General features: G+C 48.6%; 29 protein-coding genes, 1 long non-coding RNA gene, 6 other non-coding genes and 6 pseudogenes across 177 annotated transcripts; 20 read left to right on the top strand and 22 right to left on the bottom strand.

Annotated features, from left to right (window-relative positions):
* Window positions 1-25,105: 25,105 nt before the first annotated feature.
* On the top strand, window positions 25,106-69,592 carry TKT (transketolase). Of its 3 annotated transcripts, XR_010111440.1 has the most exons (16): window positions 25,106-25,317; window positions 38,963-39,080; window positions 39,960-40,073; window positions 40,857-40,954; window positions 46,093-46,284; window positions 47,992-48,110; window positions 49,716-49,909; window positions 50,647-50,811; window positions 51,831-51,987; window positions 52,130-52,260; window positions 52,910-52,993; window positions 53,120-53,213; window positions 54,395-54,517; window positions 55,340-55,516; window positions 60,723-60,809; window positions 69,414-69,592. XR_010111440.1 is itself a non-coding variant. In XM_055110061.2 (15 exons), the coding sequence occupies exons 1-14, from the start codon at window positions 25,211-25,213 to the stop codon at window positions 55,513-55,515; spliced, it is 1,872 nt and encodes a 623-aa protein (XP_054966036.1). In that variant the 5' UTR covers window positions 25,106-25,210; the 3' UTR covers window position 55,516; window positions 69,414-69,592. The 3 variants fall into 3 exon arrangements, 2 of the variants coding, with proteins under 2 accessions (XP_054966036.1, XP_003818782.1); XM_055110061.2 differs by lacking the exon at window positions 60,723-60,809; XM_003818734.5 differs by lacking the exons at window positions 60,723-60,809; window positions 69,414-69,592 and adding an exon at window positions 55,662-59,494.
* An 18,863-nt stretch (window positions 69,593-88,455) lies between these two features.
* Window positions 88,456-119,942, bottom strand: PRKCD (protein kinase C delta). 3 transcript variants are annotated; one of them, XM_034956666.3, is made up of 19 exons: window positions 115,911-116,017; window positions 110,618-110,765; window positions 102,607-102,740; window positions 101,344-101,543; window positions 99,861-99,921; window positions 99,522-99,684; window positions 99,396-99,427; window positions 97,922-98,007; window positions 97,547-97,676; window positions 96,166-96,266; window positions 95,453-95,549; window positions 95,126-95,226; window positions 94,813-94,986; window positions 94,458-94,549; window positions 93,751-93,813; window positions 92,299-92,437; window positions 91,912-92,100; window positions 91,173-91,301; window positions 88,456-89,066 (listed from the first exon to the last, which is right to left on the bottom strand). In XM_034956666.3, the coding sequence occupies exons 3-19, from the start codon at window positions 102,719-102,721 to the stop codon at window positions 88,908-88,910; spliced, it is 2,031 nt and encodes a 676-aa protein (XP_034812557.1). In that variant the 5' UTR covers window positions 102,722-102,740; window positions 110,618-110,765; window positions 115,911-116,017; the 3' UTR covers window positions 88,456-88,907. The 3 variants fall into 3 exon arrangements, with proteins under 3 accessions (XP_034812557.1, XP_034812558.1, XP_063458850.1); XM_034956667.4 differs by lacking the exons at window positions 110,618-110,765; window positions 115,911-116,017 and adding an exon at window positions 119,691-119,942; XM_063602780.1 differs by lacking the exon at window positions 110,618-110,765 and having other exon boundaries at window positions 115,911-116,022.
* A 30,689-nt stretch (window positions 119,943-150,631) lies between these two features.
* RFT1 (RFT1 homolog) lies at window positions 150,632-214,282 on the top strand. 8 transcript variants are annotated; one of them, XM_003818742.5, is made up of 13 exons: window positions 150,632-150,785; window positions 155,123-155,208; window positions 157,274-157,390; window positions 158,536-158,725; window positions 159,299-159,400; window positions 161,078-161,215; window positions 169,199-169,277; window positions 174,257-174,307; window positions 175,323-175,453; window positions 177,022-177,166; window positions 181,634-181,739; window positions 188,500-188,749; window positions 189,048-189,470. In XM_003818742.5, the coding sequence occupies exons 1-13, from the start codon at window positions 150,723-150,725 to the stop codon at window positions 189,213-189,215; spliced, it is 1,626 nt and encodes a 541-aa protein (XP_003818790.2). In that variant the 5' UTR covers window positions 150,632-150,722; the 3' UTR covers window positions 189,216-189,470. The 8 variants fall into 8 exon arrangements, with proteins under 8 accessions (XP_003818790.2, XP_054966031.1, XP_063458520.1 ...); XM_055110056.2 differs by lacking the exon at window positions 155,123-155,208 and adding an exon at window positions 152,823-152,944 and having other exon boundaries at window positions 150,639-150,785; XM_063602450.1 differs by lacking the exons at window positions 188,500-188,749; window positions 189,048-189,470 and adding an exon at window positions 203,309-214,282 and having other exon boundaries at window positions 150,646-150,785.
* Window positions 214,283-214,419: 137 nt separating this feature from the next.
* LOC129397404 (SERPINE1 mRNA-binding protein 1-like) lies at window positions 214,420-217,731 on the top strand (annotated as a pseudogene).
* A 14,664-nt stretch (window positions 217,732-232,395) lies between these two features.
* Window positions 232,396-378,100, top strand: SFMBT1 (Scm like with four mbt domains 1). Of its 6 annotated transcripts, none has more exons than XM_055110052.2 (22): window positions 234,040-234,405; window positions 260,122-260,214; window positions 309,650-309,803; window positions 324,517-324,611; window positions 339,206-339,446; window positions 347,913-348,001; window positions 350,498-350,744; window positions 351,797-351,891; window positions 352,402-352,503; window positions 354,399-354,549; window positions 356,627-356,709; window positions 360,910-361,036; window positions 362,091-362,204; window positions 364,218-364,260; window positions 366,515-366,579; window positions 369,102-369,241; window positions 370,071-370,180; window positions 371,540-371,715; window positions 374,982-375,160; window positions 375,401-375,646; window positions 376,471-376,599; window positions 377,438-378,100. In XM_055110052.2, the coding sequence occupies exons 3-22, from the start codon at window positions 309,776-309,778 to the stop codon at window positions 377,576-377,578; spliced, it is 2,601 nt and encodes an 866-aa protein (XP_054966027.1). In that variant the 5' UTR covers window positions 234,040-234,405; window positions 260,122-260,214; window positions 309,650-309,775; the 3' UTR covers window positions 377,579-378,100. The 6 variants fall into 6 exon arrangements, with proteins under 6 accessions (XP_008970341.1, XP_063458519.1, XP_054966027.1 ...); XM_055110053.1 differs by lacking the exon at window positions 260,122-260,214 and adding an exon at window positions 236,124-236,242 and having other exon boundaries at window positions 234,053-234,405; XM_008972093.5 differs by lacking the exons at window positions 234,040-234,405; window positions 260,122-260,214 and adding an exon at window positions 232,396-232,875.
* Window positions 378,101-385,129: 7,029 nt separating this feature from the next.
* On the top strand, window positions 385,130-445,982 carry STIMATE (STIM activating enhancer). Of its 2 annotated transcripts, XM_024928450.4 has the most exons (9): window positions 385,293-385,424; window positions 386,759-386,836; window positions 427,234-427,282; window positions 429,979-430,074; window positions 432,783-432,904; window positions 437,760-437,872; window positions 438,905-438,982; window positions 439,744-439,893; window positions 442,105-445,982. In XM_024928450.4, the coding sequence occupies exons 2-9, from the start codon at window positions 386,806-386,808 to the stop codon at window positions 442,219-442,221; spliced, it is 756 nt and encodes a 251-aa protein (XP_024784218.1). In that variant the 5' UTR covers window positions 385,293-385,424; window positions 386,759-386,805; the 3' UTR covers window positions 442,222-445,982. The 2 variants fall into 2 exon arrangements, with proteins under 2 accessions (XP_024784217.2, XP_024784218.1); XM_024928449.4 differs by lacking the exon at window positions 386,759-386,836 and having other exon boundaries at window positions 385,130-385,424.
* Window positions 445,983-446,593: 611 nt separating this feature from the next.
* Window positions 446,594-449,605, top strand: MUSTN1 (musculoskeletal, embryonic nuclear protein 1). 2 transcript variants are annotated; one of them, XM_034956657.3, is made up of 4 exons: window positions 446,594-446,927; window positions 447,713-447,776; window positions 448,968-449,100; window positions 449,287-449,605. In XM_034956657.3, the coding sequence occupies exons 2-4, from the start codon at window positions 447,768-447,770 to the stop codon at window positions 449,391-449,393; spliced, it is 249 nt and encodes an 82-aa protein (XP_034812548.1). In that variant the 5' UTR covers window positions 446,594-446,927; window positions 447,713-447,767; the 3' UTR covers window positions 449,394-449,605. The 2 variants fall into 2 exon arrangements, with proteins under 2 accessions (XP_034812548.1, XP_063458518.1); XM_063602448.1 differs by having other exon boundaries at window positions 447,526-447,776.
* On the top strand, window positions 449,542-469,778 carry ITIH4 (inter-alpha-trypsin inhibitor heavy chain 4). 13 transcript variants are annotated; one of them, XM_063602435.1, is made up of 26 exons: window positions 449,542-449,606; window positions 451,378-451,448; window positions 452,101-452,302; window positions 453,776-453,936; window positions 455,858-455,962; window positions 456,102-456,264; window positions 456,404-456,514; window positions 457,041-457,169; window positions 458,099-458,215; window positions 458,490-458,658; window positions 458,740-458,865; window positions 459,051-459,232; window positions 459,314-459,499; window positions 461,927-462,066; window positions 462,272-462,426; window positions 462,740-462,766; window positions 463,067-463,117; window positions 463,265-463,303; window positions 463,539-463,664; window positions 464,521-464,595; window positions 464,774-464,800; window positions 464,889-465,005; window positions 465,999-466,173; window positions 468,697-468,851; window positions 468,989-469,085; window positions 469,570-469,778. In XM_063602435.1, the coding sequence occupies exons 3-26, from the start codon at window positions 452,213-452,215 to the stop codon at window positions 469,637-469,639; spliced, it is 2,793 nt and encodes a 930-aa protein (XP_063458505.1). In that variant the 5' UTR covers window positions 449,542-449,606; window positions 451,378-451,448; window positions 452,101-452,212; the 3' UTR covers window positions 469,640-469,778. The 13 variants fall into 13 exon arrangements, with proteins under 13 accessions (XP_063458505.1, XP_063458508.1, XP_063458507.1 ...); XM_014344242.5 differs by having other exon boundaries at window positions 449,543-449,606; window positions 452,185-452,302; XM_063602438.1 differs by lacking the exon at window positions 458,099-458,215.
* Window positions 469,779-474,242: 4,464 nt separating this feature from the next.
* ITIH3 (inter-alpha-trypsin inhibitor heavy chain 3) lies at window positions 474,243-490,753 on the bottom strand. 2 transcript variants are annotated; one of them, XM_008972098.6, is made up of 23 exons: window positions 488,111-490,753; window positions 487,384-487,404; window positions 486,360-486,526; window positions 486,164-486,268; window positions 485,740-485,902; window positions 485,078-485,191; window positions 483,917-484,042; window positions 483,514-483,630; window positions 483,077-483,245; window positions 482,337-482,462; window positions 481,854-482,035; window positions 480,485-480,670; window positions 480,198-480,337; window positions 479,035-479,189; window positions 478,311-478,319; window positions 477,673-477,783; window positions 477,206-477,238; window positions 476,913-476,948; window positions 476,643-476,756; window positions 475,937-476,141; window positions 475,126-475,295; window positions 474,821-474,932; window positions 474,243-474,490 (listed from the first exon to the last, which is right to left on the bottom strand). In XM_008972098.6, exons 1-23 carry the CDS (start codon window positions 488,201-488,203, stop codon window positions 474,361-474,363), a joined length of 2,784 nt encoding a protein of 927 aa, XP_008970346.2. In that variant the 5' UTR covers window positions 488,204-490,753; the 3' UTR covers window positions 474,243-474,360. The 2 variants fall into 2 exon arrangements, with proteins under 2 accessions (XP_008970346.2, XP_054966025.1); XM_055110050.2 differs by lacking the exon at window positions 477,673-477,783 and having other exon boundaries at window positions 475,126-475,319.
* Window positions 490,754-490,945: 192 nt separating this feature from the next.
* On the bottom strand, window positions 490,946-507,157 carry ITIH1 (inter-alpha-trypsin inhibitor heavy chain 1). The gene is made up of 22 exons (XM_003818744.6): window positions 505,222-507,157; window positions 504,937-504,957; window positions 504,448-504,614; window positions 503,908-504,012; window positions 503,360-503,522; window positions 502,574-502,687; window positions 500,954-501,079; window positions 500,752-500,868; window positions 499,881-500,049; window positions 499,667-499,792; window positions 498,529-498,710; window positions 497,776-497,961; window positions 496,571-496,710; window positions 495,918-496,072; window positions 495,815-495,829; window positions 495,405-495,425; window positions 494,951-495,031; window positions 494,672-494,785; window positions 493,163-493,364; window positions 492,088-492,260; window positions 491,380-491,491; window positions 490,946-491,226 (listed from the first exon to the last, which is right to left on the bottom strand). Exons 1-22 carry the CDS (start codon window positions 505,336-505,338, stop codon window positions 491,097-491,099), a joined length of 2,736 nt encoding a protein of 911 aa, XP_003818792.1. The 5' UTR covers window positions 505,339-507,157; the 3' UTR covers window positions 490,946-491,096.
* A 4,635-nt stretch (window positions 507,158-511,792) lies between these two features.
* Window positions 511,793-573,052, top strand: NEK4 (NIMA related kinase 4). Of its 18 annotated transcripts, none has more exons than XM_055110042.2 (17): window positions 511,795-512,300; window positions 514,329-514,595; window positions 516,247-516,444; window positions 516,628-516,735; window positions 518,987-519,141; window positions 521,686-521,827; window positions 530,325-530,729; window positions 532,840-532,977; window positions 535,763-535,933; window positions 536,457-536,606; window positions 538,362-538,428; window positions 539,206-539,342; window positions 541,157-541,245; window positions 544,306-544,511; window positions 546,233-546,366; window positions 564,395-564,512; window positions 571,968-573,052. In XM_055110042.2, the coding sequence occupies exons 1-17, from the start codon at window positions 511,926-511,928 to the stop codon at window positions 571,991-571,993; spliced, it is 2,886 nt and encodes a 961-aa protein (XP_054966017.1). In that variant the 5' UTR covers window positions 511,795-511,925; the 3' UTR covers window positions 571,994-573,052. The 18 variants fall into 18 exon arrangements, 16 of the variants coding, with proteins under 16 accessions (XP_014199715.2, XP_063458501.1, XP_054966017.1 ...); XM_055110044.2 differs by having other exon boundaries at window positions 511,798-512,300; window positions 539,206-539,315; XM_055110040.2 differs by lacking the exons at window positions 564,395-564,512; window positions 571,968-573,052 and adding an exon at window positions 551,108-551,428.
* Window positions 524,775-529,759, bottom strand: LOC134729896 (AKT-interacting protein-like; annotated as a pseudogene).
* A 2,600-nt stretch (window positions 573,053-575,652) lies between the features above and the next one.
* On the bottom strand, window positions 575,653-577,977 carry SPCS1 (signal peptidase complex subunit 1). The gene is made up of 4 exons (XM_003818757.6): window positions 577,534-577,977; window positions 577,113-577,172; window positions 576,937-577,023; window positions 575,653-576,134 (listed from the first exon to the last, which is right to left on the bottom strand). The coding sequence occupies exons 1-4, from the start codon at window positions 577,975-577,977 to the stop codon at window positions 576,009-576,011; spliced, it is 717 nt and encodes a 238-aa protein (XP_003818805.2). The 3' UTR covers window positions 575,653-576,008.
* On the top strand, window positions 577,759-589,431 carry GLT8D1 (glycosyltransferase 8 domain containing 1). Of its 5 annotated transcripts, none has more exons than XM_063602434.1 (11): window positions 577,759-578,369; window positions 579,904-580,033; window positions 583,341-583,392; window positions 583,477-583,575; window positions 585,914-586,127; window positions 587,273-587,390; window positions 587,613-587,697; window positions 587,891-588,003; window positions 588,346-588,512; window positions 588,627-588,739; window positions 588,890-589,431. In XM_063602434.1, the coding sequence occupies exons 3-11, from the start codon at window positions 583,377-583,379 to the stop codon at window positions 589,078-589,080; spliced, it is 1,116 nt and encodes a 371-aa protein (XP_063458504.1). In that variant the 5' UTR covers window positions 577,759-578,369; window positions 579,904-580,033; window positions 583,341-583,376; the 3' UTR covers window positions 589,081-589,431. The 5 variants fall into 5 exon arrangements, with proteins under 5 accessions (XP_063458504.1, XP_008970367.1, XP_003818803.1 ...); XM_008972116.5 differs by lacking the exon at window positions 579,904-580,033 and adding an exon at window positions 578,868-579,092 and having other exon boundaries at window positions 578,025-578,369; XM_008972115.5 differs by lacking the exon at window positions 579,904-580,033 and adding an exon at window positions 578,864-579,092 and having other exon boundaries at window positions 578,046-578,369.
* On the bottom strand, window positions 589,424-598,146 carry GNL3 (G protein nucleolar 3). Of its 2 annotated transcripts, none has more exons than XM_003818752.6 (15): window positions 597,816-598,146; window positions 597,092-597,150; window positions 596,557-596,694; window positions 596,325-596,438; window positions 595,749-595,832; window positions 594,735-594,867; window positions 593,239-593,351; window positions 592,872-592,998; window positions 592,314-592,401; window positions 590,884-591,058; window positions 590,596-590,738; window positions 590,381-590,517; window positions 590,118-590,293; window positions 589,822-589,888; window positions 589,424-589,727 (listed from the first exon to the last, which is right to left on the bottom strand). In XM_003818752.6, exons 1-15 carry the CDS (start codon window positions 597,826-597,828, stop codon window positions 589,645-589,647), a joined length of 1,650 nt encoding a protein of 549 aa, XP_003818800.1. In that variant the 5' UTR covers window positions 597,829-598,146; the 3' UTR covers window positions 589,424-589,644. The 2 variants fall into 2 exon arrangements, with proteins under 2 accessions (XP_003818800.1, XP_063458503.1); XM_063602433.1 differs by lacking the exon at window positions 597,816-598,146 and adding an exon at window positions 597,719-597,737.
* On the bottom strand, window positions 591,118-591,194 carry LOC112439469 (small nucleolar RNA SNORD69). The gene has a single exon (XR_003027746.1). It is a non-coding gene; the product is annotated as a small nucleolar RNA SNORD69 (small nucleolar RNA).
* LOC112439467 (small nucleolar RNA SNORD19) lies at window positions 592,490-592,565 on the bottom strand. The gene has a single exon (XR_003027744.1). It is a non-coding gene; the product is annotated as a small nucleolar RNA SNORD19 (small nucleolar RNA).
* LOC112439477 (small nucleolar RNA SNORD19B) lies at window positions 593,116-593,199 on the bottom strand. Its single transcript, XR_003027752.1, has one exon. It is a non-coding gene; the product is annotated as a small nucleolar RNA SNORD19B (small nucleolar RNA).
* On the bottom strand, window positions 594,626-594,693 carry LOC112439466 (small nucleolar RNA SNORD19). Its single transcript, XR_003027743.1, has one exon. It is a non-coding gene; the product is annotated as a small nucleolar RNA SNORD19 (small nucleolar RNA).
* On the top strand, window positions 597,961-737,312 carry PBRM1 (polybromo 1). 50 transcript variants are annotated; one of them, XM_034956616.2, is made up of 34 exons: window positions 598,053-598,172; window positions 601,687-601,828; window positions 602,100-602,216; window positions 604,230-604,379; window positions 605,357-605,454; window positions 614,340-614,487; window positions 620,715-620,858; window positions 624,657-624,773; window positions 631,150-631,218; window positions 634,504-634,602; window positions 638,114-638,199; window positions 639,563-639,658; window positions 640,850-640,941; window positions 648,065-648,278; window positions 653,839-653,980; window positions 655,504-655,601; window positions 657,937-657,981; window positions 665,338-665,614; window positions 667,421-667,526; window positions 672,908-673,550; window positions 679,136-679,347; window positions 693,433-693,618; window positions 695,177-695,334; window positions 695,995-696,258; window positions 703,463-703,608; window positions 705,958-706,115; window positions 718,432-718,615; window positions 719,168-719,378; window positions 720,707-720,908; window positions 724,263-724,427; window positions 727,798-727,953; window positions 731,857-731,927; window positions 732,036-732,252; window positions 734,444-737,312. In XM_034956616.2, exons 3-34 carry the CDS (start codon window positions 602,178-602,180, stop codon window positions 734,614-734,616), a joined length of 5,166 nt encoding a protein of 1,721 aa, XP_034812507.1. In that variant the 5' UTR covers window positions 598,053-598,172; window positions 601,687-601,828; window positions 602,100-602,177; the 3' UTR covers window positions 734,617-737,312. The 50 variants fall into 50 exon arrangements, with proteins under 50 accessions (XP_057157780.1, XP_057157775.1, XP_057157779.1 ...); XM_034956614.2 differs by having other exon boundaries at window positions 604,227-604,379; XM_063602412.1 differs by having other exon boundaries at window positions 602,100-602,225; window positions 604,227-604,379; window positions 693,436-693,618.
* LOC112439474 (U6atac minor spliceosomal RNA) lies at window positions 721,967-722,104 on the bottom strand (annotated as a pseudogene).
* LOC112439415 (U6 spliceosomal RNA) lies at window positions 730,731-730,828 on the top strand (annotated as a pseudogene).
* Window positions 737,313-742,194: 4,882 nt separating the features above from the next.
* LOC100991966 (uncharacterized) lies at window positions 742,195-746,468 on the bottom strand. The gene is made up of 3 exons (XM_063602694.1): window positions 746,464-746,468; window positions 745,823-746,412; window positions 742,195-742,297 (listed from the first exon to the last, which is right to left on the bottom strand). Exons 1-3 carry the CDS (start codon window positions 746,466-746,468, stop codon window positions 742,236-742,238), a joined length of 657 nt encoding a protein of 218 aa, XP_063458764.1. The 3' UTR covers window positions 742,195-742,235.
* Window positions 746,469-746,480: 12 nt separating this feature from the next.
* On the bottom strand, window positions 746,481-748,829 carry LOC134729897 (uncharacterized). Of its 2 annotated transcripts, XR_010111439.1 has the most exons (3): window positions 748,589-748,828; window positions 747,860-747,934; window positions 746,481-747,405 (listed from the first exon to the last, which is right to left on the bottom strand). It is a non-coding gene; the product is annotated as an uncharacterized LOC134729897 (long non-coding RNA). The 2 variants fall into 2 exon arrangements; XR_010111438.1 differs by having other exon boundaries at window positions 746,481-747,934; window positions 748,589-748,829.
* On the top strand, window positions 748,276-758,361 carry NT5DC2 (5'-nucleotidase domain containing 2). Of its 6 annotated transcripts, none has more exons than XM_057301787.2 (14): window positions 748,276-748,290; window positions 753,418-753,602; window positions 753,817-753,891; window positions 754,060-754,115; window positions 754,213-754,306; window positions 754,441-754,569; window positions 754,679-754,739; window positions 754,821-754,923; window positions 755,034-755,135; window positions 755,377-755,458; window positions 757,456-757,542; window positions 757,646-757,786; window positions 757,868-757,932; window positions 758,017-758,361. In XM_057301787.2, the coding sequence occupies exons 4-14, from the start codon at window positions 754,069-754,071 to the stop codon at window positions 758,276-758,278; spliced, it is 1,173 nt and encodes a 390-aa protein (XP_057157770.1). In that variant the 5' UTR covers window positions 748,276-748,290; window positions 753,418-753,602; window positions 753,817-753,891; window positions 754,060-754,068; the 3' UTR covers window positions 758,279-758,361. The 6 variants fall into 6 exon arrangements, with proteins under 6 accessions (XP_057157770.1, XP_057157769.1, XP_008970374.2 ...); XM_057301786.2 differs by lacking the exon at window positions 748,276-748,290 and adding an exon at window positions 748,513-748,527; XM_008972126.4 differs by lacking the exon at window positions 748,276-748,290 and adding an exon at window positions 748,982-749,252.
* Window positions 758,253-787,018, bottom strand: STAB1 (stabilin 1). 6 transcript variants are annotated; one of them, XM_057301782.2, is made up of 69 exons: window positions 786,840-787,008; window positions 781,343-781,479; window positions 780,892-781,007; window positions 780,554-780,639; window positions 780,417-780,486; window positions 779,918-780,013; window positions 779,536-779,646; window positions 779,105-779,301; window positions 778,743-778,873; window positions 778,492-778,619; window positions 778,097-778,185; window positions 777,770-777,907; window positions 777,503-777,643; window positions 777,265-777,327; window positions 776,865-776,978; window positions 776,712-776,765; window positions 776,398-776,478; window positions 775,798-775,956; window positions 774,972-775,034; window positions 774,621-774,716; window positions 774,288-774,374; window positions 773,323-773,434; window positions 772,669-772,855; window positions 772,490-772,583; window positions 772,218-772,376; window positions 770,980-771,075; window positions 770,297-770,392; window positions 770,090-770,137; window positions 769,775-769,905; window positions 769,491-769,602; window positions 768,938-769,015; window positions 768,751-768,849; window positions 768,519-768,617; window positions 768,236-768,367; window positions 767,903-768,031; window positions 767,688-767,744; window positions 767,227-767,310; window positions 766,495-766,690; window positions 766,282-766,377; window positions 766,146-766,191; window positions 765,965-766,041; window positions 765,624-765,749; window positions 765,340-765,413; window positions 765,109-765,183; window positions 764,730-764,852; window positions 764,386-764,433; window positions 764,132-764,209; window positions 763,876-764,022; window positions 763,341-763,481; window positions 763,181-763,240; window positions 762,625-762,801; window positions 762,455-762,541; window positions 762,196-762,345; window positions 762,047-762,103; window positions 761,740-761,941; window positions 761,235-761,384; window positions 761,045-761,149; window positions 760,794-760,901; window positions 760,515-760,708; window positions 760,271-760,415; window positions 760,057-760,190; window positions 759,805-759,970; window positions 759,611-759,720; window positions 759,404-759,523; window positions 759,169-759,318; window positions 758,989-759,093; window positions 758,728-758,871; window positions 758,532-758,645; window positions 758,253-758,448 (listed from the first exon to the last, which is right to left on the bottom strand). In XM_057301782.2, the coding sequence occupies exons 1-69, from the start codon at window positions 786,915-786,917 to the stop codon at window positions 758,392-758,394; spliced, it is 7,710 nt and encodes a 2,569-aa protein (XP_057157765.1). In that variant the 5' UTR covers window positions 786,918-787,008; the 3' UTR covers window positions 758,253-758,391. The 6 variants fall into 6 exon arrangements, 5 of the variants coding, with proteins under 5 accessions (XP_057157765.1, XP_003818794.1, XP_008970369.1 ...); XM_003818746.7 differs by having other exon boundaries at window positions 758,728-758,874; window positions 786,840-787,006; XM_008972121.6 differs by having other exon boundaries at window positions 758,728-758,874; window positions 758,989-759,318; window positions 786,840-787,009.
* A 2,248-nt stretch (window positions 787,019-789,266) lies between these two features.
* NISCH (nischarin) lies at window positions 789,267-826,923 on the bottom strand. 3 transcript variants are annotated; one of them, XM_034956608.2, is made up of 21 exons: window positions 826,690-826,923; window positions 824,437-824,520; window positions 823,513-823,695; window positions 811,464-811,512; window positions 810,392-810,555; window positions 809,971-810,066; window positions 808,542-808,637; window positions 805,759-805,911; window positions 804,717-804,785; window positions 804,077-804,262; window positions 803,782-803,910; window positions 802,422-802,535; window positions 801,989-802,100; window positions 797,652-797,776; window positions 796,482-796,531; window positions 793,704-795,113; window positions 792,632-792,983; window positions 792,079-792,235; window positions 791,477-791,605; window positions 790,797-790,958; window positions 789,267-790,438 (listed from the first exon to the last, which is right to left on the bottom strand). In XM_034956608.2, exons 1-21 carry the CDS (start codon window positions 826,780-826,782, stop codon window positions 789,828-789,830), a joined length of 4,524 nt encoding a protein of 1,507 aa, XP_034812499.2. In that variant the 5' UTR covers window positions 826,783-826,923; the 3' UTR covers window positions 789,267-789,827. The 3 variants fall into 3 exon arrangements, with proteins under 3 accessions (XP_034812499.2, XP_034812498.2, XP_034812500.1); XM_034956607.2 differs by having other exon boundaries at window positions 801,989-802,124; window positions 826,690-826,918; XM_034956609.2 differs by lacking the exons at window positions 789,267-790,438; window positions 790,797-790,958; window positions 791,477-791,605; ... (3 more) ...; window positions 796,482-796,531; window positions 797,652-797,776 and adding an exon at window positions 800,374-801,405.
* Window positions 826,924-828,381: 1,458 nt separating this feature from the next.
* Window positions 828,382-831,371, top strand: TNNC1 (troponin C1, slow skeletal and cardiac type). The gene is made up of 6 exons (XM_003818758.5): window positions 828,382-828,447; window positions 829,926-829,956; window positions 830,187-830,333; window positions 830,581-830,695; window positions 830,912-831,048; window positions 831,133-831,371. Exons 1-6 carry the CDS (start codon window positions 828,424-828,426, stop codon window positions 831,162-831,164), a joined length of 486 nt encoding a protein of 161 aa, XP_003818806.1. The 5' UTR covers window positions 828,382-828,423; the 3' UTR covers window positions 831,165-831,371.
* Window positions 831,372-837,330: 5,959 nt separating this feature from the next.
* SEMA3G (semaphorin 3G) lies at window positions 837,331-848,971 on the top strand. 2 transcript variants are annotated; one of them, XM_003818759.5, is made up of 16 exons: window positions 837,331-837,530; window positions 839,352-839,512; window positions 839,638-839,700; window positions 839,954-840,073; window positions 840,349-840,439; window positions 840,568-840,684; window positions 840,849-840,994; window positions 841,210-841,324; window positions 841,435-841,504; window positions 841,737-841,881; window positions 842,160-842,391; window positions 842,487-842,578; window positions 843,297-843,338; window positions 844,059-844,287; window positions 844,592-844,731; window positions 846,185-848,971. In XM_003818759.5, exons 1-16 carry the CDS (start codon window positions 837,416-837,418, stop codon window positions 846,653-846,655), a joined length of 2,349 nt encoding a protein of 782 aa, XP_003818807.2. In that variant the 5' UTR covers window positions 837,331-837,415; the 3' UTR covers window positions 846,656-848,971. The 2 variants fall into 2 exon arrangements, with proteins under 2 accessions (XP_003818807.2, XP_008970376.2); XM_008972128.3 differs by having other exon boundaries at window positions 837,351-837,530; window positions 839,396-839,512.
* A 9,636-nt stretch (window positions 848,972-858,607) lies between these two features.
* Window positions 858,608-871,803, bottom strand: PHF7 (PHD finger protein 7). 13 transcript variants are annotated; one of them, XM_055110014.2, is made up of 12 exons: window positions 871,486-871,765; window positions 871,034-871,252; window positions 869,359-869,468; window positions 868,231-868,283; window positions 867,692-867,783; window positions 862,344-862,445; window positions 861,843-861,967; window positions 861,214-861,373; window positions 860,522-860,628; window positions 859,938-860,054; window positions 859,393-859,514; window positions 858,613-859,181 (listed from the first exon to the last, which is right to left on the bottom strand). In XM_055110014.2, the coding sequence occupies exons 3-12, from the start codon at window positions 869,397-869,399 to the stop codon at window positions 858,955-858,957; spliced, it is 1,146 nt and encodes a 381-aa protein (XP_054965989.1). In that variant the 5' UTR covers window positions 869,400-869,468; window positions 871,034-871,252; window positions 871,486-871,765; the 3' UTR covers window positions 858,613-858,954. The 13 variants fall into 13 exon arrangements, with proteins under 13 accessions (XP_003818808.1, XP_054965989.1, XP_054965990.1 ...); XM_055110015.2 differs by having other exon boundaries at window positions 870,942-871,252; window positions 871,486-871,762; XM_003818760.5 differs by having other exon boundaries at window positions 858,608-859,181; window positions 871,034-871,800.
* Window positions 871,804-872,020: 217 nt separating this feature from the next.
* Window positions 872,021-881,240, top strand: BAP1 (BRCA1 associated protein 1). Of its 5 annotated transcripts, none has more exons than XM_003818761.6 (17): window positions 872,021-872,483; window positions 872,582-872,611; window positions 872,717-872,771; window positions 873,719-873,851; window positions 874,248-874,367; window positions 874,865-874,926; window positions 875,009-875,151; window positions 875,418-875,496; window positions 875,949-876,072; window positions 876,413-876,560; window positions 877,015-877,199; window positions 877,723-877,856; window positions 878,415-878,893; window positions 879,011-879,171; window positions 879,438-879,530; window positions 879,635-879,707; window positions 879,888-881,240. In XM_003818761.6, exons 1-17 carry the CDS (start codon window positions 872,447-872,449, stop codon window positions 880,019-880,021), a joined length of 2,190 nt encoding a protein of 729 aa, XP_003818809.1. In that variant the 5' UTR covers window positions 872,021-872,446; the 3' UTR covers window positions 880,022-881,240. The 5 variants fall into 5 exon arrangements, with proteins under 5 accessions (XP_003818809.1, XP_014199720.1, XP_063458474.1 ...); XM_014344234.4 differs by having other exon boundaries at window positions 879,369-879,530; XM_063602404.1 differs by having other exon boundaries at window positions 872,211-872,483; window positions 876,003-876,072; window positions 879,369-879,530.
* A 541-nt stretch (window positions 881,241-881,781) lies between these two features.
* On the bottom strand, window positions 881,782-991,095 carry DNAH1 (dynein axonemal heavy chain 1). The gene is made up of 81 exons (XM_055110010.1): window positions 990,976-991,095; window positions 972,121-972,246; window positions 965,570-965,660; window positions 960,342-960,439; window positions 959,314-959,680; window positions 958,210-958,282; window positions 955,781-955,955; window positions 955,204-955,360; window positions 954,081-954,213; window positions 950,783-950,944; window positions 949,700-949,952; window positions 937,699-937,856; window positions 936,640-936,851; window positions 935,578-935,876; window positions 934,374-934,524; window positions 933,266-933,459; window positions 932,927-933,152; window positions 932,239-932,358; window positions 931,755-931,837; window positions 930,210-930,351; window positions 929,606-929,761; window positions 929,015-929,213; window positions 928,683-928,936; window positions 927,256-927,468; window positions 925,531-925,695; window positions 924,573-924,694; window positions 924,305-924,410; window positions 923,571-923,750; window positions 922,919-923,059; window positions 922,226-922,389; window positions 921,881-921,994; window positions 920,953-921,141; window positions 920,539-920,644; window positions 919,804-919,917; window positions 919,161-919,310; window positions 917,581-917,667; window positions 917,286-917,472; window positions 915,757-915,848; window positions 915,418-915,572; window positions 913,353-913,530; window positions 912,250-912,444; window positions 912,040-912,159; window positions 911,634-911,792; window positions 911,444-911,551; window positions 910,183-910,323; window positions 909,883-910,043; window positions 909,217-909,374; window positions 906,874-907,047; window positions 906,294-906,332; window positions 903,502-903,680; window positions 902,147-902,377; window positions 900,447-900,643; window positions 899,827-899,962; window positions 898,688-898,896; window positions 898,251-898,422; window positions 897,305-897,496; window positions 896,835-896,945; window positions 895,937-896,122; window positions 895,429-895,620; window positions 893,952-894,119; window positions 893,677-893,868; window positions 893,349-893,480; window positions 892,700-892,825; window positions 891,227-891,346; window positions 890,953-891,102; window positions 890,678-890,838; window positions 889,592-889,817; window positions 889,256-889,451; window positions 888,796-888,947; window positions 887,618-887,814; window positions 887,219-887,363; window positions 886,810-886,968; window positions 886,598-886,729; window positions 885,736-885,906; window positions 885,477-885,656; window positions 885,230-885,406; window positions 884,397-884,567; window positions 884,112-884,242; window positions 883,073-883,424; window positions 882,495-882,729; window positions 881,782-881,949 (listed from the first exon to the last, which is right to left on the bottom strand). The coding sequence occupies exons 5-81, from the start codon at window positions 959,644-959,646 to the stop codon at window positions 881,828-881,830; spliced, it is 12,798 nt and encodes a 4,265-aa protein (XP_054965985.1). The 5' UTR covers window positions 959,647-959,680; window positions 960,342-960,439; window positions 965,570-965,660; window positions 972,121-972,246; window positions 990,976-991,095; the 3' UTR covers window positions 881,782-881,827.
* LOC103786139 (serine/threonine-protein phosphatase 2A 56 kDa regulatory subunit gamma isoform-like) lies at window positions 907,088-908,909 on the bottom strand (annotated as a pseudogene).
* On the top strand, window positions 979,274-1,001,657 carry LOC103786127 (proline-rich protein 36-like). 3 transcript variants are annotated; one of them, XM_063602410.1, is made up of 6 exons: window positions 979,274-983,229; window positions 988,926-989,060; window positions 990,952-991,141; window positions 993,342-994,235; window positions 994,626-997,539; window positions 999,137-1,001,657. In XM_063602410.1, the coding sequence occupies exons 1-2, from the start codon at window positions 982,229-982,231 to the stop codon at window positions 988,996-988,998; spliced, it is 1,074 nt and encodes a 357-aa protein (XP_063458480.1). In that variant the 5' UTR covers window positions 979,274-982,228; the 3' UTR covers window positions 988,999-989,060; window positions 990,952-991,141; window positions 993,342-994,235; window positions 994,626-997,539; window positions 999,137-1,001,657. The 3 variants fall into 3 exon arrangements, with proteins under 3 accessions (XP_063458480.1, XP_034812493.2, XP_063458478.1); XM_034956602.4 differs by having other exon boundaries at window positions 994,626-1,001,657; XM_063602408.1 differs by lacking the exon at window positions 990,952-991,141 and having other exon boundaries at window positions 994,626-1,001,657.
* Window positions 986,816-994,674, bottom strand: GLYCTK (glycerate kinase). 2 transcript variants are annotated; one of them, XM_057301781.2, is made up of 5 exons: window positions 994,192-994,674; window positions 991,368-991,783; window positions 990,976-991,127; window positions 990,165-990,340; window positions 986,816-989,827 (listed from the first exon to the last, which is right to left on the bottom strand). In XM_057301781.2, the coding sequence occupies exons 2-5, from the start codon at window positions 991,742-991,744 to the stop codon at window positions 988,961-988,963; spliced, it is 1,572 nt and encodes a 523-aa protein (XP_057157764.1). In that variant the 5' UTR covers window positions 991,745-991,783; window positions 994,192-994,674; the 3' UTR covers window positions 986,816-988,960. The 2 variants fall into 2 exon arrangements, with proteins under 2 accessions (XP_057157764.1, XP_008970383.1); XM_008972135.7 differs by lacking the exon at window positions 990,165-990,340.
* On the top strand, window positions 987,779-987,868 carry MIR135-1 (microRNA mir-135-1). The gene has a single exon (NR_106531.1). It is a non-coding gene; the product is annotated as a microRNA mir-135-1 (primary transcript).
* Window positions 1,001,658-1,003,362: 1,705 nt separating the features above from the next.
* WDR82 (WD repeat domain 82) lies at window positions 1,003,363-1,027,632 on the top strand. The gene is made up of 9 exons (XM_003818765.7): window positions 1,003,363-1,003,858; window positions 1,011,243-1,011,340; window positions 1,015,040-1,015,106; window positions 1,020,571-1,020,670; window positions 1,021,548-1,021,664; window positions 1,022,184-1,022,339; window positions 1,022,792-1,022,861; window positions 1,023,380-1,023,522; window positions 1,024,542-1,027,632. The coding sequence occupies exons 1-9, from the start codon at window positions 1,003,698-1,003,700 to the stop codon at window positions 1,024,569-1,024,571; spliced, it is 942 nt and encodes a 313-aa protein (XP_003818813.1). The 5' UTR covers window positions 1,003,363-1,003,697; the 3' UTR covers window positions 1,024,572-1,027,632.
* On the top strand, window positions 1,013,701-1,013,779 carry MIRLET7G (microRNA let-7g). The gene has a single exon (NR_163124.1). It is a non-coding gene; the product is annotated as a microRNA let-7g (primary transcript).
* A 3,821-nt stretch (window positions 1,027,633-1,031,453) lies between the features above and the next one.
* On the bottom strand, window positions 1,031,454-1,042,767 carry PPM1M (protein phosphatase, Mg2+/Mn2+ dependent 1M). Of its 4 annotated transcripts, XM_034956598.2 has the most exons (13): window positions 1,042,616-1,042,767; window positions 1,037,015-1,037,112; window positions 1,036,813-1,036,924; window positions 1,036,005-1,036,660; window positions 1,035,237-1,035,354; window positions 1,034,821-1,035,075; window positions 1,034,257-1,034,369; window positions 1,033,814-1,033,898; window positions 1,033,598-1,033,716; window positions 1,033,351-1,033,414; window positions 1,032,988-1,033,095; window positions 1,032,729-1,032,877; window positions 1,031,454-1,032,381 (listed from the first exon to the last, which is right to left on the bottom strand). In XM_034956598.2, the coding sequence occupies exons 4-13, from the start codon at window positions 1,036,226-1,036,228 to the stop codon at window positions 1,032,237-1,032,239; spliced, it is 1,380 nt and encodes a 459-aa protein (XP_034812489.1). In that variant the 5' UTR covers window positions 1,036,229-1,036,660; window positions 1,036,813-1,036,924; window positions 1,037,015-1,037,112; window positions 1,042,616-1,042,767; the 3' UTR covers window positions 1,031,454-1,032,236. The 4 variants fall into 4 exon arrangements, with proteins under 4 accessions (XP_034812489.1, XP_008970386.2, XP_063458477.1 ...); XM_008972138.4 differs by lacking the exons at window positions 1,034,821-1,035,075; window positions 1,037,015-1,037,112; window positions 1,042,616-1,042,767 and having other exon boundaries at window positions 1,036,813-1,036,936; XM_063602407.1 differs by lacking the exons at window positions 1,036,005-1,036,660; window positions 1,036,813-1,036,924; window positions 1,037,015-1,037,112; window positions 1,042,616-1,042,767 and adding an exon at window positions 1,035,735-1,035,995.
* A 19-nt stretch (window positions 1,042,768-1,042,786) lies between these two features.
* LOC100986336 (twinfilin-2) lies at window positions 1,042,787-1,067,277 on the top strand. Of its 3 annotated transcripts, none has more exons than XM_008972143.4 (9): window positions 1,042,787-1,043,060; window positions 1,046,951-1,047,028; window positions 1,049,935-1,050,113; window positions 1,050,518-1,050,613; window positions 1,050,826-1,050,930; window positions 1,051,062-1,051,187; window positions 1,052,060-1,052,210; window positions 1,052,348-1,052,469; window positions 1,052,929-1,053,518. In XM_008972143.4, the coding sequence occupies exons 1-9, from the start codon at window positions 1,043,036-1,043,038 to the stop codon at window positions 1,053,094-1,053,096; spliced, it is 1,050 nt and encodes a 349-aa protein (XP_008970391.1). In that variant the 5' UTR covers window positions 1,042,787-1,043,035; the 3' UTR covers window positions 1,053,097-1,053,518. The 3 variants fall into 3 exon arrangements, with proteins under 3 accessions (XP_008970391.1, XP_003818812.3, XP_008970390.3); XM_003818764.4 differs by lacking the exon at window positions 1,052,929-1,053,518 and adding an exon at window positions 1,057,812-1,061,044 and having other exon boundaries at window positions 1,042,873-1,043,060; XM_008972142.4 differs by lacking the exons at window positions 1,042,787-1,043,060; window positions 1,046,951-1,047,028; window positions 1,049,935-1,050,113; ... (3 more) ...; window positions 1,052,060-1,052,210; window positions 1,052,348-1,052,469 and adding an exon at window positions 1,057,812-1,067,277 and having other exon boundaries at window positions 1,053,375-1,056,592.
* Window positions 1,067,278-1,067,800: 523 nt separating this feature from the next.
* ALAS1 (5'-aminolevulinate synthase 1) lies at window positions 1,067,801-1,084,018 on the bottom strand. Of its 2 annotated transcripts, none has more exons than XM_003818767.6 (11): window positions 1,083,845-1,084,018; window positions 1,082,641-1,082,871; window positions 1,079,347-1,079,574; window positions 1,078,068-1,078,217; window positions 1,077,165-1,077,387; window positions 1,076,053-1,076,237; window positions 1,075,325-1,075,504; window positions 1,073,825-1,073,989; window positions 1,070,541-1,070,809; window positions 1,069,672-1,069,834; window positions 1,067,801-1,068,091 (listed from the first exon to the last, which is right to left on the bottom strand). In XM_003818767.6, the coding sequence occupies exons 2-11, from the start codon at window positions 1,082,837-1,082,839 to the stop codon at window positions 1,067,931-1,067,933; spliced, it is 1,923 nt and encodes a 640-aa protein (XP_003818815.1). In that variant the 5' UTR covers window positions 1,082,840-1,082,871; window positions 1,083,845-1,084,018; the 3' UTR covers window positions 1,067,801-1,067,930. The 2 variants fall into 2 exon arrangements, with proteins under 2 accessions (XP_003818815.1, XP_008970392.1); XM_008972144.6 differs by having other exon boundaries at window positions 1,082,641-1,082,860.
* A 2,433-nt stretch (window positions 1,084,019-1,086,451) lies between these two features.
* Window positions 1,086,452-1,090,236, bottom strand: LOC100993008 (fructose-bisphosphate aldolase A-like; annotated as a pseudogene).
* Window positions 1,090,237-1,111,026: the final 20,790 nt, after the last annotated feature.

The raw sequence follows: 1,111,026 nt of genomic DNA, 5'->3' as shown, positions 1-1,111,026 counted from the left end.
TAGCCAGGCATGGTGGCAGGCACCTGTAATCCCAGCTACTTGAGAGGCTGAGGCAGGAGAATCGCTTGAACCTGGGAGGTGGAGGTTGCAGTGAGCCGAGATCACACCGTTGCACTCTAGCCTGGGCAACAAAAGTGAAACTCCATCTCAAAAAAAAAAAAAAAAAAAAAAAGATATTGGCTCACATGGTTACACAGGCTGAGAATTCCCACTGTCTGCTGTCTGCAAGCTGGAGACCAGGAAATTCAGTGGTCTAGATTCCAGACCAGGTCTGAAGGCCTGAGAACCAGGAGCACTGAAGGCAAAAGATGGATGTCTAAGCTCAGGCGGTCAGGCAGAGTTAATTCATTCTTATTTATTTATTTATTTATTTATTTATTAGAGATGGGGTCTCACTACGTTGCCCAGGCTGGAGGAACTCAGGGGATCCTCCTGGGAACTGCTAAGGACAAACCTGCCTCCCATTCTATTCAAAGTCATCCCTCTGCTCACTAAGATAGAAGCATATTCTGATTGCCTCCTTTGGAAAGGCTTATCAGAAACTCAATGCAACCGTTTTTCTCTCACCTACCTATGACCTAGAAGCCCTCTCCTTGCTTCAAGTTGTCCCCTGCTTTCTGGACAGAACCAATGTACTTCTTTTTTTTTTTTTTTTTTTTTTTGAGATGGAGTCTTACTCTGTCGCCCAGGCAATCTCAGCTCACTGCAACCTCTGCCTCCCAGGTTCAAGCAATTCTTCTGCCTCAGCCTCCTAAGTAGCTGGGACTACAGGCATGCGCCACCATGCCAATTTTTGTACATTTAGTAGAGATGGGGTTTCACCATATTGGCCAGGCTGGTCTTGAACTCCTGACCTCGTGATCCGTCCACCTCGGCCTCCCAAAGTGCTGGGATTACAGTCGTGAGCCATCGTGCCCAGCCACACATACTGTACTTCTTACATACATTGATTGATGTCTCATGTCTCCCTAAAATGTATAAAACCAAGCTGTGCGCTGACCACCTTGGACACATGTCCAGGACTTCCTGAGGCTGTGTCACAGGCACGTGTTCCTCAACCTTGGCAAAATAAACTTTCTAAATTAACTGAGACCTGACTCAAATTTCCAGGGTTCACACTAACATTCAGGTCTTCAACAGATTGCAAGGTGCTCAACCGCACTGCTGAGGGCAGGTCTGCTTTGCTCAGTTCACCCATTCAAAGGCTAATGTCTCCCAGAAACACCCTTGAAGGCATGCATACCCAGAAATCATGTTGAACCACCTATGTAGGCATCCTGTGGCTCAGTCAGGTTGACACATACGATCAACCATCACAGCCCATTCCCAGGCAGCTGGATCACAGGCCATATGTATTATTAGAACTGAAGCTTCTGAGTCCTGGTACCTATTAAATACTTCCTTCCTACTAGCCACACATTGTAACTCATACGGGTAGACTTCTTTTTTTTTTTTTTTCAGACAGAGTCTCACTCTGTCACCCAGGCTGGAGTGCAGTGGCACGATCTTGGCTCACTGCAACCTCCACCTCCTGGGTTCAAGCAATTCTCATGCCTCAGCCTCTCAAGTAGCTGGGACTACAGGCATTCGCCACCACGCCCGGCTGATTTTTTTTGTACTTTTAGTAGCGACGGGGTTTCACCATGTTGGCCAGGCTGGTCTCAAACTCCTGACCTCAAGTGATCCACCCGCCTTGGCCTCCCAAAGTGCTGGAATTACAGGCGTGATCCACCGCCCGGCCTCATATGGGTAGACTGCTAAAGAACTCTCAGGTGGCAGGGTACAGTCGCTCATGCCTGTAATCCCAGCACTTTGGGAGGCCGAGGTGGGCAGATCACTTGAGGTCAGGAGTTCAAGACCAGCCTGGCCAAAATGGTGAAACCTCGTCTCTACTAAAAATACAAAAATTAGCCGGGTGTGCTGGCGCACTCCTATAATCCCAGCTACTCTACTCAGGAGGCTGAGGCAGGAGAATCACTTGAACCCGGGAGGCAGAGATTGCAGTGAGCCAAGATCGCACCACTGCACTCCAGCCTGGGCAACAGAGCAAGACTTTGTCTCAAAAAGAAAAAAGAAAAAAAAAAAAGAACTCTAAGTTTTCCCAGATACAGGGCGTAATTCTATTCATGGCCAAAAACACTTATTATAGGAGACTTTACAGCCTGAATCATTTCCCAGATTCAATCAATTCATGTGTCTTAAGCTCTTACGATGTGCTGGGCATCTAGGATGATAATGAAGAAAAGAAGAGGGGAGGGACGGAGGGAAGTAAAACATAATTATTACAGAAAATAGAGAAAAGTTTAAATGAAAAAAGGTGGGTTTTTTGTTTTTCTGGTTTGGTTTTTGTGTGTGTCTGTTTGTTGAGTGAGGGTCTCAGGGTCTCACTGTCTCACCCAGGCAGGAGTGGAAAGATGCAATCCTGGCTTATTGCAGCCTTATTTTTAGCAGAGACAAGGTCTGGTTCTGTTGCCCAGGCTGATCTTGAACTCCTGGGCTTAAGCAATCTGCCCACCTTGGCCTCCTAAAGTGCTGAGATTACAGGCGTGAGCCACCCTGCCCAGCAAAAAAAAAAAGGTTTAATCAGACATCTCTCTAATAATAGTTATCATATAATAGTGTAATCATTGGTGACAATTTAGTATAAATTCTCCCTAAAATGTTTGCTGTATTTGCCTGTCTTTGAGCTAACTCTTGCTGTATGACTGTTACACACACACCCCCCTCAGTCATCATTAATGCTGCATGCTCATTCATTCAACACTTTATAAGAATTGCTGTCCAGGTGGGTGCGGTGGCTCACACCTGTAATCCAAGCACTTTGGGAGGCTGAGGCGGATGGATCAGCTAAGGTCAGGAGTTCGAGACCAGCCTGGCCAACATGGTGAAACCCCGTCTCTACTAAAAATACAAAAAATTAGCCAGACGTGGTGGCACATGCCTGTAATCCCAGCTACTTGGGAGGCTGAGGCAGGAGAATCACTTGAACCTGGGAGGTGGAGGTTGTAGTGACCCGAGATTGTGCCATTCCACTCCACTGGCTCATGCCTGTAATCCCAGCACTTTGGGAGGTTGAGGCAGGTGGATTGCTCGGGCCCAGGAGTTCAAGACCAGCCTAGGCAACATAGCAAAACCCTGTCTCTACAAAAAAATACAAAAAATTAGCTGGGTGTGGTGATGGGCGCCTGTGGTCCCAGCTACTTGTGATGCTGAGGAGGGAGGACTGCTCGAACCTGAGAGGCAGAGGTTGCAGTAAGCGAGATCGTGCCACTGCACTCCAGCCTGGGTGACAGAGCCAGACCCTGCCTCATTTTTTTTTTAGCTGTGTCGCCCAGACTGGAGTGCAGTGGCGTGGTTTCTGATCACTGCAATCTTCACTTCTCGGGCTCAAGTGATTCTCGTGCCTCAGCCTCCCCAGTAGCTAGGGGGAAAAAAATTTTTTTTAGCATGGCCGAGCACAGTGGCTCATGCCTATAATCCCAGCACTTTGGGACGCCAAGGCAGGCGGATCACCTGAGGTTGGGAGTTCGCAACCAGCCTGACCAACATGGAGAAACTCCGTCTCTACTAAAAATACAAAATTAACCAGGTGTGGTGGCGCAAGCCTGTAATCCCAGTTACTTGGGAGGCTGAGGCAGAAGAATCACTTGAACCTGGGAGGTGGAGGTTGCGGTGAGCCAAGGTCACGCCATTGCACTCCAGCCTGGGCAACAAGAGTGAAACTCCGTCTCAAAAAAAAATATTAAAGAATTGCTGTTGATTATTTTCCTGATCTTCACAATAACCCATGTTAGGAGAAGAACATTGAAGCTGAGAGTGACTGAGTCTGAGTCTGTGCCAAAGGTTGCATATTAAGCAGAGGTGGTCAAGGACCTGAACTAAGCAGCCTGGAGAGGTACTCTAGAATTCTCTCTTTTTTTTGAGAGAGAGTCTCACTCTGTCACCCAGGCTGGAGTGCAGTGGTGCAATCTCGGCTCACTGCAACCTCTATCTCCCAGGTTCAAGCAATTCTGCCTCAGCCGCCCACGTAGCTGGGACTACAAGCACATGCCACCATGCCTGGCTTTTTTTTTTTTTTTTAATTTTTAGTAGAGACAGGGTTTCACCATGTTGGCCAGACTGGTCTCGAACTCCTGTCCTCAGGTAATCCACCCACCTTGGTCTCTGAAAGTGCTGGGATTACAGGCGTGAGCCACCGCGCCCAGCCGGAATTCCTTTCTTGACTCCGTTGCCTAAGTGATAAATTATCCTTGAGGCTTTTCATAGTGTCTGAGGTCATTCACGTTACTGCTGTTTATTAAAAGCTTCTCACCTGCTGCTTTTCACCTGTCAAGTTCTAGGAAGCCAGGTAACCAAGTTCATTGAAATTTTGTGAAAAGCTAAAGTCAATAGGTCCTGAATAAGAGCTGTAGAGTTTCCTCTTTAAATTGAACAGATGGGTTTGAGATTTCTTGGTTGTCTCTAAAGACACTTTCCCTCACTGTTTATGGGTCCTTGTTCATAGATTAGGTGTTGCTATAAAAAATCTGATCTTTCAATAAGAAGTGTATGAATAACAGCTCGTTGAGTCTTCTGAAAAGTAATGTTTGTCTCAGCTGTCAGGACCCAGACAGTCTCTCTCACCAGAGGAGAGGCGGGAAGTGGTGCAGCCAGGCTGTCGATGTGCAGGAAGCCCACCATCAGATGAAGACAGAAGGAAGCAACAGCAAGAAATACCCAGTCACAGAATCAAACCAAGCTTGAAGCTCACCCTCCACTTCCATGTTTGACGCAGTATGAACTGGCTACCTATTACATGTAATATGAAGAGTCCTAAGAGCTTTCTAAAGGGCTTAGATCAATTCAAGATTCTAAACCTCTTAGAGTTTGCTGAATGGAGTTTTAGGTAAGAAGACAGCTGCCACACTCACACAGAGGTATAAGGAACCCATGCTGAGCCTATGCCATGGGGCTCCCAGTCCATGAGAGCCTTATGCACCTTGCATGTCTCTTCAGGTTCACCAGGCTACATGAGCCAAAAGTAAAGACAGCTAGGCTGGACACAGGTGGCTCACACCTGTAATCCTAGCACTTTGGGAGGCCAAGGTGAGAGGATCATTTGACCCCAGGGGTTCAAGATTGACCTGGGCAATATTGCAACATCCCCACCCCTTATAAAAAATAAATTTAAAAATCAGCCAGGTGTGGGTGGTATGTGCCTGTGGTCTCACCTACTCTAGACACTGAGGTGGGAGGATCACTTGAGCCTAGGAGCTGCAGTGAGCTACGATTGTGCCACTGCACTCCAGCCTGGGCAACAGAGCAAGACTCTATCTCTAAAAAATAAACTAAGATAAAGTAAACGACTTTTAAAGTAAACGACTTTTAAAGTAAACAACAATTAAACGACTGCTAGTAAGAGATTTCTTATAACCAGCAGAGATGGAATGGCTGGGGGAGAGGTGATGCAAAGTCAATGTGACAGTCACATCATGTTCAACCAACATTTATTTCAGATGAGTTTGAATAAATTTGAAGTGCAATTCCACAAGAAATCATAAGCTGACATTTGTCATGTTTGTCCCCTCCAAATCTGATGTTGAAATGTGATCCTGATGTTGGAGGTGGGTCCTGGTGGGAGGTGTTTGGACCCCAGGAGTGGATCCCACATGAATGGCTTCCTGCCTTTCTCATGGCAGTGAGTGAGTCCTTACTGTTAGTTCTCAGGAGAATTGATAGGTTTTTTGGTTTGGTTTTTTTTGTTTTGTTTTTTGGGGTTTTTTGCTTTTTGTTTTTGTTTTTGTTTTTGTTTTGTTTTGTTTTGTTTAATTGAGACAGAGCCTCACTCTGTTGCCCAGGCTGGAGTACAGTGGCGCAATCTCGGCTCACTGCAACCATACCTCCCAGGTTCAAGCGATTCTCCTGCCTCAGCCTCTCAAGTAGCTGGAATTACAGGTGCACACCACCATGCCAGGCTGATTTTTGTATTTTTAGTAGAGACGGATTTACATCATGTTGGCCACACCGGTTTCAAACTTCTGACCTCAAGCAATCCACCTGCCTTGGCCTCCCAAAGTGCTGGGATTACAGGTGTGAGCCACTGTACCAGGCCGAGAATTGATTGTTAAAGGGAGCCTGGCACCTCCTCTCCTCTCTCTTGCCTCCTCCTTACCCTGCGATCTGCACGGGCCACCAGCTCCCCTTCCCCTTCTGCCATGAGTGGAAGCTTCCTGAGGTCCTCGCCAGAAGCAGATGCTGGCTCCATGCTTCTGGCACAGTCTGCAGAACTGTGAGTCCAACAAGCCTCTTTTGTTTATTAATTCCCCAGCCTCAGGTGTTCCTTTATAGCAACACAGACTAAGTCAGTACATTCTCATTGATGGCTCCCCACCCCGCTGAGAGGCAGAGCTTATTCCGAGCGTAGCCTCCGAGAAGGGCCACAGTGCACACCTGTGCACACGTGCACACACACACACAACACCAACTTCCTGTCACCCCAGGAAGGGACAGGAGCATTGGTTGTGGCAGGACGGATGTCAGTCCTTTAGTCTGAAGGGGCCCCAGATGGCCCCAGGCCCAGAATGTGGAGCCGGGAAGGTCGCCATGATCCACAGGGCAGCTGTTTTCCTACCAGGTCCCAGTCACCCCAGAACAGTGGCTCTGGCCCTGCCTGAGCCCCAGGGAAGCTAGGAGGCACCCTCTGCAGGCTGCTTCCCATCTTCTGTGGTGTCTCTGAGTCGGCAGTGGAGCTCTGGCTTCTGAAGCAGGTGCAAAGTCTGGGCCCCTACACAGTTTTGCTACACAAGCCCCATTTTGCTGTTTCTCTGATGTGTCCCTGCCCCTCAGAGTCTGCCCCTTCCAGGCCAGGTGTCCTTCCCTGAATAGAGCTTTCTAGCATGCTCTCCCCATCTCGCTGGCACTGAGAGGCTTCCCTAACTTCTGTCTGACGCCCTCCAGCCCGGCCCTCAGATGGGAAGGGGACCCTGGCCATGGTGTGCGGACCATCGCTCCCATTTAATGTGGGTCCTGCACAAGAGGCCTCAGCTCCACTGGACACCTCCACTCTTTTTAAAAAATATTTTATAAATCCTTCTTTGCTATCTTAACCTGGAATTCATAGATAATATAACTTATGGCTATACACACAATTTCTTCTTTTGTAAAAAAGATCTTTTGTAAGAAGGAGCTTCTATTTTTTTCCTTTCATTTTTTTTTCTTTACAAAAAACAAAACAGCCATGGTGGCTCATGCCTACAATCCCAGTACTTCAGGAGGCCAAGAGGGGAGGATCACTTGAGCCTACTGCACTCCAGCCTGGGCAACAGAGCAAAGTAAAAATAAAAAGGCTTGGCCAGGCGGGGTGGCTCACGCCTGTAATCCCAGCACTTTGGGAGGCCAAGGCCGGTGGATCACCTGAGGTCAGGAGTTTGAGACCAGCCTGGCCAACATGGTGAAACCCCATCTCTACTAAAAATACAAAAATTAGCTGGGCTTAGTGGTGGGCGCCTGTAATCCCAGCTACTAGGGAGGCTGAGGAACAAAAATCGCTTGAACCCAGGAGGCGGAGGTTGCAGTGAGCCAAGATCATACTACTGCATTCCAGCCTGGGTGACAGAACAAGACTCTGTCTTAAAAAAAAAAAAAAAAAAAAGAATTTTTGAAATGATTTTTTTGTACACACAATTTTAAAATAATATTCTCTAATTGTAATATAAAGGAGAAACGTTAATAATGAAATGTTTCGTATTAAATATGTATGGGGCACACCTGTAGTCCCAGCTACTCAGGAGGCTGAGGCAGGAGGATTGCTTGAGCCCAAAAGCTCAAGTCTAGCATGGGCAGCATAGAAAGACTCTGTTTTAATATGGAAATGCTTGGGCACAGGTACACAGGTACACAAATTCCCAAAATGCCCCATAGAGGACCTCCGGTCTTCCCTCTGAAACCTCTCCATACATCACTGAAAAGCATGCTACTCTCCCACATAACATCTGTGGAGGAGCCAGCCACGGTGGCTCACGCCTGTAATCCCAGCACTTTGGGAGGCAGAGGTGGGTGAATCACTTGAGCTCAGGAGTTTAAGACCAGCCTGGGCAACATGGCAAAACCCATCTCTACCAAACACACACACACACACACACACACACACACACACACAAAGCCAGATGTTGTGGCATGCACGTATAGTCCCAGCTACTCGGGAGGCTGAGGTGGGAGGATCACTTAAGCCCAGGAGGTCAAGGCTGCAGTGATCTGTGTTCACACCACTGCACTCCAGCTTGGGTCTCAAAAAAAAAAAGAGTCGGCCAGGCGCGGTGGCTCATGCCGGTAATCCCAGCACTTTGGGAGGCTGAGGCAGGCGGATCACTTGAGGTCAGGAGTTTGAGACCAGCCTGGCCCACATGGTGAAAGCTTGTCTCTACAAAAATAAAATTAAATTAACATAAAAAGAATACATATTGAAATGAATGTATTTCCTCAATCCCCTCTTCACCCATGCCAGCTAGGAACAGACACAGTTTTGATGCAGAAAATTCTGTTATTTCAAAACTGGCTGTCACGCCCTCCTTGGCGCCTTTCCAGATCAACAACCTCAGCAGGCAATTGTTTGTACAAATCACTGGACAGTCCGGCATAAACACGTGCTGCTGGGGCATCCAGCACCTGTGCCCAACGCATAGACCCTGGTAAATGAAGTGTTGAGTGAAATCAGAGGACCAGTGATGGCAAAACCACTTCCCCGCCCTGACCAGATAGCCAGCAGCAGCACTTTTCTGTTTTGCACAGTAGCATGGAACAAACGCTTTTTTTTTTTTTTTTGGAGATGGAGTCTTGCTCTGTTGCCCAGGCTGGAGTGCAGTGGCGCCATCTCGGCTCACTGCAACCTCCACCTCCCGGGTTCAAGCGATTCTCCTGTCTCAGCCTCCCAAGTAACTGGAACTACAGGCACCCACTACCACACCCAGCTAATTTTTGTATTTTTAGTAGAGACGGGGTTTTACCATATTGGCCAGACTGGTCTCGAACTCCTGACCTTGTGATCCGCACACCTCGGCCTCCCAAAGTGCTGGAATTACAGGCATGAGCCACCGCACCTGGCCTAACAAATGCTTTTCTGATGCCTTGTCCAAGTCACTAGAACAGGATGGCTGACTGGGTGCCCTTGCTAATTCTGGAGGCAGGGATGGGAAGAGAGAGAGTAAAAGTCATGTGTCTGGGGGCCAAAGAACCCTGGTTTGGGAAGTGAGATATCTCCTCACTCACTTTCTCAGGCGACCTTATGAGGGAAGTGCTCCTGATGGTTTCAGGTTTTCCAGGAGGAGCTGTGGCTCACAGTGGTTAAGCAACCCGTCTGTGAGCCACTCTCTGGAGCTTTTTAGTCCTACTCTAAGAAGCCAGTTTCACTCTCAGCTGTTCAACAACCAGCCCAGGAGAAAATCCACTTAACCTCCCCACGACACAAAACAAAAGCTTTAATATTTAATACCCACTGGAACAAAATAGCTCCTTCCACCACCCCAGCCTTGCTCAGGGAAACCCAAGAGGTACCAGAAAAGGGGACAAGGATGAAGATCTCTCCCTACTGCGTCCTGCAGACTGTGCAGGAGGAGCCCCTAAGAGTGTCCTGTCTGTCACCAGCACCACCCCTGCCCAGCCCAGCCTGTCCAGCGCTCCTGGGCAGGAGTTGACAGGGGCTGTAGGGCGTTGCTGGAAAGCAGCTCCTGCTCCTCACACTAGGAGGTACCCAGGCCTACGGCAGTGCCACACAGAGCCTGACCGCACTAGTCAAAAAGTGCAAGTTACAATGACTCGGCATGTTTTCTTTATGCACAAGGAAAGCAGGCCCGGCAGGCTTGGCTGGCCTCACACTGGCACTTACCTCCGAGGAGTTCCAGGCCTCTCCAGCCCCAGGCCTTCTAGGGTGAGTCAGAGGGCCAACAATCCAGTCTGGCCCTGGGATTGGCCAGGGACAAGCAGGGTCATGTCTGCAGGGGCGACCAGAAAAAAAACCCTCTCTCCTGGAGGCACAGTGCTAGATGGAGGGAAAGCACAAGTATTGTTTGTTGCAGTATAAAAGCAGAAGTAATGCAAACATCCAACCAAAGGGGGACAGTGGTTCACCTTCCTCTGTGCCAGTAGTAATCCTAGGGTAGAAAAGAATGTGGACTCACATGGGGAAAGACGCACAACCTGTGGAGCATTAACATCTTTATTTAAAATATTGATGCAGGCCGGGCGCGGTGGCTCACGCCTGTAATCCCAGCACTTTGGGAGGCCGAGGCGGGCGGATCACGAGGTCAGGAGATCGAGACCATCCTGGCTAACACGGTGAAACCCCGTCTCTACTAAAAATACAAAAAATTAGCCGGGCGTGGTAGCGGGCGCCTGTAGTCCCAGCTACTCGGGAGGCTGAGGCAGGAGAATGGCGTGAACCCGGGAGGCGGAGCTTGCAGTGAGCCGAGATCGCGCCACTGCAGTCCAGCCTGGGCGACAGAGCGAGACTCCGTCTCAAAAAAAAAAAAAAAAAAAAAAAATTGATGCAGACAGGCAGATCACCTGAGGTCAGGAGTTCAAGATCAGCCTGGCCAACATGACAAAAACCCGTCTATACTAAAAATACAAAAATTAGCCAGGTATGGTGGCACACGCCTGTGTACCAGCTACTTGAAAGGCTGAGACAGGAGAATCACTTGAACCTGGGATGCAGAGTTTGTGCAGTGAGCCGAGATTGCGCCCCTACACTCCAGCTTGGGTGACAGAGTGAGACTCCAACTCCAAAAAAAAAATGAGTAAAATAAAATATTGGGCCAGGCGCAATGGCTCACGCCTGTCATCCACGCACTTTGGGAGGCCAAGGTGGGTGGATCACGAGGTCAGGAGTTTGAGACCAGCCTGGCCAACATGGTGAAACTCTGTCTCTATTAAAAATTCAAAAAAATTAGCCAGGCGTGGTGGTGGGCACCCAGCTACTGGGAGGCTGAGGCAGGAGAATCACTTGAACACAGAAGGCGGAGGTTGCAATGAGCCGAGATTGCACCACTGCACTCTGGCCTTGGTGACTGAGCGAGACTCCGCCTCTAAATAAATAAATAAAAGAAACACCTAGGTTAGTGTGTGATTGAATAACTGGGTACTAGTCTAGCCAAATTGACACATAAAACTGACCATCACAGTATTTTTGTTAAATTTCCAAATTTTCTACATGGAATGTGTGTTACTTGTATAATATTTTTTAAAAAGCAATAAGTGACAAAACCACCGTGATGAGATAACACTTTGCACCCACTAGGATGCTTCAGGTAAAAAAGATACAACAACAGGCCGGATGTGGTGCTCACGCCTATAATTCCAGAACTTTGGAAGGCTGAGGCGGGCAGATCACAAGGTCAGGAGCTCGAGACCAGTCTGGCCAATATGGTGAAACCCTGTCTCCATTAAAAATACAAAAAAATTAGCTGGGCATGGTGGTGGGTGCCTATAGTCCCAGCTACCCTCAGGAGGCTGAGGCAGGAGAATTGCTTGAACCCAGGAGGCAGAGGTTGCAGTGAGCCAAGATTGCGCCACTGCACTCCAGCCTGGGTTACAGAGCAAGGCTCCATCTCAAAAAAAAAAAAAAAAAATACAACAACAACTTAGACAAAGTCATGGAGAAACTGGAACCCTCATTCATCACTGGTGAAACTGTAAAATGGTGGAGCCACTTTGGAAAATAGTTTGGCAGTTCCTCAAATGGTTAGATGACCATTTGTAGAATTGCCGTATGACCCAGCAATTCCATTCCTGTGCATATACCCAAGATAACTGAAAACACAGGTCCACAAAAAAAATTTATATCACCATTCAAAGCAGCATTATTCATAATAGCAAAGAAGTGGAAAAAAACCAAATGTCCATGAACTGATGAATGGGTAGGAATATTGTGGCATATCCACAGGATGGAAGATTATTTATCAACAAAAGGAATAAAGTACTAATACAAGCGACAAGGCGGATGAACCTTGAAAACATCACACTGAGTGAAAGAAGTCAGACACAAAGATCACAAACTGCAATGGTGCCATTTATATGAAATATCCAGAATAGGCAAATCCATAGAGACCACAAGTAGATTCCTGGTTGCCTGGAATGAGGAAGAGGGAAAAATAGGGAACTACCAATGAGTACAGGTCTCTTTTTCTGGGTGGTAAAAATGTTCTAAAACTAGGCCAGGTGTGGTGGCTTACATCTGTAATCCAAGCATTTTGAGAGGCTGAGGCCAAAGAATCACTTGAGTGCAGGAGTTCAAGTCAAGTCTGGGCAACATAGGGACACCCTGTCTCTACAAATAATAAAAAAAAACTGGCTGGGCATGGTAGCTCACACCTTTGCTGTCAGCAACTCTGGAGGCTGAGGTGGGAGGATGGTTTAAGCCTAGGAGGTCAAGGCTACGGTGAGTCACTGTACTCCAGCCTGGGCAACAGAGAGACCCTGTCTCAAAAAAAAAAAAAAAAGAATAAGTTCTAAAATTAGGTAGTGCTTAGAAGTGCACAAGCGGCACAATCTGTAAATATACCTATGGTATAATACAAAATATATTTGGTCTTTTTAGATTTAATTTTTAAAGATTTTTTATTTTTATTTTATATATATATATTTTTGGAGATGGAGTCTTGCTCTGTCGCCCAGGCTGGAGTGCAGTGGCGTGATCTCGGCTCACTGCAACCTCCACCCGGGTTCAAGTGATTCTCCTGCCTCAGCCTCCCAAGTAGCTGGGACTACAGGAGCATGCGCTGCCACACCCGGCTAATTTTTTTGTATTTTTAGTAGAGACAGGGTTTCACCATGTTGCCCAGGCTGGTCTTGAACTCCTCGGCTCAGGCAATCCGCCTGCCTCAGCCTCCCAAAGTGCTGGGATTAGAGGTGTGAGCCACCATGCCCGGCCTAATTATTATTTTTTAAGAGACAGAATCTTGATCTGTCACCCAAGCTAGAGTGCAGTGGCACAATCATAGCTCATTGCAGCCTCGAACTACTGGGCTCAAGCAATTCTCCCACCTCAGCCCCTGGAGTAGACACTTGGCTAATTTTTTTTTTAATTTTATAGCTGCATAATAGTTGTACATATTCTTTGGATACATGTGATATTTTGATACACATATACAATGTGCATACGATGATCAAATCAGGGTAATTGAGATATTCATCACCTTAAATATCTATCATTTCTTGGTGTTAGGAACATTCCAAATCCACTCTTCTAGCCAGGCGCTGTGGCTCACGCCTATAATCCCAGCACTTTGGGAGGCTAAAGCAGGCAGATCGCTTGAGCTCAGGAGTTTGAGACCAGCCTGGGCAACATGGCGAAACCCTGTCTCTACAAAAAATATTAAAATTAGCTGGATGTGGTGGTACACACCTGCGGTCCCAGCTACTCAGGAGGCTGAAGTGGGAGGATCGCTTGAGCCCTGGAGGTTGAGGCTACGGTGAGCTATGATTGTGCCACTGGGCTCCAGCGTAGGTGACAGAGTAAGACCCTGTCTCAAAAAAAAAAAAAAAAAAAAAAATTCCAGTCTTCTAATTATTTTGAAATATACAATAAATTATTGCTAACTGTATTTGCCCTATTGTGTTACTGAACACTAGGCCTTATTCTAGCTGTATTTTTGTACCCATTAACCAGTCCCTCTTTATCTCCCACATCCCCACTACCCTTCCCAGCTTCTGGTAATTACCATTCTACTCTCTATCTGCATGAGATCCACTTTTTAGCTCTCCCATATGAGTGAGAACATGCGGTATTTGTCTTTCTGTGCCTGGCTTATTTTACTTAACATAATGACTTCCAGTTCCATCCATGCTGCTGCAAATAACAGGCTCTCATTCTTTTTTATGGCTGAATAGTACTCCATTTGCATATATGTTTTTTTTTTTCTTTTTGAGATGGAGTCTCACTCTGTCACCCAGGCTGGAGTGCAATGGTATGGTCTCGGCTCACTGCAACCTCTGCCTCCCGGATTCAAGCAATTCTCCCACCTCAGCCTCCTGAGTAGCTGGGACTACAGGCGTGTGCCATCACGCCTGGCTACTTTTTGTGTTTTTAGTAGAGACAGGGTTTCACTATGTTGGCCAGGCTAGTCTCGAACTCCTGACCTCATGATCCGCCCGCCTCGGCCTCCAAAGTGCTGGGATTACAGGCATAAGCCACCATGCCCAGCCCAAATTTTCTTTATCCTTTCATCCTTTGGTGGATGCTTAGGTTACTTCCATATCTTTTTTTTTTTTTTCCTTTTTTTGAGAGAAAATCTTGCTCTGTCACCCAGGCTGGAATGCAGTGGCACGATCTCGGCTCACTGCAACCTCTGCCTCCCAGGCTTAAGCGATTCTCATGCCTCAGCCTCCCGAGTAGCTGGGATTACAGGCACGCGCCACCACACTCAACTAATTTTTATATTTTTAGTAGAGATGGGTTTTTGCCATGTTGGCCAAGCTGGTCTTGAACTCCTGGCCTCAAGTGATCTGCCTGCCTCTGCCTCCCAAAGTGCTGGGATTACAGGCATGAGCCACTACACCCAGCCTGCTTCCATATCTTGATGAAATATATTTAGTATTTGTCCCTAGTTCCTGTCACAGGGCTGAAAACCCTTGGAATTTCCTTAGCAGAAGGCATGTCTTTTGTTACTCATAAGCCACTCTTTGATCACACCTGCGTTTATGCTAACACAGTGACTTGGGGTGAGGCCTCTAGATAGGCTCGGGATGGGGCAGTCACCAGAAAGACCAAGTAATTAGAGGATTAGAGGTCTGGAACTTTCAGCTCCCTCTCCCCGCATACCTCACCCTATCTGTCTCTTCATCTGACTATTTCTCTGATTCCTTTGTAATATCCTTTATAATAAACGGGTCAATATAAGTAAAATGTTTCCCTGAGTTCTGTGAGCCACTCTAGCAAGTTAATTGAACCAGGGAAGGGATCTTGGGAACCTCAATTTATAGTAAGTTCCTCAGAAGTTGCGGAGGCCAAGACCTGTGATTGGCATCTGAAGTAGGGGACAGTCTTACAGACCTGAGCCCTCAGTCTGTGGGATCTGACACTATCTCCAGATAGTGTCAGAATTGAGTTGAATTAGAGGACACACAGCTGGTGTCCACTGCAGGATTGCTTGATGGGGAGAAATCCTCACATATTTTGGTGACCAGGGACCACAGAAGTGTTCTGTGTTGTAGTGACTATATGAGAATTAAAAAAAAAAAATTAATTTATTTTCTCTATCCCTCAACACCAAAAATCATTGAATTATACACTTTTAAGGGAGGGTAGATTTCATGGTGTGTTCATTTTATCTCAAAATGAGATTAAAAATGTGATTAAGAAAAAAAAAAGAGGCTAGGTACAGTGGTTCATACCTATAATCCCAGCACTTTGGGAGTCCGAGGTGGGTGGATTGCTTGAACCCAGGAGTTTGGGACGAGCCTGGGCAACACAGCAAAACCCCATCTCTACAGAATAATTAGTAGGGCATGATGGCACACACCTGTGGTCCCAGCTACTCGGGAGGCTGAGGTAGGAGGATCACTTGAACCCGGGAGGTGGAGGTTGCAATGAGCTGAGATGTGCCACTGCACTCCAGCTTAGACAACAGAGTGAGACCCTGTCTCAAAAAAAAAAAAAAAAAAAAAAAAGAGAGAGACAGAGAGAGGCAATAAATGTGAAAGGAAAAAGAGGGGAAAGTCATGTGTACTTGGGTGGGCTGGCTCCCAGCAAAGTCGAGGAGCTGGTGCGTTTTTCTCCTGTCTCCAGACTCCCTTTCCTCCCCTTTGTCTCCCTCTCATGGGGCTCTTGCCCAGTCCCAGGACCCTGGAGTTTGCAGACATTGTGGTGAAAGTGATTTGCAAAACTCATCTCAGAATTCTCTCCTCTCATTGCACTTCCCTTTGCTACTGGCCAAAGGGGTCCAATACACTCCCACCCCCTACAAGTAATTGCCCAGAAAAGTTTATGGGTCTATGACCTGAAAACTATCAGAAGTCTTCCAGCCCTACTAAACCTAGTTGGATCTGCTTTTCCCAGACAGAGAATGGCCCCAAGGGGCTCTGACTCGGCACACAGGGCCTGGCACAAGGGGAGAATTCAACCTCTGCATGTAGCAAGAATAAGCCTCTCTTACAGATGTGAGAAACAGGACTGGAGAAAGGGCTCCACTGAAGGCCATGCAGGTTTCGGGCTCCCTCTCTCCTCTCACTCTGTCAATCCCACAATGGGACCTTGCCAATTGGAAGCAAAGGTGATGAGTGGCAGAACCAGGCTTTCTGGCCAGCCCTCAGCCAAATATGTACCCAGATCTCTGGCAAAGCTGCCACCCTCCTCTCAACACCTGCTGAGGACTCTGGTTCAAGAAATAACTCACCAGGAGGACAAGATTTAGGCACGAAAATGTTAACTGCAGGGCAATACCCAATGATTAACAGCTGGAAGGGGTCTGAGCGCTCAGCCCTAAGGGATGGTTAATAGATGAGGACACGGCCCTATGATGGGACAATGCACAGCTAGTAAAAATGATTTCTTCGAAGCATTTTGAAATGCTAATGAGAAAATATAGGGGGAAAATGGTTTTACACGATCCTGACAATGGATTTTTTTTTTTTTTTTTTTTTTTTTTTTTTGTGACGGAGTTTCACTCTTTCGCCCAGGCTGGAGCGAAGTGGCACGATCTCGGCTCACTGCAACTTCCACCCCCCAGGTTCAAGCAATTCTCCTGCCTCAGCCTGCCGAGTAGCTGGGATTACAGGTACACGCACAGCTTCCTGAGTAGCTGGGATTACAGGCGCCCCCCACCACACCCAACTAATTTTTGTATTTTTTAGTAGAGGTGGGGTTTCGCCATGTTGGCCAGGCTGGTCTCAAACTCCTGACCTCAGATGATCTGTCCACCTCAGCCTCCCAAAGTGCTGGGATTATAGGCATGAGGCACTGCATCTAGCCGACAATGTATTTTTTAAAACGAGGAATTCACAATAGCAAACATACTGAGCAATGACTGTCTTCAGCCTTGTCTGACAACCTGAAGTGTATATCCACCCCCTACTTTGCAGCCCCTCTCCAGCCCCTGACCCCTGACCCTGACCCTATTGTATTTATTTATTTATTTTTGAGACAAGATCTGGCTCTGTCACCAAGGCTAGAATGCACTGGCTCAATCATGGCTCACTGCAGCCTCGAACTCCTGGGCTTAAGCAAGCCTCCCACCTCAGCTTCCTGAGTAGCTGGGACTACAGGTACAGGTCACCATGCCCGGCTAATTTTTAATTTTTTTTTTTTTAAATGGAGTCTCGCCCTGTTGCCCAGGCTGGAGTGCAGGGGCACGATCTAGGCTCACTGCAACCTCTGCCTCCTGGGTTCAAGCAATTCTCCTGCCTCAGCCTCCTGAGTAGCTGGTACTACAGGTGTGCACCACCACACCCAGCTAATTTTTGTATTTTTAGTAGAGATGGGGTTTCACCATGTTAGCCGGGCTGGTCTGGAACTCCTGACCTCAGGTGATCTGCCCGCCTCGGCCTCCCAAAGTGCTGGGATTACAGACGTGAGCCACTGTGCTCAGCCTAATTTTTAAATTTTTAATTTGTAGAGACAGGGTATCACCATGTTGTGCAGGCTGGTCTCATGCTCCTGGACTCAAGCAATCTTCCTGCCTTAGCCTCCCAAAGTGCTACAGGTGTGTGTGAGTCACTGTGCCCGGCCTATTTTCTTCATAACAATTATATATAATAAATCAATATTTGTCAAATGAGCAAGCAACTTTAACAGTAGTCCCCTTTGAGTGGAATAGTCCATGATTTTAGTTTACTTTGAAATTTTCTGGGCCAAGTATGGTGGCTCACGCCCGTAATCCCAGCACTTTGGGAAATTGACGTGGGTGGATCGCTTGAGCCCAGGAGTTCGAAACCAGCCTGGGCAACATGGCAAAACCCCATCTCTACCAAAAATACTAAAAATTAGTCAGGCATGATGGTGCATGCCTATAGTCTCAGCTACTCAGGAGGCTGAGGTGGGAGAATCCCTTTGAGCCCAGGAGACAGAGGTTGCAGTGAGCCAAGATTGTGCCACCGTACTCCAGCCTAGGCAAAAGCAAGACCCAGTCAGAAAAAAAAAAAAAAATTCTGTACTTTTAAGGTTTTTCCAATGACTATGTTTTACTTCGATAATCAGAAATTGAGTGTTTTTAGGCCAGGCACAGTGGCTCACACCTGTAATCCCAGCACTTTGGGAGGCCAAGGCTGGTGGATCACCTGAGGTCAGGAGTTCAGGATCAGCCTGGCCAACAGGGCAAAATCCCATCTTTACTAAAAATACAGAAATAGGCTGGCCACAGTGGTGTATGCCTATAATCTCAGTGCTTTGGGAGGCCCAGGCGGGCAGATCATGAGGTCAGGAGTTCCAGACCAGCCTGGCTAACATAGTGAAACCCTGTCTCTACTAAAAATACAAAAATTAGCTGGGCACGGTGGTGTGTGCCTGTAATCCCAGCTACTCGGGAGGCTGAGGCAGGAGAATTGCTTGAACCTGGGAGGCTGAGGTTGCAGTGAGCTGAAATTGTGCCACTGCACTCCAGCCTAGGTGACAGAGCGAGACTCTGTCTCAAAAAAAAAAAAAAAAAAAAAGCTGGGCCCAGTGGCACATGCCTGTAGGCCCAGCTACTCAGGAGACTGAAGCACAAAAATCGCTTGAACCCAGGAGGTGGAGGTTACAGTGAGCTGAGATTGCGCCACTACACTCTAGCCTGGAGGACGGAGCTAGACTCTGTCTCAAAAAAAGAAGGAGGAGGAGGAGGAGGAAGAGGGAAGAAGGAGAAGAAGGGGAAGAAGAAGAAGAAGAGGAAGAGGAAGAGGAAGAAGAAGAAGAAATTGAGTGTTTTTAAAAAACAAGAATAAATTGAGTACAAGAGAACTGAGACATTCTATGAATGAGTTGAAACATTTGTGTTCTCAAATGGGAGCTACATTATCGAAAGAGGCATTTCCCCAAAAATGCCTCCCAAAGGAAATTTCAGGCGTTGGGAGGAGAGATAAATGTATTAAAACTCAGTCAACCTACATGCCTCTTTTGGGTACTCAGGAGCAAGGCTGTCTACTCGGCACAGGAGGGCACGAGCTGGACACTCACTCCACGAGGACTCCTCCCAGGCCCCTGAAGGCGGCCAGCCTTGGATATGAGTCAAAAACAGTGTCCTGAGGACCCAGAGCTGGATGTTGGCTCCATTGCAAGCCCTGTGCTGACTTGGGGCTCCCAGAGGCTGGCCCAGGCATGCCCCAGGAGCACACATGTGGGCCCAGCCCTGCCAAAGCAATGTCCAGTGCTGTCACTCAGGAATGCAGCTGCCCAGGGCCCATTCATGCCTCATCAGTGCCTGCTCGGTGAACGTGCAGGAGCACATCAGGATGGCGTTGCCCTAAGTTTTATGTGGATAGCAAAGCAAGGACAGGAGAGGCACCATCAAGCTCCCACTGCCTGGGGGTTTGCTCCCAACCCAAAAACATCCAGGGCAGCAGCCTGGCTTATGAAACATGGGAGCAGCTTTACATAATCATAGGAAACCAAGAGAAAATGTGTGTTCACAAAAATGCAACCTGCCCATAACTTCACTAGCTAATTTTTGTATTATTAGTGGAGACAGGGTTTCACCATGTTGGTCAGGCTGGTCTGGAACTCCTGACCTCAAGTGATCCACCTGCCTTGGCCTCCCAAAGTGCTGAGATTACAGATATGAGCCACTGCGCCCGGCCTATTTTGCTTTTTTTCTGATCAGCCGGGTGTAGTGGCTCATGCCTGTAATCGCAGCACTTTGCGGGGCCAAGATGGGCAGATCACCTGCAGCCATGAGTTCGAGACCAGCCTGGCCAACATGGAGAAACCCTGTCTCTACTAAAAATACAAAACTTAGCTGGATGTGGTGGCAGGCACCTGTAATCCCAGCTACTCAGGAAGCTAAGACAGGAGAATTGCTTGAACCCAGGAAGCTGAGGTTGCAGTGAACCAAGATCGTGCCACTGCACTCCAGCCTGGATAACAGAGTAAGACTTTGTCTCAAAAAAAAAAAAAAGTCAACCATGTTCATTGCCAATAAATTCCAACAAAAGAGAAAAGGGTAGGTAAAAAACTGAAAGTCCCCAATTCCCACTCTCTAAGCCTCCCACGGTTTGAGAACCTGTCCCTGCAGACTCTGCATGCCCATGTAAACTTACACACACCTACAAGCATGCGCACAAGTGCACAAAGGCACATGTGTGCTTTTATTTATTTTTGACAGAAATAGGATCACCCTCTATCTGCAGTTCTCTACCTTGCTTTTACCCCATTAACAACGTATTATGGGCCGGGTGCAGTGGCTCATGCCTGTAATCCCAACACTTTGGGAGGCCGAGGCAAGAGGATCACTTGAGCCCAGGAGTTCAAAACTAGCCTGGGCAACATAGTATGAGACCTTATCTCTTAACAACAACAAACGTGAGAGGGTGTGTGAGCATTGTCTGTGAGTGTCAGTGTGTGTGTGCCAAACAGTTCCTGCAATCTGGGATTCGTCATGCCCGGCCCAAGTGCAGCCCCCTCTGGGTCCCCAAAGTACAGGGGACGTGAAGAGGTGGGACATGACTTCCTGACACTGCCAGTCTCTTATGCAAGGTGCCCCTGGCCAGTATGGCTAGACCGGTCCTGGCATTTCAGGCTGAAGGGCAATTCAGAACTCTCTGCTTCACATTCCACTCTAGGCAGCCAGTACAATCCATCAGCACTGCCTTGGTGATCAAAGCCATTGCCCAGGAACAATACTGGGTGGCATGGCACCCCTCAGGACCCCAACCCCCCTCAGGTCCCTTTTAGTGATCCTGGAGATCCCTGGTGAGTGGCTGTGGGGGACTCTTACGTGGGGACTCACACTGTTCTGGCTCCTCTAAGGGTGACCTTCTCCCTAGTGCTGCACGGGTCCTGGGGGACAGCTCAGATTCCAGCATGTGGCTCTGCTCTCAGGTCACTGTGGCCTCTGCTGGCACCTGATGCCGGCAGTAGGACATTTCTGCCACTTCCTACCCTCCAACAGAGCACCTTTGTGTCTCGGTTTCTGGAAAGGCCGGAATGAAGGACACCAATCTGAGTGGCCAGATTCCCTCCCCTGAGGCCTCCCTGATGCCCTCTTGGCTTGGGTGCAGCCCTGGCACTTGCTGACTCTGTGTCCTCAGGCACATCACTTGACATTCATGCTTTCATTCTGCAGGCATTCATTGAGCCCCTATTGTATATGAGACCCAGTTGTAGTCCCTGCGGATAGAGCCAGGGACAAGAGATTGTATTCTGGCTCTCCGGGAGCTGACAAAAGATCATGCAGATAGGCAGAGAGCCCTGCAGAGACCAAGACAGGCAGTGTGATGGGCAGCATGGCTCTAGATCCAGGCCATGTGAGGAGCCTCAGGAAGGGCTCTGCTGGCTCAGGGAGCAGCCTGTGCAAAACCTCTAGGAGGGAGTGGGCTTGGTATTTTTTAAGGAATGCGAGGTCAGTGTGGCTGAGATGGGTAGGGCTGGGGGACCTGAATTATATCCAAAGGGTGGAGGAAGAACAACATGGGAGTTAAGCTGGGGAGGAACACTTCTCTGGCAGCCATGGGGAGGGTGAACAGGAGGCTGAGAGAGGATGGGGTGTGAGGGCAGCAGGGAGCCAGATGTTAGCTGGAAGCCAGACAGGATCCCAGGGCTTTCTTCCAAGTGCCATGTGACTTCTGAGGCGTGAGGGTTCGAATAAAGACCCTGGGACCTGGGGACAAGGGAACCACCCTGGACAAACTGGGTGCTAGCAACACCTCCAGCTAGCCTAGGATTCTGGTTCTGAAGCTGACCTTCGGGAAGACCAAGAGCTCTTGAAATAAGGCTGAACCCTTGGGCCCTGTGAAAGGGAAAACACTCAAACTCTGTTTTTCCTCTGTTCTCACACCACAACAATTAACACAAAAGACTTCTGTGATCAAATGTGTGGGGGTTTCTCCCCATGCACCAAGCAAGCAACCAATTCTGCAGCGACACCAGCTGGGTGTCCTCCAACTCTATTCCATTCTGATGCTAATTACCTGGAGATAGCCTCAGAAACCACAGGTTAAGGATTCAGTCCCCCAAGAGCACCTCCTCCTTCCCATGAGTCGCAAGATTGGGACTGACCAGCTTCAAGTTGGGGTTCCCACCACTCCCTCTTTGGGTTCAATTAATTTGCTAGCACAGCTCTCAAAACTCAGGAAAGCACATTTATCGGTTAGTTACAAAGGATATTTTAAAGGAGACAAAGAAACAGTTAGGCAAAGAGATACACAGGCGGAGGCCTGGAAAGGTCCCTAGTGAAGGAGCCATTGTCTCCATGGAGCTGGAATGTTCCACCCTCCCAGCACGTGGATGAGTTCTTGTTCACCTTCCTGTGAGCCTCCATGTGTTCCGCTGTCCAGAAGCTCCTGAACCCTGTCCTCTTGAGCCTTTCATGGACATTTCATTGGATAGACATGATTGACAACCTTGTGGAAATGTGATTAGACCAAAAGTATATGATCTAATACTAACTGACTGAGTGGGGAAACCCCGCAAGACCTGTGTGTCCTGACTCTTCTTGACCTCTCTGTGAAGCTCACTGTCTGGTAAAAGGGCAGACTCTTGAAACCTTTTGAAAACTCTGTGCCTTCCAACTCTGTGGCCCTTAGGACAGTGGCTCCCTAAGGGAGTGGCCTCAATTTCCCCATCTGCCTAACGGGACTCATCCTTATCACTCTGCACCCACTCTGGTCTTCCCTCCTCATGGGTATGGGACAGAACCCCTTCTCATGGGGGTCTAATGACCTACAATTATACGAGGTAGGTGAGAGAACTTACTTATGGCCAGCTCCAAGACAGACCGGCAGGAGAAGATCCTGCCATGGGGAGAGAAAGGAGCAGGTGAAAGGAGGGTAGGAGAAGTCCTGAGAGACTCTGTTTCTGGGGTCTGCTCCTGAGGTCTAAAGCACCCCAATGGTATAACAAGGGTTGGGGGCAGTTCTAAGCCAGGGGCCTATATATGCATATCATAATATCACAGGCCCCATTCATGTGGAACCCCAGGAGGAGAGAAAGCCTCCCTGAGGTCCCTGGAGCTCCAGGTGGTGGGGAGGGGACAATTTTCTTTCCATTACTCCTAGGTCCCCAGAGCCATGGTGAGTTCTGTGCCATTGTCAGAGACCAGAGTGATAAGGATGAGTCCCATTAGGCAGATGGGGAAATGGAGTCCACTCCCTTAGGGAGCCACTGCTCTAAGGGCCACAGAGTTGGAAGGCACAGAGCTTTCAAAGGGTTTCAAGGGTTTGCCCTTTTTCCAGACAGTGAGCAGCCTGAGGGCAGAGGTGGCACCTGCCAGGCATCTGAGGGTGGCACACTGTGGGGCCCCCCTCCAATCCTAGCCCATAGCCCTCACCAGCCAGACACCATAGGGCCAGCCTCTGCGGGCTGGGCCAGCAGGAGCCAGGTGCTATGGGATGCCATACTTAGGGTCTGATTGGGCATCTGGGGGTCAGGCCAGCAGAGGAGCACCTGGAGGCGAGCTGGGGGACTCACTCAAATTCAGTCGATCGCCTCATGAGCCAGAGCTCTCTGAGTATGGGCAATGCAGGGAGGACACAGAGGACACAGGGCGGCCACTGGTGCCTCTTGGATCTCTCAGGGTTTTAGCTCCCTGCCCAGCCATCCATTTGAGGGTCTTGCCTTTATCTTTCCTCTGTCAGATGGAGCTTCTTCCTCTGTAAAATAGGCATTGTAGGCAGTATGTACCTCACTGGCCAAGTGTGGTGGGCAGATTGAATGAAACAGTGTCTGTGATGAAAGTCCCCTCCCTAATCCCACTCTGGGGAGCTTCATACCTCTGGGAACCATGGGGTCTGATAACAGTAGTGGTGGGTGCCCCTGTCCCTACAGACCTGGAAGCAAACCCAATAATCTCCCTAAAAGTCAGTAGTGTTTCTAGGCCCTAATAATTTGTAAAGGGTCTTCCCCTAGTAATTTCTCAGTTATCATCACCTGGCATTGTCATGGCTACCACTATCCTATTCTCATTTTCAATAATCCCCATCCCCTGTGCAGGGCTCTAAAGCCCTGAGTGGCTGGGCATGGTGGCTCATACCTATAATCCGGCACTTTGGGAGGCAGAGGAGGGCAGATGGCTTGAGCCTAGGAGTTCAAGACCTGCCTGGGTAAAGTGGCAAAACCCCATCTCTACAAAACATACAAAAATTAGCCCGGCGTGGTAGTGTGTACCTATGGTCCCAGCTACTTTTGAGGCTGAGGCAGAAGGATCACTTGAGCCCAGGAGGCTGAGGCTTCAGGCAGCTGTAATCACTCCACTGCATTCCAGCCTGGGTGACCCCGTCTCAAAGAAAAAACATTTTTTTTAATTATTAGAAAAAAGAAATAGGGCCTGGTGCGGTGGCTCACCCCTGTAACCCCAGCACTTTGGGAGGCCGAGGCGGGAGGATCACCTGAGGTCGGGAGTTCAAGACCAGCCTGACCAACATGCAGAAACCCCGTCTCTACTAAAAATACAAAATTAGCTAGGTGTGGTGGCGCATGCTTGTAATCCCAGCTACTAGGGAGGCTGAGGCAGGAGAATTGCTTGAACTCAGGAGGCAGAGGTTGTGGTGAGCCAAGATCATGCCATTGCACTCCAGCCTGGGCAACAAGAGCGAAACTCAGTCTCAAAATTAAGAAACTGCAGTCTCTTGGGCCTGGGGTTGGTCGGCTGGGGCCAAGCCTGGCACCCACCAGCCTTGTGACCTTGATTGCCCTTGCCAAGCCTCAGTTTGTCCATCTCTAAAATGGGATTCGCCGTGACAAGTCCACGGAGGACTGTGTGGAGGAGGGAGACTGAGAGGCTTTCGAGTCAGGAGCCCAGACTCGAATCCTGAGTTGTTCGTTGTGTTATTATTATTGGTGTGTGTGGTTAACTGCTAACCTCGCAGTCCGCAGCGGCCCAGCGCCTAGGGGAGGGGAGCGGGCAGGAGGCGGCCCCAGGCGGGGCGGGGCTGAAGGCCTGGGGTGATCCGAGCCCCGCCTCCTCCCCCTGCCCCGCCTCTCCCATCCCCGCCCCGCCCCGCCCGGCGACTTAACGCGCCCCCGCCCCGCGCCCGGCCTCGGCAGCCGCCTGTCGCCGCGGGAGCAGCCGCTATCTCTGTGTGTCCGCGTGTGCGCCCGGTCCCCGCCTGCCGCACCATGGAGAGCTACCACAAGCCTGACCAGCAGAAGCTGCAGGCCTTGAAGGACACGGCCAACCGCCTACGTATCAGCTCCATCCAGGCCACCACTGCGGCGGGCTCTGGGTGAGTGCGCGGCGCCGGCCGGGGACGCGGCTCGGGCGGGGCGGGGGGCGTCTGCGGCGGCCAGAGTCGCCGCAGGCTCTGGGTCGCGCTGCGAGATGCCTAGACGAGGAAGGTGGCCCGGGCGCTGTCGGAGGGCGGAGACGCGCGCCTCGCAGGGCCCCGGGCTGCAGGCGGCTTCCGCTGCGCCGCACACTCGCCCTACGCCCGGGCTCGGCCGCGTGGGCCTCTGGTCCTCCGTGCGCCTCAGGCCGGCTCTTCCCCACGCGGATCGCCGGCCGCGCAGCTGCATGGTGGCGCGGGGGATGGGCTCGCGACTCGCCAAGTCCCCTCTAGGGTGATGCCGGGAAGGCCACCATTATTGCTGTTCTACAGAACGCGGCCCTCTTAACCCTCTCCACCACCTGGCTGTGTGGGCGCCGCCGGGAGTGTTCCCCCTTCCAGATGGGGAAACGGAGGCTCCGAGTTAGTCAGCTACCCAAAGTTACACACAGGGAGATCTGATTTGAGCCCCAGCAGTCCGACTCTAGAGAGCCTGTTTTTAATTCCTCTTGCAGGAGACTCGGGGGCCTGGCCTTCTCCCCACCTCAGACTACGCTCCCCTACCCCTGTCTCCTGCCACCCCTGGGTTGGGTCCGAGTTTGGAGCAGGGGGCTGCTGAGACGCCAGGCAGCGGCGGGGCTGATTGGGGGAAGAGGAGAGGAGGGCGGTGGCACGTGGGTGCAGAACCCTGGGATCCATTGTGAAAAGGAGGTCTAAGATTTGACCTGGGGCGGGAGGAGGCGGAGGGCAAGGAGACTGAGAAGGCTGAGCGCCGGAAGGACGGAGTTCCAGGGCCCTAGCGCCGGGAGTGACGTCCTGGGGCAGGGCCAGCCACCAGGTGCTGTATCTCCCAGGCAGGAGCTGGCGTGCCTATGCCCCAAGATCCTTCCCTGGCCAGCCCTTTTGGCCCAGAAGGTGGACACCCAAGGAGCCTCCTCTGTAGCGGAGACAGGGATAATTAATGAGGGCCACCGTGCATGCAGCTGGAGGTGTCCAGTGGGGTGGGTGAGGGGGTCAGTCAGTGAATTACTTCAGAGCCTGCTTCCCGCTCTGTAAAGCGGGGACAGTAATGGCACTTAACCACGCTGGGTGGTTTCAAGGACTCCAGTGCTCTACTTGGAGGCTGCTTTGAGGCCACAGTGCCAGCAGTGCTCCGGGCTCATGACAGGGTTGTGAGGGCTGCGTGATGGATGATTTCTCGGGACCTTCCCAAACAAGCTCTGTTTCAGACAGACAAGATTCTGGCTTCTGGCCAATTTCATTCAGGATATATTATTAAGAAGTAAATCTGTTCACCTTTCTGGGTGGATACGCATTCACCCTTTGTGCCTTTAAGACACCCTGTTCTCAGAAGGGATTAGATGTCTTTCAAAGCCCTTCCCCCACCCACTGCCTTGCACACTTTGGACCTGTTAGCTCTCCTGGGTTTGTGTCAGTCTTACCACTTATGTGGGGTATCCCCTGCCTGGGCAGGGACCTGGCTTACTCTCAGCTCCCCTTTCACCAGCCTGGCACACGGTAGCTCTGCAGGCCTTGTGTTGCTTATTTGGTACTGTTGGACCTGCTACCTTTGGCCGTTTCAGGGGGTCTGAGGTCTAGCTGGAGAGAGGCAGCAATTACCCAACTAAGTAGTATTGCACATCTGAGCATCTTTCAGGGCTAGATAAAACATGCAGATGTTTACAGGGTTCCTGAGCTGCCAAGTAGGTATCTGGTATGACACAGCATCATCATTTGTTGCATCCTGAGAATAACCCTGTTAGATAGATTGTGTTGTATTCACATTTTATAGACGGGAACACTGAGGCTAGTGTGTTAAGTTACTTGCCCAGGCTGGGAATTGGTGGCCATTCCATACTGTCTGGTTGGGGCTCATGCTGTCAGGAATGCTTCTTGGCAGGGCATGGTGGTTCATGCCTGTAATCACAGCACTTTGGGAGGCCAAGGTGGGAGGATTGCTTGAGCCCAGGAGTTCCAGACCAACCTGGGCAACACAGTGAGACCCCATAGCTTAAAAAAAAAAAATTTTTTTTTTGAGATGGAGTCTTGCTCTATCTATCGCCCAGGCTAGAGTGCAGCAGCACAATCTTGGCTCACTGCAACCTCTGCCTCCCAGGTTCAACTGATTCTCCTGCCCTAGCCTCCTGAGTAGCTGGGACTACAGGCATCCGCCACCGCACCGGCTAATTTTTGTATTTTTAGTAGAGATGGGGTTTCACCATCTTGGCCAGGCTGGTCTCTTGACCTCAGGTGATCCACCCACCTTGGCCTCCCGAAGTGCTGGGATTACGAGTGTGAACCACTGCCCCCAGCCAAACATTTTTTTTAATTGGCTAGGTGTGGTGATGTGTACCTGTAGTCCCAGCTACATGGGAGGCTGAGGCAGAGGATCACTTGAGCCCAGGAAGTTGAGGCTGTAGTGAGCCTTGAACATGCCACACACTGCAGCATGGGTGACAGAGCGAGACTGTGTCTCAAAAGAAAGAAAGAGAGAGAGAGAGAGAAAGAAAGAAAGGCCAAGAAAAGAAAAATAGTTGGGCATGGTGTTACATGGCTGTAATGCCAGCACTTTGGGAGGCCAAGGCAGAAGGTTCGCTTGAGGCCAGGAGTTCAAGACCAGCCTGGGTAACATTAGCAAGACCCTGTCTCCAAAAATAAATAATGTTTCGGCCAGGCGCAGTGACTCATCCCTTTAATCCCAGCACTTTGGGAGGCGTAGGCGAGTGGATCACCTGAAGTTCAGGAGATCGAGACCAGCTTGGCCAACGTGGTGAAACCCTGTCCCTACTAAAAATACAAAAAATTAGCTGGACGTGGTGGCGGGCGCCTGTAATCCCAGCTACTCAGGAGGCTGAGGCAGGAGAATCACTTGAACCCGGGAGGCAGAAGTTGCGGTGAGCTGAGATTGCACCATTGCACTCTGGCCTGGGCAACAAAATTGAAACTTCTTCTCAAAAAAAAAAAAAGAATGCCTCTTGGGCAAGCGGTCTGTGCCAGGGTGGAGAATGGTGAAAAAGGTGAAAGGGAAGGCCAGGTACAGCCGTGGTGGATATTAGTCAGTCTGAAAGGCACTTGGAGAGAAATAAGATTTACAAATGTAGGGTGCTCCAAAAGAGTGGAATGTCAAGTGGGTCTCCTAGTTCTTTGTTAGGCAAAGTCTGATTTCCTCACCGCCTTTACCCCTCCGGAAACATACTGTGGTGACCGAGAGTTACACCATGTTTACATTGTAATGTCTTGGAGAGGGAAGCTCACTGAACTCAAAAAATATCCATTTGCAAAAGAAAAAAAGGATATGTAAAAGACAGTGACTGTGTGTGTGTATGTATATGTTTAAAATATGCAAAAAAGGAGGGAAAACTCATTTTTCAGAAGGAAATAACATTGCTATGCAACCCATATTTTGAAAGGTGTGTGCCAAGAGTATGTGTGTGTTTGCACCCAAAAGCTAATCAAGGAAGACTTGAGACACAGGTAGTCTTCTGTTTCTTGTCCCCAGATGTTTATCTTGAGGCCCACTGTTCCCTCTCTGCAATGAGGCATAGAGTGAAGGCTCAGTCCGGAAGCCCTGGCCCAATCTGGGCTGTAGTCACAGCTAAAGTGACAGTTTGTCAGAATGTCCCCTTTTCTGGGGGAGCTCACAGGACTTTGATCCAGTTCTTTTTCTTTTGAGATGGAGTTTCACTCTTGTTGCCCAGGCTGGAGTGCAATGGTGCGATCTTGGCTCACCACAAACTCCGCCTCCCAGGTTCAAGCAATTCTCCTGCCTCAGCCTCCCAAGTAGCTGGGATTACAGGCATGCACCACCACGCCCGGCTAATTTTGTGTTTTTACCCCGTAGAGACGGGGTTTCTCCATGTTGAGGCTGGTCTTGAACTCCTGACCTCAGGTGATCCGCCCGCCTCGGCCTCCCAAAGTGCTGGGATTATAGGCGTGAGCCACCGCTCCTGGCCCCTTTTCCTTTTTTCTTTTTTTCTTTTTTCTTTTTTTTTAAGACAGGGTCTTGCTGTGTCACCCACCAGGTCTGGAGTACAGAGGCACAGTCATGGCTCCCTGCAGTCTTGAACTCCTAGGCTATAGCAGTCCTGCCTCACCCTCCTGGGTAGCTGGGACCACAGACATGTGCTACCATGTCTAGCTTTGGTCCAATCTTTTGCTGGCCACTTACTGAGACAGGATTCGTACATTCTGTCAGTGAGGACCCAGGCTCGTTTCTCGATAGCTTTCCCATTCCTGTGCCATTGCTGACCCGTGTGCAGTGAACCTCACCAGGCCCAGGAAGCAGGGACACTGGCCTCTGTCAGGAGTTGGGCCTGGAGGTGAAGGGACAGACCTCACAGAAGGCTCTTTGTTGAGGCAGCGCCCACAGTGGCTAGAGCTTCTCTGGGGTCATCTCCTTCCATGGGCTGAAGGAATTACGGCAAGGGTCCAGCTCATCCTGGCTTTAAAAAAACAAAACCCCAATGGCCTTGTCAGAAGTGGCCTGGATGCTGAGGCTGGTGGCAAAGATTTCTCAGTTCTCACCAGGGCCAGACTGTGGTGTTATCCAAACAGTACAAGTGTCATCTGAGGACTCCATCACAGTCAGGCCTGATTCAAAAGGGAAGGTGGTCTGTGCTTTCAACAAGTCCCCCCAGGGTTTCTGACCCACAGCTTTGGGGAGGGTAATGCCTGGCCAGTCCTGGCTGGTGGACACAGGAGATGAGTCTAACCCTGGCTCTGTTGCTAGTGGCTGTGCCTTTGTCAGAAAGGCCCTTCCGGCCAGGTGCGGTGGCTCATGCCTGTATTCACAGCACTTTGGGAGGCCAGGGTGGGAGGATTGCTTGAGCCTGGGAGTTCAGGACCAAACTGGGCAACATAGTGAGACCTCATCTCTACAAAAAAAAGAAAGAGCTGTGCATGTGCCTGTAGTCCCAGCTACTTGGGAGGCTGAGGTGTGAGGATCACTTGAGCCCAGGAGTTCAAGGCTGCAGTGAGTTATGATCATGGCTCTGCACTCCAGCCTGGGCAACAGTGAAACCCTGGCTCTTAAAAAAACAAAACAAAACAAAAAAACCTTCCTGTCTCAGGTTCTCAGTTGCCCAGGCTAGAATGCTGTGGCGTGATCTCTGCTCACTGCAGCCTCCGCCTCCTGGGCTCAAATGATGCCCTCATCTCAGCCTCACAAGTAGCTGGGACCACAGGCATGAGCCACCATGCCTTGGCTAATTTTTGTATTTTTTGTAGAGTTGAGGTTTTGTCATTTTGCCCAGGCTGGTCTCAAACTCCTGGGCTTAAGCGATCCACCTGCCTCAGCTTCCCTAGAGTACTGGGATTACAGGCCATTTTCTCCATCTTGAAAGGAGAGGTTCATGGATAGGTGGTTTCAAACTGGGTGCCTCAGGAGTAGGGCTGGGGATGGAGTGAGTGGGCTCCGGGGTCCCACCGCCCGCTGTTGCTGATTTTACATCCTGGTGCTCTTTGTGCCCTTGAAGTGGCTGGGATTGTATCCCAGTTTACCCAGCTCTGACATCCAGGTGCTTTGGCTGAAGGCTTGAGGGCCTCCTGGGGTCTCTGGCCCCATGTGGCTCCGCCTCTCTGGGCCTGTTTCTGTTTTTGGGCTGCCTCAGGACCCATCCTGGCCCTGACTGAGGCAAGAGCATGACCGTTGAGATTGCCCCAGCAGCAGCATTTCCTCACTCAGTGTGAAGACACTGGCCGCCCTGGGGTGGATTGGTTCTCTGCCCGAGTGACCTCTCCTCTGCAGGGCTGGTGGTCGGTGTTTTAAGAAACTGGAAGTGAAGTACAGCACCTAGTTAGGATCTGGCTGAGACTTTGTCGTGGCTTCCTATGGACTCTAACTGATGTCCGGCCCCTGTTGTGGCTCTGACCCCTCAACATTCATTGTCTCTTGAGGCAGGCTTGTTGTCACTGTCGCCTAGTTCCACAAAATCAGGAACTCCCTTCTTGCCACAGACCAGTTTGCCCTGGGTGCTGGGGACACTTCTAGAGGTCAGGGACCTGCACAGAGCTGGGTCCTCAGGCAGGCTCTGCTCCTGCCCTGAATGGAGAGGCAAGGTAGGGGAGAGAGGATGTGCTGGGAGCTGGGGTGAGCCCACCTGCAGATGGGGGTTGCTCAGAAGTCAGTTGCATTTGTGCACTGGGTGGAATCTCCGAGGACTACACAGCTGGAAGGGAAGTGTGGACGCCCAAGAACTTCCTCTACTGAGCTCTCCTAGCACCTTTTTCTTCCATTTATTTGTTTGTTTGACAGAGTCTCGCTCTGTCACCCAGGCTGGAGTGCAGTGGGGCGGCGATCTTGGCTCACTGTAACCTCCACATCCTAGGTTCAAGCGATTTTCTGCCTCAGTCTCCCAAGTAGCTGGGATTACAGGTGCATGCCACCACCGCCCAGCTAATTTTTGCATTTTCAGTAGGGACGGGGTTTCACCATGTTGGCCAGGCTGGTCTTGAATTCCTGACCTCAGGTGATCCTCCCGCCAGCCTTGGCCTCCCAAAGTGTTGGGATTACAGGCGTGAGCCACTGCTCCAGGCCCTTTTTCTTTTAAAAACAAATTTTTAGGCCAGGTGTGTATGATAGCTCACACCTGTAATCCCAGCACTTTGGGAGGCCAAGGTGGGTGGATCATTTGAGGTCAGGAGTTCGAGACCTGCCCAGCCAACATGGTGAAACCCTGTCTCTACTAAAAAATACAAAAAAAATGAGTCGGGCATGGTAGCAGGCACCTGTAATCCCAGCTACTCGGGAGGCTGAGGCACAAGAATCGCTTGAACCCGGGAGGCGGAGGTTGCAGTGAGCCAAGATTGTACCACTGCACTCCAGCCTGGGTGACAGAGTGAGAACTTGTCTCAAATAAATAAATAAATAAATAAAAATAAAAACAAATTTCTAGCAGCTTGATTAAGGTATAATTGGCGTATCATAACATTGTAAGTGATTTTAATGAATTTGCAGAGATTTACTACAAAAATTTACCACATCTCCTAAAAGATCTCTTCTGGACATTTGCTGTCACTCCCCATTTCCACCCCCAGTCCTGGGCAACCACTAATCTAATTTTCTGTCTCTAAATTTAACTCTTCTAGACATTTCATATAAATGCAGTTATACAGAATGAGTTCTTTTGGGTCTGGCCTCTTAGCATAATTTTTAGAGGGTCATCCATGTTGTAACATGAATCAGTACTTTGTTCCTTTTCTTGGGGGGTGGGGGGCAGGGTCTCCACTGTGTCCCCAAGCTGGAGTGCAATGGCACAGTCATGGCACACTGCAGCCTCAACCTCCCGGGATCAAGCAGTCTTCCCACCTCAGCCTCCTAAGTAGCTGGGAGGCACTCACCACCATGCACAGCTAATTTTTAAAATTATTTGTAGAGACAGGGTATGTTGCTGAGCCTGGTCTCAAATTCTGGGCTCAAGTCCTCTTCCTGCCTTGGCCTCTCAAAGTGCTGGAATTAACAGGCATGAGCCACCACGCCCAGCCCATCATTTCTTTTTATGGCTGAATATTCCGTTGTGTGGACATAGTACATTTTGTTTATCCATTCATCAGTTTTTCTTCGCATTTTGCTCTTATCCTAGCTCTGCTGCTGGCAGGCTGTGTGACTTTAGGCAAGTCACTTACTTTCTGTGGACCTTAGTGGCCCCATCCTCCGAATGAAGCAAAGTCTAATATTTACTGAGCAATTGCTAATTTCTATGCACGGTGCCACGTTCTGTACATACACACTACATCATTTAGTCAGATTCTTCTTTTACCTCAGTTTTATAGTGAGGAAACTGAGGCTCAAAGAGGTTACAGCCCCAAGGTTACTAGGATACATCATATATTCATTTGTGCACTCAGTTTGTGCCTGGTACTATTCAAGCCTGCGGATACAACAGTGAAAGGCCCAAAGCTCTGTCCTCAAGGAGCTTGTATTGCAGTAGGGTAGACAGGCAATAACCACCTAATGTCAGGTGGCAAGCATGAGTGAGGGGAAGAAGAGCTATTTTAGACAGTGTGGTCAGGGAGGGCTTCTTGGAAGAGGTGACATGGGGCAGAGATCTGAAGAAACAACCTGAGGTCTGGAGCCAGAGGTTCTTTCCGGGCAGAAGCCAGCTCAGGTAGTTCAGGGCACAGGAAGAGCAAGAACTGCTTCTGATGTTCATTTCCACCCTGACATCCTGGGATTCTCTCCTGAGTTTTTTTTTTTTTTTTTTTGAGGTGGAGTCTGTTGCCTAGGCTGGAGTGCAGTGGTGCGATCTCGGCTCACTGTAGCCTCTGCCTCCCAGGTTCAAGCAATTCTCCTGCCTTAGCCTCCCATGTAAAGTAGCTGGGACTAGTGGCCCGCACCACCACGCCCAGCTAATTTTTGTGTTTTTAGTAGAGGCGGGGTTTTGCCATGTTGGCCAGGCCGGTCTTGAACTCCTGACCTCAGGTGCCTCAGGTGAGCCACCGCCCCTGGCCTCTTCTAAATTTTTTTTTTTTTTTTTTTTTTTTGAGGCTGAGTTTCACTCCTGTCTCCCAGGCTGGAGTGCAATGGTGAGATCTCAGCTCACTGCAACCTCTGCCTCCCAGGTTCAAGCGATTCTCCTGCCTCAGTCTCCCGAGTAGCTGGGATTACAGGCACCCACCACCATGCCCAACTAATTATTGTATTTTTAGTAGAGACAGGGTTTCACCTTGTTGGCCAAGCTGGTCTCAGACTCCTGACCTCAGGTGATCCACCTGTCTCTGTCTCCCAAAGTGCTGGGATTATAGGCGTGAGCCACCTGAATATTAAAAAAAAAAAAAGTATATGCATAAAGAAGAAGATAAATGATGTACTCTTGTCATAAATAATGAACCTGTGTGTAGCTGCTCCCAGGATTAAGAACTAGTACATTACAGTGATTTTTGGAACTACAGTGGGTCCCTCCATCCTCATCTTCCCTTCCCCTGAGAAAGAACTATACCCTGAATTTTTTGTTTGTTATCATTCTATTGTTTTCCTTTTTTTTTTTTTTGAGACGGAGTTTTGCTCTTGTTGTCCAGGCTGGAGTGCAATGGCGCCATCTCGGCTCACTTCAACCTCCGCCTCCCGGGTTCAAACGATTCTCCTGTCTCAGCCTCCCGAGTAGCTGGGATTACAGGCATGTGCCACATGCCTGGCTAATTTTGTATTTTTAGTAGAGATGGGGTTTCTCCGTGTTGGTCAAGCTGGTCTCAAACTCATGACCTCAGGTGATCTGCCCTCCTCGGCCTCCCAAAGTGCTGGGATTACAGGCTTGAGCCACCGCACCTGGCCTGTTTTCCTTGTAGTATATACAACAAGACTTGTACATAAATCAATATGGTCTTCTTTGTTAAACAGATCCTTCTGCACTGTGCTTTTTTCACACTATATTTGGGAGAGAATATTGATATCGGATTTGTGAAGTGTAGCTCACTCATTCTTACTGCTGTATAGTATCCCATTATATTAATATATTCCAGTTAACCTCGTCTATTGATAAACATATAAGTGAGTTCCAGGTCTTGCAATTGCAAACAATGCGGGGCAGCCCTGTTTGTGTTTCCTTTTTGTTGTTGTTGTTGTTGTTGTTGTTTTCCTGAGATGGAGTCTCACTCTGTCACCGAGTCTAGAGTACAATGGCACGATCTTGGTTCACTGCAACCTCAGCCTCCTGGGTTCAAGTGGTTCTCCTGCCTCAGCTTCCCAAGTAGCTGGGATTACGGGTGCCTGCCACCATGCCCAGCTAATTTTTGTATTTGTAGTAGATACAGGGTTTCACCATGTTGGCCAGGTTGGTCTCGAACTCCTGACCTCAGTTGATCCACCCACCTCAGCCTCCCAGAGTGCTGGGATTACAGGTGTGAGCCACTGTGCCCGGCCTGTTTGTGTTTCCTGTAGAATGTGTGGAACATGTGAGTACATTTCACTGTATGTTCCTACTGGTGAAGTTGCTGGGAGTTAAGGAATGTGCATCTTCGGCTACTGATCTGGTTTATTTTTAATGCTTGAAAGATTACTTAGGTTCTCTATTTCTTCTTGAGTCAGTTTTGGTAAATTATTTTCATTATTGTTATTATTTTTTAGACAGAGTCTCACTCTGTTGCCCAGGCTGGAGTACAGTAGCATGATCTCGGCTCATTGCAACCCACGCCTCCGGGGTTCAAGCTATTCTCCTGCCTCAGCCTCCCAAGTAGCTGGGATTATAGGCATGTGCCACCACGCCCGGCTAATTTTTGTATTTTTAGTAGAGACGGGGTTTCACCATGTTGGCCAGGCTGGTCTTTGAGCCGCTGGCCTCAGGTGATCTGCCTGCCTTGGCCTCCCAAAGTGCTGGAATTACGGGTGTGAGCCACCGCGCCCAACCTGACATCCATTATCTCTTGAAGGAGCCCACCTGGAGGGTGAGGGAGCCTCTCTGGCCTTTTCTTGCATAGAAACCTGTGAGCAGGTGGAGTGAGCACTAAAGCGATGACAGAGATTCTCCTGGCCAGGGGACATCTGGAAGAATATATATTGTCCTGGAGGGGAGTGGAGAGGGGGCTTTTTTTTTTTTTTTTTTTTTGAGATGGAGTGTTACTCTTGTTGCCAAGGCTGGAGTGCAATGGTGCAGTCTTGGCTCACTGCAACCTCTGGCTCCCAGGTTCAAGTGATTCTCCTGCCTCAGCTTCCCGAGTAGCTGGGATTACAGGCGTCCACCACCACACCTGGCTAATTTTTTGGTATTTTTAGTAGAGATGGGGTTTTACCATATTGGCCAGGCTGGTCTTAAACTCCTGACCTCAGGTGATCCGCCTGCCTTGACCTCCCAAAGTGCTGGGATTACAGGTGTGAGCCACCGCCCCCAGCCTGGAGGGGGCTTTAAGAGACTTTCTTTGGGCCTAGCTCTAAGCTTGCCACACCACCGTCACAGGTTGAACTAATTGGGGTTGTAAGTGGACTGTTTTGGTCAAGGCAGGGTGTGTTAGTTTTTTTTTTTTTTTTTTTTTGAACAGTCAAGCGTGCTTGTTAGCCCTGTTTATCACAGAGTCAGGGTATACAGTAAGTACCCTGTAGCCCCTCCACCGTGCTCCTCACCCCATCTCTCGCCAGTGTTCACCCAGAGTTGTCACACACAGCACCACGGGATGGGGCGTCCACCTGCAGTTGTGCAGGCAGTCTGGAATGGCAGGAAAAACTCTGGCCCTGAGGAGGCCACAGGCTTAAATGTATGCCTTTGGCCCCAAAGGCCCTCTAGTAAGTTGAGCTTGAAAGTAACTGTCTCCTGTGTGCTCAGTGCTTTACAGTGTGCAGAGCCCGGTCTCAATCCTTGGTGTATTTCTCCCCTCTTGCCTGCCTGTGGCCAGCAGGAGTGGGTGGTGTCACCATCCCTGCCTGTAGATAAGAGCTACAGGTGCTGAGAGGGTTGGCAGTGGTGGCGGCTGCTAGAAACCTGGGTACTGTGCATGCTGCGTTATCTCACTGTGTCTCCCAGACACTCTCCCAAGTGAAGAAGCTGAGCCCCGGGTTGACAAAGCACTTGTTGAAGTCACGAAGCCCAAGTGGCACAGCTCACCTCCCCAACCCAGGACGCTCTGCCGAGGGAGAGCCCCAGAAACTCTGGGGAAGAGTACGGGGACACCTGGCTCCTAAGCGTTCTTCTTTTGTGCGTGTTTACTTGGTAGAAGTGAAGAGAGTGGCCGCAGCAGGCTGGATGCAGCCTTTGGAAGGAATGAAAGGCTGCAGGCCTAGCAAGGAACGCTTAAAATCAGCTGCACGTTCTACTTCTCATCCTTGGTCACCTCGCAGCTGACCTTCCTCTCTCCACGTTTACTCTATCTGGGCCTGGGTGTGCTTCTGCCACATGCAGAAAGAGCCTGTGCCACACCATTTCTCCCTGGAACCCCTTCTGGTGGCCAATGGGACTGTCACCCCGGGGTGTCGAGGTGGATGGGGCAGGTGGAGCCCTGCACTTACCGTCCTTGTTCTTCCCCGGAACAGTTTGGCCCAGTGTCCACCCACATCCTTCTCCCACCAAGGATCCCTCCTAATGGGACCATGGCTTTAGAAACAGGACCCCTCAGGGCCGGGGCTGCCCTTGGAGGTGGGAAGGACGAGAGGTCAGCCTGAGGTGACCTCCAGTTGAAGCTGGCCCTGGGAGCGTGGGATTAGGGTGGCCTCCAGTTGAAGCTGGCACTGGGAGCGTGGGATTAGGGTCCCTGCCAGGCAGAAAAGGGTTTCTCGTTTACCATGTCCTCACCTCCCTCTTTCAGGTGTAGTGTCTTTTCCCATGACCGGGAGTTCATAGAAATAGTTAAGTATAAGATGATCGTGTGCGAGAATGTTGGTACTAAACCAGCATGGACAGTTTTCTGGATTTCTCTACTACTAACTTGTCTGCACTGAGCGTGACTCACCCCTAACCTGGTGGGAGCGCTGATCGGAGGGGGCGGGAGGCTGGCGGCGTGAGCTCCAGATGGTGCATGTGCCCTTGGGCTTGGCATGCGGCGTGTCTTCGTGTGAAGGACCTCTGGGAGCAGCGAGAGGGCTGAGCTGAGCTGAGCTGAGCTGCATGTGGAGGGGCCCTCCCGGGAGGCCTGTGCCCTGAGGCTGAACTTTTAACAAAACCCTGGGACCAGAGGGCTTCAGGGCTGATCAGGACCTGCAGCGCTTCCTGCTGGGAAGCAGGAAGCAATAGAAAGTTTACGCTTTCTATTGCTCAGGAGCCGCTCAGTGATTAAAACAAGTCTAAAAAGCCAAGGGGACTCCGCGGCCCCGCCACTCCCAGGCTGGAAGGCAGGTTCTTGCTTTGTCAGCCCTTCCTCAGCCCTTGTCCACAGGCAGAAGGGGTTTTTATTAATACATGATTGTAGCCTTGTAGGAGATGAGATTATGTGTCTTGCTTTGAAAATTCTACACAAAAGCCTGTTTCCTAGTTGCTACAGCAGCCCTCAAACTGCCCATTTCTAAAGCTTTCAAGTAGCCCAGTGATGCAATTGGAAAGCCCAAGGCCCAGTTTTTCAGGCTACCACACCCCATGCGTGGAGGCTGCTGGGAGGTCTGTGGTAACTCCATGAGCCTCAGTCCCTTCCTCCCTGCCCCATGGGCTCAGAGGCCCAGCACCCCTGGGTGCTGAGAGGGCAGGGTGCCCTTCACAAGTGGGCAGTGTCCGGGCAGCCCTGTCAGGATGTGGGGTCAGTCGTAGGAATGCCAGCGCCCCTCGGCTGCTGAGTCCTTAGACTCCTGGGGGCCACTAGGTGGGAACTGGGTTCTACCTGACAGCAGCTGCCCCCAGCCGCAGTGCTAGCCTTGGGCTGAGTCTTCTGTGCTAGATCTCTCCTGGGCCCCTCCTTCCTTCTTACTCAAGTCCAACCCCAGATATTTTCAGTTGCCGTGATTCTGAGGATCTGATGCCCCTGGAAAGGTACAACAGTCCCCAGCACCCACTAGCTGGCCCAGGCCCCAAACTGCCAGGAGTGGCCTTCTTGAGACCATGTGTCACCCTCCCAGGGAACAAGAGCTCGTGGCTGTCTGATAAGCCAGGACTGTGTGACTCCTCAGGACATGCACCCCCACGTCCCTGTACAGCTGAGCACAATAGCTCAGGAGTGCAGGGCCATGATGCCTGTGTCTGTCTTCTCTCCTGGGCCACAGCCACCCCACGTCATGCTGCAGCGCCGCAGAGATCATGGCTGTCCTCTTTTTCCATACCATGCGCTACAAGTCCCAGGACCCCCGGAATCCGCACAATGACCGCTTTGTGCTCTCCAAGGTAAGAGCCCAGCTGCCCACTGCCAGCCACACCTTGCCTGGGACTAGGGTCACATGGGCCCTGGAATGGTGAGTGGTCTTTGAGGAGACCTGGCTGGGCCCACCTCTCCCAGGTGCCTTCTCCCTGCTCGTCCTAGCCTCTCCCTCAGTGTCCTGCTCTGTGCTGACCCAGCTGGCTAAGGAATACAGGACTGAATTGATGGGTTGCTCTGCCATGGAGCCCAGGTACATAAACAACGCTTTAACCCAAAGAAATGGAGTAGGGGACTACGGAAACATCTGTTGTGTGTTCTGCCCAGTCTGGGTGTTGACAGGCAGGACTGGCATCTCGGTCTGGGTTGTGGCTCCCTACCTGCTCTATCTGTGTTGTGCCAGCGCTCCCGAGGCCACGGCTTGCCCCCTCGGGGTGGTGGTGTGCTGTAGCAGGGTTTTGGATGGGGACCCCCTGACCCCCCCCTTCTGGGTGGAATCACAGCCACAGATCCCTGAAATCCACCTGTGCTCAGGCCTGCCTCCGTGGCGTTTGGTCTCTCGGGCAGGCTTTAGAGCTTAGAAGTCTGTCCAAGTTGTTCCCATGCCACAAACCAGGGATTAGGGCAGCCAGCTGCCTGCTGGGGTTTTGGCTTTGTCCAGCCTCACAGCTGTGCCCCCTGCACCTGTCTTAGTGCCTGCCTGGCCTTGGCAGTGGGAACTTTGGGCTGAAAACCAAGAGGCTGAAGAGGGCTGAAAGGGGAGAAGTGGCCTTCACTTGCTTCCTCCCCTGAAATGGATGCTGCAGTTGGCCAGCTTGGCTGGGCCCCAGGGGTCAGTGTGAAGTAGGCACAGCCCGAAGTAGAACCGCTCCCCACCTGACCTCACCCCACCATCCATGTCCCGGCAGGGCCATGCAGCTCCCATCCTCTACGCGGTCTGGGCTGAAGCTGGTTTCCTGGCCGAGGCGGAGCTGCTGAACCTGAGGAAGATCAGCTCCGACTTGGACGGGCACCCGGTCCCGGTAAGTGCTCCTGCCAGAGCCTCCCGTGTCTCTGCCTCCACTTCCTATTTCCCAGACATGTGGGACGGGGGTAGGGGGTGCCCACTGAGAAGCCAAAGGTGTTGAAAGGCGGAGGAGGGCATTGAGATGAGGAAGGAAAGAAGCAGGTGTTTTGGGGACACGTATTCAACCCAAGCTGGTGCCAAAGGGGAAGGCCTTCTGAGGCCTCAGCCAGGGTGCTCTGGGATGACTTCACGGAGGGCCTCTCCCCAAGCTACCCTTCTGCACTGGGCCTCCTTGGCTAGGTAGCTACAGCTTGGGAAGAGAGGGGACTCGATAAGGGAGTGGCTGCAGGATGCTGGCGAAACCCTGGGGAAGGGACCCAGTTTGTTCCTTGGGGTGCCATCTGGCATCCCTGCAAACGTTAAGACTTCATGGATTACCACAAAAACTGTCACATGGTCTGGGTCCCCACGAGGGCCAAATGTTCTGTCAATTTTTTCATGATTCTCTCTCCCAGCACTTTGTGAAGTGGGTGATGTGGGAACTGAGGCTCACAGAGGTTCAGTCCCTTGCCTGAGGCCTGAGGCCACATAGCTGGCTAGTGGGCAGGGCTGGGATTTGAACCTATAATTATAATTAGTTCATTAGGAGAAGAAGTCACATGCTAGGTAGAGGCCATCCTGGGGCCTGACCTTCTGCAGAGGAGGGGCTCGCTGGGCTGGGTGGGAGTGTGGCTCCCTAGGCGGGTGAGACCAGGATCCCTTCTCCTCTCAGATTAACGGTGGCCTTCTGTTATGACAGAAACAAGCTTTCACCGACGTGGCCACTGGCTCCCTGGGCCAGGGCCTCGGGGCCGCTTGTGGGATGGCCTACACCGGCAAATACTTCGACAAGGCCAGGTAACACACCTACTCCCCACCCCCAACCTGGGTAGTTTTGGGGAGTGGTCCTTGGGTGACCCACCCTTCACCGTCGCCCCCAGACTCTTCCTCTTTCCTGGCTAGGGCAGAGTAATACATATGCGTGGCCTCTTTTGCTCTTTAAACATCCGCTATGGCTGGTGCCATGACCGGCCCCCTTTACAAATGAGGAAACACTCAGGAGTTAAGGGACCTGCCCTGGGTCCCTCAGCAGTGACTGGCAGGGCCAGGTTTGCACAGAGTGCGTGCTCCCAATCATGTGCTCTTCAGCCAGAGTGCTTAGGCTGAGGACTTCCTGTTTTGCCCCCAGCCCTGTGCCCAGACCCCAGAAGTCTCAGAAAGACCCACCCCCAGGCCCCTGTCTGACTAGGCACCAGGAGCCCAGGCCTGAGCCACTTGCCTTTATCTTGGTAAAGGGGAGGGTTGTATGTTCTAAGGGGTTCTGGGATACCTGTAAGCCACCTCCTATCAGCAGGGAAGAAACAAACATTTGAGAGATTGAGCCTTCAGAGGGTGGGTGATGAGCCTGACCAGAAAGGTGTGCTGCTCCAGCGCCCACCAGGTGATTTGTAGGAACGGCCCCCCAGGAAGGTTCTAGCCATAAGTTTGTCTGCGGTGGTCAGATATGGCCTGGGGGGATGAGGTTGTAAACTGTTAAGAATAATGGCTGGCTGAGGGAAGGATTGCTTGAGGCCAGGAGTTCCAGACCAGCCTAGGCAACAGAGCAAGACTCTCTCTACAAAAAACACAAAACTTAGCCAGGCATGGTGGTGCACACCTGTAGTCCCAGCTACATAGGAGGCTGAGGTGGGAGGATCACTTGAGCCTAGGGCTTCAAGATTATAGCTATACATGATTGAGCCACTGCACCCTAGCCTGGGCTACAGAGCGAGACTCTGCCTCTTTAAAAAAAAAAATTATTCTTTTTTTTTAAAGAATAATCACTGTATTAGTCTGTTTTCACACTGCTGATAAAGGCATACCCAAGTCTGGGGAAGAAAAAGAGGTCTAATGGACTTACAGTTCCACATGGCTAGGGAGGCCTCACAATCATGGTGGAAGGTAAGGAGGAACAAGTCACATCTTATGTGGAAGGCGCAGGCAAAGGAGAGTTTGTGCAGGGAAACTCCTGTTTTTAAAACCGTCAGATCTTGTGAGACTTATTCACCATCACGAGAACAGCATGGGGAAGACCTGTCCCCATGATTCAGTTATCTCCTGCTGGGCCCCTCCCACAACCAGTAGGAATTACGGGAGCTACAAGGTAAGATTTGAGTGGGGACCCAGAGCCTAACCATGTCAATCACTCATCAGAAGGGTTCCTTTGCCCTTTGGGGGCTAGGCCCTGTGCTCAGTGCTCATGTGCTGTATTGGGTTCCACCTTTCAAAGCCCCCTGTGAGTTGGGTAGTGGTGTGAGAACCGTGACCCGTCTTACAGGTGAGGAAGCTGAGGCAAGATGCTGGCCTAGGCCATCCAGTTGGTGGTGGAGGTACCCAGGCTGCTCTTGGAGAGGCTGAGGGCACCACAGGAGCTCGGGGAGTCCTGTGGGCGGGAAGCCTCCTAGAGGAGGAAGGCCAGTGGGGCCAGCCCGCAGGGTGGGAGAAGGGCCCAGTTCTGCAGCTGATGGCATCTCCACTGCCCTGTCCTCCACTCCTGCAGCAGAAGTGCCATAGTGGGGTTTGGGAAGACTGTGGGTCCTTGAAGGACAGGAGGCTGCAGGGAGCACCTTCTGTGTGCAGGCCCTTCCCCAGGACTGGCTCTCCAAGGAGGCCTCACAGTCCCTTCCAGACCCCTTCAGGCCAGTGTCACCTCACCACAGTTTGCTTTCATTCCTTGGTGAGCCTTGGGGCAGGCTTGGCTACACCCAGAAGTGATTCACCATGAAGTAAAGAGAGAGAGACACACAAAGAATGAGATGCATGTTTAAGAGCATTTTATTTGGCAGAGAACCAGAGATGTGAGTTAATTATTCCCTACAGTTGCTGGAAATAATTCCCTGTGAAGGGGCATTTCCTGACCCTAACATAATGGAACAAGTCAGTGTAGGGAGAAGGAGTTTAGCTGGGTTCCCAGAAGCCAGGGTGGCTTGGGGCCAGGGTTGCCTGGAGCCTAGGCCTCCGACTGTACCTGGGGGAAGGGGCCAGGGCTTCCAGGGATTATCATGTCAGGCCAGGCACCCAGAGGTAGCGTCTTGATAGAGCAAACTGGTCTCCACTCACTGTTTCTCCCTGCCCTCCTCTTTAAAAAGTACAGAATGATATTAAGAAATGAACGTTTTCCTTATTTTTTTGTTTTTATTTTTTCTGAGATGGAGTCTCGCTCTGTCACCCAGGCTGGAGTGCAGTGGTACGATCTCGGCCCACTGCAACCTCCGCCTCCCGGGTTCAAGTGATTCTCCTCCTGCCTCAGCCTCCCGAGTAGCTGGGACTACAGGTACGTGCCACCACGCCTGGCTAATTTTTTGTATTTTTAGTAGAGACGGGCTTTCACCATGTTAGCCAGGATGGTCTCAATCTCCTGACCTTGTGATCTGCCCACCTCGGCCTCCCAAACTGCTGGGATTACAGGCGTGAGCCACTGCACCCAACCAACATTTTCCTTATTCTTAGCACACTGCCTCCCACCCCCAATTTAAATCTAATGATGTATTTTGTCCATGTTATCATGAGAAAAGCTTACAAATCTGTAATCCCAGTGTGTGTGTGTGTGTGTGTGTGTGTAATATAAAATCTAGTATTACACTTTAAACCAAGCCTTCTATCATGAGCTTTTTCTCCTGATATTAACAGTGGAGAGCTGGGGTTTTTTTTGTTTTGTTTTTTTTTTTTTTTTGAGATGGAGTCTTGCTCTGTCACCCAGGCTGGAGTGCAGTGGTGCCATCTTAGCTCACTGCAACCTCCGTCTCCTGGGTTCAAGTAATTCTCCTGCCTCAGCTTCCCGAGTAGCTGGGATTACAGGCGCGCACCACCACACTCAGCTAATTTTTATATATTTAGTAGAGATGGGGTTTCGTGACGTTGGCCAGGATGGTCAGTCTCAAACTCCTGACCTCAGGTCATCTCCCCACTTCAGCCTCCCAGAGTGCTGGGATTACAGGCGTGAGCCACTGCACCCATCCTGAGAGCTGGTTTTAATGATCACATAATATTCTGTTTTATGGAGATGCTATAATCCATCTAGCCAGTCCTCTGTTGTTGGACACGTAAGGTAGTTTCCAAATCGTTCTACAACAAATGTCGACCTTCTGTTTAGGGTTCCCTCTCTTCAAATTAGTTCATGAATGGATGTTTGCAGCCCCCCACCCCTAACTCTAACAGCTCAGGCAATACCAAGCCTCAGGGTTAGCCCAGGCTCCTGTAGGCCCCTTCCCTGTTCACAACCCCTTCCTTGGCATCTCCTCGGGACCTCAGCACACCCTCTGACCTGAGCCTGATGGCCCTGTAGGGCTTAGCCTTGTCCCTAGTCTCGAAGCCAAAGCTGTGCTGGGCCTCCAGTGCTAGCCTCGGTTCGACTTCCCTGGAAGTGGGTGTGGGCTTGGGGTGGCAGCCAGTTGGCTTCCCTGGAATCCCTTTCTGGGAAGTCGAGTTGGCTTCTCTGGCTCAGCCCCATCATGTGGCCCCTTTCTGGAGCTGCTGTGCCAGACCAGAGTCCCTCCAGGGTCTCTGGGCCCCCTCAAAACCTACAGGGGAAAGAGGAGGCAAGGCTGGGACAGGATAGGGCCTCTGAAGTGTGGGCCTGAGGCTTTGTCCTTCTGGCCATGGTACCCCACAGGGGCACCACCTCCTGTGGTGGAGGCCGCAGAAGAGCAGCACGAGGCAGGAGAGGCTGCAGGGAGTGCTCCCGGCCTGCTGGCATGTGGAAGCGCTGAGTCATGCTGACAGCTCCGTGGCTGGCTGTCCCAGCCTCTTCCTGCTGCCCCTGCCTTGGCCCTGCGGCAGGGAGGCCTGGAGGCTTGGACTGCTGAGCATGCAGCTGGGTTGAGGGCCTTTTCCTGCAGGAGCAGGAGGGCAGCCGCGTCCCCTCTGAGCCCAACCAGGCACCAGTCTCATTTCCTGGGGCTACACAGCTAGACACTGGGCAGGGTAAGGGGAGGTCCCCAAGTCCTACCACTCCTCACCCTACATGCATGCCTGCACGGCAAGGAGCAGACAGTCTAGGCTACAGTCAGACCTGCGTTTGAATCCTGGCTCAGCAACTTCCTGACAGCGCGACCTTCAGACAAGTCCTGTCTGTTGCTGCCGTCCCTCTGCTACCCCCATCCCCTCACGTCTCCCAGGCTGGGCTCAGAGTCCCTGAACTGGTCTCCTTTCCTCTAGCCTCACCCCCTCGCCCACCCTCCCCAGGGGCCCGGGAACGTTCTGTTTGCTGGGTAATTTATCCCAAGTTCAGTGTTCTTTTTAACGTCTCACTGTCTTGAAAAGATCACAGTTGCCTGTGTTGAGGGGAGGAGAGGGCCCCTGTGGTAGAGAAAGAGCCAGGTGCAGCTTCAGTCTTGGGGTCAAGAGCTAGTCTTGGAAGCTTGGGGAGAGCCTGTCCCAGGAAGCGCCTGGTCCTCAAGGGCCCTCTGCTCTATCCTCCCCAGAGCCCTCTTGCTCCAGGGTGTTGCCTAGAGTGCCTCAGGCCTCCCTGGCCCACCTCCCTCCTCCGGGCAGAAGCAGAGCTTGGTTCCCAAGGTTCCCCTTTCCCACTGGCCCACCCAGCCAGTTCCAAGGCCTCCTCCAACCTCTGGTTCACAGCGGGGTCTGTCCCCTGCAGCAGGTGGCTCAAGCCTATTCACCCACCCTTCCTCACTTTCCTCTCGTTCCAACAACCCCCATTTTTCTAGATCTTATTAGCCAGATCCCTGTTGTCCTAGACCTCTGTTTCTTAACAACCAGTACTTCTTCCTGAGCTCCTGACGGCTTCCTTCATGCCATTTTCTCTTGGGGTGTGGCTTGTGGTAGGCTGCAGGAACCTGGTGACACTGTTGCCCCTCGAGTGTAAATGCCGTCTGTTCTGCATATCCATGCGTGGCTGCTCCTTTACCCAGAGTGCAGGCTCCTTGGATGGGTGGGGGGGGTGGGAGCCAGCTGGGTCCAGGTGAGAGGGACTGGCCTGATTCACTCTCTGTCCACAGCTACCGAGTCTATTGCTTGCTGGGAGACGGGGAGCTGTCAGAGGGCTCCGTATGGGAGGCCATGGCCTTCGCCAGCATCTATAAGCTGGACAACCTTGTGGCCATTCTAGACATCAATCGCCTGGGCCAGAGTGACCCGGCCCCGCTGCAGCACCAGATGGACATCTACCAGAAGCGGTGCGAGGCCTTCGGGTACGTACGAGGCTGTGGCCTGAGTGTGGTCACAGCACGGAGAGTGGTCTGTGATCACAGCTTTGCAGGTGCAGGTGCAGGAGCTGAAGCTGGGACCTTAAGCACCATCTAAAGGTCCCTTTCTTTAGCATTTGACTCACAATTTCAAACTCTAGGCATTTGGACTTAATGGCTTAGGATATGTGGGCCAGGCCCAGTTTTAAGTGAGTTTCCTTGTTTTCGTGGTTGTGGCATGGTGGCTCTCGGAGCTTCCACACACCATCTCACGTCAGCTCGCTTTGTTCTTGAGGAAGGAGGGTTCTTGAGGGATGGGGGCTTGCTCGGTAAAGCTAAAGGATGTATAGCTGTGGAGAGGTTTGAACCTCAGTTTGGTGGCCACGTCCTGTGCCCAGCCCCGCCCAGCCTGGGGAGGAGGAACAGGCTCCTGGTGAAATGGGAGATAGGGTTTCCAGATGCCCCCCTTCGGCCTTGATTGGTTACAAATTCAGGGTCAAAGGGCACAAAGCAGGGAGGTCAATCTGCATGGGTGTCAGCCAGAGGGGCTCCACCTCAAAGTCTCCACCGGTGTCGCCAAACACAAGCTGCTCTGCACAGGGGCCCAGCATTGGCTGAGGAGGCTGTGGAGGGGAGGGAGCAGGGCAGGTGCCGTGCAAGGCTTTGAGACTCAGGTCAGGCCTCCAGGACTGCGTTTTGCAGATGAACCCATGCCTGTGACTACACTAAGTAACAGGATGCTTGGGGTTACCTTGCAGTAGCACAGCAGACGCAGGCCTGTGTTCCCTGATGACTGACCTCAGAAAGGGAGAGGAGGAAGGGAGGAAATAATCTCTGTTGGACAGGCAAGGAACCTGAGCTACAGGGTCCTCACCCCACAGGCCTCCCCAAGGCCACATCTATCTGGGGACTCAGAGTACAACCCCCGCAGCACCCCCAGGACCTGTGTCCATAACCTCGTGACTCAAGCCAGATTCCTGAAGTCCTGGCTCCACCGCTAACTTGCTTTGTGGCGTGGGTCACGTTACTTACTCCACCTTCAGTGTCTCAGTTGATTTGTCTGTACAATGGGGCCAACTCAGCACCCAAGCATGGCGTGGTGAGGCTTCAGTGGGCTAATATGGGTAGTGGTTGGCATGGCACTGAGTTTGAGAAGTGCTATTTTTATTCTTATTATGTCAAAAAGAGTCCCCAAAAGGATAGCTTTTCAAGAGAAAGGGTGCTCTGCCCCAGCTCCTTCCTGTATATTTGACTCCATGGTTCATTTCAAAAACATTTCCAGCACCACATCCAGCATCTGTGGAGTGATCAAATGTGTTCCCCAAATAAGAATTGGGCCAAAAAATTCATCAAGAATCTAATAGCAGACAGATTCCAAACCCAGTGCACTGACCCCAGAACAGCTTTCAGTAGGAAATGAGCAGATCAGGAATGAAAGAGACAATAAAGGAAATGAGCTCTGGATTACTTAAGAGGAGGAAAACCTGTTCAGAGGCAAACAAAAGGAAGTAAAATAATGTGAAAAAGAAAAGGATTTAAAAAACCCAAACTGGAAACAGGAATGTTGCAAGCTTTCTACTACTCCAGCTGAGGCCGCAGTTGTGGGGTGGAGCCTGGGCAGACCCCAGCTGCCAAGGCAGACCTTTCCCTGGAAGGCTCCTCGGTGTTGTGGCCCCTGGGAATTGCCCCTTACTCTCTGCCCCCTGTCCCCAGTTGGCATGCCATCATCGTGGATGGACACAGCGTGGAGGAGCTGTGCAAGGCCTTTGGCCAGGCCAAGCACCAGCCAACAGCCATCATTGCCAAGACCTTCAAGGGCCGAGGGATCACGGGTCAGTATGCACAAGCCGCCCTCCCCACCTTCACCCCTGGCCCAGACACTGTGGCTACGTAGCTCTGACCCTCACATCCAGGGAAACAGCCCTTGCTGCTCACTGAGTGCACCAGGCTCCAGGGAAGGGGAGCAGGAGATGCTGTGACTCAGTGACCCCTGTGGCTGAGCCAGGATTTAAACTCAGATCCGTCTGGCCTCTGCCGGTGGGGGCATGTACAGGCAGGAGGAGAGGAGGGACTTGGAGGGTCTGTGGGTGAGAGGAAGGTCGTGGAGTGAGGCAGCCCCCGTGCCCCACCCTGGCTGGTGCCTTTCAGAGCTGCAGCTGTGTGTGCTCTGCCAGCTCCGGCCACCTGCTCCAGCTGAAGGGCCGACACAGAGCCAGGCAGGGCCCGGAGAGAACTGTTCCCTCCAGGAGGTGAGTGGGGTACTCCTCAAGCAATGGCAGATGCTGAGCAAGGCCTGTGTGGGCCGAGAGCCTTGGGGGGTTTGGAACCTGGGTTCTGCCCCAGGCCAGAGAATGAGGCAGGCGTAAGTCACTCCCTGGCACCCAGGTGTGGGCTCCAGATTCCTAGGCCTGGGATGGCCTCACCCATTTTAAAGATGGGAAAATGAGACCACAAGTGGTCAGGGACTTGCCCGGGGACAGAGGAAGTCTATGGCACGAGGGGGGCTGATCCCAGGGCCTGGGTCGGCTTCCCTGCCAAATGCCCCTGGCTGCCCACCTGCCTGCTCTCAGGGGTTGTGGCTTGTTCTGCCCATGTAGACTCAGGTATATGAGGACGTTCTGAGTGGGGGTTTGGCAGTGCTGGGAGGTGTCTGGGAGGGGGTGGATGTCGAGGAAAGGGCTCTGGGATATTGTCATGGCTTTGGTGCTGCTGCCTGGCACTGCCCTCTGGTGTTAAAAATGGGCAGGATCTGGACCACCTGCAGCTTCTTGGGGGTTCCTGCTAGTCTTTCGAGCTGCTGGGTGCTACCTGGGAGTTCAGTCTGTTCTTGGCTCTGGCCAGACTGTAGTGACTACTGAGGTGACCTCCAGGGAGAGGGATATTCAGCCTTCCTGGCCGCACACAACAAGGTGCCATGGGGTGGGCATGCCTAGGTGCTTATAGACTCCTCTGCTGCTCACAGATGCATCAGATGACCCTGGAAGCCCTGTTCTGGGCCTTGGGTTCCCCTTCTGATGGCCAGGGTCCCTTCCAACCCAGTCGACAAACTGAGTATTTCTGCAGCAGACACCTCTACCTGTGTGTGACCCTGCAGGCGGGGTTGTGGGGAAGAAGAGAATGGACACATTGGTGAAGGGATGGGGCAGTGGGCCCAGAAACACACACCTGCCCACGTCTGGCCCCTCCTTTCCCACTCAGCTGTGAGTTCCCGAAGGACCAGGCAGTAGACAGTGAGTGGTGGGCACGTAGGAGTCCATCCTATTCACTGCGACCCTCCTTTCCTGGCCCCCGTGCCTGGCTGGGCTCTGCCTGTCTGGGATGATGCCATTCCTCCCTTGCCCTCGGCAGGTGGAGGGCCAGTCTCCTGGAGCAGCCTCCTGGCCCTCTGGGAGCTTCTGTCTTACCCATTCCTCTGTCCTCCCGTGTTGGGTCTGTAGGGGTAGAAGATAAGGAGTCTTGGCATGGGAAGCCCCTCCCCAAAAACATGGCTGAGCAGATCATCCAGGAGATCTACAGCCAGATCCAGAGCAAAAAGAAGATCCTGGCAACCCCTCCACAGGAGGACGCACCCTCAGTGGACATTGCCAACATCCGCATGCCCAGCCTGCCCAGCTACAAAGTTGGGGACAAGGTACAAAGTGGGGCCTGTTTCTCTGAACCCGTAGTTCTCAGGTTTCCCAAGTCTGTGGCCCAGATACACCCTCTGGAGGGCTGGGAAAGGGAGGAGAGCGATTCATTTAGGGCGAGGAGTGGTCCCTGAGGTGTTGTTCCTGTCACTTCCCTCAGAAGGACAGACAGCTCTGGAGTTGACCTGCAGAGGCTCAGACCAGGCAAGGGAATTGCCCACTTAGCAAGCTTAGCAAGCTACTGACAGAACTGAGATCAAAGCCAAGGACTCACTCCCAAGTTCTTGCATCGCTGGTCCACGAGGGACCCTTGGCCTGAGCTCAGGACCCCCACCTGACCTGGGAAAGGCTAGGCAGAGCTGTCCCGCTCCAGGTTTTTGTCCCAAGGGAACCCATCCATGCAGCCTGTGCCTGGCCTTTACTCCCAAGCCTTCTGTGTTCCCATGCAAAGTGGAATAGGTTCATAGACCTGGTGCAGCAGGCGGGAAGTTGGGGCTGGTGGGTGTCTTCTGTAGCTTATACCTTTCACAGCCAGGCTAGGGGCCGGGGCTCCAGGGGCTCCCAAGACATTGACCGTAGTCGTTGGCAACCTTTCAGCAGTTAAAAGCCTCCGCAGGACCTTGTGCTCCAGGGCTTCCATTTTTGGCCCCGTTTTAATCCTTCTCTGAAAGCAGGGCTCCAGGCTGCAGGTGTGCACTCACCCTCAGAGGGGTCCAGAGCCTTCCCACTCTCTTCCTCACAGATAGCCACCCGCAAGGCCTACGGGCAGGCACTGGCCAAGCTGGGCCATGCCAGTGACCGCATCATCGCCCTGGATGGGGACACCAAAAATTCCACCTTCTCGGAGATCTTCAAAAAGGAGCACCCGGACCGCTTCATCGAGTGCTACATTGCCGAGCAGAACATGGTAGGTGTTGGGGCCGGCAGGGACAGGTCCACCCAAGGCTGAGGGCTGTGGTCTGAGGGGTGCGGGGCAGCCATGTTGGCAGAGCCAGGTGCCTGCTGTAGGCCAGCCCAGGGAGACTATAAGAAAAGCCAGGACCCAGCGTTAACCCCTGACCTTGAACAGCCACAGTTTGGGAGGTTCTGCCCAGGTGCAAATGTCCTGGACAGGTGTGCACATGGGGGAGCCGAATGGGACTGCAGGTGCTCTCAGGAGGAGCTGCGTGCAGGCCAGGCCTGGTGGTGAATGGGGTCTCTTCCAGGTGGAGGACAGGCCCGGCCAGTAGGTGGGGCCGTGATGGGTTTAGCAGCCAGAGTCTGTTGAGCACCTGTAATGCACACGGCTCTGGGCCCTGCCACCCTGAGGGATGCAGAGATGAGGAACTCTGGGCCCCTGACATGTACCCATTTGGGGAAGCAGACCCTTGTCGGGAACTGAGGTTGTGAAGTAAGGAACAATGTTTTGTCCATTTTTTCAAAATATCCCCTCCTGGTGGTCCAGGAGCCCAGCCTGGCTTGCAGGCCCCTAGGGACAGGGAGCTTCCTCTCTCTGGAGGGCACTCAGATCTCCAGAGTTCTTCCAACTGGACCTAGAATTCTCTCTGTGATTTCCAGAGACTGCTCTGCAGGGCGTGGGGCTGGGGAGGTCCCAGGTACTAGGGAAAGAGGCCTTGTGTTGGCTGGCATATTTTGGAGCCTTGAAGGGCAGCTGGTTTGGAACTGATGACTGTACTCAGTGCTGCTTCTGGATGAGTGATTTGGGGCCTGGAGCCTCAGCAGGCATGAGGCTGCTGCCCTCGGACCCCAGGGAGGGGTTGGGAGGACCAGTCTCTGCAGAAGAAGGTGGTGGGGGACATATTCAGAAGCCCAGAAAGGATGGACAATCTATATACAAATTGTGGCTTTCTCCACAAAAGGGGTCCTAGGCTCCCTGACCACCCTCTGCCTGCCCCTTTGGGCTGACCCTGTCCCACCTGCCCCCAGGTGAGCATTGCGGTGGGCTGTGCCACCCGCAACAGGACGGTGCCCTTCTGCAGCACTTTTGCAGCCTTCTTCACGCGGGCCTTTGACCAGATTCGCATGGCTGCCATCTCCGAGAGCAACATCAACCTCTGCGGCTCCCACTGCGGCGTTTCCATCGGTGAGTTTAGCCAGGGCATTTACACCTGGAGCTCCCTTGACTTTTGCACCAGGAGGTATGGGAGGGGGATGGGCCAGGATTCCAGCCCATGGATGGGGGGGTAGGGGTCTTATTTCTGCATATCCTTTCCCCCACACCCCAGGGGAAGACGGGCCCTCCCAGATGGCCCTGGAAGATCTGGCTATGTTTCGGTCAGTCCCCACATCAACTGTCTTTTACCCAAGTGATGGCGTTGCTACAGAGAAGGCAGTGGAACTAGCCGCCAATACGAAGGTAGGTTGCATGGCTGTTCTTTCTCCTGCTGGCAGCCATCACTTCCCAAGGGAAACAGAAGAGGAGGCCAGAGCTGGTCACTTGCTGCCCCAGGGGGTGTTTCCTGACCTTGCCCCTGGTGTTTGTGTAGCTTGTGGAAGTTAGACAAGAAAAAATGAAATACACGCCCCACTTACTGCCACATGGCAGACATTGTCAACTGATTGCCACAGTCTATCTCTGCTGAGAATCCTGGCAGCCCTGGCCAGTCTGGCGGTTTACACCTCTCCACCCTCCTGAGTTGGGTTCTCCAAGACAGGCAAGGATGAGCTGAGTCCTGTGGTCCAGGCCCGGAGCTGCATGCCACAGACCCAGTGCGTGTGGTTCCTGCCCCTCTGCCTGGTGCAGTCTGTGGGAGTAGCCCACCTGCAGCCAGTCTACCTGGTGGAAAGTTGCCTTCGGTCTGGGGCTGCAAGGTGGTGGGCAGTTCTCAGAGTGTTCAAGTGGGGTACGGGCAGCAGAGGGCAAGCAAGGCCCTTTTCCCTGCTGGAGTAGCCAGGATGCAGTAACTAACACTCCCATGGGAAGGGATGGCCTCTCTAGAAAGACCTCGTCTCTGAGGTTGGGTGTGCCACATCCTGTATCCTCAGTTTATCTGTTTCGGTCTCAGGGTATCTGCTTCATCCGGACCAGCCGCCCAGAAAATGCCATCATCTATAACAACAATGAGGACTTCCAGGTCGGACAAGCCAAGGTCAGTGCCTCGCATGCCCCAGGAGCCCACAGAGCTGCCTGGACCCTCCCTGCTGTGACTCCCAGCAGTCAGGGCACACCCTGCCCCAGGGCCCTGAGCCTCACTCACCCTCTGTGTCACCCCCAGGTGATCCTGAAGAGCAAGGATGACCAGGTGACCGTTATCGGGGCTGGGGTGACCCTGCACGAGGCCTTGGCCGCTGCCGAACTGCTGAAGAAAGGTGAGGAGAAGGGGCCTCCAAAGTCATCAACTGAGCGGCCACTGCATGCTAGGTCTTGGGGTTCTTTCTTTTGTTCTTTCTGTTCTTTCTTGAAGAGCTCACAGCTAAAGAGAAAGAATTTCATTTCATTAAATAATGATGGCAATTAAAGCCACCCTTTGAGCACTTGTTCTGTCTGGCATGTTGCTAGGTCCTGGGGCTGCAGTGCCCACAATCCCTACCCTATGACTCTAAAGTCGAGACCCCCTCAGCATGGTGGCCAGATCAGTGGCCTGGAGCCTGCCAGCTGGGCTGGAATCACTCAGCCAGGCACTAGTTAAGGAAGTAAGTTATTCACTTATCACCATGCCTGTTTTCCTGTCTGTAAAATGGAGATACTAGCCCCTTGCCCTCAGGGCTCTCCTGAGGGTTACATGCATGTGACTTGGTATTCTATTATTATTACTGCGAGCTCACAGGGTTGGCTAGTGGTTTGTAGGGGAGACAGGCATTGGCCTCTCCCGCAATAGAATCACACAGCAGATGTCATGTTTTAGCACAAAAGAGGGGGCAGGTGTGGCATCTTCCAGAAAGTGGCTTCAGAGTGGGTAGGAATTGATTAGCAGAGAGGAGAGTGAAGGGAGGCCGGAGCAGGGTCAGGCAGGAGCAAGATGGGGCTGGAGGAGCCAGAGGAGTCCATCCCCAGGCAGGGGGAGACCCAGGGGGGTGAGCTTTAAGCAGGGCCTGGCAAGCGTGGGTTTGTCCTTCTGAGAAGGTGCCTCTGCTGCTGGGGCCACACGTGGGCCTCTGATCACTCTGCGGGCTGCAGCTCCCCAACATCACCACATCAACCCTCACCTTCCATCAGGCCAGACACCTGGGGTGTTTTCTCTCACATTCCCTTTGTAAACTTCAAGGTTGTGGGAGGATGAGGGAAGGCGCTCAGGGCCTGCATGCTCCGCTCTGGGTTCTTGGATACTGCGGGCAACACAGCTGGACCAGATGCCCCAGTGCAAGGGGTTGGCAAGCATGAGCTCAGCCATGGGAACGAGGTGGCAAATGGTTCTCCCTGGGACAGGGACAGGCCCGCAGGCTGAGCTCTTAGCTACACGCAGCCCTCAGGATGTCCCACCAGGCCCCGACCAGGGCAGATAGTGGTGCCCAGCCCTCCCCTCAGCCACGCCGTGTGCTCTCCCTCACAGAAAAGATCAACATCCGCGTGCTGGACCCCTTCACCATCAAGCCCCTGGACAGAAAACTCATTCTCGACAGCGCTCGTGCCACCAAGGGCAGGATCCTCACCGTGGAGGACCATTATTACGAAGGTAAGGAGGCCTGGGGCAGGCAGGCTGGGCAAGGGACAGGGCCAGAGAGCCGAGCGTTGGACGTGCCTCTTCTATCTGAGCCCCAGGAGGGCAGCTGTGGCCCAGAACACCCAGAGCTGTCTCTTAGAGCAGCTGGGACGTGGTCTCTTAACAGGCCTCAGGCTTGGCCTGGGGACCCAGCTAACTCACAGCTGCTGATGAGCTCTGTGGAGCTCCTGCTGCCCAGGAAGCTGGTGAGGATTCCAGCCTCGCTGCTAAATGGTGGATGGTGGCATCCCTGAGGTAGTGTAGGGTGGAAGCTATGGTGCAGCTTGGGAAGCAATGCAGAATTTCTGGTATTTGTGAGTCCTTCACACAGCAGGCTCCTTAAGTACACACCAGCCTCTCTAAGTAGGAGGCCCCAGTGGGAGAGATGGGCTTTGACTCTGGGGTCAAATGTAGATAATCGGACTATGGACAGTGGCTGGCTGGTCACCAACAATGGTGTTTGAAACAAACATTTAGAGGCCATATTTGGGCTTATAAAAATAGTTCTGGGCCATGCATGGTGGCTCACGCCTGCAATCCCAGCACTTTGGGAGGCTGAGGACGGCGGATTTCTTGAGCTCAGGAGTTGGGAGACCAGCCTGGGCAACATGGCGATACCTGTCTCTTTAAAATAAAAAAAAAACCAATGCGTTATGTGATGGGCTCATGGCTACAGGTGGAGAAAGGCGGTGCATATGCAGCCTCCTCCATCCTTGACTAAGGCTGACAGAGGGCTGGGCCCACCACTGCTCACCCTGAGGCCTCGTCTTCTGACTCCCCTCCTTTCATTTCTAGGTGGCATTGGTGAGGCTGTGTCCAGTGCAGTAGTGGGCGAGCCTGGCATCACTGTCACCCACCTGGCAGTTAACCGGGTACCAAGAAGTGGGAAGCCGGCTGAGCTGCTGAAGATGTTCGGTATCGACAAGGATGCCATTGCACAAGCTGTGAGAGGCCTCATCACCAAGGCCTAGGGTGGGTATGAAGTGTGGGGCGGGGGTCTATACATTCCTGAGATTCTGGGAAAGGTGCTCAAAGATGTACTGAGAGGAGGGGTAAATATATGTTTTGAGAAAAATGAATTGGCCCTGAAATGTTTTCTTCTTTGATGTGTTTGCAGCCAGTGCAGGTTCTGGGGAAGAAGCGTGGAGGGTGCGCTAGGGAGGCTGGTGTCCTTGGCCCTGGGCCAGGACCTGGGTGTCCCAAGTCCCCTTGGAATCACCTGCAACTGCCCTCAACCTCCAGAACTATCGCTGCCTCCCATTCATCACCAGGTGACATTTGACTGCCACCTGCCTTCTAGCTGAGAGGCTGAGACCTACATCCCTCATTGTGACCTCAGTCCACCTGGCCCTGAGCGGGCTGGGGAACTGCCTCAGTCTGGAAGCTGACCAGGCACTCTCAGGGCCGCCCCACCTCCCCCAAGTCCCCACAGCCTTGCAGTCAGGTCTCCTGGGATAGGGAGGTTCACTTGCTTGTTGTCCCTCGTCCTTGTCACATCCTTTTAACTAGGCATCTCAGAGAAGCAGAGACAGGGCAGCCTTCGTCCTGGGGGAAAAGGGACCCTCAGGATGGCATGAGAGGTCCTCAATCCCAAGTGTGGAACTGTCCCCCTCAACTTGTTAAAACGCAGATTTCTGGGTCTTGCCAATGGGGCCTGGGACTCCATGTGACAACTGGCCCAGGAGCTTCTGATGTCACACAGAATTCTGCAGCCCCAAGCTCCAGCCCCGACCTGCTCTGCTGTTCCTAGGTGACTGCCCTCACACTGCTGACCACAGCGGATTTCTCCCCCTGCTGCTCGGGCTCAGCTGGGGTCAGCCCTGCTTATAAGGTCAACTGTGCAAAACCTTGTACTGGCCAAGAACAAACTAGTGCTGGGGGAGGAGGGCTGGGTGCCCCGGCCACTGGTGGAGTCCCCAGGAAATCCTCAGAGCTGTTGCGAGGATGAGACACATTTGTGGACATGTCCACCTGTCCTCCTGACCATCCGGAGAGAATAAACCTGTCAAAGCCAAGGTCAGGCAATTGCCCCCCACTTAGCTACCCAGCCAGGTCTAGCAGTGCCAGAGGCTGTACCTGTGTTTGCCTCAACACCAATTCCAGAGGGAGCAGGCATGGGGTGATGTGGTTTGGTCCCGGGGGGTGCCCTGGGCTGATGCCTGTTCACCAGTGTGTTGAGGGCAGGCCTGGGATTGGAACCTGGGTCTCTGTGAGTCTAGAGATCCCACCTTCTGTACCCTACTGCCCCTAGGGCCCTCAAAAGAGGAATCATGCAGTAGGCTCCCAGGAGGGCCCTGGTCCCATAGGATGATGGGAACAGCCTGGGGCTCAGGTCCTGTGCGTCTCCAGAGCCCACAGGCCCCTGCAGAGAATCTAGAGGCAAATACTGGGTCAAGGACACCTGAGCCATAGGCACAGGCCCAGCCAGCAGCCTGGTGAGCCCATCTACACTGGCTAGCCATGCCCCAAGGCCTGGGAGGCCTGGCTAACCCAAAGCAGAGGGACAGGAGGGGCAGCTGCCCTCACCTCCAGTCTGCCTGGCCTCTCCCAGGCCCACACAGCTTGTGAAGAAGACGACGAGAGCCTGGGCAGCAGGCGCCAGGGCCTGGGCAGGATGAGGGAGGAGAGTCAAGACCCCTGACCCAGTCACCCAGACCCAGTCCGGGGACATCAAGGCTACAGGAAGCTGGGACATTCAGGAATCCCAGGCCATAGTGAGCTGAAAAACTCTGCCTCCTTTTTGGCGAGAAGACTTAGAGTATAACATGCTTGGTGTAGGGCGTGCTTGGTGCGGAGTGTGCTGGAGGCCATCACTGGGTCCTCATGGGAGCCTGACGAACTTGTCATTTCTCCCTCAGCCCCTGCTCAGGAAATACGGGAAGCCAAGACAGTGCCTGAGGCCTGACTGGAGGCTGGTGTGGCCTGACCTGTCAGCTAGCAAGGCCTGGCGGGGCCTCATGGCATAGACAGCTGAGCAGGAGGGCAGCATGGCCCCACAGCAGCCTAGGACAAACTTTCCTGGCACCAGGGAAAGCCCCTCCCACCCCTGCTGGTAAAGGGGAGGCTGAGGCTACAATCCACACAGCCACGAGCCGGGATGCAGCTGCAAGGAGGGCGTGCTGGTGACCCCTCACGTCCCTACCCACTTGGGCAAAGGCTGTGGCAGCTGAGCCTGACAGGGGCGGGCAGGGCTGGGGGCAAACTCCCCAGACCAAAACCACCCCCACCACCCTCTGCTCAGTACATGGGGCAGTCCTCTCCCCAAGCCTCAGTTTCCTCATTTGTTCAGTGGGAATCATGACAGCCTCACAAGGCTGTTGTGAGAATGAAATAAGAGAAGTGTTAATGCCTTTAGAACACTGCTAGGCAGATATGGGCTCAGAAGAAGTTGGAATTCCTAACAGTTCACAGGCAGGGCCACCTGGCTGGGGGGCGCCTTTGTCACTGTGCGTTGTGTGACTACAGACATTTAGGAAGCACAGACTTCTGCCCGTAGCAGCCCATGCTGGGCAGTCGGGGCCTGGCTCTCAGGGGTGGTGGCCCAGCACACAGCTGTTCAACTTGATCATAACTGTCCTTGACACAGCCCTGACCTGTTGGTTATCAGCTTCACTGTGATATAATTCACATAGCACACAATTCACCTATTTGAAGTATATTATTCAGTGGGTTTTAATATATTCACCAAGTTGTGCAACAACGCCACAGTCAATTCCAAAATATTTCCATCATCCCCAAAAGGAACCCTCTATCAGTCCCCTGCTGAGGGCCACACAGATGCCTCTTGCTGCAGAGATGGGATCACAGCTGCCCCCTTGCTCCCACCAAAGGTCCCCTCCCAAGATGGGTGTGTGTAGGGCAGGATCTGGGTCCTGCCATGAAGGGAAAAAACCACTTCAAACAGCTTGTCCTGCTTTCCCACCTCAAGGGCGAGGCTCTGCCTGCAGGACCTGGGGCCCATGTGTCCTCTCTGGTCCTCTCTGGGAGGAGGAAGAGGGGAGAGGAGGGTGAAGGCTGTTGGCCACTGCGCTGGGTGGGATTCCAGAAATCGACGCTCAGGGATTGGGTTTTACGGACACACGGATCTGCAGTATGAATCATGAAAACACCAACACACAGAAAGTGGGGAAAGGAACAGCACAGCAGAACAGAACGTTGCTGACTACAGGCTCCTTCCCCTGCTCAGGGAGGACCCAAAGCTACGTCTCCTACCCCAGTCTTCACTCCAGAGAAGGGGGGTTGCCCAGACATGGCCCTAAGGGCAAGATGGGGAAAGTTACTGAGTTGGGCCCAGGGGGTGCTGGCAACCCAGGTTGGACACCCAGGGCCTGTATTCACGCTGGTTTTGGTGGTTTATTCTAGGTCAGGCACAACCTTGGGAAGAATGAGCCCTTTGTTCCTGGTTCAGCTGGCAAGACAGGAAAGGGCTGCCCTAGGGTCCGGGGTCCTGCCGCTGCCCCACAGCCTGGGCCTGAAAGCTGCCGAAGCCCCAGTCAGCTCAAGCTGCCATGAGACAGTACCATAGGCTGTGTTGCTCAAATAACAGAAGTGTGCTTCTCACTGTGCTAGAGGCTGGGAAGTCCAAAATCAAGATGTTGCCCCTTCAGTTTCCAGCAAGGCTCTCTTCTGGGCTTGCAGGTGGCCTTGCCTCTGTGTGTGCTGGGGGCAGGAAGAGCGAGCCCTCTCTGGTGCGTCTTATAGTATAAGGACACTAATCCCATCAGATCAGGGCTTCACCCTTAGGACCTCGTTTAACCTTAGTTAACTTTTTACAGAACCTCTCTCCAAATACAGTCACATTAGGGGTTAGAGCTTCAAATTATGAATTTGGGTTCGGTTGAGGGCCACAGCTCAGTCCATAGCAGCCCTCAAATCTGCCAAGTTCACAGTTCACTTCTCTCCCAGGGGCACACTATTCTGGATGTCGGAACTTGAAGTATAAGAGAAAAATGAAACTATCTTGAGATTTAAATGAGAAGAGGGGGCTGGGTGCAGTGGCTCATGTCTGTAATCCCAGCACTTTGGAGGCCAAGGCAGGAGGATCACTTTTGCCCAGGAGTTCAAGACCAGCCTGACATCATGGAGAAACCCCATCTCTACACAAAATACGAAAATTAGCTAGGCAGCAGCATGCACCTGTGGTCTCAGCTACTCAGGAGGCTGAGGTAGGAGGATCACTTGAGCCTGGGAAATGGAGGTTGCAGGGAGCTGTGAGCACACCTCTGCACTCCAGCCAGGGCAACAGAGCAAGATCCTGTCTCAAAAAATAAATAAAAGCTAGAAAGAAGGAGGGTTCTTTAAAAAGGGAGCAGAGGCCGGGTGTAGTAGCTCACACCCGTAATCCCAACACTTTAGGAGGCCGAGGCAGGTGGATCACCTGAGGTCAGGAGTTTGAGACCAGCCTGACCAACATGGTGAAACCACGTCTCTACTAAACATACAAAAATTAGCCAGGCATGGTGGCGTGCACCTGTAATCCCAGCTACTCAGGAGGCTGAGGCACAAGAATCACTTGAACCTGGGAGGTGGAGGTTGCAGTGAACCAACATGGCACCACTGCACTCCAGCCTGGGCGACAGAGTGAGACTCTGTCTCAAAAAAGAAAAAAAAGCAGAAACCCATCAGCAGGCCACTGAGCACCCCTCCACACACGTCCAGGTCCAGGGCAGGAGAAAACCCCAATCCCCCTCCTTGATCTGGGTCTCACCTCCCAACAACAACAAAGTTTCCAACACTGGCAAATGTGGGTTTCTGCCTCAAGTCTTCATCAAAGTACCTCAGGTAGTCTCAATTAGTACAGCAAGTTGTACATGGTATGTTTTTATGTTTTTAGTGATTTCAGATCTGAACATTCTATACGTATGTTTTTCACATGTTTTCACAGGAGGAAGGGACAACCAACCAGAGAGTTTTTGTTTTGTTTGTTTGTTTGAGACAGGGTCTCACTTTGTGGCTCAGGCTGGAGTGCTGTGGTGTGATCTTGGCTCACTGCAGCCTCGGCTCCAGGGCTCAAGTGAACCTCCCACCTCAGCCCTGAGTAAGCTGGGTCTACAGGTGTGCACCACCACACCCAGCTAATTTTTGTATTCTTTGTATACACAGGGTCACCCCGAGTAAGCTCGGTCTACAGGTGTGCACCACCACACCCAGCTAATTTTTGTATTCTTTGTATACACAGGGTCTCCCCATGTCGCTCAGGCTGGTCTCGAACTCGTGAGCTCAAGCAATCCACCAGTCTTGGCCTCCCAAAGTGCTGGGATTACAGGTGTGAGCTGCTGCGTCCGGCCTACTGACCAGAGTTTTAACAAAAAATTCCCATCCATACACCACACTTTAAATTCTGAAAGTTTCCATCTCCACTCCTGTATGTCTAAAAGACTGAGAAATCCCCGAACTGGATGAGGCGCTTTATCCCTTTAAGAGTTTAATTGCAGACAAGCAGAGACCTCTGCACATGCTTCAGCCCAGGTTCCCCAGGGGTGGGGGGTAAAGGGCTTTGACATTTCCACCCCACCAGGAATTTCATTTGAGCTGATCTCTGCAACATAGATCTCAGCAATTGCCTGTCCATTAATCCTCACAGGCCCACGTTGCATTGCTTTGCAGGCGGTAGTGGCCTGCATGGAAGAGGAGCCTGCAGCGCCACCTGTAGGGCTGGGGAGGGATGGACTCATGGACCAGAGATCCTGGCTGCAGCAGTGCCTCCTGGTCGTTGTCACACACAACTGAAACTGCAGGGTACATGCTGGGACAAAGATGTCAGGCTCACTCCCTGTGAGACTAGGCGGGGCTCTCTTCCAATGACACTGGAGTCCATTGATTTTACTTTTTCCTTATTTTATTTTTTCTAAATTTTATTTAATTTTATTTTTTGAGATAGTGTCTCACTCTGTTGCCTGGGCTGGAGTGCAGTGGCATGATCTCACCGCAGCCTCGACCTCCTGGGCTCAGGTGATTCTCCCACCTCAGCCTCCTGAGTAGCTGGAACTACAGGTACATGCCATCAAACCTAGCTAATTTTTGTATTTTTTGTACAGATGGAGTTTCACCATATTGCCCAGGCTAGTTAAATTTTACTTTTTAAAAGGCTAAACTCGAACTCCTGGGCTCAAGCAATCCTCCCACCTCAGCCTTTCCAGTAGCTGAGACTACAAACGTGCGCCACCGCACCCAGTTTGCTTTTATTTATTTATTTTTGAGACGGAGTCTCGTTCTGTCACCCAGGCTGGAGTGCAGTGGCGCGATCTCGGCTCACTGCAAGCTCCGCCTCCCGGGTTCACGCCATTCTCCTGCCTCAGCCTCTCCGAATAGCTGGGACTACAGGCGCCCACCACCACGCCTGGCTAATTTTTTTTTGAATTTTTAGTAGAGACGGGGTTTCACCGTGGTCTCGATCTCCTGACCTCGTGATCCGCCCGCCTCGGCCTCCCAAAGTGCAGGGATTACAAGCGTGAGCCACCGCGCCCCGCCTGCTTTTATTTTTTATTGACACATAATAACTGTATATATTTATGGGTTACAGTGTGATATTTTAATACATGTATACAATGTTTAGTGATCAAGGTAATTAACATATCCATCACTTCAAACACTTATCATTTCTTTGTGTCAGAAAGATTCAAAATCCACTCTTTGGCTGGGTACAATGGCTCACGCCTGTAATCCCAGCACTTTGGGAGGCCGAGGCGGGCGGATCATGAGGTCAGGAGTTCAAGACCAGCCTGACCAACATGGTGAAACCCTGTCTCTACTAAAAATATAAAAAAAATTAGCCAGGCATGGTGGCTCGCACCTGTAATCCCAGCTACTCAGGAGGCTGAGGCAGGAGAATCACTTGAACCAGGGAGGCGGAGATTGCAGTGAGCCAAGATCGTGCCACTGCACTCCAGCCTGGGCAACAGAGCGAGACTTCATCTCAAAAAAAAAAAAAATCCATTCTTCTCGCTATTTTAAAATATAATTCAATAACAATAAATTGTTAATTATGGTCAGCCTACGGTGCTATGTAACACTAGGACTTATTCCTCTGACCTAGCTGTACTTTCATATCTGTTAACCAGCCTTTGGTGGTTTTACTTCCTAAATGATCCCAAACGTGCCACCTTCTGCCCTCATCCTGGTCCAGACCTCCATCATCTCTCCTGAGAGGGAGCAGTCAATGGCCTCCCAGTTGCCTCTTGATCTCCCTGCTCTCCCCGCTCATTCTCTACACAGCAGCCCCACAGAAACTTCTAGAACCTGACACAATGGCTCTTCTGCTCACACATCCCCACTCACACATGGCTGCCAGTGGATGAAGCCTTTTCTGACCCTTTCCAGCCTCATCTCAAATCTTCTCCTCCTCACTTCCCAGACCCCAGCTCTGGCCCAGCTCCTCTTAGTTCCTCAATGGTCTCTCTCACTTCCTCTTCTGCCTACCCACCACCCCCCAGTCTAAGTTGGTGCCCGAATGCTTAGGACTGAGGAAAACAAAAGTTGGTTTGGCAATAGGAAGAATGGTGACCCAAGATGGGAAAGAGAGGGCTGGATGGTATGGTGGGAAGGGGGGTCAGGAAAGGCTCCTGGGAGGAGAGGGCATCCAAGCCAAGGCTTCAGGTGTGGACTGGGGGTCTGAGAGTGAGCTGTGGGGGGCTGGGGATGGAGTTGGGGTACCCATTCCAGGAGGAGTTCTATTTGGGTAACAGCAAACATCTAGTTTGACTAGAAGGCAGGTGTAGGGGACAATGAAATGAGTGTGGGAGACGGAGCCTTGAATGCCAGGGGACTAGAACCTGGTCAGTCACAGGGAATCAGATTCCAACCCCGGATGGCCTCAGGCAAATCTCCCACCCATCAGAAGGGCCTCTGCTTCCTCACTGATAAGACAAGATATTGTTGGCAGGGCACTGTGGCTCATGTCTGCAATACCAATACTTTGGGAGGCTAAGGTGGGAGGATTGCTTGAGCCTGGGAGTTCAAGATCAGCCTGGGTGACCTGTTTCTACAAAAAATACAAAAATTAGCTGGATGTGGTGACGCACACCTGTGGTCCCAGCTACTCAGGAGGAGAGCTTGAGGTTGGGAGGTCAAGGCTGCAATGAGCCATGATTGAGCCACTGCACTCCAGCCTGGGCAACAGAGTGAGATCCTGTCTCAAAAAAAAAGGCAGGATATTGTCACAGTCCCTACCTTACAGAAGATTGCACACTTTATAGCTCAAATAATACTCAAGCCAGATCTCAAGGTACTAAACACACATTTGGGATAGGGGTGATGGACAGGCAGAGACTTGAGCCAGGGCTGCCTGGTTAGCCACCCCGAGGGCCAGTCCCAGCTTCCTCACCAACCGCTGAGAGATCCCAAGTATGTCCTGCCCTCTTTTGTCCTGGTGTCCCCAAGAGAGAGAAGAAACAGAGTCCCCAGGCATCTGGTAAGAGCCCAAAGCTGCCTGTCCCAGGCTCAAGATATCTCCAAGGAATCCTCCGAGGATTTTAAGGGTAAACTTAAAATTCCTGCAGATTTTGCGCTCTGCTCTATAACATCCAGTTTTACTATAAAAATAATATTTTGCATCACTTATTCATAGATTTGGTATTATTCCTCCCTTAAATGTTCAATAGAATTCTCCAGTGAAGCCATCTAGGTCTGGAGTTTCCTTTGTGGGAAGGCTTTTAACTTCAAATCCAATTCCTTTCACAGACATGGGCTGATACGGTTTGGCTCTGTGTACCCAAATCTCATTTCAAGTTGTAATCCCCACGTATCAGAGGAAGCACCAGGTGGGAGGTAATTGGATCATAGGGGCAGTTTCCCCCATGCTGTTCTCATGATAGTGAGTGAGTTCTCAGAGAGCCGATGGTTTTAAAGTGTGGCACTTCCTTGTTCTCACACTCACTCTCTCCTGCTGCCTTGTGAAGAAGGTGCCTGCTTCCCCTTCCCCTTCTGCCATGATTGTAAGTTTCATGAGGCTCCCATAGCCATGCAGAACTGCAAGTTAATTGAACCTCTTTCCTTTATAAATTACCCAGTCTCAGGCTTTTTTTTTTTTTTTGAGACAGAGTCTTGCTCTGTTGCCCAGCTGGAGTGCGGTGGCACAATCTTGGCTCACTGCAGCCTCTGCCTCCCAGGTTCAATCAATTCTCCTCCCTCAGCCTCCTGAGTAGCTGGGACAATAGGTGCGTGCCACCATGCCCGGCTAATTTTTTTTATTTTTAGTAGAGACGGGGTTTCACTACGTTGGCCAGGCTGGTCTCGAACTCCTGACTTCAAGTAATCTGCCCTCCTTGGTCTTCCAAAGTGATGGGATTATAGGTGCGCACCACCATGCCTGGCTAATTTTTTTATTTTTAGTAGAGACAGGGTTTCCTCATGTTGGCCAGGCTGGTCTCAAACTTCTGACCTCAGGTGATCCACCTGACTCAGGCTCCCAAAGTGCTGGGATTACAGGCGTGAGCCACTGCACCCAGCCTAGGTTATGTTTCTTGAGTGAGTTTTTGAAGTTTGTATCTTTCAAGGAATTTGTTCATTTCATCTAATATGTACTGAGCATCCTACAAATTCTGAAATGTCGTATTTTCATTCTTTTCAAAATGCTTTCTAATCTCCTATTTGATTTCCTCTTTGATCCAAGGATTATTTAGAAGTATATTGTTTAGTTTTCAAATATTTGGGGACTTTCCAGAGATCTTTCTATACTGACTACTAATTCAATTCCATTGTGGTTAGAAAACATACTTTGTGTGTCTTGAATTCATTTAAATGTATTGAGAATTGTTTTGTGACCCAGAGTATGTGTACTTGAAAAGAATGTGGATTCTGCTGTTATTGAGTCAACTCAGTGATAGTGTTGTTCAAATCTTCTCTATCCTTATTGATTTCTGTCTACCTGTTTTATTAATTATTGAGAGAGGGGTGCTGAAATTTTCAAAGTTAATTGTGAATTTGTCTATTTCTTCTTGTAGTTCTATTCATTTTAGCTTCATGTATTTTGAAGCTGTTATTAGGTTTTAGGATTGCTAGATTTTTTTTTTTTAAGTGAAAGCAAGTTTATTAAGCAAGTAAAGGAGGCTGGGCACGGTGGCTCACGCCTGTAATGCCAGCACTTTGGCAGGCTGAGGCAGGCAGATCACGAGGTCAGGAGTTCAAGACCAGCCTGACCAACATGGTGAAACCTCATCTCTACTAAAAATACAAAAATTAGCCAGGCGTGGTGGCTTGCACTGATAATCCCAGCTACTCAGGAGGCTGAGGCAGGAAAATCGCTTGAACCCGGGAGACGGAGGTTGCAGTGAGCTGAGATCGTGCCATTGCACTCCAGCCTGGACAACAGAGCAAGACTCTGTCTCAAAAAAAAAAAAAAAAAAAGAAAGTAAAGGAATAAAGAATGGCTACTCCGTAGGCAGAGCAGCTGAATTGCTAGATTATTAGGATTATTGGGTTTTTAGAATTGTTATTTGTTATGTTCTCTTGATGAATTGACATATTATGTTGAAATGACCCTCTTTATCCCTGGTAACATTCTCTGTCCTGAAATCTACTTTATCTGATATTAGCATAGCCACTTCAGTTTTTTTAGATTAGTGTTAGCATGGTGCATAATTTTCTGCTCCTTTAGCTTTACACTACTTGTATGTATATTTTATTTCTTTAAAAAAGTGATGGGGTCTCACTCTTGCTCAGGCTGGAGTGCAGTGGCACAATCATGGCTCGTTGCAGCCTTGAACGCTGGGGATCAAGTGATCCCCCTGCCTCAGCCTCCTCGGTAGCTGGGACTACAGGCACATGCCACCATGCCTAGTATTTTTTATTTATTTCATTTATTTTTCATTTATTTTTATTTATTTATTTATTTTTGAGACAGGATCTGGCTCTGTCACTGGGCAGGAGTGCAGTGGTGTGATACTGGCTCACTGCAACCTCCGCCTTCTGGGTTCAAGCGATCCTCCCACCTCAGCCTCCTGAATAGCTGGGACTACAGCCTCATGCCACCATGCCTGGCTATTTTTTTTTTTTTTTTTTGAGATGGAATTTCGCTCTTGTTGCCCAGGCTGGAGTGCAATGGAGTGATCTCAGCTCACCGCAACCTCCGCCCTCCCAGGTTCAAGAGATTCCCCTGCCTCAGCCTCCCAAGTAGCTGGGATTACAGGCGTGCACCACCATGGCCAGCTAATTTTTGTATTTTTAGTAGAGATGGAATTTCTCCATGTTGCCCAGGCTGGTCTCGAACTCCCAACCTCAGGTGGTCTGCCCACCTCAGCCTCCCAAAGTGCTGGGATTATAGGCATGAGCCACCGCACCCAGCCCCTTTACTTTTTCTTTTTTTTTTTTTTTTTGAGACGGAGTCTCGCTCTGTTGCCCAGGCTGGAGTGCAGTGGCATGATCTCAGCTCACTGCAAGCTCTGCCTCCTGGGTTCACGCCATTCTCCTGCCTCAAACTCCTGAGTAGCTGGGACTACAGGCGCCCTCCACCACACCCGGCTAATTTTTTTGTATTTTTAGTAGAGATGGGGTTTCACCGTGTTAGCCAGGATGGTCTCGATCTCCTGACCTTGTGATCCGCCCGCCTCAGCCTCCCAAAGTGCTGGGATTACAGGCGTGAGCCACTGCGCCCGGCCTTTACTTTTTATTTTTAGAGACAAGATCTCACTGTGTTGCCCAGGCTGGTATCAAACTTCTGGTCTCAGCGGATCTTCCCCACTCAGTCTCCCAAAATGCTGAGATTATAGGCACAAGCCATTGTGCCCAGCTTTATATTTAATGCTGATTTCTTACAGTCAGCATAGAGTTGGGTCTTGCTTTTTAAATGCAGCCTAATGGTCTCTTCCTTTTAACTGGGTGTTTTGACCAATTACCTTTAATGTGATTATTGGTATTGTTGGGTTTAAATCTACCATCTTGCTATTTGGGTTCTATTTGTCCCATCTGATGTTTTGTTCCCCTTTCCTCTTTTTTTTTTTTTTTGCTTTCTTTTGAATTGAGTATTTTTGTGATTCTTTTTACTCCTTTGTTGGCTTATTAGTCACAACACTTTGCTGTGTTATTTTTGTGACTGCCTCAGAGTTTATAGCATACGTCTTTACTTTGTCAGTCTACCTTCAAGTGATGTTACTACCACATCATGCATAGTATAAGATCCTTACAATAGCACACTTCCATTTCCACCACACCAGGCGTGGTGGCTCGCACCCATAATCCCAGCTACTCAGGAGGCTAAGGCAGGAAAATCGCTTGAACCCGGGAGGCCATTGCTGAGGTGGGAGAACTACTTGAACCTGGGAGGCGGAGGTTGCAGTGAGCCGGGATCATGCCATTGCACTCTAGCCTGGGTGACAGAGCGAGACTTTGTCTCAAAACAAACAAAAAAACCCCACAAATTTCAAAGTTTTTTGAGTGCAGACATGATGCTCAAAGGAAAATGTCACTGGAACATTTAAGATTAGAGATTTTCAGATGAGGGCTGCTAAACCAGTAAATATAATGCAAATATTCCAAAGTCCAAAAAGATTCTAAATCCAAGACACTTCTGGTCCCAAGTGTTTTGGATAAGGGATACTCAATCTGTATTACATTTATCTCATTCATTCAGACTGTTTGACTTGCCAGTTTAAATCAACATAAACAGAGTCTTCCACTTAACAGTTCGTTTGAATTCACCTGATGACCAGTAAGCACATGAAGAGATGTTCAACATCACTAGTCATTAGGGAAATGCAAATCAAAACCATAAGATACTACTTCACACTCACTAGGATGGCTTTAATTTTATTTATTTATTTATTTTGCGACAGGGTTTCACTCCTGTCACCCAGGCTGGAGTGCAGTGGAGCGATCTCAGCTCACTGCAACCTGTGCCTCCAGGGTTCGAGTGATTCTCCTGCCTCAGCCTCCCCAGGTAGCTGAGACTACCAGCACAGGCCACTGTGCCCAGCTAATTTTTGTATTTTTTGTAGAGACAGGCTTTCGCCATGTTGCCCAGGCTGGTCTTGAACTCCTGAGCTCAAGCAATCCACCTGCCTCAGCCTCCCAAAGTTCTGAGATTATAGGAATGAGCCACCATGCCTGGCAGGATGACTCTAATTTTTTAAAAAAACAACGGAAAATAACAAGTGTTAGCGAGGATGTGGAGAAACTGGAACCTGTGTACATTGCACAAATGTAAAATATAAATGAAAAAGGCTGCACCCGCTGTGGAAAACTGTGTTGCAGTTCCTCAAAAAGTTAAATATAGAATTACCATATGACCTAGCAATTCCACTGCTAGGAATATACCCAAATGAACTGAAAGCAGGAACTTAAATAGGTCCTTGTACACCTATGTCCACAGCAGCATCATTCACAATAACCAAAAGGTGAAAGCAATCCAGGAGTCCATCAACGGGTAAACAAAACGTGGTACATACACACAATGGGATATTATTCAGCCTTAAAGAGGGAAGAAATTCTGGCACATATTACAAAGATAAGCCTCAAAGACATTGCGCTAAGTGAAATAAGCCAGCCACGAAAGGACATATACTGTGTGATTTCACTTATTTGAAGTACCTAGAATAGTCAAATCATAGAGACAGAAAGTAGAATGTTGGTTGCCAAGGTCATGGGGAGGGGAGAATAGAGAATTATTATCTAATACAGTTTCAGTTTGGGAATATGAAAAGTTCTGGAGGATGAATGGTAGTTGATAGAGTTTGGATATTTGCCCCCTCCAAATCTCATGTCAAATTGGAATCTCCAGTGTTAGAGGTGGGGCCTGGTGGGAGGTGTTCAGGTCATGGAGGCAGATCCTTCATGAATGGCCTGGGCCATCCCCTTGTTGATGAGTGAGCTCACACTCTGAGTTCACAGGAAATCTAGTCATTTAAAAGTGTGTGGCCCCTCTCCTCACCCCACACAGGCTCTCTTGGCTCCTGCTCTGGCCACGTGATGTGCCTGCTCCCACTTTGCCTTCCACCGTGATTGTAAGCTTCCTGAGGCCTCCCCAGAAGCAGATCCAGGTACTATGCCTCCTGTATAGCCTGCAGAACTGTAAGCCAATTAAACCTCTTTTTTAATAAATTACATTGCCCAGTCTCATTGCCATTTCTTTCTTTTTTTCTTTTTTCTTTTTGAGCCAAGGTCTTGTTCTGTCATCCAGGCTCGAGTGCAGTGGTGTGATCATGGCTCACTGCAGCTTTGACCTCCACAGCCCAAGTGATCCTCCCACCTCAGCCTCCCGAGTAGCTGGGACTATAGGTGTGTGTCACCATGCCCAACTAATTTCTGTATTTTTTGTAGAGATAAGCTTTTGCCACGTTGCCCAGACTGGTCTTGAACTCCTGGGCTCAAATGATCCTCCTGCCTCAGCCTCCCGAAGTGCTAGGATTGGTTGCACCATGAAATATACTTAATGCCACTGAATTGTACACTTACAAATGTTTAAAATGGTAAATTTTATATTTTGTACATTTTACCTCACAAAAAATTCATTTGAAATTATTTGGAATCAAAATTTTTTATTCTTTCATATATATATATATATATATAAAATCATACATGAACTTGCATAGAACAAGTGGTTGTTGAGTGAATGAACAAATATTTGTTAAATTTCAGCTAACCAAAGCTAACTTCATTAATTTAGTCCCTAACTATGTCTGAAAAGACTGAAGAGACTTTTAATTTCACCTTTGCAGAAGAGGAACTTTTTCTTTTCCAACTTTATATTGAATAATTTCCATTGCCAAAGTCCTGTGCTGAGGGGAATGCAAAAATGAACAAGCCCTAGTTCATGTCCTCTAGGCCAGCAATTCCCCAAGCCTGGCTCATGAACAGAATGGGGAATCTTTTTTTTTTTTTTTTTTTTTTGTAGATGGAGTCTCACTGTGTTGACCAGACTGGAATGCAGTGGTATGATCTTGGCTCACTGCAACCTCTGCCTCCTGGGTTCAAGTGATTCTCCTGCCTCAGCCTCCCGAGTAGCTGGAATTACAGGTGCCTGCCACCATGCCTGGCTAAATTTTGTATTTTTAGTAGAAGACAGGGTTTCACCATGTTGGCCAGGCTGGTCTCAAACTCCTGACCTCAAGTGATCCACCGCCTTGGCCTCCCAAAGTGCTGGGATTACAGGCATGAGCCACCATGCCCGGCCAGAATGGGGAATCTCCACATGTCGCAAGTCCTAGGTCCAAGACAAAACCTTTCTGTGGCTCTCTTTAGCATAGAAAAGACAGGCTGAAATTCCCAAAAAACGGTTTACTAAACCAAAAGAAAACAAACAAAGAAAATAAACTTACAGAGTACCCAAAGTACAACATTAATCAGACTTTCCACCAATTTCTAAACTTCCCAAACCAAAACAGTGTCTTTCTGTTCACATCTCACATAAACCTGAAAAATCTGCATGTAAGCCTAAAGTAGAGTCTCAATTTCCAAGGCTACATTGAAACTGCCTTTGCAGAAATTATATCAGCGAGAAAATCATGAAGGCAAAATTTGATCTAACCAACTCCATCTTGCTTTTAACCTCCAAACTGCCCTTGGTCATTCCTGGGCATGGGACTCGCTAACCTTGGGAGAAATTTGGTTTGTGGTTTAAATGATAATAGCTCTTCCCAAAACTAAACCACCTTTGTAAAACTAATGAAAGGCCACCAAGTTAGGAGGATGAAAGGGGCCTGGATTCTGCTAAGAATAGTATTACGTTGGTACAAAAATAATTGTGGTTTTTGCAGTTAAAATTAATGGCAAAAACCGCAATTACTTTTGCACCAACCTACTAATTAAATGATTACCAGCCATTATTCTAGAGGCCACAAGATTTAAAACTTCCCTCAGTTACTCCTGTACATAACATCACCATTGTAAAACCCCAAATTGGCCCTTTGAGATATCTTTTCAGGCTTTTTTTTTTTTCCAGACAGAGTCTTGTTCTGTCACCCAGGCTGGAGTGCAGTGGCATGATCTCTGCTCACAACCTCTGTTTCGCAGGTTCAAGCGATCCTCCCACCTCAGCTTGGAGGTGGAGTAGCCGAGTAGCTAGGATTACAGGTGCCCGCCACCACACCCAGCTAATTTTTTTTGTATTTTTAGTAGAGACAGGGTTTTACCATGTTGGCCAGGCTGGTCTTGAACTCCTGACCTCAAGTGATCCTCCTGCCTCAGCCTCCAAAAATGCTGGGATTACAGGTGTGAGCCACTGCACCTGGCCTGGTCTCAAACTCCCGACCTCAAGTGATCCACCAGCCTTTGCCTCCCAAAGTGCTGGGATTACAGGTGTGAGCCACTGTGCCTGGCCTGGTCTCGAACTCCTGACCTCAAGTGATCCTCCAGCCTTGGCCTCCCAAAGTGCTGGGATTGCAGTTGTGAGCCACCATGCCCTGCCTCTTTTCAGGCTTTTGCATTTCTGACAACCAGATGGCCCCTACCCAGACTAGCAACTCCTCTAGTGGTACCCACCTAGAAGTGGACTCAGTGCAGGAGGACTGCTTTTCCACACCCCTGTGATTACATCCCCAACCAGTCAGCAGCACACATTCCCTAGCCTCTTGCCCACCAAACTAGCTTAAAACACTGAATTTTGGGGGTGGCTGATTTGAGTAATAATAAAAAACTCTGTCTCCCATTTAGCTGTCTCTATTAAACTCTTTTTTTTTTTTGAGGTGGAGTCTCACTCTGATGCACAGGCTGGAGTGCAATGGTGTGATCTCAGCTGACTGCAACCTCTGCCTCCCAAGTTCCAGTGATTCTCCTGCCTCAGCCTCCTGAGTAGCTGGGACTACAGGTGCCTGCCACCACACCTGGCTAATTTTTGTATTTTTAGTAGAAGCAGGGTTAAACTCTTTCTCTATTGCAATTCCCCTGTCTCGATAAATTAGCTGTATCTGGGCAGTGGGCAAAATAAACCCACTGGGTGGTTACAACACATCTTATTACCAACCCTCTGGAAACAGTTAATCTAGATATTGGTGGTGAAAACTACCTTCCTCCACTCTGCTGTTCCTCTCTCTCTCTCTCTCTCCAGTTTCAAGGACAGTAGAGTGACAGAAGGCAGGGAGATGAAACAGAAGAGACATTTTAATATTTTAACCAGAAATTTACTATTTTAATCAGAAGTTGCCAAAAAACAAGGTGCAGCCTTTCTTAACTAAATATTTCTAAATTCTCATGCTTTAGGAGGTTACCTAGGTAATGGTCTTTTTCACATCTCTGGTTGGGAGAAATATCTCCATCCCTCCTCTGTATTTATTCCCTCCTATGATGGCAATTTGTTATAGATTGTGAAATTCTTAAAGCCTGGTTCATTTTCTGGTTATCGTTATTTTATTATTTATTTATTTATTTTTGAGATAGTCCTGCTCTGTCACCCAGGCTGGAGTGCAATGGCATGATCTTGGCTCACTGCAACTTCTGTCTCCTGGGTTCAAGCAATTCTTCTCAGCCTCCTGAGTAGCTGGGATTACAGACACATGCCATCACACCTGGCTTTTTTTTTTTTTTTTTTTCTAGTAGAGACAGGGCTTTGCCATATTGGCCAGACTGGTCTTGAACTCCTGACCTCAGGTGATCCACCTGCCTCAGCCTCCCAAAGTCCTGGGATTACAGGCTCATCTTAATTTTCTTCCCATAGCCAGGCACAGTGTTTTATATGGGGCAGGTGCCACAGGAATGGCTGTTCGATAAAGTGGGTAACTGGAAAAATGAGTTGCAAATGATAATACATTAACCCGAGACAACTTCATTATTGTGGTTGAGAAAGTTTCATGTACAGATGCACTGCTGAAGGTTTCCTGAATTTCATGATTTATACAGAATCAGTTTTATTGCCTTGCGTATACTCTTATAACAGTAATAACATTTACTTTTATAATGGAATGTTAAGTCTTGTGACCTCTGGAACAAATTTGCCTGCCTTTGCAATTTCAGATAAGACTTTGCTGAAGCTTCATTACTTCATTAATACACCAGTCATGCATGTAGTTACTGTTTGGGTCTCCTTTGTTCCTTTGTATAGATCTTTATTTCCATTGGGAATAACTTTTCCTCTGCCCAGGGACTTCGTTTAACATTTTTAACAGATGCTGGAGATGAATGATTTCAGCTTTGGGTGTCTGAAAAACCCTTTATGAGATCCTTGTTTCTGAAAGATATTTTTGTTAGCCATAGAATTCTGGGTTCTGTGCCTGGCCTCTGAAAGGTATTTTTGTTAGCTATAGAATTCTGTGTTGACAGGTGTTTTGGTTTTTGCGTTAGTACTTTAAAGATGTTACTCCGTTATCTTCAACTTGCATTGTTTCCAAAGACAAACCTATTGTAATGTTGTAATCTTTATTTTTGTTCTGTATGTAGCATGATTTTTTTTACTGGGTGCTGGCTGCTTTTAAGGTTTCCTTTGTGGTTTTTTTGTTGTTTTTTGAGACAGGGTCTTACTCTGTCACCCAGGCTGGAGTGCAGTGGCACAACCATAACTCACTGCAGCCTCAACTCCCTGGGCTCAACTAATCCTCCTGGCTCAGTTTCTTGAGTAGCTAGAACTACAGGCATATGCCACCGTGCTTGGCTAATTTTTTAATTTTTTGTAGAAATAGGGTTTTCCTATATTGTTCAGTCTGGTGTTGAATTCCTGGCCTCAAGTGATCCTCCTGCCTTAGCTTCCCACAGTGCTAGGATAACAGGGATGAGCCACTGCACCTGGCCTCAAGATTTTCTCTTTATCATGGCAGTTTAATTTGGATATACTCTGATATAGTTTCCCTTGTGTTTATTGTGCTTGGGACTAATTGAGCTTCTTGAATCTGTGGATTTACAGTTTTAATCAAATTAGGAAAATTGTCTGCCATTATTTCTTCAAGTTTTCTGTACCATCCCTTCCTCCTTCAGTGATTCCAATTACAAATATATTTGATTGCTCGAAATTGTATCACCACTCACTGGGGGCTCTGTTCAGTTTTAAAAATTCTTTTTTCCTGCCGGGCACGGTGGCTCACGCCTATAATCCCAGCACTTTGGGAGGCCCAGGCAGATAGATCACAAAGTCAAGAGTTTGAGACCAGCCTGGCCAATATAGTGAAACCCTGTCTCTACTAAAAAAAAAAAAAAAATACAAAAATTAGCCGGGCACACCCCTGTAATCCCAGCTACTCGGGAGGCTGAGGCAGGATAATCGCTTCAACCCAGGAGGTGGAGGTTGCAGTGAGCTGAGATTGCGCCACTGCACCCAAGCCTGGGTGACACAGCGAGACTCCACTCTGTCAAAAAAATATATATATTCTTTTTTCCTAGATTTCATTTTGGATAGTATTTATTACTATGTACTCAAGTTGACTCATCTTTTCATCTATAATGTCTAATCTGCTATAGATCCCATCCAGCATATTTTTTATCTCAGATATCACAGATTTTATCTCTACAAGTGTGATCTGGGTCTTTTTTATATCCTCCATGTCTCAACTTTTTGACATATGGAATATAGTTATAATTGTTTTAATGCCTTTGTCTGTTAATTCTATTATTGGTGTTGTTTCTAGGTCAGTTTTAATTGATTGCTATTTCTTTTTTTTTTTTTTTTTGAGACAGAGTCTTGCTCTGTCACCCGGGCTGGGGTGCACTGGTGCGATCTCAGCTCACTGCTAGCTCCACCTCCCGGGTTCACACCATTCTCCTGCCTCAGCCTCCTGAGTAGCTGGGACTACAAGCGCCCGCCACCACGCCCAGCTAATTTTTTATATTTTTAGTAGAGATGGGGTTTCACCGTGTTAGCCAGGATGGTCTCGATCTCCTGACCTTGTGATCTGCCTGCCTCCACCTTCCAAAGTGCTGGGATTACAGGTGTGAGCCACCGTGCCCAGCCTATTTCTCCTATTTCTTTTAATGCCTGGTTTTTTTTTTTTGTTTTTTTTTTTTTTTGAGATGGAGTCTCATTCTGTCACCCAGGCTGGAGTGCAGTGGTGTGATCTCAGCCTATTGCAACCTCCGCCTCCCTGGTTCAAGCAAATTCTCCTGCCTCAGCCTCCTGAGTAGCCAGGACTACAGGCATGTGTCACCAGGCCTGGCTAATTTTTGTATTTTTAATAGAGGTGGGGTTTCACCATGTTGGCCAGGTTGGTCTTGAATGCCTGACCCCAAGTGATCTGCCCGCCTTGTCCCTCCGAAGTGCTGGGATTATAGGCATGAGCCACTGTGCCTGGCCAATACCTGGCAATTTTTGATTGGGTGCCAGACATTGTGAATTTTGCCTTATTGGGTGCTGGATATTTTTTGTGTTCTCATAAATATTCTTAGGCTTAGTTCTACAATGATTTCTTGGAAATAGTTTAATACTTTTGGGTCTTGCTTCTAAGCTTTGTTAGGCAAGACCAGAACAATGTTTAGTCTAGGGTTAATTTTACATTTTTTTCATGTTTGAGATAGGGTCTTGCTCTGTTGCCCAGGCTAGAGTACAGTAGCAATCAGAGCTCACTGCAGCCTTGGACTCCTGGAATCAAGTGATCCTCCTGCCTCAGCCTCCTGAGTAGCTGGGACTACAGGTATGCACTACCACACCCAGCTAATTTTTGTATTTTGTGTAGAGACAGTGTCTTGCTATGTTGCCTAGGCTGCAGGTTAATTTTTATCTGGTACTGAGGCAAAACCTCTCTGGGTGCTCTGAACAGTGATATCTTAATTATGCAGTTTCCAGTCTGGCATTGTTCCTGACCCTGTGTGAGTTCTGAGGATTGTTCGCTTTAATTCATTTAGAGGGCTTTCTCCCCAGCCTTGGGTGGTTTCCTCAGATGCATGCAATAATCAGTACTCAGCGAAGACTTGAGGAGGCGTCTCTGCAGGTTCCAGGCTTCTTTCTCTCCTTCTTTGTCTCTCTCTCTCTCTCTCGCTCTCTTGTCCCCGGTAGGATGCACTGTGAATTCTAGCCACTTTGGCTTGCCTGGACTGCCAGCTTCATCTACTCAACTTGGGAGTCCACTGGCCTCCACCTGGATCCCCCCTCCCTGTCCCACAGCCTGGAGACCCTCTGCAGTCAGTAGAGCTGGGGCAGTCAGGGCTCAGCTCCCTCGTTTCCCATCTCTCAGATCACTGTCCTTTGTTCCTGATGTCCAGCATCTTCAGAACTGCTGTTTCATCCATTTTGTCTGGAGTTTTAGTTTTTCAGGCAGGAGGGAAAATACAGTCCCCTTTACTCCATCTTGACTGAAAGCAAAATTCCACATCATTTATTTGGATAAATAAATTGTGGTAAATTTATATGATGGAATGCCATTCAATCATTAAAAGAAATGCACTTGACCAGTCCACAAAAGACCACGTATTACATGATTCCATTTACTTGTTGTTTTGAGTGCAGTCTTGCTCTGTTGCACAGGCTGGAGTGCAGTGGTGCAATCTTGGCTCACTGCAACCTCTGCCTACCAGGCTCAAGCGATTCTCCTGCCTCAGCCTCCCAGGTAGCTGGGACTACAGGTGCCTGCCCACCACCGTGCCCAGCTATTTTTTCTTTTTCTTTTCTTTTTTATTTTTTTGAGATGGAGTGTTGCTCTGTGGCCCAGGCTGGAGTGCAGTGGTGCAATCTTGGCTCACTGCAACCTCCACCTCCTGGGTTCAAGCAATTCTCCTGCCTCAGCCTCCTGATTAGCTGGGACTACAGGTACATGCCACCACACCCAACTAATTTTTGTATTTTTAGTAGAGACAGAGTTTCACCACATTGACCAGCCTGGTCTTGAATTCCTGACCTCAGGTTATCCACCTGCCTTGGCCTCCCAAACTGCTGGGATTACAGGAGTGAGCCACCTCACCCAGCCTAGGGGCTGCAATTTTATCTCTACTTGTTTCTTCATCTGGAACAGAATCACTATACTTTTTTAAATGTCTGAATGTTTTCTGATATTTTTTTTTCTCTTCTGAGACAGATTCCAGGCTGGAGTGCAGTGGCACGAGCTCAGCTCACTGCAACCTCCGCCTCCCGGGTTCAAGCAATTCTCTTGCCTCAGCCTCCTGAGTAGCTAGGACTACAGGCGTGCGCCACCATGCCCGGCTAATTTTTGTATTTTTAGTAGAGATGAGGTTTCACCATGTTGGCCAAGCTGGTCTCAAACTCCTGACCTCGTGATCTGCCCGCCTCGGCCTCCCAAAGTGCTGGCATTACAGGCATGAGCCACCGCACCCAGCCTTTTTTTTTTTTTTTTTTTTTTTTTGACAGGGTCTCACTCTGTCACCCAGGCTAGAGTGCAGTGGCGCAATCACAGCTCATTACAACCTTGACCTCCCAGGCTCGAGCGATCCTCCCGCCTCAGCTTCCCAAGCAGCTGGGACCACAGGTGGACCACCATGCCTGGCTAATTTTTTAAGAGATAGAGTCTCACTATGTTGCCTAGGCTGATCTCGAACTCCTGGGCTCAAGTGATCCTCCCACCTGGAAATCATATCACAACTCACAAAGTGCTAGGATTAGAGGAGTGAGCCGCCACGTTTTCCTAATAAGACAACTTGTTAGATAAATCACTCATTTTCCCTCATGCCAGGTGCCCTTCCATACCCTGCAGGTGCAGCACCCCGCTGAGGCCAAAAGCCCAGTGCTTTGGTTTGACTTCCCATCGCCAATGCAGAAAACCACTAGAGAGTTTAACAAAAAACTTTTCCTCTTCTCTTGAAGTTTGTCTTTGGCTTCTACTGAAAAAACAACTTTCCTGCCACCCCTGCCTGTACTCCATCTCCTCCAACCTTCTAAAAGCCCCCGGAAAAGGCTGTGGAGCTGGTTGGGGAGCCATCAGTAGTACCCCTGTGGGCACAGCTGCCCCCGTGCCTCCACCGGTGGCCGCTGCTCCGCCCTCTCTCCCCAGACAGGTTGTCAAGCTGCCACTGCCTGCCGCCTCCAACAAGAAATGCCAGGCTCATTATAACCTCCACCTGCTGGCCACAGCAACCGCCTCTTAGCACACCAAGTGGCGGTGGTTAAACTACTTTATTAAACCCATCATCTCACCTCTACTGGTTCCCCCTCACTGAGAGCACACTTTTGATCCAGCCTCACACAGGCCGAAGTGGGACTAAGTTAGGCCTGGCCTCGGCAGTGCAGGTGCTGCACCGATGGCTAACCAGAGGTGGGAGCAGAGATGCTGTTCCTCAGGGGACCGCATGTCCTTGGGCCAGGGTGCCTGGTTGTTGGGCCAGGATTCCCAGGGTCATGCACACCCCTGCCTTTGCCCAGCTCCCGGGGCTTTGCTCAGGCTGCTTCCTCTGCCTGAGACTGCCTGACCCCAGCGTCTCGCCTACTCATTCTTTCTAATTTTTAAAAACTGTGAAATGTCATATCCATAAAGAAAAGCACATAGAACAAAAGAACAGTATAACAAATTATTATAAAAGGACGCCTGGGTAACCAGCCATCAGATCAAGAGTCAGAACACCTACATGTTCTTTAAAAGACACTTTAAAAAATTATGGATCATTTGGAACACAGACAAGCACAGAGACTAAAATAGACAACAAGCATCCTCATCTGTGTGACTCTTGAGGCCACCAAGGCTGTCCCCAGCAGAGACACTGCTGGTCTTCAGTGCTCACAGAGTGCCAAATGACTTTCCAGGAGAATGGGGCCAACTTACATTCCCACTGCTGTGAATAGCGCCTCCCCCCTAACCCCGCCCTGCCCAACACCTACACCTACCACCAGCACTGGGTATTATCAGACTTGAAAAGTTTTGCCAGACTGACTGTGAGAGCTACTCATTCTTTGGGTCTCAGGATTACATGTTCCTTCTGATACAGGGCAGATGAGCCTCAAAATTGGGGCTTAGCCTGGGAGGGTTCTTGGCTTTACCCAGGAAAGAATCCAAGGCCAAGCAGTGGTGTTAGGCAGCAATTTCTTTTTTTGAGACAGAGTCTCCCTTTGTTGCCCAGGCTGGAGTGTAGTGGCACAATCTTGGCTCACTGCAACCTCTGCCTCCTGGGTTCAAATGGTTCTCCTACCTCAGCCTCCCGAGTAGCTGGGATTACAGGTGCCCACCACCACGCCTGGTTAATTTTTGTATTTTTAATAGAGATGGGGTTTCACCATGTTGGCAGGCTGGTCTTGAACTCCTGAGCTCAGGTGATCCACCCACCTCAGCCTCCCAAAGTGCTGGGATTACAGGTGTGAGCCACCGCACCCGGCGGACAGCTATTTCTATGGAAGTGGCAGCGTGCAGCAGCATGCAGCAGCAGCAGAGGCACTGCTCCTTGCAGGGCAGGGCTATCCCACAGGCACTGTGCCATGAGTAGCCACGCAGAGGCAGTTCTGCAGTCAAATTTATACCCACTTTTAATTACATGCAAATTAAGGGGTGGATTATGCAGAAAACTTTAGGAAAATGAGTGGTAACTTCCAGGTCGTTGGGTCATTGCCATGGAAAAGGGTGGTAACATCTGGGTGTTGCCATGGCAACAGTAAACTGACATGGCACACCCGCGGTTGCATATTACAGAAAACTGCTTGCCCCGTCCCTGTTTTAGCTAGTCCTCAATTTGGTCCAGTGTCCGAGTCCCACCTCCTACTTCACCTGCTTCCAGGAGACCTTCCCTGGTTGCCACAGCCCACCCAGGAAGAGCCAGCACCTCTGTATGCCCACAGCCTGTGTGGGCACCCCTCATCCCCACACCACCATGTACTGTGATCGTCTTTATGCACCTGCCTCCCAACTGAGGGCATGAGTTCTGTTCCTTGATTGTGTCAGCTTCCCACCATCCTGCAGAGCCCCCAACATGCCATCACAGAGTGAATTAATGAGTCCAGCCTTCATTTCAAGGTCAAGACCACTAATGCACTAAAGCCTCCAGTACCAGATCTGCCCTTAGTAGATGCTCAAGAAACATCAGCTCAACCTGCACATTCATGCCCCAGACGCTACCAGTAGGGGGTACATTTGGGGGTCTCCAGGTGGCTCTGCAGCTGAGCCTCTGGAATAGCCTGGGGAGGATCATGAGGGTGGAGGCAGGGAGCTCAGCATGGGCTGTAAGACCAAATGGGGGGAGAGAAGGGGGCCATGTCGCAGGTGTCAGCTGCTCTTTCTACTGCTGCTGCAACTTTCCATGGAATTTTGTGACAGTGGTAATTACCGCCTTTCCTAGGGTTTGATTTTAATTTGTGCTAAGAACTGGGGTATTTGACATTCAAATTTTCTTTCTCGCAATTTAAACTCACATGAGGCTCACTTGCTATTCCTACCAATCTTAGACACATTTTCTGCTGTGGAGCTGGCTGCTGGCCCAAAGCCCACAGTGAGAGGAAGAGTGAAGGTCCCTGTTTCAGGGACTGGAGCCCACTGCTGACTCATGACTCAGGGCTCTGTAACCCACTCCCATGCTAGGAAAAGTGTGTCCCCTTCCCAAAGAATTCCTTACGCTTACAGCATTGTTATGAAGAGATCATGTATGATGACATGCAAAATGTTCATGGAGTTAAGAATCACATTCTTACATTTCTGGGTGCTTGGCTGCAGTATGAGTTTTCCATGCATTGACCTCTTAACAACCATATACTATTATGCACATGCTGCAGATGAGGAAACTGAGGCTAAGAGAGGCTGAACAGCCTGCTCAGGGCCACACAACTGGGATGGGGCAGGCAGGTGTAGACCCAGATCTGACTCTGAGCCCTCGTCCTATGGTTTGGCCATCAGCACTGCCACCTCCTGGCACATGCCAGGCAGAGTATGCATATGGGTCCATTATAAACAGGGGCATTTGATATCAAGCAATTGACAAACCTGAGCTAGGTTTAAAGACTTTTTTTTCAAAACATACCTTTTTTTCCGGACAGGGTATTCAAGAACAATTAAGCTAACAAAATTCATTTTTGATTCAATGCAAATATTTTGTGAAGCATATTATTTTTAACTTATTATTCATGCAAAGTGTGTCTAAATTGGCTTAACTGTTTCTCAACTCATGATTTACAACACAGAAAGTGGCTTGGAGAGGTCTTGCCAATGCTACTGATGGCAGTGGGCTGCCTAATGGGCTGGGTCCTCCTGCTGCTGCCTTTTTTGAGACAGAGTCTCACTCTGTTGCCCAGGCTGGAGTGCAGTGGCACGATCTCGGCTCACTGCAATCTCTGCCTCCTGGGTTCAAGGGATTCTCCTGCCTCAGCCTCCCAAGTAGCTGGGATTACAGGCGCCTGCCACCATGCCTGGATAATTTTTTTTTTTTTTTTGTATTTTTAGTACAGATGGGGTTTTGCCATATTGGCCAGGCTGGTCTAAAACTCCTGACCTCAAGTGATCTGCCTGCGTCGGCCTCCCAAAGTGCTGAGATTACAGGCATGAACCACCATGCCCAGCCACTGCCCTGCTCTTGAGCCAGGTCCCCACCCTCGGCTGGGGCAGCTGGCCTCCACCACCCACCTGCTGGAGGACATGAACCCTAAGGCCTTGGGCTTTGGTTATCTGCCACCGTTAGTGCCACAGGCAGCACTAGAGGCCACTCCTAACTTTACCTACTTCTTATCCTTGTCCCTCCTTATACCAGAGCAGGGGAGGGGAAAAGAGAATGAGAGGCAGGCTGTGCTGGGGTGAAGCGAGCGCTCAGTGGACACTCGGTATTCACTCACCTGTGCTCATTCCTCAACACTGACTGGCCACACACCACGTGCTGGGCTCACTGTGGGTTTGCAGTGGGTGGAAAGGACACTGAGTCAGGATTCTGCCCTCTAGGAGGTAGTATGTTGGGGACCAGCTGGCTGTTCTCTTTGAGGGTCTCCCTGCATCCCTGCCACTACCTTCCTGTGCAACCCTGGCCCAACCCCTTCTCCTCTCTGGCCTCAGCTTCCCCACTGTGAATCCATGGATATCCTCACTAGAGACCCATAATCTCCAAGGGTCCTTCCAGCTCCAAGTCAGCCTGCCTGTGCCCATCGTTGCTGCCCTCTGCTGTCCCTGCCTGCCACTGGCTCACTTCTCTCTTATTGGACCCTCTGAGGACAGGACCAGGGTAGGGAGCCCTCGTGTTCTCTGACAGTTCCTGAGCAAGCCCAGGAAAAGGAGGGAGAATGTCCTGTTGTCTCTACAGGAAACATGACAAGGGAACCAACTCGCAGATGGAAGGAGCCCCCATTCCAGAGCTGTAGGCCACATCACTCAACCTCTCAGAGCCTGGGTTTGCTCACCGGTAAAAGGAGAGTCCCAGCCGTTTCCTCACGGGGCTGTTGTGACGACGAACTGCAGGCAACCATGCAGGAAAAGCATCAAGCACAGTGCTTGTCCCAGGGTATTCTGACATGGGCTCTCAGGCCACACACCATGAGTGCCAGGCACAGTCATGCCTGCTGAGTGATGCTCGTCAAGGTCCTGGCACACAGCAGCCACCTGTTCCATGAAGGAATATACAAATTTGGGAACAGAGCGCAGCACTGCCCACCCTACTCACAGCTCCTGCATCTACCACCCCAGGTGAAACTGATAGAAAGCTAAACTCCCCTCTCCTAAGAAGAAAAAGGAAAAGTACCTTCCCCAAAGCTCTGAGCTTTATCCAGTACTTAATGTGGGCTGAGCAGCAAATGTCAGGGCTTTCAGAGTTATGTATTTCAGGACAGAGACAGAGAAGAAATTAGGAGTCTTTGTATTAGTCTGTTCTCACACTGCTAATAAAGACATATCGGCCGGGTTCAGTGGCTCATGCCTGTAATCCCAGCACTTTGGGAGGCCGAGGCAGGCAGATCACCTGAGGTCAGGAATTCGAGACCAGCCTGGCCAACACAGTGAAACCCCATCTCTACTAAAAATACAAAAATTAGCCAGACGTGCTGGCAGGTGCCTGTAATCTCAGCTACTTAGGAGGCTGAGGCAGGAGAATGGCTTGAACCTGGGAGGCGGAGGTTGCAGTGAGCCAAAATTGCACCACTGCACTCCAGCCTGGGAGACAGAGCAAGACTCTGTCTCTAAATAAATAAATAAGGCCAGGCGCGGTGGCTCACGCCTGTAATCCCAGCACTTTGGGAGGCCATGGCTGTAGGATCACCTGAGGTCAGGAGTTCAAGACCAGCCTGGCCAACATGGTGAAACCCCATCTCTACAAAAATACAAAAATTAGCCAGGCGTGGTGGCAGATGCCTGTAATCCCAGCTACTCAGGAGGCTGAGGCAGGAGAATCACTTGAACCTGGGAGGTGGAGGTTGCAGTGAGCCAAGATCGCGCCATCGCACTCTAGCCTTGGTGACAGAGTGAGACTCCGTCTCAAAAAAATAAATAAATAAAAAATAAAATAAAATAAAGACATACCTGAGACTGGATAATTTATAAAGGAGTTTTAATTGACTCACAGTTCTGCATGGCTGGGGAGGCCTCAGGAAACTTACAATCATGGCAGAAGGTGAAGCAAACACGTCCTCCACGTGGCGGCAGCAAGGAGAAGTGCAGAGTGAAGTTGGGGGAGGGGGGGGAATGTCCCTTATAAAACCATCCAATCTCGTGAGAACTCACTATCATGAGAACAGCATGGAGGTAACCGCCCCCATGATTCAATTACCTCCCACTGGGTCTCTCCCACGATACCAGGGGATTATGGGAACTACAGTTCAGGATGAGATTTAGGTAAGGACACAGCCAAACCATATCAATCTTCTAAGCCCCACTTAACAAGCCTGATTTAGGAACTGGCGTTCAAGTTCTGAAGACTTAAATCACTGAGGCTATGTGAAGGGCTGATTCAATATGACGACCAGACTCAAGGAGTGCCCCAAACCTCACACGTCTGGCCTGATCTGGGCTGTGCTGACTCAGGCCTGGCTCTCACCTTTGGGGGCCTTTGTCCCCATTCCTTTCCTTTGCTGTCAGGTCTTGTATTTTCAGCTGCATGTATCTCCCCCTGCCCCAGCCTAAGGAGATAAAGTGCCTGGGAGGATGGTCAGCACGCAGGAAACCACAACCAGCTCCCCAGCCTCTGACATCACAGTCGTCTGGGATCACGTGCTGGGCACAGTCAGGGTGCAGGAGGGAGCTGAAGATCCCATCCAGCTTTGAGGGAGGCCGAGGAAGGGGCAGGTGCATGGTGAGCTCATGGGCACGGTGGCTCACGCCCATAATCACAGCACTTTGGGAGGTCGAGGTGGGAGGATTGCTTGAGCTCAGGAATTTGAGACCAGTCTGGGTAACATGGTGAAACCCCAACTCTACCAAAAATACAAAATTAGCCAGGCAGGGTGGTACATGACTGTGGTCCTAGCTACTCGGGAGGCTGAGGGTGGGAGGATTGCTTGACAAGCCCAGGGGGTCGAGGCTGCAGTGAGCTGTGATGGCACCACTGCACCCCAGCCTGGGTGACAGGTCAAGACCCTGTCTCTAAATAAATTAATAATCAATGGGGGAATGTGGCTGTGACGTTGGAATGCTTGAATTTAGGGCCGTCCGGAGATCCTAAAAATACCAGGGAGCTGTCTAGCTGTAACCTCCACGTCTCTGAACCTCTCCAAAATGGTCACCCAGTACCTCTTTATTGAAATATTTCCCCAGGGAGTAGTGACACGAAGTGAGAAAGCCGGCGCTCCCTTCCACGGGGGTCCTCCCCTCCTGGGGTCTGTGGCCTCAGCGCCCGCGAGCCTTCTGGCCGCCAGAGGGCACTGTAGCCCAGCTGGGGCCGCGTGCTTTCCGCACCGTTCTTCCCTAGCCACCAATCCTCCGCCCGTGGTCCTTGCGCAGGCGGGGCGCAGGTTGTGGAGGGGATGTTCGGGCCTCTGCGGGCCAAGACTGGGCCATACAGGCAGGTGACTTCGCCTTCCAGGGTGTGGCCTGTTCAGAGTAGCATTTTCTGGCTTCACCAGGATGACTGGGCAAGATGCAGATTCCCCAACTGGCTCTGGATCTTGGCGCAGGTGGGACCGCAGGGGCAGCTTTCAAAGTACTGATGCCTGGCCCTCCACAGATCACCGAGTAAGTAGACCAGGGCAGCCTGGCATCGGCTTCCAGTGACAGCCAGGGCTGAGACCCGCTGGTTAGAACTTGACATGGGACCAACACACGCTGAATTTGGGAGCCACTGCCTTAAAGGGACTTGGGGTCTCGGCAGTCCATTCATTCATTCATTCATTCATCCATTCATTCATCCATCCATCCTTCCTTCCATCCATTCTTCATCTCTGCAGCCCTTTGCTGTGCCTGAGACCTTGGATGCCCTCACGAGCTGGCCCGTGGAACCACAGGGTAGAATCTGGCTGCATCTTTGATTCTCTCAATGTCTCTTTTTGCCGGTCACTTGGCCCTGCACCACTTTCCACGCCAGGAGAGTATTTAACCAGTTCCCCGGCTGCTGGGCCTTCTGCTTGCTTCCAGTTTTTCCATTAATCCATGCAGTGGTGGGCTTCCTGGCAAGCCTTCTGGGGCCCTTGGGTGAAGTTCCCAGGTAGCTCTGCCTGAAAGGCACCACTGGGTCATGAGGCGGGTGCATTTAACCGCCCACCTGCGGTCCAGTTAGAGGACTTGCACTCGAAGTGCAGTGTGCAGTGGACAGGCCTGCTCTCCTGAGCATGTTTCATCCCACCCGGGCACGGGGTCATAGTGGCTGCTGTTTCCTATGCACCTAGTGCACGCTGAGCTCATGCCCTGCACTTAGAGACATCATCACAGTCCACGGCAGCCATCATGGTAATCCCCATTTTACAGTAGAGGAATTTAGGGCACTGGGAGGTTAAGTCATTTACTGAGGTCACACAACCAGGGACATGCACAGTTCGAACCCAGGGCTGTCTAGTAGCCGAGCCCATGCTCCTGCTTCCAGGCCCTCCTGCATCCATGCTGCTTGGCCCAGCACTGATGGGGCACCCAGCTCTGTTTGGCCCTTGCAGGGTGGGGGGTAGGCTGGCTGCTGCTCGAATACCTACTTGGCAGGTGGGAGGCAGAGGGCAGTCTGCCTGCTTCAGGGTCCCCAGGTCCCAGTGAAAGTGTGGTTCAGGGCCCAGCCTCAAGAGGCATTTCCTGAGGCTGCTGGGTCAAGCCTGGCACCCACCCAATGGCTGGGAATGGGCCTGGAATGGTGTAGCCTCCCAGGCAGTTTGGCAGTGTCCCCAGCAGCTGCTTCCTGTCCTGGGCTGCTTGAGGTGGACCTCATGGGCCCAGCGCCTGTCCTTTCCTGGGCTCTGCCTGGCACCACTGAGTAGTGGACCAACAGTCCTACAAGGGCCTGCCAGAGTCAGTTCCATGAGGCAGCAGGATTAATGGTCTGGTTTTACAGATGAGGAAACTGAGGCCCATGAAGGAACTCATCGAGTGCCCGGTATGTAGGTAGCAGAGTGGAATTCAAACCCCAGGCTTCTGATTCCAGGCACCATGTTCTTCCCACCACCCTCCACTGCCTCTGGCTGATAAACAACCTATTCCCCAGTTCCACACGGGAGGAAACGGCTCGAGTTGCAAGGCTCCGCTTTGGTGCTTCAGGAGGACGCTGGGAGGCTCTGAGTTCAGACACCAACCACGTTTTTGTTCTAACCTCCCTCTGAATGGCTCCATGGGGGTTCTTGGGGAATGTGTGTGTTGTGGCAAAGGCAGGGAACAGGGGGTCTCCAGGCACCTCCTCTGGGCTCCTACAGCCCCAGTGTCCCAGAACAGAGCCTATGCCATGCTGCCAGTTCCTCCACGTGTGAGCCCACAGGACAAGCACTTTCTGAGGTTTTCCCTGCTGTCCTGGACACCCAGGCTGGCCCAAGGCAGAGCAGGAATTCAAGAGGAAGGTTCCTTGAGAAGATAGGAGGTGGGGAGGAGAAGGGGACATTTGGTCTCTTTGGGGAGAGTTTGGCCCCCATCCCTGCAGCCCCCTCCCTGGGCCAGCACCAGCCCCATACCATCCCACCCTGTCCGGTTGTGGAAACTTGTACCTCAGCCCAGAAAAATGAACTTGCTGGAAGTCAGTTGCTTGGCTGCCCAGGCCAGCCAATCCGGTGCTAGGAGTGCCTCACCCCCCTCTAGGGACAGAGGGCCAGGGCTGGACCAGAGGGGCTGAAGAGCAGGCTCTACCTGAGACCGGTGCCCCAGACAGCAGGGCGGGAACAGAAAGAGGGAGAGGTAGCGAAGGAGGCGGAAGCAATGAAAAGCCAGGAGAGGGGGAGACATGGAAACGGTGGGGAGGAGGGCAGAGCAGACACACTGTCTCCAGCTGTGCACTCTTGGGGGGATGCCGGCACCTCCTGGTCTCCTGGAGCCATTCCTCGCCTGCACGACAGGCACACTGGAGCATGTCTGTCAACCTTGGCCCAGTCACTCAGCATTTTTCCACCTTTCTCTCCCACCCTGCCTGTCTCTCCTTCCCCAGGTAGGCAAAAGCTGCTATGATATAGATTCTAGAATTTAGACACAGACTCCTCTGTGGCAAAGGCAGGGATAAATGGTAATGAGATGAGGAGTTACAGCTATGGTCTCCTTGCCTTGTCCCCATTTTAGAGGAAACTGAGCCTTTTCCTCCTTCTTTTTCTTCTTCTTTTTTTTTTTTTTAAAGAGACAGGGTCTCGCTATGTTGTCCAGGTTGGTCTCAAACTCCTGGGCTCACGCAGACCTCCCACCTCAGCCTCCCAAAAGGCTAGGATTATAGGTGTGAGCCACCACGCCCACCCAATACTGAGGCTTAAAATGATCAAGTGACGTGCCCACATCCTTTGGCTACTCTGTGATTTAAATCCAGATATGCTTGAAGCCTGAGCTGTATTTTCTTCCTCTCCCTTGTCCTCCTCCCTCATCTGGGGCCAGCCTCAAAGCCTCTGCTCATGCCTTCTACTTCTCTGCCCTTCCAGAGACAGCTACAGCTGGTCCCATCACCCCACAGAGACATCTGGGGCTCCCTGTCGCCACCCAGAAAAGCTGTCTGCCTTAGGCCCAGGGTCCTGGGGCCAGAGGAAACCCATAAATACAAACACATTTGCATGAAGGCCCAGCAGTTGGCTTCCGGGCCAGTGCTGCCAAAAGTGGGAGTGGCCACCACCAGCTTCCTGGGACAAACGTGTCCTGACAACCAGGTTGGTACCATTTGGTGTTTATTTAGACACACAAATAAACCTGGTGGTTCAAACAGCTTGTGCTCCTTTTTTTTTTTTTTTTTTGTCATATATATATATTTTTGAAAAAGATCAACATATCACCAGTCCCCCACGGTTTTTCTCTACTGAGCAATATATACAGCCTATCATATATATATATGTCTATGTATATAATATATATTTTCAATAGATAACTACATTCAAGTAATGAAACACAGGATTTACAATTTCCCTCCGAAGGCAGAGGAAAAGCAGATTCACACACAGTTCACAGAGGAAGTACCATGAGAGCCTGGCCAGACGGCAGCCAAGGACGCTCTGGGGGCAGGGGCGGGGCCAGCAGCAGAAGTCACCACAGTCCTACTGGTGCTTATCGTGGGGAGCGGGCAGGTGTGGGTGGAGGGCGGGGCTAGCCTGATCTGTCCAGGAACCTCAATCTTCCAGGAGGTGCTCGAATTTGGGGTTCACAAAGGAGAAGCCAGCGAATGCAGACTGGTCCATGGAGTCGATGAGGTTCTTGTCGCTGTAGGAGAGGCGCGCCTTCTCGTTCAGGAACTCCTGGTCAAAGTTACTGTAGTCTCTGGGTGACTTCTACAAGCAGAGGGCAGGGGTGAGCAAACAGGACCTAGGGAATGGCCCTCCAGACACCCCAGGCTGGAGTCCCTGCAGGGCTGGGCCAGGCCAGAGCTGTCCTCACCCAGAACAGAAGACAGAGCCTCCCCTAGCAGCCTGAAAGGAGCCCCATGGGAAGGAGGCTGCCATTTCCCCAAGAGGATGAGGAAAGTGACCAGGGAGCTCTGGGCCTGGGTTAGGAGAGGTGGTAGCCTCTTGCTCAGAGGCCACCGAATCACAGCCCAGGGAGGCTCACTTACCACCTGTTTTTGTGGGGACCACAAGCTAAGAATGGCTTTCACATTTTTAAATGGTTGGAAAAAAAATCAAAAGAAAAATATTTCATGACATGAAAATTAGGTGAAATTCAAATTTCACTTTCCAAAAATAAAGCTTTTGTAATACACAACCATGCCCATTTGTTGACATACTGTCTATGCCTGCTTTGAGACCATCAAGCCTGAAAAGCCTAAAATATATACTATCAGGCTGTTTACAGGAGAAATTTGCTGATTCTCTGCTCCTGAGGATATGATGGGATGGTAATACAGAAAGACCGCAAGCTGGTGGCCCTTCAGCCAAACTGAACTGGCAAGTACAATCATTTTGGCTTGTACTGGGTTTTAATGGAATTTGAACCTATATTTTATTTATTTATTTTTATTTATTTATTCATTTAGAGATGGAGTCTCACTCTCTTGCCCAGGCTGGAGTGCAGTGGTGCGATCTCGGCTCACTGCAACCTCCACCTCCTGGGTTCAAGCGATTCTCCTGCCTCAGCCTCCTGAGTAGCTGGGATTACAGGTGTGCACCACTGTACCCGGCTAATTTTTTTTGTATTTTTTGTAGTAGAGATGGGGTTTCACCATGTTGGCCAGGCTGGTCTCGAACTCCTGACCTCAGGTGATCTGCCTGCCTCAGCCTCCCAAAGTGCTGGTGTGGGCCACTGTGCCCGGCCTGAACTTATGTTTTAAAATTGAGCAATGCAACCTAAAAATCCAGATTTCCAGCTTCTTTTGAAAACTGGCAGATTAAAGCAGCCCTGGGCCCACTTCCTGCCCACTCTTGGTGCTAAGAGCCCCCTGGACAGCCCCTGCCCCACTGACAAGGGGTACATCACACCTGCTTTGTGTTTCTTAGTGCAGAGAAGGAAATCTATCAAAAGTGAGACTGAAAGCAGGCTGTGTGATTTTCTTGCAGCTGGCCTAGCCTGTCAGTTACATGCTCAGCCAGGACACGTCTGAGTTTGAGGTCCCTGGTGTAGGGGAAGTGCTCTGTAGCCTCAAAGCACAAATGTGAGGCGCATTACACAGGCTGCCCAGTGGGAACTGTGTGCCCTGGTGGAGGAGGGGAATCAAACGACAGAAGGGGAGTGGGAAGGAAGAACTGTGGTCACAGAGGGGCCACATAGCCCCAACTTTCTTAGTGGCCCCACCTGCCTCTGCTCTCAGGCTGGTTCCTTGGTAGCCCTGTAGATTCTGGGCCTGTGAGTGAACCATCCCCTCTTCCACCTGGAATGCCTCCCAGCTGTCCCTTGTCTCACTTCTTCCAACGGAGCCTCTCAGACCCACCCTCTTCTCTGCCACCTGGGTTCCTGCTGACAGACCCACTCAATAGCAACGGATCATGTGTCCTGGGGCATCTCTTATACTGTCATCTCGTATCACAAATTGTCATAGGTGTGCAAGTTTCTTATCTCTCCAACTAGCTGAGAGCTCCTCCGGTTCTGGGACTGCATCTCCCACTTTGCTGTGCAGCCCAGCACTGTGCTCTGCATTCAACAGGGACTCAGGATTCCCCATATGTATTGGAAAATGGATTGAATGAAGCGATAAAGTGAGGTCTTAACTCTATTTCCCAAAACAGGGTCCTCTGCATACAGTGGGATCCACAGTCCCCAGTGTGTGCTGAATGACTGAGTCAGGAGGGAGAGGATGAGAATACAAGGGCAGCGGCTGTGACTGAACATGCTGTGGAGATTGCTGGAAGAAGGGAGAGGTGGAAAGCGTGTGAATGATGCAGGAGAGAGGGAGGGCAGGGGAGGAGTAGCTCAGCCTGAAGGCAGCGCAGGGCAGGATCACATACCACTTTGGGCCTGAAGGGTGGCTCCAACCTCCGCTTTTCCAGCAGAGTCCAGTTTATGGTCTTGAAGAAGGGGTGGATTTTGATGTTTCCGGTCACTCCCAGCCTCTTGGTTGGTTCCCTTTCAAAGAGCTGCAACCCAGCAGGGACCCTGGTTAGCACCCAAGGGCCATGGGAAATTGGAGCTTCAGCAAATCCCCAGCAGGCCCAGGGATGCAAAGCCAGGCTTGCCCAGCCCCAGTCAGCCTGGGGAACGGTGGGGCTGAGGGAGGCCACTCTGGCCTGCAGTGCTCCCAGTTCCCCCGGAGATGACAGGCTCTGGGCTGGACATCTGCGACTCTGCTGGTGGAACTTTTTATTATTTACTATCTGCCTGGCCCACAGCTGAGCATCATATGTTTCTATTTTCTTCCCAACAACTCTGTGAGTCAAGTCTGCTCATAGCCCCATTTTACAGATAAGGAGACAAACTCTGAGAGGTTAAGTGACCAGCTAGTCCCAGGCAGAGCCAGCGTTTGGCCTCGGGTCTGTCTCCTGACCCTGGGCCCTTAGTCACCATGTCAGGCTGATTCTATGCACAGGACTCAGACAGGAGTTCCTGGGAACATGGTGAGAGAGCAATACCCCGTATGTTAGGACTGCAGCACCACTGAGGCTGCCATTCCAGAGACAGGAAGCTCCTCACCCAAAGCCCAGTGTCTGCCAGCCCCTGCCCCAGCCCAGCCCAGCCCAGGGCCTCCACCTTCTCCAGGATGTCCTTGGACTCCTTGGTGATCCAGCGGGGATAATGTGGCGTGTCCACACGGATGGACTCGAAGAGTTCATCCTCATCATCACCATGGAAGGGGGACTGGCCAATGAGCATCTCGTACAGAAGGACCCCGAAAGACCACCAGTCCACAGAGAATGTGTACTTCAGGCCCTGTAGGATCTGGTGGGGGGAGAGCAGCAGGTCAGCAGGAGCTGAGGTGCTGAGGCTGAGAGGGGCCCCTGGGCACGAAGCCTAGCCAGGCCGCCTCAGCCTATGGGCTTTGGCTTGGACATCACTGCCCTTGGGAAGCCTTCCCTGGCCCACCGTGGGGAGGCAAGGTGCCTGACTGAGTGGGGGGCTGGAAGGGTATCAGCTCACCTCAGGGGCGATATAGTCAGGGGTGCCGCAGAAGGTGCTGGCCCGGTTCTCCCCGAATATGTTCTCTTTGCACATCCCAAAGTCGGCAATCTTGATGTGGCCATCCCGGTCTAGCAGCACATTGTCCAGTTTGAGGTCCCTAAGGACAGGGGACAGGTAAGAGTCAGCAGGGGACATTTCTTCTCCTTCCAACCCTGCCCCCCATGTCCTAATTTTCAGCTGTATTAGTCCAGGACTGTCCCCAAGGGTACAAGGGAATGAGAAACAGAAAAGGAAGCAGAAGGAGAAAGAGATCCTAAAAACAGGTGCTTTTTGCAAGTCCCCCCTGTGTGCTAAACGCTGGGCATACACTGCCCTACTTCCTGAAGCCCAAATGGGGCTCAAACAGGTGATGTCACTCGCCCAGGGTCCCCTAGCAGTCAGCAGCAGAAGTGACCCCCAGGTTCAGGTTTGTCTACTTCCCACAGGCAGAGACCATGTCTATATTTAGTAATTAGTCATTTGAGTATATACTTAATGCATATGGGAACTAGAAATGGCAAACAGTACAAAGTCTGCCTTCCACTGAGCTCAATCATGAGGCTCTCCTTAGAGCAATTCTAGGCGTGGACAAGCATATGGCAGCATGCAGCTCGCTCCCACCTTTTTTTTTTTTTTTTTTTTTTTTGAGACACAGTCTCATTCTGTCACACAGGCTGGAGTGCGGTGGCATGATCTCAGCTCACTGCAACCTCCGCCTCCCGGGTTCAAGCAATTCTCCTGCCTCAGCCTCCTGAGCAGCTGAGATTACAGGCATCCACCACCATGCCCAGCTAACTTTTGTATTTTTTAGTAGAGACAGGGTTTCACCATGTTGGTCAGGCTGGTCTCGAACTCCTGACCTCGGGTGGTCTGCCCACCTTGGCCTCCCAAAGTGCTGGGATTACAGGCGTGAGCCATCGCGCTCAGTCTCCCTCCCACGTTTTAAAGCCTGAATGCTAATATTCGATATACACTTTCCCACAGGTGGTTTTTCCACTTAACAACATATCTTGGCATTATCCCACATCAGTACACAGAGCCTGACCTCAGCCTTTTTGGTGGGTGTACAGTTCCCACCATAGGATGGAATCATAACTTATTAGATGACACTTTATGGAAGGAGTCCCTTCTGGCAGAAGCTTAGATGACTCGATGGGGCTTCAGAGCGAGACTGACGGCTCCAAGGATGGGTGGGGCGATGGTGGCAAATATAAGCAGTGAGTTCCTAGTTCCTGAAGCTGAGCCAGCCTCAAATGGTGGCCACAGGAATGCTAACACCAGGGTGGGAGGCATAGGCAAATACCCAGCTAAAGATTGATTTCCAGCAGAGAAGGAACTGGAGTTGGGGGGATCCTGCTTGGAGCATTTCAGAAGATATGATGGGGCTGGAGCCTCCCCTCCCAAGAGCCCCCGCTGCCCTCACCCCCGCACCTGTAAATGATGCCCTTGCTGTGTAGAAACTGCAGTCCACACATTATCTCAGCGGCATAAAACCTGGGCAAGAGAGAGGGATAAAGTGTTCCGGGATCTCTGCCGAGCAGCCTCTGCTTCTCCTCGGGCCCTCAACCCCACTTCCAGGAGCAAGAAATGCTGCAAATAACTCCATGGACAACCTGAGCATGATCAAGTACATCTTGTATCAGGCAAGTGGGGGCTGGCAGCCCAGGCAGAAAGTTCTGAAGGGAAAGCTCTCAGTGAGCCAATTCTCTAAGAGTGTATGCATTTACATGCATGTACATATGTGTTTGCATGCATGCACACACACACACACACATACACGGTTAGTTTGGGGTAAGGGGCATGTGAATGGGGAAAAGCAGGTCTGGGGGCCACGCACCAGGGTCCTGTGTCCTGTGTCATGCAGGACCACCATTTGCAAGGCTGCCCTGGCTGTGGCCCACGGAGCGGCCAGGACCCAGAGTATTTGCGCTGCGCACCCAGCCGCAGCTCACTTGCCACCCATGGCTTCCTGTGTGGTGCGGACCCAGGCTGCCCCCACATCTCCCCAGTTGCTGCTCTAGCCCAGGCTGGCTTTTCTAGGGAGAGGGAAGAAGGCATGGAGGGCAGACTGGAAGTGGGCTCTGAGCCAGTAGCCCTTCCTCCACACTGGGCCCTTCCCCACCATGGCCCTTACGTACGTGGCACGGTAGAGTTCAAAGCGGCCTTTGTCCTGGATGTGGTACATCAGGTCCCCCCCATTGAGGAACTCCATCACAAAGAACAGGTGGTCCTGGGGTGGGAAGGGTGGTGAGCAGGGGTGAGGAATAGGCAGGAGGCTCCCTCACCGAGGGTCACTGGGGCCAAGCCCCAACAGGAAACAGCAGAGACAGGCCCTGGCTGAGGTGGACAACTCTGCCCTGGGAGGCATGAGTGGGGAAAGCATGGCCCTGCCTTAAGTGGCCTGAGCGGGAGACACAGCCCTGACTGAGGGGGGCTGAGGAGCTGTGGGACATGGCTGTGGCATGGGGCGGTGACGGCAGGAGGCCCAGGCACCTTGGTCTGGAAGGTGCAGATGAGGTGGGTGAGAAAGGGATTCTCTGCGGCAAGTGTCAGCACCCGCTTCTCAACCATGGTGCATTCCACGTCGTCGTCGATCAGAACCACATCCTTCTTGAGGGCCTTGATGGCAAAGTACTCTCCTCTGCCCTTCAGCTCTCCAAGCAGCACCTGATGGGGAGACACGGGTGCTGAGCAGGTGAGGACGGGGCAGGGGCCACAGCCCAATTCACAGACTCCCACCTCAGCCACCTAAGCGGGAAGAAGCCAGGGTGGGGTGGGAAGCAGGTGCCCGGCTCACAGCCCTCACCTTCCCGAAGCTGCCTTTGCCCAGGACCTTGTGGAAGATGAAGTTGTTGATGTTGCACTTGCTGCTGCCCTCCCAGATCTTGCCGTAGGTCCCACTGTTGTCTGCCCGAGAGATGGCACCTCCTCAGATCGGGGTCTCAGTCTACACAACTCCCCTCCCCCGGGGCCTGGGGTAGGCTGGGGGAAGGGGCCTCAGAGAGGAAGGGGCTCGCTCCCCAGGACCGGTGGTTCCTTCCATGTCTCACTTGACAATGGAAGGGAGGACAGTCCCCTTTCTTTGGCCTCAGGGGGAATAAAAACTGTAATGGGGCAATGGACCCAGCTTCACCTTGCATGTCCTCCCCAGCAACTCCGGTCTTCTTCTCGAAACCCTGATATATCCCAACAGGCTCTGTGGAGGCTGAGTCTGATCTCCGGGAGGCTCTCTGGGGAGGGAGCAGAGGTGGGGGGCCAGATGGTCAGACCATTATCAGAACTCCCAGCCCAGAAGGAAGACCCCCAAGTATAACTCCACCCTTAACACCAAGAGGAGACAACAGGCCCCCTACTTGGGCTGCGTGTACACACACGCACTCTTCCAGGAGCCCAGAGAAGCCTTGGTGGTCTGAAAGGCTCTGATTACAAACAGAAGTTTTGTAAACGGAACCCTATCTTCCCAACCACTCACTCGATAGATTTTATTTGACTATTTAGCTTCATTTCTGATTGATTCTAAAATTTTACCTTTAGGTTTTGTGGCATCCCTCAAGCCCCACCCACATACAAACGTCCACACCCAAAGTCTTAGTTCAAAGTGTTCCAACACCCACTCCTGTGGTCCCCAGGTTCACCCTCAAGTAAAGAACTGCCTGAATAATGAATTTCTTATGAAAAAAAGCCCCCCTCCCTCTGCTGCCTAAATTCTTGAGTTGCATCTTCCCGAAGTAGAGTCCTGGGTCTAAATATATCCTGGCTGTCTGTGGCTCCCCAGCAGTGGCTGTAAGCCTTGACTGTCCCTGACCCCACTGCCCTGTGTCCAGGGTCCACATGGCACCTGCCCACCTGGGTGACTTGGTTCAAGGCCTCAGCCAAAAGCTTCTGGTTGATGCCGCAGAGGTTGGCCACCTTCTCCCGGCATTTATGGTGCACATTCATGCCGCAGTCTGGGGTGAGGGAGAAGCGGTGCTGTCAGTCTCAGAGCTCAGCCAAGGGCAGGGGGCAGTGTATGAGAGGCGCAGGAGAGCAAGAGAAAAGAGGGCTTCAGTGGGGTCTGCTGGGTTCCAGTTTCTAGGAAAACATTGATCTGAAGCCATCATAAATACTTCGATCTCTCTCTCTCTTTTTTTTTTTTTTTGAGATGGAGTTTCCCTCTTATTGCCCAGGCTGGAGTGCAGTGGCGCAATCTCGGCTCACCGCAACCTCTGCCTCCTGGGTTCAAGTGATTCTCCTGCCTCAGCCTCCTGAGTAGCTGGGATTACAGGCATGCGCCACCATATCCGGCTAATTTTGTATTTTTAGTAGAGACGGGGTTTTTCCATGTTAGCCAGGCTGGTCTCGAACTCCCGACCTCAGGTGATCCACCCGCCTCGGCCTCCCAAAGTGCTGGGATTACAGGTGTGAGCCACCACGCCTGGACAAGCATTTCAATCTTTCATGATTTTTGTTGTTGTTGTTGTTGTTGTTGTTGTTGAGACAGAGTCTCACTCTGTCACCCAGGCTGGAGTACAGTGGCATGATTTCGGCTCACTGCAAGCTCTGCCTCCTGGGTTCATGCCATTCTCCTGCCTCAGCCTCCCGAGCAGCTGGGACTACAGGCGCCCGCCACCATGCCCGGCTAATTTTTTTGTATTTTTTTAGTAGAGACAGGGTTTCACCATGTTAGCCAGGATGGTCTCGATCTCCTAACCTCATGATCCGCCCGCCTCGGCCTCCCAAAGTGCTGGGATTACAGACGTGAGCCACCGCGCCCAGCCAATCTTTCATGATTTAAAGAAAAAGGAAAAACCAGAAGACAGGGACCTAATTCGAAACCCTTTAAAGAACATCTGGGTCAACTTAAGCCGCTTTCCCTCCAGGGTCTTCTGTCTCATCTCTAAGTGAAGCAGAGGGCAGGGGAGGCCTGTCTGGGCGCCTGTCGGTGTGCACCAGGCCTGGCTTCAGCACCCTCTGCCCACTGGCCCCTCACAGGGACTCTCTAGGTCCTGCTTTTCTCCTCTAAATGGCTCAGAGGGGTGGAGCCGCCCACCTGTGGTCACACAGCAGGTAAGTGGCAGAGCCAGTCAGGCCAGTGGGGAGGGTCCACCAAGGCCTCACCCTCATCAGGTCCCTGAATGAGGTGCCCGTCTCCAGGTGAGGAGGCGAGGGTGGCGTGAGGTGGCTGGAATTCACAGCAGCACCAGCTGGGAGTGCCCCTCCTGCAGCCCAGGGGTGGGGTGGCACGCACCTTCACACTTCAATCCCTGCTTCACCAGTCCCCAGAGCAGGCTGCCGCAGTGGTCACAGAAGGTGGGGCTCATGTAGTTGTGAACCTTGAAGCGGTGCGGCATGTCGATGTTGAAGCGTTCTTTCTGGAACTGGAGGTGGGGGTATCACAGGCTGAGGGTCACGTGCCAGCTCCAGCGCCTTCTTCAACCCCTAGCTCTCCCCCAACCCTGGGCACAACAACATCCCAAGAGAGCTCCACTGGGAGAGGCAAGGAAAGACTAAGAAAAATGGGGAGGGAGGGTAAGCTCCCCAGGGAGGGTGGGGAGAGGGCGCAAATCCCTCCCATCTGGCCAAGCCCCCCAGATCCCCAGCCCTGCCCCGGACCCAGGCTCACTATAGTGTCCCGGCTGTTGGCCGCGGTGCCAGTGCATCTGCCGATGATCTTGTCGATGCATTTCTTGTGGATGGCAGCGTTACATTCTTGAAGAGGCACAGGCCCAGGAGGGGGAAGGGAAAGCACCGGGAGGGGCAGAGTCTATGAGCTGGTGCCTGCCGACCAGTCCAGCCCTCTACACAAAGCCACCGTTCTCCTGACCGCCCACACCCTCACCCCGCAGAGGCCCAGTGCTTGAGTCTTCCTCCCGCCAGCCCTCAAAGGAGGAGCCTGGAGAGGACGGGGCGGAGAGGACAGGCCAATCTGCAGGGGCTTAGAAAGAAGGAGTCCTAGTGGGCAGGGAGGTGGGCAGAAGTTAGCGGGCACAGGGCATCGCAATACGAGAAGCGGGGGCAGTTCTTCCAAGCCCTGGGATAGCAAACGGCTCCTAAATGCCCTCTCTTACACATGCACATGGACATGCCTCAAAACAGACACCTGTACATACACACAAAGCATGTGTAATAATGATAACAGACTTCTTACACAGAATGGCTACCAGTGGAAGGCACTTAAAATACAGCTTTACATATCTTATTCCATTTGATCTTCACAATGACCCTATTATACATTATAGTTATATCTAATTTGTAGATGAGGGCCAGGCACGATGGCTCACGCCTATAATCCCAGCACTTTGGGAGGCTGAGGTGGGTGAGTCACTTGAGGTCAGGAGTTTGAGACCAGCCTGGCCAACATGACAAAGCCCCTATTCTACTAAAAATACAAAAATTAGCCAGGCATGGTGGTGCATGCCTGTAATCCCAGCTACTCAGGAGGCTAAGGCAAGAGAATCGCTTGAACCTTGGAGAGGGAGGTTACAGTGAGCTGAGATTGCACAACTGCACTCTAGCTTGAGCAACAGAATGAGACTCAGTCTCAAAAAAAAAAAAATTATAGATGAGGAAACTGAGGCACAGAGAGGTTAAGTAACTTTGCCTAAGGCCCTATAGCTAGGAAGTGGTAGAGCTGGGATTCAAACCCAGGCAGTCTGGCTCCAGCCTGCGGCACCTCGTGCATACACCCTCAGGGACAGAGTGTGCTCACACCTGTGTACTCAGAGACACTCACATCTACACAGAAGCACATGCAGCCACTATGTGCCAGTAAAGGACCTATCATTGCCTCTCCGGGGAAAAGAGGCCTGGTGCATGGCCTGGGCTGGTTTCTGCGTGAATACTCTACTGTGCCCAATTGCCATCCACCAACTCCCCGTCACTGAATGCGGAGCTGGGAAGAGATGCGCAGAACTGGTTTTCCAGAGCAGCAGCAAACCAGCCCCAGCACTCGCTGAACTCAGCTGCTGTATCTACACTGGGAAAACTCACGTGCATACACTCTCTGAGCGCACACAGGCACTGGCATACACACAGGCACTGGCACACGTGAGCACACATGGGTACATACGTACAAACTGGCCTGTGGAGACACTTACGCCTGCATTTGTAGCCTTGCTTGTTGAGGCCCCTGAAAGGCAAAACCCAGGCAAAGTGAGTGAGCGGGGACCGGGATAGGCCCCCACTACCCTGCACCACCACCAGTGGGCATGGCCAGTTCTCACCAGACAAAGTCTTTGCACACAGAACAGAAGGTGGGTTGCCCAAAGAAGGTGGCGATAAACTCATGGTTCTTGATGTAGTGGATTTTGGCCTGTTTGATGGCTCCGCGGCGGTTCATCGTTGGGAACTTGGCCTCGTCCTCACTGCGCATAGACTGTTTGCAATCTGGTGACCATGGAGTAGGGAAGTCAGCCCTGGTATCTGGAAGGGGTGGCACCCCTACAGTCCCTCCCAGGGTGGTCCTGGACAGCTCTGCCGAAGGGAGCAGCTTCCCTACACCTCAGTGCTGGCTCTGCCTCTGAACCCGGCAAGGGAGCCCTCCACCCCCAGGGAGTTCTTACCCACGTCCTCCAGGAAATACTGAACAGACATCAACACCTTGGCCTGAGGCTGCAGGTCCAGCTGTTGGGGGCCAGAGGCCAGGGGAGAACAAGGTCAGTGAGGGCAGCCTGGGCCAGGCCAAACTCAGAACCCACCCCCATGGCTGGTCCCCCAAGGCCAAGGCAGCCCCCCAAGGCCTAGCCAGACACTTGTCTGCCCAGTGTGGGCAGGGCCCCGCCTGAGCCCCACCCCCACCCTGTACCCAGGGGTATTATTACATTTAGGGAAGTGAAAGGGTCCAGCCCACACCCAGCCCAGACACATAGCTGGGGAACAGAGCAGGAAGGGAAATTCCCCACCCCTACCCGCTGCAGCCCCCTTAGCAAGGATCTTAGAATGGAGGCCCCTACCCGTGTGCACATGCGGAGAGAGACAGACACACTCATCCTCGTGCACACACGCTGCTCCTCCCTCTGTGCCGAGGGCTCCTCAAGCAGACTGGACAGTCTCGAGGGTGGGACCTGAGCCTCTATCCCCTCACCTCCCCCAAGACCTAGACCTGGTGACTGATATCCTCCCTTGGGGGAGTGGAGACAGCACAGCCAGAGGCCCCTCTGTGTCCCTGCCTGACTGGCCAAGGGTCAGTACAGCCCTGTGTTAACCTCTCTCCCATCCCAGCCCCCTCACCCCTCGCAGGAGGCTGATCAGAGCCTCCAATGGTCACAGGGCCTTTCCTGGTGGAGACATCTTGGTTACATCCCACATGTAACCCCAGGGGACTTCTGCCAGCACTGGCATCCTGTCGCCACCCAGAACACACAGCTGCACATGGCCAGGTGGCCACATGCTTGTGCAGAGTCTCCATTTCAGCAGGTAAGTCTCCATTTCAGGGGAGACCGTCAGCCTCCCCTTCTCCCACCTCCTTGCTGTTAAAGATCACTATGTTGCCCCCTCAATGGCCGCCAAGGCCTAGAATATACGCGAAGATTCCAAAAAGAACTGGAATAATGGGTGCCTCTGGGAAGGAGGCCTGGTGGCCTGGTGTTGGGGCAGGGGCACACCCTTTTATGCAGTTAAAAATGTTTTACTATGTGCATATCCTGCCTTTCCAAAATTAAAAAGGAAAAAGTAGTCACAATAAGGAAGTTGGCCGTCTTTAGCACCTGCTATGTGTCAGGTTCTGCAATAAGCCCTGTACATCCAGCTGCTCCTTTCATTTGAACAACTGACCCTGAGGTAGGCACATTTAGTAGTGCCTTCTCTTAACAGATGCGGAAGCAGAAGCTCAGAGAGGCTGGGAATCTGGTGAATTGCAGAGCCAGGATTCACACCCAGGACATGTTGGCCACAGGGCTGGACTGGTGGCCAGCACAGGGCCCGGTGCTCTTCAGCTGTGCTCACTGACCAAGCCCGCGTGCGTGCACGCACACACACACACGCGTGCACACACACACAGACACACACACACACACACACACACGGTGGGGCTCGTGCGCCCCTTACCCAGAACTCAGCCTTGCCATTGTTCTTCTTGCAGCGCTCGGCCAGCACCGACACACCCACGGTCACCTCAGACACTGGCTCCTCTGCTGCCCGCATTAGCACAATCTGGATGACGCGCCCCTCGTAGATGTGGGCATCGAACGTCGACTTCCACTCAGGATACATGGTCGGCTTCTTCTGCACCAGTGTTTTCCCACGCTCTGCAACAAGGCCAGGCAGGGAAGGTTGGGCCATGGCCCCTCTGTCCCTCCCTCCTAGACCTCCACGGCCTTCCCCTGGCAGAATCTGCCCGACTCTCCTGCCTTGAGGGCCTGCTGTGGTTCCCCAGTGTCCTCTAGAGCACAGAACTACCTTGGGCACCCTGCTAGGTCCTCCCTCCAGGCCTTTGTTCCTGCTGTTCCCTCTTCCTCTGATCCTCTTGCTCCAGCTCCATTTAAATGTCGCCTGCCCTTATGCATTCATGCAGGGAACATGGGCTGACAGCTCCTGCATGCCAGCCATAATATTCGAGGCGCGGAACACAGCTGCAAGAAAAGCTACAACCAGGGCCTGTCCTCCTGGATCCCCAGGCCCGGGTGGCGAATGCACCAACTCCTTCCTCAAGTAACTGTTAAGTCACAGTTGTGATGAGACTGAAGAGGGCAAGGCTGGTAGTGCTAGACTTGCCTATGGTCAAGTGGCCACAGGGTCAAGCCTAAGGGTCAGGGAAGATTTCCTAGAGGAAGGAACAGTTCAGCTGAGACCTGAGGGACAAATAGGGGTTCACCAGGCCAGGGCAAAAGCAAGAGGGAATGATGTGAGGTATGTGCTTCCTCCAGGAAGTCCTCCCTGACCTCAGGTTCAGAGGGTGCCTTCTCTGGGCTTCCCCATTGCAGGACTCACTGCTTTTTGACGTGCCTGGTTTCCCCACCTGACTATGAACCCCATGAGGGCAGGGCCAGGTTAGTCCTGGAGCATGACAGTATCCTCAGTGCCCAGCACAGGCCCTGGCACAAATGGACATGTAAAAATTGCTGGGTAAAACAACCAGGGAGGCGGAACCAGAAACTCCAAGCCTTCCAAGGAGGGCTCAATTTGGCCAGTGTTTGCAGCCCTATAGCGACTCAGTGGCCTGTGCCTTCATAGCTGAGTGGGGCAGGGAGTCAAGGATGAGGAAGAGCAGAATCCTTCAGAGGTTGCAGGGAACAAGGCCAGGCCCCCTCCAGTCCTTCCAGCTGGGCCCAGATTCCCAGCCCCTCTCCAGGGTCCAGCCTCCAGGCCTACCTGTGCTGAGCGCCTCCTTCATCTTCACGGCACAGAAGGGCTGGTTCGCCTCGTCCTCGGCCTGCAGGGAGCCCAGCTCATAGGAGTTGAAGGCGATGCGCAGGAACGGCGCCATGGTGGGGCCTGCAGTGGGGCTGTGCACACAGAGGGGTGAGGCCAGGCGGCCGGGCGGGACCAGCGGGAACAGTCATGGGCAGCACTCAGGGACCCGCTCCCCCAGGGCTCTCCTATGATTGGGTTTGGCCCACATGATGCACACACACACTAGTCTCAGTTGCCAGTGTTAAAAACTGAGAGGTTTGCCAGGCGCGGTGGCTGACGCCTGTAATCCCAGCACTTTGGGAGGCCAAGGTAGGCAGATGGCCTGAGGTCAGGAGTTTGAGACCAGCCTGACCAACATGGTGAAAAGCCATCTCTACTAAAAATTAGCTGGGTGTGGTGGTGCATGCCTGTAATTCCAGCCACTCGGGAGGCTGAGGCAGGAGAATCACTTGAACCCGGGAGGCGGAGGTTGCAGTGAGCCAAGATCACACCACTACACTGCAGCCTGGGTGACAAGAGCCAAACTCCGTCTCAAAAACAAAAACAAAAACAAAAACAAAAACAAAAATATTGAGAGGTTTATGTAAGTCTGTATTTGCGGTGTCTCTGGTAAAACTGGAAAATGTGATGTTGGGCCCACTGGGCAACAGCCAGCTAGCACTGGGATGGCTGGCTGCCCTCCATCAATCTACCCCAGGCCAGGGGCACTCTCTTCACTCCTCCTACCTGGGCCCTGGTGGCATTTGCATCTGTCATCCCTAGATATTCATTTGGGGAGTCACTCAGTGACTCCCTAAGTACCCTATTGCTGGGTACCTGCTCCATGCCAGGCACCTGGTATGTGCCATTGTCACCTGGTAAGGGGACAGGACAGTACTGCCTCTTTCTCCCATCCTGCCCCATGCAGCCCTTCATGATTTTCTAAGTTTGGGGTTTTTTCTTCATAACTACCCAGGCAGACAAGCAGTGCCAAGATAAACACCCCCCACTTTGCGGATGGGGAAACTGAAACCCTAAGGCAGAATCAGAACCAAAAGCTGACATTCCACTAACTTGGCACCCACTCTGTTCAGGGATCAGGGCAGTGAGAGGCTCTGCCTACATCAGTGTGCCTGACCCTTCTAACTTGACCCCTTGGGGTCAAGTGCCTCTCGCTTGCCTGGAAGGTTGCCTGCACCTTCAAACTAATTATTTCCCCAAATATAAAACAGGTGGGCATGGTGGCTCACTCCCATAATCTTGGTACTTCAGGAGGCCAAGGTAAGAGGATCGCTTGAGGCCAAGAGTTCAAGGCAGCAGAGTGCCACGCAGTGCACTCCAGCATGGGTGGCAGAGTGAGACCCTATCTCTTAAAAAAAAAAAAAAACCCAAACTTCCCAGGCGCGGTGGCTCATGCCTGTAATCTCAGCACTTTGGGAGGCCAAGGCGGGCGAGTCACCTGAGGTCAGGAGTTCGAGACCAGCCTGGCCAACATGGTGAAACCCCATCTCTACTAAAAATACAAAAACTAGCCAGGCGTGGTGGCGCATGCCTATAATCCCAGCTACTTGGGAGGCTGAGGGCAGAAGAATAGCTGGAACCTGGGAGGCAGAGGTTGTGGTGAGCTGAGACTGCGCCATTGAACTCCAGCCTGGGCAACAGAGCGAGACTCTGCCTCAGAAAAATAAAAATTAAAAAAAACCCAAACTGTATTTTAATGTTGAATGTAACGCTGAACGTGCCTTGCAGATTCATACACAGCAGCCTCCCACACTCCTGGCTTTCTCACCATTCTCTAAGTTAATGTTCACTACAGTAAGTGACTCCAAGGGGCTCCTCAGGTTGCCACTTGTGAAGGACACACATGTGTGCAAGCACCTATGTGCACACTGGCTCCTGCCCAGGCCCCACAAGGCTGCTCCATAGCCTTGGTTGAGGGAGCGCTCACTCGATTTTGTGCACATGCACATGTATTCACTCCATCCTGAACATAAGCCAGCACACAGGGGCACACTCAGACACACACGTGTGCATGCACACACAACAGCTGCCCAGCCCCAGATGACTTCCTCCAGCTCCTGCACAAGGTGGCCAGAGCAGCGGCCAGCTCTGCTGGGAGCTCCCAGCTCAGATGAGCTCACAGCAAATGCTGACCTCACCCTGCAGCCCAGCCCAGTGAGTCCAGGCAGCCCTCTGAGGCCAGCAGCTGCCAAAGCAGAGAGCAGGACCCAGGCAGGGCAGACCCCACCACATCCCTTGCCCGGCCTTGGCTCCTACTCAGTGGATGTGAGAGTGGGTGTGCAAGCTCACACCTGAGCCCAAGTCCCGAAGCCTTCAGCCTGACACCAGCAGGTGGCCTGTGTGCCAGGCCAGCTGCCCTTGACCTCTTGGTGGGCCAGGGAGAGAGGGCCAGTTGGGGGCTGCTGCTGGCTGCTCCCCAGGCTGCAGCATGCATGAATCGGTGTGTGTGAGGTTGCACGGGTCTACAGGAATGTGATTATATGCAGCCATGGGAGTGGGTGGCACATGGTGGGCACTCAGTTGATACTGGAGTGAAAAGCAAGCTGCGTGGGCCTGGCCTCGCATATGTGCAGGAATCTGGGTGAGCATCCCAAACCCGTAAGCAAGACGGACATCTTGCCCCTTTTGCTGCCTGGCTTGTCCCTGAGGGTCCAAGAGATCCAGCACCCAGGTGAGTGCTCCCTGGGTCTGGAATGATTGGCAGGTCTGTGTCCACACATCCAGGGCCTAATCCCAGCAGATGCAGCTCTGCTGTTAGGAAAACCTGGAGACCCAGATGGGGCAGTAGGCAACTTCTGAGTGCCTCGGAGGATGATGAGGGTTGAGGGGACAGGGGCACAGGGATAAAGGAGGAGCAAGTGTGTTGCAGGTGGCCTGGGCTCCTAGGGGAGAGAGGCTCAGGGCAGCACATATGGCAAAATGATGGCCAGGCCGCCTGGGTGCTGCATCCTGACACCAACGTTGCCTTGGCTGTGGACTCTGTGCAGGTCACTTGACCTTTCTGAGCCTCAGCCCCCCCATTTCCTGATGAGCAATAGTCTCTTGGCTCAGGGTTGTGGGGATAATGAGAACTCACGTAGGATAAGGGCTACAATCAACCCAACAGGCCATGGGGAGGGGGTTCCTCTTACCACTATCACCCCCTCTCACTGCAGCACCCATCCCTTACTGTGCACCTCCCTTCGCAGTTTACAAAGCGCACTCACATCCCCCACCGCATCCATTCCGCCTGCCCAGCAGCCTGGGAAGACAGTCCTGGTTACAGATCCCACTGCTCAGAAAGGGAAACCAGGTCTCCATGAACATACAACTCACTCAGGAGCACCAGATGCTCCAACACCGGCCAGCCAGGTCCTCCTCCCAGCCACCAACCCTTGGGGCCCAGCCCTGACAGCCCACAGGCTCCATGGCTTCCCCTACCCCCGGCCTGCCCAGCAGGAGGTATGCATGGGGACCACCCCAGGACTGCATGGAGGGTGGAGGAGAGAGTGGGTCAGAGAAGCCCCAGGAGGGTGAGGCAGAGCCCAGGACCTGCCCACCCAAGGGTGGCCCTCCAGCTCTCTCAGGCCACACTCAGAGCAGCTGCTGCTCACAGTTAGAAGCCACTGGAGGGAAAACCACAAACACAGCAGGCCCCAGCCCTAAACCTGCACTGCCAGGCTGCAGTGCCATGAGAACTGGGGAGCCATGGTCTTCGTGGGCTGCCCTGAGACTAACCAGCAGTAACCATAGCGTCAGACCCAACCTCCTAAGACTAAAACCAGGGCATGGGCTCTGGCCAGGTTCTGCCACCAACTCTGTCCCTGTTTGTACTACCCAGAGCCCCACATCTTCTTCCATCACTGTGTGACCCTCAGAGAGGTCCTGGGCCTCTCTGAGCCACAAGTCCCTGCTCTGCACAGCAGAGTCAGAGTCTGCCCCCTACCTCTCAGAGTGTATGGCAGGGAGATGGGGGTGAAGCAGCAGCACAAAAGCAAGGTGTGCTGACTATTTATAGCCCCCATGCAAATAGGACCTGGGCCACGGAGGCCCCAGAGGAAGGCCGCTGGCTCAGCCCCAGACTCATGGCCACTCTGCAGGGCCAGGGGGTGCTGGGGGCTCGACCCCACACAGCCTCCATGGGGACAAGCTCCTTGGAGCCAGCTGAGGCCAGCCAGGCCTTACCCAGCTGCCTAAGGGCTCCTAGTCTCTATTCTGCTTCTCCAGCCTACAGCAGAGGCAGCTTTATGAAGCACAAAGCACCAGACTAAGGGTCAGTGTCTAGGTATGAATCTTGGCTCCTCCACTTACAAGAAGGACAGTCCTTTTCTGAGGCCGACAATGTCGCAGATTACCTCTGTAATTACATTAGCTCACTTTATCCCTATGCGGATCCAGAAGGGATTTTACTGATGAAGAAACTAAAGCTCAGAGAAGCAAAGTGACTTTCCAAAAGGTCACACAGCCAGTAAGTGACGGAAGGATAAATCCAGGCCTGCCCGATGTTGCAGCCCAGGTCCTTTCCAGTATGCCATGTTGAGAAGAAGAGACAAAGAGAGAGAAAAGGGTAGAGATGGACGGAAGACGGTAGAGGTGGAGATCAGCACACACAAACACACATGAAGACAGAGAAAACAGGGAGGTAAGGGCTCCAAGAGACAGGTACCCCATGCTTGACCAGTGGTCTTCCCCCGTGACCTCGCCACTTGGACCAGCCTCCATTTCCAAAACCCAGGGAAGGGCCAGGCATGGTGGCTCACACCTGTAATCTCAACACTTTGGGAGGCTGAGGTGAGCAGATCACCTGAGGTCAGGAGTTCAAGACCAGCCTGGCCAACAAGTGAAACCCCTTCTCTACTAAAATACAAAATTTAGCCAGGTGTGGTGGCGGGCACCTGTAATCCCACCTACTTGGGAGGCTGAGGCAGAAGAATCACTTGAACCCGGGAGGTAGAGGTTGCAGTGAGCCGAGATCTTGCCACTGCACTCCAGCCTGGTCAATAAAGTGACACTCTGTCTCAAAAAAACTAAAAACAAATAAAACAAAAACAAAACCTAGGGAAGGCTTGGACACACTGGATCCCAGCCCCAGGGAATGTGAGCCCCAGATCAGCAGCCCAGAGGTAAGGAAAGGCAGTAGCTAGGTCAGGCCAGAGAAGGCAGGTCACCTCCTCTGGGACAAATGGAAACCTGTTCCCAGCCAGTACCCGGCAGTGGGCAAGGCTGGCCTCAAGGTGATCAGAGCGACCTTGGGTTTGGAGCTCCCGGGCACAGAAGTCCTGGTTGCCTCCAGCAGACAAGTATGTGTGCTGCACATCCACACGTGTGCTGATGTATACCAGCACAGGAGGCTGGGGTGAGGGACATGGCCTGAGGAGCGCCAGCAGGGACAGGAATGCATTTGCTAATTTTTCTGCATCACATGTAACTTGTTGGATAATGGTTTTGTCAAAGGTGAAAAACCCCAACAAGCCAATCTCTCCACAAGAGATAGGTCTTCAGAGACTGACATGCCCATCTCCTCATTGTACAGAGGAGGAAACTAAGGCCAAGGTCCTGCAGTGAGGTTCCCTGGCTCCCAGATCCGGCCTGGTCCCCTCCACCCCACCCCTTCCCTGGTGTTCGATTCTGCCTCACAGGCCACAGAATGATGCCTGTTGGCCAGAGGAGTAAGCTGGGCTGGAGGAAAGAGGCTTGATCAGGCTGCTGGCGGGGAGGTGTGTGAGAGCAGAGGGAGGCTGCCTCAGAAACGTCTATGGGAGAAATGAGGTGACAGGCTGAGGTCAGTCAAAGCAAGGGCAATGAAAGACCAGTTGCAGCCCCTGGTGGGTATAGGGCGGTCTGGTTCCCTTGAACAGACCCCCGGGGAGCAGGGGATGTCCCCCATGCCACCTACTCTCCCACACACACCTGACACCTGCCACGGAAGTCACAACTGCATGGCAGGTGGCACAAAGTGGGGGCCCTCCTAAGGATGCAGACTCTGCCTGGGGGAGTCCACAGTGTAGCCTGCCACAGCCTTGTGGATGAATAAAGGAGGGCGGAGGAGACCAAGGCCCAGGCAGGGGCAGAAAGGACAGTGAGAGGAAGTGTAATCAGCAGGAGGGTGCAGGGCTGGTACCGGCAGTCATGGCAGGGCAAGGGGGCCGGGCACGGTGGAGCTGCCAGGTTGGGTAGGCAGGTGGGTGGTAGCTGGGCTGGGAGGCTGGCTGCCTAGATGGCCTTCCCAGCGGAAACAAGGCAAGGAGGCCATGCAGGTTTCACAACCCAGGAAGTGGGCTCAGCAAGAGGAACAGGAGGTTGGAGGGGAAAGGCTAGCAAGACCCTTTAGGGTTCCTCCACCAGGGCCCATCCCCCAGCCTCCACATGCCCAGCCCTGTGCTGAGATAAGAACCAGATCTATGGACTCAGGTCACAGCCAAGTCCCAGAGCAGGGATGCTCCCCATACCTGCTCCTCCCAGGACAGGTACCTCATCCCCCAGCCAGGGCTCCTCCTGGGCCCCTCCCTCACCCCACACAGACCAACCAGTACCTGTGGCCTCTCCTCCCCTTACCCAGCTCCCTCCCGGTTGTCACCATCTCTGGTCCCTCCCCTACCCATTCTTCCCACAGCTGGGAACCTCCTAGGCTCTCACTGCCCCTGGAGAAAGCCCAGACCTCTCCAGGCCTTCCAGACTGCCCACTCCCTGGCCCTGTCCTGCTCTCTACCTCAATCCCTGTTCTGGCTACTCTGTGAACATATGTCTCATTTCCCAGCCCCCATATTCTTGCAGATGTTGTTCCCTCAGCTGGAACAGCCTTCTGAATTCCCACAGATCCTTCCAGGCAGCTCAGAAGGCTGGCCCTGGGGGACCCTTCCCACCTCTCAGGAAGCTAGCTGCTTTCCCACTGGTAACCTCTGCCACACCAGGCCCATGGAACTTACAGCCTGGTGGGAGCCAGTCACATAAATATGTGATTACAAAGGATGGTAAGACCTCTGTAGGATGCGCCACGCAGGCAGTGAGTAGCAGGGAGTGAGGGGGGCTGGAGGAGAATGGAGGCTGCAGGGACCTGTTGGCTGGGGGCCTTCGATCTGAGGGGTCAGCAGGAGCATAATGGCCTGCCCTGCCAGAGGGTCTGGAAGGTTCAGAGGGGCAGGACTTGGGAGCCTGGCTGTCATCGGCTGACATCCACCTCTGCCAGCTTGTGTGGGGTAGGGCCTCCTTGGAGGGAGGCCACCAGGCACAGGCCTCGAGTCACCAGCCAGCCCTAGGATATGAGGAGTCCTGGGCTCAGTCAGAGGGGGGTGCCCCAGGTACCCCTGAGAGAGGAACAAAGGCCCCTTCATGGCAGGAGCCAGAGAGCCAGATCCTGTGAGGACAAGGGGCCTCTGTGAGGAGCCAGGGTGGGGGATGCAGCTGGGCCTCTCCACGAATAACCACACGTGTGCACACAGGCACACTCGCCAACCCAAACAGCACACAGGGAGCCCCACTCGACATCAGACACACACGCACACAGTTGGAGCCACAGGTACGTACACACACTGCTGTGATGACACAGGGGCACACACACACACACAGAAACACACCCCCACTCACCGGCTCTCACATCTCAACAGACACCCAGGCCCACACAGACCACACCCGACCACATAGGCTCCACATGCACGTGGAGTGCCACAAGCTGTAATGTACACACTGGCACAGAGATGCTCCAGGCAGACACAGAAACAAACATACAGTCCTGGAAGGACCCCACATCCCTGACTAGAGTCTGGCACCATGAAGTCCAAATGCAGCTTTTTCCACCACAGCCCCCAGGCACAATGGCTGGGGAATGGAGGAGGGGCAGAAGGGCAGCTGGTGTCAGGCTAGGCTGGGCCTTTCCACCCAGGGAGGCGAAGAAAGTCCCTCTTGATCCAGAGCAAAGTCTAAAGTGTGTAAGGGAAGGAGTGGGCTGGTCAGGCACATCACTGGGCAGGCCTCCGCCTGCCCGCCCACCTACCTGCAGGGCCCTGAGGCTATGGTGGAGGTTGAAGGTCACAGGTGGCAGTCACAGGCCTGGCGCACAGGGGGAGGGGAGGGCTTGAACCTATGTTGGTAGGGCAGCAAGCCGGGCACCCCAGGCGCAAGTTCCTTGAGCTCCAGGCTCACTGTGCAGAAACCGAAAGAGAGGTTGAGCAATTCAACCAAAGCCACAAAGCCAATGGGGCAGACCCAGGGGGAAGTGGGGAGAGAACCTCCAGCTCTAGTCCTAGAACTGCCCATCTGGCCTCCAGTGGGGTGAGGGTATGTGTTTGGAGATGGGAACAGCTCCTCCATCAGCCCCCAGTACAAGAGCCCTACTCCTTAGCCCTTCTTTCTCCCACAGAGTTCCCACGATTTTCCAGATGGTTTACCATTGGAAACAATCGTTTTGTGTTTGGGAGAAGGCAAGATGGCCACCTAACCCTTTTGCCAGTCATCCCCAGGATCTGGGCAGGACCCACATGATGCTTCCCCACTTTGGGGATATTGAGAAAGCTGGGAGAGAGGCAGGACCATCCCGCATGGTGCGCCATCCCACAGCAGGCAGCGGACAGAGGAACCGGCGAGCTTGGACCTAGACAGGCCTAGCTCAGATCTGCTGCCTGGGTGCTCCGCGATCTTGGCCCAAGTGCTCTGGTGTCTTCCAGACTTCCTTGGAAAGTGGGAAAAGAGGCTCTGTTGAGCCCCCCAGCCGCAGGGTGCCCTGTTCTGGCCTGAGGCTCTGGGCAGAACTGGGCTGAAGCAGGCAGCATGAGTCCACTGGCAGAGGCTGGCCAGCTACTGCCCCTCCCGGGGCTCCAGCCTCCCTGTCTCAACAATGGAGACCTCTAAGCTTTCTCCAGCCCTGACACTGGAGGACCCTGGGATCCTCCTCCCACCCCAACAACCCCAGCCCACAACCTACACCACGCAGACATCTGATCCAGCCTCAGGCCTTGGCGACTGCCTGCTCTGCTCTGCCTGTTTACCCAACACGGCCATAGACATGATCCAAAGCTTCCGGAGCTGTTGTGAAAACAGTGGCTCAGCCACCACAAGCCTGCCTTCCTGGGTGCCTTGGCAAAGACCTTTGAGGGACAGCCATCCCGGTCCTGTTCGTGGGCCTCTCAAATGCTCCCCCACCCCTTAGAAGGCCTGTTGAGCCCTCTCCTCCCCAATCCTGGCTTTAGGCTCCCGTCTCTACTTTGGGCCCAGACCCTCCTGAACTTCAGGCTTGTGGCCCCACCTGCCTCCCTGGCTTCATCACATGAATGACTCCAGAAGAGCTCAAGCCTGCCCACACCAGTCCCCCGCCGTTCCCCTCCCAGCGCTCCTCATCCACTAGGAGTGCACGAGCTCAGGCAGTGGCTCAGGCCAGACAGCTCCCCCTGCTCCCCACACAATAAGGCCATCCCGTCTGCCGCTGCAGCCTGTCCTCAAGTCTCAAATCCTCTTCTCCCACCACCACCATCCCCAGGCTCTGCACCTGCCTTCTGACTGCTCTCCATCCTCTACCCCGGCCAGATAGTCCCCCTGTTCCAGCCACCAGACGGGGCTTTTCAGACAGATTTTGTCACCCCTGCCCAAGCCCCCAGTGCCTCCCATTGCCCCTCTGACAAGCCCAGACTCCTCCCTTCAGCCTGCTCCATGCAGCCTGCCCCCCGCCACCCCCCTCCCCATCGCCGTTACCTCCCTGACCTCTCGGGCTCTGCCTTTCCCTCACTCCTGTGCCCCAGCCACGCTGACCCCTTTCAGTTCCCGAAGCAGCCAGTTCCTTCCCGCTTAGGAGCCTCTGGGCTTGCTGTTCCGTCTTCCTGCTCCACCCCACCCCACACAGTGGCTCCTTCCCATCGTTCATGTCTCACAGGACACCACACCCCCTGATCTGCCCATTTCACAGATGAGGCAAGTGGGGAACGGTCCAGTCCCTGGCTCAAGTGTGCACAGCCACTAAATATTGAGCAAGGATTCAACCAGGGTCTGTCTGATGCCCGCAGAAGTCCTGCTCCTAAGCCTTCAGGATACCCTCAACCACACTTCCCGCCCAGGCCCATCCACCTTTCGCTCTCCAGCCCTCAGGCCCCTGCTGTTTGCATCACTGTCCTTACCACCCCTCAACACTCCTCATCCCCAGCCTCTGGGCCCCACACAGTGAAGGCCAATGCTTAGCCCAACCCTAACTGTGCTGACCTTCTTCGTGTCCCTGGGACAGGCTAGGCCCTGCCCCCAGCTGCCATGGGTGTAGGGGGTTTTCTAGCTCCCCCTACTCTTCTAGCTTCCATCAGTCCCAGATGCCCACTCCCTGCCCCAGCCCACAGGCTGACTCCAGGGGTCTGAAGGGTAAGCAGGCTGGCAGGAGGGCTTACGTCCACCCCCTCGTTCCCAGCCAATTCTCCCAGCCTAATGTCCTGCAGGAGGCCAGAGCTGGAGAGGGCCAAGGGGAGCCCTGAGGGGGCAGCGGGCAGCTGCAGACTGCCTTTCCCCTCCCTGCATCCATTTGTCATGAGATCTATTTTCTCCCTTTGAAAGGGAGTGAGGGGGAGAAGAGCAGGCAGGGGCTGGACTGCTGAGTGGGTGGAGCTGCTCCAACAGGAGCTCCTCTCCTCGGAGGCCATGGAACCTATTGAACAAGCAGGGCACTGCCACTGGAGGCAGAATTGAGGGGGATGAGGGTGTCAGACACCTGGCTCCTCAGCCAGGCTCCATAGCCACCTGGCCATGTAACACTGGGCCAGTGCCCAGCCCATCAGATAATAATACCCCCTCATCAGTCCCACTTGCTATTTTTTGAATAGTTCCCATGAACTGGGCTCTAGATGCTTTACATAACTACAGTTTCTACTCATTCAACTCTGACAATGCACTAAGCACGATGCCAGCTACTTTGCATATGTTATCTGTCATTTCCACACAACCTCATCAAGATGGATGCTATCATTATCTCATCTGTCAGGGGGAGACTGAGGCACTGAGCGGCAGAGCCACTTGCCCAGGTTCATTCATAGAGCTGCTGGGAGCTGCCTAGTCACTAAGATGCAGCCCAGCCATCACCTCTGTCAAGGGGGCCATGCCTACCAGAGTTGATGCTCTTGAGCCTCGGCTTACAGGCTCAGAGCAAGAAAGGAGCCACGGTTGTGGGGACTGCAGGGGACTTCGTGAGCTGCCCCCTGCCCTTCTCCTAGAGCCCCCCAAAAAGGCCTGGGCAGCCCTGGCAGTGAAAAGCCTGGTCAGTCAGCCTAACCCGGTGGCCAGACGCTGCTCCCCTGGGCAGGCAAGGCAGGGGCGGAGCAAGGCGTAGAGCCACTGACAGAGGGCTGGTCAGTCCCACTCCAAAACCACTTCCTGGGCAGCTCAGAGGAAGTAAGCCTCCGGAAACGCCTTGAACAGATGGGCCTCTCTCCTAGGCCCAGGCTTTGGGAAGTGAACAGACAGCCCCTGCCAACCTCTCAGTCCCTAGAGCCCAGCAACTCCACTCCCTCTAGGCATGGACACCGTGGGGGACACAGGAGTTGATAGGACCCCCACCCACTGTGAGCACCTTGGCCCCATGGCCAGACAGCCTACTTCCTCTGCTGTAGCAGCAGGCACGCAGTGCTGGCACAGCTGACACAGCCTCTCCCCCGCATTCACGCCTCCCATCTCCCATGCCAATCCCTGGTCGGCCTGGAGCCTGGGGCCAGGTGGGCAGGGTGGCTGCTGAATGCATGGGCAGAGCCCACCTACCAGGGTGGCCCAGCCCCCCTTACTGAGATCACAGCCACACCTGGAACTTGCCCCTCAGGTGCCAGATGCAGGCGAGCTGACTGGGCTGTAACTCTGACCAGGGCCCCCCTTCCTGACCCCAGAGTGGGCACAGTGTGGTATGTGTGGGCAGGCATTTGAGTGCATGGATGCCAACGGTAACTGGGAGAGCATCTGTGTGTGTGTGAGTGTGCCATGGGTGGCTGCATGTGAGCACCTGTGTACCTGCATGCCCACATGTGTGGTGCACGTACAGGAACTCATGAGTCTGTGGGTGTGCATGCCCACTGCAGCCTAGCTTGCCATATCCCTGTGTGAGCACGCATATGTCTGTGCAGCTGGAGGGTGATGTCTGAGGGTTTACAGTGGGCTGTCTCCAAGACTAATCAAACTCCTTAGAAAACAAGGCTGAGTGACGGAAAGGGCTGGCTCTTCAGAACTTAGGTGGCAGAGGCCCCTAGACAGCCAAAGGCGCTTTACTTCCTCCACACCAGGTTTAGGGATAGGTCCAATACACAGAAGGCCCAGTGAAGACTGCTCCTGTTCTGTCCCAACTCCTACCCCGGAGTGAAGGCCCTGACCTCCCTTCTGCCCCCAACCCAGAGTCAGGCCCAGGAAGCCCAGCCTTTATGGCTCTACTCACAGACCTATAGGTGCGTAACAGCCAGTAGGGTTGGCTGTGAGGGTCTGCTCAGGGAGCACTCCTGGAGGAAAGACAGTCTTTGCTATCCCCCCACTGTTACTCCGAGGCTCCAGCTTCATTAGCACCCATACCCACCACCAGAACCCTGCTCACTGGGGCCCGGTCACCCAGTCACCAGCCTGGAATGAGTATGGAGTCACCCACAGCAATGTTTTCATGGTAATAGGGCTGAAGGAGGCAAGGCTCGCCCCAAAACAAGGAATTTCTAGCTTTCTGAGGGGATTCAAAGAGACTGCAGCCTTCCCGGCATTGTTCCAGACTCTGCCTAGCTCCCCTTGAATCTGGAAGCTGAAGAGAGGGACTGAGCCCTGCTCGGGCTCCAGAGAAGCTGGGGAAAATGGAGGGGCCTGGGGTGTGGAAGACAGCTCAGCTGTACCTGGAGCTGGAGACCCCATTCCATCCCCCTGCAGTGTCCAACCCACTGTGGGGCCCACGGGGAATCGCAGTGTCCTTGTGTGATGATGAGGTGAGTTTGAGGCAGATACAGGGCCATGGAAAAGCTGACACACCCACCCTCAATCCTTGGCCCACGAGCCACCCTCTCTAACTGACCAAAAAAACGTTACTACTTTTTGCCCCAAATTAATGGTAGGCCCCAGGCCTCTGAGCTCCAAGGTGAGAGCATTCCGGGGCCACAGCCAGGTTAGGCAGGAAGTTCCTCATGAGCAGAGAGCCCCTCATAGACAGGGCAAACAGCTGCGGCCCCTGGGCACACAGGGCCCACAACCAGATCAAGGACTCTGCATGCATGCCCAACCCCATCCAGTCCCACAGCAAAGGACAAGGAGGCCAGAGAGGAAGGCTACACCGGCACACCATCCATCTGCCTAAGAGAACTCAGTCCTACCTGGGGCTCCCAGCTCCCGCTTGTCCTTAGTCCTGGCTCCCGCTGCTGCTGCAACGCACCAACCACCAGGAGAAACGGGCCTGCCCCCTTGCCTGGCCAGTTCCCTGCAGACCTGTAGGAACAGGAAGAAACAGCTGAGCCGAGAGGCACCGCCAAACAGGCTCTCCCCGTCTGCCAGTCCCAGCATGGCTGACGGGCCCAGTTCAGTCTCTCCTGGCCCTAAAACCTCGGGTCTCTCTGGATGTGGCTTTCCCTTCCTTGAAATGTGGTGTTGGGCCCAACTTTTCCTGGGCACCACTATTTGTCCACTCCACGGTAGGGGCTAGAACACTGTGTCCCTGCCCTCAGCACATTTCCAGCCTGGTGAGGAAGCCAATAACACAGCAAAAACCTGTTCCTGACCCTCCTGTCTGTGGGAGGTTGCCTTGCAGGTTTAGGAGTCCTAGGGTGCAACAAAGTACCACCACTTTATGTCCTGGTGCAATTTCCCTGAGCCTCAGTTTTTTTAATGGGGAAACTACTAGCCCCTTCTCCCCAGGTGGTTCTGAGGTTCCAATGATGTGGCGTGCCAGCTCCTGTGCTGGACTCATGTTGAGAATGCCAAATGAATAGTGACCTTTTTTTTTTTTTTTTAATGTGGCAGGGTCTCGCTCTATCGCCCAGGCTGGAGTGCAATGGCACGATCTTGGCTCACTGCAACCTCTGCCTCCTGGTCTCAAGTGATTCTCGTGCCTCAGCCTCCTGAGCAGCTGAGATTACAGGTGTGCACCACCACGCCCAGCTAATTTTTGTAGTTTTGGTACAGACAGGGTTTCACCATGTTGGCCAGGCTGGTCTCAAATTCCTGACCAAGTGATCCACCTGCCTCGGCTTCCCAAAATGCTGGGATTACAGGTGTGAGCCACCGTGCCCAGCCTGAAGAGTGACATTTTTTAATCTCTTGTGCCTTACAGTTCAGGTGATTCTCACATTACTATTGCGCCCATTACACAGCTGAAAAAACTGAGGCCTGGAGATATCCTGGGAGGAAGAAATGGCAAAGGTAGCAAGGTACTCTGTGTCTCCTGGCTGAAAGGTCTAAGCATTTTCTCTGAAGGCCAGCTCAAGCCTCTAAGAAAGATTCTGCTCCCCACATGTGAACCCCTCCCCCAGCTGGAGACCCCCATCACCATTCCCTGGGGGCAGAGGCATCCTTGGCTTTATCTTTTTGTCTGTATTTTAAATTATTTCTAATTTTAATCTAAACTGTGCCAGCTAAATGGTGTCAGCGCCCTGCAGTCACAGCTCTGAATCACCCCCCACCCCTGTCTCCCCCATCGCTACTACTGACACTAAGGTCTGGTGAGGGAGGGGCTGTCATGCAGGCTGAACAGGGCTGGGTACTGGGGGCTCTGTCTGGGCATCCCCCCTCCCTCAAGCTGCTTGGTCAAGGAGATGGGAAGGGGCAACAGACAGGCAGGAAATTGGGTTGGATACTGTCTGGGCTTTCTTTAGCCCCACCTCCCAGGAGAATGGGAACCGTATAGCTGGGGGTGGTGACAACAAAAGACTTCACATGTGCTGTGTTCTCACTATGGGCCAAGATTGTGTTAAAGGACCTTTAACACAGGAACTTTTGTCCTCACTCTCTCCATTCTGCAGATAAGGACACTCAGCCTTGAGAGACCTAGCTTGGGTCTCTTGCTCTTAACAGGCACAAGCAAGTATTGGAGCCCAAATAATTCTTGGGTACAGAGCCCGAGGTCTTGGTCACAACACTACAAACCCCAAGACTTGCCCTCTAGCCCTCTCCATGTGCACACCCACATCCTCATGGTCTCCCACACACTCACACACACACCCCCACACTGGGCTCTCACCTTCCCTCCCAGCACTGTCACCACACACCTTGTCACACCCCCTCCTGCCGCTAACACCCACGCCCAGGCACTCTCGGTTCCCCACAATCACAGTCACTCCCCAAGCATACACCGGCAGTTTCATAGACTGTGTCCCACCAGTCACACACTCCTACCGTGGCCACACACTCCCAGGCTTACCCCAGCACTGTCCCATCGCATAGCCCTCATACCACCCATCAGCCAGGTACAGCTGCCCAGACACCACCACACCTCTCTGTCACACACACACGCACACACACAACCACACACATCACACATGCACCATACAGCCTCCCTCTGCTGGCCTGCTCACCACGCCCCAGCTCACTCCACAGCAGGAACGAGGAAACCCCAGGGATCAGTCCCCTCCCTTAGTGACCAGGTGGGCCTGGTCACAGAAACTCAGTGGCAGAGGGAGAGCCACACGTGAGTACACACACATACACACACTTATACAGATACACTCACACATGAGACTGGTGGGTAGGCATCCAACACCAGGGGCTTCCACAATTAACAGATCTAATGTACTCATGGCCAGTTGGTCACCATGATATACCCAGTGTGCAACACCGAAACCTCCAGACACACAGGGACACACAAACTAACAGGCAAGGACACACACACACACACACACGAGTCTGGTGACAACAAACACACCAAGAATGGTACACACAGTTGCAAAAGACACACACAGAGCCTCAGGACACAAACAGACATACACACATACACAAGCAAGTCACACATGCGAAAAAGGACACACATGCACAGGCAAGTCCCACAGTGACAGACAGCACAGAAGCTGACACAGACACACAACATACCCACACACCCAGATACCAGTGACTTAGCACAAGGAGACAGCTTCCACGCATACAGGGTAGGCGTCAGAGAAGGGGACCCCCCGCCCACTCACAGCAGATCCTTCTGACCAGGTTTAAGGCGGGGCTCGGTGGGGCTCTCCCCTGCCCCAAGAGAGAGGGAATTGGGGAAGTGGGAGCAGTTCCGCTGGTGCTCTCCTTCTGCCGCTCCACCACCAGCCAGGAGGACCCCCCCCCCACCTCCTCCCCTCACCTGGTGGAGCCCCCACAACGGGAGTGGCAGCTGGGTTGGGGGCGAGTACAGACCGCATCGGGCAGGGGCCACCCTGGGAGGGGTCTCAGAGGGGCGGAGGGGTGGGGTGGGAAGGGGGATGGTGGAGACTGGAGCCACGCCCAGCCCAGAGACGGATGAAGGGACCGAGAAAGACTCTTGAGACCGAAAGAAGAGACAGCGAGGAGGAGGCGCCGCGCGGGTCGGGCCTCCAGGGACCCAGGGGCGGGAGGCGAGGCCCGGCGGGCGGCCTGGCCTGGGCCCCGCGGTAGAGCGGAGAGGCGGCTGGACTGGCAGGGGGCGGCGAGCGTGGGCCGGGGGCGCGGCTCCGGGAGGACGGGATCGAGGGGGCGGCGGGCGGGGGTAGGGGTGGGGGTGGGGGTGGGGCGATGGAGCACGCGGAGGGCAAGGGACGGACGGATCGGGTGGCGAGGGACAGAAGGATCGGGTCTCGGAGAGGCGCGCAGGGGGAGAACACAGAGTGGGTGGCGACAGACGGACGGACACAGGGCCCGGGAGAGAGTCGGGAGGGACGGACGGGCCCCTCGGAGGAGCGGGAGACACACGGGCGGGTGGAGGGGCCGAGAGCGGGCAGACAGAAGGACCTCAGCCCCCACTGTCTAGCGGAGGGACAGACAGACGGACAGGGGGACGGAGTCACCGGCAGGTCTCGGCGCGGCGGGACTTTCGCTGACCGCGGCTCAGTTTCTCAGTTTCGGAAACGGGAACTGGGGCGGGAAGGGGGAAGGAAGGGCGCCGCGCCCTCGGGGTAGCCCCGATCCCGCGCCCGGACCCGGCCCTCACTTACCTCCCGGCGCAGGGGAAGGCGCCAAGGGTCGCGGCGGCAGCGGCGGGGGCGCCGCTCCCCGGCGCGCGCGGACGGGGTTCGGCGCGGCGCTGACTGGGATGGGCCAAGCGGCCAGTGAGGTGTGGCCCGGGCCTCCGCGCGGCGGGCGGGCGCCGGGGGTCGTTCGGGAGATGTGGGCTACAGCCGCCTCGGGCTCCGGCGCCTCGGCACACGGAAGTGCGAGGGGGCGGGGCCGAGCGACCTCACCCAGGTGCCGCCGGCCCCGCCCCCGCCAGGCCCCGCCCCCGCCAGGCCCCGCCCCGCCAGCTGCAATCGGGGACAGCGTCCCTCCGCCTCTGCCTGCGCGGGACACCGAGTCTCCCGGTCCCTCTGCCCTGCCTGGCCCTCTTCGCATCCTCCCGCCATTAGCGCGCAGCCAGCCCTCAGAAGGGGCCCATTTTACAGAGGAGGACGCTGAGGCCCGGTGGGGAGGCTCCCCCCGCCCGCTGGGGCCTGGGAGGGGCCGGCGGGGGTTCCCCCGCTCCCCACACCCACGCCCAGGACTCCCCACTGGCCAGCTGGCCCGCCTCTCCTGGCCCCACTCCTGCTCTTCCTGTTGGCTGGAGCTCGGACGCGGCCGGGCTCGGTGCCCGCCGCCAAGCCCGCTGTCCCGGCTCTGCCCCAAAGACTGAGCTGGTTAGACTCCAGGGTCGGAGGTTCTCGCTGGTCGGGCGCTGCACTGCTCCTCAGGCGGTTCTGGGAACTGCCCCTACTCGGACTGGCAGTTGCCTCTACCCCGATTGGCAGTCTTCTGCTTTCCTGCCCCCACCTTTGAGACCTCTCTATTGCTCCTGGCAGGCGCCTGAGCCTCCTTTCCAGACGTGGAACTTGGTTGTCAGCCATAACTCATTCATTCATTCATTCACTCATTCATCTATTCACCGAGTGTCCCCTAGGCTCAAAGTCTAGGGACCAGTTGGGGTTCTAGGGAGTCCATTCCCCCGTCCCCAGAGCTCAGAAAGCCAAGACATTAGCCTTATACTCATCCAAAGAAATGTCACTTCCCAGGAGACAAAAAAGAGGGTTCCAGGTCCTGGGGAACCACCTAGAAGGGATAGAGAAAGTCTAGACAGCTCTTCCCAGCTGAGACATAAGGGATGGAAGTGGGGGACAATCCCTGAGGTGGCCTGAGCTGAGAAAGGGGCTTGTGACAGAGACAGGCCATTGGACTTTGGTCTTCTCACGGAGCAATGAGAAGGTGGTGAAAGCTATTACAACCAGGCAGGACGACAGGCTCAAGGGGGCTCCTGCGGGACAGATGGGGCAGAGGGACAGCAGGGCAGAGGAGAGGCTGGATGGGGGACAGAAGGGCTGCCACGTTGTTCAGGTGGGAGGACCCTGGGTTGAGATTGCGGAAGATGGATGGGGAGAAAAGGCCAGACCAGGTGGGTTCAAGGACTATCCTTTGGGAAAGACTTTCTCTTCACACCCAGGCCTTGAGCATGCTGTTCTCTGGGCCTGAATGCCATTTCTCACCCCACCCCCAAACCTCTACCTGCCCTGGTTGTGTCCATTCAAATGTCCCTCCTCCCTGATGCCCAGTTGTAATGCACGGCACTTCCCTGAGTGAAGGACCATATTCATTAGCATGTTCCGTGTCCTGATCCCATCCCACCCCACCCATCATGCCCCATGGCTTCCCTGGGGTTGGACTGGAGGAAAGGGTGCCTCAAGTGACCTTTGCCCACTTGGGATCGGGTTTCCTTCTGGCTCCTCCTTCAGGTCCACAGTAAGCCAACCCACCCTCTCCCTCAACATAAACAATAGGCCCACCCTGTGCCAGGGACTGCAGCCAGAGGGAGGACTGACCCTTGAGGAGCTCCAGGTCCAGCCACCAGACCTTTGTTCCCACTCCGTGTGGTTCACCATGGAAGAAGGAAATGAATAATCATGGCTATCGCTGATAGGGGCTACCCAGCACCAGGCTGTGTGCTGGGTGCTGGATGTGGGCAGTCTGAACAGTTCTCAAGAGGTGAGGGCTGCTGTTAGTGCCAGTTTTGGTGATGAGCAAACTGAGGCTCAGAGAAAGGAGAAGCGACTTGCCCCAGAGTACACAGCTAGTCAGTGGCAGAGGCAGATTCAGACCGAGGTCTGTCTGGCTCCAAAGCCCATAGTTTATATCGGGGATCTCAATTTCAGCACCACTAACCTTTGGGACAGATGATTCTTTGCTGTGGGGGCTGCCCTGTGCACTGTAAGGATGTTTAGCAGCATCCCTGGCCTCTGCCTACTGGATGCCAGTAGTACCTCCCTGCTTTAACTTGTGACAGACAAAAATGTCTCCAAACATTGCCAAATGTCTGCTGCAGGGCAAAATTACCCCTTGTTGAGAATCACTGCTTTGACATATACTGGTGTTACAGGAACAAGATTTACATTAGACAACAGGAAGCACTTTCCTGATCCTCAGGATATGCAGACTTGTGAGCTCAGGGGCTGCAAGCCTACACTGGCTTCAGCCAATCTTTCTCCTCTAGAGAAAGGGGAAGTGCGATGTACTCTGAGAGGGTCAGAGGGGCTAAGGCTGTGCTAGCTATGCTGTGGCGAGGGCAGAGAAGGGATGAAGGTGGGCTTCCCTCCAGGCCTTAGGTCCAAGGGTTCCAGGGAGAATAGGTTTGCATGAGGTCCAGAGAATCCAGGCCAAGCTTGACTAGAACCACCCTGCATCTTGGAGCTGCTTCTGGGTGCCACACTGGTGGGCCAGGGCAGGGTCCAGATGAGCTGGTATCTGTGTCCCCATAATCTGCCTTGCATCAACAAGAAGGGCCTGCTGAAGCCTGAGAGCAAACCTTGGCTGTGTCACATGCTAACTGTATGACCCTGAGTAGGTGACCATGCCTCTCCCAGCTTCAGAGTTCTCACCTATGAAAAGGGCTGATGACAGACTCATGTCAGGAGTTGAATGAGATGGTAAGAGTTAAATGAGATGATATATACAGAGCCTCGGCCAGGCTAGACACATTGCCCAGGGTTACAGCCTGGTCATGTGCCAAGTCACAGGCTGTCAGCCTTGAAAGAGGCTTCAATGGCCTCTCCTGACATGGGGTGTAAATCCCTGAGCAGGGCTAGACTCATAGCAGCTGCCTAGAGGTGATACTTTCCTCCTCCTCCAGGTTTGCAGCCAAGGAGATGGGCTAGGGTGGTGCCAGGCAGCTTCCAGACTCCCACCCACAGCATCCACCCAGGGCTGTTCCGTCTGTGGGCCTCCTGGAGGATTTATCCAGAGGAGAAGCAACTTGACCCCTGCCACCTCTGCCTCCTCCAAAGGCCATCAACACTGGGAGGCCTCCAGACTCCTCCACTCCTGAAGTCCAAGACTCGGCCAAGCAACCTGGAAAAGGCCTCCCTCTGTCCCTGAGGCCCACACAGCTGAAGGCAAATGGGGTCCCTCACTTGAGCCCTGCCAAGAGTTGGTCCTTGTCCTGGCGTTTCTGCTTTTTGCACCTTCTCTCTGTTTCTGTCTCTCTGTGTCACCATCCTTGTCCCTGAAGCTTTGGTTGCCACGGCAATCCCCATCACACCCAGAGCACTGGCCTGGCCAAGAGAGAGTGGGCTTGTGTTTCTGGAGCAGGAGACACAGCCAACAGCGACAGTGCACCTGGGCAATTGCTGGGGGCAGCAGAGCCTGGGAGGTTCCCACTGGGGACAGTGTAGTAGGAAGGACACTTGGGACATGCCCATGCCTCAGGCCACCAAGACTGTCATCCACAGGAGTGTCCGCCTCAGGTACTAGGTTAAGGACAAGCAAGGACAGGCTGAGGGGGACAGTGGCCTTGTGGGTAGTGCTGCACAGCAGGGCAGTGCCAGCCCAGGGGCTGGTTCGCATCCTGGCTCTGCCCTGCACTGCAACTTAAATGTGCCTCAGCTTCCTCATCTGTGGAGTGGTGTTTGGTTAAGATCGACCTCCTGAGGCTGAGAGGATGGAAGAGTTCAAGTTCATCCCATGTTGGTGTTACCTGCCAGGCAGAGAGTTGGTGAGGCTGGGCTAATTGCCTCCATATTCCTTCCTCAACACATTTGTGTTTGGGTGAAACCCGAGACATACTTGGGGGTAGACAAGGGGAAGGTGTGTCCTGGGAGTGCAGAACACAGGGCTTTCCTGTGGCTTTCCCAGGGGTGTGTACCCTGGACTGTCCCTTCTCTGCACTGACCATGGCACAGCCCCTGCCAGCCTGAGTCCCCTTCCCTGGCTCCTCTGCCCCTGCCCCCAAACATGTGTGTAGGTGGGGAGAAGGGGCACTGGTGTTGGGACAGTCATCAGCAAGAGCTATCCCCTCGCACGGAGTCCAGGGGACCTCCCAGCTCTCCTCCACCGCCCCCATCCCCGGCACCCATTTAGCTCTAATCTACGGGGTCCCTACTGGGAGGCTCATGGGGCTTAGCAGGGCAGGGAGGGCTATGAGCCTCACCTGCCTTTCCTTTCGCTCTCTGGCCTGAGGGTGCCTCAGCTCCCCGCTCCCACCTCTCACCCCCTCATCCCCCACATCCTCAGAGGACAGCTCACCAAACCCAGCTTGGCCCATGGGAAACAGTGTAGGGGGTGGCCCTGAGCTGAAAGGCGGCTGCTCGAGGTGGGCAGGCTGGGAAGGACTGACTGCAGGCACAGCAGGGTCCCCCGCGCCGTGCACACACCTCCATACCCACCGCACAACCACGTACACGCCGGTCGGCGCGACTCCCGTGCACCAGCACAAAGTCCCCCGGGCCCCACCCTCCCCGTCCCCGTCCCCGTCCCCGCCCCCGCCCCCGCCCCGCCCCGCCCCGCCTCAGGGAAGCCTTTCCGAGCCGGGGGCGGAGACGCCCGCCCAGCCGCGTGACGCAAACCCCGCTATAAAACACCCGGCTCTATTCCCGGGTCCGGCAGCCACCTGGCTCCAGGCGCCGGGAGGCCCCTTCGCCTCCTCACCCTCTTTGTTCTCCAGGAAAGTCAGGAAGACCTGAGCTCGCCCATTCCTTGGATGGAGCAACTGAGGTCCTGGGTGTGAGGGTCGTCCAGGGCACTGCAGCCGGCCTCCTAGTGGGAACCTCTGAGAAGACCTTGAGGACTGGGGGCTGGATATGGGATGAGAGGTGAAGAGGGAGAGTCACCGAAACCTGGAAAAGTAGCCACACACATTGGCTGTTCTGATTTAAAAAAAAAAAAAAAAGTAATACATTTTCTATTAAAGCAAGGAAGACAGAGACAAGTTTACCGAGGAAAGTAGGAATCTCCTGTAATCGCACAGGTCATTTCATCGCCCCAGACAGACCTGCCCTCCGCACTGTCATTGCATGCTACAAATTGTCTCTTGAGGGCACAATCGGGCAGGCTTTGTGAAGGGGGTTGCTGTGAGGCCTTCCGAGACTGAGCAGAGCAGCCTGGGGCTCAGGACTCCCTAATCCTTGCCCTGGGACAGGGATTGGAGGAATCCTAGGCCCCTGACCCAGACTTCACCCAGGGTTTGCCAACAACTCTTGGCAGAGCTGTGAGCAGGGACAGTGGGCAGTGCCAGAGAGAAGTGGTTGGGCCAGTTGGACCGGCAGAGCCTGAGCACCCAGCACCCTCCACCCCAAGTCCTCCAGTGACATGAGAGGCCCTGGGCACGAGGGCACTTCTGCCACCCACCTACACTCCCCCTGCCACTGCCCATCGAAGCCTCCCCACCAAGCCTCTGCTCAGGTTGTGCTTTGCCTTGGAATGCCTTTCCATGAAGCTCTAGCCATTTGATGAGGTCCCATGCAAATGGTCCTCCTGCAAATTGTCCTCCAGGGAGGCTCCCAGATCCCTGCCCCTAACCAGAGGCATGCTCTGCTTCCTGTAAGCCCCCCAACTCCACACTGTCTACTGCAGAGGCTTCAGAGTGGGAAGAACTAGCATGCAGCCCCCATGCTGACTGGCTGTGTGATCTGGAGCAAGTGCCAGCCCTCTCTCAGCCTCAGTTTCTTCATCTGTAAAATCTCCAGCCCTTGGGGCTGCTCTGAAGGTAAATTAAAATGTTGGAAGCAGAGTGCCCATTTCTGTGCCCAGTACTAGAAATAGGCAGCTGGGCTGTTCATGTCCATCTCCCCCAGACCATGAGCTCCCCTGGCAGAGACATGCCAGGGGAGCTCCTCCCCTGATGCCCAGCAGCCTGCAGTGGGCAGAGGCAGAAATTGGCAGGGGAGGAGCCTCCCCAGGGAGATGAGTCTCACCCTCAGTCTCTGCCCACCCCACCACCTTTACATGCCTGGGCCCTGCCTCTGCCTGCAGGCTTCTGTGGGCACAGGCTGTGGCCATCTTGGCCACAGTGGCTAGGCAGGTGGCCAGGCCACTGGGCAGGCCTGGGCAGCAGTAATGGTGAGGCCTTGGGGCCAGAAACACAGCCAGTTCCCAGGGCAGCCCCTCAGCGCCCATGGGTACTGGGCAGGCATCCCAGGGCAGTAGGGGGCAGGGAGAAGGCTGGGATTTCTGAGTAAGCGGTGGAATTTGGGTCAAGGGCTGGGGTACTGAATCTAAGCCCTCAGGTGGGCCCCATGCAGGGCCTCTTACACCTCCACTCTAGGCCAGTGGAGTGGGGATTCCTGCCAGCTTCTGACATTTATTAATAGTTGTGCTAGGGTGGGCACTGGAACTGAGTCCTCAGCTTCAGGTACCAGGCCCAGGATCACAGGGGTCTGCAGGTATGGAGAAGGTCTGGGACACAGCCGGGGGGCCTTGTGAAAATGATGAACTAGAATTTCAACTTGCCCTCGTGTTTTACAACCTGGATATCTGGGAAGTTCATGCTGATGTCTGCCCTAGCACCCTCATGTTGCTAGAGAAGACCTGCTGGTCTGTCTGCTGGAGGGGAAGGGTGGCTCCCTGGTGTGTGGGCTGCTCCAACCCTAGGGTACCTCTCTGGAGGGAGAGCTGGAGGGCTGCATGGGGAGACTTGGGGGAAGTGCCAGTGGGTTTGAGTGCTGGGCTGCAGGGGCTGTGGCGGGAGTGCTCTGTGGAATCTGACTTTGGGTTCAGGTGTGTGCTCCTAGGTGCCAGCTGATGTGTATGTGTGTCAGTGGTAGGGGATGCTTGGAGGCAAGGGGGGTAATGGAAATGCCAAGTCTTCCCTCCTGTTCCTCAAGCACCCTCCTCCCACCCCACCCACACCAAGCCACTGGAATCTGGAGGAGAAGGCCCCAAGGAAGCTTCCCCCACTCCCCAGACTCTGGAGAAGGCAGGCAGCAGCGGAACCACAGCCTCCGTGGGTGTGCTCTGTGGGTGTGCACAGCATAGCCATGGTGCAAAGAAAGAAAAAATGAACTTTCTTCCCTCGGGCCAAAGCCTTTCTCTGAGAGAGGGTGGGAGGGGAAAGGACTCCCAGCCCCTGGGCAGGATCCCAGTGGGCCTGCGCTGGGCAGCCTTCTGCCCTGGACCCACTATCAACCTTCTGCACACACGATGTTCTGCACCCCAGCCAGGCCCCAGCTCACCACAGAATCTTGCACAGATCTCTCTCCCCTTGGTGCCTCACACTCCCCATCCTGACTTCTGAATTCATTTGTTTGTCCCCATGCCATCACCTTGGCCTGGGCTACCAGTGTCCCTTGTCTGGCCATCTGTGATGGTCTCCTCTGTTCAGAATACCACCTCCCCACCTCCAGCAATTCTTTTCCTTCATAGCAGCCACATAATCCTCCTAAAGTGTCAAGGACTACTCACTCCCCAGCCCTGAGGCTGACCATGGATCTCTCAGAATAAAGGTCAAACTTCTACTGTGGTCACCTGGCCCAGTGTGACTTAGCCTCTGCCGCCTGTCCCCCTGCCAGCCCAGAACTCCAGGAATAGGAACGTCTTCCAGTTCCTACCAGACAACATCCTTCAACTTCTCACCCCTGGGCCTTTGCCCATGCCCTTCCCTCTGCTTAGCACACCATGCATAGCTAACTCCTCTCAGTCTTCTGGTAGATTCTAGCTTAGTTACCTCCTCCTCCAGGAAGCCTCCCTGGCTAACCTCTTAAGCCAGGTTAGGTAGTGCTCAGACATGAGGGCAATGTGTGTTTTTCATCCCACAACACAATCCAAGACCTCCTTCCTCCCTCTGCCTCCCCACCCATCTATGTGTGGCTGCCAAGCCACAGTCTGATGCTCCATTTCATCTCCCAGTTCACTGAGGAAGACAGAATAGGGTTACCAGGAGGAAGTGAGGGCAGGGGATGACCGGGGACATCAGGGTGCCTCCTACATCCCTGTCCTTCACGTGGGAGCTGGTATCACTGACTGTCCCCCAAATGTGCCTCCCCTGGATTGCCTCAACCCCACACCACCACTGATCCAGGTCCCCTGGCTATCCCCAGCTTTGAGGGAACCCTAGAAGCTGAGGGGCAGGCCAGCTTCCCAGGTCTTGTCTGCCGGGGGGCCCAGGTGAGTGTAGGGTGAAACTTCTGGAAGAAGGCTAAGCGCTGAAGTGCCTACCAGGCTAGGGTAGGCCTGGGCAAACATTAGTGAGCAAGTTTGTGTCCAGGTAGTGAGTTGGGCAACACTGAGGCTTCCACGGGCCCTCAGTGGACACACACAATGCCAGTGAGCCTGCGGAGACGCTGGACCCTCAGGTAGAGGCCTGCTCAGCCATGCCTCTGACTGGCTGCAGGATCCTGGCAGGGCCTTGCCCCTCTCGGTCTCTGTGGCTGCAGCTACCCAGAAAAGGTGATGGGACAGTAGATACTAATTTACCTCTGCTACCAGGGAGAGGCTGAGTGATTAAAAACCGCCTATCAGGACAACCTGCAGAGTAAGAGCAACCCCAGTTTACAGTTGAGGAAGTCAAGGCTCAGGGAGGCAAGCCCAAGGCCAGGTAGCAGGGCCAGGCCCCACGTCTGTGCGAGGCTGGACGAAGGTCAGGACGAAAACCTGGTGGCTTCAGAGGCAGGTGTGCCCAGGCTGCAGGCTTCTCCTCCTGGCTCAGCCTGCTCTAACTGTGTGACCTCAGGCAGGTGGCTCAGCTTCTCTGAAACACGATGGGAGGATGATGAAAGACCCAACGGTCAGTGGTCACATGGACTGACTGATGGAGCAAGGGAGAGGAGGAAGAAGATGCCTGGCTTCCTTGCCGGTTGAGCACAGGGTCTGATGGGAGGATGGACAGGAGTGGGCAGCCACCTCATTGCTGTCTAATTGCCTATACCTGGGGTAAAGCGGGGATTCCCGTCCATCCCAGAGACGAGGAAACTGAGGCTCAGGTGAAGCCCGGCCCAAAGCCATGCAGGTTGTTGCAGGGCGCTGAGGCAGGAGTCCAAGACCTGGTGTGTTCACATGTCCTGCGGAGGGTCTCAGCCCCTTCCCTAGCCGAAGATGGATGCTGCCCTGGGGCCAGCTCTGCTGCCTGGTAGTCAGTTCTGACAGGGACGTGGCCAGGACAACGTCTCAGGAAACTGGAGCAGGGGTGGACATTCTGCAAGATCTGCTTGCAGGGGACCAGATGGTGACCTGGACTTCGGCCCATGGCCCACCAGAGGAAGGGAGGGAGTCCCACAAGTACCTGTTTTCCTCTGCCACAGAGGTTCTGGGCTGGAGCCTCCGTGCTGTTGCATGCCTGTGTGACTGCCCTCCAGGGTCCCCTCTTCCTCTCCTCATGCCTGAGGGGCAGCCCAAGCCCCTGAGCCTGAGTCCGCTGAGGGAGTCAGAATGCATGAGTGAAAGGGCCTATTCTTAAGGAGGTGTTGAAAGTGGTGGCCAAGGTCAGGAGTGTCCTGGGGCTACTGGGGGCTGGTCTTCTGGCAGAGAGCTCAGCCACTCAGCTATGTGACCCTGGGCACATCACCTTCCCTCTCTGGCTTCCACTCGCTGCTAACAGAGGCTCGTAGAGAGTAGACAAGAGGAGGGCCTAGCACCGTGCCTGGATCAGAGCGAGTGCTCAGTGGATTATTGCCAGCTTTGTTATTATGATTTAATTTGTTAACCTCAGGGTGTATTTTAGGGTAGGACAGGAAAGCTTGCATGCCTCAAGCCCTCTGTATAAAATCTAAGGCATGGCTTCACACGGTGGCTCATGCCTGTATTCCCAGCACTTTGGGAGGCCGAGGAGGGCAGATCATTTGAGGTCAGGAGTCCGAGATCAGCCTGGCCAACATGGTGAAACCCCACCTCTACTAAATACAAAAACTTAGCCAGGCGTGGTGCCGCATGCCTGTAATCTCAGCTACTCAGGAGGCTGAGGCACGAGAATCACTAGAGCCCGGGAGGCAGAGGTTGCAGTGAGCCAATATCATGCCACTGCACTCCGGCCTGGGTGACAGAGCGAGACTCTGCCTCAAAAAAAAAAAAAAATTTCTGTGCGAGGGCCAACAAAGCAGGGAAGGCTTCACCAAAAAGGTACCCTTGGTGCTGGGCTGAGAAGAGCAAGAAGGAATTCCTTAGTGGGCAGTGGTGGGAAGGCAGAGAAGGCAGAGAAAGCACTCCAGGCAGAAGGAACAGCCTGAGCAAAGGCTTGAAGGTAATGAGCCCGCTGCATCCAAGGCTGACTCTAGGGAAGGCTGAGGGGCTGCAGGGTGGGATTCGCAGGGCACTGGTTACTGCTGGCAGGTGCCTCAGGGGCCAGTTGAAGATTCACACTCACAGCGGCCTTGGGTGCCATACAAAAGCCTGGGTTTGTGGTGAAGATTATGGGAAATGAAGCTTGGAAAGAGGGCTTTCCAGGCAGAAACTGGAGGGGAGAAGATCTGGAGGAAGGTCACTCAAGGCAGAGGAAACAGTAAGAGCAAAGGCTGGAGGCAGGTGTGAGTGCACCAGGCACCTTTAAACGAGTGGGAAAATGAAGCCATGACCTATATGATTCATATGAATGCTTCCTGGGTCTCTGGAGCCAATCGGGTAGGAACCAGAGTGCTGGCCATGCCCAAGCCCGATGCAGGGGTGGAAACTCAGAGCCCAAGACTTCCACCAGCCCACATGCCCAGCTTCCCTGTCCCAAGGAAGTACCCAAGACCAACTGCAGTCTGCTCCAGGAGCACAAAATGTCCCCACATGAAAGGGCACTCATGGGTATGAGTGCAAGGAGACTTTCCAATAAATCTTTGTCATTCTGACCTTTGCTCTGCAAACTTGGCTGGCTCAGCCCTTACATGATGAGCTGCTGGGACACTGGCCAGCCGACTCAGGGGTGAGTATAGGGTGCTCCTGGGCCACCTTGAACCCTTCCTTTCCTTCACTGTCAATTCTAAAACCTGAGTCTACAGGTCTCTGGGCTTCCAGGAGCTATCCTTTTTGGCAATTGAGCCTTAGATCCTGTATGTTTTTGTTCCTTCCCTAGCTGCAAGGTCACCCCTTGAGTGCCATGTCCTGTCCTCCTGATCACTCCCCACTGCCACCACACACATGACTCCCACCCTGTGAGGGCCGGGTACACAGCAGGTACTCAGTGAAGACCAGGTTTCCTGTGTTGACATCGCTGTGCCCAGAGACAGTACTCAGCAACCTTAGTGACTGCATGTTTCTTGGCTTCTTCAGCCCCCAGCCTCCATATAGCAAGGGCCTAAAGTTAAGCTGCATGGGGTTGGCCTGGACTTCTGGGGCTCCCTGCACCCAGGAGCACTGGCAGGCCCTGCCCTGGAAGTCTCTATGGGATCCAGAGAAATATGGGCTCTGCCATGGGGGTCAGACGCAGCAGGCAGGAATGTGTCCAAGAGAAGAGGGAGCAGCAGTGCATGATTAAGCACCATGGGGCAGGCCTGCCATGCTAATGGCCGTGGGGTCCATAGGTACTCAGGCACACATGGGGTTGTTTCTCCTACCTGGAGCCTGACTTCCTTCTCTCCCTGCTTCAAGATGAGGGAGTTTTGGGTGGGAAGCTACCATCACTTCCTTTATCATCACCCTGGTCGCTGTTGGGTGAGTGTGCAAGGACACATATGTGCATGCATTCTTATGCTTAAGAGGCACGGCGTGGGAGCAGCAGGGTAGGAGATGCCAGGTGCAAGCAGGCAAGAGTGTGTGGCCTCCAGAGATGGCTCAGGCTCAGGATCCGCCCCCGAGACACCCTCATTCCACACCACCCCAGCGGAAGTTTTGACAGCGTCTTTCCACAGAAGACCAAGGCTTTCCCTCCTGAGGGGAGGAGGGAAGGGGGACAGAGCAGAGGAGAACAAGGAAAAGAGTCCACTGTGCCTTCCCTGCCTGGATCCTCCTGTGTGCTCTACTCTGTGTCCCAGAGGGCCTGCACTGCTTCCCATTGACTCTCCCAGCTACCCAGGCTCCCCGGCGCAGCCCCTGCCCCCAGGGACTGGGCAAAAGGGAGTCTGTGGGCCGGGCACAGTGGCTCACGCCTGTAATCCCAACACTTAGGGAGGCTGAGGTGGATGGATCACTTAAGGCCAGGAGTTCGAGACCAGCCTGGAAACATGGTAAAACCCTGCATCCACTAAAAATACAAAAAAAATTAGTTGGGCATGGTGGCACATGCCTGTAATCCCAGCTACTCGGGAGGCTGAGGCATGAGAAATGCTTGAACCTGGGAGGCGGAGGTTGTAGTGAGCCCCAAGATCATGCCACTGCACTTCAGCCTGCCGAGAGTCCATCTCAAAAAAAAAAAAAAAAAAAAGTTGGGGGTGTCTGTGGAGACCATGGGCATGGGATCTTTTCGTTCTTTCTTTCTTTTTTTTTTTTTGAGACAGAGTCTCGCTCTGTCGCCTAGGCTGGAGTGCAGTGGTGTGATCTCAGCCGACTGCAACCTCTGCCTTCTGGGTTCAAGCAATTCTCCTGCCTCAGCCTCCTGAGTAGCTGGAACCACAGGCACGCGTCACCACACCTGGCTAATTTTTATATTTTTAAATGGAGATGGAGTTTCACCATGTTGGCCAGTCTGGTCACAAACTCCTGACCTCAGGTGATCCGCCCACCTTGGCCTCCCAAAGTGCTGGGATTACAGGCGTGATTACAGGATACAGGGATTATTACTGTGCCTGGTGGAGACCATGGGATCTTGAACCCTAGACCCTGCACTCAGAGGTCAGCCTCCTTGGAAGGGCCTCCTCCCTGAAGAACTCAATTTTTGATCCTGTCTGGCAGCAACTGGTGCTAAGCTGCCCAAAGGCACTGTCTGGGCATCAAAATAAAACCTGAAAATTGCTACCCCGCCCAGTACCGCAGAGCTCTGCCAAAAGGTAATTATAGGTGGCCTGGGGTGGCCAGCTCTGCATATAGCCCTAAGCTCAGCAGGCCCAGGGCCACAGGCTGCAGGGAGCCCTGCCCCTGCCCCTGCCCCTCTTGTTCTGCACCAGGCCTAGTGCAGAGTGTTCCAAGTCCCAGCTCCAGGGCCCTCCATCAGCCTACAGGCCTCCAGATCTTGGTTGTGGTCCCCTGGGTGTCTGGGTGGATTCCAGACTCTGCAGAGGGTGTGAAGAGAGCTTGGTCTCAGCTTCACATCATAACAAGAACAGTAATTCCAGCCCCCACATATCAAGCACTCACTACCTACCAGGCCCTGAACTAACACTTGATGTTCCTTAATTCACAAACTTCCCACAAAGCCCCTATGATATGGGTACCATCATTAGTCCTGTTTTGCAGGAGGGGATACTGAGGCCCAGGGAATCTAAGTGACATGCCTATGGTCACCCACAGTACCCTGGATTCTGGGCCAGACTTCACAACCACTAGGCCAGCTTGTCCCTAAAGCCACAGAGGTGAGAGTGAGACAGTGGGTAACTGGCCTGGGTGGAGTGAGACAAGTGACCTGCGTGGAGGCGTCAGCAGCTGGCAGGGGAAGGACAGTTTCCCTTCTGAAAGCTCATTTGCCAACTGTGAGGCCTGTGTGGCCTCACGGGTGGGTGTCTGGGAGGAAACAAGAGACTGGGGAAGGCAAGGGTAGGCACACAGTCTGGCTGCCTCACAGCCGGCACTCTTGGCCATGCCATCTCCCCTGCAGCCTGCCCAGATCTTCTCAGCCCAGAGGGAACCTGTGTGTCCCTGCCTGCTCTTCCCCACCTACAGCGTGGGCAGTGGTGTGAGGGCAGGGCTCCACCCAGGACCACTTTGTGCCCCTCGCACTGTCCTGGGCCCAGTGGGGGTGTGTGAGTCTACTGCACCCCATCTCCTGCCACACAAGACTCACTGCCTGGGCCTAGCCAAGTTTGCTGTCTGGAATTTGCCTTAAAAAACTCCCAGTCTCTGCTGACTCGTGAGGGCTGAGCTGCGACTTCCCTTGTCCCTGGGCTAAGGTCTTAGTCCATACTACTAGGAAGTTCTAACTGACGTCTCACTTGCATCTAACTGGCTTCTCACTTGCTGTCTGTCATTTTCTCTTCTCACTGGTTCCCTTTCTGGTTCTTGCAGAGACAATAGTAAATAGGCCATGTGTTCATGTTTCTCATCTACACAGAAAATGGCAACTCCAAATGACTTCTGCACTGACCTTGTTAGTCAACAGTGAATCTACAAACCTTTATTAAATCCCTACTCTGCTGAGAGCTGAGGAAAGGTAGAAGAAGGGGGTGGCAAATTCCTAGGTGAGCTACTGTGCCCACTTCTGTGCTTGAGGCAGATATTGCTAAGTGATCACGGAGCTTCTTGCCGAGCCTGGAGGGATATAGCTCAGAATCCTTGTCAACACAGCTCCAGGGAGCCATTGGCGACCAGCTGGAATTGATACATCAGTTGAAATCCATTGGCCCTCCCTTTGCAGCCCACCTCCTGCCAAGGATTGAGGCCAGGGTCAGGCCAGGGCTTCTTGTGGAAAGCTGTCCTTGCCCTGTCCCCCACTCGCACTGCCCATGCCCTGATTTCTTTGTCCTCGTTCTCAATGCCTGACACAGGATGGGGAGAAGGCAGACAGTATCATCTGTCTTCTGTCTCAGGTTCCTGCAAGGCTGCGATAGCCTAGTTAGGGATGTGGCCCCACAGTGGCACAGTGCCTTTGGATGGAAGGCATCTGGGCTGCTGCATCAGAGCACCTTCCACACCCGCCTCCATCCGAGACTTGAGACCCTCCCCAGAGCACATCTTCTCAGAACTGCTCTGGGGCCCAGGGATCACAGGTCCCCTTGCCCAGCCTTCTGCTCCCAAGGTGCTCACTGTGCATTCCTTCCCAGGTCAAGGACAAAAGTCTGACTTCTCCCTTGCCCTTTCCAGCCATTCAAACACATGGATTGGCACCCACTGGGTACCAGAGCCCTTGGGAGGGGACAGGAGCTTCCCTGAGCAGAAACGGAGGGTCCCTGACTCAAGGAACTTGGGGTCCTCAGGGGAAAGAGTCAAGTTCCCAGATGGGTTATTGAGGAAGCATTAGACTTAGGGCCAGACAGACAGGTCAATCCCAGTACTGCCACTTGGGCCTGTTTTCTTGTCTGTAAAATAAGGATAATAGAAATAATACACATAATAATGCCTATACCACAGACTTATTTAAGGATTAAGCAAGATAATTTATTCTGTCCTTCAACATTATTTGTTGAGCACCTGCTATACACCAACCTCTGCCCTCAGCTCTAGGGATATGATTGCTCTCTTGGAGCTGACAGTCAGAGGGAGGGCAGACTAGTCACCAGGAATCGTAATAGGAGCCAATAAATGATCACACAGAGTGAGCAGGGCCCAGATGGGGAAGCCTAGGGACTGAGAGCCAGAGGAACCCTTGACCCCACTCAGGAAATCAAAGAAAGCTTCCAGGAGGAGGTGACTCCTGAAGGAGGAGGGAGAAAGTTGTTCCACGCCTGAGCGAAGGCTAATCAGTGAAGATGTACATGTGAAAATGTCCAGCACTGGGCCACAGCATTTGTTTTAAAAACACAAGGTGTGAGAGAGGCCCAGACAGATTGTCTTGGGTGCTAGATGTGGGACAGACGAACTGGGCGGGGCGTGTCCAGGGAGCTGCATTATTTACTGTCCAGCTATAAAATATTTACACAGGCATCCTGATGATTTATGGTGTTTGCTTTCCTACCTCCTGGCTCCTGGCAGGTAAATTATGTGCCCTGCAGCTCACCCCAGGGAGGGGTCCTGGGGTGCGGGCACCATGCTCCTAACTGGGCCAGGAGGAGGGCTCTGGTCCAGCAGCAGGTCAGATTGTTCACTCTCCTAGAGAGACTTGAGCCCCACGGGCCTGAAGTACCTGGCCCAGTCGGCCCAAGGCAGAACCAGGAACTGGAGGGGTGGCAGGGAGGCACTGACAGACGTCAGGCTGAGGGAGAGGCCCACCAGGGCAAAGGAAGAGCAGCCAGTGCCCATGCCACCATGCCCCTAGCTGTGTGGCCTTCAACAAAGTGCTGGACCTCTTGCATCCTGTTTTCTCCCTGGTAAAATGGGGTTAATAATAATACAATTTTGAAGAATAGATTGAGATCACACAGAACAAGGCCTGAGCTGAGCTCAGTCACAGGAAGCTTGAGATTCCTGCATGTTTAATTAAGCATCTGCAAAATGTAATATTAGGACAGCCGGTAAACTGTAGCACGCCTTAACTCATACAAAGTAATTCAAAAGTGTTATAATGCGGGAAGTGGGTGCATTTTAACTTACTTGAGTTGAGAGCTGAGAGTCTGCAGAAGCTTTGGGAGGGTCTGACCTCTGCTTCTGTGGAGGGAGACCAGTCATCTCTTATGGTCTACACCCCTTTTGGAGTCTTTCTAGAAACTTTTCTAGAAACTGGTCCATTCTTCTTTTCTGGAGAAGAAGAAAGGAGGAGTCCTGGACAGATGGGGCAGGGCTCAAGGGGATTACTGCCCAAGGCCAGGAGGTGCCTCCTAGTCTTCTGAGGGGAAAGGGCTCCTTATCCCCAGGCAGAAGGTGGAGCCTGGACATCTGGTGTCACTCCTGGCCTCACAGGGTTGGCAGGTTTGGGCCCATGGCTGATGGGCTCACAGCTATGGAGAGAAGTAGGCACATGGCAGGGTGCGGTGGCTTACGCCTATAATCCCAGCACTTTGGGAGGCTGAGGTGGGCGGATCATTTCAGGTCAGGAGTTTGCGACCAGCCTGGCCAACACGGCAAAACCCCGTCTCTATTAAAAATACAAATATTAGCCGGCTGTGGTTGCACATACCTGTAATCCCAGCTACTAGGGAGGCTGAGGCAGGAGAATCGCTTGAACCCAGGAGGTGGAGGTTGCAGTGAGCTGAGATCGCACCACTGCACTCCAGCCTAAGTGACAGAGCAAGACTCCATAAAAAAAAAAAAAAGAGAGAGAGAGAGAGAGAAGCAGGCACAGGACTACAGTCTGGGACAGCAGAATGGAGAAGGCATCAGTGGTCAGGGATGGTGAGTGCAGCAGATTCCTTGGAGAAGCGTGGATAAGCAATCAGCTTACACACCTGGGTCTTTTTCCAGGGCCCTCTTGGACCAGGCTGGCCAACTCCTCCACGGAGCAAATAGGCACACTGAGGCCAGAGAGAAGAGGGATCAGAAGGCCACATGAGATCAGAGTTGAGACAGAATCCAGGGAAATTGTGTCCTTGCCCTAAGAGTCCTAGATCTGTAGACTTTCAGAGAACAAGGGTCCTCAAAGACCATCTGGTCCAATCCCCTGCCACAGTACACAGAAGGGGAATGTGTGGGGCTGTTTGCCTCAAATCCTTCTTCATCCTTCCCCTGCTCTGATCTTCGCCTATGGCAGAGAGGCCCAACCTCTTCAGGCTGTATTCCCATGCTGTGTGGCCTAGTTTGGCCTGTAGAGGAAAATGGAGGGAGGCAGGAAGAGAGACACCTTAGGCAGTTTTTCCCGTTGTGGCTGCATCTCCTCTGTGGCCTTAGACTCCCCTGGACAGGCCCCGTGATGTTCTAGCTTCTTCCACATGACCCAAGTATCAGTCAGTAATACTTTAGTGAAAATCAGTTGATGAGGTTCCTTAGGCTTACTGTATTCTCAGACAGAACTCCACAAAGGATATGGCAGCTGGCAAAAAGGTTAGCAGAGAGCCAGGGTGAGGGAGGCAGATCTCCAAAGGAACAGGGGGCTGACTTCACTTCTCTGAACTTCAAGGTCCAATAGCAAAAGAAGCCATTCTAGGTATTTCAAATAGAGGGAATTGAATGTAGGGAATCCATTATACAAGTGATGAAAAAGTGGAGAAGCTATCAAGGGAATGGAAAGGCAGTCCAGAGGGTAGCACCAGCAGGAAGCTACCACCACCCCCAGGCTAGAGGGACAAAGGGACGAGGCAGTCGTTTGCATGAGCCACTCGGAGATCAGCAGCCTGCTGGATTTTCCCCACCATGTTTCTCAACTGGGTGTTTGTGGCAGAAACTTCCCCACTGAGCACATACTTCCCTCCCTGACTGCAGGCCTGGGAGCACAGCTGGCTAGAAAACCTGCTGCTTCCCCTGCCCAGCTTGTCTGCAAGCTGGAGAGGTTGGGGCCTGTGCTGCTGCCCCTCCACCTCTACAGTGTCCAGAGGGAGAGCCCAGTGCCTGCTGAGCCCAATTACCAGGGGATTGGGAAGAGAGCTGAGGACAGAGGTCTTCCAAGCAATGCCCCAGAAACCCAGGAAATTGAAATCTCCATCCCATTGTCCAGACTCTAAATAGCACCAACCCCTCAGGGACTTGAGGCCAATTTTCAACAAACTGATGGACCCTTACTGAGCATCTGCTGTGTGCCAGACACCATTATGTTATGTTGGTTTTACCTGACTCCGAACCTATGAGGCGGGAATTGTTGTGTAACCCCATTTTATAGATGGGGAAACAGGCTCTGCAGGGTCAAGTCACTTGCCCAGGGTCCCTATTCTAAGATGAGGCTGTGCTCTTTTAGATGTATTCTCTCACTGCCCTGAAGTGCAGACATGGACAACCTTCGGCATTTACTGTCTCAATATTTGCGGTTACAAGTGTTCGAGAGTGACCTCAAAGATGGGGGATTTTCTGTCATTTGTAGCATTGCTGAGGCATGATTTTGAGCTCTGCGTAGGTCAAGGCTGGTGGCAGGAGGGAGTGACGGATGTGGGGGCTTAAGCAAGGTGAAGCAGGCTGAGCTCTTGGCCAGCACCCCCAGGGGAAGGCATGGGGCACTCTCAGGTTGTGGCGTCAGATTACCTGATCCCCTCCTATGGTTGCATGACCTTCAGCCAGTTCCTTTACCTTCTCACCTGTAAGATGAGACACATAAGCCTGACCTTGGAGGGTTCTCTTGAAGAATGAGATCGCGCATGTAAAGGTCCAGATGCTCCTGGGGCGCAGTGGGTGCTGTTAGGACACTGATGTTGATCACGGCCTTTGGAAAGGGAGGCATATTCAGGGTTTGTGGCAGGTCATGAGGCTGAGTCGGTAGGAGCTCCAAGGGCCGGCAGGGTGATCAGCGAGGGCCCGCGTAGCCAGGAGTGTCCATATCAGTGAGACATGAAGTCAGGTAGGCAGAAGGGGCTGGGTATGTGCTCAGAGGCTCTGGTCTTTGGGGTCACAAAAGCCCTGAGGCTCTGCTCCTTCCTGGTGGTATGACCTCGCGCAAGTTACTTCAGCAGGGCCTCACTTTCCTCATCTATATAATGGGGGTGATGTCTGCTCATTTCCTAAGGTATATTGAGGAGATTAAAAACAATAATGCTTCTGAAGCCCCTAGCTCATGTCTGAGACAAGCTACAGGCTTCACTAACATCAGCAGTTACAATTATTTAACATCAGTGGTGTCTATGATTTTCATGAGGGTTGGACCAGAGCTCCAGAGCATGAATTGAAGGTGACACTTTCCCCACATCCCCAGCAGCCTCAGGACCCACTTGCTTCCCAGCTTTGGCCTTCTTTGAAGGAGGATTCCTATAGCACCCACAAGGAAGAGGCTTTTCTCCATCACTTCCCGTCAGAATTGGGAAATGGCAGAGGCCTCCTGACCTGGGGCACTTCTGACTGCTCCATCAGCTCCTACAAGGCTGATTAGGAAATGGGTCTAGATACCTGGTTGTGAGGTGCTGGCTCCATCCACCTGGCTTCAGCCACAGTGTCACTCTGTAGAGGCCCTCCCTGACCCCCAGCTGAAGCAGGCCTTGACATCACATCACCCTGCCTTCCTGTCTTCAGGGTACTTATCGGGATCTAGAATTCTCGGCCCACCTCCCTGCACTGGGAGGAAAGCTCCTTGAGGCAGGATTTGTACCCTGGAACCCAGCACTTAATAGGGACTGGTAAACATTTGCTGAATCAATGAATGAATGAATGAATGAATGAATGAATGACGGCCAGGGAGGCAGAAGGTTTATGTTGGTGGGAGGCACAAGCACACTAGACAGAAGGCCTGAGTTCCAAGCCTAGCTCTGCCCTCAACAGCTATGTTACCCTGGGTCTCAGTCTCCCCACCTGTAACATGAGGTCTTTGGGGAGATGAGCTTCAAGACCCCTTTGAGTTCCAACAGTCTGTGCCTCTGAGAGGTCCCTGACAAGCAGCAACTCTAGGAAGCCTTCTGGCCACTGGGTAGCAGGAAGTTGCCATGACAAATGCAAGCAAGTCTATTTTGAAATATTTTCTGATTGGCTGTGCCTGAGCCATAGTGAGTAAGCCTAGAGAATTCTCCCTTCTCCCTTCCCTTGGGGCCACCTACCCTAGCACGTGACTCAGGGCACACATACACACAGTACCACAACCACTCACAGAAACACATGCACACGCATGCTCAGTTCATGCACACACACTCATACACTCTCTCTCTCACTCACACACAGAGAGAGTTATACCTGCATGCACACCCTCAGCACACAGTTGCCCATATATGGTCACACGAGCACACCACACAACACAGGTGAACACACACACATAGGTACTCCTATGCATCCTCACTCACACACATTCTCACACATGCACACACTCACACACTCATGAACACAGGCATATGATCACACACATTTGTACTCATACACACTCATTTGCACACTGCCATATATGCACTAACTTGCATCACTCACACCCACACAATGCTTACACAATCACTCACGCTGGCACATGCTTACACACTTTCACCTCACAAATGCACTAACACAGTCTCTCACACACATGCTCACATGCTCAACCAGCATACACACCCTCCTACAGGCACACACACCCTCACACCCATGCACACATACCCACTCACTCATATTCATCTACATACTTACATTTGCTGTCCCACCTGCACACTCATGTAGTCATGCAAACTCATCTGATCACACACACACACATGCACACGTGCACACTCACGTACCCCCTTCTGTTGCACAAGCTCAACCCCCACCCATGGGCAGATTGCCCTTCCAGGCTATCCAGGCCTGGCCTTCTCTGATGGCTGCTCCCTGCTTTCTTTTCCCTCTTGGTTCTATTTATTTTTCTTAGCCATGATGAGCATATTTGGAGAAGGATCTATTTTCATCTTATCTGGAAACATATTTCCTCTCAGTCATGAGCTCAACAGATCAGTGAGAAGACTCCTGGCTGCTGTGGTGTGGGCTGGGAGGGCTGAGGCCAAGCCAGGATGGAGGCCAGAAAGCCACAGAGGCGGCAGGGCTTCCCAAGATGGTCTGGTAGCCCGAGCCAGGGCCACTGCCTCTGAAGTCCTTTTTGGGTAACCCTGGAGTTCAGGGCAGCTGCTCCCCATAAACATGACTGTGTCTCAGGGAGTCTGACCTCCCTCTTTGCTTCTTCCATCTGACCTGGGGGTGCCCCTGGCTCCTTATTGCTGCTTTTTTCTATAAAAGAGTAGAGCCCTTATAGATCATCTTTTCCCTCTCAGTTTTTACGTGACAAGAAAAATAATGCGTTCTATTCAGTGAACATTTCCATTGCATGCAAGATGTCATTGCAGCCTCATAACTACCTTAAGAGGTTGTGCTATTCATTTCACAAATAAGAAAACCAAGGCTCAAAGAGGTCAAGGGACACGCATAAGGCACACAGCAGTGGGGACAGAACAGGGTCCTTCTGTCTTCCTGTTGCTCAGGCCACAGCAGCCTCACTGTCTCTAGCACTCACCCTGCAGAGTTGCCTGCAGGTGACCAGAGACTAAGAGGCTGGCCTTGGCTGGGTGGTGGGTTTAAACTGGGACTCCCAAGGGTTCATACTCAGGTGGGTGCCTGCTCTGTTGGTGGCCTGGGTGGCTGCTATGTGTGTTTAGCTTCTAGCTGCCAGGTATTGATCACACTGGTGTTGGGTATGGCAGGGCAGGCCTCTGGGAGGGTGGATTGCACAGATAGAGACTCTGAAACCTGAAGCCTTTGTCTCAGACCGTACCTCCTCCCCTTAAGGACCAGTGTCCCTTCCTTTACGCACATGCTTCCATGTGACAACCCTGGGAGGGAGAGCAGGGGAGGGTAGGCCTTCATGCCCCAGGCAGAGTCCCTGGCTTTGTGTGCCCCTTCCTGTCCCCCTGTGTGTTGGCACACAGGAGATGCTCAGTAAACGTTAGCTAAAATCAAAAGAATAAAAAAGTGGGCTAAGGATTTAAACAGGCATATCTCCAAAAAAGATATAGAAACATCCAATAAGCTCATGAAAAGATGTTCAATAACACTAGTCATTAGGAAAATGCAAATCAAAACCACAATGAGATACCACTCCATACCCAGTAAGATGGCTGTAACCAAAAAGATGGACAATAATAAGTACTGGTGAGGACGTGGAGAAATTGGAGCCCTTATACACTGCTAGTGGGAATGTAAAGTGGTACAGCCACTGTGGAAAACAGCCTGTTTAACATAGTTACCACAAGACCCAGCAATCCCACTTCTAGAGAATTAAAAACACATGTCCACACGAAACCCTGTATACAAATGTTCACAGCAGCATTATTCATAAAAGTCAACCCAAATGTCCATCAACTGATGAATGGAAAAACAAAATATAGTATATCCATACAGTGGAATATTATACAGCCTTAAGAAAGGAATGAAGTACTGATATATGCTTCTACATAGATAACCTTCAAAAGCATGCTAAGTGAAAGAATCCAGACGGAGACAACCCCATTCTGTGTGATGTCTTTTATATAAAATGTCCAGAATAGGCAAATCCAAATAGACACAAAGTAGATTAGTGGTTGCCAGAAGTTGGAAAGAAGAGAGTTTGGGGAGTGACTACTAATGAGTATGGGGTTTCTTTTGGGGATGATGAAAAATGTTCTGGAATTAGATAGTAGTAATAGTCGTACAACTCTGTAAATACACTAAAACTCACTAAATTGTCCATTTTTAAAAAGTGAACGAAAGAAAGAAGAAAGAAAAAGAGAAAGAAAGAAAGAAAAGAAAAAAAGAAAAGAAAAGGAAGGAAGGAAGGAGGAGGGAGGGAAGAAATAAGGGAGAAAGGAAGGATTGAAGGTCAAAAGAATCTCTGTGGGGATGGAGATGGAGGTCCAGAAATATTAACTGATTTCCCAAGGTCACGCGGAGAAATGATGTCAGCCCTGATGATGCAAATACTATAAAAATGACACTAACAGATCCTGTTTGTTAAGCACACTCATTCCATGTGCCCAATGGTGTGGATGCCTCCACATGCATTATCTCATTCATTTCTCACCACAACCCATGTGGTGAGTATTATTATTATCCTTATTTTTACAGATGAGGAAGTAGAAGCTCAGAGAGGTGAAGTGACTTGCCCAAGGGCATTTGAGCTTAGATTAGTCCATCTCTAAATGGTAGGGAAAATGGTTCTGAGTGACCCTGTGGTGGTGGTTGTTGTTTTGAGACAAGGTCTGGCTCTGTTGCCCAGGCTGGAATGCAGTGGCACCATCTCGGCTCACTGTAATCTCTGCTTCCCGGGCTCAAGCCATCCTCCCACCCCAGGCCCCTAAGTAGCTGGGACTACAGGTGCACACCACCACGCCCGGCTAATTTTTGTATTTTTTGTAGAGATGAGGTTTCCCCATGTTGCCCAGGCTGGTCTCAAACTCGTGAGCTCAAGCGATCTGCCCACCTTGGCCTCCCAGTGTTGGGATTACAGGCATGAGCCACTCAGCCAGCCGTTGTTTGTTTTGTTTTGTTTTGTTTTTTACATGGCAACCCACATCCTCAATACAAGAGGAAAGCTGGTGGTGCTGCTGCATCTGACAGGTGCTCAGGGCTCAGGGAGGGACAGCCTGGTTCCCAGCAATATGCAGGTCTCCAGGCTGGGACTCCAGCCCTCTTCAGGAGCAGGTGCTTGTGAGTAGCTTTTGAGAAACTGGCCCAGGAGAATCTGGGACAAATCTCCAAGCTGGGCTGTTGTTTTTAAGGGGCAAGAAACAAAACAGTTGCTCATGCTGGGGGCCTCAGCTGGCTCTGGCCCAAATTCTTTGGGTGTTTGGATAAATAAGGGCTACCTTGTTTCACCTCTGTGTGACCTTTCTATGTGTGTAGCTCTGGGTTCCAAGATCCAGGCCCCAGGGAATGTCCGTTCCCACCCAGTGCATGAAAACCCCTGATCCAGGCCAGCCCTGAGTATGCCAGGGGCACTTCCTCACCAGGAGTTTTTCAATTGCTGAGGAGCAGCTTGTAGAAAATGGTAAAGAGGGCCTCTGAGGGCCAACAGTATATTACTGTAATCCCACCTCATAAGATCAATGAGATTAATTGGAGTGATGCATGGAAGGTGGAGGCCTGACTCAGGGGAAAAGATTTTACGATATCAACCATGATTACCATTATGCGGCCCACAGACCCGGAATCAGAGAGCCTGAAGGCTGACCCTAAACCAGCACACATATTTGTGTACTTGCAGCCATGCACACCTTCATACCCACCCCCCACACTACATGTGCTGCACATGACCTTGCATTCCCGCTTTCACATCCACGCTTGCAGGTAAACTCACAAGCATGTCCATTCATATGCAGGTAGACATGCACCCACACATGGACGTTGTCTATCTGAAAGCAGACTGGCGAATGGGCCTGTACACACATGCAAATGCACACTCACTTTCCCCCGTGCGCATGAACATATGCACCTGAATTTGTATTCATTCACATATACACATCCACACCCATGAGCCTGCTCCTCTCAGGACCACCAGCTCCGCACTGGCCACTGACTGGTGAGTGGAAGAACCTCTGCACTCCGCAGCAGCCACAGCCAACTCCTGGGTCCTCCAACAGGCTCGGCAAGTTCCCACCTGTGAGCCTTCATCGTTACTGTCTTCTCAGCCTGGCATGTCCCTCTTTTTGACTAAGCCCTTTTGCCCTTCAAGATTCACTTCAAAAGCATCCCCTCCAGGAAAGCTTCCCTGATTCCCCAGCCAAAAAATCTGCCCCCTGACTCCTGAGTTCCCCTTGCCAGTTTTTACCACCCCAACATACCTGGTATCACTCTTATGTTCCCCTCAAAAGGAGAAAGCACTGCTGCCTGAGTGAGCAGTGACTGTGGCTTATTCGCCTGTGTGCCCCCTTCTGACGCCCAGCGCAGAGTGCTGAATGGAATGAAACATACTGATGTGTGAGCTTTGCAGGTTACTCTTTTCCCTGTGCCCAAATCAATGCCCATAGGAGAAGGCAAAGCCAAGGCCCCATGACTGCTCATTGCAACCCATGGGCAGACCCTGGGTCCCAGGGGCTGGCTGCCCTGTGTAGTCTTCCTGGCACCGAATTCTCCCAAGGCCCTCACGTAGGCACTGCCTCCAGCCCCTACTGCTCTGACCTCTGGCCCTGGGCCCAACGCTAAGGCTTGTCTAGCCTGGAGGCAGATCTCAGAACTTGCTTTGCTTTTTGAGGCAGAGAGACTTTTCTAGCTCACTGAAGGAGGCAGCTTTTCCAAGGTGCCTGAAGATCCCACCTCAGGCAGTGCTTCTGAGAGCCTAGGTCATCATATCAGAAGCCCCCAGAGGCTGGGCATGGTGGCTGGCCAGGCACAGTGGCTCATGCCTGTAATCCTGGCACTTTGGGAGGCCGAGGCAAGTGGGTCACTTGGGGTCAGAATTCAAGACCACCAGCCTGACCAACATGGTGAAAACCTGTCTCTACCAAAAATACAAAATTATCTGGGGGTGGTGGCGTGCACCTGTAATCCCAGCTACTTGGGAGGCTGAGGCAGGAGAATCACTTGAACCTGGGAGGCGGAGGTTGCAGTGAGCTGAGATCACACCATTGCACTCCAGCCTGGGCAACAAGAGCGAAACTCTGTCTCAAAAAAAAAAAAAAAAAAGGAAGAAGGAGAAGGAGAAAACAAAGAAAAAGAAGAAGCCCCCAGAGTGTTGGTAAATGCAGATTCCTGAGCCTACCCCAGAATTGCTGAGGTGGAGCCCAGGAATCAGCATTAACAATAAACCCTCTGGGTTAGGTCTGGTTAAGGGACTGAAAGCCACACTGCCCAGTTCAAATTTTGGCACTACCATTCACTAGTACTTAGGCAAGTCCCTTAACTTTGTCAAGCCTCAGTTTCTTGGCCTGTAAAATGGGGACAATAATGGTGCCTACATTGTAGGGCTGCTATGGGAATTAAATGAGATCATGAAAGTGAGGTGTCCAGCACAGTGCTTACTTAGACAGATGTGGACGACTAGTATCACAGCTGCATTATCATGCCCTGGGACTTTTGAGAGAGGCAGAGCCTTGAGAGAGGCAGAGCCTTGAGGTCCTGCTTCTGGAGGGGGCCCTGATGGAGGTGCTCTGGGACGCAGAAGCCTTGGCCAGGCAGCGCCCTCACCCAGGACGATCTGCCACCTAGTGGCTGCTGTGTGGGACCATGCCCAGTTCTCCTGCCTCCACCTAGCTGAGATCCATGGCCCAGCTGGCCAGAGGCTCCACCCTGTCTCCCGGCCCACTAGCAGCCTCCCTCCCTGCTCCTCTGCCCTGGGAGCCTAATTGGCTTGGCACCAGCTCTGGCACTTCCCTCCAGCTTTGTAATAAAATAGGTGGCTTGGGTCAGATTCCCCTGGCAGGGAGGCTACCTGGCACAGACGCAGGAGGCGGGGAGGAAGGCTGGGGAAAACGGCTCCTTCAATGACTAGCAGTTACAGCCTGGTATTCTCAAGGGGCCACTTCCTCTCCAAGAGGACGAAGAGTACAAGAGCCCTATGTACTTGTCTTTCTTCCTTTCCTAGTCCTTCATCATTCATTTATTCCAATGCACTTACACATGCATTCATTCATTCCATATTGAAATGTTTACTATATCCCAGGTGCTCAATGGTGATCACCAGGAATTGGCAAAGTTTTTCTGTAAAGGGCCATCTAGCAAATATTTTCAGCTTTGTGGACCAACCTATTCTGCTGTTGTAGCAAGAAAGTAGCTATTGATAATATGTAAACAAACGGGTATGTGTGCTATGTTCCAATGAAACGTTATTTGTGGACACTGAATTTTTTTTTTTTTTTGAGACAAGAGTCTCACCCTGTTGCCCAGGCTGGAGTGCAGTGGCATGATCATAGCTCACTGCAGCCTTGATCTCTCCAAACTCAAATGATCCTCCCACCTCAGGCTCCTCAGTAGCTGGGTCTACAGGCACGCACCACCATGCCTGGCTAATTTTTGTATTTTTTTGTAGAGATGGAGTTTCACCATGTTGCCCAAGCTGGTCTTGAGCTCCTGACCTCAAGCAATCCACTCACCTTGGCCTCCCAAAGTGCTGGGATAACAGCCGTGAGCCACTGTACCTGGTGGACACTGAAATTTGAATTTTATACCATTTTCATGTGTCATGAAATATTCTTTTGATTTTTTTCCAACCATTTACAAATGTAAAAACTATTCTTAGCTTGTAGGCCATACAAAATGCAACGTCCAGTGGGCCATTACTTGCCAGCCCTGAGCTGAGTCCTCCATGGGCAAGACCATGGAGTATGCAACTCCCAGTGGAGCGTGCAGGCCAGTATCTCCAACAGGGTCAAGACCTTCAGAGATCCTCACTGGGGAGAGGGAGTGCCTCCAAGCCTACCACAGCTCGACTGCTGCAGCCCTCCCAGACTCCACTCTCTCAATGCCACATATGTTCTCTGTGGCTTACATATAGGGACTCTTAGGTCTCCTTTACAATCAGAAGCTTTTTTTGAAGGGAGGAACATTACTGTTCACGCATTTGGAATCAGAAGGGACCCGAGTTCAAATACCTCCTTGACCATTCCTTTGCTGAATGACCTTGGATGAGTTACTTCACATCCCTGTGCTTCAGTGTCCTGATCTGCAGTCCCTCTCTCATAGGTTATTGACAGGATGGAGTACACGCATGTAGAGTGCTCAGACAGGTGCCTGACATGGAGTCAGTGGTCAATGTTTGTGGATTCTCCTCACAGTTCCTTTTTCCCTACCCACCCCAGAACCCAGCACGGCTCTGGGCTCTGCTCAGTCCCTCCTTGCCAAGTGTTAACTTCCAGAATAAGAGAAAAAGTCCCTGGATTCCTCACCCAGGAGCCCCACAGAGTCCATACCTTGGGGTCCTAGAATGCTTTGCCCTTTAGACTTAGCTTGGAGCATTTCCCCTTTGACTTCTTTGCTCCTAGCAAAATGATCACTTCTTCCCTCCCAAAGCAGCTTACATGGATGCCAGGTTTAGGAGTGTGTGCACATGATGAACTCTTGGCTGGTTCTTCTCTGGGGATGAGCTGTGGAGGAGGAGACTGCTTGGCTGGGAATAAAGGAAGTGGGAGGCTGTCTCACCTGCTGGCCCACAGTCCAGGGGGGTGGGAAGGCTGCCCAGGTCAAGGTCTTTAGCATCTCAGCCATTATGCCAAATACCTGGACCCTCCAGCACTTTCTCTATTCTCCAAGTACACTCCTCCCCAGGTGGGTGCCCAACTCACTCATCCTAAAACAGCACCCCTCTCTCTCTTCCAAAGCCTCTATGATCTTACCTGGTTTCATTCTTTCGTAGCACTTAGCCCTATGTGAAATTTTATTTGTTTGTTAGAGTTTTTTTCAGTTTCCCTTTCACTAGAATTTAAGCTCTCTGAGGGCCAGACTTGCCTGATACAATCCTTATGACTATTCTTACAGGACAGATAATATCCCTATTTAGTAGCTGAGCATACTGAGGTCACCCAGTCAGTGAGTGGCAGAATGAGGATTCAAGGTCAGTTCTCTCTGACAGACAAAAGCTCACATTCTTGGGCAGGGTGCGGTGCGGTGGCTCATGCCTGTAATCTCGGCACTTTGAGAAGCTGAGGTGGGCGGATCACTTGAGTCCAGGAGTTGGAGACCAGCCTGAGCAACGTGGGAAAAACCCATCTCTACAAAAATCACAGAAGCAATCAGCCAGGTCTGGTGCTGCACGCCTGTAGTCCCAGCTAATCGGAAGGCTGAGGTGGGAGGATTACCTGAGCCCAGGAGGTGGAAGCGGCAGTGTACCAAGACTGTACCACTGCACCCTAGCCTGGGAGAAGAGCGAGACCCTGTCTCAAAAAAAAAAAAAAAAAAAAAGAAAAGAAAAGAAAAATAAAAGCTCACATTCTGGGCCTCCACACTAAGACAGAGCTCATTTCACCTGGCAAGATGGGAGTGATAGGCTTTGAGTTCCACAGTCTGCTTCCAGCAGCAGTAGCAGCAGTCATGTGTCAGGAGACATTTATGGGAGCCCTAAGAATGTTCTGTACCGCTACTTCAGGAGGCAAAACCAGGCAGGCTGCACTTCTGCCCTCTTGGAGCTCATGGGCTGATTATATAGAGACACATATTCTAGTCTTTCTGCTATAATGCAGGTTGCATTAGGAACTATAAAGGGGTACAGAGTATTTTAGGGGTACTGTCTTGATTTGCTTGGGCTGCTGTAACAAAATACCATAGACTGGGTAAGTCAAAAACAGAAATTTCTCTCACAGCTCTGGAGGCTGGAAGCCCAAGATCAAGGTGCTAGCCAGTTTGGTTCCTGTTAAGTGTATGTTGGGCGCCTTACATTTTACAAAGCCTTCTTCGTGGTTGCAGACAGCTACATTCTTGCTGTATCCTCAAACAGTAAACACAGAGATCATTTTTCTGACATCTGTTTTTATAAGGACACGAATCCCATTATGACGGCTCCACTTTCAGGACCTAATTACTTCCCAAAGGCCTTACCTCCTAATACTATCACACTGGGGATTAGGCTTCAACATATGAATTTTGAGGGTACACAAACATTTAGTCCACAGCAGGTACCAGCTGTGGTTGGCCAGGAAAGTCAGGATAGTGCGGTCTAGGAGGGCAAGGGGTGCTGTCAGGGAAGACACTTTGGACAAAGAGGGTGGAGGAGCAAAGGCCAGTGAGTCACCGCCTGTCTGAGGACCAGTAAGGACTCGGAATGGCTATGGCCTAGATAGTGTTGGGAAGGGCAATGATCGTGTGAAAGGTAGTAGAAGATAGGTTGGGGCCAAATCATGTGAGGCCTAAAAGAGATTGGGGAAAGACTGGGCTTCCTACAGCCTGCTTGGTAGATAATAAGAACACTGACAGAGCAACAGCTGATTGTGTATGTTGGGCGCTTTACATTTTTTTACAAAGCACCTCCAGTCCTTCTTCCACTCTGCCCTCACAATTTCTAGCATACAGGCAAGAGTGATAAGTTTAGGATCAGGAGCCTGGTATCCACTTAGTCAGGAAACAAGTTGTGTAGTAGATTCGAACAAGTCACTTCCCATCGCCAAGGCTTTACTCATCTCTAACCACAGGGGCCAATTCTCAGAGCTTTCGGAAGGATTTCACAAAACCATACACATAACAGTGCTATATCTAACTTCTGGTCCTCAGTTCTTTCTCTGTTAAATGAGGACAATTCCTGTCCAGCCTAATTCAGAGGGTCTGTGGCTGTGATTCTGTAAGCAAAGGTCAATGGTAAGAATATTCTTAACAGGCCAGTGAGAAGTTTGTTCCCCTTTTGGCAGATGAGGCCAGGAAAGTTAGTGCTTCTTGGTTGGTGGCTGAAAGCCTCAGAGAAGGAACTTCGGATTCTTTAACGGTATCTCTTAGTACTCGCCACACTATTTCGTTTATACGGGGAAGAGAGGGACAGACAGCGCACAAGCGACAGACAGCGCAGGACCTACTGAAATAGAAAGAGCCAGGCGCCATAATAGACGGCCCGAGACAGGCCCACTTAAAGGGCCAGAACTTCTCGTGCCCCGCCCCCCTCTCTCAAGGCCATCAATCAGACAGCGAGGCGCTCCGTGACGCCATCTTATCGCGACTAAACGGAGTGGCGGCGGCATTTCCTGGTGTCTGAGCCTGGCGCGGAGGCTATGGGCAGCCAGGAGGTGCTGGGCCAGGCGGCCCGGCTGGCCTCCTCCGGTCTCTTCCTGCAGGTACTCTCTGCCCGTCAGGTTCCAGCTTGTACTGCAGCCGGGATTCGCGGGATGGCAGCCCTTGGGCCCTTGAGATCCTGCCCCAGGGCCGACCCAGTCCCGAGGTGGACCCCGCAATGGAGGGGGTGGGGGAGTCGACCGGAGACGGTGGCATTGATGAGGGGGGACCCTGGCCCGGAGATAGGAGCCTGCCTTTAGAGTCTAGGCCGGGTGACTGCAGACAAGCCGCTTTCCTTCTGAGCATTCTATTTCCCATATGGCAGTAGGAGTGAATTAGATCAGGTGGCAGGGGTGAGGGACTGGTATTTCGTGCTCGAGAATCTGATATTTTTCAGGCAAGGAGTTCATTTCCTTCATCAAACACCTTCCTCAAACTTTGAGTCCCACTGAGTTCCGAGAGACCATATGGCATAGCTAAGAACAGAAATCTGGAGTTAGGCTTGGATTGCTCCGTGACCCAGGACAAGTGACTTCACCTGCAGAGCCTGAGTTCCTCACTAGTAAAATGGGGGTAATAATATGTCGTACCTAGCTCATAAGCAGGGATTGAATGGGATCATTCAAATAAACGTACTTAACACAGTACCCGGCTCTTAGTATGCATTTAATACATGTTGGCTGCATCTTCTGTTTATGTGATCTTGGACAAGTCACTTCCCTTCTTGGCCCTAATTTTTGTCATCTGTCAGGTATGATACAGGCCAGTTAGTCCAAATGGTATCCGAAGATTCTTTCAACCCCAGGAGCTGAACCTCTTAAGTCAAGTGGCTCAGTATCTCTCTGTCTCACTCTTGAGCCAATCAACCCTACTTCACACAAGTCCCGAATCTACCCTACCCCTTAGAGAGGCACATGGAGGGCAGAAGAAAGAACCAAGCAGAATGGGGCTTGAGTTTGGGCCTTGTCACTTGCTAGATGCCTGCCTTCGGGATAAATCCCATGACTTCTGTATCAGTTTCTTCATCTTAAATGAGAATCATAGTGCAACCTCACAGGGTCATTAGGAAGATTAGATGAAATCATGCCTCTTAAGTGCCTGGCACACTACAAGTACTTAATAAATGTAGCTATTTTTATTAGGGTAAGAAGTATTTTTAAAATAGTCAATGTAGGAATGAAATGAGATAACCTATGGAAAGCATGTTGAAGAGTGCCTTGCACGTGATATGTGCTTAGTAAATGTTAGCCATTCTAAGTTTACCTAGGGATTTTTTTTTTCTGTTTCACTACATAAATAACTGAGTTTATTGTTTTATCCACAATGTTGGTTTTTTTCAGCCTTTGATAATATCTTACTACTCAGATAGGCTTCATAAAACGAAAACAAGTTATAACGGAAAACACACTGGACTACGAGTCAGGTGGCTTACCTGTAAGGTCAAGCTGGGTCATTTACTTGCCGTGTGACAGTGAGGAAATCACTTAACCCTCAGTCTTGCTTCCTGTGCATTTACCTCGTTGTTTTTAGTGTCAAATAATTTAACAGATGTGAGAGAGCCTTTTTGTTAAAACTGTAAAGTTGGCTGGACGTGGTGGCTCATGCCTGTCATCCCAGCACTTTGGGAGGCCAAGGCAGGAGGATTGCTTGAGCTCAGGAGTTAAAGACCAGCCTGGGCAACATGGTGAAACCTTGTCTTTACAAAAAATACAAAAATTAGACGGGCGTGGTGGCATGCACCTGTAGTCCCAGCTACTCAGGAGGCTGAGGTGGGATGATCTCGAGTCTGTGAGGTTGAGGCCTCAGTGAGCTGTGATTATGCCACTGCACTCCAGCCTGAGCAACAGAGTGAGACCCTGTCTTAAAACAAAAGCTGTAAAGTCCTTTGCAGAAGTAAATGAAGGCTGTGTTGCTAATAAGGACTGCAGTGTGTGGCAAATACTGGGTGGCGTAAGCAACCTCAGTTTCATTAGCTGCAACCTTTATTCAAACCAATTAGGAGATATGGATATGGCCTGGAACATTAAGTTTCTTAGACAGTGGTAACTTTGAGGTTAACGTAAGTATGTACACATGGTGTTTTGTTTTTTGTTTTCTAGATGGAGTCTCGCTCTGTTGCCCAGGCTGGAGTGCAGTGGCACTATCTCGGCTCACTGCAACATCCGCCTCCCGGGCCCAAGAGATTCTCAGGCCTCAGCCTCCCAAGTAGCTGGGATTACAGGTACCTGCCACCACACCTGGCTAATTTTTGTATTTTTAGTAGAGACAGGGTTTCACCATGTTGGACAGGCTGGTCTCGAACTTCTGACCTCAAGTGATCCACCTGCCTCAGCCTCCCGAAGTGCTGGCATTACAGGTGTGAGCTACCGCGCTCGGATTTTTTTTTTAATAACCATATTTTTATATGGTTTCTTGAGTGTTTTCATTCTTGTATGCTTTCTCAAATTACACTGTAGACACTTCAGGTAGCTTTGTGGTTACATTTTATTCTGCAAGAATTTGAGAGCTTGTTCTATCTTAATTCTAAGCCACCTATGCTGAAAGTATTAATGCCTTTCATTTGTATGCACTTAAAAAATGCTTTCACTTCTACAGTCTCATTTCTTTTAAAAATATTTCTTGTAGAGATGAGGTCTCACTGTGTTCCCCAGGCTGGTCTCAAATTCCTGGCTTCAAGTGATCCTCCTACCTTTCAGCCTCCCAAAGTGTTGGGATTTTCTTTTTTTTTTTTTTTTAAGATGGAGTCTAGCTCTGTCGCCCAGGCTTCACGCTATTCTCCTGTCTCAGCCTCCCGAGTAGCTGGGACTTACAGGCACCTGCCACCACACCCGGCTAATTTTTTGTATTTTTAGGAGAGGCGGGGTTTCACCGTGTGAGGCAGGATGGTCTCGATCTCCTGACCTCATGATCCGCCAGCCTCGGCCTTCCAAAGTGCTGGGATTACAGGCATGAGCCACTGCGCCCAGCTAAGTATTGGGATTACAGGCATGAGCCACTGTACCCAGCCCTACAATCTCTTTTGATCCTTTTAATCAACCCTATGTGATAGGTAAACTCATTTGACCGAGGAAATTGAGGCTTATAACAATTAGAAGATAACAGATAGAAGAGCTAAATGGTGAACTGTATTTTTAGTAGAGACGGCATTTCACCATGTTAGTCAGGCAGGTCTCGAACTCCTGACCTCAGTTGATCCACCCGCCTCGGCCTCCCAAAGTGCTGGGATTACAGGCATGAGCCACCATGCCCAGCCATATCTGCATGTTTCTAAGGAGCAGCTACAGAGCTGTCATCAGACTCAAAAGACCACCTTTGACTCCATAACGGTTAAGATGGTGATTTCTTGGCTTTGGAGACCTTGCTACTCTGTGACACTTTAGGTACAGTGTTACACAATGTCCCTTTTTGGTCATAGCTGTCCCCAGAGATTTTCAGACCACAGTAGTCCATTGATATGCTTAGATCAAATCTTCCAAATTGCAACTCTTCACAGATAACTCTAAGGGTGCTTGACACAGAAGTGATTTTCATTTGCTGCTGGGATGCAGAAGGGAGTCATTCAGTGAATGAGGTTTGCACTCTTCCCAGCATCCCCATTTAGCAACCCTGTTTAATTACAGTCTTCTTGTTCTCTGTGTCTCATGGGAGAAGTTCTTTGCTTAGATGGTTTTCTTGAATTGACAGATTGGAAAGTCTCAGGATATGTCCCTTTCAAGCGGCAATAATTGGACACTGTCTCCCTTCCCCCCATGTTACATTACGTTATCTTATTTTTGCAGCATCATTTAAAAGGTATTTCAACTTCTCCCTGGAAAGAGACAAGTATTCAATAAAGAAATACATTTTCTATGTTCTAATTGAGAAAACTGAAGTTCAGAACGATATAAATGTCATTATTGAAGTTCCTAGATATTATGAGGCAGAGAAGAAAAGAGAAATTAGTCCCCATGATTTCTGGTGAGTCTGCTATACCCTTAAGGCTCCCACTTGCTAAGCGTGTGCTATTTCTAAACAGGCTGGGGTGGGGGAGTGTGGCCAGGGCCCGGCAAGGTGAACCACTAACTAGAATTCTCTTTCTGCTTCCTCAAGGGCTTGACTTTGAGTCTGTAGAAACTCAGTGAGTCTATTGGGGCCTCTTTGTTGTTGTTAATAAATTAGGGAGCCTTCCAAGTGCCTTCCTGGGTTCTTTGACTACTGCACGGGAGTGCTGAGAGATCCCATGGAATGAAATTTCAGGAGAAATGCAGACAGGTTGGGCGTCTTAGAGGAGAGTCTCCGTGACAAAGCTGCTGTATGTCATTACACCACGTTAGGAAGAACAGCCACATTGTTCTCATTTCAGCTAAGTAAACACTTCTAACGTCATTTATTCTTACGTATTTTTCCTCTTTTTCTATAGGTGTTGTTTCGGTTGATCACCTTTGTCTTGAATGCATTTATTCTTCGCTTCCTGTCAAAGGAAATCGTTGGCGTAGTAAATGTAAGGTAGGAGGAGATGCACCCTGGCACTGTCAGAGTTCACCTTCCTAGCCAGGCTTTCTTCAAACTCTGTACCTGTTTGTCATCCTTGGATTCTAGAAGCATGGACCTTTATCAGAAGCAGAATGTCTTAGCAGTAGGCTGAGGAGAAGCGTGCAGGAGTGGAGGGACGCGCAGGCGATGTTGCTTTTAATGGACTCATGGAGTGTTTTCCATTAGCAGCCTCCAAATGCACATTTCTTTGCCAGCTGTTCTGGTTTTCCTGCTCTTGGAAGTCAGGAAGGAGAAGAGTGGGAGTAATTCATTAAAAACTCTCTCTCAGATATAATCCTATGTTCTTGTCCTGCTGACAGCAAAGGAAACAGAAATTCGGTAGTTTGTGAGGATGCGCTTCATAATGGCAGGGCTGGAGCAGCCACCTTCCTTCCCTCCTCAGTGATTTTATAATTGGGATATGGCAACTGGGATTCGAGCTTGAGTCTTTGTCATCAGTTTCTTGGAGGCTCTTGGAAAGATGACTTCTTTGTCTTTTAGACTCAGCTTGTTTCTTCTACTCGCCTCCTTTCTGTTCAAGGACACCCACGCATATTTTGTCTTCACAAATGACACAAAGTATATGAAATGATGTGAGTGCTCGGAATAGCTCAGCTTCTCAGGTGTGTCTTCATGTCCTGATAAATAAGACAATATGTTCCAGACAGCATTTCATGTCTAATACTTACCAAACATATACTCTTGGCTCTGGTCTCAGAGCTTAGTGGCAGGACTCAAGCTTTGAGCAAAGGAATCATCTGTGGAGTTTTGCACTACATAGTGCTGAACAGGGGCCCAGGAATCTGAATTTTTATAAGCTCCTTAGGTGATTTTGAAACAGGGACCATTCTTTGAGAAATATGTTTTCTTTTCCTCTTCTTCACCTTCTTCTTCTTTTTCTTTTTTTGAGACGACAGGCTTTTGCCCTATCACCCAGGCTGGTGTGCAGTGGCGCCATCATGGCTCACTGCAGCCTTGACCTCTTGGGCTCAAGCGATGCTCCCGTATGAGCCTCCTGAGCAGCTGGGACTACAGGTGTGCACCACCACACCTGAATAATTTTTTTATTTTTTGTAGAGATGAGGTCTTACTGTGTTGCCCAGGCTGGTCTCGAACTCCTGGGCTCAAGCGATCCTCCCATCTTAGTCTCCCAAAGTGCTGGGATTGTAGGCATGAGCCTGAGAAATATAGGCACTTGGCCCTAAGAAATACTGTTTTAAAAGCAGGAAGGAAGAGGGGCAAATCCTCCTAGGGGCTCAGATTTTTCTCCCCAGGCAGCCTTCCTGAGATTGGCAGGTCCTGCTTTGACAGCCCTTGTCTGGCCTGCCCTGCTCCCCTGCTTAAGGTTTGGTTCCATCTCCTTATTTGCAGTGTTCCACAGAGGCACTGGGTAGCAGGATAATCCTTGGACAACCCCAGAGACCTTAACCCTGGGCTGTCCCTACTCTGGCTTCACCCAGACAGCTGTCTATTGAGGAGGGGAGATCTCAGCTACTCCTCGCTAAGATGCAGGAAGGCTCACCCAGGTGCTGCCCACCTGGGAGGTACCCAGGCACGCCTTGCTGATCTGGGTTGCAGCAGCCTCTGTAACGGTTGCCAGCCTTGTTGCCTGTCTTGAGATTCTTTTGGCCAGAGCCTCCACTCGGTAGAGGCTCAGCTTTTCTCACAGGGGCCATCGGTCACTCGTGTCAGTGTGACCAAGAAGGGTGAGGTTATAATCTTATCTTCTCCTCCTTGTGGTCATGGCCACACCTCTGCCTGTAGCCATGAAGGCTGAAGCCTTTTGAGGCCACTGCAGCAGTTTCTATCCTTCACGTAACTGTAGGCACACACCCTCAGGTGTCTTTCATTTGGTTCCTAACTCATTAGTTCTCATGGATCAGACCGGTAGGGGGTCCTGTAAGAGCCCACTGCCTTCCACATCACCACCAGTGGTTTATGACCAAGACTTTATCTCCTCCCTGTTGCTGGAAAAATCCCAGAAGTTCTCTCTATGAAAAAACTTGAGACCTTATTGATTTCTCCCTTTCATTTACAGACTAACGCTGCTTTACTCAACCACCCTCTTCCTGGCCAGAGAGGCCTTCCGCAGAGCATGTCTCAGTGGGGGCACCCAGCGAGACTGGAGCCAGACCCTCAACCTGCTGTGGCTAACGTGAGTTGTGCTTTGGCAGGAGACACGTTTCAGGAAGGCAGGTGTAGTGAGCATTGGAAATGAAACAGTAACACGTGCCTAAAGCTGAATTGCCCCCAGATTCAGTTTCGCCATGGGTTTCTGGGAGCAGGCATACAACAAGAAGGGGAGAGTGTTTGTGTCAAAGGAACTTCTTGGCTCATTTTCTCTCTGGATATCCAGGAGCCAGGAAGAGGTTCTGGGTTGGGGTTTCTGGGCCAGGTTTCTAGCCCTGGTTTCATCCTCTTTGGAGGTGGTTTCTTGCTGTTTCTGACCACCACTGTGGGCTCCACTTGGCCTGTGCCATCTTTTTTATTCCTAATCTTTTTGCTCTATAATATCTTTTGAGCTTTTAACAGCCACTTAGATTTAGTATTTCTTGAAAGCCTTTTATGGGTTTCATTACATTTTTCTTCAGTTTTGTTATGTGACTTCAGTTCTGAGTCTTTTAGGATATTCTTGAAGATCAAATACATTAGCTTAAAATTGCAATGGCTTTTCTCCAGCTAGGTCCCTGCAGGGAGGGCTGGGGTTTGAGGTTATTTCCCAGTGCTGCCCTTGCATAACTCCTTATTGCCTCACAGAAATGACTGTCATGAGGGCTGGTAGGTGTTCATTTTATTAGAGGAACAACTGTTAACCACCCAGTCATATTTAAGTGCCCCATGGTACACATGTGAAACATGCGAAAGGATACTGAGCACTGCTCTGTTGGTTATTTGGGATGCAAGGAACAGCTGTATACAGTCTGTCAGTCATTCTAACAGGCCTTTTCTTTCTGGGAATTTTGCTTATGGGGTCAGTATGTGTAACCCAGTGGATAGAAGTTTAGGCTTTGGAGTTATTGCAGGATTGGGTCTTGCTTCTGCCCTTGATTAGCTGTTCATGACCTTGGCCAAATTGCCCAGTGCCTGTCAGCCTCAGTTTCATTTTTTTAATGGAGATAATGACAGAGGATCATTGTGAGGTGTCAGTGAGATAAGCGGCATGAATCATAGTGCCTGGCATGTAGTTAGTATCTTATAAATAAATGGTAGCTGTTTGTATTATAACTATTTTTTTCTGTTCAGTGTTACTATTTTTTTTATTTTAAAATTTAGTGAATTATTTTTTTTCTCCTCTTCCAGAGTCCCCCTGGGTGTGTTTTGGTCCTTATTCCTGGGCTGGATCTGGTTGCAGCTGCTTGAAGTGCCTGATCCTAATGTTGTCCCTCACTATGCAACTGGAGTGGTGCTGTTTGGTCTCTCGGCAGTGGTGGAGCTTCTAGGAGAGCCCTTTTGGGTCTTGGCACAAGCACATATGTTTGTGAAGCTCAAGGTCAGTGCACCTTCTGCTGTGAATGGGAAATGGGAAGAATAAGAAAAAGCGTTGTTTTTTAAAAATGCTTTTATAGGAGAGAATGAATGATTTTTCCAGACTTGCACCTAAAAATGTATTTAGAAAAAGATAACATGGTCAGTTAAGTTCTTACACTTGAAATTTGTCAGATGGGCTAGGCTAAAGTTCACCTCTATTTTACCATAAATAAAAAACAGATTTGCTAATAATTTATTAGTTCAAGTCAGAATTTAGAAGGACCGTAAAGGTTTTTCAGATTTTTCTAGTGGTTATATTTAGTTGTATACTAACATTAACTTTTCTCTCTTCATCTTTTATAATAGATTACAAAAGAATATATATTTAATGTAAATCTTAAAGCATAATATACTGAAAGATCCATGAACCCACCACCCTACCCAAGAAGTAAAACGTTACTGATACTTATGTCCAGCTGTGTGCCCTGCCCCCACAGCCAGGGTAACCACTGCCCTAGATTTTCTGTCTATCATTCCATTACATCTTGACTTTTTGATGATGTTTGTAAACTGCACCTTAACCACATGTTTGCAGGTGATTGCCGAGAGCCTGTCGGTAATTCTTAAGAGCGTTCTGACAGCTTTTCTCGTGCTGTGGTTGCCTCACTGGGGATTGTACATTTTCTCTTTGGCCCAGGTAAGAATCATGGCTTTTAACTTTTTATATGATCTTTGTTTCTCCAACTGGTTTTTCTTCTTGTTCCCACCGCCGTGTGGTCTGCATTCGCAGTACCCATGCCTGTGCAGGAGGTGGAAACACCAGAAGGGTGGCCTTGGCACTGCTTCTCTAGCTGCCAGGTCCATTGTGTTCCATACACTGAGACCGTAGGTGTTTCTAGGGACCTGGTGAGGGCCACACACTGGACTTCATTGTCGAACATCAAAAACCCCTTTTAGACATTCAGTGGGCAAGCCTGTTTCAAACTGATCTTTGGTCATCTGAAAGTCTTGTAAAGGAGAAAAAAATCAGTAGGGGATGGGGTGGGAATCAAATTGTATATGTATTATTTTCCCTGGATTTCCATCTTTTTTTTGCAGAATAGGTGGAAACTCTGCCAAGCCTGTTTTAAACTTAGATTGAAATCTCACATAATTCAGAGGGCATGAATCAAGTCAGAGTAGGTATGTGTTCAGTTTTAGCAATTTAGGCTTCATTTCCATCTCATTGTTTCCTAGTTCTAGTTCATATTTCTAGTTCTAATAAAAATACAACTAGAGTACAAGTGCTATTTTTAAAAATGAAATTTAAGATCAGATAGTTACCAGAACATTTTACAGTGCAAAGCAGTTGTAGTTTTCATTAATGTTTAGGAAGATAAATTAAGATTCTTAGTAATGATTTATGTAAAGGGTACTTCTCACAGAGGACACTGGCATCAGGTGGATGGCTCACAGCAGTGCCGCTGGAGCTTTAAGGGCTTGGAGCGTGAAGAAAGAAGGCTGGTGGATGATGGGCTCTGTCTCAGGCATGGTTGGGAGTGGAGAGCAGAGGGGCCCACACCTACTAAAGTGAGACTCTTCTTTTTCCTTGCCCTGTGCCTTTACTACAGGAGCAGCCTTGATATTGCCAGGTTGAAAGCAAGTCTAGAGGTGCCAGTCTTTCTTGAACCAGTGTGCACTGCTGTTTTCAGGAGGGAAAGAGGGTCGAAGGGAGCTTGTGAAAAGGGGCTTTTTTGGACTTTCCTCCTCAATCTGCAGACAAAACCCATCTGGCTGCTCCTGGCCAGAAGCCATTCTTTTGTCCTGGATGGGTGGAGGGAGGGGTGGGCCCTCTTATCACCCTACCCTTTCTTCCCCTATCTGTAGTAGCTCTTGCCCTGGCGAATAGGAGAGAGCCAGCAGCTCAACTGTGCTTTGTAATCATTAATGGCACAGGTTTCCGGGGTTTATAGAAAACCCACAGTCCTTGATGACGGCAAGTCCTTGGATATTAACACAGTTAGGATACATAGATCTTTGCAGTGTGCTGACTAGGTGGAAGAGCCGTTCCTTTGGCCAAATACACACCTTTTGAGAATGTATCAGACATGGCTGTGATAATTGAGTTAGTGTACATCTGTTATGGAAATTACATTCTGCCTGCCGAGAAGAATTATGTTCTTCCAGTTAAGTGAAGTGTTGGGAACACTTTGCAGGTAGATGCTGCAGTGGAGTTGGGTCTAAGTGACTAGTGCCATTTCCCAGAGGGTAAGGCATTGCTGAATAGAAAGTGCAGTTAATCAAGAGAGTTCTATTATTTGACTGGCCTTTGAGATCAAATTTATAGGCATATCTTAATTATGCCTTTATTAAAACAGTTTATTTTTTTTCTCAGCTTTTCTATACCACAGTTCTGGTGCTCTGCTATGTTATTTATTTCACAAAGTTACTGGGTTCCCCAGAATCAACCAAGCTTCAAACTCTTCCTGTCTCCAGAATAACAGATCTGTTACCCAATATTACAAGAAATGGAGTAAGTAATACATTTTTATCTCTTATCATTTTAATCATAGGTGCTGCTTATCCTTGAGAGAAAGAAACTGCAACTGGTTTATTGTTATAATCATAAATAGAATTTTATAGCTCATATTTATGGAGTGCTTGCTCTATGCCAGGCCAGGGTTTCTAAATCTTTGCACTGTGGACATTTTGGCCTGCTCAATTCTTTGTTGTAGGGGCTGTCCTGTGCATTGTAGGATGTTTAGCAGCATCTCTGACCTCAAACCACTAGATGCCAGTAGCAATCACCCCTCAGTGGAGCACCCCAAAATGTCTCCACACGTTGCCAAATGTCCCCTGGGGGACAAAATTGCCCCCAGTTGACAACCACTGTGCTAGACCCTATGCTGAATGCTTTACCTGCCTTATTTAATGCTTAACAACAACCCTGAAAGGCTGACACTGTCTGTTTCTATTTTAGGGTTGAGAAACTAAGGCTTAGTGAATAAATACCTGTCCTAGGTGAGGGTCAGAGTGAGGACAGCAGCCTGGAGGGGCTCACATGCCAGCAGAGCACAGGCTCCACCATTGTGCTCCACTCTCTCTATTCTGCTGTGGTTTTGGTTTTCTTCCTCAGTTGACTTCTAGCACACAGTTGAGAGTTCTGAGAAAGTAGGGATGAACCCAAAATGGTCTTTTTTTTTTTTCTCCTTGAGACAGTGTCTCATTCTCTTGCCCAGAGTGGCGTGATCATAGCTCACTATAGCCTTGACCTCCTGGGCTCAAGTGATCCTCCTGCCTCAGTCTCCCAAGTAGCTGGGACTACAGGTACATGCCACCATGCCCAGCTAATTAAAAAAATTTTTTTTGTAGAGACAGGGTCTCACTATGTTGTCCAGGCTAGTGTTGAACTCCTGAGTTTAAGCAGTCCTCCCACCTCAGCCTCCCAAAGTGCTGGGATTATGAGCCACCATGCCCGGCCTCACATGGTCTCCTTCTGAGTGTCAGGCTAGTCTTTCAGGTGATACACTTTCCCATCTAGAGAACTGTGGATTCTACAGCTGATGTGTGGAGTGGCGCATAATCTTTTCTACTCAATTCCTTCACACTCAGGCCATTGGACTTTCATTTTCTGGCTCTTCTGGGGTCAGTGCTGCTGCCCATGCCACCGGAGCTTTACATGTGATGATGTTGCCACGTTGTCTCTGCTAAGACACTTAATGAGCTCCTCCATTCTGGGCACTTTCCCCTCTCTCCATGCTTGTTTGCTTGCCGGATGTAATGCACTCAGTTGTGGTAAGGCACATGCTGGATTTCTCCTTATTCCTCTTGTGATACTTAAAAAGTAGTAAAATATGTGAGACTTAAGTCTCAGAATTCACAGAATCCTGTTATACAACTTTTCAAGAAAAACTAGATCCTATGTATCAAAGCCAGATATGTTCTCATTTGTGAGATCAGAGTTCTCCATTCTGCTCAGCTAGATTTTACCTATAACCTAAACCAACAGGACGTTTTGGATACCACTGTGCCTCATCTACAGGCTTAGATGGTTAGGACTCAGGATCGCTTCTCTTGCCTAGAGCTTCTGCCCCCTGCCCCCAGAGCAGGTCTGAGAGTGCAGAAGAGTTCTTCTTCCCCTTAGTGTCTCCTGGTGCCCACCTGTACCAAGCCTGGCAGATTTTCATACTGGGCCTGTCCCTGTGCCCCAGCAGTATTTTGGGAAGGAACATTTGAACCATTAGTATAAGCAAAGAGAGAAGGTAAAGAAAAGAGTCTGCCAAGTGTTTATTAAACTCTGTGGTGGCCAGCCTGAGCAACATGGCAAGACTGTCTCTACAAAAAAAAATTTTTTTTAATTAGCTGGGTGTAGTGGTGTGCACCTGTAGTCCCAGCTACTCAGGAGGCTGAGGTGGGAGGGTCGCTTGAGCACAGGTCAAGGCTGCAGTGAGCCATGATTGTGCCACTGCACTCCAGCCTGGGCAACAGAGTGAGACCCTGTCTCAAATAAATAACCAAATAAATAAAACCTGTGATGGGCTCAGAACTCTAAGCTTAGTTTCTTTATCTGTCAAATGGGGATAATAATAGTACCTCACTCCTAAGGCTGTTTTGAGGACCTGATGAGTTGGGGCATGTAAGGTCTTAACATTGTGGCCTGGCACAAGTGGGTATCCTTAAGTGACAACTGATATCACCACCGTCACACTGACGCCCTGAGAGCAGAGCTGGCTCTACAGGGGCACCCTAGCTAGGCAGCTCTGATGGTATTGGTGTGGGAGCTCAGTGGTTTAATCTGGCAATATGCTCTGAAAGTACCCATGCCCAGACTGCAAGGACCCAAGCCCTGATCATGAGAAGGCTGTGTGTACCGTCACACATAGTGATACTGTTCCTGCTGACATACAGTAAGAACATGGCGCCATGCTTGGTGCCATCAGGGATACAGACATGTAGGAGAGGTGATTCCTGGGCCTCAGGGAGGTTCCTGTGGGCTTGAGAGGCACCTGATATAGATCTGAAGCCTGTGGGACTCTCCCCAGACCTCAGGGTCTTCATTTTTAAAGTGAGATTGTTGGCCTACATGACCTGTGAGGCCCCTCTGAAGACTTCAGGAGTTCCATGAAAGTATTTGAACCTTGACAAAGAGCCATTTACAATAACTGCCATTGACTGCATGTTTTGTGCCATGCACTACACCAAGCACTTTACATGGATTTTGTGTTTAATTCTCTTAGTAATGTATGAGATAAATACTGTTAGCTCCATTTTACAGACAAGAAAACTGAGGTTCAGAGGAGTTAAGTGACTAATCCAAAATCACATAGCTGGTTTCGGACCCACTTCTCTCCACCTTTTGCTGGGGACTAGCTTTAGACTGTGGCTTACCCCTATGTTATGTAGCCTTCCAAAAGAAATTGGCTTATTGCCCGTAGTAGTTATTGTTTACATAAAGATTAGGAAGTTCCAGGTGGAACAATTCATAATTCAGGTTTATTATTTTAAAAAGAAGCCCGGGCATGGTGGCTCACACCTGTAATCCCAGCACTTTGGGAGGCTGAGCGGGCAGATCACTTGAGGTCAGGAGTTGGAAACCAGCCTGGCCCACATGGTGAAACCCCATCTCTACTAAAAATACAAAACAGTTAGCTGCGCATGGTGGCATGCGCCTGTAATCCCAGCTACTTGGGAGGCTGAGGCAGGAGAACTGCTTGAACCCAGGAGGTGGAGGTTGCAGTGAGCTGAGATCGCACCACTACACTCTAGCCTGGGCAACAGAGCAAGACTCTGTCTCAAAAAAAAAGAAAAAGAAAAAAAGAGGCTGGGTGTGGTGGCTCAAGCCTGTAATCCCAGCACTTTGGGAGACCGAAGTGGGAGGATTGCTTGAGCCCAGGAGTTTGAGACCAGCCTGGGAAACATGGTAAGAACCCGTCTTTACAAAACATGTAAAATTTAGCTGGGCATGGTGGCACATGCCTGTGATCCCAGCTGCTCTGGAGGCTGAGGCAGGAGGATCACTTGAGCCCTGGAGACTGAGGCTACAGTAAGCTGTGTTCATGCTACTGCACTTTAGCCTGGGTGACAGAGTGAAACCCTGTCTCAAAAAAAAAAAAAAGAAAAAAGAAAAGAAAAGAAATGAGATGATTCTGAATGCATGAACGCAGTGTATGACTTTACCATGAGCAGCATGCCTGACTTGACTCCCCAGAGCAGCTTTCTGCACTGGGGACTTCCTTAATGGAAGCTGGTCAAATAATTATATTTACTATCAATTTGACTTAATTGTGAGATTTCCCTTCCTGTTCTTGTAGAATTCTATCTTCTTTAAAGATGCTTATTTAACCTTATAATAAATTAATGATACTTCAAATAATGGCTTCCGTTTATATTCATTGACATTTCTGAGGGATTTAATATGAGAGATATGCTAATATTTAAGTAAAGCTGAGGAATTTGACTCAGCAAGCATGTATTAAACATTATTATATGTTAGGCACTGTACCAGGTGCCCCGAGTGAGGCCCCTACCCTCAGAACTTGCATGGTGATGGAGAGATAGGATCTGTACTCAACTATGCTATAGGACAGTGTGTGTCTAGCGTTATCAAAATAGAAGCACAGAGGAAGGACTGCTGAATTCCATCTAGGAACATCAAGGAAGGCTTCATGGAGGAAGCTTCTTTTGTGCTGGACTTTGACACATGGGTGGGCAAAGGTTAAATGTATATGTGTGGTAGAGATGGGCATTCGTGACCACAGAAGGAAAGAAAATTTGCTCAGTGCTTGTTACCTGCCCATCATTGTGTTGGAATTGGGAATGTAGAGATGACTGGGGTACTTAGGTTGGCTGGAAAATGGGGGAAGGGAGAGAAAGGAAAAGGTGGCGGGAAGTTATGAAGGGAAGTAAACCTGGCTGCCAGGCTAGGGTCAGGTGGCAGTGGCCTCAGTGCTATGGAGCTTGGGTTTAATTCAGGGGCAGTGGAGCCTAATGAAAGGTTTTTGAACAGCACCATGATCAAACTGTCTGTATTGAGGAGCTTGCCGTCTCTTACAGAGTTATAGTGTCTTATTTTTTTTCATTCAATCCTCATACTGGCTCCATGAGACAGGACTTCTTATCCCATTTTGCAGATGAGAAAGCCAAGGCTTAGCAAAATTAAGTATCTTGTTCACGGCGACATTTACACTAATAATTCAAGGAACTGCAGGTCGAGCCCCAATCTCCAAGCTTGACTCCAAAGCCTGAACCTGCAATGAGAAGGATAGGCTAGAGAAAGAGTAAGAAGCAAAAAAAGCTCATTGGGAGCCTGTGGCAATTGTCCAGGTGAGGAGTAAGGACAGGGGGAGGATGGATGAAAGTGGGAGGATGGATAAAGCTGGGGCAGCATCAGTAGCCCCAGAGTGACTGGGTTAGGTGGAGCAAGAGGGAGAGGAAGGAGTGCTCTGTAGGGTGGAGGAGGTGACGGAGGGCAGTGGACAGGATGGTAGCCCCACACTCACCAGTGACTCTTGTCATTGTGGTAAGGATGTGGCTGATCATATCATCCTGAGTCAGAAGAGTTTGGGAAGTGGACGAGTGACTCAGGTGAAAGCGTGATGAGCCTCTGAGTTCTGATTCCAGACCTTCCCTGGAGTTACCATCCATCACCTTTTACCACCTTAGCCGCCATTTCTCCGTTAGTACAGTGAGGCAGTGGAATGGCTTGTTGGTCAGGGTATTCCAGGGAAATTCCTGGCTATTTAGATCAGCTCATCAGTACCAACCCAGCTATTGCGAAATAGGCCTCTTTTGACCGCCCCAAGTGACACCTCCATTCTGAACCTCCATTCTGAATAGAATGGTAACAGTCCACCACATGCTTCCTCTCTCCCACCACTCAGCCCCTGCCTGCAGAAGCCGCATCTCAGATTGGATTTCCTGCCTCTGTGTCCTTAATGAGCACTTTTAGTAAGTGGTGTCACCATTCCTTCTGAACCACAGGCCCATTTAAACCAAAGGCATTAGGAAAATCAAGTATGAGCTCTCAGATTAGGTACACCATCATGATCTCATTCTCCCAAAGAACTTTGTCTTTAAAGAGCTCAATCATCTTCCCAAATCCATTCACAACCTGCAGGCAAGCAGGCATCACGAGAGCCTCATGACAAGCAGCAGCCTTCGTTTCCTTTTAAAAGGGGACAGGTCCTGCTTTGCTGACCCCTGGGAGGACCACCACAGCATGGCAAGGGGTGAGGAGCAGTGTGAGAGAGAGAAGGTGCTGAAGCCGGCTGTGGTCAGAATCCAAGTCTGAAGATGACGTGGTCCCCAGTGCCCCCTAGTGGTAGGAAGTTGTCTGGTGCTCTTTGTTCCGGGGAAAGGAGATGGCCTGTTTTAAACATCTTGTGGCCCAATTTCCTTCTCATCAGGGAAGATTTACTCCTGGGCTAAAGAGATAACCTGGCATCTGCTCTAGGTTCTCTGATTCCCTGAGGGCTGCACTGTTTGGGAGGATTCACACTTGCGCTCCCTGTGTCTGGAAAAAAGGCTCAGAAACCAAGGAGTAAAGAGAATGGGGGCTAGAAGTGATCCTTGCTTTCAGAGGTGCTCTAGGCTTGCCCTGTCCCAAATGTTAGCCACCAGCCACATGTGGCTATAGAGCATTCTGGAATATGGCTAGTCTGAATTCAGATGAGTCATAAATGCAAAATACATATTGGATTTCAAAGTCTTAATATGAAAAAAATATTTTTTACAGGGATTACTTGTTGAAATGATAATATTTTGGTTAAATAAAATATATTAAAATTAATTTCACTTGTTTCTTTTTCCTGTGCACTGTGGCTGCTAGAAAATTTAACATTACATTTCTACTGGATAGCATTGCTCTTCACGGATGGGCTTTCTGCCCAGAACAGGGGCCCACATGACTGAGACAGGTTCCAGGCCTGCCCTTGGGCCCACTTCCAGAGCTGTGGCTGACCTTTTGGAGAGGTAGAGTGGGCTTGGCCTTTGTAATTCAGCCCTCCCCTCCCAAAAAGCCCTCTGAAATCCTACCATTGAGAAGTAATCACTTTGGATAATCACTACTTTTCAAAATGCAAGTACCCTAGGATTAAGAACCTAACATCAACCAGGCATGGTGGCTCATGCCTGGAATCCCAGTACTTTGGGAGCCGAGGTGGGAGGATTGCTTGAGCCAGGAGTTTGAGACCAGCCTGGGCAATGCAGCAAGACCCTCATCTCTACAAAAATTTTAAAAATGAGCCAGGCATGGTGGCACACACCTGTAGTCCCAGCTATTCTGGAGGCTGAGGGGGGAAGATGGCTTGAGCCCAGGAGTTTGAGGTTATAGTGAGCTATGATCATGCCACTGCATTCCAACCTGGATGATAGAGTGAGACCCTGTTTCTAAAACAAAACAAACAAAACAAAAAACCAAACACCTAGTCTAAATATTCTGGGATCCCAGGGTGCCTACAAGATAGAGGAGGGGGCCCCAGAGAGAACTGTGGGAGGTAGAAAAACAGGAGTCAGAGGATACCGAGCTCCTGGCTGCCTTGCTCTTCCATTTTGTGCTCAGCTCCCTGGCTTTGAGGCCACCTGTCTCTTAATAGGTTGACCTCTACCCTACCTAAATGTTTCCTTGTCCTTAGGAAATGGGCCATTTGGTGCCGCTGGGAGTTTTATTTATTTATTTATTTTTGAGCCAGATTTTCGCTCTGTCATCCAGGCTGAAGTTCAGTGGTGCCATCTTGGCTCACTGCAACCTCTGCCTTCCAGGTTCAAGCGATTCTTGTGCCACAGCCTCCCAAGTAGTTGAGATTACAGACACGTACCACCACGCCCAGCTAATTTTTGTATTTTTAGTAGAGATGGGGTTTTTGCCATGTTGGCCAAGCTGGTCTCAAACTCCTGGCCTCAAGTGATCCACCCACCTCAGCTTCCCAAAGTGTTGTGATTATAGGCGTGAGCAACCTTGCCTGGCCTGGAGTTTTAGAAGAGTCATATCAGAAATTTTATTTTCTCCGTTCCTCTGTCATACCCATTCTGAGTGGTTTACCTGACCTGCGAAGGCTAAATTTCTTTTGTAATGCAGAAGGGCAGCTCCTATACTTTGTGTAAAAGGGCCCTGGATGGCTGAACATAGCATTACAATGTGCAGTATATGGAGCAGAATTTGTTCTGCAGCCTGGCATGCTTTAGACAGTTTTTAAGGAAAGAACAAACTGTGAGCTGTACGTGTTAGCTGTGGTCAGTGTACTGTGTGGGCCCCCAAGGGACAGCAGCAATTCTTTAGGGGTCTCAGTATATGAGTCTTGGGCAGGCCCTTACAGACTTTGGCTTTGTGTTTAGTAATGTAAATTCTTCTCCAGTGTTTGTGAGATGCCTTCTGTGTGCTTAGCATTGGATGAGGATTCAGTGGAGACTATCCAAGTTGGGATTTAGAGACCAGATTGCATTTGCCTCTCATGTAGCATCGCATTCTTAGACTTGCAATGCCTGTGATGTTTTTGTTTTGTTTTGTTTTCTCTTCTAGGCGTTTATAAACTGGAAAGAGGCTAAACTGACTTGGAGTTTTTTCAAACAGTCTTTCTTGAAACAGATTTTGACAGAAGGTAAGTAGACGGTCACTCTGAATCGTCGGGAGACCATAGTAGAAGGGGATTTCATAGGACTGCCAATTACCTGGGTCCAGACCACCTGTCCAGAGCCTCTGGGGCAGAAGAATTTCAGAAATGGGAGGAGGGGGCTTAATACGGAGAGAGAAACCAACGTCTGTTTAGTTTGATGCTTTACTTAGTGGTCTAATTTAAATCTCTCCACAGCCTTATAAGAAACATATTGTTCCCCTTCATCATGGATGAGGAAACTAAGGGTCAGTGAGGTTGCAGAACTTCTTTAGGGTTTTATAGTAACAAGGAACAGCTTAACTGGGATCCAGGTCTAACTCCAAAACCCCATGTTATATGATTTTTATGAATTTATTATGAAAGTATTATATCAGTTACATAAAAGTATTTTTATCTTTTTTTTTTTTTTTTTTTTTTGAGATGGAGTCTTGCTCCGTCGCCCAAGCTGGAGTACAGTGGTGCTATCTTGGCTCACTGCAAGCTCCACCTCCCAGATTCATGCAATTCTCCTGCCTCAGCCTCCCGAGTAGCTGGGACTATAGGTGCCCACCACCACACCCAGCTAATTTTTTTGTATTTTTAGTAGAGACGGAGTTTCACCGTGTTAGCCAGGATGGTCTCGAGCTCCTGACCTTGTGATCCGCCTGCCTCAGAGTGCTGGGATTACAGGCGCGAGCCACCACACCCAGCCTTTTTATCATTTTATATCATTTATTTATATCATTTTATTTTCTTCTTCTTCTTTTTAAAAATTATGTCAATTCCCTAATCCTGGATTTATTTTCTTAAACAACAAAATGCACTTGTATGAGAGTTTGGTCAGACTTTGGTCCTTTCAGTTTACCTATGACAGAGCTCTCAATGTGGAGGGCCAGCAAGGGGCTGGAAGCACATTTAGTTTTTGTATGTATACGTGTTGGTTTACTTATACCCAGCTTTAATTTAAAAAGTGAGATTTAAGACAGCTGTAAGTTGCTGAAGGTAGTAGTTTCTCTCTTCATATATATTTCATATCCATATACCTATTACTGAATGTATTTTTAATCTTTTCAAAAATGTTCTTTTAATTATAAAATATAGTCCCGTTAGAAAAAAATAAGAAAATAGAAAAAATAGTACTAGCATTCTAATACAACTGTTATTATCTTGTTATTTTATTTCCCCCCCATCTGTATTTTTTGTTCATTATGTCTCCAAAAGAAAGCAACTCCCCCTATGCCTCGCTTTCCCCATCTGTGAACAAGGCATAGGACCAGGCAGTGTCTGAGGGCTCTCTGATCTTTGAGAGTACACACGTTTCCAGCCTAACCTTATAACTTTGCTATTACAAAAATGAAACTGTTCCGAGGCCTTCTCAGGGAAGGGAGGGTCAGAAGCCTCAGAAGAGCTGAGTGAAGGGCCTGAGCACTTAGCTCCTGGGGAGCAGAGACTGTGCCGTTCACTACTGCCTCCCTGTGGCCTGGCACAGGAGGGCTATTCAGCATGTATTTGTGAATGGGGTAAGAAAAGCAACAACGTAACTATTGTGAAATGTGTATGATGATAGTTCACATTGTTGTAAGAACAGGAAAATCGGTGGAGGGAGTTTTGGAAAGGACGGTTGCTCATATGCATTTTTTTCCTTCCAAGGTTTTAAGAGGAGTTTTAATAAGTTTGAAGGAATGGATCCAGTCCAAGTGATGGCCCTAAATTGGTTTTCTGGATTACAGACAACACGTGTCTCTAGACATGTCTTTGCAGCAGCTGGTTTAAGTTTACTGCAAACTAAAGCCTCCAGAGCTCGACCTGAATGTGGTGCCAGGAGCCTGCTCCATGGTTGGATCCCCCTAGCCTGACTCCCTGACTGGCAGAGTGCCATTAGGAACTTCTCAGGGCCTCCATCTCCTTGGCTGTGAAATAAGGAAGTTGCCTGACTGAGATCCTCAGATTCGATATATTTTTAAAACTACAGCTCTAAAAAAGTTGAAATCCCTGGTGGGTTTTTTTGTTTTTTGTTTTTTGTTTTTTTTTTTGTAGATAGGGTCTCACTCTGTCACCCAGGCTGGAATGCAGTGGTGCAAACACAGCTCACTGCAGCCTTGACCTCTCGGGCTCAAGTGATCCTCCCACCTCAGCCTCCCAAGTAGCTGGGACTACAGGCAAGGCACCTACCATTACGCCTAGCCAATATTTTAATTTTTTTGTAGAGACAGGGTCTTGTGATGTTGCCCAGACTGGTCTTGAACTCCTGGACTCAAGCGATCCTCCTGCCTCGGCCTCCCAAAGTGCTGGAATTACAGGCATGAGCCACTGAGCTCAGCCTGAAATCACTTTTTGTAATAGCAAAAATGTATGTGCTGTTACTTCTGCCCCCACATTTCCTGAACACTATGCCAGGTGCTGAGAATACTGAGATGAATGAGTAACAGGCCATGGCCTCAGGCATTGCATTCTCTCACCAAAGACACAGACATTTATGTGGTTAACTGTTACTTGGCTGTGAGGTGTGTGGTACTTGGAAACTCATTTCCTAGAGCTTTGCTAGGAAACCAGGGTCATAGAGGTGACTGAGAGGGGCTCCTGCCCTCAGGGAGTCTACAGAATGTAGGAAGGAGAGGTCTATTTTGCCAAAAGACAGGGAGGGCCCTGCAGAAAAGACACACTAGGTGGTGAGAATGACAGGAGCCAAGGTGGGCCCAGCCTGACTCAAAGCAGCTGGAGGGCTAAAACCTGGGAGGTAGGGTGCAGCAGAAGATGACAGGGTGATGAGGGTGAGGTTGGCAAAGGGAATCCAAAATGATAGCTTGGGGTCAGTGTATAAAAGCCCACAAATAGAGAATTAAGGAGCCTGGACTTTTTGCAAACATTAAAGAGTCATTTTGGCCCGGCACGGTGGCTCACGCCTGTAATCCCAGCACTGTGGGAGGCCAAGGTGGGCGGATCATCTGAGGTAAGGAATTCGAGACCAGCCTGGCTAGCACAGTGAAACCCCATCTCTACTAAAAATACAAAAATTAGCTGGGCGTGGTGGCAGGCGCCTGTTATCCCAGCTACTCGGGAGGCAGAGGTTGCAGTGAGCCCAGATAGCACCATTGCACTCCAGCTTGGGCGACAAGAGCGAAACTCTGTCTCAAAAAAAAAAAAAAAACCGTTTAAAGATATGAAAGCAAGCTGGGTGTGTTGGCTTATGCCTGTAATCCCAGCACTTTAGGAGGCCGAGGCGGGAGGTCAGGAGTGCAAGACCAGTCTGGCCAACATGGGGAAACCCCGTCTCCACTAAAAAATAAAAAAAAAACATTAGCTGGGTATGGTGGCGGGTGCCTGTAATCCCAGCTACTCAGGAGGCTGAGGCAGAAGAATCGCTTGAACCCAGGAAGCAGAAGTTGCAGTGAACAAGATCGCGCCACTGTACTCCAGTCTGGGTGACAGATCAAGACTCTGTCTCAAAAAAAAAAAAAAAAAAAAAGATATGAAAGCAGAGACTGATTTAAGAGCTGTGTTTGAGGCCGGGCGCAGTGGCTCACACCTGCAATCCAAGCACTTTGGGAGGCCAAGGCAGGTGAATCACTTGAGGTCAGGAGTTCGAAACTGGCCTGGCCAACATGGTGAAACCCATCTACTAAAAATACAAAAAAAAAAAAAAGTGCTGGGCGTGGTGGTGGACACCTGTAATCCCAGCTACTCAGGAGGCTGAGGCAGGAGAATCTCTTATGTCTGGGAGGCAGAGGTTGCAGTGAGCTGAGATCGCGCCACTGCGCTCTAGCCTGGGCGACAGAATAAGACTCTGTCTCAAAACAACAACCACAACAAAACAAAACTGTATTTGCAGAAGCTGAAACTGTTAGCAGTGAGGGTGGATCCAAGCAGCACAGAGACACAGGCCTGTGAGGACCTGCAGTGGTCCCTACCACAAACACAGTGGCAGGGGCTTGGAGAGAGAGTCAGGGTGGGAGAAAGTCTTGAGAGAAGATCCTCACTGCTTCTAGCCTCTTGATGCTTTCCTTTTTGAGCAAGTTACTAGGAGGTGAGAATTTGCCCTTCAGGGCGTGGGCACTGTTTAGTGCTCCTTTTCCATAGTGGTCAACACTTTTTCTTCATAGATGAGAAACTTCATGAAAGCCAAGGGGATGGGGGCCCTGGCTGGTGTCTTCACCTTGAAGGCATTAGACTGTCTTAAATTTGAATCATGAACTCAGACGTGAGTTCATGATTCAAATTTAAGACAGTCTAATGCCTTGCCAGCCCCCAGGGAGCTGTCTCCACCCCTGAGGAACCTTTGGATAAGCTTGTGCATATAATCATGGACTCTTCACAGATAATTTACGCTCAGATTATCTGACCTCCCCTTAAGACTTGGGACCATCATTTTCATTATTAACATTTAATAATCTCCACATACTTTTTAAAAAACTTATTTTTAGGGCTGGGCGTGGTGGCTTACGCCTGTAATCCCAGCACTTTGGGAGGCTGAGGTGGGCAGATCACGAGGTCAGGAGATCGAGACCATCCTGGCTAACACAGTGAAACCCCATCTCTACTAAAAATACAAAAAAAATTAGCCGGGCGCGGTGGCGGGCACCTGTAGTCCCAGCTGCTCGGGAGACTGAGGCAGGAGAATGGCATGAACCCAGAAGGCAGAGCTTGCAGGGAGCCGAAATCGTGCCACTGTACTCCAGCCTGGGTGACAGAGCGAGACTCCGTCTCAAAAAAAAAAAAAAACCTTTTTAGATTTGTTTTATTTTTATTTTTTTTATTTGTAATTTAACTGGCTTGGAGATTTGCTGTCAATAAAGTCCTCAGCACTTTCCAAATTGTTACTCTGAGATTATTTGAAATCAACATTAGGACAAGGACATGTCTTTAACTGATTACCTAGTATTTCTCCTTTATTTGTCAGCTGGAAAAGTTGATAGCTGGTAAGAGAAAGGAAACAATAAAGTAATGTGCATTTGACGTTGCTAATTATTTTGCTTTTTTGTTTATAGGCGAGCGATATGTGATGACATTTTTGAATGTATTGAACTTTGGTGATCAGGGTAAGATGAAATTCTGTAGTGTTTTAATTAAAGGTGAACACTATTAATAGATACTTCCTAATACTTTTCTCTGATATATTTAATGAAAGATGAACCTGAAGATTAAAGAAAATCCTGAAGATTGTAAATTGTAGGTCTTTGTATGGACTATGCCCTCCAATGTGACTTTGGTGTCAGGTATTCTGGTGAGACCCCGGCCCTCTAGTTTGCCTCCTGAGAGCTCTGGTGTTCATTTTGGGAGGTGGGAGGTGCCAAGAGAGGAGAAAAGGGAGCTCACTGTCACAGCCACAAAAATCTGCCCCATGTTTGTGTGGCTAGACAGTCTTTCAGGATTTTCATTTTTATCTTTTAATGTAATCCCAAAGTAACTGAAATCAAATAGAAAAACATCAACTTTGCATTAATGACCTGTATAAGAAAGTACTGTTGATGGAAGCATTCTGTATCTTGACTGTATCAATGTTGGTATCCTGGTTGTGATATTGTACTATAGTTTTACAAAATGTTACCACTGGGTAAAGGGTATATATGGGATCCCTCTATTACTTCCTATTTTTTTGTCTTTTTTATTGTTTTTTTTTTTTTTGAGACAGGGTCTCATTCTATTGCCCAGGCTGGAGTGCAGTGGTACCATCACAGCTCACTGCAGCCTGAACCTCCTGGGCTTGGGTGATCCTCCCACCTCAGCCTCCCAAATAACTGGGACTACAAATGCACACCACCACGCCTGGCTAATTTTTTCCATTTTTGTAGAGACAGGGTTTTTCCGTGTTTCCCAGGCTCATCTCAAACTCCCTGGCTCAAGCAGTCCACCCACCCTGGCCTTCCAAAGTGCTGGGATTATAGGCATGAGCCACCGTGCCTGGCCACTATTACTTCTTATAACTCTGTGTGAATCTATAATTATCTCAAGATAAACAAACTTTAATGAAAATATTAAATAATTTTAATAGTGCTATAAAAATTAAAGTAGAAAAACCAACATGATTGTTGTTTCTTCTTTTTTGTTTTGTAGGTGTGTATGACATAGTGAATAATCTTGGCTCCCTTGTGGCCAGATTAATTTTCCAGCCAATAGAGGAAAGTTTTTATATATTTTTTGCTAAGGTGCTGGAGAGGGGAAAGGATGCCACACTTCAGAAGCAGGTAATGTTGGTTCTTATGTCATCTCTCAAGTGAATTCTCCCTTTAATTGCAAGACAGACAGGAGTGTGAAGCAGTCTGTTTCTCTTCTGTTTGATCGGGAATTTTCTTATAGATTTCATTCTTCTATTACATTCTTCATGATAGTGGGACCCAGGGCTCACCTCTTCTTTCGTGGCCTTGTCCCTTTGCTCTTGGCTGTCCCTTCCTTCTCACACCTTTGTTACTCATTGTGACCTTACTCTTTTTGGAGGGGGGATAGAGTCTTGCTCTGACGCCCAGCCTGGAGTGCAGTGGCATGACCTCGGCTCACTGCAACCTCCACCTCCCAAGTTCAAACGATTCTCCTGCCTCAGCGTCCTGAGTAGCTGGGACTACAGGCATGCGCCACCACACCCAGCTAATTTATGTATTTTTAGTAGAGATGGGGTTTTGCCATGTTGGCCAGGCTGGTCTTGAACTCCTGACCTCAGGCAATCTGCCCACCTCAGCCTCCCAAAGTGCTAGGGTTACAGGTGTGAGCCCCCATACCTGGCCATGTGACCTTACTCTTGATCCAGCCCTCTCAGGACTCTAAAGCTGTCCCCATTGCCCTGCAGATGCCCAGCCATGAGCTAGTCTTAGGCATAAGAATGCTTCCCTTATCCTCAGAGTCTCAAGAGCCAAAGGATGCAGAAGTTGGAGCCAGGCTAATCAAGGGCATAGGGAGGAGAGGAAGTGGTTGTTGGCTTTCACTCACCACACCAATTATTTAAGCTTCTTACAACTGGGACATGCCCAGAGCTACACTCTGACTGTAAGATTCTGTATACTCGGGTTGGTAAATACAGAAGAAGAGATTTTAATCTAGGAGTATTTTGTTGTAGGAGCTTCACTTTTTCCAAAACCACTGAAAATGTCTGACTTTTCTTAGAATAGCAAGCTAGTTCAGCCTCTTGCTTGTCTTAGAAGAAATTTAGTAAAATACAGTTTATGCACAATATCTCAAAATGAGCTAATCTGGTACTCAGTCTGATTTAGGAATATTTTCCTAAGAGTACCTTCACAGTATCATCATAATTTTGGAATGTTTAGCAGGAGAAGCACAGAGCTGGCTAGTGTATATGAAAACTTGCTGCACATTTAAGAATAAATATTAGTGGTCTGGTGCAGTGGCTCATGCCTGTAAGCCTCATGCTTTGGGAGGCCAAGGCAGGAGGATTGCTTGAGGCCAGGAGTTTGAGATTAGCCTGGTCAACATAGTGAGACTCCCTTCTCTATTTCTATTTAAAAAAAAAAAAAAGAACAAATATCAGAGGGGAAAGTGAGTGTTTCCTAAGCAATATTTGAAACAATTTATCCCAAGTGAATTGAAAACTAACCCTCCCCCTTACTACCTAAGGAGACACACACTTTTTCCTTCATTTGCTAACTGACTTGAAAACAAACACGCTACAAAAAAATAGTGATATCCATCACGCTGTTGGAAGAGTGAACTGTAAAACAGTGAAGGGAGAAGGCCAGACGTGAAGGATGAAGGTTTTCTTCAGCTCATGATTCATCCAACTTCCTTCCCTCTTCCCTGGCCCCAGGAGGACGTTGCTGTGGCTGCTGCAGTCTTGGAGTCCCTGCTCAAGCTGGCCCTGCTGGCCGGCCTGACCATCACTGTTTTTGGCTTTGCCTATTCTCAGCTGGCTCTGGATATCTACGGAGGGACCATGCTTAGCTCAGGATCCGGTACGCACAAGAGTTTTTCTGGATTTTTTCTGATTTCCCAACATAAATAGAAGAGTCACGAAATTCAAGAACTTGTGCACACACAGTTGTTATCTGTGTCAGTGTAGGGAAAACTGTCTGGTGGCGGGGGCTGTGGGACTGTTCCCCTCGTTCAACTCCAGACACACACTCAAGGTATAGGCAGGGGCGTTGGCACCAGGACAATCAGCTTCCCCAGCCTCACTTGGAGAAGTTATTAGGACTTCTCCTTGCTGTTGGCTTTCCTCTCGGGCCTAGAATGTGTTTTGCCAAGTGCTTCCCTGTGCTCCATCTGGGGTGAGGGAGGAAGGCAGAGGGCAGACGGTAATGAGTCTCCACTTGGTACTAAACACATCTGAAGATAGTAAATGCCACATAAATCTCCCAGCCTAGTGCATAAAAGCCTCTGAAGGATAACCCAAAGCCATTTGCAGAGAATAAAATTGATCTCTGCAAATAAAATGGTATATTTAATCCAGTGACTCTCAGTTTTTGAAGAAGAAAAGTATTGAGTGAGTCTAATTTTGAAACACCAGGCCGCTGAGGATCTCACAGCACTTGTTAGGTCTTGGGGACTTCACCAATTTCAAAATGTGCTGGGCTGTAAGCTGGCAGTCCATTTGCAGTGCTTCATCTTGGGTTTAGCAAAGATGTTTTTAATTTCTCAGGTCGCTGGACAAGAACGCTGAGGACTTCTTTCTGCTGCCCCATCTCAATATAAAGGGCTTTGTCAAATGCCATTTTACAAGTTCACTAGCATGTTTTAGTCTCCACTACAATGGGGCCCAAACTTTTGGTGTTAGGGGAGGAAGGGCCAGGTTTCTATACCAGAGCAAAGGTCATTAAGTTTGGAGAAACACCTGCTGTGAAACCAGTGAAGTGGTTTGCAGCTCCCTGGGGCTTGTGCTGTGAGAAGTGTATTTCCATCTGGCAGCTGCGGGGAGGCCTCATGAGGAAGGCATTAGTAAGTTTATGGGCAGAGATTGGGAACTCGACTATTCTGTAGCAGCTCTTCCCCTTTAGAAAGCAGTCACCAAGGAGCAGCCTCTAATGTCACACAGTCACAGGGCGTTGCCTCAAGGAGGGGGCTGTCCCATCATTATCATGACTCAGCCCATCATCTTAGTTTTGAAAGTGGAACTCGCAACACTGCTGTCCCCAGTTGTGTACTTGTCTTTGTCTTCACCCTGGAAGTGGACTACTTACCTGTGAGCTGTACTGGCCATCTCCAGATGTGGGACTCGGACACAGCACGGACAGGCTTTTGTGTAGGGGTGTGGCTTCTCTTCCGTTGTTTGGGATTAGCCCTGCATTTAATTAGGGTCTTTGTAAGTGTTCTAGAGGCTTTTCTTAGAAATCCTTCTCACACCTAGCTTTGCTTTGCTTTTTCTTTTCTTTTTTCTTGGTAACTCACAGAACAACACCTAGCTTTTCTATCCTTAAGCAAAACCCACACATTCACAGAATTTCCCCAAGATTTCTTACCTTTCTCTCTTAGGTGCTTCTCTCTTGCCCCTCTGCCTTTTACTTTTTTCCTTCTCTATCCCCTTGTCTTAATGAACTAGGGCTGCCATGACAAAGTACCACAGGCTGCGTGGCTTTAAACAACAGAACATATTGTCCGTCAGTTCTGGAGGCCAGAAGTGCACAATGAAGCTATGGCCAGGGCCGTGTTCTCTCTGAAGGCTCGAGGAGAGGCCCCTTCCTACCTCTTCTAGTTGCTAATGGTTGCTGGCATCCTGGCGTTCCTTGACTTGCAGCTGCAGTACTGCGGTCACATGGCTGTGTTCTCTCTGTCTTCACGTCATCATCCCCCTTGCGCTCTTCACGTCATCATCTCCCTGCGCGTGTCTGCCTCAGTGTGCAAGTTTCCCCCACTTTTTTTTTTTTTTTTAGTGAGATGAAGTCTCACTCTATCACCCAGGCTGGAGTACAGTGGTGCGATCTCGGCTCACTGCAGCCTCCACCTCCCGGGTTCAAGAGACTCCCGCCTCAGCCTCCCGAGTAGCTGGGATCACAGGCACACCCTACCACACCCGACTAAGTTTTTGTATATTTAGTAGAGACGGGGTTTCGCCATGTTGGCCAGGCTGGTCTCAAACTCCTGACCTCAGATGATCTGCCCCCCTTCAGCCTCCCAAAGTGCTGAGATTACAAGCATGAGCCACTGCACCCGACCAAGTTTCCCCTTTTTATAAGGACACCTGTCATATAGGATCAGGGCCTGCCCTAATGACCTCATTTTAACTCAGTTTTCTTCATGAACACCCTGTTTCCAAATAAGGACAGATTCTCAGGTACCACTGGTCAGGACATCAACATATCTATTTTGGGGGGACAGTTCAACCTAAAACACCCCTCAATTCAGTCTATAATCGAAGGTTGGTTCCATTCTTGAATTCCCCAAATGGACACAAAACCCTTTACGTGAGTCACTGCTTGGTGCCAGAGTTTGTGTTCTCCATGCCTCACGACAGCCCACTGTTCACCTACTGATGGGCCCTCCTGTGCCATTAGCGTTCAGTTACCACGTAAGGAGGCCCCCCACTCCTCTCTGCTTCTGCCAGGGAGAGGAGGATGGGGAGAAGCAGGAGGCACACTTGAGCATAGCCTTGAGCCTCCCAGGTGCAGAGCCTGGTCCCCGCCTCCCTTCCTGGAGTCACCGTCAGCTGGGGTGGGGGCCAGGCTACTTCCTGCAGCGGCTTGACAAGCAAAATGCAATGTGAGGTGATAAACATGGAATCTGAGACAGGGCCGTGGAAAACGGTTTTTTGTTGAGTGTCGGGGCTGCCCTGTTAGTATTCCTTTTATAATTTTGTGACTGCCATAAAACTGTTTAGGGGTCCCACAGCATGGAGATCTTTTGTATTAAACAGCTTTCATAAACCCTGAATGAGTTCCAGATTCTGAGACTCCGGAACTTCAGTCCCCCTCCTTTTCTTTCAGTGGTTATGTGTTTTTTTTGGGGGGTTTTTTTTTCCCCCTTTGTTGAGGTATAATTTACATAAAGTAAAATGCTGTTCTCTTAAGAGTACAGTTTGGTAAGTTTTGACAAATATGTACAAAAAATCCCATGTAACTACCAAACAGATTCAGACATAGAATATCTCCATTTCCCCAGAAAGTTCTTTTGGGACCCTTTCTAGTCAACTACCCCACTCCACCTCAGAAACAAAGAGAAATCAGAAGAAATCTGATTTCTATCACCATGGATCAGTATTTCTTTTAAAAGTAATTTCATATCAATGAAATGCAGCATGTGCGCTCTTGCATTTGGCATATTTCCTTCAATATAAAGTTTTTGAGATTCTTCCATGGTTTCGCATGGATCAGTGATTTTTATTATCTTTTCTTGCTAAGTATTCCTTTGTGTGGATGGCCCACGTTTTGTTTATTCTTTCTTCTGTTGATGGTCAGTTTTGGCTATTATGAATCAAACTGCTACACATGCTTTTGTGTAAGTGTTTTTGTGAACATGTGTGTTCATTTCTGTTGGATATATACCTAGGGGTGCAATTGCTGGGTCGTAGGTTAGGTGTATGTTTATTTTATTAGGTGCTTGATTATGGCCCTCTTAAAAGGGGGGAATCAATCCCATTTGTAAGCCTCCTGTTCTCTGCTTAGAAGATTTTTCCGAAGCTTGTTAGCTATAGAACTGCATTACTTTGTTATAGAAGAAAATACTATTATGGGCACTGGTTCTCACTTTGGATTTGTGTAATTTTCTGTTGGTCCTGGGCCCTGGGCTTTTGTTAAAGGTCTTTTCTTCAGGACCTGCTCAACTGAGATTCCCTTAACATGCAGGGTCACTACTGACTTTGAGTCCAAACCAGCAGGCCTATTCATGCTGATGAAAAAAGGGAACAGACTTGCTTGCTAGCCAGATAAGCTTTTAGTTGTCCAGCAAGAGATCTGTACATTTATTCATAATTGTTCTTTTTTGTGTGTGTGATAAGGTCTTGTTCTGTCACCCAGGCTGGAGTGCAGTGGCACTATCATGGCTCACTGCAGCTCTGACCTCCCCAGACTCAGGTGATCCTCCCACCTCAACCTCCCGAGTAGCTGGGCCTACAGGCGTGCCCACCACACACAGCTAACTTTTGTATTTTTGGTAGACACGGGGTTTCATCATGTTGCCCAGGCTGGTCTCTAACCTCTGGGCTCTAGCAGTCTGCCGGCCTTGGGCCTCCCAAAGTGCTAGGATTACAGGCATGAGCCACCGTGCCCAGCCTGTCATTTTGTTTTTTGCTGATTATTTAGTCAATGCCATAGAATGTTGGGAATCCTTCTAGATTATTAAGACCCTGGGCTCTAGCATGCAGTCTGCCCATTGCTGATACCAGCAGACCTCATAGTCTGGTTCTAGTTCTCTGGGTACTCAGCAGCACTGAGGGTACATGTGGGCCTTCTGATTGGGCTCTGGAGTCTCAGTGAGTTGTTTCCTTGTAGGTCCTGTTTTGCTGCGTTCCTACTGTCTCTATGTTCTCCTGCTTGCCATCAATGGAGTGACAGAGTGTTTCACATTTGCTGCCATGAGCAAAGAGGAGGTCGACAGGTGGGTAACCTAGCAGGTACACCTTTAATCATGGCCTTCAGCCAAAATGAAGTAACTTGTCAAGCTTTTTGCTTTTCATTCTGAACATGCATTTACAGATGGCTGTTTTAGAGGCAACACTTAGTCCACCAGTGTGGTGCTCCCCTGGGATCTCTGTGGCACCAGCATGGTTCAGCAAGTGCTCCCCACTGTAGGGCTGGGAGGCAGCAACTACTCTTTGCCTCCCCTTTGTGGAGGAAGAAACATCGGCTCTGAAAGGTTACATTAGTCCAGGTTTGCAGAGTCAGGCACCAGACAAGCTAGATTTCCATTCCTCCACCTCCTTGCTCACCCCAGAAGAGTGGTCCTCCAGTAAGTTACTGAGGAGCTTCTTCAAGATGCACATTCCTACCCCTGAGAACCTGATTGGTGGGTCTTTGAGAATCTCAGGGATTCTGTGACACTTCTCCTGAGAAAAGCCCAAGTGCACACATACATCTCATCTTGCCATAATTTTTTCTCAACTCTTGACTCCAGATCAGGATTCCTGTCCTGGAATCCCCTACCAGTGGTTCTTTTTTTTTTTTTTTTTTTTTTTTTTTTGAGATGGAGTCTCGCTCTGTCCCCCAGGCTTGAGTGCAGTGGCGCGGTCTCGGCTCACTGCAAGCTCTGCCTCCCAGGTTCACGCCATTCTCCTGCCTCAGCCTCCCAGGTAGCTGGGACTACAGGCGCCTGCCACCATGCCTGGCTAATTTTTTGTATTTTTAGTAGAGATGGGGTTTCACCGTGTCAGCCAGGTTGGTCTCGATCTCCTGACCTTGTGATTCTCCCGCCTTGGCCTCCCAAAGTGCTGGGATTACAGGCATGAGCCACCGTGCCCAGCCTCATGGGGGTTTTCATGCTGCCTCTGTAACCTTGATTGCTGGTGAGGGCCCTCAGAAGCCTGGCCATGGGGTGGGGTGGGGAGGGAGTATCTCAAATGGGGACCCTTCCCCCTCCTCTGTGTGTGTCCTTTCCTGCGCTGGCTCATGTAAAAGGTTGGGGACTTTGTTTGCTACACAGTGACTGAGAACTAGAGTCCAGACCAGCAGGTCTCAGTCCAGACTGATGAGATTCATCTAGGAATTTCTGGTCCACTCCTAGCCAAGCTGAATTAGAATCTTAGAAGGCTTGAGCCAGGGAATCTGTTTATTACACAGCTCTAGGCAATTCTGATTCTAGGGCTTTGGAAACTGCTGGCCCAGACCAGCTGTCACAGTAAAAACGACACGGAGCACTGTGACCTAGGACGCACTTAGGTGTGTGTGACTGAGACATGAGTTCACAAGGCAGGAAGTACCCCAGTTACGCGTAGGACACGCTGATGCTTTCTACTCTCTCTTCTATTTTGTTTTTCAAAAATGCCATGCCATTACCCTCTAAATTGATTCCCAGCCTAGTAGGTCACAACCCATAGTTTTAAAATAGTGGTCTAGATGTGGTTTTCACCTCAGATAGTTAAATTTATAGCTTTAAAGTAGAACTGCTTGGAGTCTATCCTCTTCTTTCCCCATGGATGAAAAAGTCTATTTCAATTTAGCTTTGAAAATACAATGTTTTTATTTGAAAGCTACTTCTAACATTGAATAACTTAAAAATATAATTGGAAACATGTGAAATGAGGCACTGTTAGAGTGGAAAGAGCAGGACTAGGAGTGTATCTCCTTGAAGGGAATTTTGTTACGGTAACTTCAGTGTTAGTGTTGAAGGGGTGAATGAAAACCAAACCCATTTAAGATGTTTTTATACATTGCAACCAAATTGTGAGGGAATATGGATAGTGGCTGGTTGCTTTCTTTTCTCTTATATTGTATTGAACCAAAGGAAACAACTTTTTAAGTTAGCTGTAATGGAATTTCGATAGTATATAAACATGTGGAAAATTATTTTCATAGTATTAGTCAACATAGAGAAAAAACAGAGCCCAGAGCACCTTCTAGTGCAGTTCCCATGTGGGGTAACTCACCTCCCCTAAGAGTAAAATGTGATATTAAGTGCAGTTTTCAGACATGTATAAAACACAATAGTTCCAGTTCTTTCTGGGCCCCTGGCCCCAGCGCCTGGCCCTGGTCTGAGCACGTGGAATACCTGGGCTCATCACAGACGTTGGCATTTTTTTTTTTTAATCTCTGTGAATTTTAACAGACATAAAACTCTAGCAAGGATTTTTATAGTAGAATTGGATAGCTTAGTTAACTGTTACAATCAATTATAATGACTTTGCATTGGACATTTCAGATTCTGAATAGAAAAAAAGCAGGCATTTTACTTAACCAACTTAAGGTTAACCAGTGTTTTTCTGAATAAAAATAGAGCATTTGGGCCGGGCACGGTGGCTCACACCTGTAATCCCAGCACTTTGGGATGCCAAAGCAGGTGGATCACCTGAGGTCAGGAGTTCGAGACCAGCCTGGCCAACATGGTGAAACCCTGTCTCTACTAAAAATACAAAAATTAGCTGGGCGTAGTGGCGCACGCCTGTAATCCCAGCTACCCGCGAGGCTGAAGCACAAGAATCACTTGAACCTGGGAAGCGGAGGTTGCAGTGAGCGGAGATCATGCCATTGCACTCCAGCCTAGGCAACAGAGAGATTCTGTCTCAAAAAATATATATAGAGAAGAGAGCATTTGGTTGTATATGAAATATTAAAACATCCTTTGAATTGCAGGTTGCTTTTTTTTGAGACAAGAGTCTCGCTCTGTGGCCCAGGCTGGAGTACAGTGGCGTGATCTCGGCTCACTGCAGCCTCCGCCTCCCAGGTTCAAGTGATTCTCCCGACTCAGCCTCCCGATTAGCTGGGATTACAGGTGTGCGACCATGCCCAGCTAATTTTATTTTTATTTTTAGTAGAGACAGGGTTTCACCATGTTGGCCAGGCTGGTCTCAAACTCCTGACCTCAGGTGATCTGCCCATCTCAGCCTCCCAAAGTGCTGGGATTATAGGAGTGAGCCAACGTGCCCGGCCTGGTTGCTTTTTTTTTAATAACCTCATAATATATATAGAATCTGAATGATGGATTTTTCATTATGCCTTATTGAAGAATTTTTGTTGTTTTGTTAAGGCTGTCTAATTTTCTTTCATTTCGCAAATACTTTTGAGCATCTACTCTCTAACAGGCATTGTTTTAAGCTCTAGGAATACAGCAATGAATAAGACAGATGGGATTTCTGCTCTCCTGGAGCTGACGGTGGGGAGGCAGATAGCAAACAAGTAAATTAATAAGAAAATGTGATGTGCTGAGAATGAAAACAGGTATATAGTGAGTGGTAGGGGCCCTTTAGATTGGGTTTGCTGGGCAGGCCCCTATAGCACAGCGCCATTTAGGATGACCAAGAAGGTGGCCTAAGATGGGGGCAGAGCCTTCTAGGAAGATCAGTTGTGTAAAGGCCCAAGATTGACAGCTCCTTTGTCTGATTTGTTGGCCTTTGAGTGCCAAAGTGGACTCCATAACTGTCAAATGAAGGCTGGGTATGATCTTCTCACTTTGGCACATAAGATAAAAGTGCCATCCTTTTCATGGCTGTGAAGGCTCGATTGTATGGCTGTGCCTTGATGTATTCAACTAGCACCTGCTGGGGGCTGCTTCAGGTGGTGCTACAGTTGATATCCTCGACCATCCATGCCTTTTTTTTTTTTTTTTAACTTTTTTTGAGACAGGGTCTCACTCTGTCGCCCAGGCTGAAGTGCAGTGGTACAATCATAGCTCACTACAGCCTGACTTCTTAGGCTCAATCGATCCTTCCACCTCAACCTCCTGAGTAGCTGAGACTATAGGTGTGTACTACCATGCCCAGCTAATTTTTGTATTTTTTGTAGAGACGGAGTCTCTGGGCACCATGTTTCCCAGGCTGGTCTCCAACTCCTGGGCTCAAGCGATCTGCCTGCCTTAGCCTCCCAAATGCTGGGATTACAGGCATGAGCCACTGTGCCCGGCCAGTCCATCTTTTAATAAGCCTGATTTTAAGTCCAGTATTTTCTTGGGACCGTGGAGAAATAAGTATTCATAAATAATTTACTGTTTATGTTAACCAAACCTTACAGGATAGTCATATTGTCACTGATTAATAATTTTGCTTTGATTTTAAAAAGTGATTTTTTTTTTTTTTTTTTTTTAAGACGGAGTCTTGCTCTGTCTCCAGGCTGGAGTACAGTGGCGTGATCTTGGCTCACTGCAACCCCCGCATCCCGGGTTCAAGCAATTCTGCCTCAGCCTCCTGAGTAGCTGGGACTACAGACGTGCACCACCAAGCTCAGCTAATTTTTGTATTTTTAGTAGAGACAGGGTTTCACCATGTTGGCCAGGACGGTCTCGATCTCTTGACCTCGCGATCTACCCGCCTCGGCCTCCCAAAGTGCTGGGATTACAGGCATGAGCCACCATGCCCGGCCAAAAAAGTGATATTTTAATTGCATTTTTAAAATTCTCATTTTTTCCTGAAGTGGATTATGCCTTTACGGTTGTAGATTTGTGAATTCTGGAAAGTTCAGCAGCTGCAGAGCCCTCTTCTAGTAGCAGACAATGGACCCCATCATCAGCTCCTCTCAGATGGCCATATCAAAGAGGCTGTGCTGTCGAATGCGTCTCTGCTTGAATTAGCATGAATTAACTATTGGCTTTATTCATTATTGTTATTTTACTCGGAGTTGGGGAATGATGGCTAAAAGTTTGTGAATCTATGACTTAAACTCCAAGGATTGGTATAGTAGACCTTTCTGAGATAGTTTCTGAAAAACAGGTTACATATCTCTGCTGCTTTGTGGAAAAGAGGTCAAAGTACTGGTCTATGATGGGTCCCATTTGAGTGGCTTGTTCTGAAGTTGACCTTTCTGATCACTGATTAGTAGTGAAAAAACTTCCCCTGTGAGGTACAGGCTCTCGTACTTCATTAAAAGAGACTCTCTCTGGACTGAAAAGCAAATAAACTCCCTCTCTGGAACTCCGGATGAAAGCACATCTCTCCTGTTGGAGTATAGTATTGTGTGTGAGAGTGTGTGTGTGTGTGTGTTTGCGTGTAGTATTTTTACCACCCACTTTGATAAAGCGTATCTCCACAGCACACAGCACCTTGGCCTGAATCAGCCAAGGACCTATACCTGGGCATTTGGGGGATGCAGTGGCTTGCCTTCTTTTTTCTTTTTGGTAGAGACATGGTCTCACTATGTTGTCCAGGCTGGTCTCAAACTCTTGGCCTCAAGCAATTCTCCTGCCTCAACCTCCCAATGTGCTGGGATTACAAGCATAGTTCTAGGGTACTGGCCAAGTTCTAGGACCTCCTCCCACACCTGCAGAATCAGGAACTCTGGTGGTGAGGGCCCCATATGCATTTTTAAGTCATCATTATATTTTGAGACAGGGTGTTGCTCGGTTGCCCAGGCTGGAGTGCAGTGGCATGATCATAGCTCACCATAGCCTTGAACTCCTGGTCTCCAGCCTTCCTCCTCTCTCAGCCTCCCAAGTAGCTGGGACAACAGGTGTATATCACGGCTAATTTTTTAATTTTTTGTAGAGACACGGTCTCATGATATTGCCCAGGCTGATCTGAAACTCTTAGGCTCAAGCGATCCTCCCACTTCAACCTCCCAAGTAGCTAGGACTGCAGGTGTGTGCCACCAACCCTGGGTAATTTTTACTGAGTTTTGTAGAGACGGGGGTCTACTAGCTCTGTTGTCCAGGCTGATCTCGAACTCCTGGCCTCAAGCAATCCTCCCACCACTTCAGCCTCTCAAAGCACTGGGATTCTGCTTTCTGACGACCCCTCATGTGCAGAATCTGGGTGGTGGCCTCTGAGGTTTTCTAACCCAGCAGACATGGCTTGAGGATGTCAAAAGTTTGGTTCCCTCAACAGCTATATACTTTGAGTGCCTGCTTGGTGCTAGGCGGAAACCAGAGGCTAGGGGATTTTGTTCTTGGCTGTACAAGCCTTTTGGAGGACTATGGCAGCTATTTCGTGTTTGCTGAGAATCTCTTTTCTTTTTGGAGGACTGAAGATAACTAAGTGATGTGCTGCTTTGAAATCAGAAAAGTGTAAGAAGCGCCAGGATCCAAAGAGTTCTAGAGATACAGAGAGTGGGAGTGAGGATATGTAAGAGTCTGGAAAATAGCAGAGGTGATCCAGGCTTTGGTTTCAGTTCCCATTTCATTTTGGAGGCCAGTCATTTGCTTTGAATGGGGTCTACCGCCCAAGGTTACTGGGTGCTGCATTTCCCAAGGGCAGTGGTGTGAGGTACTGAAGCTTAGGGGTCAGAAGTCCGGCTGAGTGTTACCTCACTCTTGAGACAAATTACTCAACTTCTCTGTGCTGCTTCCCTTGTCTGTGAAATAAATCCAAGCTCTGCAGGGCAAGGCCCATGTGTGTTCATTCTCCAGTGTGTCCCCAGCACTCCTCACAGGGCCTGTCACAGAGTTAGCATCCAATGTCTAATTACCCGGGTCATTCTTGTATCTCACATTGAGGACTTGGGTTGAACAGGGTTTTTATGTTTTGATCACAAAGTATTGCTTAACTAACTAATTATTGTATTCAAAAAACATACATCTCCTGAGTTGTTTCTTACCTTTCTGTTCAGGGTAAGGGGACAGGGACATTCCCATGGTCTCCAGGTAGCATTCGATGTTATGAAAACCTGGATTCCAGGAGCTCAGGTTCTTTCTGTGAGTTGATGTTCATGGCCGCTGTTTTGGGAGCAGCCTTGTCCAGGGCAAGGTCACCACTGCCCTCCTTTTCCTGTCTCCTCCCCAGGTACAATTTTGTGATGCTGGCCCTGTCCTCCTCATTCCTGGTGTTATCCTATCTCTTGACCCGTTGGTGTGGCAGCGTGGGCTTCATCTTGGCCAACTGCTTTAACATGGGCATTCGGATCACACAGAGCCTTTGCTTCATCCACTGCTACTACCGAAGGAGCCCCCACAGGCCCCTGGCTGGCCTGCACCTATCGCCAGTCCTGCTCGGGACATTTGCCCTCAGTGGTGGGGTTACTGCTGTTTCGGAGGTGAGACTCCCTGAGCCATCATGCCACATGCTTCTGCAGCTGCCCCGCTGTCTCTCCCGCTAGGCCTCCTCTTCCCGGGTTTTTGCCTCCTCCTGTCCCCACCCCAGGCCTCTAGGGCAGCATCTTCTGATAATGTGACAAGAGAATGTTGCCAATGGGGAAACAATGGACCTGCAGTATGGCTGTTATGCCTTTTATCTGACTTAGAAGCTGGAACCACAGCTGTCTTCCCTGGCTGGTCCCAGAGGAAGGAGGTATAGACTGAGGAACAGGCACTGACGATGGTTTCTTTCCCCAGGTATTCCTCTGCTGTGAGCAGGGCTGGCCAGCCAGACTGGCACACATTGCTGTGGGGGCCTTCTGTCTGGGAGCAACTCTCGGGACAGCATTCCTCACAGAGACCAAGCTGATCCATTTCCTCAGGACTCAGTTAGGTGTGCCCAGATGCACTGACAAAATGACGTGACTTCAGGGAAGCCTGGACACCCGAGGCACCTGGACCAGCTGTGGGTAGTTCTGTGGGTGGAACACATTCTGTGTAAGAGCCCCACTGAGGGCTCTGCAGCGGAGTGACAGCAACCCCAGAGATAAGGCACCAGAGACTGCCACTGCATGAGACACCTGTGACCATTCGAAGTCTGAAATGCGGGGGAGGAGTTTCATTTTTAAGTGAAGACCAAAAGCCCTTTAAAAATAATAGTTTTTTATCATTTTATAGTAATCAGCATTTTCTCTTTTACTAATGTACTCATTCCTTTTGCGTATGATTGGCCTTTGGAGCTACATGCTCCAACAAACTATATCTTAATTGTTAACTGTTAATAATTATCTGGCCCAGAAAAAGAGATGCAGCGATTTTACCCTTCACAGGAATATTGAAATTCTTCTGTAAAAGAGAGAGAGAAACCTCTCTCTTTCATGCACCACATGGAAACACAGTGTGGCCCTGAAGTTGTGGCTTTCTTTGTGTCAAAACTGTGGTCTGAGTTTTTAGAGAAGGAAAAATGCTACTCAGTGAGAAATCCAAGAAATGAAACCAGGAGGGTTTTCAGATCACATTTCCCAGAGTGAGTTCGGGAGAATCTTGCCTGTCGTGATCACACTGTTTCCCGCCGCCCCAGGTCAGCACATACTTGACCCAGAGTGGGCTCTCAGGATTTGTTGATTGAAGGGTGGGTGAAAGCTGGCTGGAGACTCCTGGCCTGGCCACCTGCAAGAGGCGGACTTTGAAGAAAACTGTGATCCAGTTGAGCCACTTTGTCCCTGAGGGGAATGCTGCTTTGCAGCTTTCTGTAACTTCTCACATGGGAATTGCACTGGTGACAGATAAGGTTTAACAGATGTACTTTTTTATCCTCAGAATAAGACAGGGCAAACTCTATATGGCTAGTATTACTGAGTCAGGTCCCTCCCGTTGACCCATTAATTCCAGCATTGATCAATACAACCAAATTCCAGCCCCAGGACAAGAGTGGCAGGCATGGGGTCCTGGTACTCCAGGCTACAGTGTGAGCCCAGGCGTTCTGCACCTTGCAGCCTGCACACTGCAGGTGAAATCATGAGCAGTGTTCTGGAGTGTGAAGTGTTTTTATTTTTTTGTTAATGTATTAATTCCTTTTAGATATTAACCCCCCTCAGAACTACATGCACAAACTATAACTTGGATGTTAATAATCCTGTCACTCAGTGCCCCAAACCTTCTGTGTCTACATCTAGAGAGAGGGCCAGTAAGGGCAACTCCTATCATGCATTAAAATGCATGTATTTAAATCTGCTTGCCCAGAGCCAGTACCCAGGGGCTAAGGATTAAGACCTGTCAGTACACCAAGACTGGGGCCCAGTCACCTGGCAGGTTTTTATCTACTCAGAGGGAGAATGCTTTGCACTAAGTGGGAGAAAAGCAGCTAAATGCAAGGTGTCCTGAGCAATTAGAGGACCTCCAAAGCATGGCCTCAGTCATGCCTTCATCGGGCAAGGTCAGGCCAGCTCAGAAAAATGGATGGTCCCATAGGGTCAAGTGGAGCACACACGGAAGGCAGTCCTCCTTCCCTCCCATGTCCTTTCTCTGTCCCTGGCATCCACAGAAAGGGACCTTCAGTCCTCATGAGCTGCTTCTCTGCAGCTGCTGATCACCCTCCCAGAACCCTGCACCTATCCCGTGCCCACCTGACCCCAGACTCAAGCATGATCCTCATTCTACCTGCCTCGGAATCACCTGGATTGCAAGTCAGAACATGGCTTCCCAGGACCCACTCCAGGCCTTCAGGGTCTGTGTCTCCCAGGAGGAGGGCTCTGAGATTGGCTTTTCTGGCAAGCCCACGTGGCTTTGATGCCACCGAGGTTGGCATGCCCCATTGTCTTCCTTCGTGACAGGCCCAGGACCATCATGCTCATGCTCACAGTGCCTGTTCTCTGCTCCAGGAACAGAGCTGCTGCTCTACAAGCGGCCTTGTGACTCCGGGGTCTCTGGGAGCAGGACTCCCCAGGCTTGTGCTCTCTCAGCTTGAGAGAGGCTCTATGTCTGAAGGCAGTGCTCACTCTCTCATCCCTCCCCTGCTGTTCGCCCAGTGCTGCTGTCAGGGCCAGCTCCTCTTGAAAGACAGCCAGCCGCAAAGGCAGCCCAGGGCTTCTTCCGGTGTCCTGCTTCCCTGTATCTAGGGAGAGTTGTACATGTGCCTGCGTGTTTTCCCAGGACTAGCCCTGCCACCTGGGCTGTCAGCACTTTGGCAGCAGGTCCTCTGTGGTTCTCTGCCTCTGGCGCCTCCCTAAAGCTCAGCTGGACCTGACCAGGCCTCTGGCATTTCCCCTGCTGGACCCCCTAGAGCCACAGCTGTGCCTCAGAGAGCTTGCATACATGTGGGCCAGCCTGCCTCACTTTACCCAAGCGGATTTGGGGAGCAGAAATCATACTTTTGGCTTTCAATACCACTTATAGTGAGGCTACTTCTCCATGGAAACAAGTCTCTGAGGCACAACCTTTATGAAAGGAAGGAGCGTTCGTTGGTGAGAAGAACAGTATCGCTGACTTCCTGTGCTCCTCTGGCCACAGGTAACTGTTGGTCACTTCAGATTTGGCTTGGGGTCTCTCAGTGAGGAGCTGCTGCTGTGCTGTTTAATGCTTACCTGATGGCAACTTCTGGCTCTGGAACTGCTACTCTGCCCTGTTCCCAGCCACTTCCCAACCTGATTCAAGCAGGGCCCCTCCTTCCTCCTGTCTTTCTTTCTTTCTTTCTTTCTCTATTTATTTATTTATTTATTTATTTATTGAGACAGAGTCTCACTCTGTCGCCCAGGCTGGAGTGCAGTAGCGCGATCTCGGCTCACTGCGAGCTCTGCTTCCTGGGTTCAAGCGATTCTCTTGCCTCAGCCTCCTGAGTAGCTGGGACTACAGGCGCCTGCCACCACACCCGGCTAATTTTTGTATTTTTAGTAGAGACAGGGTTTCACCATATTGGCCAGGCTGGTCTTGAACTCCTGACCTTGTGATCTGCCCACCTCAGCCTCCCAAAGTGCTGGGATTACAGGTGTGAGCCACCGCTCCTGGCCTATTCTTTTCTTTTCAGAGACAAGGTCTCACTCTCTCCTCTCACCCAGGCTGGAGTGCAGTGGTGTCATCATAGCTCATTGCAGCCTCAAACTCCTGGGCTCAAGCAATCCTCCCACCTCAGCCTCCTGAGTAGCTGGGATCACAGGTGTGTGCTACCTCACCCAGCTAATTTCTAATTTTTTTTGGTAGAGACTGGATCTCACTGTTGCCTTGAACTCCTGGGCTCAAGTGATCCTCCTGCCTCAGCCTCCCAAAGTGCTGGGATTCCAGACCAGCCATTTTTTTTCCTTAATCATGCATTCCTGTTGCTAGTTTCACATCAGTCCCCTGGTTTAATAAGAAATAAAATATTTTCTTCACACTTTTGAAAAGACCTTTCTTCTTTCATACCCCTTCTCCCTCCAAAAGGGACAAAAATTCTTTAATTTCATAAGGAGGGTAGGTAAGTAACTTGAGGATGTGAACCTTTGGTGTTCCTCAGCTGGAACGTTTCTCTCTCCGTTGATGTTGTAGCTGGGACTGGGCTTCTTGACTTTGGAAGAGGGTTGGTGTCCTGGCCTGTGCCACAGAACCTCCTGTGTCTGGGACTGAAAGGCCTGTGGTGTCTCCTTTGCTCCTCTCCCCGTCCCCCCTTAAGCTGTATTTCCCGTTGTTTGTGGGACTTCTCTCCTGTCTTCTCCATCTGGCCTGGTCCTTGTTTTGTTTGTTTATTAAACGGCCATTCCTTGAAAAGTCAGGACTAGTTTCAGCACAGAGCAGGGCAAGTGTGTGATTTCAGGGGGTCTAGGACAGCCCCTTCACTCTAATATCCTCCTCCATCAGGTGATAGAATTTCCTTTCACCTAGTTCAAAGACTGTTATTTCCAGAATTAGAGAGGATACTGGAAATTCAGATTCCGCAGAGAACTCGGTGACTCATTCACACTAAGATGTAAAATAACCCCATCAAGATTTATTTCCTTTTTGTTCTCTAGTGGGAGGAAAAAAGAAAAAAGAATTCTTTGCCGGGCCAGGCGTTGTGGCTTGCGCCTATAATCTCAACACTTTCGGAGACTGAAGCAAGAGGATTGCTTGAGCCCGGGATTTTGAGACCAACCTGGGCAACACAGGGAGACCCCATCTCTACAAAAAAATTTCAAAACTAGCTGGGCGTGGTGGCACGCACCTGTAGTTCCTACACGGGAGGCTGAGGTGCAAAGGATTGCTTGAGCCCAGGATTTCAAGGCTGCAATGAGCATGTTCGCGCTCCAACCTGGATGACAGAGCAAGACCCTGTCCCCCCCTTCCAAAAAAAAAAAAATTATTTCCTGAGCAGCTTTTGATGTTGAGGAAGAGACAGGCAGGAGCTGGGAGCATCCAGAACCTGGAGGAGGAGGGGCTCAGGTGAGAGGCTGGGCAGGCCCGGAAGGTGGGAGCTGTGAGTGTTGCTGTGTGGCCTCTGGGATGGATGGAGTTCAGTTCACAGTGGGAAATCAGGGGCAGCATGATCCCTGGCCTAGTCTTAGAAGAGCCGTGGCTGAAAACGGGGTGGGGACTAAAGAAGAGAGAGAATCCGAACAGGGGATACCCTTCACATATTTTATTTATTTTTTGAGAGAGTCTCGCTCTGTTGCCCGGGCTGGAGTGCAGTGGTGCGATCTTGGCTCACAGCAACTTCTGCCTCCCAGGTGCAAGCAATTCTCGTGCCTCAGCCTCCCAGTAGCTGGGACTGCAGGCATGCACCACCACACCTGGCTAATTTTTGTATTTTTAGTAGAGACGGGGTTTCACCATGTTGGCCAGGCTGGTCTGGAACTCCTGACCGCAAGTGATCTGCCTGCCTCCGCCTCCCAAAGTGCTGGGATTACAGGCGTGAGCCACCGCGCCTGGCCTCCTTCACATATTTACACACTCCTGCAGTTTATGGGGGCCAGGCACCGATGGCAAGTGAGACGGGTGTGCAGGGGGCTTGCTAGTGAGGAGAGCTTCCACCAGCAGCTCGATCCTGAGCACCTTTGGGAGCTGACCCACGGACTCATGAAGCTGCTTGCACAAGGTTCTCAGTGGCCCTAAGGAAGAGTTCTGGAAGGCACACTGGAAGCCGGGAGGCCTGTGGAGCCTGTCAGAAAGGACCAGATTTGGAAAGAAGATGAGCTAAGGCTCAAGTATCAGGGGTGCCCTAGAAATTTCTCAAAGACAATGAAACACAATGGACTAGAAAAAGCAACTGAAAGCTGGGCGCAGTGGCTCACGCCTATAATCCCAGCACTTTGGGAGGCCGAGGCAGGTGGATCACCTGAGGTCAGGAGTTTGAGACCAGTCTGGCCAACATGGTGAAACCCCGTCACTACTAAAAATGCAAAAATTAGCCGGGCATGGTGGCAGATGCCTGTAATTCCAGCTACTCAGGAGGCTGAGGCAGGAGAGTCACTTGAACCCGGGAGGCAGAGGTTGCAGTGAGCCAAGATCGCGCCACTGCGCTCCAGCCTGCGTGACAGAGCGAGACTCTGTTTCCAAAAAAATAAGTAAAAAAGAAAAAAAAAAAAGCAACTGAACAAGATCACTACTCTAAAATTTATTTACTGAATATTCCATGAGTGTCCAGGAAGTAACTGAGACTTGTGTATTTAATTTGGAAATGAGACTTCTGAGACAATCAGATGCAGACGAAAAATTATTTGCTTCACTATTATTTACTTACCTGAGTGAATTGGTCCTTAATGTTGTAAATATTTCATTTGCTAACTAGCTTTCAAGGTAGCAGAAAAGGTGTTTTACTTGAAGAATTTGAGGAGAGGGAAGACTTACTGATTTGCATTATCAGTCAGTCCCCAATTACCTTGGCATAATCAGTCCCATTATTTAGTGTTACTCATTTTTAACCAGAACTGTCTGGGTGTATCAGAGCACAATTGGGAAGATGGGCTCTTAATGTAGTTCAGCCTCCTTTAGGGGCCTAATGAAGGAAGACTTATAAATACTTCTTAATTATCCTTCAGATGAATTAGCAGCAGTTAGCCCTTGTTCCAGTGCAGTCGATTCTTCACCAGTTGACTTTTCCATTCTTCTTGGGAAGCGTAGCTTAAAAAGAAAGTGCTGGAGGTGAGATGTGCGAATTAGGTCTTTCCTTGCAAGTCATAGATGCTCGGCAAAGGAAGTGTGCCCGGAACTCTGTCCCTACCTCTGCAGGCTCCACACACATGTTTGGAGACCCCACCCCCAGCTTGTGGAACCTATTGCAGTATATCATGTCCCATGTTGAACACAATCATATATAAGGATAAGGACACAAGAGTGGTGGCTGCCTAACTGATATGGTGGTATGTTCTGTAGCAATTGAAAAAGCATTGAAAAAGCAATTTTGAAACGTTCTATTTCGGAGCCAGTAAATTTTGTCTTCATCTCATTTCTGAGGGGCCTGAAGAGTTAAAGGGCCCTGGGTGCTCCACCTGTGAGGCCGAATGAACACTGGGCCCTGGGCGCTTAGGAAGGAGGGAAGGGGATGCCAGGAGCAGGGAGGTGGTGCCTGGAGGCTGCCTCGCTGTGAGGCTGGCAGGGGCCAGGCTCTGGGGCAGCTCCCAGCCCTCTCTGCTTCTCCCGGCTTCACCGTGGGGTGATTCTCATTTTTCCTGGGGCCCAGACAGCAGGCCAGCCCTCAGGCTGGTGGGCAGTGAGAGAAGGAGGACCCAGACATGGCTACTGCTCTCAGGGTAGAGTCCTAGGCACTTCCACTGAGGGGGCAGTCTCTCACCTTTTACTTCCAGCCCCCAGCCCCCTCCCTCCTCCTTGCTTCTGAGTGCAAAGCTCCTGCAGGAGAAATGGAACTGGTACAGGTTATCTTTATAAGACAGCCACTGTAGATCACAGGTCATACATTAGCCAGTAGATGGGCCACCCTGGCCTGAGCAGCATTTGCTAGGTGTAGGCCAGTCAGAGTGGCACAGTTCATCCCTCATCGCCCCTTCCCCGGGGAGCTGCATGGGGACCCGTGACATAACAGCTGACTTGTGAAGGAATCTTCTAGACCACTTCCCTGTCACATTTCTTCTCTCCCTCCAATAAATGTGTCCCAATGTTATGACCCTATTGACTCTACTGTCACAATGTTGACAAAGGGGTTTGGCAGAGGCCACCTGGGTTCACAGTGCTCAGTGGGAAAGAGACCTGAAAAACTGGCAACTCCTGGTCCTTCCTTCCTAGCGGCCTCTCACCTTTAATCTGCTCTGCAGTGCCCCATCACAGGTTGGGGCCTTGGAACAGGCTCGGGAGCTGTCATCGCAGTCAGTGAGCAGTGACTAATTAAGACACGGCTGCATTAGTCACATTGGAGGTGACAACTGAGCAGCATGTTTCTGGTTAATGTCTGGGAGATCCTGACACACTTTCCAATTATGTGGAACTAATAGTGTGCGGCTTCCACGTGGCCATGTGGGGTGGGAGAGCAGGGGGAGCCTGAAATGAAAGCATGACTGTCGGCGGGCAGCGCCGGTTTTGTTCCCGGCTCATCTACTCCTCACTTCTTTGCCCTTTCATTTGAAAATCACAAAAGGTAACACCAGGGGAATGGCATAAGGGGTGCCAGAGGACCTCTTTCAGAAGGCTTTTGTTGTCCACCACTGTTCCCAGGAGAATTCTGAAAATATTCAGAGGGAAGCTGGTGATGTAGGAGCCGGTCCTTTCACCAGGTGCAGACGAAAAACCCAGCCTCGCCAGCCTTGGAGCACACTCTTATCTTCCCTCACCAGAGCCCGGCAGGGCCATGTAGGGAGAACCACAAAGACCCAGAGAATCAAGACATTGCAGCCAGAAGGAAAACAGAGCTCTTCTCCTCCACACAGAATCCCAACCAAACTAGAGAATGCTGCTAAAATAGCTATCCTTTTTGTTTCCCCTAGGACATTAACACAAGAATTTTATGAACAAACTGGGATAGCATGGTGTGTTTAATGTTCCTGAACTAGAGCTGAAGGTTTCTGTCTTCCCCACATGGCTTCTGAGATCCCCAAGTGGCATCTCTCTAATGACGAGAGAATGTTCTTGCAGATGTGCAGATGTCGGGCTGTGGGGGGCCACAGAAGGGACAGAGTGACTTGCATTTGTTTATTTTGTAACCATGATGGAAACCATGTGGAGCTCTGGCTGCCCGGTGGGGCTGGTGCACAGGATGCCCAAGCACAGTGGTGACTTGTCTTTGCCTGCTCTCAGCTCTGCCTGCCGCAGATCTGCAAGCACAGGGCCAAGCGCCAGGCTCTGGGTGGAAGGACCCCAGGGGTGCCCTGTCTTCAGCACTTCTTCCATCTGCACCATCATTGGAGAAATCCACCTGCGACCATGTCTTTTATTTTAGTTTTTTTTTTTTTTTAGATAGGGTCTTGCTCTGTTGCCCAGGCTGGAGTGCAGTGGCATGACCATAGCTCCCTGCAGCCTTAATCTACTGGGCTCAAGAGATCCTCCCACCTCAGCCTCCTGAGTACCTGCCTAATTTTTTTTTTTTTAATTTTTAGTAGAGACAGTCTCACTATGTTGCCCAGACTGGTCTTACACTCCTAAGCTCAAGTGATCCTCCCAGCTTGGCCTCCCAAAGTGCTGGGATTACAGGCGTGAGCCACTGCTCCCAGCCTGTGTCTTTTTTTTTTTTGAGATGGAATCTCACTCTGTCACCCAGGCTGGGGTGCAGTGGCGCAATCTCAGGTCACTGCAACCTCTGCCTCCCAGGCTCAAGTGACTCTCCTGCCTCAGCCTGCCGAATAGTTGGGATTACAGGTGCCCACCACCACACCCAGCTAATTTTTTTAAAGTATTTTTATTAGAGATGGGGTTTCACCATTTTGGCCAGGCTGGTCTTGAACTCCTGACTTCAAGTGACCCTCCCACCTTAGCCTCCCAAAGTGCTGGGATTACAGGCATGAGCCGCCATGCCCGGCCCTGTGTCTGTCTTTTGAAGTACACGAACAGGGTTTTGCTTCATGTGTATTTCATCTTCTAAATGGCACAACATGTTGCATCCATGCCTTCCATTATACTTCCCCACCCCCACCCAACTGCCCTTCTCAAATTCGTGGGTGGCCTTGAACAAGTCTCCCTCACTCCAGCAGTTACAGAGCCCTGAGCATGTGCCAGGTTTGTGGGGAGACACATTTTACAGGTGTTACCTGTGAGATCTTCACAACAGACTCCATCTATTATCTATGGGCTACAGGTGAGGAAACTGAGGCACAGAGAAGTGACTCGATTTTCCCTGAGCCACACAGCTGGGAAGAACACGGCACAGCTGGGGTCAACCCCTGGACTGTCTGATTACACAGCCCCCTTTAGCTCTGGGCTAATTTCCCCCTTCTATTATTATTATTATCATTATTGTTATTATTATTTCATTTTACTTTTTTTGTGACAGTCTTGCTCTATCACCCAGGCTGGAGTGCAGTGGCATGATCTCAGCTCACTGCAACCTCCACCTCCCAGGTTCAAGCAGTTCTCCTGCCTCAGCCTCCTGAGTAGCTGGGATTACAGGTGTGCACCACCACACCCAACTAATTTTTGTATGTTTAGTAGAGATGGGGTTTTGCATGTGGTCAGGCTGGTTTTGAACTCCTGGCCTCAAGCAACCCACCCACCTTGGCCTCCCAAAGTGCTAGAATTACAGGCGTGAGCCACCACGGCCGGCCAAGTTCCTCCCTCTATTAAAGCCCAGGAGTTTGAGACCAGCCTGGGCCACATAGGGAGATTCTGTTTCTATAAATAATAAAAAATTAGCTGGGCGTGGTGGCTCTCGCCTGTGGTCCCAGCTACTCAGGAGGCTGAGGTGGGAAGATCACTGGAGCCCGGGAAGTCGAGGCTGCAATAAGCCATGATCACACTGCTGCACTCCAGCCTGGGTGACAGAGTGAGACTCTGTTTCAAAAACAAAACAAAACTAAAAATCCAGCAAGTTTGGAACCCACAGGATTTGTTTTCAATCCATCCCTGACCTTCCATGGCTTATTTTTCTCTACAGTTCCTCCCCTGCCTCTGTCTTCATCCCATCTTAAGGAATTTAGGGTAATTGTTTTGCACAAACATTGGCATAATAAGAAATATTTGGGAGAAATAAATCTGGCCCAAAAAAATTATGGTACATTACAAAGAAAAGGTTTTGTATATCCCAGGGTCCCTGTCTGTTGGGGCTTTGACCCTGGGCAGCACCACCAAGGAGTGGGAAGGCACCTCACTTTTGGCCTCTCGGGTCTAATTCCTCACTTTGGAACCGTGGGCAGGAGATCTTGCCTCTCTGTGCCTCAGTTTCCTCATCTGTCACCCACCTTACGTGGTCCAGGAAAGATGAAAGGAGAACAGAAATGGGAGGCAAATTCAGCTCCAAAAGCCTTGGAAACCCCAAGCCACAGCAAGGCTTCCTGGGTGTCCACTTGACCCACATCCACCCTTCTTTCCTCTTCCAGTCCCCGTGCCGAGGTAGTTCTCTCCCTACACCCTGCACCTCACCTCTATGGCTGTGCCAGGCTCCACTCCTCTCCACCCTCACCCCTCATGATCCAGCTCAAAGGCCTGCTGTGGCTGAGCCAGCAAAGGAGGGAGGGCGAGGGCATTATAAATACTCATGATTTAATGGCTTTTCCTTTAGCCCCATTACCTGCAGAAGGCACCTGGCCTAGAATGCATGGCGTTGATGAACTCAGGTCACCGTTTCTTTCCCTTGGCTTCATTTGGGCTGGTTCTTATGATGTCCTCAGGAGCCCTGGAACCAGCACTGCCCAGCCTCATCCTCACACCTCTCCCCATGCCCCAGCCAGGGAGGCACTCGCCTGTGTCAGGCCTGGTGGCCCTGTTCTTATGACCTCCCCCGCCAGGCTGCTCTGTCCCCATCAGGCTCCTCGTCCTTTCTTGCAACAGCCCTATATTCTTTCTCCCTTGAGAATTAGAAAGGCAGGTGTGTGTGGTGGGGCCAGGAGTTTGGCGGGGAGGGAAACGTGTCCAGAGAGGGCTTTGAGGCAGCTGTGGCTTTGCTTCCCCAGGCCTAGTCACTGGACCCAGCCTAGCTACCCTGCTACCCTACCCCCTTCAAGCTGTGAATCTTTGAGCAAAGTGCTTGATCCCCCTGTGCCTCAGTTTACTCATCTAAAAATGGGCACAATAGCACTTGCCTCATAGGGTGTAGTAAGGAGTGAGAGGAGGTAGGTAAAGCACTAGACAGGGATGCCTAGCTCTAGCCTAGTGGACTTCAACGAGTGGAATTTTAAATCTGCCCAACACAAGGTTACAGAGGGACTGTGGTCCCTGGAATCGTTTGTTTCCCCACTACTGCTTCCTCCTCCCACCTAACCCCAGTCCACAGAAGTGCACGTGGTGGTGGAGCATCTTTTAAAATTCCAATGGAAACATTGCTTTACCCTCTCCTGAAAGACGAAGCTGCAGGTGAAGAAGAAACGAAAACTCCTTTTAGGCCCAGCTGGCCCTGCAGGAGCTTTGGAGGGTAAGGGTGTCAGGCAGGGAGACTGTGCAGAGCCAGGCATCTGGATGTGGATTTGAGGTGTCCTTAGCCTTGGAAACCCCAGTGACTAGGCCCGGGGAAGAAACGCCATGGCTGCCAGCAAATGCTCTTTCAGACGCACATTCCGCACACCTCCCCAGGACAAGAAGGGATGCTCCAGAAGCTTGTTAAATGATTTCCACCAATTTCAGAAATTGCCTCAGCTAGTTGTTTATATTTCCCATCAGCCTTAGATTAAGACAGAAAGAAAATGGGGCCCTGGCGTCAGGAGAGAAGGTGGCTTTGTCCAGGGAGGGACAGCTGCTGTGGCAGTTTCTGAAGAAAGTGGAAAGGCATGAATGGGCCCTGCCATGTGTTGGGTGGCCACAGGCATGAGCTCTCCTGGTCTCGGCTTTCTAAGGCCCGGGCCACGGTGGCCCACGAGGACACCCCTGCACCCCCACATGGCCTCACCCACCAATTGCCAATGTCCTCACCTTGAACCCACTCATCACAGGCTGATCCAGAAACTTGCCGAGTTTTGTTTTGTTGCAAACACTGATTTGCTTTGTTGTTTTTTTTACTTCACTGGGATGTAGGATGCCAGGTTAAGATGGACTGGTTTCTCCTGCCAGAAGCAGCTTTGAATTTAGGATGCCCAGAGGGTGCTGTCTTTTTCTTTTGACAGAGTCGTGGTCTGTTGCCCAGGCTGGTGTGCAGTAGTGCGATCTAGGCTCACTGCAACCTCTGCGATTCTCCTGCCTCAGCCTCTCAAGTAGCTGGGATTACAGGCGCCCACCACCATGCCCAGCTAATTTTTCTATTTTTACTAGAGACAGGGTTTTGCCCTGTTGGCCAGACTGGTCTCGAACTCCTGACCTCAGGTGATCCACTCGTCTCAGCCTCCCAAAGTGCTGGGATTACACGTGTGAGCCACTGTGCCCAGCCTAGGGTGCTGTCCTGAACACTGTTGATAAGGTGGAGTTTTCCTGGGAAGGGAAGAGTGTTCTGCCTACAGACTTGTGGACATCAGGGAGACACCAGATGTGTCTGGGCCCAGCGCTGATCCTTGGGGAAGGTGTGAGGCCATGGACATTTGGGGTGTGGGTCATATCTGAGTAGTGGGGATCCATCAGGCCTTCCTCTTCCTCCTTCTCATTGTCAAAGAGCCATGACCTGAGTGTACCTGGTTCTGATCCGACAGCCCACTGCTAAAGGCCTCCCTCATTTCTATCAGCGTCTGTGGGACATTCCCTTCAACTGTGCAGGAGTCCTGGTTGCCTTTGAAGCTTGGAAATGATGTTTTACCACATCCCCACTGCCCACTGGGCCAGAGGACCTGCTGTTGATCCAGACAATCAACAGAGCTGGAGAGCCCGGAACTGTATTCCGATCCCAGCCCTGCCTTTTACTCCTTGTGAGATCTAGCAGGTAGCTTTGCCTTTTCTCCATCTGCAGAAGGTTCTAATCCCTGCTCACTCTTGCTCCAGGGCCATTGTGGGGCCAAGGAAAAGTTGGGGTTCAGCAGTTCTTTGGGGTGGAATGGAGAGTTGGAGAGCCAGTGGGCCTGTGCATACCAAGGCTGGAGCCTGGGTCCTGCAGGGGAGCTAGTCCAGCACAGAGGTCACGGTGGAGATTAAAATATTCCTTTTTTTGAAACAGGATCTGGAGCTGCTGCCTGGGCTGGAGTGCAGTGATGCAATCATAGCTTACTGCAGCCTCAATCTCCAGGGCTCAAGTGATCCTCTAGCCTCAGCCTCTGGAGTAGCTGGGACCACAGGCATGAGCCACCATACCCGACTAATTTTTTTTTAAATTATTAGTAGAGATGGGGTCTCACTTTGTTGCCCAGGCTAGTCTCACACTCTTGATTCTCCCACCTCGACCTCCTAAAGTACTGGGATTACAGGCGTGAGCCACTGTGCCTGGCCAAGTTTAAAATATTCTATACCATGTGTTATTTTTCCTGATAAGTGATTTTATCTCCTGATATTATGTATTTTATGTATTTCTTGCTATTTAGTTACAAATTATCCTGAGGGCAACCAGTGCCTTGCAGATAGTCACAGAAACACTGGGTCCATGTCCTGCCCGAGGCCAGTCCTGACTTTGCCCGTGGTACGCACCTGTGCCGTGCTCACACTGTCCTGCACAGCATCCTTTTTTACTATAATATGCCATTGCAGGTTATTCCCAGCACTTTCTATGTTGTAAACTGTTAAGTGAATATCCTGACACAGAGTCCTCCAAGAGCCTGGTCTCCTTCTCCATTTTGCCTGCTGATGAACCCTGAGAGTGAACTTCACTGCCTCTTAGCCCCAGCCTCGCCCCTAAGAGAGCCTAGGATGGAAGGGAGCCTGCCCAGGTCATATTGAGTTGATGACCAGCCAGCCTGGAGCCTGAGACTCAGGACCTGTAGGTCAGTGGGCCAAACCGTTCAGATCGCCTGGGTTCCACATCTGAAAAGGGCTTTGCATGATGCCAGCCGCCCAGTCAATGGTCTGTATTAATTGTGACATCGTGGCAACCTGTCACTTGGTCATTCAGCTGACAGTCTTTCCTCCTGCAGAGGCCAAGAAAACCATGGAGGAGCAGTGGACCTTGGTGTCCCTGCTGAGCACAAGCCAGCAACAAGGACCTGTCCCCCCAGGCTCCACGGCATCCTCAGCCACAGACAAGCTCAGCCGCTGGGAGTGTGCACCTGTCACAAGTAATTGCTTCCCAAGAAGCAATTCCTCTGGGTGTCAGTAAAGTCACTGATGCCCCAGCCCTCCCCTCAGAGAATCTGATTAACCAGCCTAGCTGGATGGGAAGCTAGGGAACAAAAGCCACCCAGTAAACAGAAGCGGAACAGCCGAGGAAGGGGCTCTGCCAACTGCTCTGGCTCCTTCCGTGGGCGACAGGGCCTCTGTGGGCTAGTGGCTTTGGAAGGGGTTTGCTCAAGGGCCTTGTTTCCCTGCCCACAGGCATGGGGTACAGCCCCTTATGCTGGAGGCTCATCTTTGTAGTGCGCATTGGTGCTTGGGCAAGGTCTTTGAGCTGCCTGGTCCAAGGGTGGATTCTAAGGTTTTGACAAGATCACTCCACGCTCATGCCTGCTGTGGGCTCTGGCACAGACAGACCCTAGTGTAGGTTCCAGCTCTGCTGTGTCCTTTACACCATGATCTTGGGCAGTTTACTAAACCTCTCAAGCCTCAGTGTTTAAGAGGTTTTATATTAATCCTACCTGCTTTTATATTTAATTTCTCTTTTGATCAAAACAATACATGTATGGTACATAGTTTTAAAGGTTGAACAATACTGCAAGGCTGGAAATACTAATTCCCCTCTTCTTGACCCATAGTTTTAAGGTTGAGCAATACTGCAAGGCTGGAAATACTGATTCCCCTCTTCTTGACCCATTGCTTTCAGTTCTTTTGACTCTTTCACTCTTTTTTTTTTTTTTTTTTTTTGAGATGAGGTCTCCCTCTGTTGCCCAGGCTGAGCTGGAGAGCAGTGGCACAATCACAGCTCACTGCAGCCTCAAACTCCTGGGGTCAAGCAATCCTCCCACTTCAGCCTCCCGAGTCGCTGGGACTACAGGTGTGTGCTACCATGCCCGCCTAATTTTAAAATGATTTGTAGAGATGGGGTCACACTATGTTGCCCAGGCTGGTCTTGAACTCCTGGCCTCAAGCGATCCTCCTGCCTTGGCCCAAATAGTTGGGATTACAAGCATGAACCACTGCACCCTGCCTCTTTCACCTTTAGAACATTGATTTCCTACTATGGAAAATGAGCTGATAGCCACCTCTCCATACATTTCCTCCCCATCCTTCAAATGCTATGATTTGGCGTAAGTTGATATTCAGTGTTTACATGTTTAACGCTACGCAAACATTGTTTTCTGCTAAACCAAGTAGTATTCTATTTCCTTTCTGCTATGATTCTTTGTTTTTCCTCAAGCTATAATTATCTGTCTTTTTTATTTGCTTTTTTATATTTGTACTTTATATTCTTCCCTACAAAATCATACAAATCTGACCAAATACACCCAGCAGGTGTGCTTTCCCTGGAGACATTGCTCCAGGAACCCCTCACTACTTATTCCACTCTTACCAACCTATCTGTTTGCCCCTGCCTCCCTTCCCCAGAGTGAAGACATTGAGGCTCAGAGAGGTAGTAAGATCCGGGTGGAAATGCAGGCCTAGATAAGGAGGTACAGTTATGCTCAAGGGCCAACCGCCTGCCCAGGATGCTGCAGCCCAGTGGGGCGGCAGCCACACAAATCGGACCACTTTGTGGGTTTAACATCTGCAGTGTGGGGCAGGGGCCTCAGGCCCTGAGTGTAGAGGACAGAGGCAGGTCTCCCTGTCCATCCTGAGTGACCATTCCTGGTAAGATGCCCCATGCTGATTTCCATCCCCCACCCAGGCAGATCGGAGAAAGAGCCAGCCCCACTTTTCTCTGATCACCCCATGTTAACTTCCCCTTAAACTTGCTAAACCAGCCCTACCCAACTGCCAAGCTGAGGTTGCCTCCCAGGGCCACCAGCACCCTGCTCATCACAGATGGGGCCACTTTTACTACTTCCCCGTGTCTCGTCTCCCCCATCTCGGGGCTGAGCTCTGAGCCTGCTCCCAGCCAGCTTTGTGCTGCAGGTGACTCTTCATTGCTGGTCAGAGGAGGCTAAGGTCAGCCCTAGGGAATGCATGAAGGTTAAGATGATGCTGGGGGCCCCTGGCCAGCAACTCCCAGTCTTGGTGGCCCAAGTCCTTAAGGGCAGCACACATTCCTGAAGGGGACAGAGAGAGCCTCCTGAGTCAAGAGCTCTTACCCAGACACCACATGCCTCACGATGGAGAGGACTATGCATTGTCGGAGGCTCCTGGTGACTGCCATCCAGCTCACAGGGCCCACTCACCACAGAGGCTGCCCATGAGAATGTCATCCATGTGTTCCTGCATGCCAGAGGCTGTACCTCAAGGAGGCTGTGCCATTGGGCCAGGACTACCCCAGGCATAGGGAGAGGGTACAGGCCGCATATCCTCTCCCTCAGCCATCAAGAGACAAGGGATGGGTGTCAGAGGCGCCTGGGAGATGAAAGATGCATGGAGCACTCCAAATGGCCGCATGCTTTCTAAACACACAACTCACCAGGATTTCATCTGCAACTCAGATTCAATCGGCTAAGTGGGGAAGAAGAAAGTATGTGGTTGTCATGGCAACACCAAATTGCCCAGGACCAGGTTGGTCTCTAAGCAGGGGAAGGGAAGGGAGTGGAGCTGAGCCTCTGTCTCTGTGGTGGGGATGTTCTGGAGAACGGGGCCCAAGGGTCAGGCCCGACATACACCTGTGGGGCGAGGGGCCTTGTTCTCACTACCCCTGCTCAGGGCTGAGGGCCTGAGCCATGCAGTGTTATATAAAGGGTTGACTCGGGGCCCTCACTCTGGGGCTGGGGACCAGACTACTCAAGCATGCAAGTTCCAGAGCCAGCCTCTTGCTAAGGGCCAGTCCCTGCTTCTCCCCACGGGCTAGACCCACCCCAGAGCAGCTCAGATTTGGTGCCTGCTTCTCTTCTTGCCCCCTAGTCCTAGCTGTTCCTGGCAGAGCTTCTGTCTTGAGCTTGGCCATGGATGTGGACACAGCCTGGCACATACCCTGAGTGCGGTCTAAAGGATCAAGGGACCCATAGCCTCACCCAGAGAGTGCCAAGCAAAGCTGATACTTCTATTCATACGCATGCAGTGCTCAGCCTGGCCTCCTCCTTCCCACCAAGAATGAAGTGGAGCCAGCAGAGGGGTTGCCCTGCAATGTGGTCTCTGCCAACCTGGGCCCAGGTGGTAGGTGGTAGGAGAGAGGGCTGCTCAAGTAGGAAGGAGGTGAGCATCGGGACCCTCCCCTCCCCTGGACCTGCCTTAGCCCTGTTTTGATTCTGACCATCCAGTGCTCTGGGGACCCTGGAAAAGGTCCTGGCTCCAAGGTCCACCTGACCAGCCAAGCCTGGCACATCCATCTCTGTGGTCCCAGGATCTGGCCACAGGAGGGCTCCTGGACACGTAATACATGAATAAATGGAGTGACATAAAGAATTAATCAGTGGGTGACTTAGGCAGTGAGAACTAGGAGCAGAAGAAATGAAAGAGACCAGGTTGGGAGGGGGGATGCTGGTAGGGCCAGGTTTAGGGGAGCCTTAAATGCCAGGCTGAGAGGGGGTGTTTGTCAGGCTCCCCCACACCCAGCTTCTGCCCTGGCCCTGGGACAATTTCCGTCTTCCAGAGGGGCCACTAGGGATCCTGGCAGATGTGGCCCTATCACCTGATCCCCTCTCAGAGAGACAGAGACCCCAGGGCCCATCCCCCAGAGCCTGGCTCACCTGGGCCCTCGCAGGGCCTGCCTCACCGGGGCCCCGCAGACCTAACTGCTTCTGCTTCATGGTCTGTGGGTTTTCCCAGTCGTCCAATTAGTGCTAATTGGAAGCAGGAAGTGTGTGCATGTGTGGGGTGGGCCTGGAACTCCGATGTCCTTGTCAGAACTTCGAAGCCCTGTGCTTCCTGGGACAGGCTCTTCCCTAGAGCTTTGTGGTCTCCCGCAGGGCTGGGTAGGGTTGTTGGGAGCTCCCCGAGCACTGGGTATACTGGCTCTGTGCACAGCGGGGCCTCTGCTCTCCAGAGGGCTCAGGCTCTCACCGGCCACCTGTTACCCCAGGTGCCAGTTGCCCCCAGGGCAAGGCAAGCTCATCCTTTTCACTGCCAAATCCTCTTCGCCCGGCACAGAGCTGCGGCTCTTCACAGTTTCACTCTAAGAACGAAGGGAATGATGGGCTCAGGGCCTGGGAGAGAGGTGCAGAGGGGGCCTCCTGAACCCCTCACTGACCCTTGGTCCCAGCCTCAGCCCGTGGCTCCATAAAGGCAAGGAAAAGCCTGCTTTATCTGACTGGCCACACACTTGTGCTTCCCTTGGGGGACAAAGGGTGCAGAGGCGCTTCCACAGAGGCGGGACTTCCCCTTACTTTCCCTCCTCCCCGTGTTCCCTGCCCCCTCCACTTGCGGCACAGGTGAGGGTGTCCAGAGGCAAAGCCCCTTTTGTGTCAAGCCCCAGCCCAGGTTCTCTCCCCACCCACAGATGCTGGTGGGCAGTCTGACGACAGAGGCTGTAACGGGGGAAGCATGGGATATAGGCACATGGGGGAAGGCCCCGGAACCCAGCCTGGGCAGAGGCCGGTGCCCCACCAGGCTCTCTCTCTGCAGTGTTATGTCAATCATTGCCCACAGGTGCCCTCGACCTGGACACCGTCAGGCCTCCTTCGCGGTGGACTGAAACCCTGTGGCACAGCCCAGGACCACCCAGCCCCATGGGCTGGGGGCTCACATCTGGAAGCAGGGCCCCCCAGGACTCAAAGGTGCTCGGAGATGAAGATTGCTGGGTGTCAGCTCATGGGGCCAGCCTCGGCTTCACCCCCAGGAAATGCCTGCTTGTTGCTGTGCGGCAGGCACTAGAGCAGGCAGAGAGGGCAGTGGGCTCCTCTGAGGTCGCGGGCGGAGCCCTGTGAGGAGAGGCCTGGCCGCCGGCAGCCACTAGAGGGCAGGACCCTCCTGTGTGTTTCCTCCAAAGGGTTGTTGAGCAGATGAGCGGGACTGACAGGAAACAATGGAGCAGCCGCCCCAGGGTGCAGTCACCACAAGCCTGCTAGAAGGGCTCAGCGGAGGCTGCGATGCGTCCGAAAGTCCACTGGACCCTAGACCTTAAATGGCCTCCCTGAGCCTTTAGGCTTTTACTTCCTGGGAGCCCAGCCCTGAGCCAACAGAGACAGTGCCTGGCTCCTACATTGGCAGAGAGTGACAAGTCAGTGTCCCCTTCTTAGAACATCAGTGGTAGAGGAGCAATTAGGAGAGCAGGTCCTCCAGCTTCTTCCAGGTGCAGTGTGGAAACAGAGGCAGAGAAGAACTCACCTGACCGCACCTACGAGGTGGGTAGGGACAGATACTTCTGAGAGTGAACCATCAGCCAAGCACGCCCAGCAGCCCTGGGGGGTCAGTGCATGTTGTCGGGTGCTACTTTTGCAGTTGAGGAAACTGAGGGTCAAGAGAGGCTCTCATTTGACTGAAGTCCTACAGCAAGGGTGGACCAGGGTTCCCGCCTGGGCAGGATGATGCTGAGCCTGCATGCAGGCTCCCATGCAGCCTTATCACAGCCTCATGTAGAGACGACCTCCTGTGACCTCGCTGACTTGAGTGTGAGTGTGTGGGGACCCTGGCTGCCGCAGCAGGAATGAGGCAGCCTCTCTGCATCCTGACACTCCCAGGCAGAGGCCTGTCCTTCATCTGGACCTACCAACAGTGATGCCAGGAGCAGCTGCCTCTAGCACACGTGTTCCCCTGGGCCAGAGGAACTATGTGAGGAACCCATGGTGCATGCCATGACAACCCTCCTTTAGGGCCTCTTGAGGCCACAGTGGTGCTAAACCCAGGAAGTGGGTGCCAATTCAGGGGACCATTGGCAGCCCTGCTGCCCCTCACTGGGCTATGCCTGCAGTCACGGGAGGCAAGGACCTGCTTTTGAGTCTTTGGCTTCACCTTGTTCTTACAGCCAGACTTGGGGCTCTCTACCTGGGGCTGGGGATAGGTAGTTCTCAGCCTGGGCAGCCCCAGGAGCTGCTGAGTGTCATATCCCTGGGGAAGGCCTGAGCAGTTTGAGGCTGATTTTGGTTGTCCCAATACTGCTGGGAACGACTGGGGAATGAGAGTGTCTTGGGGACCTATTCCTGGAGCCTGAGTCTAAGCTGAGCTGTGGCTCATAAGACTAAATTGCATGGAGACCCAACATGCCTGCTGGGCCCGTCAAGGGCTGGTGTCTGCTCTGGGAGGTAGCCCCATGGCTGGATCTTTCTCTATGTCCCAGGTCGGCCCCTGTGACCTGGGGCCAGTGTGCTGAAACCTGTGAGGATCAGGCATAGCGAGGAGGGTGGCCCCATAGGTAGGCCCATACAAGGGACTTGGGCAGAGTCCCGTCCTCCAGCTAAGTATCTGGGGCACCAACCTCACAGACTACAGAGTTCACTCTCATTAGCGCAGGGGTCCTCTCAACAGCTTCAGTGACCATAGGGATCGGTGTACCCATTTCACAGATGGGGACACCCAGGCTCAGGTCTTACCACCCTTTGCCAACAGCTTCTTCACTGGTCTCCTTAGCTTCCGTTTTCCCTTTTCCTTCCTTGTTTTAAGCTTTCAAAAAATTTTTTTAGGCTGGGTGTAGTGTCTCCTGCCTGTAATCCCAGCACTTTGGGTGGATTGCTTGAGCCTAGGGGTTTGAGACCAGCCTGGGCAACTTAGTGAGACCCCACCTCTACAAAAAATTCCAGAATTTTCTTTTTTTACTAATTTAAACATTTTGGCTGGGCGTGGTGGCTCATGCCTGTAATCCCAGCACTTTGGGAGGCCAAAGTGGGCGGATCATCTGAATCAGGAGTTCTAGACCAGGCTGGCCAACATGGTGAAACCCTGTCTCTACTAAAAATACAAATTAGCCAGGCGTGGTGGCATGTGCCTGTAATCCCAGCTCCTTGGAAGGCTGAGCCAGGCTGGTCTTGAATTCCTAACCTCAGGTGATCTGCCCACCTCAGCCTCCCAAAGTGCTGGGATTACGGGTGTGAGCCACCGCACCTGGCCAAAAAAAACTTTTAAAATTATTTAGTGGCTTATTATATAAGAAATACATGAATACATTTTTACTTTAAAAACATAATTCACCCAGCAGTTTGGGAGGCTGAGGCAGGTGGATCACCTGAGGTCAGGAGTTCGAGACCAGCCTGGCCAACATGGTGGAACCTTGTCTCTAACTAAAAATACAAAAATTAGCTGGGCGTGGTGGCGGATGCCTGTAATCCCAGCTACTCGGGAAGCTGAGGCAGGAGAATTGCTTGAACTCGGGAGGCGGAGGTTGCGATAAGCTGAGATCGTGCCACTGCACTTCAGCCTGGGCGACAGAGTGAGACTCCGTCTCAAAAAAAAAAAAAACAAAATCATAATACAGGGCTGGTCATGGTGGCTCACACTTGTAATCCCAGCATACCTCTGGGCTCAGGCAATCCTCCCACCTTGACCTCCCAAAGTGCTGGGATTACAGGCGTCAGCCACCGCACCCAGCCTGTTTTGATTTTTTTCAAGAGACGAGGTCTCACTATGTTGTCCACACTGGTCTTGAACTCCTGGGCTCAAGCTATCCTCCTGCTTGTGCTTCCCAGAGTTTTAGATTTTCAGGCATAAGCTATCACACCCAGACTTATTTTCTCCTTTATCCCCAACCACTGCAGTTAGGTTTGGGTTGGGATGGGGGCAGGTGGGAGATGGGGGAAGCCAACCTCCAAGCAGGGCAGGAAACATCTAGCCAGCCCCATCTTCCCGAATCCACAGCTAGGGTGCTTCCCGGAGAGCCTGCTCTGCTGCAGGGGACAGTGGGAGTAGTCTGTCTCCATAGACACACAGCATCCCAAAGCCAAACATTTCCCTCCTCAGTCCTTGTAATTGCCACTAGGCTGTGCATATATGGGAAACCCACAGGGTTTACCTCATCCCCTATTGCTGGACATCCAGGCTGTTTTCAGCGGTGCTGTTACAGCTCACTGCAGTGGCCGCCACAGTGCAGGTCTCTGCCAGGCTCTCTACGGGGAGGCGCTGGGAAGTAGAATTGCTGAGCTGGGGGACAGGGGTTAAGTCACCCTCCAAAAAGCCTGTGCCCAGCCCCAGCATAGGCACTTGTTGTACTAACACTTTGCTAAAACCTCTCTCTTCGATGGGAATTTATCTCATTGCTTATGAGTTTGCTTATCTTTTCTTACTGAGTGATCATTTTTATTTCCTTTTTTTTCTTTTTCCCCCTCACCTCTCTGAATTTTATTTATTTCCTTTTACCATGAAGAATCTGCTTATATCCTTTCCCCATTTTTCCACTATGGTTTTTATCTTTTCCTTATTCATTTATAGATCTTTATACAGATGCTCTTCAACCTGCTATGGAGTTTCATCCCAATAAACCCTTTACAAGTTAAAAATACTGTAAAATGAAAATGTATTTAATATGCCTAACCTACTAAACATCATAGCTTAGCCCAGCCTGCCTTAAACATGCCCACAACACTGACATTAGCCTACAGTTGGTCAAAGTCACCTAACACAGTCTGGGCACAGTGGCTCACACCTATAATCCCAGCACTTTGGGAGGCTGAGGAGGGCGGAGCACTTGAGGTCAGAAGTTCGAGACCAGTCTCGCCAACATGGTGAAACCCCGTTTCTACTAAAAATACAAAAATTAGCCACGCGTAGTGGCACATGCCTGTAGTCCCAGCTACTCAGGAAGCTGAGGCAGGAGAATCGCATGAACCTGGGAGGTGGAGGTTGCAATGAGCTGAGATTGTGCCATTGCACTCCAGCCTGGGCAACAAAAGTGAAACTCCATCTCAAAAACAAAAACAAACAACAAAAAAAGTCACCGAACACAAAGCCTGTTTTATAATAAAGTGTTGAATATCTCATGTAATTATCAAATATTGTGCTCAAAGTGAAAACCAGAATGGTCGTATGGATACTTGAAGTATGATTTCTAATAAATGTGTATGACTTTTGCACCATTGTAAAGTAAAAAAAAATCCCAAGTTGAGCCATATAAGTCAGGGACCATCTGTACGTTCTGGATTTAAATCCTTTGTTGTATTTTCTCGCTTCCCTTTGCCCCACCTGGAGAGGTTGACTCTAGAGGGAGTGCAGGGGACAGGGCCAGGACCAGGCTTTCTGCCTAGCTGCAGCTCTTGGATGTTATGTTGGAAAATGTCTAACCCTGGCTAGGTGGAGAGACAATGGTCAGGTGACTTTTCTGAAAGCCTCTATTCTGTCACCTGTAAAGTGGGCAGAATACTGCCTACCACGCAGGGTTGTGGTGAGGATTAAAGGAACCCACCCATGGACAGGTCATCTGATGAGTGCCACACACATGTGAGGTGGACAGCTGCTGGGCAGGAGGCACCGTGTCGAGTAGGTGCCCGATAAACGGTGACTGTGGTCTCTGTGCCCGGTGAGTGTATGTGGGTACCTTGGTGGGGGGGGTCTCTCCTGCAGAGCCAGTGCTCAGAAGTTTAGCATGGATGGGGGGCAGTCTGAGACAGGGCTGGTGCTTGGAGGAAGGGAGAAGTGGATGGGCTGAGCTTAGGGAGAAGACACCACAAGGTTGGCTCATATTGGGTGCAGTTGTGAGGGTCTACTAAGGTCAAGCCCTGTCCCCTCCTGCATCAGGATCCCCAAAGGAAAGTGTTGGGCTGACTTCCTCCAGCCAGGTTGGCTACAGCTGACCCTCTGGTCCCACTCCTGCCAGGCAGTCCTGGGGCCTCAGAAAAGCCCTTTGGAGGTGACATGTGGTCCAGCCCACTTGAGGGCATGACTTGGCCTTGGCTGTAATCTGCTGAAACTAATAGGAGGTATATTTATGAGTTGCCATAAAAGGCACTGACATACTGGTGATAAAAGCCACCAAAATCGCCCTGCTGTAAACTGCCATTTACATGTTTATGACCTTATTCCCCAGCCAGTGGGTTAGATATTCCCATTGTCACTGACCAGGAGGCTCAATTCTCAGCCAGGGGCCTGCAGGGTGAGTTGAAAAAAGGAAGCACTAATATGAAGGCCCAGGGCCACTGCCTGCTCCTCCTTGCAGCTGCTCCCTCCCAAGAGACTCCTCCTATCGAGCATACCCTGGAGGCTTATTTTTTTACTGAGGAGTAACTTACATTCGGTACACTACACCAATCATGAATGCATAATACAGCTCAATGAATTTTACGTAGATGGACACCCGTGTAACCATGACCCTGAGCAAACTTCCTCACCCTAGGAAATTCCCTTGTGCCCCTTCCCCACCAATGTCCCCTAGCCCAGAAGTAACCACTGTTCTGACCTCCATCATCAGAGATCAGTTTTGCTGGCCTAGAATTTCACCCAAATGTCGTCATACATGTGTTTTCTTCTGTGTGTGGCCTCCTTTCATCAATACAATGTTTTTTATTTTTGTATATTTTTTGAGACAGGGTCTTGCTCTGTTCTCCTTCCGCAGTGCAGTGGCGCCATCACGGCTCACTGTAGCCTCCAACTCCCAGGCTCAAGTGATTCTCCCACCTCAGCCTCCCAAGTTGTAGCTGGGACTACAGACATGCTCCACCATGCCCGGCTAATTTTTTCTATTTTTTTGTTTGTTTGTTTGTTTGTTTTTAGAGACAGGGTTTCACTATGTTACCCAGGCTGGTCTCTAACTCCTAGACTCAAGCGCTCCGCCCGCCTCGGCCTCCCAAAGTGCTGGAATTACAGGCGTGAGCCACTGCGCCCAGCCAATATAATGTTTTCCAGATTCCTCCACGCTGCCCTGTGTAACAGTTGTTCTTTCTTTTTTATCGTTGAGTAGTTGTCTCCATTGTATGGATGGATAGGCCACACTGGTTTATTTATTCTCCTATTGATGGATATTTGGGTTGTTTCCAGTTTTTGGCTACTATGAATAAAGCTGCTATGAATAGTCCTGTGCACGTTTGTGTGAGAATGTGTTTTTATTTCTGTTGGGTAAATCTTCAGAATGCAGTAGCTGCCTCAGAAGGTAAGAGCGTATGATGTCATAAGAAACTGCCAACGGCAGTGGATGAGCATTCCAGTTGCTCCTCTTCTTTTGAGGTTTCTCTGCCCCAGACCCTCAGTTTCCTTAAAGAGCCCACCCATCATCCCATCTGGAGGTGGGCCTGGCTGTAGGGGATGGCAGGCATCCTCCAGGAACCCAAAATCTTGCTGCAAGGGAGGGATCTGGCTGATGTGTGCAGGTGCCAGTTACACCCTCAGGGAGCTAGCATGGGAGAAGAGAATTCCATTTGGTAAGCACCAGTTAAGAGTCAGGCACCACAGTAAGGCTATTATTTGTATGCCCTATTTAATCCTCTAGGTGCTGGAGTCTTGCCAGCAATGGCAGACAAAACATTTAGTGCCTGCAGACTGCCCTGCCTCCACCTGCCAAGGCTGCCCATCCCCAGCAGCCCCTCCCTGGCCATCATATTAGATCTATCACATGACCCAGCACAAAGACACTGAGAAGGTCTGTAGAGCTTCTCTCCATCACCCCACTGCCCAGAGCAAGGCCCAGGGAGAGAAGAGACTTTGGTCCCATGGTTATAAGCAGAGCTGGGAAACAACTCAACTTTTCTGCTCCCAGCTCAGGAGAGAAAATCAGGCCTCCTCTCTTAGAGACAGGCCTTTCCTATGCTCCCTTCTCATCAAATCAACCTTAGGGAGGGCTTCACTCGGCTGGGAGCACTGCTAGGGGGGTGTGTGTCACAGTCCTGCCCAGTGGTAGCAGCCAGCCCAGCCAGGGCAGGCACACAGCAGGCATCAGTGAAAGGAAGGAAGAGGCCGGGCGCAGTGGCTCACGCTTGTAATCCCAGCACTTTGGGAGGCCAAGGTGGGTCAGATCACTTGAGGTCAGGAGTTTGAGACCAGCCTGGCCAACACGGCGAAACTTCATCTCTACTAAAAATACAAAAAATTAGCTGGGCATGGTGGCATGCATCTGTAGTCCCATCTACTCGGGAGGCTGAGGGAGGAGAATCGCTTGAACCTGGGAGGCAGAGGTTCTAGTGAGCCAAGATCACGCCATTGCACTCCAGCCTGGGCTACAGAGCAAGACTGTGAAAGAAAGAAAGAGAGAGAGAAAGAGAGAAAGAGAGAAAGAGAGAGAGAGAGAGAGAGGGAGGGAGGGAGGGAGGGAAAGGAAAGGAAAGGAAAGGAAAGGAAAGAAAGAAAGGAAAGAAAGGAAAAAGAGAGAGGCCGGGTGCGGTGGTTCACGCCTGTAATCCCAGCACTTTGGGAGGCCGAGGTGGGCGGATCACAAGGTCAGGAGATCGAGACCATCCTGGCTAACACGGCGAAACCCCGTCTCTACTAAAAATACAAAAAATTAGCCGGGCGTGGTGGCGGGCATCTGTAGTCCCAGCTACTCAGGAGGCTGAGACAGGAGAATGGTGTGAACCCAGGAGGCGGAGCTTACAATAAGCCGATATCTCGCCACTGCACTCTAGCCTGGGTGACAGAGCAAGACTCCATCAAAAAAGAAAAAAAGAGAGAGAGGGAGAAAGAAGGAAGGAAGGAAAGAGAGAGAAGGAAAGAAAGAAAGAGAGAAAGAAAGAAAGAAAAAGAAAGAAAGAAGAGAGAAGAAAGAAAGAAAAGAAAGAAAGAATGAAAGAAAGAAAAAGAATAAGACAAGGCGTTGGAAGAAGACCTGATCAACAACTTCAGGGTGAAGGGAAAATAACTGATAGAAGACCAGAAAGGCGACCACCTCATGAACGAAGATTTGGAAAGCCACTTGAAGAAAAGGGTGAAGGAGGCGAATTTTCACTAGATAGACCGATTATTGACCAACCTATTCGAGGTCATGGATGTGGAATGGGCTGAGGAGATGGATCTGATTCTCATGGCAAACGTGAATTTGATAGGCATCGTGGAAGTGATCTTCTTTTTCACATTACAGTGGCCTGAAGCACGAGGACAAACATGGAGGTAGCGGATCTTACCGCTGGGGAACTGTCAAAGATGAATTAACTGACTTGGATCCATCAAATGTGACTGAGGAAACACCTGAAGGTTAGGAACATCATCCAGTGGCAGTCACTGAAAATAAGGAGAATGAAGTGGAAGAGGTAAAAGAGGAGGGTCCGAAAGAGATGACTTTAGATGAGTGGAAGGCTATTCAAAATAAGGACTGGGCAAAAGTAAAATTTAATATCTGAAAACCAAATGAAGGTGCTGATGGGCAGTGGAAGAAGGGATTTGTTCTTCATAAATCAAAAAGTGAAGCGGCTCATGCTGAAGAATCGGTTATGGACCATCATTTCCAGAAGCCAGCAGATGATATAACATCTCAGCTGGAGATCAATTTTGGAGACCTTGGCCGCCCAGAACATGGTGGCAGGGGAGGACGAGGTGGACGCGGGCGTGTCGGGCGCCCAAACCGTGGCAGCAGGACCAACAAGTGCTTCTGCTCCTGATGTGGATGACCCAGAGGCTCTGGCGTAACTGATGCCATAAGACAACCCTGGTTCCTTTGTGAACTCTTCTGTTCAAAGCTTTTGCACGCTTAAGGATTCCAAACAACTAAGAAATTAAAAAAAAAAAAACTGTCATTCATACCATTCACACCTAAAGACTGAGTTTTATCTGTTTTAAAAATGAACATCTCTCGCTACACAGAAGTAACAAATATGATAGTCAGTTTTGTATTTAGAAATGTGTTGGTGGCCGGGCGCTTAGGAGGCCGAGGCAGGCGCATCATGAGGTCAGGAGATCAAGACCATCCAGGCTAACACGGTGAAACCCCGTTATAATACAAGAAATTAGCCAGGTGTGGCGGCACTCGCCTGTGGTCCCAGCTACTTGGGAGGCTGAGGCAAGAGAATCGACTGAACCTGGGAGGTGGAGGTTGCAGTGAGCCAAGACTGCACCACTCTATTCCAGCCTGGGTGACAGAGGAGACTCCGTCTCAAAAAAAAAAAAAGAAAAAGAAAAGAAAACAGAAAAAAAGAAAGAAAAAAAGGTAATGGTAGCAGGGATGTTTTCATAATTTTCAGAGATTATGCATTCTTCATGAATACTTTTGTATTGCTGCTTGCAAATATGTATTTCCAAACCTGAAATATAGGTGTGAACAGTGTGTACCAGTTTAAAGCTTTCACTTCATTTGTGTTTTTTAATTAAGGATTTAGAAGTTCCCCAATCACAAACTGGTTTTAAATATTGGACATATTGGTTTTAATATCTGCTTTGCATTTTCACACATGGTCAACTGGGACATGTTAAACTTTGATTTGTCAAATTTTATGCTGTGTGGGATACTAACTATATGTATTTTAACTTAGTTTTAATATTTTCATTTTTGGGGAAAAATCTTTTTTCACTTCCCATGATACCTGTTTTATATATATATATATGCTAAATCTTGACATACAGAAATATCAGTACTTGAACAAATTCAAAGCACATTGGTTTATTAACCCTTCCTTGCTCCTTGCATGGTTCATCAGGTTCAAATTATAACTGATTTACATGTTTAACTATATTTACTTTTTAAATGCATGACTTTCCTATTTTAAAATCTAAACTAGACATCTTATTGGTGAAAGTTGTTTAAGCTACTTATTGTTGGTAGACACATCCTGTCAAGTGAAGTAGCTTTACAGGTATGGGTTTCCCCGCCCCGCCTCCACCAGGGTGGGTGGAATAAGTTGATTTGGCCAATGTGTAAAATTTAAAGTGTTCTATACAGTAAGTGTCTGGCCATTTGGTATGATTTCTGTGTGTGAAAGGTCCTAAAATCAAAATGGCATATCCATAATCAGCAACCATTTAACCCTTCCTTGTTCTACAACAAGCAAAAAAATCTAAAGGGCACTGGTTGGTAGGATGAGGTTGGGGAGTATTTTAATTTTTGGAATTTGGGAAGCAGAGAGCTTTACTTTATAAGGTTAGAACAGCAGCACCATCCATTAAATATAAACCGAAAATCTTTACTGTTTCTAAATTTCCTAGATTGTTATTATTTGCTCCTAAGTTGAGTATTTGTCCCACAGAAAGTAATAATTATCTTCTCCCTCTTCCTCCATTAGAAAATTAGGTTAATAATGGATTCCTTTAATGGGAGCATCACCACGTATTAAAACATCCACGGAGAGAATGATGAATAAGAAAAGTTTTCTAGGATTGTCTTTTATTCTGCCACATTTATTGTTAAACAGGGAAGGATTTTTTTAAAAAGTTTTAAGAATCGTTCATCACTTCATTTTTAGAAATGTTCTACCTGTATATGGTAATGTCCAGTTTTAAAAATATTGGACATCTTCAATCTTAAACATTTCTATTTAGCTGATTGGTTCTCACATATACTTCTAAAAGGGAAATTGTGCATTACAAGAGTTACTTATTTGGATTAGATTTATTAATCTCAGTTACCTACTATTCTGATATTTTAGGAAGGAGGTAATTGTTTTTAATGATGGATAAACTTGTGCTGGTGTTTTGGATCTTATGCTGAGCATGTTCTGCACTGATGCTAATGTCTAATATACCTGCTACCCAGAGATTAATTTAGTCCATAAGGACTATTGACCCCTCTTAAGACTGCAACATACACACTCCTAAATCAGTGTGTTTAGATTTTTCAAGTATCTAACTCATTTCTGAACATGTACCATGTTTATAAACCTCTGATTTCCAGCAGCATATTATAGAAAACACCTGCTATTAAAAACACTTCACAACTTCTACGCAGTGTCACCCATTGCTACTTTGAGAGACAACACAGCAATACCTGGTATGTTGCAAGTTTTCAAGATAGCCAGAACTTAAAAAGTTGGTCCATTAGTTGTATCTGATGGATATAAATTTGCCTCCTAGTTCACTTTGTGTCAAGAGCTAAAATTGTGAACCTTTCTCTTACTGGTGGGTAATAACTGAAAATAAAGATTTATTTTCATGCTCACTTCTTTTTTTTTTTTTTTTTGAGATGGAGTCTCGCTCTATCACCCAGGCTGGAGTGCAGTGGTGCGATCTCAGCTCACTGCAATCTCTGCCTCCCAGGTTCAAGCAATTCTCTTTCCTCAGCCTCCCAAGTAGCTGGGAGTACATGCCACCACGCCCGGCTAATTTTTGTATTTTTAGTAGAGACGGGGTTTCACCATGTTGGCCAGACTGGTCTTGAACTCCTGACCTCAGGTGATCCACCCACCTCGGCCTCCCAAAGTGCTGGGATTACAGGCGTGAGCCACTGCACCGGCCTCATGCTCACTTCTTAAAAGTCATAAAGACAATCAAATAGGATCCTGTTTATCGTCACGCGTTTCCCGGTTTCTGAACTGTGTGCACATCCTTGTGTGCTTTTTTTTGTGATGGAGTCTCACTCCTGTCGCCCAGGCTGGAGTGCAGTGGTGCCATCTCGGCTCACTGCAACCTCCACCTCCCAGGTTCAAGCGATTCTTCTTCCTCAGCCTCCCGATTAGCTGGGATTACAGGCGTGCACCATCACACCCAGCTAATTTTTGTATTTTTAGTAGAGACGGGGTTTCACCATGTTGGCCAGGCTGGTCTCAAACTCCTGACCTCAGGTGATCCACCCACCTCGGCCTCCCAAAGTGCTGGGATTACAGGCGTGAGCCACCGCGCCTGGCCTCCTGTGTGCTTATGTTTAATTTCTAAATTGAATTTTATATGGAGTCTTTATTTGCTAAAAGCCAGGCTGTTGAATCACATTTGGAAAGGGTACCTATCTTAATGACTAACAACTTAATTGGGAAAGTTGAGTTCTTGTAAAATAGAAAACAAGGACTTCTTGGATTAAATCCAACTGTCACTTCTTAGCGGATCATTTTTTGATGGTGAAAGTTAAGCATACTGAATGCTACTTTTTATTGACAAACTGGCTACAATACTCTGGAAGAAAAAAATCCCTAAATGGATACAGATTCCTAAAGTAATAGTGGCAGCAGATGTTTCAGTGAACTTTTATCTTGACACTTTTAAATAGAAGTAATGCCAGAGCTGAAATTTTTAAGGCACTTACAGCTTGTATCAAAATTATTGGAGACATGGTTTCTTTATTAGCTATTTTGAGAACTGTGGAGTTATGCAAGATTTTTAAAAAGTGGCACCAGGGGGCCAGTTGTGGTGGCTCACGCTTGTAATCCCAGCACTTTGGGAGGCCAAGGCAGGCGGATCACCTGAGGTTAGGAGTTCAAGACCAGCCTGGACAACGTGGTGAAACCTCGTCTCTACTAAAAATACAAAAAATTAGCGGGGTGTGGTGGCGCATGCCTGTAATCCCACCTACTCGGGAGGCTGAGGCAGGAGAATCCCTTGAACCCGGGAGGCGGAGGTTGCGGTGAGCTGAGATCACACCATTACACTCCAGACTGGGCAACAAGAGCAAAACTCCGTCTCAAAAAAAAAAATGTGGCATCAGGTACTATACATCTAGTTAGTTCCTTTACTCTGTTTTATTTTTTAAATGAAAGTAGGATACATCATTTCCAGGGCTGTCAATATATTTGGGGCTTGTTTTTGGTATGGATTTGGATGGAGGATATTAAGTATTCATTCATTCTAATTTTGTTATTTTTCTAATTGCCAGAGACGGTTGCACTGAAATAGAAACACATTACAGGGAGTTGCATACAAAGCCTAAATGTGTACTGGATTTTGAAAATACTAGATTGGTGCAGTTACTTTTGCGCCAACCTAATATGTCTTTAGGAAAGTACTAGTATGTGGAAAGAAACAATAGGTATTAAAAGGTTTAAAGGAATGAGAAATAGGAAGTTGCTAGAACCTAACGGATGTTGACTTTAAAGGTAAGATTGTTCAGGTATATTAGTGGACATCTAGTCCAATGCTATAGCAAATTCCAGAGGTCTCAGGTGCATGCAATTCTACTTTCTAAAGAAAGTAAACACTTAGAAAATAGATTCTAACCCAGACATTTGGATTATACTGAGATAAATATGTAAATAAGTTTTAGCAAGTCTGAACACTGACAAGCCAGGTCTTCAGGTTAACTAAGAAAAGCCCAGAAACTTCATCATTTACTGTGCTTTGTATGCCATAACTGGTAACAAGGCAGTAAAATGATACATATTTGAACTGGACCATAGTAATTAAATGATTTATCAATATCATTTGTAAGACAATTGTCAGGTTGAGATTAATAGTAAGTGGCAGCTTCCCAGAAATCTAGCTTGTCATTTGGCTTAGCTGTGCCCTGGGATTGCCTTTTACCTTAGGCATGCTTCTGGGCATGTTTCCTAACTTAAAATCTTCCTTGATTTTTAAGTTCAAATTTGGAGGTTATGTGAAGTGATTGAAATAAGTCTTTCAGGCTGAGGAATTAGGTAATTTCAAGACTATAGAGAAAGCAAGTTTGTAATCTAAACATGAGAAGCTTAAGTTTAGGAAATGATTAGAATATAAATTGTTAAAACCATCAAGATTTTGGCCACAGATGAAAATATGAACATTGGGGCCAGGCGCGGTGGCTCAGGCCTGCAATCCCAGCACTTTGGGAGGCCGAGGTGGGTGGATCATGAGGTCAAGAGATGGATACCATCCTGGGCAACATGGTGAAATTCTGTCTCTACTAAAAATACAAAAATTAGCTGGGTGTGGTTGCACACGCCTGTAATCCCAGCTGCTCAGGAGGCTGAGGCAGGAGAATCGCTTGAACCCAGGAGGCAGAGGTTGCAGTGAGCCGAGATCATGCCACTGCACTCCAGCCTGGGTGACAGAGCGAGGCTCCATCTAAAAAAAAAAAAAAAAATACCAGCCAGGTGCAGTGGCTCACGCCTGTAATCCCAGCACTTTGGGAGGCTGAGGTGGGCAGATCACGAGGTCAGGAGATCGAGACCATCCTGGCTAGCACGGTGAAACCCTGTCTCTATTAAAAATACAAAAAATTAGCCGGGTGTGATGGTGGCTGCCTGTAGTCCCAGCTACTGGGAGGCTGAGGCAGGAGAATCGCTTGAACCCGGGAGGCAGAGGTTGCAGTGAGCCGAGATGGTGCCATTGCATTCCAGCCTGGGCAACAGAGCAAGACTCCAGCTCAAAAAATAAATAAAAAATAAAAAAGTAAACTACTCTGTAGCTGTAACAGGCATCAAACAAACACATGAAATGTCCTTGTGAACATCTTGTAGCTTCACAGCAATATCCTGACAGTTATTGTATTACATTGGTGCAAAAGTAATCACAGTTTTTGCCATTAAAAGTAATAGCAAAAACTGCAATTGCTTTTGCACCAACCTAAATATGTAGACTATACCTTAATATGAAAGAAAGAATGGCAGAGTAGGGAGAGGCAGGGACTGTGACAGAGGGCATCGGACAGGCAGGAACTGTGGTCTCCACTCATGGTGAAAAGGTGGGGGTGTGAAGGACTCTGGGCAGCAGAGGGATTCAGGCAGTGCTTGCCTAAGCCCAGCAGGTGGCTATGGAGAGAGAGTGTAGGAAGGTCCATGGTGGTATCTCCCTTTATCCTCTCTTCTCCTGGTTGGGCCTGCCTTGCCAAGTCCCTTCCAAGGGCCAGATGAACAGCCTTCTTTACAAACCTCCTGCCCTGGCTTCTCCAAAAGGGCCATGAGGGTCATGAAGAATGCTCTTGCCTGCGCTGGATGCCATGTTGAAAATAAGCTATCACCCAGGTTTCACCCTAGAGAGGTCAATTCCAAGGCCTGGGGGTCAGGTAGGGTTGAGGGGCTATCACTTTATAGATATGTGTCTTTTTGTACTTCAACTATACTTCAGTAGTATAGAAAAACAGAAACATTTTCAATCATATTCATTTCATTAAAATACTATTAATATTTTAATATCATAATTGTCTTTAATATCATTTAATATAATAACATGATTTAATATAATATTTTATGAGGGGCAAAATGATTATACTTCTTTGGCAAACAAAATAATTTAAAAATAGTATTTATCTCCTCTTTACTTCTTTTTAACATTTCTATATTTTGTGTTTTACAATATATGTAATGTTTTATTAGACTAGTATAAATATATTAAATAATATGATTTAAGTATTTTGGAAGGCATACATTCATGTAGGTACAATATTTTGAAGGCCAGTACAAAAGGGAACTCTTGAATCTCCGTCCCCTGGGCATTCTATATGATTGAAATAATAGGATTTACCTTGCAATAAAGGAGTAGTTTAACCTTAAAGAAAAAAAGAGGCCGGGTGCAGTGGCTCACACCTGTAATCTCAGCACTTTGGGATGCCGAAGTGGGCAGATCACCTGAGGTCGGGAGTTCAAGACCAACCCGGCCAACATGGTGAAACCCCATCTCTACTAAAAATACAAAAATTAGCTAGGCGTGGTAATTACAGGCACACGCCTATAATCCTAGTTACTCGGGAGGCTGAAGCAGGGGAATCACTTGAAACCGAGAGGTGGAGGTTGCAGTGAGCAGAGACTGCGCCACTGCACTCCAGCCTGGGCGACAGAGCGAAACTCCAACTCAAAAAAGAAAAAAAAGAAAGAAAGAAAAAGGAAAAAGAAAAGGAATAATCTGATACATGTAGAAACATGGATGAATCTCAGAAACAAACAGGACGCCTGACACAGCAGGTCACACTTGTAAACTCAGGACTTTGGGAGGCGGAGGTGGTAGAATCACTTGAGACTAGAGTTCAAGGCCAGCTTGGGCAACATGGTGAGACCCCATTTCTATGAAAAATAAGAAAAGATGTAGTGACACATGCCTGTAGTCCCAGCTACTCAGGAGGCTGAGGCAGGAGGATCACTTGAAGCCAAGAGTTAGAGGCTGCAGTGCACAATTATTGCACCAATGAAGTGAGACCCTGTCTCAAAACAAAAAGGTAGACAGGGACTGGGGCTCACGCCTATAATGCAAGCACTTTGAGAGGCTGAGATGGGTGGATCGCTTGAGGTCAGTAGTTCAAAACCAGCCTGGCCAACATGAGAAACCCTGTCTCTACTGAAAACACACACACACACACACACACACACACACACACACACACACACAAGCTGAGTGCTGTGACTCACACCTGTAATCACAGCTACTCGGGAGGCTGAGGCAGGAGAATTGCTTGAACTGGGAGGCAGTGGCTGCAGTGAGCTGAGATGGCACCACTGCATTCCAGCCTGGACGACAGAGTGAGACACCATCTCGAAAACAACAACAACAACAACAACAACAAAGAAAAAAGCAACCAGACAGGATTGCTACTTGGAGGAGCTGAACAAAAAATAATAATAAAAAACAGACAGAGAGTATTGCTCTATGATGAAATTTTTTTCTTGTCTTTTCTTTCTTTATTCTTTTCTTTTTTTTTTTTTTTTTTTTTTGAGGCAAAGTCTCACTCTGTCACCCAGGCTAGAGTGCTGTGGCACAATCACAGCTCACTGCAGTCTTGACCTCCAGGCTCAAGTGATCCTCCCACCTTAGCCTCCAGAGTAGCTAGGACTACAGGCTTGGGCCACCACATCTGGCTAATTTTTAAATTTTCTGTAGAGATGGAGTCTTGCTATGTTGCCCAGGCTGGTCTCGAACTCCTGGCCTCAATCAATCCTCCCACCTCGGCCTCCTAAAGTGCTGGGTTTACAGGCATGAGCCACTGTGCCCGGCCTATGATGAAGTTTATAAAAACAGGCAAAAGTAATCTTGAAACTAGAAATCAGATCAGTGTTTGCCTATGGGTGAGGGGAGTCATTAGAAGCCTCTGTGTTGGCCAGGAGCGGTGGCTCACGCCTGTAATCCTAGCACTTTGGGAGGCCGAGGCTGGCAAATCACTTGAGATCAGGAGTTTGAGACCAGCCTGGCCAACATGGTGAAACCCCGTCTACTAAAAATACAAAAATTAGCCGGGCATTGTGGCACGTGCCTGTGATCCCAGCTACCCAGGAGGCTGAGGCAGAAGAACTGCTTGAACCTGGGAGGCGGAGGTTGCAGTGAGCCGAGATTACAACACTGCACTCCAACCTGGGTGACAGAGAGAGACTCCCTTAAAAAAAAAAAAGAAGTCTCTGTGTCTTTGTGGTGGTGGTTACATGGGCTGCACCTCTGTGAGCACTCAGAGAACTCTACACTTATATAATAGGTATATGTGTATATATCTATATCTATCTATCTATATATATATATTTTTTTTTTGAGACAGAGTCTTGTTCTATCGCCCAGGCTGGAGGCCAGTGGGGTGATCTTGGCTCACTGCAACCTCCGTCTCCTGGGTTCAAGGGATTCTCATGGCTCAGCCTCCCGAGTAGCTGGGATTACAGGCGTGTACCACCACACCTGGCTAATTTTTGTATTTTTAGTAGAGATGAGGTTTCACAATGTTGGCCAGGCTGGTCTCAAACTCCCAACCTCATGTGATCTGCCCACCTCAGCCTCCCAAAGTGTTGGGATTACAGGCGTGAACCACCGCACACAGCCCAAAATGGGTATATTTTATTGTATGCAAATTATACCTAAAAAAAAAAAGTATTGTAAAAAAATCTTGGCCACACTCATGCCTGTAATCCTAGCACTTTGGGAGGCCAATGCGGGGCAGATCACTTGAGCTTAGGAGTTTGAGACCAGCCTAGGCAACATAGTGAGACCCCCATCTCTAAAAAAATACGAAAATTAGCCAGGCATGGTGGCACGTACCTGTAGTCTCAGCTACTTGGGAGTCTGAGGTGGAGGGATCACTAGAGCCTGGGAGATCAAGGCTGCAGTGAGCCATGATTGTGCCACTGCACTCCAGCCTGGGTGACAGAGCAAGAGCCTGTCTCACAAAAAAAGCAACAAAACAAAATAAAACAACAGCAGCAGCAGCAAAGCGCCATCTGGGCCACATTTGACACAGGGCCTACCAGTTTGTGTCCTCTGTCCCAGTCACTGTATACATTCCTCATATAATTTTTTTTTCTTTTTCTTAGACAAGGTCTGGCTCTATTGCCCAGGCTGGAGTGCAGTGGCATCATCTCAGCTCACTGCAACCTCCACCTCCCAGGTTCAAGCCATCCTCCCACCTCAGGCTCCCAAGTAGCTGGGACTACAGGTGTGCACCACCACACCTGGCTAATTTTTGTATTCTTTGTAGAGATGGGGTTTCACCATGTCGCCCAGGCTGGTTTCAAACTCATGAGCTCAAGTGATCCACAGAGGGAGACAGAGCGAGACTCCATCTCAAAAAAAAAAAAAAAAAAAGACACTCCAACCTCCAACCCAAAGAACTGCTCCCTGTTTTTTCCGGCATTGCTGAGCGTCCTTGGTCACTTATTTGGTGCCTGTGACCTCTTATTAGCAGATAAGAAGTTGAAGGTGCAAAATAATTTAAGAAAAATGCATGGCTCAATAACATAAAATTGGAACACTGTGCCCATTAATATATTTTCTCCAAGAGAAGCGGTCTTTGGGGATGAATGGGGGCATAATCCTGGGCTTGTGGCACTCAAGGATAGAAAACGGGGTCAAGAGGGCCAGTGCCTGTTCTGTGGTAAGCAACTGAGGAAAAGCAAGCTAAGTGCTTTAGGAAGACAGAGAAAGAAGGGGAGCAATCTTGGGAGGCCTCCTGGAGGAGATGGCTTTGAGGTCAGGACAACTATTTCTCATCATTCTGTTGTGCTTTACAGTTTGCAAAGAATGTTTATACACATTTTGTTCTTGGATTCCTATGACGCAGCAAAGAAGCTGATTTCCTCCCCATTTTACAAAGATGAGGAAACTGAGCCCAGAGTGGTGAAGGGTCCCATAGAAGGTCTCATAGAGAAGCAGTGACTAACTCTGAACTTGACTCCAGCTGTCTGCCTCCACACCCATTGTTTTTTCCCTGACAACACAGCGTAGGTGAGAAGGACACCTGGTGGAGCAGGGTTTGCAGGAGCCAAGACATGGAGGGAAGCAGGGCAGGTGTTATGGAGAATGTGGAGTCATGGTCTGTGCTCCCGAGGCAGCAGGGCCAGCATAGTCAGTTGGACCTCAGTGAAGAATGGCATGGGGTGAGCAGTGACTCTACAGTGGGGATCACCTGATTGCTTGGGTAATTAGCCACAGGGAGTCATTATGTGACTAGCCTCATTTGGATTGACTGAAGGAAGCTGGCTGGTCAGTGGCAATGGAGGGCCGCTGATCACTGACAGCAGGCCTGGCTGGCTTGTGGAATTTCATTCAGTTCTTCATGGGTTGAAAACAGCATGATGTCCTGGCCAAGGGTTCTGCCAGTCCCCAGGGTCCAGGCCTGGCCCTCAGGTTCTCATCCAGTACAAGGCCCCAGGTTGATGCCCACCTGCAGAAAACAGGCCTGCTTCATGGGCAGGCAAGGCCTCAGGGCATAGGGGGTTCATATAGAATGGTTGAACACTGACCCCTTGGTCAATGATGACAGAGGGTTACAACCCCTACCCCATGAAGCCAGCAGGAAGTGGAGACTAAGTTGGGAATGCCCAGGATGCCTCCTGGGTGTGCCAGCCTCTGGTCTTGGATGCTGCCAAATGACCCACTAGCCATCCTCTTGTCTTCCCACTGCCTCTCGGGGAAAGGGCTGACCTCATGGTTATGGAGACAGGCATGTCTTTGTGCTCAAGGGGACTGATGTCCATCTGTGGGATTACAGGGAGGACAGAGCCCAAATAAATGACAAACAAATGCAGGTATAAATTAGAAATATCACCACTGGGGAGAGAGAGAACCTGTTCAGATGGGGTGGGCAGGGAAAGCCTCTCTGAGGAGACCATCTTGTTAAGCAGATACTGGAACAATAAGGTGTCACCTATGTAAAGGTGGGTGCAGGAAGTGGGATGGGGAGTGTGCCAGTGGGAAGGACAGTGACATACCCATGAAATGGAAAGGAGACAGGTGCAGCTAAAATACAGCAAGCAAGGCAGGTGAGTAGGACAGCTGAATGGGACAGGTGAAGGTGGGCCAGGCCAGTCTTTTTTTTTTTTGAGACACAGTTTCGCTCTTGTCACCCAGGCTGGTGTGCAATGGCACGATCTTGACTCATTGCAACCTCCGCCGCCCCCCCCCCCCCCAGCTTCAAGCAATTCTCCTGCCTCAGCCTCCCATGTAGCTGGGATTACAGGCACGCACCATCACGCCCAGCTAATTTTTTGTATTTTTAGTAGAGATGGGGTTTTGCCATGTTGGTCAGGCTGGTCTTGAACTCCTGATCTCGGGATCTGCCCACCTCAGCCTCCCAAAGTGTTGGGATTACAGGTATCAGCTACTGCGCCAGGCCAGGGCCAGTCTTTTTTTTTTTTTTTTTTGAGATGGGGGTCTCACCCTGTCGCCCAGCCTGGAGCGCAATGGCACCATCTCAGCTCACTGCAACCTCTGCCTCCCAGGTTCAAGTGATTCTCCTGCCTCAGCCTCCCGAGTAGCTGGGATTACAGGTGTGTGCTACCACACCCGGCTAATTTTTTGTATCTTTAGTAGAGATGGGGTTTCGCCATGTTGACCAGGCTAGTCTCGAACTCCTGACCTCATGATCCGCCCACCTTGGGCTCCCAAACTTTTGGGCTTACAGGCTTGAGCCACCGCACCTGGCCCTGGTGCCTTATAGGCCAAAGTGAGGCTTTTGGACTTCTGCAAAGTGCAATAGAGAACCTTGAAAGGCTTTCAACTGGGGTGAGTCATGACCAGAAGTCAGTTTTCCATAAGTTACCCCTCGTTCCGTGCGCCTCTGGGGCTGCATCTTCTGTCAACAATCCCCAACTCGAATTTCCCAGTAGCGTGGTTGAGAAGCTGGCATGCCCGGTTTGTGGCTAAGCTTTGCTTCTCTTTAAGGATGACCTGGAAGCCCTCAGTTTGCTCTTTGTCCATAGGGAATGTTACGGCCTGTCCTAAAGGATGTTGCAAGAGTTAAAGGAGATTCTGTCCAACTGCACATGTGCATACTCACACCCACATCTACACAGTGTCTGACACAAGTCAGATGTGCAGACAGTTTTAAACTGTTCCTTGACTTCTCTGTTCTTCTTCCTTAGGGGTCATGAAGGTGAGCACTGGAGAAAGGCAAGAGAGTTTTACAATATTTGAATAAATTGAAAGATAGGACCGGACGTGGTGGCCAGCACTTTGGGAGGCTGAGGCGGGTGGATCACTTGAGCCCAGGAGTTCAAGACCAGCCTGGGCAACATGGCAAAATCCTGTCTCTACAAAAGATACAAAAATTAGCTGAGCATGGTGGTGCACACCTGTAGTCCCAGCTACTCGGGGCTGAGGCGGGAGGATTGCTTGAGCCTGGGAGGTAGAGGCTGCAGTGAGCCATGATAGCACCATTGCACTGCAGCCTGGGTGACAGAGTGAGACCCTCTCTCAAAAAAAATTTTGAAAAGGCTGGGTGCGGTGGCTCACACCTGTAATCCCAGCACTTTGGGAGGCTGAGGCGGGTGGATCATAAGGTCAGGAGTTCGAGACCAGACTGACCAACATGGTGAAACCCCGTCTCTACTAAAAATACAAAAATTAGCCGGGTGTGGTAGCGTGCGCCTGTAATCCCAGCTACTGAGGAGGCTGAGGCTGGAGAATCGCTTGCACCCAGGAGGCAGAGGTTGCAGTGAGCCAAGATTGCACCACTGCACTCCAGCCTGGGTGACAGAGCGAGACTCTGTCTCAAAAAAATCATTAACAATAGCTAACATTTACAAACATTTACTATGTCCTAGGCGTTGAGCTTGTGAGGCAGCTGTTAATTTTTTTTTTTTTTTTTTTTGAGTTGGAGTCTTGCTGTCACCCAGGCTGGAGTGCAGTGGCACGATCTTGGCTCACTGCAAGCTCCGTCTCCCGGGTTCACGCCATTCTCCTGCCTCAGCCTCCCGAGTAGCTGGGACTACAAGCGCCCACCACTACACCTGGCTAATTTTTTTGTATTTTTAGTAGAGACAGAGTTTCACCATGTTAGCCAGGATGGGCTCGATCTCCTGACCTCGTGATCTGCCCACCTCGGCCTCCCAAAGTGCTGGGATTACAGGCGTTGAGCCACTGCGCCAGGCCAGAGGCAGCTGTTACTCTTATCCTAATTTTACAGACCAAGACCTGAAGGCCCAGAGGGGATAGATAAGTTGCCAAGGTCACAGGGCTGGTTGTTGAACCTGGATGGTCCGTCCTCAAAGCCAGTCCTCTTAACCCTTATATGATTATCCTAGGATGTGTAGAGACACATAAACCAGTGTGGATATCAACTGATAATCTGAAAAAAGAAGACCTCATAAGGGCATGAGAGGGAATCAAGCCTTTTCATATGTTAGAACCTATTCCAAAGAACCAATATTTAGATTCATATGGTATTTGCTCAAACTGAGGTCTAAGGAAGGAAATGGAGAATTCAGAAATATATTAATCAAAATCGAAAGTCTAGCGTAAAAGTAGATTTTACTAAACAAAGGAATTTTTTTTTTTTTTTTTTTTTTTGAGTTGGAGTCTCGCTTTGTCGCCCAGGCTGGTGTGCAGTGGCGCGATCTCAGCTCACTGCAAGCTCGGCCTCCCAGGTTCACGCCATTCTCCTGCCTCAGCCTCTGGAGTAGCTGGGACTACAGGCGCCCGCCACCATGCCCGGCTAATTTTTTTGTATTTTTAGTAGAGACGGGGTTTCACTGTGTTAGCCAGGATGGTCTCAATCTCCTGACCTCGTGATCTACCCGTCTCGGCCTCCCAAAGTGCTGGGATTATAGGCGTGAGCCATGGCGCCCGGCCTTTTTTTTTTTTTTGAGATGGAGTCTTGCTCTGTCACCCAGGTGGAGTGCACTGGCACAATCACGGCTCACTACAGCCTAAAACTCCTGGCCTGAAGTGATCCTCCTGCCTCAACCTCCCAAAATGCTAGGACTACAGGTGTAAGTCACCACGTCTGGTCAATAATTATTTAATAAATGGTAACTGCAGAATTAATAACAACCGATGACAGTGGTAGTGAGTTATGTCCATATTTTACTCCAAATAAATAAGCCAAAATAAAATCGGGATAGTCATCAGAGAATGAAATATGAAATGAAATTGTACAAAACTAGCAGAAAAAAGACTATCAGATGGGCAGCAGAAAGCTCACTTTGTCAGCACTGAAGCAATTAAAACATTAGAATGACACACTGAACATTAGAATAAAACAAGAAAGAACAACAGGCTAGAAAATATTTGCATCAATGACGACAAAGAAGTAATATCTGTAACATAAAAAAATGCTTGTTCAAAGTTAGAAGAGGTTCAAGTCCCCAGAAGATGGATATGAATAGATTATTCACAGGAGAGGGAATGCATATAGTAAATGCATGGAAAAACATTCATTTTTGAATGTTGTGTCACCTAAGAAATGCTAAGTAACCTTGAACTAGCAATAGACTATTAAAGTAGGAGGGAAATGGCACTCAATGTTTATAAGTGTGTTAAACTCCTTACACTTGTTCCTTGGAGGCGGTAGAATAATTGGGGCAGCTCTTGGGAAAAATATGACGCTGTAAGCCAAGACCACTTGGCCATTCATAGCCTTCTACCTGGGAGCCTTTCCACTCCCAGGTATTTGTCCCAAGTGCAGAATTCAAGGATACGTTAGCAAACAACCGTAAAGAACCAAAAACATTAGGGGGCTGAGTGAATAGTTAAGGACACCTGCACACCTTAAAAATGAATCATGTGAACAAAATAAAAATGGTAGTGAAAGTAGTAACAAAAAAAAGTGTGGTTGCAACTATACACAGTATATATATGTTTCATGTCGTGAAAAGTTGCATTTCTTTGTAACAATATGGATTACTGTATTCTTTTTAGATTTTTCTTTCTCTCTCCGGTTGTCATATTGTTTTTTCAGTGGTGCTAAAAAAAATCTGGATTCAAATCCAGCCAGCAGCGTGACTTTGAGCAAGTTTGTGAAGTGGGATATTTCTCAGAGCGGTTGAGGGAGGTGGCTTGAGCTCGCACCTGGCACACGGTGAGAACCCCAGACTTTCTTCTTGCGGTGGGGGCGCCTCTGGGCCCTGTCCGATAACGCCTTTCACGGCCTGGGAGTCTGATCGGGAGCTCCCGGGTCTCGGTGGCGCGGGAACTCCCTTCTGGAGGGAACTTTCCGGAGCAGGTGGGCGGGTGTATGTCCCACGGGCACCTGCGCTCAGGAGGAGGGGGCGAGCTCGGGCAACGTAACCGCCCACGGTCACCTCGGGCTGCGGGGCCGACTTGAAGCCGCCTTCGAGGTTCTGATCCTTCCCGGGGCTCTGGGCTCGTTCGTCCCAATTCGCAGCTGTCCTGTGCCCCCTCGCTGCAGGAAGACTCAAGATTTACAGGGCGCCTCCTGCGGAAGCCTAGAGACATCGGGGGCGCCGAAGGGCCCGCGCCGGACTTCGCAGACAGGGGGCACTTGGGTGCCCTTTCAGGTCTCAGAGGGAGCGCCCGATCCCCGACGAGGGGCAGGCAAACGGGCGCAGTCCCCGCGGCGGCGGCACGCGCGCATCTGGGATCCGGCCGCTTCTCCGCTCATGCCATCTTGTCCGAGCCAGTCACGTGCGGGCGACAGCGGCGCGCTTCGCCGGGCCGGTACTCCAGGTCCGACCCGCGAACCCCTCTGGGATCCCCGCCGCTCTGTCTACAACCCGAGGTGAGGCGCGGGCTGGGTCGGGGCTGGGCCAGGGCGGGCACTGGGTTCCCGGGGACGTGTCTCCTCTTCCGGGCCGTTCCGCTCGGGGCCACAGCGCCGTCGGGGGCCCGAGGCGCCGCCGCGTGTCCTGCGCCACGGCCTCGGGGCCGTCCGCGCCGAGTTGCTGGCTGGGGGCGTGGGTGGCCCGCGGAGCCGGACCCCCGGCACACCAGCCCGCGGAGTCCTTGCCTCCCGCGCGGCCCCAGCCAGGAGGGATGGCGCTGGGGCGGGAGCGGGGCAGCCGGGCCCGGGAGCTCCACGGGCGCGGCGCGAGGGGCGCAGGCTGCCGGGAGGACCGCGGAGCTGGGGGTGGGGGGGCGCGGGCGCATGCGCCCTGCGTCCGTGCCATATTGGAATGAGTCGGAGCGCGGAGCGCCGCCGCCGCCTCCGCCGGAGCGCGGGTGGAGGGGGGCGGGGAGAGCTGCCGGCCGCCCCGCTCCGCCGAACCCAGCAGGAAGGAGGGCGCGAGCGGGCGAGCGCGGGCAGCGCGGGAGGAAAAAGCGCCCGCGCGGGGGAGCGAAAAGACGGAAAGAAAGAAAGAAAACGAGCGCGAGAGGGGGAAAAGCGAGCGATCGAGCGAGCGCGCGCGCGAAAACTCCCGGCAGGTAAAAAAGCGGGGCCGCCGGCTGGGCCTTCCCGCGCGGCGGCCTGGAGGGGCGGCGGCGGCGCCGGGGCGGGGGACCGTACGGCGTCCCCTTCGAAGCGGCCGCGCAACTTTGCCAACGGGAAACCGCCGGGCGCCGGCGGGCGCGCGGGCTGAGGCGCCAACGGGCGGCGGCGGCGGCACGTTGGGGGCGGGGGCGGGGCGGGGGGAGCGCGGCGCCCGCGCGCGGCCCCGCGGTCCCGCGCGCCGGCCGGCCGGCTGCAGGGGCGCGCCTGGGCGCCTCGCCGCGGCGGACAGCGGCGGCGGCCGTCAGCCCCTGGCAGGCAGCGCGGCGCGCGTCAGCCCGCGGGAGGCGTGAAAGGAAAGTGGCCGGGCGGCGGCAGTGGCGGGCGGCGGCAGTGGCGGGCGCCCAAGTTCCCCGGCGCGCCGGGCCCGCCGCGCGCCCCTCCCCGCGCGCGCCCCGCGCTCCGCCCGCCGAGCCCCCGCGGACCCGCCCCCCGGGCTCGCTCCGGGCGGGGCGCGAACCCGCAGCTGGGGCCGGGCGCGCGGCCGGTCGGAACTTCGGAGGGCCCGGGCGGTCGCTGCGCGGTGGCGGAGCGTCTAGCGGCCGCCGCACCCGGTGGCTCCGGGCCGCCGTTGTGAAGTGAGCGGGCCTCTCCCGCGCCGCGGCCCGCCGGGCACCGCCGCTGGACCCCGCGCCGACCCGGCAGCGCCCCGACCTGCCGCTCGGGAGGTCCGCGACCGTTTCGATTTCTGTTCCTAAAGTCCGATTTTGGACGCTGAAAAGGAGGCTGTGGAGGGGCGAGCGGCGTCCTGGGAAGCAAGGCCTGCTCTGTGCGGAGCAGAAACGCCTTGTGCGAACAGAAATAAATTCCCGCGGAAAGGATGTACGTTATGCTAAGTTTTTCACAAGATGTCAGCTGTTCCCGTAGGGTCTAAAACTAAGCCGGCAGGCACAGGTCACCCCCAGAGCTTGTGCTCAAGGAGTGGTGGACGCTCAGGTCAGGTGGGGGTGTTCCCAGCGGGTCGCCCGAAGCAGCACTGGTTGATGGTCCCAAGTGGTGATTTTGAGTCCTGTTAGCAGTGATCTGTGTTTGAGAACCAAGTAACCATCAAAGAGATTCGAAAGGAAGTAAGATGGATTTTGTCAATCCCCGCGTATGTCTTCTCTTGAACCACATTTTCTAAGATGTCATTCTTAATTTTATTGCATCTGGGTAAAGTGCCTGAACGTGTAATCATTAATTTGTCAACTGGCGAGAGGATGAAGGAAGATGTGTCTTCATGTGTACACTTTGAGGCCTGTTGACTAGCGTTTTGAGGCATTTGTTGAATTAGGCCGTAGGTAGATTCGGAGTTAAGATTTGTTTGCGATGTCAGAAAAGTAACGGCCTGGTAGAAACGGCCAGAGATCAGGAAACAGTTCTGTTATTACCGTTGTCATTGACTAACTGCCTTATCTTGGGCACATTTCTTACCCATTGTAGCTTTGATTTTCCTTATTTGCAACATTAAGATAAACAGATGATGTTTGGGGGTGCTTTCAGTTCGAAAATTCGGTGGCTTTCTTAACTGAAAGATTCTTAGAAATCACAGTGTATATTTTGAGAGGTTCTACATAAAAGTGCTCGCAATGTGTGTCTTTATTAAAATTCATTTGGAAAAAACATCTTGGTAGCCAGATCCAGAATGGTTTTATATGATTATTTGAAGAGATTTTTAACAATGTATTTCAATGTGCTTAAAAATTATATGTATTTTTATGGAGGTATGTATAACCTACCGAAAGATCTTAAGGGTACAATTCAATGACTTTTTATATATGTATATGCCCTGATAACCACACTCAGATCAAGATATGGAACATTTTCAGGCCTTGTATCCTTTCCATTCAGTAAACACATTCGCCCTCCCCAAGGCAACCACAATTCTGACTTCTGTCACCACAGATGAGTTTTGCCTCAAAACAGGACCCTTTTGAGGGTTAAAGGGGCAATACTAACAAACTGAGGATAGCTTGTATGTAAACTTGGAGTTATGGCCGTGTTGGCCATGACCCTTTGCTTTTATAATGATTCTTAGGGTTTTTGTAATCCAGAATATCTTAAAATTCTGTCCTGAGGAACTTCTTAGAAGGTCACTTTTCAGTGGGGGCAATACTTTGCAGGTTACGATTGGTAGTTCTTGGGAGTCCTTATGTTCACAGACAATGGTATTAATCTATGACTTCCCATTTTTAGAATATAGGTACTATATATTTGTAGACAACAGATTTGAAGAATGAATCATGAATTTTCCTAACAAGTTAGAGTTTAAGGTGTCAGTAGATGAATCAGTTTCTTAATGCCTAGAATTTGCTGAGAAAATTGAATGAAAATTGGTTTCTTAAAGTTAAGTGAATTAAGAATGTGTGCGTGAAGCTTTAACAACCTTTTCAATGACAGCAGTTGACTTATATATACAGGATAGTCAGCTGGTTTATCAAATCATTTAAAGTCCAACAATGAAAGCAAAAACAAAAGGTTAACAAAAATTATGTCAGGTGTGATTAAAAAAATCAGCATGACTAAGATACCTTTTTTTTTTTTATTAACCCTCTCTCTAGGAAGGTGGACTTTTAAATATTCTCCACTGAAGCAAATGCTGCAACAATTTGCATTTCCTTCACCAATGTCTTCTTGTGCCTTTTCTTGTTTCTACTGTAAAGGAGATGGGTTAGATGTTGTAAGTGAATTCTTATTTTGTTAGTTCCTAACAAAGGCTTGTGTTTTTTACTGCAAAGATATCTGTGTGATAAAAGTTGGGAATGTTCTAAGGCCTGTGGTGTAGGGATCCATGGGGAATAGTCCACAAAGTTAAAAGGTTTTCTTTTGTGAAATGATTTCGCTGAATAATTCTGTCTTTCTGTGTTAAGCTAGCCAGCCAACTGACTGACCAGCAACTAAGCTGGATTTGGTCACTCCACCCAAGATTCACAGCCTCATTAGCCAAGAGAGTAATTGATGACTTAGCTATTATTGATACATTGTTTCTTTTTGTGGCTCTTTTTAAATTTCTTGGCTTTTATGTGATCAGATTGTTTAATTTAAAATCTATTACATTTTTAAGAGAAGCAACTAAAGAGATACACAACGAGAAACAAAATACACAATGAAAGGGAATTTCCTTTTTTTGCTGTTTTGTTGTAAACTCAGATTGTTCCTTTTAAAAATGATTGCTGGCTAGGCACAGTGGCTCACGCCTATAATCCCAGTACTCTGGGAGGCTAGGCAAGAGGATCGCTTGAGACCAGGAGTTCGAGGCCAGCCTGGATGAAAGAAAAGGGAGACCCTGTGTCTACAAAAAAATAAAAAAATTAGCCAGGCGCGGTGGTGGGCACCTATAGTCCCAGCTCTTCAGGAGGCTGAGGTGGGAGGATCCTTTGAGCCCAGGAGTTCGAGGCTGCAGTGAGCTATGATTGCACTGCTGCACTCCAGCCTGGGTAACAGAGTGACACTGTCTCAAAAAACAAACCAACCAACCCAGTATGATTTGCCTATCCATAATCTTCCTGCTTCTGTAGTATACTTTTGCTTTCACAGTGATACCTAGACTGGGTTTAGCTGTGGAATGGTGGTGTAGCAGCAGGTATCATTTAACTCTAAAGTCTGTAGAAAAGATGAACTATACAAACTTCATTGGCTTTTTATTTTGGCGTCATGTTATGTTCACATTAAGTAAATAGATACAGTCCAAAAACCAAAAGGCCATTATTTAGGCAGACATTTTACATCTTTAATATTTTTAATGTTACATTTTTTCTCTTATAATTTTCCAAAATTTTGCTTTCTTGGATTATTTGGCTTATAACCAATATTTTGGAATAACATAAAAGAACTTGTAATGAGTAAATGATACAACTTCCTTATGGCAGAGTATTTTTCTTTTATTATATAGCATTCGTTACCTAACTGGGGTATTTTGTATTTGAAAATAATATTTCTGTATATACATAGTTATTAAATGGGATAAAAGTGTGTGGGGATTTTGGTTACTTGCGAGATTTTAAACCATTAGAGTTTGGGGAGTGGGATTTTGATAGGAGTCTCCCATTCTTCAGGGGATACTAACCTCATTGGAAAAGAATTTTTTTTTTTTTTTTTTTTGAGACAGACTTTTACTTTTGTTGCCCAGGCTGGAGTGCAATGGCACGATCATGGCTCACTGCAACCTCTGCCTCCTGGGTTCAAGCAATTCTCCTGCCTCAGCCTCCCAAGTAGCTGGGATTATGGGCATGCACCACCATTCCTGGCTAATTTTGGTATTTTTAGTAAAGATGGGGTTTCACCATGTTGGTCAGGCTAGTCTTGAACTCCTGATCTCAGGTGATCCACCCTCCTTGGCCTCCCAAAGTGCTGGGATTACAGGCATGAGCCCCCGCGCCTCGCAGAAAATGATTTAAAATAGAAAGAATGTGGTCAGGTTGTTGCAGATTGATGTTTAAACTTTTCAAAAGGGGGAGGAAGGATAAGAACACCGACACGTTATTAATAGAAAAATCATATGACTTCACTGCATAAGTCTTAATGATTTGATTGTAAACCTTTTCCTCTAACTCAGAGACACCTGAAAACGTGTATGTAATTATTCTTTCTTTTATTCAAGAGGATGTTTATAACCTTATTTAGCTCTCTTTTGTCTTCAGGCAGTCACTCAAGGAATTTATTTAAAAACAAAAAATAGGCCGGGCGCAGTGACTTACACCTGTAATCCCAGCATTTTGGGAGACCAAGGCAGGCAGATCTCTGGAGTCCAGGAGTTTGATACCAGCCTGGACAACATAGGGAAGCCCTGTCTCTACAAAAAAAAAAAAAAAAAAAAAAAATTTCAGGTGTCTTGGTGCATGCCTGTAGTCTCAGCTACTCGGGAGACTGAGGCAGGTATATCTCTTGAGGCAGGGAGACAGACGTTGCAGTGGGCTGTGATCACACCCCTTCAGCCTGGTGACATAGCAAGACCCTGTCTCAAAAAAACAAATAGAAACAAAAAAAAAGTAGTCTGTATATTGTGTGTTAAATGATGTGTTAAGTACCTGTTGAACTCTGTGGTTTGAACAGTTGAGTAACTTCAGTGAGCCAAGCATGTCACTATGCAGAGAGAGGCTATAAGGTGATATTTCCAACATGATGCACAGTACTGTGTGCATTGGGTCTTTTGTTTTTTTTTTTAACTGGCATACTGGTCTGGTGCATTGGTTCTTTTTTGATGTTTTTGCTTAGTCTAGAGAAAGGTTAATTATTAAACTGATGTGGGGCAGATAGGGTTGTTAAGTGTCAGTATCTGTTTATCTGGGAAACTTGGGTTCTGTCTGAGATGGTATTTGGAGAGGATCTTAGATGAGAGTTGGAAGGTGGTTTGTTGGCAGTTGAAAGTGTGGGACAGTCACACATTTGGAATGACAACATGAGCTGGGATGAGAAATTTAGCAATTACTAAAATGCCTCAGGAGTTTTTCTTGCTGATATTCAATTTAAAGTGTTAGCCAACAAGTACTCAGATTTGAATTCCAAATTATTATTTTTTATACCCTGAAGAGTTTTTAAAAAAGCATTTGAGGTGGCTACTATGGAATATTTGCTCAGTAGTAAGGCTGCCCATGGGCTGCCACTGGTTCTTCATTTCTGTTCACATTAATTTGCTCCCCAGACTAGAGTGCTTTCCTGTCTCTCAGTTTTTTCTAGTGTTCTTTCTTAAGGATCGGTTCTTCTAAAATATGCTTTTTCTGTGTTAAAAATAGTATGTGGTAATTTTGAATTGTAACTTTAAGATACCTTTTGGGCTCATTTTGACTTGCGTCATAAAATAACCCTCTTGGAGTGCTTAGATGGTGATCACACCAATGCACTTAGCATATTGCCTGTCTAGAACATAGTGATATATAATGAGGATATAAATTTTTATTATTAAAAATGTTTATATGTAACAAACCTGCGCATCCTGCACATGTATCCTGGAACTTAAATGAAATCAAATAAAAAAAAAGTATACCAAAATTAGCCAGGCGTGGTGGCGGACGCCTGTAGTCCCAGCTGCTTGGGAAGCTGAGGCAAGAGAATTGCTTGAACCCAGGAGGTGGGGGCTGCAGTGAGCTGAGATGACATCACTGCACTCCAGCTTGGGCAACAGAGAGAGACTCTGTAAACATATGGTTGTGGTAAGTTATATACATATAGCATGAATTGTACCATTTTAACCACTTTTACATGTACAGGTCAGTGGCATTAAGTACATTGACATTGTTGTGTAACCATTACCACCATCCATCTCTAGAACTTTTTTAATCTTCCCAGACTGGAACTCTGTACCCATGAAACAGGGATTCCCCAACTCCCCTCCTCCCACCCTAGACAACCACTGTTCTACTTTCTGTCTTTATGATTTTGACTATTCTAGGTACTTCATCTAAGTGGAATCATACAGTATTTATCCTTTTGTGATTGCCTTAGTTCACTTAACATAATGTCTTTAAGGTTCATCCATGTTGTAGCATGTGTCAGAATTTTTTTTGAGGAAGTAAATTATTTGAAAGACTTCCACAGCAGGTAAAGTGGAGGTCAGGTCACAGAATACTGTTTGCTAGGATTTGTTTACCTCCCTTGGAAGAACTCCGTATGTGCCCAGCAGAGCCTAGAGAACCAGGTACCTTGTCCTTAGATACAGTTTGGGCACACTTGCTTATTCGAACAAAAGAAACAGAGCAGATTGTGACAGCAGGGTGGAAGACAAGGAAAATATAAAAGCAAAGGTTGCAGGAGTCCGGGGTAACATTGAGTAAGGAGTAAGGCCTTTTGGGTCTCAGGATGCCATCTTACTGTGTGATCACTGACATTCGTGGTGTGGGCCTGTGTCAAAGCATGTCGTCCAGAACAGTTAACCAAAAAAATGTGTGTGTTCAGAATTGTAAATAAGCCTTCACCTATCTGAAAGGCATATTCAGTGACTCAATCCCCAGCTGTTCTGGTTAGTTGAGGTTTTGCCATATTTCACTCTTGTTTCTGTATTGATAGAAAACTAGTACGTGTTTAAAAAGGCTTAATGACTTACATAATAATGATACCACCTAATTAATGCTTTGTATTTTAGATTTGCTGTATCACTTTAATTCTGTATTTGTGAAATATAGATGTCCAATCCTGGTTGGAGAGAAAGCAGGTTTGACAGTTAAGGGTAATAGAGAGTTGAGCAGGTATGTACTTTCAGAATGGTTAAAGAGTTATATTTTCCTCCATTATTATTTTTAATGGCTGTATTAATGTAGTAAATGTGGGATGAGTTTCCTAATACTGTTTGTTACCGGGGGGAGGCCATCTCTTAATTACTGTCCTTTCTTCATGGCAAGGATGTTTTTGACTTTCTGGAAACCATTGAAGAATAGACAGTAAATGTCATGAAGCCTGATTTTTATTGTGCGTTGTGTTACTATTCAATTCTTAAGAATGGTTAGTTGTTTCCTAGAGTTAGTAAGGCTTTTCTGAGAAAGTATCAGTTTCTTTGGCATGATGTTGTCTAATAGAGCATAGAGCCACGGTAGTAAAAGTCAATGGTTAGGGGAGGAGATACAGGGTAGGAGACAGTTGTCTAAACTGGAGTGCCTGGGCTCAAGCACTTCTCCTGCCTCAGCCTCCTGAGTAGCTAGGACTAGAGGTGCATGCCCCCAGCACCTGGCTAATTTTTTAAAACATTTTTTTTTTTGAGACAAAGTTTTGCTCTTGTTGCCCAGGCTGGAGTGCAGCGGTGCAATCTTGGCCACCTCCACCTCCTGGTTTCAAGTGATTCTCCTGCCTCAGCCTCCCGAGTAGCTGGGATTACAGGTGCCTGCCACCATGCCTGGCTAATTTTTTGTATTTTTAGTAGAGACAGGGTTTCATCATGTTGGCCAGGCTGGTCTTGAACCCCTGACCTCAGGCGATCCATCCGCCTTGGCCTCCTAAAGTGCTGAGATTACAGGTGTGAGCCACTGCGCCGGGCCTTTAAAACATTTTTTGTAGAGATGGGGTCTCTCAGTGTTGTCCAAGCTGGTCTCAAAACTTCTGGCCTCAAGTGATTCTCTAGCCTCAGCTTCCCAAAGTGCTGGGATTACAGGCATGAGCCACTATGCCCAGCCTGGTTTTCATTTTTATCATTGAGCAAAATGAGCAGGGTTGGGTGGTCTAGCTAAAGATAGAAATTTGAGAAACTTCGGGTGTATTATTGTTGTTATAGGTGTTTATGATGGTATTAAAACATCTGAATCCCTTGATCTCTTAATGTAATTAATATTAATTTAATTTTATTTCTCTTTTAATGTTGGCTTTCCAGCCCTCAATCAAGTTATAGTTACACTTAAAAATACGTAGTTTTCTTTATCGTTAATATGAATAACACCATATGCAAATTGGGAAACAAGCTTAGATCTTCTCCTAGGCATTATCTGTACCCAGTTTTCCTGTAAGTATTCAATTGGGCTCCTCAATCAACAGAGAAGAGCTTCATATGACTTTCTTTGTTGTCAGGCTCCATTCTCAGGAATGGCTATGACAAGGGAAGCAGAGGGCTGGGTGGTCTCTTCTGGCCTCCCCTTCTAGGGAGAGTCTTCCTTTTCTGCAGCAAGTGCTTGAGGAGGGCTGCATGATCCCGCAGCCAGTCAGGGCGGTAAGACCCAACTGCCCTCACCCTAGCTCCTCTCCTAGCCATTGACTTTTACTCCTGTTTTTGGCTTTCTATTGACTTTGTCTGACAGGAGTGCTTTCCGGAATAGTGTGCCGGTGAAATGTTGGGTTCTCTACAGCCTCCTTGAAAGAATTCCCTGTTCTCCCTATGCCTCGTCTTTTATCTCATTGTGACCTTCATTTTCTCCCAGAGTCCCAGCCCCATCAGGCCTGGACCCACTGTCTAATCTTTGAGCTGCTCCCTAGCCAATCCACTTTGTTCTTTCCCTCTTTCCCTTCTGTGGCCCCATAAGCCACCTGCAGCCTTCCAGCCAGTGCCTCTCTCTGCTCCTGGATATAGACTACCTTGGAGGAGAATTCAGGTTCTCCAGAAAGCCCTGTCTTGAGGCAGACCTTTCTGTCTTTGCCTTCTGTAACCTTTTAAGACCTTCCCTTCTTTCTATTTACATCTCTCTCAATGAAGTTGTCCACATTTAGAGTTTGTCTAGCTCCTGTGCTCCTCTAAGACCCCTACATCCCTGCCCGTTGGGCTTCCAAGTTGGGTGCCACACTGGCATCTCAGAACCCACAGGTCCAAAATAGAATTTCTCCTTCTACTCCAAAGATGCCAGTCCTCTAGTGGGCCTGTTTGCCCAGGTCTCTTTCTTTACATTGCTCCTCAGCGATGGTGTTTGTTTTGTCCACTGGGAGCTTTCCTGTGGAACTTGAGGTCTTATTCTTCAATTGCCAGCCTTGGAGTTAGAACGTACAGTTCTGACTCCTTGGTTTTCAAGTGTTTTTAAAGTTGTGGAACCCTTTGTTCAAATGAAATCTTTCTAGGAAGCCCGATAAGTAAAATAAAATGAGAGTCCTCCTAGTGGAGTAGGGGTGAAGGGCCAGCATCCTGTCCCACGGCAGGATAGCTGGACATTCTCTGCTTCCCTCTCCTCCCAGGCAGGACTGGCGGCTGGCTCTTGGGGCAGCCTTCCCAGTGGATTCTGCATAAATGGAGCTCCTCAGAGTTGCTGTCAGCACTGCTTTGAGGGCATGCTCTATGTTTTAAACCATTTTATCTATTCTGTACCCCACCTCCTTCCTTTGGAAATTTAAATTTTGATTGTGACTGATAAATGTAAAACTAGTGCCAGTGATGAACCTTGCCAAGGAAAAGGAAAGACACCTTGGAAAGTGAAACTAGATATTAAAAAGAGCTTCATCAAATGCTGAGACTGTCAAAAATGCTGAAGGGCTCCTTTCAAAATTTACTTACGTCTCTGGCGGTTGCTCACGCCTGTAATCCCAGTATTTTGGGAGGCTGAGGTGGGCGGATCACTTGAGGCCAGGAGTTTGAGACCAGCCTGGCCAAAATAGTGAAACCCCATCAATTTTAATAAAAAATTAGCTGGGCGTGGTGACATGTGCCTGTAATCCCAGCTACTGGGGAGGCTGAGGCAGGAGAATCACTTGAACCTGGCAAGCGGGGGTTTCAGTGAGATGAGATGGCACCACTGCACTCCAGCCTGGGCAACAGAGTGAGACTCCATTTAAAAAAAATTTACTTAAGTCTCTGCTGACTCTTTTGAAAGTTGCTATTCTACCAACATGAACATTTTCAAGATAAACTTTGTTTAGTTTTACTGTTTTTGTTTTGTTCATTTATCAATGTAGTAGGCTTATTCAACCCATAAAACTAAAATGTTACATATTTGCAGTGAAAAATACAAACCTTGTTCTGTTGCTTCCAAATGGTCTCCCTACCTTCCCCACCTCTCCCATCCATCCAGCTACACTGAGGCCAAGTAGAGCTCTCTAAACAAACTTGATTTTAGTCACATAAAATCCCACATTTGGCCGAGTGAAGTCCAAACTCCTCAGGAAGGCATGCAGAATCCTTGAAGCACTCAGGCCCAGTCCATTTGTCCAGCTTATTCCTAACTTCTCTCATGGCCTCTGCAGCCTCACCAACCCACTCTCCTGTAAATCCTTTCCTGCCATGTTCCATCTGCTTAGGGTGTTGTTCTGCTAAGGCAGTGCTCCCAAAATGTCAGTCTCACATGGACCGCTGTCACACTTTTTGGTATATTTGATTACCAAAATTATTATTATCATTATTTTGAGACAGAGTCTCGCTCTGTCGCCCAGACTGGAGTGCAGTGGCTCGATCTTGGCTCATTGCAGCCTCTGCCTCCAGGGTTCAAGCAATTTTCCTGCCTCAGCCTCCCAAGTAGCTGGGATTACAGGCACGTGCCACCACGCCTGGCTAATTTTTTATATTTTTAGTAGCGATGGGGGTTTCTCCGTGTTGGCCAAGCTGGTCTCGAACTCGTGATCTCAAGTGATCTGCCCGCGTCAGCCTCCCAAAATGCTGGGTTTATAGGCATGAGCCACTATGCCTGGCCCACAATTATTCTTTTAATATGTTTTTAATTTTTATTTATTTTTAAATTTTATTTTTAATTAATTAATTTATTTATTTTTTGAAACAGACTGTTGTCACCCAGGCTGGAGTACAGTGGTGCGATCTTGGCTCACTGCAACCTCCGCCTCCTGGTTCAAGTGATTCTCCTGCCTCAGCCTCCTGAGCAACTGGGATTATAGACAGGCACGCACCACCACACCCAGCTAATTTTTGTATTTTTAGTAGAGATGGGATTTCACCATGTTGGTCAGGCTGGTCTCGAACTCCTGACCTCAAGTGATCTGCCCGCCTGGGCCTCCCACGGTGTTGGGATTATACGCATGAGCTACCATGCCCGTGCCAGTGATGAATCTTGCCAAGGAAAGATTCCTTAACTTAAATTTTATAAAGTATTATTACATTTTAAAAATGTCAAAATGCAATGCAAGTAATAAATCTAACCAGTTTATTAAAACACATTCCTTCAATAAAATTTCAACAAAGTCCTTTGTATTTAAAAAGAAGAAGTACCTGATAATAGATGATATTAAGGAATTGTTGATTTTTTTTTTTTTTTTTTTTTTTTTTTGAGACAGAGTTTTGCTCTTGTTGCCCAGGCTGGAGTGCAATGGCGCCATCTCGGCTCACCGCAACCTCCGCCTCCTGGGTTCAAGCAGTTCTCCTGCCTCAGCCTCCCAAGTAGCTGGGATTACAGGCATGCGCCACCACACCCCGCTAATTTTTTTATTTTTAGTAGAGACAGGGTTTCTCCATGTTGATCAGGCTGGTCTCGAACTCCTGACCTCAAGTGACCCGCCTGCCTTGGCCTCTCAAACTGCTGGGATTACAGGCGTGAGCCACTGCGCCAGGGCGATTTTTTTTTTTTTTTTGTCTTTTTTGGTGTGATAATGGCATTGTAGTTATACATAAAGGAGAATGTGCTTATTCTTGGGAGATGCAAGCTGAAGAGTTTAGAGGGTGAGGTATGATATCCTCAGCATTTTCAGATGGCTCATAAAATATGTGTGTGTGTATAAATCTTTGTGTATATAGAAAGATAATTAGGAAATTAAAAATTTTTGAATCTAAGTAGAGAGTATTTGGAATTTTTTCAAAATCTCTTTCAAAATTTTGATAAAAGCTTGTAGTTGAGGGGGGTAAAAATGGCTGCAAAAAAGGTTGGTATTAAAAAAATGTTGGGCCAGGTGCAGTGGCTCACACCTGTAATCCCAGCACTTTGGGAGGCTGAGGTGGGTGGATCACTTGAGGTCAGGCATTTGAGACCAGCCTGGCCAACATGGTGAAACCCCGTCTCTACTAAAAATACAAAAATTAGCTGGGCGTGGTGATGTGTGCCTGTAATCCCAGCTACTTGGGAGGCTGAGGCAGGAGAATTGCCGGAACCTGGGAGGCAGAGGCTGCAGTGAGCCGAGATTGCGCCACTGCACTCCAGCCTGGGCTACAGAGCAAGACTCCATCTCAAAAAAAAAAAAAGCAAATTTTATTAAAAAATTTTGTAGAGGCAGGGTCTTGCTCTGTTGCCCAGGCTGGTCTCAAACTCCTGGCCTCAAACGATCCTCCTACCTCAGCTTCCCAAAGCACTGGGATTATAGGCATGAGCTCTTGCACCTGGCCCATAAATACTTCAAAAGGCAGAGTCTTTGGTAGGCCCCAAATTTTCTTGTATTCTATCAGAGGCTTAGGTGTGGGGGGAATGTTCTGCTAAAGAAATCCCTGTTTGTCCTTTAAGGCCCAGGGCTTTTGTGAAGCCTTCACTCCTGGACTCCCTCAGGTTGCATTAACCACCCTTTGCCCTGGGCACTCACAGCATTCCACATATTCCACTGTTGTAAATATTACAATTGTGATTATTTGTTCAGTGTTTCTCATCTCTACTAAACTGTGAGCTCAAGGTCAGAGATGCTGTTTTATTCCTAGTTAGTACCTTGCACACAACCTAGCACAGAGTAGACACTAAATAAATTATAGCTGAATGAATGCATGGAAGCAATACTGCAACATATCCACTTATAATGTTACTCCTATTTGAAAATGTATTATGTTCTAAACAAGAAATGATTATGTTTAATGAGATCTCATCTTGTCATTTCCAGGTTTAGAGGCTGCCAGTGGCTTTCCATCGTAATTAGAATAAAATCCAAACTTCTTGTGTGGCCTACAATACTTTGTTTCTTGTTCCCTGCCCCCCTCTACCACTTTTCCACTTGCTTTCCCATATGGGTCTTCTGTCCATCCCAAGGATATCAAAATATTTATTTTTATTTTTTTGAGACAGGGTCTCGCTCTGTCACCCAGGCTGGAGTGCAGGGGTGTGATCCTGGCTCACTGCAGCCTCCGCCTCCTGGGCTCAAGAGATCCTCCCACATCAGCCTCCCAAGTAGCTGGGACCATAGGCATGTACCACCATGCTTAGCTACTTTTTATATTTTTAGTAGAGATAGGGTTTTGCCATGTTGTCCAGGCTGGTCTTGAACCCCTGACCTCAAACATTCCACTCGCCTTGGGCTCTGAAAGTGCTGGAATTACAGGCATGAGCCATTGTATCCAGCTGGCAGGACATCAAGTTTGTTACATTTAGTTCCTTTTAATCATGGAGGGTTCAGCTCAGCAAAGCCTTCCCTAGACATCCTTACCTCCATTCCAGAGGCACTTTTTTCTCACCATTGATTTTCTTAGTGACACTTTTCACGATATGAAATATTCTATTTTTAGTTCATTTTAATATTTTAATTTTAATTTATCATAAAATGCTTTAAAGCCACTCTATAGAGAATATTAAAACCTGTGAACCTACTCCCAGGATGTTTTTCCTAATTGTCCCTTGTGGGAGAGATAAACTATACACCAATGCATTATTCCTTGTGTTCATTTACTATTGTAAGCTCTGAAGGTAGGGACTGTGTCTGTCTTTTAATCACCATGGCATCCTGGTACTGAGCACCTGGCAAATATGTGTATGTAAATGGAGGTATGAATAAATAACCAATTTATACATGATTAAGAAATATTTTTTTCCTATCCCTGGACACTTTTTTTTTTTTACAGTGTTATAGTTTTAGTTCTGAATGTTCAGGTTTTTAAAAAATGAGAAACTAGTATTTTGTCATATTTTGCTGCTTTAAATATCTATTTTGATGAATGTTTTAAGTTGGCAAAATTCCTTTCCTCATCTTCATTTTTGAAGATCATGTTGTAACTTTTTTTCCAAGATAACTGAGCATCTTTGGATTCTCGACAAATGCATTTCCATTAGTAAAAATCCAATTGCAGGGCATTTGCTTTACTTTTTGTGGCAGTAGTTACAAAGAGGCAGTCAGCAGTCTGGTTCTGTGTGGGTGTGGGGTGGGGCAGCTCCACTTCCTTTGCCCTGTGTGACTGATGAGAGAGCCTGTTGTTATTGGCAGGTGCATGGGCGACAGGTTGAGCTTCAGAATCCAAGCCAGTGGAGCCACTTGCCTCCCACTGTTGTTAATGGAATCAATGCACTTAATGTGGGATTGCTGATGATGGCTGTGTCTATATGAGGAGCTGGGATCCCTGAAACCAGGAGGAGCCATCTACAGAGTCTGAAGAGGGTTGGACAGGCTTAGGCTTTGCCTGCCATCTCCCTTGCCCCTGCCCCCCATCGTGCTTGGAAATGGAGAAGATTGGGAATTTTGAAGCTATGGGGGAAAACCCTTTAGTTTTTTACTGAACTGATGCTTGACTGGAGTGAGTTTAGGTAATTTGGATGCTTCAGTAATTCTAAAGTTGTTAGTTTAGAAACAAAATAATCTTATGTAAAACTGTTGACTCATAAAAAATATGATTAGCATTTCATATTAGCATATAAAATGTAATTGAACTTTAGTCACAGACTTGCTAATGTATTTGTATCTTTTAAATGTTGGTTACAATGGAGCCAAATATTTTTGTTGGAGAAGCAAGTAGAATTTTTTTTTTTTTTTTTTTAGCATTATGGCCAGTTGAAAGTTACTGTAGTTTTAAAGGAGGAGGGTGAAAGGGACCTCTCCAAACTCCCAATCCCTCCAGTCTCCCCTGTTTTACTGAATTCAAATTGTGCCACAAAGACTTTAGAAATAGTTAAGAAAAATGAGATTGCTTTTAATAGGCATTACTTTTTCTTCTCTTGCTTTATTTTTAAAAATCATCATCACAGACTTAAGTACGCCTTTAAAACATTTTAAACAGGGATACACATACATAGTAAAAATTTTTTTTGAATATCAAAAAAGAGTGTATTCCTTTTTACTGAAACCCCTAGTTCCTCAGTCCCTTCTGTAGGCCACTATTATTCCCAGTTTCTTTTGTATTTTTATAGAAACATTCTATGTGTGTAAATCATTTATTTCCGCATCCATATTAAAAAAACTCAAATGGTGGTATATTTTAGACATTGTTTTGCACTTCGCTCTTTTCACTGAAAATATCTTGGATATATCCAAGTACACACAGATCTGCTGCATTCTTTTAATGGTTGCCTAGTAGTTTATTGCATGGATGCACCATATTTATTTAATTGTTTCCATATTTATTTATATTTTGGTTTTTTTTTTTTGCTGCTGCAAACAGTACCATAGACTAATGATAATTGAATTTGCTTGGATTAAGAAAAGTTTTCTAATATTTAAACTGTTTTTTTTTTTCTAAGTTAGTATTTCTAATACTAAACACTTAAAAGTGTTTTTTTTTCTAAGTTAGTGTATTTGTTGGGGTAGACTGTTCTCCAGCCTCCCTGCCCCCAAGATGCCAAAGGTAGAGGAACTGGGTGCAGTGGAGTAAGAGGAGTTGGAGGTAGAGAGTCGTGGAGAGGCCTTCTACCACCCCCATTCTCCCCACCCTCCACCCACCACATGTTGCAGAAGGGATGGCATAGGCAGAATCCCCAGCTGAGTCTTGGGAGACTAAAGCATCTGAAGATGTCTTCAGACTACTGAGGTGTTGACCATGCTTTTGAAGCCTAAGGCCTGAATGTATGCTGCTTGTTATGAATTCAGATAGTTTGCTTTTGTATTTTCGTTTTGAGAAAATTGCAGCAGCAAGGATTAACAAATTGTATCAATTTCTGTATTTGGGTGGTATTCTTTTGTACATTGGCAGAAATATAGCTAAGTTTTTAAAAGTTGGTTGTTACCTGGGCTACTTGGTAAGGAATTTAAAAAATGCTGCTCCTGTTCTGGCGCAGAATTTCTAAAGAAACTGAGTTTGGAATCTTGAAGCATTCTGTAGTTGAATCTTACAGTGTTGCATATGCCTTTGTAGCCCAAGCTCTTAGTTATTATCCTTCATTAAAAGAACTTCAGAATACCCCTCAGAGAATATATTTATAACCCTTCAATAACGCTCTGCATACTGCCATTTTCTGTAAAATATTTTCCTAAAAAGTGTGACAGTTTGTGGTAGTGTATTCTTTTTCTCCCCCATGGTAGTACATTTCTAGCCCATGACTTTTTTTTTTTTTTTTTTTTTTTTTTGAGACGGAGTCTCGCTCTGTCGCCCAGGCTGGAGTGCAGTGGTGCATCTCGGCTCACTGCAAGCTCCGCCTCCCGGGTTCACGCCATTCTCCTGCCTCAGCCTCCCGAGTAGCTGGGACTACAGGCGCCCGCCACCATGCCTGGCTAATTTTTTTGTATTTTTAGAAGAGACGGGGTTTCACCGTGTTAGTCAGGATCTTCTCAAGCTCCTGACCTTGTGATCTGCCTGTCTTGGCCTCCCAAAGTGCTGGGATTATAGGCATGAGCCACCGCGCCCAGCCTAGCCCATAACTCTTGTGACTTGCTCAGAGAGTGTTCACACCGAGCCAGTGACAGGCAGGCAGGTCCCCTCTGAGAGTACTTGTGCACTTCCCTGCAAGGGTTCCCAGCCACGAGTGCTAGACTGGGTGTTTCTGAGTTGTGTTTGCTCTGCTATGGCCTTCTTTCTGCCATTTATTCTGTGTTCTAGCAGGTAATTTTTTTTTAAGATGGGGTCTTGCTATGTCACCCAGACTGGAATGCAGTGGCCATACACAGGTATGATCATGATAGCACATTACAGCCTCCAACTCCTGGACTCAAGCTGTTTTCCCATCTCAGCCTCCCGAGTAGCTGGGACTAGTGGTACAAGCATGTGCCACCATGCCCAGCTAGTAAGTAGTTTTGACCCATGAAGGCAGACAAAGAGATGTGACTTGTAGAGTTGAATTTGTGGCAAAGAAACAGTATCACACTGTATGTCAGCACACAAGTTTTATGGAACTAAGGTGACTTCAAGAAGTGGTCTGAAAGCGAGGCATGGTGGCTCATGCCTGTAATCCCAGCATTTTGGGAGGCCAAGGCAGATGGATTGCTTGAGCCCAGGAGTTCAAGACCAGCCTGGGCAACATGACAAAACCCTGCCTCTACAAAAAATACAAAAATTAGTTGAGTGTGGTGGTGTGCACCTGTAGTCTCAGCTACTCAGGTGGTTGAGGCAGGAAGATCACTTGAATCTGCCTCCAAGTGAGCTGTGTTCGAGCCACTGCACTCCACCCTGGATGACAGAGCAAGACCCTGTCTCAAAAAGAGTGGTCTGAGAAAAAGAAATAACCGTAGACGTCAGCAGGCAATTAGGGTTAATCAAGTTTTTTGTACTGTGAAAGGCTTTGTAAACAATGGGGTAACCTGGCAAGTTGGACTATCCAAAGTTTAACCCATTTATGCCTACTGTTCCATTACTGGAACGCTAAGCTTGTGGGAGTTATTTATATCATAGTGCTCAAGGTCATCACCAAGGTCTGAGTTTTCACACAAAAAAATTTGCAACCTCCAGCATAAATGGGTTAAAGAACAGGGGGAAGAAACAATGGCTTAAAGGCATGTTTTAATTTCACAGGATTTTAAGAGGAAGCAAATTTCCTGTGGATGATGCCTAACAAATTTACACACGGACTCTGCTTTAGTGACCTTTCTCATTCTTCCATCCATGCCTGTTAAAAAAGGCAGCTGCAGCCTGATTGGCTCATGTGCACACTAGGACTTGTCAGAAATAGCTGACCTCTGGGGCAGATGGTAGGCACTGAATCACTGAATTTCCTTCTCCTGTGAAAATGACAGTATTCCTGGAGGCAGAAATGTTATTGCTGTGTTAAAAAGTTGAATTTTCTCATTAGTGAACTGGAGGTGCCATGATCTGATACCATAGTAATTCATTTAGCAGACACTAAATAGCTGTGACATGAAGCAGTGGTGCCGGGGGTTTAGGGAATGCAAAATTGAGTACGTTCCCTGGCCCAGAGAAGCTTATAATCAGGATAGGAAATGATACAGAACTTGTGTTTAAGTGTTGTCAAAAAAGTGTAAAGCGTCTACTATGGAAGGTGTTTTAACGGGGGTGGGGGAATGGGCTAACATTTGTAGAGTTTTGTTTTGAGAAAGGATTTTTTGTAGGAGTAAATGGCAGTGAGTTAGTGATTTGTGAATACTTCTATATTGTATTATTAGTGTAAGAATTTCTAATAAGCTAAAAATTTCAGGTCTTAATAGAGGAAACATCTAGTGTAAAATAAGAAAGTAACCCTGAAATTTTCTTTTGGATTCCCTTCCCTGTTGGGCATGGTGGGTCACGCCTATAATCCTAGCACTTTGGGAGGCCAAGGCGGGAGGATCACTTGAGACCAGGAGTTTGAGACCAGCCTGGGCAACCTAGCGAGACTCCATCTCTACAAAAAATTGAAAAATTAGCCAGGTGTGGTGGCACGATTGTGTAGTCTTAGCTACTTGGGAGGCTGAACCCAGGAGGTCGAGGCTGCAGTAAGCCGTGATTGCACCATCTTACTCCAGCCTCTCCAGGGACAGAGCAAAACCCTGTCTCTAAAGGAAGAAAAAAAAAATCCCTTCTCAAACCTTTATCTTTAGCGCTGCCTCCTTCTTAAGCTATTATTTAATTTTGTTGAGGTTCTTGCCAGCTCTTCCTTTTTGAGAGTGTGGCTAAGAACCAACCATGCAGATCTCTGGGCTGTTATATCTAGGACTGTAGGCAGCCCCACAGGGACCTACCTGTAACTGCAATGAGCAGCTGTGGGGGCACAGGGAGGGAGGGAGGGTAAACTTTTAACTTGTGGCCATGAACATGCAGCTTGGCAGGAATTCCAGCATATCCTTAAAGGGCCTCAGCCTTTTTACTTTGTATTCTCTGTTGAGTTCCTCTATTTGCTCTTTAATTGCTAAGGAAGACTTACTGCCCTCACTGAGTGGCTATGTGTGAGTCGTTTGCTGTCTTGACTTATGGTTTTGTGTGTTTTTAGAGTCTTTCCTTTCTAGTACAATAAAATATTTTTATTATTTTAAAAATTAAACTGATTTTGGTAGAATGCTAGGAAAGGGACCAAAAATTTAGTTCATGTTAACTTACTGGAGAATTTTGGTGGGATAGCAGGTTTTGAAGAGATGAAGTGCCTTTTTATTACAGCTTATTACTTTACTGTTGATACTTACAAGCTGTTACTTGAGACATAAGCATTACTGTGGCAGTTTGTGTTTTCATGTAGTGATGTTTATGGTGTTAATATTTTTTCAGATAATTAATTTTGCTTTTAATAATTTAAAACTACACTTTCTGTAAAGTGATCAGTTGCATTTGGGGGTAGAACTTTTTCTAAAGCAATGTGCTTACATCACTTACCCATCCATTTGCACGCAATATTAGCTCTTCAAAACACAGCCCAACACTGAGAGAAAGCAAAATCAGTTTTCAAGTGCTGACAATAATTGTTATAAAGCTCCCGCACCAAAGCTGATGTATGGTTCTTAACTGTTTTCCAGCCTTCCGTGTAGATCAGACACCATCAGCTGGGAGCAAGATGAGTAGAGATTGTTAGGGCTGCATAGTGGAGGCAGCAGTTAGCAAAGTCCAGCATCACACCTGGGCTGGGTATAGTTGCTCTTTAGAGAGGCTAGAGTTACCAAGGCAAAGACGAAGTATGTTTAGGAGTCTCTGTTTTAAGAAGATAGGGAAGTAAAAATATATTCTAGAAATATTTCCATCACAGTGTTGAATTTCTTTTTTTTTCTTTTTTTAAGACGGGGTTCACTCTGTCACCCAGGCTGGAGTGCAGTGGCACAATCATGGCTCACTGAATCATCTACCTCCTGGGCGCAAGTGACCTCTCACCTCAGCTTCCCAAGTAGCTGGGACCATAAGCGTGTGCCACCATGCCTGGCTAATTTTTAAATTTTTAAAATTTTTTGTAGAGACAAAGTCTCCCAACATTGCCCAGGCTGGTCTCAAATTCCTGAATTAAAGTGATCCCTCCACCTCAGCCTCCCAAAGTGTTAGGATACAGGCGTGAGCCACTGCACCCAGCCTGAAATATGTTTTGATGCTTGAAGAATGACCAGGCTTCATTTATATATCTGGGCTTTGTTACCTTAGTCCAAAAACGAAGGGAATGGGACTCCCAGATTTTTTCTAGTTCTAAATTTCTTTCTTCATTGGCTGTCTAGAAAATTTACATTTTGATAATTATCCTCTTGAAAATACAGTTAAGAAGGTCATGTTTTTTCTGTAACTTGACCAGTTTAATAAAAACTGGATTAATAGGTACTTATATATTTCTGTACTGTTTCTATAATACTTATATAAAAATATTAAAAATTTTATAACCTGGCATGTTATAAATTAGTTTTCCCCTATAATAACTATTGGAGAATGTTAATTTGCGATTATTTATTTTTGGCTAAAGTCATTATATACTTTATATTCTTATATATAATGGCTAAAGCCTTTATATTCTTATATTTGGTTAAATATCAAAACATAAACAATATAATGGCTTTAGACAAAGATAATTAAATAATTCTATAATATTCGTTATATTCTTACACCTGGTAGGAGTCCCTTCGAAGTTTCTGTTGTATGATTTCCAGCGAGATTGTTGGACCGGCCCCTGACTTTTTAAGGCCCAGATGGGAGTTCAAAATATATTCAGAATTTGCTTAGCACCCTCTAAGTAGTGCTAGCACATTGGTCCCAGCGATCATTCAGTTTGACTTGGATTATTTCGGGAGCCTCTTAGCTGTCTTCCCTGTTACTTCTCCCTTTGCCCCTTGCAGTCTGTTGTTGACACACAACGACCCTGTTAGCAAGTGAGTCAGATGATGTTACTCTGCTCAGAATTTACTGCAGTGGCTAAAGCCTTTATCATAGCCAACAAGGCTCTCATGGCCGGCCCTCCCCATCTCTCAGATATCCTCGCCATTGCCTGTTCTGTTCCACATAGGAACATGCCAAGGAGACTTCCTCCTTAGGACTCTTGGACATATCTTCCCTCGCCTGGAATGCTCTTCCTACAGTTATGTGAGTAACTAGCTCCCTTACCTCTTTGGGGTTTTTTCCCCCAAAATCATCTCAGTGACCTGTGTATCTAAAATTTCATAGAACAGGCTCTAACCACCCACCTCCAGACTTGGAAGCAAGCACACCACCCGACTGTGACACGCAGACAGTTGACGTATCTAAAATTTCAACCCTTCTCCAACATTTCATATCCCTGCCCCTGATTAATTTTTTTTCTCCTTAGCACTTGTGTTACACACTATGTGTTTTATTTATTTATCCTGAGTATTGCCTCTCCTTCACTAGAATGTAAGCTCCTTGAGGACAAGGATTTTTGTCTGTGTTGTTTCCTACTATATCTGCAGTACCTAGAACAGCATCTGGTCCATAGTAGTTGCTCACTAAGAATTTGTTGAATGAATGGATGAATGAGTATTTCATAGCATAGCTCCCCACCCTGGCCCATGAGTTATATAAATTTTGAATTTGGAGGGCTATTAGCGAGTGTCTAGTCAGGAAACCACTCCAGGTGTTTCATTCAAGAGGGATGTAATTCTAGGAATTGTTTACAAAAAGAAAGGGCTGTAGGAACAAAAGGGAGAAGGTGCCTACAAACCAGAGCCCACAAACCCGCATTTCTCACTGATGCTACTGGAGTTCGCTGCAGCCAAGCAGGAACCTGTACTCCTGCCAGTGCTGCTGCCAGAGCCTAATGGGAGCACAGCTGATGGGGGGTTTGGAAATGTAGATTTCAGGCCTGATGATGCAGGGAGAGTCTGGAAGGGTAGATGTGGGACTAAGTACCAGCATACACTATCCAGCACAGATGGTATTTATTTAATTCATGTATGGAGATAAATTTAGATGTAGAACAAATTAAACTGAGTAGTTTGGGTTGTGCCACCAAATAATAACACAGAGTGAGATCTTAGACCATGACTGAAATATAAGAAAGCTAAGAATTAAATCCCAGTTTAGCCTAGTCATATCCATGTGTTGAACCACAAAACTGAACTCAGCCTCTAGAAATGGAACAAGACAGGAAACATATCTTCACTGTGGCCCTGATCTCTTAGTGTGATTAAGTGTTCATTTCCTTGAGTTCAGTAAATCTGTGTTTAGGCCCAACCGTGTCCCAGATTAGATCTCTGTCACATAAAGGATCACATTGACCTCTCCTGATCTGATTAGAGTCATCTGTTACTCAGGACCCTGCTGTCATTTAAAGGTCGGGTTGCTCCTCTTTTTTTCCTCTTCTCACTTTATGAACAAGGACACCAAAATCTAAACATACTTGGTAACTACATGATTTATGATATGAAGTTATTAATAAGCTATTTATTAGGGATGACTTTTTAAAATTTTTTATTGTGGCAAAATAAAATTTAGCATCTTAACCATTTTTAAGTGTATAGTTTAGTGGTATTAAATGCATTCATAAAGCTTACCATCTTAACTGCTTTTAAGTATACAGTTCAGTGGTATGACTATGTTCATAGTGTTGTGCAACCATTACCACAGTCCGTCTCCATCACTCTTTTCATCTTGTAAAACTTAAACTCCATACACATTAAATAATAACTTCCCATTTCCCGCTCCACCCCGCTCCAGGTAACCAGCATTCTGTTTTTCAGTTCTATGAAATTGACTACTTTAGGTACCTCATAGAAGTGGAGTCATGTATTTGTCTTTTTGTGACTGACTGGCTTATTTCACTTAGCATAGTATCATCCAGGTTCATCCACATTGTAACACGTGTCAGAATCGCCTTCATTTTAAAGACTGAATAATATTCCACTGTATGTCTATAGTGTATTTTGCTTCTTCATTCTGGTTTATTTATTTATTTGTTTGTTTGTTTTTTATAGAAACAGGGTCTTATGTTTGCTTTTTTTTTTTTTTGAGACAGCACCTCACCCTGTCGCCCAGGCTGGAGTGCAGTGGTGTGATCATGGCTGACTGCAGCGTCTACCTCCTGGGCCCAAGCAGTTCTCCTGTCTCAGCCTCCCGAGTAGCTGGGACTACAGGCGCATGCCACCATGTTCAGCTAATTTTTGTGTTTTTACTAGAGATGAGGTTTCACCATGTTGCCCAGTTTGGTCTCCAACTCCTGGGCTCAAGTGATCTGCCCACCTTGGCCTCCCAAATCACTGGGATTACAGGTGTGAGCCACCGCACCCAGTCCAGCTAGGCTGTTTCTACAGTAGAAAACAAACACTTGCTAGAGTAGCTTAGATTCTTCTGTTCTTTGTTTCACCTAGTAAGTGAGGCCTTAATTTTCACCTCTTAACCACTTTTTATTTAATGCCATAGACGAATTCTAGAGAGCGGTGAGGAATCTTTGAGAGAAGAAACTTTATTGGGTGGGGTTGCTGGCCTCTGCTCTTTTTGCATTTAGTCTTCTATGAATCCCTTCCTGAATTTGAAGTGCTGCTTTAGAAGAAATATTACCTCATCAGAATTCTAGGGGAAAATGGTTGGTTTGAATTTAAGCAAAAGTAATGTATTAATATTTTCCCCTTCTGCGTGCTTTTTCTCTTTTCCCCTTGTAAATGATTTTATTTCTCCCTGCGGTTGCTGTTTTTGAGCTGTGGTTATTGGAAACTCCCATAGAAAGGGGCTGGGCTGGTGGTGCTGGGGCTGGAAGGCTGTGACACAGAGCAGGTGAAAGGGGACTCCTGCTTCCTTGTGTCTTCCGATTCTCCCAAAAAGGCCCTGATGAAGGCCTTAGGTCATAAGACTTATGGAGACACTGTTAGCAACCATCAACTGATTTAAATTAAATCTCCAAATGGCAACAGAGTGCACTTGAGCCAGGAGTATGTCTGTGACCCACGGATACTTGCTGTCTTTTGACTTCATAGAAGCATTTACTTTTATTTATTTAACTCTTTATTATGGAAAAATTTAAACATAACACAGAAGTAGAGATAATATAATACATCCCCAGTTTACACATCACCCAGCTTTAACATTTTGCTTTCCTAGAGACATTTTCTAATGAGGGTAGGCATAAAGCATTTGAGTTTTATATTACCTTTTCCACTCCTTGACATTAGGTTTGAAGCAAAATTGTCTCCAGATTTACTTCAGCAAATTTAGGTACATACTAGTTACTCCCAAGACTAGTTGTAGAGAAGTGATAACTGAATTTGATCTTTCGTTAGAAATGTACTGAGTGTAAAAAAGATTGTTGTTAGAGATGTCCTTTACGAATAGATTAAGTTTATTATATATCACTGTTAGGCTCAACGTAGCCAATAGGGGACCTCTACTTTCTTTTTTCTTTTTTTGAGACGGAGTCTCACTCTTGTTGCCCAGGCTGGAGTGCAGTGGCGCGATCTCAGCTCACTGCAACCTCTGCTTCCTGGGTTCAAGCAATTCTCCTGCCTCGGCCTCTCATGTAGCTAGGATTACAGGGACGCATCACCATGCCTGGCTAATTTTTTGTATTTTTAGTAGAGACAGGGTTTCTCCATGTTGGCCAGGCTGATCTCAACCTCCTGACCTCAGGTGATCCGCCCGCCTAAGCCTCCCAAAGTGCTGGGATGACAGGCGTGAACCACCGTACCCGGCCTCTACTTTTACTTAGTATGGAAAAACCTGTATTACAAAACTCTGGGTGGAAGCCTGGGTATAGATTGGAAATGTGGTCTCTGTTCTTGGTTTCCCCTTCTCCCTCCTTCTTCCATCCTCGACTTGTTTTTCTGCCATTCATTCTACAAACATGTATCGGCTTTAATATACTACCCAAAAAAGACAGCAGCTTGTATTGCAGGAAGGTAGGGAGATAATAAACCAGTAAGGAAATAAGTAAAATCTAGTAATTGTGATAAATGCTAGCAGGAAATCTGACTGATGTATTAGAAAATAAGATGGGGATGTGTTCAGTAGAGTGAAAAATCTCTTTTTTCCTTTTTTTCTTTTTCTTTATTTTTGTTTTTTCTTTGTTTGTTTGTTTTGAGATGGAGTCTCATTCTGTCACCCAGGCGGGAGTGCAGTGGTGCGATCTTGGCTCGCTGCAACCTCCGCCTCCCAGGTTCAAGCGATTCCCCTGTCTCAGCCTCCTGAGTAGCTGGGATTACAGGCATGCACCACCACGCCTGGCCAATTTTTGTGTTTTTAGTAGAGACGGGGTTTCACTGTGTTGGCCAGACTGGTCTTGAACTCCTGACCTTAGGTGATCCGCCTGCCTAGGCCTCCCAAAGTGCTGGGATTACATCACGCCCGGCCTACTTTTTTTTTTCTTGGTACTCACTGGCCACGGCAAGAAAAAAAAAATCTTTATGTACTGGTTTTAGACTAAGCTGTGGAAGGCAAGAAGCAGTCATGTGTAGAGAAGGCTGGGTGAGGGGTAGAGCACCTGCAGAGGCCCTGAGATTGGAGTCTGTGGTGAACTAGGAACCAACAGTGGGAGTGTGAATGGAAAGAAGCCGAAGTGGTAAGTGGGGACACCAGATCTTGCAGGGCCTCGTATATCCCAGTAAGGAGTTTTGATTTTACTATTTAGTCAGTTACTGAAAGGTTTTAAGTAGGTTTATGTCATGATTTGCTTTGTGTTTTAAAAAATGCCTGTATGCTCTATGGAGAATGGACTTCCAAATGCGGAAAGGGAGACAGTTTGGAGGTCGCTGCAATAGTCTAGGTGGCATGGACTAGGATGATGACAGTGAAAAATGGAGAGAAGTGTTTGATTTCAAAATTCATGGTGGCTAGACTCAATAGGACTTGCTCATGGACAGGGTGAGGATGAGGAAGCCATCAACAGTGGTTTCTAAGTTTTTGACTAGGTTGGTCCTGTAATATTGAGATGGGGAAACCTGGGGAGAGTTGGGTTGAGAAGGAAAAAGTTTTGGTTGCCCATGTAACATTAAAATGGAAATTCCAAATGAGTAGTTGGATATGTGAGTCTGGAGCTCAGTGAGTGAGTCCTAATCATTGATTTCACACATATACCCCCCCCACACACACACACCAGTGACTGAGTCCTCCTAATCATTGATTTCACACACACACGTGCACATGCGTGTGCTTTTTTTTGTTTGTTTTTTGAGGCAAGGTCTTTCTCTGTTGCCCAGGCTGGAGTGCAGTGATACAATCATAGCTCACTGCAGCCCTCTTGACCTCCTGGACTCACGTGATCCTGCCACCTCAGCCTCCCCAGTAGCTGGGGCTACAGATACAGGCCACCACATCCAGTTAATTAAAAAAATTTTTTTCTGTAGAAACGAAGTCTCACTGTGTTGTCCAGGCTGGTCTCAAGCTCCTGGGCTCAAGCAATACTTCCACCTCAGCCTCCCAAAATGCTGGGATTACAGGTATGAGTATCGATAATATTTATAGCCATGAGTTTGCATGACATCACCTAGGAAGAGAATTCCAGTGTGGATGGGAAAAAAAGGAGAGAACACAGCACCAAACCCCAAGGAATTCCAAGCTTTAGAGCTTGTGATTCTGGAGGAGGCAGCAAAGGAGACAGGATTGGCTAAAGAGGAAGAAGGAAAACCAGGAGAGTAGTGTCACAGTACCTGAGAGAAGAAAATCCTCTGAGAAGTGGCAGTTTACTGTGTAGAATGGAGGGGATCTGGTAAGATAAGAGAGCAAACCATTGGATTTAGCAATTGGAAGGTCATTGGTGACCTGGACAAGAGCAGTACCAGTGAGTTAGGTGAGGCTGTAGCCAGACTGGGGAGGAAATGAGGAAATGCCATATGAAGGCAAGCCTCTGAGATGAGACGGCTTGCTGTGAGGAGGAAGCAGAGAAATGGAGAAGTGCTTGGAGGGCACAAAGGGGTTTTCTTTTACTATTGAGATAGCAACATGAGAGCCTGTTTGTGTGCTGATCTTATGGGACTGTTATGGTAGATAGGGGTGTAGAACATGGGGTCTAACTGAAGGTTCTAGGTTACAGAGTAAATATGGGAACAGGGTGGTGTCTAGAGCTTCAGGGAAGGGATTTTCCTTTCTCTCAAGGATGAAAACAGATCCAGGCAGGTGGTGGGAAAATAAAGGAAGTTCTTGGCCTTCATATTGTACTGCAGAACTAACTTTTTTTCTTGCCTGCTTCTTGCATTCTTCAATTTTCTTTTTCTTTTTTTTCTTTTTGTTTTGTTTTTGAGATGGAGTCTTGCTCTGTCGCCCAGGCTGGAGTGCAGTGATGCGATCTTGGCTCACTGCAACCTCCACCTCCCCTGGTTCAAGTGATTCTCCTGCCTCAGCCTCCCAAGTAGCTGGGACTACAAGCCCGTGCCACCATGCCCAGGTAATTTTTGTATTTTTAGTAGAGTCAGGGGTTCACCGTGTTAGCCAGGATGGTCTCGATCTCCTGACCTCATGATCCACCCGCCTCGGCTTCTCAAAGTGCTGGGATTACAGGCGTGAGCCACCGCGCCCAGCCTATTCTTCAATTTTCTAAGTATGCAATTTTCTAAGTATGCATAAACTTGCGGTTCGTATTAAAGAAATGAAAAAGCAGTTTATTGTTACTTGCCACACACTGAAAAGCATCTTTTTTAAATAGAGAAGGAAAAGAGTTTAGAAACAGCACAAGGTGTATATAGATGTTTACAAGAAGTCATGCTCATTTTGTTAAGGTAATTGTATTGCTTTTTTTGAAGAGTGAAGGTATAAGCTGCAGGAGAAGGGAAGAGGCATGGGATGCTTTATTTCGTGGGGTTGTTTCATATGAGTACTGGTATTTCTCCAAGTTGTTCTTTAAGTTCCTTCTTGTTCCATGAGAGTGCTTCATGTTGCAGTCCTGTCACTCTGCTGTTGGAGGAAGGTTTCCTTTACTAACTGTGTAAGACTTAATGTAGAATAGACATGGGAGACTACACTTCTGATCTGATTAGCCTATAAACCCCCAAAAGGGTAGGGATTTTGTTTTGCTCACTATTTCATCCCTGGATCCTGGAACAGTACCTAGCAGGTAGTAGGAATTCAAGAAATACCTGTTGAGTGAATTAATAAAAGAACTGCCAAATAAAAAATAAGTGTCACTATACTAGTGGACCTGGAGAGTAAAGTGACTGCAACATCCTCAAAATGAAAATATTTCCTGTTTTATCCAGAGATCACATTCTTACCTAAAGTAGTATGGTGTGTAGAAATATTATGGGCACTAGATTAGACAGGCATGGATCCCATCTTTATCTTCTAACAGCTTGGGTGTGTTTCTTAGCCTTAGTTTCATTTTCTTTAAGATGGGACTAGTAATAATGTACTTTGCAGAATTACTGTATATTTGTATACTGTATATAAAGTACTCAGCATAGTAGCATAGTAGATCCTCAACAAAAGGAGGATCTCATTCGTTCCTATTTTTCTTAGTGGTTATATAAGTCTAGACACTGGAGACGAATCTAGTTAACAATAATCAGTTTTACAGATGGGAAAAATAAAAAGGAAATTGGATCTTTCCAATGTGAATCAAAATAGAAATTTCCAATGTGAAAGGCAAAACAATAAGCGAAGATCTTTGTGGTTTCAGAATGGGGAAGAATTTCTTAAAATAAGAGGCAAAAAGCACTAACTGTAAAGGAAAGGGTTGATAAATATGACTACATTAAAATTAAAACCATTATCAACAGACGACATAAAGAGAGTGAAAAAATGAGCCACAGAATGGGAGAATAAATAATCACATAGAACTGTCAGAATATGTGAGGAATTCCTTCAAATCAATAAATAAGGAAGACAGCCCAGTAGGAAAATGACTTGAGAAGGCACTTCTCAAAAGAGGGAATCCAGTGGTCAGTAAACATAAGAAAAGGCATTGTCTCACTTTAATTGGGGGATGCAAATTAAAACATGGGGATATGTCATTACACACTCACTAGATTTGCAGGAATTTTAAAACCCTCTGTCACTGAGTACGTAGAGCCACTGGAGCTGTTATTCACGCTTGTGGTATGTGTGTTGATACAACCATATTGGGAAGGTTGGACATTGATTGTATGCTTTGAAAGTTGGATATATGTTCACCCTGACCTCAGCTAGATTGACATGTCTTTGGCTTGAGGCAATCTCTGGAGGTTCGCACCGCAATCCATGATCAAGGCTATGATGGTAAGTGTTATTAGAGCTCAGAGGGTGTAGTAGTGTCTGGTGTGCTGAGCTGGACCAAGCAAATTCCTCCTGCTTTGGAGTTAGAGGTATAAGCTTAAAGTTCTGGGTTTTTTTTTTTTTTTTTTTACTTTGTCCTTTAATTTATTAATGATTATTTTCTAAATGTTAGAAATTGCTAACTTTATTTTCTTTTACTGCTAAAAGTAGGGTGCTAGAAAGACAGTATTCTAAATCAAAGAAAAACCATAGTATATTGTTCTTGATGAAATAAATCTTCCCTACTGCATGCCTTGCTGTGTGAAGAAGAAAAATGAGAAGCAAACAATTGTAAGCTTTTTCTTATTTAAAAAATAAGAGGAAAATCACCTACTTAAAGTATACAATTCATTGGTTTTCAGTATATTTACAGGGTAGTGTAACCATCATGATAATCTAATTTTAGAACATTTTCATTATTCCAGAAAAAAAACCTTGTACCCATTAGCAGTTATGCCCTTTCCCTGCTTTTTCAGCCTAAGGCAACCACTAATTTACTTTCTGTCTCTCTAGATTTGCCTATGGTGGACATTTTGTGTAAATGATATCATATAATATGTGGTCTTTTGGACCTGGTGTTAATTTAGCATAAAGTTTTTGAAGTTCATCCATATTGTGTGTGTATCAGTATTTCATTTGTTTTTATTACCAGATAATAGTCTACTATATGGCTATGTCACATCTTATTTATCTACTCATCAGTTGATGAACATTTGGGTTGTTTGTACATTTTGGCTGTTGTCAGTAATGCTGCTGTGAACATTGCTATACAAGTTTTTGTGTGAACATTTGTTTTCATTTCTCTTGGGTATATACCTAGGAGTGGAATTGCTGGGTCTATGGTAACTCTTATGTTTAACTTTTTGAAGAACTGCCAAACTGTTTTTTCAAGTTGCCTATACCATTTTACCTTCTGGTTTCTCCACATCCTTGACAGCACTTGTTATTCTCTATTTTTTTTTATGATAACCATTCTTGTAGCTTTAATTGGGGTATTGCCAATTAAAATACAGTGATTTTTTTTTTTTTTCCCTTGGGACAGGGTCTCTCTCACCTGTCACCCAGGCTGGAGTGCAGTGGCATGATCTTGGCTCACTGCAACCTCAGCCTCCTGAGTTCAAATGATCCTTCCACTCAGCCTCCTCAGTAGCTGTGACTACAGGCGTACACCACCATGCCCAGCTAAGTTTTGTAGAGACGAGGTTTCACCATGTTGCCCAGGCTGGCCTCCCACTCCTGGGCTCAAGCGATCTGCTGTGCCAGCCTCCCAAAGTGCTGGGATTACAGGCGTGAGCCACTGCTCCCGGTCCTATTACTTTTTATATAACTCAAACATGATTCGGGCTTTTTAAATGACATTTGTTGAGGGAGGTTGCTTTATGCTTTCATTTTGGGGGTCCTCCAGATTCATAGTTTCTCTCTGCTGTATTAACATTTATGCTGGCTGTGTCTTTATTCATTCACTCACTCCATCACACACTGAGGGCCTCTCCTTTAGAGTCTAGTCCCAAGAGAGCCTAGGACTCACCCCTGTCAGAGACTGTGACACCTGATTTTGTGTTGCGAAAATAAAGAATATTGTAAAAATAGTTGTACAGTTTATAAGGTAGACTAGATGTACTACTGTTGGTCTCCAGAGCTTTTTATGAAGATCTGTTATCAGTAAAAGCTCTCAGATAGGTTTCTTCTTGTCAGTTGATTCATTGGGTGGTGGTTCTAAAAACTGTTTTGTTTTGTTTTGTTTTGTTTTGTTTTGTTTTTTTAAATACAGGGTCTCTCACTCTGTCACCCAGGCGGGAGTGCAGTGGTGTGATCACGGCTCACTGTAAACTTGACCTCCTGGGCTCAAGCGATTCTCCTGCCTCAGCCTCCCAAAGTGCTGGCATTACAGGCATGAGGCGCTGCGCCTGACCTAAAAACTTTCTAAGAAGTGATCTCAATTCTTTCCTGAATTGAGGCTTTAGGACATTCAGTGAAATGCCTAAGAAGAAATGATAGAAGATGAGGAAATCCATTTTGGAAAAAGCCTTACGTGTAAATATTTTATTTTTGAATGGCAGGCAGCTCGGTGTGTTGGCAGAATAACTTAGGTTATGGATTTGGCTGTCATTTACTAGTTGTGTGATATTCGACAAGTTAAATAACTTCTTTGAGTCTCTTATTTCCTGACCTTTAAAATGGGAATATTTCAAATGGTGGTGGGGTGGAAGAGGTATCATATCACATGGTGCCTAGTGCGGTAAGCACTAAGTGTCAGCTCTCTTCCTTCCTGACTGCAAGGCAGTTTATTTAAATAAAATGATTCTTGGCCGGGAGCAGTGGCTCACACCTGTAATCCCAGCACTTTGGGAGGCTGAGATGGGCGGATTACCTGGGATCAGGAGATCGAGACCAGCCTGACCAACATGGTGAAACCCCATCTCTACTAAAAATACAAAAATTAGCTGGGTGTGGTGGTGGGCGCCTGTAATCCCAGCTACTTGGGAGGCTGAGACAGGAGAATCGCTTGAACCCAGGAGGCGGAGGTTGCAGTGAGCTGAGATTGCGCCATTGCACTCCAGCCTGGGTGACAGAGCAAGACTCCTCAAAAAAAAAAAAAAAAAAAAAGATTCTTTATAAATAAACTGTGTTCCTTCTTGAAGTAATTAAATTTACTATTAATGGATTATTATCTAATAGTAACAAAATGGTGAGAGCATTTTGGCAAGAGCAAATATAGTAATCATTTCCTAGAATGTGAAAAAAGTTGATTCCAGCTAGCAGTGGATAGAAAAGTGAATTTAGCAGAAACTCACCTCTGGTCTGTTTTGAACAACTTAGCCATACAATACCACCAAGAGTTATACTCAAGACGTAATATTCTTTGGCAATTCTAAGTTTACCTGTTCCCTGTTGTCCACCTAGGAGAGTTTTACTCTTTAGGTGAAAGATTGAAGAATGATTACCCTTACCATTTTGAGTAAAAACTAGTGCATAAATTGTAACTTAGCAAGTTTCATGAATGAATTGTACTATCTCAACTTAGGGCCCATCACTGGAAATATTGATGAAAATATTTTCCATTGAAGCAGCAAGTGTTTTTGCCAACATTATAATCAAATCCAGTAGCTCCACAATTCCTAAAGCAGATTTTCAGATGATTGTGATTGGTCTTTTAGATGCTTTATTTTTCAAAATATGGTTTACGGTTTGGGAAAGGTAGTATAAAATATTTATAATTTTTTATGGCTTTTTTTGTATTTTTGTTATTAGTCTCTTTAGCATTGAGTTTTGAGAGATGTTAGCTTTTCAACTATAAAGCAGGTGAAATATGCTCCAATCAGTATATGTTAATTTGTTATATTTATAGCTGAACTAGATTTGCTGGTGATGGAAATTTAGCCTGCAAAAACTAAATTGTGTCTTCCATTTTCCCATAATTGCATTACCTTGAATCATATGATATGTAGGCCCTAACCTTTGACTTTTGGGTTTGTTGGCCAGTGTTTTCCTATTACTAAAATAAGCAAAGGATTAAGAGCACTCACTGCAAGGCACTTCTGTCCTTTTTAGCAGCCATTGAATCTTGTCCATTTGCTGCGCAGCGACTTAAATGCCTACTTCTTATTCACGGCCTTCAGTTTGTATCTGTCCTTCTCTTCTCAGCCACCCACATCGTAGCCTCGGCTTCCACCACACAACTGGAAATCTTTCCCAGAGGGTGCCAGTAACCTTTGTAGTGGCAAGGCCAGTGTCCTTTCTTTTCTCAGCCTTTATTCTCTTGAATTTCCTTTCATGTTTGGCTTTGTCATTGGTGCACTCCTCTTTGTGAGAGGAAACTTTCTAGGTTTCCTACCTCTCAATTTTTTCTGTATTTAATTTATACAAAGTGGCTCATGTAGTGGCTGGCACATAGATACTTAAAAAGTGTTAGTTCCTTTCTCTCTTTTTTTGTGGTCTCTCCTTCATTCTCTGTTCATTTCTCCGTGAGATTTTCTGATTAGTAGTTACCTTCAGCATGCCAGTTGACTTGCAAACCTACAATCCAACCTTTCTTATACTTCGTTATCTGACAACAGCCTGGTTTGTAGCTGATTCCAGGACTTCTTCACTTGGGTGGCCACTCTCATTACCCCAGAGTTCACTAGTCATGGTGAACACACCAGTCTTTTACACCTCCCTCACTCCCAAACCTCAGTTCTTCTTAACTACTATCCCAGTATTTTCAGTGGCACCAGTATTTATTTTCCTTTTCACATGCTAGAATTTGGAGTCATCTTTGATTTTTCTGTCATTTCCTACTTTGAAATGTCTCTCAGGCTCAATCCTTTGACACCATTCTGATGGCCGCTTCTCTGCTTTAAGCCCACAGCCTTTGATCTCTGGGCTAGTCCAACACCTTCCTGCTGGTCTGCTGCTGGTCCTAACTGCCCTTTAACTGAGTATATGTCACTTGGCAGCTATAAAATGTAGCACTCCTCAAGTCTTTCCTGTTTGGTGCTGTTTGTGTACTATAGAACTTTTATGTATTATATGTACTCTTCTGTGGGGCCTCGTTATCTATGCCAGCAGATTGATTCCTCCTGCCACCTTACACACGAGCATACTTTCCACCCTGCCCCTTGCCGACCTGGTGCCAGCCTGATGCCAGCCTTGGTACTCTTTGCATGCTGCTTGGCCTGCCGGGAATGCCTTCCACCCTTTCCTCTACCTTTCCAAGATTCTGTCTGTCCTTGAAGATGAAATTTATGCCTTTCTTTTGGTAAAGCTGTTTGCAGCTATTTTGACCCACAGTTAACTCTCCCTTTTTTGGCAGCTAATTTTGAAAAGCCTTGCATTTCAGAAATTTCTCTAGTGATTCTATCTGTAACTGTAAAATCCTTTAGGGCAAGACTGAGCTTCCTATTGGGCTACCCCATCATCCCCTGGGAAGTACCAAGAACAAAGGAGGTGCTCAGTAGTAGATAGAGACAAGTTGCTAGCAGGCTGGTAAAGAAGCATTGTAAATATGCTGGTTTTTAACTGTGTTGGTAAATACTGAGTGGAAGACAGTTCCGAAGATACAGATACCAAATAGATGTTTCTGAGCTTAGTGGTCTTTTTTATCTGGTGTCATTTTGTTGATATGGTATAACAAATATTGTGGAATTAAAATTCAATGGAGAAGCTTTGGGCAAGTTACCTTATTTAAACATGTTTTATAAGTTAAGTTCTATGTATACAGAGATGTTTGTCACTTTCTCAGTCAGCTACTGTAAAACAAGTACTAGGCTATAAATAACATAATTACAGAAAAACACACTGTATTCTGGTTGTACAAATTAAGTGAATGTCATCTTACTTTGAAACATGGCTCCACAATTACCCCCTTGTGCATTTTCCCCGTGTATATTGTGTAAAGAACATTAAGAAAATTTCTTGTATAATTTTCTTTCTGCCACTCACCTCCTCCTCCCAAAAGCATCTCTGGACTAGAAAGGGCTTACCAGCCCCACAGAGGGTTCAGTCAGGATCCATGTGCTACTTTCCCCTGGCCTGGCAGCCATGTTCGGTCACTGCCCAGCTGCTCTCTCTTCATGCCTTTGTCTCCCTTTGTCCTCCCCTGGGATAGGTAGCTCAGGCTTCCTGCACCACACCCCCTTGCACTCCTTGCAGTAGGAGCACTGAAGAGCCAGAATAGCTTTCTGGTTGTTCTCTCTTTACCCAAAGAAGTTTCACTTGCTTGTTTGTTGAGAATGAGAGAATCCATTTGAGTTTCTTTTTTCTTTCTCCTTTACTACTTAAAACATCCTTCCTTTTCATTATGATTGCTTGCTTTTAGCTTGTTTCCTATTGGCTTGAGGCAAAGGGATCATGTTTTAAATCTCTGTAGCTGCTACATAGTAGAGCATAGTATAGAAACCAAATATAGTTGACCTTGAACAGCACAGGGCAAATCACATGGGTCTACTTTATGTGGATTTTCTTCTGCCTCTGCTACCCCTGAGACAGCAAGACCAACCCATCCTCTTCCTTCTCAGGCTACTCAGTGTGAAGACCGTGAGGATGAAAACCTTTATGATAATCCATTCCACTTAGTGAATAGTAAATATATTTTCTTTTCCTTATAATTTTTCTAATATTTTGTTTTCTCTAGTTTATTTTATTGTAAGAATACAGTGTATAATACATATACAAAACATGTTAATCCACGGTTTATGTTATCAGTAAGGCTTCTGGTCAGCTGTAGGCTATTAGTAAAGTTTTGGGGAGTCAGAAGTTACATGCAGATTTTTTCCTGTGAGGGCAGTTGGTAATCCTGACGCCTGTGTTGTTCAAGGGTCAACTGTAAATATTTGTTGAATGAATAAGTGATTCATGTGTTTAAAAACCAAACTTACTGAAAGAGTGAAGGATTGTATTATCTAGCACCAGATTTCCTCCCACCCTTGTATTCTCCTATATTCTCAGCAGATTAATAACTTTTGTTGTTCAAAGTGAGGGATTCTTGTATTTATTTATTTATTTTTTTGAGATGGAGTCTCTGGAGTGCAGTGGCGTGATGTCGGCTCACTGCAATCTCTGCCTCCCGGGTTCAAGCAATTCTCCTGCCTCAGCCTCCCGAGTAGCTGAGATTACAGGCATGTGTCACCATGCACTGGGCTAATTTTTTATTTTTAGTACAGACGGGGTTTTACCATGTTGGCCTGGCTGGTCTTGAACTCCCGACCTTAAGTGATCTGCCCACCTCAGCCTCCCAAAGTGCCGGGATTACAGGCATAAGCCACCGTGCCCAGCCAAAAGTGGTATTCTCACTTCCTGTTTTTTCTTTTTTCATTTTCTTCCTTGTTATAGACACAGGGTCTTGCTATGTTGCCCAGATTGATCTCCAACTCCTGGGCTCAAGTGATCCTCCCACCTCAAGCCTCCCGAGTAGTTGGGATTACAGGCATGAGCCACCATGCCCGGCTGGTATTCTCACTTTACAGAGTAGGATATCAAGACCCAGAAGGGTAAACAAAATCTTCCGGCCGGGCACGGTGGCTCACGCCTGTAATCCCAGCACTTTGGGAGGCCGAGGTGGGCACATCATGAGGTCAGGAGATGGAGACCATCCTGGCTAACACGGTGAAACCCCGTCTCTACTAAAAATACAAAAAATTAGCCGGGCGTGGTGGCGGGTGCCTTGTAGTCCCAGCTACTCGGGAGGCTGAGGCAGGAGAATGGTGTAAGTAAACCTGGGAGGCGGAGCTTGCAGTGAGCTTAGATCGCGCCACTGCACTCCAGCCTGGGTGACAGAGCAAGACTCTATCTCAAAAAAAAAAAAAAAAAAAAAAAAGTCTACCTAGGGTCATGAAATTTGTATGTGATGAACTGGAGCTTGAAGTCAGTGTTACTGCATGTAAAGCCTGGTTTTTCTTTTTTGTTATGCAACACTATTTTATACTACTTCCCTAGTGACCAAATGGAAGACTTATTTAGTACTTTTACGAAGAGAACATTCTTGTTGGAAAGAATGTGTGTGTATGTATTAAGATTGTATCCATTACTTTCATTTTGGAGAGATACTAATCATTTAAAATGTTTTTGAAAACTTTTGAAACAGCCCAAAACAGAAAAGTTACAAGTACAGTAGAGAAAACTTGTGTTTTCTTCTCCAGAACCTTTGGAGTTGTCCGCCTGATGCTCCATCACTCTGGAATTACCCTAGTGTGTGTATGTTTCCAATGGTAAGGACATTCTTCTACATAAGTACAACATAACCATCAAAAGCAGGAAATTAACATTGACACCTTATATTACCATCAAATACTCCTCACACCCCCCCATTCCCCATTCAAGTTTGACCAATAGTCCCAATAAAGACCTTCCAGCTCCTTTCCCCACCGCCTTTTTTTTTTTTTTTTTTTTTTTTTGCGGGGGTGGGGCAAGCAAAAGGATTCAGTTCAAATTCACATGCTTTGCTTTTAGTTGCCAAGTCTTTCTCAGCCTTCTTTTGACTTTCATGGTCTTGATGGGTTGGAAATTATAAGCCAGTTATTTTGTAGCCTGTCCTTCAATTTGGGTTTGTCTCACGTTTTCTCATGATTAAACTCAGGTTGCGTATCTTTGGCAGGAATATGGCAGAAATGATGTTATGTCTCATTGCCTCCTAGTAGGTGACATACAATTTCAATTTTTTGCATTTTTCCACTGCTAAATTATTCTTCCATTTGTAATTGGTATTTTATGGATAAGTACTTCCAAATTATGTTAACTATCTCATTCTTCATCACATTTTCAATTTATTGATTTATTAATTTATATCAATATGAACTCATGTTTTTTATTTTAATCAATGAGCTATAATCTTTTATTATTTGTATTGATGCTTAAATTGTCTCAGATTTGGCCAGTGGGAGGCCCTTCAAGCTGCTGCTTTGTCCTTTTGACATGTCTCCATTATTCTTGGAGCATTTTCTTGTTTTCTGGCACAAGTGTTCTAGGCCAGAATTTCTCAACTCTGGCACTGTAGGTACTCATATGTGTGGTTATTTGTTTCAGCATACATTCCATTCTGCAAAGAAATAGAAGATATTTGAAAAAATAATTAGCAAATATTGACCTTTTTTTGGTCCTTAGTCTAATATATCACTTAGAGTGACTTTTTGATACAACGGTGAAGGTGGCAGGCAGCCTGATATTCCTTTTTTGTATATTTTTCCTTTTTCCTACCTAGCGGGGGAAAAGAGGTCTTGTTTAGAAAGTGCTAAGTAGAGGTATTAAAATTGTCAAAGCCTTTTAATTGTCAGAACAATAATTTAAAACAAACACAAAAAGCCCCCAAACACTTTTGATTGATAAAGCATTTTAGTATCATTGAAACAAGAGTGGGAGAGGGGATGTGCTCCTCACCCATCTGTCACATATTTAGTGAGCATGTGTCTGCTGGGATCAGGGACCAGGGCTCTTCATGAGGCAGCCAGGGCTACAAAGGCAAACAAAATTCAGTGTGGTCCCTGCATACCCTCATGGAGCTTACAGTCTACTGGTTGAGAGACAGAGCCATAAAATGAAACATGGAATGGTGGTCATAAAAGGAACTGCCCGGAGCAGCAATTCCTCACTTGTGAAATATAGCAAATGTTCTACTTTACAAATTGTTCTGAAGGTAAAATGAGATTATGTAAGCAAAAGTCCTTTGTAAACTGTGGAAGCTTACATAAATGAAGTACAGTCTTCCCTTGGTGTTTGCAGGGGATTGGTTCCAGGACCCCTCCATATCCAAAATTCATAGATGCTCAAGACCCTTATATAAAATGATGTAATATTTGGATATAATCTACACACATCCTCCTGTATACTTTTTTTTTTTTGAGACGGAGTTTTGCTCTGTCGCCCAGGCTGGAGTGCAGTGGCAGGATCTCGGCTCACTACAACCTCTGTCTCCCGGGTTCAAGTGATTTTCCTGCTTCAGCCTCCTGAGTAGCTGGGGTTACAGGCACGTGCCAACACGCCCGGCTAATTTTTCTATTTTTAGTAGAGACGGGGTTTCACCATGTTGGTCAGGCTGGTCTTGAGCTCCTGACCTCGTGATCTGCCCACCTTGGCCTCCGAAAGTGCTGGGATTACAGGCGTGAGCCACCGCACCAGGCCTGGACTCTTTATGATTGCTAAAGTAAACATCCCCTGAGAACTAACCTCCAGGCTCTTCCTCCCCATTCCATCCTGAACATCAGTCTCTGATCTCTCTATATGTGCACTGCTGCTTACTTTCCTGTCATTTTAATCCCATTCAGAAGCCTTCAGTCTGAAATTCAAACTCTTGGTATATAAGGCCTCCAGGCTAACTCCAACCTAGCTTTCTAGTCTTTTCTTGTTGCTTGCCTTGAAGTGACCTCTCACTATGCTTCCGCCAATGGGCTAATCAACTTCTTCAGGCAGCAGCTTGAAGGCAGAGTCCAATAAACTTGTTGGAGCTCAGCCACAGCATCTGCTGTGACCGCTCCTCCTCATCCTTCTTCCCAAGAACCTGCATTGCATGGTCCTGCCTGCCCCACCCAGAGTGCCCTTCTGGTTGCCGGCTTGGACCACAGGCTCTTTCAGAAGGCTGGTCTGGAATTGCTACTGCCCCTTCATGCATGTCCACCCTCTCTCTGTCTTACAATTGGCTGAGGTGTTTCTGTGCAGCTGATTTTTCTGACCCATATTCACATCGTTTACATCCCAGGTAGAAAAATAAAGATGACAACAAAGGAGAAAAAGTACCCCAGCCAAATTGGTCTAGTCACTGTGCCTGAAACACATGTTGTGTGTTGTCATCTCTATGTTTTTGCTTTTGTCCTCCTGCCTGGAATTCTCTTCCTCTCCTCTGTTTTTCAAAATTAAATCCCAGCTGGGCTCTGTGGCTCCTGCCTGTAATCCCAACACTTCGGAAGGCCAAGGTGGGAGGATCATTTGAGGCCAGGAGTTTGAGACCAGCCTGGGCAACACACTGAGACCCAATCCTGTTTCTACAATAACAATTAGCAGGATGTGCTGGCATGCACCTGTAGTCCTAGCTACTGTATGGCAGGATAAGGTAGGAGGATCATTTGGGCCCAGGAGTTTAAGGCTGTAGTGAGCTATGATTGTACCACTGCACTTCGGCCTGGGTGACAGAGTGAGATCCTGTCTCTTAAACAAACAAAGAAACCCACATGGCTTAAACTCCCTCTTCACTTTACTCCCATCATGCGTACAGCCTATTCAGAGCATTTGGTAGTCATCATTTACCATTGTAAGTTGCTGTTAGGTTTTTCCAACTGGCATGACATGCTCTCAAAGTGTACGGACTGTATGTAACATGTGTTTATATTTCCCATTTTTATGTAATCTCGAATAAGTTTTTGCTGTTTGATAAGAAAAGTGACCTGACTACATTCAGACCAGCTCCCAAGAATTTAAAAAGAACTCCTGACTTTTCAAAACTACAAAGCAGTAAACAAACTGAATTTACACTGGAAGAAAAAAAATTATTAAACTTTATACTAATTGTGCATTTTGTGAAAAGTTACAGCTTATCTGACTTACGTCTCCTCTAAGCAGAAGATAATCACTTTTGTACTGTGAATATTGTTGTCAAGAAGGAAGCCTCAAACTTGAGACAATTGTGTTCCCTTCTCATTCTTTCCGGTTCCAGGGATGGCTGCTTCAGCTTAGCACATGTGTGTGTTGGCTGGCATCAAGGTGGAGGCCCTACGTTACACAGGTGAATGAAGGCTCCTGAAGGCTTTAGGGGCTTAAGATGGAGAACCCTGCATTTCTCTTTGTACACAAGAAGTTGTGTCTCAAAATTTCAGAGATCTATCATTTGGTTGTCTACCATAATTAAAAGTGAAAATCAGAATAAAGCCACCTAGGTCATTAAATGAAATTCTTGCTTTAAAAAAGAAAGAATGGCCAGGCGCGGTGGCTCACACCTGTAATCCCAGCACTCTGGGAGGCCGAGGCAGGGGGATCACAAGGTCAAGAGAATCAAGACCATCCTGTCCAACATGGTGAAACCCCTTCTCTACTAAAAATTCAAAAATTAACTGGGCATGGTAGCACATGCCTGTAGTTCCAGCTACTTGGGAGGCTGAGGCAGGAGAATCGCTTGAACCCAGGAGGTGGAGCTTTCAGTGAGCTGAGATCACGCCACTGCACTCCAGCCTGGCGACAGAGCGAGACTCCATCTAAAAGAAAGAGAGGAGGAGAGAGAGAGAGAGAGAGAGAAAGAAAGAAAGAAGGGAAGGAGGAAGGGAGGGAGGGAGGAAGGAAGGGAAGAAGGAAGGAAGGAAATGCTCCTGAGTACCATGAAGGTAAAGTATTTTGTGCCTTGAGAACATGAAACGAGGAAATATGAATTTGTTTCAGTAGCTGGATATGATCTAATACTTGATGAAATTCCTTCTTTTTGAGTTAAAACCTCATATCTATAACTTTAAAAGATGAATTTCCAGTGACCATTGTTTCTCTCTTCAGCGCTCGTTGAAGGAGTAGGTTGTTGAGGAGAAGAATGGTTAGGAATTGGAAATATCTAGCTAATGGTGATGATCTTATAGTCATTCCATACTTGTTAAGTATTGTTGATTTCTCAGAAAGATTTCTAAGATATAAAATGTATTTTGGATGTAATGTCATGTAATTTTGGATATTAGTCATGGGAATCACCTCTCACGCTGCTGAAATACAGCAGTTTCTTTTCTTTTTCTTTTTTTTTTTTTTTTTTGACCTTTCTATGGTACTGACAAATGCAGCAGTTTCTTCAGCAGGGTAGCAGCATCCATGAATATAATGCTGTCAGTCACTATGTGCTCTTTAATACCTGTGTTTACAACAACTAATTATGATGCTACTGCTTCTGTGGTATGCCCTCTGAGAAGGCTGATTTGTTACTATAATTTTATTTTTTGGCTTACTTTTTATCATGGAGGTATTTGAGCATACGGAAAAACGGAGAGAATATCATGTTACTTGGTTCCCACAATTATCAACACGTGGCCCACTTGTTTTATCTATACTTTGCTCTCATGCACGTTCACAATTTTGCGTCCCTCATTGCACTGTTTTATAGCAAATCTCAAGTATTATATCATTTCATAAATAATTCAGTATCTCTAAAATGATGACTTTTTAAGCCATAATACCTTTATCACATGTAAAATGAATAATTCCTTAATATTATCAAGTATCTAGTGTCATCATTATTTTAAATTCTCTATCATGTGAAGAATATGTTTTAATTGTGGTATTAGCTTGATGCAGAACATATAGAGAGTTTTTCTTTTGAAATTGGAATATAAAAAGAATAACCCTGTTCCTGGAATAAAAATTTAAACACCATCTTTTTTTTTTTTTTTTTTGTGATGGAGTCCCACTCTGTCACCCAGGCTGGAGTGCAGTGACACTATCTAAGCTCACTGCAGCCTCTGCCTCCTGGGTTCAAGTGTTCCTCCTGCCTCAGCCTCCCAGGTAGCTGGGGTTACAAGCATGTGCTACCATACCTGGCTAATTTTTATATTTTGAGTAGTGACAGGGTTTTACCCTCAAACTCCTGACTTCAAGTGATCCGCTTGCCTCAGCCAGGACCAGAGAGCGGGGGAAAACACCCAATAACTAGACATCTTCATGTAACTATCAGTCTTGGTTAATTTTAACTTACATTATATTTTCTCATTGCTTTGAAAGTTAATGAATATCATATGACTTGCTGAAAGAAAGAGGAGGCTGTTTTGAAAATTCCTGCTTCAAGTTTAAGCAGGCTGGTGCTGAGCAGGTGTTGAGTTTGTGGGCTCTTGAGCCCAATGACTGTAGGGTTTTGGATGGTAGTCAGTGGCCTTGGACTGTGAGTTTAGCACCCTCAAGACAGACTTCCAATTTTTGCTCGTTATTCATTACAGTTCACTGTGGCAGGTGTTCAGTGAGCACTTAGGTTATTCAAATTAGACTGAGGAGAATACCTCCTAACTAGAGAATACTGAAGTTATTATAATTTGAAATAATAACTTTGGGCCTGGATAGTTTTGCTTATTTGTTAATTCAAGATACTGGGCTGGGTGATTTCTTTTTTTTTTTTTTTTTTTGGAGACGGAGTCTCGCTCTGTCACCCAGGCTGGAGTGCAGTGGCGCGATCTTGGCTCACTGCAAGCTTCGCCTCCCGGGTTCACGCCATTCTCCTGCTTCAGCCTCCCAAGTAGCTGGGACTACAGGTGCCCGCCACCACGCCCGGCTAATTTTTTGTATTTTTAGTAGAGACAGGTTTCGCCATGTTAGCCAGGATGGTCTCGATCTCCTAACCCCGTGATCCACCCGCCTCGGCCTCCCAAAGTGCTGGGATTACAGGCGTGAGCCACTGCGGCCAACTGGGCTGGGTGATTTCTAAGCTCTCTTGCTTTTGTTATAATTCAGAAATGGCACAATATGTAGTACACATATTTGAACTTCTAATAGGAAAAGCTGAACAACTCCATAGAAAACAAAGTTCAAAACAGGCAGTAATCTTTCATTTGTGTGTGTGTGTGCGTGTGTGTGTGTGTGTGTGTGTGTGTGTGTGTGTGTGTTTGAGACTGGGTCTTGCTCTGTTGCCCAGGCCGGAATGCGGTGGCAGGATCAGTGCTCACTGCAGCCTTGACCTCCTGGGCCTACATATCCTCCAGCCTCAGCCTCCCAGGTAGTTGGGACCACAGTCATGAGCCACCATGCCTGGCAAATTTTTTACAATTTTTTTTTTTTGGTAGAGATAGGATCTCCCATTTCCCTATGTTGTCCAGGCTGGTCTCAAACTCCTGGGCTCAAGTGGTCCTCCTGCTTTGGCCTTCTAAAGTGCTAAAATTTACAGGCGTGGCCACTGTGCCTGGCTTTTTCTACACTTGTTTCTTTCCTTAGCTAGAGCAGTGTGGTTCCTCTATTAGAAATGAAGAGCTGCTTGCTGGTGGGAGCACAGTAAATGTGAGCTGCCATCTACTTACTACTGGATCCAAGATGCTTGAAAGCAAAACTCTTCTGTTGAGGGATGACCTGAGGATGTAAGAATAATTAACAGTGATGGAACTTTTTCTTTTTTGAAGAGTTGGAGTCTCACTCTGTCACGCAAGCTAAAGTGACACACGATCATGGCTCACTGCAGCCTTGAACTCCTGAGCTCAAGCAGTCCTTCTGTCTCAGTCTCTCTAGTAGCTAGGACTACAGATGTGAATCACCACACCTAGCTAACTAAAAGAAAATCTTTTTTTAAGAGACAGGGTCTCACTATGTTGCCCAGGCTGAAAGAACTTTAATATTTATGTGTACTTGTTTATGTAGTGTAGAACCTTCCCTCCCATGTTGATATTATTAATTTGGGAAAGAAAGGGGGTCGATGACCACTTGTAAAGAATTGTGCCCTTGGAATTTTGTGTGGTTCTTTTTTGTTTTTGATTTGTTAGGGAGAATGTCAAACATATATAAAAGTAGACTAAACAGTGAGATGAACATCCAAATATCCATTATTCAAAGATTGCTTCTGTAATAAACTCACAGCCAATGCGGTTTCATCTGTACCCACACCCCTTTCTTCTTTTCATATTTTTTTTTCATTTTAAGCATTTGCAATAACTTATTTACCTAACCACCTATTGGTAGATATTTGAGTATTAAACCATTAAAAAATTTTGTAATTAATACCCTTTCTTGCTTTGTGGTCTTGTGTGAGTTTTTTAAAGATAAATTCCTAGAAGGGGTGTTGGGTCAAAGGGCATGCATTAGGCATGTTTAGTTTTTGTAAATTTCTTCCAATTTTGAGATGTCATCACGTTGCTTTCCAACAAACCTGTACTAATTTACGTTTTTGCTGAGTTCTCACTTTGTCTTTCACCTAGAATCACTGTTTGCTTTCTCTCTTTGTCTTTAATATATGTGTATATATGTAATATATGTATATATAGGCATATATATGTATTTATATAGTCCCCTGTGAAACATTTGAGGCTCTATTGCAGACATTATAACTCAGTACTCTTAATACTTTAATGTACATCTCTAAGAATAAGACATTTTCCTAATGTAATTGTGTGATCACAATACAGTGACCACACTTTTAAAACTTAAAAAAATTCCAAATATCAGTTTGTTTTATTGGTAAATATTTTAGTGTGCCAGACATTAAGTCCTCTTTGTTGTTGTTGAAACATAAACAAAATACTGTTTTTTTTTAATGCTTTCAAAGAGGAAGGCATTGCAAAAAAAAAAAAAAAAAAGTGGCTTAAGAGAAAAAACATTACAAAGGGAGGAATAAAACCGAAGTATCGTGTATGCTTAAATCAGTGAGTAAATAAAAACCTAAAAAAATGTAAGAGTAGGCTGGGTGCGGTGGCTCATGCCTGTAATCCCAGCACTTTGGGAGGCCGGGGTGGGCGGATCACGAGGTCAGGAAATCGAGACCATCCTGGCTAACACGGTGAAACCCCGTCTCTACTAAAAATACAAAAAATTAGCCGGGCTGATGTGGTGGCACATGCCTGTAGTCCCAACTACTCATGAGGCTGAGGCAGGAGAATTGCTTGAACCCGGGAGGCAGAGGTTGCAGTGAGCCGAGATTGTGCCACTGCATTCCAGCCTGGGCGACAGAGCGAGACTCTGTCTCCAAAAAAAAAGTAAAAACTTCAAGATGCTTTCATGCCATGGGTCATGGGGTCTCCTTGCTTGGTCTGTAGAGCTTGGGGGGCCCATCAGGGAGAGGGATGGGCACTCATTGTGCCTCCTACCCTGCTGCTTGGGTGGAAACATAACATGGCACAGGATGAGTGGGGGCTCACCCTGCTCAGGGAGTCATGGCAAGTGGCCACTCATGTGGCCCACTCCCCTCATGACCTTTGGCCAGTGACACCCACAGCAGTGGTTAGGGGCAAGGACACGAACTCCTGTCTTCTGGAGCGTTTGAACATAGCATCAGGGTGTGGCTTCCCCTCTGGAAGCTGAAGGGATACACCAAAAGAGCACTGGCCAAGGCTTTTTGCCTCCCCTGCGATGTCCCGAGCTCCTTGACTACCCCAACGCAATCCGGAAGCAGCTCTCCCAGAATCCAGCCTCCCTGCCCCACCCTGGAATGCAGGGCCAGGTCCAGGACTTGCTGTGGCGCGTGGGTGGCTCCTCCCCGCAGGCCTGGTCAGAGGAGGTGGGGCGTCGGCTCCTTTCCCAGCCTTCAGGCCGGTGTCCACGGCTGTGCTTGGCCTCCTTCACGTAGGGTTCCAGGAGCCCTTGGTGGTCTGCTTATCCACCTTCACCCCGGGAACGCCTTGACCCAGCAGCCAGTCGTGAGGTCCTTGCGCTGCCCGGCTGGCCCTTGCACCAGAACAGGCCGCTGTTGGCGAAGGCCTGGATCTCCGTGACGGCCTTTGTACTGGGCCCTTGATCAGCAGACGCCGGCGCAGGCCTTGGGTGAAGAGCATGTCCTCGGGCGTCCCCGGCTTACGCATGGAGGACAAGGGGTAAGAGGAGATGGAGGGGCCGAGGGCGGCTCACAGTACAGCCAGTTTAGTACCCAGCTCGCGCACCAGCTGAATGCTCCCTCCATGGTGGTCGGTGGCCGGCAGGGCAGCTCTGCGGGTGCCAGCCCATCAACAGCCAGGCGATCAACAGCTAGGCGAGCAGCGCTGCACAGCCGTCACCCCGCAGGCCCTTGCAGTGGTAGCTGAAGACGTTGTGGGCCAGTCAGGTCGATCGGCAGCACCAGCTCCCCAGGGTTGAGTGACAGGGCTGGCCCCCTGTTCATACGCCCACAGGACCCAGGAGATCACAAGCTCGTTGGGGTTCTTTCTGAACTGCTGAGATGGCGAGGAGCAGAACCAGTGTGGCACGAGCAGAACCAGTCCATTGGCCCAGGTGGGTGGGCGCTGGCGCTTTCTTAGCCATGGCTGCAGTCACCCCTAGGTAGGAAACAGCAGAGACCCTGGAGGGACCCTGCGAGGGCGAGAGCTATGGCTGGGCCCTTCAGCACCTAGGGGAACCACCATGATGGGGGCATGGTGGGTGGTCCTCAGCTTGAAGCTGCACCCAGCCTTTACTTTCTCCAGTGCGTCAGCAAAATAATATTATTGATCTACATTTTTTCTTTTCTTTTCTTTTTTTTGAGACGGAGTCTCTCTCTGTCGCCCAGGCTAGAGTGCAGTGGCGTGATCTCGGCTCACTGCAAGCTTCACCTCCTGGGTTCATGCCATTCTCCTGCCTCAGCCTCCGGAGTAGCTGGGACTACAGGCGCCCACCACCACGTCCGGCAAATTTTTTGTATTTTTAGTAGAGACAGGGTTTCTCCGTGTTGGCCTCGTGATCTGCTCGTCTCGGCCTCCCAAAGTGCTGGGATTACAGGCGTGAGCCACCGTGCCCGACCTGATCTACATTTTTTCTTATGAACACTAGAATTTATGCAGAGCTCAGTTCCCATTGTTATACATGCTGTAATTTAAAAAATTTTCTTGTACAACATTGTGAATGTCCTTAATGCCACAGAACTATACATCTAAGGTGATTAGAATGGTAAATTTTATGTGTATTTTACAATAACAAAAATAAATTTAAAAAATATTGTTTATAGGATCCAATTGACCAACACGTTGTTATCTTCTCTCTTTTTTTAAACAATGTTTTATTGAAGCATGTTTTATATTGTAAGTGACCTACTTGATGAATTTTAGTAATTGTATAGAGTTATGCAACCATCATCACCAATTAGTTTTAGAACATTTTATTACCCCCAAAATGTGGTCATTTACAGACAATGCATCCTGATTCTGGGAAACCACTGATGTATTTTCTATACAATTTTGCCTTTTCTAGAAATTTCACATAAATAGAATCATCCAATATGTAGTCTTTTGTGTCTGGCATGTTTCATATAGCGTGAAGTTTTTGAGATTTATCCTTGTTATTGCATGTATCAGTAGTTTGTTTTTATTGCTGAGAATAATTCCTTTTTTTTTTTTTTTGAGATGGACTCTCGCTCTGTCACCCAGGCTGGAGTGCAGTGGCATGATCTCGGCTCACTACAAGCTCCGCCTTCTGGGTTCACGCCATTCTCCTGCCTCAGCCTCCCGAGTAGCTGGGACTACAGGTGCCTGCCACCACATCAGACTAATTTTTTGTGTTTTTAGTAGAGACGGGTTTCACAGTGTTAGCCAGGATGGTACCGATCTCCTGACCTCGTGATCCGCCCGCCTCGGCCTCCCAAAGTGCTGGGAGAATAATTCCATTGTATAAATAGGTAAAATGTTTTGTTTATCCATTCACTAGTTGATGGACATTTGGGTTATTTCTAGTTCTTGGCAGTGAACACAAGTAAAGTCTTTGTGTGGCTGTTTTCATTTCTTTTTGGTGATCCTCAAGAGTGGAATTGCTTGGTTGTATGATAAGTCTATGTTTAGCTTTTTTTTTGTTTTTGTTTTTGAGACTGAGTCTCGCTCAGTCGCCCAGGCTGGAGTGCAGTGGTGCGATCTCGGCTCACTGCAGGCTCCGCCTCCCAGGTTCAAGCCATTCTCCTGCCTCAGCCTCCGGAGTAGCTGGGACTGCAGGCGCCCGCCACTATGCCTGGCTAATTTTTTGTATTTTTAGTAGAGATGGGGTTTCACCGTTTTAGCCAGGATGGTCTCGATCTCCTGACCTCATGATCCGCCCATCTCTGCCTCCCAAAGTGCTGGGATTACAGGCGTGAGCCACCGTGCCCGGCCTGTGTTTAGCTTTTTAAGAAATTGCCAAACCATTTTCAAAGTGGCTGTACCATTTTTACATTTGCACCAGCATTGTATGAGGACTCACTTCTCCATCCTTATTAAATTTCCTATTGTTCGTATTTTAGCCATTTTAGTTGGTGTGTAATGATACTTCATGGTGGTTTTAATTTGTATTTCCCTAGTGACTAATTATCTTTTCATGTGCTTGCCATTCATATATTTTCTTTGCTGAAGTACCTATTCAAATCTTTTGATTGAAAAATTGGATTGTTGTCCGGGTGTGGTGCCTCATGCCTATAATCCTAGCACTTTGGGAGGCTGAGGTGGGCAGATCGCTTGAGCTCAGGAACTCGAGACCAGCCTGGGTAATAGGTGAAACTCTGTCTCTACTAAAAAAATACAAAAATTAGCTGGGTGTGGTGGCGTGCGCCTGTAGTCCCAGCTACTTGGCAGGTCTGAGGCAGAAGGATCACTTGAACCCAGGAGGTTGAGGCTGCAGTGAGCCAAGATGGTGCTACTGCACTGCAGCCCAGTGACCAGAGGGAGACCCTGTCTCAAAAAAAAAAAAAAAGGATTGTTTATTTTTAAGAGCTTTTTGATATAAATCCATATTAGGTATATGTTTTGCAAAAAAATTTCTTTTTAAGCCTCTGGCTTGTCTTTTTTCTTCATTGTGTCTTTGAAGAGCAAAAGTTTTGTTTTTTTTGAGATGGAGTCTCACCCTGTTGCCCAGGCTAGAGTGTAGTGGTGTGATCTTGGCTCACTGCAACCTCCGCCTCCCGGGTTCAAGTGATTCTTCTGCCTCAGCCTCCTAAGTAACTGGGACTACAGGCACATACCACTGTCCTGGCTAATTTTTGTATTTTTAGTAGAGACGGGGTTTCACCATGTTGGCCAGGCTGGTCTCGAACTCCTGACCTGAGGTGATCCACCCGCCTCAGCCTCCCAAAGTGCTAAGATTATAGGCGTGAGCTGGGGGGTGGCACCTGGCCTGAAGAGCAAACGTTTTAAACTTTGATACAGTCCCAATTTATTGTTTGTGCTTTTTCTGGTGTCATGTTTTAAAGTTATTTACCAGGCTGGGTGCAGTAGCTCACACTTGTAATCCCAGCAGTTTGGGAGGCTGAGGCAGAAGGATCACTTGAGTTTAGGAGTTTGAGACCAGCCTGGCAGCATAGTGAGACCACTTCGACCACTTCTCTACAAAACATAAACAAAGTTAGCAAGGCATGGTGGCATATGCCTGTAGTCCTAGCTACTTGGTAGGCTGAGAATGGGAGGATTATTTGAGCCCAGGAGGTCAAGGCTGCAGTGAGCAGTGATCGTGCCCATTGCATTCCAAACTTGGCGACAGAGCAAGACCCTGCCTCAAAATAAAAATAAAAATTCTTTGCCAGTCCAAGCTCAGAAAGATTTTCTGTTTTCTTTTTCTGGATATTAAAAAATATTGGCTCTTACATTTAGGTTTATGGTCCATGTTGAGTTTTTATGTATGGTATGAGGTAAGGTTGAGGTTCATTTTTGTCCATGTGGATATCCAGTTGTTTCTGTACCATTTGTTGAAAATACTATCCTTTTTCCATTTCCATTGAATTACCTTTGGCATCTTTGGATCTTTTAGTCTGTGAATATCGTATGCCTCTCCATTTATTTAGGTATTTTTTTAGTTAACTAAGCCATATTTTCCAGTTTCAGTGTACAGGCTTTTCTTTTCCTTTTCTTTCCTTTTCCTTTTTTTTTTTTTTTCTTGCTTTCTTTTCTTTCTTTCTTGATGCTACAGTGAATAGATTTTTTTCAAATTGTTTTTAAAATTTCATTTTAAATCTCTTTTAACCTATAGTGTCCTTTTCAATTTCTTGCTCTTTTTTTCTTTCCAATTTGTTTGAAAAAACCAGGTAGTTTGTCTTAATGGTGTTTTCCAGAGTTTGATTTTGCTGATTGGCTCACCATTGTGGTGGTTAACATGTTCCTCTAGGCGGGGCGTGGTGGCTCATGCCTGTAATCCCAGCACTTTGGGAAGCCAAGGTGGGCAGATCACCTGAGGTCGGGAGTTTGAGACCAGCCCGGCCAACACAGTGAAACCCCATCTCTACTAAAAATATAAAAATTAGCTGGGCGTGATGGTGCACACCTGTAATCCCAGCTACTTGGGAGGCTGAGGCCAGAGAATTGCTTGAATCCAGGAGGCGGAGATTGTGGTGAGCCAAGATGGCCCCACTGCATTCCAGCCTGGGCCACAGAGCGAGACTCCGTCTCAAAAAACAAACAAACAAACAAACAAATATGTTCCTCTAACTTCTCTGTGGTGTTTAGAAGCTCAATCAGATTCAAGTTTGATTTTTTTTTTTGAAAGATAGTTCAATAGTTGGTGTTGTGTTCTTCCATTAAGAGGCACATGATGTTTCAGGTTGTCTCTTGTGATTGATGTGTCTCTGTTATTGATGGTCAACACCTAGGTCCAGTAATTTAATAAGAGAGTCTGTCATTCCTTCATCATTTATTAGCTGGAATACTTTTATAAAAAGAAACTTGTCCTTATCTTCTGTTTTGTGACCAGATGGCACAGTTGTGTGTGATCTCTTTAGTTACAAATGCAATGACTTTGTTAACAAGTAGGTATTTTTTCTAATGCATTATTTCCCAGTTGAATTGGCAAACAGTTTGAACTTAGTAACAGGTTGAGGATTTGTCTGTTGTTGTTTTCCTCTGCAGTATTGGCTTATGAATAAACCCTTCTGTTGGAAACTGTATGAAAGTGTTCTACTTGTATTATAAAGATGTGCTTTACAGTCATAGACTGTATATATCCTGAATTACTGCTTTATAAGAGCCAATTACAATTTCGACCTTTTCCCAGTGTATTATTTTGTAATGAGTATATAATAATTGGTTGCTTTTTTTTAGCTTTGACTTACGATGCCTCTGTCTCTTACACTGTTTTATTGTTATAAAAGGATTTTATGTTCTTTCCTTGATCTTGTGTATAAATAAGAAAAGTTACAAAATTGACATAAATTATATTGAGCGCTTGCTATTTTACTGTTATTTTTTTCTTTTGTATCTTAACTCTTTTCACAATTTTTGTATGGGATTTTTTCCCCTTTTTTTGGCTGTCAGTGCATCTGTTTTAAATACTGTCACAGTAACTTTGTAGTGTTTCTACATAGTTGTACCTCCTACTAGGAGTTATATGTAGCAGATGCTTAGCATGGTCAGGGCCAAGTGAATGAATGGGGTCGGGGATAGGGAAGGTTGGTATACTAATTGATTAGCCTAGAATTATCCCTTAAAGGTATAGAAATTTACTGCTAGCACATAAAGATTATGTGTTTTATAAAGTAACTGCTGCAAATATAGCAGGCATTTAAACAGTATAGCAGAACAGCTAGTCTGTGCCAGATGTAATATAGGTCAAATTTTGAAGTAATTTGGTTTAAAATGGACTTTTACGTGTAATATAATGTATAAGATGTAATAGCTTTGCTACAAATAAAAAGTACTACTCAAGAAAACATGTAACTAAACATGTCCATTTAGCATATGGACTACACAGTGCAAAAACTACATGTTTTTTATGGGGATTTGGTTGAAGTTTATAAATGTTAAGGCTTTTGCATAGAAAAAAATTTTTCCTACCCTTTTTACCCGCTCTATGTGCTATTTTTTGAGCTGTTTAAAAAAAAAAACTGATACAGCATTATATTTTCAGAAATTGGGAAATCTTTAAATAATTTGGTTTTCTTGGCCCTCTTTTAAATTAAAGGATGAGTATGATAAATAATGAGTGCTGAGACTCCAATTCTATCTAAATAGCTGCCAGAACTACTCCTGATCAGTTTCATTCAGACAGAAGTTGCAAGCTCACCACTGTCAGGCACAGTGTAAAATCATAGAGAAAGATGAAGGTGGGGCCCAGACCCTGAGGAGCAGGTAGGCCTGAATCACTCCAGGTGAAATGCTCTTCTAGAGGGTCCCACAAAATGCTGTGGTAGTTTTGAAGAGAGAGAATTGAATTTTGCATGGGAATGTATATTTATTGTTTCCTTTACGTTGTGGAGTGTGCTAACCCACCTATGATTTCCCTTAGTTTTTCCTTCTGAAAGATGATCTGCTTTTATGAAATTATTGGTTAGTTTAAGGAAACATACTGAGGAAGGAGTAGTTTTTGTTCCATTAAGACTGATTACCAAGAGCTCAGTCTAATTAACTGAGCAGATTTACCCATGACCTGTTTGGCCTAGTCACAGAAATACACGATATAAAGCAGAAATCAAAATCACTTTAACATTTTAATTTATTATTTAAAAAATTTTTTTTATTTTAATTTTTGTGGCTACATAGAGGTGTATATATTTATGGGGTATGTGAGATGTTTTGATACAGACATACAATGTGTAATAATCACGTAATGTAAAATAGAGGTGTCCATCCTCAAACACTTACCCTTTGTATTATAAACAATACTTTATTCTTTTGTATTCTGTTTTGGACTACAGATAAACTGGAATGTATTTTAGAGGAGGGACTAGGAAGGTGAGGCAGCTCAGGACCTGCTTAGGAAGAACAGTTGATGAATGTTAGTTCTCTCAGCTATGTGAAGGGCTCTGTGTGAGTGAATGAACACAGACTCATTCTGAGTGGGCAACAGCAATGGGCAGAAGCCATAGGGACTTTGCAGCAGGTTAAGGACAGGCTTTGTGGCGGAGCTGCTTAGAAGTGGAATAGATTATCCTAGAAGGTAGTCGTGGGAGTTTTTTATCCCTGTGTCATTGATGGTGTTGGAACACAGAAATGGACAACCTCCTCCTCGGGGATGGATGATGTTTTAGTCATTTGTGCTGCTATGACAGAACACCTGAGACTCAGTAACTTATGAATAATAGAAACTTATTTTCTCACTATTCTGGAGTCTGAGAAGTCCAAAATCAAGGTGCTGGCAGATTTAGTGTCTGGGGAGGTGCCATTCCTCATTGATGGTGCATCCTCATGTGGTAGAAGGTGGAAGGGAATGTGAAAGCAAGAAGGGGCAGGCAGCTCTCAGAAGCTTCTTATAATGGCATTGATCCAATCGCTTCCTGAAAGGCCGCCCGTCTTAATACTCTCATATTAGGGATTAACTTTCAACGTGCAGGCTGGGCGAGGTGGCTGACGCCTGTAATCACAGCACTTTGGGAGGCCGAGGTGGGCAGATCACCTGAGGTCAGGAGTTCGAGACCAGCCTGGCCAACATGGTGAAACCCGTCTCTACTAAAGATACAAAAATTAGCCAGGCGTGGTGGCGCCTCCCTGTAGTCCCAGCTACTCGGGAGGCTGAGGCACGATAATTGCTTGAACCCAAGAGGTGGAGGTTGCAGTGAGCTGAGATTGTGCCACTGCACTGCAGCCTATGCAATAAGAGCAAAACTCCAACTCAAAAAAAAAAAAAGAAGTTTCAGCATGTGAATTTTGGGTGGGACACAACATTCAAACCACAGCAGGTAGGGAAGAATTCTCCAGAAAAGCACTGTAGGGTAATGGAGAGCTGTTATTTGTGGAAATGTTGGCACATGGGAATGGTGTGTACAACAGAACTGTTGAGGACTGTTGGACTGGGTGTTACTTATTAAAGTTTTCTCTAACTTTTAGAGTCACCAGCCTCAGTTATTCAGTGAAACAAAGAGCAATTTTAAAAAATCATCCAGGCAGCTGGCTTAATGTATGTAAAAATGCAGTGCTAGGTATAGTTGCTGAAGATACTATGCAGACGTTTGCAAATGAGACAGTAATGTGGGTGTAAAGTAGTTATTTGGGAAAAAATGAGCAAACAAAAAATGTTTATATGTTGAACTTCATTACTCATCATTTGAAGTGAAAAAATTATTCTCTTTATACTTCACCCCACTTCATTAATCTCTCTCCAAAATTGCAAGGTTGACATCACCACATAGTAGTAATGTTTGTTCATTAGGTTTATTTCCTTGTTTTATGCGTAATATCTGAATTCCCAAGGCCAAAACTCCTTAGTTTTGATAATAGTATTTGTTAAAGTTGAGAAAACTTTTCCTTCCTTCCTTCTTTCCATCCATCCTTCTTTCCTTCTTCTCTCCCTCCCTTTCCTCTCTTTCTTGCTCAACTTTTTCTTGACGTTTTCAAAATATTAAGGTGGCTCTTTGAAGTTTAACAGTCCAACAGTCTGAATTTGTTTGACGTTTTGTTAAAGATTCTGAGAAAAGTAGTATTCTGGTGTTTGAATGGCTTATTGATTTTTTTTCTTTAAAGATTGCTTTGAGATGAAATTGAAGTAAACTTAAGACTTTGCATAGTTAGATTTGACATTAAGTCTCTTCAAGCATTTGGTTTTTGTTTCCAAGTCAGGAAGGACTGAGTGTTCTGTCATCTGACTCTGTGTCACAAAATTCCAAACTTGATGTGGCTGAGCCTGTGATACTCTTCAAAATACCATTTTGGAGGAATTTAATGTGAGTTAGACAACTGAGTCGAGTTGTCTTTTATACTTTAATAGAGAATAATACTGCATTTATCTCACATCCTATAAGAGAAAACTGAGGAAAAACCTTTTAATGACTTCGGGTGTATGCTTTGAGTTATTTTTACCTTTATGATGATGTTTTTCCTGAGTGAGTGGTTGTGTTTTGACCAACTAAGCCCATTTATTTTTTGAACATTTTAAATGCAACAATTAAAATGAACAACCCCTCCCAAGAAAAATCCTAAAAGACAACTAGCCTTTGGAATATATCCGAACAGTTTTAGTAGATGGTGCTGGAAATTTTTTCCCTTTGAAGGAGACATTAGTAACCAATTGTCTGCCTTAAGCCTACCTTTTTCGTTGTTAATTTGCAAATAATGAAGTTTTAAATTCTTGTCGGCCTGTTTGGATGACTTCAGACACCTGTCTGTTTCAATGATAGTTTTGTCCAAGGCTGAAAGAAGTTATACATTATGTAAACACTATTTTTTTCTTTTTCTTTTTCTTTTTTTTTTTTTGAGATGGAGTCTAGCTCTGTCACTAGGCTGGAGTGCAGTGGCGTGACCTTGGCTTACTGCACCCTCTGCCTCCCAGGTTCAAGCAATTCTCCCAGCCTCCCAAGTAGCTGGGACTACAGGCGCGCGCCACCATGCCCAGCTAATTTTTGTATTTTTAGTAGAGACAGCATTTCGCCATGTTAGCCAGGCTGTTCTCTATCTCCTGACCTCGTGATCTGCCCACTTCAGCCTCCCAAAGTGTTGGTATTACAGGTGTGAGCCACCACACCTGGCCTTATTTTTTTCTTATAAAACATGAACATTAGTAGGAATAGTTTTATGGAAGGCATGTTTCTTTCTTTCTTTCTTTCTTTCTTTTTTTTTGAGATGGAGTCAGGCTGGAGTGCAGCGGCACAATCTGAGCTCACTGCAAGCTCTGGCTCCCGGGTTCACACCATTCTCCTGCCTCAGCCTCCCAAAAGGCATGTTTCTTATAACACATGAAAACATGACCATTAGTAGGATAGTAGTATTAAGGATTGAAAATTATACCAATAATTTTGTACTAAGCACTGTAAAGTGGAATTGGTAAGTCCTAATCTTAGAAAACTGGCCACCTTTGTAATATTGCATTGAAGTTCACAAAATAATAATTTAGTGGTAGGAAAGAAACCAAATTATTTTTAAGGAAAGAATAGAAAAGTGGAGAAAAGAAATCAGGAAGAGGAATCTTTCTGTTTAACAGGTGTAGAGATTTAACCAAAAATTTCTATATATTCAACATTAGATACTTTTGGTTTTCAGAGAATGTTTACATATGTTAGATTGAAAGGTGTGGGGGTACTGAAATCTATAAAAACAACTATTAAGGTGTGACTAGGGTCTAATACTAACCAAACAGAAGGCTGCCAAGTGTCCTGCTGCGCTTTGGAAATAACAGGTAAGTAAGTAGACTGCTATTCTGCCAGTTAGGGTTTTGGTTTTACATCTTGCATATAAGTCTGTTTAGATTCCTAATTAATTATCATAACCTAGGCTGGTTTTTTTCCTCATGTCCATTTAACTTTTTGTGCCAAATTATTTTACAGATTTAATGTGTTATGTAGTACATCTCTAGTAGTAACCAGAGATTTACTCCTTTTTTGGAAGCACTTACTTTAAAATTTAAAAGCTCCTGAAGAGTTGTTTTGTGTTCTAAATAATTTATACTTTTTCTAAATAACTAATACTTGTTCCTAGTATCATTGTTGTTAAATGTTCAGCATGCCTCTTAGGTATTGGCTCAGTGTTTTGCAGCAGACGTTCACCATTGTGTTTCCCCGAGGATACCCTCGTAGCAGCAGTACCCTGGAGTTGGGAGGCGTTCTTGAGGGACAGGTTCTTGAGATGTTCTTGAGGGACTGACCTGTATGGTTGCCTGTCGTGATTTTTGAGGGGTGGTAGCCTATCCAAAAGTTCTCAATATTTATAACTGATAATCTAGTTCTTATAGGGCCTTAAACTTAAAAAAAATTCTAGTGAATTAATTGTACGGCATATGTGTCTATAGTCTAGGCATCTTTAAATTCTAACATAGAGCTTTTAAAAATGCTTGTATGTTTAATGTAACAATACAAAGCAGCAAAATCCCCAGAGCATCCTCTCTTATAATCACGAGTTAAAGTTTGGTGAGTGGTTGGACCTCCCAAGGGTCTCTCTAAGTCAACCACTATAACTTCCCCTCAGCTCTCTTCTGGGTTGAGGCAGAGTCTCTTACTCCGTTGGGGAAAGACTTTGTTTTTTATGCTTTCCTGATGATTCTGACATTTTTGATGATGGCTGTTTATTACACTGATTTTTTTAGCCTTTTGGCTAAATTCAGTGTTATTCCATTCTTAATTCAGTGTTATTCCATTCCATTAAAGAATTAATAAGGAAATGTGTTTTAATTTAAAAATGTGTACTGTATCCTTTCATATGAATTAATCTGTTTTAGGGCCCTACTAGAATAAAATTTTAGAAGCTTATAGATGGCAGTATCTGTCTAGGTGCCATCCAGACTCTTGGTTACTCACCATTCTAAGCAGAACAGTATGGAACTTAGAAGTTAAATGAATGAATGAATAAAACAACTTGAGCACAGATCATCTAGGGCCATCACTCTATGGTATAAGACATACCTCACAATTATCCTTGTATTCTCTGAGCTCCAAGAAAAGCCCCAGAGCCCAGAAACACTAAGGAGCTCAGGCTTGGAATCAGATGAGGGTTCAAATGCTGCCCCTGCTGCTTCCTATCTACAGTCATGCATGGCATGATGGTGTTTCAGTCAGTGGTGGCCTGTATATATGACGGTGGTCCCATACAATTATAATGGAGATGAAAAATTCCTATGGCCTAATGATGATGTAGTAGCCATCCTAAAGTCATAGTGAGATACCTACTCGTGTTTGTTGTGGTACTGGTGTAAATAAACCTGCACTGGCAGTTGTATAAAAGCATAACACATACAGTTATGTACAGTACATAATACTTGATCATAATATATAAGTGTGGTTTATTTACTGTACTTTCTAATCATTATTTTAGAGTATATGCCTTTTATTTATTAAAAAAAAATTAACCGTAAGCCAGCCTCAGACAGGTCCTTCAGGAGGTATTCCAGAAGGAGGCACTGTTATCAAGGAGATGGCAGCTCCATGCATGTTATTGCTCCCGAAGATCTTCCAGTGGGACAGGATGTGGAGGTGAAAGACAACGATATTGATGATCCTGGTCCTGCGTAGTCCTAGGCTGTTGTGTTAGTTTTTAACAAAAAGTTTTAAAAAGTAAATAAAAAGTTAATAGAAAAAAGTTATAGAATAAGGATATAAAGAAAAAAAATATATATATATATATATTTTGAGATGGAGTCTCACTCTTTCGCCCAGACTGGAGAGCAGTGGCACGATCTCGGCTCACTGCAACCTCCACCTCCCGGGTTCAAGTGATTCTCCTGCCTCAGCCTCCTGAGTAGCTGGTATTACAGGCACTCGCCACCACACCCTGCTAATTTTTTTTTTTTTTTTGAGACAGAGTCTTGCTCTGTCACCAGGCTAAAGTGCAGTGGCGCGATCTCGGTTCACTGCAACCTCCACCTCCCAGGTTAAAGCGATTCCCCTGCCTCAACCTCCCGAGTAGCTGGGACTACAGGCACCTGCCACCATGCCTGCCCGACTAAGTTTTTTTTTGTATTTTTAGTAGAGATGGGGTTTTGCCATGTTGGCCAGGCTGGTCTCAAACTCCTGACCTCAGGTCACCTGCCCACCTCGGCCTCCCAAAGTATTGGATTACAGACGTGAGCCATGGCGCCCGACCGAAAAAATATTTTTGTACAGCTATACAGTGTTTGTATTTTAAGCTACGTGTTATTACAGGAAAGTCAAAAAAATTTTAAAAATCAAAAAGTTTATAAAGTTACAGTAAGCTAAGGTTAATTTATTATCGAAGGAAGAAAAGTATTCTTAAAACAAATTTAATGTAGCTTACATGTGCAGTGTTTAGAAAGTCTACAGTAGTATACAGTAATATCCCAGGCCTTCACATTGACTCACCACTCACTGACTCACCCAGAACAACTTCCCAGTCCTGCAAGCTCCATTCATGATAAGTTCCCTATATAAGTGTTCCATTTTTTATCTTTTTTTTTTTTTCCCCCTGAGACGGAGTCTCACTCTGTCTCCCAGGCTGAAGTGTAGTGGCATGATCTCAGCTCACTGCAACCTCCACCTCCCAGGTTCAAGCAATTCTCCTGCCTCAGCCTCCTGAGTAGCTGGGACTACAGGCGCCCACCACCACACCGAGCTAATTTTTGAATTTTTAGTAGAGACGGGGTTTCACCATGTTGGCCAGGCTGGTCTCAAACTCTTCACCTCAAATGATCTGCCCGCCTTGGCCTCCCAAAGTGCTGGGATTACAGGCGTGAGCCACCTCGCCTGGCCTCATTTTTTATCTTTTATGATATATTTTGACTACACCTTTCCTATGTTTAAATATGTTTAGATACACAAATACTTACCATTGTGTTACAGTTGCCTACAGGTTTGTAGCCTAGGGGCAATAGGCTATACCGTATAGCCTAGGTGTATAGTAGGCCGCACCATCTAGGTTTGCATAAGTATACCCTATGATGTTCGAATAATGACAAAATTGCCAAACAACAAATTTCTCAGAACATATCCTCATTATTAAGCGATGCATGACTGTGTATGAACTGACATGTTAACTTTTCCTCATCTGTAAAATGGAATTATCATTGTATGAGTTAAGCAGAATGGCTAGGATTAAATAAGAGATTATTAAAAAATAATAAACACTTAAATATTAAACTTACCATGTGTTGGACAGTGTTCTGTGTGCCTAATTATTTAGTATACAATACATAAAAAGTGCCAGGCACATACATAGTAGGTACTCAAATAATCTTTTCTTTTTTCTTGATAAATGGTTAACAAGCATTTGTTCTGTTGAGATGAAGTTTCTGATCTGTGACTTGACACGAGAAAGCTGAGAAACAGCAACCATGAAATTACAGAATAATTTCAAGTCTTTTCATAACTGAACATGGTCTTTTCCTATAATCTTTTTATAATACTATTGGAATTGGTATGTTTTGACAGTGCTTGTGTTGGTGAATCAAATAGCTCCTGATTTAATCAGAACAAAGACATACTGTTTCAACATGTGCTCATGTTACTGGCTCCCATAAATAAAGCATTTAATTGATGAAAATGTAATCATATTTGAACTCTGGAAGAGCTACCGTTCCAGCCTATAAGATAATATAAGGATAAAGAATGATTTTAAATGCTTTTGACATATTTTGGTACAGTGAAAGATAATTTCAAAACTGCAATTTAGTCGTCTTGGTATCTGGCAAAGAGGAGGTGCTCAATATCCTGGTACTAATCAGTAATTGCTAAGGAAGCAGGGCTACGAAGTGGTCATACTTAGCCAACTGTGGACCAGGGATTTATAGGGTGGTCAGCCTGAGATTTCCAAACTCATTATAGTTTGAATCATTATAGTATGAATATATATATACACACACACACACAGTATTTAGTATAGTATTCATTATATATTATAATAATATATATTACCTATATTCAATATAGTATTCATTATATATGAATTTTTAAAGATTATTTATGCCTGAGATTATTGAAAGACATACATTAAAGAAAGCTAGAAAATTTGTCATTGAAGTGCCTGTATTGGAAAGTATGTGGGTGTTGAAATTGGAATTTTAAAAAACAAGGCAGCATAAATTACTGAATTGCTATGGGGAAATGCCTTCAAGGCTGATTGGTAAACCTAGAGAAGGTGAAATGTAAGATGGGATTGAAGCCGACAAGGAGGTTCCCAAGGGGGAAAAAAAAAAGAATTGGCCCCATTCTTGCTGTCTAAAAAAGTTTTTTATGATGTTCAAATGAAGCATCGTGGGTGAAAAAAAGCTTATAAATTGGAGACACTACACAGATAAGGGGTGTAATAATTATACTTTTGTTGATTGAAAACATTTTCCTGAAAACTCCAAGAACAAACCTTTAGTGGTGAGGGAAGTAATCATATTGCCCTATTTTGCACTGAAGCTCATCATAATTTTTCTTCCTCAAACCATTCCTACTTCAGACTTCCCTTTTTCCGTAAGTGGCAGTTCTATCCTTCCAGTTGCTTAAGCCAGAAACTTCAGTCAGCCCAGATACTGCTCTTTCTCTCATACACCAAATCCATCTTACATCTTCCTCCACATTTTCACTTCTCCTGTCCTAGACCTAGCCACCAACACCTTTCACTTGGATTATTCTGTGGTCTTTTTAATTGGTCTTCCTGCTTCTGCTCTTGCTTTGTTCTCACATAGCTGCAGAGTGATCCTTTTAAAAGATAAATCAAATTATGTTCCTCCTCTGCTCAGAATCCTTCAATGGCTTCCCCAAAGCCAAAATCTTCACAGCAGCCTGCAAGTTCATATAAAATATGACTCCCTGATAGCTTCCTGAGTTCATCTCCTAGCATCTCTGCTGTGATCATTTTGTTCCAACCACTGTGGCCTCAAATACGCCACACAAGCTCCCACTTCAGAGACTTTGCTCTTTTTGTTTTTCTGCCTTGAATATTCTTCCGCACGTACCCACATGGCTCACTTCCTCATTTCCCTCTGGTGTTGTTTCGTGTTACCTCAACACTAAGGCTTTGATCACTCTGTTAAAAGTAGGACTCCCTGTCCTCCTCCCTTGTTCAGTTTTTTTCTCCTAACATTTGTTTTCATTCAACATACATATTATAGTTGACCCTTGAACAACACAGGGGTGTTGACCCCACACGCAGTTGAAGATTTGCATATAACTTTTGACTTCTCAAAAACTTTACTAATAGCCTACTGTTGACCAGAAGCCTTACCAATAACATAAGCAGTCAATCAACATGTATTTTATATGTTATATATTATATACTGTTTTCTTACAATAGAGTAAGCTGGAGAAAAAATGTTACAAAGAAAATCATAAGGAAGAGAAAATATATTAATATTGACTCCTCACTGAGTGGAAGTGGATCATCATAAAGGTCTTCATCCTTGTCATCTTCACGTTGGGTAGGCTGAGGAGGAGTAAGAGGAGAGGTTGGTGTTGCTGTCTTAGGGTGCCACAGGTGGAAGAGGGGAGGAGGCAGAAAGGAAGGCAAGAGGGGCAGGTACACTTGGTGTAACTTTTCAGAAATAACATTATAGTTTCTGTCTGAATGTTTGCTTTTTCCTTCCTCTAAAACTGTTTCTATATGGTATCAACTCCTCTTCCACTGTTTGCTTTAGTTTCAGTGCCATATCATAGAGGGATCTTGTCATAAAAGCAGTCCTGAGTAATCCAAACCCTTCTGCCAGATTGTCAATGTTGATTTATTTTCTGGCACTGCTTCTTCTACATCTTCTTCCTTATTGGCACTGGTTTTGGAATTATTCATCTCCATCAAGTCGTCTTCTGTTAATTCCTCTGGTGTGCTATCTATTAGCTCTTGAATTTCTCCACGATCTATATCTTTTTTTTTTTTTTTTTTTTTTTGAGATGGGAGTCTTGCTCTGTCGCCCAGGCTGGAGTGCAGTGCCGCGATCTCAGCTTACTTCAACCTCCGCCTCCTGGGTTCAAGCGATTCTCCTGCCTCAGCCTCCTGAGTAGCTGGGATTACAGGCATATGCCACCACATCCGGCTAATTTTTGTATTTTTAATAGAGACGAGGTTTCACCTTGTTGGCCAGGCCTGTCTGGAACTCCTGACCTCAAGTGATCCGCCCGCCTCAGCCTCCCAAAGTGCTGGCATTACAGGCGTGAGCCACCGCGTCCGGCCCATGATCTGTATCTTAACCCTTCACCTCCGACCTTTTTGGCCGTATCTACAACCTCTTTCATGATTTTCGTGATTGGCTCTGTTGTCAATCCTGTGAAGTTATGCAGGACATCTGGACAATTTTCTCTAGCAGGAGTCTATTGTTTCAGGCTTGATGGCTTTCAGGACTTTTTCTATAACAATGGAATCTTCAATAGTGTAATCCTTCCAGACTTTCATGATGTTCTATCAGGGTTCTCTTGCATAGTGTTGACAGTCCTTTCCATAAAGGAATGTGTGTAATGAGCCTTAAAGGCCCTTATGAGCTCCTGATCTAGGGACTGAATTAGAGACATTGTGTTTGGGAGCAAGTAGACGCCCTTCACCAGTTTTGGTGTTGAACTCATGGGGTGAGTTGAACTCATGGGTGGCTTGGGGGCATTGTCAAATATCAAAAGAACTTTAAAAAGCAGACCCTTACTGGCAAGGTACTTCCTGACTTCAGGGACAAATCATTGATGGAACCAGTTCAGAAAAAGGGTTCTTGTTGTCCAGGCCTTAATGTACAACCAAAAAACTAGCAGCTGGCTTTTATCTTTTCCCTTCGAGGCGTGGGGGTTAGCGGGCTGTCCTGATTATAAACCCAACTGCACTTGCTCAAAATAGTCAAGTTAGCCTATCCTTTCCTCCCTTAAATCCGGGTGCTTTCTTCTCCTTACTAATTAATGCCCTTTGTAGCACATTTTCCCCCAAAATAGAGCACTTTCATCAGCATTAAAAACCCATTCAGGTTGGGTGCAGTGGCTCATTCTTGAAATCCCAGCATTTTGGGAGGCCAAGATGGGAGGATTGCTTGAGCCCAGGAGTTTCAGACTAGTCTGCTCAATGTAGTGAGACCTTGTCTCTGCAGAAAAGTAAAAAAAAAATTAGCTGAGCATGGTGGCATATGCCTGTAGTCTTAGCTACTAGGGAGGTTGAGGTGAGAGGATTGCTTGAGCCTGGGAAGTGGAGGTTGCAGTGATCCGAGCTCATGCCACTGCACTCCAGCCTGGGTGACAGAACAAGACCCTGTCTCAAAAAAATCCCACAGAAACCTGTTCAGGTGGAAATCCTTTCTCCTCAATGATTTTCTTACTGGCATTGGGGAACTCATTTGCTGCCTATTGGTCAGCAGAAGCTGCTTCTCCTACTAAAGTTTTAAAGCCAAACCACTTTCTAAAATTATCAAACCATCCTTTGCTGGCATTAAATCCTCCAGCTTTAGATCCTTTACCTTTTTTTTTTTTTCTGAGATGGAATTTCGCTCTTGTTGCCCATGCTAGAGTGCAGTGGCATGATCTCGGCTCACTGCAACCTCTGCCTCCCAGGTTCAAGTGATTCTCTTGCCTCAGCCTCACGAGTAGCTGGGATTACAGGCATGTGCCACCACGCCCGGCTAATTTTGTATTTTTAGTAGAGATGGGGTTTCTCCATGTTGGTCAAGCTGGTCTCGAACTCCCCACCTCAGGTGATCCACCCGCCTCGGCCTCCCAAAGTGCTGGGATTACAGGCATGAGCTACCGCGCCCGGCCTCCTTCACCTTTCTTTTGCTTTAAGTTGTCATATAATGACTTTGCTTTTTCTCAAATCATATGAAAGTTTATAGGTATGCCTTTCTACAGCAGTCGTGCACCCACATAAAAGCTGCATTTTCAACATGAGATAAAAACATAATTCACACAAAATGTGAGGTTTTTGCACCTGTTGGCGTAGCTGCAGTGATGGCTTCACAAATTTCCTTTGCTTTTTTTTTTTTTTAAACAATGGTCCTTATGCTGGATTTACTTATCTTGAAATGGAGGCAGCTGCAGCTGTAGACCTCAATCTATTGTACATATCAAGCAATCCAGCTTTTTCTTATAATGTCACCACTTCTTTCTGCTTCTTGAAAGCACGTCCAGCATCTCTGGTGGTACTTTCTATGGGTCTTACGGTGTTATTAAATACAGTACTGCACTAAGCATCATGAAAAATGTGTAAGAACCATGGGAGATCACTTTTTATTGTGATATTATTTATGCATTTTACTGGAGAGACAAACTGCCCACGTGGAGATGATTAGTGTCATACAGCATTTTAAGGAGATAGTCGCAACACTTGAGCTCAAGGCAATAGCAACAGGAGATAGCTGCAAAATGATTTCAGTAGTGCAATATGTACTACACTTAATTTTGTGTAGTTATGATGTAAAACTACATCTTTAGGTTTGTTTACATTTCTCAGGACTGGGAATGACACCATGTACAGTCTGTGTTTGTATAAGTTTTGATATTTTTAACTTTTAATAATAGATTTGTATATAAAAGTGGTATGTGATAGACTAATAGGTACATGTATTTTATGCATTCACAACACACCTTTTTCTTAATTTTTTGATATTTTTAAGCTACATGGTTTGTCTGCAAGTTTTTTCAAATTGTCATAAATCTCCAAAAATTTTTCCAAGATAGTTATTTTTAAAAATCTGTAAGTGGACCCATGTAGTTCATGCCCATGTTGTTCAAGGCTCAGTTGTATTTATTTTATTGCTGGCTATCTACACACTTTAGATTATGAGATTCGTGAGAGCAGGTTTCAAAATATTTCTTCACCTAGAACAAATGTGGTGTGGCGATAATAAGTGCTCAGTAAATATTTATTGACAGAATTCCATGACTGTTCATAGTATCACTACTATTGATTTATGAAGCCTCCTTTAAGTAAAATAACTGCTATTCACTGTTAATATAAGTTCTGGTGAATGGCAATACTAATTTAAGCACTCTGTTACTAATGGTGGGAAGTGCCATACTGTAGTTTGCAGCTTCCTTTGTAGTTGGATGGGGTCTTGTGACCGGATTTTAATTAGTGGAATGTGGGTGGAAGGGACGTACCACTTTTAGGTCTGTCCCATGTAAAGAATGTGTGATCCCCTGCAGTGAATGATTTGTGAAGACTTTGTTGAAGGTGGTAGAGCTATGTGGCGGAAGGCTTTTGGCTTCATGAATAATCACATGGTGGAGAGTTGCCTACTGATTAGGAACACCTGTTTGGACTTCATCTGAGTGGGAAATACATATCTATTGGATTAAGCAATTGAAAATAGAAATTTATCTGTTAAAGCATAGCATTACCTTAACTGATACAAACCAGTAACAGCCAAATTATTTTCTTTCTCCTTCTGTTGCATATCCTAAGGGTAACCCAGATATCTTGTCTCTTTTTTTTTTGTCATTGGCTTCTGTATTTGAAATGTTATTTAAAAGCGCAGTTGTGTCCTTGAATATAAGTACCATTTTTATAGTTTTACTGAGATACATTTCACAGACCATAAAATCACTTACTTAAAGTTTACAGTTAGTTTTTTTATTCACAGAATAGTACAACTCTCACCACAGTCTAATATTAGAATGTTTTAATACCCCCAAAAGCAACCCTGTACATATTAGTAGTCGTTATCCATTACCTTTTCTCTGCCAGCCCTTGGCAACCACAATCTACCCACTTGTCTCTGTGAATTTGCCTCTGTGGTCATTTTATATAAATGGAAGCGTATAATATGTGGCCTTTAGTGTCTGTCTTCTCATGTACAATATTTTCAAGGTTATCCTTGTTGTAGTATGTATTCCTACTTCATTTCTTTTTATGGCTGAATAATATTCCATTATATTAGATATATTACATTTTACTTAACCATTAATTGGTTGATACATTTGATTTGTTTCTATTTTTTGACTATTATAAATAATACTACGAACATTCACGAACAAGTTTATGTTTGGACATATGTTTTCATATGTCTTGGGTATATATTGAGGAGTGAAATACTGGCCCATATGGTAACTCTATGTTTAACACTGAGGAACTGCCAGACTGTTTTCCCAGGTGGTTGCATCATTTTACATTCCCACCAACATTGCCTTTACGTTTTGTTACCCCCAGAGGAGTAGGGTCACCTGGTAAGTATAGTTCCTTAAGGGCTGTAGGTGGGGGGTACACACAGAGGTACATGGGAGTGGCAGGCAGTGTGAGGTTGACCTCTCTCCTGCCTCTTCTCCTTCTACTTGTTCTTGCTTGCTTACTTGGCACCAACTACCCTGGCCTCCCTGCTATTCCTAGAACATAGCTCACTCTCACATGCTCTCCCTTTAGGCCCTTTCTGCTGGCTTTCCCCTCTGCCTGGCATGCTCTTTCCTTCTGTAGCTCCCTCAAGTCTTTGTCCATATGTTACCTTCTCAGTGAAGCCTCCTTTCTCTCCACCCGATTTAACCACCCCACACTGTCATTCCTCCCCAGCTCTATCACTTATGACATTTAGAAAAAGTATTATACTTTCTTCCTTACACTAAAATATAAGCTTCATGAGGGCAGAGATTTTGGTCTGTTTTCTTCACTGATATATCTCTAATTTTTTTTTTATTGTGCCCGACACATAGTAAGTTTCCAGTAAATATTTATTGAAAGAATGAATAAATAGCTTTCCATGTCAATAAATGCATTTTTTGTCTTAAAATTTTAAATCACTGAAGTAAACATATGAGTACATTTTTATCTTAAAACGTTTACCCAATACGGTTAAAAGAAACACTCCCTTTTGCCCTGCCCCTGAATCTCACTTTCCTGTTAATGATTTGGATGTATTCTTCCTGACCACGTTAAAGGTATCTGCACATATATATGTGTACCTATAGAAATACGTAGTTTTGTTTTTGTTCAGTTTTATGTAGATATAGGTTATATGTATACATCTATATAAAACCACTATCCAAATCCAAAGCTTATTTCATCACCCCAGCATGAACTTTATGCTTACTAAGCTGTCTTACTCTTTTTAACTTTCATCTTGTGGATGTGCCATTATGTATTGATTGACCCTGAGGTTTCCAGTTTTTTCTTTTCTTTTTCTTTTTCCTTTTTTTTTTGATACGAAGTCTCACACTGTCGCCTGGGCTGAAGTGCAGTGGTGCGCTTCACTGCAACCTCCGCCTCCTGGGTTCAAGCGATTCTCCTGCCTCAGCCTCCCGAGTAGCTGGGATTACAGGCGCCCGCCACTAGGCCTGGCTAATCTTTTTGTATTTTTAGTAGAAACTGGGTTTCGCCATGTTGTTCAGGCTGGTCTCGAACTCCTGACCTCGTGATCCACCTGCCTCAGCCTCCCAAAGTGCTGGGATTACAGGCGTTAGCCACCGCTCCTGGCCTCCAGTTTTTTCTTAATACAGGCATTGCTCAAGCAAACATTTTGGTTCTTGCTACTTTGTACACATGGGGATGTTTCTCTGTGTATGCCCTGAAATGAGGACAATTTAAACTCTTTCTTTGAAATTGTTGTGCTATTTATTTGCTTGTTGTCTCAGGATATTTTTCTGAAATGTATTGGAAGTGGAACTGGTGGGTTGTAGAGAATGCAAGTTAAAATTTTGATAGAATAAAATTTCTGTCTAAAAGGGCTATATCCATTTGTGCTCCTGAACTGATAATGATGGCTTCCATTTCTGCATGTCTTCAACTATATGCAGTGTTACTAATCTTTTGTTTTTGCCAATCTGGGTGAAAAATAAAATTTTAGCTGTTGAGGTTGAATATGTTTTCATATGATTACCAGTCATTCCCTACAATTATCGTTCATATCTGACCTTTTAAAAAAATGTCCATGTTATTAGGTTTGGTCTTTCTTATTTATCTAATAGGTGCTGTTATTATGGCTATTAATATTTTGTCTGCTATATATGCTGGAGATAGTTTTTTTTCTGTAGCTTGTTTTTTAAATTTGTTTATGGTTCTTTTTGCCAGTTGAAAGTTTTAAATGTTTATTTAGTCAAATGTATCCATTTTATGGCTTCCTTGCTTAAGGAAATCTATGCTATTCCAAGGCTATAACCATATTCACGTATGTTTTCTTTTAATTTCTTTGGAATCTTCTTTTTCATGTTTTTCTTTTTTAATTCACCTGGAATTTATTTATGTGGCAGCATAAAGTAAGGTTCTAATTTTTTTTCCTCCCAAAATGGATAGCCAATTGTTTAACACTATTTGTTTGTATCCTTTCACGATTTTATATGGAATGCTCTCTTTATCACAAACTGCACTCTCATAAAAATTGATCTATTTTGTTCAACTTTATTTTACTTTATTGATGTTTGTCTTTTCTTATGCTAATATTACACTATTTTGATTTAAGAAAAAACTTTTTTTGTAGAGATGGAGTCTCACTATGCTGCCCAGGTTGGTCTTGAATTCCCAGCCTCAAGTGATCCTCCTGTCTTGGCCTCCCAAAGTGCTGGGATTACAGGCATGAGCCACTGTGTCTGGCTTAATATTTTGATAGAAGGAACTTGCCTTGTGTCATGTTTTACAAAAATGTAGCTGGATTGTACATTTTTTTCTCTTTTAGATGCATTTCATTTTATTTTTTGTTTTTTTGGAACACAGTCTTGCTCTATCACCCAGGTTGGAGTGCGGCGGCATGATCTTGGGTCATTATAGCCTCTGCCTCTCAGACTCAAGCAATTCCCAACTTCCTGGCTGGTTGCATTGTGGCTCATGCCTGTAATCCCAGCACTTTGAGAGTCTGAGGCAAGAGCAGATCAACTCACCTGAGGTCAGGAGTTCGAGACCAGCCTGGCCAACATGGTGAAACCCTGTCTCTACCAAAAATACAAAAAGTAGCCGGGCGTGGTAGCACACACCTGTAATCCCAGTTACTTAGGAGGCTAAGGCATGAGAATTGCTTGAGCCTGGGAGGTGGAGGTTGCAGTAAAACGGGATTGCGCCACTGCATTCCAGCCTGGGTAACAGAAGTAGACTGTCTCAAAACAAACAAACAAAAAAATTCTCAGCTTCCTGAATAGCTGGGGTTACAGGCATGTGTCACCACATTTAGCTAATTTTGGTTCTTTAAATTTTTCGTAGAGATGAGGTCTTACTGTATTGCCCAGGCTGGTCTGCAACTCCTGGGCTCAAGCTATCCTCCCGCCTTGCCTTCTCACAGTGCTGGGATTACAGGTGTGAGCCACTATGCCCAGCTTAGATGCATTCTAAAATTATCTTATCAAGTCAAATACAGTGGCCTATTGGGTCAACCATAGAATCAGAAGAAAAAAATGCCCTATTGGGATTTGGAGAAGAAAACCATTTCTCTAACACAATTTCCAATGGCCATGTATGGTGCATTGTATGCTTATGCTATATTTTACTTAACAATTTCTCATTGTTGTCCAAAATCTTTAAAAATATTGGCTCCACAATTTCACTTTCTTTGTTTTCTTTTTTTCCAGTTTAGGTTATTCTTGAGTTTGGGTTTTGTTTAGAACTTTTTCAGTGGTTTTATAAATTTATTAGTACCAGTTTATTCAACTGAGATGGATTTGCCCTGTGTTGGGTTTATAAAATCATGAAAAGGTTTGGCTCAGATTTTTTTTTTTTTCTGATACAGGGTCTTGCCCTGTCACCCAGGCTGGAGTGCAGTGGCGCAAACTTGGCTCACTGCAACCTTTGCCCTGGGTTCAAGCAATTCTCCCACTTCAGCCTCCTGAGTAGGTGGGATTACAAGCATGTGCCACCACACTCAGCTAATTTTTTTTTTTTTTTTTTTTTTTTTACTTTTTATAGAGACAGGGTCTTGCCATATTGCTCAGGCTTATCTCGAACTCGTGAGCTCAAGTGATTCGCCACCTCAGCCCCCCAAAGTGCTGGGATTACAGGCGTGAGCCACCGTGCCTGGCCTCAGATTTAATTTAGATGATATGAGTGGCTAAGATTTTTCTCGCAAAATTGAACTAAAACCTTGACTTTATCAGACTTTATTTTTTAATCTCTCTAGTCAGACATGTAGCAGTGGGTTAAAAGAATAAAAATGACATAACAAACAACTTAATGAAACAATAGAAGATTTCTGCCCCGAGTTATGTTGGCATTTGACAAATGGAAGGACAACGTTTAATTTAGATAGACAAATAAAACATGTAGTTACAGTTGACTATAGTAAGAGTGAAAGGCTGACAGAAAACTACACCTGTTGGGGAATGGGAACAGGAAATATAAGGTGACTCTACCACTGACTGCACTGTCAGGGTCAGAGTTAACTTTGCAGATCTGCTGAAAATGGAGCATCTGATTTGCTGAATTGTTGCAATTAGTATATTTAACGACATACTTGAAATTATTGTTGGACTTGTTTCTGTTGAGGGATAAGTGTACAAATTCAAACATTTCAATAGGAATTTTCTTGCTAACTGCCTGGTATTTATTGAATTAAAGTGTTTTGTTTTGTTTTGTTTTTCCAGCCAGCGAACATATCAGTGATCTTTAGAACCACGCTGAGGTCCTGTCCTTTCTAAGCCCTTTAAAAGTTACTTATGTCAGACATGTTAAATCATTTGGCTGAGGATACTTCCCACAGAAATTTTTCTTGCATTATTGCAACTTCCCCATGTAATCACTCATCTTAATCAATGTTTATCTTAGCCTTGAAAAGAAAGGGCATTAACATGAAGCCAGGTTACTACTACTAGGCTTAGAGTGTGGACTTGTATGTGTAATCTAAAACAAGATGGGAGGGCTGAGGCAGGCGGATCACTTGAGGTCAGGGGTTCGAGACCAGCCTGGCCAACATGGTCTGTACCAAAACACAAAATTAGCCAGGCGTGGTAGCTCATGCCTGTAATCCCAGCTACTTGGGAGGCTAAGGCAGGAGAATCACTTCAACCTGGGAGGCAGAGGTTGCAGTGAGCCGAGATTGTGCCACTGCACTCCAGCCTGGGCAACACAGTGAGACTGTGTGTAAAAAAACCCCACCAAGATGGGAGGGGAAAATTTTGTCTAACATATTTGTTGTTCAGATGACTTTTAGGTCTTTCAAAAAAACCTGTTAAAATTCCATGGTAGTTTTATTTTATATTGATGTACCACTTAAAAATGAAATAGTTATTCAGTTTGATTTTTCTGCCTGGGTTTAGTTGTTGTTCTTTTTTAGTATTTGTCTTGAAAGCTTATTTTATCCAATTAGCTTTGCCTTTTCAATTTTTATTTATATTTCTTAGAAGTATTTAAAATTTCTCCAAGCTTCAGTATATTTTCTTAGAACCCCCTCCAAATATCTAGGCACCTATTTAGTTCACTAAAGTATTAAATAAGATGAGTAAGATCCAAATCAGTTAATTCATGAGAATTTATTTATTTTTACTTTTATTTATTTATTTATTTTTACTTATTAATTTTTGAGACAGGGTCTGTCTCTGTTGCCCAGGCTAGAATGCAGTGGTGTGATCATTGCTCATGGTAACCTCAGACTCCTGGGCTCAAGAGATCCTTCTGCCTCAGGCTTCCAAAGCACTGGGACTACAGGGGTGAGCCATTGGGCCCAGCCTTATAAGCACTTATTTAAATGAATAACTCTTTCTTTTTTTCCTTTTTTGAGGCAGAGTCTCGCTCTGTCACCCATGCTGGAGTGCAGTGGTACGATCTTGGCTCTCTGCAGCCTCAGCCTCCCAGGCTCAAGCGATTCTCTTCTGAGCCTCCCAAATAGCTGGAATTACAGGTGCCCGCCACCACACTCAGCTAGTGTGTGTGTGTGTGTGTGTGTGTGTGTGTGTTTAGTAGAGATGGGGTTTTACCACATTGGCCCGCCACCACACTCAGCTAGTGTGTGTGTGTGTGTGTGTGTGTGTGTGTGTGTGTGTGTGTTTAGTAGAGATGGGGTTTTACCACGTTGGCCAGGCTGGCCTCAAACTCCTGATCTCAAGCAATCCACCTGCCTCGGCCTCTCAAAGTGCTGGGATTACAGGCGTGAGCCACCTCACCAGGCCTTAAATGAGTAACTCTTAGTGTGTTCTGTTCACTACAAGAGGGTGATAATACCAAAATAAATGATAAAATAAATGATGACAGTAAGACAATTTAATATGAACAGGAAATAAAGGAAAAGTGAATTAAATTTTCATATACTAAGCGCCTGGATATTTTACCGTTTTTTCTTTACTGCATGAAAAGACAGCAGGCTAACAATAAAGAGAGAGCATGAACAGATGTTCCACAGCAGAAGACTTCATCAGTCTATTTCTTGTGATCCTATTAAGATGATGAACTGATTGCTCATTGGCTAAAATCTAAATGATTGATGTAAGGTTGAAAAAATGTCACAGCCTTAGCTTTCTGCTACGTAAGACTTGCATCTCTCCACTTCATGCCTTTTGGCTTTGAAGCTTCATTATTATTTTTGTACTTTGTGGCTCTCTGCACAAAATACTCTAGCATGTTCCAAGAGTTCATGAACATAAACAGTAGATGACATCTTCAAAGCCTAGTGACCCAACAGATATTTATTTAGCACTGACTTCGTTCTATCAAAACCATGCTGAAGTGTCAAGACTTTATATGTGGAGATTATCCACTAAATTAGAGCCATAGAAATTTGAACCTGTCAACAACCTGCTTAAAACAGTGCCCCAGCACGTAGGCAGTCCTCAGTAAATATTAGTTGCTGTTATCCCTTCTCTTCCTGTTCAATCTTTTATTTGCCACTTATTCTATTGGTTTGCATGCTCTAGCCACAGCAGCCTTCAGGTCCTTCCCACTGTAGAGCCTTGGTTTATGCTGTTCTTGGTGCCTGGAATAGTCCTCCTTTTCTCCCCCTTTTGCCTAGCTGCTGTATCATTTTCTCAGGGACACTGTCAGTGACCTTAGGTTAGACCTGCCTTTATATTCTTTCTTATCATCTAGTACTTTTACTTCCTAGCAATTTAAATAATTTTTTTATTGTTGGCTTAATTTGTCTCCCTGCAGTTGAAAATAAGCTCCATGAAAGCAGGAACCATATCTCTCTTGATTACTTTACCCCACCCCTACAGTAGTGGTTGGTAAGGAGCTGGTGTTTGATAAGTATATGGGGAATGAATAAATTGGTAGGTGGAGTGATACAGTTTGGATGTTTTGGGCTTGGGGTAGAAAAGTAAACTGAGGGAAGAGAGCACATTTAGAAGCCTTAAACATCACTCTCAAGTTTCTTTTCAATTGTTCCCATCTTTGAAAGTGTGGGTTTCGGTGCTTATATTCTGTGATACGATTTGGGATAATTGGCATTTATCTCAAGTGGGATGTCCACAATTTTAATAGTTATCAAAACGTTTTCTACGCTCATTATGAAATGAAAATTTAAAATCTGAAAAAGATCTTTATTTGTTTTATAGATAAAAAATGGACATAATATGGTAGCGTATCAGATTGCATAGCTAGTTATCAGTAGAGCTGGCACTAGAACCTAGGTTTCCTTACCTCCCCACCTTTTTTTTTTGAGACAGGATTTCACTCTCATTGCCCAGGCTGGAGTGCAGTGGCATGATCTTGGCTCATTGCAGCCTTACCCTCAGCCTCCTGGGCTCAAGCGATTCTCCTGCCTCAGCCACCCAAGTAGCTGGGACTGCAGGCATGCACTACCACACCCAGCTAATTTTCATATATATTTTTTGAGACAGGGTTTTGCTGTGTTGCCCAGGCTGGTCTTTCACTCCTAGGCTAAAGCGATCTGCCCGCCTTGGCCTCCCAAAGTGCTAGGATTACAGGCATGAGCCATGCACCTGGCCATCCCTACCCATTTTAAGCTATTGTCCTTTAGGTAGCTGGTACCTTTTCAGGCAAAAGTGGTATAAGGATGTATTAAAAGCTAAGCTTTTTCTTCATGATTAAAGTTGCTTATGAGAATCATTTACTGGGGGCTCTAATACACACTCAAAACTTTTGAGAAGTATAGAATTGCTTGATCCTGCAGAATATCACTCCCAAAGCTGTGCTGTTAAGTACCCATCCCAATGCTATAGTTTTCTGTATTGTCGCTCTTGCAGTTAGTTCATGCCATGCCTTCCTGTAGCAGCTCTTTTCTCCCTTTCATTTACTCTTTCTAATCTGTTAGGCACATATTAAGATAATATCTTAGATTAATATCTTAGATTATTTTACATGTATATAAAGCAAGAATAAATAGATTCATCCATACTGCAACGTGGATGAACCTCAAAAACATGATAAGTGAAAGAAAACCAAGGTTATATGAAAGACCACATTTCATATGGTTCCATTTATGTGAAATGTTTGGGAAAGGCAAAATCTGTAGAGACAAAGGAGATGAGTGGTTGCTTGAGCTTAGGGATGGAATAGGAAGGAACTGCAAGTGAGCATTTGGCTTCTTTTCAGGATAATAGAAATATTCTCAAATTCAATTATGATGGTTACACTTTGTACATTTACTAAAAATTATTAATTTGTACCTCAAAATGGGAAATTTTGGTATGTGGCTTATATCCCAATAAAGCTTTTTTTCTTCTTTTTTTTTTTTTGAGACAGTGTCTGGCTCTGTCACCCAGGCTGGAGTGCAGTGGTGCGATCTTGGCTCTGCAACCTCCGTCCCCCAGACTCAAGCCATCCTCCCACCTCAGCCTCCCAAGTAGCTGAAACTACAGGCGTGCGCCACCATACCCAGCTAGTTTTTGTATTTTTAGTACAGGTGAGGTTTTGCCATGTTGCCCAGGCTGGTCCCAAACTCCTGGGCTCAAAGGAATCCTCTCACTTCAGCCTCCCAGAGTGTTGGGATTACAGGCATGAGCCACCGCTTCCAGCCCTAAAGCTGTTTTTTAAAAAAAGAATAAGCAGGTTCAAAGCTTATTTTGGAGGAATTCTCTTTATAATTGTAGGCTAATACAGTTGATATTTATGGATCTGCATAATATTCTAGATAGATGAGATGGAAAATTAGATAAAGTAATACTCTATCCTGAATCATATTCGTTGTGTAAGACAGCATTGAAAGCTAACTCCCCTGTCTCCCTAGGAGACCATTAGGAACTGGAGTTTTGTGGATAGGAATCATGGTGCTAAGTATGGTAATGTAAATTTAAAGGGTAATGATTCATATGCATCTTACTTTGTTGTGAGTTTTAGATTTATTATCAGGATCTCGATAGTGTGCATTCTCTACACATAGAGAGACACATGAGCGCACACATACACATACAGACTCTTCAAAATTAGAAAAGGTGTCAATTTTTTCCTCCAGTCCTATCTATTCTGCCAGTATGTTTTTGTCTTATGTCATCTCTCAACCAGTCGAGTGCCCTGTTTGATGAGTGAGTGAGCACACTTGGGCTTCAGGCTGTTTAATGTGTTCTTTTTCATTTTTCAGCACTTTCATTTGGACCTGTGGATACCCATTGAACAGATGCTTGAAACCTGCAAGTAATCTGCAGATCTTAGCAGAACCATAGGCCTTTCCTTTGTGTTGGGAGGATATAGCCTATATGCTGTGGAAATGAACGGGGAGCAGCAGCTTGATGCAGGTATTGGTTTTATTCTCAGAATTTATTCTCTAGGATGCACAATTATATTACTTGCCTGTGTTATATTGTCTGTTTCTCTACCACTGAACTGGAAGCTCTTTGAAGTCTTAAATTGTTTTGCATTGCCATCTTCTGTACCTCTCAGAGAACCTGGCACGAGGGGCTACTAATAATGTTTGCTGAAAAAATAAGAAACTGTTATGAACAAGGCCGGGCGCGGTGGCTCATACCTGTAATCATAACACTTTGGGAGGCCGAGGTGGGCAGATCACGAGGTCAGGAGATCGAGACCATCCTGGCTAACACGGTGAAACCCCGTCTCTACTAAACAAAATACAAAAAATTAGCTGGGTGTGGTGACGGGTGCCTGTAGTCCCAGCTACTCGGGAGGCTGAGGCAGGAGAATGGTGTGAACCCGGGAGGCAGAGCTTGCAGTGAGCCAGGATCGTGCCACTGCACTCCAGCCTGTGCAACAGAGCGAGACTCCTTCTCAAAAAAAAAAAAAAGAAACTGTTTTGAACAGACTTCTTTTTTAAAATAGCATTAAAATTTTGATGATTACTTTCTAGTTATTTTGAAGTAATTATGCATTCACAGGAGTTTGCAAAGATAGTACTTACTGACAGATTTCATGTTCCTTTCACCCAGTTTCTCTCATTAGTTACTATAATATGATATAAAACTGAGGAAATTGATATTAGTATAAAGAATGTGCAATTCTATGTCATTTTGTCACATGTGTAGATTCCTGGAACCATCCCCTCAGTCAAAATACAGAACTATTCCATCACCACAAAGAGCTCCCACACCTGTCCTCCTTCCCCTGACTTTCCCTAATCCCAGGCAACTGTTAATTTGTTCTCCATCTCTGTAATTTTGTCATTTAAAGAATGTTACATAAATAGAATAACACAGTACATGGCTTTTTGAGATGGGCTTTAATAATGCCCTTGACATCCATCCAAGCTCTCGCGTATATTGACAGTTTGTTCCTTTTTATTGTGGAGGAGCAGTCATGAATGTACTGCAGTTTGGTTAACCATTCATCTATTGTAGTACATTTTGGTTGTTTCCAGTTTTTGGCTCTTACCAACACATAAGTTGCTATTAACAATTGTGTATATAATACTTTATTTTTCTGGGGTACATACCCAGCAGCACAATCACTAGATCATATTTAGTAAAGAAAACTGCAAAATTATGCTCCAGAGTGGCTGTGCCATTTTACATTCTCACCAGCAGTATATGAGAGATCTAGTTTCTCTACATCCTCACTGTTATCTGGTGTTGTCATTACTTTTGTTTAAGCCATTCTGATAGGTGGGTAGTGACAGCTCATCCTGGTGTTAATTTGTACCTCCCTCATGGCCGCCAGTGATATTGAACATCTTTACATGTTCCTACTTGGCATCTGCATATCCTCTTCAGTGAAATGTCTCTTCATGTCTTTAGCTCATTATCAATTGGTTTATTTTTAATTAATAAAGATTGGTTTTTTTGTTGAGGTTTGTTTTTCAAAAAACTTTATTGAAATATGTTTTTTGAGATGCAATACACATACCATAAAATCAACCCTTTTAGAGTACATAATTCAGAGGTTTTTAGTCTATTCACAAAGTTTTCCAACCATCACTGCTATCTAATTCCAGAACATTCCATCACAACAAACCATTAGCCATCATTTCCTTTTCCACCCAGACTCTGACATCCATAATCTACTTTCTGTCTCTAGGATTTACCTATTCCAGCTTTCTTTTATTAACATTTGCATGGTATATCTTTTTCATCCTTTTCTTTTCAACATGCCTGTATAATTATATTTGAAATAAGGTTCTTGACACAGCATACACTAATTTTTAAAAATTTTGGCCTTATAGGATGTATGTATACCATTTATACTTAATGTAATTATTGATATGTTTGGATTCAAGTCTGCCTTTTTTGCTTATTTATTTTTTCTGCTTTTGTTTGTTTGTTTCTCTAGAGCAGTGAGATTTCTTTCAGACTGGCTCCTGTGTTCTTTTTTTCCCTCTGCTTTCCTGTGGGTTACTTGAACTTTTTTTTAGAATTCCATTTTGATTTGTAGTGTTTTTGAGTATATCCTCTTGTAGCACTTATTAGTGGTTACTTTGGGTATTATAGTACATATATATATATATATAACTTATCACAATCTTCATTTTATTACTTTAAGTGAAGTATAGAAATCTTACCTACTTTTACTTCTCTTCACCCTCTTTTATTTATAATTGCCTTAAATATTTTCTCTACATATTTTGAGAACCACATCAGACATGCTTAACATTTTTGTTTAAACTGTCAAACATATAATTTAGAACACTTGAGAGAAGGAAAATTTATTATATTTTTCAGTATTTTTACTCTTTATGTTGTCATTTATTCTTTTCCTGATTTTCCAAGATTCTCTCTTTTGTCACTTCATTTCTATTTAGAGAATTTTCTTTAGTCTTTTTTTTTTTTTTTTGAGACTGAGTCTCGCTCTGTCACCCAGGCTGGAGTGCAGTGGCGTGATCTCGGCTCACTGCAAGCTCCGCTTCCTGGGTTCACACCATTCTCCTGCCTCAGCCTCCCAAGTATCTGGGACTACAGGCGCCCGCCACCACGCTTGGCTAATTTTTTGTATTTCTAGTAGAGACGGGGTTTCACTGTGTTAGCCAGGATGGTCTCGATCTCCTGACCCTGTGATCCACCTGTCTCGGCCTCCCAAAGTGCTGGGATTACAGGCGTGAGCCACCGCGCCGGCTTTAGTCCTTTTTTTTTTCTTTTGAGACGGGAGTCTTGCTCTGTCGCCCAGGCTGCAGTGCAGTGGCGCCATCTCGGCTCGGCTCACTGCAAGCTTTGCCTCCCAGGTTCACGCCATTCTCCTGCCTCAGCCTCCCGAGTAGCTGGGACTACAGGCGCCCGCCACCACGCCCGGCAAATTTTTTGTATTTTTAGTAGAGACGGGGTTTCACCCTGTTAGCCAGGATGGTCTCGATTTCCTGACCTCGTGATCCGCCCGCCTCGGCCTCCCAAAGTGCTGGAATTACAGGCGTGAGCCACCGCACCGGCTTTAGTCCTATTTTTTTTTTTTTTTTTTTTTTTGAAACGGAGTCTTGCTCTGTCGCTCAGGCTGGAGTGCAGTGGCGGGATCTCGGCTCACTGCAAGCTCCGCCTCCCGGGTTCACGCCATTCTCCTGCCTCAGCCTCCCGAGTAGCTGGGACTACAGGTGCCTGCTACCACGCCAGGCTAATTTTTTGTATTTTTGGTAGAGGCGGGGTTTCACCGTGTTAGCCAGGATGGTCTCGATCTCCTGACCTCGTGATCTGCCCGCCTCGGCCTCCCAAAGTGCTAGGATTACAGGCCTGAGCCACCGCACCCGGCCGTTAGTCTTTTTTTTAAAGGAGGTCTACTAGTGACAGATTGTCTTCATTTCCTTTCATTTGAGAATATGTTGATTTCCCCATTCATTGTTGAGGGATATTTTTGCTGGATATGGAATCCTGGGTTGAAAGCTCATTTCTTTCAGCTCTCAGAAAATAATTGTGCTACTTCTTTCTGGCCTCCATGGTTTCTGATGAGAAATCTGCTGTCATTGAACACTCTCCCACCTCCCACCCGCAACGCTTTGCTTTAAAAGAGAGGTTTCTCTGTTGTTAATTTTAAGATTTTTTTTTTTTTTTGCCTTTAGTTTTTGGAAGTTTGAGTCTGGTGTATATATTTTTGGGGTTTAAGCTTCTCTTATTGTCCCACAGGTCCCTCAGACTCTCTTCATTTTTTTTTTTAATGTTTTCTCTCTGTTGTTTAGATTGGGTTTTTTCTGTTGTTTTGTCTTCAATTTTACTCATTCTTTCTTGTCTGCTTCATTCTGCTGTTGAACTTATCCATAGAGGGTTTTTTTTAAATTAATTGGGTTATTTTCAGCTCTAAAATTTTATTTTTGAGCTGGAGAAGGAAGAGGGAAGGGAATAGTCTCAACCTAAAATGTCGCATTTTGCTCTTCTAACTGAGGTTTAGTGGCTTATCTTGAATTGATGCTTTTTAGCTTGTTCTCTGCCTTTGGTTAATTTTAGGACTTTGAAATGATGATTTTCATTGTTTAGCCAGTCCTTTGGTTCTTTTATGGGAGAGTGGGTTCACTGCAATAATCATTCTGCCATTTCAGAAGTTGATTTTTCCTTTGTTTTAAATATTATTAATTCATGTATTTAAGTACGTATATGTATATGTATACATTTGATGAGTTTGAATGTATTGCTGTCATCATTCATTTGATGATCAAATTCTAGAGCAGCAAGAGTTGTTTCAGACTGGTTCCTGTGTTCTTCTGATGTGATGTCATGTATCTTTGATACAGTTAGTCCTTGCTTTCTGGACCAGTAAGATTCCCAAGTACCTCCTGAACATATCCTGCCCCCCAAACTTGCAATCCGCTGTTTCTCTGAGGAGCTTTTTTTTTCTTTAAAGTAGGTATGATATTTAGAGACCACAATCTGGGTGCTGGAGTGCTAATTTGATACTAGGTTGTCATTTATTCTAGGCCTTACTTACAGACATAGCTAGAAAATACACATTTAAAATTATTTTCTATTTTTTAGAGACAAAATCTTGCTTTGTCACCCAGGGTGGAGTACAGTGGCATGATCATGGCTCACTGCAGCCTCAAACTCCTATGTTCAAGTGATCTTCCCACCTCAGCCTCCCAAGTAGCTGGGAACACAGGCACATGCCATCATCCCCAGCAATTTTTTTATTTTTGTAGAGATGGGGTCTTGCTGTGTTGCCCAGGCTGGTTTCAAACTCCTGGCTTCAAGTGATCTTCCTGCCTCAGCCTCCCAAATTGCTGGGATTTACAGGTGTGAGCCACCATGCCCAGCCATGAAAATACACATCTTTTGAAAAGTAAAGAAAATAATGGTTTTACATTGATACTTACAATGTAAATTTAAAATTACAGGGTTTTAGCTGGGCACAGTGGCATGCACCCGTAGTCCTGCTACTTGGGAGGCTGAGGTGGCTTGAGCCTGGGAATTCAAGGCCAGCTGGGGCAATATAGGGAAACTCCATCTCAAAAAAACAAAACAAAACAAACAAACAAAAATAAAACAGGGTTACAAGGTTTTTTCTTCTTTGATTTTATGCTTGTATCTCTTCCCTTTTAGAAATGTCTTGTTTGCTAATGATGGTAATATTATTCTTTGTTTTTATCTTATAGAAGTCCTCTAATTATTTTAAAATAATAATACCAACATTTTGGATATCAACCACAGTGTGCAGTTTAAGATTTCTTTATAGTTTTTGCTTTTAAATATATTCCACTGGTGTTTATAGTCAGAGTATTGTATTTTAATATGGCGTAGGCCAGACCCGGTGGCTCACGCCTGTAATCCAGCACTTTGGGAGGCAAAGGCAGGAGGATTGCTTGAGCCCAGGGGTACAAGACCAGTCTGGGCAACATAGGGAAACCCTGTCTCTACCAAAAAGAAAAAAAAAAATTAGCCAGGTGCAGTGGCATGTACCTGTAGTCCCAGCTACTTGGGAGTCTGAGGTGGGAAGATTGCTTGAGCCAGGGTGGTTGAGGCTTCAGAGAGCTTTTATTGCATCACAGCACTCCAGCCTGGGTGACAGAGCAAGACCCTGTCTCAACAACAAATAAAAATAAATAACATTACTTAAAGGAATCCTGTTTTCTTGTGGTTTTCCCACCAACAGTTAGCTCATGTGTTTCAGTTTATTTGAAATTTATAGAATTTTTTAAAATTTCAATTTAATTGTTTCTAAATTGTATAATGAGCCTGCATATTTCTAAAGTCAAAATTGGCTGGGCGGTGGGTCATGCCTGTAATCCCAGCACTTTGGAAGGGCGAGGCGGGCGGACCACCTGAGGTCAGGGATTTGAGACCAGCCTGGCCAACATGGTAAAACCCCATCTCTACTAAAAATACAAAAAATCAGCTGGGCATGGTGGTATGCGCCTGTAATCCCAGCTGCTAGGAAGGCTGAGGCAAGAGAACCTCTTGTACCCAGGAGGTGGAGGTTGCAGTGAGCCGAGATCGCACCACCGCATTCCAGCCTGGGTGACACAGTGAAACTCCATCTCAAAAATAAAATAAAATAAAATAAAATAAAATAAAATAAAATAAAATAAAATAAAATAACTTCAACCTGATATTACTAATTCTTTCTCTTTTTCCATATATATAGCCAGTTTTATTACTTTTTAATTTATTCTCCTGTTGTTCATTTTTAAAAATATAAACTAATATATGTGAGTGTATATACATATACCCTCATACTCACATCTCCCTCTCCTTTTTTTTTTTTTTTTTTTTTTTGAGACAGGGAGCCTTGCTCTGTCACCCAGCCTGTAGTGCAGTGGCACAACCTCGGCTCACCGCAACCCCTGCCTCTGGGTTCAAACGATTCTCATGCCTTAGCCTCCTGAGTAGCTGGGATTACAGGCACGTGCCACCATGCACCTGGCTAATTTTTGTATTTTTAGTAGAGATGGGGTTTCATCATGTTGGCCAGGCTCCTGTCAAACTCCTGGCCTCATGTGATCCACCCACCTCGGCCTCCCAAAGTGCTAGTATTATAGGCATGAGCCACTGCGCCTGGCCTCTCTCCCATCTTATACAAAAAATAGGGATAGTGTGGTTACTCTTAACAGTATATTTTGGAGATTATTCCACATCAGTATATAGAGATTGTTCTCAATGCTTTACAGCAACCTGCACTGAATACATATACCATATTTATTCAACCATTTCCTTATTGATGGACGTCAGGGTTATTTCCAGTCTTGGTATTACAAATAGTGCTACAATGAATGGCTTTGTACAAATGTCTTTTTGTATTTTTGCCAGCATATCTTTGGGATAGATTCCTAGAAGTGGGATTGCTGGATCAAAAGGTAAATACATATGTAATTTTGTTGGATATTGCCAAGTTTTCTTCCACAGAGGTTGTGTCATTATGCTTTACCTGTTTACAGCCTCACCATCGAGGCTTGTCACACTTTGGAATTCTTTTCAATCTGATATCTCTGTCATTTTAATTTGCATTTCTCTTAAAATTTGCACATTTTCATATATTTAAGGATTATGCATTTATTTCTTTAATAAACTCTCATATATCTTGCTCATCATCTCATCACATCATTAGTCTTGTTTCTTCTCAGCATTGTGTGAGAGATTTTAGTTGAGTGATTCATCATTTTAATTGTTACTTATTTTTTATTTTTAAATTAACATGCTATTTAAGGACCTAGAGTCCTTGCTAAGGGCCACGAATGCCCAGCCTTGTTAAGTTTTAGTAATGTAAATTGACTTTCTGCTGGCCTGTACTTTCAAGTTGCCCTCAAAGCCGTCTTTATTATTGGCTTGTATTTCTAATGAAAACATTTCAAATACATTAAAACTATGGAAAAGACTACAACAAACAACCATGTGCCTAGCATAAATATTTAATAAATGTTAATGTTCAATATTTGTTTTTAATTTTTTATTGTGGTAAAATGTCCATAATGTAAAATTTACCATTTTCACCTTTTTTAAAGAGATGGAGTCTTGCAGCATTGCCCAGGCTGGAGTGCAGTGGCTATTCACAGGCACAATCATGTACACTACAGTCTTGAACTCCTGGGATCAAGCAGTTCTCTTGCTTCAGCCTCCTGAGTAGCTGGGATTACAGGCCGTTTTAACAATTTTTAAGTGTATAGTTTATTGGCATTAAGTACATTCACATTGTTGGGCAGTAATCACTGCCATCCATCTCCTTATCTTTCCAAATGGAAAGGTATACCTGTTCAACAGTAACTCCCCATTCCCCAGTTTCCCTAGCCCCTAGCACCCACCATTTAATTTTCTGTTTCTATGAATTTGACTACTGTAGGTATCCATTTGTCTTTTGTGATGGGCTTATTTCTCTTAGCATAATGTCTTCATTGTTTATCAATGTTGTAGTATGTGTCAGAACTTTATTTTTGGGAGGATGGGGTCTCTAACAGCCCAGGCTGGAGTGCAGTGATGTGATCACTGCTCACTGTAGCCCCAACCTCGCAAGTGATCCTCCCACCTCAGCCTCTCAAGTAGCTGGGACTACAGCCACTCACCACCATGCTCAGCTTACTTTTAAAAATATTTTTGTAGACACGAGATTTCCCTCTGTTGCTCAGGCTGGTCTCAAACTCCTGGGCTTAAGCTATCCTCTGCCTTGGCTTCCCAAAGTGTTGGGATTACAGGCATGAGCCACCGCACCCGGCCAGAATTTCCTTTTTTTAAAAGGCTAAATAATATTCCATTGTATGTATATACCACATTCATTTTGTTATCCATTCGTCTGTTGATGGACACTTGGGTTGCCTCTGCCTTTTGGTTATTGTGAATATTGCTGCTATGAACATTTGTGTACAAATACATGTTTGAGTCCCTCTTTTTAATTCTTTTTGGGTATATACACAGATATGCATAGATAGATAGATAGATCATATGATAATTAAAAATATTTTGAGGAAGTACTGTACAGTTTTCTATAGTGGCTGTACCATTTTACATTCCCACCAGAAATATACAACCATTCTTAATTCTCCATATCCTCACCAACACTTATTATTTTTTGTCTTTTTGTTTATAGTTATTCTAATATGTGTGAAATGGCATTTCATTGTAGTTTTGATTTGCATTTCCCTAATGATTAGTAATGTTGAACATCTTTTCATGCATTTTCATTTTTTAAAAGAAGTGAAACATAATACAGTTTAAGCCTCTTTTGTACTTCCCTTCTAATCTGTTTCCTTCTCTTTATCCCCAAAGGTAACTTTGTTGAAGTTGATACGTATTCTTTTCATCCTTTTCTTTACACTCTTATATTAATATGCATGTATTCATAAACATTACACTGCAAAGTTTTGTTTTGAAACCTAGCTGTGCTTTTCATTCTGCACTTGCCTTTTCTGCTTGATGTGTGTTTTTGAGACTTATCTGTGTCAACACTAGCATTCATTTCAACTGCTGTATAGTAGTATTCCATTGAAGGGTTGCCATAACTTATCTATTCTACTTACTGCTTCCAGTTTGTTGATATTACAAATGCTGCTGTGATGTGTTGATATTATAAATGCTGCTGTGATGAACATCCTTATATTTACCTCCTTGTGGTCATGTGGAGTATGGTTTCCCCTAGGGTGTACTCATTCAGCAGTTTATTGAGAGTCTTCTATATAGCAAGCATTGTTCTGGAGGAATACGTCAATGAACAACAACAACAACAACAAAACAACCATCCCTGCTCTTAGGGAGTTTATGTGAAGTGAGATTATTGGATTATAGAGTATTTGAGTCTTGGCTCACTTAACAAGAGTATTGTAAGAATCTAGGTGGCAAATTCCTGACTTTATGGAGTTTATGATCTAACAGGTATATTGTCAATAGGAATGAATGCCATGAAGAAAAGGGAAGCAGAGCCTAAAGATGGATACTGTTGCCTTTCTGAAGACAAACATTTGAGTAGAGACTTGAATGAAATGGAGCATGAAGGACACTGGGAGATGATTCTTTGAGTTGAGGGATAGCAAATGTAGAGGGTTTGTAGAAAGAGTATGATTAAAGAATGGCAGGAACCTCATTGTCACCCGAGTGTGGTGAGCCTGGAGAGTCTGGCTGGGGATAAAGTGGTAGGGTAGGCAGCCAGGGATCAGGTCATGTACGGCCTTTGTAGTGTCCCACAGATTTTAGATTTTAAGTGTAATTGAAAGGTGGAAGATATTGTGGTTAGACCTTGGACTAGAGATAGCCAGTAGATATGGTGGGAAGTGATTCGATTTGAAATATGTTTTTTGTTTGTTTTTAATTTCCGGGATACATGTGCAGGATGTGCAGGTTTGTTACATGGGTAAACATGTGCCATGGTGATTTGCTGCACCTATCAACTCATCACCTAGGTATTAAGCCCAGTATACATTAACTATTTTTCCTGATGCTCTCCCTCCCCCGTCCCCCTTGACAGGCCCCAGTGTATGCTTTTCCCCCTGATGTGTCCATGTTTTCACATTGTTCAGCTCCCACTTATAAGTGAGAACATGTAGGGTTTGCTTTTCTGTTGCTGTGTTAGTTTGCTGAAGATAATGGGTTCCAGCTCCATCCATGTCCCCGCAAAGGACATGATCTCATTCCTTTTTATGGCTGCATAGTATTCCATGGTGTATATGTACCAGGTTTTCTTTATCCAGTCTATTGTTGATGGGCATTTGGGTTGATTCCATGTCTTTGCTATTGAGAATAGTACTGCCGTGAACATACATGTGCATGTATCTTCATAATAGAATGATTTATATTCCTTTGGGTAGATACCCAGTAATGGGATTGCTGGGTCAAATGGTATTTCTGGTTCCAGGCCTTTGAGGAATTGGCACACTGTCTTCCACAATGGCTGAACTAATTTACATTCCCACCAACAGTGTAAAAGTGTTCCTATTTCTCTGCAGCCTCAACAGCATCTGTTGTTTCTTGACTTTTTAATTTAATTTAATTTTTTTGAGACAGAGTCTCACTCTGTCACCCAGGCTGGAGTGCAGTGGTGTGATCTCTGCTCACTGCCACCTCCGCCTCCCAGGTTCAAGAGATTCTCCTGCCTCAGCCTCCTGAGTAGATGGGATTACAGGCACACGCCACCACGCCTGGCTAATTTTTGTATTTTTAGTAGAGATGGGGTTTCACCATGTTAGCCAGGCTGGTCTTGAATTCCTGACCTCAAGTGGTCCGCCTGCCGCGGCCTCCCAAAGTGCTGGGATTACAGGCATGAGCCACCCTGCCCAGCCTGTTTCTTGGCTTTTTAATAATCATCATTCTGACTGGCGTGAGATGGTATCTCATTGTGGTTTTGATTTGCATTTCTCTAATCATCAGTGATGTTGAGCTTTTTTTTATGTTTGTTGCCCACATAAATGTCTTCTTTTGTAAGGTGTCTGTTCATGTCCTTTGTCCGCTTTTTAATGGGGTTGTTGGGTTTTTTCTTGTAAATTTGTTTAAGTTCCTTGTAGATTCTGGATATTAGACCTTTGTCAGATGGAGAGATTACAGAAATGTTCTCCCATTCTTTAGGTTGTCTGTTCGCTCTGGTGATTGTTTCTTTTGCTATGCAGAAGCTCTTTAGTTTAATTAGATCCCGTTTGTCAATTTTTGCTTTTGTTGCAATTGCTTTTGACGTTTTTGTCATGAAATCTTTGCCCATGCCTATGCCTTGAATGTTAGTGCCTAGATTTTCTTCTAGGGTTTGTATAATTTTGGGTTTTACATTTAAGTCTTTAATGCATCTTGAGTTAATTTTTGTATTAGGTGTAAGGAAGGAATCCAGTTTCAATTTTCTGCTTATGGCTTAGTCAGTTCTCCCAGCACCATTTATTAAATAGGGAATCCTTTCCTCAGTGCTTGTTTTTGTCAGGTTTGTTGAAAATCAGATGGTTGTAGATGTGCAATCTTATTTCTGAGTTCTCTATTCTGTTCCATTGGTCTAGATGTCTGTTTTTGTACAAGTATCATGCTGTTTTGAGGCTTGTAGTATAGTTTGAAGTCAGGTAGGGTTATGCCTTCACCTTTGTTCTTTTTGCTTAGGATTGTCTTGGCTATACAGGCTCTTTTTTGGTTTCCTGTGAAATTTGTTTCTAATTCTGTGAAGAATGTCAGTGGTAGTTTAATGGGAATAGTATTGAATCTATAAATTACTTTGGGTAGTATGACCATTTTCATGATATTTTGATTCTTTCTGTCTGTGAGCATGGAATGTTTTTCCATTTGTTTGTGTCCTCTCTCATTTCCTCGAGCAGTGGTTTGTAGTTCTCCTTGAAGGGGTCTTTCACTTCCCTTGTTAACTGTATTCTTAGGTATTTTATTCTCTGTAGCAATTGTGAATGGAAGTTCATTCATGATTTGGCTTTCTGCTTGTCTGTTGTTGGCGTATAGGAATGCTTGTGAGTTTTGCACATTGATTTTGTATCGTGAGATTTTTGCGGAAGTTAACTTCTCAGCTTAAGAAGCTTTCGGGCTGAAGCGATGGGGTTTTCTAGATACAGGATCATGTCACCTGCAAACAGACAGTTTGATTTCCTCTCTTCCTATTTGAATACGCTTTATCACTCTCTCTTGCCTGATTGCCCCAGTGAGAACTTCCAATACTATGTTTAATAGGAGTGGTGATAGAGGGCATCCTTGTCTTGTGCTAGTTTTCAAGGGGAATGCCTCCAGCTTTTGCCCATTCAGTATGATATTGGCTGTGGGTTTGTCATAAATGGCTCTTATTATTTTGAGATATGTTCCATCAATACCTAGTTTATTGAGAGTTTTTATTTTATTTTATTTATTTATTTTTTGAGATGGAATCTCGCTCTGTCGCCCAGCCTGGAGTGCAGTGGCGCAACCTCGGCTCACGGCAACCTCCACCTCCCCGGTTCAAGTGATTCTTCTCTCTCAGCCTCCTGAGTAGCTGGGACTATAAGCGCACGCCACCACGCCCGGCTAATTTTTTTGTATTTTTGGTAGAGATGGGATTTCACCATGTTGGCTAGGCTGGTCTCAAACTCCTGACCTTGTCATCCACCAGCCTCGGCCTTCCAAAGTGCTGGGATTACAGACGTGAGCCACTGCACCCAGCCTATTGTATTTATTTATTTATTTTTGAGACAGTGCCTCGCTCCATCACCAGGCTGGAGTGCAGTGGCGTGATCTCAGCTCACTGCAACCTCTGCTTCCCAGTTTCAAGCAATTCTCCTGCCTCAGCCTCCCGAGTAGCTGGGACTACAGGTGCGTGCCGCCACACCCAGCTAATTTTTGTATTTTTAGTAGAGACGGGGTTTCACCACATTGGCCAGGATGGTCTCCATCTCTTGACCTCGTGATCATGCCTGCCGTGGTCTCCCACAGTGCTGGGATTACAGGCGTGAGCTACCATGCCCAGCCTACTGAGAGTTTTTAACATGAAGGGATGTTGAATTTTTTCAAAGGCTTTTCTGTGTCTTTTGAGATAATCATGTGGTTTTTATCTTTAGTTCTGTTTATGTGATGGACTACGTTTATTGATTTGCGTCTGTTGAACCAGCCTTGCATTTCAGGGATAAAGCCTACGTAATTGTGGTAGATAAGCTTCCTGATGTGCTTCTGCATTCTGTTTGCCAGTATTTTATTGAGGATTTTTGCACTGATGTTCATCAGGAATATTGGCCTGAAGTTTTATTTTTTGTTGTTGTTTCTCTGACAGGTTTTGGTATCAGGATGATGCTGACCTCATAAAGTGAGTTAGGGAGGAGTGCCTCATTTTCAGTTTTTTGGAATAGTTTTAGAAGAAATGATACCAACTCTTCTTTGTACCTCTGGTAGAAATCTGCTGTGAATCCATCTGTCCTGAGCTTTTTTTGGTTGGTAGGCTGTTCATTACTGCCTCAATTTCAGAACTCATTATTGGTCTATTCAGGGATTCAACTTCTTCCTGGTTCAGTCTTGGGAGGGTGTGTGTGTCCAGGAATTTATCCATTTCTTGTAAATTTTCTAGTTTATTTGCATAGAAGTATTTATAGTATTCTCTGATGGTTGTTTGTATTTCTGTGGGATCGGTGGTGATATCTCCTTTATCATTTTTTATTGTGTCCATGTGATTTTTCTCTTTTTTCTTCTTTATTAGTCTAGTGTTCTATTTTATTATTTATTTATTTATTTGTTTATTTTTGAGATAGAGTCTCGCTCCATCACCCAGGCTGGAGTGCACTGGCACGATCTCGGCTCACTGCAACCTCTGCCTCCTGGGTTCAAGCAGTTCTCCTGACTCAGTCTCCTGAGTAGCTGGGATTACAGGCATGTGCCACCATGCCTGGCTAATTTTTGTATTTTTAGTAGAGACGGGGTTTCACCATGTTGACCAGGCTGGTCTTGAACTCTTGACCTCAAGTGATCTGCCCACCTCAGCCTCCCAAAGTGCTGGGATTACAGGTATTTTATTAATTTTTTCAAAAAACCAGTGCCTGTATTTGTTTATTTTTTTGAAGGGTTTTTCGTGTCTCTATCTCCTTCAGTTCCATTCTGATCTTGGTTATTTCTGGTCTCCTGCTAGCTTTGGGGTTTGTTTGCTCTTGGTTCTCTAGTTGATTTAGTTGTGACGTTAGGAGATCTTTCTAGCTTTTGGATATATTTTGAAGATAGTACCTACGGAATTCTTCTATGGATTGGATATAAGGTATGGAGAAAAAGGGAGGGAGGCAAGGATAATGACACTTTTTTTTTTATTAAGGTAAAATATTTACTAGGAGTATCTTTCACTCAGAGAGTACTAAGAAAGGATCAAGTTGAAAATTTAAGTTTGAAATGCTTATTAAGTATCTTCAATGTTTGACATTAGAATACTAAATTTCAGTCCAAAGTGATAGTAATGGTTTATACTCCTACCAGTTTTATGTGATCCATTTGGGTGAACTCTAGATTTGGGTGCCTCTTCAGCAAGAGATAGCATGTCAAACTGCTGTTCTGTGAAGATTCGTTGACAATCAGTGCACTAAGGGCACCTATCATTTAAAAAACAAAAACAAAACAAAACAAAACCCCACTTAATTCTTTTGTGCAAAATCAGTTGTGAAGTAAATTCTGTAAAGTTAGGTTTATTAGGTTTATGTTTTTATACCTTGAGTTTTCTTTAATTGGGATTCACCTGTTTTTGTTTTATTTTTAATTCTAGATGCCGGCTCTGGTATGGAAGAGGTAGAATTAAGCTGGGAAGATTATCTAGAAGAAACAGGGTCCACAGCAGTTCCCTATGGGTCTTTTAAACATGTAAGCAATAACTATATTTGCCTTACTGGTGTTATATCCCTTTATTTTGAATCTCTGTATTATCATTAGAGAATTTAAAGTTATTTTAATTTGTGGTACTTGAAGTAATTTAAGAGCTTTTTCTTTCCTCCTGCCACCCTTAGTAAGAACACTTGCCATATTCTTTATTTTTTTTATTTTTATTTTTTTTTGAGACGGAGTCTCGCTTTGTCGCCCAGGCTGGAGTGCAGTGGCACGATCTTGGCTCACTGCAAGCTCCGCCTCCCGGGTTCACGCCATTCTCCTGCCTCAGCCTCCCGAGTAGCTGGGACTACAGGCGCCCGCCACCACGCCCGGCTAATTTTTTGTATTTTTAGTAGAGATGGGGTTTCACCATTGCCAGGATGGTCTCGATCTCCTGACCGCGTGATCCTCCCACCTCAGCCTCCCAAAGTGCTGGGATTACAGGCATGAGCCACTGTGCCTGGTCACACTTGCCATATTCTAAAATCCTTTTTGGTTTTGTGTATTTTCTGCCACTCAATGCGTGACTTATCTTTTTGACCATTTATGAATATTCCTTTACTTTTGTCAAAAAACCTTGTCATAAATTGAAAAAAATTATTGTACTTTGTTGCATTTACTTTGTTGCATTCACTGAAAGTAATTTCAATAGCATTATTTGCTGTCACTCTTACTGAGCAGAACATAAGTATGACATGCATATTTACATGTCATATTAGTGGCCTGTGCAGCCTGGTTTTATGCCCTAACAACCCAGTTTAATGCCTTGTCAATGACAACATATTTGCCCTGTGTAATGACTTTAGAATGTAAGAAAGTACCCCAAATTTTGTTTATAATTTATATCTAGACCTAGGTTTTTTTTTGGTGAGGGGGGTAGGGGGTCAGTGTCTCACTCCATCGCCCATCATAGCTCACTGCAGCCTCAACCCCCTGGGCTCAGGTGACCCTCCCACCTCAGCCTCTTAAGTAACTGGGACTACAGGTGTACACCACCACACCCAGCTAATTTTTAGTAGAGATGGTGTTTCACCATGTCGGCCAGTCTTAAACTCCTGGGCTTAAACAATCTTCCTGCCTTGGCCTCCCAGAGTGCTGGGATTACAGGCGTGAGCTACTGTGCCCATCCTAGACCTAGTTTTTAACCTGTTTACTCAAACTCCCTCTTAAAACACACAGAATAATTAATTCTAAAACTACTTATTTCATATTTGTCATAGTCTGCTTGGGCTGCCATAACAAAATATCATAGACTAGGTGGCTTAAACAACTGACATTTATCTTCTCACAGTTATGGAGACTGAAAGCCTAGATGTGTAGCTGCTTTCTGGTGAGGGCCCTCTTTCTGGCTTGCAGATAGTTGCCACCTTGCTGTGTCTTCACATGGTAGAAACAGTAAGAGCTCTGTGGTGTCTCTTCTTAAAGGAAGAAGAACCAATTCTGTTAGATCAGGGCTCCATCCTTATGACCTCTAAATGTTTGTGCCCTCCCAAAATTTATATGTTGAAACCTAATCCCCATTGCGTTGGTATGAAGAGGTGGGGCCTTGGGGAGGTGATTTGGCCATAAAGGTTTTTTCTCATGAATGGGATTAGCACCATTATAAAGGAGGCTTGAGAGAGCTTGTTTGCTCAACTTCCACCATGTGAAGACAGCAAGAAGGCACCATCTTTGAAGCAGAAAGTGAACCCTCACCAGATTCTGAATCCCCTGGGGCCTTCATCTTGGACTTTCCAGCCTCCAGGATTGTGAGCAGTAAATTTCTGTTGTTTATACATTTTCCAGCCTAAGATATTTTGGTGTAGCACCCCAGATGGACTAAGACAACCTTCATAAAGGGCCTATATCCAAACAGTCATACTGGAGCTTAGGGTTTGAACATACAAATTTTGGGGTGAACAGTTTAGCCCATAGCAATGTTCAATAGGGCATACTTCTTTTGTTCTAGGATTTGTGAAGACACTGATGCACAGTCAGTGTTGTCTGTGAATATAAACCATATTCTTTTAGCTGTTGTCTTTATATGCTAAAGAGTCCTGCCATTCTCCTGCCTCAGCCTCCCGAGTAGCTGGGACTGCAGGCGCCCGCCATCACACCCGGCCAATTTTTTGTATTTTTAGTAGAGATGGGGTTTCACCGTGTTAGCCAGGATGGTCTCGATCTCCTGACCTCATGATCCACCCGCCTCAGCCTCCCAAAGTGCTGGGATTACAGGTGTGAGCCACCATGCACAGCGAGTCCCACTATTTTTAGTTTTCCGTGTGTAAAAACTCAGTCATGTTAGCTGCCCTTTTTGGTTATTCTTTGTTCATTTATATCTCTCTTAAAGTGGTGAGAATTACATATTTCAGATAAGGATTTTATTTCATATTGCATTGTTGGGAGCAAGCCCCCCAAAGTCTGGCCATAAACTGGCCCCAAAACTGGCCATAAATAAAATCTCTGCAGCACTGTAACATGTCTATAATGGCCCTAACGCCCAAGCTGGAAGGTTGTGGGTTTATGGGAATGAGGGCAAGGAACACCTGGCCCGCCCAGGGCAGAAAACCGCTTAAAGGCATTCTTTAGACACAAACTAAAGCATGAGCAATCTGTGTCTTTAAGGGCATGTTCCTGCTGCAGTTAAATAGCCCAACCTATTCATTTAATTCGGCCCATCCCTTCGTTTCCCTTAAGGGATACTTTTAGTTAATTTAATATCTGTAGAAACAATGCTAATGATTGGTTTGCTGTTAATAAATAAGTGGGTAAATCTCTGTTCAGGACTCTCAGCTCTGAAGGCTGTGAGACCGCTGATTTCCCACTTCACACCTCTATATTTCTGTGTGTGTGTCTTTAATTCCTCTAGCGCCGCTGGGTTAGGTTCTCCCCAACCGAGCTGGTCTCGGCAGCATTGGTTAATCTTTTCTAATTGTTTTCAATATTCTTTTTTAACAGGGAAAGCCTATTTAGTGGTTATGTAATACCTTCAAATTCTTGTTTTTGGTGTTATTCTTATTCTGATATATATTTACCCAAGCTTATTTATTTGTACTAATATTCAAATGGAGAACAAATTTTCTTACAAAGATTCTGGTTCTAAAAATGTCACGTTAAAGAAACAGATTTCACCTCTTCCTCTTTGAATGACAAAGCAACCAGGAGAGTGGAAAACAAATGCAAAACTTCTTTATTGTCAAATGTAGGAAATCTGAATCATAATGTATGGTGAAGGGCTGCCAAATACAGTGAAAATCAAGCATGGGTGTGGGAAGATTCTGAGATGGGATGCTTGTGGCTAGCAGATCATAGGCAAAGCTGGTAGAACTCAGATCTCCAAATCAAAGGAGATGGATGTGCAGGCCTATGGCAAGAGTTTTACAGGATCCAATTTGGAGCACAGGAAGGAGGAATTAGAGGTCAATCAGATTTGCAGGGAGAAAGGGTCTCAAAGAGTGAAAAAGCCTTGCTCGTGTGCATTCTGGTGGAAGGAAAGGCACGCACTGTGGGAAAGACACTAAGTGTTACCTACATGCTCTAGGACAAAAGCTTTAAACTGTTAGGGAAGGATTACAAACTCTTATTAATCCTGCGACAAAGGTACAGACCCATTATACCCTGGGAAGTAGAATAGAAGGGAAAATAAGCCCTCTGTACCTTGGGAGAGGGATAGGAATACATACTGGAGCATTATGGATTCCCTACAGTTGAGGGACAGGTAGGATCACTGAGAAGTTCCCACTCCCTAGACGCAGGGACACAGAGCCTCTGAGACTGTAGCTGAGTCTCACAGAGTACTCTCTCATACCTGTCCCCCACCACCAAGTGAGAGTGTTGAAAAATGGCGGTCTGTTGTATGGGAGAGGCAAGAGCATGGAGAGAGATGGTCTCTGAGGTGCAGTCACCGACAAAAGACCTAAATCTGAGGGTGGAACAGCAGACATTGAGATAAAAAGAAAAACCCTCTGGCAAATGAGCCTATACCCTAAATCCTAGATAATACTAGAGGAATTTGAAGCCTGTGGTGTGCTTGTGAATGCACCATAGCAACAATAAAACACAAATCCAGCTTCACTTCTGACTAGATTGACTTCACTTTCTCTCTCAAACTAAAGTCCTAAGAAAAGAAGAAACGTGCCTATTTCCAGGCATAAATACTATTTGCCTCAGTCTTGACTGTTCTATACATAATGTCTGGCTTCCAACCAAATATTATGGGGCACATAAAGAAGCAAGACACAAACAGCAAACTGTCAAAAGACAAAGCAATCAACAGAACCAGACTCATATGACCCAGATGTTGGAATTTTAAATAACTGTGATTAATATGTTAAAAGCTCTAACAGAATAGGTGGAGGACATGCATGAACAGAAAAGGAATTGCAGCAGAGATGGAAACTATTAGAAAAAATGAAATAGAAATAATAGAAATGAGAAATGTGATAACAAAGTTGAATACCTTTGGCGGGCTCACCAGTAGATTTGACACAGCTGAGGAAAGGATCCATGAACTTGAAGACAGATCAATAGAAATAGCCCAGATTGAAATACAAAGAGAAAAAAGAGTGGGAATTTAAAAGAGGCCAGAGCAACCAACAGTGTGAGATAATATCAAAAAGTGTAATATATTTATAATTGGAATCTCAGAAGGAAAAAGAAGAGCGAGGAAAAGATATTTGATGAGATGGACAATTTTCCAAAGAAAAGAAAGATACTATACCACAGATTCAAGAAACTCAGATAATGCATACAGAATAATTACTAAACAAATAAAACCCACCCAGACACATCATATTCAGACTACTGAGAACCAAGGAGAAAGAGGAAAATTCTTTTCAGACACTGTGCAACCAAGATAGTTGGGTAAGATTTTTAAGATGTTGAAAGAAAAAAACTTAACCCAGAATTCTATATCTGGCAAAAATTTCATCCAAAAGTGAAGGAGAAATAAAGACTTTTTAAAGGAAAACAAAGTAAGGGAATTCATCACCAGGAGACCTGCACTACAAAAACAGTAAGGAAACTTCGTAAGACAGAAGGAATTTGCTATAAGACAGAAACCTGAATCTACACAAATAATTATGGGAGTGGTATAAATGTAGATTGATAAAAAGTTTATTTTTTCTTAATTTCAATATCTCTGAAAGATAACTTTGAAGCAAAATTAGTAGAAATTTACTGTGTGTTTATAGCATATGTAACTATAATAACACAAATGATGGGACAGAAGACTAGGAGTAGTATACCATTCTAAGATCTTTACATAACATGTGAAGTGGTAAAATGTCATTTGTAAGTAGACTGCAATTAAAGATGCATATTGAAAACCTTTCGGCAACGACTAAATTAAAAAAATTATTGTGGTAAAATATACATAAAATTTGCCATTTTAATAATTTTTAAAAATTATTTATTTATTTTCATAGACAGGGTCTGATAAAAGTAAGACCCTGCCCAGGCTGGAAGGTAGTGGTGCAATCATATCATAGCCTACTGTAACCTTGAACTCCTAGGCTCAAGCAATCCTCCCACCCCAGCATCCTGAGCAGATAGGACTACAGGCATGCACCACCATGCCTGGCTAATTTTTGTATTTTTTATAGAGACAGGGTCTCACTGTGCTGCCCAGGCTGGTCTCGAACCCTTGGGGCTCAAGCAGTCCTCCTGCATTGACCTCCCAAAGTGCTGAGATTACAAGTGTGAGCCACCATACATGGCCTCATTTTAATAATTTTTAAGTGCATAGTTCAGTGGCATTAAGTACATTTACAATGTTGTACATCCATCAGCAGAACTTCTTTTTTATCATCTCAAATAGAAACTGTGTACACTAAATACTGACTTTCTATTCTGTCCTTCCCTGACATCCCGGTAACCTCTATTCTTCTTTCTGTGTACCTCACATAAGAATTGTGTAATATTTGTCCTTTTTTGTCTGTCTTGTTTAACTTAACACAGTGCTCTTAACATGTTTTCAATTTTCTTTTTAGTGGTTGCCCTTGAGTTTGCAGTATACATTTACAACTAATCCAAGTCGTCTTTCAAGTAACACTATACGACTTCACAGGTAGTGCAAGTAGCTTATACCAAAGTATTACCAATTCCTCCCTCATGTCTCTTATAACATTGCTGTCATTCATTAATTTATAAGCTGTAATATTCATAAGCTATGATCACCAAATACTTTGTCGCTATTATTATTTTGAAAAAGCCGTTATCTGATAGTTCAATTCAGAATAAGAAAAATTAGACTAGGCACAGTGGCTCATGCCTATAATCCCAGCACTTTGGGAGGCCACGGTGGGAAGATTGCTTGAGCCCAGGAGTTTGAGACCAGGCTGATCAACATAGTGAGACCCTGTCTCTACAAAAAATTTAAAAATTAGCTGGGCATGGTGGCATGTACTTGTAGTCACAGCTACTAGAGAGGCTGAAGTGGGAGGATCGCTTGATTCCTGGAGGCTGAGGTTGCAGTGAGCTATGACTGTGCCACTGCACTCCATCCTGGGTGACAGTAGATTCTGTCTCAAAAAAACAAAAGAAAAATTAAAGATTCTATTTTACCTTCTTTTATTTCTTTTCTAATGTGCTTCCTTTCTTTATGTAGATCTGAGTTTCTGACTGATATAATTTTCCTTCTTTGTAAAGAATTGGGCCAGGCACGGTGGCTCACACCTGTAATCCCAACACTTTGGGAAGCTACGGTGGGTAGATCACCTGAGGTCAGAAGTTCGAGACCAGCCTGGCCAACAGGATGAAACCCCTTCTCTACTAAAAATACAAAAATTAGCCAGTCGTGGTGGCAAGCGCCTGTAATCCCAGCTACTCGGGAGGCTGAGGCAGGAGAATCACTTGAACCCAAGAGGCGGAGGTTGCAGTGAGCCAAGATCATGCCACTGCACTCCAGCCTGGGCAACAAGAGCAAAATGCCGTCTCAAAAAAAAAAAAAAAGAATTTCTTTTAATATTTCTTGCAAGGCAGGTCTACTGGTGACAGAATCCCTTAATTTTTGTTTGCCTGAGAAAATCTTTAGTACTTTTTAAGGATAATTTTGCTTGATACACAGCTGTAAATTAGTGGCTTTTTGCTTTAAATGCCTTAACTATTTCAGTCCTCTCTATCCTTGCTTGCATGGTTTCTGAGGAAGGAAAAAAAAAAAGAGTGTTAGAGAAGGAATGTGTGTTTTTTTTTTTTTTGGAGAAGGAATTTTAAAATGTAAAAGAAAACCTTGGATTTTTCTTTTTTTTTTTTTTTAAGATAGGAGTCTTGCTCCGTTGCCCAGACTGGAGTGCAGTGGTGTGATCCTAGCTCACTGCAGCTTCAGGCTCAAGCAGTCCTCCTGCCTCAGCCTCCAGAGTAGCTGAGACTACAGACACCCACCACCATGCTTGACTAACTTAAAAATATATATATATATTTTGGTAGAGATGGGTCTTGCTATGTTGCCCAGGCTGGTTTTGAACTCCTTGCCTCAAGGGAACCTCCTGCCTTGGCCTCCCAAAATGCTGGGATTATGCCATGAGCCACCATGCCTGGCCTAATATTTCTTATTCTTTATTGAGGGAACATATAACAGTTTATTCAAAATAATGACAGCAGCCGGGCGCGGTGGCTCACGCCTGTAATCCCAGCACTTTGGGAGGCCATGGCGGGTGGATCACCTGAGGTCAGGAGTTCAAGACCAGCCTGGCCAACATGGTGAAACCTTGTCTCTACAAAAATACAAAAATTAGACAGGCATGATGGTGGGTGCCTGTAATTCCAGCTGCTTGGGAGGCTGAGACGGGAGAATTGCTTGAATCTGGGAGGCGGAGGTTGCAGTGAGCTGAGATTGCGCCATTGCACTCCAGCCTGGGCAACAGAGCGAGACTCCATCTCAAAACACAAACAAAAAAAGTAATGACAGCAACAATTTATTTGATTATGTATGCTTATGTATAAATATATGCTAAGGCATGCTTACGTATATAAATGGTAGCAATGATACAGGGGAAGAAATGGCAGAATTAGAATTGTTATTATAAGGGTTTTTTTAAATCACAAATTGGATTTGGATTAGTTTAAATGTATATTGTAAACTCTAGGGCAACTACTAAAAACAGTTAAGAGAAATATAATATGCTAAGAAGGCAAAGTGGAATAATATAAAATGCCTGTTTAAAACCACAGAAGGCAGATAAAGAGTGGAAGACAAAATGGAAACAAAGAAGAAGGCAACAAATAGAAAACACTAACATATATGATAGATATTAATCCAACTATATCAGTAATCACTTTGAATGTCAGTGGTCTAAATGCACTGTTAAAAAGATGGAGATTATCAGAGTGGATCAAAAAATATGACCCAACTATATGTTGTCTATAATAAAAGCACTTTAAATATAAAGAGACATATAGGTTAAAAGTAAATGGATGGAGAAAGATATACCATGCTAACACTAACAAAAAAAAGAGCTAGCTGTATTAATGTCAGACAGAGCTGACTTCAAAGCAAGGAATGTTAGGACATTACGCCTGTAATCCCAGCACTTTGGGAGGCCGAGATGAGTGCATCATTTGAGGTCGGGAGTTTAAGACCAGCCTGACCAACATGGAGAAACCCTGTTTCTACTAAAAATACAAAATTAGCCAGGCATGGTGGTGCATGCCTGTAATCCCAGCTACTCAGGAAGGCTCAGGCAGGAGAATCGCTTGAATCTAGGAGGCGGAGGTTGCGGTGAGCCGAGATCACGCCACTGCACTCCAGCTTGGGCAACAAGAGTGAAACTCGGTCTCAAAAAAAAAAAAAAAAAAAAGAAGGACATTACATAATAATAAAGGGGTCAGTTCTTCAAGAAGACGTAACAGTCCTTAAAATGTATGCATCTAACAACAGAATGTAAAAATACGCAAGTCAAAACCTGGTAGAACTGCATGGAGAAACAAATGGATTCAATATTATTAGTCGGGAAATTCAACGCCCTCCTATTGAAAATGGACAGATCCAGCAGGCAGAAAATTAGTAAGGACATTGTTGAGCTCTGCAATACCATCAATCAACTGGATATAATGGACATCTGTAGACTACTTCAACAACAGCAGAAGACACATTCTTCTCAAGCTCACATGGAACATTCACAAAGATAGACCACACACAGGCCCATAAAGCACACCTTAACAAATTTAAAATAATATAAATCATACAGTGTGCTCTCAAACCACAGTGAAATTAAACTAGAAATCAATAACAGAAAGATAGCTGGAAAGTCCCTAGTTACTTAGAGATTAAACAACACACTTGTGAATAACACATGGATAAAAGAAGCAGTCTCGGGAAACTTTGAAATATTTGGAACTAAATGAAAATGCAGTAACATCAGAAACATAAAACGTCTAGGATTAAATGTAAAAAAAATTGCAAGGATGCTGGGTGCAGTGGCTCACACCTGTAATCCCAGCACTTTGGGAGGCCAAGGTGAGAGAATTGCTTGAGCCCAGGAATGCGAGACCAGCCTGGGCAATATAGTGAGACCTTTTCTACAAAAAAAAAAAAATTAAAAATTAGCCAGGCATGGTGGAGCACACCTGTAATCCTAGCTACATCAGAGGCTGGGGTGGGGGGATCCTTTGAGCCCAGGAGACAGAGGTTGCAGTGACCCGAGATTGTGCCGCTGTACTTCAGCCTGGGCGGCAGAATGAGAGACTCGGTCTCCAAAAGTAATAATAATAATAATAATAATAATAATAATAATTGTAAGGCAACTCCAATTCATTATTGATGTAAAATAAAGACCTTTATACATGAAGGGATACACCTTGTTCATGTAATGAGAGAGTCACTATTGTAAAGATACCAGTTTTCCCTAACTAGGTCTGTAGATTTACTGCAAACAAATTAAATTTCAAAAAGTACATATATATAAAATTTTAGGTAGAAATTGACAAGCTGATTCTGATTTTTATATGGATATATCGTGGATCAAGGATAGCCAGACACACCTAAAGAATAAGACAAAATGAGAAGACTTGCTGTACTAGATATCAAGTTTAATTAAGATAGTATAGTGCTACTTTAAGGAAAAGTAAATCAGAAACAGATCCACTTTTGTAGGGACACTTGATTTATTACAAAGGTGATGACTTATAGTGGTCGGGAAAAGTGCTGGTTTAATTGTGTACACATGTTGAAACAAATAAACCCTTACCCATATTTAACTTCATATTAACTTCATTAATTCCAGGTGTATGTTAGTTCTAAATATGATAGCTCCTAGATAATAATATAGTTTATGATCCTTATGACCTTTAAAGATAGGAAAAGATTTGTTTAAAAATAGAGAAAAAGCAGCTGGGTGCGGTGTCTCACGCCTATAATCCCAGCACTTTGGGAGGCCGAGGCAGGCGGATTGCTTGAGGTCAGGAGTTCGAGAGCAGCCTAGACAACATGGTGAAACCCCATCTCTACTAAAAATACAAAACTTAGCCAGGCATGGTGGTGCATGCCTGTAGTCCCAGCTGCTTGGGAGACTGAGGCAGGAGAATCACTTGAGCCCGGGAGGCAGAGGTTGCAGTGAGCTGAGATCGCGCCACTGCACTCCAGCCTGGGCGACAGAAGGAGACGCTGTCTCGAGGAAAAAAAAAAAAAAAAAACATATGGGTAAGGAACTTAAGCATTTCCCAAAAGAAATCTAAATGACTAATAAATATAAAGGTTGTCAACTTGATTAATAATCAGATCATACAAATTAAAATTACAATAAGATACATGACACACCTTCCAAAATGGTTAAAAGTGAAAAAAGGGGCTGGGCGCGGTGGCTCACGCCTGTAATCCCAGCACTTTGGGAGGCCGAGGCGGGCGGATCACGAGGTCAGGAGATCGAGACCATCCTGGCCAACACGGTGAAACCCGGTCTCTACTAAAAATACAGAAAATTAGCTGGGCTTGGTGGCAGGTACCTGTAGTCCCAGCTACTTGGGAGGCTGAGGCAGGAGAATGGCGTGAACCTGGGAGGCAGAGCTTGCAGTGAGCAGAGATGATGCCACTGCACTCCAGCCTGTGCGACAGAGTGAGACTTTGTCTCAAAAAAAAAAAAAAGTGAAAAAGACTGAAAACAGAAAAATGTTGGTTAGAATGGAGCAAAAGGAGCCAGGCGTGGTGACTCACGCCTGTAATCCCAGCACTTTAGGAGGCTGAGGCAGGTGGATCGCTTGAGGCCCAGAGTTTGAGACCAGCCTGGCCAATATGGTGAAACCTTGTTGCTACAAAAAATACAAAAATCAACCAGGTGTGGTGGCACGTGCCTGTGGTCCCAGCTACATGGGAGGCTGAGGCATGAGAATCACTTGAACCTGAAAGGTGGAGTTTGCAGTGAGCCGAGATCACTCCACTGCAGTCCAGCCTGGGTGACAGAGTAAGACTCTGTCTCAAAAAAAAAAAAAAGGAATGGAGCAAAAGGATTTCTCATATGCTATTGGGAAACTAAATTGGTACAACTTCTTTGGAAAACAGTTTGGTTGTTATGTATTTTAGAAATTCGTGTATGTATGTACCAAGGGACAAGCAAAAATGTTTATGGCATCATTATTTGTAGCTTCCCAAAACTGTGAACTGCCCAAATAGCTAGTAACTAGTAGAAGTGGAATGAATAAATTGTGACATATTCATATAGTGGAATACTACACAGTAGTGAAAAGAAGTAAGCTACTGTTACATGCAACAGCATGAATAAATCTCATAAGTAATGTTCGACAAGAGAAGCTCCACTCAAAAAATATTCATACCGCATAATTTCATTTAACATAGTGTGGAAACATAGTCAATATAACCATAGTGTTTAGGATAGTGATAGAACAGGTAGTGACTAGCGGGGGAGGACTTTTTACACAGAATGTGGGACTTTCCCTCTCTGGCTGTCTCCAGGATTCCACTTGCATTTTCCAGTGGCTGTGGTTGCCATATTGCATTTATTTGTCATGTCTTCATAGTCTTCTCTGGTATATGACAGTTCCTCGTTCTTTCTTTGTCTTTTATGGACTTGACACTTTTGATGAGCCTATATTGCATGTCAACTATTTGTGGAATATTCCTCAATTTGGATTTGTTTTTTTCTCATGATTGGATTGAATTTGTGCAGATTTGGTAATAATGTTGTAGGAATGATATTGCAGTTATCTTGTATGAAATCAAGGCTGCATGATACTGATGCAAACTTTGATTGGTTAGTTACGTGGCATCTGCCAGATTTTTTCACTGTAATGTTGCTGTTTTCCCCTTTGAAGTTAATAAGAATCTTACTGGGAGAACCTTTGAGATTTTGCAGATATCCTGTTTCTCATCATAGTATTTTAGAGTCCATCAATAATTCTTGCCTGCAATGTTTATCTCTTTTTTTCTTTCTTTTTTTTTTTGAGATGGAGTCTCGCTCTGTTGCCCAGGCTGGATTGCCTGCCGTGGTGCGATCTCGGCTCACTGCAAGCTCCGCCTCCCGGGTTCATGCCATTCTCCTGCCTCTGTCTCCTGAGTAGCTGGGACTACAGGCGCCCGCCACCACGCTTGGCTAATTTTTTTTTGTATTTTTAGTAGAGACGGTTTCACTGTGTTAGCCAGGATGGTCTCGATCTCCTGACCTCGTGATCCACCTGCCTCGGCCTCCCGAAGTACTGGGATTACAGATGTGAGCCACCGCGCCTGGCTCTTGCAATGTTTATTTCTGTGGTGTTTGTCTACTAGTGATTTTCTATTTCCATCTTTTTTTTTTCAATATTTATTAACTGGTTTTCTACTCTAAGGAAGATCTGTCCCCTCTCCCCTAATTTATATCAGTGTGGACTCATGGATACTTATTTAAATCTATTAGTTATAATGCATTACTCTCACTATTTATTTTATTGCTCAAATTGTCCCAGATGTAGCCAGTGAGATCCTTCTAGTTGTCTTGTATGTTCCTTCAACATACTCCCATAATTTTTTGATCATTTCCTTACTTTCTGGCATCACAAGATATTCCAGGCTCTAATTGTATTTTTCCTATCCCAGAATCGGAATAAGCTTTTTTCCCCGAAGTCCTTGTTTTTTTTTTTTTTTTTTTTTTAATTGGAAGGTGGTATTTGGAAATCAAAATTTGGGCCAGGCACAGTGGTTCATGACTGTAATCTCAGCACTTTGGGAGGCCAAGATGGGCAGATTGCTTGAGGTCGGCAGTTTGAGACCAGCCTGGGCAACATGGCAAAACCCCGTCTCTACAGAAAATACAAAAATTAACAAGGCATGGTGGCGCACATCTGGGGTCTCAGCTACTCAGGAGGCTGATGTGGGAGGATGACTTGAGGTTGCAGTGAGCCGAGATTGCACCACTGCACTTTAGTGTGGGTTGCAGAGCCAGTCCCTGTCTAAAAAAATAAAAAAGAGGCCGGGCCTGGTGGCTCACGCCTGTAATCCCAACACTTTGGGAGGCTGAGGTGGGTGGATCACCTGAGGTCAGTAGTTCAAGACCAGCCTGGCCAACATGGTGAAACCCCATCTCTACTAAAAATACAAAAAATTAGCTGGATGTGGTGGCGGGCGCCTGTAACCCCAGCTACTCAGGAGGCTGAGGCAGGAAAATCGCTTGTACCCAGGAGGCAGAGGTTGCAGTAAGCCGAGATCGCGCCATTGCACTCCAGCCTGGGTGAACAGAGCGAAACTTTGTCTCAAAAAAATAAAAAAGGAAAGAAATCAAAATTTGTACACTATATTTGCTTACTGTGACTACATGTCATTATTTCTAGTCCCTCTCAATTCACAGAGTTGGGAAATACATGTGTATGGTTGTCTCCATCTCTATTATTCGTTCATTTCTTTATCCATCCATCCATCCATCTATCTGCCTGTCTGTCTGTCTCTATCTGCCTACCAATCCATCATCATGTCCCTGTTCAGATGCATCTGATTCCAGTCCAACACCACAGGCTTCCCTTTGCTTATTTGTCACTTCTTTTTCCCATGGTGAGAAACCTGGCTCTTATTATTCATAGTATATTTATTTAATGTTAGTATACACATAAAGTATTAATAGTTCCAGATTTGCTAACCCAGACCTTTGTGACCATATAATGTTTCATCTAAATTAGAACACTTTTGAGAGGGAAAGGGGGGATGTTATTAATTATTATTTAAGAGTAATTGGTGGAAACATAGACTTTTAGGGAAACTGGGAAATATGGCTCCCTGTATATGGTACATATTGTACTAATTTATTATCATTACGGTTTATTTTTGTCTTCTCACTTTTCTAGCATCATAAATTTCCTGTTGATTGATGCAGAAATCATTCTTGTAAACAATGTGTTGAAAGCTATTAAAATGGTGACTAGTAATTTATATACTTAATAGGAAGCATTTTCTGTAATCATAATAGACTGCTTTGGTGAAAATATTGAGTTCCTTCATTGTCAGATGGAACAGAGCAGCATTGCTATTCGTTTGTTTTATCTGGATTGCTTCTGTAAGTTAGAATTGGAATTTCTCAGGCTTTCCTTGAGATGTTATTGCATTTAGTGCTTCAGAATTGTAAGTCTTAAAAAAGAACATTGGTCAAAGAAATACTCATTTAAGATACTTGTCTGGTGCTTAATAACATTTCCCTGTTAAGGTGGACACACGTTTGCAAAATGGATTTGCTCCTGGGATGAAGCTGGAGGTGGCTGTTAGAACAGATCCTGAGACCTACTGGGTTGCCACCATTATCACCACCTGTGAGCAGTTGCTCCTTCTCCGCTATGATGGCTATGGGGAGGATCGGAGAGCAGATTTCTGGTGTGACATCAGGAAGGCTGATCTCTACCCCATTGGGTGGTGTGAGCAGAATAAGAAGACCCTTGAAGCCCCAGAAGGTAATGAAATACTTCCTATCAAGACGTGACGTGATATTACTGTAAGAAAATTTGGATTGTCCACAGTCTTGAGGTTTTCAGTCTCTCGAGCATATAGGTTTACCCAGCTTTTCTAGGTTAGCATTTTGAGTGAAAATATTTATAAGGAATAATACACATTTCCCTGTCTTTTAAAATTATTTTCTTTGCTACATAAAGCCTCAGGTTTTTATGATGCTCATAGGGAACACTAGCTGCATATCATCCTTTCAGACTGTGAGGTTCTCTGAGTTTGAGATTTGTAGATCTGGTTGTTTTTAAGCCCGTTGGGCCAGACTGATGTGCTGTTGATTTTCTTTTGTTTTTATTGTCCTCTCTCCTCATACCCTCAAGCAATCTGGTAACTAGGAACTCTTAAATGAACTAAATCAAGCACCATTCCAGAAGGAGTAAAAACCAAATTAAGCAGAAGAGAGACAATAAAGGCAAAAGAAAGAGAAGGGTGAGATAAAGGTGGGGAAAGATAAGAGGACTCCGGATTTAAGAAAATACGTGAGTTGTCTGGGCGGGATGGCCCATGCCTGTAATGGCAGCACTTTGGGAGGCTGAGGCGGCTGGATCACCTGAGGTCAGGAGTTCGAGACCAGCCTGGCCAACATGGCAAAACCCCGTCTCTACTAAAAATACAAAACAATTAGCTGGGTGTGGTGGCTCACAACTATAATTCCAGCTACTCAGGAGGCTGAGGCAGGAGAATCACTTGAACCCAGGAGGCGGACATTGCATTGAGCCGAGATCGCCCCACTGCACTCCAGCCTGGGTGACAGAGTGAGATTCTGTCTCAAAAGAAAGAAAATACCTGACTTTTGGTATTTTTCTTTTAACTTCTTACTTTGATATAATTTCAGATTTACCAAAAAGTTATGAGAATCATATGGAAAATTATTGGAGACTTTTTGCCAAGTGTTTCCAAATGTTGTTAATGGTGACATATATGATGTTTACTTTATCTTGTCTCCACTGCTTTACTTATGTTCTTTTAATGAACCACATGAGAGTCAGTTTTAGACATGATGCCCTTTTATTCAAAAATGCTGTATGTATTTCTAAAAACAAGGTATTCATGTTACAGTAAAATATGAAAAGGAGGAAATTAACTTTGATACAATACTGTTTACAGATAGTACTCAGTTTTTTAAAAGGAACATTGTTTAATAAACATGGTCTTATTTTTATATTTATATCACTTTCTAGTATTTTTGTTTTTATTTTCATTTCTATTTTCTTGAGGCAGGGTCTTGCTATATCACCCAGGCTGGTCTCCAACTCCTGGGCTCAAGTGATTATCCTGCCTCAGCCTCCCTAATAGCTAGTACCACAGGCATGAGCCATCATGCATCACGCCTGGGCCTTATTCAGTTTTTACCAGCTATTCCAATAACATTTAAGATAATTTCGTTCTATTTTATTTTTTTGAGACAGAGTCTCGCTCTGTCAGCCAGGCTGGAGTGCAGTGGCGTGATCCTAGCTCACTGTGTCCTTGAACTCCCAGGTTCAAGTGATTCTCCCACCTCACCCCTGCCAAGTAGCTGGGTCTACAGGTGTGTGTCACCATACCCAACTAATTTTTAAACTTTTTTTGTAGAGACAGAGTTTCGCTGTGTTTCCCAGGCCAGTCTCAAACTGCTAGTCTTAAGCGTTCCTCCTTTCAAAGTGTTGGGATTACAGGCATGAACCACCACACCTGGCCCAATAATTTTTTTTTTTTTTTTTTTGAAACAGAGTCTCGCTCTGTTGCCCAGGCTGGAGTGCAATGGCGCAATCTCAGCTCACTGCAGCCTCCACCTCCTGGGTTCAAGCAATTCTCCTCCCTCAGCCTCCCAAGTAGCTGGGATTACAGGCACCCGCCACCACACCCAGCTAATTTTTTGCATTTTAGTAGAGACGGGATTTTGCCATGTTGGCCAGGCTGGTCTTGAACCCCTGACCTCAGGTGATCTGCCCGCTTCTGCCTCCCAAAGTGCTGGGATTACAGGCGTGAGCCACCGCGCCTGGCCAATAACTCTTTTTTAATTAAAGAAAAATCCCAGATCATGTGTTACATTCAGTTGTCATGTCTCATAAGTTTCCTATAATCTGGAACAGTTCCTCAGGGTTTTTCGTCTTTCATGACTTTGATATTTTGAAAGTTACAGGCCAGTTTTCCCAATGTTCATTCTATCCTGGTCCCAATAATGTTCATTATGCTGTATTTCTTTTCCTGGTCCAAGATTCCTGTCTAGAATCACATTGCATTTAGTTGTCATGTCTCTCTCGTTTTCTTAACCATTGTTTTTCTTTTTTGAACTTGACATTTTTGAAGAGTACAGGCCAGTCATTCTGTCAGATTTCCCACAATTTGGGTTTGTCTGATGCTTCCTTACATTCAGGTTGTTCACTTTTGGTAGGAAAAATGCAAAAGCTGTGCCCTTCCAGTGCATGATATCAGAAGATACATGCTATTGATTTGCCTTATTACAGGTAAAATTAACTTCCATCACTTGATTAGGTTCATATATGCCAAGTTTTTTCATCGTAAAGGTATTATTTTTTGCTTTTTAGTTAGTGTCTTGTTGGAAGATACTTGGAGATTATGAAAATATCCCATTACTCTTCACACTTTAACCCACTATTCTTAGTATCCATTTATAAATTTTATCTGAAACAATTATTTTTTCAATAATTACCAAATGGTGTTTTAAAAAATTTCTTCTACATTTCTTAATTGGCTTTCTACTATACTATAGAAAGAGCTTCCCCCTTTCCTCCATTTATGTATGTATGTGTATATGTAGGTATGTTTATCAGTGAAGACTCATGATTCTGATCTTATTTAATGGGTTATAATCCTTTACTTTATATTTCTTTTGATCCTGAAACTGTCCTAGATTGGGTGAGTGGTTACCCCTTCAAGCGGGCTACTGTATCCTTTTAATATGTCCTTATTTTTCTTTAAGCAGTTTCTTATTTTTTGGCTCAAGAAGCATTTTGCTGTCTCAGCCCTGAAATCAGCCATTTCCCCAAGAAGTCTTTTCTTTTAGTGAAGAATGGTATTTGGAAACGAAGATCTGAGTGTTAGGGTCCTGGGATGTCTGTGGGCTTCTCCTTTGTGAAGGTTTTTTACTTTGTGAGTAACAATAGAAGAGAGAGCTCTAGAGACATGAAGCCACCTGGCCTACCATCTCATCCTAACGTATGTAGGAAAATGCATCTCGTTTAAATGTGAACAACAGAAAAGGATTTCAGTTGAATCTCATACAAGATTATTACAGTGGAAAAAAGAGTAGAAACAACCACAGAAGAGGTGAACATTGTGTCAGATAAAAACATTTCAAAATAAGGTAACAAAAAAGTAGCAACAATAGTAGAAACAGTGAAAAAAATTATAAATAAAATTTATAAACATTCAGAAATGAAAGGATTAAAAAAGGGAAGATTTGAAAAGAGAAAAAGTAAAACTTAGGCAAGAACTGGAAATAAAAGAATATTGAAAATGAAGACTTAGTTAAAATGAGCACAGGAATGAGTCAGCACCATGGATACTATCTGAAGAAAAACAGATGAAAAAAAGGAAAGAAATTTTAAAATAAAAACCAAACAAAGAAATAAAAAGGACTTGAGAAACACCTTATACAGCTAGGTAAAAATGATTTAACATACCTGCAGTAGAAGTCCTTGAAGAAGAAAACTGAAGCAATGAAACAATAAAATACTATAAACTATAATTTAGGTAAACATTTATTTATTTATTTTTTGAGACAGAGTGTCACTCTTTGTCACCCAGGCTGGAGTACAGTGGCACGATCTCGGCCCACTACAACCTCTGCCTCCCAGGTTCAAGCAGTTCTCCTGCCTCAGCCTCCTGAGTAGCTGGGACTACAGGTACATGCCACCATGCCCAGCTAATTTTTATATTTTTAGTTGAGAGGGGGTTTCACCATGTTGGCCAGGCTGGTCTCAAATTCCTGACCTCAAGTGATCTGCCCGCCTGAGCTTCCTAAAGTGCTGGGATTACAGGTGTAGTCCGGCTACCATGCTGGACCATAATTCAGGTAAACCTTACAGAAATAAAAGAGGCCTTGTAATACATACTGAAAGGGATTACTATGTATGTAGGAAAATCAAATGAGGGCAGCTACATCAAAATTGTTCTAATGAAAGTATTGAACTTTAAAGCAAAAAATAATACCACAGCTATTTAGGAGAAAGACCAAGTTTCTTATAGAGGAAAGAAAACAAGATTTTCATCAGAGTTATTAACAATGGTTTATGTCAAAAGACAATGGAATGTAATGTATTTAAGAAATGTAATGAAAGAGAAAATATGAGACAGGGATTTTATATCTAGCCAAACTGAACTTCAGATCTAAAGGCTATATGCAAACTGTTACGAACAGGTAAGAACTAAGTAATATTGTTCCCATGAGCCCTTCCTAAGGAGTCCACTAGGGAATGAGCTTCAGCTGAGCAAATTAATGAGGTAACATTAGCATGGGAAATGGTAGTGAAACATTAAATATATGTATAGCTATAGAACTTAAACTAAATGATGGTTGTAAGGGAGACACTGTGGTATATAATAGCTGTATGCTCTGAAAATGTAGTTACATTATTACTATAAAAAATATGGGACAAGAATGGGGAAAACGTGAATAGTTGTATAAGCCCACTCATTGTCTTAAAAAAAAAAAAACAGCTTTATTGCCATGTAATATAACTATTTAAGTGTTAACTGGGAGTAAAACGATATTACCTGAAATGAGATGCTGAAGGAGAGAAAACAAAGGGCTTATAGCTAACTTCAGTATTGTTTATAGAAACAACAACAACAAAATAGAAAGTAGTCCAAAAATAGAGAGGACTAAAAGTGTTATATAAAGGTAATCCGTAGAACAAAAATAAGAACCTTTCTATATGACGAAAGAGACTTAGAAAGAGAAACTATATGTGTAAACAGGATAGATCACATAGTAAAAAAAACTACATATACACGAAGTATATAACATTTAACAATATGAAATTTAGGCCATGCATATTAATAATATCAATAAGTGTTACTGGGCATACTCTTTTATTAGAAGTAAACAAATAAATTCAGATTGCCTCATAAAGCAAAATCCACTCTTGTCCTCTGTATAGGAGACATACCTAAGCAGAGAGACTACGAAAAAGTAAAAATAAAAGGACAAAGATGTACAGGCAACTGCCAGTAGAAAAGAAACCAGCTGTCAGTCTTGATAGCTGACAAAGGATACTTTGTAAGAAAAGCAGCTATAGACAGCAATAAAAAGGAGGAGGGTCTGCATACAACCAAGGAGTGGGCTCAGGATATGTTATTGTATGAAAAAAAGAAAAATGTGTACAGACTTGAGGAGGAGGAGAGCTCAAGGATATGATGATACAAATGTGTGTATGTGAACTTATTTTTTTCAAAATAAAAGAGTAAATCGTTGGCCAGGCGCGGTGGCTCACTCCTGTAATCCCAGCACTTTGGGAGGCCGAGGCGGGTGGATCACAAGGTTAGGAGATCAAGACCATCCTGGCCAACATGGTGAAACCCCATCTCTACGAAAAATACAAAAATTAGCCGACCGTAGTGGTGTGTGCCAGTAATCCCAGCTACTCAGGAGGCTGAGGTAGAAGAACCACTTGGACCCGGGAGGCGGAGGTTGCAGTGAGCCGAGATCGTGCCACTGCACTCCAGCCTGGGCAACAGAGCAAGACTCCGTCTCAAAAAAAAAAAAAAAAAAAAAGAATGAATCATTTAGAAAAAAGTTACCTATGGGGAAAGAAGGGAAAAGAATGAAGGAGATAGGAATAGAAGGTAAATTTTATGAATGTACCTTATTTTATTTTGTAGATTTGACTTTTGAACCTTGTAAATATTTTATGCAACTAGAAAGCAAAATTAAATGTTTAGAAAGCAATTCCTAAAAATCAAAAGCAAAATCAAGGAAACCTAACTGTATATGGAGCTTGTGGGATAACCCCACAAAGAGGAGCTATTTCAGTGACTTAAAAATACAGTAAAATATGAAAGTATGTCCCCAGTTAGGGATATATATTCTAAGGACAACAATAACAAAAAAAAATGCAAAGAAAAAATCTTAACCTATTTTTAGTAATCCTACTGTTGGTGGTAGACTTGATGTTGTTACTTTGAAATAGTTGTTTGTATATGGTAGGCAAAAGCAAATAAAGAATGAAATGTGTGGCCGGGCATGGTGGCTCACGCCTGTAATCCCAGCACTTTGGGAGGCTGAGGCAGGCGGATCACAAGGTCAGGAGATCGAGACCATCCTGGCTAACATGGTGAAACCCCGTCTCTGCTAAAAATACAAACAATTAGCCAAGCATGGTGGCGGGCGCCTGTAGTCCCAGCTACTCGGGAGGCTGAGGCAGGAGAATGGCGTGAACCTGGGACAGAGCAAGACTCTGTCTCAAAAAAAAAAAAAAAGAAAAGAAATGTGTAATTGAGAACTAGGATTTTCAGCGTTATAGAAAGGAAATAGAGCTTAGATGGATGAGTTAAATGAAAGCACTATCTTTCTGAATTTGTATTGGAAGTATTGTGATGTAAGAAGAAGAAGAAATGCATTAACTCTAGACACTGAAAAGGCCGAGAAACACTAACCCAGTGACAATGAGCATGCCCAGGTCTCTAAATACCATTTCCATGGAAATAAACTGGGGCTTCTTGCAGAAGTAGCTGAGTCCTGCACTAGGTCAGGCAATTGCCTAGATGATCCTGGAACATCTTGTCGTACCAAAAAGCAAAAAAGTTATCAGTGGCTCTTTACTAGTGTCATGCCAAAAGGTCTCAGGAGCCAACCTGAAGAGACTGCCTCTGGTTGGAGATAGAGTATCAGTAAGGACAACAGCTGTAATGGCTTGAAATGTATTTGTTTTAATGTATGACTTTATAGTGAAATTTTGAAACAAAACCCTCATTAGCCACTCTTGGAAGATGCCTGCCAATCAACTGTTTATTTTAAAGGGTGGTAAATATAGAGAAAGAGTAAAGACAATCAAGTATATGTTCAAAGAAAGCCTTCTTTCTATGAACTCTACCTCAGCGTAATCAAATAGTTGATGTAGAGAAATTTTTCTTTATGGAAGTTCTTTGGTTAGTAAATGAAGAAGGAATAATACAATTAGAATATCACCATTGAGCCCGTAATGAATCAGTGCATCTATGTAGTAACCGTTAAAAGCTGCTAATGTCACAAAGGGAGAGACAGCCAGACCATATGTGCCTCTTCATGCTCTTGAGGGAAGGGTATAACTTATTCCACTTGTGAAGTATTCTTTCACCCTCACCACCCCGCAAAGTCTAACCTGAATTTGATCAAGCTTCTAGCTCTAAATACTGATTTATGGCAAATACAGGGAACAGTAGAACAACTTGTCACCACAGGGGCGTAACCAATGAAGTCACACTCTAAAAAACTCCATAGAGAACAAAGGCCAGGTCTCAATAAATGTGGAGTAAAAAAAGAGAGAGTAGGGGCAAGGGAGGGGAGGAAGGAGAAGAAACCTACTGATGAAAAGAAATCAAGGAGACATTTGCAATGCGTGCATCTCACTTGGGTCCTGATGTAATCAAACAAATTGACAAAACTGTTTATGAGACAATTGGGGAAGTTTGAACATAGACTGGATATTTGATATTAAGGAATTATTGTTAATTTTTTAAAGGTATGATGTTATTGTGGTTTTGTAAGAAAATATTTTCTTTTAGAAATATGTACTAAAATATATATATGGATGAAATTATATGCTATCTGGAATTGTCTTCTAACTGATCCTTGGTTGGGCATGGGTGGAGTGTGAGGGTATAAGCCAGGCATTGGCAAATTATCTGTAAAGGGCAAGATAGTAAATATTTTAGGCTTTACTAGTCATACAATCTCTGTCAAAGCTGCTAAAACCCTACCTTTGTAGTGTGAAAGCAGCCACAGACAATATGTAAACAAATGGGTATGGCCATGTTCCAGTAAAACTTTATTAACAAAAACAGACAGCAGGCTGGATTAAGCCCTCGAGTTGTAGCTTGTAAATCCTGGTTTAGATGAAACAGATTGGCCATGAGGTGACAGTTGTTGACGCCAGGGCACTTAGGATTCATTAGATCATTTTTCTTTTTGTATGTTTGAAAGTTTCCATCATAAAAAAGTAAGGTACCTTCTGGGTAAAATTATAGGAATAGGTAGTTGGGACTATTCTCTTTGTTTTGTATACAACTCTTAATAAACTAACCAGAAAGTAGCTCCATCTAGAGAAGCATTTTTGGTTTTATTTTGTTTTATCTTTTCAAGCTCTCAAGCAGTATGTTGGACTCTTAGATCTTAAAATGTGAAATACCTCTAAACCATCTCCACTGGTTCAGTTTCTCTGCATTCTGTTGGCTGGCATTTTGAGTAATCAGTCATTTATTCCCTCATCTAGGCATCAGAGATAAAGTATCTGACTGGGATGAGTTTCTGCGGCAGACCCTGATAGGAGCATGTAGTCCTCCTGTTCCGCTGCTAGAGGGCGTGAGTATTACTACATGCCACATCAGCGTGGAAAACCCATCTGATCTTTCAAAGAATCTTAAAATCGGTTGCTTATTTACCACTCTGAAGCAAATAAACGTTATTATTAGAGACATAGGCATAGGTATTGGGAAGTTTAAACTTACCCTCAGAGGTTGCAAACTGGTGGCTTGCTTAGTGCCTAAATATTTTCTGAATTAGTTGCTAACACATAAAAAATCTAATTTCCCAGATTCTTTTATACAGTTGGAAAATAGGACCTTCTGAGGGCTTTCACTCTGAAACTGAGCAGGGGTCGATTCTGCTTGAGGGTGGACATTTGTAACTCCCACACCAGGTGACTTGGAGTCCCCCCAACCCACCCTTTTTTTTTTTTTTTTTTTTGCTTGGAACACATTGGATCTATTGCACTTCTGCCTTCCACCTGCTTTTCAGCAGTCCTTTTAAATTAGTGTGGCCTTTAAGCTTGTTAGTGAATATAGATCTCTTGATTTTGTGAAATGGATTTATTGGTTATGACATTTCTAAGTTATATCTTGTCACTTTCTGTCATACTGGTAAAATTATTTGTGGCATATGTGAAATGCAATGTATGAAGGTTCCCATCCCTCTACATCCTTGCCAACACTTGTTATCTTTTTTATTATAGCTGACTAAGTGGGTATGAAGTGGCATCTCATTTTGATTTACATTTCTGTAATGACTGTTGATGTTGAGTATGTTTTTTTGTGCTTATGGGCCATTTCTGTATCCTTTTTGGAGACATTTCTTTGCCCATTTTTAAATTGGGTTGTCTTATTATTGAGTTGAATGTATTATGCATTCAAAATATACATGCATTTCAAAATATTGAAAATATGTTTTCCCATTCTATGGTTTGTCTTTTTATTGTTTGCAGCATAAACATTTTTTATTTTGATATAATCCAGATTATCTTTTTTTCTTTTGTTGCTTGTGCTTTTGGTATCATATCTAAGAAGGCTTTGCTTAACCCAAGGTCAAGAAGATTTACTCCTGTATTTTCTAAGAGTTTTATGGTTACATTTACTTCTATCATCCATTCACATTCCCTTTTAAATTTTGATTGGTGAATACTCTATTTCAAACTGGTTTTTATTTTTTATACTCTGACTCATTTATTTATGCTTAGCCAGGGCCTTATACATACTAAAAACTCAGTAACATTTTAATGAATGGATGAATTGATAAACTATTCTACTCTTTTTTGACCATGACTCTGCCATGCTGACTTTTAGCTCTAAATCTTTTCCTCCACTTTTTCATATGTCCCTTTGCATATCTGGATATGTAAGTGTCACAGAGTTTTTACTAGGAAAAAAATGTAAGGTTGTGTATTAGAAATGGTTAAGTGATAACTTGATAATGAATTTCTTTTCTTTATTGTAGTTTTTAATATACTTCTAGATAGTGAGAGTTAAACTTTTCCTTTCCATCACTGTAATCAAAAGCTTTTACTCTGTTCATTTGAACATTGTTGTGACATCAATAAAAAACCAGAAACAACTGAAATACTATCTGTAGGTAACTGGATAAATTATTGCCCATTTACAATGTAAAATATCATAAAATACTATAAAACATGAGGAAGAGTTATATGTGCTATTATAGAAAGATACCTATGATGTACTAAGTGAAGAACAAATTAAGAAACAGTATACAGTGTTTCCATTTTTCAAAAAATAGGAACAGACAGACTGGCAGAGGTGGATATTGACTTGTATGGAGAAAAAGAGGGTATGCCAAAGTGTTTCTTGTGGTTCTTTCTTTGAGGTGGGATTACAGGTGACTTTGACTTTGACTTTTGTTTGATTTTTTTCTTTAATGATGATGATGGTATTTTGATATTTGCTTTTTTTAAATTTTTAAATTTTTTATAAAAACAAAATCTTGCTCTGTTGCCTAGGCTAGAGTGCAGTGGCATGATCTTGGCTCACCATAACCTCTGCCTCCTGGGTTCAAGTGATTCTTCTGCCTCAGCCTCCCAAGTAGCTGGGACTACAGGTGCCTACCACCATGCCCGACTAATTTTTATATTTTTAGTAGAGACAGGGTTTCACCGTGTTGGCCAGGCTGGTCTCGAACTCCTGACCTCAAGTGATCTGCCCACCTCAGCTTCCCAAAGTACTGGGATTACAGGTGTGAGCCACCATGCCTGGACCATATTTGTTTTATAATAGATGAGGAATGATATTTTAAAAATTCTTACTAAATGAAACTACATAACATAGTCCTAGAGATAGAGATGTGTTAGAGTAATTTTACTGCATTATAGGTAGATTTTCTTTAAGATAAACATTTTCATATCTCCTAGAAATAATACTGTAAGAGGCTTGTATGATGATAGACAATTTAGTGTCACTGGCTTTTGAATGGGTAAAAAATACAAAGGCTGGTTTGAGATCATTTATAAGTTGGCTTTTCAAAAATATTATGTTAATTTCTCTTACTGGGTTGTTTTACTTTTTAATCCTACAGCTCCGTAATGGGAGGAATCCTTTAGATCTCATTGCTCCAGGATCCAGACTAGAATGTCAAGCTTTCCAGGACTCTTTAAGCACTTGGATTGTTACTGTAGTAGAAAACATTGGAGGAAGGCTGAAGCTACGTTATGAAGGACTTGAAAGTTCTGACAATTATGAACATTGGTTGTATTACTTGGATCCATTTCTTCATCACGTTGGTTGGGCTGCTCAACAGGGATATGAGCTTCAGCCCCCTTCAGGTGAAGAGTAATAGGACATTTTTCTTCTGTGACATTAACATGCTATGTTATTAATATCTATGAGGCTGAAAAAATATATTCTGCATATGATGAAAACCTTTGTTCTCATAATAGAGCTATTACAAAACAGTTTATATGGAGTTGTTAAATTAAGTGCCTATTTTTCTGGAGTTGTTAAATTAAGTGCCTATTTTTCTTTTTTGTTGTTGTTCTGCTTTTGGTTTTTGTTTTGTTTTGTTTTGTTTTTTGAGACAGAGTCTTGCTCTGTTACCCAGGCTGTAGTGCAGTGTCATGATCTCAGCTCACTGCAACCTCCGCCTCCCGGGTTCAAGCGATTCTTGTGCCTCAGCCTCCCCAGTAGCTAGGATTACAGGCACATGCCACCACACCCGGCTAATTTTTGTATTTTTAGTAGAGATGGGGTTTCACCATGTTGGCCAGTCTGGTCTCGAGCTCTTGACCTCAAGTGATCCGCCCACTTCAGCCTCCCGTAATGCTGGGATTACAGGCGTGAGACACCGTACCTGGCCAAGTGCCTACTTTTCTTTTCTTTTTATTGCTTTTATAATTTACCACACATATTGATATACCTCATAGACTACTGTGCCAACCCATACTGACCCTTGACCAAGATAAAATAAAAAATTATCTAGGGAGCATTTAGCTAGGTACATAGAAAATTGGGTCACAGCAAATTGTTGATTAAAAGAAATACCAATAATATTGGTATTTCTAGAGTTACTGTTTAAATCAATTTGCATTTATTATTATGTGCCCCAATTTGGACGTTATATTACAATTTTATGGATTACAACAATCATTATGATCTTACTGTAGGTATTTTCATAAAGCCAAGGTGTCCAGGCTCTGCATAGAGCAAAGTACTGAAGTTAAGGTGCAAGTTCTTTGAACGTAAAGGGATATAAGTGGGCTTGAACCCTTTTCTAGTTCCAGTGGAAAGTGACTTGTTTTTGTTTATGTGAATGCTTTCAGGACAGGTAAAAAGTATAAATTTCTCATCATCTAAAGCATGTTGTCATGTTTTATTAAAGCCATCAGACATCTAAAAAATGAAGCTGAGTGGCAAGAGATTTTGGCCAAAGTGAAAGAGGAAGAGGAAGAGCCATTACCATCTTACTTATTTAAGGTAAAAACAAAACATGTGATAGATCGGTATTGCTCCCCTTACAGTAGAGTAAAGCAACGCAGGAGGTGAAAGTGTAAAGTAGCCCCTGCAGTCGGTAAGAATGCCATGGTCTCTGAAGGAGGAGGGTGTGTTAAGGCTGGACTGATGATCATCCTTGTTTTCTTCTAACAGTTGTCTAGATTTTCTCCCCAAGTTCTCCTAAAGTAGTTTGAACCTTTTCTTTTCTACCCTTAACTACATAGTCTTAACTGATAAAATAAATTTGTTTTTTTCTCCAGATATTCCTTGTCTTTGAATGTAGAGAGTAGAAGCACTTTCTGTGTTTTTGTTTTTTCCTGGATAGTTTTTTCCAGAGTAGAAAATTATATTGGATAGTTTTGCACATTTAAAAAAAAGAAGAAAACTATAGGATTTACCAGAGCTGGACATTTCTGTTAATCACAGCTACATGTGAGTGTAAGATTGATACAGATATTATGTTTTCATCCCCTTTTGGTGTCTGCATTTCAGGACAAACAAGTTATTGGCATTCATACATTCTCTGTAAACATGAAATTGGAAGCTGTAGACCCCTGGTCTCCTTTTGGGATCTCTCCTGCTACAGTTGTTAAGGTAAAATGGAGATAACTCTCTTGGTAAGAATCCCTGTCAAGGTGACTGGTTTAGGAAATGGGTAGTGTTTTGATCTTTAAGCTCTATTGATCCAACCCATTTTTCCTTCTAGGCCGTGCAGCTAGAATTACTTCTGTGCACGTTTTGTATTTGTCCAGTTTGCTGTGGCCCATTCCTCCTTCAGAGCTTGGTAGCCCTAGCCAAAGCAGCCTTGGGCCTGGGCACTGGACTAGTAGGGGACGCATTCTTTGGGGCAGGCCTAGCTGCATATAAGTAAAGGAGATTTAACTCCTTTAGGAGGCCAGGGTATCTGTAAAGTTGGAGGCAGGCAGTCTCATCAACATCTAACCAGATGCAGAGCTCATTGGAATGAGGAGATGAATGGGGATCAGGCAGTTAGTGTTAAAAGTTCTGGCAGTGGACTGGCTCCAGCTATGTATTCCAGATTCAGATTTAATCTTTTGGAATACTGACAAAACTAAGAAGTAAGGTTATCAAGGCCCTGCTCAGTCACTACAACTGAGGCATTGGCGAGAGAATTTCAGTTTCCAACTAGAGCAGAAGGACATTTACTGAAAATAGAAGCCAAAGTTGAATGTGACTAGAGGAATAGTTGCTTGGGTGCTAAATCCTCTGACCTATTGAGATTTAAGTTTTCCCTGTCTTGGAAGAAGATTATTCTCAAAGCAAGGAGGGATTCTGAGCCTGCAGGTGGGGCCAGAAGGCCCTACCTAGAGTCTGAAGGGAGGGCTAGTGGGAAGCCAGAGGAAGTTCATAAAGTTATCTCTTTGGCCGGGCGTGGTGGCTCACGCCTGTCATCCCAGCACTTTGGGACGCCGGGGCAGGCAGATCACCTGAGGTCAGGAGTTCAAGACCAGCCTGACCAACATAGAGAAACCCCATCTCTACTAAAAATACAAAATTAGCTGGACATGGTGGTGCATGCCTGTAATCCCAGCTGCTCGGGAGGCTGAGGTGAGAGAATCGCTTGAACCCGGGAGGCGGAGGTTACGGTGAGCCAAGATTGTGCCATTGCACTCCAGCCTGGGCAACAAGAGCGAAACTCCGTCTCTAAATAAATAAATAAATAAAGTTCGTTCTTTGGCATTTGAAACTGGGCTAGGATTTGAAAAACTAATACATAGTAGCATAAGCTTAAACTAAGTTTCTCACTAAGCTTAGAATAAATTTTGTTTGGAGCCAAACTACATGGCTTTGGATCCAGGTTTTGCTTCTTCGTTTTGTAACCCAGGGCAAGTTATTTAACCTCTGTTTGAACTCATTCTCCTTATCTGTGAAATGGAGTTGATAAAGGTACTTGGGCCAGGTGTGGTGGCTCATGCATGTAATCCCAGCACTTTGGGAGGCTGAGGCAGGAGGATTGCTTGAGCCCAGGAGTTTGAGACAAGCCTGGGCAATATATGAAGACCAAGTCTCTACAAAAATTAAAAAAAATTAGCTGGGCATGGTGGTGCAGGCCTGTTGTCCCAGCTACTCAAGGGACTGAAGTGGGAGGATCAACTGAGCCCAGGAAGTCAAGACTGCAGTGCTTCGGTGAGCCAAATTCATGCCACTGCACTCCAGCCTGGGTAACAGAGCAAGACCCTGTCTCCAAAAAAAAACCAAACAAACTATATATATATGTGTGTATATATATATATATATATATGTACTTACCTCATTCAATTGTTAAGATTAAAACTGAATTGATACATGAAAAGCATTTAATTAAAACAGTAATTATATGTATTACATAACACAGAGCTAACATTTAGTGTTTAATATTATTAATACCCACATGACTATGAACTTTTGTAATATGTTTGGCTGTGCCAAGGAGAAAGCACATATATATGTGTGCATTTGTCTATTTCATCTATTAATTGCATGTATAGATTTTTGATGAGAAGTACTTTCTGGTGGAAATGGATGACTTGCGTCCTGAGAACCATGCACGGCGATCCTTTGTGTGCCACGCCGACAGTCCTGGCATCTTCCCTGTGCAGTGGAGTCTGAAGAATGGCCTACACATCAGCCCCCCTCCAGGTGCACATTTGCTGTCTTCTGAATTGTCACTTGAGAGCTTCTCCTTGAAATGAGACATGTCAGATGGCATTGCTGAAATCTTTTGTCCCTCTCCTCCTGCCCTAGCCTGTTCCTAACGTTTTTGGGGTCTGAGAAAAATATAAGGAAAGGTCTAGATTCCATGTATTTACATATTTGAAAGTTACAAACTGAGCTAAAAAACTGTTAAAGAGAGTGCGTTCTATCCTCTGACTTTGATATCTATGTCCTCATAACCCCCTGGAAAACCAGGTTCCAACCTGGGTTCGTGCTGGCTCCTTAGTCCCTTTTATGTCTGTTAGGGGTGGCAGAGGGGTGAGCTTAGATGCACAGCAAGCACTGGGGGCTGGCTTGTGAGAAGAGGCCGTAGAGCCAGAGTTAGAAGGTAGATTACTGATTATCTTTAGGTGTATGAGCCTTGTCATGGAGGGGACTTTCTAGAGAGAAGTTTATGGTGAAGAGTAGAACTCAGGGAGTAGGTAGGAAAATAAAAGCTCATTTTCCTGATACTTGCAACTTTGCAAAATATAGTCTTTGATCCTTTAATCAAGGCCCTTAATTAATGGGTTAGTTGAGCTTGACTGAAATTTTTAATATTTTTAAACTTAGAGAATCTAGAATATGTCAGATGTTTATCTGATTTTTTAATATTAGCAAATCAGATTATTTGATTGGCAGTCTATATATGTTATTAGTAGGTTTTCAGTAAAGCATAGCATCACTTTTCTAAATGGTGACTGCTGGAACACTGGGCTGGAAGTACTCTTTCTTGTTAACAAGGGTCATAAACTCAGAATCTTTGTCTTCCATTCAGCTTTTATTCATTCAACAAACATTCATGTGAAGTTTGCTGTAAGCCAGGCATTGAGCTTATCCCTGGGGAGAGTGACAAGCTCAATGAGTACAACTCAGTCCCTTCAAGGGGCAAATAGGGGGAAATATTAACAGAACTTCCTAGAGTCTCCTCCATCAGTGAACACAGCAGATGAATGCCTGGTTGGAGGGTGTGGTGTAGAACAGCCATAGAAGGAAGTTCTTGCTTTGCAGGCACGCTCTAGATATCCCAAGTTCTTTATTCTGCTTGCCACCTCTATGTGAAAAAGAAGGAACAGTTGTTAAAAGTACTGAAGCTTTCAGTGTTGTTATAGACAAATCAACTGTGTCTTTGTAAATAGAGGGAAGGTAGTAGATTACATAACTGAAAATGGCAGAAAATGTACTGTCAGGCATTGAGGTGGGGGCAAAGGGAGAACATGGTGCCAGTCTTAGGTAGGCAGGGACTATTGGGCTGTCAGAGGGCATAGACTTGAGTAGCCTATTTTTTTTGCCTGTGAGACATTAAGCTCTCTGGAGGCTGAGAGCAACTCAGACACAGTAGGCAGTTGGGCCTCGCTCAGCTCTTTGCATGTAGATGGTGCTGAGTCAGCAGCAGCTTGGAGATGCTTCCATCAGGAACCTCAGTAGACTTAAGTGGGGTGCTAAGCTTGATTTTTCTGAAATAAATACATGATTTAGATTATAAAAGCATTGATATTCTGTAATATATGAATCTGAAAATGACAAGAGGATTTGTATCAGTGATATCTGAGACACATTTCAGGAAACAGCTTTAACAAAGAAAAAAGTCTTCGTCTTTGCAGATTAACTAATACTATTTGCTGTCTCTTTTCCTTGAGAGCCCGAGTCCCTTTAGAATTGACAATAAGAGTGGATTTATATATACAAATCAAATCCAGTCATAACTGTCTTAAATTCTTTTGGTAAATTGCCAGCAACTAATCATATAAAATAGTGCTCAAAATAAATGCCTAGTTTGAAATTTGAAAGTTTACAAATTTATCCAGAGTCTGATTGTCTTATTACAGTTTGACCAGAGTTGCTCTATTTTATAAAATTAACAGTGCTCTAGATTTATAGAATGCTTTTCGCCCCTCTAAAATGATCAGAGTTGTCAAACTAGCATCACTGGAAGTTGTGAGTGGACCCTTGGTGAGAGGTGAAGCCAGGCAGGCGTGTGCGGTGTGGTAGTGTGACTCATTGTTCATTTGTCCCCACCTAGGCTACCCAAGCCAGGACTTTGACTGGGCTGACTACCTCAAACAGTGTGGTGCTGAAGCTGCTCCCCAGAGGTGCTTCCCTCCGGTGAGGACCCCCACGGCCTCATGGCCACTATGCAGGGCTGCGGGGACTGCTGTGCTTCCCTTGCTTTCCATGTTATTGCTCTGAAGATAATCATCTCACTCAATCCAGATGAGCACAGTGGTGACTGTAATCACATGGTCTAAAGGAAAATACATTTACTGCAGAAGTGAATCAGTTAGTTTGCTAATTAAGTTAGTTTTATAAGTTTATTGGTTTTATTTTTTCTTAGCTGAAATCATGTGAATTTGAAATTTTATGATTATTTTTCATGGTTCAATAATAGGAAAAACTGTTGAAATATTAAGTGGAGAAAAATTGTTAAGCTTATTTAAATTCTTCTATCCAAATAATACATGCATGTGGTTTAAAGAGCCATGTAGCAGTAAAAGGCTTAGAAGGTAAAATAGCAGTCCCTGCCCTACCCCGTTTCACAGTCTCCCTTCCCAGAAATAACTACTTCCTGTTCTTCTCACTGTAATTCTAGTTATTTGTATTTCTTCATTTTCAAAATAAAAACCTTCTATCTTTTGAGTCATTTATTTTAGACATGTCACTTGGTTCTAATTTAAAAACTTTGACTTTATTAAAACAAATTAAATTCACCCTGTCTTATGGTGCTGAGTCTGTTGGTTCTAAATTGTGATAAATGAGCATTTAATTATTTTTTATTACCTTTCCTCTCAGTCTTACCACGTTCTTCTTCCTTTAGAGTTATATTACAATTTTTGGTTAAATACAAAATGAGTTTTTACATTATGATATGCATTCAGATACTACAGCTGAGCACTGCAGTTTTGTTTTGTTTTGTTTTGAGACAGAGTCTTGCTCTGTCACCCAGGCTGGAGTGCAGTGGCACAATCTCAGCTCACTATAGCCTCCACCTCCCGGGTTCAAGAGATTCTCCTGCCTCCCAAGTAGCTGGGATTACAGGCGCCCACCAGCACACTCGCCTAATTTTCATTTTTATAGTAGAGATGAGGTTTCACCATGTTGGCCAGGCTGGTCTCGAACTCCTGACCTCAAGTGATCTGCCCACCTCAGCCTCCCAAAGTGCTGGGATTACAGGTATGAGCCATTGCACCTGGCACTGCAGTATTTTATGATTGTTTCTTTTTAAAAATTTTTATCCTCAATAATAATTGCCTTGTTTTTAATTTACTTAATTTTATCTATTGCTGCTGCTGTCCACACCTCCCAGTAGTCTCTCATTATCAAAAGCAGTCACATCAAGAAATCTGTCATTCCTAACACTTTTGTTAAAGAGACATCCCTCTTAGCAACCTCCACTCTCTGTCTGGATGGGTTGCTCTTTAAAGGTTTGCCATGTAGTTTTTGTGGGTTTGTTGTTGTTGTTGTTGTTGTTGTTTGTTGTTTGTTTTTCTTAGACAGAATCTTGCTCTTGTCGCCCAGGCTGGAGTGTAGTGGTGCGATCTCAGCTCACTGCAGCCTCCGCCTCCCGGGTTCAATAGATTGTCCTGCCTCACCCTCCTGAGTAGCTGGAATTATAGGTGCCCGCCACCATGCCTGGCTAATTTTTGTATTTTTAGCAGAGACTGGGTTTCACATTGTTGGCCAGGCTGGTCTCAAACTCCTGACCTCAGGTGATCTTCCCGCCTCAGCCGCCCGTAGTGCTGGGATTACAAGTGTGAGCCACTGTGCCGGCCTTGCCATGTAGTTTTAATCATGGAAATGCCCTTGTCACCCAGGGAATTGCCCACTCCCCTTTTGTATGATTTGGGGTCCCTTGTTTTGTAGAGATCTCATGGCCTCCTCTTTCTTGGTTTGCTTCCTTGTTTTGATGGATCCCCATCTCTCAGTACCTTCCTGTAACAGGGTACAAGGGAAGTAAATTTTTTTTGACACTGTATATTTGAAAATGTCTTCACTCTACTGACTTGCTTCATAGTTTGGCTCAATGTGGAAGTTATTTTGCTTGAGAATTCGGAAAACATTGCTCAGTTGTTTTCTAACTTCTAGTGTTACTATCAAGAAGTTAAAAACTATAAAGCTATTTTTATTTTTGTTCTTTTGTAGATGACCCGCTTTTCCCCCGACCCTTTCTGGAAGATATAGAACCACTTTTCACAGTGATGAACCTTGATGCGAGCCTGTTTTCATCCGCTGTGCTGGGTTCTCAGTGGGCACTTTCTTTCTGGACCTTCATGCCTGTGTTGGGAAAATTTTTTTAAATCACTTCTTTGATTTCCTTCCTTCCGTTTTGTCTCTTTTCTCTTTCTGGAAGTTCTTTTATTTGGTTGTGGCCCTCTGGATCAAACCTCTGCTTTTTAAATCTTTTTATCCTGTTTTATGTTTCTTAGTCGTTTTGCTTTATTTTCTGGAAGATTTCCTAAACTTTGTCTTTCGGCCTTCCTTTTGAGTTTTTAATTTTTGACATCATGTTTTTTATTTTCTGGAACTCTGAATAGTTCGTTCATTTGTTCTTTCTTTCTTTTTTTTTTTTTTGATGGAGCTTTGCTCTTGTTGCCCAGGCTGGAGTGCAATGGCACGATCCCGGCTCACTGCAACCTCCACCTCCCGGGTTCAAGAGATTCTCCAGCCTCCTTAGCAGCCGGGATTATAGGGCCCGCCACCACACCCAGCTAATTTTTTGTATTTTTAGTAGGGACGGGGTTTCACTATGTTGGCCAGGCTTCTGTTGAATTCCTGACCTCAGGCGATCCACCCGCCTCAGCCTCCAAAAGTGCTGGGATTACAGGTACTTCTTTGTTTTTAATATCATACTATTCTTGCTCTAAGGATGCAATAGTTTTTCTTATCTCTCAGAGGCTGTTAATTAATCCACCCCCCCCCCCCACACACACACACACCTTTTGGGAAGTTTTCTTCTTGCATAATCACTGCTTTTTCCAAGTTGCTTGTCTGTTTTGGTCCTAACTTTCATCTTCTTAGGTGTCTGGTCATTCTTGGTTGTTGCTATATTTAAGAATGGGTGACTAAAAGGAAGAGCTGATTGAAAGCCCTGAGCAGGTAGATGGAGCTTGTCAACCTTGAATTTTCCTATAGGGTGGAATCTGATTGGCCATTTGTTGGGGAAACCTGAATCCATATCATTATGTGTTTCTTCCTGGGCTTATCATGTCACCATAAGAAGTATCTTCTAGTCCCCTGCCTGGTGGGTAGAGGTGGAGGGCTGGGCCTCTCAGCAGTCCATAGGCTAACCGCTGTTTTGGTCACGACATACATGCCCTCAGCAGTTCCTTGTGTCCTCTTACCTAGGCATCTTCTCTTTTACCCTGTCCAGAGGATAAATCTCACCTTCTGTAGGGGAGAGGAAGGAATGGTTTCCCTAATGCATGGAGTCGAGGAGCCAATGGCATAACCTAAATGTTTCTTAAATGTTTTCAACAAATCCTCCTTGTTTTGACTGTCTCCTCTACCTCCAGTTGCCTAGTACCTGGCAGTTCTTCCAGTTCTTAACTTTCTTTACTGCCAGCTTAGAGTCACCTTTAACTTAGTTTCCAGACCCTGTTCTAAATTTTAGCTTATAAAATGTTGTTTCCTTTCCTGTTATATCCATCTTAAGATAGATGTTAAGTTTTTGTCTTCAAAACAGAAGCAAACCAAAAACAACTTTAGTTTTTAAGTTAGATGTCAGAAGAGAGAACACTCAAATGCAGATGTTCAGTTGTCCATTTTGACATGGATGCTGGATATTTTTCTGTTTTAAATGACCCTTTCCCACTGTTGATAAACATTCTTCATCCTAACTGCCTCTTATGATACACATACAAGTATGAACCAGGCAGTTTGTGGTATGATAGGGTGCTTTATATGAGGGGAAGTGAGTCAACAGTGTTGATAGCCACTTGGTTCAGGACACAGAACCTTAGAGACTATTTCATTGATACCTTGTAATAGCACAGCCAGATGGGAGTTCTCAACCTCATCTGACAGGTGAAGAAACTGAGGCAAAAAGAGGTTATACAGCTTGAGCAAGGTCATACAGGTAGCAATAATGCAGGAATATCTGACATCAAAGAGTGTACTTCCTGTATACTTCCTATAACACCAGGAAAGGCAGACATTTTCCTTTTGCTTCATTAAAAAGCAAAACAATGCAAAATAAATGTTATCTTTAAACCTAGGGATTAAGTACTACTTGAAAAAGGTTTTCTAGCTGAGCACGTGAGTTAATACTGTGTTAATCCAGTAAATTGATTTGATTCATTCATTTTCTAGTTAATTTCTGAACATGAATTTAAGGAGAACATGAAGCTCGAGGCGGTGAACCCCATTCTCCCTGAAGAAGTGTGTGTTGCTACCATCACTGCAGTGAGAGGCTCCTACCTGTGGCTCCAGCTGGAGGGTGAGTGCCAGCACTCTAGAAGCCTTCCTGTGGCCACTCTCCTTTGAGCTTCCTGTTTACTCCTGTAATGTTGCCTGTTAAACTTAATGGATTAGTTAAATAGGGATCTTGTTCAGAGACTTTTGTAATGCAAGACTCTAAGCGAAATATTTATTTTCCTGTCCTTGGCTTTCAAATTCCAAATTTTAGGAAATGAATATGAATAAAAATTCTTTACTACAGAGTCCCCTATTTTCTGGAAGGGGAAAACATAAGTCAAATAGCATATATTTTGATATGACCAAGTTATATGAGCATGGACATTAACACCTAGCTTATTGAAGAGATAATATTTTGGTTGCTGCAGCCCAATAGAACCAAAAAGTATATAGAGTAGAAATGGTAAACTGTGCTAAAAGTAATATTCAATAATTGGACAGGTTTATGGATGCAAGGCGCTGCGTGAGTACTCAGTGCTACGGTTACCATATATGCCCTGAGCAGCTTTTTTATCCTGCTGCCAAATAGTCAGACTTTGAGAAGGTACCTACTGTTTCTGATTTGTAGAATTGGCATTTAATGCGGATGTCAAGGATAATATCGAATGTAGACTTTTATGCAATCCTTGTTGAGCAGCTTGCCAAATCACTTCCTGATTTGAATTCACTGTTCTTCTTTTCTGGCTTATTCCTGAAGTACCAGAAGTGATGTTCTCATTGAGTAAAATTGTCACCTTTGCCATTTGGTTTCCATTTGTCTGAAATGACGGTGATATTTATTAACCATCTGAATGATACCAGTGGTAGTTCCAGTTTCTTATTTGCTGTTCCCTAGCTTAAGTGTCACCCTGTATATTCTCTACCCATTTTGGTCCTGATACAGTTTTACATGGAGGACAGTTTTTTTTCATAATGTTTATCATACATGAAAATGTATGACTTCTGTGTCAAGAGACTTGTGTCTGCATTATTATAAGAGTAGAACATTATCTAGAAAATAGTTTATGAAGAAGGTTATTTAATGGTCTAAAAAAAGGTTTGTTTGTTTGTTTGTTTGTTTGTTTAAATCTAAACAGGTTCTAAGAAGCCTATACCTGAATGTATTGTGAGCGTGGAATCCATGGATATATTTCCTTTGGGCTGGTGTGAAACCAACGGCCACCCACTCAGCACTCCTCGCCGAGCACGAGGTATCTGTCTATTTCTGGGTTAGAGGATTGATTGTTAAATAATCTTCTGTGTGGCTGCTGCCAATTAAAACTAATCTGGACATTTCAGAGAAAAAAAAATGACATTCTGGTTATCTGTTCCTGCATAGGAAATTATTTATTGTAACAAATATTTAATACCTTACAGTTTCTGTGGGTCAGGAATTTGGGTGCAACTTAGGTGGGTCGTCTGGATCTGAGTCTCTCACAGGCTGCACTCAAAGTGTCAGCCAGGGCTCCAGTCATCTCAAGGCTCAACGTGGGGAGGATCTGCTCCCAGCTTTACACAGGTGATTATTGGCAAGTGTCTTAGTGCATTCTAGCTGCTGTAACAAAATACCATACACTGGGAAGTTTATAAATAACAGAAATTTATCTCTCACAGTTCTGGAGACTGGGAAGCCCAAGATCCAGGCATTGGCAGATTCAGGTTCTGGTGAGGGTGCATTTCCTGGTCCATAGTTGGCACCTTCTCGTTGTGTCCTCACATGGTAGAAGGGACTACTAGCTCTGTGGATCTCTTTTATAAGAGTACTAATCTGCATCATGAAGGTTCTGCCCTTGTGACATGATCACCTTCCAAAGGCCCCATCTTCTCATACCAGCACATTGGTGGATAAGTTTCAGTGTGAATTTTGGAGAGTATAAACATTCAGACCATAGCAGCAAGAATGCATCTTCTTGTGGGCTCTTGGACTGAGGGCCTGAGCTCCTTGCTGGGTGTTGGCTGGAGCCTTCCTTTAGTTCGTTGCCATGTGGGCCTCTCCGTAAGGCAGCTCACAACATGACAACTGGCTTCTGTCAGAGTGAGGAAGCAAGAGAGCAAGAGAGGTTGAGGAAGATGGAAGCCAGAGTCTTTCTGCAACCTAACCTCGAAAGTGGCAACCCAGTTTCCCCCTTTTTAAACAGCTTTATGGTGTTACAATTGACGTACCAACTATCACCATAGTCAGATTGAGAACATTTTCATCATTTCAGAAAGAAACCCTATACTCATTAGCAATCAACCCCCACCCCAGCATCCACGAATTTACTTTCTGTCTCCATAGGTTTGCCTGTTCTAGACATTTCACATAAATGGGATCATGGTCTTGTGTGACTGGCTTCTTTCATTTAGCGTACTGCTCTCAGAGTTCATCCATGTTGTAGTGTGTGTCCGTTCTTTATTCCTTTATATAGCTGAATAATATTCCATGCTATAAATCTGACACATTTTGTTTATCTATTTAACAGTTGATGGACATTTGAATTGTTTCCATTTTTTGACTATTAAGAATAAGTTTTATAGTTTTCTCCTATAAAACTTTCTCTAAGAGTTTTATAGTTTTAACCCTTACATTTATGTTTAGATCTTTGATCCCCTTTGGGTTAAGTTTTATATATGATATGAGGCAGGGGTCCCCAACCCGTGGGACCACACAGCAGGAGGTGAGTGGTAGGCGAGTGAGCATTAGTGCCTGAGCTCCACCTCCTGTCAGATCGGGGCGGCGTTAGATTCTCATAGGAGCAAGAATCTTATTGTGAACTGTCTCGTGAGGGATCTAGGTTGCACGATCTAATGCCTGATGATCTGAGGTAGAACAGTTTCATCCTGAAATGACCCCCCACCCCCTGGTCCATGGAAAAATTGTCTTCCATGAAGCCAGTCCCTGGTGCCAAAAAGGTTGGGGACCACTGATCTGAGGTAAGGGTCCAACTTTATTCATTGAGCTTTCCCAACACTTACTGACCCAGGGAGCCTTGAAAATATTATTTTTGCTCTTTGTATAAAGATCCCTACTAAGAAAATGTGCCTCAGTCTAGATATTCAGACATAAGCATTAATTTATAGTACTATATATATATGTGTATATATATATATACACACACACATATATACACACACACTCACACAGAACCAGGTTTTAAATATGCTAATGTAACCTTAATACACATATTAATTTTCCTTTGTCTTTTTATTTTTCTTGGCATTTATATATTTTTTTCTTCCTACAGTATATAAACAGAGGAAAATTGCAGTGGTTCAGCCAGAAAAACAGTAAGTAATGTAATAATATGAACAGTTTACAAGTTAGAATATCTAGAAAAATAACTATTTCAGAGGGTATATTTCCTCATTTTCTCAGATGGAAGCATAATTTTTTAATTCAACATTTGATCATTTGTATACTTCTCTTTGTAGTATATGCATTTTCTAAAATGGCATTATATACAAAAGGGTAAAATGCATTCTCAAGATGGTGTCTAAATTGAGTTTTCTTTGGCTTTTAGAGCCTTAAGATAGTTGAATAAAAGAAAGAAAATAAGAGTACCCATGCTGGTATTCATTAAGGAAGAGCAAAAATTGTAAATTAGGGTATGATTTGTCACAGTGGAAAAAAATAAAGCTGGGGTAGAAGACAGCTCTAAAAGAAAAGACACATTGAAAGGAGTGGCTTTGTGCCCATCAAGAAATTCTTCGTTTGTAACATACCGGCACACACAGCTTTTGAGAAACAGTTAATTAGTAGTGCCTTCAAACCTTAAAAGTACAAATGTTTCTGTGTGTATATGTGTGTTTTAAAACATTGGGTGTTGAATTCTCTATTAATCTGCTGGGGCTGCCATACAAAATACCACAGGCTCGGTGGCTTTAAACCAGCGGTCCCCAACGTTTTTGGCACCAGGGACCGGTTTCGTGGAAGACAGTTTTTCTACAGACTGGGGTGGGGAATGGTTTTGGGATGAAACTGTTCCACCTCAGATCATCAGGCATTAGATTATCCTAAGGGGCATGCAATCTAGATCCCTCACATGCACAGTTCACAATGGGGTTCACACTCCTGTGAGAATCTAATGATGCTGCTGATGTGACAGGAGGCCGAGCTCAGGCCGTAATGCTCCCTTGCCTGCTGTGCAGCCCCATTCCTAACAGGCCATAGACGGGTACTGGTCCGTGGCCCTGGGGTTGGGGACCCCTGCTTTAAACCACAGAAATTTATTTTCTTACATTCTGGAGGCTGGAAAATCCAAGATCAACGTGCTGGTAGATTTGCTTCCTAGTGAGGGCATTCTCCCTGGCCAGCAGATGGCTGTCTTCTGGCTGTGTCCTTGCATGGTGGAAAAATCTTTCTCTCCCCGGCACCCCCCGACCCCTCTCTTCCTGTAAGGCTATCAATGCTATTGGATTACAGCCTACCCTTATGACCTCATTTAATCTTAATTACTTCCCCAAGGCCCTATCTTCGAATACAGTTACACTGAGCACTAGGGCTTCAACATATGAATTTGAGTAGGAGGAAACAATTCTGTATATAGCAAATTCTATAACTACCTAAACCTTTGTAACTATGTGGGTAATAAAACTAACAACAGAAGTGGAGAGAAAGGCCATAGACATTTATCCCAAGTAGAGAAGTGAGGTAACAATGAAAAAAAGACTGACCTTGGATTTTTCCTTGACTTAGTTGCCAAAACTGATCCAAAGCTTTAGTTAGGATGCATTCTAAAAGATAAATTAGCCTTTTTTCAGTGATTGCTACATATAGAATAAGCCTCTGTTTTTTTTTTAATAACATAATTTGTCTTTAATTTGAAAACTGATGGACGAAGAAAACGAACCCTATATAAAGTTTCTGTTCTTTGACTGTTGAAAAATGAGTAGTCTATTTGTGGTTTAAGCATCTCACAAGAAATTTTGTAATTTTTTTGCCCAGTGAATGAAGAGGAAGTTTGAACATGTAGTATCACAATGCTATATACAGACTGTCCATTGGCTCATTATGCCCTATATATAGTTTTAAAAACAATTGTTCTTTTTTGTTGTTGTAGTTTTTTGTTGTTGTTGTTGTTGTTTGGTTTTTTTGACACAGAGTCCTGCTTTGTCGCCTAGGCTGGAGTGCAGTGGCACGATCTCGGCTCACTGCAAGCTCTGCCTCCCGGGTTCACGCCATTCTCCTCCCTCAGCCTCCTTAGTAGCTGGGACTACAGGTGCCTGCCACCATGCCCAGCTAATTTTTTGTATTTTTAGTAGAGACAGGGTTTCACAGTGTTAGCCAGGATGGTCTCAATCTCCTGACCTCGTGACCCGCCCACCTCAGCTTCCCAAAATGCTGGGATTACGCGTGAGCCACCGCATCCAGCCTTGTTCTTTAAAAAAAAAAAAAAAAAAAGTATCATCAAGGGAGTACCTTCTGTTACAGATTTTGCAACATGCCACATTTGCTTTCTTCTTAGATTTGAAGGAAACTAAGCCTCACACTTTACTGATCTTAAGAATTATCTCACTATTTTACTGTGTTTTCTTGACCCAGAGTACCATCCTCGAGGACTGTCCACGAGGGCCTGAGGAATCAGGAGCTGAACTCCACAGAGTCAGGTATAAGCACATGTCATCTTAAGGAAAAGAAGGCTTAGTTTCTTTTAATGGACTATATCTGAAAATAACTTAAAACAGTACATTTGATGTATAGTATGTGTCTTCATAGAGGGGTCTCTTAATTGTGACTTTAGAGTTATAACTGTCTAAGATGTGTTTAGTTTAATAATCATCTCTAGGCTGATAGTTCTGTCCATTTCTAATAATTGTAGCTATTCTTTACTGATCAACCGTTGTGTGCCAACGGCTCAGAAGGCCAATGTTACCATCCTTGACTTTAGCTAAAGAACCTGAAGTTGTCCAGGCAGTGTTCTTTCTTAAGCTAGATGGTTGAGAGGTAGAAGTTTATTCTTTTTAAAACCCTTTTTTATGATATGCATACATTGTATATAAATTTCACAGTTTATGTGAAAAAAATAAAGCAATGGAAAAAGAAATTGTCCCAGAGGCAATCAATGCCTGATAAATGAGAGAAAAATCCTTGCTGGAGGTTCAAGGCTTTTGTCCAGGGTTCTCTCTTGAACTATTCTTAACTTCCACGTGCTTGTTGTGTAATGTTTAGCATCCTGGCTGTGTGTATTCTAGCACAGATTGCGCATTTGGGTGATATTTAGTAAATGCCTAGAAGAGAAATCGAAGCTCAGAGAGATCACACAGCTTATGAGTAGAAAGACCAGAAATGAAACTGAAGTCTTTCACAAATTAGAAACCCGTACTTCCGTCTCTTGTACCTACTGCCTTTTCATTACATCATTTGTACATAGAGGGTTAGGACTGTGTAACTCCTTGCTTTTGATGCTTTCCTGGCCATTCGAATGCCTACTGAAACCACAGAATTTAAGACATTAATATCTTCTGCACAACCTCAGCCAAGGCCTTTTGGTTTGGGTTTTGTCATAGGTCAGGTTCCCTGGGAAACAGAGTCTGAGACTCTGACATATGCATTCAGGAGTTTCATTGGGGAGTATTTTTGGGAACAGCTCCTTAGAAGGAGTAAAGGAAGTAGGATTGGGCAGAGAGATAAGTTGAACCATGATACAGTTGCAACAGAAGTTTCTTCTAGTTCCACTGGGAGCCCTGAAGCTGATCTAACCACTCAGAGTTGATCCTAATTCAGGTGTGGTGGCCACACTTTACTGAGCAGTTATTGGAAGTAAGCCACTGCTCCCTCCCCACCTCACAAGGGGCAAGGTGGCCCTCTCCTGCTGAGAGCAGTACCCAGTTCAGGGTGATTCCAGAATAGATGTAAAACTGGGAACTGTAAGCTGCCAACATACCCAGCAGCAGGGGTATGAGTGCCTTAATTCTGAAGAGAGGCATTTGGGTTGCAGGGTTCAACTGGAAATGTGAGCACCAGCATACTGGCCACTATGATAGACCATCGTTTTTTTGTTTTGTTTTGTTTTGAGACAGGGTCTCGCTGTGTCATCCAGGCTGGAGTGCAGTGCAGTGATATCAGCTCACTGCAACCTCCACCTCCTGGGCTCAAGCTGTCCTCCTACATCAGCCACCCGAGTAGCTGGGACTACAGGCATATGCCACCATATGTGGCTGATTTTTTTGTTTTTGTTTTTTGTAGAGATGGGGCTTCACTGTGTTACCCAGGCTGGTCTCAAACTGGACTCAAGCGACGTGCTCCCCCCTTGGCCTCCCAAATTGCTGGGATTACAGGCATGAGCCACGACACCTGGCCATGACTATTCTTAATTAAAGAGAAAACATTATGAACTGCAGGATCCTATCAACAATGGGCAGTGTGCGCATATCTTTCCTTAACATTGGATTAACAGGCATATCTATTAGAAGAGCTTCTCTGTGTTTTATAGCAGTATTTTAGTGTCTTTGAATTTTTTACATTCAACAGCTGACATGCCTACCACTATGAGGGGATTTTTTAAAAACATTAAATTGAAGGACAGTATTGATACAGACAAATAGTTGAAGAAAAGGGTCTCCAGACCCAGTTATACCCCACAGTACAAAAAAAACTTAGAGATGTGGTCACAGCATACTTTTAGCCCTCTGAGAAATCTCAGAGATGGGAGAGCTCTCACAACATCAAAGGCTGCCAACATATTAGTTTGGTGGTTTTTAGGAGACAAACTGTAATTCTCAATAATATTCAACAATTTCTATAAATATTCCAGAATAGATGATTGAAAGTTGGTTTTTGAAGACCTGGAAAAGAAATCATTGATCATCCAGAATCCTCATGTGTTCTTAAAATACACCCTCCACTTTATTTATTAATAGAAGATAGGGTTCTTCTATCAATTTTGCAGTAACCTAGGAACTAATCAGCATGTTAATTCAGGACCCTCTTTGATTTCAGCAGAGTGATAAGCTCTGTAAGTTACTTAAGAGCATTCTCAGACAACATGTTAAACTTCAAAATAAGTAATTCCAAACTTTATATTAATATAATGGTACATGTGCTTCGTTTTTCTTCCCTGGCAGTTCAGCTTTGGAAACGTGGGGTAGAGAATGACTGTTTTGAATATTTGTTTTTCTTCATTTCCCAGTTATGATTAATGGAAAATATTGCTGTCCAAAGATATACTTCAACCACCGTTGCTTCTCAGGGCCATATCTTAACAAAGGAAGAATTGCTGAGCTGCCTCAATGTGTAGGACCTGGGAACTGTGTTCTGGTCCTTAGAGAGGTAAGGTTCTGGCCTAGAGCAAAATAACTTGGAAATTTCACAGCATTCTCCTATGGTCATTTCTACAGGGAGCCACATGCCATAGATGTGACAGTTCTAGGTTTTATCAAAAGTTACTAACTTTTCTCATGTTTTGGACAGTGAAGAGGGTATGTAATTATTTCTCCTCCCTAGGAAACATTCACGTAAACAACTCTTCACACAGCAGGTTCACCTCTGTCAGGGTAGAAAGGTCTTCTGTCAGAGACCAGAAGAGAACTATACAAAAGTGAACTGTGAGGTTACTCTATGACTGAAAGGCCGTGGCTATGTGGCATTAACCTAGCGACCATGATAAAGCTACACATCTGCTGGGCTTTCTGTTCTTCCCAGCCAGTGTGATATGCTGCAAGTAACAGATAAGAGACCTTTCAGCCCTCAGGGTGGCAAGTCAGGATCTGGGGAAGCCAGAGCGTCTGGACCAGACTCCTCCAGCCACAAGAAGGCTCAGCTGTCTACACAGTGGTCCAAACAAATATAATTTTCTGTGTGTACCGTGGCTGGGAAAGCATTTGGAAGCATGTTCTGGAGCAATTTGAAAATCATGGTACCTGTTTTTTTCCTGACCGTAACATTTAAAAAATGTTGAAGAGGATCTGGTTACTCTCTTATCTGCATCTTTGGGTGGCTGTAATATCTCTGATACTATTATTTTGTTAACATTTGTTAATTGATATGACTAGAATTAACCTCCTAAATAACCTTAACATTTTAAGGAAAAGATGACAAGATTCTAATGGTCTGCTTTTCTCCTTCCCAATCTGTGTTTCTGCTTTAAAACTGAGCTCAGGTCCTCACTTTACTTATCAATGCAGCCTACAAACCCAGCCGTGTCCTTCGGGAGCTCCAGCTGGACAAAGACTCTGTGTGGCATGGATGTGGGGAAGTCCTAAAAGCCAAGTGAGTGGACTACTTGTTTTTACTCTTTACTTTTACTTGTCTTTAAAAAGTCACAGAATCGGCGTGGCACAGTGGCTCACACCTGTAATCCCAGCACTTTGGGAGGCCGAGGTGGGCGGATCACAAGGTCAGGAGTTCAAGACCAGCCTGGTCAACATGATGAAACCCCATCTCTACTAAAAATACAAAAATTAGCCAGGCACGGTGCACACGCCTGTAATCCCAGCTACTTGGGAGGCTGAGGCAGGAGGATTGCTTGAACCCAGGAGGTGGAGGTTGCAGTGAGCTGAGATCGTGCCACTACACTGTAGCCTGGGTGACAGAGGGAGATTCTGTCTCAAACAAAAAACAACAAAAAAAATTCACAGAATCAGTTCTGTGGATAATATCAGAAGCCTTATGTTTCCTTAGGCAGGGCTTTTTCAGCTATTTGTGGTGAAGGACCAGGCTTGTTTTTCTTTTTTAGATTTCCATTCTTTCATGGATCAATACATTTATAAAATATGATAGAATGAATTATAAGAAATACGAAATTTAAGACCGGGCACCGTGGCTCACGCCCGTAATCCTAGCACTCTGGGAGGCTGAGGTGGGCGGATCACCTGAGGTCAGGAGTTCAAGACCAGCCTGGCCAACATAGTGAAACCCTGTTTCTACTCAAAATACAAAAATTAGCCAGGTGTCGTGGTGTGTGCGTGTAATCCCAGCTACTTGGGAGGCTGAGGCAGGAGAATCTCTTGACCTGGGAGGCGGAGGTTGCAGTGAGCCGAGATCATGCCACTGCACTTCATCCAGCCTGGGTGACAGAGCGAGACTCTATCTCAAAAACAAAAAGGAAATAAGAAATTTAAGACATAAAAATGCAAGAACAATTTTTGTTATTAGATGTAAGAGACATAAAATTACTTTTTCAAATTACTGTGAAAGGTTATAAACAGGTACTCTTGCTTTCTGATCTTGTCATGGATGGATGGCAGGCAATTGGCAGGTCATACTGGTCCTTGGATAACAGTCTGAGGATCACTGCCAAGGGTAAAGAAAGACTTAGTGAAAAGTCACTTTTCTTTTTAGAGCAGTTAGTGAAATTACTATTTGAAAACCTTAACTTAGGAACAGAAAGCAGGAGCTTAATTTTGCTAATTTAAATAACTCAGCTTTTAGTTGTCATAGCTTACCAGATTTAATTTGATTTAAGTTCAGTATGCAGAACTTCCTTGTTGTTTTCAGGGCCCTTGAACTATAAAGGACATAGAATATTCCAAGAAGCAAAAATATTTTTTAGGTGTATTAATATGTTTGATTTTTCTCTGGGTAATCATTAGCCCAATATATTTGGCATCTGATGTCTTCCAATGGCAGATATAAAGGAAAGAGTTATCGGGCTACTGTTGAGATAGTGAAAACAGCAGATCGGGTGACTGAATTCTGCCGGCAAACCTGTATCAAACTGGAATGCTGTCCTAACCTCTTCGGTCCACGGATGGTTCTGGATAAGTGTTCTGAGAACTGTTCTGTACTTACAAAGACCAAATACAGTGAGTCATGTTTTTCCAATGTGTTAACCATAGCAGCTGACCATACCTTACATCTTGGAAAGTTTTTTACTTTACAGACATTCATATATAGCAGAGGCACACAAACTTCTTTTGTAAAGGGCCAGATGATAAATATTTCATGTTGTAGGTCATATGCTTTCTGTCACATATTCTTTTTCTATGTGTTGTGTTTTCATTTTTTAAGAACCCTTTTGGCCGGGTGTGGTGGCTCATGCCTGTAATCCCAGCACTTTGGGAGGCCGAGGCAGGCGGATCACTTGAGGTCAGGAGTTCGAGACCAGTCTGGCCAACATGGTGAAACCCCGTCTCTACTAAAAATAGAAAAACTAGCTGGGTGTGGTGGCACCTGCCTGTAATCCCAGCTGCTTGGGAGGCTGAGGCAGGAGAATCACTTGAAAGCGGGAGATGAAGGTTGCAGTGAGCTGAGATTGCGCCACTGCACTCCAGCCTGGGTGACAAAACGAGACTCTGTGTCTCCAAAAAAAAAGAACCCTTTAAAAAATGTAAGGGTAATTTTTGGCTTGGGGGCTATACCAAAACAGGTCATGGGCCAGACTTGACTCATGGGCTTTAGTGTGCCAACTATTATATATAGCATGTATATAAATTAGTTATTGTATCTAATAGGATATGTAATTCATTCATACAATCTGCAAGTATATATTTTGTGCTCATTGTGTGCTTATGCTGCTCTAGCACTGGGATACAACAATAAAGAAAACAAATTCCTATCCTCAGTGAGTTTACCTTTAATGTGGGAGACAGATAACAAACAAGGGAAGAAATTTAGAGAGGGGTCAGTATTTAGAGAAATACTGTGGGGAACAGTGAAGCAAGGTGGGCAAGCAAAATAGGACAGTGAGGAAGGCTGGGAGGTGGGGTGCTGTTTATGCAAGGGGTCAGGGAAGTCTTTCTGACAGGTAACACCTTGAAGGAAACAGGAGCCAGCTGTGCAGAGAGCTGGGTGGGAGTGTTCTGGGGAGGGGGCATCAAGGGCACAGGCTTGAGGCAGAAGCTTGCTTAGTGTCTCTGAAGAGCAGCAATGAAGCCACACTAGTTGGGGAGGTGGAAATAGGAGAGGAGGTAGTTGCAACCTCACCTTGAACTGTCATAGCACCTATTCGCTGTCCTTGCTTATCTTCTTTGAGAAACTGGGGCAGGGGTCACATAGGATGAAATTTACAATTTGGAGCCTTGTCAAGGCATTGCCACCCAAAGACAAAATTCTGATCCTACCTTTCCTTAAATCCTACAAGCCCTATGTCACTTGGGAGAATCAATACAGAGGAGGATTTTTACCTTGTTAAAATGGAAAGATTTCTTTTAGGGATCTGTGCCTCTTAAACTATAGTGCATGCAGATCACTGAAGGATCTTGTTAAAATGGAGCTTCTGATGTATCAGGTCTGTGGGTATCTGGGTCCTGAGTATCTATCTGCATTTCCAACAAGTTCCCAGATGCCACTGATGCTATTGATCCAAGGTCCATACTTAGTATGACGAGCTTTCTAATCAGTATTTAAATTACAAAATCTTATAAGTCTAACCTTCTAGTTTCTATTTATATTTATTGGATTGTAAACTCCTTAAGAGTAGGAATTATCTTAGCTTCTTGTATCAGACTCAGCACTTAGTTTAGGAAACTGCAATTATTAGGAGCTGAGTGAAAAATACTATTCATGTAAATACATATATAAGTACACTACTCTGAAGGAAGATACGTGAGGGGAAGATATGTGGATTTTATTGTGCCTTTTGTCTGAATTTATCTTTCACAATAATATAGTTGAAATTAGCCTAGAATTTAGAAGGACAGTTATAATTTTTCCCAGTTAGTAATTTGAATGATGTCAAATGGATTCATATCCTTTAGAAAATTTCAATTTTTTTCATAAAATTGTATTATATTTTGATATTACTTTAATACATAACTCAGCTAGAATATGTATGTTTCATTTCTGGAATGTATATTCTAAAATGTATATGAAAATGCAGAGGATCTAGAATAGCTGAAACAATTTGGAAAAAAGAATAAAGTTGGAAGACTTAGTCTCTCTCTTTTTTTAACCATAAAGTTATAATAATCAAGAGTGTGGCATTAAAGAATAGTCAAGCCGGGTGCGGTGGCTCACACCTGTAGTCCCAGCACTTTGGGAGGCCGAGGCAGGCAGATCACCTGAGGTCAGGAGTTCAAGACCAGCCTGACCAACATGGTGAAACCCCATCTCTAGTGAAAATACACAAATTAGCTGGGCGTGTGGTGGCAGACGCCTGTAGTCCCAGCTACTCAAGAGGCTGAGGCAGGAGAATCACATGAACCCAGGCGGTGGAGGTTGCAGTGAGCCAAGATTGCGCCACTGCACTCCAGCCTGGGTGACAGACTCTGTCTCAAAAAAATAGAACAATGGGACAGACCACAGGGTCCAGAAATAGAGCCAAACTTAACATGGTTAAATGATTTTCAACAAGAGAGATGAAGAAATTTAAGGGAGAAAGGAAATTCTTTTTAACAAATAGCACTGGTACAACCAGATATCCAAATAGAAAAGAAACATATAATAAAACACACGACTCAAAAACATTATGCCTAGTAGAAGAAGTCACACATGGCTGGACGTGGTGGCTCATGCCTGTAATCCCAGCACTTTGGGAGGCCGAGGCGGGCAGATCATGAGGTCAAGAGATTGAAACCATCCTGGCCAACATGGTGAAACCCCGTCTCTACTAAAAGTATAAAAATTAGCTGGGCATGGTGGTGTGTGCCTGTAATCCCAGCTACTCAGGAGGCTGAGGCAGATGAATTGCTTGAACCTGGGAGGCAGAGGTTGCAGTGAGCCGAGATCGTGCCACTCCACTCCAGCCTGGCGACAGAGCAAGACTCAATCTCAAAAAAAAAAAAAAAAAAAAGTCACACACAAAAAAGTGCTTACTGTGTGGTTCCATAGAGGCAAAGCTAATCTATAGTGATAGTGTTTAGAATAGTGGCTGCTTCTAGTAAGGGGTACTGACTGGGAAGGGACCATGGGAGCTTTCTGGGTTGAAGATGTTCTATATACTTTGATATGGAGGGATCATTCAGTACTAGTCAAACCGTGCACTTCAGATCTGTTTATTCCACTCTATGGAATTTAAACCCCAATCAAATACAATGTACCTGTTTTTTGCTATGCTAATAAAATCTCTTGTGGTTTTGAGGTACACAAAAATAATGAAGCTACTTCATTTTTCTTTGTCATCCACATTTAGCACACTATTACGGAAAGAAGAAAAATAAAAGAATTGGGAGGCCACCTGGTGGGCATAGTAACTTAGCTTGTGCCCTGAAAAAAGCCAGTAAGAGGAGAAAGAGGCGGAAAAATGTTTTCGTTCATAAGAAGAAACGCTCCTCTGCATCTGTTGATAATACCCCAGCGGGCTCTCCCCAGGTATGAGATCTGTGACGTGCCTGTAATGTCTCGAAGCCAAGTGACCACTGCTTTATAGTATGGACACAGAATACCTGCAGGTCTTTCTAACTCAGATCTCTGGCCAATAGAAGATGGTTTTGTGGCCCAAGAACTGGTTTGTCCTGAATTTCTTTTCTTTCTTTATTATTTTTTTTAAATCATATGAAACCTGGGATTGATGTCCTGAATTTCAATGAGACTTCTCTCCTTTTCCTGCAGGGAAGTGGGGGTGAAGATGAGGATGACCCAGATGAAGGGGATGATGATTCCCTAAGTGAAGGCAGTACATCCGAGCAGCAGGATGAGCTACAGGAAGAATCAGAAATGTCAGAAAAAAAGTCATGCTCCTCTTCTCCCACCCAAAGTGAGATATCCACATCGCTGCCTCCAGATAGACAAAGGAGAAAAAGGGAGCTTCGCACCTTTTCATTTTCTGACGATGAAAATAAACCTCCTTCACCAAAGGTACCATTTAAAAAATAGTTTCTTTTTTCTTTCTTTCTCTCTGGAATTTCCATCTGGAATATGATTATTAGTGATATTGACATTCTACTTCTTTCAATACAGACTTATGTAGAATTTCCAGGGTCTCTTGTAAAGTGAACCCAAATGCAGTGATTTACATGTGTTTCAAGGATTAGTTGAGATCATCTACTTATAGGGGGAAAGTCTCTCTCAGAGTAGCTGCTTGTTTTAACAACAACAACAAAAAAAGCCCCATTGCTAGCTTATTTGTAGCTTGTCATTTATTTTTGGGAAAACTGCCTTTTTAATATGTTTCATAATATATATGGTTTTGTAGAAAAAAGTTATCCTTTTGATTCTGGTTAAGCCATTTGGCTTAATATATTTACTATATACGTATGAACATTTTATAACATATATATAACACTAAAGAACAATTTAGTGTTCAAAAACTAGATTGCTTTTTAAGAATATTCCATGAACAGAAGCAGTAAAGATTCCTCCTGGTAGTTTAGTTAAGCCTTCTCTCAATGGAATTATCATCCCCTTCTCTTCAGCACCCTGTTTTTCTTAGTTAAATTGTCTAAATTATCTGTGCTGGAACTTTGAGATAAATTCTTTCCCATTGATACTTCGTATTATAAAAGACAGACATTTCCTGAGTACCTGATGCACGTGGGTCTTTGCCATCTTTGCTGGGAGAAATCATGTCCTAAGACCACTTTAAATCATGTCTTGAAAGATTATGAATTTAGGTAGAGAGACTTTTTTAGAATAAAATAGCCATAACACCATTTGGTTTGATTGTGTTGTGGGGAATGAAGGAAATAAGGATCGAAGTTGCTGAAAGGCTTCACCTGGACAGTAACCCCTTGAAGTGGAGTGTGGCAGACGTTGTGCGGTTCATCAGATCCACTGACTGTGCTCCATTAGCAAGAATATTCCTAGACCAGGTAATCACAGATACCTATAATTTTTAGTAATATCTCTTTAGCAATAAGTTATGGATGTAATAGTCAACAATTTATTTACAAGTTTTAGGAAAAATGTTTTGATCCAAAAGACAAGAATTGTCTTAATTCCATTTTTAGGAGTCAAAGATGATAAAAAGTTATTTATCAGACTTGCTTCATAGTTGAAGGAGATTATCATTGCATTCCAGTTTTTCCTAAGAATTTGATTCCATCCCTCCAATATCAAGCATACCATGCTTAATTGTCCACATCTTTTCAAAAATAATGATTTGCTTGTTTAAAAAAAAATAGCATCTGTCACATTAGGCTCTAGAGTGGTGATAAGTTTTAAGGCAAGCTTGCTGAAACACAGTCAGTGGCCTTAAACATTGAAATAAGTTTTGTTTAGAAAATTAGGGAGATTCAAGAGCTTATCGGGTTTTTATGAATGTTACAGAGTAGGAAAACATTGAAGTTGATAGTTAATCCTTTGTTTCAGATTTAGAAGGAACCCTCTAAAAAGATGGCACAATTAGTTGCCAGTTACAGGGCTAGTCAGTTTACTAAATTTCTATGGGACAGAGACTCTGTGGAATGGATTCTTATCCTTGGTAAAACTTTATTGTCCTCAGTAAAACTTTATTAATTCTGAAGCTTCATTAGTGTGGAAGACTATGGAGTCACTTAAAAGGAAGTGTGTGATACCTAAGACGAAAAAGTAAGGAAAGGAAAGCATAGGGATTCCAGTTTTGACAAAGCTAAAGTGAGGAGAGGCTGTCATGATCAAGCTGCCTTTCATGTGCACATCACAGATAATTTGTCTTTTATGCTTTAACAGGAAATTGATGGGCAGGCCCTGTTGCTCCTTACCCTTCCCACTGTTCAAGAATGCATGGACTTAAAATTGGGCCCTGCCATCAAACTTTGCCATCACATAGAGAGGATCAAGTTTGCTTTTTATGAGCAGTTTGCCAACTGAGAAGGACAACCAAAGTGAGCTGGATCTTTGAAGCACAAATGCAGCAAATCCTTCACCCTGCTTTATAAGTGGAGCTGGAATAGTCCTGGGGCTCTGGGGCCTGCAGGTATCAGCTTGCTCTCTTTGCACTTTCGGGGAAGGAGGACTCACAGTGAGGAAGCAAAAACTGTGCACAGAAGTGGATCACCTGCTGGTGGAAATGTGGACATCTCTTGTTCAGCAGATGGCAGTTTTTAAAAAATAAAGATTGTGAGGAAAAGACTTATATAAGAAGAAAAGCATTTCCAGTGGTGTGGCCTGAAAACAAAGAATAACCTAGGCTGCTGGAAAGCACCCTTTTGGTTGTTTTCATTCTGTTCCCTCCCATTGTAGATTGAACTTTGTTCTCTGCTTTCTTTTTCTTGGAAAGAGAGGACTTAGCTTTAAGTCAGCACTGATTTGGGACTGTTCCTAAGGCATATCAGTGCTTCATTGTCATTGTGTTTTTAAGCTTTTTAAAATTAAAACAGTTCATTTTGGGGATGATTATGTGGCTCTAGGGTTTTGAATGTATAGTCACACTTTGATCATTTTAAAATCGATTCTTAGGAGTTCCTTTGTTTACTACCTCTGTTGATAATTGAGCTTACAGCCATGTATGAGGTTTTTTGTATGATGCCATTTTTAAGCTACATGAACACTAAAATTATGACAGAATTTGGAGGGGGGGGGGAACTGTTTGCTTTCTTAAAAACATTATATGGGGCACTTACACCAGTTCCTTAACTGACCTGATCTGAGAACTCTACTGTTACTGTTCTCCATCTTGACCCAGCCCGGGCTGCCTGTGTTAAGTAACATCACCAAGACTGTTAGTATTTCTGTTTAATTGCCCTCTTCCTATTCATTCTCAGAGGGACTTCAGTGACTTTTATTTTGTGTTTACTTTTCTCTAGAGTTGTTTGTCTACCTCTGTTTCATTTCTAAGGTCTTTACTTTGGGTGAAAATCAGTAGGTGTTCCATGGACCCACAGCGAAGTCCATTTGTCCTTCTTTCCAGGTGTCTCCAGTGTAGAAGCACAGCACAGAAAACATGTTTTGGAGGGTAACGCAGAGCATGGAGTTTCTGTTAGCAGTGTCCTCAGTGGCAGGATAAATACTGAGATGTGGTTAAGGATTCTGGAAACCTCTTTGCCTAGCCACACTTAGACTTTTTTCAGCTAATCCTTTAAATTGAATATAATCTTTAGTCCGAGGATTCCCATTTAAACAACTCAGTATTCTTTTAAGTGTGTCTTTTAGCCCAGCTCAAGTTAACATGAACTCCAGGTGAATTTTCACTTACTATTCCATTGCTAGCTATTATAGAATAATAGCGTTTGCTGCACTATTCTAGTCATGAGGAGTGAGGAAAAACATACATAGGTTGTCTCCCTTAAATGGTTTGCTTTGCTGAATGTTTTTTTATCCTAATCACCTGCAAATTTATAACCCAATCATTCTTCCTCAAGATTTGAAAATGTTTTAATCCTGGAAACTGGGTGAATTCTAAACAGCTCTACAAATATAAGGAAATATTACAGCAAATTTTAACTGATTGTGATTTTTTCTCCCATTCCCCACCACCCCAACCTATTTTTGTGGACATTGACGAATAATCTGGAGCCTCTCTTCATTGGGTAATTCATAAACCAACTTAACTCAAGCCCTGCAACTAAATCATACATTAAATCATTAACTCTTCACTTAGGTTCCTACCAGATCTATCTGGGAAGAAGCTTCATTTAAGTAAAAATTAATATGTTTGAAACTTAGAGATCCAGTTTTTAAAAATTTAATTCTGTGTCTGTGGAAGACAAGGATATATAGGGAATGCTAGGGAATAATTAGCATTAAACATTAAGCTTTTGGTGGGTAGTGGTGGTAATCTTGCTTAATGAAATTTCCTGAGAGTTCAGTCAAGGTACTAAGGAAAAGAGGGCCCCTTGAGGAAGAATAATGGAACAGAATTTCTGGAATTAATGTTTAGGGCCTCGTGTTATTATCTTATTTAGGAAAGTGAAATATATTTCCTATAAGAGGGAATTTACCAAACACAAGAACAATGAATGCTTTATTTTGTCTCTCTTTTGACTTCTCCAGAAACCACAGAATTAAGAATCATCTCCCTTCACAGGTGAGGGGATGAAGGCGCTGAAGGGCAAAACATACAGCCCTACATAGTCTCTGATCTGGGTAGAGTCAGAGCCCAACAGGCTTGTTTATACCATGATTATTCAGGCTCAGCCCGTTCCTAGAGAAAGCTGACTCTACATGGTCAAGTAAGTTGAGTTTCCCTTAATATTTCTTGCATTCTCCTATTAAGGCATAGTTTATTAGGCAATTGCATAAAGAATTATATCCCCCAGCGCCAACTCCCGTATATTATGTAAGCAAGGATAATTGGGAATTCAGCACAGGGCACTTTTTTAACTTAAAGTTTGGACTTAATTTACCTCACAAAGCTGCTGGGACTGGGCTAGATAACAATGATGTTCTGGTTACTGTGATGCTGAAACAGATTTCAAGCCAGATAATAGCTCACCATGTTGGGGTAAAATGTTGGTATGTTGCACACAGGTGCAAGAACTTTGTTTTTTAGAGAGACCAACTTCTTAAATGTGTAACAGTCACATTGTGAAGGGACTGCATTTGTCTGGATTTCACCTGCAGCTGGGCCCACAGCCTGCCTGAGGTCAGAAAATTTTTCATGACCCATTTTTTACCCTGAATTGACAAGTTTAGAAAACAGGTTAATGGACTACTTCATCCTCCTGGACCTGGAAAAGCTGGCTGACCAATATTAGACTATTACTGCTCAATTAGTGTGCTAGGGAAACCTTTTTGCTGCACATGCAGATTTTTCTGTGACATTTTGACTAGATTTTGAGGGCTTCTGGGGACTATGCTGTTTTCCTTTGTACACCATCTTCATCCTTCTCATTTGAAGCAGAGTTGAAGTGGCTAATGCAGGGAATGCATTTATGGAAGCTTGCACGCTATCTGCCTTTGTTCAGCAATGCAGATGGCTCCTAGCATTTATCTATGTTATAGATATGTGAGGTCAGGGAAGGGTACTTACTAACCTCTGGAAAAGATGAGCTTCTTGATAAATATTTATTGACTTATGGTAGAAGCAAACATAGAAAACTAGTTCAGAACTTAGCCTTAATATGCCTTTTCTCCTGGAAGTAAAATATTCTCACTGTGAGAGAGAAGACATTGGACCTTAGCTTCCAGAGGACCTGGATACACTTTACTTGCTCTCTAGTACCAATTCAGTCACTAATGTGGTACCTGAATACAATTTAAAAGCTTTAGGAGGCCTTAGGTAGGGTGGGACTCAGAATCATTTCCCTCTGTCAAGCCAAAAAGTGTTTCTGAGGGACACATAGAATATCAGGCAATCTAGATGGGAACATTTGGGAAAACTATCACAGGCAATTATATTTACTTGGCACCTATATCACCAAAGATTGTTCTATTTGAGACACCATTTACTGGTTTAATTGATCAACAGTGGAACACACCCTGGATTTGAACTCTGATCCTGTATATTGAGGATGTGCCGTGTGTGCACACACCAGTTCAGAAGTGTTCTGTGTTATCAGTAGGAAATCTGTTGGTCTTATGAAGCTAAATGAGTAGAAGGCATCACTACAAAAAATGAAGTATAAATCTTGGTGGGGACCAGATGCCCCCTTTTCAAGCTTGGATTTCCTTGCTCCTGGGTCCACTGTAAGCAACCATATGTTTGTCATGGTGCTGACTCAGAAATCGTAGGACAGAGAGCCTCCTGCAAAACCAAAAAGAAATGTTACTTTCCTGCTATTATAATTCTTCCTTGACTTTGTTCACTTTAGATGTTTTACTAGTGAGTTTTGATGACTCCCACCCCTTATGTGAGAATGTGCATACTTTGGAAACTTGAATTTATCCAAACAAGCTACCTATGACTTAGAGTTTGGGCATAAGTTTTAAATTCAATGCTCAGTCGAAATGGATCTGGTTCCAGGCCCACTCCAAGGGTGGTTTCAGGGGTGTTTTTTCAGTACTTGTCCCAGACCACACAGGTAGCCTTGTTTCTGAGGGCAGCTTTATGGGGAGGTGTAGAAGGTGGTGGGCAGCAAATGCACTGCAGAGTCATTTTCTTGGGTATGGTGTTTAAGAAGCCTGAGATTTTCACAAGAACCAGCAAAACCAGGAGTGGAGAGTTGGGGAGATAGAGAAGTAGGCCTAAAACTCCCTCTTCTTGAGTCTTTTTTGACTTAATACACCATTGGGTCTGTCCTGGTGCTATGGCCTATCACAAAGGACTGTTTTAAGAGAGAAGCAAGCCACAGCCTTGCCAGATAAGTCTCCAACACCAGCAGAAAAGCACGGACCCTGATCTGTGGGAGGCAAGGGTCTCCCATTATTTCTGGAGGCAAATGGTGCCTTCTAGTGAAATGGTGCCACCATTTGCTGATGGGGGTGCCTGTTCTCAGGATGTGTGGAAACTCAGGCCTGAGGGTTTCTACATGGTTTATTCAATCTAACTGCATACCTAGCTTGGCAGAATGGAGGTGGACAAAAGTGCTGAAAGGATGAGGGTAGGCTTTTAGGGCAAATCAAGTCACAAAGCAGATGATTGAGGGAGGTTACAAAGCTTAGGCAGAGTTAAAGTTGGGCAGTCCATTAGCTCCTTTTGCAAGAATCTCTGGAGACGGTAGTTTGAATGTTTCTCTTGAGATTTCAAGTGCTCATTTCTTTTCCCCTCCCTTCCTTTCTTCCTTTTTTTTTTTTTTTTTTTTTTTTCATTGAATATTCTCTGAAGACAATCAGAGGCCTGCCAGGGAGGGACTCCTGGCTGGTTCCAGCACTGTCCTTAGGCCTCTTTTTAATACTAACTTGTTGGAACTGATGCACTTTGTTTAATGTATTTTACCTTTTTTTTTAAAGCTGCTCATTTAGAACAAAATCAAATGCTTATTGCATTGTATCCTTCCTGCTTGCTGTTTTTCCTCTTAATTTCAAAAGTTATGCATTGAAGATAAAAGTACACTTAAGAAGTATGCACAAGAATACCTATTAAAATAACTACCATCAAGTTTGATGGTATAACTTCAGAGGATTAAAAAAAACTATTTTGGATTAATATTTTGCGTGTTTTTTTTTTGTAAATATGATTGTATATAAACTGGTGGTACATTATGACAGTTTTAAGTGGTTGTGAGAAAACTAAAGAGAACAGGTCTTAAGCTATGTTTAACCTTAACTTTGTGCTGATTTGACAGCAAGGAAGGCATTTTGGCCAGAGTAAATTTTTTAAAACTCTTTCCAGCGGGACCTCAGAGAATCATTTCCAAATAGATGAGAAGTTCCTTCCTACTTTAATAAAACTCTGGAATTCTTCCCCCTCTCTTGCTGTCTCATCCTTTACCTTCTGGATTTAGGTGCTTTTTAATTCCAGTTCAGGAAAGATAGGAAGAGTAGAATTTCCCCACAGCAACCTTGCTCCTGACATTGGGGATTCCGCCCCTGATCTCTGAAGACTGCTTCTTGTTTGTTCCTCTGTGAGCCTTAAGGATTCCTCCACAGCTGGATGTGCAGAACAATTCTTTGTCAAAAACATCACTTTTCAGCTCTGTGTCCAATTTTCCTTGAGCTGTCTGTGTCTTCAAGCAATCAATAGTCTCCTTATGCCCAACCACAATCTCTTCTGCTTTAAGACGTAGCCTCTTGTTTGGTTCTCTCTAAACATGTACTGTTAACTGTTGAGCATCCTCATAAGATCCCTCTTAGACTAAAAGACAGTCATGCAATTTTAATTTTCCCTTATCCATTTATTTTTTTAATCTGATTTTCTGTATTTGCCCATGGCCAGTACTTGTGGAGAGTTTAAAATTTTATAAATTAAAATTCCATTTAAATTAAGCATTTTGTCGCATGTTCTCTGTACCAGGCACCATACTGAATTTGAATTGAAGGGTAAATAAAAATAATTCCTGCCCTCAGGAGGCTCACACTTAGCTGTGGGAGAGAGACATGTGTACAGCTGTCAAATTTAGCAGTCTGAAAAGTTTTGGTGGAACAGTACACACTAGGTAATGTGGGAGCAAGAGGGAGAGGGAGGTCAGAAAGGCTTTGACACATGAGGAGCAGTTCATGGAGCAGGGAAAAGGGAATGGCATCCATGCAGCTAGAATGCTACATAAAGGCACAGAGGTGTGAAAATGTAAGAGAAGGCTGGAGAATTGCATTTTTATTCTCTAATCAGGTTAATATTCCTGTTCACCAAGAAAGCTTTTAGCTAGCATATAACTCTCTTAGGTAATTGGAATTTGGGGGGCTATTTAATAGGAAACTTTTTCCTAGAGATGATATTTACTGTTGAAAACATGTAGCTCAGTGTCAACTGGACTTACACCATGTGTTCACTGACATTCTGCAGCAGGAAGGTCAGCGGCTCTAGAGCACCAACAAGAAGGTATCCAGAGAGAGCCCAGATTGGGCTGGGAGAATGGGTGAGTGTCAACTGGACTTACACCATGTGTTCACTGACATTCTGCAGCAGGAAGGTCAGCGGCTCTAGAGCACCAACAAGAAGGTATCCAGAGAGAGCCCAGATTGGGCTGGGAGAATGGGTGAGTGTCAACTGGACTTACACCATGTGTTCACTGACATTTTGCAGCAGGAAGGTCAGCGGCTCTAGAGCACCAACAAGAAGGTATCCAGAGAGAGCCCAGATTGGGCTGGGAGAATGGGTGAGAGAATGGGGACTCAGGGTCTTGTTAAAGGCAGAGCACAGGTTCTGAGAAGTTGGAAAGGGTTAGGTGGGAGTGTGTGTGCAGGGGGATGTTGGAGCCTGGAAAATACCAACCATTTGTCTTTTACACTCTAAAGGTAGTTGTGCTCCCCAAGTGAATAAGGTGGGACATGTGCACGTCAGGTTTTCAGTGTGAAACCTGGTATATTTCCAAATGAAAGTGATTGGATTCAGGTGACCATTTAAATTATGTCTATGAAAAAAGCAAATAGACTTGGGGCCTTGATAAGCCTTTAGCTAGGGAAGTAGGAAAAAGACTCAAATGTCTGGGTTGGAGGGAAGACTCCTGTACTCAGTCTCAGATTGTTTTCCTTATTCACTTGCTTCAGAATAATCCAGGCTGCAAACTATTGGGCCCCACCCCAGAACTACTGAATCACGATCTCTGAGGGTGGAATTCAGGAATGATAATAAATTCTCCAGGATATAGGGATTTGCCTTAGAGGAAAAAATAATTTGACCACAGGCCGTCCCAGCTCCTACCTCCGGACCTGGAGCTCGTGATTCCCAGGCTCTCATTCCGGTCTGCGGTGCCCGGCTCACCTGGCCTGTCTACCTGCGGGCGTGGCGGGGTTGGAGAGGGGAGTGGGACCCGCGACCCCGCCCCCTGGCCCGGCCGGAGCCCCGCCCCTCGGGGGCGGGTGGGGAGAGCTGCCGCGGCCGAGGCCCGCCCCAACCTTGGCTGCGCCAATCAGGCACTGCGATCTCAGACGTCGGGTTACGCGCGGCGCGGAGTCGGCGGCCGGGCGGAGGTACCGGCTCAGGCTTGGGATCCCGGCTGCGGGTTTGGCGGCGCTGCGCCGGCGGGCAGCGAGGCCGGGCGGGCCCTGGGCCCTCGCGCCCCTCCCGCGAGGCCTGCCATGCAGGGCCCCGCCGGGAACGCGAGCCGGGGACTGCCAGGCGGGTCGCCCTCCACGGTCGCGTCCGGGGCGGGCCGCTGCGAGAGCGGCGCGCTCATGCACAGCTTCGGCATCTTCCTGCAGGGGCTGCTCGGCGTCGTGGCCTTCAGCACGTTAATGCGTGAGTCTGGGACCCCCCGACCCTCCGGAGGCCCTGCGCGGCAGCCGCGGCCCGGCCCCCCTGGGGGCCCCTCCTGCGCGGAGAGTGCAGGCCTTGGGACCCGAATTGCTCCTCCCCCGCAAACCCAGGCTGGGTATTCCTGCACTAGGGGTAGCCCGAGCCCCTCACCTACTCGCTGTGGCCTCCAGACAGGAGTGACCCTTCCCCTTTCCACCTTAAACGTCTGTCTTTTGAGACGCCAGTCTAAAACTCGCCTACCTCCCACCTTACCATCTCGAATTGTTACCCCACTTCCCAGCCTGGAATCATGACCCCCAAGGGTGACATCCCCTTGTCCGCCCCTTCTCAGGGGCTCTTCGTGCTTAGAACCCACATCCCTCAATCCCCAGTGCGATGCTGAGCTCTTTTCTGCCCCTTCACTCTTCAAGGATCTGCCTTCTCCGTTCACATTTAAATCCTGCTACTTTGCATCCCTCTCAACACCTGGAGTGTTAGGGCCATGCCTTCCGTTTCCCAGTACCCGCCTCCCTCTCCGTGGCCCTTCTTCCTCAGCTTTAGTTTCCCTTTTGTCAGGGTAGGACCCACCCAGTCTGCCTTCTTCCCCAGATCCCCTTCCTCTCGTTTATTCCGGAACAGGCCCACCTGTTCCATCTCTGTCCCAAGCTTTCCTAATAAGCCGCATCTATAGCTTCCCCTGGCTGTTCCCTTTCCACTTTTATTCTTTATATTTTAAGTTTCCTTTTCCATTAAACTTGGGCACCTTAGTGGCTGAATAGAGAAGGAAGCCCCCACCCTGTTCTCATGTGTGCTGTTGGGGGGTGGGGGGGGCTTCTGTTTTTCATCGTGTGCATCCTTCCCTTATTAAAGTAACAAGAAGTTTTGCTCGACATGTAAGCCTAGGAGTGCCCTTGTGACTGCGTTTTAGGGGGAAGGAAAGGTTATAACTATCTGTGCAGAGTCATTAATTCCAAAAATGACTTGTTCTCAAAACTTCCCCACTGTGCTTGTGTGGACAGAGTGGAGAGTTCCTGCAGAAAGTATGCTTTGGGGTACTCAGGAGGGATCTTGCAGCTGTGTGCCTTTGTCTTGTGGGGTCCAGTTGCTGGAGTGGCCACCTTGCTTGTTTATAACTTGGGGTTTCTTTGAGTGAATTCTCTCAGGCTTTAAGTAACCCTGAAGAGGCTCTGATCATGGATACCGCGTTCTTCTGGTGGCCTGTCCTTGATAAGTCTTATAAGTGCCCAACTGTCTATGTTTGCCACTTTTTCTTTCCTTTTTAGTCCCAACTTGCCTTGCTTTTTCTCTGCTAAACAAATACCCACTTGTTCCCACAGTAATAATTTGTGACAACTTAGCCAAAATCCGCTGCTGACTTGGGCGCATGTACTGTACGTGTGTGTTTTCAAGACATGGTGAGTGGATCTTCATACCCCTCCTACTTCTCTGTCCTCCAGACAGCCTTCCTTTCTCTCTGAAGGAACTGTAGGTTAAATTTTTCTTTTGCTCCCTAACCTGAGGTTTCTTAGCCTAGCTCTGGCTGTTTCCATAGGTTTGATTGATGCTGATGGCCCGGCTTGTCCCCTAGGGTTTGACACTTGTGATTCAGAGAAGGAAATGTGATGATGACAGGGCAGAGTTGCTCGCAGCTGAGAAGTGTATCGGGTTGAATGTGTTCTGAGTGGAGTCTTCAGGGACATATTCACTTCTTTACTTAATCTTCAGCGTGAGCACATGTGCAAATCCCACTGTGGTTGGTACTTTCTGTGTGCAGAGATTGAACTAGAAAGCAGTCTCTTGTTCGCTGTGAGGCTTGACGTGGACAGAGCTTGTGGAAATGGCTGGTGGGTCCTGGGGTGATGTGGGTAGGAGTGATGGGGAGAAGAGCTGGAAAGGCTAGAGCTATGTCTGCCCTGACACAGAAATGGAGGTGAGAGCAAGAGCCTCCTCCCCCTACCTAGAAGCAGACAGAGCAGGCCAGAGCAATGGTACTCTGGGAGCTGGACAAGAAGAAGCCCACTGACTGGGATGCAGTCAGGGTGGGGCCCTTCTTATCTCTCAGATTTCTTGGTCCTGTTGAAATAGAACTGCGAGGCTTTTCCTTCTTGAACTACTGGGAAGAGGAAGAAATCTCTAAGGTGGAAGAGGAAGGAGATCAAGGTAGCCTTAAGGAAGTACATCTGCGAGCCATTTGACTTTGTCCTGGGCTATTAGTCCTCCGTCCTTCTCAGTCTGGCGGAGCTGCCAGGAGGGGCATCTGTTGAAGGCCAGGCTCCCCTGACGAGGGTCCCCCTCGCAGCCCTGAGGGAGGGAAGTCTTAGTGTGTGTTAAGGTGAGGCCACTCCATCCTTCCTCAGTTCTGTTATCTTCAAACATTTTAAATACCAACCAGTCTGTTCTGAGCAGTTTAAACAGCCGTTGTCCTTTGAGGGGCTGTTTTTGAGATCACAGTCTTTTCCCTTCTGAGTACCCGTGGCCCTCGAGGCAATGGGCTCACTGCCTGTCTTCTGGAACGCTTCCCCAGTCCTGATGGCCAACACTATTGTTTCCTGTTGGACCAGCTCTGACTGTAGAATGAACCCATTTCTCTGCAGACAAGCTGTGAGGTAATTTTCCTTACTTCACCTCCCTGATTTCAGTGACCCCTCAGACCACTGTCTTTATGTTCCTTTTTCTATCCAGAAAAATCACTTTTTTCTCCACTTACACGTTGCCTTGTTTTTGTTTGTTTGTTTGTTTGTTTTTAATCTGGGGAGGTTTGTCCTGAAGGAAGATTACTTATATATATTAATGTCTCTGGGGAGGATTCTGGTTCTGCAAGAATTTCTCATTCTGGTGCTTTGATAGACTTCTTGCCTTACTATGTAGGGTTTATAGACCCTCTTGGTCCAGGCAGTTGAGAACGTATATGCCAGGTCATACATGGTAGCCCATTATTCAAGCTGCATAAACATGCAGACTGTTACAGGCACCACCCACACACATGTCCCAGTGTCAGCACTGCCTTGTTGAGTTGGCGGGCTTCCTAGAGGCTCCAGCTAAGGTACCCTGTGTACGCAAGGAAAGATGAACATACTCAGAGACAAGCTTATGAAGATACTTTCCACTTAGAGTTTTCTGAAGTGTCTGCTAGGTATCTGCATAGAAAGAAACGCTTTAAACGAGGGGGCTTTGTCATAGTCGGCCTGCCAAGCAATTCCTCGTTTTGGTGGTTTTGTCTATAGTCTGTGACTTGACAAAGTTGCTCAGCTAGGGTCTCAGCAGAACAGAGCTAAGCAGTCCTAGAGCTCAGCAAACTGTTCCAGTGCAGGGTAGCCAACCAGCTGTCAGCCAAAGGTCGTGTTGGCCAGTGTGTGTGTTGGCATTTGGGGGTGTTTACTCTCAGGACATGTGAATGCAAAGCAAACTCAAGCCTCCCTCACCGTGCACAGTCAGGGTTCTGGGCTGAAGTGTAGACAGAATTGGTTTTTAATAAAACAAGTATTTTGAGAGCTTAGATAAATCTGCCTGCCTATTTTTGTTATAGACATGGGGGCTAGCCAGCTGGGAGAAATGTGTCCATGTTTTACAAAAACACTGCTAACATTGAGAAGTGATAACTTTTTTCCTGCAATCCAAAGTAAAAATCACAAACCAGTCCACTCAGCTTTGATATCTTAAATGAGAGTTTCTGGGGTTTTCTCCATGGTAAACCGGCCTCCCTATGTGCTCTGTGTGAACAGGCTTGTGTTGGCACAACCTTCCCTACGATCACCTCTCCCCACCCCATCCTGGTTTTTATCTCTAAAAATGTCAAACGTAGAAAACATGAAAAATAATACACTGAACATCTGTCTGCCCTCTACCTAGATTTAGCAGTTGTTCACATTTTGTCACATTTGCTTTACCTCTTTATGCTTTTTTTTTTTTTTTTTGGCTGAGCCATTTGAAGGTAAATTGTGACCAGCATCACACTTTACTGCTAAATACTTCAGCTAAGTCTCCCCAAAATAAGGACAATCTCCCACATAACCACAATTTCATCATCATACTTAAGAGAATTAATAATAACTCTATGATATCATCTCATATCCAGTCCATAGTCACATTTCCCCAAATGTCACAAGTCTTTTATAGCTGGAGTTTTTAAAAGCTAAGATCCAATCAAGGTCCACACGTTGTGTCTGGTTACGTTTTCAGTCACTTTCGTTTCTAGAAACACATACATGCACACTTTTTTTTTTTTTTTAATGTTTCTGGCTTTTCGAAGAGTTCTGGCTGCTTGTTGTGTGGAGTGCCCCACATTCTGGAGTTGTCTGGGTGTTTCCTTGTGGTGTTTGAATTGTTTCACTGGCCCCTGTTTTCCTGAGTTTGGTCTGGAGCAGTTATTAGATTCAGATACCCAGTTTTATGGCAAGAATACGCCATAAGCGGCGCTGTATGTTTCATGTACATTCCACCAGGAGGCATGTGACATCACGCTGCCCCACTATTAGTGTTAATAAGGTTGATGACTTGGTGATGGTGGATGGAAGACCTCTCAGTCTCTCCCTCGTAAAGGTACATCTTCCCCTGGGCAATTAATAAGGGATCTCTGCAGTGATAATACTTTGAGATCATGTGAATACTCTGTTTCCCAGTAGCCTTTCACCCAGTGATCACCTCCTCCTGGTAAAATAGCAGAATACGGTGACAGCTGAATTGGAGCTGGAGCTCACGAGTGAAGGCGCCTGTCTTTGGGTCTGGAACCCAGCACAAACTCAATCAGTGTCGCTGTCCTTTCCTCCTTCTGGAGTGCCAGCATGGGCAAAGGAAGAACGCCCCTTTTTTCATGCCAGGCTGGTGTTGTGGCCAATGTTAGCATACTGGCTGGCTCAGAGCTTTCATTTTTAGAAAGTTTTCAGGTTTTCTAAATGTTTATTTATTTGGTAGCATTTATCCATAATGGCGATCTGCTGCTTGATTTATCATGTAACTTCATTAATTTCGAATAAAATCAGGACAACAGGAAGTTGTCTGAATTAGGGGACAATCTGAGTTGTAGAATAACTTACCAAATGCATTTTTTTTAAGCTTTTGAATACCTCTGTTGGCCACATGTTGCCCTGTTGGGGCCTCTCATGCTTCTGCTGCTTTAATATCTGTTTAAAGTCTTTTGCAGTTAGTATATTTGCACAAACATGAAGATTTGTTGAAGGGGTTTTACAAGGGGTTAAAAATAACAGGATCCCTGGCTCTGGATCCAGCCTGACCCAACATCCATGTCTGCTTCGCTCTGCCATGTGGTGCCCCTGAGCAACTTCTGCATTTCTCAAAGCTTCAGTTTTCTCCCCAGTAACATGTGGTAATAATCTGTCTTTTCTGGGGCTATGGAGATGAGAAAGAATGTGTTTGAGGAAGCTGGGTTGGTGTCAGGCACATGTTAGGCCCTCCTTGGGGGTGTGTCTTCATCCTTGTTATTACATTGTATTCATGAGTTGGGCTGAAAAATGTTTCACAAGTGCTTAAGTAACTTATTTTCTGAATTAGGTTAAACATTCCCCTTTCTTTCTTGTTTGTACAATGTCTTTACCTTTAGCCCTCTTCACAGAGTGCATGGCAGTGAAAAAAAAAAAGAAAGAAAAGCACCTTTAGCCCAGCCAGCACAGTGAGTGTGAATCCAGATTAGCACGCGCCAAAACAAGGTGGCTTTCGTGGCCAAAATAATCTTCCTTGACCTAATCTTTCTTGTGTTTTTACCAGCAGGGCCCTCATGTGGGCTCTGAGAGAGAGGGCAGTGGGTGCCTGGGGCTGCCCCACTTCCAGGTGATGAACCTGCTTCAAGTCGCTGGCTTTTCTTTGCCCAGGGCCCATGGTAGTAGGTGGTGGTGCTGGACCCTGGAGCCGGCCTCTTTTCTGCAGCCTGCTCTTCACTGAGTTCCCAGCATGCCAACCCCCCTCACAGGAACCCTGTACAGAAGTGGTCGGTGAGCAGGTGAAGTGCCTTGTACAAGGGCTCCTGGTTAGTAAGTGCAGAACTGAAATGTAAGCCGGGTCCCTGGGACCCCAGACACCCTGAGCCACTTCCTCTGTGCCTGCCTGCTTTTTCCACCCCTCTTTCCACACAGGTGCACTTTCTGATTACTCTGTATCTGTGGCTACTTCACCTCATTTTTTTTCTATCTGAACAATTCTGATTTTATTTCTTGATAATTATTTTTATTTAAGTAATTTTATTTAAAGCATTATTGTTTTTTGACTGTTGATAACATTAAAAATATAAATTTGAAATGACTCATCAATCATTTCATGCATACATGAGTCACACCCTAGGTCTGCTTTTCTGGGCCTTTGTGAAGATTTTCCTTGCCTGGGCAGAGGGTGGTGATTCTACCCCAAGGCTGTGGTCTAGCATCTGAGGCGAAGGCACCCCCGCCCTACCCCAGAGCAGCAGAAGCAGGCAGCACGGAGTCCCTTTACTCGCTGGTGAGGAAGGGTCTGTAGGGCTCTGGGTGGCTTCAGGTTACCTGCTGAGTTTCACAGAGTTCGTTTCCCTGTTGGTTGCCATATGACTATAAGGAAGGTCATTAATAATCTTGAGGTTTACCCAGAAGAATTATCCTTTTCCTCGTGTATGCATAGAAGCAGTTGGTGAGTCTCTTTTAGATTACTCCACTGCTAGGAAAGCTATCCATTGAATCCAGAGTTTTTCAGCCTGGCACTGTTGGTACTTTGGATGAGATAATTCTTTCTTGTGGGAGGCTCTCCTGTGCATTGCAAGGCATTTAACAGCATCCCCAGCCTGCCTCTACCCACTAAATGCCAGTAGAATCTCTCATTGTGACAACCAAAAATGTCTCCCGACATTGCCAACTGCCCCCTGGGGGGCCAAATCGCCCCTATTTAAGAACCACTGCATTGGGTTCAGTTTGTGAATTCCTCAGCAAACTCATATTTACTCTAGAAGAACAGATTAGAAGGTCAGTGTGTTGTTTCCAAAGTATAAGAACAGTGGACTATCAGGATCTCTTAAGTACTTTGGTGCCAAGCCCGCTATTGGATGTTTCCTTGACGAAGAGCTGAGACTGGTCCCCAGTCCTTGAGGGGCTCACAGCTGGAACAGGCTGTAGGAAGGCAGGCAGGCAATTCCAGTATAGCGTGAAGAGGATTGTAGAAGCCTGAACACACTGGAGAGGGGGAATGAGGGGTTCCGCCTGGGGACTCGAGGAAGTGTCCCTGAGGAAGCTCCACCTGAGCACCAGGCTAAGGGCTCTCGACATGGAGGGGGTGGTAAGAGCAAAGGTTCACGTAGAAGAGACCAGCGCTGGAGAGGGTAGAGGCAGAGGGTCTCAGAACAAAGAGGCAGTGTATTCGGAGGCTTTCCAGAGAGCCTTCCTTATTCCATTTCAGGCCTCTTTTACGGGTGCATTTAAAGAGGATGAATTAAATTATTGGGTGTCAAGTCAGGGTCTGCTGTACTGCATGCTCCATTTGTATTATTTCCTTGAGAACCTTTCTTTTAAAGCAGTTTTACATCTCATGTGGCAGCCCCTGAGAAACATACACTGTTTATCTTTGGGGCTACAGAAGAAGAAACAGGGACCCAGTATCTGCCTGGCCCCCATCCTCTTGGTAGTGCCTTCTGAGCTAGACAGTGATGTGGACAGACGTGCCGTGCTCACCCAGGCTTGGGCATTTAGTCCTCACACAGCCTGAGAAGTAGGGACTGATAGTATCTCCGTCTTATAGATGAGGAGATTGAGTCGCAGAGAGATTAAGTAACCCACTCAAAGTCACACAGCCAGTAAGTGGTAGAGCTAGGCAGTGTGGTTGTGCAGACCTTCCATTTGGATAGTAACAAAGCCGCTCCTTATTGTTAACTAGCTTTTATGGATTGTCTGCCATAGTCCACACAGATGTGGAGAAGGTAGAGATACTTTCAGCCTGGATTGTATGCAGCTCTCGAGGTGTGGGCACAGATCGCCAGCTTAGGCAAGCCCTGGGAACCACCGTCGCCCACTGAGCATGGTTGCAGGCTTTGGAGGGGTTGGGCTTTGCTATAGAACATCTCTGACAGAAGTTCAGTTGTTGGTACATTCTAAAAATTCTGTACCTACTACGGCAGGATAGTCATGCATCGAAGTCGCCTTAGTGCCTGTGAGAAGCCTTCTCCGTTGACTTACTGCAGCCCCATCTGAGCATCACATGCCCTCTTGCCGCGTCTTGTTTAGTGTGCCCTCTTCATTCTAAGGGTCATTTTGTGCCATAAGCAGGTTCCACTCAAGCCATTTTGGGGAGGAGGAGGCAGAGGCTGGTGAGCTCAGCCCACTGAGGGCAGGTTTCATGGTGCGGACATTGGGTGGGGTGGCACGAGGAAGGAGGGAGAGGCTGGGGATACCCAACCAGTGTTTTTCTTGGCTTTAAAACTTCTTTTAAAGACGTGATGTTGTGTATTCGTGGTTTTTCCGGTCACCAACCATTGATGGGCATCAACAACTTTCATGCTTTTTCTTTATTTCTTGTATGCAGAGTAAGTCAGGACACATACAGGGCCAACTCTGCTTTTTCATACATTCATCTTACTTAAAATGCTTCCTCTGCCAAGCTTTTGTCTAGTCCATGGGCTTTTCCAGGCCTCTTCAGCTCATCTGTGTTCTTCGTGGGCTTTTCCATTTTGTTATAAGACATCTTCATTTAATAGTATGAAATGACGTAGAGGCATGAGGTAGTATCAGTGCATTTAAATGACGTGAGCATAAGACACTGTCCTATAGGAATAGTTGAAACACAGCCACACGGTGCATGCCGCGTCCTTTTACCCAGAGCCCTGTGCAGTGTGCACCATCGGATCATTAGAGCAGCTTTCTATTTGGGTACAGAGTTTTGGGCAAAAATATCTGCAGGTGGTTACATCGAGCAGGGCTCTCTGCACTCAGTTTATGTGCATCCAGTCTTCGCATGGGGAGCAGTGGACTATGTCGGGGAGGCTTGCTCAGAGCGCATTTAAGCAAGCATGTTACTGACCTGGCTACCCTTCACTTGCCAGGGCTTTGCCTTGGGGGTGTCTGAGGCAGCCCGTTGTATGTTACAAGTCTGCTATTCCATTATGCCCTGACCCTCAGTCCAAGCCCTGGAGCAAAAAAGGGGTTCAGAAGCACGTGAGAGGCTGGAGATGAGGGACATGTGTTACGGTCCTAAAGACATAGTGTAGGGAGATTCAAGTGTTTTTTTTCTGTCAAGAGCCCTGGCTTTATTCTGCCTTCAGATTTCTTTGAGAAACCCCATCAATTACTGGCAAAAACAAAACAAAACAAAACAAAAACTGATTCTGTTATATGAAGTTAGAGCAAACAGGGATGCTAAATTGCCTATTAATCCATTTAGCAGATTACATATTGAATTTTTTTCCAGTGTGTTTAAATAAATCATTTACGAATATTCTAAATAGGTAAAAACCTTCAGGAAAATGTCCAGCACACATGCCATAGTGTCACCATGAGCTGGGTTGGAATGTTGCTGCTATGGACAGGACCTTATCCTGGATGCAGCCATTTTATAGTGAAATCTCATTCTCCCAGTCACGGAGGTCCTCAGGCCAGGCTAGTGTGGATGTGGTGACGGATGAAGTTTGGTGTGGGGTGATATGAGGCATAAGGGCATGGAGGCAGGTCGTGGGTAGGAGAGGCACTGTCTCAAAGCATTTGTGAACTGCTGAGCCCTACCAGGGAGCTGCTTGGTGCTTGTTCTCATTGGCTGTAGCTGCTGTGGTGCCATGCGTGGTCCTTCTTAGTGTACGTCTAAGGCAGCATCCTTGTGTCTTGCAGGACAGCCAGGCTCCTGAGCCTACTGCCCCCATCTTCTTTTTGCCAGCTTTTCCTGTGCCGCAAACATCCAGTCTGTGTGGTACAGAATAGGCCTCTGCCTGTGCCTGGGTCCGGTCCACCAGCCAGGCTGTGCTGGCACACAGTGCCACCTGAAGATGCTATGGCGAAATGCTCCTCCAGTCCAAGTTTGCTGCTGAGCAGTGAGATCTTGGGAGGTGGAAGGAGGCTGGGATTATTTTCTTTTCTAACTACTAAATACTTCAGCATGCATTTTCTAAGGACACAGGTGTTCTTTTATGTAACCACAGTATAATGATCAAAACTCAGGAAATTTAACATTAATATGTTATTAACAATCCACAGTCCATGTTCACATTTCATCAATTGCCTGAATACTGTCATCGCTTTTTTTTTTCCTGGTCCAGAGGCACACTTGACATTTAATTGCCACATTGCTTTAGTCTCCTTTAGTCTGGAATTGTTCTTTGGCCTTTCTTTGTCCTTCCTAGCCTTGACACTTTTGAGAAGTATAGGCCAGTGATTCTGTAAAATGTCCCAGATTGGGTTTGTCTGATATTTTCTCATGATTACATTCAGGTTACATGTTTTTGGCAGGCTGCTGCCTGCATACGTGATGCCATGGCCTACTCAGTGCGTCATAACCTGAGGTGCCTGGTGTCAGTTGATTCTAGTGTTGGTGAAGGTTTCATTGATAACTGGGGTAGGGTTGCTCCTCCAGCTCTCTCACTGTGAAGTTACAGTTTTTCCCTTTGTAATTAATAACTGATTTACAGGGAGATATTTTGAAACAATGTAAATATAAGATCTGTTTTCATTCTTTCTTGGAAAGCCTCCCCCATTTGGAAGGGAGCCACAAATACAGAGTGAAGGTCCTCCAGCCAGTTTTTGATCTGGTAACTCTCTGGTGACGAAACTGAGTCACATGTGTAGAGTACTCATTACGTGTCAAGTCTTGTAAGTGCTTCACGTATGTCAACTCATTTACTTTTCATATTATCCCTATGAGATGAGTACTCATATCATCTTACTTTACACCTGGGAAAACAGGCACTGAGAGGTTAAGGCCCCTGTCTAAGGATGTGACAATCACTGTGTGGCAGAACTGGAATTCAAACCCAGTGGGCCTCACTGCAGGACTGGGGCCTTGCACCCCCTGCCATTCTGCTTACCTGCTGCCATGTGCAGCATACACATGTGCTGCTTGACACACAGTGCTGCTTCTCTGACCTCTGCACGTTCCTGTCCTCTGCATGTGGAGGTCTTAAACACCATTTGGTCCCCACTGTCCCTGACCTGCTTGGTTTTTTTGACTGAGAGCCTCACTGAAATCTTTTTTCTAGGCATGATAGACAGACTGGGAAGAAGCCAAAGGCTTTTCATTTTGAGATTGGAGTCCATGGGCCTTGTCCTGGAAGCCAGAGGAATCTTTCCTGTGTGGATAAATTTAACATTTGAGCCTGTGCTAAAGGATGAGGAGGCTTTTGCCCATGAAGGAGTAACAGATATAGAACTTGCCCATCTTCTGTAAGCAACCAGAAAACAGGCCAAAATATATAAAGCAACTTTGCAAATATCAGACAGCAGGCATCAAGACAGTGAGCCTAAGGGAAAAGAAGTAATGAGGTGAGCCCTATGGTCTTCCCACCAACATTCTGCTGGAGGCACTTTCCAGATCTCAGAGCAGCAAGGAGGAACCCAAGCGAAGCCCAGCAGTCTCGCTGCATTGAGAAGACACATCTGAGGAGGCCAATGCAGTTGGAATTTGCAGAGGACAGTACAGAGGAAAAAGAGCTATGCAGAAGGAAAGCTCTCCACCTTAGCTTAGGGGTCTCCTCGTGACTTTTTATGAACAGATCTCTTGTGTAGGGTGAAACTCAAGAAGCAAATTGAAGAACTGCTGCTGGAGAACTGTAAGTGGAACTACGTCCAGGACGGAGAGACATTTGAGTTCTTTCCAGATAGAGCAGAGAGACGTTGTTGAACACCTGGGACATCCGTAGACCCCTCAAAAGAGTCATCATGCCTTAATATTAGGTTTCATCTAGCTCTAGAGAAAAGAGTACAAAGTTTAAAAACAAGCCTTGAAGCCATATACAAAAATTAAGTGGAAATAGGTCACAGACTGGGAGAAAATACTTGCAAATATGACTATCTGACCAGGTATTTATAACCAGAATATGTAAAGAATTCTTAGAACTCAGAAAAAAAAATGCATTTTAAAAATTGGCAAAGGATCTGAAGACATTTCTCCAGAAAAGATATACAAATGGCCAATGAGCACATGAAAAGATGCTCAATATCATTACTCATCAGGAAAATGCAAATTAAAATAGTGATGAGATACCAATATATACCCACAAGACAAGAATGGCTAAAATTAAAATTGATGAACAATACCAAGATTAGAAGAGAATATGAACTCTGGAACTCCTATGCATTGCTGGTAAAAATGCAAAATGGTACAACCACTTTGGAAAATTGTTTGAAAGTTTCTTATAAAGAAAATGAAATGTACCATGCAACTCAGCAGTTTCACCCCTCGAGATTTACCCAAGAGAACAGAAAACACATGGCCATAGAAGGACGTGTGCATGAATATTTATAGCACCTTCATTTGTAATTGCCCCAAACTAGGAACAGTTCAAATGTTCAACAACACATGAATGGATAAACAAATTGTAGTATGTCCACATAGTGGAATAAATGTCAGCAGCTAAAAGGAACAAACTATTGATACATGCAACAACATGATTGAATCTCATGGTTGAGTATGCTGAGCAAAAGAAGCCAGATAAAAGGAATACATACTGAATGACTCCATTTATATGAAATTCTAGAAAAGGGAATTCTAATCTATAGTGACAGAAAGCAGATTAGTGGTTTCCTTGAGGTAGTAGGAATGGGACTGACTGCAAAAGGACTTTTTGGGCGGGCGCGGTAGGTCACGTCTGCAATCCCAGCACTTTGGGAGGCCGTGGCAGGTGGATCACTTGAGGTCAGAAGTTTGAGACCAGCCTGGCCAACATGGTGAAACCCTGTCCCTACTAAAAGTATAAAAATTAGCCAGGCGTGGTGGCGGGTGCCTGTTTTCCCAGGTACTCGGGAGGCTGAGGCAGGAGAATCGCTTGAACCCGGGAAGCGGAGGTTGCAGTGAACCAAGATTTTGCCACTGCCCTCCAGCATGGGCGACAGAGTGAGACTCTGTCTCAAAAAAAAAAAAAACGTTTTGGGTGATGGAAATTACTGTATCTTGATTGTAGTAGGGTTACATCAGCGTACACATTTCCCAAAACTCACTGAACTGTATGCATAATATAAGTGCATTTTTGTTATGTAAGTTTTACCTCAGAATTGTTTTAGAAGAGAAAGGGGAAAAAAGCCTTGAAATGATCAAGCTGCTCTACAGAGTTCACTGCTTGCCCAAATAAGTGCTCACTAAAGGCAGACAAAATTTAAACACTTAACAATGTAACTAACAATCATGATGTATAGCCCCAATCAACAATTTCTAGACAGGTTAGGTAAAGAAGCAGGAAATTGTGGCCTACAGTCAGAAGAAGAATCAGCTAATATTAATAGACCAAGAAATTACAGAGATTTTAGGATCACCAAGAAAGGATTGAAAAACAGTTATAAATATGCTAAAGTTTTAAAGAAAAATAATAAGCACAATGGAAAATAGAAAAGCAAAGCAAATGGAACTTCTAGAACTGAAAATACAATTTCTGAAAAATTCATGAACTTATAAACCAAAAATTAAACTATGAAAGAATAGCATATGTGAAAACATAGCAACAGAGCTTTATAAATTAAAGTGCAGAAAGAAGAAAGTCTTAAAAAAAAAAAACAAAAGAACAGAGCCTTAGTGACCCATGGGAAAATATCAAAGGTCTAACGTGTAATTGGATTTCCTAGAGGCAGGGGAGGAAAAGGCAGAAAAATGTTAGAAGAAATAATGACTGAACATTTTCCAAAGTTGATGAAAATTATAAACTCATAGATCTAAGAAGCTTGATGAACCCCAGGCAAGATAAACACAAAGAAAATCACACTAAGCCATATCATAATCAGACTGTTGAAAAACAGATGATAAAAAGAAAATTGTAAAAGCAATCAGAGGAAAAGAAGACATTATATACAGAGAAATCAACATAAGAACTAATTTGGATTTTTTGTCAAGCTATTCAAGCCTGAAGACAATGGAACAACATCTTTAAAGTCCTGAAAGTAAAAGCCTGTCAATCTAGGATTCTATAGCCGGTGAGAAATACCTTTTATAAATGAAAGCAGATTTAAAAACTGGATGAAAGCGCTTTGATCCTTCCTCAAAGTAGGTGGCTCCAAACCTGGTAATGACCATTCCAACTCAGCTCCTTGGCCCCTTTGTAAGTTTTGACATCTTTAGTTACCATGTCATGAGTTAAGTGTGATAGTAACAAGTTACAGACGTTTGGAAGAAATTGAGTTGCTTTCTTTAGTTAAAAACTACTTGCCACTGCTACAGTGAGAAGCAGTGCAGGGATGTGGTTTTAGGCTCCTAGAAGCCATGCTGGGAAATCAAGTGCTCTCGGCGTCCCCTGTTTATGATGCCTTTCTCCATCCTCCCATGCACTGCTGTGGCTGACTCTTAATTGCCAGGTCCTAAGCCCTTCTTCATACCCCTCCGTGGCATCATTTTTGTCCAAACTGCCCTTGTTAGCAGACTCCTCATTGCACCGATAGGATACCCCTTGTTTGGGGGAATGAGAAACCAAATTTAGCTTCAAATACCTTTTTTGGTTGTTGAAGTAGAATAGGGGAAAGGAAATTTCCTTTCGGGGTGGACAGAAACACTGTGGTGACTACTTCTAGTGCCTTGTTCTTTTTTCCTACCTTGAAGAGCTGTTAGCCAAGTAGGTCAACAGAGAGCATGAGCGTGTCAGCCAAGACTGAATTTGAAAGCAAAGCAGCAGCTTCAAGTTCCCCCTTGAAAGATGCATCCATGCCACATCCAGTAAAAACGTCCTGAGAACTTAGAATGACAAATGTGGCAGGTCACCTCCATGATGGACCCCAGCCATCCCCACTCATGATGTTCACACCCTTGTATAGTCCCTTTCCTCAAGGTTAGTTTATGAGACCAGTAGAATGTGCTAGAAGTGAAGCCACATGCCTTCCGAGATCAGGTTATTATGAAGACTGCAGCTTCCATCTTAAGGGTACTTGCTTGCTTGCACCCTGCTGGGTCCCTTGCTCTGGGGAGAGCCAGCCGTCATGTCTTGAGGACTTTCAGGCAGTCCTGTGAAGAGACCCACGTGGTGAGGAGCTAAGGACCCCAGCCCCCAGCCCTGTGTGAGCCTTCTGAGAAGCACATCCTCCAGCCCCAGTCAAGACTTCCGGTGATGCAGCCCTGGCTGACAGATTGGCTGCAGCCTTACAAGAGAACATGAGCCAGAACTACGCAGCCAATAGTAAATGTTTACTTCTTTAGGCCATTAAGTTTTGTAGTAATTTGTGACACAGTGGTACAAAACTAACATAGCAAAGCTGTGAGAGAAGTTAGGAAACTTGATTCCTGTTCTCTAAGAGTCCATAGCCTGCTTAGGAAGGTAGACCACTTGAACAAGTAACTATTCTAGGCTTGTATGCAAAGTGAGCAAAGACTGATTCAGGTATATTTACCTATTGGGCTTATCAATTGGATTTCATCAGTGAGCAGGGCTGTCGGAATCCCAGAGTGGTTTGTAGCATTGCTATTCCTCCTGAGTTCTTTCTTATTTATTTATTTAGAGACGGAGTCTCACTCTGTCACCCAGGCTGGAGTGCAGTGGTGCAATCTCAGCTCACTGCAAGCTCTGCCTCCTGGGTTCACGCCATTCTCCTGCCTCAGCCTCCCAAGTAGCTGGGATACAGGCACCCACCACCACGCCCAGCTAATTTCTGTATTTTTAGTAGAGACGGGGTTTCACCTTGTTAGCCAGGATGGTCTCAATCTCCTGACCTCATGATCCGCCTGCCTTGGCCTCCGAAAGTGCTGGGATTACAGGCGTCAAGCCACCGCGCCCAGCCCTCCTGAGTTCTTGAAGATAGTTTAAACAGGCTCAGATACCAGCAAACCTGTCATCCAGAGTAGGAGTTAGCTACTTTTTCAGTCTTAAGGATTTCAGAGAGGCGGTTTGTCATATTCTTTTTTTTCCCACATTTTCTATTATGTTTAATTGCATATGTGCCTTACCCTACCTGATTGTCACCGTTTACATTTTTTTTTTTTTTTTTTTTTTTTTTTTTAGACAAGAGTTTCGCTCTTCTTGCCCAGGCTGGAGTACAGTGGCACCATCTCGGCTCACTGCAACCTTTGGCTCACTGCAATCTCTGCCTCCCGGGTTCAAGTGATTCTCCTGCCTCAGCCTCCCGAGTAGCTGGGATTACAGGCATGCCCACCACATCTGGCTAATTTTGTATTTTTAGTACAGACAGGGTTTCACCATGTTGGTCAGGCTAGTCTCAAACTCCTGACCTCAAGTGATCCACCTGCCTCGGCCTCCCAAAGTGCTGGGATTACAGGCATGAGCCACTGCACCCGGCTTTACTGCTTACATTTTAACTGGTAGGAAATCTGAGTTTCTATAGTCCACAATGGATTGGTGAACAAAGATGAATTTCAGACTATTTTTGTTATATAGTGAGCCTTTGAATTGCATGTGGGAGTCAAACAGAAGCTAATATTGAAACAGCCAGCTCATTCCATGCATAGTGACTTTCTACACATTTTTGGTCTTCTCAGTCGTGTGGCTTTGTTTCAGTACCTCCTTTGTAAGGAGGCAGTTGATGGATCTTCCTTTTCCTATGAGCCCTTTCAAAGGTACCAGCAGCCCCAGGAGCTCTGTCTCCAATGCTACGGGAAAGGAAGTGCGAATGGAGCTTGGCTGAGTCTTCGTTCTCTGCTGTGAGCACTCCCACTGGGTTTTTCCCCAGGCACCTGCTTTTCTCCTGTCCCTAGAATGTGCTGAGACTCAGTCACCACTCTCCTGGTTCTTATAGCAGATGATTTGGTCTTTTTTTCTTTTTACTTATAATGAATATGTAATAATTGTACATATTTGTTGTTTGGTCCACTCTTGACAGTGTTTTAACTCTGCTTTCTCTGGTTCTGTGCTTGCCCACCCACATCTGGTCCCTCTTGTATAGCATCAGGTGTGCGAAGCTAAGTCTCCTGCAGGTGGCTTGGTGAAGAGCACGTCAGAAGGATGCGTGCTGATTGGGACTCTTGATGCACACCGTTGCCTGGTTGGAGAGTCTGAGGACAGGTTGGAGGGCCCCACCCGGGCCCTAAGCCTTTTATCTAGGAGCTCATGAACTGTGCTTGGCCTTTCTGAGTGGGAGCTGGCATAGCAAACCTGTTTCAAATGAGAAATAGCAGGGCCAGAGCATGCTGATTCTCTGGGGTTGATTTATGTTCTTTCTAGAATTTTAGGAAGGCAGGAATCAAGGAAGACATCATTGTGATACAACCCCAGAAACATCACCCAGCAAGCCCGTCTCCAGAATTCCAGAGGCTCTGGTGGCTTCCCCTCACTTCATGTAGCTAGGGTTCAGAGCCCTCAGGGAAGGAGGCTGGCTAGGAGGCAGAGCTCCTTTTCCACGTGTTCTTTAAGCAAGCTCTCTGCCAGCCTCATGCCTTGGGGTGCTTACCGTGCACTCTGCATGATAGGACAAGAGGGGCAGAAAAACTTAATTTCATGGTGCCTTTTATGACTTCCATGCCATGTGATGGTGGTTTTTCCAGCTCCTTTGTGGAAGGAAAATTTGAGAGATCTAAGTAGAGAGATGAACAAAGTGAGCACTGGGAGTTGAGGAATCCTGTTCTGACTGAGACTCTCCCTTTCCTCACGCAGCTGGTGTTCCCAGTTCTCAGAGTCTTGGTTTATTTACATTGTATATCCCCCTGTACTGGTGTACATGCTTCTCGTGTATCACTTGTTCTTCCCTCCTGGTCCTCCTGTTCTTCCTAAGTGGAGGAGAGGCGTCAGTAGCTGTAAGAAGAACCTCAAGGCTCCTGAAGTATCCATCAGACTACTCTGGAAGGGATTCCCACTGCCGGCCAAGTAGGGCTACAGGTATTTTAGCTCATAGTGGGTGATGATTTGTTAAGGTCCCAAGCCTCCTGGTGGTCAAAGGCTGCCTTGGCTGCTGTCTGCTGCCCTGTCTCTGGCCACCTGACTCGTAGGCCTGGGGACTGAGGACATGAGCTCTGTTGTTTCTCTTCTCAGATCTGCCTAGTTACACAACTTGTATGGTTTGAAAGGAGAAGACTCTGGGTGCCAACTTCATTGGGCTGAGGAGCTAGGGCAAAGGTCTTATGTGTAATTTAATAATTCTAGTGTCATGAGAAGAACTGGTCTTCCTTTAATTGTTCTGCCTAGCATGCTTATTAATTCTCTTCCATCAATAAAATTCTAAGGTAAAGCCCAGTGTTCCCAGAAGAAGAGTTTTTTTGCTTGAGTAAAGGTGTAACATCCTCACAAAGTCAGTGGATGCTATCGCAACATCTGTGCACTTGCACTGCCGTTGGAGCCTCTCGGTAGACTGCTCATCTGCCATGCTATTGGCAGTCCCACCCACTCCTGAAGGCAGTGTCCTATCGGCTCTTATCTGTTGAGAAGGTTAGATATGGCCTTCTGGAACCCTGGGGAGCTGGTCCTCTGAACTTGGACTTGTCCTTGACTTCTTTATGTAGCTTCATAACCAGCCAGCTTCTCTTGGTTGTAGGTGTGTGCCCTTGGAAAACCAGTGGAGATGTTTCTGTTCAATGCTATCAGAATAAAAATGCATTTAGGTAGGCTCACGAGACAATCAGGGAGAAAAGTCTTTGTCATCCAAAGGGACCAGGGAACAGAGATAGTGTAGCCAGGAATGTAGGGTTTCTACACAAGGAAACAAAACTAATATATCCAGGACCATAGGGTTCCTAGACCAGGGAGCAGAGGTGGTACAGCCGGGACCACAGGGTTCCTAGACCAGGGAATGAGGTGATACAGCCAGGACCATAGGATTCCTAAACCAGGCAAAGAGGTGATACAGCCTGGACCATAGGGTTCCTAGGCCAGGGAGCAGAGGTGGTACAGCCAGGACCATCAGACTTCTAGACCAGGGCATGAGGTGGTATAGCCTGGACCATAGGGTTCCTAGACCAGGGAACAGAGATGGTACAGCCTGTTGGTCACATGCGTGGTGTCTAGCATCAGACTGCGTAAATTTGGTCCCTTGCCTCTCATGACCGCCAGGCCACATTATGGTAGTTTTTCCAGTGCTGTCTGACTTTATCTGTCTGAGACTGTTTCTTCTTCTCAAGATAGGGGAGGTGATTACCTGTCTTTTTTTTTTTTTTTTTTTTTAAGACGGAGTCTTGCTCTGTCGCCCAGGCTGGAGTGCAGTGGCGCGATCTCAGCTCACTGCAAGCTCCACCTCCCGGGTTCATGCTATTCTCCTGCCTCTGCCTCCCGAGTAGCTGGGACTACAGGCATGTGCCACCACACTGGCTAATTTTTTGTATTTTTAGTAGAAACAGGGTTTCACCATGTTAGCCAGGATGGTCTCGATCTCCTGACCTCGTGATCTGCCCGCCTTAGCCTCTCAAAGTGCTGGGATTACAGGCGTGAGCCACCGCACCCGGCCGGTGATTACCTATCTTAATGGGTTATGAGAATTAAGTGAGATACAGTGCTTGGCACTGCCGGGTGCAGGGTGGGTGCTGAGTGTTAGCTCACTGAGGCCCACCATGGCTGACTGGCCGCCACGTCACACAACCCTGGGGAGGTAGGACAGTTCACACCATGTCATCAGTTATTAGAATTGGGAAAATACAGCTTAATCGAAGACTTCATGTACAGGTCGAACTGGAGGGATTGAATGGCTCACCGGAGACTTTCCAGCAGGTCAGAGGCTGAGCCAGGACTAGAACCCAGAATTCCTCTGTCCTAGGCCTCTGCCCTTTCCCCTCCAATGCCTACTCTTACTGCTGTTTCTGTGCCCCCTGCCATGGCACACATTTACTTATGCTCACTGGTTTGTCCAGGGAGTTTGTTCTAGACTATGGCATGAGAAAGGGAACTCTTCCCACCTACGAACTGACCTTCCTAACATTGTGCCACTTGGTCATGACAGCCCAAGAGCACAAGCCTGGAGCCGCAGCCAGTGGCAGGTGGCTGAGGCATGTGAAGGTGGAGGGATGTTGCACACTCTTGGTAAACATGGGCTTTCTTCCTTCCCTCTCCCAGCTTCAGGCTGGTCTGGCAGAGGCAGGCACTGGGTTGCCCAAAAGCGTGAGCTGTGTTGAAGAGTGATGGCAGAAGCAGCCACAGGCAGGGTGTGTCAGAGGAGACCTGTTATGGACTCAGCCAGTGTGGCCTGTGCCAGTGAACTTCAATGGCCATTCTCAGTTTTAACCTGCATTAAGACTTGAGTTGACTTTTTATCACAAGCCTTGAAATTTTGGATTATGTATATATTATAAATGTAGACACTAGCCACCTACCTTCAGTGTAGAATAACATTCTTGAATTGTTTTTCCACCCACAGTTGATCCTTGAACAGCATGGGGGTTAGAGCAGTCAACACTCCACACAGTTGAAAACCCACATGTAACTTCTGACTCCCCAAAAACTTAACTGCTAATAGCCTAGTGTTGACTAGAAGCCTGACCCAATAACATAAACAGCCAATTAACACATATTTTATATATGTATTATATATGGTATTCTTACAATAAAATGAGAAAAAATGTTATTAAGAAATGTTAGTAAGAAAAATCATAAGGAAGAGAAAATGTATCTGCTATTCATTAAATGGAAGTGGATTATCATGAAAACTTGTGTTCGTAATGGTTTTCATCCTCTTGATCTTCAAATTGAAAGCCGAGGAGGAGGAGGATTCAGGGTTGGTCTTGCCGTGTCAGGTGGCAGAGATGGGAGAAAATCCGTGTATAAGTGGACCCATGCAGTTCAAACTCATGTTCTTCAAGGGCCAACTGTAGATTTAAGTGTTCTGAGCTAATTCTCTTTTAGAAGCCATTCTTGTTTTTCGATAATGCTGTCTGGGTTGCACATAAAGGCCCAAGTTTGACAAGCTTTGCGTTTTGTATCAAGGGACCAGGCTCCATCAGTCCTGATGCTGGTGCCTTGCTGTTCAGTGGTAGGTGAGGGTCAGCAGTGGCCTGGGTTCTGGTCCTGACCCTAGTGCTTGCTGCCTGTTGGACTTCAGCAAGTTCCTTAACTGCTCTGAGCATCAGTTTTGCCATCTGAAAATTAGGATGATTCTATCCACTTCCTAGGGTTGAGTGAGGAATGATGGAATTAATTTAGCTTAAGTGTCTAGGGCCATCAGTATTGCTGATGTTGATAACACCTTATGTGATGAGACTTTCTCAGATCTCCTCATGGGAACTCAGTTGAATGCATACTGGCTTTAGGGAGTAGAGGAGGCTGTCTTTGATGGTAAAGCAGGGTGCTGTTGGGGATCATGTCAGGTGAGCCTGTCCTTGCCAGCCACCCTCACACTGCTTCTCCAGGTGAGCTGGCTGCTCATGGGTACCTCTCAGTGCTCACAAGGGCTTCTGGATGAGGGAGGGGGCCGGCTGAGTGGCCCCTCCACCCCTGCTGGGGAATGGCATTTAAAGTATTTGACCTACAGATGTCAAGAGGGCAGGTGTAATCATCTTTATGAATGAAACATACTGCACTGGGGGTTTATCCTAGTAAGTTGAGTGACCCAGTTAAGTGAATTGGCAACTTTGATGTCCTTTGGCTTCTGGACTTAACTCTTGGCAGGTGGACCTCAAGACTCCCACCCTTTCCTTCCAGATTCAAAGAGTGAAAACAACATCACAAGTACCCCTCTCCATACCCGTTATTCATTCTGTTCTCTGCCAAGTTGGGACCACTCTAAGCAGCTAGAATGGTGTGGGAGCCTTGGGTTACGGGGACAGAAATCTAACCTGTGATTTGCTGTGTGATGGGGCCACTGTGTGAGGGGGCCAGCAGGTGTCTCCTCTGACTAGGAGGCAGAGAGATTAATGTCTGTGCTGCTTGAGCTGAGGATGAGCTTCTGTGGTGGGGCTGGCCAGGGGCTACACATGTTACCTCTGAGAAATGCAGACTCCACGGCCATGCCTTCTTCTAAGAATTTGACTAACCACAAGGTTGCAGTGAAGGTCAGTTCTTTGGGCAAAGAAAACTTTTTATAGTCAAGGTCCTCTTATCCAACACAAATTAGAACTATTTGTTAATGTTTAAGAGGTAGTGAAACTGGGGAATACAAAAAAATAGAAACATACACAATGAACATTTTATTCCAGCTTATGCCTTTTAGCAGACAGGAGCACAAGGACCTCCCATCTACCATAGATAACAGCGCAGCAGTGATCCTAGACCTCCTTGATGTGGGTTCAGTGCAGACTAAAGTGGCGCATTTTCCGTCTCTCGTGAGTTCTGCCTGCTGGAAGCTTTTCTCTTAGAAGGAGATTTTCTAAATGAGTTGGGTTTGAGGAAGGTTTTTAATTATCTAATGTGCAAAATTGTAATTTAGTCATTTTTAATTTATTGTTTTTAGCAGCAGAGACCTTTATTTTATTTATCTATTATTATTTTTTGAGACAGAATCTCCCTCTGTTGCCCAGGCTGGAGTGCAGTGGCACGATTTTGGCTCACTGCAACCTCCACCTCCCAGGTTCAAGCGATTCTGGTGTCTCAGCCTCACGAGTAACCACCACGCCCAGCTAATTTTTGTATTTTCAGTAGAGACTGGGTTTCCCCATGTTGGCCAGGCTGGTCTCAAACTCCTGACCTCAAGTGATCCGCCCAGCTCAGCCTCCCAAAGTGCTGAGATTACAGGTGTGAGCTACCATGACCGGCCTCTTTTTTGTTGTTACTACAAAAGTAATACATTCTCACTGTAAGCAACTAAAACATTATGAAAAGACATAGCATAGAAAGTGAAAGTTCAGTTCACTGTAAGTCCATCCTCTAGAGAGCTAACCATGGTTAATAGTTTATTATATATGCCTCTGAATTTCTGTGTGTGTGTGTATCTTTTGTTGATGTATAAAAATAGGTTCACATTACACATTGACCGTTTTAATGATTTGCTTTTTCCCCCCCATTTAGCATGAGGGTTTTTTCCATTTCAATGCAGATAGATTTACCTCACTTTTTAAATAGTTTCATTGAGGTATAATTTATGTACCATAAAACTCACGCATTGTAAGTATACTTCACAGTTGACATCCATTGCATAATCACATATGATCAACCCCTTCCCTATCGATGGACATTTAGCTGGTTTCTAAATCTTCCACTCTTAAAGACAATGCTGCAGTGAGTGCTCTTCTACACAGACTTGTGGGCATTTGTGGAGGTGTAACTATAGAGGAAAAGCTGAGTCACAGTTTATAAACATTTAAAATCGTGATAGATATGCCAAAATAACCTGACGCAACTTAAATGTGTTTTGTGGACTGGTGGAAAACACACACACACATATCGTTGCCCGCTATGAGATTAAATGAAATTCCTGAATTTATTTGTCCAGGGAATTGGAGTTAGCAGTGTAGTGGTGATGCATGGCAGGAGCAGATGCAGCATTTCTCTGTGAGTTCCCCAGCTGCCCAGGATACTGGCTCACAGGGTAGGGTCCTTCCAGGACAGCCCCATTATTCTTGGGGCTTCCATCAGTATTCAGGAAGAACGTACACTAACAAGCCCTCATTAGCAAGTACTTACAGGTCCCCAGCGCCTCTTGGCTCTTAGGTCAAATTCTGCATCCTGGAAGCCTCATCCCTGCACCTCCCACCCCACCCCTAGGGCTCTTGGAGCAGCAACTCTGATATCTCTGCCTCTAGTGTCTGGTTCCCAGAAGGCTCAGTTAGTTCACTGAGGCTACCCTTGGTACCAGTTTAATGACTTCTTTAACCTGGGTGGTTCTGGAGCCGAGGATTGCAAATCCATTTCCCCACGCTTACCAAGTGGTTGTACAACTCGCTTTTCTACCAGTGTTTTAAGAGTACCTGTTTCCTAATATCCTCACCAAATGTTTTAACCTTTGCTAATCTGGGCAAAAATCAATACTAATTTGCATTTTCAAAATTGCTGTTATTAAGGTTGCATATGTGTTTATCAGCAATTTGTATTTCTTTCCATCAAACAGAATCCCCCATGGAACACACATACAGTGATAATGCCCCCTCGCTCCTACTGCCATCATTATCTTAGCAGATGACACCACAGCCCTGCTCCTGGGGGAAGCAGTGGTTTCAAGGAGGCCTGTGTTCAGAGAATTTAGCATATTTATTTGCTAGACAATTTAGGGTGGTGGGGGGAGGTTGTTGCTTTTTGTTTTTGTTATTTATTTCTCAGCCTTCGGCCAAACCTCCATGGAGCAGGATTAAAGCTGGCTAAACGTAGAACCTGGGCTTCATCTGGTTCAGAAGAAATTCAGTCTTTACCAAAAAATGTTCATGAGCACTTAGACCAGATTATCAGCTTCTTGTTTTTAAGGTCAGATATGGTTGCCGGGCGTGGTGGCTCACACCGGTAGTCCCAACACTTTGGGAGGCCAAGGTGGGTGGATCACTGGAGGTCAGGAGTTTGAGACCAGCCTGGCCAACATGGTGAAACCCCATCTCTACTAAAAATACAAAAATTAGCTGGGTGTGGTGGTGCATGCCTGTAATCCCAGCTACTCAGGAGGCTGAGGTAGGAGAATCAGTTGAACCCGGGAGGCGGAGGTTGCAGTGAGCCGAGATTGTGCCATTGCACTCCAGCCTGGGCGACAGAGCGAGACTCCGTCTCAAAAAATGAAATTAAAAAAATAGATAATTAAAAATCAGGTCAGATATGGTGAGGGAGTCTTTGCCGAGCCAGTTCATCCTGACTTCCAGTTATTTACGAGGAAGAAAGTTTTGGAGTAGTTGGCCTCTGACAGTCTTGCGTACAGCTTACATCATCCATAACCAAAGCAGTTTAGTCCTTCCTGTTGTAGGACTAATAACTTGCAAACTGCTTCTGGGAGAACCCATCACAGAAATTCATGAAACTTGTTGAATTGACAGTAAACACCTGGACAGGACTCAGTAAATATGGCTTAAAAGTGACAGACTGAATGAATTCCTTTGTTCAACAAATACTGTTTAGCTACCTGTTTGGAGCCAGGCTCCCTCTAAGTGCTAGGAATACAGAGGTAAACAGAGCAGAAGGTCCTGGTCTTACAGAGCTTACTTTCTAGTAGGGAGAAGACAGTAGTAAGAAAATGTAAGAATTTCTGAGATTAATGCTATGAAGAAAACCAAGCAGGGAAATGAGACTGAGGGATGGGACAAGGTGGGACAAGCACACCCGTGGTTGAGGGAGTCAGAGGAGGCTTCCTGAGCGCTGAGACAGGAACAAAAAGAAGCCAGCCACTTGGTGACCCGGGAGAAGAGTGTTCCAGACAGAAGGTGCCGCATAAGCCAGAGGGGCAGGGGCAGGGTGGAACTTGTGGGTGCCGCATCAAGAGAAGCCCCATGTGAATATGTGGAGCCTAAGTCACATGGGACGTTGGCCAGAGAAGGAGCCTGCCGTTTCTTCTATCTGCCGTGGAAAGGCATGGGGGGGTTGTGTTTGTGTGTTTCAATTTTATGGAGGTATTGTTTACATGAAGTAAATTGCACAGATCTTAAATGTGAAGTTGGACTTTTGACAGATTTGTGTCATGGAAGTTTTGAGTGGAGGGTGACATAATTTTATTTATACTTTACAAAGACCCCACTGACAGCTGTGTGGAGGATGGGTGGATGGGTTGGTGGATGGATGAATGAATGAGTGAGTGAGTGAATAATAATCCCATCTTATTTAATGAAACATAGTGAGGCTCTGAGGCTTCTGCTCTGAGCCTCTTTTGTGGAAAAGAGTGACAGAAGGTGGCATTGGAAGCTGTCCCTGCCACAGGGGGAGGCTAGATGGTGGGGCAGGAGGAGTGGGTTTGGAATCCAGGGTCGTGTGCTGGCTAACTCCCACTAAGATGGGAGGTGCCAGGGTTCTGCCGCAGGTGCTCCCACACAGATGAGGTGCTTGCTGACTGTCGTGAGCAGTCCGGCCTGGGTTCCGCTCCCCCACTGCACCGAGCCCCCAGCATCCTCTCTGCCCAGGGTGTGAGTCCTGTGGCCTTCTTGACGGGACAGGCCTGTGGATGTTCGTCCACGTGGTGTGATCCTTGAGGGTTGTTTAAAAAGGTCCCTCTTCAGAGATAGCTTTTCCGTCACCCTTTGTTTGGTACCTGAAATTCCAGCATGAAAATATCTTGGTTTTGAGCATATGAAACTATCATGAGTCACTATCCCATATGACAGGAGGTGGCGGTACTTGATTGAATTGCCTCCTAATGCAACGATGAAGGGAGCAGGATGTGGGGTAGGCAAGTGTGAAGGTTGCTGGGGAATTGGGCAAGATTCAGGACCTGCGGCACTCAGGTCCTGAGTGGGAAGCCTTGGGAGTGGTTGTGGGAGTGTCGAGAAGGTGCTGGAGGCTCCTCAGGCACCACCCGCCTTCCCCCAGACCTTCCAGTGAGAGGGGACACAATTACTTGGAGCACCTTAGCGACCCCTGACCTCAGCACTCTGCTGAGGTGGTCTCCCATCATCAGCTAAAAGCATGAGGTGTCCTGAGTCCTGCTCCCTGTCAATCCTGCCGTGTTTCCTGGGCACCTCCCAGGCGCCTGCCCTGCTGCTGGTGAGGCGGGAGGAGAAGACTCGCTTGACCAGCCTGAGGAGCACCTGCCACTCTTCCTCCCATGGGGCCACCCTGCCCGCGCAGCAGGACACCATGCATTCACTTCGCGTGGAGTCACTAGTGCCCTCACCCTGGGCAGAGGATGGCAGGCCTAGAACTTGAGAGTCTTGATGGCTTCGTGTTTCTCTCCTGTGGGCCCAGGTTGTCCCTGTTGCCACTCTCGTGTGCTCACCTCCCAGCACCAGCATTCAGCCTTTGGGCTGACAGAGGCCGACCAGCCTGGGGTAGCTTGATATCTCTTGGGTCCGTTCCCACGTGGGAAGCGCAGGCCAGATTTGGAACCACAACCGTGGTGATACAACAACCAGTGATCGTGGTTGTTTTCAGATGGTGACATTTTAGATGATTTTTCTCTTTCCCTGGTTTCCAAACTTACTGCAATGATTTATAATTTAAAAGAAAAAAAGAGGCCAGGTGTGGTGGCCCACACCTGTAATCCCAGCACTTTGGGAGGCCAAGGCAGGTGGATCACCTGAGGTCAGGAGTTCAGGACCAGCCTGGCCAACATGGTGAAACCCCGTCTCTACAAAAATTAACTGGGCATGATGTAATCCCAGCTACTCCGGAGGCTGAAGCCAGATGTGTGCTTTCTTGTTTCCTGCAGGTGGACTTCGTGCTTAAAGATTTACTCTTCCTCCAGCAGTTCCTCTAGCTGCTGCTTCTTGCTAGCATGTGCATGGTGCTTGCCAAGTACAAAGCATGGCTGTAATACTCTAAGTATATTGTTTTATTAATACTCCTGTGAGCTGTGTACTATAATTTCTTCCATCTTATAGAGTCCAGTTGAAGCCCAGAGATGTTAAGCAAGTCTCCCTGGTCCCACAGTCGGCTCTAAAGCCAGGTTTTGAACCCAGAGCTCATACTCGCAAACACTAAGCTCTGCCACCTTTGACTTGTGATGGGACACCAGTATGTTCTGCTTTGTTTGTTCAGTTTAGTAGTTAAGTGCCTACTTCATTCCAGGTACTGGCCTGGGTGCCAAGAGTATAAATATGAATAAGATAAGGTCTCTGTATCCCTCCTTAACTAATTGTCTAGTGGGAGACAGGCAGATGCTTAGTATTGCATATGAAGTGTTGTCCAGAGATGTGCATAAGAGACTTTGGGGACCCAGGAGAAGGGAGGGCACTTGGTTCAATTGCAGGGAGCTAAGCAAGATGTCTTAGAGCAGTGGGAACGATCTGGAAGAATGCCTAAGAACTATCCAAGAGAAGAAATGGAGGACCCCTCCCACGCCAAGGGGACAGTATGAGTGACAGCCCTAAGGTGGGAGATGCCAGGCCATCAGGGCCCTTTTTTGCCAACTTACAAAGCCTGTATTATGTCCTCTGATGTTGGGGATGTGGGGCTGGCACTGGAGGGTTTTAGGCCAGGAGCAGCATGCTCAGTTCACTCTGGTCCAGTGTCGGGGTGGATTCAGGCGAGAGGACTGGAGTCAGGAGGACTTGCTAAGGCAAAGGGATGGCCTTGATTCTGGGAGTTTTTTGAGCACCAGACCAGCGCCTTTTCTCCCAACTTGAGGGATCAGTTGGATGATTTTCTCACTGGATGATTATAGTCAGTTTTGTATTCCCCTCAAGATGGCAGGGGAAATGTGGGCTTTGGATTCAGGTAGACTTAGATGCAACTCTTGGTGGTGCCATTTTGGCAATGGCAAACCCCATGACCTTATCTGTAAAATAGAGATGATACTTTGCCGGGTTGTCAGAAAGATTAGAAGCAATGATATAACGTTCCTGAGGTGTGGCCAGGTGCATTGGCTCACACCTGTAATCTCAGCACTTTGGGAGGCCAAGGCAGGCGGATCACTTATGGTCAGGAATTCGAGACCATCCTAGCCAACACAGTAAAACCTTGTCTACTAAAAATACAGGATTAGCCAGGCATGGTGGCGCGTGCCTGTAATCCCAGCTACTCGGGAGGCTGAGGCAGGAGAATCACGTGAACCCAGGAGGCAGAGGTTTCAGTGAGCTGAGATCTCGCCACTGCACTCCAGCCTGAGCGACAAGAGCAAAACACTGTCTCAAAAAATAAAATAATAAAATAATCAAGTTCCTGACGTGAGTACTCAATAGGTGGTGACAGCATGACAGCCACAACGGCAGCTGCTCTTCTCCCCACAGTGAACCCATGAAGTGGACAACTGAAGAAACGGACTCTGAAAAGTTAAGCGACTGGCTTAAAATCATAAAATTTTGGATAAAGCTGGAACTAGATTTCAAGCTATTCCTGACTTGACTGCCCTTAGTTCCCTGCCATAAGAATCACCTGGACCTCCATTTCTCCTTAAAAAGTGGCCTGACCTGGATTTAGAGTTCTGCTAGGGTAGAACTGAGTCACATGGCCACACCAGCAGCAGGGGAGGCTGGGAAATATAGTCTTTAAGTTGCCTGACCAAGGGGCTTCTCTTAGCAAGGAAGAATGAGAGAATGGATTTGGGAAGCAGCCAGCAGGCTACCTCAGTGACTTCTGGGGACTTTTTCCCTGGGCATCTCTGGGTTTTTAGCCCTACTACAGGGCATTGAGGAGGTTTGAGTGGGGCCTGGTTGTTGGGATGTTCGTTTATCACTTAGGGAAGGTGCAGAAACACTTCTGGGTTTTTCCTTGACTGCTGGTTCCCTCCAGCAGATAGATTTGCTCACCCCTCAGGACAGTTTCTGCCGTTTGGAGCATTGGAGACCTGGTCAAGAATTGTGGAGAGGGGGCCTGGGCTCCATAGGACCAGCCAGGCATGGCTTGAGGTCACTGGCCTGACCAGTGCTGGTTAGAGAAAGGCTTGGCCTGGGTGACTTGGCTTTCTTTGCGGCTCCTCTGCTAACTGCTGGGGTGATTCTGGACAAGTCAATTCCCCTACCATTTTCCACACCCTACCCTGGAGGGGGTTGGACACTCAAGGACCCTTCTGGCTCTGAATGGGAGCCACACTGCCTAGTTTATGAGCTGATATTCAGCTGGAGGTGGCGCTGCTTGCCACTTGCCCAGGGGAAGAGTCCGCTGCCTCAGCACTCGCCTGTGTTGCAGGAGGCACTGGCCCGTGTGACAGCTTGAGAAATGAGGCCATCAGGGAGTGGTCCTGTTCAGCAACATGCCATGGGGCAGAGGGCTCCAAAACTATGGGTGTGTTTCTGCCTCTGGGTCATTGGAAGGTGGGAGTATTTTTCCCCAGGGATGAACAAGAAAGCATACAGGCTTATGGCGTATGAGCTCATGGCTTCCAGAGCACCCCATTCCTGAGAGTTGGGAAACCTGCTCATGCACTGAGGTCCAACGTCTCACACAAGGACCAGCGGTTTTGTGTCCCAGGACTTCCTGCTGTCTGTGAGGGAGAGTGATCCAAAGCATCTTACATTTCTACTTTTGGAAAGTCATAAGCTAAAATGGCCACTGGGAGGCCTGTGATGATCCTCCTGCTTTAAGGTTACACTGTAGATGTAACAATACAAATATTTAACTGAATTGCCTCGGTGGATTTTCATGGCAAAGAGCAGCTTTGTGCCAAGAGCCCTGCCAGGTTCATGAGCCTCTTCCTGTTCTGTATCCTCAGCAGGGGGTGATTTTCCACCCATGTTTTGCTGGTCTGAAAAATGCCATCTGGTAAGAGGGATGCAAGGGACTGTACCACCGGTAGCCAGGGCTGCAGCCGGGAGACCCCGGCTTCCCTGTCTTTATGCAGCCACACGCCTTTCCCTGCACCTGACAGGAGCCCACCACATTCCCCCTATCTCTGCATCTCTTGGGCTGCACCTCCCTTAAATTGAGTGTTTAATCTCAAGACAGTTGTGCTTTTTGACTCAGTTTCTAAATAGGGCTGCAGCTGCTACCTGGAAATTATATCCCTTCCAACGCCTGTGTTTTTTGACTTGTTACTCTACCACTCTGTGACATCAAGTGTAAAATTCCAACTTCCTTCTGCCAGTCAGTGGGTCCACGTGGAGCGCCAGCCCAGACTGGGCTCTGAGGAGGACAGTCGAGCTGGGTGCCTGGTCCCCGCCCTCCACATGCCGAGTGAGAGTGGCGTGTGGAAAACCAAACAACATAGCGTTAAGTGAGCAGTCGGTGACCTGGGTGCTGTGTGAAGTAGACAGGTAGAGTTGAGTCATCCATAATTGCTGTCCTATTGTGTGGCACCAGTAGCACTGCCCAAACTTCTGGGAGAGTGAGCACCACACCCTGGTATCCTCAAGGGAGGGCGTGAGCATGGGGAAAAGGAGGGGCTCTGGGCTCATGTCCGAGAGGAGAGAGCAGGTGAGATCGGGTGGGACTGGGAGCCCTGCCAGGCCCCTCAAGGCGGTAGACGGTGGCAAGCCCCGCAGGTGCCCTGGCACCCAAGTGGCCTGATGGGTGCACGCTGCAGCCGTGCTGAGACAGCCTCTTCAGCGATCAAATTGTCAGAGTGAGAAGGTTTGCTAGTACACCATGCTGGCAAGAATGTGGGAACGGGTACTCGTGCTATTAGTGGGAGTGTTAGTTGGCACAGCCTCTGTGGAGAGCGGCGCCACAGAATAAGCTGCACATAGCTTTTGATGTAGCAAGTGTGCCTCTAGGAATCTGCCCCTCAGATACGGGCCCCCACAGGCAGAGGTAGCACATGGCAGGGACATTCGCGGCAGCAGCTCATAGAGTAAATGAGATGGCACAGCCACACTGTGGGATGCCATGTAGCCTCTAATGAAAGAAAATGGAGCCATGTGTACATTAGGTGAGAGCAGGAAGGTTAGACAGCATGTAAAGCATGTGACGGTTTGTGTCCCCCCCCCCCCGCCCCTACACACACACACACAGATCTGTGCATCTGTGTGGTTGTCCAGCATGTCTTTGAAAGGATATGTAAGGTCTTGGGGACAGTAGTTGGCCCTGAGAAGGGAAACAGAGGGACTGGGATGTCAGCCAGAAGGGAGACTTTTCACTGAATATATTTTGTACTGATAATGGTTTGGCTTTGTGTCCCCACCCAAATCTCACCTTGAATTGTACTCCCATAATTCCCACATTGGGGTGGGGGGACCTGATAGGAGACAATTTGAATCATGGGGGCAGTTTCCCCCACATTGTTCTTGTGGTAGTGAATAAGTCTCATGAGATCTGATGGGTTTATCAGGGGTTTCTGCTTTTGCATTTTCCTCATGTTTTCTTGCTGCCGCCATATAAAAAGTGCCTTTTGCCTCCCACCATGATTCTGAGGCCTCCCCAGCCATGTGGAACTATAAGTCCAATTAAACCTCTTTTTCTTCCCAGTCTTGGATGCGTCTTTATCATATTGTAAATTGGTACCAGTAGAGTGGGGCATTGCTGAAAAGATACCCAAAAATGTGGAAGCAACTTTGAAACTGGGTGTCACGCAGAAGTTGGAACAGTTTGGAGGGTGCAGAAGAAAGGAAAATGTGGGAAAGTTTGGAACTCTCTAGAGACTTGTTGAATGGCAGTCGGGCACCGTGGCTCACGCTTGTAATCCCAGCACTTTGGGAGGCCAAGGCGGGTGGATCACAAGGTCAGGAGTTCAAGACCAGCCTGGCCAAGATAGTGAAACCCCATCTCTACTAAAAATACAAAAATTCGCTGGGCATGGTGGTGGGCGCCTGTAGTCCCAGCTACTCAGGAGGCTGAGGCAAGAGAATTGCTTGAACCCGGGAGGCAGAGGTTGCAGTGAGCCGAGATCACGCCACTACACTCCAGCCTAGGTGACAGAGCAAGACTCCATCTCAAAAAAAAAAAAAAGAGAGAGAAACTTGTTGAGTGCCTTTGCCCAAAATGCTGATAGTGATGTAGACAAGGTCCAGGCTGAGGTGGTCTCAGATGGAGATGAGGAACTTGTTGGGAACTGGAGCAAAGGTGATTCTTGTTATGTTTTAGCAAAGAGACTGGTGGCACTTTGCCCCTGCCCTAGAGATCTGTGGAACTTTGAACTTGAGAGACATGATTTAGGGTATCTGGAGGAAGAAATTTCTAAGCAGCAAGGCATTCAAGAGGTGACTTGGGTGCTGTTAAAGGCATTCAGTCTTGTAAGGGAAACAGAGCATAATCAAAGTTTGGAAAATTTGCAGCCTGACAGTGTGATAGAAAAGAAAAACCCATTTTCTGAGAAATAAAAGCTGGCTGCAGAAATTTGCATAAGTAACAAGGAGCCAAATTTAATCCCCAAGATCATGGGGAAAATGTCTCCAGGGCATGTCAGAGGTCTTCACAGCAGCACCTCCCATCACAGGCCTAGGAGAAAATGGTTTCGTGGGTCAGGTTCCTGTGCTATATGCAGCCTAGGAACTTGGTGCCCTGCATCCCAGCCGCTCCAGCCATGGCTGAAAGGGGTCAATGTAGAGCTCAGGCTGTGGCTTCAGAGGGTGCAGGCTCCAAACTTTGGCAGCTTCCACATAATGTTGAGCCTGCGAGTGCACAGAAGTCAAGAATTGGAGTTTGGGAACCTCCGCCTAGATTTCAGAACATGTATGGAAATATCTGGATGCCCAGGCAGAAGTTTGCTGCAGGGGTGGGGCTCTGATGGAGAATCTCTGCTAGGGCAATGTGGAAGGGAGATGTGAGGTCGGAGCCCCCACACGGAGTCCCCACTGGGGTACCGCCTAGTGGAGCTGTGAGAAGAGGGCCACTGTCCTCTAGACCCCAGAATGGTAGATCCACCAACAGCTTGCGTTGTTAGCCTGGAAAACCTGCAGACACTCAACGCCAGCGCATCAAAGCAGCCGGGAGGGAGGCTGTACCCTGCAAAGCCACAGGGGTGGAGCTGCCCAAGACTGTGGGAACCTACCTCTTGAATCAGCATGACCTGGATGTGAGACCTAGAATCAAAGGAGATCATTTTGGAGCTTTAAAATTTGACTGCCCAGCTGGATTTCGGACTTGCATGGGCCCTGTAACCACTTTGTTTTGGCCAATTTCTCCCATTTGGAGTGGCTGTATTTACCCAATACCTGTACTCCTGTTGTATCTAGGAAGTAACTAGCTTGCTTTTGATTTTACAGGCTCATAGGTGGAAGCAACTTACCTTGTCTCAGATGAGACTTTGGACTGTGGACTTTTAGGTTAATGTTGAAATGAGTTAAGACTTTGGGGGACTGTTAAGATGGCATAATTGATTTTGAAATGTGAGGACATGAGATTTGAAGGGCCAGTGGCAGAATGATGTGGTTTGGCTCTGTGTCCCCACCCAAATCTCACCTTGAATTGTACTCCCATAATTCCCACATGTTGCGGGAGGGACCTGGTGGGAGATAATTTGAATCATGGGGGTGGTTTCCCCCATACTGTTCCTGTGGTAGTGAATAAGTCTCACAAGATCTGATGATTTTATCAGAGGTTTCCACTTTTTCATCTTCCTCATTTTCTCTTGCCACCACCATGTAAGAAGTGCCTTTTGCCTCCCGCCATGATTCTGAGGCCTCCCCAGCCATGTGGAACTGTAAGTCCAATTAAACCTCTTTTTCTTCCCAGTCTCGGGTATGTCTTTATCAGCAGCGGACTAATACATGTACTCTGAATTTCAATGAAAGAAAAAGAGAAAAGAATCTTTATTAGTTTGCTAGAGATGCCATAACAAATAATCACAAACTTCTTGGCCTAAAACAGCAGAAATGTATTCTCACTGTTCTGAGGCCCCAAGTCCAGAGTCAAGGTGTGGGCAGCGGCCACACTCCCTCCAGCAGCTCTGGGAGAGGACCCTTTTTTGCCTCTTTCAGCTTCTGGTGGCTCCAGGATTCCTTGGCGTGTGGCTGCATAACTCCACTCTCTGCTTCCATCTTCACAGGTCCTTCTCTTCCCCCTCTGTCTCTATTCCTCCATCTCTCCTCCATCTCTCATAAGGATACTTGTAACTGGATTTAGAGCCCACCAGATTAGTCCAGAATGATCTCATCTCATGATCTTTAATTACATCTGCCAAGACCTTTTCTCCAAATAAGGCTGCATTTGCAGGTATCGGGGGTTGTGGGACATACCATGTAGGGCACCACCATTCAGCCATTATCATTGCCAACTAGATTTTGAGGGGAAAACTCACCTATATGCTTCTTACACTTAAATATAAAATTGAAAGAAGAGAGATTGAAAAAAATACCATACAACACTACTAAAATAATATACTCTTTGAATTTTATATACTCTCCATATATTCACCTTTTCCAAAAGATGTACTTTGATTCTAAGATGAGGCAAGTTTTTAGGCAAGTTAGATGGTACACAGCATAACTAGACTGAAAGCCCCTTGAGGGCAAGGACCATGTCTGTATTGTCCATTACTGTATCCCCAGCACAGAGTAAGTGCTCAGTGCTGGTGGAGTGGATGGGTGGGTGGATAGGAAAGGCAGTTGAAGAGATCGGAGCAGGGAAGCCTGTTAGGAGGCAGTCTCATCAGCACAGGAAAGCAGTCCTGAGGGGCTGGGTTAGCTTGCCAGTAGAAATGGGGAAAGGGGCATATGCAGAAGACTCTTCAGTTACAACTTGGCAGGGGAGATTGACAGCTGAGTGGGAAGGAGGGAGGAGAGTAAGGAGCCCCAGGGTGAGGACACTTCCATTCTACGCAGAAATGGCAGAGCTGGGCAGGACTAGCAGAGTGGGCAGGAGACAACTTGGCTATGAGGGACCCAGCAGACTGGGCCAGCCTGCAGTTGGAGCATCACTGGGAGGCCAGGGCTGGAGGTAGAGGCTGGCAAGCCCTCGGCATAGGAGCCCTGAGAGGGGAACTTCGCCCCAGGAGTCAAGAGGAAGAAGGGGAGGCTGTGGAGGGAGGACAGAACCACAGGAGATAGAGGAGAACATTCAGAGCGTTGAGAGGATGGCAGGGAGGTGAGCAGGGTTGGAGAATCATAGAAGCCTCCTAGGATTGGGCCCCTTTGCTGCCTGGAGGGCCAAAGGAGGGATTGGTATGGAGGGTTGCAACCGACAGACCCAAGGTCTCACGCTTCACAGAAACCAGGACAGGGATGGCTCAGCCCCGGGAGTGGGGAAAACGGACACACAGAGGAAAGGGAAGACAGGGTGCAGGGTGGGGACTCCACAGTGAGGCATGCTCTCCTGAGCACATGTTCATTACTGACATTTCCATCTGTCTTCTCATTTAATCCTGGAGACAACATGCCTAGCTGGTCATAGCAGCCCCCCACCTTCCTCTTTTTTGTGATATACAAAAGTCACGTAGCTAGATAGTAGCAGAGACAGGATTCAAAGCCACATCTGTCTGACTGTGCCCAGGCTGTTGACCACTCCTCCTTTTCAGGGCTGATGAGACCCATGCCTGTCTTCAGGACACCTGTACACAAAAGGCCTCGAGTCTGCTTAGGAGCCTGCTGTGGCTTGGGGACAATTGGTGCATCTCATCACAGAAGCAACGGAATGGGACCTGTGTGCAGAGGCAGTGCCGCTGAGTGCTGCAGGCCTCAGTCTCCACCTCCCCCTTCTCCCCTCTCTCTGTTCAGTAGGGCTCTTTCAGGAATCACTCCATCAGCCTTGGCTTCCAGCTCTGTGTTCGGGAACCTGACCTGCACTTGAGGTGTGGCTGCTACCCTCCATCAGCCTCCGCCTCAGGGGTGTGTGGGGATGAGGATGTGTTAGAAAGGGTGGCTTATGCTTTCCTGGCTCTGGCTCCATCTGAGCAAGTCCCCTCCATCCTGCAGAGCACCACTAATGAAGAAAGGTCTGTGGTCCTAGGACCCTGCCTGAGCCACTCTGAGCATGGTGTGGCTTCTGCAGGAGCAGCTGCCAGGCCCACGCAGGGCGCAACTGTTTCCGTGGGACAGGGTGCCTGGCTTACTGTCTGTGAGGTACACAGAGACCCCTCCTTGTTTGTTGCCTGGAGATAAGTACCCCCGCCACCACATGGAACAGTGTAAACTCCCACCTCCTGAGTCAGCCCCAGCCATCCTTTCTTCCACACCCCACGTCCACTGTCAGCAGAGCCTTCAGCTCAACATTTAAGACCCAACCGGAATCTGACCTCTTCTCCCCTCTCCTATTGCCCCGGTCAGTGCCAGCATGTGGTCCTAGTTACTGCGGGGGGTGAATGGGAGTGGGTGGTTGTCTCTAGTGGGCTCCCTGCTGCCACACCATCCCTGTGGGCTGCTCTCAGCACAGCAGCTGGAGGGAGCCTGTTGGGCTGTGGCTACAGCTGCCTGGCCACCACACACAGGCCCACGTGGAGCTCTTAGCCTGGGTTCTGGGTGGAGGTCCAGCTGCCTCTCCCGCACGCCCTGCTGTTCTGCCTGCTGTCCTCCAGCCCTCTGCCTGGACGGCTCTTCCCGAGACCCTCGTGACTTGGCCTGCACCTTCCTCGGGCGTGGGCTCTCCTTCATACCTCCTCACTGACAGTTCAGACCCCACATGCCAGCCCTCTTCTCTCTTCACCTGCCTCTGTGTTTACCTCCATGCTTGGCACTGTCTGCCATGCTCCATATGTTATTCCTCTCCCTACTAGGATGTGATGAAGGCAAGGGTTTTGTGCATTTCATCTCCTGCTGAATGGGGCTTGTCACACAGCAGGCCCCTCAATAACATATGATGGTAGATGAATGAATTTTTCTGTTGTTTTTTTTTTACCCCCTTTACCAAATTTGACTGGGAGAAGCTCTCTTAGTATTTCCTCTTCCTTAAAAAAAAAAAAAAAAAAGAATCTGGACTGTTCTAGGGAAAGGGGATAGGAGGTGGAGAGGAAGGAGGCAGGAGCCCCACACTTCTGCTCTGATTCAGAAGAATTTGATTCCATTCTGAACTTGATCAAAGGTGCTCCTATATGTGGCTGTCGCAGGGCACCCACAGGCACGGGCACACCATTCTCCTCCATTCCTTGTCTGAAGCCCAGCTGTAGGTCACACTGATTCTCCCACATCCCACTTTGCTACATTGGCTCAAATCTCTGAGATAGGTTTGTCTTTTCTTTTGTAAATTCTGAAATAAAAGCAATGTGAATTCCTTGATCCATAATTCCTTTAATCAAAAGTAGCCCTTGGATTTTTTTCTTTTTTTCTTTTTTTTTTTTTTTTTTTTGAATCAGGGTTTCACTTTGTTCCCCAGGGTAGAGTACAGTGGCACTCTTAAACTTAAATAATCCCTTCCCGCCTCAGTCTCCCAAGTAGCTGGGACTACGGGTACATACCATCATGCCCAGCAAAAAAAAAAAAAAAAATTTTTTTTTTTTTTTTTTTTTGGAGAAATGGGTCTTGCTTTGTTGCTCAGGCTGGTCTCAAACTCCTGGCCTCAAGCGATCTTCATGCCTTGGCCTCCCAAAGTGCTTGGATTACAGGTTTGAGCCATCACACCCAGCATAGCCTTTGTTAATAGTCACTTATGTATTCTTCTAGGAAAAAATAATACATAATACCAGCATAAATGTATATCCATTCAAAATGGACATGAACAGAATCATGGTAGGCATATTATTCTAGAATTTATTAATATAATTTGAAAATCTTCTATATTAGCCCATATAGATCTACCTCATTGTTTTTTATTTTATTTTATTTTATTTTATTTATTTATTTTTTTTGAGATGGAGTCTCACTCTTGTCGCCCAGGCTGGAGTGCAGTGGTGCAATCTTGGCTCACTGCAACCTCCACCTCCCAGGTTCAAGTGATTCTCCTGCCTCTGCCTCCCAAATAGCTGGGATTACAGGCACGCGCCACCACACCCAGCTAAGTTTTTTTGTATTTTTAGTAGAGATGGGGTTTTGCCTTGTTGACCAGGCTGGTCTTGAACTCCTGACCTCAGGTGATCTGCCCACCTCGGCCTCCCTAAGTGCTGGGATTATAGGTGTGAGCCACTGTGCCTGGCCTACCTTGTCGTTTTTAGCAACTGCTTAGTATTGTATTGAACGTATGTACTGTGTCATATGGACCTAACCCCATACCGACAGGCTTCAGTTTCAGCTACGACAGTATTGCAGTGAATATTCCTATACATCCTGACACACCTGCAATAATACTTGTATAGCATGGATCTGGCAGTGCATTCATTGCAGATTAAAGGAGTATGGGCATTTAAATTTTTGATAGATATTGCCAAGTTGACCTTTGTTTTTTGTTTCTTTAAATTTTTTTGAGACAGTCTTTCCCAGGCTGGAATGCAGTGATGCGATAGCTCACTGCAGCCTCAACCTCCTGGGCTCAACCAGTCCTCCCAACTCAGCCTCCCCGAGTAGCTAGGACCACAGCCATGCGTCAAGACACTTAGCTTATTTTGTTTGTTTTTTGTAAAGATGGAGTCTCACGGTGTTGCCCGGGCTGGTCTCAAACTCCTGGGCTCAAGCAATCCACTCCTTAAGTTTGGATTACAGGTGTGAGCCACTGCACCCAGCCCATGTTGACCTTTGAATGGTTACACTAGTTCATTCTTCTGGGATGTTTTTCCTCAAACTTTTTATTTCAAAAAATATTAAACTTACAGAAAAGCCTAAATAATAGTGTAATGAATAGCCAAATATCTTTCATCTAGGTTCACCAGGATTGTGATGCTACATGTTTTCGTTTGCTCAGGCTGCCATAACCAAATATCACAGACTGGGTGGCTTAAACAATAGACACTTATTTTCTTACAGTTTCTGGAAGCTGGAAGACCGCAATGAAGGTGTCAGCAGGTTGGATTTCCTCCAAGGCCTCTCTCCTTGGCTTGCAGATGACGATCTTCTCAGTGTTCTTGCATGGTCTTTTCTTGCTGCACTCACACATCTGTGTCCTAATCTCCTCCTCTTATAAGGATTCCAGTCATTGGATTAGGGCCCGCCAAAAAGCTCTCATTAAACCTTAATTACCCTTCAAAGGCCTGGTCTCCAAATAGTCTCGCTCTGAGGTGCTGTGGGTTTGGACTTCAACAGATGACTTTGGAGGTGGGGGCACAATTCAGCCTATAATAACACATTTGCTTCTCTTTCTATATATATATATATAAAATAATATAATTGTAAGATTTATTATATAATTTGTTGTATTATTTATAATTATAAAACCATTTATAATGTAATACATTTATTATACATAATTATAATGTATAATATATTCCCCCAAACCACTCAGAAGTAAATTGCAGCCACTCTGTTACTTCAGCATGCATCGCCTAGGAACAAGGACATGCCCCTCAGGATATATTTGATGTACTTTATTTTACAGTGATGGGGACAGATTCCCCTGAAGCAGAAGGAGAAATGAGCATGCAGTGGCTCTGGCCCTGACTGGGGGCATTCCCTCCAAACAGTTTTGTCCTGGCCTAGTTTTCTCGTGTCTCCTTCCTGAGTTCCAGCCCCCAAATGAGACCTGGCATGCTTAAGGGAAGGGGCCTCCTGCTTCCAAGAGCTGTTCAGGCAAGCAGAACCTCTTGGCCTCGACTCCATATTCTCTGGCGTTGTTGAGGTTTGGGATCTGTGATGTGTCAAAGAGATGACAGACCTCCTCACAACTTCACCTGCTCGTTGATCTCTCTCTCTCAACATGTCTCTCTAAACAGACTTGTAACTGCAATTCTTTGTATAGGCAGTCCTTGCCTGGCAAATGCAGACTGCCTGTGTTTATTCAGAGAGTGGGGTTTACTGTCTTGCCTACCATTTTCTCCTTCCCTGTCTCCCTTCTCCTCCTGCACCCTCGCTGGCAGCTCAGGACTCTGCCAGAAGTTGGTTCTTGCCCGCCACCAGGAGTAACAAGGCATTTTCTGTGGGCTTGCAACAGCGTCTGTTTCTTCCTTGGTACTTTTCTGTGGGAAAGTATCAGACAGGCAGCACTTTCAGTGTTTGTTTTAGTAGATAGAATCATTGTGGAAGTACTTGCCTAGCACCTCAATGGAGGATACGTAGCTTCAAAACTTTCCATTTCCTCTTGTTCAGGCCATCGTGTCTACAGACCCAAGGTTCAGACGTAAATTGGGCAAGTTCTTTGCTATCCAAGGCCAATCAGGTTGTTGCTGAATGAGTGCCCAGACATCCACTGTCTGCTCAATTAACAGAGCTTTGCTTTTCTTTTCTTTTCTTTCTTTTTTTTTTTTTTTTTTTTTTTGAGGTAGAGTCTTGCTCTGTTGCCCAGACAGGAGTGCAATGGTGCAGTCTTGGCTCACTGCAGCCTCAACCTCCTGGGCTCAAGTGATCCTCCCACCTCAGCTTCCGGAGTAGCTAGAACCAGAGGTGTGCGCCACCACACACGGCTACTTTTTAAAAAATATTTTGTAGAGACGTGGTCTCACTCTGTTACCCAGGCTGGTCTCGAACTCCCGGGCTCAAGCAATCCTCACGCCTCAGCTTCGCAAAGTGCTGGGATTACAGGCATGAGCCACCACACCTGGCCATAGAGCTGCCTTTCTAAAACTTAGTCCCAACGTGTCTTTGACTTTGCTTAGAACTCTTCCCTGGCTTTTCCTTTCCTGCAGGATTCATTCTAGTTTCCTTGGCCCAGCATTCAAGACCCTCCCTCATTTGGCCCCTGCTCAATTTGTCACCCTGTTACCTGCTGCTCCTCCAGGAGGTTCTCTTGTTACCTATTGTATTAAAGCCAAATTAAATGAGGCCAGACACATTCTGCCATGCTTTGTCCCTGTACCTGTTGGCTTGTGATATTTCCCAGAACGTATCTTTTCTCCCCTCCCTGATCCATTTGCCAAATTCTTACCCAACCTTCAGGGCTTGGCTTGACCGTCCCCCATCAGTAAAGTCTCTTCTTCGCTTGAAGATGGAAGATACACAAACACTTCGGTCCCCACTGCGGGGTTGGCCATCCTTCCCTTGTGCCATCATTCTGCGACAGACTTCACTCTTCTCTAGCACGTGTCACACCGTATGTGATATGTACGTGTCTAGCCCCCTGGTTGCAAGACAACTGGTTTTACCTTTGTATCCTTAGTGACTGGGTTGGAGTAGGCACTCAGTAAACGTTTGAGTTGATGATGGATTTGTCCTTGGATAGAGCACATCCTGAAGTTAGAAGCAGCTGCGTTCCACTTTGTCATTACCAATCCTTATCTGAGTGAGCCTTGTGTGTCACAAAGGGAAAAATACAGTTTTCCACATGCTATGAGGAGTCCTTCTCCCTAAGTGTCCAGTTCTAAAGAGTCCATACCAATCATCAGCAACACAGGACCTCAGTGACCTTCGCAGGGCTTACTGTATGTTGTTACATGTTAAAAGAGTGTGTGTATTACCTTGGTTATACACACAGTGAGTAGACTGATAACCCAGCTTGTTATGTGCATCTTGCTTTATGTAACTTCTTTGGAAAACTACTGATGTCTGCCTTTTCTTTCAGTCAAACGCTTCAGAGAACCAAAGCATGAAAGACGTCCGTGGAGGATATGGTATGTGTTTAGGTATTAGTTCATTCTGGAGTGCTTTTGACTATGTTGGGGGTCTTGGGGCTGGGGGTGGGGTATGGTGTTGGAGTGGGGAGGGCATGGAATGTGAGAAATGATACATAATATAATGTATGTGGAATCCCTGAATTAAATTAATCAGGAACTGTGTATATTATGAAAGCATTTTTGTTTCTCCAGGTAACTTTTGATCCTACCTTTATTTTAGAATCACTCTGCTTCCACTTCTAGAAGATGGAAGATACACAAATACATCAGTCCCCGATGCTGGCTCCTTCATCTATGTCTACCTGTTGTTAGATTTGGTTTAAATTCCTGGATTCTGTGTTCTGTATGTGCAAGCAAAAACTAACCTAAATTTGGAGATCAAACATAGCATATAAACGCTCCTCTCTCCAAACGAGTCTTTCTTGGTCCTAGCATAAAGGAAAACTATTTCTCTACTCAAAATACTTCTGACACCAAATATATGAGGGTTTTCTTCCCCCAGCATCAACCAGCTTTCCAACTCTGCAAATACCACTTGGGTGTCCCAAAATTTAATTCACTTCTGACACTTAACTACCTGGAGTTAGAACAGAATCCACAGGTTAAGGGCTCAGTCCCACAAACTGCCCCCTTCTTCATGCCAGTTGCAAGTAGTGGGGTCCTCAGGGTATCCACATTTCTGTCCAACTTTGCTATAAAGTCAGGGGTTCCCACAACCCCCGCTTCCCCACTAAGGTTCAGTAATTTGCTAGAACGGCTCATAAAACTCAGGGAAACATTTACTTACATTTACTGATGTATTATAAAGGACACAGATGAACGCTAGATGAAGAGGTGCATAGGGCGAGGTCCAGAAGTGTCCTGAGCACAGGAGTTGGGGTGTGCCCCCTTCCCAGCACGTGGATGTGTCCACCAGCCAGGAAGCGCTCCAAATCCCATTGTTTAGGGATTTTTATGGAGGGTTCATCATGTAGGCATGATTGATTGTTAACTCAGTCTCCAGCCCCTCCCTTCTCCCTGGAGGGTGGGGGATTAGGGCTGAAAGTTCTAAGTTTCTAATCATGACTTGGTCCTTTTGGTGACTAGCCCCATCCTGAAGCTATCTAGGAGCCCACTAAGACTTGATTCATTAGAGCAAAAGGCTCCTGTCTTCCGGGAAATTCCATGAGGTTTAGGTGCTCGTATCAGGACCAAGGCCAGAGACCAAATACTAGAACAAAAACTCCTCTTAGCACCTGTGTTACTCAGGAGATTACAAGTGTTTTAGGAGCTCTGTGTCAGAAACCAGGACAGAGACCAAATACGTATATTTCTTAAATAGACTTTGATATATACATCAAGCATATATTTATTTCACAGATTATGATCCTGCAGTCACAATTTTTCCTTCGTAAAATGGTGGTAAAGCTTCAGAAGTAGGTTCTAAAGACAAAACTCCAAAATAATACATCACTTGGAAGGATACAGTCAGCTCTTCAAGACAGCACTGTGTCCACAAGAAGCTGCCTGTTTTAGGCTGCCTTGGGCTTCTACATTTCCTAACAAAGTAGCCATTTTATCCTTCAGAGGAAACGTCAGTAATCACTGTGATAAAATTATTAAGCGTGTACTTGTTCTTAAACGTGTTGCTGGCGAATTTGATAATTCTTTTTATTTTCCCCCCGTTGATTTTTCTCAAACCCTGTTAACTTTAGAATGTGTGACTCCCACCTCAGGGCTGGGGCAGGACCTGGTGGAGACCTAGCTTTGGGGCTCTCTTGAGTCTTACATACGTTGTCCTTTGGTAACTCCTCCTTTCCAGTGAGTCTAGGGAATGATTTTCCAGCCACCGTCGCTGGGTTGGTCTGGATAATCTCTGCAGTCCTGAGACCCTGCCCAGCTGGGCGGCTGTGAGAGACAGCCATGACCAAGAGGTGCCTCGACCACAGAGGAGAGTGGCTACCTGGTGCTGGTGGTGGAGGACATACTGAAGGCACACGCTGTCTCCACCATGCTCCTGTCACACGGGTCGGGGTTAGCTCCTCTCAGAGATTAACACCCTTGTTTTTTCTTTTTTGAAATGCTTACCATCTAGTCCAGGGGCTGGCACACTACAGCCCGCAGGCCCGGTGTGTATGATTGGAATAGCTGTGTCTATGACTGCATCATTCTCTAGCAGCAGGGCTGAGGAATTGAGACAGAGATCGTATGGCGCACAAAACCTCAAATATTTATTCTTTGGTCCTTTACAGAAAAAATTTGCCTACCCTGATCTAGCCCATTGTTTAAATGGCAGCAGCTGAAATTTCTTTAGGGATCCAGCTGCAGTACTGGATTTGTGCACGTCTTGTTAATTTCACACATAATTTAGCTCATTGTGAGTGAAGTTGAATGGGAGCTCTTTAAAATAGAGGCACCTTGGGCTTCATCACAAAGCAGCGATTGAGCATTTTATTTTGAAGTAAGAAAAAAATTTAAAACATATTTTAAATATCAATCCTTGACCTTTTAGGGATTTCGAAGGCAGTGTTATTGAAGGCTTTGAAAGGTGGCTGAGATGCCAAGCCTGAGTTAGTGCTCAAGGCCCCAGGAAGAGATAACCAGTGATTGGAAGGTTGGGGTGGCTTTCTTCCTGTTTCAGTCTTCTCGTTTTCCTCAAATTGGATATTGCGCTCCTGTCAGGCTAATAAGCAGTGCTGGTTTATTTTGTACAGGTTTTTAGACACTTCCAAACAAGCCATAGGAATGCTGTTCATCCACTTTGCAAATGTATACCTAGCAGATCTCACTGAAGAGGACCCTTGTTCACTGTAAGTGTTCCCTATTTGAGTGCAAACATCAGCTGCCCCTCCATTGAAAATATAGGCTGGCCTTGCTTTCTGCTGCTTGTCCTGCTCCCTCTGGCTTGGGGAGAGGGTGCTCCCCTTTTCCTCTGTGCTCCTCTGAGAGACCATCCTGTACAAGCTGTCCTGGAGCTCACATACACAGCTATCAGTTGGCTTGTAGGGCTTTGCGTGGTGACACTTTCCCCATGCACTCGCTTTCTGTTCATCAATCCAAGTTCTGTCCTTTGATTTTCTAGTGTCCTTATGTCTCCCAGTTTCCAAGCCGCCCCTGGCAAGGAAGGATAATGCCCTACAGGAGTGTCTCTGCGCTGGAACCAGGACACACCAGGGCTTCTCTGTGGCGTCAGCCATTCAGGGTCAAAACTGTTGTTGACCCTCATTGACCTCTTCCACCTTATCATTGCAACGTGCCTTCCATGCAGCCCCCAGAGCAATCCGTCTGTGACCTCAATCCGGCCATGATATTCTGTCCTCCTTGCTGATGGCACCCACATAGTGCTTCTCTTAGCAGGTGGAGTGGCAGAGGAGGCTTGCCTACCTCATCCTGGCCCCATCTTCTGCCTCCCTTCGTCCTCATAGCAGCCTGCCATATATTAATGGAGACTTTGATCATCCCCATTTTACAGTGGTGGAACTGAGGCACAGAGAGGTTATATATACTGTAAGTTCACACCGCTCAGGAGTCATGGAGCCCAGCCAGTCTGGCTTCCAGGGCCCACATGATGCTTTGCTGTCTGTCAGAATCATCTGTGTTGAGGATGGAACATAGAACTTTCTCTCTTTATTCCCAAGGCATGGCACACAGTAGGCTTGTAAATGTTTGCTAAGTGAATGAATGAAAGTAAGGTCTGTATGTACATCACATGTCCTTGTTCTCGCAGGTGTGAGATGCTTTGGACACAAATTAAAGTATCTGAGAGCAGCATAGCCTCAGGCCAGAGGGAAATTGCCTTGCAAGCAGTTGCTGCTCCTGCCATCTCTGGTCTAAGAGTGACCCCTTGTGATTTTACAGAGGAAGGGCAGGCAGGAGAAATGCCCCCTCCCTCTTTGCACTGGTTTTCCTGCTGACCTACCCTAGCACAGACTGCGCCCTCTGGCATCAGAGTGCTGTGTGCACATCACCAAAGCTCCAGCCCAGGATAGGAGGCTGTGAGACTACACAAAATGTCTCAAGCCTCAGCAACTGGAAAGCTCACCACGCCTGGAGTGTGTGGTGTCCTGCAGCTTACCTGCAAGGATTTCAGAGCCACATGGTATCGCAGAGGGTCAGTACTGGACCCAGTGCCCTTGTCTCCCACTCTGTCTACCATGGAGAGCTGGAGCTTGTGGTCAGCAGTGCTCAGCTGGATCTGGGTACAAGGCCCTCAAGAGAGGGTGAGTGGAAAAGGGCCTTTCTTTGGTGAGAGAAAAAATTTTGTGTCGGATGGAAACAGACCGTACAAGAACACAGTTCATGTGGTATGCCCTTCAGAGCCTCCTCCTCTCAATCCCCCAGTTATCTTGCCTTTTCCCATGGGGAGTAAAGCTTGCTCTTTAAAGTGTAGGCCGGGCACGGTGGCTCAGGCCTGTAATCCCAACACTTTGGGAGGCCAGGGTGGGCATATCCCTTGAGGCCGGGAGTTCAAGATCAGCCTGGCCAACATGATGAAACCCTGTCTCTACTAAAAATACAAAAATTAGCTGTGTGTGGTGGTGGGTGCCTGTAATCCCAGCTACTTGGGAGGCTGAGACAGGAGAATCACTTGAACCCAGGAGGCGGAGGCTGCAGTGAGCTGAGATTGCACCGCTGCACTCCAGCATGGGCAATAGAGGGAGACTCCGTCTCAAAAAAAGAAAAAAACAGTGTAAAAATATTACTTATCCTTGACTGCAGATGGGGATGGGCAAAGGCCATGTTGCCCTGTCCTCTTTGTCTGCGAAACCCGAGAGGCTGTTTTCCTGAACCTCTCTGGTGCAGCAGCACTGTTCTGGGCCTCCTGGGCTGGACTGTCAGGGAGTGAGCAGAATTATTGCATAGGTGTTTCTGTCATCAGTTAAGTTCTGTTTCCTGTTGATTTCCCTGGCTGCTTCCAGGTACTCTGTCTTCCATTGAACCTTCGCCTGGCAGAAGCACTGGCAGGTTTTTGTTTTGTTTTGTTTTGTTTTGTTTTTTTGAGACAGAGTCTTGCTGTGTCACCCACGCTGGAGTGCAGTGGTGCGATCGCAGCTCACTGCAACCTCCACCTCCCGGGTTCAAGTGATTCCCCTGCCTCAGCCCCCCGAGTAGCTGGGACTACAGGTGCGCGCCACCACGCCCAGCTATTTTTTTTTGTATTTTCAGTAGAGACAGGTTTCACCGTGTTAGCCAGGGTGGTGTCTATCTCCTGACCTCGTGATCCACCCGTCTCGGCCTCCCAAAGTGCTGGGATTAGAGGCGTGAGCCACCGCGCGCAGCCAGCACTGGCAGTTTTAAAGTGTCTTTGTCCCTCACTCACCTCCCTCGGGTGGTCGCACTCCTGATGAGCTTCAGCACATGGTAGTGACAGCTACACTGGCACATGAGGGCTCCCCGCCCCCAGAATGGGCCCAAACAAATGCTGGGTCCATCCGCTTCCCTCAGGCCACCCTGCATCAGCCATGACCTCTGGCCCCGTGGCTTCTGCCGTGACCATGCATGTGCCCTGTCCTCACAGGTACCTCATCAACTTCCTCCTGGACGCCACTGTGGGCATGCTGCTCATCTACGTGGGGGTGCGCGCCGTCAGCGTCCTGGTGGAGTGGCAGCAGTGGGAGTCCCTGCGCTTCGGCGAATATGGTAATATGCTGTGGATGCTGGACAGGGCGTGAGGGAACTGCTGGAGGTCTCTGCTCCTTGCCCCTTGCGGCCCACCAGGCAAACAGATCCAGAAATGGCTGGGGAGCTGCCATTGTCTTCTCTGTGTGGTAGAGGGGGCTGTTCTGGGTTTGAGCACACCCTCCTGTGGGTGTGGGTGCCTGCTTTACCACCAAGGCCCTCACCTTATGGCAGGGAAGGTGGCAGGAGGCAGGAGACACTAGACACAGAGAGAGGGCTGAATGTCTGCTCCTTCTAATGGAAGACACCAGCAGTCCCACACACAGGCCCGCAGGGACTCTTCGTTCTGCCAAGCTTCCTGTAGAGCTCACATCACCTGCCTACCAGGTTAAAGAGATGGGGCAGCTCTCATTTTTTGAAGGTGTTCAATAACGAGGTGGCAAGCCCTGCCCCTCTTTCTGCTGCACATCTGTGCTTGTCCTGTTGCTAGGCCATTCCACACGGCTGGTACTGGAGGGCACCTTCCTCAGGCCCTCACTGCCCTCTGAGGTTTCAGGACAGAGTTAGGGGTAACATCAGCTCTCTCCCACCCTCACAGCTGGCCCCAGGTGTCTGCAGACAGAAGCTCCTCTTCCAGGTGGAGCAGTATCAGTGGAGCCTTTGCCTTGAGAGGGCCACAGAGGACAAGAGGGAGGGAGAGCGGATGGAATTTGGGATCCCCACTCTCCTGTCCTGGTCATGCCTCCCAAAGAGCTCATGGCTGTGGGCTCAAGGGCCACTCACTTCTAGATGGCTGAAGATTCACAAGGCACTGACAGTTTAAAAGGGGAGCCAATTCATGGAGCTGGCTATGAGTACCTTGGGTATTTCCAGAAATGTTAAGTAATTGTTTGTCTCCGTTGAGGGGAGATGAGCTCAGGGCAGGGCTTTTCTTAGCCCCGTTACTTGATGCCTGATGAGTCACTGACTTAAGATAGTGTCCAACACACAGCTTGTGCCTCCTATGGCTCCAGGGAAGGCTTCTGAGAAGCTGCGAGTCATTGAATCCTCAGCTGCAGAACAGAAATGGACCACAGTCGGGGGACCAGCACAGCATCATCTTCATTTATAGAATGGGCACCCAAAGGAGTTAAGTGACGTGCAAAGCTCACCCAGCCAGTGCATGGCTATGGGAGCCTGGGCCTGCTGCACCAGGATACCTAAACCCTCCCACCACCCCCACAAACAGTGCTCACAACTACTCCTTTGCAGTTGAGATCCCTTCTAGAAGGCGTGGCTCCCAGCTCTACTATAGCTGACCAGTGCTAAGGTGAATCCACTGGTCACCACTAGTCTGTCAGGTGCCACTCAGTGACCTGGGAGTGAAGATCAGGTCTGGTTCGGATACACCAAGCATTAACGCTACCAGCTGTTCCCTCACATTTTGTCTTCATCCCCAAGGGTGGATGGAAAGGAAGAAGGCAGTGATTGTGTTTCAGCCTCTTTCTCAATCTCTTGGCCTGCCTCAGCCCCTGCCCCTGGGTCATCCCACCACTGCCTTTGGGAGCCAGAGTCTTCAAGCCAGAATGTCTCCAAATAAAGCTGCGGGGACCATCCTGAGTCTTCCCCAGGCTGAGGAAGGATAGCTTGTCTGCTCAGTTACCTGTTGTTTTCTATTTCCATCAATTTCTGTTGTTTTCTATTGCTACTGTAACAGATTTCCACAAACTTCATGGCACAAATTGAAACAACACAAGTTGATTATCTTTTTTTGTTCAGAAGCCTGTCATGGGTCTCACTGGGCTAAAGTCCCAGTGTCAATGGGGCTGGCTTCTGGAGCCTCTGGGAAGATTGTTTTCTCACCCTTTCCAGCCTCTAGAGTCTGCCTGTAAGCCTTGGCTCACGGCCCCTCCTTCCGTCGTCCAAGCCAACAACAGTCGCTGGTTTTATCCCACATCAAGTTGCCCTGACTTCCTGCGGCCTTCCACTTTAAAGTGTCCTTGTGATTACATTGGCCCCACCTGGACACTCAGAACACTCTCCCTGTCTTAAAGTCAGCTGACTAGCAGCCTTAATTCCATTTGCAGCCTCAATTCCCCTTTGCTATGTGATGCTACACACTCACAGGTTCCAGGGATTTGGATGTAGGCAACTGTGTGGGGCTGTTATTCCACCTCCCACACCTGTTATCCTGCCCATCCATTTGAGGAAGAGGTACCCACAGCTCTCTTCTCATGTAAATGAAGAAGAGGGGCTTATTTTTCTAGGATGTGTCTTTTGTTCCTAGAAGAGAAGGCCAAGAGTTTGCTGATGAGAATGTGGGACTCAGGGAAATAAGCCACACAGCCCCGGCGGTTGAGACCAGATCCAGGTGACGCATGGTGTCTGCACTCTGATTACCAGGCCACTCTTTCCCATGTGGAAGCCCTGACATCTGGGTCACGGTGCTTCATGGGTCTTGCTGCCCGTCCCTGGCCAAACTCTCCCTTTTGAAAGCCTCTCGCCACAGATGTGTTCCCTCCTTTTGGCCCCTATTGCTGTGACTTCTACTGAGGAAATGATTAAACCCAAACAAAACACCCACATGCCTGAGGTTGTTCATTGCAGTAAAAAGCAAGACACACAAGGTCCAGGTGCAGTGGCTCACACCTGTCATTCCCAGCACTTTGGGAGGCTTAAGCGGGGAGGATCGCTTGAGCCCAGGAGCTTAAGACCAGCCTTGGAAACAAAGCAAGACCCCGTCTCTACAAAAAAAAAAATTTTTTTTAATTAGCCAGGCACATGACATGCATTCTTAGTCCCAGGTACTTGGGAGGCTGAGGCAGGAGGATCACTCAAGCCTAGGAGTTTGAGGATACAGTAAGCCGTGTTCATGCCCCTGCACTCCAGTCTGAATGACAGAGTGAGACCCCATCTCTAAGAAAACAATAACAGCAATGACAAAGCAGGACATGCAACACTGCCTGGCACGTCTGTCCTTTAAAGAGGAGACTGTGGGGGACATTTGAAAGACTTGCAAGTGAAACAGGAATCAGGAAACACAGCAGCCACGTGTGCTTCTCCCAACGGTGGCTGCGTGAGATCTGGGTTCCCAGAGGAAATGGTGTGCCAGATGGGGTCACAGGTGCTTTTTCTCTTTTCTCACGTTTCTGAACTTTCTTATTTTAGCATCTAAAGAGGCAGCTGTAGCTAAGTTGTGTAGCAGAAACCTAGAACACTGGGGCAATGTGAGGCGTATGGGAGGAAAAGCATTTTCCTCCTTGTCAGTCACTTAAAACTGAAGAGCAGATGGAGTGAGCACACTGAGCGAGCGGACATCCTTCCATAGTAAATAAGCGGTGCCGCGCGCTCCGCTGGCTCCCGAACACTCCAGTCCTCATGGAGAGATTTCCTAGTGGCGCTTTCTGTCCAACTGTCCTCAAACCTACTTAATTACTTAATGGTTTCTCACAAATAAGTTCATCTGTTGTTTTGAGAACTGTTCTCGATAAGGTTAGGTGACTTACCGAAAGGAAAAGGATTGCAAAACTCATTAACAACCTAGCAAGGAGGGATTATGCTTATGAAATGGGTTTTTTGGCTCAAATGTCTCCTATCCCTTAAGTGAAAGTAGAAAGGAAGACCTCAGAAGAGGCGACTGATGTGTTTCTGCCACACTTCTCCCAGGGTTTTCCAGAAAAGGGAATGGCCTGGTGTTTTGTCCATTGCAGCTGCATAAAGTCATTCCCTTGTGTACAGCTGACAGGCTTGGGCAGGGCGTGGGCCTCCAGCACGGGTGCCCAAACAGGGATTGCTGCAGAAACAATAAAGCCAAGTAAGAAGGTGGAGATTTCTCTTTGGACCAAATTATCTTCTCATAGCCTGGATTACGGCCTTTACCCCCCCAGCCTCCCGCCCCCCGCCGCCCCCAAAATGCTACCCTGTACCCCCTCTTCTGGCCAGCTGTGGTAAGGCAGCTCTGGCAGAACTTCCAGGGTGAGCCCCAGGCAGCCTTCCCACATCCCACTCTCCCCTGGGTCTCCCACTTTGGGGAGGCCTATGTGGCTCCCAGGAGCCACCCTAGGGTTCTTCATATCACAGGATCATTCCCTGGAGGGGCTGGTCTTCTCTCCGTTCAAAATGTCCTGGAGGCATTCCAAGGCCTGCACATCCCCCAGCTTGTACTATTAGGTCCCTCGGTTTCTCAAGCATGGTGACTGAAGGGGTCCCAGATGGACCTTTGTCACAGCCCTGGGCCCCGGCCCATCCCTCCCACCTCCTTGCCCCAAGGACTTCTCTCTTCACTTCCTTGTCCCTGGCCAAGGTGTTTGGGGTGACCCATGCTGGACAGGTAGAGTCCAAATTCCTCCAGAGTCACGTTTCTGCTCTCAAGAGGCTGAGGTATCAGGGATGGCCCGGGGAATTGGGTAAGGGATGGGAGGTGGGGAGGTGGGAGACAGACAAAGCGACTGGGTCCTGCTTCATCATCCACAAACATCAGTCCACTCATGGACAGAGAAGGGAGGGGCAGCCCCGCCGTCACTGGAAAAATCAACAACGGATAAGAATAGCAGTCTTGCTTCATACAGCTTCTGCTGCCAGCCGGCAGAAAGAACAGCTTTTCTGAGCTCCAGCAATGAGCACTTCCTAACTTTAGTGCTTTTTAATCCTATCTTAGAATCTCTTAAAAGAAAGGCCATTTTAGTATCTTCAAATAAGGATTTCTCTGATTTTATTTAAAATACTGCATTTGTCTGTTAAGGATGAGGTAATCCTTTGGACTTTTGGCGGGGCTCATTAAGTACCTTTAGAGCTTTAGAGCCAGGGTTCTGGGGTGCGTGTGGGGGAGTGGGGTGGGGACATCATCTCACTCAGATGCCTGGGCCCCATGTGACTAAGCACCCGCCTGTCCCTGCAGGAGACCCTCTGCAGTGTGGAGCCTGGGTCGGGCAGTGCGCTCTTTACATCGTGATCATGATTTTTGAAAAGTCTGTCGTCTTCATCGTCCTCCTAATACTTCAGTGGAAAAAGGTTTGCTTCGTCCCTGCATTAGCAGCTCCTTGCCACGCTGAGCAAGCAGCACTTCCTCCCCATCACCCACACACGCCAACTCTAAGAAAACCAAACTTCTGTTTTAACTCTATGAATGTGTCCTGGATTTGGTCTGATGTGGCAACTACTCCAAAGAGCTTGTCAATTCTTAGCATCCATCCACTTTAAATGTCTGTTCTAGATGAAGCCTTGGGATGTATAAAACTAATGAAATACAGTCCCTGCCCTCGGCTTGCTACCATCTGATGGTGGTTTTTAGGCCTTGCGACAATACATGTTTCTACATCGGCAAACATCCTGTCACACACCTCTCTTGGCTGGTAGTTTAACTGAGCCATGTGGTGCCACGGGCAGCTTCCACAGTCTGTGACCTTCAGTGTGCCGATGCCCTGGCCAGCCCACGGGCTCCCCAACCGTGGCTTCCGCCCTCTGACCCCAGTTCTGTGTAGATAAACCCCCACTCCTCATCCCCGAATGCCCACATGAGACCAGCCAGAAGCTTTGAGAACAAGTGGCTCAGCTTGGCCTCCTTTGGGTTTTATTTGTGTTTGGATTTTATTTAAGAAAATAAGCCAAGGCTTTTCAGTGCTGTTGTCTTTTAGGGGTGGTTGAGGTGTGGGATTTCTGTTAGAAAGTGGTCTGGGGCCTCATTGCTGGTGTCTATAATGAGCATCCACTGTGTTCACCCCTCCAGCCCCCTGAAGCCCACACTCCACTCTCCCGGTGGGCACTGCTTGCTTTGCCCTGGCTTGGTGGCTGTAAGCCCACTGCACTTTGCAAGTCCACACTGAGGGGAAAGCTGCCAAAGCACCAGATGCTTAATGTGGTCTCCAAGGGTTCCTTGTGGACAGTCTCATCTGGGAACCCTAGGCATGAGGTGCTGCTCCCATTGGGCTTTGGAGGAAGCGTCTTAAGCTAAGGCTCCCTCAGGGCCTATGGGTACCACCCACCCACCCCAGGCACACTCTCTGTGGCCTCTCCCTACCTCACTGAGTCTGCTTCTCTTTACAGGTGGCCCTGTTGAATCCCATTGAAAACCCAGACTTGAAGCTGGCCATCGTCATGCTGATCGTCCCCTTCTTTGTCAACGTCAGTGCCATGTTGCGTTTTTATCCCGATTTGCTCCCTGTCTGGCAGGGTTCCTGTCCAAAGTTCTGAGTCTGACAGAAAGCTCACTTTGTAGCCCTCAGGTCTTTTTGCGTGACCATTTGCCACCTCTCCCACCCCCAGACCTGGAAATGGCAGGATTACCCCCTCAAAAGGCAGGGCCCCATACCAGGGCTCCCGTCCAGGATGGAGGGGCCTGGGAGCTTTGTCTTGTCCTCCCTGCCGAGGGGCCTCCCACCAAGAAGCCCCACCCATGTGTAGCGCCAGCCTCTAGTTCAGGATTGTTCCAAACGTACCCATCGTTCATTCCTGACCACGGATCTTGAGAAACTCCCGAGCACAATGGCTCAAAGTTAAGAAACAGAAGTGGTGAGGGAAGCTGGGACAAACAGATGACAGCAGGGTGTGCCGGCCACCCACACGGAGTCTGTGGGGAGGGGCCTGGAACGCGTGTCCAGAGACCTTGCTTCCAGGCCCCAAACAGGCTGTTCCCCCCAGTTACCACAACAAAAACCCATCAGGGCACGTTCCTTGCACACTCTGATCAGAAAACTGAACCTGAGGATGTGGAGGCTGGGAATCTCTTTCTAAGCTTTGGGAGATAGCAGGGTGATTGGATTGGGTTTTTCTTTCCATAGCTCTGGATCTTATAACCTGGAATGGGAGTGGGCGGATGGGGGCTGTTCGGCTTTGCTTTGAAAAATGGTTTATCCCAAAGTAACCTGCACTTTTCCTTCCCACAGGCTTTGATGTTTTGGGTAGTGGACAATTTCCTCATGAGAAAGGGGAAGACGAAAGCTAAGCTAGAAGAAAGGGGAGCCAACCAGGACTCGAGGAATGGGAGCAAGGTCCGCTACCGGAGGGCTGCATCCCACGAGGAGTCTGAGTCTGAGGTAGGGCCTCCCTGACTCTCCAAGGGCCCAAGCCGTCGTATCGCTGGCCCAAGGGGGTCTCTGGTCTCATGTTTGTGTATGTTCTTCCCTTGAGTGCTGAGTCACAGTGCGAGCCAGAGGGCAGGAGAAGAGGCTGAGCCAGAGATGAGCGAGGGGCAGACAGCTCTGTCCAGCCAGGACCCATTCCCACTGTCCCTTGGGCCTGCCTAGGGCAGGAGGGCAGAGCAGATGGGAGTGGCTTGCCTGCGACAGTTCCTCTGTCAATGGAGATGACAGACAGGAGAGGGAAGTGCTGCCTCGTTTGGTGAGCTGGCAAGGACCGTCATGGGCCTAATGGTTGATCTTCAAGCATTAGGATATTTGAATCTCTGCCCAACACTAAAGAGCAAGGGAAGTGTTGGCTCAGACAGCTGGAAACTTCTAAAATATAGGGGTAGCCAGACCTTGCAGGAGGAACCTCATCCCCCCCTTATTTTCTGGTCTTCTGAGTTCAAGGGTTTGGACCTCAGGGAAGAACGGTGGCCATGAATAGCAGCCCTGAGGCCAGGATATGTGTTCTGGCGGCCCCGCAGCACTCACCCCACATCTGTGTGCAGGGCCAGCTCGTGGGAGGCATGGGAGGCCTAGGAAGTGTGCAGGTGGGAGCTGCAGAAAAGCTGAGACGAACGTCTTCCCCGGAGAGGCTGTCAGACACGTGGGTGAGGTGCAGGTGGACACATAAGTATTTCGTCATGACACCGTAATATGTTCTAAGATTGAGGCATAGGCAGAACCCAACGAGGGCCCTGGGACAGCCTGGAGGGAGTTTCAGAAGACGAATAGATAGTAGGACAGAGGGGAAGCCGTGTCTTCTCTAGGTGCTTGTCTCTAGAATCTGGCCAGCACCTGTCATATGAGAGCTTGGTGAACATTAGGTGAGTGGCAAACAGTGTTATGGGCAGAAGCAGCAGCTCATGAGCATTCACAGTCACATGGTTTGGTGTCTGGGCCATAGTGTGAAATGCACTGTGGCTTGTATTCTGGAGCATAGGACAGAAGGACAAGAAGTGAGGCACAGGCTGAGCTAGATCGGCAATGCCCTGTGATCCAGGCTGAGGCATTGGGATGTGCTCGTACAGGCGGTGAGGAGCAGTGGGAGTGTGGTGGTCGGGACCGAGACTAGAGGCAGGAAGCCCCGCAAGGGAACAGTGCAGGGAAGAGGAGGTGAGACTGCCTGCCCTGCCCTAGAATAGGAGTTCGTGTTTCCATGCACAGGTGGGCTTTGGACCTCCTGATCCCAACCTAGGTGGTTCCAACCTTTCCCTGGTATTCAGAGGTCTAAGGAGCCAGGCAGGCGGGCAGCGGATGAGTGTGTTTGCCCCAGCTGCATGGCTGAGTCATTCCAGGGCCTTAGAACAGCAAAGTGCCGCTGTTTGTCTTCAGCAGTTACAGAGTTGGCTCAGAGCAGCCACGCTGAACTCCCCCTGCCCACAGATGCTTTCTCTTCCTTTTGAAAGAGGCTTTTCAGTCTGCCTCTGCAGTATTTAAGGCAGCTTCAACAACTGCATGTGTCATGGTTGAGCTTTTTTTAGCCAGGGTGACCTTAGGCTGCAGATCCCTGCTGAGTTTGTCCTGATGGAGGTCGGTTCCCCTGGAGGTGGACTGAGAAGTGGGGAGCATTAGCAGAGGAAGGGGGTCTGTAGACTCAGTGCTGGCTTCAGTAGCCCATGAGTGTCCTTGGAGTGAACATGGCCTGTGGAGGCTAGCACGTCTCATTGAGTACAGGGAGCTTCCCCTCACTCTCTTGTAAAGAAACATTAAGACTTGGCAAGGCATGGTGGCTCACGCCTGTAATCCCAGCACTTTGGGAGTCCAAAGCAGGTGGATTACTTGAGGTCAGCAGTTTGAGACAAGCCTGGCCAATATGGTGAAACCTCATGTCTACTAAAAGTAGCAAAAAAAAAAAAAAAAAAAAACAACGAACCAGGCATGGTGCCACGTACCTGTAATCAGCTACTCAGGAGACTGAGGCAGGAGAATCACTCGAACCCAGGAGGCAGAGGTTGCAGTGAGGCGAGATCGTGCCATTGCACTCTAGCCTGGGTGACAGGGTGAGACTCTGTCCAAAAAAAAAAAAAAAAACATGAGACTTGAAGGGCCCAGGGTCCAGGGAGGGCAAATGAAGAAGGCCCTGCTGGGGGTGACTCAGGCCCTGCCTCTCTACTGCCTCAGATCCTGATCTCAGCGGATGATGAGATGGAGGAGTCCGACGTGGAGGAGGACCTCCGCAGACTGACCCCCCTCAAGCCTGTGAAGAAAAAGAAGCACCGCTTTGGGCTACCCGTATGACACATTCCCATGCTGGGGGTGACGGGAGGGCCCCGCAGCCGCTGGTGTGCAGAGGTCATCCCGCAGCATCGTTCCTTACCCTCTCTCTGCCCTTCCTTTCTACCTCTGCTCCTCTTGCTGTCTCTGCCCGCTCTCGCCTGCCCCCAGACTACTGTGACTTAAAAAGAGGGAAGAGGAGCCAGCGCCCGAGGGGGCCACTGGCGGCTGGAGGTCCCCATTCAGTTGCACTACAAACACTGACCAAATATGCAAGGAAGGAGCTGTGTTTGTTTGTTGTCGTCCCAGACAGTGTTGTGAGGGACCTGAGGCCCTGCCCCGTGTCCGACCACCGAGTGGCAAGGTGGAAGGAAGCACAGGCACACAGACCGTGGGTGAGTCTCCTCACCGTGGCTGTGGGCAGTGCGAACACGTAACACCCTCGGGCTAAAAGTGACTCGTTGACCAAGTTGGAACCGGAATGCTTTCTTACTCGAAATGGCTTTTGTAACTATTGATTTCTGAAGCTGGTTTTATGAGTTGTGACAGTGATACCAGGTTGGGGGTATGTGTTTATTTCCTACAAAGTACTTACGGGACTAATGGGCAAAACAGAGATTTTTAAGTCTTCCGTATGCTGTTTGACTTTTATATTTTTAAGTTATATTTTCATACTATTGTATTTAAAAACTCTTTTTAGTCCCCAAAGAAATGGGTTTATTTGCCTTTCATGGGGTGTGGGCTGGCAGGAGGAAAAATCGGGAGTTTTTTATTTGGAATATTATTAGATGATGCCCTATGATAAGATGAGACAAATGATGGGGAGGGAAGGAGGATGGCCCTTCTCTAGAATCAGCAAACCCAATGGTTCTGTGAAGGTCAGACCCAAGCTTGGAGCAGCTGGTCTGGATGCAGATCCAGGAGCTGCAGAGTGTGGAACAGGAAAGGCTCTGCCCAGGGCCCACGAGCTCTAGCATTCCTGCTGGCAGATTAGAGATCTTAGTTAAATTTGACCAAGAAAGGAGCTTAGCTAAGAGGTCTTTGTTTCCAGAGGACCCAAGACTACCAGACTCCTGTGCAGTCTGCCTGTCTGCAGAGCCTCCAATCACGGTTTAAAGTGGTCTTGGCCTCCCAGCCCCCACTGCTGCAGCCTTCAGAGCCAGCCTCTGGACTCAGCACCAGGAGCCTCCTCTCCTGCTGCCCTGGTACCTGTCATCCTAGTGTCACCTATTTGTTTTGCACAGCATTCTGGAGAACATGTGCCTCACAAAGTGATCCTGTTTTTCTCACCCTCCAAAGCTGAGGTGGCTAAGGGAGGCAGGGGTGAGAGAGCTCACTCTCTAAACCACAGGCAGGGCAAGGTGCTTCTAGGCCATGTCCCCTCCCTGGGGAATGGTCACTACTCCTCAGCATGGCCACAGGCCCCTGTGGTTTTGGGAGTTTGCTGAGTGACTGTGGAATGGGCTGACCCCAGCCGTTTCCCTGCTGTGGAAGCAGCAAGGTCGGGGCACTGCTCGGTGGTTTGTCAAGCTCAGAGGCAGCCACGGATGGTTAGGAACAGGAAGCCACACTGCTAAGGTGTGATGAGCTAGAAGGGAGACATCCTGGACTTCAAGTGAGACAAGTGCAGAGGAGGCCACTCCACTTAGGACCTTCCTTTTAGACCTGCATGAGCACGTGTTTCACTTAAGCACATTGGGTCCGAATTGTGGCGCATGAACCCAGCTGTTAAACCAGGTACCCTGGGACTGCCCTCTGCCTCTCAGAGCCCTACCTGTCCTGGACTTGAAGGCGAGCATCAGGCAGGCCTTCTCAGCCCATCTTCCACCAGGAGTGCAGAGCCAGGGTGCTGAGAGGAGCAGGGACTGTAACTACAGTAGGAGGCAACTTTGCTGGTGTCATTCCTGCTCGGATTGACTTTGTGCTCCCTCCCATCCACAGCTATGGTAGCCAGTATTTCCCCAGCAGCTCTCTAGTGGGGAAGAGTGGCTAGAACCAGGCCATTCTCAGTCGAATTTAGGAAGACCAAGACTCATGTTCCTGACAGGACGGTCATTCCCTCATGGCATCACTGACTCAGTTCTAATTCCTCCCCTCCTGTTTCATTTTGGTTTGAACAACCTGTGCCTGCAGCTGTTTCTTCCACCTTCCTGGAGCTCACAATTGGAGCTTCATGTTCAGTCTTGAGCTCCTAATGTTTCCAGACAGGGCAGGGGATAGGAGAGCCATAATCTATGAAAGCTGTGAAACAAACCCTGGGTTATATAGACCTCAGATGGTCTCATCTGAAGGCTTGGCCCACTTCCCAGTGAGCAGAGGGTTTGGGGAACAAAGAGGTAGCTGAGGAGTGGTGGGTTTTCCCTGTATCCTGATTTTCAGAAAGGGCTTTAGTCTCTGAGCTGTGGCTAGTAGCTGGCTGGCTGACCAGGGGACGGGGGTCTAATAGGGTGTCTGACCATAGGACACCTCTCGTGTTTGGCCTTCCCTTTCTTGTGTGTTTGTGTGTGTGTGTGCACGCGCACGTGCACACACATGTACACACACAAATCTGTATCCCCAGGAGTGCCTCCTGCAGTCACTGGGGGCTCTTCCGTGGTGCACCATCCCATGAGAGCAGATCAGAGGGCTGTGGTCAGGACTTCCTCCCGAGCTGCCCTCCCTCCCTGGGATGAGTTTCCTCTCCACCTGCTCCAAGGTGCCTTACGAGGTGCAGCTCTTCACCTGGCCACATGGCATCCATCACCGTGTTGAGAAATGGTGGGACGTTGGCTGGATATTGTGTGCTATCAATCTGATTTGTCCAAATCTGGACCTCAGCCAAGCCACCTGTGGTAGAACCTTGCAAGTCAAGGTCATGAACAAATTTCTTGTAACTATTGGAAATAAACTAATGAGGTAGAACTGTCATATCCAAATGGAAGAGGTGGTTGGTACTGTTACTTCCTTTTGCTGTCAGAGGGTTGTTGACAATGGCAAGGGGAGATGTTAGTGAGATCCAGGTGGTGGTGGCTTCTTGGTCTACTCAGCTTGCACACATGCAAGAGGAGGGTCTGTGGCCCCTCAGCCGTGCTGGTGGCCTCCTTCTTCAAGCTTTAACTTGTGCCCTCCCTGGCAACAGGGAGTCATGGGTTAATGTCACCTGTCATGCCTCTTTCTTCAGGGAAAATATTAAAAGGCTCAAATCCAAGCTGTGACTTCCCTTAGACAGTGTAAGCCTGTAGGGTGCAGCCCCAAGTTTATGTCCAAAGGCTGCCTCAGAACCCTGGAGGGAGCAGCGCCCAGCTGGCAGTTCACTCTGCCCTTGCAGTTCACTGGCCTTTTCGCAGCCAGGCTAAGATAGGCAGTGCAAGGAGCTTCCCACTGGCCAGAGCAGCTGCCTCGTAGAATGTGGGGCTGGCTTTTAGAAGTTTCACACGCTTGCAGCTAAGAGTGCAGAGCTCTCTGTTTTACTTCGTGAAACATTAGCAGCTCTGAGGGGCTTGGCTTTTGGTAAGGGACTTATGGTCTGACTTGCCACAAGCACCTTGAGCTCCTGGGTTGGTTGGTGGTTGGTTGGTTGGGTTGTTTTAAATTTGATTTTTCTTTTCCTGAAGTTTGTTAGAAGTCAGACCTATGCAAGAAAAACCATGGCCCACTTCAGCAGCCATCCAGTGGGGGTGCTTAATCGGTGGTGGTAGGATTCATGGAAACGTTTTTTTGAAATGAAAGAGAAGATGATGTACTTACATTGTAAAATGGTTTACAATAAAGTTTGGCATCTTATTACAGTTTTTTTTAAAAAGAAACCATCACATTTGTGGTTGTTGGTTGTGGGTTCTCTGGAGTTGAAACAGCTTGGCAGGGTCAAAAAAGATTCCCCTGTGAATTAGAAGGTTCTCTCCAGGGACCAGAGTGAGAAGGAATCTTACGAAGCCTCATGGCAGGAGTGGGAGCCAGCAACTGCCCAGTGAAAAGCCAAACATGCTCTTGCCATGTCCATCTCCACTTCTTCGCTAGTGAGAATTAAAGCAAGTCTGTCTCTGAGGAGAACATCGTGTTGGGGAGGTAGAGTATAAGCAGTGAGTAGCCCACATCCTTGTCCCTGAGGCTGCGGGGCTGGAAGGAGGTCCCTGGGCAGAGCCGCAGCATCAGGTGCCATCTGCAGGGGCACCCCTGGAACTAGTGGAAGGCCCCCACAAGGCCTGGCCTGCCCTCAGCTGCCTCTTGGCCCATGTGCCACATCCTGGGCATTCCTCATGTCAGCACTTGTCTCAGATCAAGCCTGGCAGTCCTCTCATTGGCCTCCTGGAGCCAGGGTGTCAGGAGGGGGATTGGGGTGGGGTTCAAAGTATGACAGCAATGGAGTGGCATTTGGGATAACCAAATGTCAGTGCCTGGTTGAGTTCCATCTGCCTGGAGCCTTCAAGGATAAAAATAATCTCCATCATAAACTGAAAAGGACTTAGATATGTGTGTTACTGGGAGGGCTGCGACCTATGCACACCTATTCCCCATACCCACCCCAGGCTTAGGCTCCTGGCCTGTGCCCTGGGGGATCTTCCCCTTGCAAGGAGGGGTGTGTTAGGAGCTTCTAGCAAAGGAGAGCTAAGTGACCTTCCGGGGAGCCCTTGGGCCTGTTCTTGTCTCTGCAGCTCAGTACCTGGAGTGGGCTTCACTCTCCCCCACCCTCTTTGAGCAACTGAAACTGTCCTGCAGGCCAGCCCCCCTGCGGTGGCCTCACCTACTCGGAGGTGAGTAGGCTCAGGCCTGAGCCTGAGCCTGTTTCCCGCCTCTGTCTCATCAGTGCTGTCACCATCGAGCATGGTTTCCTCCCTGGTCCTTTCCAGACCCCTTACTCCCCCCTCTGTGAACTTGCAGTTGGAATAGGATAGAGGACAAGGACATCAGCAAAAACATGAGCAACTCCCCAGGCTCCCTTTACCTCACTTTCTCCACCTGTGAACCTGTGGTAGCCCCTCTCTGAGTTTGCTGCAAGGGCCCAGTGAGCTTGCCATAATCAGACACAGCAGACACGGGAAGCTCCTGCTCTGCCACCATGCAGGGATGGAAAATCTGTCCACTGGAATCCAGGGGAAGGGATGGAAGAGGAAGAAAAACAAGCTTGGAGCAGTCCGACCGAGCTAGGGCCCTCCATTCCCTCAGAGACACCCCACACCCACCCCACACACTGGGATGAACCCTTGCAGAGGAACAATTCAGATGGTCACACATTCCAGGACCCAAATCCGTAAACACAAAGCATGTCCGTCAGTGCCAGCACCTCCCCCCGGCGAATCAAGCAGCTGTCCCAGAGGGCACAGGGTCTCTGCAGCCATCTGCTTTCATCAGGGCTGCAGCCCCCAGGCAGCAGTACTGGGAGCCCCTCTCATCTCCGAGAATAAACTCTGAAGCCAGCGACCCTGCGGACCTGAATCATCAGGGAGCCTGTCAGAGGAGGGGCAGTGACTCTGCGGGACAAGCCAGCAGGCTATATAAGTTTCAGAAGGCTGGGCTCCACTCAGATCTTTTCCAGCAGCTGCTGCCTGCCAGAGAGGCGCCTTCAGAGACCCAGCGCTTACACAATACCCACCATGTCCCAGGTAGGAGGACCCAGCACGGGCTGTGTTGATGCCAGAGGGAGTGGAGGTGGAGTCCTGGACACTTTCGGCTCTGGCAGCTGTGTCTTGATCTGAGCCCCAAGCATGAACTGGAGGCTCTGCAGCCCTTGGGAGATGGGGGCTCAGGGAGGACCCCCTGAAGAACCCCTCTTCTATGTGGCTTTGGTGGTATTCCATGGTTTGTTAGGAGGAATGGAGAGAAATGTTGGGGGTCGGGGGGGCCTAGATAGATCTTTGCATGTGCGTGTGTGTGTGTGAGTGTGTGTGTGTGTGCATCTGTGTGTGTGCTGCCGGTATAGCTCAGTGTGTAGAGCTTTGTGCATTTGTAGCTATGGGCCCGGCAGCCATGCACTCTGTGTGTGGCTACACACATAGGTCTGTCTGTCTCTGTGTATGGTATATGCATGAAGCTGTATGTGTGTGCACATGAGGCTGGAGGGACACAGCTGGGTGCATCCCTGTACAGGGGTATAGTGTGTTGCTCTGAGGAGCCTGGCCCAGGCTGAGCGAGGAAATACCTGCACCTGCACCCAAGCACAGGCAGGTCTCAGACTCACAGGCGCCTGGGGTTGAGGGGTAGGGTAAACACCGAGCCTGAGTGTCCCCCACCCTGGAGGGACAGACCAGCCTGCCAAGAGAGAGGACTGTCCTTGCTGCCTGCTCTGTGGGTGGGTGGCCATTTTGGACTGTAATTCTGTGGGCATCTGGTCCTTCTACCCCATTTCCAGCCCCAAAGACACAAAGTAAATAGTGGCGCTTTTCTGGAAGGGGGCAATCCTTGAGGAACCGCTTGACACCCAGTGAACAGGTTTTGGAACTAACCAAATTCCCTAGTATTGCCCAACCTCAGAGCTAGTCCCCTTCGCCGTTCCCCACTGTGCCCAGCCCTGAGCTTGACCAGGTAGCCAGACACGCCAGTGTGAGGCTGCAGCAGCCACTGCTCCCAGGAGCTCCCAGGCTATAGGGGAAGGGCACATGGGCAAGTCAGACCAAGACAGCTGGGAGACCGGCAGCAGGTAGAGTATAGTTGGGAAGGCTTTCTCTGGAAGAGTAGAGCCTTGAATAGGCTTGGGTTTAGTGAGCAGAGAAGAGGGGTCTTGGCCAAGGCACAGAGGTAGGTGTGCCTTACTACTGAGGCTTCAGGTAGTAAGATGAGGCTCTTGGATCTCCAAGGCTGGTGCTCAGGAAGCCCCTATCAAGAAGAAGCGCCCCCCTGTGAAGGAGGAGGACCTGAAGGGGGCCCGAGGAAACCTGACCAAGAACCAGGAAATCAAGTCCAAGACCTACCAGGTCATGCGAGAGTGTGGTGAGTGTCCTCATGCCATCTGGGGCTGGGGATGGGGGTGCAGGTGTGTGTCAGTGGTGGGGGGAGGTGGTCAAGGATCCATTTCTGAGAATCCAGTATTCCTGGGTTCAAGAAAGGTGCTCCCATCGTAAGGGATCTTCCCTCCCAGGAAGCTAGGCTGGCCCCTGACTTTACCTCCTCCCACAGAGCAAGCTGGCTCGGCCGCCCCGTCGGTGTTCAGCTGCACCCGCACAGGTACCGAGACTGTCTTTGAGAAGCCCAAAGCCGGACCCACCAAGAGTGTCTTCGGCTGAGAAGTGTGCGCCACTCCCCTTGCTGCCCGAAGAATGCTCGGAAACAGGAGCCTTTCCCAGGAACTCTTTTTTATGCCAGAACACTTCCTCTCCCCTGCTGTCTCTGGGGCTGCCACCCTCCCCCACAGTCCAGGCCCTTCAGCCAAGGGCTCTGCACCAGCACCTTGGAAGCACCAATAAAGAGGATGCCCACGTGGCCCCAGCAATCAGAAGGTGTTGGTTGGTCCCTGGCTATGGCCACTATTGAGAGGGAGGACAGGGTGGGAACATGGAACATGTCCGTTTAAGAGGATCCCAGGGGATAGCACAGGTGCTATTATGGGCACTGCCACATGCTGCCTTAGACATGGAGACCCAGTGCTGACCTGTGACTTCAGACTTTTCTGAGCCTCAGTTTCCCCTTTTATACTACAGGGGAGTTGAGCTGGAGCCTATTCCATAAAGCAGGCCATGATGACACTGCTCAGAGTGAAGTGGGTGGGGTCTCAGGGACCACCTCTCCTCCTGCCTTCCACAGAAGCTGCTGAGAAGCCTCTGAGGACCTGCAGGCTCTGCAGCACCTAGGGACCTCAAAAACCCCTCTCCCTGCACTGCACTAGGGACCTCAAAACCCCTCTCCCTGCACTGCACTAGGGACCTCAAAACCCCTCTCCCTGCACTGCACTAGGGACCTCAAAACCCCTCTCCCTGCACTGCACTAGGGACCTCAAAACCCCTCTCCCTGCACTGCACTAGGGACCTCAAAACCCCTCTCCCTGCACTGCACTAGGGACCTCAAAACCCCTCTCCCTGCACTGCACTAGGGACCTCAAAACCCCTCTCCCTCCCTACACTTTTGTTCACACTGCCTCCTCCCAGCTTTTGTCCCCTCCAAGTCAGAGCCAGATTGAGATTCCTCTCTGGCAGTCAGTTTCCTGAGCTACCGTCTCTTCCAAACAGCAGGGGTAAGACTCCCACATTCTGCTCCAACCATGCTGTCTGGGGCATGGAACACCAGATTCTCAGCCTGCATGACCCTTCTCTCTCCAGTCCTCTGTCCCCTGTGTGCCTGGAAGTGCCAGGTTCAAAAGACCCATAGAGGCCTGTCCCGTTGTGATGGCAAGACCATGACCATGGACAGGCTGACAGTGGCTCTTTTCGGAGCTGGACTGGCAGAGTCTGGGCTTGTGGTGCCTGGCTCGGGGCTGACGCCTGCTGGGGATGCCTTCCTGTCCCAGGAGGTTCTGGCTGCCCAGAACGTTTCCCACAGTCCCGGCCAGCCTGGCCACCTTATATAGCCCTGGGTCCGGGCTGGGCCTGTGCTCTCTGCCCCAAGGGAGCAGACCTGCTGTGAGGAAGGGCCCAGTCCTACTTGCTGGACTCCATGGGGTGACTCTTCCCCCAGACACTGAAAGGAGTGTGTTCCCCTGTGTAATCCCAATCATATCCAGAGCCAAAAGGGTGAGCAGTGGAGACGTGCGCAGAGATGAGGCTTCTGGCCAGTCATGCTAAGGAAGGGGAACGTCTTCCTTGCAGCTGTAGAAATAGCTCCAGTCTATGGCACCTTTGCCCCAGGCCTGCCGCCACCTCTAATGGAGACAGGACTGGTGGAGAAACCCTCCCCAGCCTCTGGAAGCCACTGGCTGCCCTAAGGCCCCCGATAGGTTCCCAAGGCAGCTGGCCCCCTCAGGGCTGGTGTCACGGAGCTGCCGTCCTTCCCTGATCCAGGACTTGGCATCTGGCTACACTTTTATGACTCATCTTTACCCATCTGTGGCCACAGACTCAGGAGCTGGCTTCCCCAGAGCCACCAGGGAACACGAGCCCCAGCGGTGCCCAGAGTGCATAATATGTACTCACTCGATCCCACTTTACAAGGAGCAGAGCGCTTCAACTTTAGCAAGGCCGGGACCCACCCCAGGCCTTTGGGCAGCGCTCCCCTGGGTCTGGGCTGTGGCAGCATCACACTGCTCATGACAACAGCATTCTGCCCTCTCTCAACCAGCGATTCCTGGGCTCCCTCTGCTTCACCGAATGACTCCCCAGTCACCCCTCAGGAGCTGCTGGCACTGTCAGGTCTGTCTTCTGTTCCATGCTCTCCTGTCAATAAACTCCCCGCATGGAGACCTGTGCCACAGGATGTGGCAGGTTTATGACTCAGTTGTATTGCCATTCTTGTTTTGGGGGCCTTGCTGGGGTTGAACCTAAAGCCCTGGCTAGATTAATGGCACCCAAACAGCAACCTGGGACCCCAGGAGAGAGTAGGAGGCGCCCCGTGCCCAGCACCTCTCACTTCAGAAATACGGCGTATCTATCCTGACTCTAGATCTTGCCCCACACAGACACCTCCCAGAGTCACTCCATGCCTTTGGGCCCTCCCATTAGCCAGTCACACTTACCTGGTGGCCAAGCCCCCTTCTTCCGGGAAGCTGCTAGGGTAGCCCTGTAGCCCTAGTCTTCCCCACCATCCCCCGCTGTTTCTCCCCAGGCTGGACTTAGGGAGAGCAGACTGACATCTTCACTGTCAGTTTCCTCCCAGCCCTGTGGAGCTTGGTGGAATGCCTGGTGTGAAGGGTCCTGGTGAAGGTTTCGCACTTTTCAGAAGGGGCACGTACCCCCACTCCAAACTGAGCCTACCTTTCTTTGGTATACATTCCTGCCCCCAGCCAAGGTCCATGGGATGTTAGTCATTTGCTTATCTGAGGTCACTGTGGTTTTTGGCTTGTAGATTCCAATTTCCCAGAACCTGCCCCCATGTGGGTGGGGCAGCAAACAAGTTACTAATCCATTCCCCACTTGCTGTCGAGTTCAGAAGCCTCCTGGCAGACACTGGAGCCACGATGAAGCCCCCAAGGCCTGTCTGTACCTGCAGCAAAGTTCTCGTCCTGCTTTCACTGCTGGCCATCCACCAGACCACTACTGCTGAAAAGGTAGCCAGTGTCCATGGGTGTGGCGTGAGCTGGGGGATGAGAGAACGCCTGGGAAGTGGGGAAGAGCCTCCGCATGTGCCAGCGTGTCAGCACAAGTGCGTGTGCATCTGTGTGTGTGCAAAAAAATGGTGCAGACCTCCCGCCAGGCACTACCCCAAGGGCCTTACTGGTATTCTCCTACCTAATAGAGGGGATGATCCAATCATTTCCATTTTGCAAATGAGGAAATACAGTTTTACAAGCCTGGCTCTACCGCCTTTTAGTAAGTGACCTCAGGGGAATGATTTATGCTGTCTATGTCTCAATTTCCTCATCTGTAAAACAGGGTAATACTAGAACCTATTCAGAGGGTGGCGGTTGTGAAAACCAAACCCATTGTATGTATAAAGTGCTTAGGACAGTGCTTGTTGTGAAAACCAAACCCATTGTATGTATAAAGTGCTTAGGACAGTGCTTGTTGTGAAAACCAAACCCATTGTATGTATAAAGTGCTTAGGACAGTGCTTGTTGTGAAAACCAAACCCATTGTATGTATAAAGTGCTTAGGACAGTGCTTGTTGTGAAAACCAAACCCATTGTATGTATAAAGTGCTTAGGACAGTGCTTGTTGTGAAAACCAAACCCATTGTATCTATGAAGTGCTTAGGACAGTGCTTGTCGCAGAGCAAATACCCAAGCACATAAGCAAGCCACTTGGCACCTCTGTGCCAAACTGCATTCAGGCAGCCGCATGCAGCCGAGCAGAGTTGGTGCTGTGCGCATGAGCATGTCACACACAAGCAGGTAAGAGGTGCCCATGTGCCCCTCCTCGGGGGACACAGGCCTCAAGGCAAATGGCACATGCTAGGGGAGTGCCCTGCGGAAGTGGGGATGAGTTGGGGAGGGTCCACTGCGGAGCAGAGAGGAAGATTCCCAACTCTTAGAGACCAGACTCTAGTCTACCTCCGAATTCTCCCAGCTCTGAGGGCTTCCTTCTAGGAGACTGGTGGGAGCTTCCCTGTTGCCACAGAGGCCAAAGTCTCCAGAAATCAAAGGACCTGGTCACTGCCCTTTTTCTGGGCAAAGCTAAGCCAGCATGCAAAGCTCCCTGACCCCACCAGGTCTCTCACCCCTGCCCAAAGGCTGAGTGTGATGCCCCTCCCAGACACTGGCCCTGGCTTCACCAGCTCCACCCCCTGCATGCTTGTTCTTCTCCAAGGGGTGCTCTGGGCCCCCATAGATCAAGAAGGACGTGGCCCCTGCCCTGTGGTGCTGTAGGGTGGGGAATGAAGCACACTGCTATCTCTTACCTGAGACAAATGTTCACATATGAGATGCCTCACTGGGTTCAGCCTGAGGCCTGGTCAGTGGCTCAGTCAGATTGGGAGCCAGGGTTTGGTCTGGAGCCAGAGTCAGGGCCAACTCTTGAAGAGTGTCACCCCGAGCTGAGGTGGCATTGAAACCCTGCAACCCCCTTCTTCTTTGCTGGTCCAGAATGGCATCGACATCTACAGCCTCACCGTGGACTCCAGGGTCTCATCCCGATTTGCCCACACGGTCGTCACCAGCCGAGTGGTCAATAGGGCCAATACTGTGCAGGAGGCCACCTTCCAGATGGAGCTGCCCAAGAAAGCCTTCATCACCAACTTCTCCATGTAGGTGCCTTCCCACCCTCCTCCCCTCTCCACATCCCCCAGTGCTATGACTCCATCGCTCTGTGCCAGCAAACCCTCTTCTTGAAGTAAGGCATGCCAGGGTGTACATCTTCAGGAGTACACCCTGCACCTGGGGCCACACAGGAACAGGGGCTCGCCAAAGGACTTATTCTCAAAGATGCCCCCGTCCTTCCCTCCATCCAGCCATTCATCATCCCTAAGTGCTGTCCAGGTGTTAGGCAGAGAACCACAGCATCTTTGTGACTTTGCCTTTGAGGAGCACAGACTTGAGGCCTCCTGAGGCCAGACCAGGCAAGAGGGAGTCACCAAAATGCACATTCCAGCTCAAAGTACAGAAAACCTCCTAGACGCTTGGCCTCCCCACAGTGGAGAGTGGCTTGAGGAGGATTCTCCTAGGTCTGCCCCAGCTGGAATCCTGCAGAGGACACTTTTGCTCAGGCTGCGTGAGAGATGCCTGAGGTTTCTCTGAATTCTATGAGCCAAGGATGGTCCTCACTTTGTCCTCTGCCACCCTCCCCTACCCTTCCCAACTCAGTTTCCAATGTTTACTAAATGCACCAGGATGCCGCCTGTCCCTTGCTGCCAGGAAAAGCTGTGATTTAGGACAAGGGCAAGACTCTTCCCAGAAACAGGGCGATGATGGGGCAGAGAGGGAGTGTCTCATGTGGGGTCCCACACTGTGGCCTCTGGAAAACTGCAGTGGGGGCTAGTCTCCTCCCTCAGGCGCCAAGCATCCCCCACTCCACCGCAGCCTCTACTTTTCCTAACCCAGAGCCCGGGCCTATGCTGCCCAGCTTGCAGTGCAAGCCCCACGGGCTGTGTCAGCCTTCGACATGGGTGCCAGGGTCAGCAGTTGCCAGGTCCAGGCCCGTGGCATCTGCTGAGAGCCCAAGACTGTCACTTGCCTTCTCTAGACCCAGATCCTGTTGCTGCATGAGTTAGGGGAGCAGAGAGCAGGTTCCCTGCTCCCTGACCTGGCCAGGAGCCCCAGCTGGCCATCTGGAGAGATGAAGCACTGCCTACCCAGGGGGAGGAGTGCCACTGCCCACTCACCAGCCCCATCCCGGGCTGGAGTTAAATTATAACCAGGAAGGTCAGGCAGGAGGGACGCGTAGTCCTGACATCCTGGCTGCTCCCCCTCCTGCCCACTGCCACACACTCCCACACGAAGTTGACCAGGCACATCCCTACACACCCCACAAGGAGGCTCTAAAGAAGTCGTTTTCCTCCCTGAGAAATGGCCTGGGCCATTCTTTCTCAGCCCCCAAAGGATGGCTGCTAGGAGTGTGTCCACACACCCAGGAGTCCCGTCCACCAGTTGTCCAAAACCTCCTTCCAGATATGCCAGCCTCCCTATAGGGTGCCTGCCTCTTGTGGGAGGGAGCAGGGAGACTGCTGTAGGGGGAAAGTGCTCAGAGCCTCCAGCCCTATGTCTGCTTCCTCCTCAGTCCTGGCCCCAAACGGCTGCACACAGGGCTGGGAACAAGTGTGACTCAGAGAGCTCTTGCTGGTGATGAACTAGTTCCCCTGGAACAGTCAGTGAAATGGAAGGGGCAGGTGGGAATGTGGGCCAGCTTCGGCCAGACTGGAGAGGTGGAGAGAAGGCAGGATTTAGCCCGGCCCTGCCCTTCTGCAGCCTCCCCTTCGTCCCTTCTATAAAATGAATGCTTACTGTTACTGTACACACCTCCAGGAGCTACAGGCCTGGAGCACTTTGCAGAGTGCCCTGCACAGGGTCCTGTATGCGGTAGGTGCATAATAAATGGCACTGGGCTCAGGCAAAGATGGGAGTCACTGTGTCAAGAGGCACACCGAGTCCAGAAAGGCTCTCTGGAGGAGGCAGGAGTGGAATGGGCCCCTGCCACCAGGCTCTCAACAACTCCCACCCTTCTGCCCCCAGGATCATCGATGGCATGACCTACCCAGGGATCATCAAGGAGAAGGCTGAAGCCCAGGCACAGTACAGCACAGCAGTGGCCAAGGGAAAGAGCGCTGGCCTCGTCAAGTGAGCTGGCGGGGGGCAGTTTCAGTGGGGAGGGTCTAGACAAAGGCCACCTTGCCTTTGGCCCTTAGTCCTGCTCCCACCTCTACCAGCCTTACCCCACCTGTCCTGGAGGAGCAGGCCTGATGCCCTTCTCCCCCAGGGCCACCGGGAGAAACATGGAGCAGTTCCAGGTGTCGGTCAGTGTGGCTCCCAATGCCAAGATCACCTTTGAGCTGGTCTATGAGGAGCTGCTCAAGCGGCGTTTGGGGGTGTACGAGCTGCTGCTGAAAGTGCGGCCCCAGCAGCTGGTCAAGCACCTGCAGGTACCTGCTGCTACCTCTTCCGGGGAGGCCTCCTGCATGACCCTTGCCCTGCTGAGGGCGGCCCCTCTTTGTCCCTGAGCCTCCTGTGAGCCCCAGCCCAGGCTCCTGGCTGACCCAGGGACCCACATCTTGCCTCCAGATGGACATTCACATCTTCGAGCCCCAGGGCATCAGCTTTCTGGAGACAGAGAGCACCTTCATGACCAACCAGCTGGTAGACGCCCTCACCACCTGGCAGAATAAGACCAAGGTGGGCCTGTTGTGGTCAGCAGGTGAGGGTACCAAGGGCCCTGCCTTCAGGCCAGCCCTATGAGCCCGGATTTCTGGAAAGCAGGATGGGCTCTCCCTCCTGTGAGCTGTGAGCTGGAGAGGCTCCTGAGATCTCTGCATCCTTGCTGTCATTTGGCAGATGGGGAGGGCAAAGCCTAGAGAAGGACCATGGCGTCCTTGTATGAGCCCTGAGATCTGTCTGGGAAGGGGCTGGATAATAGACTGATGTGAGGGTCCTGGGGCCAGGTGGAGAGAAGGAGATGGTTGGATGGCACACATCCTGGAATAGCCTCTGCTTGCGCAGCTCCAGGAACAGGGAGCTCATCACACCCCTCCCCTACGTGAAAGTGGTCCATCAATAACTCAGCCTGAAAGAAAGTGCCCTGGAATACGGACCCAAGGCTGCATCCTGGAATTCTGATTTCCCAATATACGGACAGGGGTAGAGGGTGTTGTTGGCCTGGCTTTGCTGTTCCTCCCAACTTCAGCCCGGATTATTCCTCCAGGCTCACATCCGGTTCAAGCCAACAGTTTCCCAGCAGCAAAAGTCCCCAGAGCAGCAAGAAACAGTCCTGGATGGCAACCTCATTATCCGCTATGATGTGGACCGGGCCGTCTCCGGGGGCTCCATTCAGGTGGGTGGACTCCAGGCAAGAGCAGAGCAGCCTAGAAGTCTGTCCACCCCCAAGGGCCTGAGCTTGGGTATTTTAGAAGAGGAAAAGAACCACCCTTACTTAGCAGTGTGCACCAGGGACCGGCACAGACAGAAAACACGTGATTTAGTTGTGTTGTCCCTGAAACTATTCCCTTTCCCAGGCAGAAAAGGTTTGTCTCTGAGAAGAGCTGCCCCGTGGGGTTTCCCTCTTTGCCTCTGCTGCTGGGAGGCTCACAACTCAGTTTTATGCACATTTGCAGTAGTTTCTTTCACACTAGTTTCTGGCATTATTATTGTTGTTATATTTTGGTATGATCATGGCTCACTGCACCGTCAAACTCCCAGGTTCAAAAGATACTCCTGCCTCAGCCTCCCTAGTAGCTGGGACTACAGGCATGCACCACCACACCTGGCTAATTTTTTTTTTTTTTTTTTCCAGTAGAGACAAGGTTGCCCAGGCTGGTCTTGAATTCCTGGGCTCAAGTGATCCTCCCACCTAAGCCTCCCAAAGTGCTGGAATTACAGGCGTGATTCACCACACCCAGCCATTTCTGCCATTGTTATTATACTTCCCTTTTACTCCATGTTTTTGAAGTCTTCCCTCTTTTGATGGTTGTCAGGTTTATGATGTCTGAACTTTTTAGTATAAGCCATCTGAAATACTAAAACAAATAGAAGGAAAAGTTGCAGGGAGAGTTCTAGTGGGCTATGCATGAGCAGGGAAGGCTTCCGCAAGAAAGGGGCTGGTCTGAGCCCTGAAAAAGGGCAAGGTTTTGGGGAGGTTAGCAGTGGGATGGAAATGGGATTGGAACAGAGCACAGAAACCCAGAATTTGGGGTAAAGGGGCTGAATGGGGATAGGGCACAATTGTAGCTCTGATGGCCTGGGTGGGTCTCACTCTGGCCACAGATCGAGAACGGCTACTTTGTACACTACTTTGCCCCCGAGGGCCTAACCACAATGCCCAAGAATGTGGTCTTTGTCATTGACAAGAGTGGCTCCATGAGTGGCAGGAAAATCCAGCAGGTAGGTCCTGTGGCCCAGGGCAGGGCCCTGAAAACTCCCAGGCCCTTCACGCTATCAGCTGTGGTCCGGCAGGCAGACCCCCTTGCTTCACCTTTCGGCACCATGGGGCGGGTGGCTCTCAGGAACCAAGGTTGGCCAGAGCCTAGGGCAGCCCCTGTTCCTAGAGCAGATACCATGACCTCACCCCTGAGACAGGAGTCCAAGGATGCCAGCCCTAGGGCACACGAGCCCTCAGGGAGCCCTTCTGAAGCACCTGTTTCCTCTCCCTGACCAGACCCGGGAAGCCCTAATCAAGATCCTGGATGACCTCAGCCCCAGAGACCAGTTCAACCTCATCGTCTTCAGTACAGAAGCAACTCAGTGGAGGCCATCACTGGTGCCAGCCTCAGCCGAGAACGTGAACAAGGCCAGGAGCTTTGCTGCGGGCATCCAGGCCCTGGGAGGTAAGTGTCTCTGTGGCCCTGCAGGGTGGGGGCTTCCAGGGTTCCTGGCTGGGGACCACCTTGAGAGTGCATGTTCCTCAGGGACCAACATCAATGATGCAATGCTGATGGCTGTGCAGTTGCTGGACAGCAGCAACCAGGAGGAGCAGCTGCCCGAAGGGAGTGTCTCACTCATCATCCTGCTCACCGATGGCGACCCCACTGTGGGTGAGGGCCCTGCCCGTGACTCCAGGACGTGCTGCACAGGGGAGGCGGCTGGGGCTGCACCTGGGCTTGCTGTGGGATCTGGGCAGGGAGAGGGGGTCACTGACGCCCCTCGGCTCTGAGGTTCCAGAAATATTCTTCAAGCAAATCACTATTTTCTCACCCTCATCCCAAACCCCTGGGTCCAGGGGAGACTAACCCCAGGAGCATCCAGAATAACGTGCGGGAAGCTGTAAGTGGCCGGTACAGCCTCTTCTGCCTGGGCTTCGGTTTCGACGTCAGCTATGCCTTCCTGGAGAAGCTGGCACTGGACAATGGCGGCCTGGCCCGGCGCATCCATGAGGACTCAGACTCCGCCCTGCAGCTCCAGGTGCCAGCGTGCCCCAGGTGGGCTGCACAGAGAAGTGGGCAGTCATAAAGCCCAGCCTTTATGACACCCCCAACCCTGCAGGACTTCTACCAGGAAGTGGCCAACCCACTGCTGACAGCAGTGACCTTCGAGTACCCAAGCAATGCCGTGGAGGAGGTCACTCAGAACAACTTCCGGCTCCTCTTCAAGGGCTCAGAGATGGTGGTGGCTGGGAAGCTCCAGGACCGGGGGCCTGATGTGCTCACAGCCACAGTCAGTGGGAAGCTGGTGAGTGTGGCCAAAGCTACCCTGGAGGGGAATGGCAGCCTCCACCTCTGCAGCCAGAGGGGCTGGACTCAAATCCCAGACCTGCCCAGCTCCAGCTTTCCCCTCTGCTGCCTGTGGATGACACAGGGGCTTGGCAGGGATTCAGTGAGACAATGGAGTGATTCTCATGAGACCAGCACATACAGGCTCTTGGCGTCCGGTCTGTGCACCTGCGAGCACAGGTGAGGGCAGGGATTCCTCCCTAGTTGTCATCCCTTCCTGTCCTGGTACCACAACCCTCTCAGGTTGCAGTCAGACAGGGAGGGCTGCTCCTATTTCACAGATGAGCAGACTGAGCTCCAGGCAGGGCAGGCAGCTTTCCCCGGGCCCCACTGCAACCAGGCCAAGAGCCCAGCTTGCCACGTGGCACCCTGTCCTTGCCCAGCCTTCCCTGCCTCCTTCCAGGGACCCCCTGTCATTTCCACAAAGAGAAACTGAGCACGAGCTCTGCGGCAGGGCCTTCTTCAGGCCCTGGGATGCAGCAGTGAATGAGGCTCACCCCTCCGTGCCCTCATGGGAGAGACAACCCAAGGACGTATCACCACACAAACCAGCTACAGGCTGGGATCTAACCCTGGACTCAGGAGAGCAGCACCAGGAGCCCCAGCCTGGCCTGGGGATCAGGGAGGGCTTCCTGGAGGAGGCCCAGCAGAGACAAAAGGATAAGTAGGAGGTGGGAAGAGTCCAGATGGGGCAATGGAGGAATATGTTAGGCCCCTGTGGCATGAGGGCAGCGTGTGTGAAGAGAATAGCAGTGGGCGTTGGGGGCCCATGGCCTTGTTTCAGGACAAGTCCCCAAGTGTCATGACTGTTGGTACAGTCTGCGTGGCCACCCTGCCTGGCTTCAAACCCAGCTCTGCCACCTCCCAGATAGGAGACATGGAGAAGTCACTTAACCTCCATCTACCGCAGTTTCCTCCTATGTAAACATGGGAATAAGTCGCATGCCCCCCTCATAAAGTCACTGTGATTGATGTCCAGTGATAAGCACTCCATACATGTCAGCAGGTGATTTAGCTTGGAAGCCGTGGGTTCCCAAAGTACAGAACCCAAGGTGACTCAGGGGAGTTCACAGACAGACATGGCTTGTTTTAGTGGTTATTTACTTATTTTAATGTGTATTCTGAAAAATATGACCTGAACTTCAGACCTAAGATTTTTTTTTTTATTTTTTGAGATGGAGTCTCGCTCTGTCTCCCAGGCTGGAGTGCAGTGGTTGGATCTCGGCTCATTGCAAGCTCCACCTCCCAGGTTCACACCATTCTCCTGCCTCAGCCTCCCAAGTAGCTGGGACTACCGGCGCCCACCACCACACCCGGCTAATTTTTTGTATTTTTAGTAGAAAGGGAGTTTCACCTTGTTAGCCAGGATGGTCTCGATCTCCTGACCTCGTGATCTGCCCACCTTGGCCTCCCAAAGTGCTGGGATTACAGGCGTGAGCCACCGCACCTGGCCCAGATCTAAGATTTTATGGATATAAAGCCAAGTAAAAATTGTTAGCTTACTTAAAGTTCATTTAAGGAAAAATATCAATTAAATAGCTGTATGTGTGGATGGGGCAAAATTCATGCAGGTAGCCTATGTGTGCCAAAGCTTTGGAAAGCCAGCCAGGCTCTGGGCGAGAGACAGGCTGCTCCAGTGGGAGCAGACCGCAGATCTGATCCGCATTGTGAAAAGGTCTCTTGGCCACTCAGGGAGCTCTGGTGGGAGAGGCCTGGGATTCCTCTGCCCTAGGAGCCCATTTCCCAGGCAGCGAGCTAGGTCAGTCTGAGACCACAGGCCCCTCCCTGAGGGAGGAGGGAGCAGGTTCACACAGAGCTTGGGTGCACGTTTCCCTGTCATCGTCCCACGGTGGCCAGCCGCAGAGGGGCCAGCTTGGACAGGGATAGCCGTTGGGGTGGATGGGGCCCCAAACCCGGAGCCATGACATCTGAGCTGTGTTCTCAACTCTGCCTCTGACCCCTGGGAAGGTCCTTCCCTCTCTGTCCCTTTCCCTCAGCTTTGGGGGTAAGGGCAGGCTGTAGCTAGACACCCTTCCTGCTCCACACTGCACTTGCAAATCCTTCCTGCTGCTGTTTCTACACTGGCCTGGGGTTCCCATCCCTTTCTTCCAGAGGTTTGGCTGATCTGAGTCCTGGCGCTTTGCCTGCCTTATTGTATCTGGGCTACTTTGCTACCTTTTCACCTCCTTCTCATCCCTGTATGCTCTGTGACTGAGCCCCTTGCACCCCTAAGCCCCCTCCTTACCCCCACTCAAAGGAAATGCAGTCCCCACAGTCAGTGTGTGGGACCTGCCCCAGCTCCAATCATGGAAGAGCTCAGAAGTGCCAGGCAGATGCAGATGTCCGGCCCTCACTGCTCCTGCCCTGGCTGGGCCCCTCTTTCCAGCCTACACAGAACATCACTTTCCAAACGGAGTCCAGTGTGGCAGAGCAGGAGGCGGAGTTCCAGAGCCCCAAGTATATCTTCCACAACTTCATGGAGAGGCTCTGGGCATACCTGACTATCCAGCAGCTGCTGGAGCAAACGTGAGTGCATCAGCACCTCCCTAAGCCTGTCGCTAGGGGGCAGGCACAGGTGGCACGGGACAGCGCCTAAGCATGGAGAGAGGGGGGTCTTGGTATCATGTCCAAGCTCCAGATTCTCCCAGAGGGACCTCCCCAGAAGGGGCTGGATGGAAAATCTGTTCCCGAATTCAAGGATCTCCTGAGCTCTGATGTGCCCCACCTACAGTGTCTCCGCATCCGATGCTGATCAGCAGGCCCTCCGGAACCAAGCGCTGAATTTATCACTTGCCTACAGCTTTGTCACGCCTCTCACATCTATGGTAGTCACCAAACCCGATGACCAAGAGCAGTCTCAAGTTGCTGAGAAGCCCATGGAAGGCGGTGGGTGTGGGGTTGAGATCTCAGCCTCCCAGGTAGCAGAGTTTGGACCCAGCATTCTCCCCGATCTTCCCTGCATCCTGACCAAGACCCCAACCATGCCCCCAACAGACTCCCCCTGGGAGATTCAGCCTATTCACTGATGAGGAAAGTGAAGCCGGGTCTCCTATCTCCCCAAATTCATTGCACCTACGATATAGTCCAGGATTGGGTAGCAAGATTAAACACAAGCGCTTCAAATTGATGAAAACCACCCTGACGGTGTCTGTCTGTGTCTCTGTCTGTCTGTCTCTCTCTCTCTCTTTGTTTTATCCAGAAAGTAGAAACAGGAATGTCCACTCAGGTAAGCAGCGAACATCCTCAAAGGCTGTGCTGGGTGGCGGTCTGCTAACACAGGGTCCAGGGCACCAGCCCTGTGAGGTTGCTGGCCAGGGCCCAGGTCCGCCCAGGCCGCTCCAGCCTAGCCCTGCTGCCAGGAGGCAGTGTAATCTGACCCAGCATGCTGGTGCATTTAGTCGCCTGTGCATTCAAATATTGGCTGTGTCTCAGGCCCTGTCCCCAGCACTAGGAATACAGTCCCCATCCAAGTGGGGCCACAGGAAGGTGGGTGCAAGATGCAAACCCAGGTCCCGCTGATTTCCAGGTTCCACTTTCTTCAAATATTATCTCCAGGGAGCAAAAATACCAAAACCAGGTGACAAAGTAGGAGGTGGGGGGAGGGGAGATTGACAGATTGGGCTCAGTCCTGGCTGTGGAGGGTAGTGCCTTGCCCAGCTCCTCTGGCTGGTGACAGCCCTCGGGCCTCAGTTCAGTTGTATCTGATCAGGACTTGACCACACAGAGGCTTCCTTTTCTCCAAGAAGAGGATGGAATAGACAAGGTAGTTTGAGGGTTTCTGCCAGGGGGAGGCATGACATCCCTGGGGGGGAGCTTGAGGGAGGTCCATTATTGTTCATCTCCCAGCTGTTGGGGGAGAGGCTCCCCAAGTTGGCCGGGTGTGGGGAGAGGGGACATAGCTGCCCTCTCCGCACCCACTCCTGGGTGGATCTCAAGCCCTGGCTGTGAGGACCCACACCCCACCTGAGAGAAGACTGCATCTGTCAATTTCTCCAAAGCTGGAGCTGCTGGCTCCCGGATGAATTTCAGACCTGGGGTTCTCAGCTCCAGGCAACTTGGACTCCCAGGACCTCCTGATGTTCCTGACCATGCTGCTTACCACCCCTTCCACCGTCTGGCCATCTGTAAGCTGCCTTCCGGCCCTGCGAGGGCCTCGGTTTCCCACGGTGGTCCTTGAGCCTGCCCCATAGAGGGGGGTGGGGTAAAGCACGCACCACAGGGCCAGGCCAGGGACGGCTGCTGAGGGCACGATGTGAAGTAATTGTGGGTCAGTTCAACCTGGGATCATTTACTGGGGCTGGGGTGGGAGTGCATTTCCTAAGGAGGCTGTCCTCGCCTTCCCAGCTCTTTGCAGCTGCCCCTTGCCCCATCCTTAGTGTCTCATCTCCTCAGATGCGAGCTCACCCGGGTCCTTTAGCTGCCCCTAGGTTGTCAGACCACAGGCCGTGACAGAGCAGCCTCTCCCACACTCCTTGTTCAGAGGGGACCCTAGGCCCTAAGAGGGGCACGGACTGGCCAAGCATGCACATCACAGCGCTCTTTGGAGCAGTCCTTGCCAGCTTCCTCTCTCTGAAGGCCCCGCTCCCCACTACCCAGTGTATGGACATCAGGCCTCCCATCCCCAAGGCAGGACTTCACCTGTCCTTTACTTTCACTGAGTAGGATCCACTATACTCTAGAGGCTGACTCATGAGGAAACCTTCTAGGAAGGGAGGGCTTCCTCCGTTCAGAAAGCCAACAGAGGTCCCTTGAACTGTTTTCTGATCCCCAAATCTGCACTCGAATGCAGCTGCACAGCCAGGCTGGACCTATCCCTGACAGCATGCTCTTCTGTTTGAAAATCTCCTGTGACAAAGGCCATTCTAGGTGGAGTGTATGTGTGGCAGGATGGGGGGCTGGAGCTTGGTGGCAGCGCTGCTGGTTGCCCGCCTCCTGACTGCCTTCCTGCTCCCTTTCTGTTTCCGGATGTTCCTGCCCTAGTGCCTGCTTCAGCACCACCAGCCACCTCAAATCCTGATCCAGCTGTGTCTCGTGTCATGAATATCAAAATCAAAGGTGCCCCAAAGGCCAGAGGCCCTGTCCTAACAGGGGGATCCTGGGAGGGGAGTGACCTGTCACATGTCTCGATGTTGAAGTAGTGAGGGAACCCAGCCACACCTAGTCACTTCTCCCTCCCTCAACCTCCCACTCCTCAGGAAGGGGCTGCCTAAACCCAGACTTTTTCTTCTTTTAGAAACAACCATGACAACCCAAACCCCAGGTAAGTTCCCAGCCCCCTTGGCCCCTTTCCACATCCTTGCCCCCAGCCTGCCCTTCCTGCTCCAGGAGCCGTGCCCCGGCTGTCCCAGCCCCCATACAGGCTCCCTCTGCCATCCTGCCACTGCCTGGGCAGAGCGTGGAGCGGCTCTGTGTGGACCCCAGACACCGCCAGGGGCCAGTGAACCTGTTCTCAGACCCTGAGCAAGGTGAGAGGGGCACACCCAGAGAGACCCAGACACCACTGGCACACACCCACCACCTGCCTACAGAGACACACACAGCGCGTGCAGGCTGGCCCCACACAGGCCCCTCCCAGATCATAGCATGGTCCTGCCTCCCAGTGCTGGCATGGGCACACACTCACACAGACACCCCGGGGACCTTCCACTGGGCACCTTGTGTGCAGGTGTGGGTGGCCAAGGCACAGATAAGCATGGCAGCCATGTGGAGGTGAGCCTAGAGGAGGAGCCAGGGTGGGGCAAGGGTCAGGGGAGCTGCCTGGGGTCACACAGGGATGGCAGGGCCATGGCGGGTGCACAGAGACCAGCATGAGGATGTTCCAGATGATGGAGGAGTTAGTGCCTGCAGAGTACAGAGCCCCAAAAGATGAGACCTAGAAGGTGTGGATGAGGGGAATGGCAGGAAGAGACAGGAATGCTGGCTGGGCCCCGCCCCTTCAATCCTGGACCAGACATGGGGACACACTCCATTCAGCAGTGCTCACCCCTGCACCGCCCAGCCCCGCTCAAAGCCAAGGGACATCCATGGCTTTCTCATTCCTCAGACGCATGTGTCACCCACTTCCTCACTCAGGCTGGGAATGTCTTTCCTGAGGGCAGGGAGCACCGATTCTCCATCTTACCCTTGGCCGCGGCATCTAGCTCAGGGCCAGGCGCTCCATGGGGCGTTCTGAAGGCTTATTGACTGGAGACAAGTTAATTCTCAAAGGCCTCAACTGAGGGTGGCCGTCGCCGAGGATTTAGGGGCCCCTCCAAAGCCTTAGACACCAAGGGACGAGTGGAGAGATTGTGGGAGCCAGCCCCCAGTGTGAAGGAGTGCTGAGAAAGGGGCACCCCTCCTGATGAGGGAGGGAGCTGCTGCAGAACTCCAGGGGGTGTGATCAGGGGGGACTCCCCGTGCAGGTCGGTGTCAGCCCTGGCTGGGGCCCAGCTATGACCTCTCTGGTCTGGTCCTCCCAGGGGTTGAGGTGACTGGCCAGTATGAGAGGGAGAAGGCTGGGTTCTCATGGATCGAAGTGACCTTCAAGAACCCCCCGGTACGGGTTCACGCATCCCCTGAACACGTGGTGGTGACTCGGAACCGAAGAAGCTCTGCGTACAAGTGGAAGGAGACGCTGTTCTCAGTGATGCCCGGGTAAGGCCCAGGCTGGAGCCCGGGGCAGGGGTTGACCTTTCAGGCTACAGTGGCTGGTGATGGTACCAGCAGGTGGCCTGAGGCCATGGACCTGAGAATGGAGCAGCTACACTCACAGGAGGGGCAAAGAGACAAGAGCCCTGCCATATACCCCTGCAGCTCCGGAGGGCACTGAGGAGTTGTCCTGGGGACCTAACCCAGGTCACTATCCCATGCAGGAGACAGTGTGGTTTGGAGCTAGCTCTGCTGCTAATCCTTGTGACCCTGGGCAGGCAGCTAAGTCCCTCTGAGCCTCAGTTTCTTCACCAATAACCAGTACTAATCATCCTGGCCCAGAGTCAGAAGGCTGGGGGGAGAACCCAATGAGAGAGTGTAGTTGGGAGCACTTTGCCGTCAGATGATACAGTGCCCCCCAAGCACCCCACAGGACAGCGCTGCCTACATAGTGACGTGATGTTCTGATGACAATAGTGAGAAGCTGGAGAGCACTGTTGACAGCATGTCACCAGCATTCTCTTTAGCGTATCCTTGGAGCTTTGCTAAGGAGACACAAGTCAGTGGCCTCAAATACTGAGCAGCTGGTGAATAATGGAGGCAGAAGGCCACCTCTTTTGGGTGAGGGAGCTCACTGCTTCACAGTGGCCTTCCAGGGACAGTCTTCCAGCTTTGCAGATCACGAGGGGCGTCCAGGAAGGGCTGAGGCCCTCGTCCTCTGTGGGCAGTGACCTCCAAGCCCCCACCCTGTGCCACAGCTCACCCTTTTCCAAGTATGGAGAGCCTTGCCCAGCCCTGTCTCACCCAGCCCTCTGCGGGAACTCCCTTGCACTTGACAGATGAGTGCACACCCAGCTTATCCAAGGGCTCACCCAAAAACCTTCCCAATTTCATAAAAGATCTACGCCCGGTGTGGTGGCTCACGCCTGTAGTCCCAGCACTTTGGTAGGCCAAGGTGGGTGGATTGCCTGAGCTCAGGAGTTTGAGACTAGCCTGGCCAACATAGTGAAACCCCGTCTCTACTAAAAATACAAAAACTAGCTAGGTATGGTGGCGGGCACCTGTAATCCCAGCTACTCAGGAGGCTGAGAATTGCTTGAAGCTGGGAGATGGAGGTTGCAGTGAGCTGAGTTAATACCACTGCGCTCCAGCCTGGGCAACAGAGTGAGACCCTATCTCCGAAAAAAGGAAAAAAAAAAAGATCTAAAATTCCTTGCTATCTGGTAGATTCACCAAAATCAATAGCATTTTTATGCCTAGAAAATGAAATAGAAGTAAAATCCTATTAATTGTAGGGAGAGAAAGTCCAAATAGTTTCATGAGCTACAGAAGACATAAAGAAAAATAGGTTGGGCGCGGTGGCTCATGCCTGTAATCCCAGCACTTTGGGAGGCCAACGCAGGTGGATCACCTAAGGTCAGGAATTGGAGACCAGCCTGGCCAACATGGCGAAACCCCGTCTCTACTAAAAATACAAAAATTAGCTGGGTGTGGTGGCATGCCTGTAATCCCAGCTACTCGGGAGGCTGAGGTAGGAGAACCGCTTGAACCCAGGAGGTGGAGGTTGCAGTGAGCTGAGATTGCACCACTGCACTTCAGCCTGGGCGACAGAGCGAGACTCCGTCTCAAAAAAAAAAAAAAAAAAGAAAAAAGAAAAAAACCCCACATCTTTTAGATTGAATTGAAGCAATAGAACAGTGTATGTTTAGGGAAAATTTGTTTCAAATAACCTCTGAGTAACAGCAGGGTCTTATTCAACATGGTCAAAGGAACCTAACATTCATGAGAACACCAGAAAGGCAAGAATTTCAAGGGTTATTTTAACTAAAAATCTGATAAGACAGAATGAGAAGAGGCCTATCCTTTAGACATTAAACACATGATTAAACACAAGTCATCCAAAGAGAGTGCACCAGCTGTAGAACAAAAGGGACAGAGTGGATGCATCAGAGAAACTCCTTCAATCATATAAAACTAATTTATGACAAACTGAATTTAAGAAAACCAGAGGCCGGGTGCGGTGGCTCACGCCTGTAATCCCAGCACCTTGGGAGGCTGAGGCAGGCAGATTGCTTCAGCTCAGGAGTTTGAGACCAGCCTGGGCAACATGGTGAAACCCTGTCTCTCTTAAAAACAAAATTAGCTGGACATGGTGGCATGTACCTGCAGTACCAGCTACTTGGGAGGTAGAGGTGGGAGAATCACTTGAGCCGAGGAGGCACAGGTTGCAATGAGCTGAGATCACACCACTGCACTGCAGCCTGGGGGACAGAGTGAGACCCTGTCCCTGCCCCACCAAAAAAGAGAAAGAAAAAAAAGTGATGGGGAAACTAGACATCATTAAGTTAACTTTGGTCCTATTTTACCAATGAGGAAACTGAAATCGGAAGATTTAAGGGCCTTCCCACCCAAGGCCACTCCGTGACTTCCTGGACAAGAGGGGAAGCCCAGCCCACTCCCCACCCTGACTACTGAGGTTCCGTGCACACGTCTCTACCTTCCTGCTCAAGACGCTGGGTCTTTCCACAGCCTGAAGATGACCATGGACAAGACGGGTCTCCTGCTGCTCAGTGACCCAGACAAAGTGACCATCGGCCTGTTGTTCTGGGATGGCCGTGGGGAGGGGCTCCGGCTCCTTCTGCGTGACACTGACCGCTTCTCCAGCCACGTTGGAGGGACCCTTGGTACTGTGCCCATTACCGGGGCCCAGGCCTTCCTCAGAAACCAGCTGTGCTTGGGAACAGGCAGCGCCCCTCCCCTGCGTGTGTCTCCCAGGCTTCCTCTGTCTCTAACCCTTACTGACCCGCCCTTTGTATCTCAGGCCAGTTTTACCAGGAGGTGCTCTGGGGATCTCCAGCAGCATCAGATGACGGCAGACGCACGCTGAGGGTTCAGGGCAATGACCACTCTGCCACCAGGTGACTCGGCACAAGCAGACCGCTGAGCCCAGCTGGGGTGGGGTGGGGACTGGGAGGCCAGGAGCCAGGCTCTCCAGGGCCCCACTCCTGTCCTTGCCCAGGAGCTAGACACAGTCCGGTGGAAGGTTGATGCTGTAGAAGTGTCTAAGCCAGCTTTCAGTGACCCCACAAAAGATGGATGGCCATCTCAGACCCACAGAAAACACATGGGCCCTGAGATCCCTGGGGTTGGTTGGGGACAGTCGGAACCTCTCCCTGTCCACACCCTGAACTCCCAGAGCCTAAACCCTGGAGACCTCACGTACTGGCTTCTCTAGGGTAATGCTCTGGGTGACTGGGCCTTGTTGGCCTATGCTGGAGGGAATTCTAAAGGGACGCCAGGACTCCCTACCCTCCATGTTCCTGTCCCCAGCTGTCTCCCTCTTTTTGCACCACACCTGAGATTTGCTGACCACCTGCCTATCTGTCTGTCTTTCCATTTCAGAGAGCGCAGGCTGGATTACCAGGAGGGGCCCCCGGGAGTGGAGATTTCCTGCTGGTCTGTGGAGCTGTAGTTCTGATGGAAGGAGCTGTGCCCACCCTGTACACTTGGCTTCCCCCTGCAACTGCAGGGCCGCTTCTGGGGCCTGGACCACCATGGGGAGGAAGAGTCCCACTCATTACAAATAAAGAAAGGTGGTGTGAGCCTGGGAAGTGGGTGTCTCCAGTTCCATGTGGCCAAATCCTAGGGCCTCAACCTCGCATCCTGAACCTTAGCATCGTGGAACACAGAAGCTTCCACTGTCAGCTCTCAAGAGCCCATGGCCAGGAGGGCCCATGCTGAGCTTTTAGTCCAGCCCCTTCATTTTACAAACAAGGAAACTGAGCTCAAACCACCCATTTGAGATGTCACTCTGGCCCCCAGCTAGGGGCCCAGGGCTGGGAGCATTCTCCAGGAGCAGAGGTTCAGTCTGCTTCATGGTCTCTTGGACCAGTTTTGACTACAAAAAAAAAAAAAAAAATAGAGTGAACTGGGTTGGAATTCTTTCTAGTCCAACTCCTAAACTTTCTCAGTGAGCTTTTGGATTTCTCTGCAATGGGATTTGCTTTACACAATTTGATTTTCACACCTGTGCTGAGGAGCAGGCCTGTCAGTTCATTGTCTTGTAAGGAAGCACTGGATCTTTGAAGGAGACACAGAGGCGAGGCCCCAGGTGCAGCAGGGAAATAGGGCCTGTTTCCAGGAACCTCTAGTCTAATGGGGCTGATCTGGGTCCCAACTCTGAATCCTGTGCTTGAGGGTCTCCTTTCCTGTTCGTGCCCCAGGGTTAGGCACCCCAAAGATTCCACCAATTCCTGTACGGGCAACATATACTCTAAAAAATTTACGACTGGGTGCAGTGGCTCACACCTGTAATCCCAGCACTTTGAGAGGCCAAGGCCGGAGGATTGATTGAGTCCCGGAATTTGAGGCCAGCCTGGGCAACGTGACGAAACTCCATCTCTACGAAAATTACAAAAATTAGCTGGCATGGTGGTGCATGCCTGTAGTCACAGCTAGTTGGGAGACTGAGGTTGGAGGATCGCTTGAGCCTGGGAGGTCATGGCTGCAGAGAGCCATGATCATGCCACTGCATTCCAGCCTGGGCAACAGAGCAAGACCCTGTCTCAGAGAAGAAACAAAAATTACTATTACCCCACCTACTTCTGAAAAAAGGATATGAGTCTATGGCTTACCAATACAAAGCTTAAAGAGGAAGAAACCAAAATCTGAGTATAAGGATAAAAGAGCCAAGCAGAAGGATAGTGAACTCAGGGACATCAGGGTAGGGAAAGCTGCAGCAGTGATGGAGCACAAGGCTTTGCTATGAGCTTCCTGGAAGCCAATGTAAAGAAGAAACAGCTCATTTGCTTGCTAAAAAACACCAGATCATCAGGGAGACATCCTTTCCCCGCTCTTGAGCTAGAAGAGGATATTTGCTGGATGGGTCTTTCTAAAAGGGTCAAAGTACTGGCTGGTGGGAGGGGTCACCAGCAGCAGGTTTGCCCAACACACGGAAACACTCCTCCCTGCATTGCTGCCTCCCCATCGAGCCTCCTTGGCAGATAGGGATCTCAGGCAGAGTCGCTTTGTAAAGGCTGTTCCAGGGGGCTCGGGCCAGGGCTGTGTGACATGAGAGTAGCTCAGAGGGACTTGCTGTGGGGGTGGCCCTGACATACAGGGATGAGAGAGGAGTGCCACCCCGAGCTTACCCTTCTGGGACATGACCCCCTGGACTGGCTGCTGAATTTGTGCAACAGCAGAGGAGTCACAGTTGATTTTCTGGCCCTGCCAGCACCTGCGGGGCAGGTGTTTTCTGTGACAGTTGGAAATAGGCCCATGTTCTTCACTCTTTCATCCAGCAAGTGCTTTCCAGCTTATGCCAGGCCCTGGGCTGAGTACTGTGGGCACATTGGGCACCATGGCAGACACAATGCCTGTGGTGATAACTGCCACCCAGAAAATAGCCAGGTGCTGCAGGAGCCCAGAGGGAGACATGGGGATGACCAGGAAGCCTGGGGGTGGCAGGGAAAGCTTTCTGCAGGTAATGTGGGAGCTGAGATTTGAAAAATGGAGAGAAGTTAGCCCAGTGGAAAAGGAGGGCAAGAACACCAGGTGGTGGGAACAGCATGCGTCCAGGCCTAGAGCCAGGACACTGTGTGCTAAGTTTGGGGAAGATAATGGAAGGAGATGCTGTGGGATGAGGTGGAAGGGGAGGGAGACCGGGCCAGCACAGGTGGTGCACACCTCACCACAGAGCATGGCTTCTACCGTGAAAGGGGAGGGAGGGCCAGGCAGGGACAGGAGGGACCAGGGTGACGTGGAATGGGGAGAAGGCAGAGTCCACCTAGCTTTTGCCCGCATAGATGGCCTCCCGGCCTATGGGTTGGGACTCCTGCCTCCCAACCTGTTCACATGGCTACTACCTGGAGCTGTCCTGGAGACACCTGAGGAGGACCAGAAACCATAACGAGGATGCCTTTTCACATCCTTCGCATGGCAGGATCCTTCTCCCCACTGCATAGATGTGGAAACTGACCTCAAGATGACTGTTGTAAAGCTATGTGGGCTGGGGGCAGTGGCTCACACCTATAATCCCAGCACTTTGGGAGGCTGAGGTGGGCAGATCGCTTGAGCCCAGGAGTTCGAGACCAGCCTGAACAACATGGCAAAACCCTGTCTCTGCAAAAAATACAAAAATTAGCCGGGTGTGATTGCCCATGCCTGTAGTCCCCACTACTCTGGAGGCTGAAGTGGGAGGATCACCTGAGCCTGAGAATTCGAGGCTGCAGTGAGCGGTGATCATACCACTGCACCACTGCAGCCTGGGTGATGGGAGCGAGACCCCATCTCAAGAAAATAATAATAATAATAGCCATATGGCTCCTCAACCAACCCAGGCTTCAACAGAATGGTGGGACTTGCCCACCATGGAGGGTTCCTTTCTCAGGCCTGGGCCCTTTTAGCCAGTCCAGCCTGGCCTTCTGCCACATTCACCCTGGGGCTATGAGGAGGCCTTCAAGATGGGAGCCATGTCTATGTGGCCCCTTCCCTAGAGCAACAACAGGCACCAGTCTGCCATTAGCATCCTGTAGCCACCTGGGGGGCTCCTCTGACGACAAACATTTGCCCCTGGACTGCCCTTCATGGCCTCTAGTCCTCTCTCCAGGGACCCCTGCACTGGGAGGCAGGACAACTTCCTTTCATGTCCCCAAGGCCACATGCCATGCCCCACTGACATTTGTGGCACTCCCCAGTGTGATTCCAACCTCCTCCAGTCTTATTGTGCCCCCTGCTCTGACATCAGGCAAAGCCACTCACCGCGTCTTCTGATGGGGTACTGTCTGCCCAGCATGCCCTTACCCCCTCCCCACCCCCAGGCAGAACAGCAGAGGCAGAGGATGTGGGCAGGAGGGCTTATGTTTGCACAGTTGAGAGCAGCCTGTGTGTCTGGAACCCAGAAAGTAAGGGAAGCACCTGGTGTATGAGGGGAAGCTGGAGAGGCCATAGGAGGGACTTCTGTCATGGTTCCAAGAGCAAAGGATGGAAGATGTCATTTGTAGGGATTTAGTCAGCGAGTGGTGATCACATCTGCTCTATAAAAAGCTCTCTATGGGAAGCAATAGAGGAGGCAGGGAGACTCAGGAAGTGGCAATTGCAGTTGTCCAGGTGGGAGAGGGTTATCCACACTGGAGAGGTCTCAGAGCCCCTCGTCCAGGAACCTCTCTCTGACCCTCTACCCCACCACAGACTCATTGGGAGGATACACCAAGTGGTCATCATAAGGTACAATCAGAGGATCCCAGAGATGCCTGGCCCAGCTGAAGACAAACGAGCACTCATGAAAATAGGAACTGGATTACTCAACTGTACCCCCAGATCCTGGCCCAAGGTATTGGGTTTATCTGCTGAATTGATGGATGGGTACGTGGGTGGATGGGTGGGTGAATTGATGGTTGGATGGATGGATGGAAGGATGGACAAATGGAGAGATGGACAGATAGTAGGATGGATGGGTGGATGGATGCATAGTTGAATGATGAATAGGTAGCTGGGGGGATGAATGAATAGACAGATGGTTGGAGGGATGGATAGATAGGTTGATGGATGGATGCATGCATGGTGGAGGGATAGATGGATGAGTGGATACGTGGGTGAACAGATGGTTGAATGGTGAATGGGTGGGTGGGTGAGTGAATGGATGGATGGGTGGAGGGATGGGTGGATGGATGGTGGATAGATGGATGGATAGATGGAAGGGTGGCTGACATCCCCATTTAGATGTGGGCTGTGTCTGCACTGGAGTATTATCTACTTCTAAAGGTCCTGATTGGAGCTCCTGAGCCGGGACCATTTACTTATCTTATGACTTTCCTGGATACTGAAATACATTCAACCCTTCCTGACTTCTCAGAGCCCCTTTCCTTCAGAGTCAGTTCTTTATTTTTTCCCCCAAGCTGTCATACATTTGAATCCCTAAAGTTCTAGTCCAACCAACTCTGTCTCTCAGCTGTGTCAGTGGAGAGGCCCAAGAAGTTGCCTTCCTGCTAGCCATCCCCTCTTTTGAGCTGCTGTGGGTCCCAGTTGCCTGTTCCCTGGAGCAGAGGCTCATGAAGGCATGTAGAGGCTGGCAGCTGTCTGGTCTCGACCTTGGACTTTATTTTCCCAGCCCCTCCCACAGGCCCCTCTCTGTGCCCATGTTCCAGATGCCATAAAATCCGGGCCATCCATCCCAACAGGAGCTGGTGTGTCTACTCAAAACAGGTTGGGGACAATGTAGTCAGTGTGGACACCATCAATCAGCCCTTCTCCGTTGTTGTGGACGAACCAGCAGACAACCTTCGTGCTGATGCTGGCATCCTTTCTGTAGTCTTTCTGGGAGCCCCTGGGGAAAGAAGAGAGATGCTGCAATACACGGGGTGGGTAAGATGGCTGCTAGGCTAGCAGACCTGAGACTGAAAAAGGGTGGGAAGTTGGCAATTCTAACAGCCCAGAATTCTTTGGTCAAGAATGAAGTTACATGATTACTCTTTCTAGGAAGCCAAGTTTGGGCTTTTTCTTGATTAGGAAGAGCCTGGGAGGGGCCAAGACCTCAAAGGGAAACAAGGGTACCCCACAGAAGACAAAAGCCCACCAGACTAATGTGCCTGGGCAGCAGGTGCTCTTTCCTCCTCTCGTTGCTGAGCAGGTGAGGGTGTGGGAGAAGTCTCCTCACCTGGTGACAATCAGCTGATGGTTCTTCACCACCAATGTGGCATCTGGCTTTGTGGGGTCAGAGCCTGGCCGGATGTCAGACACTTTAAAGTCAAAGGGTTGGAAGAATTGCCCTGGGAAGAAAAATATTCATGCTGTCAGCCCCTGGCCATTGCCACGGGTAACGTGGCCACTGGCCTTTCAGGGTTGATGCAAAGGCTGAATGGGGTGTTGTGAGCTGGGTACAGGGTGCCTAGGAAGGCCTTGTGTATGTCTTTCCCATGCTGCTCTCAGGCCTGAACAGCCTGCAGTCTGAACACTTCGTACCCAGCAGCCCATGCGTCTGTGCTGACATCCGGTGACTGTCCACCACGTAGAAGCCTAGAAAGTCACGGTGGACAGGATGTTTCTTCCACACCTGGTGTAGGACGACCACGAAGGTAACCCCATCTCCAAAGGAGACCACCATGTTCTTCCTGTTGATCATCATGGACAGCCTACGAGATGAAGCCAGAAAGTGGCTGTGGGGCCCAGTGGCCGTGACACTGGGCATCTGACTCAAGGGCGTCTTGGTGGGGCCTCCCCTGTACATGGCACCCGAGGGCCCACAGACTCCAGAAACTATCTCAGGGGCGTTGGAAAGAGGATGCCTCATGCACACTGTCTCCCCTCCCGTGAGTGGATCCTTGCGTGTCTATAAGTGGGAAAGAGAGGGCTGGCCTATGAATCTGGAGGCCTGTGGTCCAGCCCCAGCTAAGCCACTGACTTCCTGAGTGACATTGGGCAGGCTCCACACCTTCTCTGAGCCTTAGTGGGAGGCTCTGGGGGATCTGAAGACAGGAGAGCTAAGAAGACAAGAGCAGCCACAGAAGAGGCAAATGGGGGCCATTATCACCTAATGCCTTCACCCAACCAGCTGAACTGTGCAGCTACCAATTCTGGCTCTGACAGGGCCCCAGGGTTTGGTTGGGGGCCACTATGGTCACCCTCCCCTGTGACAGGAGACTGGATTCTGGGGTCTCTGATCTTTCCTGTGACCCCCATGGATCTCCTGTCCTGGGATTTTTCTAAATCCCTCAAGAGCCTCCTTAGACTCTCAGCCTGTAGTCCACCTTGGAGACCTTGTAGGGGAGCTTACCCATCCTGCGTGACTGTGACTGTGTCCAGCCAGCTGAAAGTGCTCGGCATGGCCCTGTTCCACAGGGTGATCTTCCCCGTTGTCACCTCCACCTGGAAGTCCATCTGAGCATTGGCAATGCCCAGTTTTCCAAAGTAAGTCTTTCTGGTCTTGGAGTCAGGGCTGCCTCTCTTGTCGCCAATGATCTGCCCATTAACTGTGAGGCCTGCCAGAGGGATGGGGCAGGGAGAGAGACCAGCGAGAACTTCTGAGTCCAGATTGCCTTTAGGGATGTGCCTTCCTCTTCAACCAGACTGGCTGAGGGGCAGCAGAGCGGGGGCCACAAGAGAGACCAGGACTTCAGAGCCCAAGCCTGTTGGTTCCTAGACACTCTAGGTTTGGGTCATGCTGGGACCTTATGGGTCTGCCACTTGCCTGGGCCAGGGAGTGTTGTTCAGAGAAAAGCTATTCCCCAGACACAGGCTGGGTCCTACCCTAGGCCCAGGTGGTCCATTCACGCTAATCATCTCCCAATAGCACTGGCATGTGGGGCTGAGCAAGCCTGTGGCCCTGGGCACTCCCCACCCCCAGGGGTTTCTTTGCATGTGAAGATGATGCCTTACTGGGCAGAGTGAGAACCTGGTCCCTGTGCCTACCTCGGGGGACCCAAGCCCTCCCAGGAAGAGCCCCCTGGCCCCGGCCCTAGCCCCTAGCCCACAAGCCTCACCTGTGACTGGATCCTGAATAAGGCGCAGCACTGTGCCTGGGGCTTCATCGATGTTGAAGCAGAGGGCATCGTCTTTCTCCGGAATTTGGATGATAAAGTGGGGATCCCCGTCCACTGGTGAGACACATTAGAGAAGGAGCTGACTCCCAGGGCCTCTCATCATACCTGGGGCCTCCCCCAGCCTTCTGGCCTCCATGGGCTCGACTCCGAGACAGGCAGGAGCACGTGCCCAGGCCCCTGAGCCTTCCCCAGGAGCAGCCAGGGACTCACCATAGTAGTAGGGGTTTTGAGGAGGCTGGTAGCTGGCTGCAGATACAAAGGGAGAGAGGGCTGAGCTAAGCAAGTGGCGCTGGGAGGCGCCCGACGACCCCCATAGGAGTTCAGCTTATGCCCCTCCCCTTCCCGCTCGCTAATGCCATTGCCCTCCCACCCCGCAATCTCCTCAGGGCACATTGTCCATCTGCCCATCCCGGAGAGCTGAGTGAGTAGCCACCGTGGAGGGACATGTGGCAGGGGCAGGCTCTAAGCAGTGGGAGGAGTGGCAGCTGCCAGCATGTACTCACTCAGGTAGGACATGGCGGGGCTCACCGGTGTGGCTGAAAAGCCGAAGGGCAGTGTGAGCAGGGTCTAGGGGTTCCTTCTCCCCCAGCCCCGTGCCTTCCTCCTGTCTTAGTGCTGCTGGGCCCCAGAGGGGCCCCAACACTGGCAGATAGAGGTGGAGATGTGACTCCAAAGATTAGGCTTTGGAAATCGGGCACGTCCAGGAAAGCCCTTTATGGGGCTGGTGGCAATGGGATGTGATTTTAACGTTGGCGCAGGGCTTTTTGATGTGGCTGAAATGCAAGCCATTAAGTCATCTTCTCTCTCTTGAGTAATGCTCACAGCAAACATCTGCCCCACCCTTGGGCTTCCCACCCCCTAGTTGGGGTGAGTGAGGCTCACGGCTGTCTGTTGATTCTTGATAGTAAACACCCACCCACACGTGCACGCAGGCGCACACATATGCGTGCACATGCATATATGTACTCACATGCACCGGTACATTTATCAGGGCTGTTCTGAGGGGAACGTGATGGCCCAGTCCAAATGTGCCAGTCCAAATGGAGGTGGGGCAGGCCAGTAGGGGCTGGGGAGGCCCTGCCTAGTGGCAGGGAGTTTGTGAGGTTCCAGTTTTGTGGTGAGAGAGGCACAGAGGACTGTGATCCCCAGCAATTCCCAGCATGGGCATTGGGGCCAGACTGCCTTGGCCTAAGTACCAGCTTGGCCATCTGCTGAGTCTGTGAGCAAACAGACTGAGCAAATTAACCCCCCGTGCCTCAATTTCCCCATTGTAAAATGGGGATCATAAAAGGGCCCTCTTGGAGGGTTGCTATGGGACTAATGAAGTATAAATGACTGACATGCTAAATTGCTCATTTTTGCAGGTCATAGATACTGTCATACTGATTGTGTCTCCCTGGGCAAGGGAAGCCACCCCCAATTAACTTACAGGGATCCTCAGGCTCAGAGAGGGGCACGTTCATGATTTGGCAATAGGGCTGGGCCTGAGCCCAGGTGTCCCAAGTGTGCCCCCATGGCTGGGGGTCCTATCTTGCTTGGAAAGGCCTCCTCAGTTCTCTCTTGTCTCCCTTCCATAATGCCCAACCCGGTGGCTGGCTAAAGGCTTACCTTCTGCATCTGCAGGTGCAGCAAGGGAGGAAGAAGAGAAATGCATTAGAAGCCATAGGGCACTTGTGAGCAGGGACCAGAGCTGGCTGCTTGGCCAACCAGCCCTAGGCTGTGGGCCTCCCAGCAGCCAGCTCTTCCCCCACTGGGTGTCCCCTGGAACTAGGAGTTCTTGGAAGCCAGAGGCCTGGCCTGGCCAGGCCCAGCTCTTTGCCTCCCATGTCTCCCAATGCCAATCCTCCACCACCACACACAGACCCTGTACCTAGTTGCAGTGGGCATTGGGGACCCCCTGTTGAGTAGGGCAGTCTGGGGTCTGGTTGAGGGGGTCCCAGCCTCCAGCTCTCAGGGACTCTTCCCCTAACAATCTCCAGGTGCCTGATAGCCTGCTCCAGGCCTTTCATGTTGGAAGTGCTTCTTCTTGTCTAACTAAGCCCTTCCATGCTGCAGCCTCAGTCCTTTTCCTTGAAATGCCCCATGGGCAGTGTGCCCCCTTTACTCACTTCCCTTTAGAGGTGCAGAGGCTCCTATTCACCCCACACCCCACTGTCCATGCTGACTGCTTCACGCTCCACCCCACTTTCCCCATCCCGTGGCCAGTTTTCCTTCAGATGCCCACTTCAGCAGGTCTGGGTCTCCCCAGCCTGGCCCACTCCTCCACTGGACACCCAGGGAGGGTGCCCAGCACAGGAGGCCTCCGGGTTGCGGCCTCCATCCCTATCCCCACCTTCCCCAGGCTTGTCGGCAATGGCCCTCTCATCCTCGTTGTCCTCAGGCTTGGTCACCACCATTGAGGTCAGTGGAGTCACAAAGTGATACTTGAGGGACAGGTCCAGGGCCCAGGCCGTGAGGTTCTCCTTCTCCTCGCCATGGGCGTTCTTGCTGTGAGGAGGGGCCAGTCAGGAGGACAGCCTGGAGAGCAGCACCCTGCCCGCTTCCCCTGCACTGGAGTGGTGGGCGCAGCTGGGGATCCCCACTCCACCTTCCCCATTGTGGGGTCCCCCAGGGTACAGCCCAGTTGGGCTCAGAGAAGACTGGCTCACAACTCCCTGGGGCATGTGAACAAGCCCTGTTTCCTTGCTGGACCTTGGTTTCCCCACCTATAAAACGTAAGGACCGGCCGGGCATGGTGGCTCACGCCTGTAATCCCAGCACTTTGGGAGGCCAAGGCGGGTGAATCACCTCAGGTCAGGAGTTCGAGATCAGCCTGGCCAACATGGTGAAACCCCGTCTCTACTAAAAATACAAAAATTAGCCAGGCATGGTGGTGCATGCCTGTAATTCCAGCTACTTGGGAGGCTGAGGCAGGAGAATTGCTTCAACCCAGGAGGCGGAGGTTGCGATGAACCGAGATCGCACCATTGCACTCCAGCCTGGGCGACAGAGGGAGACCCCCTCTCAAAAAAAAAATAAATAAATAAATAAATAAAATAAGGGGCTACAACAGCCACTCACAATGGTGTCCATGTGCGGAGCACTCAGCATGTGCTAGATTGTGTACTAACAGCTTCACAGTCTAATCCCACCCACACCAACACTGACCCTCTCAGTGGGCTCAGCTCTGCCCTCTGGGCACTGAGGGCTGGGATCCCGGCCTTCAGTTCCACTCAGCCTCACCACCCCTGGGCCATGCCCAGTGTGGGCAGCAGGGTGCTGAAGTCCCCCCTACCCCGGGGCACTCCCAGGCTGCTGGCCAGGGGACTTGCCAGCTTGAGCCTTGGGGCTGACAGGATGGGGAGTGGTGGCCTGGGGTTCCTTACAGACTGCTCTACAGACACTTCCTGGGCTGGCCCAAGAAGAGGGCAGGACCGCTGGGACTGCGTATGGGGGTGCCCTTGCATTGGAGCCCAGCCAGGGGTAGGCACAGGTGGGGGCTGGGACTCTGCTCACCGCTTCTCCAGCAGCTGCTCAATGGTGAGGTAGGCCCAGAGCCGCTCAATGTAATTCCCGAAGATGTAGTCCCGCTCCTGCAGGGCCTTCTCCATCTCCTTCATGTCCACCTCCTCTGTGAAGGTCAGGTCGTTGGTGGCCTAGGGTGGGGGTAGAAGGAGGCAAGGGGCTGGAGGCTTGGGTGGATCAGGTTCAGGGGCCACCACTCCTGGACCCTCATGAGGCCAGAGCCCTACCACTGCTGATACCCCATCCCCAGCACACTTCCAGGCCCTGTCCCCACTCACCCCATGGCCCTTCACATCTGCCTTAAAGCTGTTCATGTCCTCGTCCACCAGGCGCCCGGCCACCACGATCTCAGAGCCATCGTAGAAGTGCTGGTAAGTGTTCTGGGTGAGGTCCAGGATAGCATTCTCGGGGTACTCCATCTCCACACCCGTCAGCAGTGGGTTGGCCACCTCCTCATAGAAGCCCTGAAGTTCGGACGGGGCCAGTCATCTCAAGCCCCAGGTCAGGCTCCCACTGATGCTGCAGCTGGGCATCCATGCCCCAGGGCTGGGCCCGTCCTAATGGCTCCTAATGTTCACTCTGCCTGTCCCTGACTGCGTCCTTCAGTCTGTGGGGGCCTCCCCCCGGCAACTCCCTGCTCCCAGATAGACACGAGGAAGACTAGAAAGGACAGTTTCAGAAGTATTTCCTATTAAAAAAAAAGAAATATGAGGACAGAGTTCTTAGCACAAAGAAAGTATTTAAGGAATGTCTGTTGGAATGAAAGCAAGAAGGAGAAAAGGAAGTAAAGAGAGGCAGATGATAAAGTGATGTGGACAGGAGTGCAGAGATCCGGAGACAGAGGAGGGAAGGAATGGGGTGGTCGCCCTGCAGAGGTGGGGATGCCATTACCTGCCTAGAGAAGGAACAAAATTGCTAGATTCAGCAAATGCAAAGACAGGACGTGCAGCTACATTGAAGGTCAAATAAACAATGAATAATTTTTAGTGTAGGTATGTCTGTTATGGGTTGAATAGTGTACTCCTAAAGTGCAACCTTATTTGGTGATAGGGTCTACAAAATAAGGTCATGAGTATGGGCCCTAATCCAATATGATTGATGTCCTTATTAAAAGGGGAGTTGGACACAGACATCCAGAGGGAAGACATGTGCAGACACAGGGAGAAGACAGCCATTGATAAGCCATGGAGAAAAGGAAAGAGGCCTAGAAAGATCTGCCCTCATAGCCCTCAGAAGGAACCAACCCACCGCCACATGGATCTGGGATGTCCGGGCTCTGGAACTGGGAGACAATACGTTTCTCTCATTGAAGTCACTTGGTACTTTGGTATGGCAGCCACAGTACACTAATACAATGTCCTGTGCAATATTTGGGGCATACTTACACTACAAAAATTCATTATTTATCAGAAATTCATATTGAACCAGATGTCCTGTGTTTGCTCTGATAATCCTATTGAAGAAACGGGCCTGTTGTGTAGCCCAAGGACAAAATCAGAATCTTTATTGATGGGTAAGAGATAGTCAGAGGTGGATTTTGACCCAAGACGAAGCTCTTCCTAATAACTAGAACTGTCACCTTATGGAGCAGCTGTCTGAGGAAGTAGTGAGCTCCTTATGCCCGGAAGTGTGCAAGACAAGGCATACCTGCAACTGCAAATCGGCATCAGAGTCCTCATAAATGCGCCGGGCAAACCCATGGTTCTCCAGGGCCATGTTCTCCAGGAAGTTATAATTCAGATTGTTGCCAAAGCCCAGGTTATACAAGGGGAACTTGCCCCCGATGGCATTCCGCACATTCTCTTGGATTTTTTCGGGTCTGCTCTCACCTGTTGGAGAAGGGGGTGTTCACAGTCCAGCCCCAGCCCTGGGGATGGTCTAGACCAGCTCTGTCTGGGGAGACCGGACTCCTGCACATGCAGAGTTGCTGGAGTCACGACCATGAGCCCTTGTGGGGCAGGTGGTGGAGAGCCCTGGCAGAGGGAGGCAGGACCCTGCCCTTGAGGGGCTCCCAGACCACAGGGAACCCAGGGAAGAGCTGCCCCAGGTTTTCCAACGAGCCAGCTACAGAGCCAGGAGCAGCAGCCAAGCACTCCAGCCCTAGCTCAAAACCATGCCCGTGCTCCTCACCAACATTGGCATCCCCATCAGTCAGCATGATGACAATGGAGGTGCTCCTCTCTGGGATTCTGTGCTCCTCTCGGGCCTTGTTCAGCATACTGATGCCCCTCAGCAGCCCGTCATTGATGTTGGTCACTGGGACACAGACAGACAGCACCGTGGGAGGGTGTCCTCAGGGTGCCAGTGTGCAGACAGGCTGGAGCGGAGGAGGCCGGGACAGCCGGCCCCACTCATGTGCCCAAGGACCCTATCTGCCAGCCCATGGTGGTACTCAGCAAACAATGAATGAACCACCACATGAACAAACAAACAAACAACTTCCACTTTCAAATGGGGATGAAAGGCACATGGTGAAGACGAAAAGCACATGGTGATTGTGAAAGCCCTTTGGCAGAGTTGGATGGACTCCCAGTAACTCTTGCTGGGAGGAGAGGGGAGCGGTGTAGGCATCGTGCCATTTTCCATATGAAACAGGGCCAAGAAGAAGGGTTCTCTGTGGCCTTGTCTTGCTGGGACTTGTGGGATACCAGGATCATGGATTAGAAACAGAAAGAATGGGTTTCCCTGGACCACGGAGAAGACAGCCGATATTCTGTCTTCAAGCCTGAGGACCATCCACTCCCACCTCTACCCCAGCTCAGATCTGAAGGGCCTGAGACCAGCAGAGTCCCTAAGAGGGGGGTTGCAGGCTGCTCAGGGACAGAGGGAGGCGCCGCTAGGAGGTGTGTGGGCTCCAGCTCCGCTCTTACTTCCTTTATCCTCCATGCTCTTCACAAACGTCCTGGCCTCCTGGAGGTTCTCGGGCGTGGCCTGGACTAAGTGTTCTTTCCATGTGGACACATCTCCACTGAACAGGATGAAATTCAGATAGTCTTCCTCTTTCATATCTTCCAGGATTCTGAGAAGGGCCTCCTTTGTCTGGAGGAGAGAGAGACAAAGAGCTGGGAGAAGCCGCAGCAGAGAGTGAGGTCCCTTCTCAGCTCAGCAGGCGGTGCAGCCCACGCCATCTGCACCAACGAGCCCTGCTTGAGGCTTGCCACAGAAGCGGGCAGAGGCCGTGAGCCTTCTCTTATCCTGTCCCCTTTCTCCTCATTCACCACAAAGATCAGCTTTTTCCAGTTAAAAAAAAAAATCTCCTCCACCCCCTACTCCCCCGAGCCCTGGCTGTGCCACTGGTGCTGATTACCTGCTCTAATTTCCGACCAGCCATGGAGCCACTGATGTCAATCACAAAGGCCACGTTCTTAGGCACCACTGGAAGGCCTTGAGGTGCAAAGAAGTGCACGAAGTAGCCATTGACTATCTGGAAAGTGGGGAGAGGGACGGAGGCCGGTGTCCTTTTACCAACACCACATTGACTATTCTTGCAGGTAGAAGCCAGACATTTACCAGCCCAAGAAAAAGACGTTCCTATCCCACCCTCTAGGGGGTGCTGCACCAGGCTCTAGGCCATCAGCTGTCCCACATCCTGTAGGAAAACAGCCTTGGGCTGAGGACCCAGGGTGATGGCACTAGATGCAGCTGCAGCCCCCCCCCCCCCCCCACCAGCCCTCGCCCCACCCTGATGATGAATCAGCCAGCCCGGGTACCTGCACGTTGCCAGGAGATTCTCTGTTCACGTCATAGGTGATAGTGAAATCTCCATTGAGGAGGGAGTCTGTACAGGTTGGGCATGAACGCTGTTGGTCTAAGCTGGGCTTGAAGGACACATGGCCCTAAGGGACGGAGATGAAAGACCTTGCTCAGCTCGGCCAGGGCCTGCCCACTGGGAGACCTCAGCCCTTAGCTGAGGGAGCAGAGGTGCAGCCTCACAGGGAGGAGCCCTTAGCAGGGCAGAGGCTAGCAAGAGCTGGAGGCCTGGGCAGCCCTGCCCGCCGGTGGCGTGCTCTGCAGCTCCCAGGACTCACTGGAAGGCACTGTTTACCACGCTCCGGCCTTTCTGAGCACCGCTTTTCCCCTTGGAGATCAGGGCTCCCGGCTGGGCACAGGCCTTGGCTGATTCAGCTTCCAGCTCCCTTTTTCTTGGCCTCACACACCCATTAGCCCAGGCTACCTTGGAGCTCAGCACTGAGAAGCTACTTAGGGAAGGGGTAGCTTCCCATTAAAAGGAATTTCTTGTAGGTTTGGAATGTTGGTGTGTGGGTGCCAAGAGGAGGGGAGGGAGAAAGGAGGAGAAAGGGGAGGAGGAGGGTCCCGGGGCAGGATGTGGCCCTGCAGAAGCCAGCAGTCCTCTGAGTGTGTGCTCCTCGGGCCTCGCCCTGGAAGTCCTGGATGACTGGTTTGTTGTTTATACAAACATTTATTCACCCACTGTCCACTGCCATTAAGGCCCCTGGAACAGCTGGGAGCCTTGGGGACTGGAGTCAACCACCTAGCACCAAGAATGAAGTTCTCTTTAGTCTTTCACCCCTCATTGTGGAGTCAGTAGATCTAAATGACTCCCTTGGGCCTCAGCCTCGGGACCTGTAAAACAGGGAAGATAAGCCCTGCCCTGTCCATTTCCCAAGGGGGAACGGGACCAGGCTTTGTAAATGGCTCCTCTGGCAGGTCATTGTCAGCAGCCCCTGCCCTCAGCATCCTCACTCCCAACCCCAGTGGGCAAGGAGGAAGGTGATAGTTGCAGATTGATCCCCAGCCCCACCCCAACACATGCATGCTTGCAGCAGCTAAGCCCTAGGCTGCAGGCTTGTTCTGCTGGAGTCAGTATTCCTGTCCCCTGCCCCACCAGGTCTGAGAGGCATCTACATCACCTTTTTCCCTGAGAAGGACTTGGTGAGGGCGCTTCCCAGGAGGTCGTTGGTGATGAAAGAGGCCTCAGCATCCAGCATGCTGATTCCCTGAGGCTCGAAGATGTCTACCTCGATCTGAAATGGCCAAAGTAAGGAAATGTCACTCAGTGACCTCAGAGGCCAGTTCCCAGAACAAGGCCAATGGGAATGAGATGGGTCTGTGATGATGCAGGGACCCTCTAGGACAGTGCTGAGGGCCAAGCCTGGTGTCTCCCACTGCGAAAGTGACCACAGGGGCTTGGAGGAGAGTATGCTGATCCTGAGGTGTTACCACCGCCTGCCATATGTGCCCGAAATTCCACCACTGATGCTTTTCCTTTGGCTTTCAGCTTTGAGGTAGGAAAAATGCCCATGTGCCCAGTGAGAAGCCTTAAAGAGGCACTTGCTGGTGTTGCTCTTGAGGGCCCAGCACCGAATCTGCATCTGTGGAGTCCATCCCAGCCTCTTCCCCTTGGCCCCAGATGCTGTGGCCAGAACCATTGAATTCCTCCAGCCTTCCCAGCCAAGGATGGGGGATGCCGTGAGGCAGAACTTTTGTTTTTGACCCCTGTCTGAGACTGCCCCATGGGCGGGTTCCTGCACCCCGCTGCCGTCCCCCCAGGTCTGCAGGGGCGGTTGATTACCTCAAAGTGTTTGACCAGTTGCTTAGGCTGGACCTTGAGGTACATCTCGTACTTGCCCTTGTGCCTCTTCAGCAGCTCCTCGTAGGTTAGCTCGAAGGTGACTTTGCTGCCCGCAGCCACGGTGACCGAGACTGTGAACTTCTCCAACTTCCTCCCAGAGGCCCTGACCAGGGTGCGAGATGGTGACTCCCTCAAAGACTGCAGGAGCCCACCCTTCCTCGGCCCTCGGCCCCAGGCCCAGCCCTTTGGCGAGGGAGATCCCTAACCATTCTGAGCCTCACTTGCCTCAGCCTCAACGTGGGATAATGGCAAAATTATGGGCACATTTTGCTATACCAATAATAATAGCTATTGTTGTTGTTTGTAGCCCTGAAGGCCCTTGGATCCCAGACATTCTCCCCAAGGCCTGGGAGTCCATACTTACTTGACCAAGCCGGCCGTCTTGCCCTGGGACACAGCCTTTTCATACTGCTTCTTGGCAACTTCCTTCTCCTTGACATTCCCAGGGTAGGTAACACCGTCGATGGTCCTGCAGGGAAAGAGAGTTGGGGGTAGGGAGATCACACTGGGCCAGACCCCCTGTTCCCGAGCCCAGAGCCAGCAGCCATGGTGGTACCCACAAGGTGAAGTTGGTGATGAAGGCCGTCTTGGGCAGCTCCACATCAAAGGAAACCTCCTTGGCCGTGTCTGCACGGTTGATGGCTCTCGTGGTGACAACATTGTGAGCAAAACGGGAGGTCACCTTGGAGTTGATTTTGGTACTGTAGACCTCGATGCCATTGGCCACCTTTGGGGAGGTGGGTGGAGAATCAGCCAGACTGGGACACTGGAGAAGCAGGTTTGCAACCCAGCCACCTCCCTTGCAAACCCTTGGAGGCTCTGAGGCCCCTGCCCGGCACGCAACCCTCATCCTCCAGGTCTTCTACATTGGAAGACTTGGTGGCGTCTCCAGTCTCCATGTTCTGGTGGCCACCATTATTCAGATGCTTGTCCTGCCTCCTTAATTCTGCGATCCGTTTACACACCACTGCAGCCAGTGAGAGCTTGCCCTTTCCCGTCCAGTCACCCTGAGCTCCAGCCATACGTGGGACACTGGCTCTGGAGCATCTGCCCCTGGCTCTTCCTGCTCATCCTCCACACCTCACACTCCCTCAAGCACACAGCCCAACCCACCTCCTGGGTCTTTAGGTAATTGCCTCATTCTGTCTCCCAAAGAGGAACTGATTTCCTGTGCCAAGGGAAGTCTCCAAACACCCTCTTTCCAATAGGGGTGTTGAATTTTGAGAGGCTCTAGGGAGGTGTTCCAGCCCCCTCCCCCTAGGGATATAAAGATGCTTCATGAGGGTGTGGCAGGGACCGCTTCACAGAGCCAGGTACTAGCAAGTGCTAAGGAAGTGTCTGCGGAAGGAAGGGATGCCTGTGAGGGGCCCTCTTGGGCTACATCGTGCGAGGTTGGAGGGGTCGTCACTCTGTGGTGCTCTTTCCCAGGAGTCCTGCGCTGTTGGAGGCTGCCAGGGCAGAGGGCCATAAGCTGTTTGCCAGCTGTGAGGAGTCAGCTGTTATAGCCTACACCTTCAGCAGTTGGGGAACCAGCTCCATCCTGCCCTGCCCCACTCGGTCCCACCCCCTGGTGAAAGTTCTTACCCCTTCCGGGAGGCTCCGTTTCTGAAAAAACAAAAACAAACACAAACACAGGAATCAGGCCAAGGCCAACACCAAGGCCGCATGGCCTGGGAGGCTCTGGGCTGAGACCAGGTGTTCAGTGGTGCCCTGCCCCCCACACACCTGAGCGGCCCCCAGACATAGGACCCTCCAGAGCCACATGTCAGAGTAGGAAAAACTCTGAATAGATGGGGAAACTGAGGTCCAGAGAGGGGCAGGTATCCAGGTTACCAGGAGAGCAGGGCAGGGGGAACTGAACCCAGAGCTCTCTTCACACCCTACATGCCCCACCTCATTCTATCTCCCATTCTGCCTTTCCCTGGCCCCCAGGCCCCTTTAGGCCTCCTTCCAAAGCACCCCTGCCCCCGCCACACCCCACAGGGCTCAACTGAGCATTTTGTAGAGGTCACACTCGTTTGAGACTTGAACCTTCATTGCCCCTCAGTGAAGTGAGCAGTTCATGGTGCATTGCTCTTTTGACAGGTGGGGAAGCTGAGGCCCAGGGAGTTTTAAGAGCCTTCCCAGGGTTAGACAACAGGTTAGCATAGGCCTCAGCTGGAGCCCAGTTCTCCCAGTGTCCACACTACTCCCAGCAGCTCAGTGCCCAGCCCTCTGCCTCCTCTTCACTCCACTCAGAGGCCTTGCCCAGCATGATGCCTTCTGCCCATTCCACACCAAGACCCAGATGGCAAAGAGGGGGCAGACTCACCCCAAGCAGCCGAATGGGGCTTCTCGGGAAGCCAGAGGCTGCCAAGCTGGAGAGCAGAGCCAAGATGAGACAGGGCCACCATGCAGATGCCATCGCTGAATACTCAGGCCTGGCCCACGCTCCTTATATGAGCAAGCCTGGTGTTTTCCAAGCAGGGTCAGTGACCTGCAGTGGGGGTGGGAGGAGTGGAGGCAGGAAGGGCCTCCGGGAAGCTGGGCATGGGTGGAATGACGCGTCCCTCGATGTGTCTGTCTGAAGAAGGCCTGGTGGGTCTTGCCAACAGTGCTGGGGCTTCATTCCTGAGAGACCGGGGGACTCGGAAGAGGCCCCCAGGAAAGCAGAAGCTGTGTGCCAACAAATGGACCCTGGGACTCCCTGGCGTGGATGATGGAGATGGGGTGTGGAGTTGCATTTAGGGCAAAGGCATCTCAGCATTGTTGCCTCTTATCCCTACCACTGGGACAGCCTCTCTCGGCCTCCTGGATTGCAGCCCCTCCCTTCTTGAGGCAGCCAGGGCATGAAACTAGACTGTCACCTGCAGGCTGGGACCTCCACGGCAGAGCCCCTCGCTCACTACCCTTCTATGGCCCCCAAAGCCCCAGGGAAAGGACAGACGACGATCCCGGAAGCCCAGCTGTCTCTGTGATCTGACCCCAGCTTGTTTTTCTGAGCTCACTCTCTTGCACCAGCACACCGTCCCCTTCTGCACATGTCACATCTTTCATCTCTCTGCCAGTCCCAGTGCCTCCCCTCCAGGACCCTTCCCTGGCCATCCCCTAGAGGACTATGGGACATCCCTGCTCCAAGCCCCAAGCCCCCTGAGGGCCTGCTTTGTCATGACCTTATGTTGAGGTGGATGTGCTCAGGTCTGCCTGCCCCCTCTGCACCCAGAGCTCCTGGGGGCTGGACCATGTCATGTTTCCCTCTGTGCTTCCAGGGCCCAGCCAGGGACTTGGCTGCCCTCAGCCTTTTGGGGAGTCATTGCCCTAAAAGTCTGTAGTGAGTCTGGGCTCCAGCTTCTAGGACAACAGGAGCTTTAGAGGCAGGACCTGGTCTCAGTGGGGGCTGGGACCTCCTGAGCCACCTCAGGACCCTGCCAGCCTAGCCCCTTCAGGGCAGCTGTTGCACACCCACCATACCTATGGCTTCTCTGAGCCAAGCTGACCCTGTGACCCTCCCACTGGGCAGCCCACTACTGAATGGAGTCAACAAGGACGGCTGGGTCCAGGACAACTAACTTATGGGGAGTTCAGCGGCCTCAGCTGAAAGCTCTGGTGCTGACTGGGAGATGTGCAGAGAGAGTTGTTGGGAGCAGAGGAACCAAGAAGGCAAAAGGCAGATACCACGGGGCAGCGGAAGCCCTGAGGAGGGTGTGGTCTAATGGCTGGAAGAGGCAGCAGCCACAGAGCAATGATGGAGAGTTGCCAAATCAGCCAGGCACTATGGCTCTTGCCTGTAATCCCAGCTTTTTGGGAGACTGAAGCTGGAGGATCACCTGGGCCCAGAGTTCAAGGCTGCAGTGAGCGCTGTGTTCGTGCCACTGCGCTCCAGCCCGGATGACAGGGCCAGACCCCCGTCTCAAAAAAAAAAAAAAAAAAAATTGAAAAGAGGGAGTTTCCAAGCCAGTGAAATGATGGCCAAGTGGCAGATGCTGCCTGTGCTTGGTGTCTGGCTGGGCGGTGCCTGTTTCCCTCGGGCCTCCTGAACCCTTACACCAACCTCACTGGCAGCAGGCACCAAGCTCGGGCCTGATGGAGGCCAAACCCAGCAGGTGCTGGCGCCTGGGTGTGGAGAGAAGACCCCTCAGAGCTGCCGTGTCTTCATTTCCTGGCTTCTGGGATGTTTTCAGTCCTGTGGCTGCTGGCACTGGGTGGCTGGCACTGTTGCCCAATGGCTCCTCCTCACGGACCTGCAGCTGCCTGCAGAGCTTCTCCTGTCCTCTCTCATCTGGACCACTGCCTCATCCCCAAGTGCCTGGAGTTTGGGGAGACGGACAACTCGAAATAGGGATTCTGTAGCTGCTCAAGCGGCCTCAAGGGATGGCTGGGGACTTGGAGGAACCAGAGTTGTCATGCAGACTTTATAATTAGACGGAATCTAAGAGATCTTTGGGTTCACCGCCTTTCCATTCTACAGGGGAGGGAGATGAGGCCCCCATTGGGCAGGCCTTGCCAAGGGTGACCCCGACAGCTGGCAGCTCACAGCTGTTCCTGGAGAACCCCAGGATACCTGGGAAGGTGGGCTGGCCGCCCCACAGCCTGCCGCTAGGGGCTCTGTGTTCATAGGGCCTGGGGCAGCCTTTGAGCTCAGCATTGGTGTTATTGATCCAGGCCCTCAAAACCAGTCCTTGTTCTGTCTGGTCCCTTGTGAGCCTCATTTGTAGTGGAAACTGGACAGAAACTAGCAAGAAAAAGCAGAAAGCCTCTGGAAAGCAGTGGGTGGAGGCCTGTGCGCATTCACACACAGAGCTCTCTGAAGTGTGGCTCACCTCCCTGCACCTGTGATGTTGTGTTTTGACTGGGCCCCAAGGTCAAGCCAAGGGAGGGGACCCTGACGGGGTAATTCCAGGCATTCACATGAGGAGATGGTAGGGTGCCACTCCTGGCCCCCTGAAATCACAGCTTCTGGGCAGGGACCGTCTCTGCCTTTGGAAAATACCAGCCTGGCTGCCAGACGTTACAAACCCTCGGCAGGGAAATGGTGTGAGCTTTCTTCCCAGCCTCTGACCTGCTTCTCCTCTCCCTGGGTCTGTTGTAACCCCTTAGTCCATCTGAGGGGCAGCATCTTGGGCTGCCTCCCTGCCATCCTCCCTCCCCAAAATCAGCCAGCTCAGGGTGGACACGGCCTCTCTTTAATGGAAGGCATGAGGTGCTTTGACACAAGGAACCAGCTTAGTCAAGGAGGTGCAGCCTCAGCAGCAGGTCAGGATGTCGTCCTCCTCCTCTGCCTTGGCCCCGGGGGAGGACAGGCGTGCTGGCTAGAGGGCTCAGAAGATGTCGGGGACGATATAATCAGTGTAGGCACCATCGATGAGTCCAGCCCCATTGTTGTGAATGAACCAGCAGGTCACCTCGGCCCCATGCCGCGGGTCCTTGCTGTAGTCTTTTTGCAAACCCCTGTGCAGAGACAAGTCAGCTGGGGTCACCCTTCGGACCAGTAGGGCAGCACCTCCCCAGGAAGCTCACCCCACCCATGTGACACCTGGAGGAAGACCTGGAAGAACTACAAAGTGGCCGAGGGCAGACGTGCTGGGCAAGCAGCCCACCCACCTGGTGACCGTGAGCCGGCGGTTCCTCACCACCATCGTGGCATCTGGCTTTGTTGGGTCGGAGCCTGGGCGGATGTCAGACACTTCAAAACCGATGGGGTGGAAAAATTGCCCTAGAAAGGCACATTGGAGACAGCGGTTACCGTCTCGGGGACTTGCTCCTGCCCTGCACTCAGCAGGTGCTCACTGCGGGGTTAGAGCATTGCTGGACCGCTTTTTTTCCAGGGCTTGACTGTTTCTGCTAACAGTCCCAGCACGAAAAGCTACCTTTGGTTCACTTGCTATAGAGAAGTAGATACATTTCTAGGTGGTCCTACCTCCTGTCTTTTAAAACGGGATCTGTCTGGGGAGAGAGGTTTGAGGGGCAGGTGCCCATAGAGAGCAGTGTCTGTAGAAAGGCCACCCAGGAGCAGTGTGGTCAGTGACCCACCTTACCCACAAGGTCCCTGGGAACCCTCTGGGCCTTTCTTTTTGCGATCAGACCTCTGCCCCTCACTTGCTCCCAGGCTCGCTTAAGCGTTTGTTTCACTGTGTGTTTGCTCACAGCCTCACCAACACAGCCCCTCAGACGGCTCTGCTCCTTGGAGGCCACACTGGAGGTGGGCCTGTCCTGGTACCCAGCTATAGAACTGACCAGTGGCCCCAGGTCCCACATGTCCTCTGGCTTCAACACCCTTCCCCACAGCCCTGCCAGCCTGGCCAGCCGTACCCAGCAGCCCGTGCGTCCGGGCTGACATCCGATGACTGTCCAGCACATAGAAGCCCAGGAAGTCCTGGTGGACCGAGCTCCCCTTCCACACTCGGTGCAAAACAACCTCAAAGGTGCCACCGTCGTCCACAGACACCACCAGGTTCCTCTTCTTGTTGATGGTCACCACCACCCTGCAGAGCCAGGTGGCCGAGAGGGCAGGTGCGGCTGCACTGCATCCCTCTCCATTCAGCTGCCCTTGTCATCTGGGACCCAACCCTTATGACCACGCCCCCACCCCATGGCCTTCATCCCCAGATGGCCGGCTGTTACCTGTTCCACGCCCCTTCCCACATGTTGCTGTTGTGCATGGGGCCCTTGCAATGTGCCAGGTCCTGTGCTAAGCCCTCTGTGCAAACTGCATCATTCAATCCTCACTCCGAGCCTGTGAAGTCCCAGGCTCAGAGAGGTTAAGTAACTTGCCCAAGGTAGCACAGTTGGTAAGCAGTGGAGCCAGGACTTGGACTTCAGGCTGTCTAATATCAGAGTCCGTGTTCTGTGACTCCCACTCATCACCTGTGACCTCCACAGCAGACTCTCCCCACCTCTTCCTATAGCTCTGCTGCCCAGCATTGCTCTGGTGCTTGGCACAGTTTGTTGAATGAATGAATGAATGAATGAACGAATTAGTAAAGGAAGGAAAAGTCATGAGACAATGCAGACTAAGACATGCCAAATGAGAAGCCCAGAGAAATCTGGAGTTCAGCAGAGGAAGAGAGCAGGAGGGCTGAGGGGAAGAGGTGGCCTCTTTGCTGGGCCTGGGAGGATGAGCTGGCTTTGTTTGGTAGAGACAGGGGTGGCATTCAGAGCTAAGGTGCGGTGGGAGCACAGTTGCCATGCAGCTGGGCCCAGAGGACATATCCAGTAACCGAGGGAAATGGAGGGCTGGGTGGGCCATGGAGTCTGACATGTCTGCACAGGCCACATGGGTGTCACCCACAGACATGGCTCAGGGACGAGGGCCCTGCAGACTCAGCAGAGTCCTGGGCCCAGGCCACACCTCCCCCTGCATCTCGCCCAGGCCCTGGCAGGTTACCCGTCCTGCCGCAGCACAGCTTGGTCCCTCCAGGAAAACACAGGCCCACCAAAGCCGGGGTTCAGCGTAATGTTCTGAGGAGTCACTTCCAACTGAAAGTCCGTGGCAGGGTTTGCGATTCCCAGCCGCCCGAAGTACGTGCCGTCATGCTGCCCAGGGCTCCTGGCCTTGTTGCCAATGAGCTGTCCATTCACTGAGAAGCCTGCAATGGAGCAAGAGGGCATCCGAGTTGGGAAGGGGCCTGCCTGCCTTTGCTTAGCAGGATCATGCCTCCTTCCTAAGAGGCCCCTACGCCCTGCCTGTGCCACTCTGTCTTTGAGAGTCTCCTGCCTCAGGGTCTCCAGGTCTGGTCCCGCACACAGCACCACCTCCCCTTCCTCTCCACCCCTCCTGCCATGCCAAATATCCCATACTCAGCTCTCGGTTCTGGGTCCTAACGGAGGTCGTGCCTCCCTGAGAACAGGACCTAGCCTGCTCCTTCTCTGTGGCCCCAGCCCCTCACACAGGGACAGGCTCCCATTGTGCTGGAAATGCATTGTGGGACCTCTTCACAGAGGTCTCCGCTGACCTGGGCAGCCGCAAAGCCCCCTTCCCACCCTCACGCTGCCAACCCAGCACATCTCATGCTCTGAAATGATCATCTCAGAATGTTCACCTGTTTGTCTTCCCCTTCCCTAAACTCTATGAAAGCAGGGACTATCTTGGCTCCCACTGCATTCCCAGCCCCTCGTTGGTGCACAACAAACACTTGCAGATGGACTAACTGGACAGGGAGGGAAGGAGACAGGAGGGAGCAGGGGTGAGAGAAGGAGAGGGAGCTGTTCCCCATAACCAAGGCACTGCTGGGAGAGAGGTGCTCTGCTCAGCCATGCTTCATGGGGAAGGTGGGGCAGGACTGTGACATATTTGCAGGACCTAGTATGAAATAAAAAGGAAGGGCCCCTTGTTTATAAAGTGTTAAGGGTTTCAAGGTGGCAACGGAAGAGCATTAAACTGGCTGGGCACGGTGGCTCACGCCTGTAATCCCAGCACTTTGGGAGGCCGAGGTGGGCGGATCACCTGAGGTCAGGAGTTTGAGACCAGCCAGGCCAACATGGTGAAACCCCATCTCTACTAAAAATACAAAAATAAGCCAGTCATGGTGGCATGCGCCTGTAGTCCCAGCTACTTGGGAGGCTGAGGCAGGAGAATCACTTGAACCCAGGAGGCAGAGGTTGCAGTGAGCTGAGATAACGCCACTGTACTCCAGCCTGGGCAACAGAGCAAGACTCTGTCTCAGAAAAAAAAAAAAAGCCCCTGTGTGCCTACCCCAGTCACATGCTGATAAAGCTGGCCCTGTGTAGGTGCAGCCAGGAGGATGGGGTGGGAAGGCAGCGGGCAGAGCCCAGCCAGGTGGATGGTGCCCAGGCAGAGGGCAGTGAGGGCCTTGGCCATAGTCCTGTTCCTGGCTGAATGTTGAGGGCAGAGGAGCCCTGGCCCTGTCTGGCAGAGGTGTGATGCCCGCCATACCTGTGTTGGGGTCCTGTACCAGGCTCAGGATAACACCAGGCTCCTCATTGATGTTGAAGCACAGGGTGTCCTCTTTCTGGGGCACGTGGATGATGAAGTGAGGGTCTGTGTCCACTGGGGGCACAGCATGGAATTCGTTAGATTGGACATCGGGCAGATGGGGCTGGCCAGGGGTTGGGGTTCAGCTAGGCAGGTCCCAGAGAGAGACAGAGAGAGAGAGACAGCCAGACAGGGTGGGTCCCAAACAGGGGTGTCCCTCAGACCCTTCCAAGGACTCACCGCCGGTCACTCGGTCTGGCAGCCGCTGGGTATTGGAGCTGGAATGAGTAGGAGAAGGCTGCAAGGCTGACAGCACGAACGCTGATGGGAGGGGGAGTGGCATTTAGAAGCGGGGCAGCCAGGCCTTCCCTGGAGCTGCTGATCCCTCTGATGACTCTTTCCTCACTGGTGGGGCTGGCCTGAGGCCACCAAGCAGGGATGTCCACTCAACATCACATGCCCTTGATTGGCTCCCGGGACACGGGGACAGAAGCTTGGCCTGGCATGTTTAGCTGGCCCCCTCTCTGTCTCCTCCCCCAGGGACCTCAGGCTGGAGAGGCCAGGCTGTTCAGGGGTCTGTTCTAAAGATTCCCAGTGACAAGCAGTGAAGACAGCTAGAACGGAGGAAGAAAGCCAACGGGGTGATCATCAAGGAGGGGTAGAGATGTGAATGGCCAGGATGGCTGCCACTTACTCCTTCTGGGTCCCAGCATCTCTGTAGAAGACAAGGACATATTATCGAAGACAGTGTCACCCACAGTGCCCCACACGAAAGGCATGCAGCTCTGTCCACAACAGGCCTGGGCCCAGCCGTCCTCCTGGGGGTCTCAGCCCTCCCCTGGGGTCCTGCCTCCTCACAGACATACACTCACACCAAGAGGGGACCAGTGGAGGCTGCTGGGGGTTCAGCCTGCACAAAAGCTCACAAAGCACAGCAGGGAGTTCGCGGTGATGTGGAGAAGGGCGGCTCAGGGGACGGAAGAACGGGAAGGAGTGGAGTCAGGGAGGAAGGGGGATGGGGAGCTGCGAGCCTGGGGCTGGAGCACCTGCCACCTGCCCAGCTACCGAAGCCCAGAACTGAAACTAATGCAATTTAAAACTCACCCAAAGGCAGAGAATCTGGAAGGGAGGGAAAGAGAAAATAATTAGAGCCCCAGAGGTTTTTGGCCCATGGCCTCTCCCTTCTGTAGACCCCTGCAGCCTATACCCTCTGAGGGCTTGTCGATGGTGGGCTTCAGGCCGTCCTGGTCCGCCATGCCCCTGATGCTCATGGAGGTCAGTGGGGTCACAAACCCATAGTCCAGCGACATCCGCAGGGCCTGGGATGACAGGTTGGCCCTCTCCTCCCCGTCCACCTTCATCCTGCATTCAAGACAGAGGCTGGCTCCAAGCCCCGACTTGCACGGCCCTCATCCTTTCACCTATCCATTCACTCATTCATTCATTCATTCATTCGACACATAAGTATTAAGCCCCCATGGTGTCCTGTGCAGTGGCTACATCCTCAGGGGCCTCCAGGTTTAATGATCTCTTACAGAGATCACTTGGAGATTTGGTGGGGTTGAGGGGCATGCCTCAGAGATACGCAGAGACGTTAACAGCTGTGAGATCTGGGTCAAGAGGTCTAACCTCACTGAGCCTCTGTGTGCTGAGTGTGGGTAAATAGCGGGCTGCCTTGTGCCCTGGTGGGCCTGCCCGGACTGTTGACTGACTGGTTGATATTAACTCAGTGAGCAAAGCAGAAGAGGAAAGTAAATCTGACCTACTTGCCCCAGAACCACCCCTCCTCTGCTCACCTCCAAGGGGTGGGGGGACTCTGGGGTGGGCAGTGCCCACCTGGGGCAGCTGCAGGCACCCTACCGCTTGGCCAGCAGCTCCTGGATGGTGAGGTAGGCCCAGAGGCGCTCGACGTGGTTCTCCAGCATGTGGCCACGCTCTCGGAGCAGTTTCTTCATCTCCTCCTCATCCACTAGGCAGGTTATACTGAATTCTTGTCCCTCCTGAGAGTTGAGGTACAGAGAGGGGTGGTGCACCATGATAAGCACGGCCCCTGGCTGGTGCTAGGGGCTCTGAGGGGCCCATTTCGTCTGGTATCTGCAGCTTCGTCCTCAGCATCACCTGCTTCCCTGAGCCTGTTCGCCTCATCCTATTCGTTGATTCTTGCCAAGCACCCTCTGCGAGCCAGGCTTGGCCTGGACCCTAGGGATCCCATGGAATGGGAGAACCAGGCCCTGCCTTGTGGAGTTTTTCTGGGGGAGGCCAATAAGCACCCGGCTGTTTCCACTATGACCCACCCCAAATGCCCACCAAATTCTAGGTGGGCTGCACCATTCAACTTGCCACGGCACACAAATATGCCTCCTCCATCCAGCTACATTAACTGGGGCACCACTTCCCAAGGGCATCCTATGCACCAGCTGCTGCCTACGGGTATTATATGGATTATTCCATTTACTCCACACAATGCTCTGATGCAGTATGGTACAGAAAAGGAAACTGAGGCCTAGGGAACTGGACCCCTTGCCCAAGGATGCCCAGCTGGTCAGGATGGAGCCAAGGTCCAGCTCAACTCTCCTTACTCAAAGCCTGAGTTCTGAACCTTCGACCACACTTAGGGCGTTGTCTGTGTCCTGGAGGGCAGGATCCAGGTCTCACATGCCTGTCCCCACCACACACAGGTGCACATACACGCATGCACTGCACCATGGCACAAAGCCTGGCACACAGTAGGTGTTCAGGAAATGGTTATCAAATGAGAAGGGAGAGGTTGGTCTCTTGCTCTCTTGCACCTTGGGATGAATGATGCGAAAAATAACAATTGGTCACTGGGGGCCGAGGGACTGCAACTGATAAAGGCCATATTGGCCCCATTCCAGCCAATCCAGCCCCCAGGATGCCTGTGTGGAGGGATGTTCAGGCCTGGGGTGTATGTGGCATGGTGGGGATGAGGGTACTACTCTGGGGAAAGAGAGGCCTCTGGGGGTTGGCAGGAATGGGGAACAGTGTGGGTTTGGAGCCTCTAGGGTGCTGCCTGGCCTCTCCACCCTCCATGGCCCACCATTTACCCCATGGGCCTGCACATCAGCCTTGAAGCTGCTCTGTTTGTTGTCAGCAATGCGCCCGGCCACCACAATCTCTGAGCCTTCGTAGTACTGTTTATGGTGGTTCTGGGTCAGGGCCAAGACAGCATCCTGGGGGTACTGCAAATCCACATCCACCAGCAGGGGTTTGGCTACCTGGCTGTAGAAACCCTGCAGGGATAGAGGTTGCAGCCTTAGAGCTGAGCACCCTGGGCTCCTAATGGGAAGCCTGCCCACAAAGTGGAGTGTTGGGAATTCCCAAGTTAGAGAAGGAATCTGAGGGTCCGAGAGGTCAAGTAGCTGGCTCGAGGTCATGCTGCTGATTTTTTTTTTTTTTTTTTGAGACAGAGTCTCACTGTGTTGCCCAGGCTGGAGTGCAGTGGCACAATCTCAGCTCATTGCAACCTCCACCTCCTGGGCTCAAGTGATTCTCCTGCCTCAGCCTCCCAGGTAGCTGAGATTACAGGCATCCACCACCACACCTGGCTAATTTTTGTATCTTTAGTAGAGACGGGGTTTCACCATGTTGGCCAGGCTGGTCTCGAACTCCCGATCCACCCACCTTGGCCTCCCAAAGTGCTGGGATTACAGGCTTGAGCCACCATGCCTGGCCCATGCAGCTGATTTGAACTCTATGCCAGAGCTTTATCTGCTCCTCTAGGCTGATGGGCAAACGGCCACCAAGGCAGGGCTCCCTATGGCATGCCATTGGAGGTACAGGGGGTTGTGAGGGGAGACCTGCAGCTGCTGGGTGGCATCACGGTCCTCGTAGATTCTCTGGGCCCGTCCATTGTTCTCCATGGACATGACCTCCAGAAAGTTAAAGTCCACATTGTGGCCGAAACCCAGGTTGTAGAGCGGGAACCTGCCCCGGATGGCGTTGCGGACGTTCTTGAGGATTTGGGAACGGTCCGTCACCCCTGCAAGCCACACACCTGGGTAGTGATGGGATGCTGGCCCACAGGCATGTGGGGCACGAGGGGGCTCTGGGGAACACTCCCTGGGGCTCAAGCCTTCCATCTCAGAGCATCTCCAGGCTCCTGGGCATCCTGAGGCATTGCGTCCTCCTGGCTCTCCTGGGAGACTGCAGCAGCTATCAACAGCTCCTCACAGACCCCGCCCATCTAGGTGGGTCCATCACCAGCAGGTCTGATTCTGCTCGAAATCCTGCCATGGCTCCTTTGCCATGGACTGCGAGACCCTGCTGACCTTCCCACGCTTGTTTTACCCCATTCTGCACATGCCCACAGTTCCCGGGCAGGCCCTGCCAGTGCACACACCCTTTTTATGACTTAAGCTGCCTCTTCTGCCTGGGATCCCTTCCTGCCACTCTCCCCTCTTTCTACACTGAGCTCAGGAGTCACCTCCTCCAGGAGGCCTTCCCGGACATCCCCCTGGGTCAGGTGTCCTTTGTCTATGGTTCCACAGCCTCAAGCACCCTGTTCTTTCAGGGCCCTCAGTATCTACTCCTGGATCTGCTTCCCCCAGTAGGTCCTGGGCTCTTTGAGGGCAGAAATATGTCTTGTTCCCTTGGTATTTCAGTCCCTAGCCCCTTGCTTAGCATACAGTAGGTGATAAATAAATAGTTCATTAAACTGTGAACAGAAGCATGGAATCTTGCCCATCTTCCAGGGACTCGTACAGACCTGTGTCATTTAGAAACATCTCCAATTTCTCAACTCACAGGACAGAGGTACACCATGGAGCTCCCTCAGACTTTGTGGTCTGAGCTGTGTTTTTAGACCAGTGCTTGATTTTGCCCTGAGCTTTTCTGCCCCCTGATGGCATCTCCAATGGTTGGGTTTCCAGCTTCAGCTTGCATGTCTCGGGTGACAAGGAGATCACCACCTCCCAAGGCAGCCCCCAAGGTGCTTACCCTCTGTGGGATCGCCATCTGTCAACATGATGAGAATTGAGGCATGGTTGCTGAGTTCTGGGAGGCTTTCCTGAACTTGGTTCAAGATCTCAATTCCCCGGAGCAAACCTCCATTCAGGTTTGTGGCTGCAAGGAAGAGAAAGCAGACCAGTGTATGCCCTCATTCTGAGGGGACAGAGGTGACATCAAGGTTGCCTGAGACCCCCACCCTTACCCTCATCCAGGGAAAAGCCCCGCACAAAGTCTTGAGCTGCTTGTAGGTTGGCCTCAGATGCTTGCACCAGCGAGCCCTTCCACGATTGTACTCGAGTCCCAAAAAGAACCAGGTCAAAGTAGTCCCCTGGCTGCATGTCCCCCAGAATTTTAAGGAGTGCCTCCTTGGTCTGCAAGGACAGAACAGTCAGTAGACAGACAGGGCCCCAGGATGGCCCCAGGACAGCACCTTCCAACTCCAGATACCCGTTTCAGAGATCCACAGGGTGGACAAGCAGGAGGAGATAGGACAACCAGGTGGCCCCGAGACAGGAGCATCCTGCCGGGCCTTGGGGTGGATGAGGGAGGTGGAGAAGGCAAAGGAACCCACCATGGGGAAAAGGAATAATCAGGAGTTCGGGAGGGGCAGGATTAAGAGAAAGGACCCCAGGAGCTGTGCTTCTAGAATACTCCTTGTCCAGCCATGTCTACACTGCACCATGGACAGGGCACTCCAAACCCTGTGGGCAGAGAGCTATTCCCTGCTATAAGATGCCTCCCCACGGACCACTGTAATTACTCCCCGCACTTGTAGTGCACAGGTTTCCTCTTCTAAGCACTTCCCCCAGGGGGTAACTCCATGACCCTGCAGACACCATTGTCATTCCCATTTTTTGCCATTGAGGAGAGGTGAATGCACTTCCTCACGACTGCACAGTGAGGAAGCGATGCTGATTCCAGAGATGCTAACCACTGGGATTTCCTGTTAAATCACTCTGCCTCTGACCAGGAGGATAAATCCCAAACCAGACTCTGGCAGCAAAACTGGCATGTGGTGAGTGATGGGGCTGTGGAAGCTTCTGCTGGGTGAGCTGTTTCAAGCTGCAGCCTACCTGCTTCACTTTCTGGCCTCTCATGGAGCCACTGATGTCAATCACAAAAACCACGTTCTTGTTCATGTTTGTCAGGTTTTGGGGGGCGAAGAAGTGGGCAAAGTGGTTATTGGCCACCTGAAATAGAGGAGAACGAGTGAGGCCACTCTCACAGCACCCCTTGCCCATCCTCTGGGTGCTGAGCCAGAAGCTCAGGGCTCACCAGGAGGTCGCAGATCTTGTCTCGACTGACATCGTAGGTCACCTTGAAGTGCCCGTTCAGTAAGGATGTAGAGCATGTGGGGCAGGACTGCTGCTGGCTCACAGTGGGACGGAACAGCACGTGACCCTGGAACCGTCGAGAGTGTGAGCCATTACTGGTTTGTGTAACCACAAACAGGATGTTTGCAAAGACAACATAAGAAGGCATGCGTGTGTGTGTGTGTGTGTGTGTGTGTTTGCACGGACAGAGAAACGAGTTCGGTGGGCCACTCACTCACCTAGCTGCTGAGAGCACACACCTGTAGGTGGTGGGAGAGATGACCCATTCCCTTGCTTATATGCTTCTGAATCATTGGGATTTTCTACAATGAACATCATCACTTTGGGCATATAAATAATAACAAAATAATAGCAATGTGATACATCTGACAACTCAAACTGTTGAGTGAAAAAGCAGCACTACAATACTGTGGTGAGAAATAAAAGCTGCCCAGGTTGACAAAGAACAAAGACTGGAAGGAAGGGTGCAGAATGGAAGCTGAGGTCTGGTTGGAGTTGGTGATGTGCTTGGGGAAGCTAGTGATGGTTTTTATTCAATACTTTCTATATTCCTGGACTTCATATATTTTTCTATAAAGAAATTTTTGTTTGTTATAAAAGTAAGGTAGGCTCATCAAAAAGAAGCAGAAGCAAAAGGAAGAAGAAGCAGCAGAAAAGAAGAGGAAGAAGAAGAGAAGATAGAAGAAGAAGAAGGAGAAGAAGAAGAAGAAGGAGAAGAAGAAGAAGAAGAAGAGGAAGAAGAAAAAGAAGAGGAGGAGGTGAAGGAGGAGAAGGAAGAGGAGAGAAAGGATGGAGGATAAAATAGAACCTTGAAAAATTCTTGGGAAGACAAGGACCCATCCCTTTGTTCCCCCACAGAAAGCAAGCATGTTTGCTAACACTCTTGAGGTGTCATATTTAGTTTAAAAGGAAACCCCTCTAAACTGTAAGAAGCACTTCTTTTAAATGAATTGTGGTGCAGGCTCTACATAAGCGGGAACTAAAGGATTTGTTCCTGGCTTGGGGTGGGGGCAAGTCAGGAAGCAGGGCATTGCCCATCCATACACCACACTCCTCCAGGAACCTGGGGTGGGGGTGAGCCAGGGGCTTCTGGGATTCCTGCAAATAGTGGCAAGCGACAAGTCGTTGGGTAGGCCAAAGGTCTTTCCAAACTTATGTTTCCAAGAAACCTGAAGCTTGGAGTCCTAACCACACCAGCATATGAGGTTTACTTATGTGCTGGATATTTCCCTGAATGCTCTCCCATGGGCGTGAGGCGGGCAAAGAGGGCACTGAGGCTCAAGCAAGCCAGCAACTCACCCTGGACCATGCAGCCCGTGTGTGGTGGAGCTGGAGCTGGCTCCTTCCCCACCTCAGCATGCAGGCTTTTGCTAAATTGCTCTGAGAACCAGGATTGCTGAGTTCTCCTAGGCACCAATCACATGACACCAGCTTCTCTCATCCTGAGGGCAGACGACAGCCCCTGCCTGGTTTCTGGGCTAAGGCTGGACATTCCATAAGGGGTGGGCAGGCTGAGAAGTCTCCAAAGGGCCCACCACCACCCCCTTGCTATCCCATGTACCTTTTTTCCTGAGAAGGACTTCTTGATAGTTTGGGCTGCCAGTTCCTTCGGCAGGAAAGAGGCCTGGGCATCCAGCTTGCTGATCCCCTGGGGCTCGAAGATGTCCACATCGATCTGCAACATTGAAGCAAATTATTTTTTTTTTAAAAAAAGATGGGATCTTGCTTTGTTGCCCAGGCTGGCCTCAAACTCCTGGGCTCAAGCCGTCCTCCTGCCTCAGCCTCCCACGTAGCTGGGATTACAGGCTCACACCACACTGAAGCAAATTCTCTACCAGGGCTCCCACTCACCAAGTCTCAGCCAAGAGCCAGCATGTGTCCTGGCCACCTACTGTGTGCAGCACCCACCCAGCCCTGATCACAGGGCCTGGTACTCAGTAGGCACTCCAAAAATACTGACCAAATGAAGGTGTACATGCCTGCATCCCTCAACTCAGCCACCACTTAGGTGCCAGCAATAATTCCAGGCCCTCAGGCTGCGCGGGACTTTCTAGTTTACAAAATTACCTGGACATTCAGTACTTCTCGTGATCCCTGTGGCGGTCCTGGGACTCACAGAAACCCCCCGTCTAGCAGATGAGCAAACCGAAGCTCAGAGATAAAGAGGAAGTTAGAGAATTCAGGGAGTTCCCTGCCCAAGAAGAGCACATCAGAGCTCACCCTGAGGGGTTAGTCCCCATCCCTGTGTTCTCAGGCCTGGGTGACACATGGTGGGTGCTCAACCAGTGTTGGGAGCCATGGTGACGGAGAGAGGGGCAGGACCTCTGCCCCGGGACCTGTGATCTACCTCAAAATGATGCACCAGCTGCTTGGGCTTGACTTTAATGACAATTTCATACTGCATATGGTTTCTCTTCAGCACTTCCTCATAAGTCAGCTGAAACGTGACCTTGCTCTTGGGATTGACGGTGAGGTGGATGGTGAATTGCTCCATAGTTCTCCCCGAGGCCCTGGATGTGCCACCAGAGGCAACAGCAGACAGACAGAGGGTAAATGACATTTGGGTCCTTGTCACCTAACATGTGGCCCTCAGAATTTATTTCTCTTAGATGAGTGTTGCTCCCAGGTTTCCCTGGACCTCACAAATGTGTTAGCTGGCTGGTCAGGGTCAGGGCCCAAGATGGCGGGGGCCCACTTCTCCCAGTGGCATATCTGGGAAAAGGGCAACTGCACAGCAGCCTGTTCAGTGCACCGTGCTGGCATCTGGGTTTGGGCAGTTTGCTTACCCTTCCATCATCCTGGGCTGTTCTCCACTAAAGCCACCTTGCAGCCATCAGACCTGTCCTGGCTGGGGAGGGCAGCCCGAGAGATGAGACCAGCAGGCCCAGAACTCACCTGACAAGGCCGGCATTCTCTCCTGAGATAGCTGCTTTCCGGTACTGCTTCCATGCAGTCACCTTGTCCTTTATGTCTCCGATAAATGCGTTTCCATCTGCCGTACTGCAGGGAGGGAAGGACACCCTCAGGAAAGATGAGCCTCCTGACCACACAGGTCCTGAGAGGGCCTGTCCATGTGAGCCCTTGGATAAGGACGTCTCCTGACCAGCCTTCCACTGCCCATGGTGGAACTCAGGGGTCCATGGGCAATGAGGTGAGCAGCCCAGGTCAGAGGCCAGCAAGAAGCCTCAGACTCTGGCCTTGGCTCCTTGGGTTCTAGCTTGAAACATGCTGTGATGGGTCCCGGTTTGCCTCCAAGATGGGAGCCAAGCACAGACCTAAAGGGCTTCTTCCTCCCCTCAAAGCCAGGGCTGGTCTGTGGCCCTTCTAGAATGAGGAGATGCTCTGCGTTATCTGGCCACTCCGATCCTTGTTCTTAAGCTGGGACTAGTAAGCGGCACCCCTGGGAGAAGGCATGGGAGTTGGGCAAGCACGCACACGGCAAAGTCACTGATGAATGCTGTCTTGGGGATTTCCACGTCGAAGGCCACTTCCCTGGCTTCATTGGCAGTGTTGACCACTTGGCTGGTGACAACATAGTGGGCGAAGCGAGAGGTGACTTTGCAGTTGACTTTCAAACTCCGGATGAACACGCCATCGACAGCCTAAAGTGAGACATGAAGGAGCTGTGGCCTGAGACAGGGCCTCTGTCAGCGAGGGACTTCCTGTGGTACGGGGACTTGGCACTCAGCCCCAGTGCATGGTGCCCAGATGCCAGAAGAACAGACCGCAGGAAGACCCCTGCTCTCTGGCTGAGACCGTGCTGTGGGATATGAGGTGAGATGGGTACAAGTCCCCATTTCTAGGACCCTGGAGAGTACCCCCTGCCTATGGCCCTGATAGAGGGGTCCACCCCTGACGGGTTGGGGAAAGCAAGCCTGTAAAAAGGGCTCTGTCACAGACCCCTTTGCCAGGACTCTTACTCACGGTGTCCACAGCCTGTCGCTTCTGCAAAACAAAATCAGGGTCAAGTGTGAGAGGAAAACTCAGGGGACCACCGGCCTGCCAGTTCAGGGATGGGAGTGGAACACAGCCTGTGTCCTCTGCCCCTTAGCTTCACCTCCTTGGTGGTGCTGGGAGGTCACCTCTCCACTCAGAAGTGGTGGAGGTGGTGGGGGTGACCCTGGCCCCTTGAGTGGGGGTCTTGTGTCCCGCCCGGGGCCTCATCCAGGTTCAGCTGCCTATTTCTGCCCTGTGGGCTTAGCCATATACCTTGCTGCTCTTGGACCTGCCTGTAGCCGAGCCCAGGGCAGGCATGGCCTGCAGGATGAGGAGAGATACCAGGTACATGCACAACAGCAGCCCCCGAGGCCCCATGGCACCGTCCATGCTCTAAGGCTCCTGCTGCCCTGTCACCTCAGTCAGACCAGTAATCAATACAGTGCTGGATAAACATGGATTAAACATTAGACAAGGTGCAGGCAAATATTAATGACAAAAACCGCAATGACTTTTGCATCAACCTAACACATTTAGAGGAATCAAAATTTGGCAGTGGAAGCTTTTTGCCTCGGTGGGGGGTTCCCAGCTCTGGGTGGTGTAAACTACTGATGGGGCTCCAGACCATGTCCCTCTGTGTAGAACTGTGCTTAGCCTATGTGAACTGTGAGGATCCCCGGATGGCTCATCTCATCCTCGGGCTGGCACAAGGCAGCACCAGTGACACGGTGACATGTGGCAAGAAGCAACAGTTAAAAATGGATTTCTAAACTTCATTAGGCTTTACTCTTTTTTTTTTGAGATGGAGTTTTGGTCTTGAGTGCTAGAGTGCAGTGGCAGGATCTTGGCTCACTGCAACCTCCACCTCCTGGGTTCAAGTGATTCTCCTGCCTCAGCCTCCCGAGTAGCTGGGATTACAGGTGCACACCACCATGCCCAGCTAATTTTTGTATTTTTAGTAAAGACGGCTTCACCACATTGGCCACGCTGGTCTCGAACTCCTGACCTCAGGTGATCTGCCTGCCTCAGCCTCCCAAAGTGCTGGGATTATAGGAGTGAGCCACTGGGCCCGGCCAGGCTTTACTTTCAAAATTCTTTTTTTTCTTTTTTTTTTTTTTTTTAAAGACAGGGTCTCCCTCTGTCACACAGGTGGAATACAGTGGTGCGATCTTGGCTCACTGCAGCCTCGACCTCCCAGACTCAACTGATCTTCCCACCTCAGCCTTCTGAGTACCTGGAACCACAGGAATGTGGCACCACACCCAGCTGATTATTTTTATTTTTTGTTGAAACAGGGTTTCAGTCGGGCGAGGTGGCTCATGCCTGTAATCTCAGCACTTTGGGAGGCTGAGGGAGGCAGATCACTTGAGGCCAGAAGTTCCAGCCCAGCCTGGGCAACATGGTGAAACCCCATCTCTACCAAAAATACAAAAATTAGCCAGGTATGGTGGCATGCGTCTGTGGTTCCAGCTACTCAGGAGGCTGAGGCAGGAGAATAGCTTGAGTCTGGAAAGCGGTGGTTGCAGAGAGGCAAGATTGTGCCACTGCACTCCAGCCTGGGTGACGGAGCGAGACTGTCTCCAAAAAGAAAGAAAGAAAAGAAAAGAAAGAGAGACAGAGAAAGAAAGAAAAGAAAAGAAAAAAGAAAAGAAAAGAAAAAAGAAAAGAAAGGGAGGGAAACAGGGTCTCACTTTGTTGCCCAGACTGTTTCAAAATTCTTTCAGCATCAACACACTTTTCAGTCATGCTTTGGCCAGGGAGGCAGACACGGTGGCTTAGAAAGTGTGTGACATCCAGCCATGCTGGTGATTCTCACAGTGCTAACCTGGTATTAGCTCTGTCAGAGACAGTCTGGACGGTCGGGGTGAGGCATGATGGGAGATCCGCGCTTTAGGCCAGTTGCTTCACCTCTCTGAGGTTCTTACCCAGTTCTAGAAAGAACAGAAGTGAGCTTCCTCGTTCCTGCACCTGGGCAGGGAGGCCTGGCAGATAAAGGGGAGCTGAAGATGAATGACATGTTTTCATAATCGAGGACTCATTTGTGTCATGCATTCCTCTAAACCCTTTATTGTCTAATTTTATCCTCGCAACGTTCCTGGGACACTGGCCCCATACCAAGAGACAGAACAGGGATTCAAACCAGGTCTCTCAGGCTCTAAAGCCCAAGGCCATCATGTAATGACAGAGAAGCAGACTTGAAGATCCTAGAGACAGGAGTTCCCAGAGACCCATCTTGCACCTGCAGTTTCTTATTTTTTTATGGCCAAACCCACCCTGTTCCCCCAAAACCACAGCATACTGGGCAGACAGGGCCCCTGGCCAGTCTAGTCTGTGACCTGGGTTGGGATGTGCTGGCTGCTGTGACCCTGATAAGAGGAGGGGGCCCAGAGCCCTCACTGATCTCTGTTTGCTTGTCCTGGACTTTGTCTCACAGAGCAGCTTCTGGGAAGAGTTTATTGTCCTTAGGCCAGGGTCACCTTCTGGCCTGTCTTCTGGCCTTTGTGGAAGAGAAGCTGGATCGACATGACACTGTACATTTGAAGTTCTGCTTATTTCCTGCACCAGTATCGACCGAGCCCTGCAGTGTGTTGGGCACAATGCCAGGCACTGAGATGCCACCATACAGAAACTTGAGTGCCCTGCTGTGTTCAGTGAGCTGATGTCAGGGGAAAAGGGAATCAGACAAGTCAAAGGGAGCCCACTGAATCCCAAGGAGTGATGAGAAGCTGAAGAGATAGAAATTTGGAGGGGCAGAGGCTCATCTCCTGCAGGGATTAGGAGAAGGTTCCTGGATGAGGTGCCTGGAAAAAAGAGCAGTGCTTGGGAAGGGGAAGGTGGGGAGGGAGGGAGAGAAAAGCAGATGGGCAGGTGGGATGTATGCTGTGGGAAGGTGGAGGTGTCTGGGATGGGAGCAGGAGCTGATGAAGAGGGTGGGGAAGGTGGCTGGGAAGGGGGTTGGGACCAGCTGGCGCAGGGGTCTGAAAGTGATTAGCCTTTTGGGTGGGAGATACTTAAGATATTTTAAGCAAGGGTGTGATGAGTTCAAGACTGGGCTGTTGAGAGATGGCTAGCACCAAGCCTGGTCCATGTAAAGTGCTAGAAGCATGTTTGCACAGGGGGAGGGTGGACAGGAGATGGGGAGAGCTAACTATGACCCGTGCCTGTCATGCTTCTTAGCATCACGTCCGAATTCATTTACTGCTCACAACTCCCCCCAAGAGACAGATATTATTGTTACTATTATCCTCATGGTACAGAGAAAGAGACGTTGGCCCACCATATGCATGTGGGAGGTGGGGGCCAGGGTGGACAGAAAGCAGCTATGGTTGCTGAGGATTGAGAATGGGGAGGGTAGCTGTGCTGCTGGTGCCGGTGGGACAGCACATGGGCCCAGACCTGCTCTGAGCTCCACCCACACACAGCCAACTGTCTGCTTGATGTGCCCACAGCCCCTCCATCTGGTATGTCCAAACTGAACTCCTGACCTTTGTCTCCTCCTCCCCACACCCCGTTACTAAGCCAGATCTTCCCCCTGTTGTCCACTCCAGTCAAGGCCACCGCCATCCAGTTGGCCATCCAAGCCAGAAGGCTGGGTGGCATCCTGGGTGCCTCAGTCTCCTTGACCACCTACCCCACCTCCCACCCTCTGAATGTCCCTCTAATCCATTAACTTCTCTCCCCATCCCCTGTCACCGCCTAGTTCAAGCTGCCCTCATCCCTCATTTAGACGGCTCATCTCCTCCTTCTGCTCTGCTCCAGGCAGCAGCCAGAGACACCATTTAGAAAGGTCAGTCTGCTGCAGGCCTTTCCCTGTCTCGCACACCCTATCCTGAGTGGTATGGCCCCTGCTGACCCCTCTATGTCACCTAGCCCATGGCCCCTCTGAGTCTCTCAGCTTCAACTGCAGAGACTTCTTTTAGATCCAGGTAGGCAGGTGCTTCTCCATTCATTCATTCAGCAACCGGCAATTCCTTCATTTATACCTGCTGGGTTTAGGGTGTTGAAGCAGACAGGCCTGGCCTCGTCCTCAGGGAGTTCACATTGCGGTGTGGAGGTAAAGTCACAAAATGAATCCACTGGGTCTTAGCACATGTTGCTCCTCTGCCTGAAAAAGTTTTTGTTTAAACTTCCACTCGTGTGGTGCTTGCTTGGGGCAACCTCTCCTGGATGGCCAGGCTGGCCCTGGCGGCTTTTCTGAACAGTACTGACCTCAGTTGGCAAGGGTAGCTTGTTAGTATGCATGGCCGTCTCCCCCTTCGACAGTAAGCCCCACATGGGCAGGCCCTTGTCTGTCTTGTTCATAGTTGTCCTCCAGGTCCAGGCTAGTAGACCCTTGCTAAATGTCTATAGAATGAATGATAGGTTTTTTTTTTTTTTTTTTTTTTTTTTAGAAGGAGTATTGCTCTGTCGCCCAGGCTGGAGTGCAGTGACATGATCTTGACCCAATGCAATCTCCGCCCCCCGGGTTCACGTGATTCTCATGCCTCGGCCTCCTGAGTAGCTGGGATTACAGGAGCAGTGTGCCACAATTTTTTATTGTGGTAAAATATACAAAACATAAAATTTATTATTTAACCATTTTTAAGAATACAGTTCGGTGGCATAAGTACATTCATGTTTTGCAGCCATCACCACCATCCATCTCCAGGACTTTTTCATTTTCCCCAGCTAAAACTCTGCACCCATTAAACACCAACCACCAATTCCCTCCTCTCCCCAACAACTGGCAACCACCGTTCTACTTTCTGAATCTATGACTTTGACTACTACAGGTACCTCACATAAGTGAAATCATACTTTTGTCCTCTGTGACTGCCTTATTTTGTTTAGCATAATGTCCTCAGGGGTCATCCATGTTGTAGCATGTCAGAACATCCTTCCTTTTTAAAAATTTATTTATTTTGAGACAGAGTCTCACTCTGTCACTCAGCTGGAGTGCAGTGGCAGGATCATGGCTCACTGCAGCCTCAACCTCCGAGGCTCAACTGATTCTCCCACCTCAGCCTCCCAGGTAGCTGGGACTACAGGCATGCGCCACCACACCCAGCTAATTTTAAAATTTTTTTGTAGAGAAGGGGGTCTCACTGTGTTTCGTAGGCTGGTCTCAAGTGATCCTCCCACCTTGGCCTCTCAAAGTGCTGGGATTAGGTGTGAGTCATAGTGTGTGGCCTCTAGAGCACTAACTTTAAAAAGCTAACAATTACAAATCCTTCCTCTGTCCCTCTGAGATATATACCTATGTATTTCCTACAACCTAGGAATGTCTTTCTCAAGGACCTGAAATCCATTCCTTTGGAATGTAATCATCATAAAGGTAGGGCTCATGTCTCCCAGTCTATGTGGGAGAATAGAATCCTAACTTCCCTAATTGCCAGCTAGCAGACACAGTTCGCCTAATCACATTTACGCTAAGCACTCCTTTTAATTTTTCACTTCCCAGACTCTAAGTGAGCCCCTGCATGCTCCCCTGCCTACTCCCTTATTCTTCCTTTGGAATGCCCAATCACCCCTGCGCAAATGGAATGGAGTTCAGCTGCTACCCCTACTGTCAGTAGTTACCGAATAAAATCTATTTTCATCATTTTAATGCCTGGCTTTGTTTATCTTTAATAATATCATTAACTAGCGTTCAATCTTTATTTATAGTTCTTTTTGTTTGGTTTTCTAGTGAAGATGAAATTGCTTTGAGTAAAATGTGCAAATACTAAATGTACCATTAGATAATTTTGACAAATTCATACACCCAAATCTCCTATCAAGATATATATCAAGGATGAGGAGAAATTTGAACCCCTGTGGATTGCTAATGGGAATGTAAAATGGTTCAGCTTGCTGTAAAAAATGGTGTGGTGGTTTCTCAATACATTAAACTAGAACTAGCATATGATCCAGCAATTTCACTTCTGAGTGTATACCCAAATGAATTAGAAAGCAGGGACTCAAACAGATATTCGTACACCCATGTTCATAGCCGAATTATTCACAATAGCCAAAAGATGGAAGCTATCCGTGTCCATGACTGCATGAATGGATAAACAAATTGTGGTATATACATATAATGGAATATTATTTGGCCATAAAAAGGAAAGAGGCCAGGCACGATGGTGCACACCTGTAATAACGGCATTTTGGGAGGCCAACGTGGGTGAATTGCTTGAGCCGAGGAGTTCAAGACCGGTCTGGGGAACATAGTGACACCCTGTCTCTGAAAAAAAATAAAATAGGATTAGCCAGGCATGGACGTGTGTGCCTGTAATTGGGAGGATGGCTTGAGCCCAGGAAGTCTAGGCAGCAGTGAGCACCATTGCACCACTGCACTCCAAGCTGGGTGACAGGGCGAGACCCTGTCTCAAAAAAAAAAAAAAAAAAAAAAAAAAAGGAAGCGCTCTGGGAAAGGGAGGCTTTGGCTGGAACAAATGGTGAATTCTTTTGGCACCCCTGAGCTTTCTTGGGCAGGCATTTTAAAGGGGCCTAGGCCCACCTAGAGATCCGCCCTTAGGCTGTTAACTTAGCATGATGCCATGTTAGAGTTTAGTCAAGTCTCTTAGTGCAGTGGTTAGGATAGTCGTTAAATGCTGAGGAGTCTTTGTAGTTCTCAATTAGCAGGCGAGTTTTTAGGGATGAAAGGTACTGATAATTTACTTTGAATGTATCAAAAAATAGGATGGATTGCTGGATGCAGAGACGGCATGTGATAAAGCGGATACGGCAAATGTTACTGGTAGAGAGTCTGTCACCCAGTCATTAGAACATGAGCTCCAGGAGGGCAGGGACTTTGTTGGCCTGGCACATAGGCGGTCAACAAATATTTGCAGAATGAACGAACAATACTTGTAACGGCCTTAGGACAAACAAGTGCACAAAAAGAGGAAGCTTTCCCTGACTCTGTTGTGGCGGGGATCCGGACGGTGGAACGGACGCACAGAAAGCGCGCGGAGCCTGGCGGAGTCGCTCTGGCCTCCTGGAGCCTCTGCTCTATGGCTGGTCCTCCCGGGCTGCGGAACCTCTCTGGCCGCTCGTGGCGTCCGCTCTATGGCGGTCCTTTGGGGACGCAGGAGCATGCGCAGAACTGCTCCCGGCCCGGATCGCTATGGCAGCGGCGTCGTCGCGGGCCGGGCCCCAGCAATCCCGCCCGGGCCGGGCTGCCTCAACAGCCGCCCCCACTGCCCCCTCTCGGGCATGAACCGAGCTTCTTGTTGCCGCCCGCTGCCCTACCCGCCGCTGCCGCCGCATCCCGACTCTGGGCCAGCGCTGGGAACATGCCCCTGGCCGCCTACTGCTACCTGCGGGTCGTGGGCAAGGGGAGCTATGGAGAGGTGACGCTTGTGAAGCACCGGCGGGACGGCAAGCAGGTCTGCAGGGGTGGGGCCCGGCAAGGGGCGGGGGCGGGCAGAAGTGCGCCGGGGGCGCCGACCGGTAGATTAGGTCGGGGGTGGTCGCAAGAGGCTCATCTCGGATGGCGTTTCCTCAGGGAAATGGTCCCAGACCAAGACGAGGCCAGGCCTCCCTGTAATATGCGCCCAGAACTACTTCTGCTTCTTTGTTGTGTTTCATTTTCTTTAATTACAATTCTAAGTTTTATGTAAAAATTTTCAGTCTCTGCCTATCTACTTCTTTGTTGTACTAATTGGCATGCTTGATCTACACACCTTTCTCCCAACCCCGATACTCTCATGAGAGCAGGTATCATGCATTCCCAGGACTTAATACAGCGCCTAGCAAGCATTATTCCTTGAATGAAGGGCCCCAAACGTCTCTACTGTAGACTGCTGGATTCACTTAAAACTCGACTCATTTTCTTCCCGCCAAACCTTCTCTCATGTCTTCCGTTTCAGTGAATAGTGACACCAACCCACCAGTTGCCCAAGCCGGACACCTGGAGTCATTTTTAAGCCTCCCCACGCACCCCAACACTGATTATATTCATCTATCACTAAGACAATAGGCCTCCTCTCATCTCTACTGCTACCACCCCAATCCAGAACACCCTGTTGTCTCTAGCAAAGCTATGGCCACGGTTTCCCAACTGGTCGCCGCCACTTGACTTGCTTTTCTTCAATCCATCACTTTCACTGCAGCCTCAGTGATCTTTCTCAAATTTAAATCTGATGTTGTCACTCCTCTGTTTAAAACACTTTATCCCATTACTCTCAGGATAATGAACCAATTATTCAATGTGGTTTATTAATAGGGTGACAATATAATGTACAAACTGGGACAATTTTGAAACTGAAAGGCATTATTAATAGTTACACCAGGACAGTAGGACTGCCCCAGGCAAGCTGAGAGGAGATGTTCCCCCTAAATATAGGGCCCAATTGCCTGTTCTTCCTTGTCTCTGGTGCTACTTGCTTTGCGTGGAACACAAGCTCATGCATAAGAAATTTATTCAGTAGGCATTGGGGGAATCATTGGATTTTGGGTCTGACGATAGGGAACTAGCAATAGCTAGTTATTTGAGCTTTAGTTTACACTTCACAAAACACATTTATCTATGTGTTGAAGAAATGAATTGTATGGTCTTTGAAATGATTGGGGGCAATGTATTAGGTATTAGAGGCTATTGATTTCTTTTAAGTGTGAATAATTTTGTATGCTGAAGATCAGTGACTATTAAACTTATGGGGCCATGGATCCCTTTGAGTATCTAATGTAATCCACAGACTATTCTGTCTGCAAGTGTATAGTCAAGCTATATTTTATTCACCTTTTTGGGAGAGCTTAGATATTAAGGAATTTCTTTTTTTATTTTTTATTTTTTTTGAGACAGAGTCTTGCTCTGCCTCCCAGGCTGGAGTGCAGTGGTGCGATGTTGGCTCACTGCTGCAACTACTGCCTCCCAGGTTCAAGCAATTCTCCTGTGTCAGCCTCCCGAGTTGCTGGGACTATGGGTACACACCACCACGCCGGGCTAATTTTTGTATTTTTAGTAGAGACAGGTTTCACCATGTTGACCAGGCTGGTCTTGAACTCCTGACCTCAGGTGATCCACCCGCCTCACCCTCCCAAAGTGCTGGGATTACAGGTGTGAGCCACTGTGTATGGCCAGATATTAAGGAATTGCTAACACAGGTTTTATAATTGATCCAATGGTATGTTATCTTGAACTCACTTTTTTTAGTCATTAATGAAATTGTGAAATGCAGATGGGAAAGGTAATTTTTGTGGCCCCACACTGCTATAAATCTAACTTATAAGAAGTATCAATAATAGCAAATATTTTCCCCGATTTTGTGCTTGGTGAAAAACAAAATGAATAGGTTATCTGACAGGCTCCACAAGGTTGGTTTTGAGGGTATTCTTGAGAGCCCTTAGATAACTCTGAGGCCACAAATCTTACGTTTATTTGCACATTGTAAAAATACATGTTTTGTTTTTAGTATGTCATCAAAAAACTGAACCTCCGAAATGCCTCTAGCCGAGAGCGGCGAGCTGCTGAACAGGAAGCCCAGCTCTTGTCTCAGTTGAAGCATCCCAACATTGTCACCTACAAGGAGTCATGGGAAGGAGGAGATGGTCTGCTCTACATTGTCATGGGCTTCTGTGAAGGAGGTGATTTGTACCGAAAGCTCAAGGAGCAGAAAGGGCAGCTTCTGCCCGAGAATCAGGTGGTAGAGTGGTTTGTACAGATCGCCATGGCTTTGCAGGTACTGTGTAGACTAATAGCATCCTAGCTTGTTCCCAGATGGCAAGAAGATGGCAGGTGTATTTTAGGAAAAATTTTCTTCAGATACTTACATATAGAAATGTATTTTTTGGAAAATTCATTTGTGAAGTTGACCCAATCACTCTTGCTGTAGCATTGGAACTTTTCTAAGTAAGTGATACCTATATTAAAATAGACATAGATTTCATGTCTGATTGCAGGGGAAGCCCACTCATTTACCATTTATAGCAAAGTCAATTTTAAGGACCTTGAGGCAACCAAGAGCATAGAGTGACTATGTTTGTTATCCATTGGTCAGTCGTGTCATGCTGAAAGGTGGCTAGGCTAATTGATATGCCCAGTGATTTCATCTGTCAGTCTGCTGGGGTACAGTAGATGGGAATGCAAAACAAGTTTTCTTTTTTTTATTTTTTAGAATTGGGCAGCACATCATTCCTTAAGATGGAATAAGTGTTCCTACAAGTTTGTGTTTTAATATGCATATAACTCAAAAGCGAGACGTTTATGAAATACTATTTTGGAACTGGGTAGACTTGTCCAGAATTAATTGACCATGTTTAAATTCTGAGATACTTTCTCTCTTTTTTTTTTTTTTCTTTTGAGACGGAGTTTTGTTTTTGTTATCTAGGCTGGAGTGCAATGGCACGATCTCGGCTCACTGCAACCTCCACCTCCCAGGTTCAAGCGATTCTCCTGCCTCAGCCTCCCAAGTAGCTGGGATTACAGGCGCCTGCCACCATACCTGGCTAATTTTTTTTTTGTATTTTTAGTAGAGATGGGGTTTTACCATGTTGGCCAGGCTGGTCTCGAACTCTTGACCTCAGGTGATCCACCTGCCTCGGCCTCCCAAAGTGCTGGGATTATAGGCGTGAGCCACCACGCCCGGCTGAGATACTTTCTCTAAATAAAAATGCTCTTGCTGTACTTGAAAATATTATTAAGCTGAGGATTTCATGGGTCTGAGAGGACTGTGCGTCTGACTTTGTATAAGTTGTCCTACCGTCAGTGGAGTTTGTAAGCATTGTTTTTTTTTTAAGACAGAGTGTCACTGTCGCCCAGATTTGAGTGCAGTGGCACAATCGTGGCTCATTCCAACCTCCACCTCCTGGGTTCAAGTGATTCTTGTGCCTCAGCCTCCCAAGTAGCTGGGATTATAGGCTTGCGTCACCATGCCCAGCTAATTTTTGTATTTTTTTTAGTAGAGATGGGGTTTTGCCATGTTGCCCAGGCTGGTCTTGAACTCCTGGCCTCAAGTGATCCGCTCACCTCGGCCTCCCAAACTGCTGAACACTGCGCCTGGCCTGTAAACATATTTTTAAACTGGATTCATGTAATGCCAAAATGGTATAATTGTCAAGCTACCAGGGAACAGTTTTGATGGGTACTGGGTAAGTCAACACATGGAACTTAATTTTCTCGTTTCAAAAATTGTAAATTAGACCTTTTATTTAGAGATTATAAAGCAATAATGTTTGGTAGGTATTTGCTTGTTGAATAAGGAATTGTATGGTTGGTTACTCTTTACGGTCAAAGACTCTAACTCATGCCATTGCTGATGGTATATAATAAGCCAGGAATAAATACATAATTAAGTCTATTTATATGTAATAAAATCTTGTTTCTTTCCTCAGTATTTACATGAAAAACACATCCTTCATCGAGATCTGAAAACTCAAAATGTCTTCCTAACAAGAACAAACATCATCAAAGTAGGGGACCTAGGAATTGCCCGAGTGTTAGAGAACCACTGTGACATGGCTAGCACCCTCATTGGCACACCCTACTACATGAGCCCTGAATTGTTCTCAAACAAACCCTACAACTATAAGGTAGGATTGGGCTCTGTATGCTGGCTTACCTTGTCTCTGGGAGAGTGCTTGTAATTTCAGAAGTTAATTAAGTCAGAGAATTATCTGTGAATTGGTTTAAGGAAAATGTTTTCTTTTTTTAAAGGGAAAAAAATGTAAATAAGCTATTCTGACATTTAACCATTTACTGTTTTTATTTTCTAGTCTGATGTTTGGGCTCTAGGATGCTGTGTCTATGAAATGGCCACCTTGAAGCATGCTTTCAATGCAAAAGATATGAATTCTTTAGTTTATCGGATTATTGAAGGAAAGGTAAAGAATAATCTAGAACTAATTGACCAGTGTTTCTATAGTGCAGCTTTATAAATAGCTACTAGCAAAATCATTGATGATTTTGATGAGTCAATGAGTAATTATTGAGATTGGGTTGATAGTTAACAGTGGTGGGTCCCTTCTGTGGGGAAGGTCAGACTAGAGGAAAAGGGATTGATGGATCATTTCTTAATATTAATCTGTAAGCCAGCTTAATGGCTCAAAAGAATTGGCTTTTTGAAAACCTATGCCTGTAGTCATAGAATGTGCCAATGCCCTGAGAGGCTATTTGTCTCTTCTTCTAAGCAGCCTATGATTCAATGAGCTACATTTAAAATGAGTTTACTCTGTTTGAACTTGTCGTTCCTTTGATAATCATCACAACAATCAGTAACTAGTTAAGAATCACAGAAAGCATTGTGTCTGATATAGACTCCAGAGTGACTGGCTTTGTATGTTCCATGAGGCTAGTTGCCCTTTATAGTGTCAGGCATCCATGTATCATTAAGGTTTTTTTTTTTTTTTTTTTTTTTTTTGAGATGGAGTTTTGCTCTGGTCTCCCAGGCTGGAGTGCAATGGCATGATCTCAGCTCACAGCAACCTCTACCTCCTAGGTTCAAGTGATTCTTGTGCCTTAGCTTACCAACTAGCTGGGATTACAGGCACATGCTGCCAGGCCCCGCTAATTTTTGTATTTTTAGTACAGACGGGGTTTCACCACGTTGGCCAGGATGGTCTCGAACTCCTTACCTCAGGTGATCCGCCCGCCTCAGCCTCCCAAAATGCTGGGATTACAGGTGTGAGCCACCGCACCTGGCCAATGTACCGTTAAGTTTTAAAGGCCATAAATCATCTATTGATTTTAATACTATCCCACAACTTATGTAATTTTTCAATTTGAATCATATTGAAAAACACACACAAAAGTAAAATTTTCCCATAATGCCACTACTTAAGAATCAAACAAGAAGGGAGTGAAATTCTCTTCTCTTTCTATTCCCATTCCCTGGAAGATGACCATTGCTAGCAAATTGGTACATGGCCTTTCTGGTTTTTTCCTGTCTTTATACAGACATAACTCTGTGTGTGTGTGTGTGTGTGTGCATGTGTGTGTGTGTGCATGCGCACGTGCACACCCACAGATTCTTAAACTGAAATCAGGCTGTTCACATGGTACATAACTTGTTTTTTTGACTTAATATATGAGGAACACATCCTTCCAAGTCGGTACCTGCAAGTTTTTTTTCTTTTGAGACAGAGTCTCACTCTGTTGCCCAGGCTGGAGTGCAGTGGTGCAATCTCAGCTCACTGCAACCTCTGCCTCTCGGGTTCACGCCATTCTCCTGCCTCGGCCTCCCAAGTAGCTGGGACTACAGGTGCCCGCCACCACGCCCGTCTACTTTTTTGTATTTTTAGTAGAGATGGGGTTTCACTGTGTTAGCCAGGATGGTCTCCATTTCCTGACCTCATGATCCACCCGCCTCGGCCTCCCAAGGTGCTGAGATTGCAGGTGTGAGCCACTGCACCCGGCCCAAGTCTTGTATTTTTTAACCTGCTGCCTAGTTTCTTTTCTTTTCTTTTTTTTTTTTTTTTTTGAGACAGAGTCTCGCTCTGTTGCCAGGCTGGAGTGTTGTGGCGTGATCTCGGCTCACCGCAACCTCCACCTCTCTGGTTCAAGCAATTCCCCTGCCTCAGCCTCCTGAGTAGCTGGGATTACAGGTGCATGCCACCATGCCCAGCTAATTTTTTTGTATTAAGAGACGGGGTTTCACCATGGTGGCCAGACTGGTCTCAAACTCCTGACCTCAGGCAATCCACCCGCCTCGGCCTCCCAAAGTGCTGGGATTACAGGCGTAAGCCACTGCGACTGGCCCTAGTTTTTATAAGAAGAATGTATGATAATTTATTCCACAAATCCCCTAAGGGACATTTATGTTTCCAATTGTTTACTACTGCAAGAACAGTACTGCATTGAACATCCCGATACATAAGTCTTTAGGAAACTCATACTCTTATTTCTGAATGAGAGTGTCATCAGATGGGACTGCTGGGTTGGAGTATATACTTTTATAATTTTACAACTTGTTATCTTACAACTGGGATACCAGTACACTTCCTGTAGACTAATATACTGATTGTTTTCTGCTTATGTAGACATATGACTATAAATAAATATTGGGAAACCTCTACCAGCTTTTACTTTGTTTCACAAGACCATTAGTCATAATTACAGTATTATTTTTATTTGTAGCTGCCACCAATGCCAAGAGATTACAGCCCAGAGCTGGCAGAACTGATAAGAACAATGCTGAGCAAAAGGCCTGAAGAAAGGCCATCTGTGAGGAGCATCCTGAGGCAGCCTTATATAAAGCGGCAAATCTCCTTCTTTTTGGAGGCCACAAAGATGTAAGATACTTCCCTTGCAAATAGCTGGGCTAAATAGATGGGGTGAAAGAGGGTGGCTTCTGTAATATTCATATGCAAGAATTAATGGTGAGTTTTCTTAAAAACAAGAAATAAAATGGCATGATTACATATGTAGAGGAGGCAAAATTCTACCCTCTTAGGGTTTCTTGGCTGAGCTTGAGAATTAAACTTATAATTTAACAGGAGAAAAGCATGTAGATTTCTTTAATACCTGAATAAGTTTTATGTGACACAGGAGCCCTCATAAGGAAATGAAGACCTAACTTCTACTAAAAATACAAAGAAGTGTCAAAACCTAAATGCTTTTTGCTTGATTGAACAAAGAGAGGCAATTGTGGAAAAGTAAACTAGGTGGAGAGGCTAAAGGAAGATAAGAATTATTTTAATAAGGTCTGTTTATAGAATTCTCTCAGTTTCAGCTTTCCATTCTTGATAATAAGAATGTTACTTTCCTTCTGGTACAGGGAGGACATATTTCATATGGGAGTTTTATCTTCTGCTTTCTGGAAGAAAAAGGGAAGATCAGAGTGCCCTTCTTGCACTTACTTTTTTTGTTTTTTTTTTTTTGAGATGGAGTCTTGCTGTGTCACCCAGGCTGGAGTGCAGTGGCATGATCTCAGCTCACTGCAACCTCCGCCTCCCGGGTTCAAGCAATTCTCCTGCCTCAGCCTCCCCAGTAGCTGGGATTACAGGCACCCGCCACCGTGCCCGGCTAATTTTTGTAGTTTTAGTAGAGACAGGGTTTCCCCATGTTGGCCAGGCTGGTCTTGAACTCCCGACCTCGTGGTCCGCCCACCTCGGCCTCCCAAAGCTTGCACTTACTTTTTAAAGAACCTTAGCCCAAAATAATCTTTATGCCAAAGTAGCATATTTTGGTGTGGCATATTCTCCCAGTCTTCAAATACATGTTGAAATTTGCTTAATTACTAAAATCAGAAATTTGGAGAACCACTGTCACATTCCTCAGAGGGTTCTAAGACATATAGTGTAAATTTTTTTTTAAAGGACATATGCACTACTGTGGGCTCACTGCCTATGAGTTAGTCCTGTTCTCAAGGAGCAGCCAAATAATAAAAAAAAAAAAGAGGGCATGTGTTTTAGAAATCATATAATAATTAGAGATTATCTGAGAAACCTATACATCTTACTGTGTAAGATAGTAATATTTAAAAAGTAGTGCTCACATTTCTGAGAGCTTGCGTAAAGTTCCCTCTTCATTCATATTAACTTCCCAAGAGAATTCCTTGCTTTGGCTTGCAGATCCTACCTTTACTAAACAGGTGTTCCAGGATCTAAGACTTAGGGCTGGACAAAACTATTACAATCTGTTTGGCTCCTCCTCTTGCCTTGTGGCATGTTAAATTTGGAAAGAGAGGAGGCAGTGCTAGAGATGCCTCAGGGAATAAAGAAGAACCATCTTTTTGTGTACATTGTCTATATAATTTCCCACCAAGCAGACCTTTGGCCTTCCAGTGTACTGATCTCCATGCTCCTCTTGAATTCTCCAGAGGTTTAGCCCAGTTTTAGAAATGACATACTAAAATAGTTGGGGATGTTATTCCTGTATGCATTTATTCTATAAGCAGGACTAAGTGTACCAATCAGTTTTACTCTCAAAGTTAGCCAAGCAGTTGTGGTATTATTACAGACATGTAAAATTTGAAAATGAAAATTAACCTCATACTCTCGTATGTGAGGCAATCTCCCATAGAATTTTTATTTTGGAATAATTTTGTATAAACAGAAAAGTTGGAAAGATAGAGTGGAGAGTTCCTGTATACCCCTCATCTAGTTTCTTCTGTGATTACCAGATTACATACCCTAATGCATTTGTCAAAACTAAGAAACCAACATCGAAATATTACTATTGACTTGGCCATGCATGGTGGCTCACGCCTGTAATCCCAGCACTTTGGGAGGCCGAGGCTGGCAGATCACCTGAGGTCAGGAGTTTAAGACCAGCCTGGCCAACATGGCAAAACCCCGTCTCTACTAAAAAAAAAATACAAAAAAATTAGCCGGGCGTGGTGGCGTGCACCTGTAGTCCCAGCTACTCGGGAGGCTGAGGCACAAGAATCACTTGAACCTGGGCAGCGGAGGTTGCAGTGAGCTGAGATCACGCCACTACACTCTAGCCTGGATGACAGAGTGAAACTCTGTCTCAATTTTTAAAAAAAAGAAAGAAAAATATTACTATTGACTAAATTCCAGACTTTCTTTGGCTTTCACCAGTTTTTTTCTCTAATGTCTCTTTTCTGTTCCAGGATCCAATCCAGGATATAGTACATCTAATCAGGGGTCTGTGATCGTTTCTCACTTTGTTTATTTTTTATGACCTTGATTGTTTCAAAGACTACTGGTCAGGTGTTTTGTAGGATGCCCCTTAGATTTTTAGAAAACTGTTCTCTATAAATGGTGCAGTTCTGTAAGGGAATTCATTGTATACACACACTCCCACATATACCTAAAAACCCTTAATCTTCAGTATATTGATAATAACTCTTTCTTTTCTTCTTTATAAAGAAAAACCTCCAAAAATAACATTAAAAATGGTGACTCTAAATCCAAGCCTTTTGCTACAGTGGTTTCTGGAGAGGCAGAATCAAATCATGAAGTAATCCACCCCCAACCACTCTCTTCTGAGGGCTCCCAGACATATATAATGGTACGTTTCTTTTTAAAGGGTATGTGTTTTAGAAACTGCACTTAGAAAAATGGGCCATCTAAGCAAATTATTTTGTGTGAAATGATTATGCTTTACTAGAGATTCTGTTGTACAATTAATTCCTTACTGTAAAGAAGGAATACTGGTTAAGGTGATTGATTTAGCTTTATCCAAATTGGGCTGTCAAATTGTTCACAAAGTCAGTGCTGTAATAACTTTAAGAATTTTTTAGGTGAAATTTATATAACAAAATTAACCATTTTAAAGTAAACAATTAAGGCTGAGCGCGGTGGCTCATGCCTGCAATCCCAGCGCTCTGGGAGGCCGAGGCTGGCAGATCACCTGAGGTCAGGAGTTCAAGACCAGCCTGGCCAACATGGTGAACCCTCATCTCTACTAAAAATACAAAAATTAGCTGGCTGTGGTGGCATGTACCTGTAGTCCTAGCTACTCAGGAGGCTGAGGGAGGAGAATTGCTTGAACCTGGGAGGTGGAGGTTGCAGTGAGCCAAGATTGCACTACTGCACTCCAGCCTGGGTGACAGAATGAGACACTGTCTCAAAAATAAAAATAAAAATAAATAAAATAAAATAAATAAATAAAGTGATCAATTAAATGTGGCCAGTACATTCACAGTGTAGTACAACCATCACTTCTATGTAGTTCCAAAACATTTTCATCACCCCAAAGGAAATCTCTTCCTCATTAAGCAGTCACTCCCATTTTGTCCTTCACCCAGCCTCTGGCAACCACCAGTGTGTTTCCCGTCTCTATGAAGTTATCTGTCCTGGATATTTCATGTAAAGAGAATCATTAAATATATGACCTTTTGTTTCTGGTGTCTTCCACATAGCATATTTTCAAGGTTCATCCATGTAGCATGTATGAATACTTCATTTCTTTTTAGGTCTGGCTACCATTATGTGGATATACCACTGTTTATCCATTCATCCATTAGTAGACATCTGGGTTTTTTTCACCTTTTGGCTATTGCTATGAACAAAAGTGTGCAAGTAGTTGAGTACCTGTTTTCCGTTCTTTTGGGTACATACCTAGCAGTGGAATTGCTGAGTCAAATGGTAATTTTTGGTTTGACTTTTTTTTTGGTTTGACTTTTTGAGGAACTGTTGCACTGTTTTCTACAGTGGCTGCACCATTTGACATTCCCATCAGCAGTGCACAAGGGTTCCAGTTTCTCCACATCTTTGCCAGCACTAATTATTTTCTGATTTTTTGATTCTAGCCATCCTTGTGGGTGTAAAGTGGTATCCTATTGTATTTTTTATTTGTATTTCCCTAATGATTAATGACATACAGCATCTTTTCACATGCTTGTTGGCCATTTGTATGTCTTCTTTGGAGAAATATCTGCGAAAGCTTTTGCTTTTTTTTTTTTTTTTGATACAGGGTCTTGCTCTGTTGCCTAGGCTGGAGTGCAGTGGTGTGTTCACGGCTCAATCTAGCCTCCACCTCTCTGGATCAAGTGATCCTCCCACCTCAGCCTCCTGAGTAGCTGGGACCACAGCATGCCACCATGCCTGGCTAATTTTTTTATTTGTAGAGACAATGTCTTACTATGTTGCCCAGGCTGGTCTCAAACTCCTGGGCTCAGGAGGTCCTCCCACCTTGGCTTCCCAAACAAAGTGCTGGGATTACAGGCATGAGCCACTGTGCCCAGGCTTTTTTTTTTTTTTTTTTTTTTTTTTTTTTTTCTTTTTTTAAGAGAGGATCTTGCTCTGTTACCTAGGCTGGAGTATAGTGGCATCATCATAGCTCACTACAGCCTCTGAACTCCTTGACTCAAGGGATCCTCCTACCTCAGCCTTCCGATTAGCTGTGTCTACAGGTGCACGCCACCATACCTGGCTAATTATTATGATTATTTTTGTAGAGGTGGGTCTCACTATGTTGCTCAGGCTGGTCTTGAACAGTTCTTCTGCGTTTTCCTCCCAAAGTGCTGATATTACAGGTATGAGCCACATTACCCAGCCCCTGCCCAGTTTTAAATTGTGTTTTTGTCTTTTTGTTGTTGAGTTGTAGGAGTTCTCGATCTGTGTTCCAGATACTAGTCCCTTGTCAGATAGACAACTTGCAAGTATTTTCTCCATTGTATAGGTTGTCTTTTCTTTCCTTTTTTAGTTAAAAAAAAATTTTTTTTTTAATTTCTTTTGTTTTTTCACTTTCTTGATAATGTCCTTTTCACAAAAGCTTCTAATTTTGATGAAGTCCAGTTTATCTATTTTTTTATTTTGTTGTCACAGCTAAGAATCCCTTGCCAAATCCAACGTCTTGAAGGTTTATGCCATAGTTTCTTCTAACAGTTTTATAGTTTTAGCTCTTATATTTAGGTTGTCGATCGAATTTTTAGTTTTAATTTTTTCATTATGATAAAATACACATAATGTAAAATTTACTATTTTAACCATTTGTAAGTGTACAATTTAGTGGTGTTAAATACATCTATAATGTTATGCAGCCATCACCCCTCATCTTCATAACTCTCATATTGTAAAACTGAACTCTGTTACCATTAAACAGTATCTCCCCATTCCCTACTACCCCAGTCCCTGGCAACCACTGTTCTACCATTCTACTTTCTTTCTTTTTTTTTTTTTTTCTGAGATGGTGTCTTGCTGTGTCACCCAGGCTGGAGTGCAGTGGCATGATCTCGGCTCACTGCAACCTCCACCTCCCTGGTTCAAGCAATTCCCCTGCCTCAGCCCCCTGAATAGCTGGGATTACAGGTACACGCCATGACATCTGGCTAATTTTTTTTGTATTTTTAGTAGAGACAGGGTTTCACCACGTTGGCCAGACTGGTCTTGAACTCCTGACCTCAGGCAATCCACCCACCTTGGCCTCCCAAAATGCTGAGATTACAGGTGTGAGCCACTGTGCCTGGCCCACCGTTCTACTTTCTGTCTCCATGGTTTTGACTAGTGTAAGTACCTCAGATAAGGGGATCTTGCATTATTTGTCTTTCATGACTGCCTTATTTCGTTTCACATAATATCCTCAAGGTTCATCCATGTTGTGACATATGTCAGAATTGCCTTCCTTTTTAATGCTGAATAGTATTCTGTTGTATGTATATCCCACATTTTGTTTATCTGGTTCATCTACAGATGTACATTTGTTTCCACCTTTTTTGCTAGTGTGAATAACGCTGCTATGAACATGAATGTACACTTATCTCTTTGAGACCCTGATTTCTTTTTTCTTTTTTTTTTTGAGACGGAGTCTAACTTACCCAGGTTGGAGCGCAGTGGCACAATCGTGGCTCACTGTAACCTCCACCTCCCAGGTTCAAGCGATTCTCCTGCCTCAGCCTCCCAAGTAGCTGGGATTACAGGCATGTACCATCATGCCCAGCTAATTTTTGTATTTTTAGTAGAGATGGGATTTCACCATGTTGGCCAGGCTGGTCTCAAACTCCTGACCTCAGGTAATCCACCCGCCTTGGCCTCCCAAAGTGCTAGAATTACAGGCATGAGCCTCTGCTCCCAGCTAAGACCCTGATTTCGATTTTGTTGGGTATATAACCAGAAGTGGAACTGCTGACTACATGGTAATTCTAACTTTTTGAGGACCTGTGGTACTGTTTTCCACAACTTCTGTATCATTTTACATTCCTATCAGCAGTACACAAAGGTTCCAATTTCTCTACATTCTCACCAGTACTTGTTATTTTCTGGGATTTTTTAGTAATAGCCATCCTAATGGGCATGAGGTGGTATCTCATTGTAGTTTTGATTTGCATTTCCTTAGTGATTAGTTATATTGAGCATTTTTTGTGTGCTTATTGGCCGTTTGCATATCTTTTTGGGAGGAGTGTCTATTCAAATCCTTTGCCCATTTTTGAGTTGGGTCGTTCATTTTTTGCTGTTGAATTTTAGGAGTTCTCCATATATTCAGGATGTCAATTCCTTATCACGTATATGATTTGCAAATATTTTCTCTCATTTTGTGGGTTACCTTTTTACTCTGTTGATAGTATCTTTTGATGCACAAAATTTTTAATTTTTGTGAAATCCAGTGTGTCTTTTTCTTGTGTTGCCTGTGCCTTTGGTGTCCTATCCAGAAAATCGTTGGCAAATCCAATGTTGTGAAGCCTTTGCCTTATGTCTTCTTCTGAGAGTTTTATAGTTTTAGGTCTTACATTTAGGTTTTTTGTTCATTTTGAGTTAATTTTTATATATGGTGTTAGGTAAAGATCTGACTTCATTATTCTGTATATGGATATTTAGCTTTTTCAGCACTATTTGTTGAAAAAACTGTCCTTTCCTCATTAAATGATCTTGGCATCTTTGTCAAAAATCATTCGACCACATATGTGAAAGTTTATTTCTGGGTTCCCCATTCTGTTCCATTGGTTTCTATGTCTAATGTCTGTTTTTATACTAATACTACACTGTTTTGATAATGTGGTTTTGTGGTATGTTTTAAAATCATGAGGCATGAGTCCTCCATCTCTATTCTTCTTTTTCAAGATTGTTTTGGCTATTTGGGATCCCTTGAGATTCCACTGAATTTTAGGATGGATTTTTCTATTTTTCCAAAGAATGTCATTGGGATTTTGATAGGGATTAGATTGAATCTGTAGATTGCTCTGGGTAATATTAATATATTGACAATATTAAGCTCTTCTCAAGGAGATGCCCAAATGTAAAAAGAGAAAAAAAGAAAGAACAATGTTAAGTCTTTCAATCCATGGACATGGGATGTGTTTCCATTTATTTATGTCTTCTTTAAATTTCTTTCGGCACCATTTTGTAGATATCACTATGTAAGTCCTTCTTTCGCCTTTTGGTTAATTCCTAATTATTTTATTATTTTTGATACTATTGTAAATTGAATTGTTCTTGTAATTTGCTTCTCAGATTGTTTATTGTTAGTGTATAGAAATGCAACTGATTTTTGTATGTTGACTTTGCCTCTTGCTACCTTGCTCAGTTCGTTTATTAGTTCCAACAGTTTCTGTATGTGGAATCTTTAGGGTTTCCTAGACACAAGATCATATCATCTGCAAAAGGAGATAATTTTACTTCTTCTTTTCTAATTTTGATGCCTTTTATTTTTTTTTTCCTTGCCTAATTGCTCTGGCTAGAACTTCTAGTACTATATTGACTAGAAGAGGTGAAAACAGGCATTCTTGCCTTGTTCCTGATCTTAGAGGAAAAACTTTCAGTCTTTCACCATTAAATGTGATGTTTACTGTGGGTGTTTCATATATGACTTTTATTATGTTATGAATTTTTTTTTCTATTCCTAGTTTGTTGAAATTTTTTTTAATCATGAAAAGGTGTTGTTTTTTTTTCACAGCCCTGAAAATCATCACATAAGGGTGTTGATGATCATGTGTTTTTTTTCCTTCATTCTGTTAATGTGGTCTAATAGTACATATGAAGCATATGATTCATTGTCCTTAATTAGATTCACAGTATCATGCAGCCATCACCACTATCTTCCAAAACCTTTTCATCATTTCAAACAGAAACTTGGTACCCATTGAGCAATAATTTTCTATTCCCCGTATCGTCAGGCCGTGGTAAGCTCTCATCTACTTTTTGTCTTTATGGATTTGCCTGTTCTAGATATTTTATGTAAGTGGAATCATATAATGTTTGTCTTTCTGTTTCTGGCTTTTTTCTTTCTTTTTTTTTTTCATTGTTAAGAAGTTTTGTTTTTCTTTTTTCTTTTTTTTTTTTTTTGAGACGGAGTCTTGCTCTGTCGCCCAGGCTGGAGTCCAGTGGTGCGACCTTGGCTCACTGCAAGCTCTGCCTCCCGGGTTCACGCCATTCTCCTGCCTCAGCCTCCCGAGTAGCTGGGACTACAGGCGCCCGCCACGGCGCCCAGCTAATTTTTTTGCATTTTTAGTAGAGACGGGGTTTCACCATGTTAGCCAGGATGTTCTGGATCTCCTGACCTCGTGATCTGCCCATCTTGGCCTCCCAAAGTTCTAGGATTACAGGCATGAGCCACGGTGCCCGGCCCACAGTTTTGTTTTTCAAGCTGTCCATTGCCATTGGTCAGCTTGAACTAGTCCAGAGTCCAGCAGGAAAGTGCATGGTGTACCAGATTCACCATCTCTTAAGTTGCTACTGTTTTCTCTTCTTTACTGAAAGATTGTACTGAGCCAGGCTTTACCTATGACAGGCCGGCGACACGTACACTTATTGTGCTGTTCTTCAGGCTTTTCTGAGTCAGCATCTTTTCTCTGGCTTCATCATGTACAGAAGGATTCCATGGAGAAAAGCTAATTGCATGAGTCTTCTATTTTAGATTGGTCAGACAGACGAGTAATACATACCTTAACACTGTCAACCACTTTACTCTTAAAAAGCTGAACATCTTTCTCATACAGTATTGCAGCCTCTGGGTTTAGGGGGCTTTTTGTATCAATCTTGTAGAAAACTCTCCCTGCATATTGTTAGTACTTGCCAAATTTGGTTATGATTCCACCTCCATTTTCCAAATGCTCTTCACATCCAGTTCATCTGAGGTGGCATCACCTAGTAGGTGAAAGATGGGAATACCAAATATCAAGCATGGATAGTCACCATCTGGATAGTAATTAGGGATGGATGTAAACTGCAAACTTAAATGCACCATCTTTTTTTTTTGAGACGGAGTCTCGCTCTGTTTCCCAGGCTAGAGTGCAGTGGTGCGATCTTGGCTCACCGCAACCTCTGCCTCCTGGGTTCAAGTGATCTTCTGCCTCAGCCTCCTAAGTAGCTGGGATTACAGGCATGTGGCACCACACCAGCAAATTGTTATATTTTTGGTTAGAGACGGGGTTTCACCATGTTAGCCAGGCTGGTCTCGAACTCCTGAGTGCTCCACCGCCTCGGACTCTCAAAGTGCTGGGATTATAGGTGTGAGCCACCGCGCCTGGCCTAAATATGCCATTTTGATAAAGTCTGTGCCCTATGAATATTAGTCCAAACCACTTTAATACAGAGGGATAAGATGGCTGCACATAGACACCTAATAACGTCTGCTCCACAACCAAGGTAAATTCAGCAAGAAGAGAGTATTTCAGGTGGACGAGTCTGTAGGAAGCATGCATGCCATTTGTTGACTGTGCTGCTGGGGCAGGAGATGTAGGCTTAGTTATGGGCAAAGCATTTTTGGGAATAGAAGGCAGCTGTTTCTTTGGCATAGTTCATCAAAGACTGATTTTTGCATCCCCTGCCAATGTTTTCAGCTTCAGATCGTTTCCATGTAGAGCTTGTAGACACGCTCCAGAAAGAGTACATAATGTGTACTCCAAACAAAGAAATTCAGTAGTATGTCATCAGACTCTTCCGTCCTCAGCATTCAGTTTACCAGCCTTCCGGGCATTGTGCCTCACCTCTGTGCCTTCAATGTAGAGTTCCCAGCTGCCTATCACCTTTGTGGCCCAGCAGCATCTCTGGCCACAGTGCCAGTCCTGCCCCTGCTTGCTCCCTGCCCTGTCCTGGCTTACTTCTTTTCTTTTCTGAGACAGGATCTCACTGTGTCAACCAGGCTGGAGCGCAGTGGTGTGATCACGGCTCACTGCAGCCTTGACCTCCCGGCTCAAGCAATCCTCCCACTCAGGCTTCCAAGTAGCTGGGACTACAGGCACTTGCCACCATGCCCAGCTAATTTTTTGGTATTTTTTATAGAAATGGGGTTTCGCCATGTTGCCTAGGCTGGTCTCAAACTCCTGAGCTCAAGTGATCCTCCTGCCTCTGCCTCCCAAAGTGCTGGGATGATAGGTGTGAGCCACCACACTTGGCCTGGCTTATTTTACTTAGCATGTTTTCAGGGTTCATTCGTGTTTTAGCATGTATCAGAACTTCATTCCTTTTTATAGATTAGAAATATTCCATTGTGTGTGTGTGTGTGTGTGTGTGTGTATATATATATATATATATATATTTTTTTTTTTTTTTTTTTTTTTTTTTTTTGAGACAGGGTTTCACTCCTGTTGCCCAGGCTGGAGTGCAGTGGCGGGCTCTCGGCTCACTACAACCTCCGCCTCCTAGGCTCAAGCAATCCTCCTGCATCAGCCTCCCAGGTAACTGGGACTACAGACATGCACCACCACACCTGGCTAATTTTTGTATTTTTAGTAGAGATGGGATTTCACCATGTTGCCCAGGCTGGTCTCAAGCTCCTGGCCTCAAGTGGTTCACTTGCTTTGGCCTCCCAAACTGCTGGGATTACAGGTGTGAGCCACCGTGCCTGGCAGTATTTACCACATTTTGTTTATCCCTTCATCTGCTGATGGACTTTTGGGTTGTTTCCGCCTTTTGACTGTTTTAAATAAAGCTGCTGTAAACATTGGTGTACAAATACTTACTTAAATCCCTGCTTTCAGTTCCTTGGATTACATACTTAGGAGTGGAATTGCTGAGTCATATGTTAATTCTATGTTTAACTTTTTGAGGAACCTCTTGTTGCATTTTGAGTTGATTTTGTATAAGATATGAGGAGTGCTATAATAATTTCCAAACATGTTTTCATTCAGGGTGAAGGCAAATGTTTGTCCCAGGAGAAACCCAGGGCCTCTGGTCTCTTGAAGTCACCTGCCAGTCTGAAAGCCCATACCTGCAAACAGGACTTGAGCAATACCACAGAACTAGCCACAATCAGTAGGGTAAATATTGACATCTTACCTGCAAAAGGGAGGGATTCAGTGAGTGATGGCTTTGTTCAGGAGAATCAGCCAAGATATTTGGATGCCTCTAATGAGTTAGGAGGTATATGCAGTATTTCTCAAGTGGAAGAGGAGATGCTGCAGGACAACACTAAATCCAGTGCCCAGCCTGAAAACCTGATTCCCATGTGGTCCTCTGACATTGTCACTGGGGAAAAGAATGAACCAGTGAAGCCTCTGCAGCCCCTAATCAAAGAACAAAAGCCAAAGGACCAGGTGAGTGATATGCACACATGAGATACTGGTTTCGGAGAGAAGACTGAAAGTGCAGTTACAAATGTGTGGGTTCTGTTGTCATTTTAGGAAAATCAGTAATTCTGTGTATCAGTTTAAACATAGAAGAATATTTGCGTCAAACCAAAAAGAAACCCAGTACCCTATAACAGTCACTCACCATTCCCTCTTGCCCACAACTCGTGGCAACATTTGTCTTTATGGATTTGCCTATTCTGAGGATTTCATATAAATGGAATCATACAATTTATGGCTTTGTGTGTTTGGCTTCTTTTTTTTTTTTTTTTTTTTTTTGAGACAGTTTCACTCTTGTTTCCTAGGCTGGATTGCAATGGCGCGATCTCAGCTCACTGCAACCTCTGCCTCCTGGGTTCAAGCAGTTCTTATGCCTCAGCCTCCTGAGTAGCTGGGATTACAGGCATGCGCCACCACGCCCAGCTAATTTTTTTTTTTTTTTTTTGAGACAGAGTCTCACTCTGTCGCCCAGGCTGGAGTGCAGTGGCGTGATCTCGGCTCACTGCAACCTCCGCCTCCCGGGTTCACACCATTTTCTTGCGTCAGCCTCCCGAGTAGCTGGGACTACAAGCACCCGCCACCACACCTGGCTAATTTTTTTGTATTTTTAGTAGAGACGAGGTTTCACCGTGTTAGTCAGGATGATCTCGATCTCCTGACCTCGTGATCTGCCCATCTCGGCCTCCCAAAGTGCTGGGATTACAGGCATGAGCCACCGCACTCGGCCGATGCCCGGCTACTTTTGTGTTTTTAGTACAGACGGGGTTTCTTCATGTTGGTCAGGCTGGTCTCGAACTCCCGACCTCAGGTGATCAGCCTGCTTTGGCCTCCCAAAGTGCTGGGATTACAGACATAAGCCACTGGGCCTGGCCTGCCTTCTTTTACTTAACCTGATGTTTTCAAGGTTTATCTATGATGTAGGATGTACCAACATTTTATTCCTTTTTTAAAAAAATTTAATTTTTTAATTTTTTGAGACAGGGTCTCTGCTGCTCAGGCTAGCGTGCAGTGGTGCAAACACAGCTCACTGCAGCCTTGACTTCCTGGGCTTAAGTGATCCTCCTGCCTCAGCCTCCTGAGTAGCTGGGACCACAGACATGCCCAGCTAATTTTTTTATTTCTATTTCTTGTAGAGAGATGGGGCCTTGCCATGGCCATGTTGCCCAGGCTGGTCTCAAACTCCTGGGCTCGACAGTCCTCCCAACTTGGCCTCCCAGCGTACTGGGATTATAGGCATGAGTCATTGGACCCTGCCTCATTCCTTTTTATTGCCAAATAATATACTGTATTTGTATTTGTGTGCCTCTGTGTGCGTGTGTGTGTGTGTGTGTGTGTACACACACATATATGTATTTTTTGTTTGTTTGAGTCTCACTCTGTCACCCAGGCTAGAGTACAGTGGCACGATCTCAGCTCACTATAACCTCCGCCTCCTGGGTTCAATGATTCTCGTGCCTCCGTCTCCCAAGTAGCTGGGATTGCAAGTGCATACCACCATGCCCAGCTAATTTTAGTATTTTTAGTAGAGATGGGGTTTCACCATGTTGGCCAGACTGGTCTCAAACTCCTGACCTCAAGTGAATCGCCTGCCTTGGCCTCCCAAAGTGCTGGGATTACAGGTGTGAGCCACCACACCCAGCCTATATATATTTTATTCATCCATTCATCAGTTGATGTACATTTGGGTTGTTTCTACTTTTTAGGTACTTTTGTTTTCTAAGAGGAAGGTTGTATGTGGATAATGTGGCTATGAACACTTGCATACAAGTTTCTGTGTGGACATATATTTTCAGTTCTGTTGAGTATGTACCTAGGGGTAGAATTCCTGGGTCATATGGTAACTCTATGTATTAAACTTTTTGAGAAACTGCAAAATTGTTTTCCAAAACAACCATATAATTTTATTTCTGCCAGCAATATATGAGGGTTCCAGTTTATCTGCATCCATGCTAACACTCGTTACTGTTCATTGTTTTGAACATAGTCATCCTAGTAGGTATGAAGTGGTTGTGATTTGCATCTCCCTAATGACCAATGATGTTGAACATGTTTTTCTTTTTCTTTTTTTTTGAGACAGAGTCTTGCCCTGTCGCCGAAGCTGGAGTGCAGTGGCACAATCTTGGCTCACAGCAACCTCCGCCTCCTGGGTTCAAGTGATTCTCCAGCCTCAGCCTCCCGAGTAGCTGGGATTACAGGCGTGTGCCACCACGCCCAGGTAATTTTTGCAGTTTTTCTAGCAGAGATGGGGTTTTACCATGTTGGTCAGGCTGGTCACGAACTTCTGACCTCAAGTGATCAGCCTGCCTCGACCTCCCAAAGTGCTGGGATTACAGGCGTGAGCCACCGTGCCCAGCCTTGAGCATCTTTTTATATACTTTGGCCAGTATTTCTCCTTTGGAGAAATAATCTATTTGAATTCTTTATTCTAGATACCAGTTACTTATTAGATACAGCATTTGAAAATAGTGTCTCCCGTCCAGGAATGGTGGCTCACGCCTGTAATCCCAGCACTTTGGGAGGCTGAGGCAGGAGGATCCCTTGAGGTCAGGAGTTCAAGACCAGCCTGGCCAACATGGTGAAACCCTGTTTCTACTAAAAATACAAAAATTAGCTGGGCATGGTGGCACGAACCTGTAATTCCAGCTACTCAGGACGCTGAGGCAGGAGAATCGCTTGAACCTGGGAGGCAGAGGTTGTAGTGAGCTGAGATTGACCCAGTGCACTCCAGCGTGGGTGACAGAGCAAGACTCCATCTCAAAAAAACAAAAAAGGAAAATAAAATATTGTCTCCCATCCTCCCCTCCCCACCCCTCTTCCCCTTCTGCAGGGCCTTGCTCTGTTGCTAAGGCTGGAGTGCAGTGATGTGATCTCAGCTCACTGCAGCCTCTGCCTCCTAGGCTCAAGTGATCCTCCAATCTTACCCTCTCGAGTAGCTGGGACTACAGGCATACGCCAGCACGCCTGGCTAATTTTTTCTATTTTTTGTAGGGACAGGGTCTCCCTATGTTGTCTAGGCTGGTCTCAAACTCCTGGCTGGGCTCAAATCATCCTCCCACCTTGGCCTCCAAAGTGCTGTGATTACGGGTGTGAGCCACCTGTGCCTGGCTGAGCATCTAATTAATATGCATCAGACATAGTCCTAAGTACTTTTAGTGTATTCTTTCAGCTAATCCTGAAATAGTAATACAATATGGCTGTGGGTATTAGATCCATTTTTAAATGATGAAACTGGGCTCAGGGAAATTAAGTTTCTCACATAAGACTACATCTAATGCCAAGCTCAATGGTCTTTTTATTGTGCTTTTTAGGGTACATCCAAATAACTGATGTTTACTTGGGAAATAAATTTGTATTAAATTGGAATTCATTTAAAACATTTGTTCATTTTCAGAATGGAAAACCTATGAAAAGTTATGAGGAGATTTTTAAAAATAATTGAATCAAACATCAGTAGTTTTAGATTAACCACAATTTAAGTGATTGAATTAAAACAATTATTTTTATTTGGAGGAAGAGAAAAAAATCAGAACATTTGGATAACTGATGTCGGCATTTTGTCTTTGCCTGTCAACACTGCAAATAAACATTCATTTTGAGAAAGACAACTTCTCATTTTCTTTTTAATTTATTAAAAAATTTTGGCCAGGCACAGTGGCTCACACCTGTAATTCCAGCACTTTGGGAGGCCGAGGCGGGCAGATCATGAGGTCAGAAGATCGAGACCATCCTGGCTAACACAGTGAAACGCCGTCTCTACTAAAAATACAAAAAAAAAAAATTAGCTGGGCGTGGTGGCGGGCACCTGTAGTCCCAGCTACTTGGGAGGCTAAGGCAGGAGAATGGCGTGAACCCAGGAGGAGGAGCTTGCAGTGAGCCGAGATCGCGCCATTGCACTCCAGCCTGGGCGACAGAGCGAGACTCTGTCTCAAAAAAAATTAAATAAAATAATAATTTTTTTTTCTGAGACACTCCTGCTGTGTCACTCAGGCTAGAGGACAGTGGCATGATCACAGCTCACGGTAGCCTTGACCTCCTGGACTCATACAATCCTCTTACCTCAGCCTCCTGGGTAGCTGTGACTACCTGGCATATCACTACATCTGACTTTTTTTTTTTTTTTTTAATGGAGATGGAGGTCTCGCTCTGTTGCTCAGACTGGTCTTGAACTCGTGGCCTCCAGTGGTCTTCCTGACTTGGCTTCCCAGAGTGTTGGGATTACAGGTGTGGGCTACCACACTCAGCTTCTTCTCATTTTCATTTACAATTTTAAAAGTAGGCATGGAGCGTTTGGCCATTTGGATGTTCAAAAGACTTCATTATTTTGTGTTTTTGTGTGTGTTTGCTTCATTTTATAATCATTATTTTTTAACTGTTGCATTATGATTTAATTTCATTGCACAAAAATTTGAAATTGCAACTGCTTTTCTTTTCTTTTTTTTTTTTTTTTTGAGACGGAGTCTCACTCTGTTGCCCAGGCTGGAGTGCAGTGGTGAGATCTCAGCTCACTGCAGCCTCCCCCTCCCGGGTTCAAGCAATTCTTCTACCTCAGCCTTCTGAGTAGCTGGGATTACAGGTGCGTGCCACCATGCCCAGCTAATTTTTGTGTTTTTGTAGAGACGGGGGTTTCACGATGTTGGCCAGGCTGGTCTCGAACTCCTGACCTTGTGATCTGCCTGCCTCAGCCTCCCAAAGTGCTGGGATTACAGGCACAAGCCACCATGCCTGGCCCACTTCTTTTGTTTTCTAAGAGGAAGGTTATGTATACCTCTATATTCAATTCTGGATTGTTATATTTGAACCATATTGTGAACTTTACATTGTGATGGGTCATTTTAGAACTTCCGTGTAACACTTTAAATTGCAATATGGAAACCAGTTTTTAAAACTGAGGAAAGTTTTCATGCTAAAAAACAAAAGCCACTTTTTATGGACAACTTACTTTGGATTACAGTGTACCAGGTTGCTGCTATACTTTAAAATGTCATTTTATTGTTTTTAAGGATCAAGTTGCTGGTGAATGTATTATAGAAAAACAGAGCAGAATCCACCCAGATTTACAGCCACACAACTCTGGGTCTGAACCTTCCCTGTCTCGACAGCGACGGCAAAAGAAGAGAGAACAGACTGAGCACAGAGGGGAAAAGAGACAGGTCGGCAGAGATCTCTTTGCTGTAAGTCATTTTGCTTTGGTTTGGGAGGTGGACTTTGGGAAACTCAATTTCTATTTAGAGCAATTAACAATTGCCAAAAAGGCATGTAAGAAATGCAAGGAACATAATACAGAAGGGTGACAATGGCAAGATGCTAAATAGTAGTTTTCAAATATCAGTGAGTTCGAAGCAGAGTAAGGATTTTATCTTCTCCAGCAAAGATGGACAGATCATTTTGAAAGTTAAAGGAATAGGCTAATGAGGTTAAACCTTTGGCCCCATCTGTATTGTACTGATGAACAGTTCTTTCTTCAGCTTCTCTACAGAATCATGTTGACATCTCATTTCTAGAAATAACTTCAACACGTATCCTCTCCATAACCTTCTTAGATGACTGACTTTTGGCAGAGTCTTTCCAAAAAAATGCAATGTTTTGAAGGTTTTAAGAGCAAACCATGGACAAATACATAGAGAACCTGCTGATAGGGGAACATTGGAAGGGGCTATATATGAAACTGATAATCTTCTTTTTTAATTATTTAAGTTCCAAGAGTCGCCTCCTCGATTTTTGCCTTCTCATCCCATTGTTGGGAAAGTGGATGTCACATCAACACAAAAAGAGGCTGAAAACCAACGTAGAGTGGTCACTGGGTCTGTGAGCAGTTCAAGGAGCAGTGAGATGTCATCATCAAAGGTTTGTGGGAACATATGCTGGATTTTTAAAAACCTTATAACCAGACGTGGTGGATCATGCATGTAATCCCAGCGCTTTGGGAGGCTGAAGCAAGAGGATCAATTGAGTCCAAGAGTTCAAGACTGGCCTGGGCAATATAGTGAGACCTTGTCTCTACAAAAAATTTAAAAATTAGCGAAATGTGGTGGCATGTGCCTATAGTCCCAGCTACTCATGAGGCCGAGGTGGGAGGATGGCTTGAACCCAAAAGGCGGAGGTTAAGGTGAGCCGAGATCGTGCCACTGTACTTCAGCCTGGGTGACAGAGCAATAACCTGTCTTAAAGCAGAAACCCTCCAAAACCTTCTTAGAAAGCTTTTTGTTTGTAAAGTCTTGTGTATATTATGAAGTTTTGTATTAAAACATCTTAGCTCTGCTTCTTGCCAAACACTGGAAGGAACAGATGGGACAGATGTGATCTCAGCAGAATCTTTTTTTTTTTTTGAGATGGAGTCTTGCTCTGTTGCCCAGGCTGGAGTGCAGTGGCACAATCTTGGCTCACTACAATCTCCGCCTCCTGGGTTCAAGCAATTCTCCTGCCTCAGCCTCCTGAGTAGCTGGAACTACAGGTGCCAGCCACCATGCTCGGCTAATTTTTGTCTTTTAGTAGAGATAGGGTTACACCATTTGGCCAGGCTTGTCTTAAACTCCTGACCTCAGATGATCCACCTGCCTTGGCCTCCCAAAGTGCTAGGATTACAGGTTTGAGCCACCGCACCCGGCCTCAGCAGAATCTTTGATTGAAATGGACAGATTCTGTGGTTTCAGAGATGGTCACTTCCAGTGAATTAAAGAAACCAAGTAGGCCGGGTGCGGTGGCTCACGCCTGTAATCCCAGCACTTTGGGAGGCCGAGGTGGGCAGATCACAAGGTCAGGAGATCGAGACCATCCTGGCTAACACAGTGAAACCCCATCTCTACTAAAAATACAAAAATAAAATTAGCCGGGCTTGGTGGCGGGCGCCTGTAGTCCCAGCTACTCGAGAGGCTGAGGCAGGAGAATGGCGTGTACCTGGGAGGCAGAGCTTGCAGTGAGCTGAGATCGGGCCACTGCACTCCAGCCTGGGCTACAGAGCGAGACTGCATCTCAAAAAAAAAGAAACCAAGTAGATTCCGAATATGGCAAATGTGAAAGTCCCCATTTGCCCTTCCAAAAATGAGCACCTCCCAGAAACGAGGGCTGTGATCATTGTGATCATTTTTCACTAGTAGCTATAACCCTGCTGTGGGCTGGTTTCCAATGGACACTCCTCTAAGTCCAGCGCAAGACCTTTTTTTTTTTGGTCTTGCCGTGTCACCCAGGCTGGAGTAAGACCTTTTTCTTTTTTTTTTTTTTTTTGAGATGGAGTCTTGCTCTGTCACCCAGGCTGGAGTGCAATGGCGCGATCTCAGCTCATTGCAACCACCGCCTCCCAGGTTCAAGCAATTCTCCTGCCTCAGCCTCCCGAGTAGCTGGGATTACAGGCACGCACCACCATGCTCGGCTAATTTTTGTATTTTTAGTAGAGACGGGGTTTCACCATGTTGGCCAGTCTGGCCTCGAACTCCTGACCTGGTGATCTGCCCACCCCAGCCTCCCAGAGTGCTGGGATTACAAGTGTGAGCCACCGCATCCAGCTGAGACCTTTTTCTTAATGCTGAATGATACATCATGGATTGTAGGTGTTATAAAAATAGCAAGTAGGAATGGAAGTGACTCTGTGACTTTCTTTTAAAGGATCGACCATTATCAGCCAGAGAGAGGAGGCGACTAAAGCAGTCACAGGAAGAAATGTCCTCTTCAGGTAAAGTTGACTTCTTTTCTTCATCTAATTGGCAGTTAGGGGTATGGTTCGTGGACAGAAACACTGGTTCTAACTATGAGAGGTTGAAACTTTCCAGCAGCAGTAAAACATGTAGGAAATCGAGTTGGAAAAGATTTTGAAATTTCTTAGTCAAGTCTTTTAAGAAATCATCATAGGGTGTTGAATCTGGTTCAAATATCAGAGGAAGGGGATATTAAAGAAATAACAAGAGGGCTTTGAGTGGCAGTAAGTCCTGGGAGGTTTCAGACCAGAAATCAAGTGAATGTTTAACTTTTTTCCATGTCCAGTGTCCACTGGTCAGTGAATTGCTCCCATCTTAGGAACAGAGGGAGGTTGCTTGGGGAGTGGTGCTGCCGTAGGCTGAGGGCTATCATTCTTTTTATTATTTTTTAAAGATAGTACTAGCAGTTTCCATTTATTGAATGCTGACCATGTCTTAGGCATTATGGTAAACATATTAAGGGTATTATCTCATTTCACATTTACAGTACTGCCAAAATATGCAGCATTATCCTCATTTTGCAGCTAAGGAAACAGAGGCTCTGAGGAGTTAAGTAACTTGCCCAAGGTCACAGAGCTGGTGGACCTAGAGCTAAGATTTCAACTGAGGTGTCAGACACCAGAGAAATGATAAATATGCTGTTTGACTTACTTTTGGGCTAGCTCTTGCTGGGGTATGTTCCATACCAAATACAAAGCCCTTTTCAACTGGGGCAGCCCACCACAAACAACTACTGGGGATGTTTGCCTTTTCAGGCCCTTCAGTGAGGAAAGCATCTCTGAGTGTAGCAGGGCCAGGAAAACCCCAGGAGGAAGACCAGCCCTTGCCTGCCCGACGGCTCTCCTCTGACTGCAGCGTCACTCAGGTGCATTACGTACTCCTAAGAGAGAAGGTAGACAGTCTACATCTGGCAGGCCTAATGCAGTAAACCTTTTAAATGTCAGCTCCATTTATTTTTGGGACAGGGCCAGCTTGTTATATCTTTTCACTCTTGATAAAGAAAGGAACTGGTAAATAATAGTCAAAAGGATTATGATTGACCTATTAAGGGAATAAATTTTTCAGGTACTCTTGTAAACAATTGATAGCCTAATTAAAAATATTTCATAGGTTGGTCTTAACAGGACTTCCTGGCCTGATGCAGTGGCTCACGCTTATAATACTAGTACTTTGGGAGGCCAAGGTGAGAAGATTGCTTTAGCCCAGGAGTTTGAGATCAATCTGGGCAACATAGTTGGACCCTGTCTCTAAGAAAAAAAAACTACCTGGCAAGGTGGCGCACACCTGTAGTCCCAGCCACTCAGGAGGCTGAGGTGGAAGGATCGCTTGAGCCCAAGAGGTTGAGGCTACAGTGAGTTGTGTTCACACCACTGTGCTTTAGCCTGGGTGACAGAGCAAGACTCTGTCTCAAAAATATAAATAAATAAATAAGTAAATAAATAACAGAACTTTCTAAGGGCTTGCACTAGGCAGCACTTTGCTCAATCTGCTGTGATACCAACATACCCATCTGTGTCGCCAGATTTGAGTCTCACTTGCTAATCATTCCTCAGTTTCTTATTTGTGTCAATGTAGTTTACCTTCTTGCCTGTAGATGATGTAGGGACACCATCTGGTGGCTAAATGGGTAATTACTAGGTTTCTAACCCATGTTCACCTCTCTGTATAATACTCTGGGAATTCTTCCTGTTCTTTGAAAGTATTGGACGTATTATTTCTTTAACTATATCATTTAGTTATTTCACTAATAGAGGCTGCCTTCCATATCTCAGAGTTGTAAGGTTTATGTGTATTTTTAGGTGATCCTTTAAAGCACTTTAACAGTCTCACATTAAGAGCAAGCTGAAGCTGGACATGGTGGCTTGTGGGTGTTATCTCAGCTACTTGGGAGGCCAAGGAAGGAGGATTGCTTGAGCCCAGGAGTTTGTGGCCAGCCTGGACAACATAGTGACACCCCTGTATCCAAAAAAAAAAAAAAAGACAAGCTGAGTTTGCCTAGGTAATTTAAAATGCCAACATTCCTATAGAACAAGCCTTCTGCTTAGGAGTTGATAAACCAGAACTAGCCATCCACTGTCCTCTGGAAATTTCTTCACAGCTGAGACTCTCCAGGACCTTTGTAAAACTTCACCTTGGCCAGGCGCGGTAGCTCATGCCTGTAATCCCAGCACTTTGGGAGGCTGAGGCAGGCGGATCATGAGGTCAAGAGTTGGAGACCAGCCTGGCCAACATGGTGAAACCCTGTCTCTACTAAAAATACAAAAATTAGCTGGGTGTTGTGGCACGTGCCTGTAATCCCAGCTACTCGGGAGGCTGAGGCAGGAAAATCACTTGAACCAGAGAGTCGGAAGTTGCTGTGAGCCGAGATCGTGCCACTGCACTCTAGCCTGGTGACAGAGCAAGACTCTGTCTCAAAAAAACACAAAAATCAAAACAAAAAAAACCAAACAAAATAAAAAACTTCATCTGATGTTCTTCAGTTATTCTTGTGAACTTTATGAGTGAACTGGGATATCACGGGTAAAATCACTTCAATGTTTTTTTCTTTTTGCCACAAATCATATGGGAACAATTTTTGTATTTGTTAGATTCTCCTATTGCACCTAGGAACGTATTGTGTCTAGTTGTTGCATCTAAGACTGGTTCAAGTATCACATTCTGGTTGTGTTGTCATGTAGAATTTTAATTCTTCCAAACATTTAATAGGAAAGGAAACCGATTCATTGTCTGTCTGAGGATGAGTTAAGTTCTTCTACAAGTTCAACTGATAAGTCAGATGGGGATTACGGGGAAGGGTAAGTTCTTGTTTTTCTGTCTCCCTTTATAAACTATTTCTGTTTTAATGAATATTAAATGTGCATTTTCAGTAGTATTCAGATCTCTAGTATTCCCACTGATAAAATTATAAATGGTTTGTGGCATATGCTGGAGCTAAAAGTGTCTCTTCTTTTTTTTTTTTTTTTGAGACGGAGTTTTGCTCTTGTTGCCCAGGCTGGAGTGCAGTGGCATGATCTCGGCTCACTGCAACCTCTGCCTCCTGGGTTCAAGTGACTCTTCTGCCTCAGCCTCCCTAGTAGCTGGGATTACAGGCATGCGCCACCACGCCTGGCTAATTTTGTATTTTTAGTAGAAACAGGGTTTCTCCATGTTGGTCAGGCTGGTCTTGACTTCTGACCTCAGGTGATCTGCCCGCCTCAGCCTCCCTAAGTGCTGAGATTACAGGTGTGAACCACTGCGCCTGGCCAAAAATGTCTCTTCTATGCACACGTCTGATTTTCTTTTTTTTTTTTGAGGCGGAGTCTTGCTCTGTCACCCAGGCTGGAGTGCAGTGGCACGATCTCGGCTTGCTGCAACCTTTGCCTCCTGGGTTTAAGCAATTCTCCTGCCTCAGCCTCCCGAGTAGCTGGGACTATGGGCACGTACCACCACGCCCCGCTAATTTTTTGTATTTTTAGTGGAGACGGGGTTTCACCGTATTAGCCAGGATGGTCTCGATCTCCTGACCTTGTGATCCACCTGCCTCGGCCTCCCGAAGTGCTGGGATTATAGGCCTGAGCCACCATGCCTGGCCACACATCTGATTTTCCTTCAGAATTCTTAAAGAATGTCTTCTTAGATGTGTAGATACATAGTTTTCATCAGATTTAGAAAAACTTTCACTGGCCAGGTGCAGTGGCTCACGCCTGTAATCCCGGCACTTTGGGAGGCTGAGGCGGGCGGATCACTTGGGGCCAGGAGTTCAAGACCAGCCTGGCCAACATGGTGAAACCCTGTCTCTACTAAAAATTCAAAAAAGTTAGCTGGGCGTGGTGGCACATGTCTGTAATCCCAGCTACTCAGAAGGCTGAGGCAGGAGAATCACTTGAACCCAGAAGGCGGAGATTGCAATGAGCCTAGTGAGATCATGCCACTGTACTCCAGCCTTGGCGACAGAGCAAGACTCTAAAAAAAGAATAAAGAGGCCGGGCGCGTTGGCTCACGCCTGTAATCCCAGCACTTTGGGAGGCCGAGGCAGGCAAATCATGAGGTCAGGAGATCGAGACTATCCTGGCTAACACGGTGAAACCCCGTCTCTACTAAGAATACAAAAAAAATTAGCTGGGTGTGGTGGTAGGCACCTGTAGTCCCAGCTACTCGAGAGGCTGAGGCAGGAGAATGGCGTGAACCCAGGAGGTGGAGCTTGCAGTGAGCCGAGATTGTGCCCGTGCACTCCAGCCTGGGTGACAGAGTGAGACTCTGTCAAAAAAAAAAAAAAAGAATAAAGAAAAACTTTGGCCATTATTTCGCTCTGTGCTCAGGCTGAAGTGCAGTGGCACAATCTCCGCTCACTGCAAGCTCCGCCTCCCGGGTTCACACCATTCTCCTGACTCAGCCTCCCAAGTAGCTGGGACCACAGGCATCCGCCACCATGCCCGGCTACTTTTTTGTATTTTTTTAGTAGAGATGGCATTTCACCGTGTTAGCCAGGATGGTCTCGATCTCCTGACCTCGTGATCCGCCCACCTCGGCCTCCCAAAGTGCTGGGATTACAGGCGTGAGCCACCATGCCCCGCCTGGCCATTATTTCTTCATATTTTTTTTTGGACTTCTTCCTGCCCTCTTGGGGATTCCAATTACATGTATATTAGGCTCCTTAAATATGTGCCACAGCTCACTGATGCTCTGTTTATTTTTACTTTTTAAAAATATATTTTATTTTATTTATTTATTTTTTGAGACAGAGTCTAACTCTGTCATCTAGACTGGAGTGCAGTGGCATGATTTTGGCTCACTGCAACCTCTGCCTCCTGAGTTCAAGGTATTCTCCTGTCTCAGCCCCGCCGAGTAGCTGGGATTACAGGCACTCGCCCAGCTACATTTTTGTATTTTTGGTAGAGACTGGGTTTCACCATATTGGCAAGGCTGGTCTCGAACTCCTGACCTCAGGTGATCCGCCCACCTCGGCCTCCCAGACTGCTGGTATTACAGGCATGAGCCACTGCACCTGGCCTATTTTTACTTTTTTTCTGTTTCACATTTCATAGATTCTATTGCTATGTCTTTGAGTTCATTAATCTTTTCTTCTGCAGTGTCTAATCTGTTAATCCTATCCCGTGTATTTAATATATTGTATCTTTCATTTCTAGAAATTTGATTTGGGTCTTTTTTTAATGTCTTTGTGTCTCTCCTTAACATGTTCATGTTTTCTTCTACCTTGGCCATATGGAAGATGTTTATACTACCCATTTTAATGTCCTCATTTATTAATTCTATCAGTCGTGTCACTTTTGGATATGTTTCTATTAACTGATTTCTTTCTCTTCACAAATGTATGATATTTTCCTGCTTCTTTGCCCATCTGGTTATTTTTGATGGGATGCTAGACACTGAATTTTACCTCATTGGAAGCTGGTATTTTGTGTTTCTTTAAATATTCTTGAGCTTTGTACTTGAGTATAGTTAAGTTACTTTGAAGTAGGCAGAATTTGTACACAGAATCTAGGGCTGTTTCTTTTAGACTGTCTCCAAGGTTCCTGTCTCACTTTCTAGTGACTCTAGTTGTTCTGTAGGCCCATAAGATTGTGAGTTCTCTTGTACTTTGATCTGCCCATGGCCTGCTCTTAGGCTTAAAGGTGTTGACTCTTCTCCAAGATCTGCCTGCAGATTTTGTTTATTCTGCATTGCCTTTACGTTGTTGAGTTTTGTATTTTTTCTAGAGTTTATAGTTGTTATTTGTGGAAGGGTCAGGTCAGTCTGTAGGAGCTTACTTGGACATTTCAAAGGATAATTCCTGAAAGGTCGTTTTGCACGTAATTTTTTAATGAAAAATTCTCATGAAGCCAATTAAATAACAAAGGGATATTTTTTTCCCCCAGGAAAGGTCAGACAAATGAAATTAATGCCTTGGTACAATTGATGACTCAGACCTTGAAACTGGATTCTAAAGAGAGCTGTGAAGATGTCCCAGTAGCAAACCCAGTGTCAGAATTCAAACTTCATCGGAAATATCGGGACACACTGATACTTCATGGGAAGGTTGCAGAAGAGGCAGAGGAAATCCATTTTAAAGAGCTACCTTCAGGTGATCAGCTTATTATTATTTTTTGTTTTTTAGACAGAGTCTCACTCTGTCACCCAGGCTGGAGTGCAGTAGTGTGATCTTGGCTCACTGCAACCTTTGCCTCCCGGGTTCAAGCGATTCTCCTGCTTCAGCCTCCCAAGTAGCTGGGACTACAGGCATGCACCACCATGCCCGGGTAATTTTTGTATTTTTGGTAGAGGCGGGGTTTCACCATTTGGCCAGGCTGGTATTGAACTCCTGACTTCAGGTGATCCTCCCACCTTGGCCTCCCAAAGTGTTGGGATTACAGGTGTGAGCCACCACGCCTGGCCTAGTTTATTCTTTTACAGCAAACTGGAGAGCATGTGTTTATTGGAGAACTGTGTCAAAACAAGGAACTAATGCCTATAAATTTTTTTGTGTTTTTAAAATTATTTCATTTGCATATCTCCATAAAAGGTATATCCTGTGTTTTGCAACAGAGGTATTCCTGAAAAGTTACATGAAAATTAATTTTTAAAAATAAATAAATAGATAAATGTTTGTGGTTTTTCATGTGACTTTTCTTCAAGTTAGACAGTTGTGGTGTTTTTTAGGTTTAAGAGATGGTAGTGAAGCTTAAGTTCATATGTAAATTTTAAGTCATTAAACCAAACTCTTGTCAGAGGGAAAAAAGAATGTCAGTATAACAAGATTTTTTAAAAAACAGGCCTGCTGGGTACGGTGGCTCATGCCTATACTTTGGGAGGCTGAGGAGGGCAGATTGCTTGAGTCCAAGAGTTTGAGACCAGCCTGGGCAACATGATGAAAACTTGTGTCTACAAAAAATACAAAAATTAGCCAGGCATAGTGGCTCATGCCTGTAGTCCCAGCTACTCAGGCGGCTGAGGTAAGAGGATTTCTTGAACCCAGGAGGTTGAGGCTGCAGTGAGCCATGAGCATGCCACTGCACTCCAGCCTGAGCAACAGAGCAAGATCCTGTCTCAAAAAATCAGATGAAATGAAATAAAAATAAAATAATAAAATAAAATACCAAAAAAAAAAAAAAAAAAAAAAAAGGCCTGGTGTGGTATAATCATGCCTGTAATCTCATTGCGTTGGGAGGCCAAGGTGGGAGGATTGCTTGAGGCCAGGAGTTCAAGACCAACCGGGACAACATAGACCCCATCACTGCAAAAAATTTAAGAATTAGTTGGACATGGTAGTGCATTCCTGTAGTTCTGGCTACTTGGGAGGCTGAGGCAGGGTGATTGCTTGAGCCCAGGAATTAGAGGCTATAGTGAGCTATGGTCACACTGCACTACATCCCTATGACAGTGCAAGACCCTGTCACTTAAAAAAAAAAAATAGGCCGGGTGCAGTGGCTCATGCCTGTAATCCCAGCACTTTGGGAGGCTGAGGTGGGTGGATCACGAGGTCAGGAGATCAAGACCATCCTGGCTAACACAGTGAAACCCTGTGTCTACTAAAAATACAAAAAATTAGCTGGGTGTGGTGGTGGGCCCCTGTAGTCCCAAATAGTCAGGAGGCTGAGGCAGGAGAATGGCATGAACCTAGGGGGTGGAGCTTGCAGTGAGCTGAGATCGTGCCACTGCACTCCAGCCTGGGCAACAGAGCAAGACTCCGTCTCAAAAATAAAATAAATAAATAAAATAAAACACAAAATTTAAAAAAATTGCAGTGTTCTTGCTATAGTGGTAAAAGTGTTTATTTTTCCCTTTGTCTTTGTTGTTGCCTTTTAGCTATTATGCCAGGTTCTGAAAAGATCAGGAGACTAGTTGAAGTCTTGAGAACTGATGTAATTCGTGGCCTGGGAGTTCAGCTTTTAGAGCAGGTGTATGATCTTTTGGAGGAGGAGGATGAATTTGATAGAGAGGTGAGTGTCTCATTAACTGTATCAAGATGCTTATGTTATAGAATTTTTTAAACAACCTTTTGAAATATAAATCACACATAACAATTCACTCATCTAAAGTGTACAATTCAGTGGTTTTTAATGTGTTTACAACGTTGTACAGTCATTACCACAATCGATACTAGAACATTTTCATTACGCCCCAAGAAACCCTGCATCTGTTAGCAGTCACTCCCCATGGTCCGCACTGCCAAATCTGAAGTCTTGAAGATTTATTTTTATATTTTCTTCTAAGAGTTTTTTTGGTTTCAGCCCTTTTAGGTCTTGGACACTTTTTTTTTTTAAGGAAAATTTAAACTTTAGCTTGGGCATGGTGGCTCACGCCTGTAATCACAGCACTTTAGGAGGCTGAGGTGGGTGGATCACCTGAGGTCAGGAGTACCAGACCAGCCTGGCCAACGTGGTGAGTGGTGAAAACTCATCTCTACTAAAAATACAAAAATTAGCTGGGCATGGTGCCACGCACCTGTAATCCCAGCGGCAGGGGAGGCTGAGGCAGGAGAATTGTTTGAACCTAGGAGGCGGAGGTTGCAGTGAGCTGAGATTACGCTACTGCACTCTAGCCTGGGTGACAGAGCAAGACTGTCTCAAAAAAAATAAACTCTATTACCTATTACCTAAAACATGAGAACTATGTACATTCTAAATAAAAAATTTAGAAATTACAGTGCCAGCAGTTAAATGTGAATCATACTCAAGAATTTCTATATTGGTAGTTTTCTTTTTTTTAAATGAAATTTCATTTTATTCTGATAAAGACTAATGTATGCCTAATCACCTAGTGATAATCCATAAGTTTGGTAATTCACAACATTTTTAGAAAGCACATAATATTAACATTCAAATAAAGCATTATAGAAAGTTTTATAAAGAATGAAGTGCTAGTTGAGCAGGGATGGGTGGGACAAAAAGAAAAGAATGAAGTGTTTACTATAATTCTTTTTTTTTTTTTTTTTTATGAGACGGAGTCTCGCTCTGTCACCTAGGCTGAGTGCAGTGGTGCGATCTCAGCTCACTGTTAGCTCTGCCTCCCTGGTTCACGCCATTCTCCTGCCTCAGCCTCCCGAGTAGCTGGGACTACAGGTGCCCGCCACTACGCTCGGATAATGTTTTGTATTTTTAGTAGAGGCTGGGTTTCACTGTGTCAGCCAGGATGGTCTCGATCTCCTGACCTCATGATCTGCCCACCTCGGCCTCCCAAAGTGCTGGGATTACAGGCGTGAGCCACCAGGCCCGGCCTGCTATAATTCTTTTTAAAAACCTTGGTTCATCTTGAAAGATCGATGGATTTTTAAAATATCAGAAGAAAAGGAAAATAAATTCCCCCCCGCCAAAAATACATAAGAACCACTTACTGGCACTTGTATTTTAAGTACCTGGGAAAAAACAGGACAGATTTTTAAAGGCAATTAATAACAGCTGTTACAAGGGCTTGTTTCATTTGATTTAGCACCAAGTAAAATAAGAGTAAATATGCCACGGAAGACATAGTCGGGTTTTTCCTCCACTTCTCATATTGCCCCACTTCTCATATTGCCCCACTTCTCCTACCAGACCACACAGTACATCAGCAACCATCCTTGTTGCCCCACTAAGGAATCACTTTAGATTCCAATTTTTAAATGGCTGGTCAGATGACACCAGTAGAGTTCTTTCCCCTTAAGATAAGGTGGCAGTGAATGCTAACAGGTATCAATTTCTTTGATCAGAAACAAACAACTCCTTCAGGAAATTAACTTACTTTCCTGATCCTTGTTAACCTATCATGTAAATTCTTTTTATTGGCACACCTGTTTACTAATTATGATTGATTGCTATTTTTGGCAAAGGAACATTCCCCAGGCATGCCTGAGCTATTTACTAATGACGAAGTGTGCTTACTTTACATAGTGCCATGGGTTTTCTCTTTTTCTTTTATTTTTGGGAGGGGTGTACAATACCTTGTTATTTATCAGGGCAGATCTCATACATTGGATCAAAAAGAGAAACTGGTAAGTAGATCGTAAAACACATTTCTTAACCTGAGTAACATCTGTAAACACAGACTTTAACTACATTTTGTTGAAAAATTCATTCAACTTTGGTGCTTATCCAAGAACTTATAATGTCAATTTCTGACATAAATAATAACCCTCAGTACATATGTATTTTCAAAAGAAAACAAGTGATCTTAAAGTAATATTTTTATCTATGCTAATTGTTACATTTTTATAGCAAATTGGAAATTCTGAGTAAACTGAAAGTGTGTTTAACACCAAAATAAATTTCGCTCTAACAAATGTTTTAAAAGTTTAGACATCTCTGATGTTTTTGAAGATAACTGGATAAAACACACTAGATGATTTCAAAAGATGAATCTTAGTATCTGTCTCATTTGACACTTCCTTAGTATTCAGAATAAAATTAGTAGAAATAAAAGTAGTATACTTTTCAAAGAATTCATATATACTGGAAGTCTTAGGAAAAGCAGCTTCTAAATGGAAGGCCTAGGAGGTTTGCTCATCTTACTCGTTTCTCCTCATGGAGTAACTGAAGAGCTTTCTGGCTTGTTTGTGGAATTTTAGTTGGTAGGAAAGCATATACACAGGGCCAAATCCTCTTGGTTTCTGTTCTGGAGAATGTTTCCATTACCCCTTTTTCTTTGGTAATATTCTAAGACTGGCTTTGTTTCAGTTCACAAGCCTTTAGTCTCTTGATATCCATCTCTGGTTTATCATCCTCTTGCTGAATGAGAGGCTCCCCAGTCAGATCATCAATGCCAACAGTTTTGGGAGGGTTGAATTCAATGTTGTAGACTTGGCCACTGGTGGGATGAATTGTACTGGTAGTTTTGATTAAACTCTCTACTCTGATATAACTGTTCTTTTTTTTTTTTTTTTTGAGACGGGGTCTCACTGTGTCACCCAGGCTGGGGTGCAGTGGTGCGATCTCGGCTCACCTCCACCTCCCAGGTTCAAGCGATTCTTCTGCCTCAGCCTCCCTAGTAGCTGGGACTACAAGTGTGTGCCACCACACATGGCTAATTTTTGTATTTTTAGTAGGGACAGGGTTTCACCATGTTGGCCAGGATGGTCTCGATCTTTTTTTTTTTTTTTGAGTTGGAGTCTCACTCTGTTACCTAGCAGGCTGGAGTGCAGTGGCATGATATTGGCTCACCACAACCTCCGCCTCCTGGGTTCAAGCAATTCTCCTGCCTCAGCCTCCCGAGCAGCTGGGATTACAGGCACCCGCCACCACACCTGGCTAATTTTTGTATATTTAGTAGAGATGGGGTTTCACCATTTTGGCCAGGCTGGTCTTGAACTCCTGACCTCGTGATCCACCCGCCTCGGCCTCCCAAAATGCTGGGATTACAGGCATGAGCCACCGCGCCTGGCCTGTGGTCTCGATCTCTTGACCTTATGATCCACATGCCTTGGCCTCCTCAAGTGCTGGGATTACAGGCGTGAACCACTATGCCTGGCCAACTGTTCTCTCTTTATATATTATTTTTATATATATTATCTTTACATTTGTAAGGTTACCTTTCCGTGTGTGGATCACACACACGGATGAGTACTGAGGCTTGAATGCAAAAGTGAATTCTTTGCCACTTTTATTACATTTATAACGTTTGTGACCTATGTGAGTCTTCCAATGTTGTGTTAGCTATGAAGTACAACTGAAGACTTTGCCACATTTTTGCATCTGTAAGGTGTGCAGTGAATTCTCTTCAGTATGAATCTTCCAATGTCATGCAAGGTGTAAATTTTGATTCACCTTGCCACATGAATTACACTTGTAAGGTCTCTCTCCAGTATGAATTATCTGATGGTTGATTAGGTATAACTTGTGTCCGAAGACCTTGCCGCATTCACTATATTTGTAAAGTTTCTCTCCAGTATGGATTAGAAGATGGGCCATAAGTCCTGAATGCTTGCTAAATGCTTTCAATGTTTGTTACATTTGTAAGGCTTCTCTGTACTATGAATTATTTGATGCCGTGCAATTGACCAAAGACCTTGCCACATTCATTACGTGTGTAAGGTTTTTCTGCAGTATGACTTCTCTGTTGAGTGAGGGAAAATTTGTGCCTGAAGTTCTTGTACACTCATTACATTTGTAAGGTTTTTCTCCAGAATGGATTACAAGATGGGCACTAAGTCCTGAACACTCTTTAAATGCTTTACCACATTCGTTACATTTGCGAGGCCTCTCTCCAGTATGAATTCTTTGATGTTGTGCGAGGTTTGAATTGCTGTTAAACACCTTGTGACAGTCACTACGTTTGTAAGGCTTCTGTCCAGTATGAATTCTCCAGTGATCTGCACGGTTTGGATTGCAACTAAAGACCTTGCCACATTACTGCATTTGTAAAGTTTATCTGCAGTATGGATTACTTGATGATTAGTAAGACTTGCAGACACTCTAAAAACTTTGCCATCTTAACTACGTCCATAAGATTTTTCCCCTAATGTGTGCTTTGTCGTCTTGTGGGAGTGATGGGAAATCAATGAAATCATTTCTGTATTTATTTAACACTAGAAGAATTTTTTTGAAGTGGTGGAACTGAGGAACTATGGTTTGTAAACTTTTCAATTTGATTACTTCCATAAATTTTCCTTCCAGCTTAAAATAGCTGCAATTCAGGCAGATGTGACTGAAGGTTAATCCAAGTTGATTTTTAATAGGCTCATTTTCTGTATTACTTCCCAATGTACAGCTCCTCCCTGTGTTCACACCTTTGATGCATTCTCTGCCATCTGGATTGTTTGCTATCTTCACCCTGCAGAGTCCAGAGCTCTCGCTTTGTCCCCAACATGGAGATAATGCTCAGGTCAGGAAGACAGATTCCCAGAAAGACCAGGTTCCTGTAGTTCTCCTACATCACTTCCCTGTATAAAGCCCTCTGTGCAGGGTCCAGTTATTTCCACTCCTCCTGAGAGAATTCTGTAGCCACATCCATGAATGTCAAGTGACGCTGAGTAAGAGTCTTTCCTGATTCCTTTTCTTTCCGCTTCTTTCTCTTCTGGGCTTCTTCATCACACAGCCTGACTCATAAGAAATCAATCTGTGGCCGGGTGTGGTGGCTCACGCCTGTAATCCCAACACCTTGGGAGGCCGAGATGGGCGGATCATGAGGTCAGGAGATTGAGACCATCCTGACTTAACACGGTGAAACCCCGTCTCTACTAAAAATACAAAAAAATTAGCCGGGCGCAATGGCGGGCGTCTGTAGTCCCAGCTACTCGGGAGGCTGAGGCAGGAGAATGGCATGAACCCAGGAGGCGGAGCTTGCAGTGAGCCAAGATCGCGCCACTGCACTCAGCCTGGGCAACTGAGAGAGACTGTGTCTCAAAAAGAAAAAAAAAGAAATCAATCTGTGAGGCTGGGCGCTGGGTGGCTCATGCCTGTAATCCCAGCATGTGTTAGTCTGTTCTCACACTGCTAATAAAGACATACCTGAGATTGGGTAGTTTATAAAGAAAAGAGGATTAATTGACTCATGGTTCCATATGGCTGGGGAGACCTTAACAATCATAGCAGATGGTGAAGGGGAAGCAAGACACATCTTACGTGGCAGCAGGCAAGAGAGTGTGTGCAGGGGGACTGCCCTTCATAAAACCGTCAGATCTCGTGAGACTTACTCACTATCATGAGAACCGCATGGGAAAACCCGTCCCCATGATTCACTTACCTCCCACCGGGTCCCTCCCACGACACGTGGGGATTATGGGAGATACAATTCAAGATGAGATTTGGGTGGAGACACAGCTAAACCATATTTTCGGAGGACGAGGTGGGCAGATTGCCTGAACTCAGAAGTTTGAGACGGGCCTGGGCAACATGGCAAGACTCCTGTGTGTGCTGCGGCATGACCTTCACTCCACGTGATCCACTTCCAGGTCTCATTGGACACATTTTGAGTTAATTCTTGCATATGGCATGATGAAGTAAAGCTCCAACTTCATTATGTATGTGGCTGTCCTGTTGTCCCATCACCATGTGTTGCAAAGACTATTTTCTCACCTTGTTAAAAATCAGTTGACTAGAGACACATGGGCTTATTTCTGGACTCTCATTTCTATTCCGCTGATCTATATAGCTATCCTTATGCCGCTACCACACTTTGCTTACTGTTACTTTGGAGTAAGGTTTGAAATCAGGAAGGGTGAGTCCTCCACTATTATTCTTTCTCAAGATTGTTTTGGTTATTCTGGGTCCCTTGCAATTACATATGAATTTTAGAATTTGTTTGTCAATTTCCACAAAGAAGCCAGCTGTCTTAAAGAAATTGAGAGAAGAAAGAAAAGTATGTTTGTAAATTTTGTTGTTGTAACTCTGTCATTTCTGGATCTCTTTATTTGTTCCTTTGGATTCAACTTTCCATGTGGAGTCATTTCTGTAGCCTAATACAGCTTTGCTCCCACTTACCTCCTTTGTTTTGTTATTGGCAAATATATTACATTTCTATATGTTATAGGCTCAACAATATATACATTTTTTAAATTGTAATAAAATGGAGATAAAATATACCATTTTAGCCATTTTAAAGCATACAGTTCAGTGGTATTAAGTACATTCACATTGTTGTACAACATTCACCACCATCTATCATCAGAACTTTTTTCATGTTGCAAAACTGAAACTCTACACCCATTTAACAATAGTTCCCCATTTCCTGCCCCCACCAGCCCCTGGCAACCACCCATCTACTTTCTGTCTCTCTGAGTTTGACTATCCTAAGCATTTACACAAAGCTGAGACATAAAATGTTAAACTGGCCCACAAAGAAAGCTCCATGCTCAGATGCTTTACTGGTGAATTCTTCCAACCATCTAAGAAAGAAAGAACACCAATCCTGCATAAAGTCTTCCAGAATACTTTAAGAGGGGATACTTCCCACCTTATCCACAAAACCAGCACAACTCTGACATCAAAACTCAACAAGGACACTACATGAAAAAATATCAGATCAATATCTCTCATGAACAGAGGTGAAAAAATACTTTAATCATCTGGATTTTGTTAAAGATTTTCGAATGAATGTTCATAAGGGATATTCATATGCATTTCTCTTTTCCTGTAGTGTCCCTGTCTGGCCCCAGCACCAGGGCATTGTCGTCAGCCTCATAAAATGAACCAGGAATTACCCCTTCCTCCTCAACTCTCTGGAAAAGTTTGAGAAGGATTGGCATCAGTTCCTCTCCAAATGTGTGGTAGAATCACCAGCAAAGCCATCAGGTCTAGGAACTTTCCTTTTTGGGAGTTTGTTGATGATCGATTCATTCTCCTTACACTAGTTATGGTTCTATTCAGATTTTCTATTTCTTTGTGATTCAGTCTCAGTAGGTTTTATGTTTCTAGGAATGTGTCCATTTCATCTAGGTTTATGAAACTTGTTGGCATACAATTGTTCATAGTTCTCTTACAATTCTTTTTTATTTTATTTATTTATTTTTGAGATGGAGTCTTGCTCTGTCACCAAGCTAGAGTGCCATGGCGCAATTTCAGCTTGCTGCAATCTCTGCCTCCCGGTTTCAAGGGATTCTCCTGCCTCAGGCTCCCGAGTAGCTGGGATTACAGGCACACGCCACCACACCCAGCTAATTTTTGCATTTTTAGTAGAGATGGGGTTTCACCGTGTTGGCCAGGAGGTCTTGATCTCCTGACCTCGTGATCCACCTACCTCGGCTTCCCAAAGTGTTGGGATTACAGGCATGAGCCACCATGCCCACCCAATTCTTTTTATTTCTGTAGAGCTGGTAGTAATGTATCCATTTTAATTTCTTATTTTGGTAATTTGAGTCTTTGTTTTTTTTGGCTAGTCAAGTGAAGCAATCTTTTTTTTTTTTTTTGAGACACAGAGTCTTGCTCAGCCGCCCAGGCTAGAGTGCAGTGGCATGATCTCGGCTCACTGCAACCACCATCTCCCGGGTTCAAGCGATTCTCCCATCTCAGCCTCCCAAGTAGCTGGGATTACAGGCAACCGCCATCATGCCTGGCTAATTTTTGTATTTTAGTAGAGATGGGGTTTCACCATGTTGGCCAGTCTGGTCTTGAACTCCTGACCTCAGGTGATCCACCCACCTTGGCCTTCCAAAGTGCTAGGATTACAGGTGTGAGCCACCGTGCCCGCCCTTTTTTTTAATTTAAAATATTTGAAACAGGCTTTTGCTCCATCCCCCAGGCTGGAGTGCAGTATTGGGGGAACCCACCCCCAATATTTCAACGTAGGTTCTTTCTATTTTCCATAAGTGTCGGCCAGCTGAGAAATAAAGAGAAAGAGTACAAAGAGAGGAATTTTTGTACTGGGCCTCCGGGGGTGACATCACATATCGGTAGGACCGTGATGCCCACCTGAGCCTAAAACCAGCAAGTTTTTATTAAGGATTTCAAAAGGGGAGGGGGTGTACAAACAGGGAGTAGGTCACAAAGATCACATGCTTCAAAGGGCAAAAGGCAGAACAAATATCACATGCTTCTGAGGAAACAGGACAAGGGCAAAATCAGAACTACTGATAAGGGTCTATGTTCAGCTGTGCACATATTGTCTTGATAAACATCTTAAACAACAGAAAACACAGTTCGAGAGCAGAGAACCGGTCTGACCACAAATTTACCAGGGTGGAGTTTTTTCCCCACCCTAACAAGCCTGAGGGTACTGCAGGAGACCAGGGCATATTTCAGTCCTTATCTCAACCACATAAGACAGACACTCCCAGAGCAGCCATTTATAGACCTCCACCCAGGGATGCATTCCTTCCCCAGGGTATTAATTATTAATATTCCTTGCTAGGAAAAGAATTTAGTGATATCTTCCCTACTTGCATGTCTGTTTATAGGCTCTCTGCAAGAAGAAAAATATGGCTCTATTTTGCCCGACCCCTCAGGCAGTCAGACCTTATGGTTGTCTTCCCTTGTTCCCTGAAAATCGCTGTTATTCTGTTCTTTTTCAAGGTGCACTGACTTCATATTGTTCAAACACACATGTTTTACAATCAATTTATACAGTTAACACAATTATCATGGTGGTCCTGAGGTGACGTACATCCTCATCTTATGAAGATAACAGGATTAAGAGATTAAAGTAAAACAGGGGTAAGAAATTATAAAAGTATTATTTGGGAACTGATAAATGTCCATGAAATCTTCACAATTTATGTTCCTCTGCCATGGCTCCAGCCAGTCCCTCTGTTTAGAGTCCCTGACTTCCTGCAACAGTGCAGTGGCACAATTTTGGCTCTCTGTAACCTCTACCTCCCAGGCTCAAGTGATCCTCCCACCTCAGCCTCTAGAATAGCTGGGACTACAGGTGTGGGGCACCACGTGCAGCTAATTATTTTTGTACTTTTTGTAGAGATGGGCTTTCACTGTGTTCCCTAGGCTGGTCTTGAACCCTTGGGCTCAAGTGATCCGCCTGTGTAAGCCTCCTAAAGTACTGGGGTTACAGGTGTGAGCTACCATGCCTGGCACCTTAATTTTTTAAATTTTTTGTAGAAACAAGGTCTGTCTATATTGCCCAGGCTGGTCTCGAACTCCTGACCTCATGCAATCCTCTCATCTGTGTCTCCCAAAGTGCTGAGATTACAGTCATTGGCCACTGTGCCCAGCCCAAGATCTTTCTTTTTTAATGTAAGTGTTTACAGCTATAAATTCCCCCCTTAGCACTGCTTTTGCCGAATTCCAAAAGTTTCAGTATATTGTTTTTTATTTTCATTTGTCTCTAAGTATTTTCTAATTTTCCTTTTGATTTCTTCTTTGATCCATTGGTGACTTAAGAGTGTGTTATTTAGACTGGGCACAGTGGCTTATGCCTGTAATCCCAGCACTTCGGGAGGCCGAAGTGGGTGGATCACTTGAGGTCAGGAGTTCACACCAGCCCGTCCAACCTGTGAAACCCTGTCTCTACTAAAAATACAAAAATTAGCCGGTTGTGGTGTTGGGCACCTGTGATCCCAGCTACTCAAGAGGCTGAGGCGGAATTGCTTGAACCTGGGAGGTGGAGGTCGGAGTGAGCCGAGGTCACACTACCACACTCCAGCCTGGGTGACTCCATCTCAAAAACAAAAAGTGTTATTTGGTTCCCACAAATTTGGGAATTTTAGTTTTCCTTGTTACTGATTTCTAACTTCATCCCACTGTGGTTGGAGAAGATATTATGTGTGCTATCTTTTCTTTAAAGTCTATTGAGACAATTTGTGGTCTATAGTATGGTCTGTCCTGGAGAATGACCCATGTGCACTTGAGAAGAATGCATATTCTGTTGTTAGGTAAAGAATTTTAGATGTAGGTCAGGCGCAGTGGCTCACGCCTGTAATCCCAGCATTTTGGGAGGCTGAGGCTGGTGGATCACCCAAGGTCAGGAGTTCGAGACCAGCCTGACCAACATGGTGAAACTCTGTCTCTACTAAAAATACAAAATTAGCTGGGCATGGTGGTACACATCTGTAATCTCAGCTACCAGAGAGGCTGAGGCAGGAGAATCGCTTGAACCCGGGAGGCAGAGGTGGTGGTGAGCTAAGATCGAGCCATTGCATTCTAGCCTGGGCAACAAGAGTGAAACTCTGTCTCAGAAAAAAAAAAAAAAAAAAAAAGTTTTAGATACCTGTTAGATCTAGTTGGTTTACTGCATTGTTCAAGTCCTCTTATTTATTTATTTGAGACGGAGTCTTGCTCTGTCACCCAGGCTGGAGTGCAATGGCGCCATCTCAGCTCACTGCAACCTCTGCCTCCCAGGTACAAGCAGTTCTCTGCCTCAGCCTTCGAGTAGCTGGGACTACAGGCACCTGCCACCACGCCCAGATAATTTTTGTATTTTTAGTAGAGACGGGGTTTCACCATCTTGGCCAGGCAGGTCTTGAACTCCTGACCTTGTGATCCACCCGCCTCAGCCTCCCAAAGTTCTGGGATTACAGGTGTGAGCCACTGTGCCCAGCCAAGTCCTGAATTTTTTTTTTTTTTTTTTTGAGACGGAGTCTCGCTCTATTGCCCAGGCTGGAGTGCAGTGGTGTGATCTCAGCTCACTGCAAGCTCTGCCTCCCGGATTCACAGCATTCTCCTGCCTCAGCCTCCCGAGTAGCTGGGACTACAGGTGCCCGCCACCATGCCCAGCTAATTTTTTTGTATTTTTAGAAGAGACAGGGTTTCACCGTGTTAGCCAGGATGGTGTCAATCTCCTGAGCTCGTGATCCACCTGCCTCGGCCTCCTAAAGTGCTGGGATTATAGGCGTGAGCCACTGCGCCCAGCCCCAAGTCCTCCATTTTCTTAATTATCTTCTGCCAGGTTGTTCTATCCATTATTGAGAGTGGGGTATTGAAGTCTGCAACTATTAGTCATGGTTTGTTTTTTACACCTAAAAACAAACCATCAATATCCTCATTTGTACATTTAGGTGCATAAATGTTAATAATTGTTCTAATCTTCTTGCTGTATATGTCTCCTTTTTTGTCTCTTATAACCTTTTTTTAATTTAAAGACATTTTGTCTGATATTTGTAAGGCCATCCCTAATCTCCTTTGGTTACAATTTATGTGGAATATTTTTTTCAAAAATTTTAATTGCAATTTTTTTGTGTCTTTAGATATAGAGTCTCTTATAGATAGCATATAGGTGGATTCTGTGTTTTTTTAAATCCATTCTGCCAATTTCTATCTTTGGAGAGTTTAATCCATTTACATTTAAAGTAATTATTGATAAGGAGGGACTTATGTTATTTTACTAATTTATGTTCTGTATGCATTATAGTTTTTTAATTGCTTATTTCCTGCATTACTGTCTTCTTTTGTGTTTAGTTGATTTTTTTTTGTAGTGAAAAATTTTAATATAATATGTAACATGTCCTGTAACTGTTTTCTCTGTGGTTACCATGGAGATTATATTTAATGTCCTAAAATTATAATACTCTAGTTTGAATTTATGCCAGCGTAACTTCAATAACATACAAAAACTCTACCCTTTTAACAGCTCTGCCCCAAATCCTTCTAGTTATTGATGTCACAAAAGTATATCTTTGTACATTATATGTTTTTTGTTTTTTTTTTTTTTTTTTTTTTGAGACAGAGTCTTGCTCTGTTGCCCAGGCTGGAGTGCAGTGGCACAGTCTCAGCTCACTGCAAGCTCCGCCTCCCGGGTTCACTCCATCTTCCTGCCTCAGCCTCCCGAGTAGCTGGGACTACAGGGGCCCACCACCATGCCCGGCTAATTTTTTTTTTGTATTTTTAGTAGAGACGGGGTTTCACCGTGTTAGCCAGGATGGTCTCGATCTCCCGACCTCGTGATCCACCCGCCTCAGCCTCCCAAAGTGCTGGGATTACAGGCGTGAGCCGCAGCGCCCGGCCTGTACATTATATGTTTAAAAACAGGATCTAAAAAATTGGTTTTTAAAATGCATTAGTCTCTTAAATTATATGGAAAACAAAACGTGGAATTGCAAACCAAAGTTACAGTAATATTAGCTTTTAGTCTAATTGTTTTGTAATGTATTAGCCTCTTAAATCTTGTAGAAAACAAAAAAAAAATTACAAATAATTGTTACAATAATACTAGCTTTTATAGTTGCCCATCTGTTTATCTTTACCAAAGGTATTTATTTTACAAATATATTTTTTATTGTTAATCAACAAATCATAATTGTACATATTTATAGAGTACAATGTGATGTTCTGATATATGTATACAATGTGTTTTGATTAAATCAAGCTAATCAACATATCTGTCACCTCAAGTATTTATCATTTTCTTGTGATGAGGACATTTGAAATTCTCTTAGCAATTTTGAAATATGTAATACATTATTATTAAATGTAGTCACCATGTTGTGCAATGTATCTCAAAATACTTACTCCTGCTGTATAACTGAACCTTGTACCCTTTGACCAACACCTGCCCATTCTCCCCACCCTTTGGCCTCTGGTAAACACCATTCTCCTGTCTGTTCCTATTGATTTGATTAATCTGACTGTTTTTAGAGATTTTTCTTTCTTCATAAAGCTTCAAGTTATTTATTGTCATTTCCTTTCAACCCACAGAATTCCCTTGAATATTTCTGATAGGGAAGATCTAGTGTTAATCAGATTTATCTGGAAATGTCTTGATTTCTCCCTCACTTTTGAAGGGCATTTTTGCCAGATACAGTATTCTTGGTATTTTTTCTTTTAGCATTTTGAATATATTAGCCCACTGCTTTCTGGCCTCCACAGTTCCTGATGAAAAAACCCATTGGTAATCTTATCCTTTGTATGTGATAAGTTGCTTCTCTCATGCTGTTTTCAGGATTCTCTCTTTGTCTTTGTCTTTTGACAGTTTTGTGTGTGTGTGTGTGTGTGTGTGTGTGTGTGTGTGTGTGTGTGTGTGTTTTAAGACAAAGTCTCACTGTCCCCAGGGTGGAGTGCGGTGGCGCCATCTTGGCTCACTGCAACCTCTGTCTCCCGGGTTCAAGCAATTTTTGTGACTCAGCCTCCTGTGTAGCTGGGATCACAGGCATGTGGCATCACATGGGGCTAATTTTAGTATTTTTAGTAGAGACAGGGTTTCACCATGTCATCCAGGTTGGTCTTGAACTCCTGACCTCAAGTGATCCACCCGCCGTGGCCTCCCAAAGTGCTAGGATAGCAGGTGTGAGCCACTAAGCCTGGCTGTGTCTTTTTACAGTTTGATTATAATGTATTTCAGTGTAGACTCTTGAGTTCATCCTACTTGGAGTTTGTTGAGCCTCTTGGATGTTTATATTTATTTTGTCTTTTAAATATTTGTCTTTCATCAAACTTGTGAATTTTTCAGCTATTATTTCTTCAGATCATTTATCTGATCCCCTCTCTCTCCTCTTTCTCTGGGACTCCCACATTGCTTACGTTGGGCTGCTTGATGGTGTTCTATAGGTCCTTTAAGCTCTGTTCACTTTCTGTAGTCTTTTTTCTTCGTGTTCTTCAGACTTGATACTTTTAATTATCCTACCTTCAAGTTCACTATTTCTTTCTTGTCCTTGCTCAGATCTGCTTTTTCATTGCAGTTATTGAAAAGTTGTACTTTTCATCTTCAGAATTTCTTTTTTTCAGACCGGGCATGGTAGCTCATGCCTGTAATCCCAGCACTTTGGGAGGCTGAGCCAGGCAGATGACTTGAGGTCAGGAGTTCGACCAGCCTGACCAACATGGTAAAACCCCGTCTACACTAAAAGTACAACAATTAGGCACGGTGGCATGCACCTGTAATTCCAGCTACTCAGGAGGCTGAGACACGAGAATCGCTTGAACCCAGGAGATGGAGGTCACAGGTTCTACTGCCCTTCAGCCTGGGTGATGGAGCAAGACTCCATCTCAAAAAAAAAAATTCTTTTTTTCTTTTTATGTCTTTCTCTTTACTGATATTTGTTTTATTTATACATCATTTTATTTTATTTTGAGACAGGGTCTCATTCTGTCTGGAGTGCAGTGGTGCAGTGATAGCTCCCTGCAGCCTCAAACTCCTGGGCACAAGTGATCCTCCCGCCTTAGCTTCTCAAGTGGCTGGAACTGCAGGCACATGCCACCATACTTAGCTAATTTTAAAATTTTTTTGTAGAGACAGGGTCTCATTATGTTGCCCAGGCTGGTCTCAAACACCTGGTCTCAACTAATCCTCCTGCCTTGACTTCCCAAAGTACTTAGATTTCAGGTGTGAGCCACCATGCCTGGCCACATAATTACATAACTTTCTTTTTCTGAGACAGAGTCTCGCTCTGTCGCTCAGGCTAGAGGGCAATGGAATAGTCATGGCTCACTGCAGCCTGGGCTCAGGTCATCCTCCCACCTCAGCCTCCCAGGTTGCCAGGACTGTAGGAGCATGCCACCACACCCAGCTATTTTTTTTGTACATTTCGTAGAGACGGGGTTTCGCCATGTTACCCAGGCCGCTCTCAAACTCCTGGCCTCAAGCAATCTGCCTGCCTCAGCCTCCCAGAGTCCTGTAATTACAGGCGTGAGTCACCGTGTCCGGCCACATCATTTTCTAATAAGTCTGCCATCTGATCTTAGGGACAATTTCTATTGATTTCTTTTGTTTTTTTCCTTTGAATGGTCCATACTTATTTTTTATGTCTTGTGGTTTTTTGTTTTTGTTTTCAAACTGGACATTTGAGTTTTTATCATGTGATAATTTAGGGGTCCTCCATGCCAGTGATGTAGGATTTACTTCTCAGTCACTTTGCAAGCCAGGGACCTCTGGCTGGCCATGCCCCACCCAGGCCTCGCTCAGCCATGCTGGTGTGCCCCAGCTCACTTGTGTTATAGCTTGTACCCACGTTCAGCAGTTTCTGAGCTCTCAGACCTTGCCCAAGAAGAATAAGGATACGCTGGATGTTGAAGGGTGAGGAGGGTGGAGAAGAATTTTATTGAGTGATGAAACAGCTATCAGCAGAGAGGGGATGCGAGGGTGGTCCCCCTACCTTAAGGTGGGGAAGTCCCCCTAATATGGCTGAGTCCAGGGCTTTTTATGGGCTCAGAATAGGGGAGGGGTAGGCTGTAGGTAGTATTAGAAAAGGCAACATTCGATTGGTTAAAAGGCATTATTCAGAAAGTATCAATTGGGAAAGGGCGAGCAAAGAGGAACAGAAGTTCCCACTCTGGATCACAGGTTTCATCCAGGACCAGCAGTCTGGTCTTTCAGCCTTCGGGCTGATTTGGCTTGAAGGTGGGGTTTTACTGGGAACCTGCCCCATCTGCCTAGGTGTTTGGCCACCTCCTGTCACTATCACCAGGGATTAGTCACAGGTATAAACTTAAGGTCCTTCTCATGTCTGAATCTGTGTTTTCCCCTGGGCATGTACATGCATGGTAACTTTACAAATTCCCCTGTAAATGTGGTTACTTTTTTTTTTTTTTTTGAGACAGGGTCTTGCTCTGTCACCCAGGCTGGAGTACAATGGTGTAATCACAGCTCACTGCAGCCTCTGCGTCCTGGACTTAAGCAATTCTCCTGTCCCAGCCTCCTTAGTAGCTTGGACAACAGGCGTGCCCCACCACACTTAGCTAATTAAAAAAAATTTTTTTTTTTGGTAGAGACAGAGTCTCCCTATGTTGCCCAGGCGGGTCTTGAACTCCTGGGCTCAAGCAATTCTCCTGCCTTGGCCTCCCAAAGTTCTGGGATTCTAGGCATAAGCCACCGTGCCCAGTGGCTTTGGAACATCCTGCTCCTTCAATGTATGGCCCCCAAAAGGGGGAAAAGAAAAAAAATAAAGTGGGGAGAAATAAAGGCACCAGCCTTTTAAATCCCCAGGAAGTCACTTCAGCTAGAGGGAGGGAGGTTTGCAACAGTGTCAGTGATGGTTGCAACATTGGTTTCCTGCTTCTATATCTGTACTTCAGTGATCAGAAGCAGCAATCAGCTATCAGTAGAGATCCCTGATACTTGGAGGACTGGTTTCTTATTGCCTACCCTGGTTCTTGCAAGCAGCATGCAAGCTGCTTCAGGAACAGCATGACTGTCTGCCACTGGGTGCAGAGTGCTTGGGGCTGAAGTGAACCACAATTTAGCTTCTAAGACTTCCCCCAGATGTTTCCAGCCTTCAAGAGAATCCAGAGTTTTTAAATAGTTATGTAAAAGAGATTCTGTCAGTACAATTTCTGGTTGAGTGAAGAGATACAATTTTTGCTTGAGTGAGGAGATGAATTCCTGATGCTTCTTACTCTGCCATCTTCTATAGTATTGTTTCATACAGTAGCTTTTCAGATTAGTTAAGGAGAGGCAAAATCTGTTTGTATTGTGTTTTATAATTACCTTTACCAGCACTCTTTTGTGTTTTCACATTGCTTTGAGTTATTGTGTAGGGTCTCATCCTTTTAGCTTGATGAACTTCACTTCGTTTTCCTGTAATGTGGGTCTGCTAGCCACACATTCTCTGCTTTTGTTTATCTGGGAATTTCCTTATTTTTGAATGATAGATTTGCTAGATATGGAATTCTTGTTTGACAGTTTTTTGGAGCACTTCGAATGTTATCCTTCTGCCTTCTAGCCTCCATTGTTTATGAGGAGATGTTAGCTGTGAATGTTATTGGTGTTGCCTTCTGATGAGTTATTTTCATGCTTGCTGCTTTCAAGGTTTTCTCTGTTTTTGACTTTCAGCACTTTAACCTTAATGTGTCTGTCTGTGGATCTCTTTGAGTTTATCCTACTTGGAAGTTCATTTAGCTTCTTGGACGTGTAGATCAATGTTTTTCAATAAATTTGTAAAGTATTCAGGCATTATTTCTTAAAAATTTTTTTTTCTGCTTCTTTTTTTTTTTTGAGACAGAGTCTTGCTCTGTCACCCAGGCTGGAGTGCAGTGGTGCGATCTCAGCTCACTACAACCTCCATCTCCTGGGTTCTTGGCATGGTGGTGTGTGTCTGTAGTCCTAGCTGTCTGTAGTCCTAGCTACTCATCTGCTTCAGCCTCCCAAGTACCCAGAACTACAGGCATATGCCACCACGCCCAGCTAATTTTTGTATTTTTAGTAGAGACGGGGGTTCACCATGTTGGCCAAGCAGGTCTTTTACTTCTGACCTCAAGTGATTCGCCCACCTCGGCCTCCCAAAGTGCTGGGATTACAGGTGTGAGCCACCAAGCCTAGGCTTTTTTCTGCTCCTGTCTCTCCTCTGCTGGTGTTTTCTTTATACATATTTGGTGCAGTTAATGGTGCCCTTCATTTCTCTGAGTCTCTGTTCATTTTTCATTTTAGCTTTTTCTCCATTATTTGGATTGCATAATTTCTGTTGGTCTGTTCCAAGCTTGCTAATTGTTCTGCCAGTGTAAGTATGCTGTTGAGCCCCTCTAGTGAATTTTTCTTTTCAGTTATTGTACTTTTTAGCTCTAGAATTTCCATTTGGGTCTTTTAATTAATAATTTTTTTCTGTTTCTTAATATTCTCTATTTGATATGACACTGTCATTATACCTTCCTTTACTTTTTAAATTATGGTTTCCTTTTGTTCTTTGAACATATTTATAATGGCTACTTTGAAATCTTTTTTTTTCTTTTCTTTTTTTTGAGACAGAGTCTCACTCTGTCACCCAGGCTGGAGTGCAGTGGCGTGATCTTCGCTCACTACAACCTCCGCCTCCCAGGTTCAAGTGATTCTCCTGCCTCAGCCTCCCGAGTAACTGGGACTACAGGTGCGTGCCACCATACCTGGCTAATTTTGTATTTTTAGTAGAGACGGGGTTTCACCATATTGGTCAGGCTGGTCTTGTACTCCAATGTCAGTATCTGAGATTTTTTTCTGACCCCAAGAGGCCTCCTCCCAGCTTTGTAATCGTCTCTGCAAACTAGCCCACCCTATGGTTTAGTTTACACCTCCAATGAATTGGCTTATCTCCTCCCAGTTGCCTTTCTACTGCTGTATGTAAAACACAGGTTCAGTTGCTTGCTGCTTGCAGAGTCCAATTAACAAGAGCAAGGTCTGGTATAAAGTGACTTTTTATTCCAAAGCTTAGCTTAGTGGAAGTAGAGGCTTTCTGCCTTTAAGGGTACTCCTCCTTTGGAGCAGAAAACAAGCACTTTTAAAGGGGGTGTAGGCCAGGCGCGATGGCTCATCCCTGTATGCCCAGCACTTTGGGAAGCCAAGGCGGGCAGATCACCTGAGGTTGGGAGTTCGAGACCAGCTTGACCAACATGGAGAAACCCTGTCTCTACTAAAAATACAAAATTAGCCAGGCGTGGTGGGGCATGCCTATTATCCCAGCTACTTGGGAGGCTGAGGCAGGAGAATCACTTGAGCCCAGGAGGCGGAGGTCACGGTCGGTGAGCCAAGATTGTGCCATTGCACTCCAGCCTGGGCAATGAGAGCGGAACTCCGTCTCAAAAAAAAGGGCCTAACATGAATGGGACATGGCGGGTTGCGGGGAAGCGAGCAGTTGTAGGGGTCTGCGTGCTGGCTTGGTGGCTTATCTACCAGGTGATCAAGGTGGTGACTGCTGGTTTCTTTGTGGGCAGGCATTGGCTTGTGAATCTACTGTTATCTCTCGAGACAACCTCCTAGTGTGTAAGAGTTCTGCTCTGGAGCTTCTAAGCAGGTAGTTGAACTACCCCTGTAGGGAGTGTCTGATGAAGAGAAGGTAAAAGGCTATAATTGTATTTCTTTTTTTTTTTTTTTTGAGACGGAGTCTTACTCTGTCGCCCAGGCTGGAGTGCAGTGGCATGATCTCGGCTCACTGCAGCCCCCACCTCCCGGGTTCAAGCGATTCTCCTGCCTCATCCTCCCGAGTAGCTGGGATTACTGGCGTCTGCCACCATGCTCGGCTAATTTTTGTATTTTTAATAGAGACAGTGTTTCACCATGTTGGCCAGGCTGGTCTCAAACTCCTGACCTTAGGTGATCAACCTGCCTCGGCCTCCCAGAGAGTGCTGGGATTACAGGCATGAGCCACCATGCCCAGCCTATAATTGTATTTCTAAAGAGCTAAGTAGGAAGTGGGAAAAAGGAGGAAAAGAAGAGAGAGAAAACAAAGAATTTAAAAATAATTAAATAATTGAGGCCAGGTGCAGTAGCTCACGCCTGTGATCCCAGCACCTTGGGAGACTGAGGTGGGCAGATCACTTGAGGTCAAGAGTTTGAGACCAGCCTGGCCAACATGACGAAACCCCGTCTCTACTAAAAATACAAAAATTAGCCTGGTGTGGTGGCATACGCCTGTAATCCCAGCTACTCGGGAGGCTGAGGCATGAGAATTGCTTGAACCCGGGGAGGGGGCACAGGTTGCAGTGAGCTGAGATTGTGCCACTGCACTCCAGCCTGGATGACAGAGAGAGACTCTGTCTCAAAGAATAATAATAATAATAATTTAATTAAAGTGGAGGTACTCAGTTACACTTCCACTCTTTTTGAAAGCACTCTGAGGCTTTAACTCCATATTCTGTTGCAAATGAAGTCAGTTCATTTAGGAAGAGATTTGGTGCTCTGTTTTATGGCCTGTTTCTATTCCCAAGCAAAGTTTGTGAGCATGGCTATGGAGCTGTGGGTGGAGACAATGGCACTCTTCCGAGTGATACCCCCACTTTAGAAACTTAGCACCCGGTTTTGGAGGGAGATGGGGCAGTAGCCTCTCGTCTTCTTGGCATACTTGGCATACTTCTTGGCATTTCACTAACATGGAATCTTCACTTTATGGTCTGGGGAAGAGGTGATTTGGGGCCCCATAATTTTTTTTTTTTTTTTGAGATGGAGTCTTGCTTTGTCACCCAGGCTGTAGTGCAGAGGTGCGATCTCAGCTCACTGCAACCTCTGCCTGCTGGATTCAAGTGATTCTCCTACCTCAGCCTCCCAAGTAGCTGGGATTATAGGCACTGACCACCACACCCAGCCAATTTTGTATTTTTAGTAGAGATGCGGTTTCACCATGTTGGCCAGGCTGGGTCTCAAACTCCTGACCTCAAGTGATCCACCCACCTCGGTCTCCCAAAGTGCTGGGATTACAGGTGTGAGCCAACACACCTGGCCTGGGCCCCATAATTTTTAGCAGTCCTGTACCCAAAGTAGAACCTACATCCTAGTACCCTGGGCTAGGTGGAAGAAGGGAGCTCCCACTTCTTGCCTGCACCCTCCTGAAATGTAGCCTCAACAACAGGCAGCAGGATGAGATCTGCCAATGTCCTGCCCTCCCAAGAAGATAACCGTTGAACTGGAAGTTGCAGGGAAACAAAGGCCTGTGTTCTTGCCTTCACTGGCCTGGAGTAGAATTTTTGTCTCACTTAGGCGGGATGGAGAAAGGTGGCAGTTGGTCATGATTCGCATACCACTGACTCTTACCATTCTTACCAAAGTCTAGATTTTATCAAATAAATGTTTCTTCTGTCAAAAGACAAAATTATAACACATTTTGTTTAAAGATCTCAATTGGGTTTATTGTGATTCTAGCATTGGGCAACACTTCATTCTATAAAATAGAATAAGTGTTCTAATGAGTGAAGCAGAGGAGATTGGCTTTATAGACAGAAAAGGGGTTGGATAAAGAAGAAAAAAGAACAAAAAGTGGATTGGTCTCAGTTAATAGGGTTGCTCCAGAAAAAAAGTGGATTGGTCATTTTAGGGTGGGGACAGGGAGATAGAATAATGGAAAAATAAGCTGATTGGTTAACATCAGGTTACTTCAGATGAAAGATTAAAACAGAGAGAGCTTCATACGACGTCAGTTGAAACTGGCCTCTTTGGGAAATTCATTCTCTCGATTTCTTGACAGCTCAATTTCGGTTTGGTGAGCATGAGTGACTCCATTATAATTTTTAGTCTGGACAGTTGGGCCTGGTGTTACGAGATCTTTGGGGTGTCACTTTTCCAGCCAGAAACGTCTGTGGCTGATGGCGCCTTTGCCTGAGTTTTACTTGGGCCCACTGGGCTTGTTCTGTCCATGGCCTGGCATTGCACTATATTACCAACCTGTATCCCATGCCTGCCAAGGGAGAGTCAGGCATGGAGCGGCGAGGGGTGTAGGAGTGAGCATGGGGTCCAGCCACTGTGCAGTCAGACACGCTAGTTGCTGCAGCAGGGCGGGCAGCTCCAGGTGCCGGCATGGGTACTGGTCCTCTGCGAAGCTATGGCCAGATCAGGTGCACCTCAAGCAGCTTCCACTGCTGGCACCAGGGGACACTGGGGAAGCTTGGAGATGCCAGGAACCACAGTGCCCCAAAGAGGAAGTCACAGCCCTGGCTTGGGGAGCTCCCAGGTCTGGGCTCCTTGAAGGGCCACAGCTCTTCTCTCCTCTTCACATGCAACGTGGTGAGAAAGGGGCATGTTTCAGCTCCTAACATGTTTATTTACAGTTCTTTTAGCCTCACCATTCATGGGTCTCGAATTCTTGTCCTGTGACCAGGAAGGGGTATGTGGACAAGTACAGGGTAAGCAAGAGGAAGAGGAGTTTCTTTGAGAGAACAGCTCAGGCTGGATGTGGTAGCTCACGCCTGTAATCCCAGCACTTTGGGAGGCCGAGGTGGGTGGATCATGAGGTCAGGAGTTCGAGACCAGCCTGGCCAACATGGTGAAACCCCGTCTCTACTAAAAATACCAAAAAAAATTAGCTGGGCCCGATGGCATGTGCCTGTAATCCCAGCTACTGGGCAGGCTGAGGCAAGAGAATCGCTTGAACCCAGGAGGCAGAGGTTGCAGTGAGCCATGATCGTGCCACTGCACTCCAGCCTGGGTGACAGAGCAAGGCTCCGTCTCAGAAAAAGAGAGAGAACAGCTCAGACGAGATCCGCAGGGGGCACCTCCTTTCCATAGACAGGGTGTCTCGTGGAGTATTCAGCCCCACTCATCTTGATGAGTATTGAGCTCTCAGCAGAGGGTAGCTCCTCTCTGCAGCTGGCCGTCCCATTGTCTGTTCTGCTCTGACTGAGCCCAGGGCTTTTAGGGGACTTAAACGGGAGGAAGTACCTGCCGATTTGTCCATGGGTAGGCCCAGAAAAGGCACCACAAGTTCCCACTCTGGTCTATGGGACTAGCAGCCTGGTACCCAGCCTTTGCTCCCTCCCTGGCCGGAAGGTGGGGCCTCACTGGGGACCCGCCCCCTTCTGCCCAGTAGCCTGTCTGCCTCCTGCACAGGGCCCAGGCTGTTCATGCCACGGTACACGTGCAGGCCAGTGCCAAGCTGCCCTCCACTCCCCCTCAGCTTACTTTCCCCATCCTGCGCTTGTTAGAGCCCAAAGTCCGGAGGGGGACAAAGTGGCAGGCGGCTGGTGTGTCATTGCTGCCCCAAACATGCGCACACCTGGCCAGGCTTTGACCGCGCCTGGGCTTACCCCGCTCTGAGATTGGAGCTGGGGGTGGGGGTAATAGGGAGAGGCCAGGCAGTGGGAACAGACACCCCCGAGCCTGCGGGGGCAGTTGGGGCCGCTCGGGCCTGGCTCTGCCTTGGGGCACCTCTCTGCCTGCCCCTTTACGGCCGACCACGCTGCTCCCCTAGCGGCAGGTGACAGCTTGGCCCCATCCTAGCAACCTCCAGGGCAGTGGGCTCTGGGCGGGGCTCCCAGGGGCGGGCTCTGGGGACTGTCTGCTTCCTCCCCTTGCCCTCCCCACAGCTGAAGCAGGTGTCCGGAGTGGTGGAGGGTCCGGGCCTGGGGGCGGGTCCCGACCATGCGAAGGTGGGCGTGGCCTGGTCAGCTGCTTCAGGGGCGCGGGGCACAGGTTCCAGTGGTGCCACTGCTCTTCTGGAGCTGCTCCTGCCATCACCGCTCACACCTCCCTTCTGCTGCCAGCGCGATGGTAGCAGCTGCTCCGGATGGCCCGTGACTGCCATCAGTAGTGCAGGAGTTTAGTCCAAAACAATGGCCTCCTATAATTTTTATTTAAAAATTTGAATGTCATTTTCTCTTAGCACCGTTTCCAGAGACTTTGTTTTTTTGAGTTGCTCTGTAGCCCGGGCTGGAGTGCAGTGGTATGATCACGGCTCACTGCAGTCTCTGCCTCACCAGCTCAAGTCATTCTCCCACCTCAGCCTCCCAAGTACCTAGGACTACAGGTGCACACCACCACAGCTGGCTAATTTTTTGTAGTCTTTGTAGAGACAAAGTTTCACCATGTTGCGTAGGCTGGTCTTGAACTCCTGAGCGCAAGGGATCAGCCCGCTTTGGCCTTGCAAAGTGCTGGAATTACAGATGTGAGCCATGGTACCTGGCCACTGAGGGTGGTGGGAAGTTTACAGAGCTCCTTATGGTGTCATGCTGGATGTGGAACCAAACAGGATTACATTTTATATTTAATTATGTCTTTTTAAATTTGAAACATTTCCTTTGTTTTTCCTGACTTTGACTTTTTTTTTTTTTTTTTTTTTTTGAGAGGGAGTTTTGCTTTTGTTGCCCAGGCTAGAGTGCAATGGTGCAATCTTGGCTCACCGCAACCTCCGCCTCCCGGGTTCAAGCGATTCTTCTGCCTCAGCCTCCTGAGTAGCTGGGATTACAGGCATGCGCCACCATGCCCGGCTAATTTTGTATTTTTAGTAGAGACAGGGTTTCTCCATGTTGGTCAGGCTGGTCTCGAACTCCCGACCTCAGGTGATCCGCCTGCCTCGGCCTCCCAAAGTGCTGGGATTACAGGCGTGAGCTACTATGCCTGGCTGACTTTGACATTTTTGAGGAATAGGGGCCATATGTTTATTTTATTTTTTGCAGCATAGAATAATTTATTGCAAAAGAAAAATAATGTTTTGAAAGTTAGTGCAGAATAGGCAGTACACCCTGAGAGAGAGAGGATTCAGGGCAGGCTGCTCATAAGGATGAGACAGCCTAGGCTGTGTGTTTTATTGTATCTGTTTAACATACTAGGTGTTATTTTAATTTTGAACAGTTCTTTCCACAAGCATACATTGAATGTCACATAGTATTTTTTTATTACTGGTCAGGTTGAATTTTATGTATGCTAATGATATGGAAGGGGGACAGGGAAGTACTGGGTAAGGGAGGGTGTGGCCTCTGGCTAGGGCTCCACCCTCAGATCTGTGCCCATGGACCTAGGCGAGAACAGGCACTGCTGGTTCGTGCCCAAATGTTGCATTTCCCAAGACCACCCTGGCCTGCCACTCCCCCATCCTGTGCCTATAAAAACCCCGGAGACCCTCGCAGGAACACAGATAAGAGGTTGGATGTTGAGAGGAACACATTGGCAGAAGAAGACACAAGCAGCTGGACATTGAGAGGACGTCGAGGGGAGCATGCCAGCGGAAAAGCACACTGACAGATGCCAGCATGCCAGCAGGCCATCGACCAGCAGAACAAGGTGGAGTTTGGCCAGGGTAGCTGGGGGAGAACCCGGTCCACCGAGCAGCCAGACTCCAGGGGAAAACCATCTCCCTTCTGGTTCCCGCATCTGCTGAGAGCTACTTTCACTCAATAAAACCTTGCATTAATTCTCCAAGCCCACGTGTGATCTGATTCTTCCGGTACACCAAGGCAAGAACCCTGGGATACAAAAGCCCTCTGTCCTTGCGATAGGGCAAGGGTCTAATTGAGCTAACACAAGCTGCCTACAGATGGCTAAACTAAAAGAGCACCCTGTAACACACACCCACTGGGGCTTCAGCTGTAAACATTCACCACTAGACACTACCATGGGGTCAGAGCCCCACAGCCTGCCTGTCTGTATGGTCCCCTAGAGGTTTGAGCAGTGGGGCACTGAAGAAGCGAGCCACAGCCCCATCGCACGCCCTGCGAGGGGGACAAGGGAACTTTTCCCATTTCACTAAGTGGTTATTTATATGATTAGTTTGTAAATATATGGGATTTACATTTACATACATATATAAATGAATTTGCTGAATTATCTATGAAATTGATTTTGTTTTACCTATTCTAATATTGTTGGGTTTTATTGATTCAAAGAACTCTTTATATACGAATGCTATTAATCCTTTGGCATGAATGTTGCAAATGTTTTCCCTAGTTTATTGTTTGTTTGCTCTTTAATTTCTTATGACTTTTCGAAACATCTTGAAGTTTAAAATTTTTATGTAAACTGAACTATTAGGATTTTCCTGTATGGTTTCCACCTTGGATATCATGCTTAGAAAAGCCCTTCCTCTAAGATTACAGAAATATTTTTTCCTACTACATACTGATTGATTTTCTTTTTGTTTCTCAAATAGGTACGTTTGCGGGAGCACATGGGTGAAAAGTATACAACTTACAGTGTGAAAGCTCGCCAGTTGAAATTTTTTGAAGAAAACATGAATTTTTGAGCATTTGTCCTAATCTGCTGCCAGAATTAAAGACCTATTTTTAGAGGATTTTGGCTTAAAAAGCAAGGGCAAACAGTCATTTGGAAGCCACTCACCACTGTTTTATATCTCTTTTTTATATCTCTTTGGGGTTTCCCTACAGAAAAGAAATTGGACAGAACAGAATAATATGAAGCAGGATCACGAAAGAAAAAAAACTTTGGCTTTCATATTCTCTTTGTGAGGACAAATCTGTTGTTTGTTTGATTACTGTTTACTGAGCCTTAATCCACCAAGTTTATATTTAGAATTTTATTTTTTTAAGGTACTAATTAACTTAAACACAGAGCTATAAAATGCTGGATTGAAAATTTTATATTGTAATGTAGAGATAAAAGCATTAGGAGAAACAAATGACATAATATGTCGTCATAATTCCTGCTATTGTTAATAACCTTAAGGAGTAGTTGATAAATTATAAAATTTTAAAAAGTCAATTCAGTTCTAGAAATAGATTTAAAGAATATGAAGTTCTATCTAGTACTTGAGCAGCTGTATTTCTTTTCTACACATTGATGGACTTTTAATATTTTATTCTCATTTAATATAAACCTCATCTAGGGTATATACAAATTAAAACTGAGACACATTGGCTTTGTAAATCAGTATGTTTTTACATAATGGTTTTGTTAGATTTTTTTTCCATCAGTGAAAACATTTCTTAAACACAAATTTCATTTCCATTTAAGCAATTTGTAAGCAAAGTCCAGGTCCATTTAGTTTTTGGATATATTTAATGTTTGTCTCCTGAAGTTTGTCTTCATGTACTGTAAGATATTAGTTGTCTTTCCATGTTTTAAATGTATGATTATATAGCACATATTTTATTAGTTGTTTAATAAGAGGTAATACCCATCTAGGAAAGAAATTTTATGAAGTTAAATACAAGTCTTGAATAGTACATTTTCACTTCTGTATTTGAGGGACTCTAAAAATAAATATTGCTCCAGAAATGTTTTCAGGTGGTTTTTTTTGAGACAGAGTTTCACTCTGTCAGTCAGGCTGGAGTGCAGTGGCATGATCTCAACTCACTGCAACCTCCACTTCTGGGGCTCAAGTGATATTCCTGCCTGAGCCTCCCTAGTAGCTGAGACCACAGGCGTGTGCCACCACACCTGGCTAGTTTTTGTATTTTTTGTAGAGACAGGGTTACACCACATTGCCCAGGCTGATCTCAAACTCCTGGGCTCAAGCAATCCACTCACCTCAGCCTCCCAAAGTGCCAGGATTACAGGAATGAGCCACTGTGCCCAGCCCTGTTTTCAGTTTCTATAACTAAAAAATATCTATCTTTGAAAATTACACACACACACAAATACTCTAATGAAATGTTACCTTTACAGCCACTTAACAATTTTTTTTTTTTTTTTTAAGACAGTCTTGCTCTGTCACCCAGGCTGAAGTGCAGTGGCGCAATCTCAGATCACTGCAAGCTCCGCCTCCCAGGTTCACTCCATTCTCCTGCCTCATCCTCTCGAGTAGCTGGGACTACAGCTGCCCGCCACCATGCCCGGCTAATATTTTTGTATTTTTTTAGTAGAGACAGGGTTTCACCGTGTTAGCCAGGATGGTCTCGATCTCCTGACCTCGTGATCTGCCCGCCTCGGCCTCCCAAAGTGCTGGGATTACAGGCGTGAGCCACCGCGCCCGGCACACTTAACAGATTTTTATTTAGAGTTTACTGTGTGCCAGGTTCTCTGCCAGGAGCTGGGGATATAGTGGTGAATAAAACAATACTTCCTGCCCTTTTACAGTGCTCACAGCCTGGTTTCTGATAACTCTTATTTTCACTTTGAAGGGTTTGCTAGAACTCAACTTGCAAAACCATCAAGTCCCAATGCCTAGTTGGGAACAAATCTTTGGCAAACTTGGTATCCTTGAGCTATTCACCTTTCCGTGCATGTTTTGGAAATCCACATCGTTCTGGAGAGTCATCAGTTTTACTTAATTTTTCTAATGTATTGGTATAAAGTAGGTATTTTATTATTAGAATTAAAGGAATCTCACCCATATCTTTTTTTTTTTTTTTTTGAGACAGGGTCTTGCTCTGTCACCCAGCCTGGAGTGCAGTGAGGTGATCATAGCTCACTGCAGCCTTGACCTCCTGGGCTTAAGTGATCCTCCCACCTCAGCCCCTCAAGTAGCTAGGACCACAGGCACGCACCACCACACCTGGCTAATTTTTAAAATTTTTTGTGGAGAGGAAGTCTGTGTTGCCCAGGCTGGTCTCAAACTGCATTCAAGCAGTCCTCCTGCATCGGCCTCTGAAAGTGCTGGGATTATAGGCATGAACCACCACACCTGACTTCCCCCATACTTTCTTACTACCATACTGTATATTTTTATTTTGTTTAAACATTTTTTCTTCCCACTTTTATCGTTTTTACTTGAGTGCTTAATTCATCTTCCTAAATTAATTTAAAAACTCATCTTTAAGACTGTGAATTTTCTTCTGAATATACCTTTGGCCACAGTTCAGAGACTTTGATGTGATACTCTTTTGGCATTGGTTCTAAAATGTCAATCATTCTTTTTTTTTTTTTTTTTTGAGATGGAGTCTTCTTGTTGCCCAGGCTGGAGTACAGTGGTGCGATCTTGGCTCACTGCAGCCTATGCTTCCTGGGTTCAAGTTCCCCTCCCTCAGCCTCCCGAGTAGCTGGGATTACAGGCACACACCACCATGCCTGGCTGATTTTCGTATTTTTAGTAGAGATGGAGTTTCACCATGTTGGCCAGGCTGGTCTTGAACTCCTGACCTCAGGTGATCTGCCTGCCTTGGCCTCCCTAAATGCTGGGATTACAGGCTTGAGGCACCATGCCTGGCCTAAAGTGTCAGTAATTCTGATTTTGGTTTTCTCTTTTAGAAGTTTTGATTTCCACAGACTTACAAAGCTAAGGAAGTTTTATGTCCTTGCTCTGGCTACACTGCAGTGTTACTGAATATCACCTGCACAACCTTTACTGCTTGCAGTTTTTTTTTCCTGTTGCTTTGTACATGATCCGTTATTCAAATGGCCTTATAGGCATTCAATAAAGGTGAAATGTTAAATACAACATCACTTGTCTATTAAATTTTATTCAAGGTTCTATATAAGATCTGATAAATGGAACTTTGTGATGGAAATGTTTTATATGGTAGCCACTAGTCACATATAGCTATTGAACCTTTGAATCATGGCTAGTTTTAGAGTTTTGTATTTTAATTAAATAGACGTGTCTAGTGGCACCATATTGTACAATGCAGTTCTCATTCAGTAAATCTTAAGTACTTAACAATGCATCGTGTACTCTTCTATGTACTGGGTAGACAGCAGTGAGCAAAACAAAGTCCCCGTTCTCATGGAACTAATGTTCTAATGACAACTATTAATTACATACCATGAAATGTCCCAAACTCCTGGGCTCAAGTCATCCTCCTGCCTTAGCCTCCCCAAGTGCTGGGGTTATAGGTGAGAGCCACTGCACCTGGCCAGAACCACGAACTTCTAACTTAGGCTTTTATTAATTATCTTCCTTGCAGAATAATGAACAGAAGACCCTTTAGACAAAGAACTTGCACTATGAGGTTTAATTGGAAACATTAAAATGGTTAACTCATAATGAATTATAAAACTTTGATAGTTACATTGTACTATCATTTATGAGGCATTTATTTTTCATTATTTACACCTGAAAGAAACTGCATACTTGTGTGTTCTGTTCCCCATCTCAGAGCAAGATTATGAAGAGAAGGTCTAAACTACTTATATAAATCAAAACCCAACTGGGCTAGAAATGAAGTATAAAGAGAACTAAATCTATACACAGCTGTGCCATAAAAGCATTAGGTGGTTTTAGCTCTTATCTGGGGTATGAAAGCAATTTAGCTCATCTCACAGAAACAAAAGCAGGTGCTGAATCATGAAAACCTCAATTATTTTTAGCATGCCTCTTAATTTTTCTTTCCCCTGGTTTCTTGTCGTCTGTGCTTGATTCTTGAACAGGTAACCACTTGAGAGGATGCCGGCGATAGATGGGCCATGGAGGAAGTGTCAGCTGGGCCAGAAAAGAGGAAATGCATAAATTATAGCTATTAAAAGTTTAAAAAATCATTACGTATAATGCCAGGTTCCCAAATGACTCCTATGCTGAGGGAACAAAAAAACAAAAAAAAAATCCATATTCCTATAAAGGCTCTGTGCCACCATCCATGCAAAATACTGTAAGATGATGGGAACAGGCTCACTGCCTATACAAATGGCTTTAAGACCTAAAAGAAAGGTGGGGGCTAGGCGTGGTGGCTCTCCCCTGTAATCCAAGCACTTTGGGAGGCCAAGGTGGGCGGATTGCTTGAGACCAGCCTGGCCAACACAGTGAAACCCTGTCTTTACTAAAAACACAAAAATTAGCTGGGTGTGGGGGTGGGCGCCTGTAGTCACAGCTACTCGGGAGGCTGAGGCAGGAGACTCTATTAAACCCGGGAGGCAGAAGGTGCAGTGAGCCGAAATCGCCCCAGTGCACTGCAGCCTGGGCAACAAGAGTGAAACTCCGTCTCAAAAAATTTAAATAAATAAATAAAAGGTGAGGGGACAATGTGAGCACCATGAAAACTCCTGCTGGCTTTGACCTTAAGATTATTACCTAGAGTAGCTGCCAAAGGAAATAAGCTGTGTCCTTTTATATAGTTCGCACCATCTGACACTATTTTGGCATTCTACTTTTCCAATGATAGCAAAGGGAAACGCTGTTTGGAAGGATGAGGGAAACGTTGGCTTTGGGTCTCACTACTGAGTAGGTCTAACCAAACCAACCCGACTCACAAAACCCAAGTTGCCACTAACACCCACAAATTTCTTACCAAACATGAAAAAGCAAATCCGGCCATAACTATATAGACAGTCCACCCGAACTGTTCAGCCACGTACCCGTAGATAAATCCAACTATCTAGAGACAAATGAAGTATATTAAACACACTCAAACTGAGGGTTGGGAGGGAGGCGGGGGCGGAGATTAAATGTAAAACCAATACTTACTGCAGAAAAAAGAATAATTCCCTGAAACATCTGTTCAGCTAGCTTCTGGCCCTTGTAATCCTGGGGTGAAGCAGAGGAAAAAAAGAATTGGTTCCACCGCCGAGAAGATACAATTCCTGCCCTGACCTCACAACTCTGGCACAGGGTAACCCCAACATCAGGGTCTCCCGCTCTCCTAAGGGCCTGGGCAAGATATGAAATTCTGGGCTTCCCGTGAGGAACTGAAACACCCTCACGGAGAATGGACAGGAGATTCTCGCGGAGTAGAAGAGAAGGGGACCCAGGAGGCAATTCGGGAAAGAGGGTGGAGGGTAACCATCCGGGCCCGGAACAGCGCAGCACCGGGTCGGTGCTCCAACATGGGCTTCGAAGCTGCCAGGCACAAGAACGGCGTGCAGAGGTCCCCGGGTTGCGCCCTCACCATCTGCGTGGGCAACGAGCTCAGATGCTCCAGCATGGCTGGCTGAGGAGGCGGGCAGCTGAGCGCGGGTGGCAGGCTGCGAGGCGAGGGCGACCGAGACTTAAGGACCGTGAGGGCTGAGGTCTGACACTGCGCATCAGCAGCCGGGCCTTCTAAGCCCGGGAGAGCGATGGCGGCGGCCCCGGAAGCGGAAGTCTCCGACGGGCCGGTACAGCCCGTGTCCCCGCCCCGCGCCATCGCTAGGCGACGTGCGCTTTTGCCGTGGCGTGCTGTCCGCGAGGGCAGCTGAGGTGGTGGCGGCGGCCGCCTTGTCGAGGCATCGCGCGCCCGTGCAGTGTTCGCCGTCAGTGCTGTTGGGTGCCTGGAGCCGCGTCCCCCGTCCCGAAAACTGTCCTTGACAGTACTTGCGCGGCCCAACGGCCGCCGGCGCCCCCGCGTCTCCATGGCGACGGCCTTTTTCCCTGCGAGGACCCCGGCGGCAGGGCTGCCCCGCGGCGCCTGCTTGGCGCGACGCTCTAGCGGTTACCGCTGCGGGCTGGCTGGGCGTTGTGGGGCTGCGCGACTGCCACGGAGCTAGAGGGCAAGTGGGCTCGGCCCAGCGTGCAGGGAACGCGGGCGGCCAGACAACGGGCTGGGCTCCGGGGCCTGCGGCGCGGGCGCTGAGCTGGCAGGGCGGGTCGGGGCGCGGGCTGCATCCGCATCTCCTCCATCGCCTGCAGTAAGGGCGGCCGCGGCGAGCCTTTGAGGGGAACGACTTGTCGGAGCCCTAACCAGGGGTATCTCTGAGCCTGGCGGGATCCCCGGAGCGTCACATCACTTTCCGATCACTTCAAAGTGTAAGGGGGGCCCTACTGACCCTTGGAATTTAGGGGGGCTACCCTAGGCGGCATCCACAACAGAGAGAATTCCCTTGGAGAGGGGACCCTGGTGCTCGGCTGTCCCTCTCATCCGCGTAGAAAGTCCCTCATCTGGGGGCTCCCGAACTCAGCCCTCTCACATTCTGGCCGGCTTTACTGACCCTCACAGACCCAGGCTGGGCCCTCCCAATAGAGGCCAGCCAAAGGTTCACTCAACCTCTCTTTCAAGGCTGGTGTATCTCTAAATCTTAGACCCTCCTCCGTTACCGTCAGCCAGGTGGGATGCCCACGTTTTGGAGAGAAACCGTTCTGAGGAACCCGGGCCTCTGGGTCCCCGCTGGCTCTCCGGCCCCCAGGTTATGTATTCTGGGTTGGCCACAAACAGTGGAATTCTAGGCACTCCCGGGACAGGGTGGGACTGCTGTCCTCATTCATGCAACCAGCAAATATTCACGGCACCTTGTTTGTGCCAGACAGCAGACCGAGGACACGGTTGTTATCAAGACCAGGCTGTTGCCTTGGAAGAGCCCAGAGCGTGTCAAGGGAGACAGCCACATCATGCCAGAAATACATGACAGCTGGATTAGCCCTGGGAGAGGGAGGCCCAGATGTGGGAGCTCAGGGGAGGTGCAGCTCAACGTGGAGTTTGGAGGAGGCTACCTTGACCTCTGAATGCCAAGTAGGAGCCAGCCAGATGAAAGGGTAGGAGAAAGTGTTTGTATATCCTCAGTGCCCTTTCATCCTTGCACGTGGCAGAGACTAAACAGTAAAATGCAGACACGTTTGACACTTTTCTGACCTCAGAAGGACTCAGGACGTGTAGAAGGCAGAAAGAGGGATGGGCAAGAGTTTATTCCTGTTTCCTTCTCATGCTCTGTATTTCTTGGTGTGTTTGAAGAGACTTTCTGTTGTGTGTATAAATAGATATATCTCTGTGTGGTCTTTTTTTTTTTTTTTTTTTTGAGGCGAAGACTCGCTCTGTTGCCCAGGCTGGAGTGCAGTGGTGGGATCGCGGCTCACTGCAACCTCCGCCTCCTGGGTTCAAGGGATTGTTCTACCTCAGCCTTCCGAGTAGCTGGGATTACAGGCATGCGCCACCACGCCCGGCTAATTTTTGTGTTTTTAGTGGAGACGGGGTTTCACTGTGTTGGCCAGACTAGTCTCAAACGCCTGACCTCAAGTGATCCACCCAGCTCGGCCTTCCAAAGTGCTGGGATTACAGGCATGAGCCACCGCGCCCGGCCAGTGTGGTCTTTTTTTTTTTTTTTTTTTTTTTTTTTTTTTGTATCCACGGTTTTGTATCCTTGGATTCAACCAACCACGGATTGAAATTACAGATACAGAGGGCTGACTGTAATATGCCATTTTACATAAGGGACTTGAGCATCCGTGAATTTTTGTATACATGGGGAGTCCTGGAGCCAATCCCCGACTGATACTGAGGACCAACTGTGTTGCTAATCAAATTGTACACAATTATATACTCTTACGAAAATGTAGTTAACTATTACAGATCCAGCGTCTGTGTGCAATTTCGTTTTGAGAATTCCTTCTAACCAGATCAGGAAAGCTCTCTTACCAGGAATAGCCCCAGGAAAGACAATATGGATTAGACGTACTCCATGATAACTGGCGTTTTGCATGTAGGTAACTGTGGAAGTTTTAGGAGCAACTGGTTTCTGCCTTGCCAGTCTACTTAAGTATGTCAGATACTTGATAGAATTGTGTTTTTCTTGTTTCCAGCCAAGTGTGCCTCTTGATCCCGTAACTGTTAACTGGAAGTCAAGAAACTAAAAACATTATCTCTTGTACCATTAATTAAGTGGGATTTATTTGAGTGCAAGATTGTTTTCTCAGTGGTGGTGGAACTTGCCTCATCGCAGGCAGATGTTGGGGCTTTGTCCGAACAGCTCCCCTCTGCCAGCTTCTGTAGATAAGGTCAGCCCATAATGTGATAGAGGCATATGACTTAGGATATATACTGATGTATATACTTCTCTCTTTTTTTTTTTTTTGAGACAGAGTCTTACTCTGTTGCCCAGGCTGGAGTGCAGTGGCACGGTCTCAGCTCACTGCAACCTCCGCCTCCCGGGTTCAAGGGATTCTCTTGCCTCAGCCTCTCGAATAGCTGGGATTACAGGCACCTGCCACCATGCCTGGCTAATTTTTTGTATTTTTAGTAGAGATGGGGTTTCACCATCTTGGACAGGCTGGTCTCGAACTCCTGACCTCTTGATCCACCTGCCTTGGCCTCCCAAAGTGCTGGGATTACAGACGTGAGCCACGGCGCCCTGATGTATATGAGAAGAAGTTCACTGACACATTGTACTTCATATATACTGCTTTGGAAAGGTGTGTGTGGACTGGGCCTGGTGGCTCAGGCCTGTAATCCCAGCACTTTGGAAGGCCGAGGCAGGTGGATCACCTGAGGTCAGGAGTTCGAGACCAGCCTGGCCAACATGGTGAAACCCTCTCTCTATTAAAATTAGCTGGGCGTGGTGGCACACACCTGTAGTCCCTGCTACTCGGGAGGTTGAGGCACAAGAATTGCTTGAATCTGAGAGGCAGAGGTTGCAGTGAGCCAAGACGGCACCACTGCACTGCAGCCTGGCTGACAGAGCCAGACTCTGTCTCGAAAAAAAAAAAAAAAAGGAAAGAAAGAAAGATGTGTATTTTCCCCCTAATTTGTAATCTGGCCTGTGATCCCATTTTTAAAAAGAAATTTTTTTTAGATATGGGGTTGGGGGATGGTCATACTATGTTGCTCAGGCTGGTCTGGAACTCCTGGGCTCAGGCAGCCTCCCACCCCAGCCACCTGAATAGTTGGGATTATGGGTATCAGCCACAGTGCCTGGCTGATCCCCAGTTTTTATTGCTTTTTTTAATTTTTTTGAGACAGGGTGTCGCTTTGTCACCCAGGCTGGAGTGCAGTGGCATGAATATGGCTTACTGCAGCCTTGACCTCCCTGGCTCAGGTGATCCTCCTGCCTTAGCCTCCCAAATGCTTGGGACTACAGATGCACGTCACCATGCCTGGCTAATTTTTGTATGTTTTGTAGAGATGAGCTTTCACAATGTTACCCAGGCTGGTCTTGAACTCTTCAGCTCAGGTGATCTGCCCGCGTTAGCCTTGTTGTTTTCATTTTGGGATTATAGGCATGAGCCACAATGCCCAGCCCCCAATTTTTTAAACAGTTTTTCAATATATTTCTCTTCTTTACAAAGGCCTTGAGAAATTAAGTGCCTGGTAGGCACACAATTTTCCCAGGATGAAGTTAATTCAAACTTACTTTGTCTGTAGTCCCTGCTACTTGGGAGGCTGAGGCAGGAGGCTTGCTTGAGCCTAGGAGTTAGAGGCCAGCCTGGGCAACATGGTGAGACCCTGTCTAAAAAAACAAATGAACTAACTTGCATTGCAATACGCTATGTTTGAAAGTGCTTTGTAAAATTAATAGCCTTATGTAAGTGTTGGGTACTACTATGGGTGAAGATGAAGTAAGAAAGGGTTAAAAGGTAGGTTCACGATATCTTAGTTGGTAAAATGTCTTTAAGGAAACATTTTATCCAGAGCTTGTTGAAGGAATTTATTTTTTAAATAAATTTAGTTCCACCTACTATCTTGTTTCCACTGAATTGTTTTGAAAAAGTGAAGGTCAGATGAGCTGAGGAGGACCAACCAGGACATTGTGACAATTAGACACCACCTTCTTAAGAGATGAATAGCTAGCTAACAGAGATGATTTTTGAGAATAGCACCTTAAATGTTTTTTTGGCCGGGCGTGGTGGCTCACGCCTGTAATCTCAGCACTTTGGGAGGCTGAGGTGGGCAGATCACGAAGTCAGGAGTTCGAGACCAGTCTGGCCAACATGGTGAAACCCATCTCTACTAAAAATACAAAAATTAGCTGGGCGTGGTGGCGCACACCTGTAATCCCAACTATTGGGAAGGCTGAGGCGGGAGAATCGCTTGAATGCGGGAGGCAGAGGTTGCAGTGAGCTGAGATCATGCCGCTGCACTCCAGCCTGGACGACAGAACGAGACTCCGTTTCAAAAAATAATAAACTAAAATAAGCCTTTTTTTTTTTTGCTAGTTACAGTGGCTAGAAATGTACTCCACACTTTTGATATCGATTGGATTTTGTGAATTTTTGTAGCTTTTTCTCTGCTGTGGGTTTGTCAAGTGAATTTGGATAATATTCTTTTCTCTGAGGACACTCATGTTAAAGGTGAATGGGATACAACTCTGAACAGGCATGTTTTTACTGATGAGGCTAAGACCTCAGGTTACTTGGTCATAGACAACGTGAATCCATGTCTACTTTAGGAATTTTAAGTAGAAACTTAATTATGTTATGTTATGTAATTTTTTATTTTAAAGACAGAGTCTCACTCTGTCGCCCAGGCTGGAGTGCAACGGCATGATCTCGGCTCACTGCAACCTCTGTTGCCCAGGTTCAAGCGATTCTCCTGCCTCAGCCTCCTGAGCAGCTGGGATTACAGGCCCCTGCCACTGCACCTGGCTAATTTTTTTTGCAGTTTTTAGTAGAGACGAGGTTTCACCATCTTGGCCAGGCTGGTCTTGAACTCCTGACCTCATGATCCACCCCACTCGGCCTCCCAAAGTGCTGGGATTATAGGCATGAGCCACCCTGCCTGGCTGAAACTTAATTCTTAAATGTTTCTTTTGCTTTTCATCTTGTGATGTATAATGTACAAGGCTAAGGCTGTTTCTCCAACTTATTTTTAAGTTTTTTATTAATGAGTACCACAAAAATTTCAGATCCCAAATTGGGTTCTTGGGAACTGTGAATTCAAAATGAGTTTCTGGCAGAATACTGTATATGCCTCTTGTTTCTTCCTGAATTAAAAAAAAAAAAAAAAGCGTTAGGGCATTTTGATGTCCCTTCTCATGTGCTTACTGACTTTGGGGGCTTGTTTTTGTTTTGTAGGGTTAAAAACTAATATTTATATGACAGAAGAAAAAGATGTCATTCCGTAAAGGTATGCTCTTTCTACAAGTTAAGTTGTTTTTATACCTGATCAAAGATAAAGAGGTATAACATAGGTTTTCCCTATCTATTTCAGTAAACATCATCATCTTGGTCCTCGCTGTTGCTCTCTTCTTACTGGTTTTGCACCATAACTTCCTCAGCTTGAGCAGTTTGTTAAGGAATGAGGTTACAGGTATGGGAGCACTTACTAATAATGCCTTAGAATCTGTTGCGGACCTGGTATTCTCTGTGTCACACATCCTAAGTTGTTCTTCTTCCGGTAGTACTAGCAGTTGTTTGTTAAGGGTTTGATCTGACAGAATATTCCTTTTCACCAAATCAGAGGCCTTAGGAGAGCCTCTGAGGGCTGCCATCTGTTCACATGTCAGCAGGACAGGGCTTCAGAAAGTGAGGGCATACCAGTGTCCTTGGTGTTTGATGCCTGCTCTAGTCACTAGAGTGTCAGTCTAGTTACTTTCCTTCAGCTGTGCAGCTACATCAGTGGGACTGTAGCAATAAAAGTTTGTCAAGTGATTTTTAAAAATCACTGTGTTGTATAATATATTGCACAGTATATTGAATTAGTCGTTCATACTGTTCTCCCTTGGTATTGAGAAATGTTTGAGGCTTGAGTGTTTGTCAAAAATCATTTTTGGATTGCCACCCACCATAGCTGACCAGAGTGAGAGACTGTAATAGCTTTCCCCTGACTTTCACGGAGTGCTCTGATAGCATGTTTTATCACGTGTATATATGTATGATACATATAAAGTAATGCATGTTCCTGGTAGGAGAGTTTATAAAAAAGAGAACAGCGGCCGGGAGCAGTGGCTCATGCCTGTAATCCCAAAACTTTGGTAGGCCGAGGCGGGCGTCTCACAAGGTCAAGAGATCGAGACCATCTCAGCACTTTGGGAGGCTGAGGTGGGCAGATCACAAGGTCAGGAGTACAAGACCAGCCTGGCCAACATGGTGAAACCCCGTCTCTACTAAAAATACAAAAATTAGCTGGGCGTGGTGGTGTGCGCCTGTAGTCCCAGCTACTCGGGAGGCTGAGGCAGGAGAATCGCTTGAACCCAGGAGGCGGAGGTTGCAGTGAGCCAAGATCACGCCACCGCACTCCAGCCTGGTGACAGAATGAGTCTTTGTCTCAAGAAAAAAAAAAAAGAGACAACAGTATTTAAGCTCCATGAAGGCAATTTGTGTACTGTTTTATCTTCTGTGCCTATGGATGATGGCTGATACTAGCTGTTCAATAAATATTAGTTGGTTGAATGATTTCATTTACAATTTTGGCTTAGTACCTTCCAGTTTTTTCCTACACATCTTTTTTTGTGTACAGTTGAGATTGTACTATACATAAACTGTACATGACATGTTTTTCTGTATATCATAAGTATGTCACTGTGATGGTAGAAACTCTTCATACATAATCTTAATGTCTATTAATTTGTTTCCACAGGATAACATCTTTTGGTACAACAGCTTTCAGACTTTTTGATGGCAGCCCTACAATAGGAAATACATTACATGTAGCACATGTACATACATGTGTATTTGCTTATTGGCTGTCTATCCTCAGAAAGTTAGGGATGTTTTATTCATGGCTGTAACCCCAGTGCCTAGATATTGCCTGGCACATAGTAAATACCAGGGTTCAATGAGGAATAAAAAAAAAAAAAAAAGAAAGGCAAGAATGCATACAGGACAGTAATTGCAGTTTCCTTGTGTGATACACTATATTTTCTTTGGTATTCTAATTCAGTTTTCTTTTTTTTTTTTTGAGATGGAGTTTTCCTATTGCTGCCCAGGCTGGAGTGCAGTGGTACAGTCTCGGCTCACTGCAACCTCCACCTCCCGAGTTCAAGCGATTCTCCTGCCTCAGTCTCCCAAGTAGCTGGGATTACAGGTGTTCACCACTACACCTGGCTCATTTTGTATTTTTAGTAGAGATGAGGTTTCACCATGTTGGTCAGGCTGGTCTCAAACTCCTGACCTCAAGTGATCCACCTGCCTCAGCCTCCCAAAGTGCTGGGATTACAGGCGTGACCCACCATGCCCGGCCTCTACTTCAGTTTTCTATTGCAATCCAGAAACTTTTTCTGTATAAATTGATTGTGACTCACTCAGTTGGTTTCATGCCTACTTGTGATTCGTGACTTGAAAAACATTGATTTAGTTTGCTGCTAAGTTTTCACAATTTAAATAAAATTCTTTCTTTTGATTATATTTCAGATTTTGTCCTTAGGAAACTCTTGATACAAATTGCCATAATACATTCTAACAGGTTCTGTTATTTTCCTACCAGTAGTGTATCAAAGTGCTGTCAGTGTATTTTAAAAAATGCTTCCTCCACTTTTCCAAAAGCTTATTTACATACAGGGAAAGTTTCAGGGCTCTATGCTTCAGTTTAATGGGGGAGAAATGAGGTAGATCAGTACCATAATCCTTACCTTCCCTTTTTCCATGTCTTGGACTCTATATCAAAAGCCCATGAGATTGTAATCACAGTGCCTTCCTTGTGTTTTCAGATTCAGGAATTGTGGGGCCTCAACCTATAGACTTTGTCCCAAATGCTCTCCGACATGCAGTAGATGGGAGACAAGAGGAGATTCCTGTGGTCATCGCTGCATCTGAAGACAGGCTTGGGGGGGCCATTGCAGCTATAAACAGCATTCAGCACAACACTCGCTCCAATGTGATTTTCTACATTGTTACTCTCAACAATACAGCAGACCATCTCCGGTGAGCTCTGCTTATGTGATTCTGCTTCTAGAGGATGATTTAGAGCAGGCCAGCTGCCAATCCAGGATCTGTTTTTCTGTGGTTTGTATGTTGTTTTATACAATTGAAATTATACCACTGATAAACTGTACAAATGACATATTTTTTTTAGGACTGTATTATGAGCATATCCCCATAATGGGAGAAGTGATACAAGGAGCTCATGCCAGGAAGTAAGTCAGCTGTCACTCTGAACTGTTAACCCCACCTGATGGTGTTTTGATAATACTTTCTCAGTGAAGGGAGCAGTAAATGTTGATTTACAAGTCACAAGTTCCTTATTTCATGGACATGCTCGGAGCAGTTCTGGTCTAGAGTGGGAAGGGACTTAGCAACAATGGCAAGGTAGTGTTGTGATGCTGATCACAGATCCTGATCGAAATCCTGGCCCAGAGTGATCTGGGGAAACTTGGATAGTCCAATCCGTTTTGAAAATGAACAAGACTTATAAAACTTACTCCAAATTTGTTGGTCTAACAAATTAACCAGTTGTCAAATTTCTAAAACATTTTGGTCCTTGTGGCCCTCTCCATGGTTCATATTTAGTTTTTAAAGCTGTAAATTCTGAACCCATTTAAAATACAGAAACAGAAGCTGTATAAAAATAGACTACAGAAATAACACTAAGTAGCCACAAAACACTGATTTGAAACTGACCTAGAAAAAATGTGCAGTACTCCTTTAGCAAACAGTTTTTTCTTACAGGTAGTGCCTCAGACTTGAGTGGTGGAATTAGGGTCACCACAGTGAATTAAGAAGTCAGTCTGTAGATAAGAGATTACTCTGTTGGTACCGTCACTTTGACTCCTTTTCTTCACCAGTGTATTTAGAGGGTTAAGAGTTGGATAGTCCAGGTGGTGATGAAATGTTCTTAATTCTATAGTTTTTCTAGAGTAGTTTTAGCGTTAGAAGATAATTACCATACAATCTTAATTCAGGGAGGGACTTTGGTGGGAATTACCCTCACTTCAGACGAGGAAACCAAAGCTCAGAGATAAAAGGAGCTTGAAAACACCTATTTGGTCCATAGGGTTTCTTTTGCATTATTCCCTCATTGGTTTGGAGACATTATTTGAAACTAAAATGTAGTGTTTTATCTTCATCAGGTCCTGGCTCAACAGTGATTCCCTGAAAAGCATCAGATACAAAATTGTCAATTTTGACCCTAAACTTTTGGAAGGAAAAGTAAAGGAGGATCCTGACCAGGGGGAATCCATGAAACCTGTGAGTTCCATGCATCCTTTTTTGCACTTGGAGTATTAGGAAATAATGGAATACCTGGGTATCTGTGGGTATAGTGCAAGTAGTTTCCTGGGGACCAAGCCTGGGTGGTTCTAAGAGTCCTTTCTTCTCCTGAATGGGTACTGAAAGCATCCTAGGAGTTTCTGTGTAAATAAAAGCACAGCTAGTGCGGTATCCTATGCCAATTATTCTTTCCTTTTCCAGTTAACCTTTGCAAGGTTCTACTTGCCAATTCTGGTTCCCAGCGCAAAGAAGGCCATATACATGGATGATGATGTAATTGTGCAAGGTATCAAAAATGTCACCATGAGTGCTGTTCTCCACCCAGATTGGGTACAATTGCTAAATAAAACAATGGGCTACAGTGGGCTGTAGTGGTTTATTTATGGTCTTCTATAAAAGGTCACCATAGGGAGAAGTGGGAGTAACAGGGAACTCTCAAGGCAACTGAAATGTAAATCTTAACATCTTGTCTATTTCAGGTGATATTCTTGCCCTTTACAATACAGCACTGAAGCCAGGACATGCAGCTGCATTTTCAGAAGATTGTGATTCAGCCTCTACTAAAGTTGTCATCCGTGGAGCAGGAAACCAGGTAAATTGCTTACCAAACACCCCTCTTCCTACAATATTGTTTAATGGGAAGAGGTTGCAAATTCAGGGAACTCTTTTGCTGCAATTTACACTCCCCAATAATTTCATCCCAAAACTCAAGCCTGCTTTTCTGTAGACTTCTTCATGGACTTGACAGCCTAATTGTTCTTGAACATCTGGTTTATTATGTCAACATCTAGGTTCCTATTCTAACTTGGAATTTCAAATATCTATTTTCTAATCTGAAGAAGTCATAGTTTAACAGCTCTTCTCTCTACTGGCTATAAAATTGTATCTATTCTGTTTGAAGCAGTAAGTACATATATCCTATTTGTGTTTTTAGTACAATTACATTGGCTATCTTGACTATAAAAAGGAAAGAATTCGTAAGCTTTCCATGAAAGCCAGCACTTGCTCATTTAATCCTGGAGTTTTTGTTGCAAACCTGACGGAATGGAAACGACAGAATATAACTAACCAACTGGAAAAATGGATGAAACTCAATGTAGAGTAAGTATGTAACTGGCCTAGCTGTGAAAAACTGTTGTATTTCAATTCCTAGAGTCTTGACTAACAGGAGTTAGTACTTTTCACTAACAAACATTTGTTTTCTGTCCCACCAAGAGAGGGACTGTATAGCAGAACCCTGGCTGGTAGCATCACAACACCTCCTCTGCTTATCGTATTTTATCAACAGCACTCTACCATCGATCCTATGTGGAATGTCCGCCACCTTGGTAAGTAGAATTAACCAGTGGCATAAGCTAGTAAAGAATTGGTATCTAAAGAACTATCCTTAGGGATGGGGTATATTCTTTGTTTCCCTTAAGTTTTCTGCACAATTTTACATGGCGCAATGATGTGGCTATTTTTGTCTCAAATATAAGGTTCCAGTGCTGGAAAACGATATTCACCTCAGTTTGTAAAGGCTGCCAAGTTACTCCATTGGAATGGACATTTTAAGCCATGGGGAAGGACTGCTTCATATACTGATGTTTGGGAAAAATGGTATATTCCAGACCCAACAGGCAAATTCAACCTAATCCGAAGATATACCGAGATCTCAAACATAAAGTGAAACAGAATTTGAACTGTAAGCATTTCTCAGGAAGTCCTGGAAGATAGCATGTGTGGGAAGTAACAGTTGCTAGGCTTCAATGCCTATCAGTAGCAAGCCATGGAAAAAGATGTGTCAGCTAGGTAAAGATGACAAACTGCCCTGTCTGGCAGTCAGCTTCCCAGACAGACTATAGACTATAAATATGTCTCCATCTGCCTTACCAAGTGTTTTCTTACTACAATGCTGAATGACTGGAAAGAAGAACTGATATGGCTAGTTCAGCTAGCTGGTACAGATAATTCAAAACTGCTGTTGGTTTTAATTTTGTAACCTGTGGCCTGATCTGTAAATAAAACTTACATTTTTCAATAGGTATCTTCTTTTTTTATTCCAGATAACTACTTCCACTCACAATGAGATGAATTGTCTTTTTACAGAATTTGGGGATTCCAAGTTGCCTGGTTTTAATATAATACATATTCACAAAATTTACACAGCTCATGCATACCATAACTTATACAGAGAACAGTTTAGCAGTCTGCTTAAAATGTTAAAAAAAAATCATAAAAAGCCATTGTTCTGTTACACATAATCTGTACTGAAGTCATAAGCATCATCCTCTTCAATGATTTTATCCAAGATAAAAGACCTTGTAGACTGTTCACCTATATTGCAGGAAAATAAAGAGATTTTATTTTCAAAAAGTAAAAGTGATTCTATACCATGCTGCTTCGTTAGAACCCCTTTTGCCTGCCTCACCTGCTGTAGTCTCCTCAGACAGTGCCTCCCCCGTCTCTTCTGCAGCAAACATGCCTGAGCTGTTTTCCTGTGTGACAAAGAAAAATAGTGCTGGATTAGCAGCCCTTGTCTGCTCATTTAATCCAAGTAGTTATGTACCTGAAAAATTAACTCTTTGGAGGTACATATAACGGGATGTGCAAAATTAAGGCTAATGGATCACAAGCCTCAAATATTTCCTGTCTTCAGTTCCTTCCATTATGTATTATAATGCTAGAAAACTCACTTCAGTTTTAACTCATGGAGGACACACTTACATCAACTTCTTCATCAACAATTTCCTGGTCACTGTCTTTGTCATCCTCTCTCTCCTCCTGCTTCCTTTCTTTCCGTTTTGGCAATTCTTCATGTATGTCCTTTTCTTCTATTATTCCATTTGTCAGACCGGAAGACTGGAAAAGGATGCTATTGGCCAAATGAGGGCCCTTGATGGCTGGGAAAGAAAGCAAGCCCATGTAAACAGGTAAGAGCTCCACTGGCCTGTCAGCTGATGAAGACAGCAGCGACACACAATTCTCACCTCTTATGCTCTGTGCATTGTTCTTTTCCAGTTCTTCCAGATTGAAGCCGCTTTTCATGTCTACCACAACACTCTCATTAAAATATGGAGGAGGAGTCCAAGATGTAGGGGGATGGCAATAGTAAGCTAATGAGGCACTGATATTAAAAATAAGATGTGTCAAAAGAAGGTTTATTCTAGTGGTCACCAAAATGCCAACAGAAAAGAAAGCTTACCCTGTCCACTCAGACCACAGCAGTTTGGCAGCACCTTCAACATTTGGGATTCCACCTTTTTGGTGCATACCTCTTCTCTGAGCAAGCATAGTAAAAAATTCCAGAGAATTCCTGTAGCCTGGGACAGTATATTTCAGTACTACCTTAAAAAAAAAAAAAAAACAAACAAAGGAGCTGTCCTTCATCTGACATGCCAGTACTTTAAAACACTTCCAAAATTTTTCTACTCAAAATGCTTATGATGAAAGAAGATGGCTCCAAGGAGCTAATGAGAAGGGGTCCTTTTACCTGTCGAGCATCAGCCTGGGAAAGGATGGCACTGGCAGCCTCCATCGGTTTTACTACTTCAATACTTGCTGGACTTCGCAGAGCAAGCGCAGAGGAGGAATTAAGTGGAGATACGATGAAGCTCGGACTATCTATGATTGTGATCTGTTTGTCCAAGGGGACGACTTGCATGCTCCTGAAAGAAGAGCGATGGAATTGATGGGGGCATTGGTCTATTTGGAGGGTAAGAGACAGAACATGAAGCTCAGGGTTGGATTGAACAGACTCAGCACAGTCAGTCAGATCCAGTTTATCATCATTTGCTTCACATTTATCTAAAACTGTAACAGCATACCCGACTGTTCTAAAGAGAAACACTACGTTATAGCTTATATATTTACATCAACCAAAACACATGCTATTTCCTTTGCTATAAATATGCCACCTTCTGGCTGGGCGCGGTGGCTCACGCCTGTAATCCCAGCACTTTGGGAGGCCGATATGGGTGGATCACCTGAGGTCAGGAGTTTGAGACCAGCCTGGCCAACATGATGAAAGCCCTGTCTCTACTAAAAATACAAAAATTAGCGGGGTGCCTTTGATCCCAGCTACTCAGGAGGCTGAGGTTGCAGTGAGCCAAGATAGCACCACTGTACTCCAGCCTGGGAGACAGACTCCATCTCCAAAAAAAAAAAAAAAAAAAAAAATCTAAAAGTTGGCCAGGCACAGTGGCTCATGCCACCCAACACAAGTGTAATCCCAACACTTTGTGAGGCCTAGGCGGGTGGATGACTTAAGGCTAGGAGTTTGAGACTAGCCTGGCCAACAGTGAAACCCCATCTCTACTAAAAATACAAAAACTAGCCAGGTGTGGTGGCAGACTTCTATCTGGCAAATTTCTATTAATTTCTCAAGGCCAGGTTCAAACATCACTTCCTCTGAGGGAGCTTTCCTCTCTCTCAATCTATCTGCTGAACTTGTCTTTCAAACTAAATTGTGGGCAGCTGTCCCACTCCAATCAGTTCTAGCACTGGCTTAAATCTCTTCTTTCACCAAAAGCTTTAAAAAATAAAAATAGGCCGGGCGCGGTGGTTGGCCTGTAACCCCAGCACTTTGGGAGGCCGAGGTGGGCAGATCAGCTGAAGTCAGGAGTTTGAGACCAGCCTAACCAACATGGAGAAACCCGTCTCTACTAAAAATACAAAATTAGCCGGGCGTGGGGGCACATGCCTGTAATCCCAGCTACTCGGGAGGCTGAGGCAGGAGAATCACTTGAACCTGAGAGGTGGAGGTTGCAGTGAGACGAGATTGTGCCATTGCACTCCAGCCTGGGAACAAGAGTGAAACTGTCTCCAAAAAAAAAAAAAAAAAAAACAAAACACCTTCCTTGAGATAACCAAAATAAAATAGTGTGTCACTATAATATTACAATTATGGACACCTCCATTTACCTTGTAAGCCCCATGGATACACCAACATTACACATCTGTTCTTGTTTTAAGCTATTGATAATGCTGCTTTTCCCCACATTTGGGAAACCTACAAATAAATGGGAAATCCAGATATAAAAAGCATTATATGTTGGCACTTATGAAATTTTCACTGCCTAATTTTCCATTTCCCTGATGTTTAGGGCAAGATCAGAGTTGGATCTCAGTGTCTTCACTTCAATACTAAGACCAATTTTAGTTTCTTCATTTCTTGCACAAGTAATGCAAAGGCAGGAAAATACTATAAATTCAAACAAACCAAGAACTTTTAGAAACCAGCTTCCTACAGTAATCAGTCCCAACAAAAAACCTGAATCTGGCAGCAGTTGTGTAAGTTTTTTTCTTTAAATTGTGTGTGGTTATGTGCTTTCAGTAAGGTATAAGCAAGAAGCTAGTATTTGAGTGAGCCTTTTACTTGACAACAACTCCATACACTGCTGCTTGGGCACTTGGAGAGCTGGCTAAACTTCTTAACTATTTCAACACTTAAAAAGTAAAAAGTAATGAACTGAAACTCACCAATTACTCCAACCCGAATGGCTTTGCTGCAAGTCTCCTGAAAACCTCCAAGAAGTTTCCAAAGGCCCTCTTTCCCAAAGCAGACTTCACTTCTGAATGGAGCAGCATTCTTCTTTGCCTTCACACGCTAAAATTCCAAATAGTTGAATTATTCTGGCAACTTACCTGATAAATTTCAACAAACCCCAAGCAATCAGGCTCCAGAGCCCAGCTCTTAAGATAACTACATTGCCTTTCAGATGATCTCTGGCTGAAATCAGAGTTGGATCTTGTAATTTTTCATTTACTTAAATCAAGATTTTGTACACTCATCATATTTCAACCAAAATCTGAAAGAATCACATTTCTTACCACTAATAAAGGATACCTTGGTTATCTTCCCTTTATCCTTTGGTTTTGTTGAGGCTCTGAACACCACTGTTGGCAATTCTTTCTTCAAATAATTTAGCCAGCTCTCCAAATTCTCCTTTGGTACCAGATCTGATAGGAATTAGAAATGACATTTGCGGCCAGGCACGGTGGCTCACGCCTGTAATCCCAGCACTTTGGGAGGCCGAGACAGGCGGATCACGAGTTCAGGAGATCAAGACCATCCTGGCTAACACGATAAAACCCCGTCTCTACTAAAAATACAAAAAAATTAGCTGGGCGTGGTGGTGGGCACCTGTAGTCCCAGCTACTCGGGAGGCTGAGGCAGGAGAATGGCGTGAACCCGGGAGGTGGAGCTTGCAGTGAGCTGAGATGGCGCCACTGCACTCCAGCCTGGGTGATAGAGCAAGCCTCCATCTCAAAAAGAAAAAAAAAGACATTTGCTCCAATTTGGCTATTTTGTTGAGATGCATTTGCAAAATCTGGCAACTATAGATTTTACTCTGGTTTACATTTTCCCAGTCCTTTCAAAAGGATTTAACTAGAAAATCAGGGCAGGGTAAGCTCCCCTACCATACTGCCCGTATCTTAACAGAGCTCAGCATCTGCACTTCTCTATTTCAATTCCCCTTGTATTGCTCACTTGAAAACTTCAGGACAGACTCAACGTCTGGATTACAACCCTACTAACCCTAGAGCTATGTTTCCAGAATTTACCTTTAGCTAGCAGCCAATTGTTTCTTCATTTTTTTTTGAGACGGAGTGTTGTTGCCCAGGCTGGAGTGCAGTGGCACAGTATCGGCTCACTGCAACCTCCGCCTCCCGGGTTCAAGCAATTCTCCTGCCTCAGCCTTCCGAGTAGCTGGGACTACAAGTGCCCATTATCATGCCCGGCTAATATTTGTATTTTAGTAGAGATGGGGTTTCGCCGTGTCGGCCAGGCTTTTCTCGAACTCCTGGCCTCAAGTGATGTGCCCACTTCAGCCTCCCAAGCAGCCAATTGTTTCTTAACCCCAACAACAATTTTAGATCTCATTCCCATTTTCTGCTTTGTAATTCTCTGTTCTGGGTTTTCTTGTTCCTGCTGCTCAAACTCAGATGCATAATTATGCATTTCATTTAAATATTTTGTCACATACGTTCCAATTTATTTCACTCTTGAACTAATACCCGACATTGTGTAGGTGTGGGGAATTTGTCACACTGTCATCACTTCCTAGATGAAATATACTGCACAATAAGCTGGGTATAGCAGCTTACACTCTTTATTTAAAAGATGGTAAATACTGAATGGCAAAAGAATAGTAGAAACCAGTTGAGTCAGTTGTAAAAGTCACCTGGCTCCCCACTGCCTAGCACTGTCTCTGGCAAAGTGCACGTACTCTGGCTTTGCTGAGATCAGAGTTGGATCTAATCAGTCTTCAGTGACTATCAGACTGTTTCCTCGTACCTCACCCATGTACACAGAAGACAAAGGGTACCCTCTTTACTCACCTGATTTATTTAATATAAGTACCAGCTTTTTCTGTCCACTCTGGACAATGGCCTCTTCTACCTGAGGACATCTGCAACCAAGAGGATCTCTGGCATCCAACACCTCTAGGACAACATCGGAGGCTTCAATCACCTATCAAGGAAAAAATGACCAGAACTACATTATCAAGGAGAAAATGATCAGAACTACATCCCTTGCTCTGGTAATACCTTCCACAAGAGAGTACTGGCATTATCCATTTAGCAACAGGGTGAGCTCAGAGTTGGATCTCATGTCTTCACTTTGGTATGAAGAATGTTGACCCTCATCATTTCTCACACAGGAAAGTAAAACATAGGCTTGCTCAGCAGTCTCTGATCAAGATGGATTTCAAAAATGCAAATATCCCTGTCTGAATCCTCCCATAGTGAATTATATAGTTTGATAGGTCCTTCTGGCCTTGCCAAAAGTTGCTGAGGGGCAGTCAGGTTCTATCCATGGGGGAGTGAGCTTGGGAAAATGGATGTTGGGGATGGGAGTGCTGGAGAGCAACTACACCAAGTTGTCCTCCTTCACTTAGGTTTCAACAGAGTACTTTAAAGACTCTTAGCCTGACACTGCTTACTCCAATGTACCTTTCTCAATCTCAACACTATGTCAACGTTTTTTTTTAATGTTGTAAATCATGCTTACAGGCAGAACCAGTTTTGTGCAAATATTTAGAACCAAAGAAACTATTTCCGTCAGGTAAACATAGCAGGAAAGGCATTAAACAGCATAAGCTAGAGTCGAGTCACAAAATGATTTGTTGGTGAAAAGGTGGGAGGAGGGAGATGATCAGGAAAGATAACTAATGTCGTACTAGGCTTAATACCTGGGTGATGAAATAATCTGTACAACAAACCCCCATGACGCAAGTTTACCCATATAACAAACCTGCACATGCACCCTTGATCTTAAAAGGTTAAAAAAAAAATGACTTGAGTCTTTTAAACCTCATTACCACTGTCAGACACTGACCTAGGCTAAGATACCTTTTTAAGTTCTTGGCAGTACAGCTTCTTTGAATTCTGTTTGCCCGACTTGGCTTTGTTCTCAGTTTTGCAAAGCCCAAACTCCTAGAGGATAAAGGGGGAAATAACACAAAATTAGAAGTAGAGCAACTGTAACCTCTAACTCCATTTTCCACAGCTGAGTAGCAGCACTTGCAGTTGTTAAATAGGTAAGATGGAATCTGAACTCAGTTGTCTTCCTCCCAAGAAGCTCAGCAGCCTGTGGATGTGCTTTTATTTCTGCATCAGAACTCATCTCTCAGCCAGGCACAACAGCCCACACCTGTAATACCAGAAACTTCGGGAGGCTGAGTTGGGTGGATCACTTGAGACCAGTCTTGGCAATATAGTGAAAGCCCGTGTCTGCTAAAAAAATTAGCCAGGCGTGATGGTGTGCTTCTGCAGTCCCAGCTACTTGGAGACTGAGGTGGTAAGACTGCTTGAGCCTGGGTGGTCCAGGTTGCAGTGAGCTGTGATTGTGCCACTGCACTCAGGCCCAAGCAAAAAAACCAAAATCAAAACCCCTGATCTCTCATTCATAAAGAGACCTAATCATACCTTTTCCATAGGTTCCACATTTGATGGCTTAATATCAGGATTAGTTTCAAGTTTTCTTTTCTTTTCTAGTTCCTTCTGCCTGTCAAGTTTCTGCTGCTGTTTTAGTTCTTCAAGCTGTCAGAGCCATAAGGGAAATAGGTGAACCAGTGACTAGTGTTGTTACCTTACTCTGAAAAATATCACACATAACACACTACACCACTCAATGAAAATTCTGGCTAACGTAACTTACCCTCTCTTTCCTTAGCTCAGCTTCCCTAAGAAGAGCCTCCTTAAAGGGAGCACTGTTTGGAACTCCTGGGTCTTTCCTAGGCTTCTTGTGACCCCGCTTTTTAGCCTCCTTCCTTAATTTTCGATGATGTTCTCGAACCTATTAAAATAAAGAGATTTTGTCTGCTTACAAAAATATCTTTATACTTAAGCAGAATTCAAGTGAGAAACCAATCTGGCTGCAATTTAGTTATGCCTATAAAATGTCCTAGGAAAATGGAGCTTTAATTGGAATCTTACAAAGTAATGCATATGTAAGTATAAAACAGCAGTAAATTGTAACTAGAAGGCTCTCTATGCAGAGATTAACATGCTGAACAAATTTAGAGACTTATCACCAAATCACTGCACTCCTGATGCCTAAGAGCTTGTGCCCATGGTCAGTCAATGCCATTTCCCAAAACCAAATCACATTAACCCAGACTTTCCCGCAAAGGAACAGGGCAAAATCAGTTTAGCAATGTGTTTGGTATAGCTCTCTCAAGCACTACACTTACCTTTTTTTGGATTTTATACCGCTTATGGCAGGTCATGCGTTTACTTGCTTTCTTTAACTCTACAAAGAAACACATCACAAATCTGTTAACCCAAATGATTAGTTCTGGGTTAACGCACTATAGAGTTATATCCTTTTCTTGTGTTATTGGCTACCAAACCTAACGTTAAGTCTAATGCGAAATGCCTAATGCAAACATACATGCTACTTTCAAATCCCAGAGAATTAAATTCAGTAGATCCAGAATGGAGTCAAAATTCCCTGCACCTACCCTCACAATATTAGAATGGGATCATACACAACGGCGTATGAGACCCAAAACGACAGGCACTTCGTGTCAAACAGCACGAATCATAAGGCAGGAGAGGAACACTGAGTCTGGGAGGCGATTCTCAGCTCTCACCTGGGCCAGTCTGCACGTGGCCACGGAAAGAAAATATTGGGCCTCAAACCTGGCTCAGACGCTGCTTCCTTAGGGGAAAATCTAGCCTAGTCTTCCCCACCCTCTGCCCAGCTTCGTTCCGCAGAATGAGCCCGCGCGGTTAACATGATCGCCGTAGGGACTTCCAACTCTCGGTTCTACCAGGAAATAGGGCCAAGGCCTACGCGTAGGCTCCCACCCCCATACCAGCAGAGACAAAGCCGTAGCCGTAGAAGAGCGTCGTGGTGGCTGCAGCAACTTCCAGACGTGGGTCCCTCCACGCCCGCCTCCCGACCCCACTTACTAGGCCTTTTCATGTTGGCTGTAGAAGGAAGCACAAGCACCGCAACCTGCCTCCGCTGGCGCCACGTGTGAACTGAAGCCACTGACGAGCGTCACGCACTTACGCTGCCGCCGTAAAGTGCGTCACCGCCTCTCTGCGTGCGCGGGCACGCAGTGTCGCGCGGAGCAGGGATCGCTTGGCGGCCGCGGGACTGGTTTTGCGGCGGCACCGGGAGGGGTAAGGGAGGTGAGGGCGGCGGGTGCCGAAGCGACGGCAGCGGCCGCGGCCGGAGGAGCAATAGCAGCAGCCGTGGCGGCCACGGGGCGGGGCGCGGCGGTCGGTGACCGCGGCCGGGGCTGCAGGCGGCGGAGCGGCTGGGTAAGGCCGGGCCCAGGGCGGGTGGGGCCGCTCCCCCTTGGTCAGCTGCCGGGCCTTTGTGTGGGCCCGGGCGGGCGGGAGCCGCGGCGGAAGCCCCGCCCCGGCCGTGGGGACGCGCCGGTCGGGCTGGGCGCGCGGGGTTGGGCGGGGCGCGGCGGCTGGCCTCCGGATGGGCCCAGTAGCCTTGTCGCACCTGCCGGCAGGGACAAAGGCGCACTACGGGTCGGAAACTCCCCGCGCTCCTCTTTCCCGCTCGTCGCGGGGCAGCTTCAAAGCTGTCAACGTTTCCCTCAGTCCCCAATACCAGTGACAGGTCGGGAAAGTCCTTCATTTCCTCCGTTGCTCAGGGCCTCTTTTTTTTGTTGTTGTTTCTTGACGGTTCGACACAAACTCTTAGTGATTTTCTTTCCGTATTTTTTCCGGGTATTTTAATCAATGGGACTTGTATTTATAGTAGAGGCCAGATATTTCAGCTTCTCATCTCAACACCACAAAGAATCCGGGATTTTGGGAACTGTGTATATTTCTTGGTTTGGGGAAGCACAGTTTTGTTATTATAATAAGTTTTAATTTAAAGGGGAAGAAAGAGTTGCAAAAATATAGAAAAAGTCCTGAAAAATAAGTACACGGTATAGTGGATATAGAAATTCTTACAGTAATTATAGAAGCGTATGTTGGGGTAAAATGTTTTAATTAACTTACTTTCCAACACATTAGGATTCTTGACAAATAATTTTAGGTATTATTTTTTTCTCCATTTGGCTATGTGCTTTTCCCCAAAAAGTGCAAATTGGACTCATGCACATAAAAGAGTAGCATAATTTTTGCTTTATTACTTACAGGTCGCCCATATTTGATTTTGAGCTCCAAAATGGAAGATTGGAAAATATGTTTTGAAGAGGTGTTTCAAATTAAAACAATAAAGAGTTTATGTGTGGATGAATGGAAGGGCCTTGACCGCTTTCTTTGGCTTTGGGAATGTACAAAATACCTCAAATGTTAATATCCTACCAAAATTCCCAAGATAAGTAAATTGTGGTGTATCTATATGATAGATTACTATCAAGTCATCAAACATCATGAGGAAGAATGTTGACTTGGAAGAACCTTCACTAAAACACAGGCTGTAGAATAATATATGTGGTTTGTTAACATTTTGGTAAAAAATAATAGGTAACTAAGGCATAAATACCAAAAACCGAATGACAACGTTAAGAGTGGTTTTTTTCTTGGAAGTAGGTTTATAGGTGTTTTTTTTCCTTTGAGTCCTGTTTTCCAAGATTTTGTTTTAAACATGTATTGTATTGCTAAATATTACTAGAAATACAGGAGAGGGCTAAAGTTCATAAACGGTCGAAATACACTGTTTGTCTATAGTAAGTCGATATTCTCCCAGTTGCACATTATTAAGTATTCTTAACTGTCCACTATAAATTATTGATTGTTAGACTTTTGAACTTGTAACTGTAATCAAGGCCATTTTAAAACTTGGAATTGAACTCTGGAATCTGTCTTTCCTCTTCATGGAAAGACAAAATTGCTGAAGGGATGCTTACAGGCATTTTTTTTTTTTTTTTTTTTTGAGACAAGGTCTGACTTTGTTGCCCAGGCTGGAGTTCAGTAAAGTGATCATGGCTCACTGAAGCCTTGTGCTCCTAGGCTCAAGCAATCCTCTCACCTCAGCATCCCAAGTAGCTGGGATTACTGATGTGCAGCACCACACCCAGCTAATTTTAATTTTTGTAGAGAAAAGGTCAATCTATGTTATCCAGTCTGGTCTTGAACTCTCTGCCTCAAGCGGTCATCCTGCCTCAGCCTCTCCAAGTGCTGGGATTACAGATATGAGCCCCTGTGCCTGGCTGAGGACTTTTAAACTATACAAATAAACTTTTTTTTTTTTGAAGGTCTCAAGTGCGCTTTTTTTTTGTTTTTTTTGGAGACAGAGTCTTACTCTGTCCCCCAGCCTGGAGTGCAGTGGCGCAATCCCAGCTCACTGCAATCTCTGCCTCTCTGGTTCAAGCAATTCTCGTGCCTCACCCTCTCGAGTACCTGGGATTACAGGTGCATGCCACCACCTTGCCTAGATAATTTTTTGTATTTTCGATAGAGACGGGGTTTCTCCGTGTTGGCCAGGCTGGTCTTGAACTCCTGACCTCAGGTGATCTGCCCACCTCAGCCTGCTAAATTGCTGGGATTACAGGCATGAGCCACTGTGCCTGGCCCTAAGTGCACTTTTAATACATTTATTAAAAGATAAATTGAGCACATAACCTATACCAAATACTATCCTATAAGACAGATCTACAAAAATGAATATGCTGTTCCTGTGCCTGGGGAACATGCAGAAGTGATTTCACTTTATGTTGTTGTTTTTTTTTTTCTTGAGACGGTCTCGCTCTGTCCCCCAGACTGGAGTGCAGTGGTATGATCTCGGCTTGCTGCAACCTCTGCCTCCTGGGTTCAAGCAATTCTCATGCTTCAGCCTCCCGAGTAACTGGGTTTACAGGCATGCACTGCCTCAGCCAGCTAATTTTTTATTTTTTTGAGACAGAGTCTTGCTCTGACGTCCAGGCTGGAGTGCAGTGGTGCCATCTCGGCTCACTGCAACCTCTGCCTCCCGGGTTCAAGCGATTCTCCTGCCTCAGTCTCCCGAGTAGCTGGGATTACAGGTGCATGCCACCACGCCCAGCCAATTTTTTTTGTATTTTTAGTGGAGACGGGGTTTCACCGTGTTAGCCAGGATGGTCTTGATCTCCTGACCTCAGGTGATCCATCCGCCTCAGCCTCCCAAAGCGCTGGGATTACAGACATGAGCCACCGCACCCGGCTAAATTTTTGTATTTTTCTTTAGTAGAGACAGGGTTTCACCACGTTGGCCAGTCTGGTCTCGAACTCCAAGTGATGCACTGGCCTCGGCCTTCCAAAGTGCTGGGATTACAGGCATGACCCACCACTCCCGGCATTACGTTCTTATTTTAGAGATGAAACAGATCTGAGAGGTTACATCAACTAATCAGACAACATCAAGCTGATAATCAGAGGTGGAAGACTTAGGACTCCTATTCTGGTCTTAGGAGCAAAGGTCCTGTTGTTTCTCCCACCTTATAACATTGCCCTTCTTGTCAGACTTTCAAAATACATTTTAAAATGTGTCCCATGGATAAGAAAATACTTGAAAATTATCCTTAAGTTGAAACTTTTTCTTATCTTACCAAAGTAAATTAATGATTCAAGGATATTGGGATATTGTGTCATCCGAACGACATACACATGCTGATAATGTATTTTTTTGTCATTTGATTTTCAGTGGATTATTTATAAAAGTAATTTTGAACTCCTGCCAAAATGGTTGGCCTTTTTTTTTTTTTTTTAACCTTGTCAAATTTTTATATGGTGTCTCCAATGCAGATAGGACTTTTGGAAATAAATGTTCTTTCTCTGAATTTTTTTTTTTTGTGGGGGAGGGTGTTTTCCAGACCTTTTGCTCACGTGAGCCATTCTTGGTTTGTTCCAGCTTGCCAACACTTGGTGTCACATGTGAGCCTCCCACATGTATTCACTCTCCATTCCAGCTCTGTGATTGAACTCTGCTCTTATTGACTAGGGGGCAGTTGGGCAGGCATGCTTCATTCCTGGAATTGACAGTCATTCCTAATGTGAGTAAAGGGGAACCTCAATGAGACATCTTTAAACATATGAAAGCATTTGGTTTTAAAATGGAAGAACTGTCAGGTACTGTTAGTGCCTGAGCCTTTGCAGCAGTTTGTTTGATAGGTACAAGAGAACTGATATGCCTGTTTTCTCCAGTTCTCTTTATCTTTCTTTAGCAGTTCTATTTGAATGTTTTCTATCTATTCGTACTCATTTTTACTCCTTCTGACCCTTCTTTTCTATTTCCCCCTTCTCTGCCTTGTTCTTCTTTTTCAGTTTTGAATATACTAACACTGAATCAGCACTTCTAAAGCCCTTCCTTCTCCCACTGGCTTCACTTGGCTTTCAGACATAATGAGGAGACTGGCTTTTCGAGGCGCTGGTTGTGCTCTGGTAAAGCTGGTAAATTACTGATTATCTACACCCTTTCCCTTTTCTGTCCTTCCTTGACTTTTTCCTTCCACCTTTCTTAAATTTTTGTTATCCTTTCCACAAAGATTCCCTCCTTATGTTCATCAAATTCACTTGTGTCTTTGTCAATAGATTGTTTAAAAGGGATTGGTCCTTAATTTATCTTAATGAATTGAGCCCTGTTTATCAGCTTTTTATAAAACGAACAAAAATCAGCAAAACTTGGCTAAGTTTTGGCTAAGCCTTTTGACGCTTTTAACTACTTTTAGCCAACTTCAAACTAATAATACTGTATAACAAACCGAAGCCTAGAGTAAGGAACATCATCGTGGTAGATTTTGTTTTAAACACCATGTGGACTTTAGTTTGGAAAAAGAGATCTGAGACTTCTCTTTTTCCTTAATTGCTCACCAGGATTTTCAAATGTGATTCTTTTGCTCCTCCTTTCTGTTTCCTGGAGATCCCCAACTTTTCTTTCCATACTGCTGGCAACCAGTGTTCTCCTGTTCTAATCATTCAGCTGCTGGTGTCGTAGTGTCCTGAAATTCAGTGTTTCCATGTGCCTTACAATTATGAGGTACTCTAGTTCTATGAGGTTCCTCATAATTGTAAGGCACATGGAAAAGCAGATGAGGTGCTGACTCAAGAAGTGAATACCTTGGGGCCTCTGAACCCCAGGCCTGCCTGACTACCTCAGGGGCTGAAGGATCAATACCTTCAGTGTTGATGAGTGAAACTGGGATCTTTTTTTTCTTTTAGCTTTAGAAAAAGGCCTTTGACGGGCGGATCACGAGGTCAAGAGATTGGGACCATCCTAGCCAACATGGTGAAACCCCGTCTCTACTAAAAATACAAAAATTAGCTGGGTGTGATGGCACACGCCTTAGTCCCAGATACTCTGGAGGCTGAGGCAGGAGAATCGCTTGAAACTGGGAGGTGGAGGGAGGTTGCAGTGAGCAGAGATCGTGCCACTGTACTCCAGCCTGGTGACAGAGCGAGACTCCACCTAAAAAAGAAAGAGAGAGAGAAAGAAAGAAAGAAAGAAAGAAAGAAAGAAAGAAAGAAAGAAAGAAAAAGGCCTTTCAAATCACAATATACTATTTGATAGTATTGTTAGATTGTATTGCAATATAAGCATTGCAGGACTTTCTTGGGTATATACTATCTGTAGCAGATCATTCAGTGGTTGCATTTCTTGTGTTGTAAATAGAGTTATAGTTAAAATTGTTATAGTTAAATAGAGTACGTGTTAGAGTATGTCATATCACTAAAAGGTGATTAGTTTGAATTAACAGAGTTTCAAAGGATAGTTTGTACCTCTGTCTAGGTATAGCAAGTCTCATTAAGTGTTTTCCAGGGATATGTCTTGTGGATCCTGTTTTAATGAATGGAGAACATTCATTTTCAGGGTTTTAATTTTAGAGTACATCTAAAGTGCTAGAAGGTTAATTGTCCTCTGTCCCCTTACCTTTTTGCACTACTCATTTGTCCTGGGCTCTGCTTCTTGCTCTTTTCCACATGATGGCCCACCTAGCAAATGATCATAATTGTAAGGCACATAGAGAAGCAGATGAGGTGCTGACTCCAGAGGTGGATACCTTGGGGCCTCTGTACCCCAGGCCTGCCTGACTGCCTTATGGGCTGAAGGCTTAATACCTTCAGCACACTAATGTACTGCTACATATAGGTTGGGAAACTGTAGGGCAGATTTGGAGCCAGAAGTTGAGTCATTCAAGATTGGTGATATACAAATGAATATGCTTTTGTTGAATTTGTCCCATCAAAATTGAAAGTATAGCATTCTGGTAAGTGAAAGACGAAAACAAGGAAGTCCAGGGCTTAAAAAAAAAAAAAAAAACTTATAGCTAGTTAAACTACAACACGTTAAAATATCCTCCTAAGTGAGCCAGGAGTTTGGTAGCAGGTGTCCAGCTGAAGACTTGGTGACAGAGTCTATTTAAATGTAAGAACATGGCTAATTATTTCTTATAGAAGAAGTTGGATTCCATGGGTTCCAAGAGAAGAAGAGCTACCTCCCCTTCCAGCAGTGTCAGCGGGGACTTTGATGATGGGCACCATTCTGTGTCAACACCAGGCCCAAGCAGGAAAAGGAGGAGACTTTCCAATCTTCCAACTGTAGATCCTGTGAGTAACTTGGATTACATGGTTTCTGCCTGCTTTTCCCACAATTCCCCTATCTTCCCTTTAATGGTAAAATTGTTACGATGCAAGGCATCTCCACTTTTTTAAGATTCTCTTGATTAATAGTCTTTTCTTTTATGAACATTATGTATTCAGCTAAGTCTTAGAGTAATAGTGTGATCTTATGAATAATTTCAGTATGTTACATCATATATTAATTCAGCAAATAACTGTGTGACTATCATGTGACAAGCACTGTTCTCATGGTTGGGATATAGCCATGTGGGAAACAAGCCCATTTTTCACATGGAACTTAGATTCCAGGCGGGGGAAGTAGAATGTAAACAAGTAAACGAATAAAGAATAATGTATCCTCAGCTAGTAATAAGTGCTAAGAAGAAAATTTTGGGTGATTTGGGCTGTTTTGGCCTGAATCCGCTGGAAGAGAGTTCCAGACAGAACCAGTGCAGAGGGGTTGGGTCAGGGATGAGTTTTGTGTGTCTTGGTTACAGAGCAGTGGATGGTCAGGAAGGAGAAGGAAACTGGCAAGCTCCACCCATTCAGAGTATGTAGGGCCCACACAAGCAATGTTTGGAGTTTAGATTTTATTCTCTGTGAAGTGATAAACCCTTCTGTCAGATGGCTTTAAGCAAGAGAGTGATAAACTGATTTAGTTTAAAAGAAGAAAACCCTTCAATTGGATGACTTTAAGCAAGAAAGTGATGAACTGATATAGTTTAGAAGACAAAATCACCAGGAGCATAAATCTGATGAAAGATACCAAAAAGTTAGTCAACTCAGTTGTTTGAAAGGAGACATATTGTCAGCATATTTCAGACTTTAGCATGTTTGGTAATATTGAGAGTCATCATTTTTCTTCTCTACTTGCCTTTTATTGAAGAGTAGAAAATAATTCTTATGTCTACACTGGCTTTCTGTTCACTTTTTTAGTGATTTTTTTCTCCTTTGCTAATGTGTAGATTGCCGTGTGCCATGAACTCTATAATACCATCCGAGACTATAAGGATGAACAGGGCAGACTTCTCTGTGAGCTCTTCATTAGGGCACCAAAGCGAAGGTGAGTTGGAAGCACATCAGTACAGTTGTGGGGGATTTGGTCCAGAGTCCATGTGTATTAAAGTGTTTGGAAATTGAGCTTTTTGTTGGCAGGAATGGCTTAAATGATACTGGGGTCCAATTTTAGTCTTTAGTAATCAAGCTGTAGTGAAGCTTTTTTTAAATTAAAAATCTGTTGAGCCAGGCACAGTAACATGCACCTATAATCCCAGCTACTTGATTTTTTGAGCCAGGCACAGGAGCATGCACTTGTAATCCAAGCTACATGGGAGACTAAGGCAAGAGAATTGCTTGATCCAAGGAGTTTGACACCAGCCTGGGCAACATAATGAGACCCCGTCTCTTAAAAACAAAAACAAAAAAAATGACCTATGCGGAAAGATCTCTTGAGGCCAAGAATTTGAGACCAGCCTGGGGAACATAGTGAGACCCATCTCTACAAAAAATTTTTTAAAAAATTAGCCAGCTGTGGTGGTGCTCACCTATAGGCCCAGCTACTAGGGAGGCTGAGGCAGGAGAATTGCTTGAACCTGGGAGGCAGAGATTGCAGTGAGCTGAGATCCCGCCACTGTATTCCAGCCTGGGTGATAGAGCCATTCTGTAGGTTGCCTTTTCATTTTGTACGGTGTCCTTAGATGTACAAAAGGTTTTAATTTTCATGAAGTTTATGTTGTCTTTTTCTCTTGTTGCCTGTGCCTTTGGTGTCATATCCATGAAATTAATGCCAAATCCAATATCATGAAGCTTTTCCCCTATGTTTTTGTATTAATCAGGGTTCTCTTGGACAGGACTAGGCTGCAGATTTTCCAAACTTTTATGCTCTGCTTCCCTTATAAAACTGAATGCCTTAAACAGTACCCAACTCACCTCTTGAATGCTTTGCTGCTTAGAAGTTTCTTCTGCCAGATACCCTAAATCATCTTTCTCAAGTTCAAAGTTCCACAAATCTCTAGAGCAGGGGCGAAATGCCCCAGTCTCTTTGCTAAAACATAACAAAAGTCACCTTTACTCCAATTCCCAGCAAGTTCCTCATCTCCATCTGAGACCACCTCGGCCTGGACCTTATTGTCCGTATTGTTATCAGGCTTTTGGTCAAAGCCATTCAAGTCTCTAGGAAGTTCCAAACTCCCACATTTTCCTGTCTTCTTCTGAGCCCTCCAAACTGTTCCATCCTCTGCCTGTTATCCAGTTCCAAAGTCGCTTCCACATTTTCGGGTATCTTTTCAGCAGCGCCCAACTCTACTGGTACCAATTTACTGTATCAGTTGGTTTTCACACTGCTGATAAAGACATACCCGAGACTGGGAAGAAAAAGAGGTTTAACTGAACTTACAGTTCCATATGGCTGGGGAGGCCTCAGAATCATGGTGGGAGGTGAAAGGCACTTCTTACATCAGTGGCAAGAGAAAAATAAGCAAGAAGCAAAAGTGGAAACCCCTAATAAACCCATCAGATCTCATGCAACTTAATCACTATCACGAGAATAGCACGGGAAAGACTGGCCTCCATGATTCAGTTACCTCCCTCTGGGTCCCTCCCACAACATGTGGGAATTCTAGGAGATAACAATTCAAGCTGAGATTTGAATGGGGATACAGCCAAACTGTATTGGTTTTCCTCTAAGAGTTTTATAGTTTTAGCTCTTACATTTAGGCCTTTGATCCATTTTGAATTTTTATAAGTAGTGTTTAGGTAAGGATCCCGCTTCATTCTTTATATGTGTGTATCCAGTTTTCCCGGCATCGTTTGTTGAAAAGACTGTGCTTTTCTCATTGAATGTTTTTGGCGCCTTTGTCAAAATTTGCTTGACCGTGTATGTGAGGGTCATTTCTAGGCTCCATTCTATTCCATTGGTCCCTGTGTCTGTTTTTATACCAGTAGCACACATTTTGATTACTGCGAACAACATATTCAGTGGCAAAATACTTAAAGCTTTTCCTCTAAGATCACGAACAAGACAGAGATGCCCACTTTCACCACTTCAACACCGTGTTCACTGTGGAATAAATCCCACTTGGTTATGGTATATAATCCTTTTAATATCCTGCTGAATTCAGTTTGCTAATATTTTATTGAGAAATTTTGCATCAGTATTCATAAGGGATATTGATCAGTAGTTTTCTTGTAGTATCTTTGTCTGGCTTTGGTATCAGAGTAATGCTAGCTTCATAGAATAAGTTAGGACGTGACCTCGCCTCTTCAATTTTTTGGAAAAGTTTCATAAGGCTTGGTGTTAGTTCTTGAAATGTCTGGTTAGAATTCATCAGTGAAGCTATCAGTCTAGGGATTTTCTTTGTGGGAGATTTTTTATTACTGATTCAGTCTCCTTACTAGTTACAGGTTTACTCAGGCTTTGTATGTCTTTAGTAGGTTGTGTGTTTCTAGGAAATTATCCATTTCTTCTAGTTTATCTAATTTGTTGGCATACATGCTTTCCTAGAACTCTCATAATCCTTTTTATTTTTGTGGCATTGGTTGTAATGTCTCCTCTTTATGATTTTAGTTATTTGCATCTCTTTTCTCCCTTACTTCTTCCCTCCCTCCCTCCTCCTCTCTGTCTTTTTTTGAGACAGGATCTGGCTTTGGCACCCAGGCTGGAGTGCAGTGGCAATCACAGTTCAGTGCAGACTCAACCTCCCGGACTCAAGCAGTCCTCTCACCTGATGCTACCATACCTGGCTAATATATATGTTATATATACGTGTATATGTATATAGTAAACACATAAAATATATATATTGTATATATAACGTATTTTTTATTTATATATGTAAAAATATGCTGGATTCTTACCTAACGCTACATACATATTAAAAAATAATGTATGTAATGTTAGGTAAGGAGATATATGTGTGTGTGTGTGTGTGTGTGTGTATATATATATATATATATTTTTTTTTTTTTTTGGTAGAGACAGGGTTTCCCTGTGTTGCCCAGGCTGGTCTCAAACTCCTGGGCTCAAGTGATCCTCCTGCCTTGGCCTCCCGAAGTGCTAGGATCACAAGTGTGAGCCACCACACCCAGCCTCTCTCTCTCTTTTTTTTTTTTTTTTTTTTTTTGAGATGGAGTTTCGCATCAGGCTGGAGTGCAGTGGTGCGATCTCAATTGTGGCTCACCACAACCTCCGTTTCCCAGGTTCAAGTGATTCTCCTGCCCCAGCCTCCCGAGTAGCTGGGATTACAGGCATGCGCCACCACGCCCAGCTAATTTTTTATTTTTAGTAGAGACAGGGTTTCTCTATGTTGGTCAGGCTGGTCTCAAACTCCCGACCTTAGGTGATCCGCCTACCTTGGCCTTCCAAAGTGCTGGCATTACAGGCGTGAGCCACCGTGCTCAGCTCTTTCTTTCTTAGTTAATCTAGCTAAGTGTTTACCAATTTTGTTGATCTTTTAAAAAAACCAACTGTTTAATTTTTAAAATTGTTTTTCTATTCTCTAATTTCGTTTATCTGCATTCTATATCTATATCTATATATATATATTTTTTTGAGACAGTGTCTTGCTCTGTTGCCCAGGCTGGAGTGCAGTGGCGTGATCATGGCTTATTGCAGCCTCTGCCTTCCAGGTTCAAGTGATTCTTATGCTTCAGCCTCCCAAGTAGCTGGGATTACAGGCGTGTGCCACCATGCCTGGCTAATTTTTGTATTTTTAGTAGAGATAGGGTTTCACTTTGTTGCCCAGGCTGGTCTTAAACTCTTGACCTCAAGTGATCTGTCCACCTCATCCTCCCAAAGTGCTGGGATTACAGGCATGAACTACTGCACTGGCCCTCCTTTCTATTTATTATCTACTGCTAGCTTTGGGTTTAGTTTGCTCTTCTTTTCTCTAATTCCTTGAGAAAGAAGCTTTTTTTTTTTTTTTTTTTTTTTTTTGAGATGGAGTCCCGCTCTGTTGCCCAGGCTGGAGTGCAGTGGCACAGTCTTGGCTCACTGCAACTTCCACCTCCTGGGTTCAAGCAATTGTCCTGCCTCAGCCTCCAGAGTAGCTGGGATTACAGGCATACACCACTATGCCTGGCTAATTTTTTTTGTACTTTTAGTAGAGACGGAGTTTTGCCATATTGGCCAGGCAGGTCTCGAACTCCTGACCTCAGGTGATCCACCCGCCTCAGCCTCCCAAAGTACTGGGATTACAGGCATGAGCCACTGCACCTGGCCGAGAGTGAAGCATGTTTTTTAAATTATTTAATTTTTTTGTTTCATTTTGTTTTTTAACACCTGGTTCACATAGGCAGTGTAAAAATTAATAGTTCTTATGGCTGGGCGCGGTGGCTCATGCCTGTAATCCCATCACTTTGGGAGGCTGAGGCGGGTGGATCACTTGAGGTCAGGAGTTCAAGACCAGCCTGGCCAACATGGTGAAACCCTGTCTCTACTAAAAATGCAAAAATTAGCCAGGCGTGGTGGTGGGTGCCTGTAATCCCAGCCACTTGGGAGGCTGAGGTGGGAGAATTGCTTGAACCCGGGAGGCGGAGGTTGCAGTGAGCTGAGATTGCACCATTGCACTCCAGCCTGGACAATAAGAGCAAAACTCCGTCTCAAAAAAATTAAAAATTAATAAAAAAAATTAATAGCTCTTAAGACTGTATTGAAGTTGTCACAGTGATAGTTAAAAGGGATCAGTTTTTTAAATTACACAGAGAGGCATCTTGCACACAACTTCCTATGGAAGGTATGTTCCCCTAACTAGAACATCTTTCCTCTCTTGCTGTCAAAATATAATCACTATTCTCTTCAAAACTCTGGCAATTGGCCAGGCGTGGTGGCTCATGCCTGTAATCCCAACACTTTGGGAGGCGGAGACAGGTGGATCACCTGAGTGCAGGAGTTTGAGACCAGCCTGACCAACATGGAGAAAGCCCATCTCTACTAAAAATACAAAATTAGCCGGGCATGGTGGTGTGCACCTATAATCTCAGCTACTCCGGAGGCTGAGGCAGGAGAATCACTTGAACCCAGGAGGCAGAGGTTGCAGTGTGTGGAGATAACGCTGTTGCACTCCAGCCTGGGCAACAAGAGTGAAACTCTGACTCAAAAAAAAAAAAAAAGCCAAAAAAAAACCTCTGGGAATTGAAGTTATTTGTTCTGAAAACGTATATGAGTGTGTTAGTCAGAAAACTGGTGCCCAAATATTTCCACATTCTAATCCCTGAAACCTGTGAATATATTGTGTTACATGGCAGAAGGGAATTAAGTTTGCTAATCAGCTGATCTTGAATTGGAGCGGTTATCCTGGATTATCCATGTGGGTCCAGTGTAATCACAAGGGTCCTTAAATGGGGAAGAGGGAGACAAGTTCAGTCAGAGATTTGAAGATGCTATAGTGCTGGCTTTGAAGATGGAGGAAGGAGACTACAAGCCAAGGGATGCAGGTGAGCTCTAGAAGCTGAAAAAGGCAAGGAAACCTTTTTCGCTAGATGCTCCGTACTAGAACATCCAGAGGGCATGCAGCCCTGCTAATACCTTGATTTTAGACCAGTGAGACCCATTTTGGACTTCTGACCTCTAGAACTAATATAATAAATGGGTTTTGTTTTAAGCCCTGAAGTTTGTGGTAATTTGTTACAGCAGCTGTAGAAAGCTGTGAGTTAACTAAAGATTTAGATTCATTCATGATTGTTGATGCTACAGTGGGTAGCTACCAAGCTCTAAGTTGAACTGGAGGCAAATTTCTCACCTCAACGAGCAAGCCACTGAGAATGCAGTGTCATCATCCTGAATTAGGAGAGCCCTGTAAATTAGCAAATTAGCCATGGCCAAAAAGGAAGCATTGTTTTTAAAATGAGGTAACTGTCTCCATATTTGAGTTGGTTTATCAATAATAGTCTTCTGAAAGTTGTCACTTAATTAGCATAAAGTAGTAAAAGCATGTATTTATTGTTTGCCACATTCTGGACACAATACCAAGCATTTTCCCAATCATATCTTATTTAAAATTCTGAGTTATCACAGTTTATAGGTGAGAACTTGCACAAGTTCTTGTAACTACTAAAAGATAACTGGTGTTCAGACTAAAGTCGTTCTGACTCCAAAGCCTGTGCTCTTAACCATTACGTGGTATAGATAGCAGCATCATACTGAAGTATACAAAACAACTTTTATAGAAGATACCGTCCTTCTGCTGCCTCCTTTTTGCTGGCAGGCGAGTGCTGAGGGGCAGAGGATACACACCTTGGATGCTGGACCACTGTCACGTTACAACCTCGAAGATAATGGTGCCTTTTTTCTGATGCTCCTCTGTGGAATGTATGTTTTTTTCTCAAGTATTTATGAGAATTAGTATTGCTCAGAGCTACACAATTTGTGAATATCTTTTTGATACTTTGTTTCAGTTACTGTATTAGTCTGCTTTGTGCTAGGACATCCAAATCAACAATGGCTGAAACAAAAGAGAAATTTATTTCTCTTGTGTAAAAGTCCTGTTCTGTGAAGTTGTCAAGGTACAAGTATTAGCCAACTCTATTCTGCGGTCTTTGTGGTATCACCCTTGCCTGCATGGTCTGAGATGACTCACTACCACAACTGCCTTCCAGCCAGTATGGAAAAAGAATGAATGTTAAGGACATGACTTGGATATGACACACTTCAGCTCTCGTATTGGCTAGAATCTAGCTGCAGTGAGGCTGGAGAATAAATATGGTCTTTAAGGTTTTGTTTTGTTTTGTTTTCCTTAGAGACGAGGTTTTACCATGTCACATAGGCTGGAATGCAGGCTACTCACCAGCACCATCTTTGCACACTACAGCCTTGACCTCCTGGGCTCAAGCAGTCCTCCCTCAACCTCCCAAGTAGCTGGGACTACAGGCATGCAACACCATGCTGGCTGAGAATATAGTCTTTAGTAGCCATGCAGCAGCTTAGAATGCTGTCATCCTGGGAAGAAGGGAAAATGGGGTAGGGAGTAGCCGGCAGGCTGTCTGCACACCAGGGCTAGTGTTTCTCATTATTCTGATTAAAACTTTGCATTTTGGTTATTTTGCAGCCATATGCCAGACTGCCCTCATCTATTGTTGAAAGAGAAAAGTTGTTTTGAAAGAACATACAATATAATCCTGTTTATGTTAAATTTGGTTTGTGTGTACATGTGCCTATAGAGAAGTCTGGAAGAATGTCTATAAAAATGCAAATGGTGCTATTTATTCTGGATTATAAGGATGATTCTTACTTTTGATGGTTTTCTGTATGTTTGATTTCAGAAAAAATCAGTACTGTTAGAAATTAGAAGTATTTCATTTTGAAATGGGGGGACCCTGTTTTGACCATATGACATAGAGTGAGAGGTTGGGATCCTGATTTTTCTTTTGTCTTTGTGGTAATTCTAAAAATGTTTGTGAGGAACCTTGTAGCAGTGATTCTGGGGGATAGTGTCCTTTCTAGGCACATGTTCTCATTGAATTCTCAATTGTCTACAGATAGTCCCCTTAGCTTGAGACACTGCTGGGGTCCTGCCTCAGCAAGGAGCACTGGACTGTGGGTCCAGTAGGCCCAGATGGAGAGGACCATCTTGGATATTAAGTTATCAAAGCCCTAATGTGTACTGTGAGAAGGTTCCTTGATACCACTGACAACATCAGTATTCTTTCTGCTTTTTCTCTGATTTCTCAATACTCTGATTTTTTTTGGTTGAAAAGAGTTCCCATATAAGTGGACCTGCACAGTTCAGTGGTCAACTGTACTGTATTAACATTCACTTCCTGGTTTTGATGGTTGAGTTGTGGTCCTTATTTGTGAGAAACAAACACTAAATTATCAGGCGTAATGGGGCATCATGTCAGAGCTTATTCAAATGGTTCAGAAAAAAAGTACTATTTTTGCAACTTTTATGTCAGAATACAAATTTAAAAATAATTTAAATATATTATACGTAATAAAAGAATGGCTGTAACCTGTCAGCTAAGGTTCCAAGAGAGATTTAAGCCTTAATCGCCATGATGTTATTTGTAATAACTTATCTCTTACACATCTAGAATGGGGCTGAATACCTACCCCTGTGGGAGAATTGAGAAAATAGTCATTTTTCAGTAGGTTTACTTGTCTCCTGGAACTTCATTTGAAGAAAGCCAGAAAAAATACTAAACATCCATGAACCCTAAACCCAAGAAGTTATTTTGGGAACTTAAGAAATTGTCATTAAAATTACTTAAGGAATTAAAGAAGGAAATTACTTAATTATTTTAAGAAATTTTGTCATTATAATTACCTACAAAGTTTCTTGTGTGTTCCTCACTACCCCTCTCCTGCAAGGTATAACCACTAAGCCAAATTTTGTATTTCTTAGTCCCATGGTTTTTTTTTCGAAGAGTTTGGTTGTGTTTAGATGTATCTGATGTCCATTCATCTTTGTTAAGCTACATAAGCCAAGGGCTCATCTTCCTCCCTTGTAATTTTAGTAATTGGTATTGTAGCAGCATTTATGATAGGCATTTGATAGTACTTGGCAGAAAAAATTTATGTGGTCACTTACTGAAGAAAGAATCTGTTTTGTAAGTTTATAAAGAGTATTGAGACGTATCTCTGTTTTCACACTTTTGAGCACTATGAAAGGTAAGTCATCTTCATTTATAAAGGATACCATTGACATGGGTTTAGCGTTGGTGCCCTAAACATTAAACATTTAGCATATAAAAGACCATCACAGGTGTTAATTTAGGTTTTTATATCATTAACGTATGTTTTGAAAAGGGAATGAGTGTGCATCTTGCTTTTCTTTTTCTTTTTTTGCAGATTTTTTTCTTTTTTTTTTTTTTTTTAAGTAAGCTTCAAAGTCCATGAAAGATTCTAATATGCTCTGTCACTTGGAATGTTGAACATTACCATAAATAGTTTTGAAATAAAACTTTTTGTAAGCTTCAGATTAATCTCCTTTAAAAAAATTTAAATTATAACAGAAATCAACCAGACTATTATGAAGTGGTTTCTCAGCCCATTGACTTGATGAAAATCCAACAGAAACTAAAAATGGAAGAGTATGATGATGTTAATTTGCTGACTGCTGACTTCCAGCTTCTTTTTAACAATGCAAAGGCCTATTATAAGGTAAGAAATTATGAAATTTGGAAAGATACCAATTGGAAGATACCAATTTGATAATTGGCTTCTTAATATTTATAAACCTGGCAGGTGAGTAGTAGTTTCTTTTTGTGGCTTGAGTTCGCATTTGTCTTATTCGTAAAGAGACTGGACATTCATATGATTTTTATTTCTTATTTATTTACGTATTTTAATTTATTATCTTTTGAGACAGGGTCTTGCTCTGTTACACGGGCTGGAGTGCAGTGGTGAGATCTTGGCTCATGGCAGCCTCCGCCTCCCAGGTTCAAGCAATCCTCCCACCTCACCCTTCTGAGTAGCTGGCACTATAGGCACGTGCCACCATGCCCAGCTAATTTTTGCATGTTTTGTAGAGACCAGGGTTTCACCATGTTGCCCAGGCTGGTCTTGAACTCCTGGGCTCAAGCAATCTGCCTGCCTTGGCCTCCCAAAGTGCAGGGATTATGGGCGTGAGCCACTGTGCCCAACCCACATTCATGTGATTATGAACTATTCTTATTTCTCTGTCTGCTCAAATCTTTTGCCCATTTTTCTCTTGGTTTGTTAGTCATTTTCATATTTCTGGAATTTTTTTTTCTTTTTCTTTTTAGAGACAGAGTCTCCCTATGTTACTCAGGCTGGTCTCAAACTCCTGGCCTCAAGTGATCCTCCTGCCTCAGCCTCGTGAGTAGCTGGGACTACAGACATGAGCCACCACTCCTGGCTTTAGAAATTTTTTTTTTTTTTTTTTTTTTTTTTTTTGAGGCAAAGTCTATTGCCCAGGCTAGAGTGCAGTGGCACGATCTCAGCTCACTGCAACCTCTTCTTCCCAGGTTCAAGTGATTCTCCTGCTTCAGCCTCCTGAGTAGCTGGGATTACAGGTGCCCACCACCATGCCCGGCTAATTTTTGTATTTTTAGTAGAGATGGGGTTTCACCATGTTGGCCAGGCTAGTCTTGAACTCCTGACCTCAAGTGATCCACCCACCTTGGCCTCCCAAAGTGCTGGGACAACAGGCGTGAGCGACCATGCCTGGCCATAGAAATTTTTTAATTATTGTGGATAGTAAACCTTTTTTGATTATATGTGTTTCAGTTTTTTTATTTTTTTTATTTGATTTTGTGTGTTTCAAATGTCTTCTCCCACTGTGTGCATATCTTTTCACCTTTCATGGTATTTTTTGATGAACAGAAATGTTTTATTTTAGTTTAATCAAATTTATCAATCTTTAAATTGGGTTTATTTGTATCTTGTTTCAGAGATTCCTCTTGCCCAAGATATTCTTCTATTAGTATGCTTTTCTTAAAGTTTTATAGTTTTGTCTTTCATATAAGCCTTTAATGCAGCTGGGATTGATTTTTGTCTTTTATAAGGTAGGAATAAATGCAGCTGGGATTGATTTTTGTCTTTTATAAGGTAGGAATCAATTTTTTTCCCACAGGTATAACCAACACTATTCTCTCTGCATTTGTTCGCAATCGTTGCTGTCATCATTTCCATGTATTCGTGGATCTGTTTCTGTCCTTTTATTCTGTTCCACAGGCCAGTTTATCTGTTACTAGGCCGTTCTATTTCTATCTTAATTACTTTGGCTTTATAATTTTTTTTTTTTTTTTTTTTTTTTGAGACACGATCTCCTTTGTTGCCCAGGCTGGAGTGCAGTGGTGTGATCTTGGCTCACTACAGCCCTTGTCTCCTGGGCTCAAGCAATCTTCCCACCTTAGCCTCCTGATTAGCTGGGACTACAGGTGCGCACCATCACACATGGCTAATTTTTTGTATTTTTGATAGAGACGGGATTTCGCCGTGTTGCCCAGGCTAGTCTTGAACTCCTGGGCTCAAGCGATTGACCCGCCTCGGTCTCCCAAGTGCTGGGATTACAGGCATGAACCACCATGCCCAGCTTGCTTTATACTTCTTTTTCTGGTTAGAAAGTAGGTTAATTATACTTGACCCTTTGCCATTTCTTTTTTTTTTTTTTGATATGGAGTCTCGCTCTGTTGCCCAGGCTGGAGTGCAGTGGCGCGATCTCGGCTCACTGCAAGCTCTGCCTTCCAGGTTCACGCCATTCTCCTGCCTCAGCCTCCCGAGTAGCTGGGATTATAGGCACCCACCATCATGCCTGGCTAATTTTTGTATTTTTACGTGGTTTTGCCATGTTGGCCAGGCTGGTCCTGAACTCCTGACCTCAGGTGATCTGCCTGCCTCGGCCTCCCAAAAGTGCTAGGATTACAGGCGTGAGCCACCATGCCTGGCCTTATTTTTAAGAGATGAGGTCTCACTAAGTTGCCGAGGCCAGAATCAAACTCCTGGACTTAAGCAGTCATCCCACCTCAGCCTACCAGGTAGCTAGGACTGCAGGTACACACCACCTTGCTCAGTTTATTTCACTCTTCAGTGCATTTTGTTATTTTTTTCTCTATGCCTTCTTTTGATTTCATTTTTTTCAAAACTTTTTTCCTCTTATTACCTCTAAAATTTGGAAATTGTAACATCTATAGATAATCTTTTAGTTCTTATCTAAGAAGTTTTAATATGCATAATTAACTTATTCAAAGCCAGAAGCTAATCAGGATCTTAATCCTCCAAACAATACGAAGACTTTAGAATAATTCAACTCTGATCACTCTTTTCCATATTTATAATGCTGGTGCTGTGTACTTTAGTTCTTTTGTGGCAATTTTTGAATCTGATAGAACAGTGGTCCCCAAGCTTTTTGGCACCAGGGACCAGTTTTGTGGAAGACAATTCTTCCATGGACAGCAGTGGATGTAGGGGGCAGGGTCAGGATGAAACTCTTCCTTCTCATGTCATCAGGCATTAGATTCTTATAAGGAGCTCACAGCCTAGATCTCTTGCATGCTCAGTTCACAATAGGGTTCACACTCCTATGAGAATCTAATGCCACTGCTGATGTGACAGGAGGAGCTCAGGCGATAATGCTGTCTTGCCTGCTGCTCACCTCCTGCTGTGCGGCCTGGTTCCAAACAGGCCATGGACTGGTAGTTGTTCGTGGGCTGGGGGTTGGGGACCCCTGCCATAAAATACTATCCAGCCAGGCATGATGGCTCATGCCTATAATCCCAGCGCTTTGGGAGGTTGAGGCAGGAGGATTGCTTGAAGCCAAGAGTGTGAAACCAGCCTAGGCAGTGTACTAAGACCCCACCTCTACAAAAAAAAAAAAAATTGTTTTAATTGGCTGAGCATGGTGGCGTGCACCAGTAGTCCCAGCTACTTGAGGGGCTGAGGTGGAAGGATCATTTGAGCCCAAGAGTTCAAGGCCGTAATGTGCTATGATCATGCCACTGCACTTCAGCCTGGGCAACAGTGAGATCCTGTCTTTAAAAACAATAATAATAATAATATTGATTTGTGGAGTCAGTACCATTCATTATTACTACTTTCTTTATTCTTCATTCCATTTTGCTATTGAGAAGTCATCCGCCAGTATGATTGTAGTTCCTTTAAAGGTTATCTGTCTTTTCTGGCTGTCTTTAGTATCCTTTTCTCTTTTGTATTTTGTAGTTTCATTGTGATATATTTAGATGTGGATATCTTTATAGAATTTGCGAGTAGTAATGCTTCATAAATCTTAGATTGGTGTTTCTCATCATCTTTGGAAAGTTTTTAGCCATGTCTTTGCATTTTGCCTTTGCCCTGTTCTTGTAGTAACTCTGATTGGGTGTCATATTAGAATTCCCACAGGTCTCCATTTCTCTTAACGTTTCATATTTCCTGCTTTTGTGTCTGTGTTTCCTTTTTTTTTCTTTTTTTTTTTGTGATGGAGTCTGGCTCTGATGCCCAGGCTGGAGTGCAGTGGTGTGATCTTGGCTCACTACTTCCTCTGCCTCCTGGGTTGAAGCGATTCTCCTGCCTCAGCCCCTGAGTAGCTGGGATTACAGGCGCCTGCCACCACGCCCGGCTAATTTTTGTATTTTAGTAGAGACAGGGTTTCACCACGTTGGCCAGGTTGGACTTGAACTCCCGACCTCAGGTGATCCACTCGCCTCAGCCTCCCAAAGTGCTGGGATTACAGGCGTGAGCCACCGCGCCCAGCGTCTGTGTTGCTTTTTAGATAATCTTTTTTTTTCAGTTCTTTCAATTTTCTTGGTGAAATCTCTTAAATTAGTTAAATATAAATTTAGTATTTGCATTTTAATTTTTCTACATATAGGAAGTAGCGTCTTTTTTAGAGTCTGTAGGACTTTGTTCATTGTTTTCAAACTCATTGTTTCTTTAAACTTTTTATTTATTTATTTATTTTTTTAAAGAGAGAAAGTCTTGCTCTGTCACCCAGGCTGGAGTGCACTGGCTATTCACAGGCACAGTTGTAGCTCACTGCAGCCTTAAACTCCTGGGCTTAAGTTATCCTCCTGCCTCAGCCACCTAAGTAGCTAGGACTACAGGTGTGCGCCACCGTGCCCAACTTTTTTTTTTTTTTTTTTTTTTGAGACGGAGTCTGGCTTTGTCACCCAGGCTGGAGTTCAGTGGCACTATCTCGGCTTACTGCAAGCTCCGCCTCCCCGGTTCACGCTATTCTCCTGCCTCAGCCTCCCAAGTAGCTGGGACTACAGGCACCCACCACCACACCCAGCTAATTTTTTTGTATTTTCAGTAGAGATGAGGTTTCACTGTGTTAGCCAGGATGGTCTTAATCTTCTGACCCCATGATCCCCCTGCTTCAGCCTCCCAAAGTGCTGGGATTACAGGCGTGAGCCACCACGCCTGGCCACCATGCCCAACTTTTAAACATTTTTAACACACCTGTTTTTTATTCTATGGTAGATTATTCTGATAATCTAATTATTTGAATTCCAATATCTAATACATATATTTGTTGTCACTGTCATTTTTGCTAGCTTTCTCGTGATTCTTTGATTCTTATGTGCCTCATGATTTTTTTACTATGGACTCAATATTTCTTGGAACTTTATCTGTAGAGATCATTGGAGCATTAAATTGAAGTTGGTTTCATCCAGAAATGATTTGTTTCTTGTCCAGGATGACTGGCCTGTCTTTGTTAAGGCTAACTTTACGATGAAGAGTTCTCAGAGATTCGTTTCATGCCTCTCCTCTCCTCTCAGTGCCATGGTTTGAGATAGGCATGAATTTAGATAGGTAGAGGTTGAGATGGGCAGCCGTCCTTGCTCCCTGGCAGTACAGAAACTGATTTGAGTTCCCACTAATGGTGCAGCCGTGGCCTTTGGATTCCCAGCTTCTGGTAGACCCTGACCTTTGTCTTCCCTCCTCGCTGCCCAGAGAAGCCTTGGAAATGAAAGCTTGGTTTTATCATAAATAAATGCCCTCAAAGTGAACATTTGACTTAAGTGTTGTGGGTTTTCATCTGGTTTCCTGCTTTTACTCCTTTAATTTTGTGAACATCCTTACTTCCTATTGGCATCCCATGTATGCATTTTTAAAGTTTTATTTTATTTTTTGAACATTGCATCCAACGTTGTTTTTACTAGAAGATTTCAGTCAAGAGTTTATTATGCCCACTATACTTCATGAGCAGACATTTTGAAACAAGGCATTAAAGAATTTCAAACCACAAGTATTAATAACATCAGAACCGTCATTAGCTTCTATCCTTTAAATCAAATCTTATCCTTTAAGTTGTCTTTCTTAGTGTATTAGTAATAATTAGTTTTTTTGGGTTTTTTGGTGTTTTTTTTTTTTTTTTTAAGACAGAGTCTTGCTCTGTCACCAGGCTGGAGTGCAGTGGCGCAATCTCAGCTCACTGCAACCTCTGCCTCTCTGGTTCAAGTGATTCTCCTGCCTCAGCCTCCCAAGTAGCTGGGACCACAGGTGCGTACCACCACGCCCAGCTAATTTTTGTATTTTTAGTAGAGACGGGGTTTCACCATGTTGGCCAGGATGGTCTCGATCTCTTGACCTCATGATCCACCTGCCTTGGCCTCCCAAAGTGCTGGGATTACAGGCATGAGCCACCGCGCCCGGTCATAATTACTTTTAATTTAGCAAATCATTTGTCTTCTGCCTCAAGTCTTTCTGTAATGAGATAAGACCTAAATAATTTGATTTCAGAATGTCTTTAAAACATACACTTAATTTTTTGGAAGCGGGATTTGGACCCATATATGTTTTAATCATGAGGATGTTAAAATTTGTAACAGAATTTTTGGTCTTTGCTGAAACAGGTGCTTTAAAAGTAGCAACTAATTTCCAATACATTACTAAAGTGTTTTTTTTTTCTCTTTGCTAACATACAGCCAGATTCTCCTGAATATAAAGCCGCTTGCAAACTCTGGGATTTGTACCTTCGAACAAGAAATGAGTTTGTTCAGAAAGGAGAAGCAGATGACGAAGATGATGATGAAGATGGGCAAGACAATCAGGGCACAGTGACTGAAGGAGTAAGTGTGTAGCTGGAACTTGTGATGGATGGGCTCTTGGAAGGCAGAGAGGGCCCCTGCTTGTGATTCCCTCTGGGCTGTTGTGGGCAACTAGAATTCCTGTGCAATTGTATTGGTAACTGGGAGGATAAAAGGACATTCAGCCAGAGAGCCCCACTCCATTTTTAAGGGATCCTAGGACATCCTGGACAACGTGTGCCATGTGTGGTAATTTTCATGAATTGTACTTACATTAATGCATATTTCCTGCTCAGTTTTAAAGAGAATCTTGATATTATCAAGGATTAGTCCAGTATTGCTACATTGAGACATCATGTAAGGAAAGGCAGTGTTGTGATTAGAAGTTGGAATCACCTTAGTGAGGAATATTTCTGTAGGTTAGAATAGTTACTGTTCCTAGAACCTCCCAGGTGTGTTTCTGCCTCTGGAATTTTGCAGTTGTTCTTCTGCATAGAAAGTGCTTCCTTTGACTTTTCCCGTGACTGGCTCTTTTTTATTGTTCTAACACCATCTAAAATGGTGTCTACTGAGACAGGACTTTCCTGACCACCCTATCTCCATTGTTTGCTCTGCCTTCCTCCTTTTCAGCCCCTACCCCACCCTGTCATCACAGGGTTGTCTTCAGTTTTTATAATGTCACTATATGTGAAATAACATACTAGTTTACATGTTTTTCTCTCTTTCCCCAAGTAGAGTGATAGCTCCTAAGCAGGTATCTTTTTGTTCATTTATTCCTCATATCTACACTATACCTGACATGTAGGTGCTGATAAATATGTACTAAATAAAGACACATGCTTCATGGCCAGGCGAGGTGGCTCACACCTGTAATCCCAGCACTTTGGGAGGCCAAGGCGGGAGGATCATTTGAGGTTAGGAGTTCAAGAACAGCCTGGCCAACATGGTAAAACCCCGTCTCTACCAAAAATACAAAAATTAGCTAGGCAGGTGGCACATGCCTGTAATCCCAGCTACTCTGGAGGCTGAGGCAGGATAATCGCTTGAACCCAGAAGGTGGAGGGTGCAGTGAGCCGAGATGGCGCCACTGTACTCCAGACTGGGCGACAGAATGAGACTCCATCTCAAAAAAAAATGAAAGACAGAAAATAAAAAGACATGTTTGAAAAGAGAAAAAAGAATAGTAGAGGGGATCACAACTCTTTTCTACAGCTAAATTGTGAGAAGCACATTGCAGAATATTCCCCTTCTGTAACTTATCTACATAGGCCTTTTGCTGGAATACAGAGAAGCAGTGATGGGTAAATTTCTCAAAAATACAATTACTTCTTAGAGTCTCAAAATACAGTTCCTAGTCAGGTGCTATGGCTCACCCCTGTAATCCCAGCACTTTGGGAGGCCAAGGCAGGCAGATCACCTGAGGTCAGGAGTTTGAGACCAGCCTGGCCAACATGGTGAAACCCCATTTCTACTAAAAATACAAAAATTAGCTGGGCATGATGGTGGGCACCTGTAATCCCTGCTACTCGGGAGGCTGAGGCAGGAGAATCGCTTGAACCCGGGAGGCAGAGTTTGCAATGAGCTGAGATCATGCCACTGTACTCTAGCCTGGGTCTTAGAATGAGACTCTGTCTAAAAAAAATATAGGTAGATAGATAGATAGATAGATATACACAAAATATATATACACACATATACATGTAGTTCGTATATACTATATTTTATATGTATAAAATTTTATATTTTATATATGATATGTAAATATATGTATATAGTTCCTCAGCAGCTTGTCAATTTCTTTAAGTAGTTAAGTGATTGGAACTAAATAGAAGGCTAAAAATAGGAATTTCCTGGAATTTTACTCTCTGATATGAATACAGGAGAAGCAGCCCATGCTTTCTTCGGTAGAACACTGCTTGCAGAGGCCCCACCCTTAGTGTAGGCCTTCAGGGCTCTAGTCAAAAGATTAAAATGCGTGTATTTAGGACTTGCCCATACTTCTGTAACGCATAATTGATGAGAAATTGGGAGGGTCTTGTACATTCACATTTATACCTCCCAAGCCTCTTTCAAATTTTGTTTTTTTGAGACAGTGTCTTGCTCTTTGGCCCAGGCTGGAATGCAATGGCACGATCACAGCTCACTGCAACCTCCACCTCTTGGGTTCAAACGATTCTTCTGCCTCAGCCTCCTGAGTAGCTGCGATTGCAGATGCCTGTCACCACACCAGCTAATTTTTGTATTTTTAGTATAGGTGAGGTTTCACCATGTTGGCCAGACTGGTCTCGAACTCTTGACCTCAGGTGATCCTCCCACTTCACCTTCCCAAAGTGCTTGGGATTACAGGCATGAGCCACCATGCCAGACCCCAAGACTCTTTATAACTCAATGATTCTCATGGAGGGAGAAGAAATTTTCAGGTTTCTAATTTTTAAATCAAGGATGATTTTCTTGGGTCTGGTGCGGTGGCTCACGCCTGCAATCCCAACAACTTTAGGAAGCTGAGACTGGAGGATCACTTGAGCCCAAGTGTTTGAGACCAGCCTGGGCAATGTAGTGAGACGCCCATGTCTACAAAAAGTAAAAAAATTAGCCAAGCATGGTGGTACACATCTGTGGTCCCAGCTACTTGAAAAACTGATGTGGGAGGATTGCTTGAGCCCTGGAGTTAGAGGCTGCAGTGAGCCATGGTCACACCACTTCACTCCAACCTGGGCAACAGAGTGGGGAGAAAAAAAAGTGTTGCACCTTAAAATTGAGACTATACTAAATAAAAAGAGCTTCTGTTGGATTAGGACACAATACCAGTACTTTTATGATTTAAACCAGAAAAAAAATTACTCTTTATTTTATATGTACAAAAAATGATTTGGACTAGAAGCATAATTTAATCCTTGACTGAGACATTCCATTGCTTATTCTAGAAACTTGCTTCAGACTTGGACCCTCCCTGGTCAAGTACTCTTTGGGGCATATACTTCCTATGTTGAAACAGTGACTAAGCTAGGTATAAACCAGTGAGTCTAAAGAACAGAAATGGTGTACATTGATTTACTTAATCGCTGTTTAGTTTTGACTTAATTTGAATTCAGTTAGACTTGGTAGAGCACCCCGTGGTTAAAAGTATGTAGTCCCAACTCTATGTAAGTAGTCATTGTCCTGTAAGACTTCAATAGATGTGAACAGCAGATATAGAAATGAACTATTATGGGACATGCTTTCTCCTGCTCAGTTGCTCATTTCACATTTGTAGCACTTAAACTTTGCCATTGCAATATTTACTGTAGAAAAAGGTTCAGTAGAAGGACCTAGTACAAGGGATTTCATTGCAAAAGTAATATAAGGCACCTCATTAGGTTCATATAGGTTGTTCTAGGGATACAATGCCTATGTCCAGCATCAGAACATTATGGGGTATTCTTGAAATTTGGAGTTAAAATAAGTACTGCTTAGGAGTTGCTTTCTTTGGCCAGGCACAGTGGCTCATGCCTGTAATCCCAGCACTTTGAGAGGCCGAAGTGGGCAGACATGAGGTGAGGAGTTCGAGACCAGCCTGGCCAACATAGTGAAACCCCGTCTCTACTAAAAAAATAAAATTTAGCTGGGCCTGGTGGCACATGCCTATAATCCCAGCTACTCGGGAGGCTGAGGCAGGAGAATTACTTAAACCCAGGAGGTGGAGGTTGCAGTGAGCTGAAATTGTGCCACTGTACTCCAGCCTCTCCATCTCAAAAATAAAAAAAGTTGCTGTTTTGAATTAGCTCTACAATTTTAGAAGCTATGTAATATTCAGCATTTTATTATTTCTCTTACAAAGTACTTTTTTCTCCACATTACCAGTCTTCTCCAGCTTACTTGAAGGAGATCCTGGAGCAGCTTCTTGAAGCCATAGTTGTAGCTACAAATCCATCAGGACGTCTCATTAGCGAACTTTTTCAGAAACTGCCTTCTAAAGTGGTAAGTGATGCAGTTAAAAACAGGTACATGTCAGTGTTTTGTTTTTAGTACTTCAAGAATTGTATTAATTACTGATAAATAAAGTAAGTTTAAAAGGAAGATGTTGGGCCGGGTGTGGTGGCTCATGCCTGTAATCCCAGCACTTTGGGAGGCCGAGGCAGGTGGATCACCTGAGGTTGGGAGTTCGAGACCATCCTGATCAACATGGAGAAACCCCATCTCTACTAAAAATACAAAAAATTAGCTGGGTGTGGTGGCGCATGCCTATAATCGCAGCTACTCGGGAGGGTGAGGTAGGAGAATTGCTTGAACCCTGGAGGCAGAGGTTGCGGTGGGTGAGCCAAGATTGCGCCATTGCACTCCAGCCTGGGCAACAAGAGCGAAACCCCGTCTCAAATTAAAAAAAAAAAAAAAGGAAGATGTTGGGCCAGGCACAGTGGCTCACGCCTGTAATCCCAGCACTTTGGGAGGCCAAGACAGGCAGATCACCTGAGGTCAGGAGTTTGAGACCAGCCTGGCCGATGTGGTGAAAACCCATCCCTAGTAAAAGTATAAAATCTACCCTGGTGAGATGGTGCGTGCCTGTAATCCCACCTACTCGGGAGGCTGAGGCAGGAGAATTGCTTGAACCTGGGAGGTGGAAGTTACAGTGAGCTGACATCATGCCATTGCACTCCAGCCTGGGTGACAGAGCAGGAGTCCATCTCAAAAAATAAATAAATAAAAGGAAGATGTTGGAGGCCCCCAAGAGATCCTCCTCACAGCAGCACAAAATGTATATGGTCTATCATTTTACATGATCAGAAGGTTGTGATTTTATTTTTTTATTTTTATGTTTTTTGTTTTTTGATTGGTAATTATTTTTATTTGTTTCTTATTGTGGTAAAGGATATGTATCATAAAATTTATCATTTTAGCCATTTTTAAGTGTACAGTTCTGTGGCATTAAGTACATTCACATTTTTATGCAACCATCACCACTATCTGGAACTTTTTAGTCTTACAAAACCAAAACTCCATACCCATTAAACACCAAGTCCACTCCCCTCTTCTCCCAGCTTCTGGCAGCCACCATTCTGCTTTCTGTCTATGAATTTGACTATTCTAGGTACGTCATAGAAGAAGAATCATTCAATATTTGTCCTGTGACTGCTTATTTCACTTAGCATATGTTCAGGATTCATCTATATTGTAGCCTGAATCAGAATTTCATTCCTTTTTAGAACCGAATAGCATTTTGTTATTTCTATATAATACCTTTTGTTTATAAGTTTTTTGGGGTGTTTTGTTTTGTTTAGAGATAGAGTCTTGCTGTGTTGCCTAGGCTGGGCTCAAGCGATTCTCCCACCTCAGCCTCCCAAGTAGCTGGGTATACAGGCTTGTGCCACCGTGCCTTACTACATTTTGTTTACTCATTCATCTGTCAATGGACATTGGGTTGTTTCCAAGATTGGTAATTCTTCATTGATAAAATAAGCACTTTAACTAAATCTTTTTTATTTATTTATTAATTGTTGAGACGGAGTCTCGTTCTGTCACCCAGGCTGAAGTGCAGTGGCGTGATCTTGGCTCACTGCAACCTCCGCCTCCCGAGTTCAAGCGATTGTCCTGCCTCAGCCTCCCAAGTATCTGGGATTACAGGCATGCACCACCACACCTGGCTAATTTTTGTATTTTTTAGTAGAGACAAGCTTTCACCATGTTGGCCAGGCTGATCTTAAACTCCTGACCTCAAGTGATGCACCTGCCTCAGCCTCCCAGAGTGCTGGGATTACAGACATGAGCTACTACACCCGGCCTAAACCTTGCATTTTTAAGAGTGGAAACTTTCTCTTTGTGTAGGGGACAGGGTAAGAGGAAGATAAATGAGTTCTTCCTCCTTTGAATTCTCTTTGATCTCCTGGTGATGCTGAAAAAAGAAAAACGAATTAGGTACTCTTCTGCCTGAAAAAAGAAGAGGTTTTCTAGACAAGCGAGACCTTTAAAAAGTATCAGAATTCTTTATGCCTTTACACCCAAAAGATAATTAACATATAGATTTGACTCACATTAGCCTATGAAACTGCAAACATTTTCATGGCCTCAGCATTCTCATATTTCTAGGTAAGGATATACTTTCAGAAGTACTCCATGGTAGCACTTAGCCCTATTGTGATCATTTACTTTTCTGTCTGCCTTCTTTTCTACTCCCTGAATTTCTTGAGGACAGTGACTGTGCTGTAATTTACCTTTGTATTACTGTCTATAACTGGAACCCGATCCGAAGGATTGGATGACTTTGGATTACTTTGTACCCCATGCTGGGTGGTCATAGATATGCAAGATGCTTGTTGAATGATGAGTAGCATGCAGCTTTCCTCATCAGTCATTGGCAAGACTAGTTATTTAAAGGTGTGTCTTGACTAGCTATAGGATAGTTACAACATTAGAAATAAAGCAACTGACCACTGCTGTCCTATGTGTGAATCTTACTAGAAAGATATAATTATTAATATTGGTCATATGACTTAAAACTTTAAGAAAAGGAGAAAACAGTATGATGATTCTCTAGAGAATTAAACATGGAATTACCATATGATCCAGCAGTTCCACTTTAGATATATACTCCAAAGAAAGTGAAAGCAGGGTATTGAAGAGATATTTGTATACCCATATTCATAGCAGCATTATTCACAATAGCTAAAAATGGAAGCAACTCAGGTGTCCATCAGTGAATGAATGTATATGTGACATATACATACAGTGGCATATTATTTGGCGTTAAAAAGGAAGGAAATTCTGAAACATCCTACATGGATGAACTCTAAAGACATTATTTTAAGCAAAATGAGCCAGTCACAAAAGGACAAATACTGTATGATTTCTTATATGAGGTACCTAGAATACTCAAAATCTTAGAGACATAAAGTTAGAATGGTGGTTGCCAGGGGCTGGAGGGAATGGGGAGTTGTTTAATATGTACAGAGTTTCCATTTTGCAAGATTAAAAAGTTCTGGAGGTGGATGTCGGTGATAGTTGCACAGCAGTGTGAGTGTACCTAATGCCACAGAACTGTACACTTAAAAATGGCAAATTTCATGTTACTACATGAAATTTATTTTATTACAGTAAAAAAAATTATAAAAGAAATACAGGATAGGTGTAGTGACCCACACCTATAATCCCAGAGCTTTGAGAGGCCAACATAGCTGAGACTCTGTCTCTACAAAAAAAATTTTTTTAATTAGCTAGTCATGGTGGTGTGCACCTGTAGTCACAGCTATTTGGGGGGGCTGAGTTTGGAGGATCACTTGAGCCTAGGAGTTCAAGGCCGCAGTGAGCTGTGATCATGCCACTTCACTCCAACCTAGGCAACAGAAAGAGACCCTGTCTCTTTTTCTCTCTCTTGCTCTCTGTCAACTTTCATTCACACACACACACATACACACAAAATAGAAGTACTGTCTTCACTCAAGATTTATTCTTACCCTGCAGGAGATAATCAGTGATGGTCAAATCAACAACAGTGATATGGGGCAATGAAACATCAATAATTAATTCCCCCCATTCCCCCTTCAAGGTCACCTTGAAGGAGCTGGTTGGGAAAAGCAGGTTTCTATTGGTCTCTCAGGGTGTGACAGTTTGAAAGACAACAAGGATTGACAGCTGAAGGGGCAGGGCAGTTCTCACCTTTCCTTAGTAAGTCCGTCCCAAGCAAGCTGGCTGCATGGGAGAGATAGATTGGGAATTTGTGGGATTGGATGACTTTGAGTTACTTTGTACTCCATGCTGGGTGGCCTTGCCATAATTTGTCCTCTGAACTTTCTCTCAGAAGTAGAACTGGTGAAGAGAAGGGGCAGCAATGGAGATTCATCCAAGTAAAGGAAGGAGTAGGGTTAAGAAAGTAGTGGTAAGCTTAGGGGACAGATGAGATAAAACAACACTGAGATAATCTGTTCAGCCCAGTAACTGAGTGAAGGCTGTGGCTTTCTGCTTTTGTTGTTGCTGCATGGGCTTCAGTAGGGTTTGAACAGGTAGGAAGAGTTGGGAGAGCACAATCTGACTTCCCCTGAACCTCTCCCATCTGATAAGACCAACTTTTGATATTTGGGCAACTTCAGTTATTTCCTCCAAGGAAGAAAATCTGTAGGAAAGCCTGAGGGCAGTGAGTGATTCTAGGTTGTTGTGAAAGCTTCAAGGACATTCCTCAACATGTTCAATTTCTTGGAATGAGCTAGTATTTGATAAATCAGAAGTTGCTAATAATTTTGCTTCATTTCTTTTCTTTTTTCAAGACAGTCTTGCTCTGTCACCCAGGCTGGAGTGCAGTGGCGTGATCTCAGCCCACTGCAACCTCTGCCTTCCAGGTTCAAGCGATTCTCCTGCCTCAGCCTCCTGAGTAGCTGGGATTACAGGCACCCGCCACCACACCCAGCTAATTTTTGTATTTTTAGTAGAGACGGGGTTTCACCATATTGGCCTGGCTGGTCTTGAACTCCTGACCTCGTGATCTACCCGTCTCGGCCTCCCGAAGTGCAGGGATTACAGGCATGAGCCACCATGCCTGACCAGAATTTTGCTTCATTTCTTTCTTTCTTTCTTTTTTTTTTGAGACAGAATTCTGCTCTTCTTGCCCAGGCTGGAGTGCAATGGCGCAATCTCAGCTCACTGCAACCTTCACCTCCCAGGTTCAAGCGATTCTCCCGCCTCAGCCTCCCAAGTAGCTGGGATTACATGCATGCACCAACATACCAGGCTAATTTTGTATTTTTAGTAGAGATGGGGTTTCACCATGTTGGCCAGGCTAGTCTCGAACTCCTGACTTCAGGTGATCCACCCACCTCAGCCTCCCAAAGTGCTGGGATTACAGGTGTGAGCCACCATGCCCAGCCATGCTTCATTTCTTTAACAAAGTTTCATTCAAAAGGTATTTTGTTTTGAAAAAACTTACTTTGACTGAAATAAGCAGAAGCATCAAGTTAAACATGAAGCTAACAAATTTTGCAACCTGACTTCTTACAGATCCTTATGAAAGTTTATGTGAATATTATATAATAACGTTATTTAGATTGCAAAATTAAAAGAGCTTGTAACAAACTCCTAAAGAGCATTTCTTCTACTTTATTTCTAGGCATAGATATCTTGGGACCTTAAATGAAAAATTGTATAATTCTGTGAATTTAGAATTTTTGTTTGTTTTTTGAGACGGAATCTTGCTCTGTTGCACAGGCTGGAGTACAATGGCGTGATCTCGGCTCACTGCAACCTCCATCTCCTGCGCTCAAGTGATTGCCCTGCCTTAGCCTCCTGAGTAGCTGGGATTACAGGCGCACACCACCATGCCTGGCTAATTTTTGTATTTTTAATGGAGACAGGGTTTTGCTATGTTGGCCAGGTTGGTCTTGAACTTCTGACCTCAAGTGATCCAGCTGCCTCAGCATCCCGAAGTGCTGGGATTACAGGTGTGAGCCACCGCGCCTTGCCGAATTTAGATTATTTATTTTTTTTTTGAGATGGAGTCTTGCTCTGCCGCCCAGGCTGGAGTGCAGTGGCATGATCTCGGCTCGCTGCAACATCTGCCTCTTGGGTTCAAGCGATTCTCCTCCCTCAGCCTCCAGAGTAGCTGGGACTATAGTTGTATGCCACCATGCCCAGCCAATTTTTTTTCTATTTTTAGTAGAGACAGGGTTTCACCACATTAGCCAGGATGGGCTCAGTCTCCTGACCTCGTGAACCACCCGCCTCGGCCTCCCAAAGTTCTGGGATTACAGGTGTGAGCCACCGTGCCCTGCCTAGAATTTTTTTTTTTTTTTTTTTTTTTTTGAGACGAAGTCTCTTTCTTGTCCCCCAGGCTGGAGTATAATGGCATGATCTCAGCTTACTGCAATCTCCACCTCCCAGGTTCAAGCGATCCTCTTGCCTCAGCCTCCTGAGTAGCTGGGATTACAGGTGCCTGCCACCATGCCCGGCTAATTTTTGTATTTTTAGTAGAGATGGGGTTTCACCATGTTGGCCAGGCTGGTCTTGAACTCCTGACCTCAGGTGATCCACCTGCCTCGGCCTCCCAAAGTGCTGGGATTGCAGGCGTGAGCTACCGCACCCGGCCCCAGCCTAGAATTTTTTAAAACATTAAATTGTATGCTAGTTGCATAATAACACTCAAAATACCAAGTTTTAACTCCTAAGTCATGCTGTTGGATAGATCATGAAGCTTCTTAAGATTAAATTCTTTATGGTTCTGATATAATAAATGTGCTGTACAGCCATGTCTTTAGTCTTGAATCTCACAAAGCTGCTTCACTGGTTGTTTGAACAACAGATTGTCAATGTACTTCCTTCTCTTTTCATTAGCTGAATAGTTTAACTTATTGAGCATGCCTGGTTTTTTGTCTTCCAGCAATATCCAGATTATTATGCAATAATTAAGGAGCCTATAGATCTCAAGACCATTGCCCAGAGGATACAGGTATGAAGATGACCATAAGTAAGTGATTGTGGTTTAGAGCAGATTGGCCTATGATCTTTCCTAGAAGCTTTTAGAAAACAGAGAAGCTAGTTGTCTCTGTAAGGGGTTATTAGCAAATCATGTAAATAAATTAAAATAGTGTTACTGATTGTAGCTTTGGATTGCGTCTTAGGACAAAAATTAAAACACATTGGTTATCGACATTTCTGATTATAAAAGATACATTTGTGACAAAAGATTTATTTCATTTTTAATTTTTTATTTTTGTGGGTGCATAGCAGGTGTATGTATTTATGGGTTACATGAAATTTTGATACTGGCATACAGTGCATAATAATCACATCAGGGTAGACTGGGTAACCTGTTGTTTATTTTTATCTGCTTCCAAATAGCTTTAGGATACGTTAGAATAAAAGCTACCCACAACGGATGTTAGAGTGGAAGGTCAGTGGAATTAGATACTACTTTTTTCTCTTTGGCCCTCTCTACCCTACCCCTTCACTGTATCCCTGGCAGTAAATAGTGGCAACTAAACACTCACATAGACTTGCTATGTACCTAGCACTGTTTTAAGTGCTTTATGTGTATTAGCTAATTAATTCTTAAAACTCCACAGAGTAGTATTGTTATTATTCCCATTTTACAAGTTAGAAAACTGAAGCACAGAAGTGTTAAGTAACTTTCCCAAATCACCGCCTAGGAAGGAGAACTAGGATTTGAATCCAGACAGTCTAGCTGTAGTCTGTGTTCTCAACCCTTACACTTACTGTTTCTCTACAGAGTAGGTGCTTAATAAATATTAATTGTGTGACTGAGTGACTAGGATTTAAAATTTGATTATTAGAAGTAAGGGAAAGTATAGGGAAAAAGAGCTAAATTGTACCAGAAATTGAGTATTTAGAGTAGAACTGATATGGTTGTTTTTCTAGCTCTACTACTTAATCAGCTATGTCACTTTGGTCAGGTGATTTGCCTGCTTCCTCTGCTGTATGTTGCGTGTAGTATCACTACTTTGCAGAGTCATAGAGGTTAGTGATAATATAGATAAAGCATCTCACATAGAACCTACAGCATGAGGTCCTCATAAATGTGAGTTACTGATCTTCCCAGGATAAGAAGGGTTTGCTGCTCCCAGGAGGTAAGGCAAAAAGGAAAACAGTGTGTTACATAGTTTCATTGAGAAATGAGACTGATAGCCACTGTGGTTTGCCAGGAAGGAGAAACTTCTTTGACTTTAAACTCTAAGAGAGTAGTAAAGAGTAACAGTGTTTACTTACTAGTACCACACATAAATTTTCACAGAATGATAAAATACAGATTCCCTAATGTATCATCTTTTTTTTTTTTAGGGTTTTTTTTTTTTTTTTGAGACAGTCTTGCCCTGTCACCCAGGCTGGAGTGCAGTGGCATGATCTCACCTCACTGCAACCTCCACCTCTTGGACTCAAGTCATTCTTCTGCCTCAGCCTCCCAAGTAGCTGGGATTATAGGCGCCTGCCACCAAACCTGGCTGATTTTTGTATTTTTAATAGAGACAGGGTTTCACCATGTTGGCCAGGCTGATCTCGAACTCCTGACTTCAAGTGATCCACCCGCCTTGGCCTCCCAAAGTGCAAAGAGATTATAGGTGTGAGCCACCCTGCCAGGCCTCATCAGGTTTTTAAATCAGCCCAATAACTGTTACTGAGAATGACTCAAGTCTCCTAAATCCCTGGAATTTCTAACATCTGTGTAGGAGGATTATGTTTTCATAATCCTGGAAATTGAATCAGATCTTTAATCATCTCTATCTCAGCCCCAGTCTTCTCTTTTTGACTTCTCGCCTTATCTTGTCCTTTCTTCTTTCCAAAAGTCTCAGAGTCACCTTTTGCCATCACCCGATTCAAGGTCCTTGTCCTCTTATGTCCAAATTACTGGAATAATCTATTTTACCTCTCTGATGAAAAACTTTCTAGTCCTTTCTATGTCTTGGCTCCTGACCTTGGCTTTCTTCCTGCCAGTCCCGTGCTCAGAGACTTAATTCACTTGTTTTCCAATGCCTGCTAAAGCATGTCACAACTCCTTGTACCAGTTGAATAAAACCAACTCTGACTAATTTAAGTGGAAAAGGAATTTTTGAAAAGCATATTGGATAGCTCATAGAAATGTTGAGAAGAAAGGTTGAGGAACTAGCCTTTGGATACTAGGCAGAACTCAGGAACATCATGGCACAGCTGAGATCATGCACAGCCTCTTTGTGGTGCCATTGCTGTTACCACTGTAATTTGCCACTGTGGTCCCTGGATACTTGCTGCTCTACTGCTAGACTCTCCTCCTCTACAGGAGTCAGGAATGAATTCCTGGCCATTGCATTAATCCCTTTAGACCCAAGCATGAATTAGCTGACCTGTGGTTATTTCCCCTTGCGCTGGCTGCCAGGCTGCTGGCAAAGTGACCATTTGCCCACTTACATCCTCATTATGGGAGGTAGAGCCCTCCCTATGCCTGTGCTGATTCCCTCCGTGTAAGAAGGATGCGTAGTTGTTGGTAGTCCCACGAGGCAAATAGCTACACTCCTTTGCCTGGCTCTCTGGATTCTGCCTCTTTTGTTTTTACCCTCTCTGTGCTTATGGCTCTACCCTTCTCCACCTTCCATTTCGCTCAGTTTGGTTTCCTTACTCTCTCTAGACCATGTCTTTTTCATTTCCGTACACTTACCATTAGTCATGTGTGCCTCTTACCTAAAAGTGTGTCCGTCTTTCATTTCCTTCGTAAATTTAGGCAACTATATGAGTATTCCTGGGTTGTTTTGGATTGAGTGAGCCTTAAGATATGACAGCTCTAGCACACAGTAGGTACTCAGAAAATGTTAGCCTCTGTGCTGGACTGATTTCATATTTTACCCCAAGTGGTTCATGTAACTAGGGGGAGTTTTGCTTCACACTATTAAATCCACTTTAAAGAATTAGTATTCATGAAGCACTTAGAGCTGTGCTTGGCACATAGTAAGCACTATGTGTTTGTAAAATAAAACTTTTACCTTATTTGACTTTTTAAAAATTGTAATTTATTTTTATGAGAATAATGCAGCTCTGGTTTTGTTACCTATCTCAAAAACTTACTTATAAATGGGTACAGTAATAATTTATAAAAAAGAAAATGACTTTACATGTTGTTCATATGTGTACTTTCCAATAAAGTCTTGGAATATGGTGACAATTTAGAAATATGTGGGGTTCTTTTTTTAAAGGTTGTACTGATGAACTCTCATTAAAAGGAACTGCTATATTTTGTTGTTTATTGTAGAATGGAAGCTACAAAAGTATTCATGCAATGGCCAAAGATATAGATCTCCTCGCAAAAAATGCCAAAACTTATAATGAGCCTGGCTCTCAAGTATTCAAGGTTAGTTTTGTTGTTGTTGTTGTTGTTGTTTTCCTTGGTAATAGTAGATAATTTAAGGTCAGTAATTTTTATAAAACAACTTTATTGAGATATAATTCACATACCATGCACTTTACCCATTAAAAGTGTTTAATTTAGGCTGGGCGCAGTGGCTCACGCCTGTAATCCCAGCACTTTGTGAAGCCTAGGTGGGTGGATCACGAGGTCAGGCGTTCCAGACCAGCCTGGCCAACATAGTGAAACCCCATCTTTACTAAAAATACAAAAATTAGCTGGGCGTGGTGGCAGGCGCCTGTAATCCCAGCCAATCGGGAGGCTGAGGTAGGAGAGTCGGTTGAATCTGGGAGGCAGTGAGCTGAGATTGCACTCCAGCCCGGGCGACAGTGCAAGACTCTGTCTCAAAAAGAAAAAAAAAAAGTATTTAATTTAATGGTTTTTATTATATTCATGGAGTTGGGCAGCCATCACTCCAGTCAATTAACAGTCGCCCTTTATGTCCCCCCAACTTCTCTAGCCCTAAGCAACCTCAAATCTATTTTCAGTCTCTGTGTTTGCCTGTTGCCATTTTACACAAATGGAATCGTATAATATGTGATATGGATTTTTTGCGACTAGATTCCTTCAGTTAGCGTAATGTTTTCAGGGTTTATCCATTTTGTAGCATGTGTCAGTACTATGTTCTTTTTATTGCGGAATAATATTCTACTATAGGGATATACACTGTATTTTATTTGCCCATTCATCAGTTGATAGATATTTGGATAGTTTCTACTTATTGGCTATTATAAATAATGCTATTGTGAATGTTCACATATACGTTTTTATGTGGACATATAAATACTACATATATATATATATATATATATATATATATATATATATTTTCTCTCTGATACATACCTAGGAATGGAATTGCGGGGCCATGTGTGGTAACTGTATATTTAACTTTCTGAAGAACCGCCAAACTGTTTTCCAAACTCTATCATTTTACATTCCCACCAGCAATATCCAGGTGTTGCCATTTCTCCACTTCCTCACCAACACTTGTTTTCCATTTTTGTTCTTGTTCTTATTATGGATATCCTAGAGAGTGTGCAGTGGTATGGCATTGTGGTTTTGATTGACATCTCCCTAATGATTAGTGATGCTGAACATCTTTTTATTTTATTCTTTATTTTGATTTTTAGGTCATTCATACGTCTTTAGAGAAATGTTCAGATCATTTGCCCGTTTTTTAATTGTGTTACCTGTTTTTTTGTTGTTGAGTTGTAAGAGTTCTTTATATGTTCTGGATATTATACCCTTATCATGTAAATGGTTTGCAAATATTTTCTCCCATTCTCTTGTCTTTTCACTTTTGTGATTGTGTCTGTTGACACACAGAAGTTTTTCATTTTGAAGTTCACTTTATCTATTTTTTTCTTTGGTTGCTAATGCTTAAGTGTCATATCAAATAAATCATTGCCTAATCCAAAATCACAAAGATTTATACCTATGTTTTCTTGTAAGAAGTTTATAGTTTAGCTCTTAACGTACTTAGATCTTTGATCCAGTTTGAAGTAATTTTTATATATGTGAGGTACATGTAAGGTAGGAGTCCAAATTCATTCTTTGATATGAGATATTATCCCAGCACTATATATAGAAAAGATTATTCTTTCCCCATTGAATTGTCTTGGCAACTTTGTTAGAAATCAATTGACCATAGATGTATGGGTTTATTTCTAGATTCTTGGTTCTATTCCACTCACCTAAATTTCTGTCCTTATACCAGACTTGGTTAGTTTTGAATCCATTTTTTAGTTAAATATTGACTTATTCCCTGCATTTAAACTTCATAAATATAAAAAGCAATCTGTGTAGTGCAGTACACAATGTAAAATGACTGTTTCATTGCTTTGCAAATTCCATCTTAGAAGTTTTATAGTTCTGTAATGAATAATTGCTTGTAGAAATTTATTGAATTAATCGTGTATCATTGGGAATTTGCCAAAGGAGACTCAGAAAATCTTTTGGGAATAAAATCATTTAAATTTTCTGAATGCTGACTCAAATACTCAAAATTGCTGTTGGTATTTAATGATAACTTTTATTTTTCATCTTTTAAGAAATTCTGAGAGAAAATCAGGAATGAACTATGAAGTCCTTGTATTCCTAGTCCCTAATAGGACATTTTAATAATATACAGTACTAATTGTTTGTTGTTACAGTTAAGAATTTTACTTTTGGGTCTAATTATTTTTTCTAACATAAGTTTTAAAGAGAAGGGAAACTTAAGCAAGTACATTCATTCTAAACTTGTGTATATAATCTTTAATCTTAGAAGTGCATCTTTATTTTGATTTTTAGGTCAGCGTACACAAGTAGAGTTAATTGTCCGTAGTCCCTCACCTTATCTGCGGTTTTGCTTTTGTATGGTTCTGAGATCAGAAAATATTAAATGGAAAATTCCAGAAATAAGCACTTCATCAGTTTAAATTGCACACCATTCTGAGTATTGTGATGAAATTCATGCCATCCACTTCTGTCCTATCTGGTCTCGCCTGGGACATGAATCATTCCTTTGTTCAGTCTATCCACACTATATACACCACCTGCCGTTAGTCACTGTGTAGCCATCTCGGTTATCAGCTCGACTGCTGTGGTATCACAGTGCTTATGTTCAAGTAACCTTATTGTACTTAATAATGGCCTCAAAGCACAAGAGTTGTGATGCTGGCAATTCAAGAAGCTTTAAAGTGCTCCCTTTAAGTGAAAAGGTGAAAGTTCTTGACTTAAGAAAGGAAAAAAAAAAAAAAAGGTATGCTGAGATTGCTAAGATCTACAGTAAGAACAAATCTCCCAGCTGGGCACTCTGGTTTAGGCCTGTAATCCCAGCACTTTGAGAGGCCAAGGCAGGAGGATCACTTGAAGATAGGGGTTTGAGACCAGCCCGGTCTACATGGTAAGACTCTGTCTCCACCAAAAAAAAGAAAGAAAGAAAGAAAAAAAGATGAATCTGCTATTCATGAAATTGTAAAGAAGGAAAAAAAAAAAGTTTCTGCTAGTTTTATTGTTGCACCTCAGACTGCAAAAAGTTACAGCCACAGTGCATGAAAAGTGCTTCATTAATATGGAAAAGGAATTAAATTTGTGGATGGAAGACATAGAAATGTGTTCCAGGTTTGGCAACGTTCAAGGTTTCAGGCATCCACTGGGGGTCTTGGAATGTATCCTCCACGGACAGTGGGGCATTACTGTATTATACCATTAGATCTTTGTCTAAATATTACTTGACTAATCATGAAAGAACTAGGAGCATTTTAACTTATATTTAATTAGTGACAACTTTATGAAGATAGATATTTTGGAAGCTTGTAGAAATGTTGGAGGATGCAGCTTTGTGGGTATTGAATGGAAGTCTGCTCCAAGTAGAAAGAGTGCCATAGAAGGTGCCCATTGCATGAGTTGGGGGCATTAAGCTGTCCTTTTATCTGTTCCTTTTTTAAACCAAGTAATTTTATCTTGACAGGATGCAAATTCAATTAAAAAAATATTTTATATGAAAAAGGCTGAAATTGAACATCATGAAATGGCTAAGTCAAGTCTTCGAATGAGGTAGGTTTAAGAAAATGTCTAGGCTGGGCGTGGTGGCTCATGCCTGTAATCTCAGCACTTTGGGAGGCTGAGGTGGGCGGATCACGAGGTCAAGAGATTGAGACCATCCTGGCCAACATGGTGAAACCCCATCTCTACTAAAAATACAAAAATTAGCCGGGCATGGTGGCATATGCCTGTAGTCACAGCTACTTGGGAGGCTGAGGCAGGAGAATTGCTTGAACCCGGGAGGCAGAGGTTACAGTGAGCTGAGACCGCACCACTGCACTCCAGCCTGGTAACAGAGCGAGACTCGGTCTCAAAAAAAAAAGAAAATGTCTAAAACCCTTAATGCCTTTATATTTGCTGAATTTTCTAGGTAGTGAAATCAATAAACATTAACACGGTTTATGTTGCATTTCAAGGTGATACTTACAGTTGATATTATAATTCTGAAGATAGTAGTAACTCTTAGCACCTTTGCTGCTGAAGGGCTTCATTTAACTAGAAACATTTTTTAAAACTTTACATCACTATATACTTTGTACAAATATCATTGCTTTGTACAAATATGAATATACATATATAATATATGGTATAGATTAATATTACACAGAATAGATAATAGTATGGTATTTATATATAATATTAGTAGTATGTATTCATATTTTTGGTAAGGCTATTTAGCAGGTATCAGGAGATCCAGTCTCATCCTGGCTTTTCCTTGTACTAGGACTGTGATTTTTTTTTTTTTGAGACAGAGTCTCACTCTGTTGCCCAAGCTGGAGTGCAGTGGCACAATCTCGGCCCACTGCAACCTCCACCTCCCAGGTTCAAGCAATTCTTTTGCCTTAGCCTCCCAAGTAGCTGGGACTACAGGCACACACCACCATGCCCGGCTAATCTTTTTGTATTTTTAGTAGAGACAGGATTTCACTATGTTGGCCAGGCTGGTCTTGAACTCCTGACCTTGTGATCCACCCGCCTCGGCCTCCCAAAGTGCTGGGATTACAGGCGTGAGCCACCGCGCCCGGCCAGGACTGTGATCTTGAACTAGTCTTAGTTCTAGGATTGCATTTCCCCCTGCCTGAAATGGGAAGGTTGGGTGACTACTTTCAAAGCTTTCCTCTGGCCTTGACATTGTTTCAGTACCAGGTCCTCTGGTCACTGCAGTGACCAAAAGCTCTCTGGGACCAGCCCTGGTCTGTTCTTCCCCGCAGAGTCCCCAGGGCCTGAAGCAGAGTCTGCTGCATAGTAGAAGTTCAGAAGTATTTTAGCATTTCTATTTAGAAGAGAAGAAAATGGTTGTGTGTGTGTGTTTGTTTACCCAGCACTCTAATTTCAGCTACCAGGTTTCTAAGCTTTTTATCTTATCTCTGGATAGGACTCCATCCAACTTGGCTGCAGCCAGACTGACAGGTCCTTCACACAGTAAAGGCAGCCTTGGTGAAGAGAGAAATCCCACTAGCAAGTATTACCGGTGAGAAAAAGAGTGTTTAGTCTGAGAGTTGACCTGTGCTTATAAAGATAGGCATACTAGTATTTGCCCAATGGCTATCTTGAAGGAATATTTTTGGGTATAGTTTGGTTGTTAATGAGAATCTGTTGTCAAATGGTTTATTTAAAAGGTTGAGTTACTAGGGTGGGCACAGTGGCTCACGCCTGTAATGCCAGCACTTTGGGAGGCTGATACGGGTGAATCACTTGAGATCAGGTGTTCCAGACCAGCCTGGCCAACATGGTGAAACTCCATCTGTACTAAAAACTACAAAAATTAGCTGGGTGTGGTGGCGGGTGCCTGTAATCCCAGCTACTTGGGAGGCTGAGGCAGGAGAATCGCTTGAACTCGGGAGGCGGAGTTTGCAGTGAGCCGACATCGTGGCACAGCACTCCAGCCAGGGCAACAGAGGGAAACTCCATCTCAAAAAAAAAAAAAAGATTGAATTACTAACGTAGGCCTTATATCACCTCTCAGACGATGCTTAAGCATTGTTTCTCAGGCAGTGTTTAATATTAGCTACCAATAAAATGTGAGGTTAAATACTAATAGGTTTTTTAAATTCATAATAGAATTTTTTGTTTGTTTGTTTTTTTGTTTTTTTTTTTTGAGATGAAGTTTGCTCTCGTTGCCCAGGCTGGAGTGCAGTGGCACAATCTCTGCAACCTCTGCCTCCTGGATTCAAGTGATTCGCCTGCCTCAGCCTCCCGAATAGCTGGGATTACAGGTGCCTACTACCACACCCGGCTAATTGTTTGTATTTTTAGTAGAGATGGGGTTTCACCACGTTGGCCAGGCTGGTCTCAAACTCCTGACCTCAGGTGTTCCACCTGCCTCGGCGTCCCAAAGTGCTGGGATTACAGGCATGAGCCACCACGCCCAGCCTCATAATAGAATTTGTATTCTAAAATATGAACATCTTAGAAGATAATTATCAGCAACTGTGACTGAGTCCTTATTTTCCACTCCCTCTTTTCTAAGAGGAAAAAAATAGTTTCCTCGGCTAAGATTGATTATGAGGACCATTAAGTACAGAGATAAACTAAGGAGGCAATTGAATAGAAATTATTTTTCTTTCATCTTAACACTTTGTTAATAGTTCCTGTTCCCTGTAAAGTAACCTAATTATTATAACATCCTTCCCTGTCTAATTGCTTTTTTTTTTTTTTGTAGTAATAAAAGAGCAGTACAAGGAGGTCGTTTATCAGCAATTACAATGGCACTTCAATATGGCTCAGAAAGTGAAGAAGATGCTGCTTTAGCTGGTAGGCATTAGGTTTTGACTAGCGAAATGCCTTCTTAGTGGATCCTTCTAGCTAAATGAAATTGCAGTGATTTTTTTCTGGCCTAGGGTTTGCTGGTTTGGGAAGTACATGCTATTTTATTGCATTTGATTGTACTCTGGTAGTCAGACCTATCAAAAGGTTAATGCTTTATCTTGTCTTAAAACTCATATTTGGGTAAATAATACTTCTGTAAAAATAATTGATAACTTAGCAGATCCTGGTTTAAAACCTATAATGATAAATAGTGAGTACTAGTAAAAGCATCAGAAAATCTCAGAAATCCACATTCATCTTAGATTTTCAGGCTTTAGCTTATATTTTCAGTATGCTCTAATTTCTTCTTGGCTTGTCTTTCTCTTAAGTTTGATATAATATTTTCCCCTTTACTATAGATTTTTTATGTGTAAAGATAAAATTTGTTTCATTAAATTATTCTGGTATATTCTTTTCTTTCTTTCTTTTTTTTTTTTTTTTTTTTGAGATGGAGTCTCGCTCTGTTGCCCAGGCTGGAGTGCAGTGGTGTGACCTTAGCTCACTGCAACGTCCGCCTGCTGGGTTCAAGTGATTCTCCTGCCTCAGCCTCCTGAGTAACTGGGACTACAGACACGCGCCACCACACCTGGCTAATTTTTGTGTTTTTACTAGAGACGAGGTTTTACCATATTGGCCAGGCTGGTCTTGAACTTCTGTCCTCGTGATCCACCTGCCTCGGCCTCCGAATGTGCTGGGATTACACCACGCCTGGCCTCAATTTTATTATTGAATGTTACACAACAGACTTCTCCAGTTGTATCTTGTTTTTAACTAAATCTCCTATAGAAATTTCATAATCACTATAGGCTATTATGTATAAATTTACTTTTTTGAAACATTGATCTACAGAATTAAGTATTTTTTTATTTAAATTGGGCCTGGTCTTATCAGAAATAGAAAAAATATTATCTTCTTGTTAGCATTGTTTTTTACTGATTATAAAAGTGACACACGGCCGGGCATAGTGGCTCACACCTGTGATCTCAGCACTTTGGGAGGCTGAGGGGGGTGGATCACTTGAGGTCAGGAGTTCAAGACCAGCCTGGCCAACATGGTGAAACCGTGTCTCTACTAAAAATACAAAAAATTGGCCAGGTATGGTGGAGCGCACCTGTAGTCTCAGCTACTCGGAAGGCTTAGGAAGATCACTTGAACTGAGGAAGTGGAGACTGCAGTAAACCGAGATCACACCACTGTACTCCAGCCTGGGCAACAGAGCAAGACTCTGTCTTGGGGGGAAAAAAAAAGAGGTTATATGGCTGGTTACAAGAGACACATCAAATATAAAAACATAAGAAAGTTGAATCTAAAAGGATGGATAAGGCCAGGTGTGGTGACTCACACCCATAATCCCAGCACTTTGGGAGGCCTAGGTGGGAGGATTGCTTGAGCCCAGAAGTTCAAGACCAGCCTGGGCAACATAGCAAAACGCTGTCTCTACAAAAAATACAAAATTTATTCAGGCGTGTTGGTGCATACCTGTATTCCCAGCTACTTGAGAGGCTGAGATGGGAGGATCCTGAGCCCAGGGAGGTTGAACCTGAAGTGATCACACCACTCCACTCCAGCCTGGGCGACAGAGCGAGACTCCGTCTCAAAATAAATAAATAAATAAAAATAAAAATAAAAATAATAAAATTGGGCTTTTGTCATGAAAAAAAGAAAAGGATGGCTAAAAGATACACCAGGCGAATAATAACCAGAGTAGCTACACTGACTTTTGATAAGATGGACTTTCAAACAGAGATCATTACACAGATAAAAAGGATTGCCTAATGATGGTAGAAGGTTAATTTCATCAGCAAGTTAAATTGTAGAAGAGCTCAAAATATGTAAAACAAGCAGATGAAACTTTACAGAGAAATTCAAAACACTACCCTTAGTCTGGAAGCCCTCTTCTCTCAAGAGCTAAACAGAAAACGAATGAAGATAGAGATTTGAACACACTTCTTCATGTAAGTATTTGTTTCCTATTGCTGCTGACACAGTACCACATACTTAGTGGCTTAAAACAATGCAGGCTGGTACACTGGCTCACGCCTCTTATCCCAGCACTTTTAGAGGCTGAGGCAGGAGCATCACTTGAGTCCAGAAGTTTGAGACCAGCCTGCTCAACATAGAAACACCCTGCCTCTACAAAAAAAAAAAAAAAAAATTTAAGGCAGGGTCTCCCTCTGTCACCCAGGCTGGAGCAGTGGCGTGATCTTGGCTCCCTACAACCTCCACTCCTGGGCTCAAGCAGTCCTCCCACCTCAGCCTCCCTAGTAGCTGGGACCACAGGTACTTGCCACCACACCCAGCTAATTCTACAAGAAAAATTTAAAAAATAAGCCATATGTAGCTACTCCAGAGGCGGAGTTGGGAGGATCACTTGAGCCTGGGAGGTTGAGGCTACAATGAGTCGTGATCCCACCACTGCACTCCAGCCCTGCCTCCAAAAAAAAAAAGAAAACAAAGGAAACCTTTAACAGGAAAGATCAATAAAATCAAAAGTTATTCTGTTAAAACCCTTAATAAAAATAAGTCTGAGGTGAGATTGTCAAAAAGGCATAAATAAACAATATTGGCGGGGAGGAGAGCATACAGTTTTAAAAAAGAATGTGTGAATAAGGCCAGGCTTGGTGGCTCACGCCTGTAATCCCGGCACTTTTGGAGCCTGAGGTGGGCAGATCACCTGACGTTGGGAGTTCGAGACCATCCTGGCCAACATGGAGAAACTTTCTCCGTCTCTACTATAAATACATATAGTGGCACATGCCTGCAATCCCAGCTACTTGGGAGGCTGAGGCAGAAGAATTGCTTGAACCCGGGAGGCGAAGGTTGCTGTGAGCCAAGATTGTGCCATTGCACTCCAGCCTGGACAACAAGAGCAAAACTTTGTCCCCCGCCCCCCGCCCCCAAAAAATGTGAATAACGTTATGCAAATATATTTAAAAATTTAGATGAACAGATTTCTAGAAAATAAGCACCTAAAATGGATTCAAGAATAAAAAGGCTGGCTCACACCTGTAATCCCAACACTTTGGGAGGCAGAGGCAGGAGGATCACTTGAGTCCAGGAGTTCAAGACCAGCCTGGGCAACATAGCGAGACCTCATCTCTGCAAAAAGAAAAAGAAAAATTAGCCGGGCGTGGTGTGGTGCATGTCTGTAGTCCTACCTACTTGGTAGGCTAAGGCAGGAGGATTGCCTGAGCCCAGGAGTTCAAGTTTGCCGTAAGCTATGATTATTCCACTACACTCTAGCCTTGGCAACAGAACGAGACTCTGTCTCTTAAAAAAAAGAGAGAATACGAGGTCAGGAATTTGAGACCAGCCTGACCAACATGGTGAATCCCCGTCTCTACTAAAAATAGAAAAATTAGCCAGGCATGGTGGTGCACGCCTGTAATCCCAGCTGCTCAGGAGGCTGAGGCAGGAGAATTGCTTGAACCCAGGAGGCGGAGGTTGCAGTGAGCTGAGATCACACCATCGCACCCCAGCCTTGGTGACAGAGCGAGACTCTGTCTCAAAAAAAAAAAAAAAAAAAAGAATAAAATGAAATCTTCCCACATAGAAAATACCAGGCCAAACATTTAAGGAACAGAATTTTAAATAAACTCATGCAGAGAATAGAAAAAGAGCTCCACAGTTCATTCTGTGAATCTAACATAACCTGTGAATCTAATATAACCTAGACATCAAAACTGAACAAAATATAAGCACACTGTCTAGCAGTGTGTATAAAAGATAGTATATAATAACACAGTTGGGTTTAGGATTAGAAAAGATAAAAAAAAGTAATCTTTACCACAGTAACAAATTATAAGAGTAAAATCATATGATTTGCTCAGCAGATGCATTTGATAATTGTTTCAGTTCCCATTCAAGATAAAAATTATTTGCTAACTAGTAAGAGAGGGGGATATTGATATAAAGTATCTCCTTTTTTTCTTTTTTCTTTTCTCTTGAGACGGAGTTTCGCTGTTGTTGCCCAGGCTGGAGTGCAATGGCGCAATCCCTGCTCACTGCAACCTCTGCCTCCCAGGTTCAAGTGATTCTCCTGCCTCAGCCTCCGGGTAGCTGGGATTATAGGAGCCCGTCACCATGCCTGGCTAATTTTTTTTTTGTATTTTTAGTAGACACATGGTTTTGCCATGTTGGCCAGGCTGATCTCGAACTCCTGGCCTCAAATGATCCGCCCGCCTCGGCCTCCCAAAGTGCTAGGATTACAAGCATGAGCTACTGCGCCCAGCCTCCTTTTTTTCTTGAGACTGGGTTTTACTGTGTCACCCAGGATGGAGTGCAGTGGCGTGATCTCAGCTCACTGCAACCTCCACCTCCGAGGCTCAAGCAATCTTTCCACATCAGCCTCTGGCGTAGCTGGGACCTCAGGCACGTGCCACCACACCCAGCAAATTTTTTATATTTGTGATAGAGATGGAGTCTCATCATTTTGCCCATACTGGTCTCAAACGCCTGAGCTCAGACAGTCTACCCACCTCTGCCTCTCGAATTGTTGGGGTTACATGTGTGAGCCACTGTGCCCACCAAGGGTATCTCCATTTTTAATGGAGAAAAGGTAACAGCATTTCCCTTACCAACAGAAACAAGGTAATACTGTTACCTTTGTTGATCACAGTACTAGCCAGCCTACAGTGACAACAATAAGGTGTAAGGATCAGAAAAGATGTATAAGGATTACAGTTGACAGTTTTTTTAAAAGATGCCGCTTACAGTAGCAACAAAATATATACCTAGGTGTAAATCCAACTGCAGGCTCTTTAGGGGAGAGATCAGAGGTAGTAGAGTCAGAAAAGACTAGTTTCAAATTCTTATCTGCTTCTAGCTCCATGACTCTGGTTCCTAATCCCCTTCAACTGCTTTATGTGGTGGCTGAACTTGTGCAAGTAATTAACCTCATATGCCCAGTTTTCCCATTTGAAAAAGAAATAATACCCATCTTGTGTGTTGGTTTTAGGATTACCTGAGGCTGGTACTTATCAAGCTCTTAACACATAATTAAATTCTTTTTTTTTTTTTTTTTTAAGGCGGAGTCTCACTCTGTCGCCCAGGCAGGATTACAAGTGTGAGTCACTGCGCCTGGCCTAATTGAATTCTTTTTTTTTTTTTTTTTTTTTTTTTTTTTTTGGAGACAGAGTTTCACTCTTTTGCCCAGGCTGGAGTACAGTGGTGTAATCCCTGCTTACTACAATCTCCGCCTTCTGGTTTCAAGTGATTCTCCTGCCTCAGCCTCCCGAGTAGCTGGGATTACAGTCACCTGCCACCACACCCGGCTAATTTTTTTTTATTTTTAGTAGAGACAGGGTTTCATCATGTTGGCCAGGCTGGTCTTGAACTACTGACCTCATGATTTGCCCGCCTTGGCCTCCCAAAGTGCTGGGATTACAGGCATGAGCCACCGTGCCCAGCCTAAATTCTTAATAAATGATTATGGTTCTTACCTGGGAGTACATAGCAACTATATGTTTATTCTGATCCATCAAGAAAAATTTAAATTATGGTCCTTACACACTGTTTAGGAGTTTGGGGAAATGAGCAACGTATTTTTTATTTTTATAAAAATAATTACGTTTTGTTTGCTTTGGTGTTTTTATGATTTGCTTCTACCTAAAAATTCCCTCAGCAAGGGAATAGTCCTCGGGGATGTTTTAAATCAGTGGGCAAAGTCACAGAGATTTAAGGCTACATCATGTCTGATAGAATCAGCCCAATCTAGGCTGGGCGTGGTGGCTCACGCCTGTAATCCCAGCACTTTGGGAGGCCGAGGTGGGCAGATCACGAGGTCAGGAGATCGAGACCATCCTGGCTAATATGGTGAAACCCCATCTCTACTAAAAATACAAAAAAAACCCAAATTAGCCAGGCGTGGTGGCACATGCCTGTAGTCCCAGCTACTCGGGAGGCTGAGGCAGGAGAATCATTTGAACTCAGGAGGCGGAGGTTGCAGTGAGCCAGGATCACACCACTGCACTCCAGCCTGGCGACAGAGTGAGACCCCGTCTCAAAAATAAATAAATAAGAAATAAATAAAAAAGAATCAGCCCAATCTAAATTTATACTATCTTAAACTTCATGTTACTGTTTTAGTTCTGGGATCTCTGAATGGTTACTTGCTCCTTTTGGCCAAGCATAGCAAACAGTCTCTGAAGAAAGCACATTTCAAAAAGAAACTATTTTGCAACCTTTGAAACGATTGTACTTTTACTATTTAATATTCTATTTCTATGTAATATTTCTCTAAACATGCAATTATGTTAAGCATTTTTAGCATTATCTTTAATAAACATTTGAGAGGTTTTTTGTTTTTGTTTTTGTTTTTGAGATGGAGTCTTCATCCGTCACCCAGGCTGGAGTACAGTGGTGTAATCTCTGCTCACTGCAACCTCCGCCTTCTGGGTTCAAGCAATTCTTCTGCCTCAGCCTCCTGAGTAGCTGGGATTACAGGTGCATGCCACCATGCCCAGCTAATTTTTGTATTTTTAGTAGAGACGGGGTTTCACCATGTTGGCCAGGCTGGTCTCGAACTCCTGACCTTGTGATTCACCCACCTTGGCCTCTCAAAAGTGCTGGGATTACAGGCGTGAGCCATCACACCCAGCCTTAGAGACTATTTTTTTTAAGTAATTATTCCCTTCATCTTAGAATTTTTTAAAAAAAGGGCCAGGCGTGGTGGCTCACACCTGTAATCCCAGCACTTTAGGAGGCTGAGGCTGGCAGATTGCCTAAGCTCAGGAGCTTGAGACCAGTCTGGGCAACATGACGAAACCCCATCTCTACTGAAAAATCCAAAAGTTAGCTGGGTGTGATGGTGTGCACCTGTCTTCTTAGCTACTCGGGAGACTGATCTGGGAGAACTGCTTGAGTCCCAGAGGCAGAGACTGCAGGGAGCCAAGATCGCACCCTTGCACTCCAGCCTGGGTGACAAAGCCAGACCCTGTCTCAAAAATAATAGTAATAATAGTTTTCAAATATATTTAGTTCAATCTGGAAGGTTGTTAAATGAACTTCAAAGTATGGTTCTTTCTTCATCTCATTCGTCCCTTTATAAATACTTTTTTTGTCTTTCCAGCTGCACGCTATGAAGAGGGAGAGTCAGAAGCAGAAAGCATCACTTCCTTTATGGATGTTTCAAATCCTTTTTATCAGCTTTATGACACAGTTAGGAGTTGTCGGAATAACCAAGGGCAGCTAATAGCTGAACCTTTTTACCATTTGCCTTCAAAGAAAAAATACCCTGATTATTACCAGCAAATTAAAATGCCCATATCACTACAACAGATCCGGTAAGATGTCTTCTACATTATTCAGTATAATTTTATTTTGTTGTGGCTGAGCCTGCACATAATGTATTCCTTCCTAAAATGGATAAGGATATTAAAGGTAAAAATGGTGTTTTTTTTTAACCTCAAATTTTAACTGTTCATTACCTTTTTTTTTTTTTTTGAGACGGAGTCTCAGTCTGTTGCCAGACTGGAGTGCAGTGGCGTGATCTCGGCTCACTGCAACCTCCGCCTCCTGGGTTCAGGTGATTCTCTTGCCTCAGCCTCCTGAGTAGCTGGGACTACAGGTGCGCACCACCACACCCAGTTAATTTTTGTATTTTTATTAGAGACTGGGTTTCACCACTTTGGCCAGGATGGTCTCAATCTCCTGACCTCATGATCTGCCCACCTCGGCCTCCCAAAGTGCTGGGATTACAGGTGTGAGCCTCTGTACCCAGCCTTAACTGTTCATTATCTTATAACTGAGCAAAGTACGAAAATCCTTCAGCCTACATCTTTTATTAATATTTTAATTATGACAGTTAATCTGTATTTAAGTTATGTATCTATAGTTGAAACCCCAGGATAAGCATAGTCAGTTCCTGGAGAATTCATTAACCGCAACCATACCAGAAAGATGATTCATCTTGTTCTCTTTTTTCTATTTAGAAAATGTTAAAGTGATCATTGGGCTACCAGACAGAATACTTAAATCACAATAGTATCATTGAAAATAGTAGGACGTCTCAACCACAAAAAAAAACCCAATTCAGAAATGGGCAAAGGTCTTGAATGGACCTTTCTCCAAGGAAAATATACAGCTGGCTAATAAGCACATGAAAAGGTGCTCAGCATCACTAATTATTAGGAAAATGCAGTTCAAAACTTTTGTGTGATACCACTTCGCACTCATTAGGATGGTTACTTTTAAAAAGTCATAATAATAATTATTGGTGTGTATGTGGAGAAATTGGAACCTCTGTGCAGATAGTGGGAATGTAAAATGGTATAGACGCTGTGGAAAACAGTGTGGCAGTTCCTCAAAAAATTAAACACAGAATTACCATGTAATTAAGAAATTCCATTTTGCATATGTACCCCAAAGAAATGAAAGCAGGGTCTCAAAGAGGTATTTGTAAACCTGTGTTCACAGCAGCAGCATTCACAATAGCTAAAACATGGAAGCAATTCAAGTATCCATCAAGAGATGAGGGGATACGCAAAATGGTGTGTACATACAATGGAATATTATTCAATCTTTAAAAGAAATTTTGAAACGCTCTAACATGGATGAAGCTTGAGGACATTATGCTAAGTGAAATAACCCAGTCACAAAAGACAAATACTGAATGATTCTATTGATATGAGTATATGTGCAATCAGAAGTCATAGAGACATAGACACTGATCCAGAACATTAAAAAAAAAAAATTAGAGACAAAATAGAATAGTAGTTGCCAGGGACTAGGGGAAGAGGGAAACAGGAAGTTACTGTTTAATGGGTATAGAGTGTCAGTCTTACAAAATGGAAAGAGTTCTAGAGATGGATGGTCATATTAATTGCATAGCATTATGGAAGTATTTTATACTACTAAACTGTACACTTAAAAATGGTCAAGGTAGGCTGCGTGCAGAGGCTCACACCTATAATCCCAGCACTTTGGTTAGCCAGTGATTTGGTGGGCAAATCACTTGAGGTCAGGAGTTTGAGATTAGCCTGGCCAACATTGTGAAACCCCGTCTCCATTAAAAGTACAAAAATTAGCCAGGCGTAGTGGCAGGAACCAGTAATCCTAGCTACTCGGGCGGCTGAGGTAGGAGAATTGCTTGAACCGGGAAGGTGGAGGTTGCATTGCAGTGAGCCTAGGTCGCACCACTGCACTCCAGCCTGGGTGACAGAGTGAGACTCCATCTCTTAAAAAAAAAAAAAAAAAAAAGGTCAAGGTGGTAAGTTTTGTGTTATACCAAAATTTTTCAAATTGGGGGGGAAAGTAACCTTTTCTTCAGTGCCCATTTTCTATCCATACCTCCCAATATCAAATTTGCTTTTTTCTTTTTGTTAAAGAGACAGGGTCTCTGCTCTGTTGCGTAAGCTGGCATGATCAACTCGAACCTCTGGGCTCAAGGGATCCTTCTGCTTCAGCCTCCCAAGTAGCTGGGACCACAGACACATGCCAACATGCCCAGCTAATTTTTTTAAATGTTTTTGTAGAGACCGAGTCTTGCTTGTTGCCCAGGTCTTGAATTTCTGGCCTTAAATAATCCTCTCACCTCAGCCTCCCAAAATATTGGGATTCCAGGTGTGAGCCACCATACCCGGCCTTTTAAAATCTCTTCTGTGAAAGCTAAAAAAAATCCATAATGTCATGGAGTATATTTTTGGACTCTGTATGATATCTCTGAAAGTCAAAAATCCTGATTTCCAGACAGACACAAAATTCATGAGCTTTTAATTTATTTTTAAATAGATCCTGACCTAGTTTCTGTTTCTGTAAAAACAGCAGGGTCTCAAAGAGGTATTTGTAAACCTGTGTTCACAGCAGCAGCATTCACAATAGCTAAAATTTCTGTTTCTATAAAAAGCAGAATAGGTGACCATTCCCAAAGAATCATAAAAATTCAAAACATTCAAAAGAATAAATATCTTTAAGGAAAGTTAACCAAAAATCTTAAGTTGGAATCAAATGAATGTGTTCAAAATCACTTGGTTTGCCTTCCATCTTTGAATCAGTCTCTGTGAATTTTGATATTACCTGTACATTCCAAGCTCCTTTCTTACATCACAAATTTTCAAAGATATTTATTGCTTTCAGGAAATCAATAAAAATTCTTAGACTTTTTGGTATAAAGAACAGAAAAATAGTTTAATTGGTCCCGCTGTGCCTTCTTGTTTATTTAAATTAAAAATAAACTTAAAAATATCAAAAGTTGGCCAGGCGAGGTGGCTCACATCTGTAATCCCAGCACTTTGGGAGGCTGATGTGGGAGTATCACTTGAACATGGGAGATGGAGGTTGCAGTGAGCCAAGATCTTGCTGCTGCACTCCAGCCTGGGTAACAGAGTAAGACCCTGTCTCAACAAAAAGAAAGAAGTAATATTATAAAATATGATGCTTTATAGCAGAATACCCAGATAGAGTCAAGAAGCAGGTAAAACTACCTTAGCTAAGTAACAGTAAGTTGGCTTCATGGCAGATATTTAATGTGCTTGCTGGATTCTAGGAAATAAGGCTGGCTAACAAAGTATGTTTCATGCTTTTGCATTTGTAACTTTTGTTTTCACCATTTGATCAGTAATAATTTTTTTTTTTTTTTAATAGAGAAAGGGTTTTGCCATATTGCCCAGGCTGGCCTCAAACTCCTGAGCTCAAGCAATCTGCCCGCCTTGACCTCCCAAAGTGCTGGGATTACAGGCGTGAGTCACCACGCCTGGCCTTGATCAGTAGGATTTATGGTGCTTTTATTTAATCCAGACTTTGGAGGTCCTGTATACAAGTAGGATACAGAAGATTAGTTTTTTTGGTCTTATTAAAATAACATGGAAATTAAGGCTGAGATTCATTACGGAAATAGCCTAGAAATATGTCTTTTATATTCTTTGCATTGGGAAAAGATAGTGATAGTCTTGCAGATGTTAAGAAGTTCCCTGTCCAAAATTTTGAACAATTTTTGTTCTTGGTTTCCTTTCTCCATTATTATTTTTAAATTATTTAAATAGTCTTATTACAGTAGCTTAGTTCAAAAGAAGACAAATTCTTAGCCAGCTCAGTCCCCTGCCAACACAGCCTTCTTCCAAGTTGAAATTTTCTAATATAAACTTTGCTTTAAGTCAGTAATATCTCCCCTCCCCTTTCTAATTTATAATGGCAATTGTGTGGCACACAGGGGAGAGTAAGGAATAGGGAAGTTGTTGAAGCCCAGCACACTAAAGTTCTGAAGGGTAAACTATTATGTCTAATGTTGCTGCCTTCCGCGGATTGTGAGCCAGTGGTGCCTGACAGGAGCCTTACTGTGCCTACGATCCCTTCCATTGTGGTCTACAGAGCAACAGGGAGGTCTAGGGGCAGTGCTATTCAACAGAACTTTCTGCGTTGATGAAAATGTTTTATTATCAATATTCCAATGTAATAGACACTAGTCATATGTGGCTATTGAGCACTTGAAATGTGGCTAGTGTGATTAAGGAATTAGATTTTAAGTTTTATTTAATTTTAATTTAAATAGCCACACATGGCTAGTGGCTACTATATTGTACAGTGTACCCCTAGGAAGATCTATTGGCAGAAGGAAGATAGTTGAGTTTCCCCAAAAGCAACAAAAATGAAAGAGTAAGCAGGAACTAGATAGTGTGGACTCCATATGCTACCTTCTGCTGTACTGGGATTTGTCCCCCCTATTTTTTTTTCTTTTTCCTCCCCCACTACCCTTGATTAATAGTAATCTGATAAGTATCTGCAGGTTTATTATTCGTTGTCATTTGCAAGTTTGGGTTTTCTGTCTATTTGAGGGTATTGAGAACATCTAGCCCTCCACCCTTTGAGTTGACGGGAACAAGTCTGAGGCTGTAATTTGAACTCTAGGTGCTAGCTACACAACCTGGTACTGAGAGCTGAATTTGTGCTTAGTTGTTGTTTGCTTCGTTACAGAGATGTTCTCTAATATTCATCTGTTGGAGCACAACACAGAATCTGAATATGATTTTGGTAAATTTTAAATAAAACTTTACATGAAGATGCCATTCTAAGAGAAAATTCATTTATTCTGTGAAGCTGTTTATACATATTATTGTTAACTGTCTTTGTGATTTTGATGGTTAACATGCAAATGCTACAATCAAAAGATTTAAAGTCTGTCCTGTCTAAATCCATATAGTGTTACAGCAAATAGTGACTCTACTTTGTACAAAGTACATAAGGGCTTTATGATAGTTGATACAATAATAATGTTTGTGTTTAAGTGAGATACTTGGAATCTTAAGACTTTTAAGTAAAAATCCCAACTTTAAGCTGCCAAATTATTATGTGTTTATATTGGAAGAATAGAAATGAATGGACTCTGACATATCTCTCTTTTACCATCATAAGACCACTCTTTATTGTTTATAAATACTTTGCACTGTCAGTACTGTCTCTTTAACCCTTATGAACTAGAATGGCCTTTTATTTTCAGAAATGGGTAGATCACCATGATTGTTCATTGAGGTCACTTAAAACCTCCCTAATTTTCGTCCCTTCATAAGGTTCGCATATTAACTATTAGGATTTTTCCATTAGGGTTTTTTCCAAGTAGAATGTTTGCTTTGTAATTATGTTCTTTGCTAGGTCTTTACTAGGTCTTATTATTATTTCTTATAGTGTTTTAGTTTATTCTTTTGGATTTTCAAGTAAACTGTCATATTACCTTAAAGTAATGATGCTTTTGCCTCCTTACTTTGTATCTCAAAAGTCATTTTTAAGTTCCTAATCAGTATTACCAGTGAAGATACCATGTAGTGCTTGTCAAGATTTTGCATTGGACTTTCAGGAAGAATGTTTCATAATTTTCATGACAGAAAATTCTAGCAATTTCTTTGTCTTTCACAGAACAAAACTGAAGAATCAAGAATATGAAACTTTAGATCATTTGGAGTGTGATCTGAATTTAATGTTTGAAAATGCCAAACGCTATAATGTGCCCAATTCAGCCATCTACAAGCGAGTTCTAAAATTGCAGCAAGTTATGCAGGTGTGATTTATTGTTTTTGCTGAGTTTGTTGTATATATGATTAAAATAATTTTGCATGTTTTGAGTGTGTTCTAGTAAGATGTGTGACCTCCCCCACCCTCAGCAGTAATATTACATCATTTGGCTGGGTGCGGTGGCTCACACCTGTAATCCCAGCACTTTGGGAGGTCAAGGTGAGAGAATCACTTGAGCTCAGGAGTTCAAGACCAGCTTGGGCAACATAGCGAGACCCCCCATCTCTACAAAAACTGCAAAAATTAGCCAGTCCTGATGGCACACGCCTGTAGTCCCAGCTACTCAGGAGGCTGCGGTGGGAGGATTGCTTGAGCCTGGGAAGTGGAGGTTGCAGTGAGCCGAGATTGCGCCACTGCACTCCAGCTTGGGCAACCAAGTGAGACCCTGTCTCAAACAAACAAACAAACAATATATATAATATATATATAAAATATGTATTTTATATATTATACTTATGTATTATAATATATATTTATTATGTATTTCATCCTCAAGTACTGCTGAATTTTTTTTTGGAGTTGTCATGGCCATATAGAGTAGAAATAATAATTGAGATGGGGTTAGCCTTCTGATTGGAGGAAGCAGGGATTGGTCCCTGTACAGTAATTTTGGGATTCTCATGAAGTCACCCTGCAATCACCGATGATATTCCATCATTTATATTTTATTCCTTTGGTTCTAGACTTTGTTAAAGTAGGGCTGATTCTATCAGAAAGGACATCTGAAAGCAAATTAATCTTTGTATATTGTCTATGAATTTATCAGATCCTCTCTGAGAACCCTTGGAAGGATGTCTCAGGTCATGGTTCATCTAGGGGTTTTAAGATGAAAAGGTAGATATGAAATACAAATTGGGTCTATCTGACAGTTTTTGGTAGAATCTTTCTGGAAAGGCAAATCTCTGAACAATGAAGCAACAAAGGCAATTTTAGATCACCCATAGAATCTTCATTTTATATGATTAACAGTGAACCTTAGTGCTGAGACTTTCAGGTATTACCTTTTTAGTACTCTGTACATTCCCTAAGCCTGCTGTGCTTGGACTTTCAGCTCTGTTTGGCAGAAGGCCTTTAAAAATGCATGTGTTGAAAAGTAGATCTTCTTTCACTTCTTGCATTAAACTTTATTCTTAGCCACACTGCCCCTTAGAAGTCAGGAGTACCAAAGGCCCTCTTTGAGTTGGTTTTACTTAAATAGGACAACCAGAGCAGGACGCTTCTACAGCTTGCCTCAGTGCTTTTAACCAGTTAGCACCCATTATAGTCGTAAATGCTCTGCTGGTATTGACTCCTCAACCCTGTAGAACCATTTTTTAACCTACTCTTTTTGTCATGCAGGCTTTTGTTAAAATTGGTTATTGAAAATGTTTAATGACTCTTTCATTTTGTACATCCTGCATGTGATTGTATTTTTCTGGGTGAATGTGATATGTCTAGCTCTTTAACATTCATATATTCAGAGGAGTGTTTGGCACATGAGCTCAACTCCTGAGATCTGCTCTGTTTTAGGCAAAGAAGAAAGAGCTTGCCAGGAGAGACGATATCGAGGACGGAGACAGCATGATCTCTTCAGCCACCTCTGATACTGGTAGTGCCAAAAGAAAAAGGTATATACTCTTCTTATAGCTGGGGACATCTCAGTTCCTGTTAATTTTGTTTTAGATAAGTGAAGAAAATATATATTTTTTAAGCTATCAAGTTGTAAGCTTTAAATAAATGGTAATGTGTTCTCTTTTAAAATTCATTTGCAATTGGATGATTAGCTTTTTTTGTAAAAGTGCCATGTTACTTTTAGATGACCCAGATGAAAATGACTACTACATATGTAGCTTGGCAAAACATGTTATTCCGTTTGCCGTCTGGGTTTTTTTTTTTGTTTGTTTTAATGTGGCATTTTAAGAATGCCACTTAAATCTAACTTGGGTAATTTCTACATGGTGAATTACAAAAATGCAATTTGAATTAGGAAAGGTAAGGAGAAATTTGATACTACCACTGCAGTGAGGTATGCCATTGGTCCTACCCTTTGTCCTTGTTCACCTCATCTTTATTTGCCATTTTAAGCATGTCAGATTATAAAATAACAAATCATAACTTCTTATAGCTCATAAAATGTTGAGCTAGATTTTTGGGGTTTTTTTTCCTATATAACCTTTCTCTCAACTTCCCTAACCGTTTCTCCTTCTCACGGGTTTTGTGGAAGGGGATCTTACTGTGAGATTCCAAAGCTGGGATCCTGTAAGGAATTTTGCAATATTATCTCTCGCCACACAAAGTTTCTCTCGCCTGATCATTGTGGAACACTGTATTGTCCTTTAATCATGACTGCCTCACCATCTTTGCAGCAACAGTCAATCCAGGGAAGATACCTTCAATAAGGAATAAGCTAATCACTAATAGCAAGGCTTGGCAGATTCAAAGTTGAATGAAGTCTTTAGTAACTGTTGACACAGTCTATACATGCATTAAGAGATCCACTAAGAAGAATTTAAAAAGTAGTTTAGAAAAGAGGAGCTGTCCTGCTTTCCTTCTTATAGATAGCATTTTGGAGAATTTTTTAAGCTTTACCATGGTAACTAAATTGATCGGTATACCCTGAGATGTGAGTCTCCTCCATTACTGGCCTATGAATTTCATCCTTCCAAGTTCTTAATTCCTTGTTATACCAGGGACAATGGAGGAAAAGTGTGAAACCAGATCAAAGACATCAAATCAAGAACAAGAACAACTTTGAGTGTAATTATGTAACTCTACTGCAGCATCACCTGTGTTTTCCAGATCAGTCACCTATCAAAGATAAAAACTTAACAGGCAAAAGAAGGTAATGGAGGCAAAAGTGGTGGTACAATTGGTGCCAACACTGGATGAAAAGAAAGATCTTAAATTAGTTGAGTATTAAGAAAACAGTTCCAACGAAGCATTAGCCCAGGCCAGATACTCGAAAATTACATACCTGTGTGGCTAGTAGTCTGTGGGACACCCAAATAAGCTAAAGTTTTTGGCCAGGCACAGTGGCACACGCCTGTAATCCCAGCATTTTGGGAGGCCGAGCCAGGTGGATCACTTGAGGTCAGGAGTTTCGAGACCAGCCTGGACAACGTGGTGAAACCTCATCTCTACTAAAAATACAAAAAAATTAGCCAGGCGTGATGGTGGGCACCTGTAATCCCAGCTACTCGGGAAGCTGAGGCAGGAGAATCGCTTGAAACTGGGAAGTGGAGGTTGCAGTGAGCCGAGATTGTGCCATTGCACTCCAGCCTGGGTGACAAGAGCAAAACTCTGTCTCAAAAAAAAAAAAAAAAAGTTAAGCATTATGTTCTTAAAACAATTTAAAAAAATCTTACTTCAGACAAAAAGTCTCTTTACAAACAGGTTTCCTAGGAAGTGTTTTGTACCAATGAAGTGAAAAGCACAAATAAAAGAACAATATAAATCATCCACTAAAAAAATAAAAGAATCTGAGTTTGAAATGTAGACATGAGTGGACGTTAAAAGATTGAAAGGATTAAGTCTTATACTTTGGACTATGAAAAAGGAAATAACACGATCAGTCATGTTGAGAGGTTTTGGTAATAAGAGATTTCTTCAGAAGTCAGGCAGACAGTAGCCTAGAAAATTAAGCTAATCTTGGCCACAGAAGTCAGGGCTAAGTTTTCCAAGTACCACTTGACTTGACTTCTAAGTGCTGTGTATGATTCTGCCTTCGCCTTTTTTTTAATACCAAAGAATGTGAGAAAAATTGATTGTGGGTATATTCTCTTCATTCTGGGGGTGCATTCTTTCTGCCAACATCTGTCTTCCTTGTTGAAATGTTTCAAATATTGTCTTTGGTACTTTGGACTGAATAATCTTTTTCTTCAACCATACATGGTTTGTACATGACCCTCCAATGTTGCTTGTTTTGTTTCTCTTTACATGTAATGTTTGTTTCTGCTTTCCCAGGAACACTCATGACAGTGAGATGTTGGGTCTCAGGAGGCTATCCAGGTGTGCAGTCCTTTTTTATGCATAAACATTCTTTTAAAGTGTATCTTCTGTGGCATGATCAGTACTGATTAGGTGAAAAGTGAAGCCTTAAGCATGTGAAAAAAAGTCTTTATTGGGGTGCCAGTTTATTTTATGAATACATAAAGCAGTACAGTTTAAAAAATCTTGTTAGCAAAATAAATTCAGAATTAACCTAGTTCAGAAGTAGCCTTAATTTGTTGCTAGCTTTGCCAGGGACAGAAGGCCCCCTCACCAATCATTGTAGCTGTGTTTCTGTAGCAAAAGGTAGAAGGTGGCAGTGCTGGTGCAGGACTGGCAGGTGCTGATTCCCTTTCAGGGATGCCTTTTACAGATTGAGGGTGGTGGAGGGATCAAAATCAGCTTCACAGTCTGAGTGACATCAGTGCATGTGGACACCTATGCATTGGGTCAGTGCTTCTTGAGCATGAATACATTTCCTCAGTCTCTGATCTTGTTCATGTCTTTTATAAAAAGCATTCTTTTGCATGTTACTTATGATTTGAAAACAACCTATGTAATAATTGTGTAGTGCTTTTGTTTTCACATTTGCCATCTGACGTTCACAGAGTATCAGTTGCTTATAGAACACTAAAGTCTGCTCTTACAGTTTATAAAGGAGAACATTTAGTCATCTCTTTTACCTGCCAGGAACATATAGGCCAAGGAAAGAGGCAGGTTGAAAACAAATGAAGTCATTTGGAAGCAAGGTAGTAAAATAATTGCATAAGGTACACTACTAAGCAGTTGTATAGGATCATTGCATGATTGCCCAGATAGCTGTAGGAAAGATTATTTTCCTACCATACTTTCCCTTGAAAGTTGAATGTCTTGAGCTTCCCCACATGTTACTACCATATGTATTCCACTCAGTAAAATTGCTATGTTATCATTGTCATCTTCCTAATATTTTCCTAAAGAAAAATTTTCTTAATTAAATGGTAAATTTAAGAAAAAGACCATGGATTGTATTCTTTCATATCATTCATAATGTGTGGCATTGAAACTAGGTGGTAGTGGAAATAGAAATAGGGGGCATCACTGGGTAGTGTTACAACCCTGAGTTCTAGAGCCTGACTGCCTAAATTCCAATCCCAGCTGTTCTTATTAGCTCTGTAATCTAAGCCTCATTTCAACTTTATCTGAAAAACAAGTTAATGACAGTACCTTCATAGGATTGCTGTGAGGATCCAGTTAGTTAATATGTTTAAAGCTCTTAGAACTGGGTCTGGATGCACTGAGTACTCAGTAAATGTAGCTGTTTATTTTCTTGAAGTAGCGCTTATTGACCTATTGACCTATTGACTTGGTAGATTTTGGTTTTGTTTTTAGTCAGATGTTACTTGTCTGGGAAGACTCATTGGAAAAGATGAATGAAAAGGTTTTATTTCTTGAAGACTTGAAGGTGAAATATAGCAAGCCTTGTAAAAGAAAGAACGTTTGGGTTTACTTAGCTTACTAGTAAGCACAACTGAAGCTCTTAAGGTGGGAGAGCTAAATGCTGGGACACCTTAAAGCCTGTAAACAGGGTTGACTTTGATTAGAGAGGCTGTTGGTAAGTGCCAACTGTTATTTTTTAGGAAACAGGGTCTCGCTGTGTTGCCCAGACTGGAGTGCAGTGGCTATTCACAGGTGTGATGGTGGTACATTGTAGCCTCAAACTCCTGGGCTCATGTGATCCTCCCACCTCAGCCTCCTGAGTAGTTGGGACTATAGGCATGCATCACTGCGCCGGGCTGTGCCAACTTTTGGGAAAGGAAGGGACATAAAAGCAGCATGGTGATTATCAGCTGATTCAAATGTCTGTTCTGGTTATTTACTTTATGGCCTTAGGTATTCATTTGCTGTCTCTAAGCCTCAGTTTTTACATCTGCATAGTTGGGGTAATAATTGTACTTGATTCTGAATTTGAAGATTAAATGAGAGTGCATAGTGTTTAACATTTGGTAGAAGTATTAGTAGCTATAGTTTACAACTGTATATAAGAATTGTGTGTGTGTGTATTTGTAAATATTAGTATATATAAAAATAAATAGTAGCTTTAGAGGAAGAATATTGATAAGGGCATTTGACAAAGTGGTCAGCCACAAAGTATGAGAGCCAAGGACTTACATTGTGGCATGAAACATTAAAAGGAAAACAGGATGTAGAAGGGCTGTGGAAGTCTTCTAGAACTTGCTGATCAGCCAGGGGGAGAAAAAGTGACTGATTTAGGTGTTTCAGGTTGGGTTGGGTTCCGGAGGATAGTGTCGATGGTGATCCTGGAAAATCACATTTGCCATCACACATCAGGGATTCAGAATAGAGCCTCTGCTAGTGCATAAACTTTGTGCAAATTAGAAAAAGCAGCCATTTCTCAAGACACTTGACTTGCATGAATTGGAAAATTGTTGTAATATACTTATTTTGATAGCACAGGACCCTTTATGTCCCATTTCCTATGAAATTCTAAAATCGTAGCGTACTTACTACAACAGTATCTATGATCTGAATTGTTGTCCTCCTAAGTATTTTTTTGTCTTTCTTTTTTTTTATTTTTTTGAGATGGAGTCTCGCCCTGTCTCCCAGGCTGGAGTGCAGTGGCACGATCTTGGCTCACTGCAACCTCCGCCTCCTGGGTTCAAGTGATTCCCCTACCTCAGCCTCCTAAGTAGCTGGGATACAGGTGCACGCCACTACACCCAGCTAATTTTTGTATTTTTAGTAGAGACAGGATTTGCCATGTTGGCCAGGCTGGTCTCGAACTCCTGACCTTAGGTGATCTGCCTGCCTCGGCCTCTCACAGTGCTGGGATTACATGTGTGAGCCACCATGCTTGGCCTTTTTGTCTTTTTTGAGACAGTCTCACTCTATTGCCCAGGCTGGAGTGCAGTGGCACCATCATGGCTCACTGCAGCCGTGATCTTCTGGGTTCAAACAATCCTCCCACCTCAGCCTCATGTGTAGCTAGGATCACAGGCATGTGCCACCATGCCTGACTACGCTTTTTTAAAGAGGTGGTGTCTCACTGTATTGCCCAGGCTGGTCTCGAACTCCTGGGCTCAAGCAGTCCTCCCACTTCAGCCTCCCAAAGTGCTGGGATTACAGACAGGAGTTACCACACCTGGCTCCCCTTAAGTATTATGGCCCCTTGAATGCACAATGATGAATAGTCCTGATTTTGAATTCCTTTAAGATGTATTTTATACTTTAATATGCTTAAAGGTGCTGATTTTAAAAAGGAGAATGATTATGCCAGTTACAAGACCTGTGATTTAATTGTATGCCTTTTAATCAAAGGTAGTTAATTACCTTTCCAAAAATGGGGAAGAATAAAGAAACTATTCACAGTTAATGGTTTGAAGGAGGAGGAAAAGACATTGAGAAATTCTAAGAAAAATCTGAAAAGCAAAGTGACATTGAAAACAGTAGCCAGAGCCGGGGCGCAGTGGCTCACGCCTGTAATCCTAGCACTTTGGGAGGCCGAGGCGGGCAGATCACGAGGTCAGGAGATCGAGACCATCCTGGCTAACACAGTGAAACCCCATCTCTACTAAAAATACAAAAACAAAATTAGCCAGGTGTGGTGGCAGGCACCTGTAGTCCCAGCTACTTGGGAGGCTGAGGCAGGAGAATGGTGTGAACCTGGGAGGCGGAGCTTGCAGTGAGCCGAGATGGCACCTCTGAGACTCAGTCTCAAAAAAAAGAAAACAGTAGCCAGAAGTATCAAATAGGGCTCTGTCATGGTTATGTTTTGGTTATAGAGTTTATCTCATTTCAGAAAGTTTTTTAAACTTTCAGAAGTCATGGATATAAGGCTCAGCCTCCATAGTGGAAAAAGATAAAGCAAACATACCAGCTGCCCAACCTAATACAGTTATTATTATAAAAGAGTATGAAGTTGGCTCTGAGTTTTTTCTGGCAGCCGGATTAAAATTAATGGGCCAGTGGCTCTCAGTCTCTAAGGCACTGTAAGGATCTGGAAAAATGTAAATGAAAGATGAAACTGGATTTTTTCAGAGAAGGTCATAAGTGACTCTAGTAATAGAAATTTTGCTTTCTTTGAGGCTGGAAATCAATTACACATCCTTTACTTAAGGAATAAATGATACAAATGGAGAAAGGATGCTACTAGTAATATGAGTGCTGAAACAGTAAATTTCAGTTATTAGAGCAGTTTCTTATATACAACTAGATTTCCACATTCTGGGTATGTCTCACTCAAAGCTGCCAAGTATCAGAATTACTGGCATTGGAAGAATGGACTGCTTGCCATTCTTTTACTTCACTGGCAAAATTTAATTAAAAACTTTCTCTCCTCTTATAAAAATCTGCCCTAAATTTACTCCCATCTGAGAGTATTTGCAGCTTCATACAGAAAAACCTAATGATAATTGGGCTTAGTGTGCTGAAACCCAGATGGGAATGGGGTGAGCACCTCCTGGTCCAGGTCAGGGCCTTGACTGAACTGTTAAGCCTCTTGAAATTGCTAGAATGAGGACTAATTTCATCCTGTCCTGTTTATTGGAGAGATCCTGTAAGCTTAGAGCTTCAAAGTTGAATTCCTCTGTCTTCCTTTTAAAGTCCACCCCACATGCGAGACCTAATCAAACCACATCTGACTTCAAAGTCAGGTTCTGAAATTTTTCTTTAGAGACTTCCTGAAGGTTAAAGTCATCTGTGTTCTAATCTGTGCCCAGATGTGGAGCTCTGTGGTATTGGAGCTTTGTCCTAACTTCCCTTGTATTATCCACTTGCCAAAGACTTAGAATGAGAGAACTCTTCCTGTCACATCATTGCCCCAGGATGTCTCCTTGGAGAAGGAGTTTCCACTAGGTAAAATATCTAACAAACATTTTGCCATCATCTAACAAACTTATTTAACAGAAAAAAAAGTGCTGAGGGGAGAAAATGGCAGGAATTGTCTGAGGTCCACAATGAGCTGGAAATAAGCAGTCAGAGTGAAGACACAAGTTATGAGGATGATCCCAACTCTAGCAGGAAACAGGCTCTTGTCTGTTTCTTTCCTAATTAAATCACTTTGTTTGCCTTGAGTTATAGGCATTTCTGAAAAGCCTAAAAATCTTAAGGATAGATGTTTATTTTCTGAACTGTTAATTCTTGATTTTTCTTTCTGTGTTTTAAAAAAGTGTATTTTGAACCTTGGAGAGAAAAGATCTGGCCTTTGGCTTCTTCATGACCCAGGAGTAGTGCAAGTAGTCAGGGGACTGGACCAGAAGACCTATACAGCCACATATAGTTTGTCTGAGGAATGAACTTTCTTCCACCTAAAGGATAGGGAACAGATACAAAATATTTACCTCTAAGTACAGTTGGCCCTCTGTATCCATGGCTTCCACATCCAGGGATTCAACCAACTATGGATAGAAAAAAAATTTTTTTAATTGCATCTTTACTGTACATGTACAGACTTTTCTTCTGTCATGTCCTAAGCAATACAGTGTAACAAAACAACTATATAGCATTTTTAATGTATTAGGTATTATAAGTAATCTAGAGATGATTTAAAGTATACAGGAGGATGTGCACATGTTATTTGCAAATACTACACCATTTTGTATCAGGGACTTGAGCATCTATGTATTTCGGTATCCAAGGGAGATACTGAAACCAATTCCCCATGAATACCAAGGGATGACTATACTATAGGACCTTAGTAAATATTTTTTTAATAGAAATTAAGTTGGCCAGGCGCGGTGGCTCACGCCTGTAATCCCAACACTTTGGGAGGCCAAGGTGGGCGGATCACCTGAGGTCGGGAGTTTGAGACCAGCCTGGCTAACATGGTGAAACCCCGTCTCTACTAAAAATACAAAAATTAGCCGGGCACGGCCGAGCCCGATGGGTCAAGTCTGTAATCCCAGCACTTTGGGAGGCCGAGGCAGGCGGATCACCTGAGGTCAGGAGTTCGAGACTAGCCTGACCAACATGGAGAAACCCTGTCTACGAAAAATACAAAATTAGCCAAGCGTGGTGGTGCATGCCTGTAATCCTAGCTACTCGGGAGGCTGAGGCAAGAGAATTGCTTGAACCCAGGAGGCGAAGGTTGCGGTGAGCAGAGATCGCACCGTTGCACTCCAGCCTGGGCAACAAGAGTGAAACTCCATCTCAAAAAAAAAAAGCCGGGCGTCGTGGCAGGCGCCTGTAATCCCAGCTACTTGGGAGGCTGAGGCAGGAGAATCGCTTGAACCCAGGAGGCAGAGGTTACGGTGAGCTGAGATCGTGCCATTGCACACAAGCCTGGGCAACGAGCGGAACTCCATCTCAAAAAAAAAAAAAAAAAAACTAAGTCATAAGTCATTTCTTGTTATTACCTACTTCACTGTTCACTTGGAGACTGCTGGTTAGTCTGACTAGAATTTCTTTATCTGGCTAGAATTTCTTTAGCCGTGCCCTGAGTACATAAGAATAGTTAACCGGAAGCCATATCGGAAGATCATTGCTTCTAATAATTTACTAGGAAACTTACCTTGGGCAAGTCTTTTACCCCCTCTGAGCCAGTTTTCTCAACAATTAAGAGATAGACCATCTGCTCTCTTGGAGCCCTTTTGAACTCTGGATCTAATCTATAGTCCCTTATGCTTTGTTCCATACTGCTTAAATCAGCTTCTCAGCATCACATCTCACTGGGGGAATTTGGAGAACAAGACGGATTCATGCTCAAGGATGGAAATTTTACTCTAGAAAACTCAGATTAACCACACCGCTTATTCTTTAAAGTAGGTTGGAACTGTGGAATAATGCTGATGGAGAAAGCAAGGACGACCCTGACAGAATCAATGCAAGAGAGGCTCATACCCACTGTAAAGACACTAGTCTGGCAGTCTCCTTTTGTTTTCAGACAACCAAAATACACAAGTGTTCAGGAGTACTTGTCTTAAGAGATGAAACACTTCTCTTTTTAGGTTTTTTATTTTGTTTTCTTTTTGTACTTGGAAGTGAGGATATTATAACCGTAGAGAATTGCTAGTTTTATTGCACTTTGGCTGTACTCATCTTTAAACAAAAAATATATCTCAGTTGACTATATAATTTCATTTTCTTTTGGTATCAGAGAGGATCTTTTTTCAAACATTGCATTTCATGACATATCTAAAAAGTTTTTTTGGTGTTCATTAACTGCTCCTGCCAGAATTACTGTGTTTTAACTATTTTGGAAATTTTCCTAATATTTGCTTATAACTTCCAGCATGGTTACTGTGTTTGTGGCATATGTAATCAATAAATTGTAATCATTATAAAGCACCATAAATAATTTGTTTTATTTTGTGGTCATCCGTATATTAAGAAAACTGAACCTATTCTAATTTTTCCCCTTTTCTACCTCCCCCTCAACAGTAAAAAGAACATAAGAAAGCAGCGAATGAAAATCTTATTCAATGTTGTTCTTGAAGCTCGAGAGCCAGGTTCAGGCAGAAGACTTTGTGACCTATTTATGGTTAAACCATCCAAAAAGGACTATCCTGATTATTATAAAATCATCTTGGAGCCAATGGACTTGAAAATAATTGAGCATAACATCCGCAATGACAAATATGCTGGTGAAGAGGGAATGATAGAAGACATGAAGCTGATGTTCCGGAATGCCAGGCACTATAATGAGGAGGGCTCCCAGGTAAGGAGGGCCAGCGGTCCTGAAGTAGGCACATTTTGGGGGAGAGGGGTACTTATAGAATAATGCATTTTGAGAGACCAGCTCTAGAGGCTTAACTTAGATTATTCTTTTTGGTGACTAGGTTAATTGATTTTTCTTCATTGTTTACAATCAGAGGCAGTACATTATAAAGATAAACGTTCCTACTTTGTAATCTGACATCCTAGATTTGAATTTTGCTCTGCCAGTCCCTGTGTAAGTAATTTATCCTTCCTGAGCCTCAATTTCTTCATCTATAAATTAGGGCTAATAATAGTACTTGCATCAGGGTTGTTGTAGGATTTAAAAGAGATAATGTATACTGAGCATTTAGCAGAGTGCCTGGTACTGAATAAGCACTCAAAGGAAAGCCAATAGTATTAAAATCTTTCATCATCATCATTACTACGATCCTCAACGACCATACTTCTCCAAAGACAGCCTATATAGAAAATGTATAATTATATAAAAATCAGCATGATAGTCCCATAAATGTACCTCTAAATAATTTATTTAATTGATTTTGCTACAAAGCATCTTGATTTTTTTTTGAGATGGAGTCTCGCTCTGTCGCCCAGGCTGGAGTGCAGTGGCGCCATCTCAGCTCACTGCAAGCTCCGCCTCCCGGGTTCATGCCATTCTCCTGCCTCAGCCTCCCGAGTAGCTGGGACTACAGGTGCCCACCACCACGCCCAGCTAATTTTTTGTACTTTTAGTAGAGATGGGGTTTCACCATGTTAGCCAGGATGGTCTTGATCTCCTGACGTCGTGATCCCCCTGCCTCAGCCTCCCAAAGTTCTGGGATTACAGGCATGAGCCACTGCGCCTGGCCAAAGCTTCTTGATTTTTAGTTCTTTATCGTTGTAACTGAGATACAGTCTCCCTTCTTTGAAACTTTTTCTATTTGATATCTTTTTATCCACTTTACATCTCCCAGAAATAAAATAACATTTTTAAGTCATTTGTTTCCCTCTGCAATTACATTTGATTATAAAATAAAGTATGCATTGAGGATGCTTATAGATAAAAAAATGGTTCTATCTTAAGGGTTTACACAGTCCTCAGTGTCATTGGCTAGTGTACCACTTGTCTATCACTGGTAGAGGAAAAAGCCACCTTTAAGAGAAGTGGCCAGACAAGGGAGGTCACTTATTCCCTCAGCTCCTCTGCTTTGGTGGGTGGCCAAGGGAGGACATAGCATCTGCTGAGGAGGTAAGAGGAGGGAGCTGTGGATGCAAAGCATAAGGTGAGTAACCTTATTCTTGACTACATATTACCACCCTTGGCTCAGTCCTCAGAGAGAGATCCCTAAGCAAGGATAATTGTTTTTTTATAGATTAAGCTTCAGACTGTGAACTCAGATTTGGAATTTAAGATATTGAGATATTGCTCTCCAACTATCAGATATTTTTAGTTTCTAATTTCTATTGGGCTAAGTCTGCTACCTTGAGCGTCCAGTGGGGAAGAAAGGTTTTTGAAGAAAACAGCACATGTAAATGTGTTTCAGGACTTCTGTTAAAACCTGCAGTGATTCTACTACAGTGGTTCTCAAACATTAACATGCATGTGTGTGCATTAGAATCACCTGGGAAGCTTAAAAACAAACCAGTTAAGGCCTAGGCTCTCCCACAGATAGAGTGATTTTATTGCTCTGTAGTGAGGCTGGTTTTGGTTTTCTTTAAGCTCCCAACTATCATAAACTGTCTTTTTAAAACTTCTTTATGGATGTATTTTATACCTTAATGAAAAGTTTTTAGAAAATAATTGAAGTATATTTTTGGAATGTAGGTTTATAATGATGCACATATCCTGGAGAAGTTACTCAAGGAGAAAAGGAAAGAGCTGGGCCCACTGCCTGATGATGATGACATGGCTTCTCCCAAACTCAAGCTGAGTAAGGCAGCCTCACACTTCATTATTTAGTTTAGTCTATCAAGAAGAGATTGCTGATTTTTCTGAAATAATATTTAATTAAATTATGAATATATTTGAACTCACTGTACTCCAGCATGGAGTTCTTTGTTCTTGTCAAGCCCTCTCATTTACTGTATTTTAAGTAGCTAAACTGTGACAAGCATATGGGGAGTAAAATATAATGTCAGAGGTTTTGTTTACTTTCTTAAATGCATAGACATTTTATAAATTTTAAATAGTAAGAATAGATTTTTCTCTACGTATAATGCTGTAAGAATATAGTAGCAGATTTTTTTTCCCTTGGTATGTATGTCTGACAATTACTAGAATTAAAAATGAATCCCAGCAGTTCCAACTGGACAGAATTTGAGGAGTTAGAGATGTCCAGCCACTGTACTATACTCAGCTATCATTTGAGTGTAGTCTGTGGTTGGTTGTTTTATTAAAAGTTGTAAGTGAAGGCCAGGAACAGTGACTCATGCCTGTAATCCCAACACTTTGAGAGACTGAGGTGGGCAGATCACTTGAGGTCAGGAGTTCAGGACCAGCCCGGCCAACATGGTGAATCCCCATCTTTACTAAAAATACAAAAATTAGCCGGACATGGGGGTACATGCCTGTAATCCCAGCTCCTTGGGAGGCTAAGTCAGGAGAATTGCTTGAACCTGGGAGGCGGAGGTTGCAGTGAGCCAAGATCACACCACTGTACTTCAGCCTGGGCGACAGAGTGAGACTCTGCCTCGGAAAAAAAAAAAAAAGGAAGAAAAAGGTTGGAAGAGAAGATAGGAAAAGTTATTAATACCATTAGATAAGAGATTTCTGTCTTCTTTAAAATGATGTAAATAAAATAGATACCAAGCAATTGATAATGATATTCATTGGAGCCATGTTTGCTGAAAAGGGGGAAAACAGACAGACTAGCTTTTTTGCTTTTTTTTTTTTTTTTTGGATGAAGCATCTCGCCCTGTCACCCAGGTTGGAGTGCAGCGGTGTGATCTTGGCTCACTGCAACCTCTGCCTCCCAGGTTCAAGTGATCCTTCCACTCAGCCTCCCACATAGATGGGACTACAGGTGTACGCCACCAGGCCCAGCCAGTTTTTTGTATTTTTAGTAGAGATGGGGTTTCACCATGTTGACCAGGCTGCTGTCCAAACTCCTGACCTCAAGTGATTTGCCTGCCTTGGCCTCCCAAAGTGCTGGGATTACGGGTGTGAGCCACCCCGCCTGGCCCAGACTAGCTTTCTTATCTGAAATTACTATCAACTAAATTTGATAGTAGATTTGGGTATGATTTACTGCTAAGCGATGAATCCTTTTTAAGGCATTTATCTTTTCATGGAATTGTAAAAGCATACAGAAGGTTTGCAGAAATGTAAAACTTTCATTCCACTTTGTAGGAACACAGTAACTTTTAAAGTTCAGGAAAAAGGGGCTTTTTATGTGGGATGTTAATTTCCTTTTTATTTCTTTTGTTTGTTTGTTTGTTTTAAATTAATAGAGGCAGGGTCTCCCTGTATTGGCCAGGCTGGTCTTGAACTCCTGGGCTCAAGCGACCCTCCTGCCTCTGCCTTCTAAAGTGTTGGGATTACAGGCATGAGCCATGGTGCCTGGCCTCCTTTTTATTTCTCTGTGTTTTTTAATGAAAAATTTCAAACATATATAAATGGAAAGTACAGTGGCCAGGGGTGGTGACTCGCTCCTGTAATTCCAGTGCTTTGGGAGGCCAAGGCAGGAGGATCACTTCAGCCCAGGAGTTTGAGACCAGCCTGGGCAACATAGGGAGACCTTGTCTCTACAAAAAAATATAAAAAATTAGCCAGGCGTGGTGGCACATGCATGTACCTGTGGTCCTAGCTATTTGGGAGGCTGAGGTGGAAGGATTGCTTGAGCCCAGGAGGTCAAGGCTGCAGTGAACCCTGATCATGCCCACTGCACTCCAGCATGGGCAACAGAGCTAGACCCTGCCTCCAAAAAAAAAAAAAAACAGAATAGTCCAGTGAACCCCTGTATATACTTGTTACCCATCATTTGTCAAAATCGTGGCAAACTTATTTCCTATCCCCTTTCTCTTCTTCTTTTCCTAAATTATTTTAAAACAAATCCAATCATGTCATTTCACTTCCACATAGTTCAGTATGCATCTGTAATATGTGCAGATATCTGCCACTTTGTCTTTGAGGATAAAACAAATAAAAACAAAATAAAATAAAATATGCAGACATTTTCATAAATAACAATGAAGTAATTATCATACCTAACAAAATTAGCAGTAATTTCTTGGTTTCATCTAATACTTGATAAATTATCAAGTTCTACTGATTGTCTCACAAATGTATTTTTATAGTTGATTTCTTCAAATCAGACTCTCATTAAGTTCTATATAATAAATTTGATTATTATGCTCTTTTTTTTTTTTTTTGAGACGGATTCTCACTCTGTTGCCCAGGCTGGAGTGCCGTGGCACGATCTCGGCTCACTACAGACTCCATCTCCTGGGTTCCCCCAATTCTTCTGCCTCAGCCTGCAGGGTAGCTGTAACTACAGGGACACGCCACCATGCCTAGCTAATTTTTTTGTATTTTTAATAGAGACAGGGCTTCACCATGTTGGCCAGACTGGTCTCGATCTCCTGACCTCAAGTGATCCGTCCGCCTCCGCCTCCCAAAGTGCTAGGATTACAGGCGTGAGCCACCGCACCCAGCAGATTATTATACTCTTAAACCCATGATCTAGAGCAGTCTCCTTCCTTTTCTTTCCACATGCCAGTAACTCATTGAAGAAATCAGGTCACTTTCCTGTACAGTGTCCCAAGTTCTAGGTTAGACAGGCTTGCTTCCTTGTGATATCTGTAACTTTTTTCTTTATTTCCCTTATTTCTTATAAATAGAAGTTAACTTTGAAGGTGCGATTAGATTAAGTTTCACCTTGGTGGTGATACTTTATAAGGGGTTTGCTGCCCTTATGTTGTATCATGTCTTGAGGCAGTGTCTGGTTAAAGTAGAATCCAGATAAAGTCCACATACTGCAACTGATTGATACCTCTTTTTTTTTTTTTTTGAGACGGAATCTCGCTCTGTTGCCTAGGCTGGAGTCAGTGGCACAATCTCGGCTCACTGCAACCTCCGCCTCCTGGGTTCAAGTGATTCTCCTGCCTCAGCCTCCCAAGTAGCTGGGACTACAGGTGTGCACCACCACGCCCGGCTGATTTTTGTGTATTTTTAGTAGAGGTAGGGTTTCACCATATTGGCCAGGCTGGTCTTGAACTCCTAACCTCGTGATCTGCCCGCCTCGGCCTCCCAAAGTGCTGGGATTAAAGGTGTGAGCCACCATGCCCAGCCCGATACTTCTTTTAATCTGTAAACTCCCCTCCAGCTCTCTCTTTTTCCACCCCTTACCATTTATCTGTTGAAGAAATCAGATTTGTGCTATAGTTTCCCATAGTCTGGGTTTTGCTGATTGCATCCATATGTTGTGGGGTTTTTTGTGTGTTTTGTGTTTTGTTTTGTTTTGTGGAGACAGGGTCTTACTCTGTCACCCAGGCTGGAGTGTAGTGGCACATTTTTGGCTCATTGCCACCTCCACCTCCCTTCTGAAGCAGTCCTCCCACTTTAGCCTCTCCGGTAGCTGGGACTACAGGTACACGCCACCACGTCCAGCTCATTTTTTTGTATTTTTAGTAGAGACAGGGTTTTGCTATGTTGCCAGGCTGGTCTTGAACTCCTGGGCTCAAGTGATCTGCCCACCTTGGCCTCCCACAATAGTAGTATTGCAGGCATGAGCCACAGCTCCTGGCCCACTATGTTGTACTTTCATGTGTTCCTCTGTCCTTTGTATTTCCTATAAATTGGTAGTTGGAGCCAGAGGCTTGATCAGATTGAGGTCTGATCCCCTGTTCTCTCCCTTAGGCAGAAAAACCGACTTCATAGGTAATATATGGTCTTCCATCAGGTACATGTGAAATCTATTTATGTCTTTCTGTTAACAGGTGTTGTTGCATACTTCATTAATTATTAATTCATGAAAGGGATGTAAAATTGTGATAGTTTTTAATTTTATTCCTTATTAGCTATAGAGAAACTTTGCCTTATCTAATATTTGATTAGCCAGTGGTACAGTGTTTTTTTTGTGTGTGTCTTGCTTTTTGAAAGGATAAAGGCTTGATTTTTGTTTTATTTTGTTTTCACCTTTACCAGTTTTCAAAATATGTATTGGTTTACTAACATCCTTCAATATTTACCCATTTTGTTGTTTGTTTGTACGTATTATTAAGAACTACCAGACTTAAACATATGGCTGAGTTGTAATTGAAGTTATTGTCCTTATTGATACTCAGGCTGGTTCAGGCTCGTTCCTGTATTCTTTTTGTTTTGTTTTTTTGAGACAGAGTCTTGCTCTGTCGCCCAGGCTGGAGTGCAATGGCTTGATCTCAGCTCACTGCAACCTCTACCTCCTGGGTTCAAGCAATTATCCTGCCTCAGCCTCCCGAGCAACTGGGATTACAGGCGCCACCACCACACTCGGCTAATTTTTTGTATTTTTAATGGACACAGAGTTTCGCCATGTTGGCCAGGTTGATCTCGAACTCCTGACCTCAGGTGATCCACCCACCTTGGCCTCCCAAAGTGTTGGGATTACAGGCATGAGCCACCACGCCCAGCCGGTTCCTATATTCTATTGACATGAAGTCATGGTAAGAAGTCATTGATAGATTCTTTACTGTCTAGTGTTTGAAGATATACCAGACTGGGAATCAGCCATTTACCAAGGAGCCCTACCTTTTTCATGTTTCTGCTGAAAGGTGAGGGCTCCTCAACATTACTATTTGGAATTAGTATTTTAAAACTCTAGTGTGGGCTATATTGCTATTGAGGTAGTCATTGTTTGTACGATTTTCAGTGGACAGAGCTAGGAAATTTGTGTGTTTGTTTGTATGTTTATATTTAAAGATAAAATACATCATAAGTTCATAGTGATACTTTCAATTGAGATTAAAGGCCTCAAGGTAATTATTAATGTCCTACGTTTTAACATCCGTTATCTCTTTTTATCCCATGATGAAAATCTCAGTTCTCAGGGATACCAGAGGTGATAGAATGTCACATAGCTACTCATTTGCTTTATTCCTTCTTATTCACAGCTTTCTCAACCTTACAGTAGTCTCCCATCAAAAATATAATTCCTGAAAACAGTTAAAAAAATTTTTTAGTACTTTTTTGTCTGCAGGTTATATTTCACTATAGACATGCTAATTGCTAGGTTTTACAAATTACTTGGAATCGTCCCTTGTGGTTATGCTACCATCTGTATACAAATTTAGGTTCATTTATTTTATTCATTTAACATTAAATATCTCTCTTTAGGTAGGAAGAGTGGCATTTCTCCTAAAAAATCAAAATACATGACTCCAATGCAGCAGAAACTAAATGAGGTCTATGAAGCTGTAAAGAACTATACTGATAAGAGGGGTCGCCGCCTCAGTGCCATATTTCTGAGGCTTCCCTCTAGATCTGAGTTGCCTGACTACTATCTGACTATTAAAAAGCCCATGGACATGGAAAAAATTCGAAGTCACATGATGGCCAACAAGTACCAAGATATTGACTCTATGGTTGAGGACTTTGTCATGATGTTTAATAATGCCTGTACATACAATGAGCCGGAGTCTTTGATCTACAAAGATGCTCTTGTTCTACACAAAGTCCTGCTTGAAACACGCAGAGACCTGGAGGGAGATGAGGACTCTCATGTCCCAAATGTGACTTTGCTGATTCAAGAGCTTATCCACAATCTTTTTGTGTCAGTCATGAGTCATCAGGATGATGAGGGAAGATGCTACAGTGATTCTTTAGCAGAAATTCCTGCTGTGGATCCCAACTTTCCTAACAAACCACCCCTTACATTTGACATAATTAGGAAGAATGTTGAAAATAATCGCTACCGTCGGCTTGATTTATTTCAAGAGCATATGTTTGAAGTATTGGAACGAGCAAGAAGGATGAATCGGTATGTTTTCAAAGCCATTTTCATTTTGAGGATATGTGCTATTTAATACAAAACAGATGAAAGAATATTGCTTTGATGTACTGTTTCCACTTACATACATGATTGTAGTTGGTAGCATGCTATTCTGAATTCTAATCAGCCAGAACTTCTTAAGAGTGAGTATATTCTGTGGGGGAGAGAAGGCACACCACTAAGTCATCTAGTTTAAGGCCAGTGAGGAGGAAGACAAAATTGAAAATCTCTTGAAAAGCATAAACTTAAAAGACAGCCTTTCATAGAATGTGTTTTTTAAAAAGATAAATGTTTCTAATTGGAAATAGTAACAGCGTTTTTCTTTTAAGGTTTGGCTTCAGTGCACGAATGCTTTAAATAAAATAGCTCTAAGGTGTTGACCTGAGGTTAGACTGATAGAAATTTGATCACCATTTTAAGTACCTCAGAGGGTTTCTTTTTTTTTTTTAATCTCAGGTTTCTCACCTTAAGAGCTTGCTGAAGACATTAAATGTTCTAAAAGAAGCAGTCAAATTTAGATTTACTTTAAACTTAAATTTCCTTCTAATTTTTATCTGTGATATATCTTTGCTACATGCCAATAGCAGACTTGACTATTAAATTCAGCAATTACAGTGTATTTTATATGTGCACTTAGAGACAGTTGGAAAAATATAAAAAAAAAAGATACAAACCTTACCTTCCTGGAGCTTACAGCCTATCATGTTTAGAACTAGACCTTTAGGCAGTGTAATGCCAGCTGGGGAATCTATGAAATCAGAATTTGCTCTGAACCTTTAAAGAAAAGCAAGTAGTAATGTTTGCTTTCAGTGTCTTTGCAAATAAAAGAAAAAAAACATAGTAACATTTGCTGCTTGTGTTAAGCACCAGCTCTTTGTAAAGCACCATGCTAAGCACTTTATGAAGGCAATCTCTAACCCTTATGATAGCCATTCTAGATAAGTGATAATCTTTTCAGTTTGCATGTGAAAGAATTAGAGGCATAGGCAGAGAAAAGTTACCCATAGTCTTACACCTAGTAAATGATGTGACTTGTCTTGCTCTCCACTGCAGAGGGCTACTCCTGAGCCAGTTACCAGGACAAGTCATGGAGCATGGCCATAGATGATAAGCCTTGAGCTCTGTGCTCTAAAAGCTTGAAGTCTGATGGATGGGCCAGGACTTACGCTTAAGGGAAAAATAATTCCACACATGAGACAACATACCACAACCTTATATTTAGTAAAGATGGTGATGTAAGGAACTCTGTGGGCCACAGTTCTCCTTAAAAGGCATGGGATGATAGGTAGGGTTCAAATGAATAGGCAAGAGGATATTTCAAATAAGATGAATGTTATGAGCAAAGAAATGGAGTTAGGAAATGAATATGATATGTTTAAGAGACAGGGATAGAGTTGGGGCCAGTTTGATGAGGCCCATGTGTGACACTTTTAAGAAATGGTCCTTAATAATATGGTTCTTCAGCAATTGAGTAGAAATAAAGAGAAAGATGGAGGGACATCTTGCAGTCAAAAACTCTTGGAGTTACTCATTTATTCAACACATATTTATTGAGAGGCTACTTAATGAGCATATTCTAGATGCATGGAATACACCAGTGGGCAAAACAGACTCTGCTTTCATGTAGCTTAGACTTCTTTCTGTTCTTGTTCTTGGCTTAAGTAGTCCTTAAGTCTAATACCCCTCCCTTCCTCTCCTCCCTGCTTAGCCCCATTACATCTTGGTGTTAGTTCTGTGAGTCTTTCAATGAGTATTTGTCTTCTAGATTATTAGGAACTTTGTTTATGTCTTATACATGAAATGTTTATTTTAAGAATTAAGATTTGTATTTCTAGGAAATTAGCTCTTTTCATTCTCCCATTGTTGACATGGTTGTTTTTTGCTTTTGAGGCCTGGAAGATAGAGTCCAAGGTGTATTTTTATGAGATAGTGATGCACACAGTTTTACCCTCATGCCCAGAGCTTTGTTGAAAAACAAAAGGGATCCCTGGTAATTTAGTAGTTAGGAAAAATTTTTTAAAGAAAAACATACGGGGAGCCATTCTTAACTTTGTGAACGAAGATAGTATTGTGATTGCTTATAGTATTTATTAAGAATAAGTACTTAATAAGAATTGATGGAGATGCATCAATTTAGTGAATGATAAACTATGCCTTTATCTACTATATTATCAGTAACAAAGCTAGGCATCCCAGAAATATTAGTTCATAAATTCAATGAAGTCTACATACCGTAGATTTCCATGTTGATCTCTAAGAGTCTTCATGCTTCATCACCATTTACTCCTACCCCTACCCACCACTGTTACCCAACATCACCTAGGACTTCACAGGCTAAAATAGAAGGAATCTGAACAGTGAGACGTAACAAGAGAAAAATTCACTCAGGTGACAATAGTTTGTCCATCAACAGTATTTAGTAACAGCACAGTGCTGACTCATGCCAGTTGGCTGCTGGCTTTCCTAAACTGCTGGCAGTATTCCCAGACTAAACACTCTGATCCCCTTGCAGGTAAAAGAGACCTGTGGGAAGATGAACAAGGGAAGCATTAAGAGTCTCCTGTATTGTTAATTATTTCCTTTTGCTGAATGTCTGCCTTATATAAAAAGATTACCAATTGAGGGGAATTTAGAGTTCTTTTTCCAGCTTGAGTTTATATTCCTGCACATTCAATGAATACCTGACCTCTTAGACTAATAAATTCTTTATAATGCTTTGAATAAACAAAAAAGCATATACTAGGTGTTTAGTGACTCTTGTACAGAATGTTCATTTCTAAACCATGCGATATGATGGAATTATGATCTGCCCTTTTAGTATACCATGAAAGGTATTTACAAAAATTTTCCAAAATTTTTTTACTTTTAATTTACAGAAATTTTCACTTTTAATTTTATACTTAAAATTGTACACTATTATAAAATGAACTTTAATTTCAAGTGAACAGAATTCAAATATCTTCATTCAGAAAACAAACATAAAATTATGTTTTAGGGGCCAGGTACAGTGGCTCACACCTGTAATCCCAGCACTTTTGGAGCCCAAGGTGGGAGGATGGCTTGCACTCAGGAGCTTGAGACCAGTCTGGACAACATAGCAAGACCTTCCTTAGCTCTACTTAAAATAAAATTTTAAAAATCAGCCAAGCTTGGTGACATATGCCTATAGTCCCAGCTACTCGAGAGGTTGAGGTGGGAGGATTGCTTGAGCCAGGAGATTGAGACTGTAGTGAGCCATGATCGTGCCACTGTACTCCAGCCTGGGCAGCAGAGTGAGACTGTGTCTCAAGAAGAAAAAAAAAGTGTTTCAGGGGTATCTTCCCTTGGTAAGTTTTATTTTTATTGCTTTCCTACAAGTATTAGCATTTCTATGACCCCAAAAGATATTTAAAACCTTTCCAAGGCCGGACACAGTGGCTCACACCTGTAATCCCAGCACTTTGGGAGGCCACGGCGGGCGGATCACCTGAGGTCAGGAGTTCGAGACCAGCCTGGCCAACATAGTGAAGCCTCGTTTCTACTAAAAGTACAAAAATTAGCCAGGCATGGTGGTAGGTGCCTATAATCCCAGCTACTTGAGAGGCTGAGGCAGGAGAATCGCTTGAACCTGGGAGGCAGAGGTTGCAATGAGCTGAGACCGCACCACTGTACTCCAGCCTGGGCAACAAGAACGAAACTCCGTCTCAAAAAAAAAAAAAGACTTTACGGAAACACCCATTTAGATTATTGATCGTGTCTTTTAATTGTTTGTCAGTTCACCTTTGCTGATGGGAGCAGCATTCTGGGGACCTCTCTGAAGTTTGATGCTCTAGTGGCATGTATCATAGGTGGCCTACTTGGCCACACTCCTCTGACCAGAATGTCTCTGTAACTGCTAAGACCTTTGTGGTTAGTTTTGTGAATAAGTTTTTAGACTCTGGTATTCTTAGTTAATAGAATTCGATTTATGCCAGCCAGGTGTGGTGGCTCACATCTGTAATTTAAGCACTTTGGAAGGCTGAAGAGGGAGGATCACTCGAGGCCAGGAGTTCGAGACCACCCTGGGCAACACAGGGAGGACCCTGTTGCTACAAAAAATTTTTAAATTAGCCAGCCTGAGCCCAAGAAGTTGAGGCTATGGTGAGCTGTGATCACGCCACTGCACTCCAGTCTGGGTGACAGGGCAAGACCCAGCCTCAAAATAAAATAAAATAAAAACAATTGTATGTAAACCTTCCTCAGACCACAGTGGTACTAGAAACAGTAATAAAATTTCCTCCAGTCAGAATTCTAAAGTCTGAAGTTTATTTTGCCCACTCCCCACATTTTATTTATTTATTTATTTATTTATTTATTTATTTATTTATTTTGGGACAGAGTCTCACTCACTCTGTTGCCCAGACTAGAGTGCAGTGGCGCGATCTTGGCTCACTGCAACCTCCACCTCCCGGGTTCAAGTGATTGTCCTGCCTCAGCCTCCTGAGTAGGTGAGATTACATGTGTGCACCATCAGTTTTTGTATTTTCAGCAGAGACTGGGTTTCACCATTTTGGCCCACCTTGGCCTCCCAAAGTGCTGGGATTGTAGGTGTGAGCCACCACAACTGGCCTGTTTATTGATTTTTTTTTTTTAACAGACAGGGTCTTGCTCTGTTGCCCAGAGTGGGAATGCAGTGGTGCCATCATAACTTACTGCACCCTTGAACTCCTGGGCTCAAGTGACCCTCCCGCCTCAGCTTCCCAGATAGCTAGGACTGCAAGTGTGTACCCCAATGCCAGGCTAATTTTTTGTTGAGACAGCGTCTTGCTGTGTTGCTTAGGCTGGTCTCAAACTCCTGGCCTTAAGCAGTCCTCCCGCCTCGGCCTCCCAAAGCATTGGGATTATAGGCATGAGCCACCATGCCTGGCCGCTTTATTTCATAAATGAGGAAGGAGACTCAGAAAAGTTCTGGGTATGACATACATAATCTTTTTTCCATCTTTCACTATGTTGCCTTTGCTGGTTCCCCAGAATTACACAGTTATTTCTGGGAAACTAAAATGAACACTAACTCTGAGGCCTGTAACCATTATAGAATACTTTCATGGCTTTGCTTTAGGTTCCGATATTCGCAGGGTCTCACTAGCCTAAGCAACCATGATGTAGGACCAAAAGGAAGAAAATAGAGCCTATTATGTAACACATCGGTCTGCTATTAAGAGAAAGTAAAAATTCAAAGAATAGATACGAGTAAGTGTTGAACATATTGTGGAGCCTTGGTACAGTTCTTGGTTCTGGCAGCCACCTTCCCCTGCCAGAATCGATTGATGCGTGTGCCATGTATCTCCAAGAGAAAATACATGAGGCCTTTCGTTTTTCATGAGCTGTACGAGAAGTGAGCCTTGAAGTAAAGGAAAATGGTGGCCATGGGGCTTACCATGGTAAAATGACACTTTGGATTTTGTTCTAACAAACTTCGGAAAGATACTCTTCATAGACCTGTACAGAAATACCACTATATCAATTAAAGAAGCATTTAATAGAATTTAACATATAATTGAGGTGTTTAAAAGAAACAGCTTGTATGTCAATGGATACTCTTGATGCTGTTATAGGACAGATTCAGAAATATATGAAGATGCGGTAGAACTTCAGCAGTTTTTTATTAAAATTCGTGATGAACTCTGCAAAAATGGAGAGATTCTTCTTTCACCGGCACTCAGCTATACCACAAAACATTTGCATAATGATGTGGAGAAAGAGAGAAAGGAAAAATTGCCAAAAGAAATAGAGGAAGATAAACTAAAACGAGAAGAAGAAAAAAGAGGTTGGTTTCTTTTCATTTTATTGAATATGAAAAAATGTACTGTCTTCTAGCTGTTCTCATAATTAGCTGTGGAAAAGAGTCCCGTTTGTATGAATGAAAACTCAGGGTATTGACTATATTAGAGTAGACGCAATGAGATGGAAATATTTTTATAGTTATCAATTTGGTCATCAGACCTGGGAAAGATTAAAAGTTACCTGTGACACAGCTGTTATCCTAGCATTCCAGGAAAAGAGTCAGTTAATTCACAAGTGTGGGGGCTTAATGCCTCTTTATATTATTGGTAGATCAAAACCTAAGCAGGCCAGCTAGAACTAGAAAGCATTCTCAACAGTGAGTCCATGAAGTTTTTGCCACATCATGCAGTAGCATTGCTTTCCTCATAGATACTTTGGACCAGACAAGTAGATGATATTTTGGTTGAATTACATACCTGGAGAAAAGTTTTATTTTAATTGTATCAAACTATAAAATGTTACTTTGGGTCACTTGCCAGAATTTAGAAATATTTTGATAACAGGACCTTATGATTACAAATTGGATCATTTCTGATAAAGTTCAAGTTCACATAGATTCCTAGAATATGTGACTCTAAGTTATGTTAATCCTGGCATCAAATCTCCTCCGTAGATTTTTTCCCTTAGGCAAGAAAACAAAATAGATTGATTTGAAGCAAATTCTTATAAGCGATGGCAAACCCCAAAAAGAAGGGAAAGAGACTTGGTTGGTGAGAATAGTAATTTTGCCAGCATAGAACTAACTGCAAAACCAACAGCTTTGTCACCAAAGGAGATATATGATATACTCATTCAGGAAGATAGTGAATATATATGTGTGGGGTTTAGGGGAGAGGGGAATCTATGACTTTGCCAGCTAAAAGTGGTTGATGCAGAAATGCATGGAGTAAAGCTGCAACTTTGATGGCCCAAGGTGACGATCCAAGTTAAAGAATATTCTGAAAATTAGACATCTATAAAAGGACTGAGATAAGCTCTCCACACATTCCCAGCCAGCTGGAAAACCTACACATGCTGTGGGGGAAGATGCAAAAGAACCTGGTGAAGAGCAGAATCCAAAGGATACTTGAAAATTGGCTGCAACTTTGAGTGCATCCCCCAACCTATACACAGATCTGTCAGCACATGGTACATCCTTACGGGCTTGAGGTAGTTAAGTACAAACTTCACCTAAGTCATTGGCTATAGAAAGAGAGGAGCAACCCCTAGTGTCAGGTTTCCTTGCAGACCTATAGTGGGAGCTCCAGAGGAGAGAAGAGAAAGGGAGAGAAAAAAGATTTGAAGACATAATGCTGAAAACCTCTCAAATTGATGAAAAACAGCTCCAAGAATTTCAAGTAAGGTAATCACAAAGAGAGCCCCATTTAGATACATCATCATCAAACTGATGAAAATCTTAAAAGCAGCAACTGATCGATCACGTACATGTAATTATCTGCACATTCCATCCAGGGGCCTGGGGATTGTCCAGCCCAATTGACAATTAGTGATACCTGAGCACTTTTCGCAGCATGTGGGGTCAGGGCCACTCAATCTGTCACTACCACGACAACTGGCACCCATCTTCATGTGTTACCTGTCGGTCCGGTAACACATCATAGCCATTGCCAGCACTGGTGCAGAACACTTGGGTCCCAGAGAGTTGTCCCAGCACTGCTACTGCTTTCACCCTTGCCACATCCACTGCCCAAGGGCTCGGGAACCCACCCACCTGCTCGATCCACTGCTGCCATTCCTGGCACTCCAGCAAGCCAGCTGGAGTGCCAGGAATTGGCCTGCCTGGACCTGCTAACACCAGTGCCAGTATACACCACTCTGGGGCCCAAAGCATGGCCCCCTTGACAGCCCAGTCCCCAGCAGTACTTTACCACAGCCTCCGCTGTCAACTGCACCTCAAGCCAGGCACCCCCACCACCTCCCCACCCCCCACATTACTTAGGAACTGGGCTCCACAGGAGCCGGTGAGTGGCAGGCAAGCAAACATTACCCCCTGAGCTCCGCTTCCTGTTAGATCAGTGGTGGCATTAGATTCTCATAGGAGCATGAACCCTATTGTGGACTGTGTATGTGAGGGATCTAGGTTGTGCACTGCTTATGAAACTCTTAATGCCTGATGATCTGAGATGGAACAGTTTCATCCTGAAACCATCCCACCCAACCCTCATCTCTTACCCACACAAACCCCATCCGTGTCTGTGGAAAAATTATCTTCCACGAAACTGGTCCCTGGTGCCAAAAACGTTGGGGGCTGCTGCCCTAAGCCACTGAGGAAGTCATGGATACCACTGATGCTGTTTACAGTAGAAGGAATCATACAGAGATTACACTACTGTACAAACCCAGATTCAAAACCAAAGTATCCTGCCCAACCAACACCACAGATAACATCTTCAGGGAGAAGTCCTCTTCTACGAAAGTAAATTCAGAACACTGGAAGAAGTGACTGTTGTACTAGACACACATATAATATCAATGTAAGTAAGGACACAGGAATCAAGAAAAAGCAAGGAAATATTACACCTCCAAAAGAACCCAGTAATTCTCTAGCAATAGATTTCATTCGAAAAGTAATTTAGCGGCTGGGCACGGTGGCTCATGACTGTAATCCCAGCACTTTGGGAGACCAAGGCCAGCAGATCACGAGGTCAGGAGTTCAAGACCAGCCTGGCCAACATGGTGAAACCCTGTCTCTACTAAAAATACAAAAATTAGCCAGGCGTGGTGGCGCGTGCCTGTAGTCCCAACTACTCGGAAGGCTGAGGCAGAAGAATACCTTTAACCCAGGAGGTGGAGGTTGTAGTGAGCTAAGATCGTGCCATTGCACTCCAGCCTGGGACAGAGCAAGACTCCGTCTCAAAAACAAAGTAATTTATCAGATTCCAGGACAATAATTCAAAGTTTGATACAAGAGAATTATTAGAAACATTACAAAGAAATCAGAAAAACAATTCAGGATATGAATGAGAACTTTATCAAATAGATATCATGAAAAAGAACTAAAAAATTCTGGAACCGAAGAATTTATTGAATGAAATACAAAAGATATTTGAAAACTTTAAGAACAGACTATATCAAGCAGAAAAAATAATTTCAGGAATTGATGACAGGTCTTTTGAAATAGTAAGAACTCAGTCAAAGAAAAATAAAAAAGAATGAGCAAAGCTTGGTAACGTAAGGGACACCATAAAGTGACCAGATTCTCAAATTTTCAGTATTCCTGAAGGTGAAGAGGAAATTTTAAAAGGTTGAAAAACCTATTTAGTGAAGTAATGGATGAAAACTTTCCAAGTGTATCAAGAAATTTAGACATCCAGTTACAGAGGAGTCAAAGATCCCCAAATAGATAAAAAGAGAGAACTTAAAATGTTCCCAACACATAGAAAGGATGGTTACCCCAAATACCCTGACTTGATCATTACACATTCTATAAATGCAACAAAGTGTCACATGTGCCCGATAAATATTTATATTATATATCAATGAAAAAACAAAAATTGTGATTGTAATTAATATCACTGAAATGCACACTTTACATTGGTTTAAAAGGCAGATTTTGTTATAGATTTTTTATCACAATTTTAAAATGTATTTAAAAATAATACATCCATGAAATGTTAATGTTTTTATAAAAAATATTTTCATATGCAAGTGAGATTGACAGTAAAAAAAAATTTTTTTTTTTTTTTTGAGATGGAGTCTCACTCTGTTGCCCAGGCTGGAGTGCGTGGCGTGATCTCAGTTCACTGCAAGCTCCACCTCCCGGGTTCACACCATTCTCTTGCCTCAGCCTCCCAAGTAGTTGGGATTACAGGCGCACCCATCACCACGCTTGGTTAATTTTTTTCTTTTTTTTTTTTTTTGTATTTTTAGTAGAGACAGGGTTTCACTGTGTTAGCCAGGATGGTCTCGATCTCCTGACCTCATGATCCGCCCGCCTCGGCTGTCCAAAGTGCTGGGATTACAGGCATGAGCCACCACGCCTGGCCAACAGTAAAAATTTTTTTAAAATTTGATTTGCATTTCCCTGAAGTTTATAGTTATGTTGAGCATTTTATCATATGCCTATTGACCATCTATATGTTTATAGTTAGATAGGAAAGATAAGTTACTAGTGTTCAATAGTACTATAGACTGACTATAATTAACAATTTATTTTATATTTTCAAATAGCTAGAAGAATGGATTTTGAGTCTTCTCAACATAAAGAAGTGATAAATCCTTGAGAGTATTAATATGCTAATTACCCTGATTTGATTGTTATACGTTGTATCCATGTTATCGAAATATCACACTGTACTCCATAAATATGTGCAATTTTTTTTGTGTGATGGGCTCTCATTCTGTCACCCAGGCTAGAGTGCAGTGGCACGATCATGGCTCACTACACCCTCAACCTCCTGAGCTCAAGCGAGTCTCTTGCCTCAGTCTCCTGAGTAGTTGAGACTAGAGGCATGTGCCACACCTGCCTTTTTTTTTTTTTGAGATGTCTGGCTCTGTTGCTGAGGCTGGAGTGCAGTGGTGTGATCTCAGCTCACTGCAGCCTCTGCCTCCCAGGTTCCAGCGATTCTCCTGCCTCAGCCTCCTGAGTAGCTGGGATTACAGGCGTGCGCCACCACACCCAGCTGATTTTTGTATTTTTAGTAGAGACGGGGCTTCACCATGTTGGCCAGGCTGGTCTCTTAACTCCTGACATCAGGTCATCTGCCTGCTTCCGCCTCCCAAAGTGCTAGGATTACAGGCGTGAGCCACTGCACCTGGCCTAATTTTTTAAATTACTTGTAGAGATGAGATCTTGCTGGGTTGCCCAGGCTGGTTTCAAACTCCTGGGCTCAAGGGATCCCCCCTCCTGAGATTCCCAAAGTGCTGGGATTGCAGACACCAGCCACATGATTATCATATGTCAATGAAAAATAACAAAAGCCCAAAAAGTGGTATATTCATCCAATGGAATATTATTCCACCATAAAAAGGAATGACATCCTTATTCATGCTATGTAAATGAACATTGAAAACCTTATGATAAGTGAAGTAAGCCAAACTGAAAAGGACAGATATTGTATGATTATACTTTTTTGAAGTATATAGAATTGGCAAATTCATAGGGACAGAAAGTGGAATAGAGGTTGCTAGGGGCCAGGTTGCAGAGTGGAGAAATGGGTAATTATTGTTTAATGATTAAAGTTTCTGTATGGGATAATGAAAAAGTTTTGGAAATAGTTTGTGGTTATGGTTGCACAACACTAAGTTATTGCCACTGAATGGTACACTTAAAAGTGGTCAGAATGATAACTGTTTTGTATTATATGTTTTACTACAATTATTAAAAACTAATAATGTAATATACCAAAAACCATTGAACTTTAAATAGGTGAATTATGTGGTGTGTGAATCATATATGAAGTTGTTTTCCATTCAGAGAAATATTAGAATACAAAGTTGAAGAAGTCTCCCAGAAGTAGAACAACAACAGAAATAAAGGAAGAAAAAGATAATTGGCAGGGTGCAGTGGCTCACGCCTGTAATCCCAGCACTTTGGAAGGCAAAGTGGGTAGATCACCTGAGGTCAGGAGTTCGAGACCAGCCTGACCAACATGGTGAAACCCTGTCTCGACTAAAAATACAAAAATTAGCCGGGTGTGGTGGTACATGCCTATAGTCCCAGCTACTCGGGAAGCTGAGGCAAGAGAATTGCTTGAACCTGGGAGGCAGAGGTTGCAGTGAGCCGAGATTGTGCTACTGCACTCCAGCCTGGGCGACACAGTGAGACTCTCCCGAGTAGCTGGAACTACAGGCATGTGCCACCACACGAGGCTAAGATGGGAGGATCGCTGGATCATTTGAGCCCAGGAGTTCAGGGTTGTAGTGAGCTGTGATGGTGCCAGTACCCTGAAACCTGAGTGAACCCTGTCTGTAAAAAAACAAAAAAAAATTCTAATCTCTCTGTCCCTTTGAGTAAACTGATAGTGTTACTGCTGGTATAAAATTCTCAAGAACCTTATAGATCTGCTGTGTATTACACAGGGATTCACTTGATTAATCAATTGCTAGATAACAGTTTTCACCAAAATTGGCAGAACTTTTTAAAATTACATATATAATACCAAGAATTAGGAGAATTAGGAGACAGAGCAAGATGGCCGAATAGAAGCCTCCACCAATTGTCCTCCCCACAGGAACACCAAATTTAACAACTATCTACACACAGAAAGTGCACCTTCATAAGAACCAAAAATCAGGTAAACAATCACAGTACCTAGTTTTAACTTCATATCTCTGAAAGAGGGTAGAAAACACAGTCTTGAATTGCTGGCACCACCCTTCTCCCATACCCCAGCATCAGCTGTGTGACACAGAGAATCTTTGTGCTTGCGGGAGTTAGAGCACAGTGATTGAGGGATTTGCATTGGAACTCAGCCGATGCCCACAGAGGAAACATTCAGGCCAGCCCTCATCAGAGGGGAATTGTCCAGCCCAGTGGACTGGACAATTGTCAGAACTTGGGTTCCAGCAAGCCTTGCCACTGTGTGCTAAAGGGCTCTGGGGTCCTAAATAAACTTGAAGGGAAGTGTAGGCCACAAGGACTACAACTATTAGGCAAGTCCTAGTGCTGTGCTGGGCTCATAGCCAGTGGACTTAGGGGGCACATGACATGTGAGACACCAGCAGGGTAACCAGGGGAGTACTTGCGCCACCCCTCCCCAACCCTGGGCAGCTCCGAAAAAGACATCTTCCTCCACTTGAGGAGAGGAGAGGGAAGAGTAAAGAGGTCTTTGCCTTGCAGCTTAGATACCAGCTCAGCCACAGTAGGATAAGGCACTGGGCAGTCCTGAGGCACCCATTCCAGGCCCTAGCTCCCACGCAGCATTTCTAGACATGCCCCTGAGCCAGAAGGGAACACGCTGCCTTGAAGAGAGGGACCCAGTCTTGGTAGAATTCATCACCTGCTGACTAAAGAGCCCTTGGGCCCTGAATAATCAGCAACAGTAGCCAGGTAGTAGGCCTGTAGGATACATTTCTTTTTTTTTTTTTTTTTTTTTTGAGACGGAGTCTCACTCTGTCGCCAGGCTAGAGTGCAGTGGCACAATCTCGACTCACTGCAACCTCCGCCTCCTGGGTTCAAGCAATTCTCCTGCCTCAGCCCCCCGAGTAGCTGGGACTACAGGCGCACACCACCAAACCCAGCTAATTTTTATATTTTTAGTTGAGACGGGGTTTCACCATGTTGGCCAGGATGGTCTCGATCTCTTGACCTCGTGATCCGCCCGCCTCGGCCTCCCAGAGTGCTGGGATTACAGGCGTGAGCCACCGCGCCCAGCCACAATCCTACAATTTATATGGAACCATAAAAGACTCAGAATAGCTAAAGTTATTTTGAGCCAAAAGAAAACTGGAGGAATCACGTTACCCGACTTCAATTTATATTACAGAGCTATATAGTATCTGAAACAGCATGGTGCTGGCATAAAAACAGACACATATACCAATGGAAAAGAGTAGAGAACCTAGAAACAAATCCATACGTCTACAGTGAACTCATTTTTGACAACAGTGCCAAGAATATACATTGGGGAAAGGACAGTCTTTTCAATAAACGGTGCTGGGAAAACTGGATATCAGTATACAGAATAATGAAATTAGCCCCCTGTCTCTTGCCATGTACAAAAATCAAAATGGATTAAAGACTTAAATCTAATACCTGAAACTATGAAACTACTGGAATAAAACTGGACTAGGCAAAAATTTCTTGAGTAATACCCCACAGGCACAGGCAACCAAAGCAAAAGTAGATAAATGGGATTACATCAAGTTAAAAAGCCTCTGCACAGCAGAGGAAACAAAGTGAGGGGACAACCCACAGAGTGGGAAAAAACTATCTGCAAACTAACCATCTCACAATGGATTAGTTACCAGAATGTATGAGGAACTCAACTCCTTAAGAGAAAATCTAATAATCCAATTAAAAAGTGGGCAAAAGACCTGAATATACATTTCCCAAAAGGAGACATACAAATGGCAGACAGGTATATGAAAAGGTGCTCAACATCACTGATCATCAGAACAAACAATGAGATATCATATCACTCCAGTTAAAATGGCTTTTATCCAAAAGCCAGGACCTGATACTAGTCCCCCAGAGTTGGGGCACACAGTCCAGGAGTCCTGAGCTGAGCCTTGGCCCCCTAAAATCCTCTAGAAACTAAGCCCATCAACTGAACCCATCTTATACCACAATCAAACACCCAAGGTCATCAAATAGGGTAAAAGAATGAAAAAAAAAATAGCCAAAGGACAGCAACTTTAAAGATTGAAGGAACATTATGAAAGAAAAAAATGACAGGTCACCTTCAAAGGGAAGCCCAGAAGACTGACTGTGCACCTGTCAGCACAAACGCTGCAAGCCAAGAAGAGATTGGGGGCCTATATTCAACATTCTTAAGGAAAAGAAATTCCAACCAGTAATTTCTATCCGGCCAAACCAAGCTTCATAAGCAAAGGAGAAATAGAGTCCTTTTTCCTCAAGCAGATGCTGAGGGAATTTGTTACCACCAGACCTGCCTTACAGTAGCTCCCAAAAGAAGCACTAAATATGAAAAGGAAAGACTGTTACCAGACACTACAAAAACACACTGAAGTATATAGACCAATGACACAACACAAACAAGATTGCTTCCAGCTAACAACACAATGACAAGATCAGATCCACACATGTCAATACTGACCTTGAATGTAAATGGGCTAAATACCCCAATTAAAAGAAACAAGAGTGGCAAGCTGGATAAATAAGCAAGGTCTAATGGGATGCTGTCTTCAAGAGACCCATCTCTCATCCCATGAGACCCATAATGACACCCATAAGCTCGAAATAAAGACATGGAGAAAAATCTACGAAGCAAATGGAAAACAGAAAAAAGCAAGGGTTGTAATCTCATTTCAGACAAAACAGACTTTAAACCAACAAAGACCAAAAAAGACAAAGAAGGGCACTACATAATGGTAAAGGGTTCAATTCAACAAGAAGACTTATCCTAAGTAATATATGCACACAATACAGGAGCACCCAGACTCATAAAGCAAGTTCTTAGAGACCTTCAGAGAGGCTTACATTCCCACACAATAAAAAAAGAAAAAGGCCTGGGTATAGTGGCTCATGCCTGTAATCCCAACACTGTGGGAGGCCAAGACAGGAGGATTGCTTGAGCCTAGGCCTTCAAGAGCAGCCTGGGTAACACAGCAGGACCTCACCTCATCTCTTAAAACTCCCACACAATACTGGGAGACTTTAATACCCAACTGACAGTACTAGACAGACCATCAGAGCAGAAAATTAACAATGATATTCCGGACCTGAACACAACACTGGGCCAAATGTACCTGATAGACATCTAGAGAACTCTCCACCCAAAGATCAACAGAATATGCATTCTTCTCATTACCACATGGGACATACTCTAATATCAGCCACACAATTGGACATAAAACAATCCTCAGAAAATGCAAAAGAAGGAAAATTATACCAACCACTCTCTTAGACCACAGCACAATAAAAATAGAAATCAAGACAAAATCACTCAAAACCATACAATTATATGGAAATTAACCAACCTACTCCTGGATGACTTTTGGGTAAATAATGAAATTAAGGTAGATATCAAAAAGTTCTTTGAAACGAACAAAAACAAAGACACAACATACCAGAATCTCTGGGACACAGCTAAGGCAGTGTTAAGAGGGAAATTTATCACACTAAACACCCACATCAAAAAGATAGGTCAATGGCCAGGCACGGTGGCTCATGCCTATAATCCAAGCACTTTGGGAGGCCAAGGAGAGTGGATTGCTTGAGGCTAGCAGTTTGAGACCACCCTAGCCAACATGGCAAAACCTCTTCTCTACTAAAAATGCAAAATTTAGCTGGGTATGGCAGTGTGTGCCTGTAGTCCCAGCTATTCGGAAGGCTGAGGCACAAGAATCACCTGAACCCAGGAGGTGGAGGTGGCAGTGAGCCAAGACTGTGCCACTGCACTGCAGCCTGGGTGACAGAGCAAGACTCTTGTTTAAAAAAAAAAAAAAAAAAAAAAGGAACTCAAATTAACAACCTAACTTCATAGGAGAAAGAACTAGAAAAGCAAGAGCAAACCATTCCCAAAGCTAGCAGAAAAAAAGAAATAATCAGAGCTGAAAACTGAAGGAGACTGAGACAAGAAAAACCATTCAAAAGATTAACAAATCTAGGAGTTGGTTTTTTGAAAAAGTTAGTAAGATGGACCGCTAGCTAGAATAATGAAGAAGAGAAAAAATCCAAGTAAACACAATTAGAAACAACAAAGCGGGTGTTGCCACTGACCCCTCAGAAATACAAATAACTAGCAGATACTACTATGAACACCTCTATGCACACAAACTAGAAAATCTAGAAGAAATGGATAAATTCCTGAACACATACACCCTCGCAAGACTGAAACCAGGAGGAACTTGAATCCCTGAACAGACCAATAACAAGCTCTGAGATTGAATTAGTAATGTATAGCCTAGCAACCAAGAAAGGCCCAGGACCAGGTGAATTCACAGCCAAATTCTACCAGATGTACAAAGAAGAGCTGGTAACCATTTCTACTGAAACTGTTCCAAATAACTGAGGAGAAAGGACTCCTCCCCAACTCATTCTTTGAGGCCAGCATCATCTTGATACCAAAACCTGGCAGAGACAACAGAAAAAACTAGGCCAATATCCTTGATGTTTATTAATGCAGAAATCCTTAAGAAAATAACTAGCAAACCAAATCCAGCAGTATATCAAATAGCTAATCCACCATGGTCAAGTAGGCTTTATCCCTGGGATGCAAGGTTGGTTCAGCATATGCAAATCAATAAATGTGATTCATCACATAAAAAAGAACTAAAGACAGCCGGGTGTGGTGGCTCATGCCTGTAATCCCAGCACTTTGGTAGGCCAAGGTGGGTGGATCACCTGAGGTCAGGAGTTCGAGACCAGCCTGACCAACATGGTGAAACCCTGTCTCTAGAAAGAATACAAAAATTAGCCAGGTGTGGTGGCACACACCTGTAGTCCTAGCTATTCGAGAGGCCGAGGCAAGAGAATCACTTGAACCCAGGAGGCAGACTGCAGTGAGCCAAGATCGCACCACTGCACTCCAGCCTGGGCGACAGAGCGAGAATCCATCTCAAGTCTTAAAAAAAAAAAAAAAAAAAACCTGGTGCAATGGCTCACACCTGTAATCCCAGTACCTTGGGAGGCTGAGGCGGGTGGATCACAAGGTCAGGAGTTCAAGACCAGCCTGGCCAAGATGGTGAACCCCCATCTCTACTAAAAATACAAAAATTAGCCGGGCATGGTGGTGGGCACCTGTAATCCCAGCTACTTGGGAGGCTGAGGCAGGAGAATTGCTTGAACCTGGGAGGCAGAGGTTGCAGTGAGCCGAGATGGCGCCACTGCACTCCAGCCTGGGCATCAGAGCATCAGAGCAAGACTATGTCCAAAAAAAAAAAAAAAAAATGCCGGGCGCAGTGGCTGACGCCTGTAATCCCAACAGCTTGGGAGGCCGGGGCGGGTGGATCACGAGGTCAGAAGTTCAAGACCAGCCTGGCCAAGACGGTGAAACCCCATCTCTACTGAAAATACAAAAATTAGCCGGGCATGGTGGTGGGCATCTGTAATCTCAGCTACTCAGGAGGCTGAAGCTGGAGAATTGCTTGAACTTGGGAGGCGGGGGTTGCAGTGAGCCGAGATCACGCCACTGCACTCCAGCCTGGGAGACAAGAGGAAGACTCCGTCTCAAAAAAAAAAAAAAACTAAAGACAAAAACTACATTATCTCAATAGATGTAGAAAAGGCTTTTGACATATTAAAAACTCTAGATAAACTAGGTATTAAAGAAACGTACTTCTAAATAATAAGAGCCATCTATTACAAAGCCACCCAACGTCATGCTGAAATAACCAAAAGCTGGAAATATTCCCTTTGAAAACTGACACAAGACAAGAATGCTGTCTCCCACCACTCCTATTCAACATAGTATTGGAAGTCCTGGCCAGGGCAGTCAGGTAAGAGAGAGAAATAAAGGGTATTCAAATAGGAAGAGGGGAAGTCAAACTACGTCTCTTTGCAGATGACTTAATTCTATATCTAATAAACCCATAGTCTCAGCCCAAAAGCTCCTTCAGCTGATAAACTTCAGCAAAGTGTCAGGATACACAATCAGTATACAAAAATCACTATCATTCTTATACACCAATAGCAGCCAAGCCAAGAGCTAGATCAGGAACGCATTGTCATTCACAATTGCCACAAAAAGAATAAAATACCTAGAAATACAGCTAACCAGGGAGGTGAAAGATCCCTACAATGAGAATTACTCACTGCCCAAAGAAATCAGAGATGACAGATGCAAATGGGAAAACATTCCATGCTCGTGGATAGGAAGAATCAATGTTATTTAAATGGCCATACTGCCCAAAGCAATTTACAGATTCAGTCCTAATCCTATGAAATTACCAATGACATTCTTCACAGAACTAGAAAAACTATTTTAAAATTTAGATAGCCAGGCACGGTGGCTCACGCTTGTAATCCCAGCACTTTAGGAGGCCAAGGCGGGCAGATCACTTGAGGTCAGGAGTTCAAGACTCTGGGTGACAGAGTGAGACTGTCTTAAAAAAGAAAAAGAAAATTTAATGTTTCAGGAGGAATAAAATAAATAACATTTAAAATGCTTATTATTAGCTCTTCCATTTATGGGAAATTAACCTAAGGAAGTAATCAAAGATTTGGGCAAAGCTTTATCCTCAATAAAAACCCTGTGATATTTGCAAACGATAGCTTGTACTGGAACTTTTTTTTTTTTCTTTTGAAATGGAGTATTGCTCTGTCACCCAGGCTGGAGTGCAGTGGCGTGATCTTGGCTCACTACAACATTCACCTCCCAGGTTTAAGCGATTCTTCTGTCTCAACCTCCCAAGTAGCTGGGACTACAGGCACCTGCCACCATGCTGGCTAATTTTTAAATATTTTTAGTAGAGATGGGGTTTCACCATGTTGGCCAGGCTGGCCTTGAACTCTTCTTGACCTCAAGTGATCCGCCCGCCTCGGCCTCCCAAAGTGCTGGGATTACAGGCGTGAGCTGCCGCTACCGGCCTGTACTGGAACTATTAATAAGTTTTACTTAACAAAAATAAAAGTCATCTGGGCGCGGTGGCTCACGCCTATAATCCCAGCATTTTGGGAGGCTGAGGCAGGCGGATCTGAGGTCGAGAGATCGAGACCAGCCTGACCAAGATGGAGAAACCCCATCTCTACTAAAAATACAAAATTAGCCAGGCGTGGTGGTGCATGCCTGTAATCCCAGCTACTCGGGAGGCTGAGGCAGGAGAATTGCTTGAACCTGGGAGGCAGAGGTTGTGGTGAGCTGAGATTGTGCCATTGCACTCCAGCCTGGGCAACAAGAGCGAAACTCCGTCTCGAAAAAAATAAATAAATAAAAATAAAAGTCATTTTGAAAAGCATTTCCTCTCAGGGCTAGTGTTCTTGATATATTAAATATATATACTAGATATAGTTTATAGTATATTGTAGAATATATGTATTCTATATTTCTTCAATTCTAAGACTCCATTAAATGTGTCATATTCGTGTAATAACTTAGTGAAATGAAACACATTGAGAAGCACTAAGGTGGGGATGAAGTATATCAGAGATTATCTCTAGAATTACTTGATTCGAAACGACATATGTACTTCTTTGTGCCTTTCGATATTATCCAAAATGTCCATATGATCATATATTAGTAAGGTGATGTTTTTATTCTCTACATCCTTTGTGTAGTTATATATTCATTTAAATTAATGATGGTTGTAATTCAAAGATAGTTTTGAGTAGAGGCTATTAGGAATATGAAGATCATACTATTGCTGATTCCTGCCTTCGCATGTTGCAAATGGAATTAAATGTATTAAATGTGTTATTAGTATGTGTTGTTTGAACCCTACATCTGACTTCAGCATCCCTTTGGTGAGTACCTTTTTCCTTTATTTATTTATTTTTTTACCTAAGAAGCTGAAAAGAGTGAAGATTCCTCTGGTGCTGCAGGCCTCTCAGGCTTACATCGCACATACAGCCAGGACTGTAGCTTTAAAAACAGCATGTACCATGTTGGAGATTACGTCTATGTGGAACCTGCAGAGGCCAACCTACAACCACATATCGTCTGTATTGAAAGACTGTGGGAGGATTCAGCTGGTAAGTTTGTTTTAAATCAAAGGACAGTTTAGTGAGATATGACTATTTGACTTCTCCTTGCTCCTCAGGGAAGAAAATTTTAACTCAGACATCTTAAGCCTTTCCACAATAATTGTTCAATATATCAATAAATGTAAGTAAGCACCAATCATATGAAAAACATAGGACCTGTTGGGCAAGTGTCACAGTTGAGTCAAAAGAAATACAGCTTCTAGGTCGGGCGCGGTGGCTCACACCTGTAATCCCAGCACTTTGGGAGGCTGAGGCGGGCAGATCATGAGGTCAGGAAATCGAGACCATCCTGGCTAACACAGTGAAACCCCATCTCTACTAAAAAGATACAAAAAATGAGCTGGGCCTGGTGGCGGGCGCCTGTAGTCCCAGCTACTCGGGAGGCTGAGGCAGGAGAATGGCGTGAACCCAGGAGGCGGAGCTTGCAAGGGAGCCGAGATCACGCCACTGCACTCCAGCCTGGGTGACAGAGTGAGACTCTGTCTCAAAAAAAAAAAAAAAAGAAAGAAAGAAATACAGCTTCTTAAAGTCTGGTTGAGATTCATTCATTCATTTGATACTTATTAAAAACATACTTTGAGCCAAACTTTATGTAGAGTGACATAGATTCAGAAGAACAAAAAGCTCATATTTTCCCTTGCAAAACTACTCCAGTAAGGAAGATTATGATCAAAAAAGAAATTATTATAGAATGACATGCCTTGGCTTAGCATTTGTTTTCAAAAAGGCTTTCTAGAACAGTTGCCTTTAAATTGAGACATGGAGTATGCATAGAAATTAATGAAGCCAGAAGTTGGTCGAAATGTGATTCAGGCAATCCAGTTCTTTGAGCTGCCTATCACATGAAATACTTTTGTATTCCTTCACCAGAGAGCTAAATATGTCCTTCAGTAGCATATCTATCCCCTTACTAAAGTGCACAACTCTAGGTATGTACTAACCAGAGCAGAGTGGAGCAGGTCTAATCACCTGTCCTCCTCATTATGTATTTTATATGGCTTTTAATATGAAGAAGAGCCTGGGCAACATGGCAAGACCCCTTCTCTAGAAAAAATAAGAAAATCAGCAGGGTGTGATTGCACTTGCTGTGGTCCCAGCAACTTGAGAGGCTGAGGCAGGAGGATCACTTGAGCCCAAGAGGTTGAGGGTGTATATATATATATATATGAGGGGGGAAAAGTAGCATGCATTTTTTTAGGCCTCATTACACTTTATTATTTTTGAGTATTATTTCTCCTATGGATAATTATATTAAGAAACTGTAGCTGTAAAAATAAGCACAGTGCTAGGTTCATATCATGGCAGAGTGGATTGATGGTGTATTTCCTAATTTTGCAAAGAATGTGTGATTTCTGAGCTGGACACAGTGACTTATACTTGTAGTCCCAGCTACTCAGGAGGCTGAGGTTGGAGGACCACTTTGGCCCAGGAATTCAAGTCCAGCCTGGGCAACATAGTGAGACCCAGTCTCTTTAAAAAAAAAAAAGTGATTTCTGTTAACAATGATTCTCTTTCTCTTCCCCTTCTTCCACCCCCCATTTTTGAGGTGAAAAATGGTTGTATGGCTGTTGGTTTTACCGACCAAATGAAACATTCCACCTGGCTACACGAAAATTTCTAGAAAAAGAAGTTTTTAAGAGTGACTATTACAACAAAGTTCCAGTTAGTAAAATTCTAGGCAAGTGTGTGGTCATGTTTGTCAAGGTAAGAAACTCATTAAATCCCAAAGTCTCACTCATTCCCTAGGAATAAAATTTTAAAACACAGAAAATAATCGATATTTACAAAATTAGGAACTCTGTTTTAAGCTATTTTTTAAGCCGTGTCTATATAGCTATATGAAAAGATTTGGGAAGAAATTAACCTGAACTTCGTTGTGAAAGACCACTTGCTGCTTACACTATTTGGCTATAATGCAGTTAGGTTAAGTTTTTAATATTGCCAGGCTAATTTTTAAGTATGATTTTTTTTAAGGATAATCATTACAAATTTTCAGTTTGGTTTTTAGGTAATAATGTGTGCTTTTGTGTGTCTGTCTGATACACACACACAAGCCCTCTTCAAAGCTTTAAGGAACATTATAGCTATATGAAATGTTCATATGTTTTCAAAGAGCAATTGTAAGCTAAATGGAATTATTTCTTTTTATAATTTAAAGGGTGTGTATATAATAAGTCCATTCCGTAGCCAAAGAAATACTTCTAAATCTCTGGTCATTTATTATTTTTTGTTAACTGCCAGAAAGTCTGTAATCAGTTCAGCTTTTGTTTGGTTGGTTGGTTATTTGCTTTTTTTTTTTTTTTTGATTGATTTTCAGAAAATTCACCTAACTAGTTTTATTCTTATGCCCTCCCCACCCCCCAGGAATACTTTAAGTTGTGCCCAGAAAACTTCCGAGATGAGGATGTTTTTGTCTGTGAATCACGGTATTCTGCCAAAACCAAATCTTTTAAGAAAATTAAACTGTGGACCATGCCCATCAGCTCAGTCAGGTTTGTCCCTCGGGATGTGCCTCTGCCTGTGGTTCGCGTGGCCTCTGTATTTGCAAATGCAGATAAAGGTGATGATGAGAAGAATACAGACAACTCAGAGGACAGTCGAGCTGAAGACAATTTTAACTTGGAAAAGGTATGCAGATAATAGCCACACAGAAAGAATTTTACATCTCAAAACACCTATTCCAGAAAATAAATGAATAAAGTATTCAAACTTAGAAAAAGAGCAACAACACAAAACCTTAGCCAAACAGGAAGAAGGAAACTATAACAGAAAGAAATTTACACTTTCAAAACTGTACATTATAATTTAAAAGTAAATCAGGCCAAGTGCATTGGTTCACGCCTGTAATCCCAGCATTTTGGGAGGCCAAGGCGGGCAGATCACGAGATCAGGAGTTCGAGACCAGCCTGACCAACATGGTGAAACCTCATCTCTACTAAAAATACAAAAATTAGCTGGGTGTGGTGGCGTGTGCCTGTAATCCCAGCTACCCAGGAGGCTGAGGCAGGAGAATGGCGTGAACCTGGGAGGCGGAGGCTGCAGTGAGCTGAGACCACACCACTCTACTCCAGCCTGGGCAACAGAGTGAGTCTCTGTCTCAAAAAAAAAAAATTTTTTTTAAAGTAAATCTAAGAGCTAATTATTTGACAAGTCCAATTAGATAAACTGCCAACTATCTAATAATGGGAAAAGAAAGGGGTTAAACTTTGACACAAAATGTGGAAGAAGGCCAGGCGCGGTGGCTCACACCTGTAATCCCAGCACTTTGGGAGGCCGAGGTGGGTGGATTACCTGAGGTCAGGAGTTCGAGACCAGCCTGGCCAACGTGGTGAAACCCTGTCTCTACTAAAAATACAAAAAATTAGCCGGGTGAGGTGGTGGGTGCCTGTAATCCCAACTACTTGGGAGGCTGAGGCAGGAGAATCGCTTGAACCCAGGAGGCAGAGGTTGCAGTGAGCCGAGATCGTGCTATTGCAGTCCAGCCTGGGCAACAAGAGTGAAACTCTGTCTCAAAAAATAAATAAATAAATAAATGTGGAAGAAATGTAAAGACTGTATATTTCTGCTAATAAATTTGAAAACCTAAATAAAATGGCTAATTGTCTAGGATATTACAAATTACCAAAATGGAATCAAGAAGAGATATAATACAGAATGTACAACAACATGAAGAAATTTTTTAAAGTATCATAGAACTGACCCCAAAGAGTACTGAGGTCAGACAGTTCCATAGGTGACTTTTTCTTTAAGGGACCTATGATTATTATACTGTTGAAGCTGTTTCAGAGCAGGGAGAACAAGAAATTTCCAGTTTGTTTTGCAAAGCCAAGATAATCTTGATTTCACAACCTGAAAAATAAAAACAAAAAACTGCAACTCAGTCTTATTCATGTATATTGATGCAAAAATTACTTGGGGGAAAAAGTAAGTGAAATCAAATTACTTCTTTGAGAACAACATGACCAAGAAGTGGGAATTCATTCTAAGAAAGCAAGAATTGTTCAAAGTTAGGGAGATCTTTAAATTTCATTCATTATTCCATTAGATCAAAGGAAAGATTATTTGGTAGAGAACCCATCTTGATTTTTTTAAAGACTTTCAATAGGTATTTCTTCTAGTGTAATTTTTTTTTTAATTCATATTTGTGTCTCAAGCCTGAAGCCTATAAAACAAATTCCTTTTTAAAGTTACACACTGAACAAAGGGGCTTACTGTTCTAGTGTTACTTAATATTTTTTGAAATTAGCCAATGTAGTTAGATAAACAAAAGCAGTAAAAATATTGACAATAAAGAAGCAAGAGGGCAGGCGTGTTGGCTCATACCTGTAATCCTAGAACTTTGGGAGGCCAGGGCAGGTGGATCGCTTGAGTCCAGGATTTTGAGACTAGCCTGGGAATCATGGTGAAACCCCATCTCTACAGAAAGTACAAAAATTAGCCAGGCATGGTAGCACATGCCTGTAGACCCAACCACTTGGATGGCTGAGATGGGGGTATCCCATGAGCCCAGGAGGTAGAGGCTGCAGTAAATTGTGATTGCACCACTGCACTCCAGCCTGGTCAACAGAGCAAGACCGTCTCAAAAAAAAAAAAAAAGCAAGAATACTTTTTTGCAGATAATTGGGGGAAATTAACTGAAAAGGTTGGAAACAGAAAATTTAGCAAATAGAAATTTCAAAATCCATATGTAAATGAGTAGTCTTCATATATAAACTAGTAAGACTTTTGAAAGTAAAGTGTTGAATACACTTTAGCAACTGTTAGAAAAATCTTATGGAAGAAAATATCCATTTCACACTAACAACAAATTAAGAAATAACCTTAACAAGGAATATATAGAACCTCTAGGAAAAAAATTTACTGAAGGACATAAAAGACTTGCATAGATTGTTTTTGAAACTTGACAAAATTATTCTAGCATTCTTATTAAGAATAAATATGTGACAGTTACCAGAAAACAAGGGGGGGAAAAGGGTATGAAAGAGAGCTTTGCCCTTTGATAGTGAACTGAGGGATTTTTTTTAATTTAAAAATTAGAGCTTTGCCGTGCCAGATGTATTACATTTTATAAAACTACAGTTAAAAAACAAAATTAAAACCCAGTACAGTGTCACACGCCTGTAATCCCAGCATTTTGGGATGCCAAGACAAGTGGATCAGTTGAAGCCAGGAGTTCCAGACCACCCTGGGCAACATAGCAAGACCTTGTCTCTACAGAAAATTTTTAGAATTTTATTTAATTTAGAAAACAGTCATTTACGTATAATTTTTTTTCAATAATAAATTTGGAATAGACGAGGATTTTCTGTTCATTATATAAAACCATTGATCATTTTATTGATTTATGATTGAAAATACAAGGTTAATAAAACAGTCTAGGGTTACTGTTTCTAATATACAAAGAGCTCTTTAGGGTCTAGGGGGGAAAGTAGGACTACAAAAATGAGCAGAGGCCCAAATAGATAATTTACAGAAAGAAGGCAGCAAAAAACATGTATTAGTTAACCTAATAGTTTGTATAATACCTAACAGGATGGCAAGAGTTGAAAAGACTGATAATATGTGTAGCCTGGTATAGGATGAGACCACACACACTTTTCTCCTATTGGTGTTTTTTTTTTTTTTTTTTTTAGATGGAGTCTCACTGTTGCCCAGGCTGAAGTGCGGTAGCGTGATCTCAGCTCACTGCAACGTCCGCCTTCCTGGGTTCAAGTGATTCTGCTGCCTCACCCTCCTGAGTGGCTGGGATTGCAGGTGTGCACCACCATACCTAGCTAATTTTTGTATTTTTAGTAGAGACAGGGTTTCACCATGTTGGCCAGGCTGGTCACAAACTCCTGACCTCTGATGATCCGCCTGCCTCGGCCTCCCAAAGTGCTAGTATTACAGGTGTGAGCCACCGCCCCCACCCCTATTAGTGTCTTTTTTTTTTTTTGAGATGGAGTCTCGCTCTGTCCCCAAGGCTGGAGTGCATTGGCGTGATCTCAGCTCACTGCAAGCTCCATCTTCCGGGTTCACAACATTCTCCTGCCTCAGCCTCCTGAGTAGCTGGGACTACAGGCGCCCACCACCACGCCCGTCTAATTTTTTGTATTTTTAGTAGAGATGGGGTTTCATCGTGTTAGCCAGGATGGTCTCGATCTCCTGACCTCATGATCCGCCCGCCTCGGCCTCCCAAAGTGCTGGGATTACAGGTGTGAGCCACCGTGCCCGGCCCGGTGTCTTTGACCCAGCAGTTTGATGGCAAAGAATATGCTCCAATGGTAGTACTCAAACAGGTGCTCCGAAAGATTCTCCGTAAGAGGCGACATCATGGGGCTGGGAAAGAATGTGATTTTTTATATTTTATCAGTATAGGAATGTGTTGGAATCATAAAATAATTTCTTTTAAAAGCAGAATTATCCGGTCGGGTGCAGTGGCTCACACCTGTAATCCCAGCACTTTGGGAGGCTGAGGAGGTTGGCGTGGTGGCAGGTGCCTATAATCCCAGTTACTTGGGAGGCTGAGGCAGGAGAATCACTTGAACCCAGTAGGTGGAGGCTGCAGTGAGCTGAGATCACGCCACTGCATTCCAGCCTAGGCAACAGAGCGAGACTCCATCTGAAAAAAAAAAAAAAAAGAATTATCAATGGAAGTCAGCATGATAATTAACTTAGATTTCTTACCTGGTATTTAGAAGTCTCTAGGAACTCTCTGTATATGAGTTACTTGGTCTTTTTTGGTCTCATATCTTTATTTCAATATTATATGACCAAGACAGGTCATTCAGGAGCTTTTTTTTTTTTTTTTGAAACGGAGTCTCGCTCTGTCGCCCAGGCTGGAGTGCAGTGGCGCAGTCTCAGCTCACTGCAGCCTCCACTTCCCAGGTTCAAGTGATTCTCCTGTCTTAGCCTCCTGAGTAGCTGGGACTACAGGCATGTGCCACCATGCCCGGCTGTTTTTGTATTTTTAGTAGAGATGGATTTCTACCATATTGGTCAAGCTGGTCTTGAACTCCTGACCTCAGGTGACCCACCCACCTCACCTTCCCAAAGTGCTGGGATTACAGGTGAGAGCCACTACTCCCGACCGGAACTTTTTTAAAGAATAACTTTAGGCCGTGCTCGGTGGCTCATGCCTGTAATCCCATCACTTTGGGAGGCTGAGGTGGGCAGATCACAAGGTCAGGAGATCACGACCATCCAGGCCAGCATGGTGAAACCCTGTCTCTACTAAAAATACAAAAATTAGCCAGGCGTGGTGGCACGTGCCTGTAATCTCAGCTTCTCGGGAGGTTGAGGCGGGAAAATCACTTGAACCCAGGAGGGAGAGGTTGCAGTGAGCCGGGATTGCGCCACTGCACTCCAGCCTGGAGACAGAGGGAGACTCCGTATCAAAAAAAAAAAAAAAAGAATTACTTTAGAATAGAACCCATTCCTTAAAGGAAAAGGTATTGTTAATCTCATGGGTTGTTTTATTCACAGCTTCCATTCTTTCAGATGTCCCTTGCCTGTCATGTATATGGAACCTCTCTGATTCTTTTTTTTTTTTTTGAGACAGAGTCTGCCCAGGTTGGAGTATAGCGGCACAATCTCGGCTCACTGCAACCTCCGCCTCATGAGTTCAAGCAATTCTTGTGTCTCAGTTTTCCAAGTTCCTAGGACTACAGGCGCGCACCATCATGCCTGGCTAATTTTTGTATCTTTAATAGAGATGGGGTTTTACCATGTTGGCCAGTCTGGTCTCGAACTCCTGGCCTCAAGTGATCCGCCTGCCTTGGCCTTCCAAAGTGCTGGGATTACAGGCGTAAGCCACCACTCCCGGCCTTCCCTCATTCTTAATGATTTTCCAAGAATACCATTTCAGTATCACATTTGAAGTCATAAAGATCAGAATGTTAAATTATTTGGACATTGTGAAGGAGGAATTTTTTTAAGTGTGAAGTTTGAAGTATCCTCAGGAAGATGCTATAGAAAACTTGGGAGGCTTTGGAGTTTCCTCAGCTTATATATGTTTTGGAGTTAATATATTTATAACATCTAGCCTTGTGCCGATTATCAGCTAGGTTCTCAGTAAATGATGCTTCTTCTTTACCATCTTTACATTAGTGAGAAGTATCTTCTTTTTGCTTTTTCTTTTTTAGTCAGGACTATAAAACAACAGTAATAATGATGTCTGTTAAGTGGTTTTTATGAGTTAGGCATTTTTCTATGTACTTGAGCATGGATTATGTCACTTAAGCTTTGTAAACAACCCTATCTGGTGGCCACACTATCATTATCTTCATTTCACAAATGAGGAAACTAAGGCATAAGAGGTCAAATAATTTGCCCAAAGCCATAGCAGTCATTAGGTGACAGATGCTGTAATTTATTAAAAAACAGAGCATGTTTGGCTGGGCGCAGTGGCTCACGCCTGTAATCCCAGCACTTTGGGAGGCCAAGGCGGGTGGATCACGAAGTCAGGAGATCAAGACCATCCTGGCTAACACAGTGAAACCCCGTCTCTACTAAAAATACAAAAAAAAAATTAGCTGGGCGTGGTAGCGGGTGCCTGTAGTCCCAGCTACTCCAGAGGCTGAGGCAGGAGAATGGCGTGAACCCGGGAGGCGGAGCTTGCAGTGAGCCGAGATCACGCCACTGCACTCCAGCTTGGGCGACAAAGCAAGACTATGTCTCAAAACAACAACAACAACAACAACAAAAGCATGTTTATATCACAGAGGCTATGCTATTCCTTTCCATGTTGGAATAAATCAAAATAGTAAAAATTTTAGATCTATCAGTTGTTTTTTGTGGTTTGTTTTCTTTTGTTTGAGATAGGGTCTCATTCTGTTTCCTAGGCTGGAGTGCAATGGCACGATCTCAGCTCACTGCAAACTCCAATTCCCAGGCCCAAGCAATCTTCCTACCTCAGCCTCCCAAGTAGCTGTGAATACAGGCGCATGTCACCAAAGACAGCTAATTTTTAAATTTTTTTGGAAATGAGATCTCACTGTATTGCCCAGGCTGGTCTTGAACTCCTGGCTCAAGCAGTCCTCCCACCTTGTCCTCCCAGTGTGCTGGGATTATGACATAAGCCACTGTGCCTGGCCTAAATCTTATCAATTGTTAATGTTAAGACATTAAGGGAGCCCAGTAAATGTGATAGAGAGGAAGCTTGTATAGAATTTGCCCCTTACACTATAGTAATGCATGAATGAGTCTGCTTTTAAATACCGATAAATCCTCTCCAGTTTTTTTGTTTGTTTCTAAAGGCAGTGGGAATTGAGAGCAGGAGGGAGACAGGATAAAAGCATCTTGGGATAATATTGTTTTATGAAAATTAACTAGAAATTTAAAATAGATACTTGATAAGTCTTCATTTATTTCAATCTAATTGTTTTGTTTCCTAGCCTCCTTCAGAGTTTCTCTTTATGTTTTTTTGTTTGTTTGTTTTAATTTACTTTTTTCTTGAGACAGGGTCTTGCTCTGTCGCCCAGGCTGGAGTACAATGGCATGATCCTAGCTCACTGTAGCCTCGACCTCCTGAGCTCGAGTGATCTACCCACCTCAGTCTCTTTGAGTAGCTGGGACTACAGGCGTGCGCTACCATGCCCGACTAATTTTTTATTTTAATTTCTTTCTTCAGTTGAGACAAGGTCTCACTATGTTGCCCAAGCTGGTCTCAAACTCTTGGGCTCAAGCGATCGTCCTGCCTTGGCCTCCCAAAATGCTGGGATTACGTGAGCCACGTAACCAGTGGTGGTTTTTTCTTTTAAGTTAATGTGAAAGAAAAGTCTGCTTTCGTTTCTTACCTTCTCTATTCCTTGATTATCAACTACCTTTCTTCAGCCAGTTTTCTTTACAACAGGAAAAAGAAGATGTCCCTGTGGAAATGTCCAATGGTGAACCAGGTTGCCACTACTTTGAGCAGCTCCATTACAATGACATGTGGCTGAAGGTTGGCGACTGTGTCTTCATCAAGTCCCATGGCCTGGTGCGTCCTCGTGTGGGCAGGTGAGTGTCATTGAATTAGGGAAGATGAGGTTGAATCTGAGAAATTTGGAACCAGTAGAAATTAATCACCCTTCGGATGAAGACAAAAGTCCTTCCCCTGGCAGTTTCTCCAGCTTCTTCTCACACCATGTTCCCCTCCAACCACACTTTCTTCCTTAAATTATCCCTTTGGGCTCTTTTGTTTTCTTCCACTATTTACAGAACTTTCAGCTCAGAAATCTCCCTGCCTACTTCATACAGTAAACTCCTTTAGCATAAATTTGAAGTGACACTTTCTTAAAAGGAAGTCTTTCCTGTCCACTGCAGACTGGGTTAAGTCTCCCTGTTGCACACTCTCAAAGCACCACATATTTCCTTCTCCTTAGCGTATATATCACATATCGGTGTTCATTGTGTTATTGTCAGGTTTCACCCTTGTATTCCCTGCTCAAATCATAGTGCATGAAACATAGTAGGGCCTCAGATATTTGATGAACAAGTAAATGACAAAAGGATGACAGTATGGTTGAATGGCAAACACAGCAGAGTCTAGTATAGGGTTGGGTAGGAGAGGATAGTGGCTAAGAACAGTAGTTCATTCCCTGAGTCCCAGCTCTGTTAGTTGTAGGTCCTTAGGTGAATGATTTAGCCCTCTAGGCTTCAGTTTATATCTGTTCATCATTCAGTAAGCATTTATTATACCTACTATTTACCAGCCTCTGTGGATACATTAGTGAATAAAACAGACAAATATTCTTATTCCTGGGGAGCTTTTTTCTAGTGTGAAGACAAACAACATCTTGAATAAGTAAAGTGTATAGTATGTTAGGTCATGATACATGCCGTAGAAAAAATAGAGCAGAACAAGGGGAGAAGGGGGTCCCATGGTCAGAGCAGGGAGAATGGTTTATATAGGCCTCACTGAGAAGTCGGCAGCTGAACCAACACTTGAAGAAACTGAGAAAGTGAATAATGTGAATATCCAGGGAGAAAGGATTCCAGGCAGTGGGAACAGCCAGTATAAACACCTGAGGAGAAACATGCCAGGCCTGTTTGTTAGTAGGAGAGTGAGCCATTAATGAGTTAGTAAGAGATAAGTGCCAGGGGTAGGGTGCATATCACATAGGGCCTCAGAGACCATTATAGGGATTTGGGTTTTTACTGAGTTAATGGAGTGCCATCGATTGTTTCAAGCACAGAGTGACATTTGGTTTAGATCTTAATAGGATTGCTCTGCCTATTGGTTGTTGAGAATAGACTGTAAAAAGTCAAGGCAGAAGCAAGGAGATCCACCGCCTAGGATGCTGTTGCAATTATCCAGGCAAGAACAATCATGCTTCAGACCAGGATGATTGCAAAAGATAGTATTTTGAAGGTCAAATTAATAGTATTCTTGATAAATGGAGTGTGGGGTCCGAGAAAGATAAAAAAGTCAAGGATGACTCCTGTGTGTAAGCCTGAGGAACAGGAAGGGTGCAGTTACCATTAACTGAAATAAGTATGATACTTCAGGTCAGGAATCACGATAATATGGAGCAATAATAATGTCAGCTTTATGGGTTAGTTGTCAAGAATAATGGCTTTCATCAAATTCTGAAGGGGTGAAGGGGCACTAGATTTTTTTTTTTTTTTTTTTTCGAGACAGTGTCTGGTTCTGTCACCTAGGCTGGAGTGCAGTGGCATGATCTTGGCTCACTGCAACCTCCACCTCCTGGGCTCAAGCCATCTTCCCACCTCAGCCTCCCAAGTAGCTGGGACTATAGGTGCACACTGCCAGGGCTGGCTAATTTTTGTATTTTTAGTGGAGATGGGGTTTCACCATGTTGTCCAGGCTGGTCTTGAACTCCTGAGCTCACGTGATTCGCCCTCCTTGGCCTCCCAAAGTGCTGGGATTACAGGCGTGAGCCCCTGGGCCCAGCCAGGGATATTAGATCTTGACCTTCAAAAAGATTATAAACCACTGTCTTAAAGGAATGTCTGCCACTCATGTGATCTGACCCCAAATATTGATGTTTTATGTCTTTGTTTGGTTCACAAGTCCAATGACAAATGCTTAGTTCTGTTTTCATCATGAACGTCTCAGGAAGAAAACCTGGTCATTAGATAAAACTATTAAGTTTTGTGCCTTGATATTAAGTTAAAAAATTTTTTTCACTTGGAAAAATAGCCAAATGTTCCTTTCTCTTTTTCTAAGTATCTTTTCATGTGTTTAATGGGGGAAAAAATTAATGAAGTTGTCTTACCAAAACAGCCAGTGAAACTCCTCTGAATGGTACACATTACTAAGTTTTTGGTTAATGGGATTTTTGTTAGATTAATCCTTCAAGAAGGAAACTATTTTAATGTAATTTATATATTTTCCTCCCCAAGAATTGAAAAAGTATGGGTTCGAGATGGAGCTGCATATTTTTATGGCCCCATCTTCATTCACCCAGAAGAAACGGAGCATGAGCCCACAAAAATGTTCTACAAAAAAGAAGTATTTCTGAGTAATCTGGAAGAAACCTGCCCCATGACATGTATTCTCGGTAGGTATTTGTGCTTTTTTATTTAATCGTGTTTATTCCATCAAAATTGATGGAATACTACTTCTATGGGGCACTGTTCTAGGTGTTAGGTATAGAGCAGTGCCCAAATCCAAATCTCTGTTCTCTTATGTTGGGGCAGAGGTTGGGGAGTCAGTTGATAAATTAAAAAATAAATATATAGAATATCAGGTGGTAATTAGGACACAACCAAACCTTTCACCTCAGCCTTCCAAGTCGCTGGGACTATAGGCATGCACCACCGCACTGAGCTAATTTTTGAAAGATAGTTTTCCTAGATATAGAATTCTCCATTGATAGTTTTTTTTGTTCATGTCTTTCATCAGATTTGGGGAGTTTTTGGCCATTTCTTCAAATATTCTTTCTGCTCCTTTCTCTGCTTCCTTCAGGAACTCCCATTATACTTAACGTTGGTACATTTAATGGTGCCTCACAGGTCTCTCAGACTCTTCATTTTTCTTTACCTTTTTTTTCCTTTCTGCTCCTCAGACTGGATAACTTCAAATGGCCTGTCTTCAGGTGCATTCATCCTCTGCCTGCTCAAATCTTCTGTTGAACCCTTCTAATAAATTTTTCATTTCAGTTATTGTACTTTTCAGCCCCAGAATTTAGTTTTTATAATTTGTCTCTTCATTTATATTCACTATTTGCAATGACATTTTACTGGTTTCCTTTAGATCTTTGAGTATATTTAAAACAGTTGATTTAAGGCTAGGCATGGTGGCTCATGCCTGTAATCCCAGCACTTTGGGAGGCCGAGGCGGGTGGATCACCTAAGGTCGAGAGTTTGAGAACAGCCTGCCAACATAGTGAAACCTTGTCTCTGCTAAAAAAAAAAAAAAAAAAAAAAAAAAAAAAAAAAAAATTATTTGGGCATGGTGGCACATGTCTGTAATCCTAGTTACTCTGGAGGCTGAGGCAGAGGCAGAAGCAGAGGCAGAGGCAGAGGCAGAGGCTGCAGTGAGCCAAGATCACGCCACTGCACTCTAGCCTGGATGACAGAGCAAGACTGTCTCAAAAAAAAAAAAAAAAAAAAAAAGACAGTTGATTTAAAGTATGTGTTTAGTAAATCCAGTGTCTGGAATTTCTCAGGAACAATTTCTGTTCATTTTGTTTTTTCTTATGAATGGGCTGTGCCTTCTTGTTTCTTTGCATGCCTGATAATTTTTTGTTGAAAACTGCTCATTTTGGGTATTATAACGTGATAACTCTGGAAATCAGATTCTCCCCATCCTCAGGCTTTGTTCTTAATACTTATTATAGGTTATGGTTGTTTGTTCAGTGACTCTTCTAAACGTTTGTTTGTTTGTTTGTTTGTTTGGTTTGTTTTAAAGATTGTATTTTTGGCTGGGCACAGTGGCTCACACCTTTAATCCCAGCACTTTGGGAGGCTGACATGGGCAGGTGGCTTGAGCCCAGGAGTTCGAGACCAGCCTGGGCAAGATGGCGAAACCCTGTCTCTACAAAAAAATACAGAAATTATCCAGGTGTGGTGGTCTATACCCATGGTCCCAGCTACTCAGGAGGCTGAGGTGGTAGGATCACTTGAGCCCAGGGAGGTCGAGGCTGCAGTGAGCCATGATCATGCCACTGCACTCCAGCCTGGGCAACAGAGTGAGACCCTGTCTCAAAAAATAAAAGATTTTTGTTGTTGTTGTATATGGTTACTACAGTCTCTGTTCTATAAGCTTAGTGATCAGCCAGTGATTTGACAGAGGTTTTCGTAAATACGTGGAGCCAATAAAACCATAAAACTCCCAGTCTTCACTGCTGACTTCTCTGCGTATGGTGGAGCACACCTTCAACACTCAGCCATGCAGATTACAACTCTGCTTTGCCTTTACTTCCTACTTGTGCAGAGCTTGAAGGTCAGCCAGAAATGAGATCTTAGGGCCTTCTTAGGTCCTTTCTGAGCATGTACACTACTGTTGGCATGTGTGTGGCCTTCTAGGCTCCCAGGAATGTGTGGAAACTTTTCAAAACCCTTATTGGCCAAAGCATCTCACTCCTCATCTTTTCCTCTGAGGCCTTTTTTCATATCTACTGTTGGTCCTGACTGATACCCTTTGCCCCAGCCGGCAACAGCTGGTTCATTTGACTTTAAATGTGCTGTGATTTGAATGTTTGTGCCCCCTTCGAAATTCATGACTTAAAGTGTAATCCCTAGTGCAACAGTGTTGGGAAGTGGGGACTTTTAGGAGATGTTTAGGTCATGAGGGCTTGTCCTCGTGAATACAATATTGCTTTTATAAAAAGGGCTCATGTAAATGGGTCTGCTCTGTCTGAATGGGTTTGCTGTCTCTTATACTCTTGCCCTCTGCCTTCTGAAATATGATGACATAGCAAGAAAGCCCTTGCCAGATGCTGGCACCTTTATCTTGGACTTTCCAGCCTCCAGAACTGTGAGAAAACTGTTCTTTATAAATTACCCAGTCTGTGGTATTCTGTTATAGCAGCACAAACAAACTAAGACAAAATGTTTTTGACAAAAAAACTTTAGACACTTCTCCACCGAGGGAATTCCAAGTTAAGCACAATAAAGGCAAGCACTTTGCATTAGTGTTCAGAAAGCTGCCTGACAGGTCAAAACAGATGACCACAGTTCTTGGAGCATAGAGCTGTTTTGCTTCCTCTATCACCACAGTCTTACACCAGGAATAGAGGCTGCCATCTTCAAGGCTGCCACTGAGACAGAAAGTAAGGAATGGAGTGAGGGTAAGTTAAAATGCTACAGAGCTTTCCTGCCAAGTTTCAGTCACTTTTTTTCTTAATTAAGCATTTGCTTGGTTGCTGTAAACCTTTGACTATCTTACAGAATTCCAATAAAGTTTATTCTGCTTTTTTCACTGTTTCTATGAAGTAATGGCCCTTAGAGCTCGCTACTCCTCCATATTCACTGACATAACTTGGAGTAATTTCTTTCTAAAGATGCCTGTTAGAATGTGTTACATTCTGGCCGGGCATGGTGGCTCATGCCTGTAATCCCAGTACTTTGGGAGGTTGAGGCAGGCAGATCACCTGAGATTAGGAGTTAAGAGACCAGCCTGGCCAACGTGGTGAAACCCCATCTTTACTAAAAATACAAAAATTAGCCGGGCGTGGTGGTGTGCACCTGTAATCCCAGCTACTAGAGAGGCTGAGGCAAGAGAATTGTTTGAACCCGAGAGGTGGAGGTTGCAGTGAGCTGAGATCAAGCCACTGCACTCCAGCCTGGGTGACAGAGCAAGAGACTCTATGTAACAAAAAGAAAGAAAGAAAGAAAGAAAATGTGTTGCATTCTACAGTTTATCTACCAGTTTTATATCCAGGATCTCATTTAATTTTCAACATGACCCTGGAAGAAAGATGCTGATATTGTCAGAAAGGTGAAGTTACTACCCAGGGAGTGGGCCAGAACTAAAACCTAGGTTTTCCTAATTCTTCTTTAGTTAGTCTACAGCTAGCTGGCACACTTTTGAGAATTAAAGGACAACAGGCATACAATGAAATATAAGTAACTTCATCTTGAGATAAAACCCAAAAGAAAATGCATCTAGTAATCACAAAGTGGGATTTCAGCCTAGCTTGTGGAATTCACTGTCCCCAGCCTCCAAGGAAAAAGGGTTTTGTTATATAAGCTTTAGAGAATTTATAATTTCATTGTATTAACTCTAACCACTATTAAATGTAAATCATATTTTTGCACTTTTTTGTGTCTCTGAAATAGAAGTTTTGAAGATAATTAGATGAGGTGTATCATTTTTTCATCTTCTGTTACATACAAAGAAGGAGACAATCCTGTTTTTCCAACGGTTATGTTCTTTTTTCAGTTTCGTTGAAGAATTGTTTTCATTTACTTAAACAGTAATCAAGCTGGGCACAGTGGCTCACGCCTATAATCCCAGCACTTTGGGAGGCTGAGGCAGGTGGATCACTTGAGATCAGGAGTTCAAGACCAGCCTGGCCAACATGGTAAAACCCCATCTCTACTAAAAATACAAAAAAAAATTAGCCAGCTGTGGTGGCGCATTCCTGTAATCCCGGCTACTCAGAGGCTGAGGGAGGAGAATTGCTAGAACCTGTGAGGGAGAGGTTGCAGTGCGCTGAGATCACTCCACTGGATTCCAGCCTGAGTGACAGGGTGAGACTCCGTCTCAAAAAAAAAAAGAACTTAAGCAGTAATCAGATGGCCACATCTGGCAGACAGTACCTCTACCCTTAACCCCTTAGGTGATAAAATTTCCAGGAACCTGGGCTCTTGAAACATTCCAATTCCTAATTTATTTGCAGGTTTTGTTCCCTTCACAGTAGATTTTTATAACGTTTCATTAATTTAAAAACTGTCCTCAGTAAGGCAAGGAAGATAAAAGATCTAAAGATTTGAAAGGAAAAACAAAAGGGCCTTTTTTTTTTTTTCCAAAAACATTAGGTATGTAGAAAATCCAAGAGATATTCAGATAAACTATTAAAATTAGTAAATGAAAATATGAAGTTTTTTTTGTTTTGTTTTGTTTTTTTTGAGACGATCTCGCTTTGTTATCCAAACTGGAGTGCAATGGTACAATCATAACTCACTGCAGCCTCCAACTCCTGGGTGCAAGCAATCCTCCCATCTCAGCCTTCCAAGTAGCTGGGACTATAGGGATGTACCACCACTCCCAGCTAATTTTTTTTTTTTTTTTTTTTTTTTGTGGAGATGAGGTATCCCTCTTGCTCAGGCTGGTCTCAAACTCCTGGCCTCAAGCATCCTCCCTGCTCAGCCTCCCCGAAAGTGCTGGGATTATAGGCATGAGCTACCTTACCTGGCCCCAATATTTCTATTTCTGTATCTGTATCCCATCAGTGAGCAATTAGAAAATTATTACCATTTGCATTCAATACCTAGGAATACATCTTTTTTTTTTTTTTTTTTTTTTTTGAGATGGAGTTTCGCTCTTGTTGCCCAGGCTGGAGTGCAATGGTGCAATCTCGGTTCACCGCAGCCTCCACCTCCTGGGTTCAAGCTATTCCCCTGCCTCAGCCTCCTGAGTAGCTGGGACTACAGGCATGCGCCACCACGCCAGGATAATTGTTTGTATTTTAGTAGAGACGGGGTTTCACCATGTTGGCCAGGATGGTCTTGATCTCCTGACCTCGTGATCCACCTTCCCCAGTCTCCCAAAGTGCTGGGATTACAGGCATGAGCCACCACGCCTGGCCAATCTTTTTTTTTTTTTTTTTTTTTTTGGAGACAGAGTCTCGTTCTGTCGTCCAGGCTGCAGTGCAGTGGCACGATGTCGGCTCACTGCAACCTCCACCTCCTGGGTTCAAGCGATTCTCCTGCCTCAGCCTCCCGAGCAGCTGGGACTACAGGCATGTGCCACCATGCCCAGCTAATTTTTGTATATTTAGTAGAGACAGCATTTCACCATGTTGACCAGGATGGTCTCGATCTCTTGACCTTGTGAGGCGCCTGCCTCGGCCTCCCAAAGTGCTGAGATTACAGGCGTGAGCCATGGCACCCGGCCAGGAATAAATCTTTAAAAGATAGCCAACGTGGTAGCTCATGCCTGTAGTCCCAACACTTTGAGAGGCCAAGATGGGAGAGTCGCTTGAGACCAGGAGTTCAAGACCAGCCTGGACAACAGAAGGAAACTCTACCAAAAAAAAAAAAAAAAAAACGAAGAAACAAAGATGTGTAGGGCACCTGCACACGCACATGCACACATGCGCGCACACACACACAACTATAAGAAAATTATTGAGAAATTGAAGACATAAGTAAATGAAAGTTATCCATCATATTTATAGCTGGAAAATTCAATATTAAAAAGATGCCAGTTCCCCCCAAATTGATCTGTTGGTTCGTTGCAATTCCAATCAAAATCCAGCAGGTCTTGGTAATTTTTTTATACTTTATTAAATGAAGTTTTCTAAACTTTCATCTTTTCCCTGTCTTTTGGGGGCTTGGTAGGAGCCCCAAGTCAGGACACAGAGATACCACCTCCATTCCAAAGCCACCAATCACTTTTACTCTTTGGTTGTAAGCAGAATTATTATTTTTTCCTAATGTCTATTTTTCCTTCTATAAAATATGGAAAATTGTAATTATCCCTTTTCTGAATTAAAAGGCCTTTGAATTATGTAAATAAAAGTGCTGTGTAAGTTCAAAGCAGTGATAGTAATTGTAGCTATTTTAAGCTTTGGAAATGTTTCTGACCTGTTTTTCATATACATGTTTAGTAAGTTGTTAGCTATGAACATTCCTGTTAAGGTCAAGAGCAAAATAGGGATATTCTGGCTGGGTGCGATGGCTCATGCCTGTAATTCCAGCACTATGAGAGGCCAAGGAGGGCGGATCACCTGAGGTCAGGAATTCGAGACCAGCCTGGTCAACATGGTGAAACTCTGTCTCTACTAAAAATACAAAAATTAGCTGATGTGGGCGTGGTGGTGGGTGCCTTTAATCCCAGCTACTGGGGAGGCTGAGGCAAGAGAATCACTTGAACTTGGGAGGTGGAGGTTGCAGTGAGCCAAGATCGAGTCACTACACTGCAGCCTAGCGACAGAGTGAGACTCCGTCTCAAACAAAAAACAAAAAAAGAAAAGAAAAGAAACAAAATAGGGATGTCCTTATCACACTTATTTAACATTGTTCTAGAGGTACTAGCCAGTGGAGTTAGAAGAAACAGAAGTCTAAAATAAGAAAAGTAAGGAGGTGAAAATTCAAGGGCATCAACTAAGAAATCATGGCAAACAGTAAGAGAAGTGAGATGATTGAATATAAATAAATAACAAACCTATTATCTTAAAAGATTCAGTACTAATAAAATACCTTAGATAAACTTAACAAGGTATGCCACATCTGTATGAAAAAAGTTTTAAAATGCTATTGAATGAGTGCTTGAACAAATTGCAAAGCAGTACCATATGCCTAGGTAGGTTTCAATGTCATAAAGATGTCCATCCTCCCTAAATTAATCTTTAATATGATCCCATTAGATATACCAGTGGGAATTTGCTTGTGAGGAAGTTGATACTATGTGAACTCATTTTAAAAATCATATTGAAGGCTGGGCGCGGTGGCTCATGCCTGTAATCCCAGCACTTTGGGAAGCCAAGGCGGGCGGATCACGAGGTCAGGAGATCAGGACCATCCTCATTAACATGGTGAAACCCCATCTTTACTAAAAATACAAAAAGTTAGCCAAGCATGGCGGCGGGCACCTGTAGTCCCAGCTACTCGGGAGGCTGAGGCAGGAGAAGGGGGTGAACCGGGGAGGCGGAGCTTGCAATGAACCGAGATTGCGCCACTGCACTCCATCCTGGGAAACAGAGCAAGACTCCATCTAAAAAAAAAAAAAAATCATATTGAAAAAGAAACTTAGAATCGGGTGCAGTGGCTCACTCCTGTTATCAATCCCAGCACTTTGGGAGGCCGAGGTGGGTGGATCACTTGAGCCTAGGAGTTTGAGACCAGCCTGGGCAAGATGGCAAAACCTCATTTCTACAAAAAGTACAGAAATTAGCTGAGTGGCACTTGCCTGTAGTCCCAGCTACGCGGGGTAGGGGGCTGAGGTGTGAGGATCGCTTGAGCCCAGGAGGTTGAGGCTGCAGTGAGCAGCTGTCATCTCACCACTGCACTCCAGGCTGGGCAACAAAGTGAGACCCTGTCTCAAAAAAAGAAAAAGGAACTCAGGAAAATTCTGAAAAGTATAGTGAAAGGGGATCTATCCTTACCAGATATTAAAACATTATAGCACTACAATAATTAAAACTATATGATATATGAGTAAACAGGTTATTTGAACAAAATAGAAAGTTTAGCAAATATATGGTAAAAGTGGCATATCAGGTAAGTGGGGAAAGAAGTATTTTTCTCCAAATGGTGTTTGGAAATTCAATAACCATTTGGAAAAATAAAATTATAGCCATATCCCACATCTTAACTTCAGGATAGATTTCCAGATGAATTATAAATTTAAATAAATATAAAATTAAACAACAAAGATACCAAAAGAAACCATGAGAAAGAAATTTTGTTAATCTCTGACATAAAAGCCAGAACTCATACAATAAAATACTGATAAATTCAACTGTATAAAAATGGAAAATATCTATATGACCAAAACTGGCAAAAACAAAAATGACAATCTTGAGAAAATATTTGCAATGTTTATCATAGACAAAGATCTGATTTTCCTCATAGATGAAGAGCTCCTATAAAGCAATTAGATAAAGATCAACATCCAGCAGGGAAATAGGCAAAGAAAATAAAGGAGAGCAGAAATAAATTACTAGGGCCCAGTGTGATGACTCACGCCTGTAATGGCAGCACTTTGGGAGGCCAAGGTGGGTGGATCACCTGAGGTCAGGAGTTGAAGACTAGCCTGGCCAACATGGTGAAACCCTGTCTGTACTAAAACTACAAAAATTAGCTGGACATGATGGTAGGCATCTATAGTCCTAGCTACCTGGGAGACTGAAGCAGGAGAATCACTTGAACCCAGGAGGCAGAGGTTGCAGTGAGCCAGAATCGCACCACTGCGCTCCAGCCTGAACGACAAGAGCGAGACTCCATCTTAAAAAAAAAGAAACTACCAGTGATTCTTAAACAAATGAAAATATACCCGGCTGGGCACGGTGGTTCACACCTGTAATCCCAGCAGTTTGGGAGGCTGAGGGAGGCGGATCATCTGAGGTCAGAAGTTTGAGACCAGCCTGGCCAACATGGTGAAACCCCATTTCTACTAAAAAAAAAAAACAAAAAAACACAAAAATTAGCCAGGCATGGTGGCACACGCCTGTAATCCCAGCTACTCGGGAGGCTGAGGCAGGATAATTGCTTGAACCTAGGAGGCAGAGGCTGCGGTGAGCTGAGATCAAAAAAGAAAAGAAAAGAAAATATACCCAACCTTGGCCATTAGAGAAATGCTAGTTAAAGCTACCCAGGTGCTTTTTTTCTTTTCTTTTTCATTTTTCTTTTTTTCTTTTTTCTTTTTTTTTTTTTGAGATTACCTATCAAATTGTCAAAGATCGAGAAGACATTTCTCACTAGTTGACAAGAGCATGAGGAAATGGTATTTACCTACTTTGTGGGTAGTCTGTGAATTAGGACACCCTTTATGGAAGGCAGTTTGATAATACCTACAAAAATTTAAAAAGTGTATACATACCCTTTAACCCAGCTTTTATAGTTCTAGAAATTTATGCTTCAGATGTATTCACCTACGTGCAAATTGATATGTCTTAAATTATTTATTTCAGCATTATTTAGCGTCAGCAGAAGAGCAAACATTGGGAAACAACATAGATACCCATCAATAGGGAACTAGTTGAATAAACTTAGTACATTCATACAAGCCGTGACCTCCAAGACATATTATTTTGTGACAAAATTCAGATGCAAAACAGTTTTAAGTGATATGCTACCATTTATGGGAGTTTTTTATTGTTTTATATATATATCATAGAATTCATCATTTTAACCTTTTTTTTTTTTTTTTGAGATGGAGTCTTTCTCTGTCACCCAGGCTGGAGTCAGTGGCACAGTCTCGGCTCCCTGCAACCTCCGCCTCCCAGGTTCAAGCGATTCTCCTGCCTCAGCCTTCTGAGTAGCTGGGATTACAGGCGCAAGCTACCACGCCTGGCTAATTTTTGTATTTTTAGTAGAGACGGGGTTTCGCCATGTTGGCCAGGCTGGTCTCAAACTCCTGACCTCAGGTGATCCGCCCACCTTGGCCTCCCAAAGTGCTAGGATTACCACGCCCAGCCTTAACTGTTTTTAAATACACAGTTCAGTGGCTTTAAGTCCATTGACAATACCGTACAGCTATCACCACTGTTCATTTCTAGAATTTTTTCATTATCCCAAATAAAAACTTTGTACCTGTTAACTCTTTATTTTCCCCTTCCCCCTGGCCCTAGTAATCTCTGTTCTACTTTTTTTGTTCATGAATTTTGCCTGTTCTATATACTGCATATAAGTGGAATCATACAATATTTGTCCCTTTGGATCTGGCCTATTTTACTTAGCCTAATGTTTTCAAGGCTCATCCATGTTGTATCATATATCAGAATTTTATTCCTAAGGCTGTATATTCCATTATATGTATACTACATCTGTTAATGGACACGTAGGTTGTTTTCACATTTTAGCTATTGTGAGTAAAACTGCTCTTACCAGTGGTGTACAAGTAGTTGATCCTCTGATTTCTTTTGGATATATACCTAGAAATAGAATTGCTAGGTCATATGGTAACTCAGTGTTTAACTTTTTGGAGAAACTGCCTAAATATTTTCCACAGCTGCTGCACCATTTTACAGTCCCACCAAGATACAAGAGTTCCATTTTCTTCACATCCTTGCCACCACTTGTTATTTTCTGTTTTGGGTTTTTTTTTTAATACAGGCATCTTAATGGGGTGTGAAGTAGTATTACATTGCCGTTTTGATTTGCATTTTCCTAATGATGAATGCTGTTAAGCATTGTGTTTTTTTTGTTTTGTTTTGTTTTGTTTTGAGACAGAGTCTCGCTCTTTCGCCCAGGCTGGAGTGCAGTGGCGCAATCTCGGCTCACTGCAAGCTCCGCCTCCTGGGTTCAGGCCATTCTCCTGCCTCAGCCTCATGACTAGCTGGGACTACAGGCGCCTGCAACCACACCCCGCTAATTTTTTGTATTGTTAGTAGAGACGGGGTTTCATCATGTTAGCCAGGACGGTCTCGATCTCCTGACCTCATGATCCACCCGCCTCGGCCTCCCAAAGTGCTGGGATTACAGACATGAGCCACTGCGCCCGGCTAAGCATTGTTTCATGTGCCTATTGGACATTCGTATGTCTTTTTTTAGAGAAATGTCAATTTATATCTTTTGCACATTTTTTAATTGGGTTATATATTTGTCTTAATGTTGAGTTGTAGGAATATATATTCTATATACTAGACTCTTACTAGATATATGATTTGCAAATATTTTCTTCTATGGCTTATCTTTTCACTTTCTTGATAGTATCCTTTGGAGCACAAAAGTTCTTAATTTTGATAAAGCCCTTTTTTTTTTTTTTGAGACTGAGTCTCGCTCTATTGCCCAGGCTGGAGTGCACTGGAGTGCTCTTGGCTCACTGCAGCCTCTGCCTTCCGGGTTCAAGCAATTCTTCTGCCTCAGCCTCCTGAGTAGCTGGGCTTACAGGAGCGCACCACCAAGCCCAGCTAATTTTTTTGTATTTTTAGTAGAGACGAGGTTTCACCATGTTGGCCAGGCTGGTCTCGAACTCCTGACCTCAGGTGATCCACCCTCCTCGGCCTCCCAAAGTGCTGGGATTACAGGCATGAGCCACTGCACCCAGCCCATTTTGAATTAATTTTTTTTTTTTTGAGACGGAGTCTCGCTCTGTCGCTCAGGCTGGAGTGCAGTGGCGTCATCCTGGCTCTCTGCAACCTCCGCCTTCCAGGTTCAAGCAATTTTCCTGCCTCAGCCTCCTGAGTAGCTGGGACTACAGGTGCATGCCACCACGCCCAACTAATTTTTGTATTTTTAGTAGAGATGGGGTTTCATCATGTTGGCCAAGGACGGTCTCGATCTCTTGACCTCGTGTTTCTGCTGCCTCGGCCTCCCCAAAGTACTGGGATTACAGGCATGAGCCACTGCGCCTGGCCAAATTAATTTTTATATATGATAGGAGGTAGGAGTTCAACTGCATTCATGTGCAGAAGTGGAAATCCAGTTGTCCTGGTACCGTACCATCTGTTGAAAAGAGTGTTCTTTCCCCCAATGAATTGTCTTGGAACCCTTATCAAAAATCAGTTGTCCATAAAAGCCCTATTATATTGGTTTATTTCTACACTTTCAGTTCTATTCCATTGACCTATATATTCTATCCTTATGCCAATACATATTGTATTATATCTTTTTTTTTTTTTTTCTTGAGATAGGGTCTCACTCTATCACCCAGGCTGGAGTGCAGTAGTGCAATCACAGCTCACTGTAGCCTCAGACTCAGGCTTCCCAGACTCAGATGATTCCCACCTCAGCCTCCCGAGTAGCTGGGACTACAGGCATGCACCACAACATCCAGCTAATTTTTTGTATTTTTTTGTAGAATTTGGGGGTCTCACTATGTTGCCCAGGCTGGTCTCAAACTCCTGAGCTCAAGAGATCTGCCCACCTCAGCCTCTCAAAGTGCTGGGATTACAGGCTTGAGCCACCATGCCTAGCCCCTTTCATATCTTTAAAATTGTTAATTATATGAATGTATTCATCCAAAAATAATAAAATGTTAAAACAGTTAGTAACTATGACCACAGTTTACTCCTTTAATTTCTTTCTAATTTTCTCTTTCAGGAAAGTGTGCTGTGTTGTCATTCAAGGACTTCCTCTCCTGCAGGCCAACTGAAATACCAGAAAATGACATTCTGCTTTGTGAGAGCCGCTACAATGAGAGCGACAAGCAGATGAAGAAATTCAAAGGATTGAAGAGGTTTTCACTCTCTGCTAAAGTGGTAGATGATGAAATTTACTACTTCAGGTAAAGCTTGAAAAAAGGAAAAAAGAGCACTTCCATTAACTGATAGCAACATAGTGTAGTCCAGTGTTTTTAATTTTTTATTAGATCTTAAACTAGAGTAGTAAATATTTCAAATAGAAAATATTTATTCAGTTAAAGATTAAAGGAAAGACTTCATAATCTGCTGGGACCTGGTGGCTGCTCTAATAGTGCCCTTGGCGTAGACTCCAATAATTGTGGAATGAGGCAGAAACACTTGGTTCTGGTTTATATCCTGTCAGGAGATTTCTCAGTTCCACAGATTATGAAAACTCTTTTTGCTGTGTATAGGCAACTAGATCCCAACTTTGGACACAATACTTTCGTGGATATTCAGCATAATTATTTAAAAACAAGCATCTCTAAGTACAAGTAATTTCATAAATACACATTTAAACTCTTTCCATGCTGCCTTTAGAGCATATATTGCAGATTGCAGGAAGTCACTTCTAGTTGTTAAGGTGGAACACTGCTTTCCAGCTTATTCTGGAGGGGCATTAGGTGATTTTAGGTTTTTTATGTCACTTTTTCCAGAAAACCAATTGTTCCTCAGAAGGAGCCATCACCTTTGTTGGAAAAGAAGATCCAGTTGCTAGAAGCTAAATTTGCCGAGTTAGAAGGTGGAGATGATGATATTGAAGAGATGGGAGAAGAAGATAGTGAGGTCATTGAACCTCCTTCTCTACCTCAGCTTCAGACCCCCCTGGCCAGTGAGCTGGACCTCATGCCCTACACACCCCCACAGGTGAAGGTGACAGGTTCCTGTTACTTATCTTATTACCACCTTTGGTTTGCAGCAGACTCAAAACCAAAGTAAAGTGACATCCAGCCCCTCCATATGTGAGCTTTAACTTAGAATTCTGCAGGAAGGAACAGATTTTGTCAGTGCCATGATTTATTCATTTATTTTTGATTGACAAAAATTATATGTCATCCCATTAATAATTTATATTAATACCATTAATAATTTAAAATTAATATCTTTAAAATTTCATAGCTATTTTAATGGTGGGCTTAGTTAGAAGACTCTTCCTTGTGCTGAAGAAAAGCAGTAAGGAGCAACATCACCCTGTGTGTCTTTAGCTTTTATTACCCGTGTCTTTTTAATCTCTCCTTATGTAGGACCTCATCTTTTGGTTGAGGTGATCTCTGTTGGTATTTTTTTCTCATTCAGAATTTTTACAAGACTTGGCCAGGCATGGTTGCTCATGTCTGTAATCCCAGCACTTTGGGAGGCCAAGGCAGGAGGATCACTTGAGCTCAGGAGTTCAAGACCACATTGGGCAACATAGTGAGATCTCATCTCTACTAAAAATTTTAAAAATTAGGCATGGTGATGCACACCTGTAGTCCCAGCTACTCGGCAGGCTGAGGCAGGAGAATCATTTGAGCCTGGGAGATCAAGGCTGCAGTGAGATATGAGTGCACCACTGTACTCCAGCCTGGTGACAGAACAAGACCCTGTATCATTAAAAAAAAAAAAAAAAAAAAAAAAAGAATTTTCTCAAGACTTAATTGTGAGGTCACCATTACAGATTGCACCCATGGAATTCAGTGAAACTTTCATTTATTTCTTACATGTAATAGATAAGGAAGAGGTGTGTTTTGACCAAGAAAATAGCCAGCTATAAACCAAACGTGTCAATAAAGCAGTAACTAGTGAATCACGTGTTCCTGGCTTCTGAAATTTTTTTTTTTTTTTTTTTTTTTTTTTTTTTGAGACAGAGTCTTGCTCTGTCGCCCAGGCTGGAGTGCAGTGGCACCGTCTTGGCTTAATGCAAGCTCCGTCTCCCGGGTTCACGCCATTCTCCTGCCTCAGCCTCCTGAGTAGCTGGGACTACAGGCGCCCGCCACCACGCCTGGCTAATTTTTTGTATTTTTTTTAGTAGAAACGGGGTTTCACTGTGTCAGCCAGGATGGTCTCAATCTCCTGACCTTGTGATCCGCCTGTCTCGGCCCCCCAAAGTGCTGGGATTACAGGTGTGAGCCACCGCGCCCGGCTGGCTTCTGAAATTTTGAGCAGTTAACCAAATGTAATGTTTTGATGCACCATAAGACCTTTCTGTCTTACAGTCTACCCCAAAGTCTGCCAAAGGCAGTGCAAAGAAGGAAGGCTCCAAACGGAAAATCAACATGAGTGGCTACATCCTGTTCAGCAGTGAGATGAGGGCTGTGATTAAGGCCCAACACCCAGACTACTCTTTCGGGGAGCTCAGCCGCCTGGTGGGGACAGAATGGAGAAATCTTGAGACAGCCAAGAAAGCAGAATATGAAGGTAAATAGAGCCTAGGCACAACTGTCTTTCGAAGCAAGGGGGTGTTTCAGGAATGCACGCGCACAGACAGGTTTTACTCTTGTTCTTACCACTTGCACATGAACTTTTATTTTGGGGACTGTTCCAAATGGCACCCAACCAGTATTTTAGATGCTAGCCTTGTCCTGACTGAGCAGAGCACTGCCCCTGACTTGGCCTCTGATCCTGGTGTTGTATTTTCCCCTGCAAATTTCTCCAAAATATTTTGCTACTAAAAATTGCATGATTTTTTTCTTTCATTGAGCCCTATAAGCACACATGTTGAGCTAGGGAATTATTGTACAATGATGTTAAATATAATTTTAATTAAAATTCATCTGAAAAGGGCCTCTCAAAATCAGTGATCTTGTGTTACAGCTCTTGGTAAGCCATATATTTAAACTTCAGGCTGAGTCTTTGCTAAAGTGCTTGGTTTCCTAGGTCAGTCCTGGCCTATACTGTGTCTGTATTCATAGCTACTTCTAAGGATTTGGGTCTTTTTTATAAAGCTCAACTGCCTTTATTTTCCTTTTATTCTAATTAAATCACTTTGGGCAGTGAGCTGTCATTCAAGAATTTGGTGGTTCTTAGCCATTTAGAGACAAATACTTGAGATTTTTTGTTTTTTGTTGTTGGGTTTTTGTTTTTGTGTTTTTTTTTTAATATCAGACATGGACTTAGTAAATAAATTAGTAGTAAGCATTAGATTAGGCAGTACTGTTGCCCTTTGAGCTATATTTTTTCCATCTGGAATTTTATATATCGGTTCATTTTGCCAGTTTAGAGCTCCTCTCTACAATGGTCAACCACTACTCTTCTTAGGTGGGTACAGTTCTATTATTTTCTGGCAAACATTAATTATTTAGGCTGCCCCTTTTATTAAAATTTTTGAAGTCTCCAAAGAAACTTCTTTTAAAAAAAAAAAGGTCATTTATTATAATTATTTGATTACTATGAAATTATCTGACAGGCTTCCCCAAGGATCTTCTGCAGAGAATCCTAATCCTGCAAGATGTTTAGCCAAAAAACATTTTGTGGCAAAACCAGTTTGAGAAGCATTCCAAACTCTCTCTCTTGGAAACTTATGGTGCATATTCCCGTATGTGTGTTGTCAGGCCCAAGGGCCTCCTCTGTCCTTATCAAGGGGAGTGCTAACCTTTTCTCCTTTCATACAGCGTGCATATTCCCATATTAAAGGCTTTAAGACCACCAGTAAATAAGCTGTTTTATATTATCTGGCATTTTCTGAAATTTGACCAGGTATTTATGTAGTACCGATGAATACCCTAAAGAACTAATATTTTGCAGAATATTCTTTGGAAAACCCTAGTCAGTTCCATAAGAACCTAGAACTTTGTGGAGCTTTGATATTTCTGACCTTATTGAAAGTTAAGACCTACTACACCACTGAGCTGGAGGAGTGTTGAAAATCAAGCTCACATGAATATTGCTGAGCGAGCAGCACAGCAGCAGCAGCAAGGCAAATGAAGCCAGTGCTGGGTGGCTGGTTATTTAGAGTGTGAGCAGGAGAGAGATACCTGAAGACACTGTGAAGGTAAAAACACTGGAGTAGGAATGAAGAGAGGGAGAGGTGATGGCGTCTGGAACATCCTTCCAAATTCAAAGGGGAGTCTGAAAGTGAGTGAGAACCTAGTGAGGGGGGAGTTATATGACTCAGCAGCATCTACCTGAGACATAAAATCTGAACTTTTGATGTTTTCTCTCATTGAATCCAAAGCCCAAAGTTTAGAGTTTGGGTAGCCAGTCCAATATTCAATCCCCAGGCCTTATTTTTTTTTCCATTTCATTTTTTTGCTTTCCCACTTTACTGTGTCACTTGTATAATGAAAATACTAGAATTTGAAGTGGAACCCTAGGTCGATTTTTTTTTTTTTTTTTACTGCTAGCTCAAGTAAATAGTTTGTTCAAATGGCCTTCGTTTCTCATACTCATTGTACAAAGGGTCTGTAAACTAGGACAGTCTTAGTGATGATAAGGCTATGCAGGCAACTCTGTCACAGCCAAGAGGCCTTTGATTGCTTGACTTTCATATTCTTAGAGGAGGACTGGAGCTGTAGCTTCTTGATTCTCTGTAAAGCCATATGACCTCGAGCTATTTTCCCCCTCCTGAAATCAGTGGTGTTGAGTTCCATGTTAAAGGGTTTATGTGTGGCAGTTGGAGTGTGATATCAGGAGTTAGGGCCATAGGGTTGCTGGTTCTCTCTATCCTTGGACAAGTGACTGCCTGTCTCCCAGCCTCCATTTGCCTATGTGATGAGTGGGGGGATCTTCTATTTATGAATGGTGAGACAAGAAACCCTGTATGGTGGGAGCTTTGGAAATACAGCATTTCAGGAGTTCTTCAGTAGGGGTTCAGTCTGCTAGCTCACAAAAAGACTGGAAACATGATCATTGGAGCTCCCGGCTCTGGAGATGCAAACAGAGTAGCTCAGGGCCGGGGAGTGGGGAGGTAGCAGGATGTATTCTACGGCCCAGAACTGCCACAGCAAATGCTCTTTTTGCATTTTGAATGAAATAAGAGGGATTCTGGAATTTTCATTGATTTAGGGTGGTTTATGGTCAGTATTGAACTGCTCAGCTTCAGGAAACCTGGTTCTTTCAGGACATTGTCCATTGCTACATACGCGTTTATATAATTCTCTGCTTCTGATGATTGTAGCCTGAAGTATAATGCTTTTTTTTCCTTTGGGGTTTATTAAACATGACTTCTTTGCTTCATTAGAATGTAGAAATGAGTTGTTTCCCTAAAACCTTCTGAAGGAGGCGGTCAGCTACTTTTCCCTTACAGAGTTAATTTTCTTCAGCTGCTAAACTCCATGACACTCGTGATGAGTCCTCAAATCTTAGTAAAATTGGGTACAAAGAATCAGGAAATATATATAGTAAGTAACAATTGTACCAAAAATTATAATGGGCCATGGAATTGCTTCATATTGAAATTATAAATAATCTGTAATGCTATTAATACTAGAATAATGGTAGCGCTTCTCATCTTCAGGGTGCCTCATGAGATTAACCATGGTGGTTATGCTGGTGACGTGTTTACATAAAACCTGTGCTTTCTGAATGTGTGTTGCAGTCTTAACATTCTTGAAATCTTTGCAGACCAGTTCTCAAGATGGGATAGGAAAGCTGGACTCTAGGTTACCAAGTGAAATCGGCCCGACTCCTCCTGTGTTAAGACTAGTCATCTACTGTTCCTTCCATTGAGACAGAACTGTTGCCTGTGTTTTTACTAGTCCTGTTGAATGCAATGGATGGTATTTTGAATTCCTGGGTTAAAAACAGAATTGAAAATCTGAAATGCCTTTACAGAGCGGGCAGCTAAAGTTGCTGAGCAGCAGGAGAGAGAGCGAGCAGCACAGCAACAGCAGCCGAGTGCTTCTCCCCGAGCAGGCACCCCTGTGGGGGCTCTCATGGGGGTGGTGCCACCACCAACACCAATGGGGATGCTCAATCAGCAGTTGACACCTGTTGCAGGTAAAAACAGGAGCTAAGACCATTTTTTTCCACTTTAAGAAATTCCTTCATTTTTTTTTTCTCCAATAAGGAGTAGGCCACAGTCTATTGCCTTTTCTCATGACAGATTCAAAGTTTGAAGTCATCCATGTTGTCCTATATTGCCTTTCCCATATGGGCAATGCCTCCCTTCTGCCCCAGAAATGGGCCCTGGGCCCAACCCTGGTAATTGGTAGGGAGCAGCTCTTCCCTGGCTGTGGGCATGGTCTGGTGATGTTCTCCACCCCAGCCTGCTCTTGATAGAGCACTATAGCAGAAAATATGAAAGTAGACCCTGAATTCTGTTCTAGAGGGACTCCCAAGAGAAAACACAAAACTAGTCTTTAGGTGGTGTTGATTTTCCCATCTCATTCCAGTATTCAGTTTGCCTTGTTCTGCTGCAGCCATCCTTAAAAGACTGACCGTTTAAAAGGATTTTTTGACAATGAGTTGTAAATCCTTTCTTGGTCACCAATGTGCATGACTGCTAAATAGAATACAAAGTCCTTATTCAATTCATTGTGCCCACTCTGTAATGCTTTTCTATTTAATTACATTAAACTGCATTTTCTGTTAGTATCCCAGTCACATATTTAAGAAAAAAAAAAGAAAAAGAAAATGCTGAATGTGGTTTGTCTGTGTGTGTTGTCTCTGGTTCTGGTAGCCATAGCAAATTTGACTCTTCTTGAATTGAATATCTTTGTCTGACATGTCTCCAATGAGAAGTCTGCAGACCACTTCTCGGACCCCTTCTTTGAGATCTCTCCAGTCCTGGTGAGGTCTGTACAAGCCACCTGTGTTTCTTCTTAAGCAAGCAGTCTGACCTCTTTCACAGGGAGTCCAAGATAGTGTTGTTCAAGGCAGGCTTTTTGGGTTGCTGTTTTTGCTGTTTCGTTTTTGCTTTTTAAGGAAGAGTAGCATAGGATAACTTTTCCATTGTCGCTCCTAACTTTGTGATGGCAAGTTCTCAAATGCACTGTCGCTGAACTCAGCAGTTGCACTCGCCAAAGCACATCTGAATCATGGCTTTCAGTACTTTCAGTGTAACTGATGTTGATCTAACAAATCTCATAATCGCCTGCTCTATTCCATGGCCCATTTTGGTTAATGGGGTTCCAGAGGTTTTTAGAAATCAGGCCTTGAACATGGGGACTTTGAAAGTTAGAATTCCCTCGTTGACATTGTGTTTTGTTCTATTTGATGTGTGACGTTGTGGCACTGTGCCCTTGACTTCAAAACCCAGGGGCACATTAACAAAATGAATACAAACAGCTAAAAACAATTAAAAAAAAAAAAAACAGCAGCTGCAGCATTTTAGCTCCCTGTTGGGGAAGAACATTATAGAACTCTATGGATGAGGAAGGTGGTCCCTCTAGAAAGCCCCTGCTCCATTATTTAGGGTGTGCTGGCTAGACTTCCGGGCCCTGGGAGTGAAAAGCAAGCATTCTCTACAGTAACCACTCTTTGGTCCTCATGGGGAACCCTGCAGCTAAGAGGGTGATTTTTCATGGTTTTACAGGTTTCTTAGGGCCTGAGTCTTACTTATTAGCCTTGTTGCTGTCTTGAGACCAGCTTTGCTTACAAGCATTGAAGCTCATTTGAACACATGTGACTGGGATAATAAATGCCAAAGTACAGTTTAATGAAGACAAGTGTCATGTCTTTCAGTTCTTAATAATTTCCTCAACCACAGCCCATGAAGGCTGCGTTCAGATGGGCTTTTGTAATTGAAAGCAAAGCCTCTTAACATCCTTAAATTTCCCGCCTACTTAACCCTAAATGCTATAACTGGTGGTGTGGTTAAAAGATTGGTAGCATTGGATCTCTTCATGTTTAATTAAGATGATGGTATCTGTTCAAAAGTAGTTTTTACTTTCTGAACTCTTCATTTAAAAAAAAATGAAAACTCATAATCTTATTTTATGTATAGAGAGATTATTATTCAAATTTTTGTCATTCGGTTTATGTAATTGTAAGTTAGTCAGCTTAGGTATGACTAGTGAAGCAGGGTGAATCGACCTCAGAATTTTTAGTAATTTCATAGCCTTAAAAGACTAAACTTTTATAAATAAATATCTTTGAAATCTTCAGGGAAAGTCCAAGAGTAAAATTCTCAGAATCTGAAGTTTTCCACTATTTGACAGAGTCCCTCTGCAAAGAGTATTTTATAAAAATGAGGTTTGGCACCAGTCCCTCAACCCTCCCTTTGCAAGAAGCTGTGACCAAAGGTGACTGCAATTTGGGGGGAGCTTTGTGTTCTTATTCATCATGATCATTACAAATCCCAGAAAAGTCAAGTTGTTTTTCTTGTTTTAAAAAAATGCCATGTGGTTTTAAAGGTCTTTTGATAGGTGAGTCCTTGACATTTTGAATTTTTTTTCTTACATTTATTCCTTCTGCCAAAAATACTTGTTTGCTGAAACTCTTCTCTAGCCAGTAGAAAATATTTTGTCATGTGTAGGTACACTTTGAAAATAAAGGAATAAAAGCCTCTGTTCACAGAAATTGTGTACCTCAAATTAAAATGCTCCCTGTTAAGGTTTATATGAGGACATTTGAGCTTGGAGACTGATGGCATTTGGCATTTTCTCATATCAGCAGAGCCCAATTCTCCAGCCATTCCTCCGTAAAGTCTGTGTGTAGGCTCCTGAGTGACCTGGACTTGGTTGGCTTGGTTGGGAGGGTTTAGGTTTTATCTTTATCACGTTTTTAGATCTAAAGAAGGAAATATCATTCACTGTGATGGTTCTTAGAAGCTGTTCCCCAACTCAAGCCCAAGCACAATCCATTCTTACCAGCAGTGGTAAGGCTAGAAAGGAGGAGTAGATGTAGAAGTCTTGAACAATTCCTGCCCCCAAGCTGGAGAACCATGCTTTGTGATCAGGACTATGCGCTCATTTCCCTCCCTTCCTATTTCCCCTCATGTGTACCCATGATAGGCATATGAGTGTGGGCAGAGTGGAATGATGGGGTTTATACTATTCAGTTAGAATTGCAGTCAGCAGAACTGGTCACTCTGTTTGAACAGCTTGCAATAATTATTTCCTTGGGAAGGCTGTTACTAGAACTCTTTACTATTATTTAACTGAAAACATGCAGCATATTTACCCCAGGGAAAATAACTACAAATAATAGTGTACTAAGTACTAATTCATCCCAAAATGTTGGGTCTCATATTTGTAACTTTTTATTTTGTTCATTATTGCAGCAAAATAATTGCACTAATTGCTGTTATATCATGCAGTACTAAGGGTGCTTTATTCATTGGTAGTGCATGTGGGGGTTGGTTGGTATTACTTAGCTCATGTTGCATGTTAATGATGCATGTCTGAAATTTGTTGTGTCCTTCAAGGCATGATGGGTGGCTATCCGCCAGGCCTTCCACCTTTGCAGGGCCCAGTTGATGGCCTTGTTAGCATGGGCAGCATGCAGCCACTTCACCCTGGGGGGCCTCCACCCCACCATCTTCCGCCAGGTGTGCCTGGCCTCCCGGGCATCCCACCACCGGGTAAGAACTTCATCCTCATTCACTCATTAATCTCATCTTCATATTATCTTTTTCCGCTTTCAACCAGTTGTTCCAGGAGGCACCCGTGGCCCATTGTGGCCAGGCCTTCCCTCCCTGAGAATCCAAAGGTTGTCAGCAGCAGGGCATGTCTTGTGCATTCAGCAGGTGGCCCAGCACTTGTGCCCTTGTGCACCTGGCTGCTGGCAGCAGCACAGGACACATGGCAGAGGCCAGACTCAGCAAACCAAGGGACAAGAGGCATACTCTATCGATAATCACTCAACTAATTTGACATGTCCTTGAAAAGCCAGACAGCCTAGAAGGCTGTGTCCTCTTATCAGTGAATGAAGTTTCCCAAATTGCTAGTTCAGAGTAACATGTAAAAGCATTTTTTGCCCCTGAGTTGCATTTCTCCCTCTGGTGCAATTCTTATCTCACAGGGTATAGAGTATCTGTTCCATCTCCTACTTCTCCTCAAGCAGCCTTTCTAAGGGGATTGCAGAGCTGCTAAGGTAGAACTCTTCACAAATCTTTCACTCAGTCTGTCTTAGAACAAAAAACAGGGAGGGAATGCATTTTCACTGAATTAGTGTTCTGTATGTGAGTTCCCTAAGAAGCATGACATGCCAGGTGTAATGGCTCATGCCTGTAATCCCAGCACTTTCAGAGAATGAGGAAGGTGGATCACTTGAGCCCAGGAGTTCAAGACCAGCCTGGGCAACCTGGTGAGACCCCATCTCTATAAAAATTAGCCAGGTGTTAGGCCGGGCACGGTGGCTCATGCCTGTAATCCCAGCACTTTGGGAGGCCGAGGTGGGTGGATCACTTGAGGTCAGGAGTTCGAGACCAGCCTGGCCAATATGGTGAAACGCCGTCTCTACTAAAAATACAAAAATTAGCTGGGCGTGGTGGCGGGCGCCTGTAGTCCCAGCTACTCGAGAGGCTGAGGCAGAAGAATCACTTGAACCTGGGAGGCAGAGGTTGCAGTGAGCCAAGATTGCACCACTACACTCCAGCCTGGGCGACAGCAAGACTCCGTGTCAAAAAAAAAAAAAAAAAGGAAAAATTAGCCAGGTGTGGTGGCATGTGCCTGTAGTCCCAGCTACTCAGGAGGCTGAGGTGGGAGAATTACGTGAGCCTGGGGAGACTGAGGCTGCAGTGAGTGGTGATCGCACCACTGCACTCCAGCCTGAGCGACAGAATGAGATCCTGTCTCAAAAAAAAAAAAAAAAGCCTGACATTAAAGAACAGCCTAGCCTACCCTCCTAGCTGTAGATACTGGTTTGTCTGTCAACAGAAGCTTAGAAGTTCTGTTATATAGAAATATATAAATGGATTCCAGAAATAGCTACATTCATTTTCACTTTAAAATGTGAATTAGCAAGTTGAAAGATTATTTTAAAGAAAACCTAAATGAAAGGAAAATCACATGTTCCCATATTAATTGCCATCATATGCAAAAGAACTCTTAGCTGTAATCTGGATGGAGGGAATGTGACCTTTGGAAGACTCGGAAAACATTTGGTCCATTACCTACAACATCAGCTAAGGGCCCAACCCAAATGGTAAAATGTGGTTGGAAACTTGTTAAATTTGCTTGTACCAGTGTTGGACCTACCAGTGATAGGGTTTTGCAGGGTACCAAATGATGCTTTGGAGGGTGCACCCAGCAGTGTGCAGAGTGAGCAAACTTGGTGGCCTGGCCTGGAGCCTCCAGCCACACTCTTTGTGAGAGTTGCTTAGAATATGGCCATAATTCCACAGAAGCATTTGCTCCAGGTATTGCCAGATGAGGAAGTGTTTGTAGGGTTAGGTGCTTCATATGAAAACAGTGGACTGTGTGAATTGCTGTTGCAGCAGGAGTCAGTCATAAGGTAAATGTTCCCATGTGGCAGGTAGACTTGGCCTTAATTTTTTGCCCTCTCACCTTGACACAGGGTATCACTGAGCCAATAAGACCAGGCTGGAGTTGACACCTTCTAGGTGCACTTAGTGGGAGCCATGTCTAATGCCAGTACCCTCTAGGTTGCAGATGTCTTTTGGTGGGTGTTGGGACATAGCTGTCTTCCTTTCCCCCTTCCTGAAATCCTAAATTCAACTGGAGGGAAGCCCAACACACCTGCTTAGAATTGAGGAGACAGGGCCGGACACAGTGACTCAATCCTGTAATCCCAGCACTTTTTGAGGCTGAGGTGGGAGGATTGCTTTGAGCTCAGCAGTTCAAGACCAGTGGGCAACATGGTGAAACCCCATATCTATTTTATTTAATTAAAAAAGAAGCCAGGAGTCAGGGAAGACCCCCTCTTAGTGCCTACAAATGCACATGTCTGAGCAGGCTTAGAGGAGTAGGGGATTCATTGAGCTCTTTTGGTGACTCAGCTCAGATTCTCACCGGCTGCCCAAGTATGGCATTTGTCAATAGAGGAAGCAGAAGAGTTTGCTGATTTGTGCTGCCCTGCAAAGCAATGATTTACACAGTTTAGGGAGCCACACCGTGTTCTGGAATCTAAGGTGGGTGAGTGTCCCAGGGCACAGGGAGGTGATGGGCACAGAGGTTAATAATATATTGCTGGAGCACCAGCTTACCCACCACAACCTCTTCATTCATTCACAAATAATCATCAGGATCCTACTTTGGTGATCCGGGTGGACTTCTGGGTACTTGGAATATAAAACTCCCTGCTTTTTAAACAGAAGCTTTTTTACTTGTTATTTTCTAACAAATAAGAGGCTCTCTTATGCTTCCTGGAAGTGGCATTTAACAATTCTGAACCTTAGTGCTTGCTTCAGCAGCACATACACTAAAATTGGAACAATATGGAGTTGAGCATGGCACAAGGATGACATGCAAATTCATGAAACAGTTCTGAACTTTAGAATGAGGAGCTGCTTCTGCCTGGACAGAATATTATGATTTTTAATCCGAAGGGACTATACACTATGAAGTTATACCTCCTCTCGATTCTTCTACACAGCCAGCAGGATTTGTTTAAGTTTTCAAGAACAGTTCACCACAGTTTTAGGATTATTTGATTTTAATGAACTGGGTCCCTTGCCTATTTCTGTATTTTATCAGAATAGCAAATATGCACCCTGAAATCAAAAGAGCCTCTGACACTAAATTTAGGACATCTCATTATTATCAACTGTGCCTGTGAGACAACAATTGCTCGTGAGCATTCACTGAGGGAAGCTTACAAAATTATTATCAGGGACATAGTACAAATCTAGTAGGGCCATGAAGTCTCTCTGTTCCTTTGTCATTTTGCATATAAAGCGATAGCAACAAGGTTACTTCACTTCAGATGATTCCTTTTCAGAGTGCTACTCTATCAGATGGAAGTGTTCTCTCCCTGCCAGCACTAGTGACTCCAGTTAGAACCAGCTGCTGATGGTCTGGGAGGGGATAGCAAGGCTGTGCCTTCAGCCTTCACAAAGCTCATTTAACTATGCACTTCCACAGCCTCTTCCCTTGTGTCCCTGCTGTCCTAGCACATTGCTTACTGCTGAGCCTGATTCCAGTGCCATTGCTGCTGAAATTAAATACAGGCTTCAATTGCAGGAGAATGTGTTGTCAGAAGAAAAACACCTTGAATGTAGAGGTATATTCTGGCAATAGCTTACCTAGAGAAATACTAGAATTTTATGCAAGGTTCAAATCATTTCTAAGCCATAATTGATGTACATCTGACAGATTGTTCTAGTATTATACTTTAAGTACCTAGAAACAAAACAACTTTCTATTCAAATCCTATTGGGGTGCTTAGGATTCCTAGCCACAAAGATTCAAGGGCAGAGGTACATAGGTTTGAATTATGAATGGCATCATTTCTTATCAGACAGTAGTTTTTCAGTCATTTCAACCCAGAGCCTCTAACTGTGCCATTGCATTCTGAATTATAGGTGTGATGAACCAAGGAGTGGCCCCTATGGTAGGGACTCCAGCACCAGGTGGAAGTCCATATGGACAACAGGTGAGCCTCCCAGTTTGATTTTCTAGGACTTGACAGAATTCAAGTTATCCTTCTCAGAACATGTGCAGAGTCTCTTTTTGCCTCACCATGTGGTCCTGTGCTCTTCAGGTGGGAGTTTTGGGGCCTCCAGGGCAGCAGGCACCACCTCCATATCCCGGCCCACATCCAGCTGGACCCCCTGTCATACAGCAGCCAACAACACCCATGTTTGTAGCTCCCCCACCAAAGACCCAGCGGCTTCTTCACTCAGAGGCCTACCTGAAATACATTGAAGGACTCAGTGCGGAGTCCAACAGCATTAGCAAGTGGGATCAGACACTGGCAGGTAAGGAGATTCCTTCTAAATAAGCCTTTGTGAAATACATGCTTCCTCAAAGCTGTCTTACTGCTGTTAGCATAATAGTATATCATACAATAAACACCCCTTTTTCTTATACAATTAAAATAAATTATATATTTCATAAATGGTTTGGAGTTTCTTTGCATGTTTACATAACACACTGAAAATGGTTTGGTTTGTTTTGTTTTTGAGACAGGGTCTCGCTCTGTTGCCTAGGCTGGAGTGCAGTGGCGCGATCTTGGCTCACTGCAGTCTCCGCCTTCCAGGTTCAACTGATTCTTCTGCCTCAGCCTCCCCAGTAGCTGGGATTACAGGCACGTGCCACCACACCTGGCTAATGTTTATATTTTTAGTAGAGATGGGGTTTCACCATATCAGCCAGGCTGGTCTCAAACTCTTGACCTCAAGTGATCCACCTGCCTCGGCCTCTCAAAGTGCTGGGATTACAGGCGTGAGCCACTGTGCCTGGCCTGAAAATGGTTTTTGGTTTTTTTTTTGTTTTTTTTTGTTTTTTGAGACAGTCTCACTCTGTCGCCCAGGCTGGAGTACAGTGGTACAATCTTGACTTACTGCAACCTCCGACCCCCAGGTTCAAGCGATTCTTGTGTCTTAGCCTCCTGAGCAGCTGGAATTACAGGTGCTCACCACCACGCCCAGCTAATTTTTTTATCTTTAGTAGAGATGGGGTTTTGCCGTTTTGGCCAGGCTGGTCTCAAACTCCTGACCTCAGGTGATCTATTCACCTCAGCCTCCCAAAGAGCTGGGATTATAGGCATGAGTCACAGCGCCCTGCCTAAAAGTGTTGTTGTGGTTTTTTTTGCCAAATTTCAAAGCCTAGTTTTCTCATAAACATCACTGCCATCTTTTTAAGTACATTGTTTTTTGTTTGTTGTTTTGTTTTGTTTTGTTTTTCAGGCATTGGGACATTAGTATAGATGCATTGGGTAAATTAAAAATTATTGGCCAGGCACGGTGGCTCCCACTTTGGGAGGCTGAAGTGGACAGATCGATTGAGTTCAGGAGTTTGAGACCAGCCTGGACAACATGGCAAAACCCCGTCTCTACAAAAAAATTAAAAATTAGCCAGATGAGGGCCAGGAGCGGTGGCTCACGCCTGTAATCCCAGCACTTTGGGAGGCTGAAGCGGGCAGATCACTTGAGGTCAGGAGATCAAGACCATCCTGGCCAACATGGTGAAATCCCATCTCTACTAAAAATACAAAAATTAGCTGGGCGTGGTGTCTGGTGTCTGTAATCCCAGCTACTTGGGAGGCTGAGGCACGAGAATCATTTGAACCTGGAGGTGGAGGTTGCAGTGAGCCAAGATCACACCACTGCACTCCAGCCTGGGTGACAGAATAAGACTCTGTCTAAAAAAAAAAAAAAAAACTATTTTACCTCAGTTTAACAAAAGGAAAAAAATATTAAAAACCGATTAGGCTATTCATTTAGTTCAACATACTTATGTATTTTCAGTATGTACTAAAGTACTTGTGTAGTTTCTGGAGAGAAGTTTGGAAGTTTCTACTTGTTCTTGATTTCTAAACCAACTTTGGTCATCTCATTTCATTTCTTTAGAGTAGAAGGTATATTTTCCCTTTCTTCACATGTTTACCTTTTTAGGAATTTTTGTTAACATTGAAGTAATTATTAAATATCAGGGATGCCTACAAAAAAATAATGATCAGGCCGGGTGCAGTGGCTCACACCTGTAATCCCAGCACTTTGGGAGGCCAAGGTAGGCAGATCACCTGAGGTCAGGAGTTCAAGACCAGCCTGGCCAACATGGTGAAACCTGTCTCTACTAAAAATAGAAAAATCAGCCAGGCTTGGTGGCAGATTCCTGTAATCCCAGCTACTCTGGAGCCTGAGGCAGGAGAATCGCTTGAACCCAGGAGGTAGAGGTTGCAGTGAGCTGAGTTCGCGCCACTGCACTCCAGCGAGGGCGACAGAGCGAGACTCGATGTCAAAAAAAAAAAAAATTTATGATCAAATCGTTTAGTGCCTAGTAAAATGATATAAGAAATGTGCCTGGAAATATTCTGCAGTTAAAATTCATAATATTTAATAAATATTCAATGTTTTGTGTTTTAATAAGTTCGTCAGACCTTAGAACTGAGGGAAATTTTGCCAACTTAAAATTCTAATTTCTGTCTCTCTGTACTTTAATTTTCAGCTCGAAGACGCGACGTCCATTTGTCGAAAGAACAGGAGAGCCGCCTACCCTCTCACTGGCTGAAAAGCAAAGGGGCCCACACCACCATGGCAGATGCCCTCTGGCGCCTTCGAGATTTGATGCTCCGGGACACCCTCAACATTCGCCAAGCATACAACCTAGAAAATGTTTAATCACATCATTACGTTTCTTTTATATAGAAGCATAAAGAGTTGTGGATCAGTAGCCATTTTAGTTACTGGGGGTGGGGGGAAGGAACAAAGGAGGATAATTTTTATTGCATTTTACTGTACATCACAAGGCCATTTTTATATACGGACACTTTTAATAAGCTATTTCAATTTGTTTGTTATATTAAGTTGACTTTATCAAATACACAAAGATTTTTTTGCATATGTTTCCTTCGTTTAAAACCAGTTTCATAATTGGTTGTATATGTAGACTTAGAGTTTTATCTTTTTACTTGTTGCCATGGAACTGAAACCATTAGAGGTTTTGTCTTGGCTTGGGGTTTTTGTTTTCTTGGTTTTGGGTTTTTTTATATATATATATAAAAGAACAAAATGAAAAAAAACACACACACACAAGAGTTTACAGATTAGTTTAAATTGATAATGAAATGTGAAGTTTGTCCTAGTTTACATCTTAGAGAGGGGAGTATACTTGTGTTTGTTTCATGTGCCTGAATATCTTAAGCCACTTTCTGCAAAAGCTGTTTCTTACAGATGAAGTGCTTTCTTTGAAAGGTGGTTATTTAGGTTTTAGATGTTTAATAGACACAGCACATTTGCTCTATTAACTCAGAGGCTCACTACAGAAATACGTAATCAGTGCTGTGCATCTGTCTGCAGCTAATGTACCTCCTGGACACCAGGAGGGGAAAAAGCACTTTTTCAATTGTGCTGAGTTAGACATCTGTGAGTTAGACTATGGTGTCAGTGATTTTTGCAGAACACGTGCACAACCCTGAGGTATGTTTAATCTAGGCAGGTACGTTTAAGGATATTTTGATCTATTTATAATGAATTCACAATTTATGCCTATAAATTTCAGATGATTTAAAATTTTAAACCTGTTACATTGAAAAACATTGAAGTTCGTCTTGAAGAAAGCATTAAGGTATGCATGGAGGTGATTTATTTTTAAACATAACACCTAACCTAACATGGGTAAGAGAGTATGGAACTAGATATGAGCTGTATAAGAAGCATAATTGTGAACGAGTAGATTGATTGCCTTCATATACAAGTATGTTTTAGTATTCCTTATTTCCTTATTATCAGATGTATTTTTTTCTTTTAAGTTTCAATGTTGTTATAATTCTCAACCAGAAATTTAATACTTTCTAAAATATTTTTTAAATTTAGCTTGTGCTTTTGAATTACAGGAGAAGGGAATCATAATTTAATAAAACGCTTACTAGAAAGACCATTACAGATCCCAAACCCTTGGGTTTGGTGACCCTGTCTTTCTTATATGACCCTACAATAAACATTTGAAGGCAGCGTAGGATGGCAGACAGTAGGAACATTGTTTCACTTGGCGGCATGTTTTTGAAACCTGCTTTATAGTAACTGGGTGATTGCCATTGTGGTAGAGCTTCCACTGCTGTTTATAATCTGAGAGAGTTAATCTCAGAGGATGCTTTTTTCCTTTTAATCTGCTATGAATCAGTACCCAGATGTTTAATTACTGTACTTATTAAATCATGAGGGCAAAAGAGTGTAGAATGGAAAAAAGTCTTTTGTATCTAGATACTTTAAATACAGGAGGCCCTTTAACTTAATTGCCTTTAGTCAACCACTGGATTTGAATTTGCATCAAGTATTTTAAATAATATTGAATTTAAAAAAATGTATTGCAGTAGTGTGTCAGTACCTTATTGTTAAAGTGAGTCAGATAAATCTTCAATTCCTGGTTATTTGGGCAATTGAATCATCATGGACTGTATAATGCAATCAGATTATTTTGTTTCTAGACATCCTTGAATTACACCAAAGAACATGAAATTTAGTTGTGGTTAAATTATTTATTTATTTCATGCATTCATTTTATTTCCCTTAAGGTCTGGATGAGACTTCTTTGGGGAGCCTCTAAAAAAATTCTTCACTGGGGGCCACGTGGGTCATTAGAAGCCAGAGCTCTCCTCCAGGCTCCTTCCCAGTGCCTAGAGGTGCTATAGGAAACATAGATCCAGCCAGGGGCTTCCCTAAGGCAGTGCAGCACTGGCCCAGGGCATCACTAGACAGGCCCTAATTAAGTTTTTTTTAAAAAGCCTGTGTATTTATTTTAGAATCATGTTTTTCTGTATATTAACTTGGGGGATATCGTTAATATTTAGGATATAAGATTTGAGGTCAGCCATCTTCAAAAAAGAAAAAAAAAATTGACTTAAGAAAGTACAAGTAAACTATACACCTTTTTTTCATAAGTTTTAGGAACTGTAGTAATGTGGCTTAGAAAGTATAATGGCCTAAATGTTTTCAAAATGTAAGTTCCTGTGGAGAAGAATTGTTTATATTGCAAACGGGGGGACTGAGGGGAACCTGTAGGTTTAAAACAGTATGTTTGTCAGCCAACTGATTTAAAAGGCCTTTAACTGTTTTGGTGGTTGTTTTTTTTTAAGCCACTCTCCCCTTCCTATGAGGAAGAATTGAGAGGGGCACCTATTTCTGTAAAATCCCCAAATTGGTGTTGATGATTTTGAGCTTGAATGTTTTCATACCTGATTAAAACTTGGTTTATTCTAATTTCTGTATCATATCATCTGAGGTTTACGTGGTAACTAGTCTTATAACATGTATGTATCTTTTTTTTGTTGTTCATCTAAAGCTTTTTAATCCAAATAAATACAGAGTTTGCAAAGTGATTTGGATTAACCAGGTTTGGTTGTTCTGTTAAAGTGGTGTCAGATGTTTCAAGCAGATTTAACTCCTGCAAGCCCTGATTTCATGCTGACAGGGATGTATGTGACTGCCAATTTAAGAGAACAAAGCTCCACAGATGGAGATGAAAGTCAGTGTCCAGACCTCTGGTTCAGGGCTCGGGCTGCATTAACACAGAGCCAAATGTAGCCAGACTGCAGACTGAAGTGCCCCACGCCACGCCTCAGGTTGGCAGTCAAGGAATTCCTACATGTCCTCAGCATGGGCAGAAATGCAGGTTGAAATTAAAATTGGAGAGTTACTGAGGGCGGAAAGTGAGGAAAGCATGTCCTCTATCATAAAGCAGTATAGCCCACTTCAAATAGCTTGTCTGTGGCCAGAAGAAACAGGTGGCCCAGGTGTCTTTACATCTTTATAAACTCTTAAAACATGACCATGCTTTTAATAGAAAGTGTTGGTAAAATCAACCAACTGTTTTCTTCTAATATCACTTTGCAAATCCCTGTGGTTCTGTTCTCCTGAATTTAGGATAGTACCGGCATCTGTGCCCCTGAGCATATTTTGAACAATCATTGATGTATAGCTAGACATCCCATCTGAACACTGAGCAAACAAATATTGCTATTATTCTGTTCCTTTTTTTTTTTTTTCTTTTGAGACAGAACCTCACTCTGTCACCCAGGCTGGAGTGCAGTGGTGCAACCTTGGCTCACTGCAGCATGCGCCACCATGCCTGGCTAATTTTTGAATTTTTAGTAGAGACAGGGTTTCTCCATATTGGCTAGGCTGGTTTTGAACTCCTGGCCTCAAGTGATCTACCTGCCTCAGCCTCCCAAAGTGCTAAGGTTACAGGTGTGAGCCACTGCGCCCAGCCTACTCTGTTCCATTTTAGCCTGGAAGTATGCTATGTCCCTGAATGAAAGTTCAGAACTAAACAAATTAATGGAGTGTCCCTTTTCCCTGTTTTGGCTATTTCATGGTATTTACATCTTGCAGATAGCACATAAATGAGACAAGAAACTCCAGATTTAATAGACGTGTGAAGACTAAGCACTAACATGCTTTACTAGGAGATAAATTACTTTGGAAAACAACAGGGTCCAAGAGTGTGTGTGTGTGTGCGTGTATATATATATATATATATATATATATATTTTTTTTTTTTTTTAAATGTTGTCATTCACGCCATTCTCCTGCCTTAGCCTCCTGAGTAGCTGGGACTACAGGTGCCCAGCACCACGCCCGGCTAATTTTTTTGTGTTTTTAGTAGAGATGGGGTTTCACTGTGTTAGCGAGGATGGTCTTGATCTCCTGATGTCGTGATCCGCCTGCCTCGGCCTCCCAAAGTGCTAGGATTACAGGCGTGAGCCACCGCGCCCAGCTAAGAGTATATTTCTTTAAAGAGAGTTAATTCAGTGTGAAAAATTTAAACACACACACAAAATGGAGATTAAATATCACATCAGGGATGTAGGTAAGACTTCCAAAGTAGAACTGCTAGATGAACAAAAATAACTCATTTATTCACTACTTTTTTTCTTTCTTTTTTTGGGGGGGGCTGTAATACTGTTGTACTATTATTAGGTACTTTCTCTATAAATTCAGATAATAAAGTGACACTCCAAAGCCCATGTTCTTTCCCCAACACCACAGTGGAGGTGGAGTTCTAGTAATAAATGCTAATCAGGTTTTCAGCATTCTGCAATAAGTATAGTTCTTGAAATTTATTAAAATTTATGCCCTGTAGTTTACAGTTGGTGGTACTGCAATTCTTTTCACGGCTTTTTTGTTTTTGTTTTTGTTTTTGAGACAGGGTCTCACTCCATTGCCCAGGTTAGAGTGCAGTGCTGGGATCATACTTACTGCAGTCTTGATCTGGCTCAGGTGATTCTCCCACCTCAGCCTCCCAAATAGCTGGGACTACAGGTGCACACCACCAGGCCTGGCTAATTTTTTGTACTTTTTGTAGAGACAGGGTTTCACCACGTTGCCCAGGCTAGTCTTGAACTCCTGGGCTCAAGTAATCCTCCTACCTCAGCCTCCCAAAGTGCTGGGATTATAGACATGAGCCACTACTCCTGGCGCCCTTAAATAGTTCAGTGTCTGATAAGTAGGATAGAGTCATATTCCTAGTAGGAGAGTTAAAAATACTTTTGAGGGAGAATTAAAAGCTTATATACCTTAGCTGGGCACAGTAGCTCATGCCTGTAATCCCAACACTTTGGGAGGCTGAGGTGGGAGCACTGCTTGAGCCCAGGATTTTGAGACCAGCCTGGTCAACACAGCAAGACCCTGTGTCTACAAAAAATTTAAAAATTAGCCAAGCATGGTAGCTAGCTAGTCCCAGCTACCTGGGAGGTTGAGGCAGGAGGATCGCTTGAGCCCAAGAGTTCAAGGCTGCAGTGAACTATAATCATGCCACTGCACTCCAGCCTGGGTGACAGTGAAACTCATCTCAAAAAAAGCTTGCACCCTAACAAATGAGTTCTCACTCACAGCATCCAAACTAATATGCTCTGAAAACCTATCTTCCATTGAATACAATAATTGTTTTGGTAGTCTACCTGCCTAAAAGTCAGAAGTTGTCCAATCTTTTTTTTTTTTTTTTTTGAGACGGAGTTTCACTCTTGTTGCCCAGGCTGGAGTGCAATGGCGCGATCTCGGCTCACCGCAACCTCCGCCTCCCAGGTTCAAGCGATTCTCCTGCTTCAGCCTCCTGAGTAGCTGGGATTATAGGTGCCTGCCACCACACCCGGCTAATTTTTTTTTTTTTTTTTTGAGACGGAGTCTCACTTTGTCACCCAGGCTGGCGTGCAGTGGCGCGATCTCGGCTCTCTGCAAGCTCCGCCTCCCGGGTTCACGCCATTCTCCTGCCTCAGCCTCCCGAGTAGCTGGGACCACAGGTGCCCGCCACCATGCCTGGCTAATTTTTTGTATTTTTAGTAGAGACGGGGTTTCATCGTATTAGCCAGGATAGCCTCGATCTCCTGACCTCGTGATTTGCCCACCTCAGCCTCCCAAAGTGCTGGGATTACAGGCGTAAGCCACCGTGCCCGGCCATACACCCAGCTAATTTTATATTTTTAGTAGAGACGGGCTTTTTCCGTGTTGGTCAGGCTGGTCTCAAACTCCTGACTTCAGGTGATCCACCTGCCTCGGCCACCCAAAGTGCTGAAAGTACAGGTGTGAGCCACTGCACCCAGCCTTCTTTTTTCTTTTAATAGAGACGGAGTGTATGTTGCCCAGGCTGGCCTTGAACTCCTTGCCTCAAGCAATCCTCCTGCCTGAGCCTCCCAAAGTGCTTGGATTACAGGCTTGAGCCACCAACCCTGGCCATCATTTTCAAAGTCTGTTGTCCTTAATAAATTAACATTCTAATGGAAAGAAGAAAAAGAAATGGAGAGGAAGGCTCTAGAGAAGGCCAACACAAAATTCAGTCTAATGGTTCTCTGTGGGGTGGAAGCAGGGGGATGGGCCAGGGAATGAACCCACAGCAGACACAAAAGTTAGCCAATGGTTTTATTAATGTTTACTATTATTCTTTGTAAAAGGTATGATGTATTTTCTATATGTATCAAATATTAAACTCCTAAAACAAGGTGGGTTAGGGCAAACATGGAGTATGGCCATATAATTGAGAATCATACTATAGTTTTTATACAGCAGTCAAGTCACTAAAAATGGTTTATCAGGTTAGGTTTACCAGGAATCCTAGATGACACAACTGGGCATGAGAATACGATGAACCACCGTCCTCTCCCTGGTGGCAGAGGTCATTACTGGCCTTTCACATTCAAGCCATCTCCCAGCTGTGACTCTGGGCTTGCTGCACTGTAGTGTAGGTAGTGCTTTAAGGAGATGGGAGTAGTTAATGGTTCTTTACTGAATTGGTTCTAAGATAAGTGGACTAAAATTAGAAGAAAAATCTAGAAAAAATTAGGAGACAGGTTTGTGGCAGAGATCATTAACTTGAGGATACCCTATGGCCTTAAGCATCGGCTTTATTCTCATGCAATAGTTAGAAACTATTCTGAAACTTAGTCTTTAGTATGTAGATTTTTTTTTGCTTGAAACGATGTTAGATGTGGCTATGCAAGCATGGAAAGGTGTCTGCTTTTTCTACCAGGCTGATCCAAACTTACACTGGGTCAAATTGCCAAATCACTCAATAGACTGAGCCTCTGATTTAGCTCAAGTCTGGGATGCTTTATACTGTGTAGGTTCACTTTCTCATGGAAGGAGCAACTGTTTCTAGCAGCTGAATCGAACAGCAACATCTTCATCCTAGAGTAGTGTGAAACCTGTTGCCCAGAGTCCTCATGAAGATCCAGCCCTTGCAGTTTAGGGGAGCCAAGCAAGGGAGGAGCATATTTCTGTTCACAAGAACACTAGCATGAGAAATGCATAGTCAATCAAGAATTTCCACCACCCTAGCAAAAAGTTTATAGTCTAGTAGCTGGCAGAAATACAACCTGCATAATTATCCTGGTTTAAATGATCTGGCAATAGAGAATGTGTCCATAATTTAATTTGAATTCTGCAAAAAAGTAAATAAGGTTATAATTAGTTGCCTAAAAACAAAGATTGCCGAAAACAATTCGGGCTTCACTGAAAAGCATCCTGATTGATCCTTGAATTGTTTAAGAAATATTTCATGGACTAGATTCATCGAGTGAGTGTTTTAGGAGGAAATAATTTTCCCACAAGTGCTGTCCAGCAGTGACTTGGGAAGTACTCAAGCAGAGACAGAACTATAAAAATTCTTTGCAAAAACAGTTATTGGAATATTGTGCAGCTGATAAAGGACAAGCTGTGTCAGAACAAGAGATCTGAAAAGTATATTTTAAAAGGCACTGAAACCAATAGTAAAAATTCATATTGACTTTATTGACTGCTGAAGTTCAGTCTCATTCATCTTCCAGCCTTCTCTGATACTGTCTTTCTGAGGCTTTTCTACGGTAGACATCATCTGTATCAAACAAAAAGTTGCTCAGATGTTTAAGAAACATATTTAAAATTAAAACAATCTGAATAATTTAACCAATAGTCTAGGTCTGTCACCTACTTCTGAATCTTGGCATTAATATTTAACTCAATGCCAAAATAAACTTAAAACAAAACTTGAGTTAGATGAGGACTATGATAATGGAGTTCTAGACTTAAATAGGGTAAAAGTCAGTGTCTTGAAAGATAGAATCATGTCTTAGCACATCTCTTAGTGTTTTAAGATGTCCCTCACTTCCTTCTCCCCCATAATTTCTATTCTGTGCTCTGAAGTCATCCTTCTTAACTAAAACCTGGCTCCTCAAAGGCACTTCTTGCCTCTTGGCTCTCTGATGCTCCCTCTCCCATATCCAGAAACCTTCAGGTGGGGAGAGGAGATCAGTTTCCTTGTTCCAGCTGCTGCTTTGCCAGACCTTTGAGTCGCCACCTTCATGTAAAGAATCTTCTTTCCAGGCCGGGCACAGTGGCTCTCGCCTGTAATCCCAGCACTTTGGGAGGCCGAGGCAGGCGGATCACAAGGTCAGGAGTTTGAGACCAGCCTGGCCAGTATGGTGAAACCCCGTCACTACTAAAAATACAAAAATTAACCAGGTGTGGTGGCAGGCACCTGTAGTCCCAGCTACTCAGGAGGCTGAGGCAGGAGAGTCGCTTGAACCCAGGAGGCAGAGGCTGCAGTGAGCCAAGACCGTGCCACCACACTCCAGCCTGGGCGACAGAGCAAGACTCTGTCTCAAAAAAAAAAAAAAAAAAAAAAAAAAACTTCTTCCTTCATGGCTCATGCCATTTGTCTGCCACCATCTTTCTTTGGCACCTGCTCTCCATCATGCCCCTTCAGTCACCAAAAGTGCTGGCCTCTGGCTCAGGTTCCTTGACCGTGTCCTGTGCCTTCTCCCCAGATACCACTATTACCCATGGGGATGAAGCTCCAGTACCCTTCACCTTCAACATCTTCCAGTCACTTGCAGGGCTCCTCTGAAGGATTTCTGTTCATACCACAACCCCCATTACCTTTCCAGCCCTCCTGTCCTTGGACCTCACGTTTCTTCCCCAGGTCCTTGGCCCCGTCTTACCCGCTCAGCCGCTTCTTGTTCTCTCTCCTGGCAAATCAGCTAAAATTCCTTCATACTCTTGTCAATATCTTAACTTCCTGACACACCCTCAAAACCCCAGCCACCGATTAATCCAACTTCCTCCCTTCCCCATGCTTCACCCTGCTTGCTGTGTCCTGAGGGGCCAACTGATGCCTCTAACTGGGTCCACTGAGGTGTCTGACAATCCTGTTTCCTCAGCCATCATCCTGACTCTTTTTCACCCACCCCCAAATGGCCATTTCCTCTCTTCCTTCACAGAGGAAAGTCATCATAAGGAACTCTTCCAGCTAACTTCCAAGGGCTTACTCCTGTCACCCAGCTGTGGTCCCACCCTCTCAAGGGTCCAGTATCTCCAGCCTCTCTCCACCCTCTCCTTCTAGATCATTATTTGCATATCCTGCAGTCTCTCCTAGAGGAAGGGGGGTTACCTCCCCTTCACAGAGCCAGACGTATTTAACCTCCTGTCTTCTGTGATAACAAATCCTCCTGGTTTCCCTCCTTGCCTTTCTGGCCATTCTCAGTTACCCTTAAAATGTTGGGATTTGGGCCAGGCGCAGTGGCTCACGCCTGTAATCCCAGCACTTTGGGAGGCCAAGGTGGGCAGATCACCTGAGGTCAGGAGTTCTAGACCAGCCTGACCAACATGGAGACACCCCATGTCTACTAAAAATACAAAATTAGCCGGGCGTGGTGGCGCATGCCTGTAATCCCAGCTACTCCAGAGGCTGAGGCAGGAGAATCACTTGAACTTGGGAGGCAGAGGTTGCGGTGAGCCAAGATCGCACCACTGCACTCCAGCCTGGGCAACAAGAGTGAAACTCAGTCTCAAAAAATAAATTAATTAAATTAAAATGTTGGGATTTGACTTCCATCACAATTTGCTTGTGAATGGTTCACAAATCCCAATTTCTGGCCCAGATTTGCCTCCTGAGCTTCAGCTCTGTATAACCATATCTACCTCATCACGTCCCAGATGGTGCCCAGGATGGCCCTGCCTGTGTTCGGCACCTTCAGGAAATGCACTACCCCCTGCCCCAGGTGTCCCACCAGAAGCCTCCACTCCTCATCTCCTGAGTCCACTTAATCACCATGCCCTGTCAGTACTACCTCTGGGCTGTCTTTTACTTCCATCCCTTCTTGGTATCCTTTCTGCCCCAACCTAGACCAGGCCACTGTCTCAACTCTGGACAGCCATACAGCATAACTGTTCCTACCAATCTGTCCACAAGGAGCCATTCTCCACATGTTAAAGCCTCTCCTTAAAACGACTCAATCCTTGGGATCCATTCTTGGTTCTCCAGTCCCTTTGCCACCCTGCCCAGGCACCCTTCTAGCCATCCCCACTTTGTTGATCTGCTTCAATCCCTCAAACACACAGCATACTCTCACACAAGTGCTCCTACCACTGCCATGGAGATGCTTTCAATTCCACACACCTTCCCCTCATCTGACTGACACCTACTCAGTCTTCAGGTCCTACTTTACTTGGTAGCTGCTTCCGGAAGCCTTCCCTGCACCATTTAGTCCAGTTGAGGCGCCCACCCGAGAGTCCTATGTTCCTCCCACTTCCTTCTCACAGCACTGATCACTTTGTATGGTAATTGTCTTTATCATCTTCTTTCCCATTAGAGCTCTTCTGGGGTAAGGGACACCTCTGCCTTGTTCATTATAGCCCCTCAAGAATGCTCATTAAGTATCAATGAATGGATGAACAGAAGGACTAAGGATCTTTAGGAATCACTAATGTAACAATTCTTTAAAATGTGGGTTGGCAAGTCACAAGTGATAGCGTTTCAGGAGAGGGGCAAAGCAGAAAGGGCCGAGGGGTTGGGGAAGTCCTCCTGAAAGGAACTGGCCTGTCCAGAGTTAATGCTCAGTAATGCAGTGCCAGGGGTTACCACTATCTTTACAGTGCTGATCATCTGGACCCAGACCAAAGACCTGGTGCCAATGACTGTCCTGTAAAGGTAGTGGTAATTAGCAAAGCCAGGCAGATCAGCTCCCTCCAGAGTTTGGACAGAAGAATCCAAAGAGAAATGGCTAGTTAGCAGGAGTTTCCCTGACCCCTCATATCCACCCCCTTCTACGACTGTTGTGAGCAAGTCTGTTCCTTAAGCCCAAACGATGTCACCGGCAGGGGTGAAGGGCAGGCGTGAGGGGGCTGGAAGAAGCACGTGATCTCGCCTGTAAGTGCAGGGAAGGTCACAAGGCTGGACGCCAATGTGCCCGGCCTACAGGAGAGCCGGGCCGCCCTGACTGCCAAGCGAATGGAACTGCACTTGCCCAGCGCTCTGAGTGGAATGCGCGGTCTGCAATCTGAGAATACTCCCCAGGAAAACGGATCCCTACCGCCTCGTGCCTTCCTGAAAGGAAACAGAGACTGCTACCCCCTCACTTACAGAAGGTCTCCTGGCCCACGCGCACTTTAATCATGATCCACTCCATCGTTCCTCCCAGGACAAAAAAGAAGGGCAGGAACCGGTAGATGCCAAATCGCTGCTTCCCGGGCACCCGCTGCAGAATCCGTCTCACCTGGGCCCTGGTGAACATGCTCGACCGAGGTCGTGGAGAGGCATATGGCGGAACTAAGCACTGGATCGCCCGGACGCAGCCGAGACCGCCCCGCCCGTTCTCGCCGTGTACCGCGACCTGGGAGACTAGCGAGCGCCGTCCTCCGCCACTGTCTGGTAGGCGCACGAGTGCCGGAACTGGGCGCCGACCTTCTAAAGCGAGGCGGATCCGCCAATCAGACTGCAGCGGGGGCGTGCAGCTCCGCCAATCAGAGCACGGCAGGGCGTGCCTGCTCCCTGAAGCTGAGCAGGGCCCCGAAGGATCTGGCGCAGGCGCCTCAGCTCTGGAGGTGGGACGGCCCAAAAGGGAAGGACAGCCCACGTGGCGCCGGCCCGGCCCCGCCCCCTGCCTCCCCAGTGCAGGTCTGAGCTCGCAGTTGGCAGCCGCGCCCCCTACTCTGCCACCGCCATTTTTATTCCTAATACCCAGATAGAAGTGATGACCCTCTCTGATGGACTATGTACAGCACCACATTCCAAAATGCAATTATGCAATGCCTTGCGTTTATTTCGGAGACGTGATTGGTGCCTAGACTTCTAAAGTAACAGAATTTGATATGGAGTGTTGAAAGCTGAACTTCATCAATTATCACAGCAAAAATCTAAGTAAGCGCCGCGTGAGAACCCTAAAATTAATAAAAGCTATCTTGTATGGGGCACTTACAGTTCCACAGGCACTTGTAGGCGCTTTATTCACAATAATCGCAGAAGAGCAGTATAAAGAGCATGCACTCTGTTACCAAACCACATCCCTGCTCTACAGGTGCTCCCTTAGCCCATCTGTGCCTCAATTCCCTAAGCCGTAAAACGGAGGCCTTGTTCTGACGCTGTGAGAATTTAGTGCGGTAATAGGAATGATGCACTGAACACAACCCTGGAGCATAGTAACTGATTAATATTAGTTAGAATATTCATTATGATGATAATGATTGGCAGAGCCCTCGCTCTTCACATGTATTCCCAAACATGGTTTTTGTTTGTTTCTTGAGACAGGACCTCGCTCTGTCATCCAGGCTGAAGTGCAGTGGTGCAATCTCGGCTCACTGCAACCCCCTCCTCCCCGGCTCAAGCCATCCTCCCACCACTACAGGCGTGCACCACCACGCCCGGCTAATTTTTTAATTTTTTGTAGAGATGGGGGTCCCACTATATTGGCCAGGCTAGTCTCAAACTCCTGGGCTCAAGAGATCCTCCTGCCTTGGCCTCCCAAAGTGCTGTGATTACAGGCGTGAGCCACCGCGCCGAGTCTGAACGTGTATTGTTTATATGTATTCTCTTAACTGACAGTTTAAGAGACTATGCCAGGTAGAAGCAGGGCTCTGACTTAAGAGACTTCACTTGTAATTGCGTCTTCTCATGCTGCTGTGCTTGCTGAAGATAACTGAAAGGGGCTGTCACTCCGTTACCTAGGACTAAAGTAAAAACTGCAGGAACAGCTTTGAGAAAGGAGACAACTATTAGACAATCTAAGGAAGGTAAATGAAAGCTTAGAACCAATGAGACGATTTGATGATATGGAGATATGGACACAAAATATACAAAAGCAGACTGGAGAGAGCAAGCAGGGCCCCAGAAAGGGTCATAGGGCCCGCAGTGAGCAGCCTGAGCTGCCGCCTGTACAACCGGCTTTGGAGGGCCAGCCCGGAAGCCTCTTTCTCCTCCGGGTAGACTCCGCCCAAGCATGCACACACACAGGCTTGATGCTCGCTCCCGTTTCTACAGGAGGTTTTGACGGCTGGATGCTGCAGGGCATCCCCTCGCCTGGAGGAGGTTCACTTGTGGCCAGGTTCCCAGCACACCCACTTGCTCACTGGGGCCCTGGGGACACCGCCACACTCGAGCCCATCCTACGGCCTCAATCCTTACCAGTCCCCAGGCCATGGACTGCCACACTGTAGGTCTTCAATCAAGGTTCAGTGGAGTTTCGAATGTACACACACCCTGAAAGACAACGAGGCCACGTCAGAAAACAACGCGCGCCCAGCTGGCTCACCTCCGACAGGGCCCACGGGTACTGGATCGGCCTCCTCCGGACCCTGAGCACAGCCTGGTATGCGTGCGGGCTCGGAATACGGATCTGAGCAGAAGAAATGCGAGTGGAGAGCGGTTCTGCGCAGGAAAGAGGAATTTTGTTGGAAAGCCTGTCGACGTTGCTAGAAAAGACCACAGCATCTCACGAGGGGCGTGCGCCGGGAAACCGGGAGTTGACGGGTCAGTGCGGCCAGTTGCCGAGGTCCGAACCAAGCGGGCGCAGTGACCGTGGCCCACAACCCTGCAGCGCACGGCCCAGTCACCTGGTTAGTGGACGTCGGCTGCCCTGCAGGCCCCTCGGCCTCCCCCAGCGTGGGCCTGGCACCGGGAAGCGCGGGAAGGGCTCTTTATTTGTTAGACCAGTGAGTGGACTGGCCCGGGCTCTGGTCAGTGGGCAGTCAGTCCGAGCCCAGAGACCGGGGACCAGGACCCCGGGAAAGGAGAGCACCAGGACTAGGGGGAGGAGCGGAGGATCTGGGGTCAGAAGCATCCAGAGGCGCAGGGTAGGGCGGGCGGACCCGGGAGCGGAGAGGGCGGCAGAGGACCCGGGGGCCCGGGGGGTACCCGTCGGGCTCCGGCTGTCTCCTCTCGGCGCCTCGGCCGTCCGGAGCCTCTCAGGGACGGCCGCTCTTAGGCCCTCTGACTTCCAGGGCTGGGGCCAGGGAAAGGCGCCGCCATCGCCGGCGTGACGGCCGAAGGGGGGCGCAGAGTCCTTCCGGACCGCGCCGGAGACTGGCTGGGGGAGGGGGCTGGGGAGCCCTCCCCGCCCCGCCCCGCCCCGCCGGGTCCGGGGCCTCCCGCCCCCCGGGCCGAGGGGCGCGCCCATTGGCAGGCCGGGCTCCGCGCGCCGCACCCATTGGCCGGCCGCCGTGAGGAGCACGAGGCCACCGTGGCGGGCGCGCAGTCGGAGGGCGGCGGGCGGCGGGCGGCGGGCGGCGGGCGGCGGGCGGCGGGCGGGCCGAGGGCAGCGCGGGCGGCGGGCGGCGCGCGGTGGGCATGGCGGGTGCGGGGCTGCGGGCGGCCGCTCGGCTCTGGCTGCTGTGCGGAGGCCACGGCGGGCCGCGAGCCGCCTCGTCCTCGCCCTCCTGCCCTGGGTGCGGCCCCCCGGGTCCCGGCGCCCACTGCCCCGGCGCCCCGCGCTCCGCGCCCGCCCAGGCACCCACCAGCGGCGCCGACCTCAGCGCGCACCTATGGGCTCGCTACCAGGACATGCGGAGACTGGTGCACGGTGGGTGAGCCGGGGCGGGACGTGCGCCGGGGTGTCTTCCGCGTGGACTGATGGACGGACCGAGCCCCAGGGTACCGCTCCTCCGGGGAAACACCCAGTGGGGCTCGCCAGGGCCCCGGAGCGCAAGGGCCGGGCGGCTTTTCGCGAGAAGCTCCGGCCGTTCATCCCGGGGGCCTCTGGGGCGCCCCCGACGCCCGGGGGCGGGCGGGAGGTTTGTTCCCCGGCTCGGTCTGCAGGAGCTCGGGGCTCCTCGAGCGGCTGCCGGAGTGCTAGGCCCCCGCCGACTTCCTTCGGGGTCCCGCCTGCCGTGAAGCCGCGGCGGAAACGCCCCCAACCCCTTGTTCTCGGCCAACCCTTAGTTGGGGCGGGAGAGTGCTGTGGACAAAGCCAGCGAGCGGCGCCGGGCGGAACGGGCTCCTAGGGACGGCCGGACCAAAGGGGACACCGGTTGGACTTCCCAGACACACCTCGATGTCGCCCTGGAGGTCCGGCCCCCTCTCAGCCCGGGAAGCGAAGGCTGGGAGAAGCCAAGTCACCCCCGCCCCCTGGAGCCCAGACTAGGGCTGCAAAGGGCACTTAACCTCCCTGTCCCTGCTCTCTCCCTCTGAGAAATGGCGTGAGGAGGCTGAGGCCCCTTCTTGGAGGGGGCCGGCTGGGGCGCACTAGTGAGGCCCCAGAGCTGAGAGTGCTGGACATCTGCCTGCTTGTCTCCGTGGGTCTAGTGGGGCCCTGCTTCTGCAGCAGACAGATATGGTTTGGGTCGTGACCCTATCACTGACCAGTTGGGTGGTCCCCCAGCAAGCCTCACCCTCTCTCAAGCATGAAACGCAGTCCTGGGGCCTCTCTGTCCCAGGGTTGGGTGATGACTGGAACCAGGCCAAGCAGGGCAGGAGAGCTTCCGGAGGAACCCCCAGGGGTGACGTGGCTTTTGTTGTCTGATAAAACAAAGTAGCCCTGTCTGGAAGATTCTAACTGGCTAGACAGGGGTTTTCACTCCGGCTTTGTGGGGTGGCGGAGAATCACTTCTTGACCAGTAAAGGCAGGATGGTAAAGGCCCCTGAGGAATGGTCATTTTGAAGCCTTGGGCATCTGTCCACCCTCGAGGTCCCAGGTTGAGTTTGTGTCTGTGGAGGGGCAGCCCACAGCGTTATTTAAGAAGTCTTTGCTCTGGGCCCGGAGAAGACCCTCAGAGTATCCTGAGAAGCCTGCCTTGGAGGTTTCAGGGAGGACCACGGGGGGACATTGTCCTCCTGGGCCTGCCTGCATCTTTGGAGCCTCACAGCCCTCTAAGCTCCTCTTGTCATACAAGGAGCAAAGTCATTCCTACCAAGATCCCATGGTGAGCACCAGCAGGAGCCAGCTTCACACCTCTGGGCGCCGAGGTCCGCTTTGGGCTAATGCCCACGGGCTGAGAGCAGTGCAGCAGGTCCCTCAGTCCCCCAGCCCCCACCCGCCTGGCCTCAGTGTGGTGACATTGGGAGGCTAGGCTGAGAGGCAGAGTGATTAATGCAGGTGGGGTGACTTGAATGGTGATCTCAACCCCGGTGCCTGTTACTGGGTGGTTTGGAGCAAGTGACTTCACCTCCCTGAGCCCCAGTTTCTTCCTCCGGACGATGGGGGAATAAGTGGGACTGCCTCACAGGATGGGAGTGAGGATTGAACAAGACAAGCCTCTAAGGCATCCACAAGTGTCACGGCTGCTAGGGAGCAGTTGGCCCTGGGACCTGGCACCATGGGCAGGTGTGGGAGCTAGGGCTGAGGAGAAAGGAGGGCAATTGCTGGACATGCTGGGTGGGACACACCCTCAGCTGCCCCACCCCCACCCCCCACCCACACCACCTATGGAAGGGAACAGGCTTCTGTCGCCCCAGAGCCAAGGTTCTTCTAGTCTAGAAATCAGGCCAGGCCACCAGGCCCTGTGGCTGTTTCCCCATCCTGCTTTGTTCCTGGGAGGACTGTCTGCCCCTGGGCCCCTGGGAACATCCTTAGGGGCAGAGGTGAAGGCCTGGACCTAACCAGGACTCTGTGCCAGCAAGGGGCTGCACTGCCGAGCAGACCCTCCCAGGTCTTCTGCACCAAGAGTCACAGTCACAGTTGGTATCCGGGAACTCAGGGCCATGGGAAGGGCAAGGCCCAGGGTCCTAGTGACACCAGAACCCTGGGCCTTGAGGGGTGGCTCAGAAGCAGCTCCCTAGAGCGTTGCAGTCAACTGTCTCACTTGCATCCAAGTGAAGACTCCTGTCTATACCCACGGATCTTCGGAGCAGCCGCTCTGTGCTGGCCTGGGGAACCAGCCACACCTGATCCCCCACCCACACCCTGAACTTGGCTCCAAAGGAAAGGGGTGGGAATGGAGCCCTGTGTCCCCAGAGTGCCTCTGAGGCAAGTGCTCTGGGCACGGAGCACATCAGCGAGGTGTCTGCCTCTTGAGTGCAGCAGCTGCCAGGCACACTGTGGGGCTTCCTTGGCCCTCTGGCCTGGCAGCTCCTGCTTTGTCATCGGCACTGGGGTTGTGGCTGAGACAGGGATCCCCTGGAGTCTTAGAGCTGGGGCCCCTGCAAGGCAGGGGTACTAGATGTACCCTGTACATCTAGTCCTGCCTGCTCCCTTCTCCCTGCAGCCCCTGCTTCTGGAGGGGCACTGGGAAATTGGGGACAGGATGCTCATAGGCTCAGGAAACATATCACCCATTTAATCCTGCATATGTGCAGGTGCAGAGTGAGATTGCTGCACAGAGCAGCACCTTCCATATGACAGTCTTAGTAATTCTGTAGGTTGGTACAATTTTTTTTTTCTTTTTAAAAATGTTTTCACAGAGACAGGGTATCGCTATATGGCTTAGACCGGTCTTGAACTACTGGGTTTCAAGCAATCCTCTCGCCTCAGCCTCCTGAGTAGCAGGGACTATAGGTGTGTGCCACCATGCCCCACTTGGTACAATTTTTTGTACCCTTTTAGAAACTAGGAAACAGGGCCAAGAGGTGAGGTGACATTCCTGAAGTCATAGCCATGAGAGGGAGGGCCTGGTCTTATCTGGCTGACCTCATTGCATGTGGCCTTCCTAGCACATCTCCTTCCCTTTCCTTTCCCTTCCACTTTCTCCATTGTACACATAGGGAAACCAGGGCAGGTAACATGGGGCCTCTCAGCCCCATCTGCCTCCTTGGGACCCCAGAGCCCATGCCACACAGTGCTCTGCTCAGCACCCTGCTGTGGGCCTCAAAGCCAACTGCAGCCTCCTGGGAGCAGCCAGGGACTTGGGGTGGCCACGACCACATCCCCAGAAGGAGCAACCCGGATAATGGCCCAGAACCTGACATCACGTCCTGACTGTCGTAATTAGCAATGTTCCCTGGCTAGAGCCAGCAAATGTCATTATATGGGCTTGCGGGCAGCTGAAATCTGATTAGAGGGGCCTCACTCTCCCTGGGCTGTGGGAAGTGCACAGAGCTGGCAGCCCGATCAGCAGAGGGGCTCCCCCTCCCACTAATGTTCCTGAGCCCCAGTCCCAGCTCTGGGCAAGGTAGAAAAGTCAGCATCCATGGCCTCAGCCCCCTAGTCTGGCCATACAGAGCCAGCCCCTCTGGGTTGGAGTCCTCAGTGCCCCCATGCTATCCTCACACATAATCCCAGGGAGGCTGAGAGATGAGGCCAGGGGGCAGGGCAGGGCAGCTGAGAGGAGCAGAGGAGGCGCTGAATTGTGGGGGGCCAGACAGTGGTGTTCCTGCATGGATTTTGAGCAAGTGGGAGGCTTTGCGCTGTAGAGCATCCCAAAAGCAGCTGTTCTGGGGCTAGGCAGTGAGGAGTTGAGTGACTGCTGCTAGGGTTCTAGCATGGCCCTATGTCTGATGGGGCTTAGTGGTGAGGGCCTGGAGTAGTCACGGGCTCAGTATACCTGGTGGGCTACAGGAGATAGTGTAATGTAGGCAGGTGTAACCATAAGGAGGAGCTCCAGCCAGGGCCTCTGCCTTACCCTAACTGCGTGACCCTGGGCAAGTGACTTCTCTCTGGGCCTGTTTGACCATCTCCAGCACTGGAATAAGAGGTGCCATTGTGGGGCGTTTCTGAGGCTCACAGGGCTAGGCCCCCACAGAGTGCTCAGGAGCCATAGCTGCTACAGGGATCATCATCCCCATCACTGCCTCCCTGCATCTCCTTCCTCTAGACCTCCTGCCCCCCGAGGTCTGCAGTCTCCTGAACCCAGCAGCCATCTACGCCAACAACGAGATCAGCCTGCGTGACGTTGAGGTCTACGGCTTTGACTACGACTACACCCTGGCCCAGTATGCAGACGCACTGCACCCCGAGATCTTCATTGCCGCCCGTGACATCCTGATCGAGCACTACAAGGTGAGACGGGGGTCCTTGCCACCAACAAACCCAGGGCTTGGAGGCTGGCCAGACCCACCTTGGCCTAAGCTCAGGGCTGAGTCGTGGGGCTCCCCTGGCCCTCTTGCCTGGCAGCTGCCCTGGGCAGGTGGCTGGATTGACCCCCTGGGGTGGCCACCCAGCCAGCAGGTCTGGCAGGGCTATTGGCTTAGGCCTGGCCCCTTTCCCCCGGCAGTACCCAGAAGGGATTCGGAAGTATGACTACAACCCCAGCTTTGCCATCCGTGGCCTCCACTATGACATTCAGAAGGTGAGTGGCTGGACCTGTATAGGGGCTCCCTCCTTGGCCTCCTCTTGGTATGGTCATTACCCCTCCGTACCATCCAGCTGGGGTTCTGGCATGGGCTGAAAGAGGCTGGCTTGGGGCCATGGTGAAACTGCCTCCTCACCATCCGTCCTGCCTCCCTGGTGCCCCCAGAGCCTTCTGATGAAGATTGACGCCTTCCACTACGTGCAGCTGGGGACAGCCTACAGGTCAGTCGGCTCTGCCCCAACCCCACCCCCGCCCCACCCTACACTGCTGTTCTGGCTCAGGACTACCTTGGACTGATGGTATCTTGGGCCTGCTCAGGGGCCTCCAGCCTGTGCCAGACGAGGAGGTGATTGAGCTGTATGGGGGTACCCAGCACATCCCACTATACCAGATGAGTGGCTTCTATGGCAAGGTACTCCATACCCCAGCAGCCAGCCTGCCCCATGGACATGTGCCCATGTCCCAAGGCAGATTTGGGGCCCTCGTCTCCAGCACTGAAGGGGTTGGGGCCCCAAAGGGTGTCTGAGACAATGGCCCCCTCCCCAGGGTCCCTCCATTAAGCAGTTCATGGACATCTTCTCGCTACCGGAGATGGCTCTGCTGTCCTGTGTGGTGGACTACTTTCTGGGCCACAGCCTGGAGTTTGACCAAGCACATCTCTACAAGGACGTGACGGTGAGGATGCTGGGCCTGCCCTCGGATGGCAGGAAAGACTAAGTCCAGCCACAGTGGGACAGGCCTACCTGGGCCCTGCTGTACCCTCATTGTCCTCCACTGCCCCCAGGACGCCATCCGAGACGTGCATGTGAAGGGCCTCATGTACCAGTGGATCGAGCAGGACATGGGTAAGTGTGGACAGAAGCCCTGCCGTGGCCGGCCTGAGCAGGTGGCAGGACTGGCCCTCACAGACTCATCTGCCCCATTAGAGAAGTATATCCTGAGAGGGGATGAGACGTTTGCTGTCCTGAACCGCCTGGTGGCCCATGGGAAACAGCTGTTCCTCATCACCAACAGTCCTTTCAGCTTCGTGTGAGTCCAGCCCCTGTGGACGGAGGGACAGCAGGGCCAGGGCTCTGGGTGGGGAGGGCAGGCACAGAGCCGCCCTCAGACTACTTGCCACCTGAAACTCCTCCACACAGAGACAAGGGGATGCGGCACATGGTGGGTCCCGATTGGCGCCAGCTCTTCGATGTGGTCATTGTCCAGGCAGACAAGCCCAGCTTCTTCACTGACCGGCGCAAGTATGGGCATGGTGGGGGTTGCAGGGCCAGGGAAGGGGAATAGAGGCCCCACCCCAATGAGGGGACTGAAGCAGGAGGCCAACCTGGCCCTTGCCCACTGCCCAATGTGCTTGGGGTGAGAACACCCCCTTGCTGGCATGGGTCCACTTGAGCAGGTGGGCCTTTACGGAGGAGGGATGGGGGTTGCCCGGCCCGTGGCCCAGCCACAGACTGGAAGTCATGCCCTTTACCTGCACCCCAGGCCTTTCAGAAAACTCGATGAGAAGGGCTCACTTCAGTGGGACCGGATCACCCGCTTGGAAAAGGGCAAGATCTATCGGCAGGTAAGGGCCATCTGGGGAGAGCAGCATGTGGTGGGGGCGCGGGGCCTAGCTAGGGCCCCAGGCTGTGCAGAGGCAGCCTCTGAAGAAGCAGCACAGCTCCTTGGCCCTGAGCAGCCTCACACAGGCAATGGCTGGCAGGGAGCAGGTCTGGGTGGCCTCGAGAGCTTGACCTCTGGGTCAAGCAGCCTGGCTTTGAATTCCTAACTCCACTACTCAGCAGAGGGAGCCTCGCCTGGTTGCCTGACCTCTGTGCCTTGCTTCCCTTGTCTGCAAAAGAGGTGTAATACTCTCTACTGAAGCTGTGGTATAAAGCCCTCAGAATGGCCAGTGCGCCAGGCACCGTGGCTCATGCCTATAATCCCAGCAGTTTGGGAGGCTGAGGCTACAGGATAGTTTGTTGAGCTCAGGAGTTTGAGACCAGCCTGGCCAACATGGCGAAACCCCATCTCTACTAAAAATAGAAAAAATTAGCGGGGCATGGTAGCGTGCACCTGTGGTCCCAGCTACTCCAGAGGCTGAGGTGGGAGGATCACTTGAGCCCAGGAGTTCGAGGCTGTGGTGAGCTGTGATCACACCACTGCACTTTAGCCTGGGCAACAATGCAAGACCCTGTCTTCAAAAAACAAGAATGGTCAGAGATCGTGAAATGCCTGATGAATGGTGTCATTTCTTGGGGTTGAGCACTCTGCTGCAGCCAGAACAAGTCTGGTTGGGGGCAGCTCACTGGGTGATCTAGAGAAACTCCTCCTTCCTACCTGGCTAGGAAAATGAGAGGGACTGGTGTTGAGGTGGGATTAGGTGTCTATGAGCAGGCAGTGATTAAGGTTTAGCCCTGGCTGGAATGCGGAAATCTGGCTGAGCTGGGCTTCTTCAGGCTAGGGGTTCTAAAGGCCTTGGGGCTGGAGGAGGGGGAAGCCAGCAGCTGGCCAGGGGAGCAATGTGGAGGTGGCCAATGCCCAGCCTGGCCTGCAGGAAACACCCCCACCCTCTCAGCCCTGCCCACTTCTCTGCCTCCCACCCTTCTGCACCCAAACTCTCCACAGCCCTCGGGCCCAGGTGCGTCCCTTCAGCTCTGAGGGCGCTGCTCTCCCCTGCCTTGGCATCCAGCCTCAGCTAAAGAGGGTCATACACCTTTGTGAGAAACACATGACTTTCTTCCCTGGCAGCTTTCAGGCAGTTCTTTATGCCCAATATTCTGAAGCTGCTTTCCACTGTGTGTTGGATCCTGCCTGTCACTAGGAGTCTCTCAGTCTCCTGCCCTTTGAGACTCTTTCTCTTGGTCTGGGGCCTGCCTGGGCCTCTGCCCCTCCACTTGAACTTAGTTCAGCAATTGGCTTCTCCCACACCACCTGTTTCCCCCAGCGCTTCCACTTCTGAGGCTTGGGATGCACAGACTGCTTCAAGAACTGTGCTTGCTGGGTGTCAATTATTCTCGCTTTTGGGGTGTGGACTCCTACCCTGGTGGCTGCTGCCTGAGCACTAGTCTGGTGATTCCTGCTCTGGGCCTCTCAGTTTCTGCCACCCTGTGAGCTTCCCCAGTTACATGTGGGCCTGGCTGAGTGTCTCCATCTTTCTCTGGCTCCAAGATGCTGGTGGCCCTGGTGAGGTCTGCCATTGGTCTGCCAGGTCCCTCTGCACTGAGGCAGGGGAGGCCAGCAAGGACTTCAGGGCTGCAGAGCCTTCCCTGCAGTTTCTACCTTACAAACAAACAGGGATCTAATCCCTAACCTGGGGTACGTGTGAGACCACAGGGAGAAGGCCCTCGAGGCATGGGCACCATGCCAGGCCTGTAGGGCACCTTCCTGCAGCAGGCAGAATCCCCTTCCCAAGTTGGAGGAGAAAGTGACAAGAACCAGGGCCCAGGGAGGGAGCAGCAAGGCCATGGGAAAGGGCAGCCAGCATCCGGCTGGATTTGGGCTGCCTCTGGGGATTCGGGAGGGAGGACTGGTGGAGGACAAGGCACACTTGGCTCAGCAGCATTCCCCTCCTCTCCCTAGGGAAACCTGTTTGACTTCTTACGCTTGACGGAATGGCGTGGCCCCCGCGTGCTCTACTTCGGGGACCACCTCTATAGTGATCTGGCGGTGAGAGAGGCAGGGCTGGGCTGCAGTGGGGGAGGGCCAGGAAACCCCCCCAACCGCCCCCAGCAACTGGCGCTGAGCCCAGTTCCGCCGCCCCACCCACCAGGATCTCATGCTGCGGCACGGCTGGCGCACAGGCGCCATCATCCCCGAGCTGGAGCGTGAGATCCGCATCATCAACACGGAGCAGTACATGCACTCGCTGACGTGGCAGCAGGCGCTCACGGGGCTGCTGGAGCGCATGCAGGTGTGGGCCGGGGTGGCTGTGGGAGGGCCAGGGCGGTAGCCTCCTGGGTGCACACACCCAATGCACACTTTGTGTCCCCAGACCTATCAGGACGCGGAGTCGAGGCAGGTGCTGGCTGCCTGGATGAAAGAGCGGCAGGAGCTGAGGTGAGCAGGTGGGGCCAGGGCAGGAGTCCCAGCCAAGCCACCACCCCGGCCCACCCCTTGAGTGCATCGTGTCTCCCTCGCCAGGTGCATCACCAAGGCCCTGTTCAATGCGCAGTTCGGCAGCATCTTCCGCACCTTCCACAACCCCACCTACTTCTCGAGGCGCCTCGTGCGCTTCTCTGACCTCTACATGGCCTCCCTCAGCTGCCTGCTCAACTACCGCGTGGACTTCACCTTCTACCCACGCCGTACGCCGCTGCAGCACGAGGCACCCCTCTGGATGGACCAGCTCTGCACCGGCTGCATGAAGACCCCCTTCCTTGGTGACATGGCCCACATCCGCTGAGGGCACCTTTATTGTCTGGGACAGGCCCCCAGCCCCTCCTGCCCCATCCACCCAGACAAGCAATAAAAGTGGTCTCCTCCCTGTGCATGCTTCTGCTTTCAGCCCCAGCCTCGTCACTTGACTGTGAGGATCCTCTGGGTGTCAGGGAAGTCCTCCTCCAGGAGTGAGTCCTAGAAGAGCAGGGTTGTTGGTGGAGGGTGTGACCAGGGCCTGGGCCCATCCCACATCTGCCACACTTCACTTCCATGCTTACATCGAAGGGTTCACAAAAGGTGTCGCTGCCAAAGACAGGGTTGGGGACAGAGACCAGGGTGGGGTTGGTCCCTTCTTGCCACGGTGAGAAGTCGTCGTCAGCATCATCTTCCGCCTGGGAGCAGCAGAGGGGTGAGTGGCGAGGCGCCTCGAGCGAGATCCAAGGACCCGCCATGGCAGCCCCAACCCAGCCCTACCTGGAAGGCAGAGAAGCCAAAGCCCGTGGGCTTGCCTCGGGCACGGAGGTAGAGAGCTCCGGCCACCAAGCCAAGCAGTGCTCCAGCGGCAAGCACAGCCCCCACGCCTGCCGCCACAGGTGGGGCTTCAGGCGCCAGCACTGCCTGCTACAAACAAACAGGGAGAGTGTTGACCTGGCGGGAGCTGTCCCACCACCTTCCCCGGGCTCACAGGTTGTGGGGGTGCCAGGAAGGGCTCTGCCTCCCCCTTCCTCAACTCACAGGCTGTGGGGGTGCCAGGAGGGGGCTGGCCAGAGCATGGATGATGCCATTGAAGGCCATGATGTCCCACACAATGATATGGCTAACCACAACTGTCCCCGGGGCCTGCAGGGAGACCAGAGTCAGGCCCACTGTGAGCGAGGGCCACGGCCAACAGGGTGGGACAGTGGCCAGACTCACCACAGGGGCCCAGGAACTGTTGTCAGGGCCTGCGTCACTGATGATGAGGCTGAGGCCTGAGTGGGCCGGAAGCAACTTCCCCTGGCTGGCGTTGGCACTTAGGAGGGTGGCGTTGGAGGCGTGCAGCTCCAAGTCTGGGCCACTCAGCGTCTGTGAGCAGAGCAAGGCCTGTTGGCCTGGGCCAGATGGAGATGGCCAATGCAGGCTCTGCTCTGCCCACACCCTTGGGGGTTACCATGTTGTCCACAAAGCCTTCATTGACAGGGACGAAGAGTGTCTTATACGTGAGCTCATCATCCAGGAAGTCCAGGAAGTCGAGACCCCGCTGGGTGGCATTGGCATAGCCCAATAGCATCTGGCACGGTGGAAAGACAGAACTATGAGCAGGCTCCCTCCTCGGGGATCCCAGCACCCCCCGCCCCCAAGGGTGGCCCCCACACACCCCATAGAAGGTGGAGAAGTTGGCAGTGGCAGCCAGCACATCCAGCAGCTTCCCATTGCACGTGCTGATCCCGTCACCCACGAAGCCATCTCGGCATCGGCAGGCCACATCTGCAGGAAAAGCAGGTCAGTGGCTCAGCAGATTGGTGGGAAGGGGCAGAGCAGGGGAAGTAGGGTTTGGTCGGGTGGACACACCTTGCACGCGGAAGCAGTAGGCATCCCAGCGTTCTGAGAGGTTCTTGCGGGCACCCAGGCTGACTATGCCCACCTGACCATTGCCACAGTCCGCCACAGGGAAAACCACAGGGTGGGCAGTGGAGCCATTGGCCAGCCAGCCCATGAGGCACAGGTGGAAGCCCAGCTGTAGGAACAGGAGGGGATACTAAGACCCAAGACCCAGTCAAGGCCTCCCCCAACACTTGGCCCCAACTTCTGGGCCCCACACACCTGCTGGGCAGCAGAGAGCTGAGGGAATGAAGCAAGGACGGCTCCCTGTGCTTCGCATGCCGCCTCAGCCTCCGAAAAGTTCAGACCATAAGGGCCGCTGGTGGCCTGGAGGTGGAAGACGCCAGCCCGTTTCTCTGCAGAATGGAGGGGTGCATGGTCAGCTGGCCGGCTCTGAGGAATGAAATGGGTACTGGGAGTGGGCAGGGGGACACACCCTGGAAGTGCAGGTCAGTGCACACGGCATCTGAGTGGCAGGGCGGTGGCTGGCCCAAGCAGCGGTCCACAGGTGGTTCCGACTCCTCCAGACACTGCAGTCCATCGCCTACGTAGCCTGCGTGGCACTCACAGCGCCGTGTGTTCTGGGGTTGGAGAGAGCAGTGGGCGCCCTTCACCCTTCAGAGGTCGGAAGTTCTGCCAGGCCTCCCCACCCTGGCTACTCGGTTCCCCCACCTGCTCACCAGGCCGGTGCTCAAGCAGTTGGCGTGCTCGCTGCAGCCCCCGCGGTGGCCATCTGTGCAGGGGTTGCGGGCCCGGCAGCTCCAGCCATCACCCTCGTAGTCGGGCAGGCAGGTACAAGTGACCACTGTTCCTACCTGGCTACAGTTGGCGTGCTCACTGCAGCCACCATGCCCGTCCTGGCACAGGTCTGCCACTGAGGGCAGGGAGGGAGTGGTTGGACCTAGTGACTGCAGGGGAGTGGGGGCCTCCCACCTCCATGTCCCTGCCCATCTGCTTACCTGTACACACGCGGCCATCCCCTTCATAGCCCAGGCTGCACTCACAGCTGTTGCCTGCACGGCACACAGCCTCGGGTGCACAGGGTGGGGTACACACAGGCTGCAGCTCTGTCCCCCAGGGCCCAGCCCCCAGAACCAGGTTAGTAGTTGCCTTCCTGGCCCCTGCCCGTTCCACCCACCCTTGGTGCCTTTACTGATGTGTGCACATGTACACAAGTGTGTAGGGTGGGCACGAGCACGGGGCTACTCACCCAGTTGCACCTCACAGCGTGGCCCAGTCCAGCCTTCATCACAGAAGCAGGAGCCAGAGCCCCCAAGGCCCTCATCACAGCGGCCATGCACAGTGCAGCGGCAGGCTGGGGAGAGGGACAGGCAGGAAGATAAAGATTGGCCCACAAGGGCCAAAGGAATCGGGCCGTGGGGCAGGCAGGGATGGCCCACCTTGACAATGGGGCCCAAAGGCACCAGGAGCACAGAGTTCACAGGCTGTCCCAGCAAAACCTGAACGGCACAGACACTGCCCACTGCCACTCATGCCGTCCATGCACACGCCACGGTCACTACAAGGGCTGCTGGGGCCGCCAGGGCAAGCTGGGGATGGGGTAGGAGAAGTGAGGTGGGGCCAGGGGCTCTCACCAGGACCCCCATATATGTACCTCCAGCCTAGCCCTGCCATCTGTCCCTGACCTATGTCCGCCCACTGCTAAGATCCCTCCAGGCCCATGTCCTGGAGAACATCCAGACCCCCCAGTACTCCTCCCCAGGTTCTGCACCGTCCACACTACCGCCCTGCCTCTCCCGAGCACTCCCGCTAGTAAAATCTACTCACCACCCAGAGCTCCCCAGCCCTGGACGCCCCAACACTCTCTCAAGGACAATGGCCAGAGCTGTGCCTTGGCTCTCTTGGGGAACAGAGGAGCTAGTCAACAGTGTCTGCAATGCTCACCTTGGCACTCACTGCCATAGTGACCAGGGCAGCAGCTGGGCTTCCAGGTGGTGGTGACACAATTGCGGTGGCAGCCCCTGCCCAGGCCTTGGGGCCTACCCCAAAGGCTGGGGTGGACCCAGACGCTGCGTAATCCCAAAGAGTGCAGCGGAGGGGACGTCCAGAACTTCGGGTAGAAGCGCCAGCAGGCCTCAGGGCTGCCCTGGGCCAAAGGAGTCAGGCCGCAGTTGGGTGGTTCTGAGTTTGGTGGTCCTTGGGCTCTGCCTGCCCCCACCCCACCACCCCCACTCAGCCCCTAGCCCTGTACCTGCTCCTGTGACCCCTCAGGACAGGGTGGCTCCAGCCCACAGATGCTGCAGGTGTTCTGGAAGGGAGGGAGGCCAATACAGCAAAGTCAGGTGGACGGACACCACAGGCGGGGTGGGCTTCTGCCCGTCTGCCTCTGGCCTCCCTCACCAGTCGCAGGGGCCGGGTCTCAAAGTGGTCACAGCGAGCACCAAGGCCAGGTGGCTCCAGCAGCTGGTCGATGCCATAGGCCAGGCCACCCTCAAAGGGCAAGTGCCGCTGCACAATGCGAGCATCATCCTCACCCACCATGAGCTCACCCTGCAAGGAGAGAATATGAGGTATGCAAGGGTCGCAGGTGCACTCCAGCTGCTACTGCCAGGGCCCCTGCCTCCTACTCCCTTCATCCAAGCCCTCTCCCCAGACTCACGGGCCGCGTTCGGCTGCAGGAGAAAGAGATGGGGGTCCCATGCATGGTTCGAAGTGGGCCCAGGTTGGGCAGGTCAGATGCCAAGGCCTGAGCAAGTGGAGTCATGGTTGGAGGTGGAGAGGCAGGCTGAGCTGCAGGCAGTGAAGACCAAGGTTGGGGGCTGCACCCACCTCGACATTGCGAATCATGTGGCCCCGCAGAATGGCTGCTAGCTTGTCACGGTGGTCCTCATGGTACAGCCAGGCCTGGCGATCCGGAGGCAGAGCTCGAAAGGCGGCGTCTGTGGGCCACAGCATTGTGAAGGGCCTATGGGATGCCTCTCGAAGCAGGGGCAGGAGGCCGGCCACCTGGTGGGGTGCAGCAAAGATGTGGCGGTCGCTGCCCAGTCAGAGACTAGTGAGCAAAGGCAGGGGGCTGTGCCACAGAGCAGGAAGGGGCTCCACACTCACCCACACTCATCTGTGACCATCCCAGGCAGGCATGTGTGTGCACACATCTCAACTGTGCACACTGCTGTCAGGAATGTGGGCACACATAAGCACACCCATGTGCTTAACCTGGGGTGCTCATGCACACAGATGTGGCTTGTGCACACATGAGTTCACACAGGCTCACACGGGACAGTGTGCACACAGGTGGGTATGCACACACAGGTACGCATACACACTTGCACACACTTACACGTGCATGTGTGTCCACAATGACAGGCCCACACGGGAGCAGTACCTTCAGGAGGCCGCTGAAGATCTTGTAACCGAAGCCCTGGGCGGCGGCGGTGACATTTCTCTGAGGAAAGGCTCTCATAAACAGCTAGGCCAGGCGGGAAGGGAGGATCCCAGGCCCCCACCCGCCTGTCTTCCAGCTCCCAGGCCCGTGCTTGTCATACCCTTGGGATGGGAGCATCATCAGGCTCCCAGTGCAGCGCCTCGGGGGGCAGCAGGACACGGTCAATGAAGTGCAGGATGCCGTTCACGGCCTCATGGTCGCTGCTCACCACGCGCGCGAAGTCATTGAGGTATATGCTGCCCTGGGGGCGGGGCACGGGGCTGATGAAGCAGATAGGTGGGGTGCTCGGAAGCTATCGGGGCCTGAGGTGGAGGCTGAACCTGGGTTGGGCAAGTCAGGGTGCAGGCAGTCCCGGTTCTTCGGGACCAGGACGAGGTGGGCGGGGTCTGGGGCGGAGTCAGGGCAGGGGGCGGGGCTCAGTCCTCGGAAGGACACAAGGGCGCTGGGCAGGACAGGCCCACAGCAGTGGGCGAGGCCCAGGTCAAGGGCGGAGTCCCGGGCTGGACTCAGCAGGAGGCGCCCCTTGGCTAGGGGAGGTGGGGTTCTTGACTGCGTGGGCCGTGGGGCCCGGGGCAATGGCGCGCAGGGGCAGGGCGGGGCGGGATGGGGCGGGGCAGGCCAGGGCCAGGGCTCACCTCCCTCTCGCTGAAGCGCAGTGGGTGCCCTGAGAGGGCCGTGGCGTACCCCTGCTCCAGCAGGTCCTCGCTCCGCAGCCGCCGACAGCCAACCACGTGGTAGCGAAACACCAGCTGGCGATGCGCACGAATCCGGGCCAGCTCATCCTGGAGCGGAGTCGCGAGGGGAATGGGGTCCCTGACTGCCGCCTCAGCCCACGCAGGGCCACCACCAGAGCACCCAGCCCTGCCCAGCCTCGCTCTGGGGGCTGCATACCTGCGACAGGTTGCTCATTAGATCTGCGTGCGGCACGAAGATGGTGAAAGGCCCATCGCCCTTGAGCTCCTTGTATTCCTGCGGGAGGCAGCAACAGCATGAGTGGAAGGGGAGAAGCCTGAGGCGTCCATGGATCTCCTGGGGAAGACCTGGACTCAGAGAGAACAAACCAGCCAACCCCCTGACCAGATGGGGACAGAAGCCCAGAGAGGGGTGGGACTTGCAGGTCACAGAGGCCCAAGCTGGCCACTCACCAGGAGGCGGAGGCTGAAGAATGAGGCATGCTTATCCCTCAGGAGCTCCTGGGGGGGCGAGGGTCAGCTCAGATTTGGGGCGGCCCCCATTCAGGGCCTGGTGCCTGTCCCAGCACCTGCGGCCCAAGGTCTAGCCAAGGCAGACATGAGGAAAGGAAAGCCGCGGGGTCTGAGTTGGGGTCAGGGCTAGTTTCATGGGTCATAGCTGGGGTCAGGCCCAGGTACAGTCAGGGGTCAGGCTCAGTGTCATGGTCAGGGCCAGAATCAGGATCAAATCGGATCTTTGCCAAGACCCATGGGGCACAGCCAAGACCAGATCAGGGGTCTGACTTGGGCATCATTACCAGGCCGACTCGGGCACGGCAGGTGAGGCCGTCCCCCACGGTGTGGGCTGTGTCGCAGGTACATGTCCTCTGGCCATCCCCTGTGCTTTTGCAGGTGGCATATGGGCTGCATCCTCCATTGTTCTGAGTTAGGGACAGGAGAGGAAGGTATCAATGGCTTTCACTACTTCTCTATCCCACTCAGCCCTGTGAAAGAGGCCATGAAGGCCCCTGCTCAGCCCCCCAGATCCTATTTGCTACTGATTAAACTCGAGCTTGACGGGAGGATAGCCCACCCTGCAGAGGCCCTTAGGACCCTGCTGGAGGTGAGAAGGGCTGGTTCCTGCCTCAGTCCCCTCTCCTTCTCGTCAGTGAAGGAGGACAGGACTAGGGTCCTGACCTTAGAGCAGGCGTCCAGGAGCTCGCAGGTCCGGATGCCATCCCCGCTGTAACCCTCACGGCAGCTGCAGGAGACCTGTCCCCAGTCTTGATCAGTGGGGCTGCTGGGAGCCAACAGCTGGCCAGCACCCTGGGTAAAAGGGTCACCCCCCTCCCCGGGCCTGCCCTGAAGGGAGGCCCCATCCTGTGAGGGCATGGCATGGTGCCCCATGTCCAACCCTGCCATGCTGACCTGCTGGGGGCCAGTGGGGATGCACTCGGCGTGAATGTGGCAGCCCCCGTGGTGGATGAGACAGCTGTTAATTTCTGGGGGAAGAGACACTGGGATGGGGGTGGCCCTTAGTGGCCCCCCCCTTCATCTGTCCTTTGGACCTTCATCTGTCCCACCCCCTCCTCTCTCAGCGCCCCCAGTCCCCACAAGTCCCATGTGCCCCTTCAGCCCTTTCTAATCTGACTCAGATCACTGAAGCCAGACCCCTAGCCCAACATAAACCCAGGTTAGGGGCCTAGTCTCACCCTGGCACAGCTCCCCGTCGCCCATGTAGCCATCCTGGCAGGTGCATGTCCGCTGCCCAGGTGCCACCTTGGTACAGTTGGCATGAGGGGAGCAGCCCCCATGGCCGTGGGCGCAGGGGTCCACCTCTAAGGGGAGATGGCCAGAGAGCCCTCAGGAGCAGGCAGGGGGCCGGAGGCAGGACGGGAGAGGAGGGTGTGAGAGAAAGGAAAAGGTCAGAGGGAAGGGTGAGTCCTGAGATGGGACAGTGAGGGGGGCTGGGCCTAGAGGAAGTGAAGGGGGCTCTGTGGGGACAGCCACCCCAACATTTCAGGGAGGGCCCTGGGCATCCGTGTGGCTGGACCTGAACAGAAGATGCCATTGCCGGAGTATCCCGCAGCACAGGCGCAGGTGGAGGCTCCGGCCGAGTCCTGCACGCAGCTGGGAGGGGTGGTAGCAGCAGCTTAGCCCATGCCTGTCCGGCCGTGCCTTGACCCCCAGGCTCCCCGCCACTCGCCCACCTGCCCCAGGCTGGGCCCACTCACTTGGCATTGGGGTCGCACTTCCTAGGGCACTGAGGGCTGGTGATTTCTGGGGGGCAGGAGGATGACTCTGGTCATTCAGACCCAGGAACAGCCTCCTCAGTAGCCACCTGCCCCCTCCCCATTGGGACCCACTCACTCTGGTCACAGCGGAGGCCCTGCCAGCCCACGTTACAGACACAGCTTCCGTCCCCTTGCAGCCCCTCCTGGCACAGCCCATGGGCACAGTCACACACTGCAGTGGTATAAAGGAGGATAGGAGTTGCCCAGTGCCTCCATCCTGTCCCGGCTGGGGTCTCCAGGCTGCTCTCTGCTGCCAGGAAGCCCACCCCCGCCCCTCCCCAGTCCTCACCTCCGGTGCAGTTGGGCCCGTAGCGGCCCAGCTCACACACCTCACAGGCCGTTCCATGGAAGCCCTCGTGGCAGTGGCACTCCCCGCTGCCCAGGAACCTGTCCTGGCACTGCCCATGGCCTGAGCACACCCCCCCTAGACCCCCTGGGCATGGCTCACACAGCGTGCCAAAGAAACCAGGGCAGCAGTCCGGCACCTGTCGGCGTGGGGATGGGAGAGAGGGTGAGAGAGGCCCAGCAAGGTGTCAGGGGGAAGGGGAACGGGGGCATCTCGGGGCCACAGAGCCATGGAGCAAAACCCCTCAGAACCCCAGTCCCAGGGATGAGCAGCTCAGAGCTGAAAGAGACACAGAGATACCTCCTAAAACCCTCCCTCTGGCAGGGTGGGGAAACTGAGGCTCAAGCAAGGAAGGGCTGCACCCAGATCCCACAGTGAGGGGCCAAGCCAGGCCAAGTTGCTGCCCCTGGGGTTTTGCTGATGAAACCAGCTCTGGACTGCCCTTTCTTCCTCTCACCGTCTCCACTCCCTCTCCCTGGGGGAGTGGACACAGGGACAAACACTAGCCCTCTGACTTCAGACCTCTCTCCCATCTCCTTCCTCTGGGTTCTGGCCTCACCCTAGTCCCAGCCCAGTCTCTGTCCTTAAGATCCAAACTGGGCTCCTCCCTGGGCCCCCACCCACTCCCACCTCCTTCTCTCTGGACAGGCTTGGGGTGGGGGCTTCAGGGCAAACCTGGATCTTCTTGGCACATGTGTAAGAGCAGCCCCGGGAGAAGGAGAAGCCAGATCGGTAGACACAGCTCTTCCTGGGTGTGTCCTGGAAACGGGGACAGGCAGGAGGGGTCAGCCAGTGGCTTGGGCAGGGGCAGGGCAGTGAATGGGGAGACAGACAGATGGACTACAGGTGTCAGGCAGCTGAGCAGAACAGCAGAAGGGTCAGAGAGGGACCAAGACAGGCAGACTGATGGGAGAGGGCGGACAGGATCCAAGCCTCGGGCCGCAAGTCTGAGGGAGTCTCCCCTCAGCAGAGCCAGGCCAGCCCTCCAGACCTCTATGGGGACGTCAGCCACCCAGTTCCCTGAGCCTGGATGCCTGGGCCAAGCAAAACTGGGCTGGAGGGTGAGGGGATTGGGCACCTTGGAAGAAGTGAGGGCAGGCAACGCAGGGACAGAGCTGCGCTAAGCCCAGTCTCACCTGCAGCTGGAAGCCCTGAGTGCAGCGGAATCTCCTGGTGCAGTTTACACATTTCTCCTAGAGGGAAAAAGGGTGGGGCATCAGGCAGTCCAGGCCTGGATCCCTGCCCTTCCTCAGGACAGGCTGACCATGCGCCCCTCCCCACTAGTCAGGTCAGCTAGGCCCTCCCAGCTCTGAACTCCCGTGCCGGCCTTCCTGTGGTCCCAGCCTCTCACCCGCAGGGCCTCAGCGTGGCTATGCAGGCAGCGACTTGAGCCCACCGTCAGGACCCCCGACAGACCAATCAGCGAGCGGCCAGGGGCCTCCAGCATGGGGCCTTCCAGTGGCACATGGTTCACCTCAGGCTGGGGAGAGGGATGGAGGCTGAATCCACCCACCTACCACCCTCACCTGGCAGGGCTGTAAGGTCAGGCAGTACTCCAGGGCCGGGGGGCTCCCTGGAGCAGAGGTTAGAGGTTGGAGGCTCACAGCTAGGGAAACTCCAAAGGGAAGGGATCTTCAGGGGTAGGGGCCCAGGCTAGGGTCTCCTTGCTCCCTGACCCCCAAACCTGGCCACTGTGGTTGTAGAAGACGATCCAGTGGGCAGGGCCCAGGAGGGAGTTGCGGTGTCCACCCTTCCGCAGGGTTTCCATGGAGAGGGCCTCCCCCAGGACCACATGGTGCCGCACTGTGTCTGCGTCCTGGAAGAGAAGGAGAGAACCCAGGGGACTGCAGGATAACCAAGTGCCCTGGACAGCACGCCACACCCACTGTGTCCCTTCGTGGTGGGATTGGAGGCTCGCCCTCTGTGCCTTTGCCCTCCCTGCCATTGCCCCATCCCCATGGCCTCACCAGGTGGCTGCTGTTGCCCTGGGCCTCCAGGGAGCGGTTGGTGGGCACAAAGATGGTGTAGGCAGTGGCAGCCTCAATCTGGGGCACCAACCTATGGTGCTAGGGATGGGGTGGAGGTCAGGGATGGGCATATTAGTTGTCAGTCCTGACACTGGGAGCCAGCCAGGTCCCTCTGGACCTGGGGCACAGTGTCCCCCGAGCAGGCACATCCCCTCTTGCCAGCCTTCCGTACCTGCAGCAACTCCCGGAAGAGGCTGAAGGCAGGCACCAAGTCCAGCTGCTGCAGCAACCCCTGCCCACCGGGCACATCCCCTCGGGGGGGCAGTAAGACCTGGTACAGAGCACAGGGCCTGGTCAGTATGTCATTGCTTCACGGCCTGCCTGCAAGTTTCCCTGCACACACCCTCCTCCTGCTGTACCTGGCTGAGGATGTGTAGGACACCATTGGTGGCAAGGAGGTCAGCCACATCCATGCTGGCATTCTGCACCCAGACTCTCTGGAAGGCAGCAGCAGAGCTTAGCCACAGGTGGGCACAGATAGACCCTTAAAGGTGGGGCAGCCCCAACAGAGAGACTGCCAGGCACACAGGCACCCACAGGTGGTCCGCAGGCTGGCCCACAAGCTGGGTTCTGCACAGAAGCTCCTCCCAGGAGCTGACTCTGATCCTGAGTCAGACTCAGGACCCACCAGCTGGGCACACAGACCCTCCCCAGGGCCCGTGGTGACAGGGGCGGGTGTGCATGTGCAGACTGAGATGGACAGAGAGCCCCTGCAGGCAGTCACTCCTGGCCCAGCGACTCAGTGTCCATCAGCAATGCATCCTGAGCACATCCTTTGAGCCCGGCTCTGGGCAGGGCGAGGGGACCCCAATCTCATCCCATGGGGCCCCTGATGTGGGAGAGCCTGCAGCCACTCAGGCTCCCTCCCATGCCCTACCTGGTCCCCTTTCCTGCCCAGAGTTCACCACATACCCCACTAATGTTGCGAATCTCCCAGCGTGTGGTGGGGTTCAGGGTGGCCACTTCCTGCCCACCCAGCCGGGCCAGCTCCTCCTCGAAGAGGGCACCCTGGAGAAAATGGGCCCTGACAGGGCACAGTTTAGGGGGGTCATGGAATCAGGTTAGTGTAACTTACAGAGACCTTTGGGGCTGGGCCCACCCCAAGGGGTGAGTGCCTGCCAGGCTGAGGACTCGCTGGGGAGGGACTGGGTCCCTCAAGGAAGCCCCCTCCCACAGCCTGGCAATGGCGGCCCCACCTGACCAGGTTCGGCAGCATCCTTGGCTGCAGCCAGAAAGCTCGGTCCTCGGGGCTCAGCTGACGGACTGCAGCCTCGGAGGGCACCAGGGCTGTGACTCGGCGGTCGGCAGGAAGCGTGATGCCGGCACTCTGCACACACACAGGGAGCAGGGGCAGGAGGAGTGAGGAAGGCAGCCATCATCTTCAGATCCCCTGCTCTAGGCTCCAGCCCTGCCCCCAACCTCCCACGCTAGGAGATGTTATATGGCACCCCTCCATCCAGGCAGGCCTCCTGGATTTGAGCCCTCAACCCCAGCATTCTGCCCTGTCCTACCTTAAGCCACTGGTAGAAGATGGAGAAGTGGGCATTTGCCTCCAGCTCCTAAGGGAAGGGAAAAGTCTGAGGTCACAGGACCAGGGGCAAATTCAAGCCCCTTCCCCACCATGGATCCTGAGCAGTGCCCCTTTCCCACCTGAGGTGCTGGAGAGGGCTCCTTCCCAAGCACAGGGAAGACAGAAAACGAGTCTGAGCGCCCCTTACCCGGAAGATGTCTCCATAACAGCTGAAGCCATCACCCCCAAAGCCAGGGGGGCACGTGCAGACCCGCTGACCTCCCCCCACTGCCCGGCAGGTGGCCTGGGGTGGGAGTGAGAAAGGGCCTCCATTCAGAACCAGATGGCAGCTGGGCCCCTCCCTCCCCCATCTTTCTGCCTGTCCAGCCACCCAGCCCCAGCCCCTGCCTCTTGCTCTGCAGCCACCCAGTCTGTGTTGGTGGCACTCCTTCGGTGTGCCTAGCCCTGCTCCCCAGGACACTGGGCATTTGACACAAGTATTACCCATGCCAGGTGGATGCGAGGGAGCTCAGGGCTGTGGGAGCACCCTGTATCCCCAGGAGCCAGAGCTGAGAGCAGGAGGAGCTAGCCAGGCCCAGGTGCAGCTTACAGAAGCAGGGGTGTGGTAGGGTGGAGCAAGGGCAGGGGATGGTGAGGAGCTCAGCGTAGCCAAGGACAGTGGAAGTGGGGCAGGAGTGGAACAGAGAGACGAGGCTGGGCAGGGGCGGGTGAAGGGGGAGAGGAGTGACATGGTTGGATTTGAAGTTTAGAAAGATCTTAATCCTGAGGGGATACAGAGAGACACCCAGAGATGGGGAGGGAGGGAGAGAGCTGCAGCCCAGGCTCACCCCAGAAAGCTTCCCCAGGGCTCTGAGCCTTGCACCCCCTTACCAGGCCGTGGCAGCCGCCATTGCCTGCCCGGCAGGGGTCGATGGGGCTGCACTGGTAGCCATCCCCGGCAAAGCCCAGCTTGCAGGTGCATCGGCTCTGGAAAGGTTAGGAACAGACGGCCTTGTCTCATGATGAGCATCCAACCCTTTCTTCCTCCATTACTTGGCTCTCTCTGGTCACTGCCCCCAGGGAGGTCTGCCCAGACCCCAGAGGAACTTCTCCCAGCCCTCCTCTCAGAGATCTGTGCTCCAGATGGGGAGACAGAGGCCCTAAGGGGAGACTGGCTCTCAGGATGAGTCCACAGAGGTGAGAGCATTCGCAGAGAAGCATCCGTGGAGACTTGGTGCTCCTGCACTTGGAGCCTGGGGCCCTGCCAGGGCCATTGAGGCCAACAGCTTGTGGCAAGTGTGTAGGTACCTGCCAAGGCCAGCCCCAGGATAGTGGCTTAGATCCCACCTCCACCCCTGCCACCCTACTCAGCTGCTCTAATCCCCCAACCAAATGCCAGTGTCCCTGGGCTTGTCTACACTGCAGGTGAGTGACCAGCGAGACCCCTCAGCTCTCAGGTGCCCTTGTTTGCACGTTGGGAGCATCTCACTGGCTCATTCAACACCTCTGTTCTGAATTAAGGCCCTAATGGGGTTTGGAGCTCCAGCTCTTACACCTGTCAGTTCTTACCGCTAAGGCCCCACGTGCTGGTGCCCAGAGGCCACCTTGGAGTTGGGAGGACAGGGAGCCCCACAGGCCTGGCCATGCAGAGGCTGACCCTGACCAGCCAGGCCTGGCCTCCCACTTGGCGCATTAGACAGTCTTCAATGCCTGTCCAAACACTGGTTCACCAGTCCTGAAATGCTCCACATGGAAGGCTCCAGGTTCTGAGCTCCCGTGACTAGATTCAGACACTGCAAAGCTCCGGGGCTGGATTTCCATGAGGCTAAAGTTTTGGGGAGGTCACTCCCACGGGCAGGGGCTTTTCCTGCTTTGCTCAGTATCACATTCCCTACATCTAGAACACGGACTAGCATGGAATAGGTGCCTGAAAACACCTGGGAAAGCAATGAGCCAATGGATGAAGGAGCGAATCCCAGATGCTACTACTCAGCATGTCAGCACTGGGTTCTCATCTGCACCTGAGGCTCCAGACCCTGAGCACCTGACTCTGCATTCCAGGAGTCAGATGGGGCAGGGAGAGAGTCCCCCAGAACCAAGGCCCCCACCCCTTCTCTGCTGCACCTCACCTGCCCGGGGCCCACATAGCTGCAGAGGGCATCGGTGTGGCAGCCACCTCTCACGTCCAGCTCACACTCGTCAATAGCCACACAGACGCGGCCATCCCCACTCCAGCCTTTGTGGCATGTGCAGTGGTGGGTGCCCAGGGACCCAGGGACACACTCAGCCTGTGAGAGCCATGGATAAATAACTGAGGGACACAAGAACGTAGGCAGAGGGCCAGGGCATCCCACCTCCTGCCTCTGGGTCAGAACTTCAGGGAAGGATCAAGGGGACTGACATTCTCTGAGCAGCCTCCACGGTCCGGGTGGGAGCAGGGGTTGCTAGGTGTGCAGGAGAAGCCATCACCCTCAAAGCCATCAAGACAGCGACATCTGGGGGTGGGTGAAGGAGGGGGCTCCAGTGAGCCTCAGGTATGAAAGGTCACGGGTGGGGCAGACAGAAGGTGTGGGTCCTCACCTGGCAACACCCTCCTGGCTAACACAGCGGGCATGCAGGTGGCAGTGCTGGGCCAGCCCTGTGGGCCCACAGTCCCCCATGGACTCGTTGCAGAACCGGCCACTGAAGCCAGGGGCACACGTGCCCTGCTGGCACACCCCCCCACTGCCTGGGCGGTTGTCGCAGAGACCATGGACACAGCTGCAGTCTGTATGGAGTAGATGGGAGCAAGGAAACTGAGAAGCAGGAGGCAGGGCTGGCTGGGAGCCAGGATGGGTTTGGGGGATATAGGGAGTGGGGCAGCCAGTACAGATTTGACTTCAGGGTGGAAAAATCAGAGGTTATCTCAGACTCAATGGGCAGGCAGATGAAATGTGAGGGGGGCATTCTGAGCTTTCAATTATCCCATTCTAGTTGCCCTGATCCCACCACCACCATCAGGAAGTTCTTCAGTGTGTCTGACCTAAGTCCCGCATACTTTAAATTAAGCCACAGTTCCCTTCCTGGCATGGGTGAAGCAGACAGCATCTCCTTTCTGTTCTCAAATCTTCCTCCACTCCCCTTGGCCTTCATCCCTCCTCCTGGGGCTTCATTTCCCTTCTTGAGAGCCCCCAGACCCATTTTTAAGCCGACCTTTTTTCTCCCTAGGAGGTGGCCTGAGCCAGGACCACCCACCTTCCTGGCATTGATCTCCATGCTTGTTTGGGTTCGAGCAGATGTGGCAGGCGATGCCCTTGTAGTCTGGGAAGCAGAGGCAGGCCCCGTTGCCCTGGATCCCATCACTGCACTAGAGAGTGAGCAGAAGGCAGGATCAGTCATGGGAAAAGGACTCTCTACATCCCCTCTCCCAACACCCCCTCCTTTCATGGGCTGGCTCTGAGCTCCTGCTACCCGTGAGAGCTCATCCTGGAAGGGATCTTCAAAATCACTGATGCCGCCAAAGACCTAGCCCCTAAAAGGCACCTGGCCCTGGAGGCTTTATGAGCAACATTTGCTGGATCCAGAAACACATAACTCCTGTGTTCTTCTATAGCCAGGTGCTAAAGTAACCCTGATATTACAAAGTGGTAAAAACAGAACACAAAAGAAAACTGCCAAGTAGCCTTTTTGGAAATAAATGCCAAAAAATCTATCTATCTATCTATTATTATTATTATTATTATTATTGTTATTTTGGGATGGAATCTCACTCTGTTGCCCAGGCTGGAGTGCAGTGGTGCAAATCTCGGCTCACTGCAACCTCCGCCTCCCAGGTTCAAGTGATTTTCCTGCCTCAGCCTCCTGAGTAGCTGGGATTACAGGTGTGTGCCATAACACCAGGCTAATTTTTGTATTTTTAGTAGAGACAGGGTTTTGCCATGTTGACCAGGCTGGTCTTGAACTCCTGACCTCAAGTGATCTGCCCGCCTCAGCGTCTCAAAGTGCTGGGATTACAGGCGTGAGACATTGCACCTGGCCTCTCTAATTATTTTTAATTAAAATATGAGAAATAACTTGATCCAACTTTCCACTGCGTAGATATGAGAATCCCAAGGCCAGAGAGTGGCAGGCTTGGCCCAGACACACAGCCAGTCACTGGCCAACCGGTGAAGGAGTCCTTGTGTTCCCCATACCTCACCCCAGGAGAGGATGGGACTCACATTGCCTTTGCCATAGCAGGGGTTGGAGAAGCCCCCAGGACACTGCGTGCAGTCAGGCCCGAAAAAACCTTTGCAGCAGCCTTGTTCCTATAAGAGACAGAGCAGGTCCAAGAGGCCATCTGGGGCCATGCCCTCCCTGCCCAGGCTGCCTCTGCTCCCTGGCCCCATCTCCAGAGTGACGGAGTGGATAAGGTTTCTCTGGGACCCCTTTTCCACCGTCAGGCTGCAGTGCATCCTCTGAGGGAGGTAGCCCACTCAGCCCCAGCTTGGGGGCCCCCGAGGAACAGCAGGTGCCCAGGTGACCTGGGAGTGGGCACCCATGCCCACGCTTACCATGATGGTTTGGTTGCAGTAGCTGGCACAGCCCTTCTTTAGCACATTGAGCCCAGTTGGGTCATGGATATAGACACACTCCTTGGGGAAGATGTCCTAGGGTGGGCCATGCAAAGCCAGTCAGTGGGTGTGGGTTCTGGGCCAGCCCCTTTGCTAGGCAGCCCTGGTTAAGGGACCTCTGCCCCCTGGGTCCAGAACTCTCACCCTGGTCCAGTGGGGCTGCGAAGCACTTAGCCTCCAGGTGTGATCTAGCCTCCCAGCCTCTGCTTCCCCCACCCACCCCTGTGACCCAGGGCAGAAACCTCAACAGGCAGTCAGGAGGCCCTGAGAGCTGGGCCAAGGTGTGCTCACCAGCTTCACACTGTTGGGGGGACACGTGCTGGTGTTCAGGGCTTGGCAGTCCACACAGGAGCCCTGGGCAGGGCAGGGGCAGGATGGGGAGAGGGGTTAGTCATTGTTTATTTACTCGGCAAACCCAGAGAAGGGAACATTGAGTGGGGATTAAGGGATGAGAAGAGCCAACCACAGGAAGCCCAGCACTGGCATTCCAGGCAGAGGAGAGCAGGGGCAGAGGCCCTGAGCCGGGCAGAGCTAGAGTCTCTGGAAAACAGCAGAGAGGCCAGAGGCAGGCACAGAGTGAGTGAAAGGGGATGGAGCAGTGGAGGATGCAAGAGTTATCTCAGGCCAGGCGCAGTGGCTCATGCCTGTAATCCCAGCACTTTGGGAGGCCGAGGGGGGCGGATCACCTGAGGTCAGAGGTTTGAGACCGGCCTGGCCAACATGGTGAAACCCCATCTCTACTAAAAATACAAAAATTAGCCAGGCATGTTGGCGGACACCTGTAATCCCAGCTACTCGGGAGGCTGAGGCAGGAGAATCGCTTGAACCCAGGATGCAGAGGCTACAGTGAGTTGGGATTGCGCCACTGCACTCCAGCCTAGGCGACAGAGCAAGACCCTACCTCAAAAAAAAAAAACAAATCTCAAAGATGGAATCATAGTCCTGGTGAGGGTGAGCGTGGGGGAAGCACAGGTGGGTCCTTGGGAGTCTGCCAGCAGGGCCTCAGAGCCGGCGTCAGCCCAGCCCTGACTTAGCGCCTCTCCCTGGGAAGAGGATTGCCGCTCCAGCGCTGACAGGGGTTAGTGAGTAGGGCCCTGGCCGTGCAGGCGAAGCTCACCGCCACAATCTTGTGCTGCTCCTCGCTGCAGTGCTTGGGCAGGATGGGCAGGATGGTCGGGGGCAGCAGGATGCCGTCCAGCATGTGGATCACGCCATTGGCAGCCATCACGTCTACCCTCTGCAGCGGGACCCCCTCGGGTCCCAGCAGGATGCGCCCCTGCGGCAGAGACCCACTGAGCCAACCCCCAGCCTGGCTGGCCTTGGCCCGGTGGGGCTGCCCACCTCCACCCCTGCAGCCCAGTTAGAGCAGACAGGCAGCTCAGTGAGCTGCTGAAGGCCCCGCTTGCCATACCAGCCACCTCTCCTTCAGCTCTGGCCAACGACACTGCTCCAGGCTGCGGGTCCTTACCCACATGGCTTCTGCCACATGGGGCAGCCCTACTGTGTGCTCCATGCTCCTTTTTGGAGTCCTCCCCCTTAACTCTCATTGGGCCCCAGCAGATGAATTTGATCTCTGCCTGCTTCCTTCCCCATGACCCCGCCATGGCCTAGCAGTGTCCTGCCCACCACGGGGCTCGGAGCACACAAGGCTGAGAGGCCAAGTGGGCAGCTGGTCACCGCCAGCCCCACCATCCGCCCAGGTGTCCGTGCACCTCACCTCCTCAGAGATGTTCACAGCCAGGACCTGGTTCGCCATGGTGAGGATCCGACCCTTGGAGATGAGCTTCTCAACGGTCAGCTGGGGCAAGGGACAGTGTGGCTTTAGGCTGGGCTCTGGCCATACCTTGGGGCCACGCCCAGTCCTGCCCAGGAGGCTCACAGCCACCCCCTTGGTCCCTAGGCTCTGTGCTATAGCAGAACAGATGAGAAGGGAAGGGAGATGGAGAAGAGATGGGGCCTTGGGGAAGTCCAGAACCTGCAGGCAGGCCCACCGGGTACATGCTGGCTGCCCCCCAGAAAAAGACCTCGCACCTGGCCGTGGTTGTAGATGTGGTACCGCACCAACTCCTGCAGTTTAGAGAGACCCTGGCAGGGGAGAGAGGGTTTGGCTCCTGGAGGAACTGTGGGGGAGCGTGGAGGTCCTGGTGCCCCCATACCCGCAGCCCCTTCTCCCGCTGAGCTTACCGCTGTGAAGAGGTAGATCAGGCGGCCGTCACGCAAGCTGTCCACAGCCTCATTGCTTGGGGCAAAGACTGTGAAGGGCCCAGGTCCGTCCAGGATGGAGGGCAGCCCACAGTTCTGTGGCGGTGCAAGGGAGGCTCAGGGGGCTGCATGGCCAGCCTCCACCTCTGAGTCCTGCCTGGGCCCTGCCACCTTTGGCCTGCAGGAAACTCCCACTGAGTAAGGGGGAGACATGGGCAATGGGTCCATGCTACCACAGAACCTCAGGCTTGAGGACGGTGGCATGGGCAGAGGCCATGCTACTTCAGAACCCCAGGTCACTGTGGGGCAGAATCTGGGATAATGAGTCCTGGCTCAGAAGCCCAGAAGCCCACATGGGCTAGGACCCCTCCCCCGAGCTTACCTCCAGGATGGTTTCAAAGCGGCTGAAGGCCTCGGTAGAGGCGAGGATCTGTCCGATAGTTCTCTGTAAGGAGGGATGAGTGTGAGGGCCCCAGGGAAGGGGTGAGGCTGCTTCAGCCCAGCGGGGAGAAGCTGCGCTCCAGCCCTGAGTAGAATGGCTCCTGCCCACTCACTGCTCTCTGCAGGGGTCTGAGATTACCCAGCAGCACAGGGGAGGGGAGGGGAGGATGCTGGCTCACCTTGGGATCCCCAGGGGTCCCAGAGGGGGCCTGCCACCGCAGGCCAGTGACCACGTGGAAGACGCCATTGGCTGCTATATTGTTGGCCTTGTAGATGTTGAACGTCTGCTGGGGCTGGTCTTTGTACTTGTAGGAGTATTTCTGGTGAGACACAAGAGGTCTGGCCAGATCCCATATGCCAGCCCCCTGTCCGGAGGCTCCCTCCCACCTGCACACCCTTGCCAGGCTGTGACTCCTCTTGTCCCCAGGCTGAGGCTCCTCCCTCACCGTGAATTGGTTGAAGGTGACGGTGATCTCCTGCCCGGCCAGCGTCCACCACCTTCGTGTTTGTTGGGTCCTTGTGTCCTCCAGGATGTGCTGCCCTGCGATGATGTGCTGTCTACAGAGCTGCTGGGCAAGGGATGCCTGCAGACGCAAGGCGGGGAGCAAAGTGAGCCGGGGGGCCAGTCCTCTTCACACCACCTCTACCCAGCAATGGAGGGGACAGGATGCATCCCAGGCCCTGATGCCTTCCAGGTGGCCCTGAAGACTGGGGATGCATCCAGGGGAGGAGGTGAGGGCCAGTGGCCAGCTCCACCATGGGGAGGGGCTTACATTCATGGTCCTGGAGGAGAAGGAGGAGACGGATGGCACCAGCACGGTGAAAGGGCCCGCTGTGGTAAGGATCTCCCGGCAGCCCTGGTCTGGGGGGCAGGGCGAGGGAGCATCAGAAGGGAGCTGGGGAGACCCTGGGGGGTCTCAGAAGATCTTCAGGCATCAGACCTGGTGTGGGGGAGTTGGGGTGGGGGTATTCGCCCTAGATTTAGGGTAGATGGGGGCCTCGAGGTTGGAGAGCAGCTCCCACCCCCTGCATGCACCCCCCACAGCCACCTGTTTGTTCCCACAGCCCTGGGTAGAGAAACTGGAATCTGCAGAGGCAGCTCCTCCCTCCCTGCCAACTGTGCTGGGGGTGAGGGGTCGGGTCGTGGGCAAGCAGTGGGGTCACGCACCCATCATGGCCACGGCGACCCTCAGCTGCAGGAACACCCGGCCTGTCTGCGTGGCCTTCTGCACCTCGTGGAGCAGGTGTCCGTAGCAGGCACGCCCATCCCCCACCTCGCTTTCCCTGCACACACAGCTGGGCTCCCAGGGAGAGCCAGTCAGGGCGGAGGCTGAGGCCCCCCCCCGCACCCCCCACGCCTTCCCACAGGGGGCACGCTTGCCCAACCCACTGTCTCTGCTCCCAGGCGCCTGTGCTCACCTGGTCTTCCCATCAGCGGTCACCTGGCAAGTGGCAGACCGGTCGCAGGAGAAGGGGGAGCAGAAGGCGAAGCAGCCCGCAGAAGCGTTGCTGTTGATGCTGAGCAGGCCTGGCCGGCAGGTGCAGAAGGCCTGGCCCCCGACAGGGCAGGAGGGGAACACCACGTCCAACCCCAAGCACCACTGGTGTCTGCCCTACCCATAGAGCCCTGCTCAGCCCCTCCCTGAAGAGGACCCTTATCCTCTCCCCACTTTACAAGTGGGGAAACTGAGGCTACCAGAAGGCCTGTGACTTGCCCAGGGTCCCACAGCCAGTGTTTGGGTGCACTGTGGGGACAGTTCCAGCCTGGGACCCTGGCTCACCTGGCCCGGCTTCTGGTACACACACAAAGTAGAATTGCTGGGGCAGCCACCAAGGTTGTCAGTGCATGGGTCCTTGGGCAGACACACCATCCCATCGCCATGGTAGTTCTCAGGGCAGTGACACTGAGCCTGCCCCTTGGGGCTCACCGAGCACTGGGCCAGCAGTGAGCAGGGTGATGGCCAGCAGGGGTTGGGGGCTGCCAGGGCAGAGAGAGAGCCCAAGTGAGCCAAGCACCCAGGAGCCCTGTCTCCGCCACAGCTTTCACCAGGAAGGCCGGGGCCAGCAGGTTGACCTAGGCCTTGAGGATAGGCTCCCCTTAGGAATGGCTCTCCCTCCTTGTGAATTACATTGCACTTGCTGGGTTAAAGGATGCTCTCCCAGCCCCTGCCCGCCCTGAGCTGAAGTCCCTGGCCTCTGAGTCCAGGCTCACCTCGGCATTCACTGCCCTGCTGTGTGTAGCCGGGCAGGCACCTGCAGCTGGGAGCCTCTGCGGAGCACTGGGTGTTCTGGGGACAGCGCAGCTCCTGACAGACGGGCAGCTCTGCGCAGAGTGGAGAGAGCACTGATGAGCCCAAGCCCAGGCTGGGGAGGAACACAGGGGCAAAGGGGCCTTGCCTGTTCTGTGTGACTTGGAGCAGGGCCCTGACCTTGCTGGGCCTCTGGACAGTGGAGGTCTCAGATGACACCCCTTCCCCAACTAGGCTCCAGGCGGAGGTCCTGCTGAGGCTCAGGCCCCATCCTCACCCAGTCGGCCTCTTTTGCTCTGGCCACAGGGACCTGCTGCCCTAGGCTATCCCAGTGGCGCTGCTCACCTTGATCACAGTGGGGGCCAGTGTATCCAGCAAAGCACAGGCAGCTTCCATCCCCACGTGGCCCATGGTTGCACACTCCGTGCACACAGCTGCACACTGGGAGGGACACACAGAGACAGATGGGACCCCAGCCTCTCCCAGGCACACACTGGGACGTCGGGTCCCTGCTCTCTGTATTTTTAGAACTCAGCTCGGGCAGGTACAACCTTAAGAGTACCGAGCTGTGATGCGGGACCACAGGGGTGGTGGGAGACCACAGAAGGCACTGGCCCGGCCTGGGGCTCACAGAGGGCTTCCTGGAGAAGGCCTCTCAGGGGAGTAGCATGTGCAAAGGGCTGGAGGTGTGATAAAACAAAGCACATGTTCCTGAAAGGGATGTGCAAATCTGAGGGCCTGGGACAGAGGCTGAAGGGACAGGTGGGAGCTGGTTGTAGGGACTGCATCCGCGTGGGCCCCCAGGTGGACGCTGGCCGTGCCCTCTTGCCTTTTAAGCACTCACCCGATTGGCAGTCAGGCCCAAACCGGTTGGGGTCTTGGCACTCCTGGCAGGCTGAGCCGCGGAAGTTTTCCTGGTGGTGGATGCACCAAGTCAGCGTGGCCCCTCTGAGCCTCCACCCCACCTTGCCCAGCCCTTACCTGGCACACACAGGTCCCATTCCTGTCCATGCCATCCAAGCAGGTCCCGTGGCCATTGCATGGGGTCTCAGCGCCCCCAGGGCATTCTGTGGACCCCCACAGTACTCAGCTCTGTGCCCAGAACCCTCCGCTTACCCTGACCCCAACAGCTCTGGCCAACCCCAGACTCGGCCCCTCCCCCAGGGAAGCAAGAGCGAGGGGGCCGAGCCTTGGAGGCGCTCGGTGAGTATTAATTAAACAAACAAGTTGAAGGGGAATGCAGGTGGCTCCTGCAGAGGGCTTGCCCAGAGCTGGGGCTGGGTGGGAGGCGCAAGGCGGGGTCCCCCTTTCTCCCATACCATAGCACCGGGAACCCCAGTAGCCAGGGCAGCAGGCCTTCTGCACCACTTGCTTCCGGCACTTCCGTCTGCATCCGCTCATGGACACCATAGAGCCCCCCAGCTGTACTTCGTAGCTGGGGGCAGAGGGTGGGCAGGGTGATGGAAAAGGCTCCCTTGCACAGCCCCCACCCAGCCTCCCCACATTGGCTTCCGGGGCTCCCACCCACCTCCCTGCTCTGCCTGGCCCAGAGCTGAGCACAGGGCCTAGCACATAGCAGGTGCCCCATAAACCCCTCCTGCGCCTCGCCTTTACCCCTTCCTCCCCGCCTATCTCCGCCACCCAGGAGGGGCCACAGGGGCATGGATAAGTGAGTGCTTCTCCTCATTTTGTGGGCCTGTCAGGCTCCCCGAGTCCCTGCCACCCCACAGGATGCTCCTGGACACAGGCAAGGACAGGGGTGGCCCGCACCGGCAGTCCTGGGTTATCTGATCCGGGAGCTCCCGCAGCCAGCCTGAGGGACACGTCTGCTTCTTGATGGCCGCGCACGAGGTGCAGGGTACATGAGTGACAAATGTGGTTTTCACATCACAGCCTTTGAACAGCACCTGGGGCCACAGGCAGGGTGTGGTCAGGGGCCTGGACCCCACGCCCAGTCCTGACCCTGTCCTCAGTGCTGCAAGGGCTCACACCCCTCCAGCTGCCACTTCCCATCTGCTCAGGGGTCAGAGTAAGCAGAGGGTTCTGGGCACAGAGCTGAGTTCTTTGGGGGTCCACAGAATGCCCTGGGGGCGCTCAGTGGGAATGCAGTGCAGATGGGGAAGGCCCTGTGAAACCTGTCTGTTACAAGTTGTTAATGTCACATCGAGTCCTTATGTGCCCGGCCCAGAAGGCTCTGAGTCCACACCCTCTGACACTAGAGAATCTAGCCACATTGCTCCCCCAAGCCCATTTCAGGTGAGAAAACTGAAGCCCAGGACATGGCCGCTGCCCAATCTCATCCAGGAACAGGGTGTGAACCAGGGACTAAACCCAGATTCCCAGCCTAGTGCTCACTTTTGCCTTTTGTTTAAAGTTAAAGAAACAATAAATGACAGAGCTGATGCTGTCTTGGGAGGACACGGAGACTCCATCCTCAACTCATGGGCACAGGCACGATGCCGGCTCCAGCCATGCACCGTGGGGCTGGACCTCCAGCCACCACTCTGCTCTGAGCATTTTCCCACGTTGCTACCAAATGACCCTCTCTAACCAAGTGCAAGGGCTTTCTCCGCTGCCCAGGAATCAGAGACTAAGGGCCCCGGCCCTGAGAGGCTGGGCTCACGTGAGCAGCTGTGTGCAGGGACTCTGGTCTGCAAGTGTTTGGGCTGGGCAGTCACAGGAGACAACGGGCCATGCCAGCCTCTGAGGAAACCCAGGGCATCCTGGCTGGGGCCCCAGGTGGTTTCCTGAGGGAGGTGGTCATTGACTTGGGACCTGAAGGATGCATGAGAGTTGGTCAAGGACAGTGCTCCTGGCCTAGGGGACAGCAGAAGCAAAGGCCGGGAGCGGAAAGAAGTAAAAACAAATGTGTGACAAGGCAGGCAGTGGCCCGAGGGGAGGCTGGAGAGGGGCTGGCAGCTGGGGTGCAGGAGCTCTGTAAACCTGGGTGAGGCAGAGTCCAGGGCAGCCCCATGACTCAGTTTATGGTTTTTTGTCTTTGAGAAAGGGTCTCGCTGTGTCGCCCTGGCTGGAGTGCAGTGGTGTGACCCTAGCTCACTGTAATCTTGAACTCCTGGGCTCAGGCGATCCTCCTGCCTCAGCCTCCCGAGTAGCTGGGACTACAGGCATGTGCCACTGTGCCTGGCCAGTTTGTTTTAAATTGGCCCTCCGGCTGCTGCATGGAGAATACAGTCGCAGGGGCAGGTGTGGTGGGAAAGAGGCCATCATTACCTGACGGTGGCCTGGGCCAAGGCAGGGACAGTGGAAATGGATTGGGAGATATTTGAGAGGGCTTGGGGTGGTGAGATGAATTGGGAGAAGGTCTCAGCAGCTGGGTGGGGCGTGGAAGATGTGAGGAGTCCAGCCTGCCACCACGGCATGGGCACAAGGATGCTGACAAAAGCCCCAGGCCTGGAGTCCCATTCACTGGCCTGCCATAGCTCCTGGAAGTCCACCAGCCTTCTACGGCAACAAAGTCCCAGCAACCTTCAGCACTGAACCAGGAGGCATGAAGCTAAACTCCCAGTTCTAGTGGGAGGAAGGGGCATAGGGAAGGGGCATAGGGTGGAGGGGAGGTGTTTGGGAGGCTTTGGGCATGGCCCAGAGAAGTGGAGATGTTCTCATCTTGAAAAATGCTGACCACACTGTGGTCCAAAGGGAGTGACCCCAGAACATCCCTTTCCTGGAATAATTTACAGATGTGTGGCTTCTCAAAGCAAGAGAAAAGGAGAAATGGTGCCCCTGACACTTTCTTATGGCAAATACCAGGGCCCCAGAGCCTCTGTGCTACCGTGATTTGGCCTTTTCCGCTCATGCCTCTGCGGTCTGCAAACAGGGAAGTTGCTCAGAGCAGCCTGTGTTGAACGGCGGAGCTGGGATGTTGTGGTCTCGTTCCCCATCCTGAGGCTCGCCTTTGCTGAGCCAGGGAGTGACTAGGAAATTGGGTAACTTGAGGGCTGAGCAGCTGCTGGCTCAGGGTAGAGGCTTGGCAGGAGGTGGGCTCCCCTCAAAGCCACCTGGCCAGCTGGGCAAAGCTGCCAGCGCGGTCACCATTCTGGCTGTGGACCAGCTCTTGGAGGAATGGTGGTCAGCTCTGGATAAGGGCTCAGGCTGAGTAAGACTGTGCTGGTGGCACTCTGAGACAGTCAGGGCTAGATGGAGCGATGGGTGAGTTAGGGCCCAGAAGGAAGCGGGAGCTTTGGGGCCTGGTGTGGACACTCACTCACAGGACCTGGGTGTTTGTAAACGTGTGTGAAATGCTGATGAATGGTAAGCCTGCTGCCACATCAGTGCTTCTCCGAGACCACAGCCGAGGGGCCCTGCCTCCGCCCCATGGCCTGGAAGGAGCATCGGCGGTCTGAGCCCACATCTCGCCGTTGGTCCAGCTGGGTGGAGTGAGGCTGGATCACAGCCTGAGTGCTGAGTCAGATTCCCTCCTTCCTGGGGGCACCTCGGGACTGAGCCAGAGCGGGTGCTGTCTCCCCCCACCCCACACCCCCCGCAGACCTGATTTTGCAATGTCTGCTTCCCACAGAGCTGCTGCTGGGGGAAGTTGAGGAGACACGAAGTGTGAAGTCTTTGGTGAGAAGGTGGATGAAATTCTCCCAAGCTGGGACCTGGTTCATGGGGACTTTTTAAGGCTGAGAGCCCAGAATCCAAACCCTGTCAGAGAGGAAGGAACCCCAAACTGCTTCCCCCTACCTTTGGTCAGATCAGGGAGGGTGCAGGGCTGGGTTCTGGACCGTGCTCCTCTCCCGCCACAGGCTCCACCGCACACGCCTAGCCACGTGCCCTCGGTGAAAAGCTGCTGAATGGGCAAGTGCTAAGGGCCTTCCAGGAAAGCCTTCCTGCCTCGCTGCCCAAATCCATCTTCACTCCAGTCCTGTTGCTGCCGTTACTGAACAGGTTACCCGGGACATCCTTTCCCCTCAGAGCTTCCACTCCTAATATAGTTGTTCCTTGGTGTCTATGGGGGACTGGTTCCAGGACCCTCCTCAGATACCAAAATCTGTGGATGCTCAAGTCCCTGGTATAAAATGGAATCGAGGCTGGGAGTGGTGGCTCACATCTGTAATCCCAGCACTTTGGGAGGCCGAAGAGGGTAGATCACCTGAGATCAGGAGTTTGAGACCAGGCTGGCTAACATGGAGAAACCCCGTCTCTAATAAAAACACAAAAATTAGCCAGGTGTGGTGGTGTGCGCCTGTAGTCCCAGCTACTTGGGAGGCTGAGTCAGGAGAATCCCTTGAAGCTGGGAGGCAGAGGTTGCAGTGAGCTGAGATAGCGCCACTGTAATGCAGCCCGGACAACAGAGAGAGACACCATCTCAAAAAAAAAAAAAAAAAAAAAAAAGGCATCGAATTCACATAAAATCTATGCACATCCTCCCGTATACCTTAAGTCATCCTTAGACGACTTATAATACCAAATACAATGTAAATGCTATGTACATAGAAAAGTCTGAACATGGGGTTGGGCACGGTGGCTCACACCTGTAATCCCAGCACTTTGGGAGGCTGAGGCAGGTGGATTACCTGAGGTCAGGAGTTACAGACCAGCCTGGCCAACATGGTGAAACTAAAAATTCAAAAATTAGCTGGGTGTGGTGGCGGGCGCCTGTAATCCCAGTTCTCGGGAGGCTGAGGCAGGAGAATCGCTTGAACCTGGGAGGTGGAGATTTCACTGAGCTGAGATCACGCCACTGCCCTCCAGCCTGGGCTACAGAGCGAGACTCCACCTCAAAAGAAAAAAAGTCTGAACATGTTCAGTAGAGATGCCATTTTATTTCCTGAATATTTTCAATCCAGGGTTGGTTGAACCCAAGTACAGGGTGCACAGATACAGAGGGCCAACTGCACTTACAGTGGCTCTCGGCTATGCAGGGTGCTGGGATAGAGGCCACGTAGCTGTGTTAGAGTGGCCAGCACTGCTGCAGCCCCATCCACAAGGAGTGGTCAGAGCCATAGGTCTCTGACAAGGAAAGAACTCGAATCTGAGGCCCCTCACTGACCTCTGTCCTCACTGCCCAGAGCATGAGGAGGTGGCGGAGGCCTTTGAAATTCCCTTGCATGGTACACAGGGGGAAACTGAGTTAAGGGAGGGCAGGAGCTTACCTGCAGGGCTCTCAGCACAGCCCTGGAACCCTTGGCTCTTCCCCCATCACTGTCGCCTTCTCAGCCTCATATCTTCCTGTCCCCAGCCCCGGCCTGGTCCTGAAGCTGGTGAGGCCCTTCTCCCTGCTGCCTCTCTGAGGGACCACAGGCATCCAAGAGAAAGCGCCTGATGGTGGCAGGGGGCCTAGGCCCCTGGCTGGACTGCCTGTGGGATCCTGGGCAAGTCCTCCCCGCTCTGGACTTTAGTCTGCCCATCTGTGCCATGGGGATAGTGGTTGCTGCTCCAGGAGGCAGACACGCTCAGCCTCACAGGAGAGAGACTACCCCCATCACCAGGGTGGGAGGCTTTTCCAGAAGCTCCCAGAGGCCCCTACCATGGGGCCTGAGCAGACCTGCAGCCAGGAGCCTGTCACAGGGACCTGACCGAGGGGCTGGCTGTGGCTGCATACCAGGACCCTGTCTGCTCGCCAGCCCACACGGATGGCCATCACAGGCAGGGGTTTGGAGCATGGCTTTAGAGTGGGAATGGCCTGTCCCCGTCATCCTAGGGCTTCGGGTTCCTCACGAGGAGGACAGGAGGAGTTGCCCCGAGGCTGTGAGGATTCAAGGGGACCTGCCCGGGGCTGTGGCTGCTCTGTGGCAGCTCTGAGGCTGAAGTGTGTCCTTGCCAGCTGCTCATAACCCCGGACACTGAGGGTGAGTGACTCATTCTGCTTCCCGGTACTCTTGGGGCTGGACACAGGCACACACATGTGCACACACATGCCCCACGTGAATCTGTAGTCCTCGGGGGTTGGAGGTGATCACATCTTCAACCCCCAGGTGAGGGCCACATAAGACCTGGGCCTCCATCTGGGCCAGAAGGGCAGGACAGGCCTGCCTCTGTACCCTTCAGCTGCACGCTGGGGAGCCCCGGCCCCGCACAGTCAGAGGAGGGTGGGCTGACACACCCCTGAACCCTGGGTGGCTGGACGCAGACCTCAGACTGGGGAGGTGGGCACAATAGCCAGCCCCCAGGCCTGCTAAGAGGCCAGACAGGCGCCAGCTGCGGTTTCTCCCCAGGCCCCTGCCCCTCCATGTCAGTCCCTCCCTGTTCCCACCGCTGGCCGGCAGGGCCCAGACGCCGTGTGCCCCTGCGACTGGCTCACACTTACCTGCCCCCTGACGAAGCTGAAGCCTGCCAGGCAGAAGGCCAGGAGGCAGAGTGGGAGGAGGCCCCGGGGCCCCGCCATGGCTGGTGGGCACGCTGTCCAGGACAGAGTCGGGGCGTAGGGAATGAGCTCTAGGAGGCAGGCACAGCACAGGCAGGCGGGACGGGGCGGGCAGTGGCCTTAAAAGCAGCCCGGAGGCCCCGCCAGCTCACCCCCACAGGAACCCGCCAGGATTTCCTCCTGCGTATCAGCAGCCTGCAGGCGGAAGGGAAGGTGCTGGCCACTGACCCCCCATGGGCGGCCTGAGCCCTGCTCGGGGCTTCCCGGCTGGGACCCTCCTGGCATCACAACCTGGAAGTCCAGGCCACCATGAGCCCTGGGACCTGGGCTCTATCAGAGGTTCTGAAGCAAATCCAAAGGCACACGTGAACGAGTCCCCCGCCTGCGAGCCCAGTGTGTTTCATTCAGAGGCTCTTGGGGTGCTGGTCGGCGGAAGGCAGGGCAGCCCCTGAATGGGTCTGTCTGTTCCTGCCTCCACCTTTCCAACTCCAGGGCGCTCATGGGGCTCTGACTCGCTACAGGCACCCTGCTAGCCCACCAGACCCGCATCCCCTCACCAGCCCCAGCCACTCCTGAGCCGCTGGTCCTGCCCGCCAACCCCCATCCACCCTCCCTGCCTCCCTATCTGCCCTCCACTCAGCAGCCCATGCTCAGCCAGCTTGCTGCAGCACCTCCAAACCCCTCTCCAGTTCAGGCTGGTCTCTCTGAACTCTCCCCAGACAGGTCTGCTCCAGCCGCGCAGGCCTCTCTGCTCCTTCAGTGAGCTCTCTCCCGGCATGTGCTGCTACCCTAGATTGTCACACTCTGGCTCCTTCTCACAGGTGGTCTCAGGTCAAGGGCCACCACTTCAGAGCGCCTCCCTGGTCTCAGCCTGCAGGTGGCCCTGCACCTGGTTCACCTGGCAGCACCAGCCACCAGCTGACATTGGCTTGTTTCATTTGTCTCCCCTGGAACATTGGCTGTGGAAGAGTAGGGGCGCTGTCTGGCTGATTCGCACAGTGGATGCTCAATACACGTGTGCAGAAGGAATAAATGAATGGAGGTGGCTACTTTTATGATCCCTCTGTTACTGGTGGGGAAACTGAGGCTCAGAGGGGCTGGGTAGCTTGTCTGAGGTAATCAGTTTTCATATCCAATCCCAGGGCTACTGTCTGAAGCCACCGCTGCCTGCACAGCCAGCACCCCCAAGAGGTGCAGTGGGCCCAGGCTGAGGGCCTCTGCGCGCCAGGGCTGCACGTGGTGGGCCTTGCCTCCAGTTGTCACTACCCCCAACTGCAGATGGCGTAACAGTTGGGGAGACAGGAGTGGGCCAGAGCCCGGTGGCCATCTGTAAATGCTTTGGTAAAGGCCAGGTTGGGGAAAGTTTCTCCTCCCCAGCACACCTCCACTCCCATCAGTTTGGAGGGGCCTTCAGGCAGGCCTGAGATCTGGCTGGGATGGGGGTTGCAAGGGGAGACCCTCCCCACATTCCCCACACCCACAGTCTTCCTGGGGGTGAAGGGTCCTCCAGGCAGGACCCCCACTCTGCTGGCACCAAGGGAAACGGGGGAACAGAAGCAGGCCTGGGACCCAGGCTGGCCACGCCACCCACCTCTCCACAGCCCTGCCTGGCCTGGCTGCCCCAAGGTCCTGGGGACTGAGGCTCCTGGCTGGGCCAGGATGAGTTATGTGGGGCTCATAGGCCCTGCTCTGGCAGCAGGAATGGGGTTGGGGAAGAGTGTGGCATGGGGTTGGCTACCAAAATCCCAGGTCCTACCTCAGCAGGCTCCCTGAAGCAACCCTCAGGGAGGGGCCCATGAGCCTCATGTTTCAGGGACATGAAGACAGACACAGACGGGTATGTGCCCCTCCCTCCACTGTCCACCACCTGGGTCCACCTCCCCACAGACCTCCCCTGCTGCCATTCAAGGGCCACCCTGGTGAGATGCCCCGGCCCCCACCAGCCACCTCAGACTCTGGGATCTCTCTGTCCTCCTCGCCCCTCCCCCACTCTCAACAGGGGTTGTGAGACAGGTGGGGTTGGGCCCAGGGGTGACTGACACACAAGACCTGCAGGACAGCCTGAAGAGGGTGGCATGCCCTGCACCCAGGCAGAGGGGCAGCGGCTGGTGTGTCAGGGGTGCCCTGAGGAGTTTCTTGTTTGCCCTGGGCTCATGGTTTAGCCACAGCCCAGCATGGCACTGTCCAGAGAGGCCATGGCCCTGTCATGCCTCCCATGTTCCAAGAAGCATCTGGCTCCTGGAGGGCTGCTCCTTCCTTTCCCCCAACCCCTCACCCTCCTGTCTCCAGGGCACCCTCCCTCCCCCATGTGACCACACCCTGGACGGAAGCCCTGCTGGGATCCCAGTGACCCTTGGTTTAGAAGATGCAGACGGTGTCAAACTCTGCTTTATTGGAATAGAGAATACAGGCAGCAGGAATCACGCTTGGTGCTGGCAGCTCCAGGTCCCCTGCCCCCACGGGCTCTCCCACTTGTCTGGATCAGGGGAGACCTCCACTTTGAAGAACAATATGGGGTGGGAGCTTCCAATGTGCATTCTGCTACCAGCCTCAGGATTAGCAGCAAGATGCCAACAGCAACAGCAACAAAGGACTGGACTCGACACTTCAGGAAAGGACGTGTAGAAGAGAAAGTCAGACCCACAGTGTCACGTGTTAACAACGGTCCCACAACAGCAGACACGACACTGGTGTGCACGGCTGTACCACCTGCGGGAGGCTGACAGCACACCGACAGCCCTGGAGGGGCCCGGCATTCTCACTCCCAACATGAGAAAGAATTAACACGACACACACACGTTCACATTCTCTGCGAGGACAGTCAAATTAAGGTACCAAAGGGAGGATAAAACATTTTTAGAGAACACAAAAGCCTGCTGCCCTGCCCCAGTAGGCGTCAGGCTGGACACGACAGGCTGGCTGTGGCCTGGGCTAGCCGGTGAGCTCGACAGGCAGCTCACGGCCACACAGGGCCTCCCACTGGCGAGCCAACAGTGAGATGAGCTTCTCTCTGCTCTCAGCACTGGGGACAAACACCTGCCACTGGACTTCACGGCCCTGGCTGGCTCTAGCCGGGCCACCTGGCACCTCCCCAAAGTGGTCCAGGGTGACACTGCCCATGAGGTCATGACCTTGCAAGTCATCGAAGACGAGGGTGAGGGCCTGCGGGTAGGTCTGGTAGCCCATGAGCACTCGGTCCAGGTCCCGGACGCGGCGGCCATCGTCCAGCCGGTACCTGTCTCTCTGCGGCGGCTCTTTGGCAAACTCGGGCAGTGGGTAGTGGACACAGTCCTCATCCAGGAGGAAGATCTCGGAGCTGGTGAGCAGGAGTGTCTTGGGGCGCAGGGGGCCCCTGCAGCACCCAGGGGGTGGCATGCCCACCTGGAAGGCCTGCACGTACAGCAGGATGCTGAGGGCTGGGGTCTTCTCTGGCTCAGCCATCTTTTGGGCCACAGTGAACGTCAGGTCCCCAATCTCCTCCTCACTGGGGTAGGTAAACTTGACGCGACTAGAGTGGATCAGCTCGTAGTTCTCCATCTTCCCTGCAGAGAGATGCCACCTGGGCTGTAGCCTAGAACCGGCCCCTGGTGGGGCTGGGAGCACCAAGGGCCCCAAGCCAACCGAGAGACCCCGGCATGAGACAGGCAGGAGAGGATGCTCCAAGTGTGGGGCCCACAGGCCAGGAGCCCAAAGCAGGCACTGGAGATGTGTCTGCCAGATGGTTGAGGGACTGCTGGAGTGGAGACTCTGCCATCGAAAAGCCCCACATAAAACCCTGGCCAGCTAAGTGAGAAAAGAGAGACACAGAGGCAGAGAGGGTTCTGGGGCACAGAGAGCCACCCTGGGGCCCATGACGTCTGTCCAGACAGCCTGTCTGCAGCCTGAGCTAGACAGGGGTACCTGTGGTCTTGTTCCCAAACTCGGAGTAGAAGTCCTTGTCAACAGGCTCCGGCGAGGGCGTGCGTTCCAGAGAGGACAGCACGACCATGAGGTGCTGGAGGAAGCAGTGCGTCAGGTAGCTGTCCCGCGTCAAGCACGTGACCACCTGCATCGGGGTGGAACCTGCACGAGAGGGGGCTGGTCAGGGCCACAGGCCACCGCTCCCCAGCCCTATCCGTGCCCCTTAGAGCCACCCCGAGTCCCTAGCAAGCCTCAGCCCAGAGGCCAGGGCCAGGAGGGCCCACATAGGAAAGAATCATGGGGCCCAGGAGGAGGCCATTCCTTCAGGCCGGAAGAGCTGAGGCATTTTTCTGGAAGGGGAGACAGAGACATTAGGCAAAGAGCTTAGCTTTCTCTCCTCAGGAAATGTGAGTCAGAAACATCCTGCCCGAGACCAGGGCCCACTCTGCTTCTGTCCGGGCCAGCGCTTGCCGCACACCCTACCTCCTGCTCCGAGCCCTGGAGCGTGAGTTCTGCTCTCTCAGCAGTTCCTGAAGCTGCTTCCTCCCGCCCCGGGTAAGAAGTGGCTCTTGAGCACAGAGATAACTGTCTATGACAACCCACCCACGTACGGAAGGTGGAAGCCCACTGGTGATGCTGGCCTTCACCCGAAATAGGACAAAGCACAGAGGGTCACCCACCCGTCAGCCGGAAATGCTGGTCGAAAAGCCCCACATTGACTGACTGCAGGTCACTAAGCTTTAGCACGAAGCACTGGGAGATGTGGAAAGGGCTGTTGTTGTAGTCGGTGTTTTTCTGATGCCAGAAATCTGTGTGATGGAGAAAGGGACAGAGGGAGGCGGTGGCAGGCAAGCACAAGGTTCCTAGGTGTGCAGCACGTCCAGCAGGAACAGGTCCTCTTGGCTGGCCTGGCTTCCACCCATGCAAAGCCCCACAGGCAATGCCCTCTGGAGTCTGAGCCTCTTCCAGCTCAGGGGAGTCACCAGGTCACTGGCTAGGGCTTCCTGTGCAGCCCCAGGGGCAAAGGCTGCCTAACCCCTTCTCATCACAGGCTGTTCCCAAGCAGTCACCAGGCCCTGGCTCAGTGCATTCTGCGCTCACATCTGGCCATGGACCCCTCCCTCATGACAGCTCCCTTCCTCAGACACGGAACTCTCAGCCCACTGCAGCCAAGTCGCTGACTGCTGCCTGAAGCCACACAGCTGGCTCCAGAGAATGACCCCCCAGGCCTGCCCCAACCACACACTCCAAGCTCCTGAGCCCCAGCAGGCCCTGTGCCTACCCTGCAGTGGCTCTGAGAAGTAGCGGCGGAGGCCGTCGTGGAGCACAAAGTACACAGCCTTGGTGGAGAGCAGCACGCAGGCGGTCACCTCCAGTCCTGGAGTCTGGTAGAACACCACTGAGGACCACATGAGGTGCCTCAGCTCCTCATTTTCAACCTGAAGACGGGGGGCCGCCTGTCAGCTCCACCACCCTAGCAACCTGCACATACCAGGGACATGCCCACAGCTTCCACAAGGAGACATGGGAAGCCCCTCTTGGCTCACCAATGAATCCGTATGCTTCAAGGCAGAGAGGAAGAGAGGGGTGGGAGATGGCTGTTGGTGGGAGGTCTACCTGGGGCTGGAAGTGGCACAGGAGGTGGTGACACAGCACAAATGGCCAGGGGAGGGCAACTCAGGACCTCACTGCCCAGGTCCTCAAAGCTGTGAGCAGCTCAGCTGAGGACTCCGACATCAGGGAAGTCCAGGGACCTGAGGCTGACCTGAAGCCAAGCTTGGCCTCGCCCTCAGGACTGGCCGTGCCATAGCTGGCACCCACACCTGGGCCGCTACCTCAGCAATGCTGCTGTGGAAGAGCTCGATGATGGCGCTGCCCCGCAGGCTGGCGACGTGCCGGAGTGACGGGCAGGCAGGCAAGTGCGAGGGGATCTGATTCTCCTCTGAGGTGGCCTGGATGAGGTGCTCACTCGGGTACTGGGCAGGGGCCTCGGCTGGGGGTGGGGCTGGAGCTTCCACTGGCGTCTCCTCTGGGACCAAAGCTGAAGTTGAGGCCTCTGCTGGGGCCGGAGTCTTCGCTGGGCTTGAGGCTGAGGCTGCTGCAGGGGCTGGAGCTGGGACTTCCGCTGGGGCTGGGGCCAGAGCCTCTGCTGGGACCTCCTGGGGACGCTGGTCATTGCTGTATCCCCTGAAAAACACCACATTAACAGCGGACCCCAAATGAAGATTCACATCGCATGTGCAGCTTCAGAGTGAGGAGACTGTGTGCATCACACATCACCTATGGGTTACTGGGGACTTCCACCAGCTTCTCTATTGGAGAGCAGAACAGCACGGCCGGGCACGGTGGCTCATGTCTGTAATGCCAGCACTTTGGGAGGCTGAGGCGGAGGATTGTTTGAGCCCAAAGTTTGAGACCAGCCTGAACAACACAGCAAGATGTTGAGGTGGGTGAAGCCTAAGGCAGATCCTGGCCCACAGAGCCATCCGTGGGACTGTGACCCTGGAGGAGGTGGTGCCCAGAGGCCATGCTTGGGCCCAGAGGAGCACGGCAGCCAGGGTGACAGCTCTCCTGGCCTCGGTGTGCTGCAGCCTGTTGCTCTCCCACTGGGCAGGCAAAGGTGGGGCAGCCCCCTTGGCCTGCCCTTCATGGGTGGCAAGAGGCTGGGCCAACCCATTTTGTGAGAGGACAGCTTTCCTGGGCTTCTTCTACAGCACTGAGATAAGGAGCAGCCTGGCACCAAACCTGGGGTGGTGATGTAGAGGGAGGCCCGGGGGGGGCGAGGGGCGGGGGGGAGGGGGCCCAGCTCTCGCAGCAATTCCCGGCCCACACTAGCCGCAGATGCTGAGATCACACACATGCCAGACCCATGCCCCCGGGGCCCCTGAGAGCTGTGCTTGATCTCACCTGGCCCTGCGCTCGGCAGGCTGGCCATCCGCAAAGGGGCCCTGGGGGCTGCCTCCCGTCCCGGGGGTCTTGGCGATGACCACAGTCTTCAGGTCCTGCAGCGAGGCCCGCAGCTGGTTGTAGACGCGCAGGAAGTGGAACTTCTCGTGGGGCAGCACGAAGATGGCAGTGACAAAGCGGTACCCCACGAGCAGCTCTAGCACGTGGCCATCAGCAAAGGCGCCCCGAGGCTGGGTACAGCTGCGTGTGGGGTCCAGCAGCACGGTGGAGAGCGGCACACGGCTGAGCTTGAAGCTGTTGCGGTTGCGACAGTTGTGGGTGCCACGGTTGGGCATGGGGTTGAAGTCGGCCTTGATGACGTTGAGGTGCTGGGGCGTGAGCAACAGCCAGTAGGGGATGGCGGCGGACTTGACGGCCTCAGAGGGCGCGCAGCAGGAGCGCCGCACGGCTGAACAGAGTGTGCAGCTGGCCCACTCGATGTTGCCTGAGTAGTCCCCCGCGGCCGTCTGCACCATGCGCTTGTCACTGTAGACCAGGTAGACGGGGAAGCAGCCCTGGCTGCGCTCCTGGCAGCCGCCAGCCACCTTGTAGAAGGTGAGCAGCTGGCGCAGGAACTCCTGCAGGCTGGTGTGGCTGCCGTAGAGGATGGGGCTACACAGCATGGCCATGTGCTGGGGTGCAAAGCATGAGCGCAGGTCCGCGTGGAACTCGTGCAGGTTGGCGGCGTCCGAGATAATGAAGAGCGTGTTCTCACTGTGCCGTACCTTGAGCACCAGACACAGCTCCGGCATGAGGAAGCCAAACTCGGTGAGGTCGCCATGCGGGAAGCAAAAGACAAAGCGCAGGGAGGAGAGGATGTGCTGGCTGCTGCCCCGAGACTCCTGGTGCGGGATCTCGAAGACTGCGATGCCGAAGTCGGTGAGCACAAGGCAGGCGGCAAACTGGCGAATACTGCCCTGCACATGGATCAGGAAGCACCACAGCACCTTGAGGATGCGGATGTGCTCCAGCAGGAAGTCCTCGTCCGCGCCCAGGGCCCATTCCAGAGCCAGGCGCTCCTCCTCGGCTTCTTCATCCTCCTCTTCCTCCTCCTCTTCCTCCCCCTGGCCTCCTCCCTCCTCCTCCTCCACGTCTGGGGGCCCCATTTCAAAGTAGCGGTTCTCAGCCACGTCCTCCTCTTCTTCCTCCTCCTCATCCTCCTCCTCGCCCTGTTCACCCTGGCCCTCCTCCCGCTGGTTGGCAGCCTCGATCCAGGCAGGCAGCTGCCGCTCGATGGCCTGCCGGATCAGTGTGCTCAGGCGCTGGATGAAGTCCTGATTGGTGGCCGTGTAGCCAATGCAGGTGAAGGGCAGGAAGATGATCTGGCCAGACCCCGGCACCACCTGGACCTCCGGCTCGGCATGTTCTGGGCTGTGCAGGGAGAGGCCAGGTCAGTGGCATGCTGGGAGGGGCCCCTCCCACCTCCCACCTCCCACATCTGGAGCCCACTGCTACACCCTGACCCTGAGAAACCAACCCATGGGTCTCCCAAGCCTCCCACATGGCCAAGTCAGTTCCCAGGATGAGGGCCCTGGTGGGAGCCAGTGCTGCCTGCTGGAAGGCTGGGTCACCAGTTTGGTCAGAGTCTATGCTTCTAGGGGCTTGGACCATAGGTGCCTGGCACAGCTATGCCCAGACCACACGAGTTCCCACAACAGAAGCACTCCCATGGACTTCTAAGTCATTCAGTTGCTGCCATAAGCCCCGGAGAGAAGGAACACTCCAGGGCATGAATCTACTTGTCACCCCTGGTGGCCTCCGGGGCAGGGAAGTGGGCTGGGGCAGGTCTTAGGACCTTCACACTTAAATTCCAGCTCTTCTTGGCCACCGCAGCCCTCACATGTAGAGTGGGAGTTAGTAAACTTCTGTAAAGGGTCAGAGTACACATTTTGGGATTTATTGGCTACCATGTCCATATGATCTTCAGCAGCCCTTTAAGAATGTAACTGTCCAACATGGCGAAACCCTGTCCCTACTAAAAACAGAAGAATTAGCCAGGTGTGGTGGCGGGCACCTTGGGTGGCTGAGGCAGGAGAATCGCTTGAACCCGGGAGGCAGAGGTTGCAGCGAGCTGAGATTGTGCCACTGCACTCCAGCCTGGGTGACAAAGCAAGACTCAGTCTCAAAGAAAAAAAAAGTAACTGTTATTCTAGCCAGGCGCGGTGGCTCATGCCTGTAATTCCAGTACTTTAGGAGGCCGAGGTTGGTGGATCACTGGAGTTCAGGAGTTCGAGACCAGCTAGGCAACATGGTGAATCTCTGTCTCTACTAAAAATATAAAAAATTAGTTGGGCGTGGTGGCGTGCGCCTGTGGTCCGGGCTACTCAGGAGGCTGAGGCTGAGACAGGAAAATTGCATTAATCTGGGAGGCGGGGGTTGCAGTGAGCCAAGAACACGCCACTGCACTCCAGCCTGGGCGACAGAGCGAGACTCAGTCTCAAAAAAAGAAAAAAGAATGTAACTGTCATTCTTAGCTCCCAGGCTGTGGGCCACACACAGGCCTTGATTTGCCAACCCCTGGTGTAGGGCAACATGTGCTGAGCAGAGTTTAGGTATTAGAATTTGGAAACAGATTGAAAAGTCCATCTCATCTGTGTCTCTTTAGAGGAAGAAATAGTTCTATAGGCCTTCTGTGAACGGATTTTTAAAAAAACCTGACTGGCCACCCCTGGCCCACAGCAGTGTGTGTGCAGAAGGCTGTGTGGCCAGGCCCAGGTCCCTTTCCAACCTCTTCCTTACCTTGCACCACCAACAGCTCCTGGCACGTCCCTTAAATCATCGGAAGCTGCCTGATGGAGAAAGAAACACAGTCAGTCCCCACCTACTGCAGCCAGCCCCAGCCATTTACTGGTTGCCAGACCCTGAGCTGGGCATTCTGCCCTCCATCACCACCCTGAGGAGGCTCCCCATCCCCACGCTCTACCCTGGAGCCCACTCTGGGACCCAAGGGCAGAGACCCACTTGGTTATCCCACCAGCACACAGCAGGGCTGGGATTCCCACTCGCAACCTAGGGCCAGAGCCTCTCGCCACTCTCCAGGGATCCAGCATCTGACTGCTCCTTGTGCCACGCAAGGGTCCAGGTAGACAGTCTACAAATTTGGTCCGACCCTAACTGGCCAGCAGTGGACACAGCCCTGGCAAGTCCCTCCCAATGGTCTCTGTGCACTGGGGAAGACCTAGGGCTTGGGAATCTCTTGCTGTGTGACCCTGGAAAGGGTGATGGCAGAATACTGTGGAGTACTGAGGACAGACAAGGACTCTGCAAACTGTCCCAGTGTCACAAGGCCATAACCTTGTGCTGCTGCAGAGATGGGGCTGGAGGGAGGCCCAGGCACCAAGCACATATGCGAAGCACACAGCAAGCACCCTTGCTTTCCTCCTGTCTTTCCTCAGGACAAAGGAAGGGGCCCCAGAACTCTCAGTAACAACCACAGAGGAGGCGCCAGAGTGAGACTGTTTCCTAGACCACCAGGGTGACATGCGGAAAGGGGCCGAGTGGCTCCAGGGGTGCCAGGAAACAGAGAAGAAACCCAAACAAGCCCCCGCACGAGGGTCTTTTGAAATGCCCTCCCCAGGGAAGCCTGCTCACAGGGTCAAGGGCCACCCTCTCCACCTGCCCCCCTCGCGCCCTGGGCCCAGTGACAGAGAACTGCCTGTTCCCATCAACCAAGGAGGGTGGGGAAGGGAAGGAGGGAGGCTGAAAATAAACCCTTAACCACTGGGTTTATCAGGAAGACACTCAACCAGAGACAGGTCCAAGAGAAAGACCGTGGCGCAAAGCAGAGGACGCCAAACCCTGGAAGCATCTGCCTCAGCTCCAGCTAGGCCACTTCCTACTGCACACAACCCCAAGCAGAAGAGTCCACCCACAGATGTATGGTCCCCAGAAGCGGGAAGAGGGCATTACCTGTCCCGCAGGGATGGACTCCAAGGAATCAGAACATCCCTGGGCAATGGGCTGGTGCTCGGGAGTCAGACTGTCAGTGGACGAGAGGCTGCTGGCCAGGGCCTCCTCCTGAACGAACATGATTCCTGGAGAGACCAGGGCGGGTGGGCAGGCAGGGTGGGTGGGGCGGGGAGAGCGGCTGTTCAACAAGTGGGGCTGGGCCCCTCAGGCTACTGGCATGGCGGGGGTTAGCCAGATCCCAAAACCCAGCCACATGGATTATAGAAGAAAATGTTAAAACTGAAATCTCAAAATAACTCATGAAAGAACAAATGACTGCTTATCTAATCTCAGGGCAGGGAGAAGCATTCTGAGAATAAATGCAATGGAAAAAAACTGAGAGATGTGACTACATAAAAATTAAACTTCCACAGACACATTTTTTAAAAACCAGGATAGATCAAAACCAGATGAAATGAGAAAACTGTTTGCAATATTTGACAAGGATTTATATCGCTAGTCTGTAAAAAGTTCTTACAGATTACAAAAATGAGGGAAGGTTGGAAACCCCATTAACAGACTGCAAAGGACGTGAACAGACATTCCGCAGAAGAACGGCCAGCGGATAGAACATAAGAATGCTCACTCTCAGAAGTACACAAAGAAAGGCAAGCTGAAACAAGAGACAAGTGTTGCCTCTCAACTTCTGCCAAAGTCAGACTGACTGTGTGGCCTGGCCCTGACCTCACTGGGCAGAGGCCGGCACAGGCATGCGAGCTGGCCCACCCATCCAGAGAAGAGTTTGGAGGTACATCCATCAAGAGCCTGAAATGTGTTCACTCCTGGAGCATTTTCCCAGACGGTGACTAGACATGACCCCGTCCCCTGATTTGTCATCTCTGCAGGACTCATAGATACACAGGGCACGGGACAATTCACCAGGGGGCCAGCCCTTGCAGGCCTTGGTATCCAGCAGGGCTGCTGAGTCCAGCCTGAGCCCACATCCACAGTCCCACTTACCACAGGACGTGCCCACTGACCTGCCCTGGGGCCACCTCCCACGGACAGCAGCACTCTGACCCACTGCGTCCCGTAAATGCATAGTGTTCCTAAACCCCGCTGAAGCTGTTTTATGAACGTAGCCTATCTGGACCTGTTACTCCACCTCAGATCACCTCTAGACCACTTGAAGGTAAAGCCTTTGTGAACATGTTCCTGACTGCCGCCAGCAGGGTGAACACTGGGCATCGGCCGCCAGTCTCACTGAGGCCTACAGGAGCCCTAGGCCTACCTCCACAGCCCAGCATCGCCACAGCCCAGTGAAATGACCCCGAGTCCTCTGAGCCCCACAGGTCGAGACCCCCGACCAGCTCAGCTGCTCCCCGGGACAGGACAACTCACACAGCCTGGGTCCTCTGCCCACAAGCGAGGCAGGCAGGTGGGCCCAAGCTCAAACGCCCCCATGAAGCGAAGCAGCAGGGGGTAGGCAGGCAGGAAGGATGGCAAGCACACAGCCATGCATGAAGCACCCTGATGGGCCACGCTGGGCACCTGCCCAGGCCACTGCTCTCCTGCAATCCACCCTCTGCCTGCTAACGTTCAACTCCTATTCACCTTCGAGATTCACCTCAGACACCACCTCCACTGCAGACCTTCTCTGCTCTAGACAGTCTACAAAAGCCCCACACCATCCTACCCTGTTCTCCTCCAGCACATGGCTCATCCTCCCGCATGGCTCCAAGCTCCCCAGGGGCACAGTCTGGGTCATCTTGAACCCCCTACTAAGGATGTGGGAAAGGGCAGCCCTCATCGACCACCTCTGTGGAGCTCTGGGTAGTGCCAAGCGCCTCCCCAGCATTCGCTCATGCATGCCTCTCGTTATTTACCACATTTCATCAAATCTAAGATGCGGCAGGTGGCGCCATCTTGGTCCTAGCGGAAGGTGTCCACGGGTTTTCCACGACTCCATCTCGAATACCAGCTGGCTGACAGCGACTATGAGACGCCACTGACTGAAAGACGCACCTCAGTTTCAGAGAAGTCACAAGGTGGAAATGCGTGCCTCTTAGAATCAATGAAGTAGGGTGCGTCCACTTCACAGTTGAGAAAACAGCTTCAGAGGGGCTACAAGTTGCTTGAGGTCCCACAGCTAGGAAGCTGGCATGTGAACTCAGCTGACCGAGCCCTGGCTCCTAACCACCTCTCCACACAGCCTCCTCTCAGCCCCTGGGCCTGGCTGGACAATCAACTCTGGCGACCACCCCTATTGGTCACAATCATCCATGGCTCCGACAGCACCTGCCACGACGGGAGGCTGGGTGTTGTCTGGACAGCGCCCCCTTCAGGCAGGCCCGAGTGCCAGTTCCTTCGCAAGCAGGCTCCCTTCTCGGGAATCAGGCTGGAAGCAACAGGCATGGGTCAGCAAAGCTGCTCCCACGCGCTAAAAAACCCTGTCCATCCAGGCAAGACCCAGGAACACGCGGCTGAACAAACACACGGGGAGGCCTCCAAATCAGTGAGAAAAAGACCAACACCTTTTGCCACTACCTCCCACAAGCCCTGTTTGGACCAAGGAAATGTGGACAGGGACAGGGACAGTCTATCTGCTCCCGTCCTGGACCGTGGCCTGTACAAACAAGTGGTCAGAAAGGGCACTCAGCGGATAGAGTGGAGACATCAGGAGAGTCCTTAGGGGTCCGATCTTTGCTGTTTCTCACCAAAAGGAAAGAGAGGTGCACACAAAGACATCCACTGCAGTTTTATTTAAGAGGTGCAAATCTGGAGGCCATGTCCAGAAGTCCAGCGATGGCGGGGACAGACTGCAGAGTGCCCCTCTGCAGAGTGTCCCCAGGGCACGAGGGGAGTGAGGAGGGGGCTGAGCTGGTGCAGAGGCTTCTCCGACAATGTGGGGGGCTGCCTGCAGCTGCAGCCTGGGGACATGGTGCATCCCCACCCATCCAGGGCCTGCTCTTCACTGGCTCCTGCTCTACCTGCCCACTCACTCACTCACTGATCAACAGATGCTGGCAGAAATGGCTGTGTCCCTGGCCTTGAGAAGCAGATGCAGCTCCCTGTCCCCAGAGGCCTACAGTCATATGGTACCTCCACAGGCTCGCTTGGCTGCGCTACAGGAGGCGGCGTCAGGGAAGCTTTCTCACCGTGATATAACCTCCCTGGCTTTTATGTAATAAAATGCAACCAGAAATCCTTAGTCAAGAGTCTGACAGAAGCAAAATGGGCAATCATCCTGGCACCTAACCCCATTGCTCCACGCTCAGGAATTCTCTTCCACATCTCACAGGTGTGACCTCAGTGTGCTGCTCTGCGTCGGGCCTTTTGCCTTAACTTGAATGCTTCTCCCCTCTTCCTGCCCAGTCTTCCTGTCCCTGCTGGGAGGGCTGCTGAGCATTCTGCACCACAGCCGACTCTCCCTCTCATCCTCCGATGTTGCAGTTGCAGCCCGTGTTTTGGCAGTGGTGAGCATTTCACCTCCCCTTCCCGGTATCTTATCCCTCTAAGAGAAAATCCCCACCAGTGGGGTTACCAGGTCAAGGGGTGGGAATGTTTTTCTGGCTCTTAAAACATCGGGTTGAACTGTTTTCCCAAGACCTCACACCAAGTTCTGCGTCTCCAGGAGCCCGGGTAGGCGGCGTCCTTTCCTGCGTGTCCCGAGCCTCAGCTCCACTCGGGACGGCACACCCTCCCCTCTTCCGTGGGGGCCGGGCCAGCAGACACGCTCATGGGACCTGCTTCACTCACTCATCTCCGAGGATGCCTGGGTTCAGAGGTGAAAGCCCTTTGAAAACGCTAAGACAGTGGGCAGACGAATGGGCCTGGTCTTCCATGGGTCCACAGGGACAGAGATGGCCCATCTTGGCCCCACAAACATGGTGTTCTGGGGCTGGGTCACCCCACAGAGATGAGGCAGTGATAAAAGCAAGCTTTTCCCTGCACAGGGATTCGGGCTCCAGACAGTAAAGTCACAAGCCCGGCTTCCTGTAACCAGGAGCCAACCTGCTTGTGCTGCCGGTGAGGGAATGGGTCCCATGAGCCAACAGCCCCGAGCCTGTTCAGAGGGCAGCCTCAGGGCCTGTCAGACACCCTGCGGTCTCCTAGAGGAGCTGGATGTGGGCATCAGAGCAATTGGGAGTCCTCACCAAGCAAGCAACAGCTGGCATCAGGCCAGGCACCCCTGCCATGTGTCCCCCCGCGAGGACCAGCCTGCAGAAGGCACTGCCCTCCCTGTGTCTGACCCTGTTGGAAGCAGGTGCTGGCACCTCTCCCCCAACCCCAGCCCAGCCAGGGGGCCCAGGCAGGGCTGTGTGGCTCCACTAGAAGCAAGATACATACACGATTACCTTGGTTAGAGAGGATGGGCTGGGGCAGGGAGGCAGATGCGGGAGCCACAGTGGGAGGGGAGCTGCTGGGTCTGATGCAGGGGGCAGCTGAGAGCCGGGAGTCTTCACCACCCTGAGGATGAGTGCTTGAGTCAGCCTGGGAGAGAAGAGGAAGCACAGAGCTCCCCAAGGCCAGGGGTGTGAGGAGGGAGCACGACGGTTCCCACCAACTGGGTGGTAAAGATGGTCTCATCATATCCTTAGAGCAGGAACTACCACTGTCCCCAACCCACAGAGAACAGAGAGGCCGCGACTTGCCCGAGGTCATGCAGCCAGGGAGGGGCGCAGCTGGGACTCGGCAGCCCTGAGCAGTCCCATGGCCCAAGCCCCCCGAACTGGCTCCTATCCCGGCTGGCTCTGCACCACTGCCCTCCCACCTGCCACACAAACCCACCTTCTTCTCTGGGTTGCTCAGTTTGGACTTGACCTCCTTGGCTTTCTGAATTGCTTTCAGCACTTCCACAGTGTCCAGCTCCTTCTCTGTGGTCACTGTGTCATCCAGACAGACCTAGAGCATCCAGAAAGTGGCTATCAGCATGGGGACTGGTGATGGCTATCAGCATGGGGACTGGTGATGGCTATCAGCATGGGGACTGGTGATGGCTATCAGCATGGGGACTGGTGATGGCTATCAGCATGGGGACTGGTGATGGCTATCAGCATGGGGACTGGTGAGCATGGCAGGAGGATGGTAGGGCCCTGCTGAGGAGGAGGCGTGAGCACCTGCTGTGGGCCAGGCCACGTGAGGACACCATAGGCTGAGGGAGGCTCAGCCTGCTCAGAGGCGGCTCTTCACTACTCATGGAAGTGACCTGGGAATGCCTTGGAGGGGTCCAGGGAGGTCTCACATCTGTCTCTGGGGTCCCTCACCAAGAACAGGAGGCAGCAAGCTCTTGGGCAGCTGGGACTAGGGTAAGGGGGCAACTTGAACTAAGCCCCCAGTTAGAGGTGGGAGGCAGACTCTCAAAAGAGCGATGGGAGAGCCTCCTGGGTAGGGGAACCAGCGGCAGGAGAGGGCAGGGCCCCCACCTGCAAATGCGGGAGGGAGTGGTGGCTGGCAGGCAGTGGGGGGTTGGGTAGGGTGGTTGAATGAGGGAAGGTCCCAAGGGCCTGGACAGGAGCTGACACTCTGTGGCCTGGGAGCTTCCCAAAGTCTGCAGCCCAGGAGGGGAGGAGATGGCATCTCATGGTCTTGTGACTGTGTGGAGGAAGGGGCACTTGCGGCCACAAAGAGGGAGGTGGGACACAAATAGACTTCCAGGTATTTTCTGACCTGGGATTTTGGGAGAACAGAAGGTCCAAGGACCAATCAGAGAATCAGGGGGCCTGCTCCAGGCCCAGGCGATGGGTGAACCTGGTTAAGGGTGTCTGGTCAGCATCGTGGCAGGTGCACAGACACCGCGAGGGGCAGCAGACACCAGGCTGGGCTACACTGGCAAAGGCAAACCCTTTGGGTTTACAGTCAGGCACTATGGCCACAGGTTGTCCAGGAGATATGAATATTTTAAGGATCTTATTTCTGACCCTTTCCTAGAATAAACAATGTTATCCCAGACAGTAGGGGCAGGAGATGCAAGGGAGCTTTTTCCTGGGGAGATAGTGGACTTCCCAGAACTGAAAAGCCCCTAAGGGACAGGACCTCCTTCTGAAGCAGGCAAGGGTAGAACAATGGACATATATCCCCCTACCGCCCATGCAGACTTGACTGCATCCCGAGGGTCTCCCTGGGCTCTTCTGACTGTGCTGGGGCTCACCTCTGAGGCCCTCTCTCCGAACTGAGCCAGCACCTTGGTCCGGTAGTCGGGGATGATGCTCAGAGGGTTGTTCAGCAGAGACACGTGCTCCAGACACGGGAGGCTGCCTATGCTCCGGACCTCCTCCATCTGCAAGGTATGAGTTCCATCCCCTTTGGTCCCTTCTCTTAACACTTCAGCAACACGCCAACACGTTTCATGGTCTCTTTTAAATGAAAGGAATCTTAACATTCTTCTTTAACATGATACACACCAAGGCACAGAAATCCCAAAACCGTGAGGTCCTTGGGCTCACCTGTTCGATCCTGTTGTCCTGGAGATCCAGGTTGACCAGTGAGTAGAGCTTGTGCAGGCCACTCAGACTCTCTAGGAGGTTGCCTGCCAGGTTTAAGGTCTTGATGTTCCCCAGCTTGGTGTGAAGCCCTTCCAAGGAGGAGAGCTTGTTGTAGGACAGGTCCAGATGCACAAGGTTATACAGGTGCTGCAGCGGCGTGGAGAACAGCGTAAAGTGCCTCAGGTCAAGTCTCCAAAGATAGGGGCCTGACACTAATGGCAGGATGGGCCTTCCAACCCAAACTACCCAGTTCTGCAAGTCACTCTGACAGTTATTTTAGGAAGGGAAGCCCCTCTTCTCTGCCGCACATGCCACAGCACAGTGGCACCCCTGCAGACAGTTGGGGTGGGCGTTGAAAACATGGCTGTCCACCTTCAGGACGGAGGTGCATCATCATGCCTGGTTTGTATTTACTCATGCTTCCTAATTCTTTGGAACTAGAGCAACAATCACTCAGTGCATTGCTGGGATCCTAAAGCGAAGACAGCAACCCCTGCCCTTACAACCCCTGGCCAATTCCCAAGGCTGCGTCAGTCTCCTGAAATCTCAGGGCGGGGCCTTGGGAGTGTGTGCGGGCAGCACTGGTCTCCAAAGGCACTACCTGCAGATTGTCCACAACCAGCAATCCATTGTGACTCAGGTCCAGGAACTCAATCTTTGGGATCAGTTTCTTGTGAAAGAAAAGAACACCCGATGTTACTGTAGGGGGCTGGACCCCAAACACGGTCCCCCACACAGTGGACGGGCACCCCAGGACGCTTCCTCCCGACCATGGACTCCCACGGGCCGTCCCTGCAGGACCACTGGTGGGACATCTCCCGCTGCCCAGCCAGTAGCACATCCAAAGGCACACACAGGGCCCCCAGTGCTGGGCACTACTCAGTTTTCATGGAACACTTGGCTTGTGAAAATGACACACAGCAAGGTCCCAGACAGAGAAAGAGTCTGTTCTTCTTCAACCCGGCCCACACTCCCTGAGCAGCGCAAACACGGGAACGACACTCTTACTGCCCAAATGCCCCCTGGGTGTCATTCTTTCATGGGCACATCTGTCATCTAAGGAGTGATTTTTCTGCTCCACTCTTTGGAGCAAATGTCATCATTTAGTGTGTTATAGTTTACCAAATTTACATGAAATTATTATGTTTTATTTGGTTCTAAGTACTACCTCACCAATTTTAAATGATCCCATTTTTTTTTCTTCTTTTGAGACGGAGTCTCACTCTGTCGCCCAGGCTGGAATGCAGTGGCCCTATCTCAGCTCACTGCAACATCCGCCTCCCGGGTTCAAGCGATTCTCCTGCCTAAGCCTCCCAAAGTAGCTGGGATTACAGGTGTGCACCACCACACCCAGCTAATTTTTGTATTTTTAGTAGAGATGGGGTTTCACCACATTGGTCAGGCTGGTCTCGAACTCCTGACCTCAAGTGATCCTCCCGCCTCGGCCTCCCAAAGTGCTGGGATTACAGGTGTGAGCCATCACGCCCAGCCCCCATTTTGTAATTAACTTAAAATGGCAGGCAATGCACAGAGCACTAGATATAGGTTTTCCGTGGTCCTTCCTAAAAAAGCTGAGTTAAATACTCAAACTCAGGGTTTGGTGGGGCCAGAGAAACCCCTGGCACCTGCTGCTGAGAGCATACCACAGACTCGTCGATCTCGGAGATGCTGTTGTGGCTCAGGTCAAGCGTGGTCAATGCCTGCCAAGTGGGGATGACGGCAGTCACAGGGCCTTCTAGGGTTGTGCCTTCAGGCTCCCACTCATCAAATTCTGAGGCTTCAGGAACAAGGACTTCCTGCATAAAAACATCTGTGTGGAGCACCACACTCGGGCCCTCACGCAACACTCACTGGGAACACAGTCGTTGCAGAATTTAAGGAAGGGCTGGAGCATATTTAGCATGTGGAAGTAAACTTGCATTAAAGCATGCCTTTGGTTCCTATGTCTTTAAACGATTGTGAAATCGTTCAAAGCTGAACAATTTACCACATAACAGCCACTTAGAATAAGTCCTGGCCCTGCTTTAGGAGCAATGCTTTTCAAGCCCAAAGGGCCTTTGCCCTGGTGACCTGGTGATGCCTTTTCTAGCCTTTTCTCTTTTTTGAGATGGAGTCTCGCTCTGTCACCCAGGCTGGAGTGCAGTGGCGCAATCTCAGTTCACTGCCACCTCTGCCTCGCAGGCTCAAGCGATCCTTCTGTCTTAGCCTCCCCAGTAGCTGGGACTAGAGGTGTGTACCACCATGCCTGGCTAATTTTTGCATTTTTAATAGAGATGGGGGCTTCACCATGTTGGCCAGGCTGGTCTCAAACTCCTGACTTCAGGTGATCCACCCACCTCAGCCTCCCAAAGTGCTGGGATTACAGACGTGAGCCACAGCGCCTAGCCGTTTTTTCTTTGAGACACAGTCTCACTCTGTCACCCAGGCTGGAGTACAGTGGCGCCATCATGGCTCACTGCAGCCTCAAACTCGCAGGCACAAGCAAATCCTCCCATCTCAGCCTCTTGAGTAGCTGGGACTACAGGCGTACACCACCTTGCCCAGCTAATTAAAAATTTTTTTTCTGTAGAAACGAGGTCTCCCTACATAGCCCAGACTGGTCTCAAACTCCTGGGCTCAAGTGATCCTCCTGCCTTGGCCTCCCAAAGTGCTGGGATTATAGGTGCAAGCCACTGCTACTGGCCAGCCAACCGTCTTTTCTAGCTTCTCAGAGGCTGAAGGTGAGAATTCAGTTTCCAGGCAGCTGTGCTTTCCAAGCTGATGATGTGGTCCTCACTGTGGACACCAGGCCTTTAAAACCATTATTTCACAGGAATAAAGTCAGACAATGCTAAGATAAGGGGAGTAGCACAAAGCCCAGAGACCATCAAAATGGAGAAAGGCAGGCCTATTTGTTTTGACAAGACCTTTCTTCTCACAATGGGTCGCCCTGGGCTCCTTCAGCAAGACAGTGAGAAGTGCTCGGAGAAGGACCAGGTGGCCCAACACACTCTCTGCAAGCCTCAAGAGGAAAATTTTTCACCAAATCCAAATTTTTTTTTTTTTTTTTTTTTTTTTTTTTTAAGAGACAAGGTCTCCCTATGTTGCCCAGGTTGGTCTCCAACTCCTGGGCTCAAGGAATCCTCCTGCCTTGGCCTCCCAAAATGCCGGGATTACAGGCATGAGCCACCACACCTGGCCCAAACCTAAGTCTTGATCAGGAACCTTAAGTCATAATATTAGCCACTACATGCCTTTTCTATACCCAGGGAAAGATTTTAACATTAGCAAGATGTAATCCGTAAAAAGGTAAACAGAAACATTCCCAATTTGAATGTTTCTGCTGCTCACATATAAACAACATGGCCTAGCATTTCCACAACCTCACCTTCTAATCAAGCCGTGGGGAAAAAGATACAAATGAGTGCTTAGCCAGGGATTGCTAAAGCTTAGAGGAGCAATCTAAGCTTAGTTATCAATCTAATTAATAAAGGTCCCGCCACTTGCCACAGCTTAGCAATTTGTTCATTAAAAAACCAATGACGGCCGGGTGAAGTGGCTCATGCCTGTAATCCCAGCACTTTGGGAGGCTGAGGCTGGTGGATCACTTGAGGTCAGGAGTTCGAGATCAGCCTGGCCAACGTGGTAAAACCCTGTCTCTACTAAAAATACAAAACCTAGGCCGGGCGCGGTGGCTCACGCCTGTAATCCCAGCACTTTGGGAGGCCAAGGCGGGTGGATCACGAGGTCAGGAGATTGAGACCATCCTGGCTAACATGGTGAAACCCCGTCTCTACTAAAAATACAAAAAATTAGCTGGGTGTGGTGGCGGGCGCCTGTAGTCCCAGCTACTTGGGAGGCTGAGGCAGGAGAATGGCGTGAACCCGGGAGGCAGAGCTTGCAGTGAGCCAAGATCGCGCCACTGCACTCCAGCCTGGGTGACAGAGCAAAACTCTGTCTCAAACAACAACAACAACAACAAAAAAAAAACAAAACTTAGCGGGGCATGGTGGCAGGCACCTGTAATCCCAGCTACTTGGGAGGCTGAGGTAGGAGAATCGCTTGACCCCAGGAGGTAGAGGTTGCAGGGAGCTGAGATCATACCACTGTACTCCAGTCTGGGCCACAGAGCAAGACTCTAGCTCAAAACAAAAACAAAACAACACAAAAACACCAATGACATTTTTTATTTTTTGGGGAAAGAAGCCAAGTTCCTTAAAATGTCCTGTTAACAACACGAACTTTTTATGCAGATGTGAACTAAAGTGTCCCAGGGGCTGTTAAGTGCTGGGAGGTCCCCCATGAGTGTGTGCCTACCCCACGGAAGGTCCAGCCTCTGAATACTGATAGACATAGCAGTGTCCTCACCCATCCTTAGTGGTGGAGACCACAGCCCAGGACCCTGATCCACAGACATTGCCCCAGGCAGGATATAGGTGAAGCTTACCTTCATCGAGGTTGCTGAGAAGCGGACACTCAGCGTGGCTAAGGTGGGCTTCGATGCAACCAGCCCTCTGATGTGCTTAGCATCACAGTGACTTATCTGGAACAAAGAACAGCTGCATCTCAGAAACAGAATCCTTGCTCCGTCAGAAGTCCCCAGATGCAGGTGTTTCCTACCCCCATACAAAAGCACAATGACAGGCAACCCAAATCCTCAGAGATGGGAGGCCACTCAAGACCAAAGTGTCTCTTTTTCCCAGTGTCAGTGCTGACCAAACATTCCCTGAAGTATCTAGTAAGAAAGGTGCCTGGCCTCTCAGACTCACAATGGACCACAAATTCCATTTCCTCTGTAAGGGCTGCCTGGGGCTTGGCAGGTGAACATAAAGTGTGGGTCATGGAAACTGCTGGGGAGAACAAGGGGCCTCCACAGCACAGCGAGTGGGGTGGATCCTCCTGTTCACCCAGCCCCCACTCCATGGAACTGAGCTGTCTTGTGGTGAGAAGGGGCAGGCCACAGGTCAAAGCACACTCCCCAAGCCACCTGCCCAAGCACACCCAAGACCCAGATCCAGAGCCTCAGCCTGCTTGGCAGGGCTGGGTCGGGTTTCCCCTTCACTTCCCTGTCCTCAATCGGCAGCAGGGCACACCACAAGTTTCCCTAGACCACTGTAGACAGAACAGCCCAGTGCACAGCAGAGGCTCTGGAGGCAGTCTCAGCTGAATTCAAATCCCAGGTTTCCGCTCATTAACTGTGTGGCCCTGGCCAAACTTCCTTATCTGCCCAAGCCTCAGTTTCCCCAACTGTAAAATGGAAATAAAAGTGCCCTCTTCACAGGGCTGTTGGGAAGATTCAATCAAGGAGACATGGGGCCACAGGGCGGAACACAAAAGCCATGCTCAAAAAATTATGCTTTAAAACTTTTTTTGTATTCATTACTGACTTTTCTTTTCAAAAATGCTAAAATTGGCATTGCAAACCAGAGTCCAGTAGTGACAAATGCAGAGTGTTTCTTGTGTGGGTGCCCCAGAGGGCAGGGCATCTTCAAAGCTCTTTGCCAATCGGCCTTGGGAAATACAGACTTGTATTTAGTTCTGTCTGACCCCCAGGATGACTTCCCAGGACTTGAACTTGAGGTACACATGCCCCCTGCCCCTATGAGGAGTCCTAGAATGAGCCAGGTGCTGGTGCTCCACCCTGGCTAACCGCCCCTGCAGCTCACGCCAGGGAAGGTGTGTGCAGACCAGCCAGGGACAGGAGAGGCCTCTCTTTCTCCGCCTTCAGAGGGCCTGGTCACCTACGCAGAACCTGTCACATACTGCCAAACACGAAAGCACAGCACCTTATGATTAAATTAGGACACCCAACATCACAAACACTCTCTAGCCTCTGAGTTGGGAGCGAGAGGATGCTGTGCAGCGCTGGGCCTTACCTCCACCTGATGCAGGGACTTGAATATTGATAGGTCGAACGGCAGGAGCTGCTCCTGAATGTTGCTGGTCCCAAAAGGTCCTTCTGTGCCAGAAACCTGAAGCCAAAGATAAGGCTTAAATTGGGAACAGTGCCGCACGCCCATCGGGGAGTGCTGCAGCAGCTGACAAGTTGAAGACAACTTTGACCACTTCTGTCTTCAACAAAGCAGGCTCAGGCCAGGACTTAATTTAACGGGACACTGGGTCACGACCGCCCCCTGGTGCCCACAGCCAGAAGCATAGTGCCAAGAATAACCGGGCGGCCTTCCTTCCACCAACAGTCCCCCATGGTCTCCTTCACACAAACTGCCAGCCAGTCCCCCGCAGGTTGCACCCCCACCGACTGCGGGGCTCTCCATGACTGAGCTGCTGCAGCTTTACCTTAAGGTACTTAAGGCGACAGGTGAAGTCCAGGATGTGCCCGAGGTCGGTCTTGGCATCCCCACTGGCGCACGTGGGCTTTCCCTGCTGCAGCTGCTCCGTGACGGCATACAGCTGCAGGGGTCCAATGGCAAAGACCTCGCCGGCCCCCAGGAGCTGTTCTCCTGCAAGAGCCATGCCCTGAAGGATAAGTGTCCAGCCGCAGCCCCAGCCCTCGTGCAGCCAGGATTTCCACATCTTTTCTGTCAATAAGCAGTTGGCAAGCACCCACTGTGTCAGGGCAAAGCCAGCGCCCTGGGCATGCAGGAGCTGCTGCCCTCCTGGGTGCCTGCTAGGCACAGGGCAACCCTAGACATGTGATGACAGAGGAGGGCAGGGCTGTGGGGCTGTGAGGCTGGGGAGCCACTGAGGGAGGAGTGAGGCCGAGTCGAGACCAAAGGCACTGGGCCAGAGTGAGGCTGCGGAGAGAGGCAGCATTCTGGGTGACACACCTATGCTGCAACCTCCGAAATGCAAACACCCAGGTCAGGCGCAGGCCTATGGTGCCAGCATGGTGCAGAGCCTGGAAGCAGGATGGGTTCTGAGCCCAACTGACTGCTGCTTGGTCCTCGCTCCACTCCTCCCAGCCATGTGCCCTCAGGCTGGTGACTGGGCCGCTGACCCCGTATCCCTCCCTATACCTGTGGCTCCTGGGGGAAGGCAGTAAGATGCGAACAGGAAGCATTCATCACACATGAGCTACTATAACTGTGCTCTCTGGCAGGGATGGGACCCAGGGTCAGCTTCTATCTGCCATCTGAGCCCTTTCAGGTAAGCACAAACCAGGTGCGAGGGAGCAGTGTGCTACCCACCTTCCAGCACCCACCACAGCGCTTTGGAACACAGCCCAAGTCTGGGCTGAGCCCCTGACATGGTACTCAAGAGTACTGAGGGACCACAGCTCCTCAGACCTGGCCACCTACAGGGGAGGTAGGTGGGCTCCAGAGTGACTTCTATGCCATCCTGTGCCTCTGGCCGCCTCATGAAACTACACAACTTATGCTCAGTATTTCAGGGACATGTGGCCACATACCTTTCTCAAAGAGCTCTTCAGCCAGTGCTGCGGTGATGCCATTTATCTCCTGCAGAGAACACAAAATTTGCCCTTAGAAAGTCCACCTGACCCCAGTCCCTGGGGTCACATTCCCCGCTATCTATCCCCTCTGTTGTGCCAGTGCCATCTCTCTAGGAAGTTAAACTAAAGAAAGGAGGGCATAAACCTACAATGAAGCAAGAAGCTTAGAAAGGGAAACTAAGTATTCTAGTTATGTGGATACCTGAAATGTCTCCTCCAAAGCAGAAGGGAAATCAGCCTAATGCTGCGACTCCAGTCCATAGGGCCAAGGGCACTGTAGCCCAGGAGGCCAGCAGAGCTGCATTACTCTAAGGGCTTTTGGGAAGCCAGCAGCTCCCAAAACTGGCTCTGGGTGTTCCTAGGAGAGGGTGTGGCAGAGAGAAAAGTCCTGTTTTTTCTGGAAGAGAGGCTCTTATCACCCTGGTGGGATGAAGGACCACCCAGAGCTAACCCTCCCTGGGAATGACCATTTCCACTTCCTCTCACGTTTCAAATGTGTCTCAGGAAAAGAGTGAACACTTGTTTTCTTCTTGTGTTCATCCCTTCCAGATTCACAACAGTAGCACTCAGCCCCAGGGTCCCAAGAAAGAAGCGGGAAGGATTTCCTTTTTAAATGATGTGATGAAGGAGGCAGGACCAGGCCAAGCCCCCAGTCATACAAACAACACGCTTGGATCCTAATTCATACTGGGTCATGCCCTGAGCCACTGAAGGCTCCTGAATCCTCCCAACATCCTACAAGAGGAAAAGAGATAACTGCTTTTTTTTTTTTTTTTTTTTAAATAGAGACAGGGTCTTGCTTTGTCACTCAGGCTGGAGTGCAATGGTATGACCATAGCTCACTGCAGCTTGGAACTCCTGGGCCCAAGTAATCCTCCTGCCTCAACCTCCCAAGTAGCTGGGACTATAGGTGTGCATCAGCACAACCTGCTTTTTTTTTTTTTTTTTTTTTGAGACGGAGTCTTGCTCTGTTGCCCAGGCTAGAGTGCAGTGGTGTAATCTCGGCTCACCGCCACCTCCGCCTCCCAGGTTCAAGAGATTCTCCTGCCTCAGCCTCCCGAGTAGTTGGTAGTACAGGCATGCGCCAAGATGCCCAGCTAATTCCTGCATTTTTAGTAGAGACAGGGTTTCACCATGTTGGCCAGGCTGATCTCAAACTCCTGTCCTCAAGTTATCCACCCCGCCTCAGCCACCCAAAGTGCCAGGATTACAGGCATGAGCCACTGCCCCTAGCCAACCAACTAATTTTTAAGAAAATATTTTGTAGAGACAGGGTCTCACTATGTTGCCCAGGGTGGTCTTGAACTTCTGGCCTCAAGAGATCCCCCCACCTCGGCCTCCCAAGTTGTTGGGATTACAGGTGTGAACCACTGCACCCAGCAACGGAAGCTTCTATCTTGAGCTCCGTTTCACAAATGAACAACCTGAGGTGGACAAGCGCCGACACCCTCAATTTTACATGGCTAAAAACCAGCAAAGCCACACTCAAGCCCTTGGCCTTGGGCCTCTGCATATGAAACCCGTTGCCTCAGCACTTCAGTGTAATAACTGTGGGGTTGGCAGTGCCCCCAAGGCCCTCAGCCCCCCACCCCCACATCCCACAGGTAGGAATTTTAACTCATCGACAGATGGCAGCCAACAGGCCTTTTCGTAAACAGCTCCAGATGGAGGCTGCATAATCCTCATAACTCACAGGAACATTGGGAACATCGCTTCCACCAGGACAAGCAATTCACGTGTTTATGGGATTCTAAAGACACAGGAGACAGGGTGTCCTTTTCCTGTTTTTCTCTTGGGTTGTTTGTCTCTTTCTTATCTTTTATACACTGTGGCCATTTTAATGGTGGTTTATATGTTGTAAACATTTCCTCCCAGTCTGCGTATACCTTTTACCTTTGTTCATGGTGCTTTTTCTGACAGAGGTTTTTCATTTTTACATTGTTTAACCTCTAATTTTTTTTATCCTTCATGACTTCTTGGGCCTCTTCTCTCACTCCACAATTATAAAAATATTCTCTTAATTTTATTTTGGTCCTTTAAAAAATGTGTTTATTCATTTAATCTGCTTGAAATTCAGTTTATATACAGCATGAGAATAACTCCTCCCTGTATCCCGTGGACAAAAAGCAAAGGGAGCAAATGAGCACACAGAGCCACAGCTTTAAGGGACCGGCAGGGTACAGGGCCGAATGGAAAAGGGCAAGGAGAGGGGCACGGCAGGCACAGAGCAGGACAGGGCTCCGGCTGGAAGTGAGGGCAGAGGTGGTGGGTGTGCTCTGAAGTTCAACTTCAGTCTCTTGCAACCACATAAGCTAAATGACATTTTCCTTGGCAGCTGTGAAGAACTGAAGATTAGGAAGAGCCTCCGCGGATGGTTTTGAAAACCACGCCCCGTCTACAGATCTGTACTTCGCAATCCTCCCTGCTGTCAGATCGCCTGGAGCCAAGCAGGTCCCAGGGGCTGCCAATCTCTGCCCACCTCAATTCCCCAAGAATAGCTCCAGGGCCTCTCAGGACACAAGGCTCTTACAGTTATCTCAGGAGAAAGGGTTCCCCACGATCAGTACTGAACAAACCTCATTTTCAACGGCACACTTCTTTTTTTTTGAGACGGGGTCTCGCTCTGTCTCCCAGGCTGGAGTGCAGTGGCGTGATCCTGGCTCACTGCACCCTCCACCTCCTGGGTTCAAGTGATTCTCCTGCCTCAGCCTCCTGAGTAGCTAGGATCACAGGCCTGCGCCACCACACCCGGCTAATTTTTGTATTTTTAGTAGAGATGGGGTTTCACCATGTTAGCCAGGCTGGTCTTGAACTCTTGACCTCAAGTGATCCGCCTACCTTGGCCTCCCAAAGTGCTGGGATTACAGGCGTGAGCCACCACGCTCGGCCAATGGCACATTTCTTCAAGTAGCTGGTGTCAGCTCAGAAAGAACACAGAGAAAAAAAATCACCCTGGGCTAGGCATGTAGTCCCAGCTACTTGGGAGGCTGAGGCAGAAGGATCACTTGAGCCCCTAAGTTCAGAGTCGAGCCTGGGCAACACAGCAAGACCCTGTCTCTCTAAAAGAAAAATGAAATCACCTTCCCGGATGACAGCCCCTCTAAGGGGATAGGACTGGAATTTCTGGAACACATGGAAAGTTGAGAGAAAGTAAGGGCCACCGGCTCCTGCTAAGCAAAGAGAAAGCTTTCACTTCTAAGGAATCTCAAAGCAATTTGTGTAACAATTTTGCTCTTTAGGGCACAGAAGTACATACTGCTGCAACACTTTCTACTTGGTTTTCCAGGCTGTTTTTCACCTTGGGAGGGAGACTGAACCAGAGAAGAGCACAGAAATGCCTCAGCCCCCAAACCTAGCACATGGGCCTCCTCAGAGAGTTCGCTGGTCAAACGGTGGGCTCATGAGTAAAGGTGGGCAGAGTCAGGCCTCCCCACGCCAGGAGGAGGCGGGGTGGGGTGTCAGTGGCCCGAGCCCACATGCCCTACCCCATCTGTGCTGAAGGGACTTGAATTGCTTTGGGGTGCCATAAATGTCTGAATTGAAATGTATTTTTTTGAAGGACATTCTCGGCTGGGCACCATGGCTCACCCGTCATCCCAGCCCTTTGGGAGGCCGAGGCGGGCGGATCACTTGAGGTCAGGAGTTCAAGACCAGCCTGGCCAACATGGTGAAACCCCGTCTCTACTAAAAATACAAAAATTAGCCAGGCATGGTGGCACATGCCTGTACTACCAGCTACTCTGGAGTCTGAGGCAGGAGAATCACTTGAACCCGGGAGGTGGAGGTTGCAGTGAGCCGAGATTGCATCATTGCACTCCAGCCTGGGCAACAAGAGTGAGACTCTGTCTCAAAAAAAAAAAAAAAAAGAAAGAAAAAGAAACTTAGTGTCAGCTATGTTTACAAACTGTTAACACTCACCCTCCCAGTGTGTTACTGACCAAGAGATCAGCCGCACCACCTGCCCACCACCTGCCAGGATTCTGTGTTGGTGTGTAGCCGTGGGCAAAGGTTTGAGCTTCATGTAAATACTAGCTGGGCTGTGGTCCTGCAACTTAAATTCTCACTAAGAATGCCTGCGCACATGCCCTGCAACCAAGTATACTTCAAAACACATACACCTACACTCAATGCAAACCCCAGGCCAGGCCTAGATGCTTCGGCTTGGCACACACCCAGGCAGCGTGCTTATCTGTGGGGCACTAACCAGCGAGTGAATTACATGTCACTGAGGCCATCCCCAAGTGTGGCTGAGACACACATGCTAAGAGCTGGAATCCTTGTCTCACTATTTTTTTTTTTTTTTTTTTTGAGATGGAGTCTTGCCCTGTCACCCACGCTGAGTGCAATGGCGCGATCTCGGCTCACTGCAACCTCCGCCTCCTGGGTTCAAGCAATTCTCCTGCCTCAGTCTCTGGAGTAGCTGGGATTACAGGTGCGTGCCACCATGCCTGGCTAATTTTTTGTATCTTTAGTGAAGAAGGGGTTTCACCATGTTGGCCAGGCTGGTCTTGAACTCCTGACCTTGTGATCCATCTGCCTCAGCCTCCCAAAGTGCTGGGATTACAGGCGTGAGTCACCATGCCCGGCCCTCCTCGTCTCACTTTAATTTATGTTGGTATGAGGCATTCTAGCAGGAGTCAGGCATAATACGTGTGATTCAACTTTAAGCTAAAATTCCCCATTGATGGATTCAAACCTCAGCTTTAACTGAAGAGAGTTGCAAGACTGTAAGTTCAAAAGAAAATCTGTTGTAATTCACAGCCTCAGTACTTTGCAACTAAAACAAATTATGGAAATAAATTGGATGCTAAAGCCAATGCTAAGATTTTAACAGTTCAACATAGCTCCTGATTCCAAATTTTGAAAAGGATCTTTGTTCTAGCCAACTAACTTTAAAAGAAGACAACAATATAAACACCTTTCAAGAGAAATGAATTCCTTTTCTTTCCCGAACCACCTAGTAATGGCTAGCACGTGGTCAGCCCTAACCTCAGGCCCAACACTCTTCTAAGCCATTGACCTTCACTGCACAGTCTCTTGCAGGCCTCACAAGGATCCCAGCTCACCAGCCTCCAGCTCACAGGCAGGTTAAATGACTGACTTGGACTAAACCGTTGGGAAGTAGGGGTGGGAGATAAACTCGCCTCTGCCTGCCTCCAAGTCCACCACAGTTGGAGGTCCCGGCCCACATGGTGTGCTAGAATTCCGGATGGGATTCCATTTCACTGAGTTTGGAAACCTCTGTTCCAGGGGTTCTGGGATGAGGCCTGTCACCACGCGTCCAGGAGGGTCAGGACACAGCAATCTGAAGAGCAGCATAGCAACAGGCCAGTGCCGCAGTGTGCCCCTCACTCACACAGGCGGCAACTCCTGCGCTCCCACCTAAAGTGGGCTGGTAAACAAGTAGTGCTTTCTTTTCTTGTTATTAAAATCCACACTGCAGGCTGGGTGTGGTGGCTCACGCCTGTAAACCGAGCGCTTTGGGAGGCCGAGGTGGGTGGATCACTTGAGCCCAGAAGTTCGAGACCAGCCTGGGCAACATGGAGAAACCCCATCTCCACAAAAAGTACAAAAATTAGCCAAGTACGGTGGCATATGCCTCTAGTCCCAGCTACTTGGGGGCTTGAGGTGGGAGGAGTGCTTGAGCCTGGGAGGTTGAGGCTGCAGTGAGCCGAGATGGTGCCACTGCACTCCAGCCTAGGCAACAGAGCAAGACCCTGTCTCAAAAAACAAACAAAATCCATACAGGAATATATTGTTATAAATCTTTGTGACCTTGGATTGGGCAATGGTTTCTCATATATGATACCAAAACACAAGTGACCAAAGAAATCGATAAATTGAACTTAATCAAAATCTAAATCTTTTATGCTTCAATGAAGACCATCAAGAAAATGAAAAGATGGCCGGGCATGGTGGCTCACGCCTGTAATCCCATCAATTTGGGAGGCTGAGGCAGGTGGATCACCTAAGGTCAGGAGTTCGAGACCAGCCTGGCCAACATAGTAAAACCTTGTCTCTACTGAAAATACAAAAATTAGCTGGGCAGGCCAGATGTGGTGGCTCAGGCTGTAATCCCGGCACTTTGGGAGGCTGAGACAGGTGGATCACCTAAGGTCAGGAGTTCAAGACCAGCCTGGCCAACACGGTAAAACCCCATCTCTACTAAAAATACAAAAATCAGCCAGACGTGGTTGCGTACGCCTGTAGTCCCAGCTACTTGGGAGGCTGAGGCACGAGAATCGCTTGAACCCCAGGGGTGGAGGTTGCAGTGAGTCGAGATCACACCACTATACTCCAGCTTGGGCAACACAGCAAGAATCTGTCTCAAAAAAAAAAAAAAAAAAAAAAAAGACAACTCACAGAATGTGAAAAAGTATTTCCATGTTTCTAAAAGTCTAGTAGCCAGAATATATAAAGAACTCTTACAACTCAACAACAAAGATAATCTGTTTTTTTTTTAGACAGTCTTACTCTGTCACCCAGGCTGGAATGCAGTGGTGTGGTCTCGCTCATTGCAATCTTCGCCTCTCAGATTTAAGCCATTCTTGTGCGTCAGCCTCCCAAGGAGCTGAGATTACAGGCACACACCACCATGCCCGGCTAATTTCTGTATTTTTAGTAGAGACAGGGTTTCTCCATGTTGGCCAGGCTGGTCTCGAACTCCGGGCCTCAAGTGATCCGCCCACCTCAGCCTTCCAAAGTGCTGGGATTACAGGCATGAGCCACCCGTGCCCGGCCCAATCTGATTTTTAAAAAGACAAAGAATTGGATACTTTTCTCCAAAGAAAATACGCAAATGGCCAAATATCATATGAAAAGAGGCTCAGGCCAGGTGTGGTGGCTCACACCTGTAATCTCAGCATTTTGGGAGGCCAAGGTGGGCGAATCACTTGAGGCCAGAAGTTCGAGACCATCCTGGCCGACATGGTGAAACCCCGTCTCTACTGAAAAAAATACAAAAATTAGCCAGGCGTGGTGGTGCACGCTTGTAGTCCCAGCTACTCGGGAGGCTGAGGCATGAGAATCGCTTGAACCCAGGAGACAGAGGTTGCAGCGAGCCGGGATCACACGCCTGCACCCCAGCCTGTGCGACAGAGCGAGACTCTGTCTCAGAAAAAAAAAAAAAAAAAGAGGTTCAATAACATTAGTCATTAGGGAAATGTAAATTAAAACCACAATGAGATACCACTTCACACCCACCAGAACAACTAAGATTTAAAAAAAAATGGACAAGAAGTGTTAAGCAAGAATGTGGGGAAATTAGAACCTATACACTGCCGATGGAAACGTCAAATGGTGCAACAACTGTGGAGAACAATTTGTTAGTTCCTCAAAAAGTCAAACATAGTTACCATATAACTCAGGTTCCACTTTTGGCTATATATCCAACAAAAATGAAAACATAAGTTCACACAAAAATTAACATACAAATGCTCATAGCAGCATCATTCGCAATGGCCAAAAATGGAAACAAACCTAACACCCATCAACTGCTAATAAACAAACATAATGTGGCATATCCAAATAATACACTATTACTCCGTCATAAAAGGACCAATGGATTCATGCTACAATATGAACGGACCTTGAAAACATAAGGCTAAATGAAAGAAGCCAGTCACAAAAGGCCACACACTGTATGATTCTATTTATATGAAATGTCCAGAACAGGCAAATCCATAAGGACAGAAAGTAGATTAGTGACTGCCAGGGGCTAGGGGACAGAGGGATGGGAAGCTCCTGCTAACAGGTACAGGTTCCTTTTTGGGCTGATGAAATGTTCTGGAATTAGATAGTGGTGATGGTCGCTCAACTTTGTGAATATACTAAAAACTACTGAATTGTACACATTAAAAAGTTAATTTTATGGTATGTAAATTATATCTCAATTTTTAAAAATCCACACCATGGCCAGGCGTGGTGGCTCATGCCTGTAATCCCAGCACTTTGGGAGGCTGAGGCAGGTGGATCACGAGGTCAAGCGTTTGAGACCAGCCTCGCCAACATAGTGAAACCCCGTCTCTACTAAAAATACAAAAAATTAGCTGGGTGTGGTGGCGGGCCATCTGTAAACCCAGCTACTCGGGAGGCTGAGGCAGGAGAATCACTTGAACCTGGGAGGTGGAGGTTGCAGTGAGCCGAGATCGTACCACTGCACTCCAGCCTGGCCAGTAAGAACGAAACTCCGTCTCAAAAAATAAAAATAAAAAAATTCACACCATAGCCAAATAGGGTTCCCTGGGTCCACCCTATCCAATGTCAGCAACACAAGAGGCAGAACACATGTGGAACAATTTCAGAGAGGACACAGACGGTATAAAAGTTACGAGAAACATTCCCCAGAGAGCTCCCAGCCTGGAGAAAAGGCTGACAAATCTTTAGGCCCCAAATGAAGATCTAATCCAGTGGTTTTCAAGTGGGGGGCAATTTTGCCCCCACAGTGGGACATTTGGCAATGTCTGGAGACATCTTTAGTTGCCATAGCTGGGTGGGGAAGTGCTACTGGCATCCAGTGGGTAGAAGCCAGGGTGCTGCTAAACAATGCATGGGACAGCTCCTTACAGAAACAAATTATCCAGTCCAAAATGTCAACAGTGCTATGGCTGATCAACTGTGGGTTTAATCCAACGATGGGTTCAATTGCTTTTTTAAATCCTAGGATTTATATAACCTAGGGACCTGTTTGATAATACTAATTCCAAATATGTCAAAACTTCTACAAGTAGCGGAGCCTGCCTCAAACCAGAACCAGATGTAGCCGGCCCCAGGCACATCTCAGGCAAACCAGTTTCAAAAGAGCAGTCCAGGCCTTTCCACCCTCAGAGCCAGGCACACGTGAGGCAGCCAGCAAGACCTCCTCTCCTCAAAGGCACAGGTCTCAAGCAAGGAATTAATACTGTCAAAGGACTGCATGTCAAGTTTCATCCCTAAATGGCTAACCAAAGCTTTCTTAAAATACAATATTTCTTTTCTTTTCTTTTTTTTTTTGTGACGGAGTCTTGCTCTGTCGCCCAGGCTAGAGTGCAGTGACACGATCTTGGCTCACTGCAAGCTCTGCCTCCCGGGTTCACGCCATTCTCCTGCCTCAGCCTCCCGAGTAGCTAGGACTACAGGAGCCCACCACCATGCCTGGCTAATTTTTTGTATTTTTAGTAGAGACGGGGTTTCACCGTGTTAGCCAGGATGGTCTCGATCTCCTGACCTCGTGATCCACCCACCTCAGCCTCCCAAAGTGCTGGGATTACAGGCGTGAGCCACTGCGCCCGGCCTTTAAAGTACATTATTTCTTAAAATACTAACCAGTAAAGTTTATCTGAAAGACTTGCATAAGGAATGCAAATTTTTTCTCACACAAGAAAGTATAAAAATATGTTTACAAAAGGGTATGTTGCTAACCCTATACTTGCTGGTATATGCTAAATAAAATCCAAAGCATATACACAGGTCCCATCTGTGAATGCTATCTACTTTTCCACCTGTCCCTGCCAAGCTCAGTGGCCCAAGGTTAGCACTCGCCACCAAATTTCTAGGCTCTTTAGTGATCCAAGAAAGGTTCAACTGTCTTACTCTGAAAAGAGTTTAAGGAAGTTGTTTCTTCTGTTTCTGTTTTTTTCTTTGAGACAGAGTCTCACTCTGTGGCCCATGCTGAAGTGCAGTGGCATAACCTCGGCTCACTGCAACCTCCCCTTCCCAGGTTCAAGCGACTCTCATGCCTCTCTCCTGAGTAGCTGGGACTACAGGCATGCGTCACCACACGCAGCTAATTTTTGTATTTTTAGTAGCGACAGGGTTTCGCTATGTTGGCCAGGCTGGTCTCGAACTCCTGGCCTCAAGTGATCTGCCTGTCTGGGCCTTCCCAAAGTGCTGGGATTACAGGCGTGAGCCACTGCACCTGGCCAAGAAAGTTGTATTTTAAATACAGCTGGGCTTTTAGGACCATAATCCACAGGTTACTTCAAGGTGAGCCTGAAAAGGGAGTGGATTCTTCCCTGTCTTCATCATATAAAAGGAAAACAAGTAAATATAAATTATCTGAAAATCTATCACTCAGAGAAAACTACTCTTAGCATTTTGGTATACGTAAACCTTCTAGAATTTTCCTAGACAAATATGTCCATATCAACTTGTTTTCTGTAAAAATGAGACCATAGTCAGCCAGGTGCAGTGGCTCACACCTACAGTCCAAGCACTTTGAGAGGCAGAGGTGGGAGGATTGCTTGAGTTCGAGTTTGAGGCCAACCTGAGCAATACTGCAAGACCCCATCTCTACAAAAAAATTTTAAAAATTAGCTGGGTGTGGTGGCATGCACCTGTAGTTCCAGCTACTTGGGAAGTTGAGGCAGGAAGATCCCTTGAGCCCAGGAGTTTGAGGTTGCAGTGACCCATGATCAGGCCACTGTCCTCCAGCCTGAGCAATGGAGTGAGACCCTGTCTCAAAAAAAAAAAAAAATAGTACAGCCATACAGTTGGATACTGCTTAAGAAAGTTGCATTTTTTTTGAGACAGTGTCTGCTGGGAAGACTGGTGTGCTGCTGGGATAATGATGGTGGAGCTGCAGATTTGTTTTTTGTTTTATTTTCCCAAAGAGCTGGGATCACAGGCATGAGCCACTGTGCTCAGCCTGGCTGTACCCTTTGATTTTTTTTTTTTTTTTTTTTTTGAGATGAAGTCTTACTCTCACTCTGTTGCCCAGGCTGGAGTGCAGTGGCATGATCTCGACTCACTGCAACCTCTGCTTCTTGGGTTCAAGCGATTCTCCTGCCTCAGCCTCCCAAATAGCTGGGATTACAGGCATCTGCCACCATACCCAGCTAATTTTTGTATTTTTAGTAGAGACGGGGTTTCACCATGTTAGCCAGGATGGTCTCGAACTCCTGACCTCAAGTGATCTGCCCACCTCAGCCTCTCAAAGTGCTGGGATTACAGGCATGAGCCACTGCACCTGGCCTGATTTTTTTTTTTTTTAACCTCTTCTACTAGACTTTAGGATTGTCCTTACTATTTTGTTACAATCCTGGAATGACTACCTTTGTTCATATATCCTTTTTGCGGCTGCCTGGTTTTTCCTTAGAAGAAATTCTCATAAATAGAACTGCTATTTAATATTGTGGTTTTGGCCAGGTGCGGTGGCACATGCCTGTAATCCCAGCACTTTGGGAGGCTGAGGCAGGCAGATCACTTGAGGTCAGGAGTTCCAGACCAGTCTGGCCAACATGGTGAAACCCCATCTCTACTAAAAATACAAAAATTAGCTGGGTGTGGTGGTGCAAGTCTGTAGTCCCAGCTACTCGGGAGGCTGAGGCAGGAGAATTGCTTGAATCCAAGAGGCGGAGGTTGTAGTGAGCCGAGATCGCACCACTGCACTCCAGCCTAGGTGACAGAGCAAGACTCCGTCTCAAAAACACAAATATTGTGGTTTCACACTGCCTAAGTGCCCTTCTTAAAGTCTGACAACACATTCTGTCACCGGCAACCTATGAAAGTTGTTCCTCTTTCAAGGACGGAGTACAGAGCTGTTCTATGACACACTCTCCCATCACAGGAAGGTGTCCACCCTCAACCTTAGCACCCTGGCAGCGTGGACCCTGATGACACGCCCCAAGATGGTGATATTCCACCATCACAGACTAATCCCTTAATTAGTTTTGGGCTATGCACCAACAACTCAACAATAGTCTATCCCAGGTGTCAGCTATTTCTAATCCAGCCTCATCCATCTGGATGGAAACCTAGCTTAAACACCCACAGGCCATTTTTGCTAAACAAAATGCCTTGTGGTGGAGGAAAGCATCTCTGTGGCCACACTTAGTCTAATTTACGGCAAATCTGTCAACTAACATGCTTCTGGCCACAATGCATTCCTAACCAGGGTGACGTTCCTCCATCTTCTAACCTAGGGTCAAACCCCAGCCCACCTCAAAGCTGAGGTCTCCCCTGGTTTGCTGCCTCAAGTTTGGCAGTTGTGGGTTTGCAGGCACAGGTGAAAACCCGATGAGGAACTTACATAGAAGTGAAAATGCAAGAAGTGGGCCAGTACTCTGGGGGTCACGCCAGGGAAGGCAGCCAGGAGCTTCTGGAGGTAGACCTCCAGATCCTTCTCCCTCTTCTCCACCAAGCTTCTTGAGTTTTTCCCAATTATCTTTTTGGGCGGAAGCAGATTTTTATCAATCTTTCTCTCTGCAACGAGCTGTAAAAAAACATAAGCACATCAACCACAGACTAAGAGGCTCTGTGCCTATGTAAGACCAAGGCAAGAAGCTTGAGGGCAGGCGCTTGTCAGCACTTGCACAGCCCCTCCCTGCAGTAGTACCAAAATCAGTGACCAAACTAGTGCACCTGGGATTTAGCCTCTTTAAATCCAATTAGCATTAGAAATACCAATACAATTCCAGACAAGGAATTCCATCTGGAGACTTTAGAGACATTCAGAAAAGTAACACCTTTTGCCCCTAAAATTGCCATCTTTTCCAAGCCAGAGTAAAAACCAATCAGGGCAGCGGTGTGTCTTTAAAACAGTTATGCTGCAAATGACCCAGAGAAAGACAGCATCTCCAAAAGCAAAAAAAAAAAAAAAGATGGAATCACAGCCAGATATTAAAGTACAGGCTTTGGAATAGCTATCGCTAGATCAAACAAGTTCAAACCTGTCCCCTTCCCGGGAAACTGTCTGAGCATCTCATACCCAAGCTAGGACTGGAAATATTAAAACTGAAATTCAAATATGCTCCTTGCAGAGTGGCTCATGCTAGAGCTGAAGGCTAGCATTTACATGCTATATTAATGAACGCAGTTATATTAACAAAGTGGTTTATTAAAGAACTATAGAGATGGAACCTGTTTTGCCCTAAAACTAATATGTGGCACAATGGAAAGTTGGCCTACGGGCCCCCCAGCCCTGAGATACGTGCTCCCAGCTCTTAACAGTTACCTTTTCATGCAGGTCATGGAAGTCGCTGTAGCGGTGCTTTACTGTCCACTCATGGCTGCCATCAGTGACCTGGATGATGTAAACCTAAAAGGGGAAACCAACAGCCCTTGTGGCAAGGGAGCCCAGCAACAAGGAGTCTCCTCCCCCAGCAGCAAAAGCTGCAATTATCTTTCCCAATTATCTTTTATCAGTCTTTCTCTCTGCAACTCAGACCCACCCCAAGGCCAAAGTCAGGCTGCCCTTGCCCACCAGCCTCTGCACCTGACCCTTGCTGACCAGCAGGGCCCCTCTCAGCTTCCTCCATGGCCCAAGCACTAGGGCTGGGAGGCACATGAGACAAGCATGTGGCTCCATCCATCAGTAAGGAATGAAAAAGGTGATTACCACAAGTCACCTCTTTAGTTTTTTACCTCCTGCCTCTAGGTAACTCAAAACCCAACCGGAGCTGCAGGCAAGGCCATTTCTTCCAAGGGAGGCAGAGCAGGGCCAGTTCTAGCCTGAGCATCTTCTCTGTTGTACTTCTTTCCAGGTGCCCTGACTACCTCCTGGAAGCAAGTCATTTTCCAACCCTTTCAACTGGTTCATGGCTGTGATTTCTGCTGCTGAGCCAGGAATCAAGGCACAAGCAGCTGATGTGGGGAGGGAGTGGTAGCAACTAAGCTCTATCAGGAGGCAATATGGCCTAGAGGTTAAGGAAGGCCTGGGTTAAAAACCTGGTTCTGCCATTTCCTGGCTGCAGCTTATGTGTCACTTATATAAGTAACTTGGAGCCTAAGTTCTCTCTGAGCCTTAGTTCCTCCGTCTTAGAATCAAGGACCAAGTAAGGCAATGCATGTAAAATGCTTTGTACATGGGCCTGACCCATGGCAAGTGTTCAAAAGGTAGGTGTGTTAATAATGTCCAACTCGGCACACCCGGAGACAGAGGATGGTAGGGTCCAAACTAGATCACCACCTCCCCCGACATACATGCAGAGGAGGGGCGCAGTCCAGAATAGGGTGAGCTTTTCGAAGATGGCCCTCTGGCTGAATGTGCCCATAGCTGATGGCCAGTCAGCCATCAGCTTAGAGACCTCACCCGCCTCCTACACCTAGTTTCCCCCTCCTCTCTGCAGCATGGAGCTGAAGCCTCCTCCAGCCCTGAGGAGCAGCCATTTCTCCAGGCTGGCCTGTTGCTTCAAGATCCACCCCTCTCCTCGTCCCATCCTGCCTGATTCCTTCCCCTTGCCTTCAGGAAAGGAGAAAAGAGCCAGAAGAATGGCCCTCAGAGCGGGAGGTTAGGATGAGGGCCAGGGAGGGGAGGTGCAGGCAGGCCCAAGGCCCCCACCCACTCCCTACCTTGCGGGAACAAAGGGGAGGGGAGGTGCAGGCAGGCCCAAGGCCCCCACCCACTCCCTACCTTGCGGGAACAAAGGGGAGGAGGCAGGGAGGTGCTCAATGCCTAGTCCAGGGCCGGTTTTTGCCAGGCAGCCCACCAGGCTCACAGGCCTGGCATCCAACCCCGTCAAAGTCGGGAACTACCCGCTATTTGTCCTCTGTCTCCCCCATAGCTTAGAAGTGTGTGTGGGCTGCTTGTTGCCCCATCTCGCTCCCACAGCCCAAAGTCACGAAGATTCCTAAGGCTTATAGGGCCTGCGCTTCAGCACTGAGACCACCCCCATTTCTCCAAAGATGGGCTCCACCCCTCCTCCGGTCTTGTCTCCGCCCGACCCCCAAGGCGTCTGCTCCCCAGGTCTCTCCTGCACTTCTCAGAGAAAATCTCAACCACCACCTCAGGCTCCCCAGATCAGGGTCCTGACGCCTTCTCTTTCTTCAAGGCCTGCGGAGCCTGACCCTTTTCCCTGATTCCATCCATCAGAGACCCTCTCCCCATCGCCTTCCTCCTGGACCCCTGTAACGGTCTTCCAGGCCGGGGCCCCTCCAGTCCTAGAGGATCTAGAGGGGTTCCGCCTCATCTAGACACCCCCCTCCCCAGGCCCCCTTTATCCCCAGATGCCGCCCCCAACCCGAGCCTCCCTTTCTGATCGCGTACCCTTTTCCAAACCGCCTCCCCGGGCCCCGAGCAACCCTTCTCCCGGACCTGCGGGGCCCAGATCCCTTTCCTAGATCCCCCGTCCCAGCCCCCTCCTCGCAATCGCAGACCCTTCTACCCGCTCCTCGGGGCTGCAGATCCCGGACCCCTCCCCAAGCCCCCGAGTCGGACTTCCGGTTCCAGCCACCACCCCCGCTTCGGGTGCCCGCGCCCCCAACACACCGTATAAGTGTCCACAAGCTCCGAGCCCACGACGCGCGCTTCCTTGGCCGGCTCGGCTTCCCGCTCGGGCCCGAAGGTGCGCGCGGTCGCCATGTTCGGGTCTCCGCCGCCACCGCCGCCCGGCGCAGACTGGCAGCAGCAAGGGGCGGGGTCAACGTCCCACCGCCCCCCAGCCCCCGCCGCCCGACGCCCCCGCCACGCGCTGCGCTGCCATCTTGGCCCCGCCTTCTTCCTGCGCCCTCGCCCCGCCCCCGCGCGTGATTGACAGGGGCCACTCAGGGCGCGCGTGCGAGGTGCTCGCTTGCGTAATCTACCTGCGTGGCGCCGCCGGCGGTACCCTGCACAGCCTGCTAGAAACTGAGACCCCGGGTGGTGACAGCTCTGGGCATCGCCCCTGGGTCCTCGGGACGAGGGCACAGAAGGTCCCGAGTCTCCCAGGCCACACGAAGCAAGTCACTGCTCTTCCTGGCCTCAGTTTACTCCTCCTGATAAAGGAGGCCATAATAGTGCCTCACCTGGCTGTTGGGCTCTTTCTCTTTAGGGCAAGGCGGGTTGGAGGGGAAAATAGGACCTGTGCTTACCGCCGGAGCAGGGCGAGAGTGATTCTGGGCCAGTTCTGAACCTCTCTGAGATTCGGAGATCTCTTGTCAGTGGGGCTCCTGGACAACTGAGTGGGTTGATTGATGCGCGGCCCAGCACGCAGTAGTGCTCGAGGCAGGGAGCGTGTTTATCAAGAGGGATTAACTTGATACGAACTCTGTACGAAGGAAGGTGTAGGTGGATGGAGGGGTGTGTGCTGCCACTAAGCACAAGAACCCCACGGGGTGGCCTGCCAAAGTTCAAAACGAGGGAGACAGGTTGATCTGGACCCAGGAACTACAGTGCTGAATCCTAAACCGGGGAAAGATGAGACCTAGAAGAGGGAGGTGGTAACCTAACTGGAGGGTGAGGAGGGAAAGAGCCTGCCACAGATGAGGCATCTATAGGGGTGCTGTTGAATAACTGAGAGCAGCTGACTTAAGCCCGAAGTGGGTACTTCTCCCTGGGCAGATGGGAGGTCTGGGACAGGCTCCTCTGGCAGAAGGGCTCCTGGCCACCCTGTCCTAAGGTGGATCAGTCACTTCCTTCTTCACCAGTTCCACAGCATCTTACTATGAGCTTGGCATTCGAGGCTTCTCTTGGCAGGGCCCTGCACTCCTAGCCTCTCCTTGCACATTGCACCCCCATTCCAGAGAGGTTTAGTTAAAGGTGGGGGTTACCAAGTCAGTCAGATCTTGGGCAAGTCACCACTCCTCCAGAGCCTCAGTTTCCTTATCTGGAAAGTGGAGGTCATGGCAACCCGCCAACCTGGTTGGATGGGAGCCTGAGCTGTTGTGTTGCACCTCGCCTGGGGCCCACGACTTTGTAGCTCCTGTCCTGCACTGGGCTTATGTTTTCATTCATTCCAGAAACCTTTTCAGAGAGTCCCTTTGGGGAGTGTGGGGGACAGGAGGGAAAGAAACCTGGTCCTTGTAGCCGTTCGTCTGCTCCCTGCCCTGGGCAGAGGACATGGGGACTCAGGCCAGCCTGAGATCACTGGGACCAGAGGAGGGGCTGGAGGATACTACACGCAGGGGTGGGCTGGGCTGGGCTGGGCTGGGCTGGGCTGTGCTGGGCCAGGAATGCAGCGGGGCAGGGCTATTTAAGTCAAGGGCCGGCTGGCAACCCCAGCAAGCTGTCCTGTGAGCCACCAGCATGGATGACATCTACAAGGCTGCGGTGAGGGACAGGGCTGGGTAGGGCTGGGGTGGGCAGGCCCACTGGGGGCTCACTCAGCTGAGAGTGCGGGGTTAGTAGCCCCAGGGAAGTGGTGGGGACCAAGGAGAAGGCCTACGTGCCTTCAACCCAGGCCCTCACAGGGACAGTGATTCTGGTGTTTGAGGATGCAGAAGGGGTAGGGGGTTCCGGGTCTGAAGGGTGGTGGAGGAGGTTGCAGCTTTTAGCATCGTGTCTCACTCTCTGTTTCCAAGTGTCTGTGGTCTGTGGCACTGTCGCTCAGCCACATGTCTCTGCATTTGTCTCTGGACGTTTTTGCCTTTCTCTTTTCATCTCTTCCTCCTGAGCTGTCTGAGTCCCCATTACTGTCTCCCTGTCCCCAACCCCCATTTCTGCCCCTCACATTCTGCTTCTCACATGCTCAAAATCTGCCACCCCACTCCAGCCCCTTGGCGGGCCGAAGATGCTTTGGAGGGTGGAGGGTGTGAGAGGAGGGGGCTGTAGAGCCTGAGTCCTGGGCTGGAGATGGGGCTTTGAAGTTTGAGGCAGGGAAGTTCTGGACATGAGGGAGAACCAAGGAAGAAGGAACAGAGAACTGGGGCCCCAGTTCCCATCATGCCTGGCAGGCTCAGGGCTCAGTGGCTTAGCTAGGGGTGAGAGCGAGGGAATGAGGGCTGGGGAGTGGTCACCCCAAGCCCCTGCAACCTCCTGGGTCACTGAGGGTCTTCAGATGCTATTCTATCCGGGGTTGTGGTGACCTCCCCCAACCCCAGAGCAAGGACATCCTGGCATGGCCAGCTGTCCCCAGGGGAACCCCTCCCTCAGCCTCCCTCACTCCTGGGCAGGGAAGTGCTATAGCCAGCGCTGGGGGCATGCCTGCTTATCCTGTGGGAGTCCATGGAGCCGGGGTGGGGACAGCCCTCCACCCAGTGCCCATACAAGGCCTGGCGGAGTTGGGGACTAATTTTGGCTTCTGAGGCGGCACTAGCAGGCCAGGGGGCCAGATAACGCTGCCCCACCCCCTGCATGCCAAAGTCCCCAGAACAATCACCAGGTTTAACTTTGTTCCTCGTTAAAAATAGCCCAGTGGCCACCCTGGTCAGGTTACAGTGGGTGGCTTGCCTGCCTCCACACTGGTTTTATTGTCCCAACTTGAGGGACAGCTGTCCTTCGGGCCACCCAGCTTGAGTTTCATCAGGGGCCGAAAGGGCATTGAGTGGTCACTGACTATTGTTACTGAGGGTCACCTTGGTCCTGAAGGGGGTGCCCACCTGTCACCCTGGCCCTGAGCCCAGTCGCAGTGAGGCCAGCTGGGTCACATCAGGGCTTTGGGGGCAGGGAGGGAGGACTGAGACCTCCACTCTGTGGCCTGGAAATAGCCTGCCTCCTCCAGCTCCAGCCTTCTCACCTGTGGAATGGGTTGGTTTCCTCAGCAGCAGCTATACCTGAGTCTGAGCCTTGAGATTCCCTTTCCTTTCTAGGTAGAGCAGCTGACAGAAGAGCAGAAAAATGGTGAGAACCCCTATCACACATGTGGGAGACCAGCGGGTCCAGGCTGGCATGGGGACCCCTTATCAGAAGAGGACCCCAGGCCAGAGACCAGAGGCTTGGTCCCTCTTGCTCTGCCCTCAGAGAGGTCTCCGAGGGAGGTGGGCAGGTTGGCAGGTGGCCCCAGGGTTCTGGCCCTCCGAGGTCCTGGCTGCTGAACGCTGACTACTGTGCCCCCCAACCCCTGAACACAGAGTTCAAGGCAGCCTTCGACATCTTCGTGCTGGGCGCTGAGGATGGCTGCATCAGCACCAAGGAGCTGGGCAAGGTGATGAGGATGCTGGGCCAGAACCCCACCCCTGAGGAGCTGCAGGAGATGATCGATGAGGTGGACGAGGACGGTGAGCCCCCTCCTCCCCAGGCTCCAGAAGAACCCCAGCTGTCTGGGGGCTGGAATGCTGGCTCTGTTTAGCTGGGAGCAATTTAGCCTATCCGAGCCTTGGTTGCCTCATCTATAAGATGGGCATAATGGCTACACAAGCCTGGCGTTTGGTGTGAGGATGCGGTGAGAACATGGGGGTTCGTGTCGAAGGTGCTGCCTGCAGTACCTACCCTGGCCTCTGTAACGGCCATGCTGCCCACCCCCAGGCAGCGGCACGGTGGACTTTGATGAGTTCCTGGTCATGATGGTTCGGTGCATGAAGGACGACAGCAAAGGGAAATCTGAGGAGGAGCTGTCTGACCTCTTCCGCATGTTTGACAAGTGAGCACGTGACCCTTGACCTCTGACCCTGACCCACACTCAAGCCGAGCTGTACAGGAGGGCAGTCTCAGATTCCAGGCCTAGGGACCCTGTGGCCTCTGCCTGATAGGGGAGAGGGATGCCCCATCTCCCAGTGTCCCTGCTCTGCCTCCTGGGGCATGGGTGGGGCTGCCTCATGCCCTCCCCACAGCCCTACCCTGAGCCCCCTCCCCACAGAAACGCTGATGGCTACATCGACCTGGATGAGCTGAAGATAATGCTGCAGGCTACAGGCGAGACCATCACAGAGGACGACATCGAGGAGCTCATGAAGGACGGAGACAAGAACAACGACGGCCGCATCGACTATGATGGTAAGCGGGTGGGTGGGCTGATCCCCTGCCTCCATGCCCTGCCCAGCCCCTACCCTCAACCCACACCTGCCCCTCTTTCCACAGAGTTCCTGGAGTTCATGAAGGGTGTGGAGTAGATGCTGACCTTCACCCAGAGCTGCCTATGCCCAGCCTCCAACTCCAGCTGAGTCCTGGGGTTGGGGAGGGGGTCGGGGTCCCAGGACCTGAGCCTGGCCATGTCCTCAACCCCAAATCCCCCGACTCCCTCCCCAGATCTGTCCTGGGGGATGCAAATAAAGCCTGCTCCCCCAAGGTCTGCTGTCTGGCTCTGGTGTCCCTGGGCCGTGGACTCATCCCCAGGACCCACTCTTACCCAATGGCCGCTTCCTTCCCTGTCCTAGGCAGGCTGGCTGCAGAGCCTGGCGCCTGACCACCGCTCCACACTGCCTTCTGCGGGGGGGTGAGATGAGATCGGAGACTGCCGTGTGGCCTGCCCTGCTTGCTGCCCTCTATCACTCCTCAGGCCCAGGCACCATCTCTAGGGATTCAGCATCTGGAGTCTGTGGGGGCCTAGAACCCCCACAAGTTCCTGGGGGCCATCACTTTGGTCAACCACTGTGGCAGCCTAGGGGTCCTCTACTTGGAGAGAGTGGTTCACTGTGGTACACAGCCAGGCCCTGGATGCTCCCTGGCACAGCAACCCCTGTTACCTCTCAGCCGTGGCTGGAACGGAGCTGAGCCTGTGGGGTCCCTGCAGGCTCACAGTGCTAGTCCACCCGCCCACTTGCTTGTATTTCCTGCCAGCAACATTGACTCCCAGGGACAGAGGGGCATGGAGTCGGGTCTATCTCCCCTCACCTGTTTGGCCCAGAGAGGTGCAGGGACCTGTCAAGGTCATCCAGTGAGTGTGGGGGAGAGCAGAGCCAACTGGCTTCCAGCCAAGGGCCCTGTCGGATGGGCCACATCCAGATGGGCATGATTTCCAGTTCCCGTGAACCTCAGAGGCTCATCTCTTGTGGCCCAGTCTCTCTCCCTGGCAGGGACGGAGGCCCAAGGCCTGGCAGCTCTCAGCTTAGTGGGAGCACCCAGTCCAGAGCTGCCGCCAGACAGTGATGCTGTCTTGGGGGCGTGGGCGTTGGGGACTGCAAGGAAGTGGAAGTGTCAGCAGAGGTGTTCGCAGGAGGGACAGCTGCCAGCAGCACCCAGGCTGTAGCCAGAATGCCGTCAGCTGTCCTTGCCCCGCCCAGCCACTCCACTCTCTCTGCACCTGTGCCCCAGCCTTGGCATTCCCCAGACAGGCCCGGCATTCCAGAGATGGTCTTGGAATTCTAAAGATGCCTCTGATGGAGGCCAGTGCTAGCAAGAGCTTTCTGGTCCCTGGAGAGACCTGAGGGGAGCAGAGAGGAGTCCCTTCAGGCCTGCCCTTGTGAGCTGGAGAATTGGGGACCTCTACAGACACCCAGAGTGACCCAGGAAGGGTGACATCCGAGGATAAAAGGAAGCGCCACATCGGGCAGCACCAGCAGCCGGTGCACCACCCAGTGGTTCACTCACACACCCACCACACGCACAGCACAGGGCTGGATCCTGGGGCATGTCACAGTGAGGCCCAGTCCCTAATCTGGTGGATTTTTTTTTTTCTTTTTTTTTGAGATGGAGTCTCACTCTGTCACCCAGGCTGGAGTGCAGTGGTGCGATCTCAGCTCACTGCAAGCTCTGCCTCCCAGATTCACGCCATTCTCCTGCCTCAGCCTCCTGAGTAGCTGGGACTACAGGCGCCCGCCACCACACCCAGCTAATTTTTTGTATTTTTACTAGAGATGGGGTTTCACCGTGTTAGCCAGGATGGTCTCAATCTCCTGACCTCGTGATCCACCTGCCTCGGCCTTCCAAAGTGCTAGGATTACAGGCGTGAGCCACCGCGCCCGGCCTTTTTCTTTTTTTGAGACAGAGTCTTGCTGTGTCACCAGACTGGAGCGCAGTGGCACAATCTCGGCTCACTGTAACCCCTGCCTCCCAGGTTCAAGCGATCCTCGTGCCTCAGCCACCCAAGTAGCTGGGATTACAGGCACCTGCCACCACACCCGGCTAATATTTGTATTTTTAGTAGAGACAAGGTTTCACCATGTTTCCCAGGCTAGACTTGACCTCCTGAGCTCAAGTGATTCGCCCACCTTGGCCTCCCGAAGTGCTGGGATTACAGGTGTGAGCCACCGTGCCCAGCCTAATCTGGTGGAATTTTAAGGAGATGAGTACAGTGGGAAAACCAGCATGGGCTGGAGTGGGGACTGGAGGCATGGTGGGCCCATGAGTTACAGTGGTCTGGGAAAGCTCCCTAGAGGAGCTGACTCTGCATGAGATCTGGGGGAACCACAGGGAACCAGCCATGGGAGGCCATGGAGAAAGACTGGGAAGGTCTCAGGAGCAGAAAGGCAGTGTTGGGCTGGAAACCAAGCCCCAGCAGTCTTGAGAGACATGGGCAGTGCCAGGCCCCATGAGGACCCAGTCAATGTGAGGGGTGATGGCTGCAGAGGGCAAAAGGGGTGGGAGAGAGGGAGCTAGGAGCTGGCCTGAAGCGGCGGCAGGCTTTGGGCAAGAAAGCCCGGTGGCTTCCAGTACAGTGGGGTGCTGGGGAGAGTTGGGGGGGGGTACATGGACTCAAGGCACATTTTGGAACTAGAATGGACAGAGTTTGCTGAAGGCTTGAATGTGAAGGGTGAGAAATAAGAAAATCCAAAATGACCCTTAGCTTTTTGGCCAAACTGCCATTTCCTGAGATATGGAAGCTGGGAGGAGACACAGGTTCAGCCGTGGGGTATTGGGAAGTGGAGCTTACTTCCCAACACTAGGTTTTAGTGGGGTTTTTGCTTTTTTTCTTTTCATTTTGAAATTCCAGGCTTGCAAAAATAGTACAAAGAACTCCCATTTACAGGTACCCTAGCTTCCCTAAATGTTAACATTTTAACCACAGAAGGATCAAACACAGGAAATGAATATTGACATAAACACTGCTAATTAATCTGCACAGCTTATTGAAGTTCTGTCAGTTGTCCTAAAGTCCTTGTCCTGGAGCAGGAACCAATCCAAGATGGCACTAACGTGACCTCGTCCTCCTGTCTCCTTACTCCCCACCAGCCTGTGACGGTCCTCAGTGTTTCCTCATCACCTCTGAAGAGCTGAGGCCAGTTATTCTGTAGAATCTTACTCACTTTGGGTTTGTCTGGTGGCCCCAGGGTTTGGGAACTTGCAGGCCCCCAGGCCTCGGCCGCCTGAGCAGGAGGGTTTCCCTCTGCCTGAGCAGAGGGGTGGGAGCCTGACAGGAGTGAGCTGAAGTACAGGGGAGATGGTGGGTGTGGGCAACACCCAGGGAACAGAGAAAGGAACCCAAGCTGAGAAGCAATGTGGGGTCCAGGGAAGCTCAGACAAGGGCCACGTGTGCTCGGGTTGAAGGGAGTGAGGATTGTCAGGAAGGGGCAGTGGGGGAAGGAGGGCTCTGCCACGTCCTGGCTCTCTTTTCATCAGCTGTGGTGGGGAGGGGGACAGGTCCTGGGACAGGAGGAGGAGATGAATGGCCCTGCTTGCAGATGGAAGCCCCAGAAGATACTGTAGGAGGGTTGGGGTGGGGAGGGAGGAGCTGTGAGGGATGGCTGATGGGAAGCGGGGGGCTCACCCTCTGCAAGCAGCTGGAGGTCCGTGGGGGTGGAGGGGGCATGGCATTGTCCTAATATCCCTGTTCCATCCATGAAATTGGTGGGGAGGGGACTGGGGGCGTCCATTCCTTCCAGGCATGCCCACCCCAGAATTCTGGCTGGGAGAGGCTGGGCTGTGACCCTCCACATATCCACCTGGTGGCACCTGCTGCATGAACACGCACTTCACATAGGTATCAGCCCAGCTCACCATCTCCCACCAGTACATGGCATTTTGTATCCTTCATGCATCACCTAGTTTTGCCTGTTTTGCTGCATCCTTTCCATTTCTGGGCTTTTGCTTGGATAGTGCTTCCTCCATGAAGCCTCCCTTGATTTCCTCCATCAAGAGCAATTGCTGGAGCATCTTCCACTGCTCCTGCTTCTTTATATTGTGTTTGCCTGGTTACTGCTAGCGTCCTCAAGAGGCTGCTGTTTCTGCTGGGTGGCCCTGCTACCCCAACACAGGGCCTGACACAGCGAGTTTGGGGGCCTCCTGCAGTTCCTTCTTTGTCCACTAGATGACACACGATGCCCGTGTCTGGGCCCATTGATCCTCGAATTCAGAGCACCCTTGTGGTCTTTCCCACCTGCAGCTGGCAAGCAGGGGGGCCTTTAGAGACGATCCCTACCCTCTGCCCCCAGGCCTGGAAAACTGAAGCCCAGAGAGGGAGAGGACCTGACTGAGGCCACACACATTAACAGTAGAGTTCGGACTCCCAGCCTGCCACAGGCTCTTTCCGCAGTGTGGAGTAGGCTGCCCCCACACCCTGCCCCAGTCGACCCAGGCTTCCCTGCAGCCCCTGCTGGGTGTCTGGCTGAGCTGAGACCCCAGGGTGGGCTGGCAGGCTGAGGAGTGTTGGGCCTCCTGCCCGCCGCTGGTGGTCACATGCTGGCTGAAGGGCTGCCTAGCTCAGTCTCCAGTTAGAAGTTGGCCCCAGCTTGGGCAGTGTGCTGGCCACACCTCCCCAGGGAAACAGAGACAGAAGCAGTCCACTCCAAGGTCCCAGGATATGGTCACCCTGACAGCAGCCCCTGCGCAAGCCCACTCATCAGGTTATAAAGGCTGCTTACACCCAGGGTGGCTGGTCCCTGGCCCTGGGAGGAAGAGGCAGACCCAGAGATGGAAGGGCCTTGGCCAAGGCTCTCCAGCAGGGCCAGAGGCAGGGCTGGGCTGAGCTCCATCACTGGCCTCTGTGGGCAGCCCCTTGCCCACCTCCAGGCCAGCCCCCTGCTGAAGAAGGCATGTGTGAGTGAAGGGAGCTGGGGACAGGGAGGCAGAGTTGTAGGTCTCTGGGACCTGTCATGCTGACCCAAGAAGCCAACCTGTTTCCATTTCAGGATTGAGGTAGGGGAGGAGGGTGGGGTCCCCATACTCCCAAGAATGCCCAGAAGCAAAGGAGGGTCCCAGGAAGGGGCAGAGCTGAGCTGGACCCATTCTCAGCCTGCTCTGTGGCCTGGGCCAGGTCCTTCCCTCTCTGAGTGCCCCCCAAGTTCCCTGACCACCATCAGAGGGCCCAGGCCGGTCCATGTGGGAGGCCCAACCTGCAGGAGCTGTTAGAATCCTGGGAACTCAAACTCCAGCTCAAAATTAAAATCTCTTTAGTGCCCAGGGCCTCAGGTTCTGAGTGTAGGGTTCTGGGGTGGGGTGAGGTGGCGACTGTTCTGGGGCAGGGAGCATGGGGAGGTCCTGTCACTCACCCCAGATTCAGGCCCTCAGTCCCATTTCCCCTTTGGCCCTCTTCTGTGGCTTTCTCTGCCCCCCGCCACCCAGTCAGTATTCAGGGTGGGGGAAGTGACCTCTAAGAGATCATAGGTGTCTGTAGGGCCTATGAGGCATGGGGTCCCTGGGAAAAACCATCACTGACCTGGGGAAGCTCTGGACCCTGAGTCTCTGGAAGGACTGGAGGCCTGAGGGAGGCAGGGCAAGGGGAGGTTCCCTCGGCATGGAGTCCCCTGATGCCCCTGTCCCCTACCCCAAAGCAAGCCTGGTGAGCTGAGATGGGGCATGTAGATGTGGGGAGAGGCTGGGGTGCCTGGAAGCCAGATGGGGACAGGCCTGGGTGGAAGAGGCTGGGCAGTCATCTCTTGCTGGCTCTATGAAGTGTTGCCGGACCTCAAACACCTGTCTAGGACATGGCGCCCCTTGGGCTGGGAATGGCCCTCCACCCTTACCCAGGGGAGCTGGAGAGTCTGGCCAAAGCTTCAGGGGGCTGGAATATCCTGGAATTGGGGCAGGGCCAGTTTGGAAGGTCTCTGCTGTGTGCAGTGGAGGGGCAGAGAACAAGGCAGAGCCCAGCTAGGCCCCTACCCAGCCCATCAACTTTAACCTCTGATCCCTGACCTCCCTTCCAGGCTCTCTCCCCACTTGTCACTTTGCTGGAGCCTGGGGACCTGCATTTGTGGACATTTCTGTACACATGGCCTGTGCCCTAGCTGGGAAGATCTTCCCAATGGGGAGCTGGCCAGTGTGGCACAAAAGCCTGCACTGGGCCAACAAGGTGGAAGGAGAAGCGGCAGGTGGACGGCAAGGCCCCAGCCTCCTTCTCTCCTCCGCCCCTCTTCCCGCCCAGGACTGGGTGGAGCCACTGCCTTATAAGTGGTGGCCTGGTGGCAGCAGAGCAAACTACAACCGGCGGCCAGCGGGACCAGAGGGCGGCTCTGCAGGCAGGCAGCAGCGGTGCCCTCAGTTCCCCAGCATGGCCCCCTCGGCCTGGGCCATTTGCTGGCTGCTAGGGGGCCTCCTGCTCCATGGGGGTAGCTCTGGCCCCAGCCCCGGCCCCAGTGTGCCCCGCCTGCGGCACTCCTACCGAGGTACCAGCCCCTGCATGCCCTGTTTGTGTGCATGTGCCGTTTGTGTGCGTGCGCTCTGTTTGGGTGCATGTGCCGTGTTTGTGTGCCTGTGCAGTGTTTGTGTGCATGTGCCCTGTTTGGGTGCATGTGCCGTGTTTGTGTGCGTGTGCCGTGTTTGTGTGCATGTGCCCTGTTTGGGTGCGTGTGCCGTGTTTGTGTGCGTGTGCCGAGTTTGTGTGCGTGTGCCGTGTTTGTGTGCGTGTGCCGTGTTTGGGTGCGTGTGCCCTGTTTGTGTGCGTGTGCCCTGTTTGGGTGGCTTGGGCTCTTGGGTGCCTGGCCAGCTGTAGGGGAGGGAGCCTCTCCCTGCACAGCTCTCGGGGAGTGGGAGGGAGGCAGGTCCTGGGAGACAGGACCAGGGTGGCGGTGGGAAGGACCTGACGGGGAGTGCTGAGAAAGGGACAGATGGAGACCCTGAGAGAGCTCAATAAAGATGGGGAGGAGACAGAGGAAGGGACCAGGCAGGGGAGAGTGACAGAGAGGGTGGGGCTGAAGGGTCTGTCTGGGCTCAACTGGCACTTTTTGCCCAGGGTGGCCAACGGGAGAGCAGGCAGCATGCTATCCGTTGGTCCTGGGGCCACAGAGAAGGGGAGGACCCCCCTTGCAGCCCACTTCCCAGAGTGGGCTTGTTCATGTGCTCCTGCACCCAAGAAGCGCCCCAGCCCAGGGGGAGTTTCACCTCCCCTTTTTGCACATCCCAGCCTGGGGGTTCCTGTGTTCTACCCTAGACATGTGAGCCGGCTCAGGCCTCCATGGATGGGCCCAGGGAAGGCCCGAGACAGGCTCTTGGCAGATCCTTCCTGAGGAAACCAGAGGGGTGACCACCTTCCCCTGGGAAGCCCGGTCTGCTGGGGGAGATGGCGCTCGTCCCTGGAGAGGCTGAGGGGAATGTGGTCTTGTTCCGGGAGCTGTGGTTTTGCGGGGAGGTCAGACTACTAGAAAAAGCCCCAAATAGGGAAAGTTCCCCAAGGTACTGTCATCCATGGAGGGCTTCCCGGAAGAGGCCGTTGATGAGTTTTGGGGGTGGAATGGGTGTTGGGTAGAGGTGCTTCTGTAGGGAAGGCATAGGACACTCTGGGCCTTCCCAAAGGTGGCCAGCACCCCCTTCCTGCCACATCCTACTGCCCCCATTACCTCCACCTCCCCAGCCAAGCCCGGAGGACCTACCTCAGGATCTTCAACTCCTGGGACCGATGTCCCCAGACAGCTCCCTGCTCTCATCTCTGGGGTGGGATAGCCAGCATCTATGGGGAGAAAATTGTCTTTGGCCACATCCCTGGACTGGAGGTGGGAGCCCTTCCTGGCCATACCTGCCCTTTTCTGCACCCAGGCCATTGCCAGGGGTCCCCTCTGCTGGGAACAGTTTCGCCTGCTGGCCCACCCTCCAGCTGAGTCAGGCGGCCTGCAAAGACTCCCGCCCTTCCTCCAGGATCTTCCAGCACTTTGCTCTAGTTTCTGCTGGTTGGGGCCTTCTTCCCTGGGGACTGGGTAGGGCACAGATGGGACAGTGGGAAGATGTTAGCTGCATGATGAAGGGCTAAGGAATGGAGGGGTGGGAGGTAGGCCCCAGGGTAGGCTGGGCCAGGTGGGAGGCTCTGAGCCTCCCGTCCCACCTGTCCCCAGGAGCCATGGTCCGAAAGCCTTCCAGCACCATGTGGATGGAAACATTTTCCAGATGTGAGTGTGCCAGGGGTGGATGCTCAGCCGGGGCCTCCACCTCCACTCCTTGGCTGGGGAACTAGGCTGAGCTGTGGCCCTGATCCGCCTCCCCATACATCCTCCTAGACCTCCTGTCTGCCAACCGCTCTGCCATCTTTCTGGGCCCCCAGGGCTCCCTGAACCTCCAGGCCATGTACCTAGATGAGTATCGAGACCGCCTCTTTCTGGGTGGCCTGGACGCCCTCTACTCTCTGCGGCTGGACCAGGCATGGCCAGATCCCCGGGAGGTGAGCTGGACTGGCAGGGAAGAGGGTCTGTTTGAGAACTGGGCACCTCCAGATGGGAGGCCAGATGGGAAAACTGAGCCTGTGAGATCAGGGGAGGACCTGAGGTCAGCGGGGCTGTGTTCCAGGTCCTGTGGCCACCGCAGCCAGGACAGAGGGAGGAGTGTGTTCGAAAGGGAAGAGATCCTTTGGTGAGTGCTGTCGGGAGGGATGGTCCCCCGACCTGACACCCTGCCCTGACCCCCAGGACAATCCGTGACCACGCCCCAGGTACCTCTACCAGGGGCATTTGGAGCAGATCTTGAGGGCTTTTGAAGGTCTGCTGGGAATGTCACACCCACCCCCTCCCCAGAGCTGACTGCCAGACAGGGCTGAGCCTTGGGCCCCAAGGAGATGGTGGGCACCCCCTCTCACCCCTCAACCACCCCCTCCTTCTCCCCGCAGACAGAGTGCGCCAACTTCGTGCGGGTGCTACAGCCTCACAACCGGACCCACCTGCTAGCCTGTGGCACTGGGGCCTTCCAGCCCACCTGTGCCCTCATCACAGTTGGCCACCGTGGGGAGGTGAGCCTGGGCCAGGCCCCACAAGGGACTGGGAGGCAGTGACATTTCCTCCCTGCTGCCTGAACATTCCCATTGAGCCTGGGTAGGGACAGAGGGGCAGGGGCCTGAAAGGCGCCTTTGTGTTGGGGAGCTGACCCCATTAGAGGGGCCCTGGATGAGGACGCCTTCCGCCCACCCCCGCTCTCTGGCCGCACGCGAGGGCTCCTGCTTGGGTGTGGGCTGCTGGTGCTTCTCTCCCAGGTGACGCCCCTCCCTCCCTCTCTCCCTCCCACTAGCATGTGCTCCACCTGGAGCCTGGCAGTGTGGAAAGCGGCCGGGGGCGGTGCCCTCACGAGCCCAGCCGTCCCTTTGCCAGCACCTTCATAGGTGGGTGATGCCCAGGCCAGGGTGAGAACAGGGAGGGTGGCAGCTGGCCTATGTCACTGGGAAGGGAGGGACCCGGCTGCTGGGCCTGGGCCTCCTCCCCTGACTCTGTTCCCCAAACCCCACCCCAGACGGGGAGCTGTACACGGGTCTCACCGCTGACTTCCTGGGGCGAGAGGCCATGATCTTCCGAAGTGGAGGTCCTCGGCCAGCTCTGCGTTCCGACTCTGACCAGAGTCTCTTGCACGGTGAGGCCTGCCCCTGGAACTGGCAGGGGTGAAGAGGCTACCTTCCCAGCTAGGACACCAGCCTCCAGTGGGAGTCCCCTGCCCCATTCCTCTCCCCACTGGGTTCTACTCCCATCCTCCCCTGTGGGGCCCCTCCACCCAGCATGACCCTGTCACCCTTCCAGACCCCCGGTTTGTGATGGCCGCCCGGATCCCTGAGAACTCTGACCAGGACAATGACAAGGTGTACTTCTTCTTCTCGGAGACGGTCCCCTCGCCCGATGGTGGCTCGAACCATGTCACTGTCAGCCGCGTGGGCCGCGTCTGCGTGGTAAGAGCTGGGAAGGGGTGGTGAGGTTCAAGTCCCTGCTACACCCTCCCATTCCCAGACCTTTCTCCCCCCACCCCTGGCCAGCAGTAGGGAAACTGAGGCAAGGATGCAAAGCTGACATGCATACCTCTCCCTGAGTGGGTGAGGGTAGAAGAGTGGATGGTGGGACCCATCCTCGTGGGGCCCAAGCCTGACTCTGGCCCCTTATCCTGCAGAATGATGCTGGGGGCCAGCGGGTGCTGGTGAACAAATGGAGCACTTTCCTCAAGGCCAGGCTGGTCTGCTCAGTGCCCGGCCCTGGTGGTGCCGAGACCCACTTTGACCAGCTAGGTGAGGGCCTGGCCAAGCAGGCCTAGGGCTCGGGAGTGGGGATGGCTGAGAGCTGGTGAGTCAGGGCATTGGCGGTGGCCATGACACTCATACTCCTTTCTCTACCCCAGAGGATGTGTTCCTGCTGTGGCCCAAGGCCGGGAAGAGCCTCGAGGTGTACACGCTGTTCAGCACCGTCAGGTGGGCACACCCAGCACCCCGGCCTTGCGATGGGCCCCTGTCTTTGTCCCTGATTCGGTGACCTGTGACTGTATTCTCTGACTCTCTCTTTGCCTTTGCCTTGGGGTCTTTGCTTTTCGGAGTCTCTGCTTGCTGCAGGCACTGTCACCCTCTGTCCTTCCCATGGAACGAGGCCGTTCCCTTCTTGTCCTTGATGGCCACTCTGGCCTGACTGTCCCATGTGCCCCGGCAGTGCCGTGTTCCAGGGCTTCGCCGTCTGTGTGTACCACATGGCAGACATCTGGGAGGTCTTCAACGGGCCCTTTGCCCACCGAGATGGGCCTCAGCACCAGTGGGGGCCCTATGGGGGCAAGGTGCCCTTCCCTCGCCCCGGCGTGGTGAGTATCTGCTGGGGCCAGGCCAGGGAAGCGAGGCCTGAGCAGATGTGGGGAAGGGCTCCTTGGAGTGGCCTCATGTCCCCATGCACCCCCACGGCAGCGGACGTTGGCCAAGCCTGGGCTCCAGAGGGCCTGGGTGGGGTGGGGTGGGTGTAGTGGGAGAGGACAGCCCTCCTGCAGTGAGAGAGGTCCCCCTGGTTGGGGTGGAAACAGACTGGCGGTGGAGGGTGTGTGCTGTCTCAGGATACTTCAGGCACTCCCTTCCCTGCTGCCCACAGTGCCCCAGCAAGATGACCGCACAGCCAGGACGGCCTTTTGGCAGCACCAAGGACTACCCAGATGAGGTGCTGCAGTTTGCCCGAGCCCACCCCCTCATGTTCTGGCCTGTGCGGCCTCGGCATGGCCGCCCTGTCCTTGTCAAGACCCACCTAGCCCAGCAGCTACACCAGATCGTGGTGGACCGCGTGGAGGCAGAGGATGGGACCTACGATGTCATTTTCCTGGGGACTGGTAGGACAGCTGAGCAAGGGTGGCCAGGCTGGAGAGGGGTGTGGGGTCTCTGGCTGTCCCCCCCTGTCCCGCTGACCCCTCCTCCCTGGCCCCAGACTCAGGCTCTGTGCTCAAAGTCATCGCCCTCCAGGCAGGGGGCTCAGCTGAACCTGAGGAAGTGGTTCTGGAGGAGCTCCAGGTGTTTAAGGTAAGCAAGGGGCTGATGGAAGGGTCCCTCCAAGCCCCATCTCTGGGTCTGAGCCTGGCTACAGGGATGCAGGAGCAAGCCCAGTAGGGAGCCAGCCTGTCTTTACTGAATTTGCAGCTGGCAGGATGCTGGGGAGGGGGTGCAGAAAGAGATGCCCCCGCTCCACCCCGCACCTCCGCTGTGGCAGAGGCCTCGCAGCCACTTATGAATGACTGGAGGCCCAGAGCTACAGCCTGTGAGCTGAAAGTGCCTGGGGTGCTGGGAGGGATGGTCAAGGGAAGCAACCCTCTGCAAACCCCTGTAGGACTCAAGTTGCAAGGAGGAGATGGTTGAGACCCCAAGGCCCTTAGATGTTCTCTTGGCCCCTCTAGAGACTCAGGAAGGGGGTCGTCTGTGTTTGAGGGCCTGTTGTGCCTCCTGGACCTGAGCTGGGTAATTTGGGACAGCTGCCTCATTGCTGGGGAACAGGCTGAGAGAGGGGACACTCTAGCTCTGTGCTTTCAGTCAAGCCTCCTGCTTGGAGGCCAGCCATGACCAGGGGGCCTTTCTTGTAACCCATCGTCTGGGAAAGACTGTCTAGCCTTAGCTGCCAGGGAGTGCAAGACCCAGCCTGGGAGCTAGGTGGTTCCCACCCCAGGGTTGGAGGAGACTGAAAGCAGGGGTGCAGGGGCAGGTCTTGGTCCACCCCACCCACACTGAGACCCTTCTTCTTCCCCAGGTGCCAACACCTATCACCGAAATGGAGATCTCTGTCAAAAGGGTAAGAACAGCTGCCACCCTCCTCTTGGACCCCCCTTCTGCCCCTGCTCCGCAGCCTCCTCCTCTGCCCCTGCTCCACAGCCTCCTCGAGCTCCACTGTAGTCTGGGGAAAGCTGTGCTGAGGCAGGCCTGATTCGCCCCTGCAACAAGTGGCCAGTGGGCACTGGAGGCACCGAGTAAGTGGGGCCATGTCCAGATAAGGGGATAGTCACAAAGGCCAGTTCCTAAGGGAGGCAAAAGTGTGCCTGAAAACACAAAATCCAGATGTTAAGTCCAACAAGGCCACTTTTTAGAGGCCTACTATATTTGCCAAGTGGCAAAACCCGTCTCCCCATATTTATCTGCTCCAGTGTATCTTTGTGTAAATCCTAACTTTCGTGCAAGGATTGCTTAAAGCAAGGTGCACCTCTAAGGTCAGGGACAACTCAGGATAAAGTCCCCTGGGATAGAGGGCAAAGGTCAGCACCTGGGAGGGCCTGGAGAAGCCCCTTAGAGAAAACATCCCAGGTCTTGGTTCTCCTCCATCCCTTCTGTGTCCTGGCACAGAATCTGGTATGCAGCAGATGGGTGATAAACACTTTTTGTTTTTTGAATGAATCCAAGAGGTTCTGGAAGACTTCCTGCAAGTGGCAGGGGTCTCAGGAAGCTGAGGGGCTGAGAGCCTGGCTGCGTGTGGGCGAAGCCTGGGCTCACCTCAGGCTCTGCTTCTGTCCCTCCCCAGCAAATGCTATACGTGGGCTCTCGGCTGGGTGTGGCCCAGCTGCGGCTGCACCAATGTGAGACTTACGGCACTGCCTGTGCAGAGTGCTGCCTGGCCCGGGACCCATACTGTGCCTGGGATGGTGCCTCCTGTACCCACTACCGCCCCAGCCTTGGCAAGCGCCGGTTCCGCCGGCAGGACATCCGGCACGGCAACCCTGCCCTGCAGTGCCTGGGCCAGAGCCAGGAAGGTGAGTGGTGGCAGGTGGGAGGGCCCAGACTGGGCTGGAACTCACCCCTGTGGCCCGGCTCCACCCCTGTGAAGTGCATTCTCAGATTGGTCTTGTCATGACGGATAGTCCTCAGTTTCCCTCTCTGTGTAGCTCCTGCTAGTGCATGGAAGCAGGGTCTTTGGACACAGTGGCTGGCTTGGGAATCCACGCATGCCTAAGTTCTTGTCATACTAGTGGGGCTCCTGAGCTGTGGTGTCAGGTGGTGGCACTGGGATCTGGGTCCCATAGTTCCCAAGCTGAGCCAACCTCTGCCTCTCTCCAGAAGAGGCAGTGGGACTTGTGGCAGCCACCATGGTCTACGGCACGGAGCACAATAGCACCTTCCTGGAGTGCCTGCCCAAGTCTCCCCAGGCTGCTGTGCGCTGGCTCTTGCAGAGGCCAGGGGATGAGGGGCCTGACCAGGTGAGTGAGGAGACCCCTGCCTCTAGCCTCTGTGTGTCCTGAGGTCACCTCCCATCCTGAACCCCAAGACCTGAGCCCCAGAAAGGGGTTCTGGGGGGAATCTGCCAAGATTAACCTAAAAAAAGTTTGTATTAGGCTCCTGGGGTGCCTAGAAGGAGGTGCCCTATTTTTGCCTTTTGGGAATGCCCAGGCCAGATGTGGCTGGAACTCCCCCAGTCTGAGGGGTGGGTGATGGAAGAGAGAGAAGAGGGTCTGGGCAGGCCAGTAAGTCTTCCATGTTTACACACATGGCTCATCTTTGAAGGATTCTCTTCTCCAGGGGTTCTTGGTTCTCTTCTGCCCCAGGCAGGGGAGGGGGCTGTGCCCTGGGCCCAGGACTAGGCTTCAGAACCTCCCTATGCTACACACACACAACAGAAGAGAACCTTCTGGGTCCCTAACCACTGGTCCTTGCCCTCCACCCTCAAAGCCTGGCCCCACACTTCCTCCCTGGAGTCCAGCTGTCTGCTCAGGCCCTCTCCTCCCCCATCCGGAAAGGTCTATCAACCCCAGGGATGGTTTAAGTCTGGGGCCTGAGGATGGGCATTGGCCGGGGCAGGGAAGGGGAGGGGCAGGAGTGGATTGATTACAGGAGGGGCTCTCCCTCCAGCCTGGGAACTGGGGGAGGCCAGCCTTGGGCCAGCTGTTGGGCTGGGCACTGAGAAGATTCCCCAGGGGAGGAGGGGAGCAATAAGATGGTGTTTCACAACACTAGCTAATGGCTCAAGCAATCCACCCCCAACACACAGATGTGCAGACTAAAACCCACACAGGGTCCAGGCCAGAGGCGGGCTGGGATCAGGGCGGCACTTCCACTTCCCACGCTGTGATGGGCGATCAGCCCACCCTGGGCTGGGGCTGTCAGCTCGCACCGTTGGGGGAGTGAACGGTTCAGACCAGGATGGGAAGGCCGTGTGTGTGTCTCTGTGTGTGTGTGCGTGCATGTGCATGTGTGCGTGGGCGCACGCACATTGTATGTGTGTAGCATAGGGAGTTTCTGAAGCCCAGTTCTGGGCCCGGGGGCACAGCCCCTCCCTTGAGAAAAGCCTGTAGATGGGATGGTACCTCCAGAAGGGCTAAGGGGATAACATCTTAGCCCCTCTGTTCCTTGGGAATGTGTGCCAGGGCCCTCCGAGGCCAAGATTGGAGTCCTCTGACTAAGGGAGAAACCAGCCAGTCAAATCCTTGAGAAGGCCCCTTCCTGGGCTATGGGAAGGTGAGGCCCCACCTGAATTAGCTGGTGGTCTAGAGGAGGCCCAGACTGCCACGCTGCTGGTCCCCTCCTGGGAAGGGGAGAATAGGGCAAGAAGTGCCCAGGCACTGGGCCCCAAGGATGGCAGAAAAGCTGGGGCAGAGAAGCCGATGGTAAACTCCCACCTTGCACCCTACTCACGCCCTCCTGCCCGCATGGCAGGTGAAGACGGACGAGCGAGTCTTGCACACGGAGCGGGGGCTGCTGTTCCGCAGGCTCAGCCGTTTCGATGCGGGCACCTACACCTGCACCACTCTGGAGCATGGCTTCTCCCAGACTGTGGTCCGCCTGGCTCTGGTGGTGATTGTGGCCTCACAGCTGGACAACCTGTTCCCTCCGGAGCCAAAGCCAGAGGAGCCCCCAGCCCGGGGAGGCCTGGCTTCCACCCCACCCAAGGCCTGGTACAAGGACATCCTGCAGCTCATTGGCTTCGCCAACCTGCCCCGGGTGGATGAGTACTGTGAGCGCGTGTGGTGCAGGGGCACCACGGAATGCTCAGGCTGCTTCCGGAGCCGGAGCCGGGGCAAGCAGGCCAGGGGCAAGAGCTGGGCAGGGCTGGAGCTAGGCAAGAAGATGAAGAGCCGGGTGCATGCCGAGCACAATCGGACGCCCCGGGAGGTGGAGGCCACGTAGAAGGGGGCAGAGGAGGGGTGGTCAGGATGGGCTGGGGGGCCCACTAGCAGCCCCCAGCATCTCCCACCCACCCAGCTAGGGCAGAGGGGTCAGGATGTCTGTTTGCCTCTTAGAGACAGGTGTCTCTGCCCCCACACCGCTACTGGGCCACCTGCAGAAAAGACTGGGGTCTAATGGAGGGGCTGGGTTCTTGAAGCCTGTTCCCTGCCCTTCTCTGTGCTCTTAGACCCAGCTGGAGCCAGCACCCTCTGGCTGCTGGCAGCCCCAAGGGATCTGCCATTTGTTCTCAGAGATGGCCTGGCTTCCGCAGCACATTTCCGGGTGTGCCCAGAGGCAAGAGGGTTGGGTGGTTCTTTCCCAGCCTACAGAACAATGGCCATTCTGAGTGACCCTCAGAGTGGGTGTGTGGGTGCGTCTAGGGGGTATCCCGGTAGGGGGCCCGCAGGGAGCCAGAGGAGGGTGGAAATGGCCTCTAAGCTAGCACCCCGTAAGAAGAGCCTACCTGACCGACTTGGGGAGGGAACACAGAGGTGTTGGGAAGATGGAGCAACAATGCACCTCCCCTCCTGTCGCGCCGTGATATCTTGGTGGCTCCCTGCCACTGCCCACCGCCTCTTCTCCATCTGAGAATCACAGAGAGGTGTAGATAATCTAGAGGCATAGACCGCTAGAGCCCCCAGGGATCTGGGGTGGTCAGGGCTCAGGCTTCACTTTGTAAACCAGGTGGGGGCATCTCACAGCCTGACTTCCCTTCCCCAGGCCAGGGTTGCTGGGATGCCTGCCCCTCCTGAGAGGACCCCCTCCCCATTGTCAGGCTCTCCATGTCCACGAGCGGGGAGGGGTGGGTTCTGGGGCATTGTTGTCCCTTGTGTCTGTGGACTAGAGATAGGGTTGGGGAGCTGGGGAAGGGTGCAGGCGGGAAGAGTGGGCTGTCTTTCCCAGGGTGATGCAAGCATGCCGCAGCCCTGGAGGCTGGGAATGTGGAGGCTCTGTGAGCCCTGCAGCCCTCAGAATCAGGGCCAGGGATGCAGAAGATTGAGAGGATATGGAGATGGAGAGAGGGCGGGAGACCCTTAGGATAGACTGTGGGACCCAGGCAGGAACAGGTGTCCACAAGAACTCAGGATGGCATCAGTTAGCTCAGAAGCCACCTGGAAGACCCAGTGTTTCCATCTCTGGAATCTCTGTTTTATGCTAAATGGATTTAGGAAGACTGTTTTTCTTTTAAGGGGGAAAACAAGGTAGAGAAAAAGACGAAGAAGTGTAAGTCCCGCTGATTCTCGGGGGTAAGGCTCGGATGGCAAGGACGCGTTCTGCCTGGGCATGTAGGGGAGGTGTTTTTGCCATCACCAGTTTCTCAGGCTGGGGAGCACAGAGGGGAGGAGGAGGACTAAATGAAAAGTTGTTCCCAGCCTGCACATGAACACATTCATGACACACAAAACTGACTGGAAGGAGATAAGAGCACTGGGTTTGAGATTCCCTCCATTAAAACAACCAAGACAAAGAAAGGAGGGGAAAAAAAGATAAAAAGCAAGCCAGGGTTCCCTGCCCTATTGAAACTCAAACCCAGACTGCCTTGGGTTTTATCTTTCCCTTACCCCTGGCACCTCCAGAGAACTGGGACCTGAAATAGTCCCTCCTTTCTCCCCTTTGACCATGTAATAAATGAACCAGAAGCACTGAGATTAACCTATCAACGCCCTGAGAAGCCTTCCGGCCTGCGGTGCTGTCTGCTGGGAGGTCAGCTGGTCAAGGCAGAGGAGGAGAGGAGGAAAGGATGGGGGCTGAAGAGCAGAAGGGAGGGGAGACAGAGGGGATTAAAGAGGGGAGGAGAGAGTGCAGAGCTCCAGGAAAGGGTATCAGAGCTGCAGCCAGCTCTGCCCTCTACCCTAGGGAGGCCAGAAAGACACAAACAGCCCTCCGGGCCTTTACGCTGGACTCTGGCTTGGCAGGCTCCAGGCAGGGTCCTCTGGGAAGTTACTCTAGAAAACGAAGGGAGGAGGAGCACAAGATCCTCAGCAACGAACACCTGCACTTAGAAAAAGTGGACAGCTTCTGCCAACCACACCCTACCCATGGTACTGTATGCTACTAACTCCTGGAAACGCCCCGTAAATGCAAGTTGTTTTTGTATTTGTGTGTTGAGATGGGCCTTGTGGTTTCTCTGTTCTCAGAGCACATTTCTTGTAATTACTATTGTTATTTTTATTGTCATGACTGCCCCTGAGCTCTGGTGAGAAAAGCTGAATTTACAAGGAAAGGGATGAAGTTAATATTTGCATCACATAATTATATCATTACTGTGTATCTGTGTATTGTACTAAATGGACTGATGCTGCGCACATGAGCTGAAAATGAAGAGCCCTCCCATCCATTCCCTGAGAAAGAAGGTCACCCTGAGTGACCTCTGTTTCATGATTTCCCAAACAGGTTTTAGAGCTGGAAAAGGACTTAAAGAAAGAGACTGGGTGGTGCTTTCTAGAAAGGAGGAAGATGGGTATCAGGGGAAGGAAGGAGTTAGAGGGCTTTGTCTACAAAGCCGAGATTGCTCATTAAATGAGGAACATCCTGGCCTGTGGGCTTGTAAGACTGACCTTCTTGGGACTTCAGGAGGATCTTGAACTAAAAGAAAAAAAAAAAACATTGGCAAAGGGCAGCTGGGCCCGTAGGCAGCTCTGCTCCTTTTTCACAACAACACTTGACATTTGTCACAGTGACACTTGGCATGGTTCCTGCCTTCATCCCAAGCCACATACCAATGGATATTAAGTCCTCATGGCTGGGGGACTGGGGCTGTGCTGTGGGGGCTGTGGCTTCTGGAAAGGAGGGGAGGCCCCGAACATCTGACCTATTGGGCACACTGCAGGAGGTCCGTCTGGGCATGGCTCCCACTCCCCACTGACATCAACACCCCAGCCCAAAGAGCAGAATCCACTGATGCTGGAGGAAGATGGAAGGGTCATAACCCCACCTTCCCAGGGAGACTTCCCTGGGCCTCTTGCCTGAACAGGCCCCTCGATCCATGCTGTAGACTAGGGGTCTTAACAGGTCAGTCATAAGTCTCATCTTGCAGTCTGGGCCCTGGAGCTGGCCTTTCCTTTTGTTCCTTGCCCCCTCCACGATCACTTAGGCCTGACAGAACCTGAAACCCTGTCACCCCACCCCAGGAAGCATCATCACCTCTGACTGAGAAGTGTCACCAGGGCACCCACCTGGCACAGTGTGCTGGGCTGGGAAGGGTGTGCGAAGGCGGCCTCCAGAGCCCCCTTCTTCCCTCATGCATCACTCTCCCGAGGGTGGTCCGGAAGACCCCTCTGGACCAGACCCCTTCCTGGTCCACACCACCTCCCCCTCCCATCTCAAGCCCTATTTCCTGCCTCAGCAATTTCAGCCTCTCTCTGTTGTCTTGTCACAGCTCTTTCCTCTGCGTCTAATGCTTCCTCTGCTCTTTGGGACTCTGTTCCATGACTTCCCAAACAGGTTTAGAGCTGGAAGGGGGCCTAGAGAATGAGACTGGCCCAGTGGTTCCAAGAGATAACTATAATCCCACGGGACCCTCCATGATCTCGTGGTCCCCGTGTTCTGCCCCTTTGGCCCTGACAGAGCTGAAATGCTGCCTGCTGGCTTGCCCTGTGAAGGCCCTGAGAAGTCCTGTGATGATCTCTTGCTAATGTGCATGCCTACTATGTGCTATGTGCTTTTCCAAAACATTTGGTTCTCTCTTTTTTTTTTCCCCATGGAGCAGCTAACATCTCATGTTTCTAACATTTTGAAGAACACACTTTAGAAAAATGTTGATTAGGTTAATTCCCTCCCTTAACATGTGAGCTTGATTAATTAGTAATTGCCTTCCCAGCCTGTAGGCTCTGGAAGCCCCAGCCTCCTGATGAAATAGCCATATCTTGGTTTCCTATGACCCTCGCCAGAGTAGACTCTGCTACCCCAGGACAGGGCTGCCAAGCGGCCAATCTGCTGCCCTTTGGGCCTGGACTGTGCTCTGTTCCCGGCTCTCGTGCTCCCATACCCAGCCTATTTCTGGCCCCTCCTGTGTCTGTCATGGTCCTCTGTGGAGGGCTAGCATTCACCCCTAGTCTGTGGCTGTCCTTCCATCCAACAGACTCGTTTCTAAGAAGGTGAGGGGCAGGGAGGAGTCAGAATAAGAGAGGAAAACAGCAGTTTCCACTTTCTCAAATGACTCCTGGGCTTTTCTTTCATTGGCTAAGCTTGGGGTCAGGTCCTAGACAGCCCTAGAATCCCCTGCTTGGAGGAATGGTCAGGTAGCAGCCCCCAAGAACCTGGTGTACCTCCAGCCAGCCTGTCCTCTTTGTGGGCTGGCAGGGGGTCCAGCTGCAGCTCCAGCCAGTTGGGCCCCAGAAGACTGGCTCACATGCCTCTGGAAATCCAGCAAACAGAGGCACCTCTGGCCAACCACATCTTAGAGCTAGGGGGTAGTTGCTCAGAAATAGCCCAATTTCCATCCCAGTTAAGGTCCCATCCCAGCCTCACCTAAGTCTTGGATTGCAGTGGGTTCTACAAGAATAAAGTTCAACACACACCAAGAACAAATTCCCAGGGTCTTCTAAGACTCTAAACTCGGAAAGAGGGACAGTGGGTAGGGCTAGGTTTGGACACAATATCTGATAAGGTTGCCAGGCACGATGGCTCACACCTGCAATGCCATCACTTTCAGAGGCTGAGGCAGGTGGATCACCTGAGGTCAGGAGTTCGAGACCAGCCTGACCAACATGGTGAAACCCCTTCTCTACTAAAAATACAAAAATTAGCTGGTGGCACACACCTGTAATCCCAGCTACTCAGGAGACTGAGGCACGAGAATCATTTGAACCCGGGAGGTAGAGGTTACAGCGAGCTGAGATCACGCCACTGTACTCCAGCCTGGGCAACAGAGCAAGACTCTGTCTCAATAAATAAATAAATAAATAAATAAATAAATAAAAATCTGATAAGGTGCCTGGGAATTGTTGGGCGCCACCCTGGCTCTCCTTCCGTACTCAGCCATCCCTCGGATGTACAGGAGACGAGGCAAGGCAGCTGTGGCCCTGTGCCCGTTCCCACTGCCCAGTCCCTGGCCCCCTTTGCTGGGGGTACCACTACTGGGCCCCTCTCCCTTAGAGACTGCATCCTAATGAAGCCTTTCACTTTCCTTGCTGGACTTCCATTAAGGAAACTCCTGGTTCCTCATGAAGCCTTTAAAAAAATTACTCTCCACTGAGGACGAGGGCTGCTGCAAAGTCTCCAGGGAGGCCGTGTAAGGGATATGGGGCTGTCTTTGGGCCAGGCCTCCAGCAGCTAGCTAATAGCCTGCACGCAGGGACACTGCTGATGGGAGGACTCAGCTGACCAGTCTTGACCTCTTTACCCCAGAGAGTATGATGACCAGAGTACCCCCTAATCCACCCAAAAGGGCCTGTTTCACTGCTGTGAGGAATGACCAGGGCAAAGGGACAGTTGCGGACTGATAGGATTCCAAAGTGACTCAACAGAGGCCTGGAACAGAGTCCAGGTGTCTACCACCAAATAGAGGGGACTGGACTCTGGACACATGAAGCCCAGATTGATGGAGGGCGAGCGGGCTCTGCTCTCACAGATGAAGGCATGGGGAATGACGTGGCATACCAGCCACTTGCTCTGTGGACATGATCTCATCTGTTCACCCCCCCCACTCCTGCCCCCAACTGATAAGAATCTGGTGATGTTTCCTGTAGTCCAAGGGTCTCAGACAATGGTGTGAACGGCTGGCCCTACTGGAAAGGACATTGTTCAGGGAAGAAAAAACAACACACCAGCACAAAGCCAGGGCAGGACCTGCTGAAATGTAAGGGCCTGTTTACAAACCCATGATTTCTAAGGGGAAGAACACAATGGAGAATTGTTTTGGCGAGGCTGGTGTCTCCTCCAGTAGGCTCCTGGGGGCTGGGGATGGCTTTGATGGTCCAGACAGGTCTCAGATGCTCTGAAAAGGATGGATACTAATGGCGCGGATGCCTTCCTGTTTATTAGGGGTGTGTGCAGGGCAGGGTCAAGAAGCCAGTTTACACCAAAGACAAGGGGAAGGGGCTCCTGGGGCTTACCCCTTCCATCTGGACCTCATGCTGTCATGTTGCTCAGGGATCCCAGGGTTAGAGCAGGTTTGCTAGGGAGAAGTGAGGGCAAGGGTTTTTTGTTTTGGGAAAAAAATCAGTTCTTCAGTTTTTCTGTCATTTTTTGGAAAAATGTACAAGCCATGACACCTTTGCAAATAGCCAGCTCCTTTGGAATGGAGCTCCCTGGCTTAGTCACTAGGGAGACTTCTCACACCTGGGGGCCCCCATGATGCTGTGACTGGGAGCACATGGGAAACTGATGCTGTCTCCCTGGGGTCAGGGCCAGTGGAGGTGCTGCTTCTCACAGCATCCTCCCACCCTGCCCATAGAGGCTAGAGCCTTTGAGCCACCATTTGAGCCACCACCCAGAGGTCCTGATGTCAGTGAGTGTGCATTCGTGTGGACAGGTACCTGTGCATGTGTGCATGTGGGAGGAGGGTGGGGCAGAAAAGGAATAGAACCATATCACACATTCCCCCTTGGGACTGGCAGTCGCCATTTTTGGTGGAGGAGAGGGCATCTGGATGCCTCTCAATGAGTAATTGGGAGACATTTTTGGTGGGTTAGGAGAGCCACTTTGGGTCTGGAGAGACTATGAAGGCAGTCTTGTCTAAGGATTTGACCTGTGAGGGGGAGCTTTCAAACTCATCTCTAACCCCAACAGGAACGTGCCTCATGAATAAACTCGAACAGATGTGTTTAGAACAATTGAGGCGCAATAAGTCTTATGTAATCCCAAAACAGAAGCAAGATTTTCATAAGCCTTTCCCAGCCTTCCAGGTCTGAGGGTTTATAATCTTCATCGACATGCTAACAGTGCCCTCTGGTGTTTGGCAGCAAAACACAGGCTTATGAATACAGGATATGGAGCATCCATCCATTCTGTAGACATTAAACTGCCTCTGAACGTGGAGTCCTGGGCCAGGCATCATGAGGGGAAGAAAGGTTAATAAGACAGACAGGTCCCTGGAGCTTCTGATCTAGCAGGAAAGACAGACCCATAACTGTAGGACAGACAGAGAATGACATGGGCTATAACAGGGGGTACAAACAGAGACAGTAAGAGTGCCTAGAGATGAAGAAGTAGCCCTTAGGCTGTGTTTAACAGGCTGAAGATGGATGCCAGGACTCTCCAGGCTGAGCACCCCAGGCCCGGGCCCAGTGTTCTGAGGCAGCCAGAGCAGAAGGCCTGTGGGTGGGATGTCCTGGGAGATGCAGCTACGGAAGGCCCTGTTTGTAGAAGGTCTTGAATGCCAATCTCAGCAGGGCCATCCTGAGCAAAGAGTTAGCACATGTTTTATGGTAACTGGCAGAAGGGAAAAGGGTGGATGTGTCAGAGAAGCAAGTGGACACAGGAAACCATGCAGACTTTTGCTGCCCATCCTATGAGGCATCAAGGTCTGAGCTGAGCACTGACAATGGGAAGGAGAGGAAGGCAAACATTTGAAAAACAGTCGAACTGACAACAAAGAGGTTGGCTGAACAGAGAGGGAAGCTGAAGGAAATTCTGAGGTTTCTGGCCTTAGTTTACGGTTCCCGTAAAGGTAATGATTAGAGGAAGGGGAGCAGGTGCTTTGGGAAAGTTTTATTTAACATCTATTTCTACTATCCCTAAGTGAACTAATTTGTCCCAGCTCCTAAGTTATGAAACAGTAATTAATTCTAATAAGACACATCAGTTATGAAAATAGGTATTAAAAATTTTAAACATGTGTTTGTCATGAAACAGCCATTTAAAAGAAGATGAGCTTGGGGCATCTTGTAGTGTCAGAAAGTAAAAAAGTGCTCAAAAACAAAACAAAACAAAACCAGACACACAGTGATGGGGATGTGTGAAAAGGACACATGAACACCCAGTGGCCAAAGCAATTTGAGCAACAAAATAAAGTATTATTACATTGTAACCCGAAGTCCAGGAGTCCATACTAAATGATTGAATAGGCTGTGCACGGTGGCTCACGCCTGTAATCCCAGCATTTTGGGGGGCCGAGGTGGGTGGATCACCTGAAGTCAGGAGTTCGAGACCAGCCTGACCAACCTGGTGAACCCCTTCTCTACTAAAAATACAAAATGCCAGGCATGGTGGCGCATGCCTGTAATCCCAGCTACTTGGGAGGCTGAGGCAGGAGAATCACTTGAAACCGGGAGGCAGAGGTTGCAGTGAGCTAAGATTGCACCACTGCACTCCAGCCTGGGCAACAAGAGCGAAACTCCGTCTCAAAAAAAAAAAAAAAAAGATTGACTAAATAAATAAGCAGGAGAGAATAAAATAGGTAAATCTCCCATGCAGAACCATTCCAAATAATTTATGTAGATACTCCATCCTCAAGGAGGAGTTGCATAAAAACCTCTATTTAACTGTGGGCTCCACATAGTGACTTCCCTTTGGAAGGTACAGTATGAAAAGAGGAAAAGCCTGGGTGCGGTGGCTCACACCTGTAACCCCAGCACTTTGGTAGGCTGAGGTGGGTGGATCTCGAGGTCAGGAGTTCGAGACCAGCCTGGCCAACATGGTGAAACCCCATCTCTACTAAAAAAAAATTAGCTGGTGTGGTGGTGCACACCTGTAATCCCAGCTACTTAGGAGGCTGAGGCAGGAGAATTGCTTGAACCCAGGAGGCGGAGGTTGCAGTGAGCCAAGATTGTACCACTGCATTCCCACCTGGGCAACAGAGTACAACTCCATCTAAAAAAAAAAAAAAAAAAAAGAAAGAAAGAAAAGAAAAGGGGGAAAAAGGGTAACTTTACAGTGGAGAAATCTGACAAAACCTACCTCAGCCAAATGATCAAAGTCAACCTCAACAGTGACAGGTCATGCTGATACTATGTAACTTTGATATGATGTGATGAAAATGGCACTTCTCCTGTGTCTTCTTCCAAAACCCATAACCCCAGTCTAATCATGAGAAAAACATCAGAACAATCCCAGTTAAGAGACACTCTGCAAAATACTTGACCAGTACTCCTCAGAAGTGTCAAGGTCTTCAGAATCAAGGGAAGTCTGCCATTCCGTCACAGCCAAGAGGAACCGAAGGAGATACGACACAGTGCAATGTGGTATCCTGGAACAGAAAAGACAAGAAAATCTCAATAAAATTTGGGCTTTAGTTAATAATGATGTATCAATATTCGTTCTTTAATTGTGACAAATTTGCTATACTAATGTGTTAATAGTAGGAGAAATTAGGTTTGGGATATATGGGGACTCTATACTATCTTTACAATGTTTCTGTAAGTCTAAAACTATTCTAAATTAAAAGCTTATTTAAGAAAGAAGCTGGCTGGGTGTGGTGGCTCACACCTGTAATTTCAGCACTTTAGGAGGCCAAGGTGGGCAGATCCCTTGAGCCCAGGAGTTCAAGACCAGCTTTGGCAACATGGTGAAACCTCATCTCTTAAAAAAAAATAAAAAAAATTAGCCAGGCATGGTGGTGCATGCCTATAGTCTTAGCTACTTGGAAGGCTCAGGTGGGAGGATTACCTGAGCCCAGGGAGGTCGGGGCAGTGAGCCATGATCATGCCACTGAACAGAGTGAGACCCTGACTCAAAAAAAAAAAAAAAAAAAGGGCTGGGTGCAGTGGCTCACGCTTGTAATCCCAGCACTTTGGGCGGCCAAGGCAGTCAGGAGTTCGAGACCAGCCTGACCAGCTTGGTGAAACCCCGTCTCTACTAAAAATACAAAATTAGCCTGGCATGGTGGTGCGTGCCTGTAATCCCAGCTACTCAGGAGGCTGAGGAAGGAGAGAATCACTTGAACCCGGGAGGCGGAGGTTGCAGTGAGCCGAGATCGCACCACTGCACTCCCGCCTGGGCAACAGAGTGAGACTCCTTCTCAAAAAAAAAAGAAAGAAAGAAAAAGAAAAGCAAAAAGAGGCCAGGCGTGGTGGCTCACACCTGGATTCTCAGCACTTTGGGAGACTGAGGTGGGTGGATCACGAGGTCAAAGAGACTCTGTCTCAAAAAAAAAAAAAAAAAAAAAAAAAGAAGCCAGTTATTTAGTGGAGAATGACTGATTAGGCCCAGATGAAGAATAGAACATTTCAAAGTTGGACTTTCCAGCCTATAAAAATAGGGTTGGCTATTAACATCAGTGGAGACTAAAAATACAAAGAGTAAGAAATAGTTAATAGCTGTGTGTGTGTGTGTGTGTGTGTGTGTGTATGCATGCACTGTCGTGTTAGCTAAGCAAGTACCCACAAAGCCAACTGTACACAGAGGTAGGGCAGCTGACATCTAGGTGACAAAAACTGCCCCCTCCCAAGCTCCCTTTCTACCCACTGAAGCTAAAGTCGAGAGGGCACTGTTAGGGGCCATTACTCTCAGTTAAGATAGTGTTTCTCACACTTGAGTATACAAATAGACTCCTTAAGAAAAGATATTAATACTACCACAGATCCCTAAAAATATGCCTGGTGACCCAAGTTACAGAAACTCTAGGTTTAGAACTAAAGTCTTAATCTAAGGAGCATCTTTCCGTTGTGAATTATCACTGCAAGAGTTGAATCTTTAGAATGGGTTAAATATTGTGTTTTATATGAAAGCTCACAATTAAAAAATGTTCCTGTTACTTGCAGAGCTCTGACAAAATTTCCCTGGACGCCCGGATAAGCAAGGATAGCATTGAGTGGTCAAACCCAAGAGAAAGGAAATGAAGAAAAAGGGCATAATTGTGGGAAGCCCTAGGAGGACAGCTGTGCAGGAGCTCTAGGAGCAGCCAGCCCTGGAGGAGGCGGCTCTGGGAGGCAGGTCTTCAGGAAAAGAAGTCCAGCTGATAGTGATCTGATGCCTGGTCTATGAGGAAAATTGCATTTTGAGACATTTTGTTGATCATTTGCAACATTTCAGAAGAATTAGCAATAGGTATATACCAAAAAAGAAGCAATTATTAATTTCAGAAAAAAACATTGTACAAAAGAGGAAAGGTAATCATAGTGTACTGCCTGGCTCAGTGGCAAACAGTATTTCTAGCATCATAATAATATAAACATTGAAAGTTAACAAAAATTGTGATACAATTATCTGAGGTGAACGAAAACGGGAAGATTATGTTTTTTTAATTTAATTTTGAGACAGCGTTTTGCTCTGTTACCCAGGCTGGAGAGCAGTGGCGCGATCTCAGCTAACTGCAACCTCCGCCTCCCAGACTGAAACAGTTCTCCTGCCTCAGCCTCCCAAGTATCTGGGATTATAGGCACCCACCACCGTGCCTGGTTAATTTTTGTATTTTTAGTAGAGATGGGGTTTCACCATGTTGGCAAGGCTGGTCTTGAACTCCTGACCTTAAGTCATCCGCCCGCCTCGGCCTCCCAAAGTGCTGGGATTACAGGTATGAGCCACTGCGCCCAGCCACCTTGCCTAATTTGAATGTCCTGGCATGCAAATTCATATTTAAACTCTGGATGGAAATGCTCGAACCACCGGGCAGTGAGGGTTTGACTGGGCTCACTCATGCTGTGGAGGTGTGCTGAAGCCCACACCAGTCAGGAGAGAATGGAGTCCCTTATGCCCCATGTATAAGCATGGCAGTCCTTGACCTGTTTGAGTCCAGGACCCCAAGCCTTGCAACAAGGGCCTATTCTCCACCCAGTGTGGACTGCTATGCTGGCTCACCTCCCTAATGAGAACCTGTGTACTTATTATTTGCACAATGATTGATGAAGATTCCCTGCCTCTGTAATGCCAATTTCCGTATAAACAGGTTTCTTTCCCTCCAAAGAAACATGGCTATATTCTAAGCTAAAAGTTCTACATTAATTCCCTAAATTTTATGGATTAGGAGGGTGAGTTTTCTTACTCTCGTACTCTACCCCGTAGAATCTTTACTACCCAGACAAATTTCAGAATGAATTTATAAGGAGACACCAACGGAGAGAAAACCTTTATTTGCATAACAACAAACATGGGTGAAGTAAGAAGAGGCATATGAAAACAAGATTAAGGTGGAAGAATCCTTGGTGGGAGGAGAGGAGGAGAAAGCAGAGGCACTCTTGTAGCCATAAACGCATTTCCTTGTTGGCATCTGGACTGCTCCCTCCTCATGCTCCACTGAGACTTCTCTTTGCTTGGCTCATAGTCTCACTGCTGGCCCTGCTTCCTTGTCTCACAGTCCCAGAGTGCTCCCTCCCCAAACCCGATGGAGGAGCGCAGCTTCATACCCTATTGTGTTCGGGACAGCAGCTACTCAGAAGGTGTTACTTGGATTTTTTGCAGCTGTTAGTGATTCTGACACCCTTGGACCTCCAGGAGTAGCTCCTCCTGCCACGAGAGGACTCTGGCTTTTCTAATAAGGAAGGTTCTGGCCAATCAGTCCAAGAAAGGCCCGGATTCTCTTCCAAGGTGTTGTCTCTGCAGAAATGTTCCTCAGGGTGGAAGGTGCTGCTGCAGCAAGGGATGTCCCCTGAGTTTTCAGGTATGTAGTCTGTGGTGAGAGAAAGGCAGGAGAGGAAAACTCAAGCCTCTGCTTCTCCCAGGCACAGGTCCTTAAGCTCCTCTCTAGCTACTTTCCTTCCAAAGTCAAAGGCACCAACTATTAATCCCCCTCTGGTGGGATGTCTTCCTCCTTTCCCAGGCACCACAAGTCCCTACAGCCCCCTCCTTGCTCTGAGGCCGGCCCCTCCCTCCAGCCTCACCTGTGGCTGCAGCAGGTGAACACTCCTCACACTCCCATTTCTTACTGTTAGATCTAAGAGAGGAGCAGTCCCTGTGGGTTCCGTGGGATCCGCATGTAGCACACAGAATGAGGCACCACCTCCTAGAGGAAGAGCCCAGGAAGGGTTGTGGAGACATACAGAACACCAACTGCCATGCTTGGATGTTTGCTATGGGCCAGGCATTTTTTACAGCACATTTTACCCAAGATGAATGTATGGCTCAGAGAGGATGAGTGCTGATCCCAGAAGCCTGCCATCAGTCGTAACCCCTTGAAAGGTAGATTAGGAAAGGAATTGGCTCTGAATGTCTCTCCACTGGGCACAAGGTGAAGCGGACCTTGCAGGGGAGACGTGTTCACGTGCACACAAGTGAGTCAGGGGCTGGTCAAGAATGAGACTTAGCAATCGTGTTTATCCTAAGGTCTGCATACAAGAGTGAATTTCTTACTTCTAGTAACTGTGCCAAGGTCTAACTCCAAGATAGCACTGATGAGAGCTCTTTCTAGCCAGAAGCCTTCCCCTACCCTTCATCCTCAAAGCTGTCTCTGCCTTGTTCATACAGACAGATGGGGGCATCACAGTGCTGATAGCGCTGATATAAGTCTGAGAAAGCCCCTGGCTCGAGTTCCCAGGCAGCATCTCTGCAGTGGGAGAAGAAACAGTGAATAAGAACATAATGGGTTGGTGAAACTTTTGTCCATCAGGGAGGAGTTAGGAAGAACCCAAGCTAAGCATAGCAAGAGTTCAGTAGGCTGCCTGAACACTTCCAACAAGGCTGGCCAAGTGGCCTGGCAGTGGGAGAGGGTTGAAGCAGGATGAATGGAACATGCATGCAGGTTCCTTAGTTCCACTCTGGAATCCAATAACTCAACCCCCCAGGGAATTCTGATTCCCCAAATGCCCTTTTCAGCAACAAGCACCCCATTCCCCCGCAAACTTCATCCCCCTCCCTTCTGTTTTGATAATTGAAAAGCACTCCCTCCTCCCCTTCCTTCTTATCAGTGCCTCTGCTGCTCTCATTCTCTGAACTATCCTCTCACTCACCTCCTCTCTAGAAATCTAGGCAACCCACTCCCTGGCTCAGTTCCTGCTTTGGGGTTCCCACTACCTGTCTGGAATATGAATTCCCATTCTCAGCATTTCTTGAGGAAACTCTTTTCGATTGTTACACTGTGGACATTTGAAGAAATGCTTTGCTGATGTGTGGGCATATTTCTGTAAGAGAAACAGGGAAGAGCTCTGTGTTTGTAAAAACCCTTTGACTACCTTCTTTCCCCTCCCACCCTCACCCCTACAAAGAGGATGTTGCTAAGAGAGTTTGAGGGTACAGGAAAAGGAGTTTGGGTGGGCTAGGGTGAGGGCTGCAAATCCAGGTGTCAGACCTGGGACCAAAATACTTTCAAGAGAATTCCCAGGAGTGCCTCAGCTGTCATCTCTGACCATGGGGCTCGGCAGTACTGAGTAGGGGTCAGCTACCTGGATACATGTTTCCTTTTTCTTTCATCCCAGGAAGTGAGGCTGACATAGAGGCTCCTCAGCTCATTCTGGGATGAGCCCATTTGCTCTAGCAATGCTGAAGATTTTGCTTATTCTAAATCTTATCATGTGTGAGGTCCTATAGGCCAGGAATGACCACAGACTGGACTGACTTTCCTCTAACTGCCTGAAACCAGCCCTCAATACAGGCCTCCAGCATGGAGCACCAAAGCTGAGGCACACCTGAGCATTCCCAGGGTTCTCTGGTTCCAGGCAGAGAACTAGGGCAATGGTGGAAGGGACCCAGGGCGGAAAAAGCCCCACCTGTATGCACTTGCGGTGGTAGATGGCTTGACTACAACACGGGCTCTGGATGTTCTCAACACTCTGTTGGGATAAGTCTTCACAACATAAGATGCAGCTTTCCTCCCCCACATTCCCATGTTGGATGTTCTGTGTTGGGCGATGTTTGTCACAAAATGATCTGTGGCAGGTAAACAGACTTGGTTTCTGGTTTGTCATTGATGTAGTTTCCCAATGGCCCGCTCTAGGAGGGGCAGCCAGGCACCCAGGCTGGTGCCCAGTGAACCTCCACACTCATGGGGAAGAGGAGAGGCAGAGTGAAGAACTGCCACATGCCTTCTCATGGCTGCTCACCTACTGAGCAAAGTTCCCAGGACTGTCTCCATAGCCTCTCGTTCCTGAAAGCCCCACTTAGTGCTGAGCAGCTGTCTAAGAACCCCAGCTGTTTGTAATTTAAGGAGGGGGCAGGAAGCAAGAAGAAACCCCTGTGAAATCTCCAAGTCAAGACACTGTTTCTTATTACTGAATGGAGGGACAGATTCACTGGTGAATCAAAACAGGCCTGCTTGTGAGAACTGGACTCTGATTTCATTAGTGGCTGAATAATAAGTTGCAAAAAGGAAGCCAGACTTTTCCCTTCCCTCACTCACTTGTACTCTCCAAAAAATTGTGAAAGGCAACCCCTTTCTTGGCCACAAGGCAGATGGAAGTTTCTGAGGCACTGATCCTTCTGGCAGTTGATAGCAGCTCCCTTTTTCTTGCACACAAAGCAGATCTGCAAATGAGTTCCCAGACAGTGCTCAGGACCCCAAGAAATGCAAACAGACACAGTGTAGCACATCTTTCTATTAAATGGAAGTTTTGTGAAATAATAGCCATTCCCTATCCTCAGTGGTCCTGAATGCTCTGGGGCACCCGGAAGCTGAGCTTCAAGCAGCACTGAGTTGTTTCCTATTTTCTCAAGATGTTTCTCCCTCTTCTCACTTAGGACACCCATACCCCAGAGGAATATGGGACTTAAGGACTAGTTGGAAAATCCAAGAGTCCTTTGACGTCTAAACTAGGAAGTAGGGAAGAGAACAGAAACAGGAATGATGGGTGAGGTATGAAAAGAGGCCTACCCCAAGGTCCTCATTTCAAGGGATTCTAACCTTCCTAGAAGCCCGGGCTGCCTCCTTTTTGATGTCTTCAGGCAGGAATCCATGGAAACCTCTGTTGGACTGGCCCCTCTGAGGCAGCTTACTAGATAAGATCTGGGGGGGCAGTAGAACCAGGCTGTTAACAATGATGATCAGTGAAACAGTGCAGTGAGGTGAGGAGAAGGACAGGGTAAGAGAGCTAAAGAATAGAGCTTGGGCCGGGTGCGGTGGCTCATGCCTGTAATCCCGGCACTTTGGGAGGCCGAGGCGGGCGGATCACGAGGTCAGGAGATGGAGACCATCCTGGCTAACACGGTGAAACCCCATCTCTACTAAAAATACAAAAATATTAGCCGGGTGTGGTGGCACGCACCTGTAGTCCCAGCTACTCAGGAGGCTGAGGCAGGAGAATGGCGTGAACCCGAGAGGGTGGAGCTTGCAGTGAGCCGAGATCGTGCCACTGCACTCCAGCCTGGGCCACAGAACAAGACTCTGTCTCAAAAAAAAAAAAAAAAAAAGAACAGAGCTTGGTGGAATATATATGCATTGACAGGGTAATTTATTTAATGAAGGCTTACATGGCACCAACCATGTGTTGAGTACTCTAAGTGGTTTCAAATATTAACTCATTGAGTCCTCCCAACAGCCCTAGGAGGTAGGTACTATTATTGTCCTCATTTTATAGAAGAGATGATGCGACCTGCTCAAGGCCACAGAACTCTGGAACCTGGACTCTTACTTTTGCTCTAGGCTGCCTCTCACTTACTGAGGGCTGCTATTGTGTGCTGGGACTTTGGGGGAAACATTTCCTTTGTATTTACTCATTTTATGCTTACAATCCTTGGCCAGGCACAGTGGCTCACACCTGTAATCCTAGCACTTTGGGAAGCCGAGGAGGGCTGACCATCTGAGGTCAGGAGTTCGAGACCAGCCTGGCCAACATGGTGAAACCCTGTCTCTACTAAAAATACAAAAACTAGGGCATGGTGGTGCACGCCTGTAATCCCAGCTACTCGGGAGGCTGAGGCAGGAGAATCGCTTGAACCCGGGAGGCGGAGGTTGAAGTGAGCCAAGATCACGCGACTGCACTCTAGCCTGGGCGACAGAGCAAGACTCCGTCTCAAAAAAAAAAAAAAAATTCCTGTAATGGCAGATGCTATTATGATGCTCATCTTACAGAGGAGGCACTGAGGTGCAGTGTGGCAAGTGACACTGCCTCCCAGGGTTATAGGACAAGGAGGAGCAGAGCTGGCTATTCACACCCAGGCCCATGGAATCCCCATTCTTACCCTTCCTGCTGCATCACCTCTTAGTACAGAGAAAATACTCTTCTCAGAGTAATACAGGAAGAAAAACAGGGTTTTAATATCTCTTGATTGTTGTTGTTCTGTATTATGGGGGAAGGAATTGAACTTTTGAAACACATATTTTAAAACTAATTATCTCAGGGCTTTGGGATGAGTGATTTGTTTTCTTCATATTTTTAAGTATCATTCATGTTTTCTGCAATAAGCATGTATTGATTTAATAAATTAGCTACTAAAAAGAAAAAACTATATCTATATGTTCTATACAGAAAGATCTCCAAAATATATATGATGGAAAAAAGCCAAGATACAAAGCACTCTGTATAATGTTTAATTTTTATGTAAAAAATGTATATGCTTGTAAATGCATCAAAATTATAACTAAGCCCTGACACCTGATAGGACTTACAAGAAAGGAAAATCACAGACCAATCTTTCTCATGAGCACAGATATAAAAATCAAAACAGATGCAAACTGAATCCGGCACCATATAAAAAGGACAATACATCATGACCAAGTAGAGTTTATACCAAGAATGCAAGACTAGTTTAACATTAGAGCATTTAGTTGATGTAACAAACTACATTAACAAAATTAAAGAGAAAAATCAAGATAATCTCAATAAATACAGGAAAAGTGAGAAAATTCGACACCCATTCATGATACTCTGGGCAAACTATATATGAATAAAAGGGATCTTCAACCTGATAAAAACATCTATGAAAAAAACCTAGAGCTAACATACTTTAATAGTGAAAAACTAGATGCTGTCCCCTGATGTTGGGAACAAGACAAGGATAACAACTCACACCACTTCTATTCAATGTTAGGTTAAAGGTCCTAGCCAATACAACAAGGCAAGAAGAAATAAAAGGCAAAGATTGAGAGAAAGAAGTAGAACTGTCTTTATTCACACATGACATGGTTATGTGCATAGGGAATCCTGTGTACACAAGGCATTTACAACAAAATAAAAAAACAACTAATCAAACTCAATTTAACAAGATTACAGGATACAAATCAATATACAAAAATAAAATGCATTTCTATATACCAGCAATAAACTTAAAAATGAAATAAAAATACTATTTACAATAGCATAACCACAGAATATTTAGGAATACATTTAACAAAAGATGTACAAGACTTTGTCACCAAAACAACAAAACATTGCTGAGATATATTTTAAAAGACCCAAATAAGTGGAAAAATATACCATGTCCATGGATTGGAAGGTTCAATATTTTTTGTCAATTCTTCCCAAATTGACCTATAAATTCAATGCAATCCCAATCACAATCCCAGTAGACTTTTTTTTTAAAGAAAAATTGACAAGCTTAATATAAACTTTATAAAGAAAGGACCTGATAGTCAAAACAATCTTGGAAAAGATTGTAGAACTTAACAATACTGAATTTCAATACACTATAAAGCCACAATAATCAAGACAGTGGGGACTTGTGTAAGAATAGATACATAGATCAATGACATAAATAGATTATCCAGATCCACAGATATATGGTCAATTGATTTTGACAAAGGCACCAAGGCAATTCTATGGGTAGGCAAAGATTTCTTGCAACACACAAAAAGCACTGACCATAAAAGAAAAAATGGATAAACTGGGCTCCATTACAATTACAAACTTGTTCTTTGAAAGACACCATTAAGAAAATGAAAAGGCAAGCCAAAGACTAGGAAGAAAATATTCTCAATACATATATTTGAAAAAGAATTTGTATCCGAAATATATAAGCAATTCCTACAACTCAATAATAAAACCACTCAATTTTTTTTTTTTTTTTTTTGAGACGGAGTCTTGCACTGTCGCCCAGGCTGGAGTGCAGTGGCGTGATCTCGGCTCACTGCAAGCTCCACTTCCTGGGTTCACGCCATTCTCCTGCCTCAGCCTCCCGAGTAGCTGGGACTACAGGCACCTGCCACCATGCCCGGCTAATTTTTTTATTTTTAGTAGACACAGGGTTTCACCGTGTTAGCCAGGATGGTCTCCATCTCCTGACCTCTTGATCTGCTCGCCTCGGCCTCCCAAAGTTCTGGGATTACAGGCGTGAGCCACTGTGCCCGACCACCACTCAATGTTTTTAAATGGGTAAAAATATTTGTACAGATACTTAAACGAAAATATGTGGGCCGGGCCAGGCGCGGTGGCTCACGCCTGTAATCCCAGCACTTTGGGAGGCCGAGGTGGGCAGATCACGAGGTCAAGAGATCGAGACCATCCTGGCTAACACGGTGAAACCCTGTCTCTACTAAAAATATAAAAATTAGCCACGCGTGGTGACAGGCACCTGTAGTCCCAGCTACTTGGGAGGCTGATGCAGGAGAATTGCTCCAACCCGGGAGGTGGAGGCTGCAGTGAGCCAAGATCATACCACTGCACTCCAGCCTGGGCGACAGAGCGAGACTCCATCTCAAAAAAAAAAAAAAAAAAAAACACCAAAGAAAATATGTGAATGGCCAATATGCACATGAAAAGAAGCTTTAGTCATCAGAAAAATGGAAATTAAAACGACAATGAAATACCAATACACACCCAGTAGAATGGCTAAAATTAAGAACACTGACAAAACAAAGTTCTGGCAAGAATACTGTGCAACTGGAATTCTTATAAATTGCTGGTAGGAGTGTAAGCTGGTACAACCGCTTTGGACAGTGATGTGGCAACCTCACATAAAGTTAAATATCTAATTAGCATACAACTAGTAATTCCACTTCTAGGCATCTGCACAAGAGAAGTGAAAGCACATGTTCACAAAAAGACTTGTACATGAATGCTTAAAGTAGCTTTATTCATAATAGTCCTCAAATGGAAACAATTCAGATGTTCATCAACAGGTGAACAGATAAGCAAATAGTAACTTATTCATGCAACCGAATACTACCAAGTAATAAAAAGGCACAAGCTATGAATGCATGCAACAACATGGATGAATCTCCAAAACACTGTGTTGGGAGAAAAAAGCCAGATACAAAAGATTATAAACTATATGATTTCACTTATATGAAGTAAAAGAATAGCCAAAAATAATCCATAGATCAGAACAGTGATTACATCTAGTGGGATTGACTGGAAAAGGAGGCAGGAGGGAACTTTCTGGGGTGATGAAAATATTACCTATTTTGATTGGGGTGGTGGTTACATGGGGACATACATTTATCAAAACTTATCAAACTGGACCCTTAAAATTAGTGAATTTTGTTCAAGACCAGCCTGGCTAACACGGTGAAACCCGTCTCTACTAAAAATACAAAATTAGCCAGGCATGGTGGTAGGTGTCTGTAATCCCAGCTACTTGGGAGGCTGAGGCAGGAGAATCACTTGAACCAGGGAGGCAGAGGTTGCAGTGAGCCGGGATCACGCCACTGCACTCCAGCCTGGGCAAGAGAGTGAGACTCCGTTCTCAAAAAAAGAAAAAAATTGGTGATTTTTACAGTATGGAAGTTATACCTAATAAAAAAATACTGGGAAAAAGCAATTGGAAGGATGTTACAACTTTGACAGCATTTGTTTCTGGGGAGAGGGAGAAGGATTGGGAACATTGTTTAGGGAAGAGACTTTTTTACTGAACTTACTTTATACTGTCAGGATTTTATACCAGACACATATATTTTTCTTTTTTTGAGGCAAGGTCTTCCTCTATCACCCAGGCTGGAGTGTGGTGGTGTGATCACTGCTCACTGCAGCCTCCACTTCCAGGGTTCAAGCGATCCTCTTGCCTCAGCCTCCGGAGTGGCATTTGTCACTATGCCCAGCTTTTTTTTTTTTTTTTTTTTAATTTTTTTGTAGAGACAAGGTTGCCCAGGCTGGTCTTGAACTCCTGGGTTCAAGAGATCCTCCTGCCTCGGCCTCCCAGAGTGCTGGGATTACAGGCGTGAGCCACTGCACCCAGCCTAAAAATAGATTTTAAAACAAAAAAGCTATTAAGAAAAATAAAAAAACAAGGCTGTGGATATGAGGATGAATGTAACAGAGAACAGTCAGTACACCAAAAGCCACAGGATATTCAAAGCAAAGGAGGCCTCATACTCACAAGACAGAAATAATGCACGCTGATATTTTCTTTCTGAAGAAATTCCCCTAATTTTTCGGGATCCCCAGGTTCTCGAAGGCATAGCCAGCAAACTGGAAGAGAGGACACTCAGAATTTGGCTCAAATTGACCATTAAGAATGGAAGAGAAGGGTGAGAATGTAACCATTCCTCTAAGTCAGGAAGGAGTAGAATACTAGGAAAAGGGTCATTTTGGCAAGGAGGAAGGTTGGGATGAGGTCTTATGTGGTATCAATTAGGCTGTCACATAATTCTGGTTACAATGAAAAAGTTGGCCACAACTGCTCACTTCACTTTTTTTTGGTTTTGTTTTGTTCTAAAGTGACTTTAATAACTTGTTTCTTGAACTTCAGACATGGTAATTTAAAATGGCAGTTCCTGAGTCCTCAAGATCTTAGAGAATCTAGGAAGGAAGTAGGGCTGGGAGAGAGAGAAGAAGCAAGTATACTGCCCCACACAGGTGGCCTTCTTTGCTGAGGGCTGGAGGCAGTGGGTGAACACAAGCTCCAGTCTTTCTTACCAGGCCCTGAAGACAGTTTCCTCTGGGTTACCCTCCTAGTCTTGGCAGATTTTCTATACAAGAGAAATAAGAAGCACGAGGTGTTCTTTGGGGATCTTGTTGATAACCTTTTTAACATTTCCCTTAAAATGCCATTCATGGGTCTGATGAAGGACCAACATATCTAAAGCCTAAGACATCAGCTTCTTTTCATATTTCACATATATATGTTTTTGAGACAGAGTCTTGCTCTGTTGCCCAGGCTGGAGGGCAGTGGCGCGATCTCAGCTTACTGCAACCTCCGCCTCCTGGGTTCAAGCAACTCTCCTGCCTCAGCCTCCCGAGGAGCTGGGATTACAGGCGCCTGTCACCACGCCCAGCTAATTTTTATATTTTTAGTAGAGACAGGGTTTCACCATGTTGGCCAGGCTGGTCTTGAACTCCTGACCTCAGGTGATCCACCCGCCTCGGCCTCCCAAAGTGCTGACATTACAGGCATGAGCCACTGCACGTGGCCATATTTCATATTTTTTTTAAGTGCAAAACATACTCACTGAGTTATTTGAGGGCAGGAACCGGATTGTAAGCATCTTTCTCTCCCCAGTGCCTGTACTGCCTATGTTGACTGAATGAATGCAAGAGCAAACCCTCTTTTACTTTTTTACTGTTTCTTCTGCCAACTACTCTGAATCTCAGGTGGTACCACCTTTACAAAGCATACTGAAATGAACCAAAATTGATAAAAGTATTTCCTGTTGCGAGGCACTATTCTTGGCACTTTACATGTATTGGCTCAATTAATCTACAGTAGCTCAATGAATCTACAGAACACTCTAAAAAGTACAGGCCATTATTATGTACATTTTCCAGATGAGGAAACTGAGGCATAAAGAAATGTAGTGCCTTCTGTCACAGTTGTCGGCAAGTGGCAGAGCTAGGATATGAATTTGGGTAGTAAGGTTCCAGAGTCAGCACTTTGCTACTAGGGACAGCACTGGTAAGACAGGCATGACAGCTCCCAGCTCCGTGTGTGCTTCCACACTGTCCAACCTCAACCCCCAAGACTACGACAAAGGGGGCAAAAAGTGCAGCCTATACCACAGGCCATTGGACAATTTCTCCTAAATTCCCTATGTCAACTACTTCTACCTCAATCTTTGGCATTCCTTCTTTTCTTTTACAGTCTTCATTCGGTGCTGTCTCTCTCTCCTCTCTTGAATTCTTCTATACTATTGTGAGGACAATACAGGCTCTTCCAGCTATAAATATAAATGGGGTTTGGTAAGCAATTTAATTCTGTATTTGGTTATCAAGTTCCCCAGGGTCAAGGCAATGGTGCACTTCACCTCCCAACCCATGTGATGGAATAAAAGGGACTGTTCTAGGTACTTGACATGTGTTAACTCACAAACACGCCATGCAGTAGGTACCATTATTATCCCCATTTTCAAGATGGGGGACTGAGGCACAGAGAGGTTTAAGTATCCTGCCCAAGGTAAGAGTTAGTAAGTGATATAGATGGGATCTGAACTCAAGTAGCCTGGCTCCAGAGGCCAACACTAACTCTCATGTTATACTGCTATCACACAGTAGCAAAAGAACTTAGAACCATTACTTGACCTAGCTAAATGATTGTTTCTTTGTGCCTACAAAAAAATACGTGAAGTAGCACCCAGGAAAAAAAGGCTCCTTTTGCACCTAAGTATGGGTGCCTTAATTCTACCCAGTGGAAGCTAGATAAGGTAGCTTTTTCCTAAGCAAAGGAGCCTGTGAGATTTGGGCTGCCTAAAAGCAAGAACTCCCTCTAGTGAGAGACAAGAGGTAACACTGACAAACACCCCCTAGGCTCTATCACTTTTTTTTTTTTTTCCAGACAGGGTCTCTCATTGTTGCCCAGGCTGGAGTGCAGTGGGTGAGTGCATGAAAGTGCCACTTTCCTAGGCTCAGATGATCTTCCTGACTCAGCCTCCCAAGTAGCTGGGACCACAGGTGCCATGCCACCACACCAGCTAATTTTTTGTAGAGACGGGGTTTTGCCATGTTGCCCAGACTGGTCTTCAACTCCTGGGCTCCAGTGATCCTCCCGCCTCAGCCTCCCAAAGTGCTGGGATTACAGGCGTGAGCCACCAGGCCTGACCTCTCCTATCAATTCTTTTCACCTAGGCTCAGGTGGCCACTGAGATATGGTCTGTACCCAACCTTTGTCTCCATCTGAGCCGAGTACAATAGCCAAAAGTGCAGAAGGTACCTTGTCTCCTATTTCCAATGTCAGCCAACTCCGGCTGTTACCTGTTTTCATTAGTAAACAAACTGTAAAACAAATGTACAGTTTCACTGGTTAACGGGGAGATCCCTGAAAGTGAACGGGAACGAAAGAAAATCCACCGCTGTGAAGCAAGGACTGTCTAGTCAGGGGAGAGGAGAAGGACAGCATTTCTTAGAAGGAGCGCTGGGTGAATCAGGTCACTCCAGAGACACTCCAGTATCCATGGCCTCCAATCACGGCTGGAGATCGGGAATATCTTCAGGGACTTTAAACTATTCTGCATGAATAAGGACGACTGAGGAAATTACTGTTCAAGAAACCAAAGCCACCCTGCCCTCCCCTTCTTTGTGCTTGTTCTGTCTCCTCCTCTAACCCAGGAGTTGCAGAAGCAATGACATCTGATGGCTTCTTCCTTAAGGAAAACACTGGACAGGCTGGAAGAGGAGAGAGAAGGGCATGTCCTGACCTTGCTATTCCCACAGGGGTCCACGTGAGCGGACTGCGGAGCAGTTCCCAGTTACTGGGGCTACCCCGACCATCCAGCAATAGACATAAAACCTTGAAACTTCAGTTCTTTGCATCGCTGGGCCAAGACGTTCCTTGAGTAGGATTCTGTGCACACACTGCTAGTTACAAGACGTCACGATCTTCAAAACATCTGAGGGGTGGCGTTGCAAATGAGGCTTCCACAAGCTGCCAGGCAGTGGCCTCCTAACCCGGCGGACGCCCCTCGAAACGATTATCAAGTTGTTTCACTGGACAGGTGCTGGGTAAAAGCTTGTTGAGAAAATAAAAAACAAATAAACGTGTTCCACCCGCCGCCGCAAGAATGATTTATCTGTAAAATACGTGTCGGTGTGGTCACAACCGTTCCCAGGAGGTTAACAGCCGGAGAAGGGGCTTAAGGAGCATCCCGCGGATGCCAGACCAGGCTCATGTCGCGCCTGCCGGGCGGCCAGTGCAGGGCCGGGCCGAGGTCGCCTCCGCCGCTCCTCCTCGCGGTAGCTCACCGGCCGCCGCTCCCGGCCAGAGCCACCCTCCCAGCTGTCTCTGAGGGCGCCGCTGTACTGGAGCTTTAGTCGTTGACACAGGCCGTGGTAGCTACCTCCGGGCGGCCGCCCTGCGCGGTGACTGCGCCGGCGAAGACTGCGAGCGCGCAAACGGGGGCGGGTCACGCGGACTATGACCCTCGGGAATCGAGGCGACGCCTACCGTTAGTAGAAACCGACCGCTAACGGCCGCGCGCTAACGGCCGCGCGCCCCGCCCATCCCCTCCTCTCGCGCCTCAGCGCCCAACACCCGCCCCTGCCCCTTCCGTTCGCCGCCCCGCCCCGTCCCTCCTCTCCCACCATCCGCGCCCAGCCCCGCCCAGCCCCGCCTTTTCCCCTAGCCTGCCCCGCCCCTCCTCTCGCCCCACCCGCGCCCAGCACTTCCCGGCCCCGCCTTTTCCCCTCGCCCGCCCCGCCCCTCCTCTCGCAGCACCCGGGCCTACTACTGCCCGGCCCCGCCCCTTCCCCTCGCCCGTCCCGCCCCTCCTCTCGAGCCTCAGCGCTCAGCATCGCCCGGACCCCCTCTTCCCTTCGCCCGCCTCGTCCCGCCCCTCCCCTTCGCCCCCGTCCCGCCCCGCCCCTCCCCTCCCCTTCGCCCCCGTCCCGCCCCGCCCCTCCCCTTCGCCCCCGCCCCTCCCCTTCGCCCCCGTCCCTCCCCTTCGCCCCCGTCCCTCCGCGCGTGCGCGTTCGCCTTCGAGCGCATGCCCGCATCTGCTGTCCGACAGGCGGAAGACGAGCCCAGAGGCGGAGCAGGGCCGTCGCGCCTTGGTGACGTCTGCCGCCGGCGCGGGCGGGTGACGCGACTGGGCCCGTTGTCTGTGTGTGGGACTGAGGGGCCCCGGGGGCGGTGGGGGCTCCCGGTGGGGGCAGCGGTGGGGCTGGAGGGCCTGGACATGGCGCTGAGGGGCCGCCCCGCGGGAAGATGAATAAGGGCTGGCTGGAGCTGGAGAGCGACCCAGGTGAGGAGGGGACCGGGAGGGCCAGGGGCTGGGGAGGCCGGATGGGCCCGGGACGCGCCTGCCTGACCATCACCCCCTCCTCTTGTCGCCCCACCCAGGCCTCTTCACCCTGCTCGTGGAAGATTTCGGTAAGAGCCTTTTCTCCCTGCCGGACCGGGGCTGTGGCGGCCCACCCCTGCGCCCTCACTCATCAGGGGCTGTCCTTCCCTACTGCTTTCCTTTCCTCATCGCAGGTGTCAAAGGGGTGCAAGTGGAGGAGATCTACGACCTTCAGAGCAAATGTCAGGGGTGAGTGGCTGTACACCAGGGCTGCCCCTTACACCCAGAGTGCTGGGGAAGGTCCCAGAGAACAGGGCCCCTTAGGGAAGACAGTGCCAGGAACCCTACGTTGTAAAATCTCACAGAAAGAAGCAGCCTTGCTCTCTGAGTGCCCGCTCCTGATCAAACTGATACTTTCTTTTCTCCCAAACTTTCCTTAGCGCTTCCCTTTTTGTAGCAGCCCCCTCCCCACCCCTAAGCATCCTTTGGTTCAGCTGCTTTCCTGGCCTTGCAGCGGGAAGACCCTGGTCACACAATGCCTTTTGTGCAGTTGTGTAATGTATTAACTTTAGTGTGCCCATGTGTGCTTGGCTTTAATCCTGACACAAAGTCATCCTGTATTGATTGGTTGGGGTGACAAGGCCCCTCCTGGGTGCCCACACTTAGAGTCTTTTCCCAGTGGTCCTGCAGAATAGATGTGTAAGAGAGTAGCAACAGTAGCAACCGTGACTGAACCAAGAAGTCTACTTTAATTTCCTGGAACAAAAGAGACTGGTGTGGGTGTTCATTTGCTTTCCTGACTGCATTGGGGCCCACAAGTGAGAAGGAGTGCCTCAGTTCCTCATCAGAGTTTTTGTTCTTGTCTTACTTTGTGTTCCTACCCTGTCCCATCCTTGGCCCTCAGTTCCAGCTTTTCTTCTCTTACCCAGAACCGTAGACTTCATAAGGAGACTGGGTGGACTCCTGGAGCATCACAGTCAGAGGCTTATGCTTTGCTTTGCCTGTGGCAGGCCTTTGGTGTGTGAGGGCACAAGGCCACTTCAGACACAGTGTTGGGAAGAAGCCAGGGGAGAGGGGGGATCACAGCAAGGACACCTGAGTGATGACGCAGTGCAAAGGATTAATGGGAGAAAGAAGGGAATGCTGATTGTCTTCTCCCCTTTGGCTGATTTGGCTCTGCCCCTTACTTCCCCCAGCCCTGTATATGGATTTATCTTCCTGTTCAAATGGATCGAAGAGCGCCGGTCCCGGCGAAAGGTCTCTACCTTGGTGGATGATACGTCCGTGATTGATGATGATATTGTGAATAACATGTTCTTTGCCCACCAGGTCTGCTGGACTCTGTGCTTTGTTTGGAGGGTGGGATGCTGCCATGTTTTTGCTTGGGAAGTGGAAATGGAGGAAGACAGGAGGAGGAGATAGGCAGATTCTAGGGGTGGTAGCTACAGAAATCCTCTGGCAGAAGGAACTGAACTCTTAATTCATTAAAGGGAACAGCTTTAGAGCAGGAGGGTGTCTGAGTCCACTCTCTGTGTCCTCAGATATCCAGTGGGTATTTGGTAGGTGCTTGTTAAATGAATAAACATTAGGCAAAGATGAAAGGAGCTGAGAAGGGGAGTTGTCCAGATATGACTGACCTGCTCTGGATCCCCATTCTTGATGTATATGGGCTTGGGGCTTGCAGTGAGGGGTGCTGTGTATGGGTGACTATTCTTGGTTTCACAGCTGATACCCAACTCTTGTGCAACTCATGCCTTGCTGAGCGTGCTCCTGAACTGCAGCAACGTGGACCTGGGACCCACCCTGAGTCGCATGAAGGACTTCACCAAGGGTTTCAGCCCTGAGGTAGGCTGCAGTGCCTTCATCCTGGCTCACAGCCAACTGGGCAGATCTGACCCTGAGGGCCACTGGGAATGCTACCACATGATATTGGGTACTATTAGGCTGTTTCTTTTTCAAATGATTGTTTATGTTACATTTGACTCTTAAATAAATTGTGTAAGGCCATTGTTTTTAGATGCAGTTGCGGGGAAAGGACACAGGCCTAGGAAGGGAGGAGAGTTTCCTTAAGTCACACCATGTCAGAACCTTCTCTGTCAGGACTTTTCCTCTCAGGCCATGTTGCTTCCTAGTGTCCACTAATTACCATGCAAGGCCAGCACAGTCCATCTCTTTGGGGCTCCAGAGCTCTTTTCTGCCCCCACCAGCCTTTTAAGAAAGTTCGTCTGTGTTCCTTCCGATTCCTGGAATGCCTCCAGGCTGCTCTCTGAAGCTTTGCCTTCCACCCATAGTCCTACCTGAGGAGAAATTATTCTGATACGGCCTTATTTTCTTCCCCGTAGAGCAAAGGATATGCGATTGGCAATGCCCCGGAGTTGGCCAAGGCCCATAATAGCCATGCCAGGTGTGTGGGAGCTGTGGGAGCTGATGTGGGGTGTGAGTAGGGGGAGTATCATTTTTTGGGCCCTGACTCTGTTTTTCCCCAGGCCCGAGCCACGCCACCTCCCTGAGAAGCAGAATGGCCTTAGTGCAGTGCGGACCATGGAGGCGTTCCACTTTGTCAGCTATGTGCCTATCACAGGCCGGCTCTTTGAGCTGGATGGGCTGAAGGTCTACCCCATTGACCATGGTAGGCACCATGAGCTGGAGGCCTGTTGGGTGTCTCTGCCTACCTCCTAGGGAGCTGGGGCTCAGGGCCCTCTGGTATGTGGGACCCAGTGGCAGGGGTTGTCGGTACCGACACCCGGCTCTGGCTGGGGTTTCACCCTACACCATATTGCCCGACCAGCTCCTGATTCCCTGGCTCAACTGCTCTTCTCTGTCTTCCTTCCCACTCCTGGCCTGCCCAAACTCAGGGTTTCCTTCTCGCTGATTCCTTGTCTTGGTCTCCACTAGGGCCCTGGGGGGAGGACGAGGAGTGGACAGACAAGGCCCGGCGGGTCATCATGGAGCGTATCGGCCTCGCCACTGCAGGGTAAGGGCCCTGTGCCTGCCCTGTTCTACTCTCTGGAGCTGTACCTACTTTGGGAGGGACAGAGAGTATCCAGGTGATTTGTAAATTGCAAGGCCATATGGTGAATCTGGCAAGATCAGGCTTAGATCATGGGCTCTCAACTTGTTGTCTTATTTCCTGCCTGGGCTGCCTGTGGCCTGCTCCTGGGTGGGCTGGGGGAGGGGCAGGCCTCAGTGGAGCCTTAGGCAGCCCAGGTCTGCTGGTTCACTTCCAGATAGGCCCCTCATACAGCTTGTTGGAAGGTACCAGCTCAGGTGCCTGGCATGTATGGCTAGTCGCTGCCTGCCTGTTGGGGTGGGGCCTATACTTACAGCTGCAGGTGTGACTGCAGGGAGCCCTGCCAGGATATCTGCCTCAACCTGATGGCGGGGCCGGGGCGGGAGCTGCTCTCACGGCTGCGGCTGTGACTGCAGGGAGCCCTACCACGACATCCGCTTCAACCTGATGGCAGTGGTGCCCGACCGCAGGATCAAGTATGAGGCCAGGCTGCATGTGCTGAAGGTGAACCGTCAGACAGTACTAGAGGCTCTGCAGCAGGTAGGTGCCCTTTCTTCCTGGCCTCTGCCCAGCCCAACCCTCCCTGCATTCCTCCTCCCTTCCCCCACAGCATTTGTCTCTGATTCGTGAACATACTCTCTTGTAGATCTGGGCTTCAGCTAACCACGTCTTTTCTTTGCCCCCATTGTGGGAAAGGTGGGACTTGGAGTGGGGAGGGAGAATAGCTTCTAAAAGGAAGTTTGGGTTTGGGTGTTTTATTTCCCTGTGAGTGAATGCGTAGAGCCAAGGCCATTATTCCTTTAGGTCCTCAGCCCTTAGCTATTTAAGGTAGAAGCCCGGGTCTACCCTTTCTCCTCTGAGCCCTGGATTCTGTTGTTAGCTGATAAGAGTAACACAGCCAGAGCTGATTCAGACCCACAAGTCTCAAGAGTCACAGCTGCCTGAGGAGTCCAAGTCAGCCAGCAACAAGTCCCCGCTGGTGCTGGAAGCAAACAGGGCCCCTGCAGCCTCTGAGGGCAACCACACAGGTACTGGGGGGTTTGGGACCTCTTGTGGACCTCAGAGCCACCCCCTAATGTCTGACATGGGAGGCCTAAGCAGGGAAAGTCTTTTTCTGGGGATGTCCTTGGGCAGTGTTCTTCCCCCGTCAGAAGGTAGAGGGAGAGCAGTCCTTCCCTAAAGAAAGGCACCTGTAAAGGGCCGCTGTTACCACAGGCCCCTGGGCCCTTCTCTGTAATGTACACTCCCTTTCTTGTTTTCTCTAGAGGTGTTTTTTTTTTTTTTTTTCCTGCTTCTTTTTTCCCATCTCATTCTTTGCCCTGTCTCATTGCGGGATCATGACTTAGAGCTTGCTGACTCCCATTGCACCAGCTGGCTGGGCTGTTCTTCTCTGGGAAGTGCTGGTTCACAGGGCCGGGGAGACTGTGAGCTTTTCTTGGAGATCCTACTGGAGGTCCTGCCTGTGTTCTTGCCCTGTCTCAGATGGTGCAGAGGAGGCGGCTGGTTCATGCGCACAAGCCCCATCCCACAGCCCTCCCAACAAACCCAAGCTGGTGGTGAAGCCTCCAGGCAGCAGCCTCAATGGGGTTCCCCCCAACCCCACTCCCATTGTCCAGCGGCTGCCGGCCTTTCTAGACAATCACAATTATGCCAAGTCCCCCATGCAGGTAAGCTGGGAGCACCCTTGCAGGATTCTCTACTTGATTCTCTTGAGAGACTGCAACAGGCAATTTTCCCATGTGGTTCCTTGGTGTTCATCCTTGGCATGGCTGGGTCAAGCTGCCTGGGCCTGGGTTGCTAGGTTCCTCTGCCTGATACGAAAAGGCCCCCACAACAGCAGGAGCTTAGGGAGGCAGGGAGAGCTCCTTTGCATTTAATCTAGTTACGTGGCTGTGGGATTAAATGTTTAGGTCACGCTCCTTGGTACAACTTTATGGGTTGGGTTTTACTGGCAAAATAAAGGCATGTGTTTCAGGGCACTCTGTTTCTCTTAAAACCCCTCCGTGGGGTTCTATCCAGTGTAAGTGGGTGGCAGCCTCCCCACAAGCCAAGGACAGGCCATGGAACAGCTGGAGGGGTTCTGCTGACTCAGTCTGGAAAACCATGTTGGCTTTCTCTCTGGCTGTGAGTGTCTAGGCTCAGCCTGGGCCGAGCAGCACTTGTTTGTAACTGCCCTGGTCTTTGTCCCAGGAGGAAGAAGACCTGGCGGCAGGTGTGGGCCGCAGCCGAGTTCCAGTCCGCCCACCCCAGCAGTACTCAGATGACGAGGATGACTATGAGGATGACGAGGAGGATGACGTGCAGAACACCAACTCTGCCCTTAGGTCAGCCCAGCTTTCTAAGGCTACCAGGTTCTAGGTGCTTCAGATCCCATCCTGAATATCTCAGTCTGTGTCTGAGAATGCCCTGCAGCAGATAATGTTGAGCACCTGCGGAGTTTGGGGCCCTGGGGGAGGCTGGCATGATGGGGCTGACCCCAGGTCCCCAGGAAGTTTTTGGTGGGCTGGGGGGTAAGGCTGAGCACATAAGCTTATATCATGTCCTATTGGAAGTGGCCTTTTAGCCAGGCCTTGAAGGATTGGTTGGGGCAGGGATGGAGGAGATGTGGGTGGTGGGGAGGCAGCTTTGCTGGAACACAGGGCATTGGCAAAAGGCCAGGAGTGGGATGGCTGGAATAGAGGAAGTGTCTTTTGAGGACACTTGGCTGCAGCTGTCAGAACTTGATGCCAGGCTTAGCATGGCTAGTTCAAGTTGCTTGGACCAAGTATAAGGAGTTTTAGGGTCAGCCCCTGGAGGTCGGGATGTATTTAAGCCATTCTGGGTACTGCTGGGTATGGTCACCTGGCCCATTCCCTTGCTTCACATCTTCTCGGGCCCCACAGGTATAAGGGGAAGGGAACAGGGAAGCCAGGGGCATTGAGCGGTTCTGCTGATGGGCAACTGTCAGTGCTGCAGCCCAACACCATCAACGTCTTGGCTGAGAAGCTCAAAGAGTCCCAGAAGGACCTCTCAATTCCTCTGTCCATCAAGACTAGCAGCGGGGCTGGGAGTCCGGCTGTGGCAGTGCCCACACACTCGCAGCCCTCACCCACCCCCAGCAATGAGAGTACAGACACGGCCTCTGAGATCGGCAGTGCTTTCAACTCGCCACTGCGCTCGCCTATCCGCTCAGCCAACCCGACGCGGCCCTCCAGCCCTGTTACCTCCCACATCTCCAAGGTGCTTTTTGGAGAGGATGACAGCCTGCTGCGTGTTGACTGCATACGCTACAACCGTGCTGTCCGTGATCTGGGTCCTGTCATCAGCACAGGCCTGCTGCACCTGGCTGAGGATGGGGTGCTGAGTCCCCTGGCGCTGACAGGTGGGCCTTGGACTGGCTCACTGGCCACTTGGTGCACCCAGGAGGGAGGAGGGAAGTGGCCAAGTGACCACAAAGTGTCCTGCACTCTGATGATTTTCTTGTGACCTCTCTTCCCAGAGGGTGGGAAGGGTTCCTCGCCCTCTATCAGACCAATCCAAGGCAGCCAGGGTTCCAGCAGCCCAGTGGAGAAGGAGGTCGTGGAAGCCACGGACAGCAGAGAGAAGACGGGGATGGTGAGGCCTGGCGAGCCCTTGAGTGGGGAGAAATACTCACCCAAGGTGAGCCTCCGTTGTGGTTTTCTCCTTTAATCCTGGCAGAGGGTAAGGCCTGAGCTCCTCCTGCCCAGGTGCCAAGTTCTTGATTGGAACTTTGGTGTGAAGATTGGTGGCTGGAGCCATGTGCCAGAAGACTTTCTGGGTTGGGTGGTGGCAGGGGCCTTGATAGGCATGGACTCGCTGCTCATCCTTGCCTCTAGCTGCCTATTGCTCATGGGGCTTTGTTGCTGGCCCGCCCCCATCAGAGGTGCAATGCTGGGTTTTGGCAGGAGCTGCTGGCACTGCTGAAGTGTGTGGAGGCTGAGATTGCAAACTATGAGGCGTGCCTCAAGGAAGAAGTAGAGAAGAGGAAGAAGTTCAAGGTGGGTGATTTCTCCAGTTGCCTGATCTGGCCTCTCCCGAGGTCCACTGGTGGCTGCTCTGGCAAGATTGGCTCCAGTGCTCTCAGTCTTCTTCTCTCCTACAGATTGATGACCAGAGAAGGACCCACAACTACGATGAGTTCATCTGCACCTTTATCTCCATGCTGGCTCAGGAAGGTGAGGGGATGCGCTGCTATCTTAACTGGAATGCCCTGCTGAGGGTCGTGTCCTTCAGCTCTCCTCCCCTGGCCTCTCCTGAGGCTTGAGCAGACCTTGGGGCACAGGGAGGGCCATGAGAGCCTCAGCTCCTGGCCTGAGGCAGCCAGCACCTGCTCAAGGGTCTCTACCTCTTCGCAGGCATGCTGGCCAACCTAGTGGAGCAGAACATCTCCGTGCGGCGGCGCCAAGGGGTCAGCATCGGCCGGCTCCACAAGCAGCGGAAGCCTGACCGGCGGAAACGCTCTCGCCCCTACAAGGCCAAGCGCCAGTGAGGACTGCTGGCCCTGACTCTGCAGCCCACTCTTGCCGTGTGGCCCTCACCAGGGTCCTTCCCTGCCCCACTTCCCCTTTTCCCAGTATTACTGAATAGTCCCAGCCAGAGTCCAGGCCCTGGGAATGGGAGGAACCAGGCCACAATCCTTCCATCGTGCCCTGAGGCCTGACACGGCAGATCAGCCCCGTAGTGCTCAGGAGGCAGCATCTGGAGTTGGGGCACAGCAAGGTACTGCAGCTTCCTCCACAGCCGGCTGTGGAGCAGCAGGACCTGGCTCTTCTGCCTGGGCAGCAGAATATATATTTTACCTATCAGAGACATCTATTTTTCTGGGCTCCAACCCAGCATGCCACCATGTTGACATAAGTTCCTACCTGACTATGCTTTCTCTCCTAGGAGCTGTCCTGGTGGGCCCAGGTCCTTGTATCATGCCATGGTCCCAACTACAGGGTCCTAGCTGGGGGCCTGGGTGGGCCCTGGGCTCTGGGCCCTGCTGCTCTAGCCCCAGCCACCAGCCTGTCTCTGTTGTAAGGAAGCCAGGCCTTCTCTCTTCATTCCTCTTAGGAGAGTGCCAAACTCAGGGACCCAGCATTGGGCTGGGTTGGGAGTAGGGTGTCCCAGTGGGGTTGGGGTGAGCAGGCTGCTGGGATCCCATGGCCTGAGCAGAGCATGTGGGAACTGTTCAGTGGCCTGTGAACTGTCTTCCTTGTTCTAGCCAGGCTGTTCAAGACTGCTCTCCATAGCAAGGTTCTAGGGCTCTTCGCCTTCAGTGTTGTGGCCCTAGCTATGGGCCTAAATTGGGCTCTAGGTCTCTGTCCCTGGCGCTTGAGGCTCAGAAGAGCCTCTGTCCAGCCCCTCAGTATTACCATGTCTCCCTCTCAGGGGTAGCAGAGACAGGGTTGCTTATAGGAAGCTGGCACCACTCAGCTCTTCCTGCTACTCCAGTTTCCTCAGCCTCTGCAAGGCACTCAGGGTGGGGGACAGCAGGATCAAGACAACCCGTTGGAGCCCAGGCCCCAACACAGCCCCATGGCCTCTGCCAGATGGCTTTGAAAAAGGTGATCCAAGCAGGCCCCTTTATCTGTACATAGTGACTGAGTGGGGGGTGCTGGCAAGTGTGGTAGCTGCCTCTGGGCTGAGCACAGCTTGACCCCTCTAGCCCCTGTAAATACTGGATCAATGAATGAATAAAACTCTCCTAAGAATCTCCTGAGAAATGAACCCTCCTGTGGTTGCTGGCCTGAGATATGGAGGCTGGGCTAGACGTGTGTGGTGGGAGGGAGGGCCTTACTAGACCTCGTGGGCCTAGGGCCCTGGGACCAGAAAGGTAAGAAGTATATGATCCTTGAGTGTCCAGCTGTCTTAGGCCAGAGATCCTTGGAATCCTAGGCCTGGGATTTAGGACCTGAGCTGAGGAGGGGCTTCAGGTGGACTGTAGACAGGGTGCACTTTCTGGGGAGAGGGCCATGGCTTTCACCAAATCTGTGGCTTTGCAGCCTGGAGAGGTGCTGGGACTGTGGGTCAAAGAGGCGGGGCTGCCTCTAATCTAATCTCGCCTGGTGTGTTCTCCCTGGGAGGGTGCTGGGCATCTCTTCCTTGTTGCGTTTGGACAGGTAAAGCAGGTCAAAGCTGCCGCCTCTGTCCCACTCTCCTCTGCCGACTGCATCGTCTGCTGAGGCTGCTGCAGCCCCTCACCAGCCCCCTGGCAGTGAGTCCTGCAGAGGGGTCCTCATGCAAGCAGCTAAGGCACAGCTGGACTGCTTAGAAAATTCAACTTTAATGGCCCCAGCCCTTCTGTCTGAGTCTAGTAGTCCAGGGCACAGATGAGGGCCACACCACGCTTTATCCAGTGTCGCTGGGGCTGATGGGTGGGGATCTCCACAGCAATGATATAGTTGGTAGAGTGTCCTGTGGTTGATAGTGTTCCTGGAATGGGCAAGGAGGGGGACGGGTTAGGTCATGCCCTATTACTACTAGCAGGGATAGCGTAGGGGCAGGGCAGTGGGCAGACTAAGCTGAGGACAGGGAGGGGGCCCTGACCCAAGAGGAAGCCTACCTGGTGAGGGGGTCTGGCCAGGGTTCAAGCCTGCCCAGGGTTACTGTATTGGGGACTGAAGATAAGGATGGCAGAGTTGATGCCACTTTTCATTCTCTGATGGACCTAGTCCAGACAAGTTCCTGCCCTGGGCCTCAGTTACCCCTCTGAACTCCCAATGACAGGCTGGGGCTTGTAGGCTCTTGGGGCCCAAGGTGGGCCTGCTGAGGGAGGCATGCAAGATAGGAGTTCAGGGGTGCTCCCCACAGCCAGATGGCAGGCCTTGGGCATTAACCTGCCTGCTGCTTGCTGGCCTGGCCCAAATCTCTGTTGTCCTTCCTTGTTCAGCTAACCTGGATAAGTGACTGGCTTGGGCTGGGCTGGGTTAGTCCTGGGTCCCCGCCCATAGTGTAGGCTCCCGTCCCAGGCCTCATACCAGCACGAGTCAGTGTCTTGTAGATGGGGCACAGGTAAAAGTCCTGGTCCTGGGCCTTGCGGTTGGGTGTTGGCAAGACCCAGATAACGGCCATCTCTGTGTACAGCTCCTTGGGCTGAGATTCAGCCAGCTGGAAGGCCTCTGGATCCCAGCGGGCACCTTCCAGGAATAATCCATGGATATAGCACCCTACTTGGGGTCTTTGTGTTAACTCTGATGGTGCCTCAAACATCACCTGTGGGTAGACACAGACACACCCCACACACATAACAATACCCAGAATCTGGGTTAGGAGGCACAAAACTCCCTTCTGAGAGAGCTGCCTAATGCTGCCTGCCTGCCCATCATCATGTACCTAACACTTTAGCCCATGGCCTGTGGTCTGTGCCCTGCCCCTGTGGATTTCTGATGGACCCAGCCCAGACCCGTTCCTGGGACTCATGGCCTCTTCTGGCTTGGATCTTTCCATGCCCTGGCTTAGGGGTCCCCCAACTGCCAACCAACCGTGGCCTCAGAGCCTCTCCTCCCTGGGCTGTACCCTAGCCTGTCACCTGACCTGGCCCTGGCTGTGCCCAGACCTTGAAATCAAAGGAGATGGTGTCAATGGAGATGACAAATTTGCGGGCAAAATTCTGCAGAGTGCCTGTTAAGAAAGCCTGGGGGAAGAAGAAGCCACTGATCCAGAAGACAGCTGGGATGCCATCTTGGATCCAGGCCTGCAGAAAGTCCAGGCGTTGCAGCAGGTCCATGACCCATGATGACAGAGGCTTGAGCGATGGGTAGGCCTTGGCACTCCAGAGCTCAGGCACAGTATTGTTGTACAGGCTGGCAGCCATTAGCTCCAGCTGAGAGGACATCACTACCAGCCCCTTGAGTGCCTTGAGTAGGTCTTGCAGTGTCTGTGTGATCACCTGCAGCAGCCGATTGTACCTGTGAGGCCAGTGGCAAGAGAATAGGTAGTGGGCTGGGGTCACGTGGCAGTAGCTATGCTCCGCAGCTCAAGGCCACAGAGTGAAAAACAATGGCAAAACATAGAGGCTAAGAGCAGAGAGCTGGGTCAGGTGGCCTGGGTACAAATCCCAGCTCTGGCCCTTAGCAAATGTGTGAAGTTGGACTTGGATAGCTTACGGAACATTTTGGGGTCACAGTTTACTCGTCTACAAGATGTGAATAATAAAAATATGGCTGAGTTGGCCAGGTGCGGTGGCTCATGCCTGTAATCCCAGCACTTTGGGAGGCCGAGGCAGGCGGATCATGAGGTCAGGAGATCGAGACCATCCTGGCCAACATGGTGAAACCCCGTCTCTATTAAAAATACAAAAATTAGCTGGGCGCGCTAATTAGGTGGTGTGCGCCTATAGTCCCAGCTATTCAGGAAGCTGAGGCAGGAGAATCGCTTGAACCTGGGAGGTGGAGGTTGCAGTGAGCTGAGATCACACCGCTGCACTCCAGCATGGCAACAGAGAGAGACTCCGTGTCAACAACAACAACAAAAAATAGCTGAGTTAGAGGATGTGTAGCACTTGGCATGGCACCTGGCCCATAGTAACCCCTATTGTCATTTCTCTACAGTCCAGTGGCCGCTGACTCGGGGCAGGGGTATGGCGGGGTGATTACCTAATGACCTCTTGTACTAGCACTGTGTTCATTGATTCCTCATACAGCACTGGGTACTTGGCCATCACCCATTGCAAGTTGATAGGCTCAGGCACCTTGAGCAGAATGTTTTGGGTGACGTCCTCCACTATCTGCAGGGGCAAAGGAACACTGGGGGGTCAAGGCTGGGCCCCCTTATCCCCTGTGGGATTCCACATGCACAGGGGTCCTTCCCACAGGGGAGTGGGCAGGATGGTGAAGCCCAGCCCGTCCAGCCCTTGGGCCCCTTACTCTGACACCACCCACCTCCTCCCGGCCCTGGCTGCCTGCAGAAGATGATTTGGGTTGCAGCTGGATGATGGTGCCCAGGAGGGCGAACGTCTCGTTCTGGGCAAAGGTGATGTTGGCATTGTCATGCAGGCCAAAGATCTCAGGCATATCATTGAGTGGGAGGCTCTTGATGTAGGAGAGGTAGCCCTAGGAGAGAGGAGGCCAACATGGAAGCCCCTGGCTTGCTCTGCCCCAGCCTTCAGAGTTACCCTCCAATGGAGCACATCCCCACTTGTCACATCCCCCACTTGTCACTCCTGCTCATAACCCTTATGCATGTCCCTGCTCTTGGGACTCCAGGCCTCTGAGGCACTGTGTGGTGTGGCCCTTGCTTCCCTCCCAGCCTCCTTGTTACTGCCATCCATTCCCTGCCCCTCTATTCAGTGGCCCAAATTTGTCAGGCTCCCTCCTGCCACAGGCCCTTTGCAATGATGACCCACACAACCCAGCCCTGGCTCATGGCTTCTCCTCACACATCTTAGGGGAAGCATCATTTCTGTGGCAGCCCTCCCTGACTGTGGAGTCTGGGCCTGGTTACTGCCTTGGAGGAGCTGCCCCAAGCCTTCACTGAGTAATTCCACCCAGGGAGTGGCTGACCAGGAGTTCACTCGCAGAGGCGAGCCCCAGCGGGCAGGGTCTGACTCCCTCGCCAAGGCTGTCTTTGTGGGATGGGATGGATTGACTGATGAAAAGACAGCTGATGGAGGGTGGGGGCTGCATCTCCTCCCACCCAGCACCAAGGTGCTCATGGTACCCCAGAACCCCAGGCTGGCAGGCCCCTCCTGTGCAGCCCTTTGGGCTGGACTCACGTGGAGGTCGTAGGTAGGCGGGATCTGGTGGTAGATGCCCGAGGCGCTGTAGCTGTGCTCAGGGGAGAGCACGTCAGGGTTGTAGAAGTCCTCCAGGATGTTCATGATGCAGCGCCGGTCCCAGTCATCAGTGACACGGCCCCCGTAATTGATCTCCCCTGCCGTGTACTTGAGGACCTATGGGGTGGGTGGGTGAGGGCTCCCCTAAGTGCCCAGTCCCCCAGGCCCCAGTCTGCCCCAGGCCCACCTTGTAGGGGATGTCATCATATTCGTCCAGGAACATCTTGAGCTGGCTGATGCAGATGCGCAGATCTCCATCCGTGAACTCATAGGGGATGTTGAAGCCCAGGGGCCCAAACTTACGGCGCTCCAGGGCGTTCCCATGGAACAAGCACAGAGATAGCAGCAGAGACTTGAACTCCATCACCTGGGGGAGGTGGGAGGCAGGGGAGGTGAGGAGCGGGGACAGGGGCAGGTAGGGTAGGCCTGCACCAAGTGTGCCTCACCTTGTGGCAGGAGTTGAGGAAGTCTTCACCAAGGCTACTATAGGACTTCAGCAGGTTGGCCTTGACACCGTGTGGCGGCTCAATGGTCATCTTGGAGCCGTTCTGCAGGATGGACACTGGGAACTTGTTGCTGGGCAGGCTGGTGAGCCAGAGGCGGAAGTCCCTGTGTACCTGGTGGCCATGGCTCCACGTGAGCATTGAGACCCATATCTGGTGGCCACCCTGACACCAGGCTCCCTCCTGCCCAGGGACCCTGAGGTGGGTCAGGCGAGGCTGCACAGACAACTGGTTAAGAATTGGGCTTTTGGCTGGGCGCAGTGGCTCACGTCTGTAATCCCAGCACTTTGGAAGGCCAAGGCAGGCGAATCACGAGGTCAGGAGTTTGAGAACAGCCTGGCCAACATGGTGAAATGCCATCTCCACTAAAAATACAAAAAATTAGCTGGGCATAGTGGCGGGTTACTACCAGCTACTCGGGAGGCTGAGGCAGAAGAATCGCTTGAACTCGGGAGGTGGAGGTTGCAGTGAACCGAGATTGCACCACTGCACCCCAGCCCCGGTGACAGAGTGAGACTCCGTCTGAAAAAAAAAAAAAAAAAAAAGGGCTTTGGCAAGTCCCAGGTCACGGTCTGTGCTGGGTGTCCCTGGACAAGTCACATCACCGCTTGTACAGGTAACTGGGGGTGGGGGTGGATTGAGAGGATTAATGATGTCGATGCGTGGCACATGTCAGTTGCTGAGCACTTGCCACATGCTGGAGGCTGGGCGGAGTGCTTTGCATGATTCTCTTATTTCTGCCTCATTAGTCCCCGATGGATGCAGAGGAGGCCCCACTGGGTCTGTGATGGGCAGGGCAACACACCTTGTCGGGGTTGATGTGCTCGATGAGGCGTTCTAGGGCTGGCATCCAGCTTGGTGCCAGGTGGCAGTTCTGGAAGAAGACCCATTTGCCCCTCTCTATGGAGCTGAGCATCATGGCTTCTGCCCGAGGGCCCTGCAGGGGCAAGAGCACTGAGCAGGGGGCCAGCTTGCCCACCCCCCAGCCCACTCCCTTCCTCCCTGCCTAGCCCTGACCTGCCCCTGGCCCAGGGAGATGGCAGAGAGCTTTTTGGAGAACTTCATTTCTTCCGCAAACTTGTAGAGGTCGGCAGCAGGGTCTGTGCCGGGTGACAGCACAAAGATGAGGGGTGTGGTGGAGTTGGAGTCTTTGAACACCACTGACAGATTGGCTGTCTGCAAGGGCAGGGGGAGATGCTGAGACCACCTGGGGCTGCAGAGAGATCGGGGCAAGGGAGGGGGATCTGGGGTTCTCAGAGTGGTCCCCAGTGGGCTTCCTGGTGGGGGCTGGAACCTCTCAGAGCCTTTAGGGAGCAAGCAGGGGTCCTGGCCTGGCCAAGTAGTCTATCCAGATGCAGCCAGGGCCCTGGGACCCAGGGTGGGGACAAGCTCAAGGTGCCAGTCCTGCCAGGGTTCCAGCACTTGCCTGGGGCTCAATGAAGCGTGGCTCCAGGTTGGTGGCCACAAAGTCCTGCATGGCGTTGGTAACCTTGTCCCCACGCAGGCAGCGGAGGACTAGCAGCTTCTGGAACTGGTCTAGGTACTGGTCCCAGATGCCAGGCAAAGGCTCCCTGCAACAGTGGCCCACACCTCCCTGAGAGCCAGCCTGTTGGAAGGAGGTTGGTGGCCCCAGGGATTCGGCCAGCCGGACAGCTGGGGAAGAGTGGGCTATCCCAGGGGTATGGCACTGGAGGCACAGAGGAGATGTGGCCACAGCCACAGGGCAACCCTGGGTGGCCCCTTAGAGAAGGCTCCCAGACAAGCCTTTCCTAGGGACTCATCCCCTCGATGGGCTCATCCTGCCATATTCTGGGGCCCAGCTAACCGGTGGGGCTCAAGGCTGTCGAAGATGACCCGGAATTCTGAGAGGTGCTTCACGAAGTCGGAAGAGAAGGAGGAAAAGGTTGGCAGGTTCGAGAGTGCTAGGATGTCTCGCCAAGCCCGGTCTGACAGCCAGTCCGGTGCCGGATTCTCAGTCATGATCGAGATGGAGCCCCCGGACAGGAGGTATCGCCACTCACTCTGGCAGGGGACAGGGGGAGGCTGATGCCCAGGCCCTGGCCAGCTCCTCCTGCTCTGGGCACCCCCACCCAGTAGTGCCTCTCCAACCACCCTCACCTGGAGAAACTGAGTCTCCCTTGGGGGTGGTAGTCAAACAGGTCTGGGTTAGTGTTCCCACCCTGCCTTTTCCTGGCTGTGTGCCCTTAGGGCAAGAGATGTGACTTCTCTGGGCCTCTGCCTCCTCATTTGGGAGTAGAAAGAATCAGAAGGCTGACTGCTTCCCAGGCCAGAGTCCTGTGCCAGGCACGCAGTTAGGGCTCTGACAGTGGTGGCTGTCACTCTCACTGTCTCGGCAGGGCTTTCCGCTGCACCACGAAATGCATAGGGCTTCATGAGAGTGTGAGTTCCTGGCCAAGCAGATGTGGGAGGCTCAGGACAGTCCGTCCCTGGGGACAGTCTTTGTGCTCACCAGCACACTCAAGGCTCGAGAAGGCCTGTGCTCACAACATTGGCCTTCTTGAACCTTGAGCCATTGGTTGGAGCACAATTAACCCAGGGTCTTCTGGCTGCTTTTATTTATTTATTTTGAGACAGAATATCGCTCTGTCTTCCAGGCTGGAGTGCAGTGGCACGATCTCAGCCCACTGCAACCTCCACCTTCTGGGTTCAAGCGATTCTCCTGCCTCAGCCTCCTGAGTAGCTGGGATTACAGGCGTGCACCACCACACCCAGCTAATTTTTGTATTTTTAGTAGAGACCAGGGTGGTCTTGAACTCCTGGCCTCAAGTGATCCATCTGCCTCGGCCTCCCAAAGTGCTGGGATTGCAGGCGTGAGTCACCGTGCCCGGCCCTGGCTGCTTTTAATCAAGGAATTGTGTTTCCTCTGCCACTTTGCTCTCGCGGTGCCTTCATGCCTGGCTTTCCCTTTCCTTCCACCCTGTTCTCAGGCCCTGCCACAGGGCCACCCCTCAGGCAGTCTGTCCTGGGTGTCTCTGCCAGCACCTGGTTGATTTTGCCCTCGTTCATCATGATGCGAACACACAGCAGGAAGGCAAACATCAGCTTGTGCTTCTCAAAGAGGCTGCGGCAGACGTTGCTGTAGAGGCTGTAGGTCAGGTAGCGGTTGATGTTGGAGATGCGCTTCTTCAGGTTGTCTGTGGAGTGGAGAAGTGATGGCAGCGCGGAGAGGTGAGAGGAAGGAAGAGCCCCGGGGTCCAGCCCAGCCTAGCCAGTCTCCCCAGCAGCCGTAGGGGCAGCCTGGGCCTCCTCTTGGGCACTTGGTGTTCCCAGTGAAGGGGCTCGGAGGAGGGTAGGCGTGCTGTGTGCATTCTTATGTATTGTGAGTCTAAGAGGAGAGTGTACGCCAGTGAACACAGTTGTGAGTTTGTGTGTGCCCCACAGTGGAAATGTGTCCACATGGGTCATATCTGTGCAGGGTAGGAGCCTGGCATGCCGGTGCTACCTGCTCTCTCTGAGTTGGCGATGCCCGAGAGGAAGATGTTGAGAAACCACTCGAGGGAGTACTGGTACATGGGGTCCACGTTGGCCAGGTCGGACACACAGAAGAAGAGGATCTGGGTGCGGACGGCCACGGGTATGTACTCCATGCGCGTCAGGTCGATGTCCTTCTCCGTCTGCTCTGCAATTCTGACTTTGGCCTGTGGGTGTAGTGGGTGGGGGGAGGGGTCAAAGAGCAGAAGGCAGGGGGTTTGGGGGGCAGGCCTAGGGCAGGCAGGGAGAGGTGGGGGGCAGGCCCGGGGCACTCCTGGGGCAGGTGGGTGGGCAGGCAGCAGCTGACCTGGATCTCAGCAGCCTTCATCTTGGAGGCTTCCAGCACCTTGATGAGTTCCATGTCATCTACAGGGTTGCCCTCGGAGGAGCTGAGCCGGTACAGAATTTGGTCCTCAATGTCCTTCAGCTCCTGGCGCATCTTGGCATTACTGATAATCAGCTGGTTCTTGGCCTCCTCCAGGTCGGGTCGCTCCTCTGCCACTACCTGGCCCAGTAGCTGGTCCTCTAGGCCACTGCCGGGGGCAGGGGACACCAAGTCTGTAATACCTGGTGGGCCCCAGAGGGCTAGTCGTGAACCTGCTCACCCATCCACCTGTGCTTCTGGGGCTCCAAGAGCCCAGCATCCTTGCCAGTGTTGGCCTAGGAGGCCTAGCCTCCATCTCAGGCTGCAGGGCTAGTGCAGAGCCTGCCTTCAAAGACATCAGTTCTCAGTGAGACCTTGGGTGGCAGCCTGGAATCCTAGAAGGGGCTGAGCAGTTGGATGTGTGAGCGGCTGGGGTCTCTGGACAATACCTCCTTGGCAAGTGGGGGCTGTGATACCCAGGGCAGGCCTTCAGGGTGTTTTTGCCCCCTGCTTTGTGGAGAGGTTCACACTGACCACTGAAATGGAGGCCTTAGCACAAAGCAGGCCTGTGGGCTGTGGGCTGTGTATGGATGGCCAGCGAAAACCACAGTGCCCAGGCTCGTAGCAGCAAGGATAAGAAGCAGGGCATTTGGGTTCAAAGAGCCAGAGTGTGCCCGACTCAGGGCTCTGGGTCAGCTCTGAGGATGAGGGCACAGGGCCTGGCGAGGGCTCAGTAGGAGAGAAGGGGTCCCTGGAGGAGGTGAGGCTGGTGCTAGACACAGAGGCTGGGGACCCTGACCAGGGATCTGGATGAGGTGGGGATGAAGGTTCTTAGGTGGAAACAGTAGTGGGTAGGAGGAGCTGGTGGAAGTGCTAGAAAGGCTTCGAACGTGAGTGCCTGGGGTGAAACTGGTGGAGACTTTGAGTGGGGGAAAGTCCCACTGACTCCCGGCCTGGGGGTGGGAGAGGAGCAGCTGGGCAGGCAGAGGCAGAGCTGATGCTTAGGCGTCCCCAAGAGTGGGGGCTCACCTGGGCGACAGGGTGAAGTTGATGAGGGTGAGTTTGGTGGAGATCTCGGGCGTGTAGTGTGGGTTGGGCAGCTTGGTGGTGATGTACATCCTGAAGTCCTCATGGTAGGGGATCACCGTGTCCCCCAGCTTCAGCACCGTGTTTCCCTGCTGCTTGTACGTCTGTGGTGGGTGGGACCGGTGGGTACTGTGGCCTGAGCATCACCAGTGGGGCAGGGGAAGGGGACTGCCCTGTCCAGGCCTACTGCCACCCTGCCATCACCACTGCAGACCCACCTGCTTGAGCAGCACCGGCTCCAGGGCTGGGTCTAGCTCCTCGCCCACGTTCTCCAGGAGACATGGCTTGCCAAAGCGGATGGCGTTCTCCATGCTGCGCAGGAAGTCGCGGTCACTCAACTTGAACACATCCAGCCCATTGTCCTTCTCCTGTAAGGGAAGGGGAAAAGAAGGGGTTGCAGGGACTGAGAGCCAGCCTGAGGCTCTGCGGCTCACCACTGCCCTTGCTATGCCTGGCTGGGGTGGGGTGGTGGTGCCTGGTGGGTGGGCTCACCATGTTCTTGATCCATTTGTTGGCCTGGCTCTGAGGGTCAATGAAGTGGGTCCAGCGCTGGGAAAACTGGTTGATGACCCCGTTCTCCACTGACAGTGTGTCGTTGGGGAGGCCAGCGATCTGTGGAGAGCCAGGCACTGGACTGGGTCAGGGCTTTCCTGCAAGCAGGGTCACTGAGGGCATCAACATCTCCCGGCCTCGTGTTTCGGCTATGGACTTCCCTCTCCTTACTGCATCCCCTTGGAGGTTGGGGGCAGGTGACAATGTAGGCAATGCCTCACCCCCAGGGCTCCCGCCTCTCCCTCGCTCCTGGGCTGGATACCTAACCATGGCACAGCCCCTGAGAGAGCACAGGCCCAAGGACACTGATGGCCCCAGATGGACAGAGAAACCCACAGACAGAAAGGCCCTCCTTCGCTGTGCCTTTTTGTCCTCTTGCCTACCGAGTGCTCACTTGATGAGACCATCTTCATAGAGCCCATACCCCACTGACCCTCCTGGCCTCTGCCCACGCCTGGCCTCTGCCTATGGCCTCTTGGTTACCTCTCTTTGCCAACTCTCCCTGCCCTTCAGAGTCTCACTCAGATACTTCCTTTAGGAAAGCTTTCTTTTCTTTTCTTTTCTTTTTTGGCAATGGCATGATCTTGGCTCACTGGAGCCTCCACCTCCTGGGTTCAGGTGATCCTCCCATCTCAGCCTCCTGAGAAGCTGGGACTACAGGCATGCACGACCATGCCTGGCTAATTTTTGAATTTTTAGTAGAGACGGGGTTTTGCCATGTTGCCCAGACTAGTCTCAAACTTCTGGGCTCAAGCAATCCACCTGCCTTGGCCTTCCAAAGTGCTGGGATTACACTGCATCTGACCAGACAACCCTTCTAAACCCTGCTGTGGACACTGTTTCTCAACCTCCACCCAACACTCTTTTTTTTTCTCTTTTGAGATGGAGTCTCGCTCTGTCACCCAGGCTGGAGTGCAGTGGCGCAATCTCTGCTCACTGCAACCCCCGCCTCCTGGGTTCAAGCCAATTCTCCTGCCTCAGCCTCCTGAGTAGCTGGGATTACAGGCTTACAGGCGTGTGCCCCTACACCAGGCTAATTTTTGTAGTTTTAGTAGAGAGGGGGGTTCACCATGTTGGCCAAGCTGGTCTCTAACTCCTGACCTCAAGTGATCCACCCACCTTGGCCTCCCAAAATGCTGGGATTACAGGCGTGAGCCACCACGCCTGGTCCATCACACTCTTAAAAGTACCCCTAATCCCTCTCCCCACATTTAGCTAGCATCTGTGCCACACTCAGCCCAGCTTTCTCTTCCTGTCCTCCTACCACCCTCTTGCTGGGCACAGGAGGGTTCAGCAGAGGCAGCTCCGAGCCAGGCCCTGGAAAGCAGGGTAGGAAGGAGGCAGAAGGCTCCTGGCCCAGCCTGGACCACACCACAGGCCCTGCCTGGGCACTCCTGCCCCTGGGGTGGGCACCTGCCACGATCGGATCTTCACAGGGTTCCCCAGCGTCCCGATTAGCGTGGGCTCGGAGGTGTGTGGGACATTGTGGCTCCTGAGCTGCTTGACCCAGCTGTCGTAGAGCACCGTGCGGTACTGGCCCTGGGGAGATGCCAGACTCAGGACCACCCCACCATGACACTCACAGAGACCTCCCAACTCCCACTAAGCCACAGTGCTTGGCAGTTGCAGAGATCTGAGCTCAGACATGGAGCCAGATACCTGCATTCTAATCCCACTTCGGGTGACTTTCTTGGCCTCCACAAACCTCAGCCCTTCATCTGTGAAATGGGCAAAGCTAACGATGCCTGCCTGTAATGGCGGCTATGAGGATTAAATGGGACACAGATGGCATGTTTAGAACAGTGCCTGGCATGCAGCAAGTGCAGAAGTGTGAGCTCTTCTATGTTCCCACTAGGTGGCTTTTCTGGCTGTTTTGTACACTGCTGTATCCCCAGTGCTTTACAGCGCCTGGCTCAGAGAGGGAGCCTGCTAAGTGCTTGTTGAATGACTGAGTGAGCGGAGAGCCACCTGCAGGCTGCCTATCATGGAGGCGAGGCCTTAAGGAGGAAGGGTCTCTTTGGGAAGGCGAGGCTGGTCAGAGACAGAGGTGGGGACTTCTTACCGTGAAGGGGCCCAGGTAGGCCACAAAGCCAGCGGCCACCAGGACATCGCCGGAGATGTTGTTGAGCATGTACTGCAGGTTCTCCACCGTCTCCTGCCAGCGCACCTTCTCATCCGACAGCCCGTTGATGAGCTGGAGGGGCAGCCCCGTGGGGTGGGCTCTGGGAGGCTGGGCTAGGGGCCTGGGGCTGGCCCTACCCACTGTGGCACCTGGGGTTGCCAGGGAGGGGGTGTGGACAGCCACCCCAGGACCCACCGGCGCCCTGGTCCTTTCTGGCCCCTGTCTGGGCCGGGCCCGCTTGCAGGCCTTGCAGGAGGAGGGTGCGCACCTTGCCAGCTCGGCCCAGCCGCTGCTCACACTGCTCACACTTCAGCTCCAGCTCCTCCTTCTTGGTAATGCATTCCCGGTACTTAGCCTGCATTGTGGCGATGCCGTCCTCCACCTCACGAAGGCGCTGTTTTGCCTCATCCAGGATCCTCTGCGTCACCCCCAGGTCGTCCTGGGCCTCCAGCAGGGCTTGCTGTGGGGCGGAGGGCGCAGGATTAGCTCGCCAAGTACCCCCGGGAGGGGAGCCCTCCCCCACCAGCTCCACTCAGCCCTCACCCGCTTGGGCTCCACGGCCTTGGCCACAAAGTGGTACTTGTGCATGGCGCGCACCCACTGGCAGATGGAGGTGCAAGCCTTGGACACCTTGGCAATGGCGGCTGGCTGGAACTCTTCATTATCGATGTACGGCTGGATGGCTTTGATCACCACATCCCCAATGTTGTCCTGAGGTGGGAAGCCTGGGTCTCAAGAGGCTGCTTCTCAAGGGTGACAGGGGAAGGGCTCTGCTGGGAGGTGGGGCCTGCTGAGGGACACCCTGGCTTTTATGCCCTGTGCAGGCCTCAGTATAGATTCTTTCTCCTTAAGGAACAACATAGCCCAGAAAGGCTGGCCAGAAGGTAATCTTTGGTCCCCAGGATTTTAGATCATATGATTAGGGAGGTCTTCCTTGGGACACTGCGGCAGTCTCAAGAGCACATAACACACAAGACCCCACTTAAAAGCTCATTTAAAGGCAAGGGCTACTTCCTGAAAGCAAGACCATCAGCAGGTATTGGGATGAGTGAATGGTTCTGAGGCCCACCAGGCTCATGTTCAACCTCAAGGGCCTACCCCACCCCCTGGGGCTCTTGTCCCACCCAGGGAGAGTCCAGCCCTGTAGTTCATAATAGGCCCAGGTATTTGCATTGTTCACGAGCTCCCAGGGGTCAGAGCTTGGGCCCAGGGGAGCCTAAGCACCACCCTTGAGCACTCCTGACTTGGGCGCTTCTCTCAGAGGGACTTGATTAGGCCTGTGGGGCCTCTAGTTTCCTGTCTGATGGAAGAGGAGAAGGAGGGATGGGGTAGCCCATAAGGGGTCCAGATGCTGCTTAAATGGGTGTGGGATGTGCCCAGGGCCTGATACTGACACACAGTGGATGGTGGCCTGTGTGGGACAGGCAGCTGCCCCCTAGCTAATTTCTGGGATGCAGAGGAAACCCCCAAAGAGGTTATGAGCTCCAGGCTACTTAACCATGGCACAGCCCCTGAGAGACCACATGCCCAAGGATACTGATGGCCCCAGATGGACAGAGAAACCCAGAGACAGACAGGGAAGCTGGGCCCCAGGTGCTGAGGCTGAGGGAGAGAGGGGATGACTGGGCAGATGGTGAAGGTCTTGGCCAAGGCCTGGGGGTTTCTGGGATGAAAGGGCATGAAAGAGAATCCCCAGGCTGTGGAGACTTGGAATGACCATGGGTGACTTCCTATGGGGCACAGGTGCCTGTCCAGGTCCCAATTTCCTCAATACCTTTCTGTGGGTGGGTCTGTCACCCTACCAGACTGAGAACTCCTTGGGGCCAGGCTCTGGTTCCAGCCATCTGTGTGGCCCTCGGGCCCTTGTGTGGTGCTGGTGGTGTGGAGGAGGAGAGAGAGAGACAGGACAGAGGCCACTGCACATGCAGATGATGTGGTGGGGCAAGCTCCTCTCCAGCTTCACTGTCCTGCCGGGCGGGCCTTGTCCTCACTCGCTGGCCAGGGTGCCTGGCATGCTTACCTTGTCAAACTTGAAGAGGCTCTCAAGGAAGTGGCCCGGGTCCTGCAGCAGCCCCTTGCCAGGCTCCCAGTAGTCATCCACCTTGGTGCCTGGCTTTTCTCCAGGCACCTTCTTGGGCTTGATGCCTTTCATGATGCACACAGCTTCTATGACCAGTTTCACACCCGGGGGTGGCCGCTGCATGGCACGTACCTGCAGGCCCAGCCACCAAGTGGGGAAGACTCAGACCCAGTGGGCACCCCTTGGCAGGGACCCTGCCAGAAAGGTTGGCCCTACCAACCAAGTCTCTACTACCACAGGACACGGGCATATCCAGAGATCCACCGAGGTTGGCCTCAGCCCACAGTTCCTTCTGTTCCCCAACCCAGGTGCCCATGCTCCTACTTGGGCCCTGGGGGCTGGAATGAGGAGGGTGGGGCAGGCTGCTGGGTCCCAGGGGATGTGCAGAGGGAAGGCTTGAGGACAGAGGCATATGAAAGGGAATGCCAGGAGATGCCCTGCTGCCCACCTCGGTCACATCGTTCTTGTTGAGGTTGCGCAGGCTGGCCAGAGCAGCATTCAGGGCTGGCAACGCCTCGTCCAGGTCCTTCTGGGCATCGTCAGCAATAGCTTGTGCCTTCTTGGCCTTCTCATTGGCTTTGATCTCCTCTGTCTGCACTGAATTCCGGGTCTCCTCGGCGATGGCCGTATCCACCTGGGGATGGGAGACATAGGGATGTCCTCCCCCTTTTTCTCTTCTCTGCATCTCAGTCTCCCCAGATGGAAGGAGAGTTGGGGTGCCCTGTTCTCCAAGGGCCCTCCAGCTGTGACAGGCCAGAGAGGTCTGGGAATACCAGGAGCCCCTTCCACCTCCTGAGTGCTCACCATGGGCCTGGCGTGTGGCTTGGGGCCTTACAAGTTTGGATATAAGTGCCCCACAGGCAGGGCCCCCTAAGCCTGCAGGCACCTTCATGCAAGACAGAGAAAGACCCTCCTCCTGCCTCTCTTCTAGCTTCTTTCTATCTACTGGGAAGTTTTGCAATGCACTGACTTTGCCGAGCAGGACACTTGACTATTCCTTCCAGAAAGCTGTCATAAGGAATACACAAACTGCAAGGTCTGCCATGAGGATCAGGCCCTCCAACACGGGGCCCTGTGCTGGGCAGACTCCGGGTTGTGGTTATTGGAATCGTTCAGATTCCTCTGCCTTGCTCCTCACCGACCCCCTGCCCAGTGCAGCGCCTGGCATAGAAGAGCTACTGGGCAAACATTCCATGACAAAATGGATGGCTACTGATTGAGGAAGCTGGGGCACACGGAGGCCAGATGACTTGCAGTGGCCAGGCAGCTAGCGAGCCTGCGCCTGTGTGGGGGTGCCGAGCTTCCTCAGAGTCAGGCATTGGGGAGGGGCTCGGGAGCACCCCAACCTTGATCTGCTCCATGGTGAGCATGGTGTCCTTGGCAGCCTCCTCCAGCAGGGGGTGCATACTCTCCAGGTCCTCCTGCATCTTGGCTACGTCCTCAGAAGTGCGCAGCAGCTAGGGGTCAGGGCAGAGACAGGAAAACAGGTGTGGCAGGGACAGAGAGAGCACAGGGCCTGCTGGGCCGCCCTCATTCATGAGAGAGAAGCTGTGGCCGGCAGCTTCGGTGGCCCCCACATTGCCCAGCCGACCCCAGAGGAAGGGCATCAGTCCCCCAAATATCTGTGGGGTGCCACGCTTTGGCCTGGCCCTTGACTGGCAACTTTTGTTCTTTTGATGAGGGGGGAAGCCACCCACTTCAACGTCGTGGGCTGCAGTTCGAAAGGCGGAGCATGGTGTCACCCTGGAGTCAGGGCTGAGTGAGCAGGCAGCCTGCAGGCAGCTGACCTTATCCACGGGGACTCGCCTGGGCCCACCTTGTCGAGGCCGCTCTTCATGCGGTTCTTGGCAGTTTTCAGCTCCAGTTTCTTCTGCCCGATGAGGATGGAGAAAATATGAAGCAGCTCCAAGTAGCTCTTGGGGGTCACGTAGTTGTGGCGGGTCAGCTCTGCCAGGTACTCGATGCACTTCTTGGACACTGACTGGTGGATGTACACACAGACCTGGATCTGGGGGAGGAAGACCATGGATGCCGGCCTGGTAGAGGCCCCAGGAAAGACAGGGACTGGGTGCCCACAGCCACTGCAACCTGGGCCGAGGAGGGGGACACAGCAGGAACCTCCATGACTCTCACATTCACTCTATGAGCCTCACGACCTCCAGGTCGAGGTCACCTTTTGTGCAGATGAAAAACCCCAGGCCCAGGGAAGTCCAGGGGTTAGTTCAAGTTCACATAGCTGTCAAGGGCAGGGCTGGCTTTGAACTTGGACCTAGCTGTCTCCCAGCTCTTGGCCCAGTGGTCTTTTCACAGCCCCCATGACCTGCCTCTCTCTGAGAGCCCTGAGGTGGTTCCCCCTCAGAGGCTGGATCTAGGGGGAGAGAGGGCCCAAGGCCTCAGCACAGCTGGTAAGGAAATGTTGGGACTGTCACCGTCTCAGGCTGGACCAGGCAAATCTACACCCCCATCTGTGATCTCTGGAGTTCTATCAGGGGGTTCTTGGAAGAAAGCACCATGAGGCCCTCAGGGAATAAGGGAAGCAGTACCCGTGCAGCTGTGTGCGCAGCACCCTAGTCACTGTGATGACCTGTGGCTCTGCGCATTTACAGATGAGGAAACGGAGGCTTAGACAGGAAACACAGCCTGACCAAAAGCTTACCCTCGGTGGTGGGCCTGGGAATCTCATCCAGACCTTGGTGACCCTGAGCCCATGCCCCAAGCTAAACAGGTCTCCCCAAGGGCCTGAGCTTCAGCAAGACACCCACCAGTCCTTGGATTTCTTCCTGGGAGGATTCCAGTTCTGGGATCTCATTGAGGAACATGGTGGCCACAGACTTCAGGGCTTCTGCCGGCCACTCGTTAAACCAGTCGATGGTACAGCAGTTGACCAGGGACGGAAACTGCCTCAGACGAGCTCGGAAGACCTCTCCGATGGGGCTGGAAAGTCAGGAATCCAAATGAGGTCCAGAGACACTGACCAACGACCCCAGGAGCCCAGGACCCAGGGCCCTTGCACAGCCCTGTGGCATGGCAGCCAGGACACAGCAGCACAGCAGCCTGGGCCCAATGGCATGATGGCCAGGCCCAGGGCCGCGTCTCCTCATCTCAGGCCCCAGCGCATGGCATCCAGTGTCCCCGGGGCCAGCCCATGTACACACCCAGCTCCGCTGCCCCGGTGCAGCCTGGCGACAGCTGCCTGTACCTCATGCACAGCACCATGTGGATGTTGCTGCGCACACGCCCGGTGTAAGCAGCCATGAGGTTGGCCTTGGTGGGCTGTAGGCCCTGCTCCTGGATATAGGGCCGCATGGTGCTGACGATCTGGTCCTGCTCGTCCGCAGTATAGAGATTGGGAATGTCACCAGAGTTTAGGACGTTGTTGATATCTTCCAGGAAGGATTCGTTCTTGATCTGGGGAGGGGTGAAGGGGTGGGGAGCTAAGCCCCTGCATGTTGGACTGTATGACCACAGTCTCGCTGGACCTTCACAACAGCTCCATTTGACAGACTGTACCACTAAGGCTCAGAGAAGCCCAGAGTCACACAAGTGACCTCATAACAGACTAGCCTGTAGTCATAGTCTAGGACTTGCCCCCGTGTAGAAGCTCTGAAAACCACTGGGTTGTGGCAGGACCCTGGGTCCTCATTGGGGGTTGTGGCATCTTCCTCTTCGCCCCTCTCCATGCCTCAGTTTACTCACAAGAGGAAACCATGGCCACGGGCAGAGATAGGTCCTTGCCCATCTTACACAGCCTGGGCCTGGCTTGTGTTAGATGGCATCCTCCCTTTCCTGACTCACAGTGGCTGCCTTGAAGGGAGCTCTGCGGTTGGGACAGGGCTGGGAGCAGAGGGACCTTTGTCTAGGATGGGGCACATTCAGGGGCTTCAGGCTGGGCCCCTGGGCCCAACCCTGACCACCAGCCAGGTTGAAGCCTGTTCTGTCGTGTGACCCTAGATAACCTCTCAGAGATCTAGGGAGAAGCCTCATGCCATCCCAAGAGGGAGCAGGGAAGCCATGGGTCCCTAGCACTTTGGGGACAAGCCCTGTGGTCCTTGAGGTGGGACGCCATTGGCCAGTGAGTGGGGTGCTATGCTACCAGGGCCTTCTTTACCTTCGGGGCATGAGTGATGATCTATACCCCACCTTAGCTCTGAGAGGTTGGGTTTGGTCTCGTGCTCTCAACCTGCCCATCTGTGGCCCCACCTGGTCCTGGTGGTCTCTTCTGAGATCTGCCCTGACTGTGAGCTGGGCATGAAGGACTGGCCACCTTCCGGGATGCTATGCTCAGATGGGGTTGTGTCCAGCCCCCCCAAGCCCTGCCCTCTGCTGTGGCAATGGCACCTGGGTGTCTGAGAAGAGGAAGGTGATGGGTAGGTTCTGTAGGCCCGCCTTGAGCAGGACCTTCTTCACATCATCTCGCCACTCGGACATGCCGTAGTTCTTGGATAGTTCAATCTGGAAGCACTCGTACTCGGCCCTGGAGGCAGAAGTTTGGGTTGAAGCATGCCAGGGACTTGGGGCCAGACGCTGAAGGGTGGTGGGTGACCACACCCTACCCTGACCACCTGGAATTCTGCTCCCATCCTGGGCAGACCTGCAGACCCTTCAGGCCCTGAACCTGCTTTTTTGCCTTCAGACCTTTGCCCAAGTTGTTCCCTCAGTCCAAATGCCCTTCCCTTCCATCCTCCCAGCTCTGATTCTGAGAGCAGCCCTGGCCACCTCCCCTAGTAATCCCTCTGGGATGCCTGCACCACACTTCCCTCCCTACAGCACCACAGGGCACTGCTGCTGCCTCTCCCTGGAGCCCAGATCCTGCTACTAGTCTTTCCAGAAGCCTGTAGGCTGCACAGGCCTGCTTCAGGGTTGCCCGAGGCCTCTACCACTGTGCAAAAGCATGGGTCAGTCAAACCGACCAGCCAACCCTGGCCGCCCACTGCCCAGCACGCCCCGGAGGCGCTCACATGTGCGAGGCGAGCCTTGTGAGGGAGCTGCGGCCGCTGCCACCCACGCCCAGCAGGAGTGCATTGCCCAGCGCCTGGCGTAGGGTGCGGCTGATGCGACAGATGTGGCTCATGGCGTCCATGAAGAGGACCAGCTTCAGCTTGGCCGTGTTGATCTGGTTGTAGTCCTCTATGTACTCCTCGATCACCTGCATCATCTGTGCACCAAGGCGAGGATGGGGAAGGCGGGGTCTCTCTTACTGTAGGGTCTCCCCAATTCCCCCCACCCACCCGCTTTCTTCTCTGTCCTGACTGAGAAGCACAGATGCCTTGACCACCTATTACCCGGCCAGCTGCATGTTTCCCCTGCAGGCTCGAGCCCAAGCTGAACATTCCCAGACACTGATAAACTTGCTTAGATTGCTGCTCAAAACACTGAGGGACTGGCCTAGCGCGGTGGCTCACGCCTGTAATCCCAGCACTGTGGGAAGCCAAGGAGGGAGGATCACTTGAGCCCAGGAGTTCAACACCAGCCTGGGCAACATGGCGAAACTCTGCCTCTACCAAAAAATAAAAAATAAAAATAAAAATTAGCTGGGCGTGGTGGTGCGTGCCTGTGGTCCCAGCTACTCAGGAAGCTGAGATGGGACGACTGATAGAGCCCATGAGGTAGAGGCTGCAGTAAGCCAAGTTCATGCCACTGCCCTCCAGCCTAGGTGACGGAGCAAGACCCAGTCACATACACACACACACAAACAAAAACAAAAGCAAAAATAAAACCCACGGAGGGATCAAGCATATTGTTAAACACATAGAAGCTAGCCCCAGCCCACCCAAATCCTTCAGTCCTCATGTGAACTCCATAACTCATATGACTCCTTGTTGCACACATACTGAGCTAGAACATCTCTGCTCTCCCCTGTACGTGAGTTCCCCTAATAAATGCTCTGGACTAATTACCCTGTAATTCAATGCTTCTTTCTTTGGAATCTCAACCAGCCCAATCTAGGGATGGCTTGGGGGCAGTCCCTTGTAGGAACTTGCTTGCTGCCACTTTTGGGGCGACTCCAATCATGGGCTCGGCTGATCAGAGCACCGTGTACTGGGGCCCTCCCTGACGGGGAGCTCACCTGGCACAGCGTACCCTGTTCCTCCTGTGCATGGTGGGGACGCTGGGCCTTAAGAAGCCAGGCCCCCCTGCACGAGGCCTGACCCAGGGACACATGGAGGCCTGAGAGTTGGGTCAGAGCCCTGCCTGCTCCTTCTGGGGCTTACCAGGGTGTGCTGACCCTGTGACCCTGGTGGGAGCTCTTGGAATTAGGAGAGGATGCATGTGGAGAGAAACTGTCAGGAGGCCTGCTTCAGCCATGCAGCACTGGGGCCACCAAGTGAGGCCTCTTCCCTGCCTCCCTGGGGTCCTGACTGAGACCCATGGCCCCAGGCCCCGCCCCCGCCCCCTTGTGGAGGGATGATTGCCCCTGTGTCTAGAGCCCATCTCAGCTGGACCACAGGCTGGTTTTCAGAGATAAGTGAAGAAACCGGTACCCAGAGAGAGCAAGGGCATGCCGGGAGTCTCCTGGAGCTGGCCGTCTTACCCCGCGTCCTGGCCCCCTGGTTATAGTGTGGTAGTCTGTTAGTGGTGACTGCAGGGGGCCTGGGCCCCAGGGAGGCAGATTGAAGAGGACCCCACCAGGGGCAGGGCGCCTGCCTGGGCCCCTCACCTTACTCTCACTGGTGATGAGCTCGTAGGACTTGACATCGGAGCCTGGTGACATGAAGTCCCCATAAAGAATGGGCTGGAAGGGGCAGACCTTGTTGAAGGTCACCTCCCACTGCTCCATGCAGCGCTTGAGGAGCTGGTCGAACCAGCTGCGGTCCTCCTCATTCACCAGTCGGTCCCGGAACACGCGGCAGTTCTCGTGATACCACAGACGCAGCAGCTGCACTTGGTCCTGCAGTAGCCCCAGCATCGGTGCCTGTCCTTGGCCCCCAAGCCCTCAGCTATCTCTCAAACCACCAGGCAAGGGAGGGTGGGCCCCAGTTCCTGGGGCCCTGACTGGAGCCTGGCTCTCCCACCACGGCCCAGGGACAGTGTGTGGGGGCTGCTGGCAAGTGCAACTGCTGGCTGGCTGAGGATGGGGTGGATTGCACAGTGCTGCCTGGGCCTCCTCATGCCTCAGCTCCGAGTCCAGCTGGCCAAGTGCCCTCTGGGTGTCTGGCTCTGCTAGCTTGTCACAAGCACCTCACTTCCACCTTTTAGCCCCCTGTGGCTACCCTAACCCCAAACCTGGGAGGGATGCTTGATGCTCCTAACACTTTCCCAACACCCCACATCTAACCACCCACCAAGCCACACTGACATGACCCACCAATCTCCTCTGAACCTGCCCCCCCTCTCCATCTCAGCTGCCGCCTCTGTCCCAGCTTCCCTGCATCTCCCTGGGTGGCAGGACTGCCCTCCGGAAGCTCCCAGCCTTTTCTGTAGACTTTGTTGGCTACAAGTGTGGCTACAAGGCCAGGGTCAGCTTCTGTCCTGCTCACCCCATCTCCTTAGCCTGGGCTACACACACACTGGCCGCTCAGTACCATTCCAAAGTGCAGGTCTGTCCCCCGCCCACCCACACGGCTCATTACACCCTCAGAACAAATTTAAGCTCCATGTTGGCCCCCCACCGTGCCTAGTGCCTGGACCCACCCCTGCCAGTGCCCCTGACACCTGGCTCCCTGCTACACTTCCCCCTCCTTCCACCTGGGGTTTTTGGTTCCCAGAGGGCACCCTGCTCACTGTCCCTCAAGCGTTCTCACATGCAGGGCCCAAACCAGAAGCCCTCTTTCTCCCTCGTCTTGCCCTGGCTCTCTCATGTGATCCCCATCTCAGCCACCATTCCAGGTGTGGGTTCAACTAACAAGACTGGGCTCAGCTGCACCAAGGCTGGGCTCTGGAGGGCCTGGCACCTCCATGTTCCAGGAAGCCCCACTCAGGGCCTGTTTGGGCAGGAAGGCCTGAAATTGGTGGGGCTGGGGAGGATGGGGAGAGCAGTGTGGGCACTGGGGAGGGTGCCTGCCTGGTCCTCACCTCGACCTTGGCCGGGTCAGCCATGAGCATGCCTTGGAAGACCTTGGAGAGGTCCCTCAGGTTGAAGGTGTAGTGGGACTTGGCTGGAGTGGGCAGCAGCTGGGAGGTGATGGTTGCATACACCATGATGGTGGCTTCCACAAGGGGCTCCGTGAAGTGGGCAATGTGGGGGGCCCCAGCTGGGGGAATAGGAGAATGGCCTGGGTCACATGCCAGGAGCTCCCTCTGCCGCCTCTGCAGGTCCTGACCTCCTTGCCTTTGCTGTGCTGTGCCCCCCACCAAGCCCCTTCCCCAGCCTTCAGGTTTGGATTCCACGTACCCTTTGGCCCCATCTCGGATGCCCCCAGCTTGGGGGAGGTGAAGAATCTCCTGCTCTGCACCACTTATATCTTTATGCTGACATGGCCTGTCGGAGCACTGGGACTCATGATGGAACTGGGGGCGCTCGTGGGGTCAGTGCTGGGCGGGGCCATTACTGCCTTGTCCTATGGAGGCTGTGCCCAAACCTGAACATTCCACCTCTGAGCCACACTTGGGGAGGGTCTCATGATCCACGTAGGCCTCAAGATGCCGAAGAGTGGGCGTGGGGAGGCTTGGAGCACACCCCCGACCTTGAGGGCTCACCACCCACTTCGGGGCTGCCTACCCCTCAGCCTGCATTTTTACCACTCATACACCTATCAGCCTGTTCTTTGAAAACTATCCAATTCTGTGCTGGGAACCCAAATTCTGTCAGTGGAAACTTGGCAGAGAAGTGGAGAAAATGGAAAGAAAGGGCAGGAGAGGGGCCTGTCTGTTGACACAGGCACTGGGCACAGAGTGACCCAAACAGACACACTCCTTGCCCTCAAGCTGACACTCTTGTTGGTAAGGACGACAATGAGTGGATTAGCAAGTAACAAAGACAGCAAATAGGTGGCAAGGGCTACGGGCAGCCCTGCAGCAGGAGAGGGGTCCGGGGAGGGCCAGAGTTGGGCTTGGGGGCGATTTTACAGAATGCTGGGGGAGGCCTCACTGAGGAAGGGGACGGTCAAGCAGAGAAGTGAGATGCAAGCTTGCACATAACTGGAGAAAAATTGTCCCAGGCAGAGGGGACAGCAAGGGCAAAGGCCTGGAGGTGGGAGCAGGCCTGGCATGTTAAGGACCAGCAATGAGGGGATGAGCAGGAGGCGGTGAGATCAGAGGATGAGGCAGGGCGAACTGAGGATGGCTTTGCCTACCATTGTCAGGACCCGGGCTCTTGCCTGGATGCGATGGGTGAGAGAGGAGGAGTGTGGACTGATGGAATGATTTCATGGGTCCCTGTGGCCCCAAGCGGAAGATAGACCTTAGGCAGGTGAAGGCAGCTGCCAGGAGACCATGGCGGGGCTATAGCACTGGCTGGGTGGGCGAGGATAGGGTGGTGAACAGTGGCCGATCGGGATGGGTTCTCAAGGGAGAACCTATGGGACCTCCTGACAGGTGAGCTGTGGGGTGAGGGAAGGGGGGATGGAGGATGGCGCCAAGACCCCGTCTTGCTGGGAGCACCTGGAAGGATGGAGCTGCCATTGCCTGAGATGGGAAGAGTGCGGGGACCGGGGTACTTGGGAGTTTGGCTCTGGACAGGTTTGGCCTGAGATACCCTGTGGACGTCCCAGGGAAGATGTGGAATCAGGCGTTCATGGGAGAGGTCTGGGCTGAGGAGGTAAGACTTGGGAGTTGCCAGCACAAAGATGGTTTTCCCCATCAGAGGCGGGATGGGACTGTCTCAGGAGAGTGTGGTTGGAGGGAGAAGAGGCTGGAGACCAAGCCCCAGTCCAGCCGAGAATGGGCAGCCAGGGATGGGGGAGGCCTGAGAGAAGCCCGTGGCAGGAAGGGGACGTCTGCCGGCCAGCACTACTGACCCCTGGGAAGGCGAGAACGAGGGCTGACCGCTGGTCTGGCCACAGAAGGTAACTGGTGACAAGAACTCTCAGAGGGTGAGAGGTGCATTCACAGGAAAGTGGGAGGGGAGGGCGGGTGCAGCGGGAAAGACAATGCTTTGGAGGAGTTTTGCTATCAAGGTGAGCAGAGAGGTAGAGTGATGGGCTGGGGCAGGTGGGAAGGGGGCCCAGAGAGGCTGTTTTGCATTTGGTGGTTAAGATGGAGAATGGGGCTTGTTTGTGGAAGGCCCAGTGGCGAAGGGAGCACTGGTGTTGGCGGGGAAGAGGGGTGCCACATTCCCAGGCAGGCCCAGGAGGAGGCTGGGCTTTGCTGTGGAGCAGCAGTCCATTCCCAGCCACAGGAGGGAAGGCAGGGCGCAGGTAAGCAGGTGGGTGCAGACCCAAAAGGGAGCTGTTTCTCGACAGCCTCTTTCAGCTGAAGGCAGGGGGAGGAGGCAGGCCTGGGCAAGGACAGGGACTGCAGTGGTCAGCCGCCTTGCCGCGACGACGGGCAGATTCACCACGATGCCTGCCCCGCACAAACCACTCCCGGCTTTCCTGTGCACACCTGCTCCCTGGAGTTCTGATTCTTCACACAGGGTGGGAGTTTGTTGGATTCCCTTATTTATGCATTCATTTTGCATTTAATTTGCATCTATCATCAGCTGGACACTAACGCAGGCATGGAAGGGCTCTAAGAATGGGTGAATGAGCCTATGGGGCAGCCAGTGCCTGTGTCAACCTTCGCTCTGGCACCCTAGTGGCCCAAGGTCCCTGCATGAACCTGAGGATGGTTCACCACGGCGCCTGGTCGCAGCCTAAACACACCCAACCAGAGCCCAGGGCTCCTCCTGGAACCAGTGCCCCATTCCCGCCCAGGCCCACACTTACGCACAGGCTCCCGGTAGCTTTTTTCTCCAAGGAGTCCATCTAGAGGATGGAGGGAGAAACACGGGGCTCAGGGTTAGGTGGACCTCTTGCTGCTCACCCTGGCCAGGTAAGATGGTGGGGGAAACAGCATCTTGGGGTAAGCTTTTCCCCAAACCCCATAAAGGCTCAGAGACACTCCGTCCATCCTATCTTGTGGCTTTTCCTGATTTACAAAAGTAACATGCCTCCCCCAGAGTTTCTGGGCAAGTACTAACGTATATGTATGTACGTATGTGAGTGAGTGCATATCTGTGTGCATCATACATCCAGCAATCACCACGTGCCAGGCTTCATGCTAGGTGCTCTACATGCAATATCATACTTAACCCTCACGACCTGGAATGGTAGGTACAGATGAAGAAACAGGCTCAGAGAGATTCATGAGCTGCCAAAGGTCACACAGCTGAGTGAGAGGTGAACCCAGGGTTGCGGTCATGGTTTGGCCACTCCACCCTTTCTGGTGGCCACCCAGTTGTCCTTGGTGTGGCCTCCCTGGCCTGGGCTTCTGCCTTTGTCCATGCTCACCCCCACCAATACTCACCCAACCAGTTGCCCAGGATGGTGGAGAAGATGCGTTTCTTGCTGACCTCGTCCATCTCAGCGAAAGACAGGTAGTTGAAGTGACGCATCAGCCGCGGGGTGACGGTGTTCCTGCCTCCACCCGGGGGGCCCATGGCACAGACAAAGTTGATGTCCACTAGGTTCTTGAAGGCACCTGGAGTAGGGGCAGGAAGTCAGGAAGGGCCCTGGCCAGGGCTGCATTATGACCTTTGTGGCCCCTTCTCCATACAAAAATTCAAAATTATACTTTAGAACAGTACTGGAATAAAGACAAATACATCAATATTACACAGGAAAATTTTTCTTTGCCCTAAAAATTCATGCTCCTCTCCTTTAACTTTTTTTTTTTTTTACAAAGTTCAAAAGTACTTTTTATTGCAGACATTTTCATATACAACGTTAGTGAAATCGAGCCCCACCCCCCGCCCCCATGGTGAAGACATAGTCCTATCTTATAAAAACATTTCAAGTAACCCTGGACGTTTTCATGTCACTCTCGTTTTTAGTACCTGGGGATTGGCTTTGGCTAGATTTTCTATTTTAACCCATGCTTCTTCCCGTACTTCCATTTTTAGCTTCTCTTTTAGTTTCTCTGCTTTGGACTGTTGTGTACAGTCATCAAACAGCTTTTGTTTCATCTCTATGAACAGCTTCAGGGCGTTGTATATCAAGCCATGTATTATCTTGTTCCAATGGGTCTTTGAGTTGTGGTACAAGGAAGGAAACATGATGGGCAGAATCTTCGCTGCATTGTCACTGATTAAACTCATGACGTATTCATTATTCCAGTAATAGAGAGCTCGCTCTGCCACCTGGAAGTGTGGGCTGGAGACACATTTCGCCAACTGCCGGAAGAGGGGCTCCATGGTCTTCACAAATTCTGATGGTTCAATGACATCTAAAATCGCTTCTAATTTGTTTAAGAACATTACTTCTTTTGGACTGTGAGTCTTTGGCCAGCATTTGAGAAGTGCCATCACCACTGGTTCTGTGGGGGTGCTGTCCTTTTCTAAAAACTGCACTCCACAGTATGCCAGCTGGGGGTGGTAGATGCTCAAGAGATTTCACTTTGTGCAAAGGTAGTAACACCTTCAATAAGAAAATCTTGTGTTCTTCTTTTAGTGGTAAGGCAAATCCATTAATTATACTTCCCAATATTTCCAGTAACTCTGCTATGCCATTATGATGCTCTGTTTCATAAATAAACCTATAAAATATATTATTTATCTGTTTTCTGATGTAAGCTCTCAAGCCTAGGAATTTCCCATAGATTCTGTGAAGGGTGGTTTTAAGAAAATCTCTCTCCTGAGGATCTTCACTGTCAAAGAGCTTTAAAAGCTGCAATACAAACTTCTGATCAATATATTTCTTCGCTATATTAGATTGGAAATCTGCAGACTCTAAAAATCTTAAGAAAAATTCATAAATAAGTGTAGATGAAGCCAGCCTGCTTCTAACGTTGGTTCATCTTCCTCTGGGTCAAATTCTGCTCCCGTAGGATTGGAGGAAGGTGGTAATATTCGAAACATGTTAACTGCAAACATATGGACTACTTCTGGGTAAATAGGCTCTGTGATCACATTCCAATTATGGGTGATATATTCTACCATTTCACTTAAAGCAGCTCGTTTTAATTCCTTCTACTTTAGTTCACTTAGTGGATCAGAAACAAAGTCAAAAAGGACGCAACACTGACATAACTTCTGGATAAAAAACTTCTTTTGATCAGCAGGAGGAACATCTTTTAAGGATGGTAGTTTTTGAAGTTCTCTATTATTGCTTGCGCTAAACCTTGAAGAATTTTGCTGTTTGTCTTTCTTCACTATGGGCTGAGAGACGGGTACTTTTATTTTAGCAGACACTGTAGACGGGACAGCAACAAGGCTGTTTTTCCTGAAGGAAATTTGCTCTGATTCTACTGTGTCTTGTCCTTCTTTTGAACTTTTTCCACTCTTCCCTGCTTTTGGTGATTCTTTCTCCTTCTTGTTTTATTCGGCATGGCTGGAGCGGGCCGCCACCGCCCTTGCCACTTCCTGCCCCCGCAGCAGCAGCGCCCCCGCCCCGCCGTCGCGCCCCCGCGGCCACCACCGCCACCTGGGGACTTGCTCTCGCTTCCCCTTTTCCAGGTTTCCAGAGGCTGCGGCAGCCGTGGCGGCGGCGTCTCTCCGCCCCTCCCCCAGCCGGCCTCCCTCCTCCCCTTTAAGAGAAATTAAAACATTTTTGTGGGTGCCTTAAAGTATTGTAGGCCTTCAGTGCTGTGCCTCCTGTGCCCCTGCACAGCACGCGTAGCCCTTGCCCTGTAAGCCAGGCCGGCCACACTCACCAATGATCTTGCGGTCGTACCAGCCGCCGTGGTCCATCCACTGGCGCAACAGCTCGATGGGTGGCTGTGCACCGTAGGTCTCCAGGGCCGGCATGTTCAGGTCATCGATGAAGAAGATAAAGTTGCGCCCCAGAGGTGGTCCAAACACACCCTTCCGCCTGAGGGGAGGGGCTGTGTGAGCCCAGCACCCACAGGCACCAGGTCCTCTGAGAATCCAGGGGCGAACGGGTGGCAGCTTTGCCTCTGGGAAGCCCTTGCTAAATTTTAGCCTCCTCCAAATTGCTAGATGTCTTGACCCACCCTCATCCTTGTTCTGAGTGTCCTGGGACAGCTGGGACAGGCTGACCTGAGTCTGAGCTCCCTCAAAGTGAGCCTCGCCTCCCAGGCAGATGGACAACAGGCTTCTCACAGACAGACCCAGGGCCCTGTCCAAGGGCACAGCCAGGGCGAGCACCCACTCGCTGATTGGCTTTGTAGGAATTTTTGATACAGGGAAGGCTCTGGAGCAGTCTGTGAGGGAACCCTGGGCCCCTTGGGGGGCTGTCAGCTCCCCCTGGGAGGTTCCTGGCAAACCCAGGAGCATAATTTGGTGGAGAGGTGGGACAGCAGCTGCATCGGCCAGGCTGGGGGGATGCAGGGGTGAGGAAGGAGGGAGGGGTGCCCTGCCTCTTGTCCAGCTTGCTGTCAATGAAGTCCTGGGTCTGGTTGGCTGAAGTGCGGGCTGAGAAGGTGAGGAAGTGGCTGACGTAATCCAGTGCCAGGTTCCTGAGGAGCTTGTCAGAGATGGTGAGCGTCTTCCCCGTGCCTGTTGGCCCAATGCACAGCACCTGGCAGAGCGGGGATGGCACAGGAGCACGCGGTGGGCCTGGTGCACAGGAGGAGCTGCCCCTGCATCCATGTGGGAGGCTGGTCAACCCCCAATATAGGCCTTGGGGACAGTGGAGGCAGGGCCTGGGGGGCGCTCACGGGCTTCTTGTTGGTGAGCAGCATGTCCAGTAAATGGGACATCTGCACGGTGTCCATGGTGGGCACAATGATGTTGCAGTAGTTGGTGTCTGGTACCATGGTGAATGGAGCTGAGGAGTCCATCCACTTCACCCAGGCAACCTGGAATCATAGGTGGCTCAGCAGTGGGCCTGGAACCCCTCCCTGCCCCACTCCTGGCTGCGGCCCCATGGCCAAGTGCAGAAGGGCCAGGAGCTGCACGGCTGGGCTTTGGCAAGCGGGTCCAGGTGTAGGGCTGCTTCCAGCGGAAATGGAAAGTCCTGTGCCCTGCTTTCTGCATGGGGAGGGGGACTCCCAGCACAAACAGCCAAGAATGGGGACTCTGAGCACAACTGCATAGGAGGGCTCTCCCTGCCCAGGTTGGGGGCTCCCTAAGGACTGCCAGGCCCTGAGTCTCTGCAGAAAGGAGAAGCTCTGAGAATTGAACAACCCAGAATGCAAAGGTGTTTTCTGTTTAGTTTCAGGCTACCCGAGAAATGTAGGGGCCAGAACCATGGGCGCTGGTGTCAGCTGGAAGCTGAGAGGCCACTAGGTCCAGTCTTCCCAACACCGTCCCCGCCTGCACAAATCCCTTCACTCACAGCAGCCCTGACCCAGCTTGCAGACGTCCCCTGATGGGGGGATCACTATGGCCAAACCAATGCATCCCACTGGGCACAGTCTTAAACGTTAGACCCAAATGTGCCCTGGGAGCCCCCAGCAGGACGCTGCACAGTAATGGACAGGTCTCTGCAGACGCCTTTCCACCTCTGTCCTCCTGGGCTGGGGTCTTGACCTTGGGATGAGGGTGAGCTCATGGAGCCCTTGCTAGCTGATAGTAGCGATGAGGACACTGAAGCAGGCTTCAAGAGCTTGCCCCCCAGCCCTCAGGAGCCCAGTCTCTGGGAAAATGGGGCTTTTAAGTGGAACTGAGGTGGCCAGTCCCTGGGCTCCGCGTCAATGTGGAAGAGGCAGTGCATATGGCTGGACAGGGAGGTACTCGAATGTCTCCCCTCTTAGCCCAGCCCTAGGTTCAAGTACAGTTCTGCCACATCTGGAAAACAAGCACAATAATAACCACTCTACAGGGCCATGAGGATTCATGAGATGATGCAGATAACCACCGCCTGAGACCTGGTGGCTGTCAATGTGACGGCTCCCTGTGTGGCCATAATTCATTGCGGGAACAGCAGCCACCCAGTGGTCTCTCCCTGTGCAGTCTCTGGGGAGGGCCTGCAGCCACCTGCTTATATTCCTCCTCTTCATCCTCACTGTCGTTGGTGCCACTGATGCCCGCGTCCTCCAGCCTGTAATCGAACACCAGCCCCTCTTCTGGGAAAAGCAGAGTCAGCTGCCGGGAACCAGGAGGAGAAGCAGGCTGTGAGGCCCAGTAGGACTGAGGCTCCTGGTCCCTGGGGGCCGCCGGCTCTCACCTGTTCGTTCTCCATCTTGAGCCTTAGCCAGTGGCTGAAACTGGTGCGGCCACTGCTGTCCCCAGTGGCACCCACGCTCCAGATCAGGGAGAAGATGAACCAGGGCTCGATCAACTCTACGATGCGACTCAGCTTTTCAGAGGGTATTTTCTTGAGGCCCTGGGGATGAAGGGAACAGTAGCAGGCTGAGACAGGAACAGTATCAAGCGGCCTGAGGAAGTGGGGCAGGGGCATGTCTTGACCTCTGCTACACAGCTTTGTTTCTCTACAGCCAATTGGACAGGTGGTCTTGTCCATGTTGCACCATGTTGCACCAATCCAATTCTCTCTTTCAGGCCCCAGAGAGCAAGGAGAGCAGTGTGGGGAGAGGGACCAGGTGCATCTAGCCCCACTCTCAGGGCTGTACCTCTCTAGGCAGAAAGGGCTTGAAGAAGCAGTCCAGCAGCTTGAGGAGGCTCATGATCAGGTTGCAGTTGGTTGAGGCGATCACCTCCTTCACTGAGGACCGAACGAAGGAGATGGATTCCTGCAGGGAGTAGGCACCCAGTTCTCATGGCTGGCAGCCACAGTGCCCTGCTGCCCTGCCAGGGTCAGACATACCCGTGGCCTCACTCACCTCCAGGAAGCTGACAAAGAGGGCCTTGAAATGCTCCTCGTAGGGCTTCAGCAAGGGAGGCAGCTTCCTCAGCCAGCACTCGATGAAGGGCATGAGCCCCAGGATGCTGGGCTCCAGGTACACCATGCCACAGCGGGAGACCGTAGCTGGTGAAGCCACCGCCAGGTCTTGCACCTCGAACATCATGGTCATTGCCTGGTGCCAAGACGAACCACATGAGTGGGCTGGCTGCCAGTCCTCAGGCCTGGAGAAAGGGCTGCAGGGCTGCAGGGAGGGGCTGCACATCCTGTAAGTGGGCGGTGTGGGCAGGCTGTGGGGCAGGGGCAGTGCTGGGTGGGATGCAGGAACCGCTGGGTCCTCAGCTGATAACGTGGCTCTCCCTGGAGCCCTGAGGAGGACCCCAAGTCAGGAGATTCCTGAGGTTCGCTGACCAGACTGGGGTCAGGGCATTTTGGGGTCCCTGGAGGCCTGGGCACATCTGATGGGAACTGTGTATTTTGCTCCAGAGCCCCCCACCCCTGTGCACATAGACACAGGTCCACATTGACTGCCAGGTATTTGCTTTTAGAAGGATTCAAGAGCTGGACTCAGTTTAGACCCGTGAGATGCTCTTGTGCCCAGGCCATATCCCTCTTTCTCTGACAACTGCTCCTCACACACCAGACAGATCCCCGTGGTGTCTATGCCATCCATCTCCCAGACCCCGGGTATACTGCCAGGGCCAGGTGCACACCTGACCCCACCTGACCTGACTGGGGCAACATGGCTGAAATTGGGCCTGGGAGGCAAGAGGCATCATCAGCCGGGGAGCAGTGGGACAGGCATCCTGGTGGGCTCGAGCACAAAAGAAAGAGGGTCTGTGTAAAGGGTGCTCTGAGCAACTGTGCGGGACACCCTGAGGTGTGGGAGCTCAGGGAGGGGCACTAGGAGCCGAGCCTAAGCTCCTGCTAGCAGGAGGGCTCTTGCTGAGTCAGGGTGACAGCCTGAGATGGACCCATGGCCCTGAGAGAAAGGGGTGAGGGGGCAGAGTTTGGCCAGCATGATGCAGCCTCCAGGCCCACCCAGCCTTGGAGGAGAGTGGGCAGGTGGACAGGTAGGTGCACCTCTGTGAGCTTGATGATCTCCCCAGAGCTGAGGCACAGCTTCTTGTTGTCATCCAGCACCGTGTTCATGTTCTCAATCCAGATGGCATCCACCGGCCCATCAAACATGTACCACTTCTTGTTGGTGTCGGAGGTGATGGCCCCCGCCCGGATGAACGAGGAGAATATCCCGTCTGTCCTGCAGCGCCAGGGAGGAGAGGGCTGGAAACATCAGGGAGGCGGTGCTTCGAGCACAGCTGGCTCCCAGGGAAGCCTGGCCGCCGGGTGGGCGGGCTCTACTTTACGTTTTCCTTCAATCTCTTTGTTCTTTTAAAAATTATAATAGGAAAAGTGGGATTTTTTGGTGTCACATGGTGTAATGAAAACATGTGCTTATGTCCCTGCCCTGCTGAAGCCCCATTAAAGGTGAAATCCCAACAGGAAAAAGGGAGCAGGGGAGGAGGCAATAGCAGAGATGGAGGAAGTGCAGCTCTGGAAGACAATGGACAAGGACGGAGAAGGGTAAATGACAGGGCAGAGAAAGCAGCGTGGTGAGAAGTGGCCAGGTCCTGCCTCAGAACCCAGGGGACTGAGACCTCAGAGGCAGCACGCACCAGGGAAGGGGCTGGTAGGGCTGATGAAGATGCTGTGCTTGGTCCAGCCTTAGGCTCCGGAACCTTCTCCTAGGTGCCCATATATGCACGTCCTTGTAAAATCCAGTTTCAGTAAAGAACCCTGCTAAGTTAGTTTAGCCAGAACCCTGCTAAGTCAGTTTAGCCAGAACCCTTGATAACTGATCACTGTTGAGGCTCCTTCCCTGCACCACCCCCAGGCAATGTCTGGTTACGCTGAGGCCTGTCTTCAGTTGGAATCCTGTTAGGTTGGTTCAACCAGAATCCCCCTCACCACTGATGTTTCCTCTGGATTTTCCACCCACTGATGCTCACCCTGCCCCTTGGCTATAGATTCCCACTGGCCCATGCTGTATTCAGAGCCCAGTCTCTCCCCTTAACTATAAGGCCCCAGTGCAGTGGTCCCTGTGCCTGCCATGCTCCTGAATACGTTCTTCCTCAGCATGCTTTAAAAAGTATCATTGAGGGCTGGGTGCAGTGGCTCACGCCTGTAATCCCAGCACTTTGGGAGGCCAAGGCGGGCAGATCACCTGAGGTAGGGAGTTCGAGGCCAGCCTGACCAACATGGTGAAATCTTGTCTCTACTAAAAATACAAAATTAGCCGGGCATGGTGGCACATGCCTGTAATCCCAGCTACTCGGGAGGCTGAGGCAGGACAATCGCTTGAACCAGGAGGCAGAGGTTGCGGTGAGCCGAGATGGCGCCATTGCACTCCAGCCTGGGCAACAAGAGCGAAACTTCGTCTCAAAAAAAAAAAAAAAGGATCATTGAATAATTTTTTTTCTTTAACAGGGGACTTTTTTCTGGTCTGACCCCCAGCCCCCTCACCTACCTACATAAGAGACTGGAGTGGATATGGGGGAGAATCTTCACCAGAAATGGGGGAAGCAGTACAGGTTCACGTTGTGGAAGGTGGGCGACTCTCCCTCCCTAGTGACCATCCCCTACAGGGCTCCCAGAACACTGGAGCCAAGCAGACACCCCCAGCAGAGAACTGGAGACTCTTGTCTGGAGAAACAGAATAGCCTTAGAGAAAAGCCCCTGAGGTGCCGACGTCTCAGCAGTCTCCATCCAGCTGCCCTTCTCCCATCTCAGTGCACTTCCCCTAAAATGCACCCCCCGGCCTGGGAGCAGGGGCCCGGAGAGGGCCCACCAGCTTCTCTCAGGTCATGACAATGGCCAGATACTGCAGAGGCACTGAGCGTGTTAAGTCATTCTTGCCTTACCATAAGCATGGTGCCATTATTGTCCCCGCTTTGCAGACGAGGGAACCATGGCCTGGGGGGTGAGGAGGGTCACTCAGCGAGGAAGTAGAATGGAGAATAGAATCCCAAGCGTTGGGCTGCAGAGCCCGGCCTTCCACTGGGCTAATGGAGGGAGGGGTGACCGCGGCCCACAGCCTCCAGAGGTCTGGGAGCAGGGGGTCACTGGTGAGGCTGGGGGGGTCACTCACCACTCATGGGTGAGGAGGTCAAACTCCCCGTACAGCTGGCCCATCGTGATGGACTTGGGGTTGAGCACGTAGTAGTTGACAGCCTCGTACATGCCACCACTGATGGATGGCTGCCCTTTCAGTGACGTCATGGCAGCTGCCAGGACTCTGTAACACTGGGAGACGGACCACCTGAGAGTGAGGCTCCCAGAGAGCAGGGCTAGAGTGGGCTGGGGGCCACGGGGAGGGGGAGGGGTATTCTATGCCAAGGGGCACAAATGGAGGCCAACCCCTGTTGAAGCTGCACCCCCCTACAGGCCCACTATCCGGACACTGGCTGCCAAGCTTGGCTCTGCTTACAGTACTCTTGCCGGAGCCTGTGGGCCCGACGAGCATGAGGCCGTGTCGTACCACCGTGGTCTCGTAGAGCTGGATGCACTTTGTCAGGAAGCCTGGGGGACATGGCATGGGGCCCAAGGGTCAGAGCATGGGCTTGGGTCGTGGCCACACCACTAACTTGTGTGACCTTGGGTGAGTCACTGCACTCCCTGAGCCTCAATTTCCTCATCTATAAAATGAGGATGGTGGTAGCACCTACATCATAGGCAGGGGCAGGTGAAGCCCTAAGCACAGAACTTGGCAGAGTAGAAACTCTGTAAATGCTAGCCATTCTTTCCACTGTGACTACCGTTCCTTCACAGCCATTGGTCAGGTGGTCAGCCGTCACCAGCTTGCTCAGTGTCAGCTGTCACAGGCCCCAACTTCAGCCCCAGCCTGCTGAGAGCACCACCCCAAGTAAGTGCTGACTCCTATGAGCAAACTCCTAGAGACAAGATCCTAGGGTCAGTTGGGAGCTATAGAGACAGCTGCCAGCAGGCAGAAGCCAGGCCCACAGGGGTAGGGAATAAATGCCTCACTTTGGCCCAAGAAGGGTGGTGGTGGCTATGGCCCTGCAGGTCTGGGGGTTCCTGCCAAATAGGGCCCAATTAGCCAGGGACGGCAAAGGTGACCTAAGGCTGTGAGGGAGAGAAGAGTTTGAGGCTTCATTCAACAAGCCTGCTAGGGTCGGGGGTGCAGGAGGTGACCAGAGGAGGAAGCATTCGAGCTGCACATGGAATTGAAGCACAATGGAGGGCACCTGGGGGAGGCCTTGCAGGGCTGAGCAGGAACTGCCTAGGGTCCCGAGAAGGGCCTTGTGTGGCCAGGGTGACTGGCCATGGCTTCCCAGAGGAGCTCCTCCTGCAGGCCCACCAAAGGACCTGCTGGAGGGGGTGGCTGGCTGGGGATGAACTGAGACCCTCATCCTACTATGAGGGGCGAGGGTTCGGGATGACAGGGAGTCTATTTGAGGGCAGTGTCCCCCCAGCCCTCCCAGACACATGGTGGCCTTTGCAACAAGTCAGTGAAGGAAGGGCCCAAATGTTCTTTCTTTAGCGCAGTGACGCCAGGGGTGTCACTCAACAAGGAACGTGGGCAAGTCCCACTAGTGGGGTGGAGCCAAGAGGCCTCTGGAAGAGGTGAGTGGTGGCTGTGGTGAGGTGGGCTGGGGTGCAAGGAATATGGCCTTGAAACTCCAGTCACATCCCAGCGAGGGCCAGGCCCTGATGAGGCAAGGCCCAAGAGGAGCCCGCGGCTCTCAGCCCACACAGGAAGGAGGGCCTAGGAAGGGGACAACGCCTGCCTCCCCACCACCAGGTGGGTTTTGGTGGAGACTGGGCCGGGACATCTGCCCTGCCTCTGGATTGCTCGGCTGAGAGCCCGGGCCTGCAGCACACTTGGCCAGGTGTGAGGGCCCCTGGGGTTGGACTGTCCTGTCTCTGTCCCCCTGATCTGGACTCCAAGGTGGCCATGGCCAGCCCCTCCACGAACACTCAGGGCCCGAGGCTCACCCTCCACATCCTTGAGGTTGCTGTTCCTGCAGGCCTCGCGGATGGCCTCATCCAGGATGCCGTAGTCCGTGTCCTCCTCCTTGATGGTGGGAAACAGGTCGGACACGATCCCAGAGAAGAGCTTGAGGTCCTCCTGCAGGAACTTGGGCACGTTCACATCACAGATGGCCCGGAGGCAGATCAGCTCCTGCAGCAGGTGCCGGCTGAGCCTTCAGGGCGGTGGGCCAGCTGCCCTCCAGCTGCCCAGGAGCCCTCCCAGAGTTCCACTCCTGGAGCCCTGCTGGGTGGAGCTCACCTCATTCATGCTGGGGTTTTCTCGCTTGAGGTTCCCAGCAGCCGAGATCACAGTTTTCACGGCTCTCATCCCGAAGTCATAGTGATCCTGTCGCCATACAGAAGGAGGCATGGGTGAGCACTGTCCCTCTCCAAGGCTTCTGCCTGGAACACTCTGCCTCCCACCTGGCAGCTGGCCAAGTCTCATCACCAGCTCATAGCACTTCCCTTGCAGACCTGCTGGGACCACCTACATGCCCAGCCTGGGCAGGTGCACCTTCTTTGGGCTCCCCGGGCACCCTGTACTTTACTGTCCCGATAGCCCCCTCCTTTATCCGATACCCATTCTGCATCCTTTGGTCACTGTCCCAGCACATGGCCAGGGGCAGGAGGGCCCTCTAGCTGTGCTGGAAAAGTGAATGAAGGAGTTTCCCATCTGTGCAACAATCAGCTTGGCCTTGATGGCCCTTGAGCTTCCTTCTAACATTCTCCCATAACATCTCTCCAGACCCGTCTTTCTGGCCACACCACCGTGCTTTTTCCCCCAGCCTGTTTCTCTTCATTACACAGTAAGTGAGTTGGAAATAGTTAAATTAATCATTCTGCCCCATGGTGCTCAACCAAGAGGACTCCATCTAGACCCAACCCATAGACTAGCATATGTTCCAGAAATCTCGGACTTGGAGCTGCATGAAGAGGCTGGGCTTGACTTTGGGTCATTTCTATTTGGGAAGAGTTGAGTACATTTCCAAAACCATGTGCGATAGTTGCTCTGATTGGGGGTGGGGAGCATTTTGGAAAGAAGGATGTGTGGGAGCGCTGGCACCCAGGAGTGCACTGTGATGAACTGCCACTGCTTTTCCTGGTAACAGGCTGCATCTCTTCTAGCTCATAGATTTTGGTGGACTGCATCTGGCCAAAGGTAGTACTGATTACCCCTGGCCACAGTGATTGGTGTTCATGGATGAGCAGGTGACCCAGAGAAGGCCCATTAGGGTGACAACAGGGATTTTTTTCTGAAATCATGATGGAAGACAAACTAAGTTGCTAGCATGTCAGCCCAGAGGTGGGACTTGTCTCTGCTGCTGCAAAGTGGGGGCCTGTTTGGGAACCAAGCTGAACAGGAAAGCTCATCCACCAGCACTGGTGCCTGGGCCACCCCATCTGTCCTTGGAATCTGGGCTCAGCAAGCTGAGTGGAAGGATGGTGGTGCTGGGAGGCTCGGAGGGCCTGGCTGTCCTACTCTGGTCCCCACAAGGCCCAGGTGCACTTGCTCCCCAGCCTGGGGTTCTGAAGCTCTTGGTGCCCTAATGATCAAGGCCCTTGCACCTGAAGTAGCCACACGGGCATCTGTTCCTGGCTCCTGCTCCAGCGCTGCTGTGTACTGCATGAGCCTGGCCAGACCTTTAGCTACCTAGGACCTCAGTGTCCTCAGCTGACAAATGGGCATGTAACTCCTATCTCCAAGGGTTGCTGGGAGAAGCTGACAAGGTAATGCCTGTAAAGCACCGGGCATAGAGCCTGGCCCTCAGCAGGTGCCCTGGAGGCTGGGAGCAGGCAGAAGTTTTCAGACCCTGGAACCCCATCAGGGCAGGACCACACCTGGGAGCTGAGCTGCTCAGAAGACAGCTTGAAGGTGGTTGTGATCTTCTTAGCCAGCACACTGGCCTCATTAAAGCCAAAGGAATAGAGGGAGATCTCAGCGATCATGGCGTAATCTGGAACCATCATGGCCACGGGTCGGAAGAGCGCCTGGGACACATAGTGCACATGTGAACAGCAAACAGAACTCACCCCCAGAGCACCCCCAGCTTCATCCGGCCCTCCTCCCTAACACGCTGGGACTCCCTGCTGCACCAAGCCTGCCACAGCTGAGGCTTTCACTCCCCTGAGACTGGTAGCTCTGCCACTAGAGTGGATCCTTTGTGTTGATCCAAACCTGCCCCCACATGACTCCCAGGAGATGCCCCTCTTGGCTCCTGTTTTCCTGTTTCTCCTGAAGGCCCAGGGTGAACAGGTCTCATCAGATTCCCCCTCCACACCACATCCATAGGCAGCCTGACTTCTCCCATGCCCTGAGGACAAGTCTGAGGCCCTGAGGCCTCCCCTCCATGGCTAAGGGGCTGCCATAGGGAATCACAGTCCCTGGAGTCCAAGCAACTGTGTCCTTGCATAAGTGACTTAGCATCTCTGAACTCAGGCTAGAGCTCTGGTGCTTCCTGGGCCACTCTGGGCCTGCACTTGCCTTCAGATTGTCAGGCAGCTCCGTGCGGCCAGCGTAGCCCGGGTTCATGGTGATAAACACTGCGCAGGATGGCACCAGTGGGATCTCCACACCCTCAAACATGAAGCGTTCCACCTGCAGTGGGGAGAGGCTGACTTGCCTGGGACTAGGGTGCCCAGCCTTGTCCCCTCCTCTGAGTGGGCCCCTTGTCCCCTGTTGATGCCCCTGTCCTGGCTGTAGCTGGTAGGCCAGGCCTGGACCCCTGATCATGGGTTGTATCCTCTCTCAGGATCTGGCCTGAAACCTCAGGCCCCAGTGGCTACCCATGGCCTTCCAGCTCCTGGCTTCAGGCCCTTGGAGGTCTCCACATCTCCTGCTTCCCACTCGCTCCACCCCCAATTCCCCAGCTCCAGGCAAGCTCAGCCTGACTAGGGGAAGTGGGGGAGGGGATAACTGCTAGCCTCTCAGCTCCTGTCCCCAGAACAAGGTCCCTGGCCGCCCTGCACGTGGCTAGAGAAAGGACCAATGCCTGGGGCTTTCCATAAAGGTCAGGATGTAATGAGGAGGGGACCCCTTCATCCCCCGCAGCTTGGCCTGGGAGCTGCCCACAGACTGGGGTTAGGGTGTGCCCCCGGGACAAGAGAGGCTGGACCCAGGGTGGACCTTAGTGCCTGGCTTCTCAGCCTGCAATGGGGAGCAGTATGGCGGCGTGAGTATGGCAGATCTGAGGGAGTAAGGTGGGGCCCCCGGGCTCACCCGCTGCTGCTGCGCCTTCTGGATGGTGGTGATCTGCTGCGCCACCACAGACAGCACCTCGATGTCGATGCGATTGAACTCGTCGAAGCAGGCCCAGGCCCCAGCACTGAATGAGGCCGGAACATTGGATGGGGCACATGTGTTCAGAGCCCAACCTGGGCACCTCCCTCTGAGGGCCCCCTCCAACTCCACTTGGGAGGAAGCCCTCAGGGGCAATCTCCATCAGCTCAGTCTTCAACCCACTGCCACTCCCCACCCCAATGCCCCCAGGACCAAGCCCTGATGCCTATTACCCCCTTCTGTCCCCTCCACCATCCTTCGAGGCCCCTCTCAGGCACTGCCCTCACCTAGCCCTCCCCAAGGAGAGCTAGGCTGTCCTACCCCATCCTGTGCCACGCTCACACCCAGCCTCACCTGGCCAGGCCCTTGAAGAACTTGCCCATGGCCAAGAAGTCGAGCTGGTCAGAGCAGTTGAACACAATGGTCTGTATGGCCAAGGCCTTACCCAGGTCTTTGGTGGTCTCAGTTTTGCCTGTGCCAGCTGGGCCAGCTGGGGCACCCCCAAACTTGAGGTGCAGAGCTCCGATCAGTGTCAGGTAGCACCTGCAGGAGACAGAGGAGGTGGGCTCGGGCCGCACATGGCCTGGACACTCCCCCTTTCCTTGGAATTTCCTGTGGACTGGGGCCTCTCGCCCCGTCCCCTTTTGGTGGGCCGGGGTGTGCCCAGCCCTGGCTCCGGGGTCAGGACTGGAGCCTGTGGACACCTGCCCAGCGCGTTCCCTGTCCCATTTCACCTCCCTGCCCAGCTTTGCCCAGGGACCCCTGGGGATGGCCGACATGTGGCCACACTTCACTTCCCTCACTCAAAACTCAGCTTGAAAATCCAGCTAGTGCTAGACACAGGTGGCAAGATGACATGACTGACTGAGCTAGGAGGGAACTATTAGAAAAGGGCTCACCCATGATGTCTCTCAGCTCAGTTCCTCTGGCACATTAAAGGAGGAATTGACGGATAAAAACAGGAAAGTACATACCCATTAGATGCTCACTGAGTGCCACACCTGTGCTGAGAGCTCTACATGTATCAGCTCATGAAATTCTCATTACCACCATGAGGAGGCCTCAGAGGAAACTCAGGCACAGAGGGGTCAAGTCACCTGCCCGAAGTCACTCCGCCTGTGACGGGCAGAACTGAGGTCTGAGCCCAAAGCCCTTGGTCCTAACCCTGTACTGCTCTGATGGACTAGATTACCCCAGAGTGGCCATGGTCCCTGGATTCCTGGGCCAGAGAGAACTAGAGGGAGGGTCTCAGTGTGGGAAGGAGCAAGAGGGGAACGCTTACCTGTCGGTGAGGGGCGTGATCACCAGCCTCCCACTGTTGCCCAGGTACTCATAGCCATAGATGAACTCAGCATTCACAGCACGGATATACAGGTCATTATTTGTCCAGTAGTACCTGGCGGTGCAGGGAGATGAGGGCCTGGCCATGGGGCCATGGGCCACTGGGCAGGGTATATAGTCAAGGAGAGAGGGTTCTTTTTGGGAATGAGGGCATCAAGGTACCCATACCCAGCTTGTCCCAGAACCTCAAGGACAGAGACCAGCTTATTGCTAACTGACTTTTCTCTTTTCCCCTGCCCCTTCCTGGCAGCTGCTCTGGCTCTGGGGGCGCCCCCCATGTCCTCACCTCAGCTGTGAGATCCACTCGAAGTCATTCACGCTGACCACGTTCTCCTGGATTAGCTTGCTCACCACGTCCTTGGCGTGGACCTCAATGACGATTAGCACTGACAGCACTGCCCGCTGCAGGCGGGACAACTTCCCCCGCACAAGGGCCACCAGATCACTGAGCTGCAGAAATGGGGTGCACTGTCAAACATCAGGGTACCGCGAGGAGGCTCACCCTCCCCTTTCACAGAGGGTGGGCTTCTGCCACAAACAGTCCCTCTATCCTGGGGGTCTCTGATGGTCTGAGTTGGGAGGGGAGCAAGGACCGGGCAGGGGAAGGAAGGAAGTAGAATAGAGGCACATGCCTGGCGTCTGCCTCCCTGCAGCATGTCGTGCTGTCTGAACCCTTAAGGCCGGGAGGGGGAGCCTGGCAAGGCACTGGAGCACAGGGCAAGGGGTGCCTGCGGTACTGTGCAGGAGGGACCAGGCGCGTGGCTCCCTCACTGACCCTTGCAGAGGGGGCATCGCCTCAGGCCCGTCCTTCCTGTGGGTGGCTGGTTGTGAGACACTTCAAGGGTGTCTGACCTCCCCTTTAGACCCAACCCCAGGCCTCTTCCAGGCTCACTATAGGAGAAAGCTTCCGGAGGGACTGGGCCCTCCTGTGCCATGTGGGGGGTGGAGGGGGACAGACAGGGGTCCTCTTGACTCCAACCTGCTGGCAGAGCTGGGGGAACAGTTGGCTTCTGAGGTCGCCGGCCTCCAGAGCCTCTGCCACCTCCATGGTCCAGTAGGTCTGGCACCCAGCGATGGTCACCTGGCCAGGCCAGTTCAGAACCCACTGGGTCCTGGGCATCTGGGAAGACAGCATGGGCAGGCTGACCTGGACAGCCGCAGCCCCAATCCCATTCTTTCTTCTTCCTCTGAATGCTGTCTGTGCTCTGGCCTTTCAGACTTGGCTCCAGTTGTTGATGCCACCAGTCCCTTCAGAGCAGGGAAGCCCTTATGCTCTGGGCTTCTCAGGGTGGCAGAGATATCTCTGAACTGACTCTGCAGGCTGGGGAGTCACCTAGAGCCCAGCTGCCGGTTATGGTCATGGAGCTGAGAGAAAGACTGCAGGAGAGGGCCCAGCCTGGAGCCTGGCACCCAGTGAGTGCTGGGAACCAGAATAGCCATCCCGATGATCATTAGGAGTGAGTCTCACTTTCTGGAGTGTGTGTGGAAAGGAAAGACTCCAGAATCCCGCCTGAGCCCCCAGGGACCTCATGGCTGCAGCCTGAGGACAAGGCCAGCTAGAGCAGGAGGGGCACTGAGAGGGAGCAGAGGGGCGCAGGGGTGGAAGGCTGCACGGGCTGCGGGCGGCTCACCGTGGGGTAGGCCCTGATGGCCTTCTCAATGATGTCGTGCACACTGGCCTTCATGCTGCGCTCCACCTCCCGCAGCCAGTCCTCCACGTTGCTGGAGGGGTAGATGGAGAAGCACAACTGTACCTCCTCCCCCTCGGCTGAGTACATGTGCGTGATCTCCAGGTCCTCCTGGAACAGCAGCTGCAAGCAGTGGAGGAGCAGGAGTGGGGTCACCCTGGTGTGCCCAGATGCCCTGGCCACCACAGCCCCAGCGCTAAGCCTGCCCGGTGCCCTCCACCTCAAGAAGAAAGCCCTGCCTTCCCGTCCCCCCGAGAGTCTATCTTGGCTGGGCCTTCCCAGGCTGGATGGCCTGCCTTCTCCCCAGCAGTGGTCAGGCCCCAGCCCAGGCCCGGCATGAAGCAGGCTTTAGGGAAGGAGGCTGACTGCCTTACATGTCCCCGGCCTCCTGCATAGATGAGGGAAGACAAGGCAGGCCACAGGCTTCTGGCCTCATGGGTTTTGCAGTGTGCTGGGGGCACAGGGAGCGCCTGGTAAGTTGGAAATCCAGGGCCCCCAGCCCTGAGCTGGGGATTCTGCAGTTGACCTTCCTCCCACAGGCCCCAGGTGTGTCTCCAAAGACCAGGAATGTCATTTGCCACATTTCCTGCTAAAAGGGCTCATCACAAAAGGAGGGACGTTCTCCCTGGGAAGATGCCCCATGCTCCCGGCCCTGAGCCCTGGGCCCAGCTGCCCACCCGAGCGATGTTCTCGAAGCACTTGCGCAGGTGTGGCTGCACGGCCGTGGGGTCCTTTGTCTGCGACAAGATCTCTAGTAGTTCGTCATCTGACAGGAAGTAGAATCTGCCAGGGGAACAGGGGTGAGGAAGCGGGTCGTGCAGGCTCCCTGGGCCCCAGCTGCCCCAGCCCTGCTGACATCCCCGCACCCTAGCCTGAGCAGGGCCCTGGACACCTCAGCCTTGTGGGCAGACAGTGGCGGAGTGGGCATGGCCAGGTGGCGCCCACCTGGGGAAGGCGCTCCGCTTGGTCTCCAGATACTCGCTGAGGCCCTTCTGCACCAGGTCCAGAATCTTGTTGCAGTCCCGCAGGCTGTCCAGCATTCTCAGGTCGGAACACACGTTGATCACCTGCAGGGCCCGGGCCATGCACAGAAATGGGCAGTGAGCATGGTCCAGGTAGCAAGATAGGCTCATCCCAGAGCACCCACACCAGCCAGAGCCCCTCAGCGGGGCCTGGGAAAGAAGATGCAGAAAAATTCTCCCTGAGCCAGTGGCTGCAACCATCTGCCCCACAGAAAAAATTCTACGGTCAAACAAGTTAGAGTTAAACAAAGCTAAAGAGTTTGCTTTGCTGCAGGACTTGTCAGGGCTTCTAAAATGCTAATATGGGCCGGGCATGGTGGCTCACGTCTGTAATCTCAGCACTTTGGGAGGCTGAGGCAGGTGGATCACCTGAGGTCAGGAGTTTGAGACCAGCCTGACCAACATGGTGAAATCCCGGCTCCACTAAATACAAAAGAAAATCAGCCACGCGTGGTGGCGCATGCCTGTAATCCCAGCTACTTGGTAGGCTAAGACAGGATTACCCTGTCTCAGCCTCCGGGAGGTGAACCAGGGAGGTGAAGGTTGCAGTGAGCCGAGATTGCACCATGGCACTCCAGCCTGGGCAACAAGAGCAAAACTCCGTTTCAAAAAAAAAAACAAAACAAAAAACAGACAAACAAAAAAAAAAACACGTTAATATGGGCTGTGGATCTCCAAGAGAAAAACCGTCAGTGACTATGCCTCTAAGGAGCAACTCTGAGGCTGGGGAGCCCACTCTGGAGGACATGGGTCAAGATCAAATCCTCAGGCTTGTCCACCAGCCTTTTCTGTGTAGGGAGGGAAGAGACTAGGAGGCTACCAGCAATGTGACCAGGGCCCTTGGGGATCCCAGCTGCCCCTCCCACCCTCATTGAGCTTGCCTCCCGGTTCTCGTAGGCATTCTTCATGATCTTCTTCCAGATCCGCTCCATGGTCTGGTAGCGCTTGCTCTCCACAGGCAGCTGCTGGTTGATGTCCTCAGAGCTAAAGATGGGCTCCAGGTAGAGCCAGGACCGCTGACAGTTCAGCCACTCCTCCAGAACCTCCTGGGGAGGGGAGGGGCAGGGAGGGGTGTGATATGGACTGTCAGGGTCCAAGCTGGGGTTTGTCCCAATGACTGAGACATTTCACCCCACCAGCATGTTGGGCAGAGCACTGGACACCAAAGCCAGTGTCTACAGGGAGATTTCTAGATGGTGCTGTCATCTGTGATACTCCAGGGAACAAAGAGGATACAGGGATGCCTGCCCTCCAGAGAAGTCCCACATCCCCACAGGACGCCCAAGCCTCCAAAGGAGCCGGGGGAGCTGCTCTTCCAAAGGGAGGAACACACCCACACCAGCAAAGCCTGCAGTGACAGGAAACACTCAGTGCCTGGGAGACAAACCAGCCTCCTTCCTGGAAGGACTTCTGGGTCCATGACCCCAGGATTCTCTGAGATTCAATGGGTCTTGAGTGTGAGAGTCCTAAAATACTCTCTGAAACATGAGTCCAAGGGTGAGACATCTTCAAAATGAGCCATTTCCCCCTTCTGCCTCCAAATTCCCCATTCAGGATGTATCTCTTGTCTTCTCCCATCAGCGCAAACTCACGCACTCATCCATTTCTTCCTCATGGGATGGGGGTCACAGTCAGCAGTGTCAGGACTGTGCCAGGCCCTGGGAGGCACTAGGGGAAACAGAAGGGAATGCGGCCTGGTCCCTTCCCTCGAGGGGCCCACAGCCCACTAAGGGGCCAGTTCTGCCCCTGAATCATGGGCCCGGCATGTGTAGTGGACTCTGAAAGAGGCACCGACAATGGCCTCGGTGGGAACCCCTTGAAGGATGGTGAGGGAGAGTCGGCAAGGCTGCTTGTTGCTGGGCCTTGGAGGAGATGGAAGGTGGGTGTCGAACTCCAGGTCGAGTGGACAGCGTGAGCAGAGGGGGACTGGGGACAGTGCTGACCAGCTCAGGCATCTCTGGGTGGTCCAGGCACACAGATGAGCCCTCCCCACCTGCTTCTGGCCTTCGCCGGAGGTCTCTGAGCAGCTATCAGGGAGGCCCGGGGAAGGGGATATCACACCTGCAGGCTGGCCCCGGGACTGCCCTCCAGGGCTCTGTGGGCAGCCCTTGCCTCTAGCCTTGAGAGCCCAAGACAAGTGCAGTCCCTGGTGGCCCAGTCCCCTCAACCAAGGTAGCTCCAAATGAGATGAGAACAGAAGCTCAGGACAGGGTGGGAAAGGGCACTGAGGTGCTCTGGGACCTTGGGACATCCGGCCCAGAAAGTGTCAGTACTGGAGGACCTGGTTGTCCCAAGCTCAGGCAGCCCTGGGGAGGCCGCCTGGCAGTTCTCAGGCCTATCCTCAACCACATTTTGGGACCCAAATGCTGCCCCTACGCACCCTTATCTGCCTCATCCAGTAGCTGAACCTCATGGATGGAGAGCCCATCCTAGTTGCCCTCCTCTGAATGCAGTAGGGCAGGGCCTGCCAGAGAGCCAGGGGCTGTGTGAATGAGGGCAAGGCACTGCGATGCTTTGAACCCCACCCGGAGACCATCAGTGACACCTGTGGGTCGGGCTCTCTGAAGTGGGGGAGCGATGAGGGAAGGACTGGGGGGAGGGCCGACCTGGGTCAGCTTCAGTTTGTTCTCCCAGGAGTTGATGCGCTGCTCAAAGGGCTTCTTGTAGGGTGAAAATGACATGCTCTGGGTCATGACGATGTGGTCATCCAGCAGCTGCGAGGCCTCGTCTGGGCTCTTCAGGATGTAGGTGTCTGTCGCCTTGTAGGGCAGTACACTGAACAGGATGGTTGACCACTCCTTCTCCATCTTGTCCAGTGCCTGGGGTCGGGGACAAGCCAGGCTGAGTCCTGGGAGGGGCTGGTCCTGATGCTGTCTGACCAGCCCTGCCCAGGGAAGCAGCAGACAGTACCTGGCCATGACCTCCACACGGCCGCTCTGGCAAATACTCTCGGCTTGTCTGGCAACAAGTCCCGTGTGAGCCCCTCATCTGAATTCAGGGCCAATTCACTCTTTTTTTTTTTTTTTTTTTCCTGAGGTGGAGTCTCGCTCTGTAGCCCAGGCTGGAGTGCAGTGGCACTATCTTGGTTCACTGCAATCTCTGCCTCCCAGATTCAAGCAATTCTCCTGCCTCAGCCTCCCGAGTAGCTGGGATTACAGGCATGTGCCACCACACCCCACTATTTTTTGTATTTTTAGTAGAGATGGGGTTTCACCACGTTGGCCAGGCTGGTCTCGAACTCCTGACCTCAGGTGATCCACCCGCCTCGGCCTCCCAAGTGCTGGGATTACAGGCGTGAGCCACTGTGTTCAGCCCAGTTCACTGTTACACATGTGCTGCATGTGGTTGTACGCACATGTTGGGAGGCAGCTAAGGTTAGGAGGAGTGTGGGCGCTGGTCTCACCTCTGGCATTTACTGTGTCATCCTGGCCAGTTGGGGAACCCTTCTGAGCCTTAATTGATTTATCTGTTTTTTTGTTTGTTTGTTTTCTTTTGTTTTGTTTTGAGACAGGGTCTCAGTCTGTCTCCCTGGCTGGAGTGCAGTGGCATAATCACCGCTCACTGCAGCCTCAGCCTCCCAAGAAGCTGGGACCACAAGCATGTGCCACCATGCCTGGCTAATATCTTAATTTTTTGTAGAGATGGGGGTCTCCCTATGTTGCCCAGACTGGTCTCAAACTCCTGGGCTCAAGCGATCCTTCCTCCTCATTCCTCCCAAAGTGCTGGGATTTACAGGCATGTGTCACTGCACCCGGCCTGACTCATCTGTTAAATTGAGGCTAATGCTATTAGCTCCTTCCTGGGGCTCTTGAGAGGAGTAACTGAAAAATAATAGCAATGGTGGACACTGTCAAGAATTTTATGTGCATTATTAACTCACTTAATAGAATGCATCTCAACCCCTGGGCCTCATGACCCCAGGGATGGGGCTTATTACTGTCATCCTCCCAAGTGGCTGTGGTTGCCAGAGCAGGAGGTCAGGCTGTCCGGCAGGGCCTGGCTGGAGTGGCTGGGCCCGCTGGTGGCTGCCCACCTGCTCAATGGCGTACTCCTTGCCAGCCACCTCAGCCACCTTGCTGATGCTCTCGATATGGTCCTGCAGGTTCATCTCCAGGCAGCGAGCAAAGGTCAGGTTGGCCTTGGGCCTGACATTGATGTTGATCTGGTTGGACAGTGTCTCCCAGTGCCGGATCCGCATGCCAGGGTTGCGCAGCCCCTGGATCAGTGGGATGTATGGTTTGAACTCCTCGATGCGGGCCCGGATGTCCAAGGCCACTTCCTGGCAGGCTGCCGGGTAAGACAGAAACGCATGAGAGGCAGGCGGCAGAGGCAGGGAGGAGGGGATTGGCCGGCTTGGCTCCCTACCTGGCATGTCCTTGAACTGCTTCACGCACTTGTGCATGGTCTTGAAGGCTTCAACCACGTTCTTCTCCAGCTGCTCAGCATCGATGGCAGAGAGGGGGTCATTCATCCAGCTCTCCGACCAGCGCAGCCAGTCAGACGCTGTGGTCCAAAGGTCCAGGTAGGGTTGGAACTCCTTCACCATCCTGGAGAGCTTGTCATACTGCAGGGACAGGAGGGCAGGGCTGGGGCTGTCTTGGGACGCTTCCCAGTCTCTCTCCATGTTGCCCCTTCTTGGGCCAGGTCCTCTCCCTCTCCCTTGCTCCTGGCTGATGTCCCTGACCGTGCCCCCACACACCTGGGCCTGGCCTCCCTTCTCTTCCCACCTGAGATCTGGGCTCTGAGCTGTTGCACCAGACCTGGGCTGACCCTCAGGCCCCCTGCCTTGTACTAGGGGCCTCCTCAACCTGAGGGCCAGGGTTGGGCTATCTCCACTCTGCAGCCTGCTGGGTCCTGCCCCCAAATGCCAGAGCCCTGCCTCCTGGCAGCTGCATCTACATAAGCTGCTTCCTCAAGCCTGGGGGCATGGGGGCAGGGTGCCTGCAGGAGGCCTACATTGGTGATGGGCAAGCTGAAGATGCGCTCGCGGTTGTTGTAGAGCATGGCCAGCTGCTGGCAGTCCTTCAGCTGCTTCTTGACACGCCGCACCTCGTTGGCGATCTCGTGTGCACGTGAAATCTCCACGTGGATGGAGAAGCCAGCTACTACCAGCTGCAGGCCAAGGAGCAATGGGTCAGATGCCCCTGCAGCCCCACTTGTGTCCAGGCCTTCCCATGCAAACCCAGGGAACCAGAGGTCCCAGGACGTCCACTCCTCCGAGTTCTAAGGAGGTTGTTCTCCTGGAGTGAGCAGGTTCCTCACAGCAAAGCCAGGGGAGACCCAATGCACTGACACTGTGCCCACTGCCCAGTAGGCTGCCAAGGACACAACAGAAGAGCTGGGGACTTTACTACTCCGAATCTTTCTGGAGCTTGCTGCCCAGGCATCTCTTTGGCCTTTGCGTTCATTCTTTCAGCCATTTATTCATTCATCCATCTGCTCGCCCATCACATGTTGACTCAGCACCTCCTGAATGCAAGAAGTGAGGCCAGGCCCTGGAGAACTGTGCGTGCGTGTGGTGGGGGCTGTGTCCAGCACCAAGCCTGCAGCTGTGTCCCACCTGCAGCCCTTCCAGCTTCTCTTGGAAGTTGTTCTGATCCATGATCTGGATTTTGCGGAACTTCTCCTCATCCTCCACATGCTGCTGCTGCACCAGCTCTATCTGCCCAAGGATCTTAGAAGGCCAGTTGCTGGCAATCCATCTGGCCGGGATGGGGGTGGGGATTGGGAGAAATATCGCGGCTGAAGTGGTGGAGTGGCAAGACCAGGCAGGGGCATCCCACCAGGCACCCAGGCAGCCAGTGAGAAGGGGTTCAGGGGAAATCCAGGCAGCTGTGGAGGCCACCTGGGGCCAGACAGCTGCGAAGTACAGGTGAGCTGGGAGGCACGACTGCCACCATCAGGGAGGCTGCCCTGCCCCCATCAGGGAGGCTGCCCTGCCCCCTGGGAGCTGCAGTCTGCATCCAGTGAGATGCAGACCCAAGGTGCCCAGTGTAGTGATGGGGACCAAGGGGAAGTGAGAAGAGTGAGGCCAAGTTCCCCTCTTAAGCCTCAGGGGCCAGAGGGGCCTTTCCTCAGAGGAGGCAAAGCCACAGTCTCTAGCCAGGGCCCTCAGGCCAGCTGCCTTCAGGTCAGACCAACTCCCTTTGCCCAGCTGACATAGGGGGTCTGTGGGATGTGGGACTTCCACCTGCAGCTGGCCTAGGGATGCTGGTCGTGGGGGAGTTCCCCCTGAGCACCCGGATGCCCTGTCTGCCAGTGTCTCCCTCTCCTGGGCAGGGCCCTGATGGTCCTGACTCCCCCAACATCTGTGAGGCAGCACTGGGTGTGGGGTCTCTGGCGGCCTCAGTAAGGCTTGGCTGGAAAAGGGCACCTAAGGCTGTTTCCCACAAGGCTTTTGACTTGGGTGGGGACAAATGCCCCTCTCCAGGGACTGCCCACCAGGCTGAGCTTTGCCTCTCTCAGTGCTCCCAAGAACCCCAAAGGGCACCAGCCACAAACAGGAAACCCTAGGTCCACAGTAAAATACGTGTGTCAGGCTGGGCATGGTGGCTCACGCCTATAATCCTAGCAGTTTGGGAGGGCGCGGCGGGTGGATCACCTGAGGTCAGGAGTTCGAGACCAGCCTAGCCAACATGGTGAAACCCCATCTCTACTGAAAATATAAAAATTAGCCGGGCATGGTGGTGGGCACCTGTAGTCCCAGCTACTCAGGAGGCTGAGGCAGGGAGAATCACTTGAACCCTGGAGGCGGAGGTTGCAGTAAGCTGAGATCGTGCCACTGCACTCCAGCCTGGGTGACAAAGCAAAACTCTGTTTCAAAAAACAACAAGCAAAACATGTGCCAGGCCATTGACAGGACAGAGACAGGGTTGGGGAGCAGCTGAGGCCAAGAGGCCCAAATGAATTCCTTCTGCCCCACTGGCCACCTGGCCCTGGCTGGTCCCAGCCCATGTGTGGAGCCCTGGCCTCTGAAATCTCAGTGGGGCGTTTCTGGGGAGATTGCACAGACTGTGGCAGCTGGGGCATTTGGGAGCCTCTGCAGCTCAGCAGCTCCCCTCATGCTCCACCCCGCACCTGGCATGGGGGCCAAGCTCCCACTCACTTGTCATTGAAGTCATCTGAGCTGAGGTTGTAGAGGAATTCATCCATGACCTGGTAGTCATCCATGACCTTCACAATCCGCTCCTGCACAGACAGGTGGTAATGAGAACTTCACGTGTGCCAGGGAGGTGGTGGGTAATCGGAATCTGGCTCCCCAGAGAGACGGGTACTAGAGAGGGGCTGCTCTCTTTCAGAATGGGGAGGTCTGGGCCAGGGGAGGAGGCCCAGGGTGCAAGGGCAGCATCAGGCTCAGGGCTCCTAGAGCCATGGCTGCCACACCTCCAGCTTCCAGCTCCCCCCTACCCCCAGACAGCAGAGCTCTGAAGCCCCGGCTCACAACCCCCTAAACCCCATCTGTCCTCTGTCCAACTACCTTACCCTCAGCCTCCTGAGTCCGACCTCCCAGCCCCTGCCTGCCCCAGCCCTCGGACTCTTAACACCAGCCCTGTGCCTCCCTGGCCCCAGTGCCCGTGTGCCTGCCTCACCTCCAGGCCCACCAGCCTCTCCGGGATGCCCTTCATCCACTCTCGCAGCTCAGCCAGCTCCTCAATGCTGTTGGGCTTCTCATAGATCTTGCGGCTGATGCTGCGGAACTCCTCGCAGATCTGGCAGTGGGAGGAGGCGCTGGGGAGGGCAGCGTGCTGCTCCCTTGCCTTCCCTCACCTGCTCTTCCTCCTTGGTCTCCAGCATCTCCCGACAGGTAACTGTCCCCTCCACCCCAACACCCTGCGGCGCTTTCCAAGAGGGGTGCTCCTGGTGGGCTCCCTGGGTTGCTGAGGACTGTCAGTGGGGCAAGGGTATGACCCGGCACACCTCACCCTTCCAGCCTCCTCCAGCCCTACCAACACACGCAGGGCTTCTGAGGCCTGCACTCGAATCCCCTAGCTCCATGAAACAAGTCCGTCAAGGGTGTCCTTCGTGAGGCTTTCCAGGCCTCTAAGAGTCTAGGGAAGGAGGTGGAAACCCCCGTTTCCTGGGACCTCCCATACAGGACAGCTCTCTGCAGACAGGCAGGGATGGGGCAGGGTGATTTCCAGCTCCTTCCCTTGGCCTGGGCGTCCACAGACACCCCAGACCCTGCTTGGGGACATCTTACCATGTATGTGAGGGTCCGTGTGTGCTGCTGTGGTGTGTGCTGCTGTGGTCACTGAGGTGGGGCAGGTGGGCACTTACGCTATCCACCTCCTTATGCAGGTTCTTGGCAAGGATGTCCAGCACGGAAGTGGCCAGGGCCTTGCGTTTCTTGGACAGGCTCTGCTTGACATTGTCGGTGTTGATGTAGAAAGGCCCAATGATGATGCTGCTGGGCAGCGAGCTGTCCAGGATCTCCTTCTCCCGCAGGTGGGTGAGCACTACCTCCCGCACCTCCTGGGCCAACAGGCCCTGCGTCTGGTAGGTTCTGAGGACAGCAAGCACACGGGAGGGGGCAGAGGACGGTGAGCAGAGTGGGCAGGGTATACACATGCACAAACACACAGACACCCTCCGACGTGCATGGGCACACGTACGCACTTGAGAAAGGAGGCAATGTCATTGTTGTTCAGCTCCAGGTACTTTCGGTACTCCTTGGCGTAGGCCTGCAGTGGGATCATGGCCTTGGACACGGCACTGGCAATGGTGGCCCGTAGCTCTTCCACCAGTGGCTCATGAAGGCCCACGGACTCCAGCAGGGGGTCACCGCTGATGAAGATGTCCTCCATCACCAGCTGCAGAGGGAAGGCATGTGGCAGGGCAGACCTGGATGAGCCAGGGGGTGAATGAGCAGAGGGGAGATGGGGAGTCCTCCCGAGGAGCAGGGCAAGCAGCGGCAGGATGTGGCCTGAAGCCTAGTGGGTGGCAGGGTGACCAAATACAGAAAGCAGGGATGCAGCGGGAGAAGGGGGTTTGCTGTGCTGTCTCTTTACAAGGCCAGAAGCCCCTGTGAGGCCCACCAAGGGGCAGCATCTTCCTCTGCCTGGGCATGACTCTGCCTGGGCCTGACTCAGCCCAGGACCAAGAAAAGGTGCAGAAAAGACAGCTGTGTCATGAAGGCTCTAACTGACCAGCAAAGGCGACAAGAAAGGCTAGGGCTACAGAGGCTCTTGGGTCTGGAAGTGGGCTGTGTGCAGCTGGGTGTGTGTGCAGTGGCAGTGACTGGTGGGGACGTTGGACAGAGGGTCTGTATGTGGAAGCCGGCCTGTGTCCACCTCTGGAGATGAAGAGAGAGGCCAAGAGCTGGGTGGGATCAAGAGCGTGGGGTCTACATCAGATCTGGCTGTGGCAGCAGAGGACCAGCAAGCCCAGGGTTCAGATCGCAGTTCCAACACTTAGCAGCTATGCAATCTTAGGCTAACTATTACACTTCTCCAAGCCTCACCTACAAAATCTGACATTAGCAGCTACACAATCTTAGGCTATTACACTTCTCCAAGCCCCACCTACAGAATGCGTGTGTTAATAGGTCACAGTGCAGCTTGTGATGAGGATTAAATGGGATATTTGAGATTTACAGGGCTGAGCATGCTGCCTGCCCGACAGGAGGCCTGTGATACAGTTGAACTGTGGCAGCACCCTGAGCTCAGGGAGCCATCAGCAGCCAGGGCAGCAGGTGCCTGGGGCCTGCTCAGGCTGCAGCACGTACCTTCTCCAGCTGGGGCACGGCATGGGTGGCCAGGATGCCCTTGTCGAAGAGGTTCAGCAGAGATGCCTCAAACTGCTCCAGTGGGGTGCTATAGTGCACCCCAGAGCTGTCCAGCACCAGGTCCACGATGAACAGGGGATTCTTCCGGGGCCTGCAGGCAATGGCGAGCTGACTGTGGGCAGAGGCCTAGGAGGCCTGTGTGCAGGAGCATCCCTCTGCCCTTCGTGCCAGCGCTATGACTCTTGAGCCTCTCCATGCACAATACTTGCCTTCTCCTTCGTCCCACACACCTCCAAGTTACCAGAGAGGAAGACCCAGGCCAACCAAACAGGTTCCTCTGCTCCTCTGGTGACCCGAGGTCCATGAGCACCACAAGAGAGGGAGGCCCCCCAACCCTGTGCTGAGGTTGCCAGGGCCTAGGCATTGTAGCCCCCACTCTCTCCCCGGGAGCCCATCTTCCTTGGCTTCCCATCTTCGCTACACAGCAAGAACCAAGCCTGGATCCCAGCTGGAACCCTCTGATGGCTTCTGACTGTACTTAGAATAAATCCAGCCTCCAGCTGAGACCTCAGGAGGCCCCAAGAGATCTGGCCTGGTCCCTGCGAGCTCTCCCACTCCATCCTGAGCAGCCCTCCCTCCCCTCCCTGACTCCAGCCACACTGGCCAGCCTTTCCTTCCTCAACTGCGCCAGGCCCATCCTCCCCTCGGTGCCTCTGCCCATGCTGATCTCTCCGCCTGTACCTGCCTCCACCTCACATCGCCTCATAACTTGTTTCTTCTTACATCTCAGGTCTTGGCACAGATGCCACCTCCTCCCTGACCCACCCCCAGTGTCTATCATGGCCCCTGCCAAAACCGGCAATGACTGTGTGTATGTATTTATCTGCTTGCTGCCTGTCTTTCCCATGAGACCAGGGACTGGGCCTCTCTTGTTCCCCTAGAACCATGCCTGGTTCATGGCAAGTGTTCAAAGAATATTTCTCCACTGAGTAACTCAATGATTGAGTGAATGAAGGTCACCAGAAGCAATGCAAGCCAGGGCTGGCAGGACATTGCCCAGCAGCCTGCAGGGAGCTCGGCTCTCCTTACTGCCTGGGACCTGGCATGGATGGGCACCCTGGCCCTGGTCCCTGACCCTGCTCCATCCCCAGCAGGTGACACATCACCTGGTGTCAACAGGTGCCTCCGCCCCGCCGGGCCCCACCTGTAGGGGCTGTTAATTAAGTCATCACCCCAGACCATGTCATCGGTGCAGTTGAGCACACTGCAACAGGTGTCGCTGATGAACTGTGAGAAGCTGGCAAGTGAGTCCTGCACCAGGAAGCGCAGTGTGTCCTGCAGCATGTTCTTCACCAGCTCCATCAGCTTGCGCAGCTTGGACATGAGGTACACCTCCCAGTTGGTCTCGTAGAGGTTGTACCAGCCCTTGCTCATGTCACGCAGGCTGCTGCGCATGGCCACCTTTAGCGAGCTGATCCAGCTGTCCTTGAGGAACATCTGCACCTAGAGTGGCCACAGGCATCATGATATGGCCACCCTGGGGACCCATGACCTATAGCCGCACTCAGGGACTCTATGCACCAGGGCGCTTGGGGCGGCTCAGGGCTCATCTGACTGCGGAGGGATGTCCCCTACCCCAACTTACTGCCAAGCCCTGCCAACCAACAGCCTCATGTGACCCTGGGGGCCCAGAGCTGCTGGGCAGGGAAGGAGGGAAGAAAGGAGGGAGGGAGGACAGGACAGCAGAAGCAGGACTTTCCCTCCAGCCGTGAGCGAGAGACAGAGACACAGAGATTGAGATGAGAGAAGCAGAGAGACAGAACAAGACAAAAACGGGCTGAGAGGGAAAGACAGAGAATAAGGTGGAGAGACAGACAGAGACAGAGTTGAGTGCAGAAGGGGTGCACCCCCACCTCCCGCATACCCCAATCCACAGGTCAACATGGGGGTGCCTGAGGTTCCTGCTCCCCCTTCTAAGACAAGGGATCTGCTTCAGAGGCAACCAGAGTTGGGATGGAAAGGGATTGGAAAGAGAGCCTGCCCTGGTTTTCCCTTTCTCTCCAAGATGAGTCATTACCCTTGGTCCCCACCCCAGCCTCCAATAAGGTCTAGGAAGAGGCTGAGGCCAGGTTTTGAGAAAAGCAGGGGCTCACAGCCTCACCACGTGGCCCACTGACCCTGGCCTTCCGCTGCAGCCCCGACCTGTGCCTGCCAGTTCCAAGGGTCTGCCCTGCGTTTGCCCCCTGTGCCCTTGATGCCTACAAACCTGGGAGAAGGTCTGTGACTGGATCTGCTCAAATTCCTCCAGGTGGCTGTACTTGGAGAGGCTCGAGTGGAACAGGGACATGGCAGTCACCTTGTTGCACTCGGCCCTCACCTTGCTGAGGGCCGTGATGACCTCTGGCCGTGTGAGCAGGGACACAAAAGTGAAGTCCTCCTTCTGCTCCCAGAAGTGGTACTTGGGGACACTCACCAGCCCTGCAGGGATAGGGGCCAAGGGCCAGTATCAGACCCTGCCTGGCCAAACCAGGGGACAGGACAGATCCACAGGGTGCTTGAAGGAGGGCCGTGACTCCTGCCTTCTCCCTGAAGAGTGACTGGCGTTCCCAGAGCCCCGCCTTTCCATAGTTTGCCGGAGTGGCACTGAAGCTCTTCAGTGAGGTGCCTACTCTGAGATGGGTAAAGGAATTCCTTCCAGGACCCCCTAGTCACAGGCTCCTCTGAGAAGTAGATGAGAACCAAGAATCCTCTCCTCATCCACTCCTGCCCATGCTGCACACAAGCTTAAGGTCTGTCCACAGCCTGCCCTGGGGCACCAAGGAAGGAAAGGGTGGGTACCAGAACCTCTTGGAATGCCCACTGTCCACACCCCAGCCTGCATCCGGAGTACATGACATGCAGGAAGCTGAGTCTAGGAAGGCTGGCAGGTGAGCTGAAAGCAAGGAGGGTTCTCGGGCCCCGGGGTCCTGCTCTGAGACTCGGTCTCCTCTCTTGCTACTGGAGGAAGAAGGACTATCCTCTAGGTCTGATCAGCAGAGCCCCTTCCACCTACTGCTGAAGCATTGTTTCCTAGTACACATTCACCTTGCAACTTCTGCGCTATTCCCACTAATAAGTTCAAAAAGAGCCTTCTTCCCTTCCCCTGGTCCAGAGCCCTCCAGGCAGCAGGGAGAAGTGGGACAAGTGCTGGAGACAGGGGAGGTGCAGGGAGTGTTGGGCTGATGACGCCCACAGTGGCAGGGCAGACGATCCTGGAGGGGAAGGTGGGAGGGGGCTCTGGCCAGGTGGATGGCCATGGAGCCCGTCTTGGTCCAGTGACCCTCACCTCGCTCAGGCACCTGCTCCTCCTCCTTCTTGGGGAGGGTCACGTAGGAGAAGGTCTCGGGCTTAGAAGAGACAACGTGGTCAAAGTTGATCTTGTTCATGCTGCGCTCATAGTCCAGGCTCACTTCTCTGGCAAGACTGCTGAGGTGCTCTAGAACCCTGCCCATAGAGATGGGAGATGGGGGAATCAGGGGCTCCACACCCTGTGAACCCCAGCCGGGGCCCAAGCTCTGCTCTGGCATGGACCTGGGGACACGCATTTAGGGCTTCCCTTCTGGATTCATGGGCACACCCCCACCCGGCCCTGAGCCACTAACCTCCAAGTGCACCTCCTCTGCTTCTTTCATGCCCCTTGTCCCCATTTTCTGTCCCCCATTTTCTGCCCCTTGTCCCCATTTTCTGTTGCCAGTCTCTGGGAGCCAAGGCAGGCCCCAGAGCAGTGGGACGGGGTGCAGGAAGTCCTGGGCCTGGAAGCCTCAGAGAGCTGCCACTCACAGCCTGCACCTCCCCTGCAGCACCCCCGCCTGCTGCCCCATGGCGCAGTGGAAGATGCCTGCCACTGAGCTCCTTTGCTTTCACTGGGCAATCACGGCAGCACCTGGAAGGTGCTGAGAACTCAGGATGTGCCCATGACTGGGCCTGAGGGTGGGTGACCCCTGCACTTCACTTTGAAACTGGGCTCCGAGATCGGAAATCAGCAGACCTGGGGTGAGCGTGCAAACCATCTCCCCCGTCCTCACATAGGCAGACCCCTTGGAGGCCATTTCACTCACTCACTTGCTCACTCACTCGCTCGCTCACTCACTCCTCAGCACACGTTGCCTATGCCGCTGTGTTCCGGCACCTGGCTTGCTCAGGCCTCATCTGAGCCAGCTGGCATCTCTGTCCTTTGCGGACAGGCCTTTCTGTTCCTTGAGTTGGTCTCTGCCATCGATCTCTCCCTCCCTCCCACCTCTGCCACATCTGAATAGTCCCTTTAGCCCTGGTAATGGCACCACAAGGGAATCTCAGTTTCCTGCAGCCCACACTTGCACCAGAGCTGCGGGATGTTGGAGAACTTCGTAGGCAGGGGACTGGTCTCACCTTCAACACACCCTCAACCTGGCCTAGAAATCTACTCACTCCCTCGGAACCTGGAAAAGACTCTCTCTCACCTTCTCTGCCAACTCACAGACACACCCTCCCTCACGGGGTGAAGTCCCTCGAATTTCATCCGAAACTCAGAAGCCATTGGACAGAAATGACCCCATCTCCACACCCCGGAATCTCCCTGCCTTCTGCCAGGGTAGAAGGCATGCCCTGCTCTCAGGAAAAGCCCAGCAAGCTCAGCCACCTCAGTCTCTTTGCCTTCCCTCCCACGCCCTCCCAGGGGTCCCCACACACTCCGGTATGTCCCACGTTAGAAGCCGCCCCTTGACTTCCTTCCCTCCTTTGACTTTATCTCTTTGTGTTTCTTTATGAAAAACTGGTGTGCTCACTTCTTCCCATCCTCATCTCTTCCCTCGCTACCCCTGAGGCCGCTCCAGGCTCTGCCTCATCTCACTGGACTCTCAGAGACTTGGCACAGTGGCTCCCTCCTATTCTGTTGCACCGCTGTCCTCACGGAGCTTCTGGGACACCCTTCCCCTGGATCTTCCTCACCTCCCTGACTTCTAAACGTTGGCCTGTGCCAGGGGTCCTGAGACCCCTCGTCTTCCCCAGCTACACCTCCCACCATGTGAGCTCCTCCAGCCTCGGACTCTGAACACCACCTATTCTATTCAGCCAGAACCCTCACACCTATCTGCAGTTCTCTCCCTTCATTTATCCACCAGCCCACTCAACACTGACACTGGATGCCTTACAACGTGTCAGAACCAGCATGTCAGAAAGCAAGCTCTTCATTCTCTCCATCCCCTGTTCCTCGCTTGCCCCCTATCCCCACTAGCCTCCTTGTCTCTGAACAGCATTGCACACACCCTACTGACCAAAGCCCTACGGAGGGGTCCCTGGTCTCTTCCCGCTACTGGATGTGCAACACCATGACTGGGCCTGAGGGTGGGTGACCCCTGCACCTGATCCTGAAACTGGGTTTTGAGATTGGAAATCCCCAGACCTGGGGTGAGCTTGCATTTAGTCCATTAGCAGCTCTCATCGGCTCCACCGCTGAGGAAACCTCAAATATATCTCTTTCTCCCCTGCTGCTCAGCTACTATTCTGGTTCAAGCCACCATCATGATCTCTGGCCCTGATTATGGCATTAGTCTCCTCATTGATCTCCCTGCTTCCACTCTTGCCCCCTTACAACTCATTCTCCACTTGAGTTGGAAAAAATATATTTTAAACATGTAAACGATCAAGCCACTCCTCTGCTCACCACCACCCATGGCCTGCACAGACTGTCGGCCTGTGGCCGCGTCTCTGCCCCTGCATGTGGTCCAGCCTCCCGGACCAACATCTCTCTCTGCATCCCAGCCACAGTAACCCTGCCCTGCTCCTCAAGTACCACAAACATGTCCCTACCTCAGCCTCTACACTGCTGCTCCTTCTGCCAGAATCCTCTTCTTCCCTTACTTTAGACCTCAACTCAAATGTTATCACCACTGTGAGGAAGGCTTTCCCTGACCGCCTAATATAAAGAAGCCCTTCTGAGACATCTCTATTCCCTTCTCTCGCTTGGTCTTCACAGCACTTATCAGAACCCTAAAAACCCAGATTTTTCATTGTCTTTCTGGCCAGGCTGAGAGTCCCCAGGGTGCAGGCTCTTTGTTGGAAATGTTCACTCCCCTGTCCCCAGTGTCTGGCACAAGATGGGTACTTCCACACATGGCTGCTTGCTGGCCTGACATCCACTCCCTCCCTTCTTCCTCAGTTTTGTTCCAGAATTCCATCCTTCCTCACTTGACTCAGGGGAAGATGACTACAGCCCCAGCTACAGGGGTACATCTCAGCTAGTCCAAGCCAGTCGTGGTGGAGCTTGCCCCGACTGCAGTTGGTTTAGGTGTGGGAACACGTCCCAGTTATGATCAACCACTGATGCAGATATATAAAAGTCAAGCCCTTTGCAGTGAGCTAAGATTGCTCCACTGCACTCTAGCCTGGGGGACAGAGCAAGACCCTGTCTCAAAAAAAAAAAAAAAAAGTCAAAGTCAAGCCCTCTTGTTCTGGCTCCCTCCAGGACAAATACGGTGGTGCCATGCTTGCTCCAGAGTTTCCCACAGGATCAGGCTGAGACTAGACTTCTAAAACCATATTTTACCAGCTGCTTCTTCTATTATACCCTGCTTCCTTCACTTCCTTATAGATTTCTCCTGAGAGGATTTCATAAATCGCTTGCACAAGAGTCCCCAAATCAGGGTCTGCTTCTAGGGAACCCAATCTAAGACAACCCTTGTTGTGGTCATGAAACTGCTGCTGCCATCTCGCCTGAAGATGAAGCCAGCATACACTGCAGACAGGGCCCTGATGCACCAACCCTGGGGCGTCCTGCATTGGTTTTCCTGCTACAGGTACAGGAATGCACTTCCCTGCTGTCTAAGACAATCTGAGACCAGCATCTTTGATACTTAAAGCCAAAAACATTATGAATTGAATAAAATTCAAGAAACAGACTTCTGGACAGCCAAGGTAAGGTGGCTATATCGATTCAAATTTCCCAACACATCCTAGGAAGGAAGGAAGGGAGGGAGGGAGGGAGGGAGGGAGGAAGGAAGGAAGGAAGAAAAAACTAACACTACCAAAACCCACACCTTTAGCACAACTAGAATCAGCAGAATGCCTAGACTTCAAATTATCTGTAAATTAAAAAAAAAAAATCTATCTCCAGTGAGCTGTCTCTCACACTCTTGCTGCAAGTTTTCACAGAGAACAAGGGCAGTCTAAGAAAAACTGCAGAAAAGGGAAATAGTGGTAACCCTAAGATAGATCTAAAATCCTACCAGAGGCCGGGCGCAGTGGCTCATGCCTGTAATCCCAGCACTTTGGGAGGCCGAGGTGGGTGGATCACCTGAGGTCAGGAGTTCAAGACCAGCCTGGCCAACATGGTGAAGCCCCGTCTCTACTAAAAATACAAAAATTAGCTAGGCGTGGTGGTAACCGCCTGTAGTCCCAGCTACTCGGGAGGCTGAGGCAGGAGAATCATTTCAACACAGAGGGCAGAGGTTGCAGTAAGCTGAGATCACACCACTGCTCTCCAGACTGAGTGACAGAGCAAGACTTCATCTCAAAAAATAAATATAAATAAATAAATAAATAAAATCCTACCAGAAAGAGAAAGTAACCCAGGCTGGGCGCAGTGGCTAATGCCTATAATCCCAGAACTTTGGGAGGCCAATGTGGGTGGATGAATTGAGCCCAGGAATTCGAGACCAGCCTGGGCAACAAAGTGAGACCCCCATCTCTACAAAAAATAAAAAAATAGCAGGTGTGGTGGCACATGCCTGTAGTCCCAGCTACCAGGGAGGCTGAGGCAGGAGGATTACTTGAGCCCAAGAGTTTGAGGCTGCAGTTAGCTGTGATTATGCCACGGCACTCCAGCCTGGGTGAAAGTGAGACCGTATCTCAAAAAAAGAGAAAGTAACCCTAACTGTAAAAATACTGAAAAAAAGCCCTGGTAAATCAGAGCACTTACTACAAGGAAGGGACTTAAGGGCATGCAATTCAAAGGCAGTGTTCTTTGAAAGGCATATGACTTATGGGACAGGAGGCAGAAGGAAAGGGGTCATTTGTAGACTGGAGGATAAGGGAAAAGAAGCAAAAGTGAAATGTTGAGTTCTGCAAGATAAGACGACAAAAACCTTGGAGGACCCACATCCCTCTCCCCAGCACGTGTGTACACACACACACACACACACACACACAGACACACACACAGAGCACATTCTAAAAAAAAACAAACAAAAAAACTAATGTGCAATACTGACAGAAGAGGGCGCCCTTGAACTAGAAAGCTTGCAAATCACTCCAAATCCTGAAATGAATAGGTGAACACCATCTACATTTGCTTCTATAAGAAAAAGAGAGCATCTTTTAGCTTTGTTTGGACATTTGAGAAGACAAGAGCATCTTAACTGATAAAATTCCCATCACCCCTAAAAAAATAAACAAGTACCAAGCAGAAGAAAACTGTAACACAATACTTCAGCTAAATAGCCTTAAACAAGTGTTTGGGCATCTGAAAAACCACCTTGAATCAGAAATTCAAAAATAAAACATATAAATGGACAAATGTCGGTAAGAAAAGAGACTTAATTAAGCTCAAGGAAAAAATGGAAAATAAAAGTATCACGGGGAGGAAGCTGAAATTACAAGGTGACCGAGAGAAAACAGAGTCAAATCAAAGCATAATGAAGTAAATTGAAGAAAGGCAGGATATAGCCAAGAGAATAAAAATGAGAGAAAATACAGTAAGTAAAAGAAAGAAAATAAAATTTTAAAAAATAAAATTAGAAAAAACTAAAAAGGGTCGGAAACTGGTTGAATTAAAAGATACGCAAAGCAGCAGCAATATATAAAAAGATACATAGATACATAGAGATATAGATACATAATGGAATCCTTGATGAAGAAAAACAAAAGAATGGAACAGAACCAAGATTTAAAACTATAATTCAAGGGAATTTTTTTTTTTTTTTAGACGGAGTCTGGTTCTGTCACCCAGGCTGGAGTGCAGTGGCACAAACTCAGCTAACTGCAAGCTCTGCCTCCTAGGTTCAAGCAATTCTCCTGCCTCAGCCTCCCGAGTAGCTGGGATTACAGGCACCTGCCACCACACCTGGCTTTTTTTTTTTTGTATTTTTAGTAGAGATGGGGTTTCACCATGTTGACCAGGCTGGTCTCAAACTCCTGACCTCAGGCGATCCACCCACCTCAGCCTCCCAAAGTGCTGGGATTACAGGCGTGAACCACCATGCCCGGCCAACCTCAGACTTCTTAAAAGCATCACACAGGCAAGGCAACCAAAGTGGAGAATTTTTTAAAAACTCATAGAATAAAAGCTGTGAACTAAGAATTTTATATCTGGTCAAGCTGTCCTTCACGTTTTAAACGTGTGAGAACTCAAGGAACTCTATACCCTTGAGCTCTTCCTAGAAAAGGAACTTTATACAACCAAGAGATGACGGGAGACTTCAGAAAAAATATTGATACATTTAATAGAGTTTATTGTAAGTTGAAGACTAAAAGGTGGAGATGAGTGTGGAGGAATAGTAATAATATTTTAACAGTTAAAATATTAAGTAGAGGCTGGGCACAGTGGCTCATGCCTGTAATCCCAGCACTTCGGGTGGCCGAGGCGGGTGGATCATTTGAGGTCAGGAATTCGAAAACAGCCTGGCCAACATGATGAAATCCCTTCTTTACTAAAAATACAAAAAATAGCCAGGCATGGTGGTAGGCGCCTGTAATCCCAGCTACTCAGGAGGCTGAGGCAGGAGAATAGCTTGAGCCCGGGAGGCAGAGGTTGCAGTGAGCAGAGATCGCACCATTGCACTCCAGCCTGGGTGACAGAACAAGACTCCATCTCGAAAATAAATAAATAAATAAATTAATTAAGTAGAGCTGAGCATGGTGACTCACTCCTATAATGCCAGCACTTTGGGAGGCTGAGGTGAGCAGATTGCTTGAGCCCAAATGTTTGAGACCAGCCTGGGCAACATAGGGACACCCTGTCTCTATAAAAATACAAAAATTAACCAAGCATGGTAGCTCACACCTGTGGTCCCAGCTACTCAGGAGGCTGAAGTATGAGGATAGCTTGAGCCCAGAAGGTCAAGGCTGAAGTGAGCTATGATTGTTGTGCTACTGCACTGTGGCATGGGTGACAGAGCAAGACCCTGTCTCAAAACAAAACAAAACAAACAACAACAATGAAACAGGCCAGATACTAAAGGGTTAAGTAGGAAAGCAGGGGATAATGGAGACTATAAAAGAAACCACTAAAATAAAGGTACAGACCTTCCTAAATGCCAAAAGGAATTTTTAAAATAGAAGAACTAAGAAAACATATAATGTAGAGAAAGAAACATAGCATTGTATTACAATACACATAATGATTATAATATGAAGTAATATGACTGAGTTGAGGTCAAACCTATTAGCCATACCAATAAATGTGAATGGGCTTATTACAAGAAAAAGGTTTTAAATTTGGCTCACAAATAAAACCCAAACTATATGCTGAAAGTAAGAAACTGATCTAAAATGAATTAGTTTAGAAAGGCTCAAAATAGAGGGATTTCTCAGGCAAATGGAAATAATAAAATGTCAGGTTGCTACGCTGATATCAAACAAAGTAAAATGCAGATCCAAAAGCATTAGAACTCCGCCAAAAGGCTCCTGGAACTGATAAACAACTTCAGTGAAGTTTCGGGAAACAAAATCAAGGTACAAAAATCAGGAGCATTTCCATACACCAATAATGTTCAAGCTAAGAGCCAAATCAAGAACACAATCCCATTTACAATTGCCACACACACAAAAAAAATACCTAGGAATACATTTAACCAAGGAGGTAAATGATCTCTAGAAGAACTACAAAACACTGCTAAAAGAAATCAGAGATGACACAAACAAATGGAAAAACACTCCATGCTGATGGACTGGAAGAATCAATACTGTTAATATGGCCACACTGTCTAAAGCAATCTACAGATTCAACACAATTCCCATCAAACTACCAAGTCATTTTTCACAGAACTAGGAAAAAATTAGCCTAAAATTCATATGAAACCTAAAAAGAGCCCGCATAGCCAAAGCAAACCTAAGCAAAAAGAACAAAGCTGGAGGCATCACCTTATCTTCAAACTGTACTACAAGGCTACAGTAACCAAAACACCATAGTACTGTTACAAAAACAGACACATAGTCCAATGTAACAGAATAGAGAGCCCAGAAATAAAGCCACACACCTACAGCCATCTGATCTTCAACAAAACTGACAAAAATATGCAATGGGGAAAGGACTCCCTATTCAATAAATGGTGCTGGGATAGCTGGCTAGCCATATGCAGAAGATTGAAACCGGACCCTTACCTTTCACCAGAAACAAAAATTAACTCAGGATGGATTACATATTTAAATTGTTCTTTTTTTTCTTCCTGAGAAAGGGTCTGACTCTGTCACCCAGGTTGGAGTGCAGTGGTACCAGTGCGGCTCACTGCAACCTCCACCTCCTAGGTTCAAGTGATCCTCCTACCTCAGCTTCCCAAGGAGCTGGGACAATAGGCGCGCCCCACCATGCCTGGCTAATTTTTTTATGTTCTTTGGTAGAGATGGGGTTTCACCATGTTGTCCAGGCTGATCTTGAACTCCTGAGCTCAAACCATCCACCTTGCTCGGCCTCCCAAAGTGCTGAGATTACAGGTGTCAGCCATCTCGTCCAGCCAGGATTAAAGATTTAAATGTCAGACCTCAAACCATAAGAATCCTAGAAGAAAACCTAGGAATCACCATTCTGGATGTTGGCCTTGGGAAAGAATTTATGACTAAGTCCTCAAAAGCAATTGCAACAAAAACAAAAATTGAAGAGTGGGACCTAATTCAAGAGCTTTTGCACAGCAAAAGAAAGTATCAACAGAGTAAGCAGACAACCTGCAGAACTGGAGAAAATATTCACAAACTGTGCATCTGACAAAGGTCTAATATCCAGAATCTATAAGAAACTTAAACAACTGTACAAGGAAAAAAATGAATAATCCTATTTAAAAAATGGGAAAAAGGGGCCGGGTGCGGTGGCTCAGGCCTGTAATCCCAGCACTTTCGGAGGCCGAGGTGGGCAGATTACTTGAGGTCAGGAATTTGAGACCCGCCTGACCAACATGGAGAAACCCCGTCTCTACTAAAAATACAAAATTATCTGGGCGTGGTGGCACATGCCTGTAATCCCAGCTACTCAGGAGGCTGAGGCAGGAGAATCACTTGAACCCAGGAGACGGAGGTTGCAGTGAGCTGAGATTGCGCCATTGCACTCCAGCATGGGTAACAAGAACAAAACTCCATCTCAAAACAACAAAAAACAAAAAACAAAAGGGAAAAAGAGCAAAAGGGCCGGGTGCGGTGGCTCACACCTATAATCCCAGCACTTTGGGAGGCCGAGGCAGGTGGATCACCTGAGGTCAGGAGCTCAAAACCAACCTGGCCAACATGGTGAAACCCCGTCTCTACTAAAAAATACAAAAATTAGCTGGGTGTGGTGGCAGGCACCTGTAATTCCAGCTACTCGGGAGAGAAGCAAAAAAAAACAAAAAAAATCACACATTGCTTTTTTTGTTTAAAAAGCAAAAAAAAAAAATCACACATTTTTTAAAAAAGCTTATAGATCATGCCTGTAATCCCAGCACTTTGGGAGGCTGAGGCAGGTGGATCACGAGGTCAGGAGATCGAGACCATCCTGGCGAACACGGTGAAACCCTGTCTCTACTAAAAATACAAAAAAATTAGCCGGGCATGGTGGCGGGCGCCGGGGGGCGGAGCTTGCAGTGAGCAGAGATCACGCCACTGCACTCCAGCGTGGGCGACAGAGCAAGACTCCGTCTCAAAAAAAAAACAGAAAAAAAGAAAAGTTAAAGTAAGCTAAAGTTAGTTAATTAATTAATTACATACATTTTTTTGAGACAGTCTCACTCTGTCACCCATGCTGGAGTGCAGTGACGCAATCTCAGCTCACTGCAACCTCTGCCTCCCAGGTTCAGGCGATTCTAGGGCCTCAGCCTCCCAAGTAACTGGTATTATAGTCGTGTGCCACCATGCTCAGCTAATTTTTGTATTTTTTTTTAGTAGAGATGGGGTTTTGCCATGTTGGCCAGGCTAGTCTTGAACTCCTGGTCTCAATCAATCCACCCACCTTGGCCCCCCAAAGTGCTGGGATTATAGATGTAAGCCATCATGCCTGGCCCTAAGGTGTGTTGGGTTAATTTATTATTGAAGAAAGAAAAATTTAAAATAAATTTAGTGTAGCCTAAGTGTATACAGTATTTATCAAGTCCACAGTAGTGTATAGTAATATCCTAGGTCTTCACGTTCAGTCACCACTCACTCACTGACTCAATCACCGCAACTTCCAGCCCTGCAGGCTCCATTCATGGTAAGTGCCTTACATAGATGTACCATGTTTTATCTTGTATACTGTATTTTTACTGTACCTTTTCTATGTTTAGATACATGAATACTTGCCGTTGTGTTACAGTTGCCTGCAGTATTCAGTAATCACAGCCTGTATAGGTTTGTGGCCTAGGAGCACTAGGCTGTACCATATATCCTGGGTGTGCAGCCAGCTATATCATCAAGGTCTGTGTCAGTACACACTATGATGTTTGCACAATGATGAAATCACCTAATGACGCATTTCTCAGAACATGTCCCTATCATTAAGTGATGCATGACTATAAAACTACAGATGCTCCTCTACTTACAGTGGGGCTACATTCCAACTAAACCTGTCATAAGTTTAAAATGCACTTGATACACCTAAGCTACTGAACACCATAGTTTAGCCTAATCTACCTTAAATATGCTCAGAACACTCACATTAGCCTACAATTGGGCAAAATTATGTAACACAAAGCCTATTTTATAACAAAGTGTTTAAAATCTCTTGAAATGTATTGAATACTGTACTGAAAATGAAAAAAAAAACATTGGTTGTGTGCATGCTTGAAGTACAGTTTCTACTGAATGCATATCACTTTCGCACCATCATAAAGTTGAAAAATGGTAAGTTGGCTGGGCATGGTGGCTCACACCTGTAATCCCTTTGGGAGGCCAAGGCAGGTGGATTACCTGAGGTTGGGAGCTCAAGACCAGCTTGGCCAAAATGGTGAAATCTCATCTCTACTAAAACTACAAAAATTAGCCAGGCATAGTGGCGGGTGCCTTTAATCCCAGCTACCCAGGAGGCTGAGGCAGGAGAATCTCTTGAACCTGGGAGGCGGAGGTTGCAGTGAGCCAAGATCAAGCCACTGTACTCCAGCCTGGGTGACAAGAGTCAAACTCCATCTCAAAAAAAAAAAAAAAAAAAAAAAAAAAAAAAAAGAAAGAAAGAAAAGAAAAGGAAAAGAAAAGAAAAAGAAAAATGGTAAGTCAAACTATCATAAATTGGGGACCATCTGTATATATATATTTCCCAGATCTGTCTGCTGTGGGAGTCTCAAAGCAATGATATCCCAGTAGCAATGAGCACATCTAATGCCCAGATCTTGGTTTCTAAATATAATTCCTCAACTAAAAGGAACTTCCAGCCGGGCATGATGGCTCATGCCTATAATCCCAGCACTTTGGGAAGCCAAGGTGGGAGATTTACTTGAGCCTAGGCATTCAAGGCCAGCCTGGGCAACATAGGGAGATCTGTCTCTACAAAAAATAACAAAATTAGCCAGATGTTGTGGTACATGCCTAAGTCCCAGCTACTCAGGAGGCTGAGGTGGGAGGCTTGCTTGAGCCCAGGAAACTGAGGCTACAGTGAGCCAAGATGGCCCCACTGCACTCCAGGCACTCCAGCCTGGGTGACAGAGTAAGAACCTGTCTCAAAAAATAAACTAAAATAATAAATAAAAAGAGCTTCCTTGGAGAAACAGCTGGTTTCAGGACTGGACCTGGGAAAGTACACAATGAGCCTGGAAATTCTTGCTGTGCCAGAAAGTAAAGTTATCTTAGGGGCATCTTGCTAATAAATCATCATCTAAGGGTTTTGAAGAATGATGGAAACATGGTAAGGCGACACAGGAATTAGCTTGAAAAGTCTCCCGCTGGCCAAATCTAGGACAATTTGAGCATCAAAATTTTTAAAAAGTAGTCAATTGTAACCCTTTGAATAAAATAAGGATCCAGGAGTCCATATGGATAATGAGGGATCTGGAGATGAACAAAAAATTGTTTGAGGCCCCAACAAGTCCAGAGGGCAATAGCCAGGACAGTCTCAAACAGATGAGCCCTGAGGGAGCTCCACCCTGGGGTAGCACCAACTTCCTATGGGAAGGTTCCCTGAAGAAGGTGATGCCCAGAATAGGGAAGGCCGAGCGGGGACTCACGAGGGGCCTTTGCGCATCCGAGGCGTGCTCAGGGCCCACTGCTTGATCTTGCTCAGGCTCTGTTCACTGATGACATGCTGGCCGTCAGAGGGCATGCAGTCCACATACAAGTTGTAGAGCAGCAGCGCTTCCGTGTTCTTGCGCAGGGTGTTGGCCTGGACCACACGTTGTGCGAACATGCAAGGGTCCTCAGCGCAGAAGAGAAGCTGGATCCGTGGCACCCAGTACTGACAGACCTGAAGGGGTGGCCTTCCTGGGGGCCGGGTGAGAGGGAGAAGGGGACACGCAATCAGGCTTTCTGGGCTGAAACACTAGGTTCCGGCCGGCTGTGCCGTGGATGCCCAGTGGCCCTGAACAAATTGTTTCCCTCTTCTGACCCCCTGTTGCATCTGTGAAATGGGCATGACGACACTTCCTGCCCGGCCCATCTCACAAGGTGTCATGGACGGATGTGAAAGCACTTAGACAAGGCTGGGGCGCGGTGGCTGACACCTGTAATCCCAGCACTTTGGGAGGCCAAGGAGGGAGGATGCTTGAGGCCAGGAGTTCGAGACCAACCTGGCCACCGTGGTAAAACCCTGTCTCTACTAAAATTACAAAAAAGTAGCTGGGTGTGGTCGTGGGCACCTGTAATCCCAGTTACTTGGGAGACTGAGGCACGAGAATCACTTGAACCCAGGAGGAAGAGGTTACAATGAGCCAAGATTGCACCACTGCACTCCAGCCTGGGTGACAGAGCCAGACTCCATCTCAAAAAAAAAAAAAAAAAAAAAGAAAAGCATTTAGACAAGGAATTATACAGGCATGGCTGTTCAAGTGCCCATCCCTTGATCCCACACCCAGGGCAGGCATCGCTTATTGATGGGACTTGGGCTCAGAGCTGACATGCCAAATAATGGCCACTTGCCCTTTCTGGGGTCTCTGAGTGATGAGTCCTCTGGTCCTCACCGGTCAGGGCATTGGGCAAACAGAAAAGTAGAATTCAGACCTGATCTGGCAGTGCCCTGGGCGGAGTTGGCCTCAGTCACGGGCCGGCCAGGCCCAAGCTGGGGTTCTGCTTGGGGCAGCGGCAGGACCTCATACCTTCAGTGGTGACCCCTGCATTCAGGATGGGCCTCCCCATCTCATCTCGCACCAGGCCTTTCTCGTCTGTCTTGTGTACCAGGTATAGCTTCTTCTCCTCGTCGTAGTCCAGGACGCCGACCTCGCACCATTTGTACTTCAGCTTCTGACTCTTGGGGTCCTCTGAAACAGGAGGAGAAACTCCACCAGTGCCCCCCGCCATGGGGGCAGGAAGGGGCCTCTGAGTGCTGGCAGCATCGCTGGGAATGGGTCTCAGAGATCACCAGTCTGGCGTCTCTCCTGCTGGGATGCCCCCCTCTGCTCCAGCAGAGCCAGGGCCCTGCTTCCTCCCAGCCGAGCTGGCCTCTGAGGAACCCCGCGCTGCAGAAGGAGCCAGAAAGACCAGGCTTCTCTGCCCTGGTGCTCAGCACAACCTCCACCAGGGCAGAGAGACACACAGGCCAATGGGAGGCTGGGACAGGTGGCACGAAAGCCCCAAGTTAAAGGAGACCTGCTGAGAACCCAGTTGTAAAGGTCAGGAATGAGTTGGACCCCCTTCAAGGTGACCATGGCCAGGGTGAAGCCCTCCCCACAGGCTGCCCCTGGCTGCTCAGTCCCTGGGCCCCTCATCTGAGAACAGGGCACGGCAGGGCAGGGCAGGGCAGGAGCCGCTCTTTGGTCAGGATTGGCCTCCCACTGGTTTCCTGGGCTGAAAGCCTGTGCCCACTTCTCTAGCTTACCTCCCACCGCTGCCCCTCACACATTTCTCTCTAGCCACACTGGATGTCTGGCTATTCCTGTGAGTTTTGACCTTGTTCCCACGGCAGAGCCTCTGCACTGGCTGTGCCCTCGGCTTGGAACACTCTCCACTCAGGTCGCCTCATTGCTGGTTGTTCCCTTCTCCAAGGAGAAGCCTCTGTGCCTAAAATAGCACCCCTGTCCCAGGCACTCTCTGACTTGTTACCCCATTCTGTTCTTCACAGTGCCGAAAGTCACACTACTTATGCATCAGCTCCTGGTTCACAGCTGACCTGCTCACACTAGTGTCAACTCACTAAGGGCAGGAGCGACTTTGTCCCATCTCAGTCACAGCTGTGTCCCTGGGCCTGGAATGGAAACTAGTACCTTGCAGGTGTTCGATAAACTTTTGCAGAAGGAAGATGCACACATATGGTGCCCAGCAGAGCAGCTGCAATACATAGTGGCTTAAAAACAAACTGAGGCCAGGCGCGGTGGCTCATGCCTATAATCCCAGCACTCTGGGAGGCCGAGGTGGGCGGATTGCCTGAGCTCAGGAGTTCGAGACCACCTTGGGCAACATGGTAAAATCCCGTCTCTACAAAAATACAAAAAAATTAGCTGGGAGTAGTGATGTGTGCCTGAAGTCCCAGCTACTTGGGAGGCTGAGGCACAAAAATTATTTAAACCTGGGAGGTGGAGGTTTCAGTGAGCCGAGATAAAAACTGTTTATTTTTGTTTCGTTTGTTTCTGTTTTTTTTTTTTCCAGATGTTGTCTCACTCTGTTGCCCAGGCTGGAGTGCAATGGCGCGAGCTCCACTCACTGCAACCTCCGCCTTCCAGGTTCAAGCAATTCTTCTGCCTCAGCCTCCCGAGTAGCTGGGATTACAGGTGCGCACCATCATGCCCAGCTAATTTTTGTATTTTTAGCAGAGACGGGGTTTCATCTGTTGTTCAGGCTGGTCTTGAACTCCTGACCTCATGATCCGCCTGCCTTGGCTTCTTAAAGTATTGGGATAACAGGCATGAGCCACCACGCCTGGCCCCCTGGGTTTTTTTGTTTTGTTTTGTTTGAGTTCTACAGACTAGGTTGAGGAAGGAAGGGCTGGAATTCTCAGGAAATGCTCCCCACCTGTTGACACCAGCTAGCTGAGTAAAGGATGGGTAAACAAGGTCTATAGCTCACCTATTTTGCTTCTCTGTTTTGCTTTTCCCTTCCCTTCCTAGTAGGTTGCCTTTCTGAAAATACTGGCCTTGTCTCGGCTCAACTCAGATGAAAAGATGTCACTGGAAGCTCCCAGCAGAAAACAAGAGGTCCCCAGCAGAGCCTCTCCCTGCTCACCCCTCCTCCTACCTGGGCCACCACCCCAGACCAGGGCCATGTGAAGGGGTGTAAGCAGAGCACCTCGATGGAGGCTGCTACTTGGTGCATTTAAGGCTAATGCAGCCCCAAACCTTCTGGTTTTATCACCAGGAATTGGCGATCTGGGAACAATTGAGTTAAATTATTTTTGTAATTAAGTCCAAAGTAAAGGGAACATTCTGGGCTTCTTGTCTAGTTCAGAGAAATTGATTCTAGCATTAAGATGTTTTTAAAATGAAACATAAATTTACAGCCTGCTCAATGGACTCACTGGGCAGTCTTAAAACCAGTCATGGCTATCACAACCCTGCTTCCCACCTGGAGCTGGCCTACTGGGCCCACTCCCAACTCACAGCATCTTGTCCACCCACCAGGTGGGGAGCAGAGCAGCCTTCAGCCCTGCACAGGGGAACAGCCACCTCCAACTTCCCAAATGATGGCCCACACCTTCCTAGGATGTTGCATCGACACCCAGCCGTGCAGGCCGAGATGTCAGCTGCGGATGCCCACCTGGCACTGTTTTCCACAGCAGGAAATGGGAGAGCCTCCACAGCCGCTGGGGCAGGCCTGAGGCCAAAGGAGCAGCCAGGGGCACTCCCTGGGCAGATATTGACAAGGCCAAGACAAGGCAAACCTGTGTGGCATCAAGTGGGCATGGTGAGGTGTGACAGTGGTTGTGGATGGGTGACAATAGGAGACTGTGTTTCTGTGTGGTGAAAATGTGTACACAAGAGAGGTTGTTGGGGGTGTGTATGACAGTGAATGTGCTTGTCAATGTGTGTGATGATGGGGATGTGTGTTTGTGAGCAAGTGTGTGATGGTGTGTGTTGTGCACACAAAAGTGAAAGCTGAGAGGCCATGGTTAGAGCTGCAACAATGGGGCTTCTGGGTGGAGGGATGGAGAGTGGAATTGTGCCCCTCGTGCATGTTTCAATATTCCCAATGAGCATGTACATATTTTACTACCAATAAATCAAAGATTTTTCAAAACACTAGACACCATCCAGCTGTCCCTTTTCCAGCTCTCCCAATGATGTTTTCCCTGGTCCCTGCATTCCTGCCTCTGTGAGGCCAGCTTCTAGGCCTGTCTACCAGCTGAGAGGTCTTGAAAGACCCCTCGCCTCCGGTGGCTGCCAGGTCCCAGGGGAGCCCAGGAGTCTGTGACAGGGCTGCTACTGGAATGAGATAGTGTCCCCACTCCAGAGTGGCCTTGCTCACCATGCCCCAGGAAGTCATCAGTGGGCAGGAGGGCTTTTCCCGGGACAGGTTTCCTGTCCAGAGACCCTGGCTCCAAGCCCATGTTGATCCACTCTCTGGGAGTCCGGCAGTCAAAGTCCTCATTGTCAAATACCTGGAAGAAAGCAGGCCAACATTGGGAAGCAGCAGCTCCTCTAGTGGGGCCCAGGTGGGACTGGGTGTGCCAAAGGATGGGGTGCCTAAGTAATACCCTCCCCAGGTGAGAGAGCTGCAAGGTGGCACTGGGGGCTGACCCTCTCCACTGGGGGCTGACCCTCTCCACTGCTAGGACTGGGGGTTGAGCCTCTCCACTGCTGCTCCCAGGGGTACACAGCATCTGGTTGGGTGAAACCCTGGATCCCCATCCAGCCAAGCCACCTGAGGCTCAGGCAGAGGGGTGTCCAGGGACCCAGAGCAGGTGGTGGGTTCTTTCTCCCACTGCCCAGGGCCACCTAGCTCAGGACCAAGGGAAGAGGTGGCCCTTGGGTTTTCCTGGGGATCCTACTCCAACTTGGAACTGGTGAGATTCGGGGCTGTCAGGAGGCAGCCCTTAGCTAGACTCAGCTTTACCTCCTTACAGGGACCACCAGGCGAGAGACACTCAGGGCCGCAGAGAGGAGAGGAGGGGAGGTGAGTGAAAGCCAGAGCCAGGCCATGCTCCCTCTTTCTCCTCCCTGGATTCGTTTCCTGATTTATACCCCACAGGGGTGGCACTGATTCCCTCTTCCAACCCTGCTCTTCCCATTTCAGTGAGCCCAGAAGCAGCTGCCTACCCTGAGGCGGGCACTGGTCAGGGAGGATACTCCACAGTCCAGCTGGGCCGCATCTAGGTTGCCCATGGGTGGCACGGAGGCCGAGGCCAGGCATACAGGCTGCCCAGGGAAGAAGCAAAGACTCAGCATTCTAGGGGGGCTGGGGGCCCCACCTGCCCCATCTAGGATGCTCAAAGTACCTGGGATGGGTTCCTATTGTTGACCTGCCCTGTTTGACAAGAGAGTGCTGGTGACTGGTGGGGGAATCCCCTTTCAGATCTGACTCCTGAGCGTCCACTGGGGTCCCGCACTTCTGCCCCTGTCCCTCAACCATCTGTGGAAGCCCGGCTCACCTTCAGTGGGAGGTAGATGGGGAAGATTGGGTCATGGCCCTGCTCGATGGTTTGGGGGTGCTGGGGGTCCAGGTGCCTGGGCATGAGCTTGTTGGAGTCGATGCCCTGGCTGAACAGCAACTGCTCAATGTCCAGGCTCAGGTACTGCTGTTTCCTCCTGGTCAAGGGCAGGGAGGGGACCTCAGGATGGCTTGGCTCGTGTGAGGTGGCTCCATGGGTGTCCACAAGGGCCTACGGGGTTGTGGGGACAGGGGTGTGGCCGAGATACCCCTCTGGAGCCCTCCACCCCTCTGAGACTCATCAGGAAGTGGTGTGGTGGCTGGGGCTGGTGTCCTGGGCTCCAACTGCCCTTCTGTCCCGCCCCGCAGTCCCATTCATTGACCTCAATGCCACCTTCCCCAACTCCATAACGTAAATTGTTCCTATTAAGACACCAAAGGGCTAGAAGATTCGATCTAAACACTTGTGCACAGGCTCTGCCATGAGGATTATCACCTGGTGATCTGCAGTTCCTCATCCCCTGAGACGGGTGGATGCCACCTCCCGGACAGTCTCCCCACAGCCCACCCAGCCGTACCTCTCGATCTCAATCTTGCGAGGACGCTGGCCTGGCAGCACCTGGAAAGGCACCTGCATCTTGGGCTCATAGGCCTGCAGTGGGAAGTCAGTCTGGGCGAGCAGCCGGGTGGTGGACCCGAGGCACTGCTGCTCCATGCGCTCCTGGAAGTCTTCAGGAACCTCAAAGCTTCCGACTGCAGGTAGAAGCAGGGGCAGGGGCTTCAGGGCTCAGGCCAGCACCCAAAAACCAGCCTCCACCCCATAAAATAAATTACCAACCAGGTAGTATGCTTTGGAGTGTGGGAAGCTCAAAGCTTGCCTGTGGCTGGGCAGTGGCTGGGAGAACACAGGCATGGCACCAGGTGTCCTGGGGCTATGAGCCTGGAGGGACGGTGGCTTCCAGAAGGTCTGTCCTAGCCCTGCTCTCCCTGTCCAGAGCCAGCATGCTTGACCACTCCTTTCCACACCACCCAGCACCAGGGGCCATGCTCAAGCCAGGTGTTGAGTTCAACAAGGGAGAGGGTTACCACTGGATAGGAAGATGAAATGGGATGGTCTCCTCCCACCCCTACTGCAGAGGCCCCCTCAGCATATTGGAGTCTGATATTCATTCCCTGAGGCCATTGCCAGCTTGAGGCATCCTGGATACTGTGGGTGGCTCCACTACTCCGGCCCTGCAGGACCCTCAAGTCACAAAATGACTGCCGCTACTTAGATGAGCAGGGTATACAGAGGCTTCCATTCCATACCTGGGGGAAGAGGAGTTGGTGGGGAGAGACCCATTGATAGGGTGACCATCCATCTCAGTTTGCCTGTGACACCAGATAATCAATGGAGAAGAAAGTCCCAGGCAAAGTGAGACCACAGAGGTGGGGAGAGGGGTGTGGGCATTTGCTTTAGGAGGGGATGGCCACATTTCCCAGGGCCTGGGTGGGCTCTGGGCAGCCTCCTGATGGTCCCCTCTATTTTCCAGTTGGAAGAAGGGTCCAGAGTCCCAGGGGCCCTGGTGACCCCTTCCTTGGGCCTTACTGCCTCCCTGGGACCAAGAGGTGGTCATGCTGCAGGAGGGCCCACCTTGGGAGTGGCATCTGGGGTCCCACAGAGGCCACCAGAGGTGGTGCCTGGGCAGTGTCCAAGGCTCAGCGGAGCCTCCACCATTAGCTGGAGTCTGCTCTCACCAGGCTGCTGAGTAGTCAAGGGACCTCCCTCTTTGCATCAAAAATGCCCAGATCTCAGGGCTGCCAAGAAGGCTGTTTTCAGAGCCCTAATCACCAGCTCTTGAGGCTGCGTGACACCACTCCACCCCCAGGACCCACTCAGTGGCCAAGAAGGAGCCAGGGCGAAGAGACCCATGCCTGGCCTCCAGACCCTGCTGCGTCCGCGGGCCGGGGCAGGCTACCCCAGCCCTCGGGCAGCAAAGTGAATGTCCACTACTGGCTGCTGAGAGCCCTGATTGACACTACCCTGTGCCGCTGGGGGCTGCTTTTTCTCATGTGGGTAGAGCTGCCATCTGCCAATCACCCCCAGCCCACCCTGCCATGTGTGGCAGGAGCACCATTCCCAATACCCCCAGTGCTGAGATCTGCGGTTAGTAACCATTTTCTGGGTCACAGATACTTGTGAGAGTGTTGGAAACAATAGGCCAGACCCTCAGATAAGTGCACAAATGTACATGCTCGTGATGTTTTCTAAGGCCTGTGGGCTCCAAGAGGACTGGTGTGGACAGCAGCAGGAAGGAGCCAGGTCTTTCCTGGGGGTGGGGGGAGGGGCAGACGGGGAGCCACAGGGCATCTGGGCCTGATCCAAGGGGACGTCCTGTCTGCCGGGGAGAGGCACAAACCGTGGCCAGGTGGGAGGCCACCTGCGCAGTTCCTCACCACCACTCAGAGCTTCTCCTGGAGCCCCTGTTCTCCCCTCTGCCACTGGGGAAGGCCCCACACCCTGCAGACCTGTCCCAGTCCTCGCCACCCTAGCTGTGCTCTGAGACTCTCCATGAGCCTGAGAGGAGAGTCCCCCTTTCCTCCTTCAGCAGGGATCTCCCAGGCATCTATCTGAGCCAGGTCCTGTTCTAGGTGCTGGGTCTCCAGCAGGAAGCAACTCAGACAGTCCTGGCCTCTTCAGGGCCCACATTCCACAGGAGGCAGAAAATACACCCATATGCCCTTCTGACCTCAGTCAGGGAAAGAAAGCTGTGGCTCTGACCCCTGGCAGCCCAGCCCAGCCCAGCGTCAAGGTCATGGCTCCACTAAGAGTAATGACTCGGTAGCTGTGGCTGACTGAGCACTCACCATGAGTGGGTAATTGTGAAGCACCCTGTTTCTTATTATCCCCGCTCCACAGTTAAGGAAGCTGGGGCCCATAGCCAAGAAAAGGCTGTCTCCCTGAGGCCAAAAGCCTGCTTCGAAATACCTACCGGGACCCACTCACACAGCCCTCCTGAGCACTGACCTCTTGGGGTGAACTTGTCAAGGTCAGCCTGCCGCAGGAGGTTCTGGCTCATTCGGGGGCCACGACATACCTCCTGAAACCAAACATGGAGCCCTGAGTATGTGTCAACCTCCCAGGGACAGGCAGGACCCGGGAGGGACCCCGAGCCCAGGCGCCTCCCTTGAGACCCACCAGGGAGCACTCCAGGAGCACAGGAGTGGGCAGAACCAGTGAGTATGCACAATTCCCCGTTCAAAGGCCACAGTGGGCAACAAGCTGTGGCTACCCAGGACATCCTGGCCCCACCTCATTCTGGTCCAGCCCAGCTCCCCTCCTTGATCTGAGAACACTCCACAGTGCATCCTGGGGCTGAGCCATGAAGCAGGTACTGCAAGGCCAGCAGGTATCTCTGTACATACCTCCTCTCCCAAGGGCCACTGGCACTGCAGGTTTAATGCATATCAGGGGGTCCTCACCCTGTCTTTCTTGGCCCCTCCCTGGCCTAAAGCCTAAGGCTGCCTGGGACCTACAGGACTCTGAATTCTCTCCTCGTCATTCCCCCCCTTCTTTCCCCTGCCCCCAGCCTCCTCCCTCGATCTCTCCCCTCGCATTCTAGCCTTCTTCTTCACACAGCCGTGCCCTCTCTCAGGGACCCCAGGTCTTTGTACCTGTTGTCTCCCCCTGCCTGGAACATGCTCCCAGGCCCCACTCTTACATCCTGTCTCTTAGATCTCAGCAGTACATCACCTCATCTGTGGAACCTTCCCAACCAGAGCCACGGGAAGGGGTCTTCCCTACCAAAGCCACTGCCCCACAACAATGACAATAGGGACGTGGGCGTCTCATCCCTGCTGCATCTCCAGGGCTCCATCCAGGGCCTGGCACACAGCAGGAGCTCAGTAATGAGTTGTCGAATGAATGGACAGATGCATGGGTGGTGAGAAAAATGGATGGAAGGATGGATGAGGGGATAATAGGGGGTAGATGGATAGAAAGATAGATGGATAGATCGATAGACAGCTAAATGAACAGATGGACTGACTGGTGGGGAGAAGGATGAAAGGATGGGTGAACGGAGCCCAGAGGAAGGGTTGAGGCTTGGTAGGGGATGGCTGCCATACTCACCCCAAGTTGATCTAAGGTTCCAGGGCTGAGGATGTCGGAGTAGAACCCACGCTGCTTCATCAGCGGGTACTTCTTATCAGTGCCTGTCAGGGGTGACTTCTGGGGCTGCCCCAAGTCTGAGAGTGTGGGTGGGGCCGGGGGCAGGGGTAAATGTGGGAGCTTGGGGTCAAGGGCTGGAGGATTTCCCAACCCATAGTCTGATCCTGGAAGAATCTTCCCCAGGTTATACTCTAGGCCCCTGTGGGTCCCCGCTTGGACTGCAGGAGCACTGCTGCACTCTGGGCCCTGAGGGGTCCTTCCCAGGCTATAGCCTTTACTGTTAGGCTGCTCCATGCTGCTTCTCAGGGAGATGCCCCAGCCGAAGCTCCTAGGAGAAGAACCCAGCGTCAGTCAGCCCTTGCCAGCCTCTGTCTTAGCCCCGAGACACATGGATGCCTAGATTGCCTGCCTGCCACAAGCCCCAGCCCATGACCCATGGGTAACAGAAGAGCAAGAAGGAGGGAGTGGTCTCCTCCTAATCTGGACAGGCATACAGTACCCTGAGTCCTGCCAGGAGACGGTGGGGCCTGCCCTGGACACTGCATGTGAGAAATGAGCCCACCCAGAGTTAAGGGCTGAGTGAGGGGAAACACTGCAGATGCCCCCAACCCATGCATGCGACTGCACTTGTCCACCCCTCTCCCCCATTTTATAGAGCAAGGCCTGACTTCTCAGTAGCAGGAGATGGGGAGGGAGGCCCAGAGCTTGCTCACCCAATAAATTTCCCTAAAATGACTTTCAGCCAGTAGCAGCCCCGGCACCCCCAGCCCATCCCTGCTAGACTTCCCTACCTTTTCCCAGTGTGGTGCATGAGCCTCCCTAGCACCTGTGAGCGCTGGACCATGCCCTGCCTCCCCTGTGTTTGCCCACTCGACCTCCCCCCATACCCTGGAGCCAGAGGACTAAATGGTCTCCCCAGCAGGACCCCAATCCTGACCCTCCATTGGCCCACAGATCCCTCTACCAGCAACAAAATAGCATTCACCCACCCTGGCTCTCAGGATCAGATCAGCTCAGGAAACGTATACCCTCCCGTCTTATGCAAAGGGAGCAGCAGATGCCGCCAGGGTGCATGCACATCCACCACCTGGAGGACAAGGGTTTATAGAGTTTTTATTGTGTGAGGAGCAAGCCCTTGCAAAGCCACTGTTGCTTTTGGCTACCTCAAAATTCATCACCACGGAGAATCCTTGGGCAGGAGAACATGACAAGAAATTGGACAAGGGTATGGTGAAGAAGAGGTTTGTACATAATGCTAGTGCAAAAAATAAAAAGGGGGTCTACAATTACCTCAATAAAAATTGCAATTAGAAAAAAAGAGGCCGGGGCGGTGGCTCACTCCTATAATCCCAGCACTTTGGGAGGCCGAGGCGGGTGGATCACCTGAGGTCAGGAGTTTGAGACCAGCCTGACCAACACGGTGAAACCCCATTTCTACTAAAAATACAAAATTAGCCAGGTGTGGTGGCACATGCCTGTAATCCCAGCTACGTGGGAGGCAGAGGCAGGAGAATCACTTGAACCCGGGAGGCAGAGGTTGCAGTGAACTCAGATCGCGCCATTGCACCCCAGCCTGGGTGACAAGAGCAAAACTCCATCTCAAAAAAAAAAAGAAAAAAGAAAGAAATGGCCAGGCTTGGTGGCTCACGCCTGTAATCCCAGCACTTCGGGAGGCTGACGTGGGTGGATCACTTGAGATCAGGAGTTAGAGACCAGCCTGGTCAACATGGCAAAACCCCATCTCTACTAAAAATACAAAATTAGCTGGGTGTGGTGGTGCACACTTGTAATCCTAGCTACTCCGGAGGCTGAGGCAGGAGAATCGCTTGAACCCGGGAGACAGAGGTTGCAAGGAGCCAAGATCACGCCACTGCATTCCAGCCTAGGCGACAGAGCGAGATTCCGTCAAAAAAAAAAAAAAAAAAAAAGGAAAGAAAGAAAGAAAAGGAAAGCATCTTAATGAAAGGAAATAGAGGCCTAGCCCAAGCAAGCCCCCCTTCCCTGGCCCCATCCCATTTTCCCATCCCTTCTGCATCCCATTTTCCCATCCCTTCTGCACACTGAGACAAAGAGCCAAGAGCTTGAAGAACAGGGCACTCTTTTTGCTGGGTGTTTTGTGCTAGTGTAGGCCTCCTGATGGATCACGGCAGGGGGCCCTTGCCTGCACTGACTTGAGGAGTGGGGTGGGTGGCCAGGGCTGTCTAGAGCAAAACTACCCAGCAGTGCTGAAGCAGCATGCAGCAGCTGAGTCCATTTCTAAGAAGTGAGTGGTGAGTTGTCAGGGCGCCCGAGGGCCGAAGAAGGGCAGATGGGGCTCTGGCAGGAAGCCCCAGACACTCAGCCCAAAGGCCTACCTGCCTCCAGCCAGTCGGGCCTGCCCGGCCTCCCCTAGCGGAACTCTGCTCCCTGAATCCAGTCTCTGGTGGCCAGCTGCCTCCCAGGACAGGTGCTGAAGACAATGCCGAGTCTGGCCCACCTGTCTAACAGTCACCAACACTTCCCGGAGCACCCTAAAGAACAGAGGACCCCTTGGGGCTCAGCTTCATCATGCTGCAAACCCACAGATGTCTGTTTCATCTTTGAACAAAATCACCCAACAGAGCAGGGCTTGGAGAGGCCAGGGTCCCAGCTCCACAGGAGAGCATTCCATTCCATGACTTCCTCAGCTCTCAGATGGGCCTGAACACGCTTGGTTTGCTTTACTGGTGCATTATAAGGAGTTATAAGGATCTTCGGAAATAACAGATGTGCAAATGTCCAGGAAACTGCAGGGTTGCTGGGGGCAAAAGGAATCCATAATGGGTGAACTTGCTGCCCCGGTAAACTGTTTCCCTCCATGCAAGCTGGCAGTGGGGGGGATGCACCAAGGTGTGTCCCAAAGAAGGTGTGAGAGTGAGCTGCAAACTCAGAACCTGTTTCCCCTCCATCCCTCAGCCCTTCACAATGGCTCCCTTCCAGCCCTGCCCCAACTCTGTGCACCTGTGCATTACCAGTATACTCAGGAGCTAGACAGACAGACAGAAAGAAAGACCCAGTCTGCCTCCTGCCGCGGCCTCATGGGTGACAGCAGTCTCTGCCTGGGAATGAGTGTGACTGGCAGGAGGGAGAAGAACATGGCTCCCAGCAAGGCTTCTGCCTCTGGTCATTCTGGGCAGTTCCCCCTGTATGTTGAAGGAAACTGGCCAGTGAGATGGCAGGGGTGGCCCTGGTGGCCACAGTGTTGGGAATGGTGAATGTTATTGGTGGCTCAGACTTATTTTATGCATCATCTCATTTAAACTTCTGAGGTGGGAACTGAGAGTATCCTCATTTCTCAGAGGCAGGAAAACGAAGCTCAGAGAAGTTAGGTGACCTGCCCAAGGTCACAGAGCCAGCAAGAGCCACAGTTGAAATTTGAACCCAAGTTCTTCTTTCTCCCCACTCAGATCACCGGGGAGCCCTATTGGCTTGAGCCAGAGGAAGCTTCTGGTTGGATTCACTGACACTCAACCCCACTTGACTCAACCAGTAGCCAAGCACTTGGCTGAAGAGACACAGATGAATAGGGGTATTCCAACCTCACAGCAGGTACTACTATTATTGCCAATTTACAGTTGAGGAAACTAGGGCCCAGGAAAGTAAAGAAACTTGCAAAGATCACACAACCAAACACTTGGCAGAACCAGAATGGAAACTGAGGTCTTCACTTCTGGCTGACCCAAAGATCCATGTTCTAGCATCACAACAGTGGTTCTCCAACTGGGTGCTGAGATTCTGCAAAGTGGGTGCCTGTGGGGAGCCACATAAGCAGGAGGGCTTCTATGCCACTCACCCGATTCAACAAGGATCCTGCACCTTTATCCATTTCACACCCCGGGGTTCTGCATAAGCAGACAAATGGATCTGCGACTTTAAGGGATTTGGGAAGTATCTGCCCTTGGGGCGACCAGGCAAACAACACCATGAATGGTTATTGCTCCCCCAGGCTTGGGGTTCTCTCCACCGTTTTGAAGCATTCACCCGATGCAAACTGCCCTCCACAACTGTGTCTTTTCCCTCCAGTGTACCTCTCCCTGTATTACATGTGCACATCTGTTTTTCCTGTCAGCTGTGCAGGCATTTTCAAGTAACGCTGATCTCTGGAAACTTGGCACCTAGCACCTAGCATGAGGCTGGCATGGGCTTGGCACACAGCTGGTGCCTAGAAAGTACTTGCTGAATGATTGTGTGAACAAATGAACTAATGGATGGGCAAGGTGGAGAAAGGAATGAAGTTGACCTCTGTAACAACTCTGGTAGGGATCTGGAGAAGGATTGGGTAGCTGATGGGACTGCCACGTGCTCAGCATGGGGATGGGGCCCAAAAACTGGTCTGGCAAGTACAGGACTTCACTGCAAGGCTGTTTGAAGTGCACCTCCAGGCCGGGCGCAGTGGCTCACGCCTGTAATCCAAACATTTGGGCCAAGGCGGGCGGATCACCCGAGGTCAGGAGTTTAAGACCAGCTTGGTCAACAGGGTGAAACCCCGTCTCTACAAAAACACAAAAATTAGCCGGCATGATGGCGGGTGCGTATAATCCCAGCTATTCAGGAGGCTGAGGCTGGAGAATCGCTTGAACCCGGGAGGTGGAGGTTGCAGTGAGCCGAGGTCGCGCCATTGCACTCCAGCCTGGGCGACAGAGCGAGACTCCGTCTCAAAAATAATAAAATAAAGCGCACCTCCCTTCTTTCCCCCTGGCCAAGGCTCAGCAACCAGACTCCTGGGAGACCCCATTCCCCACCCTCGTCCACTCGCCCTCCGCGCCTTTTCGAGGTCCCGCTGCCCGCGCTGGCCCCGCAACCCCTCCGCCTCACCGACGTACCGGTTCCACCGAGCAGTGCGGGGATGCGTCAGCCCCGTCTTTAGGGAGGGACGCTAGGCCGTTGCTAAGGGGCGGGGCCATCCGGCACCGCAGGGCGGGAGCTTCCGTCCGCGAACCTCTCCAGCCTGAACCCTTACCTACCCACCAACTCCAGGTGTCGGTTACTTCCGCCCAGGACACTGGGACTGGGATGTTCCAGCATATGCCCCGATCGGCAGGATTAGGGCCGACCAGGGAGCGTCACTCTTCTAGGCTCCATCACCCACCCATCTTCCCTCCTGTGCCCTTTTAGAGTAAGCAGCGAAACAGCTAAATGCAGCGTGAGAACTTTGATTAAATCTTGATTTAAATACATATACATATGTAAATAATTTGGGGAGGAATAATTGGAGAAATTTACGAACTGGAAGTTGGCATTTAAGCCACAGCTGCGGGACAGCTGGTCAGGGCACTGCGGAAAAGGTGGGTTCTGGTTCTCCTGGGGCTTGGCTCACAAAGCCACACCCACCCATTGCACGGTGACTCCACTCAGGCCGCCGCTTCCGCTGGGCAGCGGATGCGCCCGACACCCCTCGGCTCGGGCGCCCACCCTCTGATGCCCCTCATCTGCTCTCAGGACCTGGCATGGGTTCAGGTTTTGATCTTCCTGCCCTATTCTGAATATTGAATTATTGTTAATTTTCTTAGATGTGATAATGCTACTGTAGTGATAATGCTACTGTGGTTGTATCAGACTGTCCTTAGTTGATGTGGCCTGAAGTGTTTCAAGAAACACGTCAGAATGTCCGCTACAATTTCCTTTCAAATGGTTCAGCAAAAATTATACATATAGGTAAGCATAGCTAGATAAAAAGACAAAGAGGAGATAAAGCAAAAGTGCTGCAATATAACAATTAGGGAATCTGAAGGTCACAGATGTCCACTGTACTAGTCTTCCAATTTTTTCTGTAAGGGAAAGAAGTGGTTTACAAACCAAAAGAACCAAAAGAAAAACATCACCCCATCTGTACCTGAGAACCCCTGCCCACAACCTTCTCAAAACTGGCCCCATTTCATAGATGGGGAAACAGACTTGCTGAGACGGTTAGTACTAGGGGAGGTCATAGGCCCTGATGTTGAATTTTACTTGGCATTTTAGTCGTGCTGGCTTGGTGCCAGGCCTGTTGCTGGGCACTAAGTGTCTGGAACTGAATTGGACCCTATCCCCACCATAAAGTGTATTGAGTGGGAAAGATGGAGAGGCCAGGCCATGAGGAACCTAGAGGCAGGGTGTAATCTGTGCCTGGAGACAGTGGTTCAGCCCTTGCACAGGCTTCTGCTTCCTCTGTCTAGAACCTGTCTCCATCCACTCCTGCATCTGGCGGACTCCTACTCACCCTTCAAGACCTGATGGTGGTGCAACCTTTCCTGAATCCAAACTGTGGTTTTATTTTTCTTGTTGGCATTCACACAGGTACTCAGTGATCACTGCAGAAGGAAGAAAGGACTGTGAGGGGAACTGGAGGCAAGGTGTCCACAGCTCTTAGAAGGGACAAGGACTCCATGGCCCTGTTTAGGGCAGTCTGGCTGCTCAATGGGTCTGCGTATAGGTTGGGTACCCCCCTTGGCCTGTAGAGAGGCACCTGCTTCCCTGCTTTTGCCTGGCACTTCCCACACTAGGTACAGCTGTCCAAAAAGCTGCAGCATCCATCCGGGTTGCCATGGCAACATCAGCCTATGGTGGGACGTCAGGGATGAGAGGGGCAGAATGCTAATCCTGGAAAGTTGCCAAGCAACACAGTGGGCTGGTGACATCACAGGGGCTGTGGCTGCTGGACAGATGGACAGGCCACAGCTGAAAGGGTCCACTCTCAGGAGGCCCAGCTCACAGAACCACTCACTGCTTACCATGTGATGGTCACTGCTGTTTCTCCCAACTGGAGAATGGACTTGAGGGGTGGGGATCGGGGGTGCTGCTTTTACCAGCAGCCCTGCCAGCTCCACTTCGCCCCTCTTCAAGGGCGGGCTGTGGATATGACTGCCTCCCTCCTCCCTGGAAGGGCACCGTGAGTCAGTCCCTGTTCTCCTGGGTCTCGGGGGCTACCCTCTAATGTGCTGTCTTCTCCCATGGCTGCGCAAGGGTTCAGGCTTTGGTCTTCCTGCCCTGTCCTGAAGGCTACCATACTTACCTTGCTCCCTGGGAAAGGAGCAGGGGGCTGAGCCATGACCCACTGGACTCCTGCCCCTCTTGTGATGAGAGGGCCATCTTTTGCCCTGAATAAGCTGGAAGAGAGATCAGCCTTACCCTTGTTGAAATGGGAGGACTAGGTTTCTACAAGAGTTGGGGAGTCACTGCCCATCTCTTACTCAGATCCCCCTTGCCGAGGACTCTGGTGGCCTGGAAGCTGGGGGATTGGGGCAGATGGGCTGCTTAGAATGCCCTGGCCCAGGGCCATGCCTTTCCAGCATGGAGTCTGAGGTCATGGCAAGTCTGCACGCCCCCTCCCCTGTGTCTCCTTGCTGGCTGAGACGGGAGCAATGCTTCACTGGCTGCAGACATGAAAGCCCCTTGTGAATGGGCAGCAGAATGGGCCCTTCATGTGGCCGGCCAGCCAGAACGGAAGGTGACAGGCATCCAGACTGAGTGGCTGAGCTACCCGCTCCCCACCTGTCCCCAGCCTCCCTCTTGGGCCCCCAGGATCTTCCTCTGATTTTCTAGGCCTGGAGCTCTGAGCTATGCCACAAGAAAGTGAGTTGCAGGCATCGGGGGCGGGGGGTGTCAGAGAAGGGAATGGGTGAGGTCTACGATTCACTGCCTCCCCAGGCCTCCCCGACATAAGCCTCCCTGCCATTGCTCAGCTGCCCTCAGCAGTTCTGACCAGCATAATCATTTCTTTGATGAATAAAAATGGAGAAAAATTAATTCTCCTTTGATCCACATGATCACCTTGACAGACAAGACCTTGAAAGCCCAGAGCTCAAGCAAGGAGTAGAACAGAGTTTCTCCGGGGCTGGTGGACTGGAGACCACTGGCCCATGAACAGACAATCTTCATCCATCACAGCCCCCACCTAATCCCCTGCCCACCTTTACTCCTGTGCAGCCTCCCTGCCGGAGCCTCTTCCCTCTTTGTTTTTCTATGATCTTCCATCCCATCTTGGGCTACTTCTCAGGACACCCTCCCTGAGTGCCTTGGCCAACAGAACACAGACTCTCCTCAGGGCCCCAGAGGACCATGGTCAGTACCACTTGGTAGATGACTCACTCCCTACCATGTGATGGTCACTGCTGTTTCTCCCAACTGGAGGGTGGACTTGATGGATGGGGTCAGGGGGTGCTGGGGCAGAGGCACAGCTTTTCTCAGCAGCCCTGCCCATGCGTCAGTCCAGGAAAGACCCATAGAAATGACTGGAAGATAGAGCAACCCACATCGGGGCCATCACCTCAAAGATAGTGGCTGCTGACACCAGCCCAGTTGCACATGACCCCACATGATCCCACCCTCACCTCCTCTCCCCTAGCCTATTTTTCTCTGACCTCCATCTGAGGGTGCAGGATGCTGAGGCTCTGCGCTCCAGGCGCAGCGGCCCAAGGGGGGGATGCCTGTTGGTCCCCACCTTCCTGGGCCAAAGCGCCAGATGGCAGGCTCTGAGACAAAGACATCTTCCACAGGACATTTCCCAGGGGGGCTCCAGGAGCTGCACAGGAAACTGTTTATTATAATTAGGCTCTGAGCACCTCTGATTTTCCCTCAGTCCCAAGGAGTTTGGTGAGCGTCAGCTGAGTAATATCTTGGCAGAGTGGGTGACTTCATCAACTTGGCCCTGTGACCCACCAAGTGCCCCCACTCCCACCTTCCAGGGAACCTGGGTTTGCTGAGGCTTAGCTGGGCCCTCCTATCCACTCATCCCCCAAGGCTGGACACTCTGGGGACCAGACTGCCAGCCTGACCTTTCATCCACCCCTAGAAAGGGCTCTGGACGGGGCAGGAGGCCTGGATTATTCTGATGACTCACCGGGCAAGTCCCTTCCTTTGTTAGGCCTCAGTTTTTCTTCTGCACAATGAGGAACAGAAACCTTACCCAGTGTCATGGTGGGGTCATCAGTACAGAGTGGTGTGAGGGACACCAAGACTTTTCCTGCCCCGAATACTTCCATTCCTGGCAAAAGCACTGCCCTTGCCAGACCTCCAGGAGCGAATGTGTAAAAAACTCCCAGCAGGTCAGTAAGGAAGGGTTTGTTCCAAAGAGATGGAATCCCTCACTCCCAAAGAGGTGGGGCAGCCCTCCTCCCCATCACCCCTTGCAAATGGCCTGCCTGCTTTGGCCTAGGGACATTCAAACAGCTAGGGTGGCAGTTAGAGCTGACAACTTCCTTGGCAATCTGCTCCCATACTCTGGGTCTGCAAACTGAGGTGGCAAGAAAGGAGGGGCCTCACCCAAAGTCATGGCAGAGTGGGACAGGAACCTGGGGCTGTCCTGCGGGATATAGGGAGCCGCAAGGAAAAGACCATGAGACAAAGACCCATTGCCATGAGAATCCCACTTCCCTTTACAGGAGGAGGAGGGGCATCTACCTGGCCTCACACTCCTCTCACTCTTTGTCCCTCCTCCACTCCACCATCCTGAGGTGGGGCATCAGGGAGCTGGCAGACAGGCCTACCTTTTGCGCCAGACACTGAGAGTTGCTAGAGTCTCAGTTTCCCTGTTTATGGAAGAACTGGACTGTCCATCACCAGGGCCCCCAGCCATCCTCCAGCTGCCCCCTGTGGAGCACTCTCCTCCTGGAGAGTACCCACCCCACTGTCTTTCTCTTTCCCCAGTACTCCTGATAGGCCACTCAAGAGCCTGGCACTGGCGAGGCGTGGTGGCTCATGCCTGTAATCCCAGCACTTTGGGAGGCCGAGGTGGGCGGATCATTTGAGTTCGGGAGTTCAAGACCAGTGGGCAACATGGTGAAACCCTGTCTCTACTAAAAAATACAAAAATTAGGCTGGGCATGGTGGCTCACACCTGTAATCCCAGCACTTTGGGAGGCTGAGGCGGGCAGATCACGAGGTCAGGAGATCGAGACCATCCTGGCTAACACAGTAAAACCCCGTCTCTACTAAAAATACAAAAAATTAGCCAGGTGTGGTGGTGGGCGCCTGTAGTCCCAGCTACTCAGGAGGCTGAGGCAAGAGAATGGCGTGAACCTGGGAGGCGGAGCTTGCAGTGAGACGAGATCATGCCACTGCACTCCAGCCTGGGCGACAGAACAAGATTCCATCTCAAAAAACAAAACAAAACAAATACGAAAATTAGCCAGACGTGGTGGCACATCCCTGTAGTCCCAGCTACATGGGAGGCTGAGGCAGGAGAACTGCCTGAACCCAGGAGACAGAGGTTCCAGTGAGCCGAGATCGTGGCACTGTGCTCCAGCTTGGGTGACAGACAGAGACTCCATCTCAAAAAAAAAAAAAAGCGTGGCAATACTGGGTCTCCTGCCCACTTCCTCTGTATCCTTGGAGGCCTCTGAAAAATGTCATCTCCAAACCTAAGCAGTGACTCTGAAGTGTACAGTAAGGACTCAGGTCTCCATGTGGTCCAACAGATGCGGCCCTGAGAATATGACCCAAGATACCCCCGTCTGTTCTCTTCCCAACCTGGCCTCAGCCCTCCCTCCAAGCAGAGAGAAACTGGCCCTTGCAGACCCTGAAGGCAGGATTGGCTGCTCCCAGTTTTCAGGTGAGCAGACTGAGGTCCTGGAGCAAAGCCTTGTTTTGCAGGCACACACACTGCTGGCCAGGCAGAGCTGGCTTGGCAGCTGGACCCTCGGTCCCTGCCCAGGGCCTTCCCTGCTATCCCTCCTGGTTCCCCAGCCCTTTTGGCTGGCTCTCAGAGAAGGCAGGTGGGCCTGAGGATGGGCAGGGCCTGCCCTGGGGAGGGAGCTTGGGCTGGGAAGCAGGTTGGGGGGGCGGTGGTCAGCAGGTGCAGGATAATGGGGCCACTGGGGGAGGCCCAGGGAGCAGGTGCTGCCCATGGAGGGGCTGAGGTTGCCATTGTATGCCCGGCTTTGGCGGGCCCAGAGCAGAAGGGGGGTCTCTGTGGGCCGTCAGGCTGCCCTGGCTCAAGCTCAGAGGTCTCGTCCTGATGCCTGGGCTCAGGCACACAGCCAGCCCCTCCCCTGGGTCCCAGCAACCCCACCAGGTTGCCATGACAACCAGCACTTTCATCCCTGTCCTTTTGTCTGGTCACGGTCCAGCTTTTGTGACCAGCCATAATTGCTGGGTGGAGGGAAGGGGGCCTTGCATCAGGATACACTCAGCTGGGGTTGAGTTGTGAACTCAGGCAAAGGAGGGCTGGAGGGCAGGTTAAAGAAAACTGGAGATGCAAAAAGGCTGGGCTTTGCTGGCATTTCCCCCTGCAGTCTCCTCTCCTGGCTGCTGGCCACATGCTCAGAACTGAGTCTGCTGGCCCCAGAGTGAACTGTCCCATCTCTGGGCCTCATTTTCCCATCTGTGACTGCAACTGCAGATGACCCCTCTCCCCGGGTGCGCCATTGCCCTGGGAGGCAAAAAAGCATGAGCCAACCCAGAACTTAACTCCTTTGTGCAACTGAGAAACCTGAGGCATAGGGCAAAGCTAGGCCCCGGTCCCGGTCACACCCACAGTGAGCCAGTGGCAGAGCCAGACCTCCTGGAGGCGCAGGGCCTCAAGGTATTAGGCCTCCAAACCAAACAAACTGAGCCTCACAGTTGTTTCTCTCCTGGCACCCCCATAGGGAGGAGCCTTGCCAGCAGGACTCAACAGGGGTGTGAGGGGGCCCACACCTCCGTCATCCTCCCTCAGGCCCCACCAGCTGTGTGCCTTTGGGAAAGTCCCTTAGGGCCAAGTCCCGGGTGTGAAAAACAAGGGGGTGTGTAGAAACAGTTAACCCTCCCTCAGTTGGGGTGAGAAGGAGGTAAGGCCTGCCCTGCACAACACCAGCTCGTTGTCAATCCCACAAACACCACCCACCCTGTTCCTACCCATCGCCCCTGCCCACCCACATGACACGGCATTGCCTGAATGGCTGCCCTGCCCATGCTCTGGGCATTCCTTTGCCCCTGTTGTTGCCTTCCCCTGTGGTGCCCTCTGTCCTCCAACAGGAACCTGGTGGTCCCCGGTGACCAGGGCTCGGGGAGGATGGTCACCACTGTCCTTTAAATCTAAAGAATTCCTCCTTGACACAAGCACTGGTTTTCAACAGGGAAACAGAAGAAGCAGAGAGCACTGCAGAAGCCAGTTTTGTTGCTGCAGACAGAGGCTCTGGGATGGGACCGCACGGGAAAAGGCAGCGGGATGGCTTTGTCCTTTCTTGGGTGGTTCTTCTGATCTTTGAGGGAAGCCAGGGGTTCCTGCAAGCCCCTCGCCCCAGCCTCAACACCCTGCAGCCTTGTGGGAAAAGTATAGGCACCCCAGACAATGATGCGTTTCTAAAGGGTCTGCTACCCTCCATGGGATCTGGGGCTCAGCGGGGCCCTCAGGCTCAGGAGGGACTCCCACCACCAGGGCCATTTCACAGGCATGGCAGGTCCACTCGTGCCCCTGAATGAGAGACTTGAGGAGCAGGGGGACCAGAGGGGACGGGCTGGGGCTGAGCAGAGAACTGATTCAATAACCAGCCGGGCAGACCCTGCACGTCATTGTGGCTTTGCCATCCCAAGAAAATGTCACTTCTTCCCCATGGACATTCTTCTCTGCAATTAGCTCTCCATCTACACTGGATGTGAGTGGGGTGGTGGCAGGGTCAGCTACCTGGGGCCAACAGATGGGTACCATTGATGTACCAGTGGTACAAGACTGTATGACTGGGCAGCCCAAGCCAGAAGGAGCACAGTGTCCACCTCTGCAGCTATTCATCCTTACTATGGGTTAGGAACCAGTTACTAAGCAATTAGCATGTGGCCAGGTGTGATGGCTCATACCTGTAATCCCAGCACTTTGGGAAGCCAAGGTAGGAGGACTGTTGAGTCCAGGAGTTTGAGGCAAGGTAGGAAGACTGAGCCCCGGAGTTTGAGGCCAGCCTAGGCAACATGGCAAGACCCCCATCTCTACAAAAAAATTTTTAAAATTAGCTGGGCATGGTGACATGCGTACGCCTGTAGTCCCAGCTATTTGGGAGGCTAAGGTGGGAGGATCGCTTGAGCCCAGGAGGTCAAGGCTGCAGGGAACCATGATCACGCCACTGCACTCCAGCCTGGGCGACACAGTTAGACCCTGTCTCTGAAAAATAAAATAGAAAAGTTAGCATATGCCATGAGGTTTATACACATGTCATTTAATCCTCACACCAATCCTAGAAGGGGGTAGCTATTACTGTTTCCCTTTTTGCAGGTGGGGAAACTGAGACTCTGAGAAGTGAAGCTGGTCGGGGAAAGGGGATTGGCAGACTTGGCCTGGGTAGTAGGGGAAGGTAGGAGGCAGGGCTGAGTCAACTGTTGGAAGAAGACAGATTTGGGCTCATGATACAACATTTTTATAATGGTCCCAACCAAAGGACTGGGCTGCCCAGATGGCAGGAGCTCCCTGTCATGGGAGGCATGCCAGGGGAAGCTGAATGGGCACCTTTCCTGTCATTTGGACACCTGAATGGAAAGAGAGTACCTATCAGGAGCAAATGAGGCCCTAAGGTGTCAATCCTGGCCCCAGCCCAGTGCTGGAAGGTATAGAGAAGACAGCACCTCCCAGGTAGGGGTTGAAGTGCCCAGGGGGCACACCCTGCTGAGAACTATGCCCCCATTGTCCCATCTCCAGGGGCGGCTTCCACTTTCCAAGATGTGTCTTTCTTAGCGAGAAATTTCAGGACACCCGAGAGAGGCACAAGGGGGAACACAAGGCTGGTAGCAAATTCCCCCAATTTTTCACTCCAGGCACTTCCCTTGTCTCATCCTAGTCCCAGCCTGTGGGGACATCTCAGAGCCCAACCCCACTCCCAAGGTCCCTCTCTGCAAGGCTGACAGCCTCCTCCTACCCCATCCCTTACACCCAACCAGTGTAGCAAGCCCCATCGGTTCTCCTCCTAAATATCCCTCAAATCTATCCACTCCTCTCTGGATCCACAGATGCATCCCTGGCCACCTCCTCCCTGGCCTCCCAGTCACTAGTGCCAGTTCATTTTCTACCCAGCAGCCCCACAGTCCTCCCTGATCTGGCCCCACTCTCCCCACTCAGTGCCCTCATGCTGTCCTCCAGCCAGAGGGAAGCCCTTTCAGTTCCTGACGCACACCCTGTCCCCCTGTCTCCTGCATCACATTCACTGCAGATTGGACATCTTTCCTCCCAGGACTGGGTTAAACACCCCTAGGTGCCCACAGCCATGGCAAAATTGTGTGGCCAGAGTCATTAACATGTCTGCCTCCTTGGAGAGACCAAAGGTGCCATGGGACAGAGTCCAACCTGTCTTGCCCAGCCTATATTCCCATCCCCTGGTCCTGCCGCCTGGCACAGAGGAGATGTTCAGTGAGCAACAGCTGAATGCATGCAAGCATGAATGTATGAATGTGAGTGTGACTGAGGCTGAGAGCGCTGTCCCACACAGGCAGGTCCCCAAGGACAGCTGAGTCCAGAAGCCATGACAGAAAGTGGACTGAGGGAGACGTTTGGGTCAGGAGACTGAGCCAACAGGTCCTCTGTGGAGGCCCGGACTTGTGTAGCCCCCACTCCTGCCCTGAATCACAAAGAGGCGACAGCTTAAGATCCATGCACCTGCCAGAAGGGACAGGAATGGGGGATTCAAGCCAAATAGAGTGAGTGAGGCAGATTCCTAGAGGTCTTTCCCACTCCCTCTGGCCCACAGATTCCCTTTTAGCAAAGTCACTTTAAAGTCTTTCCTGGGGACTGTGATGGGGTGTGAGGGAACTGAGCCCAAGGCCAAAAGACCAGCCACAGTGCACCTCCCCTACTCAACCAGAGGGGAAGATGCCTCTTTGTGGCTTTGTGTACACACACACACACACACACACACACACACATACGCAAAACTTCCCCCACACAGAGACGGAGCAGGGCCTCCCTGGGCCTGGGAGACCTTGAACCTCCAGTCACCACTCTGTGTGTGGCCCCTGGCTTCCTCGTACCCCTCTCAGCTCAGCGACAGCCTCCTGAACTTCCTGGCGGGCTTCCAGGCCTCAGAGAAAGCCGCTGTCTCTGCCACACCATTACTGTCACCATCACTGCTGCTGCGAAAATGCAATTACAGCAAACAACAGCCGCCGCCTCACTTGAGCCTCGCCATCCACACCTGGAGCTAATTAACTTAATTAGGCCTTAATGAGCTACACTGGTCGGAATGCCTATTTTTACTTAATTATCCCCTAATGTGCTTGGCATGGAGGAGCACAGGACCCGGAGGATGGCTTTGGCGGTGGCGGTGGCAACCACCTCCTCTCCCTGAAGAAGAGACACTCAGGAGGTGATGCCTGTCTGCCTGGAGTGGTCCCCAAAGAGCTGAGAATCCCAGGAGGATGGGTGAGGCAGGGGCCACGGGCCACGCTGCAAGAACAACAGCCCACCCAGCTCCAGCCTCCCATCATTCCCACTGCCCCGTCTGAGCTGGGGCTGAAGCCACACTTTGCTCAGTTGGGGGTGTAACAGGCATGACCTGGCTGGCTTTTGCATTCACAGACCTCTGACAGGGGAGGACATGGGCTCAGAGAGTTACTCTTCCAACTGCCTATAATGGGAAGGCACAGAGAGATGAAGGGCTTGCCTGAGGACACACAGCTAACTGGTGGCAATGGACGTGAATGGCTCCCAGGCCCTTTGAAGGAGCACTTTAAGCCATGACGGGGTCCTGTCAGGGTGGAGTCTAGACTCTTTCACACCAGGCCAGGCCAGGCTAGGATAGGCAGAGGATCACTTAGACAGCTGGCCTCCAGGGTCCCTACGGCAGCACCTTCCACCCCCAGTTGGGCCTTGGCTCCTGAAAGCCAAGTTTACATCATCAACTTCTCTAGCTTTGGGGTGGGGTGAGGTGGTCTTGGTTCACTAGACAGATATGGGGGAGGCTTCAAGAGCAGGGTCCTTCCCTACTGGCCCCTGCTGGCCTTGACCCTGCTGGGGCCTCCAGATCAATGGCTCATTGATCAATGGCTCCAGATCAATGGCTCATTTGAATCTCTGGGTTCCTGGGGCTGGAGGGGTACCCTGTCCCTTGTGTAAGCAAAATACATCTCTATGCTAAAGATGGATCAATCTCTGGGGCAACCCCCTCTCTGGAACTCTAGGCTTATATCTGACAACTGTTTCCCTTGGCACCTCCAGCCCTATCCAGCCCCAGGAGTCCCAGTCCTAACACAGACAACCCAGAACCCTTGATTTCCCTCTCTCTGGTCTGCTTTTCCCAGCATCCCCCTCTTCTGAAAATGGCCATGCCATTTGCTCATGTGCTTAAGCCAGAAACTGAAGAACTGCCCTGGACAACCCTCTCTCACACCCTACAGCCAACCCTTCCTGAAGTCCTGTTGGCTCTGCCTCCAAATAACATCCCCAAATGCCAGCTTCCCACCACCTCCCAGCAAGCACCCAATCCTGGCCACCATCCTCTCTCATCTCGACAGCGTCTCCCTTGGTCTTCATGGAGCCTCCACAATCTGGTCTCCATGAGGCTGTCACAGTGATTTAAGGGAAAAAACCACTCCCTAGTTCAAAATCCAATGACTTCCCATGGCACTTAGAATAAAGTCCACAGGCCTTAGCCCAACTGACAGAGCCCCACCTGCCTCGCTGGTCCCATCCACCTCCTTTCCCTTCTCCTTGCCCCATTGACGTGGGCTGCCCTTCAGGACCTCACAGGCCTCAGGGCCTCTACACTGCCTACTCCTTCTGCCTGGAATGCTCTTCCCCCTGACCTTTGGATCACTCAGATCTTGGCTTAAACATCATTGCAGCCTTCTCTGGCCCCACGCCCTAAAGTCTCCTCCTAGGCCCTAGCCCTGTTAGATCGCCTCCTAGATCACCATGTTAGAATCTTCTCCGTGGTACCTGTTAGCATCTGAAAATGCTGTGTCTCTGTCTCCCTTGAACTTCATCTGTTTTGATCCCTACTGAATCCCCAACCTATAAACCACATGCCTGGCACACTGTAGGAACTTTTTGCTAAATGGGTGTTAGAGGAATGCCTTGACTTTTTCACAAGTGATTAGAGTCCCCAGCCCCTTCCTTGAGCTGCCCAGAGCCCACCCAAATACCTCAGGCCAGAGCATAGTATTCTTGAATCCTACGTCCTGGCCCCCAGCCTCTGCTCACACGGTCCAACCACCTGGAATGCCCTTTTCCTATCATTTGCCAACAGAAACTCTGGCCTGCCCCCAGACTTCTGACCAGTGAGGGAGTGGGTGGGGACCACCACCTGTTTGAACTAGTGAGCTTGACTTGGCCCTTGGCCTTGGCTCTTCCTGAGATTTATCTCTGCCTACTCTTTGGAGAGAACTCCTTGGGCCTGTGTCTGTCTGGACTCTAAGGACATGAGCCTCTGGAGGTGCTGGCCTTCATCTCTGCCTGCTCATTGCTCCCCATTCCTGCCCCAGTAGCCAATCCCAAGGTGGCTGGCCTAGAGTCAGCACATAGCAAACATTTGATGAAGGAAGGAGGGTGGGTAGGTACATGAGGTCCCCCAGCTGTAGGTCCCATCTCAGGGCTGAGGATGTGGCCAGGTCTGAGCATGAGCCTAGGCAGCTAACCCAAGTGAAGAGAGGCTGCCTCCAGCTCTACCCAGCCCCAGGAGGACCAGTCCTAACACAGACAATTCAGGATCCTCCCACCAGCCAGCATTCCCCTATGACTATGGCTATGCCATTTGTTCCTTGGCCTCAGGCTCCCCTCCTGTGCTAGTCCTCACCTCCTTGGCTTGAAAGGGCCTCTTTCCTGAGGCTGAAAAGTCCAGGGGCACCAGGCCAGATGGCTTGGTGCTCAGGACCTTCTGGCCCTCTGGCCACAGCCCCCACCTCCTCTGAGAGGTGAGAGTGGGCTCCTCTCTCCTCCTGGCAGCACTGGCCTCTGCCAGTGGATCTTCACTGTGCCATCTCACAGCTTATGCCCCAGCGTTCATAGAAATAAGGGGGTTTTAGTCTTGTTGTGACTATTGCCTGTAACCAGAGCTGTCCACCAGCCATCTGTGTGCCCACCCCACCTGTGCCCTGCCTGAGGGGCTAGGCCCCTGGAGACAGTTCTGACTGGCAATTCCCTTTGTCCAGGCTAGACCCTCTGCCCTTCTGAACTGGAGAATCTCTGTCTCCCATCTAGAAGGCCTGGACTCTGGGTGTCATCCCAGACCTTCCCACTCAGTGGTACCCAATCTTACCAGCAGTATTCCCAGCTGGCTGGACCCTGGTCTCATCAGAGCCCCTCCCACCCTGGATCCTAGATCTAGAGCCATGCGGTCAGGGCAGGACAGACTTGAGGATGCTCAGTGTGAGGGGAGTCACTAACCTGCAAGGACCAAAGCCGGGGTTTGGGACTTGGTGCTGTCCTTTACTGGGTCTTGCTGCCTTGGTTTATCCACCTAAGAGGCAGAGACATCGTTGTCATTTAGCAGGATGTAGGTGACGCCCATGAGATGGAAGCATGAAGTGCGTTGTAAACCTAGCATTGGTGACTTCACCTGAATTGCTATTGAGGTGGGAGCAGGGAGTTGAGGGGTTTTAAACACCAGTCTAGCCTCTAAGAAGGCTGTGGTTCCAGCACTGCAGGCTGAGCACAGGGATCAAGTGAGATCACAGGGCCTAGGAAATGGATTCCCTTCTCTGCAGCCAGGGACCTTCATCTGTTTCATTTATGCAATGGGGCTAACCCAGAAAGGGGCAGGTCACAAAGGGAAGGGACAGCTCTGAGGACATAATCTGGAAGGAGGGAAGAGGGATGGCAAGTTCCTTGGGTCCCACCTCCTAGGGGGCTCTGGATAGGCCCAGGATGTCTAAGACCATGGAGTGTAAACTCTCTCCTTTGACAAGAGGAAACAGACCCAAGGGAGAAGTTCAGCCCAGGTCATCCTGCTGGGCCAGAAGTAGGGTTGCTAGGGGCTGATATCGGTTCTAACAGCACCTCCTTGAAGGCCCTGGAGCCTCAGTTTCCCTACCCGCACAATGGTGGCACTGACTCCCATCTTCCTTTCTTCCCTTCCTCCCCGCAATGGCCCCCACTCAAGAAAGCTGTGAGGTTCGCTGAGGTTCACCGAGGGGAAGGCTGTGGACAGAGTCAGGGCTCTGCCTCCTAGCCCTGTATAAGGTGGAGGAAAGGCTAAGGGAGCCAGGAGCCTGGGGACCACCTCAGTAACTCCAAAGGCAGCCCCACTCCTTCCAAGGGAAAGAGGCCATTGGGCAGGAGACCTCCTTGGGGGTGAGGGGGAATATGCCCAGGCTTGGGGAGTCTCCAGCCATAACAGGCTCCCTCTTGGGGTTGGCACTGCCATGACTGGCTCTACCACCTTCCTTGACCTAAGCCCCACTTTCCTCATGAATCCAATGAGGATAACAGGGATCATCCCAGTCCTGCCAGTCTGTGGCCTCCTGGGGCCACCAAGAATAGCCTACTGGCCAGTGGGTATCAGATGGTGGCTCTTATGAAGAGCAAAGCCCTAAAGAGAGACAAGACAGCCTGCTAATGGTGGCATTTCAGGCAGAGAACTTGGGGGCAGAGGAGCCTGCAGTGCTCAGCCCCCTAATCGCAGACACTCCAGCCAAGCCACCGCCTCTGCCTTGCCCTGGGGCTGGGGTCAAGGGTGGCAATGTCTGTCGAGGATGTGAGTAGGCTCAGTCAGGGACTCCATTAGCCCAGGAAACTGCCTTTCTGTCCCCACTTACTCTTCTCTCCTAGGCTATGGGCTGCCTGCAGTCACCTCACACACACAGCAGCCGCCACCATCCACCCATCTCCCTCCCTCCAAGCAGAGGCAGCTGCTAGGCCTCCATGCTGGAACCAAAATTGAATGAGCGCTCTCACAATGTCGCCTCCCGCTGACAGCTCCTAATTGCATGTTGAAGCCATGTGATGGAGCCCGAGTTACACTAATTATGTCATTACCCTAATTAAGTAAATACTGTACGTGCTAATTGGCTGAAATCTCTTCAGGGGGATGGGCACTGGTGTCCCCTGGGCTTCACTTGGGTGGGCTGGAGGTAATAGAGGAGGGTGGGGGCCCGCCCCTCCCTGGGGTCACCCAGTGGGCGTCAGCGAGGGCCCCTGACCACAGCCCAAGACTGGTGTGCCTGTGCTGCAGGGGAGGATGCAGAAGGCGTTGACCAAGTGGTCAGAGACCCAGGTCAAAGGCCTGACTTGACCTCGACAGGCTGGTGGTCTTGAATAAGCCCTTTCCTCTTTTGATGTGGGCCCCCTTGCTGTCCTTCCCCTCAGCCAGCCCAGGGCCTGTGGCCTTTCAGACATACTGGGCACGGGGACACCAGAGAAGCCCAGTGTTCAGTCATCTATGGATGCCAGTTATGTGCCTGGCCTGGGGCAGCAGGAGGAAAAATGGCTGATGACTGAGCAGAGCCCCAGTTCCTAGGCATAGCACCCAAGTAAACTAGCAAAAGGACAAACAAGGCTGGCATTCCCAGGAAGGCATCTGAGGAGGGATGCTCTGAGGAGGTCTGGAGGGCTTTCTGAAGGAGGGGGACTTCACTTACAAGGGAGAGAGAATATCACTGCATTAGAACTCAGGTCATCTCCAAGGTATGATTTCTAAATAATACCAAACTTTTTTTTTTTTTTTTTGAGACAGTCTTACTCTGTTGCCCAGGCTGGAGTGCAGTGGCACAATCGTGGCTCACTGCAGCCTCACTCTCCTGGGCTCTGGTGATCCTCCCACCTCAGCCTCCCGAGTAGCTGGGACTACAGGTGCACACCATCACACCCGCCTAATTTTTGTATTTTTTGTAGAGACAGGGGTCTCACCATGTTCCCCAGGCTGGTCCCAAACTCCTAACCTCAAGCAATCCACTGGCCTCAGCCTCCAAAAGTGCTAGGATTACAGGTATGAGCCACCAAGTCTGGCCTAAATACCAAAATTATTATTATTATTCTTTTTTGAGACAGAGTCTTGCCTTGTCACCCAGGCTGGAGTGCAGTGGCATGATCTCGGCTCACTGCAAGCTTTGCCTCCCGAGTTCACGCCATTCTCCTGCCTCAGCCTCCCAAGTAGCTGGGACTACAGACGCACGCCATCACATTCGGCTAATTTTTTTTTTTTTTTGTATTTTTAGTAGAGACAGGGTTTCTCCATGTTAACCAGGATGGTCTCAATCTCCTGACCTCGTGATCCGCCTGCCTCGGCCTCCCAAAGTGCTGGGATTACAGGCGTGAGCCACTGCGCCTGGCCAATACCCAAATTCTTAACCATGACCTTTGGGTGGGAGTTGGGAGGAATGAGAACAACCATCTGAAGGAGGGTCTCCGGATGGGACTCCAACCTACTTGGGGGTACTGGGGGTGCAGAAAGAACGCAGCCCTGTGTCAGGGACCGGTATGGAAGCCTCAGTAGGGCTGGAGCCCCATCATGCCCCTTCCGAGCAGATCAGCACAGACCAGCTGGTCAGGTGGACTCCATCCCTGCCCTGTCCTCACGGAGTTGTAGGGAGAGTCCCAAAGGCAGATGGTGGGGCTGGGGCCTCCAACACCTGGGTCCTCTCATATCACTTAGGGCCCAACAGCACACAGTCTCCCAAGTGTGCCAGGTGCCACAGCACGGCCATCCCGCTCTCCCAGCTCTACCCCGCCTGCCTGCCTGCCACCATCTCCACAAACATATGCTGCAGCTCCACACCCGGCAAACACCACATGCTCGCTTTGGTGGGCAATGGCTCCCTCCCCGCTTGCTCACTTGCTTCCCAGGACCCCAGGCCCAGCACAGCCCCCTACCCCACCTCAAGCCCTGGGCTGGCCCAATTCCTAAGGTGGCCTTGGTCAGTCCCCAGATCTCAAGCTCCCAGTAGGTGACATCTGCTCATTCCTTGCCTGTCCCAGGCCTTCATTCATTCCACATAATGTGGTCTGGGCTCCCGTGGGCTGGCTCCAGAGACAGAGACAGATAGGAAGCAATCCTTTCAAATGTCTGCAACTTACTCAAATGAGTAAGAAAGAAAATATGTATGTCTATACACACACACACACACACACACACACACACACACAGCAAACGGAGCACAATATTCACAGTAGTTGAACATATCCCCAAAAGAGCACATGTGTGTCTTTTGTACTATCACTATTCTGGCAACTTTTCTGTAAGTTTGAAATCATTTATAAATAAAAAATAAAGAAGAATAAGGAAAGAAAGAAGGAAGGAAGGTCCTTTCCCTTCTCCGAGCTCTAGGCTATAGGAAGAGACAGCTGGACAAGTGGCAGCCAAGTCACTGTACCCCTGCTGGGTGGGGCCAGGATGGATTCCCTGAGGTGGTGATAACGGCTTGGGGAGGCAGGGTCTAAGGGGCACACACCTCTGACCCTTGTATGGAGGGTGGCACTGAGGGGCTGACTCTCTGGGAGTCTCCCTGTCACAGCTTTAGGCAAGCCCTCGCTCCCTCCCCTTCTCCTACTCTCCAAAGAACGTGCTCTGGGAGTCTGAGATAAGAAAGGGAACTTCCCTTGGTCACAAGGTGTGGGAGGGTGGCTGGAACTTCTGTGCCTTTGAGTGTAAGAGGAGGCTGAACTGGCCCGGGGGCTGTGCCTGGTGGGGTGAGAGGGTTGGGATGGCCCTGCTCAAGGCCATCCTGTCCTCCCTCCCAGTGAACGAACGCTCACACAGACTCACCGAGCTGACTTCCCCAGGCAGTGCCCTTGCCTGTCACAGCAGCACTTGGCAGCAGGAGGGCAGCAGCAGGGAAGTGGCTCATTATTTCATCCTTCATTAGCTCGGCATTAGGCAGCCTGAGAATTGTGGGGTGTGGAGTGGGAGCCTCTGGTTTGGCGGTCTTGCAGCTCCGCGCCCACCCCTTGCAGCCTCCTTCCCCCCACCCGCTCTCTCTCCCCTGCTTCCCTACCTCTTTCATCCCCACTTCTCTCCTCCCTCCCTGTGCTCCCTACCCTGCCCTCCTCCCTGGGATGGAGGCAGGGCACACACTCTCCCTAAGAGGGGGCTTCCCCTACCCAGTTCTCAGTCACAGGATAGGCCCCATCAACCATCCCCTTCCCGAAAAGACAGTGATACCAGCATCCTCATGTGTGGTCAATCATGGTGTGTGTCCCGGTTGTTCTGAGCCCTCAAAGGATGACTGGGACCCCTGCCTGGCCTCACAGCCCATCTCCTCTCCTCTCCACCTCAGGCCGCCACTTCAGAGCCTGGACTGCCCCAGAGTGGATCTGCCCCCCACCCCCACTCCAGGAAGCTCTGGCTCGGATGCTCAGGGCTGGGGCACCCAGGGGTCAGCAGAAGCTGATTCCTCCATTCAGATGCCGTTGTTTCTTTTCACGTCTTTGTTGCCTTGCCACTGGCCGCAGTCCTCCCAGCCAGCCCACCAGCCCAGCCCCTTACCCAACGGCTGGCAGGTTCCCCTCCCTGCCAGTCCCCTTCATGCATGGCCTTCTGCCATTCAATTCCTACTGGTCTCCCCTGAGTCCAGAGCCTGGCATGGGACGGGGTGGGGCCCCTCTGCCCAGCTCAGCCATCAGCCACCAGCCCCCTGCAACCTGCCTTTCACCCTGCTCCTCTCCTGCCCACGCCCCTCACTTGCCCTCTACCTCCTCACCCTGTCCCTGCTCTCCCGCCCCTCTAACAGTCTCCCCACTCTCAGTCTGGCCCCTCACCTCCCCTGCCCCCTCCCCATTTCCTCTCCCCTCCTCTACTGGCCCTTTAGTCCCTGGGTGTCAGGCTTTATCTCTCGGTGGGCGGCAGGCTCGTTGTTCTCCCCTCCCCTCTCCTCTTCTCTCTCATCCTCTCCCTTCTCTCTTCCCCCTCCAGCCTCCACTCCTTCGCCTGCTCACTCACCCTCTCCCTCTCCCGCTGCCCCCCCTTTCTCCCCCACCTCTTTGTTTCAGCTGAGAACCAGCTCCTCGGGACAGTTCCCACACTGCAGTGCCTCTGGTGAGGAGACAGCGCCACTGAGGTGAGCCTTGGGGATCTGGGGACACAGGCACGGGATGGCCGGAGCCCTGGGGGGCAGGCAGGTGGGGAGAATGCTTCTCTGCCCCAGGCAGTGGGGAGCAGCAGTGGACTGCCAGCTTCAGGTCCCCCGGGGGTCAGCAGGAGTGGGAGGCAGAGGTGCGGCCAGTTAGCCGCGAGGGACAAGGCTGGCCGGGAGCTGGCAGGCTCCGTTCCTGCCTGGGTGCCTGGCTTCTGTGGGTGGCCCTGGGCTGAGAGAGACCCTCAGGGGGACCTGAGAGGGTGGGCGGGGGCTGGGCTGCCTGGAACAGTGTATGCCCAGTCCTGGAGTCCAGGGCTCTGACCCTGACTCTGACTGGGCTGCTGCTATGGGGTTGCTGGGTGCCAGCAGCGGCACCGTCCAGGGGACTGTGACCCTCACAAGTGCCTGTGCTAGCAGGGGGGTTGGCGGCTGGCTGGAATGTGCTGGGGCTACTCCCACTGCCCAGGTGGAGAGTCTGAGTGGAGGGAGAGATCTTCCCCCTGCCATAGGCTCACAGGTTTTACTCCAAGCTACTGATCCCCAGACCCATAGACCCACATGGCAAAGACAGGCACTTCTCCCTCCCCTAGGGGTCTTTGACCAGCTCCCTCCAGACAGCATCCCTAGAAGAGCTTTGCCCAGAGTTGCAAACCGCAGGGTTTCAACCCAGAGCCTAGATATTCCTGCAGTCAGCTTCCTGGAACTGGGCTGGACAGGGAGGAATGGGGGCTCTGTGGATAGGGGTGGGGAAAGCAGGTGGAGACAGAGGCCTGGCTCCAATGAGGCTACAAGTGTGATTTTTGGAGACAACCAAGGGCCACAAGGAGATCTTGAGACTCTAAAGCTGTGCAGGTGGGTGGGAATGATCTGAAGGGGCAGAAGCCAAGTGCCAAGGGCCCCACCCCCTTCTCGGCTGGTAGCGGGGATGGAGAGGCAGGGCTGGAGAAATGTATGGCTCACACCTTTCCAGGGAGGTGGGCAGGGCGGCTCTGCTGGCTGCTAGTGGAGGAAAAGAAAAGGCCAGCCCAGACATGAAGGGACACCACGGAAGACCTTCTCAATGGGATGCATTTTGGGGGTCTAGCCTCTGGCTCTCTGGTTGGGGCACAGCCAAGTCCTACAGCTCCCTGGCTCCCCAAGGAGGCAGTGGTGGGCCAAATCCTGGTGAGTAGTGGTCCCATGAGGCGGAGCTGCTAAGGGCAGTGGCCTCATAGGACTGGGCAGATGGGGCACTTGTTCCAGGGGCCAACTGTTTTGCCCTCTTCCCTTGGCTAGAACTTCCTCATCTGAGCAAGGCGACAGCTGCACCTGCTCCCACCCCTGCCCCCTAGAAACCCCCGGATGGAAGCAGCATGTCTAGAGAGGTGGAATCAGAGCTGTGGGCACGAGCTGGTGCCAGGCTGAGTGTCCACCCCCAGCCCACCCTCCTCCAGCCACTACAAACCAGCCTGAGTCAGGGGAAGTGGAGAGTAAAGCCTCAGAACTGGCCCTAGCGGTTACTGGGGAGATGTCTGGCCCACAGCCTTGGGGAGAAAGCCCATCTCTCCTGGGCTGGGCACAGCTCACGACAGCCCCCATGGTCCTATAGCTCATGTGGCAGCCTGCCTAGGTCATTGGCTTCCCTATCATCCAGGGTGTGTGTGTCCCCCACCCCTGCATACCCCCTCCCTTCCCCTAGCATATCCCAAATCCTCTTACCTAGCTAGGGATTCTGGCCTGGGGTTAAGCCAGTCCTCCCTCACCTCAGTCTGGGCCTCATCATGCCCCTCGCACATGACCCAGACCCAGAGGGAGGCAGGTTGCCCTACCCATTTTCCAGAGACATTAGGGGGCTCTCTTCCAGGCAGCTCAGCTCACTCTGACTCCAGGCGATCATCCATCAGCTCCGTGATCTCCCAGGGCACTGTACACCCTACTGGCCATTAAAGACTCAGATACCATTCCCTGCTGGTGCCTGCCTAGTGCCAGAGGCCAGCAGGTTGCTCACTCAGCCTCAGTCAGTGAGCGCCAAGGTCCCGCTGGCTCTAACTCTGGTCCTACCATGGGAGAAGAGGGCCTCCCTGAGCCAAGAGCTCCCTGAGATTCCCCTTGGAAGAGGCCAACACCTCTACCTTCTTTCTCTCCCTCCCTGAGCTCCCCACTTCCACAGAGCTTTCCCGCACAGATCCACCTGCCGCTGATACCTCCCTAAAGAGATGATAGGGCAAGGATGTTTCCCCATTAAACAGATGAGAAAACAGGCCTGGAGAAAGGAAGGTGGGAAGGCCAGGACTCGGACTTACCACCTGACTCCTACTCCAGTGCTCCTTCCAAGCCACTTAACTGCCACCCTCGTGAGATCCCACATGAGTGGGGTCCCTATGCCCACCAAACTGTCCACTAGCTGCCCAGCCTCTGCCCCCACAAATCCTCAACACTCTGAGGCATTCCCAGAGACAGATGGGCTCAGTTACTCCCAACAGTGTTTGAGCCAGGGCTTTCGGCCTTGGTTCCAAAGCAGGCATCTAAAGGGTTCCCTGGGCTGGCTAAAGGCTTTGGAGCTGAGGCTGCATAGGGGAGGTGGGAGAGGGTCTCAGAGCCTGGTAATGCACCTCTCCTATCTGCAACCCCTTCCATCTCCTTGCATGCCCCCAACCCCCACCCTCTGCTGTAAGGAAGCTGGCTCTCAGCATTAAAGTCCCAAAACAGCTTCATGACATTATTCCCTGCCAAAATCTTCATGAGGTTTGCCATTGATGTCAATGTGAAGTCAACTCCCTCGGCCAGGCACACTAGCCTCTGCCAGTCTTCTGGGCCTTCTTGCCCAACTTGCTCATTGTATCCCCTACACTCTAACTACACCTGTGTGTCTCCACCCTGGGATGGGGCACAGCAGAGCTCAGAGACTGGCTGTGGGCTGCACTACACATACACATGCTTATACATATATTCATGCACACGCACACACGCACACACACACAGATGTGCATACAGATGCAGACACACATTTATGTAGAAGCCCACCACTCAACTGCGCATGGTTTTCTGCCAAATCACACACACAATGGAGCTGTCCCTCTGAGCCAAGAAGGGTCCAACACATCTGCTGTGTGGATCCCTGGAGAGGCCAAGCATGGTTGTGTCGCCATCCCAAGCCCTTGAGGGGCAGTGGGGAAGCAGAAGTAGATCCCCTGGATCTGGCTGAGCCCTTGCTTGGCCCCAGGGTATCTGAGCCCCAGAGAGTGGCAGAGGATAGTCAAGCAGGTTCCAACTAGGTTCTTACCCTGGTTCTGTGGCCCTTATGTGGGACTGTACAGTCCCCAGTAAGCCACCTTCTCTCTCTGAATCTCCAACTATAAATCAAACGCTTGGGACTAGCTGACACTGAAGGGCTGCCCAGGCCCACTGCCCCACTGCTCTTGGCTCATGCCAAGTGCAGAGAATGGAGAGGCCTGTGAGGGTTGCTATAGCCAGCAGGGCCAGACACCCTCCATGGTGAAATCCTCCAGCTGGGCCAGGGGAAGCTTCAGAAAATGACGATGAGGTGGGCACAAGGGCAGCAGCAGCCGGAAGAAACAGAAGCCAAGAGCAAGGGACGGGCACTTTAATGATCCAAAATTGACATTTATGGAGCAAGTAATGAATCCTATCAAAACATTCACTGTGCAGGGTTTTCTCATCTCAGCATCTAGACTGTGGCCAAATACATCCTTTCTTATCTCTGGGGTATCCAGTGAGCAAATCTAACGGGTTAGGCTCACAGACCATTTGGCCCTATGGGGTCCAATCCGGGCCCTGGCCTCCCAGCCCCTACAAACAGAAGTATAGGGAAGGGGTCAATGTAGAGCAGGGGGAACCTCCTGCAAGATCCTATCCATACCCAAAGCCCTCAGCAGGGATGCAGGAAGTCATGTGCCCTGTACTAAGTATCTATGTGTACACTCAGAGATGCATTCCCACTCTCAGTACGCCAACACCAACGTCTGTATACTCACACACCTACCACCCACACACATACTGGGGACATGGCTGCCAGGCCCTCAGCCCCTGCAGCCCCTGCCCCAGCTCTCCTATCCTGCTTTTGCCTGGAACTTGGAACCCAGTGCCAGTACTCATGCTCCCAAGAGCAAGGACTGAGGCAGGAACAGGCTACATGTAGACGCTGCCAGAGGAGCACCACGGCACAGGATCATGCGAGGATCACCATAACCCCAGAGACTGTGACCCTAGTCAGCAGGAATTCCATGCCAGCACAGAAGGAAAGGAAGCAGTGCCTGCGCATCCCAGTGGGGTGCAAGCTCCCCTTTTCCTAAACCTCCCTGGTCCCCAGAGCCTGCTTACCATGTTTACCTCCCTCCCAATCTCCAGCCTGCCCTGTGTGAGCCAGGCCCCCAGGTCATGAACTGTCTGCAAGCTAGGCTGCCCAGAGCCCAGGTGGGGAAGGGAAACCCTTCCCAGGGGAAAGTCCTGCCAGCCCTGGCCCAGGGCCCCTCCACACCCTCAGGGAGGAGGGGAGGGTTGGGGTGGAAGAAGTGCCTGCAAGAGCAGCCCCAGGCCTCGCTGTTCTCTATGGCTTTTTATTCCTATGTGATTCTACTGCTCACTCATATAGGGATTGGAGCCGTGGCGCACGGCGGGGACGGCCAGCGGAGGGTTCTGACACTGAGCAAGGGGGCTCAAAAGGAGGCAGGACAGTGGCACCTCCCTCTCTCAACCCAGGCTGCTGGCCAGGCCAACACAGCCGTTCCTCTATTCCCACTTGCCTCTTCTCCCGCCAGTGGTCACAGGAAGAGGTGTGGGCCACTGGACCTCATCACTGGCTGGACCCACCATCCCAGTGCTGGGACCCCCACTGAAGGGCTGACTTCAGGGTCTGGACTTGGTCCCCAGAGGAGTGGCTGAAGGAACTAGGGATGTTCAGCCTAGGACAAGGGCTGTCACAAGGAAACAGCACTGGGGGGTGGGACAAACTTCAGCTCAACCAGAAGTGCAGTATGTGGCTAAGGGCTGTCCAAAGACAGAAAGGACATCCATCCAACGAGGCCTACAAGCTGAGGCTGGAGAAGCCATGGTGACAGTGCCATGGCGGAGTCATGGTTGGGTGGGTGGGTGGCTGGTCACCCCAGACTGCAGTCTTTAGGCCTGTCCTCCCTGGGGTCTCTGCTCACGCACATCAAAGCTGTCAGGAGCCAAGCTCAACCCTCACACACTCCAGAGAGATGGGCACAGGCTCCCGTCATGCAAGGCACATCCTGCATGTACCCAGCCCAGCAGAGGGGTGTTAAGAGTCCTGCCAGGCCCTGGTACTGTGGCTGCAGCCGTACCACGCTCCCCTCCCAGCGGCTCCCCCGTGAGGCCTCACTCTGAGGGAAGGCGCACTGAGAACCCATGGCATGGTCCTATTTATTTTCAGACATTCTCGCTTCACAGAAAGAAACAGGGTGAGGGGCTCAAGAGAGAGGCTGCCCAAGGGAGAAGCACAGGAACACTGAACTGGCCGAGGGGCTTGTCCTCATCCTCAGGGGTAGGGGGAAGCCCCCATCTGCCAGTCTGGCTGGAAGGGAATAGATATAGAGCAGAGGCCCTGAGTGGAAGGTGACAGTTAACCAAACAGCCAAGGCCAAGGAGAGGAGGGGCCCTAAGGCTTAGAGAGGCCCTGAGGACCAACCTTGCTCTGCCATCTGACCTTGCCCTTGTAGGCCTCCTCTGAACTCCCAAAATGTGACCTATGCCATCACCGAGGCCGCAGGAACAAGAGGTGGGTGTCCATGACATTGGTACCTGTCATCCCTGTGTGCAGCAGGTGTGCCCCACCCTGGAGGCGGCAGAAGAAGGTATGTGAGTCATTGTGGGCTAGGAAGGTGGCTATGTCCAGGCCCTCAGCTGCAGCCTGGCTGGCAAGCTCAGGTGTGACCCAGGCCCCAGCAGCCTCTGTGGGCCCATCCTGCCCATCGGTGCCACCGCTCAAAAACAGCACATCTATCGGCCCCAGCGGCCACCTTCTCAACTCTGCTCCAACACGCAGGGCCAGTTCCTGGTTCCGGCCACCCCTGCCCGAGCCCTGCAGCTGTACTGTGGGCTCGCCACCAGCCAGCAGGCAGACTGGGCCCCTTCCCCGTGCCATGGTCTCCAGAGCCTCCTCCAGCTGCAGGTCTGGGATCTGAAGCTCAGCTGCCAGCTCATGGAGCTGTGCATCTTCCTCCACAGAAGCCCCAGCCATGGATGGGGTGAGGCGGGTTCTAGCCACATGGGCCAGCAGCCCGTAGAACTGGGCCATACTTTTTACATCACCTTGCATGGCTGCACTCAGCACCACAGCCTGGTAACCCAGTGCCTCGGCCTGCCGCTGGGCCTCAGCTAGCGCCAGCACATTAGAGCCAATGATCACATTCAGGACATGGCCACAGGTGTGTGGCCCATGGGGGTCAGAGTCGGCCCGAGACAGCACAGTCTTCACAGAACGTGGCAGGGCTGCACGGAGGCCGTAGCGATTGAGGATATGCAGGCAATCTTGCACATTGTGGGAACTGGCCACGGTGGGGCCACTGGCAATCACCTCCACAGGGTCCCCCACCACATCTGACAGGATGAGGCTCACCACCTGGGGAAGGGCCACCAGACAAGGCTCAGGCCCACTTCCTCCTCCCCTCAGAGCCCATAAGGACAAACTGCCCCTTGGGTATCCACACACCCTCCCCCAACTCAGTGCATTTCCTTACCCATGGTTAACTCCTCTCACGTGGGCTTGCAAAACACCTGGTCATGCAGGCACCTCCTCCCCGTCTCTGGCACCCCTCCCATGATGTCACCCAGCCGGCCCCATGGTCTTTCACACCATGCCCCTGCCAATCTATATGCTGTTCTAGCTTTCACATCCCTGGCACATGTGGGCCTGGCTCCACCAACCCAAGGCTGCCTGGGGAAGAAGGGACTCATACCTGGGCAGGGTAGGCGGCCTGAGCCAGCCCCCCACCCTTGAGCTGGGACAGGGCCTTCCGAATGGTGTTCAACTCCTGGATGGTGGCTCCACGGGCTGCCAGCAGTCTAGTGAGTGTCTGCTTCTCCTCCAGTGTGACAGGTGGGATGGGGGCAGGCAGCAGAGCTGAACCCCCACCTCCCAAGACAATGAGGGTATCAGGCAGAGGGGCTATCCCAACCCAGGGAACCAGGCAAGCAGGGGTGACAAGCCCACATTAGAAAAAGGGGGCTGGAAAGGTGGGGTTAGGGTGCCCCCCTGTGGATATGCAATATGTGTACAGTCACCACATCCTGGCCACCTGAGGTTGCCCCTGCCTTGGGGTACCCCAGGTCCCAGTAGGCACCGGAAGAACTAACTACTCCTTAAGAGACTAGAACAGGAGGCAGGGCAGGGGGCACACAATGGAAGATCAAGGAGAGGACTCCATGAGGTCTGAGGGCCTAGCCCCAGGTGACATTAGTACAGACAGCAGCAATAGCAGTGACATTTTCCAAGGACTCTATGGATGTGTCAGGCCCTGCATTATGTGCTCCCCATGCACCCTCTCACTGTCACCGAAAAGGTCAGCTCAGGGGGAGGACTCCACAGCTCAGGGGAGGCCAGACGACTAGCCCAAGGCAACCCAGGAGTCACCATCCAGGCTCCTCACCACCTCCCTTGCTCCTAACTTTACCCTGTGACCCCGGGGGCTCAGACCTGATCTCTCGAAGACCTGAGAGATCAGGTGGTGCACCCCCCACCAACAGTCTTGGGCCAATGTGGTACCACACCTGAGATCAGCACGAGCAGCAGGTCATCAGCTGTGAGTCCCTCGGCCAGTTGCTGGATGGCCAGTGCAGCCCGCAGCGCATCGCGGTCCGGGAGATTGTCCTCCGCACCCTCGAATACCTGGACACGGCTATGTGGCTTCAGCAGCATCTCCCTGGGGAGGGAAAGGTCAGCACGCAAGAGATGGGGTGGACTCCTCTCCTCCCACCTGATCTCTCAACTTTACAGGTGATGGGGGCATGAACGAAGATGCCCACTGACATGCATCCTGGGGCCAGGCCAGATCCAGGAGAAATGGGAAGCGGGTGGGGAGGGGAGGCCCGATTCAGCCTGTGTCTGGGCCCAGGTTTCCCTCCAGATAGACAGAGGGAGGCAGGCCCCCATGGCTCCTTACTGCTTGCCGGCACGCTCCATGGCAGCACGGATCCCCTTGGGAACGCTGATCACGCCCTGCACAAGATGCTGGCCCAGTAGTTCCTCAGCTGCAGCTGCCATACCCAGCACAGCCTTGCCAAAGCCCACCAGGTAGAGGTTTTGCCTCAGCTGAAAGTTCCGGTCCCGCACCTTCAGCTGTCTGCCACCAGGGTCCAAGGATAGTGCCCGGTGCAGCATGGGGCCCGGCAGCACTGCACCTACAGCACTCTCAAACAGCTGCCTGGCCTGCTCTGCCAAGGCCATGCTGCTGGCCAGACGGGCCACTGAGCCCCGCCAGAGGAGTGGATGCAAGGGGGCTCGGGCCAAGCGGGGCAGGACTTGCAGGGCTGCAGCCATGCCCCACTGCTCTCAGCACTGCCTGGCACCCATGGCTGCCTAGAGGGAAAAAGCACAACTGAGGCCCTTGCAAGGCAAAAGACAGGAGGTCCCCCACGGCCGCCCCTCTGAGGGCTCAGGGCCAGTGGACCCCACAGCTGCTGCTACAAGAAGGAGCCATCTGATAGCCCCAGGAGACTTCCTGAAGCCCGCAGCTGCAGGATCTTACTCGTCCTTGGAGACCAGCCCTGCCACCCAGCCACGTCCTCCTCTTCTGCAGACCACATGCCGGCCCTCTGGATACTCTGCCTCAAGTCCAAAGTTCCTATTAGCTGGGCCCTCCTCCCAGGTCACCCCTTTGGCTGGGAGTTAATCATTGACAGAGGGAGTAATTTCTACCAGTGGGCTCCCATCCCACCCCTTTTCCACCCCCTGCACTTCTGAGCTCTTACCCTGGGACAACGCCCCTTTCTGGCACTCCTTCCTTGCCTCTTTACCACCTCTGCTGCCAGGAAGCTGTTGATTGTCCCACCAACTGACCCCGAGCCCATTGACCTCCAGTCTTCTCTATTTCATTATCTCATGAGACTGGGATTAGGAGCCTGGGAAGTCAGGGTCTATAGGAGGCTGCAGGTTTATCAGGTCAAACCCAGAACACATCCTCAGGGCAAGCAATCTGAGGAATCTCAGTATGCAGGACCAGTTCAGCAAGAGGTTTAGGTTCAAATCAGGAGTGAGGGCAAAGTCTGGCTCATGGTGGAACCTTAGAAAAGTCCCCAGGCACCATGTGAGGCCATGTGCCATGAAGCCCAATTGCAGGACAGAAAAGGATGCCCTTCTACCCACACAGTTGGCCAGACCCAACCCTGCCAAGAACACCCCTTCTGGTTCCAAGATAACAAAAACAAGTCCTAGGTCACACCACCCACAGTGGTGAGAGCCCAAGGGCTGAAGTAGGCAAAGGCCAGGCTCCCATAACTGAGCCCATAGCCATTTTCCCCACTGGGCAGAGTAAAAGCTAAAGAAGCCTTGGGGCGAAGGTCAGGAAGCTGTAGAGGAGTATAGGAACAACAAAGACCCAAACAGCTCATCTGTTTACCATAAATCATTGTTACCATAAATGTTGCAAGCTGACTTCATCAGCAAGTATGGACTGAGCAGGGTAAGGAGGCTGGGAATTGAGGTTCCAGCTCTACTATAGGCTTTCTGAGTGGCTGGGACACCTCCATTTCTCTCACTGGGCCTCATCCGCAAAATGAGACATGGGGTGAGATTAACACTACGCTCTCCCCTTAACAACCTCAGGCTCTCTGATACTGTCCACTGCAACACAGATCTCAAACACCGGTTTACCCCACACCCAAATATGGTGGTTACTTCTAGACTTTGACCATTTTGCTTGCCTAGTTCTCAGCTCTCCGGTAAGAAAAGACAGCCATGCCTGACTTCTGTTGTGAAAGGGAACACAGAGGGCATCGTCATGGGGATTCCGAAAATGGGTCCAGTTTTGGCCAGGGGGACCCCTGGAGCTTGCCCATTAGACTTGGAGCTAAAAGCATCTTAGCAACTAAGACAGCCGATCTTTATAGCCTGGATGAAATTTGTATCTATTTTCCAGATGGACAAGAGCCTAGAAGATCCCAGCCTTGCCACTGGGTATGAGCACAGGACAGGGGGACGCTCGATGCTAAGGCTGCCAGAGAAAATACAGGACTTCCGGTTAAATTTGAATTTCAAATAAACAAGTAATTTTTAAAGTATAAGTATGTGCATACAATGTTTAGGACTTAACAATTATTCGTCGTTTATCTTAACTCAAATTTAACTGGACGTGGCCGGGCGCAGTGGCTCACGCCTGTAATCCCAGCACTTTGGAAGGCTGAGGCGGGCGCATCACCTGAGGTCAGGAGTTCGAGACCAGCCTGACCAACGTGGTGAAACCCCGTCTCTTCTAAAAATACAAAAATTAGCCGGGTGTGGTGGGCGCCCGTAATCCCAGCTACTCGGGAGACTGAGGCATGAGAATCATTTGAACCGGGGAGGCGGAGGTTGCAGTGAGCCGAGATCGCGCCACTGCACTCCAGCCTGGGTGACAGAGTGAGATTCTAACTCAAAAAAAAAATGTAACTGGACGCTTTGCATTTTTATTTGCTAAGTCCTCCAATTCTATCCAAGACACGGTCTCTCCGAAACTCCGGGAGGCTCCAGAGCAAAACAACGGAAATAGGAAGACTACCGGTCTTGACTCCTCCCCGCCATCAAAGAGGGCTGGTACCATTTCCGGCTTTCCCTAGACAGTAGGGGGCCGGAAGTGACGTCATCCTAAGGTAGGGCCTTAGCGAGGGAAATGGCTGCCGCGTAATGCCCGGTGATGCGAGAAAGAAGGGCCTGCTGCCACCAGGACCCGTCATCGCCCAGCCCAGGGACCGCTTCTGAAGGCCATGCGAGCCCTGGCGGCGCAGACTTACCAGCCCACAACTCCGGCCGCGGTGCCCAGCGCTGGAGAACGGAAGTACTAGGGGGTGGGCGGAGCGGAAGCCGGAAGTGTGGGTGGGTGGAGCGGCGCAGGCGGGTGCGAGCTCTGGCTGAAGCCGGTGTCCGGGAGGGGAGAGTTTAGCATATTGGCTCTTTGCTGGCCACTGACAGACCTGGAAGGAGTCACCTTCAGTCCTCATTTTTTAAATCTCTACATTGAGGGTAATAATCCCCGCCTCACCGATTGCCGATTTTTTTTTTTGAGACGGGGTGTCACTCTGTCGCCCAGACTGGAGTGCAGAGGCGCGGTTTCGGCCCAATGCAACCTCCGCCTCCCGGATTCAAGCGATTCTCATGCCTCAGCCTCCCGAGTCGCTGGGATTACAGGCATGTGCCACCACTCCGGGCTAATTTTTGTATTTTTTAGTAGAGACGGGCTTTCGCCATGTTGCCCAGGCTGGTCTCGAACGCCTAACCTCAAGCGATCCACCCACCTCAGCCTCCGAAAGTGATGGGATTACAGACTTCAGCCGCCGCACCCGGCCTCTCCCTTCCTTTATCCTGTACGGTCAGTCAGCAGATGCACCCTGAGTGTCAGGCACTGGGCTGAGCAAACGAACTGAGAATCACTACTTCCCCACAACTCACCCCTTCTGGAGCCAGATTAAGTAATTCCCGCTCCTCTCCATGGCTTTTATTCCACAACTTATTATTGTTCTTCCCTCTCCCACCATGGGCCACCAAATACAGCTCTGGCTTAGCAAGAGTTCCATTCTGCGATCCTCAAGCACATAAGCGGCATGTAAACGCTAATGACTCTGGGCCTACCTCGCTGTCCCTACTCTCATCCGGGGCCTACCCTGTGTTGGCTGGATGCCTTCCCACATTCATAAGATGAGTCCTGATCAGACTCCAAAAATACAAAACAGTTCACTGTTTTTACTGATGTTTTCTTAGGGAGATAGAGGAGAGAGTTGCATCACAAATCACACACTTGATTTCCTAACAATTTTATTGAAACATGTTTCTTGGCAGGGCGCAGTGTTTCACGCCTGTAATCCCAACATTGGGGAGGCCAAGGTGGGCGGATCGCTTGAGCCTAGGAATGCGAGACCAGCCTGGGAACATGGCGAAACTTATCTCTACCAAAAAAAAAAAAAGAGCCAGGTGTGGTGGCATGCTCCTGTAGTCCCAGCTACTCAGGAGGCTGAGATGGGAGGATCACCTGAGCCTGGGAGGTAGAGGCTGCAGTGAACCTTGATCACGCCACTGCACTCCAACCTGGGCCCCTGTCTCAAAAAAAAAACCAACAAACAAAAACACATTTCTTTCTCTTGGTTTTGAGGTGGAGTCTTGCTCTGTCACCCAGGCTGGACTGCAATGGCACAGTCTCAGCTCATGGCCACTGCACTGCAGCCTGGGCACGATGTCGGCTCACTGCAACCTCCGCCTCCCAGGTTCAAGCAATTCTCCTGCCTCAGCCTCCCGAATAGCTGGGACTACAGGCGCCCGCCACCACGTTCAGCTAATTTTTGTATTTTTAGTAGAGACAGAGTTTCACCATGTTGGCCAGGCTGGTCTCGAACTCCTGACCTTGTGATCCACCGCCCTTGGCCTCCCAAAGTGCAGGGATTACAGGCGTATAAACAATTACAGGCGCCTGGCCTATATAAACAACCTTCATCTTAACCCATGCTGGAGAACACTAATTGCCACTGCTTGGTGTCTGTGTTTCCCTGGATGGCTGCCCTCACACTTTATGCTTGAATAAATTCTTTTAACTGGATCTCGAACCTTTTGATGATTTTTAGGTTGACATTAGAAATGTGTTTTTGGGACAGGTGCAGTGGCTCATGCCTGCAATCCCAGTACTTTGGGAGGCTGAGGCAGGTGGGATCATTTGAGGTCAGGAGTTCGAGACCGGCCTAACCAATATGGTGAAACCCCATCTCTACTAAAAATACAAAAATTAGCTGGGCATGGGCCGGGCACAGTGGCTCACACCTGTAATCCTAGCACTTTGGGAGGCTGAGGCAGGTGGATCACCTGAGGTCAGGAGTTCAAGACCAGCCTGGCCAACGTGGCGAAACCCCGTCTCTACTAAAAATACAAAAATTAGCTAGGCATGGTGGTGTGTGCCTATAATCCCAGCTACTGGGGGGGCTGAGGCAGGAGGATTGCTTGAACCTGGGAGGTTGCAGTGAACCGAGATTGCGTGACTGCCCTCCAGCCTGGGTGACAAAGCGAGACTCCGTCTCAAAAAAAAAAAAAAAAAGATTGTTTATATAGGCAAAAACAGGAGTGCTGACCAGAATTACAACATTTTCCAAAAAAAGGCTAACATAAATACAAGATTTGGTTGGCTACTATTGATTATACTGGAAGGAGTTTGCTTAACATTCTATTGTAAAGAGACAACAATCACAAGGGTCTCTATCTCCCACATCATCTAGTCTAAGTCTGAATGAAGAATAGGGAGCCTGGTTAATGTATAACATTTCAATACAAAGGTCAGGAAGCAGCAGTCATGCATCAGAGAAGAAAAAAAAAAAGCAATGCCTGCTCAGTTTCCAGGGCTTCACTTTTCTCCTTCACATTATAAATTGAGAATGTCCTGAAATTTTATTTTCTTTTCACACCCCCTACCTGCTCCCTTTGGCAGTTGCTACATCTCTCCTTAGGTCTCCAAACCATGCTGTGCTCTTGTCATGAACCTTTCCCTTCCTCTGGCCCCCACTTCCAGCTCTCTCCCTGGATTTTTCTTTTTCTTATATATACATATATTTTTATTTGAGACAGGATCTCACTCTGTCACCCAGGTTGGAGTTCAGTGGCATCATCTTGGATTATTGCAGCCTCCACCTCCGAGGCTCAAGTGATCCTCCCACTTCAGTCTCCCAAGTAGCTGGGACCACAGACATGCACCACCACACCCAGCTAATTTTTTGTATTTTTTGTAGAGAAGTGGTTTTGCCATGTTGCCCAGGCTGGTCTCAAACTTCTGCGCTCAAACCATCTTCCTGCCTCTGTCTCCCAAAGTGCTGGGATTACAGGTGTGAGCCACCACACCCGTCCTTCTCCCTGGATTTTTCCTTTTAAAATATGAGACTTTGTATTCCTTCTCCTAAATGATTTCCCACCACATCATCAAAACAAAGGCATCTGTAGGTGGAATTGCCCTCTTTAATGTGGGAGAGGTTGTAAATACTGAAAATTTTATTGTTTTTTCTTGGTTATAGTCAGCTATATTCCTTCCATGCATTTATTCCTTCCTCAGACATAATTCAAGACATTTCCTGAGTGCCTTCTGTGTGGGCTGAATGCTGTAGCTGCTGGGATAGGTAAGAAGTGGTACTTTTAATTTTAATTTTTTTTTGTTTTTAGGAGACAAAGTCTCGCACTGTCGCCCAGGCTGGAGGACAGTGGTGATTACAGCTCACTATAGCCTCAACCTCCTGGGTTGTAGCGATCCTCCTGCCTCAGCCTCTCAAGTAGCTGGGACTACAGGTGCACACCACCATGCCTGGCTAATTTTTTGTGGAGACAGGGTCTTGCTTTGTTGCCCAAGCTGGTCTCAAACTCCTGGGCTCAAGCAGTTCTCCTGCCCCAGCCTCTGAAAGTGCTGGGACTATAGGTGTAAGCCACTGTGCCCAGCCTGGGCTTGCAGGGTTACTCCGTGGGAGGGAAGGTCAGCTGTGTTGGAGGCAGGGTAAAGTGGAGCTGTGTCCTATGTAAGGGCTGTACAACACCTTAAAACTGGGAGGCCGAGGTGAGCGGATCACTTGAGGTCAGGAGTTTGAGAGCAGCCTGGCCAACATGGCAAAACCCCGTTTCTACTAAAAATACAACAACAACAACAACAACAACAACAAATTAGCCGGATGTGGTGTCACGCACCTGTAATTCCAGCTACTCGGAAGGCTGAGGTGGGAGAATTGCTTGAACCCAGGAGGTAGAGGTTGCAGTGAGCTGAGATCACACCACTGCACTCCAGCCTGGGTGACAGAGTGAGACTCTGTCTCAAAAAAAAATAAAAATAAAAAAATAAAAAAAATAAAACATCTTAAAGCTATTTTTCTTGGAAGGAGGAGTTGGGGAGAGTAAAACAAAACACTAGGAAGCAGTTCAGCATGACTCTAGGCAAGCACTGATGAGAGGCCACTAAAGCTGCGTATGTTGGATTGTTTGGGAGTTTTTAAGCCTTAGGAAACAGTGCTGTAGTTTTAGAGACAGCGGCCTTGGCCCTGAGACTCTAGGCAGTTCCTCCTGGCTCTGAGCAGTCAAGGCTTATCTGAAAAGATTCCATCCTTTCCTTCCAGACTAAGAAGGTATTATTTACTGACAGTGGTCTTTGTTAAATGTGAATGATTTCTTGTCCTTTGCCCTGGAAACAGAACACAAGCTTTCCAGTGCTGAAGCAGAATGTGAATCCAGACTTCAGTGCTTATTGGTTAAGTGACCCTGAGAAAGTTAACCTCTCAGAACTTCAGAGTCTTCATCACAGTATGTTTCCAGTGCATGTAGAAAGGCTCAGTGTTGTTGCTGTACTAGTCCTGGGTTGAGCCAGCTTCATGGGTGTGTGACTTGTATAGTCAGAAGAACCCTGCACTTCATTTAATATTCTGTTGTTGTCATCTTGAGATTCTTAGCAATTTTTTAACAAGGGGCCCTACAAATTGGGTAGTTGGTCCTGCTGCCAGGGAAAGATACTTTCTTTTTATCCAGGCCCCCTGGTCCTGGAGTCTCAAGACCTCTCTGAGGAATTCCAGTAGAAGTGGACATACATTAGTAACTAAATTTATTTATTATTTCTGGTCATATTCATGTATATCCCACAAGATTTTCCATGCACACACTTAAATTCTGTCTAAATAAAAATGGCTTACTTCATCCTTGTATTATTTATTTTTTTTCTTTCTTTTTTTTTTTTTGAGACAGAGTTTCACTCTATCGCCCAGGCTGGAGTGCGATCTCGGCTCTGCAACCTCCGCCTCCCGGGTTCAAGCAATTCTCCTGCCTCAGCCTCCCGAGTAGCTGGGACTACAGGCGCACACCACCATGCTTGGCTAATTTTTGTATTTTTTGGTGGAGTCGCAGTTTCACCATGCTGCCCAAGCTGGTCTTGAACTCCTGACCTCAAGTGATTCACCCACCTTGGCCTCCCAGAGTGCTGGGATTACAGGCATGAGCCACTGTGCCTGGCCCTTATCTGAGGAATTTAGAAGGGAGCAAAGACCACCTGGTAACCATCCAACAGGCCATCCAGAGGCAAAACTCCTTATCTGGGGAAATTAGAAGTAATTAAACTTCCCTAGTATCTAAAGTGGGCATCTGGTTCCAGGCCTCTTTCAACTTTTATAAGTAACTAAAATTTCTAGGCATCTCTGGAATGTCATGCTGAAACTAATTTTACAACCCTAAGCTCCTGCCTGAAGGTCCATAAATGCACCTAAGGAAAATCCACCAAGGCCCTCAGTCCTCTCGCTGGGGTGCCCCGCTGCACTCTTCTGCAGCGTTCTTTCTTTCTAAGAAATTTTCCTTTTTCAAACCTATACTGTTGTCAGTAAATTTTTTGCCAACCTGTGAGGCGACCACTTCCTGGTGCTGGGGCTCAGACACCTCACCAGGCATTTTGTGTTCTAGTGTTCTGCGTTTCCTCTTTGGCAATTAAGTTCACACACACACACACTCAACTGTCCCAAAGAAGAGAGTCACCTGATTCTAGTTATTCCGAGGGCTGTGTAAGCACTGATACACACACACACTGTCACACTTACACACATGCAACTGTCCCAAAGAAGAGAGTCACCTGATTCTAGTTATTCCAAAGGTTGTGTAAGACGTTAGTCAATCTCTAGGGAAGCCCTGCTGCTGGGCACTGGAGCTCAGAAATTTATCTCAAAGAATTAGAATTCATAAGGAGCTCTGTGTTTTGGAAAGAGGACACATTGTTTAGGACAGTTTCCATTCCAATTGTGCAGCATGAAATAGAAAAATTTAATAAGTGGGCCAATCAAGTATCTGGAATCCTTTGGATAAATTCATTTATTCAATTAATCCATACTGAGCTCTGGCTGGGCTCTGGACAAAATGGGAAGCAAAATTACTTTACAGCCATATAATAGAATAGTTTGTAGCCATTCAAAATGATTGTATCGATATTTATTGACCTGGAATATGTTCATAGTATGGGTAAACTTACAAACAATATATTATGAACCCAATAAAAATATATTTCAGGGATTGGCTGGGTGTGGTGGCTCACGCCTGTAATCCCAGCACTTTGGGAGGGTGAGGCAGGCAGATCACCTGACGTCAGCAGTTCAAGACCAGTCAGGCCAACATGATAAAACCTCGTCTGTACTAAAAATACAAAAATTAGCTGGGCGTGGTGGCGGGCATCTATAGGAGGCTGAGGCAGGAGAATCACTTGAACCCAGGACATGGAGGTTACAGTGAGCTGAGAGCACGCCACTGCACTCCAGTCTGGGTGACAGAGCAGGAAAAAAAAAAATTATATATATATATATATGTATATGAAAAAATCGGAAAGGTTCTACATCAAAATGGTAAATTTCATGTTATATATATTTCACTATAATAAAAGATTGTAACAGTGGCTATCTCTGGATGCTGTTTTTATTATTTGTATTTTTTAGTTTTTTTGCAATGAATACGTGACAAGTAAAAGAATGACTACAAATAAAAGGAAACATAAAAAATTAAGTCTGATGCTCTTTTAAAGCCCATCTGATTCACTCCTGACTGCAGCTTTCTCTCCATCCACCCATCCACTGGAGCCGGCTTTCTGTGTCACTTTTTAAAGTCCTTTTTTTTTTTTTTTTTTTTGAGACGGAGTCTTGCTCTAATGCCCAGTGCAGTGGTGTGATCTCGGCTCACTACAACCTCTGCCTCCCGGGTTCAAGCGATTCTCCTGCCTCAGCCTCCCAAGTAGCTGGGATTACAGGTGCCCGCCACTGTGCCCAGCTAATTTTTGTATTTTTAATAGAGACAGGGTTTCACCATTTTGGCCAGGCTGGTTTTGAACTCCCGACCTTGTGATCTACCCACCTCGGCCTCCCAAAGTGCCACCGCACCTGGCCTAAAGTCCATCCTTTTAAGGCAACCATACTGTTGGGCTGGAAGCCAGGAGAGCCCCACTATAATAGGGCAGGGAGCCAGGCTAGGAATTGGAAACAGTAAGAATGTGAAACAGGATGAGGATTTGAAGACCCTCTTAAAAATAGGGGGAAAAAAAAGACTGCATTCCAAAAATAATGCAGAAAGTCAAGTCTTGGGAGGAAGGTTTGGTCTTAACGGTGAAATCTGGAAAAGGTATAGGAAGTACAATACTTGAAAAATACCCTGCAAAGATTTCTTTTGGCTGGCAACATTCAGTAGATTACAGCTGTTTCTGTGGTTATTTTTGTAGATTAACATGGACCAAAATATGGCATCATCTTACTGGGTGTGTTCACTTCCCGACAGTTCTAGAACATGGTACTCGATCTGTCCTTGTTGCCTTCTAAACTATTCGAAGTAGACGCTGTATCAGACTTTCTAGCTTCTGAAATAAAGGCACAGGAATTACAGGGAAGCAGAGCAAGTGATCTGGGACGTGGAGGGTTTTTCTTCCATTGCTGTGCAGTTTGGAAAGTTGCCATCTATTCAGGTTTCACTCAAACCGGCTTTTTCCAGACCCCAGAACAAATTGTAGCCAGAAGCTCTGCTCTTTGTCAGGAGGCAATTATACCCTAGACTTAGCCAGGAACTTGCCTCTTCCCTTAGAGAACAACTTCTCTTTATGTATAAGGATCCTGGCTCTCCTTTTACCCAGGGGGTTGGGATACAGCCTCTAGTTCTTTCTAGAAAGACCCCAACTGTCCCAGGGTTTCCATTTTGTTTTTTACCATTGCACAAGTCTCTGGATATCACACCTTCCTAATAGCGACTGAAATGTCTCACAGCCTTTCCTCGTTTTTGTTTCTCTTTAGCTAAAGAAAGCAAAAATAAATAATCCCCATCTTCATTGTTGGAAACCCCAGGCAATTAACCTTTTGAGGAGCTTCACACAAGATACAGATCTGTGAAGCCACATAGGTTGGCATTGAGTTTAACCCCTTGCCCAGAAAGTTAAGGTTAGGAAGCTTGGTTCCTATTTTCTGTTCAAATACTGCTTTCCTTTGTTAGAGATAAACTTTCTTTTAAGGCAAATAATCACTTATATGATAGAACCTTTAAAATAATCCTGTTGACTACAAACAGGATAGTGCAACTCTTCCAAATCTTGAATGTGGTGGTGACTGCATGACTGTGTATGGGTGTCAGAACATAAAACTAGCCACTAAAAAGGCTAATTTTTGGGGGGAGACCGTCTGCTCTGTCGCCCAGCCTGGAATGCAGTGGCACGATTTCGGCTCACTGCAGCCTCCGCCTTTCTCAATTCTCGTGCCTCAGCCGCGCCATCATGCCCGGCTAATTTTTTGTATTTTAGTAGAGGTGGGGTTTTGTCATGTTGGCCAGGCTGGTCTCAACTCCTGAGCTCAAGCGATCATCCCGCCTCGGCCTCCCAAAGTGGTGGGTTTAAAGGCGTGAGCCACCGCGCCCGGCCTAAAAAGGCTGATTTTTACTGTACCTAAAGTCTACCTCGATTAAGAACACGAGGCCGGGTGCGGGTGAGGTCAGGAGTTCGAGACCAGCCTGGCCAACATGGTGAACCCCCGTCTCTACCAAAAATACAAAATTAGCTGGGCGTGGTGGCGCGCGCCTGAGCGAGAGACTCCATCTCCAAAAAAAAAAAAAAAAAAGAAGTAAAGAGGTCGAAGCTGTCTAGCGGACGCTGCGGTGGACTAGCGGTCAGGCTTGCCTGCGAGCGGCTCACCTGAGTCACCTCCAAAACCGGCCTCCAGCGGCATACCCGACCCTGCAGTACCCCCTCCCACGCAGCCTGCGATCGGGGCGCCTGCAGGAGGCGCCAGAGTCTTCGCGGGGGTTGCAATCCCGCGCAAGGGCCCCCGGCTCCCAAGGCACCCGCAACCTTCCGATCCCCCGGGAAGGCCCTGCACGTCTCGGCCGCTCCCTGCCAGCAGCCCGCCCCGCCACTACACTCCGCGGCGGCCGCGCTGACGTCACCACCCCGCCTCCCCGCCTTGCTCCCCCGTTCCCGCCCCGCCCCCTTTCCCGGCGTGCGCCGCGACTGAGGCTCCTCGCCCTCAGCTTCTGCCTGTCGCCCCAAAATGGCGGACACAATGAGCCGGCGACGCGCCGGTTGTCCGTGAGGTGGCTGTGAGGACGAACGGTCGGCGAGGCTCCACAGTCCAGGCAGAAGACCCTCGACCAAGCAGGAAGAAGAGGAGGAGGCGGCCCAACTGTTGGCCGACTTCCCGCTAGCCGCCGGCGCGGCGCCCGCCCCGCCTGGGTTGGCCCCTCGGCAGCCCGCCCGCTCGCCGCCGGGCCCCGCCCCGGCCCTGCGCCGCCGCTGCCTTCCCCAGCCGCCGCCATGAAGCTGACCGACAGCGTGTTGCGGAGCTTCCGCGTCGCTAAGGTGTTCCGCGAAAACTCGGACAAGATTAACTGCTTCGATTTCAGCCCCAACGGCGAGACGGTCATCTCGAGTAGCGACGACGACTCCATCGTGCTCTATGACTGCCAGGAGGGCAAGTGAGTGCGGCGGAGGCCCTGGGCCCGAGTCTCAGTGCCTCCCTCCCTCCGGTGGCCCAGCACAGGTCCCTCGGCCTGCCCTCCGTCCCGACTTAAGCCCCCAGCCTATTTTGCACGCGTTCCTGCCAGGGCCGCCTCCACCCCGCAGCCGTCCAGGAGACCTTTTATTTTTTCTTCTTAAAAAAAAAAAGATAACGATAGTCATAATTTTATAATATTATTATTTGTATGTCTTCGGTCTCCTTTGAGCGCTATGCATCACTTGCCAAACCCCACCTTGACCTTGACCTTTAAACCCCCGGTCCGCCCACCCTGGGCCCACCAGGTAGCGTTTTCAGCTCCTCAGGCTGTCAAAGGTGCTGGTCTGCTCCGGCCTCGACGCAGGACTGCAGGGGCTGCTTTTCTGCCTCCTTCGGCAGCGTCAGCTCTCTCTTGTGCTCTCTCCACTGTGACCTCGATTCCGCCCTGGCACTCCGCCCATCCCCTGCCCCTCAGCTTCCCGCGGCCTTTCTGCCGTCAGACCGCGTGGGTTGCACTTCTTAGCTGTCAGGATTTATTTGTTGTGCCCCTTTGAGCCCCCTTGCTTTTTCTTCCTGCTCCTAGCCTTTCTCTTACTCATTCAGACTTGGTGCCCACGTTCATAAGTGAACTTTTCAGCAACATCTAAAACTTCCTTTTTGCCACACACAAACGAACTTGGTCGTCCCATCCTGACCTGAATGTGAGCTTCCGTTAAAACAAAGCAAACATCGTAGAACAATTTCAGGTTTCCTTTCATACTTTTTTTTTCTATTACACTTTTTGATTCACTTTGAATTCCAATTCTGATCATGAAACTTTTATGTTGCCACAAGTCATGTGGAGACCCACCATACCTGCATCTTTTCGCAAAATCTAAGCACAGCACTTTGCCTTTTTCCCTGGGGGTCCTTGTCAGCCCTCCTCACCGCACGCCTGTGGACTTGCAGCTCCTTGGAGCCAAAACTAGTTTAGATTAAATTCGTTTTACCCTTAGCCACCTTCCCCAAGAAGGCTTGCTGATGTTTGGTTTAATTCGGTGTTCCCTGGTTTTTTCAGACTTGATTTTGTCACCTAGTAACAGATATTATTATTATTATTATTATTATTATTATTATTATTATTTGAGATCTTGGGTTTTTCTCTACCTTCTCCAGCTGTTCCTTTTGCCTTTTTTTTTTTTTTTTTTTTAGACTGGTGTCCTTCTTTTGGAACATATCTCTTCATTTGTGAATTTGATTATCTGAAGTAATGCTAGTTTGGACTGAGCTATAATGGTATCCCCCTAGTTTTTTTCACCACTGGGGCTGTGAGAAAGTATTATGTAACTGGCTCTGGATCTGCCTGCAGTTTGTGGCAGAGTGGTCTGCAGTGGTGGTCTTAAGGAAGAGGAAATTGTTAGCTGGACAAATAGTTATTTGAGTCAGTGTTACTCATTGAGTAAATAGATTTCTGTCCTGGTCTGGTCACTTGAATCAGTTTAGAAGACGAGTAACATTTAAAGGTGTGGTAGTAGGGTCAGCATTGTGGGGTCCTGGAGGAGTAATTTGAAGCTGGCTTGCATGAAATGTATAGTGCTTATGCACAGATTAGAACCTCTTCCCAGAACCTGAGGGTGGAGATGTATATCCTCATTTAAAGGAAATGAAGGTTGTTATAGCATTTCTTTGCAGTTTGTCCCCAAATTTGGCGTAATTTTGATTTGGGAAGGATGACCTTGACATGAAGTCCTGTCTTTCTTTTTTTTGTTTTTTTTTGGGGGTGGGGGACGGAGTCTCTCTCCGTCGCCCAGGCTGGAGTGCAGTGGCGCGATCTTGGCTCACTGCAACCTCCGCCTCCCGGGTTCAAGCGATTCTCCTGCCTCAGCCTCACAAATCGCTGGGATTACAGGCGCCTGCCACCGTACCCTAACTTTTGTATTTTTAGTAGAGATGGGGTTTCACCATGTTGACCAGACTGGTCTTGAACTCCTGACCTCAAGTGATCCACCCGCCTTGGCCTTCCAAAGTGCTAGGATTACAGGCATGAGCTGCTGTGCCTGGCCAAATCCTGTCTTGTTAAAAGTAAAATGCTAGTTTTGTGACATAAGGCAGTTTATTTACTCGTAGCATTTTTACATAATTACAAACTAACAAAGTTACAGTGTTTCAAAGAACTCCCATATGATTCAATAACTGGTTACATTTTCTGCATTTGCTTCATGACTGTAGGTAAATATTTATATGTACTGTGTGCCTCCCCCCACCTTTAGAGTTGGAGGTATCAAGCCCCTTTATCCCTAAACACTTCAACATGGATTTTCTTTCTTTTTTGAGATGGAGTCTCGCTCAGTCGCCCAGGCTGGAGTGCAGTGGCGTGATCTTGGCTCACTGCAACCTCCGGCTCCTGGGTTCAAGCGATTCTCCTGCCTCAGCCTCCTGAGTAGCTGGGATTACAGGTGCATGCCACCATGCCTGGTTAATTTTTGTATTTTTAGTAGAGGCAGGGTTTCACCATGTTGGTCAGGCTGGTCTTGAACTCCTGATCTCGTGATCTACCCGCCTCAGCCTCCCAAAGTGCTGGGATTCCAGGCATGAGCCACTGCACCTGGCTCAACGTGGATTTTCTAAGCACAAAGACATTCTTATGTAACCAGAGCACAGTTATCCAAATTAGGAAATTTAGTACTGATACAATACTACAGGGCATGCTCTTTTGAGTTTTCTCTGATCAATTAATTGTGACCTTGTTTCATTATCTGTGGTGAAGGAGTGGCCTGGTAGTTAGGAGGGAACTGGGTACTAGTTTGGCCTGTGACTAGGTATGTGACATTGGTCAGATTACTTCTTTGGGTATTAGACAACCTCTTTAGTTTCCATTCTAGGCAATAATATGACGAAAAATTTTGTCACTACTATAGGTCAAACCAACCTCAGAAGAAAAGAAGTATTTCCTTGGGAAGGCATGGTATTGTATCTTTTATTTATTTATTTTTTTTGATAGGGACTTTCGCTCTTGTTGCCCAGGCTGGAGTGCAGTGGCTCCATCTCGGCTCACTGCAACCTCCGCCTCCCGAGTTCAAGCGATTCTCCTGCCTCAGCCTCCTGAGTAGCTGGGATTACAGGCATGCGCCACCACACCTGGCTAATTTTGTATTTTTAGTAGATGCGGGATTTCTCCATGTTGGTCAGGCTGGTCTCGAATTCCCGACCTCAGGTGATCCACCGCCTTGGCCTCCCAAAGTGCTGGGATTACAGGCATGAGCCACTGCGCCCGGCCTTTCTTTTTGTTTGTTTGTTTTGTTTTGTTTTTGAGACTGCCTCACTCTTTCCTAGGCTGGAGTGCAGTGGCGTAATCTTGGCTCACTGCTGCAACCTCGCTCCTGGATTCAAGCGATTCTCGTGCCTCAGCCTCCCGAGTAGCTGGGATTACAGGCGCCCATCAGTGTGCCTGCTAATTTTTGTGTTTTTAGTAGAAATGGGGTTTCACAATGTTGGCCATGTTGGTCTCAACATCTTACCTCAAGTGATCTGCCCACCTCGGCCTCCTCGGCCTCCCAGAGTGCTGGGATTACATATGTGAGCCTCCGCACCCGGCCCTGTTTTTTTTTGTTTGTTTTGTTTTCTTTTTTTGTTTGTTTGTTGTTAAGACAAAGGTCTTCCCCTGTTGCTCAGGCTGGAGTGCAATAGCATGCTTATAGTTCACTAAAGCCTTCATCTTCTGGGCTCAAGTGATCTTCCCACCTCAATCTCCAAAGTAGTTGGGCCTACAAGCACTCGCCAACTTACTTGGCTATTTTTATTTTTAGTGGAGACAAGTTCTCACCAGGTTGCCCAGGCTGGTCTCAAACTCCTGAACTCAAGCGATCCTCTCACCTAGGCCTCCCAAAGTGCTGGGATTACAGGTGTTAGCTACTGTGACCGGCCAAAGGCATAGTATCTTTATTAGATGACCCTAGTGTTAGAATTTGGGAGTTTGAAAATGGCTAAAGCAAGATTTTGTGTGCTTAGTATTTTCCAGTTTACTGGTCATTTAAATTTTCTTTACAATGGAGTTCGCCCATTGAGTGATATTTCAATTTGGAAGAGTATAAAGGATATTGTTTGTGGTAGGTGAAGCAAATTACTCAAAGTGAAAGGTTAATATTATTTTCCTTGTTGATGCTTGATCACCAGAATTATAGTTTGAGGAAGGAAGCTTACCAAAATATTTGAAAAATGTTGTGCATGTATTTTGTAAGACCCACATGGATGCAGTACATTATAATCTTGCTTTCAAGTTAGGAAATGAGTCCAGGTGTGGTGGCTCACACTTGTAATCCCAGCACTTTGGGAGGCCGAGGCGGGTGGATCGCCTGGGTCAGGAGTTCAAAACCAGCCTGGACAATGTGGTGAAACCTTGTCTCTACAGAAAAATACAAAAATTAGCTGAGCCTGGTGGCGGGGGCCTGTAATCCCAGCTACTCAGGAGGCTGAGGCAGGGAGAATTGCTTGAACCGGGGACGCAGAGGTTGCAGTGAGCCGAGATCGTGCCTCTGCACTCCAGCCAGGGTAACAGAGCGAGAATGTCTCAAAAACATAAAAATAATAAAAATCAAATTGGGAAATGAAATGAGGCAGTAGATTTCTGTTATCAGGAAAAAAAATCTCAGGTTAGTGTTTTTGATAAATTTGAGACAAATAGACCATATCTAAGTGGAACCAGAAATTTTCCTTACACTATTCTCTTTCAACTTGTCAAGTTAGAGTTGGCTCTTCATGTTCTGTCTTTTTTTTTTTTTAAGACGGAGTTTCGCTCTTGTTGCCCAGGTCGGAGTACAATGGCGCGATCTTGGCTCAATGCAACCTCCACGTCCCGGGTTCCAGTGATTCTCCTACCTCAGCCTCCCGAGTAACTGGGATTACAGGTGCCCACCACCACACCTGGCTAATTTTTTAAATTTTTAGTAGAGATGGGATTTCACCCTGTTAGCCAGGCTGGTCTCAGACTCCTGACCTCAGGTGATCCACCCACCTTGGCTTCCCAAAGCCTGAGATTACAGGCGTGAGCCATTGCGCCCGGCCAGTTTCTGTCTTTGCTATTGTAGATGGGATGAAATAACTGATATAAACTTCTTCCACTGGTAGAAGCAAAGTCAACTATGTAGAGAGTAAGTATACAGCCACACACTGAGACTGCCTCACTGGTTACCACACAGTAACCCCACATCAGAACCCCAGGTGCTGATCTTTTTAGGAGTGAAGTGTTATTTCAGTAAAGGTAAGAATGTGGAAAATCCAGTGTATTTGTAGTGAGAAGTCTGTTGGAAATGGGTTTCATGTAGGGAAGCCCTTGGCCTCACTTTAACAAAAATTGAAAGTGCAAATAACTGACTTCTTAAAGACTGCTTGAGTCGTGATTGTTTAGCACCTAGATTCTGAGAGGATTTTACATTGAGAGGGTTAGCTTTCCTTTTCATAAATTGGAACTCTTGGTTAACATTAGTACAGGATTTATGAAATCTTTCTAAAGAACTAAATGTAGGACATTATGTTAAAGGCTTTCCTGTTTTTTCAGTTGATCGTATTGGAGAGTTATTTTAGCATTTGAATCTAGATTTACATAGATATTTAAGTCTCAAATTTTTCTTTTTCTTTTTCTTTTTTTTTTTTTTTGAGATGGAGTCTTGCTCTGTTGCCCAGGCTAGAGTGCAGTGGCGCGATCTCAGCTCACTACAATCTCTGCCTCCCAGACTTAAGTGATTCTCGTGCCTCAGCCTCCTGAGTAGCTGGGACTACAGGCGTGGGCCACCACACCCAGCTAATTTTTGTATCTTTAGTAGAGATAGCGTTTCGCCATGTTGGCCAGGCTGGTCTCAAACTCCTGACCTCAGGCAATCCACCCTCCTCGGCCTCCCAAAGTGCTGGGATTACAGGCGTGAGGCACCACGCCCAGCCTAAAATTTTTCTAACTTAACCAGTATGTGTTTTTGGTTAAAGGTTCTGCTGAGACCAGTTTTAGCCTTGCTCTTCAAGGTTCTGTAAAGGAAGACATTTAAGGAACTTCAACAAATGGAGATTGATAACCTCTAGCTTGGAAATGTGTGATTTTTTGTCTGTTATTGAGGTGGAGTCTCACTCTGTCGCAGAGGCTGTATTGCAGTGGCACGATCTTGGCTTACTGCAACCTCTGCCTCCTGGGTTCAAGGAATTCTCCTGCCTCAGCCTCTTGAGTAGCTGGAATTACAAGTGTGTGCCACCACACCCGGCTAATTTTTATATTTTTAGTAGAGACGGGGTTTCACCATGTTGGGCTGCTCTCGAACTTCTGACTACAGGTGATTTGCCTGGCTCGGCCTCCCAAAGTGCTGTGATTACTGATGTGAGCCACCACCTTGTGGCCAGAAATGTGTGATTTTGCTTTAAAGTAAAAGCAAAGGAACTATTTAACTGGTTTTGCTAGAGAAAGTTAGGCTTGCCTTCTAAAAGGCTCAGCAAGCGCTTTTGACCTGTAGGATAGGAAGGATGGATGTCTTCTGCAAGAGCAGGTTACATTAGCAAAGGCAAGCAGTTTTGCATCTGGTTTCAGTTTTGAGAAATCACTGCTGTCTTGAAAAAAAAAAAAAAAAAACAGAGCTTCTTTCTAAATGGATGTCTTGAGAAGAAAAGTTTGGCCTCTTGGGTTTGACATATTCTCATATCCCTCTTTGTTCTAAGTTAAGACTTGTTTTGTGTGCCTTTCTTCCCAAGTAGATGTACAGCCATGCATCACTTAGATGGGGATCATCACGTGAGTTTTTGTTGCAGCAGCATCATAGAGTGTACTTACACAAACCTGACGGTATAATCTGTACACACCTAGGCTGTTTGGTATGGCCCATTGCTCCTAGGCTACAAACCTGTACAGCATTTTATAATACTGAATACTGTAGGCAATTATAATATAGCGTTAAGTGTTTGTGTATCTAAACATAGAAAAGGTGCCGTAAAACAGTTTAAGGGATTTAAAAAATGAAACATCGGTTGTAGAGGGCAGCTCTATTATAATCTTACGAGACCATTACCCTATGTGCTGTCTGTTGTTGATAAAAATGTCATCACATGGCACATGATTGTATTTTTTCTCAAAGCTTTTGAACATTGTAGTAAAGACTGAATTGAATCCCCAGATTTACTTTTACTTCCCACCTAACCTTGCCACTAGGTGTTCTAAGGTGGAAAGCTTCTTCAGATGGCTGTTGCTTGAGCGTTGTTTTTTCCCTTTTGGAAGAAGTTGTTTCTTTCCAGTGTTAGAACTTACCAAAAATCCTCACCTTTGCCACATCATTCAAGTGCTTCTCTTTATGTGGAGATCCCAGATTTTGATGATGGAGAATGTTCATGATTTTCTGTCTCTATTTTCTTATCAGACCAAAGAGAACCCTGTACAGTAAGAAATATGGTGTGGACCTCATCAGATACACTCATGCAGCAAACACAGTTGTTTACAGCTCTAACAAAATAGACGGTAAGCAAGCCTTCTTTTTAGGAAGTTAAGGTCATGGTTTCCTTTGTTAAATAGTTCATGGAATCTTTGTGACTACTTCTGCTTTGTGTCTACTTTAGTTTAAGTATTTTCATATAATGTTAGTAATGTTAATTGCATTGTTTTGACTGAAGGAATGCTGGAAGCAAGCCATTGGCACTTTTGAAGGACTTGGGACTCAGTATGAAAAGTCTTCAATTCAGAGTGGGGAGTGGAAAAAGGAAACAACTAATTGTGTTTATGATTTGTACTTCCTGAAACTTAAAAGAACACTTTTAAAGCCGGGCGTAGGGGCTCGCGCCTATAATCCCAACACTTTGGGAGGCTGAGGTGGGCGGATCACTGAGGTCAGGAGTTCAAGACCAGCCTGGCCGATATGGTGAAACCTCATCTCTACTAAAAATACAGAAGTTAGCCGGGCACAGTGGTGCACGCCTATAATCCCAGCTACACAGGAGGCTGAGGCAGGAGAATCTCTTGAACCCGGGAGGCAGAGGTTGTGGTGAGCCGAGATCACGCCATTGCACTCCAGCCTGGGCGACAGAGTGAGACTCCATCTCCAAAAAGAACACTTTTAGAACAAATAAAAGGAAAGAACACTTGATACACAGCAAGTGATAAACAACAGGACTTTTTCTTTTAAAATGATAGAGATTTGAGAAAAGTTTCACAAATGCTTGAACTATGATAGTTTAAGGGAAGTTAGAACAGTTTTGGTGTTTTCCCAACCTTAGTCACTTCTGATTCCAGGAACGTTTTTTGATCTAAAGAGTAAAGAGTTACTTTTAGAAATTGAACTTGTGAGTTTCTTTCTATAATAAACAATCTCTGTTTTTGCCTGCATTTCTCGAGATAAGTCCTAAGTTAACAGATTGTCTTGGTAACTGAACTGTAACACTTATTTTCATGTTAGAATTCTTTAATTTTTAAATTTTGTTTATTTTCTTTTGTTTGTTTGTTTTTATTTTTTGAGACAGAGTCTCACTCTGTTGCCTAGGCTGGAGTGCAGTGGCGCGATCTCAGCTCGCTGCAACCTCCGCCTCCCGGGTTCAAGTAATTCTCCTGCCTCAGCCTCCCAAGTAGCTGGGACTACAGGCACATGCCACCATGCCCGGCTAATTTTTTGTATTTTTAGTAGAGACAGGGTTTCACCATGTTAGCCAGGATGGGTCTTGATCTCCTGACCTTGTAAGCCACCGTGCCCGGCCTATTCTTTATTCTTTTGAGACAGAGTCCTGCTCTTGTTGCCCAGGCTGGAGTGCAATGGTGCAATCTCGGCTCACTGCAATCTCAGCCTCCTGGGTTCAAGCGATGCTCCTGCCTCAGCCTCTCAAGTAGCTGGTATTACAGGCGCCCACCAACATGCCCAGCTAATTTTTGTATTTTTAGTAGAGTTGGGACTTCACCATGTTAGTCAGGCTGGTCTCGAACTCCTGACCTAAAGTGATCTGCCTGCCTCATCCTCCCAAAGTGCTGGGATTACAGGTGTGAACCACCACGCCCGGCCAGGATTCTGTTTTTAAACTTATTTCAGTGGATTATTGATGATCATCTCACATTTTGCAGTAAGGTTTTTTTTAGGCCAGTGGCTACATAGTGGCTCATGCCTGTAATCCCAGCACTTAGGGAGGCCTAGGAGAGTGGATCACTTTAGCACAGAAGTTCGAGATTAGCCTGGGCAACTTGGGAAAACCCCGTCTCTACAAAAAATACAAAAATTAGCCAGGTGTGATGGGACGCGCCTGTAGTCCCAGCCACTTGTAAGGCTGAGGTGGGAGGATTGCTTGAGCCCTGGAGGTCTAGGGTGATCACACCACTGCACTCCAGCCTGGGTGACAGAGCGAGGCTCCATCTCAAAAAAACAAAAAAGATTTTTCTAATGTCATTCCACAAGGATAGCTTCTACTGCTATTTTGGCTGTGCCTATCTCAGAGCAGAATGGGCGGAAGTCCTTTTTTCCATTTTTTGTTTTTTTAAATGAGACTCTTCTGCCTGTATTGATTTTTAGTTAAGTATGTCATTTCTACTTTTCATGCCTGTATTTCAGAAGTGGTTTTCTAAGGAAGCAGTGTAGTTAATGATTTTGGAAAAGAATGTAAAACCTTAGGATCCTGAGGAAACATGTCTATGTGATCATCCGAATGACTGGTTTATTTCTTCTGTTGGGATGTTTTTCTGAGTGATTAAATGAGGATTCTCCAAATGTGGTGCAAGATGAGGCAAATGTGTGGCACTTGTAGCTTTGCTGCCAAGCCTCTGCTATGAGGATGTTCCCTTTCCTGTCTCAAGTGCATCCTGAAGAGTTCCTCCAGCGCTCCGTTTCCTTTTGCCTGATTCCAGGCTGAGGTAGTAGTTTGTACAGTTTGAGGGTCTATGATACCACCCGGTACAGGAGATAACTGTACAGGCCACTGCCTTGCCAGGAACAGCGCGCCAGCTGCCAAGTGGGGCTGAGAGGATGGCGTCACCCTGCTCATCTCTGGGAAACCAGGTAATGGGGAGGAAGTCTTTTTCTTCTTAGGGCAGGTGAGTCATTGTTAGCAGTAGAATAACTAGAAATACTTTGTAGTTGTCATTCAAGAAGTTTGAAGATGTTTTCAAGGAAAATTGTGTAGTGTTCAAGTTATGGAATATACAAATATCCCTATTCCCCTATTCCCCCTCCCAAGTTAAATGCCCTCTTATTAGAAAGCACCCCTGTGAACCCCTGGGATGACTCGATGCTTTCAACCCCTTTATTCCTATGTTCTGTTTGCCTTCAGAATGTTCTTTCTATGCTTTTCTTTCTGCATTTTGGTACCATTTTCCCTTAGCTGTTTCTCAACAATTTTTCCTTATTCCTAGTCTTTTTAAGGGGATAATACTTTTCTATTTTGCAGTTTTATTCTTTATGGCACTTCATTTCTCTACCGCCACCATGTTTTTTGTTTGTTTACTCTTTCAGATAGAATCATTTGGTTAAGAGTGTCTTATTTTTCCACAAGCACAAATCTCTGATTGTTCCTTTCTTTAATATTGTCAAAATCTCACTGCTATTACTCATTGGTATAAGAATTTGATTTTTTTAATGTCTTAAGATCTTTTTAACCCAGATCTTGACATCACTTCTCTGATGTTTTGTTTATTTTCATTGTAATTTGTGTGTCCAATTGAAGAATGTTCAAATGAGTTGAGGGTGGGTCAACATACTGATGGAGAACTCTAGACAAAAATTGCTGCCAGGGTTCAACCTGATCTTCAGTTTAACTGCCATGGCTGCTCACCTCTTTAAGTCTGTTAGCTCAACAGCCACATATTTTTCTTTAAGGTTTGCCATTCTGTGGACACTAGACCAGTATCTAAAATTATTATGTGTGCTTTACTTGTTTTTGTTTTTTGACCAGGGTATATTTGCAGGGTGGGAGTTGCATTGTAATTATGAAGAAACCAAATTGGTAATAAAAGGTCATTTCAAACATTGCTTTCTATGCTGTCAACTTAAGAACTCTGCTTTTGAGTTAGGTGAAATCTACATACCCACTCTTCAGCTGCAGAGTAGAATTATTCACCATTATTTATTCATGCCTTGCTTGGGATATAGAGTACAATGGATTATTTGACCTTGTCTTTTTAAGATGAAAATGTAAAGTAAATTTCTTTTAAATAGTATGATATCATCATACCTTGTTTGTCCTTTTACAGATACTATTCGTTACTTGTCCTTGCATGACAACAAATACATCAGATACTTTCCTGGACATAGCAAAAGGTAAGACCCACGTTATTATAGAAGCAGATAGTTCTTTTATCCCTGAGGTTACCCAGAGAATAGAAGGCTAGAGAGAGCTTATTAGTGAACTGAAGCTACTTCCTCACTACTGCTTGGCATTCTTCATCTTCTCTTAAATAGTCAACTCTTGATTTACTGAGGTTATAGAGGTGCAGAGGTAGGTGTTCAGAGATACCTCAGTTAAAATATAACTAGGCCCAGTGCAGTGGCTCACACCTGTAATCCCAGCACTTTGGGAGGCCGCGACAGGCGGATCACTTGAGGCCGGGAGTTTGAAACCAGCCAGGCCAACGTGTCAAAACCCCATCTCTACTAAAAATACAAAAATTAGCCAGGTATGGTGGCGGACACCTGCAATCCCAGCTACTCGGGAGGCTGAGGCAGGAGAATCGCTTGAACCCAGGAGGCAGAGGTTGCAATGAGCCGAGATCGCGCCACTGCACTCCAGCTTGGGCGACAGAGTGAGACTCCGTCTCAAAGATATATATATATATATATTTTTTTTCTAGTTATAGATATATCTATTTCTAGTTAGATATATATATTTCTAGTTTTATATATACATATAAAACTAGAAAAAATGTGGATTAAAGATATTCAGTGAAAACCTATGTAGTAAAAATTAGATTTGGCATTTAGAAATACCAAATCTCACATATCCCTTAATAAAGGACTGTTTGTGTTTATGAGGCCTTCCAATATATGTGGCCCCCATTTCAGTGGGCCCCTATGTAAAAATGTTCCATTTAAAGATCTTAATGAGAATGCAAAAGAAAGTCCTTTTTTTAAAATCAAGAAGTTTATCTCCTTTTTCTGTATTGTAATGCAGGTTGCTTCTCTCTGTTCTTCACCCCAATGCCCCTAGTTACTTTTTTCTCTAATTTTTCAACTTTTGTTTGAATGTTAAACACGTTTTCCCCTGGATAATATTTTAATCACTTGGGGGATTTTTTCCTGCATCCATTTGCAAATGTACAGTAACCCAGGATGGTTTCGATTGGTATGGAGCCCTGACAGGAGATGGCCTGAGAGCCTCCTGTTAGAAATTGCACTTCCAGGCCAGGCGTGGTGGCTTAATGCCTGTAATCCCAGCTCTTTGGAAGGCTGAGGAGGACAGATTGCTTGAGTGCAGGAGTTCGAAACCAGGCTAGGCAACATGGTGAAACCCTGTCTCTACAAAAAATACAAAAATTAGCCAGGAGTGGTGGTGTGCGCCTGTAATTCCTACTACTTCGGAGGCTCAGGCATGAGAATTGCTTGAACCCGCGAGACAGAGGCTGCATTGAGCCAAGGTGGCGCCACTGCACTCCATCCAGCCTGGGTGACAGAGCAAGACCCTGTCTCAGAAAAAAAAAAAGAAAAAAATGTTGTACTTCCAGTTGGGCAGGCCATTTGTGTTGCTGAAATAAAGGTGAAATAAGGTGGCAGCCAGTAGTAACTGGTTTCAGACAAAGGATGGCTCATGATAAGTAGATGTTTTGCTTGTTTTTATTCAAATTAATGTTCACAAATGTACTATTTGTAATTAAGGGTTGATGCAGTTGTTTGACGTGCTTTCCAGTCTTCCCAATTATTCAACCTCTTGACCTCCTGATTCTTTTTTTTTTTTTTTTTTTTTTTTTTTTTTTTGAGACAGAGTCTCGCTCTGTCGCCCAGGCTGGAGTGCAGTGGTGCAATGTTGGCTCACTGCAGGCTCCGCCTCTTGGGTTCACGCCATTCTCCTGCCTCAGCCTCCTGAGTAGCTGGGACCACAGGCACCCGCCACCAAGCCCCGCTAGTTTTTTGTATTTTTAGTAGAGATGGGGTTTTACCGTGTTACCCAGGATGGTCCGTGATCCGCCCGCCTCAGCCTCCCAAAGTGCTGGGATTACAGACGTGAGCCACCACACCTGGCTGGCCGACCTCCTGATTCTTGATAGATGACTTTGTCCCTCCTTTTATGAGAAAATCAAGGCTATGCAAAATGAGTTATTTCAGCTGGGTGTGGTGGTTAAGGCCTGTTATCAGCACTTTGGGAGGCTGAGGTGAGAGGATCGCTTGAGTCTGGGAGGTTGAGGCTGCAGTGAGCCATGATTGTGCCACTGTACTCCAGCCTGGGTGACAAAGCAAGACCGTGTCTCCAAAAAAAAGAGTTCTTTTAAACATCTATCCCTTCCACCTAAATTCTGTCTTCCTTGGAATCTTTTCCTTGAGAAAGCTGTTGTCCTTCTTTCACAAAACAAACCTTCCTCTTTCTGCTTGCTTCCATCTCCTTAATTGGCCTTTCCTTTGTTGCCTACAAATTTACTTGGTCTTTCTTATCTTAAATCTACTTATTGACCCTATCACCTACTCCTTTTCACTATCAAACTTGAAAGAAGAATCTGTACATTCCCATCTCCACCTCCTCACACATGTTCACTGTTGAAATCATTTTTGCACTAGTCCCAGAATCGTCTATGGGGCTTTATCCAAACCTTTATCCTTCATTCCCTGCTGCCTCTAGTTAAAAAGCCACTGGTTTGGGCTTTTCTTGGTGCTTAACCTCTCAGTAAAACTTACTTTCCCGTGGCAGGTGACTTTTCCCATGTCGGTTCTGTTCTTGTAGTTCTCAGCCTCTGTTTTGACTCTAAAATAAACAAATATTTTATCCGCTTTCTTATCTCCATCGCTGATTTCATTTACCTCCATTCAGGTGGCTTCCCAAATCAGTATTTTTAGCTCATGTCTGTTATCAGTTTCAGACCCGCCTTCCACCTACAGGTTTTGTTTGTTTTTTTGTTTTTTGAGATGGAGCCTCACCGTGTCACCCAGGCTGGAGTGCAATGGCGTGATCTTGGCTCACTGCAGCCTCCACCTCCTGAGTTCAAACGATTCTCCTGCCTCAGCCTCCCGAATAGCTGGGATTACAGGCACGCACCATCATGCCCGGCTAATTTTTGTGTTTTTATAGAGACAGGGTTTCACCATGTTGGCCAGGCTGCTGTCAAACTCCTGACCTCAGGTGATCCATCCGCCTCGGCCTCCCAAAGTGCTGGGATTACAGGCATGAGCCACTGCACCCAGCACCACCTACATGTTTTATACACATCTTTGTAGCTGTCTCTTCTGTCCAGTACTCTTTCTAATACTCAGGTCCAGTACTCTATCCATCATTGTTACCTTTTTTGGGCCAGCTTCTCTCTGTCTTCCTCATATTTATTCATCTCTGTCTCTTCCAATTCTGGCTCAAAGCATCTGTTGTTAGTTCACTCTTTTTCCCGTGCCATCATATTCAGTGAGTTGTTAAACTATTTAGTTCTCCCTAGGTTTAACCTCATGTGTCACTTTCCTCTGTGTTCTCTCCTTTGCTTCTGCCCTGGCTCATGCCCTGTGAGGTAAATTATTGTTAGCTCCTAATTAATCTTCCCATCTCTTACCATCCTGCTTCAGCTTCCTGGATTGCAGTTTGATTGCTTCACAATCTCTCTTAATGGCTCTCTATATTTTCATTGCTCCTTCCCCTTGTAGTCAGGTTCTGTCCCTTCTGGCTCTGACCCATTTTCTCAGCATTTTCTCCTACCATTCCCATTAAGGTGAACTCTGGGCTACTTCTTTGAAATCCTTTCTACCTCAGATGTTGTATCTTTCCAGAAGCCTTCTCTGGTCCTCTTGGAGTCATGTGGACTGGACAGTTAAAATTCCTTACGGTCGGGGTCTTACTTCTCCATGTGTTCCCTGTACTTCTCAGCATAGAGTCTTGTGCTGAGCTCTTGGGCTGAATGCCATGGCATAAAATTACATGTCCACAATGTGTTCTGCTCATTCTGATTTTTGTTTTTTGAGACGGTGCCTTGCTCTGTTTCCCAGGCTGGAGTGCAGTGGTGTGATCTTGGCTCACTGCAGCCTCCATCTCTGGGGTTCAAGCGATTCTTCCGCCTCAGCCTCTTGAGTAGCTGGGATTACAGGTGTACGCCACCAGGCCTGGCTAATTTTTGTATTTTTATTAGTGGTGGGATTTCACCGTGTTGGCCAAGCTGGTCTCAAACTCCTGACCTCAGGTGATCGCCCACCTGGGCCTCCCAGAGTGCTGGGATTACAGGCATGAGCCACCGCACCTGGCCTGCTCATTGTGTTTTATTACCTCCTCAGCATTCTCAGGAAATTTTGGCTTTTAACAATACCTTTTAAAATTTTAACTTGAGGAGCTGGTGCAGATGTTAGTTGAGTTACATTGGAAGAAAATGTTTTTCAGTGAGTGTCTCTTGATGGTATAACCACAAAAGGGAACCAAAAAAGGAATACAGTTGCTGTTAGCGTAGGCTTGTGGTTCTCTAGGTGTGGTGCCCAAAACAGCAGCCTCACCCATCACCTGGGGGCTAGTTAGAAACTCAGATTCATAGACCCCAAGTCAGGCCTACTGGATTAGAGGCTCTGGGAGCAGATCCTAGCAGTCTGTTTTAACCCACCCTCCAGGTGATGCTGATGCCACTTAGGTTTGAGAATATCTGTGTAGTCCTCACACATCTTGATAAGGAATCATGCTTTTTTGTGTTTTTTTAATTGAGATACAGTCTACATACTGTAAATGATTCCTTTAAAAATGTACAGTTCAGTGGTTTTTACTATATTTGCAAAGTTGGACAACTATCACCATCATCTAACTTCAGAACATTTTTATCACTCCAAAGAGAAACTCTGTACCCATTAGTAATCACTCCCTCAGCCCCTACCAACTGCTGATCTACTTCTGTCTTTATAGATTTGCCTATTCTAGACATTTTGTGTAAATGGATCAGTTAATATCTGATCTTTTATGCCTGGCTTCTTTTACTTAGCATGGTGTTCCCAAGGTTCCTCCATGTTGTCACATGAGGCAGTACTTTATTACTTTTTATTGCCAAATAATGTTCCAGTGTATAGATATAGCACATTTTGTTTGTCCATCCATTGGTTAATGGACATTTGGGTTATTTCTACTTTTTGGCTGTTATGAATAGTGCAGCTCTGAACATATGTGTACATTTTTGTGTGGACATATATTTTCAGTTATCTTGGGTAAATACCTAGGAGTGGAGTTTCTGGGTCACATGGTAACTTTTTTTGGAAAAACTTTTCCAAAGCAACTGTACCATTTTTACATTTCCATTAGCAATGTATGAGGGTTCCAATTTCTGTGCATCCTCACCAACCCTTGTTATCTCTCTTATTATAGCTATGCTGGAGGGTGTGGAGTAGTATTTCATTGTAGTTTTGATTTGCATTGGAATCATATATTTTTATTTTGTAGCTTTAAATTTTTTTTTTATACTAGTTGCCTTTGTTCCAGATATGGTTGTGGTATGTGTGTTTTATTGTGTTTCTTAAAATGGCAATTTTGGGAGAACAGGTATATATATGTATAGATAGGCAGAGTGGTTTAGAATTCACATCCAATTTTTGCTAATATTTCGCATCAACTCCTATTTATCTCGCTGTATTGCAGGGTGGTGGCCTTGTCCATGTCACCTGTGGATGACACTTTCATTTCTGGGTCTCTTGATAAGACCATTCGACTCTGGGATCTCCGGTCTCCTAACTGCCAGGTAATGGTACCTCACAGTTATACTTTTTGAGCATTTTCTTTGGTAGGCACTGTAATGGACTCTACCTCTCAAAGAAGGGAGAAAACAGTGGTTCCATTCTGGGATCACAGGGTCTTTTTAAACTTCGGAGAAAATCTGTTTTTTTAGTTGGTAGCTGCTAAGCACATACCCTAATCTAGTGCAGATTGCATTGTACTCTGTGGCTTAATTGTTGTGGGTTTTTTGTTGTTTTGTTTTGTTTTTGTTTTTGTTTTGAGACAGGGTTTCGCTCTTGTTGCCCAGGCTGGAGTGCAATGGTGCAATCTCGGCTCACCGCAACCTCCACCTCCAGGGTTCAAGCGATTCTTCTGCCTCAGCCTCCCAAGTAGCTGGGATTACAGTCATGCACCACCATGTCTGGCTAATTTTGTATTTTTAGTAGAGACGGGGTTTCTCCATGTTGGTCAGGCTAGTCTCCTGACCTCAGGTGATCCTCTTACCTTGGCCTCCCAAAGTTCTGGGATTATAGGCGTGAGCCACTGCGCCCAGCTGGCTTAATGTTTTTAAAAGTGTTCCTAGAGCTTTTAGCTTCAAGGGATTTATTTTTATTTGAATTCTGTGTCTGTAATATTGTGCAGTTAGAGTTGATCAGAAATTGTTGTCTGGAGACCTGTTTTTTAAAAGCTTCATTTTAGTTTTATGTTTTTTTGTGTGTGTTCTGTAGGTAGGCTGATATTTGTTTGTATGCCTTTCTTAGTTTTAATTGGGAAAAGTAAATTATATAGTGGTAAGGTCCTGGATTCATTTTTTTTTCCCCATTGTACCAGCAGTCTTTGGTTATTCCAGGTATGGTTGTGGCATGTGTGTTTTAGTGTATTTCTTATTTCTTTTCTCTTAGGGCCTCATGCATCTGCAGGGGAAGCCAGTTTGTTCTTTTGATCCAGAAGGGTTAATTTTCGCTGCAGGTGTCAACTCTGAAATGGTCAAGCTTTATGACCTTCGTTCTTTTGATAAGGTAAATCTTTGAATCTTTGAGATCTTTGAGCTGTTTTTTGTTTTGTTTTGTTTTTGAGACAGAGTTTTGCTCTTATTGCCCAGGCTGGAGTGCAGTGGTGTAATCTCAGCTCACTGCAACCTCTGCCTCCCAGGTTCAAGTGATTCTCCTGCCTCAGCCTCCCAAGTAGCTGGGATTACACGTGTCCGCCACCACGCCTGGCTAATTTTTTGTATTTAGTAGAGACGGGTTTCACCATGTTGGTCAGGCTGGTCTCAAACTCCTCACCTCTGGTGATCCACCCACCTCGGCCTCCCAAAGTGCTGGGATTACAGGCGTGAGCCACCGCGCCCGGCCCTGTAAGAGCCTTTTCTACAAAAGGAAAAATATGGTAGATATTAGAGAGTGGCAGAGAAGTAGCTCATTCTCTGCTTTCCTTAGTCAAAAAGTAATCTAAAGGAATAGGATGGGAATTGGCTCTAGCAGAAGAAATGATTAATATGCCTTGGGCCTGGGGCTACTGTTTTTTATCTTTTGCAGGGGCCATTTGCTACCTTTAAGATGCAGTATGATCGAACTTGTGAGTGGACAGGACTTAAATTCAGCAATGATGGCAAGCTCATCCTCATTTCCACCAACGGCAGCTTCATTCGTCTGATAGATGCATTCAAAGGAGTGGTGATGCACACGTTTGGGGTGAGCTGACAGCCTTCAAAAGCATGGCTGTTTCCATGCTCATACTTCCTATGCTAAGAATTATGTTAGCTGGTTGGTGGAGACCAACAGTTATTCTTGACTTACTCATGAAGGCATGCACTTGTATTTTCTTCCTGCTCATGAACTTACCTCTCTTGGATTTTGTAGATGTTCATTTCTCACCAAGTGACCCAAGTTTGGTATTTAGATATAAAATAATTTCCTAACAATAAAGTTTTCTTGCCCCCTTGAGTATACCTTGAATACAGAGTTGAGGGTGGGAGTGGATTGTCAAGGATGGCAACCACATTTGGAAGCTTGGTGGTGTAGTACATGACAAGGAAAGGGTTTCATGGAAAGGAAGGTGATGCGTGTGCTGAGTCAGTGTTTGTAGGCAGCTGTTTTTATTAATGGCTCTGTAACAACAAAAGAACTGCTCTGTTTTGTTTTAGGGTTATGCCAACAGCAAAGCTGTCACACTGGAGGCTTCATTTACTCCAGACTCTCAGTTTATTATGATTGGTGAGTTTCCTTTTATCCCCTGTGGGGGTTATTTCTCTGGTACTATGCATTTCTTTGTTTAAATTATTAACTGAGACATTATTATCTATTTGATAGATGTTCTTAGATTTCTGTATAGCACATTATGCCAAGGACATAGTGTCTTTTAACTACCCTGACTGGACCAAAATTTGAGTTAAACTCCACAAGCACTACCTTATTAGTAGTGCTAATGTTCTGGTGTAACCCTACATTCAGTCATCTTAGTGGCTGCCTGTTGGTAGGGTAATGGTGTTCGGCCCCTTTTTTAGATGAGAAAACTGAAGTTAGAACGGAAGTGACATGCCTGTGAACAAATAGCTAGGGTCAAGATCAATTTCCAAAGTGTCCTTCCTTCACTGCCTCTCCTCCCTCTCAATTTTGCCTGAGGGATGGGTCCTAAAGCTTGGCGTATCCTCAGATCTCAATCCATGTCTCATTTCCAGTTGTCTTTGTATTGCGCCTTGAGCTGTTACATTTTCCGTGAATATCCTCTTTAGGTTCAGAGGATGGCAAGATCCATGTCTGGAATGGAGAGAGCGGTATAAAAGTAGCTGTGTTGGATGGTAAACACACAGGCCCGATTACCTGTTTGCAATTCAACCCCAAGTTCATGACTTTTGCCAGTGCGTGTTCCAACATGGTATGTGAACAGTAAGAGGTATCTGCTACTCAGGGACCCTTCCCAGTTGGGGTGGTGGGTGCCTCAACAAGCACAGCAAGCTGTGTTCTACATAGGTACATTACAAGCATCCAAGTACATGTTTCTCAACTGGTGGTTTCCCTATTTCATCTCCTATTATTTGATCTCTGGCTGGGCTGGTCTTGTCTTTCATTTTTATTCTTCCTAGAGGTGATCAGGAATCATCTTTGAGCTCCAAGGAGATCATAGGCCAGTTTTTGCTCTGGACCCTAATTTTAGGTCCAAACTACCTGGGCTACGCTTGGCAATTTTTTTGCTCCTTAAAATACTCTGAACCGGCCTTTTGTGGTTTCAGTTTTCCATTCCTGTTGGTTTACGCCAAATTCCCAGAAATTTCTACAGTTGGTCATAACTCACCACTTAGAATTAACTCCAGGCCCTTATCTCTTCCTAGATAATACTAACAGAACAAAGGATCAGTGAGTCTCAGCTCCGATTTTCCCTTATGATCTCCTAAACCTGCCTGGGTATTCGGGGATGAGACATTTCATTACTAGCCTACCCAGAGCACATTGCCACCTTGCTTTTTTTTTTTTTAACCAAGAAAAAAATGTTAGAAAAAATACAGCAAAACCATCCAGTTCCTTACTTTTTACAGCCCAGGAAGGTGGGGGCCTGTTGGAGGTAACCTGGTGGATTAGCAATGAGGACAGGTTACTTATTCACCCACCTCCCAGGCAGCACTCCTTTTTTTCCCTTCCTTTAAAAAAAAAAAGGGCGTGGGGTCTGCTCTGGTGGAAGGTGGACAGTGATTATTGGAGAAAAACAGAACCATTTTACTTTCACATAGAGGAAAGAGTGTTTCTGTCTCCTTAGAGCATCGGGGTTGGTTGGTTAGGAGAGAGGGCTACCAGAGCCACTGGGGTTGGGCATATTTTTGCTGTGGGGTGGGATGTGAAGAACCGTTGGCAGGGAGGAGATGCTTGGCTTTTTAAAGTTGACTTATGTTCTCCTTCTAGGCCTTTTGGTTGCCCACCATTGATGACTGACCCTGTTGCTGCTTGGCTATTTCTGTACAGTGAGGGCGGCCAGCAGGAAGAAACTCAGAGGGAACTGAGATAATAGTGGGATTGGATCATTTGACTGGGCTGGAGAACATCCTTTTACATGGCCTTCCCATGGATGTGCTGTACATCTGCTCAAAAGAAAATAATTACTTTGATGAGCGTCTTCAAAAGGACTCTTGGTGCAACAGACTCAATTGGAACTCAGCTTTTCTAACTGTCACTGCACCAAGCTCTGCTGGAGGAGTGACCAGACTCACGATTTGGTATAGTGGGGCTCTCAAGCATCTTCAATTTGAATGTACATGCTGCTGAGGAGCCGGTGAAGTCATCAGTTCCGCACATCCCTTCTCCTACCCTCCAACTGCATGGGAAGCCAAAGTCCTGGTTTTGAAATGCTTGGGCAGCTCAGCCGCTTGCCCTCACCCTGCATGTCTTGTTACTGGGTCTCCCTGTGTACTTGTGGCATTATCCACAACCATCATGTTTCTTAGGTGCCAAACATTTACAGAAACATTTTCATATATCTTGGGGTCAGAGAAAGGGACAGATACAGAAGGACCTTGCTTGCAGGAAGCCATGCAGTTAGTTTCTGCAGTTAGTCGTGTGAGGCTAGGTGGTCGGGCAGGCCTCGGGCTGTAGGTGTTGGGTGGGAAAAAGACCCAAGGGCCTGAAAGGGAGGGAAAGGGGAGGGTAGCGGGAGGGTAGCAGGTGAGTTCCTAGGGCTGGAAGGTTTAGCAGCAGCCTGGTGCAGTGCCCTGTCATCAAGACAAACCCACGGTCCTCCTGGGTGCCTACCAAGCTTGGTTTGTACAAAAGCAAGGTGGGAGTCTATTTTTGTACATGAGATACATCACACTTACCTGTGGGCCAGTATTGTGAAGTGAGTCTGAGTTGTTTACACTGATGCCTTCCCTGCCCACCACAAATTGTGTACATAGTCTTCAGATGATACCACCCCTTTCCCCAGCTCCCAACCAAGAGCTGGTTCTAGGCCTGTGTTATATGTCATATTTAGCCTTTTTATATATGACCTTTGATTTCTGTTGTTTGTATTTTAGCACAGTGTATGCACCTTCATTTAAATACATCTGTGTGCATACAGATACGCATATATGTGTGTGCGTATGCATATATCTCTCATCTGTAGTTTCCAAGAGTTCAGCTGAAGCAGATGGAGTCCTGCAGCCCAGGAGACACCCTGCATCCCTGCTAATAGTGTTTGCCACAAGTATTAGTGAGTCTTCCTTATTAATATTTTCATTTCAGAAGACTGAAGCAAAGCTTATAGTGTTTGCTGTTTCTTTGGCAGCTAAGTGAGGGTCTTGGGATGACTTGCTGTGTTCCTCAAGCTGCACTTTGGGGCCATCTCTGCAGTATTAGCCCCCTTTTTGCTTGGTGGTACTCTATCTGTGCCTGTGTGTGTGTGTGATAGTCACTCTTGCATGGCTTCCATGTCTGGTTTGTGGCATTTGGGGATAAGGTGCTGAAGCCAGAGCATTTGCAGTTTGTTTGAGGCCTCGTTGCCAATGATAGATCACTCCCGTTGACCTGGTATGTCTGCTTGCTTGCTGCTTTTCCTTGCTTTCTCTTGGAAGAGGAAAGGACTCTGGTCAGGCCCAGGCTGAGTGAGATGAGCTGCAGCTGGCTCATGGCCTTCTTAGAGCAGAGAGAGGAGTATGTCATTTTACTAAGTTCCTAAACAAACATTTATGCAGGCAACACTCCTTGCAGATCCAGAAACTGAGGCACAATAGGGTTATGACTTGCTCAAGAATATGTAGCTGCTAGGGGGTAAATCAAGGCATCACAATTTCTGTTCAGCGGGCAGGAATAGGCTGTGAATTGCTAGCACTTTTTTTTTTTAAGCAATTACTTTTTGACTTGTTCCTCTAACTGAAAGTCCAAGAGGCGTACACCTTTCCCAAATGTAGACTAGAATCTGCAGGATGCCACCCACTGTATAGCTCTGCTTTCCCAGAGAGGAAGAACTTTTAGAAACCAAATGATCTTAATTGTTATTGCCCACCCCTGGCTTTTCAGGGTAGAAAATTCACAGTAGGAATGATTGTTAAGAGAGAGTGCTTGGAACCATGGGTTAACAGGAAAGGCTACCTAACTTCACGTATCTGCAACCAGAGCAGCCACCAAGCATTACTTAGCAGCAGGAAAATGATTGTATTTGAGTTCCTGTGTGTCCAAAACTGAGGCACCATGTTCTTTGAAAACATGCCACCTCAAGGCCGGGCGCGGTGGCTCACGCCTGTAATCCCAGCACTTTGGGAGGCCGAGGCGGGCGGATCACCGGAGGTCGGGAGTTTGAGACCAGCCTGACCAACATGGAGAAACCCCATCTCTACTAAAAATACAAAATTAGCCGGGCGTGGTGGCATGCGCCTATAATCTCAGCTACTTGGGAGGCTGAAGCAGGAGAATTGCTTGAACCCAGGAGGCGGAGGTTGCGGTGAGTTGAGATCGTGCCATTGCACTCCGGCCTGGGCAACAACAGCAAAACTCCGTCTCAAAAAAAAAACAAGAAAACATGCCACCTCACGGTCTCTATCGTTGGGCCCTGTGGTTGCAAAGCTGCCTCCTGAATTAAGAAGGAAAGGGAAAAGATATAGCTGGAAGCGAGTGGAAGAGATGCTGAGGGCTGGGGCTGCACAGACGTGCTCAGCAGGGCTACAGGTGCTCAAGCCCTATTGGGGATGGGTGGGGAGTGGGGCAGCGGCCTTTGCCACCTTAAGAATCGGGGCCAAAGCCACTGATGTTTATTTGACAGTGACACTGCACTGGGTACTTAAATTATTTCCCGTTGTAATTATAATTACTGCTTATTAAGGAAAATATGGGAATTTTAGAAAGAATCAAGTTTGCCACCCAAATGCTACCACTGTTAATCTTTTGGTGTTAAATGTTCCCCCTAGACATTTCTGTGCATAGATTTTTGGTGTGTTTACATAGTCGTTATTCTGTATATACAATTTTATGTCCCTTTTGTACTTAACGTATAAACATTTTTTCCATGTTATAGTCTTAAACAGAATTTTATGGCTGCAGCCTCTTCAATTTGAGTTTCTGTAGCATGGTTTGCCTGGTTCCCAGAGCTGGAGGGAGGCTTGGGTTGTCTCCTGTTAGTTCTGGCTCACACTGCAGCTTGCTGTAATGCTGTGTGGACGGATTGCTGGGCTCCCTGGGACTGCCTCTGACTGCCCCTTGGTAACTAAGATTTATGGGCTGGTGGGAGGAACCCCTAGAACCAGCCTTCAACCCCAGGCTGTAATAGCCATAGAGCCAGCAATGACTGACTGGGCAAGGCAAGCCTGAGCCAGCCTGAATCTTCGGAGACTGTCTGGCACTTACCTCAGGCTGCCTTGCATCCTCTACTGTTTACTCAACCCTTCACCAGATTGACAACCTCTAGTTGGAATATGTTTTGTCTTGCTAGGCCCTGGTTTCAGGAGGGCAAGAAAACTGGAGTCTCTCTGAGGCCCCAGCACCCAGTCTGGCAGAAGGCAATTGCTTTGGTAACCCATTTGCCTGGAGGCTGCTGCTCTAGCTCGGCATTCTCAGAGCTGTAGAACCTGCTTCCTGCTCTTGCCTCGCCCTCTCTGGACCAGAGAAGAAAACCTTGGGCCTGCCACATTTTCACATTGCTCATGGGACTCTGCAACAGTGGCGGAGGGAACATCCTAGCTTGTGTGTGACAGGCCATGCACAGGCTCTTCTGACACTATGTACGTAGGAAGAGACCCCCTCCTGGCCTGGTGGGAGGACTGCTGCCGTGTTCAGCTCTGCTGGGAGACATGAACAAGTAGGTAAGCATGGCTGCCCTTAGAGCAGCCACTCTGGTCTCTGGCCTGCTCGCAACTGAAAGACCCACTTCACCCACCCCCCAGGCTTCATTCAGCCTTGTGATGTGAGGAACAACAGCAGGCATGGTAGCAAGCTAGGCAAGCAGGCTGTGGGGGCGAGCTGGCTCAGCAGTTGATGTGGGTAAGAGAAGCAGGCACAGGATGCTGCCCACACTTTTTTTTTTGCTCAGGCGGAGTGGTGAGGTAGTGGGGGCTGTGGTGAGGAAAGAGGAAGTGACACTCCTACAGGCTGGTAGGACAGCACTCAAGCTGCCTGGCTAGAGGAGTCCTGGCAAGACTACCATAGGGCCCAGCTGTGGACAGGTTCAACCCTGAAGTCCTGCACTGTGGAATATAGCAGTGGGAAATATCTGATGCAGTTTTTCCAGTCTTCCCTGGAGAATGTGTAGGAAATGAAATCTAGAGTTAACGGGTAGGAAAGGGGGTCTGAGGCTGGGTGCAGTGGCTCACGCCTGTAATCCCAGCACTTTGGGAGACCGAGGTGGGTGGATCACCTGAGGTCAGGAGTTTGAGACCAGGCTGGCCCCATCTCTACTAAAAATATTGGGTGTGGTGGTGTGTGCCTGTAATTCCAACTGTTCAGGAGGCTGAGGCAGGAGAATCACTTGAACCCAGGAGGCTAGAGGTTGCAGTGAGCTGAGATGGCACCATTACACTCCAGCCTGGGCGACGAGTGAAGCTCCATCTCAAAAAAAAAAAAAAAAAAAAAGCCGGGGTGAGGTGGGTTCTGAGAGCCTCTCAGTTGAGTTAAGTTAATTATACAGGTTTTACCATTGGCTCTGCGACCTGTTGGATATTCTTCTTGGCTGCAATTTTGGGCTGTCAGTTGCCTGGTGAGAGAATTCACCTAAATTATAAAGTAGGAGTAAATCAGAGAAGGGTCAAGTAAAGCTGAGGTCATGAAGGTGGTTTGCCTTGTAATTCAATAGATACTTCCTGAGCACTTGAGCTTTGGTACGTTCTAGTTGACAGCATGGCTGTTTTTGTTTTGTTTTGTTTTTGAGACAGTTTTGCTCTTATTGCCCAGGCTGGAGTACAATGGCGCGATCTTGGCTCACTGCAACCTCCGCCTCCCGGGTTCAAGTGATTCTCCTGCCTCAGCCTCCCGAGTAGCTGGGATTACAGGCATGTGCCACCACACCTGGCTAATTTTGTATTTTTAGTAGAGACAAGGTTTCAACATGTTGGTCAGGCTGGTCTCAAACTCCGGACCTCAGGTGATCTGCCTGCTCAGCCTCCCAAAGTGCTGGATGACACACGTGAGCCACCACGCCTGGCCCCGTTTTTTTGTTTTGTTTTGTTTTGAGACAGAGTCTCACTGTGTTGCCCAGGCTGGAGTGGAGTGGCACAATCTCCTCTCACTGCAACCTCCACCTCCTGGGTTCAGGTGATCCTCCCACCTCAGCCTTCCAAGTAGCTGGGACCACAGGCATATATCACCATGCCCTACTAATTTTTTGTATTTTTGATAGAGATGGGGTTTCACCATGTTGTTCAGGATGGTCTCAAACTCCTGAGCTCAAGTGATCTACCTGCTTCAGCCTCCCAAAGTCCTGGGATTACAGGCATGAGCCACTGTGCCCCAGCCAAGATGACAGCATAGTCTTTTTGGAGAAGATGAACTAAGCTGCTTATTAAACAGCAAGCCCTAAGGCCCTAACTTTTATCCAGCTAATTATAGCTTTATAGAAATCTGCATTCAAAAGTAAGTGAAAAAGTCACAGTGTACATCTGTAATTCCAGCTACAGGCTGGGAGGACTGCTTGAACCCAGCAGTTTGAGACTATCCTGGGCAAAATAGACCCTGTCTCATTACTTTTTTAGTTTTTTGAGATGGAGTCTCGCTCTGTTGCCCAGGCTGGAACGCAGTGGCACAATCTCAGCTCACTGCAACCTCTACCTCCCAGGTTCAAACAATTATTCTGCCTCAGCCTCCTGGACAGCTGGTACTACAGGCACGTGCGACCATGCCCAGCTAATTTTTGTATTTTTAGTAGAGACAGGGTTTCACCATATTGGCCAGGCTGGTCTCGAACTGACCTCATGATCGGCCTGCTTTGGCCTCCCAAAGTGCTGGGATTACAGGTCTGAGCCACCATGCCTGGCCTTACTTTTTTTTTTTTTTAAGTGAAAAGACCACCCTTCCAGTATCTCAAGCCCAGAGCCTACAAGTAGTGGAGGCTGGGCATGGTGTCTCACGCCTGTAATCCCAGAGAGGCTGAGGTGGGATTATCACTTGCATCCAGGAGTTTGAGCCAGTCTGGGCAACACAGACCCTGTCTCTACAAAAAATAAAAAGTTGGCAGGGTGTGGTGGTGCATACCTGTGGTCCCAGCTACTCGGAGTGCTGAGGTGGAGGATCACTTAAGCCCAGGAGGTCAAAACTGCAGTAAGCTGTGATCACACCACTGCACTCCAACCTGGGTGACAGAGTGAGACCCTGTCTCCCAAAAAAAAAAAAAAAAAAAGACAGCTAGTGCGGTGGCTCACACCTGTAACCCCAGCACTTTGGAGGCTGAGGCAGGTGGATCACTTGGAGTCAGGCATTCAAGACCAGCCTGGCCAACATGGTGAAACCCTTTATCTACTAAAAATACAAAAATTAGCTGAGTGTGATGGCACATGCCTTCAATCCCAGCTACTTGGGAAGCTGAGGCAGGAGAATGGCTTGAACTCTGGAGATGGAGGTTGGAGGTTGCAGTGAGCCTAGACCATGCCACCGCACTCCAGCCTGGGCAACAGAGCGAGACTCCATCTCAAAGAAAAGGGAAAAAAAAAAAAGTGGTGGTAGAGACTTTTCTGTTTCCTGGCCAAAAATTCTCTCACTGGGGCTCACCCAAGCTGAGAACTAGGGAAACTGCAAAGAAAACATAGTACTGATTATATGCAGGCTTACAAGGTGGAGCTAAAACTAATCCACTGAAAGGTAACAAAAATTAGCAATAGGTATCCTTAATCCAAGCTGTACAGCAATTCATGACTCACAAGGCTCTTCTGTAGAAAACATTTAATAATAGGGAGGTGACAGGGAAAACAAAGCAAGGGCAGTGTTGGGGCATCAGACCAGGGCAGGGCTGGAACTAGGGAGAAGCAACCAGTTAGGAGGCAGGCTACTACAGGTAGCAAATGGAGAGCCCTCTCACCCAGCCAACTCCAAGAGTTCCTCTTGTCCCTTGTGCTCTACCCCAAACTTTAGCCCCAGCACCTGTTCCTCATCTCCAGCAAAGAACAGCAGGGCAGGACCTGAACTGGTCTCTTTTCAGGGGCTGTCTTGAAGATGGCTGTTTTAGCAGACATGAGGCTGCCCAAAGGTTTCTACAAGCCACCTGCGTGGACTTTGGGGGTTGTTGAACACATGCCCTGATAACCATGAATTGGAGACCTGGATCTAAACATGGGCTAGCTGCCCATCCTGGCATCTTTGGCTAATACCCTTAGCCTGGGTGCCCCTATCTGAGAATGATACTTTGGGCTGTTGAAGATCCTGTCTGAGGAGCCTCACATGGGTTTCCTAGTTAAGTTGTAAAGTCACTCTGCCAGAGAAGGTTATCACTGCAAAAGGCAGGACCTGGTGGGCTGGGCTCTCCATACACTTCCAGCTCTGACTGCCTGGTATAAATGTTCCTCTTGAGATGGATGTGTGTTGAGGTGGATAGTGAGAGCACTGGGCGGTGGCTAGGGATAGGGCAGGCAGGATTTGCTCTTGGTCACACTGGAGGGATGCCCAGACCACACCCGGGCACTAGAGCAGTTCTGGGATACAGTGTCTGAATCCTCAGTGGTCACTGCTCTCTTGGCCCTGACTGTGCAAGGGAATCACGAACACAGAGACGTCATCGTAGGACACCTGCCCTTCCTCTGTGAGACTGTCTTCCTTTCCCTGTGTGCTGTGTATCAGCATCTGGGCCAGCTTTGAGAACCTGTGAAGACCATCCTGCAGATAGACTTCAGGGGCAGAGCAAAGGGGCAAGGCCAGACCTTAGGAGAACTCACTGCACAAGGCTGGACATGGGGACCCAAGCAATGCAGTCCGACTGTGGACCAAGCAAGCAGCAAGTCTGGGAGGGCCACGGGCTGGACCATGAGAGTCTAAATCCAGGGATTTTTGGAACCCACGGTCTCCCTGCCTCCTCCAAGAAGCTTGAGACAGCCCTGATCCTGGCCAGCTGCCAGCTCATTGTCAGTGCTCTGTCTTCTCAGCCATAACTACTTGGGCTTGCTGCTGGCACCAACCCAGGCCCAGGCAGGTCCCCAGCAGCTACAGTACCTGTGTGGGTCCTCTTGGTTCCCAGGGAGGAAGCTCCGCACCAGCCATGCCACCTGCTCGTTGGACAGTACATCCCAGAGTCCATCAGTTGCCATGACAACCACATCATCCTCCTGTAGCTCCAGCTGGTCCACATCCAGCACAGTCACCTACAAATTAAGCCTGAGGATCCTGCACACTCCCTTCCCGACTCCCACCAGCCTCACTGTCTGCCTTTCTGGGCAGATGGAAGCTGGGTTGGACAGCGTTGCCCCCTTACCTGTGGGACAGAGAGCAAGAAGGGCTTGAGCTGGATGTTTGTGTCCAGGACTCTGAGCTGATGGTCTCCCAGGCCCCGGGAGACAGCCAGTGTTCCTAGTAACCGAGCCTGAGGGAAAGTGAGGTGTGAGGCGATGGCAAACAGCTCCAGCAAATGCACAAGTACCAGGCCCTAGCACTGCAGAGCACACAGGGAGAGGTGGACTGTGGCCCTTGGAAGCCTTGGACTGAGAGAGAAAATTCCTAGTCTCAGAGCAAATCCCAGGCCACCAGCCACAGCTACCAGCAAGAGGCAAAGGAGCTCCCACCTCTGCAGGGGACAATGAAGAGGGATTCTTGGGGTTGAGGAGGACCAGGCACTGACCTGCCTACCCTGTCCATGGATCAGTGGGTACTTGAGATCCGATTTCTCCACACGTTTGTAGCTCCTACCAGGAGCACAGCCAGCATCAACCCAAGCCCTGTGCCCCATCTCATCTTTCCCCAACTCAGGGCCCAGCTGTCACACCCTCACAGTGCCACCCTGCCAAGGTGGAGGGGGGCCCCAGGCCATACGGCTGGGCCTGGATCCCAGGGGTCTCCCTTCCTACCTGTCCCCCATCCCCACTCACCAGCCACTCATGTGGTGATCCCTGAACAAAACCTTCTGTCCCAAGTCATCCCCCTTCAGCCGCCGAGGGAACTCCAGTCGGGTGAACTCACCAGCCAGAAGCTCAGGATAGACAAAGGCCTGGGGTGGGGAGGCTGCGCTCAGGTCATACTCCTTCTTATGGCCCTGGACCCAGGAGTTGGAGCTTCACAGCCTCCATGCTGCCAAGGGCACCTACCAGCTGCTGGATCCGCTGCCGCTCAGTCTCTGGGGTGAACTCGAAGCTCAGTGGCCGTATCTCATCTCTCCGCACCAAGATGGCCCTGCATTGAGGAGAGAAGGGAGAGGTCTAGGAGGAGGCCTCCACCCTCACCCATGGCCACCCTCCTACCAGTCCCTCCTCCAACCACCTGGATCCAGCTCTGTCCATGATGATCCCTTAAAGCCCTCCATGACTACCTAAGACCTGCAAGGGTGAAGGCTTAGCCCTTTAGCGGGGCCTTTGAGGTCCCTGCCCTCCCCGGCAGCCACTGTCCACACTCGACACATAACAAGTACACACACAATTCAGCCAATCAATCCTTCCTACTATCCCTCCACTTCCAGCCACCTTTGCTTGTCCCCATTGCTGCTTATGCCCTCCCCATCCCACCCTTGCCCACCCTCCAAGGGGTGACTCACCTGCTATCCCCAGCATTGGCCATGTACAGCTTTCCCTGCAGGGACACAGCCACCAGGGCTGTGCAGCCGCCCATCTGGCCTGAGGCCTCCAGCTCCCGCCCGATCACCTCATCCTGGGGCAAACCGAGGCCACCTTAGCTGCTGCCTGTTCTGCCACCATACTACTTTGTCTCTCAATCCCCACCCTGCCCTACAGTTCACTTCTACCAGTAGGCCTGACAGTCCCAGCCCAAAGTCCAGCCATACCTCCAAGATCCCTGCAGTCAGGAGATCTAGACAAGGGAAGTGCTACTCAAAATAGGAAGAGAAACCAGCCCCTGCACCAAGGACCAATAGGGTATTCAATTAGATGATGCAGGTAAAAGCAGTTAGCACACAGTAGGCGCTGGATAAATGAGAGGGGTTATGCTGATAGTGATGGCTGTTAGTAACAATCCAACCAACCCAATCTCATCCTCCCAATCCAAGGATCTGGTGTGATGACCATGTATACAGAGATGCCATTTCCTGAGATCCCCGGGGCAAGATCTCCACTTCTTCCCCAGCCAAAAGCCACACACTCACACATTCCTGAAAGGCACTCTCCAATGCCCCGATCACCAAGTCTTCTGCCCTGATGCCCTTTTCCTCCACAAACTGAGGGTCACTGGGGCAGATGCAGCGGCCATTGAGGTGCATGGGGGGCTGAGTGGCCACCAAGCCTTCCACCACGGCCTCCAGCTGCCGGCGCAAGCAGGAGTGCAGGGTGTTGGCAGCCAAGATGGCTGCTGCAGGACCGCCGTGCCCATCGAACAGTGCCCAGTAATGGCCTGTCAGGAACTGCACAGGAAGGGCTCAGTGTCAGCCTCTGCCTGACTTCCCCACTTGTCCCCTGACGCAACCTAACTAGGACCTGGGGCAGCAGGGTAAGAACCTCAGCCTGCAGGTCGTGGCCCCAGCCTGTCGGAGGGATTCCAGCCAAGAACTCAGACTGCACTCACCTCCTCTGGGCACAGGGTCAGCCACTCTTCTTCAGCCCCAAACTCACATCTCCGGATGCACAGCTTCCCACAGGCGGCTTGATCCTCATTGAATTCAGATTTCTCTGCATTGATAATCCTGAGGCCGGGAAATGGTAAGCGACCCTCCAGGGACACACCTATGTCCCCATGGGCACAGGGACCCGAGCCAGCACAGGGAGAAGACCCCTCCCTCTGGGGCAACAGCTCCCCAGTGCTGTCCCTAACACACACTTAGACAACCACGATGTAAGCTTCCTAACTTCACTGCCCTCATGGCTAAGGTAAAAGTCAGGGCCCAGCTCCTCTGGAGCCTACCTGGTGACCCAGGGCTAGACGGTAAGGGTAGGTTGCCGTTCCTGCCCCTGTCCTGTCGCAGCCCAAAGCCCTGTCCCATACAGCGCAGGTCATACCCAGGGTGAGATGGTGGGGGTAGAGGGCGAGGGGAAATCTCCAAAGCCCCGAATGCTGGAACTCTACCGAGTCTCTGGGCCTCATCTTGGAAGCCCCTGGGCTGCAGGTCCTTCCCGACCTCCTGTCTTCTCTGAGGGGGAGGTCGGAATCCCAAGGAAAACGCTGGGTCGGGATGACCGGGAAGTTGTCAGGATTCGGAGGTGAGGGCAAGAAGGGGCTGTCCACAGGTGGGTGGGGACTGTCACTCACTCAGCTCCTCCCGCTTTCTAGGCGGGCGCAGGACCCGAAGCGGGCTCAGGCCCGGGCCTGAGCTGGGGGTCGGGGAGGGGCACTCACTCGGCGTAGCCTGCATTCCAGGGTAGCGTGCGTCCTCGTGCGGGGCTGCGCACGGGCCGGGAGTCTGGGCGGCGCGAGGCGTCGGCCGCCCCGGGGCTGGAGCTGGAGCCGCGCAGGAAGCGGGGCCGTCGGTAGGGCACGGGGCTGGCACGCGGCCCAGGCGGCCGCGGCGCGGGGAGCCGCTCCCCAGGCAGGAAGCGGCGCCGGAACCAGCCGGCGGACATGGCGCGGCGGCAGGGGGCTGCCCGCGGAGCGCGGGGCGCTAGGGCTGGGCCGCCCGCGGGAGGAAGAAGCGGGCCGCGGGCGGAGCCGAGGGAGGGGTGCGCCGGCGGGAGGCGGGGCCGGGGGCGCGCAGACGGGAGGCGTCGCCCCCCAGCCCCGACCTCCGCCCGGGAGTGCGTGCGCGGCTGGGTCGCTGACTCCAGGGGTCAACGCTCGCGACCGCCCGAAGAAGCCCACGCCGGCATCAGCCCCATTTGACAAGCAGGAAAACCGAGGCCTAGAGAGGCGAAGTCGCCTGCCCAGCGTCCCACAGTAGCCAGGGAGGACTGTTCACCCACGCTTGCGGGGCACTGGTGGTTGAGAGGAAAAGTCCCCCACACTCCGCGGGGCCAGCGTCGCGCAGATCCTCGGACCTCCTCCTGCTGGGTGGGGACCTGACGCAAGGGGAAGATGGGGACAAAATGAGCTGGGAGGTGTCAGACCCCCACATTGAGTAAATGCCACCGAGCACAGGTTCCTTCAGGCGGCCTCCAATCCTCTCCACCCCGGCCTGCCACCCTCCACCCCAGACGGGCTTAGTGGGCACCTTGGCTTTCCCTGTCCTGAGAGGCTGCTGCCACCCTCGAGGACAGTCTTCCAAATGGCTGTCCCTGCATTCAAGATGTCTTCGCGGAATAGACAGCAGGATCCTTACTGGACTGTGAGTGAGTGACGGACAAGAGAAATCTGTGTGAGTGTAAAGGGGAATCCGTGGTCCCCCAAAGGCTCCAGCTGGTCCGAGTTCAGACCTGGGACGGAGGGAAGTGAAAGACGAGGAACCATCTTGCGGTCTCTCAACCACTGGCTAGCTGTCACCAGGCGGTCAGCCGCAGTGTCCCCTTCACATCTGCGAGTTAACAAAGCACTTTGTCACCCATTTGTCACTAAAGTCCAACTCCCTGTGCAAAAGTGTTACTTTGGCCGGAGGCAGTGGCTCACGCCTGTAATCCCAGTGCTTTGGGAGGCCGAGGCGGGCGGATCACTTGAGGTCAGGAGTTCGAGAACAGCCTGGCCAACATGGTGAAACCCCGTTTGTACTAAAAATTAGCCAGGCGTGGTGGTGTGCGCCTGTAATCCCAGTTACTGAGAAGGCTGGGGCACAAGAATCGGTTGAACCCAGGAGGCAGAAGTTGCAGTGAGCCAAGATGGAGCCACTGCACTCCAGCCAGGGCAACAGAGCGAGACAGTCTCAAAAAAAAGAGTGTTACATCATATGGACGATTCTGACGCCCATGGAGGGGAAGTCTTGGACACCCAGGGCTGTACTATTTCCATTATGACAATGCAGCTGACTCAATCCTCGCCCCCAGGGCACTTCTCTTCCCCTTTCCTCCTCCAGGAAGCCAGGGCTTGCCAATTAAAAGCGGCTAAGGCTCCACAGCCCAGTGCCCGCATATGAGCTGTATGAGGAGTCCACCTTCACCTCCACTCCCTAGCCCAGGTAGACGCTCAGTAAGCCCCACTTCCTCCCAGCAGCTAGTCCTGCCCCAGTGGGAGTTCCTCGGGCCCAAGAAGGAAGGTTCTTAGGGCAGGGACCTGTGCCCAACACCCACTCCCTCCGATGACTCAGTCCCAGACCAGCCTGGGGGCTGATTGACTGAACCCACAGTGTCTGCTGGGGCCACACTGGGCACAGGAATGCAGTGCTAATGGAGACAAGCCAGGCCTCTGCCCACCAAGCCCCCTGCAGTGATGGTAGCCGTTCTGGTGGATGCTGCTTCATCCAGCTGGCAAGAGGATAGGGGCGATGTCAGAGAAAGTTTCCCAAAGGACCTCTGAGCTGTGAATTGTCACTGTGACAGAACAGAAAGGTACCAGGGTGGGGCAGGCCCAATTCAGTCTATGGGGCCACTTCCTCACCCTCACCAGTTGATGCCTCAGAGGATTTTAAAGTCTAAAATTGGACAAAACAAAGTGCATACACTCTATTCCCCAACCCACCCCTGGGTGGGGGAAAGTCTTGTCCTGAAGTATTTTCACAGAAGCTCTGGGCAACCAGATGTCATAGGCAGTCTGTTGCACAGCTTAGCCATTGTCTATTTTCAGAGCCATGTGGAACCACATGGCAATCCCATCCTCTCTGTTCCAAGGTGGCCTGAGTGTTCCTTCAGTGCTACCAGGCTCTTCTGGCTTCCTGGGCTCCTAAGCGCCTCACTCTTGCCTGGATCTTAAGCCTATGTCTCTTGGTTTACTCCCTCATTTTGCTGAAGTGCATCCTTCAACAACTTTCCAACAAAGGATGACTGGGAGGTACTTTCCTGAGAGATGTTATTTATCTATCTTTTTCTGTGAATGGTCTGTTTGTATCCTTTGCCACACTTTCTACTGGGCCATTTGTCTTTTTCTTTTTCTTTTTTCTTTTTTTTTTGATACAGAGTTTCGCTCTTGTTGCCCAGGCTGGAGTGCAATGGCGTGATCTCGGCTCCCCACGACCTCTGCCTCCTGGGCTTAAGTGATTCTCCTGCCTCAGCCTCCTGAGTAGCTGAGATTACAGGCATGTGCCACCACGCCTGGCTACCATTGGTCTTTTTCTTATTGACTTATGAGAGCTCTTTATATATTAGAGAAATCAGCTCTTTATTTTGAAATGAGTTACAAGTATGCTGTTTGTAACAAGTTACAGTTTGTTATTTGTGTTTTGGCTGTGATGGTGGCTTTTTCCATATAGACTTTATTTTTTATGCAAATGGATTATTGATCTTTTCATAAAGGAAAATAAAAATTTCAGGACCCCCAAATTTGTTATGCTAAAGGGAGAGTTAAGCTTGGAGACTGAGCCACACAACACTGGCATTCCTTTTTTTTTTTTTTTTTTTTTTTTTTTTTGAGATGGAGTCTTGCTCTGTCACCCAGGCTAGAGTGCACTGGCGCGATCTCGGCTCACTGCAACCTCCGCCTCCCGAGTTCAAGCAATTCTCCCGCCTCAGCCTCCCCAGTAGCTGGGATTACAGGCACCCGCCACCATGCCCAGCTAATTTTTGTATTTTTAGTAGAGATGGGGTTTCACCATATTGATCAGGCTGGTCTCGAACTCCAGACCTCAGGTGATCCACCTGCCTCGGCCTCCCAAAGTGCTGGGATTACAGGCGTGCTGGGATTACAGGCGTGCTGGGATTACAGGCGTGCTAGGATTACAGGCATGAGCCACCACACCCAGCCTTTTTTTTTTTTTTTTAATTTTATTCCGGCAACACTTCATTCTATGCTGCAGAACTAATGTTCTCAAAAACTGTCATTCTTTTCCCAAATGGATACCTGTTACCTTGCAACCTTGTGTCAAAATATTATGCATTAACCAGATCCCCACAAAAAGGCAAAAAGCCTCATGAATCTCCAGGTGACTGCAATCACAAATTGCTCAGCAGTAAATTCTTTGCCAGTCCCTAAAACTTTCAGGATGTATATCCTCCTATAAAACAAGGACATGTCAACTGCAACTTTAGGTCTGCAACCTAAACCTAACTCCTAAAACCAAAGTCTGTTAAATTTCACACTGACAATGTCAATTACAAGTTTATCTGCCCAGGTGCAGAACAAGGATAAGATGAGATCAATCATTCCTCCACCTAACCTGAGACCTCTGCATAATTGGCTCTTCTGTTACTCCCTGTTCTTCCAGTGTTCACCCTATCTTCCATATAGCTTAGATTTACGGGACACTAATTAAGAGTCTCACAAAAACATAACCATTTGCCTCACTGTCTTCTCCCCTTTAAAGAAATGTACAAATATTGAGCCTCCTGAAAACTTCTTGGGAGAGCACAGGCCACAGACGTTTCTGTGACTTGTGTTGCTTTCCTGGGCACGCTCCAACTCTGGCTCAGTAAACCTCGATTGATTGAAGCTCTTGCCTCAGTCTCTTATTTGGGTTAAGATTTTCTTTTTTTTTTCTATAGACTAATTTTGGAAGTGAAAGATTTTCTTTGATGGTTTCTGTGTTTGGTGACACAGAAGTTTCCTCCACTCCAAGATTCTACAAACTCCTCCCTTTGTTTCTTCAGTATTTTTAAATTTTTTAAGAGAGCCTCACTCTGTCACCCAAACTGGAATGCAGTGGTGTGATCACGGCTCACTGCAGCCCTTAACTCCTGGGCTCAGGTGATCCTCCTGCCTTAGCCTCCCAAGTAGCTGGGACTACAAACATGTGTGACTGTGCCTGGCTAATACATATCTATCTATTAATCTATCTATCTATCTATAGATATATATATGTAGAGATGGGGTCTTGCCATCTTTACCAGGCTGGTCTTGAATTCCTGGCCTCAAGCAGTCCTCCTGTCTCAGCCAAGTAGCTGGGACTACAGGTGTACATCACCATGCCTGGCTAATTTTAAAATAATTTTTTTTTTTTTTTTTTGTAGAGATGGAGTCTCACCATGTTGTTGTCCAGGCTGGTCTCAAACTCCTAGGCTCAAGAGATCTTCCCACCCTGGCCTCCCAAAGTGTTGGGATTACAGGCATGAGCCACTGCACCTGGCCCCCAACTTCTCGAATAAAATGAAACTATGATTCTTGGGCTCACTCACTACCATGTGACATTGATCAAATCACTTCACCTCTCCAAACCTCAGAGTCTTTATCTGTAAGATGGAAAAAGTAACACCTACTTCAGGGGCTGTCATGAGGATTAAATAAATGTGCCCAGCAGGTAGTAAGTATACAACACAAAGCATCTAATGGTTCATTCATACATTTGCTTATTTTGCAATTATTGGCCACCTGCCAATGTTGGGCACTGTTCTAGGCACAGGGGATACAGCAAGGGCAAACACCTAACTACTGGTGGAGGGAAGATGATAAACAAATACGTAAAGATTTGTGCCAGGTAGTGATAAAAGCAAAGAATGACCCATGGAGAGGGTCAGCTGGGGAGACCACGCAGTACCCTACTTTGTCACAGTTCATCCAGTGAGGGACATTTTTACAGGGCACATGACCTTAATCTTTTTCATCAATCTTGGTTAATTCATTTCCAGGAGGTCAAGTCTCTTGTGGTTCTGTGGAATCACCAGATGCTCCTGTGGATGTGGCTTAGTCTGAGCTGATGTAACAAGTAGCTCTGTGTTGCTGGCACCATCTGGCTGTAGCAGGGTTCAGTGTGGGAGGCCTTGCCTGTGAACTGTTCTAGAAGGCAAGCTGCAGGGCTGCATAACACTCCATTTTCCACTGTGAGTGCTGGGGGGACAGTGGTTAGCAGATGACATAGGCCCAGTCTTCAGGGTGAGTGCAGGAAGATGAATGAGAAAACCCTTCAATTCTGTGTAGCTGGGCTCTCTGGGGATGAGAAACTCAGGGGTTGGGGGGCACAGAGGAGGCCTCAATGCAGGCTAGTGAGGGTGGGGAGCAAGACAGTAAACGGAGCTGAAGCTGGGGCCAGATGCCAGGTAGGCCACACATTTCATCATCACATCTCTCAGCAACCCCAGCCCAAAAAGCTGGCCTCCTTTCCAATCTTCCCAGCCAAAGTCCCTGGACAAGCTGATTGGACCAACCAGAGTCAGATGCTCATCCCTGACTCATCACAGTGGCCTGGAAGATGCCACATGTTGACTAGTTGGTAGCAGCAGGCAGGTACTGGTACCAGTAAGGCAAGGCTGCTGGATATAGACACAGAAGGTCATTAGGACATGGGAAGTTCCTCACCAGGCTCTGGCCCTCTTTCAACCTCTGGGCCTTTGCACATGCAGTGCCCTCTTCTCAGAAAACCTCTCTGGCTGAGACTAGTAAGTGGCTCACGCCTGTAATCCCAACGCTTTGGGAGTCCGAGGCAGGCAGATCACCTGAGGTCGGGAGTTCAAGATCAGACTGACCAACACAGAGAAACCCCGTCTCTACTAAAAATACAAAATTAGCCAGGCATGGTGGTGCATGCCTGTAATCCTAGCCACTCGGGAGGCTGAGGCAGGAGAATCGCTTGAACCCGGGAGGCGGAGGTTGCAGTGAGCCGAGATCGCGCCAGTGCACTTCAGCCTGGGCAACAAGAGGGAAACTCCATCTCAAAAAAAAAAAAAAAAAAGAAAGAAAAAGAAAAAGAAAGAAAACTTTTCCCTCCACTCTGCTGGGCTGTTTCATTCTCCCCTCTAGGTTTCCAATCTTCGCCTTCTCCTGGCAGCCCCTCACATTGTCTCGGCGGGCTCTCACCACCATACACTCCATCTAGTGGGTGAAGGCGGGCCTAGGCCCGTGAGGGCAAAGCCTAGCGGCCATGACCACCCCGAGGTGCCCAGGACCCCACGGGAGGCGCTCAAGAAACGGCCCCTGGGGAAGAGCTGGCGCGCCCACCCACAAGCAGACCCCTTCCTGGGTGCAAACCCGTGTACGCTGGGACCCACTCCTATTCGGAGACCCACCTGGCTTGGGGAGCACAGATCGGGCGCGCGCGCACGATCCGCCCCCCCCACAGACCACCGTGATCAGGGCGCACAGACACACACGCGCGTCCTCCCACGCACGCTCGGTCACACGCAGGCCCCCCCTCTCCTGCCACAGAGGAACGCGCTGGCGTGCGCACGGCGGATCAATCATCATCCTTAGACCCACCCGGACCGAGGCGCAGGCTGCGCGCACGCGCGGCCCCGAGTCCCCGCCTCCCTGCCGCGCCTGTCGGGGGCGGGGCGCCGCTGGGGGCGGGTCCTGCGGCACCGCCCGGGAAGCTGCGCGAGGCTCGACAGCCTCCGCCACATCCTCCTCCTCTCTTGGTCCAGCGAGCGTTGCCGGGCCAGGGTCCAGCGGAGGGCTCCGACGGCGCGGACGGAGCGAAGCGCCGAACCATGGCGCACCAAACGGGCATCCACGGTGAGGGCGGATGGCGGGCGGGCAGGGGGCCTCGGTCTGGGCTCTCGGAAGCGCCCCCTCCCCGGCTCTCGGCCCCTCCCTCCACCCCACACCAGCCGGGAGAAAGCTTCCTGTTCTCTTTTGCAGCCGCGGGTCGCCTGGGGTGGGCACATCTGGGGGAGTACGGACGTGGTGTGCATAGCTGGGAGTGGGTGTATGTGTACGTACACAACTGGGGTGGAAGTATCTGTGTGCCTACCTGGAGATGAATGTGGCTGTGTGTGCCCATCTGTATATTTTTGTTCCTTTCCGGGAGTGGGTGTACACGCATGTGCACACGTCTTCCGTGTACAGTCCTGCCTGTGCACCTCTGGATGTGACTCGCTTGTGTACATCTAGGGTCATTCATGCACTGGCACTAGTGACTGTTTGAATGGACACTGTAGGTCGCATAGGACCCTCTTTAGACATCAGTGTTTCATGGCAGTGTGCACATGTATGTGGGTGTCTGTGTGTGTGCACAGTTGGAGCGCTTCTCAGTGTGCATTTTTGCCAAGGATGCATATACCGCATGTGTCTGACTTGAATGGGCTTGTTTATGTGTGTTAGGAGAAGGCCTTGACCTTTGCTCCTCCCAGGACACTCACTCTCCCCAGGCTAGGGAAAACCCGGAACAGAGACTTCTACGTGGGATGGAGAAAGCTGCCTATCTGACCTTGACCTCTGACCTCCCTCCCATTTTCCACTGTGACTTTCTGAGTCTGCCTCAGTCTGGTTGGAAGATCCCAGCTCCAGGCTGCAGACAGAGAAGAGGTCCAGATATGGGGTTCTGGGGGGAGAGTCCTGGCCCTAAAGAATCCAGGCCAGCTCCCACCCCCAGCCCCCATCCCTAGGAAGCTTCACCATTCCCTAGCATCACACCCTCCCCTCCCCTAGGGGTCCCAGTTTCCTTCTTGGACAGGCTGTGAGAGAAGCAATGGCTGGGAGCCAGGTGCCCTGACTCTACCTGGGGCTCAGTGTCCTCCTCTGTCACTGGCCTGAGAGAGCTGCCTGGCCTGTGGGGAAGGCCCGGGCTGTTTGCCCAGACAGCCTGGCGGGTTTGGCCATCAGCCACCCCTCCCACCACACTAGGATCCCCTGCCTGGGGCTGCCACCATCGACCTGCCTGACCACCTGAATCCTGGTGCGGTTGTGGCCACTTGGTGGCTGGGCTGCCCTGAGAAGGTTTCCCTGGCCCCGCGAAGGCAGGGGCCTGGGTCAGGGCCAGGGCTCCCAGATGGGCCAGCCTTTCTCCAGGAGGAGCTGGCGGGCAGGCTTCATGACTCAGCCCCACAGGAGGGAACTGCCTCCTGGCCAGCTTCTTCCTTCCCCTTTGTCTGGTCATAGCTGCTGCCTCCCAGCCTCCAGCCCTGGTGGAGGAGATCCCAGGAAGTTAGCCACCCCATACCCCTTCCCTGCTGCCTCACTCCCTCCTTTCCCATAGTGAGACAGGCCCACCGAGGGGGTCACTGGGGACTGGGCTGCCCCTAGCCCTCCTTCCACCTGTGAGCAGCCCACTTCTTCCCATTTCTGGCCTGGGAAGTTGGCAGCAGAGATCACCCTGGAGGACCAAGTGCCAGCCCTGTCCTGACCATAGGTGTGGATCTGCTGACCGCAGAGCAGGCAGGAAAGGGACCTGTAACGTGAGGCTCACTGGAGTCGGAGGGAAGGTGTTCATGAATCATTGATAATAGAGGCTTAGGTGTCCCAGGCCTGGCCTCTGGATTATTGATGGTGGCTGGGCAGGCATTGGGGCTGGGGTGGGCAGGGATGTGCCTTTCCCTGTGGGGGTGTCAGTTTGCCCTGGTAACACTAGAAGGGGCCTGTCGGCCTGTCCCTTAGGGGAGCTTCTTGGCCTTCCTTCTGGGAAGGTCTGGGCAGGTAGAAGGGGCAGCTCAGCAGTCAGCTTGCTGTTATTATCATAATAAAAGATTAATTGTTATTAATAGAGGCCGCCATCGCCAAGCCCTTTCTCCCATTTACCCCTCACCACAGCCCTCCCAAGTTTGGGGCTATTATTTCCATTTTATACACTGAAGTTCAGAGAGGTCAGGAGTCACACAGCTGAGGGAGAAGTGGAGCCCCAGAGGCCAGGCTTGGGGCCTCAGGGACCTGCTTGGGATCTGCCGATGGAAAGTTCTGTCCTGGCCCAGTGGGATGGTGTCCACCTGCCTACAGTTCCATGCCATGTTTCTCTGAGCCCTAAGGGTCTGCTGAGCTCAGTTGGGCCCCAGCCCACCCAGTGGCCTTGGAGGGTGGTGCATAGCCTGAGGTCTCAGATTAACGGTCACTCTGCAAAGGGGGGGCACCTGAGGACATAACCAGAGTTTGTTTTCCTAAAGGCCCCCCCGCCCCTCAGTTGCCCAGTCCTGGCCCTATAAATATTCTCTGACCTCAGGCCTCCAGCTGTGTTCCTGACGGAATTCCCCTGACCCTTGGGCAGCCTCAAGGTCACACTGGCCTAGCCCTGGTCACCCAGGGACCCAAGCAGGGCCCTTCCCCACATGGGCCGTGGTGGTTTCCCTGTCCACTAGTAGATCCACCACTTATGGCTCCCCAGTTCTCACCATGGTCCTCACCTCTGCCCTGGGGTCCTTGGTCACTCACTGGCTCTCACCTTCCAGCTCTACAGCCCAATGACCAAGATGGAGTCTCTCTTTTTTTTTTTTTTTTCTGAGGCGGAGTTTCACTCTTGTTGCCCAGGCTGGAGTGCAATGGTGTGATCTCAGCTCACTGTAACCTCCGCCTCCCGGGTTCAAGCAATTTTCCTGCCTCAGCCTCCCAAGTAGCTGGGATTACAGGTGCGTGCTACCATGCCTGGCTAATTTTTGTATTTTTAGTAGAGATGGGGTTTTGCCATGTTGGCCAGGCTGGTCTTGAACTCCTGACCTCAGGTGATCTGCCCGCCTTGGCCTCCCAAATTGCTGGGATTACAGGTGAGAGCCACCGCACCTGACCAAGATGGAGTCTCTTAGTGAGTTTCGGGGAGCCATTCCTTCTGGAAGCTGCCCCGACTGCCTGAGGGTTAAGGGCATGTTGTCCCCCCACCCCCCACAGGGCTGTATCTGGGCTGGCTGTGGCTCCTCGGGTCTCAGGGTTAGACAGCCTGGCTGGAGGGCTGGGACTGGGGCTGCACACATGGGTGTCATGCGTGTCCATGTGCTTCTGTGTACACTTTGATACATCCTGTTGCCTGCACACACGTCTCAGCCAAGCTCTGCACTTGCCTGCCTGTGTGCGTGTTAGCAAGCCGGGGACTATATCTCTGTGTGTGTTTGCGTATCTAAACATGCGTGTCCATTTGTGTTTGAGCAACTGAGCATGTGTTCATGTATGAGGGTGTTTGAATTTCTGCTCCTCTGTCACACATGCGTGTTGTGTGTTACATTCACACATGCTGGATTGAGCTCTGTGTGTGTGTGTGTGTGTGTGTGTATGAATGGGCATAGTGGTCATTGCACAGTGGGGGCATTTGTCTGTGTTCTTTTTTCTGTGTATATGACTGTGCTGAGTGTGTCCAGGCCAGCCCAGAGCTCGGCCATCCTGGGGGGCAGGGGGCAGATGGAGGCTATTCACTGTGGCTGGCCTGGCTTATGCCAGAGCCTGCCCATCTTCTGGTGGGTTGTCCCATCCCTGCCCACCCCGCCCCATCACCGGACCTATCCCAGCCAGCAGGCCACTCGCCTGCCACCTCTGCTGGCTAAATTTGGGAGCTTGTGTTCAGTGGCTGTCTCAGGTTGCCAGTCACATGGGGGGCTGTATTTAACCTGGTTCCCAGCTCAGCCACCAGACCCTGTGGGACAGAGCAGGCCCCATACTCGTCTCTGTCCACTCTGCCCACTCATCCCCCACCATGTTTCTTGTTCTTATAGCCACGGAAGAGCTGAAGGAATTCTTTGCCAAGGCACGGGCTGGCTCTGTGCGGCTCATCAAGGTTGTGATTGAGGACGGTGAGTGCCCCTCACAGGCCAGTGTATAGGCTTGGGGGTGGACTCTGCTGCCTCTGTGGGTGGGGGAAGGAGGATGTTGGCCCCTGGCCTGCCGGGACCTCAATTTCCCACTCTGGAAATGGGTGTGAGGCCATCCTGACAAAGGAGAGCCTCACAGGGCAGCATCAGAGGTGGGCGCGATTGTCACCTCTGTTATGCAGAGCAGGAAGCCGAAGCTGGGGTCAGCAAATAGAGCCCTGTCCTGGGGTCCTGCCACCTCCCAGAGGCTGCATGGATATTCAGATGGGCCTGGCCAGGATGCCGAGCTGGGCTGGGCAGAGGGGCAGGGGATAAGTGAATCCAGCACTGCCCCTTGTGGCTGGTGCCACCCACCCCATTTGTTTGTGGCCTGGCCTGGCTCAGCTGCTGTCCGAGGGGAGACCTAAGGAGATCCTGCACCCTTCTCTTGGAAGTGCCCCCATGATGGGGAGAAGGGATGAGTGTCTGGCTCATCTGAGAGTAGGATGGGAGGGTTCTAGGCTTGGCTGGGCTTTGGCCTTGCCCCTGAGGACCTGGGAGCTGTATAGAGGGCAGTGCTGGGGACACTGGGACTTGAGCTGAGGCCTGAAGTGGGGAGGGTTTGGGGAGGCAGAGGATTAAACTGAGGAGGATTGGGAGGTCAGAGGCCAGAGAACATTTTTTCACCTTTCCTCCGTGCCAATGGACTGTCCCTTTGGGTGAGGAGTACAGACTTTGGGACTGGGGTAGGCCAGGCTCCCCAGAGGTCCTCCCAGCTCTTCTCATTAGCCATTCAGCAGCGGGCACTTTGGATGGCTGCCTGAATGGGCCTGGTGCTCAGCTGACTTTCCACGCGTTGTGTTGGCTCAAAGCAGGATCTGCCATTCCAAGTTTTAGGGCCTTGGCAGTGCTTTGCCCAGGGAGTCCAAATTCTGATGCCCTCAGAGACTGGGCAGGGGTCACTGTGGCAGAATATTAGTGATGGCTTCCTGGAGTGGCAGGCCACAGCCACCCCACCCTTAAAAAGGCAGTTGCACTCATTGACCCCAGTCCTCGGCCCTCCCTGTTGCCTCCCAGACAAGATGTCCCTGCAGATTTTTTTTTTTTTTTTTTTTTTTGAGACAGAGTTTCGCTCTGTCGCCCAGGCTGGAGTGTAGTGGTGCGATCTCAGCTTACTGCAAGCTCCGCCTCCCGGGTTCACGCCATTCTCCTGCCTCAGCCTCCCGAGTAGCTGGGACTACAGGCGACCGCCACTGCGCCCGGCTAATTTTGTATTTTTAGTAGAGACGGGGTTTCACCATGGTCTCAATCTCCTGACCTCGTGATCCGCCCACCTCGGCCTCCCAAAGTGCTGGGATTACGGGCATGAGCCACCGTGCCCAGCCGTCCCCGAAGATTTTAAGCAGGAGGAATCTCTGGATTGACTTTTATCTCAGTTCTGCATGACAGTTGTTGGGGTACCTGGGAGTGCCCAGGAGGGTCCAGGCCCCCGATGGGCAGCCACTGTCCATCTCCAATTGAGGATGGCTCCAGTGTGGCCAGAGGGCCTGATTTTTCTAGAGAGGCTGAGAATTCTACTTCTTATGTAAAATTTCCCAGTTTGAAAATGTTAGCAACAAATTAAGCAATGTTGACAGTGCTGTAGGGGCCAACACAGGCCGTGACTACTCAAAGTCACTGTGACTGTGATCCTGTCTGAGTTCTGGGTGGGCGGTGAGGAGGCCGAGGCCTCAGAGGGCCTGGTCTGTTGGGGCATCCAGGCATCGGGGCCCCTGCCCAGATCAGGAGAGTCTGGTGGACTGACACCAGGACCCCCAGCCAGGCTGACTGCCCCTTTGCCCCAGTTATTGCTCCAGGCTAGACCTGTGTATACCCAGGCTGGTGTCTGGTGCCCAGATGAGGTCCCAGTCTACAAGTGCAGCTGGATGCCCCATTTCAGCCAAGGAGCTAGCAGGCCTGTGGGGCCTAGGCACTTAGATGGTGGCTGCTTTGGATCTGCGACATTTTCTTTCTTTTTTTGAGATGGAGTTTCGCTCTTGTTGCCCAGGCTGGAGTGCAATGGCGCCATCTCCTGCTCACCACAACCTCCGCCTCCTGGGTTCAAGCGATTCTCCCACCTCAGCCTCCCGAGCAGCTGGGATTACAGGCCACTACACCCAGCTAATTTTGTATTTTTAGTAGAGACGGGGTTTCTCCATGTTGGTCAGGGTGGTCTCGAACTCCCAACCTCAGGCGATCCGCCTGCCTCTGCCTCCCAAAGTGCTGGGATTATAGGCGTGAGCCACCGCGCCCGGCAAGGATCTGTGACATTTTCGAGGGAACTGCAGCTGGCAGGTAGCCGCAGGATGTCTGTTTATGCAGGGTCTGGTAGGAGCCCCTGCTCCTCCTTTCCAGAGGCTTTTGCCCCTGCAGGTCCCTGTGGCCTGGGGCTGTGACCTGCCCCTCAGCACATTTGTCCTGAGGGGAGTCTGCTGCGGTTCTTCTGCTGGAGCCCCAGGGGAGGAGGCGAGCAGGAGGCAGTTTCGTGGGGACTGTGGGCTGAGCAGCTGTGCGGTGGGGATGGGGTCCAAGGGAGCACCCAGGGGTGTGGTGTCCGTGAGGGGCTGACGGCTGCGTGTCTTTGTGTGGCTGTTTGTGTTGGTGATCTGCGCACGTGTGTGTGTGTGGGGCGGGGTGTGTGCACGCGCTGGGGATGTGCAGGGGGCAGCCCTCAGGTGGCAGCTTTGTGCCTTCCCTTGCTCACTCATTCAGCCACACAGCCTCACACTTCTGGGACCTGGGGGCTCCAGGGAAGGTGAGGGGCAGCCGGCTGCTCTGAGCCAGCTGGGCAGCCACAGCGAGGCTGGAGGTCTGCAGCGGGAGGCGCAGTGGGAGCTGGGAGCGGCTGCTCATCCGGCCTCTGCCCCCAGAGCAGCTCGTGCTGGGTGCCTCGCAGGAGCCGGTGGGCCGCTGGGACCAGGACTATGACAGGGCCGTGCTGCCACTGCTGGACGCCCAGCAGCCCTGCTACCTGCTCTACCGCCTCGACTCACAGAATGCTCAGGGCTTCGAATGGCTCTTCCTCGCCTGGTCGCCTGATAACTCCCCCGTGAGTCCTGGGCCAGTGGGAAGTGAGGAGGGGAGCTGGGGCTGAGCCAGGCAACAAGGCCTTGCCCTGGGGGATCCAAGAGGGGACACAGGCCTGCCCCTGGAGGGTGGGGGAAGAGCTGTCAGGCCGTACCCTAGGGAGTCTGAGAGAGGGTCAAGTCCCTGTGCCCGCAGCCTGGGTACCTCTCGCTCTCCAGGCCTCAGCCTGGCTCCGGAGGCTGTGATCAGGCTGGACGAGGGCTCCCCCTGCTGGTGGGGGCCACCTGCTGCGTCCTGGCCCCGGGCTGGCCCTCTGCCAGGTGTGCCAGCGCAGTGAGCCCACCGAGTTCCTCCAGAGGCACCTGTCTGTTCTGGGAGAGGCAGCCCTGCCCAGAGGCCTCTCACGGTTTGGCCCTTGCCCTTCAGGTGCGGCTGAAGATGCTGTACGCGGCCACACGGGCCACAGTGAAAAAGGAGTTTGGAGGTGGCCACATCAAGGATGAGCTCTTCGGGACTGTGAAGGTAACCCTAAGCCAGGACTTACCGGGACACAATCCTGGGCCCACAGAGAGGGGTCACTGTGCAGGGTCAGAGAGCAAGCTAGTGCCAGCTTCGGGAGGAAGATGGGGGCGCTGGGGGAGTCCAAGGGCTGCAAGCTGGCGTGCTCCGTGGGCCTCCTCTAGCCAATCCCCAGGTGCCCATTTATGGCTCTGCATTCACCCCCACCCCTGCAGGATGACCTCTCTTTTGCTGGGTACCAGAAACACCTGTCGTCCTGTGCGGCACCTGCCCCGCTGACCTCGGCTGAGAGAGAGCTCCAGCAGATCCGCATTAACGAGGTGGGTGGGGAGCAGAGGCCCCAGCCTTGAGCCCTCAGGGTCATATCGGCCCAGTGGCAGCCTGTGCTGCCTGGGAGCCACACCCTGCTTTGGGCCGGTGAGGGCCTCCCTCACCATTCCCCTACCCACAGGTGAAGACAGAGATCAGTGTGGAAAGCAAGCACCAGACCCTGCAGGGCCTCGCCTTCCCCCTGCAGCCTGAGGCCCAGCGGGCACTCCAGCAGCTCAAGCAGAAGATGGTCAACTACATCCAGATGGTGGGTGCCTGCTCCCTACCCTGGCACACGCTGCCACCACCCCTACTCCTGCCCATGCACATGTGCAGATGTACATGGAGTCCCCACTCCACCAGCCTGCAGTCTGTCCCCTTCAGCTCGTCCATGTGCTCGTGGGAACACATGGTCCACCCCACCCCTCCCTGATCCCTACCTATTCCGCCTCGGGCACAGACACTGTGTGCACATAGATGTGTTCTGGTCCCTTGTCCCCAGGCCCTGCTCATACACAGGTACACCCATGAGCACACTGCCCCATTGCGCCCTCCACCCATACCCCTGGGGTCACACTGACCCCTCAGCCCCGAGGCCCTTCCTGTCACAGATCCCCTTGCGCCCTCCACCCATACCCCTGGGGTCACACTGACCCCTCAGCCCCGAGGCCCTTCCTGTCACAGATCCCCTCTGTTGTCTCCTTGACCACTCCGTTTCCCTAGGCAGGGTCCTTCTGCTCTGGCTGTTCCGGCTGCCGCTTTCAAGCAAAACGGCTCCTCCCTTCCAAGATGCTTCCGCCAGAGGCCTTGCCTCTGAGGATGGGCTGGCCCAGTGGCAGTATCTCCCTGAGGTTGTGACCCTCCACACCATCCTGTCCCAGGAGTCACTACCGTTGACTACCCTTGGTGGGAGTTCCTTCTCTAGCACCACCTTCAAAGGGGCAGAGTTGGGGCTGGGCCCAGGACTGGCCTCTTCAGAGGGACCCCCATAGAGGGATGGCCATTGCAGGGGAGTCTTGGGAGAGGGAGGTCACATCAGGCTCCTGCCCACCAGCTAATCCTGTTTGAGGGCTTCCTGGGGAGAGGGGCCTGGGCCCACCCCGACCTGGTGCTCTCCCATCTTCCCTTGGCCCTGGGCAGAAGCTGGACCTAGAGCGGGAAACCATTGAGCTGGTGCACACAGAGCCCACGGATGTGGCCCAGCTGCCCTCCCGGGTGCCCCGAGATGCTGCCCGCTACCACTTCTTCCTCTACAAGCACACCCATGAGGGCGACCCCCTTGAGTCTGTAGGTGAGTGGCCATGGCAGGGCTCCCAAGCCTGTGGCTGGGTGGGAGCAGGGCTGGTCTGCAGTGGGGCAGGCCTGCTCTGGGTGCGAAGGTCAGCAGGTTTCCCAGGCCTCCCAGGCTCACCTCCTGCCCCCCAACAGTGTTCATCTACTCCATGCCGGGGTACAAGTGCAGCATCAAGGAGCGAATGCTCTACTCCAGCTGCAAGAGCCGCCTCCTCGACTCCGTGGAGCAGGACTTCCATCTGGAGATCGCCAAGAAAGTAGGCGCCCTCCCCAGGGCCTCACCTCCCCAGGCCCTATCACCCCAATCTCCATGTGGGGCGCTGGGGTCCTGAGATGACGGCAGAGCAGGAATCGTTGCTCTCGTGTTGATCATAGGGCATCTGAGGCCCAAGGAGCAACACGCATGGCCCAAGGCTGCCCAGCTGATCGGTGGCTCAGAAAAGTCCAAGTCCTGGCTACCATGTCATGTCCTTTCCCTGGGCCTGGAGACAGGGAGGAGGTGACCCCAGCGAGCAGAGTCCAAGGCATGCAGGGCAGCAGGCCCTAAGCTCTTGCTTTCCTGGGAGTGGCATTCCAGGTGGGGAATCAAGGGGAGACCTCAGGAGACCCCAGGGCTAGGATGTGAGAGCAAGGGGTGCCCCAGGAGTGGGGGCTACCAGGGGTGGTGTGTGTCAGAGCCCCTCCCATTGGGGTGACCACTGCCTTGCCCCACGCAGATTGAGATTGGCGATGGGGCAGAGCTGACGGCAGAGTTCCTCTACGACGAGGTACACCCCAAGCAACACGCCTTCAAGCAGGCCTTCGCCAAGCCCAAGGGCCCAGGGGGCAAGCGGGGCCATAAGCGCCTCATCCGCGGCCCAGGCGAAAATGGGGATGACAGCTAGGAGGCTGGAGCAGGGCCGGCCACGTGTGGACTGTGGGGCTGCCCACCTTCCGCTCCCTGCCACCATCCTCCTTCCTGGGCTCCAGGAAAGTGTTTCTGGGAGGTCAGGAGGGCTGGCAGCTGAACGCACTTGCAGTGTCCGAGGGCCACCGGGCTGGCATTTTGTGACCCTTCCCTGTTGCTGTCCCTGCATCTCGTCTGTGTGCCCAGGGTGTCCGGGGACCCTGCCTGGCTGGCTTAAGGGGGCTGGGTCAGGGGCCTGGCATGAACCTGGCCTCCCGGGGAGCTGAGACTAGGGTCCCAGCACAGCCCAGAAACCTTTGGCCACAAGAAGTGGGGTCAGTCAGGGCTGGGGCAGGGGTCACTGCAGTTTGGGATGGTTGAATGCTGTATTTTCTAAAGAATAAAATATTTTTAAATCAAGACTTGTGCTTGGCCCTGAGAGACCGCCTCTGGCCCTGGGAATTGGGCAGTCTTGTGCATATACCTGTCCTTTCCCAACAGGGGAGAGGGGAGTGCCGGCCTGCGAGGTGGAGCCCCAGCACTCCACCTCCAGGTGTGTGGGAGAGGCTGTGCCTGTGAGTGGGGGTGCAGCCTCACGCGGGTCTCCCAGTCAACAGGAGCCCTGCTGGAGAGGCAGGCGCGCCTCCACTGTGACATGAGGGATCTGCATATGGTCATTTGCTGAGGCTGCCGTAACAAATTACCACCAACTTAGTGGCTTCGAAGAAACTCAAGTGTATTCTCTTACAGTTCTGGAGGCTGGAAGACTGAGATGGGTCTCACAGGGCCAAAGTTGAGGTGTTGGCAGGGCTGGCTGTGTCTGGGCCCCTCAGAAGAACCCATCTCCTGGCCTTTTCTGGCTGTATTCCTTGGCTTGGGGCCCCTTCCTCCACCTTCAAAGCCAGAGGTGACATCTCTGATTCTGCTTTCCTCGGCCTCTGGGCTCCCATGGCCTTTTGTAGTCGAATCTCCCTCTGTCTCCATTTCATAAGGGACATTGTAATTGCATTCACCCTCCCTGCCCCCACCACCTGCCCCCGTCAAGATGGGTAACTTAATCACATCTGCGAAGTCGTTTTTGCCACACTGTGGGGCGTTGGGGTCACGTGTTTGCAGGTTTGGGGAATTAGGACAAGGATCTCTGAGAGGGACTTTATGCAGCCTCCCACATGGGATAAGGGCTCCTCCTCGAAGGCTTCCCAGCCTCCCTGGGCTGAGGCCAGGACAAGTTTTTCTGTGGACATCAGTATCGGTGTCTCCAAGCTGAGTGTGTCCATGTGCGTGGGTCTGTACCTGTGTGTGCAGACCCCTCTGTCAGCTTACTGGCCTCTCTGGTTTTCTGCCTCCAAAGAAGGCAGGGCCACTGCTGGGTATGGGGGTCTGGGTCCCTGGTGCAAGGGACTCTGGGAAAGTCTCAGGCTTGGGGCTCCACAGGAGCCCGAGCTTCGGTGTATCCCTCTGAGAGGTGGATGGAGGGAGTGAATGCAGGTGCCTTCCACCCCAGGCAGGCAGGAGTGGAAGCATGGGGTTGATGCCTGCAGCCCAGCTACTGAGTGGGCACTGCTCTCCTTCCTGGCTCAGGGCAACATTCTATCCCTGGTGCCTTTCTGAGCCCCTGCTCAAGCCCCTAGAATTGTAGAGAGGAGAGCCAGACTAGCTAAGACCCAGAGGAGGCTTGTCCTTGCCCAGCTGAAACATTGGCTCCCAGGTGGGCAGGAAGACGATGCCATCGCCCCCTGCTGCTGAGCCAGCCAGATGCCTGGCACTATGGAGCCTGCCTGCCATGATACCACCCAGAGTGGGCCTGGGGGGAGCAGGCTGGCAGATGTGCAGCCTTGCCTCCTCCCAGCAGCAACCATTCATTCATTCATTCATTCAGCCTTCACTCAGAAATACCCTCTCTGTGCCTGCCCAGAGCTGACTGCTGGGTGTACATAATTCAGCAGATATCAAGCACTTACTATGTGCTGGGCACTGTACTGGATCCTGGGGATGCAGATAAAAGATCACTGCCCTCAAGAAGCTGACATTCCAGCAGGGGAATAAGACGATATACAATAAACCATGAAAGATCAATGATCCGGTGTGCTAGCAGTTAAAAAATGTTAGGACAAAGAGAAACATAGACCAGGCAAAGGAGCTCAGGAGTGCCAGATCTGGGGTGGGAGGTTTGTAAGAAGGCTGGATGGCCCTGTTGAGAGGGTGACATGGGAGCAGAGACATAATGGAGGCAAAGGAGGGGTCATGTGAGACTTGGGGGAGTTTCCAGGCAGAGGGAATAGCACATCCCAAGGCCCTGAGGCAGGAGAATGTCCAGGGGCTACACAGTCAACTGCAAGCAGGCCAGTGGGCCTGGAGAGCACTCAGGGGAACAGCGGGTGGCAAGTCCCATAGGGCCTTGTTGGCCATCTGTGGACTGTGGCTTTGACTCCAGAGTCAGCCAGGGAGGGGTCTGAGCAGAGGAGGGACCCAGTGTGACTTAGGTTTGAACAGTTCCCTCTAGGGGCTGAATGTGACCAGCCCCTGGAGGGCGGAGAGCAGGGCAGGACAGCCAGAAGGGAGGTGGCACCTGCATGGGTCTAGGAGAGAGGATGGGGGCTGGTGGACATGGGGACGGTGGGCTGTGGGCACACCCTTCAGCGTGGTGGACCCAGCAGAACTTGCTGAGGGGCCCGGGGTCACCCAAGGCTTTGGGCCCGAGGAATCTGAGTCTCGTCACCTAGATCAGAAGGAGAGTGGGAAGAACTGATGGGGAGGACTGGCTGGCGGCCCTGCTGGGCCAGCGCACACCTGGCCTCTAGGAGCCCCATCTGGAGTGACGTGGTGTGTGCTCTGATGGGGCCCCAGGGGCTCTGGGAATGTGGAAGAGGAGGTCTTGTTTCCGGAAGATGTTGCAAGGCTGTGGTGAAGGCAGGTGCAGCCTAGCCTCCTGCTCAAGCTACACCCTGGCCCTCCACGCATGAGGCCCTGCAGAACTCTGGAGATGGTGCCCACAAGGGCAGAAAAGGACAAGTCGGCGGCCGCTGTCCTGAGGGCACCAGCTGTGGTGCAGGAGCCAAGACCTGAGGGTGGAAGTGTCCTCTTAGAATGGGGTGTGCCCAGCAAGGTGTACCCGCTACTGGTGCTACCCCGAATTCCCATCTCTCCCTGAGCTCTGGGCCTTAGCTCCTCCCTGGGCTTGGTAGAGGACAGGTGTGAGGCCCTCATGGGATGTAGGCTGTCTGAGAAGGGAGTGGAAAGAGGAAGGGGTGAAGGAGCTGTCTGCCATTTGACTATGCAAATGGCCTTTGACTCATGGGACCCTGTCCTCCTCACTGGGGGCAGGGTGGAGTGGAGGGGGAGCTACTAGGCTGGTATAAAAATCTTACTTCCTCTATTCTCTGAGCCGCTGCTGCCCCTGTGGGAAGGGACCTCGAGTGTGAAGCATCCTTCCCTGTAGCTGCTGTCCAGTCTGCCCGCCAGACCCTCTGGAGAAGCCCCTGCCCCCCAGCATGGTAGGACAACAGCTCTCAGTCCCCTGGGGAAGGGGATATCCTGGGAAGGGGTGGGGAAAGAAGTGGGCTTGGCAGCTGCAAGCAACAGTGACGGGTTGTCACCCACATGGCCCTGGGGACACTCACTGAATCCTGAAGACTTCAGAGCCGAAGCCCTCTTCTTTTTTCTTTCTTTTTTTTTTTTTTTTGAGAGGGAGTTTCGCTCTTGTTGCCCAGGCTGGAGTGCAGTGGCTTGATCTCAGCTCACTGCAATCTCCACCTCCCGGGTTCAAGTGATTCTCCTGCCTCAGCCTCCCAAGTAGCTGGGATTACAGCTTGCACCACTATGCCTGGCTAATTTTGTATTTTTAGTAGAGCCAGGGTTTCTCCATGTTGGTCAGGCTGGTCTCGAACTCCTGACCTCAGGTGATCTGCCCACTTCGGCTTCCCAAACTGCTGGGATTACAGGTGTGAGCCACCGTGCCCAGCCACTGAAGCCCTCTTCTGAGCAATGAGACCCAAACCCCCAGAGGGGACGAGGAGGCTGAGACACTGATGGAGCTGGGGCTGGAGCCTGGGTTTGGGTCTCACTGGGCCTGTAGCTTGGGGCTGGCTCTGTCTGGCACTTTGCAGGCCACCCCTCTCTCCATCTGTTCTGACCCATAAGGCAAAGGCTCTCGGGCTAGGTGAGGCAGGCAGAGAGTGATGGAGCTGTGCAGTGCCCTCTGGCCAGGGTCCCTGGGAGGCAGCCGGCCTGGGCCATAGTGGGAGACTCTCACACCTGCCTGAATCTTGGCCGAAGGAAAAGGAAGGGGTTGTGGGGTGGCTGGTGGAGGGCAGAGAGCGGATTTCAGGGCAGCTGGAGGGGAGGGAGCCAGCTGCCACCTTGCTCAGGAGCAGGAAGGGAAAGTCGGGGAGAGACCAGGGGGGGCCGTGGGCCACCTTGCCTGGCCTGGTATCGCCAGGGATTGGTTAAGTGAAAGCTCCAGATCATAAGTCTGGATTCTAGGTCTCAGTCCTGGTTCTGAAGCCTAATTCTGAGTCCAAGACTGGGTCTGAGACTGAGTTCAGGTTCCCCACAAGCCATGGGGGATGGGAATGGGGCTTGGCAGCCAGGAAGAACTTCTGCAGGTAGGGCTTGGAGAGAGGGGTTGGAAGATGCTGGAAGATGCCCATGAAGTGGAGTGGGTGGAGGTGGAGCTGGGGGCCGGCCACTCACACAGCCCTCCCACCCCCACAGGGTTTCTGCCGCAGCGCCCTGCACCCGCTGTCTCTCCTGGTGCAGGCCATCGTGCTGGCCATGACCCTGGCCCTGGGTACCTTGCCTGCCTTCCTACCCTGTGAGCTCCAGCCCCACGGCCTGGTGAACTGCAACTGGCTATTCCTGAAGTCTGTGCCCCACTTCTCCATGGCAGCACCCCGTGGCAATGTCACCAGCCTTTCCTTGTCCTCCAACCGCATCCACCACCTCCATGATTCTGACTTTGCCCACCTGCCCAGCCTGCGGCATCTCAACCTCAAGTGGAACTGCCCGCCGGTTGGCCTCAGCCCCATGCACTTCCCCTGTCACATGACCATCGAGCCCAGCACCTTCTTGGCTGTGCCCACCCTGGAAGAGCTAAACCTGAGCTACAACAACATCATGACTGTGCCTGCGCTGCCCAAATCCCTCATATCCCTGTCCCTCAGCCATACCAACATCCTGATGCTAGACTCTGCCAGCCTCGCTGGCCTGCATGCCCTGCGCTTCCTATTCATGGACGGCAACTGTTATTACAAGAACCCCTGCAGGCAGGCACTGGAGGTGGCCCCAGGTGCCCTCCTTGGCCTGGGCAACCTCACCCACCTGTCACTCAAGTACAACAACCTCACTGTGGTGCCCCGCAACCTGCCTTCCAGTCTGGAGTATCTGCTGTTGTCCTACAACCGCATCGTCAAACTGGCACCTGAGGACCTGGCCAATCTGACCGCCCTGCGTGTGCTCGATGTGGGCGGAAATTGCCGCCGCTGCGACCACGCTCCCAACCCCTGCATGGAGTGCCCTCGTCACTTCCCCCAGCTACATCCCAATACCTTCAGCCACCTGAGCCGTCTTGAAGGCCTGGTGTTGAAGGACAGTTCTCTCTCCTGGCTGAATGCCAGTTGGTTCCGTGGGCTGGGAAACCTCCGAGTGCTGGACCTGAGTGAGAACTTCCTCTACAAATGCATCACTAAAACCAAGGCCTTCCAGGGCCTAACACAGCTGCGCAAGCTTAACCTGTCCTTCAATTACCAAAAGAGGGTGTCCTTTGCCCACCTGTCTCTGGCCCCTTCCTTCGGGAGCCTGGTCGCCCTGAAGGAGCTGGACATGCACGGCATCTTCTTCCGCTCACTCGATGAGACCACGCTCCGGCCACTGGCCCGCCTGCCCATGCTCCAGACTCTGCGTCTGCAGATGAACTTCATCAACCAGGCCCAGCTCGGCATCTTCAGGGCCTTCCCTGGCCTGCGCTACGTGGACCTGTCAGACAACCGCATCAGCGGAGCTTCGGAGCTGACAGCCACCATGGGGGAGGCAGATGGAGGGGAGAAGGTCTGGCTGCAGCCTGGGGACCTTGCTCCGGCCCCAGTGGACACTCCCAGCTCTGAAGACTTCAAGCCCAACTGCAGCACCCTCAACTTCACCTTGGATCTGTCACGGAACAACCTGGTGACCGTGCAGCCGGAGATGTTTGCCCAGCTCTCGCACCTGCAGTGCCTGCGCCTGAGCCACAACTGCATCTCGCAGGCAGTCAATGGCTCCCAGTTCCTGCCGCTGACTGGTCTGCAGGTGCTAGACCTGTCCCACAATAAGCTGGACCTCTACCACGAGCACTCATTCACGGAGCTACCACGACTGGAGGCCCTGGACCTCAGCTACAACAGCCAGCCCTTTGGCATGCAGGGCGTGGGCCACAACTTCAGCTTCGTGGCTCACCTGCGCACCCTGCGCCACCTCAGCCTGGCCCACAACAACATCCACAGCCAAGTGTCCCAGCAGCTCTGCAGTACGTCGCTGCGGGCCCTGGACTTCAGCGGCAATGCACTGGGCCATATGTGGGCCGAGGGAGACCTCTATCTGCACTTCTTCCAAGGCCTGAGCGGTTTGATCTGGCTGGACTTGTCCCAGAACCGCCTGCACACCCTCCTGCCCCAAACCCTGCGCAACCTCCCCAAGAGCCTACAGGTGCTGCGTCTCCGTGACAATTACCTGGCCTTCTTTAAGTGGTGGAGCCTCCACTTCCTCCCCAAACTGGAAGTCCTCGACCTGGCGGGAAACCAGCTGAAGGCCCTGACCAATGGCAGCCTGCCTGCTGGCACCCGGCTCCGGAGGCTGGATGTCAGCTGCAACAGCATCAGCTTCGTGGCCCCCGGCTTCTTTTCCAAGGCCAAGGAGCTGCGAGAGCTCAACCTTAGCACCAACGCCCTCAAGACAGTGGACCACTCCTGGTTTGGGCCCCTGGCGAGTGCCCTGCAAATACTAGATGTAAGCGCCAACCCTCTGCACTGCGCCTGTGGGGCGGCCTTTATGGACTTCCTGCTGGAGGTGCAGGCTGCCGTGCCTGGTCTGCCCAGCCGGGTGAAGTGTGGCAGTCCGGGCCAGCTCCAGGGCCTCAGCATCTTTGCACAGGACCTGCGCCTCTGCCTGGATGAGGCCCTCTCCTGGGACTGTTTCGCCCTCTCGCTGCTGGCTGTGGCTCTGGGCCTGGGTGTGCCCATGCTGCATCACCTCTGTGGCTGGGACCTCTGGTACTGCTTCCACCTGTGCCTGGCCTGGCTTCCCTGGCGGGGGCGGCAAAGTGGGCAAGGTGAGGATGCCCTGCCCTACGATGCCTTCGTGGTCTTCGACAAAACGCAGAGCGCAGTGGCAGACTGGGTGTACAACGAGCTTCGGGGGCAGCTGGAGGAGTGCCGTGGGCGCTGGGCACTCCGCCTGTGCCTGGAGGAACGCGACTGGCTGCCTGGCAAAACCCTCTTTGAGAACCTGTGGGCCTCGGTCTATGGCAGCCGCAAGACGCTGTTTGTGCTGGCCCACACGGACCGGGTCAGTGGTCTCTTGCGCGCCAGCTTCCTGCTGGCCCAGCAGCGCCTGCTGGAGGACCGCAAGGACGTCGTGGTGCTGGTGATCCTGAGCCCTGACGGCCGCCGCTCCCGCTACGTGCGGCTGCGCCAGCGCCTCTGCCGCCAGAGTGTCCTTCTCTGGCCCCACCAGCCCAGTGGTCAGCGCAGCTTCTGGGCCCAGCTGGGCATGGCCCTGACCAGGGACAACCACCACTTCTATAACCGGAACTTCTGCCAGGGACCCACGGCCGAATAGCCGTGAGCCGGAATCCTGCACGGTGCCACCTCCACACTCACCTCACCTCTGCCTGCCTGGTCTGACCCTCCCCTGCTCGCCTCCCTCACCCCACACCTGACACAGAGCAGGCACTCAATAAATGCTACCGAAGGCTAGATGGCTAACTCTGAGCTCACTGGAGGCATGGACAGGAGGAGGGAAGGGAGAATTCTCCAGGCCTCCACGAAGCAGCTTAGGGAAAATTGCCATAAAGACGGGACAGAAGTCTGCAGGGGAGGAAGCTGCTAAGCTCTGTTCTCTGGGGAGTCTGATGATGGTCACTGGATGTGGTCTTGGTCCTTCCCAGAGAGTAGGGGCCTCTTTTAGCCCCTCCCAGAATGCCCTGCCCTACCTTTCCCATGCAGAACCGGGCAGCACCTGACAGACTTGGCAGCACCCCTTTGTTGTGTATGGGTCTCAGGTTGTCTGTCTCCCTCACCTACTGGACTGGAATGCCTTGAGGGCAGAGAAGCTGCAGGCTTGGTTCCTTTCTGGCGCTCAGCAAAGTCTTGAGTGGCAGCAGCTATGGGGACTGTTCATTCCAAAACGGGAGAATGAATTGCAGCAAGGGTGGAGGGGTGATTGCGCCCTCTGGTGGCCATGCCTGTGCCAAGCGGAGAAGGCTGGTTCAGGGTCGGGAGGGGAAGGCCTGTGGGTGCATCCCTGCAGCAGGGAGCTGGGAGCCACAGACAGGAGAATCCACTCCTTTCTCTTTCCACCTACAGGTGCTTGCTGGGTCTCTCCATTCTGATATTAAAGGGACACCTAGGCAAGCCACCTCCCTCCCTCCCTCCCTCCTTCCCTCTCTCCCTCCCTCCCTCCGTCCCTCCCTCCTTCCTCCCTCCCTCCCTCCTTCCTTTCTCTCTCTCTCTCTCTCTCTCTCTCTTCTTCCTTTCTGAGACAAGGTCTCACTCTGTCACCCAGGCTGGAGTGCAGTGGCATGAACACTGCAGCCTTGACCTCCTGGGCTCAAGCGATCCTCCCACCTCAGCCTCCTGAGTAGCTAGGACCACAGGGGTGCACCACCATACTCAGCGAATTTTTTTATTTTTTTGTAGAAACAGGATCTCACTATGTTGCCTAGGCTGGTCTCAGACTCTTGGATGCAAGTGATCCTCCCGCCTCAGCCCCACAAAATGCTGGGATTATAGGCGTGAGCCACCAAGCCTGACCTTTTTTTTTTTTTTTTTTTGCCACAGTCTTGCTCTGTCACCCAGGCTGGAGTGCAATGCAATGGTGGGATCACAGCTCACTGCAGCCTCAACCTTCTGGGACCAGGTGCTCCATCTCACCCTCCCATGTAGCTGACACTACAGGCCACACCCAGCTAAATTTTATATTTTTAGTAGAGACCAGGTTTCACCACGTTGCCCAGGCTGGTCTTAAGCTCCTGGGCTCAAGCAATCCTCCTGCCTCGGCCTCCCAAAGTGCTGGGATTACAGGTGTGAGCCACTGCACCCGGCTTCTATATGTGATAGTGTACATTTCAGGATAGAGCTGGGAGCCCCAATGACCAGTGTTTGGAGAGGTCAGGGTCTGTCCTCAGCAGGATCTCCTCCACACTGTGTGTGGAGCCATGAGGAGCGTCAGGCCTGGAGCCCCTGAGGGGCCCTCTCTTGGGCTGGCAGCCTACACCATTACCACAGCCAAAACTGCCCTTTGAGGAGCAGGGGAGAAATATGCAGGCTGACAGGTTGGAGCTGGGGCCCGGTTTGGCCGGTCCAGGCCAGTTTGAGATCTGCTTGTCCACTCAGGGCCTCTGGAGGGGAGAGCTGGAGCTGGCAGCAGACAGCTAACTTGGTGGGCTGATCATGGCAGCCCTTGGAGGGTTGCTTTTGCCCTGCTCCCCAGGGCATGGCTGTGGGGGAAGTCTATGCTGCCGTCCTCTTTCTGACTTGGGTACAGGGGCTCCTGTGGTGGGCTGTAGATCCCTGTTATCTGCTCATCTGAAAGAAGGAGGGTCTCTGACCTACCAATCGGAAGCCCTGTGCCCCACGTGGGCTCTGACCCAACCTGTCATCCTTCCTTGGCTGCCTGCAGAGAAAAGAAAACAACAGTCTTTTCCCCCAGGCTGGAGTCTAGGGAAGTCCACTGTTGAGTGGCTCTGAGACTATTCTGGCCACAATCAGGGGCAGGGACAGGAAGCTGGAAACAGAATCCCATTCAGGGAACCATATTTTGCATGTGGGAGGCAAGGCAAACCTGCCTCTCTTGGGATTGCCAGGCCCACCCTCCGGCAGTTCCTGGTGGACCTTCCATCTCCCCACCCCCCACCCACGCTCACAGTCCTGATGCTTTTGGGGCTGGAGATTCAGGAGAGCATTTGGAGAGGAAGCACACGGGCCATGGTGGGGGGCTGTTGGGCTCGGCTCAGGTGAGTCTGGGGGTCTGTGGCACTTGGCTCTGTGCTGTCTACGTGATCAGAGAAGCCGCGCACCACTATCTCAGGTCCTGCAGGAAGTGGTTGGAGCTGGGCCAGGGTGGGGCTGGGTGGGAGGGAGCGCCCTCTGCATTGTAGTCAGGAAGGGTACTCAGAGATGGCTCCAGGTTCTCTCCTCCACACGGCGGCCATCCTTGCCCATCAGCACGGCCAGGAAAGAGACAGGACTCAGGCCAGATTGCCTGGGCTTGCCTGCCAGTTCTGCCATTTGGGTTGTCTCAGGCAGGTGACCTCCCCTACTGGAGCCTCAGCTTGCTCGCTCTATAAATGGGAATGAGCAGCGCCACTCTGCAGGACGTTGGAGGGATTCGTACACTATGGGTAAGGGTCTGAAACGCTGAGCAGGGCCTCAGTTATTATTAGGTGATGGGATTTACACGCAGGACCCTCAACTGATGTGGCTTCAGTGTTTCTCTCTCCACCCAGTGCCTCCCAGGGCACTGACAGGGTTCAGATGTGGTTGCATCAGAGGCACATGCAGCTGGGACAGTAGCTGTTTCTGGGAGCAGGACCAGGGCTCCTGGGAAAGTCCATGGACCTGGTGTTATCCCCTCGTGTTGGGGAGCAGAGAGTGCTCCCCAGCACAAGGAAGTAGAGGAGCAGGCATGAGACTCAGGCAACCTGATAGAGGAAAACTTCAAGGAGAGGAATGTCTGTTCACCAAGATTTCAAATACAGTTTGCCCTTTTCCCTTTAGGACACCTTATTTAATGCCGTCAGCTTCTAAATATCCTTAGAGAACTTTCATGACATCGTAGTTTCACACTAGAGTTGCTTATAAAAGCCAAACTTCCTTTCTTTTCTTTCTTTCTTTTTTTTTTTTTTTTTTAAGACGGACTCTCGCTCTGTTACCCAGGCTGGAGTGTAGTGGTGTGATCTTGGTTCACTGCAACCTCCGCCTCCCGGGTTCAAGCGATTCTCCTGCCTCAGCCTCCCAAGTAGCTGGGATTACAAGTGCGCACCATCACACCTGGCTAATTTATTGTATTTTTAGTAGAGATGGGGTTTCATCATGTTGGCCAGGCTGGTCTCGAACACCTGACCTCAAGTGATCCACCTGCTTTGGCCTCCCAGAGTGTTGGGATTACAGGCGTGAGCCATGGAGCCCGGCCCAAACTTCCATTTTTAAGCAGTTCGCGAATCCCGCCTACTTCCTGCAGATCACCCGGTCCTTCTTTCTCATAACCCCAAGAAGCAGGGAGGGGCACATGCACCTGAGGGCCTTGCTTCTGCTGGCTCTGGGTCTTACGAAGGAAGAGTGGATCTTCCTAAGCATTCAGGTAGCAACATTACCCCAGCTGGAGGAAAACAATCCCATTTGAAGGAAGGGAGGTGATGGAGTCCTGGGCGTGGGAATGACAGGGACAATGGAAAGCCCTGAAAGCTCCTGTGAGGCAGCAGAGCCAGGAATGCTAAGCGAGGCTCGTTTCCTGAGCAGGAAGGAACTGAATCATGATTCCGAGGTGATGTGGTTTCCATCAAGCCCTGTAGCCTGCCTAGGTGTATGGTTTTATCTGATGGGAGTGTGACTCAGCCGAGCTCTGAGGGTGTGTGCCCCAGGCCCACTGCCAGCTTCCTGGGAAGGGGTGCCAGCCCAACTCTGTACAGAGAGGAGAAAACACAGCTGCCGTTTCTAGAGCTACGAGAAGGGAGGCGAGGTCAAAGGACTCTGCTCAACTCCAGCTGCTTGGTTTTGCTTCAGCTGTCTCAGTCTTTCTAGTAAACTTGACCTGTTGCCATTGGGTTTCTTTTTCTTTCATTCAGTACACATTTGTTTAGCATCCACTATGTATTAGGCACTGTGCTGGACTTTAAGGACACGGAAGTGAGAATACAGGGCACCTGTCCTCAGGGAGATGACATTACAACAGGGCAAATGGCCAGCAGGGGAAAAGTCACTGTGGGTGGTGACCAGAGCTCTGAAGGGCATCATGTCAGAGGCCAAGCAATGGTGAGACTGCAAGACGGTCTGCCTTAGCCGGCATGCTCAGCATGGTCTCCTTGGGGACCCTTGTCTGAGTGAAGAGAGGCAGCCACACCATGATCCAGGGGAGAAGCATACTGACAGAGAAAGAATGGCTCACACCAGGGCCTGGAAGTTGTAGAGAACCTAGGTATTTGAGGCCCACAGTGAACAAACGAGGGTAGGATGGGAGACGGGTCTGGAGAACTGGATGGGACCTTGATCCCAACTTTGTCAGCCTGTGTGAGGAGCTTAGGGTTTTGTTTTGTTTTGAGATGGAATCTCACTCTGTCACCCAGGCTGGAGTGCAGTGGCATGATCTCGGCTCACTGCAACCTCCACTTCCTGGGCTCAAGTGATTCTCCTGCCTAGCCTCCCGAGTAGCTGGGATTACAGGTGCATGCCACTACGCCTGGCTAATTTTTTGTATTTTTAGTAGAGACGGGGTTTCACCATCTTGGCCAGGCTGGTCTCGAACTCCTGACCTCAAGTGATCTACCTGCCTTGCCTTCCCAAAGTGCTGGGATTACTTACAGGTGTGAGCCACCATGCCCGGCCTAGGGTTTTTGAGTCAGGGTCTCGCTCCGTCTCCCAGGCTGGAGTGCAGTGATGCAGTCTCAGCTCACTGCAGCCTCGATTGCCTGGGCTCAAACGATCCTCCCACCTCAGCCTCCCGAGCAGCTGGACTACAGGTGTGCACCACCACACCTGGCTAATTTTTAAATTATTTGTAGAGATAGGATTTCCCATTGTTGCCCAGGCTGCTCTCACAAACTCCTGGGCTGAAACAATTCTCCCACCTCAGCCTCCCAAAGTGCTGGAATTACAGGCTGGGATTACAGGCATCAGCCACCATGCCCACCATGCCCAGCCTGAATTTAGAATTTAACCGGATTGTGACTGGAAGACCCAGGAAAGTTTTCTGCAGGGTAGGGACATGATCTGATTTTATTTTTAAAAGATCTCTCCAGCTGCTCTTGGGGTGAGTTGGGCAGATGCCATATGGTGGCATGACGAGGGTGGCGGCAGAGGAGGGGATGAGACGTGGCCTGGCCTGAGATGCACTTCAGAGGTGGAACTTACAGGACTTGCTAGTAGTGTGCATGTGAGGGAAAGGGCTGATTTCCACAGGAGAGGTCTGGGTGCCTGGGCAGATGATAAGGCAAGAAGAAGACCAGGCAGCGAGGGGCAGGAGACCCGGGGTGCCCTCCGTGCCTGTGTGGTTGGAGGTACCTGTTTGACACCCAGGCAGAGATGGCAGTGCACAGATGCAGCTGAAAGCCCAGGCTGCGAGAGATTCTGTGGGGTGGGGGAGTTGAGTACAGTTAAGAGACGAGCCTGGTGGGGCCGTCAACATTCACAGGAAGACCCACCCAAATGGAACAAGAACTGCTCATGGGGCAGGGGGAAGACAATCGGCAGAGGTTAGTGGCACAGACGCTTAGAGGAGAAGCTTCAAAAAGGCCAAGGACAACCACTGCAAATACCACTGAGATCCACCAAAGGAAGACAGAACTGGCCACCGGACTTGGCAAGATAGAGACAGATGTGAGAGACTAGCAGCCTTCCTAGAGAACAGGGATGAAAGGGCAACTGCTTAGAATAGGGGCAGCACAGAGGGGCAGGGGCAGCAAGAAGGGGGTCTAGACAGAGAGAGCTTATTTTTCAGAAGGGGGACAAAGCCTCTGCAGGCCAAGGAGGATGAACCAGCAGAGGGGGAGAAATTCTGCAGCAAAGAGATGGCTGCAGGACCATGCAAGAAACAACAGGACCTGAAATACAAACGGAGAGAGGCAGGATGAGGAGCACAAACCCCTCTGCCTTTGCTGGATGGGACACAACTACAGGTGCAGGAAGCTGACAGGCTGGAGGACAGGGTGGTGACAGACAAGCCAGTCTTCTGACGCCCAGACTTTCACAGGGAAGAATGGGGTCAAGGCAGTAGCTGAAAGGGAAAGTCAGGGGGAGGCAGCTGTAGCAGGACTGCTGGGCAGCACTGACTGTCCATTGAAGATGTGAAGTGAGAAGTTTAAAGTGAAACCGGCCGCCAAGGTGGTGTCACTCTTTCAAAACTGTTCAGTTGCCGGGTGCGGCTGGGTCAGCCACTGGATACAGTAGGCATTAAGGAGGTAGCAGGGCTCAAGCAGTGGGAGGTTCTGCTGCTCCTCCTCTGAAGCCATTACCAGAGCTCCAGTACTTGATTCAGTTTATTCATTCCTAGAATACAGACTGAACTTAAAGGGATGATGACAATTATTATTTTTTATTTCAGAGGCGGTCTTGCTGTCACCCAGGCTGGAGTGCAGTGGAGCAATCATGGCTCACTGCAGCTTCAAACTCCTGGCCTCAAGTGATCCTCTTGCTTTGGCCTCCCAAGTGTTGTGATTACAGGTGTTAGCCACTGTGTCTAGCCAATGAAGAATTTTATCCAGTAGCCAATAGCAGAAAGAACCACCATTTAAGCAAGAATTTATTTCCAGGACTATGTTTTTACTATAGATTAAAATTTAATATAACTTAATTCACATATAAAGACAACTCTGAAGACTATCTGGATATGATAATGGCCTGGGGTTAAGTGAAATAATTGAGGTCATGCTCAGGCCTGAGCAGATACCAACTTGCTCAAGCCTGAGAAATAGGACTTCTCTCTTTCACTCATCACTTCAAAATGCAGTGGCCTCCTGCAGAAGTTGCACTCAGCTGAGGAATGAGGCTTCAGTTCCAGCCCCACTTGCTTCCACGTGACTAGGAGATTCTCTGAGGAGAAACAGTTTTTAAATATTAAAGGGAGTAATATACACAAGAGAAATGAAAACATATGTCCACACAAAAACTTGTACACAAATGTTCATAGCAGCATTATTCATAATAGTTAACAAGAGAAACAACCAAATGTCCACCAATAGACGGATAAACAAAATGTGGTAAATCTGTACAATGGAAGGTTATTTGGTAACGGAAAGAAATGAAGTGCTGATGAATGCTACAGCATGGATGAGCCTTGCAGACATGATGCTGGAAGAAGGCAGACACAAAGGAGCACAGGCCGTATGATTCCACTTAGACACAAGGTCCAGAAAAGGCAAATCCATAGAGACAGAAAGAGCCGTGGTTGACAGGGGCTGGGGATGGGGAAAAGAGGAGTGACTCCTAATGGGTAGGGGCTTCTGAGGTGATGAAAATGTTCTAGAATCAGATAGAAGTGATGGTTGCATAACACTGGGAGTGTACTTAAAAATCATAGACTTGGATACTTTAAAAGGGTGAATTTTATGGTATGTGAGTTATATCTCTACGGAGATAAGGCTTTTATAAAAATTTTAAGGCTTTTATAAAAATAAATAAAGAGAAAAATAAAACCCAGAGTTGGGCTTGATTTCACAGGCCTGTAGGGAAGAAGCTGCTCCAACACTGCCACGTGACAGTTTAAACCCAGCATTTCCAACAGAACAGAGAGCCTGTGAGGAAGCTGAGCCACGCTGGGCGGGCTTGGGAGGGCAATGTACCTTCGAGGCAGAGGTGATCTGTGGCTAATAGCCCCCTTCCGTCTCTGCCTTTAGGTATAGAACCACGGGGCAGTTGAAAATATTGAGCAATTCCTCTTATCAGAGGCGATTAGGTGTGGGGTTATTCAAGGATTATACAACATCATGGAGTAGAGGGCAGTGGTGAAGACAAATGTGAGGTGGACTCCGGAGGGCCAGCGGGGACTCAAGCCTTCAGAGGCCTCTTCTCCCTGCAAGTCATTACCGTGCATCCTTCAGCCACGTAGACAAGGGGGCACTGGAAACACTGAGCGGATTCCCAGGCTCCCTCAGAGCTCCCAAAATGACTCTCCACCCTCTTGATGTGAATCAGACAATAAATAACTTTTAGGGTTTTGAACCATTTGAGGGCATGCTTAGTTACTTGGAAAAAGAAGAAACAGGCCGGGCACCATGGCTCACACCTGTAATCCCAGCACTTTGGAAGGCTGAGGTGGGTGGATCACCTGAGGTCGGGAGTTCGAGACCAGCCTGACCAACATGGAGAAACCCCATCTCTACTAAAAATACAAAATCAGCCAGGCGTGGTGGCGCATGGCTGTAATCCCAGCTACTCAGGAAGCTGAGGCAGGAGAATCGCTTGAACCTGGGAGGCAGGGGTTGCGGTGAGCCGAGATTGTGCCATTGTACTCCAGCCTGGGCAACAAGAGCAAAACTCTTGTCTCAAAAAAAAAACTAAAAAAAGAAGAAGAAACAAATCTGAATGCCTCTGAAGGGCTTCAATTATAAACACTGCAAAGACAGCTTTATGCAACTCCTCAGTGAGGCACCAGCAGCTCCCCAGGTACTCACCAAGGAAGTAGTTCATCATCTGGGGTGTGTGGTGAGGGGTGGGGGCAATCCGTAGGAGCTCTTCTCCCCGGGGCACCGTAGGGTAATTGATTGCTTGCACGTAGATGTTATGTCTGCTCATTAGTTCATCACAGACTTCTGTGTTTTTAGCAGCATCTGCAACCTAAGTTCAATGAGAGCAGAAGGTAAGGTCACAACAGGAAGGACTACCTCTTAGCAGAGATCCTAACGAACGCAGTCCCCACAACGCTCAGGCTCAAGACCAGACTGTAGCAACACATGCAAGCTTGGGGCAGAGGGAAAGCGCTGCCCAAACACCTGTCATTTAAAAGGAGCCGGTGTTGTTTCGTGAACACCAGGGAACCAAAACCTTATTAAAAAGAAATACATTTTTAATCAGAAAACACTGGTTCTGTTCGTACCAGCAGACTCTCATACCCAGGATGTATAATCTAGATTCAGTTATACTAGCTGTATTCATTACACTAATTCAACTGTGACATCAACAGTGCTACCATTTGTAGTGGGAAGGGCAAAACCTATTTTGAAATTTACTAAGTAGAAAGCCATACTTCAAAGCTGGCCAAGCTCAGGCTTCTGGAGCTTTCTAGATATAAGCTCTGTGTTTACCCTGTTAAGGTCAGTGCTCCGGAGAGGGAACTTCTGCCCCAGCCTGCTGGGTTCAAAGGCTTTCTTCTCTTGGTGAAGTCAGCCAATGGCGGAAACATGACAGAGGGTGGCTGGCTACAACCCCTGCCCTGGCAGTCACCCCGCTCAAGCCCAACTTCAGGAAGGTATGAAGCAGAACATCCGTACATCATGTGTAGAGGCACACCCCACGGCAAGTCCAATCAGAGACAGGCCATTACCCGCACAGGGATGATGTGGCTGGGGCAGTGGACAACAGGGAGGCCGGCATCCATTAGCATCTGTCTCATCAGTTTGACGTTGCGCTGGTGCTGGCGGCGAAGCACCCGTCCCTCAGCGCTCTTCAGGATCCGCACAGACTCCAGGGCTCCAGCCAGCAGCATGGGTGGCAGAGAGGTGGTGAAGATGAAGCCAGCAGCATAGGACCGTACGGTGTCAATCAGAGAACTCGTGCTGGCGATGTACCCTCCAACACAGCCAAAGGCTTTGCCTGGGAGGAGATAGCTTCATTAATTACAGCAACAGCTGTAAATTGCTCTAAATGGACACAGCAAGGTGTTGTGGAGCCTCAAAGCACTGACTTTTCTCCTTATCTTTTTAATTTGTTCCTGGACTGATTGGAGTAGTCATGCACCACATTAATGATGTCTCAGTCAATGACGACCACATATATGATGGTGGTCCCATAAGATTATAATACTGTATTTTTACTGTACCTTTTCTATGTTTAGGTATGTTTAGATACACAAATACCATGGTGTTGCCAACAGTATCCAATACAGTAACATGTTGTACAGGTTTGCAGCCTAGGAGCAACACGCCATACCACAAAGCCTAGGTGTGCGGTAGGCTATATAATCTAGGTTTATGTAAGTACACTCTATGGTGTTTGCACAATGATGAAATCGCCTAGTGATGCAATTCTCAGAACACATCCCCCATCGTTAAGCAATGCATGACTATAAAAGGATATCTAATCTTCCTTTTTTTTTTAGAGACAGGGTCTTGCTCTGTCACCCAGGCTGGAGTGCAGTGGCATGATCATAGCTCTCTGCAGCCTCAACCTCCTGGGCTCAAGTATTCCTTCCGCCTCAGCCTCCCAAGTAGCTAGGACAGGTGTACACCACCATGCCTGGCTGATTTTTTAAATTTTTATTTTGTGTAGAGAGGAGGCCATGCTTCGTTGCCCAGGGCTGGTCTCAAACTCCTGGGTTCAAGTGGTCCTCCTGTCTCAGCCTCCCAAAGTGCTGGGATTCAGGTGTGAGTTATCGTGCCTGGCTACTCACTTTTAAAAGGGTAAAAAAGCTAAGGAAAGTTACAAAAGGGTCTTGCCCAAAGTCATATGGCCAAGCTGGTGTCTAACCAGGATCAAAATGCGGGTCTTCCAATCAGATCTGACACCTCAGTGACTGGTCCCAGTGTGCCCAAATACCCTGCTGCTGCCTCCCTTCCCACCATCTTATTCTCCTTTCCCTTTCTCACCCAGGCTTGCTGCTCTGACAGCCAGCACAGCTCCACTCCCCATGGCTGCACTGCATGTGCTCTTTGGAACAAGACTGGCTCTGCAGTGCTTGTACCATCCTCCCACAGGGAACATTATCCCAGAGGCTGGAATTTTACCCAGCTAAGGCATTAACTGTTTTGGTGTGACTGGTGTTATTTCCTACTTAAGAACAAAACTCTTGACAATTAATGCATTAGGATTGATTTAGGGCCAGACTTGGTTTTCAATTCTCATTGAGTCCTTTTGTGTGATCTACATCTCAAGTTTCAGGATTAAAAACTCCAGAAGAGGCCAGGTGCAGTGGCTCACACCTATAGTCCCAGCACTTTGGGAGGCCGAGGTAGGCAAATCACTTGAGCTCAGGAGTTAGAGACCAGCCTGGCCAACATGGTGAAACCCCGTTTCTACTAAAAATACAAAAATTAGCCAGGCATGCTAGCGCACACCTGTAGTCTCAGTTATTCAGGAGGTTGAGGTGGGAGGATCACTTGAGCCCAGGAGGTGGAGGCTGCAGATGAGCTGTGATCACACCTGGGCACAGAGTGCGAGCCTGTCTCAAAAAACAAAAAGAACTCCAGAAGAGTCTTCATAGATCTTAACATTACATTCTATAATTAATGTTTTTGCTAAAACCACATGCAAAGCTGGGTTGGTTCAATCTCCTATGGTATAAAGTTTCTCTCTCCAGCCTTTTCCATCTCACAATGACCATACCTTCAAAGAGCCCACATCAGGAGACATCCTTAAAAGAAAAGAGCTTCTGGCCGGGTGTGGTGGCTCACGCCTGTAATCCCAGCACTTTGGGAGGCTGAGGTGGGCAGATCACGTGGTCAGGAGATTGAGAACATTCTGGCTAACACGGTGAAACCCCGTCTCTACTAAAAATACAAAAAATTAGCCAGGCATGGTGGTGGGTGCCTGTAGTCCCAGCTACTTGGGAGGCTGAGGCAGGAGAATGGCATGGACCCGGGAGGTGGAGCTTGCAGTGAGCTGAGATCGCGCCACTGCACTCCAGCCTGGGCAACAGAGTGACACTCCGTCTCGAAAAAAAAAAAAAAAAGAAAAGAGCTTCTTGAATTAAGACACATGATCAGGTGTTTTTCTCCCGGTAGTGGTTCCACCCTTAGAACTCCCAGGCTTTCTGGGTCTGCACTAGGTTCTCATACCCCTTGACAGTGCTGAAGGACGCTTTTTAAAAAGCCTGCCCTTCCTTTACCAAGCATAGGCTATAAACTGGCATTTTAGCTAACTGCTAGATGGGTTTCCAACTGCCTTACCCACTTCTGAAGGCTTAAAAAAAATTCTTCAAATTTATGTAATTTTCATCTCTTTAGGGTTCTCATAGGTTCTCAGAGGGAATGTCTATAATAACTGTTTGCATACAACTTATTTACCTTCTCCACATAAATTTTGATTCAGGTCCTATTGTTTTCTCCATTATATTGATGATGAAACTGAGGTATAGAAAGGTTAACTACCAACTCAAGGTCACACAACTAGTGAGGTGGCAGGGCTCCAAAGTCTAGCTCCCATCTACCACGAGACATAGCCTCTGTATGAGGAAGAGCAGAGGAAAACCAGGATGAATTAGAATGTTCCCACGTGGCAGGCACGGAGTTCAGCACTTCACAACACCTGAACCTAACAAGTGCTCCAGGAGAAAAGTACTAGAATTCCTTTTTCTTTTTAATTAAGAACAGCCTGAGGCACAGAGAGTACAGGCTCTTGCCATGGCATGGGGCTAGACCCACAACTATGTCTGAAATGAGCTCAGATGGCAATAAATGGTCTATCTGTGTGTTAGGCTGTGGGATTTACTTTGATTCTAAGAGCCATGCCTCCATGACCCAAGGGATTCCACTAAGCTGGGCCAAAAGAAAGAGTGGCCCAGGCTTCATATGCTGCCAGGCTGTCTCCTCACCTGATCCCAGTTAGACTAGTTAGTCCTTGGCCTTGTTAGGATAATGGAATTTTAGTGTATGTAATACAATGTATACATACCAAGTGTTCCAGAAATGATGTCCATTTTTGGCATGACTCCATCCCGATCCCCAATCCCTCCGCCTCGAGCCCCATAAAGCCCCACTGCGTGGACCTCATCCACGAAGGTGATTGCTCCAAACTCATGGGCCACATCACACAGCTCTTCCAGTGGGCACACTGCCCCTGAGGAAAGACCAGAGACTGCTCTGAAGAGCTTTTGCCACTTCAGAAATTTCTGTTTTGGTTAGAGTCAGAACAACGTAAACTTCTATTCTAAGGTATCATTTTCAATATTGGAAAGAAAATGAACTTCCTCTAATTTCTAGGTTACCTGGGGTCCCAGAGCCTAGTAAAAGCCAGAATAGAAAATCCACTTTCACCCAAATCTATTAGAAAAAAGTCCACCAATTACAAATCTTGGCAGAATGCAATACTACACAGCAATAAAAAAAGAATGAGACCATGTCCTTTACAGCAATACGGATGGAGCTAGAGGCCATCCTAAGTGAATTAATACAGGAACGGAAAAACCAAATATCGCTCTCACTTATAAGTGGAAGCTAAACATTGAGAACACATGGACACAAAGAAGGGAACAACAGACACCAGGGACCGACTTGAGAGTGGAGGGTAGGAGGAGGGTGAGATCAAAAACTACCATTGGGTACTATGCTTATTACCTAGGTGATGAAATAATTGGTACACCAACACCCTGTGACACATAATTTACCCATATAATAAACCCGCACATGTACCCACTGAACCTAAAAGTTGGAAGAAGAAAAAAAAAAATCCTGGCAGAAAGGAAAAGAAAATTAAAAAACACAACAGGCCGGGCGCGGTGGCTCACGCCTGTAATCCCAGCACTTTGGGACGCCAAGGTGGGCGGATCACAAGGTCAGGAGATTGAGACCATCCTGACTAACACAGTGAAACCCCGTCTACTAAAAATACAAAAAGTTAGGCCAGGTGCGGTGGCTCACACCTGTAATTCCAGCTCTTTGGGAGGCTGAGGCAGGCGGATCACAAGGTCAGTAGATCGAGACCATCCTAGCTAACATGGTGAAACCCTGTCTCTACTAAAAATACAAAAAATTAGCTGGGCGTGGTGGCAGGCGCCTGTAGTCCCAGCTACTCAGGAGGCTGAGGCAGGAGAATGGCGTGAACCCAGGAAGTGGAGCTTGCAGTGAGCCGAGATCACGCCACTGCACTCCAGCCTGGGTGACAGAGCGAGACTCCGTCTCAAAAAAAAAAAAAAAAAAAAAAAATTAGCCAGGCGTGGTGGCAGGCGTCTGTAGTCCCAGCTACTCGGGAGGCTGAGGCAGGAGAATGACGTGAACCCGGGAGGCGGAGCTTGCAGTGAGTCGAGATCGCACCACTGCACTCCTGCCTGGGCAACAGAGCGAGACTCGGTCACAAAAAAAAAAAATTAAAAAACACAACAAAACACCATACTTTTAAAGAGTTCAGGCCTAGTTTTTCATCTTAGGTTTCAGAGGAACCTCTATCCACACTTACCATCCATTGAATGGACAGTTTCAAATGCCACAATCTTGGGGACTGAGGGGTCAGATCTTTGCAGCAGTTCTCTGAGATGGCTGACGTCATTGTGGCGGAAGATGTACTTTGGCACTCGGCTGTTTCGAATCCCTTGGATCATGGAGGCATGGTTCCCAGAATCAGAGTAAATCTCACAGCCTAAGACAACAAAAATGCTATTTATTGCCATGTGCATCGAAGACAAATTATTTCCTAGAGAGAGACAACAGACTTTTCCTTGGAAATGATGCTTTGAAAATGCCCAGAAGGAAAAAGACACTGTGTGCCAGTTTCTTCCTGGCAAAATAACTAGTTAGTGCTTCCCTTGTGAGAAGGCCCAAAGGTGTAGAATAACCTTGTGGCAGGCGATTAATCTGCTCTTAAATCTGACTGCCTCACTCCAAACTCAATCAAGAGCTAACTAAATGATTAAGAGACTTCTCCAAAGGATCATCTTAGAATACAAAACATATTTGAGGCAATTAGCTCAAGGATGAGACATTTCAAGTTTGAATTTTCACTGGTATCACGTTCTCCTGGAACCCATAATGTACAGTCAGCATTTCATGCTTGACCCCAGAACAAATGCCCAGATAGGATTATGATTTTCAATTGAGAGGTTCTGGTAAGGCTTCTTTGTTGCCAATATTCTTGTTATTACTAAGAAACCCAAAAAACTCGAAGGCACCCATGCCAGGCTTCCTTACCTGGCATCATCTTAGCCAGGGTGAAGAGGGTTGAGTCATTGGCCACAAAGCACGAGGAAAACAAGAGTGCGGCATCTTTCCCATGGAGGTCTGCCAGCTCCCGCTCTAAGTCCACATGGAATTTACTAGTTCCAGAAATATTTCTAGTACCACCTGCCCCAGCACCATGTTGTTTCAAAGTGTCCCTGTTTAAAAATACAAACAAACAAAACCAGAAAATAAAGCTCATGGTTCTAAACACCATGTGAATTTTTTCCCCTTTCTAGGATCCAGGAGACTGAAACATGTTGATGTAGCAACTCTCTCACTGTGAAACCTGGGGTCAGAAATTTCAACTGATTTCATCTTCAGACTAGGTGGGAGAAGGTGTCAATGCTAGGGTGATGATACCTCCAGGAATCATCAAGAACAAGTGTTCATTTAACAGTCAGTAAGTGCTTGGTATTAGCTGAGTTTCTTTTCTAAGAAACTAAGGTTTATTTTCTGAGAAACATTATTCTTTCCAATAACATGTTAGCTTAAGAAAAAGCAAACTCTAGAGGGACATCCTGGATGGTGGTTACCCTCTGCAAGCCAGTCATGTAATGTTTGGATATATCACTATCATTAAACCTCAAACCGGGACCCTCTTTAGCAAGCCTTTGGAGAATCTGGCAAGCAACTCTCTCCAGCATCCCTAGGATGGTGAGCCTCCTGAAGGACGAGTGATGGGATCTACCATCCTTTTTAACATGTCTTTTGGAGTAGCTTTTTCTCTAGCGCTGCTAGATTCGTATTTCTCCACTCACAGCCACAACCAAGGATGTCTCTGTGAAAGACTGCCTGGTGTTAAAGGCACACTCACTTGCAGAGTGATAGAAAGTGGACTGACATGTGTGGTCATTGAGCCTATAAGCTTGAACCCTCACAAGTTAAGGGGCTCCAGCAGCTACCTGCATATTAGAGTTCCTTTAAAAGTAATGTGTAGATATTTTTCAGAAGCTAAGAATAGTATTTTGCTATGGCACACTTTCAGCTACTGAATGTTCCCTTCATAAAAGATCCAACCCCTATACATCATCATTGGCTTGCCAAATAACAACAGTAATATTTGAAAGCCAAGGGCTACTTACATAACTGCCCCACACACCCGTGGGTGGCGACTCATTCCTAGGTAGTCATTACTGCACCAGACTGACACTTGCTTTTTGGTGATGAGGGAGTCTGAATAGTCATCTGCCATGGGGAAGATGTGTGCTCGCCGGTTCACAGTTTTAAAAACTCGATAGGTGTGGTCATTCTTTTTCTCATCAATTTTTTTCTCAAAGAAACGATCATACTGAAAAGTGGAAACAGCTAAAAATTGAACAAAAGACAGTACAGAATGATGGTTGTGAAACACAGCTGCGTTTTGGTGAAATACAACAAGTCTCAGCTTGGCAACTGAGGGAGATCCTGGGCAGGTTATTTGATGTCCTCATCTTGTAAGTAAATAAGACTGTATGTCGTGTTTGGCTCAGTGCCATGTGTAGACGGTAAGTATTAAAGGACAGAAGGCAGGCTACCAACAGCACCTGTAGTCACCACAACCAAAAGCACCTGCTCACGCAAGCAAGGGATATGGCTTTCAAGCCTCAACTCACCATACATTTTTTTGTTTTTCCTAGAGACAGAGTCTCTGTCTGTCATTCAGGCTGGAGTGCAATAGCGTGATCATAGCTCACTGAACCTTGAAGTCTTGGGCTTAAGCAATCTTCCTACCTTAGCCTCCTGAGTAGCTGGGACTATAGATGCAAGCCATCATGCCTGGCTAATTAAAAAAATTGTTTTTGTAGAGATAGTGTCTTGCTATGTTGCCAAGGCTGGTCTCAAACTCCTGGCCTCAAGTGATCTTCTCCCGCCTCAGCCTCCCAAAGTGCTGGGATTACAGGTATGAGCTACTGTGCCCAGCCTCACCATGCAATTTTATATTTAATCTAATGTACATTTAAATTATAAATTCTCTTCTACATCAGGCAAATAACAATGAGACTTACATTTTGGCAAGTTATCTTGAAGAAGATGAGACACTCTTTCTGGTCTTTGCTTTTGCATGATGTCCTGGAAGTTCTTCAGCAGTCCACTGGGATCCCCTCCATCGGTTTTCACACTAACCACACTGGGGCCTGCTGAGGTTTCAGCAACCTCTGGAACAAAAGTAACAAGAAACAAATGGGACCAACTTTCTATTCTGAGTTCACAATATCTTCCAAACATATTGTCAAAAATGGCTTATGGCCTAGTTCACAAAAAAGGCCAAGCATAACCAAAGTTAGTTATAACTGAGTGTACAAAGCATCTCTTCTATTTTAGTTACTGTAATGGCAGACTCTTGGTGTTGTTTTCAGAGCTACTGGCCAGCTTTAATGAACAATAAAGTCCAAAGCTTTCTTGCTGGTTGGCATGTCTTATTCACCCCACTACATCCCCACCCCAATCCTAATCTCAATTTTCTGTTTTTTTTTTTTTTGAGACAGAGTCCCATTCTGTCACCCAGGCTGGAGAGCAGTGGCACGATCTTGACTCACTGCAACCTCTGCCTCCTGGGTTCAAGCGATCCTCCCTCCTCAACCTCCTGAGAAGATGGGACTATAGGCATGCGCCATCATGCCCAGCTAATCTTTGTATTTTTGGTAGGGATGGGGTTTCCCCATGTTGGCCTGGCTGGTCTTAAACTCCTGGCCTCAAGTGATCCACCTGCCTTGGCCTCCCAAAGTGCCAGGATTATAGATGTGAGCCACTGGGCCTGGTCCTAATCTCAATTTTCTTCATAGAAAACAATTTTGGCCATATGCATAATTTCTGCTGGTTAGGCTTTTGGGGAGCCTTGAGTTCTCTGCAGATATAGCCACACCTATATATTGTGGAGTTAAGGTTGCAATTCAATGACCATCAGTAAGACACACAGCTTGGGAGCCCTAGGACCAGCACTTACTGCAGTAAAACCATTGTTTTCTATCTTTATCCTAGCAGATGATGGGAAAGACCAAAGGGACAAAAGGCAGCTGGTGGCAACTCAAGACTGCAGGTTATTTTCAGAAATTAAGTAGTAACTATAAAAGCTGGTCACATCCTACACACACACCAGAAAGAAAGTCCCACTTTCGCAATACAGTCCCTTGACTGTCTATCTTGAAGACCTTCCTCTCTGGCCCTAAAAGAGGAAGGTGTTTCCATAAATACTGCCCTAATAATAGCTCATACACAAATCTGAGGGCCCAAAAGAACTAAAAGGACCCCTTCACTACCACTAATGGTTCACAACTCATCTCTTACCTTTCCTCACGGCATTCATTTCCTGCACATCCTCCTGAAGCTCAAGACTGGCTTTGCAGAAGACACTGCTGCCTCTCTGATTCATCTGTGCTGCCAGGAAAGGGCATTTGCTTGCAGTGCCCTGGCTTGTGGCAGGCAAGGGGTGTCCAGACGGAAGCTGTGTGCCATCTGGGCTCTGCTGGGATCCATCAGGAGTCTGTTGGACCTTGGCCTTAGCAGTTTTGTCTTCTGAGGGAGGAAATGGAAAAAGTGAAGCATCAGATCTGGTTGCACAGTATGTAAGAAAACCACTTATTTCTTTCTTTTATTGCCTCAAAGATAAACTTAATACTTACTCTACCCCACCATCCAGACACAAGTGTTTTTTTTTGTTTTGTTTTGTTTTTAAGATGGAGTCTTGCTCTGTACCCCAGGTTGGAGTACAGTGGCACAATCTTGGCTCACTACAACCTCCACCTCCTGGGTTCAAGTGATTCTCATGCCTCAGCCTCCCAAGTAGCTGGGGTTACAGGTGTGCGCCACCATGCCTGGCTAATTCGTGTATTTTTAGTAGAGATGGGGTTTCACCATGTTGTCCAGGCTGGTCTTGAACTCCTGACCTCAGGTTATCCACCTGCCTTGGCCTCCCAAAGTGCTGGGATTATAGGCGTGAACCACTGCACTCAGCCACAAGCTTATTTTTATTAGGTCCTGCTAATCTCTCTAGTTTTTCATCTGCTTCACAGGAAACAATGCGTCTATGAAGAGTTAACTGGCACATTCCAGTTGCCTCTTAAACCCACAGTATTTCTCGTCATAAATCCAAAAGAGTACCATTTTCTAGTTTTAGACAACCCGGAATCCTTGAGTTGGATCATTTCCAGTAATTTCTACCCCAACTACACTCAGCTTATTTTATGAGAGGACACACTCTGTAAGGTAACGGGAAATATTCACACACATTTTTTTCTCTGCTAACATTTTCCTTTCCTTTTTTTTTGAAACAGGATCTCACTCTGTCAACCAGGCTAGAGTGCATGGTGCAATCATAGCTAACTGCAGCTTTGACTTCCAGGCTCAAGTGATCCTCTCACCTTAGCTCTCCAAGTAGCTTGGACTGCAGGTGTTCTACTGCGCCCAGCTAATTCTTTTTATTTTTTATTTTTTGTAGAGACGGAGTCTTGTTATGTGGCCCTAGCTTCTATCAAACTCCTAGGCTCAAGCAGTCCTCCCGCCTCAGCCTCCCAAAGTGCTGGAATTACAGGCATGAGCCACCACATCCTGTCTCTGCTGACATTTTCTAAACAGATTCTTGACAAAGAGGCTTGCTGTTGCTTAACATAAAAGCTATTGGTTTTCATCTAAACAACAGAAATTAGACTAAGACTTAGGTCTTTAGATTGCTAATAAAGTAAGAAAAAATAGGGGTATATCACATTCACATACCTCATCTACTTTCTCATCTAAATTCATCAAAGTCTGCTGACTAAACACAGTTGGCTGGTAATTATCCTTCTAGTTACAGTGACTTCCCTCTCCCCTTGAGCAAATTCATTCACTTTCTTTCTAGAAAAGTCTTTCTTCATCATTCTGGAACACTCCTGTGAGTCACTGGCTAGCCTTTCCTATAACTTGGGTAAAGTGTCTCAATACAGTTTTCATTAAAATCTTCTATAACGGAAGGCCAAAAAAATTATTTTGAAGTTAATTTCATTTATTATAAAAGTAATACATACTCATTAAAGTCTAGAAAAAGAAAAAAATCCTATCATTTAAAACATAGCCATTGCAAGCATTTTGGTAAAAAAGACATAACTAACTCTTGAAAATAAACCCTACAAAGGATTAAATCCTTTCTGCTTAAAGAAAAACAAACTTATTTTCTTACAAGCCCACACCCAGAGAACACGCCTAAGAAAAACCTGTAAAATATTCTCTAGGATTAAGTGGAACCTGAAAAGCTTTGTTCTCTCCTATCAGAAGCAGAGCAAACTAAATTCAACTCTAGTCTCTTTGTTAAAAACAACAACAACAAATGTATATACAAATAAAGATACATGGCATGATCTCAGCTCACTGCAACCTCTACCTCCTGGGTTCAAGCAATTCTCATGCCTCAGCCTCCCAAATAGCTGGGATTACAGGCGTACACCAACACATCCAGCTAATTTTTGTATTTTTTGTAACAGTGGGGTTTCACCATGTGGCCAGGCTGGTCTCGAACTCCTGGCCTCAGGTGATCAAACCACCTCGGCCTCCCAAAGCGCTGGGATTACAGGAGTGAGCCACTGCACACAGCCAAGATAAATTGGTTTTTAAAAATCACTAATAAATACTGTACAATTTCACTTATATGAGGTACCTAGAATAGTCAAATTCATAGAGACAGAAAGCAGAATGGTGGTTGTCAGGGGTTGGGGAGAGAGGAATGGAGAGTTACTGTTTGATGGGTATAGAATTTCAGTTTGGGAAGATGAAAAAAGTTCTGGAGATGGATGGTGGTGATGACACAACAATATGAATGTACCACTGAACTGCACATTTTTAAGTGCTTAAAATGGTAATTTTTCTTGGGCATTTTACCACAACAGAACAAAAACTTTAAAGAAAAAAAAAATCACTACTTTAAAAAGCCAAAGGGGCCGGGCACGGTGGCTCACGCCTGCAATCCCAGCACTCTGGGAGGCTGAGGCAGGTGGATCATTTGAGGTCAGGAGTTTGAGACCAGCCCGGCCAACAAGGTGAAACCCTACTAAAAGTACAAAAATTATCTGGGCGTGGTGGTGCATGCCTGTAATTCCAGATACTTGGAAAGCTGAGGCAGGAGAATCACTTGAACCTGGGAGGTGGAGGTTGCAGTAAGCCGAGACTGCATCACTGCACTCCAACCTGGGCGACACAGCAAGACTCTGTCTCAAAAAAGAAAAAATAAATAAATAAAAAGCCGAAGGCCAAATGTTTAATGAGGGAAATTAGAAGGCTAAATGTTTAATGAGGGAAATTAGAACATTCCAATTTAATATTTATGTGAACGAGGCACTGAGGAAACACTAAAACCCCTATAGACACTAACATGCAATCCAAAAACCTGTAATGTGCAACACTGGCCACTGTTTCACCTTTAAAGATGGAAAAGCTAAAAGTGCCTACCCTTGGGGTGACAATCATATGAGATAATCTGTGCTCAGAGCCCAGCCTGCACATAGCAGCCCTCTGTGAGTGAGTGTGACCCTCACCACCACTGTGGGGACTGCTTCTAGTCTACCAATGAGCACAAACACCCGTACCTGCTCCTTCATTGTCAATGACACTTACTCTCACTGGCCGGAGGGGTTTCTTTGATCTGTTGGTAGTGTACTGCTGCAGTGGACAATGCCCGAGGGGCTGGCTTGGCCCCAACTTCCATCATCTTGGGGCAGTTTTGGGCATAGAACAACAGAGATTTGCCTGCTTTCTGCAGAAAGGCCTGGGGGACTCGGGATAAGAATGGGCAGCGGCGAACAACACTCTCCATGTTCAAGAAGTATGCTGGCTCCTGTGGAAAGACTGATGAAGAGTGACATCAACAGTTGTTAATAATCAGGCAAATATCACTGCAAGCTCACTGGATTCAGGTGTCAACTGCAGTTTATATAAAGGGTACCCTGGAATACTAACACTTCTCCCTCAAAAATGCCTAAGGACAGCACTGATGTGAGCTAAGGAATGGTAACCACACTTTACCCGGGCCACCAACTTCTTCATTCCCCAGCGCTACACAAAGGCACCTGCAAAGCAACTTCACCAAATGAAGTAAATACTGACAGTACATAATCAAGGGGGCGGAAGGATGAGGGAAAAGTCAAGAACAGGTTTGGGAGGCCAGAGGTTTCTTAGGGAGATGCACAGTGCAGATAAGACATCTTGGCTTACATCTAGGTGGAGAAGGGATGGTGGGGAAGAAGCCACTCATCCATCCAGGCAGGGAAGACTCTTAGGGATCCTGACTTTCTCCTGGTCCCCACATCCCCTAAACCCGAGGAAGGGGTCCAGCAGGGTCCCGAGTCCCTGAAGCAAGGATTCCTCCGTGGTCGTGTCCCCACAGCGGGAAGAACTGGGCATAACTGAGAAAGGAGGGGCACAAATGAGGGTAGGGGTATGAGGGCCAGCGCCTTGGGCCTCACTGGGGACGCGCAGGGGCTTATAAAGTCGAGAGAGTTGAGTCTGGAGAAAGAAGGCAGTCCTCCGGCAGTGGGGGTCAGAGGTGACCCGCGGTCGAGGTCTCGAGAATGACGGGAGGGGTATGAGAAGGGAATTCTAAAGCGGCGGGTTCAACCGGGAATAGCCGGAAGGGGCCGAAAGGGGGAAACTGAGGCGGCCGTCTAGGCAAAAGATCTGGAGGATAAACGCTGACCTCAAGGCGGCGGGTGACTGGGACAGTGGGGGATGGGGTCCCAGCACCCAGGGCAGCGGTGCCACGGCTGGCAGGACACCCCGGGGCTTCCTCGGCCGGCGCCGCACCTACTGCGCGGGCCCTCACCTGCGCTGAGGACTCTGCAGAGGCGGCGGCGAAGGAGACGGGCACTCAAGTCGAGAAGTCCAAACGAAACGCTCGTTGCCCTTGTCCGGGAGCAGCCTCAGGCCGCGATCGCCGGCGCCTTAATATACAGCGGGAGTGACCGCTGCGCATGCGCCTTGGGCGCTGCCTTCTTCCGCGCAGGCGCGCCGCGTAGCCCTCGGCGAGCCGGGGGGCGGGGCAGAGAGGCCCACTTCTTGGGCTCTGCGGATATCGGTGCTGCCGGGGATTCCCCGGCTCGCCTGCAGGGAGGAGGAAGCGCTAGGCGGTGGGCGGACGAGGTCTCTTTTCCCGACCTCATCCTGCACCCTCGTGCTGCCTCCCCACCAACTACCCTGGGCTTCAGAACCCTACGCCCCAATTGAGTATAAAATGGCAAGGTCAAGGCGAGGTGCCGCTAGGGCCAAGTTGGGGGCTACAGGTTTGTTAAGCTGGGTGTCTTGGACATGGAGGAAGAAGGAGATCCAAGGGGTTCTGGGCCGGGGTGTTAAGCAGGATCCATCCCACCTGCGGCTTGCTTTGGAAACTGAACAAGGGCTTCCCGGAGGAGGTGGAGCTGGCTATATCGCCCACAAATGGAGTGGTCCTGGCAGGATGCGGAAGAAGCGGGACACTCAGCTGTGGCACTTTCTGGTCTAAGATGATCCAGAGGGGACAGAGGAACAGGGCTAGGGTGGAACCCATCCACTCCACAGCTCTGAGCACTTGGGGAGGAGGGGAAGGCACAGGGCCTGACAATAGTTAGCGTGTAACAAATATTAGCCACTATTTTTATTTTCCATCCAGGGTTGTCTGAAGCCCCTTGCTGGCCACCCTGGGCACCAGCAGGGTGGTTAGGCCTCCATGCCAAAGGTCAGCGTTGGGCCATACCTCCATTGAGTTTCCCGGGTACAACACATAAAGTGTAGGGCTTGGCAAACCCGTCTCAGGAATGTCAGTCTGGTTTCCTTGCCCCACACCCTTCCCAGCTTGGCTTGGGCTGTGTTGGGCTGGGCCTGTGCCAGGCTCAGAGGTACTCTCCTCCATTCTTGAGGAAAGGGCCTTTGAGGGTATTCCTTTCCCAGCTGAGCATTAACAAGAGGGACAAAGTCCAGAATGATGGTGACCAGGGTGTGTCCAGGTACTTTGCATTTCTGTCTCTGAGCACCCAGCTGGCTGCAAGGCAGGTGAGGCGAGTCTCCACCTTCAGAGGAGGCACCTGGGTTCAGAGTGGCAGTGGGACCAGTCCAGGATGAGGGCTTTGGTCTGAGAGCTCGAGACCCAGTTCTGTGCCATTCAGCCAAGAGATCCTGGGCAGTGCCCATCACCCAGAGAAGATGAGAGAGAAAAGGTCAGCACTTGGACTTGGACCCAAGTGCAGCTGGAAGTGGGAACAGAATAAGGATGATATTGAGTGCTTTGCTCATCTTTGGGCCTTGCTTTCCTTATCTGGGCAATAGGATCATAATCCCTGAAATGCCTGCCTCACAGGTTGTTTTTGTTGTTGTTGTTATTTTGTTTGTTTGTTTGAGACAGAGTCTCCCTCTGTTGCCCAGGCCGGAGTGCAGTGGCACAATCTCGGCTCACTGCGACCTCTGCCTCCCAGGTTCAAGCGATTCTTCTGCCTCAGCCTCCTGAGCAGCTGGGATTACACCACCACGCCCAGCTAATTTTTGTATTTTTAGTAGAGATGGGGTTTCACCATGATGGCCAGGCTGGTCTTGAACTCCTGACCTCAAGTGATCACCCTCAGCTTCCCAAAGTTCTGGGATTATAGGCATGAGCCACTGCGCCTGGCCCTCACAGGGTTTTTTGGGGGGTGATCAGAGGCAAAGCCAAAGCAGAAAGAACTGGATAGTGGAGTTGGGCATGGGTTTCAAACCCAGCTCTGAATCTTACTTGGCCATAGACTTGGGCAGGCCACAACCTCTTCAAGGCTTGGTTTCCTGATTTGTAAAGCTCTCCCAGCCCTGCCACTTGTGGCTGGCAGGAGGGTCAGGTGAAGTCCTGTATTTCAGAGGCTTATTGTTTAAACCAGCCAGTCCCTAGCCCTCTGGGAGTTTCCTGTTTAATATAGAGAAAGATTGGGAAACAAGGCCGACTCACATGGAAAGTGAAATAGAGTGTTGTAAGCAACTCCAGATGGAGGAAGAGGAGGAGGCTATTACTCCAACAGGCGCTGAAAGAGGAGGATCCCAACCACGAGGAAGGCTTCCAGAAGAGAAGCGGGTGCTGGTTGGAAGGGTGGATCTACATGCGACTGGGAGACTGTGGGTGAAGCCTTGGATGGAAAAGGCTCAGCCCTGTGGGGGTGGTGGTTGGGGGGTCAGCGTGAGTCAGCCCAAATAGCTGGGCAACGGGAGTATGGTCAGGACCTGACGCCAAGAGGTCAGACCAGAAAGGCCCTAAATGAGCCACGGGGTTTCCCAGTGTCAGGGCCCAAAGAACCACCCCCAGGGTACCGGTCAAAATGCAGATTCCTGTGCCACACTCCTTTGATTTTGACCCAGAAATCTGCATTTTAACCAGCTCCCCTTTCTGATGAGGTAAGGGTGAGGTATCTTGGCATATGTTTCTTGAGTGGTTCAAGGTTTGAGACCTTGAAGAGCAAGGCGTAAGCCATGAGTTCTAGTCCTAACTCTGAGATCTTGAGCAAATTGCCTCATGCCCTAAATCTTAGTTTTTGTGTCTGTGAAATGAGAATGACCCCACCTGCCTCAGTGATGAGTCTGGGTGGGCACTATTCTGCTCCAGTTGTGATCCTTCGGGGCCTCTTCTTTCCCCCTCCGCCCCCTCCTCCTCTTCTTCTTTCTTTTTCTTCTTTTCCTTCTCCTTCTTCGCCTCTCACTCCTCCCTTGTCCTTCCCTCCTTCCCCATCTTCTTTTCCCTTTCTCTCCCTTTTTCTCTCTCCCTTACCCCTCCCTCCCTTTTCCCTTCTTCCCTCCTTCTCCCTCCCTCCCTTCCTTCTCAGAGCTACAGTATAAACTCATCTTATCACTCGCTCTGGCCCTGGGCAGCTGTAGTTGAGGCAAGGTCAGGCCCCATCCCAGGGATGACGCTGGGGACTTTTTTCCCTCCCACCCAGTCTGCATCATGGTCATCATTACCATCACTATCACCGTCAGGGGCTGCTGCACATAGTACCCACCCAATGGTCAAGGCAAAAGGAAAATGTCAACCCCAGCCCCTAGAATTCCCCCTTTTTATTCTGGGCCCCAGGAACTATTTTTATTTTTATTTTTATTTTTTCTCCCTTAAATAGCTGTTTATTAGCAATGTGCTAGAAAGGGTGATGGAGTTAGCATTCACAGACAACACACACCGCTGTCACGAGGGAGGCAAGAGCGAGGGCAAGCCAGCCTGGAGCCCCGAGGAGGAGTCCCCCTCTTCAAGAGAGCGTGGGAGGGGACGGGGCCTGGGGTGTTGGGGGGCAGCCTGGGAACACCTCCGCTTACTAGGCGTGGTTAAAGATTAAGAGGGACTCACTGGCAGCAGCCCCGGCCTGACCGCTTGGAGTATACTTTCCTTGACAGGCGTGGCTATCTGCCAGGGCTCACTTGACATACTCCTTCTGCACAGCCTTCAGGTTCTCCTTCTTCCTGCCCCAGGCCTTCAGGGCAGAGGCCTGCAGGGCTCAGCTATATGAGAAGGTCAGGCCCCAGGGCTTCAGGAGGGGGCACTTGTTAATGGCATTGAGGTTGATGGACACTTCCTTGCTCTGGCCTCCAGACAGGAAGGTGATCCCAGGGACAGTGGGGGGCACTGTGCAGTGCAGCACTTAGTTTTTGTGTCTGTGAAATGAGAATGACCCCACCTGCCTCAGTGATGAGTCTGGGGTGGGCCCTGTTCTGGCCCAGTTGTGATCCTTCTAGGCCGCTTATTCCCCAGAGTGTAGTGCTTGTGACAGTTGCCATGGCAATCTCCTCATGAGAAAACTTCTGGATGCAGACATGGCCTGGGGTGACCATATTGGACTTCAGCAAGGTGCCTTCCAGGTAGATGTCATGGTCACTCAGAGCCTTGTAGAGCAGCCACACCTTCTCGGTTACATACTGGCAGTACTACAAGTCATGGTCCCCACTGGGGAGGATCCTCAGGCTCCACGATGAGCACAATGCCATTCTGCTGGCAGATGCTGGCATAGTGGGCCAGGACATTGACACACTGGCATTTTCTCTTTTCTTTCTTTCTTTCTTTCTTTCTTTCTTTCTTTCTTTCTTTCTTTCTTTCTTTTTCTTTCTTTTCTTTCTTTTTCTTTCAAGACGGCGTCTCACTCTGTCACCCAGGCTGGAGTGCAGTGGTACAATCTCAGCTCATGCAACCTCCGTCTCCCAGGTTCAAGCGATTCTCCTGCCTCAGCCTCCCAAGTAGCTGGGACTACAGGTGTGTGCCACCACACCTAGCTCATTTTTGTGTTTTTAGTAGAGATGGGATTTCACCATGTTGGCCAGGCTGGTCTCGAACTCCTGACCTCAGATGATCCACCTACCTCAGCCTCCCAGAGTGCTGGGATTACAGGCGTGAGCCACCGCGCCCAGCTGATGTTGGCATTTTCAATGATGGCGAGCGCTGAGGGGGTGTGTTTCCCAATCTTCAGCACATGATGCCACTTGGCAAAGTGGGCTCCATCCTTCTTGTATGGGGCACAGCGCTCAGACAGCCCATCCAGCCCTTGGGTGGTGGTCTCACCATTTGCCCTTTCCAGGGGTACCACCCCCTTGTCTACCTTGATGCTCACAACATTGCCCTTGGATTTGATAACTTGGGGGAAGGGACGCCCATCATCCACCTTTTGGTACAGCGTCTCATGGAAGAGGATGACACCCTTGATGCAGGGGTTCACGCGGTTGTCAGCTGTCAGCCACAGCTGGCGGTAGAAGCACCGGTTCTCCTCGGTATTCTCGGTGCCAATGGACTGCAGCCACTTGGCAGTGCTCCCAGTGGACTCATCTGCAGCCGGGATGCCCTTGCCCAGAGCTACGATGCAATGAGTGATGTCAGACAGCTCCTTCTGCTCCGGGGTCAGCAATGGATATTGGTAGGGCATGGTACTGGTGTTAGCAAGTTCTGGCATAGGAGAGGGGTGGGTTTGCAGGGTGCGACGGTGGAGGGTGGCAGGCGGGCGAGTGGACTCAGGGAGAGAACGCAGCACTCATCACCAGGATCCCTTCTCCCAGGAACTATTTTTAGCAGCACTCCTCCAAGAAGGTGAGGTAGCACAGTCTTGGCAAACCTGCTGCTTTCTTCTGGGCCTCAGTTTCCACATCTGTCAGTCAAGCAAGAAATCTTGCATCCTTCTCAAAGAGACCCCAGGTGGACATAGGACAGCTCCAACCTGTGCTGCTGCTGCTCCTTGGGGTGTCAGTGCCCTTCTATACAGTGGTAGATGGGGGCCAGCCGCACACAGTGGGTAGAGGATCTGGAAACAGCCCAGCTCTGCCCTGAACAGTTGGAGGCATGAGCTCCAGTTTACCATGATGGGGCCCAGGAGCCACCATGTGAGATGGAATTTCGGGGTTGGCAGAGCAAAAGGGTTCTGAGGTCTCTGGCGCTGGCCTTGTCCTAACCCTGTCTTTGGAATCCCGTTAGACTGTGGTTGCAGAGCAAGGGGTGAGCTCTGGTTTGTGAGAAGAGAGAGAGGGGCTGGAGTGGAGCAAAGCCAATAAATGCTTCAGGAGATAGGTCTGGAGTGGGGGGGGGCTTTGCAGGGAGCAGCAGCCCCCATCCTAGAGAGCAGAAAATGCCCAGAGAGCCCCAGAGGACCCCTGAACCCAGCCCTCCAGCCTAGCACCCACAAACTGTGGCCCAGATAAGTTCTGTGTGGCCCACGTAGTTTTTGTTTGTTTGTTTTGTTTTGTTTTTTGTTTTTTTTTTTTGAGACAGAGTCTCACTGTGTCGCCCAGGCTGGAGTGCAGTGGCACAATCTTGGCTCACCGCAAGCTCCGCCTCCCGGGTTCATGCCATCCTCCTGCCTCAGCCTCCCAAGTAGCTGGGACTACATGCGTCCACCACCATGCCCGGCTAATTTTTTGTATTTTTAGTAGAGACGGGGTTTCACCATGTTAGCCAGGAGGGTCTCAATCTCCTGACCTCGTGATCCGCCCACCTCGGCCTCCCAAAGCGCTGGGATTACAGGTGTGAGCCACTGCGCCCGGCATTCTTGTTTTATAATAAAATGTGAATGCATTGTCAACATTTAACCAGCAGGAGATTTCTCATCAAGCCTCAGATGTTCAGCTTCTTTTGAGGAATCAGTAGACCTGGAGCCCCTGGGCTAGCCCAGGCAGGGTGTGCTCTCTCCACTTCTCTATCAGCTCTCCCTTCAGTGCGTCCCCAACCCTGAGGAATGTAATGTCCAAGCAGCGACACCTCCCTGGCCTTGTAGGCATCAGTGTGTGTTCCCAGCCCTAAGCCATTTTACAGCCAGGGAGACTAAGACTCAGAGAGGGGAGAGGACTTGCTCGAGGTCACACAGAAAGTGATGTTGGGCTGCAGGGGGACCCAGGTGTCCTGATATCTATGTCTTCCACACTACACTCACAGCTTCTGGAGGAGGGTCTGGGGTCAGTGGCTAGGGGAAGGATCAGGCTAGCTATAAGGGGCCCCCTGGAAGGGACTAGCCCGGAGGTGGATTCCTCCATGCTTGTCATCTTCCCCCCAAGCCCCTGCATGTGGATCAGGCAGATCAGGGCCCCTTGAAGATAATGGGGCAGGGGCAGGCACAGGCTGAGCCCTCTCCTATGGCCGGCTGTGCCTGCCCCTGCCTCATCACCTTCAAGGGACCCTGGTCTGCCTGATCCACATGCAGGGGCTTGGCGGGATGAGGATGTGCAGTACGGGGAAGCCTCCCTCCCTGTCCTCCTGAGCTGCTGGGCAGACAGACATCAGCAAAGAAGCCATAGCAGTCTGTGACCAGTGTGGACAAGGGTGCTGGATTAGAGAATGGCGGGATGGGAAGGGGGACCCACCTCAGGGCTGCACCCTGGTGTCAAGCAGATGCCACCTAGGACAGAGCGACCAGGCTGAGGGGCCCCCAGTGAAGGCTAGAGGGAGCCTGATATGGAGAAGGAGCATGGAGGAAGACAGGGAGGCTGAAGTCAAGAGAACGGGGCGGGGGTGGGGGGTGGCAGAGCCAGGCCGGGAGACATTAGAATCTCGCCATCATCAACAGTGCAATTATCCACCAATTCAGGGACCTTATTTCTCTCTGGCCCTGTTGGCATTTAAAGGCCTACCCAGCACCCCTTCTGCCCGGACACAAGGGAGCTGGAACAAAGGGGAGGAGGAGTGAGAAGAGAGTGAATGTGGATCGGCTGGGCAGGGCCAGTAAGGAGAAGGCCAGGGAGCATGAGAATCTGCTGAGCAAAGATGGTAGCAGCAGCCGCTGTGTGCAAATGTTTGACCTGGCTCTGTGATTAAGTGCACAACCCCAGACCCCCCACACAGTGCACCCTACAGATGTCAGTCCCATACAAGGAACAGAGGCTCAGAATGGTTAAGTTGCACAAGGTCATACAGCCAGCAAGTGGGGAGAGTGGCTGACCTCCTGGCCCTTCTGGCTTCTGGTCCAGCACTCCACCCTGTGGGGGCGGGGTGAAGAAGCTGGGAGGAATGAGGCTGGGGCAGCTTCAAGGGTCTCGGGTCTCAGGGGAGGCATTTCTCTGTTTCTGGGTGACAGGACCAGTTCGGGCAGGCAGATGGGAGCACTTAGCCAAGGAGGCTGGCCCAGGCTCCGGCCAGCTGCCGGCCACCCAACTCAGGAGAGGTTGCCCACTTCCGGGAACTTCTGGGCAACCAGCCACATCCTCAGAAGGCAGGACTCCTTCCAGACCCCACACACTGGTGGACACTGCTCACTCTCTCCCCTGGACCTGGCCAGCTGCTCTGGGCCCAGTTGCACAGCACCCAGGGCCCACAGCCTGGCAGAGGCCTCCCACCCTCCTTGGCTGTCTCCTTGGAGGTTCCTAGAAGGAGGAAAGCGGGCCCTTCTGGAAAGAGGAAAGGGTTTTCTGTCACCCTAAAACCCATCTCCAATGGTGGGGAACAGCAGCCCCCTCCTCCCTGTCTCCTCTCCCTGCTCCCACAGCCACCCCCTTATTGAATGATCTGTGTTAACAGTAGTAGTAATAACAGTCACTACCAAATTGAATTGTGTCTCTACTGTAGTGTGGTACCAGGTACTGTGTGTTTCAACTCTCACAGGCCCCCTGTGAAGCAGCTACCTGCAGCCCCATTCTCAGAGTGTGGAGGCAGTGCGCTGCCTGGGTTCGACTCCCCGTTCCATCCTCTGTGTGCTCTATGTCCTTAAGCGGTTGGCACAGCCTTTCTGAGCTTCAGTTTCCTCATGCACAGAAAGGGAGTGATATTTTCTGTACTGGCTAAATGCTGTGTGTCAACTTGGCAAGGCTATGGTGCCCATTGTTTGATTAAATACTAGTCTAGGCCAGGTGCGGTGGCTCATGCCTGTAATCCCAGCACTTTGGGAGGCCGAGGCCCTGGCCAACATGGTGAAACCCCATCTCTACTAAAAATACAAAAATTAGCTGGGCATGGTGGCATGTGCCTGTAATCCCAGCTACTCTGGAGGCTGAGGCAGGAGGATCACTTGAACCTGGGAGGCGGGGGTTGCAGTGAGCCGAGATCAAGCCACTGCACTCCAGCCTCAGCGATAGTGAAACTCCATCTCAAAAACAACAACAACAACAACAAAACAAAACAAACAAACAAAAAACCTAGTCTAGATGTTGCTGGGAAGGTATTTTGTACGTGCAATTAATATCTAAAACCAGTTGACTTTAAGTAAAGGAGATTATCACCAGTAATGTGGGCCTCAATCAATCAACCGAAGGCCTTCAGAGCAAAAACCAAGGTTTCCTGGAAAAGGAGAAGTTCTGTCACAAGATGTAAAGTAGAGATATTGTCTGAGTTTCAAGCCAGCCAGCCTGCCCTACCAAGTTCCAGCTTATCAGCATCCACGATCATGTGAACCAATTCCTTAAAATCCATCTTTCTCTCTCTCCTATTGGTTCTGTTTATCTGGAGAACCCTGACATACTTTCCACTCAATGAGTGGAAAGGTCAGTGAGACGCTGCTGCTGTGATTGGTAGAGGCACCTGTTCCTGGAAACAGCATGCAGGTAATATTAGCTGTGGGTTACAGATGAGGGAACTGAGCATTGGGAAGGTGACTTGTTCAAAGTTTCGGAGCTGGAGTCAGGATGTAAGCTGGCCTGCCTACCTGCAGCTGCACCTCAATCACTGGGTCCTCACTTTGTCATCCACCTCCTTGTCAAGACCCTCGGACCAAGCTGCCCAAGGGGCTGCTGGTGGCATCCTCTCTCCAGGGCTTGCCTTTGAATTTAATTAAAACCCTCAGGCCCTGGTATGGGAAGTGAGACCAGAGGCCATTGAGTCCCCACTGACACTGAGTTAACAGATTCTTATGCAAGATTAGCAGGCTTGTGATGTCAACACCAACGTTCACCTGCCTTAGGATTGTCATGGCCTTGATGAGGCCTTTGGAGTTGAGAGTGAAATCAGCAAAGGAGAGCTAAGTAACAACCCCTTATCTTGGGGAAGCCTTTTCAGCCCTGCTCCTCACTCTGCAGACCTAATAAGCCTTAGCTTTTCAGCATAGACCTGGGATCAGCAGTGCAGAGGCCTGTAGGGTCCAGATAGGTGAGGACAGTGGGCACCTTGGACCCCTGGGCTGAAGGACAGACACATTTCAGCTCTGGCCATTGTTATCCCTAGAAACAGGGCCTGGTGTGTCCAGGGCTTCTTCTTGTATTTCTAGAAGAGACTCACAGCCAGATTTTTTTTTTAAGAGACATGGTCTCGCTCTCTCCCCCAGGATGGAGTGTGGTGATACAATCATGGCTCACTGCAGCCTCAACCTCCTGAACTCAAGTGATCCTCTAGCCTCAGCCTCCTGAGTGGCTGGGACTCAGATGCGCACCACCATGCCTGGCTAATTTTTAATTTTTTTGTAGAGATGGGGTCTCATTATGTTGCCAGGCCCTGGCCTCAGGTGATCCTCCCACCTTGGCCTCCCAAAGTGCTGGAATTACAGGTGTGAGCCACTAGGCCTGGCCTAATCACATCCAGATTTTTATATGGGCAGTTTGAATTTTAATGGTTTTTTAAATAACAAAAGCTTATTTATTTGAATAGATATTTGCATATGATAATGCAAATAGTGTAACAGAGTAAACAAAGAGATTTCCCTTATCCAGGTCTCTTTCCATACACAACCACTGCTCCTGAGTTCTCATAGGTCTTTTCAGAAAGATTCTACTTATTCATTCAACATTTATCAGTTGATCACCTACTACAAGTCCAGCACTGAACATATAAAAAAGTCTTTCTTGTTTGCTCCTTGCTTTTTGCATTGAATACTACACCTTGAAGAGGGCTGCATCCTTTTTGACAGCCGCATAGTATTCCGCTGTGCTGATGCACCATGATTCACTTGTCTAGCCTCTTACTGTTCATTTGGTAGTTTCCAATGGGTTACTCCTATCAGTGTCCTTGAACCTGCTTCCTTATGTGGGGTGAGGACTTCTGTGGGGTATTTAGAAACAAAACGCAGCCTGGTCAACATGGTGAAACCGTGTCTCTACTAAAAATACAAAAATTAGCCAGGCATGACGGTAGTCGCCTATAATCCCAGCTACTCTGGAGGCTGAGGCAGGAGAATTGCTTGAACCCGGGTGGCGGAAGTTGCAGTGAGCCAAGATCACGCCATTGTGCTCCAACCTGGGTGACAGAGTGAAACTCCTCCATCTCAAAAAAAAAAGAAGAAACAAAACCACCAGGTCAAATGTCAGAATCTTTTTTTTTTTTTTTTGAGACGGAGTCTCTCTCTGTTGCCCAGGCTGGAGTGTAGTAGCACGATCTCGGCTCACTGCAAGCTCCGCCTCCCGGGTTCACACCATTCTCCTGCCTCAGCTTCCCGAGCAGCTGGGACTACAGGCGCCCCACACCATGCCCAGCTAATTATTTTTTGTGTGTGTATTTTTAGTAGAGACGGGGTTTTACCACGTTAGCCAGGATGGTCTTGATCTCCTGACCTCGTGATCCCCATCTCGGCCTCCCAAAGTGCTGGGATTACAGGGGTGAGCCACTGTGCCCGGCCAGGTCAGAATCTTTTATTCCAACTTTATGTTTTTTTTTTCTTTTTCTCTCCTCTTGAATTGAGTGTGTTCTTGTGAGTGGCCTCAGATCCTTGATGGAGTGAGGCAGCTTCCAGGAAATGGATCAATAGGCTTTTTTTATTCAGCAAATACTTACTGTGTACCTACTGTTTGCCTAGTGTTGAACTAGGTTCCGGGATGGCAGCTATGAACAAGGTAGATGTAGTCCCTGTTCTCACGGAGTGGACACTTTGGTGGGGGAGACAGATGTCCAGAAGGACACGCCATCCAGACACATAATCTTGTGAGGGTGAGAGCTCACATGGTGCTCTGAGTGACAAGGACAGTGGCTGCTCTGTTTGGAGGCTTGGAGAGGCCTCTCTGAGGAGAGGATGTTTAGGGTGAGTCCTGAAGGAGAAGGAGCCAAGCTGGCGATGATTTGGGGTGGAGCAGGCCAGGAGCTGACCAGTGCCCCAGGCCGGGGGATCTAGTGCCACACTCTTGGTCACCTCCAGCTCTGGCCACTATGCTTTGGAATATGGGAGGGTTGGAAATAATCACCCATCCATGCCCAGTGCCAAGGAGGTGCTGGATAGATCTAATTATGATTACTATTATCATGACTGAAATGTGAGCAAGGAGGCATGGCAGAGAAGTTGGGGGGATGTGGGGAGCCTTGGAAGCTGGGCTCCAGGCCCCCTTGGGAGGAGGCAATGCAGAGGAGCTGGAAGGCCATAGTCCTCCAAGCCTTCAGGGAACTTACATTATCTGGTGTAGCTGGTGGGAAGGGGGCATGGGGGCAGCTAAGGCAATCTGGGCCCAACTGAGGGGGCCCTGAGAACCATCCAAGGGATGGGTCTTGTTCTGTAGGCTTTGGGATTAGAGGACAGCTCTGAAGCCTTGGGACTCAACCCCAACTCATTAGGTGCCAGATCCAGCCTGGGGTTGGGGGAAGGCAGCCACAGTGTTTACCCAATCTCCAAAGCCCATCCAGCTTGATGCAGTGGCTTGGTTGTGACACCCCTCAGTGCTTCCCCCCAGCTAACGGCCATCAGCCCACTCAGCCTCCAGGTTCCTCTTTGCTGAGCTACTCTCACTGGGGTCCACTGGGACTGTACCTTCATTTCTCTGACCTGGGGAGTTGGAGAAGTTCAGCAGGGCTGGTGGCTCACAAGAGGTACCCAATGAGCATTTGTTGAATGAATGAATGAACATATGAATAAATGCATGAATGAATGGAGTCGGTAAATAAAAGAGGATTATCTGTGAACTATGTGCAAGTGAGTGTGTGTGGGTGGGTCCTTAGGCCCCAGAGATAGGGCCATTTGTGGGCCCAGAGATGGGGCCATTTGTGGGCAGGTTGTGTCAGCAAAGAGGTGAGTGTGGAAAGCTAGGGTCAGATGGCTGGTCAGCAGATGGCCTGGAGAAGGCCAGGGGAAATGGAGCAAGGCCATTTACTAGGGGCCCAGTTGAGCATCTTCAGGAGCCTTCTTTGCGGAGATCTGTAAGTGCCCATGTCCCGACACTCTGCCACTCCACTGCCACCCATTCATACGCAAGCTCCCATGGGCCCTCCCGGGTGTCTATGTCATCTTCTCCAATGGCTCTCCCTAAGCTCACCCTGGGATAGGCCACCTCTGATCTCAGCCTGGTCTGTGGACGGTGTGGTCAGGAGTCAACTGAAGCCCCTTGAAGCTCAGCTGGGGTGGAGGCTGCAGTCAGACCCTCGTTCCCCCTCCTGGTCCCTCTCCCGCTCTCTTCCTTGACCACCACCTCAGAAGATGACCATAGCTGTGCAGCAGAAGGGCTCTCACTCTATATTTGTGTAACAACATTTAGAAAATAGTTTTTCACAGCCTGCCTGTGTCTTAGCAGACAGAAAACTATTGGCCACTCTGAAGTGACATTTCAAGTTTGGAAGTTCTTAGGGCCTAGTGTCTGGCAGCGTGGTCTGCTGGTCACATTCCTAGGTGCACACCCTGAATGTCTCTCAAATACATGCATAATCCCAGGCCCACAGGTGCCCAGGGTCACAAACACCCTTTCACACATGGCCACATGGCCAACCACTCCGGTCATAGGGATAGCAGCACCTTGTGACAGTTAGATACATGGTGTAGTCACAGCGTGCCTCGGGGGCTGTGACCTTGTCACAGAGGCACACATGTGCAGCCATGGTGTGCCATGATTGGGACGTCATCATACATGGGGTCACACACACAGGCTGAGCTGTGCAGGGCCACAGGGTTGCTCTGCTTCACCCCTCACCTCCACCTCCCTAACGCAAGTGCAGCCTGGCTCCCTGGGATCGTGATCCCTTCCCCTGCGCTCATTCCTGATGAAGTCAGGACTATCAAGAGCCCCTGACTGGCCCTCCCTCTGCCTGCCTCCTCTGTGGCCATCCTGCTCAGGTCTGTCCCGATGGCTCTGTACACCCCTGAGAACTATTAAACTGACCAGAGCGTGGACCAGGGAGATCCCAAGGGCATGAGAGCCAAGCTGTGTGACCATAACAGTCATGTCTTGTTTCTGGACCTCAGATTCTCCACCTGTTTTTTAAAAAAATGTTATTGATGTATAATAGTTGTACATATTCTCCACCTGTTAATACAGGCATAGACCTGGTGGTTTCAAGGCTCTTCTGGCACCCGTGATGAGGAAAGCTGTGATTCTGTGGCCCCTCTGGCATTTCCTGGACCTTCGGGCTTCTGAGTCTATTTGAACTTCATGGCCAGGTGCCTCTCACTAATGAAAGGGCCTCCACTGAGATTTCCTTGGGAACAAAGGAGAGCTCAGTTGTTCTTGAGGCCTCAAAGGGGCCCCTGAGGCAGGCCTGATGCCCGGCTGTGTGCAAGGACCAGAGGAGTGGCTGCCCAGCCTGGAGGCAGGTGCTGGCTGGACTGACCTCCTGGGACCCACTTAAGCTTTCTACAAACAACACATCATCTGGGCTGAGTGGGGGGTTCTCGGGGCAAAAAAAAAAAAAGTCTTCTACGGAAGCTGCCTTGTGACTTGGCCCTGAGCTCAGGCAGGGTGGGGACCCTGAGCACCAGAGAGGTCATTGTTCCGTGAAAGCCAAGGCGGCAACCCCTCCCTCTTCCCCTTCTTGTGCTTGGAACCTCCAGACCCCTGGACTCCCAGGGGAGCCCAGGGAGTCAGTGTATGAGGTGCTGAAGCCAAGTCCTTCCAGAGCTTGGGGAAAGGTCAGTTGGTTTATAAATCACCTGAATTTCATCAGGGTCACCATGGGGGAGCTTCATGCATTTTTCAAAGGGCAGTTGTTAGGTGGTCACTCTGTGTTAGGCGCAGTGTAGGAGCCCGGAGAAATAAACCAAAATGTACCTGAAGTAGCATTTTTCAGTGTGGTCTATGTTCATGAAGTGGTCTCTGGAAAAAATATTCCATAGTCAAGTAAGTTAAGAAAGGGTATTATATAATTCACTTGGCCTGAGCAAAGGTGACCTGGTTTCTTTTTTGTGGGATTTGGAGAAGCTTTAAAAGGCAGTGTGTTTAGGCTGGGCTTGGTGGCTCAAGCCTGTAATCCCAGCACTTTGGGAGGCCGAGGTGGGTGGATCGCCTAAGGTCAGGAGTTCAAGACCAGCCTGGCCAACATGGTGAAACCCATCTCTACTAAAAATACAAAAATTAGCCGAGCGTGTGATGGCGGGCGCCTGTAATCCCAGCTACTCAGGAGGCTGAGGCAGGAGAATCACTTGAACCTGGGAGGCAGAGGTTGCAGTGAGCCAAGATGGCGCTACTGTACTCCAGCCTGGGTGACAGAGCAAGACTCAGTCTCAAAAAAGAGAGGAAAAACAAAAAAAAAGCTGTGTGTTGAGAGAACTTACAGGGTGTGAGTGCAGGAGCCTCATTTCCCACATACAGCTGACCACAGAACTCATTCTGCTCATAGCAGCTATCTGGTGGGGTCTGGTGGGGTTGGAGTTCTCCAGGAGCCCTGCAGCAAGGCTGCTGGAGGGGTATAAGCCATCCCTGGAGGGCTCCTGTGACGCCATCTCTGTGCCCTGCCCCTGGTGTCCTGATTTAGCAGGGCGCCTGAGAATCTGCATTTCTGCAAGTTCTCAGGTGCTGCTGTTGGACCACACTTGGAAAACCACTGATCTATCTCAGAGCAGCCAGAGTGATCTTTTAAAAGCTAAGCTGCGTGAAGGTCCTTCTCTGCTCAAAGCACCCCCAGGGCTCACTGTCACTCAAGGCAGAAGCCAAGTTCTTACAGGAGTCCACAAGGCCCACCGACCTCTTTGACATTCACTCACAACTCACTTTTCTGTCCCTTAAACCCACCCTGCAAATCCTCAAGAGCACCTCAGGCCTTTGCTCCCTTCTGCCCATAATGGTCCTGCCCCAGATGTTGGTGGGGCAACCTGTTCCCATCCCCCAATTCCTCCACCCCTACTCTTGTACCCCTGCCTGCCCTGGCAGGGCAGCCTGTTGGTCACATTCATAGATGCACGCCCTGAATATCTCTCAGATACACATAATCTCAGGCCCACAGGTGCCCAGAGTCACAAACACCTAAGCAGCTGGGCTCTCACACAGGAGGACACAGAGGGGGCTTTCTGGTCCCATATACATCTAGCACCTCAGGAAGGGGTTGAGAGGGAGCTGAGGTGTCCAGGCTGGGGCACAGGGGAGTGACCCTGTGGGCAGCTGTGTGCTCTGTCACTGGTTCCATGAACCTTATCAGCGCTGCCCTCATCCTAACCCCGGAGCACTCTGTGTTCTTGATGCATCTGCACAGAGGTCACGGCAGCACAGATGAACTTAGCTCACCCAGCTGCCCACAGTGACCCCGATAAGCTTGCAAGGCATCCTGTGGCAGAAACCAGAAGGTTCTGAGTTGGGCAGGAAATAGGGCCAAGCCTGTCTTCTCCACCCCAACCTCCATTGGCCCTGACCTGGCTTGGGGATGACCCTGGTGGGTAGCTGGGGGGAAAAGGTTTAGCTTAGGCCTGTCTGACTGCCAGATGCATGGGTGTTATGGAGAGGGGATGGGGGAATGTCAGACTTGGCTCTGACCTTCTCCTCTGTTGAGTGGGGAATGGCTGCCTATAATCTTCACTGGGGTCCCTGGGGCCTGTCTGATTCTATGTCCTGACCCCTCTGCCCTGTGGGTGGGTGTGCTGCTGGCATACAGAGTCTGCCACCCCATCGAGCCAAGGCTGTGGGTCTGAGTAGCCTTAGGTGCAGAGGCTGTCTGCGAATTTGCACATGATGTCAGTGGTGGCCTTGCTCAACATTCCCAAGGAATTTTCTGACTAGCAAAGCTTTGATTTTGGCAGCTCTTCTGCCCAGGAAGCTGACGTTATGCCCTGAGCTCAGCTCTGCTGAGCAGGTGAGTGCAGGCTGAGGCCCCTGAGTCCCCTGTCCTGGCCCTCCTGGGTGGATTCCATGGGTGGTCCTTTGCCTCCTGTGCGTGTGTGAGTATGTGGACACATGCAGGGAAAGTCTGCCAGCCTGAGCTCCCTCAGCCTCCCCTAGCCTGCCCTTCTTTTTAAAGCTACCATTTATTGAGAGTTTACCATGTTCTAGGCCTGTGGTTAAATCCTTACAGCAACCCTACGCCCTAGGGTTGTTGTAAAGATATATTCAAATCCTAACATCCAGTACCTGTGAATATGACCTTATTTGGAAATAGGTGCTTTGCAGCTGTTATTAAATTAAAAAGAGTTTTACCATTTGTTCATGTCCTCTCTTATTTCCTTGAGCAGTGGTTTGTAGTTCTCCTTGAAGAGGTCCTTCACATCCCTTGTTAGCTGTATTCCTAGGTATTTTATTCTCTTTGTAGCAATTGTGAATGGGAGTTCACTCATGATTTGGCTCTCTGTCTATTTTTGGTGTATAGGAATGCTTGTGATTTTTGTACATTGATTTTGTATCCTGAGACTGCTGAAGTTGCTTAAGGAGATTTTGGGCTGAGACGGTGGGGTTTTCTTTTTTTTTTTTGAGATGGAGTCTCACTCTGTTGCCCAGGCTGGAGTGCAGTGGCGCGATCTCCGCTCACTGCAAGCTCCGCCCTCGGGTTCATGCCATTCTCCTGCCTCAGCCTCCCAAGTAGCTGGGACTACAGGCACCCGCCACCATGCCCGGCTAATTTTTTTGTATTTTTAGTAGAGACGGGGTTTCACCGTGTTCGCCAGGATGGTCTCAATCTCCTGACCTTGTGATCTGCCCACCTCAGCCTCCCAAAGTGCTGGGATTACAGGCCTTAGCCACCATGCCCTTCGATAGTGGGGTTTTCTAAATATACAATCAGGTCATTTGCAAACAGAGACAATTTGACTTCCTGTCTTCCTATTTGAATACCCTTTATTTCTTTCTCTCGCCTGATTGCCCTGGCCAGAACTTCCAATACTGTGTTGAATAGAGGTGGTGAGAAAGAGCATCTTTGTCTTGTGCTGGTTTTCAAAGGGAATGCTTCCAGCTTTTGCCCATTCAGTATGATATTGGCTGTGGGTTTGTCATAAATAGCTCTTATTATTTTGAGATACCATCAATACCTAGTTTATTGAGAGTTTTTAGCATGAAGGGGTGTTGAATTTTATTGAAGGCCTTTTCTGCATCTGTTGAGATAATCATGTGGTTTTTGTTGTTGGTTCTGTTTCTGTGATGGATTACATTTATTGATTTGCGTATGTTGAACCAGCCTTGCATCCCAGGGATGAAGCCAAGTTGATCGTGGTGGATAAGCTTTTTAATGTGCTGCTGGATTCAGTTTGCCAGTATTTTATTGAGGATTTTTGCATCGATGTTCATCAGGGATATTGGCCTGAAATTTTCTTTTCATCTCACGCCGGTTAGAATGGCGATCATTAAAAAGTCAGGAAAGGACAGATGCTGGAGAGGATGTGGAGAAATAGGAACGCTTTTACACTGGTGATGGGAGTGTAAATTAGTTCAGCCATTGTGGGAGACAATGTGGTGGTTCCTCAAGGACCAAAAATACCATTTGACCCAGCAATCCCATTACTGAGTATAAAGGATTATAAATCAGTCTACTACAGGCTGGACGTTGTGGCTCATGCCTGTAATCCCAGCACTTTGGGAGGCTGAGGCGGGTAGATTACTTGAGGTCAAGAGTTTGAGACCAGCCTGGTCAACATGGTGAATCCTCGCTTCTACTAAAAAATACAAAAATTTGGCTGGGCTCAGTGGCTCATGCCTATAATCCCAGCACTTTGGGAGGCGGAGGTGGGCAGATAACCTGAGGTTAGGAGTTCAAGACCAGCCTGACCAACATGGAGAGACCCCATCTCTACTAAAAATACAAAAAAATTAGTCGGGGTGGTGGTGCATGCCTGTAATCCCAGCTACTTGGGAGGCTGAGGCAGGAGACTTGCTTGAATCCAGGAGGCAGAGGTTGCGGTGAGCCGAGATCACGTCATTGCACTCCAACCTGGGCAACAAGAGCAAAACTCCATCTCAAAAAAAAAAAAAAACAAAACAAAATTAGCTGGGCATGGTGGTGCATGCCTGTAATCCCAGCCACTCGAGAGGCTGAGGCGAGAGAATCGCTTGAGCCCAGAAGGTGGAGGCTGCAATGAGCCAAGATTGCACTACTGCACTCCAGCCTGGGTGACAGAGCGAGACCCTATCCTAAAAAAAAAAAAAAAAAAAAAAAAAAAAAAAAAAAAAAGACAGCCATGTGAAGAAGGAGGCAGAGATTGGAGTAATGCTGGCACAATCCAAGGAGCTCCTGGGGCTACCAGAAGCTGGAAGAGTCAAGGAAGGGTCCTCCCCTGGGGCCTTTGGAAGGAGAATGGCTCTGGCAACACCTTGATTTCTGACTTTCAGTCTTCAGAATTGTAAGACAATACATTTCTGTTGTTTCGAGCCACCCAGTTTTCGGAAAATGATACACCTGGCTTCAGTTACAATCTTCATTTCACATGAGGCAACTGCAGCTCAGAGAGTTCAAGATCTTGCCTAGGGTTACACAGCAAGCTAATGTTGCACCTGGGATTAGAGTCTATCTACGCAACTCTAAGCCCATGAGCTCAGCTCACCCCTATGGACCCCCTTGACCTGTCACCCTCTCTCTTGATCCCATCCCCTGACCCTCTACAGCACCCCGCCCTGTAAACCTCAGGGGAGACCCCAAGCCTTCCGTGCTAGCTCCTAAAGACTCCCCCAGGGTCCTGGCTTCCCCAGGCTCCAGCCCCAGCTCCTTCCTGCTCTGCCCCAGTAGGCTTCGGGGGTGCCTCTCACTGTCTCCCTAAACCCCACAGCTGCCTCAGTCCTTGATACTGCTCCCAACTGTGCATTTGGATATTCTGGTGCCTCACAGCCTGGCACTGCCCAGTGCCCCTGCTGCATCTCTGTGCTGTCACCATCTCCCTGGGGCTGGGCCCCCTTCTACCTGCTGCTCCTCAGGTCTCCAGGCCTAGCAGCCTCCATGCTCCCTCTTTGTTGAGGGTGCTCCAGTGTCACCCCAGCCTCCTCCTTATTGTCCATGCTGCTCCTTGACACCCTCCCCAATTTATTCTCACACTTTCTTCGTAACCCCTTCTACTCCCCTTGGCCCAATAACCATTAGATCTTCCCAGTGAGACCTGGCAGCTCCCCCTTTCCCCATTCTTTGGCCCCTTGTCATTGGCCCTGTCCCATAGCTCCTGAATTTCTAAACCTTGCTGAGACAGTGGTAACTGGCCACTACCCCTCCCCAAAGAGGAGAACTAACCCCCTGCCAGTGTCATCCCAGTCACACCCCTTTTGGCCCTGGGCTAGTCACCTCTCACACTTAGGGCTTTGCACAATCTGCCCAGCTCTGCTCCATTTTTTTTTTTTTTTTGAGACAGAGTCTTGCTCTGTCACCCAGGCTGGAGTGCAGTGGCTCGATCTCAGCTCACTACAACCTCCGCCTCCTGGGTTCAAGCAATTCTCCTGCCTCAGCCTCCTGAGTAGCAGGGACTACAGGCATGCAGCACCACACACGGCTAATTTTTTTGTATTTTTAGTAGAGATGGGGTTTCACCACATTGGTCACCCTGGTCTCGAACTCCTGACCTCAAGTGTTCTGACCACCTCGGCCACCCAAAGTGCTGGGATTACAGGTGTCAGCCACTGCACCTGGCCGCTCTGCTTCTCTTAAAAGCCTCCTGTAGATGTTCCAGCTTCTAGTTTCCCTCTCACAGCTCGACATCCAGCCCTACTCACAATGTTGACTATGCGCCTCACAGGAATGCCCAGCTCCCAGCACTTCCCACTGCCTACAGGGCAGAGGCCAAGCTCACCTGTGTGGCATTCGAACCTTCCCTGGCCACTGTCCAGGCTCCTGTGGGCAGCAAGATTCAGACAAAGGAGGGCTGGGTTCTGGTCCTGGTGCTTTCTCCACTGTAGGGCCTTCCTCATCTCCCTGTCCCTACCCCCACCACTCTTTTTTTTTTTTTTTTTTTTTTTTGAGGCAGGGTCTCGCTCTCTTACCCAGGCTGGAATGCAGTGATGCAAACATAACTCTAACCTTGAACTCCTGGGCTCAAGCGATCCTGCTGCCTCAGCCCCCACCACACTTTGACTCTTGGCCTCTACTCTAGCCCAAGGGCGGGAACTCCCCAAAGTGGGTGCAGATCCATGGCTCAGATCTTGAGCCAGCCTGGTTCTGGGAGGGAAAAAAGGCAAGGCCAGAGCTTGGCTGATGTCATTCCAATCTTTCCCAAACCAGCAGAGGCTTGTGCAAGGAGAGGTCACTGGAGTCCCTGCGTCCAGGTGGCATGACAGGGCACAGCGCATACACATAAACATGGACACACGGTGGAGAGGCTTGTGTTGACTTTCCGCCTGGGCCCCTCCCACTCACCATTTTTTTGTCGGACAAAAAAAATGTGTCACCATTGATTTGTCAGACAAATCTGGGTGACACAAGCCTGACTTCCAGCTGCCAGTACTGGAGACCCTGTGCCTGAGGGCTTTCTTTGCCCAGGGGGCCTTGAGGCCTGTGTGTAGGGCAGACAGGAAATGCCAGGACTCAACCAGGGCTGCTAAGAATGGGTGGAAAAACCTCTCGACTCCCTCATGCCTCAGCTGGCATGACCCTGGCATGTTCTGCAGCCTGTCCCACAGCTCTCCAGCAGGATTGAGCCCAGCTCTCCCACAGAAGTCACTTGCTTCATAACGCCCCCTCCGGTTGTTGCCTAGAATCACCTCCCAGATAAATGAATTACAATTATTCTTGAATCCTTTCCCAGGGTTGGCTTCTAGAGGAACGCAAACCAAGATACACAGGCACAGGATCATGCACAGTCTCACACATAGGCACACACACATGAACCACACACAGCACTCAGAGACATAGCCATGCACACACAGATTCAGAGATGCACATACAGATACAGTCAAACACACCCACACGTGTGCACACAGAGGCGCAGCCATGGACACACAGACACAGCTGTACCCACACTCGCATACCTGTGCATGCACACAGACACTCACATACACAGACATGCACGTCCTTTCAGCCATGCATGCAGACACAGGTGCACATGCCCTCATCCATCACATATGATAAAGAGGGCAGCAGAGTGAACTGACAGGACCCTCCCTCCAGGACAACAGGGATCCTCAGCTGGATTAAGATCTGGCTCCTGTAGCCACAGTGGAGGAGGAGCTTGCCTGGGGGAGGCTGAGCAGCCAGAGCCCTGGAGTGGGGTTGTGGGATCCAGAGGAGAGGCGACATATGGGAGGTCGGGATATCTGAACCAACGTTGGGGGCAGGATTTTTCAAAAAGATCCCAGACACAGGAGCCTCCCAGGTAGAGGGAACAGCTTAGAGCAGGTAATGGGCTGGAAAGTTCTGGCCCACGGGATGATCCTGGTGGGGCGGGGTGCAAGGCGAGGCTGAAGAGGTGGTGGGGCAGGCAGGCAATGGAGAGTCTGACCTCATCCCAGGAGCATGGGGAACCATAGAGGGGCTTTGCGTGAGGGAGCACACAGTGATCCCCAGGGAGGCTGACAAGTACAATCACCCCACATCTGTCCGAGTCCATTTTGTGCTCGTCCAGGACCAGAAGACAAGGCCCCTCCTCTCTGGGGATCAGTCTCGCCCCTGCACAGGGTGGCTGCTCTGGCACTGAGTGTGTGAGTGACTTGTGGGGGTTAGGCCTACCTGAGACCCAAGGATGACTCATCAGAGGGGGGCCTTTGTCACCTGAATGACCCCCTCAGTTCCTTGCAGCTGAGCTGGGTTGTGGGGGGCAGGACAGTCCCTGAGAGGCAAGGGAGCTGATGGGCAGGAGGCAGCGGAAGTGAGTCTGCACCAGATGGGCCTGCTACTGCCTGTCTCAGCCCCAAAAAGCTGTGCATCTCTTCTGTCCCACACTTGCCCTTCCACGGTCTGGGGCACCCACGTCACTGTGGAATACCTGCTTGTCTTTCAATACCCCCTCAACACACCAAATGCTTTCTCCTCCTCTTCTCAGAAACCCCTGATCCTGCCACCCGAGGGGCACCCCTGGTGCTGGGCTTGAACCCCCGTGAGGACACTCCCTGAGCTCAACCTGCTTGGTGGTCCTTTTCCTCTCTGGCTTCCTTGGAGCAAGGACTCTGGTGCTAGTCACCTGCTTCTCCTGCTGAGGCAGGCTCTGGGGCTGGTATACACCTGCCACTCCATTAGAGCCTGGTGACCCCACCACAGGCCCCGGCACACAGCTGGCATTCCCCAAACCCTTGTGGAATTGAATCCCCTGTTCTTCACCCTACAGAAAGTCCCTGAGTGGAAGCATCGCTGGAGATGGTGGGAGGGATTCCCTGGTGCACTCAGGCTCACTGGTTTTGGGGATTGATTCGTCAGACAAATCTGAGTGATCTTTCTTCGTGCCAGGCCAGGGCCAAGTGTTCCACATTCACTGGTGACCAGCAGGGTGTGGTCCCTGCTTTCAGGGAGCTCATAGTCATAGGGGAAATGAATGATAAACTCACAACATGTCAGGAGTGAGGAGCAGAGAGGCATGAGAGTGTGCTGGGGCGGGGTCAGAGGATGCGACTCTGAGATGACGTTCAGGCTGAGGCCTGAAATATCATGAGCCAGCAGAATGATGACACGGCGGATGAGCAGCCCAAGCAGAGGGAATAGCTGTGCAAAGGCCCTGAGGAGGGCCTGAGCTTGGCTTGTGGGAGGGCAGTGAGGAGGCCAGTGTGCCATGATGAGGAAGGGGAGGCGAAGGAGGCCTCCAGGCGCTTCCTCCAGGGAGGCCCCTAACCACATCCATTCATTGAAACCAGAAGGGCTCCAGCAAGCTGGGGTCAGAGTTGGGACTTGTCTAGTCTTGTGTCCCTGGCCAGGGCATCATAGCCAGGTGACAGTCCCCTTGCTCCTTGAGGGCAAGGCAGAGCTGTTTTTTTCACTGAAGGGACATGTTACAAATACAGACTCCTGGCCCCACCCATACCCACCAAATCAGACTCTGACAGGCCTGGCAATGGGCATTTATACCAGCTCTTCCCTAGATTCTGGAAACCCTGTGCTCAAAGCCCCCTGTGGGCCTGGACCTGACTGGCTTGCCCCATTTAATGACCAGCTGTGACCCTGCTTCTCAAACTCATGGAGAGGAGGACATAAAACCATAAAAGCATAAATAGTGCATGTTCCTGAGTATCAGCCTAACTTGGAGTTAACTAGTCCATCATTAAAACATTAATTTGATATTAAAAAGAGGCTGTTGTGCCTGGTGCAATGGCATATACCTGTAGTCCCAGATAACTTGGGAGGGTGAGGCAGGAGGATCACTTGAGCCCAGGAGTTTGAGGCTGTGGTGTGCTATGATCACGCCTGTGAATAGCCACTGTACTCCAGCCTGGACAACACAGTGAGACCCTTTCTCTTAAAAAAAAAAAAAAAGACGCAGCTGCACTAGGAAATAGATGCTAAACTTACTTATTGTTTAAGATGGACTACAAGACAGGCCGGGCATGGTGGCTCACGCCTGTAATCCCAGCACTTTGGGAGGCCGAGGCTGGCGGATCACTAGTTCAAGACCAGCCTGGCCAACATGGTGAAACCCCGTCTCTACCAAAAATACAAAACAAAACAAAACAAAACAAAACAAAACAAAACAAAAAAACAATTAGCAGGTGTAGTGGCATGGACCTGTAATCCCTACTACTTGGGAGGCTGAGGCAGGAGAATTGCTTGAACCCAGGATGCGGAGGTTGCAGTGAGCCAAGATCGCACCAATGCACTCCAGCCTGGGTGACAGAGTGAGACCTTGCCACACACACACACACAAAAGATGAAAGATGAAATATGAGACAAAGGATTTTCTGGTATGGGTTTGGCTACTTTGGGACAGTTTTGGCCCCCGTCTCTGCTGTTGGGGTGAAAATCTTGAGGCCCTCTTAAGTTCCTCTGGGGCTTGAACTATTTCAGAGTTTTTAGTCCTTCTTCATGGATGCATTAGGATTAATGGTTCAGGTTTGCAGACAAACAGGCTTGGTTTTAATCCTGGCTTCTCACTTACTAACTCTGTGCCTCAGTTTCTCCATCAGTAAAATGCACTGCTCCTTGTTTGGGTTGTGGTTAAGACTCATGTGGCCTTTGGTATAGGATGACTCTGCAGTAGGTGAAAGTTGTCAGTTATTTTCTTTCTGGCACTGTTCTGGGCTGGTTCACAGCACAATTCAGGGCTCAATGGAAGAGGGAAATCCCATGATCTGGCCTCTTGGGCATCTGGCCCCATCTTCTCTCCCCAAATGCTCTGAGGACAGCTCTGTGGCCTGCATCCTTCTGTTTTGCCTCAGGTCCCTGGGGTTGGGTTGTCTCCAAAACTCCCTCAGCTAGGCAGTGGGGCACAGGGACAAAGGGTTGCCACAGCTACTGTGGACTGGGCATCATGCCCCCCCATGGCCTCACTGGGAGACTGAAGTCTGAGAGGCTCAGTGACTTGCCCACAGCCACAGAGCCGGTCTATAGTCTAGAACTGCACTGGCCATACAATAGCCACTAGCCACATATAGCACAGGAATGAATTAAAATTCAATAAAATTTAAAATTCAGTTCCTCACTCACACTAGCCACATTTCAAGTGTTCAGTAATCACATGTGACCAGTGGCTACCATTATGGATAACCCAGATAGAATATTTCCATCCTCCCAGAAAACTCTTGTGGTCAATGCTGGTCTAGAAGCAGCAGTTCTCAGCCTTGGGTGCCCACTGGACTCACCTGGGGAGCTTTTATAAAATGCGAGTGCCTGGGCTCCACCTGCAGGGGTTCTGAACAGCAGCTGGGGCTGAGAACCGCTGCTCCGAAGCTCTGTCTCCATGATCTACTGGAAAGGTTCTTAGTGTTGAGTTCAGACCTCATAGGAGTGTTTGCGCCTCGCTGTCAGCCCATGTGTGCAAGGCCAAGGTGGGGGCCTTCGATATTGTGGGATCTTTTGCCCCAGCTCCTTCTCCTCTCCTTGTATGATGTGAAACAGAGGCCTGACATCTCTCAAAGGGGTATTCTGCAGTAGTGGAGGAGGGGCATGGGTCATGCTCATTGGGTGTGGGTAGAAGAACTCAGCACACAGAGGCTTCCTTATCTGACTTGAGTGGATGGGGTGAGTGTGGCTACTGGCCAGCTATGTGTTCTCACACTGCTTGGAAACTGGTCCCAGGGACCCATGGGTCCATTGAATCACTGTCTCCAGGAATCGCATGGCAGCGCCAGTCATGCCATCCACTGCCTGCAATGTGGGAGGACAGGTCCAAGCTGGATGCTTATGCAGGGGCACTTCCTAATGTCTCCACCAGTGTGAGCTTTGCCAGAGTAGCCCCTGCGATTGGATGGAGGAGCAGGGCTCGGCCAGGCTGAAGGCTATAATCCCATTAGACCTCTCCTCACTCTGGGGTGTGGCCTGCCTTTAGAGAAAGCTGACCCACAGGGGCACACTAGTTCCACAGTGGGTACCACTGAGGCCCAGAATTGCCATGGGACTCCATGGAAAGGGGCACTCTGCAGGGGTCACTCCCACAACAGGTGGGGTCACTCCCACAACAGGTGGGCCTAGTGCAATAGCCCCATCTGTGGGGGGTCTCTTTTGGCTCATCTCAGTCCTAGGAGGGGATATGTGCCTCCTGACCCTTTGAGGCGGATCCCCAGGGACCTTGCCTACATGTGCCCTTCCAGTCTGGCCCTACTCCTGGTCCTCATCTGCTTTGTCCCACTCCCCAGACACCACATGTTCAGTCCTGTTACCAGACCTTTTCCTAGTCTGTGCCCTGCACCCGAACCACCCTTTCTCTTCTCTCCTGTCCATCTGCACCCCTCACTGTGCTCCAAAGCTTATCTCCTACTGAGAGCAGCTTTCCTTCATTACCTTAATCCCTTCGCCTTCTCTCCAGCCAAGAACCAGTCCTGTGCATCACAGATTCCATTGCAATCTATGAACAATGTTGGAATGAGTCATTTATTTATTCACCAAATGTTTATTGCACCCCACTCTATCTGGGCCCTCTGCTGGGTGCAGGGGCACAGTCACATCTGTCTCTGGAGTGGACATTCTCATGGGGAGAAGATAACAGGTCCAGTGCATCAGATGGTGTTAAGTCACCACAGGAAAATAAAGCAGGGAAAGGGAAGGAGTGGGCAGACATTTGTAAGTAGGGTTGTCAGAGAAGGCTACACTGAGAAGCTGATGTTTGAACAAAGTCCTGATGGAAGTGACAGATAGCGCCATGGGGACACTGGGACAACAGCCGGTGCAAGAGTCCTGAGATGAGAGAGTGGCTGGCACATTCTTATTCAAGGAACAGCAAGAAGCTCAATGTGGTTGGAGCAGGGAGAGCAGGGCAGAGCAGTGGAAGCAGAGGCAGAGAGGTGTGGGCCAGATCATCGGAGCAGGGGAAGTATGAAGTCACATAGTTCATATTAAGTGTCAGCTCAACATCAAGCTCTGACACTAATGAAGAGCTCATGGAATCTCCCCTCCTCTATCATGGCAGGCATATTATTATGATTATTTTACAACTGAGAACACTGCAGCGGGGAGAGGTGGTATGACTCCTGCTAGATCACCAGTTCAAAGGTGGCAGGGCC

The sequence above is a fragment of the Pan paniscus genome, chromosome 2, assembly GCF_029289425.2.
Source record: "Pan paniscus chromosome 2, NHGRI_mPanPan1-v2.0_pri, whole genome shotgun sequence".
NCBI classification, from domain to species: domain Eukaryota; kingdom Metazoa; phylum Chordata; class Mammalia; order Primates; family Hominidae; genus Pan; species Pan paniscus.
Note: the sequence above shows the minus strand (reverse complement) of the source record. Positions and strands in the feature narration are given on the sequence as shown.

Bases quoted from the DNA above. Each gene is read 5' to 3' on its own strand.
- TKT (XM_055110061.2), top strand. From the start codon at position 25,211: ATGGAGAGCTACCACAAGCCTGACCAGCAGAAGCTGCAGGCCTTGAAG. The intron at 25,318-38,962 runs GTGAGTGCGCGG...CCTGGGCCACAG, and splicing joins ACCACTGCGGCGGGCTCTGG to CCACCCCACGTCATGCTGCA. The intron at 50,812-51,830 runs GTAGGTGTTGGG...ACCTGCCCCCAG, and splicing joins ACATTGCCGAGCAGAACATG to GTGAGCATTGCGGTGGGCTG.
- PRKCD (XM_034956667.4), bottom strand. From the start codon at position 102,721: ATGGCGCCGTTCCTGCGCATCGCCTTCAACTCCTATGAGCTGGGCTCC. The intron at 101,544-102,606 runs GTAGGCCTGGAG...GCCTTGTTGCAG, and splicing joins GAAGGAGGCGCTCAGCACAG to AGCGTGGGAAAACACTGGTG. The intron at 94,550-94,812 runs GTGCCTGGGCCT...TTCCCACCCCAG, and splicing joins TCTGCACCTTCCAGACCAAG to GACCACCTGTTCTTTGTGAT.
- RFT1 (XM_055110056.2), top strand. From the start codon at position 150,723: ATGGGCAGCCAGGAGGTGCTGGGCCAGGCGGCCCGGCTGGCCTCCTCC. The intron at 174,308-175,322 runs GTAAGATGAAAT...TTTGTTTTGTAG, and splicing joins ATTGAACTTTGGTGATCAGG to GTGTGTATGACATAGTGAAT. The intron at 175,454-177,021 runs GTAATGTTGGTT...CCCTGGCCCCAG, and splicing joins ATGCCACACTTCAGAAGCAG to GAGGACGTTGCTGTGGCTGC.
- SFMBT1 (XM_063602449.1), top strand. From the start codon at position 233,270: ATGAGTCGGAGCGCGGAGCGCCGCCGCCGCCTCCGCCGGAGCGCGGGT. The intron at 362,205-364,217 runs GTATCTGTCTAT...TTCTTCCTACAG, and splicing joins CACTCCTCGCCGAGCACGAG to TATATAAACAGAGGAAAATT. The intron at 371,716-374,981 runs GTGAGTCATGTT...ATCCACATTTAG, and splicing joins ACTTACAAAGACCAAATACA to CACACTATTACGGAAAGAAG.
- STIMATE (XM_024928449.4), top strand. From the start codon at position 385,265: ATGCAGGGCCCCGCCGGGAACGCGAGCCGGGGACTGCCAGGCGGGTCG. The intron at 438,983-439,743 runs GTCAGTGCCATG...TCCTTCCCACAG, and splicing joins TCGTCCCCTTCTTTGTCAAC to GCTTTGATGTTTTGGGTAGT. The intron at 439,894-442,104 runs GTAGGGCCTCCC...CTACTGCCTCAG, and splicing joins ACGAGGAGTCTGAGTCTGAG to ATCCTGATCTCAGCGGATGA.
- MUSTN1 (XM_034956657.3), top strand. The intron at 449,101-449,286 runs GTGAGTGTCCTC...CTCCTCCCACAG, and splicing joins CCAGGTCATGCGAGAGTGTG to AGCAAGCTGGCTCGGCCGCC.
- ITIH4 (XM_063602435.1), top strand. From the start codon at position 452,213: ATGAAGCCCCCAAGGCCTGTCTGTACCTGCAGCAAAGTTCTCGTCCTG. The intron at 463,304-463,538 runs GTAGTTTGAGGG...ATTTCTCCAAAG, and splicing joins AAGAGGATGGAATAGACAAG to CTGGAGCTGCTGGCTCCCGG. The intron at 464,596-464,773 runs GTGCCCCAAAGG...TTCTTCTTTTAG, and splicing joins CATGAATATCAAAATCAAAG to AAACAACCATGACAACCCAA.
- ITIH3 (XM_008972098.6), bottom strand. From the start codon at position 488,203: ATGGCATCTGCATGGTGGCCCTGTCTCATCTTGGCTCTGCTCTCCAGC. The intron at 483,631-483,916 runs GTACCCGGGCTG...CCCACTTTCCAG, and splicing joins AATCTCCTGGCAACGTGCAG to ATAGTCAATGGCTACTTCGT. The intron at 482,036-482,336 runs GTGAGGAGCACG...CTTCTCCAACAG, and splicing joins TGATGGGGATGCCAATGTTG to GTGAGAGCAGACCCGAAAAA.
- ITIH1 (XM_003818744.6), bottom strand. From the start codon at position 505,338: ATGGACGGTGCCATGGGGCCTCGGGGGCTGCTGTTGTGCATGTACCTG. The intron at 491,492-492,087 runs GTACGGCTGGCC...GTGCCTTTCTAG, and splicing joins CCGGACGCACGGGCTGCTGG to GGCAATTTTTCCACCCCATC. The intron at 491,227-491,379 runs GTGGGTGGGCTG...GTCTCTGCACAG, and splicing joins CGCCGGCTCACGGTCACCAG to GGGTTTGCAAAAAGACTACA.
- NEK4 (XM_055110040.2), top strand. From the start codon at position 511,926: ATGGCTGGTCCTCCCGGGCTGCGGAACCTCTCTGGCCGCTCGTGGCGT. The intron at 530,730-532,839 runs GTGAGTGATATG...TTTTTGAGACAG, and splicing joins AACAAAAGCCAAAGGACCAG to AGTCTTGCCCTGTCGCCGAA. The intron at 535,934-536,456 runs GTAAGTCATTTT...TAATTATTTAAG, and splicing joins TCGGCAGAGATCTCTTTGCT to TTCCAAGAGTCGCCTCCTCG.
- SPCS1 (XM_003818757.6), bottom strand. From the start codon at position 577,977: ATGGAGACGCGGGGGCGCCGGCGGCCGTTGGGCCGCGCAAGTACTGTC. The intron at 577,024-577,112 runs GTAAGTATTGGT...ATTTGTCTCTAG, and splicing joins GAATTATTCTTTTTTCTGCA to ATAGTTGGATTTATCTACGG. The intron at 576,135-576,936 runs GTAAGAAATTTG...TTTCTGGCCCAG, and splicing joins GATTTGCTTTTTCATGTTTG to CTGACACTTCCTCCATGGCC.
- GLT8D1 (XM_063602434.1), top strand. The intron at 587,391-587,612 runs GTGAGTTCCATG...TTCCTTTTCCAG, and splicing joins AGGGGGAATCCATGAAACCT to TTAACCTTTGCAAGGTTCTA. The intron at 588,740-588,889 runs GTAAGTAGAATT...CTCAAATATAAG, and splicing joins GTGGAATGTCCGCCACCTTG to GTTCCAGTGCTGGAAAACGA.
- GNL3 (XM_003818752.6), bottom strand. The intron at 595,833-596,324 runs GTATGATTAGGT...TTTATCCTCTAG, and splicing joins ATGTGGAACCTATGGAAAAG to GAGTTTGGGCTTTGCAAAAC. The intron at 589,728-589,821 runs GTGAGGCAGGCA...CCTGCAATATAG, and splicing joins GTCTGAGGAGACTACAGCAG to GTGAACAGTCTACAAGGTCT.
- PBRM1 (XM_034956612.2), top strand. From the start codon at position 602,178: ATGAGGAGACTGGCTTTTCGAGGCGCTGGTTGTGCTCTGGTAAAGCTG. The intron at 695,335-695,994 runs GTAAGAAACTCA...CCCACCCCCCAG, and splicing joins GTGTGGTCATGTTTGTCAAG to GAATACTTTAAGTTGTGCCC. The intron at 727,954-731,856 runs GTAAGAACTTCA...TCTGAATTATAG, and splicing joins CCCGGGCATCCCACCACCGG to GTGTGATGAACCAAGGAGTG.
- LOC100991966 (XM_063602694.1), bottom strand. The intron at 742,298-745,822 runs GTAAGTGAGGGG...TGTTTGATACAG, and splicing joins CGTGGGCCAGGAGACCTTCT to ATGATGTCTACCGTAGAAAA.
- NT5DC2 (XM_008972126.4), top strand. From the start codon at position 749,021: ATGGCGGGTGCGGGGCTGCGGGCGGCCGCTCGGCTCTGGCTGCTGTGC. The intron at 755,459-757,455 runs GTAAGGGCCATC...TCCTCTCCCTAG, and splicing joins AGGGCAAGATCTATCGGCAG to GGAAACCTGTTTGACTTCTT. The intron at 757,787-757,867 runs GTGTGGGCCGGG...TTGTGTCCCCAG, and splicing joins GGCTGCTGGAGCGCATGCAG to ACCTATCAGGACGCGGAGTC.
- STAB1 (XM_008972121.6), bottom strand. From the start codon at position 786,917: ATGGCGGGGCCCCGGGGCCTCCTCCCACTCTGCCTCCTGGCCTTCTGC. The intron at 764,023-764,131 runs GTATGCAGCCCC...ACTCCGCTCCAG, and splicing joins TAATGAGCAACCTGTCGCAG to GATGAGCTGGCCCGGATTCG. The intron at 761,150-761,234 runs GTGGGCCATCCC...CCCTCTCCCCAG, and splicing joins CTTTGGGCCCCATTGTCAAG to CCTGCCGCTGCACTGTGCAT.
- NISCH (XM_034956607.2), bottom strand. From the start codon at position 826,782: ATGGCGACCGCGCGCACCTTCGGGCCCGAGCGGGAAGCCGAGCCGGCC. The intron at 823,696-824,436 runs GTAACTGTTAAG...GTTTTTTTACAG, and splicing joins TCCATGACCTGCATGAAAAG to CTCGTTGCAGAGAGAAAGAT. The intron at 791,606-792,078 runs GTAGGCACAGGG...TCCATCACACAG, and splicing joins CTTCTCAGAGCCACTGCAGG to ATTTCTGGCATCAGAAAAAC.
- TNNC1 (XM_003818758.5), top strand. From the start codon at position 828,424: ATGGATGACATCTACAAGGCTGCG. The intron at 829,957-830,186 runs GTGAGAACCCCT...CCCTGAACACAG, and splicing joins GACAGAAGAGCAGAAAAATG to AGTTCAAGGCAGCCTTCGAC. The intron at 831,049-831,132 runs GTAAGCGGGTGG...CTCTTTCCACAG, and splicing joins CGGCCGCATCGACTATGATG to AGTTCCTGGAGTTCATGAAG.
- SEMA3G (XM_003818759.5), top strand. From the start codon at position 837,416: ATGGCCCCCTCGGCCTGGGCCATTTGCTGGCTGCTAGGGGGCCTCCTG. The intron at 837,531-839,351 runs GTACCAGCCCCT...ACATCCTCCTAG, and splicing joins CCTGCGGCACTCCTACCGAG to ACCTCCTGTCTGCCAACCGC. The intron at 841,505-841,736 runs GTGGGCACACCC...GTGCCCCGGCAG, and splicing joins ACGCTGTTCAGCACCGTCAG to TGCCGTGTTCCAGGGCTTCG.
- PHF7 (XM_055110013.2), bottom strand. From the start codon at position 868,369: ATGAATGGCATTTTAAGGGAAATGTTAAAAAGGTTATCAACAAGATCC. The intron at 860,055-860,521 runs GTAGTGGGAACC...CTCCCACTGCAG, and splicing joins GGAATTCATATTCCAGACAG to AGATGCTGCCTGGGAACTCG. The intron at 859,182-859,392 runs GTGAGGCTGGAG...CTCTCACCACAG, and splicing joins TTCACCTGCTGCAGCCACAG to ACTACATACCTGAAAACTCA.
- BAP1 (XM_014344234.4), top strand. From the start codon at position 872,447: ATGAATAAGGGCTGGCTGGAGCTGGAGAGCGACCCAG. The intron at 872,484-872,581 runs GTGAGGAGGGGA...CGCCCCACCCAG, and splicing joins GGAGCTGGAGAGCGACCCAG to GCCTCTTCACCCTGCTCGTG. The intron at 872,612-872,716 runs GTAAGAGCCTTT...TCCTCATCGCAG, and splicing joins CCTGCTCGTGGAAGATTTCG to GTGTCAAAGGGGTGCAAGTG.
- DNAH1 (XM_055110010.1), bottom strand. From the start codon at position 959,646: ATGGAGCAGCCTAACAGTAAAGGCTATAGCCTGGGAAGGACCCCTCAG. The intron at 955,956-958,209 runs GTCAGTGCTCAG...TTCTACCTGCAG, and splicing joins TGACAAGTTCACCCCAAGAG to TCGGAAGCTTTGAGGTTCCT. The intron at 890,839-890,952 runs GTGGGTCTGCAG...CACCCACCACAG, and splicing joins AGCCGGTGCTGCTCAAGCAG to ACGTACAAGCAGCAGGGAAA.
- LOC103786127 (XM_063602408.1), top strand. From the start codon at position 982,229: ATGGAGGCAGGGCACACACTCTCCCTAAGAGGGGGCTTCCCCTACCCA. The intron at 983,230-988,925 runs GTGAGCCTTGGG...TTGCCCTTGTAG, and splicing joins GAGGAGACAGCGCCACTGAG to GCCTCCTCTGAACTCCCAAA.
- GLYCTK (XM_057301781.2), bottom strand. From the start codon at position 991,744: ATGGCTGCAGCCCTGCAAGTCCTGCCCCGCTTGGCCCGAGCCCCCTTG. The intron at 990,341-990,975 runs GTGTGGTACCAC...TTGTCTTGGGAG, and splicing joins GCTGCTCGTGCTGATCTCAG to GTGGGGGTTCAGCTCTGCTG. The intron at 989,828-990,164 runs GTATGAGTCCCT...GCCCTTCCCCAG, and splicing joins AGGCCGCCTACCCTGCCCAG to GTGGTGAGCCTCATCCTGTC.
- WDR82 (XM_003818765.7), top strand. From the start codon at position 1,003,698: ATGAAGCTGACCGACAGCGTGTTGCGGAGCTTCCGCGTCGCTAAGGTG. The intron at 1,020,671-1,021,547 runs GTAATGGTACCT...CTTTTCTCTTAG, and splicing joins TCCGGTCTCCTAACTGCCAG to GGCCTCATGCATCTGCAGGG. The intron at 1,022,862-1,023,379 runs GTGAGTTTCCTT...TATCCTCTTTAG, and splicing joins CTCTCAGTTTATTATGATTG to GTTCAGAGGATGGCAAGATC.
- PPM1M (XM_034956598.2), bottom strand. From the start codon at position 1,036,228: ATGTCCGCCGGCTGGTTCCGGCGCCGCTTCCTGCCTGGGGAGCGGCTC. The intron at 1,033,717-1,033,813 runs GTAGGTGCCCTT...TCCCCACCCCAG, and splicing joins GGCAGCGGATCCAGCAGCTG to GCCTTTGTCTATCCTGAGCT. The intron at 1,032,878-1,032,987 runs GTAAGGGGGCAA...CTTAATTTGTAG, and splicing joins TCTTGCTCTCTGTCCCACAG to GTGACTGTGCTGGATGTGGA.
- LOC100986336 (XM_003818764.4), top strand. From the start codon at position 1,043,036: ATGGCGCACCAAACGGGCATCCACG. The intron at 1,050,614-1,050,825 runs GTAACCCTAAGC...CCACCCCTGCAG, and splicing joins AGCTCTTCGGGACTGTGAAG to GATGACCTCTCTTTTGCTGG. The intron at 1,051,188-1,052,059 runs GTGGGTGCCTGC...GGCCCTGGGCAG, and splicing joins TGGTCAACTACATCCAGATG to AAGCTGGACCTAGAGCGGGA.
- ALAS1 (XM_003818767.6), bottom strand. From the start codon at position 1,082,839: ATGGAGAGTGTTGTTCGCCGCTGCCCATTCTTATCCCGAGTCCCCCAG. The intron at 1,076,238-1,077,164 runs GTAAGTAGCCCT...ATTTTTAAACAG, and splicing joins CGGGTGTGTGGGGCAGTTAT to GGACACTTTGAAACAACATG. The intron at 1,075,505-1,076,052 runs GTAAGGAAGCCT...TTGTTGTCTTAG, and splicing joins CCTGGCTAAGATGATGCCAG to GCTGTGAGATTTACTCTGAT.